Genomic DNA, 1,101,490 nt, shown 5'->3' with positions numbered 1-1,101,490 from the left:
ACATCTTATACAAAAATTAACACAAATGGACTGGAGAAAAAAATGTAAAACCTGAAGTTGTAAGGCCTCTAGAGAAAAACCAGGGAAGCCCCAGGAGAAAATTTTTGTTGCCTTGGGTTAGGCAAAGAATTTTGCAAATAATTCTTAGATATGACACAAAATCATAATTTATAAAAGAAAAAAAATGGATAAATTGGGCTTCAATAAAATGAAGAACTTCTGGTCTTCAAAAGACATTGTTAAGGGCTTCCCTGGTGGCGCAGTGGTTGAGAGTCCGCCTGCCGATGCAGGGGACACGGATTCATGCCCCGGTTTGGGAGGATCCCACATGCCGCGGAACGGCTGGGCCCGTGAGCCATGGTCGCTGAGCCTGCATGTCCGGAGCCTGTGCTCTGCAACGAGAGAGTCCACAGTGGTGAGAGGCCCGCGTACCGCAAAAAAAAAAAAAAAAAAAAAAAAAAAAGACATTGTTAAAAGACTGAAAAGACAAGTCACATACTGGGAGAAAATTTTTTGCAAATCACATCTCTGATAGAGAAGTTGTATCCAGTATATATAAAGAAATCTGAAAATTCAATAATAGGAAAGCAAGCAACCCAATTTAAAAATAGACAAAATATTTGGACAGGTACTTGACCAAAGAAGATATGTGGATAGTAAATAAGTATATTAAAAGACTCAACATCACTAGTTGTGAAATAAATGCAAGCTAATACTACAATGAGATATCACTATTTTCCTCTTATATGTCTAAAATTAAAAAGATTGGACTTATCTGGTGGCACAGTGGTTAAGAATCCGCCTGCCAATGCAGGGGACACGGTTTCGAGCCCTGGTCTGGGAATATCCCACATGCCACAGAGCAACTAAGCCCATGTGCCACAACTACTGAGCCTGTGCTCTAGAGCCCTTCAACCACAACTACTGATCCCGCGTGCCACAACTACTGAAGCCCGCACTCCTAGAGCCCATGCTCCACCACAAGAGAAGCCACCGCAATGAGAAGCCTGCGCACCACAACAAAGAGTAGGCCCCGATCACCACAACTAGAGAAAGCCCACATGCAGCAACGAAGACCCAACACAGCCAAAAATAAATAAATACATTTATAAAATTAAAAAGGTTAACTGTGGCCCACAGCCATGAAAAGATGCTCAAAATCATTAATCATTAGAGAAATGCATTCAAAACCACAATGATACCACCTCACATTCATTAGGATAGCTACTATTAAAAAGAAAATCAGAAAGTAAGTGTTGGTGACAATGTGGAGAAATTGAAACCCTTGTGCCCTGTTGGTGGGAAAGTAAAATGGTGCAGCTGCTGTGGGAAGCAGTATGGTGGTTCCTCAAAAAAATCAAAATAGGATTATCATATGATCCAGCAATCTTGTTTATGGGTATATATCCAAAAGAATTGAAGATAGGATCTCAAAGAGATAGTTGCACATCCATGTTCATAGCAGTATTATTCACAATGGCCAAAATGTGGAAGCAACCCAAGTGTCCATCAATGAATGAACAGATAAACAAAATATAGTTTATACATACAATGGACTGTTATTCAGCCTTAAAATGGAAGGAAATTCTGTCACATGCTGCAATATGGATGAACTTTGAGGGCATTATGCTAAGTGAATAAGTCAATCACAAGAAGACAAACACTGTATGATTCTACTTATATGATGTACCCAGAGTAGTCAAAATCATAGAGCTAGAAAGTAGAATGGTATGGAACTTTCCTGGTGGTCCAGTGGTTAAGACTCCACACTCCCAATGTAGGGGTGCAGGTTTGATCCCTGGTCAGGGAACTAAGATCCCACATGCCTCGCAGCATGGCCAAAAAAAAAAAAAAAAGAAAGTAGAGGGACTTCCCTGGTGGTGCAGTGGTTAAGAATCTGCCTGACAATGCAGGAGATATGGGTTTGAGCCCTGGTCTGGGAGGATCCCACATGCTGCAGAGCAACTAAGCCCGTGTGCCACAGCTACTAAGCCTGTGCTCTGGAGCCCACGAGCCACAACTACTGAGCCCGTACGCCTAGAGCCCATGCTCCTCAACAAGCGAAATCACGGCAATGAGAAGCCCAGACACTGCAATGAAGACCCAACGTAGCCAAAAAACAAAAAAAAATGGTTAAGATGATGTTTTCTGTTATATATACTTTGCCATAATTTTCAAAAGGAAACAGTGTCCCACTCACTTTATATTTCTTCTGTACAGCAACCCCTTGAGGTGTAGGTATAATTATTATCTCCATTTTACAGGTGAGGACACCTAGGTGCATAATTAGAACATATTTTTGAAAGAATCCCATTGTACCTTAAACTATGATTCTTTGTAAAAGAGCTGGCAAATCACCAGCAGGTGATCCCACTAAGACATCTAGACAGTGTGGCCCACTTTTGTTCCCTCTGGCTATTTCCTAAGTTCCTGTCCATCCAAGAGCCTTCAGCATTCTCAGAACTTTGCAAAGAATTCTCTTCCGCCTAAACGTAAGTCCTGCAATTCCATTATTCCTAAAAGATAAAGTAATACATATACACACAAATAACATGTTTACATAACTCTTATGCTGAATATTTTAAAAATACTTTTAGAAAGTGGTATAGAAAAGCTGCTGGGTTTTAAAAACCTGTTTTGTGAAGTTTTGCTCCCCTCTGCTGGAAAGTTTGTGTATATGCTCCTGAGGGTCTGGTTTTTGGCAAAAAAAGAATCATACAAAGTCAACTTTGGTATTCATTAGCCAAGTGCTAGATTCTGTTCTCCGAACCTAGAGTTTCAAGGAGATGTCTCAGATATTCTGCAACTGTCTGATTCAAAATTTTCTAAACACATTTAAGCTATTTTTACAATAAAAACAATACTGTGTTTTTAAATATTACATGGCTAGTTCCCTGTTGGCCTAGTGGTTAGGGTTTTGGGCTTTCACTGCTATGGCGCGGCTTCACTCCCTGGTCAGGGAACTGAGATCCCACAAGCTGTGCGGTGTGGCCAAAAAAATAAAAATAAAATAAATATTACATGGCTAATTTTGACACACCAGATATAGCCTGAATCTAGTTTGGGGATGGAAAGAGAATGTCTTCTTACACTAGTCTGTCTACTTATTATCTGCTCTTATACTTTTCTGCTCCATCACTCCATTTCAAACCCTGTGGTCTGTTAAACCATTCCACTAGGAATAATACTTATAATGTTTATAGGGGGTGTTTCTGTTAGCTTGAAAATTGTGAACTATTTTAAGGTCTTCCGCATCTGAATTATGAATTGAAAGTGTTTTCGTCCTTTACATGGCTTATTTCAAAACACCTGGCAACATCCTTTCATGGTTTACCATTTAGTCTTTTCAGAGAATTCGAAATTACACATTTTTAAAAAAGAATTGTGGTGGTGGGGAGAACAGCAGTAGCTTTCTTTATTAACTATTATTAATTTCTTCCATCTCTTTACTTCTTCCCTTTAAAATTGTCTCACAAAGTAACAGAACCTTGGTTTGTATCTAGGCTGACAATGACCAGGCATGCTGAAGTCCTAAGCCATCTCTTACCTAGATTTTTGTAACAGACTCCTAACTGATCTTCTTGCCTCCATGTTACGTCTTTAAAACTCACCTTCTATAATGAGAACCAGAATGATTTGTCTAAAACGTGCATCTAGGACAGGAATAAAGACGCAGTCGAGAGAATGGACTTGAGGACTTGGGGAAGGGGAAGGGGAAGCTGGGACAAAGTGAGAGAGTGGCATGGACATATATACACTACCAAATGTAAAATAGATAGCTAGTGGGAAGCAGCCGCATAGCACAGGGAAATCAGCTCGGTGCTTTGTGACCACCTAGAGGGGTGGGATAGAGAGGGTGGGAGGGAGACGCAAGAGGGAGGAGATATGGGGATATATGTATAGGTATAGCTGATTCACTTTGTTATAAAGCAGAAACTAACAAACCATTGTAAAGCAATTATACTCCAATAAAGATGTTAAAAAAATAAAGATATATTAATATGAAAATAAAATAAAATGTGCTTCTGACTAGGTCAGCCTCTACCTAGTCTCTTTTTTTAATACTTTTTTAAAATAAATTTATTTATTTATATTTTTGGCTGTGTTGGGTCTTCATTGCTACATGCAGATTTCTCTAGTTGCGGAGAGTGGGGGCTACACATCACTGCAGTGCACAGGCTTCTCGTTCCGGTGCTTCTCTTGTTGCAGAGCACGGGCTCTAGGCGCACAGGCTTCAGTAGTTGTGGGACACAGGCTCTCGAGTGCCGGCTCAGTAGTTGTGGCGCACAGACTTAGTTGCTTCACTGCATGTGGGACCTTCCTGGACCAGGCCTTGAACCCGTGTCCCCCACGTTGGCAGGCAGATTCTTCACCACTGCGCCACCAGGGAAGCCCTCTACCTAGTCTTTAAATTCTTATCTCTTGCCTCAGGATTAGGTCCAAGTCCTTTAACATAGCACAGGAGGGATCCTGTGTTTCAGCTCAGCCTACCTCTCGGCTTCCTGCCTCACCACAACAGGAACCAACTCTGCTTCCCTGCTACATAAACCTTTTTGCTTCTCCCTTTGGTGTCTTTGTTCCCTTTTTCCCTCACTGTCCTCTCTTCCCAGATTCCTATCATGCCCCCTGCCACTCAGCTTCCTCCCGTCTCTGGCTTTTGCTGACTCAGTGAATCTCTGCTAGACAGTGTCAAGGTTGTCTCCTTTGTTTGTCTTCGCCAGTGGGAACTTCGTCTAACGTTTAATCCCCTTCATCAGATACAGTTCCTCAAAAACACAAGTTGTTCAATAATTAATTGCTAGGTAATTGAATGAGTTTAGTAAATGAATACCAGTAACATCAGTGTGGTAACCTTCAAGTTATCAGTGTCCCAGGGTAAGGGTATGAGACATTTTCCTGTCTTGCAAGTTTCCTAGCTTATTGTAGACATGCTGTGTGTGGTTGGAAGTTGACTGAGGCATTGAGACAGACTTGTACATTATTATGTATTTTTTTAACCATAAAACTTGAAATTTGACTCCCCTTCAGGTAGGAAATAGGGACATGGAAATTTGCTTGAACAATACCTGCAGTTTAAATATTTGGGATACATTCTCTTGTATGCATTTCTGTAAGAATCTAAATTCTATCTAATATGCTTTTCATAGAAATAGTATCTTCATACTTATTTGTATGAAATATTTGAAAGAAATATTTGGAAAACTTTGGCAGTATTAAATGTCTTACATTGCTTGTTATATTTATAGGAAACAAACTCAGCCAAGGACCATAGGACCTATGATAGCAGATTGATTAGAAGTGAAGAGTTTATTAGCATTTAAAGAAAGAAGCAGCACATAATGGTGAGTGTAACTAATCAACATCTCTGTTATGAATGTGGATAAACATCTACTAAAGGAATTATTTTAATACTATTTTATTAAAGAAATATATAAGAATAGTTTTTATATATTTTTGAGTTTTTGCAAAGCAAAATGAAACTGACGTTTTTTGCTATTTTTATTTTATTTCATTTTTTAAATTTTATTAGAGTATAATTAATTTACAATGCTGTCTTACTTTCAGGTATACAGCAAAGTGATTCAGTTTTACATCCACATAATATTCATTCTTTTTTAGATTCTTTTCTCATATAGGTTATCACAGAATATTGAGTAGAGTTCCCTGTGCTATATAATAGGTCCTTGTTGGTTACCTATCTTATATATAGTAGTATGTGTATGTTCATTCCAAGCTCCTAATTTGTCCCTCCCCCCCACCCCGCCCAGTTTCACCTTTGGTAACCATAAGTTTGTTTTTGATATCTGTAAGTCTGTTTCTGTTTTATAAAGTAAGTTCATTTGTTTCATTTTTAAAAATTAGATTCCACATATGAATGATATCATATTATATTTGTCTTTCTCTGTCTGACTTACTTAACTTAGTATGATAATCTCTAGGTCCATCCATGTTGCTGCAAATGGCATTACTTCATTCTTTTTATGGCTGAGTAATATTCCATTGAATATATGTACTACATCTTCTTTATTCATTCCTCTGTCAATGGACATTTAGGTTGCTTTCATGTCTTGGCTATTGTAAATAGTGCTGCAATGAACATTGGGGTGCATGTATCTTTTCAAATTATGGTTTTCACTGGATATATGCCCAGGAGTGGGATTGCTATGGTATCATATGGTACCATATGATCATACAGTAGCTCTATTTTTAGTTTTTTAAGGAATTCCCATACTGTTCTCCATACTGGTTGTACTAATTGACATTCCCACCAACAGTGTAGGAGGGTTCCCTTTTCTCCACACCCTCTCCAGCATTTATTGTTTATAGACTTTTTGATGATGGCCATTCTGAGTGGTGTGAGGTGATACCTCATTGTAGTTTTGATTTGCATTTCTCTGATAATTAGTGATGTTGAGCATCTTTTCCTGTGCTTTTTGACCATCTGTATGTCTTCTTTGGAGAATGTCTGTTTAGATCTTCTGCCCATTTTTTGATTGGGTTTTTTTTATTTGAATTTTTTAACATTACTGTACTCTGTCCCCAGAGAGGCACATTTAGATTCTCAAGAGAATAGACTAATCACCAAATGGCACAAACCACAAGTAGAATTCCTCTGTTTGGGTAACTGAACACCACATTTTCTTCAATTAGATAAATATCTGGTGTTATGTTTCTATAATTTATGTAAATTGAAACCATAGACATACCAATTACCCCATTTAAACTTGGCTGGTTCCCCAAAGAGTTCTTAGAAGAAAACTTATAATAATTATTGCCCATCCTTTCAGAACCACTGGAGGGTACTAAAACTCTAGGTCGCATTTTTTGTAAAGACCTATTTTTGCAAATTTCTTCTAACCAGGGATTTTTTTTTTTTTAATAGAGAAATAGTTGGGAAAAACATGTTTTTTGGTGTGTTTGGAAGTATGGGGAAGGACATTTGAAGTAAGGTGTTTAGAAGCAAACAATAGTGTTGTATTTTAAATAGTTGAAGTGGATTTTTTTGAAAGAATTTGGAATATTTTATATTGATAGTTCATAATTCACTAGGCCTTCTGTTTAATATTCTTTTTTAAAAAGGGGTTAATATTAACTAAATTAAAAAATCTTTAAAATATAAAAATCAAGAAAAGACACAGCAAGCACTCTTGTTACTTATATATTCACATACTGTAAAGGCTGGGTATAGACATATATAGGGTGTTGGTGTCAGTTGCTGCCTTAATTAACTAGGATACATCTCAGCTATAATATTTAAATTATGCTGCTGCAGTATAGGTAGAATCCAGTGTTTTTTCTTTTTATTTGAAGAAAAAAACATAAAAAATTGTTTATTCAGTTCTCTCTACATGTTCAACACAAATTTAAGCAGTGGTTGTAGGTTAAATAACTTTGTGCGTCACATACCCAAGTTACTAGTGGAACACTAGGTCAATTTCCTTTTTTAAAGAAGTTCTATTGTTATAATTCACATACCACATAATTATTGAAGTGTACAATTCAGTGATCTTTAGTATTATCAGAGTTATGCAACCATCACCACAGTTCATTTTAGAACATTTTCATCACTCTAAGAAAACTCTTCAGCTTTCACCTGTAAATCTACCCATTCCTCCAGTTCTAAGCAACCACTAATACACTTTGTCTCAATAGATTTTCTTATTCCAGACATTTCATATAAATAAAATTATACTGTAGGTGGCGTTTTGTGACTGGCTTCTTTCACTTAGCATAGTTTTCAAGGTTCATCCATTTTATAGCAGGTATCAGCACTTTATTCCTTTTTGTGGCTGAATAATATTCCATTGTATGGACAATACATTTTTTTCATCCATTCATCAGTCAATGCACACTTGCTAATAATGTTCTTATTTTTTAATGAATTTTTTCTTTTTTTAAATTAATTAATTAATTTATTTTTGACTGCGTTGGGTCTTCATTGCTGTGCGAGGGCTTTCTCTAGTTGCCACGAGCGGGGGCTACTCATCATCGTTGTGGTGCACGGGCTTCTCATCGCGGTGGCTTCTCTTGTTGTGGAGCATGGGCTCTAGGCACGTGGGCTTCAGTAGTTGCAGCATGCAGGCTCAGTAGTTGTGGCTCGCGGGCTCTAGAGCGCAGGCTTAGTAGTTGTGGCGCACAGGCTTAGTTGCTCCGTGGCATGTGGGATCTCCCAGGACCAGGTCTCGAACCTGTGTCTCCTGCATTGGCAGGCGGATTCTTAACCACTGAGCCACCAGGGAAGCCCTTAATGTTCTTTTAAAATCAGTATTTACTATGTAGTTGTTAAGGATTCCTGCACCCAATCCCAACATGTGCATGTGTGCATGCAGGCTTCCTCATACCAACAAGCAATTCTCGGACACCAGCTGGGTGTTCAAGAACTCAACTCAATTCTGACACTCTCTATTCAGAGATAGAATCAGATTCCACACGTAAAAGGCTCAGTCCCACAAGATCACCCTCCACTTCTGATGCCAGTAGCAAGCCCGGGTTGTTACCTGTGCTTCTGACCAACTGCCTACGAATCATAAGTTCCCATGACTCTCTCTTTGGGTTTAATTGCCAGAACAGCTCACAGAACTTGGGAAAACCTGTTTACTCACAAGATTACTAATTTATTATAAAAGTCTATTAAAAGATAAAAATCTACAGCCAGATGAAGAGATATGTAGGGCGACATCTTGAACGAAGAAGTTTCTGTCCTCCTGGAAATTGGGAGCTGGCAAGGTAGCATGCAGAAGCAATCTGGGTCCCCCATGTAGAAGCTCTCCAACAAAGGGTCGAAAAGCTGTCTTTGGAGGCTTTTATGGAGGCTTCATGACATAGCCATGATTGACTACATCATCGGCCAACGGAGATTGATTCAACCTCAAGCTCCCCTTCCTGCCTTGAAATCAGGGTGTAGGACTGGAATCAGGAAAACCAACCATTCACATGGGCTGGCAACCAGTCCATACCCTGGGGTAGGATCCAAAGCCACGTTTATTAACATAAACCCAATTGTGATGGAAAGGAATTATTACCAATATCAAGATACCCATTCTGTCTGCAGCATTTTCAAGAACTGAGGACAAGAGACCAAACAGTGTATTATAAGAAAAGATGCTCCCATTGCTCTTATCAACCAAAAAATTCCAAGGTTTTAGGGAGCTGTGAACCAGGAACTGTGGATGAAGCCAAATATATCTGAGAAATATATTTTGGTCATCTGAATGCCAAATGTATACATTTCTTATAAATCATAGAATCACAGTAGCAAAAGGTCACATCAACTATATCCTTTATTGCTGGGATTTTTTTTTTTTTTAGGGAATTTTAGTTTTTATTGCTGGGCTTTTATGAATTGGGGAGAAAATGTCCAAAGTTAAAGTAAGTCTGAGTACCTTTCTTGTATTCTGAAGCACCGGATAATAAAGCCATAACCTGAATCATGTGAAGTCAAAGGGAGGCAGGCTCTCAGTTCAGCTGTTGTTCAGCCAAGGAGACTGGATGACCGATTTAATTCTGTCTGTCCAGAAATCATCTACAGATTGGTAGGTGCCAAAGGAAATAGTAAAAATGAAGAAACCTGTGTTTGTAAGGGAGTTGGTGGGAAGTTTCCTATTCACTCAGAAGAATAGAGGGGCAAAACAAGGGAGAAGAAATGACACACAGGGGAGTGTTTGAAATGTATAGTGCTGTAACTTTGTAATTTTTCTTTATTTCTCTTGAGAGCCTTGATTTACAAACTAGAGATCCCAGAGGCCTGCAAGCAAGTAGAATTTCGTATAGTTGCCTGAAATTGGAGTTAGAAGATGCAAATCTGAGTCCTGATGAATCACTTATTGGTGGTATTTCTTTGAGTAAGACAGTTAAGCCACCATTTCTTCCTCTGCCAAAAGTGGCAATGTTTCTCTGGCAACTGCTGTGAAGATCACAGCAGGGTCAGGATGGATCTGTTTGTTTTCAGCTGTATCACCAGAAGCCCAAACTGGGGCCTGGTAGCAGATAGGGTCCCAAGAAATATTTGTTGAGAGAATGAATGGTAAATTATCTGTATTATTATTCCTTTTCCTCCAACTTATTCACAGTCTTCCAAATTGAGTAGTGAGATGTATTACCTTCTGAATTCCTACATGAATTCCTACAACTTTCTTTTTCCCTCTTTTATTATAAAAGCATAAAATCAAAAACGCGTTTTTTTTTTGTTTTGTTTTTGTGGGTTTTTTTTTTTTTTTTTGGCTGCACCGTACGGCATGCGGAATCTTAGTTCCCTGAACAGGGATCGAACCCACAACCCCTGCAGTGGAAGCACAGAGATTTAACCAATGGACCACCAGGGAAGTCCCAAAAACACTTAATTTGAAAATTTTTTTCACACATTTCACCGCTGTTTGCACTTTTGCAGTACATCACTTCCTCTTGAGCATTTTGTTTCTTTGTGTAACTCACGTCCTTGGCACCACTCTTCTTACTTAGAAAACTTCACCAACCACCGTGTGAAGTTAGTATAATGTCGGGACCCGGCTCTGAATGTACCAAGAGGTCTGTGCAAAGCCAAGGCTGACAGTACTGAGCAAAGCTAGTACTGGAAGGTACAAAATGGGAAAGCAAAGCTTCCCGAGAGGTGATTCCCCTCAAGATTTCCCCAAGCAATTCCCTGGTTGTAAAATGATGCTCTTTGGGGTATTTTTGCTATGCAACATATTATGTTGTAATGTAGGATTTAAACTTAGACCACAGTATAGAGTAAAATGGAAACCCTCTACAGAACCCCCTTTAACCACGCCGGCTATCCCCATATATCGACCCGCACATTGGGCTAAAGGAAATGTTACTGGATCAGCTGTATGGAGGGAGGCTACATTGGAGGAACATTTAGATGATGTATGGCCTCCTTGGGGAGTTACTGATGGGTATGGAAACATTTGGTTTTGGTATAGGGAAGATTTTTTGTAGATTGGGTATATAAGAAATTATATTGGGTTATGTGGGAAATAGCTAGAATTAAAATGATCATGGGATATGTAAATTTTAAAGATGCAGATAAAGCTATGCAAAGAAATAGATATAAAGCTTAATTGATTTATTGCAGATATTTTAAGAATAGGTTAGGTCTTGCAGTACGGTGTTTTCCAAGACGGCCAATAATAGGAAGAGATACGATCTGGAAGTGGAACGGCAGGCCTGTGAAGGTAGAGCATGGAGTACCCGGCGGGACTTGGACTGCTTGGTACTGACCTATAAAGAAAATAGCTTACGTGAGCCAAAACATCACCGAGGTGTGAAAAACCAAAGAGATTGTGCCTGATTTTGTCGAAGTACAAAGAGACCACAGGAGCTGTGATCAGGATATGCTCCACCGCAGGAGACTGTGTGAGGAAAACATTAATGAGATTATTGTGTGAACCGCTTACGTAAGCGGGTGTTTTTTGTTAAAGTGGTTAATGTGTTATTGTTTGTGTAAGATTTTTGGCTCAAGAATAAAAGGTTGCGAAAGGTTAAAAGATGATATGAAAAATAAGAATAGGGAACTGTAGAACTATAAATGTTGCAGCTTTTTGCTAATAAAATGTCAGATCCTTGCATCCAAGAAGAGGTGTCTTGAGTTCTGTCCTCGCCGACGCCGTCCTCCCCTCTGGCAATCCTGTACCGCTGAGGCTGGTCCTCGGCAGTATAAACCTGAGTTTTTCTTCAGGTGGAAATGGCGGTGGTATAAATGATCTTATAACCGGGTCTGTACTGGTTAGCCAGCTGACATAACACAAGAATCGCTCCCAATTGTTAAATCCTTTTTATTTCAATAAGCGTTGGATTTGGCAAATGATGTTCATCCGTCTTCTCAAACGCAGTGAAAGGCATTTTGAATTTGCATAAATCATTTAAAAGGCATTTGGCAGACACACCCTAACTTACATTTTGGGGTGTGATTTCCATATAATAAAGTTTGCTTAAAGCGAGATATACCAGTAAACACTTAACGGGGTAAACGCAAATCATGTTATGTGAGATAGCGATTTTCTTGCCAGAAACTATCAGATAGCCACTCTGTCCTCAGCAGTCAAAACATATTTAGTAAACACCTACTGTGTTCCAGGCACTGTGCCAGGCCCAGGGTTATTGTGGTAAGCAAACCCAGACATTGCCCCTCAGCCCATGGAGTGGAGCATAGGTTCTAGTGGGAGAGATAGATATAATTAAATAATCCCACAAATGAGGGAGTAATGACAAATTGAGAGAAGTGAGAGGTAAATAGTCTGAGTGGAAAGAAGAAGGTTCTATGAAAGCACCACACAGGGAAAGCCAACCTCGAATGGGAGGGGGATGATGGAGGAAGCTTACAGAAGGGAGTGAAACTTAAGCCAGAGGAAGTACAGGAGCTAACGGGGAAGGGGTTGTCCAGGGAAGAAGAGCAAGCACACCATGCTGGGGAAACAATATGTGTCAAGGTTGATCATGTGGCCAGGGGAGCTCGGCAAGTGTGCTAGACACAGGAAATGCCAAGGAGGAGCTTAGGGAAGAGAGGTGGAGATGGAAAGTAGAAAAGGGTCAGGATCAGCAGGACTCTATAAGCTATGTGAAGAATTCTTATCTTTAGCCCTTGAACAATGAGAACATGCAGAAGAGTTTTTGTTGTTGTTTAATTGAAGAGTAACATCATACAGTAAAACGCACAACTTTCAAGTGTAGAGTTCAATAAATATTTATGTATGTATATACCATCTTTGTATATACATATAACTATCACCTAGATCAAGATATAGAACATTTTCATCATTTCATAAAGTTGTTTCATGTCCCCTTTGACTCAAAGGGGACCCTCTCATACCCCCTTCCTCCCCCTGACAGACACATAAGGGAACCACTATTCTGACTTTTATTACCACTTTTGTCTGCTCTTGAACTTCATATAAATGGAATCATACAGTATGTACTCTTGTGCCTGACTTATTTCACTTAACATCATCCCTGTGAGACTCATTCATGGTATTACATGTAACAGAAATCTTAGAAGCGTTTGACTCAGAAATGACTAAAGTGGTGATCATTTTGAAACATATAGAAATAGTGAATCACTCTGCTGTGCACCTGGAACTAACATAGTGTCGTAGGTCTTTTACACTTCAATTTTTAAAAATTAAAGAAAGAAATGAAACCAAAACTTAAACCTTAGTAACAGCTCTTGACTCCTGGGTTTAGTTGAGATTTGTGGTTACCTGAGTCAGCTGTGTAGTTGAAGGGCTACTCACATGCTGGTTCATCCCTAACCTTATTATTATTTTCAACTGAAGATTACTTGTGTGCCTTCTCTTCCTTGCATGGAAGTCTTTCCTTCCAGACATCAACCATGATGAACTTCAACCCAGTTTGTTGTCAGGGTCTTATACTTCCTTGAGACACGCCCAAGAAATATCTGCTCAGTGAGTAATAGAACAAGTTCTTTGGGGGAAAGAAGATGACTCATGGAAGTAGAATTATTGTTTTAGCTCAAGCATAATGGAAGGAATGGCAGTTTCATATATTTTTAATGCATCTGAATAGGCCGTGGAGTTGTAGTCTTATAGTACTGTCCTTATTCACAAAATGAACGGGTTGAACTGGTTAATCTCCTTAAGGTTCTATGCATTGGATTAGTGGTGGTTTTGTTGATTGGCCTTTATTATCTTTCCCTGCTGCTGATCAGTGGAAAGGTTAAAAAACAAAAAAAAAGCCTCCTAGCTATGTGGTTGAAGTAGGTACCTGTGAGCATCAAATAACGTGGTTTACCTGAAAAAAAAAAAAACACATGAAATTGCTTTGCAAATGTTCAAGGCTGTTGTTACTGTTGAATCTTTTTAGTGACTTTGTTCACTTCGAAGGTACTGTTATGCTTTTGTTTCTATGTGCGAATCCTGTAACTCTAACTATATACATACCTAATTGATTTGACCAGCATGTGGGAGTCTATAATTCCTCTCTGTTGAAACATAGGGATCCTTCTAAAATCTCTGTATTGGATTTCTGGATGATTATTAAGATACTACTGTTTCACTCTTGTGTGAACTACTGAGTAATCACAACGACAGCTTCTCAGTATGCTTTTCTATATATTTTTTCCTTTCTCTTTATTTTATTTTTTAATTAAAAAATTTTATTGAAATATAGTTGATTTACAATGTTGTATTACTTTCAGGTGTACAGCAAAGTGATTCAGATATATATGTATATATATATTCTTTTTTTAGATTCTTTTCCATGATAGGTTATTACAAAATATTGAGTATAGTTCCCTATGCTATATAGTAGGTCCTTGTTTGTTGTCGATTTTATATGTAGTAGTGTGACTATTTAATCCCAAACTCCTAATTTATCCCTCCCCGCTCCTTTCTTTTTAAAATGTTTTTGTTTTTGTTTTTTTAGTAAGTGATGCATTCATATGCTTTAAAGTATAAAAAGATATGGACTGAGAAGTCTCTCCCACCTCTGCCCTCCAGCCCTGGCTCCCTTTCCACAGGCAACCACTGTAGCTAGTCATTTATGTAGCCTTCCACAAAAGTTTTCTGCAAATAGGTGTATATACATAACTGTGTTTGCCCTTTTTGGGGTACAAATGCTAAACACTCTATCCATCTTGTTCTGTACCTTGGCTGTTTTGTTTTAGCACTTAATGAGCTTCTTCATCAGAAAAATGGGGAAAATATGAGTACCTACCTCACAGAGTTATTTTTTTTAAAGATTTATTTATTTTATTATTATTATTTTTTGGCTGTGTTGGGTCTTTGTTGCTGCACATGGGCTTTTCTCTTGCTGTGGCAGGCGGGGGTACTCTTCTTGTGATGCACGGGCTTCTCATTGTGGTGGCTTCTCTTGTTGCGGAGCACAGGCTCTAGGCACCCAGGCTTCAGTAGTTGTGGCATGCAGGCTCAGTAGTTGTGGCGCACAGGCTTAGTTGCTCTGAGGTATGTGGGATCTTCCCAGACCAGGGCTCGAACCCGTGTCCCCTGCATTGGCAGGCTGATTCTTAACCACTGCACCACCAGGGAAGCCCCCTCACAGAGTTTATTGTGCAAATTAAATAAATTTAACATGTGCAAAGCACTTAGAAAAGCCAGGTGTTTTGTAGCCTCTGTATTAGTTTTCTATTGCTGCATAATGAATTACCACAAACTTAGTAGCTTCAAACAATATCCTTGTATCATCTCACAGTTTCTGTAGGTCAGAGTATGGACATGGCTTAGCTGGTTTCTCTGCCTGGGTCTCACACAGCTGAAATCATGATGTCAGCTGGACTGCATTCTTACCTGGAGACTCACTAGGAAAGAATTTGCTTCCAAGATCTCTCAAGGTGTTGGCACCTGTAGAATTTATGGCAGGCTGCTTCTTCAAAGCCAGCAATGGGAGAGACTCCCTGCTGCTTGGAATCTCTGTCCTCTGGTAATACCTAGGTCCTCTATTTTAAAAAAAATTCAGACATAATTCATATATCATGAAATCAATCCTTATATACTTTAAAGTGTATAACTCGGGCTTCCCTGGTGGCGCAGTGATTGAGAGTCCGCCTGTCGATGCAGGGGACATGGGTTCGTGCCCCGGTCCGGGAAGATCCCACATGCTGCGGAGCGGCTGGGCCCGTGAGCCATGGCCGCTGAGCCTGCGCATCCGAAGCCTGTGCTCTGCAAAGTTTATAACTCAGTGGTTTTTAGTACATTCACAAAATTGTGCAACTATCTTCATACCTAATTCCAGAACATTCTCATCACCCCCAAGAGAGATCCTATACTCATTAGCAATCAGTCTATCCTCATTCCCCCCCTCTCTCCAGGTCCTGGTAACCATCAATCTTCTCTCTGTTTCTATGGATTTGACTATTCTAAACTTTCATGTGAATGGAATCACACAGTATGTGGATTTTTGTGTCTGGCTTCTTTCACTTAGCATGTTTTCAAGATGCATCCATGTTTTGGCATGTATCAGTATCTATTTTATGGGTATACCCTATTGATAGACATTTAGTTTCCAATTATTTACTATTACAAACAACACTTGATATCCCATTACAAATAACAATGGATATCCTTGAATAAACCTTTCACATGTGAATGAGCATATCTCTACTACAAATTTCTAGAAGTAAAATTGCTAGCTCAAAGGTTTACGCTTCAGTAATACTGGCAGTTATTGCTGAGTTATACTATTTATATCCTGTCTTTTATAGTACTGTTTGAGGAAGGGAGGTGAAATGGCATAGTGGAAAATGCACTGAGTTCTGGACTTTGTTTTGCTACTAACGAGAGGTTAGCCTAGGGTGGTTATTAAGAGCATGGGCTTTGAAGGCAGACTGCCTGGGTTAGAATCTTGGTTCTGCCACTTAAAACTGAAATGACCATAAGAAAGTTAAATAAACCCTCTGTCTCAGTTTCCTTATCTGTAAAATTTGGATAGCATTAATACTTTTTGTGGGGATTAATGATTCAACACATGTAACACTCCTAATACCAGTGCCTGGCACACAGAAAGTGCTCAATGAATGTTAAGTCTTCTTACTAGCCTGCTATGTGATCTTGGTCCACTGTCTTTTCCTATTTTTAAAATGAAGAGTTGAACTGGATTATTTTTGTGTTTCCAATTTAAAAAGGCAATTGTGGTCCCTGCATATTTAATTATACACTATCTCATTGTTCTCTAGTTTTCCTTGTGTTGTTGTTTTGTCCATTACTTAGGGTAGGGGACAATGTAGGTTTTATTTTATAATTTTAAAAATTATTATTATTTTTGGCTGCATTGGGTCTTAGTTGCGGCACGCAGGATCTTTCGTTGTGGTGCACGGGCTCTTTGTTGTGGTGCATGGGCTTCTCTCTAGTTGTGGTCTGTAGGTTTTCTCTTCTCTAGTTATGGCGAGCAGGCTCCAGGGTGTGTAGGCTCTGTAGTTTGTGGTACGTAGGCTCTACTTGAGGTGCGCAAGCGCAGTAGGTATGGCGTGCAGGCTTAGTTGCCTCCCGGCATGTGGGATCTTAGTTCCCTGACCAGGGATTGAACCCAAGTCCCCTGCATTGCAGGGCGGATTCTTTATACCACTGGACCACCAGGGAAGTCCCCAAGGTAGCTTTTATATCTTTAACCTTTAGTAGCTCTTGCTTCAGAACCTTGTGTATCAGTGGTAGCTCCTCCCCTTGAACCCCCATCCCCATATACTGGATATCTATATGCATACATGTATATAAACACATATGTGGATACCCTCTGTATCTCACTGTGTGTGTTAGTGTTCCTGAGATAGCAAGTTTATGCCCCCTCTATCCCTTTCCTGTAGCTGATTCTTAACTTTTAGGTCTCCGCTTAGCCGTCACCATAGATTCTAGTTTTAGACATATTTTCTGATGAACTGTAAACGTGAAAGAGGTACCCATGTCCCTTTGCTTCAGAATTATATCCTCAGCACACAGCACCCAATAAACAACTGAAAAATATTTCTAATATTGAATAGTAGTAATGTTATCCAGCTGAACCTAAATTTTTTAATCTACAATAATTGAATATATAGTTAAAATTATATATTAGAGCTTCCCAATCCTCTTACACCTTATAAGGAATAATACTGAATTCATTTAAAATTAAAAAAAATAAATGACTTGGAATGAAGAAAAATTTTATCCTCACTGAATTTAAGATTCTATTTCTGTGGAAGACAAATGGTTCTCTCTGGGCTTAGTTTTAGGTACTCTTTACCACCAACTGGTGTGTTTGCCTTATACATATCCTAGGACTTCTACCTTCCGAGTTTAAGCTGGCTTTTGCTGACCAAATGAGGAAAGCCTTAGCTGAGTAGTGGCACCAGTATGCAGTTGTTCCTACTTATCTTTAATCTGATAAAAATGAGTTTTTAGAAATGCCTTTAATGAACCAACAACAGAGTTACCCTTTGGAGACCCCAACACCTGAGTTTCTGATAGCCTCTACTATCAAGTAAAGCTTCTTCCTCCAAATTTCGAGGGTAATTTTTAACTTAAAATAATGTAGCATTTTGCCTCAACATGGCCCTCGTGTTTTCATCAGTATTTTAAAATGTGTTTTTATATTAACTATTTACTAAAAGGAATAATTGTTTTATACTTTCCTATGACTTACTGAGCCGATTCAAATAGGTTGGGCAAGTCATGATTAGCTTTTCCTATTAGCTGTTAAACAGGTATGATATTTATCACAGGACATTGGAATCCAATTTTGCTATTGCCCTTGGGAATGCTCTTTAAGTAGCAGCCACGTGGCAAAGCCTAGGGTTTTATTATAATTATAGGTTTGGTCAGTCAACTCCTGGAGTTTGAAAATTGAGGTCTGGGTCCCAATCCTTATCCTACTGCTTAGAGATGGAGCAAAATGTCAATCCTCATTTCTCCATACATAAAATGCATAAAGGTACAGAGCTGCTGTGAAGATTAGGTCTTAAGAGAAGCAGTCAAGGGCAAGTATTTTATTTGGAGTTAAACAGACCTGGCTTCAAATTCTCATTTTGTTAATTTGTTCTATATCTTGCAATACTTATTTTTTATTTAACTATAGTTTACAGATTCTTTTCTATAATAGGTTATTACAAGATATTGAACACAATTCCATGTGCTATACAGTAAATCCTTGTTTTACAGTGGTGTGTTTCTATTAATCCCATACTCCTAATTGCAACACTTATTTTATTTTTTCTATTATCCCTGCTTTATTTATTTTTACATCTTTATTGGAGTATAATTGCTTTACAATGGTGTGTTAGTTTCTGCTTTATAACAAAGTGAATCAGTTATACATATACATATGTTCCCATATCTCTTCCCTCTTATGTCTCCCTCCCTCTCACCCTCCCTATGCAACACTTATTTTAAATTGTGCATAATAGTATCTCCCTAACATCTGTTGTTGTGAGGATTAAATGTACATAGTATACGTAAATCGCTTTGTCCAGTGCCTAGCGTACAGAAAGGACCTAAGAAATATTACATTTTCTCTATTCACCATAACACAAATAAATAGTAGTTTCAACCTAATCGGTGTAAGCTGTTTTAAAGGCCTTCTACTTGACTGTCAAGTTGTTTTAAGGGAAAGCGATCACTTGCTGTATATTTTTTAACGTGGCTGCAGACGTTTCTATTTTTTTTTAATATACACGCACTTGAGGAAAACTGAAACACCAAAGGGAAATCTAAAAGCCAGCAGCCCCTCTCTCCTCAAGCTCCCCAGAACCAAATCCTGTTAACATTAGGCTATGAAGTCAAATCAAAGGACCAAGGTATCGACTGTTTGCTGGAGGCGTGCCACTGGTTCTAACCCCTCTAGATAAAAGAGGGGGGCGGGTGGGAGTAATGTGTTGTAAAGGTGCAAGATCCGGTGGGAACTGCAGGTCGGTGAAGTGGGCCCCCGAGGCTTTCATGCTCTTATCTCTTATCGCCACTCCAGGGCTTTATATGCACGTAAATATTTCACAAAGCCGAGATCGTCCCACAACCACTGCCTCTGTACTGTCCTGGCCGATGTGAATCGTGCGCGGAGAAGCCGGGTAATCTTGCCCGTAAAGAGACGACGCCTGCGTTCTCGGGACCTGGCGCAGCGCGCCTCCCTCGCCTGCAACACTGGCCGAGCGTGGTCCGGGAACTCGCAGCTCGTCCTGAGGCCCATCCACCCCGCAGCCGGCCGCGGCGTCGAGGTACTCTCCAGCCGTTGCGGGCGCCCCTTTTGGCGGGCTCCGGCGCCCCGAGGCTCCACCCCCCGGCGCTGTCTGTCCGCACCCGCGGAGGCGGGCGCCGCGCCCCCATTGGTGGAGCGCTCCGAGATGGCCCCGCCCCATCCCGGCCCCGACGCCAGCACGTTGAGTGGTGGGGGCCGGCAGAAGAACTGCCCGAGCGAGGAGCGGCTCTTGGGGTTGGGCCGCACGGTTGTAGCGCCCGCTTTGGGGCCCCCGAGAGGCTGCTGGGCCGGGATAGCGGCCAGCGGCCACGGGGGGGAAGGGGGTGGGTGGGCTGAGAGCAGCTTGGCGGCGAAGCTGGCCCGCCACCCCTTCCCCCCACCTCCGTCGACCTTGTAGGCAGAAGCTTCCCGGCGCTCCTCACGCCGGCGCGATGGCTACTGCTGCGGAGGCGGAGGCCTCTCCGCCGACGGACGCGAACTGGGAAAGTGGCGGCGGCGGCGGAGACGACGAGCTGAAGCAGGCGCTTCCGGAGCTTGAGTCCTCCCCACAAAATGGCGGCGGCCTCAGCGTCGCGGAGCCCGGCGGCGGCGCCGGGCCTGAGGAGACCGCGGCTGCCGAGGCCGCCCCGAGCCTCTGCCACGAGCAGCCTCAGGACTCCTGTGAGGCGGGCGCGGCCGCTCTGCCCAAAGGCCCCGAAGAGCCCGAAAGACCCGTTAGGAGGAGTTTTCAGATCCCCAGGAAGAGCAGAGAAAAGAAAGGTGGTGCTTCCCCTTTTTCCCAACCCCTCTTTCTCTCTCCCCTCCATCTTTTCATTAGAACCTCTCTGTCTCCTTCCCACACCCATCCGAGACACGTAAACACGCATGCAGCGCCAGCCGCCTCTCCCCGCACTGCCACGGCCGCCCAGCTGCTGCGCTTGGTGCGAGAGGAAAGCGGTGGAACCACGCTCCCTGCTCCCCCTCTCCCCGTGGAAGTTGGAAGTAGCTCAGGTTTGAAGCTTGTCCGTAAGGCTGCAGCTCCCAGAGAGGAAAGATGGTGCTCGGCGCCCCTCCCTCCCAGCCCCTGAAGGCAGAGAAGCTGATGTGTCCTCCTAAGGATGCTTCTGAGAAGTCTCACTGTGGAAATAACCCGTGGCCGTGGATTCTGGGGCTTTCTCCAAGGCCATTGCGTTGAGAGGACCACAAGTGCTTCTCCCTGTGGAAATTCTTCAGCTCTATGCGTCTACTTGAAATTTGCTCGATGTCAGCGTCTTCCCTTGTTTAGACATCTCCGTTAGATGTGATTCATGCACACTGCTGTTTGCCATCACACTTCATTTCCATGTAGATTTTTTTTTCTTGTTTTTGAAGCGCTAGATAGGGCTGTCTCTAAATCCAACGTTAGTATGTTTTTTTCTTGTATTTGAGAAGCTTGGGAAGGTAGGTTCTTGGTGCAGTAATTTCCCTGTGGAAAAAAATAGAGGTCAGCTTATGCCCAAGAGTCACCAACTTGATCTTGCAGATGAGAGAACTTCAGAAAAATATTTAAAAGTCCAGTCTGGTTTTTGGAACCAGTATGGGAACAGTTAAATGAAGTACGTTACCTTTTTAAAACTTAATGCCGTATTGTGACACCTTTCTAATGGAGGAAGTTATCGTTTTCAATTCTTAGAAAACAATTTTTGACTCTCCAGCGATTTGGGATACTCTGTCTGGATTTAGTCAATTTAAAGCCTCTTTTTGTTTTAGTGCGTGGTTCCGTTTTTTCAGATTTACTTTGGAAAGTAATAGGAATTTTCTTATTTGCGGAAAACGTTATTTATTTGTAACTTGAATCTTGGTAAAGAGACTCTTGAATGAAGCATGTGCTTCCTCTTGCCATGTGCATAACCAGCTACATTTGCACACCTGAAATTGTTAGCCTTCTGTCAGTAAGATACAAATAAAGTCAAATTGTTAATTTCTATTTGGATGATAAAGCCAGGGAAATCCTTGGTGTGAGAAACCATGTTGAGAAAGATGAAGTTATCTTTTGTCCACTAGCATGCAGAATGTTTCTAGAAGTATCTTTTAAGTGAGTTAATGTAATACATTTTAGGGTTCAAGAGAATTCTTGTATAGGTCAAGGTTATCAATCCTTTTGGTTTAGTTAAGATGTAGAGTCTATATGAGGAAAATTAGATTTCATCCTGAGTTATCAATTGGTAGAGAATACGTTGGAAGTAGATTCAGATGGGCTCTGGTTATAGGATCGAAGTAGGAGGTTGAATTTTTTTCTTTTTAAAAAATTTTTTAGCTTGATACAATTTTGAAGTCCGTTTTTTTAGGGTTTTAAGCAAAACAAAGCATGATGTACCTCCTTTTAATTTTTGATAGGACCAGGAAATTGGCATAAAACCCATTTGGGTTGAAATGTGGGAGGGCACTAGGAAATGTTGAAAGGCACTGTTTGCATGTGTGTTTTTTTTTTAATTAGATAAATCCAGAGGTTGCTGTAAAATAGACCTCATTTGAACACATTAAAAGTAGATAATAATTGAGGAATTAGGAAATATAAAACCTAGTTGTCTTTGTTTTCTCCCCTGAGTCTGATGCTTCTTTGGGGGAAATTTGTTACCTTTCTCCTCTTAGGGAGGTTTTGGTAAGGAAAATATAACACAGTGGACTTTTTTCATGTTTCGTGAAAGTGAGTAATTTTTAACTTGTCTAAATATTTGCACACTTAGCAGCAGCTGTTCAAATAGTGCAATAGCGATCTAAATAGCACTTTTAAAACTTAAATAAGCAGCTTTTTACCATCATGGACTTCATCCTGTCCAACCTGAAAGGAGTTAATACTTGGTGATAGAATTTAATAGAAAAATATAACTTTTCATTAAAAAAATGCTTTATCAGAAACAGTTCGGCAGGTACTGCTAGTTTCACACTTGATCCCAAGATAATGTCCTCTTGGAAGACTTGAAAGGTATCACTTTATGTATAGGATTTGGCTAGGTATTAGTGGTGTGGTCATCTGAGTCTTTTATCATGAATATTAGATCATTTTCAGTAGATACCTCTGCTTGAACTTTTCAGTATCAAAGGTTCTGTTGCATTCGTATTTTAATATGGCAGACCTTTGCTTGTGACTGCTTTACCAGTGAAATTTAAGATTAGGACTCATGTTTTTGGTAGCTTAAAGGTAAATCTTTGTGAGTATAACTTGACTCAGTTCTTTTATTGGTCTTCACAGTAGCATAACATCCAAAATACTGCCATTCTAATTAAGTAATGATATTGACAAACATTTTATAGTGCTTAATAAGTTACAGGCATTGTTCTCAGAAGTTTATATGTACTAACTAAATCTCAGTAATCCTATGTGGTAGGTACTATTCCCATTTTACAGATGAGGAGACTGAACTACTGAGGTAAATAACTTGCCCAAGGTTACACAGCTAGTAAATGGTGGAGTTGGAATTTGAACCTAGGTGTAGAGTACTTCTTATTTCTTTTTTATTGTAGAAAAGTTTTAGTTCACTTAAAAAAAATTTTTTTTAACAACTATTAAATTTAGTGATGTTTAGTATGTCTTCATCCCTGGGGAATTTTGAGATTCCAAAATTATGTTCATTAGAAAATTAACACATTTAATAAGTACTCACAGATTAAGTCATCTGTTGACTAGAAGAGTAAGATTTTACTCTTTGTGATCTGTGTGCTATTCTGTTTACTTCTTGGCTGGGCTACTTTCTGTACTGTAAGGAGTCACTGTTATATTTAACCGAATTGTGGAATTGCACTTCGTCAGTAGATGTTTCACTATTGCCTTCTTCTACTCTAAAATCTGATAGTGTAAGTCATCAAAAGTAAATTAAAATCAGTAATTGTATTTGATATAATTTTTCCCTCCAAAGGTCTTGGGAAATGAAGTAGTAATGATGCACTTTCTGGAAAATGTTTATTGGTTAATGCTTTATGTAGGGCACAAGATTAATTGCTCTCGTGCATCTGCGTCTCATGCAGGTGCATCACAAACTAAATGCTCTTACGCACCTGCATCCATACTGGTCTAGTTCAGGAAAATTAAAGGCCAATTCTCCTCCCAAATCCCCATCTTTTCCCACAAAATTTGGAGTTGTCTTTTTGAAGACTTTAGGGTTGAGTCTCTTTCTTAAGGAAATTTACATGATGTTTTAGTAGTTGTATATGAATGGCTTGGTTCTAAGCACCACAGTTTTCCCTACATAGAAGTAAATCTGAGCAGGAATGTACAGGCAGAATCCAGTCATCCACATAAAACGTTTGATAGGCGCATATAAATTCTAAGTAATGGAGGTAAAACTTTCTTTGATGTATTCCCAGTCCAAAAAAAGTCAAGTTTCATATTATCTCTCTAGATCTCTGCTAGAATGTTTATTACTGATTCTGCACTATGTTCAATCATGAGTAGAGATGAATCACCCATTCCTACAGTATTATGTCTGTAGTAATTTTATTAGACTGAAGAAAAATGATTTTTAAAATGTCTAAATTATCATGAGGAACAAATGGATATTCATTGTATTTTAGTCATTAATATCCATAGACATCAGAGAGATGGATTCAGAGAGTATTGCAGACCAATGAGATCCGCAGCCTACTCTTTGCCATTTCCTTTTCTTCCATGAATTACTTTAAATTGGAATGTATATTTTGGAATTTGCCTTGGTATATTTTTATAACGCTGGTCCATCTTTTTTTAATTTTAGCTTGTTTTTACACTTATGATTTTTTTTTTACATATACACATAAACAATACAAACACAAAGAGTGGCATTGACACTAAATGAGTTGGTAAAAGTAGTTGAGGAAAAATGTTCCTTTGACTAAGAAACAAAGCTACTATTTGGTGACCTTAATTTTATGTCTATTCCAGCTGCTTAAGTTTAACATTTAATTCTTAGTATGTTTTGTATGCTACCAGTAATATAAAATACTCAATTCTAGTTGTGGTTCTGTGATATAGACAGTCTCCTCATTTGAATTATAAATCTCCAAGTGCCTTTGTAAGTCTTTTCTTGAATCCCATAAAAACACATCTATAAAAGGGACTCCCCTGATGGTCTAATGGTTAAGACTTCGTGCTTCCACTGCAGGGGCACAGGTTTGATCCCTGGTTGGGGAACTAAGATCCTGCATGCCATGTAGTGTGGACAAAAGAGAAAAAAAAATGATGAAAACACATCTATCATCAGTTTTGTCAATAGAAGAGCCTTGTGAATTATCAGAAATCAACTCAGTAACTATCTTTCTGACATGAATTTGATGGAAGCACTGTAAATAAGCAAAATTACATGTTTCTTAATGTCTGGAAGAATTATTACGACTGCTGTTAACCTTTATAAACCAAAAAAGGGTGTTAGCTATGGCTTTTGGCCCTGTTAAATGCAATAAATGAGAAAGAAATACTAAGAAATGAGATTCAAAAGAAGACATAAGAGGGTAGAAAGAGCATTCTAGACATCAAATTCTTTTTCTTTTATTGCTAATTTCCATATAGCTAATATAATTTCTTGGTCTAAAATGAGGAAACAATTCTGTTTTTCCAGCTCTTGGAATGATTTGTTTCATCACTTATATTCAGCACTTACATATACATGTTTTACTTATAGTTCAGGAAACAAGATTTGCAGCTAGGGAGCCTTATTTTGAATTCACACCTGCCCTATTCACGTATCAGCCTTGGGCCAAGTTAACTGTTAGCTCAGTTTCATTTGTGAAATGGGCATAATGAACTTCATAGGGTGGTTTCGATGATTAAATGAGATAATGCATATAAAGCTCTTAGTACAGTATCTGAAAAGGAATAATGAGCCACTAATTGTTAGACTCAAAAATTGTCAGAATCCGGAGAACAGTATATTGGATTCTGACTTCCTATGTGAAATGGATGATAAATATATAAAATGTTCTGATCCCCTACGGGTAGTTACAGGTTTATTTATTATTATTGCCTCAGTGATGACCCATAATACTGTGATGTATATATGTTTTCTTTAAAAGAAGTGACAGAATGTGTTGATCAGGTATGTCCTTTAGAGGATTATTAAGGACAAAATAGACCACCAGGGAATGTACATTCAGAACATAAACTGGTTATATTTCTAAACTACTATTACCAGCACATTGACTTGAAATCTTTAAAAATAGCTACAGCATAATTTTATTCTTACAGAAATTGATAATTGGGAAGAAAAACTAGAAATTATAACTTTGGCCTAACTAGTAAAGCCAACTGAGATATTTGAAATATAAAATACCTACTAGGACACAGGTATTGTTAGACCTAAAATCTTGCACCTTTTTCTGTATTTTTATTCACAAGAATTTTTTTCACACTGGCAGTCTAGTTGAGTATTACTTGAGGTGACTAGGACATTGCTTTGGAATGAAACAAATGTTAAGTACTTTTTTGAGAATAATTTGAAAGTTAATGTCTATATAAATTTATATGATTTAACTTGAATCTTTCACTTTTGGTTAGATTGACAGTGGAAATAGTGTTGGAATAGCTTAGCTAAGGAAAATGATTTCATTTTGTAGATTGTAAAATTTCATAGAAATTTAAAGCTACTTCTTTTGATACTTCTTTTTGTCACATCTTTAGATACCTGAAGTCACTTGTTAGTTTAGAAACATAAAAATCAATCATGCATAAAACCCAACTTTAAGAATCATGCTTGGCTCATTTTGGATGGGAAAGCCTATGAAAACTTCCACGTGCTGTTTTCCCTCACAAGTTTTTCCAGTTTAGTTGGGGACAGACACAAAGATAAAACGTTTTCTCCTACTGTATTCTATAAAACAGATTTGAATTGAGAGAATGGATGTCTCCGTTTTTTGAGCTTTCGTTTTGTTTTATATATCACTGAATGGTTGAATTTGTGAGACCTAATTTAAAATGACAACAATCATATTTTGGTAGTTTAGAATATATTTGTATTCAATATAAAAAAGTCTTGACAAAGTTTATTCTCATCTTCACTCACTCAGTCATTCAGCTTGGGGCCAGTGCCCCAAGAAAAGGTAGAGTAATGAACAAGGCAGATATAGTTCCTCCTCTCATGGAGCTTACAATCAATAGATTATTGAGTATATCCATCTGCTATAAATTTTATTATAGCACACTCTGTGTTTAGTAGTTCTTTAGTTCTTTTTGAGTGTTTTTTTTCCCTGCTTACTCCTACTGTCTTTATTGCATTATTATAAGTATGTTGATTTTATCCCGCTGCCACCTTTTTTAGTGTGCAATTCCAAAGTAGTGGGAATCATTTGTTCTATACACATTCTCATTGAAAGCTACATTTTTACAGGCACTTTTGTAATATATACATGGTTTGGTGGATGAATGGATATGTCATTTGACGTTATAGGGAATACAGTAAAAACAGCTGCTCTTTAGTACCTTTGAGAGTATGTACAAGTAGAACACCGCTTTCAGTAGTGGCCTAAAAGTATTTTGAATGACATTTATTGACTCTATATATAGTATCTTGAAAGAAATTAAGGTAATAGCATATAACATAAGTTCTATGAATACTATCTACAGTGAAAAATAAGTGGTTCCTTTTGGTTTGGGGAAAGTATATATATAGACTTGATGTTTTAAATTTATAACTTATTTCATGCGTAAAGTGGAAATTTGAGGTTATTAGGCTACTGTTTGAAGAACAAATTGTATATTTCACTTAAGTATTTTAAAAATTAAAGGGAGTATGCAGTAGTTGGTGGAGTGGGGAATAAAAACTTTTACTGTTTTTCTTTGCACCAGATGCTGTGCTTAGAGCCTTTTCCATGTGTTGTCTTATGTGCCATATGGCATATAGTGGTTATTAGGATAGCTGGAGTTCTCCTTTTTACTGAAGAAAGTACCGAGCTTGTTTTGTTAAGTCATTGATTTACCCAAGGTCTCCCACAAAGCCAGTAAATGCTAGACCTGATATTTGTGTCCTGTTTTGTCTCCAAAGTTCCACATCTTTCCATTTCACCAAGTTTTCATAGTAAATATCCTCCTACTTTATATTGGTAATACAAGAAGCTAATGGATGCAGCATATTTTATTCTAACTTTAGTATTAAAAACCAGATAGAATCATTTTATTGTATAGACAGCTAAGTGTCTTAAATGTTTTTATCCTTTTACTTATGGCATAAGCATTTCATTTGCTGAAATAAATGGTCCTAGACATACTACCTAAATGTAACATAAAATAGGAGTTGAGGCAAGTTGAGTTTATGCACAGGTTCTTATGAGCGTCTTTAAGCAGTTTAGGTTGCCTAGTGTAGCATCCCCTAAGTTTTGCAAAATTGTAACTTCCTTTTCTGCATGTGTAATGCCAGATGCTCGCTGCTGAAGAGTTTTTTCTTTAATGAATTAATAAGTATCTCTTTTGCATATCACAAAATAAGATAGCCTTGATGCTTTTTTTAACTTTATTTAAAAGTTATATTAACAAAGCCACAAAAATATAAAAAACTACATTTAAGATGGAATCTTAAAATTAATACTGTTTTTTATTTTAGCACTTTTTCAGCCATTAACTCCAGGCTCTCGGGAATTTGAAGATGTTTTAAATATTCTCCACTCATCTTACCTTGAACCAACTTCAGTAACAAATTTTAACTACAGACGTGCTTGCTTGATACATAATGAGCTTTTGGAAAAGGAGGTATGTTTTTTTTTTAATTTATTTATTTTTATTTATTTTTGGCTGTGTTGGGTCTTCATTGCTGCGTGCGGGCTTTCTCTAGTTTCGGCGAGCGGGGGCTACTCTTCATTGCTGTATGCGGGCTTCTCATTGCAGTAGCTTCTCGTTGCAGAGCATGGGCTCTAGGTGTGCGGGCTTCAGTAGTTACAGCATGTGGGCTCAGTAGTTATGCCTCGCGGGCTTCAGTAGTTGTGGCATGCGGGCTCAGTAGTTGTAGCTCACGGGCTCTAGAGCACGGGCTCGCTAGTTGTGACGCACGAACTTAGTTGCTCCGTGGCATGTGGGATCTTCCCGGACCAGGGCTCGAACCTGTGTCCCCTGCATTGGCAGGCGGATTCTTAACCACTGCGCCACCAGGGAAGTCCAGGAGGTATGTTTTAAATTGTGCTTTTTGTAAGATTCTTCAGAACCAGTTAATAGCCTGGAACTTGTTTTACTTTCTTCCTTTTCTTTAAAAATGCTAAAGTTCTTAGGAAAACCAAATTATGGAGGGAAAAAACAAGTTTTAAATGGCATGTTGTTTTCCCTAAACACTGTTGATATTGCACTACATTTATCTGTTCTGTTAAATTAACGTGTGATTGTGTAAGATAACTTCTTTTACTAACAATGAATCTTAAGCATAGGGATAGCTTATTGTATAATGGCTTAATTGTAAATTCATTACAAGGCTTTTTGCTCTTTCAAGCGTGTTAGTTAAATGGAATCTCTAAGAGCATATTATGTCTCAATTGGAAGGTTAATGAAATACAATACTTTTTTTTTTTTTTAGGATATGCTTAATTTTTTCCCCAGTTATTGCCTGGTAATTGAGTTATCTTAATATCATTAGTAGAAATTCTTAGTGAAAAAGTGAGAACAAAGGGGAATAGTTGAGCCTGTTAGGTAGTGAATTTAAGTTTCATATACAAATTAGAATCTTTTTTTGAGTTTTGATTTAGGAAAAGCCATAATAATCCTGAGGTAATACAAATGAGATGTTTAGAAATATTTGATGTGTATATTGCTTTCTGATGTACATGAAATACTATTAATTTTGTACTTTTATAGGTTGGTTAATCTAGTGCTATGAGAATTTAACTTTGAAAGGATCCCTAAAGTGGATGAATGTTAATGGTTCCCAGAGGAAATTAAAACCTTGGTAGTTTGATGTGGTTTCATGATATGATAGGGATTATTTGTTAATTTTATATGAAAATTTAAAGATTCATTAATTATATTATTGAAGATCGGTAATAGCCTGAACATGGCATGTAAATCTGTTAGGTATGGGCTCCATATCTATTTGCTTGTATCTAAAAGTGAAAGCCAGCAGTTTAGGGTGACTTACAGTTCAGATGTACTTAGATCAAGTCACTCTTTTATTCTGGAAATGGGTATGGAGCATGGCTTATGTACTTGGCACTGAGAATATAATTATAAAGAAATGAAACATTTTTCCTTGTCCTAATTGAGTTTATAGTCTAGAAGTTGGTCATTAAACAGAGATTTATTAAACCACCTATATGCAGTGCACCATGTCAGGTAAAATGAGAGATCCAAAGATAATCAAAAAATGAACTTAAAAATCTATGGGAGGGCTTCCCTGGTGGCGCAGTGGTGGAGAGTCCGCCTGCCGATGCAGGGGACACGGGTTCGTGCCCCGGTCCGCGAAGGTCCCACATGCCGTGGAGCGGCTGCGCCCGTGGGCCATGGCCGCTGAGCCTGCGCGTCCGGAGCCTGTGCTCCGCAACGGGAGAGGCCATGGCAGTGAGAGGCCCGCATACTGGAAAAAAAAAAAAAAAAAAATCTATGGGAGAGTTGGAGTGTGGTAAGATTTTTTTTTTTTTTGTACGCGGGCCTCTCACTGTTCTGGCCTCTCCCATTGCGGAGCACAGGCTCCGGACGCACAGGCTCAGCGGCCATGGCTCACGGGCCCAGCCGCTCCGTAGCATGTGGGATCTTCCCGGACCGGGACACGAACCCGTGTCCCCTGAATCGGCAGGCGGACCCTCAACCACTGCGCCACCAGGGAAGCCCGTGGTAAGATTTTAATAGAAATTTAGTTAAGATTGTTTAGCACTAGATGCTTATTTGACTATATTGTAAGGATAAAGATCCAATTATAATGGGAAAAAATGAAGTGTAGAAATTACAGGGAGAGAAAAGATAATTTCCACTTTCGTGGATATGGATTTTTTTTTGCCATGCCTCGCGGCTTGTGGGATCTTAGTTCCCTGAGCAGGGATCAAATCCGGGCCCTCAGCAGTGGAAGCGGAGAGTCCTAACCACTGGACCACCAGGGAATTGCTGATTTGGAATTTCTTAGAAATAAGCTTCCTGAAACTCTTAGCTTGAAAAACATAATCACATACTAAGGAGTCGTTATAGATTTAATTTCATTTAGTTTACAGAAAAGCGAAGAGAACTGAAGTTTGATGGTCGTTTAGATAAAGAACTTTCAGAATCCTATGCATTTCTGATGGTTGATCGGTATCAGGTAAGTGAACCCATTTTATAAAAAACAATTTGAAAGTGCTTCCATTGTAAGTTACCTAAATTTGCAATTAATCAATACTTGATTTTTTTTAACATCTTTATTGGAGTATAATTGCTTTACAATGGTGTGTTAGTTTCTGCTTTATAACAAAGTGAATGAGTTATACTATACACTTGATTTTTATAAACTAACAATTTTTTGTAGAAATGGAAAAAATGGCTTAGTGCAAGGTATTTCATTGTTTGTAATTTGCTTTTCAAATATGTTCATTTTTTCTTTGATCAAACCTAATTTTCCCCCCTGGAATGTGCTTGATACTAAATAATTTTTCCTTTATTAAAGTAGATTATCTTCTATATTACTGATTATATGTGCTGGGAACTATTTTTACTCCTTTGATCAAAGATGTTTAGGTGGAGTTAATTTCTCTTTAAATAGTTTGCCAGGACTAATTCTTTCTAAAAGGAGATGTTTATATATATGAATGGCATGAATTCTAAGTATATGTCAGACCTGGCATAAACAAAAATAGATTACAGCTATGGTTACATTGGAAGTGTATGCCAGTTTCACATTGATATTTAGTCATAAACTAGCATGTATATGTATAATTTCTGTAACATAAAAAAATATAATTTAGAAGCTTGGATTTTACTTAAAACAAGTTTACAAACTGTCTTTTCACATTTTTAATGTATTGACTGTAAGATGAAATGTTTTGTTTATTTAGGTTCAGAGCATATGTGAAAAAGGATTACAGGTGGGCCAGTCCAAAATAACAATTCTTGGCAGTCCTTCCATGGGTAATCTTTTTTCTTTTTTCATTTACCTACTACTAAGTTGCCCTTTAAAAATATATTATCTAATTTCGCTGTTGTCCTTATAATTAAATTCATGTATGCTTTGTCATGTTCCCAGAAAAAGAGACTAGTTTCAGGTTCTGCAATGAAAACCAGTTTTATCCTTTGTTTCTGATTTTGCATACTTCCAATTAAACAAGGGTTATCTTTTTTTTTAATGTCTTAGTCTAGTTCTAGTGATTTTGAAAATTTTGATTTTTCATGTTTTTTCTAGTTTTATTTTTTGCTTTGGTTAAATATCAGCTATCATTACATTTTTTTTAAAGGTGTCATACCTTTTATCTCTTATTATGTTAAATATTTGGACTTTTTATATTTGTGTCCATATTAAAACAAAACTTTAATTTTTCCCTCTTTGCTAGGTGTCTATCTTTCTAGGTATGCTGATTTATTACAAGCTAATCCTTTGGAAGCTGGGGCAGTGGGCGATGTTGTTATTTTTAAAATAATGAAGGTAATTTCAACTTTTACATTTCATATATCAAAGACAGCATTTGACTTGGATTTTAGTCGACCCTGTCTTTAGGGGTTTGATTGAATTAAAAACCAGTGCTTGCTTGTGTTTGGCATATAAAGATACTTTTGAGAGTGGTTTGCCGTCTTTAATCTGAGCTTTCTGAGCTTTAGAGTTTGCTTTCCTTTCCAAAGAAAAGAATGAAGAGAGGGAAATATGTTGAGAATGTTATTTAAGCTAGTGAAGTGTTGTGAAGAAAATTTTTATTTCCTTGTATTAAATTCAAACAAGCTTTTTTTTTTTTTGGTTAACTTTTTCTTACTGCTTCGATATTAGTAAAAAGTGTTGGGTATTACTTTATTACCAGGTATTAAAGGAAAAAGCTGTTGTTATAGGTAATCTATATTCAAAGAGTTATTCTATAATATTAATGTTATACAGTCAGTAATTAGGTTTTGGTGGACTTAAAAGGTTTTCTGTATTTTAGGGTAAAATAAAGAGTATATATGACCCGATGGGTGTAAAAAGTTTGGAATCTATATTAAATAAAAGTGCTTTGGACCCAACACCAAAGCATGAATGTCATGTGTCGAAGAATGCCAATAGAATTACATCACTTTTGGCTTATAGAGCTTATGAGCTTACTCAGGTAAGTACCTGGATCCATTTTAGTGTTATGACCTCATATCAGTTTGTCACTAAGTCCTTTAAAATGTCTCCTTTTCAGTTCTCCTTGCCACCACACTAGACTCTGGTTTCCACTTACCACTGCTAGACTCCAGTGACTCTCACTGCTGTTTGTTCAGTGTTTCCAAGATAGCTCAGAAACGTAACAGTGGCCCCCCCTTAGACTTACAGTGATATTCAGACTCCTTAGCCTAGCTAGCTCTCCCTGCCTGTAGACTGTGACCTCCAGCCTGTTTTTTGTATAATTCCTGCCCTCAACGATCTCATTTCCTCTTGAAGCCTTGGTTTCTCCTGGCCTAGAAAGATCCTGTCTAATAAAATATTGCTCATTCTTTAAGGTAAAGTTAAAGCCCCTTGAATTACCTTAATTCATATCACTTTGTATTATTGATTTGGTAGATATTTTCTATTTTTATTAGTATTTTTCTAAAATGCAAACTTAGAATTCATTCTTTAAGTTTTATTCAGATGTAATTGATTTATAGTAAACTACACATATTTAAAAGTGTAGTATTTGATGAATATCAGTTGTTGTGTTTTTATATGTTGTTTGACTATAATGTTACTCTTTTTAACAAATGTATAAAAAATGTGAATGGATCTGAATGGATTGTATGTGAAAAGTGGTGGTGCTAACCTCCCTGGAAATGTTCTTTCTTTTTCTTTTCTTTGATTTTTACTTTATTTACATAAAATAAAGTTTATTCTTGCTCTTTTCTTTTTGAAGAATCTCAGTGGGCAAGACCTGTTGTTGGGGGCTTTTAGCAAAAATTATATTCACCAAAGTCATCTGGGCTGACTCATTTGATTACCTTCTGGACAGTAGTATTAGTAGATATGAAATATAACTATAAAGTAGTTACTGGTTTTTCTAGCAGAACTTGTAAATTGGCTTGATGTTTCCAGAAAAATTCCAGGCATTTTTAGAGCAACAGCAACATTATTGGAAGTTTCCCAAGAGAATGGACTTTGAAGGACAGTGCTTTGTTTATAAACTAGGGCATTCTTTTTAATGAAAATCCCTAGACTGCAGGTCAGAAAACCCTAATCTAATGAATGTTGTGAATAGGTGAAGGGGAGAGGCAGATGGATAGGGTAATAGGAAGAGGTTCAGCTGCCTTTGTCATCTATGTTTGTAATCTCCGCCACCTCCCCTTTGTTGCTTTGTCTGCAGTTGGAGTCAAAAAAGTGTTTTTCTTTTGAAATAATGAGCAAAATGCTAGGTTTGCTTGAGATTGTGTTCTTAGTATTTTACTGTTGTATCAAATTGGTTTTTCTGGGCTGCCCTGGGAGCTTAGGCTCCATTTGTTTCATTTTCATGAGGAAATTTGTTGCACATTCCCACTGGTCAGTTCTTCAGAAGTAAACTTCTGGAATACCTATTAGCATCCTGGCATCTGGTATATATATAGACGCAGAATATTTTATATCATACAATGAATATAAAGTACAAATTATTTTAATTAAATTGACAAGCAGTGCTTAAAGATATTTTTCATTAAAGGTACTTAAGTGGTATTGTGTTTCTCAAAAACCAGGCAGGTAATTGTAAGATTTCACTGTCTACTTCTTGCCTTCTTAAGGAAGTTAATTTTGCATTTTCTTATTTTTAGTATTATTTTTATGAGTATGGCTTTGATGAGCTAAGGCGAAGACCGAGACACGTGTGTCCATATGCAGTTGTGTCTTTTACTTATAAAGATGATATACAAACTCCGAAGTTCGTACCTTCATCAAGGTAAGACTCATGAATTTTAGACGTCATCCAGAATGGTCTTATATCACGTATCCTGCACTTCTGAGTTAGGAGGAACGCTTTGTATTTCTTCCCATTTTTTTTTCCTTCTCTTGAAATTAATTAGATTTATGAATGTTCATGATGACTTTTAAGAAGTCAGTTAGAAGGACAGATACTTAACTGTGTGGAAATAAAAACTAAAATTTACTTAAACCTCACTGGTTAACCTTTTTTTCCCTGATATTGAAGGTTTGTGTAGCTGCATAAATGCAGCTGTTTTTTTGGGGTTTTTCTTTTTGGCCATGTCACGTGGCATGCAGGATCTTAGTTCCCTGATGAGGGATCAAACCCGTGCCCCCTGCAGTGGAAGCTTGGGAGTCCTAACCACTGGACCACCAGGGAATGCCCAAATGCAGTTTTGTTTGCTTGTTTGATTTTGTTTTTTTGTTTTTTGCTGTGCTGTGAAGCACGTGGGATCATAGCTCCTAGACCAGGGATCGAACCTGGGCCCTCAGCAGTGAAACCACAGAGTCCTAACTGCTGGACTGCCAGCGAATTCCCCCAAATGCAGTTTTTAAAAGTGAAATTTTGTGTATTAGCTCTCCTGGAAATGGGGAGCTTCTACAAATCCTCAGCCCCATCTCAAACCAGTTAAATCAAGTAGTTATGAAGGAGCCTAGGCTGTGGTAGTTTTTACACACTTCCAGGTGATTCTAATGGTCAGTCAGAGTTAATTATGAGTTAATTGATGATTTCTTACAAGCTCTACGATAAGGTGACCAGGTACAAATCAGTTTCTTTTTTCCCCCCCATGGGGGTGATTCCAGAAAATGTTTTGGCAAAATTGAATGAGTAAATTTACAGAGATGTAGGTGAAACAGTTAAATATCTACTTATTTTTACTTTGAGTTCCCAGATTTGAAGTCATGCGTGATATCTATTAATTTAGAAATACTGCAGTTTTAAAAAGCCACATTTCATGAAACAAACATTTTTGAGGTCAGCCTTTTTTTTTCTTTTTTTTTTGTGTCCCCTTGCATTTTTTGGTGTGTCCCCTGCATTGGCAGGTGGACTCTCAACCACTGCGCCACCAGGGAAGCCCTTTAAGGTCAACCTTTTAATCAGTTTTCAGATCAGATTGTCTTCATTTAAGTTGTTTGAGATGCAGCACTTTTTTTTGGTCAGTGAATAGCCCTGGAAACCATCCACAGCCACAAGTACTGATCTGCATAATATCCTGACAGTTGTGTTTTTCTTTCATTCTTTTTTTTTTCGGTGGCTCTATATTTGTGATCTCCATGATACATTTACTATAGTGCCTTTCAACAGTGATTTTTAAAAGACACCCAGCACTTAATTATAAGGTTATACCCCTAGGAATAATGATTGTCTGTTAATTTTCTTTGCCTCTTTGATTTGATCTGTTGACCCTCCATATCATTTAAAATGAACATCCTTGTTGTACCTTGAATGCTGCCATGAATGCTCCTGCCTCTGCATTTGCTATTCCTCCTCATTCCTCAGTTAGCTGCATAGTTTACACTGTCAGTGAGACCTTCCATGATTTTTTTTTGAAACCTATGTACCCTTAGTTTCTTTCTTCCTTTTTTTCCATAGCACTTAAAACGATCATCATCTGGTAAACTATATACTTACTTTTTGATTGTTGTCTGTCTTCCTTATGAGACTGTAAGCTTTATGAAGGCAGGGATTTTGTTCATCCCTGTAATTCTGTTACCCAGAACTGTGCCTAGTAAATAATAGAACCTTAGTAAATATTTAAGTATGATTGAGGCTATTTCCTCACATCTCATCACCAAAATAAAGTAGTTGACCGAGACTTTAAAGGACTATATTCTCTCCTGATGGATATTTTTGGGAAAAACAGCTCCCTTAAATTTGGGAAAATATGGTAATTTGAGCCAAGTAAGTGATTCTGATTTCTCTGAGTAGACTTGGATTTATTAAATGTTGTAACAAGTAATTTGTTCTTCATACTGGGAGGGAAGGATTTAATTCTCTTGTACAGTATCCCATTAAAAAATAGCATTTCTATCAATGCCCTGAATGTTAACTTTCATGTTGTTAGAAATCAGTAATATTTCTTTTTTCTTTTTAAAAATTTATTTGTAGATCTAACAGCTTTAATGCAGATAGAAACTCAGGTAAGATTCTTACGTTTCTTTCTTTTAGTTTTATAAATCGAAAGAATAAGTATGTAGAGTAAAAAAATTAATAAGTACTTTGTTTTATTTTTATAATGAATGAGAATCTGCAAAGTATGAAAAAGCTCGAGGCCATGTTATGATGTAGCATCAACATTTGGTCATCCAAACATAAGGTCTCCTTTGAGAATCTGCTGGTACTGTGAATAGACCAAAGAATTTTAGCACTTTGTTGATAAAGGTAAAAAATAGAACAAGTTTCACAACTCAGCCTTTTAAAAGTATTAACTTCATCAGAGGTGTAGAATTTAGAAGAGAGAGAAGATTGAAAGCAATATTGACACTTTCTATCTTCAGATTTCTCTGTGATGAGAAGAGCGCAAGTGGAAGCTGTAAGACATTGTGAGGGATTCATGTAGTTAACTGGATTTAGTATAGTCTCCTTTGGGGGTCATAGGAGGGCAGTACTGTATTGTCTTTGCTCCTCAGCTTTCTGATATGAGGACATTTAGGCAAATAAATTTGTTATTCTTTTCATCTGGAATAATTTTATAGGGGAAAAGATACCTGAAACAAAAATCCTAGTATTTGAATTCCCTGTAAATAGAAATGTCAAGGTTTCTTTTGGTGGTTCTACTTAAACTGTGTTTCTGGATGTTTTTCCCCTTAGTTCTAGTAAATATTTGCTTCTGGGCTGCCAAGAGGCTGAGTTGTGTCATTATTCTTTTTATTTAGATAAATTTAACTACACGTTGTGGAAAGGACAGCTTTTAAATAAAGGAAAGCTTTTGTGTTATATTTCTCTGAGGTCAGCCACTCGTGCTTTTTTGCCTATCAAGCTGTAAGTATGTTATATTACAAGAAAATAGCAGTTAGTAGTTGCTAATTATTCAGTTCTTACTTACACTTAAAATTCCTTTTTCTTACTTACATTTAAATTTTACTTTGATCCATAAGAACTTACATATAAACAGTGGTTTGTTTTAAAAAAGATTGATTTGATAACTTTGGAAACTTAGTTGGCAGAATGAGCCCTATGCTTTTCTGTCTTGATTTGCAGATGGGCTAAATAGTTATACACATTTATGGCATAAGATTTTTTTTTAGTGATTTTAAATATTAAAAGTATTTTTCAAAGTTTTGTCCTAATTAGATATATTTTTCATTTAGCAATTTGAACATGATAGACTTAAAATTTATCAGTTCTTTGTTGGAAACAGCTTGATGTGGTGAGTTAAGTTAAAATTTATATGCTGTTTTCAGTCCTGTGCAACATATGTTGGAATAGAAAGGTTTAAAATGATCTTTTGCTACCACCACAGTAAACATTATGGGTCCCCATAAATGGTTGAAGATTAATTTAACTGTTCATATTTGAATTGCATTTAATAAAATGGCAACTTTTTATCTTTTGTGGTTAGTAAAATTGGTATAAATAAGGGTTAGTTTCTGGCTTAAAGATGGAAGGTTGGTAATATTGCTGGACAGTCTAGCTACCTGTACATATATCTGAACTGCCCAAATCAAATATCAAGTATGATATTCATAAATATGCTCTTCTGTATTCCATCAGGATACTTGTGTGTGTGTGGGGGTTTGTGTGTGCGTGCGTGTGTGTGTGTGTGAGAGAGAGAGAGAGAGAGAAGGAGCGAGAGAGAAAGAACGTTGCTAGAGTTAAAAATACAGGTAAGGCAAATATGCCTTTTCAATTTTCTTTCAGTCCTGAGAAGTTAGATGTTGAAACAGTTATGAGTATTGATCATCTGAAACAGAAAATCCCTCCAGCGCTGTTTTATAAGGAAACTTACTTAGGTCCATATGAAGGTAAAGCAATTTAATTTTACTAAAATATATAAGAAGCAGACTTGATTTGAATATTTACTATGTATTTTTTCCTATGTCAGTTTTGAAGAATGGAATGTATTGCAGCCTCTATGAAGTTGTAGAAAAGACAAGAATTGGAAGTAACATGGAAAATTTGCTGCAAAAACTAGAGAAAGAAAAACTTGTGAGTGAAAGGTTTTAAAATGTTCCTCATTCTCCCTTAGAAATATGCATATTAATAAGAGATTATGATAATATTTCGGTTTATTTCATTTCTGCCTCTGAAAATACCGTAAGGTCTCTGTTTTTGTTGCTGCCATTTGGTTAATGTAATTTGGTGGCTTTTGGTACTTTTCTTTTTAGCCACGACACTAGATCCTCTATAGACCAGTCTTTCCCATGAAGTATCTTTATTATATTTTGTGACTGTGATATTCAACAAATATTTATTAATTATCACTTTTTTATGCAGGGTATATAGTTTGGTAAAGAATGAGGCAAGAGGGCTTCCCTGGTGGCGCAGTGGTTGAGAGTCCGCCTGCCAATGTGGGGGACACGAGTTCGTGCCCCGGACCGGGAAGATCCCGCATGCCGCGGAGCGGCTGTGCCTGTGAGCCATGGCCGCCGGGCCTGCGCGTCCGGAGCCTGTGCTCCACAACGGAAGAGGTCACGGCAGTGAGAGGCCCGCATACCACAAAAAAAAAAAAAAAAAAAAAAGAATGAGGCAAGAGACTCTGTTTTCCTGGATTATGTGATAAATGGAGTTACTCAGATGTGCTTTGTTCCAGTAGAGACAGTGATATATTTGAAGATTCAAAAAGAACAAGGCACTTGGTGAGGTTGAAAGGATAAAAACACTAGAGTAGTTGGGGGAAAGTGGTAGAACATGAGGCTAGAAACGTGTGTAGGGGGCTGTATTCTGCAGTGTCGTTCAGGCAGTGCTCGAATGTTTGGACATTTGGACTTGATCCTATAGCAATGGGTTTTAAAGAGTGGGATGAGGTTTTAATCGTGTATGCAATGTGATCAAATCTGTGTTTTAAAAATGTATCTTGGTTACTCTGTAGAGAGTGAATTGAAGCGGGGAGATGATGTAGGAAACTATTACATTTAGAGGGTAATGATAGGTTGGATGAGAAAAGAAAAAGGAGAATGATTTAAGAGATATTTACTAGGTAGTATCTAATTTAGTAGGTATTGAGTATATCGAGTTTGGGTAGAGGGATTACTAGGTCAGGCAGCAGATTGTGATGGATTCAGGAATGAATGGAAAATGAATACGTGATGCTAATATGTATAATTTAGCTGAAGGAGAGGAGGTGATTGCAGAGGAGAGTGGCTATTCCAAGGTTTCTGTTAACATGAGGTAGGTGAGCTCATGTTTAAATGTTGATGGGACATTCCAGTAGAGAGGGAGAGAAGTTTTTTTGCACAAGTATGCCATTTAATACAAGTTTTTTTTTGGCGGTACGTGGGCCTCTCATTGTTGTGGCCTCTCCCGGACGCGCAGGCTCAGCGGCCATGGCTCACGGGCCCAGCCACTCCGCGGCATGTGGGATCTTCCCGGACCAGGGCAGGAACCCATATCCCCTGCATTGGCAGGTGGACTCTCAACCACTGCACCACCAGGGAAGCCCACAAGTTTTCATCTGTTGACTTCTTTTTACTCCTCATTTTGTTGAGCCTCGGTTTCCAGGTAGTCACACGGAGAGTTGTATCAGTGATTTTCAGAACCTGCAACTTCATAGATGGCTACGTAGAATTTTGTTGTATGCGTATATATTTGCTTAACCAATCCGTCGTTTATATTTAGATGGAGGGTCAAATTATATACAAAACTCATAGGCAGAGTTTGTACACTTGTGAATTGATGGACACCTAGCAATAACTTTTTGGGACCAGCTAGAAATCTTTAGGTAGGCATCTTAGAACACACACACATGCACATTCACCTACATGTGAACATACTTTTATATTTATATTTGCGTTTCTTGTTTTCCTCCCAAAATTTGTCTATGATACAAGTACTCCTCATGACCAAAATCTATTCAGTTCCTGAGTTCATAAAGTGAAAGTTTAGGTAGTAGGTTTGGATATGGTGGGATATTGAGTTATCCAAATCTGTTCAGTTCTTGAATTTCAGAGAATGAGTATTGTGGGTCTGGACAGTGAGGAGTTTATCAGAAAAGTACAGTATCTGTTGAGTGCCTAATAGTGAGAATCAGTATAGGAAGGATACTGGCATTTTGTTTTTCACCTGAGCAAGTGTTATATTAGGTTTGTGGAGGACTGGGTCTTCCCAGAATCAAGAAGTAAAGTAAGATCCTAGATCTTAGAGGGCACAGGCATTCCATAAGGTTACACTACATGAATCTAACGAACTGACGTACTTTGTGTGGCTGCCCCCTTTCCTGCAGACCCCGCTGGGAATTATTCTAACTACAGCTACTTTCTTCATAGTTGTCATCATAATGGGAGGTGCATTGGGGACTGTTGGGTTCTTAATAATTTTATCCTGAATACACACAGGAGATGTTCTGGATCAGAGAGAGACTTAGTCAGTACCTCACAGTAAGTAATGAATGTGTTGGCTCTCTTTTGCCCTATTTCCGACCCTTAGGTCAATGCATCAAGACTCAGGTCAGTTATCCTATGCAAGTAGTTGGACACTCAGTAGGCAAGGGGTGAGGAAAATGATTTTTCTTTGCTCATGAAGGGAAGGAGACATCTATCTCCCTGCCCTTCTGGAAGAAGATATCCTTGAAAATGTAATGAATATTAACTCCAACCCTTTGATGAATAAATGGAATCTCTTCAGGAGCCAGTTAGCCCTCTTGGACCTAAAGACATCTCCAAGTTCCTGCGACCCATTTATTCTTCCTTGAAATGTAATACCTAGGGAGATAGATCTCCAGTCTTCTGGAATTGTGGGAGTTAACCTAGGAACCTAATCTGTACTGTAACCTTTTGTGTACTCACTTGGCACTTTCAGGGAGATAAGAGAAATTTAACTATCCTTTTAGATCAGAGCAATTAACTAGGTAATTGGCTATAGATATAATTCTTAAGGTATGTGAAGAGTGAAATATTTCTGGGGGAAATGTAAACAGACATTTCCTATCTTTATATCATATATATTTCTGCATGTCAGAAGGCTAGGGCTTTTTGCAGGAACACAGAATTCAGGGAAGTGGTATTTTCCCACACGGGTATTTATAAAATAAGTAAAATACTGAACTCTCTTTCGGTTGGTTGTTAGTCAAATTAACTTTTTTTTAAAATTTTTATTGGAGTATAGTTGATTTACAATGTTGTGTTAGTTTCAGGTATATAACAAAGTGAAGTCAAATGAATTCTTAAAGCTAACTTTAGTATAAGAAAAAGTATAAGAGAAATGTCCCTAAATTTGAATATTGTCTCTGCTGTGAACATTTTGAGTCTCTCCTGATGTACATATACAAGATAATTTTCTCTCAAGTATAGATCTAGTATATTAGATTTATTATCTGTAAGTAGAATTACTGAATCATAATGTATTACTGGCTTTACAAAATAATGCATTTTATTTCAAGTGGTTGTACCAATTTATACCCCCAGTACCAGCAAGTTCCCATTAATTCACATACTCATAATTACTTGGTATAGTCAGACTTTGGCAAAATCTTGCCAATCTGGTGGGTATAAAATAGTATCTTATTGTGATTTTAGCTTGTCTGTCCTGAAATATGATGAGTTGATCATCCTTTCGTAAGCTTATATCTTTTAATGTTCAGCTGCCTACCTATTTTTCCTTTTGAGTGGCTTGTGGTTTTTTTTTTGCTTTGAAGTATGGTTGATATACAATATTGTGTTACTCTCAGGTGTACAGCATAATGATTCAGTATTTTTGCAAATTATATTCCATTATAGAGTGGCTTGTGTTTTCTTACTAATTTGAGGATCTTCATGTATATTTTGGGAACTAACACTCAGCTGTGTGCTACAATTGTTTTTCCATAATTTACACTTGCCTTTCTACTGTATTCACAGTGTTTTTTAAAGAATACATGTTCATAACTCTAATGTAATTGAATTTGTCTGCCTGAATGTTAAGTACTGTTTGTGACTTAAACTTAAGAAATCTTTCCTTGCCCTTAGGTCTTATAGATACTGCCCTATATTTTCTTTTGAATATGTTATGGTTTTGCCTTTGGCACTTAAGTTTTTAAAAAATATATGTATGTGTATTGTTTTGTTTTTTATTTTTGTTTGATATAATATAGGAATCCAACTTCATTTTTTCCCCAATATGAATAATAAGTTGTTCCTGACCCATTTACTGAATAGTCCATCCTTTCTACACTAAGTCTTGATACCAGGTACGGCAAATTGCCCCACTTTTTTCATCCTTTTTGGAGTGTTCTGCTATTTGAGATTTAGCTTCCCCCCACCACCCCAATTTTAAGAATCAGCTTGATTTTTTCAAAAAAATTTTAGGATCAGCTTGTTAGCTCCTTACTCCCCTCCCCCACAAAAAAACCCTATTGGAATTTTAAAATTGGAATTGTATTAAATCTGTAGATCAAATTCGATACTGTCTTATCCATGACAAGATTATCTCTTTACTCCTTTAGGGTATTCTTTTAACAGAGTTTTATAATTTTCTGGATACAAGTCTTGCTCATTTTTTGTTAGTTTTATCCCCAGACATCTTATTTATTTATTTATTTTTTGTTGTAAACAGTATTTTCCATTTCAGTGCATTTTCTGTTTGTTGTGTATATAGAAATGTAATTGATATTTACATATTGATTTTATGTCAGATCAGTATATGAAATTTGAATAATTTGTTCAGTTTTGTATGTTATTTGGGATTACTATATAGATCTCATTATCTGGGAGCAACATTGTTTTGTTTTTTCCTCTCTAATCTAGGATCTTTAGTATGATGTTGAATAAAAGTGGTGATTGTAGGCGTTCTTGTCTTTTTTTATATATATAAATTTATTTATTTATATATTTTTGGCTGCGTTGGGTCTTCGTTGCTGCACGCGGGCTTTCTCTAGTTGCGGCGAGCGGGGGCTACTCTTTGTTGTGGTGCGCAGGCTTCTCACTGCAGTGGCTTCTCTTGATGAAGAGCATGGGCTCTAGGAACGCAGGCTCTAGAGCGTAGGCTCAGTAGTTGTGGCGCATGGGCTTAGTTGCTCCGTGGCATGTGGGATCTTCCCGGACCAGGGCTTGAACCCATGTCCCCTGCATTGGCAGGTGGATTCTTAACCACTGCGCCACCAGGGAGGTCCCATTCTTGTCTTCTTGATCTTCAAAAGAACATTTATAACATTAACCATTAGTAGGAAGTTTGTACTAGGTAAGAAGTTTGCTTTAGGTTTTTCATAATTAATCTTTATCATTTTAAATTTTTTCCTTCTTTATTTTTTAACCATGAATGGGTTTTGAATTTTATTGAATTCTTTTTTTTTTTTTTTTGTATTTATTGAGATGGTTACATGGTGTATTAGTCAGGTATCATCAGAGGAACAGAACCAGTTGGATATGCAGTTGATACTTTAACAGCATTGGTTTGTGCAAGTCCATTTGTATGCAAATTTTTTTCTGTAAATATGTACTACAGTACTACATGATCCGTGGTTGGTTTGATCTGCAGATGCAGAACCACAGATATGGTGGGCTGACTGTAAAGTTATAGATTTTCAGCTGCGTGGGGGTTCCTAATGCCCACATTGTTCAGGGGTCAGCTGTATACATATAGAAAGAAATCTATTATAAAGAATTGCCTTGCACAGTTATGGAGGCTGAAAAGTCCCAAGATTTGCAGTTGGCAAGCTGGGGACCCAGGAGACCTGATGGCATAGCTCCAGTCTGAATCCAGGTGTCTCAGGACCAGGAGACCTGATGTCTCCTGATGAAGTCTGGCAGGCTTGAGGCCAGGAAGAGCTGATATTTCACTTAGAGTTCAAATGCAGGAGAAAAACCAGTGACCCAGCTCAAAGGCAGGCAGGCAGGCAAGAAGAATTTCCCTTTACTCCAGGGAGGGTCAGCCTTTTGTTCTAATCAGACCTTCAACTGATAAGACTCACCCACATTGGAGAAGGCAGCCTGCTTTACTCTGTCTATCCACATGTATATATATTTAACTCATCCAAAAATACCTGCAGAAACATCCAGAATGAAGTTTGGCCAAATATCTGGACACCCTGTGTCCCAGTCAAGTTGACACATAAAATTTATCATCATGCATAGTATTTATCCTGTAAACTTAATAAGATGAATTATATTTATCTTTTTTCAGTATTAAACTGTTCCTGTGCTTCTGGCTTTAGAATACCTTCCCCCATTTTTTAAAAATACTTGGTTGGTTGTGTGAATGTTTTGTTTAGGAATTTTGTATCTGTGATGATGAGTGAGATCGACCTACAATTTTTCTTTCTCATATTGTCCTTATCTAGTTTTTATGGCAAGGTTATACTAGCTTCCCAGAATTGTAAGTGGTGTTTCCTCATTTTACAAAAGATGGATGTATATATGATGAAAGGAATCTATTCTTCGTATGTCGGGTAGCACTTAGCTGCAAAACTGTCTTTAAAATGTTTATGGGTTTATGATTCAAATTTTTTAATAGAAAACTGAGGTTTTCTATTTCTTCTCAGGTCAGTCTGGATATATTATGGGGTTTTTTGTTTCTTTAGGAAATTTTCCATTCTATGTTTTTAAATTTATTGAGCTAGAATTACTTTTATAGTTTTTTTAATAGCTGCTGTGAGTATTTTTGCAAGTAGTATTTTCGTTAGGCTGTCTCTTACTAGTACTTTTCACCAGAGGTTTCTTGATTTTATTCATCTTAAGAACCAAATTTTGGTTTTGATCCTTTGTACCTTTGTTTTCCTGTTTTATTAATTTCAGCTGTCAGTTTTAGTCTACTTGGGGGGCGGTGTTATTTAGCTGTTTCTGACTTACTATGTTAGAAAAATGGGCAGTGAACTTGAGTTCTAAGTACTACTTTAGCTGCATTCTACATGGGTTTTTTTTGTTTGTTTGTTTGTTTGTTTTGCGGTACTCGGGCCTCTCACTGTTGTGGCCTCTCCCGTTGCGGAGCACAGGCTCCAGCCGCGCAGGCTCAGCGGCCATGGCTCATGGGCCCAGCCACTCCGTGACATGTGGGATCTTCCCGGACCGGGGCACAAACCCATGTCCCCTGCATCGGCAGGCGGACTCTCAACCACTGCGCCACCAGGGAAGCCCTACATATTTTAATATGTGGTATTTTCATTATCATCCAGTTCTAAGTAATTTTTAGTTTCCATTATGATTTCCACTTTGTCATATGATGTACAGGTATATTTTCAAATTTCCAAATGTATGAGAACACTTTTTTCTTCTTCTAATTTAATTCCATTGAAATCAGAACAGGTAATTATTTGAAATTTATTGGGATTAAAAAAAACAAAACTCTGTGGTCAGTTTTTGTACATGCCCCCTCTATATTTGAGAAAAATGTGTTTTTTTTAAATGTTAAATCCTGGGGACATAATTCTGGGTTGACAGCTATTATCTCTTAGCACTTTGTATTTACTGTGATATCTTCTGGCTTCTATTTTTGTTGAGAGGTCCACTCTTAGTCTGATGATGTTTTCTTTGTAGATCATCTTTTTTTCTGGTTGTTTTTTCAGTTTTTTCTTTTTCTTTGGCGTTTTGCAGTTACATTAAATATATCTAGGTGTAGATTTCTTATTTATCTAGCTTGGTATATATTGTCTTCATATTTGTAGATTTATAGCTTTTTTTCTGGAGTATTGTTAGTCATTATCTCTGTGATTATGCTTCACTCTTTTTTGACTGCCTTTCTAGGACTCTGAAGCATCATGCTGTTCTCAGTGTCTGTTAACCTCTCTTGTGTTTTCTGTCTTATTCCTTTGTACTGCATTCTGAGTAATTTCATCATAGCTATCTTCTAGATTACAAATTCTGTCTTTAGTTGTGTCTAATTTGCTGTTGATTTTCGATTTCACAGAAAATATTTTTAATTTCTGAAAGCTATATTTGGTTCTTTTTGAGGTCTGCCTGACTTTTTTTTTAAAAAACAGATTCTTGTTAATTCTTTCAGAAAGACTTACTGAGTACCTGTTGTGTACCAGTGACTGTTCTAGGAGGTAGAGATTATATTCTGATGTTCCTTGCTATTTTTTAAAATTGCATCACCATTTTAGCCGTTTTAAAGTGTACAATTCTGTGGTTTTTACTAGATTTACAATGTTGTGCAACCATTACCACTTATCTTATTCCAGAATATTTTCATCACTCCAGAAGGAAACCTCATACCCACTAAGCATTCACTTCACATTCCTTCGTCCCCTCAGTCCCTGGCAACCACTAATCTCTTCTCTCTTATGGATTGGTCTATAGTGGACATTTTATATAAGTGGAATCATGCACTATGTAGCCTTTAGTGCCTTCTTTCACTTAGCATAATACTTTTAAGGTTCATCCTTGTTGTAGCATGTATCAGTACTTCATTTCATTTCACTGTATGGATAATGTCACATTTTATTTGCCATTCATCAGTTGGTTCCACTCTTTGACTATTAAGAATATTTCTACTGTGAATATTTGTATGACAGTTTCTGTGTGAACATGTTTTCAGTTCTGCCATATTATTTCTTTGAACATTTCATACCTGTTTTATATATTGCATCTTTTGATTCCAATCTGCAGCCCTTGGGTATTTGAATCTATTGTTTTTGCTGAATCTCTTAGGGTAGCTTATTTTCTCTGAAACTTGGTAATTTAAGATTGTGAGCTTAATATTTTACATTTTTAAAAATACTTTTTGTTTTCATACCATATTACCTGTAATGTTATCTGCAAAGCCAAAATAGTAGAATCAAGTAATATAAATCCACAGACTGGGCTAGTGTTGTTTTCTGAGGGAGAAGGAAACAGTAAGGGGTAATAAATAGAGGCATCAGTACAGAGTTCACAGGTGTTTCCTATTGCACAGGATTGAAAGTGTTTCTTTGGCTTAAAGCCACAGATATTACTGCTAGGGCTTCTGTCTGCCTGAGTGTTGTTTCTGGGTATAGATTCCCTGTGTTCCATGAGTCTCTGGGGACACTGAGTCCCCTTAGCGCACTAGGGTCTTTAGGCCACTAAGCCAGTCAGGTTAAAGAATCTGGTATTTGGAGTGGGTGAGAAGTTAAAATAATCTAATTGTTTTTTTTCTGAGCAACCACAAAACATGAAGCTCTTACTCATGTCTCCCAACTTTCTGTTCTGACAAATCAACAAGAGTTGGGCAAAATGTTAGAAGAGATATGATATATAAAACATTTTGGATGAAAGGGTTTGAGTCTGAAACAAAAATTTTGCAGATACATTGTCCACCTTACTTTTGGGTGTTCAAACAATGTTTTTATTAAGTGTAAATTGGTAGCGTAGTCACTTTAGTCCTTTACATTATTGGTTCTTACACAGACTTTGTTTACTGGAATTGTTTAAAAGGAATTTAGGTAGCACAAGTTTTCTTTCAGAATCCAGATATCCTTTTGTGTTTAGCTGCCATACTCAGCTCTTCCTTTACTTACCCTTTCTTTAATCCAAAAAATATTGTGAACTATTGCAGTAGTCTGTGAACTGAGTTCTTTGCATTACATTGTTCTCTTTCCTCCTGCAGTGCTATCAAGTTTCTTTGGGTTTTTTTTTTTAGGGAAACACTTCAGCTCAAAAGGGTATACTCTCGAGGGCATTTCTGGCTAACCTGGCATTCTTGTCTTTTTACAATCTAGCCCATGATCTTTCTTTCTAGACTTGTCTTACATGTTTCTCCTAGTCTCTCCTCACCCTTGGCCAGTCGTAAGTACTCTGATGCCTGCAAACTGTCCATTATGTTATAACTCTGCCCTTTGTTCATGACGTTGCCTCTATTGAAATGTCTTTCCCACAACTTTAGGCTCTTGGCAATGTAGCCATCCTTCAAAATCCACCTCCCATATTCTCTCAATGTGTTTTCCAACCATAGACTAACTGTATTTTTTCCTTTCTGTTGCTTTGTAAATCTTTTAAAGACCTTTCCTGTCTTATCTAATTATTAATATTTCTTGTGTTACTTTCTCCACCCAATTATAACCTTCTTTTGATCAAAGGATCTTGTGCTGCTTGTCTTTCAAGTTATCTCTGGTAAGGCAAATTGCCTTACGTGTGAAAGATGTTCATTAAATATGTGAAGAATTAGATTACAGCAACACATTTCATTTGAGATTAGCCTGAACTCTTGAAAGGTAGCATTTGTGTCATACTTGTTTTGTATCTCCAACATCCAGCACACCACCTTGGCAATTAAAAACATGTCTTTTGAATTGCTGAGGAAAATATTTGAAGTTTTTGTTTGGTTCTTGTATTTTAGCTTCAAGGAAAAATCAACAAGTTGATTTAATAGGAGAATTCTTTCAGTAATATTTTCTCATTAAAATTATGAAAACTAAGGCTTTCTTAATTGATTGGAATCCTGTTAATGAGCAGAGGGTTGGTGGAAAGAGTTTTTTAGCTAATTCAGTAGCAGTACTTTTCCTAAAAAGATGATCAGAAACTTTTTGCTTTCCTTATAATTAGTAGAAACTGCTATGTTTCTGCCTTATGGTGAATAATAATGCAAATTCAACTTCTTCCCTCTTCCAAAAATGTAGGTTCTTGTTAAACCTTTGGGAGACCGAGGATACCTTTTTCTTCTCTCTCCTTGTCAAATGGTTTCTCCATATGGTAGGTGATCTTCTCTTTAATTTTTATAATTCTCCTTTAACTTTTTAAAAGTTAAAATATATTGCTAATGAATTTCACTTTTGTTTTTTTAGAACATCATACTGCTAAGTCTCGAGTCTTACATGCTTTGTTTCTATTTCAAGAACCTAGAGGCATAGTTACTTGTAAGTTCTTTGAATATCTAAATCCATTTACATATAGATACCGACATTTTATTGAAAATTTCCAGATAACTCACTAAGCATTTTGTCTTTCTTACGTCATGTTTTGGGAGATAATGGGGGTATTAAGAGGTGTTAGCAATATAAAACACAAATTATATGACTTGTTTTTTTAACTATGAAAAATTATCTGGTTTTTGTCAGTGTTTTCACTAAGTAAATGTTGATTGTAATTGTTACAGTATTATAGCTTAGTTTTTCAGGGTTTCTATTATATGTTTTTTTTTTTGAGCTTAGTTCATTTTTGTATTCACATTTTAGTGACTAAGTGCATCATGTGCTAGGTTAAATATTAGGCCATTCACAATAAGAATTTTCATACTGTTTTAGAGAACACCATTTCTATTCACCATTTCTAAGAATGAACTTTAATGCTGTCTTAAGGTAAAGTTCTCACTGTTAGGTTAAAAATGAAATTCTCAGGAATTCCCTGGTGGTCCAGTGGTTAGGATTCCATGCTTTCAGTTTCGAGGGCTCGGGTTCAGTCCCTGGTCGGGGGAACTAAGATCCCTCAAGCGGCGTGGCACGGCCAAAAAAAAATGAGATTCTCAGTGGTAGGCATTCAGTGCCTACATATCTGCTTACGGGGATAGAGAGATAGAGATAAAGTTGTTACAACAGGAAGGAGTGACATTACTGTCATTTGCTGGACGGTCTTGCTAGGAGCCTGAGGTCTTTATTTCTCCTTACATTTTCCTTGCCACCAGTTGATGCCTAGGGACATGAAGAAGATCTTCAACGGGCAGGTGTTTTTCCCTTTAAAAATATGTTCTGCAGTTTTCATGTTTTAATTTCTTATTGGCCCATTTTAGGCTCCTGGGCTTAGAAGCATGCTATTCATATATCCCTATATAACATATATGTATTAGGGTACATACTGGTTTGGTCCACCATTAATGTATGGATGTTGTTACATTGCTTTGACAATATGTAGATCTGTACTTGACTAATTTCTTGATTGCTAACATGGTTTGCTTTTTTGTTTGTTTACAGCACAGAAAGGTTCAACCAGTGCAGCACCACAGGAGAGACGTGAGAGCATACCAGATGTATTAAAAATAACTCAATTTTTACAGTTTGCTTTGATTCAGTGTCGAAAGGAATTCAAAAATATAAATACTATAAATTTTCATTCTGTTGTTGAAAAGTATGTAAGTGAATTTTTTAAGCGAGGTTTTGGTTCAGGTAAACGAGAGTTTATCATGTTTCCATATGATTCACGATTAGATGATAAAAAATTTTTATATTCAGCTCCAAGAAATAAATCCCATATTGATAATTGTTTGCATACCTATATTTTTCGGCCTGAAATGTATCAGTTACCTATTTATAAATTAAAAGAGCTATTTGAAGAAAATAGAAAACTTCAACAGTTTAGTCCACTTTCAGATTATGAAGGCCAAGAAGAAGAAATGAATGGTACAAAAATGAAATTCGGAAAACGAAATAACTCAAGGGGTGAAACTATTACACCTGGAAAGCAGAAGTCATCTCACTCTTTGGATTATGATAAGGATAGAGTCAAAGAATTGATTAATTTAATTCAGTGTAGGAAAAAAAATGTGGGTGGGGACTCAGACAAAGAAGATATGAGAAGCAAAACTGTCTTGAAGAGGAAGCTTGAGGATCTACCTGAAAATATGAGAAAGCTCGCCAAAACCAGTAATTTATCTGAAAATTGCCATCTGTATGAAGGTAAAATATCAGAATTGTTTTTATATAGTATAAAAGTAACAACCAAAAACATAGTAAAATAGTTCTGTCCTTTCTCCTCATACAAGGGTTTGCTAATTATAGCCTGAGAGCCAATCTAGGCAGTCCCCTGTTTTTATAAAGGAACTTTTGCTGCCAATCTCAGCTTCTGTATTCGTTTTTCAAGGCTTTGTTAAAGACTGGCCACGTCCAGCCTGGGTAGCCATGTTTCCCACTCTCCTTGGTTAAGGCACTTTTCTCAGAACATGTCATGGTCAGCCCTTTACTTCTTTCTTTTTTCCTGAAGCATCTTTCATTTCTCTCAAGGCTCATATCTTTGCAGTTCATAACCCTCCTTAGCTTTCTGGCTGTTCTCCTCCTTGATGGTTTTCATCTCCTTTAGCTTATGCTGGATTTCTGCTCTGTGCTGAACCTGACGGTGCTTACTGATCCATACTGTCTAATACTGTTGACCTGTGTCCTGAGAGTTAAGTGCTTACTATGTGCTAGCTGCTTTACATGTATGGACTCATTTAGTTCTTGATTGGTAGACATTATTATCCTTATTTTACAGATGAGGAAGCCATCTCAGAGAAGTTAAATAATTTTACCTAAAGTTATGAGTTCACTGATCCATGTTTGAACTCACTTCTGACTAACTCCAAACATTGTTCCTAAAGTCAGCTATATTTCCTAGCACTGAACACATAATAGGCAAGGTACTTAAATTTTGGCACCATTTTAGCTGATAATTGGCAAATTTGTATGTGTGAAAAAATATTTGTGGGTGGAAATCGGGCTTTATCAGTAATTAAAATGGTGGGAAAGCTATGCTGGTTATAATAGACCAAAGGAGAAATGGGGCAGGGGAAAAGGGGTAGATAGGTTAAAGTAGAACTAGTGATAGTCAGAGTTGCATATCTAGGTGTTCCTCACTTGTGTTTGTTTCTTATCATTTTGCACACTTTATTTCTGATCCTGAAAGTAGAGATTTAAAGGTTAGATTCTAACTTTTAAAACATTCTGATCTTGATTTGGTGGTGAGCCCACTCATTAAGAGGTAGCCTTCTGTCTCCCCTACTGCGTTTAACATCAACTTTTTAAAGTATGAATTATATACAATGTACTCATTTTAAGTGCACAGTCTAATGAGTTTTTTTATAGCTGTGTTACCACTACTCCAATATATAGGACATTTTTCATTACCCCCAAATGTTGCCTTGTTCTTCTTTGTAGTTTATCTCATTCCACTCCACCGCTGATCTGCTTTCTGTCTCTATAGATTATTTTGCCTTCTCTATAATTTCATATAATTAGAATCATACAGTATGTACCCTGTTGTTTCTAACTTTTTTTTTGCCTGTGGTACATATACACTACCTAAATCGGAATCCTGATATCTACCCTGGCTCTACCCTCCTTCAGCATTAAAGCACATGCCTTTCTGAATGTCTCCTCCCTTTGCAAGTTTTTAAATATACTGGTGGTGCAGATAACCCAGATTTATACCTGCTTGGAGCCATGTCTAACATGTTTTCTCTCATAGTCCTTTTTGTTCTTAGTGCAAGATTGGTGTAGATTTCTTTGGGGTGATTTTGTATCTCTAATATCTCAGCTTTGTTATGAATTAAGTAATCTAGTCATTTAAGATAAAGCTTAGATTATGAAAAGGTTAGCCAGTATTTTATGTACAGAATGGGAGAGATCAAAATCAGATAAAAGCATGGGTTTTTGTTGTTTTTATATTTTTAGAAGATTTAAGAGTAATCTGCATACCCTTCTCTAACATTTTGCAAAATAGTTGTGTAGGTATTTTTCTGTTGTCAAGTACCTCACTGATTTTAGGATTTTGGTGATAGAGTTTAAGGTAACTACAGTACAGTTATTTATATATATTATCCATATTACCAACATAATATTTGAGCTCATTTTTAATAGAATTTTCAAATTATGATGAAAATAAACCTTCATTTAATGGGAATTTTGACCTGTGTGCAAAATTTTAGAACCAGTCATATTTGGAAAGTAAGGGACGGATATACCTGTAAACTCTAGGCAGGTGGTTTGATTGAGTTCCTGCCTATAAATGTTATATGATAATTAATTTTTATGCTTGCCTTCCAGACTTTAAGAGATGTCTCTTTCTCTTTTCCCTTCAGAGTCTCCACAGCCTGTTGGCTCACTTGGGCATGATGCTGACTTGAGACGGCAGCAGCAGGATACCTCTAACTCTAGCATTGCTGACATCCATAGGTTGTTTAATTGGCTATCAGAAACACTAGCAAATGCACGTCATTCTGATGCATCCCTGACAGACACAGTCAACAAGGCCTTAGGATTGAGCTCTGATGGTGCCTATGAAGAGATGAGGCAAAAGCATGAATATGAGTTGAACTCTACCCTGGATAAGAAAGAATATGAGCAGCCTACTGGTGTAAAAATGGAAAGTGCACATTTTAAGGATACTCAGAGCCCACTGCTAGAAGTTGATACATCATCTTTAAAGTATCCTCTTGCTGTTTCTACCAGTGAAGTAGGCACTGACCATAAACTACATTTGAAAGAAGTAAGCCTATATCTATTGGTTATCTTTGTTTGCTTTTGTGAATGTGTGTATGAAAGGGAGGATGTGGGGGGAATTCCCTGGTGGCCCAGTGGTTAGGACTCTGCGCTTCCATTGCAGGGGGCCACGGGTTTGATCCCTGGTCAGGGAACTAAGATCGCACATGCTGCATGGCACAGCCAAAAAATTTTTTTAAGAATTAAAAAAAAAAGGGTGAATGTGCTTGTTTTTCCTTTTCACAAAGAAATGATACACATTTCAGTAATGCTGTCTGTGCAGGATAGTATTTCTAAGTTATTCCTTGTTACACAGAGATAAACGCAGAAGTGTTTTCCTTCCTGCTCATAAGCTTTATGTGTAGTCTGAAATTTACCATTGTGTTAAAGTGAAGGCTGGACCATCTATTTGTCAGGAATGGCTTACTGAGTTAATTCTCTATCATTTCATAATAAAATTGAGTCCTCAAAACACTGGCTTTCTGCTGGCAGTACCAGAACCCATAGGTGAGGCAGATGAGGTGACCAAAGTCAGTGTACCAGTTAGAAACAAGGTTAAATACTTTGTATTTCTCATGCAATGGAAAATGAGTGGCCTTTAGGATTACCTCTGAGGTAACCCTCAGCCATGCTTGACAGGGCATCCAGTTTATGATAGGTGCTTAGAGTACTGATATCTAGCTGAGAAGTAGCCTAATCTCCCCAGCTCCCCCCTTCCCAAGAAGTGGTTGCATCACTTGGGGAGCTGTACCAGGATGGCACCATGTTCCTAAAAACTTGTTCCTAATTTACCTTCTTCCATTTTTCTCTTCCCTGTCTTTGAGTAAAAGTCATATGCATCATGGGACTTCTGTGGCTGTCCAGTGGTTAAGACTCTGCTTCCACTGCAGGGGGCACGGGTTCGATCCCTGATCAGGGAACTAAGATCCTGTATGCTACGTGGCTCAGCCAAAAGAAAAAAAATTTTTTTAAAGTCATATGCATGTCCCCAGGCTTCCTACATGTAGTTTGGGGATATTTATTTTATGGGGAGGATGAAGACAGGGATCTCAGTTGGAGGCATGTGTAAGGTAGGCACTAAGAAACTAACCTATATTGTTACCATTTCCTGACATATTTAAAACTCTAAATTGTGTTGATGGGGGCATGGACCAAACCCAGCCCACTGCCTATTTTTGTAACTAAAATTTGATTGGAACACAGTCATGCCCATTCATTTAGGTATTGCTTATGGCTGCTTTTGCATTTCAATGGCAGAGCTGAGTATCTGGCCTGCAAAGCCTAAAATATTGGGTGCTTTACTGAAAAAGTTTACCAACCTCTGCTGTAAATCAAACAATTACGTTTTGAGAGAAAAAATTATGTTCTAGTTTGAGATTAGAGCATTATAACTTCACCATGTTGATTTTACTTGCTTGTAATGTTCAGGTTGAAGTTTGTAAATTTGCTGTGAAAAAATAGTTGTTTTTTCTTGACATTAAAATTAATTAAAAAGAAAGGTATTGAATCTGTACTCTAATTTTTAGGATCCAAATTTAATTAGCATGAGTAATTTTGAAGATTGCAGTTTGTGTCCCACTGTTCCCATTGAACATGGATTCCGTAGACAATCTAAGTCAAATAATGTTGAAGAGACTGAAATACATTGGAAACTGATTCCAATTACAGGTAAGAACAAGTATACTGGGACTTAGGTTTGCTTGGTTTTACTTAGGGACCAGTTTCCTGAAGGGTTTTGTCTTTTCTAGATTCCACTCTTGGGTCTTGCTTGGCTCTGACATCTTCGGTATCTTATTTTTGAGCAATGTGATATTCATCATTGAGTGTTGCTGTTCTTGGTCAGTATCTGCAAAAGAGCCTATTAAAAACAGAGGGATTTAAAATATCCTTACTCTCCCGATGGAGTTGAACATGCAACTTGCAAATGAAAATTGTTATCAGAAATTGGGTTTCTAATAAGGTGAGGTAGCTGCAGAGATGAAATGAGGGTCTTTGGGCAGCCAATTATATGCTGTCTTCTCAAATTATTAAACTTCACAAGCTGTCGTCTAAGAAGTGGTCATGTTAAGGTTCATCTGTTTGAAAGAAATTTGAGTTCTTAATATTGGAGAATTTGAGAGAAATTGGATCATTGTAGAGAATGGCCTGAAATGATTAAATGTAAATATCCCTAGAAAACTTATTGAACCATGAGGCAAGAATATAGTTTAGCAGATGTTGAAAGATCATTTTGCAGTATTCTAATTTCTCTGTACAAACACATACACACACATATGCAGATACTGTTAATATTCCAAGTTCTTATTCATCTTCGTTAGCTAAGCATTTGGGGAAATATTTCCAGGGCACATCTTTTCCATTCCTAGATCTTTATTTAACCTTTAAAAAGGAAAACAAACAGTTTTTGCTAGAAAGTCGACTGAAATATACTTTCTAGCTTGTGACCTAGAAGCTACTGAGACCTCCAAGGACTCTGCAAAGAATTTCTAAAACTTGATGAGTTTCCATGGGCTTCAGCACCATTCTCTACTTAGTACCTTATCAGAGAGGGCAAGAGGCCTAGAAGTGATCGTAGAGCGGCAGCTGGTACTCCTGACCTGGAGAAGTTGGCTTGAGTTGGAAAAACAGAATAGGGGAGTAGTCTGTACAAGGTGATTATCCTAACCTTCCTCATTTAGACACCTTCATAGCTGGTTTCAGAGCCATTTGAAGGCACAACATCTAGGTGTTGATATTCCATCATCGCCTGAATGGAAAGGGAAGCAACTTCCCATTTCTTAATGACCCTTCAGGATTATTTTAGGCAGAAGAGGGAATACTTGAATTTGTTAGCATTTGGGGTTATCTGAAAGGTGCTTTAAAAGGTTGTCACCAGTACCTGAAGAGAGTCTACGAATCTAATGGATGCTTTCCCTCAGGAGGGAATGCAAGAAGCCCAGAAGACCAGCTGGGGAAACATGGTGAGAAACAAACACCAGGTGAGAAGGCTCTCTTTGCTTTTCCTCCCAATGTGCCCTTCTTCAGAATTGCTACTTGCAGTTCTGGTCCTCTATCTGGAGGGCATCAGTTTAAGTCTGTTAATTACAGAAAATTTGGACAATATCATATTTGTATTTAAATCATTAATTGATTTATATCAAATATTCTTATACAAAGAATGTATTCAAGGGAGTCACTGAATATTCATAGAGATTAAGTTTTTTTGACCTACAGTAGATTCTGTCTGATATGATGACTTGGGAAGACCAGAATATTTTTCTTAATCCATTTCTACAGGACATCTTACAAGAAGCAGTCTTCGAGTTTCTCTTAAATTTAAAAAATACGAGGAGGTGAGGCCATGTATCATTTAGGTACATTATTCCTAATCTTGAATTTTTTTGACTCAATTCTTCTTTTGCTAATTGTAAAGCTAATTTCTGCAGATAGTCTTAAGAGATTAGGAAACTTTCGGATTCCAGAAACATTTATAGATATTACTGATTAGCTAGTTGTAGTAGGTGCCTAGAAGACAGTCTCTTTTGTCTAAACTCAAGTCAATTCAGCATCCCTGCAGATGGCCATAGGCAGATTCTTCTTGGTTGGAGTTTGGTCTGCGTCTTTTTTGTTTCCATTTCATTTTGTCTTACTCCTTCAGAAATCTTGTGGTGGTGTTTTTTTTTAATTCGGAAGAAAAGCTAAATGACTAATTTTAGTAGATCTTTATGGTTATTCCTCTCTTTTGGGAATTAAGAAAAACTTTGAGTTAATAGTTTTCTTCAAGATGATCTTTCTCTCCTCCTAGGAAAAGACGATTGAAAAAAACAAAGCAGGAAGAACAGATATATTGATATGACATACAGGAAAGTGCATAAATCTTCAGTAGACAGCTTGATGAATTCTTACATATGTAAACACTTAGGTGACCACCACCCAAATCAAGATGTAGAACATTTTCAGTACCCCAGCAGGTCGTCTTCTGCATCCTCCCAGTCAGTATTCTTCCTGCCCCAAACCGTAACCACTAATCTGACTTCTTTTGCTATACATTAGTTTTTACCTACTCTTGAATTTAAGATAGATGGAACCTACTACATATGTCCTCTTTTGGTTTTGGCTCTTTCACACAACAATATGTCTAAGATTCATGTAAGTTTTGCTTCTATCAGTGATTCTTTCTCATTGGGAGAATCAGGTATCTTGTTTATGCTTCATAATGCTCCATCAGCATCTGCAGTCTTTATTTGGCATACCATCTTCATATTTTGTGGTTAAAAGTATAAAAATCCAAGTGATGCTACTTTTCGAGAACTCGCCACTCCCCTTGCATTTAAAAGTCAAAGTACCACAATGCCTGAATGATAGTAGAAAACATGTATTATTATAGATATTGATATATGTTTCTTTTAAATCATTTATTGAAGACATTTTAAAAATAATAAAGTTGTCTATCTTAATAATAAAAATTATATGGGGGAAATCTGTACAAAGTAAAATTAGATGGTGATCATTTGCATTTTCAAAAGGGATTTGGTTTAGAGTTTTTTAATATGGAAAATTTCCCATGTTGATTTAAGTTATATTTCAGCTTAAAAACATTTCCTTTATCTGTAGCCCTTCAGGAATAAGCTTACTGGGAGACTTCCCTGGTGGTCCAGTGGTTAAGACTCCACACTTCCACTGCAGGGGGCACGGGTTCGATCCCTGGTTGGGGAACTAAGATCCCGCATGCCTCATGGTGCAGTTACTTAAAAAAAAATTTTTTTTAGAAAAAAAAATTTAGGAATAACTTTATTGGTCTCAACTATAGCTGAGATATTTGGGAGAATGTATTCAAGTATTTTTAATAACAAACCACTCAGAAGTTTTAAAATTACACGTGGTCCTTCCCAACTCATTTGTTTTACAAGATGCAAGTAAGACATTTTATCTGAATAAATCAGATATTTGACATGGTACATAATTCAAGAAATACAAAACTACTTCAAAAAATAAGTCTTCCACCCCTAGGCCAGACACTTAGTTTCACCCCATTGATCAACCTCTGTTACAGATTTTATTTTTTTCGTGGTGGTGTTTTTTTTTTGGCCACGCTGCACAACTTGCAGGATCTTAGTTCCCCGACCAGGGATTGAACTTGAGCTCCAGCAGTAAGAGCGCCAAGTCCCAACCACTGGACCGCCAGGGAGTTCCCTGTTACAGATTTCTTATGTACTCATGCTGACATTTCACATGTGCACTAAACCCCATGTTGCAGATTTACGAAGGGCATTCAGTATTCCTGAATTATTTTATGGAAGTTGAATTTTCTGGTTTATCAATTTTATACAGTTGTAATTCTTACCCTGGTACATTGGATATTTTGCTCCCCTTCTCTTCTTTGACCTACAGACCTACTGTATGGTCTTACCATGCTGACAGGTGCCTTTGCAGTACTTAATGGGTGCAGTGGTTCATGGTAACCGCTGGGGTTGGTAGCAAAATGTTATAACCTAAATGCTGCTTAGGCTGTTTAAACCTTTGGAAAAGTGTGAGTGTAGGGAAAATCAAAACTGAATTTTTTGTAGAGAGGGGTTACACTGCTATACCTGGGTGCAGACTTGAATAGGGAGTTCACTATACCTTAAAAGTACTATAGTTTTGAAAACTATACCTATGTGTGGACTTTCTGATCTAGAGGTAACATTTTATATACTACAACAGCAATTTGTTAGGGAATGTTGGCTAAGATTTAAGAAAAATTAGTACTTTTTTAAAGGATAAAATTGTATAATATGAACTTGTAGGGAAAAATAATGAAAAGTTTGTTTTTTTGTGAAATAAAGTATTACTATAAATTGCTGTTAAATGTATTTTCCCCATGTTTTTTAAAAAGGGATTTAGGGTTCCTGTTTTGAAATGTAGTTTCAAGAACATATGTGTTTGAATTTAGGATTTGTGAGTGGAAAAAAGTACGTTCTTACGGATTGAGCTAGTTGTCAAGGATCACGGGTTATCGTACTTTCATTAGCATCAGCTAGCTTGATGATGTCTTCATCTCATATGGGGTAAATAGCTATTATGATTTCTCTTGGAATGATTTCCAAACAAAATAAAAATACTGAACAAAAGTGCTATCAAAAGTATTACTGTTAATGCAGCTATGAAATTGTGTTCTCTTCCTATATGACTGAGACTTTCTTTTCCTGATAAATTGAAGTCCCTAACATTGTAGCAAATCCACTAAGCAACCCCATATGTAAGAGCAAATCTGAAAACAGATAAAATTAATTATCCTAGATCCTGAATGCAACTCTTAACTTGATGACTTATTCCCACAGCATTTCAGCTTGGCATTCTTTCAGTTGCCTTACACTCAAAATTTTCCTATTAAGGGGGTATTACCTTAGTGGACACTACTTGGCAAAGAATATAGGGGTTGAGCAAGCTGTTGAAACTGACTATTCTGCTTAAAGCATGTCTGTTAAAGTCAGATCTGCAGAAAGGTAGGGAAGCAGAAATAAACAAGTGACTTAATTTGTATTGATGTTAAATTGGCCCTTGTTTGAATACTTCAAAAGGAATCAAAGAAAGTAACATTCAGACTTGCCACTCTAGCTACTGAAATACAAAGACCAGCCATAAATAAGTAGGGCACATAGGAAATAGGTTCACACCATTACCTGAGGTTTTTATTCTACCTTCCAATGCATAGTTTGTTCTAAATATATACTTGACCTGGCATTTTTTTTCTTTGTTAGTTTGTATTTTCAGATGTTATTATTTTGGATTGCTTTTGTAATAATAAACTCTTCCCATATAGGTATGAAATCACCAGAAGAACAACTGGTGTGTCTGCCACCACAGGAGGCCTTTCCTAACGACCCCCGGGTAATAAGTAGACAGAGAAGTTCTGATTATCAGTTTCCATCCTCTCCATTTACAGACACACTAAAGGGCACCACTGAGGATGACGTGTTGACAGGTCAGGTGGTGACAGTGGAGGAGCAGTGTGTGCCAGCAGCAGAACCGCCTGCAATGAGTGAAACCACAGAAAGGACAGTGTTAGGAGAGTACAGTCTCTTTTCTAGGAAGATAGAAGAGATTCTGAAGCAGAAGAATGTTTCATATGTCAGCAGAATTTCCACACCTACCTTTTCAACACAAGAGAAGATGAAACGGCTTTCTGAGTTCATATATTCTAAGACTTCCAAAGCTGCTGTACAGGAGTTTGTAGATGGCTTGCATGAGAAACTAAATACTGTTATCAAAGCATCAGCCAAGGGTGGGAATTTGCCAGCAGTCAGTCCTAATGATTCTGGTACTAAGATAGCATTGAGCCCTCTGGGAAGGCATGTCATACCAGTTTCCTCAAGCGACTTCAACAATAAACACCTCCTTGAGCCACTTGGTAGTGATCCTCTGAAAGACACCAACTCTAATGAGCAGCCTTCCTCTTCGGCTTCGGGTTTAACTGAAGCAGAAGTGAACCAGCCACACCATGCCACAGAGCCAGTGGTGACTTCTGATCATACTGCCCGGGAACCAGTAGAAAAAGAAACAAAATCGCCCAGTGATGTAAACATTTCTGCCCAACCAGCTCTTTCAAACTTTATAAGCCAGTTAGAACCTGAAGTATTTAACAGTTTGGTTAAAATCATGAAAGATGTCCAGAAAAATACTGTGAAATTTTATATTCATGAAGAAGAGGAGAGTGTGCTCTGTAAAGAAATAAAGGTAACTAAATGAGAAGGTAATTGTAATGCTGTCTAAACTTCTCTTGTTGGGTCTGAGCTCTATAAAATGGATTTTTGTTTTTAGGTGTTGACCATATTATTTTCATAATTTGATGCAGAGTGGAATAAAAGACTAGTAAGTTTCAACTGAATTTCAACTGGTGATCTAAATGTCTTAGAATTTTTAATCTTGTTTTGCATAGTGTCATTTTAAAGACCAGTTGTATACATATTGCAGATACCTTTAAATTGTTGATCTAAAGATTTTCAATGTTTCTTACTGGGTTTTTAACAAAGGGGAGGGAAAGATGCAGAGAAATGAAGTTGTCAGTGTTTACCTCAGGGGGTTTTATCAATCAGGTAGAAAAATAAAACTGTCCAGGATGACCTAATGATGATATCTTTTGGCATTTCTTGATGCCCTGGTCATGCCAGGTTTCCCAATAGCCCTTATTATCAAAAAACATGGTGATCCTGAAACACTTCCCCAGTCATGAAAGATTCCTCCTTGCAAGGTATGTGTTTTGCACTGAAGCTATGGAGTAGACTGGCGTTTCAGGCATTTGGTTTAAAAAAATACACACATAGAGAGAGGTATGTAAAATCTGTAACAATAGATATGTAATTTATAACACATGGGACAATTAGTGGTTTAATGTTGCCAATTAGTATTCACTAAACTGTATAGCATTTTAATTCCTTAAGGGAATGCCTTGGTTTTTTTTGTTTTGTTTTGTGGGGTTTTTTTTGCGGTATGCAGGCTTCTCACTGTTGTGGCCTCTCCCGTTGCGGAGCACAGGCTCCGGACGTGCAGGGCCAGCGGCCATGGCTCACGGGCCTAGCCGCTCCGCGGCATGTGGGATCTTCCCGGACCGGGGCAGAAACCCGCGTCCCCTGCATCGGCAGGCGGACTCTCTCAACCACTGCGCCACCAGGGAAGCCCGGGAATGCCCTAGTTTTTAAAATAAATGCCTGCTCCTATTTATGGAATTTACTTACCATGATAAGTTTCTGCTTTTTTAGTTAGAGGAAGCAGAGGGGACTATAAATAAGTGGCGTATAGCCAGAGTGGCCCAGAAACTCCATGCTTTGACATGTCCTCAGCCTTTTGTCAGTTTGAGGATCTCTTTGACGTCAGCATGTTTCATGTGATGTGTTGATGAGAATGTGAAGAGCATGGAAATGGGGGCAACAGAGTGCTCAGTGTGCTGCCTTTACCAATTCCCTGTAGTTTCTTGGGAAGATGAAACCAGACTTACCAGGAATTTTTTGGTTGCATTTTTGCCCTGTATGATTGAACATTGAGCTTCTCAACATTCTTCCACCCCCAGCAACATGTTTCCAGCTCTTTGGGGCATAGCTACATGGTGGTGTAGGGCTAGATGAGAGAGTGGGTTGGGCACAGTTCCCAGTGTGCTCACCATTACTCCATCTCCTCCCATTGCATTTTAGAAATTGATTGTAACACACTTGTGGGAAATGTGTTTACTTACGAATGGTGCTTTTAATCCATTCTGGCTTAGAATAAATCATATTTCTGCTATTTATTTTATGTAGAAGAAGAAAAGGATGCTGTGTGTTTTATAAATATGATAGGAAATCAGATCAGCACTTTTAATTCTTTTATTCAATATCCATTGGAAATTTTCTAGCAGAAATGTTACAGTATAGTACAGGACTTTATGAATAAAATTTTAAACTTCCTAAATATTTCTGGAGTCAAATTGATTTGTTACTTTATGAGTTAAAGTGTCTTATTTAACACAAACTTGCATTTAAAATTTCTTAATGTAAAAAGACCAAAAATTACAAGCAGGCCTATCAGACAATAATTTACTTTTTCATAACCTGATTGTAAACTGCTCTGAGATTTGCCCAGAGGCTTTAGAAGTTAGAGCAAAATCAAACACTGTAGAAGATGCTTCTTTAGGGCTACATAGAAGTATCCTCTTTGGGTGTGACACTTGTAGACAGCTCTTGAAAGACTGATTGTGAGGCAACCTTGGTTTAGATTTATGGTTATCTAACCAGCGTGCCAACCTTGAGAAAATTAATCTGCTCCTGTATCTGTGAAATGAGGAATGTGACCTTCAGAATCCTGCAGTTTGCTTCAGAGTTCAGGATTCCCCCAGCAAGCAAAGAGAATTCTGCTGGGACTGGCTCTCTTGTGTCCTTTGAAAGGTAGTACCGTGTCAGCAGCATGGAAGGATGTGTTAGATGGGAGAGTGTTTTGTTTGAAGATGTAAACTTGACAGGCATGGCTAATTAATATGTAAGTAACGTTGTACATACTGAAGCTCTGTATGAATGATCCTGGGGCTGTTGTGAGTTAAAGGAACTACAGTAGTCATAAAAGTGCTTTTTAACTCTGAAGGAGTATACCGGTAACACTGCTGCAGAGAATCAAGGGCCTGCTTCAAAAGGAAAGGAAAATGGGAGAGAGAGAGTGGTTAATGACTGAGCTCTGGATTGCCCAGAATAAGTAATAAGAGTTAAGAACCTGGGCTAATCCATTGCTTTTCTGGTTCTGTTACCCCAAGCTAGCATTTACTTGGCTTTGACTGCATAGTGTCGTAACATTGTGATTGTGACCAGTTAAGGTCTGAGCTTCAGAGTCTTCTCTAAGAGTGGACTTGATCTCTGAGGTCCCTAGTGTAAGGGCATCATTATTAGTGGTCTAGTAGTAGTTAAACTTAACTACTTTATCTTGCATTTCTCGTGTTAAATGGATGTTTGCAAAAAAGCTTTTAAATGTTGATTTAGTTTTTTTTCTTTAACAGGAATATCTTATCAAATTAGGCAATACAGAGTGTCATCCAGAACAGTTTTTGGAAAGAAGATCAAAATTAGATAAACTATTGATTATTATTCAAAATGAAGACATTGCAGGTTTCATTCACAAGGTAGACTATTAAGCTGAATTCTTTGCTTATTTTGGTTGTAAAGACTCCCTACTATCTTTGAGACTAAAGCTGTTTGTTTTTAAAATATCCTCATAAGCTTTAAAGGAGATAAAACTTTGAGGTTGGGAGGTTTAGGACTTGAGACCTAAACTACCCTCTGTGAATCAGCTCATGAGATTCATATTTATACCTCTACAAAATTTTAAATTGTGGCATATCACAGATCTTACCTATCGCTTAAATGGTCAAGACTAAGAATACTGACTCCTTGAATGCCATTGGGTCTGCTGACTCTCTTTATATTGTTATCACCTTTATTTGTATGTCCTAGGTAAAACCTGTCTGTACCCCCTCTTTGCTGAAGCAGTCCCCCTTTCCCTTGGGTTTGGAGGTACCCCGTCTAGTCTTAGGAGACTGTCTCAAGTCCTACTGCTCTTTGAAGTCTTTCCTGACTGTTTCAGTCCGTAGGCTGCTGCCTCATTTGAATTCGGACTGTACTCACAGGGCCAGGCAAGTTAGCATTTGTCATTCTGTGTTTCCAGGTCTCTTGTTAAGTGCCTCTTCCTTAGAGAGTTCTGTTCAAGGTAGATGCCCAGTACATAAATGTTGGTTTGTATATTTAGAAATAATGTTGGAAATATTGTTTTTGTGCTTGACTTTGCAGAGACAACACACTAATATAGGTGAGCCATAGTACATCTAATGTAGGTTACTTCACACTTGAGTCTGTCTGTCCTTATTTCTATTTTTATTTTGGTATTTAAATAGGTACCTGGCTTGGTGACTTTAAAGAAGCTTCCTTGTGTTAGTTTTGCTGGTGTTGATAGTTTGGATGATGTTAAAAATCATACATACAATGAGTTATTTGTATCTGGAGGTTTTATCGTTTCTGATGAATCCATTCTAAATCCAGAAGTAATCACAATTGGTAAGATTTATTTATTCTTTTAAGCATGTAACATGTCTTTTCTAGGTTTTTCTCATTAGTGACTCACTCATACTTTAATGCATTGTCCATTCTGCCAGTTGCAGATAACTAGTACATTTCCATCATTTTTTGAGCTTTTATTATCTCAGATTTCTTTCCCATTCTTTTACTCTTTACGAATAATTTCCTCTTAAGTCTGGTATAAAGCAGGGCTCTCTGTACCTACTTCCCTTGGATTACTTTTGGTTTGTTATTGTTATCAACATGTTGTTTTTTTGTGTGTAGATGTTATGTTCTTAGATCTCAAAGAGGATGTATAGATCTGTCTCCCTTAGAGGAGAAAAAAGAGAAAGAAAATACTACCTAGGAAAGTAGGTGTTCTACATGATATCAACAAACACTTCTTCCTTAATTCAGTTGTGGAGTGGGTGACTTGTTTATTGAATTTAAAATGAACTTCATTATCTCTAACAGAGAACCTTAAAAATTTTTTGACATTCCTCGAAGAACTTAGTACTCCAGAAGGAAAATGGCAATGGAAAGTCCACTGTAAATTTCAGAAAAAACTAAAGGAACTGGGCAGGTAAGGTTTGAAAAATAACTATATATTGGTTGTTGATTTTAACATTGTGTTCACAGAATTTTGCTATTTTTTATGTTTGTAAATTATAGATGCTGCTCAGTTTTCACAGATGTCTTTTGCCAGCCGTAAGGGAATGTAGATGCTGAATTATTCTAGCCTGTTTGAAAATGATACTGTTTATGTAGAGGTTTGTTGAAGTTCTAGTTATGTACAGAGATAAAATTGGCTTAAACTTTACCACTTGGGTTTAGAATAATAATCAAAACGGGATAATCAGCATTCTTTATTTTTTTATGGAACTGTACATGCCAAGTAGATCAGGCCCTCTCCTAATTGTTAATCTAATAATATTACACATATGAGACAAGGATTAATCTTGACATGATAAAGGGATCTATGATTAGGACATTCATTTATGTAATAAGTGATTTCTAACATGCCCAGAAGTCACTTCTCAAAACGTGATTCTTGGAGCACTAGTCCCTTGAGAGGCTCTGCAAATGACTGTTGTAATCAGATGAGTTTGGGATACTATATCCTACTACTAGAGTCCATATAATGTACTTATTTACACATTTGAAGATCTGAGAAACTTTGTAGTTAAGGATCCTGTTTTACATTTTGTCAGTCAGCATTTCTGAAACCTAGACCACAAAACATTTTTTTCTTCTAATACCTATTGATATTCCATTGGACACACTTAGGGAAATTCAGGCTTTAGTAATTTTAAATTATTTAACTTTTTATTTCATTTTTTAAAAACTTGTTTTATCTTCAAATCATGTGAAGTAAGCATTGGGGAAGTCTTATTTTTATATAACAGATAGCAATACTGAGGCCCGGAGGTATAACTTGTACAAATTAGTACCATCATCTTCCTGACAATAGCCCGTAATTTCTACCACATGTTGCCTTTACCACATGTTGCCTTGCATCTGGAAGTATAGAAATAGCTCAGAGCCATGTTATTTTTTGAAGGAAAGATTTATATTTTTTTGTCCTTTTACACCCTTCATTATAGTTCTAAATTAGTGAAGCTGAAGAGAAGTGTAATTTATTTAGTAAGTAATAAGTTGAGATTTTTGTCTGAACTGAATAGCTGGCCCTCAGGCTTTGTACCGAGAGAAAGCCTGGAGTTACCCGTGTATTGCACAATTCCTGCTTTCCCTCTACTAAGAAGCACCTGTACATCAGGCAGTGAGCTAAGCAGTGCAGTTGTCGTTAGTTGCCTCAATTGAGAAATTATGGCTTTAATTTCAAGTGAAAACGTCCATACTAAATTTTAGAAATGCAGATACAGATACTGAACTACTTAATTTCACAGATTGAATGCTAAAGCTCTGAGTCTCTTGACCCTTCTGAATGTCTATCAGAAGAAACATCTGGTTGAAATTTTGTCATACCACAACTGTGATTCACAAACTCGAAATGCTCCAGAATTGGATTGCCTTATCAGACTTCAGGCTCAAAACATACAGCAACGACACATAGTCTTTTTAACAGGTAACGAGAGTGCTCTTAAGCTTTCTACTGTGAATACAGGAATGTGTATGAAAGGATTTTGTGGGGCTGTGTTGGGTGTTTCTGAAAATGTGGAGGAAAGAATTTTGGAGGGCTGGACGCAGGCATTATCATTTTATATTTGCAAGTGTTTTATACTCAACTTTTTTTTTTTTTCAATTTAGAAAAGAGTATCAAGATGCTTTCCAGTTATACCGATAATGGAATAGTGGTTGCGACTGCTGAAGACTTTATGCAAAACTTTAAAAATCTTGTGGGCTATCACAACTCAATCACAGAAGAAAACCTTCCTTTGCTTGGTGCTAATGAGAATCTTGAGTCGCAGTCAGGTAACTTTTCAGTAGTTTTCATTTTCTTTAAGGCAGACAGAAAAAGAATGGTTTTGCTTTGATTTCATACAATGAAATGCTAATTTTGAAACTGCTCACCTCAGTGTAAACTCAGCTTCAGGGGAAGTGTTTCAAGGCATTTATCATTCTTTTACTTAGCATACACAAAATCTGCTCATTTATTATACTATAGTCAGTATAAGCTGTTTGAGTTAATGTAGACTGCATACTATAGAGTAGGCATTTTCTTTTTGAGGGTATGTAAGCTTTATTGGCTTCTGTTGTGAATTAAAGCAGTTTAATTACAAGGTAGTAGAGATATCCATAGCTTTAGTCTTTTGTGAGATGGCCTTTGCTTTGGTTCCAGGTTTTATGTAAAATGAAAGATGTACTTTTGTTTTTGAGGAAAAGCAGAGATGTTCGAACATTTGATACAGCTAACCAGTTTAGTAGTAATCCAGTGAAGCTAGATGTCAGAATTTTTATTTTATATTTGTCTTGTCGAATACTGAATTACCGTATAACTTTAGATGCTGTTTTGACATTAACCCCTTTGGAGCTGGGAGTTGGGATTTCCCAACATTAAACGTGAACACATTTCGCAGAAGCTTTTAGCATCGGATTATCTGGACATTCACACCTAGTGTGAGTGTTGTGACTAAGTGAACTTGTGGCAGAAGACCAAGCTTTAAGGGATTGTGGACTTGCAGACCCTGACGCATTATATTGTGTGAGTAGTGTATAATTTTAAAACTTAAACAAATTGTGTATTTCAATAGAGGAGGACTTTTTGTTTTTTAAATGTAGCTCTTTTAGAAAACGATGAAAAGGACGAAGAGGATATGTCTCTGGATTCAGGGGATGAAATCTCAAAAATAGAAGTATGCAGCAATTTTCATTCAGAAATGTTGGAGAAAGAGACCAAAGGATCACGTGGAACAGATCAAAAAAAGAATATTCAAATTGAGTTGCAATCGTCTCTTGACTTGCAAAAAAGTTTATTAGAAGAGAAGACTTATGAAATTGATTCTGAAGAGAGAGCTTCTATTGATATAGTATGCTCTGAAGGAGACAGTAATTCAGCTGAACAGGATTCATATAGCAACTTTCAGGTTTATCACAGTCAATTAAATATGTCCCATCAGTTTAGTCATTTTAATGTTCTCACTCATCAGACATTTTTGGGGACACCATATGCCCTTTCATCAAGTCAGTCTGAAGAAAGTGAAAATTACTTTTTATCTGCTTATACTCAAAACTTGGATAGAGAGAAATCTCCATTAAGTTGGTGGAAAAGTGATACTTCCAGGCCGTTTTCAAAAGAGAAATAATTACAGTAACTAACTTTTTTTTTTTTTTAAGTAGGTTGTTATGGACTTTTTCTGTTTCTTAAAAGTGAATTCACAATTTATATTTCATTCTCTAAACAAAAGGTTTCTTTTCCTTTCGCAAATGTTTTTTTTCCTCTTATTTAAATCATGATGGCCTGTAACAGTTGAAGCATCTGAAAATTGAAATAAATATATATTTTTAACATATTGTACTTGAATTATCTCATATTGGCACTTTTAAGTTTTACACTTATGTCATCTGTACTTTGGCTTCAAATTGAAGCCTGTTTTATATGTAAAACTAGATAGTTGCAAAAGGATAGTGAACAATGGCTTTACATTTTTTTTCCCCTCCTCTAATGTCAATGATCCCAGCTACTTTTGCTGAAATGATATATCAACTGATGCATTTGCTACTTTTGCTGAAATATCAACTAATGCATTTATTTTAAGCTTTTTGTATAGTGCTTTTACACAGGTATAAGCCAGTGATGTTAATAGTTACACGATTTTGGCTCAATACCTCAAGATTTATTGAACAAAGCCATTTCATTTAGATGATAAAACTATGTACCATATGGGACTTAGGACTTAACACCAGGCAGCATTATTTTTTATTTTTAGACAACCATGTAAAATCACTTGCTAAAATTTTGGTCAACCTTTGAGAATATTTGATAATTACAATTTTCAGTGCTTGTGTGGTCCTTAAACAAAAACCTATCTTATCTTTTGAAATATGAAACTGAATTTGGTTATTAAAGGCATTAAACAATTTGAAATAAACTTTGCTGTAGATTTTAAAATTGTTAGAAAAATGTAAGTATATTTTTCAGGTGGTAAGCACTTAAGTGCTATATACTAAAGCTAACTTTTTAAATTCACAGATAAAAGTACATGGTGAAGATAAATTTTAAATCCACATGTATTGCTAATAACTGCCTCTCCATTACTAATACAAACTTGTAAATGTTTTTGAAAACTGTAGTTTCTACAATAAAAGAAGTCATTAAAAAAAGGACTTAAAAAAATTTCCATGTAAGCCTAAACTGAATCTGGGCTATTTTAGTAAAAGTAAGTATGTCAGACCTTCCTTTGGCACCTCCAAAGAACTTTGAGTTCTACTCTTTAAAATCTTTTTATAGAGCAAAATATCTAAGTGATATTTTAATAAGCTACATGTAAAAAGTGTGGAAGAACACTGTAAACTCCAGACTGTGTTAAGGTAAGTAGATCAATACCTCAATACCCACATTGTGATGAGCAGAAAAAAAATTTTTTTTTTTACTACTTTTTTACAAGTGTCTTGTTTTATTGTTTTTTTAAAAAATATATATACACACATACTTTACTACATAATGTACAAGTTTTAAATAAGCATTTTAAAAAGAAATCTAGGCTATTTGATAAATACAGTTAAGCAACAACCAATCTCACATTTCATAATTTGGAAGACAAATCAAATGTAAAGGATTTGATTTTCTACATTTAAAACGAAGAACTAAAATTCTCTTCTTGATTTGCAGCTAAAGGCATGAGATTAGTTTCCAACTCTCTTTGCTTCTGGAGAAGGCCCTGAAATCGTATTGATATGTTAGTACGGTGTGCAGCAGACGGGCAAATTATTCCTATTTTACCTTTCTCTCTTGTTAATACAGAACTATATTTACTTTGAAAACACGTATTACGCTCAGTTACTTTGTCATGTTCAACTCAAGAATTTTCAATTTTTACACCAGACTTTCTCACTTGGATACTGTGCAGCTATCACACATTTGTAAGATTATATTTTTAGCCATACAACCAATAGAAATGACCTTTCTTAAAACCATGTCTCCTAACTGTGGGGCTGAACACCACCTCTTTCCTTTTCCCTAAATGCTCTTAAAATGGTCATAAGTCTCCCTTTAACCATCCAGTGTTTATCTTGACTGCATTAACCTTAGTGGCTAGTACAAGGCCCTGCTGAAGTAAGATATGGTCACTAAGGTGTATACATCACATTCCTTTCTCTTAAGCTACAACTTCTGTCTCTACTAAGCTAGAATATACCTTGTCACTTTAAAAAGAGGTTTAAGTAAAATCTTCACTGTGTGAATTACCAAGCTTGAGTTACAAAATTCAATCCACATGTAACCAAAGCTACAGCATTTAAAAAACTAAGGGACACTTTATAATCCTGGGTTAGTGGGGGTGATTTTCTAGTTCTATAGATCAACAATTTGAAATGCAGGAGGCACTCGTAAATGACTGGACATGGAAAAGGGTAATCCTAAAACTACAGTTTATTTTCCCCAAATACACAAAGTATACTGTGAATCAAAGCTAATCGCAAAACCAGTTTTGCAAGTCTTTTTTTTTTTTTTAAGCACAGGGACAGGTGTTTTTTTTGTTTTTTTTTTTGTTTTTTAAGGCCAGCTGGTAGAGAACAGTTATAGCCTTAAATATTGGATGTGTTACCTGATTTTATTTTTATCTGAGCAGATAATGAGTCAAAACTGGTCTGGGAGAAAAAGTAGTCTGGTAAGATTATACCTGTAATTTCACATTATATTACTCTTCGGGACTTGTGTCAAGTTCTATTCCAAACACGGCCAACACGTTCATTTAAAAAAATGTGAACTGCATTACTAAGAATTAAAGCATAACTGTATTTATTTTCTGCCTTTGGTTTTAGGGCCTTATTGATCATGCTTTGCCATTTCAAATGTATGCCTTTTTTCATTAAATAAAGTTGTCTTAATATTCAAAATGTCTCATGATTTCATGCTGGAAAGAAACAGTCTGAGAGATGGCAATGTGAAAGAAATAGAAAGAAAGTTGTGTTTTTTTAAAAAGAATCAGCACCTGTACATTAAACTGACATGTGGTGAAGTCACATAAGTCATGTAACCAACGATGTTTAGTAAAACTGGTAAAACACAGCCCTCCACCAGAAAATGGTCACATCCAAACTTTGGAAGAGCTCATACCTGTCTCAGTTCTGACAGTCCCTTAAGGATTGCTTGCTGTCGATCCCTGTTTTTCACCAAGTTAGGATTAAGAAGTGGGTCCCTGAGATGGTCAAAAAGCTGTTCTTGGTCACAGTCTGAAGCCAGATAAAAATGACAAAAATTCAAATACATTTATAATATGAAATAGCCCTATGCTATAACATTCTATGGATTCATTAATAAATTTATATCCTAGGAAAGCACCAAGTAGAATTTAAGTAATAAATATTCAATAAAAATTTTAATAATTGACTCCAAAAGAGAAATTTTTTTCTACCTCTCTTGGGGCAATTTGGATTTTTAATTGGGGGGGGGGGGGTACACTTATATTTACTTACCATGTAGATTTTGGTACTGAGGATCCTGGGTTAAAGGCCTAGACAATGGTGCATCTGGATCAAGGTAATAGATCTCATTGGTTCGGACATAGGGAATAAAATGAAATGGTTCAGAAAACCCAGGTGATAATTCTGTTTGACTGTCTCCTGAGATCAGATCCTCTCTTTCATAAGTACTGTTTTTTAGTGTCTGAGTTTGCTGCGTTCTGTTTTTCACTGCCAGAACTGGTGGTGATTGAGACCTGTATTTTTCCAAAAAGCACAATAAGGGACTTCTTAAAAAGCATGAATGAGAAACTATATTTTATTTTAGATTAAGCATATTCTATTCTTCAATCACATTTCAATTTACTCTAAATGTACCTATAACACTTTAGGAACACTATATGTAAGAGGCTTGAGTTCTATGATACCATTTCCTAAAACAGGGCAACAAAATGGGATTAATTTGGGGTTTACTAGTACTTGCTGAGGATTATATATATGCTAGAACAGGGAGAAATTTACTAGCTTCTGAGGATCAACACTACCTGAGTTAATTTAAACCTAATGTTTCTCCTTAGATAATTCACTATAAAATAATATACTTACCGCCTAAAACTAAACTTGCTATTAGAGCCATATTCAGAGACAGCTTAAACCAGCTGGTTTGTGCACAAAAGTAGAGAATAAAAATTCTAACAATTTAAAATCTCCCACTGGTTAATTTCTCATTATCCCTACCAGTCATTTATTCCCTACCCCCTCAATCCAAGCAGAACGTCTATTCCACTGCCGGCATATCTGGAAAATCAAAACTGTTAAAGTCTGAAGATAACAAAATATCACCCACATTCCTGCTTAGGATGCCTAGGTCCAGTCCAATTTGGACCTTCAAATTCTAGGTAAAATGCCAGACACCCTTTCCCTTAAACCTCTATTCACCTGAAGTCACAAACTTTCCTGTTACTGTCTTCACAGACATGCATACATGCTTGATCTCACCTATATTTTGAGCAAGTATTTTATATCACACAGAAAGCACTAAGTAGCTATGGAATCCATAACATACCTTTCCTTGTTGAAAGAATTAATTATCTGAGGTTCTTCTTCCTAAATGATAGACCGGAGAGACAGGAGTTAACAGTGTTTCCATACGTCCCCACAAATGTTTTTAGTGGTTGTTGAAATAATCTGAGGATAATATTTGAGTAACACATACTGGATAATAGGATAGGAGAGGCTTGGTACTTCTCCAGAGTCAGAGAAACCAATCCAGTAATTCCTGACCTTGTAAATTATCCTGTCTATATGGACTATAAACAAGAGTTTTGAATGGGTATCTGAATAAAGAATAGCATTAATCTATACAGGGTTTAAGTGTAAACTTTTTCTGTAAAGGACATAGTAAACACTTGGCTTTGTGAGCCATGTGGTCTCTGTTGCAACTACTCTAAACTCTTCTTGCAGCATGAAGCCAGCCACAGACAATAGGTTAAAAAAAAAATGAGCATGGCTGTATTGCTAAAAACTTTATTTGCAAAAGCAGGCAGCACGATGGATTTGCCCATTGGCCATAGTTTGTTGACCCCTGCTGTAAACTACAGCAAATTTCTAGAACTCTTATTCACACCCAGAATAGCCCTGTCAAAACATGCATGTTTGGAACTGTATTCTCATTCTAAAAACTTCGATACATGCTTTAAAATATTTTTCTAGACATAAGAGCTTTACCTTTTTGACTAGCTGCCACCTGAAACTTGGTTCAGTTTCTTGAGATGAATGAAGAACATCTGGTGAAGTGACTCTATTTTGAGAGAGGTGTCCAGGATTATTTCTTTCTACCAAATGAAGCAGTTCCATCTGCCTTCTTACTCTTTTTTCTTCTCTCAGCTTTTGAAGCTGTTTAGGGTACTTTTCTGATGCTGGAATATACCGTCTCAGTGGTTTATTTATATTCCAATCAGGCCTTTTAGGACACTTCTTCATATGTTTTGTTTGTTTCTCTGTTCTTGTGAACTGATTACACTGGTCATTATAACTGTTTTCTTTTTCTAAGTTGGCTCCGTTATCATGACTTACTAGTTCTTGCTTGTTCTTCCTAGTGTTAAACTGTTCATTAAATTCTGCAGGAATCTCAGGAGATGAACAGTTTATAATTTCCCTCTCTATTACCGATCCACAGCATGATTCTATATTGGTAAATATTCCAGCATTTAAGTCATCTAAAAGAAAGTTTCAGATGATTAATTTTTTAAAAATTGTGGTAAAACATACATAATGCAAAATTTACCATTTTAACCATTTTTTCAAAGGCATTAAAACTGCCCTCTAAAACTCTGGTTTGAAAATTGAAAAAAAAAATTCTATACCCACTAAACTCCCCATCCCCCGCTTCCTGCCAGCTCATAGCAACCACCATACTAATTTGTCTCTATGACTGTCTCTTTTTGTGACTTCTGTTAGCATAATGTCCTCAAAGTTCATCCAAGTTGTAGCATGTGTCAGAATATCCTCCTTTTTAAGGCTGAATACACACACACCATAAAACATTCCATTGTATGTATATACCACACTTTTGTTTATCCATTCATCTGCCAAGGGACACTTGGGTTGCCTCCACCTTTGGGCTATTCTTCAAGACCTTACTTTTTTCAGTTCTTCTGACTACACCCAGAAGTGGAATCGCCAGACCATATAGTAATTATAAATTTTCTGAGGAAATGCCATTCTGTTTCCTTTAGCAGCTGCACCATTTTACATTCCCACCAACAATGCACAAGGGTTCCAATTTCCCTAAATCTTCCATTAAAGCAGTTTTAAGTGTACAATTCAGTGGCGCCAAGCACACTCATGATGCCACACAATTCCAGACCCCATCATCACCTCAAGCAGAAACCCTGCACCCACTAAGCAGTAACTCCCCATTCCACCCTCCTTCCCAACCCTCAGCAACTTCCACTCTACTTTCCACTTCTGAATTTGTCCACCCAACCCTAAATTCCTTACACCAGTGGAACTATACAATATTTTTGTCTCCCTGCACAACTGCCCCCCGCCCCTCACGTGCAGCTTATTTCACTCAGCGTAATGCCTTCACGGATTATTCAAGCTACAGCACATATCAGAACTTCAGATGATTTGCTATTTTTTTATTTTATTTTTGGCTGCACTGGGTCTTCATTGCTGCACATGGGCTTTCTCTAGTGGCGAGCGGGAGCTACTCTTCATTGCGGTATGTCGGCTTCTTACCGTGGTGCACGGGGGAGCACGGGGTCTAGGTGCGCCGGCTTCAGTAGTTGTGGCACACGGGCTCAGCAGTCGTGTCTCGTGGGCTCCAGAGCACAGGCTCAGTAGTTGCAGCACACAGGCCCAGCTGCTCTGCGGCATGTGGGTGGGATCTTCCCGGAGGAGGGCTCGAACCCGTGTACCCCGCACTAGCAGGGCGGATTCTTAACCACTGTGCCAACAGGGAAGTCCTCATCTAACTTTTTAAATGTCTGTATCTCATATACCATCATGCTATGCCTCCAGGCCATCCCTGAATCACATATAACCTTTTACTTTCTTCCATTTTGAAAACAGGAAAAGTTCACCATTCAAACATCTAAAATCTCCTTAAAATTTACATAATGTTCATGATTATATATGTGTTCAGCTATCACAACAATTGAGCAACAAAATTACTTTGTTGCTCAAAAGACTTTTTTTCACATATGATTAAAATTTTAAATTCACAATTAGCTAAAAAAAAGTCCAATTATTGCTGTGTGTTATTGCAGACTAGAGCTGGCCAGGACTAATCCTAGTAAGGCTGCCCAGCCTACATCATTTTCATACTGGATATCCTTTTTTGCCACTCTAGACCCACTTTACACCTTTCTCTCCCCGGCTCTCTGACCTAGCAGGCTGACTGGTAAGAACCTTATCAATGGGTTCCTGGGTCCTCTGGTTTCTGTTTCTGTCAGGAGTGTTCATATGCAGATTATAGGAAGGGAAAAGAGTGAATTCAGGATACTTATCCCACTGGCTCATTCCCTGTGAGCTGACCTCAGGCTGACTCTATCCCTTTACCAAAGGTTCCCCTCAAAGTTACCTCTATACAACGCTTGTCTTCTAGGTTCTGGTAACAAGTCAGTTGCTACTAGCACCAGAGTCAAAGCACTACTGCTGTTTTCCCTCACATCCACTCCTTTGAAAATAGTCTCTTTTTAAATAATCCATCTTTAATTATTCTACTTTGGGACCCTGACTGATTAAATTGCCTTAGAATCACCCAGTGATAATATACATAATTTCATGGTCTTAAAGACCTAGTTTGACTTTTTTTTTTTAGTTTGACTTCCTCTTAAGTGATGTGTAGGATTTATATAATTTTGTTGTTTATCTGGACATAGAGAAGGGAGAAACCACATTCTTCAAGCTTACGAGGAAACTATTAAAAAAATTTTGTTTTTTTTAATAAACTAAACAGGTTGCTTTACCCAATTCCCTTTTCAAATTCCCTTCTACCTTCTGTCATATTATGTAATCTGGTGTTGTACTGAAGATCTAAAATTAACTGGCAGAAAGAGTGGTATGTTAGAGGATGGATTTCCATTAAGACATTCTGGGCTTGGGGCTCAGCAGTAGCCAACTCCAGAGTAGCTTTTTGATATTTCTAGAGGAACATTAATATTATCTCCTAACTTATGGCCAGCCAAATTGGTTTTTGTCTCTTGTTAAGTTACCAAGGGATCCCCAAGACCACAAATAACTGACAGGAGGGTCCATTGGTAATTAGTTTAAAAACTGAAGGTCTGGTTCAAGGTGGTGACCTAGGAAGATCCTGAACTCGCCTCCTACAGACACACTTGAACCTATAGTTACATATGGAACAATTTCCTCTGAAAAAAACCTAAACAACTGGCTGGGCGACTCCTACACATTGCCCAAGTCTGGCACACCATCAAAGCAGGTGGGAGAGGCTGAGACACAGTCAAGCCATAAACCCCACCCCTGTGCTGCAACCCACAATTGGGAGGGAACTCAAAACCCAGCGCTTTTCCCCAAGGAGATAAGGGTTTGAATCCCACATTGGGTACCCCCACTTTTAAGATCTGCACAGAACAGATAATCCCCCAAAACACACAGCACTGAAAACCAATGCGGCTCATGTCCACAAGACCCACAAAGCTATAGCAAAAGGGAGAAACAGCTCTTAAAGGGCTCACTTACCTCAGGGCCCAGTGCAGAGGCAGCTGATTACACCCAAATGTGAAAGAGGCTCATTTAAAAATATGCTGAAGCGTTGGCCCAAGAGGTAGGAATGTAACTTAACACATCTAGGGGCTTGCTGGAATACTCTTGGGATGGGGGTGGGGATGAGGATGGTGGGCACCACCTGTTTTTTTTTTAAAAGAACCACTAGGCCTTTTACTCCCACCTTGCCGTCCCTGCCCCGGCTGTTACACTGCCCCCCGCCCAACTTCAACATGTACAGCAAACCCTCAGCAAACATCATTCTCAATGGTAAAAAACTGAAGGCGCTTCCTCTAAGATCAGGAATAAGACAAAGATGTCAACTCTAGCCACTTTATTCAACATAGTTTTGGAAGTCCGAGCCACAGCAATCGGTAAGAAAAATAAATAAAAGGAATACAAATTGGAAAAGAAGAAGTAAAACTGTCACTGTTCACAGATGACATGATACTATACATAGAAAATACTAAAGATGCCACCGGTAGACTACTAGAGCTAATCAATGAATCTGGTAAAGCTGAAGGATACAAAATTAATACACAGAAATCTCTTGCATTCCTATACACTAATAATGAAAGAGCAGAAAGAGAAATTAAGGAAAGAATCCCATTTACCATTGCAACAAAAAGAATAAAACACCTAGGAATAAACCTACCTAGGGAGACAAAAGACCTGTATGCAGAAAACCATAAGACACTGTTGAAAGAAACTGAAGATGATACCAACAAATGGAGAGATATACCATGTTCTTGGATTGGAAGAATCAATATTGTGAAAATGATTATACTACCCAAAGCAATCTATAGATTCAGTGCAATCCCTATCAAATTACCAATGGCATTTTTCACAGAATTAGAACAAAAAATTTAACAATTTGTATGGAAACATAAAAGACCCCACACAGCCAAAGCAATCTGCAAAAAGAAAAATGGAGCTAGAAGAATCAGGCTTCCCAACTTCAGACTATACTACAAAGCTACAGTAATCAAGACAGTATGGTACTGGGACAAAAACAGAAATATAGCTCAATGGTACAGGATAGAAAGCCCAGAGATAAACCCACACACCTATGGTCACCTAATCTATGACAAAGGAGGCAAGGATATACAATGGAGAAAAGACAGTCTCCTTAATAAGTGGTGCTGGGAAAACTGGACAGCTACATGTAAAAGAATGAAATTAGAACATTCTCTAACACCATACACAAAAATGAACTCAAAATGGATTAAAGACCTAAATGTAAGACTGGACACTATAAAATTCTTAGTGGAAAACATAGGCAGAACACTTTTTTTTTTTTTTGTGATACGCAGGCCTCTCACTGTTGTGGCCTCTCCCGTTGCGGGGCACAGGCTCCGGATGCGCAGGCTTCCCGGCCATGGCTCATGGGCCTAGCTGCTCCGCGGCACATGGGATCCTCCCAGTCTGGGGCACGAACCCGTGTCCCCTGCCTCAGCAGGCGGACTCTCAACCACTGCGCCACAAGGGAAGCCCCAGAACACTCTTTGACATAAATCACAGCAAGATCTTTTTTGACCCACCTCCTAGAGTAATGAAAATAAAAACAAAAATAAACAAATGGGACCTAATTAAACTTAAAAGCTTTTGCACAGCAAAGGAAACTATAAACAAAACGAAAAGACAACCCTCAGAATGGGAGAAAATATTTGCAAACGAAGCAACTGACAAAAGATTAATGTCCAAAATATACAAACAGCTCATGCAGCTCAATATCAAAAAAACAAACAACCCAATCCAAAAATGGGCGGAAGACCTAAATTGGCATTTTTCTCCAAAGACATACAGATGGCCAAAAGGCATATGAGAAGATGCTCAACATCACTAATCATTAGAGAAATGCAAATCAAAACTACGAAGAGGTGTCACCTCACACCAGTCAGAATGGCCACCATCAAAAAATCTACAAATAATAAATGCTGGAGAGGGTGTGGAGAAAAGGGAACCAACCTTTTTACACTGTTGGTGGGAATGTAAATTGATACAGCCACTGTGGAGAACAGTATGGAGGTTCCTTAAAAAACTAAAAATAGAATTACCATATGACCCAGCAATCCCACTACTGGGCATATACCCTGAGAAAACTGTAATTCAAAAAGACACATGGGACTTCCCTGGTGGCACAGTGGTTAAGAACCCTCCTGCCAATGCAGGGGACACGGGTTCAAGCCCTGGTCTGGGAAGATCCCACATGCTGTGAAGCAACTAAGCCCGTGTGCCACAACTACTGAGCCTGTGCTCTAGAGCCCGCGAGCCACAACTACTGAAGCCCGCATGCCTAGAGCCCATGCTCTGCAACAAGAAAAGCCACCGCAATGAGAAGCCCGTACACCACAATGAAGAGTAGCTCCCACTCGCTGCAACTAGAGAAAGCCCACGCACAGCAACAAAGACCCAACACAGCCAAAAATAAATAAATAAATGTTTAAAAACAAAATAAAGAGACACATGTACCCCAATGTTCACTGCAGCACTATTTAAAATAGCCAGGTCATGGAAACAACCTAAATGTCCACTGACAGATGAATCAATAAAGAAGATGTGGTACATATATACAATGGAATATTACTCAGCCATAAAAAGGAACAAAACTGGGTCATTTGTAGAGATGTGGATGGACCTAGAGTCTGTCATACAGAATGTGAAGTCAGAAAAACAAATATCGTATATTAATGCATATATGTGGAATCTAGAAAAATAGTACCGATGAACCTATTTCCAGAGAATGAACAGAGACATAGATGTAGAGAATGGATGTGTGGACACAGGTGGGATGAATTGGGAGATTAGGTTTGACATAAATACAGTACCATGTGTAAAACACATAGCTAGTTGGAACCTGCAGTATAGCACAGGGAGCCTTAGCTTGGTGCTCTGTGATGACCTAAATGGGCCAGATGCGGGGGCAGGGGAGGGAGGTCCAAGAGGAGGGGATATATGTATACATATAGCTGATTCACTTTGCTGTACAACAAAGTGTACAATATTCACTTCGTTGTATATTGTAAAGCAATTATACTCCAATAAAATAAATAAATAAAGTGACAGCTCATAAATTGGCTTTTATACAGTTTTGCACTATTCCAAGGATTACAAAAGCTTGAACTCAAGACAGGCTCTTCTCACTGAAATGAAGCAGTGGGATGAACTCACCTTGCAGTGCTAGTTTAAAAATTTAAGTCAAGTTGCTCCAAAGTTTTAAAGTCAGCAGGTGAAAAATACCTTAGATAAGTCTGAAATAAGGAATACCTTACATTGTACTGTAAGTGTTTATTATGTAAGAATAAATAAAAATGAGGTGGGAGAAGTACAGGTAGATGCATGCTAAGAACTACTGCCATTTTGAATACTAGCCAAAACTATTTTCCTTACAGATGTTTCTGTAAGAATTTTCTCTAAGCACTCTGTAATTTTAAGAAGTACTTTAATAAATGTTCTGTTTATACTCAAAAAAATATAAATAAAATTTTAAAAATTAAAAAACACTAAGCCTTTTATTCCCACCTTGCTGCCCCTGCCCCGCTGTTACACTCCCCACCCCCAGCTTCAAACGGGCAGCTGGGGGGGGGGGGGGGGAGGTACCATCTTCACAGCCACCCTCTGCCTTGCTATAGCTGGTACACGCCATCTTCACCCGCTCCCTTTACCCCATTTCAGAGTGCCAGTATCTCCTGAAGGGGAACTTTTACACGCATCTGGAGCCCTGGTTTTTACAGCTGTTGCCCCCTGATGGCCTGGCTCTGGAGGCAGGGGTTGGGGGGGCAGAGGTGGGTCACATTCCTGGGTCCCATGAAACTGTAACAATCAGAGAAACAGTTCTTGGCAGATTATCACCCCCAGGACACTGCATGGACAGCAGGCTGAAACAAACCCCAGTCTTTCTGAGAAAGATTCCTATTTGCTTCTCCAAAAGGTTTGGCCTTAAGGGTAGGCTTCTAGTTTGGTACACATCTAGGGGCCTACGGACAAGCTCTCAGGGAATGGAGACCATTAGATGCAATCTTCACATTATTTCTCCGCCTTAATCCAGCTTTCCGGTATTTCCCAAAAAGCTTATACCCTTGCAATGTGCCCCAATTTTTGCAGCTGCCACCAGCAGACACTTCTACATCACCTGGTTCTAGTGGCCAAGCACTCATGCTTGCAGGTCCCACAGGACTGTAACCAACGGAGAAAGAGTTCTTAAACAGCTACTACTGCCAGGGCACAGCAAGAGAAAACAGATGCAGGAGTTCAGTCTCTCTGTGAAAGAAGCCTATTAGCGTATCATAGCTACAGCCTGAGGGGCAGGCTCCTAATTAAACACGTATCTAAGGGCTGACTGTAACCCTTTCCAGACACCTTAGAGGTCAAGCACCATCTTCATACTCTCAGCTATGCTCTAGTCATCCATTATCTCTTGGAGGGGAGCTGTTACCTGCCTATGGTGCCACAGGTTTTACCTCTTGTGCCCTGGTTTCTGCAGCTGCTGCCTGGGGGATGTCTCTTGATTGCCTGGCTCTGGTGACCAAAGGGGCTTGTGTTCCAGAGTCTCAAGGGACTATAACAATTGAAAATTATTGGCATGTTACCACCCCCAGGGCACTACACAAACAGGAAACTGAAACACATACACCCTATCTTTTCATGAAAAAGGTCTATCTGCTTATCCTGGAGCTTTGGCCTGAGGGGCAGGCTTCAGGTTTGGCATACAACTAGAGGCTTACTGAGGTGCTCTTAGGGATGTAGGCTGTTGGACGCCATCTTTGCACTTATCCTCTGCTTCACTACAGCTTGCTGATGTCTCCCAGAAAAGAGCTTATACACAAGAGCTTATGCAATTGTCTGGAGCCCCAGTTTTTGCTACTGCCATCCAGGAGACATCCAGAATGCCTAACTCTGATGGCCAGTGGAGCTTATGCCTGCAGTCCCAGAGGACTCTATATATTTGTATACTTTAAAAGACTACCTGGGGCTTCCCTGGTGGCGCAGTGGTTGAGAGTCTGCCTGCTGATGCAGGGGACACGGGTTCGTGCCCCGGTCTGGGAAGATCCCACATGCCACGGAGCAGTTGGGCCCATGAGGCATGGCCGCTGAACCTGTGCATCCGGAGCCTGTGCTCCACAATGGGAGAGGCCACAACAACGAGAGACCCGCGTGCCACAAAAAACCAAACCAAACCAAAACAAACCAAGACTGCCTGCGAGTCTGGCTTCCAGTCAGCCTGAATCTAGGTGCTTAGATATGGGACACTGACAAATCCTGGCACCTCCTCAACCACTGGGAGCTACTAAAAATAGAATATCCTGCACGGACAATCACAAAGGCTTGAGATACAACCAAAAGCTAGGGTAAGATTGAATGATAACGTTCATTTCCTACACAAGGCCACTCCTTCAAGACTGGAAGAGGTGGCTGTTCATTTAATGCAAAGAAACCAACAAAGAGAGTCAAGAAAAATGAAGAAACAAAGGAAGAACATGTTCCAAATGAAAGAATAAAGAACCTTAATGAAAAAGTGATAAGTAATCTACCTGATAAAGAGTTCAAAGTAAGTAATGATCCTAAAGGTTCTCACCAAATTCAAGAAACCAATGGATAAACACAGTGAGAACTTCAGAAGAGATAAAATATAAATAGTACCAAATAGAAGCCACAGAGCTGAAGAATACAATAACTAAACTGAAAAATAGAGGGGTCCAACATCAGACTAATAGAAGCAGAAGAAAAGTTCATGAACCTGATGACAGGGCAGAATTCATCTAATCAGAGTGGCAAAGAGAAAAAGAATTATAAAAGTGAAGACAGCTTAAGGGATTTATGAGACAACATCACGTGAACTAAAATTTGCATTACAGGGGGCCCAGAAGGAGACAGAAAAGGGACAGAAAACTTATCTGAAGAAATAATGGCTTAAGACTTCCCTCACCTTGGGGAAGAAAGCTCTGTGGAAACCCAGAGAACACTAAACAAGATGAACCCAATGGACCCACACACCAAGGCACAGTATAATGAAAATGTCAAAAAAGTTAAAGACAAGGAGAGACACTTAAGAGCTGCAAGAGAAAAACAACTTGGGCTTCCCTGGTGGCGCAGCAGTTGAAAATCTGCCTGCAGATGCAGGGGACATAGGTTCGTGCCCTCGTCCGGGAAAATCCGACATGCTGCAGAGCGGCTGGGCCCGGCCGCTGAGCTTGTGCGTCCGGAGCCTGTGCTCCACAACGGGAGAGGCCACAACAGTGAGAGGCCTGCGTACCGCAAAAAAAAAAAAAAAAAAAGAGAAAAACAACTTGTTATGTACAAAGGAACCCTCATAAGACTATGAGATTTTTCAGCAGAAACTCTGCAAGCCAGAGGCAGTGGCATAAAATATTCGAAGTGTTTAAAGAAAAAAACTTCCATTAAGAATATTCTATCCGGGCTTCCCTGGTGGCGCAGTGGTTGAGAGTCCGCCTGACGATGCAGGGGACACAGGTTCGTGCCCCGGTCCGGGAGGATCCCACATGCCGCAGAGTGGCTAGGCCTGTGAGCCATGGCTGCTGAGCCTGTGCATCCCGAGCCTGTGCTCCACAACGGGAGAGGCCACAGCAGTGAGAGGCCCACGTATGGCAAAAAAAAAAAAAAAAAAAGAATACTCTATCCAGCAAAGTTATCATTCAGAATCGAAGGAGAGCGAAAGAGTGTTTTCCCAGATAAGCAAAAGTTAAAGGAGTTCATCACCACTAAACTGGTTTTATAAATGAACTTCTTTAAGCTGAAAAGGGTGCTATAATTAGTAACAGAAAAACATATACAAGTATAAATCTCACTGTAAAGGTTAATATTAAAGGCAGTGGATTATTCACTCATAAATCTCATAAATCACTCATAAAGCTAGTATGAAGGTTCAAAGACAAAAGCAGTAAGAATAAATAGTTAAGGGACACACAAAGATATAAAATGTGACATCAAAAACATAAAACACGAAGGGGAAGAGTAAAAATGTAGAGCTTTAGGTGGCATTCAAACTTAAGTTGTTATAAAGTTGGTAAGCCTCATGATAACCACAATGCATAAACCTATAGTAGATACACAAAAGATAAAGAGAAAGGTATCTAAGCATACTTCTAAAGAAAGTCATCAAAACACCAAGGAAGAGAAGAAGGGACAAAGAGGAACTACGAAACAACCACAAAACAATTAACAAAAGTACAATATATACATTCCTATCCTTAATTACTTTAAATGTGAATGGACTCAATTCTCCAATCAAAAGAGAAAGAATGGCTAAATGGATTAAAAAAAAAACCCCACACTTATCTTATATGCTGCCTACAAGAAACTCACATCAGATACAAGGACACACCACACACTGAAAATGAAGAGAAGGGAAAAAATATTCCATACAATTGAAAACCAAAATAAAGTGGGAATAGCTATATTTATATCAGACAAAATAGACTTTAAAACAAAGTCTGTAACAAGAGACAAAGGAGGGCATTTAAAGAGGTCAATCCACCAGAAAATATAATATTTGTAAGTATTTATGGACCCAACATGGGAGCACCGAAATACATAAAGCAAATATTAACAGACCTAAAGGGAGAAATAGATGGCAATACAGTAATAGTAGGAGACTTTAATACCCCACTCACATCAATGGATAGATCATCCGGAAAGAAAATAAATAAGCAAATAGCCTTTTATGATACATTAAATCAGAAGGACTTCACAGGTATATACAGAACGTTCTATCCAAAAGCAACAAAATCAATATACCACATTAACAAAGTGAAGGATAAAGATCATATAATCATCTCAACAGATGCAGAAAAAGCATTTGCCAAAATTCAACAATGGTTTATGATAAAAAACTCTCAACAAAGTGGGTAGAGAGGGAAAGTATTTCAACCTAATAAAGGCCATATATGTCAAACCCACAGCTAAAATCATGCTTGATGATGAAAAGCTTTAAACTTTTTCAAAGACCAGGAAGAAGACAAGGATGCCCACTCTCACTGGTTTTACTCAACATAGTAGTGGAAGTCCTAGCAAGAGCAATTAGGGAGGAAAATGAAAGAAAAGGCATCCAGGGCTTCCCTGGTGGTGCAGTGGTTGAGAATCTGCCTGCTAATGCAGGGGACACAGTTCGAGCCCTGGTCTGGGAGGATCCCACATGCCGCGGAGCAACTAGGCCCGTGAGCCACAACTACTGAGCCTGCGCATCTGGAGCCTGTGCTCCGCAACAAGAGAGGCCACGAGAGTGAGAGGCACGCGCACCGCGATGAAGAGTGGCCCCCACTTGCCACAACTAGAGAAAGCCCTTGCACAGAAACGAAGACCCAACACAGCAAAAATAAATTAATTAATAAAAACTCCTACCCCCAACATCTTAAAAAAAAAAGAAAAGGCATCCAAATTTGTAAGGGAAAAGTAAAACTGTCACTATTTGCAGGTGACATATCGTATACAGAAAACTCTAAAGCCTCCACCAAAAAAAACCCTATTAGAAATAACAAATGAATTCAGTAAACTTGCAGGATACAAAATCAACATACAAAAATCTCCTGCATTTCTATACACTAATAATGAACTGTCAGAATGAGAAATTAAGAACACAATCCCATTTCCAACTGCAACAGTCCCAATTACAAGTACATAAAAAAGAATAAAATATCTAGGAATAAATTTAACCATGGAGGTGAAAGACCTGTACACTGAAAACTATAAGATACTAATGAAAGAAACTGAAGACGACTCAAATAAATAGAAACATATTCCAAGCTCATGGACTGGAAGAATTAATATTGTTAAAATGACCATGCTACCCAAAGCAATCTACAGATTCCACATAATCCCTATCAAAATTCCAAAGATATTTTTCACAGAAACAGAACAAACAATCATAAAATTTGTATGGCACCACAAAAGACCCTGAATAGCTAAAGCAACCCTGAGAAAGAAGAACAAAGCTGGAGGCATCATGCTTCCTGATTTCAGAGTGTAATACAAAGCTGTAGTAATCAAGAGTATGGTACTGGCATGAAGACATACACATAGATCAGTGAAACAGAATAGAGAGCCCAGACATAAACCCATGCATATATGGTCAATGATTTTACAACAAAAGATCCAAAGAGAAACAACATTTTCTTCAATAAATGGCACTGGAAAAAATGGACAGCCACATGCACAGGAATGAAACTTGACCACTATTTTACATCATACACAAAAATGAATTAAAAACAGATTGAAGACTTAAATGTAAGACCTGAAATAATAAAACTTCTAGAGGAAAACTTAGGCAGTAAGTTCTCTGACACCGGTCTTGGCAGTGATTTTTTGGATTTGACACAAAAAGCAAAGGTAGCGTGAGCAAAACTAAACAACTGAGACTCCATCAAACTAAAAAGGTCCTGTACAGCAAAGGAAACCATCAACAAGATGAAAAGGCTGAATGGGAGAAAATATATACAAATCATGTATCATGTATTAAGAAGTCATACTATGCAACAGCAAAAAAAAAATCCAATTAAAAAATGTGCAGAATATCTGAATAGACATTTTTCCAAAGGCAACATCTAGATAGCCAACACGGATATGTGAAAAGATGCTCAATATCCCTGATCATCAGGAAAATGCAAATAAAAATCACAATGAAATACCACCTCACACCTGTCAGAATGGCGATTATCAAAAAGACAAGAAATAAGAGCTGGTGAAGAAGTGGAGAAGAGGGAACCTTTGTGCACTGTTGGTGCGAATGTAAACTGGTGCAATCACTACGGAAAATAGTATTGGAAGTTCCTTAAAAATTAAAAATAGAACCATGTGATCCAGCAATCCCACTTCTGGGTACTTAGCTGAAGGAAATAAAAACACTAACTCAAAGAAATATATGCATTACTTTGTTCACTGCAGCATTATTTACAATAGCCAACAAATGGAAGCAACCTAAGTGTTTACTGATAAATGAATGAAGAAAATGTACTGTGTGTACACACACACACACACACACACACACACACACACACACACACGTATATACACACAATGGAATATTAGCCATGAAAAAGAATGAAATTTTGCCATTTCCAACAAAATGAATTGACCTGGGACATTATGCTAAGTAAAATAAGTCAAAAAGACAGACAAGTATCATATGATCCTCAGGTATATGTGGAATCTGGGTGGAAAAAAAAAAAAACCTCATAGATACAGAGAACAGACTGGTGCTGCCAGAGAGGGTGGTTGGGACGTGAGCAAAATGTACAACCTTCCAGTTGTAAAATAAGTAAGTCTGGGGATGTAATGTACAGAATGTTGGCTATAGTAATAATATTGTACTGTATATTTGAAAGTTACTAAGAGAGTAAATCTTCAAAGTTCTCATCACAAGAAAAAAAACTGTAACTCTGTATGGTAACGAATGTTAACTAGACTTCTTATTGTGATTATTTTACAATATATACAGATATCAAACATTATGTTGTACACCTGAAACTAATATTATGTGTCAATTATATCTCAATTTTACAAAAAAAATGAAAAGATTTATTGGAAGTTATGTAAAAAAAGAAAAAATATTTCCTAGACGCATGGATGGAGGGCTGAAAGGATTCACAGTAAGCATGGAGACCTATGATAATGATACCCAACATGGATATTACCTAATTAGTTATGTAAAAATTTAAAACAAGCACATGAAAAGATGCTCAACGTCAGCAATCATAATGAGAGAGCACTTTACAACCATGAGAATAGTAAGTATGGGCAAGGATGTAAAGAAATTGGAATCTTCATACATTTCTGATGAGAATGTAAAATGGTACAGCTGCTGTGGAACACAATTTAGTAGTTCCTCAATATTCTAAACATACAGTTACTATACGACTCAGCAATGCTACTCTTCTCCCCCAAGACACTGAAAATTTATGTCTACACAAAAATTTGCACATGAATGTTCACAGCAGCATATTTCCAACAGCCAAAAAGTGGAACCCAAATGTCCTCAACTGATGAAGGAATAAACAAAATGTGGTGGTATATCCATAAAATGGAATATTATTCAGTGATAAAAAGGAATGAAGTACTTACTATTACATGCAACAATATGGATGAAACTTAAAACATACTAAGTGAAAGAATCTAGACAGAGAAGACCACATATGATATGATTCCAATTATATGAAATGTCCAGAACAAACAAATCTAGAGAGACAGAAAGTAAACTGGTGGTTGCCCAAGAATAGAGGGGAGAGAGGAAATGGAGAATGATTGTCGATGGGTACAGGGTTTCTTTTTGGAGTGATAAAAATGTTCTAAAGTTAATTACGGTGATAGCTGCACAACTATGAATATAAAAACTGAATTGTGCTCTTTTAAAAAACACTGAATTGTACCCTTTAAAAGGGTAAATTTTATACTATGTAAATTATATCTTAATAAAGCTGCTATAGAGAAATTAAAAACCAAGAAATACCTTTATTTCCTAACTCGTACTGAAAACCTCAAATTCCTTTACATTTTAAATTAATTTAACTTACTTCTAATTGTGACTTAAATTTTAAGTAAATTTTAAGCCAAATCACAATTTATACCAGTACCCGTTTGCACACCAGTGTCCTTCCTCGGAGAGGCTGTAGAGCTGATATATGCATTCATTTTACCACTGATTTTATCCAAGCCATGTCCTGAATTTGCAATGTTGTCAGTAGATGCATTATATTCCACTTGTATTGTATCAACTGGCAAGAGAAATAAGTTATGTGATAAAATGACATAGCAGCAACTAAATACACACAAGACTCTTAGTTTAATCAAGCAGTGCAAACACTGCAATAAAAATTTAGAAGGGCTAGCCTAAAGTTTCTTACAAAAAGCTATCAGCATTCTTATCCCTTACTGAATTTTGGGAGATCACTTAATGGATACCTCTGTAAAAATGGGTACAAAAGTATACATTTTACCTATTGTGAGGAAAATGTAAGAAAATGTATGTGAAAAGATACTGAAAATTATAACATTATTTAGTTCTACTCTTAAGGCAATTTCCCAAGTAAGCATTATAACTTTACATTAGTTCAAAGTCTGAAATTCCTCAAAAAATATTTAGTTAACAGGTGTTTAAAGGTATTAAAAATAGGCAATTATTTAAAATTTTCAAGAAATATTATAAATAAAATTCTAGTCCAGTGCTTACTGCCAAGATTTTTAATCAATCTAGAAGTGTCATGTCCCTTTTGAGCCAATTCTCGGATTCTCTGTTCTTGTTTCAGTCTCTGTGCCAACTCCTGCGCTCTCTGCATCGTCTGGAACAGTTCAATTGTCTTAAGGGTCATGATTTCCTATCAATATTGAAGTGCGCAAAGTTAATTAAATACAATTATCAAACGTACAGACTTGAATATTTTCTCTCAGTAGATATTTTCTAAGCTCCTACTATGTGCCAGGCACTATTCATGATACTGGGAGTAGAGAAGCCAAGAGAACAAAGTTCCCTCCCTTTTACAGATTACATTTTAGTATCTTTTTCTACAGCTGTATTATTAGACCACAAATACAAACACTCTTTTACCCATGCTATAAAGTTTTCAAAACTTCTAAAACCAACAGTCAATTCCACCTGAATTTTATTAAGATAAAAAAATAGATAATAAGAGGTAAGACTCAAGACTTACAGCCATTTTTTGCAATTCAAGCAAATCACACTTTGATTTTTTTCACATATGTAGTTATTTCATAGGTGTAGTTGGCTCAGCCTATTCAACATAATGAAATCAGAACCTAAATCATTTGTACCTTCATCAGCTAACTCTGAAGTAAAGGTTTCAAGTGGGAAACGGCAAGAAAAGGCAGTCTCTCAGCGCCACCTCCCAGCTCCAGGGGGAGTGCTGTATAGTCTGCTCTGTAGACCTCAGGAACCTTTGGCAATCAAATATCATTGTATAACTTGCTCTTTGTCAGGCCCACTCAAACATGGCACTTGACATCACCATACCTATGCAGACTGTACCACTTAATATAGGGGTTCTCCTAGCCAACCAGATATCTACTCTTTTTAATAGACCCTTACTTAGCACAGAGGAATCCTCTAACACAGCAACAAACTCTATCATCAATCCCAGCCAATGACTCTGCAAGTAAATGCTCCTGTTCACAAGTGGATACAGACAGAAAGGCCAATCATTTCTCTTAACCTATTTAGAAATTTATTAGTATAATCATTGCTTAGAAAACATTTAAAAATCAAGCAAATGGATAACTTTTGTTTTATTTTGTAATAACTCATCCTGACCTTCTTAGCAGAAAGAAACCCAAGGAGTACAGCATTTGTGAATCAATCATTTGAAACAATAAAACCTCCAGCTTCCCTCCTACTTTCAAAACCTTCTTTATGCAAAGCTTTAATGTTTCTGCATAGTTTCACAACTTCAAAACACATGCAAATGTTCTGGTTATTTTTTCTTTAAAAACACACCCAGGGACTTCCCTGGTGGCGCAGTGGTTAAGAATCTGCCTGCCAATGCAGGGGACACAGGTGCTATCCCTGGTCCGGGAAGATCCCACATGCCGTGGAGCAACTAAGCCTGTGCGCCACAACTACTGAGCCTGCGCTCTAGAGCCCGTGTGCCATAACTACTGAGCCTGCATGCTGCAACTACTGAAGCCCGCGCGCCTAGAGCCCATGCTCCGCAACAAGAGAAGTCACAGCAATGAGAAGCCCACGCGCCGCAACAAAGAGTAGCCCCCCGCTCACCACAACTAGACAAAGCCCACGCACAGCAACAAAGACCCAACGCAGCCAAAAACAAGTTTAAAAAAAACCCCAAAAACAACACACCCATTTTTACTCTAAAATGTTAGTTAGGATATAAATACCTACTTCCTTTTGTTTTTGCTTAAGTATATCTTCTTCATACTGTTTCTGCATCTCTTCTTGTTCCCGTGCTAAACGACGCTCCTCCTCTTGTTCCTCCTTCTTTCTTTGCTCTTCTTCAAGCTGCTTCTTCTTGCGCTTCTCTTCTACCTGAGCAGTGATGGCTTTCTAGTCATAAACAGTAACGTAAATTATTGTCATAGATTTTTAAAAAATCCATAAAGCATCTGGTGTTTCAAAAATGTTTATCAATATATAGAGAGTAATACATATATGAGTTAAATTAAAATGTCAGGTTTCCAATGTATTTTTCCCATCTCCCATCAAGTTTTACATGCTTTTTCTTTAATCCCAAGAGGGCTCATAGAAGAACTAAGAGAAAAACAACTGAAGAAACAATCTCAGTGCTTAGCATACATAGTGCCTGGTAAAAATAGCAGATGCTCTATAAATGTCTGTTCACTTAACCGACTGCAAGTAACCATATTAACTAAGCCAAATTCTTCATATAGTAGAGATTTGCCGAATTACTGGATATTTAAGTCCCTTTAGTATTAGACTAAAATTAGGACAAAATTTTAATCTTAGTTTCCTTTCTTATATTATCCATTAGATTTCTTAATCATAATTCTACTTCAATCCCTTGCATCTATTTCCCTTTCAAAGAACTAATTCTCATCCTGAACAGAATTCAGGAGAATTGGAGAAAAAAATATCCAATACCAACTTAAGATTTAGTGTCATTTCAGATACACAACCTAAACATTAAAGACCTTCTTCCTTGGAAGGCAGGTGGCTGTACTACATGATACTGTCTGGTTCTCAACATAAGTATAATTCTAATATAATGCCAGTTGGTGTAGGGATTAGATTCATCACAGGATTGTGCAGGGCCTGTTCTGTAAGTTTATACTGGAATTTTAATTTCCATTTACTTAGGTATCTAGCCCATGACTACTAATGATTAAGGCAAAGAACAACATTTGACAATGCAATACCTGATGTTCTAACTGTTTTTGTCGTCTCCTGTCTCGTTCCTCAATTTGAGCTGGGTCCAAAAGAGCAGTCATAGAACGGAGAAAGCTGGCAAGACAGATCCATTAGCTATTTAAAACCTCCAAAAGGTGGGTTTAACAAGGTGCTAAGTCATTTTTGTTTGAAATGTATCTACTAGTCATTTCTACTGTAAAGAAAAACACCAAACCTGAAACCAATTAAGATACAAATACAACAACAATCCTAAAAAGGCACACAGACCTCCTTAAACACCAACAGGTGCTGAAGGAGGCACTTACTTCCTTTTCTTACTGCTTTCCACAGCCACGTCTCTAACAGGTCTTGCTACGTGCTCCTCCTCTGAAGGTTCAACCTGGCTTCCCGTTGTAGGTGTATACAGACTGCTGATATCAGCCAGGTCCTGAGCGTCCGGAGAGACACAGAAGTACTCTGGTTGTGTTTGTGTTGACCGAGAGGACAGCTGAGACTGAGAACCAGGACAGCTCTTGAATGAATCAAAATGTATTGCCCATCTGTCATGCTCCTCACCCTAATCACGACAAATAAGAACTGCTAAGAACTCTTCCAACTCTTATGTTTAAAATCTCAAATGACAAACATTTCTAAAAGTCACCACACAACAGAACAAGCATCATAAAGATTAACAAAACTGTATCCTGTATTGATCCCATATACATTTAGACAATTAAGCTTGGAGAATATGAAAAATTCAAAGAACCAGGAAATTTCTAAAACGTTAGTTACAAGAAGCTATGCAAAATCACACTGAATTCATTCAACGAAAGGTTCACAAGAGCAAATATGGAATAATTTGAATACTCTTGTCAAACAGTTTCAGGACACTTTTAAGTTTATGATTAGAGACTCTGAAATTATTTTTCCCCCTTTATACCGATAAAACTTCATAAATTACCTTTGAAGATATAATTTTTTCCTCTACTTTTTTTTGCCGGTCATCCTCTATTTGCTTGTTCAACTCTTCAATCCATTTTCTCTGCTGTTCTTGTTTCACAGCACTGAAAGGGCGCTCCGTCAGTACTGCTTCCTAAACAAGTCATCAATACCATCAAAAGTTTACCTCTTTTTGTAACCACTTTATATTTACAAATCTTTCCAAATAATTTATATAGATTTAACGTGGAAAGGTATTTAACTCTAAGAGAAGCAATAATTTTAAACAAAAAAATTCGAGGGACTTCCCTTGTGGCACAGTGGTTAAGAATCCGCCTGCCAATGCAGGGGACCCAAGTTCAAGCCCTGGTCCAGGAAGATCCCACATGCCCCGGAGCAACTAAGCCCGTGTGCCACAACTACTGAGCCTGCACTCTACAGCTTGTGAGCCGCAACTACTGAGCCCCCGCGTGCCACAACTATTAAAGCCTGCGTGCCTAGAGCCCATGCTCCGGAACAAAGACAAGCCAACATAATAAGAAGCCCATGCACCACAACAAAGAGTAGCGCCCCCCCCCCCCCGCCCCCGCTCACCACAACTAGAGAAAGCTCACACGCAACAAAGGCCAAATGCAGTCAAAAATAAATAAATAAATAAATGTATAAATAATAATACTTAAAAAAATTCAAGTATACAAGAATTAAGTAGATATATTCTAATTTTCAGAATCATATATTTGTAACACATACTAGCAGAAGGATATAAGATAACTAAGTAAACGTAAAGAAAGGAAATTTTCTAATGAAAAATAGAAAATTTTCTCCAAACCAATTATAAGATTTTCAAATTTCTATCCTAATATAGTCTCATTTACTTTGAAAGGAATCACTGATAAACTGAAATAGATAAATACTGTTTAACACTTGGCTTCAGAATACAAAAACATTGCTTTGGGACCAAGAGCCAGGAGGATATAATACAGCCAGAGGCTTTCTCTTACTGAATCATAATGCCTCTTTTGGATACCTTTTGTTCCCATTTCTGCTGCTACAGCCCTAGCATGATCTATGACATTTCACTAAGAAAAATATATTGTGTCCAGATTAAGTCCTTGAATTCTAAGAAAAATAAAAACAGTAGCATAAAAATTTATTGTTCCTTTAACTTATGAGAGTTTAGTACGCTTTAACAAAAAGGAAAGCATATATTCTACTCAAACTGTCCTAAAATGCAAGAGCTAAGCAACAAAACATTTTGTTACATGACATAACTACAGGACATAATTTTTAAAAGTTTGACAGAATAATATAATGGCAAAGCTCATTAGTTTTCAACCAATTGCTTTGATCAAAGGAAATACTTACACAAAAAGGAAAAATCTTAGTATCGCAGGTGCTCTCACACATTTTAAAACAGATAAAAACCAACCCTATTTATTTAAGCCTAAAAGAACTACTTCAAAAGGAGCATTTTCTTCAGGTAAGTGATTTAACAGTTCTTCTAATTTTAGAAATGTTATTTTAGAGGTCTAACTGGAAAAAAAAAAAAAAGGACCCTTTGAACTCCTTATAAGAAATTCACAGGGAATTCCCTGGCAGTCCAGTGGTTAGGACTCCGCAATTTCACTGCCAATGGAGCGGGTTCAATCCCTGGTCGGGGAACTAAGATCCCAGAAGCCACATGGCATGGCCAGAAAAAAAAACAAATTCACAATATGGCATTGAATCAACATAGAATTCTGTAATCTGTTTCTTAAGTCTGATGTAACCAGATCTGGTTTCAAATTTTGGTGGGGTTTCCAATTATTCAAGGATAAGACACAAAATACCCTTGAAAATTCCTAAAATCCTCATCAAATGCTTTATATACATGTCTTATATTTACAACCCTGTGGAAAATTTAATAATCAGTTCTTCCAATTCAGTCTTCAACTTCTTACTCAAGGATGACTTACATCCTTGTTTTACTTGCTTGCCACCTGAATAAGTCATTTCACTTCTCCAACCGACTAGAAAACTCTTTAAATTATTACTTTCTTTTTTACAAGTCTTCCCCCACGTGCATTCAGTTACAGGAATGAAAGTATAAGGATCTGGGGGGTGGGAGAGGTGGTAGGTAAATGAAAACTCCCTTTTGACTACTGAGCTCATTTTAGTTGAAACCTGAGTAAGGCAAATGTGTGTAAAATGCAAGACTCACTGTGTAACAAATGTGTTCTGATGATGATCTAGCACCTCCCTTCTGTTAATGCTTCAACATGGCTAAGAACCCTCTTTCTCTAGGTTCACTCACTTTTTCACTTTCTCTCTTTCACATTATTGACCTCAGATGCCCCTTCCCCTACATAAAAGCTCCTTTTCTAAACACCTATTTTGAGCCTATTCTCAAGTGACAGCCTTGAGTGAAAACTCATTTTCACAGGTACTCAATACACACTTCCCCACAAACAGTTCCTAATGTTACAGGTTCCTAATGTAAATCTTTAGCTACCTTCAAGTTCTTCTATGTTAGAAACTGCTAGTCTTACTCCTAATATAAATGCTGTATGAATGGCAGCTGCTATATCAGAACTGAAAGTAGAGGCTTTTCAAATGGTCACCTAGACATGCTTAGTTCTGTTTCATTTAATTCTCCCCTTAAAGCAGTCTAAAAATGCATGTCTGTGAAAGGAGAACACTCAGTGGTGACTTTGCCATGGTCCACAATAGTCCTGCTTGCCAGTGCATGATTCCCAAGCCCAGACACCAAGCCTCCCTACTTTAGACAGTCTGTCCACCTACTCATCTTGTCCACTCAGTACGCATAAAAGGCATGCTTCTGGGTGGTGGGTGGTTTCAGGACACTGGGCTAGAAAAAAACAGATCTTCCAAGAGGAAGAGCAGCACAACCAAGAGCTACAATCATTTTGGAGGGTGGGCTGGAGTACTCTGAACTTGAAAGTAACTGTAAAATCTCTGGAACCAGGACTACACAGTTGTGCACGTGGCTAAAATCCTGGTTTTCATGTGCTTATTGGCCATATCTGTTCAGTCTTTTCCTTATTTTCCAATTTTACTAACACAATCGTCCCTTGGTATCTGTGGGGTACTGGGTTGCAGGACCTCCTGAATATACCAAAACTGGCAGATACTCAAGTCCCTTATATAAAATAGTGTAGTATTTGCATGTAACCTATGCACATCCTCATGTGTATTTAAAATCAACTCTAGGTTACTTACAATACCTAACAGAATGTGTATGCTATGTAACTAGTTGCCAGTGCATAGCAAATTGAAGTTTGGCTTTTTGAAACTTTCTGGAATATTTTTTCCCTGATATTTTCCTTTTTCTTTTTTTTTTTTAACTGACTAATTACTTTATTATACATTTTCATAAAGAACTTTATGTATGTTATCTTTTTTAGCCCTCACAATAATAACAATAATAATACGAATTGGCTGACAACACTCTCTCTGTTACAAGCACTGCTGGGCATTTTATATACATTAATTTCCATGATAAAATTATGGGGTAGGCATCATTTTTAAAGAAATGAGAACTAAGGCACAGAGGTGTTAAGTATCTTATTAAGACTCATGGCATCTGGAAGTTTTTTCCAAACATTTTCAGTCCGAGATTGGTTGAATCTATGGATCTGGCACCCACAGATACAGAGGGCCGCTTGCATCCAACTATTCTGATCTTATTTCCTTCCTTCTACTTCCTTTGGGTTTAACTGTTGCAATTCTTTCTCTAACTTCTTGAAATGAATACTTAGATCATTTATGTTTTGCTTTCAGTCTTTCTCTTCCAAGAAATGCATTTAAGCCTATAAACATCCAAGCACAGGAAGCTCATATGTTCTCATATATATTTTCATCATCATTCGGTTCAACACACTTTCTAATTCTGAGTTTTCTTTCACTTAAAAGACTACTGCTTAAATATCAAACATTTGGAAATTTTGTTATTTGTTACTGATATCTAGCTTAATTCCACTGTGATCAGATAACATATTCTGTGTAATCTAAACCTATGAAATTTGTTGAGACTTTATGGCCTAGCAAATTACTAATTCTCACTTTTTCGGTTTTTTTTTTTTTTTTTTTTTTTTTTGCAGTACGCGGGCCTCTCACTGTTGTGGCCTCTCCCGTTGCGGAGCACAGGCTCCAGATGCGCAGGCTCAGTGGCCATGGCTCAGCGGCCCAGCCGCTCCGCGGCATGTGGGATCTTCCCGGACCGGGGCACGAACCCATGTCCCCTACATCGGCAGGTGGACTCTCAACCACTGCGCCACCAGGGAAGCCCTTAATTCTCACTTTTAATTTCTAAAATATTTTGCCCATAGATTTTTTGGGTTTTCTATATAAATGACAAACTGCTACAGTTTTATTTTTTCCTTTCCAGTTCTTAAGACTTTTAATTTGTCTTGCTATACTGGCTAGGACTACCAATAACATAGTAATAATAATATGGGCATTTTATTTAATTTTTAATTTTAAAGGGACTACTACTAAAATTTCTCATTTAGTATGATGTTCGCTATAGGGTGGTTGTTTTTTTTTTTTAAATACTCAATTGGAAATTCCTTCTAGTTTAATTGCCTGAAATACTGTCCTTAACAAACTGGCTTTGAGTTTTATCAAATGCTTTTCCTGCATCTATTAAAATGTTTTGTTTTATTGTGTTAAAATGGTACACTATACTTGCAGATTTTTAAAAATTCCCTTAACCCATTATGAACCGTAGTCATGATATATTACCTTTTTACACATTATCAAATTTTACTTGTTAATATACTTTTTTAGAATTTTTGTGTGTATATTCATGAATGAAATAAACCTAATTTTCCTTTTTTGTTATTTTTCTGGCTTTAATACCAAGTTTATACTGGGCTTGCAGAATGAATTGGGGGCCATTTCATATTTCTACTGCCTGGAAAGCTGAATAAATTTGGGATTTATTTCTTTAAAGTTTGGTAGAAACTGTCAGTAAAACCATGTGGGCATTTTGTTCTCCTTGTGGGAAAGTTTTTTTTACCCAGATCTACAATTACTTTAATGGTTACATAATTATTCAAGCTTTTTACTTATTTTTATGTCAGTTCCTGTAAGTTATAACTTTTCCAGTAATTTACCCACTTCATCTAAGTTTTCATAATTATTGGCATAATATATTAACTTACTAATGATTCACTCTCTACCTGCAATGCCATTTTCACTCATTATATATTTCACCAACTGGTGCCCTTATTTTCTTTCCTTTTTTTTTAATTTTTAAATTTAAGTAAAACTGACCTGCAACACTATGCTAGTTCCAGGTGCACAACATAGTGATTCAATATTTCTATACATTACAAAATGATCACAAGTCTAGTTACCATCTGTCACCATACAAAGTTATTACAGTATTATTGACTATATTCCCCATGCTGTACATTTATTTCCATGACTCATATTTTTTAACTACAAGCTCATACCTCTTAATTTCTGTCACCTGTTTCACTTATGCCCCCACCCCCCTCCCCTCTAGCAAAACCACTTGTTTATTCTCTGTATCTATGAGTCTGTTTGCTTCATTATGTTCTGTTCATTTGTTTTGTTTCCTAGATTCTACATATAAGTGAAATCATATAGTACTCTTCGTCTTTCTCTTACTTCACTTAGCATAAGTGAAGTAAGCAGATAGACTTCTAGGTCTGTCCATGTTTTTATAAACAGCAAGGTTTCATTTGTTTTTATGGCTGAGTAACATGCCATTATATACATACACCACATCTTTATCCATTCATCTATCGATAGACCCTAGGTTGCTTCTTTATGTCCCCTATTGTAAACTGCAATGAACATGGGATGCATGTACCTTTTCAATTTAGTGGTTTTTTTCCTTTGGAAGAATATCCAGAGTAGAACTGCTGGATTGTATGGTAGTTTTGTTTTTAATTTTTGGAGGAAACTCCATCCTGTTTTCCATAATGGCTATACTAATTTACATTCCCACCAACAGCTGGTGGGAAAATTCCTTATTTTCATGATCTGTTTCTTCTAATTTAGGTTTATTTTGTTCTTTTCCTAACTTAAGAGAGATTTATCTAGGTTTAGTGTTATGGGTAATTGGCGTACACAACTTACTCTCAGTGTTCTCCTCCACCTGTTTAGTTGTTAGTAAGTTCTGCTTCTTATTCTAAAAGGGGATTCACAGGTATATGAAGTACTTAGTACACTTCCTGGATCCTAACAGGCCCTCAAACAAATCAATTTCCTTATTTTATTTAATTATTAAATCTTTCTGATAAGGCAAAGAGACCCACTCAGTTGTTTGCTTTTTTTCCTTTTCTTTTTTTGGCCCCGCCATGCAGCATGTGGGATCTTAGTTCCCTGACCAAGGATCAAACCTGTGCAGTGGAAGCACGGAGTCCTAATAACCACTGGACCGCCAGGGGATCCCCCCCACCAGTTTTGAATAAGGAAGAGGATTTCCTTCCATAAAGTTTAATTTTGGAGGACTGAGATAGGATTCCTCTGATTCCAAGAATGCCAGTATAGAGAGGCAAAGGGAAACTTTAGCTAGGACTGATTCATTTTAGTCAAGCTATTGTATTTCTTTCTTCTGAAATTAGGCCATCAGTGGACTGGTACTAGTTTATAACTTAGTCACAACCCATTTCTGTTGTGGAAAGGGCTTCATAATTCACAAACACTCTTCTCAGAATTCTAAAGTAACTTGACAACAAATGGAATATAAAGGTTCTAGGCATTCAATTTTTATTCTACTGGGTTGTGACCAACTATTAAAAAAAATCCTGTCCTGTAAGTGCTATAAATCTAGAGAAATTCTTGTTGAACTCTGAACCATGCTATAATGAGCTCTTTTTGGTACATAACATGGATAGAAATGTTTTATGGATTATCCTTTATACCTGTGAAAAATAAAGGAAACCTCATTTAAAATGGAGTCAGAAAGCCCTGAAGGTGGAGCTCTCACCCATATATGACTCACCACAGCTTACAGACCCCACCAAGATTTCCTTCTCACTAGCAACAAGCTTCCCACCACCTGCAGCTACCACAGCCCTCCCCAATTTCCTCCTTTCCTCTACAAAATCAAGTTCCTCTCCTCTGTTCTCCAAACTTGCCTAAGGTTTGTCACAGTTTGCTTGTCCTGAATTACAACTGTCTACTATTCCCAAATAAACTCATGTTGCTGGTAAAATAACTTGCTCTTTTGTTTTTTAAGGTCAACATATCCTTCTGTGTGTCAGAAATAATACATAATATTTTTAAAAGTCAGAAAGTTGAAATGCCAAACAATGGAAAAGATAAAATATACGTAATATAGTGATGATTATTATATATGAATATCTTGGGCATTAATGCAGACTGGTGTTTGTGTATCTACTCATTAAGAAAATATAATACCAAAAGGATCCACATCAAACTCATATGCTGCACAATAACCACCACCTTCAAGAGTCTATACACACACACACACACACACACACAACTGTTAGAATAAAACAAACTCAGCGAAGTTGCAGGATACAAAACCAGGAGAAAAAAATCAGTTGCATCTCTATACACTAACAATGAACAATCTGGGAAAATAAAATAAAGAAAACTATTCCATGTACAATAGCACCAAATACTAAGAATAAAATACTTAGGAATAAGTAGGCCAAAGACATGTACACTGAAAACTACAAAACATTGCTGATAGAAATTAAAGACACAAATATCAATAAATGGAAAGACCCTACCTTCATGAATAGGAAGACTTCGTATTGTCAGGATTACCTAAAGCAAGCTACAGATTCAAAGCAAACCCTCTGAAAATCTTGATGTTTTTTGCAGAAATGGAAAAATGCATCCTAAAATTCATATGGAATCTCAAGGAACCCTGAATAGGTGAAATAATATTGAAAAAGAAAATTGGAGGACTTAACCACTTTCTGATTTCAAACCTTACTACAGAGAGGGGGAAGATGGTGGAAGAGTAAGACGCGGAGATCACCTTCCTCCCCACAGATACATCAGAAATACATCTACACATAGAACAACTCCTACAGAACACCCACTGAACGCTGGCAAAAGACCTCAGACCTCCCAAAAGGCAAGAAACTCCCCACGTACCTGGGTAGGGCAAAAGAAAAAAGAATAAACAGAGACAAAAGAATAGGGATGGGACCTGCACCAGTGGGAGGGAGCTGTGAAGGAGGAAAGGTTTCCACACACTAGGAAGCCCCTTCGCAGGGAGACTGCGGGTGGTGGAGGGGGGAAGCTTCGGAGCCGCGGAGGAGAGCACAGCAACAGGGGTGTGGAGGGCAAAGCGGAGAGATTCCCGCACAGAGGATTGGTGCCGACCGGCACTCACCAGCCCGAGAGGCTTGTCTGCTCACCCGCCGGGGCAGATTGGGGCTGGGAGGTGAGGCTCGGGCTTCGGTCGGATCCCAGGGAGAGGACTGGGGTTGGCAGCGTGAACACAGCCTGAAGGGGTTAGTGCACCACGGCTAGCCGGGAGGGAGCCCGGGGAAAAGTCTAGACCCGCCAAAGAGGCAAGAGACGACTTCTTCCCTCTTTGTTTCCTGGTGCTTGAGGAGAGGGGATTAAGAGCCCTACTTAAAGGAGCTCCAGAGACGGGCGCGAGCCACGGCTAACAGCACGAACCCCAGAGACGGGCATGAGACGCTAAGGCTGCTGCTGCCGCCACCAAGAAGCCTGTGTGCAAGCACAGGTCACTCTCCACACCTCCCCTCCCGGAAGCCTGTGCAGCCCGCCACGGCCAGGGTCCCGGGATCCAGGGACAACTTCCGCGGGAGAACGCACGGCGCGCCTCAGGCTGGTGCAACGTCCCACCGACCTCTGCCCCCGGTATGGTAATCAAAACAGTGAAACAGTGGCATAAAGACAGACATACAGAACAAATGAACTGAATGGAGAGCCCAGAAATAAACCCTTTCATATACAGTCAAATGATTTTCGACAAGAGTGCCAAGATGATTTGATAGGGAAAGAAGAGTCTGGCGCCGGGAAAACTGGATATCCACATGCAAAAGAATGAAGCTGGACCGTTACCTTACACCTATATAAAAATTAACTCAAAATGGATCAAAGATCTAAACTATAAAACTCCTTTAGAAGAAAACATAGGGGGAAGCTCCACAACGTTAGATTTGGCAATGATTTCTTAGATATGACACCAACAGCACAGGCAACAAAAACAAAGAATAGGTAAAATGGACTTCATCAAAATTAAAAACTTTTGTACAAGAAAGGACACTATGAAGTGAGTGAAAAGTCAACTCATGAAGGAAATACCTGTAAATTATATACCTGATAAGGAGTTAATAACCAGAATATGTAAAGAACTCCTACTACTCAACAAAAAAGAAAATCCAATTCAAAAATGGACAAAGGTGCTTGCTTCGGCAGCACATATACTAAAATTGGAACAATACAGAGAAGATGAGCTTGGTCCCTACATAGGATGACACGCAAATTCGTGAAGCATTCCATATTTTTATCCCAGGAATGCAAGGATTCTTCAATACACGTAAATCAGTCCATGTGATGCACCATATTAACAAACTGAAGGAGAAAAACCATATAATCACCTCAATAGAGGCAGAAAAAGCTTTCGACAAAATTCAACACCCGTTTATGATAAAAACCCTCCAGAAAGTAGGCATACAGGGAACTTACCTTAACATAATAAAGGCCATATATGACAAACCCACAGCCAACATCATCCTCAATGGTGAAAAACTGAAACCATTTCCTCTAAGATCAGGAATAAGACAAGGTTGTCCACTTGCACCACTGTTATTCAAATAGTTTTGGAAGTTTTAACCACAGCAATCAGAGAAGAAAAAGAAATTAAAGGAATCCAAATCGGAAAAGAGGAAGTAAAGTTGTCACTGTTTGCCAATGACATGATACTATACATAGAGAATCCTAAAGATGCTACCAGAAAACTACTAGAGCTAATCAATGAATTTGGTACAGTTTCAGGATACAAAATTAATGCACAGAAATCTCTTGCATTCCTATACACTAATGGTGAAAATCTGAAAGAGAAATTAAGGAAACACCCCCATTTACCATTGCAACAAAAAGAATAAAATACCGAGGAATAAACCTACCTAAGGAGACAAAAGATCTATATGCAGAAAACTGTAAGACACTGATTAAAGAAATTAAAGATGATACAAACAGATGGAGAGATATACCATGTTCTTGGATTGGAAGAATCAACATTGTGAAAATGACTGTACTACTCAAAGCAATCTACAGATTCCATGCAATCCCTACCAAACTACCACTGACATTTTTCACAGAATTAGAACAAAAAATTTCTCAATTTGTATGGAAACACAAAAGAACCCAAATAGTCAAAGCAATCTTGATAAAGAAAAACGGAGCTGGAGGAATCAGGCGCCCTGACTTCAGACTATACTACAAAGCTACAGTAATCAAAACAGTATTGTACTGGCACAAAAACAGAAATACAGATAAATGGAACAACAGGATAGAAAGTCCAGAGATAAATCCACACACATATGGTCACCTTATTTTTGATAAAGGAAGCAAGAATATACAATGGATAAAAGACAGTCTCCTTAATGAGTGGTGCTGGGAAAACTGGACAGGTACATGTAAAAGTATGAAATTAGAACACTCCCTAACATCATACACAAAAATAAACTCAAAATGGATTAAAGACCTAAATGTAAGGCCAGAGACTATCAAACTCTTAGAGGAAAACATAGGCAGAACACTCTATGACATAAATCACAGCAAGATCCTTTTTGACCCACCACCTAGAGAAATGGAAATAAAAAGAAAAATAGACAAATGGGACCTAATGAAACTTAAAAAGCTTTTGCACAGCAAAGGAAAACATAAACAAGACGAAAAGACAACCCTCAAAATGGGAGAAAGTATTTGCAAATGAAGCAACTGACAAAGTATTAATCTCCAAAATTCACAAGCAGCTCATGCAGCTCAATATCAAAAAAACAAACAACCCAATCCAAAAATGGACAGAAGACCTAAATAGACATTTCTCCAAAGGAGATATACAGATTGACAACAAACACATGAAAGGATGCTCAGCATCCCAAATCATTAGAGAAATGCAAATCAAAACTACAATGAGGTATCACCTCACACCAGTCAGAATGGCCATCATCAAAAAACCTACACACAATAAATGCTGCAGAGGGTGTGGAGAAAAGGGAACCCTCTTGCACTGCTGGTGGGAATGTAAATTGATACAGCCACTGTGGAGAACAGTATGGAGGTTCCTTAAAAAACTACAAATAGGGCTTCCCTGGTGGCGCAGTGGTTGAGAGTCCGCCTGCCGATGCAGGGGACGTGGGTTCGTGCCCCGGTCCGGGAAGATCCCACATGCCGCGGAGCGGCTGGGTCCGTGAGTCATGGCCGCTGAGCCTGCACGTCCGGAGCCTGTGGTCCGCAACAGGAGAGGCCACAACAGTGAGAGGCCCACGTACCGCAAAAAAAAAACAAAAACAAAAAAAACTACAAATAGAACTACCATATGACCCAGCAATCCCACTACTGGGCATATACCCTGAGAAAACCATAATTCAAAAAGAGTCATGTACCACAATGTTCACTGCAGCTCTATTTACAATAGCCAGGACATGGAAGCAACCTAAATATCCATCAACAGATGAATGGATAAAGAAGATGTGGCACATACATACAATGAAATATTACTCAGCCATAAAAAGAAATGAAATTGAGTTATTTGTAGTGAGGTGGATGGACCTGGAGTCTGTCATACAGAGTGAAAAAGTCAGAAAGAGAAAAATAAATACCGTATAACTAACATATATATGTGGAATCTTAAAAAAAAAAAAAAGATTCTGAAGAACCTAGGGGCAGAACAGGAATAAAGACACAGATGTAGAGAATGGACTTGAGGACACAGGGAGGGGGAAGGGTAAGCTGGGACGAAGTGAGAGAGTGGCATGGACTTATATATACTACCAAATGTAAAATAGATAGCTAGCAGGAATCAGTTGCATAGCACAGGGAGATCAGCTCAGTGTTTTGGGACCACCTAGAGGGGTGGAATAGGGAGGGTGGGAGGGAGACGCAAGAGGGAGGAGATATGAGGGTGTATGTATATGTACAGTTGATTCACTTTGTTATAAAGCAGAAACTAACACACCACTGTAAAGCAATTATACTCCAATAAAGATGTTAAAAAAAAAATGCACAAAGGACTTATAGACATCTCTCCAAAGAAGATATACAGATGGCCAATAAGCACATGAAAAAATGCTCAACATCAAGAATCATTAGGGAAGTGTAAATCAGAACTACGAGACGCCACTCCACATCCATTAGGATGGCTATCAACCAAAAGAAAAAAAGAAAAAAACAAGTGTTAGTGAAGATGTAATCAGAACCCTTGTGCACTGCTGATGGGAATGCACAATGGTGCAGGAGCTGTGGAAACGGTATAACAATTAAAAATAAAATTATCAAATTAAAACTGGTAAAAATTTAACATAAAAAGATAAAACATAAAATTACCATATGATCCAGCAATTTCACTTATAGGTATATACCCAGAAGACTTGCAAATACAGACTTGGAGAGATTATCTGTACATCAAGGTTCATAACAGCATTATTCCCAATAGCCAAAAGGTGGTAACAACTCAAATGTCCATCAACATTTGGATGAATGGATAAACAAAATGTAGTATCATACATAAAATGGAATATTTTCACCCTTAAAAAGGAATGGAATTCTGATACATGTTTACAACATGGATGAACCCTCTAAACATTAAGTGAAATCTGTCAGACACAAAAGGACAAATATTGTGTTAGTCCACCTAAACATACTGAGAATAATCAAATTCATAGAGACAGAAAGTAGAATGGTGGTTGCCAGGGGCTAAGGGGAGGGAGAAATGGGGAGTTACTATTTAATGGGTATAGTTTCAGTTTGGAATGATTAAAAAATTCTGGAGATGGATAGTGGTGATGGTTGCAACACAGTGTGAATGCACTTAATGCCGCTTAACTGTACACTTAAAAATGATTAAAATGGTAAATTTTATGTTATGTATATTTTACCACCACAAAAGGGTAAATTTGATGTTATGTATATTTTACCACCAAATTTTTACCACCGAAAATTAAGAGGAATTTTTTGTTGGCTAACTGCACAACTATGGTCTGGTGGTAGCAGTAAGAAGCTAGCAGAAAGATAACCTCACTTTCTATCCCATGTTAGTATGCTAGAATATACTCCCTTCACTTAAGAGGCTTCCCAGGAAGGGGTAGTCATTAGGGAAAGCCAAGGTTTCATGGAGGTGACGTATTCTCACAAAGGCTGAGGCTATAAGTAAATTTCTTAGAAACACAAAAAGAAATGTTAAGCTGCACAGTGTAAAAAAACATTTGGGCTGAACAATACAGGAAAGAGAATACAGGACCATTCAACTGGGGGAGGAGGAGTAAGACTGAGAATCAAGAAGAGGAGAGAGGAAAGGAAGATGGTGAGAGGATTGACTCTTAGCAGCCTCAGGGTTCAGAATGGACCTGTGCTTTGTAAATTATAACTAGAGCAAACTTTCATTAAACACTTGTTATATGTCAGCCACTGTCTTATGCACTTAATATGCATTACCTCATGTTTTTTTAATTTTTATTTTTTGCGGTACGCAGGCCTCTCACTGTTGTGGCCTCTCCCGTTGCGGACCACAGGCTCCGGACGCGCAGGCTCGGCGGCCATGGCTCACAGGCCTAGCCGTTCCGCGGCATGTGGGATCTTCCCGGACCGGGGCACGAACCCGTGTCCCCTGCATCGGCAGGTGGACTCTCAACCACTGCGCCACCAGGGAAGCCCCGCATTATCTCATGTTTTAACAAAATTGGCCTTGATGATTCTGCTTGCAACTAAATTTCTCCTCCTCTGAATTACATTAAGAGGTTAACTTAATATTCAAATAATATAAATGGTTGTGGCTATGGCTGGGATTTATGAAACCAACTGCTTTCAGGTATTTAAAGGGGGATTTTTTTGTTGCAGTTCATGTCCCCCCAGTAGCACCTCTCCATTATCTTACAGCATTCACACATAAATACATAAAAACTACATTTAAACAGTAAAAATATGCATAGGTAATCATACTCTAATCCTTGGTTGTCCAACCCTGGATTTAGTATATGATTTCCTTTCTAGTCTTTCTCCCATCCCCAACCCCTATCTCTGACTCTAAAATATAAATAACTTTACTGGTTTTCTAGATTATAAAAAAAAAATGACACATGCTATCATTCAAAAAAAAAAGCAAAAAAACTAAAAGTCACCTTAAATGGTTAATTCTTTATCTCATTAACAATCATAGTATGGATTACTCCCAGATAATAAATGACCTAAAAAGCCATGCAAAATAAGCAATAATAAATGACATGCTAACACTTCAACTGACATTTCGGTAACAGAAATACCTAATATTTTTAGCATTAAAGTTTTTTTAATCCTCATGTTGAAAAGTAAATAAGCTTACAACTGATTCTCAATGACGTCATGAGTAGTTTTATTTGCAGTTTTTAGTAGTATGTGCATGCATCAATTTCTAAACTTTAAAAACTTAGAATTATCATCCAGAACTATAGAGTTTTCCAAAATAACTTCTAGAAAGACTAATTTATTGCCTTTTAACATTTGGTCAAAGTGCTTTTGGGAACACAGAAAAACGTAATTCATATTTCATTCCTTTTGTTAACGTAAAATTATCAACAGACTATAAACTGATGTAAGCTAGTCAGTCCTATATGGAGCAGAACAAGCTGCCATGCAAACAATCTAACTGGCGGGGTTCTATAAGAACTCTACCAGTACTGAAAATGTCTACCACCAGAATCATACCTTTAGGTTACTGCCTTATTTTCAGAATACATTTGTTAAAATGTAAATGTTCATTAGGAAGGAAAAAAAGAAATAGTTAATAACTTTTTTAAAATTTAAGGAGCAGGGCTTCCCCGGTGGCACAGTGGTTAAGAATCTGCCTGTCCAGTATTTACAATAGCCAGGACATGGAAGCAACCTAAGTGTCCATCGACAGATGAATGGATAAAGAAGATGTGACACATACATACAATGGAATATTACTCAGCCATAAAAAGAAATGAAATTGAGTTATTTGTAGTGAGGTGGATGGACCTAGAGTCTGTCATACAGAGTGAAGCAAGTCAGAAAGAGAAAAATAAATACCGTATGCTAACACATGTATATGGAATCTAAAAAACAAAAAAAAAAGAAAAAATCGTTCTGAAGAACCTAGGGGCAGGACAGGAATAAAGATGCAGATGTAGAGGATGGACTTGAGGACATGGGGAAGGGGAAGGGGATGCTGGGACGAAGTGAGAAAGTAGCATTGACATATATACACTACCAAATGTAAAATAGATAGGTAGTGGGAAGCAGCCGCATAGCACAGGGAGATCAGCTCGGTGCTTTGTGACCACCTAGAGGGATGGGATAGGGAGGGTAGGAGGGAGACGCAAGAGGGAGGGGATATGGGGATATGTGTATACATATAGCTGACTCACTCTGTTATACAGCAGAAACTAACACAATAATGTAAAGCAATTGTACTCCAATAAAGATGTTAAAAAAAAAAAAAAGGAATCCGCCTGCCAATGCAGGGGACACGGGTTTGAACCTGGGGACACGGGTTTGAACCCTGGTCCAGGAAGATCCCACATGCCGCAGAGCAACTAAGCCCGTGCACCACAACTACTGAGCCTGTGCTCCAGAGCCCGCAAGCCACAACTACTGAGCCCATGCACCACAACTACTGAAGCCCACGTGCCTAGAGCCCGTGCTCTGCAACGTGAGAAGCCACCACAACGAGAAGCCCAAGCACCGCAACGAAGAGTAGCCCCCGCTCACTGCAACTAGAGAAAGCCCGCGCACAGCAATGAAGACCCATCGCAGCCAAAATTAAAATAAATAAATTAAAAAAAAATTTAAGGAGCATACTGCACTCAATAAAAATTAACTGGTGATTTAAAAGAGTATTTATATTCACTTCTTCAAGGAAAATAAGTTATATAGTCATCATGTACTAAAGAGCTTATATATTCAAAGTAATGACATTTAGAACTTACCTCTAAAATCTGACTAGCTCTAGGCAGTGAATGCCTGTCAGCCTGGATCACCATTACCTGACTGGGAGACTGTGACAGAATGCTAGAATAGCTAGCAGAAGTCTAACAACAAAACGATAAACAAGGGTACTTTTTTGTCTAGTATTAAATACATGCAAAATTTAAAGGTCCCCAAAGCACTACCCGAGGGACACATGGTATATACTTATGTTTGATAAGCAATCACTTATGTTTGATTTGATAACCTTGTAGTGAATACCACATGGTCAGTGGTAGAGTTTTGTGGTCATCTATAACATCGTGGAGCTCTTTTATAGGAGCCTAAAGGAGGTGCCAGGGGCCTTTACACTCACCTACTAACATAGTAAGACTATTTACAGAATGCAAACAGAGTAGCTGAGGTCATAATTTAATTCAAAATAACGTTGTTTTAAAATACCATATGAAAAGTGAGTTTTAAAAAAATGAATAAGCTTCAAAAATAAGCTTTATGAGGGACTTCCCTGGTGGCACAGTGGTTAAGAATTTGCCTGCCAATGCAGGAGACACGGGTTCAAGCCTTGGTCGGGAAAGGTCCCACATGCCGTGCAGCAACTAAGCCCGTGCACCACAACTACGAAGCCTGCGCTCTAGAGCCTGTGAGCCACAACTACTGAAGCTCGTGCACCTAGAACCCATGCTCCACAACAAGAGAAGCCATTGCAATGAGATGTCCGTGCACCGCAACGAAGAGTAGGCCCCGCTCACCACAACTAGAGAAAAGCCCGCGTGCAGCAACAAAGACCCAACGCAACCATAAATAAATAAATTAAAAAAAAAAAAAGCTGTATGATATAAACAAGGCTTAGCATTAAAAAAGTGCAGTTAAGGTATTTTATATTCCATAAGTGCCTGATTTTGACACTTTTACCTTAGCCTGATCGAGAATTTGAAGTTTTTCCCATACTATTTTATCACTTTCAGATTTTTTCCATGGATTATTCCATTTTTCAGACGCGTCTTTTTCTTTCTTCTTTAAAGCAACCTGTTCATCTGTAAATAATGTCCTTTTTAAAAAAATATACAAAAACTGTAAAAAAAAAAAATGACGTAAACAAATCATGACCTTCTTAAAGAGTGCGGATTCCAACACAGATCAAAACTGTTTTTTAAGAAGGAGATTAACTCACAAGACAGAGAAGAATTTTAAGGATATGGAATAAAAGAAAATGTTTAATCAGAACCAAATTTAAGTATGGCATAAATGGATGTAAAAATGTTTGTTTTACTACAATTATAAATAAGGAGCAATTTTTTCAGAACATATTTTATATTATGCTAATTACTGTGAGGTTCTACTCTACAGTAATGTTCATTTAATTATTACTAAAAGGCTTAAAAGCTAGAACTCTGGAGTCAGAGAACCCTGGGGTCAAATTCAGGTTCAACCACTTCCCGGCTGTGTGACTGAAGGCAGAATGATGTTCATCCCTCTAAACCCCATTTTTTATTCTGTGAAATCAGAGCAATGATGATGTCTATTTTCAGTATAGGGCCTCACACAAAGTAAATATTTAATAAATGTCAGCCATTATTATTTGTAACTGCTGAAAAGGTACAAAAAATCATGTGTCCAAATTTGTACTGAACAAACATTTAAAGCTGCAATTATGATATAAAACACATCAGATCTCCAAACCTTCTGATACTGCTACCATACATTTAATTTCTTTATTATTCTATTACTTTGACTTCCAACATCAATTCATTCCCTATTTCTTCGCTTATCTTTTTCTAGATCACCTGTCCTGAAGGGTTGTGACTAACTGGTAGGACTTTCCAGTTCAGTGGACAGTGAATCCCATCTTCATGCTTTTAGTACAACTATTCCCAAGTACAACTATTACCTCATGTATTTTCCAAACTCTGATACCTGGACCCTAAGTCTAGTCCAAGAAGTAACAGGAGTTTCTTAGTTATTATCTTACTTACCTTAAGACCCTACTTAACAGAAATTATAACTTTTTCTGTTATGATGTCTACAGACTGAAGAAAAGAAATAAGCTTATTTTTGTATGGGATATACTGATTGATATCATATTGATGATTCTTGATTAGAATGTTTTAATTTTTAAAATGAATTATTTTTAAATAAAACCATCTTTAACCCATAGAATTTCTGTAATGGAAAAATATTAAAATGGATTCTCAGGAAATGAGAAATGTTTAGGAATCTTTGAGCTCCAGAAGGGTACTGATGATACTAATGTTCATCTGTGGCTTTTGGTGCACACCACAGAGCAGAAAACAAAAAGGTATAACATAAGGGAATGTGAAATCACAAAGTTTCTTATGCCACTTGCAGAAAACTACTCTAGATGGTGAATGTTATAAAACAAGGTTTTTGATAATATCATACTGCAAGATGTACTTCATCCTCAATATACATTCCTTAAGCCAACAAAACTATAATAAAATGTGCAATAATTACCTACCAAGCTCTTTCCTCCACTGGGCTTTTTTTGCTTCCAACAAACCTCTATCACGTTCTCTTTCTCCCAGAGTACTGAATATGTCAGCTGGTTTCCATATATTCTCTCTAAGACAAGACACAAAAAATAACAGAAACCTTATCATATGTTTCTATACAACTTACTCCATAAATATTAAGTAATAAACTTTTAAATAGCTCTAGTCTTCAGAGTAAATATTTCACATACAAGTCAAGGAAAAGTAAAACCATATTCCCAAGATGACCCCACAACAATAGATGTGAGTTACATACGTGGCAATTTTCTGCTCATACTGATTAGATGTCACCTGATTTTCATTTAAAACAGACTTTTTTTCATCCTGAACAGATGAAATGGCCTCAGTTTTCTGCGGAAGTCCCACGATGTTCTCATCCTTTGGCTGATCAGGAATATTGTTTAAATTTAGACTATACTGACCTAGAAGGTAAAATACATGTTTTAAAATTAATACTAAAATTACATCTATTATAATACCTTATCTTGATACAGTTACGCAGTTTTAAAAAACACGGCTTTACACATCATCTAATTAATCACCTCTCACAGCAGTCCTTGCAGTGCGTATTACGATTCCCTTTTTGTCAAAAGAGGAAACTGAGCCTCAGAAGTTAAATGGCCCAGAGGTATGGCCACAGCCATGCAAACTTTTGTTTCAAATAAGAAAACAAGCAACAACCAAAAAAACCTCCATTTACTCTTGCCAACAACACTTTTACAAATAATATAAATGATAATACAAATCACAACTTAAAGGAGAATAAATGCAAACAGCTTTATAAAAAACTCATTACCTTGCCCTTATTTTTCTCATTTAGCTGGGAAAGCAATCAGTGATGATCTTTTCCATGGACCACTGTCTCTATATCCCAGCTGTATCTATTCCAAATGTTTTACACAGGGCTCATATGCTTGGCTCAAAAATCCCTCAATGTGATAGTTCTCCCAATGGAGAGAAAGCATATCTAATATGCGGGTCATTATATGATTAGGCAAATTCTGCTTTTAACTTTGTTGATATCATCTCTCATTACGCCTAGTAAGTTTTTATTTTTTGTTCTTTGAACTAGAATTCTAGCCTTAAAGATAAAAGTTAGCTCCCTGACTTCACAAAGAATAATCTATACCAAGAGAAGGCAAATGACTCCATTTTGAGCCCCTTGGGAGTGCTAAGGAGCTACCTAGTTCCCAGACCAGTTGTGGGGCCTCTTCCTGGTGACTGTTAATTTTATTTTTATTTATTTCACGGTTGCTTAACAAAATTTTAATAATATTTCTATTCATAGTCACAATTCCTTAGCTCAAAGCTAAAACTAGAAGGCTTTTAAAACCATAATACAATACCCTGACTACTAAAATAGAAGGCATATAATACGCCACTACTTCCAAGTCAGTGTTTTACGCTGGTTAAAAAGATAGTGCTGCCAATTCTTAGCAAGGATTGAAAGTCAGGAAGAGCAAAAGCCGGGGCCAGGAAAATAATCCTTTTCAGCAACTCATGTCAAATCTTCATAGCAAAATTCCCTCATTTTTCATTAGAAATACAATAGCAATTTTTTTAGAACATTTTACATAATTAGTTTTCATGTAAGTAAAGCCTCCTACCTTCCAAAATTAGTACAATAGCTTTCTGAACTAAAATCTAGAATCCACAGAAACTAGGTTTCTTAAGGCCATGGTACATGAGAATAATATTCTGAGCATTAACCTTAAAACATGGCATATTTTAACTACAAAAGTAATTCTGCCTATGAGAATGTTTTCTAAACGAATATTTATTTTAAAACATTGTTACATTAAACTAGAATTTAAGAGGCACAGTTATGTAAAATCCAATAAAACTCAAATTCTAAAACTTATATATTGATAAACTTAATATTAAAACTTCAGAAAAATCTTACTTGTTTCCTCCTTCTTTCCATTCTCAGTCAGGGAAACTGATTTATTTCCTTGGTTTACAGTCATCAAAATCTGTTGTAGTTGGCCTTGTGTTAGACACACCAAACTGCTCTTCACATTTTCAGCTGTGATGTGCTTTTTGCAAGGCTTCTGTTTAGCTACTACAAATGCATTTATACTGTTTCTAGTCTTCTGTATATTAGGGGTTGCAGGTGAAATTTCTTTCTGGATATGAAGATGGTCTTTATCTGCATACTGCTTGCATAAATCCTTAGTGGGTGAAAAAGTCATACTATTTTTTTCACTTTTTGCCAATGAAGTTTCTGAACCAATTCTCTTCTTTTGCGAAAGTTTTTCACTCCTGACACAAGTATTTTGTGATTTCAGAATGTATCCAGTTTGTTTATTTCTTAAAGGACATTTTGCAATCTTGGTCTTATTTCCCATCTGCTAAAACACCAGAAATTTATTCTTTACAAGAGCCCACGAAAAATCAACAATTATCTTTATATAGTCAGTGATAAGTCAGGCTTCGAAACTTTTTTTTCTCATTTTGCTAGTTAGATAATACATCCATAAGAAACTAACACTCAACCTTCGCAAATCTCCACTTGAAAGCTTCATTAACAACTGGAAATTATTATTTTATTTCAGGATAACGAAGATTACATAACAACTTTCATTCTAGGTGTTTACAGTGCATTCTGCTTCAGCTTTGAATCTCATGTCATGATTCTAACACCCACACTATCTTTCTTTACAGGCATTTATACACCGGTAGGTTACTAGCCCTTATTCCTTGAATAACTTAGCTTGTGGGTCACCATCCCTCACTCTAACCTAACTCCTGTCTTAATTATTGGTGCTTTCATGTTCTTTCAATACCCTGGCCTCATTTCCTTGACCTCTGTTCCTATACTCTTGTCTTCCATGCTACCTCAGTTACTCATTGCCACAGTGATATCTTATACTGACCTTGTAACTACCCATAACTGTAATAATCTCAATTTCAATAAGAACCTCCAGTCATAGGCCTTAGCAGTAGTCACATGGCTCATTCACTCACCATGTTCAAATCTTGGCTCAACATCACTGGCTCAGTGAGGTCTTCTCTGAACACCCTATTAAAAATTGCAGGCTTCCTGCTCTAACTTCACTCCCACCTCCCTAGCACTCCCCACTTTCCCAAGGCTACCATGCCCCTGAAATGACCATGCCCCTTCCCTTTCTCTCATGTTTCTCTATAGCACTTTTGTCCTGTAATATTCTATATTTATTTTGATTATTTTCTGCCCATTCCACCTTTTTAAAAATTTATTATTTTTGGCTGCATCGGGTCTTCATTGCTGTGCACGAGCTCTCTCTAGTTGTGGCAAGCGGGGATACTCTTCTTTGAGGTGCATGGGCTTCTCATTGCAGTGGCTTCTCTCGTTGCGGAGCGTGGGCTTCTCATTGCAGTGGCTTCTCTCGTTGCGGAGCATGGGCTCTAGGCGTGCGGGCTTCAGTAGTTGTGGCTCGTGGGCTCTAGAGCACAGGCTCAGTAGTTGTGACACACGGGCTTAGTTGCTCCGCAGCATGTGGGCTCTTCCAAGACCAGGGATGGATCCCGTGTCCCCTGCACTGGCAGGCAGATTCTTAATCACTGCGCTACCAGGGAAGTTCCCACCTTTTTCTAACGTAAACACTACAGGGAAGAGATTTTTTTTTAATTTATTTATTTTATTTATTTTTAGCTGCATTGGGTCTTCATTGCTGCCCGCGGCTTTGTCTAGTTGCAGCAAGCGGGGGCTACTCTTTGTTGCAGTGCGCGGACTTCTCATTGCCGTGGCTTCTCTTGTTGTGGAGCACGGGCTCTAGGCGCGCGGGCTTCAGTAATCGTGGCACACAGGCTTAGTTGCTCCGCGGCATGTGGGATCTCCCCGGACCAGGGCCCGAACCCATGTCCCCTGCATTAGCAGGCAGATTCTTAACCACTGTGCCACCAGGGAAGCCCAGGGCAGAGATTTTTGTTTGCTTTGTCTACTGCTGTGTCCCCAGTATCTGAACAGTCAGTGGAACAGGGTAGGTTTCAGTAAATTTTTGTTGAATTACTATCTTCAACCATACCATTTTAAAGACTGGATTCTTTATCTCTCTCCCACAAATTAGCTCCCCTCTCCAAAATATCTCATTTCTGTAGCACTGTTGTTCTAGTCTTTCAGACCAGCAACCATAGAGTCATCTTTGACTCTTTATCCTCCTTCACGGTCTTCTTTAGCTTACCAGCAAGTACTGGTCATTTCTTCCTTTCCTTCCAAATATCTTTTTCTCCCCTTTTACATGACAATACACCTAAATTCAGGTTTTCATTACCACACTACTGATTACAGCTTATCTCAAATCTATCCAACTGTACATTTCTGCAAACCCATCTAACATAAAATAATTCAACAGTCATTCAATAAATACTAAGTGTTGCTTTTTAGGTGAGCAACACTATGGGAAAGACGTTGGAGGTATAAAATGAGTAAGACAAGATTCTTGTTATCAAGGAGTGGGGTAGATGCCACATGGCTTTCATCTGGCTTATCATATCCCAATGTCCTTGTCTTTCAAAAATGACATAATACACAACCACACTTTGACCAATGAATCAACCCCATTTTACCTTTCTTTTCAAAATGTACCTGTATTATCAGTAGTAAAAATCTCTTTCTCACCCTCTTCACCTCACCTATACCCTTTTATTCCAGGCTTTAGACTTTTGATAATACCAATACCACAATCTAAAATGCGCTTTTACCCTCCTATCTCTGTGGCTATGTTTCTATAACTAACTCTAAATGAGAGGTGGCAAATTTAAATACGTAGTGTAAATTAGCCTGGGTGGGAACTAGGATAATTGAAGAGCACTTTTCTGTCTAAAGGAGGCAGCCACCCCTCAGAAGCAGCCTACATTGCCAAAGAGGAATCTGAGTCTACTTGCTAGATCATCCAGTATTTCAAGAGAACCAAGAATGCCATATTTTACCTTAAAAGTTCCATTTTTTTAGACACTCACAATTCATTCTAGTTTTTGAAAACCACTGTGTGGATTAGGCAAATTATCAGCAGACTACACGTAGGTTACAGAGCTAAGCTCCACCCCAGTCTCCAACGACTACAGCTATTACTAATCCTACCCTTCTTTGACTCATACTGACATTTTTGGGATCATTAACAGCTGAGTATTTCAGTTCTCTAATCAGTTTCTCACTCAAACTGCTAAGAAGTGTAGTGTATTCCCTAAACGTATCTTAAAAGTCTCTCAATTTTGTCCCCTTCTTTCCATTCTGCTAGCCACCATGCTTCAGGGTCTCATAAGACTCTCCCTGGACTAATATAATTGTCCCTTAAGTAGTGTCCGTGTTATGATAATCTGTCCTTCACAGAACTGCCTGAAGCCCGTTCCTACAACACAAATCATATCTAGTCTACTTTTCAAAAATTCTTTAATGCTCCCTACATGCAAATCAAATAAGTTCAAACCCTCTGTGTATACATTTAAACTCCTTGTGATTGTAACCACCCTCCCTAAGTTTTATGTTCTACACTCCCCGCTGATATACACACTATCCCCCAAATGCAAATTGTTTTGTACCTTGGTATTTTTGCCCACTATTTTCTCTGAGTTTAGAATATACCACCCTACTTCTTTCACTATGAAAATCTCCTTCACCTTTTAAGTTCTAATTAAAGTGTCACCTCATTTATGAAGCATTCCCTGTCTCCCTTAACCACAAAGACCTGCTTTCCACAGTTTTCTTCTTTTTATAACCCTAGTATGGCACACGTTTTATTGTACTTGTATTATATAGTTATTTACCTGACTGACACCCCTGCTTCTAGGAAACATGGACTAGGTTTTACTCCATTTTTCTCTCAGTCACAGAACAAATAAAGCCAAGAATGGAGCTGTACACACATATGGAGTTTTACAGCTGCAGTAAATCCTTGTTAAACAGAAACCTATTAATTGGAGCTCCAATTTAACTAGAACTATTTTGCCACATTCCACTTAAATCAGAAGTAACATACAGAAAAAGTCATCTAAAAATTATGTAATAAAAAAGGGGGGTAGCAATGTCTGGCATGAGATCAATATACATGCAGCTCAATCCTGAATACATTTGTAGCTTAATGCCAGAGAAGAGCAATGAGTGGAGGCAGCAAAAAAATCCATGAACTACCAAATAAATATTCAATTATGTTCAGCTTAATTAATAGGAAAAAGCAATCTCTAGCCCAAATCATCTCCCAAGTGTTTACTGGATTAGATGAATTTTAATACATCAAATAGGTCTTCACATCATAAACATTTTTAGGTAGCATGCTGCTCTCTTACCTAGTTTTGATTGTACCAGTACTTTTCCTAATATTAAAAAAATATATAAAGACAGCGTCCAACGCATTTAACGCTGGCCAACTTCACAATTTATATGGGGCCAGGATCCCAACGCCAGAAAGAATCAGAGAAGATTAACATTTTAAAATATAAAATGTGCTACCTAGCACTAATATTGTATACATCTTTTAGTGTGTTACTATTGACTCTCACACATAGAAATACCTGCGAAAATTTTAAGATGTTTTATATTTCAACTAATTGTGAGATAATTTTGAGGTCAGAATGTATAAATTACCCATGACACTGAATCATTAATATTTCTCTCATTTATCTTTCTATAAAAGCTTAAGAAATTAGACTGGTAACCATCTTTACTTCATATTTACTACCACAGATTAAAGAAAAGTACAGGAGAGATTTTGAAAGAATTAAAGTACTCTGACCACAGTTTGTTAAACTTCATGATGATGAGATAGAGTTCAGTGTTTAAAGAGCACACTATGTACACGACAGTAATTCAACCTGTGAGGAAGAGGAAAAACAAAAATGTAGGTAGTATAGTCACTTAGCTTACCCCAGTAGAAGAAAAGCACTATGATGAGTGAATTCATGAATAACTTACAGAAAAGAGAATTCAACATGTATCTACAGAACTGTGAGATTTTGGAAACTAAAAAACTGATTAAAACAAAAAAAGGAAGACAGCACTACTGTTTTTGGTTTTTGTCTTCTGTGAAGAGCAAAGAAAGAAATAAGCATCTCAGGAACCTCTGTAAATAAGGGAAGAGAAGCTCCTTGAAATAAAGTCAATATAAAAAGGAGATTTAGGTTGCATCAGTATTTTTTTCCAGCTTTACTGAGATTTAATTGACCATTAAAAATCATATATATTTAAAGTGTAAAATTTGATGATTTGATATATGTATACATTGTGAAATAATCACCACAATCAAGCTAATTAACATACCCATCACTTCACATAGTTACCATGCATCAGTATTTTGGAGTCCCAAAAGCAAGAGAAATAAACTCAAATAATCTGCTTTAAGACAATAAATAATTTAAGATCAATATCAGCAGAGACTTATTAGTTACTCTGGAAAGAAGAATCCTAGAATAAAAAAATCCCTAAACTGCTAAAAGAATTTTGTAATGATTCTACAAAAAGTCCAAGACTAGTAACTTTGTTTATTACAGGCATAAAAGGGGATCTCCAGATGTTCTAAGTTGGTTAAAAAGATAATGAAATATCTTCACAAATGTAGTGACCATAGCACATCCATTAAGGACACAACAGAAGAGGGAACGTGTGCGACAGAATTGAGGTCAGGTGAAGATAAAAAAAAACTATGTGTAATAGTTGATTTCTATCTAGGAGCATGAAAAGGAGCACTGTATTTGTTAATGTGACTCAAATAAGAACAGTTAGTTGCAATATTTTAATAGCGCAGGGTTAGGAAAAAACTATACAATCTATATTCTGTGATTAAGGGAACACACAGGGTATGTATATACTGTGTATGTGTGTGTGTGTGCATATAATAATTTTTATAGGTAGCTTGTGGAATTACTCTGATCAGCATTACCCATTTATCAAGTAATTGATATCTTGGGTTCTCAAGCAACTTTTCCACCTTGATTAAACCAGGAAGAAACAGCAAAGCCATCAGGGGTTCAGAGTTGAAGAGAAAAGGGCCGCATCACCCAAAGCAGTCTCTAGTCAAGATACGGAAAGACAGACTTTAAGATACTGCAAAATAAAATGGGCTACAGTAAGTTATAGAGGGGGACAGTAGAAATTTCTGCTGCTTAATGGAAAAAGAAATGGGAAACAAGAAAAGTAGTGGTATCAAAATTTTGAAGCAGTAATGTATTTTGTAGAAAAAGGCTCTGTGGGCTCCTGATAAAGAAAAATAATTTAAAAGGAAAACTATTATTTAACTCAAGTGTAACCTCTTAGAGGAGGAAGCTAAATGCATGTAAGATTTTGTCAATCAAATACATCTTTTTGGTGTGGGAAAATGCCATTTGAGTATGAAAAAAAAAATTTTGCTTTAAAGTTTGACTATTTTTAAAGATGTCACGAGTTGCACTGTCCAGTACAGTAGCCATTAAATTAAAAATCAAACAAGTGAATTAAAAATTCACTTCCTTAGTCACACTGGCCACATTCAAGTGCTTAATAACTACACATGGCTAGTGGCTGACTATCATATTGGACAGCACTGATTTTAGAACATTTCCATCACTGCAGAAAGTGTTACTGGACAGAACTGATCTAGAGAAGTGAGTTCTAGGAGGCTTTTTAAACTGAAAAATTATGAATCTATTTCTGTAAAAGGACCAGCCTGAAAGCAAGGATATAATAACTTTTCATCATCATTCCAAACCCTGTGTAACAGTTTGACAGGAATTATTTTCAAACCACTGTAAAGTAAACTGCATTTTACATTTGAAAAGAAGTCAGGTCAAAGTCATTTGGCTTACCTTTACAGAAATTTTTGATTTATGTTCTACAAGAGAAAAAAAAAATTACTAAACTATCAACCAAGAACATACTAAGGCAGTCACAAAAGAAAATTTTAATTAACATTATTTTAAGAAGATATTAAGTAAAAATATTAACCCTCAAAGCATTAACTTTAGGTCCTGCCTGAGTGTTCTTTTACAGTGTGGTTCAAGTATTTATATTTCATTTTTGTTTATTTTCCAAGGTAAAATTATAAACAGATCAGAGAAAAAGAAAATAATGTGAATGAAAAGAGTACCAAAGCATACTCTGCGCTTTAAAACTAAAAATGACTTTAAAACTATGGTCTTATTATAAATTTTCTCAAACAATACATTCTTTACATGCACAGAACATAACTGCATAAGTTTTACCTAGATTATTCATTAGGCAATAAGCATATGTGCTGTATACAAATATAATAAAGAAACATTACAAATGAAATATACTGGAACATTAAATTCCATGAATAAATACTGACAGTGGTAAGCAATGATGTAATGTGACTTTACTTGGCTAAAAATAAATTTGAGGAAGTTAGGGAAACCAGCTTTTTTTCAAAGTGTCATTTAAATATTCCCCTACAAGCAAAAAATCTGTTAAACAGCTACACATTTTTCGTAGGAATTTAAAAGTTAGTATTTTCGATTTCTAGTAATATAGCATACCATATGGAGACAGTATTAGCTTGGTTTTTCCATCCAATAATTCAGTTTCAAGCTTTAAACCATCTCTGCAAAATAAAAGAAAGTTGTCTGTCATTTTTAAGAAGCAGCAACATTTTAAATAGACAGAAATGCTCAGTTGAACCTTGAAAGTAAATTTGTTCTCCTGAATTTATAAAGGAATCTTGTAAATATTAAAACGTTTTTAAAAAAAATTTCTATAGATGTTTATTTTTCTTTTAAAAATTGATGTATAGTTGAAACCATTCTTTTAATTTAAAACACTTTTCAATTCAACATAAAATCAAAAACTTCATGGAGAAAATTACTGAAACTTTCCAACAATTTCTCATCTTTAATCTGAAACTTCATTTGGTTACTGACAAGGAATAAATTAATCTGGTTATCGTAACATCATTTAGTTCTTCTAACTCTAGACTGGAAAAAATAATGCTGTTACAAAACTCCTCACCTATGTTAATGGAGCAAAACACATCTAGCTACCATTTATTAGCTTCATAATGGTCTCATGACTAACACATTCTATGGCCTGTTAGAGCAGTATTTGAAAATGAAGCTGTAAGACTGCCACCAGGGTTATTAACTGCTTGAGCATGGAGTTCTACTCTATTCTGAATATTTCAACTAATACACATTCACACTTAGTGACACTTTTGTAACTATCACAGCAATACACCTATAATAAACTTTGCCCGCTATACTTTATCTGTGCCTGTCAAACGCCAAGAGCACAAAGTAACAGTAGATACTACCAACGAAACTTGTACGTCTGTTAACGTCCCAATAAAAATTCCACTGAAAACAAAACCAGCAGTACACACAGTTATTTTATTGTTTTAGTGAGAGAGAGAGAATAGACGTACGTCAATACATATCAACAGGGACAAAAATGACGTCCAAGCGACAAAATTAAATCTCGCGGGCCAATAAAAGGGAACACGAAATTTGCGGTGATGCTAAGGTTGGGGAAATCAAACAATTTCAACTTACTCAAACGATTTCAACTTACTAAGATAAAAATACCATAAAGAATGGGTTTTAAGGGTTTCCCGGTAGCACGGTTACAAACAGTTCATGTTTATGTCGGTGAAACTTAAGCAAAAGAAAGACCTTGAATGAAACCGTCTATTCAGCACTACCGCGTTGCAAACACCTTCAGGGGCAGACTGTCTTGTTTCTTATCCCTAGATTCTAGAACACAGAAACCATTTGCTAAACGAGGTGCACACGTGTAAGTTTGAAGACTTTTCATCTTCTTGAAATATCAAACATCCCAGTGGTGATAAACCACGCAACAGTCCTTTTTATTTACTCAACCACTACTTAATGAGGGCCTATGAGGTGCCAGGCACCGGTGATACACGACTCCTCGAGAAGCCTCGGCTCCCAGCACGTACGTAGGCCGCTAAGCTCCTCTGGGCGCTCCCACACTCTGCAAAGAACCCCCACACAGGGTCGCAAAGCACCAGGGCCTGAGCCAGGATTTCTCCCCAGGAAGCCGCTACGCTTTATCTCTCCACCTGCCCTCACCTTTTATCTCCTCTCACGCCTCTCCTCCCTCTCCCTCCTGAAGTAAATGAGGAGGCGGAAAGGAGGCACGGACAGTTTCGTGAGTTATTAACTGGAAAACGGAAGTCTGCGGAGGCTGTAAAGGCCGACCCAGCCCCTCGCCCCCTCAACCTCAGGAAGCCGGGCACTGCTGCTTGGGGCGCCGCAGGCCTGGAAGGCTCCCCGCGAAGGGCTCCAAGAGCCAACCCAGCCTCACCCGCTCTCCACGGACTACCACCTTTCTCTCCACAGCTTACCCTAAGTTCATGGCGCAACCGGCCGCGCTCTCCACGAGCCGCTCAAGCCCCTTGTATACGTCGGTCGCCGCCGCCGTTCAACAAGCGCCACGCCGATTGGACACAGTGTTGCCGGCGAGCTGGGAGAGCGGGCCAATCAGGGTTGAGCGTGCTGGCGCTTGCGCTCAGCGGGGCGGGGCTGTCGGGGAGACCCTGTTGATTCGCCCCACCTGGTCCTGACTCTGGAGTGCTGGGGGTTCTTCGTTCCTCGCAATTGTAGCCCTTAGAGTTCACAGGGGGTTCTCAGAGAAGTGCCTCAGCTCAAGTGGAGGTGGCTGGTTAAGCAATTTGCCTGAGGTCTGTATCAAGCTACGTAACCCCAGAGCCCATGTTCCAATTTAGCGATACATGAATCTAACTCCTATCCATCCTTCAAATCTCAATTTAAACGTCACTTCCTCCATGAAGCTCCTGTGGAATCCACTAGTGGGTAAATTAGGAACCCATTTTCTGGACTTCCCAGTCCCTGCCCTTTCAATCAGGGTACTAATACATTTCAGATCCTGTGTCAGAGTGAGCTTCAGAGGGGCAGAGTTGGTTTTTGACACCTATATACCCACAGCACCTGGAACTGAACAATACAGACAGTAAATATTTGTTAAACGAATAAACAGCAGAAGTTTTTAATGCCAACAAAAATCTTATTAAATTTGGCAATGATGTTTCATGATGAGGATGCCCGTAGATATAATGCAGTTACTAAAAGTTTACAAATTTTCATCTATTTACTCTTAAATGAATTTTACAAACTATAGCTGTAATAAATGAGGCACACTGAATTCTTACGGTACATTCAGTGAAAACTCAAAGTTATCTTTTTATTTATGTACCTGGCCTGTGGAAGATATATTTAAATAAACATTTGTTAATTTATTTAACTGAATAAATGAACAGGTACCAATGTATATTTGATCCTGTGTTGTTTCTTGTTTTCGTTTAAAGGAAAAGTCATCTGTGCATGTAAAAAAAAAAGGCTCAAAGGATTTAAACCAACATGTTAGCAGGAGTATTTCTGGGAGTAGTGTGACTTTTAAAATTTTATTTTGTTTCTAGCTTTTATTATTATGAAAATGTTTAAATAAACAAAAATAAGAATAGTTCAATGAATGCCTATATACCCTCTACCTAGATTTGACAATGGTTAATGTTTTGCTACATTTGCTTTCTCTCTCTCTCCACATAGGTGGGCAGGCACACCCATACATCCACATCCATACACTCATACCCACGGCCATGAACACACCCACCTTTTTTTGCATCACTATTTGCAAGTAAGTTACAGACATTACAACACTTTGCCTTTAAACATTAAAGCATGTATCTCCTAAGACATTCTCCTATATAACCATAACACTATTATTACACTTAAGAAAATTAGCAATTTTATGATAATATCGAGTGTTCCATTCCTATTTAATTTTCCCCACTTGTTCTAGGAATATATTCTATATAGATGAAGGGGATTAAGAAGTACAAACCGGGGCTTCCCTGGTGGCGTGGTGGTTGAGAGTCCGCCTGCCGATGCAGGGGACACGGGTTTGTGCCCTGGTTCGGGAAGATCCCACATGCCGCGGAGCAGCTGGGCCCGTGAGCCAAGGCCGCTGAGCCTGCGCGTCCGGAGCCTGTGCTCCGCAACGGGAGAGGCCACAGCAGTGAGAGGCCCGCGTACCGCAAAAAAAAAAAAAAAAAAAAAAAAAAAGAGAAAAAAGAAGTACAAACCTCCAGTTACAAAATAAATAAGCCACAGGGATATAGTATACAGCATAAGGAATATGGTCCATAATATTGTAATAACTTTTTATGGGAACAGATGGTTACTGGACTTATCATGTTCATTTCATAATGTATGCAAATATAAAATCACTATGTAGTACACCTGAAGGTTACAGAATGTTGTATACCAACTATATTTCAATAAAAAGTGAATACTTTTAAGATGTTATTATGTGGTCGACCGTGCATCACATCAGGTTGTCCTACAGTTACTGTGGTCAGGTTTGAAGACTTGGTGGTGGCAGTCCTATCTCTCTATTGTAAGCATCTATTTTCCCCTTTGCAGTCAGTAAGTAATCTGAGGGCTGATGGTTTAGCACTGTGCAAATATTCTGTTCCCCAACAACATTTCACCTAATAATGAGGAACGATTTTTATTTTGTGTTTTCTGTATTTTTCAATAAGTCATCTTTTGCATGGTTTTACATCCTTTACATACCACTCTTCTCTGCCTACTTGTTTACCAGGTGCAAGAAATTGGTGCAAAACTATTCCACTTCCCAAGCGTATTGTGAGATAGGAATCAAAGGTCAAGTTTCCAGCTGTAGCATTGTAAGCTACAAGTTGTAAGCGCGGCCTGTCGCGCCCTTAACACTCCATGCTTCTTTATGGTCTGCCTGAGGTCCATTCCCCTGGAAAAGAGAGTTTAGTTAAATGCTTTGAATTTATTGTTTAAAGGTATGTGAAGGTTGGAGGTACTACAAGCATATCCTTCATTTATATGCAGTGTAGTTTCCTCAGATCTTATTACCCTGTGGGTGCAAAGAGTGTCACCTTGACAATAATCTTGCTCCAAGCTGCACCTGTGGGATCTTGGCCCATGCTAAGTAAGCACTTCTGGAACCCACTCCGAGTGCACTGGAGCTCTTGAGGTATCCAGGCTGCAAGTCATCTGTAAGGAAAGAGAAATGCATGCCTTTTGTGTTCTCTTCTGTTCCAGTGCATAGCATAGTTTTCCAGAGCTTTGGATCGAGGCTGCCTGGGGTGAGATCCCAGCTTTATTGCTTTCTAGCTGTGTGATCATGGGACGTTATTAACTTAACCTGCTTCAGTTTCTTCTCTGATACAAGGAGGATGAATACTAGTATTCCACCTCATAGGGTTGTTGTGAGAATTAAATGAGTTTAATCACATGCAAAGTACTTAGAATAGTGCTGGCACATAAATGCCATGTAAGTATTAGCAATGATCAATATTGTTACAGGAGAAGTGCTATTTGAGTCCAATAATTTACAGAGTTTTAGATCACTTGATTTTTTTTCCTTTTTAAAAAATTAAGGTAAAAATTGCAGACAGCGTCCTTTCACAGATGAGGAAACTGACTCACAGAGATGTAACTTACCCACGATCTTAACTACTGTTCTGTGCTTCTTTCTTTTATAGAACTGTTCTCCTTGAATTCTACTTAAACAATTAACAAATGTTTCCCTACAGATGACAGTAGGTTTTGAAATTTTTTACTGAAGAAAGAAGAGAGCTTGTAAGTCCTTTCGTTGTCTATGACTCCCCTGAATTTACTTTAGATTGAGGCAATTTTGAGTAACTAGGTGCTGCAGGGACTCTCCTAAGATCATAAAATTTATACATCTTGCTCATCCTAAAGTAAACAAACATGGTTATGATTATTACTAAGTAGAAAAGCATAAGAAAAAAATCTCTATATGTGCTTTATTTTTCTTAGCCAGCTCAATCCCAAATGTGTAAATCATTTCCATTTCTCTAAATACGGTACATCATTTCTGTATGAGTAAACAATTTTTGTCATGGGAAACTGCTACTTTTATCAAGTACCTGATAAAGTATCTTTAAGTTAAAAAGGTGTTTCATTTTCATTTTGCTTCTAAGACTTTGTATCAGTCTGGGTCCAATCAGGAGAGAGATGCCAGCCACACAGTAATTTCAAGAGTGAAAGTTGAAAACATAATGAGATACCATTTCACATCCACTAGGGCAGCTAAAATGGAAAGCTGACAATACCAAATGTTGGGGAAAATGTGACACTACTGGAACCTTCATCTTCTTACATTGGGAGTGTAAAATGGTCCAATCTCATTGGAAAACAGTGTGATAATTTTTAATAGAAACTTTTAAACATCTGCCTATGATTCAGCAATTCCACTTGGAAGGTTGCATCCTGAACCTTTAGTTTGCTGATCTCTGAAGCTTTGCCTGCAACTGTTCAAAGACTTTTTCAGGAGTACATAACTGGGAAGGCCTTCCTGCATCCTCCATTTATGGGTTTAATTTTTCCGCCTTACAGACCACCACTGTGAAGCAGTGTTGGCTATCCATTTGTAAGTGCTGCTCTACAGAGCAAGTTAATTAGCAGGCTTCTCTGGCTCTAGGGGCAGATGATACAAACCATAGGACCAATACATTAGACAAAAGCAAAATTAAGTAAATTGTTCAGGTGTGATGGGATGAAGGTCTCAATTGGGCAATTCTGAGAAATGTCTTAAGAAATACCAAAAGAGCAGAGGAAGAAGAAAAAGAAAACCACTACAGGAGTAAGTCAATTAAAACTCTCTGACCTCTTCATGTAAAAGATTAGACAAGCTGTCTAAGGTTTCTTTCAGTTTGTAAATGGTTGATTCTATATTATCCTCAAACTCTCTCCATGCCTGCTCCTCCACCAGAGTTAGAGCCCCTCCCATCTCTCCCCAAGGGTATTCCAACAGCCTCCTAAGCAGTCTCTATTCTCTAGACAGAATGATTTCTAAAATGTGAGTCTGCTTAAGTCACTATGCTGCTTAAAATCTCTCACTAATTTAAAAACTCTGTTGCCCCAATATAAAGTCCAAAGGACTTAACTGTGTTCACCAGCTCCATTTTGACCTTTTAAATTTCACCCCTCACCTTGGCCCCTCAAACTTTAAGCCTCCTTCCACTGATCTTCTTTCATTTCTTCAGTGTAGCCACATTCACTCCTATCTCCCACCTTTACGTAGTCATTCATATCACAGATTTTATTGAGTACCTACTGTGTCCCAAGAATTGTTTTAGCACAAAGGATAAAGCAGTAACCCAAACAGACAGAATCCCTGCCCTCCAGAGCTGTTTCTTCTTGCTGGAATGCTCTTCCTCACGGCACCCCTTCATTAAGTAACTTGTCCTGCAGGTCCTCCACATGCATGCAAACGTAAAAGCACAAACACCCACATGACTCGGGAAGATGTGGCCTGCTGCAAGTGTCTAAGGTCCTCTTTAGCAATAGCCTCCAAAGAGATGGCTTTCTCCTCCCTGTAACCCAGATTCTACTGGCTCCTCTTTGATCGTGTCTTCTGTTTTCCTTCTAGTTGGCCTGATATTCATCTAAACCAGTTTATTCTTACATAAAAGTATTGAAGGAGGTGGAGAAAGGGTTGCAGACAGTGTGATGTCTCAGGCTCTGTGTCTTTCCTCCTGGGATTGCCTCCATTTGGGTCCATTAGAAGAGAAGGACACTTAAGAGATAAAACCAAAAGAAAGAGTCTTCAGTTATAGCCCATGACAGCCATCAGGTGCTGGGGAGAATCATAGAGGAGTGTTTTTTTCATTCAAAGTGTGGTGTTTTGCAGCATCTCATTACTGACTCCTCCAGTTTTATTTTCTAGCCCCCGTGGCCCCTGCTCTTCTCTTAGACTCTTGGCTCACCTCTCTCTCACCTCATTCACAGTCTCACCTCTATAAAGGTGGCTCCGAAATCGCCAGTCTCTACTTCTCTCCTTACCTACAAAATCCCCAGTTGCAGGCTGCCAGTTCTTTTCTGGCTGTGTGGAACCGCTTCAAATACAGTAGAGGCCATGTCAGATGTCCCATCCTTTCCCCAACATGACTCTTGTCATCTGAGTTTCCCTTTTTTAAAAAAATATTTATTTATTTTATTTTTGGCTGTGTTGGATCTTAGTTTAGGCATGCAGGCTCTTCATTGCAGCACACCGGTTCTCTCAAGTTGTGGCTTGGGTGCTTAGTAGTTGCAGCGCATGGGCTTAGTTGCCCCACAGCATGTGGGATTTTAGTACCCCGACCAGGGATCGAATTCACGACCCCTGCTTTGGAAGGCACATTCTTAACCACTGGACCACCAGAGAAGTACCTGAGTTTCCCTTCTCTCATTAAGGGCACAGTGGCATTCCCAGCCCCTGGTAGTTGGTGTGCCAGTGGTAGGACGTGTCCTCTTTCCCCAGTCTCCTAATGCTCTAGCTGTGACAGTCTATTTATTCTTCCCCAAATATACTTTTTATTCTCTCTCATTCCTGTGTTTTTTCTTTTGTACTCCCCCTACCTAGATTGCCTTTCTCCCCACATGAACTTGTGATGGGAAAGCAGAAGCTCATAACTGATGTAATATCTTAGATATACCGAAAAAGCGAAGCTCCGTGAATGGTATAAGACTTAGTGACAACCAAGAAGTTAGCTAGGCAGCACAAAGTCTTAAATTTGAGGAAAATACTCTTGGGAACAAGGGTATCAGAATAGAGTGCTCTCCGCTAACTTCCCAGGATGAAGTGCTGCTAGCACAGAGACTTCTTCACTGGTAAACCTTGATAAAGGTTTACAAAAGTAAAAAATGAACATACTTACCTTTTAACTTTGCCTGTTGAAACTTTTCCCAGTGCTAAACATGATATTGGAGAGTGATTTCTTTGGAGTGGGCATGGGAGTGGTGGAGAACGGGACCAGGAAGACAAAAAGGGAACGTCAATAGCATTGGTAATATTCAATTTTAAATATAGCTGGTGGGGACACAGGTTTTGTTTTATTATTCTCCATTTTTTTATGTCATATTGAAAATACACATACACGTAAAGTTCTTCCCCACGCTGCCAGTACAATTTGAAATATATAACTGCAAGCATGTATTTTCCCTTGCATTCATTTCCATAAAGCAAAGTGATGTAAGCTTTTCATATGTATATTTTGCATTACTCAAGTCCAATTTATGTGGGTGATTTTTCATCTAATCCTTTTTTTTTTACATCTTTATTGGAGTATAATTGCTTTATAATGTTGTGTTAGTTTCTGCTTTATAACAAAGTGAGTCAGCTATACATATACATATATCCCCATATCCCTGCCCTCTTGAGCTTCCCTCCCACACTCCCTATCCCACCCCTCTAGGTGGTCACAAAGCACTGAGCTGATCTCCTTGTGCTATGCTGCTGTTTCCCACTAGCCAACTATTTTACATTCAGTAGTGTATATATGTGGATGCTACTCTCACTTTACCCCAGCTTCCCCCTCCCCCCACCCCATGTCCTCAAGTCCATTCTATATGTCTACGTCTTTATTCCTGCCCTGCCACTTGGTTCATCAGTACCATTTTTTAAAATTTAGATTCCATATATATGTGTTAGCATGCAGTATTTGTTTTTCTGTTTCTGACTTATTCACTCTGTATGACAGACTCTAGGTCCATCCACCTCACTACAAATAACTCAATTTCGGTTTTTTTCTGGCTGCGTAATATTCCATTGTATATATGTGCCACATCCATGTCCTGGCTACTGTAAATAGTGCTGCAATGAACATTGTAGTACACGCCTCTTTTTGAATTATGGTTTTCTCAGGGTATATGCCCAGTAGTGGGATTGCTGGGTCATATGGTAGTTCTATTTTTAGCTTTTTAAGGAACCTCCATACTGTTCTCCACAGTGGCTGTATCAATTTACATTCAACAGTGCAGGAGGGTTCCCTTTTCTCCACACCCTCTCCAGCATTTATTGTCTGTAGACTTTTTGATGATGGCCATTCTGACTGGTGTGAGATGATATCTCATTGTAGTTTTGATTTGCATTTCTCTAATGATTAGTGATGTTGAGCATCCTTTCATGTGTTTGTTGGCAATCTGTAAATCTTTGGAGAAATGTCTATTCAGGTCTTCTGCCCATTTTTGGACTGGGTTCTTTGTTTTTATGATATTGAGCTACATGAGCTGCTTGTGAATTTTGGAGATTAATCCTTTGTCAGTTGCTTTGTTTGCAAATATTTTCTCCCATTCTGAGGGTTGTCTTTTCATCTTGTTTATGTTTTCCTTTGCTGTGTAAAAGCTTTTAAGTTTCATTAGGTCCCATTTCTTTATTTTTGTTTTTACTTCCATTACTTTAGGAGTTGGGTCAAAAAGGATCTTGCTGTTTTCACCTAATCTTGACACAGCAGATGGCAGTGTAGGTCCAGTTTCCTATACCATAATAACATGGACATGTTCATAGATGAAACTTATTTTAGCTAGAAAATTTGGTTTTAAATGGTTAATACAGAAAATGTAAAATTATAGAAACTTATGACTCTCTTCCTGGGGATTTAGAGACATATTTTCTAATTATATTAAACTCATTAAAAATACTTCATTAATAAAGTAAAAGCTAATTCTTAAGCAGAAATAGGAATCATTGCCTCCAAAGAATACTAAGCAACACTCATTCTCACAAGGATTTGAATGATTGTCTGAGCTAGTACTTCAAGTTTGACTTTGGCAAGTAAACCCCTTCATAAAACTATTTATGAATCCTCATGTTTTGTTACCATGGTATAGGATTACATTTTTGGCAAGAGTTTAAAAAATATCAAACCCAAAGAGATTTAAATTAAATCAATTTTTATTTAATAACTGCAGATATGAGATAATTGCAAGTACATTTCTTTGCATTCCCCCCCTCCCCCACATCCCCCAGTTTTCCAGATTCTTTTGAATCTGCTGCTTCCCTTCCCTTAGCAAGAACTATAAGGGCAGGAGAGCAAGCTGGAGGAGAGTCCAAACTCTAATTAAACAGAACCAGATTCAAATTCCTGCTTTGCTGCTGATTGCCTGTGTGATATAGTGGAAGTTCATTGGCATCTCTGAGACTCAGTTTCTTTCCCTGTAAAATGGAGGTAATAATAGAATTTAGCATTTAGGGTTACTGTGATAATATGTTCACAGTATTAGCACAGATGTCTGTTCTTGAGGATTGCCAGGCTCTACTCTCTACGTTACCCTCTTGTATATATTCTCTCTCTTTCTCCCCTTCTACAGGATGTGTAGAAACCCCCATCACGGACATCTTTCCTTCCCAGCCTTTGGAGTGATGTGTCTCCAATATGCTGCCCATCATTAGGCCCTGATTCTTTTCTTTCCTTCTTCTCATTCTCTCTTCCATTCGGAAACTCCACTTCTCTCTCATCTTGCTCACCAGAGTTCTTCTTCATTTACTTCTAATTTCCAAAGAATGTAGTGACAGAACTTGTTTGCTCCTTCCCTGCTGGGGACACAGCCATCTTCTCTTCAAGTCCTCCCACCTTTCCCCAGGAAAGGCTAAGGAGAACTGAGAATTCCTTGCTTCAGCTAGAAGATTCACCAGATGGGCTTTTCTCCCAATACTAGAAATATTTGATAAGGCGCCATGTTAGAAAGACACTTGAAAGTGTTAAACCATTGTTTTCATGTTGTAGGAGAGATTTCTGTGATAATTTAACTTTGTTAAATTATTTTGATATTCAAAAATTTGATATTTTTGAGAACTTCATGGATTTTTCTAGAACACAGAATATATCAGAGCAAGAATTACCTAACTTTATTTCTATAGAGAATCACTGAATATGAACAAAAATTTTAATCATGACATTCTTCTTGAACACAGAACAAAACAACCAATTAATTGTTTTACCAGTCATATGTTGAAATAAGCTCCAATTTATTTAATATTTACTATATATTAGGCATAGTAATAAGTACCTTAATAGCATTATCTCAGTTTATTCTTTTTTTATTTTTTATTTTTTGCGATACGTGGGCCTCTCACTGTCGTGGCCTCTCCCGTTGCGGAGCACAGGCTCCGGACGCGCAGGCACAGCGGCCATGGCTCACGGGGCCAGCTGCTCTGCGGCATGTGGGATCTTCGCGGACCAGGGCACAAACCCGTGTCCCCTGCATCGGCAGGCGGACTCTCAACCACTGCGCCATCAGGGAAGCCCTATCTCAGTTTATTCTTAAAAAAGCTAAAAACTCAGCTGTAGATAGTAGTATTATCTCCGTATTACAGATGATAAAACTGAGGCTTAGAGATTACATAACTTGAGTGGGATCAGACAGTAAGTAAGGATAAAGCCACATAAGTCTAATTCTGGATTCTAAACTCAACGTTACTTTTTTTTTTTCTTTGCAGTACTCGGGCCTCTCACTGTTGTGGTCTCTCCCGTTGCGGAGCACAGGCTGCAGGCGCGCAGGCTCAGCGGCCATGGCTCACTGGCCCAGCCGCTCCGCGGCATGTAGGATCTTCCTGGACCGGGGCACGAACCCGTGTCCCCTGCATCGGCAGGCGGACTCTCAACCACTGCGCCACCAGGGAAGCCCCTACTATTCATTTTTTAAAATTATTGACATATAACATTATATTAGTTTTGGGTGCACAACATAATGATTCTGTATATGTATTTATTGCAAAATGATCGCCACAAGGTCTCATTAACATCTATCACCACACATAGAATTCTTTTTCTTGTGATGAGAACTTTTAAGATCTACTCTCTTAGCAACTTTCAAATATACAGTACAGTATAATTAACTATAGTCACCATGCTGTATGTTATATTTCCAGGACGTATTTATTTTATCACTGGAAGTTTGTACTTTTTGACCACCGTCACCCATTTTGCTCACTATCACTATTTTATGGTAATTAGTCAGTACAAGGCAAATATTCCTGGTGGTATTGGCCAGTTAAATTCTGAATAAAATCCACAGCTTCATTTTTTTAAAACTAGTTTTGGGGGACTTCCCTGGCAGTCCAGTGGTTAAGACTCCGTGCTCCCACTGCAGAGGGCACAGGTTCGATCCCTGGTCGGAGAACTAAGATCCTGCATACCTGCACGGTGCAGCCAAAAAACAAAAAGTGACTAGTTTTCAGTTGCTAAGGAACTTATCCATACGTGAATTTATTAGGCACCTATCATCTGAAATACATCCTTAATTTCTCTTCTTCCGTTCCCACTCCCAAGAAATCGATCTACAAACCCTGCTGACTCTATCTCAAGTGGTCTGGTTCTCTTCCTCTTCTCCTCCCTCAGCCTATACTAATATCATCTGTTCCCTGTATAACAGCCTTCTAACTGGGCTCTCTTCTGATCTATAAATATGCTATACTCTTATATGTTTATTGCTGCCTCTTTCACCTCCATGTAAACTCCACAAGAGGAGCAGGACTGTGTCTTGGTCAAAGCTGTATCCCCAGGACATAAAACATGCCCGGCACATGGTGAAGAGCTCAGTAAATATTTATTGGTTGGAATTTAACACTGGGCATGCAAAGATGAAGAAAAGCACAGTCTGTACCCTCGTGGAGTGTACTATATATTAGTGGAAACAGACACGTAAATAGTACATAATGCAGTGTGATAAATGTTATAAAAGGGGCATACACAAGATTTAGTTCATAGTGGTCCAAAAAGGCAGGGGAGCAATTCTACTTGGAGGGGATGGGAAGATCTGGGGAAAGTTTACAGATGCTTAAAAAGATCTTCTAGGTTAAAGAAGAGTTCACTGGGTGGAACAGAAGAAAGAATATTCTAGGAAGAAGAAACAGTGTGTGCAAAGACAGGGAGGTAGGTATTGGTAAGTGCTGGTTAGTGGGTTGGAGAGGATAATTAGAAATAACTTGATATGGTTGGAGCCAATGTACAATGAGCAATGTACAGTGGTACAACGTACAATGGTACAATTTGTACAAAGCCAAATGTGCAATGGTCCATATGCATGAATAGTAGGGGATGAAGGTAGAGGGATGGGAAGGGGCCTCATTGTGAAGACATGAAATATGCCATTCTAAGCTGTTCAAATTTTATTCTATAAATAATAGGGGTGCTGCAAAAGAGCTTGAAGCAGGGGAATAACAAGAGATTAATACTTTAGGAAAAAACTAAACTCTGGTGATGTGAGAAAATGGATTGCAAAAGTCTGAGATAACGTGATCCATTAAGATTCAGTTACAAGACTTCTTCTGGTCAATATGGAATAACAGGCCTGGATTTATTCTCCTACCTGAACAATAACAACAAACTTCAGAAGGAGATCCCAGAACAGAGATCTGAAGAATGAATGAAGAGTATGGCCAACAGTGTAAACAGCATGTGCAAATGGTCTGTGACTGCAGGGAGCCTGTGTTATACCCTAGTAGCCGTTCATTCTGAAAATAGGACTTTTCTCTCAGCACTTGGCAAGTTTGACATAAGCACAGGTTTATAGATGACTCCACTTGTTCCTATTTGTGACCTTGGTACACTTAAATTAATGAAAAAAAATTTTTAATGTAGGTTAATGAAGTCGCCTACTTTTGTGAGGACACAAATGATTACAATTTTTTATATTTCAGTGATACATATCTAGAGGTTGAATAAAAATTATTCAGCAAATTATGATTTTATATATTTCAGGGATACATATGTAGAGGTTGAATAAAAATTAAGTCAAATTTTATCAAGCTGTAGCTTTCTATGGTATGATAATAAGGATCATGTTATACAACTCACAATAAAAAACATAATTTAAAGCAAGTTTAAGAATTTTATTTTAGGACTTCCCTGGTGGTGCAGTGCTTAAGAGTCTGCCTCCCAATGCAGGGGACACGGGTTCGAGCCCTGGTCCAGGAAGATCCCACATGCCACGGAGCAACTAAGCCCGTGCGCCACAATTCCTGAGCCTGCGCTCTAGAGCCCACGAGCCACAACTACTGAGCCCACATGCAACTACTGAAGCCCGTGGGCCAGAGCCCATGCTCCGCAACAGGAGAAGCCCCTGCTCGCCGCAACCAGAGAAAGCCTGCACGCAGCAACAAAGACCAAATGCAGCCAAAAATAAATAAATAAATTTATTTTAAAAAAAAAAGAATTTTATTTTAAAGGGACTATTCTCTGTGGAGAATTATTATGTGAAATTTGCATAAACTGCAAGAGCCAAGATAGATGCTTTCATATCTGTGCATGTAGTCATTCATTAAATATGACACCTTAAAACATGTCTACTAAATAGAATTAAATGTTTACCACAGACATAATTATTTTCCTTGTGCTTTAAAAATTCTAGCAATACTATATTACTAACTGTAAGATAAAACAGTCGTGAAAACACAGATCAAATTCTGTAATTGTTCTTTAGAGGCATTTGTTGTGCAAAAAAACCTATTTCACATAAAAGTTGGTACACGTATTTTTAATATTAGAACAAAGTTTTAATATCACATTGGACCTTAGTTATTTACTTATTTATTTATTTATTTTTGGCATGCGGGATCTTAGTTCCCTGACCAGGGATCGAACCCATGCCCCCTGCCTTAGAAGCGTGGAGTCTTAACCACTGGACTGCCAAGGAAGTCCTTGGGCCTTATTTATTTTATTTTATTTTTTTTTGCGGTATGTGGGCCTCTCACTGTTGTGGCCTCTCCCGTTGCGGAGCACAGGCTCCGGACGCGCAGGCTCAGCGGCCATGGCTTACAGGCCTAGCTGCTCCGTGGCATGTGGGATCTTCCCAGACCTGGGCACGAACCCGTGTCCCCTGCATCGTCAGGCGGACTCTCAACCACTGAGCCACCAGGGAAGCCCTCCTTGGGCCTTATTTTTAAATTCATAGAATTTGGGGGAAACCTTTAAAAAATCATTTATCACCACCTTTCAGTTTTAGAACACTACCTTTACTCCAAAAATTTAGCCCTAAAATTTATGTGTTTTTCTTTTGAAACAACTATAACCTGAAACGAAGAGTAATTGTATGTAAATGACTAGACTGTAAAATGTTTGCTGCTGATTAGGCAAGCCAATCAATCTCAAAAATCCAGTTTCAAAAATAAATGACATCCAATCCACACTCTCTTCCCCGCCCCCAGGCAACCACTGATCTACTTTTTGTCTCTATGGAGAAATTTTTGACCTAGTTAGATTCAACTGAACCAGAGAAAAATGTGGGAGAAATTGCAAATACTGTGGTTTAACATGTAGTCCATGGCACATAGTAGGTGCTCAATAAATGGGGTCCTTGGTATATACCATGTATAAATGTCTGATAGATGTACATATTGAAATTACTTTTAAATATTTCTTTCCTTCTTATACCAGTGTGCAAAGTACTATATCCTCAAGAGTTACAAAGGGGAGAAATATAGCCCGAGTCTATCCTTCTAGATGCTGTGTTCAAATCTTCTCAAATAACGTTTCCATTGTCAATGAGAGCTCTCTGTATCTGTTACCTCATCTACTGTTCCTTTCTGGAGGTATAAATACCACCAGCTAATAAAGAAGGAAAGCCTTGTGGTTATCTCTCTTCAAGTTTGCATGAGCCCATTTGATTTAATATTATTGCAATAGCAAACAAAAGTAGTTTCATTTCATTATACAAAAGCCTTTACTTCTCTTTTCTTCATAAATTTGTTTTTTTTCCCCTGAGTATAAGAATTTGATGCACTTCTTTTGAGACTGATTAGATTGCCAATTCAAGAGTAAACCTTTTATCATCATTTACACATAATTACTTTTTTTCAGGTTAGCAAGTTCTCAAAAAGGAAACAAATGTAAATTTTAGAATTTGTTATCTAATTTGGTAAAGTACTAATTCTTAGAAGATGAGCTAATATGGAAGTTTCACAATTAACACGTGTTCAGGAATTCAGTCTCTGCATCTTTTATAAGTTTAGCTACATATTACAAAATGACAAGAGTATGAACTTGAGGACCCTACCATTATTCACTCTTTTCTTTTCAGAAATATCATCTGAAATGAATTAACTATGGAAATAGGAGAACCATAAATTGAACCTGAAATGTTCTCTATTTATAGACTTAAAAGCAGTGGTGAGGTATAAGAATTTATCCAGGACACAAATCTACTATTTCATTTTAAAGCAATTAAAATAATTTAAAGGGGAATGATAATTTAACAATGAAAAATCTTCAGGGGAACCAAGCACTTTTAAAAAAATTATTTTATTTTATTAATTTATTATTTTAATTTTTTACTGCATTGGCTCTTTGTTGCTGCATGTGGGCTTTCTCTAGTTGCAGTGAGCGGGGCCTACTCTTCGTTGCTGTGCACGGCCTTCTCATTGCAGTGGCTTCTCTTGTTGCAGAGCATGGGCTCTAGGTGCATGGGCTCAGTAGTTGTGCCTCGCGGGCTCTAGAGCACAGGCTCAGTAGTTGTGGCGCGTGGGCTTATTTGTTCCATGACATGTGGGATCTTCCTGGACCAAGGATCAAACCCATGTCCCCTGCACTGGCAGGCAGATTCTTAACCACTGTAACACCAGGGATGTCCCAGAACCTAGCACATTTTATGCTCAAACCCAAAGGAATTTCTTTAGCTTCTCTTTCTGTGGATGGAAGGAAGGAAGCATGCATGAGAGGAGAGAGTGAACAAGGGAGGAGCCTGATGACAACATTTGAGCCCTAGGAACCATCCATGTTTAAGCCATCTTGACTTCTATATTCTCAGATATTGAGCCAATAGATTCCCCTTGCACTTCAGCTACTTGGTTGGATTTCTTTTGCATGCAACCCAAACTCTCCTGATATATGTATCTCCTATTTTTCTTTTTTAAAAGAAGTTTATTATTGCAAAATTTTCAAGCACACAAAAGAACATATGTAAGGGATAAAATAAATGAACACCAGGGTATTCACATAAGAAATAGAGCTTCATAAAGACCATTGGAGTCTCCCATGTGCTCCTTTCCGGGTTCATCCCTCTCCCAGCACCCAAGAAGACCAACTATTTTGATTTTAGTTATTTATTTTATTTTTTTGCTTTTCATTATAGCTTTACCCATATGTATGTACCTATTATTGGGTGAATTGTGTTCCCCCCAAATCCATATGTTGAAGTCCTAACCTCTAGTACTTCAGAATATGACTATATTTGGAGATAGTCCTTAAAGAAATAAAGTTAAAGCAAAGTCATTAGGGTGGGCCTTAGTCCAGTATGACTGGTATCCCTGTAAGAAGAGGAAATTTGGACATAACCATGTACAGAGGAAAGACCATGTGGAGACATAAGAAGAAGACAGCCATCTACAAGTCAAGGAGAGAGGCCTCAGAAGACATCAGTCTTACTCACACATTGATCTTAGACTTCTAGCCTCGCGAATTGTGAGACAATTAATGTCTATCGTTTAATCCACCCAGTCTGTGGTACTTTGTTATGGCAGCCTGAGCAAACTAATATAGTGTTCTTAACAGTGTATTTGTTAGTTTGTTCTTCAACTTTGTGTAAATGGATTCATATTTTAAGTAGTCTTCTGTGACTTGCTTTCTTCACTCAGTGTCATGTTTCTAAGGTTCATCCATGTTGATATGTGAACAGTAGTTCACTTTTTTATCGTTGTATAGAACTAAATTATTTGAATATGCCACATTAAAAAATTCATTTACCTATTAATGGACAATAGGTTGCTTACATGACTTTTTGTGTTGGTAGTTTTTATTTTTTCTCTCATAAACAATGCTGCTATAAATAATTTTATACCTATTTCTGGTCATGCGGACTCAACTTTACCAGACAGGGAAAAACTTTTAAAAATTGTTTCCAATTATACGTCTACTAGCATTTGCCCAGGCATTCCTGTTGTTCCAAATCCTTACCAACATTTGGTATTTCAGATGTGTTAACTTTTGCCAATCTGGAAGATATATAATGGTGTCTCATTAGTTTTAATTCACATTTTCCTGATTACCCGTGAGGATTTTCATTTTTAATATATTTATTAATTATTTGTATATCCTCTTTTGTGAAAAGTCATTTATATTGTGTTCCTTTCTATACTAGATTGTGTATTCTCTTATTTGCTTGGTTTTATTTGGGGATGTCTTTTTCTTAGACATTTTTATATATGTTCTGAATACTAATTCTTTGTGGCTTACATGCATTGCACGTATCTGCTCTCAGTTTGTGACCTATCTTTTCACTTTCTTTATGGTGTTTTTTAATAGAAATTCTCAATCTGAATGTACTAAAATAAGTAAATATTGTTCTTTAGTATTTGTATACATTGTGTCTTAATTTAAGAAAAATGTCCCTACCCAAGAAAGTTCCCAAGTTGTATTTTTTTTTAATTTAAAGACTTTTAAAGAGCAGTTTTAGGTTTACAGCAAAATTGAAAGGAAGGAATAGAGATTTCCCAGATATACTCTCTCCCCACACATGCATAGCCTCCCTCACTATTATTAACCTCCACTGAAATGGTACATTTGTTACAATTGATGAACCTACATTGACACACCATAATAATCACCCAAAGCCCATAGTTTACATCAGGGTTCACTCTTGGTGTTATACATTTTATGGGTTTAGTCAAATGTAACATGTAACCATTATTATAATATCATACAGAGTATTTTCACTGCCCTAAAAATCCTCTCTACTCCACCTATTCATTTCTCCTTGCCCTGCAAGTTGTGTTTTTCACATTCAAGTCTTTAATCCACCTGTAATTGATTTTGTGTGTGTGTGTGTGTAGTGTGAGTTTGAGATCCTTCGACTGCTTTACAATGCCACTTTACTCACATACCAAGGTTCTGTATGTTTGGGGGCCTTTTTTTTTTTTTTTTTACCATCAGTATATTTGCTTATCCTGTGCTAAAACCTCATTGTCTTAATGACTAAGGCTTTAAGTCTTGATTTCCAGTATGACAAGGCTTTCCAATTTGATTTTCATCTTGGAAGGTCTTTCCTCTTTTGTATATACTTAATATTAGCTTGTCAAGTTTCTTGATTAGAATTGCACTGAGTCTATAGGTCAGTTTAGAAAGAACTGAAATCTTTATGATACAGAGGCATCCTATCCATGAACAGGGCATATACCTTCATTTGAGTTATTTCTAAATGCCTTTCAAAAAGTTTTGCAATTTTTAAAATAGAAGTCTTGGACATTTTTTCTCAGATTTATTTTAATAAATAATCTATCTTTATAGTTGCCTTTGCTTCTGTAAATAGTATCTTTTTAAAAACAATGGTGAATGTTTCTTACTCATATCTGTTTATTAATCTTATAAGTTGTATCTTGTAACTTTAATAATTTTAGTAATTTGTAGATCCCTTCAGCTTTTCTATGTAAACAATTATATAGTTTTCCTTCTTTTTTTAATTTTTATTTTATATTGGAATATAGTTGATTAACAATGTTACGTTAGTTTCAGGTATACAGCAAAGTGATTCGGTTATATATTTAATATATTCATGTAGCTATTCTTTTTCAAATTCTTTTCCCATTTAGGTTATTATAGAATATTGAGCAGAGTTCCCTGTGCTATATAGCAGGTCCTTGTTGGTTATCTATTTTATATATAACAGTGTGTACATGTCAATCCCAAACTCCTAATCTACCCCTCCCCCCACTTCCCCCCTTATATCATTTTCAAAGAAACACAGTTTGTTTTTTCCCTATTCAATCTCAATAACTTGTTTCATTTTCATCTCTTACTCTTCTGGTTAGGAGCTCTGGTATAATGCTAAATAAGAGTGGTGATTGTGGGTAGACTTGTCTTGTTGTTGTTTGTAACAAGAATGTTTAAGATTTTGCCATTATGAAGGGTATTTTGTAATTATCCTTTTGCAGATTAAGGAAGCTCACTTTCATTCTGAGGTTGATGAGAATTTTTGCTGTGTGTGTTACATTTTATCAAACACATTTTCTGAACTTATTGAGTTGATTATATGATTTTTTTCTCCTTTAATCTATAAATGTCATTAAGTACACCAACACATTTTTCTAATGTTAGACCAATCTTATATTCTTGGATAAACCCAACTTGGTCATGATGATAGTGTATAATTTAGTTTATTTTGATAAAAAATAACAGTATTTTGTTCAGGATTCTTGTTTTAGTATACATGAGTGTAGTCGGTCTGGGACTTCCTGTTCTTATATATTCCTTATTTTACTTTGATACCAAGGTTATATTAAGCTTATACAAGATGTGGGACTCATTCTTCATTTTTTTATTCTCTGAAAGAGTTTGTGTAAGATTGGAATTATTTAACTTTAATTAAATAATTATTAATTATTTATTAGTTAATTATTTAACTTTAATATATGTATCTTTATCTTACCTATAACCTTCAAAGTTAGGTGTGGAAACAAAGACACGTGGGGACTGACATTTGCAAAGTGGAATAATAAATCAGGATTGAAATAATTAGTGTTAACAACTCAGCCTTACTACAGTACTCACAACACGTAATCAACAGGAGAGAAAAGAGAAAGTAATTATGAATTGCGAGAATCTTCTCTAAGCCTAATGCTTCCTTGGTGAGCATTTATGTAGACAGGAAAGACAAAAATGAAAAGCTTTAAAGTTCATTGAACGAAAGTGAATCCTAATTTACAGAAGACAAATTGAAGCTGATTGGCACCTTTCTCCAGATATACATTTAGTTCTTCTCTTCTGCCATCAGATAGTAGAGATTGATGAGTCCTGTCTTTACTTAGAATGTTGTGTTGCCATAGACACTGGCCCAATTCTCAAATCCTCTTCATTTCACATATTTCCTTCACAAAAAGAGTGCTGATTGAGTTCAAACAAATTTATTCCCCCAAAAAAGCATACATAGAAAGGAAACAAAATTAGAATCTGACTGAGTTTCTTCCCTTCCTAAAACCACAGATCCAGATTCTTTTCTTAGTTAATGGAAAGAGCAGCTTGCTTAATGGCATATACATATACATTTTGCTACTCTTTCTAAATTCGTTCAGTAATTCTTGAAATAAAACTAAGCTGTAAAAGTAAAGGCCACATAAAAATTAATTGAGAGGTTTTCTGTCACAATTTTCTTATGTAATTGCATCACTCTTCATTTGTTGAACTGGATGGCATTAGTAATTGTTTCACCTTGTATTAATGTTGCATTTCATAGATTAGAACTACTATTGTTATATATTATTTCTATGTCTTCCCAATACTATCTAGTGATATAGACCAGATAGGTATCATTCCTATTTTACAAGCGGTGAATCACGCTCTGAATAGTCATGTATTTCCCAATAGGATTAAGCCTGTAGGTCACCTAATTTTCACCTAGTTAAATCTACAAGGCACCATGTACTTAAAAAGGGCATTAAAATTACTGAGAACCTGATTAAGATTACTCCATTGATAACTAGGCCTTACTAGAAAAAGGAAAATATTAGACCTTTGGAAAGCAAAAGAATCTTTATGCTATTTAATTTTTTTTTTCCTCTTGGTTACAGGAGCAAGATGGGAATAACATCATGAAACTGCCTATCTTTGCCAGTGGTGAGGTTGAGTCTACTTTAATGTTGCACTATTATTTGAAACTTTTATAATCTGTTGTATAGTATAGTTTTGATTCTGCCTGTTACAGGCTGAATTGTGTTCCTCCCAAATTCATATGTTGAAGCCCTAACCTCTAATACCTCTGAATATGACTATATTTGGAGAAAGAGCCTTTAGTGAGGTGAACAAGTTAAAATGAGGCTGTTAGGGTAGGTCCTAAGACAGTGTGACTGATGTCCTTATAAGAAGAGGAAATTTGGACACACAGAAACATTAGGGATGTGCGTGTACAGAGAAAAGACCATACGAGGGCACAGCAAGAAGGCACCATCTGCAAGCCAGAGAGAGAGGCCTCAGGGGAAACCAAATGCTGACACCTTGAGTTTGGACTTCCAGCCTCCAGAACTGTGAGAAAATTAATTTCTGTTGTTTAGGTCACCCAGCTTGTGGTATTCTCTTATGGCAGCCCTAGCAAACTATTACATTGGCCTAAAAACCTTGGCTCTGAGGAGGAGGAAGGATCAGTCATCAATGAGAAGCATCCTTAGGCTCCTTCAGTTACTCAAGTCACAAACTGGGACTTTCAAAAGGAGTCTCCCCATAAACTAAAAAACAAAGATTGGCATTTAACTATAAATACTCCAAGGATCATTTTACGAATAGCATCCTCTATTTTGGAAAAATGGCTCCAAATAACTGCTCATTACCAAACACTTGACTGAACCACATTGTGCAAAAGCATGGCAAGGATTCAGCAGCATTTCAAGTTAACAATGAGTTATAAATAGCTCTATATTCTTTTTCTGGGTGTTTCTCCTGAAGGAGTTATTTAATTTGGAATTAATTTTTGTATTCAAATAAATGTTTAATAAAGTATTTTTTTGAAATAGCACATTCACAGGAAAAATATATTTTAGGTGCTATCTATTTTAAAAAATAATTTATTGAGGTGAAGTTCACGTAATATAAAATTAACCAGATTAAGTGAACAATTCAGTGGCATTAATTACACTCACAGTGTTGTGCAACCAGCATCTCTATCTACTTACAAGCCACTTCTATCATTCCATAGTAAAACTCTTTAACCATTAAGGAATTTCTCCCCAGAGCCATCTTTCCCCAGTCCCTGACAACAACCAGTCTGTGTTCTGTCTCTATGGATTTATCTATACTGGATATTTCATATAAAAGGAATCATACAGTATTTGTCTTTTTGTGTCTGGCTTCTTTCACTTAGCATAACGTTTTCAACGTTCATCCATGTTGCAGCCTGTGCCAGTACTTCATTCCTTTTTATGGCTGAATAATATTCCATTGTATATACCAAATTTGGTTTATCCATCCATTTGTTGATAGGCATTTGGACTGTTTTCACCATTTGGCTATTGTAAATAGTGCTGCTAAAAACGTGTACAGGGCTTCCCTGGTGGTACAGTGGTTGGGAGTCCACCTGCCAATGCAGGGGACACGGGTTTGAGCCCTGGTCCGGGAAGATCCTACATGCCGCGGAGCGACCAAGCCTGTGCACCACAACTACTGAGCCTGCGCTCTGGAGCCCGTGAGCCACAACTACTGAGCCTGCAAGCCACAACTACTGAGCCCATGTGCCACAACTACTGAAGCCCGTGCGCCTAGAGCCCATGCTCCGCAACAAGAGAGGCACCTCAGTGAGAGACCTGAGCACCTCAACAAAGAGTAGCCCCGCTCGCCACAACTGGAGAGGGCCTGTGCACAGCAATGAAGACACAACACAGCCAAAAATAAATAAATGAATAACAAGAAACAAACAAAAAACATGTGTACATGTACTTGCTTGAATGGCTCTTTTCAATTCTTACCTAGGAGTGAAATTGCTCGGTCAAATGGCATTCTATGTTTAACTTTTTGAGGAACCACTAAACTGTTTTACACAAATCATTTTACGAATAGCATCCTCTATTTTGGAAAAATGGCTCCAAATAACTGCTCATTACCAAACACTTGACTGCACCATTTTACATTTCCACCAGCAATGCATGAATGTTCCAATTTCTCCATATCCTCCACAACCAAACCTTGTTACTTTCTATTTAAAAAAAATTATAGCCAACCAAATGCAAATTATGGTTTAGATTTGCATTTCTCTAATGACTACTGATATTGAGTATCTTTTCATATGCTTATTGGTCATTTGTATGCCTTCTTTGGAGAAATGTCTGTTCAAATCCTTTGCCCATTTTAAAATTGGGTTGCTTGTCTATTTGTTTTTGAGCTTGCAAGAGTTCTTTATATATTCTTGATATGAAACCTTTATTAGACATATGATTTTCAAATATTTTATCCTATTCTATAGGTTGTCTTCTCACTTTTTAAATATGTAATGTCCTTTGATGCACAGGTGGGATAGCTGACTTGGGGTGCAGTTTTCCAATTTTGGTTTTTATGGAAGTCATAAGACAGGATGGTAGTGGTATCCATATCAGAGGTGTGGGAAATATTTTTGGATGTTGCCACTTATATACATCTTTGGGCTTTCATAAAAACTTAAAGAAGCAAAATGAAAGGAGTGATTTTGGCCCACTTTTTAAATAAAGATTTATACCAACTCGCCTTTTCCTAAGCTGACTAAGGGCTCTAGTCGCCTTTTGGTAAGCTCTAAGAGCTGCCTCTTAGAGGCATTTAGAGATGGCATTTGGTATTCATTCCTCCAACAGATACTTATCAAGCACTACAGGCTGTTAGGGTCTCAGTTGTGGACAAGAGAGGCTTGGTGCCTGCTCTGGAGAAACTGACAGTCTTGTGGGAGGACAGCCAATTAAACAATCATGTTATTGACTATAAAGTGTAATAAGAACCTCAACAGTGGAATCACGTGCCACAAACCCTCTACTCCACTAGAGAAGCAGAAGGCATTTTGCTTACCGTTGAGTTCAAACCCCCTACTTTACAGGTGTGGAAACTGAGTGCAGAGAAGGGAAGTGACTCACCTTTTGTTAGTAACTAAACCAGGTTTAAAACTCTTATTTTTTCTTATTTCTCAATTAAGCATTTAAAAAAATTCTGCTATGCTATCTTTTTTAGTTGGAAAACCTGACCTTTGCTTTTAATTTCTTTTTTTACTCACATTTTGATTGTTCAAAAACCAGGGAATAGTATTGGCAATTGTATAGGCTATTTACCATGTGCGCTGGTCTTCCCACAGTGCTCTCAAGGCAGCCGGCCCTCACTGGTTTGATCTGTGGGTAGGACTCGCCTCATCTGAGCCAGTTCCTGGGATGAAGTCTGGAATGGTTGAATGATGCACAAATGCTTCCAGCAGGCACTGGGTGACTTCAACCTCACTCCTTTCTTCTCAGACCAATCTTAAACTTGACGCCCTCAGATTCACTTATAAACTCAGCCTCTCTCTAAACCACAACTGCATTTAAAGCCTGGCAAATCTTTATTGCTTAACTGTTGGTTATGTGATAACATAAAGAAAACCATACTTTAGTTTTCATCATGCACTGGGTCTAGACCACATAGCAACTGATAGTCCCTTGGATTTTTATTTCATGTGACATGAGCAGGGCAAGCAGAGACATGACTGGTTTTACATGTTAAAAAATATGGACAGCCACCAGCAAATCAGGGCTTGAGTGATCTCAAAAGATCTTCCTCGGAGGTCATCAAACAAACTGATCATCTTCCTTTCACATCTCTTATTATTCCTTTTCCTCCGTCTCAGATTTCTTCTTTCTTCTCCTAGTAGCTCCAAGCACTCCAGGGTTGGTTCTGAGGGCTCTCACATTCATGTGTGGAATTCAGGTGTGCCCCTTGGAGGCTTGAGGACACCCAAGCCACTGCTCAGAATGCTGTTTGCTCCAGAAGTTGCTGCTCCTTTCAGAGCCAGAGGCCTGGCATCATCTTCTAATGAAAGCTGTGCAGTTGAAAAGATACAACCAAATGGCCACATGCACTTGCTCTTTATGACACTCTTACTCATGCTTCTGCCACCAAACCAAAATTTGGTATATCTATCTGCAGTTGGAAGAGATATGGTTTGAGCTGAGCTCCTGGCCCTATTGGCTTTTGTTGTTGTTGCAGCTGCTGCTCCTGCAGACCCCAACCTAGGCCTCAAAGGCTCCTAAAGGGAGGTCGTGCTTTCCCTCTGATTTACTTTTAGGGAGGAGTGCTCTTTGCTGGATTGTTGGGTCCCGGGGTTATAGCTTTCTAGATCCTCTCGTACTGCTAATCCACCACAAGGAAAGATGAATGCATGGGGCAGGTTCTGGTTTTGGCTGAATTTTGGACCTATATTGAAGACTCCCTTCTACCTAATTCCTGGTGCAGAGGTCAGCACACATGTCTCTTCCCATCTGCATTATATTTCCTCCTTAGGACCTCATTGTCCCATATTCTCATCCCTGAGCTGGGCCAGGCCATAAAAAGTGGACTGAACTTGCATCCTGGAGGGAAGGATGATCAGATTTGGTTTAAAATTGTCCTGTCTTTGTTGTACCACTGAACCAGCAAGTACTCAGTGCAAAGAACACACATGTAGGACCCAGTGAGTGGACATAGCTTCCCAATGCCGCCTTCATCTCAGAGATTCCCCCTTAAAAGTGAAGATCTAAGCATTTTGCATGGAGTGAGAAGTCTGCATTGGGAAGAACCCTAATCTTTGAGTTCACTATCTTTTATCACTTGGCTCAGAGTGGGGCCATTTCAGCTCTGATATGTCCACCCTTACCATGTAAGGAAATTCCTCTATATCAGTTACATATGTACCTGATCTATTTCTTATTGTGCCATTGGACCCACAGTAGGTCTAACCATGCCCTGTTTTAACCCTAGGCTACCAGGTAAGTTTCAACAACTCTGAACTCAAAGGAGTAGGGGGCTTAGTTCCGGCCTGAGCAGGATTTTCTAGTTGCAAGCAACAAAGCAAGCAATTCTGGCTAATCTAAGCAAAATATAAAACAAAAACAAACTAAGATTTAATGGAAAGATAGATAGTTTGAAAGACAGATATCTAGACAGGTCCTGGAAACTTGGGATCAGAAACAAGTGAATGTGAGGGGGTGCTATTGGAATGATTACACTTCAACTTTTTTCTGTCCTTGTGTTTTTCAGTTCATGATTCAGATTCTAAATAGATCATCTAATTGGTCATGTTTGAGTCACAACTGTCTGGGCTAGGTGGGGCTGTAATTGACACTCTACTGAGACTGCTTTCAATGGGTTCTGCAAATTCAAAGGAAAGTCAGGATGCTATTACCTAACAGAGCAAGAATGCTCACCAGGCAAGACACCAGATATCCACATGGTCCCTTTCTTCCCAGGTGGCTATGAGTGCAAAGGGATGAGCAGGCCTGGAAGTTAGGTACAATTCCCTCCTCAGCAGCTTTTGCTCTAAGAATCAGTGTGTTGGGAGAGGGGTAGCCAGAATCCATCTGCCTTTAGGGCTGGAGCCCAGGGTTTGGTCAAAATATGCTGTCCCATCATGTTCTTCTAGATTAGACTACATTTTGTAAACTCAGTCCTTTATCTACTGTAGGTCTGAAATGTAAAACTAATATGTTGAAATTTATTTTCAGGGTAATAGCACCCTTCAGAGCTGCAGGTAAGTTTGTTTTTTTCCACCAGATTGAAGCACTAGAGTATGTCAGAAAGAAAACTTCCTAGGCTCAGGAATGTCCAGAGAAATGGTTATGCACACGATGTATTAGAGATAGCACTGGAGCAATGCAATTTTAAATCAGATACAAAGGTAAAATGGACATGGTAAATACGGAAACTAGAATCTATTCATTATAATTCCCTAGTCTCAAGATCAGTTTTCTGCTTATTCACTGATTCATTCCCTAATTAGTCATCAAGTGTCTACTCTGTGCTGGGTGCTGGAGATGGGGACAATCCCTGCCCTCGTGGAGTTTGCACTCTAATGGGGACCACATTCTAGTGCTATGTTTATTTAGAAGAAAACTTAAGTTTGAGGATTCAAATATTTCACATATCCAAGGCATGGAACTATGCCAGAATTCACTGGAGAGTCCAAAAGGAGAATTCACATTTCACATTAGGGAATTAACATATAGTATTTATTTCTCTAACTTCATCCTACATTTAACATATTTGCCCATTTCTCCTAATTTCATTTCTCTCTCTTTAAAATAAAATGGAGAAATTAGAGAAGCATTCTCCAAACATTTGGATATGGGTCTGTTGCCCTCAATTTGTGATGCATAATTCTTTCAAGGAATGACTTTGTGCCCTCCATGAAACAAAGCAGATTTTCCCAGTATTTGACAGACCATATCTGTGTTTAGGGTTGTGTTTTGTTTTTTCTGGAGATATATTAAATTGGCTGTTATGCTCCATGGGGTTCAAAAAGAAGCATCAGGAAGCTTTTGGAGCTATTTGGAGCAACATCTATAACAAGCAAGGCTAGAGATTTGTAAGCCTCCTTCTCCCTTGGTCCCTTACTGAACTGCCCACAGGTGGGGCTGCTGCCCGGGGAGCACAACTCTGGGAGGACAGAGATTCCCTCTAACACCAGCGGGCAGAGTTGACGCTCGGTAAATATTTGTTACATGAATGAGTAAACACAAAAAAAGATTCTTAGAGAAAGAGAAGAGAAATTTTAATCCCTCTAGACTTCTAATCAGATTATTTTTACAGCTCCTTTGATTGGTTGATTCAAAATTGCATTTGATATACCAGAGACCTAAGGCCCAGTAAAAGAAGACAAGTAGCACCAGGTGCTTCTATGATTATATTTAAAGTCAAAATCAATGCTTATTTGGCCAGTGCTCTGACTTAATTACAAATTCTTCTTTATTATGAGTTATATTTTGACTTAGGTAAGACAGTTTGAATTCCAGATGTGTATACTTGGAAGTTACTATTTGGGGATAATTTTTTGGTATTTCAAACATTTTATTAAGTAACAAAAGTTTCTGCATGTAATAAACTTAAGGAAGCTTTTCTTATATTGGTGATGGCAAATGAATTTCATCTCACTTGCCAATTTTAATTGACTGGTTTGCCTGGAGTGGCAGATGGAGAGGATTCTGAGGCCAACCCCGAATCCTGTAGAGAAACTACCACACGTAATAGATTATCAATGTCTTCCTTGGCTGATAGAGGCAGGGAATAGCACATATACTACGTAATTATCCTCCTTGTTCTGTAAACTATAATGCAAGATAAGAAGTACTTCTTCTGTGACTAGAGACTGAACGCAGCCAACGTCTGCAAGCCAGGGGAGTGATTAGTAAATACATCAGCATAGTTCCATCCTGAAGGAGCATCATTTGTTACCTTAATGGCAAACGGCCTGAAATGAAATTACTGAGGGAGTCTGGTTCCTTAATAGAAAGATGAAGACCTAAATGAACACAAAGTTGTGAAGTCTGAGGAGTCTGATGAACATGGAAAAAAGGTTAATAAACCTGGTGAGTGCAAAAACAGCCCAGGAATTTGTGCCAAATAACCATGGTTCAGCGGCTATTCATCAATTGTGTGACTTTGGGCACCACAGCCTCTCTCCCTGGGACTATGTCCTCATCTCTAAGCTAAGGATAATAACACTGCTCTGTGTTTGATAAAAACACGTATATATAAAAAGGCCCTAAAAAAAAAAAAAGGCCCTGACACAGAGAACAACTCAAACAATAGCCATTTTTGCCTCAGAGCGTAAATTGATGGATTTCTTTGAAAATTATTCTTTAGAGTGTTAACATGTTTATGCATGCTTGGGGGCAAGTTTCTACTCTCAAAGATCAATGAGTGCTTCAGCTATTGATTGCTTTGTGAATATTTAAATAAAACAACACAACTCCCTGCAACACCTGCAGGCATACACTTTATCTGGCAACCCTATGTAAAAGGGGAATCTGGAGTTAAGGTAAATTACCAGTGAATCTGAATCTACTCATTTTTACCCTCTAGACTTGATACAAGCTGCCCATTGATGCTCGCACTGCCCAGTTCATATGAACTCTAGTACCTCTTTAACTGCTGCAGCAGTAAAGTACACAGATCAGAAGAAATTATTCAGAACAGATGAATAGCTCAGAAAATAGCCAAACTCTGGGTTCAGGGAAAGATGGTGTTTTCGGCACTCTTTCACACGACTCTTGAAATTTTGGCTGCTCTTAGAAACTGATCTCTTTAAGTGGAAGCTGCTTTTTAAATTCAATTTAGGCTTAGACTTATTTCCAGAGGAATCTTAACAAGGAGAACTATGCAAACATTGTTTATTGAATGGAACTGTTTTCCAGCTCCCTTTAGAATTTTAAAGATGAAAATTCGGGTAGGAAATGATCATTATCAAAATGGTATGTCTACAAAGAGATTTTATCTGTATTTACCTGCCTGTGGGAAAGCAGTCTAAATATCTTCCTGTGACTCCACAGGGAGAGAAAGTTGGGCAGCAGATGAAACTTTTATCATTTGCCCATCGTTTTAAAATATTAAAAAAATTCCAGCTGGGCCCCAAAGGTAAAAGCAGCTTTGAAAAAGCATTTGGATATAGGAAGATCTAAAAAACAGAACAGGACAGAACAAGACAGAGTTATTTAGACAACCTGAAAACATTTATTATGGAGACAGTAGAAAGAAAACACACACACACACACACACACACACACACACACACACGGTGCTGATTGCTGAGAAATGGTGTACATGTACACCTGAGTAAAGAAACTTACTTAGAAATATGAGATTTAAAAATTTCCAGAACGATTTAATAGCATTTGCAGTCTTGGGAGGCATAGAATTCAGAGGTTACCAAGTTGAACTAACAGACAAGTGGGTTCAAGCCCTGGCACCCTCCCAGCTCTGTGACCTTGGAGAGGGTACTTCACTCTGTGTTTCAGGTTCAGCGTCTATAAATTCACAGTAACACTGCTACCACTTTACAGCTGCTGTGAGAATTGAGACACCATTCGCAAAGTGCTCACTATGAAGCTTGATACTAAAAAGAGTGGTCAGTAATGTTAGCTTTGGTCATTTTTGAAATTCTGAGGCTGGTGCAATTGACAGGAGGCTCAGAACTGTCCCTGAGCAGAAGAATCAACACTTCCCAGGGGGTTCCTGCATTGGAGGTGGGGTGCGCGGGCGGGTTGTTGTCCTTCTGATTGAAAAGTTTCTTTTTCACAGGTAGCTTCAAGGTACTTGTTTAGGAATATGGGTTTAATTTTATTCTTCTTAAACTGTATAAGTTACATATACCCTTGTATGTATATTTTATAACTTTGCAAAAGTAACTCTTTTCATGTACTAAATTTTACTACATTAATTGCTTTAATAGTGCTACATAGTCTCAAACACCCACAGTTCATATTTACTTTTTATAAATGAAATTAATGACCAAGTTAAATAATATTTCATATGGTCTGCTTGGATAGTGTGGCCTGTTTAAAAATCTTCTTGAGATTCAGCAAGGGAATACTGTTTGCCTCTTGTTTTTGTCTCTTCTGTCCTCCTGTTTTCAAATTTAACTAGATAAATTTTTAAATGTCCATATCAGAGTCTAAACTAAAAGACAAACATCAGATTGGGAGAAAACATTTCCTCTACTTATGCTTGCAAGGCATTATGTAATCAAGAGGCATCAAAGAACTCTGGAAGAATGAATTAATATCCTGGCTATATGGTGATGGTAACACAACTTTATAAATTTGCTAAAAATCATTGAAGTATATATACACTTAGTGGGTGAATTTTATGGTATGTAAAAATATATCTCAATAAAACTGTAAAAATAAAGTCCTTGATATACTTGAAACTACAAAACAATTGGGGAAAAAAAGTCAACAGCAAAACGTGAAAGAGATGTAAGCAGGAGGTTCACAGGAAAGTAAATATGGATGGTTAATAAGGGTAAAAATAAGCTCGATATTACCAGCCTAACTGCACTGCCAGGAGCACCAAGAGCACTTTTAACCTATCATTTGGTAAATTTTAAAATTTTAATTCAAATTATATAAATTATTTGAGTAGGTAATACATTTAAAGAGTTCAAAGATAAAAATGAAAAAAGGTGTAGAAATGCCCAGGGAAAGTTCCCTTTCCATCTATTTCTCCTCGATCTCTAGTTTCACTTTTTCCCTAACACGACCAATGTTATCAGTATCTCGTGTAATTTTTCAGAGATTGTTAATGTACATACAGGAAAATATGTACATTTACCACTGCCACCTTATGCACAATGATCAGGCCCCGTATAAACTGCTCTTTACCCTACTTTGTTCCTTCAAGAGCTTTCCCTATGAGTACCTAGAGAGCTCCCTCATTATTTTTTTTACAGTGTGTAGAATTTCGTTATGCAGATATACCACAGTCTATTTAAATGTTTCCCTGCTGGCGGAAAGATTTTTTTCTGTATTTTTTCATGAACACTGCTCTGGACATTCATCACTTCACTTATGTGTGAGTACATCTGAGGAGTAGATCCATAGATGTAGTTTTGATAAATACAGCAAAACTTTTAAAGGTTGATTTCATCAGTGACCGTTCAGGGAAATGGATAGCTCACACTCTGCTTTTGGGGTGTAACCTTGCTGTATATCAAAATTAGAAATATGCATACACTTTAACCCAGAAGTTCTATTTCTAGGAATCTCCCCTACAGAAATTCTTACAAAGGAACACAAAATTATAGGTTCCAGCGTTCTTTAAAATGACAAAACACTGGAATCAACTTAAATATACAGCAATCTTAGTAAACAAATTATGGTACATCCATACTGTGGAATATTATGGAGAGGTTAAAAAAGGAGAGAGATAGATCTTTATGAATTGACATGGAAAGGCAGCCCTCTTAGATGTGTTAGTAAGAAAAGCATGTTACATGAGTGGTGCAGTTCCACATAAGACAGATGGAAAGGATAGATCTATGGATCTCTATCTAGATACCACAAATCCCTCTTCCTCAACCCCTTCCTCCCTCCCTCTCTTCCTTTCTACAAATGCATAGATAAAGATCTGGGTATATACACATTAACATTTAGTGTAGTTAACAAGGAGAAAGGGATTTCTAATTCTTATTATATTTCTTGTATCGTTGGACAGTTTTCACACATATTCACATATAAATTCTGTAATTGAAAAATGACATTTTTCAATAAATATCAATAAAAATTCTAATGAAAGCTATCACAACCACTCCAAGACCTTCTTTTTCTTTCTTCCCCCACCCTGTTTTTCGTTAATCATAAAAAATTTCAAGTATACATAAGGCACAGAAAATAATATAACAGATATTCCTTTACCCACCATCCCAATTTAACAGATGTTAACATTTTGCCAAATTTGCTTCAGATTTTGCTTTAAAAAAAGAATGAAAATGTTACTGCTATAGTTAAAGCTCTGTGCCCTACCCTCATGGTGGCAATTTTCTTGAAGTTGTACATCATTTACAATCTTTTATCATAAAATAAGGTGCCCTTAGATGATGTAAAAGAAAAAAGTTTTAAGCTTAGTTTTCCCACATTTTGTAAAAGATTGCCTTTAAGAGCGATTACAAATTGCATCTTCTTCTTTTGGACTACTTGGAGGGGTTTCCGTCTCCTGTTCATCCCCTGCCACCTCCGACCTTGGTCTTAATCCTATCTCCTTGAACGAGCATCTTCCCCCGGCTCTTTGCTTCCATCCTCTTCCCTCTGTTCCATCTGGACAACTACTGCCAGACTACCTTGCTAAACCAAGTTTTCTCAACTACAGCACTACTGACATTTGGGGTGGGTAATTCTTTGTTGTGGGGGGCTGTCCTTTGCATTGTATGATGTTTAACAGCATCCCTGTCCTCTACCTACTAGATGCCAGTACCACCTTTCCCAGTTGTGATAACAAAAAAATGTATCTAGACATTGCCACATGTACCCTGGAGGGCAAAGTCATCCTGGTTGAGAACCACTGTCCTAACTATGACCTTTGATATCACGTCCATGCCCAAATAGTCTCCCATTTGCCTATCACGACATCTTCACATTCTCCCTTCACCTCCCCCCGCCCCCAGCTGATTTCAAGGCCAGTCACAATCTGCCCTCACTTTCACTCATTTCTCACTTCTTCCCATCAGTCAGGTAGACCTACCTTCTTGTTCCCCTGCCCTCTTGTGTTAAGGTAATTTTCACCTCTGGACTTTTGTGCATGCTTTCCCACATCTTAATATGTCTTATCTGTTACTTTCTGCCTGTTCAACTCTTGTTTGCCCTTCAAGGTCAGACTCAAGTCCCATTCCTTCCTATAATGTTTCTTGATGACTTTAGCCTGTAGCTGTATCTTTCTTTGGAGGCATTGACGTCTGGTGGTTCAGTGGATGGGCTTCAGAATCAGGTGAATGTGGGGACAGCCCTGACCCTCCCACAAACAAGCTGTGCAAGCCACCTTGCTTTGCTGCGGACAGAAAAGCAGAAAAATAGATCTTGGATCCTTGATAATGCCTTCTAACCCCCAAATAAATCCTCCTGGGGTCAACCGCCTCCAGATTTGTTTAATGAGGTTATACAGTTTCTTTATTTTCAAGCCAGTTGAAGTTTGGTTTTCTCTTACTTGCAGCCAAAAGCATTCTAATTGGTACAATTGAAACCCAGAACAAAACACATTAAAGCAAAATAGGTTCTATAAACCCCTGAATACCTTCAGACCTGTACCTAAAAGCATAAACTCCCACATCTAATAAACCACTCCAGCATAAAATAGCTTTCTTTTGACTAAAGCCCAAGGTCTTAGTGAAGGACTCACTTTTTCAGAAAATTGACACCCGTAGAACACACATGCCTCCCCTTTCATGTTTCCGTGTCACTGAATACAATGAGTACCAGTGGCCAAGGACCGTTTTGCATAGTAACTTCAGGGATTATTTAGTTGGAACAGCAGTCACATCCCAGCCAGTCACCTTTGAGTACCTATGGAATGCATAACCCAGGATCCTATTCTGGTAAGAAGCTGGGGGACTATGAAGCATAAGGAATTAAATCCTGCCTGCAAAGTGGTTATGCTCAAGGAACGGTAAGACAGATGGGTGGAGAATCCCAAGATAAATAAAGACCATGTATGGCTAAGTAGAAGGGGTAAAAGGGTGAATCCAGTGTTTGCTTTCATTGGAGGAGAGGAGAAAAGAACCAGAAAGTCAAGACTGTTTTCTGGTCCCACATTTTTTTTTTTTTTTTTTTGCGGTACGCAGGCCTCTCACTGTTGTGGCCTCTCCCGTTGCGGAGCACAGGCTCCAGACGCGCAGGCCCAGCGGCCATGGCTCACGGGCCCAGCCGCTCCGCGGTATGTGGGATCTTCCCGGACCGGGACACGAACCCGTGTCCCCTACATCGGCAGGCGGACTCTCAACCACTGCGCCACCAGGGAAGCCCTGGTCCCACATATTTGTAAGTCATTTGCTATTACTCTTTTATTTCATTCAGGTTCCTTTGCTAATTTCATCTCCATGGAGAAGCCCTTTTTAAGTACCCATCTAAAGTAAGGTGCCCCACCTGTCATTCCCCCAAGTCTCTCTTCCATGTGCTCTCACTGCTTTGTTTTTCTTCACAGCGCTTAGAGCTACACTGACTTGCATCTTTCTAGGGGAGATTGTTTCTTAATCTCTCTCTTCCTCTCAACATCACTGTGCAAATCAACCAGTTATGTGGATTCTAGGAAACTTTGGAAGTTAACTGAAAAGTTTTCACGCTCCTACCGGGAACAGATCTTAAAGAATCACTTACACACAGGCATGGAGACATATATACTAGGGTGTTCATTACAGTATTGTTTGCAATAGAGGAAAAATAGAAAACAATGGAAATGTCCATCAATAAGGGAGCCATTACATAATTTATGATACAGCCACACTCTGTAATTCTGCATAGCAGTTAATGAGTAATTAATAGTAATAATAGTAATAGCAGCTGAGAGTTTTTGAATGCTTACATATATTTTATCATTTATTTCCCCTAAAACTCCTCTGTGGTATGAACTTTTATTATCCCTACTTTACAGATGAGTGAACTGAGGTGCACAAAGTTTAAGTGATTTGGCGAAGGTCAATTAGGCAGTGACAGAGTTAGGATACATGACCAATCTGTCCCTAGCACACACACTTTCAACCACTCCTCCATACTGTCTTCCAGGAATGTGAGAAGATATGTGTGCTTAGATTTAAAAAAATCCTAGAAATTCTATTAGCTGAAAATAAAAGCAAATGGGTCTAGAATGAATCTGTTCAAAACACAAAAGATGTTGGTGGGTAAGTATATATGTGTGTGTTGTGTATTATCAGTGCTTACCTCTGAGGAGGAGAGAGTGGGGAGGGTAATGGGAACTAGCAAATTTATTCTCTATATTCTTAAGATGCTTGGGTCTTTCATTATTACTGGAGTAATTAAAAAACAGTTGTGTGGAGAAGGAGACAAGACGGCAGAGTAGAAGGATGTGAGCTCACCTCTTCTTACAGAAACACCAAAATCACAACTAACTGCTGAACAACCATTGACAAAAAAATGCTGGAACCTACCAAAAAAGATACCCTACACCCAAAGACAAAGAATAAGCCACAAAGAGACAATAGGAGGGGTGCAATCGCAATAAAATCAAATCCCATATACGCCGGGTGGGCCACCCACAAGTTGGAAAATAATTATACGACAGAAATTTTCCCACAGGAGTGTAAGTTCTGAGTCCCACATCAGGCTCCCCAGCCTGGGGGTCTGGCAATGGAAGGAGGAGGCCCCAGAGAATCTGGCTTTGAAGGCCAGCGGGGTTTGATCACAGGAATTCTACAGGACTGGGGGAAACAGAAACTCTACTCTTGGAGGGTGCACACAAGATCTTGTGCACACCAGCACCCAGGGAAAAAAAGCGACGACCTCATAAGAGACTGGGCCAAACTTACCCGCTAGTACTGGAGGGTGTCCTGCGAAGGCAGGGGACGGTTGTGGCTCACGGTGGGGACAAGGACACTGGTGGTGGTAGTTCTGGGGAGTACTCGTTGGCATGAATCCAGACCAGATGGCTTCACTGAAGAATTCTATCAAACATGTAGAGAAGAGTTAACACCTATCCTTCTGAAACTCTTCCAAGAATTTCAGAGGAAAGAATACTCCCAAGCTCATTCTATGAGGCCACCATCACCCTGATACCAAAACCAGACAAAGATACCACTCAAAAAGAAAATTACAGGCCAATATTACTGATGAACATAGATGCAAAAACTAGCAAACTGAATCCAACAATGCATTAAAAGGGTCATACACCATGATTAAGTGGGATTTATCCCAGGGATGCAATGATTTTTTGATATCTGCAAATCAATCAATGTGATACACCACATCAACAAATTAAAGAATAAATAAAACCATATGTTCATCTCAATAGATGCAGAAAAAGCTTTTGACAAAATTCAACACCCATTTATGGTAAAAACTCTCCAGAAAGTGGTACAGAGGGAATATACCTCAACATAATAAAGGCCATATATGACAAACCTACAGATAACATCATACTCAATGGTGAAAAGCTGAAAGCATTTCCTCTAAGATCAGGGTCAAGACAAGGATGTCCACTCTCGCCACTTTTACTCAACATAGTTTTGGAAGTCCGAGCCACAGCAATCAGAAAAGAAATAAAGGAAATCCAAATTCGAAAAGAAGAAATAAAAGTGTCACTGTTTGCAGATGACATGACACTATACATAGAAAATCCTGAAGATGCTACCAGAAAACTACTTGAGCTCATCAATGAATTTGGTAAAGCTGCAGGATACAAATTAAATACATAGAAATCTCTTGCATTTCTATATGCTAATAATGAAAAATCAGAAAGAGAATTTAAAGAAACAATTCCATTTACCATCTTAGGAATAGATCTACCTAAGGAGGCAAAAGACATGTACTTCAAAAACTATAAGATGCTGATGAAAGAAATTGAGGATGACACAAACAGATGGAAAGATATACCATGTTCTTGGAATGGAAGCATCAATATTGTCAAAATGACTATACTACCAAAAGCAATCTATAGATTCAATGCAATCCATATCAAATTACCAATGACATTTTTCTCAGAACTTGAACAAATAAATCTTAAAATTTGTATGGAAACACAAAAACCCTGAATAGTCAAAGCAATCTTCATAAAGAAAAATGGAGCTGGAGGAATCAGGCTCCCCGACTTCATGCTATACTACAAACCTACAGTCATCAAAACAGTATAGTACCGGCACAAAAACAGAAATATAGATGAATAGAACAGGATAGAAATAAACCCATGAAACCCACAGAAATAAACCCATGCACCTATGGTCAATTAATCTACGACAAGGTAGGCAAGACTATACAATGGAGAAAAGAGTCTCTTCAATAAATGGTGCTGGGAAAACTGGACAACTACATGTAAAAAAATGAAATTAGAACATTCTTTAACACTGTACACAAAAATAAACTCAAAATGGATTAAAGACCTAAATGTAAGACCAAATACTATAAAACTCTTAGAGGAAACCATAGGCAGGACACTCTTTAACATAAATCTCAGCAATATCTTTTTGGATACATCTCCTAGAGTAATGGAAATAAAAACAAAAATATACAAATGGGACCTAATTAAACTCATAAACTTTTGCACATCAAAGGAAATCATAAACAAAATGAAAAGACAACCCACAGGATGGGAGAAAATATTTGCAAACAATGTGACCTAAAAGGAATTAATCTCCAAAATTTACAAACAGCTCATGCAGCTCAATATCAAAAAAACAAACAACTCAATCAAAATATGGGCAGAAAACCTAAACAGACATTTATCCAAAGAAGACATACAGATGGCCAATAGTCATGTGAAATGATGGTCAACATCGCTAACTATTAGAGAAATGCAAATCAAAACTACAATGAGATATCACCTCACACCAGTCAGAAAGGCCATCATCAAAAAGTCTACAAACAATAAATGCAGAAGAGGGTTTAGAGAAAAGGGAACCCTCCTACACAGTTGGTGGGAATGTAAATTGGTATAGCCACTATGGAGAACAGTATGGAGGTTCCGTAAGAAACTAAAAATAGAGCTACCATATGATCTAGCAATCCCACTCCTGGGCATATATCTAAAGAAAAAAATGGTTTGAAAGGATACATGCACCCCAATGTTCATTGCAGCGTTGTTTACAATAGCCAAGACATGGAAGCAACCTAAATGTCCATTGACAGATGAAAGGATAAAGAAGATGTGGTACATATACACCATGGGAATATTACCCAGCCATTAAAAAGAATGAAATAATGCCACTTGCAGCAACATGGATGGACCTGGAGATTATCATACTAAGTGAAGTCAGACAGAGAAAGACAAATATCATATGATAGTGCTTATGTGCAGAATCTAAAAAAAAATGATGCAAATGAACTTATTTACAAAACAGAAACAGACTCACAGACTTAGAGAACGAACTTATGGTTACCAGGGGGAAAGGTGGTGCAGGGGGAGGGATAGACTGGGAGTTTGGGATTGACATATACACACTGCTATATTTAAAATAGAGAACCAACAAGGACCTATTGTATAGCACAGGGAACTCTGCTAATACCCTGTAATAACCTAAATGGGAAAAGAATTAGAAAAAGGATAAATACATGTATATGTATAACTGAATCACTTTACTGAACACCTGAAACTAACACAACATTGTTAATCAACTGTACTCCAATTAAAAAAAAAAAAAATCATGCAACAACCAAAGCTACCACGAGAGGGCTCAGTAAGCTGCTTACCAAGATTTCCCTCTAGAGATGTTACCCAGAGAGCTGTCCAGGTGCTGAAACGTGTAAGATGGTTAAGCTCACAAGAGTGACACTGGGGGATCTAGATAGACTCTTGGAGCTTCCACTGCCAAGCTCTGTGGCTAAGAATTGGTTGGAGTATGGGAATACGTTAAATTCTTTCATCCTCTGTGTCATTCCAGCATCGATCAGCTCTAGCGCGTCAAGGAAGGGTAGGCAAATGATAGTATTTCAATATGCTCCTTGTCAAAGAAAAGAGATGATTCTGCCATCAGGAATTCTAGTGAGAGTGGCAGTCCACAAACTCAGGGTAGAAGCTTCAGCTAGCAATAGAGAACAGGAATTCCTGCCTAGTTCTCAAATAATTGGGAGAGAATATGGCCTAGGAAAATAAGGTTTTTTTAAAAAAGATTTTATTGCCTTGAATTAACTTAAAGAACCCAAACTTTAAACTCTCTTGTTATATAGTTTATAAACAATGGCTAGGTCCTTCATTTTACTGTTTTATAAGAGATTGTAAATGAAAATGTGGAAATAAGAACTTTGTAAAAAATGAAAACTGTCTACAGTGCTCAAAGTTGGTAAAGGATTGAGGAAATAAGTATGGAAACAGTATACACTGTTCCTGAGAGTTTAAACTGCTGCAATTATTTAGAGAAGGATTTCTTTGTCTAAGGGAGATTAAATCTGTAGCAATTCTGTGTCTTCTGGGTGAGATCATTTTCCTTTTCTCATATGTGGCTTCAGAACAAAATAATGATAATGATAATAGTTCTCTTTTAATGGAGAACTTACTATGTGTGAAACAATTTTGTCTCATTTTATCCTCACTACAGTCTCAGGTTAATTCTATTTAGGAGATAGAATTTATTCCCTTCTTACAGATGTGAAAACTGAGGATTGATTTATCCAAGGTTACAAAACTGGTAGCCAGCAGGAACAGCTTAATTATCATTTATTTAAGAAATTTAGATTCATTGAGTGCCCAGAGTCTACATCTTCCTTTTAGGCATTTTAGAATAAAAGAGGTTTGTATAACATGATTTTTCTCCTGTTAGTTAATGCTGTGCTTTGGGAGATAAAACACGTATTGATGAAGTAATGTGTGAACAAGGGAGCATTAAATAGAATAGACTTAAATCTATAATGACTGAGAACTGGGCAATGTAAGCTACAACAGAGGCAGGCTAGGTAGAAGCCTAAAAAGATCTAGAGGAAGTGTTGTCATCGGCTCAGGCAGCCATAACAAAATACTAAAGATTGAGTAGTTTAAACAACAGAAATTTAATTTTCTCACAGTTCTGGAGGCTGGAAGTCCAAGGTCATGGTGTTGGCAGGATAGGATTCTCCTAAGCTCACTCTCATTGGCTTGTAGACAGCTGCCTTCTCCCTGTGTTTTTACATGCCCTTTCCTTTGTGCCCTGCACTCCTGGTGTCTCTTCCTCTTCTTACAAGGACACCGGTCGTATTGGATTAGGGCCCCATCCTTATGACCTCACTTAACCTTAAATAGCTCTGTAAAGGCCCAGTCTCCAAATACAGTCACACTGGAGGTTAGAGCTTCAATATATGAATTTGGGGGTAGGGGACATAATTCAGTTCATAACCAGGTTAGTGTGAGCTGGTGCAGTCAGTAAAGGCTTCACAGCAGAAGAGGGCTATGAAAGATAAATAAGGTATGGACAAAGAGAGGAAATAATGAGGAAGGCATTTAAGGAATGGGTGCTGGAACAAGTAAAGGGCTAGTGAGAGAGACAGAGACAGAGACACAGGGAGAGAAAGAAACATGGACTAGAAGAGAGGAAGAAACTTTCCATAGTGAAATAGTAGTAGCTTCCTTTTGGGGTGAATGTTAATCCCCTTCCCGCCTACATTGAGTGGACTCAAGACCTTTGTGGGAGGCAAGAGAGAAGAGAACAATCAAGGCAACAGGTTGGTTCAATAGTTGATAACACAGGAAAGGAAGCTCTGTTGCTTCACAGTCATATGAAGGGATATTCATGCAGAGATGTTAATGCCAAGGATACATGAGATGTGCCCCAAACTTCTTTTTGGGCACATCTTTTCCCTCTTTTATTACTAACCCAAAATATTTTCCATACACCCTCTGCTTGGATTGCTCCCAAACTCCATATCAGTACCTCCCCTCTCCTGCAGACTCAAGATCATAAAAAATATATAGACTATTTTTTCATCATGCCTCTTCCTTGGCTGGGCTGAGTTCTCATACTTATTTACTTTTACTGATTTAATGTATTCTATTTCTGCCAACAAGCATAAAAAGCAAAATGGTTCTAAATACCCATGTCCACACAGTTACAACTTTTGGCATATAGAACCTCTTTCAAGTCTGAGTTCTCATCAATATCATCTGATTGAAGAATTTTAATTTGCATCAATATGATATATTTTGCTTCCTGATTATAGTCCCTATCAGTGTGATTCAAGGGGGACAAAGGAAGTGATCTAGAATCAGAGTTTAAGGCTTTGGAGAAGCAGAGGTACAGGGAAGTGACCTACTCAGCAAGTAATGCTTATTGAGACCCCACTATGTGCAGGGAACAGCAGTAGGGACTGGAGATTGGAAGAACAGTAACAGCACATTATTCGTCAAGAAATTTGCTATCAATAGGGAGGAAACAGATGAGTACAGAGTAATTCCAATATGACATGTTAACTGCTGTGTAAAAGAGGCAGCATGGAGAGGGAAGTGGGAATATAGGATTGAGACCCCTCATACTTGACATGTCTCTGCCATTTCCTAGCTTTGGGACCTTGGACAAATTACAGGAGATCAAGTTTATCCCATTTCCTATGGGATCATACCTATTATGCAGGATTATCTTATAATATTAGATACTTCAGTGCCTCATGCATCGTAGGTGCTCAGTAAGTTGCAACTACTTTTATGATCATTACAATGATAGCATTTGTGGTGTATAAAGTGTTACAGAGACTCAGTGCGGGTAGCAGCAAATTCTGACTGAGATCAGGGGAAGCTTGATAGGGGAGATGGTGCTAGAGTCGTACCTGCATCTGCAAACCATCTGTCAGGAATGTCAAGGAGGAAGCTCTGCACTAGGAAAGCGTTTGATGAGGTGACCTCAAAAAGCCTGTCCAAGTATAAGATTCTGTGCATATTAGGTCAGAGAATTCTCCAGCTGGCAGAGACCTTTCGGGAAGAGTGCTTGATATACGCTCTTGACAATGTGGAATGAACTGATGAAGCTAAATTGATCCTAAATGTGCATAAATGAATAATTCCTTTTCCCCCTTTTATGCAGACAGTATAATACATAAGAATCTAATACTTTCTAGGACTTCTATAAATCAGAAAGTCAAGGGTTTGTTTTCTTGGATTAGGATATTTATATCTTCTTTAGAGGGACATTCATTTTCAGTTGGATCTGATTTCAAACTTCTTGAAACTTTGGAACACAAGACAAATGATAGGTGCTTAGCAACCTAATATGAGCTTAGCACCCTAACATGGGCTTAGCAAATACTTAATAACCTATACCAATACACTGATCTCTTCTCCCAAAGGTTTCTTACTTTAGTAAATATAAAGAGTAAAAATGTAATACTATGTCTTCTGGATGTCAAACATCAGATTTTTTTTTCCAGTAAAAAACCCAGGTGTTTCTGGGCATGTTGAGTCTCCCCAGGATAAGCCGTCCAACTGTGCAGGGAGTTGTTCAGTGATGCCCAGGCAATCTGGACTCATGGGAACAGATACGGCCCTCACACAATCTCTTCCATTCCCTACTTGACTCTGATTGCTACAGAGGCAGGCCTTGTGGAATGTTTTCCTTTGGCCTTGAATTTCTCGAGGTAATGTGCATTAAAGTGAAAAGTTGCTATCTGAAGTTCAAGGGCAAAAGAGACCATAAGGTACTGACAAAATTGGAGTTCTGCAACCCAAGAAGGCTGCTGTGTTGTGCTGACATATCAGGCCACAGCAACAGAGTGAGCCAATTCTTGAGGCGAAAGCCACAGGGAAGGAATTAAAGCAACTCCAAACCTCTTATTCAGCACATGCTGTTATTCATGCAGAAGCAGGGATACCAGTAAGACTAATGCTGACTCAGCATTAGCCTACAATTCGTATTATGAATGGAGAAATCCTTGAAAGGGCTAACTCTCAAGGGATGAAACACCCGTAATACTTTGGCTGAACACACCCAGATGTGACTTTTGCTGTGCGCAGTGGAAAGGTGATTTGCCCAATCAAAGGCACAGCTGGAATTGAGAGAAATACTTCCACTTGTAAATTGTCCACAAGCTGTGGAGCCCTTGAGAGCACTGGCATGGAGCTAATTGCCATCTAGCTGTACCCTTGGGCAAAGGGCTTACTTTCTCTATGCCCTCCTCAGCTTCCTTATCTGTAAAATGGGGAATAATTTGGAGAATGGGGAATGCTTGCTTCATAGGTGGCCTGGAAGATTAAATGCCATAATGTATGTGATGTGGTTGCCCCAGTGCCCTAACACTTCATGAGCACTCAATAAATGTTAATAGTAATCAAGACAGTACCTCATGGTGCCTTGTTTCCATTTGGAACAGCAAGCCTTACCAGTTGCTTTGAAGCAACGAGACATTAACCCTCATATTTAAATTTCTAGACTTATGCCCATAAAGATTACTGGAAAAAAAAGTAAATATATAGAGAAAATTAGAAAACTTATTTCAGAAACAGAAGAAGAAATTCTCATCAGTATTCTGAAAAAAAGTGATCAATATTACTCCGGGATCTTAAAATCAGAATCTAACTCTAATGATTCTATTGATGATAATTGTGGACACATTGAAACACTATGTATTTCAGTATACTAAGGGTTTTGCCTGAAATATTTCATATAACTTTCAAAATAACCATGTGAAATATGATATTATCCCTATTTCACAGATTAAGAAACTGAGACTTTCAGAGGTTAAGTAAATGTCCAAAGCCCTGACAGCTGGCATACTAGTTACCTGTTGCTGTATAACAAATTATTCCAAAACTTAGGGTCTTAAAACAACAAACATTTCCAGGACTGAGACCAGGGTGAGGTAATTAAGGTATAGGTCTTTAGTGCAAGAGTTAAGGGGGTGCCAAAAAATTCAGCAACAAAGATAAGTAACATTTTTAAAAATCAAAGTTAATGCAAAAACATCCATGATGAACAAAATACCAAGATTTTTTTTTTTCTTTTTTGTGGTACGCGGGCCTCTCACTGCTGTGACCTCTCCTGTTGCGGAGCACAGGCTCAGTGGCCACAGCTCACGGGCCTAGCCGCTCTGTGGCATGTGGGATCTTCCTGGACTGGGACACAAACCCGCTTCCCCTGCATCGGCAGGCGGACTCTCAACCACTGCGCCACCAGGGAAGCCCAAAATACCAAGATTTTAAATAAAGACAAGATTAGTATTACTGACTTTTCCTTTTGCCTCAGGCTTTAGTATGTCTCATCACGGCACTGTTAGTAATCCTGTCTTGCTTTCAGTTTCCCCATCTCTCAAATAACCACATATTTTCCATATTTTCTCCTCATCTCTAATGTGTCTGCTTATATCCATCCCCAAAGCTACTATGTTTAGTTTACATTAACTTCTTCTTTCTCTTGTTTTACTGAAATAGTTCTCCCAGATGTCCTTCCCACTTACGGTCTGTCTTCCCCAGGAAGCAGACTCTGAGATGGAGGTTTGCATGCAGGAAGTTTATTGGGGTGTGCATGACATCAATACAGAGGGCAAGTGAGGCAAGCAGTATTGGGCAGATGGAGAGAATGAACTGTGATGCAGTCACAACAAAGGCCTCAGCTGATCCCACAGGAAATCTTGGAGTTGTCCCAAACTGCTATGGTAAGGGGCCAGGCCTTTATACCAAAATCTGTCCCCCTCCCACATACATGTTTAGACTTGTCACTGGGTGCAAGGTGCACACCCCCCACCCCGGGAGGGTCGTGACCTTAGGCCAGGCAGCTCTCTTCAGCCAAAGTAAATTCCCAGAGAGAGATCAGTTGAGTGCTGTCAGTCATCACTGCCAGCAGAAGCCAGGGAATTGAGTGCCTCAGTCTTGAGGAGGCGAAAGTATCTGGACAGTTTATCACAGCATCCACCACTCCTCCAATCCATCCCCTCCTGTGGAGCTCTCCCTTCAGCTCTTGGAAAAGCTGAGAGCTGCCCACCCTGAGCCAGGACTCTACCATTCTCAACCGGGAATGCTCTCCCTACTCTGCTCTTTCCCTTCCCAACTTCTACTCAGTTTTCGGCCTAAATGACCTTTCTCCCAGAGCTCTTGTGTGCTCCTCAATTGCTTCTACTGCTTCATATCAAATCGCTGCTAAACTTAGTTGCTTAAAACAACACGTGTTTACCATTTCTCATGATTCTGTGGAGTGGCCGAATGGTTCTTCTGCTGGTCTAGCCTGAGCTCACTCATGTGGTGGTAGTCAGCTGGCAGGTTGACTTGGGGCTGGGCTTAGCTGGGACAGCGGGTCTCTCTCTCCACAGGGTCTTCCATCCCAGCTTCCTTAGAGTATGGCTTCCAAGAGGGTGGGAATGAAAGCTATTGATGCCTACGCTCTGTAACCTCCATAACACCACTTCTGCCACATTCTGTTGGTCAAAGTGGGTTACAAGGGCAGTCCAGATTCAAAAGGTAGGAAAATCCCCTCTGTTGGGAAGAGCTACAATGACTCTGTGGCCATATTTAATCTATCAGACCAACATAAACTAAGTACCCATGTGAATCTCTCCTCATCCATGCTCTGCTTTTCCTTTGTAGTTCTTTTTTCCACAATTTGCAATCATGTTTATTTGTTTTAGTTTTTCTCTACTATACTCTGAGCTCTGAGAGGATGGATATCATGTCAGTGTTTCTTCACTTATCCCAACTGCCTCGTCCAGTGCCTCACAAATAGTTGGTGCTCAATAAATACTGGTTGAATAAATAAAGGCAAGTTCCATCTCAGATCTAACATGCTCTGCATTTTGACAGCCTGGAAGTTAGTAAAAAATGAACAGTAGAGATGAGTCTAATTCTACATATCTCAAAGCGGTGGTTCTCAGAGTATAGTCCCTGGATCAGTAGCATCAGCATCAGCTAGAAACTCATAGAAATGCAAATTCTTGGGCCCCACCCCAGACCTATTGGATCAGAAATTCCAGGGGCAGCCTGAGAAATCTGTCTCATCAAGCTCTCCAGGTGATTCTGACAAACCTGAAAATTTGAGAACCACTGTCCCAAAGTATGTTCTTTAGAACATGAGTTTCATGGGATTTAAATGAGTGTTAAAAGGCAAAAGGATTCCATGGACCAATAACTGGGAAACACTGAGTTAAATACAGACAGATTTCTATACTGCAAAATTTCATTTGCTAACGAGCACCAGGATTCTCTGAGAGAGATTCATGGCATCCAGCTCCTCTTCCAGGAGCGTCTCATGGGACTAATGTTCCACGGAACTCATTTTGACTCTTGGGAGGAAATGCTGCTCTAAATTAGAAGCAATGCATAAATTAGTGAAAACAAAACCCAAAAAACAACCCCCTCCCCGCAAAAAACAAATTACAATTGAGAATCATCTATTGAAAAGGAATTTTATAGCTGATCCAGTCCCAAATAACTTTTAGGTCTAAGTCGCTATGTTGTGTGACATTGTGTCAATTAGTTCATTGGCAGAACCTTATCTCAGTGTTATTTTCAAAGTTGTGTTACTTCTAAACACACCTTTTTTTTTTTAATGATCACAGCTTTAATATTCAGAATTAGCTCCAATCAGGGCATCTAAAGCCTTTTTTTTTTTTTTAAACATCATAAGCCTTTCCTTCTCTAATGCCTGCCTTAGAGACTCTGCCAAACACAGGTGATGGTGGCTGATTCCCTTGCTGTAGCAAACTCTGAATAAACAGCTTCTGCTTGTTTTCATTTGGGTGGTCTTCACCGATTTCCACACAGTGAGAAACAGTGTTCCTGCTTGATAGGCACTTGAGAAGGAGATTTCAGTGTGACTGTTTTATAAGCCGAACTACACATTCAACTACTGCTGTTTTCAGTGGCTGATTCTTCTCAGTAACTTGAGCCTATGCAATAATTAGTTCTGTTTTCCAACTTGAGCCTATGTGGTAATTTGTCCTGTTTTCCAACATATACTGTACTCATAATCCAACTTTATAAATATCTGTACCAGGGCAACTCAAGTTCTCTGATGTGTTATTTAACACATGATTTTTTGTTTTTGTTTTTTTGCGGTATGCGGGCCCCTCACTGTTGTGGCCTCTCCCATTGCGGAGCACAGGCTCCAGACGCGCAGGCTCAGTGGCCATGGCTCACGGGCCCAGCCGCTCCGTGGCATGTGGGACCCTCCCGGATTGGGGCACGAACCCGTGTCCCCCGCATTGGCAGGCAGACTCTCAACCACTGTGCCACCAGGGAAGCCCTCACGTGATTTATTTTATTAGGTTATCTCTCATAATACTTGCTTGTATTTTTATTTCTATTCTTTCATGTAGATTCCAACTTACCATCAATGTTAATATGCTATCAATTGAACTATAATCACATAAGGATTGACTTCTTATTTTTAGTTTGCTCCAAGTTCACAGGAAAACTAAGGAATTTACTATTTACTAAAACTAAGGGTTTACTATTATTATAACCAATTTACAGATAAGAAGACCAAGGCTCACATAGGGTAAGAACTTCCCTGAGGTCATGAAGATAATAAGTATAAAAATGAGATCTCAAACCTGTACAAGACATATGTCCACAGAGAAGTTAACATTTACAAACATCGATGTACCTGGACGTAGGCTTGCAGAGCTTTTCTGTCTTGTTTCTTGAAGGATATCAGCAAGTCCTGGGGATTCAGGACATTTCCAACAGCACTGAGCCTTAACAGGGAGCCAGCCAGCTGGAGCTACTGCTGTTTCTTCCCACGTAGTGAGGGTGCTCAGACACTTGGGATGCTCCTGGCACTGCCCACCGTTGTTTCTCACTTAAACAAGAAAGGCCATCCCCACTGCAACTTTGTATTCCAGTTGATGGATGCTCCAACATCATTTTCTTAAATGAAGAAAACCTGGTGTCTCCTGCATGGTCCTCTCTGGGTGCATCTGCATTGCTGGTCTCGCAATAAGAAAGGAGCTAATAAGTCATGTCTTTCTACATTGCTGTTGGTGCTATCATGGCTTTCTGTTTTCCAAGCAGAAGCAGCCTGATATCACCGTACAATGACTCCTGAACCCTCCCCACCAAAGTCACAAATCTAAGCTTCTGGGAAAAACTACCAACAAAACACCCATCAATGAGAAATGGTTATTTGCAAAGAAGAAAACAAAAAGTTACAATCTGAAATTCAGAATATTTTGCTTATTACAGTTACTTCTCTCCTACTTATTATTAGCAATATCATTATATTACTGTGATGTGATAGCAGCTGTCTTTCACTGAGTACCCACTACCTAGCAAGAGCTGTGCTAAATGCTTTATATATTATATCATTGAATTCTCACAGCATTATGAGGTGTTTAATATTATCTCTATTTTACTGATGAGGAAACCAAGGCTTAGAAAGGTTCTCCTGCTTCAACGTCAGCCAGACTGCTTAACCCCTCCACTGTGCTATATATAGCAATGGGAAATGTAGAAATAATTTAAATGTTCCTTAAAAACATTTGCCTGATTTTTCTTTTTGGCATGCAGAATCTTAAAATAATGTACTCTTAAGGTTTAGACCACTGAATTACTTTTAAGAAGCGCCTTTCCTTTCCCCAATCCATTAGTTACAGGTGGCAGCATGGTGTTTTGGGGAGCAATAATGGCTTTGATGTGAAGAATGCCCAGATGTGGGGAGAGTTACTGTGTGGGATATGGTCCCTCATCTTGCAAATGGGGACTACTACATCCCACCTCCCAGGATGGTGATGAGTGCTAAATGAGGACATGTATGTATGTAAAGCTTTTGGCCCAGCGCCTGGTGCACAGCAAGTGGTCAATGAGCAGTGAGTCCTCCAAGTGCAGCCCAAGAGTCCTCCCGTGTTTAATCCTCCCCTTCCCTGACTCTATAGCTTTCTCATGCCTCTTTATTTACTTAAGGCTCATATTCCACCTGCTTTCAAAGAGTGTTCAAGAAGGAGCTCTAAGTTAATCTCTGTATAAGCATGGTTGGCTATGAATTTACTGGAGAGGTCAGAGGTCATAATTCTACTCCTATCCATGTAAAACTAGGCAAACCCTGTGCCTCAGTTTCCTTATATGTCAATGGGGATAAAAGCAGCACTCTGTTTCTCAAAGGGCTGTAAGGAGGATGATAAGTGAAATAAATGGAAAGCTAAAATGTATTACCAGCTATCATTAATGTCAACTTGTAGTGGCTTGTAAATGCCACAAGGGACATGTTCTACAATAGGGGACAGCCTCAGACTATAATGAAACCCAGCAATAGAATAAAGCCTTATTTGTTTGTCTTTGGGTCTTCCTCTGTGAACGGCCAATGTGAAAGGGTCAGCCATCCCGTTTTCTGCTTCCTCTAATGAACTCCTTGTGGTGCAGTTCCTTACCTAATGTCAAAAGGCAAGTCTTGAAGCCAGAGACAAGCCAGAAATGTCATTGTCCTCTCTGGTTTACTTCTGACATCTAAGTGCTTCGGCCCCTTGAGGTGAAGGTGCTGTGAATAGGGCTACTTTTCATTATGTACCTTCTCAGAACAATGTATTGAGACTTAAATACATTGAGTATCATGAGATACTCAAAAATATATCACACTTATTGTTGATAACCTGGGAAAAGTTTCCACTGTCCAGAAGCTGAGGTTCGAATGTCACTTTTTGTTTTAGAAGCTGGTCTCATGAAGAGATGTGTCCTTTAGCCTTTGTTCCCACCTGAGACTACTTCTGCTCCCCACCTCCGGCCTTTAAGTGTTTTGTAGCATTTGCTTTGACAGACCACCAGTTGCCTCTTCTCAGACAAAGTAGATTGAATGGCCAGAACTGCTTGGGCACCGCTGTTGACAATTAAAATTGGGACACCCAACCACAGCCCACTCCCAGGAAGTTGGTACAAATTTATGTCCTGCAGCTGTGTGGGCAGCACCTTCTGAGAGGCAGTTGCTTATTTGAAGGCTAGGATGAGCATGGAGCTGTAGAGAATGTGTCAGACGGTGGGAGTCTTCGTTGTCTAGCAGTTGGTTAGGAGCTTGGGCTTGGGAGGCAGACGACACAGTTAGAGCCTGACCTTACTAGCTGTGGGAGGTTGGGTGAGTCCCTTGACCTCTCTGAGCTTCCCTTTTCTCTTATAGTGGAATGGTAGCTGTTTCAGAGGGTTGCTCTGAAGGTTAAATGAAACTAAGCCTATAAAGCTGTTCGACTAGTGCCTGATAGGCAGTAAGCACTCAATGGATATCAGTTATTGTTATTGTTACAAGCATGTAACGTGCTTGGCACAAGTGTGTATATATTTTTAAAAAAATTTATTTATTTTAGGCTGTCTTGGGTGTTCATTGCTGTGTGCGGGGGCTTCTCATTGCGGTAGCTTCTCTTGCTACAGAGCATGGGCTTCAGTAGTTGTAGCTCGAGGGCTCTAGAGCGCAGGCTCAGTAGCTGTGGCTCACGGGCTTAGTTGCTCCACGGCATGTGGTATCTTCCCGGACCAGGGCTTGAACCCGTGTCCCCTGCATTGGCAGGCGGATTCTTAACCACTGTGCCACCAGGGAAGCCCCACAAGTGTGTATATTAAGGGTGGTTGCTGTTACCATTGTTATTGTTAGTGTTGTCCTTTGTCATCTGGACCTTGAATAAGTTTCTCAGCCCCCCAGGTCTCTCAGAAATGTACCCAGTGGAAGTGACTCCATCACTTCTGGTTAGAGGCTCCCTCTCACAGAACTCAGACAGGACTTCCTGAGGCAGTGGGTGGACATCATCACCAATATCTGAAACAGACTCCAAGCCGTCCTCATCTAGCTCAGTCTTTGACCAAGACTTGTATAATCCTCTTCCTCTCTGTCTCAGTAACCCCCCATCAAATGCCTCCAAATTCTCAGGCAAATCCTGAAGTTCCTTAGGTAAGATTCATTCTTCCTCCCTCTGAAGCATGTAATTGACTTGCCACTAGAGCTCAGTCATGTATAGTAGGTGTCCCTCTCCCAGTCTTGGTCAGTGTTTAGTTCAAAACTGTACCAAGGGTTCTCAATCCTGGCTATACATTAGATTTATCTGGTGGGGGGCTTCTTGAACATGTAGGTGCCCCACTGTCGATGATTAAATCGATGTGTGGGGATCATCCTGGGTATCTGTGTAGCTAACACTTCTGAGTATTTATTTACTTTATGCCAGGCTGTGCATAAGAGCAGCTCATGGAATCCTCATCACAACCATGTGAGGTGTTATCCTCATTCTACTGAGTGGTTAAGTAAGTTGGCCAGGGTTACCTGACTTAGCTAAAGGTGGAACCTGGGTGGAATTTGGGGGTCTCTTGGTCTCCAAAGCCATGGTTTCCTAATTACTAAGCTACTTTCCCCCAAAATCTGTTTCAGGAATGATTCAATATCTGAGCTTCCCTAATATTCTCACACATTTGTTGGAAAGAGCCTCTAGGCCCAGATATTAGTGGATGCCTGATTTCAACTGTAAGGTTAGAGGAGGAAGCAGTGTTGAGGCGATACCCACCATTTTCACACCTTCGCCCACGCTTCATCTGCAGTCATTGCGAGGTGAGGCAAATGTTAGTCATGTTCCTGGAGACCCAGGATGTATTGGGTATTTATTCTAATTAGAAGCAATAAAAGAATTACTCCTTATGGTGTGTATTTCCTTGCCCAAAGAAGAAGGGTTTTGGGCTTTGGCAAAACAGAGAAAACATTTGATTCTTTTCCATCCTTTGTCTTATATTAAAGATGAGGCAGATCTAGAGTTTAGTCCATAATTAAGTTTACTTTATTTAAGCATTTTGATTTTTAATGGCTTTGAGAATTAACAAAGGTGGTTATAAAAATAATTACAGTGGAGTAAGCCTCCAGAATCTTATAAACCCACTACCATCTATGTTGATGTGGCAAAATAGTTATATTAAACACATATACCTGCACACACATGCATACACTCACATATACACTTACACATGCTTGCTCACAATTCACACACAGAATGAAGAAAACTAGAAGTTTACTGTATTTTAAAATAGAGCAGTAAGCCTCATTTAGGTTGCAGAATCAGTAAATATTAATTTATTCACACATCTACTTATTCTGGTTTTGATGGGTAGAATTAGAGTTAGACATGCTTTGGTCTTAATATAGGTAGAAATGACCTAACCCTTTGAACCATTTGATAATGGAATGGACAGCCCTGTGGTATAAGCGAGTCCTCTCTCACAGAAAGGATCCAGGCAGAGGCTAGCTGGCTCTGGGAAGGAGAAGCTGTCTCAGATTTCTTTTCTATTCTATCTTGTGCTAAAACCTAACGTAGCAGGTGCTTTGAGAAGGTGGACAGCAGCATCAGTGACCTGCTAGCACTTTGGCTTGTGTCTAGAACCCTCACTTTCAAGTGTGTCTGTGCAGGGAGGTAAGCTATGGATTCTGAACCCCTCTTATCTAAGTCTCTTTCAGTCCCTTTTTGGACCTAGCCAGTTACACATGCAATTAGTGCTGATTGTTATAATTATCACTTTCTTTCCTGAAACTGATAACCAACTAATTTCATAGACTATGGATGATATGACATCAAATGCTGTAGTTTTGTGGGGGTTTTTTGTTACATGGAATAAAGGCATTCTTCTGATCTTCATAAGGAAATCTTCTTAGAAAATTATCTACTCTTTGAGTTTCCAGTCTGAGTTGAAATTCATAGAATAAAAGATTTTTTTTCTCATACTTTCAACAGGTATCTATTATATCATGACAGTGGTCCTGACATTGGGGTCAACACACTAGAAGTGGTCTTATTCCTGATAGAATGGAAACATACTGTTGAGTGGACAGCACCGACACCATGAATCAATCATCAGTTATTCCATTATAGTCATGATGAGAGCCATAAAAAAGACCTGCAGGGGGCAGTGAGATTTGATAGCAAGGGCACCTAACAGAGGGCTCAGGGAGACCTTCTGGAAGAAGAAGTGCTATTTGAGTTGAGGCTGAAAGCGGAATAGAAGTTAATTAAGTGGAGTGGTGGGAAAGGAGGGTGTTAAGCAGTAGAAATGGCAAGGAGGAGCCCATTTCTTGGAATGTATTAAATTGGATCCCAAATCAGGTTGCAGTATTTCCCACTGTGGATTTTCTGTGAATATTAGTCTGAATTCCTGAGACTTCAAATCCATTAAGGGAAAGGCTTTTGAATTCTATTTCACAAACTATTTGCTTTAAGGCTCTAGAAAATTATCCTTTTTGTACCTGTTTGTACTTTGCAGAACATAACCCAGGGAAAGCCTGAGTGCTATGGGCGCTGTAGTCAAATGTAGGACTCATCTTCCTTCTTCAGCCTGAAACACCTGCTAGAAAAAACCCCAGACGTGCTGCGTATGTTCACATGTCATGAGAAGGGCACGTGCCACTCTAAACAACATCTGACATGCATCATGTCTCAATAAACTTCGTTTTTGACTTAGGTCACAGAGAGAATGAATTCTGATCTTTACTCACAGTATAAATTTGCTTTTAAAAAGAAATCCAACATTTAAAAAGTCATGCATCTTTTTCTTATTTTTAGGATTGTTTTGATTCCAACTGTATCCTGGCTAGCACCCAGCTTTCTATGTGTGTTCTGAAACTTTAAAAAGAACAGTTTTTTAAAGTTACACTGGCAGTTGAGAAACTTGGAAAGTGGAAACAGCATACAGCCCAGACAACTGAATTTACTGTATCTCATGAAGAAAATGATGTTAGTTTCTATTTATTGAGCATTTACTATGGGCCCAGCACAGTCCTAGGAACTTTCCATACAATTTCTTATTTAATATTCTCAAATTACTTGTGAGGCAAGTACAGTTAATCAACCCACCCTTTTTTTTTCTCTTGAGGAAACAGGCTGAATGGGGTTAGATAAATTGCTCAAGACCACACAGGGTCATAAAGGGAGGGACTGGCTTGACTCTATCATTGTGGGACCACAAAGCCCAAGTCTAATTCTTTATTACAATTGTTCCATGTCTTGGAAACTGCACGATGGAAACGTTGGGTATCAGATTTTTAGACATTCAAACTGAATAGTAATTGTACTTATGGTTCCAGGCCTCAACAACTAATGCAAACATAACCTCCTCTCAACTTCCCTTAAAATGTTCCTCTAACAGAGGTTTAAAGACCCTTTAAATGAATGGTGAGTTCAAGTTTACTACTAGATGTAGTGGAGAAACCAGGATGCATGAGGCATAGTCTTTAGTCATCTAGCAGAGGTGATATTATTATTATTATTTATTAATCTAATTTAATTTAATTAATTTATTTTTTGGCTTTGTCAGGTCTTAGTTGTGGCACTCGGGATCTTTCATTGTGGTGCATAGGCTTCTCTCTAGTTGTGGCACACAGGCTCCAAAGTGTGCAGGCTCAGTTAGTTGCCCTGCGGCATGTGGGATCTTAGTTCCCTAACCAGGGATCGAACCTGTGTCCCCTGCATTGAAAGGCATATTCTTAACCACTGGGTCACCAGAGAAGTCCCTGGCAGAGGTGATATTAAATGCCATAAAGTATTCTTGCTACCGCAGGTCGGATGAGTACTGCATGGGTGGTTGGGGAATAAGTTCTACTTAAACTTTATTAGTGCTGGTCTCTTATTTATATAACAATCATCATCACTTGTGATGTGGCTGCAGCTCTTCCATCTGAATATAATTTTCTGTGTTTATCACTTTTAAGAACTTCTTATGTTCCTGGCTCTAGAAAAGGGTCATAAACATTCATCCATACAATGGACTATTATTCAGCTATTGAAAGGGAAGAGGGAGATGTGCACTGACACGGAAACTGTCCATGATGTACACAATGTTAGCTGAACAAAATCAAATGGCAGGAGAGTATGTATATTAGGACTCACTTGGTTACAAGTGGTAGACAACCACGGAGAAGCTTTTCCATGGCAGTGGAGCCATGGATGTTGCTAACTCTGTTATTACGTCCTTATAGTTCCTTGACTAGAGAAGAACAGAGCTCCAGTTGAAAAAAACCCCAGGAAAGGATTCTGATTGGTCTGACTGTGGCCACATGTCTAGCCCTTGGAACAACCACTGTGGCCAAGGATGGAAGATGATGGGACAATTTCTGAAGCCAGAAGAACGAGGTCTAAAGCTAGAAGGAGGAGATAAAGGATACTGAAAGTCAAAAACCATAATTGGGCCCAATTTTTGTTAAAATATGCATTCAAAAAATCCAAGGGAATATACACCAGGTTGTTAAAAGTGGTTGGCTGTTTTTAGAGCAGATTTTAACCTCTTCTGGAATGTTTGAATTTTATTTTATAACCCGTTCCTCTTACTTTTGTAAGTTAAAATTAAATGTTGTTTTCATTAGAAGGTTAAGTAAAAGAAGGTCCTAAACTAGTAAGCTCTTGTTTATTCAGCTGATAATGTATCTCATTAATCAAACCCAGGAGCATCATTCTAAAGCTGTTGTCAATTTGGTATATATTTTTATCATTTAAAATAACTTGTTTTCTTTCATTATTCTCCTCCAAGCAAATTAGTTCCCTTTCATTTCATTGTGTAGTAAAGGCTTTTGTTTAGAAAAGAACTCTTTCTCAGAGCTGATCCAAAGCCTGTTTCAAGAAATGGATGAATTTTTGGCAACGTAAGTTATGAACCTTTGTACAGTCTATAAGAGTTGCTTGGTGGTAGAACATTCAGTAGTCTGAGCCACTTTTGTAGGTGGTAGGGTATATACTTAACGCTTGGAAGGAAAGCCAACACCCTCTCCTGTTTTCTGGGTCCTGGCCCTGTTCTACCTTTATCTAGCATTGGCCTCTGTCCTGAGGCAGGATGATTAATGGGCCCATCACTTTTATCTTTGCAGTACAACTGCGATTCCACTCTTCAAATTTACATTAACAATTCTCCTATTACTAAAAAATGGCTCATATTTATGGAGTACTCAGTGTGTTTATTCAGACATTTATCTCAGTGACTTTTCAAATATGTAGCCTAAAGCAGGTATTTTATAGACCTTCAAGATCCTTGGTTAAGTTGGGTAAACAAGACTGTTTTTGCTGCAAGATACATTTCCAGTGGCTTGTTACCCTTTATCTCACAAGAATCCACCTCTTGGGCAAATGTTTTTCTCCTCCTCAGAGAGACTCTGGACTGTAAAGATGAATGCAGGCATTTTCAGCAGCACTGGAACACCAGGAAGTTGGGTGCTAGTTAGAAGCTCTAGTATAAGAAATTCTTGTTTGGAACCCTAGGGTATAAAATTCCTATAATTGAAGCTCCAGACCCTTTTTTCCTCTTTGTTTTCTTTGTTCCTCAGAAGTTCCAATAAAACTTTACTTACAGAAACAATCAGCCAGCCCATGGGCTGTAGTTTGCTGATTTCCATTTCAAAAATATTATATATTATATTGATTACTGAGATTTTGGTGTCTCCTTAAAGTTTACACCCAAGGCTAGAGTCTCACCTGCCTCACCCTAGTCCTGCCCATTTAGCATGGAGTTTCACAGATTCATTTAAAACTCCTGACAATGTTACAACTATTAAATGCTGAATTTTTGCCACTAAGGAGGAAAACAGAAAAAAGGTTGGTTTTGTTATGTTATGGATATTTCAAATACCTTTCATGTTGCAACACCCTCCACCCAATTTTGTTATTTTTCTCTCACTTAATGGATCCCATCATTAGCTTGCTTAAAATTTTTGTTGCATCCTTTCAGCATCTGCATGGATGGAAGTGCAGACAGGATTCAAGGCAAGAACTGTTCATGGGTTCTAGAATAGCTTAACTCTCCAGAATGCCTTTAGCTTTTTAGAAGGAAAAACACAGTGGTATTTGAAAGTAACTGCTCTAGTAGCAAAAAGCACAAGTCTAAGGAACCACGGTTTGGGTAAGGCCAAAAGAATATATAAGCCTGTAGCATTCTGAAATATTTAAAACCTGCATCTGTAGTTATTCCTCTCCTTAGGGGCTTCTAAGGGGCCTTTTTCACCTTGAAATTGTTCTTGAAAAATGGGCACGGTTAAAAGTCCTTTTAATTTTACAGCTTTTGGCATAATTTAAAATGTGCTAATGAACTACCTTTAAATAGCCAAGTCAGGGAACACTGCAGGAAGAGGAGGCCTAAGGGATGGGCAGTAGCTCATGGAAAATACCATATAGAAACAGACACAGCCCAGGCTTAGGCCTTAGCATGGCCATCTGCCACATCTTCTCAGAAGCAGAGTGAGGAATCCCCAAAGACTGTAATAATGTCTACTTATGAGGTTTCCCCAAGGTTTGTTTTCTTTGGGGAATCTGGTTACTGGGCCAGATTCGGTCACTGGGCCAGATTTGGCCACTGGATTCTAATGGACTGGAGTGAAGTGCTTTGTCTAAGCACTAGGAAGGTGGTTTTCCAATTCAGGGAGAATTTGTGTCTGCAAAGAAAAGAAACTCGCTCAGGCTACCTGAGACAGGAAAAAGAAAGGTATGTATCTATTGGAAGGACATGGGGGCCTCTCATGGAAACCAAGGACAGCAAAGGTGGCCAGACTTCATGACTAGCCAGAATCATAGAAATGGAAAGTTACTGGAAACCAAGGAACTAAATAAATGGATGTAATTTGGACATTTAATCAACATTTTTTACAAGCCCCTGAAAGACTTACATGCCTTGACATTACAGATATACAGAAAACTGTAAATGGGGAATTAATAGTTGTTTAGTTATAAATACCTACACAATGTAGCTTTATGGCTTTTCATATTTACAAACATTTCATTTCATTTGAAAACAATTGTAGGTTAGATTTTCTTCTCATCTCAATAATTCTTGAGTATGCTTGATGATTACAGACAAAGCATAGCCACAAGTGGATAAAACGAATTAGTCAAATAAATTTAAAAGCAAAGTTAAAGAAACTTTCAAAAATTTCTACAGGAAAAAGGATACATATTTTGATGGTGATGGGTTTTGATATGTTTGCTATGATGCTTAGGGCTACTGGGAACTTAAAACATTTTTGGCAAAGAGAATAGGCTCATATTGGCCTAGCTGAGCCAATAGGTTGACTTCCTAAGGGTCAGGTGATTGGGACTTTTTTTTCTTTTGTGGCAGCCCAATGATGTTTCTCTTCAACTAAAATCTACCTTGTTAAGGGATATGTACAAATTACCTCCTGCCTAAGAAGGACAGATAATTGTTGAGTTGTTTAGGGATTTTGTTTCTCATCTAACTAGATTCTTCATGTGGTGAACGACTATTCTGGGTTACATATACAGAGTTTTCCTTTTGCTTCAGATTCTGATATGGCCCTGCGTAGAGATGACAAAACTGGCTGATGGGGTGGCTATGAAATCAGCACAAGGAGAAATCAGAGCTGCTCCTAGGTTTGGACCTGAGTAGCTGGTTAAATGGTGGTGCCATTAATCTGATGGGCAACCTTGGGAGAGATGCGCCTTGGTACATTAAAATGCAGAGTCTTGATTAGGACAAATCAAGTTTGGGATGTTAGTTAGATACCCACACTGGGGATATCAAGCAAACAGCTAGCTATCTAAGTCTTTTAGGCCTTTAGGAATCTCGGTTTCTGTCTATATGGCTCCCTATTCTCCTCTCCGCAGACCAGCTTCCTTGGCAAAGGTCTTAGAGCTCACTTCTCCATGATCTTTGGCTTCATTGTTTTGGGTGCCATGGTTCTGATTTGGGCCACCATTGTCTACCAGCTCACCATTCAGTACCAGCTGGCTGACTCATTCTCATGGCACAGTTTCAAATACTGTGGAGATATGCTATGATAGCCCACCCAGAGGCAAGTGTCCACCAAAGATCTGATCTCTGGTGGGGCTCACAGAGTATGCAGCCTGCTGCTCTGGACTGAGCACAGGATAGAGCAGGAAAGCTGGATGTGGCAAGCAAATTTTATGACATTCCCTTGGGAAGTATTTTCTGAACCCCAAGGTAAAAAGTTGGCTGTCCTTCCTTCATGCTCCTACAGTTCCCAGAGCTTTGTCCCTTCTAAGTGGTATTGTAATGGCCTGTTTTCGTGTCTCCCTTACTACACTGTGCAATCCTTGAGGGCAGAGGCTCTGAACCTGCAGGAATTAGTACACCGTGGATACTCAGTAAGTATTTGTTGAGGGAATGAATGCATGAATATGTGAGAAAAAAATACCTGCACAAAGTGTGCTCTCTGACTTGCTGGAAGGGATCACCATGATGAAGAAATATGTAAAAAAACAACAAAGCAAAGCAAAGCAAAACAAAACAAAAACCAACAAAAAACTTGGAGCCACTTAACAGGTTTTGTAAAACATAACACATCTTATAATTTTCTATCCCTAGCCCTCAAGGGCTACTTGTAAGCATTTTGAACACTGTATGCGTTTATATACATATTTAAACATAAAGTTAGAGAATGTTGGCTCTAGAAGGAATCTTAAGATCCTTTAGTTCAGCTTTTTAATTTTTCAGATAAGAAAACTAAGTCTCAAGAGGGTAAAGATGACTTATTTAAGATCCCTAAAGCTTCTAGTCCTTGTTCTACTATATAAAGTTGCTTTCTATCTAATACAATTATTCTTTACTTTTTCAAGGACCCAATGTGAAAGAATTCTGTTGAGAACCATAGATCTTCTCTCTGGAGGAAAAACGTACATAGGCATATAAGTAAGAAATTGTCCCCATGGAGTCCAAGGATTCCTATTTAGAACCCAAGGATCAAAGGAAAAGAGATAGGGTGCCCAAGAATAGTGAGCCTTAGGTATAAATTTAAATACATTTTTAGCTGGCTATGTTACCTGACTTTTCTGAAAGATAGAAACACCTTACAGAGTTTTTGTGAGAGTAGTTGAGAAAATGTAAGTGCTGCTCTTAGAAGGTACTCAACAAAACGTTGGTAACATTTCAAAAGACATGGCATTATAGGACTTCTCAAAGGACTCTCGACAAGGCTTTTTATATATATATAACAAGACTTTTCAGTTGAGGGAAAGGTACATGGGAAACTAAACACAACAGGTGTAGTTTGCTTTTGCCCACAGAGCATCCAGGTCAACAGAATGAGTGCTGATTTCCTTGTGACTGAGAGAAAGAAGAGGATGAGGGCAAAGAGGCCTCAGGGTCTACAGGTCTGTGAAAAACCTTAAATACCAGAGGTGTAAAAGGAAGGTGTAAGAAATAGGGCATTTGGGCTGGAAAAGGAAGGCATCCTCCTCTTTCAGGGGCAACTTCCTTCATTTAATATTTGAATTCCAACCAGGAGAGGAAAAAAGGAGTCATCCCTGGTCTTGGATGATTCCATTTACCTCTGCTTACCCAGACATCCCATGGCTGGATTTGCTTCATTTGTCTAAGCTCCCTATAAGACTCATGAGGACAGGAAGGAAATCACTGCTCTAGTCCTGCAAACTTTCTACTCAAGTGAAAGAGACCAAATCTGGAGATTCCCTTGACGTTTGGAGTCCCTAATAGACAATGGTAGCAGCTGGGGCTCCAGACTTGCTGGGTGGGAGCTTTTTCCAATGCAAAACCTGTCCAACTCCTCATGCACTTTATCTTGAGGTGTATTTGTGTGTGTGTGAATGAACTGACACCATCTTTCTACCTTAAATAGGACGATGCACAAACTTTGCTGGGCACAGATGAGGCACTCAATGAATGATGGCAACTATGATGATGATGATGGTATTATTTTCTTGCTCCCTTCTTCATTTCCATTCTCTTTTTCCTTCGGAGGAACAAGAAAGTAAAAAGTCTTTTGAAATCCCTTCACCCTCCTAAAGAAGATAAAACTAATGGGAGGGTGCCAGGGTAAGGGAACCTCGACCTCCGCTCTAAAGCTTAACTTGAAAGATAGTTGCACCCCCTCCACCAAGTGTCATCCCTGTCCCTGTCGCTGAAGCCACCTAACTAATCCCCGGAGTGCCTGGCAGCTTTTGGGGGAGGGTAGCCGGGAAGGGGCGTCGGGGACAGGGGATGGAGACGAGATGCTCCGAGACAGCGGCCTCCTGGGAGGAGGCGTTACGAAGACCCCCGCGCCTGAACCCCGCCCCGGCCGGGCGCTCTCTGCTGCCCCCCGCGGAGGTGGCCGCGCCCCCGCCCCGGCCCCCCCCCCACCCCCCCCAGCAGCTCCTCGGGAATGCTGGGAATGTGAGTCAGGGCAGCGGCGAGCGAGCGAGCGCGCCGAGCGGCCGGGCGGGGGGCCCGGCGGAGCGCAGTTCTGGCAGCGCCCGAGAGAGCGCGAGTCTCGAGACTGCGGCGGGTGCCGCCCCCTCGGCCGTCGGCCCCGCCCGGCCCGGCGCCTGGCCTCGGCCCTCGGAACGGCGCCTTTCCTCCTTCCCTCCCCCCGCTCCCCTCCCTGCTCCTCCTCCTCCTCCCGCTCCTGCTCTCTCGGGCTTCGGCTCCGGTGCCGGCTCCGGCTCCTCCCGGCCGCCCGGGGCCAAGGCGACAAGAGGTTGTAAGAATCCATGTGGGACGGCCCCGGGGCGAGCATCGGAAAGGTGAGACGTCGACGCCGGGGCCGCTGGGCGCCCGACTCCCTCGGGGCGCCCGTGCCCGGGCATCCCTCGTGCCGGGTCCCCCTCACTCGTGGGGAGCTGCAATGCGTTATCGGGGGGAGCCGAGGGGTGAACCACCCGCCTCCACCAGGGCTTGCTGGGGCGGGGGAAAGGATGGGGCGGCCTAAGGGCGGATTTGTCTCGATGTAGAAACCCCCGGATTGGAACAAGTGCACGGCTTCCTCCGGCGCGCGGGGGCCGCTCGCTCGCCCTGGCGGCCCGGGCCACCTCCCGCAGTCCCTCTCCTGCAGCCACCCTCATTGCTATTGCCTTTCTTCTTTCCATCTCCCCCTCTTTCGCCTGGCTTTCCCCCTCTTGCCTTGAAGGGTGGGGTGTTGGCAGGGGCAAGGGTCTCAGGGAATTCCCAAGCAGAACAAAGTAGAGAAAGGTGGAGCCTCAGACTAGGGGGTGGGGTACCTAGCTGCTTCGGTGGGCTCCGAGGGCAGCGGTTTAAAACAAACAAACAAACAAACAAAACCGTGTCAGAGAACATGAAGCGGATTTATTGGGGAGGGGTAGAGGGTGGTGGTATATGCAAACGAATACGTTGTGAAATTAAACTGAACGACATTCCTACCCTCGTCTTTCCCATCTCCGAATTATACAAGAAAAGCGATACTTATACGATTGTACCTATTCATTTTATTTATTTTTTTTATTACTGTCGGAGCCTTTGAAAGATCATCTTAGGACAGTGAAGATTAAGGGCTGCTTTGGTGCGGGATAATAAAACAGCGCTCGTAAACTACGATCGGCCCTGCCTTATTTATTTTGTACTTAAGGGTCTCTGTTCTCCTTGCGCGAGAGGGAGGGTCCGCTCTGTTACGAGAGGATCGATTTTAGGCGGCTACCTGCCTTTGCTGGATGAAAGGCAGTTTACTCCCGGAGCGGTGAATTGTCAGCTCCTTCTGTGATTGACAGCCACACCTACCACTTAGGTGGGCAGAATGGGGACCGCTGGAATCTCAGGAGCCAATCAATGCTCGAGAGAGGAGGGCAGTTCCCACTGTCAGGGTTAGTTTCCTGGTTGGCTTTTTAAATCAGTGGTTTTACTTAACCATTGGTTTATACAAGGTATGAGGCTCCAGCTGTGAGAGGCAGACAAGCGAGAAGAAAACTCTTCGAAAATGGGCTTAGAAGCAAGTATGCTTGACTTGTATTTGTCACCCCCAACCCTTTTTTTTAGTTGTAGTAGTTGGGGATGCTCAGGCCGTTGGCTTAAAAATGAAAATGAAATGAATCTGTGTAAAGAATGAAATGGGAGAAGGTGTTGGGGGTTAGAATTGTCCACCTATTTCTCTAGAATTGCAGGCTCCTTTATAAGAGATACCATTTACTCTTGAGGTATCTGGAAAAGGGTGTGGTGCTTTGTCTCCTATGGTCACTCTTGTCCTTGTAAAGTCACATTGTTTCTCAGTATACAGTACTTGGCTCTTGGCTCTATTGGGTGGATTTTTAAGATATTTTTGAAGCAGGCAAGCATGCTTTATTTGGATTACCACGAATAGATTCTTTTAGTTTTTGACAGAATAACCCAACTTCTGAAGTGAAGGCTGCCTTCTTCACTTCCAGTTTGGATGCCAGTTTGGAGGTGGCAGTGGGGTCAAGCCAGATCCTTTCTGAAGGGTAGAAGAGTTTGCGTTTAAGGTGAATTTGCTTTTAAGGTGAGCCATCTTGTCGGTCTGCTTCTGTGCTTTAATGAAAGCCTTGTACAGTTTGGGGGTGGTGGTGTGTGGATTGTGATGGAAGCATGGCTTTCACCAGGAAGATCTTCAAGGGTGGATGGATTGTGGGCGGAAGGAGCAGATCCTTCTCAATTCTCTATTAGTGAAAGGCTAATTTTTCAATACTCTTGTCACTGAATTCAGTGGAAAAATTACTGGTTGAACCAGAGAGCTGTCACCTTATAGAAGTTGTACCTGGATGTGAATATAAAGCTGTACATTCAGCATTTCATGAACAGATTGTGAGCCAGCGTTTACTGATTAGGATGGTCTTCATGTAGGAGACAGGTTTGTCAAGGTAGTATTATTACTATTATCATTATTATTGTTATTGCATATGCTAGCACTTTGGGGAGTACTTTACATGTATTTTCTTTTTTAAACCCTGCAAAGCCCCTATGAGGTAGGTAGGACTATTATTATCCTCAAATTATAGATGAGGAAACTAAAAGGAATTAAGTATCTTGCCACAGTTTAGTGTGAGAGTGAGAACTTGAGCCCAGGTTTCTCTGACCCAGAGCCCATGACCTTGGACATGGCCTTGAATTCAAATTTTGGTTGTGCAGTCTGCATGTGTCCAGTCTGCAGTGTGGGCTCTTCCGGCTTACATAGGGTCTATTCTGTTAAGAGTTCACTGCCATATTGATGGTCTTTGCACTGTCCTATTTGCCTTGCCACTTTGAAAGCTGTTGCCTCCACCAACAGGCAATTTAAGTAATTTTGTGTATTATATATTTCCAGTATGTCAGTTTTGGCCCAAAGGAAATTTGGTTTCAAACTTAACGGTGACTTAAAAAAAGGTAAAACAGAATAGAATGCACACTCTTCCATTTTTCTTGATATCTTAAATTTCCACTTGGAGTTCTGAATAGGTCTTAGTTGAATACATGCTGTTTTCATCCAATTGGCTTGTTTTCTTGTTTTTTTTTTTTCTCTTTTTTTTCTCTTGTTTTGTTTTTGCTAAAGGATAGGAATTTTATTTTCTCTTCCACTTACAAAGAGATTCTTTTTCATTAGTGATTAAATATAATTATATTTAAAATGATTCTATTAAAACAGTATTGCTCTCTTGCTCTATTATGCTACAAAACCCACAGACTTAAGCCTATCAGTGTCTTCTTCCCATTGATGAAACTCAGTGGTCATGGTTGGCCAAAACAGGTATCCTGAAAAGTGAGTTTAGATGAATGGTGTTGGAGTCCAGAAATTCACCTCAACAGATAGTCTTTGATTTTGGTGGCATTGACTTTGTACAATCAACATTTTTGTTTGTTTTACTGGGACTTGCTTTAACCCCTTTTATCAGCTCAGAAGTTAACATTTTGGCTGTCACGTGGGAGACCTACCTGCCAGCCAGCAGTTCAGTTTTAGCAATGTTTATGTTATTCCTTGATACTTTATTGTGATTTTCCTTATTTTAGGAAGATAGTAGAACAAAAGGGAAATAGAAAAGCATTGATATTCATGGTAATGTAGGTCTCATAAATTTAAAACAGTTGATCAAAAGATAGAAATCATTAGGTGTACCAAAGGCAGAGATGCTTTAACTGGTTCTTCTTACCAGAAGAAAAAGAACAAAATGAATGATTATGTAATAAATGTGAAATTATATCAAATGGTAAAAAATACATTAGTCAACGTTTGCTGCATAACAAAACTCCCAGACTTACAGCAACAGGTATTTATTTATTCTTGGGACTTCCCTGGTGGTCCAGTGGTTAAGAATCCACCTTCCAATGCAGGGGACGCGGGTTCGATCCCTGGTCGGGGAACTAAGATCCCATATGCCATGGGGCAACTAACTACTGAGCCCTCATATTCTGGAACCTGTGCACCACAAGTAGAGAAAAGCGCACCACAACTAGAGAAAACCGCGCCACAACTAGAGAAAAGCCCACGTGCCACAACAAAGAGCCCACATGCTGCAATGAAGATCCCGTGTGCTGCAGCTAAGACCCGAGGCAGCCAGATAAATAAATAAATAAATATTTTTAAAAAAGAAAAGAGGGATCTTCTTAAAAAACAAACAAACAAAAAAACAGGTATTTATTCTCACCCTCATGAGTCTGTCAGTTGACTGTTATTTGGCTCATCTAGGTTGGGCTCCTCGTGGTGGCTCTGCTATAAGCTGTAAGTTGGATTCTGGTCTGCTCCACCTGTGTTTGGGGCCCAGGCTGAAGGGATAGCAGCTCCTTGGAGCATGCTCTTATCGCGGCAGATCACTGTATTCAAGAGCCTTGCCAAGTTGCACAAGCTAGTGTCATTTCCACTAACAGTGTTTTTGGATATACCAAGTCACATGGGGAAACCCAACATCCATGGGTAAAAGTAGACTCTGCCCATAGTTGGGGAGGGAATATTTGATGAACTATAATCTGAACTCCTACAATGTGTAAAAAGTATGGTGTTTTTAGAGAATTTTGTAATTTTTTCTTTTCATTCTTGGGGAATGCAGTCTTCCTCCCCTCACTCCTATCCCTGGCTTTATGACATATAAACCTAGTGTTTTACTTGTGCATTTCAGGAATATACCATGTTTGATTCTAGAGGACTGACTGTAAAAGCAGGTATGAATATATACATGAGTGTATATGTGAATTACTTAAATGATCAAGGCACTATTTATTAGAACCTACTGTGTTTGAGGGACTGTGCTCAATGGAGTGAGGAGCTCAAGAATTTTTGTCTGACGTGAGTCCTGTTACCATAGAACTTATTAGGAGTAGGTGTCAGGAAAGAATTCTTGGATGAAATGGCATTTTCCTGGACCTTGAAGCAGTGACAGTTTTAGAGGTACAGATAGAGCAGTAGATATAGTAGAAGTGTAAGGAGCACATCTGGTTATAATGAGTTATTCCATTTGGCTAGAGGGTAAGACACGTGAATAATAATTATAATAATAGCAATAATTATAGCTTAACTTTTATCGAGCAGTTAACTACGTGCTATGTACTCTGCTTAGCACTTTACGTAAAGTATATAATTTAATATTGGGGTAGACATTGCTGATTGCCTATCCAATATTCATTCTCTCCTTTCTAACTAAAAGAACTCCAATTTTGTTTGGGATGGGGATATGCGCATCTCACGCTCCCAAACTCCCTTACGTGAATGGCCACAAAATTCAGGTCTTAATGATGCAAGTGGATGTTGTTGGATGGGGGCCTTCCTTAAAGCTTAGTGAGGAGGACACACTTGGCTGGTATACCCCAGCAGCATTTGACCGCTTTTTGCTTCTTGCTGCTGGGAAAATGGGCACAATGCCTTGAGGCGCAGCCTCGAACTACAACAACAAAGATAAGACCATGTATTAAAAAACAACAAGGCTGGAACCTGGAAGGCTCTTGGTCTTGATTGACATTGTTGAGCCATAGTAACAGCTTAGACTGCCTTCCCCTGTACTTCTTGTTGCTTAAAACAAATAACCTCCTTACTTGTAAGCCACTATTTGTTACTTGTAATCAAACATAATCCTTGCTGATACATACCTTCTCAAGAACCTTTCAAAGTAGATGGCATCATACCTATTTTAAAGGGGAGAACATCAAAAATCAGATTAAGGCATTTGCACAAGATCTAGGATTCATCACTATGTCATTTTGACTTTCAGGGCCATCATCCTGCCTTTGGCTGGGCAAATATTGCCACAGAAGAGATAGTGTTGGAAAAGTAGCTTGGGGTAAAATTGAGGAGGCAACTGGATTCCAGGCTGAAAAGTCTGAGTTTTAGTCCTGGGCTAACGAGTACAGTTGGCCCTCAGTATACACGGGTTCTGCGTCTGGAGGGTTGACTGTAAGGGACTTGAGCATCCTTGGATTTTGCTATCCATGGTCGTTCTGGGAGCCAATCCCGTGCAGATACTGAGGGACAACTGTGTAAGATGATTTGGAAAAGACAGAGACTGGAGGTTGGAAGATCATTGAGGCTTAAATACGTGACACCAGTGCTTTAGTGTGAATGAAAGTGGAGGAGAAGCTGGGCACAAAGGTGAGCTGGGAACGTGAGAAGAGAATGGAACTGAGTGAACACAAATCATAGTTGGCTGCTTACCTGTAATCTTCTGAGAACAAAAATGAAGGTCTCTTGAAGGTTAGTATTAACTTCTACTAATGGCTTCACATTTACCAGGAAGTAGGGAATGAGTAATGTAGAGAATTGTTAATGGGATGTGAATCATTATTTAGTGCAATAGGTGGGGACTTCTACTTCTTGTCTGTATCATTTACTGAACCCTTGATGACCTTGTATGACATGATTTTGGTCTGGGTCTGGCTCCATTGTGCCAAAGGTAGCAGAGATGAAGGGTATGGCCAGAGAGTGGTGAACGTTAAAACAAATTCTGTCAGTGGACTTATTTCCACATCTGCTAATCATTCTGGAGCTTTCTTAGGGGTGGGGCAGGGTCAATTTAACTTCCTGGGCCTCTTTTTTTCCTCCTGTCTCTCTACTTTTTTAATCTGTAAAATAAAGGATTTGGTTTACATTAGCGGTTTTCAAATGTTTTTCAGCTGCAGAAACTTTTGTTTCCTGAAAAAAAACTTGTCTGGACCCCGAGTATATTTACAGAAAAAAGCAGAGCTGCTCTGAAAATTCGGGGTCCAGGTTTGTGTAGTCTGGTATGTCTTTATGTTGAGGCCACTGATCTGAAATGATCCCTACACATTCTCCCAGGTCCAGGATTATGTGAATCTTAGAGCTGTCCAGATGTTTTACTGGAGCATCCTCTTTAACAAATCCCTTTGTTATTCCACAGCTTGCTGTGTTTTAGTATCATCCAGGGTAGAGGCTGTTAATGTTCGCCATAGCTACTTTTTCTCCAGGTGTATGTTGTGTTACCTCTATGCTAGAACATTTAATTTCCAGTGTGAGACCATCCAGTATTCTTTTCTGCTGTGATGATCATGCAAGCACCTGTTGAGATGGAGCCTCCATCTGCCAGGGTCCCTGAGTCACTAAATGAGCAAAGCTTCCAGTCAACTGTCATTGGACATACAATGTGACTGAGAAATACCTTTGTTGTTTTAAGCCATTGAGATTTTGTGATTGTTTATGCAGCACTTTTTAAAAAGCTTATCTTTACTGATAGATCATCTTTTAGCACATCTGCTAAACTTTAACTTACTTTTTAAGTGTCTTCTGGATCAACCTGAGGTCTGGCCACCTTGTCCTTACTTTGTGCTTAGGAAAGTAGGAGGTAGCATCTACATTAGCTGTCCATGTAGGTCTCTGTACTCATAGATTCTATGAATTGGAATACTTATGCTTAATTACATTTGCTGTCATGTTAAAAAAAATTCGAAAGATATATTATGTAGTGCACCTTACTTTAAAAAAAAGCCTTTAATTTAATGTCCTGTTGCTTTTTAAGGTAGTAGAACCTCAGTGGTTTGGGGAAGAATAATTATTATCAGTTACCATAATAATGGCTACTATAGCTTGAGGACTCATTCATTGATTTGTGTAACATTTATTGAGCATCTACTATGTGATAGGTACTGGTGGTATGGGGTGAACCATAGACAGTTCCTCACTTGGAGCTTACACTCTAATTGGGGGTTGTGGATAAGTTTGCTCTGTTCTATGAAGGACACCAGTTATGAGCATTTACTATGTGCTAGGTGCTTTATACCCCTCATTTCATAATACCCATAAAGGTAGGTATATTATCCCATTTTATAGATGAGGAAACTGAGGCTCAAAGAATTTGATAAACTCTATGAAGGCAAGAGCTTTTGCCTTTTGCTGTATCCCCCAGTGCTTAGAAAAATCTTTGACACATAGTAGCTGCTGAATAAATATTTGTTGATTGAATAAATCAGCAGAGGAACTTGCTTAAAATTAATGCCGTGGTAGAACCGGAACTTGGTTGGGTGAACCCACATCTGCTTGACTCTCAGGCTGTTAAATTATCAGTGGGTATTGTAGGAGCAGTGTGTTTACACACAGTTACAACAGAAGCAACAACTGAGCCCCACCAGTGTCAATGCCAAAGGCACCAGCAAGAGCCAGATTGTCTCTTTTATGGCTAGGGCCGAGTTCTCTGCATGATTTGCTACTCACTCTGTCTCACCTGGGGAAACTCGAGGCCACTACCTCACTGACTTAATTGCTGATGTAATTGGTCACCCCTCTCTTGGGCCAGTTCAACTTCTGCTCTATCCGGATTTCCTTAGCACTTGGCTGGCCCTGTTTCCCAGGTCTGTGCCTCAAGTTCTGCATTTAGCATTTTGTGCATTTCTTCTCCACTTTCATTTTCCAGATTTGTTGCTTTGAAGTTCCAGGAAATCTCTAGTTGCTGGCACCTAGTGGGCACTCAACAAAATTAAAAAAAAAAAAAGGGAGAGAGAGAGAAGGAAAGGAAGGCAGCCAGCACTTTCAGGAAAGAGCTAAGTGATTACTTTTTCCTCGGAGTCAATAGTGAGATTGCAGCCCCAGCAGATGAGGAGTATGGGTTGGGTTGGAGGGCATCCCTGGGGTACACCTATAGATGGAAGGCCAGTGGCAATGTTCATAGATGCCTTATACAAGCAGCTTTACTTTGCTGTGGTTTGTTCTTCAAATTCTACATTTCGCTCACTTAATTCTCTTGTATGCGTGCAGTATGTGCACGCACGTGTATGTGTATGCATGGGGGGAGTCTAATTCTTTCTTCCTGCCTTACAGCTTTCCACCCCTAAAGGTAGTTGTCATTCTGTGATTTCAGAATGTGAATGAATTACAGGCAGCAAAGTGCATTCTCTGTAAGTGTATTAAGAGCAAACTATTAATTCAAGGCAATTTCTTAGTGGCTCAGAAGACAAGAGCTTGAATGGGAATTGAGCAATGTGTTCTTTAAGAATATGCTCAGATCCTTATGCAAACTGTGAGAGGCTTTCCCCTAAAACAGTATGGCTAATTATAGCAAGAAAGGGCAGGGTTTTATGTAAGGAATTATGCTGAGTTGTGCACTGTAGTTACTAGTTCTTTTGTAGCAGATTTCTCTAAAACAAGATGGGTGTGGTCAGGGTGGGAAGTTCATCTTCTGTGGGCCCAAGGTGATTGAAGGTAGGCGCCCAAGGTGATTTGGGGTCTGGGAGCTGCTCTGAGGGTGGAGAACAACACTCTGAAGGTGGAAGGTTGAGTGGCTCTGTAAGATGTGAGGTTGGTCTGATCCATGGTTATTTTCTTAGTGACACCGGTAGGCACCAAACTCCTACCGAGATGACTTTCTTATTCCTGGTTTAAGGCAGATTAGCCATGCTGCGTTCCTGCCAGCTGGCTGCAAGCTAACTGCCATACCTGGAGGAGCAAGACTGTGGTTCAAAGGTCAGGATCCTAGTGGAGCAGCGTTGTTGATCCTTTTCCACATTTGGCTCTCAGGAGAGGGCTTCAGATGTGTTTTCTTTCTGTATGGTGATGTGTGCTTTTTGTTCCTTCTGGGTAAGAGTCTCCCTGCTTCCTTCCCCCCACCCGCTTTGGTTCTCTATCCATCTTGTTTCTGAAACCTCTCCATGGGGGGAAGCAGGAGGTTACATAGTGAATTGGATGATAGCTTGGTATTCTTAGGAGCTCGTTGAAAATAGGTCCTGTTTGATGCTGGGTGGATATAAAGGCACTGGAGTTTCAGTGACTGCTGTTCATCAGGCTTGCAAGCACAGAGCAGTTAGTAGGGGTACAATAGGGAAATTCCTTACCTTTTTTGTTAAGTCTGAGAAAGTACTATCTTTTCATACAGAGCCTTCAAATACATTGAGGGGACATCCTTAAAATCAGCAACATGAATAGATGCTTAGAATAACTTCCGAGCAGATTTTTTTTTTTTTGGTGGTACGCGGGCCTCTCACTGCCGTGGCCGCTCCCATTGCGGAGCACAGGCTCCGGATGCGCAGGCTCAGCGGCCATGGCTCACAGGCCCAGCCGCTCCGCGGCATGTGGGATCTTCCCGGACCGGGGCACGAGCCCGTGTCCCCTGCATCGGCAGGCGGACTCTCAACCACTGCGCCACCGGGGAATTCCCCCCCCCCCCCCCCAGCAGATTCTTTTGGATATAGAGATGTGAGCACTGACCTGCAAGTCAAGAGACCTAAATTCCATTTCTGGCTTTACCACTAGCTTTCTACTTATTTCTCCATTTCTTAATATATATCAAAACCATCTGGCTCTTTTCCAGGTCTAAAATGATTTTTTTTTTTACAACAGGTTTTTCATGCAAAGGATCAGCTAAGTAACTGTCTTTTTTTTTTTTTTTTTTTTGGTACGTGGGCCTCTCACTGTTGTGGCCTCTCCCATTGCAGAGCACAGGCTCCGGACGCGCAGGCTCAGCGGCCATGGCTCACGGGCCCAGCCGCTCCATGGCATGTGGGATCTTCCCGGACCGGGGCACGAACCCGTGTCCCCTGCATTGGCAGGCGGACTCTCAACCACTGCACCACCAGGGAAGCCCGTAACTGTCATTTTATAAGCTATTTTACCCTGGAAAACAAGAGTGCCCGGTGTGCTTTCATGATGGACTTTATTAACAAAGAGTTAACCCATTATATTATATTTTCACTATATATATGTGTGCTTGCTTCATGGCAGCTCTCTGCTGGCACTGAGGATGCAGTTGTAAACAGGTGATTTTGGGGGGCTCAGGGATTGTAGCCTCTAGGGGGGCACCAAACAAGTAAGCAGGCTACTGTAATGGAAGCTCTTATGGCAGAACACCCAGGCTGTCCTCCTCTAGGAGGACGGGGGAGATTCATGGATGAAGGATGGAGACAGGCTTCTAGAAGAAGGTAACACCTAAGGGGAGGTAGAACACTAAGAGGACCTGGCTGGGGTAAGCTTGGTTTTTTGTTTTGTTTTTTTAAACGTCCTTCCCCTATCACATTTTTTTTGAGTCTTTATTGAATTTGTTACAATACTGCTTCTTTTCTATGTTTTGGGTTTTTGGCTGCGAGGCATGTGGGATCTTAGCTCTCCGACCAGGGATCGAACCCACAGCCCCTGCATTGGAAAGCGAACTCAACCACTGGACCACGAGGGAAGTCCTTGGGCTTGGTTTTGATGGTACAAATAACAGGGGGAACAGTCCAGGTCCAAAGATGAGCAAGAGAATGGAAGGTTGGGGGTTTGGGGAGATGAAAGTAGACCTGAGGAGATGGAGTTTAGCTTGGCTGGGGGTGGAGGTTTGTGAGAGAGGCCAGGGAGAGTAACAGGCACGAAGACCCTGTGATCCACGAAGGAGATGAAGGTCAAGCTTAACCATCAAAGGGTTTCAGTAGGGGACTGACACAACCAGAGATGCTGAATTCTCTTTATTCTTCTTTCATTCCACTTTCGTGGCAATAACTACCTGCTTTTGGTGTTTGTGGGAGTATGGAGTTTGAAATTGGGGTAAGGGAGTAGCAGGATGACCTGGAAAACAATAGAAAGATTATGAATATGGTCTTGGGAATCCTAGCAGTGCCCATTCTGATTTCATTGACCAAACACACTTTATGCAGCCTTAATAACTTTAAAAGACCATTTTCCAGGTGAAGATGCTCCTGATAAAAGATCTGTCGTGGGACTCCACGCTGTTTGTTGGTTTTGAGCATCTCTCTGAATGTCGTCTGGGACCAGGTCCTTTTCAGTGAGTTTTGAGCAAAGCACAGAGTATGGATCTTGTTTTAAAATGTTTGCAAATGTTTGCAGTTAATGGGTGCAATTAAACTGACTTTGTTAGACCAATAGAAAGCAAGAGTTAAAGTAATTCATAGTGTACAATTTCTGAGAGTGGTGTGAGAATGCTCATGAATGAAAATCATTTAATTATTCTGTGAAGCGTACAAGATTGAGAGTTACGTGCTGAAACTGCCTTCAGTGCCCCATGTATACCAGCTGCCTATGGCTTTACTTTTGTATGATTTTTGTACTCTAGGTGATAACACTGATAAACTGCCTTTCATACCTTAATCTTGACTTCTGTGCTTCAGCTTGTGAACCAACATTTTGAGCTACTATATTATGGCCTTACCTGATAACAAGTAGTTTTATTTCAGCAACATCACCATATTTGTAGAGCAGAGTTTGTGGAATCATTTGAGTAGTTCTTTAATCTTCTCATTATTTTATAAAAAGTAAGTGGAAAATGAAAAAAATATAGGCAGTAATAAAGGAGAAATATGAGCCTCATAAACATAATGTAATTGAGGCAAAGATGGAAACCATTTAAACATGCCCAATATAGATGGTGTTTACTCAGTCAGATGCTTTGGACTTAAGGTGGCCAACTCTATATAGTTGTGAGGGATAAGAATGAAGTTAAACGCTATGGACATATGAAATTTTAGAAAAAAGCTTTGTGGATTATGATAAAGATCAAGATGTAATTTGGATTTTGTCACTTATTTGTTTTGGGGTACAGAGCTTCCCTTTTTAACATATAAGTGTAGTAAACTTTTGTTTGTTCAGCTTTAAAAAAACGTATATTAAGAAAGGCATTTTCTGCAAAAGTAGTGGATAGAAATTGAACTTCTCACCAGTCTTATTTAGGAGAGTCTGCCATCGTCAGTAGCATATTCCTTTGATGGGCTAAGTGGCATAGGTGGTCATTGTGCTTAACAAAGTTCTCTGTGTATTTTGGTGAACCAGTAAAGAGAAACCAAAGAAAATAAAATGGTACTTAGCAAAGGATGCACCTCAATGGATTTTCATGATTCCATGGTTTCATTTGGTAGAAAAAGACTAAATGCATCTGAGTCCTCATCATATGCCTTAGTGATGCTGTGATGGTACATTTGGAGCCAAAGAGAAAGAAGGGTAAGAATTAAGATTTGTGTACAATTAACCCCACAGCCCTCTAATTCCCCTGGTCAGGAGGGTATGATGGTGATCTGTCTGCCTTGGAGGATCTAACTGTTATTTGGGAGCTTGTTTAACTTTCTTTGTGGGCTCTGCCCACTTCTAAGCAGAGGATTGAGTTGGATGCAAACTTTCGGTTCCTTTTCATGCCTCTTGTGGTTAAATGGTGAATGTTAAATCATGGGAGATGTTGATGTAAAAGAAAAGAATATGTATATTTTAAAATATATGTATAAATGAATCACTTTACTGTACACCTGAAACTAACACAACTTTGTAAATCAACTATATTTCAATAAAAATAACATGGGAGGTGTTAATCAGGTAGGAGACGGGAAAGAATAGCTCTTGGGTTTCTAACCTCTTCCTGAAACTGAGACACAGTTTATCAAAAGGGCAAATAACTATTGGACCAGAAGTTCAAGAAACTCATATTAAGTACCTACTATATGTCAGACACTGTGCTAAGCACATGCAAGAATGATCTCATTTAATCTTGACAGTAACCCCATGATCCAAATATTATTTCTCATGATGAGGAAATTAACATTTAGAGAAGTTAAGAAACTTGCCTGGGTGTCTTAGTTTAGCTTCTCCCAGAATTAGAACCTGAGACAAGTATTCTAGTACAAGGAATTGTTTGGGACATACAGGGAACGCCAGTAGGTGAACAAGGATATGAGACGGGGGGAGAAGGCAGCCAGTACATAGGACATTATTCAGTAAGTTACTTCAGTGGCGACTGGAGTTTAATCGCACAAGGAAACTCTGGAGATAGTGTAACACACCTGCCTCTGGATGGTCTCATGTGAGGGGTGAGGAAGCAGGGGTATGTAACCACCAGCTCCTGTCAGTTGTTTTTTGTTTTCTTTTTGAAAATTTATTTTTATTTTTTATTGTGGTAAAATATATATAACATTTATCATTTAAACCATTTTTAAGTGTACAGTTCTGTGGTATTAAGTTCATTCACAATATTGTGCAATCATAATCACTCTCCATCTCCAGAATTTTTGCATCATCTCAAACTGAAGCTCTGTGCCCATTAAACAATGACTCCCATTCCCTCCTGCCCCCAGCCCTTGACAACCGCTATTCTACTTTCCGTCTCTATGAATTTGATTATTCTAGGTACATTATATGAGTGGAATCATACAATATTTGTCCTTTTGTGTCTGGCATACATCTCTTAACATAATGGTTTCAAGATTCATCCATGATGTGGCATGCATCAGAGTTTCCTTCCTTTTTACGGATGAATGATATTCCATTGTATTTATATACCACATTTTGTTTATCCGTTCATCCACTGATGGACATTTGGTTTGTTTCTACATTTTTGCTATTGTGAATAATGCATCTGTGAACACTGGTGTATCCATATTTCTGTCAGTTGTTTCTGAGAATGGTTAATTCCCTGGCAGTTCCATCCCCCACCCTGCAAAAGCAGAGTAGTTTTCCAAGGTTCAAAAGAAATCCTCAGCAGAGATGCTGATGTTGGCAGTGTGAAGTCCTTTGGGGCACTCGAAAATGTTCAAGTCAGAGGGACATCAGTAGGGCGCTTAAGAGCATTTCCTCACATGGTCTTTACCCAAGTAAATAGAGAAGCTAGGATTTGAACCTTGGACTCTTGCCTCAAAGCCCATGCTTTTAACTGCCCTACACTGAGTACTACAGTATGGAGATTTGAAGATGAATGAGCCGTGGTTATTGCCTTCAAGGACCTATCAGGGTTGAATCATCTGTTTTGCAAAAGGCTCCAGGGAAGACAGTGGCATCACATGGAGCAATCTGGAACTCACAGGGCCACTGTAAGATGGAATCACACGTAGCAGACGTACGGGTTCCCTTTCTCCTGACACCCTGTGGTGAGGCATGCTTGGGCCGGGCACAAGTGGACTCTTCATGGGGCTGTGCTCCAGGATAGGCACTCACACACGTGCTGACCACTGGAGTCATGCGTTCCAGCCCACGCCCATTGATGCTTCGTGGCGTTCACTTGAGCTGTTTGTGCAACTATTGATATGTCACCTCAACAGGGGTTATCCTTCTATGAGCTTTTCTGACGATTGTCTTTATCTTGATGCCCAAGCATCAGAAGCAGCTATTTGTTAGGAAAGAAATTAGGGCCCAGGAATTATAAAGAGAATACATTTGGAGGCAGTTAAAATGGTTGGTTTTGTGTATCTGTGTTTGAAAAGACATCATTTACAAGTGGTTTGCATTTATCTAGAAACCTAACACGAGATATTTTGTCCCTGAAAGGATGACATTACCTAGACTGGTGTGGCAAAAGAAGAAAAAAATGAGAGGTCAGTCAGTGAGAAAATGCTGCCCTATATTTTAACCTAAATGTTAAATATTTTGTTTTAGTACTACATTTGTGGGAGCTGGGTGTGTTAGTCAGATATTGCTAGGGTGTGCTGAGATAACAACTCCAAAGCTCAGTGGCCGCCTTCTCTCTCATGGGTTGTGCATGGTTCTATTCCACCTTGTCTTTATTCTGGCACTCAGGCTGAAGGAGTCGTCCCTTCCTTGGATGAGCCATTCTCATGGTAGAGAAGAAAACAACTATGGTTTACTCACAAGATGGCTCTTATAGCTTCTGTTTGGATATGGCGTGTGTTGCTTCAACTCACATTGCATTCTGCAAAACAAGTCACATGGCCAAGCCTTATGACAGTGGGGCAGGAAGGATTCTCCTCTCATGGGAGGGAGAGACTATAGGGATGAGCTGACTACAGAGGGACAGTGAATATTTTGAACAAATGAGGCAATTTACTGCACTGGCTAAAATTGTGCTCTCATGTGCAAATTGCTTAGCAACCTTTTTAACCATCTAATCTTTTTAGATTCATCGCAACATGTTTAATGTTGTTTTTCTCCTTTTACTCATAAGGAAGACACATATTGTATGTAAGGGACTAGTTCTCTTCCTGGGATCCATGTAAAACCACCCATGTAGCTAGTATTATTTTTCCTAATAATTCAGTCGTTACTGTCTTTCAAGAACTAATCATAGAGTTTGAAGGAAACATTGAGACTCAAAATTTGAATGCCTTTTATAGTCATGTGAAATTAATAGGGAACAAAGGACTAATTATTAACATGATGATCATCCTTTAAGAAAAGAATACAATATGTCTGTAGTTAATATTGATGATGAGGGTTGTTGTACTGAGTGTTTATCACGCCTCAGGCACTGTGTTGAGCACTTACACTTTCTTTGATTTAGTCATGACTCGCCTTATTTTCGTGAAGTAGCTGTTGTTACTCCTGAGGCCATTGTTAACTTACTGAGGTACTTACTAAGGCTCAGAGAGGTTTGTTAGCTAGCTCAAGGTTAAACAGATAAAAAAATGTGAGTTTCAGGACTCAAACCTAGTACATTTAATCCCTTAACCAAGGTTTCTCCAAGTTAGATGAGATCCCTTTAAAAGAAGATAATTTCTCATAGAACCCCAGGTATGCTTAAATTATTGTTATTGTAATGATACTTTTAACTGTATAAACATAAAGCTGGTGAGGTTTTTTTTTCTAAGCTCCTACACCTTTATAAAACTTAAATCAATTTAGAAATTAAGTACACGTCATATTACTAATTCAAATTAACAACGTTAATTTAACCAGATTAACTAAATTGCTGCTTGTAACTGGAATATGATGCCAACTCTTCTGGGCCGGTTCTTTGGCAGTCAGCTGGTCTACCCTGCTGTGTGCTGGGTGATGACTCAATTCTCCCACCGTATTCACAATATTCAACTTGTGCGAAACTTGGCTTCGTGCTGAGGAGCTTGACGTCCCTTACCTTTCACTGGGTGAGAACACATCATTTAGATTCCCAGGTCCATCTTTTTTCGTTTCTCTTTGGCGCATAGTGATTCCTTAGGGTACAGCTTGTTGCTCAAACTCAACGGGCATGGCTGCCGTGATGATCAAAGATATCCGTGCACTATTTGTTTTCAGATTACTGAAATAAAAACAACCTTAATTTCTCACGAGGCTTGTAAATTCTTTAATATATGCGACTGTGGATCTGCCCCCCTCCTCCTTAGTTTTTGCTCAGGTTAAAAAACTGGATTTTCTCTCTCTGGTACTACTCTTGTCTTTCTTTTATAGGACTCTCTCCATCTGAGACCACACCCTATTACTACCAGAAAGGGTCTCATCTATTTCCAATGTTCACAATACCTGGTAGCCATGCACAATAACTGGAGTTGCTTGTGTAAACCTGAATAAAGGGGCTATTGTGCTTTGAAATGGAGGAACTTGAGTCCCTGGAAGGTCAGAAACAATACTACAGATGTGTTCTCGAAATATTTGTTAAATAGATTGAAACCATGTGCCGTAATTTCCCTTTTAATATATTTTGCTGGATAAGCCTACACTTATCCATGCACTAAGAGATTTAATTCAGTCACTTGATGACTTAATGTAGTTATTGACTCTTATTCACTATAATTTCAGTTGTTATAGTGGTTACTGAATACTATTCAGCGCCCTGAACCTGGCCTTTGCTAAAGTGTCATGTGACTCCTCCATGATGATCAGTCATATTTTTCAGAGACCCCAGAGTTAGGATATAACATTTATTCTTTATCTTCTTTCCAGAATACATAGATGAATGCTTGTCTCATTTGCACATTTAAGCCATTTCCCTTCCCTTATTATTGATTGTGTGTGTGTATGTGTGTTTGGAATAGCTTACAATCTTTTTTTTAAAATAAATTTATGTATCATTTATTTTTGGCTGCGTTCGGTTTTCGTTGCTGCATGTGGGCTTTCTCTAGTTGCAGTGAGCAGGGCCTACTCTTGGTTGCGGTGCGCGGGCTTCTCATTGGGGTGGCTTCTCTTGTTGTGGAGCACGGGCTCTAGGTGCACGGGCTTCAGTAGTTGTGGCTCGCAGGCTCTAGAGCGCAGGCTCAGTAGTTTTGGCGCACGGGCTTAGTTGCTCCGTGGCATGTGGGATCTTCCCGGACCAGGGCTCGAACCTGTGTCCCCTGCGTTGGCAGGCGGATTCTTAACCACTGTGCCACCAGGGAAGCCCCAGCTTACAATCTTTACTAAAATTTTTCCTTGTGTCTATGATTATGTGTATATTCTTTTCTAGTAAAGGGCTATTTAAACATAATCTGTACGTGTTGATTTTAAATGTAGAAAAATTTTGTGTGATTGGAGTTTTAGGGGCAAAGGGGTAGAGATTTTATTCTTCTACCTTTCTATCATTTTCTCTGAAACATCTGTTAGTTGACAGATTGAGGATTTTTTTAGTGTAAGACCCAATAATTCCTGAATTATTTTTGTAAGTACACTATAGCTAGAGCTTTGCCAATTGACATTTTACCTTTGCAGATTAAAGGAAATGCACAGATGTTTCAAAAACGAATCAGAAACCTTATTTATCTGTTCATTGCAACTAGCTTAATTTGTTACATTTATGAAACTTTATGAGGCAGTGAATAATGTTGTTATAATCAGCATATTATATTAACCATAATTTTTTAAAAAAAATTTGATTTAGCATCTCAAATTAGTTTTTTACTTTTACTGGTTGTTGTTTGGCATTTTGTTGTATTTTAAACGTGTGGATTTAGCTGTGTAGTAGCTAGTGGTCTGTTCCTTTAACAAAAATTTTTAGGTGCTTCAGATTTTAAATTTAATCCCTTAGAATAAACTGATAGTGTTTGAGATTAAAACAGAAGGTGTCAATGGAAAGTACAATTAACTAATACTTGGTGTACAGAGTCCTTACTTTGCAGTATAAGATATAGTCAGCCTCTTCACTTAAGCACCTTACCATAAAATATAGCCAAGGCAGCTGAACATGTAATCATGCTAAATCTGCACATGCAAAACAGTAATTATAAAATGAGCTTGGGGGGACTAAAGGAGAGAGTAGTGATATGTGGATGAGTATGTTTAAGTTGCAGAGAGCTTCTTGGAGACTATGGAAAAGCATTTTTGAAAATCTCTGCTACCTGAAGCTGGACTTTTTTCCCCCTGATTCATATCATTGTGGTATTTAAAGAGGAAAAGGCTTATTATTAGGACTTCAGTACCTACATATGTATGATATTGTAGCCTGCAGACAATGAGAAAATGTCTATTTTTCTTTCCAGTTTTAAAAAATGGTTGATGTCTTGAGCATTTTTGAACAGAGGGCTGAGTTTGACTCAGGAGTCTGACAAAGCAAGCTTAGTGGACTGAGAGAATTCTAAGACAACTTTCAGGTTTAAAACCACTGTGCCCTGTTCTGGTAGCCTTGGGCGTATTAAAGTCAGCTTTTACTGAGCATTAGCTGTGTGCCGGGCATTGTACTAATTACTTTTCTTCTATTGTCTTATTTAATCTTTTCCAAATCACTATGGAAAGTACCACAATTATACTCATTTTACAAATGAGAAAAGTGAGGATTGGAGAAGTGAAGTAATTTGCTTAAGGCTACACATTAAGAAATTAAAGATATGACTCCAACCAGGTCTGATATTGAGGTCCCCTCTTTCCTTTTATAAAACACTATGTATCACCTCTCTGGCTACAATTACAAAATTATTGCATTAAATGCCATGGAAGTAATTTCAATCATATGATGAAAATGTCATAATATTACATATATTCTTTCAAATATTCAAAAACTGTTTTATGTGTCTCCTGTGTACCCTTAGCTCTGGGCAGGAAGAGCACCTGCACAGGGCCTGAGGCTTTAGAGGGCCCACTCTGGCCCTCATCTGCCTGCACCTTCCCCATGGGGGAGGGGGAGTCTGCGGGACCAACAGGCCTGGGATCTCCCTGCTTAAGTGACCCTGAGTGGTCTTCCAAGGTCTGCTTGGGCTTCTTTGCCAGGTCTGTCCTCCTGAGGACAAACCATGCTACCACTGTGCACACCGTTAGGCCTAGAGTTGCTGAGGGGTACCTATTTGTGAAAGTATAGACCAGGTGTCAGGAAACTACTGCCTTTGGGCTAAGTCTGCCTAACACCTGTTTTTATAAATAAAGTTTTATCGGAACACACCCACACTCATTTGGTTATAAATTGTCTATGGCTGCTTTTGTGCTGAAGTGTTACAGATACCAAATAGCCCACAAAGCCTAAAATATTTACTATCTGGTCTTTTTTAGAAAAAGTTTGCCGGCCCCTGGTGTAGACAGAGCTAGCTTAGTGTGCAGGGTGCAGAATTCACATATGTGAGGCCCCTGGGGTGTGGTTGAGCCAGGAGCGGGGAGAGAAGGATGTTGGCTGGGGGAAGGCCTGCCTCTTGCCACCATGTTTTGGCCAGAGCTCTGAAGAGCCCAGGAATTCTAAGTTCAAAATTCACACCTCACTTTCTACATCTTTATATTTGTCAAGGTAGGAAGATAAAATGCATTTTATTTACCAGTTTGTTACCTCGATTTATAACTGTAAAATATATAGACATGTGGTACTTGGGCGTCTATTTGTACTCTAGACCTGGGCCCCATATATGTTAGAACAAAAGTTAAGTCCTGGGGTACAGTGTAAGGGTTTAAAGTAGGAAGGAAGAGAGACCCCAACAAATAATCACACAAATTAATATGGAATTATAATGTGTGGAAGTGCTTTTGGGTCATATATGGATGACTCAGAAACCTTGCTTCAAGTTTCACTTGTCCAAATTAAACCAAAAAAGCTGGAACCCACCTGCCAACTTAGCTGGAAGTGCTAGGTCTTTCCACTAGGGCTCCTCCCGTCTTTCTCCACTTCTCCCCGTCTCCCTTCCTGACCCCTACCCCAGGATTTCCCTGTCCTAAAGTGAGGGGGATATGGGTATAGATCCCACACCCAAGCCCAGAGATGTTCTGTCCAACAGTTAAACCACATGATTTCATCTTTGTGCCACAAGGTGTTTCTGTTGAGGCTGGTCTTCCTCAGATGAAAGATGCTGTGGGTACCTCTGTGGTCCCCAGTATATGGTCCCACAAGGGAAGGCCAATCCAGTCTCCAAGTGGCCAAGCTCAGCCACTGGTGTGCCATGCCTGGTGCAGCAGATACTGTATCAGCACTCATGGCCTGTATTGGAACATGAGGACTTTTTCTTGGTCTCCATGTAGCACAGACTGGAAGTGCCAGGGGAGCAGCCCTCTGCCAATGATGAACGGGCCCCTTGCCTTTACAGAGGTGCACCTATGAGGCAGGTTCTACACCGCCTCCCAGAACTCCTTCAGCAGCACTGAGCCCAGTTGTCCACAGCAGAAATTTCCTTGAAAATGCACCCTATATTCACTTCCTTCACTTCCTTGCCTTAGTACCAAACTCTCCCTTCAGTACTTCCTGGGATTACCTTCCTGGGATTACCTTCTAAATACCACAGCAGAAATTTCCTTGAAAATGCACCCTATATTCACTTCCTTCACTTCCTTGCCTTAGTACCAAACTCTCCCTTCAGTACTTCCTGGGATTACCTTCTAAATGAACCACCTGCACCCCAATCCTTGTCGCATTGTCTTCTGCGGGGAACCCTACTAGGATACGTGGACCTCCTCATGAGTTACAGCCCCACCCCATGCACAGCGTTGTGCCCCACTGCACAGGCTCCACTTGGCATGGCAGGGCCTCTAGGAGCTTCCTGCCTCACCTGCATGCTTTGTCCATACAAGCTTCTCCACAGCTCCTGGGTCACTTGTCTTGAGTCCCAGTCACCAACCTGGACTCCCTCTTATCTTGAAGTAATTATTTCTGGAAACTCTAGTCTTGTTTGCAACCCTATTCATCTCCTCCCACAGATCTCATTTACTCTGAATCCTGGACATCATGACTGGGGTGTCAACGACTTTCTTCCCTGAAGGCTCCAGAATCTTTTGTGCGTATCCATTCCTCTTCTTCATGGTTTCCTTTTTTTTTTTTTCAAACTAAGAATCTGAGGAGGGGCAGCCTTGATTGGGTTACAAAAGGCTTTCTTACACCTTACCTAGTGGATCCAGGCTACTTGGTCACCCTATTTAGCCTAAACAAGAGAGACACTTAGACAACCCTTGCAGGGCGATAAAGTCAGGTTCTCTTTTTTTAAAAAAAAAAAATTATTTATTTATTTGGCTGCTCCAGGTCTTAGTTGTGGCACGTGGGATCTTCGTTGCCTCATGCAGGATCTTTAGTTGTGGCATGCGCAGCTTCTCTTATAAAACAAAAAATACCGTGTCTTTCATATTATAAGAAAAAGCATTATGCTTTGAGACAGCATAGCTGAAAGACTTGATTTGGATGGGATAGACCTTGTGAAGGATACGCTGTCAGATGCTGTGATCTAAAAGATGAAGAGGAATTAGCCTTGCAAAGAGAACAGTACATAGGAAGGCTCTGAGACAGGAAGAGACTTGATGTGCTTGAGCAACAGAAAGAAGACCCAGGCAGTCAGTGAAGAAAGCAGCAGGAGAGGATGCTGGAACAAGAGCCTCTGTGGCCTCAGACCACGGGAAGGATTTTGGTCTTTGTCCAAAGAGCACTGGGAAACTTTGAAGGGTTTTAAGTGGGTAAGGGGAGACATTCTGTGATCAGAGTTGTTCCTTAAAATATTTAGTTTGGCTGGTGTGTGAGAAATAGAATGGAGGAGGATTAGAAAGTGGGGATACCTTAGGAGGATATGGGATAGCTTAGGCAAGTCTTGCTGGTGCAGTAGGGTGGTGATAGTAGAAGTGGAAACAAGGAACAAACAGATCGAGAGAGATTTTGGAGGTAGAATTGATAGGATTTGGTGACGGACTTGAAGTAGGTGGTAAAGGAGAGCAAATTTTTATTTAAGATCTTTTATATGAGTAGAAGTAGTAAAATTTAAATGCCTTTAGGGACAAACATGAAAAGAGGGTATCAGACTGTTAAAGATAAGAGGGAATGGAGGGGGCTGTGGCCATTGTGGAGGATGCATGCCCTTTCTCTAAGGGGCAGCTGCTGGTTGGTTCTGACCAGTCGTTGCCATGTAGGGAAGTGGGCTTGACATTGTCAGATTTTCAGATGTTTCAGGAGAAGCCAGAGTCTGGATTTTTATGTGAAATGGCTGTCTCTATGTTGGCAACTAGATCAAAATTCTAAAGAACACTGTGCTAGCCATGATACCACACATCTGTAGGCAGCATCTGGCTCCTGGCCATTTCTTGCTTAAGATCTATTCTACACCATGTCTTCCTCTAGAAAGGCTTTAGAATTAACTGTAATCTGTGACACAAAATATTTTAAAAGTTAGGGATGCCAATAGGGAAAAAAAAAGATATGTTAAGTTGGGCTAAATCTTGGGAGATAGCGATGATCTCAGCTCACACAGTCTGTCAGCAGGGCTCAGGTGATGGGCTGAGGTTGAGATCTGTGGAAATAAACGTAACCTACTTTAGAGCAGAGAGCAGGAAGTGCTTTTTTCTTAAAATAGACCATTCCAGACCATGATAGTCTGAGATACTTGAGGTAGACAGGAATCAAGTCTCTTTCCACCTTTTTTTCCCCCTGAGCTACAGTTCGAGTCCCTTTTTTTTTTTTTTTTTTTTTTAATTCGGTACGCAGGCCTCTCACTGTTGTGGCCTCTCCTGTTGCGGAGCACAGGCTCCGGATGCGCAGACCCAGCAGCCATGGCTCACGGGCCCAGCCGCTCCGCGGCATGTGGGATCCTCCCGGACCGGGGCACGAACCCGTGTCCCTTGCATCGACAGGTGGACTCTCAACCACTGCTCCACCAGGGAAGCCCTCGAGTCCCTTTTAAGAGACCTTTTAAGAGAGTGAGTGAATGAGTGTTTATTTTACTTATGAATCCATATGTAATTAGAGAAAGTATTCATATAGGTTCATAAAACCTATAAGATTTTAAATTTTATTTTGCGTTTGAACCTTAAATGGAACCTACCCTTGGACTTCGAATTTTATTTACAAGGTGGTTTAAAGATGTGTAGTTAATTTCTTTGGTGTTATATTCAGCCAAATTTTCTGTTTCTGTGCACAGCTTAACCTAATTAATAACTTATCTTTCTTAAGACTGTACCTCACAAATATATAAACCCTTTTTAAGGGTTTATAAGAAAGCTCAATGATTGAGCCTATCTTGGCTTCATAATAATAATTAAAACAATAAGATCTTAACTGCTACCTCATTTCCTATAATGTATTTGTAGGTGGGTGGAGAAGCATAGAAATGGTTTTCTTGAAGTCAGTAATGGGAAATAAGCGTCATTGCATTATTGATTGGTGAATAAAGTTGATCTTCTTGTTCTTTCTCAGAGATTCATTTTATAGAACTAGGAAATAAAACCAAATCAGGATGGATGAGAATTAGGAGACAACAACTAAAGAAAGCCTGAGTGTCAAAACAAGTACCCAAAAATATATCAGGGGGCTTCCCTGGTGGTGCAGTGGTTGAGAGTCCGCCTGCCGATGCAGGGAACGCGGGTTCGTGCCCCGGTCCGGGAGGATCCCGCATGCCGCGGAGCGGCTGGGCCCGTGAGCCATGGCCGCTGAGCCTGGGCGTCCGGAGCCTGTGCTCCGCAACGGGAGAGGCCACAACAGTGAGAGGCCCGCGTACCGCAAAATAAATAAATAAATAAATAAATAAATACATATATATACATATATATATATATATATATATATATCTCTCTCTCAGGAGACTTAAACACATCTGGGGGGGTGCATTTGGGAGTGACTCAGTAGAACAGGAAGGAATCAGAAGACTTAGGAGGACTTGTTAACCATGGGAACTCGCCTTTGCTTTACCTTGTCAACTGAGCCTTTTCATTTGTGAAATCGACATCACTCTATGTGCTTCAGCTTTAGGGGTGAAATTGTTCCAGGAAACCATCCCTGCTCTTTGTAAATTTGGTGGGAGAGACTAATTCCAAAATAAAGGGTTGGGCCTAGGTTGCTAATTAAAATTTACTGTTAAGAAGCAGATGTATGGGGGTAAAGAAATTATTGTTACTGTTTTGATGTTCTCTGGAGTTCCTATTTGGTTTGATGTTATGTGGAATTATGCATAATACCTCTTGTCTGTTGTGACCTTGGAGTAAGAAACGTCAACCTGTTTCCTCACTTCTTAGATTAACAGCCTGCTGATGATTGACTTGTGTTCCTTTTGACATTCTAGCTTCTTTGTTGGGTGTTTGAAAAAATAAATACTGAATTATATTTATTTCTTGTCTTAGAGGGTCAAAACTCCAAACAGTCATTAGTTTGATCTTCTGTATTTCTTGAAAGACTCATTTCTGAGTCTTCTGGGTCAGTTTCACATCTCTGCCCTTAAAGCAGATTGTAGTTCCCATAACCATCTTCCCCTCAAACTGTGTTAGATCTGAGATGAAGAAAACTCTGAGAAAGTCTATTCTCGTGGGTAAACTTCCCATAGACAGAAGCTGTGTCTATCTTAATCACTGCTTTATCCCCAACTTTCAAGACTGGGAATTAAGCTGATGCTTAAAATATAATTATTACATGAATAAAGTTGAGTGTTCAGTGAAAAGTTTTCGGGTATTCCAAAGGGAAAAGGGGTTCTCTTGTCAAATAAATTTGGGAAAAGCTATCTTATATACTGAATTTTGGAACAGTCACAGTACACCTTAGTGTCCTAAAGTCTCTGAGATATCTAGGTGTAAAATCAAAATCCCGTTAAGCCTTGTTTATTTGAACATTTACGAACTGTTGAGGAAGCGGTGGCCTAAAGCAGAGCTGGTGTAGCACACTATTGGTATTTAATAAATACTTCTTAAGGTGTGTTTACTGAATATGCTGTGATCCTGAGTTGGTTAATTCAGAGATTTTTAGTAGCTTCAAGAGAAGATGGTGGATTCTTGGCTATGTTGAGAGAAAAGACTAGAGGCTGTGGAGGAAAAACAGCCAAGGGTGAGGGTGTGAGTGTCAATATTTCTGAGGGGAATTTTGATAGTGGGTATCAAGAGCCTTTAAATTTCAAAATTTTACTTCTAGAACTTAATCCTAGGGAATTAATAAGAGATGTATACAAAGCTTTATCAGTCAGAATATTAACTATGTTAATTTTATTTTAAAAAGAAATTGCGTAAGTGTCACGTAATAGGTGATTGGTTGAGGAAATGATTAGATAGCCATTCAATGAAACATTAAGTGACTGTTTCAGTTCTTTTGCTATGTAAAAACAACAACCAAAATCCTCCAAACTCAGGAGGCTTTAAACTACAATTTATTATTTTCCATCACTACGTGGGTTGATTGGGTGGTCCTTCATGTTACACATAATGTTGACTGTCACTCATGCAGCTGATTTCAGATGGCAGCTGGGCTGGGCTGGGCTGAGGTCCAAGATGGCTTGTCTTACCAGTCTGGCATCTTAGTGCTGGCTGTTGGCTAGGATACTTCGGTTCTCCTTCTCATGGTCTCTCTATCTCCATGTAGTATCTCATTTTCCAGGGCCTTTCTGTGTGGTTTCTCTTTCCAGTAGGATGGCTTGAACCTTACATCTCTGATTTTTAAGAGAGCAGAAACAGAAGCTGCTAGGCCTCTTCAAGGATAGGCCCAGAGCTGGAACAGTGTCACTTCTGTAGCATCTGTTGGTCAAAGCTGTCATGAAGCCAGCCCAGATTCAAGAAGAAGGGAAATATCATCCATTTCTTAATGGAAGGAGAGACAAATCTGTACAGGAAGGGGAGGAATTTTGGTGGCCATCTTTGGAGACTTATGATGGCCATTAAAAATCATGTTCTATCAAAATATCTTATGGCATTAATGTTAAGTGGAAAAAGATGTTAAGAATAAAACATTGAGGAAAAAGATAGTACAAGACTTTATATGGAATATAATAAGGATTTTGTCTAAAATTATACATACACACGTAGTTAAAAGGAATTGGAAGCAACGACATCAACTTGTTAACAGAGGTTGTCTATGAGTGACAAAATTGAGAGTGTTTTCATTTTCTTCTGTACACATATATGAATTTAAAAATCTTCTGTATCATCTATTAGTTGTTTTAATCACTTATTGGGCCATTGAGAAAGTCTTGACAAATTTCAAAGATTAGAAGATATATGTATTAAGTTCTATGATCCCAGTGCCATAACATTAGGACTACAAAGTTTTAGCCAAAAACTGCTGTCTACTTTGACATTTAAATATATCCTGAATATTCCCTGGGGTAGAAAAAATTTCAAAAGAAAAACTGTTTAAAGAAGAGTTCTATACATAAAACATATGCAGCCAGTGTGTGTAATCTTACATGCATTCATCAGAAAATACGATTGATGATAAATGAACATTTAGTGCAAAACGGCAAATGTAACTAAACACAAAGGAAATAGAAATTATTAAGGATAAAGAGATATTGATGAAATGGAAGACAAACTGTAGTAAAATGTATCGTAAAACAGAAAAAAATGTATCTTTAAAACACTAAAAAATAGACAAGAATTTGTCATATTGTCATCAAGAGAAACAGAAAAATACAAACAACATTAGGAATGAGATGGAGACATAACTTGAAGAGATTTTAAAAATTTGAAGGAAAAGTTATACAGAGCAATACCAGGAAGACTGAAAAATCTCGATGGAACAGACTGTTTCTCAAGAAACATTTTAATGATCATTGACACCAAATAGGCAGCAAATCTGAATAGATCAGTAAACATAGTAAAAAGCGAAAAGATAATCAACAACTAAGCCCATTTAATTTTATGGGTATGTTCTACCAAACATTTCAGGAATAGAGTCTTTATTACGCTAAGTGTTCCAGAACATATGAAAAATGGAAAGCTTCTCAATCCATTCTATGACACTAAACTACCGATACTAAACCTAGAAAAGGAGAATGCAAATATTTAAAGAAACATTATTTCAAGCTAGTTAATATATCTGTGCATGTTATGTCATGTGTGTGTTGTGTGTGTGTGTATTTCCAGAAGGAGCAAATCCACTTTTGTTTGTTGGTTGTTGCAATTCTCCAAAGCCTTGGCCAGCTGGGCTGGTAATATCACTGCAGATTAAATCTGTGTGGGTGTAAATTTTACTGAATTCGGATTGGGACTTCAAACCTGGCTAGGGACCTCAGAAATGTTTGCCTCTAGACACAAGAGAAGAGAGAGGAGGACAAGTTAGATTTTATCACTTCTTGGAAGATACATCTGTAAGTAGTGGCTTAGCTAGGACCTAGATTCTAAACATAGCAAAAATAACAATTAATTTAACTATTGGAATTATAGAAGAAAAAAATTATTTTCTTAAGTTGATAGTGATGAACAGGTACATTAAGAGAAAAGAAAGGTCTCAGAAAATAGCCTAACTTTACACCTCAAGGAACTAGAAAAAGAACAAAGTAATCCCCAAGTTAGTAGGAGGAAGAAAATAACAAAGATCAGAGTAGAAACAAATAAAGACTAAAAAGACAATGGAAAAGATCTTTATTATAGAAAATTTAGAACATGCAAATAAACAAAAGGAAGAAAATGAAAACCATTTTCAACCCCATCACTGTTAACATTTTGATATGTGTTGTTCCAGTCTTCTCTGCAAGCTAGTGTGTATGTATATGTGCTTTACAATGTGAATTGACCATAAAAATGTTTTTGAGTCTACTTTTTCCCCCCACTACTAGTATATCATGAGCATCTTTCCATCTCATGATTAATATTCGTTACATATTACATATGTAATATGTATTATGTAACGTTAAATATTCCTGTAATGGTCACATTATTCCACTTTCTGTCTGTCTGCCTCATCATTTTTGTAACTGAATTCCTACTGTTGGAACCATTGACTCACTTTTTTTAGAGAACAGATTATTCATGCAAAAATTTTAGATACAAAATGATTTTTGTATATTTTCAAGGAAAACAAAATTAAGCTTTGAGAAACATATACGTTTGAAACTAAGTTCCTTAGTTAAGAACAGGTGTATAATTCTTTGGAGAGACGTTTTAGGAGAAAGCTGTATGCAAAATATTTCTTCATACTATATAGAGGACTCTCTAGGGCATAAATGACAGATACCCTCATTCGAATTGAACGTAGCAAAAAAGAAAATTTATGGGTGAATGTATCAGTTTTCTGTTGCCTCAGTAATGCTGCAAAACAACCAACCACAAAACATCAGTGACATACTCAGAAGTATGTATTTAGTCTATGAGTGTATGGGGCTCACTGGATGTCAGCTGGACTTACTCATGCATCTGTGGTCGGCTGCTTGTTTGCTAGGCAGCTCTGCTGATCTTGGCTGGGCTTACTCAAATGTCTTGGGGTTGGCTGGCTATTGGCTAGGATACCTTGACTCTTATTTTATGTTTCTCATCTTTTAGCAGGCTAGACTAGGCATGTTCTAATTGCCATGGCAGAGGAAAATGAGCAAGAGGGTAAACACACAAGTGCTATTTCAGGCCTCTGCTTGCTTCCCATTTGCTATCACATTATTGGCCAAAGCAAGTCACATGACTGAACCCAGAGTCAGATTGGGAGGGCACAGCCGAGGACCCAGATACAGGAAGGGGTAAAGAATTGAGACCATTAATGTAGTCAGTCTACCTGGCATATGTACCTAAAATGGCCTAGGGATAGATGTAGCGTCAGTGACTGCTGGATCCAGGGTTTCAAGTGATGTCACCCAGTTTGATTTCACACTATTCAAAGTTTGGCTCTGCTTTCCTTTGCGTTAGCTTCTTTATCAGAGAAGCACTTTCCACATGGTAGTACTCAGAAGCTCTATCTTGAAAGCAAGTAATTCTAGCTAAAAAAGAGCTTATCTTTCCCAATTATTCCAGCTAAAGTCATGATAGGGAGTGATTTTGGACCAATGTGGGTCACATGCCTATCCCTAAACCAGCTATCATGTCTGGTGGATGGAATATGATGATTGGCCAGGACTGGGTCATGTTCTCACCGCTGGCACCCTCCAGGATAGAATGGAGGGAGTCAGCCTCACCTAAACCTGATGAACTGTGGGTAGAGAGTTGGGAACAATTTCTCTAAGAGAAATAGGGAGTATTACCAGAAAGGTGGGGCGGGATGGGAGAGCTGAGGGAGAATGAATGATAGGCAGGTAAAAAAAAGATGTATAATGCTATTAATGCACTTATTGATACTACCAACAAAAACTATTTATTGACTATTCTGTGCTAGGCACCAAACTGGGTGTTTTAAAAGCATCATCTTACCTATTTCTCACAATACTGAGTAAGGTGATTTTACCCACATTTTATTGATTAGAGAAGGGAAGCATGTGACAGTTAAATAATTTGCCTAAGGTCACTCAGCTTGTCAGTGTTAGAATGGATATTTGAACCTCGGTTGGCCCCTGTCCAAAATCTGTGGTCTTAGTGTTTAAAAGCTGAAGCAAAAGAAAGAACACTAAACATACCCTAAGAGGAAGACCAGGAGGCCGTGATGCACCCCATTAAGGCCATTTGGATCCTAACACTGAAGGGATAAGCACAATCCTGTAGCCCTAGCTACGTAATCTGCACCAAAGTACTTGAGTAACTATGACAGGGAGCTTTTCTCTAGGTGTTGTGGGACCAGGAACTCTGACATGGGGGACTGTTTCCCTGTGCCATTTCTGTACAGTTGTAGAGTGGTTAATATGAATATTTATGTCAACCAAACTGGAAAAAATTCTCAAAGCACTAGCCTGAAAGATGTGTATGAAAGGGGAAAGAGACAGGACTGCCATGTTCCTTGGTGATAGCATTTAGAATCTGGCTATATGTATAGGAGACTTGTTGGTTGAGCCACCTTTTTCTTCTAGCTCCAAGATGGCCAATAGGTTCCGACTCACGTGTCAATACCAGTTGATTGGTAAACCATCTAGAGTGTTGTGTTGAGAAGAGTTCTGGATTTTGTGGGAAAGAGAACTGTGATGGATTAGTATTGTCTGTAATGGTTACAGGAAAGGGAGGTAACAGCCTGCTTGACTATTATTTGACATCCTAAGAAGCAACAACTTCTCAGAGTCACTGTCAAGCCACTTGTGTATGGGGGTCATGTCCCTAGGATGGAGTATTTTATAGCTAGGGTCTCTATGATAACGAATCCTATGGTGAATTTTTCTGGAGGCCCCAACTGTCACTTAGCACAGACTGAAATGCAGAGCTTCATTTTCTTAAGGAAAAATGAGCTTCTTTTTTGCTCTGAGAACTTTTCACCTTGCTTGGGAGCAGGGTTGGGGGGAGTTTACAAAATGTTTACGTGTAGTAAGTAAAAGTTTGGGGTCACTATTATTTTTAAATAAGCATAGGTGTGACTCTATCATCATCAATCTATCATCTGTATACATATTTTAAAAATATAATGCAATTAACAGAGTTCTAAAGAAATTTGTTTTTGATTATCTTTTTTTCTCATTTTTCAGATCTCTGATTGGATGCATTTTCTGGTACAGACTATGAAAAGAATGCAGTGAAAATTCTGGCCAACAGTGGAAATATTGGCTTAATCTCCAACTTAGTATAGCATTCCTTCTCTTCTGTAGCACCTCATAATAGAAGAAAAATGTATGGAAGTGCAAGAACAATCACCAATCTGGAAGGTAGCCCTTCCAGATCTCCTCGTTTGCCAAGGTCTCCTCGTTTGGGCCACCGAAGAACAAGTAGTGGGGGAGGTGGAGGAACAGGCAAGACTCTGTCCATGGAGAATATCCAGTCCCTTAATGCAGCCTATGCTACGTCTGGACCCATGTATCTGAGTGATCATGAGGGGGTGGCTTCAACAACTTACCCAAAGGGCACCATGACTCTGGGAAGGGCCACAAATCGAGCTGTATATGGAGGCCGAGTCACAGCTATGGGGAGTAGTCCCAATATTGCCTCTGCTGGACTTTCCCACACAGATGTCCTTTCATACACGGATCAACATGGCGGTCTGACCAGCTCATCCCATCATCACCACCACCAGGTCCCCTCCATGTTGAGGCAGGTAAGGGATAGCACAATGTTGGACCTTCAAGCCCAGCTCAAGGAACTTCAGAGAGAGAATGACCTCCTCCGGAAAGAGTTAGACATCAAGGACAGCAAGTTGGGGTCTTCCATGAACAGTATTAAGACTTTCTGGAGTCCTGAGCTCAAGAAGGAGAGAGTCTTGAGGAAAGAAGAGGCAGCCCGGATGTCTGTCCTCAAGGAGCAGATGAGGGTTTCCCATGAAGAAAATCAGGTAGGTTATGACTCATCTCAGTGTTTTTCAGCCTTGGCTTCTCACGGAGTAGTTGATGGTTTGCAGATGGTACCACGGCCTGTGCAGAAGAAAGTTTGGCATCATCAAGATAGCTATGGCTTAGTATGTGTTTGACTCGGAGACTAGCAGAGGGCATAGGAAATATAAGGTTACAGCTTGTGATCTCCTTGTTTTCCAATAACCTTTTCACATTGTTGCAGAAGAGGGGGGATCACTCCTCATTGGCTAACTTTATACTTGGTTATTTTTGTTTTCTTTTTCAGTAGTCACAAGAGCAGCTCAGATGTACTTCCTTCTGAATAGAAGAGGAAAACGTTGATTTTTGCAAGAGTAGACACTTTTTTTTTTTGCGGTACGGGGGCCTCTCACTGCTGTGGCCTCTCCCGTTGCGGAGCACAGGCTCCGAACGCGCAGGCTCAGCAGCCATGGCTCACGGGCCCAGCCACTCTGCGGCATGTGGGATCCCCCCGGACCGGGGCACGAACCCACATCCCCTGCATCAGCAGGCGGACTCTCAACCACTGCGCCACCAGGGAAGCCCAAGAGTAGACACTTTAACAGCAACATTTAGAGGGCCACCTTTGACTGGTGAATTGATTTTTTTTTTAATGCACCAGCAACATTTCCTTCTAGAATGAGGGAAGTTGGTTCACTAAATAGCAAACTGAACAATATTAAATGGGATTGGATAGGATGGGTTTGATGTCATGTTAGAGAAACAATAAATTTTAACCTGGTCTTTCTACCTTTATTCATTCAATATTAATTAAGCACCTACTATGTGCTTACTCTTTTTTGATCCATCTTCCATGTCATAGCAAGATTAGTTTTCCCATTGTCTACCTGCAGTTATGCCATTCCCCTGCTTTAAAGCTCTCAATAATTACTCATTGCCTCCAGAATGAAGTATACCTCTGGCTGAGCCTACAGTACCTTCTACTGGAATGCCTGAGCCAGCCTTTCCAGTCTTATCTCATACCACCTCCTTCCACATCTTCTTGGTAATTCTTGCACATACTCAAAGTTTCCCACCTCCTTTCCCTTCTGTTCCTTTCCATTCGTGGCCTTCTCAGCATCCCCTCTCCCTGCCTCTTTTTGTTCAGTCCCAGCTAGTCTTCATTTTCAAATCCTACCTATACTGTGAGGCTCATTTATATGCTGCTGTTCATAGGGGCTTTGGAGTAAGACATGCCTGGGTTTATATCCCAGCTTCACCTCTTATTAGCAGTGAGATAAATGCTAAGAGATGGGAAGTAGAGGCTGTTGTGCCATTTGGCTGGAAAAAATTCCCAGATGTCATTTAACTTTCTGTAGAAGCTGGAGGTAATTTTAACTTGGCTGAACTAGTCATTCTCTGATAGTTGGTCCTGATGCTGTCCTAAGGAAGCTCTCTGCCTTTCTTGAGGTCATCTGCTGGCTTCTATCTGTTTCCCTGGCTGCCACCCCTTTCGAGTCCAAGCGTTTGTAGAAGCATTTCTGATCTGTATGAGAATCTGCTCTTTGTTTTCCTTCTATGTGCGGAAAGCAATCACCTTATCCCTTTGATTATCTGAGAATCTGCTCTTCGTTTTCCTTCTATGTGCAGAAAGCAATCACCTTATCCCTTTGATTATCTGACAGAGCCTTTGCTGGTTTTCAGATGTGGAAATATGATTTTTGGTTGGAACAGAAAGCTTTGTTCTTCATTCCTAAGTCAAATCAATGCCCTTCACTATCATTTCTGCTTTTTTCTGACTTTGCTGGTTTATGAAGTCCATTTCCCCAGTTCTGTACTGGTTTTCTTCCTTTTTGAGTTGTTTTGGAAAATGGTTAAAGCAGTTTAGGAATGATGCAAGTAATGACAATAAGTTTGGAAGCCATTTTTAAAACTGTCAGCTGCAAAATTACTTGTTTCTTATGGTTTTATCATTAAAAAAATTTTTGAGCACAGATCCCTACTTATACATGTATATTTATTTATAAATTACACAATGTGCTACTGTGCCAATATATTATGTTTCTTCTTTGACATTCACAAAGAATTAATATGGAAAAGAAACAATAAAATAAATAATTTATTGAGGTACATTTTAACGACACACAAAACCTTTTTGCTTTGACTAAAAACATTTTAAGCCCCTTGTCTATTTTGTAAGACATAGTTCAGTTTAAAGCAGGTAACATCCACAATTCCACTTAACTGTCCCATATTACCTTAGCCAGAAGCAAGTGAATATTTGAGGGAACCTCTTCCTTGTTCTGGAACCTACTATGATCACAGGCTACCTTGGTTACTGTGGGTGACATATGACTATGCAACATATGACCCAGTGAAAGCCCTAGTCTTAATCTGTATATTAAATATAAGTAAACTATAATTATTTTCTTTTTTAGGTTAAAAATATAAAAGGAGGAAGAGGCATGGAGATTTTGAAAAGTCAATTTACTTGCAATATGAAGTAGTATTACAAAGTAAAGAATATAAAAATTGACAAAAAGCAAGGTATTTAAAAAAACTGAAGTGCCCCCCCCCTCCCCCCCGCCACAGAAGTATATCAGGATCCCTTTCAGGGGTATATGAATACCTGTTGGTCAGAATAGGGTCGATCCTGATGCAGTAATCAACAGACCTCAAATCTCAGTGGCTTAACCCATCAGAGACTTATTTCTTATTCACCTGAAGTTATGAAGCAGGTCAAATGACTCGCCAGGGCAGCTCTCCTCCAGGCAGTGACTCAGGATCCAGGCTTTCCTCATCTTGGCACATGGCTTCAAGTGTTGCTACAGCAGAGGAAAAGAGTGCCTGTGGTGGCACATTGGCTTCTCAGATCCTTGGACTGGAAGTGACACAAATGTAAGGGGGTATGAGGTGTAGTCCTCTCTTCTTTCCAGGAAGGAGAGGAGAGTCAGATATGAAGGAGCACTAAAAATTTCTACCAGTGGAGTTTTTATATTTGTCAGAAAGTGGAGCGAGATGAAATAAAGTTTGGGGAAGAATCCAGAGTTCTGCCGTTGCTGCTGTTTCTATTATTACTGCTACTGCAATCAGTAGACATCAGTTGGGGGCTTACTATGTACTAGGCATTGTGCTTAGAGCTTTGTGTACATCATCTTATTTAGTGTTTGCATCAATCATCTGAGGTAGGTGCTAGATTTTTTCTCATTTTACACATTAAAAATAAATGTAGAGAGAATAAGCAGCTTGCCCAAGTTCACACAGCTGGTAAGTGACAGAGCTGGGCTTTAAGGCTTTGGTCTATTTTATGCCAACATGTAAGATCTTAACTTTAGGCTTACTACCTCCTTATAGGATCACTGAGCTATGAATAGAATCTTAGTATGATAGGAAGATCACACTTCATATGTTAGGTGAAAAACATGACTAGTTTTGATAGAATGATTAAGAATGTAATTTAGTTTAATTATGATTTTTGTTCTTAATTAGGAATTTATTTCTTCTTAAACTTTTCTGTATGGAAGAAAAGAATGTAAAAGAGAGAAACAACACTTGATTGTGGTTTCTTAACAACCACAACAACAAATGTAGTTCTACCAGGGGGTATTTGGATAATTAGAATTTCACTAACTAAATTCAGGTGATCTAAAATGATTTGAATTGTGCTATGTGAATAGAAATGGGAAGCAGGTCCATTATAGTGTGGAGGTGAGGATATTTGAATGCTCTTGTATATGAAATTCATAGTTCTGTGAATTTAATGATCACAGGCACAGACCTTTCACCCTTATGTGCAGTGTTACAGAGGTCTCCCAGTCATCAATTCCTTTGCGGTATATTTTGAAGTCCTTTTGGTTCTGTCAGAGGAAGCTGAACCCAACTCCAGATCTAAGGGAGGATGTTGAACACCCGCCCTGTGTTAAAGGAAGTACAGACCTTGGAGCCAATGGGTAGGTGGCTATGACCAAATTTCTTATGTGTGAAGGGTAGATGCCCAGGTTCCTGGATGGATATTCCACCCCAGACCCCCTTCCCATTTTACACTTCCTGGGTTCTCTTCAAGGCCCTACTTCTCAGCCACAAAGATCTGCATGTATAGAAATACATTTGGGATACTAAGTTGCAGTACTGATGTGTGGAATTTTTGGTTTGTTTGTAGAAACCAGAGTGCATGGATGCGGAGTTATCTGTATTCCAGCACTTGAACTTTTTGCTTCACGATGTATTTTCTTGTTGGAGGAAGAGTGCGGTGGAGTCTCGTGCTGTCAACGTCACACCTGTAGACTGATTTGGGGAGAGATGAGGAGAAAAGATTTAGAATAGATGTTAGGCTGCCACTTGAGGTAGTCCTCTTTTTATTTTTAATGGCCTGTGGGGTTAGAGTGGATGTTGGGGGCAAGAGAATGCAACTGTGTGTGGGGAAGTTAAGTGACCCGTTTTTCTCTAAAAGATGATATGGTGGTCTTTTCTTTACAACCCCATTCTATTTACCCATACAATGGAGATCAGAGAGAGAAAACATGGTAGAAAATACATTTTCAGAAAGTTCATAAGGACTTATATCTTGCAGTTTTGTGCATATAGGTTATAACTTTTTATATCCCTGGATTTTTAATGCAATTATTAACTTTGTATTTTTTAAATTATTATTATTTATTTATTTATATTTGGCTGTGTTGGGTCTGCATTGCTGAGTGCAGGCTTTCTCTAGTTGTGGCGAGCGGGGGCTACTCTTCGTTGTGGTGCACGGGCTTCTCATTGCGGTGGCTTCTCATTGCGGAGCACAGGCTCTAGGCGCGCGGGCTTCAGTAGTTGTGGTACGTGGGCTCAGTAGTTGTGGCTCGCTGGCTCTAGAGCACAGGCTCAGTAGTTGTGGTGCACGGGCTTCGTTGTTCTGTGGCATGTGGGATCTTCCTGGACCAGGGCTCAAACCCGTGTCCCCTGCATTGGCAGGCGGATTCTTAACCACTGCGCCATGAGGGAAGTCCCAAACTTTGTATTTTTATTGGATTATTTTTTCCAAATTAGGCGTACATAAAGCAGTTTTTAGACATTTTCCTAATTCATGCATGGCTAGTCAAGGATCTTCATGAATATAAATAGCATCATACTCTGGAAGATTGTACTAGATCTAATATTTACCCATCTCGTGTGTGCAGAAGTGGGACAAGGTCACTGGGAAACGTAACCTAAGAAGTGTAAGTAAACCTGTCTGGGGAATGTTATGGCTTTTAAGCAATGGTTATGTGATAATTTCTATTTCTGGCTTAACACAATAGAAAATAATCTACTCTAAATCAATATTAATAAGGATTTTTGATGAGTTTTAGAGCTAGTTTCATATATGATTTATTGATTCTCATTTTGAGCCTGTAACTTGAAAAGGTCGAGGTGGATCACATTTCCGTGTTTCCTTCATTATTATTTTTTCTTTTATTTACATAACTGCAGGGCCATTTCAACAGAGGTCATTCAACTCTGTTCTAAAATATTCATTTCACTGTGAGTGTCCAGATATGAAGAGTTGTACCAGTTGGATGTGGGTGACAGAATTAATTCTATCTCCTGCTGAAAAGGTGGTGAGGCAGCTGCATTGTGAAGGGGTGTCCATTGACAGTTAAATGCAGCTGCAGTAACCTTGAGTACTGAGTGTTTATGAGATCAAGGGCTTATCCCTGGAGAGTCGGGTTCCATCAGGTTTGTGGGTGGTACTTAAATATATTCACTACTCAGATCTGTCTTATCCCTATATCTTCTTTTGGGCACCATTCCTTCTACTACTCTGAGATCCATGGATCCCTCAAAGCCAGGTTTCCAAAGCGTGTCCAGGGAAATGACACTTTCCAAAGGGGATCTTCTGGTCAAATAAACTTAAGACACTACATACTAGATACTCCTCTCCTAGAAATTCAAACACTATATTTTGGGTTGAATTCTGTCCCCCCTAAAAAAAGATATGTTGGGGTCTTAACCCTCAGTACTTCAGAATGTGACTTTATTTGGAAATAAGGTCTTTACAGAGGTAATCAAGTTAAAATGAGGTCCTTAGGGTGGGCCTAATCCAATATGACTGGTGTCCTTATTAAAAGGAGAAATTTGGACACAGGCATAGACATGCACAGAGAGAAGACCAGTGGAAGAGACAGGGTGAAGATGGCCATCTATAAGCCAAAGAGATACGCCTGGAACGGATCCTTCCCTCACAGTCCTGAGAAGGAAGAACCCTGCTGACACCTTGATCTCGAACTTCTGGCCTCCAGAACTGCGAGACAATAAATTTCTATTGTTTAAACCACCCAGTTTGTGGTACTTTGTTTTGGCAGTCCTAGCAGACTAATATAACATATCAGCATGTGAAATGCTCTAACTCTTGCAGTTAAACGTATTTATTAAACTTGCTTAACCCAGCAATTTCCCAAACTTACTTGACCATGAAACTTTATCTTAAACTGAGCATTTATGTATTAGGCAGCTGTTGCTGCAGTAATGCTGTCTAACAAGCCATACCAAAACCTGCTAGCTTAAGAAGATAAGCATTTACCTCTCCCTTACATATTTACAGGTTGGCTGCAACTTAGTTGGGCAGGTCTGGACTCTGAGCACCAGGCTCTAGGCTGAAAGTGGGATTCAGGTACGTTCCACGTGTTTCCACATTCTCTTTGGAACAGCAGCTATTCAGGGCTTTATCTTCTGATGGTGGATCACAGACACCAAGTGATCCAACCAAACCACATAGATGCATTTAACGCCTCTGCTTGCATCATGTCCACTAACATCCTGTTGACTAAAGCATGTTATGTGGCCAAGTCCAAAGTCAGTGGGGTCAGGGAAATCTACTCCCTACAAAGCAGAAAGGGAGTGAAGTGAATATATACATATATATATATATATATATATATATATATATATATATATATACACATACACATACAAATCCTATCTGTCACAAACTATAAATATTCCTAGAACTAAGGGTATAAAGGCCATACTTTGGGAAAGACTTCTTTAAGAGCAGCTCTGGAATTGTGACATTAAGTTTGAGACTTCTGAAGTGGATGAACCCTTTCAGTGTGGTCAAAGTTTCCTTCAGTGGCTGGGCCTTCTAATATCCTAGTGATGCCTGATTAGTGGCTCACCTTCAGGCTCCTCCTCCCCTTCCTGAGGTGACTGACCAATGAAACTCAAGTGGAAATCTGGGAGATTCTAGGCAAACTTTTATTTTCCTGATAAAGGAATAAATGTCACCAGCAGTGCTCCTTCCTCCTTCTTTCTGTCTTTAGTGTCAATATGTTGCCTGTTAGTAACCATGGAAGGAAGCACAAGAAAAGCATAGAGACATATGTCTTACCATCTCTGAGCAGTTGCACCAGCCCCAGCAATGGCCTGCCGCCAGACTTCTAGTCATGTGAGAAAATAAACCCCTAGTTGTTTAAGTCACTGCTGGTTGGGTATCCTATTACTTGCAGCTTAGTACCTTCCTAACTGATAAAACATAGAAAATCATGAACTGTTAATTATTATTCTAATTATCACCAGTCATCATAACCATAAAAATAGGTGCATTTCAGTGAGGTGAAATGAGACCTTAAAGGACCTTACACATGAGAATGAAGAAACCTACTTAGTAATGGTATTGGGAAATACTCTTAAGTAGTGACACGAATGCTACTGCTAGCCTGTATAAGTGAAAATGGAAATTTATTAGTTCCTGCAATGAAATTGCAGAAAGGCTCAGGTATGGAGCTTGGGGTTGACTGGATCCAGGGCCTCAAACTATAGCAGGACTTTGTCTCTCCCCATTGCTTCATTTCTGGTTCTCAATATCTGCCTGTACGTCTGAGCCTCATTTTCTCCTTCATGTGGTAGGTCATAATTGAAGCTGTAAGAGATCCCTGTATCTTCATTTATCATTTAGAAAATTTATGGAAGGACTTTGGTCCTGCCTTGGTTATATTCTTTCTCCAGGACTTAGTGAGTGTGTGTGGTGGCAGGGGACAGGTATGTGAGAAGGGGTTACCATGATTGGTGACCTATTAGAACTGCAGGCATTGGGAGAGGAGCAATTCTCTAAAGAAACTGACATGAAGGGTGAAGGGATGCTCTAGGACAAAAGCAGGTGTCCACTGCGCTGACTTGAGCTGTCCTTAGTCACCCTCTTTCTCCAAATGTCCTAAGAGCTTGTAAGTCATATCAAGAGATCTGAGAAATTAAGAAGTCAATCATATGTCATATCTGTAAGTTTTTTCACTTTAACTCTGATTTGAAGAGCGAGTACCTTTGTGTGTTTTGCCCAATGTTACATAGGCACATGGATTTAGAACTAGGGAATATGAACTAGTTTGGTACCACAACATAACTTGGAATGCTGAATCTTAGAAGAAAAAAAAAATTTCATCTTCTTCGTCTTGAAATAGTCTTCCTCAGCTCTTCAGAGAATAGTAGCTTTTGTCCACCTTTCCAGAAAGGTGGAAAAACTTTGGTCCAGACTTAGGCAATGACCTACTTAGACTGAAACCACAATTTTAAATGCCTTTTGTCGGTAGGTGAAAACTTCCTTTGGTTCTGAAGATAGATGAGATGGCACGGATCCAACAGTTGATTTCTTTGTTTGCCAGAATGTAGGAGAATGATTTGAAGTGAGCGATACATCTTTGTCACAGATGTCAGCTGATTTTTGCCTCAGTAATCTCTTGCAGTCAGCCCTAGGATCAGCCATGTGCACTGCATTTGTAGCCTTACAGATTTTTATTCCTAGGTTTTCTTATGAAAGACTTGGCTAATGGGAAGAAAATAAACATTCTTGCATGCCAGACCTTGGGAGAACCAAATGACTTCCATCTTCCATTTTCTCTCTGGATCACTTTATTTTGGCTATGGGATAGCAACAGCACACAATCAACCAAAGAAAACATTTTGGAATATTTCAATGAATAGATTATTTTAGTCTCACTTGTGCTGAGGGCACTTATTGAAACCAAACTCTGGGAGGGGAAGGCAGAGGGAATTGGTCACCCCCAAAGTATTCACTGCCTAATAAAATTCCCTATAGACAACATCCTCAGAGGAATTTAAGAAGCAAGTCTATATTGACAGGAGAAGAAGTAACAGAGTGATTTTATCGGCCAAAGCAGATGGGGTGGGTTCTGAACCTGGCCTCTTCTGGCCAGAGTGCAATTTCAGTTTCTATAATTAGTTGCAGGTGGAGCTCCTGTGTTGTTATTTTGGAGTCCACTGACATCTGTGTGCAAATTCCCACCATCCCCAGTTGGCATTTGGACTCAATAAGTGGTTTGGCTTTGCAGGAGTAGAGAAAATTGTAAATCTATTTCACACACACATAGATAAAGCTGCTCTAAAGGTCAGGTTCTGAAAGCTGTGGAAAGCATTCTCAAAAGTTTGGGAAGTAGGTTTCAGGCAGAATGTGGGCATGCAGCCAAGAGCTAGAGCAGCCTGACAAACAGAATTCTGGCACGTGCAATTTCTTCTCTATTTTTCTGTGAAGCCAGCATTTGATTGTATCTTGGAAGTGACATGCAGCCATTTTGTTTTTTCAGTAGGAATATTCTGGAGAGAAGTAATGACTTAAGCAGCTACTTCCTGTCTTATAAACCCATGGCTGGGCTTGTACTGTCTGACTCTGCAATATACATTGATCAAATTAACTTAGTGTTTCTCAACTGGGGGCAATTTTGCCCCCCAGGGCACATTTGACCACGTCTGGGGACATTTGGTTGTTGCAACTGGGTGGGGTAAGCTGCTGGAATCTAGTGGGTAGGCGCCAGGCATGCTGCTAAACGTCCTACAATGCATGTGTAGACTCCTCCCACCCCCGCCATATTATCTGTCCAACAGTGTCAATAGATGCAAGGTTGAGAAACCCTGAGTTAATTGGATGGTTACTATATCTTCATCTTTCTTGATTCTTTGCCTATACTCAATTTATTCACTTTGTGAAGTGATGATCAGAATTTATATATTTATGTAAAAATAATGATTTAAAAGGCAAAACGACTCATCATTGTGTGGGAAAGAATTGTGAAAGATGTCTTTAAAAAAATCTTGACCTGGACTAGTAACCATGACTTTTCAAATACCTTGAATCCTTTTAGATGTAGACATTTGGTAAATAGAGATCAGTCTTATAAGGAGATGGACAACCTGTAAAGAAAATGAAACTTATTTTTTAAACTGACCTTTTATGGTGCTTTTTGTTTCTGTCTCACATTGATCTTGAAAGGGAGGTTGGATAAGCATTTTTTTTTTTTTTTTTTTGTGGTCTGCGGGCCTCCCACTGCTGTGGCTTCTCCCGTTGCAGAGCACAGGCTCCAGACGCACAGGCTCAGCGGCCATGGCTCACAGGCCCAGCCGCTCCGTGGCATGCGGGATCCTCCCAGACTGGGGTACGAACCCGTGTCCCCTGCATCGGCAGGCGGACTCTCAACCACTGCGCTACCAGGGAAGCCCTGGATAAGCATTTCTGAGCTCCTGCTATGTACCAGGAACTTACTAGTTGCTTTCCACGTGCATGAGCTCAACAGCCCTGCAAGACATGTGGCATCGCCATTTTACAGATGAGAAACAAGGCACAGAGAGATTAAGTGGTCTGCCTGAGGTCTCACCATTAAAGAGAGCTGGGATTTGAATCTCAGGTATGCCTAGCTCCAAAATTGTGTTCCCACTGTCTTGAAAGGGAAAACAACAGATTTGCTTAAAACCCAGGGAATTTGGTGCTGAAGTGGAAGACCTAATGTAGAGTGTAAGTAGTAGTGTGCTCCCTGACAGTATCTTAAGGATGTTGTCAAGGAGGTATACAGAAAGGATGGAAAGCAAGAATGAGGAAGGGAGCGTGTTGCTGGGAGCAACAGAGGATAGAGAGCAAGCAGGAAGGAGCAAATACATTCTTGTCAAGTGAATGAACAGGGGAGAATGCCAAAGGAACACTCCTATCTTGGAAAGCCATCCAGAAGGCTGAGAGGAAGCAACTCCAGGACTGGCTGGAAAATTAAAACCACAGGTGGCAGAGAGAGATTATCTCTTAGGATGCTCATTAAAGGCCCAGCAGATCCTTTAAGGTGGTTATGATTTTGACAAATTTGCTGGGTCCACAAGAGCAGAGCTTCAGGGATGGAGAAGCTCTTTTTTATGGATTATTGGACCCCAATGAGGATGGTCTCATTAACCCAGTTAGAATTTTCCTGATCTTGTCTCCATCTTCAAGAACTTCAGGGTATATAGATGGCCTCCTGACCCAGGAGTCCCTCAACTGGCATCTCTCAGCTTCCTCTTCAAGTAATTTCTGACCTCACTGGGATGCTCACACCTATTCAGGAATTATCTTTTGTATCGTTCCAAATCTTGTCTCTGAAAGTCAGATCTTCCCCTCTTGGGTCCCAGCATTCCTGATTTCTGCCTTTCTTTGTAACTTTGCCCTATGAAACCTCTTCTTTGTCTTCTTTGAGAATCCAGCTCATTTATTTACTGATTCATTCCATCACTTCTTGGTTAAGGGAGAATGTAGTTGCAAGTAGCAGAAACACATTCAAGCATGCTGAAGGAAAAAACTGGGGGATTTACTAGGAACACATAAGAGTTCCTCCCAGACACTAAGGGTAAGTAGGATAGCCAGGTGTCTTGGGGGGCTGGAATTGAGTTAGTTGGAAAATGATCAGGAATAGGGACAAAGTCTCTCACTCTCTCATTTCTCTCTCAGTATCTGTTTTTATATGTTGCTTGTGAAAAAGTGGCCACTAAAGGAAAGCATACATGTCTTCTCCATTCAAGTGCTCAATAGATACTGCATGGTTTCTCTATTTCAATTTTGAATTCAGAGAAACAATAATCGGATTGGCCCAACTTGAATAAGAGTCTGCTCTAGATCCAGTCAGCTGTGGCCAAAGGAGTCATGAGCTCTGTGGCCCCCTTCCCATGCCCCACCCCCAGAAGAACTATGGAGAGTCTCTTTGAGAAAGGGCATGTTGGGTAGATTCTCTATCAAGGGAGCCTGTGGGTAAGGTGGTAAGGAGGAATGGGCAGCTATTTCTGGGAAATATGTTTGTGCAACATATAATTGGGAGATGGCCTTATTTCAGTTATTAGGAAGACCAAGACCAATCAAAGAAAGTTAACTACTGTTACCTCTGTCTATAACTAGCTATTTCAGTAAGCCCTCTGGAATCTCTTGACCATCACACCCATCTTGTCGATCCCTGGCTGTGATTTTGCCCACTGCAGAAATTCCAGAAGTCGTATTGACTGATACCAGGTTCATGCTATCTTATCTTAGTGGAACCCATATGGCTCCTTTACATAATGTCAGATTGCATCCTGTATGGAACTTTAAAAAATTCTCCACTGTTTGTAAACTTCCTTAGTCTCATTGACACTTGGGTCTCCAAACTGGTTGAAATTTTGGTGATAGTATCTGTAGACTTTTAGAACTAGGCATGTTATAATCTGACGTCTTCTATTCTAAGGTGTAACAGTTAGCTTGAGTTCTAAAAAATAGTGGCTCCTGAGCACATATTATCTAAAAAGGTTGAAAAAAAATTAAGATTCACTGATTTGTCCCTTGGAGGAGCTTTCTGAAATACCCATGTAAAATAATATAAAAGTTCCCAATGAATCCTGAAACCAGTAGAAATAAGTAAATATATGCGATGGAAAGTTGGATAATGCACATGATGACCAAATTTAGAAACTGCTCAAATTTAGAAATGCAGCAAATAATAAATAAAATTTGCCTTCTGAAATTTTTAAAACTTCTGTCTGTGATTTTAAACTTTGGGGACAAGGTACTTGCTGCGAAGCTTTCATTAAACTTTGTAGTTTTCCCTAGGAAAATGTGCAAAATCTGAATTGTGCACAACATTTCTCCTCCCTACCCCTGCTCTGAACCCCAAGGGCATTTAGGTAAAACTCTGTCTAGATATTACCATTTGATATTAAGTACATGTATTAGGAGTAAGTAGTTCCTAGTAGTTAATGAAATGAATGAGCTCTTGGTGGTATGAGACATGTCTTTGGCTCACTGCTATTCAATTTGTGCTGAGAAGTGGGGACACGTACCAGGATTTTGGTGATGGTTAGAGAGTGTATTTGGTAAGGTGGAAGCTTGTAGATAGACTGTACCACATTCACTAAATGTATTCAGGTAAAATATACTAGAGGTGGTAGATTTTCTTCCACCCTCAGGAATGTTACCTTGAAAGAGTTTGCATAGTGTTGGGTGTCATAGTAAAGTATACGTTTAAATATTTCATTGAGGACTTTTAGGTCATTATGTTTGTCTTGGGGTGCCAAAATTCCCAGTTCACCTGAGAGAATTCTATTTCATTTCTTTGTAATTGCAAATAAATCTAAAACTGCAAATTAACTTATGCCATAGGCATTTGTGATAGAGCAAGAAACAAAAGATTTTGATGAGTTAGAAAGTAAAGGTTAATTGGGTAACTACTGTGTTCCCAGTTACATGCTCAGGGCTGAAGAAGACTCTAAAGTAGTGTGAGACACACTTTCGGTCCCTTTACCATCTCATGAAAATTATTTGAGAGCCATTTTTTTTTCTATGTAGAATGCGAATAAGGAACATAGCAGTGATATACCTTCTTTCGGACTCTACCTTGGAGCTTGAACATGAAGTTTTAGCTAGGGAAGGAAATTTCTTGCTCATGTTTTTTAACCTTTCTCAGAAGAGTCCTTGATGTGAGCATTTTCTCTCTTCTCTAGAAGCCTAGCCAGAGTCCAGGAGAATGGGCATAGCATCCTCCCAACACTCAGCCAATGTAGGGCCTCTGGAAGGGGTTGGGGAGGGGGAGTTGTGGGGAAGATCTGGGCTCCTGCCTTTCTCAGGCAGGAGGGTGAGGTCTATGAATCACTTTCCCATTTAGCACACCCACCCGACTGCAGTATGTTCCCTTGATAAGAATAAAAATTATCAGTGTAGCTCATAAAGCACTTCCTACGTGTATTCTAAATGGAATAATGATATTTCAAACTCTGTGCCAAAGGGTTCACATATGGAGTCTCATTTAATCCCCATGAGGACCCTGTGAAGTAGGTCCTATTAGTATTATCCCCATTTTATATGCAAGCAAGGCAAGGCTCAGAGGGGAGGTTACTTGTCCAAGGTTACAGTTAGCAAATGGCAGAGCTGAGGTTGAGCCCAGACAGACTAACTCCAAAGTTGGTTGCCAAAATCAGGGTCGGCTGAAATATCCAGTGGCCAGCCCTGTGTACACAAGGTAATCTTAGGGCCGGCATGGAGTCTGAATTCAACAACTTGGAAGCCCATGTTGAAAAAGTCATTGCCTTTCCAAATCCCATCCAGTCTTTCTGATTAGCTTCTATGAGAAAGTCTCAACTTGGTGCCAGTCTTGAATGCCTTCTTAACACCTATTAGGTGTTTCCTAACCTTGTTGTAGGATGTGTAGCGGCATTCATACATGATGCTTATATTGTAATTCTGGCAGCCACACTTTTACCCTCTGCATCTGGTATGTTGCCCGTTCAGAGTTTCTGTGAGCTGACTGGTAATGTGGCATTAGTGGGGCCTGCCTTCTTGGTTCTTGTTGGGTTGTCTTTGACAGCTGGTGGTTGAGAGCACCAGCTTTGGAGACTAAGTTCCTGGGTTCCATTTCCAGCTGTGGGACTTTGGGCAATTTCGTTTATCTGGCTGAACCTGTTTCCTCACCTGTAATGTAGGTATAATAATAGTACCTGCTTTAGGTGTAAATTTACTGCTATAAGGGTAAATTTAATAGGATTTAAGTTTAATTGGATTAAATGAGGGGGTTAATGTAAAAATTTTTAGCACCATGCTAGCACGAGTAAACATTCAAATAATAGATTATGATGATAACCATGAGGGAAACCAATTTGGGGACAAAGGCAACACATAAGGGAGTTAGAGAGCTGAGGGAATGGCAGAGAAATGGAACCAGAGCCATACCTGAAGACTGTCCCACCTCTGGATTTCCTGCAATTTGTATAAGCCAATTTGAGTTGAGGTTTACTAATTGCCCAGAGCATCTTGATTGGTAGACAGGGCCCTCTGTTTAGAAGCTTTGTGGTTACAAAAATGAGTAGGTCCTAGCTCCTGCCATGAGAATGTAGTCTAGCAGGGAAAATGCTGTACTCATAAAAACCTATAAAAAAAAAGACCCACTAAAAAAAGGGAAGAAAGTTGTACCTGCCACTAAAATATACAACTAAAATGCTTTAGAAACCCAGTGAAGGAAGGGATGAGGGAAGACTTCATATAGGGAAAGTGGCATTGGAGTCAGTCCTTGAGAATGGACTAATATTCAAAATGGTGGAAGGTGGAAGCAGGGGTGGGTGGTGGGGAGTCCAGACTTTCAATGGAGAGAATGGACAAGAGAAACTAGATGATTAGAGATTTATTTCATAAATCATTGGGATGAAGGTAGGGCAAAAGTACTTTTCCAATTATGGCACTTATGTTTAAAGAGGAGAAAGAGAAATTGGAGATCACCTTAAAACTTTTTTCTGATTCAAGAGAAGTAAGTATGGTACTTAATATTACATGGAGGCACTGTATTTTGCTTCCATGATTTTTCCTGTATGTTCCTGGCTCTGTGAACTCCTCTGCCATGGTACAGCAGAAGGATGAGTTTAAGACCTCCTCTGTCAATATGCCGATGGTCAAAGCGGAAGGGTGCTTACAGACCCGGCAGAAGCTCTGCGTCTTTTGAGTTGAGAACAGCCCAGTTTTCCTTGGCTCAGTTCTTTGACATGCCTTTTCTGTTACTAATATGTGTGTGTGTGAGAGAGAGACAGACAGAGGCACAGAGACAAAGAGACGGAGAGAGAGCTAGAGAGAGAGACAGAGAGAGAGGAAAGGAGTGAGGGAGGGAGATAGATGGAGGGGGAAATGCCATCTCTAAAACGTCATCACTGGATGCGTAGGTATTGTTATATGCCAAGGAGATGCCATATTACAGTCTTGGGAATGTTTTTTCCTTATTGTCCTGTTATTCTTTCTCCTTTATAGATTCAGTGGAATTAGAATACCCTGCTCTTGAAAGCAGTTCAGATGAGCTTCTTAGGGATGGGTAGGAGAGTTTTCTTGCCTGAGATATTGACCCCCTTAGCTGAATCTAAGGCAGTTCCTGTTGTTTTACAGATGGCTTCTCTGGAGAATTTTGGGCCATAGTCAGACTTTTCTATTGCTAAAAAAGGGAGACTCATATTACATTTTTCTGGTAGGCTGCATTGAAATATTTTCTGCAGCATAAGGCGGAAACTATAAATTTTTGTATCACTATAGGGAGCAATAGAGAAAAAAGATGAGGATGATTTCCCAATAAATGCTGTTGTCTAAACTCTCAGGAAGGGCAAACTCTCAAGTTGTCCAAAGAAGATCACATGGCTTCCAGGTCTAGATAGCTCCACACATTAACCCAACCAAGCTAGACTCCCGAGGACTCAGAGGAGGTGTTTGATTGATTGATTTTTTAAAAACTTTGGCCTGTTTTATTAATCTCTGTCTACTGAATCCATCTGCTGCATAATCTATGTCCAGCTAAAACTCTTATGATGACACTTTAATAGTTTGTACCAAAGGAATGGTCTCTCATATCAAGTTCTCTAACCCTAATCTCTCCACTGGTCTTTAGATGTGTCTACCTACTTTCCACTGGAGATATCACTGCTGTCCCCCAAGGGGATCAAACAAAATGATGACTGAATGGCTGAAATGGATCAAGTCAACAAATATGGAATTTCCACCATTTTCTGGACTAGGTGCTGAGGGTATAGTAATAGTAAAAAATTCCTGCCTCTATGGAGGTTCCATTCTAGTGGAGGAAACAAAAGGAGTCAAAGGTTTGGGGCTTGATCCACTTGGGAAGACTGAGGGCAAAACAGGATCAGGATGCTGTGAGATCATGTTTTTTGATCATGTTTTGTTGCAAGGTCTCACTCATCCAGGTGGTGATGCTGAACAGGGATGTGGGTTTAGTGGAACTGGCTTTTTTTTTTTTTAACATCACGGCGGTGGTGAGAATGGATGTTAAACTGCAGTGGGTTGCAAGTGGTAATATAGATTTTTATACTTTTCCTGCAAGGAGCTTGGCTTTGAAGAGATAACTGGAGGGGATGCAGAGTCTGGGGAGTCTTCCCCCAACAATGTGTGACACACTTGGCCATATTTTTAACTTTTAGGGAATGGGCCACTAGAAAGAGGCGTTATTGGTTGAACAAGGTCTGAAAGAGGAGGGAGAACATGAGATGTCTTGGGCCGGTGGTGTTTCTCTTCCTCAAACCCAGGGAGAAGGTGGTAAGGAAAGGTCCAGATAAAGAGATATTAGTAGGTGTGGAGTAAAAGCGGTAACTTTTATCCTAAGGAGATTGCTTTGTTTAACAAAAAGAGAAAGCTCCAGACTACGGAGCTTTAGACTTAACTTAGACTTGACTTTGATGCCAGACAGGATGTGATGTTGGCCTGGTCGCCTCCTCTCCTTGGACCTTCATTTCCCCTGAGGCAGGGGTCCGCAACCCCCGGGCCGCGGACGGTATGGGTCCGAGGCCTGTTAGGGCCGCACAGCAGGAGGTGAGAGGCGGGCAAGGGAGCCAAGCTTCATCTGCCGCCCCCCATCGCTCTCATTACCGCCTGAACCTTCTGCACCCCCCCTCCGCCCTCGCCCCCGCCTGTGGAAAAATTGTCTTCCACGAAACTGGTCCCTGGTGCCAAAAAGGTTGGGGACCGCTGCCCTGAGGTATCACTGTACTGAGACAAAAATGTTTCGTTGAAACATGCCATAACTCTAAGGCTACTCAAAAATTTTCAGGGAAATTAAGAGTTCCCTGGTGTCCAAAGAAAAAAAAGTGCTGTTTTACGACTCATAAGTGAGATTTGATGAGGGAATGGGGCTAGGATGAGGCAGGTGTGATTGAAGCAGACAAAGGTGGATGTTCTGGCGGTCCAGCTTGATGTGCTGGTGGTTTTATGCAGGTGCTGCCGATGGGGCGATTTGCTTGCTGTGGGACGACCCAGCAAGCCCATTACTCTGCTTGGTGGAGGCAGGAGCCACCAGCACTTCCCAGGAGAAATTTTACAAGTAAAGGCTAATTTTACTTGTGCTGTTGATGGCATTTCTCAGCTATACTAATTACTATCCTGATAGAAACGCTGCAGAAATATACCCCATGCTCCCAAGAGTGCAGAGTGGTTCTTAAATAATCCAAGAAGAGGTTTTACCTGTGGATTACAAAGCTACAGTGCTTCCTTAGTCATGGCTTTCTCAGTGGAAGATGCTCTGGTTTAAATAAAATTTTGTTTGCCTTTTTGTTTTAAGACTATGCAATCTATTCCCTATTCAATATCAATTGCAGATAAAAGTATTTTAGGACAGAAATGGTAGTTGTGGACTGAAGGTTGTGTCTCAGTTTTTTAAAGGTATTTTGTAAATTTAGGAACTATGTTTTGCTTTTTCACTTGCTTTTTAAATAAATATCTGGCTGTCCATCCATCCATCTGCTTAGTAAAATGATATCCCTGAATGTGGCAGTTGTTTAGTAAATAGCTGTTGAATAAAATACAGTTATACACACACACACACACACAGAGCTAAGGCCTCTTGGGTTTCATGAGGCTAGGAGGGCTGGGTATAATTCTCACTCTGCCACAAGTTGGCTGTGTGACCTTGGGAATTAGTTGTCAACGTCAATAAACTGGGAGACTTTATGAAGAACCTGGATTTCTGAATTTTCTCGGACACCGAGCAGATCCAGTATCTCTGAACCCAGGGAGCTGCCTCACTTGGATTGTTGCTTGTCTTAGGTGGGACGTGTCTCTCCGCGTTGCTCTAGTCTACCCCTTGGTTGACAGATGTACATTCTTAGTTTGAAGATGAAATGAAGAACGTTTTCACATTCAGGATGTTAGTCAAATATGAGCATCTTTTGGCCTCAGCATCTTAGATGAAAATCCTGACTCTAGCAGTGGGAGTGGGTGGTGGCGTCATCTTAATCATTTTCTTGGGTTCAAGGAGTTTGAGAGCTACCTGCACAGGATTGGAAATGGGAAAAGATCTGCTTTTGGATATTTGGGGAAAGAGAAATAGGTAAGGTATATCAGGCATTGATTAATTCTTGAAAGTCAAAGACAATGCCACTATTGGGCACATACCCTGAGAAAACCATAATTCAAAAAGAGTCATGTACCACAATGTTCATTGCAGCACTATTTACAATAGCCAGGACATGGAAGCAACCTAAATGTCCATCAACAGATGAATGGATAAAGAAGATGAGGCACAAATATACAATAGAATATTACTCAGCTGTAAAAAGAAACGAAATTGAGTTATTTGTAGTGAGGTGAATGGACCTAGAGTCTGTCATACAGAGCAAAGAAAGTTAGAAAGAGAGGAACAAATACCATATGCTAACACATATATATGGAATCTAAAAAAGAATGGTACTGATGAAACTAGTGCCAGAGGAGGAATAAATATGCAGACATAGAGAATGGACTTGAGGACACGGGGTGGGGAGAGGGGGAAGCTGGGGCGAAGTGAGAGAAGTATCGACATCTATATGCTACCAAATGTAAAATAGATAGCTAGTGGAAGCAGCTGCATAGCACAGGGAGATCAGCTCGGTGCTTTGCGATGACCTAGAGGCATGGGATACTGAGGGTGGGAGGGAGGCTCAAGCGGGAGGGGATATGGGGATATGGGGATATATGTAGGCATATGGCTGATTCACTTCTTTGTACAACAGAAACTAACACAGCATTGTGAAGCAGTTATACTCCAATAAAGATGTATTAAAAAAAAAAGAGTGATGGTGGCACCCCAGTGTTCATTGCAGCACTATTTACAATAGCCAGGGCATGGAAGCAACCTAATGTCCATCAACAGAGGAATGGATAAAGAAGATGTGGTACATATATACAATGGACTATTACTCAGCCATAAAAAGTAATGAAGTTGGGTCGTTTGTAGAGACAGGGAGGGACCTAGAGACTGTCATACGGAGTGAAGTAAGTCAGAAAGAGAAAAACAAATATCGTATATTAACGCATATATGTAGAATCTGCAAAAATTGGTATAGATGATCTTATTTACAAAGCAGAAATAGAGACACAGACGTAGAGAACAAACAAACGTATGGATACCAAGGGGGAAAGGAGTGGGGGTGGGATGAATTGGGAGATTGGGATTGACATATATACACTATCGATACTATGTATAAAATAGATAACTAATGAGAACTTATTATATAGCACAAGGAACTATACTCAGTGCTCTGTGGTGACCTAAGTGGGAAAGAAATCCAAAAAAGAGGGGATATATGTATACATATAGCTGATTCACTTTGCTGTACAGTAAACTAACACAATATTGTAAAGCAACTATACTCCAATTAAAAAAAAAAAGAGTGATGGTAGAAGTCTGGTGTCTGGCCTGGAGTAAAATGGATCATGTTTCCCAAATGAATGGAGTAAAAGGGAAGAGAGAACTATTAAAAATTCACAGTAGATTAAGGTGTTGCCCCCTTATGCTAAGAAGGCAGATGCTGAGGTTCTTTTAAGGAATTTGCTTTGCAGGAGAGGAGCTGCCTTCGTTTGCTTTTCTGATGACTTGGATTTCTACAGCTGCTCATGGTTCTTGAACTTCCTGGAAAAAGTACAGGCAGATAGAATTCTGATGAAATCAGCATCCCAGTGCTACATTTCCTAAGGACACTGTTAATTTCAATAATATTTAGCTTAATTCCAGCAGCTGGCTTGGATTTTATATTGGGATGTATATGCCAAGGCTTGTGGTGTGTATGCATGTGTGTGTGTGTGTGTGTGTGTGTGTGTGTGTGTGTGTGTGTGTATGTATGTAGATCCAGTGCTATAATTAGAGTAGGCGAACCATTACAACAGATTGATGTATTTGGTTTGGGGAGATATGACTTTAATTTCCCCAAGTGTTTCATTTTCTTTGTACTTTTCAAGTGTTAATTATCATTCAGATGACTAATAGGAAGTTCAATACATCAGAGGACACTTTATAATGAACATTATTCTTTGAAAAAACATAACTTATTATATACATTTTCCATCAGGAAGTAATATGATTTTTTAAAAAATTTATTTATTTATTATTTATTTTTGGTTGCATTGGGTCTTTGTTGCTGTGCGCGGGCTTTCTCTAGTTGCAGTGAATGGGGGCTACTCTTCGTTGCGGTGCGTGGTCTTCTCATTGTGGTGGCTTGTCTTGTTGTGGAGCGTGGGCTTCAGTAGTTGTGGCACGCGGGATCAGTAGTTGTGGCTTGTGGGCTCTAGAGCGCAGGCTCAGTAGTTGCGGCGCGCGGGCTTAGTTGCTCCGTGACATGTGGGATCTTCCCGGACCAGGGCTCGAACCCGTGTCCCCTGCATTGGCAAGCGGGTTCTTAACCACTGTGCCACCAGGGAAGCCCAGGAAGTAATATGATTTTGTTAGGAGTTTGGGTAGGGTTTTGGTGTCTGAATGCTACTGCTCTTTCTGCCTGTCTCCAGAGTCTGATCAAGGAGTCTGATCACCTAAAGACTAGCAGTCAAAAGGGAAACAGAGTATGACTTTATTAATCACTGAGGATAGGCTCAATATCTCCATGCAGGGATTTTTTGATTAGGTGAATGAGCTTGCTGTTCCCTCCCCACCAGACCCAAGACGGCCACACCTGCTTCAGGCTGACCCCAGGTAGCCACCACGCTCAGGGGGACATCAAGGTTAGCAAGAAGAGGAGGCTCTGGTGTGTTTACCACATGAATACCCAGAAGTGAAGGGGTAAAGGAGGGTGGACAGGGCCCTGTCCTGCACGGCAGGGAAAGGCACCACCTGCCTTCCTGGTCCCATGGCTGGAGAGCTGTGTGAATGGCAGATGCCTGAGAAAACAATGTTTCCAGGAGTGATCAGGAATGGGAGAGCAGGAAGCAGATGGGAGGCTTGGGGCCAGCTTGCCCTACTGGGGCTGCACAAGTGGAGAGAGGATGTGAGGCAGGGCTGTGTTCTTTTTGCTCTACAGTGACTCTGTCCGCTAGCACAACACGTTCCAGTTGATGTCCTGGTCACTGGCCAACCATATTAGGCACTCCTTTTGCGGGGTTGGGACAGTAGACTGTCAGAGAGATGCAAATGAAGGGTGGTGGATGTGACCTCTTGATGTCCAACTCCCCTCATAAGAAATTGGGTAATAAGATTTGTCACAAATTTCCACACATAATGATAAACCCTGCTAATGTGTCTACCACTATTTTTCTAGGCACTGCCATATTCCTGATTTTATAATTTGCCCTTTATCAATAACTCAATAGATATTGGAATAAAATAATAGTAATAGCTAACATTTATTGAGAGCTACTACATACCAGGCATATATATTGACTCATTTGTTCTCCAAAATAACACTGTGAAGTAGTTGTCACTTCTGTTACCATTTTACAGATGGGAAAACGGAGGTGCACAGCTAGCAAATGGTGGAACAAGGACACTGATGTAGGTGGTCATGTTCTAAAGTGCACGTATGATTCTGTCTCTCAATGAAGTGGGTAAGAGATACTGAAGAAGACGCTGACCCAGGAATTGGGAGACCAGAGTGTAGCCTAGAGCCTTTCTTGGCTTTGTCATGAACCCATTGTGTGATTGATAGCATGCTAATGAATTGTTTGCTCTGAACCTCAGTTTCCTTTCCTCCTGTAAAGTGAGGATCTGATTTCTGTTCAAGGTTTTTGGGTCCATAACTCACTGTATTAGCTTTCTGGGGACACCATAATAAATTACCACTAACTTGGTGGTTTAAAACAGCAGACATTTATTCTCTCACAGTTGTGGAAGCCAGAGATCTGAAATCAAGGTGGCTGCAGAGTTGGTTCATTCTGGAGGCTCTGAGGGAGAATACATTCCATTCCTTTCTCAGAGTTTCTGGTGACTGCCAGCAACCCTTGGCATTCCTTGACTTGTAGAGACATCAATCCAATCTCTGCCTCTGTCTTCATGTCACCTTCTCTGTGTGTCTCTGTCTCAAATCTCCCTCTGCCTTTCTCTTATGAGGATACTTGTCATTGGACTTAGGTCTCCCCTAAATCGAGGATGATCTTATCTTGAAATCTTTAATTAATTATATCTGCAAAGACTCTTTTTTCCAAATAAGGTCACATTCACAGGTTAAGGGGGTTAGGACTTAGACCTATCTTATTTGAGGGCACTGCTCAACCAGCTACACTCACCCTCCAGCCTTTTTTTTTTCTGCTGCAACATGACAATGACCACAGATATTGGAAAAGAAAGGATTAAAGCTAGGTAGTGGCTAAAGCTTCCTGGGCAGTTTGGTGCAGTGGGCAAGAACATAGAATCTAGAGTCCAGAGCCCTGGTTTCAATCATTGGCTCTGCTACCATCATCCCTGTGACCTGGAAAAAGTCATTGAATGCCTCTGGGCCTCAATTTTCTACTCTGTAAAATGGAGCTAATAATAGTAACATTGCAGGATTATTAAATGAATGACTATATGTAAAGTGCTTAGAACAATGCTATGTTCCTTAGAACAATAAAATTCCTAATAGTGTCAGCTGCTATTATTGCTGTTGTTACTTCCACTTAGAAGTTAAGTGCATGCCTATGATTTTGATAGAGAAATGAATTTTGCGAGGGATGCATTTGAAATATGGCAAGGAACAGCCCACAAGTATGCTATTTTTCCACCAAATTTTAAATTAGGATGTCCAAATGTGTCTGAAATGTGAGGCTGATACTTTCCAGTGGGCTGAAACAATTTTTGGCTTAATCTTTTTAGACATCAAGTAAGCTGAAAACAGGGTGAGGCTGTGCTCACGTTGGAAGAGGCGGGCAAGCAGATGGAAGGTGGCTGAGGGAGCATTTTGATGTGCTCATGGAGGAGGCATTAATATTTCAACATCTTTCGTGTTATTTACAGATAATTTTTATGAGAGATTTTCGGAGATGCTCAGTTTTTTCCCTTTCCTCTGAGTGGCACACAGTTGTTACAAATCAATCTGTTAATAAAAGCTTAAGAATTTAGCTGTTTGGGGACTGATGGCAGTTCAAGTTTTGTAACTAACATGTTTCATTTTCAGCATGCTGATTTCTTTCTGTGATAATTCATCACCTTTCAGAATTCCCCGAATAGCCTAAATTCAGCAGGAGTGATTACTGGCCTAGGTCTTGCATTAGAAATAGACCAGCTAATTTATCTGTATTAATATTATATTTCTACTCTATCTCAGGCAAAGAGGAGATAGAGGTGAATAGGAGAGTCCATAAACTCTTTGAAGGTGGCTTCATAGTGGAGGACAGGCCTTTAAATAAACCATCAGCACATGGTATATGATTATTGCTCTAACTGAGATGCTTGAAATGATTAAGTACAGGCCTCTGGAATTAGATACACCAGCATTTAAAACTTGCCTCTAAAAACAAAACCAGCTACTTCATCTCTGAGTTTCCATTTTCACATCTGTAAACTGGAGTTATTTTACTATTTTCCCCATAGTGAGGTTTAAATGAGATAATATAAACAGAGCATTTATTTAGCATGATGCCTGGCATACAGTAAGTGTTCAGTAAATGTTAGTCATTATTACTATAGAAATGAAGTTCCATGAGAAGAGTTGTTAAATTTTGTTAATTTATTCATATGGCTTGATGTTTATATATCACGTTGTGTGGTATATTTAATGAGTGTATGCTTTATTACCTGTCTTTAAATCTTTCACCAAAGTTCATTTACTAAATTTATATTCTATATCACATGGACCTAAATTAAAATCAGTTTGCTCTACATATATGCTGAAATTTGACATTTTGGATACAGCTTTGCATAATTTTTTAAAAAGCCATCACTCTGTAGTTACCTGCATGGATACACTGAAAAGTATATTCGTTACACCATATAAGGAACAGAGCCTCACTCAGGACAACTCCGGTAATGAGGCCCTGTTTTAAGAAAATGAGAATCGGTTAATCATATTGGTTAACAGCACAGACCTTCGGGGTCCTAGGTATGCCCATTACAGCTTTATGATTTGGGGTACATAACTTCTTGGAGATTTCTTCTTTAACTGTAAAAATGGAGATAGTGTTTCTTGCAACACTTGCTAGCAAAGACTATGTGAGATAACATGGAAAGCCCTTAATGCAGAGCACAGGTAAGGGTTTAATAAAAGCATTCAAATGGTATTAAGATGGCTGAAATCTTCCAGAAATGTGATAATAAGAACCGAGGTATAGCTGGGGCACGGTGACACTGGGGGCTGGGGAGTAGGAGCTTTCAATCTTTACTCAAGAGTTCTGTTATTAACATAGCCACAATTACTTCTCTCCCTATCCACTTTTCTCCCTATATCCAACTGGTTTATTCTTTTCATATTCCCGGTTAAATTCCTCAGAGAATCTGACTGGCTCATCTAATCATATCCTCCCTTTTGCGAGCAGACTTCTTGTACAAGGCGCTGTCATAGGTTGCTGGACTGGAAACCAAGAAATGCTCTGGGTCACGTGCCAACCTCTGGACCAATGAGGTTAAGGGGGTGGGGCCTCGCTTCAGAGCCCGGCCGCTTGCAGCTCTTGCTCTCTTCAGAAGCGTCGTCCCGGAACCGAGAGGAGAGTGTGTGAACCCACTAGTAAGCATTTTCGTAACTGACTTGGTGAAAACATGGATGGAAAAGTTCCTGAATCTGGAGGTGTGAGTTGGGCCCTGCCGGGCTCGCCTGCTTTGTCTCCTACCTCTTCCCCGCCTTCCCTCAGCACCTGCCACACCGTCCTTTCTTGTTTGTGCTTTGGGGTCTTTGCACGCACTGCCTCAGCCTGTATTGCGCCCCCTCACTCGCCCCTAGGCCTGCTGGTGGAATAGTTGGCTTCCAGTCCTTTCAGTTTCAGCCAAATGTCACCTCCTCAGAGACTTCCCTCCTGACGCTGACTGAGGGAGCCTGCCAGCCCCTACCTCACCACCCCATTTGGTTCCTTCCGTGCACTTATCACAATTTCTGTGTTTGCTTATTCCTCTATGTTCTGTCTAATAATAGGTAAATATCTACTTCTCACGTAGTTGTAGAATCTCCACAGTAGAGCAGGGACTGTGCAGTACATTTGTTTTGAACGAATGAGCATGAGCTAAGGTGTCTACTGTGCAAATTGAGTAACTGTCGCTCCCCTGGCATTGTGACCCTTATAAAGCATGTGTGTGCGTGTGTGTGTGTGTGTGTTTGGGAAACGGGTGAGTTCCCAGGGAACCTCTGTAGTCCCTCATTGTGCCTATTTCCCTTTCTTAACCCAGATTGCTTGGCTTCAGATTCTGTTTCGTCCATTAAAGACCTTCAACTGTGAAGTCCTTGGGCAAGCAACTTAGCCTCTCTGTGCTTCAGTTTCTCATCCATAAAATAGGGATAATAGTCGCACTTGCCTCATAGGATTGTGTGGGATTAAATTAGTGAAACCCTATAAAATGCTGAGAGCAGAGCCTAACGTAGAGCAAGGTATCTCAACACGTTAGCATTTATTATTATGAAGCTCGGGAGCAACAGGGGTTATGGTGGTGAGCCAGGGACTGCCCTCTGACTGAGGGGATCCATGGCCTACCGAGGCTAGTGAGTGGGGTGATGCACTTTTTCTTTACGTGCACAAAATTACGTCATTATAAAATATGTGACACCCTGAAGGATGTTCAGGGTGCGATGAACAGTATAAATGCAGGAACCTCATTTGATTTTGCACTGGGGCCTGGTCAGGAAGTCTTCCCTGTGAGCTACAGTGTGAAGACAGAGAATAGGTCTTACAAGGCCAAGGGTGAGGGGGTAGCTGGTGGTTGAGGAGTAGTGTATGCAAAGGTTACAAGGGGAAGGGCAGCATGATGGGAGTGCAGGGAGTTTGGGAGATGATTAGTGATGAGTGGGATGTGTGAGATGGTGGTACCATTCTCATTTTATAGAGACGAAAATTGAGTCTCAAGGGGTATCTACCCACAGTCATATTCCAGGGTGGTGCCTGGGCCCTGTCACAGGGATTGTGCTTCAATTGGGATACAGCCTGGGCATTGAGATTTTAAAAACTTGCTCATGTGGAGCCAGGGAAGGAACTACGGCACTCAGCTTGTTAGAAATGCAGACTCTTAAACACATACCCAGACCTAATGAATCAGAGCCGGCATTTAAACAAGATCCCTAGGTGATGTGTAGCACAATGAAGTGTGAGAAGCTCTGGTTTGTGCATAGACTCAATCACTTTTGGACAAAAGAATAGATATCTGAGGCCTGTTCCCAGATATGTTGATTCAGAAGGTCCAGTGTGGGCCCCAGAAATCAGCATTCTTAAGAAAGACACTGTATAGTTCAGAAGCAAAATCTGAGACCAGATTGGAGAACATGCTCTCAAGAATGTCAGAATGGGAGTTAGGATATGAGAAGGATGTGGACTTGGATTTAAACCTGAAAATAGTAAATGTGTATTAAGAGTCTTAAAAATATTCTTATCCTTTGACCAGTAATTCCTCTTTTTTTTTTTGCGGTACGCAGGCCTCTCAGTGTTGTGGCCTCTCCCGTTGCGGAGCACAGGCTCCGGACGCGCAGGCCCAGCGGCCCTGGCTCACGGGCCCAGCCGCTCCGTGGCATGTGGGACCTTCCCGGACCGGGGCACGATCCCGTGTACCCTGCATCGGCAGGCGGACTCTCAATCACTGCGCCACCAGGGAAGCCCCAGTAATTCCTCTTCTAAGAGTTAAAAATTTTTTTTTTGTGGTACGCGGGCCTCTCACTGTTGTGGCCGCTCCCGGGAAGCCCTAAAAACATTTTTTTTAATTTAAGTATAGTTGATTTACAATGTTATGTTAATTTCTGCTGTACAGCAAAGCGACTCACTTATCCACATATATACATTGTTTTTTATATTCTTTTCGATTATGGGTTATTCTTGGATATTGAATATAGTTCCCTGTGCTATACAGTAGGACCTTGTTTCCTCTTCTAAGAATTATTTGCACACAAAGTAAAAAGATGTTCATCATAATTGTTTTATTTTAAGAAATAAAGTATAGGGATTAATCTAAATATCCACTAGTGGAGGATATGCATATTATCATATTGTTAAATACCATCCAGATATTTAAAAACAAGACTATTTAATGATATGGGAATCGCTGTATCTTATGCTATATATCATGAATAAACAGTCATTGATACTTCCCCTTCAGTCAACTCTGATAATAGGCTTAGATATTGTGTCAATATTGACTTTGCTGAGGGCCATTGCCCTTAGTCTGGGTCCATCCATTTCTTTTCTCATCATCATCAAACATGTCCACCCCTGGTGCTCTGGTCTTTTCTGCCTGGTTTCCCACCATGCATCTTTTCATTTGGCCAAAGTGGATCCATTTGTATTCAATATTACCCTCCCTTGCTCTGCTCCTTTGCTTGGTTGGCCAGGACTAGTCTCCAAATCCTCTCCCCACCCACATGTTGAAATCCTATCCATCTTTCAAACCAGTACAAATACTATTCCCTCTGAGAAGTTTTTTTCCTCCCTTTCTAATGATCCCAGCCAGAAATTGGGTTTGAATATTTTATAGCTTGTTGATTACTTATATAGCATGTTCTGTATATTGCTTTCTAACATAATTATTTATGTTCAAGTCTTCTCTTTTCCACTGGATTATTAACCCCTCAAGGAGGAGATCTTATCTTGCATTTCTTTGAATCACCCAGGTTGCCTCCCTTGTAAGAGTCATTCGATATATCTTTTTCTAGTGCATATGTTCAATTAATATGCATGGTGGTGGCAGCACAAATAGGGACTTTCTCAGGATGAGGCAGAAAAGAAAAAACAAAATGAGAAAGGGATAAGAGGGACTGTAAAAAAAAATTAAAATCTCCAGAATTAATTTAGTGGAAGTATAAAAATAATTTCAACTCATTTGCAAAATTAGAGGCCATCTTATGGGTGTCGTCGTATGTCTAATATTTTTCTTCACCACATCCATTCATTTATGTGAAATATGTAAGAAAAAGGAGGAGAATGTTATAAGGCTTGAATCACTGAGTCATTGGATGTAATTAATGGGATATTCTGTGAGTAGACCACCTTTGCATTGGGGAATTGGTCTCATCACAGATACAGGTTAAGTGTTGGCACAGATCACTTAAAATACTTTTGTTTGTTTCAATGTAGATGAATGTATGTATTTCAGTGAAAATGCAGTCATTTTGGTAGACCTAATTTGGGGGCTGGATATAAATGAAAGGGTATCATGCTTTTGCCATGAAGTATTGGTAGTAAGAGAGGATGTCTTCAATCTTTAAGACAATATAAATCTAACCTTGTAATTACTTTCTGCTAGAAAAATTATATTGGTTTCTGAAACAACACATTTTGGAGTTAGGAAGTAATTTCAAGTATCAGTACAGTTAGGCGGATTCATAGCTGGGTCAGAACCATACCCAAGAGTCTGAGTATGGCTCATATAGGCAGGAGGAAGAAGACACTGTGGGACTTTTGGTCACTATTCTGGATTTCCTCCTGTTTAACATTTTCAAGTGTTTGGAAGAAGACATAGGCATATGCATCAAGTTTTCAGACAAAGTAGGAGGAAAGAATTAGGATTCATTAAGAGCTTGGTAGGTGAAACCAAAAGGCAGAAGCCAACAAGGTTAAATTTAATATAGATAATTGTACATTTCAGAACATTGGTTCAAACAATCACCCATAAAAGTCTACGGTACATGTGACCTTACTGCAGTTCCATGAAGAAGGCCCAAGGAACCTGTTGACCACAAGTATATTACGTGCCTCTGGTGTAATCTGGCTGATGGGAAATTACTAAATGACAAAACTAATGCACATTGAGGCTACATTAAAAGTAAGCTGGTGTCTAGTTCAACGAAGGTGATGGTCTCCATTTCAGACCTCTCTTGAAGCATGGCTTCCCCTTCTGTCTGTCCTTTGTAGACTGGAAGATGATAGAGGGAAGTGAAGAATTGGATCAGTGGAGATTTGGAAACTCGATCATAAGATGAAAAGCTGAGGACATTTAGTCTGGAGAAGTATGGACTTGTGGAATGAGTGCACATTTGATAACCGACCTTAGATGTTTGAGTCTCCTCCCAGTGCAATGCTTCTCAAACTTCAGAGTGCCCATAAATTACCTGGGATCTTGTTAAAATGAAGATCCTGATTTAGTAGGTCCAGGGTGGGGCCCGAGATTCTGTATTTCTGACAAGGCGTTAGGCAACGCCAGTGCTGCTGGTCCATGGACCACACTTTGAATGACAAGGTTCCAGAGCAGCTATGTCCAAGGGGACAGTCTGTGATGATGAGAATGTTCTATATCTGTGTCGCCCAATGTGGTAGCCACCTGCTGTATGTGGCTATTGAGCACTTGAAATGTGGCTAGTGTGACTGAGGAACTGAATTTTTAATTTTATTTAACTTCGTGTAATTTAAATTTAACTGTGACTAGTGGCTACTGTATTGAACAGTACAGTTCTAGAGGGTATAACTAAAACTAATGATTAGAACTTAAAGGTATTTAGACTTCATTTTACTAATCTGAGTTTTGGAACAACTATAACTGTTCAGCATTGAGAAACCTGCCTGGAAAATTATTATTCAATTTGACCATCTGTAAAAAATATTGAAGAAGGATCACTTCCATTGGTTGGGGAGGTGGGGACTAATATCCAAGAGGCAGTAGCATGTAATTGGAATAGAGGGTTAATCCACTAAGCACAGTGGTTCTCAGCTAGGGGCAGGTTTGCTCTCCAGAGGACATGTGGCAATCCCTGGAGACATTTTTGGCTTTCACAATTGAAGGAAGTGCTACTGGTATTTACTGGGTAGGGGCCAGAGATGCTGCTAAATATCCTACAAGGCTCAGGGCAGTCCCGCACAGCAAAGAAGTATCCAGCCCCAAATGTGAATAGTGCCGAGGTGGAGGAACCTTGCCTTACCGTATACAGAGCTTCTGTAAATCAATAGTAAGAGTAACAATGGAGTAGAAAAATTAGTGAAAAACACAGACAGGCAATTCCCAGGGCAGGAAAAAGGAAAGACATTTAACCTTACTACTAATAAATATGTGCAGGTTAAAATAGTGAGATTATTTTCAGCTCTCATATTGCCAAAGTTTAAAAAGAAAGCTGATGCACAGTGGTGGGCAGGCTGGTGAAATGAACCCTAATCATTGTTACTGGGGTTCTAAATTGCCCCAGCCCTCCGGGGGGCAGTTTGTTGTTATAATTCATATTTTAAATGTGCATACCCTTTGCCCACCAGCTATTCTACTTCTAAGAATTTATCCTGGAGAAATAATGGGACAGATACACCTAAGTGTGTATATCTGGACATTCATTATAATATTTTTATTATGGCAAAGATTAGAAAGAACCTTAATATCCACCTTATAGGATTGGCTAAATAAATTATGGTACATTTCTTCATGGAATATTCTGCACTTTGCATAATAAGGTGGGCATTGATGAGTGGAAGGATGTTGATAATAAATAAATATTGATCAGGTTACAGAAATACTAATTTATGTTGAAAAAGATTTGTACATATGACCATATGTTTACATCTGGGGGAATGGGTGAATACTGGGACTAGTTGTTAAAGGATTTAAATTCGACTCAACTACTCCTTTGACTCTTCTCATTTTACAAATCTGTTAATTCAGTCTCAGTTTCTTCATTTGTAAAGTTGGGGTAACTCCTGAGCAATCTACTCACAAAATGCCTAGACTGAACTATGCTTTGTTTGCTGAAAGGTACTATGTGTTTTAATACTTCCAGGTTGGCACTGGCCTAATTTAAAATTATTGGGCTTTAGTGATAGGTTTAAATAGAGCTAGAAGAGTTCACAGGCTGTCTCCCCAGGCATTGTTTAGATTGTTCAACTTTAGGACTTGCCTGCTTCCCTCTTACCAGGTAATCGCTAGAGGGAGAAAACAAACTGAAAGAGGATGTAAGAGAAGGGCAGCTTCCCCCCCCACCCCGCGATTATGGCTAATAAGGCTGATAAAAATTATTTCACAGTATGGCTGTTGAGGTTTCTCACTAGCAACTTAAAAAAAATGTTTGGAGCGTAGATTTCTTAGCTTCTATTAAAATCAGACTAAAGTATCCTCTTTTGATATTTGATTGATGTTCCAATTATATATCAGACTAAAAACTGGATCACAGAATAATGAAGATAGTAAGAACAGGTATTAGCAAAATCATTCATTAGGGCTCTATTTACAGTTTGTTAGTAGAAAACAGTAATTGTTTTTTTGGAGAGAGGTCTTGATATTGCTGGCTTGTAGGAAAATTAAATGTGTTTGAAATAATCTTAGTATGTAGTATTTTTCCTCATTTAAATTCATGACAAGTAAGTCGAACCCTTCCTTCTGAAAAATATTGAAGACACAGGGTTTTATCTGAATTAATACACTATTCACAGTGGGATGTGAAATAGTGGGGTTGTTTGAATTTTTTTTCTGTTGGAATATTATCGTATTTCAGATATTTACAACTATACTACTCAGGTTTTATTTTAATTTGTTGGAATATACTGATTTTTTGGCATGTACTAGAAATTTTTAAAAAATTATGGAGAATTTCAAACATGCAGAAATATAAACAGAAAATAGTGTAGTGATTTCCTGTGTACCCATCACCTTCCCCCAGTCCACCAACCTGTGGCCACTCCTGCCCCATCCATGTATATACGTAGGCTGTCTCTGAAAGAAGAGAGAAGACACAGGTAACAGTCATTGCAAGGTGAGAATCCAGGATAAGAGGAAGACATTTTAATCTTTTTTTTATTCTTTGAATTTTAAAGCCAAAACCATTAAAAAAAAACTTAAAAAATAAAAACTGTTTTTTTTTAAAGTTCTGATATGCTTGCTGAAGGTCTCCAGAACGGTGTGTACAGGCATTGTCCTTTGTGTTGTGGAGGACCTAGAGATACAATGAATTGAGTCCTTTGTCTTTCAGGAGCTTGTGTCCAACAAGAGGGTAAAGACATGAGAATTGATTGATTGCCATCCAGTGGTTTGAAGTAGAAACTGGTTAAGTTTGAGAGTAGAGAAACGAGGAGCTGTGGGAGATTTAAAAAAAAAGGGGGGTGTGACTTTTTACAATGGAAGGTAGGAAGTTGCCATTTTCCCTAGTTACTGGAGACAGTTGCAATTTCTGCCTCCCTCAAGCTCTCTCTCTCCCTTCCGTCTGCTCCTTCACCCCCCCCAATTCTCCAGTGTGCCAAGCAAAGGAAAGGGAAATTAAAATTTTTTTTCCTTCCTCTGCTTGAAAAGTGATGCAATTCAAATTTGAATTGTAAAAAATTCAAACTTGAAAGAAATAGTTAACACAGAAAATGGAAATCCTATCACTCTAAGATAACTCTCATTAAATTTATAGTATCTTGGGGCTTCCCTGGTGGCGCAGTGGTTGAGAGTCTGCCTGCCGATTCAGGGGACATGGGTTCGTGCCCCGGTCCGGGAAGATCCCACATGCCATGGAGCGGCTGGGTCCGTGAGCCATGGCCGCTGAGCCTGCACGTCCGGAGCAGAGTGAGAGGCCCGCATACAGCAAAAAAAAAAAAAAAAAAAATTTAGAGTATCTTCCTTCATATTTTTCCTATGTGTGTATTAAAATTATAAATGCATATTATATTCTAACTTTTTCTAACAATACATCTTGGACACCTTTCCATGTTAGTACATGTCAAAACATCTCATTCTTTTTAACAACTGTCAAATATGCTATTGAATGGACAGATTATTTGGCCAGTCCCTTACCATTGGACATCTGGTTTGTTTCTAGTTTTTCAGTATTACAGATAATTTTCCAATTGAGCAAGTGTTTCTGAATGAACTACTAGGAGAGAATGTCTAGGTAAAATGATATGAATATGTAAAATTTTAATAGCCGTTGCCAAATTGCCCTCCAAATGGTTGTGCAAACTTCTACTCCCACCAACAGTGAGTATGAATTCCTCTTTTACCACAAAGTTTTCAATCCTCAGCTTTTTATCAGAATTATAAGCAAAAATTTAATCTTATTTTAATTTGCATTTCTTTAATTCCTTGTAGATGTCATAGTTTAGCACCCATTTGGAGTCCCTTTTTGGTGAACTGTCCATTTATGTGAAAGAAGAGATTCTAATTCTTTCTTGAACATCTCATTCAAAATACAGCAGTCTCCAATTGGATAATTTCTTAAGCCACAAAAAATTTCAGTTCCCCTTTTAACGATTTAAGAGTGAATCCAAAGACAACGTAAAAAACTTTAGGTTTGAAATAAAGTTCTTTGGTTTTATAGCTTAGAGTTTGAAATTTTTTAATAACAACTTTAATGAGATGTAATTCACATACCATATAATTCACCCATTTAAAGTATACATTCAGTGATTTTTAGTATATTCAAATAGTTGAGCAAACATTACCATAATAAATTTTAATTCATCACCCAAAGAAGAAACTCTGGCTGATGGCTCACTAAACTTCGTGCTGTGATGCTTTTGCGGTCTTCACTGAGGATTACAGTAGTGTAGATGATGGTTTGCTGATTCTGGCTTCAGTCAACAGGTTCCTGTTTGATTTGGGGAAATAATTAAAGGAGAGAGATTCTTAGAGAACTTTCTAGTTATTTGATTCAGTTCATTCATTCATTTATTCCATAAATTTATTAAGTTCTCACTGTGTGCTAGAAACTGTCTTAACTATTTGGGAAACAGGGGTGAAAAAGAAAGACTTAATCCTTGTTGTGTTTTTTTTTAATAGTTTATTTATTTAAACATCTTTATTGGAGTATAATTGCTTTATAATGGTTTGTTAGTTTCTGCTGTATAACAAAGTGAATCAGCTGTACATATACATATATCCCCATATCTCTTCCCTCTTGAGTCTCCCTCCCTCCCACCCTCCCTATCCCACCCCTCTAGGTGGTCACAAAGCACCGAGTTGATCTCCCTGTGCTATGCGGCTGCTTCCCACTAGCTATCAGTTTTACATTTGGTAGCGTATATATGTCCATGCCACTCTCTCACTTTGTCCCAGCTTACCCTTCCCCCACCCCGCATCCCAAGTCCATTCTCTAGTAGGTCTTTGTCTTTATTCCCATCCTGCCCCTGGGTTTTTCATTACCATTTTTTTTTTGTTTTTGTTTTTAGATTCCATATATATGTGTTAGAATACGGTATTTGTTTTTCTCTTTCTGACTGTCTCTAGGTCCATCCACCTCACTACAAATAACTCAATTTCGTTTTTTTTATGGCTGAGTAATATTCCATTGTACATGTGCCACATCTTTATCCATTCATCTGTCGATGGACACTTAGGTTGCTTCCATGTCCTGGCTATTGTAAATAGAGCTGCAGTGCACATTGTGGTACATGACTCTTTGAATTATGGTTTTCTCAGGGTATATGCCCAGTAGTGGGATTGCTGGGTCGTATGGTAGTTCTATTTTTAGTTTTTTAAGGAACCTCATACTGTTCTCCATAGTGGCTGTACCAATTCACATTCCCACCAGCAGTGCAAGAGTGTTCCCTTTTCTCCACACCCTCTCCAGCATTTATTGTCTGTAGACTTTTTGATGATGGCAGTTCTGACTGGTGTGAGATGATATCTCATTGTAGTTTTGATTTGCATTTCTCTAATGTTTAGTGATGTTGAGCATGTTGCATGTGTTTGTTGGCAATCTGTATATCTTCTTTGGAGAAATGTCTATGTAGATCTTCTGCTTATTTTTGGATTGGGTTGTTTGTTTTTTTGATATTGAGCTGCATGTGCTGCTTGTGAATTTTGGGGATTAATACTTTGTCAGTTGCTTCATTTGCAAATATTTTCTCCCATTCTGAGGGTTGTCTTTTCATCTTGTTTATGGTTTCCTTTGCTCTGCAAAAGCTTTTTAAGTTTCATTAGGTCCCATTTGTTTATTTTTCTTTTTATTTCCATTTCTCTAGGAGGTGGGTCAAAAAGGATCTTGCAGTGATTTATGTCATAAAGTGTTCTGCCTATGTTTTCCTCTAAGAGTTTGATAGTGTCTGGCCTTACATTTAGGTCTTTAATCCATTTTGAGTTTATATTTGTGTATGGTGTTAGGGAGTGTTCTGATTTCATTCTTTTACATGTAGCTGTCCAGTTTTCCCAGCACCACTTATTGAAGAGGCTGTGTTTTCTCCATTGTATATTCTTGCCTCCTTTATCAAAAATAAGGTGACCATAGGTGCATGGGTTTATCTCTGGGCTTTCTGTCCTGTTCCTTTGATCTATATTTCTGTTTTTGTGCCAGTACCATACTGTCTTGATTACTGTAGCTTTGTAGTATAGTCTGAAGTCAGGGAACCAGATTCCTCCAGCTGTTCGGGGTCATTTGTGTTTCCATACAAATTGTGAACTTTTTTGTTCTAGTTCTGTGAAATTAATTCACTCTGTGAATTAAGTCCATCTTGTTTAATGTATCATTTAAAGGTTGTGTTTCCTTATTTATTTTCATTTTGGATGATCTGTCCATTAGTGAAAATGGTGTGTTAAAGTCCCCTACTATGATTGTGTTACTGTCGATTTTCCCTTTTATGGCTCTTGCATTTGCCTTACGTATTGAGGTTCTCCTATGTTGGGTGCATAAATATTTACAATTGTGTCTTCTTCTTGGATTGATCCCTTGATCATTATGTAGCTTCTTTGTCTCTTGTAATAGTCTTTTTTTTTTTTTGTGGTTCACAGGCCTCTCACTGTTGTGGCCTCTCTCGTTGCGGAGCACAGACTCTGGATGCGCAGGCCCAGCGGCCATGGCACACGGGCCCAACCGGTCCGCGGCATGTGGGATCTTCCTGGACCGGGACACGAACCCGTGTCCCCTGCATCAGCAGGCCGACTCTCAACCACTGCGCCACCAGGGAAGCCCTCTTGTAATAGTCTTTATTTTAAAGTCTATTTTGTCTGATGTGGGAATTGCTACTCCAGCTTTCTTTTGATTTCCATTTGCATGCAATATCTTTTTTCATCCCCTCACTTTCAGTCTGTATGTGTCCCTAGGTTTGAAGTGGGTCTCTTGTACACAGCATATAAGGGTCTTGTTTTTGTATCCATTCAGCAAGCCTGTGTCTTTTGGTTGGTGCATTTAATCCACTCACGTTTAAGGTAATTATCGATATGTATGTTCCTATTACCATTTTCTTAATTGTTTTGGGTTTGTTATTGTAGGTCTTTTCCTTCTCTTGTGTTTCCTGCCTAGAGGAGTTCCTTTAGCATTTGTTGTAAAGCTGGTTTGGTGGTGCTGAATTCTCTTAGCTTTTGCTTCTCTGTAAAGGTTTTAATTTCTCTGTCGAATCTGAATGAGATCCTTGCTGGGTAGATTAATCTTGGTTGTAGGTTTATCCCTTTCATCACTTTTAACATGTCCTTCCACTCCTTTCTGGCTGGCAGAGTTTTTGCTGAAGGATCGGCTGTTAACCTTATGGGGATTCCCCCATATGTTATTTGTTGTTTTTCCCTTGGTGCTTTTAATATTTTTTCTTTGTATTTAATTTTTCATAGTTTGATTAATATGTGTCTTGGTGTGTTTCTTCTTGGATTTATCCTGTATGGGACTCTCTGTGCTTTCTGGACTTGATTAACTATTTCCTTTCCCATATTAGGGACGTTTTCAACTATAATCTCTTCAAATATTTTCTCAGTCCCTTTCGTTTTCTCTTCTTCATCTGGGACCCCTATAATTCGAATGTTGGTGCATTTAATGTTGTCCCAGAAGTCTCTGAGACTGTCCTCAATTCTTTTCATTCTTTTTTCTTTATTTTGCTCTGCAGTAGTTATTTCCACTATTTTATCTTCCAGGTCACTTACTTGTTTTTCTGCCTCAGTTATTCTGCTATTGAGTCCTTCTACAGAATTTTTAATTTCATTTATTGTGGTGTTCATCATTGTTTGTTTGCTCTTTAGTTCTTCTAGGTCCTTGTTAAACGTTTCTTGTATTTTCTCCATTCTATTTCCAAGATTTTGGATCATCTTTACTATCATTATTCTGGATTCTTTTTCAGGTAGACTGCCTATTTCCTCTTCATTTGTTAGGTCTGGTGGTTTTTACCTTGCTCCTTCATCTGCGTGTGTTTCTCTGTCTTCTCATTTTGCTTAACTTACTGTGTTTTGGGTCTCCTTTTTGAAGGCTGCAGGTTTGTAGTTCCTGTTGTTTTTGATGTCTGCTCCCAGTGGCTAAGGTTGGTTCAGTGGGTTGTGTAGGCTTCCTGGTAGAGGGGACTGGTGCCTGTGTTCTGGTGGATGAGGCTGGATCTTTTCTTTCTGGTGGGCAGGTCCGCGTCTGGTGATGTGTTTTGGGGTGTCTGTGACCTTATTATGATTTTAGGCAGCCTCTCTGCTAATGGGTGGGGTTGTGTTCCTGTCTTGCTAGTTGTTTGGCATAGGGTGTTCAGCACTGTAGCTTGCTGGTCATTGAATGGAGCTGGGAGGTCTCCGTTGGACCAATGTCCTGAACTTGGCTCTCCCACCTCAGAGGCACAGGCCTGACACCCAGCCAGAGCACGAAGACCCTGTCATCCACACGGCTCAGAATAAAAGGGAGAAAAACAGAAAGAAAAAAATAAAATAAAATGAAGTTATTAAAATAAAAAATAATTATTCAAAATAAAAAATTTTAAAAAGTATTAAAAAAAAGAAAGAAAGAGAGCAACCAAACCAAAAAACAAATCTCCCCGTGATAACAAGTGCTAAGAACTATCCTAAAAACAAAAAACGGACAGAACCCTACGACAAATGGTAAAAACAAAGCTATACAGACAAAATCACACACGGAAGCATACACATACACACTCACAAAAAGAGAAAAAGGAAAAATATATATATATTGTTGCTCCCAAAGCCCACCACCTCAATTTGGGATGATTTGTTGTCCTTTCAGGTATTCCACAGATGCAGGATACACCCAGTTGATCATGGAGATTTAATTTGCTGCTCCTGAGGCTTCTGGGAGAAATTTCCCTTTCTCTTCTTTGTTCACACAGCTCCCGGGGTTCAGCTTTGGGTTTGGCCCTGCCTCTGCCTGTAGGTCGCCTGAGGGCGTCTGTTCTTCGCTCACGCAGGGGTTAAAGGAGCAGCTGATTCGGCGGCTCTGGCTCACTCAGGCCGGGGGGAAGGAGGGGTACGGATGCGGGGCGAGCCTGCTGTGGCAGAGGCCGGCGTGACATTGCACATGCCTGAGGCGCGCCGTGCGTTCTCCTGGGGAAGTTGTCTCTGGATCACGGGACCCTGGCAGTGGCGGGCTGCACAGGCTCCCAGGAGGGTAGGTGTGGATAGTGACCTATGCTTGCACACAGGCTTGTTGGTGGCTGCAGCAGCATCCTTAGCATCCCATGCCCGTCTCTGGGGTCCGTGCTGATAGCCACGGCTCGCGCCCGTCTCTGGAGCTTGTTTAGGCGGTGCTCTTAATCCCCTCTGCTTGCGCACCAGGAAACAAAGAGGCAAGAGAAAGTCTCTTGCTTCTTAGGCAGTTCCTGACCTTTTCCCGGACTCCCTCCTGGCTAGCTGTGGTGCACTGGCCCCCTGCAGGCTGTGTTCACGCAGCCAACCCCAGTCCTCTCCCTGGGATCTGACCGAAGCCTGAGCCTCAGCTCCCAGCCCTGCCCGCCCCGGTGGGTGAGCAGACAAGCCTCTCGGACTGGTGAGTGCTGGTCTGCACCGATCCTCTGTGCGGGAATCTCTCAGCTTTGCCCTCCGCACCACTGTGGCTGCACTCTCCTCCGTGGCTCCGAAGCTCCCCCCCTCTGCTGCCTGCAGTCTCCGCCCGCGAACGGGCTTCCTAGCATGTGGAAACCTTTCCTCCTTCACGGCTCCCTCCCACTGGTGCAGGTCCTGTCCCTATTTTTTTGTCTCTGTTTATTCTTTTTTCTTTTGCCCTGCCCAGGTACGTGGGGAGTTTCTTGCCTTTTGGGAGGTCTGAGGTCTTCTGCCTGCGTTCAGTAGGTGTTCTGTAGGAGTTGTTCCACATGTAGATGTATTTCTGATGTATTTGTGGGGAGGAAGGTGATTTCCGCGTCTTACTCTTCCACCATCTTGAAGCTCCTCTCAATCCTTGGCTTTAAGAACTAGTAGTGTAGTGTGATAGTTCCTAAATAGACAGTTGCACAAATAGTGAATTACAGTTGTGCTAAATGGCATGGAAAGAGCACATAACTGGGGGCCATAACTGGAAGCCTCACTTGTTTAGGATACAGAGAATGCTTCCCTGAGGGAATGACATTTTAGCTATAATATGAAGGGTGACTGGGGAATGGTAGAAGTGCTGGACATTCCAGGCAAAGGGAATGACAGCTGTGAAGACCCATGGGAGGAAATGGTGACTGGGAGGAACTGGAAGGGAATTTTGGACAAGAAAGAGCTGAAGGGAGGGCAGTGAGATTGTGGTCTTTATTGGAAGCCATTTTCTATGGAACTTTATATAAAAGTCTTGTGTCTTGAGACTTTCCTGGCCATCCAGTGGTTAAGACTTTCCAATGCGGGGGATGTGGGTTTGATCCCTGGTCGGGGAGCTAAGATCCCACATGCCTTCCGGCCAAAAAACCAAAACATGAAACAGAAGGAATAATGTAACAAATTCAATGAAGACTTTAAAAATGGTCCACATCAAAAAAAAAATCTTAAAAGATAAAAAGTCTTGTGTCCAAATGACACTTTAAAATACACATTCAAGGACTTTCCCCCTCCATTTTACCCCCATAGAAAGCTAGTTAACTCTTCCCTATTTGCCCTGAAAGAGGATTTTATGCTATGGTGAATTCTAGTATAATGGTCAAGGAAAGAGGGCAGACAGAAGTTGAGTACCAGTATCTTTGGGCAAAATGCATCTCAGTAAGAGAGTCCATGTGAATCATTTTCATCTCTCTAGAGCAGCAGCAATTTTTGAGTCACTGTGCACATGCCTACCACTTCCTTTTTAAATTGTCCTATAATAAGCCCCAACAAGATAGAGGATGCTTTTGTTGGTAGCCAGTATCGTGGTGAAATAATCATTCCATGAAGTTAACTTGGTTCAGGATTGAGAACCAAAGATATAGGTGAGATAGTTCCACATCCAGGAGCCAGGAAACATTGTAAAGGAAATAAAACCGTTGTGGTGGCAATAAATGTTATCGGGCATTCCTATTTACACGCATACACACCTTTGCTTGGATGTATCCACTTGCATCTTGATAATTTTGGTATTTGAAACATTTCTTTAAAATAGTTTGTCTCTTTGAAGTCATCTTCACCTTTATCTAGCAGAGGAGAGCATCTTTGCTGTAATTTTCACTCCAGGATTCTAATATGTTTACTTGAATACTTTGCACAGCATGTCATCTGCTAAACCGTACTTTGTACATGGTAGGTGCACGGTAAGTGTTTTAACTTAAAATTGAATAGCGGGCTTCCCTGGTGGCGCAGTGGTTGAGAGTCCGCCTGCCAATGCAGGGGACACGGGTTCGTGTCCCGGTCCGGGAAGATCCCACATGCTGCGGAGCGGCTGGGCCCGTGAGCCATGGTTGCTGAGCCTGCGCGTCCGGAGCCTGTGCTGCCAACAGGAGAGGCCACAGCAGTGAGAGGCCTGCGTACCGCAAAAAAAAAAATTGAACAGCATCCATGGAATGGAATAATTAATCTTCCATCAGATATGATTTGGAATATTATGATGCCCAGGGGACAGAGAAGGTTATTTTTAGCATTTTTCCTAAAGCCCAGAGGCCTACTTTAATTCAGCAAATAAAAAAAGTATCTGTTTACAGGCACATTCTTCTCTCCCCTAGAGAGATGTTCTCCACAATCTCCACACGTTCCTGTGCCTGGTTGACTTATCAATACACTCTCCCTATATGAAAACTTAATTTTTACCTCTATAATTATAGCTCATTTTCTTTTATCTGCTTTTAAGTGATGACAGAGAATACAGGGTCATTATTCAGCTGTCACAATCTACCTGCTTAAGTTGATAAGACTCACCTGAAGCAGAAGACGTGGCATGGTATTTACAATCAAGGCTGCAGCCTTTCCCTGCCCTCCACTTCCTCTTGCTTTAATCTTTTTCTTTCTCAGTCTTGTTATTCCTAAAGCAGGACTGATGGTAATACTTCTAGTTGATGTGAGGGTCTTCTTTTAGTCAATGATTGATAAACTGTAAAGTTCTAGACAGAAGTTAATCACTGACATTATTTTGTTTTTATCCCCTCACTGGTGAAGGAGGTGTGGTCAATGGTGCCCACTGAAATTTGTGACCAAGCAACTTGGATGGAGTGACACTGGTGGCTTATTCCAGGGGATGGAGGGGAACTCAGCTTTCTGCTCCTTATGGTAATCTTTCAATGGAGAATAATTTGCAGTGTTGGTATTTGGGAGCCTAATTTAGCATTTATTTTTGGAATGTCTCCTAGGCGTGAGATTGAAAGGTGTTCAAGGTATGTTGAGGTCTCAGTGCTTCACTTAGGTTCTCATTTTAATCCCCACAACACCCTTTGAGATGAGGGCAAGAGCCATTATTCCCATGCGATTGATGGAGTCAGTCTGATATAGTATGAGTCACATTTAGAAATTGAAGCAGGTGCTCTGAGTTCAGTGCTTTTTCTCCACAGCACTTTGCCTACAGCTGTATTAGACTGTCAGAGTCCAAGCTTAAATGGGTGGTCTCCTCTCCTCCCCGGGAGGGGTCCTTATATCAATAAGTAGTACTTCCTGCTAATCCTGCATGTGAGGTAGGCCCAAAGCATTAGAGTGCATCCCATGGCATGATAATTCCACTTCATCAGGCCAGGTCAGTGAACTCTTGATTATGTTGCATGTGAACTAGCTGAATCTTAAAAACAAAACAACTTAAGAATCTTCTCGCTACTACTGAAAACATTTCTCAATTCTTTCTTCTTACTTCCAACTAGTATGTACATAGGTTGCCCCACTGACAAATATACTGCCACTCTCCATTTTGTTTGCAATGGCAGAAATCACTAATCAATCATGAAACTTTCCCACTAAACCTAGTTTTGGCTTTAGAACCCTTCTAAATCCAATGTACCAGGCAACCAAGTCACTACCATATGCTGTCCTTTGTTGCTTTTCACTGTTAATGTAGCTTATAACATTCCCATTACTTATTCACTTAGGTGGGGTGGGGGCAGAGGAAAATGACTTAGAGTTAATTAATTTGAAAAGCAAGCTATGAGAAGAAAGTCATGAAATTCTATTTTTGGAGTAGGACTAAGAACATTATTAGAAAACCAATGTTGAGTGGTTGTAATTTTTTCTTGAAACTCAGTGGGAGGATTTCCAAGAAGTTGAGTGATAACATCTTTTGTGGAGAGTAAAATATACTTGATGGAAAAACTGATGGAAAAGCTAATTAAGAGATAGTTACTAATCAGGGCATTTTATCCTATTGAGAGAGGTTTTGAGAAAGGGATTCTTTTTTTCATTGTAAGATCACATTATTCCATTCCCGAGTTCGACATGATCATTTATTTTATTGACTGTCACTGGTTTAGAACTGGAAAAGGAATTATTAACTGAGATGATTTTCCATTGTTAAAATTTCAGCTCTATTTTAGGCTTCCTTTCAGAGTCAGCTGTAGATTTAGCTACCAAAATTTAGCCACTTTTGTGAAGTTGGATTTATAGAGCTGTTGTTAGTTGTTAACTTCCTGTTCTTCGCCTCCATCTGGATGGGTCTAGCTGTCCTAGGTCGAAGCATGGCAGATTCCTGCAGTTTTCTTGAATGCTCTGAACCTTTCTTTACCTGGAGAATGACATCTATGGGTTCTCAGCTTGGACCTCCTGTTTCTGGGATTTCCTTCTAAGCAGCAGAATCAAAGTAGACGGAATGAGGTAATAGGACCAGACAATGATTTATTACCTCCACTGATTCCAATCAAGTTGGCTGCAGAAGCAATAGGCCAGATCCCTTGGGAGCACAGGCTCAACCTAATGTGTGGTCTTCCTTCCTAGGACATCATTCTTACTGTGGCACAGCACGTGAGGTGGCACTAATAAGACCATGTGTGAACCTCACCTGTCATTATAGGTGGGATAGTTTTATTTCATTTGGAGATGGCTTTTCTCATTTTCATGCTGTGAACTGGGGTACTGCCATTGGGTAGCTGAATATTATGCATGCAGCTCTGGGGCTCATGAGCCCTGCTTGGTAGTTTCTTTTGTGCCCCTTACTCTTGTAGTTAAAAGATTACAGATCATTCCATGGTGAGACCTGTTTTTTCTCTGCCTTTTGCTCTCTTTCTCTGTGAAATATGAGTCTGGTCTCAAGGTCTGGCTGACTGGCACAGTTTCTCCTGCATTTGTTAACTGAACTTGATGTATTTCCCTCCTCCCATGTGATAGATTCCCCCTGTGATCAATATTTTCCACCTAACAGCTATTGCTTAGCTGGCTTATATTTTTTGCTTTTTCCCATTTAGAATGTGGTGAGACTAGAAGGGAGGTATTCTTTGTTCATCCTTACAAGGAGAATTCTATAAAATGTTTATTATAATTTTTTGTACTCTGTGTCTTAATACTATGTGTTCTACTGCCCCACAATTTTCACAAATCCTCTTCCTATCTGTAATTTCTCTTTAGGTTCTGAAAATGTAATTAGTGCTGATTTTAAAGGTTGACAAATTTATTCTCCCCTGTGTTTTTTATTCAATTCATAATTTTTTTTGGGGGGTGCCACCTATAAGCGAGGTAGTGAGTGAGGTGCTGTTGGGGTTCAAAAATGAATGTGGGCTTAAGCTTCCTGTGAATGGACAGGATAGATGAGATATATACCTGATTGCCATACAAAGTAGAAAATGGTATGAACTGAAAGTATAGTGTGAGTAGAGTACTGTGAGCATGTAGAGTAAGAAATGGAATTATGGAAGGCCTCCTAGAGGAGGTGGCATTTGAAATAGCCTGGGAAGTCTAGACTTTAAACTCCATGAGGGCAGGGTCTGTGGATTCTCTTGGATACCATTGTATGCTCCGTGCTGAGCATAGTCCTTAGCCCTTAATAGGTGCTCCATAAATATTTATTGTGAAAATGATGATTTGGAATTTGGACATGTAACTATGACATTAAAAAAGTCTTACTCAAAAGCAAGGCATGATCATGGACAGAAACAGAATGGCAGATGAAAACAGGAATCATCTGTAAGAATCATGTCTGTCTACAAACGTACAAGAAGATATTCACCTGTTAATTCCAGCTTTTGCTGCACAACAAATTATTATTGTCACAGGCTGAGAGCCTTTGCTGAAAATGAGAGTCCGAGACAGGAACATGGAACTTGCTTTATCCCCTTATCCAGTCATGCCTCTTTAGCACTGATGGCTGGGTCATATACTTCTTGCGAGGACACTCTTGGAAAAGAAAGGTGACAGAAGGGCAGTGATATTCTTCTTTGAAATAGAATTTGGTTAGCCTCTCCTCTGTTCAGGTGGTGAGAAGAGCCCAACTAGAGAGGTTATAAAATCTCCTCATCATATTAAAAGGCTTGGATGCATTAGCAGAGACGATGGTGTTGTCATGGTGAAAGAATATTACCTGCACCTGCCTGACCTAATCCCAGGTTTCACAGACACAAAATGGCAGAGACTGAATAGTCAAATAAACAAGGGGGGAACAGCAGGGAGGTAATCTTTAGTATGGTCCATTGCCCATTTTATTGGCATGTTCATTTTAGAGGATTTAAAAAATCACTTTGCATTGCGCAGGTTAAAGAGAAATCAAGAACACCCATGATATGATGAGAATGCTTAAGGCTTAGGCAAAATTAGACAAAGGCCAAACTGTTGACTTTTGTAACAGAGATCTTGTATGTTTTTATGGGACTCTATAATAATAATAACACATTGCTAAATACTTTCACAGTAACTGTAAATGATTTCAATTCACAGCATTTTTGCATTTTCAAAGTTGACATTCCTTAATGTCTGTATTTATAATGTAGCTAAAATTTTAAAATACTTTAGCTATTAAATTCTTAGATTGGTGAATTTTCTGTAGATGCTGTTTCACTATAGCACATTTTTGGTACCTTTTTAATCGTATATATTCTCACATCCTGATGGCCTCAGTTCTGGTTGCGTTATCTTCTGGCTTGACTGTCTCAATTGGTAAGTTCCAGATATAGGTCATTGTCTGATCTAACTCTAGCCCCTGATGTGACTAGCATAATGGTTGGCCCATCATAGTTCTTCAAAAACTATGGGATTATATTAAAGCAAAGCATGTCATTTCTTTTGTTGTTGGGACATTTATTTACAAAATTGAGTCAGGAAAGTTGTGGTAGATACTATTTTCTACCCAACAGCTGTTACTCACCTTCTTTCTTGATAACAGAGTCTAATTTTGTTTGGATCAGCAATATAGCCAGGCCCAGACGATGAACCATGATTTAATAAAAACCGATCAAGACAATCCTACTTCCTTTGATCGATTTTTGATTTTCCAGGGTCCCTCATATATACATGTGGTCATGTAACCCATGGACTACTCAGACATAGAGGAACTTGGCTGGAGAGGGGCTTTGGGAAAGCCGGTGACTCCTTTTCCCCTTCCTCTTGCTTTGAATGTGAATTTGATGCCTGGAGCTGAAGTGGTTGTTTTGCTATCGTGATGCAAGTATGAAAATAAGAATAAAGAAAGACTGAAAGAATATGGGTCTTAGATGGCATCATTAAGTGGCACAGGCTTCTTATTTTGTGAAGAAAAACAAAGCCCTATTGGTTGTGACCATTGCAGTTGGGTTTCTGTTGCTCTTAAACGGAAGTAGAAATGCTACAGTGAGGGGAGAATATGGCAGATCTTCTCTTCGTCTAAGGGATATCTGTGACAGGGGAACACTTGAAAAACCACCTGAATCCCTCTTACAGGTTGTTCCAGGCAACTCCTTGCTATCAACAAAAGGCTTCAGGCTCAGTTGTGATCATCTTTATATGCTATTCATGTTCGATGAGAGAGCTTCTGTTGTATCTATTATTTTGCCTAGCCAAATCTTAAGTTACGTATAATGCCATATTTGGTGTTTGCTTTATAATTAGCATCTTATTTTATGCACTTCTCCAAGTTTCTATGTGGTCTAGCAATTCATTGTCTTTGGTAACAGTAGCTGTTTCCCAATGACCATGGTGCCTTGTTCATTGGCAGAGCCAATTGTTAATGCTGTCTCTCCAGCACAGAAAGCCAGTAGAGTCGTGGGGTCTTGACCAACAGGTCCTCAGTTCCACTTATTATCAGCATCACCTTGGGGGAACTTAAAAAAACAACAACAAAAAAGCCCAGATAACAAAAACCAACTGTAGAGATTCGGATTTAGCGTGTCTGGGTGGAGCCTATACTTTTAAATGCTTTCAAGAAGATTTAGATGAGTGTCAGGATTGGGAAGTTGTGGGGATAATTCCATGATCCAGTTCTTTCTATCAGAATTAACTACGAGAAAAGTGTAATCAGAGCCAATCTCTGTAACCATCGTATCATGAACAAGAGTCAGAGAAATCTGGGATGCTGAGGTGCTTCACTCTGACTTAACTATTGTTAATATTTAATTTAATCTAGAGTATTTTGACGTTGACATCTTGTTTTTTGCTGTTACTGAGTATTGAGTCTCTCTTGACTTTCCACCTTTAGTCACTTCCCTACCAAGTGATCTGGGGTTTCAGGGTGTAGATACAAACCTTTGTTTCAGTGTTTTCATAATCATTTCCACTGGATCTCTAATTTTTATAGAGCTGTGTTCGCTCTAGAGAGGGAGTTTGAAGTCTTCTCTTTATTCATAATAACAGCACTTTCCATTCTCTCTTTGCTTTGTCCCAAACTGAGATGACTTTGAGGCCATATATCTATCATTAATTTAAGATAGTTTCCCTTCTGGAAAGATCCAAGTTTACACTGGATACCCCAGGAACCAAGTTATATCTCATACTCTATCTAATCTGCAGCTCAGGCCATTTAGCTGTAAATAAAGTTCTTATTCCTTTTACAGTGGTCTCATTCTTTTTTTTTAAAATAAATTTATTTATTTTTAATTTTTATTTTTGGTTGCGTTGGGTCTTGTGCGGGCTTCTCATTGCAGTGGCTTCTCTTGTTGCAGCGCACGGACTCTAGGCGCACCGGCTTCAGTAGTTGTGGCACACAGGCTTGGTATTTGTGACACGCGAGCTCTAGAGTGCAGGGTCAGTAGTTGTGGCACTCGGGCTCAGTAGTTGTGGCTCGTGGGCTCCAGAGCGCAGGCTCAGTAGTTGTGGCTTATGGGCTCAATTGCTCCACGGCATGTGGGAGCCTCCCGGACCAGGGCTCGAACCCGTGTCACCTGCATTGGCAGGCAGATTCCTAACCACTGTGCCACCAGGGAAGCCCCAGTGGTCTCATTCTTGGTAGGTAGTTCCCTAGTCTTGGTGCCTTTAGAGAGTCTTCTTGAAGGGACCCAAATGAATATAATAAAGTGAAAAGAGCAAAGCATTTTAAAAGAACATGTATGTGTATGGATTTTCCTAGTACCCAATGCTTTAAAAAAATGCAGTGGGATTCTTGTGAAAGTAGTGAGTTTCCCATCGATAGAGGAGGTGTCCCAATGTAGATGAAATAACCATGTGGAGATTTTTATGTAAAGATTTCAATATTACAGAAAAGATTTGGCATGTGACCTGTAAAGCCTTTATAAACTACTCACTATGTTGATTTTTTTTCCCCACTGGTTGCTCAAATATGGTGCATTTAGATACACGTGATGGTTGGGGAAATTATTCTTTGACAATGCTGGGTGGACTTAGGGTGTTGTGTAGAAGGATTTTGGCTGTGTTTTGCAGTCACAGATAACTGTATGGTTGATAAGGACCTTAGATACTCTCTATCCAGGATGGCTTCACGTTTCAACTAGCATGCCAACTTTGCCTGTTAGGGGCTGCCTAAACTTCCTTTTTGAGAAGGAGTCTGATAATATAACTGAACTTATGGGAAAGAGTGCTATGATTGGTTAGTGATGTCTGTCTTGGGCTTTGTTTGCAGGGATGTGGCACGTGTGGTACATATCTACCATCCTACTGGTGGTATCTATTCATTTTACATTTGGGGGAATTAAAGTTGGAGAGGTCAGGAGACTTGCCCAAAGATATAAGTGATAGTCCAGAAATAAACCCTCACATATAGTCAAATAATTTTCTGCAAGGGTGCTAAGACCATTTGATGGGGGAAAGGACAGTCTTTGCAACAAATGGCACTGCAAAAACTGCATATCCACATGCAAAAAATGAAATTGGATCCTTACCTTACCCTATATAAAAAAATTAACTCAAAATGGATCAAAGACTTAAGAGCTAAAACTAAAAAACACTTAAAAAATAGGGGAAAATCTTGATGATGTTGGACTTGGCAGTGGTTTCTTGGACAGGACACCAAAAGCATAGGCAACAAAGGGAAAAATAGATAAACTGGATTACATCAAAATTCAAAACTTTTGTGCATTATAGGATGCTGTCAACAGAGTGAAAAGGCAACCACAGAATGGGGAGAAACTATTTGCAAATTGTATATTTGATAAGGGGTAATATCTAGAACATATAAAGAAGTCCTACAAATCAACAACAAAAAACTCAAGCAAGCTGATTAAAAAATGGGCAAACAACTTGAATAGACATTTATCTAAAGAAGATACACAGGTGGCCAATAAGCATATGAAAAGATGCTAAACATCAGTATTCATTAGGGAAATACAAATCAAAATCACAATGAGCTGTCACCTCAGACCCATTTGGATAGCCATTATTAAAAAAAAAAAACATAGAAAATAATGTGTTCATAAGTATATGGAGAAATTGGAACCCTTGTGCATTGCTGGAAGGAATGTAAAATGATACAGCTGCTATGGAAAACAGAATGATGGTTCCTCAAAAAATGAAAAATAGAATTACTATTTTTGAAAGAATCGAAAGCAGAGACTCAAATGTTTGTACACTTATGTTCATGGCAGCTTAGTATAATAGCCAAAATGTGCAAGCAATCCACATGTCCATTGATGGATGAATGGATAAACAAAATGTGGTGTATACATATAGTGGAATATTATTCAGCCTTAAAAAGGAAGGAGATTCTGACACATGCTATATATAACGTGTATGAACCTTGAAGGCATGCTAAGTGAAATAAGCCAGTCACTAAACGACTAATACTGTATGATTCCACTTATATGAGATCTCTAGAGTAGTCAAAATCATGGAAACGGAGAGTAGAATGGTGGTTGCCATGGGCTGCGGGGGAGGGAGGAATGGGGAATTATTGTTTAATGAGTAGGGAGTTTCAGTTGGGGAAGATGAAAAAAAGTTCTGGAGATGGATGGTGGTGATGGTTACACAATAATGTGAATGTACTTAGTGTCTTTGAACTGTACACTTAAAATGGTAAATTTTATGTTATATATATTTAATAATAATAAAAAGAAACTAGGGACATGACAGAAATGAGATGAACTTTCTAGTCCTCAGATGTGATTTGTTGCTTTTCTTGCTCTCATACTTCCATTTATTCAGCATATTTTGTTGAATATCCACTATGTGCCAGGAACTGTTCTAGATGTTGGGAATATAGAAGTAAACAAAAACAGACAAAACTCTTGCCTTCTTGGAGCTTACGTGTAAGTGGAGCAGACAATAAACAGCAACAACAAAGTAGAATATATGGGATGTGGAGATGGGGGATTAGTGGTATGAGAAGAATAAAACAGAGGTAGAGTGAAAGATGCCAGATTGTGGAGGGCTTTGTTGTCCATTTTAGGGACTTGAATTTTGCTCTATCCTCCACTAGAGGATTTCTTGAATAGAAGAGTGATGGGATGTTTTAACAGAATTCCTCTGGCTGCTGTGTTGAGAACAAACCATAGGAGGGCAATGGAAGAAGCAGGAAGACTGGAGGCAAATACTCTAGTCTGGGTGAGAGAGGTTGGTAGCAGTGATATGGTGGGAAGTGGTCAGATTCTGGATGTATTTGATGATAAAATTGAGTGGATTTACCAATAGGTTAAATATGGGATGGGACAGAAAGAAGAACTGAGAGTGATTCTAAGGTTTGGGGCCTGGGCAATTGGTAGGATGGAGTTTCCATTTACTGAGGAGAAAGTTTTAGGGGAACAGGCTTGGAAGGTAAAACCAGGGATTTGGTTTTGACTATCTGAAATTTGGGATGTCTATTAGACATCCAAGTGGAAATGATTAGTCAGTGGGCTCTGTAAGTTTAGAATTCAGGGGAGACATATCCAGACAAAATATATAAATTTAGGACTGATCAGCAGAAGTATGGATCAGATCGTCAAGAGGGTGGGTATAATATAAAGTACGTAGTATAAATAGAGAAGAGAGGATGGCCAAGGACTGAGCCCAGTGACAGTCCAACAGTAAGAGGTCAAGTTGATGAAGTAGAATGAAGCAAGAGAATATTGTATCCTTGAGGTCAAGTGAAGAAAAGTATTCGCAGGCAGGGCATTATCAGTTGTTTCAAATGCTTCAGGTAGATCAGGTACTATGAGAACTGAGAATTGACCGACCATTGGTCTTATCAAGGTCACTGATGACCTCAGTATGGTTAAGAACTCTTTTGGAGAAATGGTGGTAGGGGGAGAGCTTGATTCTAATTGGAGGCCATAACCTTAGACAACTTTTTTTTTTTTTTTTTTGTGGTACGCCGGCCTCTCACAGCTGTGGCCTCTCCCGCTGCGGAGCACAGGCTCCGGATGCGCAGGCTCAGTGGCCATGACCCACGGGCCCAGCCGCTCCGCGGCATGCGGGATCCTCCCGGACTGGGGCACGAGCCCGCGTCCCCTGCATCGGCAGGCGGACTCCCAACCACTGCGCCACCAGGGAAGCCGCTAGACAACTTTTTAAAGAAGTTCTGCTGAAAGGGAGAATGTAGATAAATGGGACAGCAGGTGGAGGAGTCAGTAGGGATCAAGAGAGGGTGTTTCTGAGATAAAAGACATGACAGTATATTTGCTGATGGATATGACTTGGTACAGACGGCACCACTGGAGTGACGTCCTCAAGTAGGAGAGAGGGCATGGGATCTGGTACACAAAAGGAGGGGCTGCCATAGATAGGTATGTGGACATGATATCCAGCGTTATAGGAGAGACGGTAGAGACAGTTGCAAGTTCATGGGTTATTGAGGTGGCAGCAGGTCAAAGTTCTCTTCTGCATCTTCTATTTTCTGGGTGAGATGGGTAGGAAGGCCATCAGCTAAAAGTGAGGATGGGGGAAGGAGTTGGTGGAACTTTGAAGAAGGAGAAGTTATGAAGTATTTGCTAAGGAGGGTAGGAAGATGAATAGATGAAATCAGGAAAGGACTTATTACTCTAAAGAGGTTGAGGGTATAGGGGTTCTTTGCTTTTGAAGACCCTGGATTACAGAATGCACAGTGAAGTAATTTTGAGTGTTTGATGGGGGAAAGAGATGTATTCAGATGAGGGGATATAGAGCTGTGGGAGATTAGAGTCCCACATAAGCCATCAGAAGAGGTCACTTTGGCAGTTTTTTCTTTTTTTCCCTTCCTTTTCTTTTCCTTAAAATTCTCTTCCCTTCTCATTTTTTCCTCTGCTCCCCTGTCCTCCTTTTCTCTCCCCTTCACCATCTTCTCCTCTCCCCTACTAAACTTTGAGGCACTAAGAAGAATCGGCTATTGAATCTATTTTCTGCAACTGGCCAACACATTTACAAAGATTAGTATGAATACAGATCTTCTTTCCTTCATTGGGATAGGATGAAGGCTTTAAACAGTTCATACAGTTCTTTAAAAATATTGACGATAAGTTGGTTAGACGAAATTTCCATTTTTTTTTTTTTAAAGAAAATCCCCTGTGAGCAACATTGGAATAATGGCCTGTTTTAAGCGTGAGAGTCGTGGGATTTTCCTTGACATAGTCAAACCAAATCACGCAAAACTTTCAGTGCTTGAAAAGTGCTTCCTTTTTAATTGGTTGTGTTTAGTTAAACGTTTCTCTTGATTTTCTCTCTTTTTAGCCTTGGGGACTGATGGTTAAGAAACAGAAAGAAATTGACACACATGGAAGTGTTTTTCTTTTCTTCTGCTGTTGTCCCAGTTTCTAGGTGGTTTCAGAGGGATTGTAGGTATAAATTGGCCTAGTTTGATAGTCAATTATCATTTAAAATAAGTTTTGAATTGTTTAACAGTCAGATTATAAGTAATTTTCACATACCAAAATAGGACAAAATAATTAGCTTCTGTTTCCCATGTGTTTAATATTTCAAGAACAAATTTACAACTCGGAGCAATTTGAACTTTAGCTCCATTTGTGAAGTTTACATTTTTAGTCACATCTCACTTTATATCAAAGGTGATATGCTGATAGTTTAATTTCCATATAAAAACATTTGTGGCTTTTAATTGCAGTTGGTTAGATGTTTGTATTAAGAACATGAGGACACATTCTCCATAAGCATGTATTCATGCCTTTAAATATTTATTTGTTCATTCATACTATACCTATTTCCTGAAAGGTGATTAACTATGAAAACATGGGTGCAAATAGAGTTAAAAGAGCACAAGACAAAAGGGGACAGCTGCAAGCTGTCATTTTATTTATATTCCTCTTTGGAATCAGATGAGGGAGTGGGAAAACATGCAAATCCCTGAATGGATCAGAGATGGAAGGGGAAATTGTATTGCCCAGCAGTAAAAATATGCTTTAGAATCAGACAAACCTGGATTCCAGTCCTAGCTCTTTCGTTTATTAGTGGTGGGACCTCTCTGGTAGGCTGCCCAACTAGACCCTCAGTTTTCTCATCTGTAAAATGAGGGCAATAATGTTGCTTCCTGTAGTGCCACTGTGAAGAATAAATGAGATAATGAATGTGTAGCACTTAGTACAGGGGTTCACCAACCTGAGGGGGACAGTTTTGCCTCCTAGGGGGACATTTGGCAATGTCTTAAGACATTTTTGATTGACACACCTGGTAGGGGTGGAGGACTGTTATTCATCTCTAGTGAGTAGAGGCCAGGGATGCTGCTAAACATCCTGTGATGTGCAGGACAGGCCCCCACAGCCACTATTTGGCCCCAATGTCAATAGTGCTGGAGTTGAGAAACCCTGAGTTTAACACAATGCCTGGCTTGGGGAAAAGTCTCCAAAAATGTTAGTTCTTATCATCATCATCATCATCATCATCATTTGTTGACACAAAAATTTTCAGTTGGTTGCCAGTTTTTTTCCCCTGAACATGTTTCTTGCTCTCATCCCTTCCTTACCTGGGTAGGTGAATTTCCCTTTGTACCTCAAGCCTGGATTTCTGTCCCAGCCTTTTCAAATTCTTCCCCAAGTGTCTTCTGATATGCACACTCAAATCAGACTAAGATTTCTTAATCATTTATCTCCCGTCCTTCTTTGCTCCTTATTGTTGAGTAAGTGTGGTGGGTAAGAGTGTATGTTCTGGAGTCAGCTTCCTTGGGTTGAAATCCAAGCACCACCAGGGCTAGAAGCGTGCCTTAGGCAGAATAATTTTCTGTGTCTCAGTTTTCTCGTCTGTAAAACAGGGATTATGTTGTACCTTCTCATAGGGTTGTTGTGAGCATTAAATGAGATGAGCTATGTAAAGCTCTTGGCTCAGTACCTGACACAAAGAAGGTACTTGGTATATATTATTTCATGAGCGAATAGAAAGTGCACCAGGTTATTTTTCTTTTTCATCTCTATGTGGTTGGACTTTTGTTTAAATTCATGAGAGATGGGCTATCTTGGTGAGTAATAAACAACACAAAAACGTCTCTACTGAGTAATGAGATAGGAGAAGTGCACAAACCCTGCACTGTCCAATACAGATGCTGCTTTGAAATGTGGACTGTCTGAATTGGGATGTGCTTTAAGTGTGACATGCTGAGTACAAAACAAGAAAAGGATTGTGAAGTATGTCAGCAGTTTTTAATACTGGTTACATGCTGAAATTATATTATTTTTGATATACTGGGTTAAATGAGATATATTATTGAAATTAATTTCACCTGTTTGTTTTTACATTTTTAAATTGTGGCTACTGGAAAATGTAAAATTAATATGTAGCTTATGTTATATTTCCATTGGACTGTGCAGGACTAACCTATGAGACAAAACTTCGTTTTTTTTAAACTGAAGCATAGTTGATTTACAGTATTATGCTAGTTTCAGTGTGTACAGTATAATGGTTCAGTATTTTTGCAGATTATACTATATTATAGGTTATTACAAAATAATGGCTATAATTCCCTGTGCTATACAGTATATCCTTGTTGCTTATCTTTTTCATACATAGTAGTTTATATCTGTTAATCCAAGACTTCTTTAATGGAGGTGTGTCTGCCAGAATCAGAGTGCCCTGTTGCTGTGGAGATGTCCCATAACTGTTACTGGCACACTGCGGGTATAGTCATGACTAGGAAAGAATGGGAGCCTGTCTCTGAGCTTGCTTCAACTGGCTTATTTGGTAAAGTTCTAAACTGGGGACACATGGATGATTTTGAGCTCTCTTTGAAATTTGGAATTATGTGAAAGAAATATTTTCTATCTGTATAAATCTCGAGTATATGTGGAGAGTAATTTCAGGTGGCTGCCTTTGTTTCCAAGATAGAAAGTACTGAGTTGCTGTTCTCTGCTGCTTTTGTGATTTAGTCCCATGATTTAGAATAAAAATGTGTAGTTTACACACACACACACACACAAAATCGCTTTCTACTTAATTGATTGCATTTGAGGGTAATCTTGTTTTGTAGGTCGGATGCTCCAGTGCATGTTAAGACTGGTTGGAGCCAAGGTACTGTGCAATCCAAAGGTTCTCATGTGGTTATTTTTAATACATTGTGTTCTCCCATTTGATACCTTCTTGAGGCCTAAGGTGTGAAGTGATTAATTCTATTTAAAGATGAAAATCAATGGTAACTGTATGCATAACATTGCTATGCAAGTGTTGATCTCTTAATTTATATTTGAAGGCTGCTACATGGTGCTTAAGAATTCAGTTGTCAGGTTGAAAAATTGACAAGTGAGATGATAATCTATTACAAATAAGTCTTTGAATTTGGAAAGTTAGGTCAGCAATCTCAAGATTATAAAATTATAAAAATAAACTGCATAGGTCCAAAAGATTTGTTTTATGGTGGTCTCTGGTGTTTCTGCATTAAAGACATTTTGGAAAATGCAGACAAGTTCATCAAAGAAAATGAATAAAGATTATACTCTTCCATTTAGTGGTCATCATTGTTTATGTTTTGATGCATTCCTTTCTGGTCTTTTTCTATGCATATGTCCTATCATAGACGTGGGATCATGTTTTACTCATTTGGCAAAAATATATTGAATTCTTCCCAGGCAGCAGGCACTGTACTAGACACTGAGGATGCAGTCATGCCTGAGTCTGACCTTTGAGACTGACCTTGATTTGCCTGGCATATACAGTAAACAATTCATTTACAGTTTAGCGTATTAAGGGATTTAATGGGAGAAATACAGGGTGCTGTGGGAGCATTGAAGTACCCTTGACAAAGTAAATCTAGGGGAAACCAGTTGATCTGTTGCTTCCTAAATGATATTTTAGAAACAGCCTCCTGTTTATTGTGACTTCTTTATTTACTGCATTTTTCTGCCATTCTGGTTCTACTAGAATCCCTCTACTCTGCCCCACTCTTGACACCGAGCCCATTGGCAAAAGAAGGACTTTCTTCTTTCACATCATTTCTTTTCTGAGAGCAAATGAGATTCTCTACTGAATAGTTGAAATCAGCTCAGCTTCACCCATTGGGAGGGATGGTTTCCATTTGTTTTATCAGTGTTACCATATCAGAGCTTCTGGACCTTGGTAGTGAAAACCCTATAAACTGTATGTTTTTTGTGGGGAACAAGAGAAGTTTGAAAGAAAGAGTGAGGTGGGTATTTTCTGGGCAACCTGGTTTGGTATCTGTATTAGTTTTCCTTTGCTATATAACAAGTTTCCCCAAAACTTAGTGGCTTTAAACAATGATAATTATTTTCTCACATTTTCTGTGGGTCAGAAATTTGGGAGCAGCTTAGATAAGTCCTCTGGCTCAGAGTCTCTAACAGGTTACAATCAATGTGCCAGCTGGGACTGCAATCTCATCTGAAGGTTTGACTGGGAAGGATCTGCTTCCAAGCTCACCCATGAGGTTGTTGGCAGGATTCAGCTCCTTGCAGGCCGTTGGACTGAGGGGCCTCAGTTCCTTATGGGCTGTTGTAGGAGGCTGTCCTCAGTTCCTTGCCACTTGGGCCTCTCCATTGGGCAGCTCACACATGGCAACTGGCTTTCCTCAGAGTGAATATGTAAGGGAGAGGAAGAAAGAGAAAGGGTGCAAAAAGGCAGCAGTTGCAGTCTTTAATAACCTAATCTCAGATATGACATCCCGTCTCTTTTGGTATATTCTGTTCAATAGAAGCAAGTTGATAGGTGCAGCCCATATTCAAGGGGAGGGAATTACACAGGGCATGCGTACTAGGAGGTAGGAATCATTGGGAACCATTTTAAGAAGCTACTTAACCTAGCTTCCTTAATGGTTCTCTCCAAACTGATATTCCCACTGGATTCAGTGTTTCCTCATTTTATGTTTCTCTATCATTATTGTCATTAGTGGACTGCCTTTCATCAATAGCCTGTAAACCCAGAGGATGGAGACTTGGAGACTTTGTCTGGCTATGTCCTTAAGGCTTAGGTTTGTGGCACAAAATTATGTTCAGTACACATGTGTTGCCAAGTTCTTCCTCCTGCTGGGTCTCCTGGACCTACCCTGTTTGCCTGTCTCCAACCTTAGTCCTGATTCTTACCTCTCTTCCCACTCCTTCAGATCCAATGTTTTGGGAGTCCCTTTGGCCCCAGAGCTCACTTCCCCTTGCCTCCATTCTTCCTTTCTTGCCCCTTTCCCACACCTAGCCCTGCCTTCAGGGTCGTGGTGTACTCTTTCAAGGAAGAGTGTTTGGAATCTCTTTCCCAGAGGGAAAGGTTTTGGTAGGAGATTACTACTTATATCTCCTTTGTCTTATGGGCAGATATGACCTGGTAACCTTGGGAGCATCCTGGTTCTCCTCCCTTAATGCAAGTACTGAGGAAGAACACACAGGAATGGCTGGTTTCATCCATTCTGAAAAAGGTAAAATATGAAGGTGACCTTGGACACTAAGTAAACGCACAGTTATATTTTGGGAGAATCCAGTTCTTCATCCTCAGTGATAACTATTGTTAGATTGAAACTGACAGTTCACCATTAAATAAAAGAGAAAACAGACTAGTCATTTTCAAAAGAAGTGTAGAAATAGGAACTTTTTAATTGTATTGGTGGTTGTGACCTTTGCTCTGTTGATGGCTCCTATTTGTTACTCTTCATATTAAGCTTCCTGGTTGACTGTTTTTTTTTTCTCCTGCCTCCTGCCTCCTGCCTCACAGAAACATTTTTAGGCGGGCATTCAGTAGTGGTGTACTGATAGCAGGGATCCTGGAGTTAGATTGCTTAGGTCTTGCCAGTTTCATGACCTTGGGAAAGTTACTTAACCTTTCTCTGAGTTTTCTCATCTATAAAATGGAGATAATGATGGAACCTACCTTTAAGCGTAAGGAGAGGAATTAATGAAACAACCCACTCAAAGCCCTTTACACATGGCCTGGCATACCTTAAGTTTTAGCTGTGTTTATTGTTTGAAAACAAATACTGGATGACCTCTGCACAGAGGTGTAAAGTTGACTGAGGATGTGATCATTTAGAAAACCTGAAACCGGGCAATTCTGCTTTAGACCAGGAGTCAGGAAACTAGGACCCAAGGGCCAAGTCAGTCCCACCGCCTATTTTCACATAGCCCATGAGCAAGAATAGATTTTTCATTTTTAAATGGTTGGAAAAGATCCAAAGAATAATATTTCAGAGCGTATGAAATCTGCCTGAAATACAAATGTCTGTAAAGTTTATAAAATAAAAACAAATGAAATTTAACAAAATTTAATTAAAAATAAGGTTTATACAGTAGACACATTCATTTAAGCATTGTCTCTGGCTGCTTCATGCTACAGTGGCATGGCAGAGTTGAGTAGTTGCAATAGACCATCTGGTTGACAAAGAGTAAATATTTAGTATCTGGCCCTTTACAGAAAAACTTTGCTGACCCTTGCTTTAGACCAATATGTTACTGTCTGCATGAAGTACAGAGTTGGAAGGGTGGGGACAATGAGATGGGGAAGGTGAAAAGCTCTGCAGTTAATATCCTGTTGAGTCTTAAATATGCTTTCATGATATGGTGATGTCCCCAATTATTCATATCCTATACTCAAATTTAGGAAGTAACAAATCCTAAGGTTGAATAGACTAAATGACTTTAAAATTTCTTCCTCTTTTTAGTTGATAGAAATTGACTCTGTATTAACATAGCAAGTTATTGAATCTACTTCTTCTGAAATAACATACAATTATTAGTATGATATATAGTTTTTTTGTTGTTGTTAGTATTTCAGTGTGACTTCCGTGTAATTTTATGGGATCATTATGATTAAAATATATTAAATTTCCTTTAATATTAGGCTGAAAAATGCTGATGAAATGCTGCCCTGGTGCATAAAATAGACTTACAATATATGAAATTACTTTAGTGGTTATCTGAAATAATTTGGAAGGCAGTTGCTGATGCAAAGTCAACTTTAAAACTACAGTAAATTGAAACACTAAAAGGAATTTATATTACATATTTGTCAAAGTGTAACACAAGTATCTAATTAGAATTGACATAGTATTAATAGCTGACTTCATATAAATTAAATTTAATTTTCAGTTGCTGAGTAATGATGAATTTTCTCTCCCTTGTCACACTTGTTTTTCTTTATATTAAGCTGTGATGCCTGAGTTGCTAATATGTGGTTAGTCAAATATGGGTTATAGGTAGCCTTGTAAATTAGAGGTTGGTAGCTCAGGGTATGAAGTTTAACAGATTATAGCTGAGTTCTAGCTCCTGTTCTGCTATGTGACCTTGCTCAAATGTTGTTAGCTTCAGCTTCCTCATCTATACAATGGATTCATTAATAGAACCTGTACCGTCAACCTGATGTGATGATTAAATGAGAAAACACATATTAAGTATTTGATAATAGTGCCTGGAATATAGTGAAAGCTTTTTGAGTGATAGATGTATTGTTAGGCTATAATTAACCTTAGTAATATTATTTAATGTTGCTCATGTTAATCAGTATAATTTGGATGTCCTGCCATCAGTGGGAATGTGGGAATATTATGGGTCTCACCTGTTTGGAGTCATACTGCAGCTTGTAGCTTGTATAGTCCTCAGAATTTGAAAGCATGGAACACCTCTTAACCAGAGAAGTCTTCGACTCATTTCCTTGGTAACTGTCTTACCCATCAAAAGCATCACATTTATGCTCCTCTCATTTTGGGCATCTTGCCAAACCTCCATAGGTCCATTCAAATTCCTTCCCAGGGCAAAGGCTCGCGTACAGCATGGGAGATCCAAGGACTGGGTGGCATGGAAACTCCTTAGTACCTTCCCAGTTTTCTGAACCCATGGCAAACACAGAAAATGGTAATGTTCCTGTGTCACTCTAGAGTGAGCAGCTGAAGTTGCCCATGGCTGGAGATGCCTGGCTGGGATGGTGGTGTGGGAATAAATGACTTATTGCCACACTGGTAACCCATTTGTGGCTGTGCCATAGCACATGGTTAGGAAGCTCCATCTCTGAGCAGAGTCTGGGTGCAGTGGTAGGATGTCAGGCAAGTTTGCCTACCTGGGAAGGGGATATTGGATAGGTGGTAGCAATTACACCTGAGCCTTTGGCCGGTGGGGTGGAGAGGTGAGACCGTGCTACCTCACTGAAGAGTGACACTCTTTATATGGCTACTGAGATTTCTGAAGTATTCCACATGGCCCTGCTATATGTGTGTGTGTGTGTGTGTGTGTGTGTGTGTGTGTGTGTGTGTGTGTGTGTGTGCGCGCGCGTGCGCGCATGCGCGCGTGTGGCTATGTGTAGTGTAGAAATAAATGAAGGTCACCCAAATGAGAACAGAGGCTGTTTATTCAGAGCCTGCTATAACAAGGAAGGCAGCCACCATCGCTTGCATTTGACAGAAACTCTTGGAGGCAGTTGGTAGAGTGGGAAAGCTCTCTAGTGATAAAAGGGGAGCCTTCAGGTATATAAGGTTTGATTGTAGGTAGTTGGCATGGACAAGCAGGCTAACTAGAAGCAAGGCATCTTATGTGATTGCTTTGGGGCAAAATATTTGGCTTCCTCTCATTGGTCCTGAGTTAGAAGCACGACCGAAATACAGGGAAGCTAGCAGTCATTGACCAAATCCTGACTGTTGAAGGCTGGTTGCAGCAGATTTTTGGGTCAGAGTTCTGTTGTCATGACCATGTTCATTTGTATATTCAGTCCCACAGTCCTCTCTTTTCACCATTCTTTTTCTTTTGAGTGGTTGACCATTTCAGGACAGATTAGAGATCCAAAACTTCACTTGTCAGAGATTATCCAGTTCCCTCCACAGTCAACTGTAGTGTTGCAATATCTTCTTGACCTTTTTGTTGTTGTATCATCATGGCAGTTATTTGACCATTTGACAAAAATGAGAATAATTAATAGTGCCTGTAAGGTGTTCCAGACCCAGGTACACCAACTGCTCAACCCTGACCAAAAGAACGAATGCCATAGGCCATGAGGATCATCCTTGGAGAGCCAAGTAACTGTTTCCTGAGGGAAACAGTTAGCCTATCCTACCTTTTTTTTTTTCAGTGATCCAAGTCCAGCAGGCAGCATTAGCAATTGCACAGACACCACGTGATTAGCCAACAAGAAATGTAGAGCAATGCAGTTGTCCATAACTATTTGAGCCAATGAGTTGAGACTAATCCATATTCATCTAGGGCAGAAGTGCTAGTATTAATAACTTCTGCCAGAGTTAGTCATTAATTTCTTGCAGATATTTATGTTTGTAAGATTCCCATAATTGGAAACATTGCTCTGATTGTTTGCGTAAACAGTGAGTCAGTCATTTCCCCTGGTAGAGTGCCTGAATAATCAAGGGTGGCCTCATTTTGGAGTTCATGTCCAGCCTTGGTGAATTATAGAAGTGGAGTCTCTGTGCATGAACAGGTCTTGGACTATTATTCCTGAAGTACGTGAGGTATTAGTTTGAGGCAAATAGCATCAGGCATCTTGGCTGCAAAAGGAGTAGTATTCAGGGCTTCCCTGGTGGCGCAGTGGTTGGGAGTCCGCCTGCCGATGCAGGGGACACGGGTTCGTGCCCTGGTCCGGGAGGATCCTGCATGCTGCGGAGCGGCTGGGCCCGTGAGCCATGGCCACTGAGCCTGCGCATCCAGAGCCTGTGCTCCGCAATGGGAGAGGCCACAGCAGTGAGAGGCCCGCGTACCGCCAAAAAAAAAAAGTAGTATTCAGTAGGTGCGCATGGATATATAGGACAATAGGAATTGTTTATAACATGAGATCTGAGCCAAAGCATCACATTAACTGGGTTACATATTTGAATTTCTAAGAGTCTCCTTCAGGTGACATTTGGACCATTACTCTAGGAAATGTGTTAACTTCAAATGTGAAATTACCTAGGCTCTGATGAACAGATTGTAATAATTAGTTCTTTATTCTGGGAGAGAGGGTCATTAGCAAAGTCACAGATTGATTTAAGGTCATTTGGCCACATAGATTTAAGTGGAAATGCCATCGACTGTAATTCCCTATGGTCTTATTTGATGAGAATTGCCTAAAGGGTTATATCATGGGTATCCAGTGTTGGATGGGGCATCTAGCAATCATTAAGATTGAGGTTAAAAAAAAAAAAAAAAAAAAAAGATTGGCTACTGTTCGGGTTAATCTAAGAGTGAATGTTTTCTGACCTAACAATTATTATGAAGAGGAAAGAAAAGAGAAAAGGTGCTGTTGTGGGTGGAAACGATCAGGAATCTATAGAAAATGGGAAGAATGATTAGAAGGAGGCAGATGAAAAACAAAGCAGGAATTGCCTTGAGTGGAAACTGTCCTCTATCTGAGGTCATCAGCTTGTTCCAAAAGTCTTGGGTCAGCTGTCTATTCTGAAAATTGGCTACTTTTAGAGGATATCTGACAATTTTCAATTTGAGGTCCCTATGTTGGAGTAGTTCTTTGGAATTCTGCTTCTCTAGCTGTGAAGCATGAACCCAGGCATTGACTCCTTGGAGTTTCACTGCTGGATTTGTTGTTAACAGTACCTGATAATGTCCCTTCCAACAAGGTTAAAGGGCAGTTTTTCTCTCATGTTTCTTTCAATTGACAAATTTCCTCAAGATCATGAATAGGCTGTTTAGGAAGATGTTGTAAGAAGGGGGCCTTAACCTGTGGGTGATAGGGCTGGGTACACTGCAATATTTGCCATTTCTATGTGCAGCAAGACAGAATCTAGTGTTTGGAATGAAATCCCTAAACATACAGATTCATAGGAGAATAACTAATGTAAACCCAAGGGAGTGGACCACATGCCCATAAGGGCGAGTGGGAGTACCTTTGGCCAAGGTGAAAGCCACTGTTATATCAGCACCTTCTTTAACTCCTCAATATTGTTGGAAATTATTTTTCATTCTATTCTAAAACTCTCCTATAGTTTCTTTTCATTTTTTCTCAGCATGATTGAATTATGGTCCCATCTACTTTTATCGGAAATGTTTTGGTTATGGCTTTTAGAAGATTTTGCCTTACTTTTCAGGCCTTTTTTTTTTTGTTTTTACTCTCAGGTTTATTGTGGAAAGAGAGATCCTGTAGGTCCTTTTCTGGGACAGTCCAATTAGCCTTTGCAATTCAGGATTTAGATTCTAGAAAACATGTGTACAATTGATAAAAGTCTAGTAACCCAAGTCATATGCACTCAAAAGAATTCTGAATTCTTCTATCAATGGTTGCTGGTCTTATCTGGATTTAGGAAAACCCTTAATTATAGTTATTCATTTAGCTCAGGTCAAGGTTTAAATTCTATAGTTGCTTGAAAACCAGAATCATGGGCAGGATGGATCTTCAGACACAACTGGCATTTGGAGTCTTAGGAGAGTCATTGAGAAAAGGTGGAGGACCTGGACTGAGAAAAGGGGAAGAGAAGTTCACAAAGATGTGGAAGGAGAGAGATCAGAAGGATAGGGGGATGAGGGGGTACTAGACATAGGGGAAGGCACCTGGAGGACAAGGAGGAGGAGTGTTTACTAGGGAGATGAGTCTAGTTTGCGGTTGCTTGAGATGGTTAAATTGTTCATTAACTTTGGCCAAAGAATCTTTTAGTGAAGCAGTTTTTTTTTTCGGTATGCGGGCCTCTCACTGCTGTGGCCTCTCCCGTTGCGGAGCACAGGCTCCGGACGCGCAGGCTCAGTGGCCATAGCTCATGGGCCCAGCCGCTCCGTGGCATGTGGGATCTTCCTGGACCGGGGCACAAACCCATGTCCCCTGCATCGGCAGGCGGACCCTCAACCACTGCGCCACCAGGGAAGCCCTAGTGAAGCAGTTTCTGAATCAGAATTTTGTTTGGCGCCTTCTACCTGTCAATAAAAAATGGTGCTTATTGAGCCTGAGAAGTCTTATTCCTCCCTTTTTTCCCCTAAGGCACCTCTCAAAAAACAATTTTATTTAAGTCAGATATTCTCTAGATTGTCCATTGAAGGTGTCTTTAGTGAAATTAGGTGAGACAGGTACAAGAATTAGGATTATATGAGAGTAAACATATAAGAGTCAGGAGTTTTTCCTGGAGGAGGAGATGACTTAGACTTAGATGACCCCATGAGAGCTGGCCACAGTTGATTGAAAGTGATGCTTGTCCACTTAGCATCTTGGACCCTCAACCTGATGGTTGGCTACTGTCAAAAGCACACCTGAGAATAGATTGGTGGTTGGCAGAGTGGGGAGTTGGTTGAGATGGTGAAGGGGGTCAAAAGGTACAAACTTCCAGCTATAAAATAAGTAAGTCCTGGGATGTAATGTATAGCATGGTGATTATAGTTAATTATACTGTATTACATATTAAGAGTAGATCTTAAAAGTCCTCATCATAAGAAAAAATAATTTGTAACTCTGTGTGGTGATAGATGTTAACTAGACTTTTGTGGTGGCCATTTTGCAATATATACGCATACTGAATTATTATGTTGTACATCTGAAACTAACATAATGTTATATGTCAGTTATATCTCAATTAAAAACAAACCCCAACCTGCAAAAACAAAAACAAAAAAATCCAAACCAGCAACAAAAACACACAGACCTGACAATCTCTGCCCGCCTGGCAGGAAGACCAGGGAGAATGCTCTTTCTGGAGTAAAACCAAACTCTCAGGAGAAAAATTAGAGATGGAAGGAGTACTTTATCTGGTTTTATTGGTGACTCACAGAAAAGCTTGTCCAAATGGACACTGGTCCGATGAGAACCACAAAATCACCAGTCTGTGAGACTGACTCAAACAGCAGGCTTATCAGGGCCTGTTTTATGATGGGTGCGTAAATTGCCTGTGTTCTATACACTGTGATTCTTTTTATGACAAACACTTTTTAGATAGTACAATACGAAACAGAAAGACAAAAGAGAGCAAAAAGGGTTGAAAAGGAATGATCTGATTCCTCCAAACCAATAAGAACTGATGCCAAAGCCTAGGTGCTACCAAAGAGAATAAACAGCCAAGGAACTCAATGCAGAGAGAGTGGTGTTCAGACCCAGGGCTGACTTATCATGTTGATACAGACTTGACAAGCGGAGAGTAGCAAGGCACAAGGGACCTTCTGTGTTCCGTACCTGGGAGTCAGCAAACATTTTCTGTAAAGGGTCAGATATTTTAGGCTTTGCAGGCCGAATGGTTCATGCAACTACATGAAAGCAGGCATAGATAATATGGAAATTTATAGGAATGGCTGTGTTCCAATACAACCGTATTTATGGACACTGGAATCTGAATTTTTAAATAATTTTTGTGTGTCATGAAATGTCATTTTTCTTGATTTTTTTCTAAACATTAAAAAATGTAGTTTATGAGCCATACAAAAATGAGTGATGTGTCATATTTGTCCCTCGAGCCATAAGTTGCCAATCCCTGCTCTAGAAGGGGATGGTTAATAAATACTCACACACATGAGTGTAACAGCAACAGCAGCAATAAAAAAAGATTGCAGGGCTTCCCTGGTGGTGCAGTGGTTGGGGGTCCGCCTGCCAATGTGGGGGGTGCGGGTTCGTGCCCCAGTCTGGGAGGGTCCCGCGTGCCGCGGAGCGGCTGGGCCCGTGGGCCGTGACGGCTGGGCCTGTGCGTCCGGAGCCTGTGCTCCACAACGGGAGAGGCCACGGCGGTGAGAGGCCCGCGTACGGCAAAAAAAAAAAAAAAAAAAGATTGCATCTGATAGTGAGCTAAACGCTTAAGTCAGAGTACTGGATGTCAGACGTTGTTTCATGTACTTCATGTAAGTTAGCTCATTTATTCTCTTGGTAACATTATGAAGTAGGTACCATTATTATTTCCATTGCTCAGATGAGGAAATAGAGGTTCTGAGAGGGGTTTAGTGAGTGGTGAAATCCTGGCAGTCTTCCTCCAGAGTCCCTGGCTGCATTATTATTTATTTATTTATTTTTTTGCGGTATGTGGGCCTCTCACTGTTGTGGCCTCTCCTGTTGCGGAGCACAGGCTCCGGACGCGCAGGCTCAGTGGCCATGGCTCATGGGCCCAGCCGCTCCGCGGCATGTGGGATCTTCCCAGACCGGGGCACGAACCTGTGTCCCCTGCATTGGCAGGCAGACTCTCAACTACTGCGCCACCAGGGAAGCCCCCTGGCTGCATTATTAAGCTCTTTTGGCCACCAAGACACAGCATTATAAACAAACACATGGAAGTGACCAGGGGCTCACTCAGTGAAGAAGAATGTAGGCAGCACTAGATGCCTGGGGTCCTCTCTGACACTCCACAACTATGTGCCTTGACCCCCAAGAAGATCACGGCTTATATCTTATTTTTATCTGGTTTAAACTTTTAGCGTTAAAATGACAATTATTCTTCCTCTTCTGGATGCAAAGGCAATACAACACAAGCTCATTATGAAAATTTGGGAAAATGTAGAGAAGCTCAGAAAATAGAACCTTCTGCATCTTGCCATCCAGAGTTAATCCCTGTTAGTAATTAGGAGTATATCCTCCCCTGTGTTTCTCACACACTGGTATTTTATGTACATTTTTAAATAGCTTTATTGAGATATAGTTTACATACAGTACCATTCACGCATATAAAGTGTACAACTCAATGGTGTTTGGTATATTACATTATTAATTTTTCAAAATCATGGTAAATATATATCACATAAAATTTGCCATTTTAACCACTTTTTTTTTTTTTTTTTTTTTTTTTTTTTTCAGTACTTGGGCCTCTCACTGTTGTGGCCTCTTCCGTTGCGGAGCACAGGCTCTGGACGCGCAGGCTCAGCGGCCATGGCTCACGGGCCCAGCCGCTCCGAGGCATGTGGGATCCTCCCAGACCGGGGCACGAACCAGTGTCCCCTGCATCGGCAGGCGGACTCTCAACCACTGCGCCACCAGGGAGCCCCCTTAACCACTTTTAAGTGTATAATTCAATGGCATTAATTATAGGTACAATGTTGGGCAACCACTACCACTATTTCCCAAATTTTTTTTTTTTTTTTTAATTTATTTTACTTATTTATTTATTTTTGGCTGTGTTGGGTCTTCGTCGCTGTGCATGGGCTTTCTCTAGTTGCGGTGAGTGGGGGCTACTCTTCGTTGCAGTGCACAGGTTTCTCATTGTGATGGCTTCTGTTGTTGCAGAGCACGGGCTTTAGGCTCGCGGGCTTAGTAGTTGTGACTTGCAGGCTCTGGAGTGCAGGCTCAATAGTTGTGGCACACGGGCTTAGTTGCTCCGCGGCATGTGGGATCTTCCTGGACCAGGGCTCGAACCCGTGTCTCATGCATTGGCAGGCAGATTCTTAGCTGCTGAGCCACCAGGGAAGCCCTCCCAAACTTTTCTATTACCCTAAACAGAAACTCTGTAACCATGAAGCAGTAAATATGCACTCCCTTTCCCTCCAAGCCTTCAGTAGCCTCCAATCTACTTTGTCTCTATGCATTTTCATGTTTTAGGTATTTCATGTAAGTGGAATCATACAATATTTGTTGTTTTGTGTTTTGCTTATTCACTTACAATGTTTCCAGGTTTCATCCATGCTGTAGCATGTGTCTGATGTTCATATTGCTTTGGAGCCTACTTTTTAGTTTAACAGTACATTGTGAAAATGTTCCTGGTTGGGCAGCGGCTAGACATTGGAGGTGGGCTGATTTTTGTAAACCACACTGAGGAGTTTGGGTTTACTTCTGTAGGCAAAGAAGGAATAGCAAACGTTCTCTCTTTCTTTGTTTTTTTAAGTAGGAGAATGACATGATGACGTTTCTGTTTCAGAAAATGCACCCTGACACAGGTAGGGAAGAGGCCTGAGACAAGGCGATTTTGGAAGCCCCGGTCCTCAAACTTGAGTAAACATTAGAGTTGCCCACAGTGTTTATAAAAATGCATATTCCTGGGCCCCGCCTCAGAAGTCCTCCCTCAGTGGGTCTTGGATGAAGCCAAGACATCTGCATTTTAAACCTGTGTCCCAGTTGATTCCTATGCCGATGGTTACTGGACTTTGAGAAATACTGGACTGAAGGTTGGAAGACTAATTTGTAGTATTGCCTAATTTTATTTTTTAAATTGCGTTGAGAGAGAAAATGCTTTTCTATTTAAAGTGAAGCAAAAGTCGTGTGGTTGCACCTGTTTTCAATACAAAGAAAACTGACACTCTGGGACTTACTTTGACAGGAAGAAACACATGATGTTGCAGTGTCATTGCCTAATGACTTCTGCCTCACACTGTATAAATTCTCTTTTTCACTAATTCAGTTGTGTGCACCTTGCTTGTACCAACTTGAGTTTCAAACTGCTTTGGATAAGAAGCCTGCTTTACCTTCCTCTCTTACGTCCCACAGTGTTTGGTGCCAGTCGGCAGTCATGAGTACTTGATTAATTGATTTCAAAACAAGGGCTTAACTTCTTCTTTTTTTTATTATAAGGGATCACTCTTTGATGCTCCCATTGACTCTTTATTTATTTATTTATGGCTGCATTGGGTCTTCGTTGCTGCACACGGGCTTTCTCTAGTTGCGGTGAGCGGGGGGGCTACTCTTCGTTGCGGTGCATGAGCTTAGTTGTTCCGTGGCATGTGGGATCTTCCCAGACCAGGGCTTGAACCCAGGTCCCCTGCATTGGCAGGCGGATTCTCAACCACTGCGCCACCAGGGACATCCCCAGGGCTTAACTTCTAAGGTTGAAGTATCGTGTGTTTATTTTTCATACTGTGGATGGTTTGTTCCATTTGAAATTCAGCAAATCTATTTTTGTTTCAAAATTATGGCTATTTTTTTCATCAGGAGTTTATTCCTACACTTTTAATCTACTTCTCATTATAGTCCTTTCTATTATGCTCTATTGTTACTCTACTCTTTAATGTATCGCCATCCACAGATTCAATTCTTTATTTCCCTCTGTGTCATAAAAATATCATGAAGAAATGATGTTTATTATACTGCCATATAGAATGACCACTCTGTTTCTGTATGTGGCTATCCTAAAAACAAATTGCAACCATCCTGTTTACCTCTTCCAAAGGAGACCAGACTATGAAAGGACTACATCCTCTGTTAGGTGTGTCTGCCAATTTCTGGACAGATTTTCAAGATACCAAGGAAGCTCAGGCTTGAAAACCCCAAGAAGGGCTGCACTGTAAATAGGGAGGAGCCTCCTCCCAGCTCTTGGACAGAGCTTCCAGAGCAGGGTTCCTCTACTCCAGTGGGACAGATGTTCTCCTGGGAGGAGGATGGCATCTGTCAGGAAGAGCCAACTGTCAAGCTCCTTGCAGATACGAAGTGCTAACTGTCCCTTCTGAATAGACTTGCATGTTATTGTTCCTGCCTTTTCATAGGAGAAAAAATAATTCGAGGCACACTGGAGATACTCACAAAACAGGAGAAGCTCTGGGAGTAGAACCACTCATCACCAAAATCACTAATTCAGAGTGTTGCAGAACGAGGGTGTGGCTGATTTATCTCTGGTCTCGAGGGGTTTGAGCCCACCCTCAGGGGAGGATGGCTGCTTTATCTGAGGACTTGGGTTCTGGACCCTGGGAAGAGCATCGTCTTGCAATGGAAGTTGTGATAAGCCCTGGTTTCTTTGTCTCTCTTTCTCTCCCCTGTGCCCTCCTTCCATCTCTCTCTCTCTCTCTCCCCTCCCAATGTGCTATAAGAGGCTGGGGTATTTTTCTTGTTTGGGTCTTTATCTTCCTAATCTATAAACCAAGAAGTTGAACAGGATGGTATCCAAGGAACCTGGAAGTTCTAACACTTAAAATCCCCGGTAGCTTGGTCCATGGATCTTTCTTCATGTGTTTACCCTGGTTTTGGTTGACCAATGTCCTTCTTTCTGTTTGACAGGAGATATGGTATTTAGTCTTTATTTTGTCGTATTTGAACTCTCTTAAATCTCCAGACAGAGGATTGGTTGGGCTTTAAAGTTCTGTCTGCATCAATAGAAATATATCACTTTCCTTTCTGTGGAAGTGGTGTGTGTAATTGAAACAGATTTTTTTTGGAGAACCCTTAATTCCCTAGTGTGAGTCATGACTTGCAGCCAGCATCATGGGAGCAATATTGAGAATAACAAGGAAGTTGTGCTGTCATTTCAGGTCTTAGTGTTTCCTGGGTTGTACTCTGCATCCATACCCCCCATCTATATATGGTTTATGATGCATTTCTCAGGGGAAAATGAAGAAAGCCACCCCTGTGGGCATGACCTCTGTCCCTTTAGCAATAGTTGCCATCTCTACTGCTCAGGTTGGCTTGCTGGACCATTGTCTGCTCTAACTGATGGTGCTGGTTCATTTTTTGATGTCTCCAGTGGTACAGTGGCTTCACCTCCAAACCAGACTCATTGCGTTTTGTTGTTGTTGCTTTCAATTTCTTATTCCTTTTAGTTAAGCACCTCTTGAAACATAGAAGATTGAGTCCTACTTTTTACATTTTGGGTTCTGTTGATCTCTGTTGGAGACCTTGTGCTAATCTCCATCACTTTCACTTTTGAAACTTTCTCTCCCTTTTTCTTACTGGTCTAAATGAAATACGCTATGGGCTTGTTCTGTTTTCAATTCTGTTTCCTAAATATCAAGGATCCTGTACTGTTGTTATTTCTCTTGTGGGCTGTTTTTCCCTGGATGGAACTCCTTTGAGCAGGCATCATCTCTTCTTCCATGTGTTTCATTTCAGCCTTTGATCTCCTCACCTCTCACGCCATCTCTAACCCATGAATGAGCCTTTCCTTCACCCCATTGTCCTCTGTCTTCACCTTCTATACTCTGTCCTGGGGCAACAGCTGCTTTGCTGGTCTCTTTCTGCCTGTAATTTGGCTGCAGAATGCACTCTACACTCTATAGCATGGCTGACAAACTTTTCTCTATCAGCCCCTCATTTCCTCTCTAGCCTGTTTCCCTTTCCTTCACAGCTCACTCAGATACCTCCCATCTTACTGCCTCTAACATGCAAGGATCTTTCCTATCTCTGTGCTTCTGTTTGCATGATTACCCCAAGCCTGGATGCCCATTTCCCTCTTTTCTAACTGGCAAACTCTTACTCATCCTTCAATACCTAACTCTTACATTGCCTCTTCATTCCTGGATTGAGTCCCTTTCTCCTTGGATCTCCTATGACACATTGTTTTTAGCCCTGGAGACCATGCCTTACTCTGTATCATCATTGCTTGCCTCTGTCCTTCCCATTAGACTATATGCTCCTTGAGGGCAAGAGCCAAGCTTAGTTTCTTTATATAGGACCCCATGCCTGCCACAGAGCTTGGAGAAGTGGCAGGGACTATTTGGAAGAGTTTTATTGCTAGAGAGGGTAGGGTTCAAATCCTGACTCACCACTTATGCACTAGATGGCCTTGGGCAAGTCACTTCATCTGTAAAAGCCTTGATTTCCTGATCTGTGAAATGGGAATAAGAATATATACTTTGCACGTTGGTTGTAAAGATTAGAGACAACAACACAGCAGTTGATAGAGTATCTGGTGCAGGGCAGATCATAGTGTCAATTGTGTGAATAATCAAGTGGTGCTGCTCTTTGATTACTTTCTCTGATATGCTTATTTTCCTAGGTTTTTGTTTTTCATTTTAATTTTTTTCCTGATCTCATTTCTGAGCTGTATATTCTTGGCTTGGGTAAGTGTGTTCATTTGTGGGAGGTTGAGGAGAAGTGGAGAAGGGAAAAGGAAATTAAAAAACTGCCTCCATTTGGACAGCGAAGATCCAATTTTAACTTGACAGTTGTTCTGTGATAGACTCCCCAGTCTGGTTAGGTTCACAAGGCATGATGATAATGTGGTGGAGTTTTTGGCAAATATGCCAGAATTGGCACACATGCACATCTTTGCAGATGCATGCAAACGTGCACACATGTTGAAATAAATTTCTGCCAAGTGAGTTAACCCTTTGTCAAGGTGTCACCTAGACCATCCACCCTTCCCAGTAGTTTTATTGCTCAGCGTTCTCTTTCAGCTCTTCTTTCAGAGCTGCATGTTCTTCAGAATTTCCTCAGTGATCATAAGCCAACATTAATAAAACTAATAATCATAACCTACAGGTATTGAGTCCTTATAAGGAGTCAGGCAGTATGTTAATGCTTTATATTTAATATGGATTTAATATGTATTTACATGGATTATCTCATTTCACCCTCATAACAAGCTCAGGGGGCAGACACCATCATTCCATATTATAGATGAGGATAACAGAGCTTGAAGAGGCTAGGGATTTGCCCACTACCACAGTTACTAAGTGTCATGAGTTGAGATGTGAACCAAGTCTTTAGTTCCCATGGCCTAAGCCACCAGCCTGTCTGGGCATCTACTGCACATTTAAGGGTGTGGAAACCAAGCTATGTCTGGCCGTAACTAGCACTAGGTGTTCGTTGTATTATGTTACCCACACTGACTATGTAAGCTAGATTGAAATATGCTTTTAATCTATCAAGTATTTCATACTCTTGACTGTGGACCTGAAAAAAAAATCTGGGAAGACCACCACTTCAGATAATTCCAGTTTAAATTTGTCACAGTGACTCTTTTACCTTATGCTAATTTGGAAGTTTAAAAGAATGTATATTAAAAGTAAAACAACAGCCACTATGACAGTTAATCTGTTTTATGTGTTTTCTTTTTTAAATTAATTTATTTTATTTTTGGCTGCGTTGGGTCTGTGTTGCTGTGCGTGGGCTTTCTCTAGTTGCGTTGAGCGGGCGCTACTCTTCGTTGCGGTGCGCGGGCTTCTCATTGCAGTGGTTTCTCTCTTGTTGTGGAGCACAGGCTCTAGGTGCGTGGGCTTCAGTAGTTGTGGCACACGGGCTCAGTAGTGGTAGCTCGCGGGTTCTAAAGCACAGGCTCAGTAGTTGTGGCGCACGGGCTTAGTTGCTCCGTGGCATGTGGGATCTTCCCGGAACAAGGATTGAACCCGTGTCCCCTACATTGGTAGGCAGATTCTTAACCACTGCGCTACCAGGGAAGTCCCTGTTTCATGTGTTTTAAAAATAAAATCCTCACATAAGAGAAAAAGAGAAAAGGGTAGGTCTGGTGTTTGGGCCAGTTGCGTTAGAAATATTGTTTCATTTATCAAGAACCTGTGCCATAGCCATTTTTGTTCGTATGTTCTAGATGAGGAACTTGAGGATTAGTGAGGTTCAAGGTCACTCCGACAGCAAACTACATTTCTGGCTCTGAAACTCATGTTTGCTCCACTGGATGACATATTCTTTTGTAATCAGGATCCATTTTCCCCTTTTCTCTCCTCAGCCAGCGTCCGGGCTTGTCTTTATCCATTATTTGCAGAATTAGGGCAGAAGAAGTCTTATGGAGGAGGAAACTTTATATGGATGGCATGGTTTAATATGGCAGGTTGGTGCCTCAGAGTAGAATCAGGCACACTTGGAGTAGGGGCTATAAATGAAATGGGCTCTGGGAAGTGATTTCCTTGGTGCTTGCAATATTTATTTATAATTAAAAAAAAATGACATTGTGGGACATGATGTATTTGATCCCTTAGATCATTCATTCCACTGAATGTAATGGCTTATTCAAGTTTAACAATGGAATATGAAATCGGGTCTTCTGAAATGACCTTTGATCTTTAGTTATCTGGAATGTTTTCTGTCTCTTCAAAGTGGTAAGGAGTGGCATTCCATGTGAGACCTGCCTCGGGAAGCCAGGGGCTGTAGTGGCCCTATATTTCCTGTGGACATACATGGGTAGCAGAGTAGCCAGGAGACCAGGACTCGGTTCTGGGTGGTCACACTGAAAAGGTGTGGGTTCCAGCTTCAACCTGGGTATATATAGGCTGTGGAGGTGGAAAATGCAGCTCTAGGGTCCCACTAACTGGGTTCAAATCCCAGCCCACACACCTAACCAGCAGGGCAACCTTGTGAAGTTCTTTTGCTTATTGAAGCACCTTTGCTCAAATAGGAATAGTGATGGCTCCTGCGTGGAGTGAGGGCTTTTGTGAGGTCTTTGGGAAATAGGGACAGAGTCTGGCTCCTACCAAGTACCTGGCACAGGTTGCTGTTACTGTGTGTAAGTCTTGAGCTGTGTGCGCTGGAGCGGGGGAACATTGCCAAGGTGTTTGTAGCCCATTGACTTTACATAGTGGAAGTTTCATACAGGCCCCCAGACCACCTGTTTTCATGCTGCTGGTGAGTTAAGAATGTGTTTTTCATTTTTAAATGTATAGCCTATGACTGCTTTCACACTACAATGGCAGACAGAGTTGAGAGGTTACAACAGAGAATATGTGGCCTGCAAAGCTAAAATATTCAGCATCTGGCCATTTACAGAAAAACTGTGCCCTGATTTAGTGCCCAAGACAGACAAGGCTTATACTGTTTACTAGCTGTGTGATCTGGGGTAAGTTGCTTTTCCTCTGTTAGCCTCAGTTTTCTCATCAGTGAAGTGGGAGAAGTGATATATATCTGGCATAGGAAAGTTAAATGAGGTCAAATATATATAAAGAGTTGAGCATGGTGCCCGGAACATCGTAAGAGCTCCACAAACAGCTACCCTGATGTCCCCTATTCAGAGAATAATGTGAGATCATGTTCGCTGGAGTTGGTGAGGTTGGCTTCTTAGAGGAGGTAGAGCTTGATTTAGGCCACTAAATCAAGTGGAGAAAGTATAGAATCTGAGTGAGCAGACATCAGAAAAGGAAGGAAAAGTCAGAATAAAGGCCCCATGTGTGAGTAAATGCTCAGCTAATTGTAGGTGGAATGAATGAAGGGGTGTAGACATATGCCAACTAGATGCCTACTCAGACTCCAAACCAGATCCTAGCCAAGGGCTCAGTCCACTCATATGAGTTCACCAACCCCTGTAGAACCAGGCTAATGCTCAGATGAACTTAAACCCCAGGCCACTTTACCCCAGGCCTTGGTATGTACTTGTATTGCTGTTTGCTGATACTGTTTGGCATGTACTCAGGCATGTGCCTAGGAAAATTATATTTGAGAAATTAGATCTGTTGTTTCAAAGAATAACCTTCAAAAAATTCCAAATGTGATGATTAGTGATTTTGGAGTCCCCCACTGCTTTGAATCTCTCCTGCCCCCATTAAAAATAATCTGTGGTTGATTGTACAAAGTGGCCATTGTCTTTCACAATCAGCTTGGATTTGATTCTTTAAGAGGTGGGAAACAGCAGGAACTAATGGCCTTGGTTTTCCAGCCCTGCTGACTGTGCTGGGTTTCTGATTCACTGGGCTTCTGTGTATGGCCTCACTGATTGGGTGTAATCAAGATGCTCCCGAGGAATTTCAGAGACCCACGTGGTCCTGTCCAGTCTGATTCATCAGCTCCCCTGTGGTAAGTACAGTGCTAGAGCAGACGGGGAACAATTTTGGAGTCTTCTCAGCAGTGTGGGCGTGGTTCCAAAGGTTTTAAGTTATTTTGGGATTCAATGGACTTGTTTTCTATTTATTTGAGAGCAAAAGAGGAGCCAGACTGTACCCTGAGATTGGCTCACAAAGGCATGGAAATACACAACATGGCCATTTCCTACTTGGTAGAAAATTTGTTGGGATGGTCCTTTGACTCATTGTCTGGAGTACAGGTTTAGATTTCTTTATCTTGAAAAATAGAATAATGGTTCCTTCTCCTTCTTAGAATTATAATGTATTTTCTGCTTAGTATACACACAACTCCTACATTTGTTAACAAAAAAGAGGACTCTTCGTCATTCAGCAAATACATCTGACATGCTTTAAAACAATCTTGTTGTCTTCCTTCACAATGATTTGTGATTAAAAAATAAAAAGAATCATTTTTGGAAGGTAGTTCATTTGCATGTCCTTGCCTTTCAAACATTTAAGGGGTGAATGGTTGCTTGAGGAAATAAACACCTTCCAGTCCTTGGCATTTGATGATGCTTCTGGGTCTGTTTGTCTCCATCTTGCATATTGTTTCATTTATCTGATTTTTCTAAATCAGGGAATTGTTTGCTAATTCAAATATACAGGTGCCAGAGGCTGCTCTGGGTAAGGCTCTATTAATTCCAGAAGTAAATTAGACTTTAGTAAATTCAAAGGAGAAGCTCTTAGTTTGGAGGAAATGTGTTAATCATTGAATAAATTACTCTTGTAGAAATAAAGCCTACTCCATCTTTGAAATAAACTTCAATTCCTATCTCTTCGACACTCGTCCTGTTTGGAATTTAGGTGTAGGTTGGGAAAGGAGCTCAGATATTTGGGGCTCTGATTGCATGTAGGTTTATCTTGGAGAGTTAGGACATACACATAAAACAGCGAGTGAACTTTATGTTGATATACATTAGGGTTTCTCAAACTTGACATCATTAACACTCTGAGCTGGATAATTTCTTGTAGGGACTGCCCAGCGCATTATAAGAAGTTCAGCAGCGTCCCTGGCCTTCATACACTAGGTTCCAACAGCACCCCCTCCCTAGTCATGACCATCAGAAGTGTCTCTAGACATTGCCAAATGTCCCCAGGATGGCAGAATCACTGCTCGTTGAGAACCGCTGATACAGGTTATAATCCCAGTAACAAAAGAATGTGACAGAGGCCGCTGGTGCCCAGCTGAGGAGTTGTGTGGGGAAGGCTGTGAGGCTCTGCAGTTGGTTGCTAATCCTCATTACCTGTAGGGGGAATAAACATTTGCACATGTAGGTACTGTGTTTCACAGATATTTATGTATTCTATCATGGGAAAAAACTATAAATATATTTATTGAACTCAAAGTGGCTTTTGGTTATTTTTTATTTTCTCACTCAGAGGATCCTAAAAATGCAAGTGGTTATGTTTAAGTGGCTGGTCTGGCTTTGAGTGTGGGCTCTGCAGTCAGAATGCCCAGTACCCACCACTTAATTAGCTGTATGACTTTGGGTAAATGCCTTGTCCTTTCTGTGTCTCCATTTTCCCATCTGTAAAATACGAATAATATTTGCACTTCACTTGGTATCATTTTGAGGATTGAATGAGATATTGCATATATGGTTTCCAGTATAGTGAGTGATATATAGCAAGCATTTAATAAATGGTAGCTATTATTATTTCTTTTGAGGGGTATGCAGTTTTTTGACCCTCAGATTTTGGAAACTGTTAGTTTAGATTTTAAATGCTATCAGACCAGAATGGGGTGGGGAAGGAGCAGAGGGGAGAGTCTCCTTGGAAACATTTCATGGAAGAGATTGAATTGAGAGGGATGGATGGGTCATGAATCTATAGTTGAATACCACTCAGTAACTAGTTGCTTAGGCCATGGGGCTGTAGGAGATAAGAAAGAAGGTCCAGGTGTTTCCAACTTTTGGAGATCAGATGAAAATGACTGTGGTGGATAGACTCTAAGGTGGCCTCCATGACCCTTACCTCCTGGATTCAGGCTTAGTGTGATCCTCTGCCCTTGAATGAGGCAGGGAGGGGAAGACCTGTGACTTTATTCTAACCAATAAAACACAGCAAAGGTGATGGTATGTATGTGAATATGTTACATAAGGCTGTAATGCCTGTGTTTCAAGGAGATACTCATTCTTGCTAGATTTAAAGAAGAAAGCTGCCATGTTGTTAGCTGCCTATGGAAAGGGCTTTGTGGCAAGGAGCCTAGGGTGGACACCAATCAACAATGAACTGAATGCTCCAAACAATCATATAAGCTAAGAAATGGAGTCTCTCCCAGCTGAGCTTCAGAGGAGAACCCAGCCCTGGCTGACAGATTGATTGCAGCCTTGCAGAGGAACCAGCTTAGATATACCTGGACCCCTGACCCACAGAAACTGTGAGATAAATACGTGTTTCTTGAAGCTACTAAATTTGTGCTAATATTATTATGTAGCAATAGATAACTCAGTGAGTAGGCTATAGAGGCACAGATGACAAGGAGCTCTCACCAGACACAGACAGTTTAAACTCAATACGTCCAAGTCTGAACTTGTCACCTTCCCCCAGTTTTATCCTGTGTCCCTTTTTTAGGGAATGTTTCCAGCATCCCAGCCCCACCACAACCAAATCACACACTTTGAGGTCATCCTTGACTCTTCATAACCCCTGTCCAAATTAGTCCCCAGTTCTTATTGATTCTTTCCCCCCAAGCGTCTCCTGACTCAGTTCCCTCCTTTTCATTCTCCCCATCTCAACCTTAGTTTAGGTTTCCATATTTCCAGCCTGAACAACTGTAGTAGTCTCATGACTTACCTCCTCTCCTCCAATCTAAACCTCTTTCCATTCTGTTATCTGTATTTTCTCCACATTATTATTTTTTAATGCCAATCTGGACATGTGATTCCCCTAATATTGAACATTGAATGACTTTCAATTTTCTTCAGGATAAAATATAAAGATCTCACCATGGTATGCAAAGTCGTATCCCTGATAACCTCTCCAGCTCTCCTTCTACTTCTTTCCTTGGTTATCCCTCCTCCCTTCAAGAATCACATGCCACTTCTGAGCAACCTTCCTCAGCCCTTGCTCCCCGAGGCTGAGTTCCTAGAATCCCTGAGATGCACCCCATTATGGGTAGAATTAATTGACTTGTTACTTGCCTGAAAATTTCCAGCAGATTATGAGCTTTTTAAGGGTAGGGACTATGTCTGGCTCCCCACAGGATCTTCAGCTACTATTGATGAGTCAGGCTCATAGTCAGGATGTGGTAATTATTTGTTGCATGCATGCATGTATCCATGAATGAATGAATGAATGAATGAATGTATATGCCAAAGCTATGTCTGTGCACTAGTTCTCCAGGCACTTTGCCACCTGTTCTAACAAACCTCCCCAGAATAGTTCTCCTGCCTTTCTGAGTGTGAGCCTCCTTCCCTCTTCACATCTGTCACGTTAAGTGTGATTCTGCAGAATTTGGAAGAGAACACGTGATGAGCTGCGTAGTTTTCTGGGTTGTTAGTTTTATTTTCTTTTTGTCTCTCTCTGTCTCTGAATCTCTCTTTCTCTCTTTCTTTCCCTTCTTTCAAGTGACGATGCCCTGCATCAATTGTCATAGGTAAACTTTTCAGGAATTTGGTCTATAAATGAAATTTTGTTGCAAAGAGAGCTGTTTCCTTTGCTGATCTTACTGCAAGTTATGTTATCTCAAATATTAAAGGAAAGAAAAAGAAATAGTACAAAATGTCTGTTATTTTACATCCCCTCGTAGTTCTGCTTTATTTTCCTTCCCAGTATTCCATCAGTTGTTTTGACAAGGGCAGTCATTTGGCCTGTCAAGATAACCCTTGGTTTTATCTTTCACTGGGAAAGTTTTCTTTCTTCTCTTTTAGACCAAATGCTTTAAAGAATAGTGGTTTCTTCAACTGTTCAATGAGAATAAAAACACCTACATTATAGAATTGTACTATGGAAAGACTCATGTACTCATTCATTAGATACAGAGAGTACAGACCTGGGCCAGATGCTATGCTAGAGAGACATGTTCCCTCATAGAGCAGTGGTAGATGCAGAGTGCAGAGAGTCAGGGGCATGGTGGGTACCTTGCATACTAAATGGTATCCTTTTTCTTTTCTCTCTTCCCCTCTCCTTCTTCTCCTCCCCAAGAGAGCCTTTGGAACTAGGCAGACCTGGAATTCGAATCTGGGTATGCCCTTTCCTCGCCAAGTAACCTTGGGCTTAAACTCTCCGAGCCTATAGCTTCATCTATAAAATGGACATAATACCCAGCTCACAGGGTTGTTGAAAGGGTTGAATAAGATAAAGCAGGTGAAGTACTAGACATTGAGCCTACATGCCGAAGTCCACAATAAACATCAGATGCTTCTCTAACAGCCGTGAGAATCATGTTATTTTGCCCCTCTGAGCTGTTTCATGTTCGTTCTTTTCCTATTGATCTGAGCATATTGTCTGCTTCTGTCTTCTCCTCTCTTACTTGGCTCCAGTCTCTTCCAGCCTTTTAACCAATTACACTGTCTTTTTAAGGCCCACTTTTTGAGATGGACTCATGCGCTCCTCTTCAATTCTTTAACACATCTCCCCTTCTCTTCAACATTTGGTATCTCCACCATGTGCTCTGGCATTTCACAATATATATGGCCTTTTGAGGTCCCCAAGTGCCTTTGATTTGTCTCTATACTGAAATTTCCTGAGTCTGATCTGTAAACTTTGAAAATCAAACAGGCTAATTAGAATTTTGTGTCAAGAAAGAGTGAATGGACTGAAGATACAGTAGTTCTCCAAGGAGTCTTTAGGGCATGGCCTTTGTGCCAACCACGTGAACTCTGTAGAGTCCTCTTATGGCTCCTTTCTGGCTTTTGGAGAGTAAGGTTGTGGGTTTTAGATGGGCTAGTTCTTATTGCAGTTGACAATACGTACTTGTGGAGGTGGAGCAAAATAAGTTGGCCATGGGAAATTGTAATGTTTTCCTTCTGTAGGAATGACACACAGGGACATGTTGGAATAAGGAATAAGAAATTAACCCCTTCTGCCCCGCATCCCCACTCTGGCATTACTGACATCGCTTTGTCCCCCAGCAGATGGACTTCACATTGCTCTGTGCTGTTAGACATTCCAGGCAGCGGACATAATACTGCTTTGGAGTTTGCTCTGAGACTGGTAAAGTGTGGCTGGGAAATGTAGCTAAGCTTTTAAAATGGCATGCTTTTTTAGTTCACATATGACAATTATAGAGCCAGTGTGTCTTTTTCTTGCAGACTGGGTAATTGTACATGGGGGGTTTGGGAGGTAAGTGGGTGTGTGCCCTTATGTGTACCCAAGTGGACGACTTACTCAAATGATGCCTTCTCCATTTCAGAGCCTTAGGTGTTGGTGGGATGAGCAGAGGGTAATTTACCACTGGATCAAGCTCTAATTTCATTGTCACCATTTTGGCATATGTATACCGGGCCTACTCTGTTTGTGTCATTTAGAACTCTAGAACAAACTGTTCTGTAAATATTACTTAAAAAATAATGTAGCACTACCACCTTCTAAAATAAACTTTAAAAGCGTTGCTTTAGAGGCTATTTTCTTCTGTTAATTTTTTTCAAAGTTTAATCCCAGATTTTCTGAGGTGAGGGTTTAAATCAGGTAGTATCTTCTGTTACTCAACTCTTTCTTGCTTTCTTTCATTTTGGTGGTAACTTTGAAAAGTGGCAGGGAAAGGAATCCTATTTTTGGTTTGCTGTTGTAATTCAGAGCTCTGTAGGTTACTATTAAAAATAGTTTTAATCATCAAATCTTTGACAAAAAATGGAATATGTCTAATGCATTTGATGCTAGCATTGTGCAGTGCTAGCAAACAGGGCATGCAGGCAGGATTAGGCAAGTTTCAGTTAACCTGCACAGAATGAAAAAGAGCCATGTTTAAAAACTCGGAGATTTCACATAAAAAAATCTTGATTTTTTGACCTCCCTTGAAAAATTGAGGCTCTGATATGTAGACAGGCACACACTTTGCAGCCGCCACTGGCACCACAACTTCCAATTTGCATATTTGCATAACTGTACTTAGATGGTGATGACATTGGAGTCCCAGAGTTCTTATGCGTGGCCACCTTCTCACCTATGTCCCACCTTCCCATGGTGGGCATTTCAGTTTGTAACCTCTGGCATGAGGAAAGGAGCCCAAGTGCCTCAGCTCTGTCACCTTCTGAGACTCATCCTTTTTGGCAGACTGGTTCTTGGGATTTTGTGTTGGAGAATAAGGAGGAAAGGAGTTGGGGAGGAAGACAAAAGAGACTAGATTGAAAAGCTAAGGGTGGAAGGAATTTCAGGGGGAGAGGAGACTCTTGAGGAGTCAGGCATGGGAGCAGCTGTAGTATTTGAGAGCAGCAGATTGGATTTTAGTAAAGTTCAGAATTATGTGTCTGCTTCATAGTGCTCGAGAAAAAAAAATTGAGGATTAGAGTTCTTTTGAAATTGCCTGACTGTGTATCAGTTAGGGTTGAGTCAGGAGACAGAAATTACATTAAATATTTTAACAGAGAATTTAATATAAAAAAAATCAACCAGATATTAAAGAACTGAAAAGGCAACAAGAGAACACTATGGGATCACAGAAGTAGCAACCACAGGCGGCATTTGCCACTCCTAGGATTGAGATTATTGAAGTTCAGAAGCTTGGCGGAGGGGCCCTGTGGGGCTGAACTCCCATCTCCAAGATAATGTCTGGTGCTGAGGCCTCTGAGCTTGGAGGAGGGAAGCTGAGGGCCTGGTACCCAGACCTCTGAGAGATGGTACTACCTGGTTGGTGTTATGGAGTCTCTGAGCTCAGGTGAGGGGCAGGGGGCTAGGACCTGGACCTGAGGAGGAGGCAGGCTGGAACTGTGCTTCCAGAAAGACTGCTAACTGGATTCAGCCAGCAGCTGCCACAGGAAGGAAGTGCAGCTGCTGGAGTGAAGAAGCAGGGCTAGGCCATCCACAGGAGCAGGAAGCCAATAGGTTACAGACAGAAAGGAACAAGCCACACCTCCCTCTTCCAGCCATCCAGTGCCCTCTGTGGTCAGAGCCTAACAGGCAGCAGCTAACAAGGTGTTCACAGAGCCCCAGCCCTAGCATCATAGAGATGGTATGGAAGGATGTGTTTGGAGCTGAGAGGTAGTAGCTTAATAACAGGCTCAGTGTCTCTTTAACCAGTATAGAACTTTGAGACTGAACTGTGGAGGGCTTCACAAGCACTACACAAAAATCCATGGTTCTAATTTTATAAATATAATTTAGGTGGGTTTGTAATCTGGAGTTCTTGTGATCACCAGATTTCCATCTTGTGCAATACTAGTTTCCAAATTACTGATTTCTTTTTCTTTTCTTTTCTTTTTTTCTTTTCTGGCTGTACTGAGTGGCATGCGGGATCCTAGTTGCCCAATCAGGGATCCAACTCCTGCCCCCTGAAGTGGAAGTGCAGAGTGCTAACCACTGGCACGCAAGGGAATTCCCTAATTACTGATTTCTTTATAATATACCCCAAAGTAGTATCGTTTTTAATTAAGTTTGTCCTTTAGTGAAGGGGTTAGCAAACTATAGCTTGTGAGCCAAATACGGTTAGCTGGCTGTTTTTATAAGTCAAATTTTATTGGAATACAGCCATGCCCATTTGTTTAGCAGAAAAAGTTTGCAGACTCCTTCTGTAGTGTAAATTTCAGTCTTTCTTTAGTTCTGATTTAAAACAGAGGACTATGACACATAAGTTTAGAAAAGTAACTCTCACACTGTAAAAACCAAACACACAGGTTGGATCTTTATGTGAAAAAAAAAAAATGAAGGCATTGTCCAAGTGTGAGTGAGTGCCGCCAAAATTTACCTTGGCTTTCTGAGAGAATGGACACATATGGGCAATTTTTTGGACTTGCTGGTAAAATTAAGATAATGCCATCTTTCTTGAACAGATAATTGCTGCTTGAACAGAGCCTGTCCAAATAAGACATTCCACTAGAGGCATCTTCAGAAAGAATGTTGAGTTTGGAGTCAGACACCTGGAGGCCTGGTGCCACCACATTCATGCTGCTCTGTGACTGTGGGCAAAGCAGTTAACCTTGGCCATTCATTTTTACATAGATGCCCAGAGGACTAGAATTTTCACATTTATCCTTGTAGCTCCTTGGTCTGTGTCTCCCACCCTGATACTGTTCCTGAGCTCTAGCCTGCACATATAATGGCCTTTAGAGGGCATGCCAAAGTTGTCCTACTTCATGTCAGGTGCTTCAGACCTAACATGTCTTTGATGGACATTCCTGATGACCACAGATATCTAGTTCTCCTCTGCTTCTGGGCTATTTTGGGCTACATCTAGGAGGATTGCAACTCCTCTGCCCTCTTGAATTTAGGCACAGTCATATGTCTATTTCTGGCCAATAGATTGTGAGTGGAAGTGATGTGTCCCACTTCTGGGCCAAAGTATTTTAATTGCCAGGGCATGGTATGAATCTTTAGCACTCCTTTGTCCTGCTTTTGAATTGAGCAGTGTTTCAGATGAGCCCCAGAGGGAGGTCTGTTGAAGTACAATAGACATGTAGCATGAATGAGAATTTCGTCTTTGTTGTTTAAATCACTGAGATTTGGGGATTGTCAGTTACTAAAGTTTATTTTAATCTAGGCTGATCAATACAGTGTTCAACCAAAAGTTACTCTCTTCCTCTTCATGTCTGCTGCCTCTCCTTAGGTCATACATAGGATGGCACAGCTATAAATTTACCTGCCAGAAACCCAGAAATCATCTTTTTATTTTCTATCTTCCCTTGCTGTCAATATCCAGTCAATTATCAGGTCCTTTAGCTTCTATTTCCTTAATACCATTTGTATTATACCTCTCTATTGATGCCCACCACTGTTGTCTTATTTCAGGGTGTATAACCTCTCACCTGGACTATTATTTTCTAACTACTTATTCTTTTTATAATCTTATTCCAGTCTACCCCATTTCATATAGGAAACTTAAATTGGATCATGTCCCTTCGATTCTCAAAAATTTTCATGCGTTCTTTGCTGGCCCTAAGAGAAAGCAAACTCCTCAGCACGGTGGGCACGCTTCTCCATAGTCTTCCCGGTCTCCCAGCGCATCCTCCGTGTTTGCTGTCCTTACTGAACTCGCTTTAATGTCCTGTGCCTAGAAAGACCTTTCTTTTTGTCTGCCTGTCCGTCTCTCTTTTAAGTCTAAGTTTTAGCTTAAGAGTTACCTCCTCTATAAGCCCTTTCTGAATTTCCCAGATGCACTTAGATATTCCTTTCCTAATATTCTCTTTGTTGTTTGTACACACTTGCTTACATAAACTAACATATTAAGTACAATTGCTTGCATGTCTGGTTCTCTTTACTAGATGGTCATCTTCTTGAGGGCAACTTCTGAATTTTTGTTTCCTCTTTGGCCCAAGTAATTAGCAGAATATCTAGCACTTGGATCATTGTAATTGTTGATGAATGATTTACTGTTACTGTAAAATAAGGAATAATTATTTTTATAAAATAAATATAGGGCAAAAATAATTTAAGTTTAATAACAAACATTACTAAGACTACCGTCATTCTTTCTGAGGGGAGGATGGCATGCACTTTTTGAATCAAAGACCTTATTTTTCAACATAGGCTTAGGTGACTAAAATACATTTTAATCAATATCAATATCAAATATCAGTGAAGAATTATTGTCATAGTCTTATGAAAGGATGAGGAACGTTAATATTGGCCGATATCAGTTTTTAAAATATTCTAGTTAGGGGACTTCCGTGGCGATTAAGACTTTGCATTCCCAATGCAGGGGGCCTGGGTTTGATCCCTGCTCCGGGAACTAGATCCCACATGCATGCTGCAGCTAAGAGTTCACATGTCACAACTAAGGAGCTGGTGAGCTGCAACTAAGGAGCCTGCCTGCCACAACTAAGGAGCCCAGGTGCTGCAACTAAGACCTGATGCAACCAAATAAATAAATATTTAAAAAAAATGTTCTAGTTAGCAAGTAGAAGTTTAAAAAATACTGACACAGCCATGGAGATCACATTTTAGTCTCTGAAAATCTTCTTAGCAAATTCAGAAAGGGTAGCTCTTTTTTTTTTTTTTTTTTTTTTTTTTTAAGTACGCGGGCCTCTCACCACCGCAGAGCACAGGCTCTGGACGCACAGGCTCAGCGGCCATGGCCCACAGGCCCAGCCACCCCGCGGCATATGGGATCCTCCCCGACCGGGGCACGAACCCGCATCCCCTGCATCGGCAGGCGGACTCCCAACCACTGCGCCACCAGGGAAGCCCCTGGGTAGCTCTTTTAATATGCATATATCTTCTTTATTCAAAGTGTTACACTGAATTCTATTCCATAGAGATTTTTAGTAACATAAGAAGCCAAAATGAAATGGACAAAATGTTTCAGAAACCTCAAAAATATTCATATCCTATGGCCCAGTGATTCTTCCTCTGGGGTGACGTCCCTTTGGGATGGTTTTGGCCTCCCTCTATGGGGTGAGGGGTAGATCTCCAAATAATGAGAGCCAGACTTTGAAAGCTGTATGAGGTCACTTTCTTTCTCCCCTTGGCCTGGCACAGGCAACAGGCAGAGTGGGAAGTGATTCATGGCTCCCAGCTTCCCAGAGGCCACTCAGAGCCTCCATACTCCATGACTTATGCTTACCAATTACACACCTGTGTTTGCTCTACTATCTCATAGTATTCCAAAGTGTGGGCGTGCGTGTGGGGAATAGGTTATCTAAGACAGTGGAAGTCTTAGTACTGCTCTGATGCCCTTTTACCACTCTGACACAAAAGTTCACTGCGGAACCTTCCAGCTGAGCCCTCTGCTACTTTCTGCAGTTTTCTTTATTGTTCTCTTTCTCTCCCCAAGCCTGTAGTCTTCCTTTTTGTATAAATGCCACATTGTTTTTGAACTAGACAACCCTCCCTCACCTCCGCAGTCCCCCAATGCCATTTTCTCTTTTACCACACAAATGATTGTTTCCACAAATGAGTTGTTTCCATTTTCCTGCCTTAGTTGAACCAGAGCACGTGTATTTTACTTTCATAACCCCTACAACTTTTTCTGGGCAATGTTTGGCTAGATGCTTGCCCTTCTAGCTAAACTGTAAGCTCGACAAGAGCTGGACTGCGCCTCTCTTTCTCAGTGTGTGTCTCCAGGGGGTGGAATAAATAGATGTTCAATAAAAGCTGCTGAGTGAATAATTGAACAAAACCCATTAAAGGCAAACCTCTATTCAGACTTCATTGTTTTCAGAGAAGGTAAGCTGGATCCTTGCTGTGCGGCTTCGTGCTGTTAGTGGCCTTGAGAAGAGCACTTTGGGTGGTATGTGGCTTTTCATTGACACATCCCTTGAGGACTTTGTTGACACATTCAGTGAAGGTTTGTTGTACATCTCTTCACGTCTGTAACAGTCACCGTGCTTAGAACTGGGAATTCATGTCCCTGTCCTTGAAACACCTAACAGATGAGTAGAAGGTAAAGCATGATAACCTTTGGCACATAGTAGGCACTCAGTCATTGTTGAGTGAATGACCCACTGTCACGAGGGCACCGTGGAACTGATGTTCCATTAGTGAAAATGCTCCAATCCCAATTTCTTATTTGCTTGGGGTTGATGATGGGAGGGGTTGGCTTGATAACAGGAAAAAAGTGACTGAGGGAATAACTTAAATCCATTTTCATAGTAAATGCATTGTATATTGGTGTCAGGGCCCATCTTTTGTTGAAGAATGGTATTTTTGTCCTTGCCGCTTCTTGGTGTGCAGGGAGTGAGGTGGAGGAGTGGAGCTGGGAGAAGCTCCTGGGTTTTCATTCTGAGCGATGCTGCAGGCATTTATTGGAAGCAGACATTAGGGCATTTGGTTCCAGTAATTGTGAGCTTTGTGCTCAGCAGGCCATAGGAAGGTGTGTTGCTGTCAGGTTTCCTCGGTGTGCTAATCAGAGAGGGTGGAGAAGGAGAGAAGAAGGGAGAAGGAGGGAACGGCTGTTGGCCTGAGCAGTGGAAGCCCGATTGTGTTCAGAGGCTCAAGTGGCCAGCTTAACCTAAGTTATTAAACATTCTGCAAGACGCTGGGTCCTTTCCTTATGTTTGTTTTGTGTTTTCTTTTTGCCACTTTATCCAGGAGATATGAGCAATGAAATGGCGTTTATTTTACAAATGTAAAAGGTTATTTCGTTTTACATGATATTTGAAGTATCCACCTGCTCTCTCTGCCTGTTTGCTCTGATAAGTCCTAGGAACACCGGCTCAGCTGAGTTAGGAGCCAGGGATCACGTATTGTATTCTTTGGGGAAAAAAGAATGTTAAATGTCAACAGATAGGATTATTGAAATAAGTAATCCTTTCTTTGTTGTTACTGAATTCTTCACTGTGGCATCTGAATGCAAACAACAGAATCTGCAAAGCTAATGAGGACAAGACTTTGTGAAGGAAGAAAATTTATTATTATTATTATTAACATCTTTATTGGAGTACAATTGCTTTACAATGGTGTGTTAGCTTCTGCTGTATAACAAAGTGACTCAGCTATACATATGCATATATCCCCATATCTCTTCCCTCTTGTGTCTCCCTCCCACCCTCCCTATCCCACCCCTCTAGGTGGACACAAAGCTCTGAGCTGATCCCCCTGTGCTATGCGGCTGCTTCTCATTAGCTATCTGTTTTACATTTGGTAGTGTATATATGTCCATGCCACTCTCTCACTTGGTCCCAGCTTACCCTTCCCCCTCCCCGTGTCCTCAAGTCCATTCTCTTATGTCTGCATATTTATTCTTGTCCTGCCCGTAGGTTCTTCAGAATCAGAAAATTTATTATTAAAAAAACCCCACTATACAATAAGGAACAATAATTTAATTTAGACAACTCTGTCTTATGACCTAAGGTTTGCTGTTTATTTAGTGAACGTTTCTGGTGCACTTTCTGGAAGCTGGACACTTTTGGTCCTCTATGAGCTTAGTCTTTTGTGGGAGAAAGTCAAGTTATCTAAAAATTAAAATTCTATCATTTGATAATTATCTATTAAGTGATTATCATGTTGCAGGCATTTGGGACCCAATAACTAGCAGGACAAAATCCCTGCCCTCAAGGACAAAATCCCTGCCCTCATTTACAGCCTAGTGGGGAAATGTTGGCCATGGAACTTCTAACCCACACAGTCTGATGTGTGTGTGGTGGGGGGAGTGGGGCTTGGAAGGCAGTATAAAGGAGGTGGTTCCTTAAGGACAAATCAGAATGAGCCTGCTGGAGGGAGAAAGAGCACATGGTATATAAGGGGGAGAAAGCTTGGTGTGGCCTGGTAGTGCTTCTAAAGGAAGGGGTGTGCTCAGCCCAGGGCCTGCATTGGGGCAGAGAGGAGATCAGGCAAAGACAGGCTGAGGGGCGCAAACTTCGTCGAAGTAAATGCCCCCTTGCTTAGAGAATTTATTTTTCCTTGGTGAGCTAAAAGAGAATCCTCATATGAGAGATCACTTCGTCATCCCATGGAAAATCATTTCTCAGATTCTTAATGATTTTTCTCTATTCCAGTGTATTCAGTTTTGTATTTTATTTTATTCCTCTTCCTTCGGTTGGATTGTTCTAATAAAGGTGGGATCTAGAATACACGGGTAACGGCCCCCCCTTGGCAGTACCTGATACACACGTCACAGAAGCCTTGTATCGCTTCCCCTCCCCTTCTAGGGTGTGAGTCCTCTGAGAGCAGGGACCAGGGCCACTTAACCTGTGTCCATCGTGGTGCTTGGCACAGCCCAGTGGTAAACGTGTGTTGAATGCTACAGAAGGGCACGCTCAAGGATTTGTCATGGGCCCTTTGGAAGTTTGCAGTTATGAAATACATTTTTAAAAGGAGACTGACACATGCCCAGCACAGTAGTTGGCACGTGGAAAATGTCTAATGAATGGTAGTTTTCTACCTATTTTAACCAAAGCTGCATTACTCCATCATGCTATTCCCCTGTTAAAGTCTTACAGTCCTTGCATTGCTTGGTGAATTAAGAGAAGTGATACATGCTTTGTTATTATAGTATTTTATTGTATGAATATGTTCTCCATTCGGTGATGCCAGTAAGTAGTATTGTCAGTTTAAAAATCAGGGTAAGAAAGGGCTTGTTGCAGCATTTTAAAAATAGTCTGGGACATTTGAGGTAAAATGTCAGCCAGATTGCCGCGCACGTATACTACTCGGAAGAGAGTTGTGTTCTGAGATGCTAGAGTTCTGTATTCCTCATGTGGAGAAAGAGGCATAGCGGCAGGGTCAGCGCTGCAGGTTTGCAGAATGCAGTGTCAAATGAGCAGGCACTAAGATCCTTGTTAATGCGATCACACCCTTGCTTCCTGTTGCCACGCTGCCTCTCCAGCCAGCCTTTGGGAGTGTCTGGCTTGGTGGACAGAGCCAGCTACAGACAGCACCTTCACAAACCTTCTAGAATACCTTGTCCCTGAGCTCTCAAACCACATGCATGTGGTCTAGGGGTGTGAGATGCCTTGCTTAGGAAACATAAATAAGTGAACATGAAGTTTACCTTATATTTTTAGGAATCACAAATATATAGAAACCAAGGGATTGCAATCAAGAGTGTTTCCTTGGTGGAGCAATGTTCTGGAGGCTGAACAAATGACTCAGGATTGCTAACAGGATTGGAGAAGCTTCTCAGGCATGCCCAGTGGGATGCTGCCTGATGAAAAGTAGCTTGGTAGTCTTAGAATGGGATGTATCTACCTTGTTCTTTTAACTTTTTTTTTGGTAAAAGGTTGATGAGCTCATGGCACAAACCCTTCACAGATGGTCACTCTTATCTGTGGTGGGTGTTCTGTTCCTAACAGGTAGCTTCCTCTTTTCATGCTAACAGGAAGCTGGCTCTTTGAGGATAATCTAAAGCTCTGTACAACCTCTGCTTTTTCAAAATGGAAGGCTCAGCTCCCAGGGTCTCAGGCTCAGTGCAGTGTTTTTAATTGGCAGAAATATCCTCTAACCCAACAGTGATGCATTGTGTCTGTTCCCAGAATGACTTTTAGTATAGGTTCCAAGAGCTCTATGCTGGTCTGGACCAGTTCACCTTAGAACAGCCTTTATAAGATGGAGGAGGGTGGAGAGGGGTAGGAAAGAGAAAGTCTTCAAGAATAGATCTCATTCTTTAAAAATAACCATGACCTGTTACATTAAGTATTAATTGCAACTGTTTCAATTTTTAAATAACATTCAGTTCTTTAAAGATTTACATCTGCTCATCTAAGCTCAATCAAATAAAATTTAAAACAAAGGAAAGAATGATCAACTTCTGGGTGTCATTCAGTATGTTAAATTAGTTTCAGGATTTTTCCCCCCAAGAAGTGGGACATTTATTTTTAGGACTTACATACTTTTTCTTTTTTCTGTTGAAAATTCTGCACAGAAGTAGAACAGGTCTGTCTACTTTTAAAGTTTTCTTGTAGGTGGCAATAGGTTTTAACTTTTGTATCATATAGGGAGAAGAGGAAGCTAATATCTATTAATCTGGCTCGTTGAGGATAAGCTATAAAGGAAGCTGTCTGTTGAGTATTTGGAACGTCTGCTTTACAATTAAAAAAAATTCCCCTGGTTGTTTTCTGGGCATGAGTTTGGTGCCACCTTGTGGGCAATTGTCAGACTATTATTTGTGCCATTAAAAGAAAACTTGCCACAAGGCAATTAATAGTGCTCAAAAAATACGCTCTGTAAGTTAGTTAGATTAAAAAAAACCCAGATTTCAGTGATTCTTTCACTAGATTCCTGCAGCTTCATCTTAGAGACAATACTGCTACCTAATTTCAGGAAACATTTGATTTTTCCTCAGGGATTTTGATACCCTGCTGAGGTACCAGTGTCTTATCACCTGTAGAAAACATTGTCGGCGTATCTGTGTTCTTTTTTTAAGCCTTGTGTTTTCACCATATTTTAACATGGTTTTCTTTATTTCATTTAGAGCTAAATATTAGGTATCTAATAAAATATATCTTCGTAGTGGTAGTATTTAATGCTGACCTTATTAGAGAAAAAAACAAATACAAACAGATTACCTCAAATATAATATCAGACATGTACAGGTATGAGAAATTCTTGTTAATTTACTTTAAATAAAATTTGGATGCCTTGTTTATATAGATTTGCCACATCATAGAATTTATATACTTTTAATTAACAAGAGAACAAATAAACTATGCTGTGCGATGCTGTTTTGCATAAGGATGCTGCTTTTACTACAGTCCTTTGGCAGGTTCAGCAATGCTGGGGATGTGATTTTTGACCTACTTTATCACATTTCTCACAACAGCCCTCTGAGGTATCTAGAACTGATCTCCTAATCCTTATTTTGTCTGTGGAGAAGATGGGGTGGAAGGCATGGGTGGCTCACCCTGGGTCACAAGGCCTGATAGTGGTGGGGCAGGATTAGAACCCAGCTCTCAGGACAGCTGATCTGTTGCTCTTGTCATTAGCTGATGCTGTTCTTATTATTTACATCATAAGAAATGAACATGTCTGTGCTGATGGGAGTTTTAGAGAATCAGGGTGTTGGGCAGGAGCAGGAGGAAGTGGGGCTGGGGGGGACGGAGGGAGAGAGAGAGGGAGTGCGAGAGAGAGATTCCTGCTGCATAGACTTAGAAAACATATCCTCGTTCTTTCTAAAAGGGAAAGTGGACCCCATGTTGGGGTTTAAACGTTAAATCCCATGTTTAATCATTGTTCCCATGATTAAAGCTTTTCAAGGCTCTCTCTGCCTACATGACAAAGTCCAGACTCCTTTCTTTAAGTGGCTCTCAGCTCCTTTATGACCAGGCTCCCTGAGTTCTCCTGCCAACCACACGTCTCTCCAGCAACACCAGAGCGCTCTTAATTGCCCCGGTGGTACCAGTTCCTTTTCTTACCTTCCTCCCTTTGTTTGAACTGCCCCTCACCCCTGTTGCCTTGACCACCCTTTCTCCTCTGTTTTTCCTAATGAATCCAAATTATTCAGTAGGGCTCAGCTCACAGGTAGCCTTCCCTCTCCTTCTCTAGTCTGGTCAATTCCCTCTCCTTCTCCAGTCTGGTTAAGGTGTTCTACCTCCGTGCACTCCTGTAATGCTGTGCAACTATCTGTTGGAATGTCTGTTTTCCTAATTAAATGGTCACATCCTTAAGAGAAGGTCCTGCATATTATTTTCTTTCTGTTATTAGAATTGAGCACAAGATCTGACGTATATTGTCTCACCATAGGTGGGAAGGACAGAATCGAGGCTAAGTTGCAGAAATCGGGGCACCAGAGGTAGAACTGGGGACTCAAGCCTTGCAAAGCCTCTTTCTGCCTTCGCTGGCCTCTGCTCCTCTTGTCCTAAGGCACTGTTCTCAGGCCCTTGCCTTGTCTCTCTCCAACTCTCAGCTCTCCTTCCCTCTTCTGTCAGCCATGTTTTGTCCTCCATGTAGACACGGGTTCCTCCACAAGGCTGGGGAAAGTGGCCTCCAGAAGACTCATCCCCTTTTTTTTTGGTTTGTTTAAGTATTTATTTACTTACTTATGGCTGCGTCAGGTCTTAGTTGCAGCACGCGGGATCTTTTCGTTGGGGTGTGCGGGCTTCTCTCTAGTTGCGTTGCGTGAGCTCTAGAGCACGTGGGCTCTGTAGTTGTGGCACTCAGGCTTAGCTGCCCCACAGCATGTGGGATCTTAGTTCCCCGACCGGGGATCGAACCTGAGTCCCCTGCATTGGAAGGCGGATTCTTAACCACTGAACCACCAGAGAAGTCCCTCCAGACTCATCCTTGTAGCTTGGCAGCCTCAGGGAGAAAAGTGCTTCTCGTCCCCAGTATCCCTGTGGGATTTGGGGGAAGGACTTTGGTCCTTCCTAGGTCATCCCTGGAATGATCACTGTGTCCTGGCACTTTGTGCATGTTGAATGAATGGTCCATGTGGCATTTCTCTTTGTGTCCCTCATTTCTTGCCTGTGCTAATTATAAGCTTCTTCATTCACTTTTCTTCATTTTTTATCATATCTCAAAAATGATATGATACAAGACAGGGGCTGACTTCACGAGTATCCCTTAACCAGAATGCAAGGTTAGGCAGTTCTGTCTAGACAGTCATAGGTGGTGAGCCCACCTCCTCATCTCTCCTGCATCCTCCCTTCCTGTCAGCCTCCACTAGGATTTTTTTTTTTTTTTTTCTGTACGCGGGCCTCTCACTGTTGTGGCCTCTCCTGTTGCGGAGCACAGGCTCCGGACGCGCAGGCCCAGTGGCCATGGCTCACGGGCCCAGCCGCTCCGCGGCATGTGGGATCTTCCCGGGGCACAAACCCGTGTCCCCTGCATCTGCAGGTGGACTCTCAACCACTGCGCCACCAGGGAAGCCCCCCCACTAGGATTTTGGCTCAAGGAGACGGGGGTTTGGAAAGGCAGAGCTAACTACACAGACCACATTCCTCAATCTTCTGACACTCCTGAAAAGAGGGCCTGGATTAGATGGAGCAGGCAGAATATTTAGTTTTTCAATTATTGTGAAATATCACAAATACACAGACACAAAGTGTACAAAACCTAAATATATAGCTTAATGAATCAGTATCACATACATATAACCATCATCCCGGTCCAGAAACAAAACCTCAGAAGCCTCCGTGTTCTCCTTCTCAGTCACAACCCCTGACTTCCCCCCAAAGCCAGCCATTACCCTGACTTCATGGTAATCTCTTTTATTTATTCTTATACCCCCCAAGTATGCATCTTTCAACACTAGAGCTAATTTGATTGTTTTTGAAGTTTATACTAATGGAATCATCTAGTCTTACTCTCTTGTGTCTGGCTTCTTTCATTCAGCATTGGGTTTGAGAAATTCATCCCTTTTGTTGAGTATAGCCCTGTTTTTCATTTTTTGGCACCATGTGGTATTTTATCATATAAAGGTACCATCATTTCATCATTTATTTTTCCATTCTATTGTTGATGGACATTTGGGTTGTTTCCAGTTTTGGGCTATTATGAATGATACTCCTGTGAACTTTATTGTTCTTGTCTCTTGGTGCACGTGGGATGTGCTTCAGTTGGGTGTACACTTAGGAGTAGAAGTAGTGGAGTGTGGGGTAGGTATATCTTCACCATTAGTCTATGTGCCAGTTTTTCAAAACAGGTGACCAATTTACCAGCAGTGTTTTCTTTCTCTACCTCTTCTAATCCCCAATTTGGGTGGCATTGCAGGAACCACACAGAGATAATAATCATAACTGCCATCTATTAAGTGCTTACTCCATATGAGAAGTGCTTTATAAATAGTATATCAAGTCATCTTCACAACAATCCTTAGGGACAAGTGAAATTGCTTTCTCCATTTTGCGGATGAGGGTCCTGAGGATCAAAGAGAGATTAAGTGATTTACTTAGGGTCACATAACTGGTCTGTGGTAGAGCTAGGACCCAAACCTGGGTATGAGCTCCTTGACTCCATAACCTGAGCTCTTTTTTTTTTTTTTTTTAAATGGGTGAGGTTATTATTATTATTATTTTTACATCTTTAGTGGAGTATAATTGCTTTACAATGGTGTGTTAGTTTCTGCTTTATAACAAAGTGAATCAGTTGTACATATACATATGTGCCCATATCTCTTCCCTCTTGCGTCTCCCTCCCTCCCACCCTCCCTATCCCACCCCTCTAGGTGGTCACAAAGCACGGAGCTGACCTCCCTGTGCTATGCGGCTGCTTCCCACTAGCTATCTGTTTTACGCATAACCTGAGCTCTTACCTCTACATTGAAAGGCTGGGGTTTACCTGGTAGCCAGAGTGTGGGAACTGTGGTTTGGCACAGTGCACCCGTGCCTTCCTGCCTACAAATGTGGGTCATGCCTGTTGGCAGTCATTTCTTTAAAGAAAGAGCTTATTTTTCCAGGAAGAAAACACATGGAAGAAAATGCAGGTATCTGGGAGCTTGAAGCACTTCTTAGTCCTCTTTGGCTTATGTACTATTAAGGCCAGGCTCTGCTGGTCCTAGTGCTGAGACTTTGCCTCAAGTATCTGTCTATTCATATTTGTTTTTCTCAAATGTCACAAGGCTATGCCTTGACCATACCTCTCATACCCCTATTCAAATTCTGAGGTTATAAAATAATCATGTGTTTTTCTAGTAGGAGTTAGAATAATAAAGATTCATGTGTCAGTATCTGGCTTTTCTATGAAGTTTCTTTTTTCTCATTAGTGACAAAATTGAAATCTTAAACACGTAGAATAATAATGTCATATAAACATTTTCCAAGGCCTCAACACTATCCCCACTGATCTTTTCTTCTTTTTCAGCCACATACCACAGAAACTTTCTTACTGGCTGGCTGGTACATCTTCATTCATCACCACACCCTCATCAGTTGTCCTGATAACTGTCAGTGGGATCTTTTAAAAAGACCTAGTCTGCTTCTGTTTCTTCTCATCAATACCCTGTGTGATTTGGACCCAGCCTCATGCTACTCTCCCCTTTTCTTTGTATTCCAACCACAATACTGTCTAAACGCCTTTCCATGTGCCAGACACTATTCTAATAATTCCATTGTGTAGAAATTATTATTCCTATTTTAAATAGGAAGCACAGAGAGGTTAAGTAACTTACTCAGGGTCACCCAGTTAATAAATGTCAGGTGGAGGTAGGATTCAAACAGGTCCACTGGCGCTAGAGTCCGTGCTCTTACCCATAGCACGGTGCTGTCTCTCTTTCCTAGTCTTCTCTAAGTACCTTTTATACACCCTACTCCCCTCCTCAGGGATTTTGCACTTGGTGTTCTTTTGTCTGAGATTCTCTCCCCTCACTCTTTGTCATCTAACTAGCATCTCTTCCCCTTCAGAGCCCAGCTTCAATGAAGTCGCTTGAATTGCTTAATCTTACTATTTTAAAAATACTCAGTGCGTTTTAATTACTTTGAAACTGTAAGCTCCATGAGGGCTGAGGCCCACTCACCCTGTTTATCCCCTTGGTGCACAGCTGCAAACCTTGTGTGTTCATTCAGCAAATGAATGAATGAAAGGATGGCTCACAGCAGAGTATAGAGGCAAGATTGTTTTTCTATCCTCAGATGTAGTTTTCAAGTAAGCCCTAACTTAAGTGAACTTAGATTCTAATTATTGTTTAGATGGATTCTTTGGTCTGGTGCCTCATGTGATCTGGATTTTTAATATGTGTTTTTAGTTCTCAGTCTCCTTCGGGCACTGCCTTCTGATTTACAAGGCTCCATTAGCTTCAGGTGTCTTGCTCATGGTTTTGTATTTCATCTTATGGTTTATGGGTCATTAATAACACTTAGGCGAAATGTTCCAATGTATATATAATGCACACTGGAGCTGCTGCCTATCAGAATATCCCCTCACTTTTTTTTTTTTTTTAATTACAGCTTTCTCAGTTGACCCAAGACCATCCCCTAGTCATGTATCTGTGAAAATCATGATCTGTTTTAGGTGAAATCATGGAACAATTGTGACTGACATGTATGTGTCTCGTATGGGCCCTTCATGTGCTAACTTGAGAGAAGGTGGGACCTTGAGATGAAATGAGTTTTCAGTTTGTTCTTTAATGGTGAGCATGTTAAATAGTCTTCTTACTAATTGAGTAGAGAATCTACCTTTTAGAAGTCCCATTTTAACCTCATGTGCTAGTATTAATGCCACCCTTCAATAAATATATATATTTTTATATTCTAATCCTATAAGCTTTCCTCACATTCAAATTTTTTACAAGAGATTTTTATTGCCAACTTTATCATCAGTATCAATCAGCTTGGCAACTTCTCAAGTGTTTTCAGCTATTCTAATAAGTAAGTTTATCAGGCATGGTCTTTCCCTAGTCTCTCAGAAACAAAGCAGTGCTTTTTTTCTATGCGATATTTCTTAAGGATTCTAACTTAGTATTTCATGTTTATAGTTATTAGAGACATCAAGAAGTCAGGACAGTTTTGGTTGCACATACAGATACCTAAACCAAGTTAGCCTAAGAAAAACGGGAATTTATTGTCTCACCATTTCTAGGAAGGACAGAATTGAGGCTAAATTATAGGAATGGGGTCATCAGGGCTGGAACTGGGGTTTCAAGGCTTCAAGAACTCTCTTTCTCTCTGCTGTCATGGTCTCTGCTCCTCTTGACCTGGACATCATTCTGCAGTCCTTGCCTTGTCTCTGTTCATCTCGCAACCCTCCTTCCCCCTTCTTGTCAGCCTCCTTTTGTCCTCCTGCTGCTATGGCTTTATAATATGGCTTTTCATATGGAGAAGGTGGCCCCCCCAATGCTCTAGGCACCTTCTTGCACCTTGGCCTCTGTGGTGTGTTGGGGGGGAGTGCTTCCGTCCCTCAATATCCCCATGTTGATTTTAGGGAAGGACTTTGCCCCTGCTTGGTCCATATCCCCACTTCTTGAACTGTCCCTGTGTCTGGTCAGGAGGCTGTGAATGACAGACAGCCTCACCTGAGTGGTGAGGAGGGAGCATGAGTTAGCCAAAGCAAAGGGGGACTGTTGCTAGAAGAGGGATAAGAACATTTGAGGGAATAATGAAACCATGGCTTCCATAGTCCACTGGATGGTTGCTCTTGAGATTAAATAAGCATTTACTGAGTGATTCCTCTGTGTCAGGCACTGTGTGATACCCTAGGGATTCAAAGACTAGTGATGAGATTACAAAGCAAGTTAACTGATTCTAAATTACAATGGGAGGGAGTGGGCTAAATGTAAGGAAAAGCCTCCTGGGAGTGACTGGAGTTATACTTTGGAATGTGTTTCATCTTATTCTTTAGAATTTTCTGTTTTGTTGTGCTTTCATGATTTGTCACTTCTCTGGGATGACTTGACTGTTATAGATAGCACAAACCAATATCCTGGAAGGTGAACACAGATTTTAAAATTCATTCATTGAAAAAATTATGTTTTCTTCTTCTGATGAAAAAAATATATGTTCATTTGGAAAATATAAAGTATAAAGAAGAAAAAAAATAATTCTAGCAGCCAAAGATGGCATTTTCATTTGTTAGTTAGCATTTTGGTATTTCCTTATGGTCTTTGATATGCATATGTGTAAAGACAAAATAACTTATCTAATTTTTATTCTTTAGAAAAATTGGTTTAAGAGTGTTACAGTTTTGAGTCTTGCTTTTTTATTTAATGTTTTATTGTGAGCATTTACCCATGCCATAAAACATATGTGAGAGATGGGGTTTTTATTATTCTCTACTTCATAATCCAACAAATGGCTGAACCACAACTTATTTAACCATTGCTCCAGTATCCCACATTGAAGTTGTTTGCTAAATTTTGTCAACATGAGAAACTCAAAGAATGTTCTGCAACCTAAATCCTTGTCTGGTTTTCAGATGATTTCCTTGGGTCGCATTCCTAGTAATGGACTCAGGAGATCAAAGAGAAGGCACACATTTAAGTCTCTGGATCCAGATGGCCACTCTGCCCTTTGAGAGGGTGTTTCAGTTTACATTCTTACCAGCTGTAGATGAGAGAGAGCATAAGAATTTAATGGACCATCTCTGACAATTAGGTCATGGGTCCAGTCAACTGATTTTATCCTATCTGTGAGGGACGACTATGTGTGAACCAAGTGTGGCCATGTGTTGGATACTGGAAAAGGCTCTGGCAGCATGAACTGAAAACTTTACCTTTTCAGTGAGAAATGAACACATGACTTCCTCCAAAGGATTCACCTCTTGTTTCAAAAATGCCATACCTTTACTCTTGAGGCCAAGTAAATGGAAAATGCAGTGTCCACGTTGGGAATTAAAAAAATTTTTTCCTCTTCTTTCTTTTTCTTCTTTCTCTCTTTCTCTGACTCACCCTGTCTCTCAAAATAAAAGCGCCTCTCTGATTATCCTCTTGGATATGATTCCTAGGAGTGCAATTATGGGATCAAAGGGTGTCTTAGTTCAGGCTACTGTAACAGAATACCATAGACTCGGTGACTTATAAACAACAGAAATTTATTTCTCACAGTTCTGGAGGCTGGAAGTCTGACATCAGAGTGCCAGTTTGGACAAGTTCTAGTGAGTGCCCTCTTCCAGGTTGTAGATGGCCATTTTCTTGTTTCTTGCCTCACACGGCAGAGAGAGAGAGAGAGAGAGAGAGAGAGAGAGAGAGCAAGAGAGCTCTCTGAGGTCTCGTTTATAAGAGTACTAATCCCATTCATGAGTGCTCCACCCTCCTCATGACCTAATCGTTTTATTTTATTTTATTTTTTGCGGTACGCGGGCCTCTCACTGTTGTGGCCTCTCCCGTTGCAGAGCACAGGCTCTGGACGCGCAGGCTCAGCGGCCATGGCTCACGGGCCTAGCCGCTCCGCGGCATGTGGGATCTTCCCGGACCGGGGCACGAACCCATGTCCCCTGCATTGGCAGGTGGACTCTCAACCACTGCGCCACCAGGGAAGCCCCATGACCTAATCATTTTGAAGGTTAGATTTCAACATATGAATTTTGGGGAGACACAAACATTTAGTCCATAACAAAGGGATATAAGCTTCCATTGTTGTTACCAAACAAAGTAGGAAAATCTGGTGAGAAGAGCCCAGAGGCAAAAGATATAGTCCTCAATAAACTGGAAATATTAAGCACCTAAACAGATTCTTTCACTCAGCAAATACTTACTGAGCACCTACTCTGTGGCTGGTGTGTGTTACCACGTGAAGCTAATTGGCTCAGGAAGGGCTTTGACACTGAGACACTGAGTATTGAGTCGCACTCACGTGTTTGATAGAATGACTCCTGATGTGAATTTCTGGATGAGGTGGAAGGAATGCTGGTCTTGGAGTTGGACAGATCTGGGTAGAAATCCTGGCTCTGCTGGGTGCTGTTGGACATGTTACTTTACCTCTCTAAGGCTTAGTTTCCTCATTGGAAAATCTAGTCAACTCACAGGGCTGTTAGGAGTAAACACAATGATTTAAGTCACTAGTGCCCTGTTGGCACCAGCAGGTGTTCAATAACTAGTAGCTGCCATTATTTTTGTCATGGTTATTATCCTTATGGTGATGATTCAGGGATAAGATGAGTTTGTATGCTTTGACAATAGTTTACAATGCCTCCCTCAGCACCTTTCCTCTCAGAGCAAAAGCAACTCTGTGCATGTGTATATGTGTGCATGTGTGTGTGTGTAATATAGGAAGTCTCTCCCCTGGAGTCAGTCCCCAGAGCCTGTTTCAGAAGGGTTCTTGTAAGCGGCTATTAGATTCCCATCTTCCCCGCTCTGCTTTCTGAACCCTGCAAGCTCAGAATGGAGGCAGTGGGAGTGGTCTCACCAGTAAACCTTCAGCAAGATTTGGTCTTACATAATCTGGGTTTGGGGGTAGAGTGAGTACCCTTTTTCGGCTGTGAGTGGGGTGCTTGGCCCTGAAGATCTAGATGTGAGGTTTCATCATCTTTACTCTCTTAGCTTTTGGGGTGCAGAAGGCAAATGTTGGTGATGGGAGAGTGAGAAACTGATGCGCCTCAAAGCCACATGCCCACAAATCATTGTGCGGGCTGGGCTGGGCTGGGCGCAGCTACTGAAGTGTGATTGATTCCACGTGGGCCTACCAGCCTTCACTTCCCATGTTTAGGTGCTTGGTGCTCTTGTACTTTCCCCCCATCACATCAAATACTGATTTAAAATAGTGCTTGAACATCTTAGTATGTACAAGTGTGTATGATGAGGCCACCTAAAGTGGCTGTTCTCTTGCTCTCTGTACCTCCCCTGCTCGACCAGTGCCTATTTCACCTACACCCTATTCACATGACTGACCTTCCTACATACTTACCCCGTCCCCAGCTGGTGATTGTTCTAACCGTTAACTCAAAATACCTGCACCTTGATAGCTTACCAAAGAGGTGCATGAGGGGTGTGCTCCTCTGCTGGTTTCCCTGGCAACCAATGAGCCAACCTGACGTCACTTCCCCCTATAACTAGTAACCTCCCCTTTCCCCGGGAGTGAAGGCTGCTGCCATGTTCTGCCCTGCCGCGCAGGGTGGGTTGTCGCTTCAGGACCTTGCTTCACACGGTAAGCTCCCCCTATCCATTAAACCACTGATGTCTCTGTCACCTGACTCCAGGCTCTTTCTTCGGTCTTGAAGCTGGGCACGTATAGGCCTTGTAGGCCTGTGGGGTGCAGGTCGACAAAGCTTCAGTCTTCTGCATGGTAGAAACTTGGTTCCAGAAGCTCCTGAGAACTGTTATTTTGGTGGAGTATCATTCCTGTGTTCACAGAACAATTATTCTGACACTTGTTAAAATGGTAAGGAAGACTATTCAAGATTACTGCAATAGGGGTATTGCACTAGAGGAGAGAGATGGGGCTTAACTTGGAATACAGCAAAGACAGCTGGAGATTATAGCCAATGAGCAGAGTGAGGGGGTGAGTGGGGGGAAAATTACTAAGGGGAGACATCAAGGGTAGGGGAATTCTTGCTAAAGGCAGGCCATGGACTTAGACGTCAAAGGAGGAGGATGAGGACCATCACCAGATACCTAGGGTGGGGGATTCTCTTTAAACTGACTTAACAGGTTCTTGCTAAGACTGGGTTTTGCAGGCCTGGCAAGGACAGAACAGAGGCCAAGTGGAGGTCTAGTTGATGAGAGTGCTCAGAGGAGCCTAATTAAAGTTTGATGAAGGAGGGAGTCTTTGCCACCTGCCGTGATTAGAATGAAACACACGTGGTTACGGGCTCACCTTTTAATTACCCCTGCTTGATGTGTGACCTTGGGCCTTTATGATCCTGAGACTTTTACTGTAAAATGGGCCAAGCAGTAAAATATCTCTCTCATAAGGAATGCAGTGAGCATCAAATGAGATAACGCATGGGAAGAACTTGTCACGGTGTCTTTCCTAAAGTAAAGGCTCGATAAATTGTATTAATATCATAAGTTGGGGACTCTAAGTTTTTGGGGTTTTTTTTTGTGGTACGCGGGCCTCTCAGTGTTGTGGCCTCTACCGTTGCAGAGCACAGGCTCCGGACGCGCAGGCTCAGCGGCCATGGCTCATGGACCTAGCCACTCCGCGGCATGTGGGATCTTCCCGGACCGAGACACGAACCTGTGTCCCCTGCATTTGCAGGCGGACTCTCAACCACTGCGCCACCAGCGAAGCCCTGTAATTAAGTTTTGATCCAGTAATAGGAAAATACGTGGTTTAGTGTAAACTGCTCTGGACTGAAAGGATTTAAATAGCTGGATTTAAAGTCTGGCCACACCAATGTTTAGCATCCTCCCAGAGCTTAAGTTTTTTATCTGCAAAATGGGACAATATCCTTTTCCTCGACTGTCCTGCAGGATGGCAATAAATGAGAAAATATATGTGAAAGTACTTGGACAACTAGTAATTTGTCTAAAGTTGTTCTTGAATAGTCCTATGATTAGGTGTCTGTTTGGTTGTGAGCCTGTGCCCCTGGGCTGTGACCTTCACTAGGGTTTCTCAGTTTCATTTTGTTTTTCCCTCTTAGGAGAGACAGGAAGGCTAGAGAAAGTTGGAGTTGGGTATTTCCCTTCCCTCAGTTAGGTTCTGGTAAAATATTGATAGTTTACTTTGAGGGCAGACCTTGTTAAGTAGAACAGAATGCTCTGGGAATACATAATGACTGCTTTCCCCACCCTCCTTGCAGGAAGAACCAAAGGACTTTTCTCCTGGCTTTATTGTGAAAACCTGATAGGGCTCCTTGGGGTAAAACTCACAAAAGTATGGGGGTTGGCCAAGACTGGGCCCCCACTGGAGTTTTTATAACATTGTTTATTCAAAAATTAATAAGAGTAATATTTTTCTTACTTTGTTCCTATCAGCTTATAGATTGGAGATAGGAAGATGGTTAGCAACCATTTAAGGAGTTTATTTAGAATAATGATAATGGCTGGCAGCCAACGTATAACTGTCTTGTGGTTACAACCAGATGCTTCTAACACAAGTGTGTGGTTGAAAGGAAAAGGGAGTGGATGAAAAGAATATGCTACCTGTCTTTGGCTCTTTTGGAGGAAACCAGGTAGTAAAGTGGATATTTTACAAAACAGAAAACTGTGAGTTGTATCCACTTCAGGTTATGGTGGATCTTCAAAATCTACCGAAAGCTAGAAAGTCATAGAAGTCATTGGCTTACTTTAAATACCAGACAGTTGTTTAATCAGTCATTGCTTTGGAAGGTCCTTTAAACTATTTTTAAAAAGTCCTATCGTGCTGAATGATTTTCATTGTTGGACATTTTGTACAACTGGATTTGTTTCTGATTTATGTTCTAAATGAAGTTAGGGTAAAAGTAAAAAATAAATCCTTAGCCTTCTCTCAAAATAGAATTTACTTTAGTCTGCTCATAACAAAATCTTTTAAATATCAGAAGTCTACTTCCCATCTTATAATTTGTAAAAAATATTTTGCTTTTGATTATTTTCAGGATCCATAAATGTCTTTATTGGAAAATAAAAGAAGGTGAGCAAGGGGGAGCTAGGGGAAGGCACATTGGGAAGATACAGGGAAATATCTGAGCTTTGATGTCAGTGGATTTGTCTGTTGCCTTGCTCTTCCACCATTTTTATTTGAATTACTTTTAGGATGCACGTGGCTGGAGCTGCGTCCTTCAAGAAGCTAACTCTCAGAGGAGACGTTCCTGTACTTTTCCAAACACCAAATCTGGGCTTCTTTCTCTCTTTTCTCACAAAGTCTACTGTACTTTTTCAAATTCAGTGTCAGATGGTGATGAAGAGTTCAGCTTCTGAGATCAGACTCATTGGGTTCCAGTCTGGCTCTTCCTCTTCAGTGTGTGACCTTGGGTGTGTATAACCCTGTGTGATTACTTGACTTCTCTCTACCCCAGTTTCCTTGTCTGTAAAACATGACTAATAATACTACCTCCCTCTTAGAGCAGCTGGGAGGATTAAATGAGTGAATCCTTGTATGGAGCTATTGTAAGGGGTTGGTAAATGTTACTTGATGCTATTATTATTTACCCTCCTGCTTTGCCTCTTTTTTCTTATTCTGTTCCTTTCTTCTTTGCCTTTGCAAAGGCTATTCTAAAAATTCCCATTTGTACCTCTCTTTCTCTAATATGGTTGTGGTATATCCTACTCATTTCATTATGCACACAAACACACATATACATACGCACGTGCACATATACATATGTTTCTTTACTGTGTACCTATAGTGTATACAGTGCTCTGGTAGATACTGAGGATGAGATTCCTGATTTTGTGGAGTTTGCATCTAGTGACAAAAATACAGAAAATGAATCAGTTATAGAAGTGAAAGAAAGACCAAGGTGCTGTGGGGTTGTGCAGCCAGGGCACAACCCCAGCCTGTGAGGTCATGGAAGCCTCTGTGAGGAGGGAACAGTCAAGCTGAGACTGGAAGCACGAGGACCTTCTCCTTGGAGCCCTTTCTGGTCACATTTATTTTTTACACTCCTGATTGAGGTTACCGTAGCACTTTATTTCTGCCTCACGTATAACATGTACAAATTCCTATCTTATCACATAAATATGTGGGTCAATCTTGCTCGCACTGAGTTACCTTGAAGAGGATGTTACTCATCTTCGTATGGTCATAGCTTCCTGTATAACACTGTTGATATTGGCCATCAGTTAGTGTTTTCTGAACTAAACCACATTGTGCTTTGAGGAGGGTAGACCTACAAAGGAATTCTCCTTTCTCATGTTTGGCTTATTGGGGCCTGAGGGGTTCCTCCTTGCCTTGTTATAACTCAGTTTCATCATACGCAAACTGGAAGGAATGAATTAGGCTCCTTCTGGTTAGTGTTTCTTTGATTCTCTTGAGGGAATTTGGTGTCGCTTTAGACGGCAGCATGAGTGTGTATTTAGAGTAGTGAAATGTAAATAGGGGTCCATTATCTTTCAGTGGTTTTCTAAGGGGGTATTTTGACTGGGGCTGAGTTGAATTGGTCAGCAGGCAGAGTTAGGCAGCAGCATTCCCTTTGTATGCTTCCAGGCCGCCCAGGTGTCATGGAACATTTGTGGGGAAAGAACTTGCGCTCTTAACGTAAGTGGAATCTAGATCTATGCAGCCCTAGTTTGGTGGACTGAGGTTCACCAAAAGAAAGCCAGATCGCAGAAGCAGATCATGGGACCCTTGAGAAAAGAACTCATGAGTGAGGAGAGTTCTCAGAGAACAAAGGAGTCGAGGAGAAGTGGAGCAGGTGCCTCACCCTGGCCTGACACAGCCTCTGTGCTGCTGCTTCCTGAGAACGAGAAGGCTGTGGCATAAAGAAAGAGAGATGAGTCACTAGGGGCCCACAAGCTTTGCTGAGGGAACCTACTGAACAGCCTGGCTATGCACAGCCACAGGAGCTCTCCTTCTGGCCAGAAATAGACAAGAACAGCAGAAGTTGGTGACCTTGAAGGTCAGGAGTGGTGGAGGGAGAAAAATCTGAAATCTGGAACTCTCCTAGCTCTCTCTTACATGTCCAGGATTAGTCAGCAATTCAGCGTGGTTCCAGAGAGGGTCCTATTGGATAAGAATGCCATTTCTCATCCTATAGTTTAGCCTGGCCAGTTTATTACACTATGGTTGATTGGGTAAGTTGAGATTGTTCAAGCTACCTCAAGAGAAAGAAACCAGAGGTTCACTGGAGCTGAAACTGAAGCACTACTGGTATATAAGTTGGCTCTTCCTTTGGTCATTTCTTTGGCTTTCCTGCCCTATTCTTCCCTCTTTACTATCTACCTTCCACAGCCTTCTCCATGTTTATTTTGCTTCCTCAGAACTTGGGCTTCTCTGCGACTTTGGTTTGTCAAAGCCCCATATCCTCCTGAGGAATTCTTTGCAACTTTGCTTCCTCTGTTGACTGCCTCAGGCTCTCAGTTTCCAATTCCATTTTTTTGAGAGACATACGATGGCCCAGTCAGGCCATGGGTGAGAGGCCTATTCCTTGGTCCATTTAGCCACTGGACTGGGGGGAGGCAGGAGCAGGGCCAACTGACATGGAGCTTGGCTGTGGATGGACAGAGTTGCTTGGAGTAGGTTGTGACCAGAGCAAGTCATGATGGACATCTCTAGCTCATAATCCAGTCATTCATTCATTCTGTTTCTTACCTGGGAACGTAGCATTGGGGTTAAGAACTTGGGTCCCAAAGTCAGACTTAAATCTCAGCTGTGACTTTCCTCATCTGTAAAAAGGGGATGGTAATCACACTCACTTCATAAAGTTGTTTTGAAGATGTGAGAAAATGCATATAAAGAGCTTAGCATAAGGCTCAATGCAGAGTAAGCACTTTTTAAGTTATTGTTTTTACATATAGTCCATAAATGAGCAAGACAAGTATAGCATCTGTCTTTATAGAGCTTGTAATCTAATTTTCATGAGCCACGCACAGCACTATTGACAATGCATTTATAATGTTTGGAGGACATCATACAGTTAATAAATTAATTTATGGAACAAATATTTATCGACCATCTACTAGGTGTGTGGCACTGTTTCTGGCACTGAGTGTACAGTTTTTAACAAATAGTCAAATCCCTACCCTCACGGAGCTCATGTCTAGTTAGAAGATAGACACACTGATTAAAGATAGATAGATGGTGGTAATGTCTAGTGATGCTATGTGGTATGAGGGAAAAGAATAGGGTAAGGGAATAGAGAATGCCAGGGCGAATGTGAGGGGCCTAATTTACATGGAGTAGTTCATGATGACCTCCCTGAGGAAATGATGCTTGAGTGGGGAACTAAATAAAGCGAGGGGGGGACTCATTCAGCCATCTGGTGGAAGAGCATTCCAGTCAGGGAAGGGCGAGAGCAACAGCTTTGAGGCAGGAGTGTGCCTGGCATGCTCGAGGAACAGCAAGGAGGCTGGGGTAGCTGTAGCCTATTCAGTGAAGGTGAGAGTGGTGGGAAATGAGGTCTCAGAGGTAGCCCGGGGCCCGGGGTGATTTTTAATTTTTAACTTTCCAACAGGCTCTTGTGTCTAAGGCTCATCTGGGCTTTTCAGATTGGCATGAACTCCTGGCTTGTCATTTTCCTCTGTGACCAAGGGCAGCAGACAGATGCTCATTTTGAAGCAGGCTGACTTGGAGATGCACAAAGGCTCATTAGAGTTTTGAACTATCTTGTGGACTATTGGCTCCTGAGACTGCAGCTGGTATTTCTCCCCACCAGGGTAGGGTGAGTCATGGTGGGGGGGAGGGTCTTGATAAATGTAAAGCCAGCTTCCTCTCTCATCACTACCACAGAGCTGCTTCCTTAGTCATCCTTTAATCTCTGTGTTCTGACCTCTTTCTCAAGGATTAAAATAGCCCAGCATGCTGCATCCAGTGTAGTTATTGTTGAGGGACAGGAAGTGTGCTAAGTGACTCACCACAAGTAAGAGGTGAACTGTTCAGCTGTGTCTGGGGCTGGCTGCTGCTGAGGATAGGAGGCCCACAGACTACCCTGACATAGGTGTAAGAGCAGGGCTATCTTCAATGTTCCATGGTAACAAGAGGAAGAAGCGGGTATTTCCATTAGCAGACTCTTGGGAGTGTTTTACGGTAGATGTGACATTTGAGCTGTGATATTTACCGATTCTCTGATTCAGAACGTGTTTCCAGAATGGTTTTAATTTCCTGCAAGAAGGCTATGACTCTTGCTGTAGTTGGGGCTGGCTGCCCTTAGGTATTGGTTATGCCAGTGGGAGGCAGGGATGGGCTATTTACTGGACATTTATTGCTCATTTTTCTGTATATACAACATTGTTTTAGGCGTCTTTTATATCAGTTATCTATTGCACTGTAATAAAGCAGCCCTAAACTTGGGGACTTAAAATAATATTTTTATTTGCTTATAGTTCTGAGGATCATTAATTTTGGCCTGACTTGGCTGGACTCAGCTCGGTGGTTCTTCTGCTGATCTCTTTTAGGGTCATTCTTGAGGCTGCAGTCATCTGGTGATTTGACAGGAATGTTTGGTTTAAGATGGACTCTGTCACATGTTTGGTGGTTGGTGCTGCCTTTTGGTTGGGTCTTTTTTTAAAAAATTTAATTAATTTATTTTTGGCTGCGTTGGGTCTTTGTTGCTGCATGTGGGCTTTCTCTAGTTGCAGCAAGCAGGGTCTACTCTTTGTTGAGGGCTTCTCATTGTGGTGGCTTCTCTTGTTGTGGAGCACGGGCTCTAGGCACACGGGCTTCATAGTTGTGGCTCACGGACTCGAGAGTGCAGGTTCTGTAGTTGTGGCGCATGAGCTTAGTTGCTCCGCGGCATGTGGGATCTTCCTGGGCCAGGGCTTGAACCCACGTCCTCTGCATTGTCAGGTGGATTCTTAACCACTGTGCCACCAGAGAAGCCCCTGCTTGGGTCTTTCTTCTCATGGTCTCGTAGTCTTAAAGAGGGTATCTTGGGCTTAATATCAAGAGGGCAAAAGTCTGAGCTCCAAGTATGGTTTCCTCTATCCTTTTGGGTGGTTCTTTCCCTGGCCCCAGGCAGTTTATTCACACACATTTGATGGTTAATAGCTGAATACTTAAGGGGGACCCTCTGCAGCTCTCTGCCCTGTGAACTTTAGTTGCCTTGATCTTTCCAGACTCCTCCCAAACTAGGGAGACTATAGGTCTTTGCCTGGGACTCTCCTCCTTGTGCTGCAGCCTGGACATTGTCTTCAGGCAATAGGCTGGGGCAGTTATAGTGCTCACCTCTTTTGATTCCCATCTCTCAGGGATTACTATTTTTTTTAACATATTTTTTAAAATAAATTTATTATTTATTTTTGGCCTCATTGGGTCTTCATTGCTGGGCGTGGGCTTTCTTCAGTTGCAGCAAGCAGAGGCTACTCTTTGTTTTGGTGCGTGGGCTTCTCATTGCGGTGGCTTCTCTTGCGGAGCACAGGCTCTAGGAGCGTGGGCTTCAGTAGTTGTGGCACGCGGGCTCAGTAGTTGTGGCTTGCGGGCCCTAGCACGCAGGCTCAGTTGTGGCATGTGGGCTTAGTTGCTCCACGGCATGTGGGATCTTCCCAGACCAGGGATCGAACCTGTGTCCCCTGCATTGGCAGACGGATTCTTAACCACTGTGCTACCAGGGAAGTCAGGGATTACTATTCTTGAAACCATTGTTTTATATGTTGTCTAGTTTATTAGTTGTTTCAGGCGAGAAGATTATTCTGTCTCTATAACTCCTTCTTGGCTGGAAGCCGAAGTCTCAAGAGGATGAAAGTGAAGTGGTGAGTTGTCTTGAGGCCTTGGCTTGGAACTCACAGACATCACCTCTGAATTCTGTTAATCAAAAGACACCCAGGAGGTGGAGAAATAGATTGGACTTCTTGATGGGAGTGGTAGCAAAGTTACATTACAAAAGGACATGAGGATAGGGATGGGAAGAGTGAAGTCCTGTTTGCAAACACTACCCAACTGTGTGTGGGCAGGTAGGATTAATAAGATGACAGCTATCATTTGCCAGGCTGATGCTACGAACCAGGCCCTGTTTGAAGCACTTTATGCACAGCTTATCCTAATAACATTGTGAAGTGTTGTGAACTTTGTAACATGGTTCATATGTGGAACTAGTGTAACATTGTAAAGCTCATCCTACAGGTGAGGAAACTGCCATTCCCCCAGGTTAAGTGATTTGCCTGAGGTTTTGTGGCTTCCATGCCTGTGTGATTTCATGCCTGTGTTCTGAATCCATCCTTTTACTTTCAACTTTCCTGTGTTTTTAAGTTTTAGGCATATTGCTTATAAACAGATATAGCAGCATTAAAAAATGCCAAAAGATGATTTCTGTCCTTTTAGGTGGTAAGTTTATTCCATTTACCTTTATTGTAATTACTGATGTATTTGGATTTGTTTCCACTGTTTTATTTTGTGCTTCCTATTTGCTCTCCCTTTTCTAGGTCGATTTTGTCTTTTTTTTGATTGTTTGCATTTCCTTTCTTCTCCTTTCCTACAGATTTGGAAGTTATATTCTGTATTCTTTTAACTATTACATTTTAATTTTAACATGTGCACTTGAATTCAAGTCTAAAGTTAACCTGTTTATCTTAGTTTTCTCAAAAAAATCCATGAAGAATTTGGAACATTTTAACACTAACCATTTGCCTCCAGTCTTATATGTTTTTCTTTATATATCTCCCTGGGGATATGATAGTGTTGTATTGAATACTTTCCAGTCCCCTTTGAAATTAGGCATGGCCATGTGACTTGCTTTGGCCAGTGAAGTATGAGAAACAAAGCTTCAAGAGCTAGTGTGTAGTTCACCATATGACCTGTAGCAGTTGTTGAAGCAAGTTTTGAGATGAGGTCCTTGGGGGGCTACAATGGGCAGAGTCCTCCTGCTAACCTCTGAAGGATATTTAGCATCAGTGAGAAATAAACATTTGCTGTTTTAAGCGATAGAGATTTTGGGTTTGTTACCACAGCATAAGTTGATCACCTGATTGATAAACTCCTGATTCCGTCCAAATTAGTTGTCATCATTATTATTGTTTTATATAATCAGTGCTTAGAATTACAACATTTACCATATTTATTTGATCACCTGTCCTTCATTCGTATCAATACTTCCTTCTAGATTTTTCTTTTTTCTTGAAGTACATATTCTAGAAGTTCCTTAATGTTCTTTGTGGTGTGCTGGTAAATGTTTAACAACTGGTTCCCTGAGGACAAAAGAGCCTGGTTTTTAGTGTTTGCTGTTTTCCATTGTGTAAATACTCCCACCATGGCTGATTTCAAGTAACCAACATATTGTCAACTGACTCTCAAGAGTCCAGAAAATTTGGCTCTTATGAGCTAGTATAACACACTGCTATTTCAGGTGGTTTATGTTAGTGGTAAACTGTTTTTGTCTCAAGATACCTTTATTTTCTCTTCATTCTTGAATGGCAGATTTACTGGGAGTAAAATTCTAAGGTTGAAAGTGTTCTCTTAGCAGTTTCAATCTTTTGTTATCGAAATAAAATTGTTACTTTCTTGAGGTCTATGGTCATCTTGCATTATTCCTTTGCAGTTAATCTATTCCTTCTCTCTGGTTGCTTTTAAAACCTTCTCTTTATGCTTGATGTTTTGTAGTTTTGCTTTGCTATACTTGGATGTGAGTTTAATTTTACTTGTTTGCATATATTTTGCTTCCCTCAATCTTTAATGAATTTTAGAACATTTTTAGTCATTCTTTCTTTGAATATCATTTGATCTTTGAGATTCTGCATGATCTGGGTTGAAAGACTGTACTTCCAGAGCACTTACTTTTGCAGGTATCACCTTGGGATCATTTTTATATTTATTTCTCCACTTTAGGCACTGGAAAGTGAACCCCATATTCACATGAAGGTAGACCCTTGGAGAAACTAGTTTTATCTTGTCCCAAGTCCAGAATTCAGGCTGTCATGTACCATTTCACAGATCCAGTTTTCTGGAGGGGGTCTCAGCTTTAACTTGCCCAGAGCCTGTTCTGGCACTCTTGTAAGGCTGTTAACCCAAGCTCACTCTCTCTGCCCCTGCCTTGAGCCCTTGACAGACAAACCCTCAGCTCCTTTCACTAATCTGATTTTTAATTTTCCTTTTTGTTTTTGGCTCCCAAGGATTTCTCTTACTTTCATGCATGGTCATCTATGCGTGCAACGAGGTATTTTTGTTTGATTTTGTATTTTCTCTAGCTTTTCCTGGTGTTTATAGTTACCTGTCCTGTAACTTGGATTATTCCAATACCTTCCTCACTGGTTTCTTTGCCTCTAACCTTCCTTTCAGGCTATCTTCCACCCCTATGTCTCCCCCAAACTTTAGTAATGTGTCCCTTTTAAAGTAAAAATAAAAAAACGTTCTTGTAGACCCTTAAGAATGTTTATGACAACCATGGGGACAATCTTATTTTCTGAAGGTATCTTCCAAATATCTTTACTCATATGTCGCATTGGTGAGGAAGTATGACTGACTACTTGTCTATCCTGCATGAAATTAATACCCTCTTACCATTTTCATGTTTTATTTATCGGTTAGGGTTAGGGTTATCAGCACTATTTCCTGATATGCTATACTTCTATTTGTTTACTGATTGTCTCCCCTTTTTAGATTCTAAGTTCCATGAGGTCAGGTACTTGTCTCTTTTGCTCATTGTTACATCTCCGATGCCTAGTATTGTGCTGGGCACATAGTTGATGTTCAGTAGATATATTTTGAATGAATGAATGAAACATAAATTGTTAGCACAGACAAAAGTGGTGTCTTAATTTTAGATAATTTTATTTTTATTATCATTAAAATTAAAGAAATTTCAAATTTTTATGAAACTCATGGACCTCTGAGAATGCATTCATAAGCGTGGTTTGTAACGTGCAGTATTAAACAGTATTTACATCACTTTCTGAAGTTCACATCCTTTTCATGACATTTGAGTCCTTTATCGATGAGCACGGCCACCTTTGTAGCTACCTCCTGCTACTCTTGATGGTGTATTCTTTTCCTACCCAACCTGCCATGGTTTTTCCACACTTACAGACTTTAGTCATGTCCTTTACTCTGCCTGGAATACCTCCCCTTTTTGCCTCTGGAAAATTCTCCTTTGTTCTTAGTCCCCACTCAAAGTTCACATCTTCTGTGGAGTTTCTTGTGCTCAAACCAGATGGATGCCTCCTTCCACTGTGCTGCCTCAGCACTTTGTATATGCTCCCTTATGCTCACATCCCTTTCTGTCCTGATTATTGGTCTACACATTTGTCACTTCCTCTTGACTAAGAGCTTCTCAAGGCCAAGGACAACGTCTCCTGCTTTATCTGACCTTGAATCCTCAGTGCCTTAGCATAGTGCTTATCACACTTAATCAATGCTCAGTAAAAGTGAGTTGAGTGAATGTTGCCTGGGAGTGGTTGTGGCAGAAATTAATGACCACCGACTCTCTGACTGGACTCAAATGAAGGAAGGCAGATAGCGGATTTGATGGGAGATTGTGTTAGCATCCTTAAAAAAGCTTCTTTCAAAAAAAAGACTTCTTTCTGAGGAAGTAAATAAATGTTATCTTGCCTAGAGTTTATTGAATGAATTGCTAAATAACCTTTAAAGGTACTTTCTAGCAAAATGGTGTTTTTCACTATTCATAATAATTGTAACATGAAGAGAGGTTGTTTATTAAATTCATAAACTGTACTAAGCTACATATGTAGCCATATATAGATATAAGTATATATATACATTTACATATATACATAAATATAAAATTATTCACAACTACAAGTGTATCATCCTCATTTTACAGTGGAAGAACGTGAGGGCAAATTATTTGCCAGAGATTAAACAGTATAGACATGAACAGTGGTAAATCCAGTTCTCGCTTGAGTCCAGGACTCGGGCACTTAACTGAAATCCACACTAGATTTCAGTAACTCCTCTAATAACAGAATTTTCCTTGCCCCTTTAAAAGGTGACTTAAAAGCTTATTTAAAGGAATAAGTGAGGAGTCTCTTTGCAGACACTGTAAACTCATCCTATGTTTATTTTTTCCTCCTTTCTAAAACCATAAAGCCTGCAATTCTTTCCACTCTTATTTCCCTTTAGATTTTTAAACTAAAGAAACAAAACCTTTAAAGATACAGCAAAAAGTTCCACTCATTTCATAGGGCCCCATCTTCATTGGTTTTGTACAGCAACCTTTTTCTACTCCACAGCTAAGGACTCAAATGATGGTGAAAGGGACAATCATGCATTTTAAATAATGTGCAGATGCATAGATTCAAGAGAGCCATTGGCCTCCCTGTAATTTGCTGAGGGCTCTGGTATGTTGAAATTTATGTAACCCAGAACTAATAGTTTATCTTATTAGGAAAAACGGCAGTAGGACTTGGAGTTACTAAGGTTTTACATTCGGACTTGCTTCAATTTAAATTCTTCTTGCATTCAATAATGCTTTTGTTCAGGGCACCAGCAGTGTCTGCACTGTTAGACACACTTTCTTTATATCCCTGTTAGACTTGATAGGTTAGCTCTGTTCCAGACTCAAATTTGAAAGCCATTTTCCTCCCTTCCCAACTTTAACAGTCTCAAATGAATTATAAAACAAAATAAATACCCAGGGATGAAAAAAGTACTTTGCAAGTCCTTGTTTAAAAATAATTTTTACTATCCTTTTGGAGAAACTTCTATTCACTTTCACTGGTTTAAAGATTTGAGAAGGGCTTTTAAAGCATATGAAATGTATCCATATGCTCATGAATGTGCTTACATGGGTTTCTGAGTTTTTGCTAAGGAAAGCTTTTGTTATTAATAATATGTATAAAATTATCCAGATAAAATAAAAATAACCTCAAATTGATATTATTCAGGACTGGTATTGAGGGATCTTATTTCTCAGCCATATTACGTATTCTTCCAGTGATGGTATCTGTAAAAGAACCCTTCCTTCCTTTCTGGTTTTTGCTTTGGCTTTCTCAATGATAACATGGATCTCCTGTGACTTATTATATTTTCCGGGTTCCTAAGTGGCCCCTTCATTCTTGACATTTATCTCACATTTTTGGAGGGGGAAATTCCTCTAAACACTTTTTAAAGTCCTGAAGCTCTCAGGTGGAAGAATGCTAAATCTTTTCAAATTCTCTAAAGGTATTGTTTAAGAAGTCCTTTCAGAGAGAAGAGTTACTTCATCTTGGTTGGAATTAATGATCTGTTCCAACTCCTGAAGTCCTGGAGCCACTGGGGTATGGAGTGTGGTTACGGCAGCTGCACCATCGGTGGTATGTGGTGGAAGGGATGTGTCTGGGCCAAACATGTTTGACTCCAGTGTGGAAATCTGGCTCGTGGCAGCTGTTGGACATGCCCTGACACTAATTATGTGGTAATGGGATCCTTCTGCAGTTTGGTGACCAAAAAAGACTGGTGCATGGGGCTATATGGGACAGACCAGGACAAAACAATGTGCTGTGAGTTTGGTCTCTGGGCTTTACAGCTAGCAGTGCTGCCATCTCTGCTGTGACTTTGGGTGAGGAGTGGTTCCTCTCTTTGGGCCTCAGTTTATCCTCCTATAAAATGAAGCAAAAATAATTATTCTTCTGATCCCTTTCATCACTAATCTTCAGTGATTCTGTTGTTAAATATTTGCTGTCTTTTTTTTTTTTTTTTTTTTTTTGCGGTACGCGGACCTCTCACTGTTGTGGCCTCTCCCGTTGCGGAGCACAGGCTCCGGACGCGCAGGCTCAGCGGCCATGGCTCACGGGCCCAGCCGCTCCGCGGCATGTGGGATCTTCCCAGACCGGGGCACGAACCTGTGTCCCCTGCATCGGCAGGCGGACTCTCAACCACTGAGCCACCAGGGAAGCCCCTTTCAAAGTATTTTATTTCATATTGAAATGTTAGCATCTGAAGTGGCCAAGCCAAAAAATTTCCTCTGGGTTAAAGGTTTTATTTGTGTATGACACAGCCAAACATAATTTCACCCCCCCCCCACTCTACTATTGTTTCTTTCCATTACATTTTGGGTTTGTATATTCCTAACAACGGCTTTTAAAAATGATGGCTTCCTGTGGATTGGAGTGGGACTTGCTAAGTATCAAACATGCATTATCTGTTTAACTTTATCATGGTTTTGTGAGATGTTTGTATTATTAGGAGCTTTTTTTTTTTTTTTTTGCGGTACGCGGACCTCTCACTGTTGTGGCCTCTCCCGTTGAGGAGCACAGGCTCCGGGCGCGCAGGCTCAGCGGCCGTGGCTCACGGGCCCAGCCACTCCGTGGCATGTGGGATCTTCCCGGATCGGGGCACAAACCCTTGTCCCCTGCATCGGCAGGTGGACTCTCAACCACTGCGCCACCAGGGAAGCTCCGGGAAGCCCCTTATTATTAGGGGTTTTTAAAAGAGATAGAAAGTGAAAGCTAGAGAACAGAAGTAACCTGTTAGGGTCCCACAGCCCACCCAAGGCTGTGGGACCCTGTAGCTAGTGAGTGATCCAATTGACCCCACAGCTAGTGAGTGCCCAAGCTGGAGATTGACCCCAAACTGTTTGACATCAAAGACAGGGTTATTAATTGGGAGTATTATTCTCAATCAAATATTTAGGACTTTCACTGTCAAATTAATTATTCCTTTATTTCCTCCCAGAAGTCTATAATTCTCTTTAAGTTTTCCATTCTCTTAACTCATGTCTGTTGTTGGGTGTCAGAAGCTTGAATTAGCATGGTTATGTTTGTACCATGGAGATCACCCAAGTCTTGTATATATTGCTGTTTAGGAATTCCTTGCCCTGAATAAACATAACCACAGCACTATTATGTTATTCATATTTTGCTTCTTTAATTATAACAGCAATTGTAGTATTGATAGATTCTTCTTGGGGTCTCTGCCCACCTTTAAACAAATATCCTTCTCTTTTGAGTAGCTCCTGATAAGCAGTGTCACCTGCCACAACTGATTGATTCATGGTGGCCACCTGGCCCATGCCAGGACCATTTTGTCTTCTGTCCTGGGTATTTACAATTTGGAGCAAAGAATTGTTGAAACCAAGTCACAACTTCTTGCAGAGATTACTGTTGTGTCCTGCTTGTTTCTTTTCCTGGGTTTTGTTTTCACAATTGCTGTTTTGATTCAGGGAGATACCCTGATATCTTTCTCATACATTCTCTTCTTTGGCTTAAGGTAGGCCAGATCAGTTTCTGTTGCTTGGAACTCAAAGAATATTAACTAATTTAGCAGTGATGAGCACATGGCAGGTGTCTTAGTTTCATCCATGCTGCTAAAAAAAAAAAAATGCCATAGACCAGGTGGCTTATAAACAGCAAACATTTATTTCTTGTGGTTCTGGAATCTGGGAAGTCCAAGATCAAGGTGCTGGCAGATTTGGTGTCTAGTGAGGGCCTACTTCCTAGTTTGTGGGCAGCTGTTTTCTCACTGTGCCCTCACAGGGTAGAAGGAGCGGGTGAGCTCTCCCAGACCTCTTTTTATAAGGACAGCATTCCCATTCATGAGGTCTCTACCCTGAAGACCTGATCACCTCCTAAAGGCCCCACCTCCCCAAGTACAGTCACATTGGGGATTAGGTTTCAACATAAGAATTTTGGGGGGACCTAAACATTCAATCTATAGTAGTAGGCATTCAAAAATTATTCTTAGAAAAAATATTTGCAGAAGACATCCATAATGCTCCCACCTGCTGTCATTTTTAACAGTTTTATTAAGATATAACTCATGTATCATAAAAATTCACCCTTGAAAAGTGTACAATCTGGTGATTTTTACTGTATTCACTTAAAACATTTTCATCACCTCCCCCCAAAATCCCATACCCTTTAGTAGTCTGTCTGTATTCCCCTCTCCCCCAGCAATGATCATTTTGATATATTTTCTTCTAGTTTTTTTCTTGTCTCTTCATTTTGCATACTATGGTATGTTGGCCATATTTTTATTTATGGGCTATGGTATATTCATTCTCTCTGTTATAATATAAAATGTATATATGGGGCTTCCCTGGTGGCGCAGCAGTTGAGAGTCTGCCTGCCGATGCAGGGGACACGGGTTCGTGCCCTGGTCCGGGAGGATTCCACATGCCGCGGAGCGGCTGGGCCCGTGAGCCATGGCTGCTGAGCCTGCGCGTCCGGAGCCTGTGCTCCGCAACGGGAGAGGCCACAACAGTGAGAGGCCCGCGTACCACAAAAAAAAAAAAAAAAAGTATGTATATAAAATATTAAAGATCATAGGCATTGTGTGGATACAGTAGTAATCTTACCTTTACACCAGAGAAAGAAATGAAGATGTAGGCCTTTTAATAAAATGGAAAAACTTAGGGAGTTTAAGTGATTAGGCTACTTAGGACCCAGTATATTCGCATTTTCCCTATATACTGTTCAAGTTATAGTTTGTAAAATAAGGTTCATCTCAGACTCCTCATGGTTTTCACAGTCACTTAAAATTCCACCGAGAGCACAGTAGCATGGATATGCTACTTAAAAGTAAAAATGAATAAAATAGTTGAATGTAAAGCCTCGTACTTGGCATTTTAGATGAGTCTTTAAAGATTCCTTCAGATTGACTTTAAATAACAATAACAAAAATAATGGTATAGAATTAAAATTCAGATATTATATATCATTAAAAAGCATATATAATAATGTATAATCATATACTATATAATATATGTAACATATATTTTATATAATAAAATAGATATTATGTATATAATAATAATAATTATATTTATATTTAACCTGGCAGGCTTTTTTTTTTTTTAACGTATAATACATATATTTATTGTACCTATGAGGTGAGTTCTCTTTGGGAAATACAAAGCTATTTGAGACATGGGTTGTTCATTTTTTTGTTTTCCCACAAATACTGTGACCCTTTGAGCAGGAAGGTCTATATTTTACTAACATCTAGAGCAAGCAGCTAACACGGTGTCTAAGATGTCAATAAATATGAAATAGATAAATGAACACATTTTTAAGGACTTGGAAAGGAAACTTAGTATATTGCCTGTCAGAGAGCACATAGTTCAATTAAGGTTGAATGAATGAATGAATGAATGACCCTCTTTGTCTATTTTATCTAGTATTGTCTTGTATTAAGGGGCACTACTCATAGTTTACTCAGTTTTTATTAATCACACAAACTGACTTTCTAGTGTGCTCCTTAGGACTGTACTACAGTACTATTTTCATGATGTTTTCCTTCCCCACCTTTCAATTACCAAAAATTTCTTAAAGCAATAATAGAGCTGAAACTTCTTGAAGTCCAGAGAAGTACTTCTCAAACCTTTATGTGCCTACAGATTACCTGGTAGTCTTGTTAAAATGCAGATTCTGATTCTGCAGGTCTGAGTGAGACCTAAGATTCCACCTTTCTTTTTTTAGCAGTCATGTTGCTTTATTTTTTTATCTTTTATTTATGTTTTTATACAGCAGGTTCTTATTAGTCATCCATTTTATACACATCAGTGTATACATGTCAATCCCAATCTCTCAATTCATCACACCACCACCCCCCAGAGATTCCACCTTTCTTACAAGATCCCAGGCGATGCTGATGTTGCTGGTCCAAGGGTCACATTTTGAGTAGCATGGAGGTCAGTTATCCCCCCTTCCCAGGGGTGGAGTGAATCGAGAAGCAGAGAGAAGCAGGAGAGTACTTAGGAAGAGTCTCTCCTCATGAAAAACTGAATAACAAGGATTAGAGTTTGAGCAAATCATGTGGTCAGAGTAGGGAAAAACTAGTAGTTCAATGCTTGCCACCCAGCTATTTGCAATGATATTAATTTAGGTCCTCTTACTTTTTTTTAGAAATACTTAGGTGGTAAGCAGTTTTGTTGAGTGAACATGTTGAGGTGAAGAGGAGGTGACAGGGAAGGAAATTGCAGTAAAGATTTTAAAATGTCATTTACACTGAAGATTTGCTAAGCAATTAAAATGAAAGAACTATCCACTAACTGCATGTGGCTGTGACTATTAATAATTGGAAAAGTTCCAATTTTAACCATCATTTTTATGATTGCATGTGTGGGGTTGCTTCTCTAAACACATTTAAAAAAGATCAATATTTCTTAAATTTGTATCTTTTTTTTTTTTTTAGCTGTAACAGGTTGAGCAGTGTCAACATCAGGGGATGCCACTGTCTTTTAGCTGCTTATATATTACTAGATAATAGTAGGGAAAGAACCCTGACCTTCAAAACAAATCGTTGGTATTCCCTAGAGCCGCTTAAAGAGTTATTTATAGACAAGTTATTAGGAAATCAGTTCCATCCATCTCTGAGTTGGTCTTAAAACAACTGTTTCCTGTTTTCCCTTATTTAAAAAATGCCAAAGTACTTAGCATTTTGTTTCCCACTGTTATATGTATTTGATGGTCAAAAATTTATGTTTGTTTCTTTTCAATGAGAGGAGGAAGGAGACACATTTTAATTCTGGACCTCTAGCCGCCACCACTGTCTCAACAGCAATGATAGCAGTGAACATTTATTGAGCACTCATTATGCGCCAGGCCCTGTGCTTCATGCTTAATGGGAACTTGTTCACTTTGATGAGCGTCTCATGTTGTCTTTGTGCGCATCCTGTAAGTTAGTTATGAGGATTATTTCCTGTTTATGGATGAATAATTTGATGCTCACAGTACTTAAATAATTTGTCCAAGGTGACATAGGCTGTCATAGGTAGCTATAGGATTCAAAACCCTGCTCATCACCACTGCTCTTGGAAGCCCAGACAAGTTTGGTGATTTTATCCAGATCATGTAATAGGTTAGTAGCAAAGCTGGAATTAGAACTTAAGTCCTTAACTCTCAGCTCAGTACAGTATTCCAGTACTGTGCCACCTTATAGTATTGGTCTGTAATGAAAACCAGAACTCCTTCTTGCTTACAAGAGCAACTGCCAAGAGGGCTTTCGCATGTATACTTAGTATTATGAATTTTGGCAAAATGTCACATGTTATCAACCAAAGTGGATTCTGCAGTTATCATGGATAGCGCATCTGTGTGAGGATCCCAGGATACTGGTGCTTTGGTGCTTTAAAAAAATCACCTATCAATATTCTCTATTAGCTATGTGCCTATTCTACCCTAAAGGAGAAAGCCTAGACCATGTGTTCACATAATAATTTTTAATACCTTTCTCAGCAGAGCAACTCTTGAACAGTCCACTGGGGCCACATGTTTTTAGCCAATGCCTGCTGTGTGTCTTTTCACACACATGACACAGCCCATGGAAGGTTTGAAGCCACGAGGAATGCTGCACATCCTGCAAGCAGGATTATGGAAAAAGGAATCAGAGAACCTGCCCTTAATATTTGATTTGAGACAAGCTGGAAAATGATAAATAGGAAAATAAAGTCATAGGAGAAGTAGAGCAGGCCAAGTTGTCTGAAAAGAGATTCTCTTTTCTTTGAAAGAGTATGTTAAGCCCTTGCTTGAGAAGGAGTATGGATTTATTTTTAAAAAGTTCAAGACTTTTGGATATAAGCCAATTCATATTTTTATCAAGCTCAGAGACGGTTTTCATAGCAATGAAACCCTAAACTGCTTTGTAGTAGAAAACTTTATCATTTTTTGTTTTTTCCCCATAGTGTGGAAAAGAGCTTAAGGTCACAAATTTTTTCAAATCTGCCAGGAACCCATATTTTCTATTTTTGGGGATAAGACACAGTAGATTCTAAACATCTGGCTAGTCCCTACTTAAATAATTGTGTGTTCCATGCACATCATACATATATAATTATATTTTCATTCTATTTACCTTTTTTGTGTTTTAGACATTCTGATATCTGGATTAGATTCTGACTCCAGTAGCTATTAGAAGTCAGTCTCCTAAATGTTGGCTAAAGCAAAGTATATCTCCCCCCCTTTTCCATATAAACTCAAGTATGGCTTAGTTTCTTATATTTTCATTGTTCTCCTTTTTTCAAAATTAAGTGACTATGGAAGCCTATAAGAGTTGTGTAAAATGAAGTTCTATAGTATTTTCAGAGCAAGAGAGACTTTAGAATTGGCTGGAGGAAATGTCTATTTTAGACCCTGGACCATGTTCGCTAACGATGTGATTGCAGTAGAATCCCTTAAGCCAGTTCAATTTATTCTCTTGTGAAGTGGACATAGTTCTGGCAGCTTTGGAGCAGTATTGTCAGATGAGTGGGCTGGTGGACGTGAGGAATTTTGAGTTTTGGAGGAGAGAACGGGACAGAGTAATCTGAGGCCAAGGATACTCTTCCTACTCTCCCCTCCCTCCGCAACTCCCCCCACCCCCAGGCTAACAACACCAAAGCAAAGAATGGAAGCCGTTCTCCATCACATTGTTTCCCTGTGCTGACCTTTGGGTGAACAGTTTCCTTTCTGGTCTTCATCTTCCTATCCATATTTTACTCGCTATTTATTGGGTACCTATTATGTGCTAGAGTAGGGGGTATGATACAAATCTGGCCCAGAATCTGCCCTTGAGGTGCTCACTTTCTCTCTTTCTTGGAGGTTTCCCTTGCTTTTTTGTGAGCACAGCAATGCTTTGAAAGATAAATTTGCCTTTATCCGACTATTGAGTACTAGGAGGTCCTATCAGAAAATTAGCCTGCCATAACACCAGAAACAGAAGTCCTTATGACCTCCTTTATTGTCTGAGACTTGGAATCAACTGGATGGACTCATCTCTTTAGCTCCCATTCTGTTTAACTGTGTTTAACAGTCAGGGCAATGATTGTAAACTTTTTTCCTTCCGTGGACTGGAGATGGGGTTAAGCCTTTTCCAGGACAAAGTTCAAAGTATGTAATTAATTTGGGGGGGGAGATGAAAAAGAACTGGGTTAAAGGCCAGGTATCAGGATAAATAAGATGCATTCTGTTTTCACTCCTAACAGAGTGACTGCAGAGGGGAGCCTGGATGCCTGTTGTCACAGCTGCTTTTGCTTTCTTCTGTCGTGTCCTCAGTGGTCAGCTGTGGATAAGGGAGTTTGCCTTTTCAGCTTTGATTGAGGACAACTGGAGAATGATCCCACAATCAGGGTGGGGAGTAGAAAGCTTTCTGAATATTCATCCAACCATAGACTCACTTTTGTGCTTGAAGGGAATTAGCTGTTTTGCCACCTGTTTCACCTGTGCCGTAAGTGCCAAGTGGATAGAATTTTGATTGGGACCCAGGCATGAGGTTGGATCACCTGGTGATGTCCCCTTCCGATGCAGGTGGACATTGGAAGGGCTTCTCTCTCCTAATATGCAGTGGAATGGAAGCAACAGAAGGAGTGGTTGAGGCTTTGGGAAGTTGAGACCACAGTGATGACTGGGAGATTCCAAAGAGATGGCTCCTGGACACATCCTTGCAAATTGTGGGTTTGTAGGTACCTGATGTAGGTAACAAACTGAAATGAATTCTCTTGATTATTGATCCAATGAAGTTTAAGTGGCTGCCTTAAAAGAAATGTGCTTTCGTGGTTGAGAAGTGGGAGACGATTCAATTCCAAGGAATTGAATAATCAAGGAAGCGGGGAGATTGAAACCTGTGCATCTTTTAAAAATTTTTTAAAAAATCGTTTGACTCTTAGAGAAAGTGCTTTGGCTTTGCCAGAGTTTTCACTTGTACTGTTGTATCTTGATCTTTTAGAGAGAATTTTTTTAAATTGAGCTTGTCTTCTAATAGCTACTCAGTAGCTACTACTAATTGCAGGGACTCAGAAAGGAGGTCTCAGTAAATTATCCTTGGAGTGTCCCATGCTATTTAACTATTTGATGGGACCAGTAATGCAGAGGGGAAATGATTTAGGTTGTCTCTTATCCTAATGAGAAATAGGAAATGATCTAGGTTCTCTCTCATCCATATGAGACACCACTGCTATTTCCTAAGTTGTCAAAGTGGAGAGCCACCCCTTTTGGTCTACTCTTAGGGTTACTAGAATACATACCAGGATGGAGTCCAAGATCCCAGAAAGATTCTGGCTTTAGCAGTGTGCTTGTGTGCTCTTGGACCTGTCATTTAACCTGTGTGGATCTGATTTTTCTCATTTGTAAAATGAAGTTAACAAGCTAATCTTTAAGGCCTCTGTGAGCTCTAAGAATTTTGATTCCATGCCATCAGCATGTCAGGTGGGTCTCATCTTTCAGAATGTGGGTTTTTGTGATGTTGTCACAGCATACTCTAGCCTATCCTGATTGATATAATTGATTATTGTCTACCTGGTACTTTCTAGAGCTTTATATGTATTAACTCACTTAATCCTTAAAATAACCTTATGCAGTAGGAATTACTACTCTCACTTTTACAAATAAGGAAACAGACACAGAGAATATTATTTTCAGTTGGTTATTTATTGAAAGTACTGTTATACTTTAAAATTGAAATTGTCTATGTTAAGTATTCAACTAGAGATGAGTATGTGGTAAATAATTTTTGAAACTTGATTGAGTTAACTCTCTTAAAAGTAAGGTAATGGGGCTTCCCTGGTGGCGCAGTGGTTGAGAGTCCGCCTGCCGATGCAGGGGACATGGGTTCGTGCCCCAGTTAGGGAAGATCCCACATGCCGCGGAGCGGGCTCGCTGAGCCTATGCTCTGCAATGGGAGAGGCCACAACAGTGAGAGGCCCACGTACTGCAAAAAAAAAAAAAAAAAAAAAAAAAAAAAAAAAAGGCAATGAAGAGGGGAGAGGGGGCGGGGCGGGGCGGGGCGGGGGAGGGGAGAGAGCAAGAGAGAGAGAGAAAAAGAGTGTTTTAAAATCTCTCCCCATTCTCTGAAGCAGAAGGATGATCCGTGTTCTATAAGGCACATTAATTATGCTCAAGAATCCCTTCTTAGGAACAAGGAGATTCCTGCTTAATTTAAATATCTTTTTTTTTTTTTTTTTTTTTTTTTTTTTTTGCGGTATGCAGGCCTCTCACTGTTGTGGCCTCTCCTATTGCGGAGCACAGGCTCCGGACGCGCAGGCTCAGTGGCCATGGCTCACGGGCCCAGCCGCTCTGCGGCATGCGGGATCTTCCCGGACCGGGGCACGAACCCGTGTCCCCTGCATCGGCAGGCGGACTCTCAACCACTGCGCCACCAGGGAAGCCCCTAAATATCTTAAAAGAGAATGAAAACTAAATGATATACGGATTTGAGAAATTTTTGAACACTAAATTTTAGGTTGATTATCAGATTGTGTTTGGTCATGCTGAAGTCATTCAGTGACTAATAAAATGATTATCTGGAAAGTAAATTTTCTTAATGTACAAACTGGAAGTATCCATCGTGACAACCTCTGAGGAATAGGTTGGTTAGGATGGCTAATTTTTAATTTTGAGAATTGCTATAACTGTCAAAATTGCCTGCCTGTCTGCTCTCACCACTCCTGCCCACTTCCCTATTCTTTTTTTCAGCCATCCTGAAGTATTTACACCAATTCAGAGGTCAGGTTGTGTAGTGGTTCATGCAGGGGTATTGGGGTCAGACTTTCTGGATGAACACCTGGCTGTGCCACTTACCTAGCTGGGTAACAGTACAGGTTGCTTAACCACTTTGTGTGTTCATGTTCTTATTTGTTAAATGGAGTTCATAACAGTGGCTGTCTCACTGGTGGTTCTGAAGATTAAAAATGCTTAGAACTGGGCCTGGAGTGTGGAAGCACTCTACAGATTTTTGCTATTACTGTTCATTAATAGATCTAGTCTGTCTTTGCCTCTAGGCTTTTGTACTTTCTCTACTCTTTCCATCTTTCTTCACGAAGTTGACTCATTTATTCTTCAAGACATAGCTCAGTGGTAGCTGTTGGTTTGTGGGGGGTATTTTCTTACACGTCTCTAGCCTGGGTTACACCTTCTCTGCATTTCTAGCCACCTGGCTATGACTTATGTCGTGTTGCTACTATTGGTTTACTTGTCCACATGGATTGGGAGCATGGACCACTTCTTTTCCTTTCTTTTTTAAAAAAAATTCATCAGTATGAGGAAGACACTGGGTAAATGCACATTGAATGGATAAATAGACTGATTTTTTTCCTTCCATTCCTCTCTTTTTCTTTTTCTCTCTCCTTCTTTTCCATTCTTTTTTTAAAAAAATTTATCTTAGGCTGTGTTGGGTCTTCATTGCTGTGCTCCATGGCATGTGGGATCTTTCCCAACCAGGGCTCAAACCCATGTCCCTGGCATTGGCAGGCGGTTTCTTAACCACTGTGCCACCAGGGAAGCCCTCCTTCTCATTCTTTTTTTCTACTTCTCTTCCGTCCTTTCTACCGAACTTACTCCTTCCCTTCACTCTCAAACCGGGCAGTTGATGCGTTATCTTAGTTATTCCTCACAGGCACTGTATGAGGTAGGCATTATGATTAGTCCCATTTTGCGGGTTAGGAAACAAAGGATCAGAGCAATAGGCAACTTGCCCATCCAAGGGGGCAGCCGCCTTAACAGACTTATCTTCCAATGTTGCTGTCTTTGCTCAAAGCACTACGGCAATTTTTTGGGGGGAGGGGAGGGAATTCCCTTCTGGCTAGTAGTTTATTAACTACATAAAAAAATCCAATCTTATTTTTGGTCACTCTCAGAAAAGATGATTTGTAGTCTGATCATCCTGATTCATCGTGTTTGTCTCCAGATAAACTTGGATTGTCTCAGAAATCCAAGCCACTCTAAAAGGACAAAGATTTGCCGTTGTCAGGAATGTTTAAATGACTTGAAGACAGTTGCACCGTCCCAAGAGGCTTGGCAGCAGCCACATCAATGGGCTGAAGACGGTTGATACTCCTGTGAACTTTGGTGTGGTTTAGGGATGGGGGTGGTGGAGGAAGGTCACATTACCTCACAATCCCACCTCATGGATTTTTTTGACAGCTTTATTGAGATATAATTTATGTACCATGCAATTCACCCATCTAACATGTAAAATTCATTGGTTTTTGGTATATTCACAAACTTGTGCAAGCAACATGACTAATTCCAGAACATTTTCATCATCCCCCAAATGAGGGATGGAAGGATGACTACCATACCCTTTAGCAGTCATCCTGCATTCCCCCCACCCCCCCAGCAATCACCAATTTATTTTCTGTCAGTGGATTTGCTTATTCTGGATATTTCCTGTGTAATCATATAACATGCGGTCTTTTGTAACTGGCTTCTTTCACATGGCATAGTGTTTTTGTTTTTTTTTTGTTTTTTGCGGTATGTGGGCCTCTCACTGTTGTGGCCTCTCCCGTTGCAGAGCACAGGCTCGGGACGCGCAGGCTCGGCGGCCATGGCTCACGAGCCCAGCCGCTCCGCGGCATGTGGGATCCTCCCAGACCGGGGTACGAACCCGTGTCCTCTGCTTCGGCAGGCGGACTCTCAACCACTGCGCCACCAGGGAAGCCCAGCAGTGTTTTTAAGATTCAACCATGTTGCTGTGTGTATCAGTACTTCATTGCTTTGTATGGCTAAATGATACTCCATTGTATGCATATACCACATTTTATTTACTCATTCATCGGTTGACTGACATATGTTTTGTTTCCACTTTTTGACTATTATTAATAATGATGCTCTGAGTATTTGTGTATGAATCCACTGCTGAATGGGTAAATACAATGTGGTAGGTCCCTATAATGGAATAATATTCATCTATAAAATGAGTGAAATACTGATCCATGCTACAACATGGATTAACCTTGAAAACATGCTAAGTGAAAGAAACCACTTACTGCATGATTCCGTTGGTGTGAAATGTCCAGAACAGGCAAATCCATAGACACAGAAAGTAAACTAATGGTTGCTAGGGCCTGAGGGTAGGGAGGGAGATGGGGGGTGACTTGTAGAGGGTACAGGGTTTCTTTTGGGGGTGATGAAAATGTTTTAAAATTTATTGTGTTTATGATTGTAGAACTTTGTAACTATACTAAAAAGCACTGAATTTTAATTTCACTTTTACTTTATAGTAATTTTGACAGGGGTGAGTTATATTTTAAAAAATTTATAATCACCATCATTAAATACATACCAGTTTCTTACTCTGCATTCAGTACCCTGGGAGACGCTGTGGCACACAAATGAGAGTAGTTGTTCCTTGTGCTCTAGGAATTTCTCATTGGATGATCCCAAGTGGAAAGTTGAAGTGGATACCAACAAAGAGTTTAATTAATGCATCACTAGGTGCTAGTTTCTGGGTACAGCCCACACTCAGAAAAATCTCAACCCTCTGGGTGTCAGCTGTGGGAATTCAGAAGGATTTCCCAGTGTGGACTCCTCCAGTATTTATGTAACTTAGACATAGTATTATCCATGCCTTACAATACTGTGAGTTCCCTTCAGGCAGGACCTAGGCCTTACGTCCATCTTGATTCCCGTACTTAGCGTTGTGTCTGGTCTGCATGGGGAGAATGTGTTTGGTGAATGGATGAGTAACTGTGTTTTGGAAGCCCCTTGGTTTCTTCCTAGGACAGAAATGCCTTCAGCTTATGGCTGCCTGCTCTGATCAGCCTGGGGGTTGCCCCTGTTGGGAAAGTGTTGCTGAATTCACCTGTCTTCGTGCAAGGGTTTCTTTTCTCACAAGTGGTAACTATTTTGTTTCTCTGGCACTTTCACTCTGGTTTTGGCTAAAATGGTGACCTGGAATGACATGGGGGTACTTCTGGAGTGTTGTGCTTTCCTCCCTGGTAATATAACCAAGATATTGGGTTCTTGGGTCAGTGAGATTTAGGAAGACAAAAGGTGGAATAAACCTCATTTTGTTTCTTTTTTAAAATCACATTTATCAAGCATCAGTGCTATAAATTCTGTGTAGCTTATGGGTCTTTGCTGCAGTAAGAAACTGTTTTTCTTTTTTCTTTTTTTTCTCTGTGAAGGTACTTTGTGTTGATTAAGTTCTTTCTGTTAAATATCCTTTGCTTGCACTGGACTTTTCTTTGTGTTGATTTTTGCTTCGTTTTTCTTTCATTTCCCATGCTGTTCAGCTACTGGATGCCAGAAGAACCAAGGTTTGTCCACTCTTTGCAGCTCGTTTGTTTTGCTCTGCACAGCCTCACCCCCTTGTGTGTTTGAGTGTCTCTGTCTCTGTCTGCATTTGTTCCCTTTTGCTTGCTGATGCAGTAATCCTGTTTACTAAACCTGTTCACAGCTTTATTTGTAAAAATAAAGTCCTCGTTTGTGTCTACTTGTAGTGGATGCTATTATTTTTATTTTTAAATGGACATGCACTTAATCACAGAAAATAATGGATAGTAGAATAAAGAACACCTTAGAAAACAGGGAATACTGAGTCTGGAGCATTGTGGGTGTGAAGAAGGTGTGTTTGTGAAAGCTTCCCTTCTAACCCTTTCCACTCCTAAATTAAAACCCTGTAGATGTATAATTTACCTTGTGACTGACACTAATATACTGTTTCTATGTATGTGTACATTTCTCTTAAGACATTCAGAAAGCATCATTGAATTAATTCCCCCTCTCCATGTGCTGTCCCATGCTTCTGAAGTCACCCTGGAGGACTTCATGGCTGGCCCTCTGGACTTCATGATTAACATTCCATCTTCATAGTGTGGTAGCAGCAAATAGCGTTTGGCATGTCCATTGACTTTTTCCCCCTTCTTTCTCCTCTCCTGCTCCGTCTTTCTCATCACAGCACCTGCAGTTGACAATCCAGGCCCTTCAGGATGAGCTGCGAACCCAGAGAGACCTCAACCACCTCCTGCAGCAAGAGAGTGGCAACCGAGGAGCAGAGCACTTTACCATCGAACTGACGGAGGAGAACTTCCGGCGCCTCCAAGCTGAGCATGACAGACAGGCTAAGGAACTGTTCCTATTGAGGAAGACCTTGGAGGAAATGGAGCTGAGAATCGAAACACAGAAACAGACCCTCAATGCCCGAGATGAGTCGATTAAAAAGCTTCTTGAGATGTTGCAAAGTAAAGGTTTGCCGTCCAAAAGTCTTGAGGATGACAATGAACGGACACGTAGGATGGCAGAGGCTGAGTCTCAAGTCAGCCACTTGGAAGTGATTTTAGACCAGAAAGAGAAGGAAAACATACATCTTAGAGAGGTAAGGACATTCACTTTATTTTCCCAAAGCCGTATTTTACAAGTTAAAATACGTTAAATATGTTATCAGGTTATTACCACAGGTTGAAAGTTATCTATAGACTTAACCAAATTGCTGTTGTCATCTGTTTTATAACCTTCATGTCTGCTTATCACCTTTAAACTGGAATTTCGCATTAGTCTTTTTTTCCTATGCCCACCACACGTATGTTCCATTATGATTCAACACGTATTCAGGACCCAAGTGTGTGCAGCACATGTCAACTCTAAGGTGGTTTACAATTGCTTTCCTACAGATGGCCATTGTTTCAGGGCCTTTTAAATGCACTACTGGTTAAATTTTAGATGTTTATTAAGTATCCTCTTTTTAAAGGAGCAAAATGAATAGGTGATTAGCAAAACAATGAGCATAAATACTTTTATAGCTGAATTGGGGGTGGGGTTTTCAGAAAGTAAAGCCTAAGGATATTTCTGGAAAGAATGGAAAAATGTGCCGACCAATTTTGAACGTTTAGATAATCTTCGCCTGCATTTACATTCATGGACAGAGGGACATGAATGTTCCAAGGACAGAGCGTTCCAAGTTTTCTGAGAGTGTGTTTTGCACTTAGTTAAATCATTTGAAGTTTCTCAGAGGCAGCCTCTCTGGCTTGCCACCACCATTGAATGTTGGGAGGCTCAGATATCTGAGAATACGTAGTTGGACAGATCTTAGAAAGAATGTGGGTGACAGCCAAGGTTTGAAATTTTTATAGCAGTTCCTTGCTACTATGGTGGATGTGGATCTCAATAGTACCATGTAGGCAAAATGCTGTGGCAGACACAGATCTCACAGAAAACAGGAAGCAATAAAATGGCATTAAGTATATTTGCAAAATATTCTGCAGCCATAAATAAGAATTCGAAAAGACATTTGCTTTTAGACCAAACTAGATTGCTTGGCATTATGTACCTTTTTGGATGGGCAGCACTTCCAGTGAGTCATTTGTTTGGTTGTTCAGAAAACATGGCTTTCGTGTTGGGATTTGGTAATGCAGGTGCTCCCAGGAGTTTTCTCTGATATAGACTGTATTTGCTTATAACATTTGAGTAGACTTTTGTGTCTTCAGATTTAATATGCTCCATGCTTATTCTCTTTGGTTTTGTTTTCATGAGACCTTAGCTACATGTTTGGGAAGTCAAATGGCTTGATTTCACATTGAGATGCTTAAAGATAAGCTTTGTTGGGTCTGGTCTTCCTATCTGTATTCCAAGACTATGAATGTGGTGGGAAGACTTCTAAGATCCCTACCTCTTGGAATTCATATCCTTATGTAATCTTCTCCTCTTGAGTTTAGGCTGAACCTAGTGATTTGCTCCTAAACAACAGAATGACAGAGGTAATGGAATGCCGATGTCACTTCCATGATTAGGTTTACTTCCATCTTGTTAGTACACCCTGTTGCCTTCTCGCCTTGCATGCTTTGATGAAGCAAGCTACCATGTTGCAGAGGCCCGTGTGGTAAGGAACTGTGGGTAACCTCCAGCTGACACCCAGTGAGGAGCTGGGACCCTCATCTGAACAGCCACAAAGAACTGAAAACTGCCAACAATCACTTAGTAAGCTTGGAAGTGGATCTTTCCCCAGTCGAATCTTTCGATGAGACTTCAGTTCCTGGGCTGACAACTTGGTTGGTGCAGCTTTCTGAGAGACAGTGAAGCAGAGGACCCAGCTGAGCTGTGCCCAGTTTCCTGCTCCACAGGAACTGTGAGATATGAAATGTGTGTTGTTTTAAGCTGCTGAATTTTGGGATAATTTGTTACACAGCAATAGATAGCTAATACAGTGGAGCAGAAACTAATCTCTTTCTGTCTTACTCCATAGACTTTCCATTCAGTTGACAGAAGAGAAGCAGTGATTACTGGCATGTTATCATTGCATGTAGAGTGTCTGTGGATTTTGAAATTTTGATTGTGTTATCTGAAAACTGTGGTTGGTAGATTGCTATAGTTTAAAAAAGCTGCTGCTTTATTTTGGGTTCCAAGGGATCATGTTGGATGTATAGCAAGGCTGTGATACCAGAGAAACCTCTATCTGCAGCATTGACCTTCACTCCATTTTGGGATCTTGGGGTCAGGTAGTCAGTCTGAATAGATTCTGCTCACTGGTAGCACTTAAATAGATGGTGCCTTGATTCTGTTTTAGTATATCTCCGTTTAAATGAATGTAAACACAATTTGGTTTGTGTTTTATGAGATTAGTTGGTCCTCACGATGGTCTGGCATGAATATGTCATGTTTAGAGCCTTAAACATTAGTCTAAGAGCGCATAGAGAGTCGTACAGAAAACGCAGCGCAACGCATGCAACTAGTTTCCTTGAGCACCCGACCAAAGTCGGTGGGTGGCCCTTATCTTATCTCATCAAGAAGGGAGAGTGTGAAAAAGTTGTCTATAAAAAAAAAAATCTCATTTTAAACTTGAACTCAACAAACAAGATTTGGAGGCCTGAAAGGACCCTTCCCAAGAGAAATAGTGTACTGGCTTATGAGAGCCATTTGTTATATTTCCAGGAATTTTGGTAGCTTGAAATTGGTCATGGTGGGAGTATTTACAACGTGGAAATCAGCAAGTGCTACTCTCAGGGTCTTTTGCCCGCTTCGCCCCATCCCTGAAAGTCCATTTTCCAACACACCTCTAAATAAGTGCCATGAAATGTTTATCCACGGTACACTAGGAAGAGGCAAGTTGAAAACAGTGCAAGAATTATGATTCTGAATCCATTAACCAGTCATAGTTCATCAGATATTTTCATAACAGCATCTGGATAGATGTTTATCTGTTGGGCACTATGAAGAGTGCTTTACGTTGATTCACATTTAATTCTCACAACCACCTCATTTGTTCATTCATTCATCCATTCATCCATCCACCCATCCATTCTGTGAATACTTATTGAGGATCTGGTCTTGAGTAATGATAACTGATAAAATTTGACTTCACGGTGCTTATATTTTATTGGGGTGAAACAGATAGCAGTTTAATAGTTAAACAGAGAAGTATCATGAGAAAAAGAAGAGGATGAAGTACAAGTGAGCTGGGTGGGGTCAACTTCATATTGGATAGTCAGGGAGGGCTTTTTGAAGGGGGTGACATTGTGAATTTGAATGACAAGAAGGAACCAGCCATGTAAGACTCTCAGAAAATTCCTGTTAGATGGAAAGGCCCATGCCTAGGAGGTAGGTGCTATTATTTTGCCCATTTTGCCTGGGGAAACTGAGGGACGAGTGACATCAAAAATCTTGCCCAGTGTCCCACAGCTAATCTGGTATTTGAATTAAGCTGCCTCCAGTCTCCACTCTTAAACCATATCTTACATATATTCCTGTTCTAGAAGAATCTTTCTCAAAGTGTGCTCCACAGAACATGCTGTTTTGTGGGATATTGTTATGTGTTATGAGAGAAAAAGGGCTGCAGGGCTAAATGAACTTGGGAAAATGTTGAATTCCATAGAGCTTATCGAAGGGCTCTCAGACTCTCTCATATGCAAGTGTGCATTAGTTATTTCCAAGAAGGGGCCTGGGGAAGGCAGAGCCTCGCAAACTTACTTGATGTGCTTTTCTCTTGTTGCACTGATGTTCTTTGTAAAAACACTTTGGGAAAATGCTATGCTAGAAAAGAAAAATTGTGCTTTTAATTTGTGACCTACAAAATATGTAATAATATACAAATAGTTGTTTCCCATGGCCAATTAACTGGGTAATTTCCTCGATTAGTTATTCTAGAAAGTAAAGTTTATTGTAAGCTGTTTCCATATTCTCTACCGGGTTTTAGACTGTTTGTTCTTCTGTCAGGGTATTTTTTTTTTTAGTGGAAAAATGTGGCTGACTGCTTTTGGTATTAAACCAGTAAGAATAACCCAGCTTGAATAAAGAAGTTGCCTGACCTCTGTTAATTTAAATGAATCTAAAGCAGGATGTAAAATGTACTTGAGGTTTTAAGTTCAGAGTGTTCCTGATTCCTTTTTCATTTTGCACGATTTAGCCCAGTTGGAGCTGAATGGTGTAATGCTGGGGAATGGAGTGTTAGTGGTTTTATGATTAATTCTCAGGCAGAGGTGTTGGACCTCATATAAACCCCATCTCCTGGAATACTGGCTTTGTTTAGCCCATTGTTTCAGGAGATTGAGAATTGGCAGGAGTTGCACATGGGGAGGGTTGGGTTGCTTTAGTGTCTTGTTGTCTTTTGGTGGTCTGGAAAAGACTGAGGGTGAAACCTCTTCTTTGCCTGGCAGGAAAAAACAACAAAAAGATTATGATCTCAACTTATTTGGAAGACCAGAACTACTGGCCAAGAACTACAACCGACAGGCTGATGTGAGCTGAAGTGTTGGCTAAAATGCAGGCATTGCTCACTAGTGTAGTCTGATGCTTCTTGATACAGGTTGATTTGATAAGACATTGTTTGATGTGGTAATAGTTTACCTTGTTCTCCAGCTTTTTCCGCAGAGGACATACTGTTCCATATAAAGGTTTTAGTAATCAAGTACCCGAGGTACTACTGATCTCGTTAAAGAAAAAGAGGGTTTACATACCAGGATCCTCCTATATTCACTCTCCTTAATGTTTTCTCGGCTGATGCTCAGAAGAGAGTCAGGAGTCTTTGGATTCATTGTCCTGTAAGATGTTTGAGGGGAAAGGATATATGTTCTGCTGCCATGCTTGTTGATCTTCTATGCTAATACCCTTGGGCAGCTTGCTATTCTTTGAAAGGAAGGGCAGAAAATCACTTAAGTCATTGGGAGCCGCAATTGCTACTAACCCTGGACAAGTAAAGCCCCCAGGATACTGGGCCTAGGCTTCCCTCCATGCTGTTGGGGGCAGGGAGGAGGAGGGCAAGGCAACATGAATTCTTGGTCTCCTCGTTTACTTAGCCAAGTAAACTTGGACAACTTATCCAAGTTGTCCCTAGACCAGCAGGAGATCCACCAAGGCAAAGTCTATGACCTAGAAGTTCTTGAGCTCATAAGCCTTTTACTGACAGCTCAGACTTCACCTGTATAATCAATCTTCACCCTAGTCCACCCTCTGTCAGTACCAAATGGCCTTGTTCTCTTTAACACACACTTGTCTCCAATTTGGTTGGCTGAGCCATGATTTTGCTGCTGCAGTCATTTCTAAATCTGACTGTACAGATAATACATTCTATTTCTACCAAGAAAGCTTATCACAGAAAATATTCCCAAACACAAGTGACCATATAAACATAACATTTTATATCCTTTTTTTTGCAAGAGTTTTTCCTATATATAATAGAACCTAACAACTGCTCCCTATTTTAATAAAGTAAGTTTTAACATAATCAGTACCTTCCATCAATATTCCCAGACTTCAAATATCGCCTGCAAGATGCTCAATAAATATTTGAAAGAGTGAAAAAATAGTTTAAAAGTACCTTGAGAGTTGCTCCGTGGTTTATTTTGTCAATATTGGACAAGTTTATAATGATTGTACAGAGCCATATTCTGTTGTTTTCTCTCATTGCTCTGTGTTTGGAGTGGAGCAGTAGCTTTGAGGGTAAGCTTAACTGGAAGTTTTGTTTTTTCAAAATGTGTTGTACATCACTGGGCACATGTTGAGCATCCATGTACAAGGGTGCTGTGGGAGCATCCATGGCAAGCTTGTGGTCTTGTTCAGGGATTCAGTTGGGCAATAAGACAAACAGCTCACACTTATGGAGGCTTATTCTCTTTTTTTTTTTTTTTTTTTTCCGTACGCGGGCCTCTCACTGTTGTGGCCTCTCCCGTTGCGGAGCACAGGTTCCAGACGCACAGGCTTAGCGGCCATGGCTCACAGGCCCAGCCGCTCCGCGGCATGTGGGATCTTCCCGGACCGGGGCACGAACCCGTGTCCCCTGCATCGGCAGGCAGACTCTCAACCACTGCGCCACCAGGGAAGCCCTGAGGCTTATTCTGTGTCAGGTGCTGTACTAAGTGAAAACTGTTGTCATCATCCCCATTACACAGATAATAGGGCACAAAGAGGTAAATAATTGTACCTCGTCACAGATCAAGCACTGGAGCCAAGATCAGAACCTGGGAAGTCTAGCTCCAGAGTTTACACTTGTCACCACTACACACTACTGCTTGTTGCGGTGGTGCACTGAGAGGCCCTCGAATGGCACTTACATGCTGCGCAGCTTAGAGGTAGGAGAGCTGACAACTGGCTTCCTCCGTGATAAAGCTGGTCTTGAAAGGCAGGAAGAATTTCAACACGCAGATATGGTTGTAGAAGAGATAGTTGAGCCACATGTTAGAGGTGGGAACTGTGGTGGGTTTGGGGCATAGTGAGTTTGGAGCAGCTGAAACTCCACCTGTCAGGAGGGAAAGGAAATAAATCTCAACAGGTGGTTTGAGGTCAGGTCACTGAGGACTCTGAGCACGTGATACAGGAAGTTGGTCTTTACTTGGTACTCTGGGCAGCCTTTGAAGGAATTTTCCTGGGAGAATGGCATGATCAGGAAAGATTGTCAGGTGCTAATTGATAGTAGATTGGATAGGAGGAGAATAAAGGCATGGCGATAAGTTGGAAGGATACTGTTGTTGTTCAGGTGAACAAGAATCTGAATCTGGGTGGTGGCCAAGAAATTGAAGGGCAAGGTCATCCCCACCTGCAGGCAGGACTTTGACAGCTCAGGAGCTGAGTGCTAGGAGCTTTGAGGGGCAGCCAATCACTGTGGGCCCTGGTAGAGGCAGGTGGTGGGGCAAGGGGCAGGAGAGAACTGTCGGGAGGAGGAGCTGGGGTTGAGGAAAGACTGTGGATGTGTTGAGTTTGATGAAATCCTGGTGGAGCTGTCCAGCCAAGGGTGAGAATATGGCTGAGGAAATGACTGAGAAGTTCTGCCCAGATGCACAAGGCATTTCTGGCTATTGGTCACTTTTTATTGTAGTTGTTTTCACACACACTTCATTATTTGTGACCACCAAGCTCCCAGTTTATATGATTGTTCTAAAGGCTGCCTTGTCACTCTTACTATTATTTAGGAGGAGACCCTAGGAACTGCATACTTTTTCATGCTTCTTTTCTGAATAAGCACTTAATTTTGAATATGGTATCTTGAGATTACACGGACTTTTCATTGACTGATGCCTACTTGATACAGATTTCCTTTGCTCTCACTGAGTTTCATTTTCTCCAAGCATTTAATGCAGGATAGATCCCAATGAAGAATCTCTGCGGAAAAGCACTTTTTCTGGACCCTGCTAACAACACATCCAAAAACAGGATTTCATAACTTTCACCCTCACATTTCTGATGACATAGGGAATGTATTCATTTCTGTTTAGCAGCATTTGCCTCATCTTTAAATTTTAATACGTTCTTTAAAGTTTAAACACTGCATGCTAATTTGAAATGGTCAAGGTTTTACCCCATATTGATTTTAATGAGTATAATTGGTTGCTTTTTACAGTAACAAAGACTGATGGAGCCCCAGGGAGCCATTAGGCTCAAGGCATATTGCAACCTGTTGAGAAGAGAAAGTGGCAGGGTAAAGGGTGTTTGGGGAAGTGCCAGGGAGTGGGGAGAAGTCAGGAGGTTATGCTGGGAGAGACTCTAACAGGACTCTGTCCTCCTGCTGTACCTTGGGTGTGACTGCTTTTTGAAAGCTACTCTTTTGGCAGCTGACCTAATTTATCATTGTCATCAGTTGGTGAAACAGTGCACCACAAACAAAAGCTCAGTGGTGAGAAAGTACTCCAAGCACTGGTACTGCAGATACTTGAGTGTGTTTCACAAGCTGCAGCAGTGGGAAGTTGCTCACCTGTAACAGAGTCCTGCGTGTCTTGGATGGGGATATTAGCTAATACCGTACATGTGGAGAAAGCTTTGTACTTTATAGAACACATTGCATTTTAATGACTTCCTGTGATACTCCTGGTAACCCTGTGAGGAAACTGAGGCTCAGAGAGATTAAGAAGTGATGACAGGTAACATTTACCGGTACTCATGAGCTAATCACTTTTCGGGGAGTGCCGTGTAATCCTCCCAACAATACTCTAGGGTAGGAGGTGGTTTCCTGCCTCTCAGATGAGGAGGCTGAGGCCCAGAGAGTCTGGTCCCGGTTCTCAGAGCAAGTAGTGATGGATCTAAAATTCAAAATTGGGCCTGCTGGTTCCATGCATCTGTCCCTAACCACTTCTTGAAACGGCCAGGGATTTCAACCCGAAATCTCTGAACAGACAAAAGACGAGAATTCTGGTCTACTGACTTCTTGCTCAGGGATATTTTGTCTGTAAGTGCAAAAAGAGGAAAAAATGCAAAAGGCTTTTTTTTTTTTTTTTTTTTCCTTGCCACGTCTTATCCGGGCCTGCTGAATTGGGGTTGGTAAGTCCATGAGGTCACCAAGCAGTGGAAGGTTAAACAGTGCTACATAGAAGGCAGTACCAGGGCTAGGCCTCCTCAGACCATGTGTGGCTCATTAAAATGAAGGTACTTGCTTAAAATACGAAGCATGGTACTGCATATATAGGCGTTCCATGAATTCCTAGGGAATAGGTGAATTTTTATAGCAGAGAATAAGGAAAAATTGGAGGTGCTTAAAGTCGGACCTTCTCCATTTCATCTGTTCAGTTAGCCTTCTTTTTCAACTTTACTTCATCATTACCTCATTGCCTAAAAGAAATACTTTGCCTTCTCAAAACGACTTTACTTTTTATCTAGTTTTTGTTGGGTATTGTGGGTTTCTTTCTTTGTCAATTGTGAGATATTAAAATTGTATTTATAACCTCCTAATATGTGCCCCATTTCGTTGCTCTTCTAATGGGCCAAAATTTGGTAAAGCAAAATCTACTTTCCTAGCCACCTGGCTTGGTTGAAAGGGATAGCTTTATCTGTGTTTCCAGTTTGGCATATAGGTTGAAGGATGCCTTAAATGTTTTGGGCAGAGTGTTAAATAAGGCAATGAGAATGGTTGCTGGTTGATTCCTTTGAGTGGCTTATAGTTACAGCAGTTGTAAAGAATGAAATAAACCCTCCTTACTAAAGGAAAAATATAATTATATGAGTAGTTTGTAGAAAAAGGAAAAAGAAAGATAAGTGAGACACTAGAGTGAAAATTCTAAAGAGTCACTCACTGCTCACTTAGATTAAGAGTTGGCAAACTGTAGCCTGTGGGACAAATGTGGCCCACCACCTGTTTTTTTTTTTTTAATGGCCTGGGAGCCAAGAGTGGTTTTTACCTTTTTAAATGGTTACATTTGAAATGGTTATGTAAGTACCTATGTAATGTCCTCTATTTTGCCTGTGGCCCTCAAAGCCTGAACCATTAACTACTTGACCCTTTAAGAAAGTGTGGAGATTCCTAATTTTGATGATAGGTAAATAGATTTTGAATCAAGAGATTTGGTAAAAAAAACATACGGGCAATTAAGTTATGTGCAGAGTATAAAAATCCTACTACTTTTATGTGTAACTTTTGAGTTTTTTTAAAATGGGGAGACAATTTTTTTCATCATTTCTGCACATTTTTCTTTTTTTATTAGATCAGTGATTTTAATCTCCAGAATTACAGCATGTAGGGTATTGCCAGTTATCACAAAAGTCTGCAGCTCTTTCAGGAGTGGTGGGTGTTAGGAAGGTAACCTGTGTGGATTAAAAAGGGAGTCTGGGGATTCCCTGGTGGCACAGTGGTTGAGAGTCCGCCTGCCGATGCAGGGGACATGGGTTCGTGCCCCGGTCCGGGAAGATCCCACATGCTGCAGAGCGGCAGGGCCCGTGAGCCATGGCTGCTGAGCCTGTGCGTCCGGAGCCTGTGCTCCGCAACGGGAGAGGCCACAACAGTGAGAGGCCCGCGTACAGCAAAAAAAAAAAAAAAGGGACTCTGTGAAGTATTCAGTAACCTAGAAAGTACCAGAGAAATGGAGGTTGCCATTAAAACTCTGATAGATTTAGGAATTCTGACCTAATTAAAGCACAGGGTTCCAACTCGTCCTTCTCTTATGTTTTTAAAAATAGTGTTTATTGATACTTTTTAGGCTTATGCAGTTAGTGCTTTAAAAATCTGTGGCTGCTTTGAAGGAACTAGCATGAAAAAGAAAGTGTCCGTGTGTATACAGTTGTGTTAAAAAATATTTACTTATTGTAATTGTTGGCGTGCCATAGAATTGCTAGGTTTTCCTATGGGAAGTACTCTTATTTAGGTAAAGCTAGGACCTGGTCAGGATGACAGCTGAGCAATCCCCTTACCACTGGCTGTCCTTCCTTCAGCCCCAAAGGCAGTCAGATCTCTTTTGGTGACATGTGGTTGTATGAGTTGGGTTGCCAGTTGTTAGAGCATTTTTAGTGTTGGGGGAAGACCCTGCCTATTGATGTAATTTTGCTTTGTCGGTATGGGCCAGGGTTTCTCAATCTTGGCACTATTGACATGGGGGCAGGATAAATTCTTTGTTGTGGGGACTGTCCTGTGCATTGTAGGATGTTCAACAGTATTCTGGGCCCCTACCCACTAGAGGCAAGTAGTACCTTTGCCCTTCCCTCAGTTGTGACAATTAAAAACATCCCCAGACATTGCAAAATATCCTCCGGGGACCAAAATCACCCAGGTTGTGAACTCTGGTGTAGAGTGATTGACAAATCCTTCTGGTGGTTGGCCTGTGGACATGGCAAATATAGTAATTCCCAGCCCCATGTGCTTGAAACTCTGTTTTACTAAGGAAAGGCAACCCAGATCAAGACACTTCTTGACCCAAAGACTGACCACAGGGGATACAACTAGGAAACAGATGTGCTGAGGGGAGGTGGGGGTTTAAGCCTGAAAAAAAACCAAAAGTGCGGGGTGTGTGTGTGTGTGTGTGTGTGTGTGTGTGTGTGTGTGTGTGTGTGTGTGTGTGTGTGAAAGAGAGAGAGAGAGAGAGTCTGTCTCCGACTTCCCCCCGCTCCTTTCCTCTCAGAAAAGGTAGCAAAGAAATCTAAGGGAGGGGTTTTGATCTGAGATACCACATGGGAAGGTTGGGACTTTGTGAGAATAAGAGACATTTATTCTCAGGAGGTAATACTAATGGATCCGAGAAGACACGTGACCTGACTTTTTGACTACTGGACTCTCACTATTAATTGGCAGTTTTATTTTTATTTGTTTGTTTATTTAACATCTTTATTGGAGTATAATTGCTTTACAATGGTGTCTTAGTTTCTGCTCTATAACAAAGTGAATCAGCTATACATATACATATATCCCCATATCCGCTCCCTCTTGCGTCTCCCTCCCACCCTCCCTATCCCACCCCTCTAGGTGGGCACAAAGCACCAAGCTGATCTCCCTGTGCTATGCAGCTGCTTCCCACTAGCTAGCTATTTTACATTTGGTAGTGTATATGTGTCAATGCTAGCAGTTTTATTTTACAATAAATGTTGTCGTCCTTGCTTTCCCCTAAATGGCCTTTGAGTCTCCCTTTCTGTTTTTTAAATAAACATTTCTCCGCATGAACCACTATCCCCCCTCCCCCAACCCCAGCTCCACCAAACTTCAGAACAATTTTGGAGTGTGGTGATTTTATCATGTGGAAATGTAGTACAGATGTTCAGAATTACCTTTTCTTTCTCTTTAAAACATCATGACCACACATGCTTTGCTCTAAGTACTATTTAGCATTTTTATTATTACTATTAAAAAAATCTTGCCTCAGGCAGAGTCCCAGTAAATCTCAAGTAAAGGCAAATATTAAAATAGAAGTAAGTATTTATGCACATCACACTAAAAATCTGAACTCAAATTTGGCTTTTTATGCAACTGAAACTTTTATTTTTTGACCCACTTAACCAAGTCCTCTAGTTTTACCCCTTTTCCTGACTCTAAAACTTTGAGTTCAGACTATAGGATTTTGTTGACCATCCTTCCCCCTTCTACCAGTTGTCTCTAGACTTGAGTTTTTCTCTTTATCCTGCATATATTTTTGAACTCAGCCTGATCACCTAATGAAATTTGTTGGGAGGACTTGGACTGCCAGCATGAATTAATTAGCGCATGTTTTTAAAGCTTATTAATGGAGGGAAGTTTTCTTCTCACAGACAGTCCCTCAGATGCATACAGCACTTAAACAGCCGAGTTTCTGCTGGGGCCAGTAGTCATATACAGAGGAAATGCTGATCAACACCCAACACATCCCCCACTCAGAAACCTATTGATGGAGATTAGCTGCTGTTCCAACCTTAACTTCTTGTGGGTTCATTGATGCCACTTTCTTTTTATATTTTTTGGCCAGACTTAAATGTACTTCTCCAAATAGTTGTTAAAAAGGAAACATTTGTGTTTAATCACTTGAACCCGGAATTGAGAGCTCTCTCCTCACTATGTATACTTTTTAGTTGCTGGAAATTAATCCTGGTTTAGACAAATGATCTTCTTTAAGGCAGTGCTTTTTCCATGCACATCCAAATAGAAATGCATTGCAAAGTGATTTCCTTTTAAAGGACAGTGGAGATATTTGTTGTTTTGTCAGGGTCCATACAGCAAGGAAGAGGCAAAACCTGATTGTGCCTTAGATAGTAGAAATAATACCCACTTAGTGTGAGTATTCCACCCTACCTTCATGATACCCAACGGTGTTCCTGCCAACAGGTTTTTTTTGCAGTACTTTCATGATGCATGTCAAGGTTTAGACGATTTTAAAGACTCACGTTTTAGTTGCTTTAGAAGACAGAATGTTGCATAATTGTCCTTGCCAATTCCTCACTGGAAACACCGTAAAAACCTGCCAGGTCCTAACCTCAGTAGGTATCCTCAGGATGCTTTTTGAGCAACTGTTACAGATAGAGTGATCATGGGAGTTTAGTGGAGACTTGAGGATGCTTGTGCCGAGTGGGGACTGTGACATGGGATGACACAGGATTCTCCAGAGGACATGAAACCTTTTTGGAAAATATGTTCTCTATTACCTCTTTTCTAGGCTGTGGTTATCTTTACATGCTGGCTCCTTGCTTTGTTGCCTTACAGACACAAATGTGTTACTTCTTGCACAGAGAACTCAAGGAGAATGGTCCAAAATGACCACATTTCCTGAAATCACAGCAGCCTTCCAAGGAATCTGTGTGGCACTGACTGTCTGAGGGTTATCACGGGGAAAGAGAAAGGTTCAAGGAATCTCATCTTGGGAGGTCCTGGCAGGGTGTTAATGGCATTAATCATCATGGCTCCTCACCAACAGTTCCTCACCACCACTGTTAAATGGAAGGCTGTCTGGGTGCCAGCCCAGAGCTCAGTGCTATACTAAGCTACTCCTCAGTGCAACCCTATGAGGTGTGGGTGCTGGGCAGCTAAGTAACTTGCCTAAGACCTCACTGGGGACTTGACCTCAGAAATGAGAATCCTTGTATCATCTACTCTGTAGAAAGTCAAGGTAACTTCCAGTCATTTCTTCCCATTCAGTTCCTCTCCTTCTCTCTGATTGGTTTTCTTTGAAACTTGCCATTTCCATTTAGGTTTCTCATCTGGTTTCTATTATGACTTCATTTAAAATCTTATCCTGTCTCTTCATATGTTGATTTCTTTCTCTTTTATTTTAAGCTCACTCCTTTTCTTGCCTTTCTGTTTCGCTCTGCCATTGTTTTATGGGGTTAATTGTGTTGTTTTCTCCCAAGTAGCAGTGCTGGGCTTTTGCAAGAGACCTAAGAATGCTAGTGAAACTTACAGGAGACTTCTGGCAGGCCGAATTTTAATTTAATCAGCAGTTTTCTCTGCCTTCTACAAAACCTTTTCATCCACCTCTGAGTTTATTCTTTGGTTTCCAATGAAATGCCTATGCAAAACACTTTTCCACAGGGCTTGGCTCAACAAATGCCATTTATGTTTCCTTGAGGAAAGGTGAGGAGGGGATAAGTAAGAGTTACCTTCACATCAGTTGGTTTCCTTGTAAAGCAAGTCTATGCTCCCTTTACAAAACATAGATTTGTTTCTTAAGAATCAGACCTTGCCTGGTGGCATTTTATAGGTCACTTGTTTGGGCACAGGTGTTTGTACTGAGCTGGGCAGACTCAAGAGTGACCTTTGCTTCACCATCCTGGTTTCACTTTGTAATCGCTTCAGAATGTTACAGAGTGGATTATATTGTATGGTAAATAGCTGCTTTGAATACCTTGAATAAATTAACTTGAATGTAATACATGTGATACATGAATTACATGTAATGACGGGCACATACTAGGTGCTCAATAAATGTTAGCTTACCATTCTTTTTATTTTTTCTTTTTATTGAAGTTTTGTTGATTTACAGTGTTGTGCCAGTCTCTGCTGTATAGCAAAGTGACTCAATTATACACATATATACATTCTTTTTAAATATTATTTTCATTATCATTTATCATAGGATATTTAGGATAGTTCCCTGTGCTATACATTAGGACCTTGTTGTTTATCCATTCTAAATGTAATAGTTCGCATCTACCAACCCCAAATTCCTAGTCCATCCCTCTCCCTCCCCCCCACCCCTTGGCAACCACAAATCTGTTCTCTGTGTCTATGAGTCTGTTTCTGTTTTGTAGATAGGTTTGTTTGTGCCCTATTTTAGATTCTACATGTAAGTGATATATGGTATTTGTCTTTCTCTTTCTGACTTGTTTCACTTAGTGTGATAATCTCTAGTTGCATCCATGTTGCTGCGAATGGCATTATTTCATTCTTTTTTACGGCTGAGTAGTATTCCATTGTATATATGTACCACATCTTTATCCATTCCTCTATCAGTGGACATTTAGGTCATTTCCATGTTTTGGCTATTGTGAACAGTGCTGCTATGAACACAGGGGTGCATGTGTCTTTTTTTTTTTTTTTTTTACGGTACGCGGGCCTCTCACTGTTGTGGCCTCTCCCGTTGCGGAGCACAGGCTCTGGACGCACAGGCTCAGCGGCCATGGCTCACGGGCCCAGCCGCTCCGCAGCATGTGGGATCCCCCCGGATCGGGGCACGAACCCGTGTCCCCTGCATCGGCAGGTGGACTCTCAACCACTGCGCCACCAGGGAAGCCCGCATGTGTCTTTTTGAATTATGGTTTTGTCCGGGTATATTCCCAGGAGTGGGATTGCTGGATCATATCATAATTCTACTTTCGGTTTTCTGAGGAACCTCCATACTGTTTTCCATAGTGGCTGTACCAACTTACATTACCCCCAACAGTGTAGGAGGGTTCCCTTTTCTCTACACCCTCTCCAGCATTTGTTATTTGTAGACTTTTTGATGATGGCCATTCTGACTGGTGTGAGGTGATACCTCATTGTAGTTTTGGTTTATATTTCTCTAATAATTAGTGATCTTGAGTATCTTTTCATGTGACTACTGGCCATCTGCATGTCATTTCTTTGAGTTTTGCAGCTTCTAGAGGCCAGCTGCAGTCCTTGGCTTGAGGCCCCTTCCTCCATCTTCAAGCATTTTCCCTCCATCTTCAGATCTCTCTTTCTATGACTTCTGCTTCTGTTGTCATGTTTCCTTCCCTGTAACTCTGATCCCCCTCTTACAAGGACCATTGTGATTACATTGGACCCACCCGGATAATCTAGGATGACTTTTTCATCTCAAGATTCTTAATCCTATCTGCAAAGTCCCTCTTGCCATGCAAGGTAAAATATGCACAGGTTTTGGAGATTAAGGCTTTGCCTTCTTTGAGGGGGGACAGTATTCAGCCTACCATACCCCCTGTATCCAATGTATCACTAAGTCCTGTTTACTGTCTCTATAGACTCTTGGATCTGCCCATGTTTTTTCATTTTCATCGCTCTTACCTTTGGCCTGGTGTTCTTAACTAGTTTCCCAGCGCTGTACCTCATAATTCTTCACACTTGTTAGGGTCATCTTTGAAAAATGCTTATCTGTCCTTTCAGAACGCTCGGTTGCTGGGAGGACAAAGTACAAACTCCTGAGCCAGGCTCACAAAGCCTTGCTTTTCCAGTCTTAAGTCCTATTCCTTCTTTCTCCTCAACCTCCCAATCACCTCAGACTCTGGCTTTGCTCCACAACCAGCCTCTGGGCTCTGTCCCTATGTTCGTGTGTCTCTCCTACTGTCTGCGGACACTGGGGACACCCTTACTCCTCCATCTTCACTTGACCAATTTTTATTTATCCTACATTATTCAGCCTACGTATTACCTTCTCTAGAAGTCCTCAATTTCACTCCCTTACACTCTAGACTGAATTAGGGTCCCTGCCTGTGCAGGTATTTCTCAGAGAAATTATTAAATATCAATTTACTGTGAATATCCAAGGGAAGAACCCTCTCAACTTCACTGGTGCATCCACGGGACCTAGTACTGTACTTGGTAGATGATAAGAACCCTATAAATATTTGTGGATTGACTTTGGAGTGAGGCTGCATTGGAGTTCTTTTGTGGAGGACTAACTTTTTAGTTTGAACTACTTCTGGACTTACAAAAAGTTTGCAAAAATAGTGCAGAGTTTTCATAAGTCCCTCACCCAGCCTACCCCAATGTTAATATCTTACCTAACTTGAATATAAGTATTAGAACCATGAAATTAATGTTTCTGCCTGGTCTGGCACAATACTATTAACCAATCTAAGTACCCTATTTAAACTTCACATTTTTCTACCAATGGCCTTTTATGGATCCCACGTTGCATATAGCTGTTATTTCTCCTCGGTCTCCTCCAGTGTGTAATAGTTCCTTAGTTTTTCTTTGTCTTTCATGATCTTGGTACCCTTGAAGAATATTGACCAGTTATTTTGCTGAGTTTCCCTCAGTTCAGGTTCTTCTGATGTCTTCTTATGATTGGACTGAGGTTTTATATGTGCCTGGCAATAACACTACAGAAATGGTGCCATGTCCTTCTCAGTGCATTGGATCTTGGTGCTCATGATGTTGCTGTGCCTTATTACTGCTGATTATACCAGTCTGAGCTCTGCTTTGGGATCCTGGCATATTAAGTGGTCTGTGGTCATTGTCATCAACATGGCTGACATTTATTAATCACCTGTTGTATGTGTCAGGCACTGCTCTGAGCACTTTAGTTGGAGGAACTCACTTAATCCTCACAAGAACCTAATGGAATAGAGCCTATTAATCTCCCCTTGTTACAGATGAAGAAATGGAGTCATAGGGAAGTGGATTACCCTGTCCAGCGCCTTATAGGGAGTCACAGTCAGGATGGACTCAAGGCCCATGCTCTTAACCCTCAGATGACACTGTCTCCTTTGTGTGTGTGAGAGAACCAGGGGGTGCTGTTAGTGCAGCATTCGGGGTCACAAAGGCTTCTTATGGGGCAGTTATAACCCACACTCTTTCTACAACTGGCCCCCATACTGGTCCCCTTAGTCCTGCACCCGCCAATTAGGAGCTAGCTTTGAAAGTCCAGGAGGCTGTTTGTGGAGTGGAATTGAAGTGATGACAGTGGGAGCAGACCGGAAATAGAAGGGAATGCCTTGAAACAGGAACCACATTGTATGGTAGCTAAGAATGTGAAGATGAAGAGGGTGGAGATATCAGAGAACGCTGGAGTTTTCAGCTTGGGTGACAGGGTCACTGATAATGTTTATGACCGTCATGAGGGAGGCAGGGTTTTGGGAGGGGAAGATTAGTTTGACCTTTGAAAATACATGTTTGCCTCTCAAGGCAGAAGACTGGGCTGTTCATGTGGATTTGGGATCATTTGTAAGAGGAAGGGAAGAGCCCTTGTAAAGGGAGGAGGGCCCAAAGGCATATCTGGGGCATATCTGTGTTCAGGACCTAGAAGGAGGAAGGGAAGCAGTGAAAACAAAAACTGAGAAAGGATTATTTAGAAAGGAGGGAGAACCCAGAAAGCTGAGTGTTCAAGGATAGAGAGTTCATTGATCCATTCATTCATTGATTCAGTCAGTCATTTTATTGAGTCTTCTACTCTAAACTATGTTTTGAGGGGGACACTGAGATGACAAAGACCCTGTTATGGTAGCTGTGTTAGTGTGGGACCTTCAGGCTAGGTCCCTAGGGATGAGGAAAAGTTCATTGATAAGGTAGGAAAGACAGAAGGATTTGTATAGCCTGGGGGCTTGATATGTTAGCACACGTGTCCTATGTTAGATGCCCACTCCCCCCAAAACTGTATGAATTTAACTGAACCTTAACTTACCCCTAAATTGTATTCAAATGTACAATCTTCCTAAAGTATATGCTATAAGCAAACAAATGACACTTGAAGATTCTCTTAACACCACAATAAGGCATGGTTACTTCAGTTAAAAAAAAAAATTAAAATTGAACTAGTTTTTTGGTATTATGAACAGTGAAGATTCAGATGAATGACTGGTTTCTTTACTGACTTGGGAATTGGGTGGATGCTGGGTGCAAAGCACTGCAGTATCCCAGCACATTATTGATGGTAAATAGCAATAGCTAAGGCTGAATAATAAAAGATGGTTTCATGTGATCCTTGTCAACAGGGTAAATGTTTGTGCTGCCAGAACAGGAAATTATAAAATTTGCATCTAAAAATAATCCTATCCTTTGCCTTTTCAATTGTGACCTCCAGTGCAAAGAAATAAGGATCTCACAGAAACTCTGAGCAGTGTGTGAAACCCTTCTTTGTAATCAACTGATTTGATTTTCTTCAGTATAATGGCAGAATATTTGTGAGGAAATTAAACTTCATCATACTCTAGACATTGCTTGCACTTCTGTCGGGCTTTCAGGAGAATTTTTGAAATACTAGAGCTACCTTTGACCCCAGTGCAAGTTTGCAAGCAGCTTTGGAAGAAGTTTAAATGAACTTGGGGCTTCTAAAGCAAGATTTCTCAACTGTATCACTGTGACATTCTGAGCTAGATAATGTATTGTTGGGAGTGAAGGGCTGTCCTGTGTGTTGTAGGATGTTTAGCAACATTCCTGACCTCCACCTGCAAGATCCAGTAGTACCACCACCCCTAGTTATGACAGTCAAGTGTCTCTAGACATTGCCAGATGTCCCTCAGAGGGGCGGGGCCCAAAATTGTCCGCAGATGAGAACCACTGGTCAAACCTCACTACTCAAAATGTGGTTCAACAACCATCAGATCATGGGCATCTTCTGGGAGCTTGTTAGAAATGCAGCATCTCAGGCTCCCCTCAGGCCTCTGGAGTCAGAACCTTCATTAACAAGATGTGCAGGGGAAGGTTTGAGCACATGAAGGTTTGAGAAGTGCTGACCTAAAGCTCTGCCCAGGTTAGTGTGGTGTAGCAGAAAGGCAAGAGCTTTGGAGCCAGCTATGGCTTATCATTAATAGCTGTGTAACCTCAGGCAAGTTGTTCAACCTCCCTGTGACTCAGATTCTTCCTCTGTAAAATGGGACTAAGAAAACCTCTGTGCTCTGAGAATAAAATGGGGGAATCCAGGTGAGGCAGCAAAAGAGGCAGCTGGCCCTTATTAGGATCTTAATTGGGCTGGTTTCCTTCCCTCTCTTTATAAAGCTGTTTTACTTGGCCTTGCTGCTGCTGCATTCACCGTTACTTGTAGTGATGATTTAAGAGGGGGAAGAAAAGCAGTATGTCTAAGTGCTCCACAAGTAGAGCAGGCCATAAAAAGTCTTGTTTACAGATTTTTATTTTTGAATAATTATCTACTTTCTTTAAGCTGTGGCTTTTGTGATCTGGTCTTCTCATTGCTTGGGAAACTGGGATCCCATTTCTGGAAAACCCATTATTTTGGGCGTTGTGAACTATTAATGGTCTCATTTAGAGGCCAGAATCTAAAGGTGGGAAAGTTGAAGCTGATGGCAGCTAAATGTAAAACTGTTTAAGAGAAGAAGAAGCTCACATGGTAAATTTGATTCCTGTGCTATAGCAAGTGGATTTTGAAAAGGGGCAGTTGTTTTTATTACCATTAGTAAAGTCTTTGGTTATGCAAGATAAGAACGCACATTTTTGCCTTGGGAATAAACCGATTGCTCTGAGACTCCTAATTTTCCCCTTTTCCTCTTTCTCCCACCATGACATTGCCTTGGTATAAAAGCATATATTTTAAAATTTCTTATCCTTATGTATATAATAGCTGTTTTCATGGCTTTGAGCCAGTAGTCTAATCTGACATAGATGATTCTTTTTTTTGCAAAATGCATTAAAAATAACATACAATACAGGTACATACATGCACGTGTGCAAATCACACACCCAAACAAACAATATAAGAATCTGACTTGTCAGGACAATTTTTAGGCAAATCACAAGTAACTAGTTTATTACAGCTGTGATGCTATGAAGATGAAGGGACATTGACCAGAACCAATGTACAGTTGTGTAGATTGGGCACTGCACAACTCTGAATGTGCTGTGTGTATCATGGACATCATAGATTTGCGTAAATATTATGACAGTTTGTCAGAAGATGGTAACACAGTCCCTTGTTCCAACAAAATCATTATATTGCAACAGTTTTCCAGCACATGGAAGTAAAATGTCCTGAGGAAGGTGCTTTCTTTTCTAATTTTCACAAAGGAGCCATATGGGCTAGTGGCAACCTTGCAATCTCACTTTTGTTTGGAAGCTCCTACTATGGTATGAAAAGCAATACATATTATCATCCCAGAAGTCATACTGTGGCTGAGAGCCACAGGAAAAGTATAATTTAATTTTCCCATTTCATGAATATGAAAAATGAATCCTCCATAAAAGTGGTCCTTGAATACTACTTTCATCTTGAAGCTATTGCTAATGTCTGTGTGTATGTTGCCATCCTTTTCAAGTGAAGGAGAAATAATTAAAGAAGTAGAAGAAGTTTGCCCACGTAAGTCCAGCAGTGAAAAGTCAGGTTATACTGAAGAATTGCATCAGCTCAGATGAGTTGAAGATCAGCTGACACCCTGAAGGAAGGTGGGTGACAGGTGGTTAAGCTGGAGAGATGGGGGTGGCGATAGTCTTCTTATACGTGAGACTATACCTAGTGTATATTCTTCCTTAAGGCTTTGCCTCTTGGGCTAGAGGGCTATTCATGCAACTTAGTATTGGTCACGTGAGCATTTTTGGTTTAGTTAGTGTCATACTTTGAGTTGACACATTTTACACATGTTCCTGTAGTTATCCCACTTTTACTTCCATTTCTTTCTAGAGATAGTCTGCAGTTTTACATGGAATTGCATTGGAACAGCCACTGAGGAGGGGAAAAGGTCTCTTTCAACTCAGCCTTTTTAGGTGCAGCAGTGTTGGTGGTGCAGATGACAGGGACTCCTCTAGGTGGGCAGAGCAGGAAAGAGAGAATGCAATTACTGACAGGGAACCAGGTGGAGGAAAATCGTTTTTGTTCAAGTGGTAAACTTCTGGAGTTATTTTTCTTGGGTCTGGATGTGCCCAAATTGGTCATTTTGACTGAAATGGAAAGAGGGATCTCACGTGTATTTTGGGGGGGGTGATGTCATGTTAATGGTTGTGACTGAATTCTCAACTGTGAGCATAAATTGTGAGGTACAGGGGAAACAATTTGTTCTTAATAATAGTTAAGGTCATGAAATTTGCAAATAATGTGTTAAAACTAAAATATTAAGATATAATAATGATAGAAATAATAGATGCAATGTTAGATAGCGTATATAATAGAAAGCTTAGTTTGGGTCCATAATCTCACTTAATTCTCACATAATTCCCTGAGGAAAGTTCTGTTATTATCTTTCTTATAGTTGTAGAAACTGAGGCTTAGAGAGGTTAACACTGCCATGAAGTGGAGAGAGTGGGATTTGAACCCAAGCCTGACCAACAGACTCCCACTCACAGTTATGCTTCCCTGAGCTAATAAGATAAGGGGTTGTGCATAACCACATCTCTGGACCCTGCCTTGGGGGGGGGGGTGTGAATATCACAGTTCCTGTGTAGAATGACCGACTATCCCAGTTTCCTGGGAGTAAGGGGAGCCGCAGGACATGGGACTTTCAGTTTAAAAACTGGAATAGTGCTGGGCAAATCGGAAAGAGCTGGTCACCCAATTCCTGCATGCATTGGTAAGGACGAGGTAAGGATAAGATGGAAACCACTGGAGTGCTTCATCCTCCCTGGAATTGTTATGTGTATTCTGGATGGTTTGGATGAGGGTGTGGTTTTCCATTAAACTTTTTCAGGATATAAAGAAAATGTGTGAAGATGCAGGGCTGGCCTTGTAGGCAGCTCATTAGCCAGGATCCTTGGGGTCTTTCTAGAAGCAGGTGAAGAAGTTGTAAATAAATACATAAATAAATAGCCTGCCTTGATGGTGGGGAAACACATTTACTGTACTTCAGATTTGGCCACGATGGTCACATTGCAGCCAGATGTCTAAGTCCTGTTTTCCACTAAACTGAGGGGTCTTAGTAATTTGGTGCTAGGGATTGGGGCTGGGGGTTCATACCCTCACACAACCCTGCCCTGAATTTGGGCTGTTTTTCTTCCATTACAGGAGTTTAGAAACTAGAATTTAACGTTTAACTACCATTCACATTGTTGTCCTGGAGAGAATAAAAGTAATTATGCTTATTCTAAAATGTAAATTTGCTACTTGGAAGTGTCTACTCCCTTGAGGAAGTTACTCAGGTTTGATCATCTCATACTGGAAGATCTGCTTGTTGGCCTGGCAGTTGTACAGGAGAATTTATTTGGTTCCTTTTTTGTAAAAATAAGAATGATTTGTCTTTTTTTTTAAAGGTATTCTTGTGCCTTCATTGGAAACTTGGAAATTTGTTTTTTAGCAATTGATAGCTTGCCTATGTGGTCACACAATTTTTCGTCTATTCCCCCCCTGCCCCCCCATTAAACAGTTTGGGTGTGGGGAGGAGATACCCATGTCTCTTCAGGACATCTGCTGTTTGTTGTTGTAGCTGACTTTGGAATGTTGTCCTTGGAACAGCTTCTGATGTGGAGTATCCTTTGCAGTGCTCCATTAACTGATGGTATGGGAGAAAGGAGGTTTTCTTATAAGACTGTTCCCCAAGTGACCAGAGCCTCGCCCTTTACATGTCAACACTTCAAAAAATGATTAACCACTTTGAGGGAAACCTTTATAAATTACAGCTATTTGAATACTTCCTGGCTTTCTTACACACAGTGTGTCTTGGACATATTGAAGCCTTTTTTTTCCATAGCTCCAAGTCAAGATGAGCATTATCTATTATTACTCTTTCCTGTGAAGGGGTGGCTCCCTTTGGATGGTCTTGGGAATAGAGGGTTATCTGCCTCTTTCCTAAGTGGTCTCAGATGATGTCCTTTAATATCCACTGTTGATGTTTTTTTTTTTTTTTCCTTGTACTTCCTATGCTGCTAGAAATCACCTATTCTTGTTGATGGTGTCTCTAGCACTTCTTTGACGTGTTAATTCTGTTTAGATTGGGAATTAGATTGCCAAGCTTTTTAGAATTGTGTAGAGTAACTAGGGTTTGAACAGACTCACCAGGAGTAAATTGAGTGTAACAGAATTTTATTCAAGCTATTTGGATATTACATGTTTATAATGTTAGCCAAAGTACTTGTATTTATGAAATTTCCTTTGTTTTCTTTTTAATTATGGATAAGGAATTTTTTTTAATCTAATGCTTTAACCTCCTATTTACATGTTTATGCTCAACCAAACTGGGTGTAACTAGAAAAAAGGAATGACATCACATTTCGTAACCAAATTTGGAGAAGCCCCAAAGCAGGTTAAAATTCCTATTTCTTAGTACCTTGTGGAAGTCAGCTGAGCATAGTGTTGAAAGGTCTGGGAGAAGGCAGGTGAAAATTAGAACTTTTAAAGCCATATGTTTCCCTCAGCCTGTTTTGTTAGACTGTGACAGTAAATTTTACCGAACTGCCAGCCTGTTTCGGTCTTTTAATATTTGTTTGAAATTTAAAAGTGATTAGACTTGCTTTGGATTAAGTGAGAACGTTAAGCCACTTATACCAGTTAGACTTCGTATAATATAAAAAATTAAAAGCTGTTTTAGTTTGTGCATTACAAACGAAAAATTCTGTATTATTCTGGCCTAGCAAAAACTTCTCAAGTTTTTACTTTCTATGAGTGTGTAGCGGCCTAGAACAAATATGTGTATGTATTAGCAATCTCTTGTATTTGTGAGTCAACTAGAAAATCAAAAGCTGACTGAATTAATAGACTAAAAATAGAAATCACTTTGAACTTGTTACTAGCTTGTAAATTACATAAGCCTGAGAGTAGAAGGTTAAAGGCTCTTCTACCTGAAAGGGCATAAAGTGAATGGAAATGGGCTAGTATTGTTGTATGTCTCTTGTTGCTACTCTGAATCTTCTGATTCTGAAAATGCCTTCTCTAGTCAGTCTCCATGTAGGTTGTAAGAGGATAATTCTGTTTTAGGGGAATTAGTTTGTGGCTGTGAAGACATCTAAGGTTATAACTTCTATAGCGCAAGTGTGAGACGAAGAAGTGACAATCTTAGGAATGTTAACTTGTTACAGGGGATTAGTTAAGACTGTGCCCCCATGAAGGAGGTCCTTCTTACCTGAAGATACTCATATTGGGAGCAAAATTCATATAAATAATGAGAATAAAGTTAGTAAGTTTAGATTGGATGTTCATCTTTCAAATGGAATTAATGGTATGGAATGAGTTTTCAAATCTTACATTTAACAAAATATAAGTGACAAATATAACTGTGCTAATTTTTAGAATAGAAAGAACAAGGAATAAAACACAAATATCAGTTTTCATTTAGACAAGATATTTCTGAGAAAATGGACAGCTACCGTGATGCAATGTCTGTCACTCAGTGTTTGACCTTCACCCTACCATTTTTTAAAAAGAGTCATTTTGCCAAATATATTAAAGAACTTCTCGACATTTCCCAGAAACCTCTTATCTCTTGTTATTCAGGTAATTCTCTTTTGGAGTTTCTGTCTTGCTAATCATCCCAGCTCCACTGATCATATCTTGTTGATGGCTGTGTCTAAAGATCCAGTGGTTCCTTACCACCTCATCGCCACTGAGTGCAAAATGTGTGCCAGATGTGGTTCTGGGTGCGGGGATGATGTGGCCCCTCCCTTTCCAGTCATACAGTAAGGGCAGCAGGAGGAGATACACACTGGAAGAGAAGTAATGCCACATATGGTCTTCAAAAGGTGCAAAGAATGAATGATTTCCATAAATGTTGGGAACCCCTATGGGAAGTGGCATTTGAAAGTGGGCAGATTTCAGGAGATAAAATAGGATGGGATAGCAAGACAGGGCACAGTCAAGCACAATCTCAAGGGTAGGAACACACAGGGCTGGTCTAGAGGACAGTGAGTTGTGCAGTTTGGCTAGGGAATAGGAGAGGCAGGGAGGATCAGGGGAAGTACAGGATGAAAGATAGGTAAGATCTACCGTTCTTGCAAAGCGTTATACAAGAGAATGAAGTTAGTAGGTGGAAGAGTCTGTTTTGACTGCCTACCAGGCACCGTAGATGAAGCTGTTCATAGGATAGACAGTGCTGATCCTTATGGGGAAAAACCAGATTGTATATAGTTAAATCATTTCAATTATTAAATATACCTGGGAGTGTTTAACAGTTACTTAACCTAGTCAAGGGGGCAAAGAAGTCTTCTCTGGATCAGTGATATATAAGCTGAGTCTTGAAAGATGAAAAAGAATTCAAGGAGAGTGTTGGGGAGGGGAAGGTACAGATGCACTGGAGGCAAAAGGATTGGCTTTATAATGGCTGGAGGCAGCAGAGAGCTAGGTCCATAGTAGGAACCAAGGAAAGTCTGGAGCTGTGCTGTCCAATATGGCAGCCATAGTCACATGTGACTTTAAGCACTTGAAATGTGGCTAGTGCAACCAAGGGACTGAATTAATTGGCCACTCCTGGTGGCTACAGTATTGGACAGCACAGGTTTAGAATACCTGTAACAGAGTGAAAAAGAGGGAGAGAGGTTTTCATCAGGCTGAAGAGGCCTGGAGAGAGATTTTGTGAGATATGGTAGACAATGGTGAGCAGTCAAGACTTTATTCAAGAGCTCTAGGAAACCACTAAAGGGTTTTATGAAAGAGGGGGACATAATCAAATTGGCATTCTGTAATTGGCCTGGGAACAGGATGCTACTGCTGGAGTTGAGCAAGGAATTGATAGTAATAACACTGTCCCTAAGGAAGGTTGCTATGGAGTGGGTGGGTTGGATTGGGCAGGGGATGGAGGGATGTGAAGACATCAGAGGGGGAAGAGGTAGAGCATAGTTAATAATGCAGGGTCTGGAGCCTGATTGCCAGAGACAAATTATGGTCTGCTATCTTCAGTTTGCCTGGAAGAAGGATGCTTCAACTGTGTGAGTAGTGCTTGGGTCCAGAGCGGGCCTGGTTCACAGAGCTACAGGGCACACGACAGAGGGGCTGCCTAAGCTTTCAGACTCTCTGAGAGTCACTGTGGGTTGCCATTCTGGGGATATGGCATGGGGGCGATGTCCTCCTGTTTTTTAATTGGTGCTGAAATTAAGGGCCCTTTGTGACATCTCATTCAATCTTCTTTTACCTTATTTAGTAAGCTTTTCACTAACCTTTTATGAAAAGTCTGTTATTCTCATCTGTTTCCTGTAAGGAAGTGTTGGGCCGTGGCAGAGAACCCCAGGACTTAGGGGGGAGGAGTGGTTTCCTGAGGGTTCCCCGCAACATTCTCATAGAGCTTACTTTCCCTGGTTGCGGACCAAACGGACTGACTGAGCAAATTCACTTTCTCTCTGGAGAAGACTGAGAGGGATGGCTAGGCAGATGCAGTGAGAATCTAAGCAGGCAGTGTATGTGGAAGTTAAGACTCTGGTTGCAAGAAATCATAGCTAGCACAATTAGAAAAGGAGTCTTTACTGAAAGGGCAGCATGTGGAATTCAAGTGCTGGATATTGCTGGCCCTTAGGAAAGGCTGGAGGTAGAAACCTGAGGGTTGCCAGTGTGTTCCAGCTCCTCTGAGCACTGGCTTCACCTGTGGTGTGTCTTGGTCCTTGTGGTCAAATCAGCCAACCCAAAGCTCTTGAATTTGTTTTATAGATCCAATTGGAACCTGGGATGGGGCCCAGCTTGGGTTAGTTTTCATCTTTGTTCCAGTCAGGTCTGACTTGCAGGGAACGACCACACAGAACAAATACAGGTTTTGGGCCCCCCTTTGCCTACCCTCTTAGGATTATGGAGTTCTGCTTGGTTGTTGTCATAATGGTGTTCATTATGGTGTCATGGGATAAATAGAAAATTATAGATATAATATCCTAAGCAGTGTCTGGGATATTATATTAAAAATTACTCCAAAACCCAAGTTTTTTCCCCATGTTGCATCCTTGGCCACCTGGTATAATGCTTGTTATAAGGAAACTCTTTTGACTCTGCCCTGTTTTTCATAATATCAGCTATTTCCACAGGAGAGAGGAAGGGCAGAAACTAATTTTACGTGATCCTTATGAGATACCGTTTTTTGGGAGGAGGGGGATTAATCTGTGCAGTTGCATTCTCTGAGAATGTCTGATCATCTTCATTGCTAGCTGCAGTGATTACCGTGACATGATGTCTCTAACTAAAAAAAAAATCCTTGATGGGAATTTGGCCGCCTAGGTGGACCTCTGTAATTACTGACTTGCTGGAAATTGCTTTTAAATCTCTGGTGGCCCATTTTCCCTTTTTTGTAGTCAAAGATCCTAAACTTCTTTCTGTGCTACAATCAGATTTTAAAAGGAAGATATGACTAGAGTTGATGAAGGGGTAAAGTTCATACTCACAAGGCAATGGCTGAAAAGTAAAATGTGCCAAATCCTTGATTTTTGTTCTGATTTTTAAGGCATCAATATATTGATTTGACCTTGAACCTGATGTCATGGAAAATGACCTCTGAGGTAACTTTTTCAAGTATTTCCATTTTTATAATGTAAATGAAAATCTAAATGTGAGTTGCAAGAGTTACTCAGGGTGTGAAGTGGAGCCTTGTGATTGGAGCGGCAAGGATGAGGCTATTCAGTGCAGTTTAAGTCACCTAAACTGCAGGTGGTTATTAAGCGTGCAATGCCTGATAAAGATTTGAAGCCATGATGCGTTAAGGTGTATACCAAAAGAATCTCAAGGTTTTGCCGATTTATGTGGGCAGGAACTTGGGGCGTATGCTTGCAAATGAATTTTCAGGGTGTTAGATAAGGGAGGGTGGATTTTATAGTTAGAACAAGCACAATTTATACGTATGGATGCAGTGACCAGAAGGTCACCTAGAAGGGAAAATCCAGAAGGGGTTGGGAATGGGTAGCACTTGTTTCATTTCAGAAGTTTTATCAATCTGTAATCTCATTTAATCCTCAAAGTGTCCCTATGAGATGAATATTATTCCTATTTTACAGATATGGAAACTGGTTAATTAAGCACTTCTCAAGGTCATGCAACCAGTAAGTACTTAAGCATATTGGCCCAGTGTTTTCAAAGGAGATGTAGTTGAAGTTGGAAAGCAAGTGGGCGCCTGGGAAGAGAGCCCTTGAACCCTGCTCCATTCCACGTGAGGGAAGAGAGAATTAGATGTGGTCTCCTTAGATCCAGAAAACTTCGAGGGCAATTCAGGAGCCATATAGAGCAGTGGGGGAACTGAACTTGCTTCCCAGGGAAGCCTGGGGAAGACTAGGTGATGCACATTTCACTCACCGCTTGAATGAAATGGCAGTGGCTGAGGACAGCCATGTAGGACCCAAGCTCCAGTGTGGTATGGGAAAAGCAGCCAAGAGGACCGAGCCCTCAAGGGAAGCTGTGGCAGATGCTGAGAGGGAAGACTGGAGAGACCTTGGCAGTGAGTGAGGAGGAGGACTCAGAGTGTGGGCCTTGTTGGAGTTCATGGTGGGGGCAACAGTCATCAGTAGTTGATGCCAGAGGTCAGGTGGCACCTGCTACTCTGACACTATCTGTAGATGGCAAGTATGCCCCAGAGGCTGCTTTCCCAGTGTCAGGAAGTTAGGGGTAGATGAGAAGATGGGGAAAGAAGAGAATCTCAAAGACTGATGTTAAACTAGTGGTTACCAAATTCGTTCTTTTTTTTAACATCTTTATTGGAGTATAATTGCTTTACAATGTTGTGTTAGTTGCTGCTGTATAACAGAGTTAATCAGCTATATGTATACATATATCCCCATATCTCCTCCCTCTTGCGTCTCCCTCCCACCCCTCTAGGTGGACACAAAGCACCGAGCTGATTTCCCTGTGCTATGCGGCTGCTTCCCACTAGCTATAGATTTTACATTAGATAGTGTGTATATGTCCATGCCACTCTCTCATTTCATCCCAGCTTACCCTTGCCCCTCCCCATGTCCTCAAGTCTATTCTCTACGTCTGTGTCTTTATTCCTGTCCTGCTCCTATGTTCTTCAGAACCATTTTTTTTTTTTAAGATTCCATATATATGTGTTAGCATACAGGATTTGTTTTTCTCTTTCTGACTTCCTTCACTCTGTATGAGAGTCTCTAGGTCCAGCCACCTCACTACAAAAAACTCAGTTTCGTCTCTTTTCATGGCTGAGTAATATTCCGTTGTATATATGTGCCACATTTTTATCCATTCATCTGTTGATGGACACTTAGGTTGCTTCCATGTCCTGGCTATTGTAAATAGAGCTGCAATGAACATTGTGGTACATGACTTTTTAATTTTTTTTTCCTGTACGTGGGCCTCTCTCACTGTTGTGGCCTCTCCTGTTGTGGAGCACAGGCTCCAGATGCGCAGGCTCAGCGGCCATGGCTCACGGGCCCAGCCGCTCTGCGGCATGTGGGATCTTTCCAGACCGGACACAAACCTATGTCCCCTGCATCAGCAAGTGGACTCGCAACCACTGTGCCACCAGGGAAGCCTGGTACATGACTTTTTGAATTATGGTTTTCTCAGGGTATATATGCCCAGTAGTGGGATTGCTGGGTCATATGGTAGTTCTATTTTTAGTTTTTTAAGGAACCTCCGTACTGTTCTCCATAGTGACTGTATCAATTTACATTCCCAGCAACAGTGCAAGAGGGTTCCCTTTTCTCCACACCCTCTCCAGCATTTATTGTTTGTAGATTTTTTGATGATGGCCATTCTGACTGCTGTGAGGTGATACCTCATTGTAGTTTTGATTTGCATTTCTCTAATGATTAGTGATGTTGAGCATCCTTTCATGTTTTGTGGGCAATGTGTATATCTTCTTTGGAGAAATGTCTCTTTAGGTCTTCTGCCCATGTTTGGATTGGGTTGTTTGTTTTTTGATATTGAGCTGCATGAGCTGCTTGTATATTTTGGAGATTAATCCTTTGTCAGTTGCTTTGTTTGCAAATATTTTCTCCCATTCTGAGGGTTGTCGTCTCATCTTGTTTATGATTTCCTTTGCTGTGCAAAAGCTTTTAAGCTTCATTAGGTCCCATTTGTGTATTTTTGTTTTTATTTCCATTCCTCTAGGAGGTGGGTCAAAAAGGATCTTGCTGTAATTTATGTCATAGAGTGTTCTGCCTATGTTTTGCTCTGAGTTTTATAGTGTCTGGCCTTACATTTAGGTCTTTAATCCATTTTGAGTTTATTTTTGTGTATGGTGTTAGGAAGTGTTCTGATTTCATTCTTTTACATGTAGCTGTCCAGTTTTCCCAGCACCACTTATTGAAGAGGATGTCTTTTCTCCTTTGTATATTCTTGCCTCCTTTATCAAAGATAAGGTGACCATAGGTGCGTGGGTTTATCTCTGGGCTTTCTATCCTGTTCCTTTGATCTATATTTCTGTCTTTGTGCCAGTACCATACTGTCTTGATTATTGTAGCTTTGTAGTATAGTCTGAAGTCAGGGAGTGTGATTCCTCCAGCTCCATTTTTCTTTCTCAAGACTGCTTTGGCTATTTGGGGTCTTTTGTGTTTCCATACAAATTGTGAAATTTTTTGTTCTAGTTCTGTGAAAAATGCCATTGGTAGTTTGATAGGGACTGCATTGAATCTGTAGATTACTTTGGGTAGTATAGTCATTTTCACAGTGTTGATTCCTCCAGTCCAAGAACATGGTATATCTCTCCTTCTGTTTGTATCATCTTTGATTTCTTTCATCAGTGTCTTATAGTTTTCTGCATACAGGTCTTTTGTGTCCTTAGGTAGGTTTATTCCTAGGTATCTTATTCTTTTTGTTGCAGTGGTAAATGGGATTGCTACCTTAATTTCTCCTTCAGAGTTTTCATCATTAGTGTATAGGAATGCAAGAGATTTCTGTGCATTAATTTTGTATCCTGCTCCTCTACCAGATTCATTGATTAGCTCTAGTAGTTTTCTGGTAGCATCTTTAGGATTCTCTATGTATAGTATCATGCCATCTGCAAACAGTGACAGCTTTACTTCTTGCTTTCTGATTTGGATTCCTTTAATTTCTTTTTCTTCTCTGATTGCTGTGGCTAAAACTTCCAAAACTATGTTGAATAATAGTGGTAAGAGTGGGCAACCTTGTCTTGTTCCTGATCTTAGTGGAAATGGTTTCAGTTTTTCACTATTGAGAATGATGTTGGCTTTGGGTTTGTCATATATGGCCTTTATTATATTGAGGTAAGTTCTTTCTATGCCTACTTTCTGGAGGGTTTTTATCATAAATCGGTGTTGAATTTTGTCGAAAGCTTTTTCTGCATCTATTGAGATGATATGGTTTTTCTCCTTCAATTTGATATGATTTCAATTTTCTTAAATTTACCAAGGCTTGATTTGTGACCCATGATATGATCTGTCCTGAGAATGTTCCATGAGCACTTGAGAAGAAAGTGTATTCTGCTGTTTTTGGATGGAATGTCCTATAAACATCAACTAAGTCCATCTTGTTTAATGTATCATTTAAAGCTTGTGTTTCCCTGGTTATTTTCATTTTGGATGATCTGTCCATTGGTGAAAGTGGGGTGTTAAAGTCCCGTACTATGATTGTGTTACTGTCGATTTCCCCTTTTATGGCTGTTAACATTTGCCTTATGTATTGAGGTACTCCTATGTTGGGTGCATAAATATTTAGAATTGTTATATCTTCTTCTTGGATTGATCCCTTGATCATTATGTAGTGTCCTTCTTTGTCTCTTGTAATAGTCGTTATTTTAAAGTCTATTTTGTCTGATATGAGAATTGCTAGTCTAGTGTTCTTTTGATTTCCATTTGCATGGAATATCTTTTTCCATTCCACCACTTTCAGTCTGTATGTGTCCCTAGGCCTGAAGTGGGTCTCTTGTAGACAGCATATATACAGGTCTTGGTTTTGTATCCATTCAGCCAGTCTATGTCTTTTGGTTGGAGCATTTAATCCATTTACATTCAAGGTTATTATCAATATGTATGTTCCTATTACCATTTTCTTAATTGTTTTGAGTTTGTTATTGTAGGTCTTTTCCTTCTCTTGTGTTTCCTGCCTAGAGAAGTTCCTTTAGCATTTGTTGTAAAGCTGGTTTGGTGGTGCTGAATTCTCTTAGCTTTTTCTTATCTGTAAAGGTTTAAATTTCTCCATCAAATCTGAATGAGATCCTTGCTGGGTGGAGTATTCTTGGTTGTAGGTTTTTCCCTTTCATCACTTTAAATATGTCCTGCCACTCCCTTCTGGCTTGCAAACTTTCTGCTAAAAGATCAACTGTTAACCTTATGGGGATTCCCTTGTATGTTATTTGTTGTTTTTCCCTTGCTGCTTTTAATATTTTTTGTTTGTATTTAATTTTTGATAGTTTGATTAATATGTGTCTTGGTGTGTTTCTCCTTGGATTTATCCTGTATGGGACTCTCTGTGCTTCATGGACTTGATTGACTATTTCCTTTCCCATATTAGGGAAGTTTTCAGCTTTAATTTCTTCAAATATTTTCTCAGTCCCTTTTTTTTCTCTTCTTGTCTGGGAGCCCTATAATTCGAATGTTGGTGGGTTTAATGTTGTCCCAGAGGTCTCTGAGACTGTCCTCAATTCTTTTCATTCTTTTTTCTTTATTGTGCTCTGCAGTAGTTATTTCCACTATTTTATCTTCCAGGTCACTTATCTGTTCTTCTGCCTCAGTTATTCTGCTATTGATTCCTTCTAGAGAATTTTTCATTTCATTTCTTGTGTTGTTCATCATTGTTTGTTTGCTCTTTAGTTCTTCTAGGTCCTTGTTAAACGTTTCTTGTATTTTCTCCATTCTATTTCCAAGATTTTGGTTCATCTTTACTATCATTACTCTGAATTCTTTTTCAGGTAGACTGCCTGTTTCCTCTTCATTTGTTTGGTCTGCTGGGTTTTTACCTTGCTCCTGCATCTGCTGTGTATTTCTCTGTCTTCTCATTTTGTGTGACTTACTGTGTCTGGGGTCTCCTTTCTGCAGGCTGCAGGTTCGTAGTCTCCATTGTTTTTGGTGTCTGCCTGCAGTGGCTAAGTTTGGTTCAGTGGGTTGCGGAGAAGACTGGTGCCTGTGTTCTGGTGGATGAGGCTGGATCTTGTCTTTCTGGTGGGTGGGACTGCATCTGGTGGTGTGTTTTGGGGTGTCTGTGACCTTACTGTGTTTTTAGGCAGCCTCTCTGCTAACGGGTGGGGGTGTGTTCCTGTCTTGCTGGTTGTTTGGTATAGGGTGTCCAGCAGTGTAGCTTACTGGTTATTGAGTGGAGCTGGGTCTTAGTGTTGAGACGGAGGTCTCTGGGAGATCTTTCACCTTTTGATATTATATGGGTCCAGGAGGTCTCTGGTGGACCAATGTCCTGAACTCAGGTATCCCACCTCAGAGGCTCAGGCCTGACACCCGGCCGGAGCACCAAGACCCTGTCAGCCACACGGCTCAGAAGAAAAGGGAGAAAAAAAGAAAGAAAGAAAAAATATATATATATATATATTATTAAAAAAATTAAAAAGTAATAAAAAAGAAAGAAGAGAGTAACGAAAACAAAAATCAAATCCACCAATGATAAGTGCTAAAAACTGTACAAAAAAAAAAGGACAGACAGAACCCTAGGACAAATTGTAAAAGCAAAGCTATACAGACAAAATCACACAAAGAAGCATACACATACACACTCACAAAAAGAGAAAAAGGAAAAAAAATTATATTTAAAAAAAAAAGGAAGAGAGCAACCCAATTAATAAACAAATCTACCTATTATAATAAGCTTTAAATACTAAGCTAAGATAAACCTAAAACCAGAAACAAATTAGATGCAGAAAGCAAACCCCAAATCTACAGTTGCTTCCAAAGTCCACTGCCTCAATTTTGAGATGATTTGTTGTCTGTTCAGGTATTGCACGGATACAGGGTACATCAGGTTGATTGTGGAGATTTAATCTGCTGCTCCTGAGGCTGCTGGGAGAAATTTCCCTTTCTCTTCTTTGTTCGCACAGCTCCTGGCGTTCAGCTTTTATTTTGGCCCTGCCTATGCATGTAGGTCACCTGAGGGCATCTTTTGGGAAATCTGAGGTCTTCTTCCAGTGTTCGGTAGGTGTTCTGTAGGAGTTGTTCCACATGTAGATGTGGAACATGTAGATGTGTTTTTGATGTATTTGTGGGGAGGAAGGTGATCTCCACGTCTTAGTCTTCTGCCATCTTTAAGGTCTTTTTCTACCAAGTTACTTCTAATTGCCAAGGTTAAGTCACCTGTACCTTTATTCTCCACTAGGGGGTTGGAATTAGGAATTTATAGGCCACATTGAAATTCGGTTAGATATAACATTCTTTTGTACATCAAATATAAGGTTATATTTTGCACATTGTCTCAATAATTGCTATGATAATTTTTAAGCAGTATCAACTGAGTTAATTATGCTTCTATTTTTTCACATTAGTGACTGAACTTTCTGAATATTTAACAGGTGTTGGAAACCATGTTCCCTATGCATATTATCTCACTAAATTTGGGAGGTATGTACAAGTATTTACGGTTGTGAGGCATATACCATTATTATCCCACATTTTACAATTGAGGAAACTGAGGCTCAGAGAAATTAGTTTAGTTGGCCAAGGTCACACAGCTGATAAATGAGTGAGGCTGGAGTTATTGATTCAACATGCATTTTGGATTCTCAGAGCCTGGCATGGGACCTGATAGAAAACAAGAGAGCAATAAATACTTGAATGAATGAATGATTTCTCAGTTGTGTGGCAGCATCAGGTGACCAGTGGTATGTTGGGAATCCTTTTCTAAGCAAGGTGAGGGAAGAAAAATTAATCAGAGCTGGATCCTCCTCTTGATGAATCAGCTATCCCTAATACGCTGTGCATTCTAACTCATAGTCAAGCCTTTGGAAATACTTGTGAGTCCTGTCAGAAAATATACAGAAAGCAAAATAGTTTTAGAAGTGAAAGAAAATGTTTTGTGGTTTAGGGTCTCCTGAGGAAAGTTAACTCTTGGGCTGAGTGTAGTATGAGGGGAAATATGTGAGGGGCCAAGAAAGTATTTCAGGTCAGTTATGGCTCTTAGGGTCTCTTTACAACATCGCATTATGTTGCTGTAAGCCATGAGCAGAATAAAAGTGGGTAGCCTTCCAGGACAGATGTGAAGAAGTTACAGGCAGGTCTCTGGTGCAAAGGAGTGCCAGTTTCAAACTTAGGCACCAGCCCTCTCCCAACCAGTCCAATCTAACTGACAATACTTTGATCTGGTTTCCACTCTGCGCTTGGGTCTCTCTGTTAATCTGATTAAAACACCAATCCTATGTGTAGGTGTTAAATCTCCTGTGAGCACCTTGAGGTTGGGGTCTTAATTAAGAGCTTTTTTTAATCTACTGGAAGCACAAGTCCTTTTGGAAACTTATGGTTTTCGAGTTTGGGGAATATTTAGAAGTTGCATCACACATATGGGAGAGGATTCTTTATGTTAAATTCTGAGTGTGTGTGCAAACAGGTGAGTATTTCCGGAGCTTCCCAGTTGCTGTGCATGTTCGACCTGGACTACACTGAGAGTGGTCTGCACCTACAGTTATCTCTCAAGCTTCCTGTTCATAACTGAGGGATAAGAAGTCTCACATTTTGTGTAAATTGGGACAACCATATTGGGAAAAAGCTTGTCAGTATAAATGAGGCTTAGGCTTTAAATTCTGTAATTCTACTTCTGGAGTCTATCCTTTGAGATAATTCTTAGTACAGAAAATGTTTTGTGGCCGAAGATGTCGAAAGGAATTTCTCCCTTTTTTAAAATAAGAGAAAACATAATTTTTAAATATAAAAAATTTTTTTAAATTAAAAAAAATATATATTTATTTTTGATTTTGGCTGCATTAGGTCTTTGCTGCTGCATGCAGGCTTCCTCTAGTTGCAGCAAACGGGGCTACTCTTTGTTGCGGTGCATGGGCTCCTCATTGCGGTGGCTTCTCTTGTGGCGGAGCATGGACTCTAGGCACGTGGGCTTCAGTGGTTGTGGTACGCAGGCTCAGTAGCTGTGGCACATGAGCTTAGTTGCTTCGCGGCATGTGGGATCTTCCCAGACCAGGGCTCGACCCTGTGTCCCCTGCGTTGGCAGGCAGATTCTTAATCACTGCACCACCAGGGAAGCCCTGTAATTTTTTTAAATAAGAGAAAACTGTTTCAAATAAGATAAAATGTAAACATTTCCAAATATGAAACTAACAGGGATGGAATATTATATAGCCATCAAAATGATTTTAAAAGTACCAAACCAGATACTTTATTACTTGTTTTTTATTCTTTAATTTTCACTCAAGTTATTACTAATCCATTTTTCAATCTGGAGAGAAGAGAGTAGGCTGTGGAGCCAGAGTCTGTGAACATGAATTCCTTCTTACAGTAACCAGCTGTTAAGTTACAGCAGTGAGAAACACTGAATCAAGTGTCAGGAGACTTGGCTGTGGCCGAGGCTGTCCATAGAAGATGTGGATCTGCGGCCCCTTAGCCAGCAATACCCGAACAAAGTACTCTCATAGGAGCTGTATGGCTGGTGCTTCATAGGTTCCTTGGAATACAAAGAAACACAATACCCACAATGGTTTAAATTAATTAATTTATTTTTGGCTTCATTGGGTCTTCATTGCTGCATGCAGGCTTTCTCTAGTTGCGGCGAGCGGGGGCTACTCTTTGTTGCAGTGCATGGGCTTCTCGTTGCGGTGGCTTCTCTTGTTGCGGAGCACGGGCTCTAGGCACGCGGGCTTCAGTAGTTGTGGCACGTGGGCTCAGTAGTTGTGGCTCACGGGCTCTAGAGCGCAGGCTCAGTAGTTGTGGCACACGGGCTTAGTTGCTCCATGGCATGTCGGATCTTCCCGGGCCAGGGCTCGAACCCATGTCCCCTGCATTGGCAGGTGGATTCTTAACCACTGCACCACCAGGGAAGTCCTGACAGGGGAGTATTAAGTTTCAAAACCAGTATTTAATCTAAGTGCAATAGAATGTCCTTCTAGCCTGATAGGCACTTTAAATGAAGCCTCCAGACCTTCCACAATAGAATTTTAATGACAGAGAAGAGGGGCAAGTGGGAGTGTCCTATAGTCTACCACCCTCAGCTCAGTTCCACTCACCCCTCAGGTTACAAAGACAGACCCACTCTGGGGCTTGACAGGCTATATAGGCCGTACTAGGTACCAGGTCATTTGCTTAAATTGCTGGAGGCCTCACGTGTAACATGTGGAGGCAGGAGTTGGATTAGATCAGCATTTCCTAAACGTTATTTTGTGACACTCCAGTGCTCTGTGAGGAGTTCAAAGGCATCCACAAGTAAAGAGTTTCCTTGATCAAATACATGTGAGAAATGCCACATCCCCCTTTAGAGTTTCCCAGTGTGTGAGCATATTCTAGGCTGTGCGATATTCTGTAGTAAAAACGTATTTTCCAGTGTTTCACCCAGCATGTCTTAAATATATTTGATGACAGAATCCTGTTAGCAAGGAACATATTTTGGAAAACACTGAACTAAGTTTTTTCTGAGTTCCAACATTCTGGGGTTTTAAACATGCCATCCAAATGTTGCATAGCAACATTACAGCCACCTGATTTTCCCACTAGATGGCAGCCTTGAATGAGATTTACTTTTTATTTTTGACTGGTTTCGTTTTGGACATTGCTTTTACCATGCTCTGGGAGAGGGCAGATCAGTTATTGATTTTAAGGCCATTCTTGTAACATTTTGCAAGCTATTTAAAATAAAGCAGTTGTGTCAACTTTGAGGATACGTATCAGCCTAGATTGAAATAGTATATGAATTTTCTCACGAGAGCTAACTTAGAAAAAAAACCCCACAATACTCTTTGAACAATACCAGTGTGTCTTATCTTTTCACGTTTTAAATCAGACTTTAGCCAGACAAAATTTAATTGGACGTTTGGGTTGCTCTATTGATCTACTTGAAACACTGAACTGTGAGGCTGTCAGGGTGTCAGGAGGCAGTTGAGAACGTTCTTTAGTTCTATGATGGGTAAGAAGTGTCTTCAGCCACTACATATATGTGAGTTTGTTAGGGGTCACTGAAATATTATTGTGTTTAGATGGCGGTGCACCTTCAGAAGTTCTCCCTTTCCAGGCAAACTATGTTAAGTGGTCTGTTAAAGAAAGTCTCCTTCATGATCTAGTAAATTTGTGATTGGCTCTGTATTAAAAATAATTTGCTATTAGACATTAAGATTTTGCTGGTCTGTGGGTTCGTCAGTTAGTCCGTCTTTCACTGGGTCTCACTGTTGTAAGCTTAAGCATTTCAGCAACCCCCCGCCACCCTCCCCTGCAACCCCCTGCCTGGAGTTCATGGAATTTCACACGTTGGTTTAAGTGTGCCCAGGAGTTTTGGCAAATGAAGTCAGCTTTACTTAAGAATAGTCATGCTTCGAGTTTGTTCAACTGAAGGATGTTTACCTATTAGAAATGTGGACCTTTTTAATGATGGAAAGGGAGCTTTTAAAAATATAATGAGGAGGCTTCCTGAACAGCTCTCTCAATTACCTGAAATCTTTGTATATTTGCAGGGGGTAGTGAGAAGCCACACTCTGAGTGGAGTCTCATCTTGCTCTTTCAGTGCTATCTTTAGAAGGTGAAATATTGGTAAGGCCTCCTAGGTATTATTCTAGTAAAAGATTCTTTCTGAACCCCAGTAGCACCCAAGGACATTAAAATTCTCATACTTCCTTTAGGTAAGTTGTCTGAATTGTGATTTTCTTAGCATGACTATCAGGTCTTTTGCTTCATATTTTGCATTTTTTTCTTAGCTTTTTCCATCGTAATGTTCAGCACGGCATGGGCCCTAGGTTTTAGTTGATCTTCAGACCTTAGATTTTTAGCATAGTTTGTGTGTTGTGCTCTTATTTGGTTAGACTATTTGAGAAATTTGATGCGGATTTTGTGAGTGTGGTTTATAACTGAAGTATCAGATAAAGCAGATAATAATAATCATTGTTAATATGTATTGAGTGTTTATTGTTCTAGGCACTGTGCCAAGCATTTTACACATATCATCTCATTTGATTTTCACAGCAACCTGAATGGGATAGGTGCTATTTCTATGGCATTTTCAGAGAATACATTGAGGGTTAGAAAGGTGAAGTGACTTAGTTAATGTCATACAGTCTGTAAGTGGCCCAGCAAAGACTGAAGATTTGGTCTCTCGTGGCTTACATTTTGCCACCACATGAATGATATGAAATATTCACATCCTAAGTGTTTCGTGGAATGTGTGTATGAATCTTTGTAAGGTTGAGGCAGGCTGTGCTAAGTTGCCACAAGGTAGGAAGAAATTTCCTGATAATGAGAACTTAACTGTCAATTTTTTTCTCAGCTTTAGACACCAAGATTTCTTGGCCTGATGGCTTCATATTCAAATATGTTGGCCATGTTTCTCAAAACACTGAGTTACTATACTTTGCATTAACAGTGCTTGGCTTTGTCTTTTATGCAGAAGGCCCCTCCAGGCCTCTGTAATGTGCTAAAAAGGATCTTGTCTAAAACTCATGAAAATAAATAACATAAAACTGTTCTGAATAAATTTGACTTAAGTGAACAGAACCCTCTTCTGTGTATGCATATTGCATACATACAGTTGTGTGCGCCTGTGAACACATGTTCTGTCATAGTGCCTAGGACCAGTATCCTCCATAGTGAAGGACATCTCAGAATTTCCATTATAAATTATTTTAGAGGGTTATAACTAATACTGTAAAAAAATTCAGCCCCACCTGGAACTTACTTTATTGTGTTTGCAGGATTAGTTATTGCAAGGAAGAATGTAGATGCGAATAGATTTTTGTCTTAGCAGTTGGGGGTGGTGCAAATGTTTGTGTAATTGTTGGAAAGTATGGGAGTGCTGTTGGAATTAGATCAGGGACCTCAAAGATTCAAGTGGCAAAAAGTAATAGATCTGTTGGATACTGGATACCTAAGGGGCAAACACAGAGTTTGATATTTAACTTGCATGTTAATTATAAACAAGAAGTCCATACAGCATATCATTGAATTCTGTGAATCTTTCTCTCTTGTTTTTTTTAAAGAAATTTTAAGAATTAAAACATTATCAGACAGGCACATAGATTTATTTTTACCATCAAGACCAATTGAGACCAAGATTCAATTCAAAAGTCACCTCTTCTGGAAGGCCTGCAATAATTACTAAAATATACTGAGCACTTGCAGGGAGTGTGCTAAGCTCTTTACATGAGTTTTATTATTTATTCCTCGGAACATCTTCATTTTACAGATGAAGAAGCCAAAGATCAGAGAGAGGAAATAAGCTGCTCAAGGTCGTGAAGTAGGAGTTGGTAGAAGAGCTGATTGACTCTGGGGTGCAAGAGCCTACAGCATGCCTGGGTGTGCCCAGTGTTTTCTGAGTCCCCCTTTGCACTGACATTCCTTTAACTCAGTTTTTCTCGCCCCTGGGGCTCATGAGAACAATCTAAGAAGCTTAAAAATGCATGCAAGTTTCACCCCCAGATCTGATTAATTAAATTAGAATCACTAGAAAGGAGGCCCAGGTGATTCTACTGTGCAGAGAAGGCTGGCTGAGAACTCCTCTCCCCTCTGCCCTTTATTCCTGGTCAGTTCTTTTTTTTAAATAAATAAATTTATTTATTTATTTATTTTTGGCTGCGTTGGGTCTTTGTTGCTGTGCGTGGGCTTTCTCTAGTTGTTGTGAGCGGGAGGCTACTCTTCGTTGCAGTGCATGGGCTTCTCATTCCGGTGGCTTCTCTTGTTGCGGAGGAGGGGCTCTAGGCATGTGGGCTTCAGTAGTTGTGGCTTGCAGGCTCTAGAGCACAGGCTCAGTAGTTGTGGTGCACGGGCTTAGTTGCCCCATGGCATGTGGGATCTTCCCGGACCAGGGCTTGAACCCATGTCTCCTGCATTGGCAGGTGGATTCTTAACCACTGCGCCACCATGGAAGCCCCTGCGGTCAGTTTTAATAGTTGTGAGGTCAGTTATTTCTCAAGTAAAAGTTTAATTAATTAAGTTAAAATTTGCATCAGTTTGTATGGGCTGGGCAAAAGTTTGCCTTTGCAGAGGATTTGCTAAGCAAATTAATAGATTAACTGGAGCATAAAGGAAACATTTATCCTATTAAAGAGCACAAACAGCTTTCAAGAATAATAGAAAACTTTATTCATTATAAACAAATTGATAGGTGAATTTCAGGTCATTTTAATGTCTATTAATAAAATTCTCAAGTACTGTTAGTCCACAACATTTTATTAACTTGATTGATTACTTGCTTTCAAAAAAATTGTTTCCAAGAAAAATATTCTATAATTCTCATTTTGTGATGTAGTCAACTTGGGTTCTCCTTACTTTTAGGTGAAATAGTTATTATTGTCTGATGTGCTGTAAGTCTTCTTAACACCATTTTGTAGCTGGGTGCTTTGCCTTATCCATGAGATTTAAGATTTCTTAAAAGCAAGGATCTCATCTCTTTTTAAAGTACTCATGCCTGTTTTTGGTGTTCTGCACCTTGCAGGGGCCGTATGAATGTGTGCTTTTGATTAAGGCAGTGCTTGCTTGGGCAAAACAAAACTTCGGTTGAGGAAAAGGTAGAGCTCATATTCATCCTGTAGGCATCAGGTGGTCATACTCATAGGGGTTGTTTATGACCTGTGTCCCTGGGATTGGTGCATGCCTGGGTCCTACCAGTTGTTCAGTAGTTGAATTTTAGTCCTGGGAAGATGCAAGAGCTTCTGCTGTGCAGATATATCCTTAAATGTGTGCTGGATCTCCTGGATGGCTCTGGGTCACAAAGTAGGGAAGATAGAGATTGTACCTGGTCTGTTGCTGTCAATTTTGTCCATTTACAGAAAGGCAAAGTGGCATAGTAGTTAGGAGGTAAGGGTCTGACATCAGTGAACTCAGGTTCAATAAATGATTCTACCACTTAGTAGAAATGTGGCCTTAGAGAGGACATGTACTTTCTCTGATTATTTCCTCATCTTTAAAATGGGATATTATGAGGGTTAAGTGAGTTAATTTATAAACATGATTGAAATAGTGACTGGCCAGTTGTAAGCCTCAATATATGTTACCTTTTACTATTAATATAAAATGGAACTATTAAGTTTAGAGCAGTGATGATTAACAGGGAATCATTCCACCTCCCAGGGGACATGTGGCAATGACTGGAGACAGTTTTGTTTATCACAGTGTGGTGTGTTACTGTCGTTTAGTGGGTAGAGGACAGGGATGCTGCTAAACGTCCTGTGGTACACAGGACAGCCCTCCATAACAAAGAATTATTTGGCTTCAATTGTCAATGGTGTCAAGGTTGAGAAACACACACACGTGAATACAGAGATGGCAGATTATGTGGAGTATTAATGTAAGGTCATTTGGAAATAACCTCTAGTCCATAGCCAGCAGTATGTTGGCTGCTGTACTAACATATATACTGGGTCCCTTCTGTTTATCTCAAAATGATCAAGTTCAAACATTTGAAAATGAGTAGTGGTACTTTTCTTATGAGTAGAGTTAAATTCACATTTTGCTCTGTACTTTGCTATAAATACAATTGGTTTTAAAGATTAGTGTTAGGAGTGATCGCCAGTACCCTAAAATGTGAGCAGAACTTGTATTAAAATGTATTAAATATGTATATATATTTAATTCATTATATAAATATTAAAAATATTATAAATATTCTTGAGAATAGACTCCAACCTCTTCGGCCTGGCCTCCCAGGCACGTCACAATTAGGTCCCCAATCTACCTGTTGAGCCTTGTCTCCCACTGTATTCCTCACCTACACTGTGCCCTCTTTACACTAGAGTGATGATAATATGAAGTCAACTTTAGAGACAGTTTTTGTGCCTCTAAAGAGAACTTGTCTTGCTCCTAGATATATCACCTGGCACAGAATAGGCACTCAGTAAACATTTGGAGAATGCATAATATCTCTCCTTGTAGAGCATGTACAGATGTACTAGACACTGTGTCTTCCTATCTTTGTGCCTTTATTCCTTCCTCACTCTGGAAGGTTTTCTTATTGAACTTCATCTTCTCTGTTAAAATCTACCTGAAAGACTTTCACTTATTTCTTCGCTTATTTTTTCTTTAACCTCCAGTCCTATGAATTCCTCCCTCTTCAGGGGCCTGAAGGACTGCATTTTTCTTCCATTTGCCTTTTGTTAGATCTAGTCATGACGATATCCTTGTATACAGCTCAAGGTAAGGAGCCATGACTGCACATCTTTCTTTCTGCCACAGGGCCTTTAACTCATCAAATAACTCAGTGGGTCATCCCTTTGTTATCAACTTGAGGTTCTGTTTGCTATCATGCTGTTTACAATGCGCTTACTTGGAAATGAGTCTAGGGGAGAGTAAGTCAAAGAAGGTAGTTAGCCCCTTGAGGGTAGGTGCTGTGTCTAATTCTATTCGGTAGCTCCTTATCTAGAGTAGCACAGAGAGCATGACTAACAGATGTCTGGGAAATGATTGATGCCTTGTATTACTGTTAGGTGGTTAATGCTTCTTTATTATATATTGTTTGTGGTGTGGAAGACAGTCGATGATCGTCTAAGTGCCTGTTTAATCAACTTAATCAGGGATATAAATAGAGTTTCTCTCTGTATCAATCATACAGCTAGTGTGGGGCTGTTTTATATACTGAATCTTAACTTGTATAAGGAGGGATGAAAAGCAGGGCAAAGGGCTTCTCTAGAAATGGAAATTAGTCTTCAGAAGACCTTTCAGCTCGATTTAGAGGCACGCTACTCTTAAATTTCTAAAATCTACTACTGATAAGCATACGTTAGCTGCTTTTTAATTGGTGCCAGAGGCTACTGGGAGAATAAGACCAGTTCAAAATATGGCCCCTGCCCTCTAGGGCCTTATGCTCTAGCACAGGGCTCAGCAAACTTTTTTCTTCTTTAAAGGATCAGATGATAAATATTTTAGGCTTTGTGGGCAAAGCCTTCAGTTTCTTGCAGTTATTCAGTTCTGCAGTTTCTTGCAGTTATTCAATTCTGCCATTGTAGGGTGTTCTCAGCAGCCTTAGATAATATGTAAACAAATGAGCATGACTGTTAAAATAAAACTTTGTTTACAAAACTGGCAGCCTGGTTTAGCCTGTGTGCCACAGTTTGTGGACCCCTGCTCTAGAGTGTGGGTGAGGGTGTATATAAATGGATATGTGTATGCATATAAAACTAGTGTGCTTTTTACTGCCAACATTGTAGGAACTCTGAGGTAGGAGAGAAGGCTGAGCCAGAGTCGTAGGGGAGAGGCTTGATGAAGGGGGACTTTTTGTCTATGTGAACACGTATAGGAATTTTCTTCATTCCACTTTCCTATCAAAGTTGTTTGTAAAGTCGTTTGTGTTTTCATATATTTTACAAATATTTGCGAAGTGATCATTATAGACAAATTTATTATAGTTTTTACAAGTTTAATGATTTGTTGTATTTTCTGTGTTTTAATGACTTGTTTTTACACTTAGTATCTCTGAAATTGGGATGCAGCTCCCAGTTGATGGTGTTACAAAATATTCTTCTTTGCAGATATAAATTAAGATGTGTCAGATAATTGATGATGGCTTAGAATCTAGAACAGGGTCACTTCCTTTAGATATTTTAGTTTTTACTTTAACATTTACTCAGGTACCTACTAGACACAAAGGTTCTGAGAACATTTTAAATAAAGATTGGAAATGCCTATTTTTTTTTTTAAACTGATACCTTAAATCCTGACAGAGATTGGTTACTTTACATGTCTCAGATAATGTTCTGTTAAATAAACTCTCATGTCAAGCATGGCTTTTTCTGTGCTCTTTAATGATTTTGGCTTGTTTCACAGATTTCCTTCATAAAGGTAAAATATGGATCAAAATTTCAGAAATACCTTTCTGTGGCCCAGTAAGGAACCTGGTCACAGAACTGTGCCTATTACCTATAACTTTCCCTTTGTTAGAAGCACAGAATTTGAGAACAGGTGTTGGAATATGTGTGTTTTTCCCTAATTTATCTCATTTTTTATTTCATTGCTCTCAGATTTTCTAAAACTATGAAGTTCTTTATGCAGGACTGGCCTAATTAGGAGAGCTTGGGAAGGTTTGTAAAAGGTTTAATGTTCCCCCTCTTTCCTGTCTGTATAAATCAATTAAAATGGACTGTGAAGGAACTCACACTCAAATACTGTATAGCTCTAGATTTCATTGCTATGTACTTGTTTTCTACATTCAAGGAGGAGGTTCTGCTTAACTGTATTTATGATTTACAGTAGCCACAGATACATTTCAACCAGTTCCATGATATATGGGAATAAGACATAATATAGAAACATTATTTATGCCTCTGATCAGAAGGGGAAAACTGTTTCTCATACAGTGCTTATGGGCTAAGCAGTGGGCATAGTAAGCACATCTGTCTTTGTAATTAGTATAAACAAATCAGAAGAATTAAAATTCAGATTAGTATTTCACAGCTGACATCTCTAAATATTTTTTAGTCATTGCTCCTAAGTAAAAATAGTAAACACTCCTCAGTGTTTGTAGTCTTTGGTTCCTTTTGACATGGCTTTCATTTATTTGTTCTCTCAAAACTTATTATTTGAATGCTGAGTCTTGAAATAACCTGTCCATGTTTTTTTCCTCTTGTGTGTTTTAGAAAAGGTCTTCGGTGCAGGAAGGTGGTTAAATGTTAATTGGCAATTGATCATTAGAAAGAGAGAGAGTAACTGTGATTCTTATACCACATGCAGAATTTTACAGTGTGGTAATTGTGGTACTTTTGTGTGTGTGTAACCCAAAGCATTTCAAACCGTAGTTTTACTTAATGACATTCTTTTTATAGGGCATGAGAGATAGGAAAGGGCAAGCCAGAAGCTGCAATTCATTCAACGATTTCTTCTTGGAATAACTCTGGAAAAATAAATCTTATTTATTTCTGACACCTTGAATTGCAATTTTTACCTGGCTTTACCTTAAAGTACTTAAGTGAAAAATATAATGACTTTTTAGAGCAGGTCTAAACTGTAGAGCAGTTTAATTGAATTCTCTTATTTTTAGTCAAGGAGCCAGAGGCAGGCTGCCCTACCTAACATTAGTGGACCCAGGGAAAATGGTAATGGAGCCCCACAGACCCAAATAGCTAAATATGCTAAAGGTCTAATTAAGCTATGCCTGCCTTTTCTCCTGGGAGCTTCAGCCCAGTGCCTGGAGACTGCAGGAGCCTCAGTCTTTCCGGGGCCAGCTCTGTGGCCTGTGAGCCTGTGTGGCAGCATGGATCTGCTGCAGCAGGACAGGGTAGGAGGTGGGTTGGCCTGTTCTCTACCTCCAGGCCCCACTTGTCTGATTCTCCATTTCCAGGGGGTTCTGAGTACCTCTGAGACCACATCCTTTGAACAAGGGGAAGGGAGAGAACAGAGTTATCTGGGGGATTCAGTATATCTGGACATCCATTTTGTTCTTGGTTCCCAGTGGCAGAGGCTGTGGTTCACCCTGCCATGGGCTTTCAGCTCAGCATCCTCTGGTCTGCAGGCCAAATTCAGCTAACAAGTCCCTCTTGTTGGTTCAGGCAGTCACCAAATAAAAAAATATACAAAACTTTCTTATGAGACTTAAAAGAAAAAAATTACGTTTTGAGAGTTGTCCTGTGTGGGGTCCTCTATAGTGTGTGGCCCAGGAGAAGGACCCCTCTGGCCTAGATCTAAGAGAAGGCAAGGGTTGGGATAACATTACACAGCTAACTAGTGGTGCAAGCGTGATGATATGTTCTTCAGAAACTATACATTTGTGCCATCTACTTTAGAATTTACAAACGTGCTTGCTTCTGATAGAGTGAAAAAAAAGGAAAAAATGCAAAGGCAGAAGTGATTTAAATGATGTATTATTCACATTATCATTATCCCCTGCTAAGTTTTCTTTGTGCTAAGGAACCCTTGAAACTCACGTGTACATCCTGACTTCAAAAGAAAGAAAAGTGATCAAAATACTCTCCTATGTGAAATTTTCCATTTTTTAGGGAATTCAGGTGTGTGAATCACTTCTGTCCTGTCATAGAAAAAAGAAAGAAACGTGACTTTATAGTTCAGCTGAGGAGGCCAGGGTTGGTGTTTTCTGAGGAAGATTGCTTATCATAGAGCAAAGCTATATTCTTAAATCGATTTCTACGTAGATGTTATAGGAACAGTTTGCAGATGTGGACAGCATTCCCAAGAAAAGATTTTTACAGTGACTGACAACCTCAAAACCTTCCCAGAAAAAGGAAAATGTGTCCTTTCCCAGTTTCGCATATGCTTTCTCCCTGATCAAAAGACTGATTTATCCATGGTGGCACCTGAAAAATAAAGTTTTTAACAAGGTTGCTTCACAGTAAAGATGAAAGTACAAGCAAGTATTAGACAGGCCAACTGGAAGGGTTTGAGTATGGAGGATTTTTATTTCTTCTTGCAATAAACACATGTGGAGTCCAGGAAGGGTGATGCCGTCATCTGGTGGTGTGATGGAGATTCCCACTGACGCTGGAAAAATACCAGGTTAATGAAGTATAAAATGTAGCTTTAGGTACAGGCAGGTATTTTGTGGGTTTGGGAGTCTGCTGATGGGAATAAAATCTTAAATCTTGCTGGTCTCAAGGATCTGGGAGTGGGCAGAATGGCTTAGGCCGGGAAGTAGCAAGTTGGGTTTGTTTTTGCCTCAAAAACTGCATTTGGATGTCCTGTGAGAGGTCAGTGGAAGAACTGTATGAGAGATGGTTCTCCTGTAGGCTTTATATGTTGACTTGCCTTGATGTTTTTACCAACATGTGTGTTGGTTGTTCATTTAGCACCTGTAACATGTGTCTGTTTTTGCATTGATTGGAGGGATTAAGCATGTTTACATGTCTGTTGTATTCCTGGGCTTTTAGGGCAGTAGTTAGTCATCTATAATTTTTCTCTCTATTCTTAAACAGAACTAATTAAGCTTTGGAGAGGTTGTCGCTTAGTAGAGGTTGGCTGCGTGGTACCAGAAAATAAGGTCTCCTTTCATGGAAAGATCAGACCTGTTTCCCTATTCTTACCACCAAGGGTCCAAAAATGCCTCAAGTAATAAATAGACCCTAGGACTTGAGAAGCTGTTAGCAAAAACCTAGCTTTTAGTAGCATGGGATCTGAAACAACTCACAAAGCACATCATTTTCCCGGAAGATGCAGGTTCTAAAAAAAATTGAGGATGCCTTCCTCCACAGCAAAGTCACTGTCCTTTAGAAAGGAAAAATATTACAGTGGAATCCACGCAAGAAGAACATTTGCTGTTCCCAGGGAAACGGTCTGCTCAGCAGATGGCCTTCACATTTAGGGCCTTGATAGTTTCAGAATTGGAAATTATCATCCTGAAATGGAGAGGAAGAAAAGTTGATTTTCTGGGTATGTGCCCTTCAAATGGAGATCATTTCTCAAGGGATACTTGAAAAAAAAGTATGGCACTATTATCTGAAGCTCTGAATTTATATGTAACCCTTTACTGTTTGGATATGTGCTAACCAAGGATTTTTTTTTTTTTAGGAAGGAGACATTTAGTGAGCTAAGATCATCAGGAAAGATTTCCATAAAGATAAATTCCCACCTTATATTCCCTTATGCATTGTTCTTTCTGCCTAGATCACTTTCTCTCCAAGTATCTTTAATCAACTAATGTTGGCACGTGAGTTGGCAACGTCATTTGTCTTTCAGATCCCAGCTTTGTGATCACTTCCACAGGGGAGTCTTCCTTGAATTCCCAGATTCACTTTGGTTCTCATTTTCAAACGATTTCATATCGTCTTATAGTAGGACTTGCAGACTGGTATGCCTATAGGAGCCAAGTATGTGATGTAAAGAATGAAATGGACTGTTGATAGCAGAACCTCCTGTGATTATGGAAGTGTTCTATATCTGCCTGGTTTATGATGGTATCTACTAGCAGCATGTGGCTATTGAGCCCTTAATGTGACTAGTGTAACTATGGACCTAAACGGTTAGTTACTATTTAACTTTTAATTAATTAAAACTTAAAATTAGATAATCACATGGCTAGTAACACAGGTCTGTAGAAAAAATAGCAGCATAAATGTGATGACAGATGGTGATAGAACTTGGGCTTAGTGTCGGGGAGACGTAAGGGAGTGCTGAGGACTGTGGAAAACCAGAAACCATGTGCCATATCAAAAAAGGACAGCTGTTGCTCAGTTCTAGCCAGTTTTTCAGAGTAACAGAAAATGCTTATTTCACTGTGAAATTTCCTTATTATTATCATTTTTTAAGTTAGCAGCTATCTGAAATTCTTGGTCAGATTTTGCCCACATGTAGCCATTTTGTGATTTCTGTGATTTTTCCATAGCAAGTGTCACTATTACAATCGTTAGTATAATTATTAGTTTAATTTGTCTCTCCAATAGAATGTAAGCTCCATGTGGACAGAAGCCATGCCTGTCTTGTTCACTATTACAACTTCATACTCAGTTTGCTACTGAGTAGGCACTTAGTAATATTTGTTGAATGATTAGTGTATGCATAAGGTGAAAATAAATTAAAAGCAGGGGAAAAGCCAAATGTAAGTGATAAGAGTCAGGGAATTTGGCTCTTGAATGAAATCCAGCTTGCTTTTCTTCATGGATAAGCGAATGCCTGGATGGGAGGAACTCTTCTGGATATAACTCGGTATATGGTGGGTTTAAGGAAAGAGACCAGATCTTAGAAGAATGCAGTGTGTGGCCTTGAGTATGCTTGGTTCCCTGAGAAGGGGGAGAGGTGGTATAGACCAAAGGAATCTGGACAGGAGAGGCTCTTTGTGAAAGCAGTTGTTCCCCCTGTAAACCCTAAAGGAGATCAGGAAGAATCAATTGTTTCAAGACAATAGAGGAAAATGCTGTTCCTACTGCTTGTCATGGTGTCTATATCCTAGCTGAAACCATTTTGTCTTAATACTCTAAACTGTCTGAATATCCTGTAAATTCCAAGGTTTATGGTCCATAAATTGTTAAGAACTGTGTATCAAGACCTTTGATGTTAGTAAGAGTCTATCTCATGGAATTACATTTTTGGAGTGTTGGTATAAAACTTACGAAGTTTAACTGAATTAAATTCTGTGCCCTCCAGTTACCCAGTTGAGTTTATGAAAAAGCCCATTTCACATTTGGCTATTAACACAGTTGCTTTGAATTGAGCAAATCATCTGAGATGTTCATGAGAAATTATTCCAAGAAAAGAACGAATTGTGATTATTTTCATGCTGCTCTTCTTCGCCTTGTCTATAGATGAGTTTTCATAGTGATTCTCTAAGATATAGAACTGTAATAGATTCTCATTTCTGTTATTGTTGTTAGTATTCTTATAGGGAAATAAGTACATTTAAAACCAATTGTAGGCAGAATGGCCCCCCCAAATATGTGGACATCCTAATCCCTGAAACCTGTGACTATGTTGCTTTACATGGCAAAAGGATCTTGCAGATGTGATTAAATTAGGGATCTTGAGATGGGGTGATTATCCTGGACTATCCAGGTGAGCCTAAGATAATCACAAAGATCCTTATAAGTGAAAGAGAGAGGCAAGAGAGAGTCAGAGAAGGAGATGTGATGATAGAGGAAGATATTAGAGTAATGTCATTACTGGCTTTGGAGATGGAATGTGCCTAGGAGCCAAGGAATGCATGGACGCCTCTAAAAGCTTGAAAAGACAAAGGCAGGGATTCTCCCCTAGAGCGTTCAGAAGGAATATGGTCCTGCTGACACCTTGATTGTGACTCGTGAGATCCATTTTGGACTTCTTGTCTCTAGAACTATAAGATAAAAGATTTGTGCTATTTTAAGCCATTAAGTTTTTAATAATTTGTAAGAGCAGCAATAGGAAATTACATCACCAATGAATGACATGAAGTCTGTTTACAAATTATGTTCCACATCAAAAATTATGATGTGATCTGATAAGTGAATTCATTTATTCAGTAATATTAATTGAGCACCTACTATGAGGAGGACATTATTCTAGCCACTGGGGATTCAGTGGTGAGCAAACCCCATCATAGTTCCTACCCTCAGGCACTGTGGAGACAGATATTAAAAAACTACACACACAAGTATTCAGTTGCACATGTGGTGTTATAAGGGGAAGGGAAAATGCATAGTTTGAAAAGGTGGTCAGGGAGGGCTTTCCTGAGGAAGTGATTTTTGGGTTGAGCTCCACATGCTGACTGGGAATTAACAGGGAAAGGGAGACGATGGGGGAGCATTCCTGGTAGCAGGAACAGCATGTATGAGAGCCCAAGGCAGAAGTCTCCAGCATCCTTGAGGAACTGAAGAATTCTGGGGATGATAGAAGGAAAGGTGCAGGAATGAGCCTAGCAGTATAGGCCTTGGATGCCAACACAGTGGGATCAAAGGAAAGGTTTTAAGCTGGGAAGGAATCAAGGACTGTAGTAGTGTAGCAAGTATCATTTTGCCTGTGATGTGGAAAAAGGATTGAAGTTAGGTGAGAATAAATGAGAAGTAGAGTGACTATACATCATCCAAACTGGGACATTTCTGAGAGTGAGAGGAGGTGCTTTACTACTTGGACAATATTAACTCAGACTGTCCCAAGCCCACTGGACACTAGGAAACTGTTGTAGTCCCGAAGTGAACAAGAGCAGGAGTAGCCTGGACCACATGGTAGCTGTGAAGATGGCTCCTTGAGAACCACATTAGAATGTACTTTCTTTTTCCCTTGGCCCTTTTATGTTCATTTCTTGCTAGAATAAAATTTGTAGATAAATAATTTCAAACAGGCCCAGTTGCTTTGTATGTTGGACTCTGTAAACAGGCTTCATGTTTTCCACCACACCTGCCTCCTTTGTCCTGCTGTCATGGAATCCCTGGATCTTACCTCTGAAGACATACCATGTGCAAGCAGACTACACAGGTGGAAACAAAGGCACATACCATGGAACCTGACACCCAGGTTTGCCTGCACTTGAACTGCAGTTTCTTCAACCTCTAAGTTTTCATTGCCATTCCTACTGATATTAGAGAATATTAAGCAGTTTGCTGGTTTCTGGCAGTGATTTTCAATAGGGGGTGCTGTATTGAATCCTTTGTAAAGCAGCACATAGAGCCTCAACTGGGGACAATTCCCCCAATCCTGCCTGATTATGAGAAAAGAGTAAGGATATTTGCAATCAAAGATTTGATTTCTGTTTGTTACCTTTTCTATCACTTTGTGTGAATCTCAAGAAAGTTTTCATACTTGACATCTGCTATTACTATTACTATATTTATGCCTAAATTCTGCATTCTGACAGGGATGCTCTGTTTCCTGTATGGGGTGAGACTTTATTCATTTACTGCTTGTTAAATGTGTGGCAAAGGCCACACTCTTTCTTATGGGTTGCCTTTGGGGGGTCTCCCTCCCGCTTTAATAGCCTCACCCTTTGCTATACTCCCAAGGGCATCTTCCACTTTTTGGCACATTTTACAGCCTTCCCCCGGTAATCCCTGAGCTGTCTCTCTTTCTAGAACTTGGTGTTTTCCATGTTCTCACCTGGGATGCCCTTCCATTCTTACAAGTCCAGGACTGATTTCCCCCGTGTAATGGTCTGTTTTACCTCTGTGTTCAGTATGGTATAAATATATGTTTTTTTCTGTTGTAACACTCATCAGCTCATGACATGGACATCCTTGAGTCTGGGGATAAGTGTGTGGGGGGGGTGTATTTCATTCCAACAGTGCCTTGTCCAGAATATGCTTTTCACTAAGTATTTTCTTCATTAAATTATTAATGTAAATCTTGTGGAGTAGATGGCATAATTCTGAATTTTTATTTGTATTTAATAATGTAGAGCAATTTTAACTGAACTCTCTTTTTCTTACTAGTCCTCAATCATGGTATAGTTTTTAAAAGAAGTAGTAAGAGTTATTAAAATGTTTTTTCCTGCACTTTGGCTGGGCTGTCTTAGGTTTTGCTGTAGTCAATTTCTAGTATATTTCATATGGGCTTTGGTTATGTCAAAGTTTGACAGTGTTGCTATGAAGTAATTGTTGAATTCATTTTTGAGTGTCTTTACTTCATATCCTCTGGGCTTTTCTTAAGCTTTCCTTTTAGGGAAGGCTTTCAGAAGTGTGTGGTTTGGTGTCCATGAATTCCTGGAAGTTCTGGATGGTTGGAAAGTGATTCACACAGTAAATATCTAGGACTGGATTTGCAAATCATATGGTAAAATCTTTCAGGCACCGTTGGCCATCAGTCATTGCCCTGCTGGAAGTAAATAAAAGAGATTAGTGTCCACACAAATCTTCTCAGATATGGCTTTGACATAACGGACATTCTTTAGAGCGGTGGTTATCAGAGAGTGGTCTTCAGACAAGCAGCATTGGCATCAGTTAAGAACTTGTTAGGAATTCAGAGTTTCTGGGACCACCCCAGACCTTCCAGACCTACTGAATCAAACTCTGAGGTTGGACCTAGCAATCCACAGTTTAACAAGTTCTCCAGGTGATTCTGATTCACACTGAAGCTTGATAACCACTGCTTAAGAAGATAGGGAAAAAAATATTAGAAATTGTCCCACCTCATGCTTATACTTGATATGTAAGATCTGGAATAAACCTTGGTTTTCTCTTTAGCTCCTTTTCTGAACTTCCTCTGAAAAAGTCATCATCCTGAGATTTCATTCGTTCATTTAGAATTTGGGAATTGCAAACCTCAATGCTATATCTGAAAGATTTATGCTTCATTAGGAAGGCAGCTGGTAGATACAGGCATTTAAAAAATTGTTATAGGGGCTTCCCTGGTGGCACAGTGGTTGAGAGTCCGCCTGCCGATGCAGGGGACACGGGTTCATGTCCCGGTCCGGGAAGATCCCATATGCCACGGAGTGGCTGGGCCTGTGAGCCATGGCCGCTGAGCCTGCGCGTCCAGAGCCTGTGCTGCACAATGGGAGAGGCCACAACAGTGAGAGGCCCGCGTACCGCAAAAAAAAAAAAAAAAAAAAAAAAAAGTTAAAAATGGTTGCTTGTGACACTATTTCTCTCACACCTCCTTCCCTAATTGAAAGAGATTTGCTTATAGGACGATTTATCTTTGTTCTGTCTTGGACAGCATTGCACCAAAACTGCAGCTGGCCAAAAATCTTGGATATGGCGCTGTGCTTAGGGCTTCAGTATGTTAGAAGAAGAACCCTGTTATGCTGAGAAGCAAGCAGAGGCTCAGGGAGGGCAGCCACTCATTCAAGGTCCTGTAGCTAATAAGTGGCTAAGCTGGGGCATACCCATGCCCCCTTCCGGAGTCTCTGATCTTAACTACCCCACACACCGCCTCACCAGTGTCACCGGGCCTTGGGACAGCACCAAGTAATTGCTGCCCTCTGGGCCTCTCTCCTACCACAGGATCCATGCTCTTGAAGCCCTTAAAACCATACCTCCTCTTTTCTCCAAAGTAAAATCCGGTAATTTTACAGTCCACGAAAAATAGTGCCTTCCAGGAAAACCTTTGAAAAACTAAAGATAGCAAAGGGAGCTGGAGATATTACTTAGACTTATGGTTCTCTCTCAGGACTTTGGAGTGAAAAAAATGAGATACAGTAAAATAAGTAAATATATGTACAATTGTTTATATGTATACCACCAAACCTTTGAAGATCGCTATAGAGTTGCCAGCTTTTAATTTTTCCAATTTAGGAAATTGAAAAAAAAAAAGACAGCTATCATCGACTACCTTCGTCATTTAAAAATTTTATTTTATTTTTATTTATTTTAGTTTTGGCTGCGTTGGGTCTTCGTTGCTGTGCGCGGGCTCCCTCTAGTTGCAGCGAGCAGGGGCTACTCTTCGTTGCGGTGCGCGGGCTTCTCATTGTGGTGTCTTCTCTTGTTGGGAAGCACGGGCTCTAGGTGCGCAGACTTCAGTAATTGTGGCACGTGGGCTCAGTAGTTGTGGCTTGCAGGGTCTAGAGCGCAGGCTCAGTAGTTGTGGCATACAGGCTTAGTTGCTCTGCAGCATGTGGGATCTACCCAGACCAGGGCTCCAACCCGTGTCCCCTGCATTGGCAGGCGGATTCTTAACCACTGCGCCACCAGGGAAGCCCTAGCTTCGTGATTTTTCATGTCAGACTTTTTCTCTTTTCTCAACACTCAGCCCCTGGGTGAGCTCATCCAGTTTATGGCTTTAGATACCATCAGTTTATTGATGATTCTCAAATTTATATCTTTGACCTCAGTATCACCTTTGAATTCTAGAATCATCTGTTCAATCGCTACTCCACCTCTCTGCTTATATGTCTCATAGGCATTGCAAATGCAGTGAGTCCAACTTAGATTCTTAATTCCCCCCATTCCCTTGGTCTTCTTTCAGTGTTTCCCATCTGATGTTCAGGACAGAAATCTTTTCATTATCTTTTGGCCTGTCTCTCACATCTCATATCCAATTCATGAGCAAATTTTGTTGGTTCTCCTTTCAGTATATATTTAGAACTCAACCCCTTTTTACCACGTCAGCTGCCACAATCCTAGCCTAAGCCACCAAAGTCATCTCTCACCTGAATCATTCAATAATCTCCTAATTGCTTTCCATGCTTATTGCCTCTTAACGAACTCTTCTCAACACAGCTCAAGAATGATCCTTTTAAAAGTGTGGCTATGTCCGTCCTTTGCTCAAAACTCTCCCATGGCTCCCATCTCATTCAGAATAAAAGCCAAGACTCCTTCACCAGTAATAAATCATGTGGCTATCATATCATCACCTGATAGGATATGATGACAAGGGCAGTTCATCTCTGTGGTATTCTTCCCCAAACCCATAACCCTAGACTAAACACAAGGGAAACATCAGAGAAACCCATATTGAGGGATAATCTACAAAATACCTGATCAGTGTTCTTTACACTGCAAGGACATGACAAACAAGGAAGGACTGAGAAACTGTCACAGAGCAGAAAGGACTAAGGAGACATGTTTAAATGTAGTGTGGTGTCCTGGATTGGATCCTGGTACAGAAAAAGACATTAGTGGGAGAAGTGATGAAATATGAATAAAATCTGGGGTTTAATTAATTCTATTGTACTAATGCTATTTTCTGTTTTGACAAGTGTACCACAGTTGTGTGAGATGTTTGACATTTGGGGAAACTGGCTGAGAGATCTGCTCTGTGAACTATCATTATTCTACAAATCTAAAATTATTCCAAAATTAAAATTTTCTAAAAAAAAAAAAATCCTTACAGTGTCCAGCCATGTCCTATGTAATCTGGTTCTGATAAATACCCTAACCTCATTTTCTATAACTTACCCTCTTAAGCCATACTAAACTCTCTCGGATATACCAAGTTTGTTTTTGCTTCTGGGCCTTTGTACTAACTGTGTCTTTTGCCTGGAATGCTTTTTCTTCAGTGCATGACTAGCTCCTTCACCTGTTTTAGATACTTCCTCAAGTGCCACAGTATGAGAAAGGGCTTCCCTGACCTTTTCCCTCCCCCTGTTCTACTCTCTATTACCTTTTTGTGCTTTATTTTTCTTTGTAGACTTCTGTGTGTATGCTGTGTGTGTGTGTGTTTGTGTGTGTGTTTGTCTTCCTCCACTAGAATGAAGGAGGAAAATGTTTTATTTACGCTGTATCCCCAGAATAATGCCTGGCATATAGAAAGGACTTACAATTGTTGAATGAATGGCTAAATTTCATAAAAATTTACAGTGAGCATCCAATCTCAGAAGGAGCAATAGTCCTTTAAATGGAATGCATTTAGCTTTATGAAAAATTCATGAAACTTAATTTTTTAGTTTGTTTTGCTATGGACTGTTGAAAACTTGACGGCTGATAGTGGCCTACCAGTTGAAATTTTAGAGCCATTGGGCTAGGTCATTTTCCCTTCAAATGAAAGTGGTATTTTAATTATTCTAAACGCATGCTATTCAATACAGTAGACACTATCCACATGGGACTGTTTATATTTAAATTAATTAAAGTTAAGTAAAATTAATTCAGTTTCTCCATTGGACTAGCCATATTTCTAGTGCTCAGAGCCACATGTGGCTAGTAACTACCAAAGTGGACAGCACAGGTATAGAACATTTCCATCGTTAACAAATGTTGTATTGGCAGCACAGTTTTAGACAGATAAGTCTTTGTTTCAATACCTTCAGATAATAAAAATCAAATGATAATAGCAGGAACCATAACTTACTGGCATTTACTATGTGGTATGCACCGTGCTGTCTGCTTTCTAAATGCTGTCTCAATCCCCAGACTGCTGGGAGAGGTAGTGTTTTTATTTTATAGATGAGGGAATTGAAGGTCAAGGAGAGTAAGTTTCCCAAGACCTCACACCTGGTAAGCCAGGTTTCAAACCCAAGACTGCTACCAAAGGAAGGCTTGTTAACACTGCATTTCAGAGAAGTAGCACTTACAACCATGGTGTGTCTTTGGATAAGTATCTCTCATTGACAGGCAGCAAGGTTGTCAGGATGTATTTGTTCCTTTCCCATCTTGGCAATTTCATCGATAAACTCCAACTGTATTCTGCAGGGTAAATTTTATCCTAAATGCCTCCTCATCGTTCTCATCTTGTTCCACGTGCTTTCAAGTTCCCCAGTGTGAATGTTGGTTGCAAGCACTGCTGATGGGTAGGGGTTCTCTTTGTGATGTGATGAAGGATGGCAGAGCCATATCATGGCCCTGGCCATTTCACTTTTCTCTTTGAGTTGCTGGTTGAGTTTGTTACCTCTGCTTGTGCCCCAACGGGATTGTGCACGTGGATGAAGTCCCAGGCATCAACTGAGCCGACAATTGTACATAGCTCCTCTGGAATGGAGGCCATTGGAGCATAGGAGGATGTTTTCTGAACGATAAAAAGAGAAATTCTAGATCGTTAAAAGAAAGCCCTCTGAGAGGAACCCTGCTTGCTTTGGGAGACTGTAGCAAAACTAGTCTTTTAAATCTCATGTATCTAGTTCAGAAGGGATTTTTGTTTCTTATTTTGGATTGTTTTGGCTTACAATTAAGAAATATGTCTAGATCTTATATTCTATAAAGAATTTTTTCTAATGTAAATTGTATAGTGCTTATATTGTATGGCCAAAGGCTATTTTTAGCGGCAACTGAAGAGAGAATTTATTTAGAATGCTTTTCCTTTCTTATTTAAGCATTCAATGAGGGAGATGGTCTGATGCATAGTAACTAGGCCATGTGTCTTATTAAAGTCACTGTTGACAATTTGAATAATATTGTTCTTGAAGAGAATGGCTAATGGTGGTGATTGACTGTTAAAATTCAGCCTGTCAGACCTGACCTATTTTTCTATGACTCAAAAGAAGACAGAAATATGTTAATGCAAATAAATGTGTCATAACTGTAACCTCTGCATAATTGCCTCAAGTTCAACCACTTTACTTTATAATGCATTATGTACAATTACGTCATGGACTCTCGTGGAGTTTTGACTGGAATGTTCAAATACAGGGCAGCCAATCAGATGCTATAGCATGTGCACAGTTGGTTGAAGGAATGCCACAGAGGTGGTGGCTTTTGAGCTTGGTCTTGGGTAATGGGTTGGGTTTTTTTTTTGTTGAATTTATTTATTGTCAAAATTTATTTTTGGCTGCGTTGGGTCTTCGTTGCTGCACGCAGGCTTTCTCTAGTTGTATCAATGGGCTTCTTATTGCAGTCGCTTCTCTTGCTTTGGAGCACGGGGTCTAGGCGTGCAGGCTTCAGTAGTTGTGGCGTGTGGGCTCAGTAGCTGTGGCTTGCGGGCTGTAGAGTGCAGGCTCAGTAGTTGCAGTGCACAGGCTTAGTTGCTCCGCGGCATGTGGGATCTTCCTGGACCAGGGCTCGAACCCGTCTCCCCTGCATTGGCAGGCGGATTCTTAACCACTGCGCCACCAGGGAAGCCCAATGGGTTGGTTTTTGATGGGAAGAGATGAACTGGTGGGACATTCCTAAGAGCAGAGTGTGCACACAGATGAAGGGTTTGGGAAATCTGTTTATATATTAAGGAAAAAAATACTCAGTTCAGTGATTGAAGTGTGAGAGACAGGCCTTGAAAGATAGATTTGGGGTCAGGGCAGGAAGGGCTTTGAATGCTCAGTAAAATAATTTTTTCTTCATATGGAAGGAGTCATTCAAAGTATTGAAGCACTATGCTTTAGAGAGCTAAATTAGAATTTAGAGTAGAAGCTGCAAATAGGTATATAGTACAGTGTTAAAGACATGAACCCTGGAATCACACTTTCCTGCTTTGAATTCTAAGTAAGTTAAATATGCTTAAGCTTCGGTTTCTACAGCTTTAAAATGAGAGTAGTAGTAGTTCCTACTTCTTAGGGTTATTGTGAGGATTAAGAGAAGTTAAGCACAGCACATGTCATAGTGCTTTCCTTAGCACCGGACACATGTTGTTGTTATCTTAATTTTGTTATTATCACTTGGGTGAAATATGCCTAAGAATTATTACAGTAATCTATGTAAGAGGTGGCACATATCCTGGAGATGCTGCGAGAAGTGGCAAAGAGCATTTGAATGCCGTTAGTAGTATTTTACTTCTATGACACAATCTTTAGTTTACCTTTTTTTCCTACTTTAACAGTAAAATGCTTAAAAAACACAAATATTAACTATAGTTAGTTCTATAAAGAAGGTAATATTTTCTGACATACATAATTTTGGCATACATAATTTATAAAGTTCTTTCTTTTTCCTGCCTAATGACTTTGAATTCAAGGATCCCCAGGGAGTATCCTACTACTCTATAATAATTTGGATAATTTTAAAAGCACTTTACTATAATGCTATATGGATGCTGACTTGCCTTATTCAACCACTACTGGGTTTGAAATTGTCTTTATCATCCTTTCAACTCCTATTTTAAAGCGATGGAGCTTATTCTCATTTTCTGTTTATCATTGGAGATGTCTAGTCAATGTCCTGTGTTCTGCTTAAGTTATTAATAAGCATTATAACTAGGGACCTTCTGGAAAAATTGGCAAGGACTGTCACATCTTCCTTGATTGTTTTAGTCTGTTGTTATTGTTTTTGGTTTTTCTTAGATGATTCTCTGAGCAAAGACTAAAATCTTCAGACTTTGTACTTAAGTATTGTACTCAAGTACCCTTAGTTCTTACAGTTTGCTTTGTACTTTAAATACCTAGAGGGGAACCTGGAGACCCCAATTCTATTCAGCTTGATACTCAACAGACACTGTGACTTGGGAGGCTATTGTCATTTCTCTGAAACCACCTTTTTTACTTGTAAAATTTGAAGCTTCGCTGAACATGCCTTCCAAGTGTCTAAAGAATGGTAGAAGCGCCTTTTGTGTGTACAACACTGTGCTTGGGGCTGGACAGAGGACAGACCTTGCCTCATGGAATCTACAGTGCAGTGGGAGAACTGGTGAGAAATAAACACAAGAACATCTCTACCAGTTGTCCCACTAAAAAATATCTATTTATTAGTATGTTAGGCTCTAGAAAGGCAGGGACTTTTTTGGGTCTGTTTTGTTCACTACTGTATTTTCAATAAACAGAAACAATGCCTGGAACATGGTAGGCACTTGATAAATATATTCTAAATAAATATGTTACATATATATATATATATATATATATATATTTTTTAGCGGTACACGGGCCTCCCACTGTTGTGGCCTCTCCCGTTGCGGAGCACAGGCTCCGGACGTGCAGGCCCAGAGGCCATGGCTCATGGGCCCAGCCGCTCTGCGGCATGTGGGATCCTCCCGGACCGGGGCACGAGCCCGCGTCCCCTGCATCGGCAGGTGGACTCTCAACCACTGCGCCACCAGGGAAGCCCTGTTACATATATTTTTAAGTATTAAAATAAAATACATGCAGTCTTGAAAATGGCATTCTGTAAAATCATGCAGTAAAAGTATTAGGACTTAGGGGAAAAATAGGATTGGTACAGACTGTTCAATATCTATGTACATTTGTAACCAAAGCACTGGCAAAAGCAATAATTGGCATCCCTCCTCCGCACCCCACCAGGAAAACATACACAGCCCAAGCAGGCATCTAGGTCCAGCTGGAGGCTGTTTCAGATTTTTTTGGCGAGGCTTCTGTTAAGGAGGGCATAGGAGGAAGTTCAACTTGCTACAACCGGAGAGCCAGTTACGGCTGCGGTGTGACTCTGGGGAGGGAGGAGAACATGCAGGAGGTGTTTTTGTTTTTGTTTTTGTTTAATTTTTAAAAATAGAGCTGAAAAGGCTTTAGTCAAGCTGACACTTACTTCCTTTATTTCCTGTAGGAGGTTGTAAATCTACTCCTGTATTCTTACTCCCCATTGCCTCAGAAAAATTGCTTGTGAACCAACACAGCTTCCACATTATACTGAATTCATTCACCTGTTCACCAGTCACATCTGAGCTGATTGATTTCGTGAAAATACATCTTGTATCGGAACACACCATGTATGTACATAAAATTAAGAATGGGGTGAATGCTGTGGTTGAGAAGAAAGGAGTAGTTATGATGAGCTACTTGGAATCTAAGCAGGGCAAGTGAGGAAATGACCAGGGAGGGCTGATGATGATGCAGTGGGATCCATGCATTGGAGAGCAGGATGAGGTGGAAGTAGTCAAGCAAGAAAGATGGAGGATGGAAGGTGAAGTTAAAGGGTAGGATATTAGCATAAATAGGGGTTAGTTTTTGGTGTTGACAAGGTTTTGAGAGTAATTGTGAGCATGTTGCAACAAGGCAAACTGAAAGATAATCGGAGGTGAGGAAGTCAAAAACAAACGGCCAGGGAGTTTGGATGAGTCCTCCACAAGTACGTGGAGGTTACCAAAAAGATGTTAGGAGTTGAGATGGATAAGAGAGCCTATGAGCCTAGGAATTCTAGATGGGATTGTTTGTATGCTCTTCCTCCCTGACCACCAGCTGGGAAAGTAGCTTGGGAGTGGGCTGGAGACCCTTCTCACATACCCATAGTGCTTCCAGCTATCTTCTCATCTCTGCAGACTTTCGCCTTTTCACATCTCTTTCCTGTCTTTTTAAAAAATAACCATTTTCCATGTACTTTAAATTTTATGCAACTACAAAATGTTAGCAAATATGTTGAGCCTCTATTATGTTCTATACATGGTGCTAGGTGCTGGGGAGATGATGGTAAACAAAACAGGATTCCTGACCCAGGGAAATTGCAGAGAATTAATTTAAAACAAGACAAAACCGAAAAAGTCTTCTTTGCACATTGGCTGGAGGTATTTTCTCTAACTTGACAGTTGCTCATAGGAAAAATCATAAGTAAAATGCAGGTCACAGAATTTTTTTATAAGTAGATAATATGTATCTTGGAGCAGAAGAATAGCATCTCAGTTGCAATAGTAGTTTAATAAATAGAAAAATGATAGATTGCATGAGGCATAGTTCTCGTTTTTCATAAGTGCTAGTGCTTGGGGCGGCAGAATGCTGGATCTGAGGAGCTGAAGTTCTGGCCAGAGCCCTGTGAGTTGGGGGTGAGTGGCTGTTGATGGGCTGGAAGCATCAGTAAGATGACATCCCATTTTCCTTCAGAACCTAGACTTTGTTTCCTTTCATGTTAGTGTCAGTGCCATCCAGCCAGTGACCAGCAAGAGCACACTTGTTGAGCATTTTGGATCTATTACTTGTTGCAGTGAGAGAGAACGTGCATTATGGGAAAATGCGGAGTCTCAGTAATAGGGTGTTAGAAGAAACCTATTATAGGATTTGGGCTTGGGTTAAGTGATTCAGGGAAGAAGGTTTTGCTCTAGATTGGAGGCTGTGAGAAAGTGGGCACAATTCTATGACTGAGTAGCTCAATAAATCTTATATATAGGAAGGGCAGACTAGATGGAAGATAAAATCATCATTGGTAAGTAAGCAGCAGTCGCTCGTTATAACCAAGGGGGTGTTTGGTATGTTGGTGGCACAGTGTCCTTATTACCGTCTGTGCTTAGACAAAATTGTGACGTGGTTTTGTTTTGTCTCACTTTATCATGGTCTCAGAGTAACCTTGTCTGAAGTCGGTGTTCTGTGAGGTGGTTTGTGTCCAACAGGAGATTAACACGGCCTCACTGTGAGTGCCAGGCCAGCTTCTGGAAAAAAAAAGATAACACTTTTTTTTCCCCGTCCTAAGTATGCTGACAGTTTCAGGACCTCCTCTTGGAGCAGTTAACAAATGGGAAAAAAAGAGGGGGCATGCAGAAAGAGGGGACCAAATCTTAAGAGGGAGGTTTTACTGAAGAACCTAGGTAGGGGATGGAAGGCTGAAGTGAGGGTGGAAGAATGGAAAAAGAGCTGGTGTTCACGAGAAAGGGGTTGCCTGCGGGGAGATTAACAGGATAAATGAGGGACAGATTGGGAAAAGTGAAAGGAAAGCGTGCAGATTCCCTCCCACCAGAGGCCAAGAAATGAGGTGATAATAGGAAATATATGCCAAGTGAGAGAGTTAATTCTCTGGCAGGGGTGGGGGGCTGTCAGCCATTGTGTTGGTGGCCATGTAAAGCCCTTAGCAGGTGCCTGGCTCATAGTGGGTGTACAAAGTCTCTCTTATTTTTATTAGTATCTCTGAGTCTCCCATGGGGTAAAAGGTAGAAGAGAATGATGTATGAAGGGCTTCCAAATTGTTGGGATGTAGAATACATGTGTATTTGTAGAGTAAGAAAGGGTTTGTAAACCTTGGGTATACTTGCATATTAAAACCAGTGTGTGTCAATGAGCTATCACCTCACACCTGTCACAATGGCTATCATCAAAAAGACCACAAATAACAAATGTTGGTGAGGATGTGCAGAAAAGGGAACCCTTGTACACTATTGGTAGGATTGTAAATCGGTACAACCACTGTAGAAAACAGTATGGCGATTCCTCAAAAAACTAAAAATAGGGGACTTCCCTGGCAGTCTAGTGGTTAAGACTTTGCCTTCCAATGCAGGTGGTGTGGGTTCGGTCCCTGGTCAGGGAGCTAAGATCCCACATGCCTCGCGGCCAAAAAACCAAAACATAAAACAAAAGCAATATTGTAACAAATTCAATAAAGATTAAAAATGGTCCACATCAAAAAAAAAAAAAACCTTAAAAAAAAAACTGAAAATAGAACTACCATATGATCCAGCAATTCCAATCCTGGGTATATATCTAAAGAAAAGGAAAACACTAATGAGAAAAGATACATGCACTCCAATGTTTATGTGTGTGTGTATAGACACACACACACACACACACACACACACACAATGGAATACTACTTAGCCATAAAAAAGAATGAAATTTTGCCATTTTCAACAACATGGATGGGCTTGAAGGGTATAATGCTTAGTGAAATAAGTCAAACAGAGAAAGACAAATACTGTATATTACCACTTATATGTGGAATCTAAAAAATAAAACAAACTAGTGAATATAACAAACAGATTTACAGATACAGAGAACAAACTAGTGCTTAGCAGTGGGGAGAAGGAAGTGGGGAGGGGCAAGACAAGGGTAGGGGGTTAAGAGGTACAAACTACGATATATAAAATAAATAAGCTACAAGGATATATTGTACAGCACAGGGAAAATAGCCAATGTTTTATAACTTTAAATGGAGTATAACCTTTAAAAATTATGAATCACTATGTTGTACACCTGAAACTTATATAATATTGTATATAAACTATGCCTCAATTAAAAAAAAACCTCTGTGCGTGTGTGTTTACTTTTTAAGAAAGCCTACTTAGTTCAGGCTTTACATAGTGTCTCTGTCTTGCAACTACAACAATAATTTCAAAGTAGCTCAAAGTTCTATAGTTAAATTTCTCAAACACCACGAAGAAGGATAAATAGCTGTGGCAGTACTTCCTTGTAATAATAAACAAGGACACTCCTTTCCTGCTCTGTTTCTGTTACCATCCCTGTTCCTATAACTATGAAAAACTCCTTGCCCCTCACCCAAGGTGTAGCTCTAAGAATTTCTGATTCTTTAAAAAAAAAAATCTATTTTGTTTCCTCCTTATTCTACATTTGGACTTTTTTTGATCATAAATAGTGCTACCTTAGACACCCTTTTACATAAACACTAAGTTTCTTGTGTAAATATATTCATTGGGTAAATTCCTAGCAGTAGGATTGGTGGGCCAGTCAATTAAGATTTTGCCACATTACCTTATAAATGAATTGTGCTCATTTAGACACCAATAGGATTTGAGAGGGCTTTTTTTTCCATACTGTGGTCAGCCTTGGCTGTGCTAAACCTGAGCATTTTTGCTGATCTGAATCTAAAAATATTATTATTTAGTAAATCGAATTGACATATAGGGAACATACAAAACTTTAAATCTATATATCACTTTTCATTCTTCTTCTTTGTTGCTATATGTATCTTTCGTATTGATGTAAAGTTATCTAAAAATATAATGCAGAAACATGTGGGTGAATTAACATGTATTTTGGCAGGCTTCAACTTTCAAAGATGATGTTTTGTAGAATGTTTTTAAAACTGTATTTGGTGGATAGGGAGCATTGCAAATAAATTTTAACATAGAAATGGTCTCTCGAGGAGTGAGGACCCTTTGATAACAAATTTACCCTCTGGTTGACCACCAGGGCTGGGACATGATTAGTTACTACAGAGAGATGCCAAAGAGAGCTTCAGTAGCTAAAGTGCAGGTGCCAAGAAGCAGTGGATTGAAAAAAAGGGTAGATTTACATAAATTGCAGGGCTAAAGTATCAGCAGAAATAGTGTGGTTACCCTGCCAAGTCAACTGTTGGTTGTCATTTTTCAGCTGTTTTTCTTTGGTAGCCCTTGAGTTTGTTGTTCTCTATTAATTTGTCCCCTCTCTATTTGACAAACATGGTCACCATTTTCTAGCAAATGTTGCCTTCAGTTTGTGTGCCATCTTGGTTTTGGGGAGAATGTTTTTCCATCTAAGAGGCATAATTCAATCGGTGTGATGTGAAATGGGGACAGTGGTTAACAGGGGTCCCACCACAACGCTGACAAGCCTTGCCCTCCCAGCAAAGGAATCTCCTCAAATGGGATCATTCATACTGACCTACTTGGATTCTCTATTTCTGGTTTCCAGAATGTTCATTTTAGGCACAAAGATTCCTTTGAAAAATGAAATGTGAAGAGGTGAGGACAGTTCAGATGCCACAGAGCTCCATTTGTCGACATAGACAGCTGCCTTGCATCTGGGAGGGAATGAGTTAAATTCCGAGCTTGGTCTGTGGAGGGGGGCAGTGTGTGTCTTCATTGCTGGCATGGCAAAAGGCACCTAGCTGGGATGTGGCTTTTCACTGGGAAGATGAGGGAGAGGAGAAGTATGATGGCTTCAAGTAGAAGCCAACTTGTTCTGGGAACTGGTTGTTCCCAAGACGGAGGAAAGCTTTGTGTGTAACCTGAAGCTTGGTCAGGCTTGAATGAGTCTGTCTATAGGTCTCCTTTTTTCCCATTTGACATGTCACAAGCATGGGGCTTTTGTATGGTTATTTAGGCCGTAGAAACAATATGACTGTGATGTATTTTACCTTGAGCGATAGCAGCTATTTGTTCATTTGTTCATTCATTCATCTGTTCATCTATTTAACATTTGTTGAGCAGTTTATTATTAGAGAATTTGTTGCTGAAGAAGATCAGGTTGGTGCCTGACCTCTGACCCTCCATTCTAGGGGGAGCCCAAAACTGGGTAAGTAGTTAAAAGTGTGGTGATGGTTCAGAAAGGGGAAGGACAGAGCATGTGTGGGGAGGGTTATGCCAGGGCACTTAAGCTTATTTTAAATGGTCTGGTAAGGGCTTCGCAAGTAAGCGATGTTGCAGCTGAGAATTGAGGGAGGAATTGCAGTTGGCCAGTGGAGTCAGGTGGAAGGAGCAGGTGGTGGTGGTGGTGTGGTGTTTGTGCCTCTGCTGTTCCATGCAGAGTGACATCATCCGCAAAAAGTCAGGGAAAGAGAGAAATTATTTGTATAGGAAACTAAGAGGAAAGTAGTATGGTTAGAGCTAAGAGAACTGAAGACCCTGCGTTCAGACTATGCGTTGTAGACATTTCTCACAAATATGAAAACAGAGGCTGTAATCTATGACCATAAACTGCTATGTCCTTCCAATAACCTACGATACCTTTTGTATTATCTGCCATTCTCAGCACAGAGTATTTTCATTTGGGCTCACCACTTGGGCTCATGCTAATAATTTTGAGCATTTCAAGTCCCATGATGGGTTGTTAGTAACATTGTCTTTGACTACTAAAAACATTTTAATATGCTCTGGACAGTGAATGACAGTAAAATGGTATCTCTCCTTGCATCAGTGAGTGAATTATCTAAACTTCTTTCATGATTCTTCATAACTTCTTGTGTCCTCGATTTTTACTTTTTACTCGGAAGATACCAGGGCATCTCATTGTACTGTTGTGTAGATTGTTTCAGGAATTTTGAAATGCTTCTTAGGTTTTGTGCAAACATGATGGGATATTTCCATGGATGTCAGTAGCATACCTTGGAATTGAGTGTGGCTTTGGGCAAGGCTGTAACCTGTATGTATGGTCTTTGGTTTTCTCTTCTGTAGGAGGTTGCAAAGCTGCTGAACCAGAACTCCATGTAAAGCGCTTAATCTTCTCCAGGGTGTGCTGCATAGTAGGTGCTCAAAAAACAAGAGTTACTGTTGTTTTTTCGATGAGCTGATAACTTTTGTTGGGCTCTGAAATGACATCCCTTGACTTCTTTAACCAAAGCAGGCAGAATAACATTGTTTAAATTCACTCTCTAGTTTTGCAGAAGTGGGTGGCTTCTGTGCTATTGGCACTTAACTTGCTAATGCTTAGTCAGTACCTAATGTTAGCTTGACACAAAGCAGAGAAAAAAAGAGAATCTTAGTAACAGATGCCAAATTGCCAAATTAAATTATGGACTTTTGAAGTTCCTTACCTCAGTGGGTATCTGACAGATATTTGTTCAGAGCATATGCATAAAGTGGACATTCATTTTTTTCTCTCAGTTTCATAACATTGTTTCCATATTTGGTGGAGGGATTTCTCCACCATAGGAGTCTTGATAAGAAGCAGAATTTAACTCCCCCAGAGAAGTGGAAAATACCAAATGCTTACTTTTCAAGTTTCCATGCACCTATCCCTCAAGCAAGTGACCTTGACTCAGCCAGTCACATGCATTTGTTCTGGAATTTGAACAGGAAGTAGTGACACTTTTGTGGCAATGGTAAAATCTGAAGCACCCAGGGTCTACGGGCAATTGCAGTGGAGCCAGTGGAACATGCAGCTATCAGTGTGTGGTGATGGTTGGGACAGCCAAGTCAGATGCAATGGTGGTGCTTTGGGTTGTGATCCTAGCTGCAAGGCATCTCAGCCTGGTTCTCCATCCCTCCCAGTGATCCTGTGAGCTGCCCCATAACCTTTCAATATTTCTACTTCAGTCATCAATTTATGGCTTGTCATGCAAAACCCAGTTGACCTACGTTGCATTTGCCCTTGCAACCTGTTTTTCATAGAGCATTTCATGGGATTACTCTGTTAGAAAATATGTTAAATGCCGAGTAGCATGATGTAGCAAAACTTAGGGATAGTGCTGAAATGTGAAAATGACCATGCTTGGAAAGTCCCTATGTGTGTCTGCAGCTAATCTTGTCTGCAGAAAGTTTTGTAATTACAGTTTAAGGTATTGCAGGGGATAAATAGGTAGGCAGTTACTAGCACCTCCAAATCAAGACTAGACTTTGTTTTGTTCTTTGTGTCATCCAGAGGAGTCTACTTTTGTTTGTTGTGTTACTCTGATTATAATAATTATAAACAACCATAATACACAACCAATTCTTTTTTTTTTTGTTTGTTTGCGGTACGCGGGCCTCTCACTGTTGTGGCCTCTCCCGTTGTGGGGCACAGGCTCCGGACGCGCAGGCTCAGTGGCCATGGCTCACCGGCCCAGCCGCTCCACGGCATGTGGGATCTTCCCAGACCAGGGCACGAACCCGTGTCCCCTGCATCGGCAGGCGGACTCTCAACCACTGCGCCACCAGGGAAGCCCTTCCACAACCACCTCTTTTATGCTCTTTCCATGTGCCAGGCACTTGCCATAAATAATTTCCATTTAAATCCTCATAACAGCCATGTGTGGACAATGTTATCTTTATTTTCACTTGCCAAAATGGAGGTTCAACAAGATGAAATAAACTGCCCAAGATTATTAGCCATAAAACTGTGATTTTAACCTTGTGCTCACGCTCTGTGCGCTAATTGAAACTAAACTATTAAAGTGTCTCTCAAATCAGGGAGCAGGAATTCTCTTACCACCTTGTTTTCAAGGCATCACAGTCTTTCTGTCTGGTTCTCTAGACCCAGCACTGTTTTTCACTGTTGTTTGCCTCAGTTGAGCTTTCTTGGCCTTCAGGTTTCAGCCTAAAGTCACTTCTGTAAAGAGGCAGTTTCTGACCTTTCAGTCATGTTCGCATATTTTTCTGTCAGAGCACTCTTTGTGGTCTGGAATGGTATGTTGTGTGGCTATTTGGTTTATATTTGTATCCCCCTTAGGGCTGTAAGCTTTGGGAACTCCAGGGTCCATGTCTGTTTTGTTCACCACTGTATACTTAGCCCCTGCACAGTGCCTAGCCCATAAACAGTCCCCAAATATCACTTAATAAATGAATGGGTCCATCACTTGCTAGAGGTTAGGTCAGCATTTCTCAAACTTTTTTGTTTTTTTTTATTGCACACCTAGGAAGAAAAATTAAATTAATTCTCCCTAATGAGAGAAATTAAATACTAGGGAATAAAATTTTCAGGGGGTAGGGTTGGCCTTTGGATGGCCACCAACCATTGTAATATCTAAGTTTTTCTCATCACCTAAGAACCAATTTTTGTCCGTTGGTGGAAATATCATCCCTGTTAAGAATGCACGGGCCAAGATTTTTGTTTCTCGGTTTCAACTTCTACAAAATGGAGCTAGGAACATCTAATTTGTAGGGTTGCTATGAAGATTAAAGAATCAGTATGTATCAGTTCTTGTTGTATTGTAGATGTTCAAATATGGGTATAAGGTGTCCTCCATTAAATGTTAATTGAATATTAAGAATGACTTCAGTTGGTCAAGTAATTTTCATGTTGATGTTATGGTTTTTATAACATGCAAATCTGAAAGATGAGACATAAACAAAATAGCATTTACTGAAAAGGCACAGAGGTTTATCCAAGATTTCTTCATTTAATGGTGATTTCTGGCCTTGACAGTTTACTTAGCTTAATTCAATTTTGAGTCTTCAGTTGTGGAATTTCCTAAAGAATGCCTGATAGTGTAACTTAAGCACAAAGTAGAAGCCCACACCTACAGTGTGGATGCATTATTCATTTTAGAGCATAAAACATAATATTTAGTACAAAGCACACCTATATGGATTCCCTCAAGAATATGCTGTCAGGCCAGTAATTAAATTATGTAGAAACAGCTTAGCTCTATTATATATGCATTCTCTGGGCTTAAAAACAGATTTTGAGTCGTAAATATGAAAGCCATTTGGGGCATGTTTCCTTCTTTTCAATTAGATAGGCTCAACAAATTATTTTCCTGTAGATAATAACTTTTATTAAAGGAAACATCAGAAATGCACATCTCCATGGCAACTGACTAGAATCCCTTGCCAACTTCTCTTCTTAAGTGTCTGATTTATCAGCCCCCAGGTAGCTCACTTTTGCACAAAAGAAAACTATTGTCAGTTAATTAGGAGAAAGAAATTAGATCAGGAACTTTACTTGCAGTTTAGTTTACTAGAGTATGTGTTTACATATGTACCATTGATGATATTAGGAAAATATCTGTTGATCGTAAAAGTGCCCTTAAAGTTTGTGCTTGGGATTTGTTTGTGTTTAAAGTATATGCTTTTATACTGTACTATGTTGTCAAGGATGAAGTAAGAAGGGAAATAGGCTGCCCCTCAATTCCACAGAGCAGCACTCTTTTGTCTGAATGAACTTAATGCCATGACTTCATGGAAATTTCAACTGTATTTTTCATGGTTAACTCATTTGAGAATTCTCTGAAGCTTGGAACTGGTGCTTGTTTATAGGTTAATAATGAGGAGGATGATACTAGGGTTTATTGAAACTGCTCACTCACTATGGTAAGAGTGAGCAGCCAAGTTGGGCTGGCCCCCAGGTAGACCCTTGTTTCGAGTCTACTTTTTTTTTTTTTTTTTTTTTGCGGTACGCGGGCCGCTCATTGCTGTGGCCTCTCCCGTTGCGGAGCACAGGCTCCGGATGCGCAGGCTCAGCGGCCATGGCTCACGGGCCCAGCCGCTCCGTGGCATGTGGGATCTTCCCGGACTGGGGCACGAACCCGTGTCCCCTGCATCGGCAGGCGGACTTTCAACCGCTGCGCCACCAGGGAAGCCCTCGTGTCTACTTTTGAGAGGACTTTGGGGCTAACTTCACCAGGCAAGACTGTGGTCATCCTTGTGAGTCCCTTTGAAAGAGGAACAACATAGTTCATCTGTCTACTTTTAAATGAATATTTACTGAGCACTGGTTATGTGCTGCATGCTCTGCTAGAAATTAGAATGGTGAATGGACAAAAATGTTCTACATCCTCATGGAACTTATAGTTTGTCTAAAGGCACCTCATAGGAAATTTCCATGATGAGGAGTGAAATCAAGGAGAAGTGCACTGATACTAGGAGACCACAATTTAGTCTGGGAGGCCAAGCAAGGCATCTTGGAGACCTGATTAGAAACTGGAAGCAGATAGAGAGGGGAGAAGTGCATAGGAGGGAAGCAGAGCAGGGGAGAAGATTCAAGACAGGGAAGATTCTCGAATGATGTTCTCCAGAAGCTGAAATCAGCTGAGCTCTGAAGCTAGTGAGAGAGGGAGGGGAGTGGTGTGAAGGAGGAGTGGTGAGGTGTGAAGGATGGTGGCAAAAAGCTTCGAATGCGTGGACTTGATCCGTTGGGTAGTGGGGAGCCTTTGCAGGGGAGAGGAGTCTTCAAGTTTGACACTCTAGCTGCTCTGTGGGAACTGGGTGAAGGGCTCTGTGGACTCTGGGGCCATGCTCCATCACCATGCACCCCATTTTCTGAGCCTGAGTTCCTAAAGGGGCCAGTGGCTGTGGCTGTCCACAAGTTCCTAGCCTGCCTATTCTAGCCCCTGGTTCCTCTGGCAATGTCAGTTGAAGTTGTTTTAACTTCAGTTTCTGCAGAGGGGCCCCAATGTTCTTTTCAGTGTCCCAGTGCTTTGCTTTATCTAATGGATGTGCCCCTTAACTATAGAGCCGTCCCCCACCCCATATCACTAGCTGAGCTATACTTTCTTACACCCTGTATTTTCTTTCCTGCTGGAGAGCTTAGAAGCTACCATTTGCCTGTTTCTAATGAGGCACCAGTGTGTTCTTTGCCAACGAGGCAACTTCCAAAAAGTTACCAGCTCCTGACCGTAGCCTAAGGACAAAGAAAGATTTTAAGTGTGAAGAACAGCACAAATTTCCACCTTCCTCAGCTGCTGATCTTTCTTGTTAGCTACTCGACCATTGGGGATTTATAATATCTTACTTAGCACCGTTTGCCATTACATCTGCAAAATGATAACATATAGTAAAGCACTGCTTTAAAACTAGAATTTAAGAAAGTATAGGTAAAACAAGCAGGTGTATTGAATTTCTGACCTGTTGACGCAAGCAGAACTTGCTAGAATTAACTTGTGGCCAACAATTTTATTTTTAAAATATTTGTTCAGAATCTCTTTATGAATTTTGGAATTACCATCTTTATGAATTTTGCAATACTAAGGACAAACGTAGTATTCCTGGCAACAATTAGTGATATATTTGTGGTGATCCCTCTGGTATCTTTATGATTTGATAGGCTGAATCATGGAAATTCTACCCTGCCCAAGCAGATGTAGAAGCAGATGTCCCAGAAGTAATTGATTGGAAAATCTGCTTGAAGATGCTTCAGTTTATTCCCACATTGTCTGGATCTGATAAACCGTTATGCATTTTGGGGATCAAATTACCACAATTGACTTTGCACTGTTGCCAGCTAGTTTGCATGCTGCAAAAGTGGAAGCAGTTTACACTTAGTAAAAATGCCATCTATGAACAGTAAAACATTATTATGTGTGCCAGCCTTTCACTTCTTGATCTCCATTTAATCTAGAGGAGGCTCACAGTCATTGAGGAACTGAGTTTTCTAGAAACCCCAAGTGTACAACTCTCTAAGTATATCCTCCAAACTCTAATGCCTAACCACCTGTTCTTCTTCCTCCCTTTAAATAAATATTGTGCCAGGGAATCTTCTTGGTCCTGAAGATATCATGGCATGGACAAGATAGATATGTCCTTAATCTCATGGTGTCTACACTGGGATGTGTCCTTTTGTTTGCTGTTTACCAAGTAACTGAACACCATAAAAACCTTTTTTTTTTCTTTTTTTTTCCTGTACGCGGGCCTCTCACTGTTGTGGCCTCTCCCGTTGCGGAGCATACGCTCCGGACGCGCAGGCTCAGCGGCCATGGCTGACGGGCCCAGCCGCTCCACGGCATGTGGGATCCTCCTGGACCGGGGCACGAACCCATGTCCTCTGCATTGGCAGGCGGACTCTCAACCACTGCGCCACCAGGGAAGCCCCGTAAAAATCATTTTTAAAAGCTTTTTTTTCCTGAGAAAATTTACCTTCTCCCAACCCTGTGTTCTACTAGAGAATGGACTTGAGGATATGGGGAGGGGGAAGGGTAAGCTGTGACAAAGTGAGAGAGTGGCATGGACATATATACACTACCAAACGTAAAATAGCTAGCTAGTGGGAAGCAGCCGCATAGTATAGGGAGATTAGCTCGGTGCTTTGTGACCACCTAGAGGGGTGGGATAGGGAGGGTGGGAGGGAGGGAGATGCAAGAGGTAAGAGATATGGGCACATATGTATATGTATAACTGATTCAGTTTGTTATAAACCAGAAACTAACACACCATTGTAAAGCAATTATACTCCAATAAAGATGTAAAAAAAAGGTAATTGTGATCTTTAAGATACTTTAAGCCTATGAGATGGAATATTCTAATGCCATTACATATAATATATATTTTTTTGCGGTACGCAGGCCTCTCACTGTTGTGGCCTCTCCCGTTGTGGAGCACAGGCTCCGGACGCGCAGGCTTAGCGGCCATGGCTCACTGGCCCAGCCGCTCCTTGGCATGTGGGATCTTCCCAGACCGGGGCACGAACCCGTGTCTCCTGCATCGGCAGGCGGACTCTCCACCACTGCGCCACCAGGGAAGCCCACATATAATATTTTTGAAAAATAGTTAGTGGGAAATACCTGAGGACATAATGTTAAATGAAAAAGACAGAATATAAGCTTAATATATCATATGATCCCATTTGTATTTTATAAATAACTACAGAGATATAAACATTTGTAAATAGTTGGAAAAATTAAAAAACCCGTAGATAAGAGGCTGGGTGGAAATCCAGAATATTGTTAATAGTTATGTGTGGGTAGGGGCGTAGTGGTTACTTTTTTCTTAAACTATTCTATAGTTTTCCTATTTTCAAAAATAATATGTATTAATTTTATAATCAGGGGAAAATGTTATTGAAAATAATCCCAGTCTTGAATCCCTATGAAAGACATTTTATTGCTATAGAGATGTCTGCACCAAACATCTTGAGCGTTTTTTTATAGCAGAGAGAACTGCAGCTGATGATAATTCTCCTATCTCCTGTTTCTCATATTCTAAATGCTTTACCTCTCTCCTTGAAGTCACCCTTCATTTTGCTTATCTCCATCTAGTTCTTCTGGTTATTTAACTGAATTATTATTGGTATATAGGAGAAATTATTATAATTCGGGTATAGGCTAACGTATCTAGCTATGTTGCATCTATTTAAATCCCAGCCTAGGCAAGGACTTAGACACGTTAAAAGTGGTGAAATTAAGTAAAGATATGAATGATGTGAAAATCCATTTTGGGTGCCTTTGGAGGTGTAGGTTACTATTGATACACTGTTCATGAAAGGGAGGAAGAAGACAGCTAGAGGATTCTGGAATGCCACTCAGTGAAAAGCTGGGACCTTAAGAGGAGTTCCGAATCTGGGTGTGTGTGTGTTTGTGTTACAAGGTCTGCCTATATGTATGTGCTATGGGTATTTTTTTTGTACTCAGAAAATTATATCATATATTTTGGGGATGAAATTATATATACAATAGTGTATATAGTACTTTTTTTTCCAAATGAATGTAGTTGCTGTTATAATGGATATGAAATGAATTTACTCATTAGCGTCATCAGTGTATCCTAAAAGTGCAGTTAGTATCTTGAGGTCCTTCATAATAATGCTAATGATGATACCACACCTAACATTTCTTGGGTGCTTAGTATGTGTCAGATTCTATGCTAAGCTCTTCATTCTACACTAACTTATGAAATGCTGTTTTATTATTGGAAAGGTGTCTTTATCCTTGGAAAAATTGGGAACTACTGGTTGAGAATGTCTGGTGTAAATTCTAAGACCCAAAAGCTTTGGAAGCAGTGTAGTTTAATGGGTTAGAAGCTGAATCCTGGTGTCAGCAAGACCTGGGTTCAAACCCTGGCTCTGCCCTTCTCTGGTTGTGCGGCTTTGAGAAAGTTATTTAGCATTCCTCGATCCTTCTCCCCATTTGTAGAACAGAAATTACTGTTACAAGATTAAATAATACAGGCAGAATCCTTAATGGTGCCTGACAAGTAGAGAGTGCTCAAAAATGATACCTATTTCATAATGAGCTTATAGTCACAGGTTAACTTGAAAAAAGACCAGTGAATGGCAGTTGCTATATGAAGCCACATATGTGATCTTTTTGTAGACTTGAGTCTCAGGCCCAGAAAAAAGGAGATAAAATTTATCCAATATTTAAAAGTTTTAAACCTTGACCAAGATAAAATTTGACAAGAAAGCAGATAAAGTTTAAGGGACAACTAAACAGAATTAGGCAAACAACTTGAGGTACCACCATCTATATTACCAGCTATTGATTCTCCATACCCATTGGATTTGCTGCCCAGTGCTCTCCTTTGGGAACACAAATGGATTTGTTTTCTTAAGTGAGTGTTCCCTCTGCCTTAGTCTTGTTCTTGGCATCTTTTGCATCTGGCCTTGTGACCTGATGGTAGTTTTGGTGGCATTGCCCACAGCTGGCAAGACTGTTGTTATTTTAATGCCTTTAAATAGTCTGTCTGAACCACAGCCCTTGGATACCAAAAATCAACATTGTAAAAGATAATGGGCCCTAATGATGTGGGTTGTTAGGTGGTTAGCTGAGTTACAGAGGGTCTTGTTACTGGTCCAGAGTTTGGACAGACATTAATCAGATGCTGGAGTAACTGGGATCCTGCTCAGAATGCAATGTTCTCCAGTGACTCACTTTGTGGAAAGATACTGCCTTTTTCTAAGAGAGCACCCTGGACTTGGGGAAACAATTTGGAGATGGGCTTAATGAGGAAAATTTCCATAGTAATCATAGGTATTGTCATACACAATTATGGAACACAGGCTCTTGCTTGCTCTAATCAAGTATTTCGTTGTCTGTGGATTGAAAAATAAAATCTGAGAGCGTATTCCCTGCTAATTTCTTCAATGAAGAAGGTGTTGATATCTGGATGACAGATAGTAAGGATTGGGTCTATTTGTTTTATTTTGTTCTAAGACATGGGTATTCTATACAAGACAAGCAGTTATGTTAAGACAAGCTGTTTTTTTTTATGAAGTGTTAAAAGAGTTTATGTGAAAATACTTTTGAAGAAACCATTCAAAGACAACCTGAATCCAACTTTGTGGCTTCATAATGAGATACACACACACATACACACCATTCTTCAAAAAAAAGTTTTCTTGCTGAGTATAAGTGACTCTGTTGGGGGCAGTGTTATGTCATATTGATGTCACTGGAAGATTCTTCAGTGCTTTCTAAATATGCATCTAATTAAATGTATATGTCACATTAAAAACTTCAGGGGAATTAACTACAAATGTTTGTGTGTCTCTTAATGAAAATGAGACCTTAAATAGAGTTAGCAGAGCAAAAGTAAAATTAAATCATGCATCCAGTCCACAAATATGTTATGAATGCCTGCTCTGTGGCAGGCCCTGTGTTGGGAGATGGAGTACCCTGGTGTGAGCAAGGCAAGCAACTCCTGCCCTCATGGAACTTAGAGTAGTCTAGTCTGACTACTACACTCAAGGCTGTCTTGTGAATTTCCCCAAGACAATAAAAAAATACCTCCCATTAGGTCCTCTACATAAGGCTGCTCTTTGGGTTAGTCTATGAGCTTGTTATGAGATGGCATTTACTTAGCACTTATCAAGCTCATTATAAATAATTATTATAATTCCTGTTCCCAAGCTTTCAGTTTGTCCCTTGTGTTTTCTTTTTTTAATACACTTTTTTTGGGGGGAGAATAGTCACAAAGTAATTGGAATGAATTAGGGGATGCTGAATCCATGACCTGTCATAAACACAATATGGATAGGAGAATGTGCCTTTTCATCATATCTGGAAGATTTTCAGTTGGTATTTTATTTATTAAGTCATTTAAGAAAAGACTTTATGCAGATTTTTAAAGAAGTTGCTGTAAAATTATATATAATTAGAGAGTTTACCATAATTTGATAATTGGGCTTTTCTCAAGTAAGAAATAATCCTTCCTTTTGTCCTAATTAGGTTGAGTAGCATTTACCTGTACCCCTTTTAAGCCAGCGGTCAAGAAATGGAAAAGTGATCAGAAAAATCTGGCCTTCTTCATCTTCCACAAATAGCTCTTAGAGTTACTTTAAGGTCAGAGGCTCTCAGGGCACTGTCCTTCTCTCGGGAACTTAATAATAGTTTAATCAAGTCAAGGAGGAGATGCTGGGTGATCTCATTCTTGATAGACTCTGATAAGCTGGTAATGGGCAGAAATGTTTTCCCAACGAGGTTTAGGTTTCAGCTGCACAAAGAAACTGTCTTTCAGGAAATGTGAGCCCAGGTGCAATACAAACTTGTCTTTTGCCCAAGGGCTGTCTTAGCTGGAAGGCCCAAGAATCTTTGGACCTAAGGCACGTGTGACTTCAGTGTCAGTGGTTATGGAGTGCGTTTTATTTTTCCAAAGCAATTAGTAGCATAGCCTTGGCTGCCTTTTAAGAGCTTGAGTTTAGTGATGCTCAGAATTCTCTGCTGTGGTTGCCAACCGTCGTCCTTTATTCTATATTGCAGTACAATTGTATATGAGTTCCTCAATCAGGACATTTTGGGAGGCTTTCTAGAGACACAAACTCATTATAATCAGATTTTGTCATTTTAATTTACTGTTACAGCTATTTATAAGAGTGTATAATGTCTTTTGGATAACTAAGAGAAACCAATTTTCATCCTCAAGGTAAGACATTTTTATATCCCCCTAAAACCCACTGCAGTTCATGGATAAGGTATCTTGAGGCTTTCAAAATGGAAAATGGAGTTTTCACCTGAGGACCATCTTGGTTACAAGTGGTTATTAGGGAAAGTGATTGCAGACTTCGGGTATTGCCAACAGGCTAAATCCTCCTGTTCCACTCAGATGTCCTGCGGTATTCTGCCTAATGGTGGAATACAAAGATGGCCAAACCAGTGTTCTGATGGCTGTTTTGATCCAGGCATTGGAAGAAGTTATGTTTTTGCAATCTGACTCTGAGTTAATGGCAACATTTGCTTCTTGTGTAGCCAAGCATGTTAATAAAGCACCGTTTCTGAAAGTGGTCCAGAGAACCGGCTTCTAGAAACAGAGGAATTCTCTAGAAACATATTAAGACTTAACGCTCCTAGTGTTGTAAAGAAGTTGTTCCATGAGAACGAATTTATTGTGCGTAAGAGCATATTCTTAACTCTTTATTCTTTGCTGATAGCAAAATGTATGCACCTCGTGGTTAGATATTGTCTTACTGTTTTTTTTTTTTAAGAAGTCACTTAACAATCTGGGTTTCTACTTAGGGTATAGCCTGTTGTACCCACTGAAGCAAATGGCTTTGATCAATCCCCCCCTGGTGGCTGGGCTGTGTATGGATAGATAGAGGATTATGGAGTGTTGGGAAGGGATACTTAGGTGGGCTTGTGTTTTAAGAGATGCTTAGAATTGCTTTATGTTCTCTTTTACTAATTCTATGCCTAGTTCCTTACAAAGGAAAAGAAAATTAAGGAAAAAGAGCTTGGTTCATGCTGATTTCTCATACTCCTGGAATAAAGTTTTGGTTTACATATAGTTCTCTTAAGAAGAGAAGACTGACCCCCAAATGACTCCATCCCATGTTTTTTAAGTAAAAAAAAAAAAAAAAAAAAGTATGAGCATTTTCATATAGTTCAAATAATAAATAATGATAAACTTCCAAATAATAAACTTCCATGGGAGAAGTCTCTACATGGAACAGAAGGGACACAGAGGAAGTGGTAATTCTATTTGTGTGCTGGCCTTGGTGCTGAGTGATGTACACGATATATTGTTCATCCCTTACAACAACCTTGAGAGATAGATACCCAGTCCACTCAGTTGCTCAAGCTGGAAATTTAGGAATTATCCTTGATTGTTCCTCTCACCCACTACATCCTATTTATAATCAAGTACTGATGATTATACCTCCACTTATATTTCACAGCCATTTGACTCCTCTCCATGTCCCCATCTAACCCCCTGGACTAGGCCACTATCATTGTTCACTTCTTTTCTGGTATCCCTGAGTCCACAGTTCCTCCTTCATCCTTTTTCTACATGGCAGCAAGAATGATACTCTTAAAAGTACATGTCATATCATGTTATTCTCCTGCTTAAAAACCTTCAATAGCTCTCTATGACTTTTACTGTGAAGTCTAAATTCCTTCCCATGATCTAATCCTTATTAATGATGCCCCTTGCTTTCCAAGCTCCAGAACACTGATTTGTCAGTTTTTCAAACATCCAATATCTTTCCTTTGCCTTTGTCTAAAACCCAGTTCCGTTTGCTTCCTTTCCCCCTATCGGGTTCTTTCTCATCCTTGAAGTCTCTGTTTAAATACCACCTGTTGAGGTCTCTGTTTAAATACCACCTTCTTTGACCTTGTAATCCAAGTAGGTCCTTCCCCTTCTGTGATATTCTCTCGTCACCCTGTTTCCTTCATAGCATTCCCTATTTAATGTTTAAAATTTCCTTCCTTATTTTTAGCTTTCTTGCCCACTAGACCACAGGTAGATACTATGTCTGACTTGTGTATCATGATTTCTTCAGTCCCTGGCACTGTGCCTGTCATATAGTACATAAACACCTGTCGATAAACACATGTTGAGTGAACACCTGTTGAATGAATAAAGAAACTGTGTCAGAGTCCAAGTTCACTTGGGTTTTACGCTATTGCCTGTTCTCTCTAGTGAGCACCTAAGGTCATTGCCATTTTCTCTGCCACCCCCCACCTTCTGTTGTACAGAGGGCTGATGTTGCTGGGGGTTGCGGTTTGGCCCGTGGAGTCTTTATAGCCTAGATCCAGTTCCACAGTTACCCCCTGACTTTAACCATCATTCATTTGCTGGTAGTTCCTAAATCTGGGTCTTCACAACATTCTTACCTCACCTGTAGCCTACATTTCCAATGCCACCTGGGCACCTTTTGACTGAGCCCCAGGTGTCTCAAACATAACTTGTACAAAACTTGAATTCATCAAATTCTCTAGTTCTCTTTCTGTGTTCCTCATCTCAAGCCAATGGCACACTTTCATCTGCTCAGTTGTCCAAGTTAGAAACCTGTGCATCTTCCTTGGGAGATTTTTCTTATTTCCAAGTCAGTCAGTAAAACCTACCACTTTGAACCTCTGTGTATCCTTTGACTCAGGGCCCTTCTTCCTCTACCTACCATCTCTGCCTTAACTCAGGTCACTGTCTTCTCTGACCTATCACTACAGCAGCTTCCTTGTGGGTCTCCCTGCATCAGGTCAGGTCAGCTCCAGTATATCCTAAGATATCTACTGGAAATGCACGTTTGATCAAGTCACACTCTTCTTGAGCCCTTACATAGCCTCCCCATGGAGGTTGAGAGGAAGTTTCAAATCCCTTAGCACATTAGAAGGCCAGGGAAGTACATTGTACTAACTTATGCACAAGTTGTGGGGAATATATAGGGCAAGGATATGAAGAGCAAGACCTGATGTATCACTTGTACACTTTTTGATAAAGTAATGCCTGTGCTTACTCTGGTCTCCGTGCTTGCTATTGTGTATTCAGAGAGTACAAATCTCTTTTCATGGCCCCTTCTTCTTTATGTTTTCTCTGATCTCTTTCTAGTGGTCATTTTTCATCTGTATGTACACACACACACACACACACACACACACACACACGTGTGTTTATTTCTGTTAGTTTCTACAACGTATAATTGTAAGTATGTTTTCCTCAGGCAGCCTGGGCTCTAGAAATTGATGAGTGTTTCTAGGTGCATGTTTCAGGTTCCTAATACCTGAAGTCAGAACCCAAGCATGTCTTTGTTGTAAAGTCTTGTGAACCCAAATGCCAAGAATTTTCTGAAAAATTTGAAAGTATCTAGTTTGTCCTTTTGTTCACTGTTGCTGTCACCACCATTGTCAATAACAATTAATACTTACTGAGCAAATGGTGAATTGTGAAATACTAGTGGATTTTGAAAATCAACTAATTGGGTCATGACAAACATGTTTTAAATAAAAAATATTAGAATAGAGCAGAGTGGAATAGAATCAGAGTTTCTCATGTTTAGTAAGTAGAGGAATTGTTTCATGAAACTTTCTGTTAAATCCATGTTGTTATAAACTGCTGTTGCCACCAGCATTGCATTCCCCATTTCTTCATGGGTACACAGCTGGACTGCATTTCCCAGATGCCCTTACATGTTTGGCCATGTGACTAAGTTTTGGCCAATGGAACAAGAGCAAAAGTGAATATACCACTTCCAGGCATGGCCTCTAGAAACCTTGACTCAACTTATCACTCAAGTTGCTTCCTGTAGTAGGAAGCCTATACTAAAGTGTATTTCAGAAAATTGCAATCAAAAAGTTTAGAAGCTTTCGTATTATTGCATTTAATTCTAATAACCATGTGAAGCAAGTACTATTACCATTCCTATTTTACAGATACTGAAGCTGAGACACAGAGAGGTTAAGTTACTTGGTCAAGGTCATGGAGCTGGAGATTAGTGGAGCCAGGATCTGAATCCAGGCCATTAGTCTACAGAGCTGGGATTTCCATCATGACCTTGTGCCCTCTCTCCTGACGATGCTTGTCTCAGGCACAGGCACAGCCAACGCCAAGAGCTTTTCTCACATAGGTGACTGGAGCTCAGTTTCCAGTTATCCTTTTTCATTGTTTTGAATCTGTTTTTATAAACATGATCTCCACAGACATTGTGAAAATACCATTGTGAAATATGACTCTGAAGGCTTCAAAGTGTCGTGTTGGGGATTAGCAGTGTTATTCCCAGGGATTCTAATGTGAGTCTGGCTGCCAAAAATCCCTTCCACTGTTTTGGAAAGGACAAAGGGTGGGGGGTATAGTCCCATTTATAGGGGAGGAAGGGTAATTTCTAACATATGGCTCATGATTTACTATCTTGAAGAAACTTTTATCTGTGGCTTGGTAGCTAGGCGTCGTCAAGCCAAAGATGATGAAAGTGTTTATGAGGAATGGACTCACTAGTTCAATTATTATTTCAAGGGAATGGCCAACAGGAAAATTATACCAGTACAGTTTTTAGAAGCGAAACTCCAATTGTGTCTTTGTGGACAGCTTGATTGTTTTAGAGCAGTTTATTCAACTTCCATTATATCTTCTCAATAACTGATATCAAGAAGTTTTAGTCTTAAGGAAGGAGGGAAGTCATCTGTCTTGTCACTCAGCAGTGAATTTAGATGGGAACTGCCTGACTGGATGTGGTTGTCTAGACTCCTTTGAGGATGGGCTGTATTTTTAATATACTTCACCTTTTTCTGCTGTTTCCCACAATGTATAGTACTGTCCTGTTTTAATTAAAGAGAACACACCGCCCCCCCCAACATATCACATTTATACACATTCATGGAGAACAGGTCTGGAAAGCAAGTTTATGGCAGACTGTTGATGGCATTCATCTCTGGGATACTGGGATTACAGGCAAATTTCACTTTTTCCCCAAGCATTATGTGAACCCCGCCCTCACCCCCCCAACCAAACCCTCCCAAAACCACTCCGCACTTTTGGCGGTGGCTCTTATGATCAGCATTTCTTTTTTAAATGTACGCCCCCTCCACCCAAAGCTGCTTACCAGCTGTAGTGGGACATGCGGACATCAGAGTTAAGTGTCAGTTCAAGGCCTGTCTCCTTTGCTCCAAGCTGGGTACTTCAGGTGAGTGCCTCAGTTTCCAGATCTGCATTTTACAATGGGAATAATGCGGGTTACCCTGTGAGGATTAGAAATGCAGTAATGCCTGTCAGCAGTTGGCAGGGGTCCTGCCCAAGTAGGGGTTCAGTAAACAGCAGCTGTTGTTATTTTTTTCTGGACACGTCTTTGTGGCTTGCTCATCCCTCACATTGCCCCTCTCCTCTCCGTGCTCATGGCCCCCCTTCTCTGCCAGCCCCCATTTCCTCAGTTATCGAAATAGTTCCCGATGATCCAGCTTCCTTGAACTCCCCAAGTTAAGGAAGTCAACTAGACTTAGCAAACAGTGGTGGGTATCAGCAGTGGGCAGGCACTGTGGAGTTATGTTGGGGATTGGGGGGCCACCTTCTCCACTTTCCCAGGCCCCCCCGGAAGACATATACTTACACATGCAGAAAGAATATTGCAGAGAGCTAGGTAATAATGGCTAAGAGCACAGGCAAGGAATTGAATCTGAACAGTATTATTGTAGGCCACTCAGTTCCTCGGTTTCCTTGCCTGTGAAATGGAAAAAATTCTGAAGATGGAAGGATACAGAACATGTACAGTTTAGCACAGTACCTAGTACATGGAAACTACTCTAAAATATTAGCTATTGTTATCTGCGTTCTAATGGAAATAAAAGCAAAGTGCAGGACAAGAAGGAAGAATTAATACGCGCGTGTGTGTGTGTGTGTGTGTGTAGCCTCCTGCAGTACATGGGATTTGAACTCTGCCTTTGAGAGACTGCAATGAATGAAGGGTGTATGATAGAAAGGACAACCTGGGGACTATGTTGGGAGGAGTGTGGATGGATGAATGTGACCGTAATGGCAGGATATTGGGGCGGTTATGGTGGGGCATGAAATCAGAGGGTGATGTGTAGCTTCTTTCTGGGAAATGGCTTCTGCCTTAGGTTTGAGACCATGTTGTCAATTTACTTCATCTACCCATCCATCTGTCTCTCCCTTATCTGAGCACTTAGCCTGGTCATTTTATCTCTCTGGGCCTTAGACCCCTCATCTGTAAAGTGAGGATAATCACAGGACTTCGGGGAGTTGTGGTTGAGGGCTGTGTGAGAGAGGTGCTTGGTAATGGATGTTAGGTGCTCTTGTTTGGGCCATGTGCTAGAGGGTGTGCTGTGTGGTAGGGGTTAGGTAACTACTCAGTGTGCCCTCAGACAGTTTGCTGTGTAGCTCTTAGACTGGGCCCTGTTTTCTTTCCTCTGGACCTCCTGAGGAGTACAGCTTGCTTGTTGGTTTCACGTTGCTGCCAGCTTGCTCAACAAGCCCTCTGCAACGGCCTCCCATTTACCAGCTCTGCCTGTGAATGAACTCCACATGTGACCCATCATTGCCTTTCTGCCTAGGCTGCTTCTCACCTGTTACACTTTTCCAAAGGGACCATCTGCCATCTTGGGGGCATCCTATTCTTGTGACCATTTCTGTCCCCTCCCAGGGTGCATGCCCCTTTTCCAGCTTCCTGCCTTTCCTGCCCTTCCTGCATTGGCTTGTCCTAATGCCCTCCGAACTCCAGATGGTCATGAGGAGTGGGTCGCACCATTAAATAAATGTTAAATAGCGAACATTTATTGAACTACGTTCCAGGTACCCTTCTAGGCACCACTGCATACTGGCTTTATACCTGTTAGCTTATTTCATCCTTGTAACAAATGGGACAGGTGCAGTTCTTGTTCCCATTTATAGATGAGGCCATGAGGCACAGAGAGGTCTCCATCCTATCTGAGGTTTTACAGCTGGTTGGTGGTAAAGCCTGAAGTGTTTGCAAATCAGATGTCCAAAAATCAGTTATTTATATGTTTTACAGGAGGAAGAGACTACTCTTCTTAGAGATATGAAAAAAATTCTAAAATCTCAAAATTTTTTTTTCAGGTACAGTCATTAGGAATCTCTGGCAGTATTAATAATTTTGTTACTCAGCCTCATACTTGAAAGGGAGTTGCCTGGCTAAAGTGTCAGATTCACGCTAGAGATGAGCCATTTTGAGATGTGCACGAGTGCCACCTGCCTCAGTTCTTTGATTTGTGCTTGTTGTCACTTACGTCAGTCCTTTTGTTTCAGTTTTCCACTAGTTTTAATACAATAACAAGGGCAAATGCAATAAAACATTCTAGAGTTGCACAGAATCTGCTGCAGAGAAAGACTAGATGGTGAGGATTTGGAGCAGATTTAAGGTTGACTTGCAAGCAGCACCAACAGGTTTTGTTCACCATCTGAAACCCTAAAATTCTGATGGAGTGCATGCATGGTGGTTTAAAAGGCTCCATCTGTGATGCCTGAAAGCCGAATGTTTGCAAGTCCCACAGGGGAAGCCAAGGAACCCCTGTGTCTAGGGCACTTCTCTTGGGGGTGGGGGGAATTGGCCCTGGGCTCATTCATGTGAGCCTACCTTGTCCCACATGGGACAGTGTCACACCATTTCTGATTCAGGAGCATCTTTGCTTGATGCAAAACAGCTCACAGTGGCTGAAATGGCTGACTGATTTTTGGCTGCTTTAGAAGATGGGTAAGGCTGGATGGACTCTGCCATTGTCAGATTGCTTGCGTGTGGAATGGCCAGTTCTTGGCACCATGTTTTAGGAATGAGATTAGAAGCTGGAGCTTTTCCGGGGAAGGGTCATCAGGGTGGTTCTTATTTGGGCTCTTACGTTCTACCAAGAATGGCCAAAGGACCTGGAGATATTTCAGGTAGAGAAGAAAATTCCATAAGAGATAGATGTGGCCTGGCTTCCCTTACTTGGGGTGCCTTCTTATGAAAAGGAGCTAGATTTGTTCTGTGGAAGTTGCATGTCAAGAGTTGGCTGAGCTTTTAAAGAATGATAGCTGTGGGTCAGAATCTCAGCTTTGCTTCTCAGTGGTCTGATCTTGGGTTGCTCCATTATCCTCTCTGAGGCTTGGGTTTCCTCATGACAAGTGAGGATAAGATTTGTGCTTATCTCCCAAGTTTGGGTTGAGGGTGAGATGAGGTATTTTATGTCATGTACTTAGCACAGTGCTTGGGAAATGTCAAGAGCTCGATGAATGGCCAGCATGGGTGTTATTAAATTCTGTGTAATGAAGAACCACACCAGATGGAGGAGAGTCAGAGGGAGCAGATTTTGAGTTAACATATGTAAAGAAAACTTTCCAACTGTCAGAGTTGCTTCGTGGAGTTGTGACTGCCCAGATGTAAAAATTTCAAACTTCAGCTCAGTGACCCACATCAGGGATAGGAAGAGATTCACACTGTGAGTGAGAAGCTGCACCAGCTAGTTCCTATGGTGCTTTCCGATTCTATGAGCCCTCAGTATCTTACACTATAAGGTTTTACTACAGATGGGTGTTTGAAATGAAAATGTTGCAAAAGAAATACTGTGTCCTTTTCTTGTAAAAATGTCACCACCACTACCACAGTGTGTTCCCTTCGTGGTCCAAAGTATGGCGTGTGTTTCCAGCCAGGGAAGTCTTCTGCGGAGGAGCCGCCCTCTCCTCCTGTGACATGCAGCCATCTGGACCGTGGGGGTGTGCAGGGAACACGCTGTTGATTCATATGCCATCCCCTGCTGGCATCTCTAAAATGGGCCCTCTGGTTAGAGCTGTGAAGCAAGCCAGGCCCTCCCTCCCCCACGCCTTCTTCAAGTACTTGAGAAAGAAAGGGACATGACAAAAAGTGTATAAAGATCCAAGAATGTGGAATGATGGTTGGGTGGTCCCTGAGGGTAACTGGACAGAAAGCCAGTGACTTTCTTCAATCCAGTTTTAGAATCTGTGACCAGAAGTATGATACCCAGAATTATGGCTCTCAAATGACATTTTAAGGTGGCCTGGAGTTCCCAGAAGGTGCTTTAGGGATCCCTGCAATGGAGTGGGTGGGCTCCAGGCCTTTCCTCTCCTCCCACCCCATCAGTCACAATAGATCCACTTTCTTCCACTTCTTTGTTCTCTTCTTGAACCACTCTCCCAACAGGTGTTTGCATGGCTAGCTCCTGCTCATCCTCCAGGTCTTAGCTTGAATGTTTCCCACTGTGGGAGTTCTTCCCTGATCACTAGATTAAAGTTAAGGGGTGGCTAGTGGGAAGCAGCCGCATAGCACAGGGAGATCAGCTCCGTGCTTTGTGACCACCTAGAGGGGTGGGATAGGGAGGGTGGGAGGGAGACGCAAGAGGGAGGATATTTGGGAATATATGTATATGTATAGCTGATTCACTTTGTTATAAAGCAGAAACTAACACACCATTGTAAAGCAATTATACTCCAATAAAGATGTTTTTAAAAAAAAGAAATTTAAGGGAGATGATAACAGGGAAAAATAAAGTACCTTAACTGATACTACAGTTCAGAGCTAAAGAATTAGAAATTTGACCACATGTTCAGCATGGCTCTGGATCGTAAATTTCCCTCCCCCATTATCTCCATCTCAGCATCCATTTATTGCTGTTGTTGGTACAGCACTTACCTTCTGTATATATTTGCGGTTTTTAGTTTGTTTCTTTTCATATTTCTTCTGTCTCTCTTACCAGACAGTAAGCCTCATGATGGCAGGGACAAATCTGTTTTACTTCCTCCCTGTCTCTAGGATCTGTCACACTGTCTGAAACATACTAGATGCTCAATTTTATCATCTGTGTGTGATGTAGAATTTTGTTTGGGAACAAAAAAAACTTGTACTGTTAAAATGAAAGTTTTAAAGCCAGTTATCTAGAATAGAAGAAATGGAATCCAGCCCTACTCACTCTGTGCTGGTTCACACCAAAGCTGGAGTTCTGTGCACGACCTCTGAATCATGAACTATAGCAGATGCTAATTCTGCCTGGCTCAGACCCCCTGGCCTCCCATTTACTGGGCAGGTGTGCCCATCTTCCAGTAGCTGTGGGTGCTGCTGCCAAGACTCATACCTGTGATCTTTCCTAGAGGTGTGCCTTCATGTGGTTAGAGTTGCCATACTTCCTCCTGTCCAGAAGTGTCCAGGTAGCCCCCATGCAGTGACTAGAGCAGAGTTACAGAAGCTCAGCTTCCTGGAGTCAAGTGGGGTAAATTCTGGGGCAGAGGGGACTCCCCAGAGCTCCTGCGGGCTTAGGCTTAATTTTCTTTCTTTTTTAAAAAAATAAGATATAGCACAATATGATATTCGGTATCAGGTGTACTACATAGTAAGTTGACATTTGCATACACTATGAAATGATCACCACAATAAATCTGGTAAGCATCCGTCCTCATACAAAGCTATTACAGTATTATTGATCATATTCCTTTTGCTGTGTGCTCTGTCCCTGTGACTTACTTTATAGCTGGAGGTCTATGCTTTTTAATTCCCTTCACCTGTTTCACTTCTCCTACCCACCTCCCCTCTGGCAACCATATTCTCTGTACCTATGTCTCTTTTCGTTTGCTTTGTTTTTTGGATTGCACATATAAGTGAGATCGTACGAGATCATCTCTGTATGACTTATTTCACTTAGCACAATACCTTCCAGGTCCATCCATGTTGTTGCAGATGGCAAGATGTCACTTTTTTTGGCTAACATTTCATTGTATATTTATACCACATCTTCTTTATCCATTCATCTATTGATGGACGCAGGTTGCTTTCATATCCTGACTATTGTAAATAAAGTTGCGGTGAACATTGGGAGGTATATATCTTTTTGAATTAGTGTTTTTGCTTTTTGTGTGTGTGTGGGGGTAAATATCCAAAAGTAAAATTGCTGGATCATATGGCAGTTCTATTTTTAATTTTTTGAGGGACCTCCATATCGTTTTCCACAGTGGATGCATCAGTTTACAATTCCACCAACAGTGCACAAGGGTTTCCTTTTCTCCACATTCTCACCAATGCTTGTTATTTGTTTTCTTTTTGTTGATAGCCATTTTGACAGGAGTGAGGTGATACCTCCTTGTGATTTTGATTTGTATTTCTCTGATGGTTAGTGATGTTGAGTATCTTTTCATGTGTCTGTTGGCCATCTGCCTGTCTTCTTTGGAAAAACGTCTATTCAGGTCCTCTGCCCAGTTTTAAATCAGATTGTTTTTTGATGTTGGATTGTACGAGTTCTTTGTATATTTTGGATATTAATCCCTTATCAGATATATCATGTGCAAATATCTTCTCCCATTCAGTAGGCAGCCTTTATGTTTTCTTTTTTTTTTTAATAGTTATTTGTTTATGTATTATTTATTTTGGCTGTGCTGGGTCTTAGTTGGGGCACATGGGATCTTCACTGCAGCATGTGGGCTTTTTTTTTTTTAATTAGAGTATAATTGTTTTACAATACTGTGTTAGTTTCTGCTAACAGAACAGAGCGAATCAGCTCTATGTGTACATATATCCCCTCCCTCTGGAGCCTCCCACCCATCCCACCTCTCTAGGTCATCACAGAGCACCGAGCTGAGCTCCCTGTGCTATACAGCAGCTTCCCACTAGCTACTATGATAGTGTATATATGTCAGTACTACTTTCTCAGTTCATCCCACCCTCTCCTTCCCACTCTGTGTCCACAACTCCATTCTCTACATCTGTGCCTCTTCTCCTGCACTGCAAATAGGTTCATCAGTATAATTTTTCTAGATTCCATATATATGCGTTAATATACGATATTTGTTTTTCCTTTTTCTGGCTTACTTCACTCTGACAGATTCTAGGTCCATCCACCTCACTACAAATGACACAATTTCATTCCATTTTTATGGCTGAGTAATATTCTATTGTATATATGTATCACATCTTCTTTATCCATTCCTCTGTTAATGGACATATAGGTTGTTTCCATGTCCTAGTTGTTGTAAATAGGACTTCAATGAACATTGGGGTGTGTGTGTCTTTTTTTTTTCACATGTTTATTGAAGTATAATTGCTTTACAATGTTGTGTTAGTTTCTGCTGTACAACAAAGTAAATTAGCTATACGTATATATATCCCCATATCCCCTCCCTCTTGAGCCTCCCTCCCACCCTCCCTATCTCACCCCTCTAGGTGGTCACGAAGCACCGAGCTGATCTCCCTGTGCTATGCAGTTGCTCCCACTAGTTCTCTATTTTACATTTGGTAGTGTATATATGTCAGTGCTACTCTCTCACTTCTCCCAGCTTCCTCTTCTGCCCCTGTGTCCTCAAGTCCATTCTCTATGCCTGTGTCTTTATTGCTGCCCTGCCACTAGGTTGATCAGTACCATTATTTTAGATCCCATATATATGTGTTAGCATACAGTATTTGTTTTTCTCCTTCTGACTTACTTCACTCTGTATGACAGACTCTAGTTCCATCCATCTCACTACAAATAACTCAATTTCATTCCTCTTCATGGCTGAGTAATATTCCATTGTATACATGTGCCACATCTTCTTTATCCATCCATCTGTCGATGGATATTTAGGTTGCTGCCATGTCCTGGCTATTGTAAATAGTGCTGCAGTGAACATTGTGGTACATGTATCTTTTTGAATTATGTTTTTCTCAGGGTATAATGCCCAGTAGTGGGATTGCTGGGTCATAACATAGTTCTGTTTTTAGTTTTTTAAGGAACCTCCATACTATTCTCCACAATGGCTGAATCAATTTACATTCCCACCAACAGTGCAAGAGGGTTCCATTTTTTCCACACTGTCTCCAGCACTTACTGTTTGTAGATTTTTTGATGATGGCCATTCTGACTGGTATGAGGTGATGCCTCATGGTAATTTTGATTTGCATTTCTCTAACAATTAGTGATGTTGAACATCTTTTCATGTGTTTGTTGGCCATCTCTAGGTCTTCTTTGGAGAAGTGTCTATTTAGGTCTTCTGCCTTTTAAAAAATTTTTTTTTATTTACTTATTTTCAGTTTTGGCTGCATTGGGTCTTCGTTGCTGCGTGCAGGCTTTCTCTAGTTGAGTCGAGTGGGGGCTACTCTTCACTGTGGTGGCTTCTCTTGTTGTGGAGCATGGGCTCTAGGCATGTGAGCTTCAGTAGTTGTGGCATGCGAGGTCAATAGTTGTGGCTCACGGGCTCTAGAGCTCAGGCTCAGTAGTGTGACACACAGGCTTAGTTACTCCGTGGCATGTGGGATCGTCCCGGACCAGGGATCAAACCCATGTCCCCTGCATTGGCAGGCAGATTCTTAACCACTGTGCCACCAGGGAGTTCCATTCTGCCCATTTTTTGATTGGGTTGTTTGTTTTTTTTGTTATTGACTGCATGAACTTCTTGTATATTTTGGAGATTAATCCTTTCTCTGTTGCTTCGTTTGCAAATATTTTCTCCCATTCTGAGGGTTGTCTTTTTGTCTTGTTTATGGTTTCCTTTGCGTGCAAAAGCTTTTAAGTTTCATTAGGTCCCATTTATTTATTTTTGTTTTTATTTTCATTACCCTACGAGGTGGGTCAAAAAGGATCTTGCTGAGATTTATGTCAAAGAGTGTTCTTCCTATGTTTTCTTCTAAGAGTTTTATAGTGTCTGGCCTTACATTGAGATCTTTAATCCATTTTGAGTTTATTTTTGAGTTTTGTTTTGGTATTAGGAAGTGTTCTAATTTCATTATTTTACATGTAGCTATCCAGTTTTCCCAGCACCATTCATTGAAGAGGCTGTGTTTTCTCCATTGTATATTCTTGCCTCTTTTGTCAAAGATAAGGTGACTGTATGTGCGTGGTTTTATCTCTGGGCTTTCTGTCCTGTTCCATTGATCTGTATTTCTGCTTTTGTGCCAGTACCATATTGTCTTGATTACTGTAGCTTTGTAGTATAGTCTGAAGTCAGGGAGCCAGATTCCTCCAGCTCCATTTTTCTTTCTCAAGATGGCTTTGGTTATTTGGGGTCTTCTGTGTTTCCATACAATTTGTAAATTTTTTGTTCTAGTTCTGTGAAAAATGCCATTGGTAATTTGATAGGATTGCATTGAACCTGTAGATTACTTTGGGTAGTATAGTCATTTTCACAATATTGATTCTTCCAATCCAAGAACCTGGTATATCTCTCCATCTGTTTGTGTCATCTTTTATTTCTTTCATCAGTGTCTTACAGTTTTCTGAATAGAGGTCTTTTGCCTCCTTAGGTAGGTTATTACTAGGTATTTTATTCTTTTGGTTGCAGTGATAACTGGGATTCTTAATTTCTCTTTCTGATCTTTCGTTGTTAGTGTATGTGAATGTGAGAGATTTCTGTGCATTAATTATGTATCCTGCTACTTCACCAAATTCATTGATTAGCTCTAGTAGTTTTCTGGTTCATCTTTAGGATTTTCTATGTATAGTATCATGTCATATGCAAACAGTGACAGTTTTACTTCTTTTCCAATTTGTATTCCTTTTATTTCTTTTTTTTCTCTGATTGCCATGGCTAGGACTTCCAAAACTATGTTGAATAATAGTGATGAGAGTGGGACCCTTGTTTTCTTCTGATATTACAGGAAATGGTTTCAGTTTTCCACCATTGAGAATGATGTTTGCTGTGGGTTTGTCATATTTGGCCTTTATTGTGTTGAAGTAGGTTCCCTCTATGCCTACTTTCTGGAGAGTTTTTTTTATCATAGATGGGTGTGAATTTTGTCAAAAGCTTTTCCAGCTACTGAGATTATCATATGGTTTTTATCCTTCAGTTTGTTCATATGGTGTATCACATTGATTTATTTGCATGTAATGAAGAATCTTTGCATCCCTGGGATAAATCCCACTTGGTCATGGTGTATGATCCTTTTAATGTGTTGTTGGATTCTGTTTGCTAGTATTTTGTTGAGGACTTTTGCATCTATGTTCATCAGTGACATTGGTGTGCACTGTTTTCTTTTTTTCTTGATATTTTTGGTTTTGGTATCAGGGTGATGGTGGCCTCGTAGAATGAGTTTGGGAGTGTTCTTCCCTCTGCAATTTTTTGGAAGAGTTTGACAAGGATAGGTGTTAGCTCTTCTTTAAATGTTTGATAGAATTCGCCTGTGAATCCATCTGGTCCTGGGCTTTTGTTTGTTGGAAGATTTTTAATCACAGTTTCAATTTCAGTGCTTGTGATTGGTCTCTTCATATTTTCTATTTCTTCCTGGTTCAGTCTTGGAAGGTTGTACTTTTCTAAGAATTTGTCCATTTCTTCCAGGTTGTCCATCTTATTGGCATATAGTTGCTTATAGTAGTCTCTTATGATCCTTTGTATTTCTGCGGTGTCAGTTGTAACTTCTCCTTTTTCATTTCTAATTTTATTAATTTGAGTCTTCTCCCTTTTTTTCTTGATGAGTCTGGCTAATGGTTTATCAATTTTGTTTATCTTCTCAAAGAACCACCTTTTAGTTTTATTGATCTTTGCTATTGTTTTCTTCATTTGTTTTTCATTAGTTTCTGCTCTGGTCTGTATGATTCCTTTTCTTCTACTAACTTTGGGGTTTTTTTGTTGTTGTTGCTCTTCTTTCTCTTATTGCTTTAGGTGTAAGGTTAGGTTGTTTGAGAATTTTTTTGTTTCTTGAGGTAAGATTGTATTGCTATAAATTTCCCTCTTAGAACTGCTTTTGCTGCATCACATAGGTTTTGGGTCATAGTGTTTTTGTTGTCATTTGTTTCTGTATTTTTTTGATTTCCTCTTTGATTTTTTCAGTGATCTCTTGGTTATCTTGTAGCATATGGTTTAGCCTCCATGTGTTTGTGTTTTCTACAGGTTTTTTTCCCCTGTAATTGACATCTAATCTCATAGCATTGTGGTCAGAAAAGATGCTTGATACGATTTCAGTTTTCTTAAATTTACTGAGGCTTTATTTGTGGCCCAAAATATGATCTGTCCTGGAGAATGTTCCATGTGCACTTGAGAAGAAAGTGTATTCTGCTGTTTTCGGATGGAATGTCCTAAAGATACCAGTTAAGTCCATCTGGTCTAATGTGTCATTTAAGGCTTGTGTTTCCTTATTAATTTTTTGTCTGATCTATCCATTGGTGTAAGTGGGGTGTTAAAGTCCCCCACTATAATTGTGTTACTGTTGATTTCCCCTTTTATGGCTGTTAGTATTTGCCTTATGTATTCAGGTGCTCCTATGCTGGGTGAATAAATATTTACAATTGTTATGTCTTCCTCTTGGACTGATGCCTTAATCATTATGTAGTGTCCTTCCTTGTGTCTTGTAACATTCTTTAAAGTCTATTTTGTCTGATATGGGAATTGCTAGTCCAGTGTTGTTTTGATTTCCATTTGCATGGAATATCTTTTTCCATCCCACCACTTTCAGTCTGTATGTGTCCCTAGGCCTGAGGTGGGTCTCTTGTAGACAGGATATATACAGGTCTTGTTTTTGTATCCATTCAGCCAGTCTGTGTCTTTTGGTTGGAGCATTTAATCCATTTACGTTTATGGTAATTACTGATATGTATGTTCTTATTACCATATTCTGAATTGTTTGGGGTTTGTTTCTGTATGTCTTTTCCTTCTCTTGTGTTTCCTGCCTAGAGAAGTTCCTTTAGCATTTGTTGTAAAGCTGGTTTGGTGGTGCTGAATTCTCTTAATTTTTGCTTGATTGAAAAGCTTTTGATTTCTCCATCAAATCTGAATGAGATCCTTGCTGGGTAGAATAATCTTGGTTGTAGTTTTTTCCCTTTCAGCACTTTTAATATATCCTGCACTCCCTTCTGGCTTGCAGAGTTTCTGCTGAAAGATCAGCTGTTGACCTTATGAGAATTCCCTTGTATGTTATTTCTTGTTTTTCCCTTGCTGCTTTTAATATTTTTTCTTTGTGTTTAGTTTTTGTTAGTTTGATTAATATGTGTCTTGGTGTGTTTCTCCTTGGGTTTATCCTGTATGGGACTCTCTGTGCTTCCTGGACTTGATTGACTATTTCCTTTCCCTTGTTAAGGATGTTTTTGATTATAATCTCTTCACATATTTTCTCAGTCCCTTTCTTTTTCTCTTCTTCTTCTGGGACCCCTATAATTCGAATGTTGCTGCACTTAATGTTGTCCCAGAAGTCTCTGAGACTGTCCTCATTTCTTTTCATCCTTTTTTCTTTATTGTGCTCCTCGGCAGTTATTTCCACCATTCTATCTTCCAATTCACTCATCCGTTCTTCTGCCTTAGTTATTCTGCTGTTGATACCTTCTAGTGTATTTTTCATTTCATTTATTGTGTTGTTCATCACTGATTGTTTGTTCTTTAGTTCTTCTAGGTCCTTGTTAAACATTTCTTGCATCTTCTCCATCCGTGCCTCCATTCTATTTCTGAGATTCTGGATCATCTTTACTATCATTACTCTGAATTCTTTTTCAGGTAGATTGCCTATTTCCTCTTCATTTATTTGGTTTTGGGGTTTTTTACCTTGTTCCTTCATCTGCAAGATATTTGTGTCTTCTTATTTTTTCTAACTTACTGTGTTTGAGGTCTCTTTTCCCCAGGCTGCAGGGTCGTAGTTCCTCTGGCTTCTGGTCTCTGCCCCCAGTGAGTGAAGTTGGTCCAGTGACTTGTGTAGGCTTCCAGGTGGGAGGGACTGGTTCCTGCATTTTGGAGGGTGGAGCTGAGTCTTTTCCCTCTGATGGGCAGGACCATGTCAGGTGGTGTGTTTTGGGTTTTCTGTGAGCTTAGTATGACTTTAGGCAGCCTGTCTGCTGATGGGTGGGTTTGTGTTCCTGTCTTGCTTGTTGTTTGGCATGAGGTGTCTAGTGGTGGGGGCTGCAGGCAGTTGGGTGGAACTGGGTCTTGGATTTGGATGGAGGCCTCTGTGAGAGCTCTCACTGTTAATATTCTCTGGGGCCAGGAATTCTCTGGTGGTCCAGCATCCTGGACTCAGTGCTCCCACCCCAGAGGCTCAGGCCCAACTTCTGGTCGGAAAGCCACAACCCTGCAAGCTACTTGTCATGGCAATAAAGGGGATTAAAGAAGAAGAAAAAAAAAGACAAACAAAACCCCAGACAAATGGTAAAAGTAAAATCAAAGATTGAAGAACAGAAACAAAGAAACATACCCAAAAGAAACAAAAACAACCAAAGAAAACAAAAAAGAAGAGAACACCACACAGACAAAAGAACACCAAAATGAAATCAAACAATTAAAAACAAAACTAACAAAAACAGAGAACAAAAAACAAAACCAAAGCAGAGTGCCAGCTGAAGAATAAAGCAACGAAAACAAGAAACAGACAAAAGTGATTAAAAGGAAAAAAAAAAGGAAAAGGGAAAAAAACCACAGGACAACAGAAGAGCAAAGTAAAAATAGAAATACAAAAGATTAAAAATATATTAAAAAAAGAAAAAACAGAACAGAAAAGCAAAGTAAAAATAGAAATATATAAAAAGATAAAAAATATGTTTAAAAAAATCCCCAAGGACTACGTAAAAATAAAAATTAAAAAAAACCCCAAAAAACAGAACTAGCAACAGAACAAATCAAAACATAATAGTAGTAATAATGTTTTCCTGGGGTCTCAGCTGTCAGTGTCCTTGCCCCCGCTGTGAGCCACAGCCCACCTCTGCCTCCCCACGAGGCCCTCCAGTGCCTAGGCTGGTCTCTGGATCTGCTGTGGGCCTGTGGAGACAGCTTAGATTCTGATCTGGCCCTATTCCCACATGTGCTTGTCCCCAAAGTCCACGGCTGCTAGAGTTAGACTGTTTTCATTTGTGGGAACACTCGTCCGCTCAGATATTCTGTACACGCAGGGTCTCCCTAGCTGATGACGGGGATTTAACCTGCAGGTTGTACAACTGATGGAAAGATTTTCGCTCCTCTTCCTTAGTCACCCCACCCCTGGGGCTTGTCTGTGGTTTTATCCCCACCTCTGCATGTGGGCCACCCACAGGAGTTTGTTACCAAGGCTTCCCTGGAGCACTTGGGTCTGCCCTGGTGAGGACAGGGTGTGGAGGTGGTATGGCTCCTTGCATCAGGGGAGCCCTGGCAGTGCCAGGTGTGCAAGGAAGCCAGCGGCCATGGGCTGAAGAGATATGACCCTAGTGGGAGCCTTTTCTAGTGCCTGGTGGAAGTTGCTGAAGGCCAGCCCTGGCTAGGCTTTTTCTAGTGCCTGGTGGTAGGCATTCGAGGGCCAGCCCTGGCCGAGTTTCTTTTAGTGCCCAGCGGCAGACGCGTGAAGGTCAGCCCTGGTAGGACTTTTTTTATTGCCCGGCTGCAGGTGCCGCTTTATGGAGAGACAGAGGCTACAGTGGTGGCTCCGTGTGACTCAGCAGTAGTGCCCTGCTTCCATCGCAGTCTGGTTTTCCTTCATAGGCATTCCCTGTTGTGGATTTCCTCCCTCCCGTCCCCTCAGGCCATCTCCCCACAGCCAGCAGCAGTCGTCGCCCCAGGTTTGCTCTCTAATCACCACGCACCAGCTCCCAGCCCCTGTGTGCACTGGTGGACACACGTCCCTGCCTGGGGCACGCAGGACTGTGGTGGCTCGTCTGCCACAGATTGGTTGCTTCAACCTCCTCTGACAGCCTCAAATGTTTCCCTTCTGTCCCAACCTATTTTGCTGTCGGTGAGGGGGCTTCCCCGGATGTGGAACTCTCTCCCCTGCTTCATTTCTCTCCTCCACCCCCCATGGTGCAGGTCCTGTCCCACTTCCTCCCCTCTTCCTTCTCCCTTCTTTCTTTTGTCCTACCCAGTTATGTGGGGATCTTTATAGTCCTTTCTGGTGTCCAGGGTCTTCTGCTAGTGTTCTGCCGGTGTTCTGTGAGAACTGTTGCATCTTTAGATGTATTCCTGATGCATCCGTCCTCCTACTCGTCTGCTATCTTGGAACCCCCTGCATGCCGGCTTTTTAGTTGTGGCATGTGGGCTTCTTAGTTGAGGCATGCAGACTCTTAGTTGCAGCATGCATGTGAACTCTTAGTTCCCCAAACAGGGATCGAACCTGGTCCCCCTGCATTGGGAGCCTAGAGTTTTACCCACTGGGCCACCAGGGAGGTCCCGTTTATGTTCTCTTGGTAGTGTCCTTTTCTGTGCAGAAGCATTTAGTTTAATGTAGTCCTATTTGCTTATTTTTGTTTTTGTTTTCCTTGTCTGAGGAGACAAAGCAAAAAAAAAAAATACTGCTAAGATAGATGTCAAATAGTGTACTGCTTATATTTTCCTCTTGGAGTTTTATGATATCAGGTCTTATATTTAAGCCTTCAATCCGTTTTGAGTTTATTTTTTGTATATGGTGTGAGAAAGTAGTCCAGTTTGATTAGTTTGTATGTAGCTGTCCAGTTTTCCCCACATCATTCACAAGGCTGTCTTTTCCCCATTGTATACTTTTGCTTCCTTTGTCATAAATTAATTGACCATATAACCATAGGTTTATTTCTGCACTCTCTATTGTGTTCCATTGATTTACATGTCTGTTCTGGTATCAGTATGATACTGTTTTGATTACTGTAGCTTTGTAGATGTAGGTTGCAATTAGGGAGCATGATACTTCTAACTTTGTTCTTCTTTCTCAAGATTGCTTTGGCTCTTCAGGGTCTTTTGTGTTTCCATATAAATTTTAGGATTATTTGTTCTAGTTCTTTGAAAAATGCATTGGAATTTTGATAGGGATTGCGCTGAATCTGTAGATTGCTTGAATAGTATGGTCATTTTGACAATATTCAGTACAGTCCGTGAGTGTAGCATATCTTTCCATCTGCTTGAGTCATAATCAATTTCTCTCATCCCTGTCTTACAGTCTTCTAAGGACAAATCTTTTACCTCCTTTTCTAGGTTTATTCCTAGGTATTTTATTCTTTTTGATGAAATTGTAAGCGAGATTGTTTCATTACTTTTTCTTTCTGAGAGTTTGTTAATGAATACAAATGCAACAGATTTCTATATATTTTGTATCCTGCAATTTTACTGAATTCATTTATTCTCATAGTTTTTTGGATTTAAGATTTTCTGTATATATTATCATGTCATCTGTAAATGGTGACAGTTTTACTTCTTTCTTTGTAATTTGGGTTCCTTTTATTTCTTTTTCTGGTTCCTGTGGCTCAGATTTTCAGTATTATGTGTCTTGCTTAACTAAGACTCCTGATACTGTGTTGAATAAAAGTGGCAAGAGTGGGCATCCTTGTCTTGTTCCTCAATTAAAGGGAATGCTTTCAGCTTTTCTCTGTTGAGTATGATGTTGGCTGTGGGTTTGTCATATATAGACTTTCTTACATTGAGATATGTTCCCTCTATACCCACTTTGTTGAGAGTTGTTACCATAAATAGATGTTGAATTTTGTCATGTTTTTTCTGCATCTATTGAGATGATCATATGATTGTTAGTCTTCAGTTTGTTAATGTGGTGTACCACATTGATTAATTTGAGGATATTAAACCATTGTTGCATCCCTGGGATAAATCCCTCTTGATTATGGTGTATGATCCTTTTAATGCACTGCTGAATTCTGTTTGCTAATATTTCATTGAGGATTTTTGCATCTATGTCCATCAGTGATATTGGCCTATAATTTTCTTTCTTTGTGAAAATCTTTGTCTGTCTTTGGTGTCACAGTGATGCTGGCCTTGTAGAATGAGTTCAGAAGCATTCCTTCCTCTTAATCTTTTGGAATAGTCTGACTAGGATAGGTGTCAGCTCACCTTTAAATGCTTGGTAGAACTCACCTGTGAAGCTGTCTTGTCCCGACTTTTGTTTCTTGGGATTTTGTTTTAGAAGTAACTGATTTCAGTTTCATTACTGGTAATCTGTTCATATTTTTTTATTTCTTCCTGATGCCATCTTTGGAGATTGTATGTTTCTAGGAATTTATCCACTTCTTCTAGGTTATCCATTTTATCGGCATATGACTGTTCATAGTAGTCTCTTAATCCTTTGGATTTCTGTGGTGTCGGTTGTAACTTGTCTTTCATTCCTCGCTCCCTCCCTCCCTTCCCTACTTCCTTTCTTTTTTTTTTTTTTTAACAAACTTTTAACATAGTTAAGAAAGGCACCTCATTGAAAATAATACATCACAGTGCTGTTGAGTCATCCCAGTCACAGGATTTGAAGATGGAAAGGACAGTCTTTGGATAATGTTGCTTAGGACACTTGCTTATTTATTAAAAAGGGTTCTTTCACACGACATGGGTGGAGGAAGGCAAGAGTGTAGGAATGTGGCATATGCTGGGTGGCTGCCAAGAGCTTACCCACGAGAGCAGGTGGGCTGGTAAATCAGTGATAAGTTGGGAGGGGAGTGAGACCAGCTGCCCCACCTGCCCCATGACTCCAGTAAACCTGATGTGCTGAGCCACTGCTCCCATGTACACACTCCATATCTCTTTCAAATGGAGAGATGACTTTTTGCTCTCATGGTATGGGGAGCCAGGGTTAGTAGTTAACTCCTGCCCTGTTCCAAGCTACAGGACAGACAGGACAACAGTGTGATTTCCTGCATTCCTGGGCTGGCATGAGGTTCCCATAAAAGCTGAGGTCTTAGGGCACTGGCTTTAAAAAATACTGTCACCAGTCTGGAGTAAATGCCAACGTGATTCCTTAGAAATAATACTGCCTCTCCCTGTTTGTATTTATACCCTCCAGTCAGTGTTTTAAAAAATTAATTTTTCCCTTTGCTTATACTTTTTGAGACTTCTACTCCATGTAAAAGAAATCGCTTCACCACAGCACTGCTGCTCTTCCCATTCTCCTCTTGATCCCTCACCACTCCTCCGTCTCCATCCTTACCCTGACCACCCCTGCCCTCTGCCCAGTATTGAAGAGCAGGGATCATGCCGTGGAGTGATGAGCAGTGGTGCAGCCTTGGCCTTCTGTTACTAGGATGTAGCTTTGGAGAAGGCTGCTGGGATGCTTGCAGACATGACATCGGAGGTCTGGGATGAATCAGTGGTAGAGTGGATCCCCCGTTTACTGTAGTAAACCAGTGGGGTTGTCTGAGTGTGGTAGGCCTCCAGGCAGATTTTTAAGGCCTTCTCATCATCTGATCGGTGGACCAAGGGTTCCCCTGTGATGTCATCTTTCATGGGCTCCCTTGGGAAGTTGAACTCCTTGTGGTAGGAATGGCCACTCTGGGGGTGAATCTGTCGTCCTGTGATTCTCCAGATCAGCAGAGAGTCTGGAATGCTGAATTCAGTCACAGAATCAAGCTTCTGTTTCCTCTTTTCCATGAGGTCATCAAGCATTTCTGCCTGCCCCACAGTTCAAGGGAAGCCGTCTAGAAGAAAACCATTTTTTGCATGGAGGGGTCTCCAAATTTTTCTCAGTGCACTCCACGACCATTCCATCTCTCACCAGTTTCCTGGCATCTATCGTTGCCTTCAGCTTTTTTCCCAGCTCTGAGCCAGAAGCCACTGTGGCCTTCAGAACGTCTCCAGTAGCCAAATGGCAGACACAGAAGCTTTCAGCGAATTTGGGTGCTGGGTACCCTTGCTGGCTCTGGGCGGCCCCAGCAGCACAGACCAGATGCCTTTAGGACACTCTTGGGCCCATTTGGCTGCGGGCACGTTGGGAGCCATGGCTGCCGAAGCCTCTCACTCTCTTTCATTTCCGATTTTATTTATTTGGGCCTCTTTCATTTTTTTCTTGATGAGTCTGGCTAAAGGTTTATCAATTTTTATCAATTTTATGTTTTCTAAGAACTAATTCTTAGTTTTATTGATTTTTTTCTATGTTTTTCTTAGTCTCTATTTCATTTGCTTCTGCTCTGACCTTTATTATTTCCTTCCTTCTACTAACTTTGGGTGTTGTGTGTTCTTTTCCTAGTTCCTTTAGGCATAAGGTTAGATTGTTGATATGAAACTTTTCTTGTTTCCTGAGGTAGGTCTGTATTGTTTTAAATTTCCCTCTTAGATTTGCTTTTGCAACCCATTCATTTTGGATCATTGTGTTTTCATTTCCTCTTTGCTTCAGGACGCACTGGTTGTTCAGTAGCATAGTGTTTTGTGTTTGTGTTTTTTGCAGTTTTTTCCTTGTAGTTTATTTCTAATCTTATACCATTGTGGTCAGGAAACATGCTTGATATGATTTCAGTCTTTTTAAATTCATTGAGGTTTGTTTTGTGGCTTAGCCTGTGATCTATCCTGGAGAATGTTCCATGTGCACTTGAAAAGAATGTTTTTCTGCTGTTTTTGGATGAAATGTTCTTTATGTGTCTGTTAATTCCATCTGATGTATCATTTAAGATCAGGGTTTTCTCATTGATTGTCTGGATGATCTGTCCATTGAGGTAAGTAGGGTGCTAAAGTTCCCTACTCTATTGTATTACCATCAATTTCTCTTTTTATCTCTGTCAGTATTTGCTTTATGTATTTAGGTGCTCCTATGTTCAGTGCATATATATTTACAATTGGTGTTTCTTCTTGTTGGATTGATCCTTTTATCATTATGTAATGCCCTTCTTTGTCTCTTGTTACAATACTTGCTTTAAAGTCTGTTTTGTCTGATATAAGTATAGCTACCCCAGCTTTCCTTTTGTTTACATTTGCATGGAATACTTTTCCATCCTCTCACTTTCAGTCTCTGTGTGTATTTAGCTCTGAAGTGAATCTCTTGTAGGCAGCATATAGATGGGTCTTGTTTTTATCCATTCATCCACTCTGTCTTTTGATTGGCAAATTTAGTCCATTTACAATTTAAAGGAATTCTTGATAGGTACGTACTTATTGCCATTTTGTTGATTGTTTTCTAGTTGTTTTTGTGTTCTTTTTAGTTTTCTTACACTTATTTTGCTCTCTTCCCTTGTGATTTGATCACTATCGTAAGTGTTTGGATTCCTTTCTCTTTTTGTGTGTGTTTCTATTATAGTTTTTTGGTTTGTGGTCACCATGAGGTTCATATAAAACAGTTTATATGGGGTTATTTTAAGTTGATGATCTCTTTAGTTTGAATGCATTCCAACAACCCTGTGTTCCTCCCAACCACATTTAATGTTTCTGACATCATATTTTATATCTTTTTATTTTGTGTATCACTTAACTACTTATTGTGGATATAAATGTTTTTTGCTACTTTTGTCTTTTTGCTTTCCTACTAGCTTTATAAGTGGTTGATCTACTACCTTTACTGTATGTTTGCTTTTACCAGTGAGATTTTTTCTTTCATAATTTTTATATTTCTAATTGTAGCCTTTTCTTTTCCACTTAAAGAAGTCCACTTAACGTTTCTTGTAAAGTTGGTTTAGTGGTGCTAAACTCTTAGGTTTTGCTTATCTGTAAAACCTTTTATCTCTTATACAAATCTGAATGATAACCTTGCCAAGTAGTGTGTTCTTGGTTGTAGGGGTTTTCCTTTCATCACTTTGGATATATTGTGCCACTCCCTTCTGATCCGTAAAGCTTCTGTTGAAACATCAGGTGATAGCCTTATGGGAGTTCCCTTGTACATAACTAATTGCTTTTCTCTTGCTGCTTTTAAGATTCTCACTTTAATTTTTGCCATTTTAAATATGATGTGTCTTGATGTGGCCCTCTTTGGGCTCATCTTGTTTGGGACTGTCTCTGCTTCCTGGACTTGGATGTGTTTCCTTTCCCAGGTTGGGGACGTTTTCAGCTATTATTTCTTAAATAATTTCTCTGCCCCTTCCTCTTAACTCTTCTCCTTCTGGGACCCCTATAAGGCTAATGTTAGTATGCTTGGTATTTTCTCAAACTATCATTTCTTTGATTCTTTCTTCTGTTCAGCTTGGGTGATTTCCACTACTTTGTCTTGCAGATTGCTGATCCATTCCTCTGTATCATTTAATCTACTGTTGATTTCATCTAGTATATTTTATTTTATTTTATTTGTATTTATCTTATTTTTGGCTGCATTGGGTCTTCGTTGCTGTGCATGGGCTTTTCTCTGGTTGAGGCGGGCGGGGGCTACTCTTCGTTGCGGTGCGCAGGCTTTTCGTTGCGGTGGCTTCACTTGTTGTGGAGCACGGGCTTTAGGCACACAGGCTTCAGTAGTTGTGGCACGTGGGCTCAGTAGTTGTGGCTCGCGGGCTCTAGAGAGCAGGCTCAGTAGTTGTGGCTCATGGGCTTAGTTGCTCTGCGGCATGTGGGATCTTCCCGGACCAGGGCTTGAATCCGTGTCCCCTGTATTGGCAGGCGGATTATTAACCACTGCGCCACCAGGGAAGCCCTTGTCTAGTATATTTTAAATTTTCATTTATTGTGTTTGTCAGCTCTGTTTGGTTCTTCTTTATATCTTTAAACTCTATTGACATTCTCACTGTGTTCATCCGTTATTCTTCCCCTTTTTAAGAATTACCTTGAACTCTTTATTGGATAGATTGCATATCTCCACTTTTTCAGTTTATTTTTTCTGGCTTTGTCTTGATCCTTTATTTGGAACATATTTCATTGTCTCCTCAATTTGCCTAATTCTCTGTGTTTATTTCTATGTCTGAGGTAGGTTTGTTACGTTTCTCAATCTTGGAGAAATGTAGCAGAAATGTGGAAGACATCCTATGAGGTCCAGTACCTTTCTGTTTTGGCAGAGCCAACTTACTCATCATGCTGGTAGACGGGGTGGGCCCCTGGCTCGGTTGGCTACAAGGCCTTGCCTCGTGGTGGCTGTGGGTCCGCCAGTGGGCAGGGTAGGTTTTCTGTGCCATTGGTTGCATGGCCTTTGGAACCTGGTGTTGGTGCCAGACTTCTGGTGGGTGGAGCGGGCCCCCACGTGGTTGGGTGTGAAACCTGGGGGGCCTGGTGCTGCTGCTGGCCCGCTAGTGGGTGAGGCCAGGTCCTGGTGTGTCTAGGTGCACAGTCTGTGGGTCATAGAGCTGGTGCCAGCTTACTGGTGGCTGGGTAAGACCCCAATGCTAATAGGCTAGAGGGAGGATTCCAGACTCCTGCTTCTGTGCTGGGACTTGAAGTGTGTGAGATTTTGCTCATGCCCTCTGAGAGCTGAGTCTGTTTTCCATAACCCTCCATCTCTCCCAAACATAAGCCCCACTGGTTTACGAAGACAGACATTCTGCAGGTTTGTCTTCCCAGTGTAGGAGCCCAGTGTGGGGTTTGGACACCTTGTTCCTTCGGGAGGTCTTCTAGCATTGTGATCTTTTTCCCATTTGTGGGTTGCCTCCCTGGGATTGTGGGTCCTGACTAACCGTGTCTCTGCCCCTCCTACTTTCATTGTGCTTCCCTCTTTATATATATATATATATATATATATATTTAGTTGTGGAACATCTTTTCTTCTAGTCTTCAGGTGGTTCTCATAGACACTTGCTCTGTAAGTAGTTGTAATTTTGGTGTGTTCATGGGAAGAGGTGAGTTCAGGGTTTTCCTCCTCTACCATCTTGGCCGGGATCAGGCTAGACTTCCTATACAACAAAATCCTTGCTCAACTTTCTTCTCTACTTCATATGGGTTTCCTCCCTCTCTTATGGGTTCCCCTCTGAACTCTCGCTTAAGAAATCACTTACATAAAAGTCCCTGTCTCAGACTATACCTCTTAGGAATCTGACCTAAGATATAGAAATGGACTAAGGTAAATGAGCTGGCTACTGCTGAGATCACCTGACACTGTGTCATATAAGAAACAGTGCGTAGAATAGGACTCTTTAGTAAGAAAGACTTTGGACTGAGAAGCTGTCATCATGGGATAAGAACCTGTCACCATGGAAGAGGAACCTGATTTGTTCTTTTCTCCTTGAAAGAGTAGAACAAACGTCTGTATATAGAAGCTTCAGAGCCATGTATGCCACCTCAGTGTGGAAAGAACTGTCTAATAGGGGATTCCAAAGGTTAGTAAAAGATTAACCACGCTATATTAGTTTCTATTGCTGCCATAAAAAATTAGCACACATTTAGCACAACTTTTTTATTAGCTCATAGATCAGCAGTTCTGGTACATCATGGCTCAATTGGATTTTTTGCTTTGACTCTCATGAGACCAAAACCAAAGTGTGCTCCTTTCTAGAGGTTCTTGAGATCAATGTGCTTCCAAGCTTGTTTAGGTTGTTGGTCAAATCTAGTTCCTTGTGTTTGTAGAACCAAGGTCCCCATTTCCTTGTTGGCCATTAACTGGGGACCATCCTCATTCCTTGGAGGCCCCTTCTGGTCCTTTCACATGGCCCCTATATCTCAGAACCAACAGTGGCACATTGAAACTTTCTCATGCTTAGCAGTCTCTCTGGCTTCCCCATCTGCTACTTCTGTCTTCTGCCTCAGTCAGAATAAGTTCTGAGCTTTGAAAGGGCTCATGTGATTAGATTGGGCCCACCCAGATATCTTAATATAGATATTAAGATTCCTATCTTAATATCTATAACCTTAATTACATCTGGAAAGCCCCTTTTGCCATGTAATATAATGTATTCACAGGTTTTGGAAATGAGTGGACATCTTTGTTAGTGGGTGTTATTCTGCTGACTGTAGTTTGCCCTCTGCCCCTTACAGATTCACGTCCCTCCCAAATAAAAAATACATTTGCTCCATCCCAAAGTCTCAAAGGTCTCATCCCATTACAACATCAACTCAGAGTCCCCAAATCTCATCAGTTCAAAATTCCCATCATCTAAATCGTCTAAAATTATGTACGGATGAGGCTCTTGGTATAACCTATTATGTACAACTCCTGAGGCACAATTCCTCTCCATCAGGGGACGTATGAAACTAAAACAATTTATCTGCTTCCAATAGACAATGATAGGTTAGGCATAGGATAAGTTACAGACGTTCCAGGTTAAACAAGGGAGAAATGGAAGGTAAAAGGGAGCTACTAGGTCCAAGGCAGTTTCAAAATCCAGCAGGGCAAACTTCACTAGGTTTCAAGGCCTGGAAACAATCCTCTGTGGTTCTTGGTTCCACGCTAAAAACCTATCGCATCCGTTGTGCTCAGATGCTCTCCCATTCAAGTACTAACCAGGCCCAAAGCTTGCTTAACTTCCAAGATCAGATGAGATCAGGTACACGGGTAGAGGTGAATGACCAGGATGCTGCTGAGAGCACCCAACATTGTGCCATATAAGACATAGTGGATAGAATAATGACCGCTTAGTAAGAAAGACTTTGGACAAAGAAGCTCTCATCATGGGAGAGGTGGATCCTGTTTTCCTCATGTTCCCAAATGAGTAGAACAAAGGCCATTGTATATAAGGTTCAAGGAGAAGTATTTCAGCTCAGAAAGAGTCCTCTGGTAGATTTCTGTTGGAGTCCAAAAATGGTTAAAGACTAACCACCCACCTGTACTTTTCCATGAAGCTTTCCATAGTCCTTCCCTCATCAGGCCTGGATGCTTACCTCTCATTCTCTCCCATTAGCATATTGTTCAAAACTGGTGAGGGCCTAACAGGGGACTGAAAAACAAACCAGAAGTCAGGTTCAGTTAGCTGTTAAAACCCTAGACATTTGCAGAGCGTGAAGGAAACACAAATAGCAATCTAAACCTGGTGTTATGTTAGTAATTAAGGGTGTGCGTTTAAGAGTCAGATACCTTGGTCACACTCTCAAGTTTACTAGTTCTGTGATCTTGGGCATATTATTTAACTCTCTGAGTTTGAGTGTTTGCAGCTTTGTCATGGGGGTGGTAACTCCTACCTATAGGGGTGTTATGCAGATTCACCCAGGAGCTAGATGGGAGGCATGGAGCTTGGCATATGGTAAGCATTCTGTAAATGGTGGCTGCTATCATTGTGGTCTGGTAATCTAGTTATGTATTCCCTCTTCCACTAGATAGTCAAGTTCCTTGAGACCTGACATGTTTCATAGTCACTGTGCTACATCTATCTTATTTTAAATTATTCTTTATTTTTTTGAATAATTTTTAAAGTTTTATTTTATTGAGGTGTAGTTGATTTACAATATCATATAAGTTGCGTGTATGCGACATAGTGATTCACAATTTTTAAAGGTCATACTCCATTTATAGTTATTATAAAAATCGGCTATACTCCCTGTGCTGCACAGTATATCCTTGTAGCTTATTTATTTTATTCTTTGTAGTTTGTACTCCTTAACACCCTACCCCTTATCTTGCCCCTCCCTGTTACATTTATCTTTGATATCTCTGTATTGTTTATTACGTGTTAGGTCCTTAGTAATTATTGAATTAAATAACTAAACTTTATTATTTAGTTTATTTGGGACAAACTTTATCCCAAAAAACTTTGGACATCACTAACACCACTGGCCAGATATTTGAAAGCTGGCATCTCATTCTATTACTTTCTATTGTTCCCAGGATCATAGTGTCCAAAGGAACAAGATAAATCTGTCAAACCATCTTTAATGCAGATTTAGCAAAAAGTCAGTTATATATCAAAACAAATTAAGGGAATTGTGTATGTGCAGAGATTCAGATGGTATGGTCTTATGTTCCCAAATATCCATTTTTTGTGAAGACTAAAAAAATAATTTAACAGTAAGTTTACTTCGCTGTACAGTAGAAACTAACACAACATTGTAAAATAACTCTACCCCAATTAAAAAAAACAGTAAGCTTATATCATTTTTACATATTTCCATTGAAACTGCTTTCCCATCTCTCTGGAATTTGAAGTCTTCTGTATAAGACCAAGATCTTCATGAGGACCTAAATGGCCTTACACAGCCTGTCCTTTTCCTAGCCCTGACCTCTTGGGCCTCATCTCCCAGCACCCTCTTCATCACTCTCTCCACTCCAACAGCACTGTGCAACTCACCATCTCCCGAAACCTCTAGGCATGATATCACTTCCACCGAGAATGCTTGCACCGGAGTGTAAGGCAGGTATATTCTGTGTTTTACCTGGCACATAGTGGTCCTTCAGTATTCCTTGAATTATTCAGGCAGACCCAGTGGCGACGATAGCCAGTATCAGATCACAGAACAAGTGGCAGGGAAGGCATTCTGCCAGGCTTCATTCTGTAATATACTTTCAGGAATACTAATAACCATTCAGGGGCAACAAGAAAAATAAGGATGAGTTTCAGTGATTGAGAGTGTGCTGAGTGCCAGCCCAGCTAAGCACTACACGTGCTTACCTCAACTCAACTTCACCATCCTGAGGATCAGAAAACATTCAGGCACTTGCCTAAGGTCACACACCTAGTAGACGGCGTGGACAGGATCCGTTTAACTGTAGTGGATGAATTTTAAAACTTTTAAGAGCTTTCCAAATAGTGAGGTTTCATTTTTAACTTTTGTTATTGTTTTATTATGTGGGCAAAGGATGTGTCCTATATCACTTCTGCCTTTTGGAATCCATTTGAGATTTTTCTTGGTGGTCTGGTATGTGATCAATCTGTTTAAATATTCCATGGAATCTTGAAATGGAAATCTATAGGATCCAAAATAGAATTGTCTATTAATTCAGTCTTACTAATTATATCACTTAAATCTTCTAGTACTTGATCTTTCAAACATTGAGAATGATGTTAATATTTGAAAGTAACTGTTTTTTATCCACTTCTCTGTGCCTAACCATGTTTGCCATTTGTTTTAATATCTAATATGGATATCAGTACCAGACAACTGTTATTGAGAGTAAGTTTCTGTATGTTTTCAAGTACTCAAGAAAAGATTGAGAAATGGAAGACTGAATCAAAGGAAAATTATGGAGGTGGCTACAATGAAAGAAGCCAGTGGAGATAAAGGTGTCACCTTTAAATATCAAATCAATGCCAAGTGGTGAAACATGGGCAGTAAGCGTGGTGGTTAGAAGCAGAGATCCTGGAGCCAGACTTCCTGGCATAAATCCCAGCAGTGCAGTTCAGTAGACTGGGCAAGTTATTAACTTCTCCATGCTTCCATTTCTTGGTGTGAAAAAATGGTGATAATAATAGTACCTACCTAAGGAGGTTATTGTGATGATTAAACAAGTTACTATTTATAAAGTGCTTAGAAGAGTGCTTAGCACATAGCAGTGTATAAGTATCTATTAGCTATTATCATCCTTCACATCAGACTCCTTTTGGTCCAAAGGTATTCTAGAACCACCAGGCTTATAATATCAATTGTACTGTTTCATTCAATGTGTCTATATTAATTGAGCACTTACTCTTGGCAGGCACTATGTTAGTTACTGGGAGTATAATGGACATACAGGGACCCTATGCTCATGGAATTTACCACTCAGTGGTAAATACAGACACGAAGCTATTAATTGCAGCCATATCCAATGATAGGAAGAAAAGGTACACAGTGCTATGAAAGTCTAAATGAGGGTGGAGGAGGATGTAGACTAGTCTGGAGGGTCAGGTAATGGCTCTTCTGTGACATATTTGTAATCTACGGCTTTAAAATAAATTACCCCAAACACTTAGTGTCTTAATACAGCAAATGCTTATTATCTCATAGATTCTGTGGGTCTGGAATATAGGAGTCACTTAGCTCAGTGGTTCTGGCCCAGAGTACCCCAAGAGGTTGCAGTCAAGCTGTTGGGTAGGGCCACAGGCATCTGAAGGCTTCACCGAGGCTGGACAGTCCACTTCTACAATGGCTTATTCACATGACTGTTGGCAGGAGGCCTCAGTTTCATGTCATATGGGCCTCTCTTTAGAGCTTGAATGTCTTCATGATGTGGCAGCTGGCTTCTCCCAGAACAAGTGGTCCAAGAATGTGAGCAAGAAGGATGCCATAATGTCTTTTATGACCAAGCCTCAGAAGTCACACATGTTACTTCTACTGTATTCTCTTTGTTAGAACTGAGTTATTAAGTCCAGTCCACAGCCAAGGGGAAGATATTTAGGCTTCACCTTATAAAGGGAATATACAAAATTTGTGGACATATTTTAAATTACCACACAAGGAGATGGCTAGACTGATTATTGAAGATATTCTAGACCAGGGGTTGACAAACTTTATGTACAAGGCCAGGTAGTAGATATTTCTTGCTTTGTGAGTCCACATTGTCTCTGTTATAACTATTCAACTCTGCCATGAAATGAACTGAAAGCAACCATAGACAATATGTAAGTGAATGGATATAGTAGTGTTTCAATAAAACTTTATTTACCAGAACTGATGGTGGGCTATAGTTTGCTGACCCCTACAGATACAAGAGATGAAAAGGGTAGAGGATTATTTCAAGCAGAAAAACAGAATGTTTCATAAAGAACAGAATTATTGGGCACTTAAGAGTAAAGGTACCAAAAAAAGATTTTTTTTCATGTACTAGGAGGTTTACTACAAAATTGTTTGTAATAGAAAAAAAGAATAGAGAACATTTATTTCCGCACATAAGTTCTAAAAACATAAATATTGTTGAGGTAAAAACCAAAATGCAAAAGCTTTGTGCAATATGGACAGCTGTCATTTATGTAAATGAGAAAACAATGTACTCTGTTGTTAGATTTTACTATTTATGAGGACATACATATGTAATAAAAGCACAGAACATGCATGAGAAAGACACCAACTTTATTTATTTATTTATTTTTTTAAACATCTTTATTGGGGTATAATTGCTTTACAATGGTGTGTTAGTTTCTGCTTTATAACAAAGTGAATCAGTCATACATAAACATATGTTCCCATATGTCTTCCCTCTTGCGTCTCCCTCCCTCCCACCCTCCCTATCCCACCCCTCCAGGCTGTCACAAAGCACCAAGCTGATCTCCCTGTGCTATGCGGCTGCTTCCCACTGGCTATCTACCTTACTACGTTTGTTAGTGTATATATGTCCATGACTCTCTCTCGCCCTGTCACAGCTCACCCTTACCCCTCCCCATAACCTCAAGTCCATTCTCTAGGAGGTCTGCGTCTTTATTCCTGTCTTACCCCTAGGTTCTTCATGACATTTTTTTTTTCTTAAATTCCATATATATGTGTTAGCATACGGTATTTGTCTTTTTCTTTCTGACTTACTTCACTCTGTATGACAGACTCTAGGTCTATCCACCTCATTACAAATAGCTCAATTTCGTTTCTTTTTATGGCTGAGTAATATTCCATTGTATATATGTGCCACATCTTCTTTATCCATTCATCCGATGATGGGCACTTAGGTTGTTTCCATCTCTGGGCTATTGTAAATAGAGCTGCAATGAACATTTTGGTATATGACTCTTTTTGGACACCAACTTTAGATGATGGTTTCTCTCTAGCAGAATGGAAGTGGTGAAGGTTGTGGAACTTAAACAGTTTCTGTTATATATTTATGGTTTAAAAATTTTTTTTTAATTGTGATGAATACACACAACATAAAATTTACTACCTTAACCATTCTTAAGTGTACAGTTCAGTAGTGTTAAGTATATTCACACTGTTATGCAACCAATCTTGAGAACTTTTTCATTTTGCAAAATCGAAACTCTGTACCCATTAAACAACTCTCCATTTCCCCCTGCTCTCAGCCCCTGGCAGTAATCATTCTACTTTCTGTTTCTGTGGTTTTGAGTAGTCTAGATGCCTCCTGTCAACCATACAATATTTGTCTTTTTGTGACTGCTTTATTTCACTAAGCATCATGTCCTTGAGTTTTATCCATGTTGTAGCAGGTGTTAGAATTTCCTTCCTTTAAAGCTGAGTAATACCTTGTATGTATACACCACATTTGATTATTCATCCATCTGTTGATGGACACTTCAGTTGCTTCCACCTTTTGGCTTTTCTGATAATGCTGCTATGAACATGGGTGTACAAATCTAAAACAGAGTTTTGATGAAAGAAATGGTCAGTAAATCATTGTGCAATATAGCAGCCTGAGCAAATATAGTAGCCTGAAGGTCTTTTTTCCTTCCATTCTCCCACAGCACATTCCAGTCAGACTTTCACTCACACTATCCACCTACTGGATAGTCAAGGTTATTAATGCCCTGCTTGTTGCTAAGTCCTGTGGTCTTTCCTCTGGCCTCATCCTATTAACTGCTCAGCAGCAATTGATAAGGTGGTCATTCCTGCATCCTGGGCTTATTTGCTTCATTTGATTTCCAGGATGCTACTCTCCTGGTTCTTTTCCTACCTGTATTTCTTCTCAGTCTCCTTTGCTGCTTCCTCCTCACTTCTCAGACCCCTTAATGTTGAATTGCCCCTGGGCTCAGTTCTCTGATTTCTCCTCTCCTCTCTATGCTTAGTCCCTAGTTGGTTTTATCTAGGCTCATTGCTTTAAATGCTATCTATTCACCGATTTCAAATTTGTAATTGTAGCTTTTACTTCTCCCCTCACATCCAACTCATCTATTAAACCGCCTACTCAGCATCTCCACTTGAATGTCTAATAGCATCACGAACTTAACACAGGCAAAACCAAACTCTTGATTCCCATAACTCCCACTTCTCCCCACTCTTGCCTATGTTGGTATTCCACCTCCATTCTTCGTATTGCTCAGGCTAAAAGCCTTGAAGGCATCCTTTACTTGTCTCTTTCTCTAATCCCAGGCCATCTATCAAGAAGTCAAGTGAGCCTCACCTTCAAAGCACATCCAAACTGAGTTCCTTCCCATTGCCTCCACTGTGGTCCAAGGTTCTGTCATCCCTTGTCGGGGTTATTCTAGTTTCTTCTTACTAGGCCCTATGGTTCTTCTCTTACCTCCCTCCTCAATCCAAAACCATACTTCAGTCCAATAGCTGAAGTAATCCTTTATGAATGTGCATCATATCCATATCATGGTTTGTCTTTCCTCAGAACCTTCCAGTGGATCCCCATTTTTCTCAGAGTAAAACCAGTACCCCTACAGTGGACTCCAAATGTATACCTATCTTCCCATCATCCCCCACCCCTGGACTTCTCCGACCAACTACTTTCCCCATCCCTTATGCAGCTCTAGCCATGTACGTAAATATTTACTATTCCCTCTGCCTGAAATATCTGCACAACTGGTTCCTTCATTTCCTTTAGATCTTTGTTCAGATGTCACCTTTTCCTGAAGCTTTCCCTAATCACCCTATTCAAAATGGCTATCAATCCGTCACCTCCCAAATGTCCCACTCCACCTTCATGACTTATTTTCCTTTACAGCACTTATGACAGACTGGTTTAGTCACCTTTTTAAATTGTTGTGCCTCTCTCCAATTGGAATTTGAAATGAAAAAACACATGAGAACTGAGATGTTTGTCTATTTGGTTTACTGCTGTATCTCCTATATCCCTTGCATCAAATTATTTTTTGAATATATGAAACTCTGCTGTATCTTAAGACTGACCTGAGTTGTTGCTGAGATTATAGTGTTTCTTTCCTGTTGGTTTCTCCAATTGGTTTTGTTCCTTAAAAGAGGCAATTAAAAAATATGGCTTCAGAATCTTTGGCACTCTTCCTTGAAATCTGAGCAGGCTTGTGACTGCTTTAATCAACATAACATTGCAGAAGTGATGCTATGGGACTTCTGAGGTTACGTAATAAAAGGCCATGCAGTTTCTGGCTTATTTGCTGGAACACTTGGTCTTGGAATCTTTACACCTCAATGTAGGAGGTGGGAGTACCCTGAGGCTGCCATGCTGTGAGGAAGCCCAAGTCACATGGAGAGGCCATATATAGTTGATCAGATTGAGAATTCCAGCTAAACCTAGACTTCAAGTTATTTTTCAGCCAAGGCCCTAGACATATGGGTGGAGAAGCCATCTTGGAAGTGGATCCACCAGCCCCAGCTGTTCCAGCCCTCTGACACCATGCTTTAGAAACAAGCCTTCCTTACTCTATCCCTTATGAATTCCTGACCCAGAATTCATGAGCATAATAAAATGGTGGTGGTTGGACACCACTAAAATTTGGGGTGATTTGTTACATAGCAGTAGAGTACCAGAACGGTAAGGTGGAAAGGCCACATAAAAATAGTAAATTACCTTTAGAGAGAAAGTTAAGTTTTGATTTTTTTTTTTTTTTTTTTTTGGTCTACTGGAGAAAGTATATGGTATGTGCAAACATTATTCTGTCAAGCTCATCTTGTATGCTAGTGTCCATCCAGATTAACTCACTAGACTTCAGATTCTCATTAACTGCCAAGTAATGTCATCCTGATGAACCACTTGAGATTTCATGCTCAAAATTCTGGGGTCTTGGTATATTTCCATGCTGAACAGCTGGAGGAGCTGGCAGTGTTAGACCAGCTCAGGCCAACCTAGTCATTAGATTATAGAAAAACAACCTCGGTATCAGTGTTGCAATGAGATATCCAATCTTCTTCTTTTATTTTTATTCTGTTTTTGAAGTGGAGAATGAGTGTGATTAGAAATATCAGCCAGAGATCAGCTTTTCAGAATCAGCTGCTATTAAAAATCTGGGTGTTCTCAGAGCTGGAAGGGCCATTAGAAACTCACTCATAAAACTGCTTATTTTACTGATCAGAGAGGGGAAGGGGCATGACCAAGGTCTCAGGCTGGGTCTGGACAGGGTCCTGGCTCCCCACTCCCCATGCGGTTCTCTTTCATCTCAATAAGTGGTTTTTAGCCTGTAGTCTGTTTCCAAGATGAACTTCTTGGGTGTTGGAACAGGCCTTCTGAACCAGCGGTAATGGTATAAAATTTGTTTGTGCGTGCTTTTGTGTCCATTTCTGGAGATAATCCACAGCTTCTGTCTGATTCTTACAGAGATCAGTGACCCAGAAAAGCATAGAACCACTTCACTTGATGGTTTAATACTGTCATTTAAAAACTTCTAGAGTAAGTTAAATCTTGTCCTCTCGCATCCCTCCACCACATGCTGCTGGGGAAATTCTTTAGTTATTTAAGATCAGTGCCTAACGGGTGCATCTTTCAGATGGTTAAGGATAGTTGGAGCAACCAACAACCAGCAACCAGCAACCAACAACCAGCAACCAACTCATCTTACTCTCAGTTTAGAAAAATTTGGCAAGCACTCACACGTTAACATCACTTTTGTAATTCAAAAGCAACAAACAATACAGGACTAGGTAGGTATTATTTTTCCTTCCAGCCATTGCAGTAGTTAAAGCAGAGAGCCCTGGGATCTCTATAGATAAAGCCTGAAAGCACAGAGACTAACTTAATAGAAATTTATTTTTCCTATGCTCCACCATCCAGTGTGGGTGTTCAGCAGACTTTTCACATGGCATTTCAGGAACCCAGGTTCCTTTTATCTTGGGGTTCTGCCATCTTCTTGGGTCTTGGAGTCCTTTACTTCTAGTCAGCAGACAGGAAAAGAGGGAGAATTGAGGACAGGGTAGGAGGTTTTTATGGACTTGAGTTCTTCATTTTTACCCATATTCCACTGGCCAGAAATAGGTCACATGGTCTCACCTGGATACAAGGGTGGTGGTGGTGGTACTTCCTAGCAATAGCTCTACACTGATGAAGAGGCACACAAATCTTTGTTGGGCAACTGGTCCTCTCTACCGCAGTCAGGGTGAGCATTTTAATGATCCTGAATCTCAGAGATGGATGAAGTGTCTGAGATGGGACTTTCAGACAATCCCTAAAGTCTGCAGGTGGCTTATAATCTTCACTTACCTGACACCTTAAGAATTAAGGTGATCCTCAGAAACTGTGAAGCCAGAATTGATTGAAATATAATGTAGTTAGGGTAGGAATATTGCACTTCTTGGGTAATGGGAGATTTTATTTTTTTAAGGAGTGACAGAGAGGGTGAGGGCCCAATCTGGATTTTGAGCTGGTTTATATTATAATAGAACTCGTATAATTATAGCAAAGAGAACTCTGTTTTCATTTTTGCAAAACTATTGCTACAAGTTTAGCTTTGTCATTGCATGTTTGCCCTTAAAAATCTTTTCATGCGTGGCAGAAATTATAACGGCACATGTCTTTACCCTATGGTTTTATTTTTGTTGTGTTGCTTAGTTGCTTCATGATTATTTTTGTTTTATACAATCTTAACCTCTCTCCTCAAATTATCATATGATTTTTATTCTGGAACTTGACTGGCTATGGTATGAAATTATCATGAATTTCATTCTCAGCTTTTTTCATTAAGATGTTTTTGATGCCACATGGTATCAGAATTGGTGACCTATGAAATGTGTTACTCCTACCACTTACTGTGGAACAACTCTAACAAGTGACTTACTTTCTGTTTTGTCATCTATAAGATTTTATTGGTCTAGTGAACTCCAACAATCTTGGAAGTTATGTTGAGGGCTAAGTAGCTCTGTTTTTTAGCCTGAAGTCCTTATGTGAGGTGCCCAGTGGTGTGCTGGAACTGGAGTCAGTAATACTTGACCTCATCCCTTCCAGAAATACGTTAGGGGCAAAAATGTCCTAACTGATGTTGAGGCCATTTTGAACAATGAGGAAGCACTAATTCTAGTTCTGCTCAGATTGAAGTCTGAGAAGTAGTTTTGTGTGCCAGTGATGACTTTGAGAAGAAAATATGCTACAGTGCAGAGCTGTAGCAGTAATTCCCCAGTACTGATCTCTAGACTTACACACCTTGGCCCTTGACCAAGTCTTCTTGGACTGCTGGAAAATAAGAACAATGTAATAGGACATGGGTGAAAGGTTGCCTGTTTTCTTATCCTGGAATCCAGGGAAGGACTATCTTTTTGTGTGCAATTCTGTTACTCTGACAATTTTTACATAAATATGTTCTATCTTAATGAAATGGTGATGATAGTAGATGGTAGTGGTGGACGTAGGGTTAATTTTAATGTCTTTACTTAGATAAAGCCAGAAATTATGTTGGTCCTCTTCTTTAACACCCAAGGTTTTTCTTTTCTGTTTTTTGAAATGTTGGCGGTCCAATGGAATGTAAAGACCTAAAACTACTCCATGTCGACTTTAAATGACTTTTCAGGAAGCAAATAAATCTTATGGAATTATCCATAGGTGACTTATAAGTCAAATAAGTCTTAATGGAATTGCTCCATAGGTGCAATTACTCACTTAGGTGAGTAACTGTAGGTGAGTAATTGTATCAGCAGTGTGGACATGCATGAGCACTTTTGTTTACCCCTGTCATGGCCTACTTTCATAAAAGTGTTGATAATTATCATTAAGGAAATCAAAGCATGAACTGAACAAACTTTATCTCTTCTCTTCTGCCAGATCAATCTTTCAAAGTTTTGACAGACTTTTTTAATTTCTTTTTGAGAAGAGGCATGTAAAAAGTAAGACTTGAAGCTTAAAATTGTAATGTTTTTTTGCTTTTTACCTAAAGAAGTTACTGGGTCTACATCTGGATTTAACCATTTTTTCTCCCCTCTAACACTGTTGATATTAATGCCAGTTTTAATTTCTTGGCATCATGAGTGCATAAGCGTATCACATACAGATGTGATTTGAACAAGGACTGAAACTGTAAATTAGGAAGCAAGAGATTCATAGGGTTTCATCAGACCAATTCACTCCAAAAAGTGACACAGTTGTACTGAAAATGTTTTAAATTGCTCATTTCAAACCTACTTCAGTAGCAGAATGCCACCCGTGCAGCAGATTTGCAACTACGTTAGTCATTTTCTTTCCTCCGTTTCCTTGCTGTGTTTGTATTGGGAGCACGGAGTAATGTAATTTACTAAACTATGATTTGATGGCTGGGCAACAGCCCCAGTGTTGAACAGTATTTGGACTATGATTACTTGCTGGCTTTGTCACAGTTGACATTAATTATTGATGGAAGTTTCAGAAATAGCGCATGTGCCAGGAGCTTTTCACCGCAACAACGCAGGCTCCAGGCAGGAGGGATGCTAAAGAGGGTGGGGGAAGAGGCACCTGTGGCTTGTTTATGTCTGTACACAGCGAGCCTGGACTTGGTGGGCTGAGTGGTACCTGTGTAAAGGTCATGGTATAACGGAAGGATGAACCGTCAGGCTTATTTCTATCGTGTTCCTCCCCAGGAATTACACCGAAGAAGCCAACTTCAGCCAGAGCCAGCCAAGACGAAGGCTCTCCAGACTGTCATTGAAATGAAGGTAGGAGCTGTTCACATTTCTCAAAAACAGCTGTTCCCCTGGAGTTTGTTTTAAACTTGATGGTGCCTAACACAAACATGTGAAATGAACCTTGTGTTTTTCTCTAGACACCCTGGTGGGTGCTTTTCTTCTTGATTTTTTTTTTTTTTTTTGGCCTTCTCTGGTGCATTTAATTTATTGGCCCTTTAATTAGGATGCCTTTTCTGGGCAAAAGAATAAAGGGCTCAAGTATCCCTTGTCTGAAAGGAGCTGGGTTGATTTCCAGAGCATAGCCAATGCTTTCAACCCTAAGAGAGGTTTTGTATGTGCTTTAAAAGTAAATTTCTAAAGCTAGAGTAATTCTTTTTTTCCTCCCATGCACATTACAATGAAAAGATACCTTGAGAAACTAAGATTTGCAAAGAGAAGTTGTTGTACATGCAATGGAGGCATTAAATGATTAAAATTACGCTATCAGCAAAATTTACTTTTCAAAGAATACTTTCTTATGACTCCAGTATTTTCTCCTAACCAAGTCTGGAATTAACAATAATTTATTAAATACTCACAAGGTATTCTGTTTAGCAGTGGATGCATAGAGATATTTAAAAGAAGCAAAGATCCTCTTGCATGGATTTAGGACATTTAAAGAATAATGAAGTAAATAATGATGAGCAAGCTGTAAAGAAACAGATCTAAATGAAAGCGAGTTGCTTTGTCAGTTGATAGAAATTTGAAGTCTTTTTACTTCTAGTTTTTGACCGAAGGAAGCAAATAGTATTTATCTTAAGAATAAATAATTCTTGATTTACGTTGTTCCCTGAAGAAAAAAAATTTATAATGATGATGTTTGCAATCTGGTTATTTCATGCATAAGTTTAACATTTGAGAGTTTGCTGGTCACCATCATCCTACAAAAGACCTCTGAAACTTGTTGATAGGGTAATGATTTTTCTGTCTTGTAGCACATGATTTTGAATTATCTGCCCCCAAATTCCCAAGTCCTGGGGAAAAAGAAACTAATACGAGCTACTGAGTTCCTGGTGTGTACAATTCTGACTTCATATTATTTTTTCTAGTCAATGACAGTGTCTTCATCCAAGTGGATTTTTGTGGAAATAATGTAGAACATTTGCTTTAAAACTTTATGTCCCCTAACTGAGGTTACATGATTCAAGGCACTTATACTGCATTTGTAGCAAATTGGTTTGAAAAATATTATCAAAGGGATCAAATGATAGTAAGATTTAAAAAAAGCTAATATTGGCTCATCAATTCATTTTGAATTTGTGTAATTTTTACTTAGCACTATTTTGAAAATAAACTTACCATTCTATACTTGCGGGGGAGTGTAGAATCTCATAACTGAGATTTCATCCTCACTTCACATTGGAACCAAACTTGAAACTTGGCTAAGGCTTAAAAGAAAAAAAGACAAGACAAAAGATTTTATTTTATTTTTTTTTGCAAAGAGTCATTTAGTCCTCCTTCTACCCACCTCCATACCTCCCTCCCCAGTTCCAGCACAATTAGTAATAGAAGACGATGTATATAAAACTATTTCCTAATTATCTTTAAAAAAAAAAAAAAAAGTAAAGATTGAGTTTCAAAAACCTTTTGGAGAAACCAGGAATGACATCTATCCCAGAGCAGTGGGCATTTTCCTGATAAAGTTCTCTGTACAATTAGTAATTTTTTGTGACTTTTATAAGTAGAAACTCTGGTTATAGCTTACTCTTTTTTAGCATCATATGTTTTATTAGAAAACAAAAAATAGTAAATAAAGCACTCATTTAGGCTACCTACATGAGAAGGCATAAAATATAATTTTTAGGGCACATTCACATCCATATGTTATCAGTAAATTGAGTCCAGAGGGTTTTTTTTTAAATGGATGCCAGTGATCCTGATTTGTAGAAGAACACATTTATTTTTAGGACATTGATAGTCAATATACTTATATACTTGTCAGGGAACTGAGCCTGGAGTTTTTCTATTGTCTTTTGGTTGTGTGTTAATTTACAAAGCACTGCCTTCTGTTTTGTCAGTGGAGAAGTCTGTGTCCCATTAGCATCTATACTTAACATGCATAAATTGAGTTATGGAGGCAGCTGGTAGAGGGTCATCTCCTCAGCCATGTGTGTAGGTTGTGACAGAGCCTGTGATCTCTTCTGATTTTGTATATTATATCTGTTTGAAATTGGAGAGAATATTGGAAAGCCATATTTTACAAGACTTAGGGTTGACTACCAAATAGAACTGACCCTTAAACCTGATGGGTGGGACTTGAGACATTGGTTGTATTTTAATTTAAACACCTTGGGTAAACATCAATATCATCTAGTGCCTTGGCAAAATCTGAAGTTAAAAGGAGCTTTCCTAGAGTAATTTGGACCTTTAGTTTCAGGGAGATGACACGAGTTAAGGTTTAGAACTTACCCCTACTTTTCCCTTGCTTCTTAGAGAAACTGAGGGTGAAATTGTGACTCCTCATCTTCTCCAAAAATATGCTTTGCATCAACTCAAGAAAGGTGTTTGTTGTGAACATCTGTGAAATCTTGTCCAAATGAAAGCACTTTTAGAACCACAGTCTGGTAGTTCTAGTAGATCTCTATGTACCCCTCTGGGCTTTTAGAGTTGTGAAAATATGTCTGTCAGGGAGGGCCATCTGCACACACCAAAGTGGGGGCAATTCACTTGCAGCCATCACAGCTGCTGCCAGCCCGTTGAACCAGGGGGGGTAAAGTCACCTGAATGAAAATAAAAGGAAGCAAAGCGAATGAAGTTATTTGTGATTTGTCTTACTGCAGGAAGCTCCAAGTTTTAATTTTGATCTTGGTTTGGTCTGGCAGGTGTGTTCCAGGTTTGCACTTAGAACATTGCATGTGTTTTTCAGAAAAGTTAGTTTTCTCGTAAATGTTGCAGTACTCCTCCGTTTCTTGCTTTTGTGTCTAAAGATTCTTAGCTTCTCTTTTCTGCTCTTATGGAGAACTGTCAATAAAAAGGTAGTTAAAAGGGCTTCTTTCCTCTTTTTTCTTTAATGTTAATTCCTTTGAAAGGATGTGTTTTTAACCTACTTTTATTATAAATTTGACATGACATAAACAAAAGTTTTACTTTCTTGGGTTCATTCATAAAGCTCTATCCAGTTTTTAAAAAAAATTTTATTTATTTTTGGCTGCATTGGGTCTTCGTTGCTGTGTGCGGGCTTTCTCTAGTTGTGGCGAGCGGGGGCTGCTCTTCGTTGCGGTGTAAGGGCTTCTCATTGCAGTGGCTTCTCTTGTTGCAGAGCACAGGCTCTATGCACACAGGCTTCAGTAGTTGTGGCTCACAGGCTCTAGAGAGCAGGCTCAGTAGTTGTGGCGCACGGGCTTAGTTGCTTCGCGACATGTGGGATCTTCTGGACCGGGGAATGAACCCATGTCCCCTGCATTGGCAGGCGGATTCTTAAACACTGCACCACCAGGGAAGTCCCCCCCAACTTTTTCTTTTTTTTTTTTAACAAAAATGGATTAGAGTAGTGACAGTACTTGTCAGATAATCTCAAATTTTTTTTTCTTTGTTAGTTAAAACTTCTAAGTGAATGAAAATCTAATTCAAAATGGCTAAAGCCTAAAAGGAGTGTATCCTTTCCACTTAACTGGAAAAACCAGTATTGCTTCAGGCATAGCTTGATCCTGGGGCTCAAAAGATGTTAACAGATTCCATTTTCTCTCATTCCATCTCTTATTTTAGCTTTCTTCACATGAGCTCTGTTTTCAGACAGCCCCTTTCTGCCTGTGTGAGCAAGATGGCTGCAGCATCTCCAATAATCACAGAAGGAAGGGACAGGGAGAAAGTTGTGTTTTTAAAAAATGCAAAAAAATGAACCAACCCTAGAATAATAATAATAATTACTGAGAATGGAGCATAAAAATTCACTCCAAATTTAACAGCTCAGCCTGTAAGAAAAAGCATGGAATTCCTAATTCTCATTTGCTTTAATAAATTAAATGACATTCATTAAGAAAAACAAACTTTATGCTAGCACTGAATTCAGCAGAATTTATCAAATGGGACATACATGAGTGACATAAGCGTTTTAGTAAGAGTCACAGAAAATGTACTTGATCTGGTGAACTTGTTAACTAAAGTGGATTAAGAAGTTAGGGGTATAATGTGACTATGTGACAATATTTCTGTGGTAACTGAAGTGAGAATTGTAGTTATTTAGGTTTCTCGTCACATGACCAGCCGCTGCACTTGCGTGTCATGAGTGGTGGTTCTTGTGTAACATTTACGCCAATGAGCTTTTCTATGGAAACTGAGTAGTAAGCAATTCAAGATTGAGCTTGACGAAATTGCTGCCTTGTAGATGTGCTACTGATGAAAGAATATGACTTTGCATTCAGGTGCTAACTCTATGGTGAGGTTGATCTTTTGCTTTTAAAACTAAAAACCAAGCCTTATCTTTGTGTTCAGGCAGATGTCTGCTGTTCTTCTGCATGACCTGTAGTTGAGTTGATTTTCTCTTAAGAGATAACTTGGTGTTTGATCAAATTCAGTCAATTCAGTTTCACCAGGCATGGAAGGGATACACTGGAACATGGAGAAGGCAAGAACTACTTGGTAACTTTTCCCAACATCTCATAGCTAGGAAGGGAGAGATTTCAAATTCCAACCTTGGCCATTGAAAGTATCCCATTTCCTAGTGTGAATTTAATTTGAGTCTTGGGATCTGGTCAGGAATACCATGAAGTGGCTTAAATGTTTTCTTTGGCTCTAGGGCCTACCCCGGTTTATTTCATCCATATTTTGAACTGTTACTTATCTGAGTCTAAACACTGCACTCAGCATTGTTTCTTCTCCCAAGATGATGTGTTTGTAGCAAATTGGTGTCAAGCCTCGTTTTTTCTAATCAAACCAGTTTGATGGCTTTTTAGGCCTTAAAAATAGGCCATAGCTCCTTTTGTGGCTACTAAACAGAAAAACAGCAATAACAACAAAATTACCACCTGCATCACCAGTGACAGCTATAGCCCGAACACCACTCCACACATGTGGAGTCAGGTGCAAGGCATCTGACGTATGACCCATGAGTAGGTAAAATTAGCCCCATTTCACAGATGAGAAAGCCATGGTTTAGAGAAGATGAGCAACCTGCCCAAGGTCGTACAGCTGGTAGGTTGGCAGCTGAGATTTGAACATGGGTTTCTTCTCTGAAGTTCTTAGACTCTCTACTCTTCCAGTCTGCTTTTACTGAAGAGGACCCATCAGTTCAACTAGTTTTTCTTTCCACACTTTGGAAATTAGGCACTGAGTTTTGCATCATAGAACAGGTTGAGGCAGCTCATGAGAGCTGGAAAGTTCTATTTGATATATTTGGAAAGGGGCAATATTGTACATTGCGCTGTAAGGCAAGATTCATCCTTTTTACATGTATATGTTATCAGTCCTGCACATGGGGCTCCAAATATGTACCCTACAGCCAACATATGCCCTGTTTTTTTTCCTTGAGTTTTAAGTCTTGCCCTGAAGCCTTTATAGTAGTGTGGAGCATAACTCATTTAAACTTGCAAAGCCCTGTGTTTTTGATGTGCCCTATCCACTTATGATACCAGAAATTATCCTTTAGCTTTTTTTTTTCTTGAGAAATTTCTTCATTTTCTCATCTTTCAACTTAAATGGGACACGGTTTTGTGTTTTTTTTAAACTATTTTCCTTAAATAAGGGGAAAAATGTGGGTTTTAAGTGATAGCCAGAAAAAGCAAAATGTCAAGTAAAATGTTAGCTCTGGATGATATATGGTTGTCATTTAGAAGCAAGAAAGATTAAAAAAGTGAGACTTTTTTTTTGCCCAAACTCTTCTTATATGTGTTTGAATCTAAATGTCTGAGTTGCTAATTCCTGCTATAAACAGGTTTATTTTGTGTGACTATAACTCCTGAAGTTGAATTACAAATACCAGTGCTTACCAAGCAGCTATATTGTATAAAGCACCATGGTGGGCCTTTCAGAAAAAGTGAGCGCTCAGTCTTTAAGGGGCTAGTGGAAGGGAGTATATAAGCCTGGATCTAAATAGTGACCTAAGAACAGCAAAATGGGCTGCAGAGACTCAGAGGATATCAAATAAGAGAGGGACAGGGAATGCTTCTTGGAGGAGATAGCATTTGGGGGGGAGGGCCTTGAAAAAAATGGCATGATTTTGATAGTGGGTAGAAGGATTATTTATAAACAGTGGGAACCATATCAGCAAAGGCAAGGAGGTTGGAAATTATGAGACATGTCTGGGGAAGAGCAAGTCATTCAGTTTGGTTGAGAGAAGACTTTTTAAATTTAGAAAGCAATGGAAGATCAAATGAAACCATAAGAATGTGGGAGAAAAGAAATAATAGAGATAAAAACTGAAATTAATGAAATAGAAACCAAACATATACCAAACATAACAGGGGAATATAAAAGCTAAACACTGATTCCTTGAAGAGATTAACAGATCTCCTGGTCAGAATCGTTGAGAAAAATAGAGACAGACAAACAATACCAGGATTGAAAGGGGGCATCACTATCAGTCTTACTGACTTTAAAAATATCAGGGGATTTTATTAACAAGATTGTGATAATAAAGTTGAAATTTTAGATTAATTCTTTTAAAAATACAACTTATCAAAACTGGATGAGAAGAAACAGAATATCTAGAATATCTGAGTAGTCCTGTATATTAAAGAAAATGTTTCTATGATTTGAAACCTTACCACCAAAAAAAATATCTAAAAAACAAACCAAACAAAAAATCCCGTAGTCCCAGATGGCTTCTTCAATGAATTTTACTAGACATTTGAAGAAAAAACGGTATTAGTCATACAGAAACTATACCAGAGAATAGAAAAAGAGGAAACACTTCCCATTTTATTTTATGAATCCAGTATAACCTTGATATCAATACCCAACAAAGCCATTACAAGAAAGGAAAATTACAAACAATCTATCATAAAGATCAGTGCAAAATATTCTAGTGAACTGAATGCAGTGACAGTGACCAAGTTGTGCTTATTCCAGGAAGGCAGGGTTGGACTAATATTTGGATATCAATGTTATTTACCACATTAACAGGATAAAGGAGAAAAATTAATTTCAGTGAATGCGGAGAAAACATTTGATAAATGCAACATTCATTTATGCTAAAAAACCCAAAAAACGCTTTTATCAGACTTAGATTAGGAGAGAATTTTAATCTGATAAGAGGTAGATACAAGAAAGCTATAGCAAGTATCATATTTAATGGTAAAATATATAAAGCTTTCCTTATAATATAAGGAACAAGACAAGAATGCCTATTACTATCATTTCTACTCAACAATATTCTGGATATCCTAGGTATAAGAATTATAAAGGAAGAAATAAAGCCCTTTTATTCACAGGCACCATAATTTTGTGTGTAAAAAATCTCAATGAATCCATATATAAACTACTAGATTAATAAATGAACTTAAACAGCTGGTCAGTATACAAAAATGAATCATCTGCATACCAGTGACAAACAATTATGAAATGAAATTTAGAAAACAATATAATTTAGGATGGTATTAAAAAACCCACACTATCTAGGAGCAAATCTAACAATGGTAAGCAAGACCTAATTTAAATAGAAGGTACAAAACATAATTACATATGGAATAACCAAAAACTTGAAACAAATAAAATAGCTGTCAACAGTGGAGTGGATAAATAAATAGTGAAATATTCATACAATGAAATGCTATATGGCAATGTGAAGGACCAAGCTATTGCTTCATGTAACAACATAATTGAATAACTCCAAAATGGTGTGGAAGGAAGCCAGACACAAAAGAATACATACAATATGATTCTGTTTATATGTGTTCCAAAAATAGTAATCAATGGTGTTAGATGTCTGGATAGTGGTTAATCTGGAGGAGGAGGGAGGGTGGGGAGGTTGGGAGGGGGAGTGAACGAAGCTTCTGGAGTAGAAGTAATATTCTATTTTATGTTATGGTTTGTATGTAATCAGCCATGTTCACTTTATTATAATTCATCACACTGAAAACCTGTGATTTGGCTACTTTCCTATGTATAGTATACTTTAATTACAAAGTTCATTGAAAAATAAAGGAAGAAAAACTCAAAAATAAAAAGACAAATAATGCTATTAAAAATTGGGCAAAGGATTTGAATGGGCATTTCTTCAATGGAAACATGCAAATGGCCAATAAGGACATGAAAAGATGTCCAGTGTGATTTGTCAAAAGGGAAATGCAAATCTAAACCACAATTAGATAAAACTTAGCCCCCACTAGGATGGCTAAGATAAAAAGACAGACAATAACAAGTGCTGGGAAGATGTGGAAAAACTGGACCCTTATGTATTGATGGTAGGAATCTAAAATGGTTCAGTCCATTTTTGAAAACTATTTGGCAGTTCTTCAAAATGTTAAATGTAGAGTTACCATATACACCCAAACAACTCGAAAACGTGTACACACAAAAACCTATACACAGATGTTCATATTATAATTGTTAATAATAGTCAAAAACCTAAAGCAACCCAAATGTTCACTATCTTGTATGAATAAACAAAATATGGTATATCCATATAGTGGAATATTATTCAGCACTGAAAAGACATGAAGGACTGATACATGCTATAACATTGATGAGCCTTGAAAACATGCTAAATGAGAGAAGCCAGTTGCAGAAGTCATCTTATATGATTCCATTTATATGAAATGTCCAGTATAGGCTTATCCATAGAGATAGAAAGTAGATTACTGGTTGCAGGGAGCTAAGGGGAGAGGAGAAAAAGGAGTGACTGCTAATAGGTACAACAATTTGGGGTGATGAAACTATTCTGGAATTAGATCGTGGTGATGGTTGCATAAATCACTGAATTGTACACTTTAAAAAAGTGAATTTTATGTTATAAATATTGTATATCAATAAAGCCATTATTAAAAAATGAAGATATTATAAAAGAAAGGGTCAATAACTTTGGTTACTCAAAGATTAAAAAATAAAATGAATTATAGAATAACCAACTAGGAGATGCATTTCTAAGGTGTATAGTAGTTAGAGTCTTAATAATATATAAAGAGGTTATATTTATCAGTGTGGAATAAAAGCTTGGGGAAAAAAATGTACCAAAATGTTGACACTAATTCTAGAAGGGGAGATTAGAAAGGATTTTTTTCTTCTTTCTCCCCCCTATATTTTTATGTTTTCAGTAGTGTGCATTCATTATATAGGGATGATCAGGAATTATAATTTAGGAAAAACATCAATAAGTTTGTTGAAAGAAAAACCATCTATCAAAAGTCTTAAAGATACACAGTTTCTTCTATTCTGGTTTCTTTTGCTGAACTGAAAAGGCTCCAAAGTGGAGAAGCTTATGTTATTTATGGAAATTGAGAATCTGGTCCTGCCACTTAGTGCTTCTCTGAAGTCCAGCTTTCTCTTCTGTAAGATGGGACCATGATACCAGGCTGCGCAGAGTTGCGGTGGGAATTAAAATGTCTTAAGGTGTGGGAAAATCCTGGCATACAATAGATGCTCAAGGAATTCTCTGCTCCTCCATCCCTTCCTTTGCAGTCTGAAAATTGAATTTTACCTGTTTAAAAAAGAAAAATAGAGGTGGTACCTTTGAGCAAGGACCACCAGAGAGAAAGAATTTAACAAGCTTACTTCAGAGTCTTAGTTCTGAATTTAGCACAGTTTGCATGTGGAAAGACTTTAAAAGTGTCTTTGAAATGAGAAACCAGTGGAGAAAAAAATAGCAACTCCCAGTAGGCCTGTGGTATAATAAATGACCCAGGGACTTTGCTGGGTCCTTGGCAAGTCACTTGTCCCCTCTGGCTCTCACTATTCTCATCTGGCAAATGAAGGGATTGAACAAAGTGTCCTGCTTTAAAAATTCTACTGAGTCTGGAGGTTTGGTGACCGGCAATTTGGGCTCTCAAAGGGCCTGCCTGGGGAGTCTGAATTGACATGGCATTCTTGCAAAGTTTAAAGCTTTGTTTTGTTTGCTCCATCTTGGCCAGCTCTGCTCAGGCCAGCAGCCCCTGCCCTCTCCCTTGCTGGTGCTCAGGTTCCCAGCTTATTGTTTATTTAGGCATTGCAGTTTCCTTATTGACGTGCGCACCCCTCTCCAGCGGAGTTGAGAAGTCAACCACAGGCCTCAAGTGAACTCCCCCTTCAACTTTCAGTAATGACAGTGTACCGGCCGTCACATGCCTCATCCCTAAGGCATGGTCCACTTTCCACATCCCTCAGGCCTTGTTGGTGACTTGGGGTGGCCTGAATTCCTCTGCCGCCTGTTGCTTTTTCCATGAGACAAGCTTGTTGAACATAGAAGGATTTGCAGTATGTTTTGGAGATCCTGAGAATGAGGCCCCAAACCAGGGCTGTTGGGGGCTTTGGGGGAGTGTTAAAAGGAATTGGAAGAGTGAGTTCAGGTTGCTAGAAGGCCAGTAAGGAGAACTTCTTCACCTGATCTTTTCCCAAAGAGTGTTGGAAGAGAATAGAAGTGTCAGGTGTCCGTCTTTTTATTACTCCCTGAAATGCATTCACAATTTTGCAAAGTGGTATTTCACTGAATTTCTGGGAATTCAAGCATTCTTTGTATTCAAATGTTTGTGAAAGATAACATGGATCCAGCCTTGGGAGGGCAGGCTGCATACACCGAGGGGCTACCCTGTCATCTGGAAGCAGTTTCTGAAATTTCTTCCTCCTTTTCCTCTCTTCCCAACATCTTCACTGTTTCCTTTTGACTTTGCTCTGTGATCTTTAAAGGCTAAAAGTACTGTGTGGAGGAAAGGACCAAAAGAGCCCAGCTTCTAGGTGGCTGACTGTCTCTCAGGCCAGTCTGTCCTGAGATTGTCCTGGGAACAGCAAGGTCACAGTGTGTGGCCTCCTCACTCCTATTCAAGAGAAGGCTATGTGGAGGGAATCATTCCAGTTTGTGAAAGGTGTTTAAAAAATGATTAGAGAAGATAATTACGGTGATACAAACAAGCACTTCATGAAGTGTTATCATGAAGCAGGCAGTCTTCATTTGGAGAACTGCAAAATGGGGTGGAAGGTAGGAAGGTTTTACAGGATAAGGAAAAGAGAACAAGGAAGAGAAAAATAGAAAGCATCTGATTGGCTGGGGCGGCATAGTCAACCTTGTTTGAGGTGAAAAGGAATAAGGGAATAAGTTCCGAGCCCAGAGTTGGTTTAGTGTTTGGGGGTTGGCTGACTGGATATACTGTGTTTCTGGTCTAGTAGAACATTTACAGGCACATGGAAGTTAAAAGTTTTGGTTTGTTGATAAGGCACCCTCTTGAGTCCAGAAAGTTATTTCAACAAAAGAGAAAATCTTAGGCAAGTTATTTCCCTTTTCTGGATATCCTGACCTATAAAGTAGGTAAAATAAATACTTAATTCATAGGGTTATGGGCAAGATTAAATGAGATTTTCTAGCACAGTGCTTGCCTTAGTAATCAATACACATGTTGTTATTGTTCTATACAACAACATGCTGATGTTGTTATTAATCCGTTTTTAGTACCAGAATGGAGAAACATTGTTTGCTTCTGTCCTATGCTATTCCTGTCTGTATATTCAGATAATGCATACATATTTATATTGTAGCATAAATGGGGAAGAAAATGTAGGCATAAAAAAAATCTTTTGATGTGTTTTTCCCCAGCCCAAGGAACTTGCAAATAGATACAGAGCTTTGTGTCACCCTGTCCTTAAAGGGAATGTCTTTAGAGGCCAAGTCATTGTTAGTTAAAACACACACACACACACACGCACACACACACACACACACACACACAACCACAAAAAAGTAGTTTCTGATGCACCTAGTCCACAGGTTGGTACCGGAGAGGCTCTGTATTAGGCTGTCTCGCAGGCACATGGATGTGATTTTGGGTTAGCTAGTGCTCCCTTCCATGCATTGGAAACGTAGGAAACTCTCGCTATTAATTGCAGCAGCTTTCTAGGTAGGGCTGATACTCAACTGAGAGGCATAGGTATAGCTATACTGATTGTTAAAATATTGAAATAGTTCTATGGTTACCCCAAACCCTCAGAGTACCCGTCCCACTCTAGCTCTTACCCTGGGACCCCCCAAATCCAGCAACTAAAGAGTTAACCCCTGTCCACACAGGGACTTGCCAGACCTGGTTTCTGTGCTCCAGGTGGCATCTGTTCATGATTTCCATCAATTTTTACTCATCTTTCTTTTGGTGATTCCTCCACTGTTTTTACTATACTTGATTCTCAACTATATCTGAGAATTCTTTCACCATCATTTCTAGTGTTGCAACTTCCATTTTAGCTTTGGTTTTTATTATTAACTTCCCGAAGCCATCTTATTGCCTTCTTTTTTTTTTTTTTTTTTTTTTTTTTTTTGCGGTACGCGGACCTCTCACTGTTGTGGCCTCTCCCGTTGCGGAACACAGGCTCCGGACGCGCAGGCTCAGTGGCCACGGCTCACGGGCCCAGCCGCTCCACGGCATGTGGGATCTTCCCGGACCGGGGCATGAACCCGTGTCCCCTGCGTCGGCAGGCGGACTCTCAACCACTGCGCCACCAGGGAAGCCCCTTATTGCCTTCTTTTTACCAGTTTATAAATGATTGCCAGTCAGATTCAAGTGCAGACTCCTTGCTTGATTCTGAAGACTGCTTATCATTCAGCCCCATCTTCCTTTTATTTCCTACTTCACTGCAACTAAAAGTGATCTATACTTTTTAATCAGTCTTGTCTTACTCTTCCTTGATACATGGTCCATACTTGTTCTGTTATTCCTTCAACTTATATTAATTAAATATTATGTGCTGGACATCACATTGAGTGCTCTTGACTTTGCAAGTATTATTACTTCTGGCTGGAAAACATTTAATTTTCTTGATAATCTTGTTCTTATCTATCTCCATATCCCATATTAGAGTCCTGTGCTTTCTGGAGATTTCTTGACTCTTCTATGGTGGTATTGCCCATTTCTGACTTGCCTGTGTTCTTATAAAATATTATATCTAACTATATTTTTTATTATCTTTCACACTGTTTCTTGTGTATTGTACTCTTCTGGTTACAAGTGAATGAAACCCTGCTACTGTATTTTGATGTTATGGAGAGTAGATGATTCAGATAGACCTAGCTGTTCAAATGATATTATAAGGCCCCATCATTTAGGCAGATTCTTTTTTTTTGTGCGGTACGTGGGCCTCTCACTGTTGTGGCCTCTCCCGCTGCAGAGCACAGGCTCTGGACGCGCAGGCTCAGCGGCCATGGCTCACGGGCCTAGCCACTCTGCGGCATGTGGGATCCTCCTGGACCGGGGCACAAACCCGTGTCCCCTGCATCGGCAGGCGGACTCCCAACCACTGTGCCACCAGGGAAGCCCAGGCAGATTCTTAATACATGGTATCACAGAAGGCCACAACCAGCCACAGGCCCATATTTTTCTTATCATTCATAATCTCACAAAAGGAGAGGTCCTTGATTTTGTGTCAGTCCCCTCAAAGAACTCTGATTGGCCTTGATGGCTTAATGAATTCACCCCTGGATCAGTCAGCGTCCAGAGGATCCATGGTGCTTGCCACTGTGGGTCAGACTAGAAAACCCCACTAAAACCACAGGGAGTTGGGGAGATGTAGTTCCTAAAAGAAAAAGAAGTTGAGCAAATAGACAAAAAAGAAACAGCTACTGCCACAGCTGGAAACAGGAAGGAAGGATAGAGCATGTAGTGTGTGTTAGGTATTATACTGGAAGGTGTGCATGTTGTCACTCATTTAAGTCTCATAACAACCTTAGGTTATAGGATTAGCAAGGTTAGGAACGCAGGAAGATAAACAGGGTGGAATAAAAATAGAAGCTACTGTCTTTTACATGTGTACCTCACCGAACTGGGGGATGGATAGGGACTTCTATACTATTGTTGGCTTATAATGGCAACCCTTTATTCTCTTGAGGGAGTTCCATGATAGGTACTTTTCATGCATTACAGATCACTTGTAATTTTCATAACATGCTCTTGAGCACAGTCTTATTTCTGGAAAGCTCAGTATCTTGCCCAAAGACATAAAAAACTGATTTGCATCCAGGTTTGTGACTTTCTAAGGGTCAGTTGGATTGTTTTATCTTTAGCTCTTTTTGTTAGACATGAGTCTGTTAACAACAACAACAAATTAATACATGGAGACCAAAACCTCATAAGTCACATAGTGTCCAGCAAGAACCACTAGAGTCATATCTTCTCCCTGTGTGTCATTAGTAATGTGTACAGAGATAGGACAGCAGGATGCATGCCTGGGGCATGGACTTCATGAAGAATGAGTCAGAAGTAGGCCAATGAGACCATGAAAAGAAACATCAAAACACCCTAATTGGGCTTCCCTGGTGGCACAGTGGTTAAGAATCTGCCTGCCAATACAGGGGACGCGGGTTCGAGACCTGGTTCGGGAAGATCCCACATGTCGTGGAGCAACAAAGCCCGTGCTCCACAACTACTGAGCCTGCGCTCTAGAGCCCGTGAGCCACAGCTATTGAAGCCTGGGCGCCTAGAGCCCGTGCTCCGCAACAAGAGAAACCACCGTAGTGAGAAGCCCATGCACTGCAACGAAGAGTAGCCCCTGTTCTCTGTAACTAGAGAAAGCCTGCGTGCAGCAACGAAGACCCAACGCAGCCAAAAATAAATAAATAAATAAATTTAAAATAAAAAACACCCTAATTGCTTTTAATTTGAACTAGCCCAGCCTGATTCTGTGTGTGTACATTTTGCTCTAAAGAATTAGATACCATCTGAATAAACAGACAAACACAAAAACAGCAACACAAGAAAACAGCGTGTCCCATGTCATCTTCTAATCTAGGTCATCATCTTTTTATAGTTTGATAAGGGCCAAGAAGAAGAGTTTTTGATTTTTTGTTTTTCCTCCTAATGTGCCTTAGGCCCAAGTTGACTTTTTTGTGGAGCGCTTAACTTGGGCTCACATAACTGCGGTGAATTCCACACAGTAAATCCTTCCAAAGGCAGGGCATTACTCAGATAGCTGGACCAAAGACTGCTCAGTTATGTTTGCAACTACAATTAGATGATTTTTAAAAGTTAAGCCTTCAAGAGCCTCTGTGGTACCCAGTTATAGTAGTCTAGAATTTTATTCTAAATAAAGTGTAATATAATTATGTAGGATGTTTCCTGAACATTAGATCACGTCTTTTCTTTAAACCAGTTGGCCCTAAGTTTGTTGATTAATGTCCGTAGACCGATATGTGATCACAGCGAGTTCCATGCTCTGTAAAAAATGCTTGTATTTTCTTTCTTGGCCTGATATTAAAATGAAACCAGTAATTCTTCCTGTATTTGAAAGGAAAGCACATTGTGACACTCAGCAATAACATAATTGTTACTTTTTGTGACTAAATGATATTGCTTTTTTTGATATTCCACCCACTCACCATTTCAGCGTCCACAGTTCCTAGAGAGGAATTGAAAACTGTTTCTTGCTGTTTAAGGGGAACATAATGTTTGGCAAACACAAAGAGGGTAATAAAGGCATCTTTACTGGCAAAGTTTCTCCAGAGAGTTTACTCCTAGGGTTGCTGTACACTTATGCCAAGTTGGATAGCTCTTGAGAGTAGCTTCATGTTTCTCTAAATGTACTTGGCCAGTAAAGTTGTCCTAGTCTCTTTTGCACTGATCAGTCTTGTCTCTTGTATATGTTGGACACCTAAAGCCATTTAGAACACCCAGATCACCTGAGGACCTTATGAAAGTGGAGATTCAGATTCAGTAGTTGGCTGAGTTGTGGCCTGAGATACTGCATTTCTAAAAAGCTCTCAGGTGATGTCAGTGCTGCTGTCTGTGGACCACACTTTGCATAACAAGGATCTAGACTGTGCTCCATGGTAGAGGGGTATGCCCATGAATCTTGTTCATACCTACCTGGTATCTCACACCTGGCAAGGTGACCGGTACCCAATAGATGCTCAGTATATATTTGTTGAATGAATGAGAGAACTTCCTGTATCTAAATTTATTATCAACTATAGCAGACATGTCCTAGAAAAATCCAGAGATTATTAAAAAAAAAAAAAAGATAAAAGCAAGGATAAAGTAAACTTATTTTAGTCTTTCCACCTGACATTCATCCTCATTGCTGTAATCCCTGCACTCGTTGGCTTGCTAATATTCATGGCTGATTCCAGAATCAGCAAGCTGGGCCCATTGGGTAGATGGTTGCTAGGGGTTCGATTCCAGTGATTGATTGATTCCCCATCAGATACCTTTTTGCATCTTTTGGATGATGGATATAAAATAGTCTTGGGTATTAATCTTTAAGTAGGAGTTATAATCTGGATGTATAAAATGAAGTATTATTACAAGTATTATTTTATGAATATATGGAAAGGAGTAACTTAAAGTGATGTTCAATTCAGATATTTTTTCTTACTAATGGGGAATGAAGCAAACACACTTAAGTTGTTTATTTCCCCACCCCCGAAATTTTTTTCCCCACATTCTTGCAATCTTTAACCAAAATATGTTAATATTATTAAAGCAAAGCAATTTCATGCTTTTCCGATCTCAAGACTATTTGAAAAATGTCACCTGAGACATGGAGTGCTGAATCAGGGAGCATGGGAGTCTATGTCTGTTCTTTCATTGCTCTGGGCTCAGAGCAGGCTCTCAGTAAATGACTTGAGTGACAGAAGTTGACAAGGTGATCTGGATATTTAAGCCCTCAATTATTTTAAATTGGGGGTAATCATGGCAAGTTTTCTCTTGAAGAATCCAAATCATTGTTTTGACTCTTCACTTTAGTATATAACCCCGAGCTTAACATCATTAAAGTTCTGTTTTTTTCCCCAAGAATTGACTTCTAGAGGAATAATACTGGAAAAAATAAAGGTAAATAGAATACTTTGCTGTAGGACTTCCCAGAGTGATTAATGCTAATATGCATTGGGAATCCCCAGTAATCATTTCTCAAACTTACTTGACCCTGCAAGCCCCTTTTCACAGAGCATTTGGGTTCTGTGCACTTCGGGAAAAGCTGTTTTATGTTGTATTTCACTTACCCCATCTCTAAGGAAGGCCTACAGTTATCTGCTTTGAGAGCTTGCTTCTTTGTGAAACACAATCTAGATGAGTATTTGAAGATCTCACTACACAACTTATTTTAGAATATCAGTTATAAATAACATTTAAAGATATTCCTATGAAGATTCTTTGGCGATTGGGAATAAAATGTTGCTCTGCCTTCTAAAACTCCACTTTTCAGGATGTTACAGCATATGTCTTAAGTATTTTTTTCTCTCTATTCTGGACCAGTGCTTGAGTTACTGAGCATGTGCATTTAGTATCTATTTTGAAAGGCAACATCCATGTACAACATTGAACCATATCAGGACTTGTGAGATAGTTTCCTTCTGTAGTCCTCCTTAAATATGTTTTTAGTCACTTATCTTAGTTTTAGAGGTTTTAAAAAAAGAAAAATAAAATTTATTCTCCCTGAATTCCTCAAACTGAAGCAGTAGAGAAGGTGTGACCATGGCAGTCATTTTCTTTGCCTTTATTTTTCATGCTTATATTTCCTCATGTCTTTCTCTGTTTTTTTTTTTTTTGTGTGTGTGGGGGGCGGTACACGTGCCTCTCACTGTTGTGGCCTCTCCCGTTGTGGAGCACAGGCTCCGGACGCGCAGGCTCAGCGGCCATGGCTCACGGGCCCAGCCGCTCTGCGGCATGTGGGATCTTCCTGGACCGGGGCACGAACCCGTGTCCCCTGCATCGGCAGGCGGACTCTCAACCACTGCGCTACCAGGGAAGGGAAGCCCCCTCATGTCTTTCTCTGGTTCAGCATTTTGAATATCTTCTTGGGCAGAATCAATAGATCATCTAATATGTCTGTGTATTTTGCATCTCTTCTCCTCCCTAGATCTTACTGATATTCTCCCATCTCCTTTTCTCTATGCTTATGATTTTAGGTATGGGTTCTTGAAATTGACTTCTTATTGTAAGAACGGAAATATAAATAAGGGCAGAAGAAACAGATCCTTATTAAAGTGATTTCCACAATATACATTTTTCTTTCTTTCATCTTCTTTTTTTCTTTCTTTTTTTTTTTTGGTATTTTGGGACATCTGTGGCTAAAGTAAAATAAGTTTGGGAGGAAATACAAAGGCTGGTTAATTTAAGAAAATTAGTAAAAGTTAAAATATTATTTTTAAAATGTGTTCCACCATTTGGTGAGATTTTTAACTCGGATATATATAGGTCAATAGGATTTTCTATGTTTCTAACTCCATTCTGATCTTTCTTTAGCAGTATGTAATTTTTAGAAGTCCAGTGAAAAGCTCCTTTTTAACCCATTTAGAAGTTGGCAGCTGTGGTCATTGCTAACTTAAAGCCTTAGAAATTGACTGAGAGGAAAGCTGAGGGTTTCTTTTCCCCTTGCCTGCATGATTAAGACCTGAAATTTTAACAAACGCTATCAAGAATTTAAGTTGTAAAATATGGGACTACAAAGCGTATTGCAGTACACAACATATTTATACATGTATATATACATACGTATATACATGTAAATATAGTTACTTTAGACTTGAATCTGAAATCTCAGAAGATTTTGGCCGCTGGATCACTGTGGGCAACTGCCTGCACAAGACCACCGTGCTGGCGGACACCGCCTGCCTCTTCACCCCGCTGGCGCCGCCCCTGGATTACTCCCACTATATCTCGCTGCCCGCGGGTGTGCTGAGCCTGGCCTCCTGCACCCTCTACGGCATCTCCTGGCAGATCGACCCCTGCTGCAAGCACCTGGTGGAGTACGACGCCTACAGACTGTCCCGGCTGCCCCTGCACACACTCACCTCCTCCACCCTGGTGGTGCTGGTCCTGAAGGACGACTTGCACAGGAAGAGACTGCACAACACGATAGCACTGGCGGCTCTGGTGTACTACGTCAAGAAGATTTACGAGCTCTGCACTGTATGATCGGGGCGGAGTAGGGGGAGCAGGCAGCCCGGCCCGCGAGGTGGCATAGCACCTGTGCTGCTCTGTGAGGCAGCGGAGCCCGGGTAGGCATCTGGCTTCACGTTTGTTATTTTAAAGAAATAACAGATCACAAGTGTACCAGGGTTTTTTTTTTTTTTAGCTCATCACACTAAGATGTGGATTTCCGTAACCCACGGGGGCCTGAGGCTGTGGAAGTCTGACCAGGCAGCAGGATGTGATGGAAGCAATGCTACAGTGGGGATGTGAATGCGCCGGGGGTGGTGGTGGTGGTGGTGGTATCATTAAGTATGTTGTTTACCTGTACCAGCCAGAGCCAAGCAGAAGCTATTGACCATTAAAATTATGAGAATTTCAAAAAAAAAAAAAAAAAAAAAAGGAAAGGAATGTTGGCCCTTTCACACTTAATTTACAGTTAACTCTTGTAAAGATTGCACTTAGATATTTGTAAATGCTGAAAGATTGTATCTCAATAAAGAGGGGAAATCTATATTATGTTGATTAGTTTTAATAGCGATCTATCTTTTAATATGTTTTAAAGAAATCATGTAGTCTTAAGGCCTTCATGGGGGTAAATAAAATTGTTACTAGTGGGTAGATTGGAGTGATGTGACTGGGGTGGGCATCATAATTATCTATGTGGCTTTTCAGGTTTTCTATAATGAGCATGTCAATTTTATAGTAAGAAAAAATCTTGATTTAAAATGACTCATTTATTTATGAAGGCTCTTATGAACTTCTGGAAGTTTTTTTTTTTTTTTTTTTCATAGCCTTCTCATTATTGCTGCTCTTTTTATCTGCAGTTATCACAGCTTAGAACTCAAATGAGTCACTAAGGAAGACTCCCTACATTCGTCAGCTTGGCCTGCTATAACAAAATACCACAGACTGGGTGGTTTAAAAAACAGAAATTTATTTTCTCACAGTTCTGTAGGCTGGAAGTCTGAGATCAGGGTGGCAATATGGTTGGATTCCTGTGAGAGCTCTATTCCTGGCTTGCAGATGGCTACCTTCTTGCTGTGTTCTCACATGGCAGAGAGAGAAAACAAGCTCTCTGGTATCTCTTCTTATGAGGGTGCTAATCCCATCATGAGAGCTCCATTTTCATGACCCCATCTAATCCTGATTACCTCCCAAAGGCCTCATCTCCAAATATAGTCACACTAGGGGTTAGTGCTTCAACATATAAATTCTGGAGGCACGTAGACATTCAGTCCATAACATTCTCCTCGCTCAAATTGGCAGTATACAAGATTTCCAGATATGCATCTAAAATAGGAAAAGACTGGCAGGCGATACATAAAAACATGATAGTTATCACTGGATGGTAGAAATAGAGGGGATTTTCTCCATTTACTGTGAATTTAAAGTATATTATTATACTTTTATAACTGAAAAAAATACAATAAATATTTTTAAAGTAAAATGAAATACTACAGAATGTAACATTCCATAATAGTCTTGCAAATTTCAGAATTGTTTTCTTTCATCTTCTTGGGGGTCTTCCTGAGAATTAATAAAAGTGTCTTCAGCACTTAGAGCCCCCAGATATGGGCACACAGTGGAGCTCAATAAGCAGCTGTTGCTGCTCCTCACTTTTTCTCTTTTAACAGTGATGGCGATGTGAGTGATAGTAATAATGATTATCATGTTGCCACAGGAAACATGCCACTGGGCATATAATATAGGAAAATAAAATAGAAAATAGCCACAAAATCAGGACAGACATATTTGTTGAAAAGTTTTTTCTATGAGTTGTTATGAATAGAATGCCCCATTCATTGTCTTTACTTCTGGAACTCCTTAGTCTTTTAGATTCTAAAAAATGGTAAAAAAAAAAAAAAAATGCATTGGTGGCTCATTTTTTATTAAATTTCAATTACAAATATAATATAAGCTCCTTGAATCTGCACAATAAAATGTCAGGTAGATGGTGACAGTCAGAAAACTTGAAGTCAGACTTTCAGTGTGTTTCATTCCAAGGACGGATAAGAGTCTCATACCTGAGGTTTGAGGAAATGTTTTTTTCCTCTATAAGAGTTCTCTCTTCTCTACTTTCTAATGCATCATTTCTTATTATGCTCTATCTTGTGTGTGGAGTCTGTCATTTCCTTTTAAAAAAAAATTCTCTATGGTTTTTCCTCAATTAATCCCACATTTCAGTGCAATATTTCTAGTTTTTTAACTCTGTAAATCAATGGGTTAGAAATGCCCTTCAAGGTAGTAATGCTTTTTGTCACGCAGTCAGCTGACTGCTTGCCAAATAAATCATGGTGTGATATATTATTTCCAGTTGCTATAAATTTTCAATATTTAGTGTATCAGTCATACTAAGTCGTGATTCAGTTATTTAATTTCACTTATGTCTGTATTTTAGATGAGAATCCTTTTCCCCATTAGTAGATTTTAATTTCCTTCTCTTTCACAGTCAAATTCCAAGCATGCCTTATAAAACCAGCCACAGAATACACACATGAACAAACCGTTTTTGTATTTGCAAGTAGACTCAAAAATATACACTGGTAAACTATATCTGAAATTACAAATTCGTCTATTTAAATGACGTTTTTGTTTTCTAATACTTTAGATCACTTTTATCACTATTGCTTTGGTAATTTGATTCCCAGATATGAGACAAACATATCTAGGTAACTCTCTGTATTGTATTGACATATGCTGTTTACTGGGAGCTTAAAAAATCTCACAAGTGATCTTCAGAAGTGAAAAAAAGAAATTATTCTGAATTCAAGGCTATGTCTACACCCTGATTAATGTTTTACTACTGAAACTGCTTTCTGAAACTGTTTTGATAATATTAAAAAAACAATTTTCTTTCTTTTTTTTCTTTTTTTTTTTTTTTTTTTTTACCAACAGGACACAAAAATCGCTTCATTGGAGCGAAACATAAGGGATCTTGAGGATGAGATCCAGATGTTAAAAGCCAATGGTGTGCTGAACACTGAGGACCGCGAAGAAGAGATAAAACAAATAGAGGTTTACAAAAGTCACTCCAAGTTCATGAAAACCAAGGTATGGTCCACAATTATAAACTTTTATATTCTTAGTGTGACTGGAAAGTTATGGTTTAAATACATGCTTTCCCCAGATACCCACATAATCTGCTTTATATGATGTATGAAATATATAGACAATAAAGAAGAATGAAGAAGATTTTTAGTTCAGAAGAATAGATTCCAGAAAGAAACCAGGGAAAGCTTTTGGTAGAATTTCTACTTACTGAGTGGTTCAGGATTTCCTAATGAGTTCTTTGGTGTCCCTCTTTCATGGAAATTAACATTTATTTTTAATAGTCCTGTCTCTTCCAAATTTTTTGAGTTTTCATAAGTTTGCTATTTTTAAAAATTTCAATCATTGCCCAATTTTTGGCCCATCCCTGGAAGGTGATTGTCTTAAAAGGTGTTGGTCTTGGCTTAAAAGGTGTTGATCTTGGAAGCCAATTTAACTGATTTCAAAGGTATGAAGGTTTTAATGTAGTATTTAAGAGAGAACTGATTTTGAGTCCCAATGCTGAAATTATTCAATGTCTGTAATCCTCAGTTTCTTCATCCATGAAATATGGATAAGAAAAAGAAAATACCTTCATCGTTGGGTTGCTTTGACAATTCCAGGAGATCATGCATTTAAAGCACTTAGTCCCTTGAGTGATATCTAAAACGCATTCAATAAACGTCAGCCATTGTTGTTGAGAGTGTTGTTATTACTGTTATCTGTTGGTGTGGAATATTTATGAAATATTGTTAGAGTAGTATGTTCCATTATTTTATATCAGTATTGCCAGTTTTAAAGAATTTGGTTTGTATTTTTCAAAATGAAACCTTGGGTTGCAAATGGACCAATCATCTGAAAATCTATTATTTTTATATATGCATAATTATTAAATTTATGAACAGCCTAATAGGTCTTTTGAGACTTTGAAATGCTTTTATTTATTCCTCTATTTAAGCTATTTTCTTTGTGAAGATAATAATCACACCAGTTAAAAATTTTTTTTTTTCCTACCACTTGCTCTTAAATACCCCTGTTCTTATTGTAGGTTTTACTACTGTTTGTTGCTTTATAAAACACTACAGAGTTAAGAGTGATGCAGACTTCTGTGAGAAAGCAGTGGGAGTTGAGAGGAAAAATGCTTAGATGATGGTTATGATTTTTATCAGTTGTGAAATACATGCATAGTCATTGCAGAGAATTTTCAAAATTAGAGAGAGGAAATAATATCTAGCATCTGCTTCACTGTGTGTGTTTGTGTGTGTGTGTGTGTGTGTGTGTGTGTGTGTGTGTTTCTCTAGGAAATAAACAAAAACTATGCTTACTTCTGCCAGCTTCCATCTGTTAGTTGAAGTTGAGATTGTGACTAAAAATTTGTATCAAGGAGCAGAGATAAGAAGAATGTCCAGTGTAGTTGAATATAACCCCTTCCTTTCAGGGATGGCCACAAAATGCAGAACGGGTTTCCCTGCTCAGTCCTCCCTTCTGGTTTCTTTATTGCAGTCCTTCCTCACAGAGAGTTGAGCTGATGTGCAGCAAGCACAGTAGTAGGGTGGCCTGCAGACAATGACCAGATCACTCTAGGAATGAAGACCAGATGCACAGATATGAGTGAACTCATGGAGTTTGGGGGAAATTATTGTTTTGGCTGCAACTTTTCCTCCCCATCCTGTCCTGTTATTCAGCAGTGGGAGATAGTTCAAGCCACTTCTACAACTGAAAAGGCAATGAAATTTGTTAACTCTGCCCCTCACCATAGATTGTGTCCAGGTGAATAAAACATATATATGGTCTTCAGCAAGCAAGTCATGACCTTTATTAACCCATAGTCTTCTGAGACATCATCAATCCTTGAGCTAGTTTTAATGTTTAATGGTTAGTTACTTTCAAGGGTTCCCAAAGTGGTTAGGTCAGAAGGATGTTTGAGGAGAGAAATGGAGTTAGGTGAAAAGAGTGCAGGCTGAGGACTGAAGCAGACTCTGGCAAATCTCTAGCCTGCCCTTTAGCTCCATGGCCTTGAGGAGTGACTTAAGTCACTCAGCCACATTTTCCTCTTCTGTAAAGTGGGGACAACAATGTAAATCTTAGAGGGTGACTCAAAGTGTTAAATGAAATAATGTAGTTAAAGCACCTGGTTCAAAAAAGTAGCTAATACCAATATCCATTATTATTGAAGACATATAACCAAATATAATAATAATTATAATAATAATAGTAATATAAATGTTATATTTAACTTGAGTAACAGGGAAAAAATGGATTTCTAAGAAATATAAATAAAAATGATTTCTTATAATATCATGCAGATATCTCTTATAGACTGATAAGAACATTACCTAAAAAGTACTAGTAAGAGTTAGTTTTTAATATTTTCTCCATTGAAAGAATATTTTTATTGGATTGAACTGTAACATTTATTGCTTATACCTCGTATCATTACTTCAGTTGCTTTTTTTTCTTACCTTTCCTACTTTTGAGAGGGTAGTGTGATTCCTTATTTAAGCCTGGGTGTGGTTGAACAGGTCTATTAAGACATAGTTATTGCTAAGCATTTAGTCCTGAGTGCTTGTGTTTTGTGCTTTGTGAGATCCCTTAGGCTGTGTGAACTGATTCTAGTTGGGTGAATAATTTATCATGGAACTTGTTAAATTTTAGAGGCATAGACTGATATCCTCTAAAATGGGATTGCTCTCATAGTTCATGGTCCATTGTACCCTATTTGGATAACTTTTCTACAAAGCTTATATGAATATGTTGCTTATCAACATCATCACACATATCCGAGGAGTTAATTTTTTTTTTTTTTTTTCTTTTAACATCTTTATTGGAGTATAATTGCTTTACAATGGTATGTTAGTTTCAGCTTCACAACAAAATGAATCAGTTATATATATACATATATTCCCATATCTCTTCCCGCTTGCGTCTCCCTCCCTCCCACCCTCCCTATCCCACCCCTCCAGGCGGTCACAAAGCACCGAGCTGATCTCCCTGTGCTATGCGGCTGCTTCCCACTACCTATCTACCTTACGTTTGGTAGTGTATATATGTCCATGCCTCTTTATCGCTTTGTCACCGTTTACACTTCCCCCTCCCCATAGCCTCAAGTCCATTCTCTAGTAAGTCTGTGTCTTTATTCCTGTTTCACCCCTAGGTTTTTCATGACATTTTTTTTTTTTTAAATTCCATATATATGTGTTAGCATACGGTATTTGTCTCTCTCTTTCTGACTTACTTCACTCTGTATGACAGACTCTAGGTCTATCCACCTCATTACAAATAGCTCAATTTCGTCTCTTTTTATGGCTGAGTAATATTCCATTGTATATATGTGCCACATCTTCTTTATCCATTCATCCGATGATGGACACTTAGGTTGTTTCCATCTCTGGGCTATTGTAAATAGAGCTGCAATGAACATTTTGGTACATGACTCTTTTTGAATTATGGTTTTCTCAGGGTATATGCCCAGTAGTGGGATTGCTGGGTCATATGGTAGTTCTATTTGTAGCTTTTTAAGGAACCTCCATACTGTTCTCCACAGTGGCTGTATCAATTTACATTCCCACCAACAGTGTAAGAGGATTCCCTTTTCTCCACACCCTCTCCAGCATTTATTGTTTCTAGATTTTTTGATGATAGCCATTCTGACTGGTGTGAGATGATATCTCATTGTAGTTTTGATTTGCATTTCTCTCATGATTAGTGATGTTGAGCATTCTTTCATGTGTTTGTTGGCAGTCTGTATATCTTCTTTGGAGAAATGTCTATTTAGGTCTTCTGCCCATTTTTGGATTGGGTTGTTTGTTTTTTTGTTATTAAGCTGCATGAGCTGCTTATAAATTTTGGAGATCAATCCTTTGTCAGTTGCTTCATTTGCAAATATTTTCTCCCATTCTGAGGGTTGTCTTTTGGTCTTCTTTATGGTTTCCTTTGCTGCGCAAAAGCTTTTAAGTTTCATTAGGTCCCATTTGTTTACTCTTGTTTTTATTTCCATTACTCTAGGAGGTGGGTCAGAAAGAATCTTGCTGTGATTTATGTCATAGAGTGTTCTGCCTATGTTTTCCTCTAAGAGTTTGATAGTTTCTGGCCGAGGAGTTAATTTTTACAATAGTTGGTTACACACATTGACAAGAAAACTGTTTAGTGTCACCAGTGGAGTCTCTTGAATTCTTTTGTTTGTTCAGAGTTATATGGATAAAGCTTTCAATATTGGATTTTGAGCTCTGTGGTCCCCAAAGGGGCACTAAAAGTGGTGCACGTTTGAAGTATTTCCCATTTCCCAATACTGACCACTTAGTTGGGAAGGTAAGAAATGTACTCAAAATACTACCCTGAAGATTTGACGGGAGGAGAGTCCATTTCTGGCTGGAGTAATGCAAGTTGTGTAAGTTTAGTGTTAGCGGTTTTTTTTTGTCTAAATAATCAGATTGGTAAGACTACATTGACAGGTCTGGTGAAGAATGCAAACTCAAATCAATGAGCAAACCTAGAAGGATAAGTGAAAATACAATTCCACCCCCAACTCCACACAGATAAGGAAGTAGGAAGAACTCAAGTCTATGTGAAATGATAGGCTTTTCCAAAAGAGTAAAGAAATACTAGATTTAAATTGCAAAAATCTAGAGGCTCTGAAACATACATGGGAAATGGAAATGTAGTTGTTAAACTTATTGGGTTTACTGTGATAGAAGCAGTGATAGAAATGGAAATCATAAGGTGACTTTGGATCCTGTCTGGCTAGGAAATGCTAGGTTTGAGGCAGGGACAGTTGACTTTAGAAACTTGTTTTAATAGTTCATAAAGACTCGAAGGGTCATGGTAGAGGAACATTTCAGAAATTCTTATGAAATGCTGCACAAGAGGGGCAGTGGAACTCTTTGGAAACCAAACCTGAATTTGCAGCTAAATATTGTTACTTCTTCTTGCTGCTTGTAGTGAATACGTAGAAAGCTTTTGAGTGCCCCAGAGAACTTTTCTTTCACCAGGTCCTTTGGAGAGGCACCTTCAGGCTGATCACTGTTTATAAAGGTGCCAGGCTTAGAGGTGCTCTTTAATCTGAGCATTTCTTTAATAGAGGTCTAAATGTTTTCTATCATGATTACTTGGAAGCTTATTATTTTTTTAAATTGAAAAAATATTTAAAAATTCAGCCTAATCATAAAAAACAGCTCCTATAATATCTATGTTCTTGGTTTTTTTTTTTTTTTTTTTTTTTTTTTTGCGGTACGCGGACCTCTCACTGTTGTGGCCTCTCCTGCCGCGGAGCACAGGCTCCGGACACGCAGGCTCAGCGGCCATGGCTCACGGGCCCAGCCACTCCGCAGCATGTGGGATCTTCCCGGACCGGGGCACGAACCCGTGTCTCCTGCATTGGCAGGCGGACTCTCAACCACTGCGCCACCAGGGAAGCCCGTTGGCTTATATTTTTGAGGTTTTAGCTGAAAATTATTTTTATGACCCATTGGTAATAAAATTGACTCAGCATTTGACTCCTCTTCATTAACAGGGCATGATCTCAATCAATCTCAATCTCAATAGGCAACTATTTGCTCCAAATAGATAATAAAGGCAGCTAATAGTAATTCTTATGTACAGACTCATTTTCAGAAACAGAATAAGTTGAAATAGATAATTTTAAATGTTTCAATGAAAATTTGACATGGAAACAATGTTGTATGAAAAGGGAGTGCTGCTTGCATTAATTATTAAAATGAATGAAGAATGTAGCTGGAGGGAAAGAAAGTATTTTAAGTAGCCATGTGAAATGGCATGCACATCCAGTTTGATGTTGAGCAGATGGCTGGGACTGGTAGGTCCTCTTGAAAGCTTTGTGATTAAATTAAGTAGCGGTGAAGACCTAAATTGCTTTTATAAATATGACATCATAGAATAAACATGACATAACATTTTTGGAAAAGTGGAAGGTGAATTGCAAAAAATGTAAAAGCAGAGTTCGGAATCTCAGCTTGTGCAAAGGCAGGGATACCAGACATAGTCAGCCAGGATTGAAATCCATGCGTCTTGCAAGCCCTTTGGCACATGCCCGTTGTCCCTGAGAACTGAGGTGCTGGGAGACCTTCCTAGCTGTGCAACTCTCCCCTGTTCGAAACTCCAGTTTCTACCCCCTACTCCCAAGGCGTATAGGAATCAGACTGTGAGGGCAAAATCTAAGAGGTAGTGGAAAGCATGAGTTACCTTCAGGAGCACTGTTAAGCCTTTAAGAATGGAATGTATGATATAAATAATTGTTTTTCTAGTAGGGAAAGAGTGATGGCATCCCCTGTTCTATACAAGGCTTTGTTCCTAGTTTCACACATTTTTCATCTACTGATCCCAGTACTTCTACATTTGCCACTCCCTCTGTTTTCAGAGTTTGCCAAAGATGCCACTCTGATGTCTTAGATCTCCCCCTTTATTCTGAATTTGTAACACATTTTCTTATTAACCTCTGATGGATTACAAACCTAACAACCCAAACTGCATGATAATAAGCATATCACTTTCTAGACTTGAGGGCCATATCTGCAGTGAAAAAGAAGCTGTCTTCTTTGGCAAAGTAGTTTTTTCAGGGTGTTAGTTGTGTCACAGGCATAAGTGGTGGAGGAATTTTCAGACGGGATGAAGTGTGCCTGATGTCCACATGGACTTCATATAAACCATGTGATGTAATTCCGATAGGCTTTTCTTCTTGCCATCACGGAGACAGACCTTCCCCAGCCTCAGTTCTCATGTGTGTTAGATTGCGTCACTTTCCATTTTTATTGAGTTTATGGTTATAAAAGAAGCCAAAGGCATATTTTTATGGAAGAATATGATTTTTTACCCTGTAACTATGTTCCCCTTAGAAAAGCCTTTTTCTGTTATTGTCTGCATAAAATATGTATTTAAAATTTACCTCATGGCAGTGATAGTCTGAAAGCTATTTAAAGCAGCTGCCTATTCAATATTTATAGACTGAGATAATTTTATCATCAATCTATTTTTATTGAATAAAGTAGGTGTATATAGACCCTGCCATGTCTTCCTTCCTATTAAATACCGTTCCATTGATGTTAATTTCATTCAAATTCCTCTCTCAGTACCCTACTCCCACATGAAGTTTCTACTCTGATAATTTTTAGAAGTTAGCACAAAATAGGTTTGTTTGTTTGTTTGTTTTTACTATAAACATCATCTTTGTTAAGGCATGTAGAGTTGAAAGTTTTTTTAGCTTTATTTTCAGATAAATCAGTTTCATATGTGGAATCAACTCTATACTGTGCTGTCACCTACAAGTGCATGTGATCTGGGGCTGTACCCCCTGAGAAGAGTGTCGATCATGCTGATCCAACAGATTTAACTTTATAATTTTGTGTAATCCTAATCCTGGTTTTCCCTCATTTTATTTATATTCTGTTCTTGTGTGAGAGAGATAAAATCTGAGAGGGGTGGGGAGAGGACTTACTTTGTTCTAGCTAAAAATCATAGATCCATCATTTGTTAAATTATAAAGAAATAATGTATTTCATGGATTGCACAGACCTGAGCAGTGCCACTACCTGGTCCCACATACCCAAAGCATGTTGATAAATCTATCACAGTTCTTTTGCAGTGAGCTTTTTAGCATACTCAGAATCCTTCTCAAGAATGACTTCTGGCCAGCCACTACCAAACCTTCAGATTTGGCAAGCAACATGAAACCTATTTGTCCCCCGATCTAGTCTGATGTCTCCCTGCATATGGGATTCCATATCGACCTTTCTAGTAAATGCTGCACCCTGAAAACTTCTGAAGATGGGGGGGTCTCAGTTCTTTTTAAGCATGCCACTCTGTTCATGCTCAGTAGTTATCGTCAGTAGCTTGCTTCTTATTTAGCTAGTTTTAGTTGTTGAAAACAAAAATGCTGGATCAAGCAGAGTTTAAAAACATACAATTTAAAATGTACTTATGAACTTTCAACTTAGAAGGAATCTGAAGGGCCAAAATTAAGCCAAGGCAGGAGGCTGGAGTGATAAGCAGAGCACTGATTCTGTCTTCTTGTGGGCATTTGCTAGACAGGTGAACTTGAACTTTAGTTTTCACAGTCACAGGGACACTACAGGAAAGTGACAGAAGCCTGAGTCTGCTCAAGATGAGGAGTCAAATAGGAATCCCACTACCACATAAAGCTGGGATCCCAGATACCTACACTCTTAGTGCAGGGATGAAGTAAAAATAAACTCCCCACTCTATTCTCCTCCCCCCTAGACTAAGGAGTTCCAGGGAAAATCACTTATTTATCTATTTTAAAACTTTGAGCCAAGAGAAAGGTGAAAAAACTAGCTTTGAGAATCCATAACCACAGCTGGCTCTTACGCAGATGTGCAGTGTGAGGTGATCCAAAAACTTTAAGTATCGAATTTAGTTTAAAGGGGCCTTTGCTTGGTTGTGCAGGTATTGGCAGAGACAAATGCTCTCAAGGACCACATGTTCACCTTAGACCTCAGTGGTTTCCTCCAGATAAAGTTCCAAAACATATGAGTAAAAAATATTTAAAAATTACAAAACCTGCAAGAAAGCAAGGCACCATAAGTGAAAGCCAGTAGAAAGAATAAACAGCAGAACCAGAAAGCAAGGACTTCAGAAATTGAAATTTTAAGGCAAACGCTATGAAATAAATATGTTTAATATGTTTAAAATATAAAAGGAGTTGAAAATATGAATAAAGGGCAAGACCAAGCAAATTTAAAAAGAACCAAATAAAATGTCTAGAAATGGGAAAATATAAAAATGGAAATTTAAAAGTTTGATAAATAGGTTTACCTGCAGAGTGGTCATAGCAGAAGAGAAATTTAATAACCTAGAAAACAGGGCAGAAGAAATTAAAGATGAAAAGATGGAATACATGAAAGATAAGATACATAGAAGATAGAATAAGAAGCTGTAGCGCAAGTCTAATCTGAATTCTCCAGAGAAAGAGAGATGGAGTGTAGGGACAGTCACTATTCAGAAGCCATATTTGAAGAGGTGAAAGCTGAGAATTTTCCAAAACTGATGACAAGTATCAGTCCACAAATTCAGGAATCTCAAAATACCCCAAATAGGATATAAATAAAATGAAATCTATTTGCATAAAAATAAAGCCATAAAATCTTAGAGGCAAAGAAAAAGTCTTAAAAAGCAAAACATTTGTCCAAAGGAGGTATATGAATGGCTAATAAGTGTATGAAAAGATGTTTGATAGCATCTTAATCATTAGAGAAATCAAAACCATAATGAGATACCACTTCATACTCACTGGAATGGTAATAAGTAAAAAGACAGATAATAACAAGTGTTGGTGAGAGTATGAAGAAATTAGAACCCTGGGGTTGCTAGTGGGGATACAAAATGGTATAGTCACTTTGCAAATCAGTTTAGAAATTCTTCAAAAAGCTAAACATATAGTTAACATGTGGCCTAGCAATTCCACACCTATGTTTATACCCAAGAGAAATAAAAACATATGTCTCCACAGACTTGCACATGAATGTTCTTACCAGCATTATTCATAATAGCCAAAACGTGGAAACAACCTAAGTGTCCACCATGACATGAATGGTTAGAAACAATATGACATCTTCATACAGTGAAATATATTCAGCCATAAAAAACAATGAAGTACTGATACTTGGTACAACATGGATGAATCTTTTTTTTTTTTTAATTTTTTTTTTGATTTGGACCATTTTTAGAGTCTTCATTTTTATTTATTTATTTATTTGGCGGTACGTGGGCCTCTCACTGCTGTGGCCTCTCCTGTTGCGGAGCACAGGCTCCGGACACGCAGGCCCAGCAGCCATGGCTCACGGGCCCAGCCGCTCCGCGGCATGCAGGATCTTCCTGGACCGGGGCACGAACCCGCGTCCCCTGCATTGGCAGGCGGACTGTCAACCACTGCGCCACCAGGGAAGCCCAACATGGATGAATCTTAAAACGTGCTATGTGAAAAAAGCCAGTCACAAAGTACATATATTGTGAGAGTCCATTTATATGAAATTCCCAGAAAGAGCCAATCCATAGAGACAAAGTAGATTATTGGTTGCCTGGGACTTGGGCGTAGGGGGTGAGGAAAGGAGAGTGACTTCTAATAGTTACAAAGTTTCATATTGAGATGATGAAAAGGTTCTAAAATTTGCTTATGATGATGGCTGCACAATTTTGTAAATATACTAAAAACAATCACCTGTATGCTTTAAGCAGGTGAATTGTATGGCATATAAATTATATTTCAATAAAGCTGTTAAAAAAGGCAACTAGGGCTTCCCTGGTGGCACAGTGGTTGAGAGTCCACCTGCCGATGCAGGGGACACGGGTTCATGCCCTGGTCCGGGAAGATCCCACATGCCGTGGAGCAGCTGGGCCCGTGAGCCATGGCCGTTGAGCCTATGTGTCCAGAGCCTGTGCTCCGCAACGGGAGAGGCCACAACAGTGAGAGGCCCGCGTACCGCAAAAAAAAAAAAAAAAAAAAAAAAAAAAATCCCCATTACCTTTAAAGGAATGAATTTGGAGTGAGAGCTTGACTTCTTAATAGCTTCTATTAGGCAGAAGGTGGAATAATATGCTCAATGTGCTGAGAGAACATATCTCTTAACCTAGAAAATTACTTTTAATAGTCAGCAACAATATTCATAAAAAAAAGAATAAAGTTGAGATATTTTTAGACCAAAATTGAGTTTGCCACCAAAGGAAATTTTAAATGATGCATTTCAGGCACAAGGAGATTCCTAAAGGAATATCTGAGGTGAAAGAATGAATAACGAACAAAGGTAGTGACAAATGTGGGGGTAAATCTAAACAAACATGGACTGTAAAAAAAAAAATGATGAGTGAAATACAAAAGCTAAAATATATGATGACAATGTGAATGTCAAGACGATGGTGACTGGACTTAAAGTGTCTCAAGGTCCTTATATTATTCAGAAAGAAGATAAGCATAGATTGACTTTAGACTTAGATAAATGTAAGCCTGCTGTGATTTCTAGGGTAATACCCTAACAGTTAGAAATAAATAAAACAAACACATTAAGTAAGTATAAAAGTATAACTTTTAAAAGAGTAGAGGCAAAAAAATAGAATGAGAAAAAAAGTCATTCAAAACAAGGCAAGAAAGAAAAGAGAAGAAATAGAAATGGTAGCATATATAGAAAGCACAAAGAGGGTTGAAATAAATTCACATGTATCCACAATGATAATGAATGCCCCACTTATTTTATAAGATAGGATAGAAGAATCTGGGTATATGCTATTTACAAGAAACTTCTCCAATATAAGGTTAAAGATACACCGAAAATGAAAAAAACACACTGACCAAATACCAATCGTAAGAAAGCCGTTGTAGACTTTGAGGCAAAGAAACCATTTGAGAGCTGAAAAATTGGCAGAGCTACAAGGAGGAATTGATTATTTCACCATTATAGTGGGTGGTTTTAACCCACTCTCAAGTAATCAACAGATGAATCACATTAGAAGATCAAAATGCAGAAGACTTAAACTACCCAATTAAAAGTGTTATCAAATGTCATGCACATAATGTAGAATATTGCACCCAACAATTGTTGGATCCATATTCTTTTCAAGCATATAGTAAACAGAGTACATTTATGATAACTGACCACATACTGTGCATTAAGCAAGATACACCAAATTTCAAATGATTAGTATAGAACAGGCCATGTTCTCTGTTCACAGAGCAAGTAAGAAATAAAAACCACAGAGATAACTAGGAACCATCTATATATTTGGAGATTAAGAAACATCTAAATTATTCATGGGTCAAGAAATAAATCATAATGGAGATTGGAAAATATTTAAGACTGAACAATAATGTCAATACTACATATCAAACTAGGGAGAGTGAGCTAAAATGATACAGGAAAATTTATGGTCTGAAGGCTTATACATGGAAAGAAAAAAGTATGAAAATTAGTGAGATTAGATTCCAACTTAAAGTTAGGAAGAGAAAATAGAATAAATCCAAGGAAAGTAGTAAGAAGAAAATAATTTAAAAAGGAGAGCAACAATTAATGAGATAGAAGATAAAAATGTTGGATGATCAACAGAACCAAAATTGGCTCTTTGAAGAGATTATTTAATGGGACATGCTTCTGCTGAGATTCATCAAGAAAAAGTAAAAATGAAGACTGTTAGGAACGAAAAAAAAGATAATCATAGATGCCATATGGTAGTTCTATTTGTAGTTTTTTAAGGAACCTCTATACTGTTCTCCATAGTGCCATAGATATCAAAAGATAAATGGGTTTTATGAAAACTTCCTGCCAATAAAGGTGAAAATTTAGCTGAAATGAAAAAATTTTAAATGAAAAACAGTTTCTCAAAATTGATTCTTATAATTAGAAATATGAATATTCCTATAATCATTAAAGATGGTTGAAGTAAGTAATGGTCTTTGGAGAAAGAAAACACCAGCTCTGGATAGTTTTTCTGGTGATTTCTAGTGAACATTAATGGGAAAAAATTAGCAATTTTACATAAACCATTTCAGAACACATTAAAAGAAGGAACACTCCCTACTTTATTTGGAAGGCTAAATTGATACTAAAACCTGACAAGGAAAGCTACAAGGTAGGAAAATTACAAATCAATCTTACCCATAAACATAGAAAAGATTCTGATAAAATATTAGCAAGGTGAATCTAGTAACATATAAAAAATATACTGCATCATGATGAAGTGAAATTATTCCTAGTAATGCAAAGGGAGAGTAATATTTTTAAAATCCATTAATATAATTATAACATATTAAAGGTGAAAAATGTGATAAATCATGAGATGCAGAAAAAATGTTTGATAATATTAAACATTCCTTAATGATTAAAAAAAACAACTCTTGGCAAAGTTGTAATAAAAGGGAACTTTCTAAAACTTAAGAGTACCTATAAAAAGCTAAAGCAAACATCGAACTTAATGATGAAACATTGAAATTCTTCCCTTTAAGACCAAGAACAAGACAGAGGAGCCACAATTTCCACCAGGCCTCTCTGTCTTTCTGAATGGCTTGACCATGGGCTGGTATGGGCTTCCTCACAGCCTGGTGGTCGCAGGTTGGTTGGACTTCTGTCTTGGTGGTTGGCTTCCAGTGGGAGGAAGCTGAAGTTGCCAGTCCTCCTACAGGCTAGGGCTAGAACAGGCATATGATACATGCTGCATTTAGCTGGTTGAAGCAAGTCACAGTCCAGCCCAGCGTTCAAGAGGGTGGTGAATAGACTCCTCCTCTAGTTGTGAGGAGCGGCATGTGTGTACAAGTAGGAGGAAATTGGTGGCATTCATTTTTGGAGATCATCGACCACAACTCCTACGAGACTGGCAAAAATGTGAAAGGCCAGTGACATATGATATTGTCAAAGGCATGGAGTGATTGATACATTTACACACTGCTTGTGACCATGAAAATTAGTATAACTGCTTTAGAAAACACTTTGGTGTTATCTGGTGAAGTTGAAGATGTGCGTACTATGTGGTCCAGCAATTTAACTCCTAGGTTATTTTTACTATGTGTACCAGATGATATGTATAAGAATGTTTAGAATAGCACTTTTTGTAATAGCAGAAAGCCCTGGAAGCAAACCCAAATGTATATCAACAGCAGAATAGACAAATTTTAATGAAGTCTTACAATGGAATACTGTACTTCATTGAAAATGAACAAATCACACATACAATAACTTGATATAATCTCCAGGACGTAAGGTTGAGTAGAAAAAAGCAAAGTGCTAAAAAAAAATACACAGTGCAAATAAAGTTAAAAACCATGTAAAACTAAATAGTGTATTATTTGCAGATGTAATAAATATATGGTGAGCCTGAAAGACAAGCAAGAAAAGGACAAACACAAAATTTAGGGTGGTAGCTATTTCCAAAGTGGGAGAGAAGGAGATAGAAATGGGTTGGGATATGGGTAATTCTAATGATCCTTTTGGTGAATTGAATGATGGATGTTCCTTGTATTATTTTTCTATGTTATATGTATTTTATGTTTGTGTCTTTTTAGTGTTTAATGTAAGAAAAAAAACCCCTCAATGCTTACTTTTTTTGGGGTGAGGATTCTTTTCTGTCAGATGATGCCCTTGAATGATCCTTTCCATTGTGGAGTAGCAGAGAAGGTCCAGGTTCTGTCTTGGGTAATTACCTTTGTCAGCTCCCTGTTGACACTTCTGAGGACCATGGTCAGTAGACTTTGTGGTTTCTTGGGTGAGTTGTAGGTTTGGCCAGGAAGCCTTCATTCCACTGTAAAGCTTGGTTCTCAGTGGTGTGGAAGGTAGAAGGCAGGCTGCTGACCTTACCTTTCCTATTTTCTACTCTGAGTCACCTTTAAAGAGCCTCCCCAGACCCCTAAGACTGAGTGACTCTCAAGCCATATTTTTAAGCAAACTCATGGTCTGCCTTGTTGGATGAATGATCACTGGTTCTTGGAAATTAAGAGAATTCAGTAGTACTCAAATGTAAAGAGTAGGAGCTGCGGCTCTAATTTTTTGTAATTTCATTTTTCACAGATTGATCAGCTGAAGCAGGAGCTTTCAAAGAAGGAGTCAGAACTTCTTGCCTTACAAACAAAGCTTGAAACTCTTAGCAATCAGAATTCAGATTGCAAGCAACACATTGAAGTGCTTAAAGAGTCGCTTACTGCCAAAGAACAGAGGGCTGCCATCCTTCAGACCGAGGTAAGGCGCTGTTTCAGGACTCCGGGCAGCAGACATTGAGTTGATAGAAAATATCCTATCTGAACAGCTTTCTTTTCAAGATCCCTTATCCAAATCCTTGGGGCCAGATACATCTTGGATATCAGATATATTGGGGATTTGGGAAAGGTCAGATCCATTGCAAGTATCATAGATTGTATAACACTCCCAATGGGGTTGCAGCAACATCGCATAAGCAAACATGGATATTTCTGCAGAAAAAAATTTTCTTACACTACAGTAGAGTAAATAAAGACTATATAAGGAGCCTTCTGTTGGTTCGTGTTAGGTTGTGCCACCAAAGGAGTTTGCTTCACACTTGGATTTTTTTTTTTCATTTTTCAGAGTTTTTTCGCAGTTGGGAACCATAGATAAATGATTGGATCTGAAACGGTTTCATTTTATCAAAAATCATAAAAGTGTCAGGGTGTCATCTACCTTACTTTACTGTGTATCTGTGTAGGTCCCCCTCCTGGCACCCTTGGGTTTCTCACATCCTAAGCAGTATCCTCAATTTTCAAGGTTCTTTTACCCATTGAAGAAAACTGATATTGTGTTAGTTTCTTAAATGAAATGTGGTTTGTTATTTCTTATTCATACTAAGAAAAAAAACGCAAATACATGTTGCTATCCTATTTTCTTGCTTCTCATTGGATTATATCTCATTGCTAAGAAATGCAAAACACAAGCTAGTTATTATGTAAATGAAACAGTTGCCAGAAAATAAATTATTAAATGGGGCCAATAGCAAAGAATGCAGGGAATCTCCCTGATTTTTGTGCTGAGGCAGTGTGTTACGTGGATTACTTTAGGAGAAGGCAGTCTCATTGAGTTGCATGTTCTCTCTTGTGTTCTTGGAGCCATGTCTTTGCATGTATACATTTTTGGGTCTGTGGGTAGGTTTGGATTTTCTGTAGGAGTTAATGGGGCCATTGCCAGTTAGTAGGTCTGTGCCCTCCGTCAAGGTGCAGGACAATGTCCAGAGGAGAAAGGAAACAAGTTCCAGGTTGGATAGGTCTTGGCATGGACCTGATAGGTCTATGCACTTGATTGGCCAATAGGCAGTTAATTGATTGCTTTGAATCAAAACTGTCATTTTGGCTTCAATGATGTAGATATTTTACATTTAAGAAATATCAGTTTCAGTTGTGTATAGTTCCATTGTGAATGTAGAAGCATGGATATTTTATTTTTTAAGACATAACTGCAAACTATGCCATAAATTGGAGGTTGGCTTGTATTTCCTTTGAGGAGGCAGCAGTGAATAGTATCTAGAACTGTGCTAATACTGTCGCCACTAGGCACATGTGGCTATTCAAATTTAGATTAATTAAAATTCGGTTAAATTTAAAATGGAGCTTCTTAGCCACACTAGCCACATTTCATGTATTTAGTAGTCACATGTGGCTAGAGACTAGTGTATGGGACAGCACAACTATAGACCATTTCTACCATGTTGGACTTGTCTAGAATACGGGTGGAAAGCTATGGCTTGTTGGGACAAATCCTGCCCTCTGCCTGCTTTGGTAAATAAAGTTTTATTAAAATTTTAATATTTAAACTTATTTAACTTTAAACTTATTTAACGTTAAACTTATTTAACGTTAAATAAGTTAACTTTAAAGTTAAACTTATTTAACTTGATGGTTACACCCTTTCATCTATGTGTTGTCTTTGGCTGCTTTTGTGCTACCAAAGCAGGATTTAGTAGCAACAGAGACTGTAAGGCTGAAAAGCTGAAACTATTTACTCTCTGGCCCTTTACAGAAAAAGTTTGCCACCCATGGCATTGTAATTTCCTGGGAAGAGGCTTGAGTGGGAATTGGAATGCCTGGCTTGTCCTTTCTCTAACAGGCTTACTCTGAACAGGGCCAAATTTGCTGACCTCCATTCTAGAGCCCAAGTTTTTCTTCAAAGTGGTCATTCACACTGCAACAGATTGTACTCACAGCTGTCTTAAGTTGGCAATAATACCAGCATTACTAATAAAGTTACTGTAATTGTGTTGCTGTGTATTGGGTAGAAGGAAATTTGAGAAGCAAGGCAGTCTGCTGAGGTATCGCCCAAACAGGTAGTCAGGCTTCTTGATAGTTTCTCTTCAGAAGGAGAGAATGAGAAAAGTCAGCTTGGAAAAGTACTACCTCTCCCTTGTACTGATGAGTGTTGTATTCTGTGGCCTCTTTCCCTTTTCTTATTCTTTCCCCTGTTTTTTACCTCTCTCGAATTAATGTAGTCCAAATTAGACCTATACATATTTCATGAAAAGGACAGAGGTGACATTATGTGGATAGCTTCCATCCCACGTTCAATAATTAAAATGACCCAATAAAGAGACAGCACTTTGAAGTAGAAAAAATTACTCTCCATGTGCAGAGAAGGTGAGATGATTCTCTGCTTTTCTGCTTTGAAGTTGGGATTGTGAGATTAATGATTTTATCAGCTGGAAATATCCAAGGAATTTTCTTTTCCTTTTTTTTCTTCTTTTAAAATCTTTGTAAATGGAAGTGAAGAGAGTTATCTAATGATATCCATCTCACAGAGGAAGCAATTTAAGTTGAAATTAGCTCTAATTGTTGGATCATAGGCAAGGGATTTTTGGCAGCAGGGTAAAATACACTGAAGTGATTTTCCTGCTTCTTGGAAAAACAGGGAAATAAGAGTCTCCCTACCTAATGTGGGTTAGTGGGTGAGTATTCAGTAGGTAAGATATGTTATGTTTCATCGTACCCTACAATGAAAGAACTGAATTTGCGTTCATGTGAAAGATACTGTTTTCATCCTTAGAAGAGGTTTCATGTGATAGCTCCTTCCAATTAGACCCCTGAGTCATTGCTGAACGCTCTTGCTAAAACAGAAGAGGACTCTCTCTAGAATGGAAAGAGCCCTACTGGTTTCTCTGGAAAATCTGTGCCATCAGCTATCTTTGGCAACTCTTTTAGAATATGTTAAAAGTGACAGATGTCACTGACTCAACGGTTAGTCTCTGCAAGGAAGGCTTTTGCCACCACAGAATTTGCGTTTGGGAGGTAGTAGGTTGAAGGCTGGGATGAGAGGGGAGGCAAGTTGTCTGGGTTTGTGGCTATGTGGCTTGGCTCCTGGGTAGGTTTGCTTTAACTTGTACAGATGCCCAGATGCTCTTTGACATGTGTGCAATAAATCAATGGAATAATAATTACACACACGCACACACACACAGACACCACATAGCTCTTAACATAACATTTTACTTTTTAAAATAGCTTCAAAGGACCGTAAGGCCAAGTATCTTATTTTGCTACTTCCCTTGATGTTTCCCACGTACCAATTTACCCTTATCCACCAACACATTAATTTCATGTGAGTAGAGATAATAATAAATAGACTTCAGCACCTTGACTTTTATGGATTTCAATGAATTACCAGCATATCCAGAAATCAGAAAGAAGAAAGGCCTAGCTATTATTTTATCATCTGAAGTAAAATGTGATATGAAAAACACAGCATTTAGAAGTGGGAGATGTGTGGACATGCCTTAGCCTCACCGTTTAATCACTATGACGTGAACAAGACTTAATATTTCTGAACCTCCATGTCTTGATCTGTAAAGCAGCAGTCATTGTACCAGCCTGATGCATCTGTATGAAATGTGCTTTGATTCTACTAAAGGGTTTTAGCTATAAATTGTGTTCATTATTATCATTGTTGTGATTGTTATTACTATTGTATATCAGAATGTTTGGGGAATACTCTACCTCACTTCTTACGGGTCTACCTTTGTGGGTCTCCTTTGAATTTTTGGTGTCTGCTTTTACTGAGCTCAGACTTTTATATTTCAACTGAGTCACTTTTTTATGCCCTAGAATGATGCAGAGAAATGAAGATACTATGAAAGTGCCATCTATTTTGTTCTAGCTCCAACTTAAAAGATTTCTTTCTGTTTTCTTGCGAGTACACTTTGCCCCAGCCCAGCGTGATTTCTGAACCGCCAGGCATGACATCTCTTTTGCATCTTTTTTTGTGTTCTGGAAGATATGTTATGTGACAGTGGTATATGATGCTGCTTTTATAATCATTTCTGTTCCAAATAGGTTAGGGAAACATTCTACTTGTAAGAAAAAACACTTGACAACATGTTAGTTAAAGAATGTAGGGGTTTTGTGTTCATGAAGGCGAGAGGCAACACATGCAGGTTAAGTTAGTGGCAGCTCCATAGTAAGGGTCCAGAACATTTTTCGTTTTGCTTTTTAAATGTAATCAATATAAGAAAATCTCATGTGATCTGTTGGCTCAGTTCCCAGAAAATTCACCTTGGCACATACATACTTATATTCATGTGCAATAACGTATATACTCTCAGGTAGTTTACAGACACCCTGAAGCATTTCCAAGAGTTTCACATTAAAGATCCTTGCCCTATAGATTTCATGCATTTTTCATTCAACATATATTTTTTAAATGACTACTATGTGCCAGATATGGTTCCTGCCTTCATCCAGTCAACATTATATTGGGTATGTGGATGTATGATAGAGAACTGATCACAGTACCATAAACACTCAGTGAGTTCCTTATCACTGGTTAGTAATAATTCCACACAAGGTCTTAATTGGACTTCATCTTTCTTGGGTTGTTTAAAGGCAGATAAGTAAAGGAAAGAAAGAAGATAGAACTAAATGTTTAGCTCTTTTGAGGACTAGAGTATGCAAGCTGTATGAAACGTCTATTTAGGGACTTCCCTGGTGGTGCAATAGTTAAGAATCTGCCTGCCAATGCAGGGGACATGGTTTTGAGCCCTGGTCCGGGAAGATCCCACATGCCGTGGAGCAACTAAGCCCGGGCGCCACAACTACTGAGCCTGAGCTCTAGAGCCCATGAGCCACAACTACTGAGCCTGTGTGCCACAACTACTGAGGCCCATGCACCTAGAGCCCGTGCTCCGCAACGAGAGAAGCCACCACAATGAGAAGCCCGTGCACCGCAACGAAGAGTAGCCCCCGCTCGCCACAACTAGAGAAAGCCTGCGCACAGCAGCAAAGACCCAACACAGCCGAAAATAAATTAATGTTAAAAAAAAAAGGTCTATTTATACCTCTTATAATTTAAGGCTAATATTGCTAAGGTGGTTACTCTGATAATGTTAAGATTTTATGTTTTGATTAAAATTGATCCTCAAAAAAAAAAAAGAAAAAAGAAAACTGATCCTCTTTTGAGCCTACATTCAAGCAACCTGGCTTTCCTTGAGAAAGGGAATGGTATTTATAGGCTTACAGATTATTTCAGGAGTTACTGCATCTAGTTAGAAATGCTTCAGTCAGCTATACTTTAGGTAGACCCTTCCCTCAACTTGTCTAAACAAGCAAGGTATCATTTGATAATATTTTATTGAGCATCTATGATGTGCAAGGTGCTGGACAAGGTGGGACCCATAATCTCAGAAGCTGTTGGTTTTGGACTTATTAATTTAATTTTATTGCCCAAATGTCTACTGAGCACAAGACATGGCAGCTATATTGATTTCCAGGAAGTGTGGCTAAGTGTTTTCTATGCAATACATTATTTTAAACTTTGCTTACAACTTGTGAATTTGGTATTGTTGACCGTTTTTTTTTTAAGACAAGGAAATAGAGGTTCAGAGTGGATGTGTATCTTGCTCAAGGTCACAGAACAGTGAGTAACAGGGCTTGGGTTCTCAAGTTCTAAACTCTTAACTAGAAATCTAGCACTTTCCATAAGAGTCCCAGTGGCTGAGGGCTTTCTTTGTGTCAAGAAGCTGACACACATTATCTCATTTAATCTTCACGGCAAAGGTTATGGCAGGTTTTATAGTTCTTTCTTAACAGGGAGGTTCACTAGGGATTCAAGAATGCTTACTAGGTACAACCCTCTACTGGCTATGAAGAGGGATAAGAATGAATAACTCTGAGATGTAAATTCTTACAGTAACATTGTGGCTATAACAGTGGCACTGTGGCCATAGTAATGAAGGATGTCACCTAAACTTTAGGGAGGGTACCATTTTTCATGAAGACTAGAATTCTAGTATATTAAGAAGAATTTATTGCATAATATTTAGTTTTTATTTCTTTAAAGATGTTTGTGATATGTATATATATACATATTCAAACATGCATGCACCCTTTGTAGAAAAAAAGTAAAAGAATGGACAGCAGTATCTTACTGTGTTTTCTTTTTATGTTAGACTCAGGTGATCTTTAAATGGCCTATGATACACATGCTGTACATTTGTAATGTAAAAATTAAATGCATTTTTAACAGAAATGATGGCGATCACTTCTTCAGGGAGGTTGTGCAAGGTACTGGTGGAGGAGGCGGTGTTTTCTGAGCCTGTGGCAGCATTTTTTGTTCCTCTGAGTCATGGATGATTCAGTGTGATAACACAACTAGAAAGCAAAGTTGGGCTGTCAGTTTTCAAGATGAATCATAAATCCAAGCTTTTGACGATGAAAATGTTGTTGTCACATGGAGAAAAAGAACAAGTTTTATGAGTCCTTCCTTGTTTCTTGGTTTGTTTCTCATTGAGATGGGCCCTCTACCCCACTTCATGGTGAGGCCGGGATTCTTGGATATAAAAAGTCACCCTGACAAGGAGTCGGGAACGCTTTGTGACCTCCAGGGACTGCGGGACTAGATGCATGCACATAAGGCTTTGCAAACTATTCAGATACTTAAGGAACTACTCTTTCTTCTGAACTCACACATGTTGAGCAAAGGAGGTTTTTAAATGACTGGAAATAATATTTGCCACAATACATAAGGTGGGATTTACAAGGAGTTTTCCTTTACTTTAAAACAATAATTTCAGTTTTCCTTTTTACCTCTTGCTTCGGTTGACTGGCAAGCAGTAAAGTCCTTTTTAATCACTTTATTCCAGCCTTCAAAGGATAATATTTAAAGTGTCCTTTTTTTTTTAAAATTTATTTTTGGCTGCATTGGGTTTTCGTTCCTGCGTGCGGGCTTTCTCTAGTTGCTGTGAGCGGGGGCTGCTCTTCATTATGGTGCATGGGCTTCTCACTGTGGTGGCTTCTCTTGTTGTGGAGCATGGGCTCTAGGTGCACGGGCTTCAGTAGTTGTGGCACACAGGCTCAGTAGTTGTGGCTTGTGGGCTCTAGAGCACAGGCTCAGTAGTTGTAGCGCACGGGCTTAGTTGCTCTGCGGCACGTGGGATCCTCCCGGACCAGGGTTCGAACCCGTGTCCCCTGCATTGGCAAGTGGATTCTCAACCACGGCGCCACCAGGGAAGCCCCCAAACCAACTTTTAAGACTGTCAAAACACCCCAGTGCCAAATCAGGGTGCATTGTATCACTTAAGACTTGCAAGGAATGTCTTTAAAATTAATAAATTAAGGGGGTTGGTGAAAAAATATACAAAACAAAATCCCGGTGTCACTTGTAGTTTTCCATTCTAATCCCATCACTGGCTTCACATTTTAAAATGTTTTTATTTAACCAGGAAAGGCATCATTGGAAATTTTTATTGATAACACTCTTAACTGCAAGAAAAAGACATAAACCTGCAAAGCTGTAACTATCATGGTGGCCACAATTGGGAGGTCTGCAAAACAGTTTATTACCAGTAGAAAAAAAGGTCTTGAGAAACACAGTTGTTATAGGGGTCACCACCTCTGCTACGTGCATTTTATTTTTATCCCTTTTCATTTTGAGGGTATGTACGATGGCAGTGCCAGACTGCACCCTTTCCCCTCTCCTAATGTCTGTGGGCTTTGTTTTGATTCTCTCTTTATTAATGATGTGAAAACTTTGGGGTCACATAAAAATGAGCCAGGGTCAGGCTTTGTGGGCCCCAGAATGCTGAAAATGTCCTGGTATCTAGCTAGTGAAGACATTGTTTAAAGGGGCCAGGCTTTACTTCCTGAGATTTTTTAGCTGTTTTGCAGATTTTAGATAATCGGGTGAACTTTGCAAGGCAGCTTCATACTCTTGCTTTCCTAAGGTAAAACATGAAAGACATGTGGTGGAGGAATTAAAATGTGTTATGGCTGTTGGCTGCAATGGTTTTTTTTTTTGGCCTATTAAGGATGGTACAGGTAGCTGTAGACATTATTTTATTCCATAGGGCCAGAGTCTAGTGCTTTTGTTGTTATTATTGTTGTTCAGGCTTTCATAAAATGCCATTTTTTTTTAAAAGGGCTTCAAATGCTTGGCTTATTTATGTATGTATGTATGTATGTATGGCTGTGTTGGGTCTTCATTTCTGTGCGAGGGCTTTCTCTAGTTGTGGCAAGCGGGGGCCACCCTTCATCGTGATGCGCGGGCCTCTCAACTATCGCGGCCTCTCTTGTGGCGGAGCACAGGCTCCAGACGTGCAGACTCGGTAGTTGTGGCTCAGGGGCCTAGTTGCTCCACGGCATGCGGGATCTTCCCAGACCAGGGCTCGAACCCGTGTCCCCTGCATTAGCAAGCAGACTGTCAACCACTGCGCCACCAGGGAAGCCCCAGAAAATGCCATATTTCACACCTTGTTAGTATAAAATTGCTTTTGACTTCATAAACACAGGTGTTCAGTTTGAATCTTAATGAACTGTGAAATAGGTAGATGTCTAAAAGGAAATTCTATAAATTGTGAACATGGCTCTGTCAGCACACTAAATGGATTAGGAAAATTCATTGTCTGCCGTGTAACTGAACACCAGTGTGATGCATGGACAGGAATTAGTCCTGAAAAGCCAATAAAATGGAGGAAAAAAGTAGTGCCTAGGAGATGTTGATTGTCTGGGTTCCCCCCACCACAAATGAATGCTGGTGCAGAAGGACTCGGAAATCAGGATGGCTATTCCGAGGACAGCCAAGAAGGAATACATATGAACAGACAACACAGAATTTATAGAGTAAAACCACAAACACCTTATTTTCCATTGTACTAAAATAATGATATTTTACAGTACTCATTTTATATGTAATTCTGCTTTCAATTTTATATTGTTTCTGCAGCTCAAATCTCATTATAAGTGTTCCAACAAAAATCGCTTTTTAATCAAAAACTTTCCAATCCCTTAGCCCATTGTCAACTTATTTTGAGGAACTTATTTTTCTAGTGAAACAAAAGAATTTGGCCCTTCTTTGTGAGCTCGTTGGGATATTATTTGACCTGTGTAGCTAAACGTGTAATTAAGATAACTGATTCATTTTAATTTCTACATTAAATCCCTTCATAATCTGTTTGCATTGTTTTGGGGTGTAGAGATATGGAGTCAGAGCCCTTCATATTCTTTGAAAGAAAAGAAGTAGATCATTAGTGCTTTTGTTTGGTTTTACTTCTGTTTGCAAAAGACATTGGCTATACTATATTAAGCTGCAACTGAAAGTGACAACATCCAATTAGCTAGTCATCCATGAGAGAGTGCATGTCCATGGTATGTGTTACTTACCATGGTTTGCAGGAAAAAAAGAATATATTTCGGTCATGTCTGTGGGAAGCTGGCTTGCCACTTTAGAAAAGGAGATGACAGAATTTAGGAGGAGGGAAATTCAACAAAACTCTCACTGACCTCCAAGCTCACAGTCTTTCTTTTTTTTTTTTGTATGAATTTTATGGAAAACAGAATTTATTAAGTACTTCCATTCACTTTTTTTCTTTTGGGGAGCACCATTTGGAAATAACCAGTGTACGTTGTGATTATGTTCTCCCTGACACTGGACCACATTTGTAATACTTGCTTCCATTCCTCTGGAAAAAGTCTAACATTTACTGTGGTTGGGTTTCTTTATGTGTATATTTACATATCAAACCAAAATGTAAAGAGTGAAGTTAAATTGCAGGGCTTCTGCAAGAATCTTTTACCCATTTTCATATGAACTTTATTCTGTTTAAATTAAATACAGATATTTATTCCACACAGACATGTACTTCCCTCTTCTTATTTAAAAAAAAAAGGGAGAGAGAATACAACTTGAGGTAATAAGTTGTGATGATGAGGATCATTTTAACCCTATAGCAGTTTGTTTTTGTGGCCAGCATTTCTTTCTTGAAGTGTGTGAAATTTATTTTCTTGCATTTATTTTTTATTTTATCTTTAAAATTTCAACGTGAGTGATTTATTAAGCCCTTGTTATTGTAACAGAATGATGTTTGGCCTCTAAAATACTACTTGGCAGTTGTTAATTTGAAATTGGACAGATGGTAAGTTCTGTCATTAAGATCTGGTCAAATGTGAAGGAACAAAGAAGATCCAGCTTCTCATTTACTGAGTGTGACTACTTAGCGTAGTGCCTGCGAAGCTGGTTGTCAGAGGGTTGGTTCTCTCTATAGTGATGACCACCTTTGACAGCTCTTCTGAGAGCAGTTGAGGACAAAGGGAAATGCACGTCTAGGAGAACTGCTTGGGACTGCCAGGTATCTAGACCTTAGGATTTGTCAACTCTTTCAACCTCCCTCCCATCCAAAGTTAAAAAGTACATTTGCAGAAAGATGTACGTGAGTTTTAAAGATTTAATTTGGAAAAATTGAATCATATTTGCTCTTTGCTCTGTGTGTGTGTGTGTGTGTGTGTGTGTGTGTGTGTGTGTGTGTGAGAGAGAGAGAGAGAGAGAGAAGAGACAGCACTAAGGTATGGAAGCTAGGTATACAGCATCATTTTGGTAACCTTTGTTGGATCTCCAGTAGATTAAATAAACCTACTAAATAAAGTACTTACTGTGTGTTAGGCGTAGTGCTAGGTGCCAGGAATACAGAAATAAATAAGAGATAAATGTTGCCAATATTACACTCATAATATGATTATTGAAAAATGTTTAAGAATTGTTTGTAGTTCTTTTTCTCCCTGAGTATCCACTAGGATTGACTCATGGAAAATTCAATCTAGTGGACTGTTGGTTACTTATCAGAGCAACCCCATAGAAACTTTGGGTATATAACAGGGCCTCTGAGTAAGCTCATGAAAGCAACTAACCAGAAAGAGAACTTGTTTCAGTGCTTGGAGCCGTTTTCATTTACAGATCTTTAAATTTTCAAGTGTCACTTTCTTGGTTAAAGTCTCTAATACAGGTTGTATAGGACACAAAAATAGAATCTTATTCCTCAGGGACATTGTGGCCTAGCTGGGGTTTTCACTACTGTGCCGCATGCACTTGAGTATTTATTTTAACCCTTTGTTAACCTAATATTTATATAGAAGGAAAACTTCATCACAGTATAAATTTCTTGAAGGAAAGGATCTTTTGGCTTATTCACTGGAGTATATGAGCTCTGAGAGCAGTGCCTAGCACAATATAGGAATTCCAAAAATATTTGTTGAATCTATTGTTGATCTTTGGTATCATTGGAGATATAGTGGGAGAATTAGATGAGATATTGTATCATGGTAGCAATGGAAATATCCATTCTTAGGTGATGCTTTAATGTTAGTATTATGAGAAAACATGGATTAACCCTTCTGTAACTTAGTTATGGGGAAAACTTTCCTAACTATGTATCAAGATCTGGTAGCAATAATATATAGGATTGATAAGTTTGATGATATCAAATAAAGAATTTTTACAGGGCAAAAATTATCATAGATAGAGTAAAAGGCAGATAATTTGGGCAATATACTTGCTAGTTATGCTGCAGAAAGAGGGTTTATAAAATTTTTTTCTTTTTTGTAAAGTTTTTAAAAACAACCCTAAGCACCAACAACCTATAGAACCAAAGGGCCAACAACCCTGTAGAATAATGGGCTTGATATATAGATAATACATAGGAAAATAAATGCGAATGGTGCTTGATTTATGATGCTCAACCTGATACATGATCAGAGAAATGCATATTAAAACTACATTGAAAAATCATTTTTTTATTTATTAGATTGGCTGAACTTCAAAGATTTGAAATGTATGCTATTTATTGGTGGGGAAAAATTAGCCCTATAGTAACATTGCTGTTAGGAATGCAAAGTGGTATATCCCCTTTCAGAGGGGAATTTGGCAACATCTAGCAAATTATACAAGTTTGCCTCTGACTCAGCAATCCCAATTCTAGGAATGGATTCCAAAGAAATACAAAATATCCAAGATTTTTCATTACAACACCATCTGTAATAGTAAAAGACTAGAAACAACCAACACATCTGCCAGGATGGGACTTACTGAATAAATCACTGTGATCTACAGATGGATTACTATGTAGCTGTGTAAAAGATGAAGCATGTATATACTGATACGGAGTGACCTCTAGGATATCTGGTTAAGTGAAAAATAAAAAGAGGGTGGTGAAAAGTGTTTAGGGTATGCTAGTGTTTACCTAAGAGATTGAGGGAATGCAAATATATATGTATGAATGTACATATTTGTTTATATTTTAAAGAAAATGATGGACAAACCATAATATTAAAAAACAAGTGTTTTTTTTTTTTGGTAATAGAATGAGTGAACATGGAGAGAACCTAGACTTCTTTGAATATAGTTTGTTTTATAGATTTGACTTTGGAACCATGTAAGTATTTTACGTAATTATGAAGCAAAATTAAATCCAAAAAGGCAATCTCTAAAAAGTTAAAGTGAAACAAATGAACCTCTCTGTGTATCTGAGTGGTGTTATAACCACACTGAGAGGATCTATTCCAAGTGACTATAAAATATGTATTTTGAGTGTACATCATAGTGGGATATAGTCAGGAGAAAAAAACCTGCATAGAATCTTAAACTCTTTTCAGTGATTATATTATTGGTTGTAGTTATGGATATTATTTATTCTAAGACAGGTGTGTGTTGAAGAATGTGGTAAAATAAAAGAGTGTTTCTGTTGGTGTCAGTAAGAGCTTGGATTTTCAAAACTTGGGAGAAAGAAGATACAAATGCAAGATTGATGAAGTTAAGTAAAAATACTGTAGTCTTATGTATATTTTAAAAAATGTATATCAATATATATCTGTAACTATATCAATATCTATCAATATCTATTATATCCTAGCTGTGTCGCTGGAAAGTCCTAGAAACAAGAGCCAGTCTCTGGTAGTGATAGCTATTCCTAGTGTCAAATTTGCTGTTTTCTCACTAAAGGCCTTTGTAGAAATGTGTCTGGAGGCAGGAAATGATGACATCTTGTCATTCCAGAAAGTAGGGAAGCTATCAAAGATTGATAGGACATGTCAAAAGGGCTCAAGAGCAAATTAAAAAAAAATGTGCCCACTGAACAAAGAATTTGAGCATTAATAGCCCAGAAAATATGCTTCATTCAATCCATGAGTTCAGAATGAGAACTATTTAAAAAAACCGTTTTTTTTTTGGTAGATTCTAGGGAGCATTTGAAACTAGTAAATAAAGGGAAAGAAATGAGCATTCTTCGTAACTCTTTTGTATAAATTGTACCTCGGGGTAGCGAAGAGTCGATGCAGAGAAGATTCTCTTTGTAGAAGTATTCCAGCTAATAAATGACTCTCACCATTTTGCAACCTCTAATGATTTAATGGATCTGGGGATTGAGCTTTAATGGATGCCGTATCAAATATTACACGTTTCCTGATAGAGGTATGCTCTGTTGCCAATGAAGTAGGCTTGCCAGAAAAATCAAACCTGAGTCTTACTGGAAATACAGAGGACAGAGAGGAAGTTGGCAAACAACCCCAAGGAGTGCAGTGAGGAAGCTCCCCACCATGGGAATACTCTTGCAGGATAGATGACTCCATGGTTTTTTTGTTTGTTTGTTTGTTTTTTGTTTTTTAACACAACAACAATAGTTTTCAAGGACGAGGAGAGAGAAAGGCAGAGAGGGAAACCATGGATTAAAAAACTTGAGACCTATGAACCAATTACAATGTATGAACCTTATTTGGATCCTGATTCAAATAAGCAAAATGGTAAAATTGTGAGCCAGCTAGGGGAATTTGAAGGTTGAACTGATGATAGTAAGGAATCATTGGTAAATTCTTCTTGGGTGTGATGATAGAATTTTTTAAAATATAGACTCCTTATCTTTTCAAGTTACATACTAAAATATTTACAGATGAAATGGTATAATACCTGGGATTTGATTTAAAATAATCAGGGGCCTGGGGAGGGAAAGATAAAACAAGTGTAGCCATTAGTGGATACTTGTTGAAGTGGGAAATGAGTACATGGAGATTCATTATATTATTTTCTGTACTTTTGTATGTTTGATATTTACGTAAGAAAACATTGAAAACAAAATAAAAATAAACGTCAGTGACTTGCATAGGCGCTTTGAATTTCATTCCCAGTGACATGAAGATGCCACAAGATGTCTCCCATCTACCTATCTTGGGACTTTATGTTCTCATTTATACAGATGCTGTTGCAGCTAAATTATTCTAAATTCGTTGGTGACCTTGAAGATGATTTCAGACCTTTTATCGAATCAACCAAAGTATACTCTTCAGAGGGAAAAAGTCTTGTTTTAACCTTTTGTAGTTTTTCTAAGTCTTTGTTTTTATGAGAGTGTAATTTGGATGTAAAAGACCTAGAAGAAAGCATTGGGAAATCTGATAGGGAAGCCGAATCAGTTGGGCTTTTTATGTTGAAGCTTTTCGAAATCTTTTTTCAATCTAGCCAGTCCCTATAAGACTTTGCAGCTGGCTGTCAGGGACCTGCTGATGACTCACTTCATTTAGGCAGGGTCAGTCCTTGATAACTTCCTTGGAAATGGCTTGGGCTGCCAGGCACAGACCACGGCCACATGATTTTTGCTTGACATCATTTCTTTTACCCACAATGATGGGTATCAGTCATCAGAGGATCTAATTTCTATTTTACTCTCAGTCTAGAAGTTTAGAAGACTTTATTTTGCCTGCTTGGATTCTTCAGTTAATCTTACAATCAGGCTGTTTTCCGATTAGTAAAACAGAAGTCTGACTCAAGGAATCCTAGATATTTATCTTACATATTTAAGAAAGAGAGAGTATATAAAAGATGAAATACAGGTAGTAAAACCTTGTTAATTTTATTCTTTCTCCATGCTGATTTTTTTGGAATCTTCTTGGATACTACAAAAGGAGAAGCACTTTCAATATTGACTTGCTAGAGTGTGCCAGTGTGTTTTGTAAATTGACTTTATCTAAATCCCAGTCTAGAAGAAGTAAGCCAGTTTTCTCTAGTCCTTTTCTAGAAAGTGAATTTTAAAGTAATACCACATGTTGGATGAAATACAATAGAGTTAAGATCATTATCAAGATATCTTAATGTACTTAAAAACATTATTGACAGACACAGAATTGATTCAAAAATGTGCATACAGGAGTTTAGTATGGGGATTGTTATTTCAGTAATAACCTTTATTTGGTGAAAGCTGGAGAACAAAAAGTTACAATTGTAATAATATTTCCTATATTAATTACCTACGTGCAAAATTTCAGTGAATAACGTGTATAGTTTTTGCAACAGTTCTTTTTTCCTATTATATGTTCGATTAGATTATTGAAATGTGATCTTATGTCTGTTGAGTCTAATAATAAAATGGTTCTGGTTTCAAAAAAATCTTAATGTACCGTAGAGTGGATTTGCAAACATAAAAAAGAAAGGATGATCATTAATTTGTGAAGATTTGAGAGAAAATTAGGACATGGGCGATTTGAAAATATTTCTTTTGTCCAGTTATAGGACTTGTATAGGTAAGTTCCTGGCAAGCTCATTTTCAATTCTTTCTTTCCTTTTGAACATATTTCTCATCTTCATTTTTCCACATATCTTTAAGTACTGGCAGACATCTATTTGTGCTCATAATCCCTGGGTGATGTGGCCTCGATCACTTTTTCTCTTGTCTCTCAGCACAGTAATTAACATTGAGTTTCCAGAATTGTTCTCTAATTTGTAAGTTTGTTGAGGATGGAGCTATCTTGTCTTATATATTTTTTTCCTTTTGCAATGTCTAGTTTTGCTCAACTCTCTCTCTTTAGCCACTATGGGTTTATCTCAAAGAATCTTACAAAGTTTTAGGAATGTTTCAGACCCCAAGATTTTGCATTGACTGACCACTGTGGGAAAGTGAATTCAGCTTTGCATTTATTTTCATTTTTATAATACTTTGCTATAATGTCAGTCTTTTAGAGAGAAATTATTACACAACGCCTTATCCTGGGCATTGTACTATCTGCAAGCTGAAATTTGTAATTCAAATTAGGAAGATTTGGGCTTCCCTGGTGGTGCAGTGGTTGAGAGTCACTTTCCAATGCAGGGGACGCGGGTTCGTGCCCCGGTCCGGGAAGATCCCACATGCCGCGGAGCGACTGCGCCCGTGAGCCATGGCCACTGAGCCTGTGCATCCGGAGCCTGTGCTCTGCAACGGGAGAGGCCACAGCAGTGAGAGGCCCGCGTACCACAAAAAAAAAAAAAAAAATAGGAAGATTTCTGAAGAACATGGTTCTTGTATTTATTGGCAGGCTAGTGCTTTATGCTGATGATTAACAAAGTTAGAGTGATTTTCCCTTAGGTGCTTACAATTGTAAAAAATCAGTGGAATGAAGTTACTTATGGCATCAATGCAATTTGACACATTTTGCCAACAGGAAGTCTTTTTTTTCTTTTAGCATCTTTATTGGAGTATAATTGCTTTACAATGGTGTGTTAGGTTCTGTTGTATAACAAAGTGCATCAGCTATACGTATACATATATCCCCATATCTCTTCCCTCTTGCGTCTCCCTCCCTCCCACCCTCCCTATCCCACCCCTCTAGGTGGACACAAAGCACTGAGCTGACCTTCCTGTGCTATGCGGCTGCTTCCCACTAGCTATTTTACATTTGGTAGTGTATATATGTCCATGCCACTCTCTCCCTTCGTCCCAGCTACCTTCTCCCTCCCCATGTCCTCAAGTCCATTCTCTGCGTATGTGTCGTTATTCCTGTCCTGCCCCTAGGTTCTTCAGAACCTTCTTTTTTTTTTTTTAAGATTCCATATATATGTGTTAGCATAAGGTATTTGTTTTTCTCTTTCTGACTTACTTCACTCTGTATGACAAACTCTAGGTCCATCCACCTCACTACAAATAACTCAATTTATTTTTTTTATGGCTGAGTAATATTCCATTGTATATATGCACCACATCTTCTTTATCCATTCATCTGTCGATGGACACCTAGGTTGCTTCCATGTCCTGGCTATTGTAAATAGAGCTGCAGTGAACATTGTGGTACATGACTCATTTTGAATTATGGTTTTCTTGGAGTATATGCCCAGTAGTGGTATTGCTGGGTCGTATGGTAGTCGTATTTTGTGTTTTTTAAGGAACCTCCATACTGTTCTCCATAGTGGCTGTATCAATTTACATTCCCACCAACAGTGCAAGAGGGTTCCCTTTTCTCCACACCCTCTCCGGCATTTATTGTCTGTACATTTTTTGATGATGGCCATTCTGACTGGAGTGAGGTGATACCTCATTGTAGTTTTGATTTGCATTTCTCTAATGATTAGTGATTGCCAACAGCAAGTCTTATATACCACTAATTGAAACAATAGTAGCATACCATCTTTATTGAACATTTACCAGGTATGAAGCCCATCTGTGATGCCAAATAATCCTCATATCAATCCTATGAAGTTGATGCTACCTGATTCTGATGGACTTTCTTATTTTATAGAACTTTTATATGGGCAAAGTAACCATAGTTAGAATGGCTTTTAGTAATTATCTGTAATACATATTGACTGAGAAACTTCAGAGTAAGTTAGATGACTTTAGGATCTCCCCATGTGTAGATGCAGAACCAAAAACAGCATAATGGAACACATTCAATGATAAAGGCAGAAACAAAGAACTGTGAAACCCTGGGAATTAATGTGCTTTTGGGGAGGGAGTCCAGATAGGCATTAAAGAGGAGGAGACTTTCAGATGGACCCTGAGTATGAAAAGTGTTTGCTATGATGGAAAAGGTGGGGCGAAAAAGGGTATTTGAATCATAAGATATAATATAGATGGTGAAAGTGTGGCCTGTAGAAGGCACAGTGAGTAAGTAACTGTGGCCGGAGTGCCATTTGGTGTGTGTGTGTGTGTATGTGTGTGAGAGAGAGAGACATGGGTGGGTGGGATGGGTAGCTGGGACTGTATGGCGTAGTGATTGAGTTCATCAGTTTGGGGATCAGAGGCAAGCCTGGTTAGAGTCCTAGGTTTGTGTCTTCCTAGCTCTGTGTCAGCTGAATTTGCTCATTCATTCATTTATTTATTCAACAAATACTCATTGATGTCTTCAATGAACCTGGCATTACCCTAAGTACTAGGGATGGAGCAGTGAAAAAAAACAGGCAAAAATTCCTGCTCTCAGGGAGCTTTTCTAGTGTGTGTTTTTTTTTTCAGGAGAAAGTGTGGAGAAATCAAATATGAAAAGGACCATCTAATGGCCAGTACAGTAGATCAGATAATGATTCCAGGTGGAGGGAGGAGTGAGTGCCCAGGCCTCAGGCAGGAATGAGCTTTTATGTACACAGAGCCAGTGAGGCCTGAGGAGAGTGGGAGAAGGTGAACTTGGAAAGATGGGCAGAGGCCAGGCCAAGGAGGGTCTTGTGGACCACAGTAAGGAAATAATAAGATTGTGTTCACAGTGCAGTGGGAAGGCACTAGAAGGATTTAAGCTAGGCAGCAGGTGATCTGATTTGCATTCCTGATAGACCACTGTGGCTGCTCTGTGGTGAATGGCCTGTATTGTGCCAGAGAGGAGGCTGAGAGGTCACTGCAGACATGCTAGTGAGGAGTGATGGTGGGCTAGAGAGCATGTGGAGATAGAGAGAAGAGGATGGTTTTCCCATCCATTTTGGAGGGATAGTTGTCAGGTTATGTGGAGGAATTGGATATGGAGCGAGAGTGTGAGGAAGGAGAGGAATCAAGGACAAATTCTGAGGTTTTAGGACTAAGTTGGATGGGCAAGTCATGTAACTCTTTGAATTCCAGAGAGCTATTCCAAGGATTAAATGGGATAGGAAAAGCATATGGAATGGTAGATGAGTTCATTAAATATGCTTTGTGTTCTCTTGGGGTGTTTGGACTCAAGGTATAAAGAAACAAAGCCCATAGAGTGACAGAGAAGTTGAGAGAGGGCTAAAGAAAAGGTACTTAGCAGAAGCCATGTGGCAGCCGAACCCAAGAAGAAGCAGAAGTCATGATGTGGAGAGAAAGGAGGGTGGTGGTAACAGTAGCAGAAGCAGTGGCAAAAGAGAGATCGAATTATAAATCCAATGGGCGTTCTGGTGTCGCTTCTGAGCCACCTGGTCTCCTGGGATATCAGAAAGGGAATTTCTGTTCTCTCCCAGACCTGGCTGTACTGTTGCCCACAGTTTTCTGGTCCTTCTTTTGCTCCCGCCTCCCCACCACGAGCCCTCTCTACCTGGAAAAATCCAAAGTTGTCCACTCATTTAACCTGAAGGAGCCAAAATAAGATGAGTGAATTTCTTTCATGTTGGAGGGCCCATCTTTCTTATAAATGGATTTTTATTTATTTTTAAATTATGACGTAATGCAAAAATGTATTTGTATTGTGATTTTGAAAAGTAGAATAAAAAAATTTAACATGTAGAATAAATTCCTCTTCAGTTCTGAACACAGTGAAGTTGTGTCCTCTCCTCTGGGGTAACCACCCTTATTTTGGGGGTGTACCCTTCCATATATTTTCTAAGTAGTTACATACTTATCAAATATATACATATATTGATATTGTGGGGATTTTCCAAACATAAATGAGATTATATGGGATATTAAAAACAATAACTTTACCAAAAAAATAAAGTAAAAACAGTAACTTCCCTTTTTCACTTACTGTTTCTTAGAGGTCCTTCTATGTCAGTACACACACACCTGCCTCACTGTCAACAGTTGCCCATTACTCCACTTACCATGCTTTAGTCACTCTTTCTCCTATAGATGAACAGTTAAGTTGTTTCCAAAATTTGTTTCCAAAATTTCTGTTTATTGTTGTTTCAATAAATAAATAAATTTCAAATTATTGGTTCCAATAATTCTGCTACTACAGAATTATTTTTGAGAGCTGGCCTGTGCTACCATGCAACCTTTCACCCATTTGGGCAAAACCAAAGTGATCTTGGTGAAGTTCTTTGTCATTTGGTGGCTGTGCAGTACATCTCAGCCCTAGGGTTGGGCTGAGCTGCAGGCGGAGTCCATGGAGCTTGTGTGGATTGCAAGTCAGGCACATGTGGCAGCAATTTTCCTCTGTTGCTGCAGGGAGGAATTAGAACTGCTGGGCAGGGTAAGCCTCAAACATTGCAGTATCCTCAAGAAAAACTTGAAGTAAACTACCCTATTTATATTAACACCTAGTAAAAGAAAATATTAACTTTGCTAAAATAAACTTCTAAAGAGACAGGTTTAATGAGAATTTCTGAATTAAATTTAAGGGTTTTAATTAAACATGCAAAGGATAAACAGTATCTTCAAAGTTCAGCCTTTTAAGAAGTAATAACTGTTTCTTCAGAAGGAAAAATATTTAACTGCACTGAATGCCTGGATGTTTGATCTTTGAAAGTTGGAGCCTTTGTGTTTTTGAAAATTCATATAAAAACCTAAGTCATAGGGCACTCACAATTTGTGTGCGTTCTATAGATAGGTTCGTGGAAACTCTGGATATCTTTGAAGTAATCCACCTTTGTTTTAGAGAAAGACATTGTACTTGCTGAAAACCAGTGAGTGTTCTAACTGGTGTCATCATACTATATATATCTTGTGAATACTCTCAAAAGTAAAGACAGTAATACAATGCAAATGGTTAACCTGTCTGTGCCTGTTTCAGGGAGAATGGAGGGCTGGGAAAGAGTAATGTGTGTGTTCTAGGGACTTTACAGACCTTGTCTTAGTAAATTGTTATAGAAATCCTGCAAAATGAGGTGCTGTCCTCATTTTTCAGGTGAGAAAACTGTGGCCCAGAGAAGTAAAGTAAATGTCCCAGAGACATACAGCTAAAAAGTGGTAGTGTAGGATTTCAACCCAGCGTTGGCCTGACTTCCCTGCTCTTTCAGCTGTGTGATTCTGGGTTTATTTTTGCTTTCCATTTTGGATTTGTCAGTACTTTTACTACCAGGAACTGAAACAAGCTTCCTTCGTGATACTTATGAAGTATCATGATTGTTAAATTCCCTGGCCAGCCTTGACTCTAAAATAGACCTAAAGGTCCTGAAGGTCTTAGGTTAACTCCTAAGGTTACCAGAGGGCCTGGCAAGCAAAACGGTGGACACCTGTTTACAGAGTAGTTTGCTTTTACAGGGTAGTTTGCTCTTAAATGCCAGATGTGGAGGGGTTGGATGAAATAGTTGCTAAGATTTTTGCACACGGATAACTCTCCTCAGGTATTCAGAACTGCTTGCATCATACGATACTAAATCAGATAATTCTAATGGGAATTGCTGTGGATATTCCCTCCATCACTGCCATGCACTCCAGGAACTGCTTTCTCTCCCTGTTCCCATCCTTTATTTGGACAGTTATAAAATTACAACCAAGGTGAAAACCTCCCACCTCTTCAATATTTCTATTTTGGCTTCTAATTTCAAGATTATAATTTCTTTCCTTTTTCCTTCTCTGCCTTCCTCAGTCTCTTAATTCCTTCCTTCTTTCTTTTCAATATCCTTTCCAAAGGAAAGGAAACAATCACTCTCTCCTACTTTCTACTCAGCTTGTAGACCTCTTTCCTTCCACTGAGTCCATATAACCCGGGGGTTCCCATATCAACGTGATGGGATCCAGACAGGTGTTGTAACTCAGGGAAGCCAGCTGAGTGGAGACTGTTGTAACTAGAGAGCAGAGGCCCAATCTGAAGCTGATTCTTGCCCTCAGGAACTAGGAATCCAGTGTTGCCAGATCTTCTGACTTGAAGAGAAGCAGGAAATCCAGACTTTTTGGTGGAATCTCTGTTTTTTTAGTGCTGGCAACCAATTTGAAAATTATTTTGCAATAGTGTGCAGTCAAGCAGAAGACATGTGTTAGACATCACTTGGAATTTCTTAGTAAACCAAAGAAAAATTTCGAGCTTTCTTACTTTGAGGGTTATCACACAACTTCTTCCATACTTCCCTACGTTTTGACTGAGGTGATCTTATCTTTGGTAGGTTTATTTCCCACAAGTGTCATCCCCAGATCACTAGGAGGCAGTGGAGTGTTCTGTTTAAGATCCAGACTTGAGTATCAGCTGCATCTAGGTTGAATTATAGCTCTGTTGCATAATAATTTTGTTACCTTGGATGGGTGATTGCAGCTCTGTGAGTCACCAGGAAAAGGTGACTACCAATGATCTGTCTTAATTGCTTTACAGTACAACAAATCCTTATTGAGTGCCAACTATGCACCTACCAGACACTGAATTAGGTATTGAGGATGCCACAGTGAACAAAATCAGACATGGCTCTGGCATTCCTGGAGCTCACTGTCCAGTGCAAGAGAAAGATATTAATCAAATAGTCTCAGTAATACAATTATAATGAGAAAAGGAGGTTAAGTGCTCTGCCCAGTGAAAGGTGATTCTAGGCTGGGCTTCCTGGAGGAAGAGATGCTTCATCTGAGATCTGGAAGGTGAGTTGGAGTAAACCAGGTAAGAAAGGGATGGATTAGTGTTTCTGTCCAAAAGGCCAATGTGTACTTCCTTTCCAAGTTATTGAAATCACACTGCTATTATTTAACCAGATTGAATAATGATCTGAGCCCAAGTCAGTTTTACATGGTCCCGTTTTAACAAATATTTTCAAGGAGAGACACAAAAGTACTGTTAATTCTCTGCAGCTCTCTAACAAAATTCCCTTTGTCAAGTGTAGCAGTAGTTAGATAGTATAGTCTAGGTCATGCTGCAGTAACAACCTCAAAATTGCAATGGCTTAAGGCACAGATCGACAAATTATGACCTATAGGCCAGATCTTGTATATGCCTGCTTTGGTAAATCAATTTTTATTGGAATACAGCCATGCACATTCATTTACATATTGTCTATGGCTGCTTTCCCACTACAATGGAAGAATTGATTAGTAGTGAAAGGGGCTACACAGCCTGCAAAGCCAAAAATATTTACTACCTGGCTCTTTACCAAAGAAAAAATATTACCAATCCCTGTTTAACGGTATTGGTGGGAGCCTCTTTAATGGGAAACTGGAAATTATACTGCCTACACATGGGGCTATGTAAAGGAACACATTTGTTCATGGAAAGGACCTAGCTTGGTGCTTGGCAATGTCATATACTGCTTCTGCTATTTGTTATTTTTCTTAATACTATCTTTTTGGTTTTCTGCTCTTAGAAACCCCTGCTCTAATTGCTAAGCCTTGTGTATGTTATATCAGTATTATTACTGCCACTACTAACAGTAACGCTTTACATTTAGTGCTCATCTATGGTGTTTAAGGTATTGTGCTGGGGACTTTGTGTGTCATCATCTTGAACTCTTACAGTGGTCCTGTGAAGGAGAAGTATCCCCATTTTATAGACCCTGTTCTTATTAGTAACAAATACTATCATTGACTGAGCATTTACTCTGCCCAAACATGGTGCTCACATAAGTACTAGGTCCTTATAAAACCATCCCATTTTACAGATGAGGAAGCTGATACCTAGAGCAGTGAGTAACTTGCTCTGCTCTGAAGTGGTAGAGCTGAGATTCTAACTGCAGCCCTCTAACACCAAAACCTTGAACGTACTTTCTGTTACTGTACCATCCCACGTGCCATGAGTAATCAGGGTAGAGTGGTTAAAATGACAGCTTCAGTCACCTCTTGGCCAGGCTGGCCCATTCCTTGTCCCGGGGACAGCTTCTCTGTTGCATTTCCTCTGCTCAGAGTAGTTTTGCCTTTTCTTTCCCAATGTGTACAGTCTGCTCATCTCCAAACCCCTTTGTCTTAGAGAGGCTTGTTCTCATTGCTTTTGTGACCTCTCCTTCCTCTGACCTAGGTTGAGCTTTTGGATTGCTCATTAGATGCTAAAGTGACAAAACCGAGTAGACTAGGATGAGCCCCTTGCAGAGTAGGCACTCATTTAGTGTGTTTTTCCGGTAGATTTAGTGAGTTACACCTATCATTTCTCTTCCTTCTCCTTTTTTGGTTTTGAATAGCTTACTGAGCACTTTATATGTGGCAGTCTTCATGCTACACACATCATGCCATTTTCATAGCACCCCTGTGAGGGGGTCCTCTTATTAACCTGATCTACAGGTGCAGAAACTGAGGCTGGCCCAAGGTCTCATGACTAGGCAGGGAATATCCAATAAGGACGAAGATGTCCATTGGACGGACCAGTTGTCTTGTCTGAGCAGCTACTTGTATGGAATGGAGGCCAAGTGGTTCCCTTCTAAGGATTATTTCAAGTTCATATTGACAAGGAGAATCCAGGCAATGGCTCACTACCAAATAAGTGACAAAGCACAATGGATGAATTTATGATTTTCAAACATAACTAGAATTATTTATTCAGTTTCTCAGGTATTAAGCACTCACTATCCACTGTGAGTGAGCACTGAGCTGAGCATAGTGAGAGCATCTGCAAATGCCTGAGGCAGTCTTCCCCTTCTAGGCAGTATGTAGCCCTGGAGGAGGCGGCATCAGCTATTAAGAGCTCAGGCTTTGTGTCTGGGGACTCAAGTTCCAGTCCAGGCTCTGTCACTTGACTAATATTGGGATCTTGGGCAATTTGCCTAACTTTTCAGAACTTTAGTTTTCCTAACTGTAAAACAGGATGATGGGAATACCTGCCTTAAAGGGTTAGCATAAGCATCCACAGATAAGATGCAGGTAAAACATTTAGCACAGTGCCTGTCACATACAGACCACTCAATAATGTCTTAACTATGAATAGATGTAATCTATAGTAGAGAGAAACATGGTCCCCAGGAAAGTACAAACAGGCAAACATGAAAGAGGTATTGGAGAGGAGAAGAATAATTCCTTCAGGCTAGGGGGTGTTGGGAAGGCTCCACTATGGAGGCAAACTGGAACTTGAGGGATAATAGAATGCTGATGGGCAAAATGACCAGGAGAGGGAATGGCGTCCCAGGCTGAGGAAACAGTGTGAGCGAAAACATGGAGACAAGAGAGTCGCGTATGTTCAGGGAATTCTTCATGGGGTTGGGTGGCTGGAAAGGGGAGGGCAAATGGAAAGATGTGGAGAGTCTGACTTTATGAATATTGAAAAAAGTATTTCTGGAACACATGACTGCGAGTATGTGGTGGTATCCCAATGAATGTGCAACTGTTCCTTCTGTGGATGCCTGCCATTCCTGGAGGCTGCAAAGTGATCCCCTTCTCCTGCAGGAAGATATAAAGGCTTGCTATTCTGCTCTCAAGACATTAGTGCCTTGACTCCACATTACTGGCAGGACAAGTTGTCCCTCCCAGGTTCAATACTAGAGATACATCTGCTCTTACAACTTGTAATTCCATGGCAGAAAACAGGTCCTTGATCATAAATGTTCTCCTTGATCATAAAGCCGGGCTCCTGGGCCACACTTACTTAGGTGAAGGTAAAATAGAGTGAAGCATGGCTTCCTTATTATTTTAAAATGTAGATTTTATTTTATTCAGGTCTGGTGAGGCCAACAGATCAGAAGACTGCCGTTGAAAAGATAGTTTGTGCTCACAGTTCCCAAGAGGAGAGGATATGCCACACCATGGCGGGGCCACGCAAGGAAGCATTAGAGCTGGTCAGGAAGTAGAGGGAGGGAGGGGAAAACATGGGCAAGAGCCTTTATTGTGGTTTCCACGGGAAGGAATGGTTGAGGCAGGGTAAGCATGTTTAGGATTGGCTAGTTTGAATAATTTCAGCAGGCTCTGGAGCGTATGGGCTGTCCCTAGTTTTCTGGTACCTGGACTTTGGGTGATAGCGACCCTGAGGGTGAGATTCTGACGTAGGCCATGGTGGGGGTGTGGGCTCTGGATTGATTGGTTTGCATATGAAAGGCATACCTATAGGTGAGCACTTGACTATCTCTAGGAATTGGCCAGCCCTGAGAGGGGAAGTCTCTTCGGGGTCAGCAAGGCCACACATGTCAAAGCATCATAATACAGAAAATAAAAAGGCATGATTAATATAGTTATGTCCTTGATTATGCAAGGAAATTGTGTCCTTCAGGAATTTGCAGAAATTCTGATATTTCTAATACATACACGCATACATACAGACACACATACACACACATACATCACACCACTGCAAAGCATGTAGAGCTTCAGTAGGTGGGTGTTACATCACAGAGGCCTGCTACACGAAGGCATCTTTTTACCTGCTTGCTCAGCACCAGGAATGAGGCTTTCTTATGGCTAGAGGAGACTGGCGGACTGAAACACCATGAAATCACCCAATTCATCTTTTCAACATTACTCACGTGACTGCTTTCATAGAAGCTTTGCAGAGTAATGTTCTCAACTTCATTCCTTCATTTATAATCACCTTTTCCTAAATGCACCCCTTCTTCCTATATTCAAGAAGTTAAGAGAGAAAACTCGTATTCACACAAGACACTAGTACAGCAGCTGATGTCTCCTATGAACTGGAGCTTGTATGGTGGGCCCTGTCAAGTCGTTTAATTCTCAAAAAGGATATTAACACCCTCATCTAGAAGATGGAGAGACATATTTTTGGAGTTGCTGCGTAACTTGTTCAGGGTTTTATACACGAGAGCCAGAGAAGCTTTTCCTGATTTTTCATATTGCCTCTTTGGGGACCACTTCCCTAAAAGAAAAAATGGTTTTGGTCGGTTTTTCCTGCCCAGGTAGCTAATATCTCTGATGATGGGCCTTTATCAGATACTGCTTAGGTTTATTTGTTAGGTCATGTTTGCAGGAATCTTAGAATTTTGCCGTCAGAGGAGTGGCATGTTGACCTTCTAGTGGAAATGGGAAATTTAGTGTCTCTCCTCCCCTTCCTGCCCCAGATCTTAAACGTATTATCCTTATCATGGTAGAGTACTTTGTAACCATCCCTCCTGGTTTTCTTTATAATGTATGTAGTTAGCTAAATGCATGAACTCTGCTTTCCAGTTTATCGCTGAGCTTACATATTTCAAATTGTGATTTTAAAACTCCAGGATCATCTTTTAGTAATAACAAGCATCCAGAACTAAATTGTTTAACGTGATAGTCTCCTTAGAGACTGAAGAGGAATTGATAGCTTCTCTAACAGCAATTGTGTGTGTGTGTGTGTGTGTGTGTGGGTGCATGCATGTGTGTGAGTGTGTGTGCGTGTGTGTGTGTGTGATTCTCTCATTCAAGGCTTTTTACTCTTTGCTAATATGCTATTGCCCAGGATTACTTAATTAAACATGACTTAAAAGTTTGCATTATACTTTAAAGTAGTGACAGAAATTGCTTAACATGATCTTGGTTATATGCTGCCTTTGGAATGGCAAGAAAGCAGAGTCAAGAAAATACATTCACTCTGTTAAATCTTTATTTATTTTCTAAGGAGTGAGAGAACATTTTTATCCAAGTGGTGAGAACCTCCTGGAGTTGATTGACTTAAATTAGCTTGATTGCTTTTTATCAATTGCAGCTGCACTGTTTAGCATAAAAATGCAAAACATCTAAAAAGCATTTGCCTTGCAGCATACTAGAAAGATGTTTTTAGTTAGTTTTAAGATGTTTCAAATTTTTATTCTGCACAGATTCTCTGAGAATGTATCCAGAACATATCTAGTTACAGAGAATTAGTACAGATATTGTAAACTTTGAGAAAATGAATTAAAGAAAATATGCTGTTTTATGAATTACATATTTAGAATTTGGGCTTTTTAGCTTTTAAATGTCTCTCGTAAGTTAAACAGTTCAGCAATATTTGTTGCAGTGGCCAAGCCAAGCAAACCGCTGCTAAACATTAAAAAACAGTCATTGGAACTTTTCACGTAATGAGCCATTTGGCCTTTCTTGTGGAGCTGTGACATGGTTCAGTGGAAACTGGCTGTTGTAAAGTTAGGTAAAACCAGCTTTGTCTTGAAATCCTATGAATGAATTTCAAAGCATCATCTTTGTTTTCTCCCTAGCTTAGATAGTTTAATGATGGGCATGGCTGACTTAACTGAATGTCTTCTTGTGTGGGTGCTCCTGGGAGTGGTCCACTCTGGAAGGCACTATGGTTCTCTTTCTGAATCAACTGCTGTTTTTCTGATTCCCCCCTTGGCAGAGTTTTGCTCTTTGGTGCTTATGGACACTATCAACATCAAAATCAGAAGAAGGCGCACTCTCAGAGGTGCGAGGTGAGAGGGAGGGAGAGGGAGAGAGAGAAAGGAGAGCAAACTGGTTGCTTGTCTTCTTATTTTTGTCAAAAGTCACCTACTAGTCTTGGTTGATAGAAAGTGGATCTCTTGCAGACCCTAGGACGGAAGACAGGACTCGAGTTCATAGAACAGAGCTTCCTGGACACACCGGGGGCACGTTCCTTCAGCATGGGCTCTGGGTGGCAATTCATGGATGTAAGACAAATTTGCCCTTTAAATCTGTTTTTTGAATGGAGTACCAACATTTCTTTGCTGGACATTATAGAAGTCCTGTGTGTGAGAATGGCACATACCTAGCGTTACTTGGCTGATCTTTCTTCTTTTAAAGGGTGTGAAGAGTCATGCTCTTGGGTCTGTAATGCTTGGGCCATGTTCCCTCAGTTAGAGAGAAAATTGGAGTCCTTGAGACATTGTCAGGCTGTGGGCTTCCCCCTGCCTTTGTGAAAGCAACTGCTTGGTAGTGATCAGTTCAACAATCAAAAGAGGCACAGGAATTCCATATGAACAGGTGGGGCCCCTAATAAGAGCAGGTGTATGTCCTGGACTCCAGAGGTAAACTTGGCAGATATGGGATTAACCAGTTCAAAGGCTTTTTCCACAGCTTTTCGTTCTGGGTAAGTCTCTGTTATCCATTTAGATTTGTAGAATCAAATAAGCCACATCATTCTGGGGAAATTTTTGAAAAATTCTTACCTGTTTCAATACTGCCTACGGGGTACTTTACAAAAATCCTTCTTCCCCCCACTTTTAATGTGTCATTAATATGCTCTAATGATATTATTGGTGTTTAAATCATTCACAATTTTAACATTATGGTAGAATTTTAAAAATTGTTTCCATATTCCCTTCTCATCTGTTATGCTGTGTTCACATTATTTATCATCTAATTGCTTTTATAATATACCTAAAATTTAGGGTTTTGAGCTTTTAAATTTAACAGAATGTTATTAAAAGTGTGCCTATGTGATTATAAGCCTCCTGATTTTTATTGTTAATCTCACTGAGTGCTCTGATTTCCCCGGCCACACTTCTACTTTTCGTCACTGCAGTTGTTTATAAAAATTTTCACTGGTTATAGGTACTATTTCAGTGTGGATGTCTTTGAATATTTGGCTTGCTGGATCAAAAGAATGTAACAGTTTTTATGGCATTTTATGTGCACTTCTGAATTGCTTTTTGTAAATAAACCAAGTATGATGCCTCAGCAAAAGGCTGATAAAATATTCCCCACAATCTTGCCAGTACTGGATCTTTTAATGTTAAAATGTTCAGCATAGCATTATTACACTCTGTTATGACTTTAATTATTAGGCAGGGTTAAAAGAGTTTACTGGGTTTATTTTCTCCATGAGTCTCACGTGGTGGATTCTTACTTAGTATAATTATACATTAGAGATATTAACTCTCTTAGTTGATGCAAATATTTACTCCATTTTATTGCTTGCCTTTTAAATTTTGGTTTTGTGAGTTTTCATCAAGTTTTTGGCTAATGTAGTTGAATCTGTCAAGCATTTTTGTCATCACTTTTTTGGTTCTCCAAAGATCAATTTATTTAAATGGTTTTTCTTCATTGTTCAGTCTTGATTCAGTCTTCATCTTATTTCCCATATAAAACTGGTGTTCTTTTGGGAAGCTGTTTTCCTCTCAGCCTGATTGTTTGTGCTATATCTTGCATCAAGCTCTCCTGTTTTGTGTTCTAGATAGGGAGACTGCTACCCTAAATCCAAAATTGATTTTTCAGAATGATATTTGATATGCTTATCTGATTCTTTCCCCCCATTTTATTGCTAGCACTATTTTCTCTTTTATTTCTAAAAAGAATCATCTATGAGGTGCACTCAATCTGCAAATTAACTGGGGACAAATTGATTAAATTAAATAGTTAAGTGAATAATATATTTTGTCAGGTATTTCTCTAATTTTAGTGTCTTTTATGACCCTTATTAAGTTTATCATATGTACTTTATCTTTTGTAATGTTATGAAATATATATATATTTATATGAAGTAAATATATGTATATTTGTATTCAGACCACTTACTCTTTTATTGTAAGAATTACGAAAAATTATTGGTCATTTCAATTTTCGTACTATAATGTTAAGGCAAATAGTAATGTTTTTATCCCTTTAGTGTCACTATTTATTTTTTGAAAAACTTTTTGTTGGTTCTTATGCAATAGGCAAACTTCAAAACAGTATTAAATCTTTGTTTCTACTGTCTGTAGGAATGCCTAAAGAGTTTCTCCAGTGATGGCACTGTGTTTCTTTGCTATGGTGATACTTTTCCTAATGTTGAGAGAGCTTCTATTTCCCTTTAAAAATGTTATGGGAATGAAAGCTGTGATTTATTAAATGATGTTTTAATATCAATTAAAATTCTCATCGGTTTTTCTTACTTTGCTTATTGATATGGTGTTTCTATTAACAAAAGTTCTTACGCTGAAGGATCCCAGGTGAAGGCCTATTTGTTGTGGTGTGATTTTTAAAGTATTTTAAGTACTATATGCTAGTTTCATTTAGGACTTTTGTATCTACATTAATAAGGAATATTTTATACATACACAGAGCTAAATAGGTTTTAAGATCAGAATCATATTTTTCTTGGTAGTGTAAATTAACATTTTTTCCCTATGTTCTTGAGTAGTTTATCTAATATGGAAATTATTTGTTCCTTGAAAGTTTGAAAAAATTCACCAGTTGCTGTCTTAGAAGGAATAACTATCAATTTTGGTATTTCTCTTCGGGTGGGATCACATCTCAAGTTTCTCTCTTACTTTGTTAGAATGAGAAGTTTGGACAATTACTTCTTTAGTAAGGAGTTAATTTTTCCCAGTTGATTATATTTTATTTAGGTTAAATTTTTTTTGGTATTGTTAAAAAAATCAGAAAGGTGGCTTTGGTGATGGGGAGAAGTTTCCCAATACTTTAGCCCTGGTGGCTGCCTGCATATTTTTAGGGTGAAAGCACCGTATCAGTGGTGGACAGGATCCTTGAGATCCCTTCATTTTTCAGATGGCGAAGCTGAAGGATAGATAGGTTATGTGGCTTGGCCAGAACAAATCAGCAGGTGTGCATCCTGGGAGAAGTACCTAAAGTGCATCCTGGAACTAGTACCTAAAGCCCCTTAGTCTTTATCTAGGCATTTTTCTATTATACCCTATTGTCTTTCGTGAACTGAGAGGGTACAGAGTTGGATTTAGGGCTACCAAAATGTGGGGAGAGTGAATCTGGAATCCCATGTCCTTGAGAGTTGAACCTCTGAGTCTGAGATTACTGTATCAAGCTTGAGGATTTACAGTTCATTTAAAAGAAGGGTTGGGAAGTTTAATGGACTGCATAAGTAACTGGAACCCATTTCAAATTAGTTTAAGCAAAAAGGGGGATCTAGTGATTTGTACAATTGAGGATTTCAGGATTGCATTGACTTCAGGCATAGCTGGATCCAGGGATTCAAACATTCCCATTGCACTTCTTTCATTTTTTCCCTGCAGCTTCTTGGCCTTTGTTCCTTTTTTGGTTGTATTCTGTAAGAAGTTAGGGCTGTCAGCCAACCCAGAATCATATCCTCCCATCTTTGCAACCTCAACAGACTAAAACAGGTTTCCCTGTTAGGTTCATTGGATGGTTCTGAGAAGGACTGTAATTGGCTGGGCTTAATCAGTCACCTGACTATCTCTGATCTAATCATGATGGTGATTAGGTCACAGTCAATGAAATACTTCCAGCAGCCAAAGTAATTGAAAAGTAATCTTTTCCTATATATCATAAAGAATATTACAAGCTTTCCGTTTATAAACAATAGCAGCACTCCTCGCATTTTGAAAGAATACCCAGGGCGACTGATACTCTATCCTTGTTACCCTCTGACCTCAGTGACTTCTCTCTCTCCCTCTCTCTGCCCTTTCAGCCCTTTTTTAAAAAAAAAAAAAAAAAAAAAAAAATGGACCTAATCTCTGGGGATGTTTTTATGTTCCCTCCATTTTGCATTGTCTCTGGAGTCCAGGAGAGCCCCAGAGACAACCCAGAGTAAAAGGCTGCTCCCCCTTCAATGCTGGGACAAGGGGAGAGGAAGTGAAACATTTTGTCCAAGTGAAAAATTAATAATTTTGGTTCCTTCTTCCCAGTTGTAGACCTCCACAAAAGAGAGATCTAATATATAATTGGATTATTCTGGTTACAGGTAAACACCTATCTTTTCTCCTCTTTCCATAGGGGCCAGTGTAATTTTCCTGTGCATCTGGAGGTACTGCCATGCTGAGCTTGGTTGTGTTCACTTTTTTTTTTTTTTTTTTTTGCGGCACGCGGGCCTCTCACTGCCGTGGCTTCTCCCGCCACGGAGCACAGGCCCCAGACGCGCAGGCTCAGTGGCCATGGCCCACAGGCCCAGCCGCTCCACGGCACGTGGGATCCTCCCAGACCCGGGCACGAACCCGCGTCCCCTGCATTGGCAGGCGGACCCAACCACTGCGCCACCAGGGAAGCCCGGTTATGTTCATTTTGATTCCTCCTAAGGAACCTTCCATCTAGAGAACAGGCCCTTCTCAAGGGTCCTACCCACCCCTCGTGCTGAAGGGACCCTACTTTCTTAAGAAGCTGGTGCCCATAGAGATTATAGTAAAATTAATATACAGTTTGGAATTGTATAAAGGAATTTTGAAAAGTTCTCTTAGTGAACTGAAATCATGTCTTTTAAGTTTCTTTCTGTACCAGAAACATCCAGTCCTGAATTGTATGTTCTTTCTAAAATCACATGCCAGCTTTAGATCATTTCCCCAATTCTCTTTGACTTTGAGGTTGTATTTTAAGAACAAGGACTGCTTGTGTCTGATTGACCCTGATATTCCTTTATATCATGAGTCCAGCAGTTCAGCAGTCATGTTAAAATGCCTGCTTAGCTTGGGTCTCAACTGCTCTTTTGCTAGTACATCTGTCAATCAGAAGGATGTGAGGACATCTTCTTGGATCTTCCTAGAACTGGTCCACTGTTCCTCATTGCCACTAAGAGCTGTCTGGATTGTTGCAGTTGCCTCCTAAGTGGTCTTCCTTCTGCTCCCAGCGCCTCCCCAGAGTGAGCCTGTTAACATGTTAGTCCAGTCCTATCTCTCCTCTGCTCAAAACCCTCCTCATTTCACCCAAAGTCCTCACAGTGACATCAGGCTTACGGGATCTCTCTTCACTCCTGCCCTCACCCCGTTACTTCATGACTTTGTCTCCTAGCCCATGTCCCCTTGCTCACTCCACTCCAACCACACTGGCCTTCTGGCTGTTATTCCAACATGCCAGACATGTGCCCACTCTTGGTTTTTTGGTACTGGTTCCCTCTACCTGGAGCACGTGTCCTCTGACTCATCACATTGCTAACTCTCTTCACCTCATTTACCTTCTAAGTGAGGTCTACACTAGCCACCCTGTTTAAAATTGCAGCCCCCTCCAACTGCAGGATTCCCTTTGCCCTCCTCTATATAATTTTCTAGCATTCTATAATTTTAATTATTTTCTGTGTTTAACATTTATTGTCTTTCTCCTGTCCTCTTCCCTCCTCTTGTTAAACTGAAAGCTTTTTGTTCGCTAATACTCCTAAGATCTAGAAAACAGTAGAACACAGTAGTACTCTATGAATATTTTAAAATAAGTGGATGGAACTCTGTAGGGATGTTTTAAGATATGCTGCGGCTGGATTCTTAAGCTTTGGTTCAAAATCCCAGGCAGGTCCTAAAATATAACTCAGAAAAACCCCCAAATCTAGGATCTCATATGACCCAGTCCTGTCACATTCAAAGACACATAGCTAATAACTACAGTAATTAAAAAGTAATTCTATTCTGTTGAGCTCCCTAAAATATCACCAGCTAAGTTTATTACAACTTATTTCAGTGAGGGAGAATGCCACCTTGACAAAGCCTTTGCAGTTTCTCAGAAGGGGAAATTAGAAGTAGAATATTTATAGGGCTTTGAGGTCTAGGTTTACAGTAGTTTAAGATGGGTCTTTCAGGCAGTACTAATTGGAATTGGCTAAAGTTTGTGATATAATAATTTAGGGTTGATGGACACAACAAAGTGAGGGTCTTGAAGAGAGTCTTGATAAATAACTGTGGTGGACAAGAGGATGGTTTGACTAGGTGAATAGATTTTTTTCTTAACATCTTTATTGGGGTAAAATTGCTTTACACTGGTGTGTTAGTTTCTGCTTTATAACAAAGTGAATCAGCTATACATATATCCCCATATCTCCTCCCTTTTGCGTCTCCTTCCCACCCTCCCTATCCCACTCCTCTAGGTGGTCACAAAGCACCGAGCTGATCTCCCTGTGCTATGCGGCTGCTTCCCACTAACTATCTATTTTACATTTGGTAGTGTATTTATGTCCATGCCACTCTCTCACTTTGTCCCAGCTTACCCTTCGGTGAATAGATTTTTATCCGTAATAAACTGATCAATGGGAATTTCCTGAAGCTAAAAGTGAATTTATTTATTGGTTTCCAGCCTTGTCTTTTCTGGGAAGATTTCCTGGAACAAACAACTAAGATGTTGACATGGTGGTCTACAGTCATATTGAAGTTATAGTGACAAAGGTGGTCTCAATTCTCAATTCTTGTGTCTCATTAAAGGAAATGCACTTCATTCATTCATCAGTTTGTTTATTGATTCATCTGAAAAATACATATTGATTTCCTGTTTCTAGACTTTAAAAAATTATTTAAAAAATTTTATGCAATTTTTAAAGGTTACTTTCCTTTAAAATAACTATGTAGTTATTACAAAATATTGGCTATATTCCCCATGTTGTACAATACATCCTTGACCCTATCTTACCCCCGTAGTTTGTATCTCCCACTGCCCCACCCTATATTGTCCCTCCTCTCCCCCACTGGTAACTACTAGTTTGTTCTCTATATCTGTGAGTCTGCTTCATTTTTGTTGTGTTCATTACTTTGTTGTATTTTTTAAATTCCACATATACGTGATATCATACAGTGAGTCGACACCAGGCTAGTGCAGCAGAGCTTCCCATCAACCATTCTTTCCTTTTATCTCAGGTTCCTTCTTTAACACTCAGCTATTCTTCATCTTCTCCCCTCTTTTAAATCCCTGCAAACTCCTTTTGTTACCAAGGTCATACAGCATTTTGTTTTCGTGTTTTTAAATTTTTATTTATTTATTTATTTATTTATTTATTTATGGCTGTGTTGGGTCTTGGTTGCTGGGCACAGGCTTTCCCTAGTTGTGGCGAGCGGGGGCTACTCTTTGTTGCGGTGTGTGGGTTTCTCATTGCGGTGGCTTCTCTTGTTGAGCAGCATGGGCTCTAGGTGCGCGGGCTTCAGTAGTTGTGGCATGTGGGCTCAGTAGTTGTGGCTCGCGGGCTCTAGAGCGCAGGCTCAGTAGTTATGGCACACGGGCTTAGTTGCTCTGTGGCATGTAGGATCTTCCCGGACCAGGGCTCGAACCTGTGGCCCCTGCCTTCGCAGGCAGATTCTTAACCACTGTGCCACCAGGGAAGTCCCATACAGCATTTTGGAATCTCTCCCTCTCTCTCCTCCTGTCCCTTTAAAAACTATATATAGATAAATAGATATAGATTGACTTTCAGTTTTTCTTAGCTTATTCCAGAGGTTCTCAACCTTGGAACTATTGACATTTTGAGCTGGATAATTCCTTGTGGTGGAGGGACTTCCCTGGATGCTATCTACTAGATGTTAGTCACACCTGTTTATATCCCAATTGTGACAATCAAAAATGTCTCCAGACATTGTCAAATGTTCCAAGGGAGGCAGGATTGCCCTCTCTAGGTTAGAACTGCTAGCTTAGTCCCTTGCTTGGATTTTGTACAACGAAGGGGAGACTGAGAGCTGACCCAGCAAGTGAAAATTCATCCCTCCTAGAAAGAGGACGGAAGGTTGTGTCTATGCACACAGTAATACTTTGGCCCTAGCACATCCTTGCTGAGTTCTCCTTCTCAAGAGCGTGTCTGATCATGTCACTTCCCATTGCCATCACGATAGAAGCCAGAATCCACAACATGGTTCAGTTCATCTTTCTCATCTCTCACTGCCCCCTGCCCCATCACTGGTAGTTTGATAGGGTTTGCATTGAATCTGTAGATTGTTTTGGGTAGTATAATCATTTTCACAATATTGATTCTTCCAATCCAAGGACATGGTATATCTCTCCATCTGTTTGTGTCATCTTTTATCTCTTTCATCAGTATCTTACAGTTTTCTGAGTACAGGTCTTTTGCCTCCTTAGGTAGGTTTATTCCTAGGTATTTTATTCTCTTTGATTGGATGGCAAATGGAGTGTTTCCTTGATTTCTCTTTGTGACCTTTCATTGTTAGAAAGAGATTTCTGTGTAGGTTCCCCACCAGTAGCTCTATCTCCTGCTTAAAGATTTGAGGTATTTTATATCTGAAACGATTGTCTCCCTTTCACTGACCCCTGTCCCTTCAGTCTCAGCTTCAGTGTCTCCTCCTTTATTTAGGCAACTCTCCCTAATTCATCCTAGACTAAAGTAGGTGCTCTAAGTCTAAGTTAGTAACACTCTCTACCTTCTCTATCATAACAGGTAGCCAGACTTTATTGGGATTGGTTATTTAACTGTCTTTCTTACTAGTTTATCATTCCAGTGAAAAAGATCGGACTATCTCATACACCGTTGTTTGTTTCCTCAGAGCTCAAAGTAGAGCCTGGAACTTAGTCAATGTTGACAAAAAAGTTGTTAAATAAATTTTTGAAAATAGTGCTAATATACCAATTTGGTGACTAATACATATGTTTTTGACAATTTTTCAGTTAGCGTCCAAAAGATAAAACCAACTGCTTATCAGAATTGATGGGTTAATTGGAAGAAATTTAACTTAATTTCTGCCCTTCTCCCCAACCTTTTAGAAGTTCAGAATATCAACTTAGGACACAAAATTGCATATTATTCTTTGTCTTATTATAAATTCAGAGTAAATCTTTTCTTAGGAAATCATAACATTGTTAACAAGCTGCCTCTGCTGTTCTTTTAAATGAAGTGATCTTAACTTACTCCTCATTCTTTAACTCCATAATGTTTAGCAGAAGTTTCACAAGCTGGAAACCCACAAGGTGAATCCTATCCACAGATTTAGTTTAATGGACTCATCCAGTGTTCTTTTTTTTTTCTTAAAGAAATTTTAAAAAGGTGCTAGAAATAAAAATATCAGGACGTGTCACATAATAATGTAGATTTGTAGTTCCTCTTAAATAAGGGGAAGCTCTGCAGCACTGGCATGCTTCCGTCTTGGCAACCTTGCCCAGGGGCTGAGAGGGTCGCTGCCCCTTGGGATGAGATGTGTTTTCCCCAGTTCACCCAGTCCCCACCCAGCCAGAGTCACTCTTTAGTGTCATTGGCTTGACCTCCTTGGCATTTAATTTGCGACTCCAGTCTGCTTTGTAAGTGAAATTAAGGGAGGGAAAGGTTAGCCAGTGAACAGTTGAATAAAATATGAGTGTAAGAACATCCAGGTGACAAGGATCTGGTAACGATTGTTATTGAAAGTGCCTGCCCTGTTTCACTGGATTTGAAGTTTAATTCCGAAAGGAAGCCCAAGCAAACTCCATTTTTATGCTCCCAAAACCAGCACAGGTTGCAGAGGATGAGGGGAAGCTGGGATGCTTCTTGGCCAAGACATGTATAGCCTACTTTCCCCAGCTCAGAAGGTCTCAGCACAGACATCTTGACTCTCTCCCCTTAGGCTTAGAGCAACCCAATTTCCTCTTGCTGAGTGGAGTATTTCCAACTTAGTACATTTTCTTCTCTAATGAATGACTTCCTCATTATTGGGACACTGAAAGTATAAGGGCTTCTCCGGACCCTGATGTGGGAGGCAGAAAAGCTGAGTTGTTGAATCCTGTTTGTCACCTAAGTCCTCCAGGTCCCTAGTGTCCAGGCTATTCTGATGCGCAGATAAGGCTCAGTTCTGACTTATAGTGGATGTGGGGTCATGCGCTAAGTCCTTCACTTTCCTAAGGCTCACTTTTTTTCTCTGAAAACAGGAGTGATACTCTCTGCTTCATCATCATACCCTTAGGCTGGCATGTAGTAGTTAAGGCATTCAATAATTAGCAGTAGTTTTGTTATTATTACAATGTTGTTGTTTTAAAGAGGGACTGAAATGAGCCCCTCAAAAATCATATGGGAATAGTGAAGGCATATATATGAATAATGTGAACTCTTTGAAGGAAAACCGTTGCTCTCTTTTGTTAAATTACAATATTGTTATTGTCCAATGTGTAAATGCTCTTATCTTCATTGGTGACATAAAGCAGCTCTTGTGGTGTTTGCTTTCCTGAGATATGAAAAGGATTATGGAGGTGCAGTCTGGAGGCCTACATGGCCACAGCTCAACGAGTGCAGGTTCTGTCCACTCATCTCCAATCACAGCAGAGAATGGTTGCTTTTCAGAGCAGGCATCATCCTGTCCAATGAAATGGATATCTTTATTTTCATAGTCTTTACAGAGATTAGAAAGAGCAGAGTTTCACTCATCTTTGCCTGGAAAATAACTTTGCATTCAGAACTGTACCAAGAAGAGAAAAACAGAGGAGGATTTTTTTCCTCCATAATTTGATTTACCCCAAAATTCCTGTGTTGAGGACAATTATCAGAGGTAAGAGAATGAATTTTAAGGCTCCCTTCCTTGTAATTCCATCTTCCTTATAATTTTCGTAGCATGTGCAGTCATGAAATAACCAAGAGATTATTTTTACAGCTTTTAACTTTACCATGATTCAAGCATAAATATATTGCAATTTAATAATGTTAATGAAAGTAACTTGTGATGATGGGGAATATATAGAAAGGAATGGAATGAAAGCACACTTTAGCCCTGATCTTCTGAGGGAAGGTATTTCCGAAAATGTCTTTTTTCAAGTTCACGGGGATTCTTAACAAAATTTGTCAAGACAAAATTTGGCATTTGAAAAATGTAAATTTTATAGGCTATTTTACTCCTTTGTATAAACAATACTTAGAATTGCTAGCAATCAAAATGAAGAAATTTCCTTCCAGTGGGACTACTCTAACCCACTTTTAGTATGTGACCATTTTGTTAAGTGTAGATTTAAATCATGTTGCATTATGTGTGGCCATGTAAGCTTCTAAGGGAATCTTCTAAATGTTATATTTCTAAGACCTGCCACTGTGCCCTGGACTTGGGTGCTTAGTCCATACTGCTAGTGCAGTATTTTCCACAGTGTGTTCCCTGGGATATTAATAGGATGTTATAAAAATGAGTGTTGGAGTTAAATAAGCGTGGGAAATGCTGATTAACCGAAGTTAAAGTGGACTTCACAGAGCATTTTGCAAATTCTAGAAAGAGGATTTCCCAAATTAATTTTACCTTGGAACATTTCCCCCACTTTACTCCCAGTCCTTTTTCCCCCAACAAGAGTACTTGTAGAACTGGTTTTCTCTGGAAATACTTTTGGAAATGCTAGGATTACACATAGTAATAAACTACCACAAAATTGGTGGCTTAAAACAACAAAAATTTATTGTCTGACAGTTCTGGAGGCCAGTTATCCAAAATCAAGGTTTTAGCAAGGCTGCACTCCTTCCGGAGGCTCTAGGGAAGAGTCCTCCCTTGTCTTTTCCATTCCAGCTTCTAGAGCTCCAGGCATTCCTTGACTTGGTCTGCATAACTCCAATCTCTGCCTCTACCTTCACATGGCCTTTTCCTTCTTCAGAGTCTGTGTCTCTGATCTGTATGTCTTTTATAAGGACCTTTATCATTGGATTTAAGGTCCACCCAGATAATCCAGGATGATGTCATCTCAAGATCCATAATTACATGTGGAAAGACCCTTTTTTCAAATAAGGTCACATTCACAGGTTCTAGAACATGGACGTATCTTTTTGGGAGCCACCAGTCAACCTACTGTAGATACTATGAAGGTTTTTCAAGATTGGAGGATACTTAAGAAAAGCCTAATTCAAGGACAGGGAACCAGCTGTGCACATGAGGGTGAAGGTTCCGGGTTGGGTGTTCTAGATGCAGAGATCCAAAATTGGCATACAGTTGTTGTGCCTAGCAGACATCACCTCTTTATCTTGCCAATCTTCTCACCAATTCTGGATGTAGCCTCAGGATCCTTCTTAACAAAGGGCTCTATAAAGCTACTTCCCGATCAGCTGGAGTGGGCCTGTGAGGCAGGAGAATCCCTGAGGTGATAAACAGAGCAGGTACTCTAGAGGCATGAACAGACAGTCTCATTGAAAGAGTTCCATAAGAGGCTAAGGAATTCAAACTTAATGGACATGGGGCACAAACATATTATTTTGTCCAGCAAAACATGTATTCCTCTTAGGGAGTGCTTCGGGGGTAGGGTGGAGGTGTTTGTGCATGTTTCTGGTCCTTTATGTGCTTTGCCGCAGGATCCAAAGTGCCTGGTGAGAAGAAACTTAGGAGGGAAGAATTGCCCTCCTGTATGCTCCACTTCTAAATCTATAGAAGAAATTGGGACTATTCTGGTTAATGGTGACAGCTTCTAAAAGACTCAAATTCTGCTTTCTACATGGATATATATGAATCTGGCAGTATGTTTGTCCTGACAACATCCTTGCTCATCTTGTCTTTTGTATAAATTAGGTTGTATTTGAAATGCAGTGAAGTGGCAAGCTCACTTGGTGCATTTGGTTTCCCCATCATCAGAAGGTTGTAGTTTCTAGACATATTTTCCCCCTTCTGGCTCAGACAGTACTTCCTTTTAGATTACTGCTCTCATTTCTGGGCATTTCTTGTGTTTCAGCTAGATAGGATGCTGTCAGCACATTTCTCTCCTCTCTGTGTAACTGGTAATTGTGAAAGGTAGGGCTATGATTTTTAGTTATTTTCTATCCAAGACACTTCTGTTTGCAAGACTAAAAGTGATGCAAAGTGCTATCTTTCCCCCCTCCTTGTGTTGCAATGAAAATACTGTTTAAATGGGTAAATGCCCAGTGACCAGGTTTGCTTATAGGATATCAGGCTGCTCAGAAATAATAGTCCCTTAGTATGTGGGTGGTTTGATGCATTCCAGTGTTGTAGAATATGAACTAACAAGATAGAATCATAAAATCACAGAATGTCAGAGTTGGAACTGGAACAGTAAGTTCAATTTCCTCATTTTACAGATGTTGAAAACGGTGGGAACTCCCAGTCACCAATTGTTACTCTTTGAGCAGCTCACTTGTGATTTCTGTCATAAAATTGTAGAACTCTAAACAAAGAAACCACTGCTGGAAGAAGAATACAGTAGAATATTATTGACCCATTGCACACATGGTAAATTCACACACATACACACAAAAATTTTCCATACCAAAATGTTCCCTGCCATAATAGTGCTTTGATCACGGTAGATTGTTTTCAGGAGCAATGATGGTGAACCCGGAAAGAGATGGTTGTTTGTTTCCCTTTAGGGAAAAGAAATGACCAAAGAATGTATGTAGCATGGTTTTAATTTTTAAAACATCATGGCGGGTTTTGCTTCTGGTTTAATTGGTTTTTATAGCAATCGTCTTCACTCCTGGAACTCAGTTTATTTCCAGCTCCATGTTCCTTAGTAACAAAATGCTTCCAAGTTGGAAGAGTCTATAACAAGTCCCAACAGAGAAACAATTGCTTACTCTGGCCAAGGTGAATTTGCACAGGGTTTGGTGGTACCACCCATTTCACAATCATTTATGCTCTACCTAAAAGTCAATGATGTGAAGCCTCAACTTGGCTTAAAAGTGAATGTGTTCCTAAATTCAGCACACACCCTAGTGGGGTGTGTTACAGTGGAACTTCAGTAGTCAACCTTCCTTTCCTTCAGCTATCTGTGTGAGTAAAAGACCTGTCTGAATATCTTAGGATAGAAGAAGTGTTTTCACTATTTTGAAAAGCAAACCTATGAAAACTATTTCTGTAGTAAATATTTGGCTCATGTTGAAACATCATAAGAATATGTAGATGGAATGGTGTATACCTATAGGTGGCATTTTGCAGGATTTTCTCACTGATGACATTTTGTTCAGTGCATTTTAGACATGGATGGAGACTAGAGCTATTGTATCCTGCCATGTGTTATATATTACATATATTATGTATTTATGTGATATGAGACAGCAAACATATGATTTAATTGTATATATATAATAGTTATATAAATGTAAATATATTTATATAAATATATATTATATTATCATATAGAATTTAACATACGATATATAAAGATAGACATAATATATACATATACATTATATATGATAAATATATAAATCACAGTACTACCATGTTAGCCTGGAGATCCCTCAGAGCATCTATGTTTTCACCTATAAACAATACCTACCAATACCAGTATATCAGACAGGATAAAATACATCTCATAATTTAAGCAGTTTTACATTTCTTTGCTTCATGCCATATTCCTCTTCACTCCTGTGGTTGTCATTTATACTACTCAAATATTTCCAGCTTTCCTCCTTTTGAGCTTGATCCAGAGTAGGCCCTTTGGAGTCTGGTAGACATGTGCTCCAGTCTTGTCTTTGCCACCTGTAATCTGTGTGGCTCTGGGCCTTGAAAATGGAGAGCATTAACTCCCTGTCTCAAAGTGCACATGGGCACATGAAACTGCCCCGTGGGTGTTAGCTAATGTTACCATCATTGTTGTCAGTACAATTAGCTTTCAATGGTAGCTGCTAGAATATAACATATAGTACTCTAATGACTAAATTTGCCAATCATATATAGATGATGGAATATATTATTTATCATGGTAATCGTAATTTATGTTACTATTCAGTATTAAGCAGTAGCCACTGTTCATTGTTTGTTTCTACTTTATTTCTTAGTACATTTTAATAAAGCACCTTGCAAGTCATGTTTCGATTAATCCTTGGGGCATTGGTACTACTATTATCCTCATTTTATGGGTGGGGAAACTAAAGTTTTGAGAGATTGTATCTTTTTCTAGGTCATGGTGAGTAAGTGGAAGGTTAAGATTTGAACTTGAGGAGTCTAGCTCAAGAGCCCCTACTTGTAGCTATTACTCTTTCCTGCCTTCCAACAATGTATTTTGCCTTAGTTAGCTTACAGGTGGAATTTACTAATGTGTTAAATTAATCCTTGTTTTTATCACTTATATGACTGAGCATATAGTAGGCATTTAATAAACTCTTATTTATTTGCTTATGCATCTTTCCAGAAAAATTCTATGCACACAACAAGCAAATTCTCCTTCTCTTATTCCCCATTGGAAACATATTATGCATACAGAGACACACATAGCATTTTACTTTTGGCCTCCACAAAAGTTTCCTGCAATTTACCTTTTGTCTTTTTTCATGAAAATATTTTCATTTGTATTTAATCTTATTTGTCTATCTTTTCCTTTATGGTATCTAAGCTTTTTCTCTTGCTTAGAAGGACTTCCATGCTTCAAAAGTAAAAAGAAGGGCCCCAATATTTTCTTCTAGGACTTTTCATCAGGAATTTGTTTTTGTCATGAGGAATTAGGTAAGGATTTACCTTTATTATTATTTTTCTGAATGGGTAGTCAGAGTTTAGCCATTATTAATTGAATAATCTATTGTTTTTTACTAATCTAGTGCCACTATTATCATATACTAAATTTCTCTAAGTATGTGAATCTATTTCGGATTTCCTCTGTCTTTTTCTTCCTGTATCAATACCAAACTGTTTTAACTTCAAAGCTTTAAAATATGTTTTAGTGTCTGGATTACTCACCTCCTGACATCATGAAAGTTTCGAGTAGGTGATGACCTTAGAGGTCATTGAGCAAAGTTTTGTTGGTTTATAGAGGAGGTAGATGAGTCCCTAAGAAGCAAGTGACTTTCTTGAAGGTCTCACCCTCAGGTTTTGGCAGAGCCAGAAATGAACTTGGGATGTAGGCTGGAGTGGATCTTGAACTAGAAGATAAGGCTTTAACACAGTCTACCACATTAGCCCTGAACGCCCTCTGAGCTTCAGTGTTTTAACTTGTGAACAGTACCTACCTCCTAGGTGGCCCTGAGGAATGTATGAGGCACCCTGGTTCATCACCTAACAAACTGCTAGCCCCAGAGGATGTCTCACATGTATCTCTTGACTCTGAGCCAAGGCCTTCTGAATCTAATCCAGTGGTGTGTCCCCATTTCACCAGACTCAAACATTTCATATCTGTGCCATGCCTTAAAAATGTGATTGTGAAAAGATACTCGAGAACAATCTTTCATAAAATTTTCTGAAGGGTATTGTTGTGTTCTTAGAAAAATACGGGTTCTGTGGTTGGATAGGTTTGGGAAAAGTAAGTAAGGTCTCGGCTGTGGGACTTCAGAACCTTTAGTATGATAATGTCTACCATAAATCGGGAGAGCTAGCTGTGTTTCCCAAGTTGACTTGATCATAGAACGAACCTCCACTCCCCCAATTAATTTTTGCACAACACCCAGGAGGCTTTCAAAGAACAAATACTGTTTACTTTAGAGCAGTATGTCTCACTCTTGGGAAGAAATTCCTTTTAAAGGAAAAAAAGAACATTATAGACACCCAGTATTGTTTTATGTAATAATTATTACTAACGTTACTTAATTAGGTACAAAGATAAGACTAGGTATGCTTATAGCTCTTACAGAGCTATGAAACCAAATCAAAATTACACACTAAATGAAAATACAATGTCAAGGCCTATAAACTTTAAATGAATTATATTAACTTTATATGGAGAAGAATTGTGTTTGCTGGATGTAAATTTATACCTGATATGAATATGGTGCCAACCGCTGTGGCTCAGATGCTCGCTCAGAAGTCTGCATGGTGGTGTGCTGTGTATTAATCTAGTTTCCTCACTGATTGCTGTTTCTGTAGTACTGATAAGCCCCTTGTTTGCATGTTCACCATTATATCCTGTGGCCAAGATTTGGAGGAGGGAACATATCAGAGAAATAAGATATATTTCTTCTATGCTTTCTCCATTTCATTCCCAAAGAATCTTAAGTGCAAATGCAAAGGCAGGTATTGAGATCGTTTAACAGTCCTTGATTATAAGGAGTTATTTATATAATCCAGAATAAGTTCGCTTTAACTTTGAGATAATCATTAAAAAGAAAATATAACATAAAATATGTCTTATAGCAAACTCGTGGATCCTTGAACATAGGTCCCCATCCTCCAGGAGTATGGGCCCTGATTTGAGAGACATGACTTTAAAATACAGGTTTAATTCTCCTTTAAATAAAAGGACTGTGGTTTCTAATTTGTTAGTCAATTACAAACATGTCACACATACCTGGATGGAGGTTACTTATTTGGATTTATTGAAAATAACTGACCTTGAGATACAAAATGATTACTTAATCTTGGTACCAAATTATCAGTGATTTAAGTTCTTTGGGTTCAGTGATAGTTTAGAAAGTTGATGGCATATCTAAGTAGGACCAATATTTAAAATTTTTCGTGTTTAAATTTAATGTGCTTACTTGAAGGGAAAGTGCAATATGAATGATACATGGTGTTTTCTTAAACTTGTTTTTTTGGTAATAGTAAATGTTTTGAAGACGGGCTTTTCAAATGTTAGGAGGTACTAAGATTGATAGCTTTGCAAATTGGTTTTAAGTATTTTGAATTTATAACTATCATCATGTTGCAAAATAACATTGACTTTGGAATGGCTTACTTCCTTTTGTAGTAATTCAAAAATATTATGACAGCTATAGTTTTATAGTGAGCATAAAAACCAGTGAGGTAAGTTCAATGAGGTAAGGTTAGTGTTGGAAGTTTTATTAACAAAAACTTTAAGTATTAACACATGAGTTACAATTCCCATGTGTTTTCAGAAATTTGCTGGAACTGAACTGAACATTAAATTTTGAACTTTGGACTAGTCACTTAAAACCACCTAATTTTAGTGTAAGAAGTAGCCAAAAACTTAAGTATGAAAACAGGCTTTATGAAGTTGGCTGGATTATTAACCCACATATGATATGAATCCTTCCATGTAGGTGATACAAAGCATTCTTAACCCAGTATTATTTTCTTCAAGTAGGTGGCATGTGGGAGTTGGGTATAATTTTTTGACGGGTAGGTAAGACAAAATGCATCTTTACAACCTGAAAATTTTAACTGTGTTAACAAGTTGGTGATTGTAACTTAACTTTTATAAGCATAGCATGTGTTTATGCAATACTGAATATACCTGAATTTTATTTTTCGAATTGAAATTGTATGAAAGAACAGACTTATAATTTAAGAGAAAAGTATATTGTAAATTATGAAGCAATGTATAATACAGCCATTATTGTTACTCTTTGTGCTATTTAAATATCTTAAAATATAGTATAGATTTTTTTTCCTTGGTCAAATGTTTAAGTTTTGGGTTGCTAGATGAAAGCCAGCACACGGAATTGGGATTATCTAGTCTTTTTTTTACCCCGGTCATTATCACTCCATTGATCAACAGGAGGGTAAATACATGATTGACATTAACTGGTCGTCTTGAAGAGCTTAAGGGTGTAATTGATAAGATCATATCTCTTACTGCGAGGGGTAGGGAGACCTTTTAACTAAGACTGAAAACCAGGGACCCTTTTAGGAAAGGGATTTCTCTCAGTTTTCAGTTGTGTAGATGTCCTCTCCTCACAAGTTTTTGTTGACTTGATCTCACTGGGAGTAAATGCATCTATGTGGAAGTAAATCTGTAAATATGCAGAAGATGTCCTCATTAGTCTTCTGGAGGAATGTTGATATAATTACAGGACTGCTCGCCCACAAGTAGGTTAGACTCTAGTCCAGCTTCTCTTGTCTCAGGAGCTTCCAATTCTTATAGCCATTTACCTTTTTAATGTTTCCTAGCATCTCAAGCTACATGTACCTAATCCTGAACTCTTGATTTCTGACCTCAAGTCTGATTCTCCCTAGTCTTTCCCATAACAGACAATAATTCCACTGTCTATTCCAGCCAGTAACCCAGGAGTAACCTTTGATTCCTTCCTTCCTTCCCCCCTGCCCATAATTACAAACCCGCAGCTCTCCCAGCTGCCTCCTGATTGTTTCTCAAAATATATCTCAAACACAGCCACGTTCTCCTTCTCCACCACCTCCATCCTAGTTGTGGCAGCCAGTGTCTCTCCTCCAGATGACTGCCTGTCCCTGGCCTCCATACCTGCTCCCCCACCCCCGCAATGTCTGTTCATACAGTAGCATCAAATTGTCCCATCCTTGACCAACAAAAAGACTATTGTTTTTTCACAATTCCTTGCTTTCTGGTTCAACAAGGTATTCTATACTTACTGTGTACAGTTTCTTGCCACAGACCTAAAATCAATCATTTCTACAGTGAAACTGATTTGTTTTAGTTAGAAATGGTTTTAAGAGACAGTATTTGGGGTGGGCGATCATTGATACTGAGATGGTCACTTTTTTCTAAGCTTTTTTTAATGGACAAAGCTAGAACATAATATTTTTAAAAAGAATACATACCATGTGTTCATCCTTACTAGTATTACAAGGCTCTTTTTTAACGACTTAAATTTATTAAAATCCAAAGTTATCTTGACAGCAGAGGAGCATGTATAAAGCACAACTTATTTAAAGATCAGTAAAGACCATTTAGGGAATTCCCTGGCGGTCCAGTGGTTAGGACTCCAAGCTTTCACTGCCGGGGGCACGAATTCAGTTCTTGGTCGGGGAACAAAGATCCCACAAGCCATGTGGCACAGCCAAAATGAAACAAAGCAAAAACAAATCAATAAAGACCATTTAGTGTTCTAAGATGGGATAGTAAAGAGTAGCCATCAGTTAAATAAACCATTTTAATGAATATCAAAGTGTCAGTCCAAGTCTAATTTATAATAGCTGATAGACATTTGCTAAATCATGAATTTTATTATTTTGTATGTACCCAAACACACAATATACATTTTCACCAATAAACACAGATAGCCACAAATTAGCCTTTTTTCATCCAGTTTTTTTTTTTTACAAGGCTTTTACATATGTTCTTATATTTGTATTACTTTCCTCTTACCCTAAAAATCATGTTTACTGATAATATTTACGTAATACTTATTTGCTCTACCTCACCTCCAACTTCACAAATATATGGTTCAATAAGTCATGACCTGACAGTCTTGTTAAAAGGCTGTATCTCTAAACTAGGACAGTGCCTGGCACAAAATCAAGTCTTCGTATTTGTTGAATGAATGAATAAATACTTCTAGTTACTGGAGATAGAAAGAGCACCTACAGAGAAGAGAAATTTGAAATCAAAATAGGTGCAGAAGTCGAAGAGTAGAAAGACATAACCTAAGTGTAGGGTAAGAGATAGACACACCCTCATCTATAAGTTAATTTTTAATGGTGCAGTTCCTGAAGGTCATTTTTTTCTGAAAGGCAACTTTTGCTATAATTAGAGGTTAATTATATGTGGGGAGATCAAAATCTAAGGGTTGAAACTTTGGGGCTTATTGGAATCATGCATGGTCCAATATGGTAGCCATGAGCCATATGGGGCTATTGAGCACCTGAAATGTGGCTAGTTCTAATTGAGGTATGCTAAAAGTGTAAAATAAATGCTGAATTTTGAAGACAATACAAAAAATGTAAAATATATTATTAATTTTTTAATATTGATTACATGTTAAAGAGTAATATTTTTGATATAGTGTTATCAAAATTAGGGTTTTGATATAGGGTTAAGTTAAATATATCATTAAAATTAATTTTACCTGTTTCTTTTTACTTTTTAGACTTGGCTACTAAAATTGAAAAATTTCATATGTGGCTTGCATCATATTTTCATTGGACACACTGTCTTCAGTCTTGTTTCTGGAAGGGTGGAAGTGTCTGTGCAACATTTCTAGCCAATCCACACATCTCGAACACTGCCCATTTCACCAAGGAAAAATCACTCCTCACATCAATTATGTTAATTGACCAAATTTCAGGTACTCATCAAATATAAAGAATATTGAGGCACTTTTGGTAGTTGACTCTGGCATCTCAGCTTTTAACTGAAATCTTTCATAGGCTAATTAACTACCCCTGGAGAATTTTTTTGCATTTGGGAAATATACCCATCTACCCACCCACCCAGGCACCCCCTCCACATAGACACACATACCATACTGTGTATGCTGAAATATTTTAAAGTAAATGACAGACAATGTAACACTCTGGTACATGTTAGAGCTCAAAAACTTACTTGCTCGTTCTTCACTTTTCCTGAGGGTTGTTGATTAGCAACCTTTATTGCATTCCTACAGTGTATAAATCACTGGGTTAGAGGCTGTGGAAAGCAGAATAATAAAATATAATAATAATAGCAAAAATGTATTGAGTGCTTCTAGGTGCCAGGCACTGTGCTAAGTGCAATATATGTGTTATTTAATTTAATCTTTAACATAACTTGGTGAAAGAGGTACTCGTATTATCCACATTCTGCTCGTAACACCTTAGTGTTGTTCCTGACATTTGGAAGGCCCGTGGGTAAGTCCATGGCCATTGCCATGAGTTGCTTGAACACATATATTTGCAACGCAGAGACTTTGCAAAACAGAGTTGTCTACTTGAGCCACTTGTTGATATTGATACAAACTGAAGTTCAAACCAATGTGCTTAAGGAGACTCTTCCTCTTCCGTCTCTCTTTCTTTTCTCCCCAAGGTCTTGATCTTTAACCTCTGTGTTCACTCCCTAGGGTTCTGCTACTTCTTCCTTTGGGCTCTGGCCTTGGCCCTCTGACATTTCCCCCCTTCTTTGGAATTGGAGTGAAAGGTTAGGGGAAAGTAGATTTTGAGGTCTTAACACACATGGAAGGAGTAGATTTCGTTTAGGTTTATGGTAGTCTCTAAGACAGACCTTTCTAGCTTTAAGGCGCACACTTTTTAGTAAAACCAGGGGAAATTATTGTAATTATTGATGAGTGGTTTAACACATCATACTGTTATGTCCAACCCGTGTTAGGGATTGGGGGGCAGGAGGTTAGGGGGATCCTGCTTCTCTTGAGGATCCAGATTTATGGAGGTTCTGCCATCATCTAGCTCCACCATCTGGAAAATGTAGCCTTTAAGATCTCTGAGGAAGGGGAGGAGGGTGGGGATGGCATAGACAGGAAATGATGTATGTCGCTTCTGCTTACATTTCATGAATAAAACACATGGCCTCATCTTCCCACAAGGGGGCTGGGAAGGGAAATTGTTCCTGTGTTCAGGAAGGAAAGGAGAATTGGATGTGAGTGAGAAGTAGTGGTTACTACCACAGCAACTTTTAGATTTTAGGTTATTTTTAGTGTTTGTGTCTTTGGAAGCTATGTACTTTATGCATACTTCCAACTTTGAAACTGTCTCCTCATTTGAATGATTGCAAGTTGAATCAAATTCAAATATACACTTAACCCAAGTCTACTATTTGGAAAAACAAACAAACGACACTTTGAATGTGAAATAAAACTATATTGGGAGCTTTTGTGTATGTTCCAGTTTCATTTTCTTTTAAAGTTTTTCTTTGTGATAGCATGTTTATTCAATGCCTGAAGTGTTGTCGAGTAAGTAGTATTCAATCTGTGAAAATTTTCAAGTGGCCCCTTTTTCTCTCTCAAGTGTTTTTTTTTTCCTCAAGTGTTGCTGTAGTCATTTTAAGATTCAAGTGAACCATTTGATTTTTAAAAATTATTCATGGCACATCAAGTAGCACTTTGTGTTTTGTCACAATATTGTACCCGTTTCTGAAGGCCTATGTGACCTTATGGGAGGAAGGTCAGGAAGCTTATATATAGAACTTCTAGAAACATACCTCACCATTGGAACTGGTTATAATTCCTGGGTGATGACAATGAAGATTAATAATGTTTAACTCTGATTTTGGCAGTTTTTGCCCATTTCATTGCCATGGTCCTTTTCTTTCAAGTTATTACCTGGAACAGAAGTGATAACAAATGCTTCATGTTTCATACTGCCAGGTAAAAGGTTAAATTTTCATATGTTATATGCTTTTAAATATGCACACACATGCACCCGCATATACACACAAATACACAACTGGATCAGAAGGTAATGAGTAATTCTTCTAAAATGAAAAGATTGTCTTAGTTTTAACATTAGGTGACTAGTTCCCATGTGGTTAAGTCATATGTAAAAATTGGAAATTCAACCTATGGGTCTTTGTGCACTGACTGTATCATACAGTTCTAATTTCTTTTTTTTTTCTGGGAAATGATGGTGCTCTTTGCTTTGCCAAGTTTTGTTATTGAGTCGACTGCCAAAGTTTGAGAGAGAGTCAAGGGCCCTTAAAATTATTTGGTGTTGAGTGACGAGGCAGAGAAAGGTATTTCATATTCCCAAACATTTTAACTTTTATGTCTCTACCTGATGTTGGAATATAATCTAAACTTCAGGGCTTTTCTGATTCTTTTAAAAATGATGTACACTGTCGAGTGAGGTTCGAGTATTAGCGAGGGGAACTTTAATCCTACTCATTGTTACTCAGTTTGGAACTACATATTCTAATTTTTAATAGACTATGTTCTTTCTGGCCTGATCTTCCTTGTAGTTAAACTTCTGTGCATCAGAAGGTCCGTGTGCCTGCTTGTGGTTTTGCACCATCTGGAAGTTAAAATTTGACTTTAGAAATGATGTCATGCTTGCTTACTACAAACTGGGCTAATGTTGGTTGAGAATTGGATGCAGTTCAGGTCAAAGTTTTGTCTGAAAAAAAAGACCCTTAAGCTTCATTTCTTGATTCTAGGAGACTGTGCAAAGCTGTAAAGATAGAATGAAGGTGACTGAAGGGCACAATTCAAATTCCTTTGAAGCTAAGTACATGCTGTCAGGCACATGGAAAATAAACTCCTAAAAAGAAGACCTTAGCTGGCACAGACTCCCTCCTGCCATGTAGAGTTTGGGTGTTGTGAGTAGTGTGTTGATCACGACCATCTTTGCTCTCCATTTTATTCCTGGAGAAATAGTCTTACGGCTAAGGTTGCTGTTTATCTCTTCTGGGCTCAGTAAGATGGGGCAGGGCACTGATAGATCACACATAGCCAGAGGGCACTGCAAATGTTAAGCTTATTATTCATCAGTAGAGAGTCTCTTTTTCTAAACTCTCTCTAGCACTACTCACTACCTCCCATATTGTAATCTATTTAAATCATGGTTTTGGATATTGGGTGTTTCCTTCGATCCAGATACAGACCATTCATCTTTGATAGGTAGAATGTGGGGCTAATGGGACCACAGTTTTTTCTCAGATATACACTGAATCCTGGTCAGCCTGTGTGCAAATCTCTACAATCGAATATGTAACCCCTTCTAACCACTGCTGTGATCTACAGTGTTCAGCATGTTCCACCAATTTCCAGGGAACCCACTAAATGCCATCCTTTATGTATAAACTAAAAATCATATTTTTTTCACCAGATAAGAGGAAAGCTCAAAGAGAAGTATTGATGTTACTCCAGGTTGGTAGACGAAGATAACTTTAAACAAAGATAAGCCACTTGAGAATCTGGGATGTTTAAGCTTTAGTGCAATTGGCGTGAATTTTCACTTAGAAAAGGAGAGATCCCCAGGACATGAGTATCCCCTTCACCCACCCGCCTCGGCCTCTATGGCCATTATGTAAGAAGACACACAGCTATCAGATGTATGAAGAATCTGCAGTTCACACCCTCGGCAAGCACAGAATGTCCATCCTCTCTCATAATGCAGTCTGGGTCATTCGGCCAACTGGGCTTCAAGTACGCGTCATCGCTTTTTCCCTTGCTGGGACCTCCCAGCTTCATCCTCCTCTCTGGGACAGAAACTAGAAAACCTCCTCACCAACCTCCCCATCACCTTTGACCTTTAAAAACACAACTTTGGCACCCCTTTCTTGGAAAGGGGTAGGAAAAGGAGATTCTACTCTGGTAACTTTATCTCTAATATCATCATCCTTCCCTGATGTATTCTGCCTATGACTGATTTCTGTCTTTAAAATCATAAAATGTCAGGCACTTAGAGACAGTCTGTTCTTACCACTTTGTTTTATGAATGAAGAAACTGAGTCTGGAAGCCTGCGTGTGGGGAAGTGAGAGTTATTTGTCCTGATCCTCACAGGTAGAAGATGGAAGCAGAACCTGGCCTAAAACCTAAGTGTCCTCTTTCCGTTGTTCCCAGTTGCCTTTGACTTTGAGTCCTCATAGTATTTACGTATCTATTTATTTTGGCGTATTACAGTATTCTTGCATCCTTTGTAAACAACTTTTGTTTTTTTCCCCTTTCATCCAAATTTTACCTGCTGGTAGTGTAATGAGCAAAATGTTCAACAAGAATTGGTATCAGATGCAGCAGCCCCCAGCTCACCGCTGGCCCATTCTTTTTCCTCAAGACCACCTGTTTAAACTCTTCATGCCTGGTTATTTTGATATCTCTGAATAACATGCTTGCATCATTACTTCCTGAATGTTGATGTAGCTTCTATCTGTCCAATTCTTGGTACAGAAGGTGAGGATTAAAGTCTTCTATCACCCCCACGCCCCACATCACCCACGTAAACTTTTTTTGCACATGGTCTTTGGAATGTTAACATTGAAAAAATAAAGGTTATGTTTCATCATTTTATTACTGACACTTGAAAAGCAGAAATTGTAATAATCTAAGTTTTGAGCTAAGGTAGAAATAGGAATTTTTTTGTATGCTCTGTCTTTTTTTTTTTTTTTTACTTGGAAAGCAGTCTTTCATAAAGCTGGAGCATGAGTGTCATTTCCACAACATTTTCTTCTGGCAGCATTTACTTCCTCTTGGCAACACGTCTTTTTCTAATTTAGGAGTGTTTCTCAACGTGTCAGTCTTGTTCTCCCAGATATCCGTGGCATGGCTCATTGTACTCTCTGAGGAGAACATGAGCATCCCTGGAGGGTGCTGCATGAGACGTGTTGTACCCTCCCTGGGCTCTCAAAGACACACAGAATTAGTGTGCTTTTTTTTCCCCAACCTTTGGTTTTACAACGTGAGACATACTACTATTTCATAATGTCTTATTTCATATAAACCTTATATTTTAAAAAATGTATCACTGTTCGGGTACACATGCAACAGAACTTTAAGGTAGATGTAGGCTTTGAAACACCTGGAGGTGCCCATGAGCAGTGTTTGATCACACTGCTCAGAAGGTATACTGCTACCCCATGCTCCTCGCAGGGCAGGACTGATGGTTACTGATGGCCTCTCTGTAAAACTACAACACTTTTTCTTTTTCCTGATTTCAGGTAGATGCACTGAGATTACGACTAGAAGAGAAAGAATCTTTTCTCAATAAAAAAACAAAACAGCTGCAGGACCTCACAGAAGAGAAGGGGACACTGGCTGGAGAGATTCGAGACATGAAGGATATGTTAGAAGTGAAGGAAAGGAAAATCAATGTTCTTCAGAAAAAGGTGAGTAGCTGACATAAGCCCTTCAGATTGAGAATTGATAACATCCATGTTTTGTCATTTGAGAGAAACTTTTGAGCACGTGGAAAAGAAGAAATTATTGTTGAAGAATTGTAGATTAGGGAGTATAAACTTTAAATTTACTGGTATTTAACTTACTGGTGGTTGTACTGTGTCATTTTTAGCATGACCTGTTGAATTTTCTATTTGATTACCTAGAAACTAAATAGTGATTTTTTTTTCATTTACCATCTTAAACATAGAGATAATTGTACAAATTTAGATATAAAACTAAAATTTATAGTTAATTTTTCCTTTTTCCTTACTGAGAATTGAGCAGTGTGTTTTGTGGGTCTTAAAGGTATTTTAGTTGCATTTTGTATTTACATAAACTTTAGTAGCTCTTATCCTGTCAAACCCATACAGATTTTAGTGCGGGAATGGTAATGTTTACACCCATTACTTAATTGGAATCAGTGAGAGAATGTATAATAAGTTCTAATACAGTGACTTAACCCAGAAGATGCTTGACCTGGTTAGGGCTCTTTTTTCTTTCCTTCTTTCAGCAGTTAATTTTCTCCATTGTAGGGGAATGAGATTTGGGGACAGCACCCAGATTTTTTTTTTAAGAATTCTTATTTGCTACTGTGTACAATTTTGGTGGGACCATAGGGTCCCTTGCCTTCCGTAAGGAAAAGTGTAGGCAAAAAGAGAAACCAACACCTGCTCTTTTAATAAAAAGAAGCTGTTGGGAAACACAGGGGTCTCAGATTAACAAGCAGGCAGCATGGAAGCTGGGCAGGAACCAGTGGGGGGAAGCACGAGCTGGCTGGCCAGGACACTGCCATAGACAGGCATGTTGCCGGGCACCAATGCTGCAGCTGCAGGCAAATGGAATCTAACCGGCCCTCCTCTTGGTGTCATTTGCCACCATCACCTCTCACCTTGTTTATATTGACAGCATCCTACCTGTTTTTGCTGCTTCAACTCTTACCTTTACTACAGGCTGTTCTTAACACAAGCTGGAGTAATTCTTTTAAAACATAATATAATTCTTATCACACTCTGACCAAACCTCTCCAGTCACAACCAGGTACCTAATTTGTGGGGCCCAGTGCAAAATGAAAATGTGGGACCCCTTGCTCAGACTTTATTGAGAATTTCAGGATGGTAAAGGAAAGCATTAACCCAAGCATGGGGCTCTTCTGAGTATGGGGCCCTGTGACCCTACACAAGTTGCACGCCCATGAAGCCGTGTCCCCATCCTCAGCGGCTTCCATCCTCACAGGATATTGGTGGTCTGATAGATCATATTATTAATTCATTTCTGTTAAGATTTTACAGACAAGGCCCTGGTCACCGTTGCAGCTCCAGCTAATTGATACAGGTGATTAGAAGAGGGCTGGGAAGAGACGACTGAGGACCCTTTGAATCAAAGGACTGTCTAGGGCAGGTGGGACTAAGTGGCAATTCGTGGAGCATATACTAAGGATTCAGAAGAAGACTTTTCATTTAGAATCCCCACCAGCAAATGATACCAAAAGCTGGCATCTATTGAACTTAACTTATGTTGAACACTGTATGCTAGGTACTCTGCTACGGTTATTACGTTCACTATTTACTTACTTTTGACCATATAACCCTGTGAGGCAAGCACAGTTATTAACCCCAGCGATGCTGAGGCTTATGGTAGACTTACCCAAGGTCAAACAACCTAGATACAAGTTTATGTCTTTGGGAGTATAGAATAAAATGATTATTGCAAATTAAGAGAATAGACCTCCTTTTTCTTTGGCCCTCAAGTTTATGATGACACCAAGTGCGAGAGCAAATCAAGTAAGAACATCACAATTGCACAACCAGGAGTTGAGACTAAGCTCTCTCGTTCTTTTTTTTTTTTTAATTGAAGTATAGTTGATTTATAGTGTTGTGCCAATCTCTGCTGTACAGCAAAGTGACTCAGTTATACACATAGAGACATTCTTTTTTCTAAATATTCTTTTCCATTATGGTTTATCGCAGGAGATTGTGCTATACAGTAGGACCTTTTTGTTTATCCAGTCTAAGCTCCTTCATTCTTGAGGAATAAATGGCAACAATTTTCTCAGTAAAGATTTTGGGAAGGCACTTTCTTTTTATCTTTTTTCTTTTTTAAAAAAAATATTTATTTATTTATTTGGTTGCACCAGGTCTTAGTTGCAGCAGGCAGGCTCCTTAGTTGTGGCTTCAGGGCTCCTTAATTGCGACACATGGGCTCCTTAGTTGTGGCATGCAAACTCTTAGTTGTGGTATGCATGTGGGATCTAGTTCCCTGACCAGGGATTAAACCCAGGCCCCCTCCATTGGGAGCACAGAGTCTTATCCACTGTGCCACCAGGCAAGTCCCTGGGAAGTCCTTTCAATGCAGAAGTGACAGTTGGCCACTTTTGCTGATGTGAGTATTTTGCAAAATTTTAAACTTTCCGTCACAGCCAGATTCAAAGGTTTGGGAATCAGTTTGGGAATTCTAGAACAAAGTCAGTTGTGTATTATGGCTCCTTTGGGCAACAGGATCACGATCTCACTTATTTAAGCCATGCTGATAATGGATTTGGGAATATTTCATGTATATTTGGAGAGGTTGTTTAGCTTCAAGTTTTTTTTTTTTTTTTTTCCCACTGAGTATTTACCAATACATTTGGTGGAGGATATAAAACCACTGGCAACATAGTGATGGGGCAGGAGTGCTATTATACCTGCAGTGTGAAAGAGAAATAATTCCTAAAGAAGTGATGCACACAATTCAGAAACTACTACTTCAGAATGTGGAAATAATACAGAAGCTGACAGGCTAATGAAACACTGTCTTTGGGACTGGGGACTCCTTAGAGTTTTGACCACATTCAGCATAATTGGCTGATTTAGGGCAGGCCTGGACTGGGACAGCATAAGCTTTGGACAAGGGTGTGTTGGCATGGAAGAACAATAAACTCGTGTCAATGTCCGAGGTGCAGTATTACTTAATATTTCTTTCCTGTAGACTCTTTGGCAACCAGCACCGTGTTTTGATGCCAATAGAACTGGGTATGCTCCTTCCATAGCCATGTTGAACCTGGCCAAGCTAGGCTTGCACCTCATATCTGTCAGCTTTGCCTTCAGAGCCTTGGGTCTCAGAAGTCTTGTGTACTCCATAAGCCATGTGCACAGGTCACATGTCTGGGCAGCAGGCACGGGCATAACGCTCTAAGCATTTTGTTACTTGAGGAAGGAAGTGAAATTGAATAAACAGAGAACCCCAGGTGGCATAATATCTCTGATCAAACTTGTGTAGCAAAACAGAAGTCATCGAGAATGGATTTGGTCCTACCACCATGTTTCTGGCTCTACTCCATAGTTCCAAGAAATGGAATTCTTTTAGTAGGTGTCAAAAAGGTGCATGTATGAAGATTGTTTAGTGGATCATCCCTGTGTGGCTATGATACTGAAGTCAGAGAAGCATCCCAGTTTTCATGCTACAGCCATAGCATTCTGTTCCCATACCTGAATTCAAGCTTCCACTGATGAGGTGCTACCTGACTATTGAGTTTTTGTAGTAAATGTCATAAACCCTTGATGACATTGTACATTTGGAAAGTGTATAATGCCTAGGATTTTAGAACATGGTAGCATTATTTGAACCAGATCAAATTCAGACTGTTATGTAGCTCATAGATTCTTGCAGCATAAACTTACTACCCAAGAAAATTTTTTTAAAGCCATTAAATTGGAGAAAAATTCTATCTCCATTTTCATTCTAGGTCTCAGTCCCACAAGCAATGTGAATTTATAGAGCAGAAGTATTTTATTTATTAGGGGTAGAAAAACAGATGGTGATTTCTCTGTACGCCAAGTTCACTAGCTGTCTACTGAGCTTCATAGATTGCCCCGTGGGTTGGAAAGGGCAGGGAGAAGGGAGTGTAGTTGGCTCCTGGGAATGGTATATATGGACCTGCCCCTTTAGCAGTTTTATTCTACCCATTTGGAAGTATGATGGTGAAAATTCTGAATGACAATAGAGGAAAGAATGCTACAGGAATGTGGTTATTAGCTTACTGGATTGCTTTGTGAAGTTTATATTAAAAAGTTAAATTTGAGAAGATGGCTAGGGAACATAGAGATTTCCACATGAGTGTAAAATTGACGTAAGGTATGGAGGACTTTCTGACTCAATTGAGCTCTTTCTCAGTGTTAAATATCCAGTTGGACTTTTCTATTTATTATTGGCAAACCTCCTAATTTTTTAAACATGTGAAAAATCATATTCATTTTGCATTTACTAGTGTTTCCTACGTGTCAGTCAGTCACTACTGTAGGCCCTGGAGGTTTAAAGAGAAATAAGACATTCTCCAGTCCTCAAGAAGCTGACAGTCTGGTTGGGAAGGTAGACTTGTATAAAGTGGCATGTTACCAGAAACAAACCACTTGATGGATGCAAAGAGCAGAAGCTAATTCTGGCTACCTTAAGCAAAAGGAAATTTACTGCAGGAATATCCAGAGCTCCAGTATCTGGCTGGTAGAACCAGATTAGGGATGATCAAGAACCAGGACAGCTCTAGGAGACCAAGAGAAAGCAGACAGTGGCCTGACCTTGTAACCCGGAGTGTCTGGTCAAGTGTCTTCCCTGCTGTTGGCTGCCCTCACCCCTCCCCCGCGCCGCCGCCCCACACCCTTACCTCGTGCTGTTGGTCAAGATTCAGAGTCCTGGGACAGAGCTCCAAAGTTCACACAAATGCCTCTCATTAGTAGGATCTAACCAGACCCTACCTAAAAGGAATCTGGGAAATGTGGTTCCAAGCCTTACGTCTGAGCTTTCCACTCAGTTCTTGTGTCATTTAGGGAAGTCTTTGCTGACGCTGCAGGCTGGGAGAGGTTTTACACTCGTAGATAACCATTTCTTGGCTCACTTTGAAGTTATGCACCCCGTTAATGAATGTTGGCTTCCCTCCAGGGCTAAGCTCCTTGAGCACCCCAGACGTCATCATCAAGATACCCCCAGCTCCTTGCAAAATTCTTGGCAGGTGATGGTCCTCAGTCAGTATGCATTTGATGAATGAATTATGTCAGTAAATTCTGAATGAATGAGAACTTGGGAGAAGAGAAATCACTTTGAGATCCACTCCTGGCCCAGGAATATCGTTTGCTGTGAGAAGAGTCATTTGCCCCAGTGAAACGTCAGACCCACTTGTTGTTCCCAGAACAGTGTGTTCTGTGTAGGCTGCAAGATGGAACCATCCCATGAGTAATAAAGCACAGATAAGGAAATGATTATTGCTCCACCTGCATCTAACACCTCCAGCCTCTGTTCCATTACCCTGGGAAGATAAAAATGGATGAAGCCTTGAGTAAGGGAGCTTAGCCACTCTTCTTTAATTTTCCCTTTTAATAAAAAGAAAATGTGGCATTTTTAGAAAATACTGTTTTGTTCCCCAAAGAGACTGCTTCTTCCTCCAGTTCTCACTTCTAACTTACTGGATCGTTAGAGTCATGGCATTTTATGAGAGTGATACAATGAAATTGCTGATTATCCGTGGTAATTTCCAATTATGACCATGCAAATGATAATTTTTATAACAAAAGGGTAATCTACTATTGATTGAATCCTTACTATGTACCAGACACTGTGCTAAGGGCTTTGCATTCTTAGGTTGAGTCCTTATAACAAACCTAACGGCATGTACATATGATCAAAATCGCTATTTTTAAAATGGGAGACTGTGGTTTAGAGAGTGACTTGCCCAGAGTCACATGGCAGGGAGGTGAAAGAGCTATTCTTAACCACCACACTATTCTGGTGTTTTTCTGTTTATGGTCCTGCTTCCCTCATGAGACAAGTGGGATCATTAGCTTTTAGGGATTAGCTGAACTATAGTTTGAGCAATTTACCTGAGGTCGATACACAAGGATGCCTGGTTTTAATACCAAACTGGCAGAGATGCAGCTACTAAATAATGTGAAGAAAAATAGGAAAACAGTTAAATTAAAAAGTATGACATCAGATCTGGATTTTTAAAAGTTTATGTTAGTCTGTATTTAGAAAAAAGAAAGATTGTGGTGACCTTCAGTTTATGTTTATATTTTCCTCCATGAGATTCTTCCCGTACCATTCTAAGCCATTGGATTATTTTGCAGCTTCCTTTTCAAAGGATTGCACCATTTTTGCTCTCTTAGTTTCATTTTGTTTTGGTTGTTGGCTTTAAGGACTGAGACCTCAAAAGGTGATTTGAGACGTCTGAGCATCTTTCCTGGACTAGTCGCAGATGAACTCAGGATTCGTTAGACTCCTCCCTTAGTCCGAGAGGAAGTGGTCTGGGAAGCCATTCCACTTTGCAGGGAGCTGTTCACCTAAGGTTAGACCTCCGTGTAGTCAAGCTCACTCTACATCTGAAGCCAAGAACTGGGCTGGCACTCAGGGGATGGGGCCACAACCGAGGTGGCTGTGAGTCTAAGGCAGTGGTTCTCAACTGGGGTACACTTACAAGTCCCAGCCTCCCAAGGAACAGTTGGCAATGTCTGGAGGTAGTTTTGGTTGCCACAGCTGGAGGATTACTGCAAGCGTCTGGTGGGTAGAGTACAGGGGTGCTGCTAAACATCCTGCAATGCACAAGAGACAGCCCCTTGGCCTCTGCCAAAGCAAATTACTATCTAGACCTAACCCTGGTCTTTTGGGGTCCTTTTCTTCCTGTGTATGGACCACCCTTCTCATCTTGGATCTCTCTGCGTCCTGCCTTGAGATAGTATTCCTTGAAGTGATTTTTACGTAGTATAGCAGACATTTCTCTGTAGCATTTTTAGCTACACCTTTTTTCTGGCATGATTATAGGCAGTTTACAGAGGTAAACATCTTGGGTGGGTGGGTGTGTGGGTGTGTGTATGATTGAACTGTTAATATTACTTTCTCTTTTATAATTTCCACATATATTAATTAATCTATAAAGAGTATGTATATAGCACTCTTGAAGTATTAAAATTTTTAGAATTATTTAAACTGATCTGACCATACTGATCAAATCAACTAATTTGGAGAGGGGTGGTGGTCAAACTTCAGTATAGGGAATATATGGTAGAAATAAAACATCTGATTTAGAATAGAGATGAGTCACCTATCAGTTATGACCCAGTTTAAATTTCTTTAGCTAAATGCCAGCATTTCAGTCATCTGGAAAATACCTTTAAGACTATTTTTTTTTTTCTGACAAAAAATGAACTTTATTTTAGCAGCCATTTGGGCTGAAAATATGATTTCTATATTCACATTTAATGCATTTTTCATATATTTTGTCTAGTCATTTGGGATAAGGTAACATCGTTTGTTCATGTTGACTGATCGTAGGTTAACCTACGTTGCTTAAATATTTGCAACTAAAAATAGTATTGTCTAGGTTAGCGTTTGTGGTTTGCCTGTTTTCTTTTGAAACTGCCTTCTTCAGTAGAAAATACAGGAAAAAGGTAACTTATTATAGTATAATAAATTCTCTGTATGTATTCTATGTTTGTAGGGTAGCAGTATGTCATTGGGTCTAAGCAAAAGCATCTTTACTCTGGCATCATTTAATACATAGTGTCTTTATTATGGCATGTGGTTGGTGTCAAGGGTCCTAGGGCAAATTAAAGTCCACAGGACAAACAATCAAGCATGCATGGATGCTACTCTTATCTGGAATTATTTGCCCAATGTTAGCAATGGCCTAGGGAAGAAACAGCTTGATTTTAACCAGTTGATCCTGTTGATCATTTTGCCCCAATGAAGTGATATTTCGAAGGTCACTTTGTGTCTCTTGAGTAGAGATTGTGGCTTCCTTGGTAAACCTTAGCTTCTTTGATAAGCAATGAATTCACCAGCCTCCTCCATTGTGTAATTGCTTTTTTCCTAAGGGATTTGAGGTTGCCTTTTCTCTTAGAGATGACATTGATGAAATGACATTTAATTATCAAAAGAAGCAAAGCTAAAAAATTTACCTTCTGATGGAGCAATTAAAGGGATTTAGGAAGGCTGCTCAGTTATTCATGCATTCAGTCAGCATCTATAGGCACTGTACTCAATTAGCTGCATCTTTCTACCCCCTCTATTGAACCCAATTGAATATTATTTGACTTTAAAAGACATGTTAAAATGGGTATGCTGATAAAGCATGGGCAGTCCGGAAGACAAAGATATGAGAGAACATAAATCTGGAAGAGACTTGATGAACCCTCCTAGTCCAACCTTTTTATTTTTCCACTCAGGACACAGAGGTTCCAGAGATGAAGTGGCTTGTTTAGGGTCAAAGAACTAATTAGTGACAGAACCTGCGCTCTGATTACACTTTTCCTTTTTCTTCTCTCCATTCCCCTGTGATAGCTGAGGCCTGGGACATCACTGCCCTATTCTGGCCAGTTTGCCTTCCCTTCCTTCCTACCATTCAGTCATCCAGCAATACATATTCAGCATCTGTAATGGTCTGGATGCTCTTCAGGCACTCGGGGATACAGAGGCTATTGGAGAAGGTATAGTTTCTGTCCTTTGAGAGCTCACACTCATGGAAAAGGCCACTGAGCAGGCAATTGCAGGGCAAAGTATGATATGTGCTATGCCAGCCAGGTACATGGTTCATGTAGGAGGGCCACCTCACCTATTGTGGGGAATAGGATGGTCAAGGAGGACTTCTGGAAAAGTTGATGTCTAAACTGGGATCTGAGGGAGTAGGAAGTGTTGTCCAGTCAAAGTGGCAAGAATAGTATTTGCAAAGGTTTGGCTGGAAGAGGCAGCACGGTGCATTTGGTGGAATTAGAAGTAATTCAATATAGATGGACCACACTCCCCTACCTCATTTAGGAAACAAATTTCAGAGAAGTTTTTCTATTCTTTATGTCTTCTAGAAATCAAATATATTTTATAATTAGCTTTGAGAGTCATTTTGACTTCCATATTATGAATGTTCTCTTCCAATCCCTTATGACTTGCTAGTGGCAATAGTGATTATCTGTGTTATTTCAAAATGCAGTTCAGAGCCAGATGGTACTGAGAACTGCTTCTTATTCAATGAGAGAGCTGATCCTGAGCCAGGGGAGGCAAATTCTCTTTTAAATAAATATTTGCTTCTGGGTTAAGACCTTATATTCTGTACTCAATTTCAGCATGATGGATTTTTTAAAAGTTTGTTTGTAATTACCTGCAAAACCCCTGAAGATTTAAAATAAAAATGCCCAGAGTGCCCTGACTGTGGCCGCTACCCTAATGGGTACAGGCATCTTGACACATCTGTCAATCTCAGCTGCCAGCTGTTGTTGTTTTGTGGTATGGAATTAGAGGTGTTTGAGCTTTTACAGATTTCAGTCCGGAGCTGGTTCCATTTTTCCTCCCACATACTCCCCAAGCCATTTAATTTAAATCAACCTTAGGTATGTGGAAGAAAAATTTTCTGTCTGTCTTTTTTACTTATCCTTTGTTTGACAATGGATTCTACCTTGCTGTGAAGAGTTTACACATATCTATATTAGCATTTATCATGTTATATTGTACAGAGAAGTCCATAATTCAAAACTTTTATAATATGTGTCTTAAGTTTCCCGTAGGGCTAAATGTAAATTAGAAGTGATGCATTCTTGGGGCACATAACTCCATAGTTATCGTGGGAAAGGGGCACCTTAATATTGTTCTGATATTGCAGTCTTGTTGCCATTTTTTCCCCTTTTTCCTTACTTGATTACACCTTTTTTTTTTTTTGTGGTACGCGGGCCTCTCACTGTTGTGGCCTCTCCCATTGCAGAGCACAGGCTCCGGACGTGCAGGCTCAGAGGCCATGGCTCACGGGCCCAGCTGCTCCGCGGCATGTGGGATCTTCCCGGACCGGGGCACGAACCCGTGTTCCCTGCATCGGCAGGCAGACTCTCAACCACTGCGCCACCAGGGAAGCCCTATACTATACCTTTTGCAAACTAAAAGATATAACTGCTTTAAACACACTGTTTTCCCAGAAGTTGAATTCTAAACTAATGGCACAGGGTATATGGCAGTTTGGGGTCTTCAGCATAGCATTATATCACACTTACATACTTTTACAATTGCTGGTTTCTGAGAACCAGCAGTAGCACCAACATGGGGACTTCCCTGGTGGCGCAGTGGTTAAGAATCCACTTGCCAATGCAGGGGACACGGGTTTGAGCCCTGGTCTGGGAATATCCCACATGCCGTGGATCAGCTAAGCCTGTGCGCCACAACTACTGAGCCTGCTCTCTAGAGCCCTCAAGCCACAGCTACTAAGCCTGCGTGCCACAACTACTGAGCCCACATGCAACAACTACTGAAGCCTGTGTGCGTAGAGCTCGTGCTCTGCAACAAGAGAAGCCACTGCGATGAGAAGCCCACGCACCGCAACGAAGAGTAGCCCCTGCTCGCTGCAGCTAGAGAAGGTCCACACACAGCAATGAAGACCCAAGGCAGCCAAAAATAAATTAATTAATTAATTTAAAGAAAATCTGATCAATTTATCTAAAAAAAGAAAAAAATAACACCAACATGTACTCGGCCCTTGGATAATATAATTAGTTTATAAAAGTAATTTATAATTTTAACAAAAGTGCTATGGTAGGTAGAATTCTAAGATGGCCCCCAAGGTTTCCCACCTCTCTGGTATATATTCCTTGAATAATGCCCAGGACTGTGAATATGATAGATTTAACATAGATTATGTTATATGGCACAGATGACTTTAAGAAAGAGAGATTATCTGGGTAAGCTTGACTTAATCATATGAGCCCTTTAAACATGGATTCTAAGGTCAGAGTCAGGGAAGTCACTGATTCAAAATAGGAGAGGGATTCACTGCATGAGAAGTTCTCCACTGTTGATTTGAAGATGGAGGGGGCCACATGGCATGGAATGCGACAACCCCTGGAGCTGAAAGTGACTCCCAGTGACAACAGCCAGGAAGCAAGTACCTCAGTCCTAAGACCACAGGAAACTGAATTTTGCCAATAACAAGAGTAAGATTGGAAGTGTTTTTCTTCCCTCTAGAGCCTCCAGACAAATATTCATTCTGGCCAATACCCTGATTTCATCCTCAGAATACCCTGAATAGAGACCCCAGCCACACTGTGCTGGAAATCTGACCTACAGAATTGTGAGCTGATAGATGGATGTCATTTTAAGCCACTGGATTAGTGGTATTTTGTTGCACAGCAATAGAAAACTGATACAAGTGCATATTAATATAACTGTTCAGTGGTAATAAACCTGTCACAGAAATCCAGAGGCAAGTGGAGACTAGTGGAGTTCACAGGATACTTACAAGGGGTGTTGGCTCACTAAAGTGGTATTGCTTGTAACTGTAATGAAAGCAGTTTCCTGTGCCTTTGACTGCTCAGTTTAGAAACCATGGAAGTTGGATGAATTTTTATAATTTGAGGGGGATTTGCATGATTTCAAAATGTATGCTTAGGAATGAACCTTTATTACACTTCTCAGGTTGTATTACTTCAGGTTGCATAACTGAGATTTCTTAAAGTATGATATTATGTGTTTGTTTCCCCATTAAATCCTGAGCTCAGCTGAGGAAGCCACTGGGTCTTACTCATCTTCTTATCCCTAGCATCAAGCACAGCGCTTGGCACCTTGTAGGTGCTTAATAAGTGTTAGTTGGAAAGTTGAAATGTAATGGCACGAATAAACAGATCTCTCCAAAGTTCTGGTGAGATTCAGGATGAGTAAACAAATGGAATGGTTGTGTTCCAATAAAACTTTATTTACAAAACAGGCAGTGGATCAGATTTGGTCCATGGGCTATAGTTTGCTGAGCTCTGGGGTAGATCACAAGTTATTATAGCCTAAAGGCAATTCTAACATATAACAACCTTCATGGCAAGTTTGAGATTTTTAAAACATATACTCCAAATATTTGATAGAGCTGAACAAGGTGTACTTCTTTGGGGGGCTGTATTTACTATTTGCCTCAGACATTCCTGTTGGTGCAATGGAAAGTAAGTCACTCGCTTCCAAGGATGAGTTCTTCCCAAGTTTCTGTTGCATTCTGCAGCCTTTTTGTGAGTAAAGTCTGAATGAAGCAAAGCTAAGCAAATAGGATGCTCGAATGAACAGCACTAATTGACTTGGGGTGGGAATATTTCTTTAGTAGTGAAATATGAAGTTAAATTCTTTAGGTTGCATGTGGCACTTTGACTTATAAAAGGCTATAAAGGGTAGCACATACGTACACTGAGGCTTTCTCCAAATTATGAATGTTTGTGAACTTGTGAACAGCTGGAGGCATAGACAAGGGTGGCCAGATGGGAAGGTAGGAGTAGAGGCAAATATTCTTTGCTGCCGTTCTGTGTTACCAACACTTATCATTAGAGCTCGCAGGGGAGGGTCTTTGAAAAGAAATAGAGGCAGGTATAATGTGTCAGGTAGCTGGGGGAAAGACAAATATGGGGGTAGTAGACCAAAGCTGCTTCATCTCCTGATTCTTCACCTAGGAATTCATTCTAAGAAAAAATTAAGGAAGTAGGCATAGATTTAGTCACAGCCTTGTTCATAGCATGGTTCTTTAATTTAAAAAAATTTTTTACCTGAAGAGTGAAAATATTATAAAGTGGAGGACTGAATAAATAAATGATGGTATATTTCTACATAGAAATTCAGCCAACAGAAATGACATGGAAAGATATTCACATTATTTTGCTAAGTGAAATAAACTGTCTACCATATGTATGTACAGAAAATGAGAATGCCTGTTTTCTCACACCCTCACCGATATATGACTCTATTTTTGTTTTAAAAAATTTTTTATACACATATACATATATGTACACATCAGCAAAATTAGTTTGTTAAGAGCATGGACTGTGTCAAGCCTGGCTTTGAATCTCACCTTAAGGACATTTTAACCTTAGGCAAGTTACTTACAATTTCTCTGCCTCATTTTCCCCGTCTTTAGAATGAGGATGAGCTGACTTTCCATCTCAGTTCTTCTCAACGTAGTAGTAGGTGTTCAAAGGAGTATTGTTGAATGCACAAGGTGCCCATTACTGCTGGTGCACAGGTAATTATTATTTTATATTAAAAATCAGAATTTAAATGTTGGACCCATCAACTCTTTCAGAGAGCTTGGAAAGAAAACGGAATTACTTTGTAAGGATTACTTAAAATTGATTTTTCAATTTACATACAGTAAAATTCACTCTTTGTGTTACAGTTCTTTGGGCTTTGACAAAAGCATAGAGCTGTGTAACTACCTTCACAGTCATGATACAGGACACCTGTGTCACCTCAAAACCTCCCTTGTGCTGCCCTCTCTGTAGTCATCCCTTCTTCTCAGCCCCCAATCCCTGGCAGCCACCAGTTTGCTCCCCATGCTGATAGTTTTGCCTTTTCCAGAATGTCATAGAAATAAAAGTATACAGCATATAGCCTTTTGCATCTGGCTTCTTTCACGTGGCATAACACATTTGAAATTCATCCATGCTATAGCCTTTATCAATAGTTCATTCTAAAGATAATACTTCTAAAGATAATGCCTCTTATTTATGAAACATCTGTATCATAGCCACACAGGTGTTTTTTTTGTCCCTGAGGTTGCCCTGAAGCCAGAGTTGTGACAGTATAGAATGATAGCACTGAAGAAGACTTGAGAAGCAGCCTGGTCTGATTCAGCCTGTTGAGGAGGTGAGGGTTCTGAGAGCCAGAAATCAGATACATAACCTCAGGTGAGCTCAAGTCAGACTTAAGACCAGAATTCAGAGCTTTGATGCTAAACTAGCAAAATTATATGGAGGTCAGATAGGGGAAACCATTTTAGTGATGAACTAGTGGAAAGGTCCCTGAAGGGCAGTGAGATGGTGGGGGTGGGGAGGGGGTGTGCATGCGTGCGTGCATCTGCTGTGATGTATTGCGTTGAAATGATGACCTTAAATTGCTTTTAGAAAGAGAACAAACCAGCACTTTTTTGTGTTTAGGTTGAGAAGAAAGGACCTTCTATCATTATTATTTTTTTAAATGAAGTATAGTTGATGAATAGTATTATTTAAGGTATAGGTGTACAGTATTGTGATTCACAGTTTTTAAATGTTATACTCCATTTATAGCTATTATTAAAAATTGGCTATATTCCCTGTGTTGTACAATATATCTTTTTAGTTTATTTTATACATAATAGTTTGTAACTTTTAATCTCCTACCTTCGGATTGCCCCTCCCCCTTCCCTCTTCCCACTGGTAACCACTAGTTTTGTGCTTTATATCTGTGAATCTGTTTCTTTTTTGTTATATTTACTAGCTTGTCTTATTTTTTAGATTCCACATATAAAGGATATCATACAGCATTTGTCTTTTTCTGACTTACTTCACTTAGCACAATACCCTCCAAGTCCACCCATGCTGTTGCAAATGGCAAAGGGTGAGTTTGTGTAATCTACCTCAACTTTCTATCATTCATAGTAAGCACTGGCTTGGAGAATGGCCAGCAGATATCACAGTTGTTGCTTTCACCCCAGGGGTGTGTAATATATATGGTAATTGGCAGGTTAGCAGACATTTGGTCTGTCCAAAATGTCCAGTAGACATTTAGTGCATGCCAAAAGGTCCTTGATATTTGGTCCTGTCCAAAACCATTTGGCATGGACCCAATATGCTCATGGACATTTTGGGTAGGACCAAATTTTAAGGACATTTTGACATGGTCCAAATGTCTTTATGGATATTTTGGATAGGACCAAATATCAAGGACATTTTGGCATGGACCAAATGTCTTTATGGATATTTTCGACAGGACCGAATACGACCAAATACCAAGGATGTTTTGGCGTGGACCAAACGTCTTATGGACATTTTGGACAGGACCAGATGTCCTGCAAGTATTGGCTAAGTCTTTTAAACATGTAAGCTTGGTTTGATGAGCACCAGATCCCCACAGAAAGCTCACACCAGATCCTGAAGTGTGCAGAGGTGTGTAGTTCACTTTGAAGCCTAAATTAGAATGAGTCCTTTTATTGTCTATTGTTTATCCTGTTTATGTTTTATTTCTAAAGGCATAGTACTACTTTATCTAAAAATAACTAGATAACATATAAGTACCATATTATATCTCTGTCCTTAAGAAATAAAAATAGATTTTTATTAAAAATTGAATTAGATTTTTAAAAATGGTATCTCTTGAGGGGAGGAACCAAGATGGTGGAGTAGAAGGACGTGCTCTCACTCTCTCTTGTGAGAACACCAGAATCACAACTAGCTGTTGGACAGTCATTGACAGGAAGACACTGGAACTCACCAAAAAATATGCCCCACATCCAAAGACAAAGGAGAAGCCACACTGAGACGGTAGGAGGGGCTCAATCACAGTAAAATCAAATCCCATAACTCCTGGGTGGGTGACTCACAGACTGGAGAACACTTATACCACAGAAGGCCACCCACTGGAGTGAAGGTTTTGAGCCCCACGTCAGGCTTCCCAACCTGGGTGTCCGGCAACGGGAGGAAGAATTCCTAGAGAATCAGACTTTGAAGGCTAGTGAGATTTGATTGCAGGACTTCGACAGGACTGGGGGAAACAGAGACTCCACTCTGTACTAGTGTGCTCATCGGGACCCAGGGGAAGGAGCAGTGATCCCAGGGGAAGCTGAACCAGACCTACCTGCTAGTGTTGGAGGGTCTCCTGCAGAGGCAGAGGGTGGCTGTGGCTCACCATGGGGACAAGGACACTGGCAGCAGAAGTTCTGGGAAGCACTCCTTGGCGTGAGCCCTCCCAGAATCTGTCATTAGCCCTACCAAAGAGCCCATCTAGGCTCCAGTGGTGGGTCACCTCAGGCCGAACAACAAACAGGGAGGAAACCCAGCCCCACCCATCAACAGTCAAGCAGATTAAAGTTTTACTGAGCTCTGCCCACCAGAGCAACAGTCAGTTCTAGCCACCACCAGTCCCTCCCATCAGGAAACTTACACAAGCCTCTGAGATAGCCTCATCCACCGGAGGACAGACAGCAGAAGCAAGGAGAACTACAATCCTGCAGCCTGTGGAACAAAAATCACATTCACAGAAAGACAGACAAGATGAAAAGGCAGAGGGTTATGTACCAAATGAAGGAACAAGATAAAACCCCAGAAAAACAACTAAATGAAGTGGAGATAGGCAACCTTCCAGAAAAAGAATTCAGAATAATGATAGTGAAGATGATCCAGGACCTTGGAAAAGGAATGGAGGCAAAGATTAAGAAGATGCAAGAAATGTTTAACAAAGACCTAGGAGAATTAAAGAACAAACAAACAGAGATGAACAATACAAGAACTGAAATGAAAACTATACTAGAAGGAATCAGTAGCAGAATAACTGAGGCAGAAGAACAGATAAGTGACCTGGAAGGCAGAACGGTGGAATTCACTGCTGTGGAACAGAATAAAGAAAAAAGAATGAAAAGAAATGAAGACAGCCTAAGAGACCTCTGGGACAACATTAACCGCAACAACATTCTCATTATAGAGGTCCCAGAAGGAGAAGAGACAGAGAAAGGACCCGAGAAAATACTTGAAGAGAATATAGTTGAAAACTTCCCTAACATGGGAAAGGAAATAGCCACTCAAGTCCAGAAAGTGCAGCGAGTCCCATGCAGGATAAACCCAAGGAGAAACACACCGAGACACATAATAATCAAATTGGCAAAAATTAAAGAAAAATTATTGAAAGCATCAAGGGAAGAACAACAAATAACATACAAGGGAACTCCCACAAGGTTATCAGCTGATTTCTGAGCAGAAACTCTACAAGCCAGAAGGGAGTGGCATGATATACTTAAAGTGATGAAAGGGAAGAACCTACAACCAAGATTACTGTACCCCGCAAGGATCTCATTCAGATTCGATGGAGAAATCAAAAGCTTTACAGACAAGCAAAAACTAAGAGAATTCAGCACCACCAAACCAGCTCTACAACAAATGCTAAAGGAACTTCTCTAAGTGGGAAACACAAGAGAAGAAAACGATCTACAAAAACAAACCCAAAAGAATTAAGAAAATGGTCATAGGAACATACATATCAATAATTACCTTAAAGGTGAATGGATTAAATGCTCCAACCAAAAGATATAGACTGGCTGAATGGATACAAAAACAAGACCCATATATATGCTGTCTACAAGAGACCCACTTCAGACCTAGGGACACATACAGACTGAAAGTGAGGGGATGGAAAAAGATATTCCATGCAAATGGAAATCAAAAGAAAGTTGGAGTAGCAATACTCATATCAGATAAAGTAGAGTTTAAAGTAAAGAATGTTACAAGAGACAAGGAAGGACACTACATAATGATCAAGGGATCAATCCAAGAAGAAGATATAACAATTATAAATATATATGCACCCAACATAGCACCTCAATACATAAGGCAACTGCTAACAGCTATAAAAGAGGAAATCGAAAGTAACACAATAATAGTGGGGGACTTTAACACCTCACACCAATGGACAGTTCATCCAAACAGAAAATAAATAAGGAAACAGAAGCTTTAAATGACACGATAGACCAGATACATTTAATTGATATTTATAGCACATTCAATCCAAAAACAGCAGATTACACTTTCTTCTCAAGTGTGCACAGAACATTCTCCAGGATGGATCACATCTTGGGTCACAAATCAAGCCTCAGTAAATTTAAGAAAAGTTAAATCATATCAAGTATCTTTTCCGACCACAACACTATGAGATTAGAAATGAATTACAGGGAAAAAAACGTAGGAAGCACAAACACATGGAGACTAAACAATACGTTACTAAATAACCAAGAGATCACTGAAGAAATCAAAGAGGAAATCAAAAAATACTTAGAGACAAATGACAGTGAAAACACGACGATCCAAAACCTCTGGGATGCAGCAAAAGCCATTCTAAGAGGGAAGTTTATAGCTATACAAGCCTACCTCAAGAGACAAGAAAAATCTCAAACAATCTAACCTTACACCTAAAGGAACTAGAGAAAGAAGAACAAACAAAACCCAAAGTTAGCAGAAGGAAAGAAATCATAAAGATCAGAGCAGGAATAAATGAAACAGAAACAAAACAATAACAAAGATCAATAAAACTAAAAGCTGGTTCTTTGAGAAGATAAACAAAATTGATAAACCATTAGCCAGCCTCATCAAGAAAAAGAGGGAGAGGACTCAAATCAATAAAATTAGAAATGAAACAGGAGAAGTTACAACAGACACCGCAGAAATACAAAGCATCCTAAGAGACTACTACAAGCAATTCTATGCCAATAAATTGGACAACCTGGAAGAAATGGACAAATTCTTAGAAAGGTATAACCTTCCAAGACTGAACCAGGAAGAAATAGAAAATATGAACAGACCAATCACAAGGAATGAAATTGAAACTGGGATTAAAAATCTTCCAACAAACAGAAGTCCAGGACCAGATTGCTCCACAGGTGAATTCTATCAAACATTTAGAGTAGAGCTAACACCCATCCTTCTCAAACTCTTCCAAAAAATTGCAGAGGAAGGAACACTCCCAAACTCATTCTATGAGGCCACCATCACCCTGGTACCAAAACCAGACAAAGGTACTACAAAAAATGAAAATTTCAGACCAATATCACTCATGAATATAGATGCAAAAATCCTCAACAAAATACTAGCAAACAGAATCCAACAACACATTAAAAGGATCATACACCATGATCAAGTGGGATTTATCACAGGGATGCAAGGATTCTTCAGTATACGTAAATCAATCAGTGTGATACACCATATTAACAAATTGAAGAATAAAAGCCATATGATCATTTCAGTAGATGCAGAAAAAGCTTTTGACAAAATTCACCACCCAATTATGATAAAAACTCTCCAGAAAGTGGGCAGAGAGGGAGCCTACCTCAACATAATAAAGGCCATATAGGACAAACCCTCAGCAAAAATCATTCTCAATGGTGAAAAACTGAAAGCATTTCCTCCAAGATCAGGAAAAAGACAAGGATGTCCACTCTCACCACTATTATTCAATATAGTTTTGGAAGTCCTAGCCATGGCAATCAGAGAAGAAAAAGAAATAAAAGGAATACAAATTGGAAAAGAAGAAGTAAAGCTGTCATTTTTTGCAGATGACATGATACTATACATAGAGAATCCTTAAAATGCCACCAGAAAACTACTAGAGCTAATCAATGAATTTGGTAAAGTCGCAGGGTACAAAATTAATGCACAGAAATCTCTTGCATTCCTATACACTAATGATGAGGAATCTGAAAGAGAAATTAAGGAAACACGCCCATTTACTATTGCAATAAAAAGAATAAAATACCTAGGTATAAACCTACCTAGGGAGACAAAAGACCTGTATGCAGAAAACTATAAGACACTGATGAAAGAAATTAAAGATGATACCAACAGTTGGAGAGATATACCATGTTCTTGGATTGGAAGAATCAATATTGTGAAAATGACTATACTACCCAAAACAATCTACAGATTCAATGCAATCCCTATCAAATTACCAATGGCATTTTTTACAGAACTAGAACAAAAAATCTTAAAATTTGTATGGAGACACAAAAAACCCCAAATAGCCAAAGCAGTCTGGAGGGAAAAAAACGGAGCTGGAGGAATCAGACTCCCTGACTTCAGACTATACTACAAAGCTACAGTAATCAAGACAATATGGTCCTGGCACAAGAACAGAAACATAGATGAATAGAACAAGATAGAAAGCCCAGAGATAAACCCACACACCTGTGGTCAACTAATCTATGACAAAGGAGGCAAGGATATACGATGGAGAAAAGACAGTCTCTTCAATAAGTGGTGCTGGGAAAACTGGATAGCTACATGTAAAAGAATGAAATTAGAACACTCCCTAACACCATACACAAAAATAAACTCAAAATGCGTTTGAGACCTAAATGTAAGACTGTACACTATCAAACTCTTAGAGGAAAACATAGGAAGAACACTCTTTGACATAAATCACAGCAAGGTCTTTTTTGATCCACCTCCTAGAGTAATGGAAACAAAAATAAACAAATGGGACCTAATGAAACTTAAAACCTTTGCACTGCAGAGGAAACCATAAAGAAGACGAAAAGACAACCCTCAGAATTGGAGAAAATATTTGCAAACAAATCAATGGACAAAGATTAATATCCAAAATATATAAACAGATCTTGCAGCTCAGTATTAAAGAAACAAACAACCCAATCAAAAAATGGGCAGAAGACCTAAATAGACATTTCTCCAAAGAAGACATACAGATGGCCAAGAAGCACATGAAAAGCTGCTCAACATCACTAATTATTAGAGAAATGCAAATCAAAACTACAATGAGGTATCACCTCACACCAGTTAGAATGGGCATCATCAGAAAATCTACGAACAACAAATGCTGGAGAGGGTGTGGAGAAAAGGTATTCTTCTTTCACTGTTGGTGGGAATGTAAATTGATACAGCCACTATGGAGAACAGTATGGAGGTTCTTTAAAAAAACTAAAAATAGAATTACTGTATGATCCAGCAATCCCACAACTGGGCATATACCCAGAGAAAACCATAATTCATAAAGACACATGTACCCCAGTGTCCACTGCAGCACTATTTACAATAGCCAAGTCATGGAAGCAACCTCAATGCCCATTGACAGACGAATGGATAAAGAAGATATGGTACATATATACAATGGAATATTACTCAGCCATAAAAAGGAACAAAATTGAGTCATTTTTAGAGACGTGGATGGATCTAGAGACTGTCATACAGAGTGAAGTAAGTCAGAAAGAGAAAAAGAAATATCGTATACTAAAGCATGTATGTGGAACCTAGAAAAATGGTACAGATGAACCAGTTTACAGGGCAGAAGTTGAGACACAGATGTAGAGAACAAATGTATGGATACCAAGGGGGGAAAGCGGTGGGGGGGTTGGGTATGGTGGTGTGCTGAATTGGGCGATTGGGATTGACATGTATACACTGATGTGTATAAAACTGATGACTAATAAGAACATGCTGTATAAAAAAATAAAATTAAATATTAAAAAAATAATGTTACCTCTTGCATCTATATCAAATATTTATCCATTTTTATTACATAATGCAATGAACAAAATAAATATTTAATCTTAAGGAAAATTCAGTTATGGGTTATAATATAAAAGTCTTCTATAAATAACATTAAGCATTTATTTGCTAATTTAAGTTGGTCACAGTAATGCAAGTTTTTACCCATATGCTTATCAGCTCATTTTCCTCTACCTTATTTTAAACCTTCTTTTTGATATTTTTATAGCAGATGGTTAAATGTCATAGATACAGAACTTAGTTAGGCATCCAAGGTGATTTATATTTTGTTCTTACAATAACTTCAACTGAAATCTTTGGTAAACATGGCAATTGTCATAAGGAAATATACATTGTTTGTCATGTTCAAATCTGAACTCTTGGAAGCAGTTTTTAAAGGGACTGTAATTGTGTCTTTAGTTTGGTATTTTAGTTTTGTTTAAAGTTCAAACATTTGTTGTACATTTCTGTGTGGTTTATATATTTTTTAACATCAGTGCCCCACAAGACCTTCACTTAGAATTTTAAGCTAAATGCTTTTTTCTTTGAATAATTTATCCTGTAAAGTCCCTTCTCTCCTTCTGTAGCGTCTCTACCAACAAGGATATGGAAGGTTGCAGAGAGTGTGCTAAGTGTTATGGTAGTTGACAAACTAGTTCGGTTAGATAAGTCTCCCAATTGGAGTGTCAGCACAGATTAGTCTAGTCCATGGAGAGAAGAAAAACGTAGAAAATATTGTCCAAAATGCTTACAAAAGCAATGAGCTGTGACAGAGAAAGGGCCTGATATACCATCCTTGTGTTGAATTGAAGGAAAAATTAAAAACATCGATTTCAGCTGTTGAAATTGCCTTACAGTACATAGGAGGTGCTAATTTGTTCAGACATCTTTTGGCAACCTTGCATGTAGAATCTGCTCAGTCCTGTTGTTATTTATGTGCAATAATGCCTGCAGCCAGAGAACTATCTTTCTGGACTTGGCTCTTTCTAACTGAGAATAAAGGCTTGAGGAATATGGGAGATGTCAGTAGCAACAAGCAACTTGAATTCCTCAAGATAAAGACCATGGCTGGGAAGAACTGAGCAGGCAAGAGAAGGTTACTGACTCCACATTAATAATAAATTTACGAGAGTACAGAACAAATCATGCCAGGCCATCTTTATCGTTTTCTAGGTGGACGTGCAAGATTAAAGAAAGGAATTCAATAGCTTTAATATCTGGAATTGAGTAAATCATCTAATTCAGTGTCTCCACAAATCTTTGGGGGCTGTGGGGGTGATGGCAGGGGATGGGGAGAACCTCAATGAGAATTGGCTCAGAGCACTGTCATGTGGATTCAATTTGGCTGTTGTAATAAATTACAATGGAACAATGTCCACTGGGACGATGTTGGGATCAATAGAAGGTCAGGCTGTAGCATCTCCAGCAGTGGTCTGGAAGAATGGATAACACACTTTATTAAGCTTGGCAGGCCAGGAGGTTTTGGTACTGTTGTGGTCCACCACTGTCATTAGCCTTTATGAAGTACCTGTTGGGTATGGGGCATTCTGGGGGCTGCTAGTAGAGAGATAGAATGTGTACAATTGTCCAGATGGTCAACCTGTTTTAAAATGATGATAACAGGTACAATTTATTGAATACTTACAAGGCTGCCATGCATAGTGTTGAGCCTTTTTTCATGGATTATTTCTTTTAATCCTAGTGGCAATACCTGAGGGGGTTTTCTCTCTTAGTTTTGTGGATGGGGAAAGTGAGTTATAGAGAATTACTGTAGGTAATGAAGATGGTATGTATAGTAATAGGTTACGAAATGAGGTAGTCTGATTTTTACTCTTAACCACTCTTTATGCATATAGTATCACGACGTGCTCATGGGGAAGAAGTATGTTTCTTTGTTAGTTCATTCATTCGTTTGTTTATTCATTCAGCAAACATCCTAAATATACTTAAGATGTTCTTGGTAGCAGAGGAGACAGGACCCATTCAAAGACAATTTTCAAAAATTGGTAATATCATGACTCTGATATAGATATAAAGTGAATATGTGTTCAAGATTTTACTTAACTCATTAATCGATGAAAGAACCAGGCAGATACTAGAACTGGATAGAGAATCTCGAGGTCAGAAATATTTATAGATCAGGAATATTGAAATGAATATACAAATGGATGCAAAACTGGTTTTCCCCAAGTAGAGAGAGAAGTCAATGTAACCTCTACTGGGCAGGTCAGAATTTGTATGGTTATAGGCGAAAATTATTTTCTTTGCTATGAGTTGTCTACAATTTACCAAGTTGCAAAATAGCTCAAAGACAATGAAAGACTAGAAATCAGATAACCTGAAAGAGTATGATCTAAACAATAGTTTTTATTGAAGCACAGTTTTTACCTACAAGACTAAAGAGAGAATTGTGATGCAGCACAGTAGGGTATGATTTGGGATAAAAGACTTAAATACAGAGAATAAGTCCAGCTCTCCTAAGTTGTTCAGAAATGACTTCTGGGCAAATATGGGAATTAAAATGAGAATCTCTAAGCTGGAAGGCATCTCATTTTTCAGATGGGGAATTTGAGGCCTAGAGAGCTAAAGGAAATTGTCCAAAGTCACTAACCTCCTTAGCCCAAGAAGTTTTGTAACTTTCTGCCTTTCCATGATCCCTTTACTGGCGTGTGGCCAGAGAAGAGTAGGAAGGCCCCAGGCCAAAGTGTCTGCCGTGGTGAAGTAAAGACCAAGTGCATTACTTAGGATTCTCCAGAGAAACAGATCCAGTTGAATGGGTAAAAACATACATACATACACACACACACACACACACACACACACACACACACACACACACACACACCTCTTTCTATTTATAAATTTAGAGAAAGATTTATTTTAAGGAATTACCTCATGTGATTGTGGAGGCTTATGAGTCCAAAATCCGGTGAAGGAGATGGCAGGCTGGAGACTCAGGATAAAGTTGCAGTTTGAGTCTAAGGCAGTATTCTGTTGAACCAGAAAGAACTGATTTAAAAGATGAAGTTCAAAGGCAGTCTGCTGGAGAATTCTCTCTTACTTGGGGGAGATCAGTCATTTGTTCAATTCAGGCCTTCAGTTGATTGCATGATGTCCAACCCACTTTATGGAGGGCAATCTGCTTTACCCAAAGACCACTGATTTAAATGTAAATCTCATCCAAAAACACCCTCACAGCAACATTCTGAATAATGTTTGACCAACTATCTGGGCATTGTGGCTCAACCAAATTGACATATAAAATTTACCATCACATCAGGTCAAAGGACAGAGGGTCTTTGCCAGTCCAGGGAGGTAATTAGGGGTGATGGCAGAGTTGGTGGGGGAGATACTGGATACTAGGTACCTGGAGTATGGTAGGGTCAGCATTAGCAAAGTCATAAATCTGAAGGTAAAATTTTTTCAGCTTCACAACTTTTGCAAGAGCCAGTCCTTGAAGTAAGCCCATAGGTCACAGCTATTACGGACACCGGTCACGAGTCTGTATACCTTCCTTGCCAGGGTATGTGTCTCTTTAAATGTGAAGGAGAGATGTAGGTTCAGGATGGGTTTCCAGATAGTCACTACTTCAGAGTATGTTTGGATATTGGGAATTATAACTGAAGGATTATAAAGTCTAGGATATTTTAATACAGAAATTTGTAATCTGAATTGATGATTTGTTTTACAAGAGCTTGTCTGAAAATTATATTGATTACATCTCTATGAGTATACCCGCTAACTAGAAATCAGTTATTTAGAGAAAAATTTAGTGTGAACATAATGCAAAGAAAAGTAATAAATTTTTAATTTTATTCACTTCTGTAGCTTTATCAGACCTCCTAGGGGCAAGATCAAGAAGATATTTATGATTGTTATCATCATTGTGATTATTATTTTATTTCATAATAGCAGCTAATATTTACTGAGTTCCTCTGTGCTGGGTGTTAGATACTTTACATGTTATAAGGGTAACTTCCTCACCACCTCCAAGTCTTTCCTCTGCTGTCACCTTCTCAAACCCTCCCTGAACACCTTATGCAAGTAGTGCATCCTGCTTGCCCCCCACTCCAGCAGTCTTTATCCTCCTTATCTTGCTCTGTTTGTTCTTTTTTTCCCCATAATATTTCACCTTTCAATACACTCTATCATTTACTTACTAATTATGTTGCTTTGCTGGATCTGAGTTCCACAGTGGCAGGGATTTTTGTGTGTTTTGTGTACTCATGTAGCCCAAGTGCACAGATCAGCCTTTGCCAGGTAATAGGAGCTGAATTAATATTTGTGGATTATACTGAATGAGTATGTCATTTAATTTTCATGACACCCTCATGACAGGTACGTACTGATCTTATTCCAAATTAACAGAAGAAGGCAAGGTTCTGGGAAGTTACTTTGGTGCTGTATTTTAGGCATATCATAAAGAGGCTGAAGAATCACGTAGGTAAGTCAGAAGCTTACCCAGTCAGCTGAGGTCTTGCCATAGGCTTTGCAGTTGAGAAGAATTCAGCATTTCTGAAGTAAGGCCAAGATGTGCTGAGGCACTGTGGGTCCTGATGCTGACAAATTAAAAGAAAAAAAAAAACAACCAAAAAGTGTTAAGGTGAGAGTTATTGTCTAATAGGTACAGAGTTTTAGTTTTTGCAAGATGAAAAGAGTTCTGTGGACGGATAGTGGTGATGTTCACACAATAAAGCAAATGTGCTTAATGCCATTGAAATGTACACTTAATAATGGTTAAGATGGTAAATTTTATGTTGTGTGTGTTTTACCAGAATTGAACTTAAAATATAAGAAATTAGAAATTTTTTTAAAGTTAAGATTTAATAGCCATTGTTTACGAGATGTGTTTGTGTTGGAGGAAGGAGGAACAGATGAGAAATAAAAAACATTTCATTGGAACAATGGGAAGCAGAAAACACCTGGGATTAAATTTTGGCTTCTGTTATTTTGACTCTGTGGCTTAGACCAGTTCTTTAGCTGCTCTCAGCCTCAGTTTCCCTAATCTTTGTGATAAACGTGATCATAGTACCCACCTCATAGAGAAGTTTTAAGGATTCAAGAGAGAATGCGTGAAAAGGGCCTGGCAGAGTGCCTGGCTCCTAATGAATCCTTTTTTAAGGAGCATTTCTAACCAAATGATCAGGGTAAACACCTTTATTCTTGCCAAACTCTTAGTATATTGATTAATTCTTTTTATAAGACAGTGAGTGCAGGATTGAGAGCTCTGTGAGACCAACACCAGAGAGTGCTTTCCACATGGTCCTTTCTGTTTTCTAATTGGATGATAGTAAGTAATGACCAATTATTACCAACAGTGATTTCTCAGCTCTTGAAGGTTGATGCCCTTTTGTGTGAGTTTCTTATAAGTCTGGGCAGTGCTAGGAGACCCGGTCAGTGTTGTTCATTTGTATCTTTCTCTTATATCTGAGATGGTTGACAGGCCACTGAGTTGTAACTCTTCCTTTCTTATTTGGGGCATTGAGAAGTAGGTTTCTCCTGTTTTTCAGGAGAAACATCACCAAGTTGTAGCAAGCATGCAAAAATCCTTATGACTTTGAGAAAACTATAGACACCCAATGACGTTTCATGTCTTCCTTCCCTCCCCTTATGGGAATCAATGTAAGTTATATCTTAGGAATGGAACAGACTAACCTTGTGTCATCTAAGGACAGGCTTTTAAAAATATTTGTCTCCAGGTGAAGGAAAGATTGTCACATGGCAAGTAGTTAAGATGTTGCCTGGCAAGGCAGGGTGATCTGAGGGTTTTCTGGACATTGCTCATTAAGCATTAGTTGTTACTGAACAGAGATGAATTTACTGGGAACCTAGTTATGCTCAAGTTTGTGTCCCCTCCCTTTTGCAGGTGTCTTCCAAAGCCCTGGGAGTGTATTCTCATGTTATGTTTTTTTAATTTGCAAAACTAAGATATTCCTGTATTTCTTAAATGAGCTTTCCCCACTCCCACTCAATTCAGGCCCCACAAAATCTCGATCCACCCCTGTTGTTATTGTTGTTGAAATGTGGGCAGATAGTAGCAGCCACAAGAGGACAACCCTCAAAACAGAGGGACAAGTGCAGGTAGAAAATGCTCAGAACAGGGTGGGCCAAGAGGTAGAGACAGAATGAATTCAACAAAAATAAGAAGAGTCTCTGCAGCTGGGCTGTGCTAGTGATGGGGCTAATGGGCCTCCAGATAGTGGCAGATTTGGAAGCCAGAATCTGTTACCTCGGCAGTCTGTCCGTCTCGCCTATTATACAGGATGTTCTAGTAGAAAAGTACTGCTTGAGCTCTTTGGGGCAGACTTGATGACTAATGTCTTTTAATGTCTTCAAATTTTCTCTGAATAATAGAAGCTAAGGCTGCATATCAGAATCAGACATAAATATATTTGGCCACGGATTACAATAAAATTTACTGGTGCTAAAGATAATCAAACCATTTCACTTGCCATGAATTTTATTGTCTCAAAAAAGTGATATCTCTCCTTGGAAGGGAGGAGAATAACTTGCTTCATTTGCTGTTCTGCTGGGAGAGAAAATCTCTGAAACTTGACAGCAACTGATGCCTGTCTTTTCTCCTTATGTCTGCCCTTCCCATCAGGGAACACTGCCATCTCATCTAGAATGCATAAGCTCAGGTTGTTCGCTTGGCCTATCCCGGCTTTGTAGCAGGGAGGCCGTATCACATTCCCTTTGCTGGCTGCTGCAGAGAGACAAACTGTTAAGCAGATGTTTATTAAAGGGACCCAGGTTGCCATGTTTGGCCTTTCAGTTTAAGTGTAGTGGGGCTTTGATAGTTTATACACAGAGGGTACGTGTCTCGCCCGAGGTAACGAGTGCTGCAACCCAACACTAGCATTGTCTTTGGTAGCCCCTGTGTTGGAATATTGAATTACATTGCACTGCCATGAGTGCTGTGAACCTCTGAAGACCAACATTTGGCCCATGTCAGATCGTAATTGCTTTTTAATAGAAAAGTGCCTATATTGCGCATGAGGGCAGTTTTGAATGAATGCATAAAAATGGAAGCACTTGAAAACAGGCATTTGCTTATGTTACTGTATTGATTTTTCCATCTTGCTTGGTTGGGTATTGGCAAAACCACTTGATTTTAACCATTATTCTAAAATATCTGGCCCACGTTATTATTGATAGACAGTGTCTTGAGCCAGTGATCTAGCTGGGTGGACTTAGTCAAGTTATTTTACTCCTTTGAGCCTCAATTTTCTCATTGTTAAAATAAGAACACGTTTTCCCCCATAGGATTGTGTTGAGAGACAAATGAGATGATGGATGTTCAAAATACCCAACAGAGTACATGGGGCATAATAAACACTTAATACACAATAGCCCATTTTTATATATACTGAGGATCATATTATATATACAGATGGCACTTATTCAGTCATTTACTCAATATTATTGTTCACCCACCATGTTCCATGTCTAGAATTCATTTGTATGTTATCTCAAAATAAAATTGGCTCTAGTGGTTTGAACTGGAGTTTCTCTAGAATTTTTATTTTGAAACCCTTGAACCCCTTTTTCCCTGTTCAGCAATGTTTGCTTTCCTATTTCAGTTCAAAGCAGGTTCATCACTTCGGGCCATGCTTGGGCATAGTCCTACTATTTCTCTTTAAGTGCCATCTGAAGCACTATCCCCTAAAGAAATAGCTCTATAGCCCCAGGTCGGGGCACAGGTACCGTATAAAACTTTATTTAAAGGATGACTTTATATTATTCTCACCTGTTTTCCCAAAATAATATGACTGACTTCTACAAGACAGATGGATATAATGACTGCCATACAATTGATAGCTGTTGCAAAGTTTAACTTAGTAAGAACCTGAAGGTAGCGTTCACAGATGGTTTAAAGGCACACTTTTGAGTAAATGATCTCAGGCTATGGGAAGAAGGTACCATGAACTACAGTTGGCTTGCCTGTCTCTTCGTATCTCCTACTGCAACACTGAGGAGGTTACCAGTTTTATTTCCTGGAATTAAATGGGGAGAAAATGTAAACTGCTTCTAGATCTTTGAAGTTTCAGTTTTAAGGGGGTTAGACTTGTTAATGTTTTACCCAAAGAGTCAACTACTTCTTAATGTTGTCACATTATATTGGGATAGGACTTTACAATTTTCATAGGGTACATGTTGTCCCATTCAATCCCCTCCACAATCCTGTTGGGTCATCAGGACAGCTATTTTTATAGATGAGGAAGCCGAGGTCTAGAAGTAGTTAAATGGCTTGATTGAGATTATAAGATAGAAAAGCAATGGGAATCAAGTTTTCTGACTCCCAGTAAACAACAACAGTAATCATAATGGCAAGAATATTTGAAAGATCGGCAAGTGATCTTTTGTGTCAGCTCCTATGCTAAGTTCCTGATGTGTGTAAGTCAGATACCAGATGAGGTCAGCCTGTCCTTTGAGATGAGTAAATACAGCTTTCTTGTCCTGTCCCACATCCAGTAAGAAACCCACCCCTTCCCCAGAGTCCCCACCGTTCCTCAGAGTCTCCCGTTCTCAGGATGCCCTTCAGTTGTGAATTTCTACCCTTGTACTGTTGAGCTCACCTATATCTCCTTCCTTGGGGTCTGGTTGTTCTGTTTACCTGGTCATGGAATACAACCACCCTTCCTTAATTTCCACTCTTACCACTCACATAAGGCATGTGGGGGCTGAGCAGCCTTTCCTGAAACTTAGAGGTGGGAGAGCAGGTCACAATCGGGTAGACTTGAGTAAACAGAGCCTCAGGCTTCCCTGATTCTTCAGAAATCTAGTGCTGCCTCATCATGTGGAGTTTCTCATTGATCACCTTTGTCTGCTCACTTCAGCAGCTTGCCAAGAGGCAGATGTTCAGCCCTGTCTCTTGCCCACTTCTCTCCCTGGCCCACCTAACTACGTTTCTTCTCATCTTGGCCATAGCCCACCTGAGTATAGTGGAGTTCAGGTCTCTGTGCGCCTCTGTTTCCCTGTAGACTCCACCTTTAGCTCCTCATCTTTTCTACATAAAAAGGACTGTGTAATATTTCATATTTCCCAAAGGAAAGGCAATTTTATCCCCCATATGAAATTCAGGTGCCAGCTCTAAAAAAATCCCATTTCCTCCCAGCTTTCTACAGTTGTGTTAACTCCTGTAGCCACCATATTTATCCTATGGGATAGATATTCTTATTATCTCATTTTACAGTTGATGCACCCAAGGCTCAAAGGGATTAGCTAACCTGCCTAAGGTCACACAGAGATCTAATCTCCTCATGGCCACTGCACTGGGGGTTATCAAGTATTTTCTTAAAGGACTAGATGGTCTCTATTGCAACTACACAACTCTGCCATTTGAAACAAAGCACTAAAGCAGGTATAGACACAAATGGACATGGCTGGGTTTCAATAAGTTTTGTCTACAAAAAAAAGGTGGTGGGCTTCCCTGGTGGCGCAGTGGTTGAAAGTCCGCCTGCTGATGCAGGGGACACGGGTTCGTGCCCCGGTCCGGGAAGATCCCACATGCCGCGGAGCGGCTGGGCCCGTGAGCCATGGCCGCTGAGCCTGCGTGTCCGGAGCCTGTGCTCCGCGACAGTAGAGGCCACAACAGTGAGAGGCCCGCATACCACACAAAAAAAAAAAAACAACAGGTGGTGGTCTGGAAACTGGCCTCTGGGCCAGAGTTGCCTCCCCTGCACTTTACTGCCTTTTTCCATAATACCAGCTCGCTGTTTAACGTCTCTAAAGCCTAAAGTGGATTGAGAACAGAATCCAGAACAGAATCCACATGGGTCACATCATTTCAAGTTCCTTTTCATTTTCTTCCTGAAAGCAATCTGTAGCTTTGCACAGAGCAAACAAGTCTGTGATAATTGTTAAACTACCCATAGGATATCCATGATGGTGCTGCCTCTGACCTTGGTTGGAGACATGCTGGGATTTTAAAGTCTGCGTAAAGGACACATTGCTGTAATTGTGTGGCTTATTTATACTTCTGTTTAAGCAAAATGGACAGTGCGTGAACTGCCCACATTTCTCAAAGTCTTTTTCTCTCCAAGGCCATAAGGGACCTAAGAGAGCATAGTTTATGCTCAATTTATTGTATCTAAAGAACATCAGGAGTTGCTGTTTCCTGCATCTTGGGACACTGAAAAACAAATGTTATCAGATTAAATTTGTGGGTTTTTTAAAAGTGGCCGCCCAGTGTACCATGGTGATGGAATCAACACCCTATTTTTTTCTGAGTCAACTTTCCCATGAAAACATTTCCCATATTTATGCAATGGTCTCATCTCTGATCACCAGTTCTGAAGATTAATGTTGAAAACAAAGGTGTATTTTCTCTCTTACAAGGATGATTTAAAGAAACACTGAAAACTGCTTTTCAGTTTTTCTCTTTTTGGCAATTCAGTAACTTGCTAGTGGCCAAGGGTTAGACTTTTTCTCTCTCTCTTTCTTTCTCTTTTTCTTTAGAAATATCTGTGAAGACAGTCTATCATTATTGGGCAAGTTTCAGTTCAGAATTAAGTTTTACAGCTGGCTTATCATATAAGTCCCTGAAAATAGGGGTTTATAATGGAAATGTTGAAACCACCTTAATCTATTGGTAAATGTTTTCATTCTAGCACTTATCTGAGTTCCAAGAGGGCCATGGAAAATTATTTCTGTGCCTCTTATTGAATCTAAAAATTAGGAGTTGCATTCATTCTGGAACAAGCAGAGCAAGGTTCCCATTAAATCTACAGCCTAGGGAAGCAGCTCATTCTGAACGGTAAATAGGTCCTGCATGTGTCTTATCTTGAGTATTTCAGCTGCATGCATCAGGGAAATGAGTGGGGAAGGAGCTTTCCTCTCTGTAAAAGTCTTACAAGTGTTTCTCACCTGCTTTCCCTAACTCTTAATTTGGAAGAGTCAGGAAGATGTTCCAGAGCATCTTCAGCAGATCTAGTATTTCTAATGAGCAGCTTATTGAAATTCACTTAACACATATGTATTGAGGGCCTACTATGTGCTAGGGGCTGGGAATATAGCAGGAGATGAGAGAGAGAGAGATGGATTCCCTGCCCCATGGAGCTTCAGTGGAAAATGGTAGTCAGTAAACAAAAGTCAAGCTACAATTATGAATATGGAGTTAATGACCTGATGTAGTTGCAGACGGTTTCATTAAGAACTGCAGGTGCTGATAGCGTAAGAGAGCAGGAGTTGGGGTGGGGGGGGAGGGAGGGCACTCATCTGTCAGGGGCAGGAAGGTCTCAGGGAGACCAGGGGAAGAGGGAAAGAAGATAAGGTATTTGCCAAGCCAGAGAGGGTGGAACTGGGGGAGCTTAGCAATTTGAGGATACAGTATGACTTTAGTAAAGAGGAAGGGTAAGCTGTGACAAAGCGAGAGAGGCATGGACATGTATACACTACCAAACGTAAGGTAGATAGCTAGTGGGAAGCAGCTGCATAGCACAGGAGATCAGCTGGGTGCTTTGTGACCACCTGGAGGGGTGGGATAGGGAGGGTGGGAGGGAGGGAGACGCAAGAGGGAAGAGATATGGGCACATATGTATATGTATAACTGATTCCCTTTGTTATAAAGCAGAAACTAACACACCATTGTAAAGCAATTATACTCCAATAAAGATGTAAAAAAAAAAATGAGGAAGGGTTGAGAGCAGGCTGGGAGTTAGGCAGGGCAAGTTTGCGTGGGTGTGTGTGCGTGTGTGAGGGGTATCTTGTAGGCAGGCATGTATTTCACCCTTGACCCCAACACTTTCCCACCCCTTTCTGCAAGTGAAGCGGAGACAAGGGAGTCTCAACAATCCACCAGCCGGCTTCTACCTTAGTCCCCTGCAGATCCCACACCCAACTATGGGGTGTTTCAGAGTGAGGAAGTTGTACAGAAACAGCTCCTGGAGGCCATGGGCTCTGCCTCTCCCTTGAGTCTTAGTGGTACAACCTTTAGACCTATAAGCGCTTTTTAGGGGTCCAGTGACTTAAAATATATGATATATAATTTTTATACAGTAAAGTATACCCTCTTTGGTGTATAACTATGCATTTAAAAAAAATGCATACAGCAGCACTTTGGAGACAGTAAAAAGACAGTGGTTGCCAAGGGTTCTGAATGGAGAGAGGGATGAATATGTGGAGCACAGAGAATTTTATTTTTCTTTTTTTTTAACATCTTTATTGGAGTATAATTGCTTTACAATGGTGTGTTGGTTTCTGCTTTATAACAAAGGGAATCAGTTATACATATACATATGTGCCCATATCTCTTCCCTCTTGCGTCTCCCTCCCTCCCACCCTCCCTATCCCACCCCTCTAGGTGGTCACAAAGCACTGAGCTGACCTCCCTGTGCTATGCGGCTGCTTCCCACTAGCTATCTATTTTACATTTGGTAGTGTACATACGTCCATGACACTCTCACTTTGTTCCAGCTTACCCTTCCCCCTCCCCGTGTCCTCAAGTCCATTCTCTATGTCTGAGTCTTTATTCCTGTCCTGCCCTTAGGTTCTTCAGAATCTTATTTGTTTTTTAGACTCCATATATATGTGTTAGCATACGGTATTTGTCTTTCTCTTTCTGACTTACTTCACTCTTTATGACAGACTCTGGGTCCATCTACCTCACTACAAATAACTAAATTTCGTTTCTTTTCATGGCTGAGTAATATTCCAGTGTATATATGTGCCACATCTTCTTTATCCATTCATCTGTTGATGGACACTTAGGTTGCTTCCATGTCCTGGCTATTGTAAATAGAGCTGCAGTGAACATCTTGGTACATGACTCTTTTTGAATTACGGTTTTCTCAGGGTATATGCCCAGTAGTGGGATTGCTGGGTCGTATGGTAGTTCTATTTGTAGTTTTTTAAGGAACCTCCATACTGTTCTCCACAGTGGCTGTATCTATTTGCATTCCCACCAGCAGTGCAAGAGGGTTCCCTTTTCTCCACACCCTCTCCAGCATTTATTGTTTCTAGATTTTTTGATGGTGGCCATTCTGACGGGAGCACAGAGAATTTTTAGGACAGTGAAAATACTCTGTATGATACTATAATGGTAGATACTTGTCATTATATATTTGTCCAAACCCATAGAATATATAACACCAAGAGTGAACCATAATATAAAGTATGGACTTTGGGTGATTATGATGTATCATTGTAGGTTCATCAGTTGTAACAGATGTACCACTGTGATGCGTGATATTGATAATGAGGGAAGCTCTGCATGTGTGGGGGCAGAGAGTATATGGGAAATCTCTCCGTCTTCCTCTCAATTTTGTGTGAACCTAAAATTGCTTTAAAAAACAGTGTTAAAATTTTTTTTAATTCTTTAAAAAATGCATATAGTCATGTGACCATCACTACAATCAAGATATGTAACAGTTTTATCATCCTGCACAATTCTTTTGTGCCCCTTTGCAGTTAGCCTCAGCTGCTGTCAACCACTGATCTGTTGTTCTGTCCTTCTATGTTTGCCTTTTGCAGGATATCATGTAAGTGGACCCATACATATGTAGTCTTTTTGGGCCTGGCTTCTTCCACTTGGATAATGCATTTGAAGTTCATCCATGCTTTGGTGGGTATCAGTCTGTGGAATATCAGTAGCGTTCCATTGCATGGATGAACTGCAGTTGTTTGTCCATTGACCTGTTGAAGTTGTCCAGTCACTGTCACGTCGGATACCCCTTCACAGTATCTTGCCTGCATGGCTGTGGGAGCTTCTTGCCCATCCTGCTTGCGCTCAGCCCCTCCCATACATTGACCCACAGCAGCCAGCATTATCTTTATCAAACACAAGTCGAGTCATGCTGTCCCCGTGCTCCCAACTTTAAATACTCCCATCGCCCTTGGGATAAAGGTCCCTAGAATTCTCACAGCGCCCTATAAAATATGGGCCTCCTCTGTCCCACCACCCTTCTTTTCACTCTTTTCTACTGCCATTTGGAACTACGTTCAGGTCCCAGAACAAATCATTGCTCTCTCTTTCCTCTGCTCCTTGCAAGGTTTCCTCCCTCAGTCTGGAACATGCTCCTCTCGTCTCGTCTCATTTCCCAGCTTGCTAATTTTTACTGGTCCCTTGAGTATCAGCTTAGTTGTTACTTTCTACAGGACATCTTCGTCGACCCCACAGAATGAGGCAGGTACTCCCTCTTGGTGCCACAGTGGCTCTGTACTTTACTTGTAACAACACACTGTATTGTAATTCCCTGTTTATTTCGGGGTCTTCTCCCCTTAGATGTGAACCGTGAAGATAGGAGCTGTTTGTTCGCTACTGTGTTCCAACACCTCATGGGTGTCCAGCGCTCACCTAGTATTCGTTGCATAAATGAGGATAGCTGGGGAAACGTTATCATTCCAGTTAGGGAAATAACCCTGAAGCTTGGAATGTCCACATGAGTTGCTTTATGTTGCTCAGCTCATTGGGAGAATTCCAGCTTCTCACAGGCCTGCATATGGTGTCATATGTGATATGACTCCTGAGTGTTGGAAGCCTCTCCAGATTTCTGTGTCACAGAATGTCTTGTTGCTGCAGATACGTTTCTTCCCCTTTCAGCCTTGATTGAAACCTTGTAGTGCCCCTAGAAATAGAATCCCAGGTTCTCTGAAGTTCAAGAACACGTTCCAGCATCCCACCCAGTGTGTGCGAGACTGAATACCGCTTGACCAGCTTGACCTCAGAGGATTGCCCGGTCTAATACTGAGTTCCCCTTGGCACTGTCTGGATTTGGGGGGGAGGTTCTGTTTGGGTCTCGAGGCATCAGGTTTTGCTTCTCTTCTCTCTCTCTGGTATCTTCTCTGATAGGCTGTTGGTGAATTGACCCCCAGGCTAGGAGTCCCACAGTAGTTTACGTATCTCTATAAATCATCTAACTAGATAGCCCTCATGTAGTAGACACTCATAACAAAAGAATAGATGACTGCCTCAGTTTTTGCAGAGATTTCAGTCACATCTCTTTGGAGAGTAAAAGCTTTGTTACCAGGTGATATGATGCTTTCTGTTGGCCAGTGTTTGTGAAGGCTTCTTGCTGTTCCTGAACTCCCCTGTCTCCTTTTCACCTCAGAGCCTGCACTGCTGTTCTCCCCAGCTGGTTCTTCACAGCATTTATGTCTCTGCTGAGATGTTTTCTTCTCTAAGAAGTCTTCCTAAGTGCCCTGTCTGACATAACTCTGTTCCAACTCCCATCATTCTCTATTCCCTGGTCTGATTTATTTATTTTTTCCCCATAGGACTTCATACTTATCACTATCTGAAGTTACTATGTTTTATGAGCATTTGTTGACATGTTTATTAATTTCGTCCCCTAATGTGCATAAGCTCCATGGGGCCAGGGAGCTTGTCTGGCTTCTTCACCAGGTCTGCAAAGGTACCTGGCCAACAAATAGTAGCTCAATACTGAATAAATTTTTAAAAATATATAAAATCAGACATATCGATAAATAAGATGCATTGATTTCTTATTAATGAACAGTTTACTGCACATTGTCCTATCACTTTTTACCTTTACCTTTACCGAGACTGTATCTGGGGGGTGGGGTGGGGGCAAAGGAAAGTGCTAATAGTATGTAGTCAGGCCAGTCTGGAATAAATGTTTAGAGAAGAACTGTTCTTAAGCATGCTGTGTCCGATTCACATTAAATATTAAAAATTAAAGTGGTGGCTAGGTGACTATGGTTAAAGAAAAAAAAGAAAGAAAAGCAGTGTTTAGAATCTGACAGACTTGAGTTCAAGTATTACTTTTCCATCTAGTAGGTATGTAATGGTTTCCTTGTCTGTAGAATAGGGATTATTGTCACCAAATCATAGGGTCATCCTGAGGATTCAATCAACAAACATAGCACCTGGTGTGGGAGGCCTCCCTCTGCACATATGGTTTCCTTCCTGTTCCCTTCCTTCTTGAATTAGAAAAAAGACTGAGGTAGAGTTAGGCCAAACACTGAAGGAAATTAAGGCTTAATATTTAGACCAAGATAAGTATCGTGAGCAGATTTAACTTGCTTATCTGAATATAATTCTAGTTTTTTGGTGGTTCTTATTTACTTGTTTTAAAGAAAATCACCAAGGTAGCACATTTTTGGGGACTAAATAGAGCTGTACCTCATGTCTATGCACTGCTGGGTCATTGTGTTGCCTCTGTTGGAGTTCCACTGCATTTAGGCCTCTATGGTATAGAAGCTGCTGCTCTTTTTGTGGGTACAGTTCTACATCTGCAACTGATTGAGTTTGCAGATGGGCCTGTACAGAAATAATTAGCCACTTGCCCCTTATTTTGAGGTGCAAGTGGCCCCTCTTGCCAGCAATTACTGAATCATGGAAAAGAGGAAGCCTTAGGGGAGAGAGCCTGTGGAAATTTAAGTATGAGGGCAAATTTCTTTTATTTTATTTTTTTTAAGTTACAGCTATCTTTTTCTTTTAAAACAGCACTTGTAAGTATGTAAAAGCCACCTTAGAACGGACCTGTCATTAACTCAATGTACCTTTCCCAGAGTGAAATGCTTCAAATAGTTCCCATTTCCCTCCCCCTTAATTTTATTCTAAGGGATTATTTAAATATACCGTGTGCTTTGATTGCTACATTTGGTTTCGCAGTTGGTTCACACTACACATTAACTAATCATTGGTAAAATATCTGGCTCCTGAGCTCTGGTCCATTTTCCTTTGGAACGATCCCTGCTGCTTTGTGGCATCCCCTTACATTTTACTATACTTTTGTGGAGAATTTTGCAGTGATCTGTAGTGTTGCACCTTTGAATACATCTGGATTTGAATCACTAAACCTTACTGTTTTCTCTGATTAAGGACAGCACCCCGTGGTATTAGGGCACCAGAAGAGTTTGTTAATAAAGGTTAGAAGTTGTTGATGGCCATCTAGAAACATCAATCCATGAGGTTCAGAACTTACGTGGGGAAGATGCCTTGGACAATAAAAGAACAAAATGCATTCTAGATCTTAATAGGAAACAAAAGTGTATAAACAAAAGCAGACTGCTTCTTTAAATATCCAATTTCAGAACAAGACTAGCCTCCTAGGAAAGTTTAAAGAACCCTGAATCTAATTGGGAAAAGAAGCGGTTTACATTTTCTTTAGTGTCAGACTAGCAGACGAGATTGAATTTTTGACACTTTGCAGAAGACAGACCGCTTTCCATTAGCTGAATAAATCTGGAGCCTGAGTCATTATTTTATTCTGTAAATTCTGCATCTGCTGTAATCAGACCTCTCAAGCACAGATGGTTCCTGCTGGAAGGAATGATGTTAAACTTTGAAGGGAAGAAAATGAAAGGGCTGCTTACCCATTTCAGCTCGTCTATCCAACCCCAGGGTTTAAATCACAGGCCTGCAGGTTTGCTGTTCATAATCTTTTTGTGCTTCTTTTCTCCCAATACATTTAAGATTCCGTGAAATTCTTTTACCAGGAACTTGAGAGGCAGAGAATATACAGAATCTGTTTCACTTACGCTGAAACTCTGTCTGCTAGAATTTGCCAGGTCCTGTTGTTTTTATGAGTGCTTGTTGTATCTTCATCTCCTTAGTTATGCCTTTGGCCTCCGGTGGGTACTAAGTGAAGATAGGTTGTGGATAAGGTTTGCCATGTAACTGGTGATTTCACGTGTTCAGAGTCTTTTAGGGAGACTGGATCTTCACAGGACCTTGCTTTCTCATAGAAGATGCTCCTATCAAATGCAAAAACCACTTAGGTATATCGATTCATGATAAGGAAGGTACAAGGGAAAAGGAACCTTCACCCCCGGCCTCTACCTGGATCCATATTCTGGAAATGCTTTTTGAATTCTCAGACCTCTGAAAAATAACTTCACTTATGAGGGACTAAGGGAGAATATTGTCCATTTTTCTTGAAGGAGATGATGACTGAGGGAGAAATGGGTAGTTACTATTCATTTTGGACTCAGTTTGATATAAAAAGATTTCCCTTTCGGTGTTTCTAAAACTTTGGTCCATCAACCGTTAGATCAAAATCACCTGTGGCACTTTTTTAAATATGCCGATTACCAAATCTCTCCATGGACCCAATGAGTCAGCACCTCCGGTCCTGGGACCCAAGAATCTGCATTAGCAGGATTCTTGTATGTGGTCAATTTGGAAGCCACACTTGTTTTGGATTTTTTTTTTCTTGTCTTTTTGCGGTACGCGGGCCTCTCACTGTTGTGGTCTCTCCCGTTGCGGAGCACAGGCTCCGGACGCGCAGGGTCAGCGGCCATGGCTCACGGGCCCAGCCGCTCCACGGCGTGTGGGATCTTCCCGGACCGGGGCACGAACCCGTGTCCCCTGCATCGGCAGGCGGACTCTCAACCACTGCGCCACCAGGGAAGCCCCATGGATAATTTTTATATTTTAATAATTGATTATAGTTTTTGCAGATGTGTGACTCATCACAACACAGTGAGTGATAGGAATAGATTATTCCGTTGGGACCCCTGACAGTATTTAGTTGTTTAAATCATTTGGATGCTAGTGTCTCAGAGGTTGCTGAATTACATGCTTATGGGCTTTTTGTCCACCCACTCCTTTGTTCCAATGAAGAACAAAATTCATTATGTCATAAAAAATTCTCAGGAAGGGTTTTGGCCTTAACCTCATGAAAACTCTTCATTTCCAGAGATTGTTTCATGCTTAGTTTCCAAAATATTTGAGATAAATGTTAAAGATGCTCAGAATTACTGTATAACATTTGTGAGGCTCAGACGCAACACCGTGGCTTTAGTAAGAATGACATGTAAGATTATGTGTCCCTGAAGAAATTCATCTGAAGTGAAGGGAAGCTGGGGCACAGGTAGGATCTCTCTTTGAGGTCCTGCCAGAGCCATTTATGACTGGGCTCTAGAAGGTTTAGGCTGGGGCAAGTCTCGCCAAGTATAGATAAAACACACTGTTTAAAGAGTCAAATGGAAAAACCAAAGGAAAAAAAACCCCACTAAGATACAGAGTGATCTTTTTACAGGTCAGCTCATGTATCTATTTGAGGAACTGTTACTTTTTATACTTCCTGTTGTTTCTAAGATGAAAATAAAGAGTGAATTTGCAAATCTTGTCTTTAATACTTGTATATAACAGAACTCTCTTTTACAGATAGCCTGGTGATGGTGAAATATACTTTAATTTCTATCTCATAAAACTTTTATTCCAAGTGACAAAGAATTTTGATATACTGTTGGGTTATTTTACATATTATATTGATAGTGAAATTCATACATAGTGAGCTTCAGTAATAATGTGCATTTTTCTAACCCACCACAAATACATTCTATAGCCACCAGACGTATTTCTTTGGTGGTTTCTGTTTCCAGCACATGTTACTATGTTTTTGAAATGGAACATTTGCTGTAGGGGACAGAACATTTAACATGAAGGATACTAACCAGTAACAAAATAAATTGTCTGCAAATAATGATGTAGGGTGCTTTGACATAATGTTTCTATTTTTCAGTCTGGTAGTTCATCTCCCTGTCCTTCCTTTGGGTTTGTATTTGATTTGGGGAGAAAGAGCCAGGATTTGTTTATTTAGGAGGTAGATTCAAGAGTCCAAAAATGAACCATGTCCTAATCCTCCCCACAGTGGCTCTTAACAACATGGTGGGGGAAAGTTTTGAAATGCTATCTCTTCTTAGGAGGAAATTTTCTGCAATGTGAGTATTTTATCCTATTAAGTATTTCTTAAATTAAAGAACATAGATAGACTACTTTAAGTTGGAAAATAGTTTCTTGGGTACTAGAGTGTTGTCATTTCGCCCCCAAATGCATACATATTTTAATCGCAAGTTCATTTTCTTCTATTATTTCATTTTTGAACTCAAAAGATATAAATTTTATTCTTATCCCCTCCATGGGTTTCAAATGTTTAGCTCATAAAATTATATAACCTCTTAGAAAAGCAAAAGACCCTAAGCCAAATTTAGAGTTCAAAACAAGGACTATAAATAAAATGATTTTTTAAAAATAAAAAGCCTCTTAAAACCCCAAGAAGACAGTCAGAATTGTGAAAAGACATCAACTTGAAGTAATTTAAATGACACAGTTTTATGGCTGTCTTAGAATGACCTTGAGAAAATATTTCCCGAAATGAATTCTCTCTTAAATAATTCTTTTAGACAGGGTCTTGAAGAACAAACTCTCTTGAAGTGAATTGTTTTCTTTGATGCTGCTATTTTCCTGCAAATTCCAGAGGACAGAATCTTTGGTTTTAACTTAAGATAATGAAAGTAATTTTCCTTTGAGAACCAGGTTTTCGGCTGAATTGTAAAGCCTGTCTGCAGGTGAGATTTAATTTAATCCTTTGAGTACTTAAGAAGCATTCCTGAGACAGTGGCCAAAAAAGTGACAAGATTAGCACTTTGTTTATTGACAGTGTGTGGAGGAGAAAAGACTTTTATCCTGAAGAGTTTAATGATTTTTTTGAGTGATCTTAATGGCAATTTTTAATTACTAAAATATTCATTATTTAAATAGTCAAAGATTAGATGGTGCACTTAAAAGTTAAAGCTAGTTGCAGTTAAATAGCAGCCTAGGAATTAAATAGCAACAAAACAAGCATGAAAGGCAGGTAGTATCCTGTTAACTAAATTTCAAGTTTAGAATAGAGAGTGAAAAATGAATGTGTAAATATTAAAAGAAAATACATAAATGAAAATCTGTACAAGATCAGTTACAGTGATATCTTTCTCAGAATCATATATAAGATTATGAGATTTTAAAGATTTTACAAGATTTTTCTATTTGTCCCATTATTTCTTTTTTAATCCCTCTTTCCCATGTGAGTTTTGTGTGTTCCAATAAGCAAATTATTTTTTGTGATGTCAGATACTATTAGAATAAAGAAGTCCATAAAAAGTAAAGGTATATGCATCGTTGAAACTTGATACAAAAGCTATATAATGTGTAAAGCTATGACTTTCAGGTAAAATCAGTGTTATATAAATTTTAAAACTATTTCCTGTTCAGTGTGTGTGCAAATGTACTTTTGCTGCATGTAGTGATTCCCCTGTATACATTTTTCTTTTTCTTTTCTTCTGGGGAGGACAAAATATGAAAAAAAATGCAATATTTTACATTCTAACTTTGATGGGTTTTCAGTTTTTTATGCGGAAAACAAAAGTAGAATCTTTTATCATGACGTTCAGCAGAAATCAGTTTGCAGGACGTTAGGAAACTTTTCTGTTTAGGAGGCTCCAGACCTCTTAACCACCCTGCCATCCTCCCAATAAGTTTAGCCATGGTTAGCAAACCATGAAAGTATAGTTTACAACAATTATTTATTAATATTTTTACATCATGAGAATTTCTAGGAGCTCTTTTGGACCTTGCCTGTCATTTTCTCATTGGACAGTTTCGGGATGTTCCATCTTAGAACAATTTAGGGATGTTTTAAATTTGCTGCCTATTCATTTTATGTCTAAAGGAAAATTATACAAAATTCCATACTATTTGGGAACATGCTGTCTTGGTTAGGGTTTGGATCACATTTTAAAATTAGTTTTAAAAGAAAGGAAATCATATAAATGCTCTGGAATTCAGATAAGCACCAAGCAAGGGAAGCAGGCACTTTTATTTTAGAGAGCTTATCCATTGGGGTCAGACTGCTGATGATAAAAGAACACTCTAGACCTTTAGATACTGATTATGTGCTTTGCAGAGCTGTGTTCTCTTCTGCTTTCTCCCTGTCCATTTGAATTTGGGTGTTGGTAGAACTTGCTGAGTGCAGTGTCTCAAGTATTCCACAGGGTGTCATGATGTGGTTATTTGTTCTCAGGAACACTGTTGTGGGAGGTAATTTGAGCCAAGGCTCATCTAGAATTTAAAAGGACTGGTTTATTTTGGTTACAGTCAAGGAATATTTACCGAGGGCCTACTATGTGCCAGCCCCATGATAGGAAACGTAGATCTTAGTGGTATCATGCAAGTCCTTTTCTTCACTTTGTGTTAAGCATTTTCGCTGAGGGAATATTTACCAACGCAGTGAATTTGTTTGAGTTTCTTTGAACTTATTTACCATGTAACTTCATGCCACTTGGGAGTGAAACTCAAATGGAGTCTGATTTGGAAACTACTCAACCCTCCAGTTAGACTCTTGTTCCTTTCCATCCTTTCCATCTATCATCTGGTGGGAATTGGTCCCTAGGTATGCTGATAGAGGAAGGGGGCTGAGAGTCTCTGCTCTGAAATGCTCCTGAATAACCGTGGGGAATCTGAGGCAGGGCAGGAGTCTCTAGAGTCAGACAGTCTGAGTGTGAACCCTCCTTTCACCACTAGTTGTTTGGATTACCTTAAACAAGTTACTTTGCTTCTTTTCATTTTAAATCAGTGATGGGATTTTGAAGAGCAAGTTAAACAATCCATTTCTCAAAAAACATTTAGTGGCTTCCAGTTCTGGGATAAGATGGCATAAACTCACTTGTTCCTGCTCCTTCTCTCTAAATACAAGTTAATTTAGATTGTCTGGAAATAATTCAACAGACCATCATAAAAGGACCCTGAAAGGGGGAAAAGAAGAAGGAGGACTGGCTGTGGGCCTCGGGAATTGAAGGATGCCTCATTGAGTTCCCTGGGTTATCTTGTTCTTCCTTATACATCCCTGACTGGAGCTGGAGAGCCCTGCAATTCTGAACTGCCAACAGAAATAGATGAAAAGAAGGAAGGGAAGAAGGAAGAGAGAGGCAGGCAGAGTGAGAGATACAGAGAGACAGAGGAATGAGGGTGGGAGGAAGAGAAGAAGGGAATGCCTGCTTTCCCTTTGGGAAAGGGGAAGCCCAGCTGGGACTTAGCAGTGGCCCAGTCTGCCCACAGCAGCATTGCTAGCAGAGCTCCAATGAGCTGATCCATCCTCCGTCTCACACCTGCCAGCAGTGGTGGGCTCAAGTTGCCCACAGCAGCTTTATCAGTAGAGCTAGGGCAGCCTAACCATCCCCAGACCCAAAACCCCTAGCAACAAGCTACTCTGCCCCTAGCAGTGATGTCAGCAAGTCAAGGAAGCCAACCAGATCCCACATACTAAACTGAAATAGGGTGACTGCCTGCTAAAATCGAAGATATAAATAGGAAAACAAAACAAAACAAACCTTTTAAGGTATATTCAAAATGTCCAGGATACAATTGAAAATCTCTCATCATACCAAGAACCAGAAAAAAAAATCACAGTTTGAGTGAGGAAAGAACTAATGCCAACACCAAGATGAATCAAATATTGGAATTATCTGATAAAAATTTTAAAACAATTATCATAAAACTGATTGAACAAGTACTGAATCCTTCCAGTGAAGTTTTCTACTTCTTGAAAACCTCACTGGAAGGATTCAGTAGTAGAGTGGAGACAACAGATGATAGAATCAAGTAAAATTGAGGACAGATCAATAGAACTTAGTCTGAATAACAGAGACACTGTAGACTGGAAAATAAATTAACACAGCTCAGGGACCTGTGCAATAACAAATATCTAACATATTGCTGGAGTACTAGAAAAAGAGGAGAAAGAATATGGAGCTGAAAAAGTATTCAAAGTAGCAATAGCTGAAATTTCCCAAATTTGGCAGAAGGTATAAGCCTACAGATTCAAAAAGATGAGTGAACCCAAAATAGGATAAACCCAAACCCAAAGAAATCTATACCAAGACACATCATAATTAAACCTCTAAAAACTAAAGATAAAAAAAATCTTAAAGCAATCAGAGAGAAACCACTCAATATTTATAGGGAAATAAATACCAAATAAAACGATGGTAGATTTCTCGTCTGAAACTATGGAATCCAGAGAGATTTGACACATTTTTCAAGTGCAGAAAGAAAAATCTTTCAGCCACAGGTTCTCTATCTGGTGAAACTATCCTTCAGGAGTGAATAGGGAACTAAAGACATTTTCTGATAATGGGAAACCAAGAGTATTTGTCACTAGCACATATATCCTTTTTTTTTTAATTGAAGTAAGTTGATTTATAATGTGTTAATTACTGCTGTACAGCAAAGTGATTCAATTATACATATATATACATTCTTTTCTAACATATTCTTTTCCATTATGGTTCATCATAGGATATTGAATATAGTTCTCTGTGCTGTACAGTAGGACCTTGTTGTTTATCCATTCTGTATACAAAAGCTTACATCTACTAACCCCAACCTCTCACTCCATTTCTTCTCCAACCCCCTCCCCCTTGGCAACCACCAGTCTTTTCTCTATGTCCATGGTTCTCTTTCTGTTTCATAGATAGGTTCATTTGTGTCATATTTTAGATTCCACATATAAGTGGTATCATATGTATTTGTCTTTCTCTTTCTGACTTACTTAGTATGATAATCTCTAGTTGCATCCATGTTGCTGCAAATGGCAATATTTGGTTCTCTTTTATGGCTGAGTAGTATTCCACTGTATATATATACTATATCTTCTTTATCCATTCATCTGTCAATGGACATTTAGGCTATTGTGAATAGTGCTGCTGTGAACATAGGGGTACATATATCTTTCTGAATTATAGTTTTGTCTGGATATAGTCCCAGGAGTGGAATTGCTGGATCATAGAGTAATTCCATTTTTAGTTTTCTGAGGAACCTCTATACTGTTTCCCACAGTGGCTGCACCAACTTACATTCCCACCAACAGACTAGCACATGTATCCTTAAAGAAAGACTAAAGAAAGCTCTCTAAAAAGAAAGGAAATGATAACAGAAGGACTAGCACTTCAGAAAAGAAGGAAGAACAGTGGAATGGAAGGAAATAGAACTGGATGTAATAGACTGTCTTTCTCTTTTAAGTTTTTAGAATCATATTTGACGGTTGAAGCAAAAATCATAACAGTATCTGTTGTGCTCAATGTATATAAAGGAAATAATGAGATAACTATATATTAAAAATGGGTAAGGTAAAAGGACCTTAAAGGAAGTACAATTTCAATACTCCATTTGAAATGGTAAAACATTTATATCAGTAGGTTGTGATGTGTTGCATATGTAAATTGCACCACATATGGCAATTTCTAAGAAAATATGCAAAACTCTATACTCAAAAATTGTATAAATAATTGAAGATGAAATCCTAAAAATACTTCAGGTAGCTCTCAGGAAAGCCAGGAAAGAGAAACAGAGGAATGAGGAACCAAGGAAATAAACAGAAAACAAATGATAAAATAGCAGAAGCAAGCCCTAACGTATCAATAATTACTTTATATAAATGGTCAAAATATACCAGTTAAAATACAGAGATTGCCAGAGTGGATTCAACAACAGCAATAACAGCAACAAAAATGTGACACAACTATATACTGTCTATAAGAAATTCACTTCAAACACAATGTCATAGGTAAGTTGGAAGTAAAAGAATTGAAAAAGATATCATGTTAAGACAAATTTTTTAGAAGGAGGAATGGCTATACAAATATCAGAAAAAGTAGATTTAACAGCAAAGAAAATCACCAGGGACAATAGGTGACATATAATAATAAAAGACGTAATCCACCAAGAAGACAGCAAATCTAAATGTGTATGCACAGCTAAAAGAGCTTCAAAATATATGAACTAAAACCAGATAGAAGTGAAAGGAGAAGTAGACAAATTCACAATAATAGTTGGGGACTTCAGCACCCCACTATCAACAATTGATAGAACTAAATACAGGAATTAGCAAAGATATAGAAGAACTGAACAGCTATCAACTAACAAGAGCTATTTGACATATATAGTACACTCCACCCAACAACTGCAGATTATACATTACTTTCAAGTATGCATGTAACATTCACCAAGATAGACCATATGCAGAGTGGTAAAACAAACCTCAACATAGTTAAAAGAATTTAATTCATAGAGTATGCTCTATGACAATACTGGAATCAAACTAGAATTCAGTAATAGAGAAGAGAATCTACAAATAATTTATGGTTCACAGATGCTAAATAGATAATAATCCATGCTTCAAAAGTGAAGTCTCAAAGAAAAAATATACATATAACTGAATGGAAATGAAACTACAACATATCAGAATTTGTGGAATGCAGCTAAAGCAGTGCTGAGAGGGAAATTTATAGCGTTAAATACTTACATCAGAAAAGAGGAAGGGTAGCAAATGAATATTCAAAGTTCCTACCTCAGTAAACCAGTAAAAGAAGAACAAAATAAACCCAAAACAAGTATAAGTAAGGAAATAATAAATACAGAGCAGAAATAAATAAAATTGAAAACACAGAAAGAATAGAGAAAATCAATAAAATTAAAAGCTGCTTCTTTGGAAAAAAATCAATAAAATTGATAAAAAGATAAAACAGAGAAGGTACCAATCAACAATATCAGAAATGAAACAAGACACCATTATAGATTCTGTAGTCATTAAAAAGTTGAGAGAGGAATATTACAACTTCATACTCATAAATTTGATAGCTTAGAGGAAATGGTCCAATTCATCAAAAACTGCAAACTATCAGACTCAACCAAGATGAAATGGATAACATGAATAATCTTATAACAATTAAATAAGTTGAATTTGTAATTTAAAAGCTCTTGAAAAAGAAACTTCCAGGCCCAGATAGTTTCACTGGAGATTTTTACCAAATAGTTAAAGAATTAACACTAATATTACTTAATCTCTTGCTGAAAAAGGGATGTGGGAATATTTTCCAACTAACTTATAAGGCCAGTATTACCTTGACACCCAAAAACAGAAAAATAATATTAAAAAAAAAAAAAAGCAAAAGCAAAGAAAAACCCTCCAGGACAAAACTACAGACCACTGTCTCTCATGTGTGTTGTCCTGTATCCTGAGACTTAACTGAACACACAGATATTAACTACATTTGTATAAGCTAACAATGAATATGTGGAAGCTAAAATTAGAAACATAATACCATTTATAATAACTCCAAAGAAACTGAAATACTTAGATATGAACTTACCAAAACATGTACAGGTTCTGCATGCTGAAATTAACAAAATGTTAATGAAAAAAATCAAAGAAGACCTAAACAAAGGAGATATGCACTGTATTCATGGTTTGAAACACTCAACATAGTAAAGGTGTCAATTCTCCCAAAACTGAGCTGTAGGTTTAATGAAATTTCTATCAAATTTCCATCAAGGGTTTTTATTGAAGTAGACAAGCTTATTATAAAAAATGTTCGGAAAGACACAAGCCCTAGATTAACTAAAGCATTCTTTGAAAAAAAGAATAAGGTAGGAAATACCACTTTACTGGCATTAACTCTTAAAATGTAAGTACAGTAATCAAGAGAGTGTTGTATTATTGGAGAGACAGAGACATAAATCAGTGGAACAGAACAGAGAACCCAGAAATACACCCACACAAATATGCTTAACTGATATTTTGCAAAGATGCAAAAACATTTCAGTGAAGGAAGGATAGCCTTTTTTTAAACAAATGTTGCTGGATCAATTGAACATCCATAGACAATAAAAATGAACATTAACCTAAATCTCACACCTTATGCAAAATTAACTCAAAGTAGATCGTGGACTTAAATGTAAAACATAAAACTATAAATTTGTGAGAAAAACTATAGGATAAAATCTTCAGAATGTAGGGCTAGGTAACAAGTTCATGGAATTGATATTAAAGGCATGAATGATAGAAAGAAAGGGTAATAAATTGGCCTTTCTGTTCTGTGAAAGCAAGTATAAGTGGTGCAGCCACTCTGGAAAACAGTTTGGCAGTTTCTTGTACAGCTAAATTACAACTCTCATAAGACCCAGCAGTTGTACTCGGGCAGCATTTATCCCAGTGAAAAGAAAACTTACGTTCATGGAAAAAACTAGTGCATGAATGTTTATAGTTGCCTATTTGTAGTAGCTAAAAACTGGAAAAAAATCCAACATCCTTAGATAGGTGAATGGTTAACCAAGCTGATGTATCCATACCATGGAATACTAGTTAGCAATAAAAAGAATAGATTATTGGTAAACATTGCAACTTGGCTGGATCTCCAAAGAATCATACTGCATGAAAAAAAGCCAATGCCAAAAGACCATACTTCCAGGGATAATTTCTATAGCATATGGTCACCTTATCTTTGATAAAGGAGGCAAGAATATACAATGGAGAAAAGACAGCCTCTTCAGTAAGTGGTGCTGGGAAAACTGGACAGCTACATGTAAAAGAATGAAATTAGAACACTCCCTAACACCATACACAAAAATAAACTTCAAATGGATTAAAGACTTAAATGTAAGGCCAGACACTATAAAACTCTTAGAGGAAAACATAGGCAGAACATTATATGACATAAATCACAGCAAGATCCTTTTTGACCCACCTCCTAGAGAAATGGAAATAAAAACAAAAATAAACAAATAGGACCTAATGAAACTTAGAAGCTTTTACACAGCAAAGGAAACAATAAACAAGACGAAAAGACAGCCCTCAGAATGGGAGAAAATATTTGCAAATGAAGCAACTGACAAAGGATTAATCTACAAAATTTACAAGCAGCTCATGGAGCTCAATATCCAAAAAAAACCCAATCCAAAAATGGACAGAAGACCTAAGTAGACATTTCTCCAAAGAAGATATACAGATTGCCAATAAACACATGAAGGGATGCTCAACATCACTAATCATTAGAGAAATGGAAATCAAAACAATGAGGTATCACCTCACATGGGTCAGAATGGCCATCATCCAAAAATCTACAAACAATAAATGCTGGAGAGGGTGTGGAGAAAAGGGAACCCTCTTGCACTGCTGGTGGGAATGCAAATAGATACAGCCACTGTGGAGAACAGTATGGAGGTTCCTTAAAAAACTACAAATAGAACTACCATACGACCCAGCAATCCCACTACTGGGCATATACCCTGAGAAAACCGTAATTCAAAAAGAGTCATGTACCACAATATTCATTGCAGCTCTATTTACAATAGCCAGGACGTGGAAGCAACCTAAGTGTCCTTCGACAGATGAATGGATAAAGAAGATGTGGCACATATATACAATGGAATATTACTCAGCCATGAAAAGAAACGAAATTGAGTTATTTGTAGTGAGGTGGATGGACCTAGAGATTGTCATACAGAGTGAAGTAAGTCAGAAAGAGAAAAACAAATACTGTATGCTAGCACATATATATGGAATCTAAAAAACAAATAAGATTCTGAAGAACTTAAGGTCAGGACAGGAATAAAGACTCAGACATAGAGAATGGACTTGAGGACACGGGGAGGGGGAAGGGTAAGCTGGAACAAAGTGAGAGAGTGGTATGGACATATATACACTACCAAAGGTAAAATAGATAGGTAGTGGGAAGCAGCCGCATAGCACAGGGAGATCAGCTTGGTGCTTTGTGACCACCTAGAGGGGTGGGATAGGGCGGGTGGGTGGGAGATGCGAGAGGGAGGAGATATGGGGATATATGTATATGTATAGATGATTCACTTTGTTATAAAGCAGAAACTAACACACCATTGTAAAGAAGTTATACTCCAATAAAGATGTTAAAAAAAAAAAAAGAAAAAAATTCATATGGAATCTCAAAGGACCCTGAATAGCCAAAACAGTCTTGAAAATGAAGAATGAAGCTGGAAGAAATCACACTTTCTGATTTCAAAACTTACTGCAAAGTTATTATATGCAAAACAGTATAGTACTGGCATAAACACAAACCATGAATGGAGAATCCAGAAGTAAACCCTCACATATGGGGTCATGATTTTTGACAGGGGTGCCAGGACCATTCAGTGGGGAAAGGAATCTTTTCAACAAATGGTACTGGGAAAAAACTGGATATCCATATGCAAAAGAATGAAGTTGGACTTTTACCTGATGCCATATACAAAAATTAACTCAAAATGGATCAAAGACCTACATGTAAGACCTAAAACTCTTAGAAGGAAATATGGATCAAAAGCATCACAACATTGGTTTGGCAGTGATGTCTTGATTATAACACCAAAGGCACAGGCAATGAAAGAAAAAATAAACAAATTGGATTTCATGAAAAAATTTAAAAATTGCGCATCCAAAGACAATATCAGTGGAGTGAAAAGGCAACCCATAGAATGGGAGAAAATACTTGTAAATTATATATCTGATAAGGAAATAATATGCAGAATAAAGAGAGAAATTCTGAAACTCAACAACAAAAATCAAACAACTTGATTTAAAAATTGGCAAAGGACTTGGAGAGACATTTTAAAGAAATACAGATGGCCAGTAAGCACATTAAAAGATCATACAACATCATTAATTACTGGGGAAATACAAATCAAAACTACAATTAGATACTATCTCACACCTGTTAGGATGGCGACTATCAAAAACAAACAAACCAGAAAATAGTAAATGGTGGACAGGATGTGGGAAAATTGAAACCCTTATATACTGTAGGTGGGAATGTAAAGTGGTACAGCCACTGTGGAAAACAGTATGGTGGTTCCTCAAAAAATTAAAAGTAGAACAACCATATGATCCAGCAACTCTGCTTCTGGGCATATAACCAAAAGAATTGAAAACAGGGTCTCAAAGAGGTATTTGTACACTCATGTTCATAGCAGCATTTTTCACAATAGCTAAAATGTGTAATCAACCTATGTATCCATCAGCAGATGAATGGATAAGCAAACTGTGGTATATACATACAGTGGAATGTTATTCAGTATTAAAAAAGGAAGGAAATCCTGATGTATGCTCTGGATGAACCTTGAGGACATTATTCTAAGTGAAATAAGCCAATTACACAAAAACCACTGTATGATTCTACTTATATCAGGTACTCAGAGTACTCAGAATTGTAGATGCAGAAAGTAGAATGGTGGTGGTTGCCAGAGGCTGGGGGTAGGGGGAATGGAAAGTTATCATTTAATGGGTAGTTTCAGTTTTATAAGATGGAATTTTAGAGGTGGTTGACGGTGTTGGTTGTACGACATTATGAAGGTATTAAATACTACCCTGCTACTGAAGTATACACTTAAAAATTGGGTTAGATGGCAAATTCTTTGCTTTATGTGTTTTACCACAATAAAAAAAAGAAAAGGTATTTCTGAAGCATTATGTGAGATTTGCAGGCCTGTAAATTCATGCTTCCCAAGCTGTTTCTTTTTTAAAATATCTAATTTGTCATGGAACAATATGTGGTCCTACTGTGTATGATCATTGTGCAGTTTTGGCCACATGTGACTCATGTGTTCAGAAACATCTCAATTTGTCTATACACTGCTCACGGTGACAAATCCATCAGTCTTGTTCTTGAATATTGGTGTGATACATAGGCACTCTGGATTTTCGTAGTTATCTTATAGACTGGCAACAAAAAGTTGCATGGACCACATTTGGACAAGTGTCTAAGTCAAATCTTAGCTTTGTAGGCGTTAGGAACTTGAGAGAGAGAGACAGTTGAGAGAAATTGTTTCAGGATGGTCCAGTTTCCAGGTTCGGGAGCTAACAACCCATGCTCTCCCTAGGTGTGTAGATATGGGTTCTTTTTCTTTCTTTCTTTCTTTTTTTTTTTTGGCTACCCATATTTTGAACTCTCTTCTGATCTTATGAAGGACCTTTCCTGATGGAAGGTGAAAATGTCAACACTTGGTTTCTCAGCCTCCTTTGCAGCTGGGCTGTGTACCCGACCCTGGCTCTGCTCATTAGATGTAGCTGCCCCAGAGTTGCTGGAATGTTGAGAATGTGACGCGTTCTCTGCTGCAGAGTCTGTAAGGTGGAGGCCATGGTGCTGCACAGCTACAGGGCTAGCGGTGGTGTTCAGTGGTCCATGGCAGCTGGGTTTGTGCTGTAAATCTCAGTTTCTGGTATTCTGCAGCTGGGGCAACAGTGTCTGCACTAGACCAGTCGCATCAAAACTATGGGCATTGTTTTGGGTTATCTTCCCCAACCCTGGTTCTCCAGTATTGCTGGTGGTTTGTGAATCCTCCTCCTTTTCTGCTTAAACCAGACTGCGTTGTTTTTGTTGATTCAGCTGAAAGGTTTGACTGATACCCTAGATTTGGATAACAGAAACTACAGAGATATATGATATGGAGAAAAGAAAAATTTTTTTTAAGTAACTAAATTTCAGAACTCTATAAAGAAAACAGACAAAAAGATACCTTTGGGTAATATTTGAAAGCGTAAAGATGCTTCAGCATGTTTTAGGTGCTCTGGCTAAATATGGAGCTTCTCCATGCTTTTTCTTCTTTGTAGGATCTAAGAACTGAAGGGACTCAGCTATCACATGCTCTGGTCTCTTCCTTTCATACAAGACACTCTCTTTAGGGTTCCTTCCATTGTTCTTTCATTCATTTAATAAGTGAATATGTGATATTGCCAACACAGTTGGTTGCTATGGCCAGAAATACAACAGTGAGTATGACAGAATTCTTGTCTTAATGGAACTCACAGCCACATTGTAAAGAGACAAGTAAAGAGGTGATTTTAAAAGTGTGTGAAAAGTAGGAGACTTAGCCTGGGCCAGAGTGGGTGTTGTGGACAGAGAAGGTTTCCTGGAGGAAGTGAGGAATATGTTGATATCTAAATATTTGAGTAGGACTAGGGTAAAAAATTGGGATGAGAAGAATCTCCCAAGCAGAAGAAATGAATAGGCAAAGATGGAGAGGCTATGAGAAAGCCTGGTCCTGGGAGATAGCAGGAGTGGTTTGGCAAGGCTGGGGTGAGGCTGGGGATAGTGGAGGACCAGTTGAGCCTTCCTGTGAAGGGCCTCATGTATGATGTCAGGGAGTTTGGGCTCTATCTGGAGGCAGTGGGGGAGCAGTTGAAGAGTTCTAAGAAAGGAAGTCATTCAGTCAGATCTGCATTATAGGCAGGATACTTGTGCTGCAGTTTTGGAGACCAGATGGGAGGGGAGCAAACGTGGAGTAAACGAGGCTGCTGCTGTTCAGTCAGTGACAGCTCTCGCACTGAGGGCTGCATTTGTGTGAAAACTCACTAAACAGCTCCCTCTGGGCATTGCCCCTTCTCAGGCGTGGCAGGCCTGGAGCTTCAGAAGTCAGTCTGAAGCCATTAGGATTAGGGCAGCCTGGTGACCTCCAGGGCCTGAGCTTTCCCTGTCCCCTCTCCAGTGGTCTGCTCTGAGAGGTGCAGGTACCACTTCAGCAAAACTGGCTCCTTCTGAGTCTCCTTAGCTGTGATGAAAAGGCAGCTTAGTTCAAAGGCAAGGACAGCCCTGTGCTCAGGTCCATCTCTAGCCCTCTTCTGCTCAGGCCCATCTCTTATTTTATCAAGTCACAGTGACCAGTGAGTTGACTATGTTGCTTAAGTGGATTCAGTCTTTTGCAGCATGTGGAATTTCTCACAAAATCCTCATTTTCCATCCCCAATCCTAAACCCAGGTTTTCAATTTGCTTATTTTTCATTGCCTGCTATTTCAACCTAATACAACCTCACCCTTTGAAGAAGTTTCTACTTTTTTTCTTGTAAATGTTGTTAATAATTTACAAACATTAGAAAGCTGTAAAATAATTTTTTAAAAGATACAGAATTTTACATTTGCCCCAGTCTCCTAAATTTAAAATTTTAAGAATTGAGTCCTCCTTGGAGTAAGAAAGGAATATTTCCTCTTACAATGAGTCCTTTTAAAAAGCACAAACTTACTGTTCAAAACACATTTAAAGAACCATTCTTATATTTTGTAGTCGGTCTTAAATATCTTTTATTCTGTCTGTTATGTTCAAGGAGAACAAGCTGGCAGATGCAGTAAAGTATAAAGAAGAAAAGTAAAATCATCATTCATACCACTGCCAAATAATACTTTAGTGAGTTCCATATATATATTTTGTTGTTGTTGTTCTGTGCTAGAATTTTCTCTTTTTACAAAGAAATATCATATGATTTTACATTCTACTCTTTTTCCTTCTCATTCTCCGATTTCTACTTAGTTATCAATTGTATGCAAACATGATTTTAAATACTTGCATAATGGTTTAAATTTTTATATACAAATATAAACTAAAAATTACCCATAATTGTACCAACCAGATAATCTTGGTTGAATTAAAAATGAATAAAACCCACATGGTTAGAAAATTCAAGCAGAGAACTACAGAAATGTTCAAAAAGGAGAAACAGAAGGCCTCTTCCACAGTTTTGTACCCTAGACCCTTTCCCCCAAAGTTAAACACTATTAAAATTTCTTGTGAATTTTTTCTCCGGAAAAAAATTTTATATTAATAGCTGTGTATATGTATCTATTTATAGGCTTATTTTTTATTTACATAAGAGGCTATATATTCCCCACCCTGGTCTGTACCTTGTCTTTATTAAGAATCATTCTTGGTGATCTTTGTGCAACGTTTTTAAAGTGGTGTATCCCTACCTCTATAAATGTCTCCAGTTCCAGCTCTGTTTTTCAATCTTGTCTGTGGTATAATTGGCTCTTCTGAGTTCTTAGATGTGAGATAATAGCTATGTCACTCCTGTGTCTCACCAGCCCACAGTTCTCCAGCTCTTATCGCCTACCTGAGTATTCCTTGGACCACTGACCCTCAACATCCTTAATCTCCCCAGTAACTGAGGAGGCCCCAGGGAGTCTCACAGCAGTCTTCTTTAGCCTCTAGTTGCAGCGCCCAAAGTCCCTTGAAATCAGTGATGCCACTACACCAGGGCTGATGCCCTGAGAGAAAGTCCCCTTTCTTCTGTCCAGGGCCCTGTCTCCCAGGGTGAACACGGGGAACTTAATCAGTTTGCTTGGAGCCACCATGGATTTGCACATGTGTGTACACAAATGTGGGTGTGAGTGTACTCAAAATAATAACACACACTCTCTCAAGAGTCAGTCCTCTCAGCTGCTGGCTTCTTCTGTATAATGACTACATTCTGACATGTAACCATCCATATTTTTGCTCACTCATATATTTGCTTATTGTATTGTGTAACCCCATGAACACTTGTCTGGAATGGAGGGAGCCTTTGTTCTGAGTGCAGATGATTATACCTTTTGAGTTCCTGTGTTTTGCATGGAGGGACACTGAATTCTTACAGTGGTAGCTGAATAGGAATACAATGCATTTTGATGAAGGAGAAGGTTAATTATTTCCCCAAACCAGGATGTCTGTCTCAAGGCAGAAGACATGTCTTATTAAAAAATACATTGGCAAAAAAAGGAAGGAGAAGAAGGAAGGGGGAGGAGAAAGGGAAAAATAAAAGAAAGAAGGAAGGCGCAAAGGAAGGTGGGAAGAATGGAAGGAGGAAATGTCCATCTCCATTAGGCCACATCGATTTAAATCATTGGAAAAATTAGCCACGTCCTCTGTCCTCAGATTGAGGGTCAGCATCTTTGCGTTCAGAGCTATTTTGATGCTGCTACTGCTGCCACCTCCACTGTCAACCCTCCTCCTTCTCATTATTGCTTCTACTCTTGTCATTATTTGTATTGCCATTCCAGATTCATGCTACGTGAATCGAGTCATCTCCAAATTTGTTTGAGTCACACATTGTGAAACATGCATTTGGAATGATTTCCTGAGAAAGCCTGGGTGCAGAATACAAATATTTTGAATGGACTTATCTTAGAGTTGTACTGCTTTTTTTCTTTGTCAATTTAAAACCCTTAATATGAATAAATTGTTTGTACAGTGGGACTTTTTTTTAATCCTTAGATAAGAAATACATGGTTTGAAAGCAGAGAATAAAAACATGAATGATAATGTACGCAATGCCCAAGAGAAGGTCCTTGCTGTTGCTCCTGGGCAGGCGTTATAATCGGCTATTTGGTGTGTTTATTTCAGGCTGCAGATAGTGGATAAAAGTGGCTGGTTGGTTGCCAACACATGACTTATTTGCCAGATGGAGTGTTTAGTACTTGTTACATTTGATTTATATCACAGGTTCTTCCCATTAACAGTCTACTGGTGATAACCTACTTGGCTTTTCATGTGGTTACTTGAAACAGCCACTTGACAATATTTGGCATATCACAAAGTTTAATACTGAATAAAGGAGTGAGTGAATGACTACATAGGTTCTGCCTTATACTGATATGGTGCTCAGTGCAGAATGAGCACCCAGTACGTGTCTGTTCACTGAATAAAGTAATCCTGAATATGTGTTTCTCTGATTCACTGCACCAAGATTAGGTTTATGGACTTGAGACTTAAAGGGCTGGTGAAAGAGGTAGAAATAGATAGAAATAATAGTGCTTACATGTCTGAAGGGCTTGCATTTGCATGGAGGGAGATATTCTGCTCGTCTGTATTGCCATTTAAACACGAAGTTGAATTACATGGAAGAAAGAAGGTCTCTTCAAAATGGCCTTGATTCTGAGTCAAAGTGTAACTTCATAATACTGACAATTTCCATAATCTTGGGTCCTTTTTAATTTTTCTTTTTAGATAGGTCCACTTCAGGGACCTTGGCACTGAATATGTAATAAAATGTGCATTAAATATGGTGATCTTTACTTTCAGATTGAAAACTTGCAAGAACAACTTAAGGATAAAGACAAGCAACTGACCAATCTGAAAGACAGAGTCAAGTCCTTGCAGACTGATTCCAGTAATACGGATACTGCACTGGCGACGCTTGAGGAGGCTTTGTCAGAGAAGGTAAGCTTGGACTAAAAATTAGCGGGGGTATCAGGATTTAGGGAAACATGGTTGGGAGGAAACGATCCAAATGCATTTCAGTGAGCTTGTTTTTCTCCATGCATCCGCACTAAGCCTAGTCCCAGCTGGGCCTCCCACTCCCGTGCTCGCCCTTCGCAGTAGACTTGGCACGCTGAAGCCAAGGGTGTCTTTTTGAAATGCATACCTGTTCACATCACCCTTGGCCCTGATTAAAAACCTTCACTACCTTGTCATTGTTTTTAGGATGATAAAGACTGAAATCTTTAACCTCACCCATAGGGTCCGACCCTTCATCTGCTTTGGCTCTTACCTGACCAGCCACTTCTCTGCCTGCCTCACTTCCCTCCCCTCCCCTCCCCTCTTCTTCCCTCCCCCCTCTCCCTCCCTCCCTCCCTCCCTTCCTCCCATCTTTCCTTCCTTCCTCCTTTTCCAGCCTCATCCCCCATTTCTCTTCCCTCATTCTTTGTGCTCTAGGCATACTGGCCTTCTAGATTTCTTTTTTAATTTATTTATTTTTATTTTTGGCTGTATTGGGTCTTCGTTGCTGCACGCGGGCTTTCTCTAGTTGCGGCGAGCTGGGGCTACTCTTTGCTGCCGTGCTCAGGCTTCTCATTGCAGTGGCTTTTCTTGTTGCAGAGCATGGGCCCTAGGTGTGCGGGCTTCAGTAGTTGGGGCATGTGGGCTCAGTAGTTGTGGCTTGCAGGCTCTAGAGCGCAGGCTCAGTAGCTGTGGCGCACGGGCTTAGTTGCTCTGCAGCATGTGGGATCTTCCAGGACTAGGGCTTGAACCCATGCCCCTTGCATTGGCAGGCGGATTCTCAACCACTGTGTCACCAGGGAAGCCGCGGCCTTCTAGGTTTTTAAGTGCACCATTGTTCCCTCCTGCCTCAGACACTTTGCACATGCTATTACTGAGCCTAGAATGTTCTTTACTCTCTGCAGACTTTATTTCTCTTCTTCAGAGAGCTCAGCTTCCTGAGAAGCTGTATTGCACAGTAGTCAAGAATGTGGACATGGGAGTCAGACTGCTTGGGTTCAAATCCTAGGTCTGACACTACTTTGGGCAAGTTACTTAACCCCTCGCTTTCTCAGTTTTATCATTTGTAAAAGAGGATAATAATAGTACCTACTTTAGTGGAATATGTTGAGGAGAAGATGCATTAATATATGGAAAGTGTTGAGAATAACAGGCATAATAAGTTGTAGCTCTTATTATTATTATCAGTCATTTTCTCAGGGAAGCCTCCTAGGTAAAATCCTCTCTTATGTTCTCATGAACACCGTGAATTTCCCAGAGCTCTTGTCACAATCTTAATTGTTCATTTATCTGTTTTAATGTGATTAATTGGTCTTCTCTGCTGGACTCCAAGCCTGAGCAACATACCCGTATATGTGTGTTATTTGTGTGTGTTAGCTTACCTTCCCCCAGTGCCTAGCACAGTACCTGCATGGGGGAGTGCTCAGTGGGTGTTGATTGAGTGAGTCGCCACCATATGACAGGCACTGCTGTGGGGACTGGGGGTCCAGTAGAGAAGAGAATGGGTGAAAATCCTAGCTCTTGTGGAGGTTAGATTCTAATGGGACTGAGGAGACACAGGCAATAATTAAGTAAGTAAAACACATGGGACTTCAGAGGGTAATAATTTCCATAGAAGAAAGCAAGAAGAGGGTACAGGGAGTGCTGGGGTGAAATGGCCAGGTAGAGGGTCTTACTGAGAAGGGAAAGTGAGGGATGAGCCATGAGCACTTCTGGAGGGAGAATGTATTGGAGGGGAGAGCAAGTGCAGAGTGGGAGGGGGAGGGGGGAAGAGTATCCCTTGAAGCCCCTGTGAGAAAGGATGAAAAATTTTGACTTTCACTCCAAAGGGGGTAGGAAGCCATTTGGAGGGTTTTGTTCTGACTGGCATTTAAAAGGATTACTTTGATTAAAAGAATGAACAAAATCTATTAGGCAAATAGGTCATCCTGATGTTTACCGATTTCTAAAATGATTTCTAGCCCGTTTCATTCTAGTTAAGTTAGTTCATTCATTCTCTGGGCACTTCTGTAGGACTCATACTGTGCAGAGTGTGTGTAGTGTGCTCAGTCTTAGCTCTGCCACTAACTGGGTGACCTTGACAAATAACTCTCTCTCCCAGGGCCTCAAATTTCCCATTTGTAGGATGGGAGAATTAGATTAAATAGCCCACTGGTTCCACAAGTCAGTGAATCTTAAAGAAGGCTTCTCTGACCTCTACTTCAGAATCACCAGGAGGAGTCTGTTGAAAATATAATTATTAGGCCCCATGTATATCTACTGAAACAGAACCTTGAGTAGTGCCTCGAAGTCTGCACTTTGGCAAGCTCCCTAGGTCATTGTGATACATACGCTAGTCTAAGAACCACTTGTCTATGCTAAAAATAGAGAAGGTAAAAAAAGGAGCCATAATTCTATGCCTAGATAGTCTTAATGTTCCTATTAAAATTACAAGATTATAACTTTAACATTAAATTATAAATACGAGACAAGATTTTATGTGGAAACATAAGAATAAATAAGATGGTTTTTCAGGAAAAATATTCTTTTTACTATTTTCAAGAATTTAGTATCAAATGTTTGGGTTTTTTTTGGCTGTGCTGGGTCTTCGTTGTTGCGCACGGGCTTTCTCTAGTTGTGGCGAGCAGGGGCTACTCTTTGTTGCAGTGTGCGGGCTTCTCCCTGCGGTGGCTTCTCTTGTTGCAGAGCATGGGTTCTAGGCATGTGGGCTTCAGTAGTTGTGGCATGTGGGCTCAGTAGTTGTGGCGTGCGGGCTCGGTAGTTGTGACTTGTGGGCTCTAGAGCACAGGCTCGATAGTTGTGGAGCACGGGCTTAGTTGCTCCACAGCATGTGGGATCTTCTTGAACCAGGGCTCAAACCTGTGTCCCCTGCATTGGCAGGTGGATTCTTATCCACTGCCCCATCAGGGAAGTCCCTCAAAAGTTTCTTGTAGTAATTTTGTTTGTAAAATTTGAATAAAGGAATGTTGTTTCAAAAACTATTAATAATCATGTATCCCTTTTGCAGTTTTTGAGTGATATGATGTCAGTCCACTTGTACCCTTGATTTCTTTCTCCAAATGTACAGAAATAAACTTATACCATATACTTTTCCATATCATGTATTCTTTTTTTTTTTTTTTGCGGTATGCAGGCCTCTCACTGCTGTGGCCTCTCCCGCTGCGGAGCACAGACTCCGGACGCGCAGGCCCAGCGGCCATGACTCACGGGCCCAGCCGCTCCGCGGCATGTGGGATCTTCCCGGACCGGGGCACAAACCCGCGTCCCCTGCATCGGCAGGCGGACTCTCAACCACTGCGCCACCAGGGAAGCGCCATATCACATATTCTTGGCAGCATTTTATCCTTTTCCCCCCTGCTAAGAATTGATTTATTCTAGTTTAAATCCCAAAACAGTTCTCATACCTGAAACTACTCCCTTTACTTAAGTACTTCTTTTGAGACTCAGGAGATGTTCAGGAAGGAAAGCTGAGGTCTGTGGGAGTCTGGCCCCATCAAACTGTCCCCACTACTTGATAACTGCATCACGTGGGGCAAGCCTCTTCTCCTCTCAGGGCATCTCAGTAACATCTTCAAAATGTGCATTTAAACTAGCTGACCTCTAAATTCCATTATCTTTTGGAATTACCTTGACAATAATTATTCAGTTTGCTGATCCACAATCTCAGGCATGTGAAATCTGTGCTGGACCATAGATTGGCAGTTGAGAACTTGGATGCCATGAAGGGCCATGCAGGGAGCAGAAATGAGGGAAGTGGGTTTGGTGTTAAGCAGTAGGGACTGCTGGTGATGGAGCAGTCTTTGACTTACCTCAAAATATTCAAGTTCAGATTTTATAATATGATGCTCAAGCCAAACAAAATAGCTCTTTGGACCAGCTGTGGCCCATGAGCTGTTAGTTTCTAAACCCTGTTTGCATCTGATTTTTAGCCTTTCACCTGATGAAGAATAAAAGCAAACAGAGAATTTTCAAAAGGTGCCAAAAATCAGAGCATTAGTGTATTTGAAAAACACAGACAAAAACGTTGGATAGGAACTGGCAAAGTTTTCTATCATGGGACAAACAATAGTAGATTAATTTTAAGTATTTATTCCAGTGGGTATCAGACTTCTGTATGTATCTAAAAATAATCTTATTATCTAGAGAGTGTCTTAAAATACAGTTTCCTGGATCCCATTTCCTAGTGATTCTGATTCAGTGCTCTGCTGTGGGCTCTGCTCTGGGGAATCTTTGATTTTTAACAAGCATGCCCAGTGATTCTGATGCAAGTGTTTGGAAGACCACACTTTGAGGAACAGTAAATCCATGCTCTTTCATTTTAAACATGGGAAGTGGGCTCAGTGAGGTAAAATGACATGCCCAGAAATGAAAATCTGGGACATGTGCAGCACTGTTCCTCATCTCTGGGCCCTGGGCGGACATCATTAATCACCCGTGGCACCAGTTAACTTCTCACCCCAGCACTCTGGGAAGCCACTTCTGCTCTCTCTAAGTTAGCCCTTAGCTGGGACTTTATTGCCTCCCCAAGGCCACTCAGCTCATGGGTGATGGAATGGGACTAAAATTTAAATGTTCTGTTCTTTGTGTGTTTGACAATGCAATCTCTTTTAATAGCCTTCCCCTCACCAGTTCCATTTTTATCCACATGTAAGTGGACAGATCCTCTGCAACAAGACATGGGACAAAAAAGAAAATGATTAATTAAAAATTGTGGAAAAAAAATCGTGTACTTATGAGAGCATTTAATTATTTGCTGTCCTTTGGCTGATGAATAGAACCCATTAGGCACTATTCACCATTTCATTTGGATTATTACATCCCAGGGAGTGTGTTATTCCTTTTAATGTCCGGGAACTTATTCAAATATCCAGAGTGTGTAAAAATAAATAAATAAATAATGCTGCTTGGTGAGTTAAGACTGAGTATGACTTAGCTCTAGGAATCACACACAGAAGCTCAAGGAACCCGCAGTATTTATAAAGCTGGTCTCGCCAAGCCTTGCTGTGGCCACGTAGCAGATAAGCAGTTGAGAAAGCCAGATAGCAGAGCTGGAGGCCACCACAGTGCAGTTCCCACCCAGTGATAAAGCACAAATAGATTAGACCTGTGCAGAGCCAGATGGGTGCACAAGGAACACTTGCCAATGCAAATAAGACTAAAACAAGAACACATTGTTGGAATTTCTGCAAGTTGGTTGTTAATCAAGTAGATCATGCCATATTAGGACCTTTTAACACATGTTTTTGACATCTGGCCCTGCGCGGCTGACAGTTAAATTAGTTTTGTGATTGACGGAGAAATATTTTGTAGTATTGAATCATCAATAACACTTAAAAACATTATACTGCTTGCTGATTTTCTTTGTCATCGATGCCCAGTCAATAGTACAAGTGCTTAGAGCAAATCAACCTCATTTCCAAGTGACTCTGACACCTTCTGGATGTTAACATGCATACTTAATTTCCCTTCCTTTGAAGACAGGATGATCCCTAATTTGAATTTTGTTCCTTCCATCAGCCTTTTTAATTGCCTGTTGTATGCCAGACAGTTTGCCCAGCCCTGGGTTAAGAGATTCATAAGATTTGACTGTTGCCTTTTGGAAAGCTAGGCTGAGAGAGTGGACATGCAATAAAACCAAGCAAAGGGTGCCTAGTGAGAATAAATGCATGTTTATGTTCTGGCCAGAGTGATTCCTGGGAAGGTGTCTAAATAGTGATGTGACATGGTCAGTTTGGGGCTTTAAAAATATCACTCCAACAGCCACGGGGTGGAAATGGTGGGATGGAGATGGCCTGCTCACGGGGTGACCAGTTGTGAGGCTTTTGCAATAAGTGCAGGCAAAAGGCGGTGTGGGTTCAGTTGCTGAAATTGTTAAAAGTCCTTGAGAGACTTACCGTGCACTGAGGCCATTTCCTTCTTCTGTCAATCACATAATCATCTACTCTACAATGGCACAAACAGAGTAAAATAGGACAGTAACTGAAATCAAGAAGAAACAAAATAGGGAATGTAATAGACTCATTTGTTCTATTTCTACCCCCACTGTTATAGTAATAATATACTTCATTTTAAAGTGTTTTTGAGTAATTACAAAACAACAATGGTACTTTTTTTGCCCTTGAAAGCATTAGACATAAATTATTGTCATTGGGGTAGAACAGTTGCTCCCCTGGGGGAACTTAAATCACAGGCTAAGTGTTCAAACTAACTTCCCTCTACATTAAACACCGTTTTACAGTTGTCTTATATATCAGGCATCGTCTTGTACTATATACTTGTAAGAATATAAAAGGCAATATTCTTAAGAATCGTTGCACCAACATTTTTTAACATGACCATCCAAAAGGAAATTCAAATATGTGTTAGGTAATTTGAAACAAGTTTCAGAAATCTAACTTAAATTTTAGCCAAGCAGAATTTTCCTTAAAAAAAGAAGGTTCTGGGACTTCCCTGGTGGCTCAGTGGTTAAGAATCCACCTGCCAGTGCAGGGGACGTGGGTTCGAGCCCCTCGGGGAAGATTCCACATGCCGCAGAGCAACTAAGCCCGTGCGCCACAACTACTGAAGCCCCCGTGCCTAGAGCCCGTGCTCCACAACAAGAGAAGCCACTGCAATGAGAAGCCTGAGCATCACAACGAGGAGGGGCCCCTGCTCGTCGCAATTGGAGAGGGCCCACGCGCAGCGACGAGGACCCAACGCAACCAAAAATAAATAAATTAAAAAAAAATTCCTTAGGAAGAAAACAAAAGGTTCTTATTTTGATATCAGTAAGATTTCACTCTTTTGGAAAACATGTCTACTAGAGTAATGTTTTTATTTCAATATAAAAGTCAAGGGCAGACAGACCCTCAGATCTCCTTGAATGGCTCCAGGTGTATGTTTGTGGCAGTGTATTCTTTTGGGCGTGGCTAAGACTCAGACAGCCCTGGATGGCAGGGTGGGCCTTCTGTTTATGAGCTGGATCACCTTGGACGAGTCAGTTGGCCTCTCTGAGACTGGGTTTCCTCTGCACTACTCTGTTACCAGTGGTACTGGTTCAGATCTCACAGATGTGATAAGGACTAGATGAGAAGGGTGTGTCACAGTGCCTAGCATGTAGCAGCTTCTCAGTAAAAGAAGCTGCTGTTTGAACTTTGCTCAAATTCTAGCAATGTTTTTGAGTCTCTACTGATTGCCAAGAAACCACTGAAAAAATGTGGAAGTAAATAAACAGCTCCAGACACATTGAAAAATCACTTGTATAAGGAGCTTATTCTTTCTTTTGTCGCAAGTTTTCACTGTGAGTCCAGCTCTAAGTCCCGGAGGGGTCTAGGTCCTGCTCCACTTTGATCCCCTTTCTAGCGAGAAGAGTCTTCGGAAATCAAGGAAAGTTATTTGACATCAAATGGGAAAGCCAAGCAGAGAGGGTTGATCCAAGAGGTTAGTTCTACCTCTTGCCCTTACCCATGCAAGACTTTAGGTCTTGGTGCCTGAACCTCCCTCTTCTGGAATTGCTCTTGGAATTTTCCTGGTACCACCATGAACTTGAACATTGAGATCCCTTGCAACCCTATGATATTAACTTTGATTAACAAGCTGAAAGCTTTATTGACTGTCTTTTCCAAATACTGTTACGCACAGCTTCTCTTCACAAACCCAGTTTAGAATATCTTGTGTTTGTTGATTCCTCTAGAACATTTCTTATGTGTATTTCTTCTTATTTCCTTTTGTAACATGCCTTGGCATGCACACCGATTGGTTCTCAACTCTTTTTTTGGGCAATTGCCTTACAGGAAAGAATAATTGAGCGTTTGAAAGAACAACGGGAGAGAGATGATCGGGAAAGACTTGAAGAGATAGAATCATTCCGAAAAGAGAATAAAGACCTGAAAGAGAAGGTCAACGCTTTACAAGCTGAACTGACTGAAAAAGAGGTGAGTCTGGGAAAACAACCACACTGATAGTACTCATAAACCCATATCCATGTAGCCTTGAGAGACTAGAGACTTAGTTTGAGGGACAGTGTGAAGGCTTGGGGGACCTAGTTACCTTTGCTTTGTAAAGTTATCTGAATTCAAAGAACAGCATTTACTGTAATTCCCTACATCTGGTGATGCTCTGTGCATATCTTCTGTACTCTACTGACCACATACCATTTAGCTCCTTGAAAGTTTTCTTGATGTCTTACCATATTCATACGGCTTGGAGGATTCTGTATTTTTTTTCAATGTCTCATGATCCCTTGTTTGAGATAACAGTAACAACAACAGCGTTGATGATAATAACAATAGCTCCACTTTACTGAGGGCCTGTTATGTACTAATCCTTGTGTTGGGTGCTGTACATTCATCTGTGCTTCTCAAATGGATCATTCAATACCACCAGCTTAGGTTATATGGTACCATGCTGGACACATATGTATAGGTTGTGGCTGCTCTTCTGGGACATCATTTTTACATTATGGTAAATAATTTGAAAGAGTATTTTAATGCTTGCGCAAACATGGATACAGAAAACAAATCTCACCTGCATTTGTTAATGTAAAACAATATGCTTTAAAGAAATTTTTTGTTTGGTGGTTATGGAGAGTATCCCTATTCTGAGGGATGGCTATAACCCCTTTAGTTTACTTAGGGATACTTCGGTGGAGAAGTTTGAGAAGCAGCAATGCCCATTCTTTTATTCAGTCTCCAAAGCTCTGAGATATGTGCCATTGTCCACACTTGGTCCCCTCACACTTATTTTTGTCTGTGGAAAATGTCTGTCTCCTTTATGATATGTCAATCCTTTTGCTCTGTTGGGTTGTATCACAGCATAGTTGTATATGTCCCAGCTCCGAAGTATCACCTCAGCCCTTGGATTTTGATAATTCTATACAAATTAAAGTACTGTCTAAATCAGGAGTCCAAGAAGGGAACGATTGATGAATAATAGGAATTTTGAGGAAACTTAGAAGCAAAATTTGTATTCTCTAAAACTTAAGCTCACTAGTTTTTAGAGAAGAGATTATTTCTTTGATATGAAAATAAAGAATGTAAATCCTGGGGGATCTGTAATTACTGTAGTTCGTATGTAACAGAAGGCACAGAAGCTTCTATCTCGTTTGCACATTCTTCACAGATTGCAAGTGTTACTCATGGGTTTGCACCTTAAAAAAATATATATATATAGATAGATAGATAGATATGCTTCTAATGGAAAAGAGATCTTGAGGACATGGTGGAGCATAAGCTTTAAATGAAAATAATTTTGTAAACAATGCTTACATTGTATGAACTTCAGATAGGCATTTCTGCAAACATTTATTGTTCCTGTGTAATAATGTGCCTGCCACTGGGCTAGATGTGTCAGTCAAGGTTCCACCAGAAAAACAGAACTGTACGAAGGAATTTAACCATATTAAGAAATTTATTACCAGAAATTGGCTTACATAGTTATGGAGGCTGGCTAAGCAAGTCCAAAATTCACAGGGAAGGCCATCAGGAAGGGCGGGCTGGAAACTCTCAGGCAGGAGCTGATGCTGCAGTCCACAGGAGGAATTTCTTCTTCCTGAGGGAAACCTTAGTCTGCTCCTAAGACCTTTCAACTGATAGGATCAGGCCCACCCAGATTATGAAGAATAATATCCTTTACTTAAAGTCAACTGATTGCAGATGTTAGTCACATCTACAAAATACCTCCACAGCAACACTTAAGGTTAGTGTTTGATTGAATAACTGGAGACTATGGCCTAGCCAAGTTGACACATAAAGCTATCACCCCTGGCAATTTTAAATTTATAAAGGAAAACAATGTATAATTGTTGTTAGCATGGAGCTTATAATTTAGTTGGAGTGGTAATAATCTTCAGCATGACAGAGTGCCTGAATTATAAGTTTCTTTATTATTTCTGTGGTAGTTACATGATAAAGACCATTGAAATTGGAGTCGGAGACCTGGGTTCAGACCTATGTCTCCCATTAATAGCTTGAGAACCTTGGAGAAGACAGGGCCTCATGTGAGCCTTAGTTTCCTTACCTGAAAAATGAGAATGGCTAACCTGTCCCTCAGAGGGTTGTTAGGACCTGGGTGGTTTGCTGGGTGATTGTGGCAGTATCTTCATCAATAAGGTTGTTCCAGTGCCCATGAAGCAGTAAAGTATTAGACCACATCATTTACTGAGAAACTGCTGTGTGCTTAGTGTTTTCCTAGGCACTGCAAAGGGATATAAAGGAAATGTACCCTGTCTGATTTTGGGTGGAACCTGAGCAATTTAGTCACGTAGATAGATGTTGCTAACCATTTTGTGTTTGCTGGTGGACATTGCTCTCCTAGCTAGCAACGTTGTGTTCTGTGGTATATGCTAGTATTTATTTCTTTACCTTTTGGGATTCGTACTATACAGGGAAGCTCTTGGTTTCTGGGCGTGATTAATGAATGGAACAACTTGGGTAACCCCATGTCAGAGTTGGGGAGATTCATTATATTGCTGAATCTGAATTTACAAAGCACTAGGCCATAAAGTCTACTCTGAATTTTTAAGTAATTTTATCTTTGATTCTGTAGAAGATGTTTGAGAAACCATTGGCCATTTTTCATTAAAGAAATGGAATTTGATAAAAACAACAGGATTCTTCTTTTATACTTGATCTGCCCTTTTCGGGGAGAAAAGAATTAAAGTTTGTATTTTCTTTCATATTTTTCTTAGAGTCTGTGCCACCTGACAGCAATAAACATAAATGGAAGGTTCAGGGTGTCTGTTTTGCCATGACATGTAAAGACCACCTTGGGACTTAGTTCATTAGCATAACTTTGAGACATGAAACATGCATTTACTGACTGCACCATTTGGTCACATTTGATTTTTACTGCAATTAGATCCTGCTTGGTTCTGTAAACTGGCCAACTTTAATTTCCTGGCCAGGGCCGACTATTGTTACCTTAGTAAGACTATATTTACCCTCTCTATCTAATGCACACTTTATTACTATGTATAGAATCAATGTATTCAAATTGAAGACATTACTAGTAGAAATTATAATGTTCTACTTACTAGTGTTCTTTTCCTTTCAGTCTAGTTTAATTGACCTCAAGGAACATGCATCTTCATTAGCCTCAGCGGGGCTGAAAAGGGACTCCAAATTAAAATCTCTAGAAATAGCCATTGAACAAAAGAAAGAAGAATGTAACAAATTGGAAGCACAGTTAAAAAAGGTAAGTGAAGTCTAAGAAAAAACATGCTTATTTTCTGAATTTATAAAATAGGAAAGGAAGAGACATTTTTCAAAAAATAAAAACCCCTTATCTTTTGTCATCTGGTGATAAAAGGATTAATTAAGCAATCTTTATTCCTAAGAAGTCTGCATCAAGTCTGTCTGTGAACCTGAAAAGTTATCTTAGGTTTCCTGTCTGGGGAAACACAAAACAAAACAAAACAAAACAAAACAAAACCTTGACAAATAGATGAAAATTGTAGTAGAAGTGAAAAATATTTTAAAACCAAAAACCAGCCATTACTCTCTGGGCAAATCTCAACTATCAAAAAAAGATAAATGGAAGTGTTTGCATAAACCAAAGAATCCAGGGGTCCCATTATACATTAATAAACTTTTACTACTTTCAGAAGTAGGTCAGTTTTTTTAATTGGAACTTTGCAAAACTTTACCCGACAATGTTAAATTTCTAGAAGTTCACCAAAATAGTCGAGTCCTTGGAAGATGTACGGATTGACTATTTATACTTGACCAGAAATGGCCTGAATGTCTAAGCAAGTTTATACGTAGAAGGCTTCAGAAAAGAAAGCAGGATCTTTGCATTGCAGCATTAACATGTTTTCTCTGAACTGGACATTTTTGTGGAGTACATTTCCAGTCATGCATTGTTCCTTTGACTTTTTCCCTGTGTTGTTTGGTACGTCTGCATTCATTGTTCACGTAAAACTCATAACATTATGAGTTTAAGCATTTTGTTTCCCTTTGACAACTTATAAACTTATTCAAAAGAGATGATAAGAATCTAAACAATCAAACGAAGCATATAATAAAATTCAACTGTATAATTCATAGCATATTGGAATGGGGATTTATTTGCTAGAGTTATGAAAATATATGATATGGATGATAGGGATGTGAAAGCATCATATCTGTGGAGAAATTCTGGATATTTTTAAATTTAATAGACTATTTTGTACGTATGATGCAATATATAACTGAAATGTGATTATACTTTGTTCACTTTACCACAGAATTTTAGGGAATTGTTATGAGATTTCACACTAATAAAGTCTCCTTACTAATACAGAAAAAGATAAATATACAGGTCAAATCTTTTTACAAAAAAACAGCCAGAAAATCTCTATATTACAAAGTCTATTTCCTAATCCCCTCAACATCTCACTTTTTTCAAGCAACATCTAGTTAAACAGAAATCTTGAGCAATAAATAGAAGAATTTAAACTGCCTCTTTGAGGGTGTTTACGTGGAGATTGACTTGGCTATTTATGCATTGGGTGTATGATACATATACTTGACACATATATGAGTGTTTTCTGCAATATGTTATACGTGTATATGCATATCAAGAAATGAACCTAAGAAAGGTACTTTTTATTTAATGAACAGTTTTGTGATCATAAGGCAGACTCTCAGATAACTCTGTGAGAGAACTTCTTTGGCTTCCTGTGGTGGTCTTTGAGTTATCTTACCTCACTTGCAATGTGCTAAGTCCTGAAGGAGGGCCCCAAATAGACCTGGGCATGAAAGATGCCCTTCATCAACTCTGAGGAGCCATTATGGAGTTGAGGGCATCCCATATATTATTTCTGCAGATACATACTTGACACCCTCCCTTTTAGTGTAAGTCATCTATGGAATTTGAAATCCTCTAAAAATTAAAAGAAAGAGGTTCATGTATTGATGCTTGTAGTTTCCATGTATATGAATTAACTAGTTTAATAAATGAATGTCTGTGCTATTGAATTTAGTTTCTTTCAACATAGTTATGGTTAACCCCCAAAAGTCAATTAGAACATGTGGTTTCCTTAGACTCTCAGATAGACACCATGTTCTGAAATTCATAGATCAAATCCTATAAATATTTTAGCATTATTCCTGATGACATTTTAACATTCTGCTACATCACCAGGATTAAAGGAACAAATATGGTTGTCTTGCTGTAAAGGACCTATTTAATTTATGAAAAGATAATTTATTTCTAAGTATATAAATAATCTTTGCTTATACTGTCTCCTAAATGCATAGTACAGTGAGATTAAATAAGGTAATTATAATTTAAATATTTTTATACCTAACCTGCAGATGTTATTTTGTTATTTTTGGCCCTCTACATCAACTAAATTCGAAAGTTCAAAATACTTTTTCTAGTACTCTTTAATTTCTGCTAATAAATAGTTCTGTAAAAACCTCAAGTACCCGTCACCTTAAAAAGAATTGAGATCTGCATGAAATATTTGAAAATATAAGCCAACAGTATGTGAATATACATAAAACACATCATTTACTCATGGAAAAATAAGCAGCTATAAAAGCTTAAGGAGTGTCTGGGCCTCCCTTTAAATAAAAGGGTATGTGACTTGTGAATAAAATATAAAGGGTTACTAAATGAAAGCTGAAAACATAATAGTTTTATTATATCATAAATAAACCATGAGTTCCCCATGGAATTTTGCTTAAGATTTGTGAGCGTCCAGGTATTTTTATCATAAAATCCATACAGCATTGTAGATGTGTTTAGCTGAACAGAAATCTTGTTTGCTAGTGACAATGGAATCCAAACGGCGATTTAAATTTGCTTTTGTCTTATAAACAATGCTTGAAATTGGTGAGTTTTTAACAGAAAAGTTTGTGGAGAACATTCATACACATAGTTGCTTTGAACCCTTTACTATACTATGTCAGTTTAAGACAGTTCCAAATACTTTGTGTCAACAATGGTTACTATAGGCAGAAAAGGAGCTATTCCTTACACGTTCCATCCCACCTCTTAAAAACAAACAATCCAAGATTCACTTGTAAGGAAATCTTTACTGATATTAGTGAGGCTGATAAAATGATATTAAATAAATAATTCTTAAGTACTAGCTATGAGTGTGCTTTATAACTTAGTGCATTCATTAATCTTAATTACACATCTAGGGGTTGAGAAGAGCCTAGTGACATGTGGATCATTTTGTCTTTCAAAAGAGTATTCAGTGTTCAATATGTAGAAGTAAATTTACTTTAAATGACTAGAAGTCATTTGAGAAGCAACAGCAATTCAAAATGTTTTGATTTGTCTTATTTGGTAATTTTCCAATTAATATCATTTTGAGGAGGGTGTTTTTTAAAACCGCAGTAAAACTGTCATTTACTTTATCAAAGTTGAAGAAAAAAATTCATGTTCTTCAAAGACATGTCTTGGCTTAAAGCAAATGAAAAGATCCTACAATATTTCACCTTCTACACCTTGACATTGAGCCCCAAATTAATGATGCAAGTATTTAATAAATATAACTTGAGGATGCTATTTAAAATATTTAGTACATTTAAATCTGCAAACATTTAAATCTTCTACACAAAATAGAAGAGCATTACAGATTCTAAAGGACTTGGAACATAGTAGGATAGACACAAAAAATGGTATTTTTTGTTGTTATGAACTACCAGTGGAAACTGATAGTAGACAATGGATAATACTGTATTTTGGTTCCCTTTAATCTTCCTACTGACTTAAATTTTTTCTTTTCCCATTTGCTGTTAATCCTGTAATGTCTTGCTTACTGATATTTTGCTATTGCTAACCTGCTGTTTGCTGATCTATATTTTTCTAAAGTTAGACTGAATAGAAAATTCAGGCTGGTGTTAATATAAAAGAAGAGCTATAAATTCAATGATAAGATTTAATTAATCTTTTATTATTACCATCTTTGAAGTTCAGGTAACAAATTGCAGGCTTGGCCAAAAGCACTTCCTCTGATTCATTGCTGGAGGCCAGCACTTCATGTATCATCAAAAGTGGACAGCTTTCTTTATTTCATGGGTTATTTAACTTGAGAAAGGGAAAGTAACACAAACCTTCAATTTCTTATTCCAGCTATTCTTTTTTAGGAGCCAAAGTCAACATTTCTGTTTCCCTAGAGCCTCTCACTTTCACTGTGGAATGTTTAGAAACTGAAATTTCTTCCTTTTAACCATGAGTTTGTCTGTGCAAATGCACTAGATTTGTTGAGCTAATGCTGTGTTTCTGGATCTTTCCTTCTTTCCCTGTCTGTGCTTCAATGCCTCCCCACCTTTGCAATGTAGCAAGCTGAGCAGTTGTTCAATCAGATGTACAACCCAGTAAGTCATTTCTGAAAGTTCCCGCTGTAACATATCAAAGCATGAGGATCCATTGATCACGTCACAGTGTGCCATATTGGGGGTGTTTCGAAAATATACGTCTCTTCCCATTTCCGTTCTGTCAAAAGAAATGACCTGTGCAGAGGCCACTGCCATTTCTTTTGAAAGTGAAATTAAAAAATTAAGAACTCAGGGAACTATTGCCAGCTGTGATATTACCTCTGTCTTAACTTCAACCCTAAGGCGATAGAGAAACAGAGGTCAGCTGCAGATCTAGGCTCATAGAATTCTTTCCCCGATCCTTCAAACATAGAGTTATCTATGCCAAAAGGGATAGCATTTGTAAAATAGCAAACAACTCAATGTATGTTATATTCAAGGGATAGAAGTTAAAATAGGTTTTTATTTTAAAGTAGGGCTATGCTCTTTGAGACTAGTAAATGCCTAACATTACTGTGGGTTTTGTAAGAGTTAAAAACATATCATTTGAGAACAAACTAAAATATAGTCTCCTAAAAACAGATAGTAACAATTCTCATTATAGCTTAATGGTACAAAAAAACAGGTAACTAGTAAAACTATGTGTAAAACAGCCCAGATGCCACCACTAATTTTTTTATCCTCATGACAAGTGTGTGTTTATATGAAGCAGTTTGTTTCTTTAACTTATTAAAGAAGAAGGGCTTTTTTGTTTTTCCAATTCAGGTGACTTAATGGGAGAAATAATACATAAGGTGACTGGGATTTGTTATGTGGCAGGTGTGATCTGTGCTATCATGCATTCTAATTATCTTTTATTTATAAATTCCCATCATGGGAAAAAGGAATAGCAGGGATAAAGGAAACAATTCAGCCAACAACTTTTTGTTAAGCTGCTGCTCCAGGATACATACAGCCTCATACACAAGATGCTTGGGTGTATTTCATTAGATTCAGTCTCCACCCTCCATTCTTAAAAACAAATTTTACTTTTGCAAACAGAATTCCTCAAGCCTCGTTGGAGCATCTTTATTAACCTCTTTCCCCATGTGTGATTTTTAGCAGAGCAACAAAAATAATCCAAATTTCCTTTCCCTTAACATTTGAATGGTTAATAAGCAGACTTAGGACAGTGGAGATGTGAAGAAAGGCAAATTAAGACTGGGATATCTTCAAGCTTGAAAATTGACCCTGAGAAAAATAAGTGTTTTCTGTAGGTCATTTTAAAGAGGTGTAAAGTAATCCCACTGAAATTGTCTCACACTTACTACTTAAGGACAGGAAAAAAACCTAAGTATGTCATATTTTAGGTGTGCAAGGCAAATGGGGAGGGCTTTGTTTCTGCAGCAGCTATGATTTAACAGGACCACAATAGGAGTTCACCATCCCTGTTAGGATAGGTAGGGCCAAAGAAATAGTTCTGTTAACTTTTAGACCATTTCCAGAAATATTGATAACATGGCAGGTATTGGATTTTGCCTTCATTTTAACCCAGTGATGGGTCTCTAGGATGCAAAAGCAAACTTTTCAGTCCTTTAGGTGACTAATTCAAAAGTCATTGACTGATTTTTCTCCCTGAGTTAATTAAGCTAACCCATTGTTTTGGCATCCTGGGAACATAGCCAATTATTAATATAGCCAATTAATATAGCTCATTATTATTTTTTTAAAATTTATTTTATTGAAGTATAGTTGATTTACAATGTTGTGTTAATTTCTGCTGTACACTGAAGTGATTCAGTTATACATGTATATATTCTTTGCCATTTTCTTTTCCTTTATGGTTTATTACAAGATATTGAATATAGTTCCCTCTGCTATACAGTAGGACCTTGTTGTTTATCCATTCTATGTATAATAGTTTGCATCTGCTAACTCCCAACTCCCAATCCATCCCTCCCCACCCCTCTGCCCCTTGGCAAGCACAAGTCTATTCTCTATGTCTGTGAGTCTGTTTCTGTTTCGTAAATAAGTTCACTTGTGTCATATTTTAGATTCCCCATATAAGTGTTATCACATGGTGTTTGTATTTCTCTTTCTGACTTACTTTACTTAGTATGGTAACCTCTAGTTGCATCCGTGTTGCTGCAAATGGCATTATTTCATTCTTTTTTATGGCTTGGTAGTGTTCCATTGTATATATGTACCACATTTTCTTTATCCATTCATCTCTTGATGGACATTTAGGGTGTTTCCATGTGTTGGCTATTGTGAATAGTGGTGCTGTGAACATAGGGGTGCATGTATATTTTTGAATTATAGTTTTGCCCAGATATTTGCCCAAGAGTGGGATTGCTGGATCATATGGCAACTCTCTTTTTAGTTTTCTGAGGAAATTCCATACTGTCTTCCATAGTGTATAGCTCATTATTTTAACTTCCCTGTCTGCAGATATTCTCAGGGTTCAATTCTTTTTTATTTATTTATTTTTGAATTTTTTAAAAAAATATTTATTTACTTTTGGCTGTGTTGGGTCTTTATTGCTGCTCCTGGGCTTTCTCTAGTTGCGGTGAGTGGGGGCTACTTTTCGTTGAGGTGAGCAGGCTTCTCACTGTGGTGGCTTCTCTTGTTGCAGAGCACAGGCTCTAGACATGCGGGCTTCAGTAGTTGTGGCACGCAGGTTCATAGTTGTGGCTCATGGGCTCTAGAGCACAGGCTCCGTAGTTGTGGCGTGCGGGCTTAGTTGTTCCACGGCATGTGGAATCTTCCCAGACCAGGCTCGTACCCATGTCCCCTGCATTGGCAGGTGGATTCTTAACCACTGTGCCACCAGGGAAGCCCTCAATTCTTTTTTAGACTGATAGAGAAGTAGCATGATGAATTTTCTATACTTTAGAATGTTTTAAAAAATGACTATGTTTTTCTGGTTATAGAAATAAGGTATGGTCTCAGCAGAAAATTTGCCAAAGTATAGATGGATATAGGAGAAAATAAAAGTAACAAGACACCTTAGTGAACAGAGATGATAACTAGGAACATCTAGGTTGTTCCACACCCAGATATCTTTTGATTGATTGTTAGTGTTCTTTCATCTCCTGTTTCCTTTTCTACCCTGTTCCTTCTTTCTTTCCTTTCTCCCCCTTCCCTCCCTTTTCCATCCTTCTCTCCTTCCCTCTATTCTTTCTTCTTTTTTCTTATCTAATATCTATTTCTTTTCACGAAATTGTGTCAGTGTTTGTTGAGTTTTATATCCTATTTTTATGACATATCATCAGAATTTTCTCATATAATTAACTGTTCTTCTAAAACACCTTTTTAATGGTTGTATGATATTCCACCCTATGTTCTCATTTCCCAAACGTTAATCATTTCTTACCCCCTTTTTTTTTGCCAGTATAAATAATACACTGAAGAACAGCTTTCCATATTAATTTTCCCACATTTCTATTTTTTTAATAGAATAAAATCCTGGGCCAGTAACTTTTAAAAGCTCCCGGTAGTTCCCGCTATGTTGCATTTTAGAGAAGTTCTACTAAGGCATGGTTCTTCCAGCACTGAATAAAGGCATTCTTTCTGTCACATCCAGACCAACACCAAGGACTTTCATTTTACATAACTTTGACAAATGCACAGATGGAATATTTTTTTTTCATTTTAACTTTCCTTTCATTAATTAGTAGTGTGGTTGAGGTTTTTAATTCATTTATTAGCTGTTTGTATTTTTCTTCTGTAAATTGTTTCTTTAAGTCATTTAAGCACTTGTTTTTGAGTTTTCTGTTTTGTTCATTGGATTATTCTGTATGGGTTATTCTGTGCTTTATATGGAAACTTCGTCAGATTTGTGGCAAAATTTTATTTAATTTTTTTCTTTAGAGAACTGTTTTTACATTCCTGACCTGTGCTTCCCTTTAGGATTTCCTCATTGCCTTTATGCTTAAAAGTCATCCTCTGATTTCAAGCATAGACACTCACCTATATTAAATTTTTTAAATGTTACTTTTTATATCAGTTTATTCACCTTATCTATCTTTAGATTACTTTGATTCATGTTGAGTGGTGGGGTTCTAACTATATTTTTCTAAATGATCAACTAGTTATCCCAACACCATTTATCAAGTAATTCTTTCTGTTTTGGCATCCACTGATCTTGCTACTGTTTTATACTAAATTCTTATATGGATGAATATTTTAATTTCCGAGCTTCTGTTTAGTTTCATCAATTTCCATTGCTTGTTGAGTCAGAATTTTATTTATTGTGGCTTTATAATATTTTTAAACATCGAGTGCAACAAATTCTACCCCACTTCTCTCTGCTTTTTATTAGGTCTCAGTTTGTTTTAATGTTCTTAGCCTTTAATTTTCTATCATTCCAAGTAAACTTTAGGATCACCTTGTCAATTAAAAAGCACAGTTGTTTATTTTAATTTGAATTATATTCAACCTATAAAATAATTTTAGAATTATTGCTATCTTTCCAATATTTTTTTTCCCATTTCGTGAACTTGATACAACTTTTATCTATTTCAGTTATTATTGCTATCTTTCCAATATTTTTTTTCCCATTTCGTGAACTTGATACAACTTTTATCTATTTCAGTTATTATTGCTATCTTTCCAATATTTTTTTTCCCATTTCGTGAACTTGATACAACTTTTATCTATTTCAGTTATCTTTTACAGTAAAGTTTTGACATTTTTCTATTATAAGCCTGTGATGTTTCTTTTTAAGGATAGCCCCGAGCATTTCTATGTATATAATTTTTAGTTACTGTTGTGAATGCTATATTTGTCCTTTTATTTTCTAACCAGTTATTGGTACCTAGGAAATTTATTTTATTCTTGTTTATTTATTTTGAATATGGCCACCCTACAAAATTTGGTGAATTATAACTTGTTTTTGTTAAATAAGATAATTTTACAGTCAGCCCTATGTACATCTGTCTAAACTAAGTCAGAATAAATAAAAATTAAGCTTTGAAGTCCTCCTGGGAGTATTTTTACTAGAGTAGAAATAAACCTTCTACTTTGAAAAACCTTTTACATTAGTCACTCTGTTTTACTAAGTGATACTCTAATGCCATGTCTTAGGAGTCTAAAATGTTGTCTGTGTATCCTTATTACTTCTTATAGTAATAACCCTTCTTCAGCTTAACTACCAATCTCTACTCCTGAAGGAGTTTTGTCTTGTCATTATAAACACTGTGCAGGTTATCTTCAGGCGAGTTCTTTTCTTCCTTTAGTTCTTACTTCTAGACAAGTAATATCATTTTTTCATCAGTCTCCAATACCTTCTTTGCTGTAGCCCTAACGGTTATTGTGCCCAGAGATCGTATCCAGAAGCCTCTTATAAATTTTTAATAAATCTTTAGACTTTCTGGGTCCTAAATTTAGTGCTTCATTTAATACCATCATTGCTGCAGGGCAAATGTTTGATTTGGAGGTACTGGGGGCAACTTTGCTACTGGCTAAGACATACTTGAGACCCCTCTGTTGTTCCCACACACGAGTCCCCCCTGCCTGGTCACTATCTTTTGAAATCCCATCTCTTCTACAAATTCACCTTTTGTGGGACTCACATTTTATGTAAGGTTTTACAAGAAAAAGACCAAGCATTTTTCCAGTCCAAAGGGAAAAAAAATTTTGTTCATGTTCAGTGAACTCTTCCTGATTTATATGTCATTATAAGAGTGCAATCCCAGGGACATGATAGGCTGAATTATAAATACTTTCACAGTCCTTATCTAGGTACAGTGGTTTCTTTTTACGATTTTTTTTTAGCCAGTGTCTGAAAATTATTTGATTCACTCATAGACTAACTAGCTCCCTTGACACAATGGAAAATTACAACTATTTAAGAGGTAGTTGTAGCATACGTGTAGCGTACATGTAGCATGTACAAACACACATATACACACACAAAAAATACCTCACACTGAATCTAGGCTTTCAGTACTTAAAGAATTCAAGTTATATTTGAAATAACACTTAAGATTGGAAGTCACATGTTTTGTATCAGACCATCCAGATAATTATTCAGTTCTCTACATTGCTAATTTTAGGAAATTCCATAGTTAAAAGGTATTACATTAATAATTATATTTTTGTAGGAAGGGTCTTAAGAAGTGTTAAGCATACAGTTGGTTCCTTTTATTTTGTATATGTGGAACTTAAACAAATGTTCAAAATAATTTTTCTTATGTTTATTATACATATCCTATCTGTCTCATCTATGACAAGAAATTTCTTTTTGGAATGGTTGTTATAATATGCAAATTGTGAATATTCTGGATGTAGTTAGCTGGAATTGTGAAAGAATAATTTCCTTTAGCATTAATTAATGTAAGACTGAAAGGTACATCGTTTTTAGTTTCCAGACACATTTTTTAGACTCACCTATTATATTTGGTATTAATTAATTGGATTTAAAATAAAATTTAAATTTTATAACATGTTAGAGTTCTAAAATCACCCTAAAAGCTCTATTTTAAAAAGTAATATTTTGTTTATAACTCAGAATTATGTGAAGATTGGAACTTACTGTAGCAGATTGAAATAATGTTTAGAGTAGTTTATATACCCTGTTCTGCTGTTAAGATATGAAAGGACCGTTAAAGTGTTGTTAACAGACACTAAACCCCCAAAGTGCTGCAATGGAGAATCGTATTTTTACAGTGCATAAATTTAATAAATTATTGCTAAAACCATAAGCAGCATGAAAGAAAAGTCCTCAGATTCATTAGTTAGCGTTCTGCTTGCACTTTATGGTCATGACTAATCATTTGTTTATTTTGAGAGAAATGATTTTTTATTAAAATTGTTAAGGCCCATTTCAAAGAGAGAATGTTATTTAACATTATAATTGAATATTCCCTGCCTAGTTTCACATCAGGTTTCTGGACCAAAGTTAATACTTTCCTTTCTAGGCACTTGGAATGATGAACTAACATTTTATTAAAAATAATCAATGGCTAACTTTCACACAAGGAGTGTAAATAAACTTGTGATTTGTCATATTGATACTATCAATCCTGGTATGGTTTTAATCACGTTTGCTCTTAACTTTGATTTAGATATAGTATTAATCTGTAATTTTGCCTTATTTCCTGAAATAGTTCTAAATTGTTTCATTAAAATAACCACTAGGTATTGTTGTGTACTCCTTGTCCTAAGTCATGACCAGATTTCTCTTCTGTGCTTGATTCAGGCTTTCAGAACCAGTTCACATCAAAATGGCAAGCTTGCCCACATCTGTGAGGCTCCAAACTTTGTTTTGATTGTTCCCATTTGCAGGGAAATTTCCTTACATATGGAAATGCAAGAAACATAATTGGGGGACCCTCAAAATTTACTGATCTAATATGTAATACAGACATTTTTGAAATGTTCTTTTCTCAATTTTCTGTGTTTCTATAAGATGCTTGAAATTTGCTCTAAAAGTTACCAGAAATATTTTGAAGCAGAACCAGATACCTGGATTTGTTTTTAAACTGACCTGTTTAATCAGAAAAATTAAATCTCTACATTAGGAAAAACAATGCTCATCGGTATTCCTTTGGTTTTAATGACTGGTGTACGTCTTTGAAAGTGACAGTGTGTTTCACTAGATTTATGATACATAAGTTCTGAAATAATTAAAAGAAAATCCACACCAATCTGCATTTTTCAAGAGCTAGATTCCTGACTAGTGAATGAAGTTGATGTGTCTTAGATGAATGGAATGGGCAATTGCTTCCTGACCTTTTGGGGGTACTAATTTAAAATCAACAGATTCATAAGGGGAAGTACTTATTGTATATTTTCAGTCTAAACCTTGACTAGGTCACAATGCCATGGTAGGAATTTGTCAGGTAATGATTTATTCCAATGTATTTTTATGTTTTTGCAGTGCCTAAAGTACATTAGGCCCAAATCTGTTGTCTACTTTTGATCCCTATCAGGAACTCCCAGTCCAGATGAAAGAACCCATGTTTTAATTTGAAAAGGCAAGAGTATTGCCTAAATGCAAAGAAAGTGCTTCCTTCTCTCTATTTTTAGAGGAGGCTCTGGCCTTACAATTTTGAAGGAAGCATTGGCTTTGTAAGCTCAATTTCCTCCTGTTTTTCTTTGGTATAGTATCTCCCCCATGTCTATAGATCACAGTATAACACACTCACGCTACACTAGTTAACAGTTTCAGCCGATCCTCCGAAAAGTTGTGATTCATGCTGAGTAGAGCTGGTTAAATTCTGGGGAAGACTTTTGCTTCCACTGCTTAGGTTGGATCAGGGACTCACCAGGCTACAGTCATGTGAAACTCTCTCTTCCCTTGGGTCTTCACATGGACCCTAGTGATTATCCAAACGCAGCTGTTACTCTTCCATCTCTATATGACTCTTGCAGCTTTCTATTGACTTGAAAATTTTTCAAATGATATGTATCTACACCTTTATTTAATAACCTTTCCAAGAATTCTGACACCAATATTGAAGATGATTTGACATAAACTCTTTTGCCCAGAAATCAGTAGACATTGATATAGAGATAAATAGATATATTTAACTCAAAGGTGTTCTTCAGGTTGTCTATTCCTTTTAAAAGGAAGAATCATTAGCACCTACAAATTATCTAACAGACACCAGGCCAGCTGTAAACTTGGCTATGGTCTTTATTTTAATAACATGATCTAACCGTAGCATCACACACAGTGGTCAACATGGTCTAGATTCAGGATTGTTTTTTCCTAGGCTTTCTGTACCTCTAAACATCCCATGAGTCCTTTAACCGTACTCACTTGGTAGGTTTAAAAGATTGCCAACCCATTGAATTTCACCCTGTGCTGAAAACTTGCCTTGGTTCATCTTCTTCTCTTCAAGTAGCTAAAATAAGGAATGTGTTTACATACCTATCACCAGCAGACTGCTTTCTCTGAAAACCTAGCAGGGAGGCTTTTCTAAGGTGTATGTAGTATCTTGTCAATGAAAATTAAATAAACATATCAATTTAGCTGTATGACAAGCCCCACTTATGGGATGCATATTATAAAATAATAATCACAATAAAAACACAAATGAATAATACCTTCCCCATGTTTGTCATTTTATCGTTTTCACTGTCCTTAGAGAGGCTTATTCATTTGCCCATAGTCGTAAGACACAAGGCCGTATTTAGAATCTAGATCTTACGATTAGTAATCCTGTACCCATTTATTAAAAATCGTGATAATAATAATCTTAAGAATAAAAACAACCAAAATAAACCACAGCAGCTAACTGCTAGCTCTTTGTGAATCTTCAAATCTGAGTCAAAAAAGGAATTTTCACTCATCAGAAATAAGCTACAAAACATTTATTCATTTATTTTGAGTCTTTCAAGCTGGTCATTACTTAGTTCTTTAATTCTTTTTCTTAAACATCTCAGTGTCACTGGTTGGTTAGTTTGAGAAAACTGCCATGGACAGGTTTTTAGCTGCCATAAAATAATGGTAATATAGTATGAAAGTAGAAGAGAATTAACATGAAATTTTTGTTTTCTTTCTCATAGTAATCGAAAAGCTGTATATTTTAAATGCTTTTCTGTTATAAGAGAAATGAGTTGATTATTATTATCACAGATAGAGGTAGTTATATGGAGTATTTTGTTTTAAAATAGAATACCTGCTCTACATCTTTTGATGGGAGATTAACAAATTAATATTCATTACTTCAATTTAAAATAAAATTATTAGATGAATAAACTCCTAAAGGAATATTAGCTCAAGATTCACTTTCAGATTATTTTAATTATACTGAAAAAGCTCACTAATTCTATTCTATTCTATTATAATGAAACTCAGTGTACGCACTAAATAAATAAAAATAAATATTTTCTGAGAAATGTGGATGACAGGCTGCCTGATACTGTGTTGAATTGATATATTTTTTCCAAGTTCTTTTGCGTAGTTGAGTTTATTTCTTGAATAAGGAAATCTTAGATTAAAGACTGTGAAAGCAAATTATTCCCCATCTATCCTCATGCTTAAATAATATGTTACATGCAAAAATTCCTAAAAATAATTAGTTTGTCATAAATAAGAAATTTATTTTTATTTATACTAATTTTTGGATTTTTTCTACTAAATTATTGCAAAGACTGTCAACCTTCTAACAGTAGTATTAGTGTTAATTTTTCTAACCATGCATGATTCATCTGACCCCACAGTAGTTGCAGCTTGCTTGCCTTGTTTTTTCCCTGAAATTTTTTTTAAAAAGTGTATAAAAACACAACGGACATCTGCTCTAGTAGAAGACAGCAGGATAATTTAAGTCCTAATAAATTGTTAACATTTTATTAGTTCACACATGGATTTTGGAGATATATACATATATGACCTCTCTGAACTTTCTATGTTGAATGTGCACTGTTGTTAAACTACTTGTTTTTTCCCTGCCTGCTCTTTGAAGAAGTCAATTAGGAATAATGGGAAACAAGGGGTAGGCAAAACATTGCAGTGCAGTGTTATTTCCATCTGTCTGGGAATATTTCAGCCAAAAGTTTATTTTGGGAAAAAAAAAAGCCATAACGCACTGTCACACACAAAAAACCACAAATACTTTGGCTGCAAATTATTCTGCAGTGTTGTTGCTGTGTTGTTGCCTGTGTCTGTTCTCCTGTGTAAAGCTGCCCCCCACCCCCCATGCATGTGTTTGAAGATTCTCGTCTGTGTGCTTGCTCATGAATTAGCTCATCCTCCTCCCGGTTCAGGTTTATTTAATCAAAAGAACAAGAATTTATGGGTATGACTGTTAGCTGGAAAGCCCTTCTGCTTTTTCAAGGCTTTGTTTCATTCTACATCTTCTGCTGAAATTTCTCAGTGGGATGAAGTGTTCAATGATCAGTCAGCCAGTCTCTTATATGTTACCTAGCTTTATATATACCCTTGATGGTTCCTGGAGAAATAATTTAACATTGTTTTTTCTCAGTTTCTCTGTATTGGAAAAGGAAGCTGTTGGTATGAGTCATTTACTTAACTGTGAGGAGTTGAATTGTCTTAGTTCTGTTTGCCAAAACACCAGAAATAAACACATCACTGTCTCTACCTCCACCAAGCCCCCATTTCTTGTGGGGAAAAAGAAGCAAAAAGCAGCATCATTTAATGAAATAAAATATTAACAATAAAAGAAACTAGCCTTAAAAATCAAGGTAGTTCTAAGGTAGCTGAAATTTGTGATTTTCCTATTTTGCCTTTTAACTGACAGTATACCCATAATTCTTGATAGTTGTAATTTTTTCTCCAAAGTTAATTTCTGGGCCATTGGTGACTGCACTATCTATTGTTGTTCTAAATTGTTTTCTTAACTACATTCTTTAAAAATATAATGTTGAAGGCTCATAATATTGAAGATGACTCCAGGATGAACCCAGAATTTGCAGACCGAATAAAACAGCTTGATAAAGAGGCATCTTATTACCGTGATGAGTGTGGCAAGGCCCAAGCAGAAGTCGACCGGTTGCTGGAGATCCTCAAGGAGGTGGAGAATGAAAAGAACGACAAGGACAAGAAAATTGCAGAACTTGAAAGGTAAACTTTGCATTCATGTTGTGAATTCTCAACAGTGAATGAACATTGATTGCTTAGTTGCCCATCTCAGGTTGCAGTAAATTTGGAATGCACATTCATATTTCACGGAGGAAACAAGTTATGCATGAGGAATATGGCCTGTAGGGATGATGTTGTGTTTCTGTGGGATACTCGGAAGTCAGTTGGCTTATCTTTTGAGGGCTTATGTACTTCTTCAGTGTTTGAGAAAATAATGGGCAACTTTCTTGAGTGATATCCATGATCTAGCATTTGTGCCAGCAAAGTGTGTAAGAGACTGAAGCTTTGACTACCTGAAAAAAAAAACCACTTAAAAAGTCTTTGTATTAGTTTGATAGTAATCTGATTTTTGTTCAGTGTGACCCATTTTAGAAATTATGTCAAGTTTTTTTTTTTTTTCTGATAGGCAAATTAAAATCCTTAAGGGCTTCATTTTAATTTTAAAGTGCGGAAATATTCTGCCAGCCTACTGTTTCTTAAAAATACTGTTAATTTTAGATGTATCTACATGGTTATTTTGGAATGATATTTTAGGACCAAAATTTTTCTTAAAAAGATAGTGTGAAATCACAGTGAAGTTATCATATTTTTCTTTTTTCTTTTTCTTTTTTTTTTTTGCGGTACGCGGGCCTCTCAGTGTTGTGGCCTCTCCCGTTGTGGAGCACAGGCTCCGGATGCGCAGGCTCAGCGGCCATGGCTCACGGGCCTAGCCGCTCCGCGGCATGTGGGATCTTCCCGGACCGGGGCACGAACCCACGTCCGCTGCATCGGCAGGCGGACTCTCAACCACTGCGCCACCAGGGAAGCCCCATATTTTTCTTATTGCTGAGAAAATTGAGACCCTGAAGGGTTGAACGACCTTCTGAAGATTGGTCCTGTGGTCAGAAAGAGACAAAACTGTAGTGTAGGTTTCTTGACCCCTAGTCCACTTTGCTGAGAAGAAGGGAGCCATAGCGAGGATGCCCTAGATAATATTACTAATAGTAATTATGATTCAAAATAGATTATATATATTTCATGCTCACAGTATAACAGGTACTCTGCTAAGCACTTGACCTGCAAGTACTGTATACCATTTTAATTCTACCCACAACACAGAAAGTCTCATTATCATCATTTTATAAGTGAGAAAACTATGACTTATACAGATTAATTAACTTCCTCAAGATTGCAGAGTTTATAAGAATCAAAGTCAGGATTTGAGCCCAGGTCTGACAGATGAGTGACTGAGAGCAATCCCATCCAACACTGGGCCAGAAAGAAGAAGCTAGTCCAGTAGCACTCAACAGTCTCGTAGCTGGCAGAGAGGCTTCGCTGCTGGGCCACGGGAGATCTGCCTCATCTTTATTAGCTTTCATGAGAGAAAGCTCATTTAGAAGGCATTTTTCTGCACTAAACCAGCCCTTCAGAACAGTAATTGAAAGTCAGGATCAGCTACGATAAATATTTGCATAAAATAGCATAATTGTCTAGTTGGACAAACAGGTCTTAGCTGAACGCTATTGCCATTAAATCATCAAGAATATTCACGTTTTTATTTCCGCAATATGGAATGCATTAAAACAACAGTGATTTTTACAGGCATTTATCTTTATGTACTTTCTGCACATTTTCTTTATCTCTGCCTTTGCCTCCCCTTAAAGCTGATGCCTCCCAGGCACTGTAATTCATAAAACGTGTGGTGGGACTTGACTCTGTCCCAGTTCTCTGCTGGCCTGTGTCTTGCGTCCAGCAGCAGAGCATAGTCTGGGAAATGTCTGAGCCCCAGTCCCAGCCCAGACCCAGAAAGGGGTGGGAGTGGAGATCAAGAGGGGAAGTTTCTTGGGAACAGGAGAGCTCAGCCTTGGCCTGTCTTTCTGAAGCATTATCTGCTGGGCTACATGTGTATTCTGACCAAAGCATCTTCCTCAAGTTGTCAGGCAACCCTTTTCAAATTGGGCAGTATCTCCATTTGCTGGCTTAAACTACAAAATTCATACCTCATAATGTTGGGAACTAAAGATTTCTTAGCAATGTGACATATAGCTCCATTTTGGAATCATGGAGGAGTGTTTGCAATTAAGTTTGTGATTTTGAAAACCAAAAAATTGAACTCGTAATAAATTTGTGGTCTCTGGTCTGTAATGTGACCTACCAGAGTCAGAAGACCTTTTTTTAAAAGCAGCTAGTGTTCTGAGATATTCCAGAACTTCCGTCACGTGTGAGAAAAGGTATGGGGTTAGGGATAACTCAAACGACACTGACACGTGCCTACTTCTCTCTCAGAGGGCAGTTTGTGTTTGCTTTCTATTCCGTTAATATTCCCATTTTTTATTTTCTCCACAATATATACATTCTAAATAGCACATGCCTGGCACTTACATGGATGCATTTACCTCTTAAATTCTTCGTGAATGATGTTTTTCATCAGCCATTAAAGATTCTGCTTTTCAAAGTGCATGTTGCTCCAGTGTGGTCCCTATGTGCAGTTCTGCCTGTAAACCCGTGCACTTGATGCTGATGGCTTAGCAGGGAGCTTCTGCCTTGGACTGCAGGCTGCTCTGGGGGAATTTGACACAATGTGGTCAGGAGACCTTCAGCAAGCCCCTGAGAGCTGGTCCAAATCAGGCTGAAGTCATTATGAGATCACCAATGCTAGATATCTTGTATGTGCACGATCAAGTAGCTAGAGGCAACATTAGAGGCAATGAAATATGTAGTCTTTCTATGTCAGTGCTCATCAAGGTCTCTGAGTTTTATTTAGAGTTTCAGGCTTAATCCTTTAGTGCCTTAGGGGAAGGAGAGAGGTTAACAGAGTCTGTCAAACAAGGCTTGCTGCCACTGGATTTCTGGCATCTCACCCATGGGAAGGAATCAGTCAGATGACCTTTCATGTAAATTATCTTAAATATATTAGGGGCTTTGTCACCGTTTGTCTGGAGGTCAGGGAATGCCCAAATTGAGCCCTCAATCAGATCCCTCCCCACTGTGAAGAAGAGAGTGGGTCCCTCAGGGGGGCTTACTCCTAAAACATAAAATCAGAATAGAAAACAGGGTAGCAGTGTGCCCTGGGATAATCCGGGCAGTGCTGGAGCTCAAGGCTGAGAGGCAGCCCTGACCCTATGTGGTGGGGAGCGAGGTGTCAAACTCCATCAGGTGGATGCTGTGACAGTTCACGTCTTTGGCTTTGAATGAAATACTTTGGATAAAAAAGCAAGTGTAGGGCTTCCCTGGTGGCGCAGTGGTTAAGAGTCTGCCTGCCGATGCAGGGGACATGGGTTCGTGCCCCGGTCCGGGAGGATCCCACATGCTGCGGAGCAGCTGGGCCCGTGAGCCATGGCCGCTGAGCCTGCACGTCCGGAGCCTGTGCTCCGCAATGGGAGAGGCCACAACACTGAGAGGCCCGCGTACCGCAAAAAAAAAAAAAAAAAAAGCAAGTGTATGTGTCAGAATCTCTCCAGTTCTACCAAAGTACCTACAGACAAGACTGAATGAATCGAAATGAAGTGTTCTCTACAGCACTAAACTGGGGTCTGAAGGAGGTGTGTTCACCATTTGGGCTCATGTCTAATACTGGAGATTGCAAGCAGAACCAGAGGAAATGAGGAGCGCCTGAAGAACCTTTGTGAGATGTGTCCAAAGAGACCTGGGCACACAGTTGGCACTCACCGTGTGGCTGACAGAGTCTTGGTGCTCTAGCTGGGTGTCAGGCCTGAGCCTCTAAGGTAGGAGAGCTGAGTTCAGGACGTTGGTCCACCAGAGACCTCCCGGTGCCAGGTAATATCAAACGGCAAAAGCTCCTCAGAGATCTCCATCTCAACGCTAACACCCAGCTCCACTCAATGACCAGCAAGCTACAGTGCTCGACACCCTATGCCAAACAACTAGCAAGACAGGAACACAACCCCACCCATTAGCGGAGAGGCTGCCTAAAATAATAATAAGTTCACAGACACCCCAAAACACACCACTGGATGCGGCCCTGCCCACCAGAAAGACAAGATCCAGCCTCACCCACCAGAGCACAGGCACCAGTCCCCTCCACCAGGAAGCCTATGCAACCCACTGAACCAACCTTACCCACTGGGGCCAGACACCAAAAACAATGGGAAATATGAACCTGCAGCCTGTAGAAAGGAGACCCCAAACACAGTAAGTTAAGCAAAATGAGAAGACAGAGAAATACACAGCAGATGCAGGAGCAAGGTAAAAACCCACCAGACCAAACAAATGAAGAGGAAATAGGCAGTCTACCTGAAAAAGAATTCAGAGTAATGATAGTAAAGATGATCCAAAATCTTGGAAATAGAATGGAGAAAATACAAGAAATGTTTAACAAGGACCTAGAAGAACTAAAGAGCAAACAAACAATGATGAACAACACAATAAATGAAATGAAAAATGCTCTAGAAGGAATCAGTAGCAGAATAACTGAGGCAAAAGAACGGATAAGTGACCTGGAAGATAAAATAGTGGAAATAACTACTGCAGAGCACAATAAAGAAAAAAGAATGAAAAGAATTGAGGACAGCCTCAAAGACTTCTGGGACAACATTAAATGCACCAGCATTCGAATTATAGGGGTCCCAGATGAAGAAGAGAAAAAGAGAGGGACTGAGAAAATACTTGAAGAGATTATAGTTGAAAACTTCCCTAATATGGGAAAGGAAATAGTCAATCAAGTTCAGGAAGTGCATAGAGTCCCAAATAGGATAAATCCAAGGAAAAACACACCAAGACACACATTAATCAAACTAACAAAAATTAAATACAAAAAAAAATATTAAAAGCAGCAAGGGAAAAGCAACAAATAACATACAAGGGAATCCCCATAAGGTTAACAGCTGATCTTTCAGCAGAAACTCTGCAAGCCAGAAGGGAGTGGCAGGACATATTTAAAGTGATGAAAGAGAAAAACCTACAACCAAGATACTCTACCCAGCAAGGATCTCATTCAGATTCGATGGAGAAATTAAAACCTTTACAGACAAACAAAAGCCAAGAGAATACAGCACCACCAAACCAGCTTTAGAAGAAATCCTAAAGGCACTTCTCTAGGCAGGAAACACAAGAGAAGGAAAAGATCTACAATAACAAACCCAAAACAATTAAGAAAATGGTAATAGGAACTCTCACATGTCGATAACTACCTTAAATGTAAATGGATTAAATGCTCCAACCAAAAGACATAGACTGGCTGAATGGATACAAAAACAAGACCCGTATATATGCTGTCTACAAGAGACCCACTTCAGACGTAGGGACACATAGAGATGGAAAGTGAGGGGATGGAAAAAGATATTCCATGCAAATGGAAATCAAAAGAAAGCTGGAGTAGCAAATCTCATATCAGAAATAATAGACTTTAAAGACTATTACAAGAGACAAAGAAGGACACTACATAATGATCAAGGGATCAATCCCAGAAGAAGATATAACAAGTGTAAATATTTATGCATCCAACATAGGAGCACCTCAAAACTTAATGCAAATGCTAACAGCCATAAAAGGGGAAATCGACAGTAACACAATCATAGTAGGTTACTTTAACACCCCACTTTCACCAATGGACAGATCATCCAAAATGAAAATAAATAAGGAAACACAAGCTTTAAATGATAACGTTAAACAAGATGGACTTAATTGATATTTATAGGACGTTCCATCCAAAACCAACAGAATACACTTTCTTCTCAAGGGCTCATGGAACATTCTCCAGGATAGATCATATCTTGGTTCACAAATCAAGCCTTGGTAAGTTTAAGAAAATTGAAATCGTATCAGGTATCTTTTCCGACCACAACGCTCTGAGACTAGATATCAATTACAGGAAAAAAACTATAAAATATACCAACACATGGAGGCTAAACAGTATTCTACTAAATAACCAAGAGATCACTGAAGAAATCAAAGAGGGAATCAAAAAATACCTAGAAACAAATGACAATGAAAACATGATGGCCCCAAACCTATGGGATACAGCAGAAGCAGTGCTAATAGGGAAGTTTATAGCAATACAATCCTACCTCAAGAAACATCTCACATAAACAACCTAACCTAACACCCAAAGCAGTTAGAGAAAGAAGAACAAAAAACCCCCAAAGTTAGCAGAAGGAAAGAAATCATAAAGATCAGATCAGAAATAAATGAAAAAGAAATGAAGGCAACAATAGCAAAGATAAAAAACTAAAAGCTGGTTCTTTGAGAAGATAAACAAAATTAATAAAGTATTAGCTAGACTCATCAAGAAAAAAAGGGAGAAGACTCACATCAATAGAATTAGAAATGAAAAAGGAGAAGTAACAACTGACACTGCAGAAATACAAAGGGTCAGGAGAGATTACTACAAGCAACTATATGCCAATAAAATGGACAACCTGGAAGAAATGGACAAATTCTTAGAAAAGCACAATCTTCCGAGACTGAACCAGGAATAAATAGAAAATATCAACAGACAAGTCACAAGCACTGAAATTGGGACTGTGATTAAAAATCTTCCAACAAACAAAAGCCCAGGACCAGATGGCTTCACAGGCGAATTCTATCAAACATTTAGAGAAGAGCTAACACCTATCCTTCTCAAACTCTTCCAAAATATAGCAGAGGGAGGAACCCTCCCAAACTGATTCTACGAGGCCACCATCACCCTGATACCAAAACCAGACAAAGATGTCACAAAGAAAGAAAACTACAGGCCAATATCACTGATGAACATAGATGCAAAAATCCTCAACAAAATACTAGCAAACAGAATCCAACAGCACATTAAAAGGATCATACACCATGATCAAGTGGGGTTTATCCCAGGAATGCAAGGATTCTTCAATATACGTAAATCAATCAGCATGATACACCATATTAACAAACTGAAGGAGGAAAAACCATATGATCATCTCAATAGATGCAGAAAAATCTTTCGACAAAATTCAACACCCATTTATGATAAAAACTCTCCAGAAAGTAGGCGTAGAAGGAACTTACCTCAACATAATGAAGGCCATATATGACAAACCCAAAGCCAACATCGTTCTCCATGGTGAAAAACTGAAACCATTTCCTCTAAGATCAGGAACAAGACAAGGTTGCCCACTCTCACCACTATTATTCAACATAGTTTTGGAAGTTTTAGCCACAGCAATCAGAAGAAAAAGAAATAAAAGGAATCCCAATCGGAAAAGAAGAAGCAAAGCTGTCACTGTTTGCAGATGATATGCTACTATACATAGAGAATACTAAAGATGCTACCAGAAAACTACTAGAGCTAATCAATGAATTTGGTAAAGTAGCAGGATATAAAATTAATGCACAGAAATCTCTTGCATTCCTATACACTAATGATGAAAAATCTGAAAGAAATTAAGGAAACACTCCAATTTACCATTGCAACAAAAGGAATAAAATACCTAGGTTAAATACCTAGGTTAAAAAGCCTACCTAAGGAGGCGAAAGACCTGTATGCAGAAAACTATAAGACACTGATGAAAGAAATTAAAGATGATACAAACAGATGGAGAGATATACCATGTTCTTGGATGGGAAGAATCAACATTGTGAAAATGACTATACTACCCAAAGCAATCTACAGATTCAATGCATTCCCTATCAAACTACCAGTGGCATTTTCCACAGAAATAGAACAAAAAATTTCACAAGGTGTATGGAAACACAAAAGACCCTGAATACCCAAAGCAATCTTGAGAAAGAAAAATGTAGCTGGAGGAATCAGGCTCCCCGACTTCAGACTGTACTACAAAGTAATCAAGACAGTGTGGTACTGGCACAAAAACAGGAATATAGATCAATGGGAAAGGATAGGAAGCCCAGAGATAAACCCATGCACCTATGGTCACTTTATTTTTGATAAAGGAGGCTAGAATATACAATGGAGAAAAGACAGCCTCTTCAATACGTGGTGCTGGGAAAACTGGACAGCTACATGTAAAAGAATGAAATGAGAACACTCCCTAACACCATGCACAAAAATAAACTCAAAATGGATTAAAGACCTAAATGTAAGAACAGACACTATAAAACTCTTAGAGCGAAACATAGGCAGAACACTCTATGATATAAATCACAGCAAAATCCTTTTTGACCCACCTCCTAGAAAAATGGAAGTAAAAACAAAAATAAACAAATGGGACCTAATGAAACTTAAAAGCTTTTGCAAAACAAAGGAAACTACAAACAAGACGAAAAAGCAACCCTCAGAATGGTGAAAATATTTGCAAACGAATCAGTAGACAAAGGATTAATCTCCAAAATATATAAACAGCTCATGCAGCTCAATGTTAAAAAACAAACAAACAACCCAATCCAAAAATGGGCAGAAGACCTAAATAGACATTTCTTCACAGAAGATATACAGATTGCCAACAAACACATGAAAAGATGCTCAACATCAGTAATTATTAGAGAAATGCAAATCAAAACTACAATGAGGTATCACCTCACACCGGTCAGAATGGCCGTCATCAAAAAATCTAGAAACAATAAATGCTGGAGAGGGTGTGGAGAAAAGGGAACCCTCTTGCACTGTTGGTAGGAATGTAAATTGATACAGCCACAATGGAGAACAGTATGGAGGTTCCTTAAAAAACTAAAAATAGAACTACCATATGATGCCACAGTCCCACTACTGGGCATATATCCTGAGAAAACCATAATTCAAAAAGAGTCATTTACCAAAATATTCATTGCAGCTCTATTTACAGTAGCCAGGACATGGAAGCAACGAAAGTGTCCATCAACAGACGAATGGATAAAGAAGATATGGCACATATATACAGTGGAATATTAGCCATAAAAAGGTACAAAACTGAGTTATTTGTAGTGAGGTGGATGGACCTAGAGACTGTCATACAGAGTGAAGTAAGTCAGAAGGAGAAAAACAAATACTGTATGCTAGCACATATATATGGAATCTAAAACAATCAAAAAACAAAAAAATGGTTCTGAAGAACGTAGGGGCTGGACAGGAATAAAAACGCAGAAGTAGAAAATGGGCTCGATGACATGGGGAGTGGGAAAGGGAAACTGGGACGAACTGAGAGAGTGGCATGGACATATATACACTACCAAATGTAAAATAGATAGCAAGTGGGAAGCAGCCACATAGCACAGGGAGATCAGCTCGGTGCTTTGTGACCACCTAGAGCGGTGGGATAAGGAGGGTGGGAGGGAGACGCAAGAGAGAGGAGATATGGGATTTATGTATACATACAGGTGATTCACTTTGTTATACAGCAGAAACTAACACACCACTATAAAGCAATTATACTCCAATAAAGATGTTAAAAAAAAAAAGAAAGGAAAACAAGGTAGCATTTAAATATCTGGATCGGGACTAATGCTGCCAGACAATTGGACAATGAGAAATCATTTTAGATGCCTAAAAGCACCTTATCTAAGGTTGAGAAATAGACTATTATTTTTCCCTCTGAATTTGCTCAATAACGTGCTGACATAATTTCTTTGCTGCTTTTCAGAACTCTTTTCAGAAAATGTAAACTTAAGCTTTCGTTTTTAAAAAATTATGATATGATCTAGAAATCTGATGGTACATGGAGGAAACTTGATACCAGTTCTGTTTGTTTTGATATAAACTCTTGTTGCTAAGTAATTCCCATTTATGTTTCTAAATGTATTTGAAGGAATTTCTTTAAAACAAGTGATAGATGGTTTTATACCATCCCTAGCAGCTTTTTGGGGAAGTTCATGGATATCATAGATGCCTTTGAGTTGGCAAGAGAAACTAGGGACCCTCGGAAAAGGCAACTAAACCTTAAATGTTTGCTTGCTGTTTCAGTTTAGGATTCCCTAAAGTTTGACCATGGACCTCAGTTTGGCTTACCTCTGCTCCAGACAGATTTCAAACAGCAGCAGCATTACTAGAGTCCCCACAAAGGCCATGGCCTGACTTAACTCTTATTTTTGATCAGTTGTGCATTCGTTATCACGAAATACTCTGCAGGGGAGTTTCAGACACGAGGGATTATTGGATCAGTGCTTTCACCAAGTGTTTAATCTTGAATTTTCTACTTGATTTGTATCATTATAGTCAATGCTGTTTTCATCTGAAATGTTTTTGTTTAAGCTTTCTTCTGAGGATTTGTTGTGCTTTTTCTTTCTTTGTGAAATGCTTAAAACTACTTCTTAATAGTATGGGATGGTGGGGTCCCACTGAGCAGATGGCTGATACAGTATGTGTTAATCCACCTGTTTTTTTGCAAAGGGCATTTTATAGGTTAACAAAATGAATGTCCACTATGATTTCTGTGGTAGCCTGAAGAGGACATGACTTTTAATTTTTGCTTCACATTAGAGACTTTATTCTTTTGACAAATTAGAAAGACATGCTACATATTTTTCTACAAATTAGTTATCAAGTGTTTGGATATTTTCAATGATGAAGTTTGATCCTCATTTTCACAACCAAAAAAAATTACTCTCAGCTTTGGAAGTTAATCTGTCTTTTCTTGGGAGGCTGATAGGCAGATGGCCCCTCACCTGAAGCTGTCCTCATAGTCTTTGATCATTGCTAGGTACAGTGCTCTGTGAGCATGTACAATGGAAATCTTTGAACAGAAAGCTAAATTGCTCAGATCCTTTTGGTTTTTAGGGATGAAGAAAAAGTATCTCATAGGATATAATCTTCCAACTTACTGGTTCTAATAAAATCTTTCTGACATAAGTGCTTACCACCAGTTCTAATACCTTAGTAATTTTCATTTCAGTTTATTAAATAATAAAATTTTACATGCACACAGATAGGAGCTTTCTCTATAAATATTCCTCCAGAAAAGAGCAAATTGTGCCATTGTGTTGCTGGAACACACCTCTGTTTCACATCAGTGCTTGTAATTATGTGCATGAGAGCAGATACTGGTTTCTTATATGTAATAATTAATATAACAGAGTGTATGCCCAGGCTTTTGGGGGGTAATATCAGATAGAAGTTGCTTTATTGTCCTTCATTTGGTTATAAAACCTGCTAATATAACATCTGTTGGCTGTATGTTTAAAACTAATGCATTTACTTCCTTTTATTCTCTTTTGCTATCCCTTTTCCTTTCTGCTTATCCTCCAAATTGCTGCTTTCACCCTTGCTCCAATCAGCTTGACTCTCAGGTCAGTACTTTCAGTTTTTCTTCTAACCGCCCTTCCCTCCTAAGCTCAATTTATTGCTTGCACTTGTGTAACAAATACATTTCTGAAATGGTTTTCCTCTGGCCACCACATTTTTTTTTCCGTCTCATCCCATGCCTAGGGAAGGTTTATTTTATGAGAAGCCTGTATAGGTGGGAAAAGGAACAGAAGAAGATGAAAATAAAGCATTGTTGGATTATTTGATACATTCTCTTCCTGGATTATAAAATCAGTAAGAGAAATCATTGTGAAAACTCCTGAGTGCATTTCTCCTGAGCAGCTCAGAAAATTAGCTGCATGATGATAAAACATGGGGCAGTGGAAAAAACAAAATTGCAGGATGCTAAATTTAACCTAGGAGAACAAAAGATTTGCTCGTGACACAGCAACTTAAAAGCTAAATTTAATAGTGCAAATCGTTTAGACTTTTCGCTTAATAAATCACTGTGTTTTGAAAGATTTATAATACTTTTTTTTAAAGTCACTTTTGAAAATTATCAGTGTGTTAGTAACATATTGTACACACATGTTATTTCCTGTCATTGTTTTGGTTTTAACCTTTTTAACTTCATTTTTATTAGCCATAAGACATACTTTAATTACCTAGAGCATAGCATATGGAACAGAATGTAAAACTAGATTCATCGTTGACTGTGTGCACCCCAGTATTAAGAAGCGAAATGGACATTTTGTTTGAAAATGCATCCCAGGTTTGATTCCTCTAAGGCAGGGGGCCCAAGTCAATAATTGGTTCTCCTTTAAGTCAAGCTAGACTTCTCTTTCCAATAACATCATAATAATATCTAGTGATTTCTTTATAATTCAATCAGTGAGTTTACTACAAGATGCTCATTGTGTGATCTGGGCTTACCCAGACTTCAAAAAAGATTCAAATTAAATTGGTAGCCAATATAGTTGCTCTTTTCAGAGGCAAGCTATATTATTTTCTTCTTTTTATTCAGGGTCTGCACCTCTTTATTCTGTCCACTGCTATCATCTAAGCCAGCAGTGAATAATTTTAAAACAAGGCCTCCTGCCCACACATCAATTTTGCCCCCTCCAACCACCCACTGCCTGCTCCCAACCCGGTGGTGGGGCTCATAGTCCTTCAAATTGAAACCACTTCTCTGCTGTTCCCACATACCACACTGGGTGTCCCACAGGAACTGCCTTGAACTTCCTCACACTGAAGGAAGCCCATTCTCAATCGTTCCCAAAACAGAGATCTAAACAGAGATTAAAATTACGGCCCTACAGAACTGCTCTCACCAAAAACCTAATGACTGTTAATTCACTTTCTGGTGCCCTTATGTGCAGGAACAGACATCATAATGAGGGTGGGGAGGACGGCTTTGGCCACATGGCATCCAAACCCTTCCTCCAAGTTTTGGATTCGCTCATTTAAGAAGCTCTAAGCTTTTCTCCTTGCCTGTCTTTTTTTGTTTTCTTTCTCCTTTTGCCTTCCCTTTGCTACCCCTAATCTGTACCTGTTGATATTTAAGCCCTTGAGACCAGGGACCCCGTTCATTCTCACACCTCAGGCTCCCAGCCTTTAGATGCCGTCCACAGTTTTTCTACTGTGTCTTTTATGTGCCAGGAACTGTGTTGTTCAGTATTTGGTTTTTTCCTATTGTGTAGTGAATGAATGTGAACTTAGACTGTCAGAAGATGGGCTGTAGGGTTAGGGTTTGGAGAGTTTGTGGGTAAAAAGGGGTTCTCTGGACAAGGGTGTGCTGATTGCGTTTGATAAAATGTTCAGGCCAAGTCTAATTGGGAGAACTATAGTGGTCAAAAGAAGATTCAGACCATTTCAATATCATTTAACCTCTTGCCTCAGGTGAACACGGTGGAGAAAATGTACAATCATTGCAAACTGTCTCTAGTTATATTTTCAGTGTAGGAAGAATTGGGCAGCCCTGCTCTTCTAGAAACAACTCTCTGGAGTCCTAGAAGCTTTCTGAGCTTTGACAAGTTTTCAGAGTTAACTATGCTTTTTCTCCAGCCACTTGCAGGTTTACCAGCTAAAATAAAATGAAATGTAACAATTGAATTGAATACACGATCTTTGGCCATCGTGCTTTCTTTACATAGCTCACAACTGAGTTACATATATTTGTGTATGCATACATACATATATAATATGTGTATACTTTTATCATATATATTTTTTTAAATGTCTGATCATTCTTACCGTAAAAGTCTGTAGTCTGCCATGCACCTCTTTATCTCCCAATCTGAAATTGGAAAATTTCACTAACTCTTGGGTCTTTTCTATGTGCTGTGGACTCCATGAGAAATTCTCTCCTCCAACTACTTTTTAAAGTGACCTCATTTCTTTTTCAAACTCTATGTAGACTCTCCTGCTTTAAATTCAGGTAGACAGATGTTAAGTATTGGGTTTGGTAAAATGCAAATGTCATATGCTAAACCTGTTTAGGGTCTCACTCCAGAAAACTCCACTTTTGTCTCTACACACAAACCAGTGGGAAGCTGGAGAGGTAGAGCAAGATCCCTGCATTGCACTCGGGGAGGGTTTATGTGAAATTTGCTCATTTCTAGGAACTATTTGTGAGGTTAGTATGTGACTTATGAGAGATGAGGTTATCTAGATAAATGTATGCAGCAGTTGACCAAAAAAGGAATAGTATCCTTTGGGATTCAGTCCAAAATCCTGCCAGAGAATCAACCAAGTAAAACCAGAAGGCGCAGGCCTCTCTTGGGCTCTCCCAGCCTCCGATTCGCTTTGCATTCTGGGTTTCTTGTTTGTGCCTCCGATTCGCTTTGGATTCTGCGTTTCTTGTTTGTGCTTCAGTATACCCTCTTGGAGAGGAAGTAGCTGTCTTTGGAGTGGGTGTTTTGGGATCCCCCCTGCACATGTCTGGTGAGGGGCTGTTGGTGAGGGGCTGTGTGCATCTCCCTGGCAAGGAGGCTCGAGCTGATGGTTTGCGCCTGGCAGCAGGCATGAGCTCATTGTTACAGAGTCACTTCAAACACTTCTACCAAAATCAACTCTTTGTGATGTTTCCCCAAAGCTGAACACTGCACTCTCAGTCCCTCATTCTTCTAGCAAAAGATGAAGTCACTGCTCCCAGACCTCAGAGGCCTGTTGCCCAAAGAAATAATGAAAAACACCTTGCCCAGAGCATCCTGCAGTGTTTTGCTCTTTGCTAGGGTCAGTTCTTGGCTCCATTCCCTCCACAAAGACAGAGTAAGCACCTCCTGTGTGCTAGGCTGGGCACTACGTGCTGGCCTGGCATTTCCAAAAAATAGCTGGTGAAAAACTGACCAAAGTGTTTAAGAAATGCTATGTATTACATTCTTCATTTTTATATTCCTGATGCACATTGATCCTAGTAATAATCGGAATAAGAGAAGTAGCAGCGGCAGTGGTAACATTGAACATTAACTAAATGGCAGCACTGATTTAATCTTTTTTTTTTTTTTTGTAGTATTTACTTCTCATAACAGCTGTATGAGGTCAGGACTGTCATTTCTTCCATATTAGGGAAGAGGAAACTGGAGTTCATAAAAGTTACATATTTTGCTCCAGTTAATATAGCTAGTAAGTGAAGGTATTGGGGTTTCTCCCCCAAAAGCCAGTCTTTTCTGATTTACTTTAAAAAAACTTTTTTGCTACTTCTGCTCCAGTTGCATAATAAAAACTCTGAGAGGCCTATAGGAGGGAAACTTAGTGTGAAACTTAGTGTGCCATTGTGTTTAATCTATGATTTCCCACATATAATATTTGTAGATTATATTCCATGAAGCATCTTGGGGGACTGCTGTCTGCTGTGCAGCCAGCCTCTTCCTTCACCCTGAGATTCGTGTCCTCCTTCCCCCTCCACCCCACCTCCTTTACCCTGAGCTGGTTCCTTGTGCACAAGTCCTGCTCTGGTAGGGCCACCTCAGCTATCTTCTCTTCCCTGAGTGCCTTAGACAGAAGCACTTTCTCCCTGTCTTGATCTCCTCAGAGCTTTATCTAACCCTTTTCCTTGGCTTGTGTCATATCCTACCTTGAATTAGGGCAGTTAATCAATGCACTGTGTCTCCCGGTAGACAGCAGCCTCCTCTAGCGCTGCATGGGTCTCTAGCTGCATGCGGTGTTGTGTCACACACTGGAGGTGGCAGTCATACTCCTGAAGGTTGTTGAATGCATGACTGTTGAAGAAAGGAACTTCTGTTAGCTTCGTCTCCTCCCTTCTACCTTTTACTTGGTCCCCACAGAGATTTGCTATTTGCTGGTGGGCTCTTTCTGGAGGTTGAGTTGACTGCCCTGGATATCATATCTAGCTTCAGACAGGAAGCTCTAAGAAAAGATATGATTGGTTTTCTATCAAGCTGGATGCTTGAAAGTTCAAGAAAAATTAAGACAAATAAAAGGAAAAGGGAAAAGATCTCTTTCTGAACTTACCTCATTTTCTCCTTCTCTTCCTCCTTCCTTTGTTCCCTCTTCCCTCCCTCCATCTTCCTTTCATCTTCCCTCTCCCTCCCTCTCACCCTTCCCTTCCCCTCCTTTCTTGACTATTCATTAAACTCCTTCTCCATGCAAGGGTCTGTGCTGGGTGTTGAGGATATAGAATGACCCCTGCCCTCACTGAATTCAAAGACCAGTACTTCCTATAAGGAAGGATTTGGCCACTTATGAAAAATAGTTGGTGCCATTTATACTAATAACTGGAAAAACTGGGTTTCAGGTGTTTTTAAAAATTCGTTTTCCTGTTGCCTTTGAAGGGGTTATCCACAGGTCAGAAAATCATTTCCCTCTTTAAAACTGCCTTATACTAATGCTGACATTTCTGGTGAAGTGTCAGAAAATTTTATGCCCAAGCAGAACTGGTAGAAAGCCAGAAATCAATAGATCTTGCTTTGGGTGCAAATATTTTATTGGGGATGGAAAAAAGTTGTTTTCTCTGATTTACAGCTCCTGCAAATATAAAGTGGGTTCTGTATTTAGAAGTGGTTTTGAACCTTTGAGATGTAGCCAGGGGTTGGTTCTTGCACCTTTCCAACCTGGCCTTGGTGGGACTTGCCATGGCTAATGTTTTGCTGAGCCAGTTCCAATTTGTAGAACTAAGGCTTTAAGCTCTGTATTATTTTTACTTTTTAGCTTCTGCTTAAGTTGCTGCTCTGGCGCTCTATCCGTACCTTCCAGAATAGTGAAAAAGATCGAAGGAATACAATTTGCATTGTAGTTGAAATATTTTTGTAGTGCAGTGTGTTTCTGAGGTTCCTTGAAATGAGTAAAACCATTCTCAACTTGCAAATCTGTTAAAACAATGACAACAATAAAACAACAGGAAAATCGAGAGAGAGTGCCAGGTAAGCCTATTAAGTCCAGGCCTCTGAATAAGAGATGTCATATCGGTAGAGGTAACGATTCATTTGTATCTTTTTCAAAATCTTTCCTTTTCTCTTTTCCTCCCCTGCTCCTGGCTTTTGGTTGGTGCTACCATGTGGATGAATATCAGCAACTAGTAAATCTCTCAAGATATGTTAGCCTTTTCTGTAAATGTTGAGAAGGGGAAGGAATTTAAAAAAAAAGTTTCTCAGTATTATTATAAATCACTTTCTAGAAAAATAATACCTTGTTTCCTTTATATGGCTTTTCTTATGAAATGTGAATTCTGTCACTTCATTACCGACAATACCAGCTTGAGTTGTAGGGAAACCTATCCAGCTAGTGACTGGGACTTTCTTCCATATTGGGTAAAGGTGCTTGGACTTTTCACACTGCGTAATGTCACATTTTTGTGAAGCCTACGTTTTGGGAGTACCTGTTTAAAAATGAGTGGGTGCTGTGTGTGTTTCTCTGAAGAAACTACTTTGTTGTTGGTATGTCTCATAAAGGCTTTGGAAATTTTCTTTTTAGGGAATTCTGATGATTTCAGTATTTGCCACTCTTTTATTTTACTGTAAGTTTAATGAATACTAAATACATGAAAATTATTTATAATAGTAAACTAAATAAATATGAAAACTAGAGTAGAATAGTAAGGCAGAAATTGGCTGATTTTGCTTTGGGTGCAACTATTTAGTAGAGATGGAAAAAAAATTGTTTTTCCTAAATCACAGCTCCTGCAAACATAAAGTGGGTTGTATAGAACCATTTTTGTAGAAAAACTTTAATTCTAGAAACTATAGAGTGGGTCGGGAAATGGAAACAGATTTCCCCTTGAAGAACCTCTTTTTGCTCCTTTTTCATTCCAAGGAGAGTGAGACTTATATATTAACTCCAGCTTGCCCATTGATCTTTTCTTCCAGTTTTTTTTTTCTAATTGGTAACATTGTTAATATAAGTATTAACATTATTGGTATATACAGCTGAGTGTACAATAACTTAAGATTTACAGTAACTTTTTCAAGGAAAGCTGAAAGTGTGTGATTCTCACGGTGTGTTGAAGGACTGTACTGTTTCTTGTAAGAGCCCACACATAACTGTGATGATATAATGGTGAATATAAGCAACTCTTGAGACATTTTAATGTGGGGCGGGGGCAGAACTTCCTACAGAGAGCTGCTTTGCCAAATTTTACTTCACGTCCTAGGAAAATCTCTTTAGAAAGTTTTGAGAATGTCATCACCACCTTTCTCAGATGGGAACGTGAAGTAAGGGAATATTCTCTCCCTGGTCTTTGGTATTGGTTAACTGGAATATTCCCATGGCTGAGCAGATCTCAGTGTGATGTGTGAGTTGAAGTGTAAGAGAGTGGTTTTAAATTTAACTTCAGAACCCTCTGCTATTTAATCATATGTCAGTTTGATGGTTCCAAGGACAGCATGATATGTTGCTCACAGATAATTACCGTGGAGAGAATGAGTTGGTTATAATAACGAATAGCTGGAGAATCTTCTGATAACCTGCGATGAGTGGGCCTTGGTGAGAAACACTCACTGGGCAATTGGCACATAGGTGTCCTATCACTTTGGTGAGTGTGGGTGCTCTTCTGCTACCTAAACATGCAACATGCAAGGGCTTTTTAGGGATTCCTGAACAGATAAAAAAGCACTATTCTTGGATTTTGTGTGTGTCATCTATCCAAGACCTGTTATTACTTTTGTTAGCATTTCACTTATAATCCAGGTTTTTCAAACTGCTATTTGTTGTCAGAATATTACATGTAGAAAATTAAATAAACTCCATCCTAAGAAACAACATCAGCATTTCTGTGGCATGCCGGACACAAGTCCACATGTCTTTAAGCCTATCCCTGTGTCTGTAAAATGGAGACAATCATCTTATAGCTCATCTCTCATGAGCTTATGGTCAAGATACAGGTTGAATCTGGAGCACAATCTGGCACATAGTAGATGTTCATTAAGTGGTGATGGTTGTGGTTTTCATGCTTACGGTTGTGTTGAAGGTTTTCCTGGTGAGAGTAGCAGGGGATTCGTGCAAGAGAGAAGTGGGAGATGATCCTGTCAAGGCTTCCTTTGCTTTCCTGGTCATAGGTAACTCAGTTGCCGGAATAAAGACTGTAGACTTCTTTTTTCCCCTAAGCCACTGAGGGATTTTGAGGGAAAGGTTGAAAACAATATCATCCTTCTGAATGCTGAATGCTTTATTCCTGAGAGATATGAACACGTGAACTAGAAAATTCATGTCATGCTTATTGAAAAGTAATTTATCTCTCTATATACATACATACAAATTAATTTATTTAATACGTTTGTCTTATATAAGGATGTATTTTAGGTTTTTCTGGAACTAGGGAACTAGGTAGCCAGGATTCGGCCACAACCTTTTTGTATCCATATATAAAAGTACCTGATATGGAGTTTAGAGGACAGGTCAAGTACCCAAGTGTGTTCCTTCATTCATTTATTTTCTTTATTCATTGATTTATTCACTTTCATCAAATATTAATTGTATATCTGCTCTGTTCCAGGTACTGTGGTGTAACTAAAACTATTCGCAGAAGTAGCATCTAGAGAGATGGAAGCAAATTGATAGGATTTGTAGTGTGATATTTATGCATGTGTCATAATGTAATACACACTGTTCTGCACCTCAATTTTCTTTATTTTAAACAAAATATCTTTACGGACCTTCCCATATTCATACATAAAAGTTTTCTATTCTTTTTTTACCTCTATGTACTGTTCCATTGTACCTCCTAAAGGACTTATAGATTGTTTCAAATCTTTTCCTCTCATACAGACTGCTATAATTAATAAGTGAATAGACTTAATTTTATACATGTATGTATATATATGAATATACCTGTAGGATAAATTTCTAGATGTGGAATTACTAGGACAATACATTTCTAGTTTTGCTAGATTTTGCTAGTTGCCTTCTACAGAGACTAAACCATTACAGTCCTAGCAGCAGTAAGAGTGCCTTTGCTCACATTAACTCTGTCAGTGCAGTGTGGTTTGCAAGCTTTTTGATCTTTGTCAATATGGAAGGTGAACCATGGCATTTAAGTGCCATGTGAAGTTGTGCATCTTTAAGTATGTTTATAATTTGTCGTATTCTTTTGTTGGTCTTTTTCTTACTTATTTGTAGAAGCACTTTCTATATTACAAAAATGACCCATTTGTCTTTGATTTGAGCTTTAATTGCTCCCCCCTGCTAGTTTGTCTTTTTTTTTGCTAATAGTGGTTTTTGTTACACAGAAATGTTAAAAATAATTCTATGTAGTCAAATGTATTCAGTCTTTTCTTCAATGTCTTCTGAAATTTGTGTCATAGTTGAAAACCTCTTCCACACAAAAGAGTATAAGAACAATTGTCCTGTGATTTCTTTTGGTATTTTTATGGTTTGATTTTCTATATTTAGTCTTTAGACCATCTGGAATTTATCTTACTCCAAGGTATGAAGTATGGATATAACTTAATTTTTTTCTAGGTCAAGTGAAGTTTAAATATCACTTCCTCCATTTGCCTTTAACTGGAGCTAGCCCAGCCCAGGTTAGGTTTGTCTCTTACAAATTCATGTAACTTCCCACTAGAACATGAAGCACAGCCTTAATTCTTGTTCAACGTTTGTCTTTTAGGCTAGGGTGGAACTTCCATCTGGAAAGGACCTGTCTTTAATTCATCCAGTGTCTGTAAAATAGTAGACACTTAATAAATATTTATGAAATGAATTAATAACACGAGTCGTAAAGATCTGAAGTTATGCGGAGGTAGAAATTATGACTAACCAGAAGCTATGGAAAAGACGTGCAGAGTGGAATGTGAGCCATGGAGGCTCACATAGAGGGGAACCGAGTCAACAGGGTGGTGGAAGATTAGCCAGCCCTTGCTATACAGGACAACAAAACAACCCTGTGTCAAGAGTCACCTTGGACCTCAGGTGGCTTTCCCTTATCCTGCTTTGTGAGACCCAGCCGGGATATCATTTTTTTTTTTTTTTCATAGGAAGCCTAACTTCTCAGCGTTCCCTGGGTTCAGTGAGGCTTACCTACATGATTGAGACTCCTGCCTAACAGTTGCAGGATGTAGGAACAGGTGTGGAAAATATGTCAGGAGCTAAGAACAGAAAGGTTTTGTCCAGGCTGTGTTTTAGATGCTTTAGGATAGCTAGGTAGGCCTGTCCAGTAGGCAGAGTGGAATGAAAAATCTGGAACTGGATAGTTGAGGCATTACCCATGGAAGAGTGTGGCAAATTCTATACGAATGTCATGGGCATTCACAAGAGGGAGGGATCGGGGAAATTTCTATGAACATGATGGTATTTGTACTGGAACAGAAAAATGGAAAAGATTTTATCAGATGTAGAACTAGGTGGGGAGCATGATCAAAGATAGCAGAGGTGGGAGGGTACAAGCCATGCTCAGAAGAGAGAATGGGGTTCTATAGCTTAGGCCCTGGAGTAGGGGGAAGAGTGAACAATAAGGGTTTGCTTGGACAGGGAAAACCTTGAGTACTTAGCTAAAGATTTTGAATTTTTTGAGCCTGGGAAGAGCATAGTCAGGAGTATCTTAAAGAATGATTAATTCTGTAACATCTCTGTTCTGGAAGGGTCAGCAGTAGACCAAGCTAGAAGGAACAACAACACTGAAATAAGGTGGTGGCACTAGAGGTTAGGAGGAGGCAACAGGATAATTAATAAAACAAGGAAACAGACAAAACACAAAAATCAGCAGCCTGAATAGTTTAACAAGAGCCAGCAGGACAGGAAAAACCAGCAGATAAAACCTAGCTACTATGATAGCAGGAAGAAAATAAAGGTGCGGTGGCAGATATTTTGCTCAGGCAGTCTGTAGTTGTAACTGTTGCTGTTACAGCAACAGAAATAAGAAAAGACGTAATTGGCTACCTATTTGGTGCTAGGCACGGTGCTGTACATTCTTCAAGGTTTATCTCACATTTTCTTTATACCAACTCCAAGACAGTAGGTGCCATTTGTGAAATTATTGGTCTCATTTGTGAAATGAAGACAGTAAGTCTCAGAAAAGTTAAGTAACTTGCCTGCTGTCACACAGCTATTGGTGGAGCCAGGATTTAAACTCAGCTGTTGTGATTCCAGAACCCAGAAATCACTGGACACAATCACTGTGTCCTGTTCTGCAGCGAGACTTTTTGTGCTAGGATAAATTGGTTTGGCCCAAGAACTCCTGATACCATAGGGACCTCTCTTTAATGTGCTTCTTTTGGGATGGAAAGCTATTTCTATAATACAAAGGATTCCAAACACGATGAAAACGTCTTACAATGGAAGTTGAGAAGCTGTTTGTGTTGGCAGTTCTAGCAGCCTTTTCTGAGCTGCTGGTCTGAGTCTTCACCCTCTCTTGAGCAGGAATGTGGAATTCCTTTTTGAAGTGAGTTTGAGGGGGGCTGGTGACTTCGCCTCCACAGAGGCAACAGCAGCTTTGTATGTTGGAGACAGTCATCAGCTCTGGACAGGTTTCAAGAAATGTGGACAGCAGAGATGGGGAAGACCTCAGGCCATCCATCCTCCTGCCTGCTTAAGACAGTTCCTGGTGGGGAATTCTGGGGAAGCAGCCAAGAGAAAAGATGTATTTCCAAGAGGGGTTTTCTGCTGCTTCCAGGAATCATTCTTGGGAGGGTTTTTCATGGCCCCACACAGTATAATCAGAGAATCCCAGCAGCATAAAAGCTGAAAAGAAATGAAGGCCTTTTCTGTGATATATGATGATGTTCCTTTTGGAAAACAGAACAACTCCCTGATAGAGAGATGGTCTTCTCTGCAGCACAATATCTGCATCTCCCTTGATCTTGTCTCAGACAAGTGGGAAGGTTGGCAGCACTTAACAGAAGCTGAGAATTCAAACTCATGTACTAGTGCCCTTGTCCAGGCAGTAAACATACTGTGGAATCATTTCTTCCTCATCATAATGTTAGGTCAGGGTAGATATCATGCCATCAAAATGCAAGGTCTTCTTCCTACAGAGCTCAGATTTTTTTTTTTTTTAACTTTTAAGCCTTAAACTTTTAAGCTTTAATGACTTCATCTGATAGGATCTGTGTTGGCTTCTCAGTTCTTACAGCTGCTGGGGTGAGGGGAATTTCTTCTCTGCTTGTTGTTTGTCAGTTTATTTGGTTTACCTTCTCATCTCTCATAGCCTTTTTACTTTTGTCCAGTGCTCTAAAATTAAGAAGTTTGGGATAGAGTGAATAACATAGCTTTCTTCAACTTCTCTAAATTTTAAGTGTTATTGGCAGATTGTTATCATACGATCAACTAAGTTTTAAAAGCACACTAGACCTTTAAAAGACCCTATATTTTTAATAAAATTTGGGAGAAAGATAATTCTAACTGCCCTTCTTTGAAAACTTTGCTGCCATTCATTCAGTACTTTCCGTGGGGCCAGGTTCTGTACAAAACACTGATGTGAAATATTTATTTTAATCTCCACAACGATGCTGTAAGAAGGATAGTAATAATTTACAATAGGCAAATGAGTAAACTGTGGCCTAGTGAGTTTATGGGTAACCTTCTCAAGGTCACTCTGGATTTGAACCCAGAGTTCTTGTTCCTCAAGAACAAAGGACATGTGGATACAAGCACACATGGATACTCCCTTGCGTGACATAATAAAAACAATTAAAATGTTTTCATTGTGAAGGCAATGGGGAACAGGATTGTGTTTTAGAAGGATGCTTACCTTGTGTTTCCAATATAACCACAATTGGACCCATCACCCTTTCCTTCACCCATCCTCCCACTACTCCATCTACTTAGCATTTACTCTTGGAACTGGTACAACGTTCGGCTGTGTTAAGATAGAAACCTTGCCTCATGCCTCATCGTGCCTCATCCCTCATTGTGTCTAATCCATCCCATTTCATTTCTCTCATTTCCTGTCTTCCTTCTTGGGGCTGTTATCCTCGTGGGTCACTTGGACTATACAGTAGCCTCCACAGTCACAGTCTGCCCCCACCCTCTACTCCAGAGAAAATCAGTGAGGCAGCACCCCCTGCCTAACAGCCCTTGCTGCCTCCTCACACACTGGGCAAAATAGCAAACTCTATGCCTGGCTTATGAAGTCCTCCACACTCTAGCCCTGGGTTGCTTTCAAGTCTTATCTTAAAGCCCAACATACACACACAGTCCCTCTACCTCCTCATTTTCCACCTGCTTGCATTACTGAATTTTTTCTTATTCCCTACACTTGCTAGACCTTTCCCATCCCTCTACATTTGCGCATACTCTTCCCATTGCTTAAATGCCCCCCGTTTCTTCCTCATTTTGTGCAAAACTCCTACTCATCTTTGAAGTCCCAATTCACATGTCACCCTCTGATTTCTCTTAAAAATCAGTAGTTCCACCTTGTGTTCTGACAGCACTTATTTAATGTTGCAAAAGCAGTTTGTTATTTTCCAGCTACATGTTTCTCCCTTCTACTAGACTTTGAACTGTCTAATGATAAAGAATTTCCTTTTCATCTTTGTGTCTTCTTTTCCTGGCACATAGTTATTGCTCCATAAATATTTGTTGGATGAATAGATGGATAAATGGTTGGAAGGATGGGTGGGAGGACAGATAGATAGATTGGCAGCAGAGAAGCCAGATAGGAGCTATTTCAGTGTTTGGATAAAGAAATCAAAGGCATGAGCTAAGATGGCAGCAGTGAGAATAGAGAGGAGGTAACTGCTTTGATAGACATTTTAAATTAAATGAAAATGGCTGATTGTGGTGATCCATTGCATGTGAAGTGTTAGGAAGACGGAGGACTTACTCCTCCTTTACTCCCAATCTTGGATGACTTTGATGGAGAAGAAACTGCAAAAGAAGTAGGCTGATTTTGGACTCTGGAGATGGGACAGTGAGAATTTAGTTTTGAATATATTGAGATTCTGTGTGGGATATCCTGGCAGCGTTGTTCAGTGAACATTTGAAAATTTGAGAAACTGACAGATTCTTGCTCTTCCAGAGGGTGGGATTGCAGGTTGTTGCCTGGCATCCCCTCTTTCAGCTCCACCATCTCACTCCAGTCTTTTTATCCACACCCCAGTTTATATGTTTCTTACATGGAAAGATGTCCAAGATCTATTGTAAAATATATAACATTGTCTGTTGTATTTTCAAAGGGGGATATGTGTCTATTTGTGCATTATGCATAACAAATTTCTGGGAAGATTGGCAAAACCCCCCTAATAGTGGGAGTGGTCATTGGGGCAGGTGGAGAGGGAATATAACTTTTCTTTTTATAAATTCTTTTGTACTATTTAATTTTTTAATTACTAGCATGTATAATTTTTAAATTAAAATATAATTCATATACCATAAAATTTACTCTTTTTTTTTTTGTTTTTTTGGTACGCGGGCCTCTCACTGCTGTGGCCTCTCCGGCGGCGGAGCACAGGCCCTGGACGCACAGGCCCAGCGGCCATGGCCCACGGGCCCAGCTGCTCCGCGGCATGCGGGACCCTCCCAGACCGGGGCACGAACCCGCGTCCCCCGCACTGGCAGGCGGACCCCCAACCACTGCGCCACCGGGGAAGCCCAAAATTTACTCTTTTAAAGTGTATAAATTCAGTGGTTGTTTGTGTATTCACAAGGTTGCTCAATGATCACTCTTATCTTATTCCAGAATTAAATTTTTGTCACCCCAGGAAGAAACCCATATTCATTAGCAGTCACACTCATTTCCCCAGGTATTTCCTCCCTTCCCTCAGCCCCTAATCTACTTTCTCTCTCTATGGATTTGCATATTTGAAACATTTCATATAAATGGGATCATATAATATGTGGTCTTTTGTGACTGGCTACTTGCACTTAGCATAATGTGTTTGGAGTTCATTCATGTTGTAATATGTTTCAGTACTTCATTCCTTTTTATTGCTAAATGATATTCCATTGTAGGTATACCACATTTTGTTTATTCATCAGCTGATCAACTTTTGGGCTGTTTGTAGTTTTTAGCTGTTATGAGTAATGCTGCTATGAACATTCATGTGCAAGTTGTTTGAATATATGTTTTCATTTCTTTTGAGTATATACCTAGGAGTGGAATTGCTGTGTCATAGAGTAACTCTGTGCTTAACTTCTTGAGGAACTGCCAAGTTATTTTTCACAGTGGCTGTGCTATTTTTACATTCCCACCAGCAACATATAATTGTTCTAATTTCTTCACATTCTCACCAACACTTGTTATTGTCTGCCTTTTTGATCATAGCCATCCTAGTATTATGAAGTGGTATCTCATTATGGTTTTGATTTGCATTTCCCTAATGACTAGAGATATTGAATATCTTTTCATGTACTTATTGGCCATTTGTGTATCTTCTTTGGAGACATGTCTATTAAGATCCTGCACATTTTTAATTGTATTCATCTTTCTATTGTTGAGTTGTAAGAGTTATTTACATATTCTGGATACTAGACCCTTATTAGATATATGATTTCTTATATTCTTTTGTGTACTGGTAATTTTACATTTATATTTGCTGTGTTCTATTTAAAAAATTGTCCAATACATAATAGTTGACAATTTTCAAGTAATTAATTGATATTTTAAATAATAAAATGACAATCTAAATAATAAAGTAATAGCTTTAAAAATTAGGCTCTCAGGGAAAGTAAGTGAATTTGTACTATTGTAATTAAATATGTTGCTTACAAATAAATTACCAGTTGACAGTTTTACGTTGGCACTGCTTTTTCAAGGGTTCTATGAGGTAGGATTAGGAATGCTTTACCAAATATTAAGAACTTATTCAAAGTGTAATCTAGACCCCAGATATTCATACTCCTACAAACACACATGTGACCACTCATACCAAATAAATGCTTACTCTCTTCTGCTGAAGTCTTAGTAGCTACATTTGAAATGGACTTTATCTTGAATATTCACTTAGCTTTTGTCTATTGATATGACTAAACTTCAAAATTTGAGCTCCTTCCAACGAAATAATTTGCCCATTTTAAATGCTCAGGGTATGGCCTCATTTTATAGTGCCATAAAATGAAATTTAAAAAGCCTCTCCAGAGAGCTGTGATTACCATTTCTTCTTTAGTTGTTAGCCAAGCTAATAAATATTCTTAGCAGTTCTGTCATCACATGTCATATAAAACTAGACCTAATGATCGAATCTAAGAGAGGACCCCAAGCACCACAGCCCTCTGTGCAGCTTGAGAGGAAGAAATGACCCACCTGATCCATTAGACACTTGGATTTCCAGAAGCAAGGCTTAACACACCCTCCACCCACTCCAAGAAGGTGTATGAAGGGGCCCTTGAAAACGTTTGGCTTGCTGAGGATCGGCTGGGTGGCTGGCTGCTCAGAGAAGTGAAGTTATAACTGCATGGCCCTGGGTTGCTGTATGTCCCCAGTTCTTACTGAGGAAACACTTGGCTGTGTTTGGAGATAGTCACATGAGCCTCTCTTCCACCATATATATGTATTTATTTTTCCAATTCCTGACCAGTGGCTTTCCAATCTTCCTGCTTTTCTGGCTCCCCAGCATCCCTCCTTGGGTCCTCCAGTACATGGCCTCTCTTTTCAAAGGTCTCCATTAAAGCCTGGGACCTTTCTAAAATTCTTGACAGCCAGTAATTCATAAAGGAAAAATGAATTAACTCCATTTTAGCATAGCTGTAGGGCAAGAGGGTTGTTCGGAAGTGACTGCTGCAGGCTGTTAAGACAGCTACTTAGCTTTCAGGGCTGGCAAGAGAAGGATGAAAGGTAATGAGTTAACCTGCTAAGAATTTGGCCATTTTAATCATTAGAGTCTGGGTATACTTTGTCTCCATTTATACTGAGGGGGGAAATAGTTATCTTGATAAGCAGGGATTTATCTCACCCCACCTCTCAGTGGCTGCCTGGATTCAGAGTAGAATGGACTCCTTTATGTAGCAAGGGGAATGGGCATGCTTTGTATGAGTAAGAAAAAGGAAAAAAAGCCATTGGTATTTTTTCAAAGTTCTTATCAGCAAAGAGCATTACCGAGAAATCCAATAGGGTAGTGATGACATTCAATTTTATTTGTACCAGGAATGCACAGATGGCTGGAGTTAGCAGTGATTCATTTTTAGCACATATCTCTCATTAATGTTAGTGGGAATTACAGCAGACCTATCAAAGGGGCAAAATAGAGGAGCGTCTGTTGTATCAAATAAATGTACATCATTTTTGTGCAAAGGTCACATACTTTGAATAATTCCTTTCTGTAATTGTAACTTCCCGTAGTTAGTTTATTCTTCTTGCTGAATTTGTATGTTGTCATTGGTATTTTTAATGACCTGAAGAAAAGCATTTCAGCAAACTGCCCAGGTCTGAGACTTATAATTAGTCATTGCAGCTTGTGGGATCTTTTGTAAATAGCTCAGTCGAGATGTGTTTTTACATAAAAGTTCCCCTTGATTAATTGCCCAGGAAATGCTTCCAGTTCGTAGAGATTTGTGAATCTGTATCATAAAATATTCCATTCCCAACAGTTCAGTCAGTGAGAAACTTGTGATTTTTTTTTTTTAACCAGCGTGTGTTCAGGTGTTGCCAGGACTTTAATCAATTTCTGCCAAACAACAATATACAAATTAAGTGCCAACAGCCAGGAATTATTTCACTTCCACATTCAGGAGGGAAACAAATAGCCTGGCTTTCTAGAAGATCCAAATTAAAATGTAGTATTAAAAAGAAAAGAAAGATCAAATGGAAAGAAAATCAATTAATTAAAAATGCAAACAACATAGGACTTGAATTCACTATGGTATAAAAATTTAGTAAGAATTTAACATATTATTTTCTAATAGGATGTTGCTTTCCTCATGGAGTGAACTTTGGATATGTTGAATTTATGAGGGCTTTCAGTTTCTTCCACTAGGAAAGAGGTAGATCTTTTTTGCTTCTGATCTCTTTGGATAAAGAAGAATTCTGATTTTATAAGGGGCAACAAGAAAGAATTTAGGATTTATACCAGCGAATGGACTCAGTAATAAGAATCACTGCATGGCGTGTAAAATCCAAGCTTGAGACCACTTAGCAGAGCAAAACACCTACTTTTTGCAAGTGAATTTATTTTTTTTAATGCTTTATCTTGAATCTTAAGTATTTTTACATTCATCTAATTAATATTGAAGGTGTTTTTCTCATAAAAGTAAAAAAAATTAATAGGATATTACCTACTTGTGTAGAAAGATCAGTTTATACAGTGTAACTTTAGTTATCCTTTCTAAATTACACTATAGCTATATTAAATAGAGTCATTCGTCACTATCCTGTAGGAATTTTATAAAACTATAAAACTTCAGTTATTCCCCAAACCTTAGCCATTCACTGGGTAAATGGTTTCCTTGGATGCTATATGAGGAATGTTAGAGCAGGCTTCCTCTAGTCTGTTCATCTGTCTTCACAGTCTTAGATGGTTTTTAGTCTCTTGTAGTGTCTTTTTATACAGCAGATAGAGCCTTTGCCTAAAGGAGAGATGCCTTCACAGGCACTTCGCAGGAGTGTGTGTGTGAAATAAATAAATATGTATGTATATTGGTGTGTATGTTTATGTGAAATAAATATAAGTAGTATGTGTATGTGAACTAAATACGTGTGTACATATATATGTAGGTATATATGTGTGTGTATATATGTACGTGTGTATCTTCTGATGTGGGAAACACATATTTGCTGAGTTTTTTGTGGTGAGAAGAGAAGATGCTTGGAACTGCTGATGGGGAGTGGTGGTGACATGGCTTTGGGAAAACAGTCTTACAGCTGGGTAGTGGTGTTTTTGTTTGTTTTTAGTAGAAGGATTATCCTTGTTAGCTGTGATACGAAATTAGCAAGTGAGGTAAATGCAAGAATAGCAATGATAGGTTAGGAAAATAACATGAGTTTTGGAGTATAACAGATTGGGATGGAACTTAGCTCTGCCTCCTTCTAAATGGAAGAGTCCTCTAAGCACGTTGGTTACCTGCTCATCTTCATATTTCTGGTCTATGATAGGGATAACAGTACCTACATCGCAAAGTGGTCTTGAGGATTAAACATGCACATTGTCTAGTCCAGAGAGATGCTGATGAAATGCTACCTTCTGTAGCATGCATGCTTATGACCCTGAGTGTTTGTGGCTGCTCCGTGGGTTTTTTTAGATGGGAGAACATTCCTAAAAGTTGGGCCACCCTGCCTCTGGGAGCTCCAGAAGCATTGCCATCCAGATGGAAACTAGAAAGGAGATGAAAAACTGGATGCTCAGGATTTTCCTGCATCCCTCCTGGTAAAGATCCTATCACAGCTCTAGTATGGAAGATGCATCCCTTGAGGAAGTAGACTGGGTCAGAAGAAGGGAAGCCTGAGAAGGAAGGCTGATGATCCTGTGGTCAGGAATCTGCAGATAGGTTCTGGAGGAGGTCTGAGAGGTCATTCTCTTTCAGAATCTTCCTGAAATGACAGAAGTCTAGGCTGGATCTTGGTATTCTCTGATTGTTTTGGTTTGAGTAATTGTTATCAAGTAGAAGACCTTTTCACAGGGGCAATTGAGAAAACAGGAGTGCATTGATTCACAAAGAAGGACAGATGGAATAAAAGCTGCCCAAGTGTATTCTATGACTGTGAAGTGGCTGGGAGTTGTTCTAACTTATATAGCAGAGCTAAGTCCTGCTCCATAAACACAGGGGGTCAAGAAATGCCACATCTTTATATCTTTATTACTTTTAAAGCAATTTAGATCAGACCCCAGACTTGAGGCACATGACCAATGGGGCAGAGGCAGACGTGTGGCCCTAAAGCGTTCAGTAGTCCCGTCACACTGCCTCCTGAGGTCTGAACTTTTAACTGTGAAGCTGAGATAACCCAGGACTTCAGATAGGCGCCATCTTCTTGGTGCTTTGTGAGTCCTGGGGCATGGGGTTGTGGCGGATGGGGGCCTTCTTTCCAATAGCTTTGTCCAGCACACAGTATCCTTTAACAGGTGTCACTGAGTAAAGGTGTCTGTCCCCTACAGTAAGTCAGCCTGGATGTATGGAGAACCTAAGCCACTCTTGCTGTTATTATTCTTTTCCTTATCATTAAAATTACTATAAGGTGGCATTTATAGATCCCTTACTATGTGCCAGGCATTCTCCATGCCTTATCTCTATCTTAGTTCTCCTTTGAGCAAGTATTGTTTTACTGTTCATATACTATTCTGCAGATAAGGAAAGTGATACAAGAAAAATAATTCACAGGTCCCAGGTCCTTCAGTGAAGAAATGGTTGATCTGAGATTTGAACCCATGCAATCGGGTGCCAAGGCATGGCTCTTAAGCTCACTCTGTCCCACTGTCCCTTTGGCTTTGTTGCTAGCTGAAGCTACTAGAGCTGACCCAGGGCCCTCCAGATTCCACCTGGATGGCCTTTTGGTGCTGCTTTTGAAAAGCAAAGGAGAGACATTGTTCTGCTTTCAAGCAGAATCCCCAGGTTGGTCAGGGCTGCAATTTCTTAAGGTGAAAGTGAAGGTCAACCATCTGCACGTCCCTGGGAATATGAAGATGCTAAACTACAGCAGAGGGTGTCTTACCTTAGTACTGAAGAAGGACACGTTTCAAGAAGCTGTAATTGATGAAACCTGGGGACCAGCTTAGTGGCAACCACACATACCTGCTTTTACCTCATAGCTCATCTGGCAGTTCCCATTGATGCTGAGGATCTTAGACATGAGTGAGTGTGTGCGAGTCACTTAACTGCTCTGAGCAATAATCTCATCAGCCACACAGGGAAGACAGGGACATGGTTCTTGTTCCTCTTGTTCTTAAACGCTGTATCTATCATTTTTAGCTGTGGCTTTAGTGGTACCCAGGAACCTTTATTGTTTTTAGTTATGTGTTTAAAAATGAGGATGCTTTTAGGTAGTACAGATGAATATATATTTTATTAGCTATGCCTCTTTGTACTAGAACGTCATAACTTGCAGATCAAACATGTGGTTACACTAATTCTTGCTTAGAAAGAATCTAAGGCTAAAAGGTATGTAAGGTAAGAATATTTAAAGAGAAATATTAAGTAAGTAACGCAGGTAATGCATGGTATAGCAAAAATCATTGAGATGATACACTAATGACTAAAGTTTGGGAAACCCTGATTAACACTATTATTCCTCAGACTTTGTACCTCAGAGCAATAATTCAGTGGGAAGATCCTGGGGGGAAAAAGCTTTGGATCAAATAAGTCTAATAAACATCCTACCATATCCCTTTCTGGAGATTCACAGTGTACTTTATAATAGTAAAGGCTCTGAAAAGTCCTGCAGCGTAAGAAACTAGTTCACATTTATTTTTGTGCTCTCAAGACTTATTTAATCCTAACCCTTCTTTTCTTGTTTTCTGTTTTTGTTCTGGTAACAATTATTAACATCCTGCAGGGTTAGTGCTGACATAACACTGTTTGTAAATCACTGAGTTAAGAAAAACATCATCAAGTGAAACTGAAATAGGTGGCATTACAGCGTTGGATTTTGGAAGTGGTTAATTGTGTTGAGGCAATTGTGTGGGGAAGTGGTTCGTTCTGTCTTCTCATACAACTGGGGGAAAGTGGCTTACGCCCTCTTTGTTGATAATTCTGCCACTTGGTTATCCTTCACTGATTTTCACTTCATCCACCACCCACCACTGATTCTGTTTTACTCATTAGAGTAAAGACATTAGACTAAGAGTTACAAGAGGTTTGAGTTACAAGAAGAAGAGTGGAAAGAACAGGCGTTTATTTTTGCAGTGTGTTGTCATGGGGATAAATACTTGGGAAAGTATAAAGATGCATAAATTTCCATAACCCCTCATTGGCCATAAGTTAGGCCTTCCAGATGCCTTAGGTTACATTGGTGAAAATGGTTTGGAAGAAGTTTGGGAAATGGAAAAATGAAGTCTGTTGCTTACATACTGAAGTAAATAGTCCCCAAGAAATGTTTGAAATTGGCAGTAAAAAACTGGGAAATCTTTTGAAAGATTAGCACAAACAAAATAAAATAAAGTTTTAAAACGTTTTAAAAAATAATTAGCATATAATTTGGACATTGGTTAATGTCCAGATCTGTGCTGTCCAACATGGTAGCCACAAGCCTCATGTGACTATTTAAATTAACTAAGATTAGATAATCTTGAAAAGTCAGTTCTATAGTTGCGCAGTTCTACTAGCTGCGTTTTAGATATTCAGTAGCCACACGTGGCAAGTGGCTACTATATTGGACAGCATAGAAGTAGAACAGTTCCATAATTGTGAAAAATTCTATTGGATAGGACATATGGTAGACAGAATTCTAATATGGTCCCCGTGATCTCTGCCCCCTGGTTTTCACACTCTTGAATAATCCCCTCCGCTTGAGTGTGGGCAGGACCTGTGACCTACATCTAGCTAATAGGATATGGTAAACTGATGGATGCCACTCCCTAGGCTAGGGTATGTTATATGGCAGAAGTGATGGGGTAGCACTCCCATGATAAGACTCTCCCTTAGCAGATTGGAGAGACAGATTCTCCTGCTGGCCTCCAAGAATCAAACAGCCATGTGAACTGCCTGTGGTGAGGGCCATATGGCAAGGAACTACGAGCAGCCTCTAGGACCTGAGGACAGCCTACAGCCGAAGCCAGTAAAGAGTTAGGAATCTCATTCATACAGCTGCAAAGAAAGGAATTTTTCCAACAACCTGAATGAGCCTGGAAACACATTCTTCTCCATTTAAGCCTACAGATGAGAAATGCAGTCTGGCTAACATCTTGATTTTAGCCTGGCAAGACCAGGAGCAGAGGGACCAGCCAAGCTGTGCCTGGACTTCTGACTTACAGAAGCTGTAAGATAATAAATGTGTTGTTTTAGGCTGCTAAATCTGTGGTACTTTGTTAGGCATCAACTGATTTGGTGTTAGTCTATCTTTGGGAAGGTCTGATAAGCCATGCCTCAGATGGTCCAGATCCTAAAGAGAGTATAACTTACTTATTGAAGCTAGTGCTTTGCTCCCTCTTAGAAAAAAAAGATCGTAGCTCTCAAAAAAAAAGGAATATCTTGGTCTGGCCAGAATGCCCCATGTACTTTTGTGGCAAAGATTTCCTAATAACGTAGAGTAATATTTTATGATTTTTATATAGCATAATAGATAAGACCATAAGCTTAGGCATCATAGAAATGATAGTTCAAGTTACAGATCCCCTGCTTATTAACTGTATTATGTTGGGCCAATTACTTAACCTCGCTAAGCCTCATTTTCTTCATCTATAAAAGACGGATAAAAGTACTTTTGATATAAGGACGTTGTTTTGTTTAACTGAGATTATATTTTTACAGTTCTTAGCACAGTGCCTGACATATGACATCGAGAAACAGAGGGTGCTTTTGTTGTTTAGCAATATTTTAACATGGCTTTCTGACAGGAAATAATATAAATCCTGACACATTATTTCTGTACTCTAGTTTGGAAAATCAGCATGTAAGATTTTTATCTTCTTATGCCTTTGCTTTATTTTATATCTGGGCTGCTACAGCCCTATTCCGGGTTGAATGCAATAAAAACAGATCTTGCATACATGAAGTGCCCCTGTGCTCACAGGTTGCTTTCGCTGTATATTGTCTGGGCAAATCACCTCCAACCTCTGGCCAGACTGTGGAATGTTGGTTTCCTCCAACATTAGCCCCCTGGTGTTCAATTTTCACAGTTTCCATATGTTTTTTATAGTACCCCAAACTGTAAATACAGCTGGTACCCCACCAAACTGGCCGTAATGTGCCTGTGTCTAACGGCGGAATCAGAGACTTTTATAAGAATACAGTACTCCATGGAATTGTGGCAGTTATACAAATGTTTTGTTTTTAAAATGTTCAGATTGCATATTTTTAATTTGAAAAGAAGTGAATGATATGCAAGGAGAAAATTTGAGGGGGGAACAGGGCAGGAGTTTTAATCTTAGGTCTGGGCTCTGTCTTGGGTTTGCCCCCGTGGTCCCAGAATTTCTGTCCTAAGATCTGTTACTATCGTGCAACTGTCCTTGCCTCGTTGTTTTTCTCTTACTTTCCATTTTTGTTGAGCTTCTACTTTCATCTTCACTTACTTTATCATCTCCAAACTCTTAGTCTCCGATTAAATGTTTATACAGGAAGAAGAATCAAGCTCATTATGAGGCGGTGAAGTCCCAGGATATGAAATGCACTAAACATTTCTACTTGTGGAGGTAGACTCATCCATAAAACCTAATAATTTGTTCAAAAAGTGGTCACATTGAGGTTAACAGGTCCAGAGACCGGAAATTAGTAGGGAAATTGCATGGCGTCCTTGTTGGTTTTGTGTTCTGCTTCATAGCTGGGTCTTCATTTCAGTAAATGTTGCTGCCACCATGAAGTTTGAAGCTGTTAAACTCCCACCTTGCACTCCAAGTCTCCCCTGGCGGAAAGCTAATATTCTTGGGTAATGATCTCATATGTATCTCTCCCTCTACAAGTCAACCAAGTTGCTGCCCAGGGCATGCTGTGAAGTTTGGTGTGGTGTGCCTTAAAGTAGATGGACTGCAGAACAGGGATTGTATCCTGAGAATGTCTGTTGCTACTCACTAGAGCTTTCTGGGGCTGCTTGGGAGAAGAGGTGGTGGGACAGTGGTGTGAAGGAACTCTGCAACACCCTCCACAGTCGGTTGGCACAGCACAGTAATTAAAGGGCTGTGGGTGGCCTCTGGAGCCAGAATGACTAAGAATTCTGCCTCTGCTGCTCAGTTACTCTGTAACTTTCACCTGTAAGAAGAATAATCAAAGGACCCACTTAATAGGGTTGTGAGGATTAAGTGAGCTAATATATGTAAGGTGCTTAGAACACATCATGTGACGTGAGCATTTGCTGCTGTGATTATTTGCTCCTGTGCTGGGTTCAGCAAATTCTGGCTCATGGACCAAATCCAGCCCTGCCATCTGTTCTTATAAATAAAGTTTTATTCGAGTACAGCAACACGCATTTGTGTACATGTTAATCTGTGGCCACTTTCATGCTACAATGACAAAATTGAGGCAAAGTTGAGTATTGTTTACAAAGGTTATATAGTCCGCAAAGCCTAAAATATTTACTGGATAGCCTTTTACAGAAAAAGTTTGCTGATCCTTGTTTTCACTTTTATTTTTTTTTTATTTTTTAATAGATCTTTATTGGAGTATAATTGCTTCACAATACTGTGTTAGTTTCTGTGGCACAGCAAAGCGAATCAGCCATATGCATACACGTGTCCCCATATCCCCTCCCTCTTGAGTTTCCCTCCAATCCTCCCTATGCCACCCCTCTAGGTTATGGCTAAGCACCGAGCCAATCTCCCTGTGCTATGCGGCTGCTTCCCACCAGCCAACTATTTTACATTCGGTAGTGTATGTGTGTCGATGCTACACTCACTTCACCCCATCTTCCCCCTCCCACCCCATGTCCTCAAGTCCATTTTCTATCTCTAGCTCTTTACTCCTGCCCGGCAACTAGGTTCATCAGTACCATTTAAAAAATTGTTTTAGATTCCATATATATGCGTTAGCATATGGTATTCCTTTTTTCTCTTTCTCACTTACTGCACTCTGTGTGACACTCTAGGTCCATCCACCTCACTACAAATAACTCAGTTTAGTTTCTTTTTATGGCTGAGTGATATTCCATTGTATATATGTGCCACATCTTCTTTACCCATTCATCTGTCGTTGGATGTTTAGGTTGGTTCCATGTCCTGGCTACTGTAAACAGTGCTGCAATGAACATTGTGGTACATGTCTCTTTTTGAATTATGACTTCTCAGGGTCTATGCCAAGTAGTGGGATTGCTGGGTCATATGGTAGTTCTATTTGTAGTTTTTTAAGGAATGTCCATACTGTTCTCCATAGTGGCTGTATCAATTTACATTCCCACCAACAGTGCAGGAGGGTTCCCTTTTCACCACACCCTCTCCAGTATTTATTGTTTCTAGATTTTTTGATAATGGCCATTCTGACTGGTGTGAGGTGATACCTCATTGTAGTTTTGATTTGCATTTCTCTAATGATTAGTGATGTTGAGCATCTTTTCATATGTTTGTTGGCAATGTGTATATCTTCTTTGGAGAAATGTCTATTTAGGTCTTCTGCCCATTTTTGGATTGGGTTCTTTGTTTTTTTGATCTGCATGAGCTGCTTGTATATTTTGGAGGTTAACCCTTTGTCAGTTGCTTCATTTGCAAATATTTTCTCCCATTCTGAGCGTTGTCTTTTCATCTTGTTTATGGTTTCCTTTGCTGTTCAAAAGATTTTAAGTTTCATTAGGTCCCATTTGTTTATTTTTGTTTTTATTTCCATTGCTCTAGGAGGTGGGTCAAAAAGAATCTTGCTGTGATTTATGTCATAGAGTGTTCTGCGTATGCTTTCCTCTAAGAGTTTGATAGTGTCTGGCCTTACATCTAGGTCTGTAATCCATTTGGAGTTTATTTATGTGTATAGTGTTAGGTAGTGTTCTAATTTCATTCTTTTACATGTAACTGTCTAGTTTTCCCAGCACCACTTATTGAGGAGGCTGTCTTTTCTCCATTGTATGTTCTTGCTTCCTTTGTTGTAAATTAGGTGCCCATAGGTGCGTGGGTTTATCTCTGGGCATTCTATCCTGTACCATTGATTTATATTTCTGTTTTTGTGCCAGTACCATATTGTCTTGATTACTGTAGCTTTGTGGTATAGTTTGAAGTTGAGGAGCCTGATTCCTCCAACTCTGTTTTTCTTTCTCAGGATTGCTTTGGCTATTCGGGGTCTTTTTTGTTTCCATATGAATTGTACAATTTTTTGTTCTAATTCTGTGAAGAATGCCATTGGTAGTTAGATAGGGATTGCATTGAATGTGTAGATTGCTTTGGGTAGTATAGTCATTTTCACAGTGTTGATACTTCTAATCCAAGAACATGGTATATTTCTCCTTCTGTTTATGTCATCTTCGATTTCTTTCATCAGTGTTTTATAGCTTTCTGAGTACAAGTCTTTCATCTCCTTAGGCAGGTTTATTCCTAGGTATTTTATTCTTTCTGTTGCAATGGTAAATGGGAATATTTCATTAATTTCTCTTTCTGATTTTTCGTTGTTGGTGTATAGGAATTCCTGAGATTTCTGTGCATTAATTTTGTATCTTGCAACCTTACCAAATTCACTGATTAGTTCTAGTAGCTTTCTGGTGACATCTTTAGGATTTTCTTTGTATAGTATCATGTCATCAACAGTGACAGTTTTACTTCTTATTTTCCAATTTGTATTCCTTTTATTTCTTTTTCTTCTCTGATTGCTGTGGCTAGGACTTCCAAAACTATGCTGCATAAGAGTGGCAAGAGTGGACATCCTTGTTTTGTTCCTGATCTTAGTGGAAATGCTTTCAGTTTTTCACCATTGAGTATGATGCTTGCTGTGGGTTTGTCATATATGGCCTTTATTATGTTGAGGTGGGTTCCCACTATGACCATTTTCTGGAGAGTTTTTATCATAATTGGGTGTTGAATTTTGTCAGAAGACTTTTCTGCATCTATTGAGATGATCATATGGTTTTTATTCCTTAATTTGTTAAAGTGGTGTATTACATTGATTGATTTGCATATATTGAAGAATCCTTGCATCCCTGGGATAAATCCCACTTGATCATGGTGTTTGATCCTTTTATCTGTTGGATCCTGTTTGCTAGTATTTTGTTGAGGATTTTTGCATCTATGTTCATCAGTGATATTGGTCTATAATTTTCTTTTTCTGGTTTTGGTATCAGGGTGATGGTGGCTTCGTACAATGCATTTGGGAGTGTTTCTCTCTCTGCTATTTTTTGGAGGAGTTTGAGAGGGATCAGTGTTAACTCTTCTCTATATGTTTCTTTTTTTTTTTTTTTTTTTTGCGGTACGTGGGCCTCTCACTGTTTGTGGCCTCTCCCGTTGCGGAGCACAGGCTCCAGACGCGCAGGCTCAGCAGCCATGGCTCACGGGCCCAGCCGCTCCATGGCACGTGGGATCCTCCCAGACTGGGGCACGAACCCATGTCCCCTGCATCGGCAGGCGGACTCTCAACCACTGCACCACCAGGGAAGCCCTTCTCTATATGTTTGATAGAATTCGCCTGTGAAGCCATCTGGTCCTGGACTTTTGTTTGTTGGAAGAGTTTTAATCACATTTTCAATTTCATTACTTTTGATAGACCTATTTATATTTTCTAATTATTCCTGGTTCAGTCTTGGAAAATTGTACGTTTCTAAGAATTTGTCCATTTCTTTGTGGTTGTCCATTTTATTGGCATAGAGTTGTTTGTAGTAGTCTCTTATAATCCTTTGTATTTCTGCAGTGTCAGTTGTGATTTCTCCTTTTTCATTACTAATTTTATTGATTTGCATCCTCTCCCTGCTAAGTATTTATCAATTTTGTTGATCTTTTCAAAGAACCAGCTTTTAGTTTTATTGATCTTGGCTATTTTTTTCCTCATTTCTGTTTCATTTATTTCTCCTCTGATCTTTATGATTTCTTTCCTTCTAAGGACTTTGGGTTTTCTTTCTCTAGTTGTTTTAAGTGTAGGGTGAGATTGTTTATTTTAGATTTTTCTTGTTTCTTGAGGTGAGACTGAATTGCTATAAACTTCCCTCTTAGAACTGCTTTTGCTGCATCCCATAGGTTTTGGGTAATCATATTTTCATTGTCATTTATTTCTAAGTTTTTTTTTGTTTTTTTTTTTTTTTTGGCGGTACGCGGGCCTCTCACTGCTGTGGCCTCTCCCGTAGCGGAGCACAGGCTCCGGACGCACAGGCTCAGCGGCCATGGCTCACAGGCCCAGCCGCTCCGCGGCATGTGGGATCTTCCCGGACCAGGGCACGAACCCATGTCCCCTGCATCGGCAGGCGGATTCTCAACCACTGCACCACCAGGGAAGCCCTAAGTATTTTTTTATATTTCTTCTTTGGTTTCTTCAGTGGTCTCTTGGTTATTTAGTAGCGCACTGTTTAGCCTCCCTGTATTTGTGTTTTTTACAGTTTTTTCCTATAATTGAATTCCATTCTCATAGTGTTGTGGTTAGAAAAGATGCTTGGAGGCTTCCCTGGTGGTCCAGTGGTTAAGAATCTGCCTGCCAATGCAGGGAACATGGTTTCAAGCCCTGGTCTGGGAAGATCCCACATGCCGTGGAGCAAATATGCCCATGTGCCACAATTACTGAGCTTGCGCTATAGAGCTCGCGAGCCACAACTACTGAGCCTATGTGCCACAGGTACTGAAGCCTGCGTGGATAGAGCCCATGCTCCGCAACAAGAGAAGTCACCTCGATGAGAAGCCTGTGCACTGCAATGAAGAGTAGTTCCCTCTCACTGCAACCAGAGAAAGCACACATGCAGCAATGGAGACCCAAAGCAGCCAGAAATAAAATAAAAAATTAAAATAAAATTAATTTAATAAGGAAAAAAAAACATTCTTGATACGATTTCAATTTTCTTAAATTTTCCAAGGCTTGAATTGTGACCCAAGATGTGATCTATCCTGGAGAATGTTCCAATGTGCACTTGAGAGTGAGAGTGTTCCAATGTGCACTTGAGAAGAAAGTGTCTTCTGCCACTTTGGGGTGGAATGTTCTATAAATATCAATTAAATCTCTCTGGTCTATTGTGTCATTTAAAGCTGGACCGGGCACGAACCTGTGTCCCCTGCATCGGCAGGCAGACTCTCAACCACTGCGCCACCAGGGAAGCCCCTATTACTATTATCTTAATTATTTTGGGTTTGTTTTTGTGCGTCTTTTTCTTCTCTTGTATTTCCCACCTAGAGAATTTTCTTTAGCATTTGTTATAAAGCTGGTTTGATGGTGCTGAATTCTCTTAGCTTTTGCCTGTCTGAAAAGCTTTTGACTCCTCCGTCAAATCTGCAAGAGATTCTTGCTGGGTAGAGTAATCTTGGTTGTACGTTTTTCTCTTTCATCACTTTAAGTATATCTTGCCACTCCCTTCTGGCCTGCAGAGTTTCCGCTGAAAAATCAGCTGATAACTTTATGGGGATTCCTTTATGTGTATTTTTTGTTTTTCCCTTGCTGCTTTTAATATTTTTTCTTTGAATTAATTTTTGTGGTTTGATTAATGTGTGTCTTGGTGTGTTTCCCCTTGGGTTTATCCTGTGTGGGACTCTCTGTGCTTCCTGGACTTGGGAGACTATTTCCTTTCCCATGTTAGGAAAGTTTTCGACTATAATCTCTTCAAATATTTTCTCAGACCCTTTCTTTTTTCTCTTCTTCTTCTGGACCCGTATAATTCAAATGTTGGTGCATTTAGTGTTGCCCCAGAGGTCTTTGAGATTGTCTTCAATTCTTTTCATTCTTTTTTCTTTATTCTGCTCCCTGGCAGTTGTTTCCACCATTCTGTCTTCCAGCTCACTTATTTGTTCTTCTGCCTCAGTTATTCTCTTATTGATTCCTTCTGATGTATTTTTCATTTCAATTATTGTGTTGTTCATCTCTGTTTGTTTGTTCTTTAGTTCTTCTAGATCTTTGATAATCATTTCTTGTATTTTCTCAATCCGTGTCTCCATTCTGTTTCTGAGATTCTGGATCATCTTTACTATCATTACTCTGAATTCTTTTTCAGGTAGACTGCCTATTTCCTCTTCATTTATTTGGTCTTGTAGGTTTTTACCTTGCTCCTTCATCTGTGACATATTTTTTTGCTGTCTTATATATTTTTTTTAATGCATGGTATTGTGTTCTTGTCTTACTGGTTGTTTGGCCTGAGGCTTCCAACACTGGAGTTTGTAGGCTGTTGGGTAGAGCTGGGTCTTGGTGCTGATATGAGGAACTCCGTGAGACCTCACTCCGGTGATTATTCCCTGGGGTCTGAGGTTCTCTGTTAGTCCAGTGGTTCTGACTTGGAACTCCCACCACAGGAGCTTCGGCCCGACCCCCGGCTCATGAACCAAGATCCCACAAGCCGCGTGGGGTGGCAAAGAAAAAAAAAAGAGAGAAAGAGAGAAAAGAACAAAGTAAAAAATAAAATTAGACTAGGAAACTAACAGATATCTTAGAAAGAATATAAAAATAAAAATACAGATGAATCAAAAACTGGAAGGTACATCAGTACCACAATAGTGAAAAAGAGGAGGAGGGAAAAGGAAAAAGAAAGGGGGGTGAAGGCCTTGGCTGTGAAGGGTGGGGCCTAAGCAAGGGTGAGGTTTGGGTGGTGGGTGGGGCCTATGCTTAGTACCCACAGGGCTGGAAGAGGCCCTGGGGTCTGTGGGGGTGGGGCTTAGGCTCAAGGAACAGAAGGGACCCAGGCATGCCCCCCACCCCTGGTGTTAGAGGGTAGGGGACCTCACCTGGGAGCCCAGCAGGGGCTCCTGGGCTTCCTGGGCTAGAGTGAGTAGGGCAAACGCCCTCCTCTCCTGCTCCTCTGGGCTGGGAGGTCCCCTCCCACCTGCTTCTCCTGGTCGCCAGGGCCTCCTTCCTATGCCCCCAGGGACCCACACAGTCAGGAGGGGTCTTTGGAGGGCTAGGGACCAGCCTGGGAGCTCAGCAGTCTCCCCGGGCCTGAGTGGGCGGGGCAAACACCCTCTGCTCCTCTACAGCTCCTCCTGGATGGCTCCTCCCGGGTGGCTCCTCCCACCTGCCTATCCTGATCTCCCAGGCCTCAGAGGCGCCAATCCTGTCTGGCCTCCACTTCTCCCCCCTCAGTACCCATATGTCCTACCGGTTCACTTTGGGTTTCCTCCCATCTCCTTGGGCATCAGAGTCCCCCACCAGCAGCCGGCAGGCGCCCTAGGTGTGGGGAGACGCTAACTCTGTGTCTTCCCACACTGCCGTGATCCTTGTTTTTAGACTTTAGAAAGCTTTTCTCAGCAGCATAAATGAGAACAAGCCATCAGCCTGCTGTGAACTGTGTAGATTTTTGAAAACTGTCTATTGAATATAAATTAAATTAGGAAAGAGAAACACAGCTCATTTCTTTTGGACTCAACCTTTTAGATTTTCAATTTACTTTGAAGAATGACTTTATAGGAATGACAACTCTAGGTTTGTTATTGTGTTTTTACTGGGTAATAATGCCTGTTATATTTGTCAGTCCAGTTTCATTTTCTTTCTTTCTACTTTGACTGGGTACCATTTCATTGACAATAAACTGATATTCATTTTATGAGATTGAATTCTTCACTGTAGAAGAATTCTAGTTCTCAGGCCTACATGACCAGGCTGTGCCCTCTGGGTCACCAGACCCATTTGGGAGAATTTACTTGGTAAAATAGTAAAATTTACTTGGTAAATAGTAAATTGGAGCCAAGCTTCTTAGGTAATCATGTGATCCTTACAGCTGTGTATGGTCTACTTGACAAAAGAGTGCCTTATTATTAAATGCCCATGGACTGAACATTGAGTTCTGAGACAGATGAAGAATAGGCCTTGCCTTTTCCGTTTGAATTTCCTGTGGATACTAGTCCTACCAGGTGCATCTAGAAGAGGGCAAGGGGGCATCAGAGAGGGCTGGCTCTCTCTGCACTCTATCCCTGGGGTCTTCTCTAACAGGCCCCCATCATCTACTCTCTTTAGCTTCGGCTGTCAGTCATTGGGTTCCGTTCATACTTAGGGTAGTGCTCCATTGATATTTGGGCGGAGGAGATTCTTCAGGGCTAGGGTAAGGGAGAACAGTTGAAAGGAGTCAGCCCTTTGAAACCTCCCCCGAAGTGAAATATCTATTAGAAAACAAACCCTTCTCTTGCTGATTGTGACCATCTTCTGCTGTGTCATCTGTTCTCTAGGTTTTCCTGGCTCATGTGGGGAAATCAGCAATGAGGGGAGTAGATATACACTTTAGAAGAGGGTTATTTGGGTCAGGGGGATCAGGCTGACATTTATAAGTTACCCACTGTGTGCGAGGGACTGTTTTAAGAGCATTAGGCTTATGAAATCTTTTAATACCCCCACCCCACAGTGAGATAACTTGCCCAGGGTCACACGCTTAGTAAGGGATGCCTCTGTGATGAGAATGCAGCCAATCTGGCAGCAAAGTCCTTGGTCTGGGGCATCTTACTGTCTTGTTTCTTGACCTGATTTGTCTCAAATGATTCTCATCAGGCTGAATGAGGAATAGCCTTATTGAATCATCTCCTCCAAGGAGAGTTTTGCTGATGGGACCCAATACTCTACGGTGAAAAGCTAGGACTCTCTTTGTCTCTGGGAAGATCCACCTCTCAAGTTTTCAAATCTGAATGCTCCCTGCCCTTTAACACCTTCTTTCTTTAGCTATATTATCAGGTTCTGGGTATATCCAACTGTCCTGGTAAACGATAAATGATGTCACTTTAAAGTGTGTTGGCATCATGTGCTTTAACTGAAGGGGGCCTTGTCTCTGGATCCTTGTGCAGCCCCAAACACCACAGAGGAGGTGGGAACAGAAACGAGGGAGATGGGAGGGTACTTACCTCCAGGGAATGAAGGGAGAAAGGACTATAGGTAGGGAGGGGAGGGGGAATCTACTGAGGAGGGAAGTCAAGAAGGAAAGCATGGGGAGGTAGTGGGCATCCTGCTGAAGGGTTTTGTCAAGGACCTAGGCAGTCGTCAAAGCTAGTGGCCAAACTGGTAGGCTGCTCTTGAGGGGATGCTGCAAAATACAATGTCCAAGAGACTAAGTCCTAAGACCTTGACCCTACTTGTTGCTCTTTTGGCGGGGGCTGGAGAGCTAGATTCAAGTAGCCAAGTTGGCCAGATACTTTCTCTTTCAGGAAGGAATATCATGCTGATGATATTCAGCACATTTGTGCATGCTGTAAAAATAGCTTTAGAATATTTATGATAGCTTTCTAAAATGTATAGCTATGCTGAAGTACTGAATGGTATTTACAAGCTTTAAAAAAAAATGGGATCATCTCAGTGGTTAAAAGTAAAAGCTTTTATTATGGGAAATTCTGCATGCAGTACTCATTGTCAGCTTCCATTGTGTGTGTGTGGCCCGTCTACTTGTGCAGTCACTTCAGGATCCCAGCTCACTTATCCATGCTTGTCATGACCTTCCTGCAACACTTTCATTAGGATAACCTTCCAAGAATGTAACTTATCTTATTATTAAGGAAATCACAAGTGGAAACTAAATGTATGACAAAAAGGGTTTAGTAATGCATTCCAAAATCCATTGCCTGAGGTATTTGGAATACCTGCTATTCTGGTGTGGGGAGCAAGACACTAAGTATGTGTTCACAATATTGCACAAGACATGATTACATTCATATTGTAAACTAAGTGTGAGAGGGAGGGAACATACTGTAGTCTGCTCTAAGCATTTTACCTGTACTAATTTATCAACTCTTCACAATAGCTCTATGAGTTACACACAATTATTTCCATTTTATATGTGAGGTACAGAGAGGTTAAGAAATTTGCCTGTGGTCACACAGCTATAAAGTAGTGGACTTCTGATGGAAACCCAGGCAGTCTGGCTCCAGAGTTTATGCTACTAGCCCCTGCACTGCAGCTGCTCCTGGAAGATTCATATAACTCAGAAGTTATCTTCCACAGTGGTTGTACCATTTTACACTGTGAGTTAAACCTACATCTAGTTATTTATCCAAGAGAAATGAAAACATGTCCACAGGGGAAAAGAAAAACTGGTAGAAGAATGTTCATTGCAAGCTTATTCTTAGCAGTAAAAATTGGAAACAGCCCAAATATCCACTTAACAAGTGAATAGCTAATCAAACTGTGCTATATTCATAGCAATGGGATACTGTTCAGCAGTAAGGTAGAGCTTACATACAACAATATGAGTGATACCAAAACCTTACCTTGAGTCAAAGAAGTCAGATACAAAAGAGCATGTACTGCATGATTCTTTGAAGTTCAAGAATAGACAAAACAAATACATGTAGGTAAAAGTTAGAACAGAGATTACTTTAGGGCAGGCGGAAGGGACATGAGGCTGGGTGATGACTAGGCTCTATATTTTGATTAGTCAAAAATCATTGGCTTATGCACTTAGTATCTGTGCCTTTCTTTGTCTGTATTTATACATCGCTTAAACACATATGAATACATACAGTAAACTGTGAAAGCTCCCCCTTCTCCAATCCAATTGCCTTTCTCAGCGATAACCATTGTTTACAGACTGGTGTGGAGTTTCCGGGAGTATATATACTTGACATTTCTATTTGTGTGCACATACACATCCCAGCGGGCTTTTATATTTTAACATAAAAAAGGTCAGACTATATGTATTATTCTGCTGTATTATTCTGCCTGCTTTCTTTTTTGTTTAACAGTACGTCTTGAAGGTTTTTCCATGTCCATACTTCAGTTTTGCCTTCATGTCCTTAGCTAGCTTAGGATTCTGTAGTATGAATGTACTTGATTTCTTCAGCCAGTGTCCTTCTGATGGATGACTAGGCATTTTTCAAATTTTTACTTTTACGGTGCTACTATGAAAATTGTTGTACACATATATTTGTGCACATGTGCAAGCATTTTTGTAGGCTACTTTCCTAGAAGTGGGTTTGCTTAGGCAAAAGGTATGTACGCTGTGGTGGATACTTACAAATTGGTTTCCAAAAATGCTTTTGTCCATGACATTCCTGACCACATGTGAGAGAGCTGGATTCCTGCATTCTCTCCAACAATGGATGTTATCAATCTTTAAAGATTTTGAGAGCAGATGGGTAAAAAAATGACATCTTGTTTCTGCCGAGATTTTAAAAGGGAAGTTTTGATCTTCTAGTTTATATGCAAATGTACACATGCCCATAGAGAAACATATGCATCTCCTGTCCTATGCTCCAGGCTATGTAATTCTAGAGAACAGTTCTCTTTCCTTTGGGAAGAAAGAAAAAGAGAGGTACTAAGCCCTCAAACACAGTATGATAAGTGGGAGAAAGTATGGTATTAAAGGCAGGAGAACTAAAAATCATAAAGGTTTAAATAAATGAAAGAGATCTCAAACTTGGTGAAAGTAATATGTATTCTGAGTTTCATAGAAGGTGTAGGATTTTTTAAAGTATTTGATATGGTTTCTAAGTTCAAACAATATTATAGTATCTATTAGATATTAACATAGAGAGATGACAGTGACATAGGTGCAAGCATTCATTCATTCAAATATTTTTGAGGGCCTGATGCTCTCTCAACAGCAAGTTAGAGAATACTTTCTAATTTTAATTTGATGGATTATTTTAGTGAAAATAGCAAAATTCTGCTTATTTATTCCTTTTTTAAAATTTATTTTATTTGAGGTGTAATTTACAATGTTATGTTAATTTCTGCCATATATCAAAGTTACTCAGCTATACATATATATACATTTTTTTTGGTATTCTTTCCCATTAGACTTTATTACAGGATACTGAATATTGTTCCCTGTGCTGTACAGAAGGGCCTTGTTGTTTATCCATTCTCTATATAATAGTTTGCATCTGCTAATCCCAAACTCCAAATCCATTCCTCTCCACCCTCCCTCCCCCTTGGCAACCACAAGTCTGTTCTCTATGTTTATGAGTCTGTTTCTGTTTCATAGATAAGTTCATTTGTGTCATATTTTAGATTCCACTTCTAAGTGATATCATATGGTATTTGTCTTTCTCTTTCTGACTTCACTTAGTATGATAATCTCTAGGTCCATCCATGTTGCCACAAATGGCATAATTTCATTCTTGTTTATGGCTGAGTACTATTCCATTACACACACACACACACACACACACACACACACACACCCCCACACCCACACCCACACCCACACACACACCAACCACATCTTCTTTATCCATTCATCTGTCAATGGACATTTTGGTAGCTTCCATATCTTGGCTATTGTAAACAGTGCTGTAGTGAACATTGGGGTGCATGTATGTTTTGGAATTGTGGTTTTCTCCAGACATATGCCCAGGAGTGGGATTGTAGGATCATATGGCAACTCTATTTTTATTTTTTTGAGGAACCTCCGTATTGTTGTCCATAGTGGCTGCATCAATTTGCATTCCCACCATCAGTGTAGCAGGGTTCCCTTTTCTCCACACCCTCTCCAGTATTTGTTACTTTTTTTTTTTTTTTTTTTTTTTTTTTTTGCGGTACGCGGGCCTCTCACTGTTGTGGCCTCTCCCGTTGCAGAGCACAGGCTCCGGACGCGCAGGCTCAGCGGCCATGGCTCATGGGCCCAGCCGCTCCATGGCATGTGGAATCCTCTCGGACCAGGTCACGAACCCGTGTCCCCTGCATCGGCAGGCGGACTCTCAACCACTGCGCCACCAGGGAAGCCCCTGTAGACTTTTTAATGATGACCATTCTGACTGGTGTGCAATGGTACCTCATTGTAGTTTTGATTTGCATTTCTCTAATAATTAGTGATGTTGAGCATCTTCTCACGTGCCTGTTAGCCATCTGTATGTCTTCTTTGGAGAAACATCAGGCATTCATTCTTAATATGGTAGCCATTGTTGATCTTGATACCTGTTGGAATTTTTTAATTTAGTCCAAATTTGTTAATGATGGCTGAATTTTGAAAAGTGACATGACTTGCTTTATGAAACTGGTCAATTTAAGGCAAACATTGAAAACTGACCCTATCGCTGTGCTCTCCAACTAACCTCTATCCACCCCCCGATCCCGTAACTGCTTTTTAAAAGAAAAACTGTGTCTTGGATATATTTTTAATGGTGTTTCCTTTCAGAAATAGTTCACTCCAAAAAAACCTTCTTTTCCCAAACATGGAGTAGGTCAGTCTCTGGCATAGCCTTAGAATGCCTGAGTTGCCTAGTGGGTGGGAGTTTGGGAAGTGGGTGTCAATGACACCTTCCCCTGAGGCAGTATTGCCAGAGGGCTTTGCAGTCTGTACCCCCAGGAGCTCTGCCTTCTTAAATTAGAGACAATTGAGATCTGTACTGAGTTTAGCACCATTTATGCAGTGTGAATTTACTCTTGCAGGTGGTAAGAGGACTGTTAAGTCACTTACAGATTTTATTCTTTGAAATGTCAAGTTTATTAGTAGCAAAACTCCCTATGGTCATTCTTCTAGTGAGCTTCTGTGGGTGCATTTACTCTTCTCCAGGGTGATGTCCACGTGTACAGAGACAAGATGGTCATTTTTATCACCTTACTCTGCACTGATCTAACTGGCCCAAATCCTAAGCAGTGCCGTTCAAAACCCAGCTTTTCTTTTCTAATCACGGGTGTCCTAAGAAAGACAGTATTTGAAGGGATGGTGGGAGAATGCTGATGGTCAGCCTCCATCACAGAGTCTGAACTTCAGCTTCTCGCTTTTCTTAGCTACTCATTCTTAATTCAGGAAAGCTTTCAGGGATGCATGGATTTTGAATTTGTTTTTTTGTTTTTGAATTGAAAAAACATGCAGTATCCCAGGAGGTAAGGTCTAATATGTTCAAACTGCTCCAAGAACTATGTGGGAGTTTTTTAACAGTGCAAATGATGTTTGTAATAATAATCAATTTTATTCATCACTGGTACTTGCAGGGGAAATATTTAGCAATTAGCTCCGTATAAGTGTGTATTTCAAAGTAATAAAAATATTTCTTTATAAAGATGTTCTCTAATTAAACCACCTCACTAATATTACTGACCTCTCCATCACATTCTGTTACTGAGCACTGATCTTATTTCCTAAGCAACTAGAAAATGTGCTTGCCCTGGGTTAGCATGAGCTTTGGAACTACTATATTCTTTTTCGATGAGGAAGCAAAAGGTCATTCTTAACATCTTTATAGTAACGAAAAGACAATCTCCTAAAAGTAGATTAGCGAGTAGACTTAGTTCATAGTTTCATATGTATGCATTACTGTATCCTGTAAAAATGAGAATCATCAGACAGTGATTATCCAATCCAAATAACGACTAAGAAGATGGTTATTCTATCTCACCTTTTACCCCCTTAATAAGTGCCACCAGGAATATTAAAATCACTGCTTCAGTTGGTTCTGTAAATATTTATAAGGAGCCAAAGTGTTCTGAATATTTTTATTAGCAGGATTTCTAATAGATTTTTTGGCTTAATCAACAATTCTCTTGAACTTCATTTTCTTGGAGTGGGAGGGAGTAGGGGAGTATATAATTTTATGAGGACTAGAAATAAGGGTTTCTCGTTGAGCGTGACTTCCACCTGGTTATTAATGGTTTCCTCTGGACATGTTTGCTGCTTATCATCTAGTTTTCGTCTCATTCATAACTTTGCAAGAGCAGTGATTCTCAGTACGCTTCTTTTGGGAGTCAGGGCTCAGTAACAGTCGCTGACTCAGCAATGCTGGGGAGAGGGGACAGAGGGATTAGCAAGGACCCCAAGTGATTCTGCTCTGTGGCTCTCCTTTTCTGGAATCACTGCTTCTGAGCTCTCTGTACTGCCCTCCTGCCTGCTCATGTGTTGGATTAGATTTATAGCAGCTGCTGTCGACATGGTTGCCTAAATCTGTGGAATGTTTTGCTAAACACTACTGGTGAAATAGTCCACATTAAGTCTGTAACTCCCTCCAACACACACACGTTTTTTTAACCTGTCCTCTGTCTTTAGTCTTTTACTCACTTGATCACTTTATGATTTTGCACTTTGACATTCTATAGATTCATTAAGATCTTTTATTCCAAGCACTCGGGCTTTATTTAACATGGTGATTAGCCAAAGTGTTATTCTGTTTGAGCTAAGTGATGACAGTGTATTTGATTGGAGCCTTGTAATTATTATTTTAAAATCAAAGTAATAGATTATGATCTCAAAATAGGAATGTGATCCAAAAGAATAATAGTAATTAGAAAAGCAACCACTTAGAAGAAAGTAAATGCCCCATCACAGACCACAGGGGCCTCTGTGCGCTGAGTCCCACCTACCTTTGCAGTCCCCTTTCCTACCGCACTTCTCCCCCAACCCCGCCCCTTCCTGCCCACGCTCCCACCCCACCCCACCCCCGCCTTGCCTGGACTAGCCTCACGTCAACCTTCCAGTTTGTAGAAGTAACTGTGTTCTTTCCTGCCTTGGGAATTGCACCTGCTGTTCTCTCTACCTGAGGAACTCCTCCACTAGTGTCTCCTTGGCTGGATCCTTCGAGTCTCACCCATAGTCTCGTCTCCTTAGGGAGGTTTCCCTGGCCACAGTGACTGCAGTCATTCCCACACCCCACTGCCTGTCCACACATAATGCACATCATCATCTCTCACAGCATCCTATTTATTTCCTTCAACATTAGGAATCCTAAGTTGTGTCTCCTTGGTACTTGTCTGTCTCCCCCACTGGACTCCAAGCTCCATGAGGAAGATGAAGACTTTACCTTTCTCATTCACCACTGCAGCCTCACTGCCATTCTGGCACCTGGCATTGAGTGAGTGCTCAAGACGTGCTTGTGGTTGAATGAATGGAACATTCTCAGGTCCTAAATTTTTCTGAACCCATAGCAAAATATTCTATACTTAGTATTTCTATTATGATAACTCATTATCTTCCACTGGTTGAATTTAACCAAACTGTGCTGACTTTTCTCAGGCATATGAAGGATCAGAATAAGAAGGTGGCCAACCTCAAGCACAATCAACAGTTGGAAAAAAAGAAGAATGCCCAGTTACTGGAAGAAGTCCGCAGGCGAGAGGATAGCATGGCTGACAACTCTCAGCATTTGCAGGTGAGCCCAGCCTTCTCCTCTTAACCCTTAAATAATTGGAGATTGACTCCCTCCAACATATACTCCTTGCTGTGGGAAAATATGCATGGAAATGGTGGACTTGCCTTTGCTCTGAGTCCAGCACTAACAGTGTACTCCCAGGGAGCCCAATAGGTCTTTCCGAGTTCAAAGCATCATTTTCAAAATAGTGCCCAAGAAAGGCTGGCTACAGTGGAGACTACTAATGCTACACACAGTCTCTTGGTTCCTGTACCTCACCTTAAAAGGCAAGGGCTGCAGTTATAGATTTGGCAAGAAGCTTCAAACAGACATGTCTTCCTTTTAGAATTATATTGAACTCGTTTTGGTGTCAGAAGGGAAATGTATGAGTATTATCACAGAAAGTGTTTGGAAGAGGATGCATTAAACTGACTTCAGACAGTTTACAGAACTGGTTTTGTTTTGTTCAAAACTCCAAGGCTGTGATCATTATTCTGTCTTTTCTGTGGAATATAGTTATCTCTGAATGGATGGCCTATCTCGGAAACCAACCGGCTGATGGAAAACACCAATTTTTCCTCATTAACCATCCCTGTTTTTGGCAAAAGAGCTCTCCCCATGTGTTCAATAAAACATTCAAGCTAAAACAGGGCATTTGCTTTGAAGTCCCTTTATGTATTCCAGTGTGCCTTTAAACAGAGCAGTTCAAGTTCGAGTTGGCCAGAGTTCATGTTAAATTCTGCTTATTAATTAGTGTCTTTCTCTAGTTATATATTAGGTTTCCTCCTTGGAGATAGAAGAAGTTAGATAATTTCAATATGTACTCATAATTCATTTTTTTAATTGACCAAAAGAGAAATAAATAATTATTCCAGAGTAGGAAATCCAAGGAAATGTCTTGCACAGAACATGGCCCAAGGTGCTTACTTAGTCAGTATTAGTTTCTATTTTCTCTGTGTCCTGGAGGTGCCTTAATGGTGTCAGTGAAGCCCCTTTACATCGATGCCTGATTTGGATAGCATGATAGTAGCATCAGGTCCTTTTTTCACTCCTGAGATCATCTTAAGATGGACTGGTAGTTTATTTGAATCCATGGCTTCCTCAATGTTTTTGACACCCAGGGTTTTGGTTGTTAATTCTCCCATGAATCTTATGAGATGTTATATTAGAGCCTACAAACTGAGATAATAATAACTAAAATTTGCAGAATTTTGTTGCCTTGTCAGACATGTATTCTTATTTATTCCTCACCAATAATGCTGGCAATTTTATATAAGGTAATACCAGAGTCTCAGAAAAGTTATGAAGTGGCATCCTAGTAAGGGGTGGACATAGATCTGCCTTCAGGTCTTCCTGCCTTCAAGAAACTAATGTAGAGGAACAATAACAGTAGCGGGTACCATTTATTGAATTTTCAGTGTGCTGTGTACTGTGCTATGTACTTTATAGCACCTATTAAATTCTTATGTCAACTGGGTTAGTTGGGAGTCTTATTTCCAAGTGACAGGAACACAACAACTTGAACTAAGCAAAAAAAAAAAAAAAAAAAAGTTGGGGGGAATCTGTTGGCTTAATAAACTGAAAAGGCCAGGAGAGGAATTCAGGTCTGACTACATGCAGATATTCAAGCAATGGCATCAGGAATCTGTCTTCATTCTACTCACAGGCATGCTTTGCTCTTTGTTGCCTTGAGTCTCAGGAAGGCTGTCCACAGTGATGCCAACTATGGCCACCAGCAGCCAGCCTACATTCTGTAAGTGCAGCCACCACAGGGGGAGGAGAAAGGATCTTTCTGAGTAATTCTAGCAAAAATTCAAAGGCCGATAGAATAAATAAATTGGCCAGGCCAGGATCAAGTTATATGATTACCTGGAACCTGGGGGGAAAGGGTTAACCTCACCCAAATCTGCTGAGCTGAGATTGAGGACAGGTGATCTCCCACAAGAAAGAGAGGAGTTCTGTTCAGAACAGGTGCTAGGCAGATAAAATCACAGAGATCCACTATAACCATAATAAGGGGTATATTCACTACCATTTGATATATGAGAAGAGGAAGGCCGTTAGAGGGTAAGTAACTTGCCCAAAATTATTTAGCTAGTAAGTGGCAAAGTCAGGACCGAAATCCAGATCTGACTGTCTTCAAATAGTGAGAGTTCTGGAGAATTAAGAGAGGAAGGTAAGAAAACTGTGGAGTGGCAGAGAGACTTCATGCGATAGATGGGATTGGAGGTGAATAAGTTTGACATGGAAGGAACAGAGCAGTAGAGAAGGCTCACCGGCCAGGAGAACTATCAGAGAAAGTACAGAGGCTGCAGAGAGCAAGGTACAGTCAGAGCACAAAACATAATAGACCAACTGGCCATGGTGGCAGTGAAGTTAAGTGTTGTTGTTACCTTTCTTAGCTGACTCTGGAGCTAGAGTGCCTGGGATTCAAGCTTTAAAATTTACTAGCTGAGTGTCCTTGAGCAGGTTACTTAACTTGCCTAAGCCTCCATTTCCTCATCTGTAAAATGAGAATAATAATTGAATCTACTCCAGAGTTATTGGGAGGATTAAAGAGTCAATGCATATAAAGAATTTAGAACTGTACTTGGCATAAGCTATGGTCAAAATAAGTGTTAATGATGAACTGTTATTATAGTAACAAGGAAAAGATAAAAGAAACATTTTTTAGAATATTTATTACATGCGTGGGTATTTATATAGTTCTACTCTGATATGCACTGAGCATCAAAGTTTTTGTTTTTTCTATACATAGTAATTTTTTCTTTTCTAAGGACACATCTAGTTATGGAAATTAATGTCTTGTTTTGGCCCATGAACTTTTGTATAGCAGTATTTTCATAAGGGGCCTTGATAACTACCTCATAGGCATATTCATAAAAGATAGCATGGTCTGGAATTGCTTAGTTGCATTCCTGACCACCCCAAATAAAGGATAGCATTTGAAATGCAATAAAAAGTAATCACGATTAATTTTGATGAAAATGTCTCTGGTTAAGGTTAATCGAGAGTGAAACTCCCACTTTCCTGGATTGTTAAGCAGATGTACTCAGATGCAGTAATTACTGTCTTCTGAAGACAGAACTTTCCTTTCTGGGGGCACGTGATTTTTCAGTATTGCTGTTGTTTTAAGTACTTCCTGTTTATAAGTTAGCCTATTAATCCCTTTAAGTATCAGTCAACTGGGATCTGGTTTGGTTGGTTGGTTGGTTGACTGGTTGGTAGATGTGGGATTGAAACTTACTAAATGTGATTGATTCTACACCAGCATTTTGTAATGGTTGGACACCCTGACTTCATGATTTCAACCAACCAAATAGGTATTACATCCAGAAAAATCTCAGGTAAAGTACTGCCTGCAATAATAATAGCTGTTCACTTAGGCTCCAAAGAGAGATCAAAGAGATTCATCCAGTTGGTATGAAAATTGGAGACAAATTTGAATGTAGATAGAGTGACCATGTTATTTATTGTCCAAACCAGGATGTAGGCAAAAACTGGGCCATTTCATTCAAACTTAGAAATATAGTAATGCTAAGAAACGTTTCACAAACTCACCCATCTTTAGTTCCTAAGTTTATAGTTTTATGTCAGGAATTGCAAACTCAAATGCCTTCAGGGTCCAAGCTGTTCATATAAGTAAGAAACAGGTTTGCATGTAAGAAAATTTATGACGTCTGGTTCTTTCAGCTTGTATTTTTTTTTTTTTTTTTTTTTTTGGTAGAGATGTATCAGCAATTGCCATAATAATGCTGTGTAGCAAATTACCCCCAAACTCATTGACTTTAAAGCGTTAGTAGTTATTCTCACAGATTTTTAGGTGGACAGAGTAGCTCAGTTGCTCCAGGGTGGCCTAGTGTGGGCACGTCTGCTTCTCACTCAGGTCTGTGGGTGGCCAGGGCAGCTCTGTTCCACATGTGTTTAGTCCGAGACTCAGGCTGTAGGGGCATCAGCAACCCAAGGGAAACTCTTCTGATGACAGTAGCAGAGGCACAAGATGGTAAGCAAAAACATGCTAGGCCTCATAAGGCCTAGTCTTTAACATTATGATTTTTCACCCCACTTCAAGACACATGTATAAGCTAATAGTCAAGGATTGGGGAAGTGTACTCTGTCCATGAAGAGAACATTGTAAAGAAGTAGATACAAGGAAGGGTGAAGAATTGAGACCAGTCACTCAATCTGTTAAAAGAGATAAGATTTGGAGAAACATTCCTCTATTATAGGAAAAACAATAACATAAATATAATGAAAAATTACAGCTGCAGTGGCCTTAGTTTATGAATGTAATTGAGAGTGAAGGAGACTGAGGGAACTCAAGAGCCCATGCCTCATCGAAAGGAGTTGGAACCACTAAGCTTTGGCTGGATGTTGCCACAAAGGTGGGCGTAGGGTCGAGGGACCTTCTGTCTGTCATAAAATGTGAATTTTTATGTGAAATCCATGGAGTTGAGAAAATTGGTTCAATTTTTTAAAGCACTCTATGGGTCCAGTGAAGCACGTGCTGGTGAATTGACCATTGGTTTGCAGCCTCTGTTGCACAACCTCATGCTCTGATCCCACTGGTTTCACGTGGTATAAATAAAGAGACTAAGAGTGCACCCTAGCTAGATCAGCTTGACCCATCAAAGACAGACGGCAGTTCAGCGTGTTTGTGTGAGGTTTTTTTTTGTCAGAAAATACCTTGAGTAGCTTGAGTTATTGTTCCCCAGAGGAATACCCACAATCTATAGGAATAGAGAGTGTTCTTAATTTAAGTTCTAAAAAAATTTTTTTTGAGAATTGGCAAAGAGAGCAGGAAGGGAAAGATAAAGACCCATGGAGCTGAACTGTCCAGTGTTCCAATAGTGGCCCTTATTATTTTTAGCTCAGGACCTTGAGTAAGGCAGAGAATCTCTCTGACCCTCACTTTTTTCATCTGTAAGTGGGGATTACACTCTCTTCGTCCATGGGTGGGTTAAATAAGATGAGGTTTATGAAAGAGCCTAGCATAGTACCTGATGTGTGTGGCATTCAGTTATTAGAGCTTTCTCCCAGAGAGACTGATAATGAGCTTTTAAACATAGAAGACAGTGACCATTGGGAGTATCACCCAACAAATACTTTGCAATTATTTTACACTGATGAGTAATACAGATATAGAGCACACACCAGTAAATGAAAGTTTCCGATAAAGCATTAAAAAACCATTTTGGGCAATAGGAGGAAAAATTAAAACATTTTTCAAGTTTGTGTTGAATTGTGTGTGAAAGTAAGATGTGAAAGATCATGATTTTCTTGTATAATTCTTTAGAACTGTTTCCCAGGACACAGATTATAGAGCATAATATTTATGACTGGCCTTGGGGCTTTGGGCTTCTGTGTGTCCCACTAGAGCCCACATGAACATTTTTCAACAAGGTGTTTTGCTGAAGATTCACCCTAAATCGTCATTACCAGAATGGGGTGCATTCCCCACCCGCCGACCTCTAGCTATTTCTTGCTGAGTAAATATGCCAATTTGAAGTCCCAGTGGACATCTTCGTAGATTTTGGCTGCATTTTTCCCTGTGCAGCTTTTATCGAGTTAATGAACTAACATTCTAAGAAATACATGCGCCAATATTTTATGCTTCTTTTCTGTTGTATGTCTGCAGAATTCTCTTCAATTTATTGCTTGAAAACTAAAGTCTGTTCTTGTATGCTTCCGTTTCCAAATTATAGGTTCCCAGGGAACTGTAAAGTTTCTTCTCTGCCAGTGGTTAAACGCAAGTGTGATCAGTTTAAAAAGCAAATGAATGTTCCCATTTGTTCTTGTCCTTTTAGTAAAGTTCTAAAAAATAAAAAAAAAACCTAGAAAGACAATTTTATTTTTCAATTTGTGTAGCTCTGTGCATCCATATCTTTTTTCCAATGGGACTTCCTTTACTTTGCTCCTCCAATTAGAGTTGGAATCGGCTAACAGAGGGAGTGTAACAAACAACATAAACCTCAAAAATGCGTAGATTTCAGCAAAACATATAGTTCTTTATGAAGTTCCCAAGCTTTGCTAAGCTTTTTCTTCACAGAGGGACACGTATGTTTTAAGCAGCAGTTTTTAAGCCTCATATCTATACGTTCATCTCTCTAAGTCACTGAGTTAAGTTCAATTCCCTAAGCTTAAAATTGTTACTGTAACTGTGATCTATGTTCATGTGTTATGGTACACTTCTAACTACTGCCATTGGAAGAAACCTGACCAGCAGAGTTAAGAGATTCATCATTGTCAAAATATGATTATTTAGTTCCTAGTTTTCCATGGCTGTTCTGTTGGCATGGTGTAGAGTGATTTAGGAAGGCTCCATTTCAGCCGTCTTGTTCAACATATGGAAAGATGAGAAAAGTCATCCTAACATAGGTTTAAAAGAAAAATCCACATTTGTTCGAATTTTCATTAGAACTTAATATGATTTTTTTTAATACTCTGAGGTGTTTTATTTCTTTTGTCTTGTGATTTTCTACCTTGATGGGTAGAGATTGGGAAGTTCCATTAAATTACGGATAAATTCCATCGTGTTGTTGACATGTGGACTGAGCTTCATCCAACATTTCCAAATCTGTTCATGGTTTCAGACGATGAGAAATACTCAAGTATTTGCAGGTCTGTGGAGGACACAGAACATTGGCGAGGGGGACTGCCGGTTAGTACAGAAGTGCTTTCTTTTCTTGGGGATTTATTTTGACATTTGTTTTTCTTTCACACTATAATCCCCCACGAGCCAAAAAATGACTTTTGTTGTAGCAGGTCCCTGTAGGCATTCTCAGAAAATCTTATTTGACAATCAGTTTCTAGTAGCCTTGAGTTGAAGTCAGTTACTCTTTGTAGTAACTCATAGACTGTCAGGGGTGACAAGGCATCCTGTGCAATGTATTTGGGAGCTAACCATTTGTTACAAATGCTCCAAGAAGCCAAGTGAAATCATGTAAATAAAACTGTTGTATGTGGAGTTTTTCTTCTTTCCTCCCAATAAAGTATTACTTGTTTTTCCAGACGTGCAGTAACTTGCATATTTCTTCTGAGAAATGTCTTCTGCTTTTTCCTGAGGATTTGTGACCTAATCCTCCACTTCATATAGCCCCTCTGTACAAACACAATATATTTCTGTGGAAAAGAGAGGTTTACCCTTAATCAAGTGTTGCCTAATCTACCTACTAAATTACCCCCTGGAGACAGAGTGGAGTTCATTATTCTTTGCTGCAGGGTTTTCATGTTTCGCTCCATTTGTGCCTCTTCGGCAGTTCTCAGCAAAGTGGATGTTTGTCAAAGACAGAAGATCCTGCAGAATGAAATGTAACATATTTGTCAGATGAAATCACTGTTAAAATGGGAGTAGCGTCTTGAATGGTCTGGAATAACAAAGCTTGAGGGGATGGGGGCTGGAAAAAGAAATCTTGCTAGAATGATCTGATAATCTTATTCATTTAGGTGGAGGTTCCTTAGGAGGATGAGACTTTTTAAAATATTATCCCATTTTTGTGCCTTTGGTCCCAGAAATACAAATTGATAAGGGGAAGGCAACCTGCATCCTAGTATGATCTCCAGTGAGAATTAGACGCAGACATAGATGTGCCAAAGGAAGGGTGTGCTTCAGCTCTAGGGAGAGGGGGGCTTGCTTTGTAGAGTCTGCTTTTCCTCTGTTTAACTTTGACCTCTGGGTTTATTTTGAGGTGAGGTTTGGGCTGTAAACTGGAGACGTCATTTTTATATGTTTATTAAAATCACTGCTGGTGATCAAGTTAGCCAATAATAAGAATAAGGCAGCTCAGCTAGAGCCCTGTGTGCTTCTCAAAGTGCTTTCATGGGGTGATATTCCTTTCCCAGGTGAAAGTTTGTGAACCAGAAATCATGCTTTAAAAGCCACTGAGAAGTAAGATTTTTAAGGTGTGTACTTGGGAGTATGTTTTTCTTCTATTCTGCTTGAATCCATACCATGTGCAGTATAATTTTCAAAGTAGACACAATGAAGGCATTACTGAAGAACCTACACTTTGAAGGCAAGGGGACTGGAAGAAGAAAAAAGTTCTGATAGCACACCTTACTATTTTTTCAAAGGTAGAATTTACATAATAACTCGCACACGTGGGATTCTGGGATTTGGTAATCCCTAGGGGCAATCGTGTTCAGCATGCATCAAAAAAGCCAGTCCAGGGCTTCCCTGGTGGCGCAGTGGTTGAGAGTCCGCCTGCCGATGCAGGGGACACGGGTTTGTGCCCCGGTCCGGGAGGGTCCCACATGCCGCGGAGCGGCTGGGCCCATGAGCCATGGCCGCTGAGCCTGCGCTTCCGGAGCCTGTGCTCCGTGACGGGAGAGGCCCCAATAGTGAGAGGCCCGTGTACCCCAAAAAAAAAAAAAAAAAAAAGCCAGTCCAGTTAAACCAGCTCTTCCTGGCCAGGGTAATTATGGCAGGCTTACCCTGAGATATGGCTACCAGGGGTTAGTTATGGGAGCACCTACAGATCACAGTGCATGTCACCCTGACATCAATAACCTCTTTCTGATAGATGTTGGTATTTCAGACCATCGCTGGCCGACGTGGAGACCTGGGCATGGTTAATTTAAAAAAATGTTAACTTTGACTTACAGCTTGTCCAAAGCATTGCTAAGCTATATATTCAAACACTCCAGATTATGGAAATGACAATCAATGACATGGGCAATGATTTAGATGGAAATCTTGCAGAAAGAAAATACAACTCTAAAATCTTGTTCCTATTCACTTAATAGTCTCTCCTGTAATACGTGTTTGGGAAGTTGGTGATCTGGATTTATGACATTTTTAATTTCTTCTCTGGTATTACGCTCTCCCTCACTTCTTATTTATGTTGCCTGAAAAAACCCTGCAAGGTTAAGCCATCATAAGTTTTTCTTACTAGAAAGGACCATAGACTTTGTTTAATACAAGCCCCTTGTTTTGCTGATGAGGAAAGTAGGGCCCAGCAAAGGCAAACGACCTGCCCAAGATCCCAGAAGGAGTTATTGGCCAAAGGAAGACCAGATCCCAGGCCTTCTGCATTCTTGTCCAATGCTGTTTGTGCAGACCTCTGGTTCCATAAGATACATCTGCCTTTAGTAGGATTTGAACCATTAACCCAAAGGTCCAAAGATCAGGCCTGTGCTCCCTCAGTGCTGGATTTTAGATTGACTGTCTAAGACAACATAAAATTACCCCTCACAATAAGCTAAGCTTTATGCATATTTTATAAACAAGATATTCTGTCTTCTCCTGTTCTCTCTTATGTTTTTAAAATAGAGTAAATAAAGAAGTGGCAAATTGGCAGTGAAGAAAATTGCTATGAGAACTGTCTATGAAGCTTAGGATACTTTAGATGATAAATAAAAATTGGTTTAAGTTTTTCTATCTTTGCCACTTTTTCTCATTCACAGAGTCTGGTCACCCATAAAGAGACTCAGGAAGTCTCTTACCATGGAAGACAAGTGTGGATTGCTTAGAGAATTCAACAGTAACAACGATAGCTGCTACTTTTTACTGAGCAGTGAACTAGGCCAAGGATAATGTCTTTGGTTGAGTTCCTTGGGAAATTTAGAATCTGAGATTAATGTGCAGGGGGTTGGTTGGGAGTGCTCTCAGGAAGGGAGGGAAGCAGGATTGGGCACGGGAAGAAACTGAACTGTAATGTAGTTGCAGCAAAGGCCTCAGCAGTTCCTATCAGTTCCTCTGGAGTTGGGGTAGCCGTTTGGATGGAGTTGAGCCCAGTTGAGATGAGAGGGCTGGGCCTTTGTAACCCCTCATCAACAATCAATGGATGCACACAACCCCTGGGGAGGGCAAGGCGGCTCTCAGGGAGGGCATGTCCCTGGCAGCTGGGGAGCGAGTGCCTCAGTCCTGAAGAGGAATCTGGGCAGCGCACCACTGCATCTACAGCAAGTATCCAGTATGTATGTTGCACTCTCCCCTTTGACACCCGCAACAGACAAACACATCTGATCTCAGGATTCTTGCCCACCCAGCTTTCATAATTTTCTCAATACAAGCAGCTGTTAAAAACCAAGCCTAGTTGGCCAAATTGCTCTGTATACACATTGACTTGTTTGAACTTCCCAACAAACAAATCAGATTGCTACCATCTTTGAAGCCATTTTTACAGGTGAGAAGATTGAGACTTGGTGATGTTAAACAAGAGAAAGAGCTGGCATTTCTCCTCAGGTCTCAACTACAGTAACTATAGCAACAGTGAAAATAATGGTCAGGCTACTCCAAAAACAGGTAGAAAAGTTAGATGACATAACCTTGGGTAAGGAGGCTTCACATGGATTTTATAGAGTACTGGTTAAACGTCTTTTAATTAATGGGATAGACTTAAATGCTTCTTAAAAGCATCTAAAGCTCTGCCTTCATGTTGCCTCAGTTCAGCAAGCAGTCCCACTGATGTTTTTTGAGGACTTTGGTGGGCCAGGTGCTGTGCTACCTGCTGGGCATTTAACAATCAGTATGATAACATTCTTTTACCCTTGAATATCTCAAGATCTTTTCTTCTGACTGAAGGTGTTTTTCCCAGGCATCTTATTTGCAGCAGCTTCTGTAAGTAAAGTAGAGTGTGTTCCTGGGCTGTTGCTTGTTCTGGGATGGAAGGTTTGAAAGAGGTAACAATGAGAATGTTTCTGTAGCTGCAGACTTGGTGGGCCACAGCAGAAGCTCCAGAAGGCCTTATGTAGCACAGCTCTGCAGTGGGGCTTCTAGTGTCTGAGTGAGCGAGAGAAGAAAGTACCAAGGGAGTTGAGGATCCGGATTCTATTCTAGGCTCGGTCTATAATTAGCTGTGTGACTTTGAGCAAGGGATTTTTGTTCTCTCCGAGTCTGCTTTTTTGTCTACAAAACAAGAGGCTTATATTGGGATAAGGGCCCTTTCAACTCTGAAATCCTGGGGTCCTGGGACTAACTGAAGGATGCATACATGTGATGAATTAAAAGTGCCATCTGAGAGGGTAGTTCATGGCCCCACTGTCAATGCTGCTGCCCACACAGAGCGTTCGTGTCAGTGGTAGGGATGTCTTCGAGTTGGGAATCCAGGAAAATGGGGGAAATTCGTCTCCTTCAGTACCAGCCCTGTAGTATAATACGTGGTTTTAAATATAATTTTTTCGAAGAACTCATTCTGTTTTCCATCTGAATTGCAAGGACTGCCATTTTTTGAAGACTTTTGTAGGGTGCACTAAAATATTGTTTTCTTTCTTTAGAGTAGTGGGTTATAATAATACACCCACCAATTGTTACTTTTTTGGTATAAGATAAAGATTAGCACTGTGACAGTCTGGACACAAGATAAACAATGCAGGAACTCCTCAGAATTGACCTACTTGGGTTACAGACTTATTTCTCAAGGGCAGGAGCTATGTGGCTTTTAAATGTAATTATTTGTGAAGTAGACTATAATTTTAATAAGCCACTATGTCAATAGAGGCTATTTCCCCCCCTCAACTGTGTGGGTCATACTGAGCTGTGGGAAAATAGAAAGAGAATAATTTGACAAGAACCTGGTTGATATTATCTAGGTTTACATTTCCCAAACACATTTATGAAAGTGAAGTTCTATGAGATACTATTAGAAAAAAGTGTTCAGTTTGTCAAATGCCTTTGGAAAATAATAGGTACTATCTCCTTCACTTGCAGAGTCACGGTGCATATTAGCATATTAAAGACAGTGAGAAGTGCTGTGATCAAGAAAACTGTTTAATGTTCTTTAAAATTTCTCCAAACCATTTGACAAAAGAAATCCCCCCACCCCCGCCCCTGAACATCTATTAACATTGCAAAGAATTAGTATTTTATGAAACCTGGGCAAATGCTGATATAGGCAGTTTACAATGCTGATAGCTGAATTTTGCAGTCAGCTCTTTGATTGCAGGTTGAGGTTGAACAAACTCTATAATGATGCTTTATTAAGCATTCTATTATGTTGCTGAATAAAAATTCACCTGGGCATCTTAAAATGGCTTTACACCTGCTACTTGATTAAAAAATAGTTCTGTTAGAAAGATTGGCCAAGAAAGTTCTACTTCTGATATAGTTTTAAAATATTGCACCTCATTAAAAACGTTGATGTGAAGCAAACTTGAAAAATGTTTATGACAGGCATAGTAGTATTTCCTTCTCTCACTCTGTGACTCTGGGATCTGCCCTGACTTCTGATTATAAGCTAGCTCACATTATGCTATGCCCCAAATCCAAATTTGATAAAGAATATTTTGGAGGAAGAGATGGAAATTATTCCAGCCTTAAAATATAAAATTGAATTTTTAAGGTATCCATTGTTAATTCTCACTTGGATGCAGTTTTGCCCTCTTCCTACTCAAGCAGTTCATTGGCGGTGTGCAATATAGTGCTTTAGGTTCCTGTCATGCTGTCAAAATCAATTATACGGGTTGAAAATGAAGCACAGAGCGTCCCTGTGTCATTAGTTGCGGGCTTGTTTCTGTTTTGGTTGTACATTTTTGGCTGTGAAAGGATCCTTATGAGAAACTAGAAAATGCAAATTTAAAAATGTTAACGGTTAAACAATATAACATTGAATGTATGTCTCCTGGATGCCTGGGTCTGATCGTAAATGGGCCTCTAATCTCTGAATGAACTGCACCTCTCTTAACCTGGCTTAATGAGGGCTTTACCCTTTTACTCATCTTACAAAATTATTTACCCCCGTACCCTAAATGGGGAATTAAGGCCGTACGAGACTGTGGCTTCGTTCACCTGATTTAAGTTTCACCTCACAGGAATCACCACCATCCAATGTTTGATACCAGGGTTGTAGTTAAAATTGCATCTTTAGGGACTGTGATGTCTGGGTGATATATTACAAGAGGAGGGAGAACCCTCTTTTCAGTTTTAACAGATTCTATAATGTTTTTAATTCTTAAAGCTTTTTAACCATATAAAAATAAGGTCATTTCTCTATATTTTAAATGCTGATGAAATGAAAGTTTCATTCATTCCACAGCCATTTGTGTCAGGCTCTGTACTAACCTTTTGGGTTTCTGAGACTAAGTTCTTGCTTCTTCGTCACCCTAGGTAATGGACAGATATAACCATGACGACATAATCATAATGTAAGATGTACTAGGAGATGGCGGAATACAACCCAAAGAGATTTTTTTTGTAGTTTAGACTAGGCAACAGTACAAGTACAGCAGATGAACATTCTAAGCAAAAGCAGCCTGAATTTGTTCACCTAAGGCAGCTCCTGCAGCTTTGTTGGGGTTTCCTGCAAATGTCCCCAGGATGCGGGCTGGGCCCCCTCCCTATTTCTGATGAGTACTTCCAACATTTATGAATCTGAAAATATTATCATATATACCCAAATATAAGCCACCCTGATTACAAAGCCACCTACTCTTTCTCAAAGAGATGTTTCAGAAAAAAATTTTTCAAGTTTGAATATATAAACTTATAGGGGTATGGATAAAATCGTCAAGATGTCTACTTATGATGTTTATTTTGTTAATTTAGTTACATCCAAAATCATTTATTACTTTTTGCCACTCTTGTATTTAATAGCATACTCACTCACTCTCCACAAGCATCCTCTGAGAGTCAGTGACATCCCTGGAGGGACTTTTCCATCAGCAGGTACAGTCTCCCCAGTCTAGTTGCCTTCACCTCTGAGTGGTTTGACCCTTTTATCTCTTTATCATGCAGATTGCTTTTTTTAAGATGTGTTGTTACCACACTGGTTAAGGTCATGGACTTCTGGGTTGACTCCCGGTGTTGCCATTTGCTAGCTGTGTGATATATGGCAGGTTAAGTTTCTGGATCTCAGGTGATGACAGTACCCACCTCCTAGTACTGTGGTCATTTAGAAAACAGCACACAGCACAGAGTAGGTGTTTGCTGGTGCCGCGATGACGCTGATGAGGATGATGTCATATTGTTGTTCAACACTTAACGCTTTTGAGGGCTCCCTGGAGACCTTACCAGAGTCTGCAGTGCCCTGTGCCATTGACCCTGGCTTTCTCTGGGAACCCCTCTCCTCCCACTGGCTCCTTCTCTGACTACTCTAGCACACCAATCTCAAGCCTGCCCCGCCCTTAGGTCTTAGAACCTGCGGTTCCCTTGACTAGAACATTCTTTCTTCAGATATGTGTGTGACTTACTTCTTTACTACTTGCAGGTCTCTGCTCAAATGTTATCTCCCCAGAGAGCCTTTCTCTGAATGCTCTTTCTAATTCATTGTTCTCGTCATTCTTTATGTCCCAACCTTACTTTATGTTTCTTCCTCATGCATATCACAGCCTAAATATAATAATGTACAGTTATTTGTGCACTTGTTTCCTAGCTGTCTTTCCTGTGACCACATGGGACTTGGTCCATCTCCCTCACTAGGATATAGGATTCTCTTATGTTTCCAGAACCATGTTGACCCATGGTAGGCATTCAAGAAGCATTTTTGACTAACTGAATAAGTGAATTATTGTAAGTAAGCAGAATGGATGAAAAGATCCCGTGGCATTTCTGTGGCTTGTGAGTGGCTGCCTGGCACAGAGTAGAGAAGGACTGGGGAGTTGCGTCCAGGAGGAAAGAGAAGAGTGCTAATGCTGGTCAGCAGCGGGTGCTGGGGGCTTGGGGGAGAGCAGGGGGTGGGTGTTCTGAATGAAATGCAGTGGCGACCTCTTTGGAAGTGAGGACCTGTGTCTTATTCAACTGGGTCGTTTCAGTGCCATTAAGTAGTAAGATCATCATAATGTATTAATTATTAATAAACGTGGGATGGATGAACGGCTGAATAATCAGATAGGCTAACCATAGATAGAGGGTGCACCATTTAGATTTTGTCCTGAAGTTTGTTGGAATAGGATTTTCCTGCAAGAAGCATTCTTTTTGGCATTTGAACATGTGCATCTTTAGAGATCAGTCCTGGTTATTCTTCCTTTCTCATATAAGCTGCAGGGGGCATCATCTTCATTGGAAGCTGCTTGGAGTGGCTGTCAGTGCAGGGAAAGCAGCTTCATGAGGGGGGCAGTGGTAACATAATTCCCACCCTGCTCTCAGAGCGACTGCCTGTGTGGCAGGCACCCTATATGCACACGTTTGGGGAACAGAGTCTGCAGACTGGAAACATCTGGAGAAAGGTGGAAAAATGAGTGGCAGATCCTTACAGCAGGTTTTTCTTCGTATTTTAGTTCTCCAACAAAGCCATACTTTTGTGAGTGTTTAGGTTTTTGACCCATTAACCGTTGTATGAGCAAAGCATTTTCTCATGAGCAAAGAGTTTGTTCTTTGTTTAAGTGACCGATGGGTAGAGTCACTGAGTCATTTACAACCGTGCAGTGGGCACCTGCTGTGTGCTGGGCACTGTGCAGGAAGCGCCGAGCCTGGGTAAGCACGGTAACTACATCACTACCACCATCTTAAACAGTCTAGTTTTTGACACTCTCATTTTCAAATGAATGTTTCCCTGCTCAGTCATCACCCAGTGGAACTTGTGTACATTTCTCAGCATGGCGGCTGTTACTCAAAAGCTTTCTGGAATTCCTCTGGCCACCTTAGGAGCCACACAAGAGACCGGTACTCTTTTGTAATCACAACTCATTCTTTTCTAAAACCAGAGTTTCGTCTTTTGATCCGTAGCCTTATTCCCCAGATTTGGTTCTAAAGGACTTTGTAAAGTTATGCTGCTGGTATGATACTTTGTCACAAAAATGTGCCAGACTCTGGGGATGGTTCCAAAGGCAGGTTTCCCAAAATGTCTTGGAGAAAAAAGCCTGCCTCTCTGGAATAACTAACAGCCTCCAAGGCAACTACTTGGAATAAGGATGATGTGCCTAGAAATGGGAACATTAGGGCATATTTTGTAACCTCGTCGTATTTCTTTCAGGCCACATTATTCTGTTTTGAAATCATGCAAGCTGCTTTTTAGGCATCATATAAGTAATACACTGATTGGGTTTCCAACTTTTCAAATGACCGCTTCTGTACTATGAAAGGTTCAAAGTCATTTACAACCACACAGAAGCTTTGTTGCCAGAATTATGTTGACACCGAGGACGACATTGACTCCTTGGAGGCTTCAGTTATCCAGAAAATTCCCTGATTTCTTCCCAATTTTCTTTCTTTATCTAGATCTGGGTTTTGTTCCTTTCCCACGGGGAGGCTGCATATCATTGGTTGTCACTTTTCGTTCTTTAATCTAGGGATGCATAGGCCTGGAATCCATTCCCTCTTCTGACACTCTACAGCTGTGTGATGTTGAGGTTGTTTAATCTTGCTCTGCCTCAGTGTTACCATCTTTAAAATGGGGATAAGAAGACTAGCTACCTCACAGGTTTGTGTGAACCCATGACATCTCAACGTAAAGACATTACCACAATTGTTTGTGCTTGGGATGTGCTCAGGAATGGCAGACACAATTACTTTTGCCGTCATCATCATTATTGTAGTTAGCATTGAGCAAATATTGTGTCATTTTCTGATACGATTGGTGGAAGCCATTTGTTAATTTTAGGTTTTTTGTTAAACTCTCAATTCCTTGGGTTATACTGTTTTAAAGATTTGTATGTTCTGGTAGTTTAGCATTGATTAGGAGAAAAATCTAAGATTTATGTTTTTGTATACTTTTTCCCAGCATCGTAAATTTTAAAAACTCTTCTTAATGTTTGGCAGTGAGCCATACCCTCATTGTTCTAGCACACGTGCACATATGGTATATATGCATGTATAAAGATATAGACACACGTATGTATATCCATTCCCAGACTGTCTTATTTTCTTGCCTTGAAACATCATAGCCTCCTTAATTTTGCTTGCTGGCGTTAGATGACTATATTTTCCACCTCTAAATTAAAACCCCAAAGACTCTGACACGGAGGCACCAAAGTGGTAGCCTTTAAAAAGCCACTGACTTCACACAGACAGATACTTGAGACAGAAAGCCCTTTCTTTCTTGTGCTCACTTGGTGTTTGGCTTCGCTTGGTCCAGTGAAGTGAACCCTGGGTAGGCTGAGCTAAATATGGCCTTGCGTACCCACGCACAGGAGGCAGGGAAGGGGTTCCCGTAAATTGAGAGGCTGGACACCATCTCCAGGCTGGAGGCCACAGGAGCCAGGAGACTGAGGAGGAAATGGCACGGCTCCTGTGGCCAGGAGGTTTGCCTGCAGTGGGTTTGGGCCACAGAGCGCCCTCCAAAAAGACTTTGACGGCTACTTGGTTCATTTGATTGATGCTATAGAGCGTGGGAGGTAGGCAGGACCCCTGAAGAGTATTCATAATGCCCTGCACATACAGGCTGCAGAGGCAGCCACAAACCAAGCTAAACATACATTTTAGCTATAAAATAAATTTTAGCAACACTCTGTATACTCCCCCATTGGACTAAGTGCGTGTAGCTATGATTATTCTTTCTTCTCACATCTGAAGGATTTTGTTTGCCATCTTTATTGTTGCTTAAAGTTTGCAGTTAACACTTGACCTAACGCAACCCATGTACAGCTGAGAAATTAAGACCCTTTTCCTTGGCTTTATCTTTGCATGGAGGGCAGGTTTTCTCCTTTCCAAGCCTGAAGGTTGGTGCTTGTAATCAGGCACCGTTATTTTCTTTTTATTTCATAGTAATTAACAAGAGCATTTTTTGCTGGCCAGCCCCATGTATTAATTGCTTGCTTTTTCATGGCTTCTTGTCGAAAGGAATGCATATCTCAAGACAGATTGTCTCATTCTAGCTGAGGATTCATTGAAAAGAATTCCAGGACGGCTCGGTCGTCAGGATGGTCTGTTACTTTCAGAAGATTTTACCATAATTGTGAGCAAGAAATGAGGAATTGGATAGTTGTTTTTCTGAGTGCTAAATGGGTTGGGAGTATGTTTTAAGGGGTACTAGCAGGGGGAAGAAGGCTAATTGTGGAATGAGGAGTGTATCACTTTTAAGCTAAAACCTGAAGGAGGAGCAGGTGTGCAGAGTTGGGGGAAGAGCATTGGAAGTAGAGGAAACCATTTGCAAAGGTCTCCAGGGGTGAGAATGGGCTTGACTTGTTAGAGGAATAACAATACACACACTGTAGAATTATTAAGATAAATAATATCTATCTTTTAGAGTTGTTGTAAAGATTAAATTTGATGAAGTACATTAAATACTTAGTCTCAGGCACATAATAACAATAGGTGTCATAAAAGTAGCATCTTTATTGCCTTCATCTGCTTTAAAGTCCTTCTCTGTACATAGTAATTATTAAAAATGCTCTAACAGACATAAAAGGAAAGGGGTATTATATTTTTAGTGACTACTCAGGGCTTTTTTTCTTTAAGTTGTCCATCATTCAAAGTTTTCTTGGGTCTAGCTTTCCTTTGACATACTCTCTGTCTTTAAACTGATCTGTTCTGATTCATGAATGGGGACACAAGCAAGTGGAAGTTTGATGTGAAATATTTATTGCAGTGATGAGAATTTGCTGAAACATGGGAAGAGATTTGTACTTTTTTTTTGTTTATAGAAATCTAGTTGGTCATCATTCCTTAGCTAAGTTGTACAGTCAAAGAGGATGTGAGCTTTAAAAAAAAAAAGAAAAAAATATTGTTAAGTATAATGCAAATACATAAAACAGCAAAAAACACATGTACAGCTAGTGAATTTATAAGGGAAACACCTTTGAATTTACCACTTGTGAAAGAACCTCAGACATTCTAATTATTCCAGAAGTCTTCCAAGATCACGCTCAAACCAACTTATTCCCTTCTTCCCCAAATAACCACTCTCTTGACCTCTGTGGTAATCACTGCCTTACTTTCCTTCATACGTTTTCTTAGCCAGTTGTGTCTACCTACATATTATATACTAGCTTTGTCCACTATTTTGTTTGTCTCTTTGAAAGCAAGCTCTAAAAACTTCTACATTGGAGGACCTGGAATGAAATAAAAGTGGCCATGTAGGGAAGACCAAAAGTCAACAGGAAAAAAATAAATATGCAAAACTTGAACTCAACCAGGGTTAATAGCAAGAGGAAGACTCGGAGAAATTGAGGAGGGCGGGAAGGCACCTGGGATGGGCATGGCTGGCTCAGAGCCCCTTCCCAGGAGAATCCCTTCTGCAAAGTGAGGAAGACTCGCCTTGGAGGCTTGGAGACTGCACAGCAGGAGGCAGCCCCCAGCAGGGAGTTTTAGGGTGAGATGTCTGTCTATACTAGGCTGGTGCTAGTCCTTTGAAAGAGCCACAGCCTGAGGATCTTTCAGGACCTGAGGCTCAGGGGAGGGAGATCACCAATCGGTGCATAGAAGTAATGAGAGAAAGTTAAGAGTGAGAGTCTTCCTCTGTTGGCTGAGGAGGAAGGACACTGGATAAGGAAATGGGGAGGAAACCAGAGGCTTGACTCTTCACTACAGGAACAAAGGGATGGTGGAACTCCCTGGGGTGGGTCATTCCCTATGGATCTTTAAGAAGAGAAGGGAATTGAATTGAGACAAGGCTTAGTTCTGAGAAGTTACTTTGAGATGTCTTACCTTTTTAACTTCTCTAGTATGTGCCATTTTAAAAAACCAAGTTCATCCTCTCTATAACTTTTAACATAAAATTTGAAACAAACTTAAATGGGATTTTTGTTTCCTTTTAGAAGAACCAGGAAGCTCAGGGAAACAGTTTAGGAACATGGCCCTTCAGGGCCTGGTGAGAGAGAAACCAGCTGGGAAAGCCTCTGACGAGGCAAGTTCCCAAATGATCTGACAACAAAGAAAGGATGGGTAGGCATCCAACTTGGAACTGAGTTGTCCTCCATTCCCAGAGGGCATATCAAAGGATCTGGATCTTACTCTGATACTGCTAGTAACTAATTACAGAAAATAAATAAATTAATTAATTAAAGGGGGTTGGGAAGTTCCCTGAAAATATTTATTGAACTTCTTCGTGCTAGGTACTGCATTAAGCATTGGGTATGCAGAAATCAACAAGATCACAAGATCCCCATCCTCATAGAACTGCCTTCCAGGCATGAAGATCGACATTAAGCCGGAAATTAATGATAGGCTTGTTGAGTGCTGTGGAGGAGAGGTTTAGTGCTACGTGAGAGGGCTAACCATGGGCACCTAGCTGGAGGATCTGGCTGGAAAGGCCCCTGGTGATCTTGTTCAGCCTTTTCATTTTCAGTTGTAGAGATGGAAGGTGAGGGAGTAAAGGGGGATGCTTTATTCAGAGCTGTGTGCTTAGCTAGTGATAGAGCCAGGATTCAAACCTGAACCTCACTTGTGTTCAACTGTTCCATAGTCAACGGAACACAGGTATGCTTCACTGTGAAACTGGAAGATCAGGAGTCTCTATTTCTGAGAGTAACTTATTTCAGTCCCTATCAAATTACATAAAATCCTTGTGCGACCTCTAGCTTGTAGACCTTTTGCTCTTATAATTTTTGTAAAATGTTCCATTAGGACAGCAGTTGGAATGTAGAAGCCAGAATCCTGGTGCTGGGTTTGAATTTAGACACAGCCTATAGTCCTTGAATTACCCTCAGGGAACAGATTTTGCTAAGCCTCTGGACCTTTCCCTGCTCATTTTCATTTCTTCTACCCTACATGCCTTTTTGAATTTAGTTACTCAAGACTTGTGGTACTTGAAGTGTCCAGCAATTCCATGTCATGTCAATAATTTGACATCTGCTTAATGATGTGTATACTATTTAAGACAGCTTGAAAATATTTTAAAAGTTATAAGAATAACAGTAATTTATAAACCTAAACAGTAAATGGGTGCCCACACACTCAAATCTTTTTTCTAGGCAGGTAATTTGAAGTATACACTTACTAAAATTTCTTCCAATTGTTTAAAAATGCTCTGTCTAATGAAATACTACAGGACAGAAAGTGTTCATCTGAGGCATGGTGTGGTTGTAAAACACCCAGACACACATGTGATATACACTTTACAACTTTGTGTATTTTGCAGGCAAAACATTGAAACATGGTAGAAATACTACCATGTATAGTGAAACTGGCTTTAAGAGTAGCATTGCATAGCCGTTCATCTCTGCTGGCCTTTTATTTATACGTGTGTAATTATAATTTCCAGTACTTGTTACCAGGATATTTCCAAACTTGGTTTTGTCTTTACATCTTTCCTTCTTGGGAACTTTTTCCAGATTGCCTATTTTCTGGGAGAATGATTCTCTCTGTAGTTGGAAACATCATGTTAGGGTGTGGTGTGGTCTGGCCTTACAGGGATACAGCCTGGCCAGAAATCTGAGAGTCACCCTTAGCCCCTTCCTATCCCTCATGTCCCCCTGCCCTCAATGTAATTGCTCACCAGGTCGCTCTTATTTTAGCCTCTAGATGTTTCTTAAATCTACACCCTCCTCTCCATCCCCTCTATCCCCCACCTTTGTTCTGATCTTCTTTTGCTTGCCCTACCCAACAGCTTCCTGACTGGCTCCTCTGCCTCCAGCCTGATTGTTTTGACACTCTCTGCATTTCCTCATCACCGCCATACCTAATACCTTCAACATCTCTGCCGTCATACAGAATAAATTGTGCTCTTTATTGGGACATTTAAGGCCTTCCATCGGCTTGCCCTGGCCTAACCCTCAGCCTCACTTTGCACTGGAACCTGCCTCCAGCTTTAGGGCCTGCTAATAACATTGAACAGATCCACTCCCTACACACATTTACTCTGCTGTTTCTCTCCCCTGGGCCTTTGTTACTGTGTTTCTTCATGTTTAGAATGCCCCAGCTCCCACTTGCCTTCCCCAAGTAACTCCTGCTTATTCTCACATCCATAGCTTATGTGTCAACTTCAACAAGAAGCTATATGTAGTTCTTGCAGACTGGCGTAGGTCTGACCTTTGTGCTTCTATAATTCCACTCTCAAATCACAGTTTTTCTCCCTATCTCCTCCTCTGCATTCCTGTCTCTCCCACCAAGTACCTTTATCTCTTTCAGTCCCACCTTGTTTTGAAGGCAGATCATCAAAACTTTGTAGGATGAAGGATTATTTTTCCCTTTATTAGATGTTATCTTTTATTAGTCTGAATGCAGATTACCTGGAATGTGTACCCTTGCTTATCCATGTATGGAGCTAGCATTTGGATTCCCACTCTAAATACAGGAAACAGACCTTAAGTGACTTTCCAGGGTCAGTGAGTTACAGCATGCCCAGGACTGAACTACCCTGACTCTGACCTGCTCTATACTTACCCTGTTTATCTAATTGTTTTGTGGCAAACTTTGTTGGAAGTGGCAGTGGATTAAATAACCTTATCTTAGCTTTGAACCTGCTTCGCACCACTCTTTAGAGTGATCTAAGTATATCACTTGCAGTACTACCATTAGCAAGGTAGTGCAACCCATAACCAAACTGGCCCCTGGTCATGTCAAGTTCACACGCAGAATCCAAGAGCATACCCAGAAAGGCTTCACTTTGGATGGATTTGAATACCATGTTACACTGCATCCAGCTTTTGCAGATAGGTAGAGATTGGAGAATGGCTCTTCTACGCTACTCATCCACCCTTCAGCCGCTCGCTGGTAGAGGGCCTTAGTTCTTAACTTTTAATTCTTAACTCTACATGTACTGCTGCCCCCCTGCCCCTGCTAGATTTCAGCCCTCTTAGATCCTCTCCTTTTGGCCCTCTCACCTCTAGCTTGATGTTCTGCCTTCTGTGCCACTTGTCCTTCATTAAGCTCTATGGGAGAGGCGGGTGGGGGGTGCTCAGATGGGGATAGAAATGGATTTAAATTCTGAAGGTAGATAACAAGAAAGGTGAAAGCAGCCTCAGTGAGATCTGGACTGAAGATGGAACATCTAGAACACTGGTTGGCAAACTGTGGCCCATAGGCCAAGTTCCACCTGCTACCTGTTTCTGTAAATAGTTTTACTGGAACACAGCCATGCCTATTCATTTATGTATAGTCTATAGTTGCTTTCATAAGGCAGAGTTGAGTAGTTGCAACAGAGACCACACGATCAACAAAATCTAGAATATGTACTATCTGACCCTTTATAGAAAAGGTTTGCTAACTCCTGTTCTAGAAAACAATGAGGTCTTTCATAATGACTATACTAGCATATCTCCTTTCTATTATTGTGCTAGAAGAATCTCTGTCTCTTTGGTCATTTGAGTTGTATTACCTGAGGTGCTTTTCTTGTACCCTGGCCCTGTGTGTGTCAGAATCCAGGGCAGTTAAAAGGCATGGACAGAGATTGGGGCAAACCTGTTCCCTTACATCTGTAACCTGGTGTGCTCAGCTCAATCCATTGTAACCGGTTTGTAATGGGTAAGATTTTAATTTGGGTAAAAATAGAAAACTATGGCAAATAGACTTCATTTTGACCACAGCTCTGATTAATTGGTGGCTGCCTGAACCCAATGTTGGGAAGGATTATGAAGTCCCAGGGGCCTCAGCAAAAAGCAGTGCTGTGATTGATTAGTGATGTCTGTCAGGTCCTGGGCATAAGTGAAAAGTGATCCATTTGTCTTAAGCTAGAGCCTCCTTCTTAAAGTGTAGAAAGTTTAAAGGCATGAATGACATTGGTTCAGTCCAGCACAACCGAGACTCCAATCTGATGGTCGCTAAAGGAGAGTCTCTACAACTCAGAATCATCATATTTATAGCCTAGCGAGGAGCTGCAAAATGGCAGATTGGCAGATTATTGATTTATTAAAAAAAATAGTTGACTGAAAATCATTCTGTGTTTATACCCTCTGAGTCAACTTTTTTATTGTGGTAAAAGGTAGATAGTATAAAGATTACAATTATAACTATTTTTAAGTGTACAGTTTTGTGACATTAAATACATTCACATTGATGTGCAACCATCACTGTCATTCATCTCTAGAAGTTTTTCTTATTCTTAACGGAAACTCTGCCCATTGAACAATAACTCCTCATCCCCCTGTACCCCAGCCCCTGGCAACAACCATTCTACTTTCTGACTCCATCATTTTGACTGTTTTAAGTACATCATATGTGTGGAATCATACAATATTTGTCTTTTTGTGTCTGGCTTGTTTCACTTAGCATATGTCTTCAGTTGTAGTATGTGTCAGAATTTCCTTCCTTTTTAAGGATGAATAATATTCCATTGCACGTATGTACCACATTTTGTTTATCCCGTTAGTGGTCAGTGGGCATTTGAGTTGTGTCTACCTTTTGGCTACTGTGGATAATGCTGCCATGAACACTGCTTGAATCTGTGTTTTCAATTCTTTTGGACATCTACACAGAAGTGAAATTTCTGAATTGTATTATAATTTTACAATCAATTTTTAAAGGAAATGACATACTTTTTCACAGTGGCTGCACCATTGTACATCCCCACCAGCAATGCACAAGGGCTCCAATTTCTGTACATTCTCGCCACCCTGTTTTTTTTTTTAAGATTTACTATTTATTTTATTTATTTTTGGCTGTGTCGGGTCTTAGTTGCGGCCCGTGGGATTTTTATTGAGGTATGCGGGATCTTTCCTTGCAGTGCGCAGGCTTCTATCTAGTTGTGGTGTGCGGGTTTTCTCTCCCTAGTTGTGGCGCGTGGGCTCCAGGTCGCGTGGGCTCTGTAGTTTGCAGCACGCGGCCTCTCTAGTTGAGGCACGCGAGCTCGGTAGTTGTGGCGTGCGGGCTTAGTTGCCCCGTGGCATGTGGGATCTTAGTTCCCTAACCAGGGATCAAACCATGTCCCCTGCATTGTAAGGCAGATTCTTTACCACTGGACCACCAGGGAAGTCTCCTCACCACCACTTTTGACAATAGTCATCCCAATCAGTGGGAAGTGGCATCTCATTGTGGTGTTGATTTGCATTTCCCTGATGGGTAGTGATGTTGAGCATCTTTTCATGTGCTTATTGTATATCTTCTTTGGAGAAATGTCTGTTCAAATTGGGTCAACTTTTTAGTTAGTTCACACTGCTGGTTTCTTTAAAGAGCAGGAGACAAAGTCAGTTTCAGCTGGGAATTTCCCTGTGCCGGGTCTGAAAGGTCTCAAAGACAATCCTGTAGGGAGCTCCCCATGATTGTAATTATAACCCAGGGAAATCTGAGTGGGGGGAAAAGGCTAAGTAAAATGGGGGTGTTTTGAAGCCAGTGTAGAAATGAAGACAGAGAAAGAAGGGGGTGGGGCGGTGGGGGGATGTGGAGAAGAGCTGGCTGAGTTTTTCAACTTGTAACTTCTCTCCTTCCCAAGAGTGAGAGAAAGGGGAGGGGAGACAGAGAAAGATCCAAAGTGTGTTGCTTCCTCTCAACTTCTGTTTATAATAGGTCCCTTTCAAGGCTCCAGAGCCTCAAAACCCACAAGTGACATTTTTAGGACAATTTTCTTTTGCAGAGTGGAGGCCTTTGATTATCTCACCATAATTACTATGTTTATAGTATTTTTCTCCCTTATGGCTGTATTTTAGAGAAGCAAAGTTTGAGTTGGTTTTGTTAGAAACATCACTCTGGGAGCATTGAATTTACTTTGCCTCCAGTAATAGAAATAATTTAAATTAAAATGTTAATGTAGTTTAAAGTCACTGATTTGAACTATATGGATCAGAAACATTCTGGGACAGTTGACAGAAAATTCTAGTCAAATTTGAAGACTAACTGCCTGCAGGAGGTATGTTTGGGGAGTCTTCTGAATAAATGTTCTTTTTATGAGCTAATGTGCAGGGTGAGACAGTACCTCTGGACTGATCCTATACAATTGTTAGAGTTTAGCAAGGAGACAGAGATTTGTGTCTGATCTTATTTAACAAAGCTTATCTTAAATGAGGGAAAATATTAAGTATATTTATAGTAGAGATTATCTGAAAGAAGTGATTAACCAATAGTTAAGATGTTTTTTTAGATGTCCCACCAAAAACATTTTGATGTTCCCTGTTGCCCATAATTTCTAGCAAACATGTTTTTCCAGTTGTTTCCAGTTATAAGAAATAGTCTTCTCCATATATGGACTGCATACATATTTAATCTATTACTAAACAAAATCTAGTATAAAAGTGGTATGCTAGTTCTTTTTCATTTTTGTGGCTAAAGGTAAAGCAAAACTATTTACATTTTTCAACTTTGGCTTTATTGACCTTAAATGCCTTTGCATTGTGTTCATTTTGTTTTAGCATCTCTCTCTTTTTTGTTTAAATCTTGTTCAGTTCTGACCATTCAGTTTGTGGTGACAGAGAATTTTGGCCTGCCATGTTGGGAATTCCCAATTGAGAAGCAATCCCCAAACTTTGCCTAAAGAACTCCGTAGGACTAATATATATGGAAATATGGCTTTTAGGGAAATAAATATGGTTTTCAGAGAGAGAATCAGGAGGCATTTCTCAGAGCTAAATTGGACCCCACCCCCAACTTCTCCAAACACCGTGTTAAGGATGATAACATTTATAAGAGTTCGAAGGGTCATAACTATTTTGGATGCAATTTTATTTACAAGAGTCAGCAAGATTTCAAATTCATGTTGGTGGGCAATCAAGGTTCACATTGATTCGGTTGAACCCTGTAATCCCATCAGTTGAAGCAAATATGAACCATATAGTTAATAATTTATTGCCAGTCACACAAACATATTCACAGTTGGTTTTAACTTTAGTGTACAAGCTCTGAATTATGGGAGTGGTTTTAGGGTGTGCCTGGAGGTTTCTGCATTCCCAGCAGAGCTTAGTGGTTAAAGTTCAGCCTCTGCCATCAGAGAGGCTGCTAAGTTTGAAGGCTGGCTTCATCACTTCCCACCTGTGTGACCTTGGGCAAGTCAGTCACCTCTGTACCTCTGCTCCTCATTGGTCAGCTGGGAGTAATAGCAATCCCTGCCTCATAGAACTGTTAGAAAGATTAAATGACTTAGTATACTTGGAATCTTGGAACTAATATACTTGAAAGTTAGAAAAGAGGCTGAGTGCTTAGTAAATGTCAATGCTCTTATGGTCATTATTATCATTATTATTAACCTCTTCCTGTCCAGTTATACAGAAGCACCTGCTCTTTTATTTTGATGTAATTTTACATATAAATGTTACTTTGAAATTATATTAGATGTAGATAGAGAGGCACTTAAAGGTTAAAGAAGAATCCATGTTGGTGTTTGCCATCATCAAAATAGCACTGCCCTAACTATATGTGGATTAAATCCTGTGTAATATTATGTGTGAAATGTGGTGGCTATTACCTGCAGGGAGAGATTGTGTCCTTCCTAGTGACAGCAAATACTCTTCTCATTTAGTGTGTGTGTGTGTGTGTGTGTGTGTATGTGTCCAACTATGTCTCCTCATTTAAACAATTGCTAATTATTGATTAAATAGTTATTGCTTCATTTCCTTTTAAAAACAATTATGAAATATTTCAAACATACTAGAAAATACAGAGAATATTGTAATTAAACCTATTTACCCAACATCCACACTGAATAAATTTTACTTAACAAACAATTAAATACATAAATAAATAAAATTTGCCATATTTACGTGACATTTTTAAAAGATAGGCTATCATACCCCATCTTGATTCCATTTACCTCCATTTTCCCCAGAGGGACTCCTATCCTGAAAGTAATGGGTCTTTTTCCAGGCTTTTTTTTTTCTAAGATTTTTTTTTTTTTGATGTGGACCATTTTTAGTGTCTTTATTGAATTTGTTACAATATTGCTTCCGTTTTATGTTTTGGGTTTTTTTTGGCTTGAGGCATGTGGAATCTTAGCTCCCTGACCAGGGATCGAACCTGCACCCCCTGTGTTGAAACTGAAGTCTTAACCACTGGACCGCCAGGGAAGTCCCACCAGGCTTGTGTTTATACTTTTTTGACATATGTATGTATCCCTAACCAATATAGACTGTTTTTTATAATTTTACTGGATACTTGTGAATTAGTAAATGACACATACTATTATTTTGTGCATTCATAAAGTGCAACATAAATGGTTTCATACTTTCCTTTTTACTTCTTAGGCCAATTACTCATTGACCTCCTACCTAGTCCTTGAAAATACCAGTGGTCCTTCCACTTCAGGGCCTTTGCACTTGCAGTTCCCTTTGCCTAGAATGCCATTACCTGATGGCGCATGGTTAGTCCCCTACTCCTCTCGAGTCTTTATTTAAATGACCCTGCCTAAGGAGCCTCCTAGGTTACCTCATCTAAAATTGCAAATCCCTTCAATGCTGCATCTCCTTTCCCTTCTTCATTATTCTTTAGTACTTTTCACTATCTGGGTTATTAAACATTTAACTTATTTTCTATTTTATTGTCTGTCTCCCTCCACTAGAATGCAAGTTCATTGAAGACAGGATTTTTTGTTTTTCTTTTTTTGGTCTGTTTTCAGAACTGTTTTATCCCTGACACCTACATAGTGTTCAGTAAATATCTGATGATTGAATAAATGTGTATCACTGGGCAATTCAGTTTCTTTTCTGAATAGTACATTTTTGAAGTTTATCCAAGTTGATACCTATAGCTCTGTTTTCACTGTTGTATAGCGTTCCGTTAGATATCTAAATCATACGTTAAATATCCATCTTTCGTAATGGTTGACATATTAGTTTTCTTCCATAATTTTCCTTTTATAAACACTGCTACGGTGGGCATTCTTGAACATTTTTTCTTTTGGCAAAAGTGTAAGAAGTTATCTTTAATATATACTCAGAGGTGAAATTCCCGTTTGTATCAGTTATCTATTGCTGTATCATAAAACATCCCACATTGGCTTAAAATAATGATTTACACAATTCTGTGGGTAGACACGGTGGTTATTCTGCTAGTTTTTCTCATTTGGGTGCAATCAGATGAAGGCTGGAATGGCTGAATAGTGCAACTGGCCTCATTTACATGTCTGGCTATTAGGACTATCTGTAGGCTAGGCCACCTCAGATATCTACCATGTGGCTTCTTCTCCTCCAGTAGGGTAGATCACCTTCCTTGTATCGTAGCATTCTTGAGCATCACTCCAGGGAGAAGCTGCAAGGCCTTTTAAAGCCTAGGATCTGGAATGCACACAGCATCTCTTCCATCACATTCTACTGGTCAAAGCAAGTCACAAGGCCAGCCCAGATTCAAGGGATAAGAGAAATTGCAAAATATTGTGGCCAGGTTATTCTAATCTATCTCATTGGATCATAAATTTCACATATCTTCAATTTTACTAGATGTTGCCAGATTTCTTTCTAAATTAGTTTTATCACTCTATTCTCCAGTTGTTACCAACTACTTGTTAAGAGGAAATATCTTTGGCTCAACAGTGTGTGTGACAAAATAGATGTTCACAGACCCCTCCCAAATCTGTCTCTTCTTTAGGTAGTAAACCTTGCTTTGTCTCTGCTATACGTTCAACAAAACCTGATTTCTCTTTCTCCTGGGTACCCAGATAGATTACACTTTCCAGATTCTCTTGTAGTTCAGGGTGGCCATATGACTAAATTTTGGTCAATGAAAGTGATCTTTGCCATTTTCAGACTTGACATATTGCCGAAGTGTAATTTACTCTACCCTCTGTCCCTGTCTGCTGGCCAGATACAGAAGATCCACTGGAACTCTGAGGCCCAGACTAAAGGATGACCCAGACAGAATGACAGAAAGAACCCAAACGACCGCTCGTAGTGAACATCCCCCCCCCAATCCAGCTGTTGATTGGGATTTAATTGAGCTAGAAATAAGCTTACAATAAGCCACTGAGATTTCAGAGTTTATCTATTAGACTAGAACAGCTGACGTCTCCTTAAGCAATGTAACCCTGGATGAGCAGAGAGTGTCTTTGTTTGTAGACTTTAGGTCTAGATGAGAATTAATCATCCAGCTTAATCTCCAAAGATATAATTGGTATCTACCAATTACATATAGCTTGATTGCTATATAATTCACATACCATCCAATTCACCTATTTAAAGTGTATCATTCAGTGATTTTTAGTATATTTACAGAGTTGTATGACATCACTGCAGTCAATTTTAGAACACTGTCATCACTCCGAAAGGAAACCCTGCACGCATTGAGCAGTTACTCCCCATTTCTGCCCTCCAGTCCCCAGCTCTCGTTAACCACTAATCTGCTTTCTGTCTCTATGGGTTTGCCTATTTTGGACATTTCATATAAATGGAATCATACAATATGTGGCCGTTTGTGTCTGGCTTCTACCTAGGATAATGTTTTCAAGGCTCATCCATGTTATAGCACATGTCAGTACTTTATTTTTAAGAATAAATAATATTCCATTGTATGGGTATTCGGTTATACCACGTTTTATTTGCCCATTTATTAGTTGATGACATTTGGGTGGTTTCTACTTTTTAGATATTATGCATAATGTTGCTATAAACATTCATTGTATACTTTTTTCCACATGCCATTTTTTATCTTTCAAAAATTCTGAGAGAAGTATATAAAGGCATATTATCAATTTAATAGTAGAAAGTTTATTTGAAAAGCAAACTCTTTTAAAACACTGACATGGTGGAAGAAAAAATTCAACAGGGTATCTTCATGATGGATTTTGAGAACTAGTAAATTAATATAATCCCCTTTATTTTGCACACCATGAACTTGATCTTAATGGAATAGATCTTGTTTTTATAATGATGGAGTACTTAGAATGTAATACAAATCATACCTTATGGCTTTGCACTATAATTTAGTGCAAAATCCTAGTACTTTGGATTAATTAAACTTTTTACTTATGTATTTAGCATACATTTTTTGAGTGCCTACTCTGCCCTAGGTGTTGTTCAAGGAATTAGGGATGTGACTGTGAATAAAGAAAATGAGGCCCTGCCCTTATTAACAAGGAATACATTTTAAAAATTGAGCAAGCAATTGGAGATTGTTACATGTACTGTGAAGGAAATCACCAGGCCATGTCATATACAGTATGGTTTGGAGAGGCAGGAGGGCTGCTTTTGAAGCTGAATGGTGACCAGGAGCAAAGCACTGGAATGAGTGGGCATCAGGTGCAGGAACAGCAAATGTAAGGTTGATGAGGTGGGAACAAGCTCAGTGTGTTTGAGAAACAGAGAAAATACCAGTGGCCGTGGACGTTACAGAGCGAGGGTGAGCAGGAGGTGTAGTTTGTGTAACTTTGATGCTGCTGTACTATCTCACACATGATTATTAATTTAAGAAGTATTTTTACGTCTTTGCTTACACAGATTCTAGAATCTGTTTGATTTGACGTCAGCTGAAATCTTAGAGACAATTTTGGCCCAGTGTTCTGGATTCCTAGTGGTGTGAAAATCACCTGTTACAAGCAGCAGTCTAAAAATCTGTCAGCGAGGCAATAATACTCCACGTTTGGAAACCCTAGAGTAAATCTTTGCAAAATCCTGGATTTTCGTGTAAAATTAGCCCAAAGTCAACTGGGAGGCCAAGCATTTTGGGGGAATAAATTGGGTGCTTTGTGAAGTACACTCATTCTTCTAGGCCACTGGAACAGAAATTCTCACCGTGCTGTTGCCACAGTGAATTGAATGGGTTTGCAGTGGTTGGAGGATTTAGCACTTCTTTCAGAATCACCTGGCTTGACCTCAAGGTGAAGTTCATGCTCTGGGTCAGTGGCTGTGGGTTGGGATGACCTTATACAAATACTAGGGATGTGTATGTCCTATTTAGGAGACGTGAACTACTAGAAAGTATTTTAATGATACTTTATTTTTGTCCTGCAATCTAAAAATGTCATAGTTTTAAAAATAGTCAATTTTTCTTTCATTTTTATTGAGATATGTGACATACAGCACTATACAAGTTTAAGGTGTACAGCACAATGATTTGACTTACAGACATCAAGAAATTATTACCACAATACATTTAGTGAACATCCATCGTCTCATACAGATATAAAAGAAATGAAAAAGAAATGTTTTTTCCTTGTGACAAGACCTCTTAGGATTTACTCTCTTAACAACTTTCCTGTATAATGTACAGCAGTGTTAATTGTGTGTATAATGTTGTACATTATATCCCCAATACTTGGAGGTTTGTACCTTTTGACCACATTGGTCACCATACAAAAATATTGCATTATTGTTGACTACATTCCCCAAACTGTACATTTCATCCCCATGACTCCTTTATTTTGTAACTGAAAGTCTGTATCTCTTAATTTCCCTCATCTATTTCATTCATCTCCCTCCCCTTTGGCACCTACCTGTTTGTTCTCCATCTATGACCCTGTTTCTGTTTTGCTGTGTTTGTTCATATGAATGCTGTTCATTCAAATGAACAAAAATAGTGAAATAACTTTTGAAATAATCTACAACTTCTAACTTTTTAGGAACTTACTTATCTAACATTCTCACTCTCTGCAATACAGCAGTGAATAAAGAAGTGGATACCAAGCCTCTGACAGGCCAAATAAATTAAAAATCAGCTCTCCCCAATAACTTCATTAGAGCCTGTTGTCTTCCTGCATACACATATGTTTAATGAGGGTGGTTAGCTTGCTTCCAGCCCCTCAGCCAACAGAAAACAGGAAGGATGTTATTTGTAAGTAGGTGTGTTGACATCAATAATACATGGGATCTTACTGTACATCCCTCATATCTCAAATATTATGTGTCTCTCATTAATCCAAACCAATTCAACTTTACTCTTCTCCCAATGAAAATTACAGTTGTCAAATGGCAGAATTTTATCAAAAGACCCAAGAATATTGGAAACAGAGCAATTTGTTTCCTGAAGCAAAGGCATATTATACATTAATGTAAGTGGTTCTTGCTTTTTGTGTTAGATTTTATATCCTACATACCTCTACAACAGCCTCTGGTGTACTGCACTGAGAATTTTTCTTTTTAAACAAACTTAAGTGATCCTTTCTGTCTATTCTATGGGTATGTCCTCTATAAGCCGACAACAGCATCACACTCTTTGTTGGTAGAGCAAATCGTTGTGCAGTTATATGAGCTTCTAAATTTCATACTGCAGGTATGGTTAGCACTTAGAAGGACGCAGGCATGTATCTGGTTCCTCTCCTTTCATCTTCCAATGGTGGGTATCTAGTTTTGTGGGATAAACTTCAAGAGAGTCCTCAAAATCAACCTGACAAGTAGCTGCTTCCTTTCTGAGTCTCGATTCACATGTTTGTACACTGCAGTAAATGGACAAATCATTTCTCCTGGTCTGAGGTAAAACTTAGCAGCAAGTCACTTGCATCAGGGGAATTCATGAGCTCCTCAGACCTTCCTTATGTCTAAGTCATAAGACATAGTGATGACTAGGACCATTAAAAGGACTGGATACTCAACCTTGCTGATCACTGCATTCTCTACCAGTAGATGACCATGAGTGGGAAGGTAGCATGATGGGCATGAGCAAGGGGAGTGAGCTGGGTGAGTTTAGTGGACAGTGGCATCAAGTTAGAGAGTCCTGTGTCGACATCTTCTTTCTAGGCAAGACCTGTCCCATAGATCAGAATTCTCTGTTGGAAAAAGTCGTCTTCCAATTATCACTTTTCTTTTCCTTTTATTTTTCCATGAACTATTTTTTTTCCTTTTACACAAGCAATTTTTAAGCAAAGTGTAAGTTATAGAAAACATCAGCAGAAAATACAGAGAAACAAACTAACAAAAAAGAAGATAAAATATGCTCCTCCTTCTGGATTTGTATAGTCTTTCAGTAGGCAACTTTGTTGGTGTGTATTCTGAACCTTAAAAATATGCGTGGCCTTTGACCCAGCAAGTGCCCTTCCAGGAACTTACCTTAAGTAATAACTGAATCATGAGTGGAGGATAATGTTCAGAGATCATTTCTGTACAGTTATTTATACAATTTGAAAACTTGGAAACAACTCAAGGCCCGTTGGGAGGGGAGTGTTATAGATTACACTGTGACCACTAAAGAATGAACTAGATTAATACTTAATGATAGGGAAAACATTAATGGTATTTTGTTAAGTTAAAAGGAAGGCTGCAAAGCAGTATGTGTAGCATGATTGACTTTTGTTAAAATGATGAGCATAGATGGAAAGAAGTTTGGAAAGCTATAAAAATGGGCATCAGCAGTTCTGTGGGTCCTGGAGTTGTGTTTTTATTTTTATTTTGTTTTTCTTTCTCTCCCTAATACTTTCCTGTATTTTCAGAATTAAAAATATGTAAGCATGTATTATTTTTATAATTGAGATCAAAGTATCAATAAAGCTATTTTGGGTTTGGATCATGAGAAATAGAAAAAAAATCCATGATTCACAACGAAGGAAAACCACTTTTAATTCCCTGGTGCATTTCTTTCTAAACAGCCTTCTCTCCTGTGTGTGTAAATACATACATATGTGCATATAATTTTGTTTTAGGAAACCAGAATGTCCCTTTATTAATTGAGAATGACAGATAACAACCATCAAGCAGGCTGGTTCTCATGCAAAAATAAATATACACTCACACATGCATACATATTAGCACCATTAATATGTACTTATTAACAGGTAATTAAAATATTATAATTATTATTTAATAGGTAATTATTAATACTTACTAGTGTAGTAATAAAGATAAGACATTTGATCATTCTTCAGCTTAAATGTTTTTCATTTTTTTCTTGCTTAATTCCTAAATTACTTTCAGTCACCAAATGAATAAAGTTATTTCATGTCATCAAATGATTAATACTGTATTTCCTATTTTAAAAAACATTTATTTTTATATCTGTTGGTTGCCTTCATGGTCATCATTATCTTTCTTATTAGCATGGCAATTATGAAATAACCTTGCAGGCCTGAAATATAGGTCCCTGGGATATCTACTCTGAGATTGCTTATCTCTCTCCTCCCCAGTGGACACTATAACTTTTCACTACATACCACACAGTACGCCAACCCTGGTCTAGTTTAAGCCAGTTTACACGAGTTCTTCAAAAAAGATATCTGATCGGTCCCTAACACCACCAGTGAAGGACCTTATATAATCTTCCAGAAGATTCCAACATGCGGGGGTCCATTTGGACTCTGTTGCTTTCTTTGGATATCTGTGTATCCCTTTAAATCCTGTGTCCTTGCTGGTAGAAGGGCCATTCTTTCTTCTGTCTGTGATCTATAAAGAGCACCCACAATTACATTGCTCCTTTGACCTTTCAAGTTTGAGGGGAACAAGGGAGACCATTCAGCTAGAATTACCTGAAAATTTGCTCACATCTACATGAATGTAGCATTATGACATGGTATTTTCTACTTTCAGTCCCTAGTGGTGTTTTATTTTGCGGAGGCGTTAGCAAAGAAATTCACCTCATTGAAGAAAAGGAACTTTAGTGTCTTAAATTTTTCCCTCCACATATGGGAACCCGAAATCTCATTCATACTCTGTGAAATTGAAGAAATTGGATATTTGGGAATGGAAATTGGTGGTCCTCCAAGCAATATGGGATCTAAAAGTGTTAAATCCTTTCATAAATAAACCTTGATTCAGACTGGAATGTCTTGGCTTGATCTTAAAGGTGATATTATAGGAGACATATAGCTGTTGACTGGCCTTAAAGATAATTATCAGCACATTCCAGTCTTAGTCTGCCGTCAGCAGGGCCTGCCTTGCGATGAAGTCAGCACTCTTTCCCTTGCAAGAATATTACATTTAATCGGGCCTCCAACCCCAGAATGTTTATGAACCGCATTCAGCTCATGAACTGTGAACGCAAAAGAAATCTTTTAATAGTGGCAAATGTTCTCTATCAAGCCTTCTCGATTTCCATGCTACATGTCTTGGCAATTTGGGTTTATTTCTAATAGGACCCCGTCCTGCTATCTTCGTGTTGTGAGATCAATATTTGTGATTTGCTTTTCTTTTCTTTTTTTTAAAGTCTTTATTGAGTATAGTTGCTTTACAGTGTTGTGTTAGTTTCTACTGTACAGCAAAGTGAATCAGCTCTACATATACCTATATCCCCTCTTTTTTGGATTTCCTTCCCATTTAGGTCACCACAGTGCATTAAGTAGAGTTCCCTGTGCTGTACAGTAGGTTCTCATTAGTTGTCTACTATACATAGTATCAGTAGTGTATATGTGTCAATCCCAGTCTCCCAGTTCCTCCCACCCCTGCCCCTTTCCCCCTCGGTATCCATACATTTTTTTTTCTCTACGTCTGTGTCTCTATTTCTGCTTTGCAAATAAGATCATCTATACAATTTTTCTAGATTCCACATATATGCTTTAATATACGATATTTGTTTTTCTCTTTCTGACTTACTTCACTCTGTATGACAGACTCTAGGTCCATCCACGTCTCTACAAATGACCCAATTTTGTTCCTTTTTAGGGCTGAGTAATATTCCATCGTATATATGTGTCACATCTTCTTTATCCATTCATCTGTCGATGGACACTTAGGTTGCTTCCATGTCAGCTATTGTAAATAGTGCTGCAGTGAACACTGGAGTGCATGTGTCTTTTTTGAATTATGGTTTTCTCAGGGTATATGCCCAGTAGTGGGATTGCTGGGTCATATGGTAGTTCTATTTTTAGTTTTTTAAGGAACCTCTATACTGTTTTCCATGGTGAATGTATCAATTTACATTCCCACCAACAGTGCACGAAGGTTCCCTTTTCTCCACACCCTCTCCAGCATTTATTGTTTATAGATTTTTTGATGATGGCCATTCTGACTGGTATGAGGTGATACTTCATTTTACTTTTTTTTTTTTTTTTTTTGTGGTTCGTGGGCCTCTCACTGTTGTGGCCTCTCCCGTTGCGGAGCACAGGCTCCGGACCCGGCGCAGGCTCAGCAGCCATGGCTCACGGGCGCAGCCGCTCCGCGGCATGTGGGATCTTCCCGGACCGGGGCACGAATCCGCATCCCCTGCATCGGCAGGCGGACTCTCAACCACTGTGCCACCAGGGAAGCCCTCATTTTACTTTTGATTTGTATTTCTCTAATAATTAGTGATGTTGAGCATCTTTGCATGTGTTTGTTGGCCATCTGTATGTCTTCTTTGGAGAAATGTCTATTTAGATCTTCTGCCCATTTTTGGATTGGGTTGTTTGTTTTTTGATATTGAGCTGCATGAGCTGTTTGTATATTTTGGAGATTAATCCTTTGTCCGTTGCTTTGTTTGCAAATATTTTCTCCCATTCTGAGGGTTGTCTTTTCATCTTGTTTATGGGTTCCTTTGCTGTGTAAAAGCTTTTAAGTTTCATTAGGTCCCATTTGTTTATTTTTATTTTCATTAGGAGGTGGGTCAAAAAAGATCTTGCTGCAATTTATGTCAAAGAGTGTTCTGCCTATGTTTTCCTCTAAGAGTTTTATAGTGACTGGCCTTACATTTAGGTGTGATTCGCTTTTCCAAATTTGCAAATTTAGCTCTCTTTAGACCCATTCAGTTGTGTATTAGCTTCACCTACATCACCAGGGTATGTGCATGTGAGTTTTTGGATGAAGTTGTGAAATGAAGTCTGCTTACGTGGGTAACTTCCTTGGGACAGAGAGAGTGAGAGAAGGAGGGAGGGATGAAAGGAGGAAGGGAAGGAATTCAGAGGAAGATCCTTGCTGGACCGTGAATACCATGAGTGCAGGGACTGAATCCCTCATACGTGGCATAGTGCCAGACATAATTTTGTTGAATTAATGAATGAATTTATAGAGAACTTGAAAAGCGCTATATGTTCTACCTTCAATCCTCCCAGCAGATGCTAGGAAGCAAAGTACTCTAGAGGTCATCACAAACTCTGGAGCCTGACAGCCTGGGTTCAAATCCCAGCTCTGCCACTTATTAGCTATGCTACTGAGGGCAAATTACTTAACCTCCAGGTGCCTCAATTTTTCCCATCTATAAAATGGGAATATAACTCAAAGGAGTACAGTAAGAAATAAATGGGGTTGTAAACAATTATTCACACTTATGCAGCTTAGATCAATGCTTAGTACAGGGTAAATGCCATATAATTGTTAATTAGTATTAATACTTACTAGTTCATTAGTTATTGGGTATTAATGTTAGAGCTTAGGGAAGCCCTTAGAATATTTGGTTTGTCTCTCATTTCCAATGGAGATAGAAATGAATATTTGTGTGTCCACATATAGTCACATACATTAACATTTTTAAAAATAGTTTTATATTTATCTTATAGATTAGCCATTGAGTCAACCTAAAAATAGAGTATTTAAAGAGAAAACAATCAGAATATATAGTGTATAAGTATATAAGAGAGAGAAAATTTTCCATAATCAGATGATCAAAATTTCTCAAACATACGTTGTTCTTCATATAAATATTTTTCCATGTACATAATTGTAATTGGCCAAATGAACCCACTAATATTTGGGTGCAAGAACTTTTTTTCTAAGTCAAATTAAATGTTAGCTCACAACTCCCCTCCCAATTAGCCACGGTTGGCAGAAGATCAAATCTCAGACATTGTGGGGGCCCCTCTCCCTCAGGATTCTTATAAGAATCCCGAGGTCTATTTACCAGGGTCCTTGAGGCAAAGCCTCTGGTCTTTGGTCCAGGTGGCTGCCCCTGCGATGCTCAGGACCCACGCCAAGTGTAGTTGTTAACATGCTCCTTCCCGTGGCTTCTGAACCCTTTCGCTTAGTGTTTGGTCCTGGGTTTATAGTCGCCCCACTCTGGGGAGCTGCTTGGGGTGGGATGCAGGCCCCTGCCATCTGTGAAATGTACCACCCCTTTAGCTGCTTGAGGTAGAATCCAAATCTCCTAATCCGGCAACTCCCCACTCATCCACATTCACTCTGACAATTTGACTTCTTGCACCAAGCATCCCAATTTTTCACAACAAAGTCCTTTAACCTCTTTACCATGTCAAGAGGAATAAAACTCCCTAGGACTCAAACCCTGGGCCACCCTCTGGAGCAAGGGAGGGAACCCTAGTCCTTAGCCTTTCTTGATGTACTTATAGCCAAGGAACATTCCCAGTTGGGTTATCCTGCCGCATAATTTTGGCACAATTGTTAAAGGAACACAGAACCAAAATACAGATTTTAAAGACACTGGAAGGGAGACAGTTGATGGAGTGGCTGGGATTGAGGGTTCTGCATCAGACTGACTGCTGGGTCTAGCTGCTCCTCCTGTGATTTCCAGCTATTTGAGCTTGTGCCTGTTTAATCATTCTATGCCTGATCTGTAACATGGAAATAAAAGGAAGACGTGCCTCATTTAATGAGATAATTCTGTTCAGTAAATAGACTGGGGTCTGGCCCAAAACATGTATTCAGTGAAGTTGATTGTGTTATTGTTTGAGCTGCTGCTTCATCCAGGGATCAGGTCTATGCTTGAGGCCTCTGGTTTCCTCTGCATGGCTCAGGTCACCTTGTCTTCTATAGCTAGTAAAGGTGGTCCCTGGAACAGACCTTGACTCCTTTTCCTCCTAGTGGTGAGCTGCAGTGACATCCGCCACAGCCTAGAGCACAGAAGCTGCCTGCAGTGTTCCTAGGAAGGGAAATTGCAGTGGTGCTCCTGAACGGTGCAGAAAGGGCTGGAAGAGGGCTTAGAGCTCATCTTCTTCAGGCACTCACTTGAAAAAAGGGAAAACTGAGCCCCAGAGAGGGGAAGAGAGTGACCTGGTAGGCTAGCTGTTCTGGCATTTCGAAGTCCTTCCTTCTCCATGTCAGCATTCCCAGACCTACCCTGTCAGCCCGGCCCATGCCTCTCCCCGAAAGCCTTCTCCAGCCGCTCATCGTTTCCTGACCATTCTGTCCCTCATCCTCTCCCTTTCAATCCCTTGGAGCAGTGTTCTGCTTTCCAAACACTCCCTGGCCTTTGCTGCCTCCCCTGCCTTCCCCGTCACGTTTCCTTGCTAGAATGTTCTCCCCAGCCATCCCTGCTTGACAAAATTCTACCTATCCTTTAAAATAAGAGGTCAAAACTGGTAGCCAGTAATCCATATGTGGGCTCCAAATGTAATTTGTGAATTCAGGTAGGTGGTTTCTTTTTAATTGAGGCATCATTTGAAAATATCAGATATAACGAGAAAACTTCAGACGGTTTTCCTCTGTGATAAGAGGATCTTGTTTCACGGAACGTGCATTTTTGCCTGGTAGCATTAGCGGTTGCTAAGGAGCATTTTCCCTGCCTGGCCAGCATTACTCCTTGATGATAACTACTCCGCTCTTCCAGCACGTGGGTTTGTGACCTGGTTTTAAGACGTTGTTTAAATGCTATCACTTCTGAGAAGCTTCCCCTCTTCTTGCTTTTCCGAATGTGTCATTTCCTGCTTGTTTATGCCTCTTGTGAGCACTCCAGGGAATGAGACTCTACTTTCTGGCCATCCGGCTGAACGGTCTGCTTCTGCCTCTTCTTATGGCAGAGATGGAATTCTGTCCTGCTTATTGTTGATTTTAGTAAATAATACTTATCGTCTATCAGGTGCTTACTAAGGACAGGGCACGGGGCTGAGTGTTTTACTGACATTTTAAACTCTAGGCCTCACTATGACCCTATGTAAAGTGTATTATTATCTCCAGTCTACAAATACGGAAGCCCAGAGAGCGTAACTGGCTTACTCAAGGTCACATAGCTGGTAAGTGACAGAGAAGGGATTTGAGCAGTCACCTACCTAACCTCAGCACTTGTGTTTCCTCCTGTTTTATACTGATGGATCTCTTTCATCACATTGAAAGCTATATCAGAGACACAGAACTCTCATCCATTCTCCCCAGTTAAACATTTAAGCAATAATGATAATACAGGTCATGACAGTGTCTTGATCACTCACAACATGCTTGATGCTGTGCTGGTCATTTACCCTGCAACCTCATGTAATCCCCATAACCACAGGGCGTATAATCTCATGTCCAGTTGAAAAGTCAGAGGTCACGTCAGAGGCCAAAGACATACAACAGCAAGTGGCCAGAATTTGAACCTGGATCTTTCTCGACTGTCAGTCCTGTACTTTTCTTCTCCACCCACCACCAGTTCTCTCATGTTTCTGAACCACTTGTATCATAAAGCTATTAGCTCATTAATAAATCCAGCAAGCAAAGTTCCCTTGTTTGTTTCTTCCCAGCCATACAGGTGACATAACAGCCACTTCAGCTGCTGGTTCTTCTGCAGACACTTTCTGGTGGGAGGGGGCAGGAGGGATGCTATATGTGTACATGCACGCACACACCACGTGCAACTCCAAACCGTGAGCAACAAGCTTGATGATTTGTCTCTTTATTTTTCATGTTTGGAAACTGGAGCTGCTTTTGTTAGATTAGAAGGGTTTCATCTGGGTAGAAAATGTTCTTTACATGCTCACCTTCGCCTTTGAAGAGGTCAGCCATGTTGCCAAACATTGTAAATTAAATCTGAGCGGGAATGACTGTAAACCCAGACTGAGCCACAAATTGCAACGGGAATTTGTATGATTAGCTGTCATGCTTTTCTTCTCTCTGCATCAAGGCAGAAGATGCTAGGGGGCCAGCTGTCTCTGTCCACACCTCAGTGGTCATGAGTGCCGAGGAGTTCACGTGGCCATCTTGTTCAGAGCTGTGTATCCCAACACGTTCTCCGTCTTCGCCGTAGAGTGGAGTTAGTTACGAGTTTTCAGAATCATCCAGTTGAGAACATGTTCGTGATGGTTTCTACAGCGTTGAAAGTTCCTGCTTTTTTTGGTCAGGTCTGCTAGAATTGTAAAAGGAAGCCTTCTGGACATTAACTTTTTGGCCAAAAGGGGTAGAATGAGATTGGCAAGGGAAGAAACAATTTTGATGTAATAAAAATGGGATCGTTTAGAGCGGAGACTTTCTTACTGTTTGGCATTCAGATGAAATTTAGTTTGGAAGTCACATCAGCAAATACTGTATTTCTTCAGAACCTCGGCTGTGTTTTCGATCTGAGGGCATCTTTATATTGCTTAGCTTGTGCAGCAAGTGGTAAAACCATAGATGGCTTCAACTTTGTTTTTTTTTTAAACCTACAGGTACTCTAGCCGTTAAAATATGTTTTTAGTATCTATTTTGGAACCTTACAGAAATGGTTTGGGACAAGGGCAAACGTTTTGTGCCACTTACTCCACACAGTTCCTTGCTTTTTGGTGCTTACTTGCACTGGCACTTAATTTGTTATCATGTATTAGAACATTTCCCTGTCGCCTCAGACACTGTCTCGTAGGCCAGGCTTTTAGAACCTGAACTTTTTAAACACAAAACAGGATTATGGATTAATCTCAGGCAGGGAAGTCCCTGGGGGCAACGTAACCTGACAAGTGAGACTCTGCTCTCGGCAAGCCCCTTGCGGGGTCGCCCTCTGTTCCTGCCGTTGACCCGGTGGACGAAAGAGTGGATGTGTGTGTGAGTCTAGGCATGACTTCTCTAAAGATCAACATTTGTACACACTGGAGTCACCTTTTATACATAGTGCTACTGACATTAACCAGAGAAGTAGGCCTGACAGCCCCGGCCTCAGAGCCAGCACAAGAGTGGCCTGGCTGTGTGTGCATGGTTTATCTGAAGGGATTCAGCACAACATTACACAGCCTAATTGTTTTTTGTCCAAAAGGAACTATTGCCCAGATAGAGGCGCCTCTAAGGTTACTGAGTGTGACCCATCAAAATGGGCTTTCATTTCCATGTATGTGTACTTGCTAGTTATTTAATTTAATTTATTTTTATTATATGATTACATAATATAACATTAATTAACATCTATTATTAACATTTTATTTATTTTACTGTAATTATTATTTACTATTATTTAATTTTATTTATTTTTATACAGCAGGTTCTTATTAATTATCTATTTTATACAGTGTATTGCTAGTTATTTTAAATACCCAGTTATTTTAAATGTTTCTCCTCTTGAAGTCCAGATAGCATGATTTTCTTATAGCTAGTTATAACAGTATTAATTCTTGAAGAAAAGAGAGGAGAAATAAGGGAAAATATTTGTAAACAAAGTAATTTAAATATTTGAGAAGTCATGAAAGAGAATACCAGCTGAAGCAGTCAGATCCTTGAGTGAATATTTGGCGTTCAAGCAAGGAATCCAATGTTTTCACTTATGTTTTTCTTGAGACTATTAAATACCAGGGTTATGTTTGTTTCAGGCTTGTGTTTAATCACTTTACATGGGACTAGACTATAATCTGTTGGTAATGAAAATGGCTGAATTTTTTTGATCTGAAAAGAACCCCTAGGGAAAAACATCACTTACTTTAAAAGTAGAGATCAAAGGCATCAATTTGTAGAAAATGTCCTTTGGGAAAAACATATAGACATCTGCTTCTAAAGCCTGATACAAGTATTTGGTGAAGTCTGACATTTAATATGTGAGTATAAGTTGTACCATCCAACAGAGAACTTTTCAACACAACTGTGGAGTTTTGAAGAACCGAGTGTCACATATTAAGATTTGATCAGTTTTTGTCTCTGCTCAGACCAACGGTGAATGCTGCCATGCATCAGGGTAATCGGGAAAAACAAAATTTACCGTTTTTAAGCATGAAAGTTATGCTTGGCAGGGCATGTACTTGATTGTTTTTGTAGTAGTGGACAGCATTTGACCCTTGCCATCCACCCACTCTCTGCCCGGCTCCCTTAGGGACCAATACACGGCCCTTAGCAGCAGTTCAGGGACAGTCTGTGGTGCAGAGCCAGGTGAGAAGCAGAGTAACTGGTCCAGGGAGCTCAGTGTCACAACCCTACTGTCATTAGTTCAGCCAGACGGCCAAAAAGTAGAGTCTCATTCCCTGGAGTGCTAAGGAGGATGTTAAGCAGCTCCCTGATGACTGCTCAGATCAGAAGAGAGGCAGAATTTAGCAGATCTGTTGTTGTGATGGGGTGGAGACTTACTCCATTTGGAGAAGGAAAGAAAGCAGATAAACTCTCTATTCAACGTGAAAGTGCAGTGAGGTTTGGTCTGTCTGCCTTGCTTATTGGGTGCCTCATACTCATTGCCGGTCACTTTGTACATGGGGAGAACTGACTGGGTGGACGTCTTTGTTCTGAGTCTTCTTTTTATGAAGCGATTTTCCCAGATTTAACCAATCGAGAATTGCTTTTTACATGTAGCAGCAATCACTCTGAGAGGAGAGAGCCAAATTGCTGTGGGGGATGCTGTGCCCCAGAGATGCATTTGGGAGGATTTCCTTCTCCTGAAGCCACAGGGTCAACATAAAGCCCCTATAAAATGTTTCAAATAAAGGAGAAATTGAAGCGGAAGATTTCATTCTGGCACTTCATATCTGGTTTTTGCTTTCCTCCCACGGAGAAGCTCACCAAGCTAGCGACCTGGAGGATGTATTTAGTTTGAGGGTAATGAAGCTTTATTATGATTTTTTTTACTTACCTGGATTATAATTATAAAGAAACCGCTACCTGCCGGTGGCCTTTATGGATAAGCCTATGATGCACTAGTAGCTAAGCTATTGTTGAACATGGCACTTAAAAATGTTTTATTGTGGGACTTCCCTGGTGGCACAGTGGTTAAGAATCCACCTGCCAATGCAGGGGACACGGGTTCAAGCTTTGGTCCGGGAACATCCCACATGCTGTGGAGCAGCTATGCCCGTGCACCACAGCTACTGAGCCTGCGCTCTAGAGCCCGCGAGCCACAACCACTGAGCCCGCGAGCCACAACTACTGCAACCTGCATGCCTAGAGCCCGTGCTCCGCAACAAGGAGAAGGCACCACAGTGAGAAGCCCACACACTGCAACGAAGAGTAGCTCCCGCTCGCCGCAACTAGAGAAAGCTCGCGCGCAGCAACAAAGACCCAACACAGCCAAAAATAAATAAATAAATTTTAAAAAGTTTTATTGTGTGTATATGTGATTGTTTTATAAAAAGGGGACTACGATCATGACATTTTTCTCATTTGACTCTTGAGGAAGTCGATTTTGTATCCTAATTCAATAGGTGTCAAGCCATTGTTCTGAATGCTGATGGTTTTACCTGGGTATGTAGTTGTCCTTGGGGATGGAAGTCATTTACAGCACGAATATTCTCTGTTGAAATCCTCCTAAGCTGTAACATTTTGGGGAGGATTCTTCCTGAAGAGCATGGGAGTGGGCTCATTGACCTTATGTGAGCATCTCCCTTCTTCTCCCCCAGCATTTGCCCTGGCTGTCCTTCTCCTGTGGAGGTAAATGCCTAACACACGTGGCATGTTCTTTATTTTTGAAGAACTTAAACCTTTTATTTTTAGATAATTGTAGCTTCATTTGCAGTTTTAAGAAATAATAGAGATCTTGTGTACCCTTCACCAGTTTCCCCCAGTGGTAACATCTTGCAAAACTGTAGGACAGTATCACAATCAGGGTATTGACAATGATATAGTCAAGGTATGGAACAGTCCCAGCACCCCAAGGATCCTTCATGTTGCCCTTTATAACTGTACTAAACTACTCCCCTATATCCATCTCCTACCCCTGGCAACCAATAATCTGTTCTCCATTTCTGTAATTTCATCATTTTAAGAACATTATATAAATGAAATCATATAGGATGTGACCTTTAGGGACTGGCTTATTTCAGTTAGCATTGTTCACTGGTGATTCCTCCAAGTTGTTGGGTTTATCAATACTTTGTTCCTTTTCATTGCAGAGTAGTGCTCCATGGTGTGGATGCCCTTCAGTTTGTTTAACCATTCACCAGTTGAAGGACATCCAAGTTGTTTCTAGTTTTGGGCTATTGTGAATAAAGCTGTTATTAACAATCATGCACAGGTTTTTGTGTGAACCTAAGTTTTTCATTTCTTTGAGATAAATGATAGAAAGAATACAATTACTGGGTCATATGGTAGTTGCATGCAGATTTAAGAAACTGCCGAGTTGTTTTCCAGAATGGTCGCGCCGTTTTATATTCCTATCAGCAATGTATGAGGGATCCAGTTTTTCTGTATCCTCACCAGCATTTGGTATTGTCATTAGTTTTTATTTTAGCCATTCAGATAGGTGTATAGTGATGTTTCACTGTGGTTTTAATTTGTTGTTCTCCAGTGGCTAAAGATATGGAACATTTTTCCATGTGCTTATTTGCTGTCTGTATGTCCTCTTCAGCAAAATGTCTGCTCATGCTTTATGTCTGTTTTCTAATTGTCTTGGAAGTTTTACTGTGGAATTTTGGGAGTTCCAGTTATTTGTCAGATATGTGTTTTGCAAATATTTTCTCCCAGTCTATAGCTTGGCTTATTATCCACTTAACAAGGTCTTTCACAGAGCAAATATTTTTCAATTTTTATGAGGTCCAGTGTACTCATCTTTACCTTTATGGTTTGTGATTTTTGGTGTCAGTTCTAAGAACTCATCGCTTAGCCTTAGATTCAGAAGATTTTTTCCAGTTTTTTTTCTAAAAGGTTTATAGTTTTATGTTTTACATTTGAGTTCATGATCCAGTTTGTTTTTGTACAAGGTATAAAGTTTAGGTCAATGTTCTTTCCTTTTTTTCGTCTATGGATGTCCAGTTGCTCAGCACCATTTGTTGAAAAGGCTATCTTTGCTCCATTGAATTTATTGCTCTTTTGTCAAACATCACTTGAACATTTATCTCTGAGATATAATATTATCACAGTAAATCTATTTCTGTGTTCTCAGTTCTGTTCTACTGATCTATGTGGCTATCCTTCTGCCAATATCACGTTGTCTTGGTTACTCTAACTATGCAGTGGGCCTTAATATTGGGTAGAGTGACTCCTTCCATTTTATTCTTCTTTGTCAGGATTGTTTTAGTTATTATAAGGCCTGTGCCCGTCCATATAAATTTTAGAATAAGCTTGTCTATATCTATAAAACACTTGATGAGATTTAGATGGAAATTACATTAAACCTATAGATCAATCTGGGAAATATTGACATCTTTACTATGTTTAGTCTTTTCATCCATGAACACTTCCTATCTCTCCATTTATTTAAATCTTCTTTGATTTCTTTTATCAGAATGTTGTAAATTTCCATGTACAGATTCCATCCATGTTTTAAGTTTATACTTAAATGTTTCATTTTTTTGGAGTGATTGTAAATGGTATTTAGTTTTTCATTTTGGTTTCCACATGTTCATTGTTAGCTTCTAGAAATGCAGTTGACCTTCGTGTGTTGATATTGTATCCTGCAACCTTGCTGAACACATTTATTACTTCTAGGTGTTTTTTGTAGATTTCTCAGGATTTTCTACATAAACAGTTATTTCATCTGCAAACAGGGGCAGTTTTATTACTTCCTTTGACATTTTTGCACCTTTTATTTTCTTGCCTTATTGCAGCATCTAGAACTTCACATATTATGCTGAATAAGAGGGGTGAAAGCAGGTATCCTTTCCTTGCTTCTGATCTTAGAGAGAAAGCAGTCTTTCACAACTGCTGGCTATAGATTTTTCAGTAAATGCTCTTTTATCAAGTTAATGAAATTTCACTATATTTGGCATATACATTTTGAGATGCAATGTTATATCTTTTAAAATAAAGCATAGGGCACACAGGTGTTGTATGTTAGATGTTGTGTTCAGGCCTGGGCGTACTGAGGAGAATGAGCCATGGTCTTTCCTTGCTGTTGAGGGTCTCGTGGCCCAGAGTTTCCTCCCAGATCCTCTCAGTATATGTAGTTCCCTCTAACAATTGTCCCCTTATATTTGTACTCGACAGTCAGATTCAAATCCTGGTAAAGAGTAAGCCATCTGCAATTCTTGGGTCAATCCCTTACCCTTTTTGAGTTTGAGTTATCCATCAGTTAAGTGGTATGCTCCTTTGGGAGTAAGTGAGGATCAAATGGGATTTAGGAAACCACATTATTTAAATCAGACGTAATGATTACCTCTCTAGAGCATGGCTTCTTTTCTTTTCTCCCTCCCTGCATCCCACCCACAATCATCTGTTGACAATCTACTGTGTGTTTGCGAAGATGCCCCGGTGGACCCATTCAAGGATGCATTTGACATACAGGGAGGCCACTACCTATTGCTCAAGGTAGATGGAACTGCGGCGCAAGGATTCTGAGGGGATCAGGAAAGGGCTTGGAGGCAGGCCTCATTTGGCCTGATTGAAATTTGCCATCATCAACAGGTACCTCCTGCAGAGCTAAGCCAGCAGGAGAATTCCGAGTAAAAGAAGCCTCCTTTCTTTTTCATTTTTCCTCCTTGGAATTGCCTCAGCTTATCCTTACACCACAAGAAAGAAGGTCTGTTTGAAAGCATTGCCCTGATCTGTTGAATGGGAATGAATAAACCTTGCTAATAGAAGTGGTCAAGTGGCATGGACAAATGGTTCTGATTTTGCAGGGCCTGCCAACTTATTTTGGGTGCTGCAGAATCAAAACAATAATAACAATAATAAAATTAGAAAATGCTAAACACGCACAAAACAAGCAAGCAAGCCACCATACTGGACTTGAAAATGCATAGGAACTTTATTAGGGAACAAGTTGAAATGAATGAAGCAACATTCAAGCACATTGCGGGGCCGGGTGGAGGTGGCAGGAATGGCTGTTGACAGCTGTGGAGTCACTAACACTCAGGCACTCCCTGGTGAACCCGGATTATAATCAGCATAAATCTAAGTGACTGTCGGGGCAAAGAAACCATGCTACAAAGTGTGGCCTGTCTTAAGGTTATTTTGGCTGACAGTAGTTGCCACCATAGCTGCCACCAGAGGGCCCCACCCTGCTCTGGATTTCTGCTTTATTACTATCCTTCGGAGGCCATGGTCTACCAGCAACTAATTTTTCCGTGGGAGCAGAAGTACTTTCTCTGCAGACCTTCCTTTGTTGCAACTGTAAAAAAAACTTTTTTGAATTTTATTGAAGTATAGTTGATTTACAATGTTATGCTAATTTCTGCTGTACTGCAAAGTGACTCAGTTATACATATATATATATTCTTTTTCATATTCTTTTCCATTATGGTTTATCACAGGATATTGAATATAGTTCCCTGTGCTGTACAGTAGGACCTTGTTGTTTATCCATCCTATATATAATAGTTTGCATCTGCTAATCCCAAACTCCCAATACTTCCCTCTCCCACCTCCCCTCCCCCTTAGCAACCACAAGTTTGTTTTCTATGTCTGTGAGTCTGTTTCTGTTTCAGAGCTATGGTTGCAATTTTTAAAACTTACTCTCTTTTTACATTAGTGATTCATATTTGCATCAACAAGTACAAAGAAGAATATAATACATTACCTGAAACCTCTAAGCTTAGAAACAAACCTGTTATGCATATTTTGATGCCTTTCCTTCTAGTCTTTTTTTCTATGAATCTTCATTTAGAAACCTACATATAGTTGGGATTGTATTGTATTTATCATTTACTAACCTGCTTTTCTCAGTTAGGATTTCATGAACATCTTTCTTTTCCATTAAATCTTTCTATTTAGTATTTAATGTCTGACCAACATCTCAACAATTGGATGCCTGCAATTTACTATCCACTTTCTTTGCAACACTTACACACACATACCCCCCCCCCACACACACACACCGTAATTTATTTAACTAATTTCTTTGAAAGGTGAGGGTACATATGTATATGTTTGTATATGTTTGTACTTGTGTTTATGTTTGTGTGTATATCTATACATATAATATGTATATACACACATGCATAATTTTTCTGAGTTTTATAAACAACACTGATGAATATGTTTATTATATCCTTGGAATAAATTTCTCTGGACACATCCCTTATTATATCCTTAGAATAAATTCCTAAAGTGAAATCACTGGGTCAAATGCTAATTCATAAGATACACTGAATGTAAAGGAATTTAAAAAGTTTTTCATATGTTCAAAAAAGAAACACTTTCCACAAAAATTGAAATAATTTCTAAACATCACCGTTGGACAATAAAAGTTGTAAAATTTTGATGCTCTGGCTCTTTCCAATACAGTAGCCACTAGACATATGGATATTGAAATTTTAATTTTAATTAATTAAGATTATATAACATTAAAAATTCAGTTCCTCAGTGGTGCCGGTCATATTTCCAGTGCTCTGTAGCCACATGTAGCAGTGGCATGTATATTGGAAAGTACATGTTAGGACCTTGTCATCATTGCAGGAAGTTTTATGGGACCATGCTGCTCTGATATCTTCATGAGTTCCTTTATAATTGTGTTTGGAATTTAGCATATTTTGTGGGTGATTAATTTGGTTTGTTATAAATAGATTTCTGAGTAAAAAATTTCGCCGTTCCATTGAAGGTGAAAAGTGTTGTCTTTCTGAAAATGTAAGAAAATGGAAATTCAGCACTTTCTCTTGCTTACTCATCCTCTCATAGGCTGAAAAGTAAGAACTAGTGTTCAAACTAACATCACTGTTGATGATTACAGATTACTGTGCACTTTCTGTGTGCCAAGCATGTAACTATTGTAAGTCAGGTATTCTTCATAAGGACTCTGGGAGGTGCAGCTGTTATCCACATTTTACAGAGAAAGAAACTGACGTACATAGAGCTCAAGTACCTTTTTCACGGTCAGCATGTGGCTGGATCTTGTTTGGGACCTAAGCCCTCTGGCTTCAGAGTCCACACAGTTAGCCACTCTCTGTACTGCTTCTCAAGAATGTGAGACTCTGTTAGGGAAAAAACCCAGCTCTTTGCTGTGCTGCAGAACTGTGCACACGTAAAGTAAAAATGCCTCCCAGTTGCTCAGTAAGTATCTACACCAGACATACACAGAAGTGTTTATTCACAGCCTGTTTCTCAGGGAGGTTCCACTGAGCCAAATCCGATCTGGAATGAAGAGTGCTCAAGGGCCTTCTGGAGAAACTGTTACTCATCTGTACTCCAGCACGGAATCTGTTCAGTCAGAATGTATGTATTTTACACATTTCTTCTCCATCCATCCTTTATTGTGATGTGAAATTTTGTCAGTAAGCCTTGGGGGAGTAGGGGGAAAAGGGAGAGTTTAAATTGGAGTCAGAATCGAAGAGCTCAAGCCCAAACACCCTCACTTGATGTGGGTATTTGTTTGCAGCTGAAGGATCAGAGGTGACACTTTTAAGCAAAGCTCCCAGAAGTTTAACTTCGGTGAGGAGAAAACAAATCCCAAACACAATCTTAAGGGTAGCCAGGTCCAGGCAGAAAGCAATCTGGGGATTTTCAGTTTCAACCTTTTCCAAAAGGTGTCACTCTAAGGCAGCAGTGGGGAGGTGGGAGGGAGGTGGAGATAGAAATGTCAGATAAGAGTAATTGGAAAAATAAGATTAGTAGTCCTTGTTTTAACAGATCCTTCGGCCCACAGCATCACTGTCTAAGAAGTTGTTGCTGTTGAGGAGGGAGGGTTTCAGCGTTTATCTTTACCTTCTGATGTTAGTGTGACCTCCTCTGTGCCCAGAGCAGAGCTGGGCCAAGTCCGAGCTATTCCCACAGGACCAATTCACATTCCAGTTTTGCTGTAACCTGGGATACGGGGATTTCCTTGGCTCTGTGTTCTGGTGCAGACTGAAAACTACCATCCTCTTGCACTCAGGATGTAGCGAAGACAGAAAAGTAGGATGGATGGTTAAGGGGAAAGGCAGAAGAGCCTGTGTATTTTTTAACATATGGTTTTAAAAGCTGTTTTAAAATTCCACATCATTAACACAAAATAGATACTAACTCAATACTGACATATAATTTAAGAAACAAACTGTTTTATCAAAATATTTGAAGATCAGCTCTTGCCAAGTGAGCCTCTTGAAAAGCACTGGATGTTGCCACGTGTCAGGAAGAAACACACAGAACAGGGAGTGGGGCTCTTGGCAGATAACTGAGAGAGAAGCTGGTTTTCAGATATTTAGTTAAACAACACAAATGTATGTGTAAGTTTAAGTCGACACATGTTAATGATTTAAGGTCTTAAACAGGTTTTTTATTTTATTGTGTTAAAGCTCCACTATTCACTTTAAAAGTTTTGACAGTTTCTCCAGAGCTGGGTGTAAGCATTAGACTCTTTAGAAATTCGTTTGATAGCTTCATTTTTCTTAAAGTGTACAGAGTTAAGAATTATTCAAATACATTGGAATAGTCCTTGTACCTTAACCATTTTATAAGAGAATTTTTATAATCTGCCACATAGGATGACTAATAAAATCAGAAATGACACACAATTACTTAGGGGTTTTTGTTTAGTTTAATTGGTGAGACCAAGTAGTCATCTAGCTTGAAGAAACCTTTAATTACTATGTTCTAGATATGTAACACCAAACCAATATATATTTTAAAATGTAATCTTAGGGCTTCCCTGGTGGCACAGTGGTTGAGAGTCCGCCTGCCGATGCCGCGGACACCGGTTCGTGCTCCGGTCGGGGAGGATCCCGCATGTCGCGGAGAGGCTGGGCCCGTGAGCCGTGGCCGCTGGGCCTGCGCGTCCGGAGCCTGTGCTCCGCAACGGGAGAGGCCACAACAGTGAGAGGCCCACGTACCGCAAAAAAAAAAAAAAATGTAATCTTAGTTTTCTAGATATAGGATCAGAATTCCAGTCTTACCATATTTGGGGACCTTTTAGGAAATTCTTTTAAGTGGAACATGTTAAGTATTATAGAAGATTTCTGAGGTTGCTGTGAATCTCTTTTCATCAAGGATGGCCTTTTAGGAATAAGACAGCCTTTCTAAAACTTTTTTACCCCCAGGAAATATTATTGTCGGGTGAATTATCAATAGATATGCTTCCAAAATAAGCAAGTGCTGTTTTGAATAGAGACACGTGGGTTGCTTTCCTGCTGGACTTCTCAGAAGTGTTTATTGGCTCTTAATCATTGTGATGCTTCAAGTAGCAATTCCCTAATGAACAGAACCACATGGCCCCCAGCCTGGGCCCCACAGCACATGTTGTCTCCCTCCTCTTCAGCAGGCCGCTCCCACTTACCTGCCTTAGGGAGGTGGGCCGTGAGGCCTCGGGCAAGACTGGCTTTGGTTTAACTCTTGCTCATCACTCAGTCCTTTCCTTTAACGGGTTTTTTTTTTTTATATCACTAAACGTTGTTTGATTCAAGCTTGCCTGCCAAACCAGACAGCTTCTGAGGATGAGCCTGTTGCTTGCGTCTAGCAGAATGCCCGGCACGTAGGAGACGCCCAGTGAGACGAAGTGGTGGAATGATGAAAGGACTGCCCGTCTCCCAGGTCCCGGGCAAAAAGCGAGGAGAATGCAGAGCAGGATTAAAAGCTGCTTGCTTCGACCCCAGCTCAAGGCCTGAGACATTTTTATTGTGCCGCCTAGAAACTCACGGGTTCCTGGGTGCTCTTGGTGGCTGATGGGGTGGCACTGAGCATAGGGGTTCCATCCATTCAGGGGCTGAGTAACTGAGCCCTCTTGTCCCCATAGCAAAGAGAAGGTGCTTGAGGCAAACAGAGAGCAAGAACTTGAAGGGCATTTGGTGAGGATGGCAAGGGGACCACTGATGGATGGGGTAGGAAAGTATCAAGTTCAGACTTACAGTTCATCCATCATTGCACTAAGTGGCTCAAAGGAAGGTGTTTCAGAATCACATCTTTGCATTCCCCTTCCTCTCATTCCTCAGGTATTTATTGAGTGTGGACACTGGTTCTGTGTCGGGGCTGAAGGCCTTCCACAAAGAGAGCGGAGATGTGGTCCTTGCCCTCTGGGGATTACAATCCAGTTGTAGCAACTAAGCACACACATGAAATAGTTGTGCAGAAATGTGAAGTGGTGTTTAATTAGGTGGAAGAAAGTCCGGTGCAGACGGTAAGAACTGAAGGCACTTGGGTTGGGTGAAAATCCTGTGGCCGGGAACCCATACTAGGGACAGTGGTAACTGTCACACACTGGACACTTCCAGGGTTTCTAGCAGAGAGGGTTGGATGCTTTATGGGTGTTATCTCCCTTTATACTCATGCCAATCCTGTGTGGTAACTTCTGTCTTCTCCCTATTTTATAGAGGAGGACCTTCAGGCTAAGAGAAAGGTCAGCAAATGTCCAGGGTTCCCAGATAAGTTTGCACTTTGGCATCACTTTGGGATCATCTGCATCTTTAATTAAATACTGATGCCTGACTCCTACCCTCAAACACTTTAATTTAGTTGGTAGGAGTGTTACCATGGCATCAGGATTTTAAAAATCTTTCTAAAGGATTCAAAGGTGAAACAGAGTTTAGGAAGCATTGGGTTAATATTGTCCTAAGGTCACAGAGATCCTGTTGGTGGAGCCAAAACTTGATCCAGGTCTGCCTGTTTTCAGAGCTCCAGATTTAATCACTGTACCTGTGAAGGAGGCCAGGGCCCTGTGGCAGAGCCTTAAAGGAGAGGCGATTTCAGTAATTGGAGGGGTTGGTATAGGGCAGTCCAGGGGTGTGTGTACGTGTGTGTGTGGTTGACGGTAGGTGACACCAAGCACAAAATCTTGAATTCAGTAATAAGCAAACATAAAATGGGTTGAATACTTCCTGGCACTTTATTAACAAGATCTGACACTTCTGTGGCACCAAGTACTTGGCATTGTTCTTAGGGCATCACACACGTTAACCCATTGAATCTTCACAAAACCCCTTTGAGCTACGTTCCCACATCACAAGGAAGAAACCTGGGCTCAGAAAACTTTTATAACTGACTCAGAAGGACACAGATAGTTAGTGGTAGGCTAGCTCCTAAGTTCTGTTTGTAACCACTATGCTGTGCTTATCTCTTACGTTAAGAATGTACTAAGTGTTTTCATATTTGCCAGTCCCTGCACTAAGAGCTTTACTTTGATTGCTTCATTTAATACTTGCAGTAATGCTTATGAGACATACCATTGTTATAGATGAGGAAACTCAGACACTTTCTCAAGGCTCTATAATTAAAAAGCGGTAAAGCAGGTATTATTAGTACAGTCTGCTTTCGTAATCCATGATTTTAACCATTCTCAGTATTTCAAAATACTTAAAATTTTAAAAATTCAAATTAAATCTTAAGTGGAATGCTATCTATAAAACAAAGTAGAACAACTCCCTTTGAGTGTGAGATAGTGGATGGAGGTCTCTGCTTATTCACACTCCTCCTCCCCCTCCACTGATCTGTCTATCAGCTCCCAGATGCCTTTTTGGAACCCCTGGTGCACTAGGGTACACAGTCTGAAGACAACTACTTTGGGTGTCTCAGGAGCCCCTTGAGATACTGGAATCAGACCAGTTGATATTTTTGACAAAATATTGATGGTTTAGGCATATTTTCCTGACAGTAGGGAGATGAATTGTAACAGTAAATCCTGTTAGACATCTTTGAATCCCAAATCCACAGGGCCCAGTTCAAAGTCACATTGAGACACACAGTCAAAACAGCTGAAAAAAATCAAAAGGGAAGTCTAACCTTCAATCTGTATCTTTGGAAAACATTGAAGGGACCCCAGGAATAACTCTAGCAACTTTTTTCCCCTTCCCTTTTTCTCTTCCTTCTCAATTATCTTATTCTGCCCTTAAAGCAAAACAAAACCTCTGTGTCCCCAATCTCCAGGCTCGTTATTCCTCTTTCTCTTCTCACTTGTATCTCCTTCCTTTTTATTATATAAATCACTGTAGCCTGCCCTTAAAAGTATTATACTTTTGCACTCAGTTTTACAGGTTCACTCTGCTACCCATTTCCTAAAATCCAGGCACAGAACTGGCTGAGAGATAACTGTGGTAGGGGAGAAGCTGATGAGGCAAAGCCATGTCCTTATTTAGGGTAGGGGTAGAGACAAAGGCTAGGAATACACACAAACACACCCACTTATTTTCAATCCTATCAGAAATGTGGGAAGGGAAGGGATCCAAGCTTGAAGCATCAAAACTCATGGTAGAAAGGGATGATGGGTCCAAGAAGTATTCCTAAAACAGAGCTACAAGACTTGAGGATGAATAGGAAATAAAAGAGGGAAGAGACAAATGTGGTTCTGAGATCTTAAACGTGAGTGACTGAGAAAAGGTCAGGGCTACCAATGTGTTCGGGAGTGGCAGGTTGGGAGGGCTGGGAGGGCTGGTAGGGATTTGGTTTTAGTTATGTGTGCATGGATCATTGTGAGTTTAAAGTGATATTATGACATCCAAACAGAAGTAATCAATGGTTGGTTCAGTATATGTGAACGATGTTAAGTGAATAAAAGGAGACAAAGGGTGGAAAAGTATCAGAGTTGAGAGCTGTGGAGACAAATCTCAATCCTCCTTCTGAGGAGCCACATGGATGAGGAAAATGTCTCTGGGACAGAGTCATAAGGGGAAAGGTCTAGTTATGGACCGCAGGAAGGTGAAGAATTGGCAAAAGAAACGGGAGATAGATTACTAATTTAGGAGAGCTTCGGAGAGCCCAAGGGAAGGGTTGGCTTTTAGGAAAATGGGGAATGGATACAGCCCCACTCACCCATTAAACCATGTTTCAGAGAGACTATTTAATGAGAAGGAGAACTTTCTAATGATACATTTATTTAAAACTATTTAGAAAATTATATATAGCATCTCAATTATACATACACACAAATAGAGAAAGAGAGAGATGGGGAAATTAAAACAAACTGTTTAGAGTGTTTATCTCCATGTGGTGGGATTTTGGGTGATCTTAGCTAAAAAGAATGTCATTTAACCTAAATAAAAAGAAACATTTAAAAATTTCATATCTGTATCTTTTAGATTCTGTACGAGTGTACCTTATTATAAGAAAACGTGTTATTTTATTGATATCAGTTAGAATAAATGATGTATAGGTTACATCATCTCACTTACTATACATAAACATCTAATAGAATAAGCAACATAATTTCCTGTTTCCAGATAAAGAAACTGAAGCTGAAAGAGATGAAGGAACTTGTGTCAGTCATACAGTGAGTGATGGAGACATGATTCAAATCTGGTAGTTTTTAAGGCATAAGTTTCATATACATAGCCAGCTAAAATGTTCCTTCAAATGAGGGGAAGAAGTTGGGGAACTGTTTAGCTGTGCAGACTACACATTAAGAAAACACATATGGCAAGAAGGAAGGTACCAGTGGCCTGCAAAGGTAGAGTTTCCATGGGATAGCAAGAATAAGAAGCACTGCCTCTTGATGAGAGGGGACTGGTGGGGGTGGGGGGGAGATGGAGGCAGGTGTTATAGAGCACTTGAAGAAGTGTGACAGTTCATCAGTCAAGACAGCCCAAGTCAAGCTGGGGGTAATGGCCCCTTATCTCTTGGTGTAGTGCAACAACGGTGCATACCTTGCTTATGTGATGTGGGTTGGCCTTGGGCTTCATTGTGGTCCCTCAGGGACTCAGGCTGAAGGAGACATCATCTGAAACATGCTTCTATGCTCATCATGGCAGGGAAAACGGAAGGTTGGGGTTGACTGCTACTACCTGGAAATGACAATGATTTTCTTGGCCAAACCCTCACCCAACTTAAAGGGAGAGGGAAGTGTTGTCCTACCATGTGCCTGGAAAGGGGGGAACTAGAATATTGTGGACCACCCTGATGGCCACCATGATGGGGGAAACATTTCTTGCTTTCTAATGCTCCTGTTTTGGTAGTAAAGGAAACAGTTTGCAGAACTCTAGAACATCTAACACAGGAGGTACCATGGGCATCATCTGGGAAACTGAGACGCCAAGAATCAAGTGCTTATTTGCACAAAGTTACAGGTAGAAACAGTGGCTGTGCAAAGACTAGAACAGTGTATCTGAGGCCAGTGCCCCAGGTGGTCCAGTGTGCAGTCCTCAGTGGTCAGGTGAATTAGGAGTGAAAGGCTTGGCCTGGGAAGCTATTTTGAGATTCTGCTTCCAAGGTGTTGAAAATAGCAGTCGCACCTCAAACTAAGAATTATTGACATTGGAAGCCGAAAGCATCTCCATCAGTCAAAGAAAGTCTGCATTACATCTCTCAGGTGTCCAGGTTTTCTCTATGTGATTATTGCTGAAATGACCAGGGAAGCCTGCAAGTCATTACTCTAAGGTGTAATTGTTAAAGTTGGGTTAATATAAAACTAGTTAGTGCCTGCCCTAAGGAATCAGGTGGCAGGTGAACTAAGAACTTGGAAACCCAGCTGAGTAGCATACTGTGTCTGTAGATTGCAAGCAGGTCAGTTCAATTAATGAGAAAGAGATTCAGCAGGTGAGAATCCTCAACACTCTCCCTCTTCTCTGAGATAAATAGTACATTTGGGATAAAGAACAATTTGTGAAAGGAAACGGGGTCGTGAGGACAAAGGCCATCCCATATGGAAGGTCAGGCAGACTTTGTCTGAGTTGGCACACTTGGAATGACCATAATACTAATATATATTTTTTAAACACTGCTATTGAGTATATCAACAGTAGGGGAAAAAAGAAGACAAAATAAAAGAAGAAGAAAAAACACCTCTGCTTCAGCCTCATCAAGTATTGCTTCTAGTTATATTTATGATATTCTATGAACTTATATGAGAAACTAAAAAGTTTAATTGCTTTTTAATTTTTAAATTTTGTATATTTCTGAAGTTAAAGAATAATGCTATTTATCCTACAATTAAACATGTGTAATTCTGTGACTTTCATAGGTTATCGTTTATGTTCCTTGCTTTTTAAACTGGTTTTGGTTTTGGCTTTTATTTACATTACATGGCCATCAAGTTTCCTCCTTCTATCAGGGCAAAATGGAGGGTTTCCTGAATCTTAAAATCCTGTAATTTACCTTGGATGTGAACTATAATGCTTATTCTGAATACATTCCATGTAAAACTGCAGAAATTGTGTAGAAAGTCTTTATGAATTGGAACTTAACATATCATTGACAAGTTTTGAAGGGCGTTCTGTTGACTTTGGTGATAGATGATCCCATTCTGCCAAGTTCAGCTGGAAGGGGTGACCCAAACATCAACCCTGGAACCTAGAAACTTCCTGAAACCATGGTTTTAAATCAGCAGGGTGGATGTAGCATGCATCTGTGCGAGAGATGGCATTTCACCAGCTTGCTCCACGGAAGTCTCTGGAACAAAACCATAAACATCAGCCCTCATTGTTGTGTGTTGGCTTTTAAAAGCCTCCAGTGGTTTGGGGAGGATAAGGCCTTGCCTTGGGGGCTCCCTGGTCCAATTTTTTGGGACCTGGCTGAAAACCCTGGATATTTGATAGTCTGGCTTATTTCTATGGTGTATTAGCACCCTATAAAAGTTACATGTCATTTATTTCAAGTTTAGAACCCTCTCAAACTTCAGGGGCAAACCAAACTTGAACCTTTTGTGGCTGGAATTCTGTTTACCTTTGGCCAAACCTTGCTTCCTGAATGTGAAACAGGGAGGTGAGGTGAGAGGGAGGCCCCTGAGGCCCTTTGGACACCAAATCGCTTTTGCCAAACAAGGCTTTGATAGGTTAAAACATGAATGAATTTGAAATACTTCCTGTCGGAATACTCTGGGGCCTACACACAGAAGTATATTGTGCCGGGCAAAATGCGTTTTGAGTGTTGCCTTCAGCCAACTGAAGCGAGGCAGTATCTGAGATTTTTGCCAAACAGGTTGAAGTTGGGTCAAGCCACTCTCCCTCCACTTCTAATAAATATATTAAATAGTTTCTATAAAAGTTAGTGGATAATCCAATTGAATGAGGACCTTGAGAAATTTGGACACTTCTTGTGTTTGAAATATTTATTTTTAACTAGTGACAAAGAAAGAGTGGATGCCAAGATACCATGCCCAGTTCAAGGATGGCTTTGATTCCTCTGTGTCTATTGTCAGAACATAGGCTAGCACGAAGTGCCTTGTGCTTGAATGGAGGAGAAATAACACACAGCGTTCCATGTGCTTTACAGATAGAGGAACTGATGAATGCACTGGAGAAGACCAGACAGGAACTGGACGCCACCAAGGCTCGCCTTGCCTCCACGCAGCAGTCTCTGGCTGAAAAAGAAGCACACTTGGCCAACCTCCGGATAGAGAGGAGAAAACAGCTGGAGGAGATCCTGGAGATGAAGTGAGTACCCATTGTTGCTTTCCTACTCTCTCTTGTCTGACTTCTCTGTAGGGATGAGAAAGGGAAGGCTAGAGAAGAGGAAGAAAGCTTGGAGAAATAATAATTTAGCTAACACTTGACTAGTTATTTCCATGACTACGCTTCTTATTTTTTTGAATTATAGCTTCCACGTCCCAGTTTGCACATGTCTCACATCTGTTATTAAAAAAAAAAAAAAATCCAACATGAGGTTTTGTGCCTCTGTGTTTTGTGGACGGCACTAATAGATCTGCCGAAAAGGTCTGAGTTGGCCAAGGGACAGAGGCCTTGTTAAGCACAATGGTAATTTAAGTCCTGCTCAGAGCTAAGTGGAAACTTTTCTGAGGAGGTATTTCCTAATTGTGACTATAACTTTGCTAATTATATTCTTCTCACTTGTGTACAATGCCTGGCTTGTGTTGGTGTTCATAGAGTCTCAAGGTTGGCACCTCTTTGTTTAGAAAGCAGGACTCTGATTTGCTGGGCCGATAAAAACAGGCTTGGAAATCCCCCTGCCCCCCTGTCTCCTTGGGTAGGTAAGGGCTGAGGGGAGACTGGAATAAATGTCTTTGATTTAATCAATAAGGTACAGCTGGTTGTCGGGCAGTGGTCATTCCTGTAGGCCTGTGACACACCTGTCTTCACCTAGCTTTTATTTCGTTCTTACAATGAAACAATATCACCATGGAAAAACATAGTAAAGGTAATTACTCAAAGATTTTAGAGGTAATCAATTGCTGTGGATCTGTTTCTGAAAAAATAGGCAAGAAGCAGCATCTCCCTCTGTAAGTTTTAAAATGAAATAATCACTAAAATATAATTTAAATCCAACCTCCTTCCACAGTAAGGGGAAATGTACAGAATTATGGCATCTTAAGCCTGTAACATAGACTTTGAAATTGGTGGCTAGGTATGGAAGAATAACCTTATCCTGACCCTGCAAGTCTTACACATGGTTAACATTAAACCCAGGAAGCTTAGATCATGGAAAATATGGAATGAAATATTTTGAAGGATTTAATAACGAGGACAAAACTTTTATTCCTCGTCAACTACCTCAGTTTCTCCAAGACCAAAGAATAAGTAGTTTTATTTCCACTTATAAACTCTCATTTTTCCTAATAAAAGATGATATAATAAAAACAGATATTATTATCCTCAGTTTAGAGGTGAGGGAACTGAGACTCAGCGAGATTTCAAGTAACTTGCTTAAGGACATCTGGCCAGGATTAAAACCAAAATCTAATCAGGCTCCCTTTCTACTACCTCATTTTCTCATGGAGCTTATGTCACCTCCACCGAGTCCAGAACTTTTGTCTGTTTGAGTCACTTCAGTAATTATGCTGCCTAGAACAGTGCTCAGTAATTGTTTGTTGAAGCAGTGAATAGATTGAATGCTGGAGATTGGATTTTATGTACTTAGGAAGAAAAGTATTTCAAGCATTTGTGACATTATCGATGTGATCAATAATTTATTAATAATACCAGTACATTGATTCCATCAGCCTTTATTCTTTCTCTTTCACTTATCCGGCTTCTGCCTCCTTGTGTGTTATGTGTCAAGTTCAGCCTCGTTTCTCTCGTTGTTCTGCAGCTGTTCCCAAGTTAACTCTACAGCTCCTGGAGTGATTTATTATGCCATTATAAGGAAACTTTCATTATTTCCTGTTTATAAAAAGAGCATATACTTTCAGTGTTTTGAGAGAACAAGTAATGGTGAAGCATGCTGGTTTGGGAGTCATCAGAGCTGGGTTGAAATCCTGTTGCTTCCACTTGGTGGCTGTGTCACTTGGGGGAAAATGACCTTAACAACGCTGACCCTCCAGTTTCCAACTATGATGACTTTCGTGGGGTGGTTGTGAGGAAAGGCACTCAGAGCAGGGCTTGGCACACAGAAAATGATATATGTGTGTGAATGGCGCTATCAGCCAATGAAAATATGTCATTTGTTTAATATACTTTGTGAAGAGTATCATTTATCTAAAATTTGGGTTTATTTTTCTAAAACATATAAACTTTTTCCGTATGTTTTCCTACTTAATTTCATGATTTCAGATAGCACCTCACTAAGACCTCTTTTGGTGAATTGCCACATTATTGCCCAAGTGCTTATTAATCTGCTGCCACTGCAAAATAAATACAAAATTCCTATTAATTCCTTTGGTAAAAGTAACAAAGCCCTGCTTCATTAAGCCCAATATGGACCTCATTCACTATTTAACTGGCCTAGAAGCCCCACTTACCAGTGGGCTTCTTCCCAGGAGTATGGGGACACAGGTGCAGGGCAGTTACATTGACTGAGAACCCCAATTAGCTTTATCAGCCTCTTCAGCTGTTCAAGTCAACCAAATGGTTTGGTCAATCTTGATTTTTAAGCTGAGTTGACATATTGGTTACTTGGCATTAACCAAATCAGTGTAAGTTAGTGGGAGCAGTCAGCTGGATGTATCACTGTATCTGCTGTCACTCTGTGCCAGGCGCTGTTGGTTTTCATTCAACTGACAGGCATTGTGCAAGCAGCTTTAGGCAAGTCTACCCAGTTTCCCAACCCTGGTAGCAAGGGAGAGGCTCTGTGGTGTTAGAGGAAAGAGGGATGGGGCCTTGAGTCAAGAGAAAGAAGACGTGGTCTTATAACTGAACCATAACGTTAAAGGAGATCACTCTCTGGTTGCCTCAGTTTTTTCTTTGGTAACATGGAGGTAATAATACTTGCCCTGCCTACTCTATAGAATTGTTATAGGGACAGGATTTTTTTTTTTTAATACTGAACTGAAATTATGTAAACCAGCATATGTAAAAGTGCTTTGAAACATAAAAGGGGATTTTGAAATAAGAGGTGGTGTCTGTTAAATTCGTTGCAAAATTAAATGGCACGGAGTTTTAGGATTGGAAAGCAGCTGGGTCCAACCTTCCAGCCTACGTAAGCCAGACTCCTGTCCACATAATGACTAATAAGGAAATCACCAGGCCCTGGTGAAGACCACTTCCTTTGGAAGTCACGGGCTCATAAGGTGGTGGTTCATGTTCCACGGCTCATGCAGGTAGCTCATTTGTCCTTAGATGGAACTGAAGTGGCTTTCCATGGAATCGTCCTACTTGTCTTGGTTTTTGTTTCAGAGCTACATAGATTTCACCTGAGCCCCATCCACAGGACAGCCAGCCTTTTAGATATTTGTTTGGGTAAAAGTGTGCATTTTAGAAAAAAAAAAAAAGAAAGAAACAGAGAAGCAAAACTTAAAAACAAAACCACCTCGATCCTACCATGCAGAGGTGGATACTGGTAGCATTTTGGTATATACCTTTACAAATGCTCTCTATTTTTTAACAAAATTAGATTGTACTTCCATATTTTATAAATCCTGCATTTGAGGAATGAAAGGATGAATTAGTTCAAAAATTTGTAAATATTTCTTGAGCACCGACTATGTGGTAGGTACTGTTCTAGGTGGAAAAACAAAAATGTCTGCCCTTATCCAGCTTGCATTTTAGTAAAATGAGTGAAGGAAATGAATGAACAAATAAATAAGTAAATAAATGAATAGGTAGATGAATAAAGTAGCTTCTTGTGGAACCAGAGGAGTTTGGAATCCCACTTAGAAATCTGCTTCCATAGGTAAGGACCGTCATGGTTATTTGGGGTAAAAAGGGACATGCCCTGTCACTCCCTATAGTCTGAGAAGCCTTTTAGGAACTGAGCCCAAAGGGAGCCTTTGACTCTGTCTTGCGTAGCATTCTTCCCCCCAGTATGCCCTTTTCCAGTTTGATCTTCATTGCTTTGTATTCTAACTGCCAGTCATTATTCCCACACCGGAAGGAACTAACAGTTCCCAACCATACATTTTCATACGAGAACATAATATTCTCCTTCCCTTGTGTATAAGATTATGCTTTTACTTAAAAAAAATCTAAAACCTCTTACTAAAACATTTCATAATGGTTCATCTTTGTTACACTTGCTTCTACTTAAAGGGTTTTATCAAAATAATATTAAGAACATCATTCTATATGTTTGGTTTTATTAATGCCGGTTAATGAGCTTACATTCCAGTAACCAAAGCTCAATTATTTAATTTGTGGCAGGTGAATTTGATATCTGTAGCTAAAAGGAATTGAAGGCCATGAGATACTGTACTTAAAATCTGTCTGTGTGCATTTGCTCAGACGATTTAAACTAGCATAGTAATTTAACAGGCAGACAGGCAGGCTAACTGATATGTTCCATTTAGTATTAAACACTGAATTAATAAGGGTTTTGAGAGCTGGTTAAAAGTTACGTAATTTGAAGTGCATGTTTTAGACTTTTTGAGGTGATTTCTCATACTTATGTAAAGATTTTAAGGGGACCTCTGTACTTTATCTCATCTGATGGCATTGTGATATCCATCTTAATTCACTGGGTATTGTTGCATTTTAGACATCTTCTCTAGATAGCCTCAGAAGCCTTTGTATACACTGGGCTATTTTAGGAAGTTTACAGTGAGGTAAGACCCCGGCTTATTCCAAGGCATTATCCTGTTGGCCTCTTTGATCTAGGATCTCTTTTGAGAGAGCCACTCATTAGGTAAGTACCCTTCAAAGGAGAAGCATGGTGCAGAAAATGATAAAATCAATTTATTCTTTACTTCATGCCAACATGAGAAAAGACAAATCACATTTCTTTACGAAGGAATCCTAAGTGCCTGGTAATTTGGACAGGATAAATGGAGCCTGGGAGAGGAGTTTTGAGGGCAACTGTTACTTAAAATTGATAAACTCAGTTGCAAGAGATGTTATGGAGATTGAATGAAATTATGCATTTATGAGAAAGTGATTTATAAGCTGTAGAAGTCATATATGTATAACGTGTGACATATTAATATGTTAGGTAAACTGACTATAATTAGCATACACTGATCCCATCTTCAAATTCCAATTGACCTCATGCTTTCAACAGTTTTTTATAGGGAGGCGGCTACAGTGCGATTCCTTCTCTAATCAATGAATGGTTTGTTTAGAAAAACCTTGGCATGCACAATTTAGACTATATATTAAATACTATGTTAATGTGTCCTAGAATGTCCCAGTCTGTCTGTCCTTATTTACCTCCTGCTAAATTCTAAAAGTAAATTGAGTCAGCGAAAACACTAGTGAAGCTTGTCTCAGCTTTCTAAGTTACCTGCAGTGATTGAGGACGGGTGGCAGAGAGAAGAACTGCTTATTAAACAGCAGTTGTGGTCTGAGCGGCAGGCAGTCACGTGATGGACAGTAGCTGACCACTCAAAATTTCTGTTTCTCTCTTGTAACGCTGAAGTTGGTGGCTTAGGGCCTTTAGTGGAAGAGAAAAGCCTTGCTGTACATAAAGTGGGTAAGCAAAACTTAACTACAAAGAAAATAACTTTAGAATAGTGGAATGGTCTAACTAGCTTCAATGCGAGGAACAGAAAACCCCACATTCCAGAAGCTCATACAAGTGGCTGCATAGTCACCAGGGACCCACACTCCTTCTGCCTTGAAGCTTTGCTATTCTCTGTACATGAGAGGTGTCCATCTCATGATACAAAGTTTTTGCCTTAGCTCCAACCATTCCATCCACATTCCAGCAAGCAGACAGGAGAAAGGAGAAGGGAGAATCTCCTTGCCCTTTAAGTTGCACATACCATCCACGAACATCTGAGTCATTTAACAGTTTACTCGATAAATAGCTGTTGAGCATTCATTGCTTGCAAGGACTGTTCTACACCTTAGGCACCGATCTAAGCCAGTGTTCTAAGTGAACAGAAATTGTTTGTCACATGGTCACACTTAGGTGCAAGAAGGCAGGAAATGCAGACTGTAGCTGGGTGGCTCTATGTCCAGCTAACACTTAGGGAACCCAAGGAAGGAAAGGGGTGGTGGGGTATTGGGGGCAACTAGCAGTCTTTGCTGAAATAAACAGAGTATGGAAAGAAAGTGACAACTGGTATGTTATCTCACTGAGCATTTAAAAATAACTTTGCGACTATACTTTTAGAGATAGTATTCCTAACAGATATATACTTGTATGCATGCATGTCCAGTATATATCTGAGTTCATTTCCGGGTACTAGTGTTGGTAAACTATGGGAGAGTCATGTGGTGAGTGAACAGGTTTGGAAATAGCTGAAAAATCTCATCATGGTTGGGATAGCTGATGGGCGAGGAGTGTTAGTCTAGAGAAGACCAAGAGGCAGATTCTCCCTTCAGCTATTAAAGGGGTGACATGAGAGAAAAGAAATGGACTTGATTTAGGCTGCCTCAGATGATTGTGCTAGAGCACAATCGTCCTTTAAGGGGAGGAAGGCCTTCCTTCGGTGCTTTGTACCAGTCAGAATTCTGTAGCCTTTTGAGGTTGTTCCTGAGGTATGTCAGCAAATCCTGGGTGGAGGGGGATATCACCTGCTCTGGGGGCTATAGAGAGAATTCCCATCCCCAGGAAGGGGACAGAGCGATGATTTCCACAATTCCTTTCAATGTGGAATTCTACCAGTAAATCTGCTAAATAAGTGATCTGAAATGTGAATAATATTTAGGAGACGCTGGAATCTTCTTTGTTTCTTCTCTTAAGGAACTCTATTTGAATGTAGGAACTTTTGCCAAAAGCCAAAAATGACTGCTTGGTTTAAGACACTGTCCTCTCTGATAGGACCACAGCCGAATTTTCCTGTACTTTTGTACATTGCATTTATTTTTCATAAAACTCTTCAGATGTGAAATATATGAGCCAAGCAAAGATGTGTCTCACAAACTATTACAGAGAAAGAATCAGTGGTTAAATTTCATGTCAGGTAGAATCAAGAACCCTTGACTCTCCCTGCCCTAAGGATTGTACTATCTTTGATTAAAGTGTCTTCAGAGAATTAAACTAGCCCAGGCATAGGTACTATTTACTGCATGCAGACTTTGGCCAATGGGATTAATATTACCGGTGAACAACTCTTAGGTGCTTATTACATGTCAGGCAGGGGCTGAGTATGTCACCTCCTGTGAGATGGGGAGTATTATTACCTCCACTGTGTAGATGCAGAAACTGAGGCTCAGACGCCTGGAACTCAAAGTCTTTTTGACACTACATTCTATGATTTTAACCACTGACAGATTGCATCACACTGTCTCCTAGTGAAAAACTCAGGATGTTGTTGTAAGAATTTTAAGTCTTGTAATGGTGGGACCAGTTTTGGTTAAATAGAAGGCAGTTGGCAAACAGGTGCTTCTTCCAACTCACATTGGGGAAGCAGGACAGCAGGCTGGGGTGATGATGGGGGGGAAGGGGCAGGAAGAGAGCTAGTTGGAGGAGACCTTTGAACTCAGCTTCCTTATCTTAAAACAAAGCAAGGGGAGACACTGTCTTCTGGCCAAAAACATGCACTGCATATATGTTTAATAGTGAAAACTGTCAGTCAAATGGGTCCCTTGGCCTGGTGGTTTTTAATGGAAATACAAACATTTTCTGAGCTAGAGTGTATAATCTTTCAGCTTAAATAATCATAATCAGCAGTTAAATAATCTAAATGCTTATGAATTGTAGAGTCTAAATTATTCCAAGCACCATACCTCATGTTATCTCCATCTTCACAGCAGCAGCTCCATGGGGGCTGGGGAAGATCAACCATTAAAACCGGGAAAGAGAAACGTACAGGCCTTCCAACCTCCTGAAGTACGGCAAGTCAAAGGGGGCAGTTGTGGTCCTTCTTTCAATCCAAGAGCAGGTTCCTTTGGATCTCTCTGGTCCTCAGTTTGTCCGACTCTAAATTATAACTTATAAATTAAGGGTATGAAATTGGCCAGTCCTCCAGCCAGCCCTATAAATTGATGCCCCTTTTACTTTCTACCTTTGTCCCTCCTTTCCATTTGTTCTTTTTTTCATCACAGCCCACTAGGTAGTTAGGTCTTTTTGTAGGAACCACTTCTTGCAATGGTCATTTAGAGAAAAAAAGGATAGAAGAAAAATGAGGACCGCACGTGGGAGAATGTATTCCAGAGCAGGGGCATCAATGGGAAATAGACTGTGGCCCAGATGCCGGCTGTCTGCCGGAACTGCAAAGGGCAGGACTCAGGGAAAATCCCAACTTGTAGGGCTTCTCTGCCTCCCTGTAGTATCTTCTTTGTGAAGGTAAAATATACTGTAGCTGTTAATCAGGGGAAGCCTCAACCCTGAGGATGTAGGGGGGAAACATCAAGATCTGCAGCCTCAGTGACAGAGGGCATCATAACAAAAGGCTCCAAGTCACTGAAGACTTACAGGACAAGGCACAGCATGGAGGTGGGGAGGGCTTTGGATGTTCTTGGTCCCTGGAAAGTACTTAATAAAAGTTAGATAAAGGAATGAATGAATGCTGATGAAAATTTGACTCTTGCTAGCTGCCTCTTCCTCCTTTCGCCGATCTTATCCACCCCTGCCTTCTCTTCCACCCAATCTCCTCTTTCTTCTTTTTTCTCTCTTCCTCCTTTCCTTTCCTTTCCTTTTCCTTATGTTCTCTCTCCTCTTCTTCCTTTTTCCTCTCCCTTTCCTACCCCTGTCCTGGTGCCCTATAAAGTGAGAGGGGTCAAAATATTTTCTTTATTTTCTCAACATAGTGGTTGTCTTGCTAGATTCTCATTTTGACTGTTGGGCAGGAGGCAGACCGAGCCCCTGGGAAGAAGAGAGTGTGTGTGTGTGTGTGTGTGTGTGTGTGTGTGTGTGTGTGAGAGAGAGAGAGAGAGAGAGAGAGAGAGAGATAGGCACAGAGAGATAGGCAGAGAGAGATAGGTGGCGGGGTGGGGGGGGCAGGGAGAGACACACACATGCATGTTTGGGGGCGGAGATAGGGCCAGCTCTGGCAATCTTGCGTAGAGAATGAGATGTAGAGGGGAGGGCACTCAGTTCTTCAGGAGCAAAGCAATTGAGAACTATAGGCTGAAGCCAAGCCGCCGGTCAAGAACTGCCAAGCTCTTTTGTTTTCCAGTGACAGAATTTGGGAACCAGGGGATGGTGAAAATTGAAATGCAGTGTTTGACTTGATCTTTGGGTTAAGCCAATATCCCTGGGATCTTAATTTGAACCTGCAGGAGGCTTTGGCCAACTTCTTTGAGAATGTGTTGTTACTCACACCCAACCCTTCGCTTAGTTGAAGAGATTTGCAGAGTACACTGCGGCTAGTGCCAGCACACAGTTACGATAAAAGTTAAATTGTCTTTCTGTTCTGTTTTGAAAATGGTGTCAGTGTGTTCACTTTATGAGCCCTGAGCTTGGTGCTTCTTTCTCTTCCTGGCTCTATCTCCGGATGTTTTCTTGTAAAACTTTCCCTTCAGTGCATTTCTAAAGTTTTATTCTAAGGCAATATGGGATTGGGTATGCAAAGTGGTTATTCTCTGCTCTCCCTTCCATTCTTTGGGAGGGGAGACTGTGCCCTGGGAAGCTGCTCCCTGTATAGTGCATTGCTGGGGTTCCTCTGCTGGCTGACTTCTGCTTGGGTCCAGGGCCTATGGGAGGCACTGCAGGAGATGGGAGGGTGGGAAGAGAAAAAGGCTAGAGAATTTCCTCCCTGTTCCCTGCTTGCACTGGGGCCACATCTCTGGCAGTAGGGACTTCTCTCATGACTGTAGCTCCTCTTAGCAGTGCCCCATCCATGGTTCCCAGTGGCAGTGGGATTAACTCATTTTTCCTTTGCCCCTTCAGCCCGAGCTGCAGTAATAGCCACCCCTTGTTGCCAGTTTCTGGGTGCCTCAACGCGTTTGTTTTATGAACCCTGCCCACCTCTCCTCTGTAGTCCTTTCATTGAACTCTCCTCGTTGGACTCATCTGTGGTGAATTCTGTTTCCGGCCAAACCCAGACCAGTACAGTGGGGAAGGCCATGGTGCTGTGGTCACGTGTGTGAGATTTGTTACGATGATTTGAGAAAGCATTGTTAAAAAATGTTTACATTTCCCATAGTAAGTAATTTTGGAAAAAGAAGCAGATTGCTTGATGCTACAGTCAAAACACTAAAACAAAACTGTCATTCTGTGATTTTTTTTAAAAAACAGTTGCTTTTCAAATGACCTTTGAACATGAATGACTGCTGCTGCCCTGACCCCAGAGAGATGTGAAGCTGACATTCTCAGAGTCAGCCTCAGTGTTAGGACTAATGAAAATAGCCCCCTGCTCCCGCCATATACAAGGAAAAAATATTCCTCCCTTATTCTTTAGGCTTAGGGAAGTTGGTTTGACTGAACAAGGAAGAATTTCTTGAGATGGGAGGAAAGAGAGCATTCTAGAGGTCCTGGGCTAGAGCGCAAGTCAGCTGCCTCCAGGCCATGGGTAACATCCTTAGATCCAAGCTCAGGGCATTTGGGGTTCCCATAAAGCTGAAGACATTGCATCTTTGGTCAGCAACTGCTCTAATGCAGCACTTCAGCCTGAGGTGCAAGCTCAGCACGCCTACTCATTGATCCAGTCGCCTGTTCAGTCACTGACTCATTCATAAAACAAATCATCCAGGAAGTCAGTTATTTATTGAGAGAATGAATGAACAATCTGATGTCCAATTATAGGATTAGAAATCTGAATGTAGAATTACAGCTGGGATAAGTGTGCAAAAAAGGAAATGTCTCTGGGGCCATGAGAGCGTCCTGAAGGTAGTAGAAGGGCTCCCTGAAGATAAGCCATGATGTGTTGGATGAGAGTTCATTAAATGAAGAGCCAGGGATGGTGAGTGGAGTCAGATTGGGGAGTACATTCTAGAGGAGGCCCTGTGGCAGAAGGGAGAAACATGCCCTCCATTAACTCACAGGAGGCCTGTGTGGCTGAAGCACAGAGACAAAGGGGGAAAGCAGGATTGACTGAGGTTAGAGGGATGGCAGAGGCCAGACTACCCAGGACCTTAGGGGCCATGGTCAGATAGTTGGTACTTATCCTAAGAACAGGAACCCATTGGGGTGAAGTCACATGATCAGATTATGATTTGGAAATAATAAAAAGCAATTACAGTCTACTTTCCATGTGCCAGAAACTTTTGAAGAGCTTTGAAAATATAAACAATATCTTCACAACATCCTCTAAGATAAGTACTGTTGTCATCCTCGTTTTACTTTTGAGGAAACAGAGGCACAAAGAGGTTAAATAACTAGCCCAAGGTCACATAGCAGAAGTGGGATTTGAACCTCTCAGCATTGTCAAGTAGTCTGGCCACATGTTGACCACCACACCATACAGATGCTTTTGTGTGGAGGGTAGGTTTGGATGTGGGCATACTACTTAGGAAGCTGCTGCAGTCTCTCGGGTAGGGAGAGCTTGTCCTAGGATGGTGGCAGTGGAGATGGAGAGAAGTGGAAGATTTCAAGAGACCCATAGGGAGCTGAATTTACAGGACTGGGTTTAGATTGGCTATAGGAGTGGTAGAGATAGGCGCCCCTCTCTTTCCCTTCTTCCTGCCAGCTCTGTGTTCTTCTCCCCTGAACACTTTCACGCCTCCATGCAGGGGGGCTGTGAGGGAATAGTTGTGGCAAGTATTGCTCTAGTCCAGGGGTTCTCAACAGCAACGCTACTGACACTGGGCTGGTAAATTCTTTTTTGCAGGAGCTGTCCTATGTTTAGTAGCATCCCTGGCCTTTACCTACTAGGTGCCAGGAACAGTCCCCGTCCTCCACTTGTGACAATTAAAAATGTCTCCAGATATTTCCAGAAGTCCTCTTTGAAGGCAAAATCACCCTTGGTTGAGAAGTGCTGGTCTACTCCTAGCCTGCATACATTTACAGTTTCTCACCTTGGACCAGCAGCCTACCTCCTTCCTGGGATACTATGAGCCTTGAGCCAACGTTAGTGGCACTAGTAAAGTTTTAAACTGGCCCATGCCCTGCACATAGGCCTTCTGCCCTCTGGAGGCAGGCAGCCCTAGACCAGGTAGATTCATACATCTTAGAAAGAAGCCTTCCTACTACTTAACAGTGTCATCCATCTTTAGTCTTTAGTAGGTAGCCTAGATAATTGTCTATAATTCAAGGACATTTTCTTTGGGGACGTAGACTCACTCTTCAGTTCTATGCAACTGATTTCAATGTGAACTTTCTGTAATCTACTCTCATGTTTGGGCATTGCCTGTAATCTTATGTTTCTGGAACAACGGTTTCCTAAATAGCTCCAAAACTCTCCTGTGGATACTTTCTTTCTTTGTTTTTTTTTTTTAAATCTTTATTGGAGTATAATTGCTTCACAATACTGTGTTAGTTTCTGTGGCACAGCAAAGCGAATCAGCCATATGCATACACGTGTCCCCATATCCCCTCCCTCTTGAGCTTCCCTCCAGTCCTCCCTATCCCACCCCTCTAGGTCATCGCAAAGCACCGAGCTGATCTCCCTGTGCTATGTTGATGCTTCCCACCAGCCAACTATTTTACATTCGGTAGTGTATATATGTCGATGCTACTCTAATTTCACCCCAGCTTCCCCCTCCCACCCCATGTCATCAAGTCCATTTTCTATGTCTGCCTCTTTATTCCTGCCGTGCAACTAGGTTCATCAGTAACATTGTTTCTTACTTTATTTATTTTTATTTTATTTTATTTTTGGCTGCGTTGGGGCTTTGTTGCTGTGCGTGGGCTTTCTCTAGTTGTGGAGAGAGGGGGCTACTCTTCATTGCGGTGCGCGGGCTTCTCATTGCGGAGGCTTCTCTTTGTTTCGGAGCACGGGCTCCAGGTATGCGGGCTTCAGTGGCACGTGGGCTTAGTAGTTGTGCACTGTAGAGTGCAGGCTCAGTAGATGTGGCACACGGGCTTAGTTGCTCCATGGCATGTGGGATCTTCCTGGACCAGGGCTCGAACCCGTGTCCCCTGCATTGGCAGGCGGATTTTTTTAACCACTGCGCCACCAGGGAAGCCTAGTACCATTTAAAAAATTTTTTTAGCTTATATATGTATGCACTAGCATACAGTATTTGTTTTTGTGTTTCTGACTTCACTCTGTATGACAGACTCTTGGTCCATCCACCTCACTACAAATAACTCAATTTAGTTTCTTTTTATGGCTGAGTAATATTACGTCGTATATATGTGCCACATCTTCTTTATCCATTCATCTGTTGATGGACATTTAGGTTGCTTCCATGTCCTGGCTATTGTAAACAGTGCTGCAGTGAACATTGTGGTACATGTCTCTTTTTGAATCATGGTTTTCTCAGGGTATATGCCCAGTATTAGGATTGCTGGGTCATATGGTAGTTCTATTTTTAAGGAACCTCCATACTGTTTTCCATAGTGAGTGTATCAATTTACATTCCCACCAGTAGTGCAGGAGGGTTCCATTTTCTCCACACCCTCTCCAGGATTTATTGCTTGTAGATTTTTGGATGATGGCCATTCTGACCGGTGTGAGGTGATACCTCATTGTAGTTTTGATTTGCATTTCTCTAAAGATTAGTGATGTAGAGCATCCTTTCATGTGTTTGTTGGCAATCTGTTTATCTTCTTTGGAGAAATGTCTATTTAGGTCTTCTGCCCATTTTTGGATTGGGTTGTTTGTTTTTTTGATCTGCTTGTATATTTTGGAGATTAATCCTTTGTCAATTGCTTCGTTTGCAAATATTTTCTCCCATTCTGAGGGTTGTCTTTTCGTCTTGTTTATGGTTTCCTTTGCTGTGCAAAAGCTTTTAAGTTTCATTAGGTCCCGTTTGTTTATTTTTGTTTTTATTTCCATTTCTCTAGGAGGTGGTTCAAAAAGGATCTTGCTGTGATTTATGTCATAGAGTGTTCTGCCTATGTTTTCCTCTAAGAGTTTGACAGTGTCTGGCCTTACATCTAGGTCTGTAATCCATTTGTAGTTTTTTTGTGTGTATGGTGTTAGGTAGTGTTCTAATTTCATTCTTTTACATGTAGCTGTCCAGTTTTCCCAGCACCACTTACTGGAGAGGCTGTTTTTTCTCCATTGTATGTTCTTGCCTCCTTTGTTGTAAATTAGGTGCCCATAGGTGCATGGGTTTATCTCTGGGCATTCTATCCTGTACCATTAATCTGTATTTCTGTTTTTGTGCCAGTACCACATTGTCTTGATTACTGTAGCTTTGTGGTGTAGCTTGAAGTCAAGGAGCCTGATTTCTCCAACTCCATTTTTCTTTCTGAAGATTGCTTTGATTATTCAGGGTCTTTTGTGTTTCCATATGAATTGTAAGATTTTTTGTTCTAATTCTGTGAAGAATGCCACTGGTAGTTTGATAGGGATTGCATTGAATTTGTGGATTGCTTTGGGCAGTATAGTCATTTTCACAATATTGATTCTTCCAATCCAAGAACATGGTATATTTCTCCATTTGTTTATGTCATCTTTGATTTCTTTCATCAGTGTTTTATAGTTTTCTGAGTACAAGTCTTTTGCCTCCTTAGGCAGATTTATTCCTAGGTATTTTATTCTTTTTATTGCAATGGTAAATAGGAGTGTTTCCTTAATTTCTCTTTCTGATTTTTCGTTGTTGGTGTGTAGGAATGCCTGAGATTTCTGTGCATTAATTATCTATCTTGCAACCTTACCAAATTCATTGATTACTTCTAGTAGTTTTCTGGTGGCATCTTTAGGATTTTCTATGTATAGTATCATGTCATCGGCAAACAGTGACAGTTTTACTTCTTATTTTCCAATTTGTATTCCTTTTATTTCTTTTCCTTCTCTGATTGCTGTGGCTAGGACTTCCAAAACTATGTTGAATAAGAGTGGCGAGAGTGGACATCCTTGTCTTGTTCCTGATCTTAGTGGAAATGCTTTCAGTTTTTCACCATTGTGTATGATGCTTGCTGTGGGTTTGTCATATATGGCCTTTATTATGTTGAGGTGGGTTCCCCATGCCCGTTTTCTAAAGAGTGTTTATCATAAATGGGTGTTGAATTTTGTCTAAAGCTTTTTCTGTATCGAGGTGATCATATGGTTTTTATTCCTTAATTTGTTAATGTGGTGTATCACATTGACTGATTTGCATATATTGAAGAATCCTTGCATCCCCGGGATAAATTCCACTTGATCATGGTGTATGATCCTTTTAATCTGCTGTTGGATTCTCTTTGCTAGTATTTTGTGCAGGATTTTTGCATCTATGCTCATCGGTAATATTGGCCTATAATTTACTTTTTTTTGTAGTATCTTTTTCTAGTTTTTGTATCAGGGTGATGGTGGCTTTGTAGAATGAATTTGGGACTGTTTCTCCCTCTGCAGTTGTTTGGAAGAGTTTGAGAAGGATCAGTGTTACCTCTTCTCTAAATATTTGATAGAATTCGCCTGTGAAGCCATCTGGTCCTGGAGTTTTGTTTGTTGGAAGTTTTTAAATTACAGTTTCAATTTCATTGCTCGTGATAGGTCTGTTTATATTTTCTAATTCTTCCTGGTTCAGTCTTGGAAAATTGTACCTTTCCAAGAATTTGTCCATTTCTTTGTGGTTCTCCATTTTATTGGCATAGAGTTGTTTGTAGTAGTCTCTTATAATCCTTTGTATTTCTGTGGTGTCAGTTGTGATTTCTCCTTTTTCATTTCTAATTTTATTGATTTGTGTCTTCTCCCTTTTTTTCTTGATGAGTCTGGCTAAGGGTTTATCTTCTCAAAGAATCAGCTTTTAGTTTTATTGATCTTTGGTATTGTTTTCTTCATTTCTATTTCATTTTTTTCTGCTCTGATCTTTATCATTTCTTTCCTCTTCCTGACTTTGGGTTTTCTTTGCTCTTCTGTCTCTAGTTGTTTTAAGTGTCAGGTTAGATTGTTTATTTGAGATTTTTCTTGTTTCTTGAGGTGAGATTGCATTGCTATAAACTTCCCTCTTAGAACTGCTTTTGCTGCATCCCATGGGTATTGGGTCATCGTGTTTCCATTGTCATTTGTTTCTATGTAATTTTTAATTTCCTCTTTGATTTCTTCAGTGATCTCTTGGTTATTTAGTATCGCACTGTTTAACATCCATGTATTTATGTTTTTTACAGTTTTTTTCTTGTAATTGATGTCCAGTCTCATTGCGTTGTGGTCAGAAAAGATGCTTGATGTGATTTCAATTTCCTTAAATTTTCTGACGTTTGATTTGTGACCCAAGATGTGATCTATCCTGGAGAATGTTCCGTGAGCCCTTGAGAAGAAAGTGTATTCTGTTGTTTTTGGATGGAATGTCCTATAAGTATCAATTAAGTCCATCGTGTTTAACGTATCATTTAAAGCTTGTGTTTCCTTATTTATTTTCATTTTGGATGATCTGTCCATTGGTGAAAGTGGGGTGTTAAAGTCCCTTACTCTTATTGTGTTACTGTTGATTTCTCCTTTCATGGTTGTTAGCATTTGCCTTATGTATTGAGGTGCTCCTATGTTGGGTGCATAAACATTTATAGTTGTTATGTCTTCTTCTTGGATTGATCCTTTGATCATTTTGTAGTGTTGCTCCTTATCTCTTGTAACAGTCTTTATTTTAAAGTCTATTTTATATGATACGAGAATTGCTACTCCAGCTTTCTTTTCATTTCTATCTGCATGGAATGTCTTTTTCTATCCCTTCACTTTCAGTCTATATGTGTCCCTAGGTCTGAAGTGGGTCTCTTGTAGACAACATATATATGGGTCTTGTTTTTGTATCCATTCAGCCAGTCTGTGTCTTTTGGTTGGGGCATTTAATCCATTTACATTCAAGGTTATTATCAATATGTATGTTCCCATTACCATTTTCTTAATTGTTTTGTTATTGTTTTTGTGTTTCTTTTTCTTCTCTTGTGTTTCCCAGTTAGAGAAGTTCCTTTAGGATTTGTTGCAAAGCTGGTTTGGTGGTGCTGAATTCTCTTAGCTTTTGTTTGTCTGAAAAGCTTTTGACTTCTCTGTTGAATCTGAATGAGATCCTTGGTGGGTAAAGTAATTTTGGTTGTAAGTTTTTCTCTTTCATCAGTTTAAGTATATCGTGCCACTTCCTTCTGGCCTGCAGAGCTTCTGCTGGAAAATCAGCTGATGACCTTATGGGGATTCCTTTTTAAGTTATTTTTTGTTTTTCCCTTGCTGCTTTTAATATTTTTTCTTTGAATTTAATTTTTGTTAGTTTGATTAATATGTGTCTTGGTGTGTTTTCCCTTGGGTTTATCCTGTATGGGACTCTCTGTGCTTCCTGGACTTGGGAGACTATTTCCTTCCCCATGTTAGGGAAGTTTTCATCTATAATCTCTTCACATATTTTCTCAGACCCTTTCTTTTTCTCTTCTTCTTCTGGGACCCATATAATTCGAATCTTCGTGCATTTAATGTTGTCCCACAGGTCTCTGAGATAGTCTTCAATTCTTTTCATTCTGTTTTCTTTATTCTGCTCCTCGGCAGTTGTTTCCACCATTTTGCCTTCCAGCTCACTTATTTGTTCTTCTGCCTCAGTTATTCTGTTATTGATTCCTTCTAGTGTATTTTTCATTTCAGTTATTGTGTTGTTCATCTCTGTTTGTTTGTCCTTTAGTTCTTCTAGATCTTTGTTAATCATTTCTTGTATTTTCTCAATCCGTGCCTCCATTCTATTTCTGAGATTCTGGATCATCTTTACTATCATTACTCTGAATTCTTTTTCAGGTAGTTTGCCTATTTCCTCTTCATTTATTTGTTCTTGTAGATTTTTACCTTGTTCCTTCATCTGTGACATATTTTTTCGTCACCTCTTATTTTTTTTTTTTAATGAGTGGGATTGTGTGCTTGTCTTACTGGTTGTTTGGCCTGAGGCTTCTAACACTGGGGTTTGTAGGCTATTGGGTAGAGCTGGGTCTTGGTGCTGAGATGAGGAATTTGTGAGACCTCATTCTGATGAATATTCCATGGGGTCTGAGGTTCTCTGTTAATCTAGTGGTTTGGACTTGGAGCTCCCCCTGAAGGAGCTTTTGCCTGACTCAGGACTCGTGAACCAAGATCCTGCAAGCTGCCTGGGATGGCAAAAAAAAAAAAAGAGAAAAATAACAAAGTAAAAAATAAAATTAGACTAGGAAACTAACAGATATGTTAGAAAGAATGTAAAAATAAAAATATAGATGAATCAACAACTGGAAGATACATGAGTACCATAACAGTGAAAAAGAGGAGGAGGGAAAAGAAAAAAAAAAAGGGGGCGGGGGGAAGGCCTTGGCTGTGGAGGGGGGTGCCTAAGCAAGGGCAAGCTTTGGATGGTGGGCAGCGCCAATGCTCAGGACCCTCAGGGCTGGAAAAGGCACTGGGGGCTGTAGGGGGTGGGGCTTAGGCTCAAGGAACAGAAGGGGCCCAGGTGTGCCCCCCACCCCTGGTCTCAGAGGGCAGGGGATGTTACCTGTGAGTCCAGCAGGCTTCCGGGACTCGAGTGGGTGGGGAAAATGTCCTCCTCTCCTTTCCTGTTCCTCCTGTCTGGGAGGGCCTCTCCTGATCTCCCCGGCCTCCCTCCTGTGCCCCCAAGGCCCTACGTGGCTTGGAGGGACCTTTGGAGGACAGGGGACTGGCCTGGGAGCTCAGCAGGCTCCGCGGACCGAGTGAGCACGGCAGTCACCCTCTGCTTCTCTCCTGCTCTTCCCAGAGAGTCCTTCCTGCCTGCCTCTCCTGATCTTCCCTGCCTCAGGGGCGCCGATCCTGTCTGGCCTCCACTTCTCCTCCCCCATCAGTCCCCTTACATCCTACTGGTTCACTTTGGGGTTCCGTCTCCTTGGGTATCAGAGTCCCCCACCAGCAGCCGGCAGGCGCCTTAGTTGTGTGGAACTGCTAACTCTGCATCTTCCCACATGGCCACCTTGACTCCCAACTCCCCTGTGGATACTTTCATTTCTTAGGAGGTGTTTCATACTCTCGTTTCTTTTCAGACCGAATAAGTCTTTCACCTTTAACTAAAGATTTCCATGGAGAAGGCCTTTCAATGAAGAATATATTGAAGTTAGATAAGCTTCTCATTTAGAATGATGAATTTATCAAATGCCTATATTTAGAGAAGAGAATTTTTTTTAACATCTTTATTGGGGTATAATTGCTTTACAATGCTGTGTTAGTTTAGAGAAGAGAATTTTAAAGAATTTTGGTTAATTGAAAATTCCCTACTAAAGAATATTTTTTAAAAAGTACCTTGAGAAGCCTGCCTTTTAATGTAGGACCCATGCAGGTATCTGGGGAGAAACACCAAAATGAGATCTAAGTCTAATATTGATGAGCGCTGGTTTTGTCTTTCTTTAAAGCAGGGGGTGCTTCCATAGAACAGAGAGGCATGCTCCTGTGAGAATCATCTCTTTTCTAATTGATGGCTCAATGGGCTTGGGTAAATTACTGCTAAACCTTTTTTTCAAAATGTCTGTTACATACAAAAGTAAAATGAAACTCCACATACCCTTCACCCAACTTCAGCAATTATTCAACTCATTGCCAGTACTGTTTCCTTCCTATCCCACATTTCCCCACTTCTATCCCTGGGTTATTTTGAAGAAAATCCCAGACATTATATCATTTCATTCATAAATATTTCAATATAAACATTCTTTTTTCAGATAAACATTTGTGACACCAAATTACAAACACTTCAAGGTGGAGAACACTTCTAACAAAGGCTTTCCTCCATAAGGTTGAAACCCACTGGGACCCAAATGTGAGAGGCTTAGGTTCTAATTTTTTTTTAAAATGTTGTTATAAAGCAGCAAAATGGACCATTTAATGGTATTACATAGGGAAATCAGAAAGATTTACAACACTTGACACATTCTTCAGTTGATTTTCGGCTCTATTCACCCTGGCTTATGCCTAAGTCTCAGTGTTCCCAGGACTGATGTGATTACATCATGGGTAGAGTTTTTGTTATCTTTTGGTGATTTTGGACATTTGTACACATGACTGGAAGGGTAGGCCTTTCTTGATCTTGTCTCTTTTCAACTTCTTGACTGCATGGTAACTCTTCAGGTTTTTTGAAGAAAGAAAACAAACAACAGCTTCCAAAGTGTGACCATGAACTGATGATTGGTCGCATCTTCTATGCCTAAGGTTTCTTGGGTATTGATTAATGGTAGCTTTTCTGCAGGGAATGTAACTGAGGTTAAGCTTTCTTTGTAATAAGATTAAACTCCTGAGTCTCTGCTGAGGACTGAACATAACCATTTTGCTTCTTGCACTATTTTTGTTAATGATGACATCCGCTTGCCTCCAGAAGCTCCATTTCACTGGGAAAATTTTTTTTCTGCAGTTGCTCTAGAGCATTTGGTCATTAATTAATTCAATCATAATTCACTGAGCAATAACTAGGGTCCGCCCACTGCCCTAGATGCTGACCTAGTCACGGCTCAGACATAGTCCCCATTTTCCCAGACCTTAACTCTAGTTTTGATGTCTTCATTATCTGAATGTCTTTTGTACAACCAACCTTGGTGATTTGAGGGAACAATAGAATGATTTCCATATCCAAATATCATCTTTGCCCTTCTCTCCCTTGACTAGGTTACCATGGGATATCTTCTGGTTGAACCATATTTTTGTCTTGGGCTTGGTATTCAAATCTGGTTACTCTACAGGGGAATGATTCAAGAAGGCATAACATGTGGGCCAGGGACTTGGGCAGCAGTCTCACCCTGGCTGCAGTAGGAGGTGGAGAGAGGTGTCCCAGAAGGATAGGGAAATGTGAAGGCTAGGGTCTCACACCACAACAGACTTTATATCCATCACATTTTCGTTGACAGTTAGCCTTGAGCCAAGCAAGACTTCATCGTGACAATTAGTGTCATCATGGGAACTTAGTGTTTCATATTACCAGCCTGTCCTCTCATCTGGTGATGTTCCCTAAACTCCTCAACAGCATCTCTGTGAAGGGGTCCTTTAACCTCTACCTGGCACCAGGATTGACGAGGAATACATTAGCACAAGGGTCAAGGACCTGGGCTTTGAGGGGAAAGATAACTTGGATTTAAATCTCTGCCTTGCCACTTACTCTACTGGCACTGTGACATTGACAAGTGTATAAATGACGTTACCTTGCCTGTGGAGTTTCTCTGATGATTAAATGAGTTCATACATATAAAACACTTAGGATAGATCTGATACTTAGTAACTCTTAATAAATCTACTCCTCAGTGTTCTCTCTTCAGAGAACTCTCCCTTAAATGTTTGCCTTTTGTTGTACTGTAATAACTTTCTTCATCATTTCACCCTCTTGCTTTTTTTATTCTTTTACATTTTGCTTTTTGAGGCTGCTTAAGCACTTAGTCCTTCTTTATGATTCTTGAGTATTTAAGGCCGTTCTCCTGTCTTGTCCTGTCCCCAGTATCCTCCATGCTGTAGAATCTTCTTATCTCCAAAGTACCCAGTTCTTATTTCTCTTCTTGTAACAGGTTTACGGGACCCTCAGTATTCTAACCCATCTCCATTCGAAATTCTGTGGATTATTTTTTTGTGTATTCCACAGTTAGTCACTGGGCACTTTCTATGGACAGGGCACTGAGCCTGACCCTGGTGACGTGGTCCCTACCTAATGAAGCTCATGCACTAATGAGGAAGATGGAGTAAGTACTCTGATAAGGAAGGTTCTGGGGCGTATTGGGATATCTAATCCAGATTGGAAGGAAGTATGAAGGTTTAGGGAAGCTTCCAGGAGGAATAAATGGCTGATGTGAGACGTAATGGGTGAGAGAAGTGAGCCAGGTAATGAAGGGGGATAGGAGGAGTGTTTCATATGGGACTTACAATCAAATACAATACTTAAATGGCCAACTAAAATAATGCAGTGATTAAATAGATTGGGTCCTGCTAAAAGCCCAAAACAGCTCTGGAAGCTTCTGCTGAAAAATGGCCACTTACATGGGGAAGGGGATCAAAAATGTCACCCCCAGAAGTATGCAATAATAGCTAACCTTCTACCACATCATCCTTGACTCCTAACCCTTAAAACAAACATTTTCCCCTCCAAGCAGGTTAGAGCCCCCTTTTCCCTCCATTCTCACATTCTTCTTGACATGTGGCCATTGAAAGTTGGCTACTAACTCAAGTCATTTTTCCCAAGCTGCCATTAGAGATGCTATCTCCACAGTGTATAGTAACATTGTTTACATTCAGATTGGTCAACTGTAATTGAATATGAAATTTTCAGCATTACCTTTCCTTCATGATGTTGTTGGAAATAATTTATATGTTTATAATAAGAAAGGATTTTTTAAAAAAATAAGGTACACAATGAAAGGGGTTCCCAGAACTTGTCTGGAATTTTTCAGGGAGATATTGAGCATGGAAAATATTTAAAACTCCAGCTTGGAGTTTGCTGTTTAATGCACCTAAAAGTGTATACATGAAACTCTGTGGCAGCAAACTTGAACCACTTTCCATCACATAACCAAATGTTTTATTATTTTAATATTTGAAATAATACCAAAAATTTACCAAAAGAATATAAAACCTTAGGAAGAAAAGAGTTGATTCCTGCCAAGGCGGACCTCAGCCAGATTGAGCCTCTACCCCTTGACATCTCGAAAACATGCTTTCTTCTTTAAGCTTTATTAACTGAGGAAATAATGATGATCAAAATGGGATGGTGTTTTTATTAAGCAGCAGCCAGTGGAAGGCCAGGAGGGCCTCAGCCTCTGATGTCAAAGTCCACAGGGCAAGTGCTCTCCAAAATCAGCTGGGAGAGAAGGAGAGCTGGCTTCTTCTGTTGCCAGGGATTGCTTTTGTTTTCTGTCTTTGTAAACTGACTGAATTATGCACTTGTCTCCTGAACTGTCTTAGCGTCGTTTCCTTGGGCCTCAGTGGCACCCAGAGCAGAACTGATCAACTACAGGCTCCAGGGTTCTTAAATCCAACCAACAAACCATTTCCAGGAATGCAGCAAATGTTCCTGCATCTTAGACACAGGTTATATTATCCCCAGCTTGCCGCACCTGCAGGGGCAAAGCCTGCCTGTTGGAGATGCAGGGCTTCATTGTGCACGTGTATTTGTGTACAGACCACACACGCATTACTCACGCTTTCTGATAAAACCCAGAGGAGGTATAGAGGCTACTTCATTTATAGATTAAGGAACCACTAAGTTCATCTTTAATATGTTGAAATGTACACAGGGTCAGTAAGGCAGGAGAGAAGACGAGGATGTATGTTATCATCATGGAAGGGTCAACTGAATATAGAAAATTATCTGTAATAAATCAGAAATTCTGTGATTGCTACGTATTTTAAACAGTATAATGGATTGGATGATGTAGATTCATTGTGTTATTATTCAAGATAAGACTAGTAAATTATATTTGTGTAAAGCTTTGTAATTATAAAAATGCTTTCTTCTTGTATAACATTTTCAAGTGACTAATAGCAGTGAAGTTACATCTCTTTTCATATCTGAAAAATCAAGTATAAGTACTACTTATTTTGAAAGAGACTTCTCTTTTTAAAAACAGAAATTAAATGTGCATATTATAAGAATACTGACTAGCAGCAAGAAGAAAGCCTTTACCCAAGAAAAAGAGTTGACATTCTGATTTTTTTTTCTAGTCTCTTTTTCCTTGCATACATTTTGCATAGTCATGATTGTACTGTTACTATTTTCTCTCAATCTTTTTCATTTACATGGAGTAATGCTTCTCATTCTCCAGTTAGTATAAATTTTTTTGCAAAATTGAAAATGGTAGGAATAGTGCATATACAGTCACTGTGGGAGAAGGGAATCCTTATAGTTTGGTTAGGAACTATGGACAGGGTTTAACTATTCAAATTAAATTATAAAACACTTACTGAGTACCTACCTACCACATGCCAGGCTCAATTCTTGGCACTGTGTTTGGGCAGTGGGATGGTGGTGGCTGGTAAAGGGCTATGAAAATGACTAAGACCTATAGCAGATGCTTTCAGTGAGCTTACACTTCAGTTAAGAGGAGAATTAAGAAAGGAAATTAATAGGTAAATAAGGGAGAACAGTAGTTAGGAAAGAACTTAGAAAAGAAGGGAGGAGAGGAATTGATCAGGGAGGCAGGGACAAAAGAAGAAAAGAGGAAGGAAGGAAGGAAAAGGAAGGAAGGGAAGAAGGGAGAAACCAAGGGAAGGAGGGAGGGATGGAAGGAAGGAGGGAGGGAAGAAGAAGAAATGACACCAAAACCCAAGAAACCATAAACACCTACTGAATTTCAATATTCAGATTATAGAAATCATTTAAGGCAATGAAAAATATCACAGGACAGTATAAAACCAAAATTTCAAAAAATTTATCAAGATTGACAGTATCTTGATGATAAATAGCCTTTTTAACTTCTCTAGTTTCTTCCTGTGTAAAATTCTCAGGACATCTTGAATACCAGGTTTCTCTCTGAAATACTCATGATAAAGCATACTTGAGTATTGTTGCAACTGAAGAAGAAACTATTGCTAAATGTGTATATGAGATATACAAAAAAAATGTGTGGACTATCTATTTCTGAAAACTCGAAGCTATGTAAAGGGCTCTCTCATGCTGTATATAAGAATTAACTCAATATGGATCACAGACCTAAATGTAAGCATTAGAACTGTTAACACTCCTACAATAAAATATAGGTATAAATCTTTGTGACCTTGGGGTAGACAGAGCCTTTTTAGATATGACACCAAAAGCATAGACAACTAAAGAAAAAAATAAATTGGACTTCATCAAAATTAAATACTTTTGTGCTTCAAATGACACTATCAAGAAAAGACAATCCACAAAATGGGAGAAAATATTTGCAAACGTATCTGGTAAAGAACTTGCATCCAGAATATATAAAGAACTCTTACAACCCAACAATAAAAATTCAAGTAACTCAATTTTAAAAAGGCAAAGGATTTGAATAGACATTTCTCCAAAGAAGATATACAAATGGCCTATAAGTACATGAAAAGATGCTCACTATCTTTAGTCTTTAGGGAAATATAAATAAATATAAATCAAAACCACAGTGAGACACCACACCCACTAGGATGGCTGTAAGAAAAAAGACAGACAATAACAAGTGTTGATAATGATGTGGAGAAACTGGAACCCTCATACATTGACGATGGGCTTGTAAAGTGGTGTGGCCACTTTGGAAACACAGTTTGGTAGTTCTCTGGAATGTTAAACACAGAGTTCTCATGTGAAACAGCAATTCCACTCCTAGGTACGTACCGAAAGGAAATGAAAACATATATCCACACAAAAACTTGTACATGAATGTTTCAGCTGGATTATGAATAATAGCCAAAAGGTAGAAACAACACAAATGGATGAATTGATGATAAATGGATACACAAAGTGAGGTATATTCATATAGGAACTGTTATTTGACAATAAAAAGAAATGAATTACTGATAGATTCTTCAACATGTAAGAACCTTGAAAACATCATGCTAAGTAAAAAGAGCCAGTCGCAAAAGACCACATATTGTATGATCCATTTTATATGCAAGCAGGCAAATGTACAGAGACTGAAAATAGATGAGTGGTTGCCTAGGGCTGGGGGGAAGAAGTGTAGGATGACTGCTAATGGTATGGAGTTCTGTTGGGGTAATGCAAATTTTCTAAAATTTGATTGTGGTGATGGGTTCACAACTGAATATACTAAAACTCATTTACTTGTACACTTTAAATGGGTGAATTGTGTGATATGTGAATTATATCTCAATAAAGCTATTAAAAGGGGGGCTCTGCACAGTGTTGTAAAATCTACCTGACTCAGTGCTAGGAGCTGAAAGCAGGGAGAGAGGATTGCATAACTAGTACATTGTATTATAACGTAGACATGTACAAAGGACTTTTTCAGTGGTTCCAGAGAGGTGAGAGAGCAATTCATTTAGCCTGTGAGGTGGGGAGAACTCTGAGGAGTGATATTTAAACTAAGTTTAAAGATTGATAGAAGATCAATGGGTAAAGGAGTGAAAGTATCTTAGGGACATGGGTAAAAAGAACTAAGTAAGGACTTATTAAATGGGAGATATGGTGATGATGGTGGTGGTGATGATGATGACCCCAGTGATGATAGTCTTGGTTGTGGTGATGGTAATGTTGAAGGTAATGATGGTGCTGATGATGGAGATAACAATGACGATGATGGTGGTAATGGCGGTTGTGGAGATGATTTTGTTTTTTAACGTCTTTATTGGAGTGTAATTGCTTTATAATGGTGCGTTAGTTTCTGCTTTATAACAAAGTGAATCAGCTATACATATACATATATCCCTATATCTCCTCCCTCTTGCGTCTCCCTCCTACCCTCCCTATTGCACCCCTCTAGGTGGTCACAGAGCACCAAGCTGATCTCCTTGTGCTATGTGGCTGTTTCCCACTAGCTATCTATTTTACATTTGGTAGTATATATAAGTCCATGCCACTCTCTCACTTCGTCCCAGCTTACCCTTCCCTCTCCCTGTGTCCTCAGGTCCATTCTCTACATCTGCATCTTTATTCCTGTCCTGCCCCGAGATTCTTCAGAACCTTCTTATTTTTTTTTTTTTTGAGATTCCATATATATGTGTTAGCATATGGTGTTTTATTTTGTTTTGTTTTGTTTTGAAACCAAGCAATAATTTATTTGAACACTGATAATAATTATATTACAATTGTGGCTAAAACATTTTAAGAAGAACATTGTTTTTATGGAGTAGGCACTTTTTAATTTGACTCCTTTATTTATTTATTTGAATTTTATTTATTTTTTTATACAGCACATTCTTATTAGTTATCCATTTTATACATATTAGTGTATATATATGAATCCCAATCTCCCAGTTCATCATAGCACCACCACCACTACATCCCGCTGCTTTCCCCCCTTGGTGTCATACGTTTGTACTCTACATCTGTGTCTCAGTTTCTGCCCTGCAAACTGGTTCATCTGTACCATTTTTCTAGGTTCCACATATATGCGTTAATATACGATATTTGTTTTTCTCTTTCTGACTTACTGCACTCTGTATGACAGTCTCTAGATCCATCCACGTCTCTCCAAAGACCCAATTTCATTCCGTTCTATGGCTGAGTAACATTCCATTATATATATGTACCACATCTTCTTTATCCATTCGTCGGTCGATGGTCATTTAGGTTGCTTCCATGACCTGGCTATTGTAAATAGTTCTGCAATGAATGTTGGGGTGCATGTGTCTTTTTGAATTATAGTTTTCTCTGGGTATATGTCCAGTAGTGGGATTGTTGGGTCATATGGTAATTCTATTTTTAGTTTTTTAAGGAAACTCCATACTGTTTTCCATAGTGGCTGTATCAGTTTACATTCCCACCAACAGTTCAAGAGGGTTCCCTTTTCTCCACACCCTCTCCAGCATTTGTTGTTTGTAGATTTTCTGATGCCCATTCTAACTGGGGTGAGGTGATACCTCATTGTAGTTTTGACTTGCATTTCTCTAGTAATTAGTGATGTTGAGCAGCTTTTCATGTGCTTCTTGGCCATCTGTATGTCTTCTTTGGAGAAATGTCTATTTAGGTCTTCTGCCCATTTTTGGATTGGGTTGTTTGTTCTTTTAATATTGAGCTGCATGAGCTTTTTATATATTTTAGAGATTAATCCTTTGTCTGTTGATTCATTTGCAAATAGTTTCTCCCATTCTGAGGGTTGTCTTTTCGTCTTGTTTGTAGTTTGCTTTGCAAAAGTTTTTAAGTTTCATTAGGTCCCGTTTGTTTATTTTTGTTTTTATTTCCATTACTCTAGGAGGTGGATCAAAAAAGATCTTGCTCTGATTTATGTCAAAGAGTGTTCTTCCTATGTTTTCCTCTAAGAGTTTTATAGTGTCCGGTCTCTCATTTAGGTCTCAAACCAATTTTGAGTTTTTTTGTTGTTTTCTTTTTTGTGGTATGCGGGCCTCTCACTGCTGTGGCCTCTCCCGCTGTGGAGCACAGGCTCCAGACACACAGGCTCAGTGGCCATGGCTCATGGGCCTAGCTGCTCCGCGGCATGTGGGATCCTCCTGGACCGGGGCATGAACCCACGTACCCTGCACTGGCAGGCTGATTCTCAACCACTGCACCACCAGGGAAGCCCCCTGAGTTTATTTTTGTGTATGGTGTTAGGGAGTGTTCTAATTTCATTCTTTTACTTGTAGCTGTCCAGTTTTCCCAGCACAACTTATTGAAGAGGCTGTCTTTTCTCCATTGTATATCCTTGCCTCCTTTGTTATAGATTAGTTGACCATAGGTGCATGCGTTTATCTCTCGGCTTTCTATTCTGTTCCATTGATCTGTATTTCTGTTTTTGTACCAGTGTCATATTGTCTTGATTACTGTAGCTTTTTAGTATAGTCCAAAGCCAGGGAGTCTGATTCCTCCAGCTCCGTTTTTTGCCCTCAAGACTGCTTTGGCTATTCGGGGTCTTTTGTGTCTCCATGCAAATTTTAAGATGTTTTGTTCTAGTTCTGTAAAAAATGCCATTGGTAATTTGATAGGGTTTGCATTGAATCTGTAGATTGCTTTGGGTAATATAGTCATTTTCACAATATTGATTCTTCCAATCCAAGAACATGGTATATCTCTCCATCTGTTTGTATCATCTTTAATTTCTTTCATCAGAGTCTTACAGTTTTCTGCATACAGGTCTTTTGTCTCCTTAAGTAGATTTATTCCTAGGTATTTTATTCTTTTTGTTGCAATGGTAAATGGGAGTGTTTCCTTAATTTCTGTTACAGATTTTTCATCATTAGTGTATAGGAATGCAAGAGATTTCTGTGCATTAATTATGTATCCTGCAACTTTACCAAATTCATTGATTAGCTCTAGTAGTTTTCTGGTGGCACCCTTGGGATTCTCTGTGTATAGTATCATGTCATCTGCAATCAGTGACAGCTTTACTTCTTCTTTTCCAGTATGCATTCCTTTTATTTCTTTTTCTTCTCTGATTGCTGTGGCTAAAACTTCCAAACTATGTTGAATAATAGTGGTGAGAGTGGACATCCTTGTCTTGTTCCCGATCTTAGAGGAAATGCTTTCAGTTTTTCACCATTGAAAATGATGTTGGCTGTGGGTTTGTCGTATATGGCCTTTATTATGTTGAGGTAAGATCACTCTATGCCTACTTTCTGGAGAGTTTTTATCATAAATGTGTGTTGAATATTGTCAAATCTTTTTCTGTATCTAGTGAGATGATCACATGGTTCTTCTTCTTCAGTTTGTTAATATGGTGTGTCACGTTGATTGGTTTGCATATATTGAAGAATCCTTGCATTCCTGGGATAAACCCCACTTGATCATGGTGTGTGAGCCTTTTAATGTGCTGTTGGATTCTGTTTGCTAGTATTTTGTTGAGGATTTTTGCATCTATGTTCATCAGTGATATTGGCTTGTAGTTTTCTTTTTTTGTGACATCTTTGTCTGGTTTTGGTATCAGGGTGATGACAAGTTTGAGAGTGTTCCTCCCTATGCTGTACTTTGGAAGAGCTTGAGAAGGATAGGTGTTAGCTCTTCTCTAAATGTTTGATAGAATTTGCCTGTGAATCCATCTGGTCCTGGGCTTTTGTTTGTTGGAAGAGTTTTAATGAAAATCTCAATATTAGTGCTTGTGATTGGTCTGTTTATATTTTCTCTTTCCTCCTGGTTCATTCTTGGAAAGTTGTGCTTTTCTAAGAATTTGTCCATTTCTTCCAGGTTGTCTATTTTATTGGCATAGAGTTGCTTTTAGTAATCTCTCATGATCCTTTGTATTTCTGCAGTGTCAGTTGTTACTTCTTTTTTATTTCTAATTCTATTGATTGGAGTCTTCTCCCTTTTTTTCTTGATGAGTCTGGCTAGTGGTTTATCAATTTTGTTTATCTTCTCAAAGAACCAGCTTTTCGTTTTATTGATCTTTGCTATTGTTTCCTTCATTTCATTTTCATTTATTTCTTATCTGATCTTTATGATTTCCTTCCTTCTTCTAACTTTGGGGTTTTTTTGTTCTTCTTTCTCTAATTGCTTTAGGTGTAAGGTTAGGTTGTTTATTTGAGGTGTTTCTTGTTTCTTGAGGTAGGATTGTATTGCTATAAACTTCCCTCTTAGAACTGCTTTTGCTACATCCCATAGATTTTGGGTCATCGTGTTTATCACTGGGTCATTTGTTTCTAGGTATTTTTTGATTTCCTCTTTGATTTCTTCAGTGGTCTCTTGGTTATTTAGTAGTGTATTGTTTAGACTCCATGTGCCTGTATTTTTTACAGATTTTTTCCTGTAATTGATATCTAGTCTCAGAGTGTTGTGGTCGGAAAAGATACTTGGTACGATTTCAGTTTTCTTAAATTTACCAAGGCTTGATTTGTGACCCACGATATGATCTATCCTGGAGTATGTTCCATGAGCCCTTGAGAAGAAAGTGTATTCTGTTGTTTTTGGAGGGAATGTCTTATAAATATCAATTAAGGCCATTTTGCTGAATTTATCATTTAAAGCTGTGTTTCCTTATTTATTTTCATTTTGGATGATCTGTCCATTGGTGAAAGTGGGGTGTTAAAGTCCCCTACTATGATTGTGTTCCTGTCAATTTTCCCTTTTATGGCTGTTAGTGTATGATCCTTTTAATGTGTTTTTGGGTTCTGTTTGCTGGTATTTTGTTGAGGATTTTTACATCTATATTCATCGGTGATATAGGTCTGTAATTTTCTTTTTTTTTTCATGTCTTTGTCTGGTTTTGGTATCAGGGTGATGGTAGCCTCATAGAATGAGTTTGGGAGTGTTCCTTCCTCTGCACTTTTTTGGAAGAGTTTGAGAAGGATGGGTGTTAGCTCTTCTGTAAATGTTTTATAGAATTCACCTGTGAATGTGCTTCCTGGACTTGATTAACTATTTCCTTTCCCATTTTAGGGAAGTTTTCAACTATAATCTCTTCAAATAGTTTCTCAGACCCTTTCTTTTTTTTCTTCTTTTTCTGGGACCCCTATAATTCAAATGTTCATGTGTTTAAGGTTGTCCCAGAGGTCTCTAAGACTGTCCTCAATTCTTTTCATTCTTTTTTCTTTATTCTACTCTGCAGTAGTTATTTCCACTATTTTATCTTACAGGTCACTTATCCGTTCTTCTGCCTTAGTTATTCTGCTATTGATTCCTTGTAGAGAATTTTTAATTTCATTTATTGTGTTGTTCATCATTGTTTGCTCTTTAGTTCTTCTAGGTCCTTGTTAAATGTTTTTTGTATTTTCTCCATTCTATTTCCAAGATTTTGGATCATCTGTACTATCATTACTCTGAATTCTTTTTCAGGTAGACTGCCTATTTCCTCTTCATTTGTTAGGTCTGGTGGGTTTTTGCCTTGCTCCTTCATTTGCTGTGTATTTCTCTGTCTTCTCATTTTGCTTAACTTACTGTGTTTGGGGTCTCCTTTTCCCAGGCTGCAGGTTTGTAGTTCCCGTTGTTTTTGGTGTCTGCCCCTAGTGGCTAAGATTGGTTCAGTGGGTTGTGTAGGCTTCCTGGTGGAGGGGACTGGTGCCTGTGTTCTGGTGGATGAGGCTGGATCTTGTCTTTCTGGTGGTCAGGACCGCATCAGGTGGTGTGTTTTGGGGTGTCTGTGACCTTATTATGATTTTAGGCAGTGTCTCTGCTAATGGGTGGGGTTGTGTTCCTGTCTTTCTGGTTGCTTGGCATGGTGTGTCTAGCACTGTAGTTTGCTGATCGTTGAGTGGAGCTGGGTTTTAGCGTTGAGATGGAGATCTCTGGGAGAGCTTTCACCGTTTGATATTACGTGGGGCCGGGAGATCTCTGGTGGACCAAAGTCCTGAACTCGGCTCTCCCACCTCAGAGGCACAGGCCAGACACCCGGCCGGAGCACCTGTCAGCCACAGGGCTGCACAAAGGACCTTGTTTTGGCAGGAGGCAAAAAATGTTCTCTCTTCCCACAAGTAGTCTAAATGGTAGAATAGGATAAATTTGAAGTGACTGTTTCCTTCAGTGTTGCCCCACAAATATTGAGTTATGTCTCACAACAGCTATCATTGGTGGGATGTTCTGGTCTTAGCCATGATCCCAGAGGAACTGCAGGAGGGCAGCAAAATAGAGAAAGCCGGCCTGTGCTTCAGGGTACCTATTTACTGGCAGATACAGCTGAGCGGCAGAAGGCCTTGGTCCTTAGGTCTCCTCCAGGCGCTGACCTTTTTGTGAACGAAAAGTCTGATATCCTCTGGAATCCAGATCTGATTCCAGGAAACGAATGTTTTGCATTTGAAACCCACGCTTCTGCCCTATGGTCGCCCACGGAAAAGGGCGTGACACCCACCAGGGCGACCAGCCTGACTCAGAGCCTGGCCTGGGGTAGGCATTCGGGTGCTCAGACCCGGGGCCACCCTCCTCCCACCTTCTCCCGGAGCTTGGATTGGTTATGTGGGGGTTCACGCAGGGTCCCCGCCTGCTTTGGGACCAGGGCATGTCGCTGGGGCGCTTGCCCTTGTTGCCCTCCCTGCTTGGACCCAAGACTGTGGTTTTGCAAAGACTGAATGTGAGGAACTTCTGAGGCATCTAAGTGATGTGCATCTAGGCATCTGCAGCCATAGACCTTGAGCCACATGTGGTAGGTAGGCAGGAACACCTGTCATTGGCAAGTGCCTTGCTTTTTGGTCAAATATCTTTCAGCCAGACTTGGAGAAGCTGTTTATTAGTCTATAAAAGAGAATCCAAACACTTTAGCATTAATGAATTACTGTACCTGGACTTGAAATATAGTAGTTCATACTTTTGTAATCAGGAGCTACTCATGACAATGATTTTCCTACTGTGGAGGCCTACTGTGGGCGTAAACTCTGGATCTCACCATGACCCCTTTCATGAAAACTTTGGGTTAAAAGTATTAGGTTGAACTACATGAAATTGCCATTTTTTAGGTAAAAAATGGTTAAATATCAGCAATTTCACCTGGATTAGGCTATAATATGCCTTGTGCTGATTTATACCCCACCTGTTTTGACTAAATGTGTGGAACGGGTAGAAGGAGTCAACAACTGATACATGTTATTCTGCTAATGGTATAGCCACTGTGCCATTGATTGTGTGTGTGTGTGTGTGTGTGTGTGTGTGTGTGTGTGTACAGAAGAGGTATATAAATCAGTGCTATTCAGTACATTAGCCATGAGCCTTCTGTGGCTAATGAGCATTTGAAATGTGGCTGGTCCAAATTGAGGTGTGCTATGAATGTAAATGCACTCCTCACTTCAAAAACTTAATATGAGAAAAAGAATATAAATTATTTCAGTAATAATTTTTATATTGATTATACATCAAATAATAATATTTTGAGTATATCTGGTTAAATAAAATATTAATATTAATTTCAGTTGTTTCTTTTTACATTTTTTTTGATGTGGCTACTAGAAAATTTGGCTTGTATTAATACTTCTGTTTGACAGTGCTGCTACAGACAGAAAGGATTTTTCAAGTCCTTTTCAGTGCACTTCTTTGGCAGATTCAGGAGGAAGACCATTCAAAGTGGCTTTTAGAAATTGCCCTTGGATTATTCTGAGCCCAAATCTGCTTCAGTTTCCTCAAAAAAGGAGGGAAAACCAATCTGGCCTCTAACATCTACATTTCGAAAATGGCATTATAGACATGCATCCCCTCTCTAATATACAAAATAAATTCTAGCAGCTCATAGTTTTTCCATGTACTTATAGTATTTTCTTTGCTTTTACTTTTTGTTCTCTGTGTTCTTCCTGTCATCACTTTATCAAAATATTGAGGCCCTGGCATCGAGCAAGTAGAGATATTCAAGATACATAAATGCCTCACTTATTCAGTACTGAGTTTATCTGAATCACTTGGGGATTGGCTAAGTGTATAAGCATTCGGATTTCTCTAAAATTGAGACCATGCCATGCAGTGCGGGATTAGTGGGGAGAAAAGTGTGTCAGTCTCCTGGCGCTGACAATTTGAACTGTCAGGGTCAGGGCCCTGTGGTCTCCTTTTGCTCGCCTAATCCTGACTAAGAAGGTAATTTAAGTAGAATCCTGGGGTGCTAAATTAAGGAGGCTCTAATGGGAAAATGGGAAGTGGAGGGTTTAAAGGACACCCATTAATGTGCTCACTTCAAGATGTACTCTCATCAGTGCTTCTTAGGAAGGCACATGCTCGCCAGTAATGCCTTTTCTTTTTGGAACACAACCAAGGGCAAGGATGGAGATTTTTAAACATAATATTTTGAAACCCAAGGGAAGCCAAAATATTGCAGACAGTGATAAAACCACAATTTAGTAATTGTGTTGTGTGATCCTGCAGCATGTGGTGGGGCTGCTAGAAGGGGAAGTGTGATGAGTTTGGGCAGCAGACATTCTACATCTCAAGTTGCCATCTAATCCTTCCTTAAATAAGTCCAGGCAGGTCTGCAGGGTGTCCAGAAATCCTCTTTTTTCTGTAGTCACATCTTCTAGGCCAAAGAGAAATCAGGGTAAGTATCAGCTAGGGATATCCTTGCTTGCCCTAACAGAAAACCCCCAAATTAAATAATGTGTTTTCTCACATAACAGTAAGTCTGGAGGTAAGCAGTCCAGAAAGTGTACGGTATTTTACTATTGCTATTCTGTCTTGTCCTCTGTCATGTCTTACAACATGTCTTACAACATGTCTTCATGTTGTAAAATTGCTGCTGCAGCTCAGTCATCACATCTGTGTTCTACCAGAAGGAAGGTTATGTGCTACACAGCTTTACCTGTGGGAAGGTATATCCCCTTCCAAGGGGATCGCCCTATATTATTGGCCTGAAGTGGGTTGCGTGACTTCTTGCAGATGCCAGGGACTGTGAGTTGGTGAAGCAGCTAGAATGTGGAGCCCATAGAGCTCGCCACTCTGACAAAGGAAGATGTAGTCTACATAAATAGCTCCTAGTTCAGTTCTTGGCATACAGTATATAATCAAAAAAAAGAATATTTTTAAAAATTTATTTATTTATTTTTGGCTGTGTTGGGTCTTAGTTTCTGTGCGAGGGCTTTCTCTTCATCTCAGTGCTCGGGCCTCTCACTGTTGCGGCGCGGCCTCTCTTGTTGCGGAGCACAGGCTCCAGAGGCACAGGCTCGGTAGTTGTGGCTCACGGACCTAGTTGCTCCGCGGTTATGTGGGATCTTCCCAGACCAGGGCTCGAACCCGTGTCCCCTGCATTGGCAGGCAGATTCTCAACCACTGCGCCACCAGGGAAGCCCCCCCAAAAAAGAATCTTAAAATAACCTTACCTTTGTGGTAAAAAGACCAGATCCAGCAACACTACAACTATATATGCTAAAGTAGTGGTTACTTTGATTAGTGTCTAACACTAACTGAGCATGCCCTTAGGCCTGTTTGACCTATAGAGAGAACACAGGGCTCAGTGCTTTACATCTTTCTTAGTCCTTATAACAACCTGATGAAGGAAATATTCTCCCAGATTACAGAGAAGGAAGCTGAAGCTCCAGAAAGCTAAGCAAACTTGCCTAAGGTACACAGCTAATGTGAAGGAGAGCTAGGATGCTAACCCTTGCTTTCAGCCTGTGCCTTTATAACCTCTAAGCTCTCCTATAAGTAGAAGGCTCTTGGTAGGTAGTTGGTTTGCCTAGTAACTTGCTAACCCAGTTCAAAGCCCAGAACCAAAGACCTAGGAGTGAATAGCAAAAAGGACTGAAAAAAAAATGGAAGAAAAAGTTAGGATAACTTTGGAGTAGTTGAAATAGGTCCCCATATTATGAGCTGTTAAAGGCCTAAATGATGCCAAATTCCGGACTCTCTCAATCTTGGAATATTTTCCATCAGTTCTCCGTTGGGGGGCATTTGCCATGTCCATATGGTAATGGTTTGTTTGGGGTTGTCCAAGGGCATTCTCAGGAACAGTTAGGCCATTTTGTGCTGGGCGCTGTTCCGGAGGAGTTAGAAGGAGCTGTGTGCCTGTCGTGGGGTGCAACCAGCCCCGCACGGTGGCCCCTGGCTGCCATGAGAGCCAGTAGCGTGGAAGGAGAGGTAGACTGGAATCGCCTCCAAGGAACGGAGGTTCCCCTAGAATGATGGATCTGCCTTTGATGTCTAGCAGCTTCCAAATAGCACAGAAATGGTACAGATACATGCCAAAAGGGGAAAAACAACTTTTGATCTAGTTAGAACTAATTAAACTTTCAATGTGCATGAAAGAAACTTGAGTGCTGGCCAGTTGTCTGCTGTGGATGGATTTTGTCAAAGAGCATAGTTGCAAATAATGAAACTAAAGCAAATCCCTGCCTGGTATCCTGCTTGCGGGGAGTTAAGTTTTTGGTCTTTGCTTCTCAAATGTTGAGGATTTCCCCCTCGCAGGCTGAAATTACCTGCAGTCTCTTTTTTTCCTTTATACAGTGATACTGAGAGGGATGTTTTTCTTTAATGTTTTCTCAGAAGGCTCTCTCTTCCACCCTTCCTTGTTGTCATATCTTGTTTAGTCTAATGTATGTTTTTTGTTAGTGTGTGGACTAAAAAAGGTAACCTAATTAACAGTAGAAGGCAAGAAGCCCTGCAGGATTTTGGCAACAGAGAAAAATGTGGGCTCTGGTATTTGATCAACAGCTCCGACGTAAGGCTCACAACTCTTGCCTCGTTAGCAGGGGACTTTTTCGCTCTTCCTAAGCAGGCTGCAACAGAATATAAAGTGTGTATTTGACAGGACAACAGTCACATCGAAGAGTGGCTTTTGGAAATTTCGGTTGCCTTTATTCAGAGTGACTGGCTTGGTAAATGTTTAGAGGGCCCTAATTATGCTTTGGGATGATGAAAACATTGTGGATTTATGCTGTTTCACTAAGGAGAAAGGCCTATTCCACATACCAAGAAAGGGAAAAAAAAAAAAAAAAACTAAAAGGGAGGAAAGAAAAGAACAAGGGGAGGCGGGTTGGGTGGGGGGCAGTGCACACCGCCCGAGCTTGGAGAGGCGGCCTCTTCGTAGAGCATATGAATCCACTTACATGTAAATTGCTTGTCGCTATGAATTAAGAGAAGGCTATGAAAGAACTGCTTTGCCGTGTTTACTATAGGATTTTTGACAGACTCTTTCCTCTTTCAAGTAAATTTGGCTTAAGTCCATAGTCAGTCCAGTTTTAAGTAAACTCCTCTTTTGTTACATTAACAAGGTTATAACATCACTGGGGCAGATTTCCAGCTGCAGGAACCGAGGCCTAAGTATGGGGCTGAGGGTATAATTAAAACCTTCGGGTGGGAGAGTTAAACTCTCAAGTAAAATTGGATAAAAGGCTAATTGTCCATAGCAACATAATACATGCTTTAAATATCTGTGAAATGAAGATGAAGAGTCGGAGACTTGGAAAAAATCCTTTTCTACTCTGAATCAAGACCTGAGTTTTTAGTTTAGGATAACGGGCCTTCATTTCTGCAAACACGGTCCCTCCCACCCCCCGAATTTTGAAAGTTCCGTGCCGTCCCCTGTGGCTCATGTGGCTCGTCTTCTCTCTGTGCTGAAGATCTACCTGCCATCTTTTGAGGAACTTCTCTTATAAAATGGGGAGTGTTTATAGCTAATAAGTGGGACCCATGAGCGGGGGGCCGTGATTTTCTGGTTCCGTAGGTCCAGACAAAGGTGTCGAGTACTTTGTCCACATTTGCCATGGCTTCCTTTAAAGGAGGGGTGGTGATGGGGGTGTGGGTGGGTTGGAGTTGGAGGGGAGTCTGGGAGAAAGGCGCACATACCTTTGGTGACCTTCTCAAGGATGACATCCAGCCAAGCAAGATGATACATTACCACAACACTAAAAAAACAAAACGGATTGTAATGGCAGCTTGTCCTGAGTGAATGCATCGGGAAGGCCCATTTGTTATTCATTAGGAGCAGCCTGGCTGGGCTGGCGTGGTAGGGAGCCTGGAGACTTAAGGTCATTCTACACCCCTGCCCCAGTGGCACGGACAACAGCGAAGACAGCTTTAGCAGCCCCTACAGTTCTAGACTTTGCTGATCTGCTGTTTGAAGCTCTGCAGGAATGAAGGTGCTCTAAAACAGTTTAGAGTTACTCCAGGAGGGTGAGAGAGGGGGGTGGGTGGAAGGGAAGAAGAAGAGGGGAAAAAAATAAAAAGAAATGAGTTTGTGGGCAAAGTGACTTCATGGGGCTAAGCAAAGTGAGCCCAGAGGTGAGAAGTCCTGCAGCTTCCCTCCAGCAGCCCAGGAAGTGTACACCCAAAGAGCTGCAAGTCTCTCCATCTGAAGTAGGGACAATCAGAAGAGAGGGTGTGTGAGGATCCCGAGGCTGTTGGAGAGTGGTCAGTGTTTGAGGGCTTGCTGGGAGAGGTGCATGACCACGCCCAGCTAATAGAGCTGCTGGATGCAGCATGGCGAGGCACTGAGGGTGCACTGGGCTGCCGGAAGGGCGGGACAGTTCTTTGTGAGATGCAGGGCTGCAGCTGGAAGGGGACTGGAGCTGGGCAGAGGGAATGAAAGGGAGGTAGAAGGCTGGCAATTTGGGACCTCAGCAAGTGGATTGATTGAGAATGTAGGTCCTGCATGCCAGGAAAGCAGGATCTAGTCCCTGGGCTCTGAAGCACAGAGTAGTACTGAATCTGGCCTAAACTCTGCCTGCCCTGTCAGCTCGATGATGTGACTGGCTTAAGGGACAACACCCAGGAATTGCGTTTTTGTTATTTTCAGCCTAGTTGTCTTGCAGAGTATTTTTGTCTTGCCGCATAATACAGAGACTTGCATTTTGAATCAAAAAGTTCTTTCTCACTTTGTGAATTAGAGTGCTTTAAGGTAGGACACACCTACTACTGGAGCTGGGATACTTCCCATCAGAGCAGAGATACCTATCTTCAGTTTCATCGTGGGCATTGATGTGCTTTTATGATATGCATTGGAGCCTCCTTTCAATATTTTTTGTGAATGAACTTTAATTATTTTTTTTATTGGAGTATAGTTGATGTACAACGTTGTGTTAGTTTCTGCTGTACAGCAAAATGAGTCAGAGTTACTTAGATCACACATTTGCTTCATGGCAGCTTACTATCAGTAGTGTTTTAAGTATGTTTAAGTGTTGAATAAGAGCTTATAGAGTGTATAAATCCATTTCTCTTGCCAGCATTGTAAATTTAAATTTCTTCTTACATGTACTAAAGACATGTAATACATAAGCCGGGTTATAGCACAGAATAAGTATGACATTATGAGAAAATAATGCTGAGAATGCTATGTTTAATAGGAGCCAACTCTTATTAGTTCAAACTAAAAACATTTTAGCCATCTTTACATTTCTTTGTCTTTAAGTAGTGTATGTTTCATTTTTAAAATAGAGGTTTTGTTATCGTGTGTATATACATACATACATATATTACAAGTTAGTTTAAGTGAAAAATAGTACTGCTCTTTCTATGAATTATTAAGGTTTAATGCCAAGATACAGAAAAATAGTTCTCTTAAATTTTTTAAGTTATTTATGTTTGAGGAGCAGAAATTGGGATTTTCTTAGACCTGGGTTTGATTGGATGACTGTCCATTTTGTAGAGCACACGGTTGTAGGGAGGTTCCTGGCCATTACACTCTCTCTGAGTCAATAAATATTGAGAAATCAAATGTTTCATGATGAGGGAAGGACTTTTCCTACCAAAAGGCTAATCTTACCAGACATCTCTTTCTCCTCATTCCCTCCCCAACCACTTTATCTCTCTCAACACAGAACTTGAGTGTCCCGTATAACACAAATATTACCATTGTCATCATTAACTCTTTACCGAGGAGGAGAGAAACAAAACAGTGATATAAGTACTCTCCATACTCACCTTTTCTTTTGTAAATTATTCTCAATTTTTCTTGTTTTGTTCTGTTTTCTGTATTAATGACCAAACAAAGAGGAGTAGCAGTTTTCTGTTTGGGCAATGAAAAAGTTGTGGAAATAGATGGTGGTGATGGTTACACAATATTGTAAATAGAAATGACTAAAATGACAAATTTTGTATTATATATATTTTGCCGCAATAAAAAGTGTTGAGCAAGAGAGAGAGAATGAGAAAGGAATAGTAGGGAACGAAGCCCCAGGAATCTGTTTGGTCTTTAACCTCATTATATTCAGGTTTCTGTTTCAATGTCAACTTATCTGAGAAGGCTTTTCTGATCACATTAGCTAAAATAGCTCCTTTCTTGTTACTCTCTGTCTTCTTACTCTGCTCTAATCTTACTTTTTAAAGTATTTTAAAAAATTAAATAAAATTCACAGAATATGAAATTCGTCTTTTTAACTAATTAAAGTGTAACTAATTCAGTGATTTTTGGGGTATATTTAAAATGTTGTGCAATCATCACCACTATCTAATTCCAGACCATTTTCACCACCCCCCAAAACCCCATACTCACTAAGCAGTTACCCTCTATTAACTCTTTTCCCCTGCCCCTGGCAGCCGCTAATCTGCTTTCTATCTCTATGGATTTGCCTTTTCTGGGTATTCCAAAAATGAAATCAGTATGTGGCCTTTTGTGTTTGGCTTCGTTCATGTAGCATAGCACTTTTAAGTCTCATCCATGTTGTAATATGTATCACTACTTCATTTCTTTTTATTGGCAAATAATATTCCATTGAGTAGACATACCACATTTTATCCATTAACCAGTTAATGGACATTTGAGTCATTTCTACTTTTTGTTATGAATAATACCGCTATGAATATTTGTGTCAAGTTTTTATGTGGATATATGTTTTCATTTCTCTATGGTATAGATATTTTTCTTCATAACAGCACCACTGTGTACATATGTGTAGTGTATGTGTGTGTGTATTCATTGTCCGTAGGTGCATAGTCCCCATTTTAGAAGGTAAGTTCTGGGAGAGCCTAGACTTTACCTCAGTCTCCATTGCTTAGAACAGTGCCCGTTGAATGAATTAGCTAATGAAGAATGAATGGAGTTCTGTATTAGATGAGCCACAAAGTTCTTCCTGTGCTGCAGAGTGTGTCCTTTCGTCTTTCTCTCTTTTACACCATTCTTTGGGTTGAATATGGCCAGGAGGAACACTCAAATAAGAGAGCTGTTACTCAGTGTCACAGGAGTGTTGGTAGTCTCAACCAAGACTGTTGCCAGGCTGATGTCTACAGACACAAAACTGAGATGTCTTAACCAACCACGGGCCCAAGGTATTTTTGATGCCGATTACTGCTATCAGGAGAATCAGTTCTTCACGCGACAGGCATCCTCTTGTATTTACAATAAAGGCAGAGATAAAGTTCTTTTTACTAAGTGCCAAGAAAAGCATGATCTTCATCTTTCTCAGAGGTGTGATGTCCATCTCTCCTTTGACAGACATGCCAGAGAGGAAAGAACGGGATGTTGCAGCCTGGGGGTGAGGGCCAAGTATATTTGTATTCACCAGTTGCATTTAAGAGGCCAGAGACATATTTTTACATAAAGCCAAAGTAAAAACTTTAATTCCTGCAGAATTTTTGTATACTTCAACAAGAAAAGTATCAGCCCCAGGAGAAGGGAAATAAGGCATTCTACATTTGCCTTCCCATCTTCAGTGAATTCTGGCAGGTATTATTTTATTTTAGCTTTTAGGAATTCTACTAGCTCCACCTGTGTTTTAATGAACTGTATGGTTCCTTTTAAAATACTCTTCATGGATTCTATAGGACTTTGATTCGGTTTGATTAGTTTTTCTTTCTAGTTAATCTGCCTTTAAACATTTGGAAGAAATGGTTCAATTTTTAAAAACTTCCACAGGATGTGATATGTACAGTTTAAATGATAAATCTTTCTCCCCTAAAGAAATGTCAGGGCACAAAAGCAGACATAGTTATCACACTGTTTATTATTTGACTTGGCCGACGTCCTAGATTTGGGTTCTAATTTTAATATATTAGAATATACTTTTCTTGGAGGTTTGCATATAAATAATATATGTTTGGTGAGTAAGTGAGCAGCAGGGTAAATTGAAACTGCATTTGACTGAATTATTTTCTCCATGTTTATTAGTTTTTTCTTTTATCAGTGAACAAAGAATTTCTCACCTAGTGTGTTATAGGTGAGTACATTTCCATCAAGATGCTCTTGTGATAGGGTGGCTCAGGACAAGAGATTTTAAGTTTATTGAGTTGGTTGACATCTCCAAAATGCCTTTCAGTCATGGTAGACAAATCATCTGTTGTTGCAGTCTAGGTAGAAATGGGGCAGTTACTTTCCTCTTGGATATTCCCTTGGCTGAATTCTTCTTTCTTTTAATGGAAATAAAAATTGGTAACAGAATCTTAAAGGAATTCAGGGTTCTGGGCTGCCATAGATAACATAGCTTAGTATGCTTTGGGCACTTGAAGAAAATTGTAAGACATCAAACAATGAAGAGAAGGCCCCCACTGTCAGCTGAGCTTTGGGGCGGGACCATCCGTTGAAACAAGGGTGGTTGAGTTTTCCCGCCACCCCGCCAGCCTCCCCCTGCAGTTTACAGTACGCCAGCCCATAGGAATGTGAATCCCACTTTGGAGCCCATTGTGAATGTGTTTCTGAGTTGTTTAACGTGTTTCTCACAAACAGGACATGACATGTATGGTTTAAATGGAAATAATGGCCTTGCTGCTCGGTGCCAGACCGTCTTTTGTCAAGAGCATCCTGGCAATTGGAACGGCTCTGCGCTGACGTGGCCCACAGGCCGGGTCCTTAGGGGATCTGGACTTGCTGAGTTTCACACAGAGAAGGCTCTTAAATCAGGGGGCCTCCCTGAGGGCCTGCATCCCTGGTGTATGTGTGCGCTGTTCTGCAGCAGGCACTAGAGCCGGGCTTGCTTCTGATGCTTCTGGCCATGAATTAAGAGAGAGATTTTCTTAGTCTTTGGATTCCTTAACTATGGAGTTTATTTTCAAAACAAAACAAAATGAATAAAATAAAGCAATTGCCAAAAAAACCCAGTTTTTGTTTTGTTTTGTTTTTGTTTTTTTGTATGGGAGTTTTAAAGCATATCTAGGTACTTTAACTTTAAGCCTTCTGATAACATAAAAAAAATTAATTATTTTAAAAACTTGTAGTAAAAGATACATGGTGTAAAATTTACGATTTTAAACATTTTTAAGTGTACAGATCAGTGGCATTAAATACATTCATATTGCTGTGCCGCCGGCACCACCATCCATCTGCAGAACCTTTTCACCTTCCCAAGCTGAGGCTCTGTACCCATTAAACAATAACTTACCATGGCCTCCTCCTTGCAGCTCCTGGCAACCACCGTGCTACTTTCTGTCTCTATGAACTTGACTACTCTAGGTTCTTCATATGAGTGGAATCATACAGTATTTGCCTTGTCGTGATGGGCTTATTTCACTCAGTATAATGTCTTCAAGGGTGATGATGTTTGATATAAGCAGATTAGAGTATATTGATTCAGTTTTATCGCCTGAGTTCTTTCTATGTGTATCTTTCAATGTACGGCCAATTAATTTGTCAAGTTTTGTGTCCTATGAATGGCATTGGGGCATGCTGTTGCCATAGATCAGTCGTTCTCAACCAGGGGCTACTGGGCCCTCAGGAATACTTAGCAATAACTGGAGATGTTAATTTTGGTCGTCACAGATGAGGAGTAGGGAGGGGTGGGATGGTACTGGTGTCTAGAGGCCAGAGGCCAGGGGTGCTACTAAACATCCTACAATGGCCAGGATGGCCCCCACAACAAAGAATTATCCAGCCCAAATGTCAATAATGCCGAGTTTGAGAAATCATGTCAAGGGTTAATGAACTTGCAAGTCATTTATGGAAAAACATCTAGAGAAAAACACTGGGCATATTTTTATTGAGTAGTTTTGAAATAAATTTCTGTGCTGCCATCAATATATTACTAATTCATTAAAGCATTAAATATTGGAGGTTAAATACAACCAAATGCAGACAGAGTTCCTGGAGCAACTTAAGTCATAAAAAATTGGAGGATTCAAAAGCATCCATATACTTGTCCTTTCATTAATTTTGCTATGGGTTCTTTTCGGAATTTTTACATTTCTGTGCAGATCACCTGATAACGAGATTGGGTGGCTGCAGCTGAGCAGAGATTGTGACTCATGGAGTTGGAGCTAGGAGACCTTGTTCTGGCCTCTGTGCTGTGATGGAGTGGCTGGATGACATTCAGCAGTTCTCAATATATTTTTCTCACCTGTAAAATGAGAGAGTTGTATTAAAATAAAAAGCTATGTCTTTGACAGGAGTAAGATAGAAAATTTTTAAAAAGTGACTGTTCCTTATGGTTGAATTACTGTAAAGTACATTCTGCTACATCAATGGAGACTAAACATTGCCTTAGTAATAAATGAGTAGGTTAAGCCTGAAGCTGATTGCCAGTAAATGTACTATGTTCTTTGCAAGGGACCTGAGACCCTGGGCTCTTTCTGCTGTTATATCCTCTCTTTATTAGGACAGACTCCCATGGCCAACATTGATGTGACACCTATGTGATCCAATGGACTCATTTTTTAAAAAATACTGTTTTAGATGAATGGATAAAGAAGATGTGGCACATATATACAATGGAATATTACTCAGCCGTAAAAAGAAATGAAATTGAGTTATTTGTAGTGAAGTGGATGGACCTAGAGTCTGTTATACAGAGTGAAGTAAGTCAGAAAGAGAAAAACAAATACCATATGCTAGCACATATATATGGAATCTAAAAAGAAAAAAAATGGTTCTGGTGAACCTAGGGGCAGGACAGGGATAAAGACGCAGATGTAGAGGATGGACTTGAGGACACGGGGAGGGGGAAGGATAAGCTGGGACAAAGTGAGAGAGTGGCATGGACATATATACACTACCAAATGTAAGGTAGATAGCTAGTGGGAAGCAGCTGCAGAGCACAGGGAGATCAGCTCCGTGCTTTGTGAGCACCTAGGGGGGTGGGATAGGGAGGGTGGGAGGGAGACACCAGAGGGAGCAGATATGGGGATATATGTATACATATAGATGATTCACTTTGTTATACAGCAGAAACTAACATAACATTGTAAAGCAATTACACTCCAATAAAGGTGTTAAAAAAAATGCTGTTTTGTTATGGTCCACTTCAATGAGAGCAGAAGGTTTGTCTAGAATGTTTAAAAGTTAGGTGGATAGGAACAGCAAAAGATAATAAAAACTAGTTTTTTAAACCTCTGCACAAGCGAGGTGAGGAACAAGTATCTAAAGCAAAGCTCTGGAGTCCAATTATTAACATGCCTTGCACAGTGACAGCATGAACCAAACTAAATAACACTCTGGTGATCCCCAACTTTGTGAGTTGTACATATAACCCAGGAAAATTTTATTTCCTTGGAGTGTGTTGTGTGTCTTTTTCCAGTGCTCTCCTTATAGTTGTGTGTGTGTATTTAAATAAAGACAACTAAAAAAGAATTGACTGTGAAGAGCTGTAGCAAATGCCATTATCTGCAGTGAAGTTTATGTGAGGAGCAGCTTGATTGTAGGGAACACTGAAAATGAAGTCAGGTTCTAAGGAAGCCACATACGAGGCTGCTCTGGTCTAGTACTACCTACTGTCCTGTCACCATGTGAATTCCCATCCCACCAGCAGCCCCCATCATTGGCTTTGGAAAAAATCATTATCTAGTATTTTTTCTTAGCAACTGGAGCAAAGTTTCTTTCTAAGGGCAGAGCTTTCCCAACAGCCCGTGCAGTCTCTGAATTTCAAACAAAGTCTGATGGTATCTGGATTTTGAGCCTGGGCTTTGGTCTGGATCTCCATGCTGTTTGATGTGATCCAGTTTTGTTTTGTTTTTTTTTTTTTTTCTTTTGTGGTACGCGGGCCTCTCACTGTTGTGGCCTCTCCCGCTGCGGAGCACAGGCTCCGGACGCGCAGGCTTAGCGGCCACGGCCCACAGGCTCAGCCGCTCTGCGGCATGTGGGATCTTCCCGGACCGGGGCACGAACCCGTGTCCCCTGCATTGGCAGGCAGATTTTCAACCACTGCGCCACCAGGGAAGCCCGATGTGATCCAGTTTTGCTCTGTCAGACTTGGAAGGTAGTTACAAGTCCTAGTGGGAGACAGACTAGAAGACAGGACAGGGGCTCACCTTCCAGCAGGAGACAGAAGAAGCTACGCCTCATCTTTCTGTTCTTTCCATTTTTATTATTTATTTAGTTACTTATTTATTTTCTGTAAAATAGAAGATCCTAGAACCAGGATAGCAAAGGGGTTTTATCCTGAGTGTCACCTTCAACTGATTACTAATAAGTGTTTGGAACACTTGAGGCTAGCTTCAGACTTAATAGGAAAGAATTCTGTGATCAATTAATGATGTTTGCCATGGTTGAGCATAAGTTGCAATGGCATGTATACATTATGTATTCTCCAACATTGTCTAGCTTGGGGCTCTTAGATTAACAGTGTGACTCTCTAGGAGCGTCCTTGCTGTTAATCAGCACAGTTTGATTCTTTCAAATGCTTCTGAGGCAGTTGACCCCAGTATGAAGAACGTGAACTCTTGAGTCAGATTACCTGGGTTGGAATACTAGCTCTGTCTTTTCCCACCGTGGGCTACTGTGAAAATTAACAGGTCTTTCTATGTCTATCTTTCTCATCAATAAAAAAGGGGGAGTGGTTACATCTTTTAGTTATTGTGAGGATAAAATGAATTAATACACATTGTTTAGAATAGTGCCTGGCACACAGCAAACTTTCCACCAATGTTGGTATATGGGTTGAATAGTGGCCCCCAAAAGATATATCCACCTAGAACCTCAGAATGTGACTTTATTTGGAATAAGAATCTTTGCAGATATAATTAAGGTAAAGATTTCAAGGTGAGACCACTCTGGATTAGGGTGCGCTCCAAATCTGTTGGCTGGTGTCCTTGTTAGAGATAGAAACAGAACAGAGACACAGAAAAGAAGGAAGGGCATGTGAAAGTGGAGGCAGAGATTGGAATGATGTATCTGTAAGGCAAGGAACTCAGGGACCACGGGCCATCACCAGAAACCGGGAGAGATAAGTGGAACAGATTTTCTCTCAGGGTCTTCATATGAATCAACTTTGCTGACACTTTGATTTCAGACTTCTGACCTTCTGAACTGTGAGAGAATAAATTTCTGTTGTTTTAAGCCACCACAGTGGTAATTTGTTTTGGCAGCCCTAGGAAACAAATGTAATTGACTACCGGTATTATTACTGTTGTTATCTTCAAGGTGAGGATCAAGACCTTGGTTATTTCATAATTTGGGCAGTCCTGGAATTTGTTGACATTGATGAAGTCAACCAGAATCTCAGGTTGCCCAGAGACCTGCTTCCTCTGATGATGGTGAGTGACTTGGTCAGTGGACTCCTTTTCCCTCTCAGTCATTGGCTCTCAGAAGGACTTAGTTTAAAATAATCGGAATGTACAAAATGAAGAAGAGAGGCATGGACCATCATTGAGATAGAAGTAGAATGATTGACAGTAGCCTGGACGAGACATCTTCCTGGTATGGATAGCAGATATTACATCAGAACTTGAGAGAAGGCAGGGAGTTTAATTCTAGGCACGGTGAGCCATGGGACAAAAACAAAACAAAGTGCAAAAAGGATATATTCTTAGTGGGACAGGACTGGGTCTGAGAGACCACAGACCCAGGGGGTGGGTGATATTTGAGCTAGCCTAAAGCAACCTAAAATTTTGATAACCTGATAATACATTGATTACTTTCTCAGTTAGGAAATTGGATTTTAGGAGTCATCACTTTCTGCATGTTCAGACCAGTCCACCTCCATATGCATTTGTGTAGGAACCCTGCTCAGGAGAGGGAAGGCATGAACTTGGAGGCAGACAGCAGTCCAAGTCTGCCATCTCAAATCTGCCATTACTCCCTGGTCTCTGGCAAGTTACTTAACCTCTTGTCCTCAGTCTTGACCACACAAAATGGGAGTGACTATGCCCACCACACAGACCATGTTGTGAAAACAGCTTAATATGGACTCATCTAGCACAGAGCCTGGCAGATAACGGGTGCTCGTAGCATACTTTTTTAATGGTAATGGCCCAAGTGCCTGTGCTAGGAACTTCAGGAGGTAAGGGGATAAAAAATAAACAAAAATTGACTCCACTCACAAAAACAATGTAATAGAAGCTCCACATTGTAGTGGAGAAGACCAGGGCACACTTAGAATAATGAAATATTGATGAAGAAAAGAAATCATTTTTGGTTTTGCTTTGCTGGGGGATAAGCAAGGGTGTCATAGAGGGGGCGTCATTCAATTCGATCTGAAACTTGAAAATTAGGCAGAGTTTCCATAACCAGGAAAGGGCAGGTGCATTTGCTTCTTACTGGGCCAATGGCACAGAAATATAAATATACTCGGTGAGTGTAGAGAATAAGTCATCCCAGGGGCAAGCAACTACTTGGGGTTCAGAATGGAGAGGGGTTGAGTTTAGGGGAGATGAGGCTGGAAGTGTGAATTTGGGCTAGCAGATCTGAATGCCACAAATTTGGGGCCAGAGGAAAATGTGAAAGCACAATAGGAGGATGGCTCTGTGGTATGAAGGGTGAATAGGAGCAGAAGTCAGTTAGCAACGCCGGTGCAATTTAGGAGCCTACATCGATGATTCAAGGGAGGGGTGAATAACCTAGTGGAGAAGAAGAATTGGGAAAGAGGGGAAGGAGAGAGACACACAGAGAAAATGTGAGTTCATAAAACGCTTATTAAATGTTTAGTGAAAGGGAAATTAATAGGGTATGGAAAAAGATTGGCTTTGGGGGAAAAGGCAGAAAAGGTAGGAGAAGACAAGATGGCTTGAAGTGTTTAACCTGTAGGATCTTGCGAAGTATGGTGTGATAAATACGAGCTCCAAGTGTGCTTGAAATGTTTTCAGTTACTTAGTTTTGTTATTTTGGGTTATGCATTTGCTTTTTTTAAGTGAAAATATCCTTTTTAATGGTAAATATAAAGGATTTTCATTGTACTAACATTAAATAATTCAGAAATGTGTAATAATTCAAGAATCACCCAAGTTACCACCATGCAGGTAGTCAACATTTAATAATCTACTCTTCCTTTCTCCTTCCCCCGCCTTCCTTTCTTCCTTCTTTTTTCATCTATCCATCCTCTTCCTCCTCCTTCTCTCTCTCTCACTCTCTGTTTTTTACACGCACTCACTCTGTATATGTACATGCTCTTTCATATGAAAGTGGTAACACACTACTTGTTACTACATAGTCTGCATGGTTCCCTAACAACATCTCATTAATCTTAGTGCTTGTGAGTGAGTACAGATTTACCTCACTGTAAATCTACTTTATCAGTGGTATTGTGATTTATTTAACTACTCCCTGTAAATGAATGTTGAGCTTGTCTCAGGTCTTGCTAGTAGAGATCACACATTTTTGAGCCCTTGCATATAACTGTCCTTATATGAGGTAGTCCATTTCTAAACACTTTTGCCAACAGTGGCTTTAGACATTTTTTATGTCTTTTCAATTTGGAAGCCCCTTCTTCCTTCCCAATATAAAGGAGGGGGAGATACCTCATTTTGTTTATTTATTTTAAAGTTTATAGTAGAAAAAAGCCTTTGTAGACTTACTGCCCATTTATCCTTCTTCCTTTGTGAGTTGCCTCTTCCTTCACTTTGCCCTTTTTGTTTGATGTGGCAGTTGATAAATCTGTTTGTACAGTAAAGATATATACCCTTTGTTGAAACATTGAAAACATTTTCCCCGTGTGTGTGTGTTTGTGTGTGTGTGTGTGTGTGTGTGTGTGTGTGTATGTTTGCCATTTAGACATTCATGATTTCACCTTTACCAATTACTTCTTCATGGTTTCTTGTTTTCAGGTTATGCCTAAAAAGAGCTTCTATTACATCTACCAAAAGCAGGTAGATATAGGACTTGGTGGATTTGGCACTTGCTGAGTCGCTGTGCCATTTACCTCACAGCCTACACAAGCTTTCTCCTGAGTTTCCTTGTGGCAGGGCAGGCTAGGATGTCATTATGAGCTTTGACTGTCTTGGAGATGGAAGATTGCCTTCTCTCTGAAATCCCTTCTCCTGACAAAACACGTCATGCAAACATAACCTGAAATCACATCAATGCTGAGAGAAAGAGAAAGAGAGGAACTTAAATCGTTACAAGAAGTCATTTCCAATGCAGAGGCTGCCCTTCTCCCTGACAGTTTCCCTCAGTCCCTTCTATCCACAATGCTGGTTTGTATTAGTTGACATTTCTATTCCCAATTTATTTGTGTTTGACACCCAGGAGGCAGCCTGAACTTCATCAGCTTCTTGCTCTATTAGCACCACCTTTAGTGCAGGTGGCTGCTGTATTGAAAAATTAAATCGGGCTCTTATAAACTGAGTTACCTTTATCCCTGTACACACAGCGAACTTCTTGAATCCAGTGTGCTGGGCATTATAAACCCAGTAGATTCTGGTTTTCAATGGATAATCTAGATTACAAAAATTATGATGTGATCTTCTTTTGATCTCCATTGAAAAAAATGGATTTTAAGTAAGTCAAATGGTGAGGTGTAAAAGTGAAAATTTCTACTTGTAAGTAAAACAATTGGTGTTGAAGTCTTATATTGTTGGCATTTGGCCCAAAGGTTGTTAGCAGATTTTCCTAAAAGGCAGTGCTTCCTGCTTTTCCATTTTGGCCTATTCTGTATAGTGTTTCTTTTTGTCCTTTGGTGTAACTTATCCATTTTTATAGAAATGGCCATAGTATTTTTTAGTATCAATGTTTTAGATGGATGGTGGCAACAATCTTTTCACACTTTGCTTTGCTTTTGGTATTAGAACAAATCTAATAGTTTGGATTCATGTATTTCTTTAAAGTTTTCTTTAAAAATTATATATAGCATGCATGCATGAAAGTGCACAGAGCACAGGATTTCACCTTGGTAAATTTTTACAAAGTGAACACACCCACGTAACCAGCACCCAGATCAAAAAATCAGGGCATCTTGTGTACTCTAGAGGTCTTCTATACCTCTCCCAGTCATGATTTCTCCCAAAGGTAACTCTTCTGATTTCTAATGCTGTAGATTAATTTTACCTGGCTTTGAATTGCAGGTTAATAGATCGTCAAATATGCATTATTTTCTTCCTGGATTCGTTTACAGAGCATTTTACTCATGAGATTCACCCATATGGTTGTGTGCACTTGTAGTCAATTCATTTTCATTCCCATTGAGTATTCCCTTGCTCAAGAATACCACGTTTGTTTTTATCCACTTTATGCTTCTTGGTCACTTGGGCTGTTTTCATTTGGGGACTATTATGAATAGCACTGCTGTGACATTCTACTAATTGTGTTTTGGTGAACATTTGCACACATTTCTGCTGCTTATATACTCAGGAGTAGAAATGCTGATAGGAGGTATATGCAAAATGCATATTTTCAGTCTTTCCAAAGTGGTGGTAGAGAGTATGTATGGCATTTTGCATGAAAGTAGACTATGCTGCTATACATTTTGATATTTCTGAGGGAATATATTAGTATTTAATATTTGAAAGGAACTGAAAAATGTTCATTTACTTTGGCATGGTTTCCATTATTTGCTTTTATCTGGGAACTCACAAGTTATTCTATAGGTAATATGGTCTGAAGTAAATTGGGTGTAAATGCACAATCTTTGCCCCATACCAATTTACCAAGCCCAGAGGAAAACATTTGTTACCCTATATTTTTACAATACTTCATTGTGATATGATGAGGCTCCCGGCTTTAAGAAAAGGAAATTGGGAGGAGAGAACTAATACGATCCAGTGTGATTTTAAGATAACAACTAGAGTCTTTGCAGAAGAAGGAGCCAACAGGTCTGACATGAAGCATTTGGGCCACACATTTTTGCAGTGGGATTAAAGAAATGGAAGAACTTACGCTTTTCAGCATCAGAAAGTCCTCTCCTCAAACATTCCACACTTAAAGTGTAATATTCCAAGCGTTCACGAAGAAGCTGCAAGGGAAAATTTAGGTGGCTCGACAACTTGACCCCATTTTCTAGATGTTAAGTCTATGAATATAAATCACACTTTTGATCTCTTCTTGATTTATACTGTCTGGTGGTTGGAGGAGGTGGTTCCAGAAGAGTTAGTTGCAATGAAATAAAACCCTTCTTTCCATCAATACAATTTAATATCCTTAACCTAATTATCAATCTCATATAATCTGATATATTAGTTAGGATTCAGATTAGGCTTCTATAACAAAGATATCCCCCAATCCAGTGGCTTACATAAGATGAAAGTTTATTTCTTCCTTATGTCAAAGTCTGTGTAGATCTCCTAGGACTATCTTGGTAGTTTGACAGTGAAAGAGACCCAGACTCCACCTTATTATTCTGCCGTCCTCAGCACATGACAGTTTTCACCTCATGGCTCGGGATGGCGGCTCCAGCTCCCTGTGTCCAATCTGTGCTCTAACTACCATAAGAGGAACAAGAGACCGGGGAAGAACATATTCCTTTCCTTTAAGGGCACAGTCTGGATGCTGTGTACATCTCTACTGCACTCATCCCCCGGGTCAAAACTTAGTCACATGGCCACCTCCAGTTGTGGGCAACTGAAAAATGTAGTCCTTAGCCGAGGGCTACAGGCCAGCTAAAATTCCATAACTCTAGAAGGAGAGAATGGATATTGGAGAACAACCAGCTGTCCTTTATCGGTTTGGAGCCTTTATAAATATGTCAGATATCTTTATTCATGGCCTCTGATCTCTCATTTATATTCTCTCGCTCCTTGTCTTTCTTGTTTTCCTTCTTGTGTAGAACTCATCTCTAAAAGTGCCTCAATGTACTTTTGATCGCTTGGAATTTCCCTATTAACCAGGAAATAGGAAGACAGCAAGCAAATCCAGTGATCCTACCTGTTTTACTCAGTCTGCCTGTTAATTTCTCTGAGGTAGATGTGATGGTTCTAGAATCCTGAGTCTAAATACCCTTCATAAAGTTGAGCTAAAAATGTGTCCATCGTGATTGCTAGCAATCTATAACCAGAGCACTTGTAAGTATGTGTTAGACAGGGAAATAATAGTTATCAGTCTCCAGTGAATTATAAAGGAAAATAATTAGTTAACCTTGAGATAGCAGGGGTGCTGGACAGCTGAATAGCAGAGCCCCTCCACTCTTCAAGAGGGCCTGGAGCTTGGAATGCATTGTCTTCAGAGACAAGAAAAGCTGAGCATTCATTGTGTGTCCCTGGAATAGGACACCGACATTCCTTTGTAAACTTGTCTTAGCTCATCTGCAGCCATTCAACACCTCTGAGCCACTTGTGGTTGTCTTAGAGGGTGTAATTTTCTGTCAGGCAGATTTTGAGCATCTCTTTCAGAGAGTCAGAAGTCATCCAGGAGTTAGCCAACCTGAGTTTGACTTCTACTTTCACCACTACTCATTTGTTGCATGGCTTTAGGTGAGTTTCTTAATCTCCTTGTGAGCTTCAATTTCCTCACTTTTAACAAAGAAATTTTGCTACTAACCGTAAGTTAATTCACTTTTAATTCATGCAACAGTTATGGTTACGTGAACGCCGAGGGAGCATGGACGTGGGTCCCATCTGTGTTGCAGAGCCCAGAAAGTACACATTTATTTAGCATAGGTTTGGTCAGTTTAGGGTGACTGTTATGTCTCTGGCAAGATGTTTCCAACAAGGGATGCAATATAATGAAGAGCTTGGGCTCTGAAGCAAGACAGGTACAGGATGAATCCCCAGCTTTGTGTGGCCTTCTCTGAGTCTCAGTTTTTTCATGGTATTGTCACTAAGATCATTGATTCCGGAACAAATCTCAGCTCTACCCCTTTCTAATTATGTGATTTTAGGCAAATTATATAACCTTTCTGTATTTCAGATCCCCTTTGATAGTCCTTGCCTTAGGTTTTTCAACAGGTGATATAACACATGAAAAAGCATTTAGTGTAGCACCTTGAACACAGTAAATGCTCAGTAAAAGGCAGCTGCTAAATTGTTTTGGTTGTTGCCAGTGGGTTTTTTAATTTAAGAATTTATTAGTTGGAACGTAACAGTTTTATTTGGGTATGATTGACATACAATAAACTGCAGCTATTTAATGTGTAAAACTTGATAAATTTTGACATATGGATGCACATGTGAAACAGTCGAGATAATGGACATGTCCATTATGTATCCAAATTTCCTCATGCCTCTTTGTAGTCCATCCCTCTTTCCTCTCCACAGTCTCTCCACCCCACTCCCCAGGCAAGCACTGATCTGCTTTATGTTGCTGTAGATTAGTTTGCAATTTCTAGAATTTTATGTAAATAGTATCATACAGTATGCATTCTTTTTGAGTTGCTTTTTTCATTTATCTATGTTACATGAATCAATAAGTCATTCCTTTTTATTGCTGACTAGTATGCCAGTAATCTTTATAATATCCATTTTATAATATTTATCCATAATAATAATATAATTTTTATATAATAAAAATAATATTTTTATTTTAAATAATAATAAATATTATTTACTATTAAATAATATTATTATATCTTTATAATATCCATAATATTTATCCATTTACCTATTGCAGAAAATTTGGGTTGTTTCCAGTTTGGGGCTATCATAAATAAAGTTACTGTGTTTATTCCTGTACAAGTCTTTGTATGCAGAAATATTTCCTCTCATCTTAGGTAAATACCTAGTGGAATGTGTATGGTAGGATGTTTTTGACTTTTGAAGGAATTGTTGACTGTTTTTTTGTTTGTTTGTTTGTTTTTGTGGTACGTGGGCCTCTCACTGTTGTGGCCTCTCCCGTTGCGGAGCACAGGCTCCGGACGCGCAGGCACAGCGGCCATGGCTCACGGGCCCAGCCGTTCCACGGCATGTGGGATCTTCCCGGACCGGGGCACGAACCCGTGTCCTCTGCATCGGCAGGCAGACTCTCAACCATTGTGCCACCAGGGAAGCCCTGTTGACTGTTTTTAAAAGTGGTTTTATCTTTACTTTCCCACCATCAGTATATGAAAATTCTAAAAATAAATTTTGCATCTATGTTCTTGAGGGATATTGGCTTATAGTTTTTTGGAATTTTTGTCTGCTTTAAATTGTAGAGTAATTCTGTCCTCAAAGAATGAGCTGGGAAGTATTTACTAATATTCAGTTTTCTTGAAGAGTTTATGTACTCTTGGTGTTTATTGTGGAAAGATGTTTACCTACACATTCAGTTCTTTTATATAAGGTCTATTTTAAATGAATAAGCTTCGGTTATTTGTGTCTTTCAAGAAATTTGTCCATTTTTATCTATGTTGTCAACATTTCTGGCGTGTTCATTATATTGTCCTACCTTTTTGATATCAGTGCAGCCTGCAGTGATATCACTTCTACCACTGTTAATATTGATAATTTGGTTTTTTTCTCTATGTATTCTTTTCCTGATCAGTCTGGAGAGAGGTTTATCAATTTTACAGATCTTCTCAAAGGATTAACTTTTCTCTATTGTGTTTCTGTTTGTATTTATTGATATTCACTCTGATCTTTGTTATTTCTTTTCTTCTGATTACTTTGGATTTAATTCGCTCTTTTTGTAGTTTCTTAAGGTGGAAGCTGAAGTCATAGGTTTGAGACCTTTCTTTTTTTTTAATGTAGGCATTTTACTGCTATGAATTTCCCTCTAATGACTACTTCAGCTGAATACCAAATTTGATTTTTTGTATTTTAATTTTTATTCAGTTCAAAATGCTTTCTAATTTTCCTTTAGATTTCTTTTACCCCTGGTTAATTTAATATTGCCTTATTTTGTTTCTATATATTTGCTGATTTTTAAAGATATCTTTATACTATTGAGGTCTAATTTAATCCCATTATAATCAGAGAACATAATTTGTCCTAATTTAATCCTTTAGATTTATTGAGACTTGTTTTATGGCCCCAAAATATGTTCTATCTTAGTAAATGTTTCATGTGCACTTGAAAGTAATATGTATTCTGTTAATATTGGGTGGAGTATTCTAAAAATGTCTATTAAGTTGGTTATTAGTGTTGTTCAAGTCTTCTGTGTCCTCATTAATTTTCTGTCTACTCGTTGTATATTGAGAGAAGGGTGTTGAAATCTCCAACTCTAACTGTGACTTTGTCCATTTCTTCTGATATATCCATCACTTTCTCCTTCATTTATTTTGAAGCTCTGTTAATAGGAGCATAAACATTTAGGATTGTTATGTTCTCTTTGTTAAATAACCCGTTTATTATTATGGAATGACCCTCTCCATCCCTGCTAATATTCTTTGTTTTGGTACTAACATAGCCAGTCCAATTTTCTTTTGATTAGTATTGGCATAAATATGTCTTTTTCCAACTTTTTTGTATCTTTATACTTATAGTGGATTACTTATAGGCAGCATATATTTGGGTCTCTTTTTATCCAATATGAAATTGCTGCCTTTTAATTAGGGTATTTAGACCAAATATATTTTGTGTGATTCTTTATTATGGTCAGGTTTAAATGTATTATCTTGCTTTTTGTTTTCTGTTTGTCCCATATTTTCTTTAATCTCTTTTTGCTGCCTTGATTAATTGAGGAATTTTAACGGATTCACTTCTTTCTTCTTTGTCAGTGTATTCACTGTAGCTCTTTTGTTATTTTGGTGGTTGCTTTAGAATTTATAATATATTAATATATCTTTAACTTATCACAATCCACCTTCAAATGCTATTATTCCATTTCATGTATAGTATATGAACTTTACAACATTATATTTCCATTTTTCCTCCTGGTTTTGTGCTTTTGCTGTAATACATTTTACTTCTATTTTTGTTATAAACTCCACAATACATTTTTTTATCATGCTTGTTTCAAATGGTAGAATATCTTTTAGAGAGATTTAAATAATAAGAAAAAAGTTTTTATATTTACTCTTGTAGTTATTATTTCTGGTGTTCTTTATCCCTTTTTGTAGATTGAGATATCCATCTGATATAATATTCCTTGTCCTTGAAGATTTTTACATTTTTACGTAGAGCAAGTCTGCTGCTGCTGAATTCTTTAAGCTTTTGTTTATCTAGAGGATTCTTTATTTCACCTTTGTTTTTGAAGATATTTTTATGCGTATAGAATTCTAGGTTGACTGACTTTTTTTTCATTAATTCTTTAAAGATGTGGCTCCACTGTCTTCCAACTTGCATTGTTTCTCATAAGAAATCTGCTATCATGCTTATTTTGTTTCTCTGTTTGTAATATGTCTTTGTTTTCTTCTGGCTGTTTTTAATATTCCTTTTTTCATTGATTTTAAGTAGTTTGATTATTATGTGCCTTGCTTTAGTTTTCTTCATGTTCCTGTGCTCGGTGTTCATTGCACTTCTTAGATTTGTGGGTTTATACTTCTTGTTGTTTTAAGCTACCTTTGTGACTGGCAGCATATATTTAATAGATCACATAGTTTATTTCTTTTTGAGTGAGCTTTGTTGGTTTGTTTCTTTCAAGAAATTGGTCCATTTTAATCAATACTGTCAGATTTATGGTCATAAAATCATAGGTAATATTCCCTTATCAATGTTTTAAAGGTCCTAATGATGGTCTCTTTTCTTTCCTGATATAGATAATTTCTGCCTTTTCTTTTTCTCTTGGTCAGTATGCCTAGAGGTTTATCTACTTCAGTGATCTTTTAAGGAACAAACTTTTTGTTTCATTGATTTCTTTTTGTATTTTTTTCTGGTTTCAATTTCATTGATTTGAAATTTTTTCACCTTGTTTTCTAATAATGCAAGTTTTCTCTAATCACTGCATCATCTCCTTCTTATATATTTTTATTTGTTCTATTCTTATTTTCATTTGATTAAAAATATTTTCTAATTTCCTTTGTGACTTCCTTTTTAACCCACGGGTTATATAGAAATGTGTTAATTAATTTCCAAATAGTTGGTGATTTTCCCAGGTATCTTTCTGTTATAGATACCTACTTTTATGCTCAGAAGAAATCATTTTTATTATGTCTGTTCTTTTAAATTTCTTAAGATTTATTCTGTGGGATAGAATGTGTTCTATTTTGGTGAATGTTTCATTTGCACTTGAAGAGAATGTGTATTCTGTTGTTGAGTGGAGTGTTCTATAAATGTCAGTTAGGCCCAGTTGGTTAATAGTGTTGTACAGCTCTTCTATACCATTACTGATTTTCTCTCTTCTTATTCTATTGATTACTGTAAGAGGAGTGCTGAAGTCCTTGTAAAATAATCTGTTCTCTTTTCAATTCTATCAGTTTTTACTTTGTGTACATTGAAGCTCTATTATTAACTATATCAATTTTGAATACTGTTATAACCCCTTATTATTATGTAACCTTCTCTTATTACCAGGAAACTTTTTTTTTCCTGGTAGTATTCTTTATCTGGAAATTGACTTTATCAATATTAATATAGCCACTTCAGTTTTCTTTTCTTTAGTTTTTACATGTTATATCCTTTCCCTTCTTATTATTTTTAATATATGTATATATTTATATTTAAAGTGAGTTTCTTAGCACATAGTAGCATCTTGCTTTTTCAATCCAATATAACAGTTCCTGTCTTTTAATTGATATGTTTAGACTATTCACTATAATCATTGGTATGATTTGATTTAGGTTTACCATTTTATTATGTGTTTCCTGTTTGCCTTCTCTAATTTTTATTTATCTGTTTCTTCTTTAGACCTTTTAGATTATTTGAATGTGTTTAATATTCCATTTGACTTTATCTGTTGGCTTTTAGACTATATATCTTTAATTTTTAAATGAAGCTCTAGAGATTTCAATATGTATATATATATACCTAAACTTTTACAGTGTACTTAGAATTAATTTTTTACCACATCAAGTAAAATGAAGAAACCTCACAACCGTCTCATTCTCTTCACCTTTTACTTATATGTTATATTTGCCATACATGTTGCATACATACATTGACAGCCCTGCCAGACAACATTATAATTTTTACATTTAAAAGAACGTTTAATTCATACATAACTTAAAGGTCCAAAGAGGAAAAAATATAGTCTATTATATTTTCCATTGCTGTTGAACTTCCTTCTTTTCTGAATTTCTGGTTTTTCTTTTGGTTTCATTTCTCTTCGTTCTGAACAACACTTTTTGGTCACAGCAGGTCTGCTGTTGATAAATTCTCTGAATGTGTGTTTGTCAGAGAATTCTCTCTTCATTCCTGAAGGGTCCTTTTGCTGGCTATAGAATTCTGGATTGACAGATTCTTTTTTTCCCTGTCAGGACTTTTAAGAACCTGTTCTGCTGTCTTCTGGCTTCCATGATTTCTGATGAAAGATATACAGTCATTCCATTTATTTTTCCCATATGTGTAACATGTCATTTTTCTGTAGACTTTTTTTTCAATCTTTGGCTTTTAGCAGTTTGATTTTGATGTAGCTGTGGTTGGTTTTCTTTGGGTTTATCCTGTTTAAAGTTTATTTTGTTTCTTGAAATTGGAAATTTATGTATTCTACCAAATCTCAGATGTTTCAGCCATATTTTTCAAAATTTTTTTTTAGCACTAGATTCTTTTCCCTCTCTTTCTGGGATTCCAGTGGCATAAATGTTAGATATTTTGATATTGTTTCACAGGTCCCTGATGCTCTGCTTATATTTTGTTAAATATTTTCCCCTCTTTTTTCGGATCAGATGTTTTCTATTGATTTCTATTCAAGTTTCATATCTCTTTCCATGGTCATTTCCATTCTGCCATTGAGACATCGGGTGATTTTTAATTTCAGATATTTTATTTTTATTGTTTCTATCTCTGCTGAGAATTTCTATTTTTCCATTCATTTAAAGTGTATTAATCTTTATCTCATGCAGCATAGTTATAAGGATTGCTTTAATGTTTTTTTCTCTGATAATCTGGGTCATGTTGGTGTTGGCATCTACTGACTCTCTTTTTCTTTGCAAATTGGCCACATATTCCAGGTTTTTGTTTGGCAAGTATCCTGAACATTTTGAGTATCATGTAGGTTAGACTCTGGGTCCTGCTAAAATCCCCTGGAGAATATTGAGTTTTTTGGCTTAGCAGACAGTCAGTGTAGTTATATTCATTGCAAGTTCTGTTTCATATTCCGTAGTGGTGGTTCCAATGTCGGTTCAGTCTTCAAAGCCTTTAGGTCTATCCCACACATGCACAGCTTAAGGATGAGCCCAGTAGTTTGGCAGGTTCATAACAGAAATATGGGATTTTCTTCTTCAGCTCTTTACTGTCCAGGATTTCCTCCACAATCTCCAGCTTGCAGGGCCCACCTTCCCAGACTTCTGATTAGAAAGTCGGGATTTCTCTTGGAGGTTTAACTGCCCACTACCTCAGCTGTTGCAGCACAGCTCTGCAACTAGGATCTCCCTTGGGGCAAAAGTGGAAGAGAAAAAAAGAGGGGAAAATTGGGGATTTCCCTTATACTCTTTGGATCACAGAGGCCTCTTTCCCCAATTCTGTAGCCAGAAAGATGAGATTTCTCTCGGAGTTCTAGTTGTGTGGGCTCCTACAGACACATCACTTTCAGGGTCCTCAGGAAGTTGCTTTTATACAGGATTTAGCTGTAATCAATGAGAGAGAGGGGCTGTAGTGGACTACTCCCTTTTGGCCAGCAATGGAAGTCTCAGGGCATTATTTAAAGGGTTAAATATTGCCTGCCATTATGTAATTTTCCCCCATGGTCTTTAAAAGTTAAGTTCAGAATTTATTCTTTTATGCCTCTTAGTGCTTAAGTGATTTTTCTAAACAGTCACAGTTAGTAGCACAACTGTGATCTAAGCTGAGTGTTTAAAATGGCTGACAACTTTCCAGCTGGTTTTAATCGGTGTGTGCACAGCAGTGGATATCCTGAACATGGGCAATGTTGTATGGCTTCCACCATTGCCTCTGAATGGAACAGGTTTGTAAATGTCACAAATAACATTCTTTCATGAGAACTCTGCATTTATCATGGATTCTGGAACTTTCTGCTGGTGAGGGTTCTTATTCTTGGTCCATGAGTCATACAGTTCCCATTGATTCCTGACATTTCTTACAGGCTTAACCAGGCTTTGTTAGTATGGGAGATGAGGAGATGTAGAATTCATAGGGACCTGTGTACTATGAGAGAGGTAGTATCATGTTTTCCGAGAGGGTGTCTGCTCATTATATGAGAATGGACATATTAATGTATTTACCCACATGTGCAATGGCATTTATGAATAATCAGATACAGCATTTGTAGAAGCAAGGTAGGGTTAATTATGACCATGTGACTATTTATAATTTCTTTTTTTTTTTTTTGCCCCCTGAGGGAATGAATAAATGTACTGGAATAAGGCCAGGCATGCTCCTTACCCAAGAGGGAGTTGTTGCAGAGGAATCCAGAACAATTAGACCGTGTTACTTCCTTTTGTTAAGGCAGTCATCTGGGGTCATAGCTAATGTAAAGGAGGGCATTGTCAGTAACAAGTAAAGTGAGGCTGTTAAAATGAAACAGGCTGTGCTTTGCTCTGTGACCTCTTACTACAACCAGCTCTTCCATGATAGCCATTGGCGCCAAGGAAAATCGGGCAGAAGAGTTGGAACCCTTCCCAGTCCAGAATATGCATTACCAGCCCATCTATTTGAAAGCTATTTTAAATCTTTTTAGAACTATCTAAGTCGTTAGAGATAAAATAAGAGAATACATACACATAAGTTTAATAAAGCCTTTCTACAGAATGAACATAGGAGAGAGAGAAAACCAAAATGGAAATCAGTAATCTTGGACTTGTTAACTTGACACGGTTTAAGACACTCTCTCGGCCTCAGTTTTAGCCTTTTGTATACTGGGGCTAATAAATGAAAATTATTAAACAATGATAATTGTCAGGCATTGTGCTATGTGAATTACATGGATTAGCTTACTTATCCTCACAACAACTGTAATATACGCGCTATTAAATTCCCTTTTTCCAGGTGAAGGAATTAAGGCTTAGAGAAGTTATCTGATTTGCTGAAGTCAAATATTTAGATTTCAAAGTAACGTATTCTGACTGTAGACTCTGGTAAACTTTTTTTTTTTAATATTTATTTATTTATTTATTTGGTTGTGTCGGGTCTTAGTTGCAGCTGGTGGGCTCCTTAGTTGCAGCTCGCCGGCTTCTTAGTTTCAGCATGTGGGCTCCTTAGTTGTGGCAGGCAGTCTCCTTAGTTGTGGCTCACTGGCTCCTTAGTTGCAGTTCACCGGCTCCTGAGTTGTGGCATGCAAATTCTTAGTTGCGGCATGCATGTGGGATCTAGCTCCCAGACCAGGGATCGAACCCAGGCCCCCTGCATTGGGGGTGCAGAGTCTTAACCACTATGCCACCAGGGAAGTCCCTAGACTCTGATAAACTCTTGAAAATTATTAACTACCCAGTAGTAGAGGTCAACTGGAGCCCTGATTCTGATTGTCTTGTAGTGATTTCCTGGAGCACTGTGTTCATAGTCATTTTGAGGCCCATACTGGCTAAGTGCATTAGAATAGTCCCTGAGTGATTATTGGTGCCTACCATGGCACAGGAGGGCAAAACGAAGGCACACATGCTCAGTGTGTGCCATCCATATTAGGTGGTTACTGAGGGCCCTTCCAACAAAAACACCAAACAGCAGCAAATACAGCAGCTTTTCAGTTTCCATTATTTTACATTAACATTAGGAATTTGTAATATCACCACAGACACAATATTAGTTTTCCAGAGGAGCGCTCCTCTCTTTAAAATATCTTTCAAGAGATGTCCTAAATTATCATAGGACTGAAAGAACCATTGTATATACATAATGTTCCTAATATAAAGAAATTCAGAAGTAACTATGTTAGTCAAAAAACCCCCAGCATGATATGACCTTAAATAATAATTATGAGGGATTTTTGAGGTGGGTGTTTGTGTTCTGAAGAACAGTGTTATTTTGTTTGTTTTTTGGTTTTTTTGTTTTTTTTTGCGGTACGCGGGGCTCTCAGTGTTGTGGCCTCTCCCGTTGCGGAGCACAGGCTCCGGATGCGCAGGCTCAGCGGCCATGGCTCACGGGCACAGCCGCTCCGCAGCATGTGGGATCTTCCCAGACCGGGGCACGAACTCGTGTCCCCTGCATCGGCAGGCGGACTCTCAACCACGGAGCCACCAGGGAAGCCCAGAACAGTGTTATTTTAAATTGTTAAATAGATACACACACAAACACTTTGTGGCAAGTTAAGTCAGGGAAAATTTATAGATTATGTCCTACTCTTGGAGGTTTAGAGGTTCAGAATATAATCATTAGATAAAGAAATCTGATAAATTTTTCCTTGTATTTCCTAGTAACTTTGACCATGGAACCATTTTATTTGTTAATAACTATTAAAATCCTAAGGAACCATCGTCACCCTTTGAGAAATCCCAACCCCAGACTCACATATATAAAATGGAGTAGGAGTATTTTTCAGGGTGACTCGTTTCTTCTCTGACTCAGCATGAACCTGAAATTGTGACATTAAGAACTAAGCAACCCTGCTCATAGCCTGAAATGAGTACATAAGGAAGAACTCTCTGGGTAAAATTCTTTGTCAGCCATAAATGAAATTTCAATGAAAGTTACTAAGAAAAATCATCATAATAAACAAATGGTAGTTTTAGCTGAGACCTCAATCCAGTGGTAAGTCATCAAAAGATAGTGATGATTAAAGGGAAGAATTATTTGTTTTACCTAGAACACAGAGGAAATAGAAATGAACGTGTTTGATAATTCCATGGAGAAAATCTAAAAACTTATCTCAATCACATGTAGTCAAGAGCAGCTTTGCTATACCCACTCAATGGTCATTTTAAAATTAGAAAGAAACCCACTGGGTAAGCCAATGCTTCTTAAATTTTAGTTTGCATTGGAGTGACATATAGGCTTATTAAAAATGCAGGGCTCCACACTACAGTGAGATTTTGATTAGCAGGTGTGGGTTGAGGCCCAAAACTCCATACTTTTACAACGTTTTGAGAGACACTGATGTAAACCATGTGATAATACTAGAAATGATAAAGTATTTTGAGAGGCCTCAGAATCCTCAACATAAATAATCATTCCACCCAGGCTGATTTTTGGCAAAATGTCAAAAAATGCATTGCCCTTCATCTTACTTCGAGCCAACTAACGCTTTAACACATAGACCCCCAAAACGTATAAGTGCTCAAATATACGGGAGTTTGTTTCTTGCTCATACAGGAGTTTATTTTTTCCTCACGTAAACAGTCCATGGAGAGTACAAGTTAACAGGGTCTAAGTTCCCACATAATTGTCTGGGACCCAGGATCATGGAGATGGCCATCTTCAGTTTATGGCCTGTAACATCATTTGGATGTTAACAGCTAGCTGGTGGATGGGGAGAGAACCTAGAGAATCATGCAGAGTGTTATGGTCTGAATTGTGTCCCCCCTACCAAAAATTCATATGTTGAAGTCCCTCAGAATGTGGCTGTATTTGGAGGTAGGGCCTTTAAAAAAAAGTGAGGCCCTTAGGGTGGAACCTGATCCAATGTGACTGGTACCTTTATCAGAAGAGGAAATTTGGACACAGACATTAGAGATGCATGTGCACAGAGAAGAGACCATGAGAAAACACAGCAAGAATGTGTCAAGGAGAGAGGCCTTAGAAGAAATCAAACCTGCTGGCATCTTGATCTTGAATTTCTAGCCTTCAGAACCGTGAGAAAATCATTTTCTGTTGTTTAAGTGACCCAGTCTGTGTTATGGCAGGCCTAGCAAATACAAATGGGGGTTTAAGGGTTGTCCTGGAAATGGTGCACATTATTTTCACTCACACTTCACTAACTAGAAGTCAGTCACATGGCTCCCTAAGTGCAGTAGGGTCTGGAAAATGAAACCTATCTGCATGCCAGGAAGAAGATAAAATAAGTTTAGTAAATAGTGTCTGCAGCCACTTCTGCTTCATCTTTTGAATTTGGGCTACTCAACTGTGGGTCTAGAGAAAGCTTCCTTAGTCCAGTAGACCAGCTCATCAGCTCCCTTCTCCACTTCTATCAAAGCTCTTCTTTTGGAGGGAGGTGAGCGGATGTGCACCAGCAAAGGCAAAGGAAAGAAGTACCTGCAGAATGAGGGACAGCCCTGAGCCTAGCATGCCTGTAGCATTCAATACATGGCTGTTGGAAGTGAGGAAAGGCAGAAAGAAGAAAGCAAGACAAATAGATCTGAGAAGGCCAAGAGTAGTAACCATTTACATTGACCAAAACTCAAAATGGAAGAATTGTTTCCATAGCAAGTCTGTTAGCTTCAAGAACGTGAAAGAAGGGAAGCTTTTCTAATTTCTAATTGAAGGCTGACATACATACAGAAATAACACGAATCTTAAGTGTACAGCTTGAGGAATTTTACACAAACTTAACTTTACCCATGAAACTCACAACCAGATCATGAAATAGAAAAAACTAGGGCTGCAGCAGCAGCGTCTTACACCCTTCCAATCACTCCACTCCTAAGGGTAACCCCTATCCAGACTTTTAACACCATGGATTAGTTTTGCCTATTGAATTTTATATAAATGGGATCACACAGTATGTACTACTTTGTGTCTGTTTCTTTGGCTCAACATTATGTTTATGAGATTTATCCGTGTTATACATATCCAGTTCATTTGTTTATTCATTTTTATTGTGTAGTAGTTTATTGCATCACTATCTCATAGTTCATTTATCCATTCTTTTCTTGATGGGCATTTAAGGCTGTTTCCGGTTTGAAGCAATTATAAATAGTGCTGCTCTTTGTAATATATCTCTTTTGTGCGCATGTGTGTATGCTAGTCTTGGGAATAGAACTGCTTGGTCATAGATGTGTGTGTTTTCAGCTTTAGCAGATATTGCAAAACAATTTTTCAGAGTGATTGTACCAAAAGAGTTTATTTTTTATTCCATGTACTACTCTTCCCTTTCTGTCCCACTCTCAGAATATCCTTCCTGCCACTTGCCTGTGGACTTACTGCTGATCCTTGGGACCTGGATTGTTAGACTTGCCTGTGGGAGGCCTCGTTTAGACCTGCCATGTGCTCCCCCCTTGTCAACATTTGCCTGTTACTTGTCTCTTTCACTTGGATCTTTTTTAACTTTAAATAAAATCAATTCCAGAGTACTTATGAAGCAGTCTAGTAGTTAGTACACTGCAGTTGACAGAAACTCATTGCAAAGTAGCATGAGCCAGAAAGGGAATTAGTTGGTCCTCGTAACTGAGAGAAGCTGGTGAGATGAAGTGCTCAGTCATCAGGGCCATGTGCCTCCTGCTGCCCCTCAGCCATCTTCTCTTGATAGAGAGGCTTTCTTCTCTCCTATTAGAGATGAGTTTTCTCCATGAGGTGGGTAATAACATCCCCCAATCCCCTTTGCCTCTTACTGGTTACCACTTGGGCTCAGACACACCTCTGAAGCAATTATTCATTGTAGGGGTGGGGAGGAGAGACATGTATTATGAATGACACAGGCTGGGAGGAGTAGGACCCATGCATGAGATATTCATGAGGACAACAGGGCGCGATAAGAAGGCCCCTTGCCGAAGTATGAATGGTACTGGGCCAACAAAACCAGAGCTGTCTACTATGAAGGCCGCCTGGGCTTCCTCTGGGAGGATATTGGTATTTTCAAAGAGCATCACGTGTGGTCCAGTTTGAATGATGGGCATTTAAGGCCCTGGGTCAGGTGAACTCTTTGGGGTCACTTCAAATCACTCAGATGGGTGACTGCCCATGACCAGCTTTCTCATGAGGCCAGCTGGATTACAATGGGCATAAAATGTCTCATTAAAATGGACCCAGTTTTGGTCTGCTAACTCAGCACAAAGGGGCCAAGTGACTACTTCACATCTTTTAAAATGGAAATGAAAGGAACTGCTCAGTACCTGACCTCATCAGTTTAGCCAAGATGGTACTGGCAAAGCCATGTCTGGTGGTGAATGAAGAAGGGAAGGGAGGAGCTTGCCATGGAGGTTTCTGGGCAGCATGGTGGCTATTAACAATTCCTGCAAGTCAAGAACAGTCCGGCTGTTGATAAGAGCCAGTGATGAGAATGAGAAAAACAACTACACAGGCTCCATGAGAGGAGCACTCAGCCCCTACTTTCACCGCCATGTAATTCATAATAAGGCAGAATAATTTAAAGGGATGTAACAGGTCTTGGCCCTAATGGAGTGACTTGAAGATTATGTTGTAACAGCATAAATTTCAGGAACAGGCCCCACGTGTTAGCTGACTTTAAATTCTTTGTGGAATAAGTGAGGATATTAAAAGGAAATTATTTTGGACGACTATCACCATGCCAAGTTCAAAATCTCCTGAGTGACTGCACTATGCCAAGTTCAAATCTCAGGGTATTTCAGAAAGGACAGGTAAAATGTACTCTCGCATGGCTGTAGAGTAAGCCAATAGCATAAATGCCCAGCTATTTGATGAAACCAGTAAAGCAAAGTGGACTTTTACAGTGGAAATGTCCTCTCAGAAAAAGAAAATATGTTTGAAGTTTTAAGTGAGGTCGTAAGAAACATCCAAGGAAAGATCATTTTCAAACACCTCCATGTGCACACTGGCAGCAAAGTGTGAAAACACCTAAGTGCACACATTCTCTCTGTGTCCTGCCACTGGCCAGCTGTGTGATCTTGGCCAAATGCTGGACTTCTCTAAGGCCCAGCCTATGGTATCTACTTCAAAGGATGATTTTGAGATGTTCTCCATCATCAGATAGTCTCCTTAAAAAGCTTTGCACAGTGCAGGGCATATGGAAGCTCTCCATACGTATTAGGTGTTATTAGGTTCATAGGTTCATAGGTTTGTCATGAGATTCGCATAATGGTCCCTGAGAAAAAGTTAGCATGCACACCAGGTCAGCTCTGGCTATCATGACCCTCAGCCTCATCGAGAAACAACGGTTAGGTTTCTTTTAGTCCTGGAGCTCTCTCAAGTTCTCTTCATCCTTTAGGAAACATTATTGCTAAGCTTCTGTTTCATTCTGAGACACTTATCCCAACCATAGGTTAATTATTCTGATAAAACGTGTTGCAGTAGAAAGGACAGCATACAGTTGGGTGGTCATTAAGGGAACAGGTCTGTGCAATTTGGCTCATCAGCACTTGGCCCTGTCACATCTAGAGACTCTTCAAGCTCGTTGCCATGCATTGGATGGACTGACCAGAACTCAAGCACTCAGAATTAGCCCCTTTGTAGACCACAAAGGGCTTGCACAGGGAGCCTGGGTCCATTTTGGTTTTTAGATTTCAGTGTGAGAACTAACTTTGGCAGTCCCATAGAAACCTGCTCTTGCTGTTAAAGTAAGAAATAAGCATCTGGGGGTACGACAGGGTCTCTCTTCAGCACTCCTCAGTATAATCCCATGGATTGGTTGATGAGACTTCTCCCCCTCCCTTATAAGGAATTCGTTTTTGGAAGAGAAACTAATTTCCAAGGATTCCTTTTCCCCCTTTTCTAAACTCTCTCTAGCTCTTGTCCTCCTTCTATCTCTCACTCCCTCTCACCTCTCTCCTTTGCTTGCTTTCTATTTCCTTCCTTTTTTCTTGCTCTCTCCTCTCTTTTCCTCCCCACATTAAACAAGCAATGAGGGAAAGTTATAAAACATTTATCTGATGTTATAAATATTACAAAACATTTATCCCTTACGTAGGTGTCTAGCAGAGTGGTTAGACCACAGTACTCACTAAATGTTCCTTGAGTTGTTGAATGGATGAATAAACGGATGACCAAACGAGTCAGCGAATGAATGGTCTTGTGTCCTGCTGAGCAAATCCTTGACTACCTGATTCTGCCTTCTCATTGGAAAATTTTCTCATCTTTAGTGGCAGACTAGCTAGTGCCCTGGCGCTAGCCTGCCTAGCTTTGAGATCTGGTTCCACTACTTACTAGCCTTGTCACCTCGGGCATGTTACTTCATCTCCCTGTGCCTCAATCTATCTTCTTTAAAATGGGTATAATAATTCTTTAAAGTGGCTCTTAAGAGCATAAATTGAGTACACACACACACGCACACATACACACACACACACACTCTTAGGATAACATCCAACACAGTAAGCACTCAGTAAGTGTAAATAAAATTTTAGTATTGTAACTTTATGTGAGCTCACATGAGATGATTTATGTGAAGACACTTTAACTGTAAAGTTTATTGTAAAGTTAATAGCTACTTACTCTTCTCACTGAGTTGCGTTTCTTGTCCTACAAAAGGTTAATTCTATAGTTCTGGTCCAGTTCTCTCTTGGAGCTAGTTTTTCTTGAATTGCTCAACGTCATCAGCCAAGAGCTTTTGCTCCCTTATGCCTCAGAGCACCCACGTGTGGTCCTTGTTCTTTGATGCTGTTTCGTAGCTCCACTCTCTTTTGTGGATGTGAAGAATCAGAGAATCCCTAGCCCCACCCTCCATGTGGGGTTCTACTTCTAAACCTCGGAAGCACACCTGACACTTATTCCTGAATGTTCAGCATTCCATTTCATGGAGCCCGATGCCCAGATAGCGGTCTACAACGGAGCATTCTGCTCGACCCTGTCAGGAACTGTTACCACCTTGTGGGCACAATTATCCACTTGCCCCCTCAAAGTGATGTGGAAATTTCTAATTACACCTGCAGGAGCCTAATTGGGAACTCATTCCATTGCATGCAGCAGAAATGCACCTGCAAATAATTAACTGCAGACGCCCAAATTGTGCCCACAAGAAAGGAAAGGAAGCCCAAGCTGAGACTCCAGCCCCTCTGAAAAGGCTCATGTTTCCCAGGTTTGCAGTTGGGCCCTTTGAACATCCAAAGGGGCAGAGAAGGAGGTTTCTATGCACAGCCACAGAGTCTGTGCAGCGTTCCAAAGTGGCACGTGTCTTTGCAGTCCTAATATCATCATTATCCAATAGATGCTATCCCACAAAGTGGGAAAACAAAAACGGGCTCCAGAGCCTTTCCTTTCTCTTCTCTCTGTGTGTGGTAGAGAATTTCCACTCACCACATGTCCCTCTATTATATCTATATGGTATCTGCCAAAATAAATATTGTAGTCCCTTTATTTTTAGTTGGTACTGCACAGGTCCTTCTCAGATTAAACAGTCAGAGGTCAGGAAAGTTGAGATGAACCATAGATTTAAAACCATTGTACTGTGTGGAGTTATTTATATAGAGGTTTTCGTATAGAGACTTGATTAAAAGCCGAGGATATTTGCTCAGCAGAGAGGGGAAAAACCATCATTATCTGATTTTACAAGGAATTCAGTGGCTGCTAATCAAACCCGGGTCTGCATCTGGTTAAGACATACTTGGCACTGGCTTGTCACAAGTAGAGGTTTTGCCATGTCAAGGGGATCTTTCACTCAAAGCAGCGACCCATATTGGACTGAACAAACACATGAGTTTTTAATCGAGAACAATAGTTTAACAAACCACTTCCCAGGACCATCGAAAGAAAAGTATGTGCCCATGGCAGTTCTGGCACCAAAAGATATTTACTTGAGTGCATTTACTTCTAACCATAGCCCCAAATGCCCAGCAGAGGAGGACCATTAAAAGCTAATGCAGAAAACTGCATTTCCATGGGGTGACCCACGTTATCTGGCACCAGTGCCAGCCTTGAAGTATACGCTGGTTTTTGCAAAAACTGTTCCCTTCCTATGTGCCCCAATGGAAATAGGGACACTGTGGACTTGCAGAGATAAGTTATGTGTATTAAATGCTTTCTATTAGGAAATATAAACCTATTGTTCCTTTTCTAAGTCCGTTAGTAGTTTCTTTGCTGAATTTTTGTCAGAAAAGCTACGTAGGGAGTTTTGAGGCATTTTAATAAGAAGAAGCATTTCTAATAGTTTTGAACATCAGGTGCTGTGCTAAGTGCTTTGTCACACTTAACATACGCAGCAGCCCTTTGAGGTTGATGGTCTTGATATTGCCAAGTTGGAGATGAGAGGAACAAGGCCTGCCTGGTTAGGACACCTGCTAAGTAGCCTGGCTATCAAGTAGCCAGCCAGAGTTTAAACCTGGATCCATCTGAGCCAAAGATCAGTCTCTGTGTTCCTGTCCTTTTCTTTGGAAGAAGAAAGATTACTGTATTGATGTAATGTGTGTTTTATAGAAACTTTATCAGTGTAGTAACATTCGACAAATTGTTCAATGTTTGATGCAGGAAGAAACTTTTATATTGATAGCATTCATCTAGATATAAAAGGTGGTAGAACTGTTTTATAATTATGATTTTTTAGGATTTATTTGCTCTTTCAAGGTCCTGCTCTATGCTGGTAAGACAAAAGGCACTTCCCCATGCTCTCCCTCAGCGCAGGGCCACGTTGATTTGGCTGTGAGGCTCCAGCTCTGAGTGTGTGGAGCTTGGCACTCAGAGTATGTTTCATGAATGTCAGTGTAATGAATTGAAACATTCAGGGTATAAGTCTCCTTCCAGGGCAGCTCTGGAAAGCCTTGGCAGTTTTGCCCAAAGGAAAGAGGAATTCCACTCAACAGTCCCATCATGCAGATCTTAAATCTTAACTTGTGATCCCCCAGAAGTGTGGTGCCCCGTGAAAGAGGCGGTGCCAAGCAATCAGATGGCTGACTCAAAAGATGAACAAAGAGAGGCCAAGTCTGGGGCTTTATCCAGTGGGAGAACTGGAAGGCAGTTCTTGAGACCTAACTATAGTTGCTATGTCCTCATCAGCTGGAGGTTTGCCACTAATAACAAACTGGAAAAGAATAGGATGATAACGATGATGATGAGACTAACATTTATTGAGGGCTTGTTATGTTCCAGGCATAGTGCAGAGCTCTTTATGTGAATGACTTCATTTGATCCTTACAACAGCCTCATGAGCAGATACTATACACTGGGCCACTTGACAGATGGGGAAACTGAGACTCAGAACTTAATTGCTTTGCTTCACAAGCCACTTGGCTAGTAATTGATGGAATCAAATAGGTGGACTCCAGAGTTCTTTTGACTTCAGAGCCCAAGGACTTAACCACTACACAATAGTGCCTCAACCAGGGTTTGGGAATGGCTGATGTTTTTCTAAATACATGAGAGTAGATTCAAGGTTATTCTTATAACACAGCAGGTCTCCCTTATTTGCAGACTGAAGTGCTTTCTTGAATGGAAGGGGTGTGGTTGGACTTGATAAGCTGAGGACTGCCCATTCCGTGGGTGGGCTCCAGAAGTGTCCATTTGTGATGCTGTGTCACAAGTCAGGGCTGGAAGGAGGCAGACAGATGCTTACACTTCCTTCCAGAAAAGCTGAGCTCTTTGGTGCCTGGCAACGTGCATGTCTGGGTGTGAAACACTAAAAGCTGAAAAATGTTTGAAGGAGAGACCAGAGTAGCAAGTCATGCCTGGGTTCAAATCTTCGTTAGGCATGTGACCTAACCTCTTGAAGCCTCACTTTTCTCATCTGTGAAGCAGAGATAATATTAATAGCAGAAGATGGTTATGAGTAGTACATAAATGATGTCCAGGCCCTGGAAAATAGAAAACAACACACATGTTGTGGGCACGGGTGGAAACCCCTCATATCCTACCAATCTTATCCTTGAGAAGTGGGACTTGAAACATTTGGTGTAAGTGACTTTAGCCCCAGTATAAATATTCTGAGGAATCCTGCCACATTTGAGAGGCAGGTGTCTCATCGAGTATTTCCTCTGCACTGCCACACACACTAGCCACCAGAAAATGTTTTCAAGTCCCTTTCATGGTTTGTAAAAGAAATTTCTACCTGGCCAGCTCTGCTTGCCCATGACAATCTACAGGCATTTCCCCAAAGCCTATTCTGCTTGCTTGGGGAACAATATGTTCTGTAGAATAATCCAATTTATTCTTGCTGTAGAAAGCTCCTTGTTTTGCAATCACAGCCTTTCATCTGACGAAAGGTGGAATTTGAATTGTCTTGAAACAATGGGAATTACGTGGGAGTGAGATTGCATCTGACAGAGGTGCACTTATGCTTCTGCTAAGAAACCAGTTCCTGCATGGATCTCCCACATCCTCAGAATGTCCTCAAGCACTAGGTTTCACTCTTGTTCTTTGGATTTATTACCATCATTACTAGCACATAAAAATAATGCTTTGTAGGACTTCCCTGGTGGCGTAGTGGTTAAGAATCTGCCTGCCAATGCGGGGGACATGGGTTCGAGCCCTGTCCGGGAAGATCCCACATGCTATGGAGCAACTAAGCCCATGTGCCACAACTACTGGGCCTGTGCTCTAGAGGCCGCGGCCACAACTACTGAGTCCACAAGCCATAACTACTGAAGCCCGTGCACCTAGAGCCCATGCTCTGCAACAAGAGAAGCCACCATGATGAGAAGCCCGCGTACCACAATGAAGAGTAGACCCCACTTGCCGCGACTAGAGGAAGCCCACGCACAGCAACGAAGACCCAACGCAGCCAAAAATTTTTAAAAATTAAAAAAAAAGAATAATGCTTTGTATTAATAATGTGGCTTTCATTTGAGAACCCAAAGTGGTTAAAGATGTGCACAACGGTGTGGGGAAAGGCCACTCAGAACATGGTTTTGATAGGGCTCACGTGCGTATTCACAAAGCATGTCGCTGGTAAATGCTCAGGGTAGACAAGCCTTGCCAGCATAGTGGGGAATAGGGAGAGAGACGAGGTTGTAGGGAGATGTAGTAGGGAGACTAGAAAAGCCTCTCCCATTGGTACAATCCTAAAATTCCTCCATTTGAGGTTTACTGTTGAGAAGGTTAAATAGTGCCCATTCTCTTAGTGTAAGTCATCTTTTAGGTGCATAGCAACCCAAGGGGTCATATTTTAGTCTTTAATACTTTCCGAGGAATCCATGTATCAGATTGCTTTTTTCTCCCAGAGGAGAGACTGCGAGGAAGAAGGAAATAGAGAAAGGCCAGACGTGCTGGAGAGTTAATGCCCCTGGGAGCAGGTGAGAGCAGAGGAACAGTGCCCTGGCTTCCTACCCTCAGAGAGGAAAACCAAGGCTGTTTCTGTAGGTTTCCCAGAGGTTCCCAGTGGTATGAGCCCTAACTCCCCACTGTGATGACCTACTCAGTAATGCATTTTGTATTGGCTTTCTCCCCTTTGTGGGCTCACTTCCTCACTCCCTTACCAGTTTTTGGTGATCACCTCCCCTGTTAAAAACTTTGAGTCGAACTCTGCCTCAGGGTCTGTTGCTTCTGGAGAAAGCCCCTGTATCAGTTTTCTATTGTTCCCATAACAAATCACTGCAAATGTAGCATCATAAAAACATCACACCTTTATTATCTCACAGTTTCTATTGGTTAGAATTCTGGTACAGCATAGCTGTACTCTCCTGCTCAGGGTCTCACCAGGTTGAAATCCAGGTATCAGTTGAGGCTGCTGTTCTTATCTAGGGCTCAGGCTCCTCCTCCAAGCTCATTGGGTTTTAGCAGAATTAACTTCCTTCTTATGCTTTTCACATGGCCCCCTCCACCTTCACGCCAGCAATGGCAGGTCGAGTTCTGATGTTTTGAATCTCTCTGATTTCCCCCTCTGCCACATCTCTCTGACTTCCTCTTCTGACTTCCTTTTTTGCTTTTAAGAGCCCAGATGCCAAAATTGGATCCACTGTGATAATCCAGTATAATCTGCCTATTTTATGGTCAGCTCATCAGTAACCTTAATTACATCTGCAAAGTCCTTTTGCCACGTAATGTGACATATTCATGGTATAACACAAGGGAACAAAGGTTATGGGAGCCAAAGTTCTGCTTACCACACCCCACTAATACAGCAGTTGTCTAAGTAAATATCTAAGTGGACATCTCCACCATATTCAAACCCTGATTGGGCTGGAACCACTTGTTAGATCATTTGTTTGTTCATGTATTACTTCAAACATTACTTCAACAAATAGTTGTTTAACAAACATTACTGGTGACCACTCTGTGTTGGACCCAGTTTCAGTATTTGAAGAATCTGCCTGATAGGAGCTAGTAATCTAGTGGCAAAGGAAGACTAAACAGGGGATTAGAAGAGATATCTTCCCAATGATATGGGATGGGCAGCTTCTATGGAAAGGGTCAGGAGTGCTGAGGAGTTAAGGGAGGCATCTGGATAGAGTAGCACCTCCAAACATAGACCTAAAGGATGAGAAGGATTTAACCAAATGGGCAAAGGGCAGAGCAGACTTCTTGGCAAACATCATGCCTATTTTAAATGACTTACTGTCATTGCATGGCGTCCACTGAGTTTCAGCATATACTGTATGTTTGTGTGTTTGAAGGAAAGGAGAGGGCCAGGAAAAATGCTCTCATGTGGGACCTGGAGAAAGGTGAGTAAAACCATACATTCATCCAGCTTTCATGTAGGCTTGTAAATAAGTAGCCCACATTTACCAGCCTACATATATCTTACAACTTGTCATACGCTATGTAACTACTTTATAGAGAGATTGACCACATCAGCCAATTTTTCTCTTAGTTATTTCATGTCCCACCTATGGATTTCAAAGGGCTTCTTTACATAACCCTGGCCACTGTAGGTTTAAACTGAAAAGGAAGGGTACAGGATCTGATTCATGCTTCAGAATGCAAAAATAAAGAAAAATGCAGCATAGTATAGTAAAAAAAATCTCTTCAGAGTTGACAACAGGAAATCTTTGATCCTAGATCTCCAACAATTTTGCTTGAACTGTCATGGTTTTCTTACCTGCAAGATGAACATACTATTATTAACTTTGTGTGCCTTGTAGGCTTGTCAAGAAAATGAAAAGGAAAAATGAACATGAAGTGATCTTGAAGATTTGATTATGCATGTCTAACAACCAATGGGCATTTTTCTAACTTACATCTTCCTGAATTTTAGGACACTTGAATAATCAGGTTCCTAGAAAGGACATTTGATTGGGATGCCAAAGATATACTTTTATTTTTGTTTTTCATTCTTTTTCATCTGCAGTTTTCTCATGCTGCTGCATTTTCAAAGATGTCCGTAAATGCTTTCATCTTCCTCTACGAATTTCATATCTTATCCCATCCCTGGAATCTTTTCTTCTTGGCCTTGTAGATCCTGTTCCCGCCTCTCACAGGCTTTGAAGTGGGTTTTGTAGCATTCACAGTAGCCAAGAGGGTTAGATGAGAAGAAATGGAAAAGCGTGTGTTGCCCAAGGCTAGGAGAACGGTTGACTAAACGAGCAAATGTGGCTTTGATGGAGGAGCTCGCATTTAATAGGAGAAATAATTTTGAAGGAATGATAAAAATTTAGCGTTTATAGTAAGGCCAGCTCTTTGAAGGTGTTGTAGCAAGCTTTTATTTTCTCTTAATGTAACTATTTACACATGCTGAACATTTCTGTGTTCCATAAGTTTTAATTTCTCATTTCTTAGGGAAAATGGTCAGTGCAGAGCACAAGGCTAATCCACATGTGGTTAGTGGCTACTATATCAGATAGTACAGCTATAGAGCATTTCCATATCACAGAGTTTTACTGAACAGTTTTATTGAACAATACCCATCCTAATGCAGGAATTGTAAGCTTCTGAAGCCTTAAAATATTTATATTCTTTGGTATGACAATTCTCTTAGGAATTTAGCCTATGGAAACAGCTGGACAGATATCTAGGTACATGGATGTCCGCATCTATTAAGGAATCATTTATGATAGTGAGAGAGGGAAAGGAGACATTCCATTTGTCCAACAGTGGGAGCTGATTAAGTAAATAATGGTGTGTTTGTACACATACATATGTTTATACATACTCAGTGGATACAATATAAGTGTTAAAAGGGATAATACAGATAGGCATTTATTTTCATTAAAAAATACTCTACACATATCACTGAGTGAAAAAAGTCAGGTTAATATATATAATATGCATTCATTTTAGGATGTGTATGTCTGTGTGTTGTGTATATAGAAGATATTGGGAAGACAAAAACAGTGCATGAGACAAGGGCAGAAATATTTGGAGTGGTATTTACCACTGTCTGAAAATTGTTTATTTTTAGTTGATGAGATCATAGATTATTGTTTTTATTTTTCCTTTTCTATATCTCCTGAGTTTTCTTCTAGCATATCAATTGTGTGTAACAAAAAAAAAAAGAAAGAAAAAGAACCAAAATGTTTGGACATGACAAAAATGTCAGAATATGAATACATACATGAACAGAAGACCATCAAGATAGGTTTTTAAAAGTACAGTAGTTGCCTGATGATTTGCAGACATGCCTGTGTCTGTGAGGAGAATGATTTCTCTCCATAAATTCTTGTCATTGTGGGTTATTCAATGTGAAATGCATCTTTGGTCTTTCTGTGGAAACCTTCCTAGTCCCTTTGGCACTAGGCTCAAGAACTAGCATAACTGTTCTCTTCTACCTGAGATGTCCTTGATTGTACCATATTTGGTGTATCTGAACATGTGTAGAAAATGTTTGTATGTGCATTTCCTCTGCAGTTTGGGGGATCGAAAATGTGGCCATCTGTTGTTACAGCTACTGCCTTACCACAAAACCTCCGTGATTTGGGGCATGGATGCCAACCAACATGTAGGACTTTTATACTTTTGTTGTGTGGAGAGACAAACAGTCATGGGGTCAGCTCCCAGATATTGGATTGCGATCCCAGAACTCACAGATAACTATATCTTTTAAAATACCAGGCTGTCAAATTTAACTTTTATATATATTTGCTCTAAGTACTGTAAAGTATACGGTTTAAGTGAAAATCAACAGCATGGCACCCATGTTCCAAACATTTTCATGCCCTAGTTCTGTCTTTTCAAAGAAGTGACAGCTTATTGAATTTGGGGGCTTTCCCAAGGAGTCCTCCTGACTCCTTGTGTGTCGGTGCCATTCTGAGGAAGACAGGGAATAACTGCTTCCAAGACTCACAGCTCCATGAAGAGTGGCAGCCTGGCCCAGGGGCCTTGGTACAGAGAGCTGTGTTGGAATATTTCTTTCTCTACATTTAGGGTGTGGCATAAGATCCTTTGGAAAATAGAGAAGAACCTATGCGAAGATACAGGGAAATTACAAATAAAAAGGTGAATTTTCCTCATGAAGATGCTTTAGCATCTCAATTCAGACATAACTAGCAGTTAGTACCTCCTTCCCACATCTTATTTCCAAAAGCCAGAGAATTCAGTAGAAAAAAAAAAAAAAAGAGGCTGCATTGAGGGACACAACTGTCATTATTTGACAGGAACACATGTAAATATCTTACTTAAACCATTTTTTCTCTAGAAAACTGAATGATGATAAGAAATCAGTCAAAATTCAGGAGTTTTTATTAACTCCAAGTTTCATAAGAGTTTGTGATTTGGTCATAAAAATTTATTTAAAACTGAGGTACCCACATTTACCTCTGGACCTTTTCAATATAGAAAACAAAAGGGTAAATGGACAGTAGAATTGTATTTTCCTCCCAATTTCAAACAAACAAATAGCAAATTTCATAGTTTTCCCACCCCAAACCATACAGGTATGTTATTTCTAACTTAGTTTTGTGACCTTGAAAGGTTAACCTCTGCGGGCCTCAGTTTTTTCACATGTGAAATGGGAAAATCAGATTAAACTGGATACTTTGTAAATTCCTTCCAGCTCAGACATCTTGGCAGTGCTGCCCCATAGTTAGCTATGGTTAATTTCTAATGAAGGTCAGGTTGCCTAAAATATAGTTGCAGATATAAATGGATTATGAATGTAAAATGGATTATGACAATTTTTTTTCAAACACTTTTGGAAAGAGATCTTCCTAGGACACTTTCACCTTCAAACTTCCCCAACAAAAACAGCTGTAGAGGAAGCCAAAAATAATGCATACCACCAATGAGCTTGGTTCAGAGGCTTACAAGAATTCACCCTTCATCTTACATAAAATTCCTGAAGCCGTCTTCCAGCCAGCGTGGCCTGCCATTGGAAGCACCCGGGGTTCATTTGCTATTTCACTGCCTCCTTTGTGTGCTCTCCACTATGATTAAAGAGACCAGCTGTTTACTTAGAGTTTTCCAGGAGGACACCAACAGGCATTCAGCAGCCTGAATTAGATAATTTGTTAGTTTTTCTGTAAACCTTCCATTTTTAAATGATGGTGATGTCTCCAGTATGCTTCCCTCAGCTGGATGGGGACTGAGTGCTGAGAATTTAACTCTGAACCCCTTATTGCTAAAGCATGTGTTCCCTCCAGCCTGAAGTCAGCCTTACTTCCAAATGCCTGAGGTACAGGGGTCATTTCACCAGAAGACCCTAATATATGTGCATATTTATTGGGTTCCCAGGACAGTCTAAATAAACCCAAAGAGTCCTGAGAAACCCATTTGTTAGTTAAGGCAAGTCTAAGCTGTAGGGCTCAAAGATTATATATGTTTATCTTTCTCTCTCATAACAGTTCCAAGGTGAGGGGGTCTAGGTTGATAAGGCAGTTCTCTTCAATGCCATCTGTCATGAATCCAACATCCCTTAGCACAGGGGCCAGCAAGCTGTGGCCTGCATGCCAAATTCGGCCTTCTGCTTGTTTTTATAAATAAAGTTTGATTGAACTCGGCCATGGTCATTTGTTATATATGGTAGCCACTTCTGTGCTACAACAGAAGAGTTGAGTAATTGTGACAGAGATCATATGACCCACAAAGCTGAACATATTTACTGACTGAACCTTTACAGAAAAATTTTGCCTACCCAGCCCTAGCATGGCTGTAATTGGGCTGGGCTACATCCATATTTAGCAATGAGAAAGGAACAAAAGGGCTTCCCTGGTGGCGCAGTGGTTGAGAGTCCGCTTGCCGATGTAGGGGACACGGGTTCGTGCCCCGGTCCGGGAAGATCCCACATGCCGCGGAGTGGCTGGGCCCGTGAGCCATGGCCGCTGAGCCTGAGCGTCTGGAGCCTGCGCTCCGCAACGGGAGAGGCCACAGCAGTGAGAGGCCCACATACCGCAAATAAAAAAAAAAAGAAAGGAACAAAAATGTTATTCAGGAATCATGTCCTTTGACCTAAAGCCCACACCCGGAAATCAACATATCACTTCTTCTCACATCTTACTGACAAGAACTTGGTCCATGGCCATATCTAACTGTAAGGTCTCATAGAATGTCTCGCCAGGGAGCCAAGTACCTGAGAAGGAGAAAACACAGTCTGGTAAACATTGAACAGTCTCCACCATATTAAAATGACCCCTACTGAAAAATAGAATCCATCGTATACACAGTGTGCCTCTTTAGGACATTCAGAATAATTCCCATCATGGAATGCTTACACTGTGCTAGGTACTGTAATAAGGGTTTCACATTTGTTATCGCACTTTATCTGCCCCTCTTTGCTTGAGTAACCCTTCACCAGCCTCCGTATGTCCAATTAAATGCTATTTTTACCAAGAAGTCTTCTTTGATCCCTCTTGTCTAGGCTATTTGTTCCTTCCTAGGACTTCTTTCACCTTTAACACATCTCTCCAGTAGCATCTCTGCCTCTTTATTATTATTGCTCACTTCTATGTCTGATTTCCATGATAAGTTCCATGAGGATGGGGGTTACATTCATTTTACCCACTCTAGTATCCTGGGACCTAGTATAGTGCCTGGCACATAGGACAGGTGTCCCCAACCCCCAGGTTCGCAGATCGGCACTGGTTCGTGGCCTGGTAGGAACCGGGCCTCATAGCAGGAGGTGAGCGGTGGGAGAGTGAGCGAAGCTTCATCTGCTGCCCCCCATCGCTCCCATTACCGCCTGAACCATCCTCCCCCACCCCACCCCCAGTCCGTGGAAATATTGTCTTCCATGAAACTGGTCCCTGGTACCAAAAAGGTTGGGGAGCAATGACATAGGAGACCCTTTAGTCATATCTGCTGAATGAGGAGTGGCCATTGTGAGGCAGGCACTACTGACATTTCCCATTTAACAAATGAACATATCCTCACTGAAGCTCAATGAAGATATGTTTTCCTCTTGGCTACTAAGTAGCCATTTGGGGTACTTAGGGGCAGAGCTGGGACTCCAACCCAGGCCTGTTTGCCTTCAAAGCTCCTGTTCGTTGCTCTAAGCCAGGTTTCCTCAGCCTTGCCACTATTGGCATTTTGGCCTGAATAATTCCCTGTTGGGGGGTTCGGGGGGGCTGCAGTGTGCATTGTAGGATGCTTAGTAGCATTCCTGGCCTCTACTCACTAGACGTCAGTAGCACCCCCTAGTTGTGACAGATGTCTCTAGACACTGTCAAATGTCCCCTTTGGGGCAGTCACCCCTTATTTATGCCAGATGAGAACAACAGGGCTAAATTCTGCTGCCTCAATTTTGCTTTGAACTCCAGGAATCCATAATTACCCTGCTTCAGCTTGGTGGTGACTTTGGGGTTTTGTTTTCCTTGCGGTAGTGACCCTCTTCTTTAGCCCAAGTCACATACTGCCTCCTCTGCTCCCTGAAATCTTCCTTGACGCAGCCTTCACATAGCCAGACTTTCTTTCCTTTGTACTCCTGCTGTATGTTGTTTTTATCATTTTCATGATGCTTCATTTTAAACCGAGGTGTTTCACTGCCTTTTTCCTTGTCGTAGACTGTGAGTTACTTAAGAACTGGGATGCATCTTCCCCAGTCACCACCTGCAGGTGACACAGAGTGGCCCTGAGTCAGAGTTTGTTGAGTCGAGTTGCATCCACGTGAACCAGACAGAGGCTGACGATTAGGAGGGAAGTAGCAAGGAGGAATTGTGGGCAGTCTCCTGCACCTGCAGTGTAATCCCATCAGGGCTGTTTGTTTTAGGGTTTCCTAAATCTGAGGATATAGCTGCTGTCTCTTTGATAAACTTCTTTCTTCTTCTTCTTTTGTTTTTTGTTTTTGTTTTTGTTTTTTTGGTACGCGGGCCTCTCACTGTTGTGGCCTCTCCCATTGCGGAGCGCAGGCTCAGCGGCCATGGCTCACGGGCCCAGCCGCTCCGCGGCATGTGGGATCTTCCCGGACCGGGGCACGAACCCGTGTCCCCTGCATTGGCAGGCGGACTCTCAACCACTGCACCACCAGGGAAGCCCTTGTTTTTTATTTTATTGTGAAGAAGCAGTATTTTCAGGACACCCGTGGTCAAAGGGTACCATTATTCCTGTGAAATGCACTGCCAAGTGATATCCTTATAATACGGCCCCAGCCCTCTGTGTCCTGGTGGGACTGTTCAATCATTCACATAACCCTGAGCCCAGAGTTGGGGTGTTCATGTGGCGATTGGGTACACATGACAGAGGATTCATTTCCAAACTGTGTGACCTCAGGCAAGTTACTGAATCTCACGAGTGTCCATTCAATCATTCAACCAATATTTATTGGACATCTACCATGTGCCGTGCACTATTAGGGATATAGCAGTAGATGAAACAGACCAAAGTCAGAATCCCTTACCTAATAGAGAGTCTAATGGGGGTGAGCGTGACACAGATAATAAACAAACACATAAAGCAGATAGTTGATGACATGGTAATAAAAATTAACCAGAAGATATTAAAAATATATACCTGGTACCTATTGTGAAGATTAAAGGAGCTCATGTATGTCACATGAGTATTGACATGTAGATGCTTAATTAAACTTTGTAGTCTCTCTCTTCTTTCCTCGATTATTTCACTTGTGAAGTGAGAGTAAAAGTATTGCTCCTGTGTGAAGGTGGGGGAGCTAAATGTAGGTAATCCCGATACTAATTCATACTGTGTTTCCTGTGGCTTATAACATTCGTAAAGCTCTATCATCCCCTTTATCTCCAGTAAGTAATCATATTTCAAGTGGGAGACTTCTTGAAGGAAGCAGAAGAAACATGCTTTCAGACTCCTGGTCCGAAGACAAAGTGGATTGCCTGCCCTCAAAAAAAACAAAAGCAGAAACAAAATAACCTACCCTGCCTGAAGCAGTGGAAAGAGTGGTGGTGGCTGTTTCATTTTGCCAGTTGTTACTGTTGGTTTTCAAGATCCACTCCCACTGCGGAAGGGGACTGGATTCTGTTAGTCATCAGAGGGCAGAGTGGCAGAGAGGCTAAGCACGCTGGTTTTGAAGTCGGCCCTGTCTCCTGGTAGGAGTCGTGTCTCTGTCACTTCTTCACAGTGAGTCATGGGGCAAGGAGCTAACCTCTCTGAGCCTCAGTTTTCTTATGGGACACTGAGAGAATTGAAGGAGGTAAGGAAAATAAAACAGGTATTTGTGTTCACCTGGAAAACCCAGCAGATTTCCTAATTATTCTCTCTGTCTCTGGGATTAGGTGGTCATTCATTGGCCAGAGTGTTCTTTCTCAAGGTAAAATGACAGCGTCGTACCCCATTGTTTTGATAGTAGAGTCTGTTCTCCTAAGCAGAGTACCAGCAGGGCCTAAAGGAACATGGCATGCTTAATGGGTACAATACCCATTAAACCAAAGCTTACCCTGCAAGGGTAAGCTGGATACAAAGTGAATGACTGGTCAATCGTGGCTGCTTTGCTAGACATTGTAAGGCCGTGACAGAGTAGATTATTATTGTTGTTGAAAATTACTTGTAATTGTTTTCAATCTTTTAATCCCTTTGAGAGTGCTACCAAGCTTTCTAATATTTGAAAATATGCTACACATGAAAATATTTGAGAACCACTATAGGATACAAGATTTAAACACAGAGAAAATTATTTGAGCTTGTACTTCTTCTAGTCAATTGATAGTGACTGCCAGAGTGCTGTGATGAGATCTGTACCAAGGCTGGTCTGAGAACTGAAGAAGTTCTAGGATCATTTAGTGATGTCTGCAACTGTGGCAGAAATGGAGAATGGGGACTCAAGTACAGGTTTGCTTTCCCTAGACTTACCTGTGTGTTTTAAAAGTTCCTAGAAAGAAAGAAACTAAATCATTACTGTGTCTACTGCAATCAGCTCCATCATGGAGTTGGCCCAACATCTGTTCTCAAAATGAACCAATATTCCATGACTATGTTTATAGTTTGACACACCACTACAGTTCACAGTTGTTAACTTTATAGATAAATATTTATAAATTGAGCTCTGTGCAATTTCACTGTGAATTAAAAAATATTGGCAGTTTAAGTGATATAAATCAACAGGGGACCAAATATTTTTGATCTTTGCTTGAAAAATAAAAGCAATGCCCTTGCAAAAAACATTACCAGAATCTCATAGTAAATATTCATCTGTTGAAAATACTTTTGATTTGAAGATTTTCATTGGAAACTGGGGTTTCCCTTATTAATTATAATGTTTTGAAAGTCTAGCATAAAGTTTTCTTAGCATTCTTCAGTAGCATTCTTCCCAGTAAACTCTTGTAATGTACATATATTTTCATCTTATTTATGTGTAAGTGGGGGATAGGAAGGTTGTGGGGAAAAAATCACTTTATTTTCTCAATGTGATTAAAATTTTTTACAATAACAATTACTTAATTGTACCAAAATTACAATAGAAAGGCAATAAATTCAGCTTAGAATAGTAGGCAGTTAATTATCAACACTCGAGGCCTAGAGAGAAGAATATATTAGAAATTGCAGACTATTGTGCAGTCGGTTGCTGATCTTTCTTTGAAGCCAGACATGACCTTATCAGATTTGTTTAGTATGAGAAATATTTTTCTCTGGCTTCAGAACAATGGATTTCAGAGGTCAAGAATACCTACATTCCACATGAGCAAACTTTTCATCCTTTGAAATCATAATGATGAATAGTCAACAGCCAGCCACACTGTACATCCAGGAGGAGAAACCAGAACACTGAAGCTGGTATGGGCTCTTACAGGCTGTGAAGCAGGAGGCGTTTGTGAACATAAATTGTCGGTGGCTTTGTGAGACTTTGTAAGTAACAATGGGGTGATTTAATCTTCTTTGTAAAAGGTGTCTGACTTTTTGTTAATCCTTCAGAAAAAAATCACCCTGGACTCATTGATTTTCTCAGCTAATAACTTGGTTATTCCAAGTAGAGTATTTGAAAAGTTCTGAAGGTTTTTGTGTGTGTGTGTTTATACAGTGGGTAGTTCAACATATGATAGAAGTCTTTAATTCTTAATAAACTTTTTATAGGTCACCCGTGAAAACCTAATATCTCAGCCTATTTGAAATAAGGCATTCTCTACCTTTTAGAAATCACTCAGCCATGATGCATTTTCTATGTCATGTGTCAGTTGATCAAAACTAAGATGGTTTTGTTAAACTATATTTTCTTGGTAAGCATACAATAGACATATGCTTATAAAAAATGGTAGTTTTTCCTTCTTCTATTTCCCTGCCTGGTGGGGAGGGGGGGGTCTCCCTCATCCCAACTCTGTTCTCCTTCTCCCTGACACTTGAGATCACTATTCTAAATAATATCTTCAATTATTTATGACCTATTCATAGATAATGAATGAGCAAGCATAGTACCCTGGCACATAGTAAACATTTAATAAGTGTTTGTTGAAAAAAGGAATATTTAAGTGTGGTATAAGCAGTTAATATTATTTGGGATATTAAATTTGTATCTATAAATTTATAAATGAGTAAATTTAACTTTCTGTAAATTTTTGATATACATACTGTGATATCCAATACAGAATCTATTCATACGATCAGCTTGGGCTCTAAATATATTGTTTGTATGTTCATTTCCTCCTGATGTTTTTTTCCCACTTTTATGTTCTCTAGGGTCATGGTTCTCAGAGTGTGGCCCCTGGGCCAGCAGGATCAGCATCACCCAGGATTTGTTAGGAATGCAAATTCTTGGGCTTCATCCCAGGCTTACTGAATCAGAAGCTCTGGGAGTGGGGTGCAGTGATCTGTGTGGTAACAAGCTCTCCAAGTAGGGATGGCTTCATAGCCATGTGATTTGTGCAGTCACACAGGACTGGGGTTTTAAAAGAGCCTTGTGCTTGGTTTGATGGTTCTGCTGTCATCATCTTGGAATTCTTAGCAACAGGCCTACATTTTCATTTTGCTCTGAACCCTGCCATAATATACCCTGTCCTGATGCCAGGTGATACCCGTGTAAACTCAGAGTTTGAAAACATTCATCTCTGAGAAATATTCAGGTTCCCTCTGAGTATCTGATCAGTTGCTCATTTTATTATAAATTACAGCCTATCCAAATTTTTCTAAGCAAGTTGGTCCTCAGACAAGTTACTACTAAGTTGTGTTAACATTTCTCTTAACTTAGTAATCTGGGCTTTAGCAAACTTTTGGACATCTCCTGGCTTTCTATAGCAACTGCCCTATAGTGGCCAGAAGTAGAGAGTTCCTGACTTTTCATATCCATCTTGGACCTTCTTTTTCCTGGTTACCCAGAAAGTGTTCTTATAGCAACCTTTTCTGAGCCCATCTGGTACTGCCAAACGGTTAATCAGTTTTGTTTCCATAACAAATTATCCAGGTGTCTGGGTTTATGGGTGTTTAAAAAAAATCTCTCCACGTAGGGGTTGTTCACAGACATTGTGTTATATAACATGGAATCACAGTGAGTAGGTCAATCAGGGCCTCAATAGAAACAGATATTTCAAATTAAGATAATTCAAGAAGCATTTATTTACAAAGGAATTAATTCCAAAGGTATGGTATAGGGGAACAATTAGGGCTTGTGCAGGAGCCCCGGGCTATAGCGGCAGAAATGTCACCATTTCTAGGCCCAAAGAGACAAGGGAAGGAGAGGTTCCCAGAACCTGGAAAAAGAGAGTCACATGGGGCTGCTTTGAGAGGGATAGTAACCTTCTGTCAAGGGACACAGCTAGTCCGAAGTGAACTCACAGGGAGGGAACCAGAGGAATAAACGGGCTGACTTCACTCTCCTCCCTGCAATCCAGTTAGCTTAATTCTACTGGAAGCCCAAGGGCAGAGAGCACACTGATGTGACCTGAGTACATAAGTCTGTGGGGAAGGAAGCAAGGAGAGAATGGAGATGTATCCAGAGGGACAAATGGAAAATATCTGGCATAGTTAATTCCACTCACCTCCTGGCATCTACTCTCAACCTTCTTTCATGTGAAAAGTTAGCATCCCCAACACAGAATGAAGTCACCTCAGCTCCTGTGTCATTGTGAGCCAATGTCAGTTATGTCATATTCCTATCCAAAACTTGAGCTACCACCAGTCTTGTAAGGTAGCAGAGGGTAAAAGGGAGAAAAGAAATGATTTAGTGAAACAAATATAACTGCTATAGTCCCCATCTCTATAGCTGGCCAAGAAGCCTTGTTGGTAACCATGGTTTCCTTCTTCCATCACCTCTTGTACAATCCCCTTACCTTCTGCTGGCACTTCAGCTGGATAGGGTTCATGACTTCATAGGGTGATCTGTACCTTCTTTCCTGCAACATCTAAGTCCTTGATGGCCTGGACTTACTGGGTTACACTTTCATTTAAGGGTATCCCCGTGAATACTTGGGTTCTATATATCTCCTTCCTTTCACCCATTGCATAACAGAAATGGTGACACTCTTTCACTGGTTCAGTGGGATGAGAAGCTCAAAACGGCCGTGGGACAATTTAAGCTTCTAATTGATCACACCATGATAATGTTCTTTGGTGGAAGCAACCTTCTTCTAGTGAGTTATTAGGTGGTTAAGTGCGAGAGAGCACTCCCACCTCCTCTTCTCAGTTTCCTGATCCATGTATCCTTACTGTAGGGGAGATGGCACCATATATTGACCTGTGATTTAAGACATATACTGCATTCCTTTAGGACAGCAACCCAGCCTTTTTGGGTGTCGTCCCCCTGCTTTGGTACTAAATCAGCATTTCTAGGTTATGGGCCCATTAATGGTCAAGTGTGTCTCATGGTTGGAGGTGATGTTGTGCAGGCTATCATGTGATAGATAAGGCATTGTGTATGTCTAAGAATTGTGGTCCTGGAAGAAGTGCTGAAGAAGAGATGTTAAATCCATAAAGGGAAGATTGTATCCTGTTTAAGTCAAAGCACTGACCTCTTCAAAGTCAGAGAAGTCTAATGTCATCAGTATTTCCCTAGGTAGCTTGTTAGTCTACCCAGGGCTCAGTATTGTCCTTTGTTGTGGGCAGATTTGGTACTTGGCTTGGTTGTAGTTGGATAAGACTTGGTGAGAAGACTGTGTGACTGAATTGTGCATGGCCTCCATCCCTGACTGTGTGGCCAGTGAATTCCCTCTTCTAAGCAACATAAGGATCATAAAACATGTTAACTCTGTTTATCACCTCCTACTTACATGTTCTTTTCCAGTAATTTAATTATGCTTTTTTTGATTAACATTAGACATTGTTTTAAAAAATTATATCATATTTTTATATTATATTAAGATTAGACATTATTTTTAAAAAACAGGCAATTATAAACAAACCTTTTTTATAAACAAAAAAATTTTTATTTTTATATAAAAATATATACAAAAATATTTTTTAAAATAATGTTCTTTGTTCATTTCTTCTTACATCTCAAACTTTCCTTCCTAGCTTATAATTCTTTTTAACATCTTTATTGGAGTATAATTGTTTTACAATGGTGTGTTAGTTTCTGCTTTATAACAAAGTGAATCAGCTATATATATACATATATCATCATATTCCCTCCCTCTTACGTCTCTCTCCCACCCTACCTATCCCACCCCTCTAGGTGCTCACAAAGCACCAAGCTGATCTCCCTGTGCTATGCGGCTGCTTCCCACTAGTTATCTGTTTTACATTTGGTAGTGTATATATGTCCATGCCACTCTCTCACTTGGTCCCAGCTTACCCTTCACCCTCCCCGTGTCCTCAAGTCCATTCTCTACATCTGCATCTTTATTCCTGTCCCGCCCCTAGGTTCACCAGAACCTTTTTCTTTTTTTTTTTTTTTAGATTCCATATATATGTGTTAGCATATATTAGCAAACGGTATTTGTTTTTCTCTTTCTGACTTACTTCAGTCTGTATGACAGTCTCTAGGTCCATCCACCTCACTACAAATAACTCAATTTCGTTTCATTTTATGGCTGAGTAATATTCCATTGTATATATGTGCCACATCTTCTTTATCCATTCATCTGTCTATGGGCACTTAGGTTGCTTCCATGTCCTGTCTATTGTAAATAATGCTGCAATGAACATTGTGGTACATGACTCTTTTTGAGTTATGGTTCTCAGGGTATATGCCCAGTAGTGAGATTGCTGGGTCATATGGTAGCTCTATTTTTAGTTTTTTAAGGAACCTCCATACTGTTCTCCATTGTGGCTGTATCAATTTACATTCCTACCAACAGTGCAAGAGGGTTCCCTTTTCTCCACACCCTCTCCAGCATTTATTGTTTCTAGATTTTTTGATGATGGCCATTCTGACCGGTGTGAGGTGATACCTCATTGTAGTTTTGATTTGCATTTCTCTAATAATTACTGATGTTGAGCATCCTTTCATGTGTTTGTTGGCAATCTGTATATCTTCTGTGAAGAAATGTCTATTTAGGTCTTCTGCCCATTTTCGGATTGGGTTGTTTGTTTTTTTAATATTGAGCTACGTGAGCTGTTTATATATTTTGGAGATTAATCCTTTGTCCATTGATTCATTTGCAAATATTTTCTCCCATTCTGAGGGTTGCCTTTTCATCTTGTTTGTAGTTTCCTTTGCTTTGCAAAAGCTTTTAAGTTTCATTAGGTCCCATTTGTTTATTTTTGTTTTTATTTCCATTTCTCTAGTAGGTGGGTCAAAAAGGATTTTGCTGTGATTTATGTCATAGAGTGTTCTGCCTATGCTTTGCTCTAAGAGTTTTATAGTGTCTGTTCTTACATTTGGGTCTTTAATCCATTTTGAGTTTATTTTTGTGCATGGTGTTAGGGAGTGTTCTCATTTCATTCTTTTACATGTAGCTGTCCAGTTTTCCCAGCACCATGTACTGAAGAGGCTGTCTTTTCTCCATTCTATATTCTTGCCTCCTTTATCAAAAATAAGGTGACCATAGGTGCATGGGTTTATCTCTGGGCTTCCTATCCTTTCCCATTGATCTATATTTCTGTTTTTGTGCAAGTACCACACTGTCTGGATTACTGTGTAGTATAGTCTGAAGTCTGGGAGTCTAATTCCTCCAATTCTGTTTTTCTTTCTCAAGATTGCTTTGGGTATTCGGGGTCTTTTGTGTTTCTATACACCTTGTGAAATTTTTTTGTTCTAGTTCTGTGGAAAGTGCCACTGGTAGTTTGATAGGGATTGCATTGAATCTGTAGATTGCTTTGGGTAGTATAGTCATTTTCACAATATTGATTCTTCCAATCCAAGAACGTGGTATATCTCTCTATCTGTTTGTATCATCTTTAATTTCTTACATCAGTGTCTTATAGTTTTCTGCATACAGGTCTTTTGCCTCCTTAGGCAGGTTTATTCCTAGGTATTTTATTCTTTTTGTTGCAGTGGTAAATGGGAGTGTTTCCTTAATTTCTCTTTCAGATTTTTCATCATTAGTGTATAGGAATGCCAGAGATTTCTGTGCATTAATTTTGTGTCCTGCTACTTTACCAAATTCATTGATTAGCTCTAGTAGTTTTCTGGTAGCATCTTTAGGATTCTCTATGTATAGTATCATGTCATCTGCAAACAGTGACAGCTTTACTTCTTTTCCGATTTGGATTCCTTTTATTTCTTTTTCTTCTCTGATTGCTGTGGCTAAAACTTCCAGAACTATGTTGAATAAGAGTGGTGAGAGTGGACAACCTTGTCTTGTTCCTGATCTTAGAGGAAATAGTTTCAGTTTTTCACCTTTGAGAATGATGTTAGCTGTGGGTTTGTCATATATGGCCTTTATTATGTTGAGGGAAGTTCACTCTGTGCCTACTTTCTGGAGAGTTTTTATCATAAATGGATGTTGAATTTTGTCAAAAGCTTTTTCTGCATCTATTGAGATGATCATATGGTTTTTTCTCCTTCAGTGTGTTAATATGGTGTATCACACTGATTGTTTAGCATATACTGAAGAATCCTTGCATCCCTGGGATAAACCCCACTTGATCATGGTGTTTGATCCTTTTAATGTGCTGTTGGATTCTGTATGCTAGTATTTTTTTGACGATTTTTGCATCTATGTTCATCAGTGATATTGGCATGTAGTTTTCTTTGTGACATCTTTGTCTGGTTTGGTTATCAGGGTGATAGTGGCCTCATAGAATGAGTTTGGGAGTGTTCCTCCTTCTGCTATATTTTGGAAGAGTTTGAGAAGGATAGGTGTTAGCTCTTCTCTAAATGTTTATTAGAATTCCCCTGTGAAGCCACCTGGTCCTGGGCTATTGTTTGTTGGAAGAGTTTTAATCACAGTCTCAATTTCAATGCTTGTGATTGGTCTGTTTATGTTTTCTATTTCTTCCTGGTTCAGTCTTGGAAGATTGTGCTTTTCTAAGAATTTGTCCATTTCTTCCAGATTGTGCATTTTATTGGCATAGAGTTGCTTGTAGTAATCGCTTACGATCCTTTGTATTTCTGCAGTGTCAATTATTACTTCTCCTTTTTCATTTCTAATTCTAATGATTTGAGTCTTCTCCCTCTTTTTCTTGATGAGTCTGACTAATGGTTTATCAGTTTTGTTTATCTTCTCCAAGAACCATCTCTTAGTTTTATTGATCTTTGCTATTGTTTCCTTCATTTCTTTTTCATTTATTTCTGATCTGATCTTTATGATTTCTTTCCTTCTTCTAACTTTGGGGTTTTTTTTTGTTTTGTTTTTCTTTCTCTAATTGCTTTAGGTGTAAGTTTAGGTTGTTTATTTGAGATGTTTCCTTTTTCTTAAGGTAAGATTGTATTGCTATAAACTTCCCTCTTAGAACTGCTTTTTCTGCATCCCATAGGTTTTGGGTCATCGTGTTTTCATTTTCATTTCTTTCTAGGTATTTTTTGATTTCCTATTTGATTTCTTCAGTGATCTCTTGGTTATTTAGTAGTGTATTGTTTAGCCTCCATGTGTTTGTATTTTTTACGTATTTTTTCCTGTAATTGATATCTAGTTTCATAGCGTTATGGTTGGAAAATATACTTGATATAATTTCAGTTTTCTTAAATTTACCAAGGCTTGATTTGTGACCCAAGATATGATCTATCCTGGAGAATGTTCTATGAGCACTTGAGAAGAAAGTGTATTCTGTTGTTTTTGGATGGAATGTCCTATAAGTATCAGTTAAGTCCATCTTGTTTAATGTATCATTTAAAGCTTGTGTTTCCTTATTTATTTTCATTTTGGGTGATCTGTCCATTTTTGAAAGTGAGTTGTGAAAGTCCCCTACTATGGTTGTATTACTGTCAATTTCCCCTTTTATGGCTGTTAGCATTTGCCTTATATATTGAGGTACTCCTATGTTGGGTTCATAAATATTTATAATTGTTATGTCTTCTTCTTCGATTGATCCCTTGATCATTATGTAGTGTCCTTCTTTTTTTTTTTCCCCCCACAGGGAAAAACACATTCATTTTATTTTGCAATGTTTGCAGTATACTCACTTCGCATGTCTTTCCCCTCAGGGTTAGCTGGAGCCTCATAAAGTTTGGTAACTCTGAGTCAGCTCCAAAGACAGTATATTCCCCATCCACATCACACACCCCACATCTTACTTCTGGAAGGATGAAGTGGTCCTAATATTTATACAGTTGAAAACAAAACCCAAGTCAGCATTCTGACAACATAACTCTTTACTGATCCATATGACATTTGCCATTTTACCCTTTCCCCTCACTGTGTCTTTAAGAAAATAAACTTTCCCAAAAATCCAATGACTATTTTCCAGCGCACCCTGATGTCTGCTGCCATAGGCCCATGTCCCTCTGCTTCGTAACACTCAGCACAGTGAAGACTTGTAATTAGTGATTTACTGAATTACTCTGCCTTTCCCAGCTGAGTTAGAGCTCCACAAGCAAGGGCCGATTCCTCTTTTACTACCTGTATCCTCAGCACCAGGAATATAATGGTTGCCCAGTAAATTACATTGAGTTAAAGAAAACAAAAGCTAACCTTTAAAAAATACCTATCATATGATAGCAGTTGGGGTGATGGTTACCTTTGGGGAAGACAGGTGGGTAGTGACTGGCAGGGGGCATGAAGGAGACTCAGGGTTGCAGTCACATTCTATTTCTTCACCTGTTTACCTGGGCATGTTCACCACTTGGTCATTTATTGAGCTAAACTTATGATCAGTGTACTACCTGCACTGAAAGAGAACCTAGAGACCCTCTGATGCAGTGATTCTCTAGCCACACATCACTGGGGCATTCATTACAAGTGCAAACCCCCTGGTCTCCCACACCAGATCCTGACTCACTAAGTCTTAGAGTAGGGCCCAGGGATTTGGATCTTTTAACAAGTCCTTCAAGTGATTCTGAAGAAGGTGGTCTACAGAGAACACTGAGCCTCTTATCTTCTAGATGAATGAAATGGAGACCAGGGAGGGAGGAGACCTGCCCAGAGTGTTCTTCTGGTTAATGAGTATGCCAGGACTAGAATGAAGTTCGCCTTCGACCACTCCAGTGTTATTTCCATGATTCCATGCTAGAATAGCTTAGGACCCAGAATGAATCTGCCCTAAACCTCAGTGCCTTATTCCACTGAGCCCTTTGCCTTTTTACCCACACATTAGGTTAATTGCGGAGGCCCAGAAACATACCTGTACATTCATTAGGTATGCAGAACCAGGTACTTAAACTTAGAGTTTAAATCATAGCTCCAATATTTACAAACTGTGTGACCCTGAGATAGTTATTTGTAAAATATAGCAGGGAGCATGTCAAATAATGTGGTCCCAGTAAATAGTATCTATAATTAATGCCATCTTAAAACATGGTGCTAAAGATACATTCTTCATTCGACTAGAGGGATATTCTCAAAGTGCAGTCCCCTACAATAGGATCACCAGGAAGTGCTTATTTAAAACAGATTTCTAGTGAATCAGAATCTCTGGGGTAAAACCCAGAAGTCTGCATTAATAAGCAAGCACCCCAAGTTCTTCCTCTACATATAAACTTTTGAGAAACACTGGACTAGGGCCATGGACGGAGTGCCTCTTGTCAATGAAAACACGTGTATCAACGAAAACCAGGTAGTGCTGAACACTAACAATTTTCTGCTAACAAGAGGGAAGTGAGTGCCACCTACTGCCTTATTTTTATTTATTTATTTATTTATTATCATTATTTGATTTATTTTCAGGTGTGTTGGGTCTTCATTGCTGTGCATGGGCTTTCTCTAGTTGCAGTGAGCAGGGGCTACTCTCCGTTACAGTGTGCGGGCTTCTCATTCCAGTGGCTTCTCTTGTAGCAGAGCACAGGGTCCAGGCTCACGGGCTTCTGTAGTTGTAGCACACAGGCTCAGTAGTTGTGGCTCATGGAATCCGGAGCACAGGCTTTGTAGTAGTGGCGCATGGGCTTAGTTGCTTCATGGCCTGTGGGATCTTCCTGGACCAGGGCTCAAACCCATGTCGCCTGCATCATCAGGCGGATTTTTAACCACTGCACCACCAGGGAAGTCCTGTGCATTAATTTTGTATCCTGCAACCTTACCAAAGCCATTGATTAGTTCTCGTAGTTTTCTGGTGGCATCTTTAGGATTTTCTATGTATAGTATCATGCCACTGGCAAACGGTTACAGTTTTACTACTTCTTTACCAATTTGTATTCGTTTTATTTCTTTTTCTTCTCTGATTGCTGTGGCTAGAACTACTAATACCATGTTGAATAATAGTGGCAAGAGTGGACATCCTTGTCTTGTTCCTGATCTTAGAGGAAATGCTTTCAGTTTTTCACCATTGAGAATGATATTTGCTGTGCGTTTGTTGTATATAGTTTTTATTATGTTGAGGTAGGTTCCCTCTATGCACACTTTCTGGAGACTTTTATCATAAATGGGTGTTGAATTGTGTCAAAAGCTTCTTCTGTATCTATTGAGACGATCATAGGGTTTTTATTCTTTAATTTGTTCATATGGTGTATCACACTGATTGTTTTGCATTTACTGAAGAATCCCTGGGATAAATCCCACTTGATCATGGTGTATGATCCTTTTAATGTGTTGTTGGGTTCTGTTTGCTAGTATTTTGTTGAGGATTTTTGCATCTATGTTCATCAGTGATATTGGTCTGTAATTTTCTTTTTTGTGATATCTTTGTCTGGTTTGGGTATCAGGGTGATGGTGGCCTTGTAGAACAAGTTTGGGAGTGTTCTTCCCTCTGTAATTTTTTGGAAGAGTTTGAGAAGGATAGGTGTTAACCCTTCTCTAAATGTTTGATAGAGTTCGCCTGTGAAGCCATCTGGTCCTGGACTTTTGTTTGTTGGAAGATTTTTAATTGCAGTTTCAATTTCATTACCTGTGATTGGTCGGTTTATATTTTCTAATTCTTCCTGGTTCAATCTTGGAAGGTTGTAGTTTTCCAAAAATTTGTCCATTTCTTCCAGGTTGTTCATTTTATTGGCATAGAGTTGTAGTAGTCTCTTAGGATGCTTTGTATTTCTGCAGTGTCTGTTGTAACTTCTTCTTTTTCATTTCTAATTCTATTGATTTGCATCCTCTCCCTTTTTTTCTTGATGAATCTGGCTAAAGGTTTGTCGATTTTGTTTATCTTCTCAGTGAACCAGCTTTTAGTTTTATTGATCTTTGGTATTGCTTTCTTTGTTTCTGTTTCATTTATTTCTGCTCTGATCTTTGTGATCTCTTTCCTTCTACTAACTTTAGGTTTTCTTTGTTCTTCTTTTTCTAGTTGCTTTAGGTGTAAGGTTACATGGTTTATTTGAGATTTTTTCTTGTTTCTTGAGGTGAGCTTGAATTGCTATGAACTTCCCTCTTAGAACTGCTTTTGCTGCATCCCATAGGTTTCGGATTGTTGTGTTTTTGTTGTCATTTGTCTCTAGGTATTTTTTTGATTTCCTCTTTGGTTTCTTCAGTGATCACTTGGTTATTTAGCAGCACACTGTTGAGCCTCCATGTATTTGTGTTTTTTACTGTTTTTGTCTTGTAACTCATTTCTAATCTCATGGTGTTGTGGTTGGAAAAGATGCTTGATATGATTTCAGTTTTCTTAAATTTTCCAAGGCTTGATTTGTGATCCAAGATGTGGTCTATTCTGGAGAACGTTCCATGTGCACTTGAGAAGAAAGTGTATTTTTCCGCTTTCAGGTGGAATGTCCTAAACATATCAATTATTTTAGAGTGCAAGGCTGAGACTGGTTCAATTCCTCTCTCCGTAATTGAATTCACTCTGAAAAATGAATCAATCCTAAACTAGACAGCCAAGCAATAGTAAACATTATTGGTAAGAGACATAAAAATAGTCATTATTTAAGCAAAATAAAACATTCTAAGTTAAATGATTTTTGGAGTTTTAGATTAATATATCTAATAAACTCCTGTAGTTTCAAGTTACTACTAAAACAGTAAAGGAAAATATAATCTGTCGTCCACTGACCTATGCCAACAGTGAAAGGAAAAACTGAACTACAGAATACCCTAAAATACTACACTGAAACAATGTGCAGGGATGCTCTCCTCTACCACCCCCTCCCCCAGTTCCAGGAGAGAAATCAAGTGAAATAATAAGGACAAGCTTTTTTGTCCTATAACTTTCTACTCAAGTCCAGTATCAAAACTACCACTTGCAGGGCACAAGCTAGAAAGCTAACATTGCCTTCAAACAGCACTCAAAAAAGCCTTCTGAATTATATAGTGTGTCACTACATTTAAAGCTGACTTCTCCTTCCTAGTTGCCAATGCAAAAAATATACCCAGAGGCTCAAGAGAGATGGGCAGAGCTTTATAAATATTCATGTAAAACTAGCAGTTGTACTTCATATTTCAGTAATTCAATGACAAATCATAGAAAGCGTCTGTCTTTAATTTTTGTTGGTTTTAGGAAATAAATGGTAAAATATATACACTGTGGAGTCTTAATACTCCCATCATAGAGTGTGAATGATGGTCCAGTTGCAAAGCTCCTGGATATACTCTTTGGCATGGGCGACTGCTGTCTTTGGTGCCTCAGGTGGAGGTGGAGGGCCTTCCACCAACTTCACAAAATTATGGCAAAAAACCTTCTCCATAATTCCAAAGCAACCTCTGCCGTGGTGCTGGATGCATTTCAGGTACTGGCCTAGCCCTGAGGTGGACTCAGCTATATATAAATTGGATCTGAATTCCACACTGTGTGTGGTCTCTCACTGACATATCTTGTACTTCTAAGAGAACCTCTTTAATTATCTGGGCCCCTTTTTTGTCACTGAATTCCAGCTGAGCCAGAGCCTGGTCAGCGGACATTCCTTGTATCAGTTTTGCCAAATACCACATCTTGTCTTTGCTGTACTTTGTCTTCGAGAATGGTAGACTTCCCCAAGGCCAGCTTCCCCCTCAGATTCTACATCCATAATGCACCCAGATGATCCATTATTACTGCCGCCATCCTTCTCCCTCTCTCTTCGGAAGCCTCCGAGTGTAGTGTCTTTCTTTGTCTCTTGTAATAGTCTTTATTTTAAAGTCTATTTTGTCTGATGTGAGAATTGCTACTCCAGATTTCTTTTCATTTCCATTGCATGGAATATGTTTTTCCATCCCCTCACTTTCAGTCTGTATGCATCCCTAGGTCTGAAGTGTGTCTCTTGTAGAGAGCATATATACAGGTCTTGTTTTTGTATCCATTCATCCAGTCTTTGTCTTTTGGTTGCAGTATTTAATCCATTTACATTTAAGGTAGTTATCGATATGTATGTTCCTATTACCATTTTCTTAATTTTTTTAATAAAGAAATTAGATATTTTAATTTTTTTAATTTATTTAGTTTTTTGGCCACGCCACACAGCTTGCAGGATCTTAGTCCCCTGATCACGTATCTAACCTGTGCCCCCTGAAGTGGAAGCATGAAGCCCTAACCACTGTACCACCAGAGAATTCCCTAGATATTTCTTTTAACATCTTTATTGGAGTATAACTGCTTTACAATGGTGTGTTAGTTTCTGCTTTATAACAAAGTGAATCAGTTATACATATACATATGTGCCCATATCTCTTCCCTTTTGCATCTCCCTCCCTCCCACCCTCCCTATCTCACCACTCTAGGTGGTCACAAACCACCGAGCTGATCTCCCTGTGCTATGCAGCTGCTTCCCACTAGCTATCTGTTTTATGTTTGGTAGTGTTATATGTCCATGCCACTCTCTCACTTTGTCACAGCTTACCCTTCCCCCTCCCCACATCCTCAAGTCCATTCTCTAGTAGGTCTGCGTCTTTATTCCTGTCTTACCCCTAGGTTCTTCATGACCTTTTTTTTTTCTTAGATTCCATATATACGTGTTAACATACAGTATTTGTTTTTCTCTTTCTGACTTACTTCACTCTGTATGACAGACCCTGGGTCCATCCACCTCGCTACACATAACTCAGTTTCATTTCTTTTTATGGCTGAGTAATATTCCATTGTATATATGTGCCACAACTTCTTTATCCTTTCATCTGTTGGTGGACACTTAGTTTGTTTCCATGTCTTGGCTGTTGTAAATAGAGCTGCAATGAACATTTTGGTACATGACTCTTTTTCAATTATGGTTTTCTCAGGGTATATGCCCAGTAGTGGGATTGCTGGGCCGTATGGTAATTCTATTTTTAGTTTTTTAAGGAACCTCCATACTGTTCTCCATAGTGGCTGTATCAATTTGCATTCCCACCAACAGTGCAAGAGTGTTTCCTTTTCTCCACACCCTCTCCAGCATTTACTGTTTCTAGATTTTTTGATGTTGGCCATTCTGACCAATGTGAAGTGATATCTCATTGTAGTTTCCGTTGTTTTTGGTGTCTGCCCCCAGTGGGTAAGGTTAGTTCAGTGGGTTGTGTAGGCTTCCTGGTGGAGGGGACTGGTGCCTGTGTTCTGATGGATGAGGCTGGATCTTGTCTTTCTGGTGGGTAGGACTGCATCCAATGGTGTGTTTTGGGGTGTCTGTGACCTTATTATGATTTTAGGCAGCCTCTCTGGTAATGGGTGGGGTTGTGTTCCTGTCTTGCTAGTCGTTTGGCATAGGATGTCCAGCACTGTAGTTTGCTGGTTGGTGAGTGGAACTGGATCTTAGCGTTGAGATGGAGATCTCTGAGAGAGCTTTCGCCATTTGATATTACATGGAGCCAGGAGGTCTCTGATGGACCAGTGTCCTGAACTTGGCACTCCCACGTCAGAGACACAGGTCTGACACCCAGTCAGAGCACCAAGTCCCTGTCAGGCACACAGCTCAGAAAAAAAGGGATGAAAAAGAAAGAAAGAAACATAAAATAAAATAAAGTTATTAAAATAAAAAATTATTTAAAATAAAAAAATGAAAGTAATTAGAAAAAGAAAGAAGAGAGCAACCAAACCAAAAAACAAATCCACCAATGATAGCAAGTGCTAAAAACTATACTAAGAAGAAAAAAAAAAATGGACAGACAGAACCCTGAGACAAGTGGTAAAAACAAAGCTATACAGACAAAACCCACAAAGAAGCATACACATACACACACAAAAAGAGAAAAAGGAAAAATATATATATATATCTATATATAAAAAGGAAAAAAATGGAAAAGAACCACCAAATCAATAAACAAATCCCCCAGTGATAATAAACTCTAAATACTGAACTGAGATAAACATAAAACCAGAAACAAACTAGATGCAGAAAGCTAGACCCCAGTCTACAGTTGCTCCCAATATCCACCGCCTCAATTTTGGGATGATTCATTGTCTATTCAGGTATTCCAGAGATGCAGCGTACATGAAGTTGATTGTGGAGATTTAATCCTCTGCTCCTGAGGGTGCTGGGAGAGATTTCCCTTTCTCTTCTTTGTACGCACAGCTCCCGGGGTTCAGCTTTGGATTTGGCCCTGCCTCTGCGTGTAGGTCGCCGGAGGGAGTCTGTTCTTCGCTCAGATAGGACGGGGTTGAAGTAGCAGCTGATTAGGGGACTCTGGCTCACTCAGGCCGGGGTGAGGGAGGGGTACGGAATGCGGGGTAAGCCTGCGGCGGCAGAGGCCAGCATGATGTTACAACAGGCTGAGGCACACCGTCTGTTCTCGCGGGGAAGTTGTCCCTGGATCATGGGACCCTGGCAGTGGCGGGCTGCAAAGGCTTCTGGGTGGGTTGGGGTGGATAGTGACCTGTGCTTGCACACAGGTTTCTTGGTGGCTGCAGCAGCAGCCTTGGCGTTTCATGCCCATCTCTGGTGTCCACGCTGATAGCCGCGGCTTGCGCCCATCTCTGGAGCTCGTTTAGGCGGTGCTCTGAATCCCCTCCCCTTACGCACTCCGAAACAATGGTCTCTTGCCTCTTAGGCAGTTGCAGACTTTTTCCTGGACTCCCTCCCGGCTAACTGTGGTGCACTGGCCCCCTTCAGGCTGTGTTCACGCAGCCAACCCCAGTCCTCTCCCTGGGATCTGACCTCCGAAGCTGGAGCCTCAGCTCCCAGCCCCCACTGTCCCCGGTGGATGAGCAGACAAGCCTCTCAGGCTGGTGAGTGCTGGTCGGCACCAATCCTCTGTGCAGGAATCTCTCCACTTTGCCCTCTGCACCCCTGTTGCTGCGCTCTTCTCCATGGCTCTGAAGCTTCCCCACCACCGCCCCCCATCTCCACCAGTGAAGGGGCTTCCTAGTGTGTGGAAACTTTTCCTCCTTCACAGCTCCCTCCCAGAGGTGCAGGTCCCATCCCTATTCTTCTGTCTCTCTTTTTCCTTTTTTCTTTTGCCCTACCCAGGTATGTGTGTAGTTTCTTGCCTTTTGGGAATTCTGAGGTCTTCTGCCAGCGTTCAGTAGGTGTTCTGTAGGAGTTGTTCCACATGTAGATGGATTTCTGATGTATTTGTGGGGAGGAAGGCGATCTCCATATCTTACTCCTCCACCATCTTGAAGGTCCCCCCCTTGGCTTATAATTCTTTATACTTTTAGAAGTTCTTTTGGTGTAGATCTGTTGGTGATAAACTCTTCAATTTTTGTTTCTCTGAAAATGTTTTTATTTCACCCTCATTCTTGAATCAACTGGTTTCAGGTAGAAAGTTGTTTTCTCTCAACCATATATTGTTTCACTAACTTCAAGGTTCTGCTGTTGCTGTGGAAACATGTGCTATCTGGCTAATTATAAGTGACTAGCTTTCCTCTGTGATTGTTTTTACTCTTGCTACAATGTACGGATGTAAATTTTATTTTATTTATTCTGCTTCCTATATGTATGAATTCATATCTTTCACTCATTCTGTATAGTTCTCAGCTGTTCTCTCTTCACATACCACCTACCATTTGTGTCTCTCTTTATGGGACTCTAATTACATGTGTGTCTGTCCTCCATATTGCTTAACATCCCAGACTCACTTTCCCTCTTCTAGTCTCTCTGAGCTGTATTCTGGGTTATTTCTCTATTTATTCCTTCCAGTTCACCCATTCTCTCTTCAGTACTCTCTAATCTGTGACTAAACCCATTCATTGAGTTTTTTTGTTTTTGTTGTTGTTTCTCAGCATATCATTGAGTGATTTTTAAATTTAATTTAATTTATTTTTTATACAGTAGGTTCTTATTAGTTATCTATTTTATACATATTAGTGTATATATGTCAATCCCAATCTCCCAATTCATCCCACCCCTCCCATACCCTGCTTTCCCCTCTTGGTGGCCATACGTTTATTCTCTACATCTGTGTCTGTATTTCTGCCTTGCAAACTAGTTCATCATTGAGTTTTTTAGATTAACAATTATATTTTTTTGTCCTCCAAAGTCCAGAGTTTAGTTTGGATTTTCCAAATCTTCCTAGTCTCTTTTTGCATGCTTTTTTATTTAATTCTTTTATTTATTTAAGCATTTTATAAACAGCTATTTTATAGTCTATAGTTAATAATTACAATATCTGAAGCCATTATGTATGTATATCTAAATTCACACTTATTCTCAGGTAATTCTGCTGTCTTTCCCTCGTTGATGATTAGTTTCCTTTTATGCTTGGTAATCTTTGTGGATTTATAAATGGCAAATATTGGTGGGAGCCATAAGTGACTAAAATAGAGATTCTTTTCTCCAGAGAAAATTTGTTTTGGCCTCTTCTGGGAGCAAGGGCTGCTACTAATCTAGGACCACTTAGTTCTTTTAATAATCCTGGTTTAATCAGGGCTTTCAGGTTAAGCCCCTCCAACTTGCCACTGGATTAGTCTCTCAGTTGTACAAGTGACCTTGCTGTTTGCTCTCAGAGCAACCCCTGCTATTTATGTGGGCTTTCAGCACACTATTCTGGTTTCAGCTCAGTTTTGGAGTTTTGTTTGTTTATTTTAGTCCTTTAGAGGTTTTCCTTACTTCCCATGAGCCCAACAATGCAATAAAAATTATGTTTTGAAAGGGCCCTTCATAGCATCATAGTCAGCCATGATGCTGGAAGCAGAAGTTTCTTATTTCATATGCCCAATGTGCACACACTATTAATAGAAATAATTTCTAAAAAAACTTTAAATATTTTGTCTGTCAATCTTAATTTTACAATATTGCTGCATTGTAGGTTTTCCAGGATTTTCAGTTTAACCCATCTCCCTAAGATTTTCAAGTGAAATCCCATTACTGATTACCAAGGATATGCAAGATGGTTTACCATTTTTTCTTTTTTTTTTTTTTTACTTAAAATTTACATTTATTCACATCTTGATATTCAGAGGAGACTTTATTTGAGTTGCTGTATTTTATGTGGAATCCAAGAAAAAGTAGGTTTGGGCCTGAATTACAGAGAAAATTACCTCCCCCTCCCCCCACTTTTTTGTAGCAATTAAGTGCTGCTTCTGAAGATCATATTACTTAAAAAAAAATAGGCTTTTCTTTTTAGAGCAGTTTTAGGTTTACAGCGAAATTGAGTGAAAAGTACAGAAAATTTCCGTATACTCCCTGCCCTCACACATGCATAGCTTCCTCCGTTATCAATACCTCCCACCAGAGTTGTACATTTGCTACAGCTGATGAACTTACATTGACACATCATGATCACCCAGAGTCCATAGTTTACCTTAGGGTCCATTCTTGGTATTGTACACACTTTGGGCTTAGACAAATTTATAATGACATATATCCACCATTAGAGTATCATACTGAGTAGTTGCCCTGTCCTAAAATTCTCTGTGCTCAGCCTATTCATTCCTAGCTCTCCCTAACCCTTGGCAACCACTGATCTTTTCACTGTCTTCATAGTTTTTCCTTTTCTAGAATGTCATATAGTGGAATCATACAGTCTGGGCTTACTTTGTTGTTGTTGTTATATTTAAACATTTATTGAGGATTACTCTGTCTCAGAGTTGGCAACCTTTTTCTTAAAGGACCAGATAGTAAATATTTTAGACTTTCAGGTCTGTTGCAGCTACTCAGTTCTGCTGTTGTAGTGTGAAAGCAGCCATAGAAATACATAAACAAATGAATGTGGCTGTGTTCCATTGGAACTTTGATTACAGAAATAGGCAGTGGGCCCATGAGCTGTAGTTTACTGACACCTGATCTATTCTAAACTCTGGATCATGGGGGGTTTTTTTTGTTTTTTTGTTTTTGTTTTTTTTTGCATATTGAATCTTCACTGATATTCACCAACTTTGTTTCGAAGGTTCTGCCTTCTTACAAGTCCACCAAAGACACAGTGGTCTACTTTCTTTCTCAGAAAAGCCAGGCTTTGCGTGCTTAGGGCTTTTACACATGCAGTTCCCCTTCCTGGAATGCCCTTCCACATGCCCTGTGTCTGCTTCCTCCATTATAGCTTCAGATCATAACCTTAATGCCTCCTGCTCAAGATGATTTCCTTGATTTCCCTCTGTAAAGCCATTTCCCTCCACTTCTCATTGATACTTGCCAAAGAATTCTGTCATTTTGTTTTAGAGCACTGACAGAAATTTGTAACTATGTATTTCCTATGAGGGCAGGATCCATGTATATTCTGACTGTGTATCTAGAGCCCAGCACAGTTCCTGGCAAATAGTAGGTATTCTGGGTAATTGTTTGCCAAATGAATGAAGCAATCCTGTGAGGCAGGTACTGTTACTAGTATCTACCTTTTACAGATGAAGAGACTTAGGTTCCACCAAAGTAAGTAACTTACCCAAAGTCGTGTAGCTAGTAAGTGTCAGACCCCAGATTCAATCTGAGGTGGGTCTGTCTGATTCCAGGCCCTGTGCTGATCTCCAGTCCCTCTGTGGCCTCTTGGTTTCTTGTTATGTGCAGAGTTGAAGAACAAAGTTGCCCAGATACTCTTGGAGACCTGTCAAGGGAGTAAGAGGTGGGGGGTGGAGAGGTGGGCTTACAGAAGCCTGGTGTTAGTATCAAATGAACTGACTCAAGTTAAATAGGAAAAGGATCAGTTACTTAATTGCAAACAATCTCACTGTTAAGGTACAGCTTTATGATTCAGGGGTCAAAACAGTTTTATGCCAGCAGGATCCCAGTGTTCTTGTGGTGGTGAAAGGGAAAGTAAGTAGGAAGGTTCCATTCTCAGTGGAGATCCAGGGCAAAGCAAAGTGCCCCAGCTTATCCAGGAGGTCTGGCAACCATTAAAGAGAAATGACTTCCTAAATTCTAACTGACAGGAGGACTGAATGCATTGTACCATCCAGGAGGCAGAGCCCCCATGCTCAGGGAAATGAATATGGTTTAAAAACTCGTGGGATCTTTCCGGTCTGTCCCAAGCTTGGGAATTCAATGTGGAACACTTTTTTAAAACAACAATTTGAAAGAAAGTTAATGTACTTTTCTTGGGATTTTGTAAAGCTGTATTTTGCTTATTAGTCAGTGGAAAAACCTATATGACTAAAATATGTTTAAATGTAAGCTGGCTAATAGAACAGGCTCAGGGCAGGAAAATAGACCATTTGAAACAAATCAACCATTAATTTCCTATGTATTGCTTAAGAAAAAAGAAAACATTGAAGCAAAGTGAAAATGACATGATGGTCCATTTCAAACATTTGGTATACGTAACATAAATGAATTCTGTGCAGTGATTCTGTGAGTTCAGCCAAACCATGAGAGCCAGCTTTAAGGACTTCATTGATAACCGTGAGTTTAACGCAGTTTTGCAGAATTATGTGTTAATTCTCTGAAAGGCATCAACTGTAAATAAGAATATATTACTTTGTCAAAGAAATAATCCATAAACAGAATAAAACTTGTCTGGGTGTGACACTGACTAGCACTTAACTTATGTAGAAGTGGTTGTTCCCAGAGAGAAATACAAGATACTTATGCTCACACACATGTGTGCGAAAACTATCTGTACTAAAAAAAAGCATATTTTTACATCTTCCTGGATCTTTTACTTTTATGCAGTAAACATAATTCATCATTTTCCAAATAGGAACTGAAGTTACAATAAAGCCCATGTCTTCAAGTGTGTGCGCACACACACACACACACACACACACACACACCATGATTAATAAAAAATAAAAATTGAAAATGAAAGCCTTGAAAACCTGGAGGAAGTAACTCTGCTAACCACAAAGTCCATTCTGATTACTATGATTGGTCATCAAGTTTGGCCCTGAACTCCCTGGCAGGCAGGGCAAAAAGGGAAATGGGATAAATTGTACCATTTTTGTTATTAGAAAGGAGGAAATGGACCAGCTCCTGGAGATAGAGATTTTCCTGGCACCAGATATTAAAAACAGTTTCTTGTGTGTGATTTTCTATAGGAATATTGAACCACATAATGGATAATGCCCTCAACAGCCCTTTCCAGCAAATGCAGATGTGGTTTTCATAGAGCTGTCTCTTGCAACAACCCCCAGTAAAAGCTGGTACCATAACATGAGAGTACTGTTTTTTATTTCCATATTGTAAAAGGTACATGGTTTTGCTTTCAGTACATATTTCAAAGGTATAGAGAGACATTCTAATTTGTTTGCCTATGTTGCAGAGATCTGGAATTATTCCTATACCTAGGCATTTCCCCATGGATTTTTGCTTGGGCATATCACGTATTAAAAGATTTCCAGTCACCACCATCTTCTAAATGTTTTGAAAGTTCTGAGCTAGCACTCAAGTTCTTCTGTTAGTCTGCCTTTCTCTTTATTCATTAATGATGTAGTAAGGTTTTCAATAATTTGGCTAAGTGCAGACAGAGGCCCTAAATTATATGGTTATTCACAGGAAGAATAGTGTTAGCCCTTTCATCACATTCAGTGTAAATTATTTCTGCTTTATCTAGACTTTTCTACTTGTTTTTCATTTTAATGTTTTATTAACAATATTATTTTGTTATCATTATATTTATATAATCAATATGTCAAACTAACATGACTTGTATAACAATCAAAACACCGTTTTTTGGTCTCCTACTACCCCTTTACACATTTAAACAGTGAAGGAAACCTTCTTCACGGCAGGCCCAGTATCTTTTCTGCTCACTCTTAGGCAAAAACAGTCCTATAGACACTCTAAGACACAGATATTCTGTAATTGGACTATTCACCTGGGTTTTTGATTAGCAAACAATCAACTGAAATGTACTCAAATGAAGATGTTAAAGATTGGTTAAATCCATTAGCTTAGAAAGGCTAATCGGGTAGTTCTCACCTTTTTGTGTTCACAGCATTCTTTTAAATTCTATTATTATGTGGACATATCCATTTACTGCCCAAGGCTCAGACTTGTAGCACTACCAAGCATGGTTTGCCCATGTCCCAGTAAGACATGAACTTTTGCTGGTGATGACTTGACACTTGCCTTTCCTCTCTTATTTCTTAATTGCCAAAAATGACAATGCACTCTACATTGTATCCCACAACCCATTCAGCTCTCTAGCCTCTGGAAGACTTGGTGGTCCTTAGCAGTACAGAGCCTCATTTGTGGCCAGTGGAGAGCTGCCAAGGACTTGGTTTTGCCTTGTCAGCTTTGGGGGAAATCATATACACTCAATTTGTTAGTTCATCCTATATTTTGGGAAATGATAAATGTGAGAAATTGTCTAAGATTCCAATTTGCATGAAGATGTTGCATTTTATTCAGGTTTCCATTATTGTTGTTATTGGGCATTGTATATTCACGGGTACACTTCCTTGCTGCATCCAGTGGACAACAAATGGAAATCAAAGGAAGTTTCTTCAGCACATGTTTATTGGATGCCTACTGTGAACTGAGCACAGGGGCAGGTGATGAAGTGTGGGGAAAGAGGTTGGTCAGCTCTCTTCATTTTAGGAGCACAATAGCCTAAAGAAGATGTAAACATTTTTCCACAATAAAACTATCTATTAAAAAGATAGTGGATAGCTTAGTACACAGCAACTTTTCAATGTCTAGCTTCAAGAACTAAACAACACCCTCTCCACCCTCTGCCTTCTTGCCTGCTCCCCTTATTAGAAGAGATGGGATTTTCTTTTTTGATTGTCCAGAGTTTTGCTGAGTTAGCAAAGGCAGTGCAATTTGCCCAGTCTTAACCTCAAAGACTGCAAGGGGAGTCAGTGAAATATTGCCCAAGCCCAGCCTTGGGTTAGCCATGAATTATGCATTGTGTATTTAGACTATTCTACTGTTATAGTCTGTTTATCTGTTGACTTCCACCAAGATTTAGGGTTTTGTTGTACTTAATAACTTGCTTTATTTTGTTTGACATGTATTTTATGTCCTCCATGTGCATGGATACATAAGATACACAGTCGTGGGTGAGGGTCTGAAGAGAAAGCCCAGCCCTGGAAGCATAACTTTGAGAACTCTGTGGGAATAATTTTCACATACTTTTTACCCTTACGGAGTGCTAATCAATATGATGAAGAATCCGGGTTTTCCCTGTGAACTACTCCTTGCTTTGCCTCTCTCCAGAAAACAAAACAGTTATTTTTTGGTCCTTAAATTTAAAAGATTCAAAAAATGTTCAGTTTATTCCATATTGACGTTCGGTATTGACCACAACTAAGAATTTCACTGTTTTAGGCCGTATTCTAATTGTTGATTCTTACTCTTTTATTAAGTCCTATATTCAAAATTGTGGTCTGGTTGGGTAATATAGGGTTTGGCATGTCTCACAAAATAAAAACAGCAGTGTGAAGGCACAGATGACACTTGATTTTAGCTTAATCTGGAAAAAAAATCTCAGACATTTCTCCATTTGTGTTTAGGAATTTTGAAGCTGTTAAAGGAGAAAAACAAAGTAAGAACCATACTGAGAGGGTTTGTATTTGATATGGTGCATTACAAGTCTGAGAGAGAGGAATATAGGCATATCTTTTTATGTCTATTTATATTTAGCAATTATTCCTAGACTTTTCAAAGCCTATTTTACTTCCTTGATCATATTTCCTTAATAAATATGATCTTTATTAAAACAGAGATTTCAACGTCTAAAACACTCTCCAAATGGAATTAAGTGTTTACCCAGCCCACAGTTTCATCAACTTCCTCTTCCCACCACAAGTGTTTATGGTATCTAGGATAAAATCTCTTTTCCCCTACTTAGTCACAAAGAATTACATAAATGCCTAAAATAAGGACAATTTACATATGTGTAACTCTCCCCAGTTTTAAGAAGCTCTCTTCGAGTCTCCTAAAGACTCCTGTTGGACAGAAGAGGAGCAGAGTCAGTAGTCGTACCCCTTCCCCCACCATGCCCCCATGCCCAAGGTCACACTCATCAGAAGTGGAGGATTTCATTTTTTTAATTGAACCCAGGTCTTTTGACTCCAGAGTCTGTGCTCTTTGCTAGGCTCGATCTTTCCTTTAAATAGAAAACCAACAATGAAATAGGTGTTCATTGAGTGTTGTATCCCATTTAGTCAAAAAACATTTATCTACTCTGTGCCAGGAATGTGGCAGGCACTGCGGATGCCCACTGACAAACGAGAGACTTCAGTCCTTAGCTTTGCTGAGCTCACAGTCTGGCTGGGAGATGGGCCAGTGTCTCAGGTTGGGTTTCCCCAGAAACAGGCCTTCAGGCAAGGATTTAGGAACAAGTAACTTATCCGGAGGAGGAGAAAGTTGAGATAGTCACTCTCCATCTTTATTCCACCCTTAGCTGAGGGACGCTTCCAGAAGCACGAGCTTTTGGTATACTGGCCTATATGTGCAGGGCAGGCTGAGAAGAAGCCTTCAGGTGGTATTGCAGGTTTCCACAGTAGGACTCTGTTGGCAAATTCTGTGGTTGTGAATGCTGAGGGGATGAGAGTGAGGCACTGACCAGAACGTCTGCCACAGGGAACCGGACAGCAATTTGTGATTAGTGTGCTGTGGGAGGCTGCAGGGGCACCGTAAGGCCATCAAGGAAACCTTTCCAGAGAAGCCAGCAGTTCCCTGAGACCTGTAAGATAAGCAGAATTAGGCCGGCAAACGCTGGGGTGGAAAGTGTTCTAGGTGAAGGGAGCTATAAGAAGTTCCATGTGGCTAGAGAATGGTGAGAGATGGGCAGGGCAAGGTAAACAGAGGTTGATCCCAAGAGCCCTGAAAGCCACAATAGAGAATTTGGATTTTATCCAGTGGGCAATAGAGAATCATGGAAGGCTTTTCAATGGAGGCATGTCATGATTAAGTTTGCATTGGGGGGAGATCCTTCAGGCTTCATTTCAGAGAACGGAGGGAAGAAGTCACAGTAGGAGACTAGGAACCCAGTTCAGAGTATTCTGTGGTAAAATCCAAGCTTGTGAGGCTAAGTCATTGCCTTAAATCTGGGCAATAGAAGAGCCTTTCTTCAGGCTGATGAGTCCCAACAGTGTCAACGCTGGCTGCCAAATCAAATCGTATTGATGCCAGAAGGTCTCCTGGCCTTGTCAAGGGGTACAGATGATGGCTCTGGAACTTCTCTTGCCTTTTTGCATCACCAGTAACCTCATGACCCTCTATGTTTGATCATTTGCTTAAATAGGAAAGGAAAGGTTTTATTTCCTTTTTCAAAAATGTGGCTAAATTTTTTTTAACTCTATCCAGTTTATTATCCCGAGATTACAACCCTGTGCCTTTCTTTTCCAGCGTTCCTTGTGAGTTCTTCTCAGACTAATTGTTTGAAAAAATGATAGCAATTTTACCTGACATAACCCTGCGCAATGCCTTTTTCTTTCTTCTCGCACATAAGTTATTTTCTTTCATTTATACTGAATGTTTTTTCTTTAAACTAAGTTGTATATTAGGCTTATCATCAGTGTCTCTATAATTTCTCTATGCATTAGTGTTGTTAGAAACTCCTAAGGGGCCTCAAGTCTAACCTGTATAAATCTTACGGAATAGTAGTAAGTACAAAATGTACTGCTCAAGTAAGTTTGGTGCTGTTGACACTTTGTTTTCAGCTTCTCTGACCATAAGGCTCCTGTGGATTTAGAAAGAACATAGCATCCATGGCCCCAAGATGCAGTTAACAAAGACTCTCTTAGGCAGTTCAGGCGGGTTCTTCTGTTTTTCTACTTCTGTTTGCAGGACAATCATGGTGGGTCATAAGTTACAGGACAAAAGTGGGGACGTCTAGTATAAACCACAAATATTACACCTAAGGCTAGTGTTATATTCTAGAGCAATGACAATGAACTATTGTAACCTCCACGACAAAGATAAATCTTACCAACCTGTTGAGTGAAAGAAGCCAGGCACAAAGGAGAAAAGAACATATGATCCCATAAAGTCCAAATAAGCACAACAAATCTATAGTGTTAGAACTCATGACCGTGATTACCCCTGTTAGGAAGTGACTGAGGGAGTGCACAAGAAGGCTTTTGAGTGCTGGTTATGTTCTGTTTCTTGGGATGGGCACTGGATACACACGTATGATCACTTTGTGAAATGCATGGAGTTGTACATTTATGATATGTGAAGTTTTCTGTATGCATGTTATTCTGTAATAAATTAATTTATTTAAAAACAAAACAAAAATGAAAATGGAAACTTCAGGCCTCAGAACTGAACAGAGCTAACTTTCATGGCCGTTTACTCCAGCCTATATATGTTTGATTCTGGGAAACCAAGGCCCAGGGAAGAGGAAGGGTATGTTTAAGGCCTTTGGCCAACTACTCAGCTGTGGAATTGATATGGTGCCCAAAGGGACTTAGCCATTGCTCCTGTCTCTATATCATCCTAACTACTTGATGGGCTTGGTATTTCTAGATGAGAATTGAGGAAGGAGACTGAATTCTTAAGGGAAATAACCTCTAAGATAAAAATTCACAGGACAAAAGGATCAAAATACCTTTGTGTTGCTTTTTGTTTGCTTTGAATTGTCTCCTGTCCTCCCACTGTAGCTAATGATCATGCTGGGGAGAAACAGAGGAGATTTCATGGGCCCTTTCCTAGCACATGGCCTGGACTCAAGATACTTTTTGAGGAGTGTCTCCTGCTGCCCAGTGTTTACGGAACTGTGAGATTGTCAGTGGAGATTCTGGACCATCTTTTAAGGCAGACATGGCTCTTCATCCCAGCTGGAACTGACCTAACCCCTGCCACATTCTCCTTGACTTTCAGTTAAGAGACGGGAGGTAGTAAGACTTCACCTAAACAGTATTTGAAGAAAATGGATTTAACTGGGTCTTAGTTAAGAAACCTCTCTTCTCCCTTCTTCCAGGAAGTTTAATATAGAAGGTTCTGGAAGTGCTGGCTTATTTTGTGTGGTTCACATAATGAAAGGATTGCAAGAATGAATGTGCTCTTGGCGTCGTAGTCAATAATACTGGGGGCTGGGTCAACATCAAAAATCTCCCAGGGTTGGAGAGGTCTCTTTCAGACATAGCTTTCTTATCATAGGTACTAAAAGGTCCTAGGAATCAGAAAGCCTCTGTGTTTCAGAAACTACCATGAGACTTCTTTGGGCTTGAGCTGTGCTCTCGTCTTGAATATTTGATGTTGAGACTCTTTTGAGCCTGTAGGGGTAGTATTGTCAATGTGGACTGGTAAATCTCCAGTGAGTTCTTAGGATTAATAGATATCTGTTTGGGGTCTTTGTAGATTTACTGGCGAGAGGAATGTTTCTTATCTCTCTTGTTCCTATTTCTCATTTAAAATAAAATGAAATATTAGTGAGTAAAAGATCTTATATGAGGTAAAATGCGTAAAAAGTTAATAGTGAAATATTCATGTAAGAAATAATTAAGATGCCAAGTCAGGCCCTGTATCTGAATGGGGATGGCTGAGCTTGGCTAACAACAATAAAAATAGAAGTTATCTTTTAGCAATCAAGCACTGGGCTTTATCTAACGTATGTCTCATAACAACCCTACTGGGTATTAATAGACATGTACTATTCTTATCTCTACTTTACAGATGAAGAAATTGATGCTCAAGGACACTGAGTACCTTGCCTCAGGTCAAGATTGTAATTAAGGGAGGTAGTATTAAAACCAAGTTGTCTCTGACCCCACAGGTCATGTTGCATTCATACGTATCTAGGACAAGGACTCAAAGCATTATATTTTCTTCTGGGAGTGACCTTTCTAAGAGCTGAGTAGATCTTTCCTTTTGGATACAGGCCACGGGCATTTTTCATTATTCACCATCTTGAGGGAGATGCTGCCGTTGTTGTCCTTGGGTAGGACTCATTCAACTCACCCTCCAATCCAGCCACAGCCCAAACCTGGAGCAACATTCCCTCAGACTCTAGCTTAGCGACAGACATTCAGAATGGTAGGCAGGTATTGGTCAAGACTTTGGAGTGTATAAATTTTGGTTCAGATGACTTTTATCGTTCTAAGCCTCAGTTTATTCATCCATAAAATGGGAATAATAATAGTACTTATCCAATGTAACAGACTTACTGGGAAGGCTTAATTAAACATTTATGTAAAATACCTGGCACAGTGCCTGGCTCATAGTTAAGTATGACAAAATTATAAATATGGTTATTTATAATCAGCAGCAGCAGCAGGAGAGCCTTATGCACACACCTACACTCACAGTCACACACGTGGAATTAATCGTGAGGCCAGACCCTAGCATGAAGAACCAGAGACTGGACTCTCTTGCCCCTCAGGAATGAACTCAATGGGCATGGACCTTGGCACCAAGAAGGCATTTGAATAATTTTCTTGACATTGGGTTCAGTGTGTAGAGGGCTCTGTAATTCCTTCCAAAATTCATGGTTAAGCAAGGCTCTGGCTTTCTCTAAAGAACCCCCCTACCTTCCACCATACCACCATTCACACACGTTCCACAGAAGGACAAGACTCGGCTCATTTTTTATCAGATTTGCAAAAGAAAATTATTCCACTGTCTGTGGCATATTGCAAGCTAAATGTGACATAGTATGGAGAGTTTAACTCAAATGATGAAGGAATTAAAAGAAATTCCCACATCTAAAACAGATGTACAGGCAGGATCCATACGTGGTAGTCAATTCATGATTTAAGAAAATAAGTGAAAGGATAAATGCACATTTCAAGATCTAAGTCTTTGTTCAATATTTTAAACACATGGTTGATTTCAAAGTCCCTTTAACCACTAAGTTGGAAAGCAAACCACTCAGAAGTAGCTGGCACCTTGGAGGAAAGGATTAGAATTCCTTGTGTCCTTGATATGTTAAAGAAGTGATCAGAAACAATCAGTCTGAATTCAGTTCAATGGGACAGGAGAAAAACAAACTCTGTGAGCAGAAGGTGGTAGAGATCTGGCTTTGCATAGACCCAGTCAAGACAGCCCACCCCAAGTAGAGGCATTGCTGAAAGTCAGGGGCACTTCCAGGCAGCATTAATGAGAAGCTGTGGACTGTACAGGTTTCAGGAGGCATCTCTCACTACCTCTTCATTGGCACAAGGCAGAGCACCCTTCAGTGCTGTGAGATTCACAGAGTAGGAGAGAGTTGAGGTTGAGGAACACAGGGCATTAGGGGGTTGGGAAGAGCGGAAAGACAATCGATGTAAAGACCGTGAGAAGCAGCTATTGCCCATGGAAACAGGTTGAAGATATAGGCTCAAAATTATAGCACAGGGATTGAGGTTAGCTAAAAGAAGAAACTGAGAAAATGTGGGGGAAGAAACCTTGAAACTATAAGTTTAAAAACATCTTTTTTTAATAATAAAATTTGAAGTGAGGTTTGGTTAGATGGCAAAGGATGGTGCTGGTTAATTTTCTGAAGACCCTTTCTGTCATCTAAACACTGAGAGGCTAAACAGGAATATTAAGAAAGTCTTCTGATCCGGATTTATTTTAAGGTTCTCCCTGTGTACCCTGAACGATCTCACTTCCCGGTGGTTCTTTTAGTCATTCTGTTTGGGTCAGATGTTCTTTTCTTCAATTCCTGTGTAGCGATCCTACCATTCTTTCAAGGCCTAGCTTAAATGACACCTTTTGCGAGAAGTCTTTCCTGCAACTGGAAGTAACCTTTACTGTTTCCGAACCCCCATAGTGTTGTACTGCGGTTCCCTCCCCTGTGATGCTTTCTGTCATAAAAATCTTTGCTTATTCCTTTAAATGTCCTTGTTATCCAGAATTATCCGCATATATTAAGTGTTAAGTAATATATGATGAAAGCCTAAATGAACAGCTTTTTGTTTTGTTGGCACTTGTGGAAACTAGCTTTGGTAGCAACTTCTGGCCACATGCAAAGGACTAACTCCTGACAGATACCAGGAGGCTAAGGGATGTTTCCCAGTTGGCTTCCTGTGGACGGTGATTGACGCACGATTTGAAAAATCAAGGAAGACTTCACCTGTGTGATTGTGATTTGTGCAGACTTACTTTATTTGTGTAGAACCCACAGAACCTAGAAGAATGTGGGAGGGAAAGGGAATAGTAGATGTTAAAACTTAAAGGGTGAAGAAAGCTTACCAAGGTGTCATGTTCGAAGAGGGACTCCAAACAATGAACAGACCAGGGAAGGCTTTTTTACCTACAGACATAATTTATGAGTTCCTATGAAGTATTTCAAAGTCTCACCGAGCTCTGTTGTTGATATGACTGGTTTGGGTCCTATGACCTCATCAAGGCAGCATTTTTTTTACACAGTTCCATAAGTTGGTGACCAATATGAAGAACCTTGACAAGCTCTATAGAAACTCTTGAAACTCTTTCTTTTTCTGAAAAGATGGAAAATGATGAACTTCCGTGGCAGATCTCAAACCACAGTTCCCTCTCAACTTCATTCTGTTCCTCTGTGGAGTTAAAGGGAAAATCACAAAGTTGGGGGAGACAAATCAGAGCTCTCTGAACAGAAACAGAAAACACACATGAGCCAAGAAACACAGGATTTTACATAACCTATGAAAAAATTACTCCTCAAAGAGTGGTCTATTTCAGCCTATTCAAAATGAATTTTATCTACTATAACAAGTATTTTCCCCCTCTAGAACAAAAGCATCCTAGTTTAAGATAATATCTTAATCACATGTAATTAATTTTAAAAAGTTTTTTGAGGGCTTCCCTGGTGGCGCAGTGGTTGAGAGTCCGCCTGCTGATGCAGGGGACACGGGTTCATGCCCCGGTCCGGGAAGATCCCACATGCTGTGGAGCAGCTGGGCCCGTGAGCCATGGCCGCTGAGCCTGTGCGTCCAGAGCCTGTGCTCCGCAACTGGAGAGGCCACAGCAGTGAGAGACCCACGTACCACAAAAAAAAAAAAAGTTCTTTGAATTTAAAGACATGAAATGTGGTAACCTATAGTGGTTGGGGTGAAAGATACAGAGATGTCATGGAAGCCAATATCATTTTGGATATTCGACAGCTAACCCTAGTTTCTTAGTTAGTGTCCAGTCTTTTTAATGGCCACCTGTGGCTTTCAGTGTGGGGATCCCACCTTGAGAATGTGTGTTTGGTGATCTTCACGTTATCACCTGTAGGGGCAAAGCAATGATGTTTTTTTACCCAAGGCAGATGACTATTTTTCCTGTGTTCTCAAGGATGGGCATTCTCCAACCTCAGTAATCCTAAGTGATAGGCACACTGAGAGATGCTATCAGTCTATCTCGGAAGTTAACTTACAGATAAGCATCATATTTTTAAATGGCATCAGCAGGGCTTCCCTGATGGCGCAGTGGTTAAGAATCCACCTGCCAATGCAGGGGACATGGGTTCAAGCCCTTGTCCTGGAAGATCCCACATGCCGTGGAGAAACTAAGCCCGTGTGCCACAACTACTAAGCCTGTGCTCTAGAGCCCACATGCCACAACTACTGAGCCCACATGCCACAACTACTGAAGCCCGTGTGTGTAGAGCCTGTGCTCTGCAACAAGAGAAGCCACCGCAATGAGAAGCCCGTGCACCGCAACAAAGAGTATCCCTCGCTCGCCGCAGCTAGAGAAAGCCCACACGAAGCAACGAAGACCCAATGCAGCCAAAAATAAATAAATTTATTAAAAATAAATAAATAAATGGCATCAGCAGAGAAGTTTTTCTTTAGGACTGTCATTCTAGGGGAAAGAACAAAATATTTCAAAAAGTAAATCCCACATTTCTCATTACTTGAGAATTACTTGAGATTGAATCAGTTTAGCACTAATTGTGATAAGTAGACTGTTGGTATGAGAAAATCAATATCTGTTTATAAAATAGTTTTAAAAGTAACAGTCAATGCTAAGGTAAATATTTATTGGTAGTATAAATATTTGCTCCTTTTTATCCATGGGGAAACTGAGGCCCAGACTGGTGACTTAACCAAGGAGTGGCCAAGCTGACACTTGAGCCCATGCAATTGGCCTGCCAAGCCCAAACTCCTTGCTACTGAGCATACTTCCTCATGTGAAGTGCAGATATTTGTAAAACTGTATGTGAACCCTTCATTTCATGCTTTGGTGAGCATTCACTGCATCACTGTGGGTGCTACTGGGTGAGAATTATTTGATGGTGTGAGTGAAAAGTGTGCCGCTCTGTGTGGGACACCTCAGGGTCCAACTGTAGGATGGGGCCACATTGTGTGGCCTCTGCTGTGGCTGGCTACACCAGCCGTTTCTGGCTTTGGAGTCCAAGGTGTGAATTATGACTCTGCCATTTGCTATCTGCTGAACCTCACTTTACTTTTTTGTAAAATGGGGATAGTAACAGTCCCACCTCATAGGGGTGGAATGCCAATTAAATGAGAAAACTTGAAGAAAGCAGTCTGTTGTTCAATAAATGATAGTATTTGTTGTGGTTGATATTGTCATAATGACATGAATATGTGATATTTTACCTGTCTCGGCAGCAAACATACTATCAAATTAACATACACAGCGTTATTCTATTCATCATGTTGATTGAGTACCCTCTGTATACAAAACAGCATAAGAATATCTGCAGAAAGACTAGAAGCCTAGTCTTTCTAGGCTTGAAGAGAGCTTGTGGACTAGCTGGGAGGACAGAATTCAACGATGAAATGGAGCCTTGCTTACATTTTGCCATCAAACACTCCCGGTGCACAGTAAATGCTTAATAAATAGTAGCTTCAGTGATTGGATTGTAAGCTCAGGAGGTGAGAAGTATGCTTTATAGATTCCTTCAGTATTTCCAATGGCAATAACAGGCAGAGTACCAAGTATACAGTACTGTTTGTTTATCACATATTCATTTGATACCTCTTACTTATAGTGACAAAAAATAATAATGGGGGTGATGAATGTTATTTAAAATGTCAGTGGATCTTTCCAAGTAGACAGGTAACTTGATCTGATTTGTATCTTGAAAAGATGGTTCAGGCTGCCATATGGAGAGTGGAGAGGAACTTGGAGAGAGTGGGAGCAAAAGAGCCTCGATGCCATCAGGAAGCCTTTCCTGATGCACCCTACTCACGACAATAATGTAGTACTTCTCATTCCCCATTCCATTTCCCCTGATGGTTTTTTGTTTGCTCTTTTTTCTTTTTTGCTCCCATGTTCCCAGAACCTAGAATAGTTCTTGGAACATAGGAGGGACTCAGTAATTGTTGAATAAATGGATAAAAGTGGTACAGTCCGTAAGGAGCTTATTGGGGTTGTGACATGTGACATGGTAGTAGTCTTCCCAACGGAAATGGAGAGAAAAGCACTGATTTGGGATGAGTAAATGGAGTGAACCTGGTGGGTAAGAGAGAGAAGTCAAGGATAATCTGGTCTGTTGGTCTGATTAAATGGCCAGATGGTGGTGCCTGTTTCTGAAATGCAAAAGGAAGGAGAGGGAAGAGGGAAGGGTGTGGGGAGCTGGGGATAAGTAGAAAAAATAATGGGACTGAGCACCCAGGAAAGGCACCCAAGAAAATGCTGGAATTACCCCTTAGGTAAGTCACCTGTGGTCTTTTATAGGAGCAAGAGTGTCTGCCTGACACAGGCAGACCTTCCTCAGTGGGCTCTCTCTCCTGGAGAGGTGGGAATGAAAGGAATTCCAGTTGAGGTGTGAGAAAGCCTTAAAATAAAAGAATATATCAGAGTACACAGTGGGAACCAATATGGGATGCCCGTCCGTGATAGTCCAGGGATATCTGTACGGGAGCCTGAGAGGTCAGGAGCAGTGAGATGTCTTCCCAGGTCCCTTCTTTTGACAGCTCGACCATTCCCGTTTTACGGGGAAGCACCGAGGAATGAAGGAAGGTACCTATAAGCTGCTTATCCAATATGGTCCTTCATCCTTTGTATGCCTCTTCCTTTTTTTTTTTTAAATATAAGAGCCATTTCTGTCCTTAGACTTTCTGAGGAAAGAAAAGGGACCAAGCAACCAAGGCTTGACAAAAACATTTTCTGAAAATTAAATGAATGCATTGTATGAACTTGAAAATTCACAGGTAACAAATGGCTCTTCCCCCAGGCCTTCATTAGGATCATTTGGAGAAGTCAGGGAATGTTTTCTGAGTACCTACCTACCCTGGGGAGCAGTGCTGGTGGGACGGGCTGTGGCGTCAGGGATGTTAGGGTCTTTTTCTTCCCAGTGCTTCTCCTTCCAAGAGTTCAAGTGTCACTTTCTGTCTCACATGAAGGGCTCTGTAAGAGGTCTCAAGGGCAGGTCTGAACTTGAAACAAGGTGATGAATATGGGTATCCTCTGCAAAATGTCACAGCCCTGGACATCCCTTCCTGGGCTTTGCTGTGGCTACCTCAACATTATTTTGAATATTAACAGAGTACTCAGCTCAGCAAAGGCAAACTTCCTTGCTCAAGGTCTTACACGAAGTCTTTGGCAGGAGCCCAGAACAACAGCCATGACTGAGTGTCCAAATATATTTGGGTGACATACTGCAAGCTGAGGCTCTGGAATTCACTGATGGTTTCCTTCAAAGCCTTTTGTTGCCATTCCCCACTTAGGAAGTTTTAGTAAATAGTGATGTGGAAAGATTTTGATTTTCATGAACTCTTCTTGGCGTATCATTTACTGACACATAACACAGAACTAAAGAACAAGATAAGATGCTCCCAACTCAGTGTGGGGAGATATTTGCCGTAAAACCTGTGACCAGGAACATGGAAGACTTGGCTGGATTTGAATCTAGGATTTACCAAGTACTAGATTTGTGACCTGGGGCAAAAGGTACGTGTGTAAAATGGATATAATTTTGGCATGTCCTAGCTAAAAGTAAATTGTTGTGAGTAGGAAATGAAATAATGTATGGAAAACACTCATCTCCATACAATAACTGGCACATGTTACACATTCAGTAAATAGTAGCTGTTATGATTGAGATATTCTTTTATATCATGTTATTTGTATTCACTTATTGTATGGCTTTAATTCTAAGTTACACATTTTTTCCATTTTGATATTTTTCAGATTGGAACTTGTAATTGATTTTTTAGGTTTATTTATTCTGTTTTATATACCTATTGGCTATTATGAATAGAAAGTTTTCCCATTGTCTCTTTGAACTGGCAGTACAAGTTATAGGAGAGCTTAGTGAATTTTTTTAACCTGTTGCTTTCCTGAATTATTAGTTCGAGTAGTTTTTTAGCTGATTCTTACGCTTTCTGAGTAGATAATCATATGACCTGTAAATAATGATGATTTGACTTCTCTTTTACGATAGCTATGTTTTAATATCCTCTCCTTGTCATATTGCTTACTTAGAATCTCTGGAACAATACTAAATACTAGTGACTAGAGTGGGTGCCCTTGTCTTGTATCTGGTTTTCATGGGAATGCTGCCAGTAGTTAACCATTATTATGTTCACTATTCAAATGAGATCATCCTTATTAAAGAGATGCACTCTTATTTTTAGTTTCTTGTGATTTTATATCAGGAATTTTTCAATTTTTACCAAACGCCTCTTAAGCATTTTTCTAAATCAATGGATCTCAGAGGTATACATAAGAATTCCTAAAGAGCATTTAAAAAAAAAAGAAAAAGACCAGGACTTGATCCAGCTATGCTGCAGGATAATTGGCCATGTTAAAAATCGGGCCCATGATGCTGATGTGTACCACTGATTAAGAAGCATTGACTTGGACGATCACATATATTGAATATATTTGTCTCTCTTGACTTATGATGTGATAAGTTATAGAACTCCTAATATTAAACTGTCCTACTTTCCCTGAATAAATCTTACTTGGCTATGATTATATTATTCTTTTAATATGTTACTGGGTTTTCTTTGCAAGTGTTATGACTTACGGTTTTTATATCATAATCATAAGTGGAATTAGCCTATAATTTCTTCTTTTATGTATCTAAGCCATGGCAGCTTTGAAGATTAAATTGTGAAGCAGTCTATATTTCCAAAACTCTTTAAGCAGACAAAAAAAAATTGATCTGTTCTTGAAAGTACTCTCTCTGTCAAGGGACCCAAACCCAGGGCCATTTTTGGAGATAATTATTTTGCAACATATTCCATTTATTTCATGATTTGGGGGGTATTATCTTTCTTTTCCCAGTGAATTTTATTATTTTTATTTTCCCAAAGTATTATCCATTTCATCTACATAGAGATCTATTGTCCTCATTATGATCTTTTCTTTGTCTATTATATTATCTTGCCTTTTGGTCATCTTGTAATTATTTGTTTGAATTCTCCTGCTGTCCTTTTTGGTTTTTTTTTGATTAGACAGCCCCAGAAAGAGGGGTTTTGTTGTTTTACTTTTTGTTTTCCTAATATTTTTGTGTGTGAACATCCTTTCATTGATTGGTCGTTTACGTGTGTCTCTCGTGATTTGCCTATTCATATCATTTGTCCATATTTCTGCTGGGCTAGTGGATCTTTTTCTTATTAATGTGTCAAAGAATGTGCAGATTCTTTATCCGAAATGTGCTTACCTAATTGTCATTTATCTTATACCTTTGCTTATGTGAGGTCTTTTGCTATTTTTTGTTTTGGCTTGTTGTGGTGGTTGGTTGTTTTTTGCCCCATAGAACTTCTATAATTACAGTAAGTCCCCTACATACGGACGAGTTCTGTTCTGAGAGCCTGTTCGTAAGTCCAATTTGTTCATAAGTCCAGGAAAGTTAGCCTAGGTACCCAACTAACACAATCGGCTGGCTATATAGTACTGTAGTATAATAGATTTATAATACTTTTCACACAAATAATACATAGAAAACAAACAGGGGACTTCCCTGGTGGTCCAGTGGTTAAGACTCCACACTCCCAATGCAGGGGTCCGGGTTCAGTCCCTGGTGGGGGAACTAAGATCCCACATACTGCAACTAAGCCTGTGCGCTGCAACTACCGAGCCCATGCACTCTAGAGCCCATGTGCCGCAATGAAGACCCAGTGCAGCCAAAATAAATAAATAAATGTTTAAAAAAATACAAAAAACGAAGAAAACATTTTTAATCTTGCAGTACAGTACCTTCAAAAGTACAGTAGTACAGTACAACAGCTGGCATACAGGGGCTGGCATCGAGTAAACAGGCAAGAAGAGTTACTGACTGGAGGAGGGAGAGGAGGTGGGAGATGGTCGAGCTGAAGGATTGTCAGCAATGGGAGATGGAAGGCAAGCTGCAATTTCACTCATGCCTGACGTGGATGGCAGAGGATCTGGTTCCTTGCTGGATTTTTTTCTATCTACCCTCTTGAGAAGACGATCCAGTGATGTCTGGGTAGTAGTTCTTTTTTTCTCATAGATGACACGAGTAGCACTGGATTGCATTCTGAACGGCTGCTGCAACCTTCATGTACCGTTGTACATTGAGGTCCTTTGCCTCCAAAACTAACAGTGCCTCCACACATAAAGAAAATCCCCTTGCCATTTCCTGCATCGTGAATCTCTTTGGTTCTTCAGTTATTTGTTCTTCCTCTTATCTCTGTTCGTCCTTTCTCTGGGCCTCCAATCCCATCAGGTGTTCATTAGTAACCTCCGCGTGTTGCACAGCAAGGAGTTTGATGAAGTTGTGCTCTTGCAGATCTAGCTCCAGCTTCTCTCTGAGGGTCACTGTGTTGATGGAGACCTCTTTGTATTCCTCATCCACCTTCTCAAATCCATGAAAATCATGGACAAACTGCAGGCAAAGTTTCTTCCAAATTCATTCATGGTGATGGTCATAACCTCACGCCAAACAAAGTCAGTGTTTTTTATAGCCTCGTAGGTGTTATAGTCCTTCCAAAATTGTTGCAAGGTTGTTCCTGATTTGTCACTTGCCTTTACTCTCTGATAAAAAGTGTGACGTAAATAATATTTCTTGAAAGTCGGTATAACTCCCTGGTCCATAGGTTGGATGAGCGATGTAGTATTTGGTGGCGGATGCACTATTTTGAAGTTGAGATGAAAGTCATCCATGAACGGGGGGTGGCCCAGAGCACTGTCGAGCAGCAGAAAAACGTTGAATGGGATGTCCTTCTCCAAGCAATGTTTCTCTACCTCTGGGATAAAGTGGTGGAAAAACCAGTCCTGGAAAATGGCCTGTGTAACCCAGGCTTTGGGATTACTTTTCCACACAACAGGAAGAGAGCCTTTAGCTATGTTTTTAAGGGCTCTTGGGTTCTCTGAATGATAAACTAAGAGAGGCTTCAGTTTCATTTCGCCAGAAACATTGCCACCAAACAGCAGAGTTAGCCTATCCTTTGTTGCTTTATTAGCCTATAGCCTGGCATCAACTTTTCCTCTTTACTGATGTAACTTCGGTCTGGCATCCTCTTCCAGTACAGTCCTGTCTCACCCACATTAAAAAGCCGCTCGGATAAATACGCACCTTCATCAATAATTTCTTGAAGCATTTCAGAATATTCCCAGGCAGCTACCGTATCTGTACTCACTGCCTCGCCACTTACTTTTATGTTGCCTCGAACGGATGAAACCAGCCATGGCTGGCATTAAGAGATGCACCCTCTGATTCTTGGCTGTGTTTCTTCTCTGGGTCTTCCTAAAGGCTCTTAGCTTTCTCTTGAATCAGCATTAAGCTGAGCGGGACTCCACGCTGATGCTGATCCTGCATCCACACACTGAGAATTTTCTGCATCTCCTCCATCACTTTTCCACGCTTCTTCGATATTATTGTTGACATCATCAGCACAGCAGACTTCACGTGTTCATGATCTTGTCCTTGTTCTTTACTACCATCTTTTTGCCTCGCTCCACTCTCTCAATTATTTTCACTTTTGTTTCCATTGTTACTGCTTGGTGCTTCTTAGCAGTACCAGCTACATGACTGCTGCTTTTACACTTGCTTTCAGACATCCTGGGTTTGAAATAAAGATAGTGTACTACGGTACGCTCTACAGTACTGTACAGTAAAGTACACAAAAGCACAACCACTTGTAGAGGATGCACACATGTGACAATGTACGCCAGACATGAACTAACTTACATGATTGGACACGCGAACGCACGTTTGCATCTTTGAAAGCTCGCAACTTGAAGGTTCGTATGTAGGGGACTTACTGTATATGAATCTCAGTCTTCTTTTACAATGTCTGTATTTCATGTCTTTTGAAAAGTCCTCCCAATGCTAAGATTTTGAAAATAAAAAATTGAAAAATGAAATAACTGGGCATTATGACTAGCAAGGGACGTGAAAACACCGTCCTGCCCATAAATACTCCCCCTCAGCCTCCCCTTCATCCTTCTTTGTTCCCTCCTCCTTACCATACCACTTTGAATGGGGAGGAAAAGTGCCAAAAATAGAGCCTTAGAAACAGCCATGCTTACCCAAACCATATTTCTAGAGGACCTGGTTTTCGCCACAATTATCACTATCAGTAGCCCTCCTTGGATTTAAGGAACACCCGCACATATATTCATGTACATATATTCATGCCCACAGGTATTCTTTTAGTTATGCATCAGTATATGCATATACATACACACACACGGGTTCTAGTGTAACAAATCTCTGTTTTGAAAAATTAAAAATATTTTCCCCCCAGGGGTATTTGGATTTATTCCATTGAAGAAGGATCATGTTGACCATCAGTGAGCGTTAATAAACTTACTTAATCAGATGTGAAACATCATCAAGGAAATATCCTATGCCATGAAAGTTTTGTTTCTTTTAAGAAACATGAAGCAACACCACAAACATGATTTTTAAAATAATTGCCTCATATAGGAAATAGACAATTATGTCACATTTCACCATAATAAACAGTACAGTAAATGGGCACAGTATTCTAAAATTCACATGTGGAAGAGAACCACACAAGTATAAAAAGTAAAATTTATATACAGGATTAAGGGTAAAAGTGTATGTTACAGCATGTTTGCCTGATAGTGTATAATTGCTGAGCATTATTTGTCAGTTAGAGAGATCAGCTAAAGCCCGGTGTATAAAAATTCATGCCAGTAGGAAATTTACTATAAATCAAAGTCTAGATTACTCCATAACATTACGTCTTCGAGTTGTAAATTAACTTGCGCAAATTTGGCTTTCTGGGTAATGAGCAACATTTCCAGTGGAGCTGGAGGTCGTCCATAAATAAGTTCAGATTACAACAAAGCCTCACGTCTCCTTCTGCTGTCCTGGTAGCGTATCTTCGTGTCTGCTTTTGTTGCCAGACTTCCTTCCAGAGGTGGCCTGGAGGGTGTCCTTGGGTGTGGGCTAAGGACCATCTTTAGCCCTGTCTGTAGCTAAAATGTAGGTAAATTTCATTTTTACTGTAACAGAGCCGCAACTGTTTCCTGCTCTAGGTGGGTACAGTCCTGCCTTCCAGCAGGGTGTTGCCCCAGAACCTGGTGATGTGTGGGTCTTCAGATGCCACCTGAAGCCCCACGCCCCTGGCACTGGCCCATCAGCACCAAGCGTGAAGCACAGGGTGCCAAGTGCTTCTGCCTGGCAGAGTCATTTGTTCTTGGGGAGAAATGACATGTGACTTTTTGAGATGCTGTATATTGCTGTTTTGTTTCTTTTTTAAATGTGTTTTCAAATATCCTTGAGGGGAGAGGGGGACAAGGAGGGAGACACTTGGGCCTTGTAAGCGAGAGTCACAGAAAAGATGGGGCTGAGGAGTTACAGTTATCCACAGTGTTTCTTCAAAATCCACCAGCCAAATGGAATCACGTTAAACAGAACAACTACCATTAATACTAATACTGATGGTAATTCTAACCATAATGCAAATGCCTAATATTTGTATGTATTTGCTATGTGTCAGGTTCTGTGCTATTATTCTTTATGTGCTTTCTCTTTTCTTCTCCCAGCAACTCTGTGGGATAGTACCAGTTATAAGGAACCCAAGGATTAGAGAAGTCTAGGTCAAACCTCCGCAGTTACCAGCTTCAGCTTATAATCTCTAGAAAGCTCTGGAGCCAGTATTCAAAGCCATGTCTGGCTAGCCCACAACTTGTCCCTTAACTGGCTCTTCGTGTCCTTCTAGGATGTACATCAGAGACTCATGCCGTTTCTTTGTGTAGCGATTTTCCCCTCTGCTCCTAGTTTCCTCTGGTTTCATGCCGTTTCTTTGTGTAGCGATTTTCCCCTCTGCTCCTAGTTTCCTCTGGTTTCGAGAGTCCCCAGTTGATGTTACTCATAAATCTCTGGACCATCTCCTCTGTAGTCCCACCATATGCACTCAGTGGCTTCTCTACTCCATCACTGTCTCACTTACGTCTGTTCCACCCTTAGTCACATTTTGTGTCTGAAGAATTAAATCAGCAGTATGTTCTTATTCCTTAGTCTTCTCCATGAGAACCTCTCTTTCAATTTCCATGCTTATCCTCTCTCTATGGGGCACAGACAGGCCTGCTTCTGACTTTTACAGGGCCCAGGACAAGAGGGCAAACTGAGGCTCAGTTTGGCTGATGTGTTCTTCTTTGTAATTCTAGTTCGCTTGGTCAGTTACTAAACTTTCAACAACAACAGTAATAGCAACAACTTTCTTAAGAGCCAGAAAAGAAAAAGAAATTCCATGTGGGTGTTTTGATATGCAGGCCCTCAGAGCAGTGGCCTAGGCCAGGGAACCCTCTAGCCTGGTCTCAGGATGGAAGGAGGCTTAGTCCTAGCTCAGTGAGGCTGCGCTGGGGGACCACCACCAGACTGCCTTTCTCATCCCTTTTCTTCTCTGGCACACAGGCTCATTGTCCTTCTTTCCTTTAAAATTGAAAGGAAAATGGATTATGCAAATTATACTGACACACAGACTTCCCCTGAACAAACCTCACACAGAACAAATCATATTCTCTGGAAACTGGCAGAGACTGGCAGAGAAGAGCAGGTTTGAGCTCGTAACTTGTCTGCTACTGTGACTATCAGAAGGTGGGGAAGGGAAAGTATTTTTCTGATCCGATTTTTCTGGTCAAGCTTGGGGAGGGCATTCTTATTACCTTTACTCTCTGTCTCATCCTCTCGCACTTATTCGTTATCTTCTCTCTCTCTCTCTCACTCTTTCTCTCTCTCGCACACACACACCTTTATTCATCAGGGAGAAGGAGGAAGGAAGGAAACAGAGGGGAAGGGACAAAATAGTAAATTAAAGACAAAGAAGTTTTTTTCCCCTGAAGTTTGGTAGATTGGAAGCTGAGTAACGAGGTGAAAGGCAGGATGACACATGTGGGGACTTCTGAGGCATGCCAGGCTCCTGTGTTAGCTGCATAAAGGCCCCCATAAGGATGCTGACTCTTCTCAAATGTCCACTGAATTAAAATTTTTCTCTTGTTAGACCAGGGAGTTAGAATTAGTGTTGGTGTAAGCAGTGACCTATAACAATTTAAAATTTAATGAGGCAAGAACCAAATTGGGCTTGTGTTTTAATGTCTCTAAAACTTGTAAAACACACCATTCTCTTAACCATGTTAAAATAAATATTAGTAATTAGTTAATATTAATGGATATTTTAATGAAGGTCTTTCTTTTTAAATGGAAAATAAAGCAAATTGACTGGAAAAGAGTATCATGTTCCCCCTGGCTGGGCCAGACCATGCTGTTTACCTGGTGGCAGCGACCCAGCCTCAAGGCTCAAGGCAGAGGGTGTAGGTGGATGAGCACCTCCAAAGGCCTGGCCTTGTAAAACCAAACCTGCAGAGTGAGGACCAGTGTCACCACGTGTGAACCGAGTCTGCGGGAAACCACTGGAGCAGGACCGGGAGAGCCCAGCCTGCCAACAGGAGAGCCGAGGTGGGGCCGGGTGTACCGCAGCACCATAAAACTGACAAAAGACCATGGAGTCTGGGAGTCCCTGAGCGCTTTGTCATCCTGCTCCAGGCCACAGCTCAGGGAATTTCACTTTCCCAGTGTCTAAATGAGTGCTCGGCTCTGAACTTGGGCTGTGGAATTCATATTAACTTGCTAGAAGAACCAGTGTTGACATAAGGCCTCCCTGCATGAGATCCTGCGGGTGCTTTTCCCAGCCAGCTAGGTGGTTCTTGGACTACTGGGAGCATTGCGGTTATGTCCCATTGTCTTCCCTTTCCCTATAGTAAGGACCATGTTTCACCCAGCCCTGTTTGAGACTGAAAGTATCATATTAAAACTGTGTGTTAAATGAGGGTGTGCCATGTCTCAAAGGCTGTGGGGTTAATTGCTGCTTTGAACTTAAGCAGGGCAGCCAGAAGGATGTTTTTTTTAAAAAGATTATGATTATGGGACTTCTGGTTAGAGTCCTTTGGGCATCAGGCAGGAGTAGCAGCCCAAATTTGAGGAAGAGGAGAATAAAATGACAAGAATCTCAAATTGGATAAATATATATACAAAGGCAGCCTCCTTTCCCTCTGTAATCTCTGTTCCTTTCAGTATATTCTGGGTGTTTAGTGAACCGAAAAATACACTTAAAGCTTTTCCCACTGCACTTTCAGGATACTTTAACCAAAATTGCCTTTCTCAGGAACACCTGTCAGCAGTTTGATTTTTTTTTTTTTTTTTTTCATTTTTAACTGAAACTGAAGCACCAAGCCACCATCTTTGTTCATTGAATGACTATTGACTGGGACATACTTTGTGCCGAGCACTGTTATAGGTGCTGGAAATGCAGTGAACACAACCAACATCCCCACTCTTATGGAGCTGATGTTCTAGAGGGAGAAAAACAATCAACAAGATAAGTAAGATAAGTATTAGGTTGACCCATATGACATCGTCAGTTTCACAGGTCAAAAAATTTAAAAGTTGGCAATTTTGTTAAGTTTCAGCTTAGCATATGATGTTTTGATGGTGATAAGCACTAAGGAGAAAAAACTTAAAAAAGGGATATATGGAATGTTGCAGTTAGGGACTTTCAGTTAAGGAAAGCCCTCACAGAGAAGGTGAGGTTGGAACAAAGGTTGAAGAGAGTAAGGGAGCCAGCCAAATGCATATCTGGGAGGAAGAGCATTCCAGGCAGAAGGAACAACAAATGCAAAGGCCCTAAGGTGGGACCAGCAAAGAGGCCTGTGTAGTGAGAATAGAGTAAGTGGGTAAAGGAGAGTAGAAATTACGTTAGAAAAGTAATTAGGAGCCGGGTCATGTAGGGCTGGTGCCATTAGGATGCCTTTGTCTTGACTGAGTAAAATGGGGAGCCGTGTGGGAAGTTTCTGAGCAGAGGAATGAGTTGCTCCGATGTAGCATTTCAGCATGATGCCTGTGTTGAGCGAAGGCCGCAGGGGTAAGGGCAGAAGCAGGGGGACCAGCTGGGAGGCCATCACAGAAATCCAGGCAGTGTACGATGGTGAGCCAGACTAGGTGGTGGCAGCAGGGTGGTTCCGCTGGTCCACTTCTGGATCTGTTTTGAAGGTAGAGCCAACTGGAAATGCTGAAGGATCAGATGTGGGACAGGAGAGAGTCGGGGGGTGGGGGGCGTGTTTTGGGTCAGAGCAACGGGAAAAGCTGCCCTGAGCTGAAATGAGGGTGACTCTAGCAGGAGCTGCTTGTGGGTTAAGGGGCTTCCTCCTTCTTGGCAGATTTTATCATTCCAGTAGGCTGGGCTCAGTTGTGATGAGTGAAAATGCAGAGGGGAGGGAAAGGAAGGGAAATCACCTTAAATAGTCTTTTCAGTAATAAAAATAAATGGCAGCTCCAAGAATATTGACTGTTGGTAGCACACCAGGAGCACCATGCTGAACTTTGGGGCGTGGACTTTCTTATCTAATATGCACAACCACCCCTCTGGTGGGTGGAGAAGCCCACAGATGTGAGGCTTTGAAGAGCAGAGCCTTTCTGAGGTGCTCTTGGGTTGCTGATGTCTTATTTCACCCTCCAAAGTGCGTGGCTATTAGTGAGGCTCACCACTGGATAAGAGCAAAAGACCAACGCAGTTGGGACTTCTGATGAAACAGTAACTACCAACACGCTTGGTGCTCCACTCAAAGGTGAATTCCCACAGCAGGTGGAGAACCTGCCTCGTCAGGCATGTTATGGAGCAAGGTGGGAATTGCAGAAGGTACGGTCCCATCAGATGTGCAGGGTTAACAGCGTCATCTCAGCTCAGTGGGACTGAGAGTTGTTGCTGCCCCCACGGGGTCCCAGGAGAGGGCGGCGGTTAACTGGAAGCCCAACTCGATTAGGTGGCCCGGGCTCTGTGCCTACACAGTTAGCCAGCCTAGGAGAGCCTGGGCCTCAACATGCAGGTGGCAGTGAAGATGGAGGCCTGGGGAGAAAGAAAGGTCTTGTATTCAGGGACATCAGCAGACAGGCCCAGAGCGCGGCTCTGTGGCAGGAGCTGATAATTAAATCATCCCAACTAATCTATTGCTTTAATTTACTCCTGATTACTCCTGAGGGAAGCCATTCCTGTAGCCTTCCCATATAATACAAAAGCTCGGGATAAGGATGCCACAGCAAGTGAAATTACTGAGGAAAACAAAGGCATATTTAGATTGTATGAAAGGTTGTTAAGTGAAAAGGAAGCACACACATACCAGACTTTAGAAAGAACCGTAATGTCATGTCCTAGTTGGTTGTGAGTGTTTTTTCTGTCATTCTTTCCACTTATTTTCATCTTCTAATTTTTCTATTAGGAACAAGTAATAAGGGAGGATTAGAGCATGGAGTTTGGAGGCTGACAGATCTGGGTTCAAGTCCTAGCCTCACTTTTTACTGATTGTCTAACTCTGAGCAGCTGTTAGCTTTTCCAAGCTTCATTTTCCCCATCTGTACAATAGAGTTGACATGAACAGTCAGTGAGACAATAATGCAGGGAAAGTACCTAGCAGGGTGGGTGTTGCTCGTGTCATTCTTCATTTTATCTTTAAGACAAATAATCAAGACAATTTATAATCTGAGTAATCCATTTTGGGCTGGGTATAACAAAAACAACAGTTTGCCAGTTGTGATAAATGTGACAAACAGTTGAAGAGACACTAAGGAATAGTGAGGACTGGAAAGCATCTTCCACATTGGAGGGGGCAGGTCCTACTCAGTTCTAAGTGATTTCTGCCATGCAGGAACACAGCCTTGGTATTACTAATTCTTCCAGTTGTTAAAGAAAGCACCACATTGGGAGTTTTACATAATAGCAACTAATTAAAAAGAAAAAACTTTTAAAATTCCATGCACATCAAATAAAATGTTCCTATGAGTCGGGTATGGCCTGAAGGCTGCCTGTTTACAAGCTACAGTAGTCAGCTTTGCAGTATAACAAGTGACCCCCACACCTCAGAGGTTGCACGGCAGTCATCAGTCACTGGGGGCTGTGCTCTACTGTCACCTTCACTTGAGGATCCAGGATGAAGTAGCAGCCCCTGTCTCGGACATACCATTCTCGTGACAGAGAGAAAAGAGTTGGAGGGAGCACAAGATGGCTCTTAGAGTTTCTTCTTGGAGCTGGCATGTGTCAATTACCTAGCCTCTTATTGGCCAAAAGAGATCATAAGGCCAAGCTGGGTAGTGGGCAGGGGGAGCATACTCTTCCTACAGAAGGCCGGGCACATCACCTGGCAGCGGGAGGGGATATTGACTGCTCTTACAGCGAAGTAGGAAGCAAATAATTGGGAGTGGTAAAATAATCTACTGCAAAAACCTTCTGCCTGATCCTCTGCCTTCCATTCACTCCCCTGTCCAGAGTTTTGTTCAGCTGTTCCCAGTTATCTTCTAAAATCCAGATCAGAATGTGTACAGATTTCCTTACAACCAAGTATGACGCTGTGGCTTGGGGGGTGAATACCCAATCCCTTAACATGATACTTAGGCCTTCCATAATTTGGCCCCTATATATTAGGTTGAACTGAATGAAATTGCTGATACTCAGCTGTTTTTTTAATCTGAAAAATGACAATTTCATAATCTTCAAACAAACATTTGTAATGTTTTATCCTCTGGGAGCTGAAGGCTGGATTCTCCAGCACTGTCTAACAATATCCTGTAATTTCCACCTGCAGACCTTTGTTCCTGCCGTTCCCTCTGCCTGTATGGCCTTCTCCACCTCCCACCCACCCCCAGGCAAAGACTCTGCGGTCTCACCCCTAAAATGTGTTCAGGCACAGGATCAGCAGGAAGGGGTATAAACTATTAGAGGATAGCCTGGCGTGCCTCAGAGCTCCTAGCCCAGGCTGGATTGGCTATTAGCCCCCAGCCCACCCCTGAATACATGTTGAATGACTTCACCTCATCAACAGTGATGGTGAGCTCTTAGGTACAGAAGGGCAGACTTCTTAAATGGCAGGAGGACAGGTCTTATGTATATAGAGAGCAGACGTTAATTTAGTATAATATTTACTGTGTGCCTGGCCCTGGGCAGGGCTCCAAGGAGGATAACAGTGAACAAGGCAGACAGGCTCACTGTGGCCCTAGAGCTCAGCCTGGTGCATCACGGATGTTAGAGTTTCAGAGCCAAAGGGACTTTACAGCCCATATAGTCCAACACCCCCATTTTATAGACCAGGAAACCATGGTCCTCCTTTTACCCCAGCTCTACAATCCAGCCTCACAATAGGCACAGGAGTGATCTCAATGCACAAGTTAGATCATGTCTGTTTGCTGCACTACATCTTCAGATGCATATCTCTGTATTTATTATAATTAAATAAAACTAAAACATAAAAATACAGTAAAATTCCAACCCCATACTAGGATATGCAGCCTGTTCCCGTCCACTGCCTACCTCCCCAAATCCATCTGGTGTCATCCGCCTCTCGCCTCACAGATTTTACACTTACTGTTCCTCCTGCCGAGTATGCTTTTCCCTCTAATCTGCCCATGTGTGACCCCATCTCCCCTTCTGGAGCGCAGTTCAAATGTCTCCTTCACAGAGGCTAGCCTAGTTACAGTCTACCTTCTCTCCTCTAACTCTATCTCTTTTCTTTATCTGAAGTTATATTTATTTGTTTACTTGTTTATTGTTCTTCTCTTTTACAGTCTTTGAATTTCAGGAAGGTAGAATCTAGTCCTTTGTGTTCACCACTGTATCCCCAGCACCAAGCACAGTGCCTATTACAGAGTTGGTGATCATCAACTAGTTGTTGAATGAATGAATGAATGTGTGAAGAGGCTGGCAGCCTTCTTCACATCCTGCTACATCTGGTACATAGTAGGTACTCAAATATTCGTTGAAGGAGTATTGAGGGTGTTCGTAGCTTGAGTGTCATACAAGATATTGCATTTTCATGTCTATAGCAGACATCACTGATCACTCAAAGCAATAGTTTCTTGTTCAGCCTCAAAACCCTTTTCAACCTTAATACTCCTGGAGGGCATCACCCATAGATCAGAGCAAGTCTATTTGCCATCCCTGCTTTAGGCTGAGTCTTCATGTATCTGAGCATGTCTGATTAGGCAGGTTCCTTAGAGGTCTAATGCATGAAGGACTCCTGCATTAGAGTCCTGGGAATTCAAGCATCGTAAGGAAATCTGGGCTGAGAGAGGAGGAGTGACTCTGAGTGGAGCTGGACATCTGTCAAACAGGAAGTTTTCTGTTTTACTTCCCTCGCACTTGTACCTGAAGGCAACAAGGCTGCAGTTAGGACAGTCAGTGAAAATTGAATAGGCTGCCTTGCTGAAGCCTCTGGGGTCTTTGACAGCCCCTGGAACCAGCCACTTTGGAGCAGGCAGATACGTTAGCAATGGAAGAAGGTGCCAGTGACTTGGAATCTGGCACCCCTGGCAAGAAACCAAAGCCCTCTGAGCAATTTACATTTTGTAAGTACTGTGTGCTAATTGATTATGCCACTGGAGCTTCAAAGTTTACATTTTATCTGTATGACTTAATTAACGCTTCCCCACTTGTCATTGCCCCCCTTCCACCCATTAAGTCATAATAACTCCATGAACGCAGCAGGACCCTTGCCTACTTTTGCTCACCATTTTATCCCCGATTCCCAGTACAGGGCCTGGCACACAGTAGGTGCTCAATAAATACGCACTGTCTGAATGAATGAGGGAACAAATGAAGCCTTTCTAAACCTCAAGATGATATGACCTGGGGTACGTAGGTGACAGGAAGGACGCGATAGGAGGAGGAGGCTACAATGTGGGGGATCAGGCGGGTGGCCCACCCTCACGACTCCTGTTCCAGGAAGTGGAGGTGGGAAGGCAAAAAGGAATATAGTGTGCTTTTTGGCAGCTCTCTCTCCCCAGATGTTGGGCTTTCTGAGAAGATGAGTTCTGGGTGATAGTCCCGGAGTTCTGTACATAACCAGTGCCCAGTGTGCCCACGGTCTCTAAGAGGGTCATCAACCGTTCCCAGCCTGTGCCAGACATAGAGGTGGGTCCAGAGGGTGAGCACTGCCTTCCAAGATACTCTCCCTTGTGGGTTCTCAGCCTGTCCCCCAAGCTCGGCCCATGCCCCTTCCTTCTCATTGTTTCTGGGATGAGCCCAGTCTGCTTCCCTCCATATCCACTTGAAATGCCAACCCTGCTTGGCGTCTTTAGGTCATTTCCAAGGCTGAACAGGGAGAGCTCCCGTACTGTTACTTGATTCTGTTAAAATCAGCCCCCCAAACACTCCTTTGTCCATTCCTCTTGTATTTTGTTTGGGTCTTTGTTCCCTTTCCTTGTGGAGAGAGCCAGGAGGCATGTTCGAACCTTCCAGTGGAACAGATGCCCCTTCTCCAAATCTATAGTTTCCTGTTACCAGCCCTGGGAGACAGCAATAATCTTGATTATCTGCTGGGATTTAGTGCTGCTGTGTATGGTCTGGACTTTGAAATCAGCCTCTCCTCCCGGCAGGCCTTGGAAGTAGATTCTCACAGTTCCCTTGGTGTTCCGGGATGCGGGACCTGGGCACACCCTGTGTGGGCTTTGAGTGGCTTAACAGATTCCTCCCCAAGTTTGGAGTCTGGCCTGAAGCCAGCTCGTTCAAAATCCACATCCAACTCTACTGCCATCTCACACTCATTCTATTAAAAACTGTTTTTCTCTGAGATTAATGAAAAGTAAAACAGAGGCGATGGGGTCACTTCATAATTCAGCAAAATGAACTAAAACCAAACTCACCTAAGCAGGCAAGGAATAGCAGCTCTACAGATGCGATGCGGGCAAGATTTACCCAGGCTTTCCAGCTAGTTGGCCATCCCCTTTTAAAGCAGGCTTTGCAGTGTTTTGCATTAATATACTGTCTGCATGATGTCATAGCTCCAGTGACAGCTACTCCCTAAACCTCGGGGAAAAAAATCTCAAGTAACAACCCACTCCCTGATGCTCATTCCCTCTGTTGAGGATGTCTCTGCCAGTTTAGACTGTCTAAAAATGTTCATTTTGAGGCATTAGGGCAGAAAGCCATAACAATAGTTGCAAGTGCTACGTCATGGAGTGGAATACAATGGCTCTCTTAGACCCTAGGAAAGATTGATTGCTGCATTTATCTCTAGATTAAATATGAATTTGGGGACCCTTTAGGATCAGCCTTTGCAGAACCATTACACCAGTTTGAACAAGTACCAATGGCTAGAGATGGATGAGCAACTTAATCTGCCAAGAAAAGTAGATTTCAGATTGTTCTTGTGTCTTGGGAGAAAAAAAAGTCTCCTTTATTCAAGCAGGTAATTCTGGTAATTGCATGTGTTTTGCATAATTTGATTTATGAAGATACTACAGTCACGTATGTGACCTGGTTTGAATTCTCTACCTTAGGAATTTCAGCTTCATTCAGTCAAAAAAAAAAAAAGGAAAGAGATCATGTAGACTTGTGAGGAGACTTGATTATGACTTACTTTTATGACCATTGGAAGAACGAGTAGTATGTTGACAACTTCTAAGAAGCTATATTGAGTTGGATTAAAACCGGTCTCCTAGAAATTATTCTGATAGGTAATTCTTGAAATTGACAGTTTGGCACAGAGTTGAAGGGCTCTAGAATTTGGCAGCCGTATTCTAACCTTACGTGTTGCCAAAAAGAAGAAAAGCCCCACCAAAAATGGGCCTGGCTGGCTTGTGTTCTGTTGGCCGTAGTCACATTCAGCTACACACAGTGGAAAAATGCTTCCCTCATTTAAGGGAAAGGGGAAAGGAGAAAGGAGGTCCCCATCTTTATTCTTAGACCTCTAGATTTTACTGGGTGTTAGTTGGTCTGTAAATGAATCCTTGGGAGATATGTGAATAAATATAAGTGAGGATTTATTCAGTGATTGCCAAAATGTCTTAGGAATGCCTAGGAAACTATCGGAAAATCTCAGTTTAGAATCTGTTAATTCAGACTTTAGGATCATATGATCTAAGCAGAACTTTGCTTTTGTCCCGTCTAGGAAAGGAATGTTTGACAAACAAAATGACAGCATGATCAGAGCTGTAAGGCGTCTTATTCATTCATGTAGTCCTTTAGCCAGCAGTTACTGTGGGTTTAACATCTGCCAGGCTCTGGATGAAGTACTGCAGACTGATGAACACAGGCCCTATGTATACAGTCCAGGTGAAAAGAAGCCATTAAAAAGTAAACACAATGCAAATGTCACAGCAGATGCAACAGAAGTCAGTCCTCTTACAGGCAGTAGTGGAGATAAGAAGAAGGAGTGGTCTGTGTTCACCTGAGAAGGAAAAGAAATTGCTGGAAATGGGGCCCTAATTACAAATGCGCTTAATAATCTGTCATGACTGTTGCAGAGACATAATTTCAGTTAAAACTGTCTGTCTTCAGAGAGGTAAACACTTTCTGGAGAACATTGCAGGGCTCCAAAGTAAGAACTGCAAATTTTTTTTCTGAACTAAAGATGGTAAGGGAAACAGTGAATGAAAGTAATATTGAGAATGTTAGTATTTGGGAACTTGTTTTGGGGACCTTAAAAGATTAAAAGGGATAGGTCTGCATGTTTGAATTAGTGAATGCACTAAAATAATGCTCATAGAACTGTATCATGAAAATCCAACATTTTTTTTAAAAAAGAGAGAGGCTTAAAATATCTATAATATTATTCTTTATTTTATTAGGTGTTCTTATATAGGAAAAGGCTCTTATTTTTTAGAAACATATACCAACGTATTTAGGGGTGAAATGTCATGTCCAACTCACTTTAAAATATTTCAGAAATAAAAGATGAGAAAATATGGCGCATCTATTAAGTCTTGGTGATGGGCTTGTGGGTGTTTATTATACTATTCTCCTCTCCATTTCTGGTTGTTTGGAAAATGTCCATAGTTTAAAGTTGGGAAGTCTATACCTATACTACTTGCTGAATACTTGTATGTGCCAGCCAGTTATGCTTGGTACTGGATAGCCATCGTTTTAAAATTTCACAATAACCCTGCAAGGACAATAAAATTATCCTCCCTTCAAGATGGCAGAACTGAAGCCCAGGGTCACCCAGCTGGTAAGAGGTGGAGTCCATCCCTGAATCTGAGTGTGTTTAATGCCGGACACAGCCCACACGTCTTCATCATGAGTGCAATGTCCTGCCTAGAGCAGAATTCTCTCCACAGGCTCTGTCAAGATAGCCATTCTTCCCCTTCTTGGAGAATTCAGTGGATGGAGAGCATTCCATCAATGCTTAAGTTGAGCCACATTCCACCTCTGTAAAATTAATACCTACCTACTAATTAGTTTAAACCCTTTACGGTCTCATCAGCGTTCCTGGGAGAGAGTTAATTCTACTAAGTCCCCACTCTCTAGCCACATTGAACTTCTTATTGTTCCTTCTACCTGCCATGTTGTCTCTACGCTTTTGACATTTGCCAATGATTTCCCACCTGCCTGCAGACTGCCTCCCACCTCTTCTGGCCAAATCCTGGTGATTCCTGAAGTCCTTGATAATGCCATTTCCTCAACCGTCCCTTTCCTGATGCCCTATTTAATTATGTATTTACCTCTATCTTCCCAGCTAGACTGTAACCTACATGTGGCCAGGTTCTGGCTGACCTACTTAGTACGTGTTCAGTACAGAATTGTTACATCGAACTGAACTGAACTCTAGTTCTGCCATCTCAAGCTACATGAAAGAATTCACGTCCCTTGGAACCTATATGGATAAATGGGATCTCTCCCCCACCAGTATCACTTAAATACTCAACCACTCTTCACTGTTTCTCTTTCGTAGCCTTTTCTTTGAATAAATATCCCAGTTTGATTGTATTTTTCTGCCTCATTTATCATTTAGGTGAACTACCTGAGTGCATGTCATCTGTCATCAAGACCTTTTCAGGTCCCTTAGTCAGTTTCTTCTACCAACCTTGGTCAAAAATTGCTTGACTCACCTAGCTTACAATATTGATTACCTTTAGTACTACTGTTCAAAAAAAAATGGATTCTCATGACCTGGGTGGGAGATCTTTGATGGCGAGGACAGGGTCTCATTCGTGTATCTGTTATAGTTGATCCGATGTTGGAACATGTATGTCTGTCAAATGTTGGTTTTCAATGACTGTGTTCTCAGGTACATTGTAACGTAAGAAACATTTCCTGGGCAAAGTAGCAGACGGGAGGACCTGGAAATTGAACCCAGGCAGTGGCAAAGGTTTTATACTGTTTATACAAATGAGAAAAAAAAAAGTTCCATTCTCAATGTTTAGAATAGTCCATCCTTTTATTAAATCTGGTTATTTTACTCAGTGTAGGCTTAATTTTGAGCTGTGGTGTGGGCCAGGAAACTATTTCCCATGGACCAACTCCTACCATTATCTGTCATCTGCTTTTGTAAGTAAAACTTTATTAGAACACAGCCACATGACACTATTTATGTATTGTCATGGCTGCTTTCACACCACAATGGCAGAGTCAAGAAGTTGCAACAGAGAACCCATGGCCTGTAAATAGGGTTCCCAGATAAAATACAAGAAGCCTAAGTTAAATTCACAACTCTGATAAACAGTGAATAAATTTTTAGTATAAGCAGTTCCCGAAGTATTGCCTGGGACATACTTATACTAAAAATAAAAGTATTCACTGTTTATCTAAAATTCAAATTTAACTGGACTCTCGTATTTTTATTTGCTGAATCTGGCAACTCTACCTGTAAAGCCTAAAATATTTACTATCTGGCCCTTTACAGATAAAGTTTGCTGACACCTGAGCTATGTTAAGAATAACGATGATGATGACGATAGGAGTAGCAGGATTAAGAACAACACCAATAATAATAGCAGCAACACCTCTCTTATTTGCATAATCAGCGTTAGTGTGTTATCTCGGTTGATCCTCAAAGCATCTACCTTAAAGTTGGTAGACACCTGTCTCCTCACTTGGCATGTTCTGATCCACCCGGACCTACCTACTTGTTTGGGAGGAGGGTTTGTGGCTTATCAGTGTTCTTTCCCACAGGTTTATATCACACCCTTTAGTCTCTCCTATTCCAGAAACAAATCAAGGCACCCTGTGAACCACTACCGTTTGCTGTATCTCATTCCTTGGTTAACTGACTCCATATGCTTATTATACGTGTCAAATAATTGTAGCGTTATTTCTGGATTATTTTATCGGAGGGTTGTTTTTATACGGCACATTTTCAGGCACTGAATCACCTCCATGCAGAACAGCAGAGGCACCCTGTGGGAAGCCGGATTTGATATGAACAAGCATTGAATAGGGATGTCCTCAGGGCAGTCTTCCCAACTTTATCTACAGTTGTGATCCAGTCCTCTGGTGGTGAAGCCATGTAGTAACTGTGCATCATTGTTCACTCATTTTTCTCCCCAACATATTTGTGAAAATATTTTAATAATAATGTATTGGATAACAACTAGATTTGGTAACTAAGTTTTGCTACTCATTCTATTTCAAGTGTTTCTGAGCTAAGTAAAAGAGTAAAAGTTAAAAAGAAAGTAAAAAAAAAAAGTAAATATTTATGCTCCTATATGCGGCAAATATCAAAGAGCTGATCCATGTATCTTTTATTAAAAACACCACTGGGTTGGGGTCTCCAGCGTGCCCCTAATCAATTTTTTACAACCTAACTGAGATATTTGCTTACATTACAGACAGTAGACTATTACCTTTAAGGAAGAAGGTGATTGGGAGATAAAACAGCTTCAGAATGTGTTTCTGAAGAATCCAGTCTGCTCCTTGGCTTTGGGCAGTGGGAAGCACATTAATTTACCTCTGATATCACAGACTCTCTGATGTCAACGTGTTAGTCTGTCAGTGCTGTGAATTTTCCTTTTTCAGCTATTGGAAAAGGACGAGAGACTGAAACCTACAGTCTCTTTTCATGTGATAACCTTGACACTGGACTACTGTTTGGTAGGGGGTCTATGTCAGGGAGGGATGCTGACACTGTAGGAAAAAAGGTTAAACCCAATAACAAAGTTTGTATTATGAAAAGTCACAGCGTTGGAATTTACTAACTTTTAAAGAAACTTCAACCAAAATGCTAAAACTTCAGAAGTACAAAGATGAACTCGTTAAAGTACAATTTCATTACTTTTTCCTTTGTGTAAAAATATTCTTCATGTGAGTTTAAGTGCACTGCTCTTCAAAATCAACTGTAAAACTTAAAAGTGTCAGTCACTCAGATAATTGGAAACATAAATTTAAGGAATGTGCAGCTGTAAAATTAACTACTGGATTCATTTAGAAGACTAGATTTACTAAAGGTAAAATCTTCTGTTTTTCAAAACTCCATGATTATGTTGCAAGGGAAGAAAAAACAATCTTCATCATGTATTTAGTGAATTTTAATGTTACATTTTTTTGTTGTTTAGTCTTTCGTCCTTGAGTATTGAGAATAGAAACTACCATGTTTATCATACTTATTTTGACCTTAACCTTCTTTTTTTAATGAAAGAGACTTAAAATGTCCCAGCTGGTCAGACTCCCAGTGAGGGGGAGGAGTCAATGGTGAAACCTTCTTCCTTTGCTAATGTTGAGAAGATGGAGTAAGACCTGAGTGGTTTAAGTGAACTGTGGAAGTAGTCATCTCCTTGTATGCATGAAATATTTTGAAAGCTGTTTCTGAAGGTTATAATATGATTGTAATTTGCAAAATCACAAGGAGACATAGCACAACAATACAGCAACTCAGGGATGATTTATTTCCTTTAGGATACTGCTCACAATTTGCTTTAATTTACGCTCTGTAAATTGGATTGGTACAAAAGGAGGAATTCCACAGATAGGTAAACTGGGGGAGACTGAAATGTCATAAAGCAGAGCTCCTTTTGAGGTTTGGCTTAATTATTAGGGAGTAAAATTTTATTCCAAATTGAAATTCCACTGCAAAGAACTAAAAATTTCAAGAATTAGAGCGTATAATCTAAAAAGAAAAAAGAGAAACCACCTTATCTGGTGGAATTTGGTGGTTAGCCCTTACCTTGGCAAGCCAAGTGTTTTGAATTTCCAAAATGGACTGTCTTTTAATATGCTTAAGCCTTATTTGTTGTTGGAGACCTTACTGAAGAATATATTTGATCCATTCACCTGCATTGACATAAACCCACTGTAACCTTCTTGGAAAATAGTATATAGTTTGAACTTTTTGCAAGGGAGTTGGTTTGGCTTTTAACATACAATAAGAAGAGTGGAAAGATCCAATATCCACAATTTCTTACATTAAATAGCTGAATTTCTTTTGGCTACAGACATGACCCACCTTGTCTGAATGCCAGCCCTCAATGTGCAGGCTAGCAATACCCTAGGAGACAAAGAAATCTAATGCAGAAAGCTGTATAATGGGGGTAAGGATCTTCAAGTCCAAAGATTCCTAAAGTGCATGTAGGGGCCCTGGAGGGCTCTGAAGGACAGCAGGAAGCCCTCCTCCTCATTAGTCGGCCTCTCAACTTTCATGATTACCAGCCAGAGAAGTGGTTGTGAGAATGACAGATTTCTAGGAAAAGCAGAAAATGAGAAGATGCAGGGAGGGGTTTCTGTGATCTTCCTGGGTGTGAGTGGAGGTCCTGTGGTGTACATAGTTTGGAGTTGAGGAAACCAATTCACATGATTTGGCTTAATTAACTTCAGAGCGCTAGACTATCTCAGATGTATACTCCAGACCCTTAATCTTGGAGAAGTGGATAATTTAGTGTGATACTGTTCCTTTGCATGATGAAACTTAAACTATGGAACTCTGTCTCTTCTTCATGAACTTAGAACACTCCATGTTTGTTTTGGGGAGAATAGCAGATTACTAGAGTCACCTAACACAGTACGGGGAATTTCTGGGAAATATTGGATAGACAGAAAATTAGAAAAGTGTTAATATTTCAGCCACTCTTGTAGTGATCAAATGTAATTCTCTCCTGATGAGAAAATGGTCTCTACTGTTATTTGAATACAGAAAATAAGAACTCAGAGACATAAATGTGTGTATGTATATATGATATTTATCTTGATTTGATATAATTGTCTTTTACAAAAGAGAAGTATTACCTGAACCTAAAATAAAATTGACTTTTAAAGATATCATACTTACTGAGAACACTTAGTTGATATTAACTAAGAATTGATTACATTTCTTGAATTGTAAGTAAAGTACTTACATTTCTTAAATTGTAAGCTATTTGATAAACACCTTGTGTTTACATAAGCAGTAGTAGCCTAAACTTAGAATGTACAAAATGAACAATATTTATAGAATTATGATTTCTCTTCCTACTACTACATTCATTTACTGAATGATTACCATGTGCCAGGCACTGTGTTAACTCCTTTATATACAATATCCATTGACCCCTCATATCAGTCTTGTGAGATAATTATTAGACTCATTTTATAGATGCAGAAAGTAAGGTACTTTATTGTTAGGTTGAAAGTGGTATTGTCGTTTGGAGACTAGAAACTTCATATAGATCCCCCTAATATAATTTTATTATACTGATTTTATATGCATAGTTATAATTTGCATGAATTTGGATGTAACATTGGTCAAATCATATTGCCAGTATGAACTGCCTTTCCACAAAGCCTGAGACAGAGAGGTCAGGGTGGAAGGCAGTTCCCCTGCTACCTCTCAGATTTCTTTAAGAATTCAAATTTGCTTTATGCTCAGTAGTATGAGTGCTCTTTTGTAGACCATAAGTTTTCCAGAACAATTTACATATTATAGAACTGTTAATTAAAGTTGGGGAAAGTGTCACAAGTTAAGGAGAAGCCATCCTCGGTTGGAAACGGTAGGAATTCACCATGCTATAACACTAATATCATTTGACATTTTTTTCTGATTGCCAAAATTCACTTTAGTTTTAAGGGAAATAGTTTTTAGTGCCGTGTGCAGCACTTTCACCAAGAACATATTGAATTTGGTACATCCACATATTAACAAAGTAGGTTTTAAGCTAAAATTTGACAAGGTAAAAGCATATTTTAACATGAATTTGGGCATGCTTTTTCTTGTTTTTTATATCTTATTATTTTAAAAAATCAGAGTTAAGAGTAGGTACATTTGCCTTGAGGGAGGGAACTCAGATGGTTTTCTTTGCCTTGGTAGGGGGAGGGTGAAGTGTGGTGATAGGTCAGAAAGATTCAGAGGCAAAAGGACTGACTACCCTTTCTTTCTAAAACGGGTCATCTTCCAGGCATTTTCACGGCTTGGAAACAAACAGTTGCTGGTGCCACTTTGTTTTCAAGCAGATTTGATTTTTCGTGGCTCGGGCCAGTGTTTGGAAATAATTCATCAGGAGAAGTTGTCAGGATGAACAATAGACACATTAAAGTCAAACAGCCTTTGACATGTCATAGCTCTGGTGCTTTGAGACTTTTAATTTTGAAATTTAGGAAGATAAGCTAACTGGAAAAACAGTGATCCACAGCCTCAAAAATACTTACTGTCAAGTCCAATTTCCCATTTCTTGTGTCCCATTGGGCACCTATGGGAAGCTCCATTGCACCTTTTAAACTGACACTAGCCTTGAATATTTTGATGTCAAACGGCATAAACAAAATTCACCAGTATTACAGTCGCCTAACATCACGTTAGCATCAAAAACCTCCTGGTGCCCTCAGTTTTAATAACCACCAGTGCTACTATTATGTAGGTGGAAAAACACTTGAAGATGATAAAAGTATATTTAAAAGTATGAGGGTAATGAAAATTATGTCAAGGTGGCTTTTTAGCTTAGTGATTGTGTTTCAATTTGTAAACGTTATAACTGTTTAAAAAAATTTTTTTTTCTCTAGCAAGCTGCAAACTTTTAAAGACATTAAGCCTGCCAAATTATAGCCACTTATTTCTGCCTGACGTATTTTTCAGCTTAGAACCACAGAGGGACTGCCAAGACTGTTCCTTTTCATTACCTGTTCTGTGTCTGGCCCAGAGTTTAGATTTTCGAAAATGGAAAAAAGCTGTTTGCAAAATCACAAGGCTCTTGAGCTCTTAGTTTCTTCTTAGTATCAACGTTTATTTATTTAGGTTTGGGCTGGGTTTCAAAAGATTGAAATTGGAAACAGAGAAGGTGACTCTGAACACCATTTATCTGTATATAAGCGAACGTTCGATGTACGTTTAATTTAAAAAATTGCTGTTTCCTACAAGAGGGAGCTATTTTTCACATTGTTACAACATTTTTAGAGGTCACTAGGTGGTCATGTCACCAGCAGGGAGTTTTTGTTTGGCAGGCGGCATTGGCAGTGAGTTACAGATGCCTCCAGTGATTCAGTGTTCAAAGGGGCCTGCTTTGCAAGTAACAAATACTTACAACCTGAGAACTGAAGTATAAAAAGTAGTGACAGGGGAAAATGCTTGGAAATGTAAAACAGCATCTTTAGTGGCCAAATTGGGGTGTTCAGGGAGTTGAAGATTACACGTCTACTTTATACTCGGGTTTAGCGTTTACAGAAGCAATAATGTCTTAACTACCGCAGTTGGCCATCACCTTGCTTCTAGTTAGCAAAACTCTTCATCTGTGACTCGGTGGTAACCGTGATTTGGAATAATGTTCAGATTCCTGACAATAATCTTTATTAACCTCATCTCCTGCGTTCGCCATCCTGGTGGTTACTCAACCTGAGCCTCTCGGTCATTCCTCATTGTGAATGCTGGTAATTTAAGTAAGATTAAGTGGGCGGCTAAAAGCACCAATTACTGGGGCTTCTTCTAGGCTTCCATATTTACAGACAAACCGGTATTTCAAATTTGGGATAAGCGAATTATAAGCTGTCTTTATGTGGAAATAAATAAATGAAGTGCAGATGGATCTTCGAGGAAATGGTTGAGGAAAAAAAAAGATTAATAGCCAATCACTAGAACTCTGAGCATTTTATTCGTAATTAGCTTTTTAAACGCTTTAAAATGGAGATAGATTTTTGTCTTCTTATCAGGACAATTGCTGTATCTCCTTCATCCTCCCTGTTTTAAACTAAAAAATAAAGAATGCAGCTATCACTTAAGAATGTAATGCAGTTATTGTGCTATATTATTACAATAAATTGATTCAATTTGAGCCAAGAATTGTCACCGCTCACGTTGTGTTGTTTAGTATAGAAAAGCCTGAGAATTTCAGACTTCTTTAACAGGACAAAGGAAGACATTTAGCACCTGTTTCTATTTGCAATTCAAAGAGAAGCTACAAGTAAATTGATGGGGCTTCGTTGATTTGACCATAGCAGTCCATTGATATTTTCCCTGTTAAAATTTTGTGGTGTTTTTTATTTTTTATTCTTTACCCAAGAATGGGCAACTGTCACAGCTTCACAGTTGTTTTTTTCTTCGAGTGAATTAACTTTGTATTCTTAACACTTTGCTACTTCTTTAATCCTTTGCAGAAAGCTTCTTGGCTCTGAAGATCCACTGAAATACTGAGTTTGGATATTCAAAAGAGTCCTGCTAAGTGATTGAAAAAAAGGAAGCCAGAGTCTAGAGTGGAAATGTTGTCTTGGCTACACTCAGTTTTATAATGTGGTTCTTCTTGCACTTATCAGAAAATTCCTTTCCACTCTCCAATTTACATTTGCTTAAGCGAGTGGAAGTGGAATTGTGATACCGTGATAAACCCTAGGAACGTATTAAATCTCTAGATACAAATACAGAAAACTGAGAATATTGTTAATCAACATTCCTCTTTTTTCTTTTTTTAAATAGTTTTTTCGGCTCTAACAGCTGGGAATATTCATATTACTCCCTTGGCAGTTGGTGATTTGAACATATTTATCTTGTAGCTGATATTAATAGTAAACTAACAAGCTAACCTAATAATTATAGCAATAATAACTACAGCTTGTGTTCATAAGAATAATAACTGCTTGCATCCAAGTAAATGTGCTAAATGGTTTACATATTCTATCTCATATAATACCCCATGAGAGTAGTATTATTCTCATCTTATAGATGAAGAAACTGAGATTCACCCAGTTAATTAACTTCCACAAAATCACACAGATGGTAGTGGTGCAGAACTAGGATTTGAATCCAGATCTGTGGGATCCCATTCATTCACTCAACAAATATTCATTGACTCTTCAGTGGATTTAAATAATTGATAATTTTTAAAGACTGTTTACAGACAGCATTGTCTTTCCTGTCAATGGATTGTGGTCACTTCTCTAAATAAATCATTAGAGAAGGAAAGCTGTCTTGTGTTTCCTTCAGATAGTCATTTTCCCTTCATGGACTTAGGTTTATCCCAGCTGAAACTCCCATCAGCCATTTGGACTGATGACTTTACACCAGCTTAACGGTTTGGCTTAATTGATAGAAGCAGTGCCTAGCTCATAGTGAGTGCGTATAACAGATACTGCTTGAAATGAATCATCTACATTATTGCTGTTCGTGCCTTAGGGGCCACAGTTATGTGAGTAGGGATATTGCTCACCAGTTTTGTGAGATTTTGCAGCTTATCAGATGCTTTCCTGTGGATTATCTCATTTGAACCTCCCAGTGACATTGGGAGTAGGTAACATCATTTTCATTTTACAGGCCCCACAGCTAAGATGCATAATGTTAAGTGACTTGTCCAACACGCACAACTAAAATCAGGTGACTCTTTCTATTAGGCCCCTGCTTCCTGTTTTCCATGCCTACCTCCCAGTAGTACTAGTGGTGGAGGTAGGTTGAAGGTTCAGACTTCTCTCCCCTTTCTTCCTGGGATTGTGGCGTCAGGGCCTCTTCAGGAACATCCATGTGATATGCACCGCCCACTGAGTCCTGGAGTGCTGTTTTCGCTCGCTTCGGGAGTTCTAGCACTGTACACTGTGAACCTCTCTCTCCTCTGTGGATTTGTAGCAGCTTTTGGATTTGTCTTCGATGCACTGGGCATCCTGGGTAATGAAAGGAATGAACAACCAAGCACTAGCTGGGAGCTGTTCTGGGCTGGTCTCGCTGACCGCAGCATTGTGACTGACAGATGACCCTCTTATTGAGATTCAGCCAGGTCCTCACAAGATTCAGAGTAATTGGGTTGTCTAGTTTCTCTGTGTCAAGAATATCACAACTCAGAACAATAGTTACACATTGTCTCTTTTATTTTGAGGGCTTGTCGAATGAGAGACTGCCTGGGTTCAGATCTCCACTTTGCCATTTATTAGCCATGTGAACTCAGGCAAGCTGATTCACCCCTCTCTGGCTCCATTTCCTTATCTGTCAAACGGGGGAAAGATAGCAAGCACCTACCTCTTTAAATTGTTGTGCAGGTTGAATGAGTTCATACACATAAAGAAGTTAGAATAGTATAGTGTATAGTGTAGTGTCACAGGAGTATAGTGCTTTAGAATAATGTATTCAGCACAGGAAAAGTGCTGATGAGTGTTAGCAAATATTAGAAAATATTCCCAGTTATGGGATCTGTGGCATGTCCTCTTGGGTGTATAGCAATCTTGGCAAGATGGTTTCATAATCTTGAAATAGGGCAACGGTGTGCTGCTAAACAATGTCAGTGAGGAAAAAAAAGCCCCGATTGGTAATATTTGCCAATTTCCACGGTGTAAATACTCCTACCATGGCAAAGGTAAAGACGGACCGTGGAGTTGGAAAGAGATGCACATCATTGACTCTCGCTAGCCAGTAACAGACAGCTCTAGCCACCCCACTGAAATAGACCCTTCAGGCTGTAAGATCATTAGAGTAATTGCCAATTAGTGATTGCTCCCAAATCATAGCTATCCCTGTTTGTTTATGCGACCCAATTATTTAGGGGGGGTTCCCATTGATAGGGATCCCAGGTGGTAGTTTACTGATCTGAGTTGGGCTAATCTATTTCCTTTCCAGAAAGGTCGGACATCACTCTTTTTCTATTAAGCCTAAAGGTTGTAGCAGAGTTATTACATAAACTTCCTAAGAAAGATTTGGGATTTCTTGCTGTGAGGGTCCTGGAGTGCCTTTCTCACTGACCTTCCTAAAACTCCCTTGTTAGCTGTTTTTTTTTTTCCTTTGTCCCATCCAAGCATCCCTCTAACATGTCCTCTCCTTGCTTGGTTAGCCAGAATCAGTTTCTGCTGCTTATAATCCAAAGAAACCTAACTAAAATACAGTTTCAGTCGCGTCACTCATCCTTTGTTAGAATTCTTTCTCTGGGAGTTGCTCAAGATGGTCCAGTGTTGTCTGTACCAGTACCTTCTGAGATGAGAATGAGGCAGTCTGTGCTACTGCTGGGCATCTGTTACTTAGCCAGAGCTCTTCCTTTTATTGAATTGCTATCAGCCTCACCTACCTGTGGCTTCATCCTTAGGTCCTAGTTCGAATATTAGGAGCCCCGTGGAACAAGCCTTGTCTGTAGTCACGTCGGGAAATAGTTGAAGGAATAACTACCATGTTCCTAAGTCGCCCGAGACATTGATTATTCCCACATTCATAGTTTCTATACATATACATATTGCATTAGAAATCCAACAAAATGGGCAACGGGAGGGGAAGCAGGTTCGCACTGGATCCTCTGGCCACCTTTAGATGTGGTTTTCCTAAAGACTGATGTTGACCAACTCAATTTCTCTTTCCTTCTGTGATCACTGAGGGCCCCCAGAAGGACCTGGACTTTATGCCTGACAAGGCTTATTTGTGAAATAAAAGATTATTCTCCACGTATCCTATGGATACGATATCTGAAACAGACTCTCCTGTTGTCAAAGGGATAGTTACTTAGTAATCACAATTTGAGTTCAACATGGCATTTATAAGTTTGTAAGGCAGACTGCTTGGAAGCCTCAGCAATATTTAGGGAAATGTCAAGCACTTTTCAAAGTGAAAGACAAGCGCCCATCTACGTAGAACAATGCGGGGACAAAGGGAATGCCCCAGATATTCCTCATAGATACCCTCATTAGAATAATGTTCGTCAATCAAATGAATGCTTTCTAGACTTTGGATGTCATGGACCAATAATAGGAAAAAATATTTTTGAAAACAACATAAAGCTATTAAATAAGAGTCTTCAGATGTTAACTACTATCATCATCATTGCATAAAAGGGTGTTTTAACAGCAGAAAGTAGGAAGGACATTACCTAATTTCAGAATAAAAGGCTGCTGTTACTTACAAAGCGGTTGGCAATCTTACTCCCACAATGTTTGTCTGTGTCTTCACGTGTGTGTATGTGAATGAGTGCGCAGGGACTTGTATGTGTATGTGTGAGTGCGTGCATGTATGAAAACTTCAGTACGAGCCAGTACCAGTCTTTGGGTTGGCACTTAGGAATTACTTAGTTTGGCCACACTTTTCCTTGGTGGTACCCTAACATTCCTGGAAGTTGTGCAGCTGGAAATAAGCATAAATAAGCAAGGGAGAAATAATTTTAAATGGCCGAATCCTCTTAGTGTTTCCTCAAAGGCTTATGACCATCTGGAAGCCTCTCTTTCCCTCCAGAGCCCTTCCAGTCCAGCCTTCCATCATACTCAGCTGTCACCCCTGCCCTCTCTGAAGGCTACCCCCCATCATCCCGGACCAAAGGGACATTCCTTACTTCCTACAATCAAGCATTTTAGCAAAATAACCAAGTCACACAGACTTGGATTCAAATTCCAGTTCCACCATTTAAAAGCAATGTGGGAGCTTCCCTGGTGGTACAGTGGTTAAGAATCCGCCTGCCAGTGCAGGGGACATGGGTTCGAGCCCTGGTCCGGGAAGATCCCACACGCCGCCGAGCAGCTAAGCCCGTGCGCCACAACTACGGAAGCCCGCATGCCTAGAGCCCGTGCTCCGCAGCAAGAGAAGCCACCGCAGTGAGAAGCCCGCGCACCACAATGAAGAGTAGCCCCTGCTCGCTTCAACTAGAGAAAGCCTGCGCGCAGCAATGAAGACCCAACACAGCCAAAAATATATAAATAAATAAAATAAATTTATTAAAAAAAAAAGTAATGTGACTTTGGGCAACCTACTTAAAACTTACTCAGTTTACTCAACTTTACAATACGAATAATAATAACATTTTCCTTGGAGGATAATTTGAGAGGATGAAATGAAATAATGTGCTTTACTTATGCCTTGTGTATCATACAGCAAACACAGTGATAACTATTAATAATCATTTATCCTTCATCCTAACAATGGAGTCATTCATAATCAACTATTATTTATCTTTTGTGATTTAAGTTTTCATATGCATTTGCTTTCTTTACTGGAAGCGTTTGCAAGCCTCATCCCTTGCTGATCCCTCTTAGCACTTAGCATAGTTTTTTTGTCTGTAGTAAATTCTTTTCAGATATAGATGGAGATTAAGACACTGGCTGACAACATTAGACAGCTCTCTTATGCTACTACCCAGGAGTGTGTTGCCATTCTCAAAGGTGCTTTTTGTTATTGGGCCTCTCATCAATGAGCCTTTGGAAACCCCATTAAGAGTTCTGCAGCCCCATTCTTCTTTGAACTTCTGCCTTAGGTCCTGTGACTTGAAGTTCAAATCTAAAAGAAGGTACTCCATTGCTGCTCAGCGGGGCTGGACAGCCTCAAGGCTGTCCTGGGAGATAGATGATCTGATCTCAAAGCAATCAGTCAACAGGTCAGTATCTCAGGGAGTGGTAATTAGTCTCAGGTTGGGGTCTGGTCACCAGGATGTTTCTCACTAAGTGGTTTTCCAGGTCTGAAAGGGACTGAGGTCTGTCACCTTTCTAGGCTTCTAATCTCCCTCCTCCCCCTCTGATTTGTGTAGCAGTCTCTCTCCTGTGGACTGGATTAATTGCCTCTAGTGGTTAGTCTTGGGTATATGTGAGATTAAGAGTTGGATATTGTGTACGAGCAGGTCATGCAGCTCAATATCAAAAAAACAAACAGCCCAATCCAAAAATGGGCAGAAGACCTAAATAGACATTTCTGCAAAGAAGGTATACAGACTGCCAACAAACACATGAAAGGATGCTCAGCATCACTAATCATTAGAGCAATGCAAATCAAAACTACAATGAGGTATCACCTCACACCAGTCAGAATGGCTGTCATCAAAAAATCTACAAACAGTAAATGCTGGAGAGGGTGTGGAGAAAAGGGAACCCTCCTACGCTGTTGGTGGAAATGTAAATTGATACAGCCACTATGGAGAACAGTAAGGAGGTTCCTTAAAAAACTAAAAGCAGAACTACCATACGATGCAGCAATCCCACTACTGGGCATATACCCTGAGAAAACCATAATTCAAAAAGAGTCACATACCACAATGTTCATTGCAGCTCTATTTACAATAGCCAGGACATGGAAGCAACCTAAGTGTCCATCGACAGATGAATGGATAAAGAAGATGTGGCACACAGATATACAATGGAATATTACTGAGCCATAAAAAGAAACGAAATTGAGTTATTTGTAGTGAGGTGGATGGACCTAGAGTTTGTCATACAGAGTGAAGTAAGTCAGAAACAGAAAAACAAATACTGTATGCTAACACGTAGTATATATGGAATCTAAAAAAAAAAAAAAAAAGAGGTTCTGAGGAACCTAGGGGCAGGACAGGAGTAAAGACGCAGACCTACTAGAGCATGGACTTGAGGACACAGGGAAGGGGAAGAGTAAGCTGGGGCGAAGTGAAAGAGTGGCATGGACATATACACACTACCAAATGTAAAACAGATAGCTAGTGGGAAGCAGCTGCATTGCACGGGGAGATCAGCTTTGTGCTTTGTGACCACCTAGAGGGGTGGGATAGGGAGGGTGGGAGGGAGACGCAAGGGGGAGGGGATATGGGGATATACGTATAGCTGATTCACTTTGTTATACAGCAGAAACTAACACACATTGTAAAGCAATTATATTCCAATAAAGATGTTTTAAAATAAATAAAAAGTTCCTTAACAGCAAAAAAAAAAAAAAAAGAGTTGGATATTGTGGAGAGGGAAATGCCTCAACCTTTGAAACCTTTGAGAGTAGAAAGTGGTAAAGAATGAAAATGGGCACCTATTATAAACGAGCAAACAAAGAAACCAGTAGAGCTGCCTTTATTATGGAAGAAAACTATTAGGTTGAACTACATGAAATTGCTGACATTTGACTGCTTCTGACCTACAAAAACGCTTCATATCATTCAGTCTAATAGCTGTAAATATAAGATTTTGTGTTTCTGTTTATTTGTTTGTTTTTGAGCTTCTGGGTTGTAGCTGGATTGCACTGGATACTGAGAATGAAGAGGACCGGATGGGAGGGAGCTTTTGAATCAGTTATCCCAGTATTTGATACACGTGGGTGGAGATGCCACGTGGATTCTTATTCCCAGCGTTCAAATTGGTAAATAGGATTCATGGATATCTTCTTTGCATGGTACTGCTGACGAGCTGGTGTTTGTTCCTAAAGGAAGTCGAAGGGTATTTCCTTGTGTTTTGTGGCATCATTGCAGGGTCAGCTCATCTCATGACTATGTGGATAGAGAGTCTCTGGGATCTGCTGTGTGGCAAGCTCTAAGGAAGCAGGGGTTGTGCCTGTTTTGTTTGTCCTTTCATCTCTGGTTCCTGGTGTGCAGTGGGCACTCATGTTGAAGGGACTGAAGAACTGGGCTCTGATCATCTGGTTGGTTTATTCTTCCTTGTGTGACCAGTAAACAGCCACCCCAGAGGAACACGTTCATTTCAGTTGCTTCTGGTTGGACTTCATAATTTCACATCAGAAATGTTCCTGCCTCTAGTGATCACTCCTCCCAGAGTGGAAATTTCGCTTCCATGAGCCACAGGGCCACCCATACTGTAAATCTGAGACCGCTTTCTATACCATTGTGTCTTGGGCTGGTTCCCCCTACGATTCTTTCCAGATGTGGAGTGCTTTCAGGTAGTTTACCAGACTCTTTCATTCCTCATCCGCTGTCTGGTTTCGTGTTCCCTCACCCTCTGAGAAGGAGCCCTCGTAGTGTCCCACATATTGTATTCATGAATACAGAAATTTCAGGAAACTAACAGATATAAATTCTCATTATTTTTGGACTCATTAGCTGATTTTTGCCGCTCTTTGTTCTGCATATCTTTTAAATCAGTTGCTTAGCAATGCAGTAGTTTAGGTGTGTGTGTGTTTATAGTTCTATACTTCTTTAATTTGGGCTCTGAAATGAATTTATCGTCTTTGGATACGTTTTTGCATCTCTTTTTAGTCTATAGGTTATGGTACATTGGTGAGGCCTTACCAAGAAAACGGCCCTGTGTATTTGCTTTCTCTCCCATTGCCACATTCAACAAGTGGTCAGTGAGTGTCCTTTAGACAGGTTCAGTCTGTTTTCATGGAGGCATTTTAGCAATTTCTTGCCAGCATAGAACTGTGATGAATTTGGTCTCACTTCTTCCCCTCACTATGTTGAAGTGTGTATTTTTAATCTCTGTCCTTTGGACTTTTAAGTTATTTCCAGAAAGACACATCCTCCTAATTTTTAGGTGCAAAGCCCCGTTGGATTTACAATCTATTTTATTCTATATGTTCTCTTAGCAAATCTATGGCAAGAACAGAAATGCTGAGACTTTCATTTGTGGGCAACTATGTGTCAATTAATTTACCTCTTTAAAAAAAAAAAAAAAAGGTACCTAAAACGTACCTATCACCTCTTAATTGACTTCTCAGCAGGCCGAATCCCATATGGGATGATTATTTGATAATTTGATAAGTGATAATTTGATTCTAGGCTTTCATCAAGGAATGAAAAATGTGAGTGGAAAGAGGATTAGAATGTGAAATGTCCTAGCTCCCTCTGCATTGCAGAGCTCTCCTATGGCTAAAGTTCATTTTTTAAAAAATAAGCACCCTTTGTGATATCTCTTTAGAATATAGATTATAAAGATGTAACTACTTTGGAAAAAAAGTGGAAAAGGATAGAATTTATTGCAATGGCCACGAGATGGCAGACCTAAAATCCAGACTTCTCAAAGAGATTTACGTGCCAAATCTCATCTTTGAGGATGCCTTAAAAGTCATCAGCTTTCCGAAGGGAAACTTCTATTGGTTATCCTGAATTGTTGTTCAGTTCCGTGGCAGGCACAGCAAGGGAGAACAGATTCAAGTTGATGGGAATCTGTTTAGCCCTCCTTTTTATCACGTATCACCTTCCTGCCCCTCCTAGAAGCCTGCTTTTTACCTGGCCGCTACGGTCATCCACAGCACACGTAAACATATCACTCCATGTTTCCTTCTCCCAACACAGGAGCACAGCTGCCTTTTTCCTTCCCATGAATAGGAGGTCTCTCAAAGAAGCTGCTTCCAACAAACTCGATTTTTTTGTATTTCTCTCTACAAAGATCTGCTCCACAGAACCTTAATTCGATTTTCTTCATATGTTGCATTAACGAAATTCTGGAATGTGCTTCCTTCTGCTTATATCCCTCTTAGAGCAATGACATGACAATCTGCTTTGTTTTTCATTATAGTATAGCCTATGGGGATATTCTATTCCATGTAAACATAAACAAAGGGAGGTTTGACTTAACACAAAAATTTCAAATTAAGAAGGGAAGTATGTAGTTCAAGATACAGGAGGGCGATTTGCTGCTCTGTGCAAAGACTCACTAACGATTCTCAGTAGCCTTAAATATAGAGGGAAAATTAAAATATACTATCTTTTGGGATAGTTACATAATACACACATGCATACACACATATACATCTTACCAATAAGAAAAAATTAATTGATCAGTCGCCTTGGGGGCCAAGCCTTGAAGTCAACCAAAAAGTTAATGTGATGAGGCAAGTCTCTTGACAGTAACTGATCATCCGTGGACAACAGGTTTAGTTTAGGTAGATGCTGGCAAAGCTCCGGCCCGCAGTGAAGTCCAGATGTATTTAGTTTTCTTATTATCAATCATCAATAACCTTTCCAGGGAGTCTAGTTGGGTGTATTTTATATAGAAAGCTACCTTGGCAGAGTTAAATGCTCAACACAGAAGCCTTCTCATCACTGAATGGGAATAACAAGAATGAACGAGCATCATAGAACATTACACTGACACAGGGTATTCTCTTGGGTCAGGGAGCCCTTTCATTTCACTTGCCCTCACTGCCTTCCAATTTTACCAGTTTTTTAAAGTTTTGGTCTTTTCTTTAATGAAAGAATTTTTTGTTGTTGTTTTGAAGTTGTTTGACTTTGGTTAGATTTTGCACTTGACCTTGCCCTTTCAAAGGTCACTTTTCAGAACACTCTTCCATTTCTCACACTGCATGAATCACATCCTGCCCACCTTTGTGTGGCGTTTCCTATCAGTTCAGACGGGATGATATTGAACAGTCAGACCGGGCTGCTCTTGGATGCAACTCTTCTATGACGGACATATTCTTCTCCACATTCAAGCTCTATTTTCTCCTTTAAGTTTGTTTGCAAAACAAACATCACCTCATGAAAGTCAAATGGGCAACTTAACAGAAACCAATTTCAGAGGCTTCTCTGAGAGTCTATCTTGAAAATAAGAGACCCATTGGCATATTTAGTTATGTTTTCTACAAAGAGGACCCCAGTAGAAATTAATGCAAAACTTTTGAGTCTTTGCATTTGGTGGTGTCCATATTATGTAATAACAAGTAATTGCTAACATTTGTGTGGTCCTGTCCGACACTGGACAGCATCTCTACTTGCATCATCACTTTTAATTCTTACAACAGTCTGAGAGAGTTACTGTTATCCTTCTTAGTTCATTATGAGGAAATTGAAGTTTCAGATGCATAAAGTAACTTGTGCAGGGGCACAGAAACAAAAGATATTGCTGAGATTCAAACCGAGTTATATTCAATTCCAAAACTAAGGCACTAAGTATCTTCTCCTCTAAAGGACTTCAGTGATATTTTATTTGTATGGGTAAGTTTTAAAAACTCAAAATAGACTAAGGTAATCAAAAGAAGTATTTTCTCATTTTTTCCCTCCCTCCCTCCCTGTCTCTCTGTCTGTCTGGATCAGGCACACAGTAGTCAATAATACTTCATACATGTCCTTGCCAGGACCTGGACAGAGGTCCCCCCCATCCCTTATTGCCTTTTTATCAATCTCCAAAGGGCTGGGAATGGAGAAAGCGATTTAGGATGAGGGCAGTACCTCTTCCTGGCACTCAGCCTCCTTTGACCTCAGGCCTTTTCCACACGGGAAAATCAGCTGGCCTCAGACTCACCAATACCCCTTTGTAGCAGGATGCTGAGAGGTGCCGACATCTTTGTATCCTGAAGCACATGATGCTGGCTCTTTAGAGCTGCCTGGACTGGTTGCACTTGGAGGAGCTCAAGGATGAGCCAGCTGCCTCCCTGGGTCGTGCCCTGAGAGAGTAGTGGGGTAGAAGCCGGTGCACGGAGCAAAGAACTTCCACAAGACTCGTGGTCCCTTAAGTCGTGTGCTATTAAGTTTCAAAGACAAAATTCCCTGTAACTGGAGTAAACGATTTCTTGAGGTCAGTTTTAGGTGGGCGACAGAGAGCAAACCACATTGAGTCTGGGCTGCCAAAGCCTGGCCTTTACAAATCTGGTCTGTTCTTTGTCCTTGCTGAAACTCACATTGTTCAAATATATCTCACCCTGTGGGCCCACCTCATGCAAGCTGCTTCACTTTCTGCGTGGGCCTTCTGTATACACAGTACATCATTCTACTGGTGGGTAGTGTTGATATTAATTGATATCAAAAGCCTTTTCTTTCTCAAGATGCCGTTTGAAAATACAGCTTTTAAAATTTAGGCAAATGAGCATCTATCTCCAGGGTTGATCATAGCGAACCTCACCCACCCTCATGCCAGGGGTAAGAGAGAGGCTGTTTTGAACAGGGTCTTTCGTCACCGTCTGTCTTAAGTCACCTCCTACTGAACTTACGGTTGAAGATTCAGGGTCAAGAGGGAAAGAAAACAGTAATTAACTGGGAAAAGTTGATTGAGCGGAATTTTTTCCCCCACATTATGATTAGAACATGACTGTGGGCTGAGCACCATACATAATGTAGGTTTTCCCTTGAAATTATCCAAACATTTCTTAATGGAATGCCTTTTTTAAGCATCTGCTTTTGTAATCGAATGTGTTCCTAAAGATGGGTCAGCTAACTAAAGCAAGAGCCCACAGGAAAAACTGTGTTAATGCTTCTCTCCCAATCTAATTTATGACAGTTCCTAATTGGCCCGCCTCATTTACAACTCCTAAAATTAATTTTAGACCCTCTCGCAGGGCCCAAGTCATCATTAATAGAACGACAGCAACGGGGAGTGAAATAGAAATGTTTATAAAGCTCCCTTTTAAATAGACTGTGATAAGTGACGTAGAGATGTATTACCATCGGAGGATTCTGGAACTCTCTTTGTGAAGGCTAGCCACAGGCAACTCTCGAAAGAAGGCATTTATCTTGGCAGGAGATGCCCTTCAGTCCTGTTTTGTTTTATTCCCTTGAGGATTTTTTTTCAGGGTGGCTAAGACCATTTTTTTGGTGTTTTATTAGCTGTATCTTGACTACCTCCTACAAACTGAATGACAGCTTAGGGTTATTAAATGTGTTCTTGCACATATTTTTATCCATTGTTAACCCTGACTAAATGCATGCAGGGGCACAGAATCCCCCCCTTTTTTCCTCCATTGTTGCCCATATTTGTTAAAGAAATTATTCCCCTTGACGTTTGTTTAGGCTGCACTTTGATAAAATGCTGTCTATGGTCCACTTTCTTAACTTGGCATTCAGCAGACTCTTATAGATTTATTTCTCTTTGCATTATCTTATCTTCCTTTCTAGCGTATTTGGGCTTCCTTTTCATATTTTAAGTTACGTTTTGCGGCATAGACAGATTACCTTAGTAATTGTATACTGCAGCATTGCAGTGTTCTAAAGATAATTCTGCAAGCTTTTGGCATATACTTAACCCCAGTAACTATCTAAAGATGAGTATATATGTTCCTTTTTATGTTGTCTGTGAATAAGCAAAACGGACAGATTAAGTGCTGAAAGTGACTTCAGGCTTATAGAAACTTTCTTCAGTTTGATGGGACAGTGACAATTTCTGAAGCAATGTAAATCTGGCCTTGAATCTAAAAGGTGGCTTACTTGATGAAGAAATTAATGAGGATTTTTCTTTGTGTTTCCAATTTATAGCCAAGTGTATATGCTCTTTATACTTGAGCCTTTTTAAAAAAAGATGTAGATGTAAAGGAGGCTTTACAGAGCTGCAAATACTTCAGTTTTCTCAGTTTTGAAAGGCTGAGTCAAAAAAAAAAACAACCCAGAAACATTTAATTTAAGCTTCCTAGTTTATTTCAATGTCTGCTATTTTCTAAAAACTGTGAAGTATTTGTTATTAAGTGCTTTAAGATATATCAGCTCATTGGCTTATGGAAATTGTAAAAGTTTAGAAGCTAATGTAGGGCTAGCAGATGAACTTATTCTTAGAAAAACCTTAGGCTTAGTATCCCTCACCCTCAAAAAAAAACCTCCTGACTTTCAAAGTAAGGTTAATGAAAATCCATAACCATGCAGAATTAGCTCATAATGATTTAAACTATTTGTTTAAAAGTATCAGATTAATAAAAAGTTATTTTAAACTCATTTTGTAAAGATTTTCCTTAAAAAAAACCCACAACATAATGGCTCTGTCAGCCCAGAATTAAGAATTCGCTTTACCTGGCATCCCTGTACAAATAGGTAATGGCTAGATATAACCTTAACATACTAAGAACATCTCTCCAGATATCCTAAAGTGTGAAATGTTCATATTTCTCTAGTTTTATATACTTTAAAAAAATCTTCTGCCAATTACTCTTTGATTTAAGTAGACTGGAATTACTGGAATGTAGATTTCAATCAAGGTATTTTAGAAGAAATTATCATCAGTTTAAGACCAGTATTTAAATGAGGGTTTCCAAATATGTGTAATCCTGTTACACTAATTTTATTCAGAGTTCTATCATTATATAATACCAGTACTTATAAAACAGATTCGTTAGCCAAAAGCAAACAAACCAAAAAACAAGCAATCAATAAGGAAAAGGTTACAAAGAACAAAATTGTTATTTTGTATGGATATGAGTGTTGATGAGTGGTTTTAAACACACTTTTATAAAAATGATTTTAAATATATTTGAGGTTCAGTAATTAAGAATAATTAGATTTGGGGCTATATTTAGTGACAATATCTATAGAGAATTAGGAATTAATGATTTTCTTTGATCAAGAGAAAACTGGGAATTTTAAATTAATTTATTGGGGCTTTTGATGGTATTATAAGAGGAGCAATGCATGTTAAATAGATGAAGAGCCCAAGTTATAGAATTGTAGGAGAAAAGGAGTTTAGAAGGGTCATTCTTTAGGTCGATGATGGCTTTTAACAGCTACTAAAGCTATCTCATTCTGAATTTTGACCTGGCAGAGGAAAATGGGTTTAAAAAGGTCACGAAACATAGGAACATAAAAGTGGACATAGGGAGCCTGGTTAGGAGATTATTGTAATTGTCCAAGTGGGAGATGATGTGGATCGTACCAGACGTGTATGTGTGTGAAAATGTGTGTGTGCACCTACCTGTGTCTAAAGAATGAGAAGGACAGAGAGAACATACATACCTTGATGGGAAAATGAGGACATTTCAGGTATGCCAAGGATTTGAAGCATGTATACCTGCAGTTTATTTGGTGACTGAAAAGCTTCATTTACAATTTTTTAATGTTTACTCTTATGATACTTTGTGGGAGGGAAGGATAACACAGCAAGGTATAAGGAGAAAAAGAGTAAAAACTAGCCTATCCATTCCACCACCATTAGATAATGACTTTTAACATTTTAGTGTATTTCCCTCTCATTTTATTTTTCTATGCATATGGTTTTATGTTTGGGGAATATTATTGTGTGTACATTTGCAAGTCAAAAACTGTGAAGGGTCTGAGATTTTCCCTATTGGCATTGCTAACAGGCTAGCCTGCCTCAGTTTCATGGACGCAGGCAGAAGACCAGAGGCTTTGGGGTCAGAGGCAACGGCTTTATTGCTCAAGGTGCAGAGAATAGCATCAGCATGTTTATGTCCATACCCCTTTCCCCAAGTCTCATGGAGGCAAGGCAGGTGGGCCAGGTGAATAGCTGTATGTGCAATGGGTTTCATTAAAGGAGAGCAACCCTGAGCTTAGGGAACTTGAATCTTTTATAATGGGCAGTAACATGTCTGCCTTTTGCTCTGGAGGGAGACACTATCGTACATGGCAGTAAGCATGTTTACCCTTAGATCCTAAGGGAGACACTACATCTATCTCCCAAGGCTATTCACTCTACAAACACCCTTGGAAAACTGTGAGAATAGAAGATAATACCTTTGCTCATAAAATGTGCAGAAATATGAGACTCATGGAGTCTCTCAACAAACATAAATCTTTTCATATGTCATTGCTTTTTTTTCAATCAGCATTTTAAATGGCTGCATATAGCTGTAAAGAGGGAATCATTGGGATATAGCAAAATGTACTATCAACTTCCAGTTTTCCAAATAATGGTCTTTTCGGTTGTTTCCATTTTAAAAACTTGGAAATTTCTATTTGGGGCAGAGTGGCAAAAAATAATGCAATGACTTTGGGTGTGTTGTAGCTAAGTTGGAGTAGATGGCATTTGGGTTCCCCCCGATTTGAAGTCCATGCAGCCTCTTCACCTTGGCCTTATGTATATGCAGTGGCCAGGAATGGCCAACATGTCTGTTGTCTCAAGATGTTCTCCAGAGGAAGACAGGCTCTGTGAAGCTGAATATTAATGCTGTTATTTGTAGTCCAGCCTGCACTGGTTTTCTTCTGGAAAGTGGAGATATTTCCTGACATTTCTGCTGCTCACATCTGACCGATCCTCAGACAGAAGCTCCTACTGCCTGGCATGAGCAGGACCCAGAAAAGTCCATACAAATCCCTATAGTGGAAAGGGAAAAAAATCTGAGATCCAAATAATGACCATCTTGTCCAGACATCTGGAGAGGGCCTGGTCTGGTGGTGGGGATTAAAGAAAGGCAAAACAGCATCATGACCAGGTTTTAGTCCTAGGACTTGTGTGCAAGAAAGTACCCAATATGGAGGCTTTCCTGGGTCTCTAGGGTCTTCTAAATTATCTAGAATATTGCTGAAGTGACACAAATGGTTGAGACAAGTCCTCCTCAGAGGAAAGGAGGACTAAATGAAACATAGCAGGAGAGCCATTTCTTAGTCAATAATGGTCTCAGAAAATTCCAGGTTAAAATTTGTGACAGATGTTGACAGAAAATTGCACTGTAAAATGGGAGCAAGAAACTGTAATACTTTTCTGAGCGAGCAATGATCAGTGATTAAACAGCAGTCAAAGCATTGTAATTTTTTTAAGTGAGAGCAAGAGTTATCCAGTGGTGTCTTCCACAGTTTTTAGAAAGTATAAAGGGAACTTACTTATTTCTTGAAGAAACATTTTTTTAACATCTTTATTGGAGTATAATTGCTTTACAATGGTGTGTTAGTTTCTGCTTTATAACAAAGTGAATCAGTTATACACATACATATATCCCCATATCTCCTCTCTCCCACCCTCCCTTTCCCACCCCTCTAGGCGATCACAAAGCGCCGAGCTGATCTCCCTGTGCTACGCGGCTGCTTCCCACTAGCTATCTATTTTACGTTTGGTAGTGTATATATGTCCATGCCACCCTCTCACCTCGTCACAGCTTACCCTTCCCCCTCCCCGTGTCCTCAAGTCCATTCTCTAGTAGGTCTGCATCTTTATTCCCATCTTGCCCCTAGGTCCGAAGAAACATTTTTGACATCTGCTTTATGCTTAATGCTCTTCTAGAAGCTGGAGAATTGGTGGTGCACAAGACAGATGCGGTTCCAATTCATGGAGTGTCAAGTCTAGAAAACAAAGAAACAAAAGTATCTTAAGATCCTTTCAAATAGTAAAGCGTTCCATGAAAAAACAGTGTAACGTGACAGGCCAGTGGCTTGGGTACAAGGTAGAAGCTGGGAAGACACTGCTAGGGATACTGGCTAGAGAGGGCTTTTCTGAGCTGAGACATGCCATTTGTGGCAAAGGCATTCCAGTCGGAGGGAATGGCAGAGCAAAGCTTATGAGGTGAGAACAAGTGTAACATTCTCAGGGACTAGAAAAGAGATCAGGAACGAAATGTGCTAGAGGCTAGTGATTGAGGAGGGAGGAAAGGAACAAGATGACCTCAGGGAGATGCTCAGAGCCAGTTGGTGTAACGAGTTGCAGGCGTCAGTAAAAGGTCTGAATTTGAAGTTTAATGGGTGATGGAATGGACTTGTCATGCAACCGAATGGTGGAATCTGGATTTATATTGTTTTTAAAGACTACTTTGGTCTCTGTACCAGGGCGGCCAGTGGTTACCAGAGCTACACCAGTGGTTACTGGTGGTTGGGAGAAGTTTATAGGAAGGGAATGAAGGATGACTTCTAATTAGGCGGCCTGGGCTACTTAGTGGATGGTGCAGTAATTACTGAGATAAGGAAGACTGAGAAATGAGAGTGGTTTTTGGTAGAATGGCGTGGGAGAGTTACTAATTTTGTTGAAAATTTAAAGGAGACCCTAGTAAATATCTCTGCATGCCTTTCTTCCAAAGAAAACCTTGCATGATAAAAATAATACTTGATATTGAAGTTGCTGCCCAATTTTGCTGAGTCGTCTTGGGGTACCTAGAACCTTACCTGGCAGATGGCTGGCTGGCTAGCTGGATGGAAGGATTGACAGATGGATGAATGGTTGAATGACTGGATGGATAAATGGGTAGATGTCTTAGAAGGGAATGGGCAGATTGACTCCCTCCATTTCTCATATGCAGCTGTGTCTGTGAAACCATCAAAAGATGCGTGCTTCAGAGGACACAGTGTGTTGGTCTCAGGGATTCTGACCCGAACTACTTTGTACATTCTGAGAGTCAAGGAGGTAGTTTTTCTTAAACACTATCCATAGGTCCTCCCCATGAGACAACACTTCATGGCTCATCTCAACTCTAAATGCTGATTTTTTTTTCACTTTATAAAAATCATCACAATCATCTTTATTTTACCAGACAGGAAGCACTGCTTGCGGCAATCAGTGAAAAAGATGCAAACATTGCCCTGCTGGAACTGTCTGCCTCCAAAAAGAAAAAGACACAGGAAGAAGTGATGGCCCTCAAGCGGGAAAAAGATCGACTTGTGCATCAGTTAAAGCAGCAGGTGGGGCCTTTTGCACGAATGGTGTGTTTTGCTGGGTTTGGGGTTTGGGGTGCTTTCTCTGGGTTTAGCTACTCTTCATTTTGCCATCCGTCCTGCAGGCTCACGCAGCTAAAACCAGGTAGGAGCGAAATGGCCCAAGTTGTCGCTGGAACAATATTTTATTGCTTTTCTGTGTTTTTGTGCATGTGCCTGGGCTTGTGTGGTTTGCAACCAGTGCTGTTTTCCTTTCTTTTGTATTAGCATCATCTCCCCAGAAATAGCTCTCAGCTCTCTTCCTTCCAGTGGACTTTCTATGACTTCTGACTAAATCCTAAAAAGTACTAATTAAATTCTGGGCACCTTCTTTCCCATTGGACTTGTTACCTTCTGTCTTGCTCACTTTCTGGGCCCAATAGTAACTCCCGTCATCCAGTTCTTTCGATTTCTTTCTCACCATTCTTCCAACTTTGATTCTTCACCTATTTCCCAGGACTTTCTGGCCAAGGACCCTTTCCCACCCGCTATGCTTGGAGACCTCCTCAGCCATTATTTAGTCAAATATTTTTCTATTACCTGTTTACCCCGTTAACCTGTTTTTCCCTCCTCTCTAGGCCACTATACTTCTTCTGAGGGAAAAGGAAGAAGAGATAAAATCCTAACTTGTGCAGAAAGTTCTTTGCTTTCTGGAGGGTTTTCTAGTAGTGACTTAAATGGAAATATATCTACCTGGAGCATATTGCAAAGTCATCCCCGAAATCTTCAGGCATTATTTCTCCTCCATATCTAACTTGAGGGCTTTTGGAATCAATAGTTAAAGATATTCAGTTGGATTCTAGCTTCATTATGAAACCCACTCAGCAGATAATGGCTCAATGGTCTGTGGTCTCACAAGGTGGCTGCCACGTCTTAGCTAGGGCCGCCTGTGAATGCCACATGGCACCATGTGGAGTGCGTCCATATTGATTTCAGCCCCCAGGACTGGCTCTCTGCCTGCTGGGGAGATCTGGGCTGAGCATAGTGTGCAAGGTAAATGGAAAGGAAGCCCGAAAGGAAAAGCTCTCTCCCCTCACAACTGGGACAACTTTTTCCCTCCTCAGGAAGGAAAAGCCATCCTTTGGCCCTGAACCAGAGTCTTATTCTCATGGGGCTGCCTTGCTGTGTGAGAGAGAGAGAGAGAAAAAAAGAGAGAGAGCACGAGAGCAAGCACTGCCACGCCTGGGTGCCCTCTCCTGCAGAGGGAAGGTCCCAGTCACTGCCAGACATCGGGGTCATTCCGCAGAGCAGCATGCCTTGCTAGTGCTGGCCCCAGGGGTCGGGGGCCGCTTACATCTGACCTCTTTGTTTGGGGCTGTGCATCTTCTACACCGGTTTCTCCACCCACTGGGCCACAGAAAGTCAAGTCGGGGCTCCTTCTTTGCTTTCTCTTAATTCCTTCCCTGTGCGCCCTGTGCCCTCCCCTCTTGCACCTAACCATTGTAGCTTTCTCCCACAGGTTTATAGACCTAGGAAACAGCCCCCGAGCTCGAATATACCATGCACTTGTGATGCTGGCTACAGCCCAGATATTACGGCCAAGTACCACGGGTCCAGCTACGATGCATACATGATCCAAAGGTCTCAGGTCAGTCAGCTGCTAAGGAGATACTCTCCCCCACCACTGGGGATGGGGGTGCATAAGACCTACATCACATCTTGACCTTCACCTCTTTTGATGATTTCCAGTATTCAGTGGCCATAAAGTCTGGAACCATCGATGGTAGCACTATATCTTGATTTATAATGCAATTTGATTATTTTGTATTTGCCAGTGGTTCTAGTTTTGATGGCCACCCTACAGGGACAGCTCTTCTGAAACAGCCTGGCACTGCTGTGAAGACAAGATGCCAGAGGCCTTACTGTCAGGCACATTGGATTAAATTTTTCTTTTTGTCTCTGAGATACTTTCCTCCCCAAATCTCCCTCTACCCTTCCCAGTAAGGAATTTTTTTTTTTTTAAGGCTGCTTTTTTTCTTTCTCAGCATCATGAAAATGCACTCCTGGATTCCAGGAAGGATTGAGTGTAGCCCTTCAATTTGCTCCTGGGAAGCTGTACAAAGCCTTCATTATTCACGACAGGCTTGGTTTTGGGTATCATGGGGCACATTTAGGAAACCCCAGCCATGCACAGTTAGTCTCCTGCCTGGGCTAAAGCAGGGTCTGAAGGGCTGTTGTGGAAAAAGAGGCAGCAAAGGAGGAGGATGGGCTTCTTTCCATGACTTAGGTTTGAAATTCTTCCCCACACCCTACTGGCCACAGAGCAAGAAAGAATGTGAATTTATGTATCCTTGTTGTAAATGATACTGAAGATAATGAGTAATTTGCTTATAAAAGCACGCCCTTTTTTACTGAGGGTTAACTTTGTCCCAGAATGTGAATCCAGTGTCCCTGAGGGATTTTGTCCCACAGTCCTCACAGCAGCCCTGTGGTGTGAGTGTCAAGATTACCTCCTCTTTTAGGGGCCATAGCTGAGACTCAGAGTGTGGAATAACCAGCCCAACACACACAGCTTGTAAGTGATAGAGCTCAGGTGTGTATAGTCCACCTGCGTCCACACATACCCCACCATGTTCAGAAAGTAATTCAGAGTTGCAAGCGGATGGGTATTCCAGAAATTGTGAGGGCCCCTTATCTTTGTATACCTGAAGTAGATGCCAAAAACCCATTTAAGAATGTTCTCCAGCCACTCACAAAGAGTAGGTTCTGCCTAGAGCTCTTGAGCTTAGGATGTTTGATCACATCAGCAACTACTAATACTTCTGAGCTCTCAGCATGTGCCAGGTATGGGTCAAAGGGCTTTACATACATTAACTCATCGACTCCCACCAAAGCAGAAGGGCTGATGCTCTCACAGAGAAGGAACCAGAGGTCCAGAGAGGTTGGGTGCCCTGCTCAGGCTTCATAGCTGCACACACCATGATACTTAAACAGACTTTCTTGCCACACAGCCTTAAATGGGTTTCGTAGATGCCATCTGGAGTAGCACTGCTTAGGTTGAATTTTGTTTCTGGCACTTGTTCGCTGAGTGATCACGAGCAAAATACTGAACCTCCCTGAGCCTCAGTTTCCTCATCTGTAAATTGGGCTAATAACTTAATTCAAAGGGTTGTTTGTGAGGTGTAATGTATACTAAGTGATTTGCACATGCCTGGCACACCAATGTGCTATATATGTGTAAGCTGCTATTACTACTACTACTGCTGCTACTAACTGACTTTATCACCACCAGCCCTCAGAGATAGTTTGATTTTAATTTCAATTTCATCTTTGCTGTCTTTCACATGCCTTGGAGTCGCAGCTCGTTGAGAATATACTGTTGAACTGTGGGAGAAAGAGCAGACAGTTGTTGGTACTAAAGCCTTCCCGGTCCCCCCACCCCTAAAGCCCAAGCCCTTGGGGAGTGGGGAGCAGACATGTTAGGAGTTCTAGACCCTAGTTTCCAGCCTGCACTGGACAGGCCCCCAACATTTATTAAGTTTGTTTGGTTTGTGTATGCAGCCCACATGGACGTCCATCAGAGAGGACATCCCCAGAAGGGTGAGTCCCAGACCTCAGTGATCATCACCTGCATGTCTGATTTGGGAGAGCAGAGCTCTTTTAGGCACCCAGGCTAATGGGAGGGGAAGGTCATAGGTCTGGGTGTTCACCTGCACAATGTTCTGCAAAGATTTTGAGGCAGATGGGCTCATGAGAGGTGTTACCCTCTTCAGGCTGCCTTTTTATTTTTTCTGTGGTACGCAGGCCTCTCACTGTTGTGGCCTCTCCCATTGCGGAGCACAGGCTCCGGACGCGCAGGCTTAGCGGCCATGGCTCACGGGCCCAGCTGCTCCGCGGCATGTGGGATCTTCCCGGACCGGGACACGAACCCGCGTCCCCTGCATTGGCAGGCGGACTCTCAACCACTGCGCCACCAGGGAAGCCCCAGGCTGCCTTTTGAGCTCATCTCATGCAGGTCTCTCTGCCCACATCATTCCCAGTGACTGAACTCGAGTAGCTCATTCAACAATCCCCATAGCCATTGCACTTTGCCAAGCACGTAACGGGCACTTGATAAATATTTATCGTGTGAATGATTACGTGACTTCCATAAGCCAGGTCTATACCGAGTGTTTTATATATACATAGGTTTACAAACGTGATCTCATTTTGTCCTCATAATCACCCAACTACCCAACATGTTGCATACCTACCATGTGCCAGGCTCTCTGACGGGTGCTGGGGATTCAGCCACAACAGATATTTTACACACAGTATCCACAGTCCCTTCCTCATGGACCTTACTTGTTAAATTAGAGGGGGTAGAGAGAAAGGTAATAAACCATAAACATAATAAGTAAGTCATGTGGTAGAAAAAAGAAAAGTATAGACCAGCATAACAACAACAGGCATGCCAGGGTAGGACTGAGGGGCTGATGACACCGTAAAATAGGGTAGACAGGATGGGCCTCACTGGGAAGAAGCCGTGAGCAAAATTTGAAGGAGGTGAGAGAGTGAGCTCTGTGGGTATTTAGGGGAAGGGTGTTCTGGCAGAGGGAACAGCCCGTGCAAAACCCTAAGGCAAGAGAGTGCCGGTGTGTTTGGGAATAGCAGGGAGGGCAGTGAGGCTGGAGTGAACAAAAAGGTGAACCATCACAGCAGTCATGGGCTAGGGTAGGCTGTGCAGGATCTGCTAAGAGTGGTATATTCTGGAGCAGAAATTATCCAAAGTTAGGAAGCAGAATACACCAACCATGCAGTGTCAGGACAGGGAGAACTCCCTCCAGTACCACTCAGAGTGCCCTGTTTAAGGTTGCTCTAATTGAGCCCACTCTCCAAATCCCCTGGCTCCAGCCTTGAAGGAGTCCCAGTGCTTAGCTTGCATTTTTTTAAAAAGCATTGGTGGGTGGGAGGGAGATGCAAGAGGGAGGAGATATGGGGATATATGTATAGCTGATTCACTTTGTTATACAGCAGCAAGTAACACACCATTGTAAAGCAATTATACTCCAATAGAGATGTTAAAAAATAAATAAATAAAAATTAAAAAAAAATAAAAAGCACTGGCACTCCATCGGAGCCACAGAGAACTAATGCCAGAACTTGCTTGTTATGGCTACTGAGATTTTCAAATAGAATAGGAACAGGGCCCTTTGACAAAATGCCCTCCCTGACTTTCTGGCAGTCTCAGTAACATATCATTGGAGTCCAAATCCTGCCGTTTCCTTGCTATGAGGAGGTAGGCAGGTGGACAGTAGTGACCACCTCCATGCCATTGGCCTGCTCCGAGTGGTGGCTATGCCTTGGAGAACTGCAGCCAGAGTCCAGGCCAGGCCAGACGTTCTCAAACCCCAGTGGGCAGAAGCATGATCTTTTCTAAAGATGTATCATGAAATGCTCATCACTCTCTGGCTCTCGCTGCTGAAAAATCTTCCCTGGCTTCCCTTGCTGGTGGGATAAAGACAAATTCAAGCCAGCGTGCTCTCTGCCTTGTACATGCAATTCCCTTTGCCTGAAACACATTTCCCTCTTTTCCTCACCTGGTTAACACCTACTGGTTCAATTCAATCTCAGTCCAATATCACTATTTCAGGGAGGCCTCTGGGACTTTCTCAACTGGTTCAAATCCCCAATTTGGCACTCTTGTAGCACATGTACATCATTTAATTGCACTGGAACAGATGCAATTTTGCATTTGTTTTGGTGATTACTTGAATAGAAACTATCTGTCCTGCTAGTAAATGAACTCCATGAGGACTGAGAATGTGGCCTCCTGACTTTTTTTCTGCTGACCATTTGTCTCCAGGCCTAACACAATTGCTAGCACATGGTAGGCATTCAGCAAATATTAGTTGACTGTATACATAAATGAGTGAGTGAATTGCCAGGGCAGCTTGTTAAAAGAAGAGACTTCTTTGATCAGTCATTACATTAGACAAGACTTAGCCTCGTAATTCTTCTGAGCCTAATATTCCGGGAAGCCACCACCAACTTACCCGAGTTGGTAGAAGACATGGAGACCTGCTTGCTGAATCATGACCACAGAATTGGCGCCATGTTCTTTCTTGCCACGTTGCGAGACACTTTGCAGAGATGCCTTTTACCATATACTAGAATTATTTGCAGTGGTGTCCATTTTGAACCTTCCCTTCCAGTCTCTTTGCCGTATTCTAGTTCAGATCCCTTCCAATTTTGGAGGTTCTTCTTGAGTTAAATGCCACTGAGTTTCCAGATGTGGCAGAGATTACTTGCAGTTATAAAGGGAGTCCCGCCGTTTCTTTCCTGAAAACGTCTGAGCGTCTTATAAATTAATTTGCCTAGAAATACCTAAACTCCCATTAAACACCTATCAAGAGAGCCAGAGAAGATGATGTGAAATCAGTTCAGAAATTCCAACTATGCTTAACACCAAAAGAATCTTTATGACTCTCTTCAGGTGTTGACATCTGAGTTGATTCTAGGCTGAGCGCTGTATAAAGGTAGGAGAGCAGTACAAATTAACTTTCTGTTACTTGTTGCTTACAAGAAGATAAAGGATTAATCATAGTTTGGTAGTAGACATATAAGTCTATCCAATTTTTGTGTTCTTCCCGATTCCATTTCTTCACAAGCACACACCCCTGACACTTTTATTCTACCTCTTCTTAAAAAAGAATCTTCCTTCTAGATTTTTGCAATATTGGGAGAGGGACTCAATTGGGAATTAGTTAAGGGTTTTTTGGTTTTGTTTTGTTTTTTAAATTTTCTTGTTCTTTCTCTAGGGATGGTAGTTCTAAAAAATATTATTAAAATTTACCATCTTTCCTTCTTCTGTGTCTTGGATCCAATCCCCCCAACTCTTTTCCTCCACCCTTGAAGAAAGGACTGACATCAAAATAATTAATTCTGAAATCATTGGATTTTCCTGCTGCTAAAGGGTTTTGAAGGAAGCTTAAAACTAAATCTTACCCCCTAAGCCTTATTCCCAAATGCTCCCTTGTGTGCTGAAGTAGTGAAATGTACATCCTTGATGAAAATGCCTGTTTAAAATGAGGGCCAGACACTATTGTTTAGTTGAAATTAGAACCAGCTTATTTCTCAGAACCAGTTAGAATACTTTTGTGATCAGAGATAAATTGTGCTTGGTTTTCTTTTCCCCTTCCTACCAGTTCTGGCATTGCTTTTGGTTACCCACTGGTCAGTTGGGAACAGAAAGGCGTTAAGACTAGTCCACTGATTCTCTTGTGTTTTCCCCCAGAGCTTGCAGAGAAGTCCTATGTCCAGGTTAACATTCTGGAGGCTATGCCAGGTCTGCACAGTATAACTGATTTGGGTATGTCTCCCCCTCCCCTATCGTGTCCAGACCATCATAGGATTGTGTCTAAGAATTAGCCAAACAGGTATGGCCAAGAGTGGGAGAAGGCAGACTCTGCCCTGGGAAGTATTCAGGAGAGCTGGTTGTAAGGATGAGATTCTAGCCAAAATTGGATCTCAGCAGAGGTAGAACCATCCTGTCAAGGAAAGCAGGAATCACCTGAGTGGGATGGTTGACCAGGCATTTCTTTCCCCCTGTACTTGGGGCCACACCTGGTTGTGCTCCCCATTTACACTTCCATTACATGGTATGCAGATGACTTTTAATTACCCTTTATGGTTTAGGAGGTGAGCACAATTGAACAGCAGTGAAGGAACTTCATGCAATAGGGTTCCCATAGCCTCATGTTGTGGTTGGATGAGTGCCAGAAAAGCTTGATTTGATCCCAGCATTGTAATGCATCACAGACTCGCCCCAGATCAAATTGCTGGAATGCAAATGCATTGGTTTTCACTGTAGACTCACTTTGGGTTAAGCTGTTCATGACCCACTGGTAGAATCTAGCCACATCTCTATTTATCATTGACTTCAGTGCCAGGGGTCTTTACAGTATGTTCTAGAGAACCCCTTTCTAAAAAAGAAATACTTAGATCACTCCTCGGCAGGCCAAGGGCAGGGCATCCTCACAGAGGTAAAACCTGAACTCCTTGGTGTTACTGAGGACAGTATACTCTTAGTGTCCAAGTGATTGGCCAGGATACTACTCTGCTCTCTTAGCCTGGAGACATTTCTTACTCTAGGCAACTGGTGCCTCAATCCCAATACTCAGGGAATCCATTTGGTTTGCCAGTTACAACACAAACTAGCGCTCAAAGATTGTGGAGGCAAAGTGTTTTCTCTGTGAATCCATGTTTCTCAAATCCCTGTTAGAAATCCACCTTCCCAAAGCATCAGGCGGACTCTGATGGACCACTTTTCTGAGTCTCCCATTTGAAGGAAGCCATGTTTTAAAAACCAGTTAATAAATTAATTAATTAAACCATTTTAGTTCCCTTCCCTAAACATTCACGGAGCACCTTTGGTGGTGCTGTGTGGGGCACTCTTGGGCTATAGAAGATGTTGATACTGATTTTATCCTTGAGCCTTGGGTTGTTTTTTTTTAATCATCTCTACCACCTATAAGGCAGATATTAGCTCATGAAACAGATGACAGAGCAAACTGCTACTTTTTGGTGCAGAAATGTTACCGATGTGCAAAGGTCTTTGCTTGCTAGAGGGGGCAGGGAATACTTCCTGCCGAAATAGGCATTCCTGTGGATGTTATAATTGACAATCCGTAGCCTATCTTTTGTGACAAATGACCATCCAACCATGATACTTTCTTAAGTTTTCAAGGATCCTAGTGTAAGTATTGCTACTCTTAGAAAAACTCGCTCTTTGCTTTTGGAGTATACCTTTTGAAGTAGAAAAACTTGAAAAGACCAACTTTACCACTTCATTCCCCCACTTTTAGAAATACATAAAGGGGGAGACAGGTCTGACTTGTAAGTTTTAGAGTGATTTGCCAGCCTTGTTTCAGTCATTTGAAGCACCCCCTGCAGTATCTAGCCGTTGGCACAGGACATCAGAATAACAGGCTTAGCTGAAGGTGACCAAACAGAGAAGAGTATACAAATGCCAAGAAGATCTCTCACGTGCTGTCTTTCTCTTTTTTTTTAATTCAAATTTCACATCTGCGCTCTATTTTTAAACAGTTATTCTTTAAGTGATAGCGCATGTTCTACCAAGCCTCTTATTGGATTAGACATGTTTGAAATCCCCTCAGCTTTAACCTGTTCATTACTGCCTCCAAGAACATTCAGATAGTGTATATGGGGGAGAGTTTCCAAGATGTCAGCCTCCAGGGAGCCATTGTATTTTGGGGAGGGAGGGATCCAGCGGTTATGCTGTGTAGATTTTGGGGGGACCTTAGACTGACATTGCTTTAAGAGAAATCAAGTGTGGGTGTAATGTGTGCAGCATTCTTGCTATTCATCATAGTTTTTCTACTCACATTTTAGAGTAGGAAGAGCTAACAGTTTTTGACCTCTTACGTATACCCGGCACTGGGCTAGAAATTTTAAATATATTATCTCATTTAATTCTCATAACAGCTCTGAAAACCAGTTGTTATTAATCTCATTTTGGAGATGAGGAAACAATGGTCCAGGAATTAGGCAAAGATGCCACGGCTAGTGAGGGGTCTCATTCCAAAACTCTTTCATGGTCTTCCCAACAGATGTCCCCAACTTGGTGCTATACCTCTTGGGTCATAGCCCCCCTGACCTGGGGTTAAAAAGGAGCATAAAAAGCAGGCTTTATTTTGTGACCCTGAGCACCACTCCCAGCCTCTCCAGCAGCCCCAGCCAGCTCCTGCCGTGACCCCGGGGTCACATGTGCAGGCTGGGGAGGGCGATTTATCTCTTCCTGCATCACCAGGCGTCACCCACTGCCAAGGGGAGAAAGGGCTACGGGCTTGATCAAGTGTGTTGCATTTTCTGCTTTCCCGCATGAAATGTTGACATTTGCCTCTTGGAGCCTTTGTGTTTCATTCTCAGGATATCTGCTTGAAAGCCTTTTTTCCTTTAGTTTTCCAGTTTCTTCTTCATCATTTAACATACAAAAACAGGTTCCTCCTGGTCTCTTTCTCTCTCTCCCTCCTTTCCTTCCTCTCATCATATAATTAAAAGTCCTTTCAGGTTGTCTTCACCTTATCATTTCAATTGAATTGAAAAAAGATCCGACTTCCTGCCCTTGTGTCTTCCTGATGCTGAATTTCAAAATGAAAGAAAAGTCCTTCCCCTGCCCCTTTTTTGCTTCATACTACCCCTTGAATAATTGTGTTTAAATCATGCCGATTTTGTCATTGATCTGCATTGTTGTACGGACTGAGTTTACCCTTTCCTGGCTTCAGAATTTCTTCTTTTTTGGCTTTTTCAAGTAATTAACAGGAAAAGGATTTTTCACCCTCCTCTCTCCTGATTACAGAAACACAATGATCAAACTCAGAATTTAACATTTCTCTTTACTCTTACTCAACTCCATATTCCTTTTGGGAAGTGCCACTTTCTTTTGTTATCCTCTACCACATGCAGAGGCACAAGTTCCAGAATCCCCCATGTTTACTGTTTTTTTTCAATGTAGCACTATATTAAAAAGTAATAAGGACTATATACACTATTGATACTATGTACAAAATAGATAACTAAGGAGAACCTACTGTATAGCACAAGGAACTCTACTCAATGCTCTGTGGTGACCTAAATGGGAAGGAAATCCAAAAAAGAGGTGATATATGTATGTGTATAGCTGATTCACTTTGCTGTACAGTAGAAACTAACACAACACTGTAAAGCAGCTATACTCTAATAAAAATTTTCTTAAAAAGTAATAAGGACTTAATTTTGTAGCCATCCTCATTATGTAAATGATACTTTTCACAGTTGAAAGCATATAAATAAATGTTTTATTGTAAAAATAATGTATTCTCATTATAGAAACTTAGAAAATGTGAATAAAAACTAAAATCACCCATAATCCTGCCACTCGGAAATAAGTATAAGTGTAAGTATAAGATATAATAAGTATAAGATTTATACTTGCCTACATTCCATTGTCTACATACATATTTGAACAAAGACATGACATACTACATAATAAAGCTTTTTTAGCTTTATAAATGTTTGATATTGTGTGCATTTTCCGATGTCCTTAAAAGTCTTCAAACACATATATCTTGGTTCTGTGATTTCCATCACTGCCATAATTAATTTTGTCATTCTCCTATTGTTGGGATTTCAATCGTTTCTAGTTTTTCACTTTTATAATCTCACTTGGTGAACATTTCGATACATAAATCTTTTTTTCTGTTATTTTCCTTAAGATTAATGCCCCAAAGTTGAAATATTGGAGTTACGGGTATTTTAAGGATTTTAGAGAATTAAGCAATAGCTCTCTTCTACAAAGTAGTTGACATTTTAAAATTTTTACATAAATGTCAACTGTTTGTGTTAAGTTTGTTTCTAATAACATGCCAGTCTCATAGATTTGGGAAAGAATGTCGCTCTTCTAGGACAAATGGTAGGTAAACTTAGAGAGCAAGAGGCAGAGGCAGATTTTCATGACTTCTAAGGGGAGTAGTCATGGGACAAAATGGGCAGTTCATTCAGCAAATCTTTATTGAGCATCTGCTATATGCCAGATACTGTTCTGGACCTTGGGGGTACCATAGGGAACAAAACACAAAAATCCCTGCCCCGAGAGAACTTGTATTCTAGTGGAGGACACAAATAAGAAACAAAATAAAGACATCAAATATATGGCATGTTAATTGACAATAAAGGCTATGAAGAAAAATGAAGATGATGTTCTGTGAGGTGTCTGGGGGTGATTTTGAATAGGGCATTCCCAGGATGCCTCCTTGAGAAAGGGACAGGTGAGCAAAGACTTGCAGGGAGGTGGGAGTAGGCCATGTGGAGTACTGTGCGGGGAGGGAGTGGTCCGTGGGGACAGACTGCAGCCAGGAGAGTTGGAATCTGTTCTTCTGAGGTCAGATCCCAAGTGCAGTTGCTGAGTTGACAAGGTGGGGGAGCCAGAACCCCACAGCACCAGTGTTTAGATGAGATAAATTTTTTAAAAAATCAGCACACAACCAAAACCCCATTCTCTTATCTTTGCCCTGATATGGCCATTTGGAAATGCCCATTGGGCACAGCCAGGAAATCTTTACTCAGATGATCTTTGCGCAGTGGAATTGTGCAAGGAGTTTACAAGTTCAGATTGGACAGAGAGGCGGTCCATTTCAGAAAACAGTGACAACTGACTGAACAACAGTGGTGACTCAGAAGGTCTCAGTCCAGGCTGGTTCTTATGCCCCAGAAACCTCCGATTAACCAATCATCTCCAGGCTGGTTTATTTCCTCTCTCTCATGGCTCAGCGCTCCTAGAATTACAAACACAGCTCAGAAGCCAACCAGAAACCCTACTGCTTTGGGCTACCGTGGGTGTGCCAAAGCCCCTTTGGGTGCTAGGGTAGGAAGCAGGTGTGTGGGTCACAAGGTCAGGCAGAGTTTCTGTTGTCAGTCTTCTCGGGTTTGGGGGCCAGATACTCTCTAAGATGTCTGACTCAGCAGCCATCCAGAAAGTATGATGTTAAATCTTTGATCTGTAAACAAAACAAGGGAGCCCATCTCACCAGGTGGGCTGCCAAGAAAGCCCTGGCAGGTAATAGAAGGTGCAGGATCTGGGAATGAACCTGGGGATCAGAGTTTTAGCCCAGCTCTGACCCCCAACACACTGAGAACCTTGGGCAGCTCGTTTTGCTTCTCTCTCACAGGCTCAGCTTCCCCATCTGTAAGGTGAAGGGATTAAACTAACAGACCTCTTAGCTCTTCACAGTTCTGATAGTCAGAAACTATTCCAGCACATTCATATATATAGTACGCTGAGTACTTGCTCTATACCAAGGACTTTGAGGATGCACAGGAAAGTGACAGTATTTGCTTTGATGGAGCCTGCAGCTGAGTAGGGGAGCTATATTATTCAGTAAGATATTAACACAGCTATTATTTCTTGAAGAAATGATATTCTAGGCACAGCATTGTACTTTTGTTGTTTTATTGCAATCCTCACAAAAACTCAATGAGGTAATACCATCATTGTCTCCAGTTTGCAAATGGAGAAACCAAGTCACAGAGTTAGTGAGCGAATCTACCTTAGGGGTAACAGAGTCAACCCCTTTGTTTTCCATTGCAACACAGTTGCCATCTTTCCCACCAGGGAATGTTTGAGAATTCTAGATTTCAAAGATGACAGAGAAGAAGGGAGGCTCTGAATTTTGCTCTTTTGGCTTGTGTTATCCCGACTCATCTTCACTTAGTAGTTGTATGATGGTGAGCAGGTCAACTTACCTTCCTGTGAAATGGGTATGTTGTTTGCTGTCTAACTCACAGAGAAGCATTATCATGAAGCATCTTCTCTGGGGAAAGGTCTTTAAAAACGCTGAGGGCTGCACAAATGTGCAGGATGTTGATCTCAGTTCTGAGGTGCAAAGACAGGGCTATGTTTTTTTTCCCCCACAGGGTAGCATTGAGGAATGATGGTCCCAAACAGTCTCTCGTGACAATCCATTGACACAGACCCACTCCACATGACTTGTTCCCTTGACCAAAGAAGAAAGAAATTGAGTGACAATGTTCATAAATAGGCCTCTGTCTTCTGCTTTTCTGGGAGCCAGACCGTGATTTATCCTTAAAGAAAAACAAATAGTGCAGAAGGTGCAGACATTGCCTTGAAAGAACCCAGTTCAGTGTGGGTTCAGACATCTTCCTTCCAGGAAAAGAGTATCCAGATCTCCCAGCCCCGGTCTTGCTTGTCCAGGCTCCTGGGAGGTCTGCTGGGGGTCTTCTCAGGGTCTTCTGAGAATTCTTGAGATGAGGTCGGGCTTCCAGGGAGAGCCTCTGTGTTCCTGAGCTTTCTAGTGATGCAATCCTTGGTGAGGCAGGGAAACAAAAGGCTGATATTTTGGAGGGGGAAGAGCCATCTCTGGGGGATTATTTTTTATGAACCAAAGACACTTAAGTGTTGCCGATTTATCTTAATAGCAGATACTATGAGCAAATGTCCCAGTTGCCTCTTTGTACTTCTGGCAAGTATGGATGAGAAATGGAATGGAGCAGACCCAGTCAGAGCTGGCTAGCCCAAAGTGTAGAAGTCTTAATCTTCCTCCCTCCAGATATGTAACTTAGAAACGTTTCCAAAGTTTTCCAAGTTGCAGGTGGACACCCAGCTTTGGCAAGACGCAAAGCAGGTTCCATCACTAGGTTTTCCGCTTCCAAAAAAATTATCTTGGGCTTGAGGGGAGAGACACCTGAATCTTCCCTAGGTAGTTAGCTCAGTTACCACGTTCTGGTTCTAAAGGTACTATTTCTGTATAAAGAAACCTTCTTTAATCACGCGAAAAGCCCTCCTGCTTGTTGTACACATGATTGGGATTTCTCAGAGGACACTGCAGGACTAGGCTGCATATCCTCCTCTGTCAGGGCTGGAACAAGACCACGCTGAACCCAGCGCCTTAGAAGGTGGAGTATAAATTTTGTTAAGGCCGTGTTGAATGTTGTAACATTTACTAATCCTTATTAGATATGGATAAATTCTCATGGCTTAATTTGGCATGTTGAGCCAGTTGTTCAGATTGTCTTTGGAGACTGGAAAGGAAATGCAACTTTAGTGTAATTTTTCTCTTGTTTCTTTAGAAGGGGACATAATTTTTTATTGTTAGCTGGTGGAAACTTTGGTGAATTGTGGCCAACTGTGGCTTACCCCCACAGGAAGAAAGCATCAGACTTTAGCTGAGAACATATCCTTTGAAACAAACCAGAATATTTGATTTTTGAAATATCTTCCCACTTTAAAAACATGCTGTCCAACAAATATTAATGTTCTGACCCAGACCAAGAGAACTGAGGAAGTAGAAAGCTATAATTTCTCTCTGAGGAAAATTTTAGAGTGATGTGTGATGCTTTAGTTTAGTAATAACTCCACTGAGCATGGAAATAATCTATGAGGATACAGGTACGGCCACAAGAATTCACAGAGCATCCTTTCACTCTTGGTTCTTACTTTCTCCAAAGTGGAAGGAGCTAGGTGTTGGCTAGATGTCAGGCATTTCATATTTCTTTACTAGGTCACCCACATATACATGACCTTGGACACCTACTGTCACTTTACTTCCATTTCTGGAATTTGGTAAAAAAATACACTTGATAAAAGTTCTCCCTTTTTTTCTGCCAAACAGTTAATTTTTTTTAATTGGAGTATAATTGCTTTACAATGCTGTGTTAGTTTCTGTTGTACAACGAAGTGAATCAGCTATATGTATACATATATCCCCTCCCTCTTGGACCTCCTTCCCACCCACCCCCCATCCCACCCATCTAGGTCATCACAGAGCACCAAGCTGAGCTTCCTGTGCTATACAGCAGGTTCCCACTAGCTATCTGTTTTACACATGGTAGTGTATATATGTCAATCCTAATCTCCCAATTAATTCCACACTTCCCTTCCCCCACTGTGCCCACCCATCTGTTCTCTACATCTGCGTCTCTATTCCTGCCCTGCAAATAGGTTCCACATATATGTGTTAGTATACAATATTTGTTTTTCTGTTTCTGATTTACTTCACTCTGTTTGACAGACTCTAGGTCCATCTGCATCTCTACAAATGACCCGATTTTGTTCCCTTTTATGGCTGAGTAATATTCCATTGTATATATGTACCACATCTTCTTTATCTGTTCATCTGTCGATGGACATTTAGGTTGCCTCCATGACCTGGCTATTGTAAATAGTGCTGCAATGAATATTGCGGTGCCTGTGTCTTTTTGAATCATGGTTTTCTCAGGGTATATGCCCAGTAGTGGGATTGCTGGGTCGTACTGAAAATCGTTGAATATTTTAAATCGCTTGGATTGAAATCTATTGTCCTGTTCTTTATTCTTTTTTTTAGCGTCTCACATAGTTTGGTGGTCAGTCAAACATGCTCAGTAATCACCTTTAGGGGACTCAAATCTTGTCAATTCTGATGAGTTTGATCAAGTTTGGCGGTTATTGAATCAGTTGGCATTATAGCTGCAAAATTATTTAAGTGAGATTCTTGCTCTGTTTGTAATTACAGTTTTGTTCTAACAGATCTGTTTTGCAGATTTTTATGAGCAGGAATTCTCTTGGGCAAATCCACCATGATTCTCAGTGTGGTTAGGGCAGGCGATTTTCCACCCCTGGGGTGGTTTTTCAGAAGAGTGGTCATGTAAAAAAGACCATTTCTGTCCTCTTAGCAGCACCCAGTTTTCAGCTTCTGCTGAGAGCAGGATCCAAAATTATCCTATCTCCTTATGAAATTCTGTTGAAAAATGTTAGTCCCTGTACACTGTGCACAAAAGCCAAATTACTTTCGGAATGTTCTGTGGAACTCTGGGAATTCAGATAGGGATCAAGGAAACAGCACAACATCTTTTCCCCTCCTTTGCTCCATCTGTTGATTGATTTGTAGGCAATTACTCTCCTTACCTTGAACCCTCTGAAGTAAAGTCTTGGGTCTAAATTCTATTGCTTTTTGTTGATTCCTTTATTTGTTTGTTTTTTAAGTATTATATTTTGTTCCCAAAGTCAGAGAATGCAGAGAAAAGTTCTGGGAAAGCAGAGGGCTCATTCTCCATTTAAAGCAGTATTCTCCTAAAAATTTGCCAGGAAGTTAAGGTGTTTCTCATATCCTTTACACTGCTGAAACGTAAATCAAAGAAAGAGCTTCTGGAACAAACCAAACAAAAACCACACACTTATTCAGGGACAGAGTCAGAATATGCTCATGCTGGATTTTATACTCAACAACGCCAGGATCTTTATGGCATGTAAGCTTCCCAAAACTTCACAGAGGCATCCCTAAAGAAGTGAGAAAACTTGAGAAAGAGGAAGAAAGGATTCTTTCCTGATTATTCTTCAGTAGTAGCATACCAAGAACAAATAGTGAAAAATACTGGACCTTTTCTAAGTTATTCCCAGCTTGGAACTTCCACAAGTCTTAATGCTGTGCCCCATAGTCTCATAGATAAAGAAGGAAGGTCACAAATTAGAGTGGAAAATAAAAGGAATTTCTGGTTCTCTGTAATGTTTCTGGCTGTCTCAGGCATAATTCTCAAAAAGAATTTATGTGTGTCTTAAAGTTTAAAATAGTTAACATTAACTGCAGCAGCAGTTCCTAAACCTGGCTCTCTTTTGACATGGACATTTGAGATTCTTCCCCACCTTCACCAAATACCAACTGGAGGGCCAACCCAATGACCTACACCCTCAGAATTTCAGAGGAAGGACACTAAAAGCTGATGGATCCCACTGACAGACCAGCATTTGGGAGGCATTGAGGTACTAAAGGAGACCAGCAACCCTTACGCCCCTGAAGGTGGGAATCCTTGGGTCACCAAATGCTCACTCTCTCTTTATAGATATCCTTGCAAATTCAGCTACTGTAAACGTAAAGTGAATGGCAGGGTTTGGGCTGGCCTTTGGCTGCAATTGTAACCAGAAGAGGTGGAACTGGGGGCTGATACAGGACCATGTAACAGGAGTGAGGGTGGGAGTGGAAATAAGCCTGTCAGCACAGGGCACACAATGATAATGGGTAAGAGAGACAGTTGATCAACAGAGTTTACTCAGCACAAAGAGAATCTGAGCCTTGTTCCAGACATTCTAGGGCTATAAAAAGGAATCAGAAGCCACAGACTGAACTCAGGTACCTAGAGCACCTCTCTTGATATCTAGCAGCCTAGGCTGACAATGCCATTTGCACAGAATCAGAGAGGTTGAGTAACTTGCTGGTAGTTAAACAGCTATTAAGTGACTTAACTTTGACCATTTAATCCAGGCCTTCTGACTCTACTTCTACTTTTCTTTATTCTCCAGGATACTTCCAGTTGTGGAAATTGTCTTAACAGGGTACATTTGAGCCTGGCTGTGACCTGGTTTTGTAGGGAGGAGTCGCTCCTGACAAGGGAAGCACCAGGGTAGAGATGAATGGGTGTGGACGTGGGATTAGAAATAGAGCATCCTTGTGGAGAGTTTCTGTGGAGGAAGCTGGGAAGAGGTCACTTGTTCAGGAGGAAAGAGGGAGGTTGGCCTTGCCCGGCAGCTGAACTGTTTCTATCTGATAAACAAGATGATAGGGAACTACTCTGTATTCTTCAGGGAGAGTAAGATATGAAAACTGTCAACGTGAAGCAAGTTTGAAACCAGCATTTTTGATGAATGATAAAGTGGCTTCTGAGATTCAATTGCTGGGTCATTTCTGCCTATGAGAACTTGCCCTACATTTGATGAAGCTTGGGCACCTCCCAGGTCATGGTCTTGTTTTCTGCATGCTTAAGAGTAGTTGGCCAGTAATGATTTGAGTCTTTCATTAATGCATCCTCACCCCCACCATATTAAGGATAAAATAATAGCTTCCTTCAGTTAAACAGCCCATGAGACATGGACATTTTCGGTCTTTTCTCGGAAGCACAGATGTCAAATAGTGTCCTATAATGTTTCAGGACCTGAGAGGAGATCCTTGGGCCTTTAACCTTAAAATTCCAGAACTAAGGACCTTATTTTGCTACCGGTTTCCATCTCAAGTTTGTTCCTAAATGATCATTATGGTGCATGATTCTTTTCATGGTTTATTTCCCAAAATAAGGGGGAAAGAGAGAGAAAGGGGCGGGGTGGGGGCGGAGCTAGAGAGAGTGCCTACCATTTGATTTTGGGTGCTGTTTTTTGTTGTTGTTGATGGAGTGGGACCTGGTCTGAAATGTCCTCAGGCACGTGCTATTTCTGAGCCGTAATTATGCTTTTTAACCCACTCCTTTATGTCTGGGTCCTTAATAGCCAGCTCCTATGTAATTATCAAGTTCAGTGTGTGGGAATGAGACAAATATTTTTTGCATGAGTTTAGCCTATACATTACTGCAATGCCGTGTTATTACAAGATATTTCCTAAACTCAGAGATCTACTGTTAACTCTCTCAACTTGAAAAGACCCAGCAAAGAGATACTCCCAATCTTTGGCCCATGATGCAAAACTCAGATGGACACTGACTTGATCCAGATGAGGGCCCTAGGGCTCTTGGGGGAGGATTTGAATTTGGCACTAGTGCATTGGTCCTGAGCCTGACCTTGGGAACCCTTCCTTTTCCATCCAACGGTATTGTGTAGCTACAGCCAGGACATTCATTCCAACTGTGAAGGACATGCATTCTTTAGTATTTGACAGGGGCCAGGTTTGTTCATTGTCTCTCCTGGAGGAAGTTTACTGTGCTAGTTTGCTAGACTAGAGAGAGATTGGTTAAGAGTAATCAGAATTTTAAAGGACCAGGCTGAAAGGAGGGGAGCTGTGGCCTGTTCTGTTTTTTGAAGTTCACCAAAATAGAAGACAGCAGAAGTCTAAGTTCTCCAAGGTCAGTCTCAGGAATCTCTTCCCCTAAACTAAAATTATTTTGATACCATTCCCCCCTAATCTGAGAAACAACTTATATATCAGCAATTTTGTATATGGAGCACAGAAAAGTTTTTGTTCTTTCATTTATTATTTCCTGTCATTTATTAAACATTCAAATAATATAGAAAGAAAGAAAGGAGGAAGTCAACTCCCTGAAATTCAAGCACCTAACAGTAACGGTCAGTATTTTGTGCTCATCTTTCTGGACTTTTCTCACATATGCAAGTATGTGTGTGTGTGTCCATATACACACATACCTATATGGACATGTTGTTTTCCCACCTGCTTCACCGTCCATTCAACTATATTTTGTGATACTCTTTCCTTCTGATGAATATAAATATACATCACTCTTGAATGGCTTCTGAAGATTCTACTATATGAGTAATGAATATTCAGGAATTTTGTTTACTTCTCATTAATTGCTCCTGTGATCCACATCCAGTGAATATCCTTGTATCCTTTTCATTCCTGTGTATCCGTCCAACTTGCTTTTCAGGAGACTTTTAGACCCCAGCCTGTGCCTATTTGGAATTTTCATAGATAGTGCCAAGTTGCCCTTGAAAAAGTTTATACCAATTTACGATCCTGCCAACAGTGTATGAAAGTGCCTAAAGAAGAGGGAAATTAACTTTCCCTTTTCTTAAGCTTTTCTAAATTGTACCCACCTCCTGAGCATTACCACTAAGTGCTGAAAAGAAAAATGTGTTTACGAAGTACTGTAGGTTTGATATTGATCCACACCCAGATTCCAGAACAAGTTATTCAGTCAGTGGTTTATGAAACTTGGAATAAAATTGATAATCTCTAATCTTTATTTGTTCACTAAGATTAGGTATTGCCAAACTCACACTGTTTTTTGGAAGGTTAATACAAAGGCAGGATTTCAGCTAAGCATTCAACACCAACTTGTGTGTGTGTGTGTCTGTGTGTGTGTACTTCTTACCAGATGATTAAACAACTCAACCCTAGGCAGGTTGGTTAGGGAATCCTGTCATGTCAGCAGGGAGGTTGCCAGAGGTGCCCAACTGTCATCATCGTATACAGCCTTTGATAATACACTTTTTGAAAGCGTGATGCCTCAAAGCTGGGAAGGTTAGCTAAAACAGTGGAAGACAAGATTAGAATTGACAAATATCTTAGCAAGTTTAGTTAAGATAAATGTAAAGCAAATATTCAGTAATGAAAACAATGAAGTTTATATTTAGAATTAAAATTCAGGGGTGTGTGTGTGTGTGTGTGTGTGTGTGTGTGTGTGTGTGTGAATGGAAGGGAAACTGCCACCAGGATATGAGTTTAATCAATTGCAGATTTGAATATTAGTCATCATTGTACAGCAGATGCTAAGAAATCAATGAAATGTAAGAATGTATTGATTGTTTTAAAATAGTGTTTAGCACAGGTAAGGACACATGTGAAGACTTGGATTCAGACTCTGTTCAGGGAATTATTCTCTAAGAGGAGCCCTGTCACACTGTAATAACCCCATGTATGTTAGGGTACAGAGAGGGGACTAAAAGAAGTGGAGGATGACTGGTTGAGAGGGCAAAGAATGGTTAGGCTATATAAGCTAGAGATCAAGGGCATAGCTGTATTTAAATGTCTAAAGACCTGGGTCCCCTCCAAAAGGCAGAATTAGAAAACTGCAACCAAAAAGCTCAAAATATGTACGGAGGAGGAGGAACATCCCATTTAAGCCATTTAATAAATTGTGTCATTAGGTACGGAGTTTCCCATCTCTAATGGTAACGCATCCACCAGGGCTGCTATGCAGGGAATTCCTGTTTGAGGAAAGAGGGTTATATTAATTCTTTCCAGCAACACATGCATGATGAATGGCATTAACATACCCAACACTCTCCCACGGATGGCCTAGACTTTGAAGAAACCCAAAGTCTTTCGCAGAGGAGTAAAGGACCATATTGGCTGCTAACGCTAGGACTCCTGCTAACGGTCCACCAGTAACCACCAGCTGCTAGAGCTGTGGCACAAAGGGAAGGGGACTGACTCTTTTTGCATTCCAAAACACCAACTAGCTAATATTTCCCCCTTTTCTCTCCTGCTTAAGTGAACATGTCAGATGGTAATGTGTTTGAATGATTGGGTTCCAAGGTGCCCTCAAGTCACCTCTGTCTGTGCATACTTCCTTCTCCTCCCATAGCCTGTTCTTATACACTTTCTTCCCTTTTGTAGTTAGGCTCTTCCCTTCCTGAAAGCAGCTCCCACAGATTTTCCTTATGTATACAATTATTCTCACAACCAATAAGAAAATGTCCCCAACAAACCCCCCAAAAAGAGGACAAAAGGACGTGAAAAGGAGGCTCCTCTGATAGTGAAATAGAAATGGCCAATAAATTAATGAGAAGATGCTCAGCCTCAAATTATAATTAGGGAAATACGAATGAGATACAGTTCTTCATGGATTAGACTTTTGAAGATTAAAGGGTTTGAAGAGATTCTGTGTTGGCACAGTGTAGGCAAAGAGGTGCAGACTGGAAGTTGACCAACATTTTTGAAGGGAAATTTGGTAAGATCTTTCAAAGTTTAAAATGGGATCTCTACTGAATCTCTCTTTTCCTAGTACATTATAGAAACAACTGTTACACGTTTCAGCATCCATCCTTGTTGAGAACAAGCGCATGAGGACAGGAAAAGCTGTCCTTTTGGAAGAGTATTCTTTGAGGCATTGTTGGAATAATGAAAAACTGGAAATGACCCAAACGTTCATCGCTCATTCAACTAATATTTACTGGTGCTGACTATGTGCCCGGCAGCGTTTTAGGTGCTTGGGATAAATCTTTGAACAAAATAAACAAAGATTTCTGCCCGCTGTTTTAGTGCATTGATAGAGGACCGCATAGAATGGAATCATACATAACCATTAAAAATGAGGTATTTCTACATGATCTTGACATGGAGAGATGGCCAAGACATCTTGGACATTTTATTTTTAAAGGCTTTGCATATTTCCTTGCTTGCATTATGCACAAAAATGTTCTGGAAAGACTGGCAAAAATCCTTAGAAGTGGGAGTGGATATTGGGGTAGGAGAAGGGGGAGTTTTAAAAAATAAACTGTTTTATACTATTTAATTGTTCATATCTAGCATGTTTGATTCCTATAATAGAAAAGTATAGATGTTATAGAAAAAGAAGAAATTAGAAAGCTAAATCAGTAGTTCTGCTGGAAAACTAAGGCTCATATTTCAAAGAAGATGGAAAATTCCTTAACCTATCTGTAGGCATTGAGACCAAAGTGATTAGGTGTTTGATGCTGTTCAGACTGCAAGAATGGAAATTAATACCATAGTACTTTGGAATGCAAAATGAAAGACATGAGATGGGCCTGTGGTATTCCTGGTCATGGGCACGGTGGACTTGTCTACACGTGCAAATCAAATGGGAAGGCAGCCAGGGGCAGGGGAAGGGCCTGGGGTCCGCAGTCAAGTGTTCTGGGGCTTTCTCCTGGGTTTGTGATTGTCTAATGTTCAACCTCCTGGAGCCTCATTCTCCCCTTCTGTAAAATAGTGAACTTGGAGTCACTGATTTAAGGTGTGGTCTTGCCTAACTTTACATGAATCTGGATTGTTCTGGCAAGTCCTCATTTGTAGGAGAGAGATTTGAAACAGCGGCTGAAATCTCAACTTTCCAGTTACCCACGTCCACCTAGCGCTTTGAAGAAACTTTAGTTACGTAGTACTTTAATATCTGTTTTTGTTTAGATTCAAGTTTAAATACTTTTGGATTTTTTTGTAGTTATGCTATTTCAACTCCAGGGTCATGGAAGACCAGGCTTTTTGGAGTCAACCTTAAACAGATAACTAAGAGAAATTGATTTTCAAAATTTATTCTTTTTTTTAATAGATTTTTATTGGGGTATAATTGCTTCACAATACTGTGTTAGTTTCTGCTGTATAACAAAGTGAATCAGCTATATGTATACATATATCCCCATATCCCCTCCCTCTTGAGCCTCCCTCCCACCCTCCCTATCTCACCCCTCTAGGTGGTCGCAAAGCACCGAGGTGATCTCCCTGTGCTATGCGGCTGCTTGCCACTAGCTATCTATTTTATATTCAGTAGTGTATATATGTCGATATATACTTCGCCCCAGCTTCCTCCGCCCCTCCCCCCGTGTCCTCAAGTCCATTCTCTACATCTACATGTTTACTCCTGCCCTGCCACTAGGTTCAGCAGTACCATTTTTTTTTTTTTTTAGATTCCATATATACGCGTTAGCATACGGTATTTGTTTTTCTCTTTCTGACTTACTTCACTCTGTATGACAGACTCTAACCTAAATGTCCATCGACAGATGAATGGATAGAGATGTGGCACATATACACAATGGAATATTAGCCATAAAAAGAAACGAAATTGAGTTGTTTGTAGTGAGGTGGATGCACCTAGAGTCTGTCAAAATATATTTTGATGAATTAATTTGATGTGTTGGGAGACACACACACACACACACACACACACACACACACACACACACACACACACACACACCAAAAGACAACATGAGTCAACACCCTAGGCATTTCCAGATGAAATTAGAACGTAATATCATCCTTTCTGGAAACTGGCTTGCTTTCAGATCCAAAAACCCAGAATTTCCACTTTGTCTCTTCTTTAGGGGTAAGATTTCATAGGAGAAGAGGTGATGGTTTTAAATGAGTTTTCATTCTTGTGTGCTGGGGGAATATCAGCCTGGAGAAGCATGTGAGGGGACCTGCGAATGACATGCCTGTGTTGTTTGTGTGTCTCTGGGAGGGTCTATGGAGACCTATCCAGAGTGGAACATGTGACTCAGACTCTCCTTCCATGTAGAACTAAATTGGTCCTAGTTAGGGCAAATTCAGAGTATCCCATATAAAGCTAGTAAGGGTACTGAAATCCAGACGGAGGGAGGACAGCACAGCAAGCAACCCAACGAGAAGATAAACGCCGGAGGGAATGTTTCATAGATTTGGTATTTGGGACACTCCACTGCCATTTCTCTCTTCCCATTTGTTTTTCAACTGATTGGAAAAGTACTAATGAGCCTGTTTACATTTTCTCCAGTTGTTTTACCCAAGTGTGAGACCAGCTGGGGAGAGGGGTTTGTTCCCTGTCCAAAGCCCTAGCTGTCTCTCCCTCTGTCTTCCTCTCACCCTCCGGCTGCCAGACCCCCTCTGCCCTGCCAAACCCCTCCTGGCCATCTCACCACCCCTCTCCCTGGGGTTCTCTCTGTGTTCAGCACTGGCCAGCAGCCCCACCACATGTTTTGCATTGCTCACACCCTCCCTTCTCTACCCGATTTGTTGTCATTTGTTTTGTTTTGTAGGGGATGAGGTACAGAGGAGGTCTTGGGTTTGTGCCCTTCCACTCAGCTTCAGAACTGGAGCCGGCCAGGGCTGCATTTGCTCCCATTTCTGTGCTGAGCTCAAAAGCCCCTGTAGGAGAAACGTCCTTCTGTACTCTCACAGCTCTTCAGGATGCATTTGCTCTCTCTGGGCTGCTCTGAATCTCTAGTGTCTGCTCTCTGTAACCCAACTCATTGTCAGTTGCTTCGCTCTTTCCTTCTGATGAGGGTGTCTCAAGCTTCTGTCATTTAGAAAACTGCCTTCCCAAGGTTTTCCATGTCCTATGACATAATTTCTGTGAATTCTCTGTTGGATGTGGTTGTTATAATTTATTCAAATATATTTTATAGCAAATGCATAACTATGAAAAAACCCCACTTACTCCCAGTGAATCATCTTGCATATCTCCAGGTATGTGGACACTTCTTAGCCCTTCCTGTGTAAGGCTCTCCGTCCCTTCCTGAAGCACTGCTGGGTTGCTCGACCTTCATGTTGCCCTCAGAGTAGTCATTCGAGCTATCAGTTTCCAGTCTGTTGGCCAGTTCTGTTAGGCCATACCCTAAGATAGTTTCTAACATTCATTAGTTGAGGAGATGATTTGGTGATGCCAGTTCTGCCTAGGCCAGTGATAATAAATATTTGTTGGATATATGAATTAAATGAATACCTTTACTTCCCTTGTCAGCACAGTTTTATCTTTTTATTTTTTTTTCAATGTCAAACATATTTAATCAACTACAAGTGCAGTATTACATATAAAATTTCACTGGGTCTTGATTCAGAAGTATTGGGTTCTGGTCAGTTCAGCTCTCCGGGATTTTTTGTTGGTTTTTTTTTTTTTAACATCTTTATTGGAGTATAATTGCTTTACAGTGTTGTGTTAGTTTCTGCTGTGTAACAAAGTGAATCAGCTATATGCATATGTATATCCCCATATCCCCTCCCTCTTGCGTCTCCCTCCCACCCTCCTTATCCCACCCCTCTAGGTGGTCACAAAGCACGGAGATGATCGCCCTGTGCTATGCGGCTGCTTCCCACTAGCTATCTACTTTACATTTGGTAGTATATATAAGTCCATGCCACTCTCCCACTTCGTCCCAGCTTACCCTTTCCCCCCCCGTGTCCTCAAGTCCATTCTCTATGTCTGTGTCTTTATTCCTGTCCTGCCCCTAGGTTCATCAGAACCATTCTTTTTAGATTCCATATATATGTGTTAGCATATGGTATTTGTTTTTCTTTTTCTGACTTACTTCATTCTGTATGACAGACTCTAGGTCCACCCACCTCACTACAAATAACTCAATTTCATTTCTTTTTATGGCTCAGTAATATTCCATTGTATATCTGTGTGCCACATCTTCTTTATCCATTCATCCGATGATGGACACTTAGGTTGCTTCCATGGCCTGGCTATTGTAAATAGAGCTGCAATGAACATTGTGGTACATGACTCTTTTTGAATTATGGTTTCCTCAGGGTATGTGCCCAGTAGTAGGATTGCTGGGTCATATGGTAGTTCTGTTTTTAGTTTTTTAAGGAACCTCCTTACTGTTCTTCATAGTGGCTGTACCAATTTACATTCCCACCAACAGTGCAAGAGGGTTCCCTTTTCTCCACACCCTCTCCAGCATTTATTGTTTGTAGATTTTTTGATGATGGCCATTCTGACTGGTGTGAGGTGATACCTCATTGTAGTTTTGATTTGCATTTCTCTAATGATTAGTGATGTTGAGCATCCTTTCATGTGTTTGTTGGCAATCTGTATATCTTGTTTGGAGAAATGTCTCTTTCTCTCTTCTGCCCATTTTTGGATTGGGCTGTTTGTGTTTTTGATATTGAGCTGCATGAGCTGCTTGTAAATTTTGGAGATTAATCCTTTGTCAGTTGCTTCATTTGCAAATATTTTCTCCCATTCTGAGGGTTATCTTTTCATCTTGTTTATGGTTTCCTTTCAGCACAGCTTTAGAGTCTGAATTCTAATGTCTGCACACAGCCTTCTCGTTTTTCTTTCCTCCTTTCTTTTCTTTTTTCTTCCTCTCTTCCTTCCTTCTTCCCTCCCTCCCTCCCTTCCTTTCTTCCTTTTTTCCAGGCCTCCCTTTTTTCTTTCTTATTTTTTTCTTTTTAGTTGAAAATTTGGGATTTGATTTTGAAGATCACTTTCTAAAGAAACTCATAACAGACCATGCACAGAATATGTCCTTAGTTAGTAGGAGAGTCTGGGGTTTTTTCAGAGACCCTCTATTGACTCTCTGAGTTGAAACAGTTTAGACTCAACATAAAATATGCCTTGTTTACCCAGGCTCTTCATGCTCTGCATACTGTTACAGTCCTTGAAGAGCTTGTCAGTGACAAGTAAGATAAATGAATGAAGAGGACTTTACAAGTGTTTAAAAGCTAAGTATAGCATGTGCTGTCCACTACTTAATTAAACAGACCTGCACTAAACTAAGTAACGTTGTGGTGGAAACTTCTAGGCCCTTCCCTTTCTGCAAGACCCCCACCACCTCCAACAGTGCTCAAGATGTTAGAAATTTCTTGGTTGTCTGCAGTTGCTAATGTGTTAGCCTAGGTTTGAAACCATCGTATTGGTTAAAGCATTAAAAATTAGTGTGGATTGTGGATAATGACTTTTGAATTTATATTAGGGCTTGGTCAGCAATATGGACTCCCTTGGGGCTCGATCAAGATTTTATAATGTGTCTGAGTTTCATCCTTTTCACAGAGAACTTTAAAAAAAAAAAAAATGAGCTGCTTCTCTCATCAGCTCTGATTGGGGTCAATGTCCAGAGAGTCAGAGCCCATTTCCAACTCAATCTTAATTTTTATAATAAAGGGGTCAGTCTTTATGAAACTGAGCAGTAGGGTAGTGTGGTTACTTAGGAAGCTCTGGCATCATAATCCCAAATCTATCATTTGTATGATCTTGGGTAAGTTTCTTAGTCTTTCTCAGTTTCTTTCTTTCTTTCTAAATACTACCACTGCTATTATTTATTTTACTTTGACTTTCCCTTTTTACCCATGCATTACAAAGGCATTTTTCTCAAACTTATCCCACAGTCTCAGCTCACAATATTGTAGCAAAGAAGGCAAATAGAGCTGTCATACTGGTAAGCCTCAGTTTCTTTATCTGTAAAGTGGGGATAATAGCAGCCTCTAGTAGGGCTGATAGTAAGGTCATATGCATTTGAGTTGCTCTTGGTTCTTATGGGCTTCTGCCCCTGTGATAGCAGCTATTAAAGATTTTGAATATACCCCTCCCCGGCAACCTACATCAGAGCATTGGTGTGACTGACTAGAAGAGATGACAACAGCAAAGTGCTGTGCTTGGCACACAGCAAGGCCTAGGAAAGCCTAGTTATTACCACTGATATTCACGGGAGGCTCTGTCTCACAGTGCCAGCCTTCCTTCTGCTACTATTAAGGATACTAATCTCTACATCATTAGAAAAGTACATAGAACTCTTTCTCTGTAAATAATTCTGCCCCCATGGGCTGCATTGGGTGATAGCAGAAAAGAGTTGTTGATATTCTCAGCTGTAATTGCTGCCCATAACCCTTTGGGGAATTCCTCAGGTTCCTAAGGTGACAGCAGGAAGTACTTTATCAGAATAATCTCCCTCCCTTGCTTTTAGAAGGGAAAAGAAAAGAAAAGGAAAGCTACCAAAAAAGTACAGTAAGGAAGAAGAACAGATCAACATCTATTCATGTGGAGTTTGGTTCATGCTAAAACATTCTTTCCTCTCTTGCCCATTTTATAGATACAGGAACTGAGGCTCATGGAAAAGTGATTCAGTTTGAGTCACAGAGTGAATGTTTGGCAGCAACAGTGTTAGTGCTAGGCCTCTGTTACTTGCCTAAGAAAGTTGAGAGATCTAACTCCCTAGGTAATGAGAAATCTCAGAACTGTCCATGAAAAGGGCCTGGTAGTCACAGAAATGTTAGTCCTGTGCAGATCTTAGACTGTTGCTGAGATTCCCATAAAAACAGACCCAGAGACAGGGATTTGGTGCAGGTAGTTTATTTGGGAGGTGATCCCAAGAAGCATGGTGAGAAGTGATACAGGGACATGAAAGGCAGATAAACATGTATTAATGGGTAGTTTCCCAATGTATTCAACCAGGGCTGCACCCTGCTGGGGACCTACTGAGAGATTCCGGAACACACCATAGTATGGTCCCACTAAGGGACTGGGGGTGCTGGTTATTTATCCATCACGTCCCTCCCTCATAGATTGAGGGTTTTTCTAAGGGCATGAACTGCCCAACTCTTCTGTCTGCCCTGTTCCCTGGCGAAACTTGCCCCTGTGATCAGAGAAAGACCTCATGCAGAGAGAGGTGCAGGGGCTTGAGGTGGGAAGATAACAGCACATCCAGGACTGCCCATTCAATCTACAGGTGACCTCCAGGGTGGAACAAGAGGGTATGGGAGGGGCACTGACTTCCCTATAACAATTAAAAATAAAATAAAATAAGAGTACTTAATGAGTAGGTACAAAAAGAGCAGCCACACCGTCCATGGTGGCTACTAATTTTCTGTCTATAAATAAGGACTAAGGGAAAACGGCTTCAGCACAGTTGCGGGGGAGAGTCTCGTCAATGTCCTGTTTGGCTGCAGATGGACGGGAGGAAGGACTGATGAGCTGAATGGGTCGGAAGAGGTCAGAGCAGTTTTCAAGGCAGGACTGATGCTGCAGCAGTAGATTGTGTAGATATTTGTAAATACAGAGGTGTCCAGAGCCTGGCCCGTTTTCCCAGAGATGCCATAGTTTGACATGTGTGAGCATATGGCTCTGGCTTTTCCTAACTTCTTTCCAAAATGCCCCAAGCTGGTAAATTCTGAGAAATAAGATAGGAATTATCATCTCAAATATTTTTCCTGCTCTCCCCACATCCAATAAAGGAATGAGGAAAGCCCCACCCCAAAACACACACACACACACACACACACACACACACACACACACACACACACACACACACACACACACACACACACACACACACACACACACACACACACACACACACACACACGATGTTTTGGGTTCCAGTTCCCCTCATTGACCTGTTTTTCCTCTCATGGCGATTAGAGAGTGAGTTTACCATGGAATCTCCCCAGTCCACTCTTCCTTCTAGCCATGTCCACACCAACTTTCAAATCTTGGCTCAAGGGTCATCTGACCTATGGAGCCTTATTGACGTCACAGCCCTTAGCTAGAGGGGATTTCCCCTGCCTCCAGACAGGCATGTAAACCAAGCCTTTCTCCTTGTTTTTCTTCTCATATTGCATTATAGTCCATCCTCTAATTCCTCATATATTTATCTTTGCTTTGTTGCATGCATCTGGCCTGTGACCTTACCCTTCATACACTACCGTAGGACTCTGGAGTCAGAAACCTGGGTTTAAGTCCTGTTCTTCTGCTCACTAGCTGAGTGATCATGGGCTTGGTTTCCTCAATTGTAAAAGACAGCTCATAAGAATAGCTTTCTCAGGATTCAATGAATGCATTCTGCTCAGACCCTTAGCCTGGCACATAATTGTTTTAGTCTTTATGGTTGCGGAGTTTGGTGAGTGTTGAATGAATTTCTGTGCAATGTCCACAGTAGAAGGCAGACGCCCTTCAGTGATTCTTACTTACTCCCATAAGGTTCCCTAATGCAGCATATTCCCCTAATAGTTTCTTCACCCTCCTGCTTCATTTTGTCCTGCAAGAGTGACCCAAGCATTGGAACCCAGACCCCACTCAGTTATGATTCATTGCCGTGTGGGCCTGGTGGATGTTCAGGAAATCCCTTTCCTTTTCACTGTTCAGTTGTTGTCTGGTTTTTTCATCTTTAACTCAGAGACAAGAACTGTTGACCTTGCTCTAACTTCACAGAAACATGACCAGTAGAAGAGTTCTGGACTCTTTCGGATTTCCCTGGCAGGAAAGAGGGAGAAAGAAAACCTGAGAGAAGAAAGTGTAATTGCTATTGTATGGTATTATCTCCATATCCCATAGCAACAAATCTTATTATATATTTTTTCTTATTTAAACCATAGTCATGAAGGTTTTATTGTTAACTTGATCCAGATGACTGATCAAAGCATAGTTCATTATTGCCACCTTGCTAAAATATTTTAAAGGCAGTTTTAATGTTACACTTTTATGGCTACATATTGCTGTTAAGCTATTGAGTCTGTTTCTAGTCAATCAAGGATTTTCATTTTTGTTTCAAGAGCTCCTTGGATAAACTCTTCAGAAATGTCAAGAGAGATGGAGCATATGACACCGTTTCACAGATGGTGTTCATCAGGGATTTCAGTTAATGGATACAGTTTCAGTTTTCCATGGTTGACTTTGGGTGCTAATGGAAGTATTCTATAAAGATTCCTGTTCTTCCAAACGCTAGATGATAGGAAGGAAATGAACCCCATAACACTCCCACACTCTTTATTCTGAATGATGTAAGTACCCAAAGACAGGGAGTACTTCAGTAGGTCCACTTTATTCAAGAACAGAATATTTCTCAAACAAGAACAATTTGACTTTTGTAACAGCTCCGAAACTATACATTTAGCCTGCTCCCTCACTCCCGAGAACAACCACCACCAAAACCAAATGCACAACAGGGAAGGTTAAACTATCACATGAAGAGTTACATACTCACCTGGCTCGTCATAGATGCTAATTGTGTATTTTTTCCTTTCATCTGTTCCAAAGTGGCCTGTTCATTCCTTCGTACGTTTACACATTTATTCCACACACATTTACTTGCTACTTATATACCAGACTCTGTGCTAGGTGGTGAGTCCAAGGGTAATTCACACCTAGTGCTTCCCTCAAGAGAATTTCAACCTAGTGACAGAGAAAGCCCAGAAAACACGTGACTACTTACCATTCATTGCCATAAGTGCTATGATGGAAGCGGGTGGGGGTGGGTACAGCATTCTGGGAGAGGCAGTAGAGGGGCACTTAATCCCTTCTGAGGTGGACTTACGGAAAGTGGTTCTGGAGGTGATGGTGTTGAAGCTATGACCAGAAGAACTAATGAGTATAACCCAGGTAAAGGGGGAGAGAATAAAAGGCATGACAGGACCAGAGATCAGCCTGTCCCAGGGCAGGGAGGGGAGGATAGGCAGCCGAGAGGTGAACAGCAGTTACCTCACAAGAGCTTCATAAGCTACGGAGGAGATGGGGCTCTTTCCTGAGGGCAGTGGGGAGCCTCTGAGGAATCTAAAGCCAGGTCGTAACAGAGGTCTGATGTCACTCTTGACTACAGATTGTGTTCAATGCGAGGCAAGAGTGTAGCAGGAGAACCGTTAGGAACCTATTGCCCCAGAGCAATAAGGTGGGGCCTGGAAGAAAGAGGAAGTAGAAAATGAAATCTGATGAGATTTGTCTCAGCAGTCATGACATAATACAGTAAAACCAATATAACACGGTTAGCCAGGGCGAACGTGTCAGGTCAGCAGTTTGGTAAACCCTAAAAAGGAAATAAAAATGGGCTTCAGTGAATTACTAAATGAGGCCATGAGTTGCCAAGTGCAGAGCTGTGGAAAGCTATCTAGTTCCAACTCTATATTAGCTTTCCCGGGATTTCAGTTATGACTGCCCCGAGGATTTGCTGTCTAAGGCTTTGTGGTGGGCACCTTGTATATCTCTGATGGCCACAGGGATGTGAACCATCACCTGGTAAACGTGTCTGGAAATATTTGAACGAATAGTATCCTTGTTCCAATCCTTCTTTAAATTTTCTGCAGTTTTTCTTCCATCCACCTTTTGGGAATGTTATTCATGGCTTTCTATCCTTCTAGACCATTCTTGGTGTGTTAGGAAACCAATATAATTGTGTGGAGATGAGGATAGGTAGTGTAGATTGAAAAAATTTTTTAAGAGATCCATTTCCAATTTCACAATGAAATGGGCAGGATTTGGTCAAACTTTTCTACGGAAGGGAAAACTAGCCACCAGCCTGTAAGAAATCGGTCATAGTTTAGGGGACGTGCTACAAGCAAGATAAATAAAAACGGTCTAAAATATCAGGCTAAACTCTCATTTTTCATCTCCATTTCACACTCTTCTCTTCCAGCCCAGACTAATCAAAAGAAGCCTCTTCCGCTCACAATTGCTCTGTGTACATTTCCCTCAGATCTGGTATTCACATGAACAACGTGGTTTATTTATATTTCAGCACCAAATTGGAAAGATGACATCATTCATTTACAGTCTTTATCCCATGACATGCCTATTCTCCAACACCTCATTTCAGCAGACACATTTAGGACTGCATATAGCATCTTGTTTAGCTTGTACATTCTTTTATGGGATACAGTTCAAAGGTAGGGAACTTTAAGCTTGTCGCTGGTAAGAAAATAATCTCATAAAATCACAGGAGCTTCCCCAAAGGATAAGGGCATTATGATGTTTACAATAGCAGAGTTATTATTTGTTCATTTAGGCTTCATCATTCATTCTTGGGCGAGTCCCTTCCTTCTTGACCATAGCAGATCTTACAGCTCCCTTCAGACTTTTAGAATTCTATTAGAAGAAACAATTCCAGATTTATTAGTTCATGAGTTCAAAAGTATAGGCTCCTGACACTACTGGAATTTTAGGTGTAAACGCTGAATTTCACAATCTCGTGTATGAGAGATTCCCGGATAGGGGAATCTCAGCACTTGGTCGGCAACAGCTCCACTGACCTGCTGTTTCTCATAAGATGTAACTTGTCCATTGGGTCTTCTGACACTTTAAGTGGACAAGTGAAGGATGGAAATGCTGTCAGCTGCCAACGGTTGCCTGAGATATTTTAATTCGATTTTTAGGTGGCTCTTTCCCTCTACTTTTATTGTTTTTATCCACATACACGCATGTTTTTACGTCCGCTCTGGGGCCTTTCGAATACCGTACACATTTTTAAAAAATGGAGTGAGTAAATCATGAGACATCCTCTGTCACATAGAATTGCGACGTGAGGTGTTTCCAAAACATTTATGAGAAAGCTATTTCTACCTGTTCGGCTGTTGCCTTTTTTGCTAGCAACACGGCTAAGAGAAAAGCCTAGTGATTGAGAATTGGAAGGCCCGGAAAATCTCCGTGTTCTATGTCAAGAAAGAGCCTCTGGGGGCTGAAATCTGTGCCTTGATTTCCTAGCTATAAATGAAAATGGTAATAATTCCTCCCAGGAAAGTTTTGAGGTTAAATTAAGATCATACATGAAAAATACTATAAGAGTAGACTGCTAGGTCCAGAATTATTATCAGAGTATTATTTATATTACATAGTAACATTCCAGCTGGCTGGGGGCTCTGCCAGCCTCTGACTTCCAGCTCTCTTAAAGTGCTGATGGCTTGGTGTCATGAGCCACCAGTGGTATTGTTATGGCAACTCATGAGATGTTCTCAACTCTTAGTGACCTTCCCTGGCTAAGGACAGTCATGCAGCTCGCCTCTAGAATGGCAGCGTCCCTCAGAATTATGGCCCCTTCTTTCTTTCAGTCACTGGTTGCAACAGCATGCATAATGTTATCTACATCTGCTTGGCCCCGTGTTAGATTCTGGAGAGAGGCAGATGAAAGAAACAGCCTCAAGTTTACTGACAAATGGACAGATAAATCGGTGGTTAGAGAGGGGTGGTAAGTAGGAGGCACACGTCACCTGCTCTCAAGGGTGGGGTCAGGAAAAGGCCAGAGACAGAAGTTAGAAGCAAGGGAAGGTGGCTGGGGGAGGTGTCACAGGCAAAGGAAACCACATGTATTAAGAAGGAGAAGTGTCTTCCAGTAAACAACAGCAACAGTAATAGTAATAACAGCATGACTTTTATTTCAAGCCCATTACGTGCCAGAGCCTGGACTGACTTGAAGTCCATCGCATCATTTTCTCCTTAGAACAACCGCAGGGAAGGGGGTACTATTACTCCCATTTTGAAGTTGAGGAAATTGGGGCACAGAAATAGTTAACTCTCAGGAGACCACAGAACCGGCAAAGCGGTGGAGCGACACTTGAGCCCAGACGGCCTTATCTCCAAACCCACACTTGTAGTCCTACATTTCCTGGCTTTCCGAGCTGGATATTTTTATCTGCCTTTTTCCATGGTCTTTAGGCAGTTTTCTAGATTCTGTGACCCTGTTAGGTCGATTGATCCGTGGGTCTCTTTCTTGCCCTACATAATAAAACAATACAATTCTATGGCCCTTGGGGTTTAACTCTGGCACCTAGTTGTCTCATGTGACAAACATAACAGGGAGTAAAGCTCTTCTCCATCAACTTCGCTTTTCTTTTGCTTAATTTCTTCAAAGCACAATATCAGTTAAAATGTCCATCGAGTGCCCTTTCCCTGGAAGTCATCATGGTAACAAACCATCCCCACCAGTATTTTTGCATTCGGCAGCTTTTAAGTGGATTTCTCGGCCTTGTCTTGCAAGGCCACTGTTTGTCTGTAGTTCTGTGTCTCCATCCAGGCCTTTTCCATCTTTTCATCCAGGGCTTCCCTCTCTTGCTTGCTCTAGAGTGTGGGATGTGACCATTGACGATATGGGATTGCAGGCTTACTCCGGACCTCTGTGATCGCTTGATAACATAAAACAAAGCACTTTAGTATGTGTCCATTTATTGCCTTTTAAATCTCGTGGGGGAAGTACACTTATGGCTCTGAATGGAGATCCAGCAACATAGTGGCTTCAAGGATGTGACAAAACCTCTTTCGCCAAAGCTCATGGCATGGTGCATTCTTTGTTAAGTTTCAGTGTAACTAAAAATGAGAACTGTTCCTAAAAAAGGAACAAAGGGAGCCCTATAGGTGCTGTAGTTATGCCCTGAGTCTCTTTGGCTGGTCTTCTAGCTCCTGACGGAATCTTCCCTGGTTTTTGTTCTGTGCAGACCCAGAACAGAATGAAGCTGATGGCGGACAGCTATGATGAGGACCACCACCACTACCACCACCACCACCATCACCACCACCACCGATCTCCTGGGAGGTCGCAACATTCCAATCACAGGCCCTCTCCTGACCAGGTCAGTTTCATTGCCGCTTACCTCCAAGGCCCCTTTTACCCTTTGGATATTCTAAGATAAAATAAATAATCCTCAAGAAATAATAAACAGCATAAAGTGATACGTTCTTTGAACTGAAACTAATAGCTTTGGTATTTATTTCCATCACTCAAGGAATCTAAATGTTTTCCTTTCTCCTTCCTCTTTAAGGTTTTGTCTGTTCTTGTTTATGTTATGCATTTTCTTTCCTCCTCTCCTTTCTTCTTTCATAGATATGTAGTCTGTTGCTGGCTCAGTATCTAATGGTGGCTTACTTTGGAATGTCTCTTTCAGAGTTTTAAGAGAAAGCACTTTGTTTCCATGAGCTTGGCAATTAGAGAAGCCTTGAGTTTGGTGAGAACAGTCCTAGAAAATTCCTTAGTGATGCAAATTAAAAGTGGGGTAAAATAACATGAAAAGAAATCAGTTTTGCTTCATTTTAGCCAGTGAAGTCAAGGGGTCCCGTTTATTTGATTTGGACCCTATCTTCTCCCTTAACTAAGTAAAGAAGTGAAGAGATGGATTGACAAAAACACAGCCCTTCTGTGGTTTTCAACGCTATGCACATTCACCCACCACATGCAAAAACTATTTATGTTTAGCATTAACACTCTTGAAGGTAAATTTTGTGGAAATTATGAAATTAAATGCAAACTAGCAGGATAATATAATCAATATTGACAGTAATTCCTCCTTTATTGTGCTATGACCTTTTTTTAAAGTAGTTTAACGTATACAATAAATTTTAAGAGGGATGGGGTCATAGGTAATGGAATGGAATCATCTGGGTAAATGTGAATGCCTTTGTTCTATATTTCTAAATATGTGAGGGAAGGGTTTATTTGAATTACCTGTGTGAGGAGGGGTTTACCTGTTTGTTGGAGGAAGGGGTGCTTATTGTACTCCTAAAATTTTTTTTCAGGTGGCTCTGTTTCCTTTTTACCTCATGTCACTCCATCCCATAGGAGAAGTTAAGATTCCAAGTCTCCAAGGTGTTTTCCCAGTAGTACAACTCCAGGGGGCATCATTTATATAGTACACAACATAAAATATACCCCCTGGAGCTGTGCAGTGAGGTAGCTCCAATCGGAGGGCTCCCCGCCCCCAGCTTGGCCCTATCCTTGTACTGGGAAACATTTGCCCTCAGAGACCTCAACCCTGGAGAAGATGTCCACATAGGACATCTTAGTTTCTGAAGCCAAGTGCAGAAAGGCACTGGTTTATGTCATTAGCTCTCAAAAATGATTCTCAGTTTGGAGATCAGCAAAATGGAGAGAGAGATTAATTTTATGTCATTATCTCATATGTCTGTGGTTTGGGTCTGATTTGGTTTTATTTATTCAGTTCTCATCCCTCACAACCACCACCACCTCCCCACACTCACCTGCCCCAGTATACCTGGCATCCTGCTAACTAATTCATTCTCACTCTTGATCCCTGCCCTTTGCTCCTTGACCTTCTGCCATGAGGTGTAAGTGTAAGGCTTTATTGGTGCTAGAAGGCCATCCTGGAATTTCCCCCAGAGAAACAGGAACACAGAGCACTATAGGGACGGAAAGAAGGTTTGGAGGCAAATTGGGGAAGTGGTTTGCACAAGAACCTGCTGAGATAACCGTCTTGTTTCATCACGGAGACACATACACTAATGCGTCTTGCTAGAAACACGGCACCAGTTCAAATTTACCTTCCTTGTGAGTGATATTTTTTACAAAAGTTAGTCTCCGGATACCTTTCCAGAGATCTTTAATTATTAGACTAGAGTACTTGCCTGTTTGGTTGACCCTCTTAAGTTTGTCTACAGACACTAGAGGTTGTCATGGGGCAGAAGTAATTGCTCAGGGGTGGTGCCCTCCACAGAAGAATTAGCATTCCTTGAGGAATGTCTGACTAACATACGTGGTCAGGACCTCTGGTACACATTTCTCGTTGGCACTGTTAGGAAGGTGGTGATGACGCTCCACTTTCACATCCTCCATGTCAGTAACTACTCTAAGCAAACCATGAACATAGAGGCAGAGAGCCTCATCCTCTTCTACAGATGAAAAATCCAGGCCCTGAGAGGAGGGGGTCCTCAACCGACTAGAGTCCTGCTGCTGGGTCTTTGCTTATTCAGCCGATACTTGGAGCACATGTTCCACGCCGGCCACTTTGCTGGGCTTGGGGAAGAGGATGATGGATAATACCCCTGTATTCGAGGGGTTTGCTGTCTGGTTTAGAGCAAAAGTCTGATGTCTCATTCAGTTCTGTTCAGGATCTTGTCAATCAGAACCAGACAGATAACAGGTAGTTTTAACTTAATTAGGGGGCCCATGACTTAGGAACTGCAGTGGGGTTCACTGTGAAAGTGAAATACCCTTAATCAGAAGGATAGCTTTGTGGTTTTAAACTGGAGTCAGCTAGGCTGTAAAGTTCCCTTGGTGCACTTTTTCAATCAGAGAAGGAGGCTTAAGTTAGGAGCCCTGGTAGGAATAGGTTGACTCCAGTGATGGAGATGGCAAGATCCCCTGGGCTGGTTGCCCTTTCTGACTAGGTATTCCAGGTCTTGGACAGTGATGCCTTCCCCTGTATGGGATTTTGAGATTCATATTCACCAACTCATCTATCAATATGTGCATTGTTATAAATCTAAGTAAGTCCCAGACTGTAACAGTTATTGAATGGCTGGGAAGTCTTTCCCCGTTGATTGTAAAAGCTGCACGTAATTGTGTAAGTATATATATTAGTATGTATGGAGTGGAACTACTTCTTTGGAGAAAGTGACAGCTTCATATCAGTATGTGACAACATTAGAGTCTGAATAATGGATTGATTTGGATGAGATTTAAATTAAACACTCTTGATGTTAATTGAACTGACTTAAAGGGGAAAGGTCTCTTCCAGGGATTCCTGATTCCCTTCCCATGAATCTTCCAGCCCTGACCTTCCTGTGGCCATGAGGCTGACCATCTGTATCTTCTAGAAGAGGGGCTACAAAATGTTGACATTGCCTTTTGAGCTTTATTAAAAGGTCAGATACATGTGAAAATGAAGAAATATAAAAAATCAGCCACTTTTCTACTTTTCCAGAGAAACTAATTTTTCCTTAGGAAATTCAACTTAAGTATTGCCAGGTACTTGCAGAGTTAGATTCTTTTTCCATTTCTTCCCTATCCCTCTCTCCTTTACTATGATTTTGCTTTCTCGGGAGAAACTGAATCCAAGGGTTATAAGTCTAGACTGGGATTTCCCAAAGTAACGTTTGGAACATTAGTCCCATGAGGAAAGTCTTGAAATAAGGATTTGGTGGGCAAAGAATTTTGGGAAAGTGCTGTGTATTATAACACGATCTTGGAGAGTCTTGGTACAATTAGCAGATCAAAGGATCTATAAAGCCATATAAGAAAGAAAGCTCTCCAATTTTATGTAACCCAGCATTTCCCAGATTTATTTGATCATGGAATCTTTTTTCTTCTTCTTCTTTTCTAGTAACATCTGTGCTCTGAGAAATACTGTTCTCAGAGTATCAGGTGAAGAAAGAGACTACCCAGTTTAAAACAGGGCTGATCCAGTTTCCATCAGTGTTTTTCACCAGAAGGTGAAGTTTCAAGGCAAATTTTCCTTATGCTTTGCATAGCAGAAAATGAGAGTGTTCGTTTCTTAGGATAACTTTTCTTCAGACTCTAACATCTGAGAATGAGTTATCCCACCAAAAAAATCAATAGATTGGAATTAAGGGAACCATTACAAGAATGAGGACCCAGGAAAATAAGGATAATCATAAATACATGGCTCTTCAGAGATTGAAAGTGAGTGTCATAAGGGGAAGAGAATATGGAGAACATGTAAGAGAAGTCAGTGGGGTGTGGCAGTCCAACAGCCTAGACCCCCTACCCAAGAAAGGAACAGTTAATATTTGGTGGCCTGTGACCCCCAGGACAGCCATAGTCGTTGAATATGTTCAAGCCGAACATTCAGAGAAACACCAGTAATGCCTTAGGAAATCCTTCAAACCAAGAAGCGGGCACAGAGGCAGACAACAAATATTTCCCATGACACGAGCTACTGGTGAGCTTTGAGAAATAATTAAGACCGAAGAATAAATAGTACATGCTGGAGACTCATTCGTGATTTTATTTTATTGAAGTTACCGAGTCTGACTGATTTAGAAAAGCTCAGTGGAAACGCAACTTCTCCTAAATGCCCTCTGTACCTGTCATTGTCACTTTCTGTCATTTTCTTTAAGTAGCGTCTTTCTTTGTCTTACCATGATGCCAAGATTTTTTACTTATTTTTCTAGGCATCGTATGCTTTTCATAGTCATATTTCATTAATCTCCTTCCAGGGGCTCCCAGGTATGGACTAATAACCCCATGGATAAGAAAAGTGTGGCGTCAGGGTGAACACCACACTTCAGCCAACTCAAAATGCCAGGCTTGTTCAGACTGCCCTTTGGCTTCCAGGACTCACACTTCTGTCCTTCGGTCTTGAGTTGGATGTTGGGTCTTTAAGGACCTGGATCTTACTGCTTTTTTGTGTGCAGAATGCACCTCCGTTTGGTAAAGCATCTGCCATTCTGATTCTAATTTGTGGGGGCCTAACTGGCAAAAACGTAAACGTTCTTTTTGGACTGGAAACCCCAGAACATATGGCCACTTTCCAAGCCTAGAACTTGCCTCTCCTCTCTCTCCCTCCTTCTTTGAATGGAAATTCTCACTCACAGGGGTTGGAAAGATCAAGGCATTTTGACCACCTTGAAGACTTTCAGATCCCAATTGAAATTTAAATTTCACATTTTACTTATAGAAATCTTACTTCTAAAGGAGGGCTGCGGAGTCCAGGAGCATGGAGGCATAAGACTTATTAAATTGATTAGGGAAATTTGGGGCCGTATCTTATGTCATATTCATACTCTTGGTTACGTATTGCAAAGCACAGGCACACTTGTCTGGCCCACAGTAGGCACTTGATAAATGTCTGTTGAATGACTTGTTCTTGTAGTACCTTCGGGAAATAGGGCAGATGGGAGTATCCCCATTGTACAGATAAAGACGCTGGAGCTTAGAGAGGCTGTTCATTTTTCAGAGTCACACACCTGAAAATCAACAGGCCCAAGAGAAGGGCCTGAGTCTCTGAGTGCTGTACCCTGGGGGCAAACCTCCTTGGATGTCAGCCTGGATATATTTATGCAACCACATGTATTAAATATGGTTGCATGGCTACAATGTTGACTTCCTCTAGAATGCAAATGTGTGTTTTCCCTTTCCTGTCCAACTGTAGCAGATTTTCTCTTATTTTGCTTTATTTTCCAAATTTGAATTAAAATGTCATCCCATCAGTTCTCCTCCCATTTGCCCCAGCCTTCATCGACATTATTTCCATTCTTCTGTGTGTGACCATTCATTTCTTTCTCCCCCATTTCCCCTTGCCCTTTTACTCTTCTCTCTTCCTGCTGTCACTGTGCCAGTGAAAATGTGGCCTCTTACAACTCTCCCACGTCCCTAGAGTCACAAGAGTGAGATCCTCAAGGAGTAGAGAGCCTGGCACAGAGAAGGAGGGGAATTGCTCCGGGTTACAGTGGGCCCTTGGCAGTGTTACCAGGCCCCACATTCTGTTGCTTACTCATTCATGAGCCTCTGTACACACAAGGCCTGGGACAAGTCAGGCCCCCAGAGCAGAGCAGAGGATGCTTCCCTTGGCCCAGGGCTGCCATCACATCAGCCAGGGCTATTGGAGAACTTTCAGATAGTGACCTTTTGTGGCAGAAGCTGGGTTCTCTACTTTGCATCCTCAGCTTTAGGGTGTCTCCTGTGCTAATCTATTCCTAGAAATTGGATTGCCCTAATCCTAAATGTTACCCACTCCACTCGGCAATTTCCGGAATCTGCCTGCACATGTAAATGGTGATGTTTGGTCCATTCTCTGTTGCTCCTGTTTACTGTGTGGTCCCAGCATGTGTTCGCTCTCAGCTGAAACATGAGTTTGTACCACTAGACACATGTCAGAGCACTGAATGTCCACTTTCATTTTCTGCTGAAAATTCCTGTAGAATTCTGCTTGAGACACATGTTATTTTCCCATAAGCCATCAAATAACTTGTTCACCAGAGAACCCAGACCTAGATTTGGCTTTCTTTTCAAACTAGTGGTCATGAGAGAGATATACAGGTCGTATTTTAAGATATAATGAAATGATCCCAGTGATTCTTGCCATGCTGACTGCACCTATGCTCTCTTCAAAGAGGCTGCAACGCTCGCTACGTTGGTTTTGAGATTTCTGGTCTCAGAACACGTCCCCTCTACCCTCTTCTTTCAGGCAAAAAAGCCATAAGGTAGAGTTAGTTCTGAAAATAAAGCCAAGCTTCCTGCTCTCTGTCCTTCCCACCCCTGTCCATGCTGCATACTCCCGAGCTCCCAGATTGAATTAGCCAGTGTCCTGCAGAGCATTCGCATAGGAGGGGAACTGCCAGCCGTCGGGTCCTCATGGAGGTGTGGCTGGAGGCAGGTGACATTTCCAAGCCTCGTGTTTCTTGGCCCCAGATCTGTCTTGTCACCGCACCCACCCCCCTGCTTTTCTCTTCTTCCTCTTCCTCTTCCTCTCAGGGCCTTGAACTTTATGTTTGGTTAACAGGAGTTGCTGGAGTCTCACTGTCCCCCCAGAGAAGGAATAGTCCCAGCATTTCCTCCCTGGGCCCTGTTACTTCTCAGAAAGCCGACTCAAGGCCCTGGGATTCCCCACTTGCCCTCTTTGTGAAATGCTGGTTGGGATTCTGTGATTGATGCCCCGCTTTCCTTGCACTTTCACCAACAGATTAGCCCAAGTGCAGCCCTTTGAATTCTAACAAACAGACGAGGGGTTTAACTTGCTCCATTGCCCCCCAGAAGATGGATTCTGTATATGGAGTTGTTATTCCTAGCTTTTGCTTAGGGAAGGAAAAAAAAAAAAGAATTTATTTTATGTTTTGAGGTTAAATGAATGTGGGATAAATGTATACATAGTGTCCTGTGTGTATATATGTATGTATAGCTATATGTCAGACGAACTGAGGACTTTTCCACATATGGAAGAATTTCTCAAGATCATGTTTAACTAGAAATTTCTCTCCCTAACTTCCCCTGAGTGCGTGTTTGAATATACATTGTATATACATATATGTATGTGTATGTAAATACATTTTCATGTTTCCTACATAGAAGAAAAATTAACTACCACATATCAGAACTTACTATAGTTTCAGAACGAACAAAAAAATTTTTGTTCCCCATGACAGTAACCTAATAAGAAAAGTTACATGTCTTAGGGTTTTAATATCAGTTTCCCATCCAAGCTAGTACGTCTGAAGCTTGACTGAACAAGAGACGATAGAGGTTTTTTGCATTGCAAATCTAATTTCATGGACCACCTCTTGGAAGAAGCCTTTGGGTTTTGGCTTCAAGTAGGGATGAAGCCTTCAAATTCAAAAACCCATGAAGAAACCTCTTGTTGGGCTGATGTTTATTGGATGGGATAAGGGTTCAGAGATTTCAACTGTTCCCACTCTTGGGCCAGTCCTCTGAGAATTGGAGTCAGAGATATCCTGGAATGCAGTTTGAATTAAATCTTGTGAGCCACTTGCCTCTTTTCTTTTTGTAAACGATAAATTAATTTTCAAAAATCAAAATATAATTGACCTTTACCATTGTATTCATTTTAGTTATACAACATAATGATTCGATATTCGGTTATATTATGAAATGATTACCAGAATAAGTTTAGTTAACATCCTTCAGCACACATAATTGCGAATTTTTTTTTCTTGTGCTCACTTGCCCCTTGTCTGATGCTCCTTTTATCACAAGTAGATTGGAAGATGCTGTATTTAAAACTCAACAGATTTTTCTTTAAGTGCATGAAGTAGAAAGATAGCTCAGATGTCGTTTTTTTCTTTCTCCCTCAAAGACTAACAAAAATCCCCAAAGCTACTAAAACACGAACCAGAGGAATATGTGATTTCTCACCATTGGGAAATAAAGGTGGCAGTTTATTTGTTTGCTTGTTTTTAAGAGCAGAAGCTCTGGAATGACCCTGTCATGGCTGTCTGTGAGGCCACAGGTAAAGAAGGAAATGAGGACAAGTGTCCGAACTGTTGAGGGGGGTATTTAACTGCTCCTTCCTCTACTAGCAGTTACGTGCTCACCCAACCATTACAGCCACAGGAGAGGAAGGGCGGCGGGGCTGATGCAGCCCTCAGGCAGCTGGCTTTGCAGATGAGCAGGTTATTGCCAAAGCTCTTTAATCTGGGTGTGATGTTAATTCCTTACATGTAAGCACATGAGGGCACGATTTGATAAACCCTGCCAGGTAGGGTCTTCGTGTCTGGGAAAAAGGCAGAGCTGCTTAATGCATCAGGATCCTCCTCTTAGAAAAGGATTTTTCCTCAAAGGCGATTTGAGCCTATTGAAGATTCCAGTCTTACTCTGTTTCGGGTAGAGTTGTTTTTCTCCCCTTTCCCTGATTCCTCTTAGTTTTAAACCTTGTTTGCAGTATTAGGGTTTCATTAAGAGATTTGTTGCAGCGTCTTTGGAGTCAGCAGGGGTTTTCAGACACAGTCTGCCCTCCCCAGCTTGTAGACGTAACTCATCTTGGCAACATGGAAGCATTGATTCCTTTTCAACTTGCTGCTTTAATCCAGTCGCATTAGTCTAAGAGGCAGCTCTTCAGCTCCCCCTTTGAAAGGGGGTGGCCAACCTTGAAAGGTCTGGAAGCAGGGAACTCCATTTTCTATTGCTAAACACCGATGCTTCTCCTTTTTTCTTGAACTGATGTAATAAGGATCGTGTTGGTCTTCCATACCCCAGGCACTTGCAGCACTCAGGAGATAAGGAACCACAGAAAAGAGAATTGGAAACATTCTTTAAACATGTACTGCACACACACAGATTCTGAAAACTACCTTATTTATGGAACAGTAGCATTTTAAAAATTGTTGCAGCATCTATATATTAATGAACTGAATAAACCCTAGCTTTGAACAGCCCAGAGATGTTAAAATAACTACGGATAGTTTAATACACTATCACATCCTTTTTACATACAGCCTTTTGCCTTTGGTCTTAGGGCAGTATCAAATAATGTGTTATAATAGTGACAAACTATCAAATGCTACCAACAGGGATGGTGTGCCCAGTTATATTTGTATACGTCTGTAATGTCTACAAGGTGGTTTAATTTACATTCTCCAGTTTAATTCACACAGCAACCCTATGAAGTGTCAGGGTCTTCTGATCCCATCTTCTTTTTGAGGCAACTGAGGAAGTGAAAAGTCAAGAGGCTAGGCGGGTTGGTTGCCCACCAGCCAGGAAACAGCAGAACCAGAATCTTGTTAAAAAACACACTTTTCACTGTTTCACAAAGCCAAGCGTTAATGACTGATGGATGAGGGAGTGAAAATAAAGCCTGTCTCCACCCCACCCCTTTTTTACGGCTATCTGGCAGTGGGTCAGCTTTTAGCAGATGTTGACTTTGGGCTCCGAAAAACTATTGTTGGCCAAAGTACAGCCTTCCAGCATTTCCATCTTCAGCTGGGAGAGCGGGCACCACGCGCTAGAGATTGGTTTGTTAGAATTACTTGTGCTTGAAGGAAATAGAAAACTAGTTTCTTCAAGTCACCCTATAATGATAGTCCAAAAAATTGAGAAAGATGCCACATTAGAAGTGAAGGAGAATGCCCCACAAGCTTCTCTAATATTCTCCACGGCTTGGCAAAGAAGGCTTAGGTGGCTGCCTGCCTCAGGGGGTCCCTGTGAGGTGGACTTGCCGAAAACCCACCAGGCTGCACCGGCTCGCAGCCTCTGCCTCTCCCTTGAGAAACAAGCCCATGTGTCTTTTAAAATATCTTTTTAAAAGATATCTTTTCAAAGATATCATTTTTAAAATGTCTTTTAAAATGGGATATCGCCCATCACGTTGCCCCTTAGCCAGTGCCGTTCAGCTCTCTCCAACTCAGGTTAGAAGAATAGATCAGGGTACCGCTAGTACAATGAGAAGGGGACGGAACCATTCTGGGGAGAAACAAGTAAACGCGACCTTGGCAGCCCTAAGGAACTCTGCAATCCAGGCGGCCTCCTCTCTCGGTGGAGTGGAGTCATTCAGAAAAGCAAGGACCTATCCTTACATACTTACTCATTTGAAAAGACATGTTAAATTCCCACATATGCTGTGAGGCAGTGTGAAGGGAGTGGAGGTGCTGCCTTTCCCTCAGGGACCTTGAAATTTGCTGGGGTGCTGCTATGCCCTATCAGGGACAGCTGCTGTGTGCATGTGAGGTTCTCTTTCTTCCAAGAGCCAGAGAGACCCCACCTAAGTTGTACCGTCCAGCTCCAGCCAGGACCTTCAACAGCTTGCAAAAGGGCAGTGCAGAGTCCTAAGGACTTCAGAGCTGAGCTAAGCAGAACCATCAGATGTTTTCTGGGGCCAAAATGAGGCTTCTTTCTGTGGCTTCAAAGTTCACATGTCAGGACAGTGTACCTTTGTGGTCAGACAGGCTGAAATTTGATCCCGGCTCCACAGCTCCTGGCCAGGTGTCCTTTAGCAAGCTACCTCATCTTTCTCCCTGAGCCTGCCTTTCCTTGTCTGCACAAAGAGCCTCCCCATAACTGTGTCTTGGTGAGACTTAGTGAAGAAACGTGGAAAGCCATCACACTCTCTCTAACCTGGAGCTGGTGCTAATACCCACTGGCTGATTTCTAGCCCAGGTCAGAAATAAATTAACATTTATATTTATACAGAGCACAGAGCAGCTATCTGAATCTAGATAGGACTTTTCTATCCTTTGGGAGAACTTGTCTGCAAATGGGTCACACAGGCTGTAACACATACAAATCATGTAAGAGTTTCCAGCCATTCCTGACCTTATCACCTGAACAGAGACATCCATTTATGGGCTGAACATTCTAGGAGGCAGGAGAGGTGGAAGACACAAATGGGAGGTTTCCAGAGGGAAGCTCTGGACTTGACCCTGGGAGAAAACACATTAGTGCCCTGACAAGGCTCGAGGCTTGAGGCTCAATACCCTTGTTGCCAGGTTCACGCCCACTGCTTTCCTCTACACATGCTTTCTTTTGCCAATTCTGGCCAAGCCTGCAGTTTGGAAATGCCAAGAGGAGCTGCTTTGCTCGAACCCGGGCACAGAGCACATCATAAATCCTGCTCTATGGTCCTGCCTTTGTGGCTCGCGTGGCCGAAGTTTGCAGAGTCCTGGGGCTTGAAGTTTGCAGAAAGCGTCAGAGAAGCCATGAACTGTAGTAGGAGTAGGGGTGGGTCTGGTGACTGTCCACGCCACACCCTGTAAGTAACCAGGACAGTCTCCCTGCGTTTCCCACAAGGAGGCCAGGTTGCACTTCCTGCAGAGATAGCTGGCTGAATTCTTTACAGAGGCAGTAGGCAGATTTGAAAGTGATGCTTCCATGATTTCATTCTCATTTCCATCTAGGACAAGTGTGACAGTAAGGTCCCCATTAGGAACCTAGTCCTTCAATTTCAGGAAAAAAGCCAGCTATCAACTCAAAGAAAATTGCAGATGTTTAAAAAAAAAAAATCCTGTGATGGGCCAGGGCTTGCCTGCTGGCTATACCTAATACTTCAAAATAAAGACCAATTAAAGGTTTACACTGGGCCGTTTATCATGTCATATTATGGAGCTCCTTCCCAGACCTTCTTTGCTGGGGCTAATAAATGTCCCCCACGATGGCAGGTCTCCTGTCTTGTCAGTGATGACTCAGTCACTTTGCCCTTAGATCTTGTCGTCAACATAGCCCCGTGAGCAGCCCATCCGGTGAGGGATTTTGTTTTATCTCAGTATTTAGAGAACCCTATTAGAGCACAGCATCTGGGACTGCAGGATTTCCACCATGGCTTCATATCATCTCTGGAGCCATAGATACATCCTGAGTTTGTTTGATAGTTAAGCCTCTCCCCTCATCAATACCTGCTGTGTTTTGTGGTCACTATGCTCTGGGCTTCAGCCCACCTTGGATGTTGTATCCCCAGATGCTGTGGACAAAAGCAGGCGGATGACGGATGGACTAGAGAGGCTTTCTTCCCAGCCAGATATTTTGGCAACTCCTGGCATAGCAATCACTCCCAGAGAACACACAAGGGAGCAAACACCAGGCAACATCCAGAAACTGGACTGCAAAGTCGATTTGAAAACAGAAAAACAAGGGAAGGAAACAGACTCTCCCAGCCCCGATAGATACATTTTAAAACTCCAAGAATTTCTAAATAACTTGGTATGAACTTAGGGATCAAGTGACATTTATCTGTTTCTTATTTTTTGGTCCCCAGATTTACATTTCTGTGCAGTAAGGTTCCCGAGCAAATTAACATTTGCATACAAAGATGCAGGCAGTGCAGGAGTCAAACAGCTGCGAACGTTTGGAAATGCTTGGAGCTCCGTCTCTGATTAGCTCCTGCATTTTTGTTTTTATTCCCCAAGCGGACACTCACTCTGACCCAGATCACTTGGTGATTAGGGTCAATTCATGTTTAAGCTTTGAAGATTAGAGAGACCAGAAATGGCCACCACTTCCCTTTCTATTTTCTTTTAAAAACTTTAAACTTTAGAAACTAAAACCTTGAAAGAAATGCATAATATTCTGAGTTCACTGAAGGAATTTATCCACATTTCTGCCATGTTAAATGTTAGCAAAGTTTATATTGGACTGTCATATTTCTTTATTTTATTCACCAGCATATAAGATGTCGATCTCAACATCTGGCTTTTAATAACCCTCGACATCTGGGAGCTCCTTTTTATTCCTATGGTGGACGAGGCACAGTAGTGATATTGGCAGTGTATATTTTCGAGCTACAACTCCTGTCTGCTTCAATCATAATTAATTACTACTTTTTAATATATTTAATTTGCTAAAAGTGATTTGCATTAGACCACATTTCACTGTTAAGAAAATAGTGGTAGATTTTGGTGGCAATGGCTTTCTTTCCTGGTTCTTTCTTCTTTTTTAAAATTTAAAACATCTATGAATGGATTTGAAACAAACTGAATCTATAAATGCTGTTGGGTTTTAAATACAAAACTGCTCTGCAAGGAGAGTGATTTTACAGCCATTTAGAAGCAGTCAGCAGGGGCTGTGGGCTGCATTTTAGGGAAGACCTTCTATTTTGTTCCGTGACTCTGAGCCTGGAGTTTTCCTGTAGCCGTGACTTTGGGGGTCAGGAACCTTATAATGAAGGCTTATAATTTCTCCATCCAGAGAAATATACTTACACACATACCTACAACATTCTGCATTGAGTTACAAGGGGTTGCTAGACCCTTTGAAATCCATTTGTGGATGCCTGAGGGTCCCATGCTGTAGACTTTCCTTCTTAATTAGCATAAAAAAGGACATCAACTTTGCTTTTCTCCAGGAACTGAGAGGAAGTTTAATGAATGTAAAAATCCATATTTCTCAAGTTATGTAGGGAAAAGGGAAGTTTATTGCCGGGAGCAATTACTAGACTGTGTCGTGATAAATAAACACAGGTAAATTTCACATGAGAAGACCCAGCTAAGATGATCAATTGTACCTTATTTTTTGCCAGAATATTACTATCCAAACTGTCAGTACAAATTCATACTGAGTTGTTCAATTCAGGCTCTGTGCAAATCACTTGATTGACTCAAATCAGTGGGGCATTGTTAATTCCTTGTGGGCCACAGACCCTTCTGGCAGTCTGGTGAACTCTTTTTATCAGAATAATATTTTTAAATGCACAAAATAAAATTTACAGAAATATAAAGGGAAGACATTATCTGAAAACTCATTTCAAAGACCACAGATTTAAATTCTTGAGTAGATGAAAATTACCTTGACCTGTCGGCAATATTAGGTTGAACTGTATGAAATTGCTGTTTTCTAGATCAAAAATGGTCAAATATAGACATTTTCATACTATTCAACCTAATATTACAACAACTTAAGCAATAAGGATACGTATGACGTGAAAATGTTCCGAGTTATTGTTTTTCCTGTTCCAGGTTTTCAAAACAAAAAGCAAATCATGGGAAAACCTGGTTTCATCAGGGACTTGTTAAAAGACACAGCTCCCAAATTATGTGTGAGACCAGGATATGAACCACTCAGTTTTCTACACTTTGTTTCTATCCTTGCAGTAAACGATGAGAATTCTTGTTCAAAACAGGACCTCGTGTTGGTCGATATACTTCTGTCTTCAAAGATTCAATTTCCCTACCTATCGGCTTCTTCACTAAGCGAGGAGAATGGCCTGAACCATTCTGGAAACGTTTTCAACAAGAATTCAGACCAAATAAGTTTCCATTTATCCACAGTTGGACACAATTTTAAGTTAAACAAAACTTCCTTTCTACAAGCATTTCACTGAATTGAAAGTTTACTCTCTTTGCTTTGAAACTTATTTGATTGCAATTGTATAATCATTCCATGCAAATGTATAATCATTCCATGGCGGGCACATCCTCTTTTATGCTGAGAGCAAAATAGAACCTGACAAATCAAGAAGATCACAGCATGTTTGAGCCTTTGTGAAATAACCAATGTGAATTATCGCATGCTACAGGAGTTTGTTCCACCCAAGTCGATGGAGGTTTTTTTTTTTTTTTTTTTAATTCTTCTTCAGCCTTTATTGATACTTGAAGCTTAAGAGAAATTAAGGGTATTTGGTTACTATAATTACTTCTCTGCTTACTTAAAAGGTTTAATCTACTCCTTAGGCATATGCAATTCAGATTGCATGCTTTCCAAAAAAATAATCATCTGCTAATGTAGACTAATTTTAATCTTCTAATCCAATCTTGACACAGACTCAGAGCTAGGTGGGTGGAATGTTTTTGTGTAGGGGTTGCCATAGATACAAAACTCAGTTATGTATTTGACAAGTCAGTGATGTGGCACTTAAGTTACTGTGGATTTTTTTTCCCTTGCTCTTTAAGATTAAAAAACAAAGTGAAGATCAGTGTGCCTTTGTAGTGCATCACAGTGTAACTAACCTTCTCTTCTTTCATTCCGGTGTTCCCCTCCTCTCCGTGCACCTCCTTACCCTGGGCCGGCCGCAGGATGACGAGGAGGGCATATGGGCATAGCCGGGCCTGTAAACCAAAGTTCCAGTTTTGTTTTGAGGGGTGAGAAACCATCTTTTATATCATTTTTCTTTTAAAAATTGCATTCTAGTGTGGTATGGTATGTGTGCTCAATTGTGTTTGCTGATGTTCGTGAGTGTGCCCTATGTTTGCTTCTGTGTTTTGTGACCACCCCCAAGAGCTCCCTCCTTCCTGCGCCCCCTCCCTGCAACCACATTATTGTGCTGCCTTGTTGGGGCTGGGTTGAGCACGAGTCGAATGTTTCTATGTTATGTAAAATGTAAACTATGCCCTCGTTCGGATTTATCCACACTTTTTAAGGCATGATTGTGGACTCAGAAATTGTCACGATTCTGCAGTCGTGGTTTTCAGCCAACTGCTTGCTTTTACCAGATATGCCAGTGTGGTGTGACTCTCACGTCCTTCTGGTTGTATCACATGTTTCTCAAGGAATAAGGGAAATAAAACTGTTTATCTTCATGGAGCTGAAACTGTCATCTCTAAGAAGCCCATTTAATGGATTGTACTCTCTTCTATGGCAGTTCTGAAGAAAACACAAGGATCAAGGCATAGTAATGGTGAATGGGTAACTGTAGCTCTTTAAGCGAATTAGAATAGAAATATTAATATTGGCAGGTCTCATGAGTGGTATTATATCTGTTGTTTTTTGACAATTGAGCTTCTGTGGAGTTTTGCGTTACGTTTCATGCATTGAACTTTTCAGAGAGTTTTGCTCTTTTAAAGGCTGATTTTTAGCTATTAAGAACCCATTCTTTATGTCTGGGCTATCTGCATTATAATTGAATAGTGGTATGTGTAATTGCTATGTGTTATAAAATGGAACTCTGAACTCTAGGGACTTTTGCTGCTGGGAATCACATCTCTTCAGGATACTGCAGGCTGTATAACACCAAGTCGCAACACTATGGAGTTGAATATACGTACGGCAATGTAGAATGTGCTGTTGAAGTTGGTGACATTGTCTATGCCATTGTGTTCAGAACAAGAAATGTGGTAGATTGTGTGCCACGGTCAAAAAGTACTCAACGTGCCGTTCTTTTTCTGGGACAAACGTGAAATGTCCCAGGTCTGTGATTAGAGAGGCAGTTCTTTGGGATAACTCAACAGGTGTGCCCTTCTCCAAGTCTTGCCTTCATATTCCTTAACAGTGGTGCTTCACACGAATTTTAAAACAGTAACTGGTGTGTTCTGCCTGTGGGTGACAGTTTCATTGATGTGTTTCACTGCTCAGTTGAACCTGTTGTAGGTCCCACCAGTGAGTCAGACTGCTTTCTCTGGTCCTTCAGGGAACACACAGGAGTTTGATTTTCCTTTACAACATCTTCCCACATAGTAAAAAAGTAACACTTCCCGGACCCATTTGCCGCCAGTAGAACCTGCTTCCTGGTCACATCAGACCATCGCCTCTCTTCTCCCTTTCCTGGATAAAGTGGAAAACAACACTGGAATTAACTCTTCCAGGAGCAAAGTGGTTCCAAAGGGAAGCTTATCAATGTGGGGAGGTAGGGAAACCAGAGCAATTCCTAAGATTCTGTTTGAGAGACTCCCTATCTAGGAAAAACTTTAAGAGAAACATTGCATTTACTCATACAGAAAAGCTAATAAATTGACCTAAAACAACTTTAAGTGAGAAGTAAAGATTTTATAACGTTAAAGAGTGACCACGTGAAACCTGCCCACAACGTGCGTGGAATAGGTAGGCAAAGGAAGGTTCTACGAGTTTGGGGGTTGCCTAGAGAAGTGTAAGTCCTTCTTGGGGCTCTTTTGTGGAGCTGCTTCTGCTATCAGAAGTGTTAGGACCCTGGGCTGCATCTGTGTCTCCTCCTGAATAATAAAAAATTTTATTGCTCTTTCACAAGATTCTTGACACCCGCCCTGCCATCCCCTCAGATAGGAACCTTGTCGTCTTCAGGGGGGAACTGGTGCCAAGGACCATAGGCAGCCTTGCTTTGCTCAAGGCAAATGGAGACAATGGTGTTAAATCCCCATCCTCCTTATTCTTTCATGAAATTTCCCCAAGCGCCATGTACCCCAGAAAACAAATGTCTTCTGAAAATTAGTCAATATATAATCCTGCTTTATATGCTGTAATAAATTTTATAGGCTTCTGAGGAAAACTACTTATCTTTCTTTATGACTCCTTTAAACAAGTTTGCTCAGATATCCTCAGGCTTTTAAAACCATATCTTAAGGATTTAAATAATGAGATACTGGGGGAGCCTTCTATTGCTGAACAGCCGTTGCATGTTTTGAGTCGCATTACAATCTTCGGGGCCCAAGGAGACATTACATTTATAACTAAAGATGGATAATAGTGGCACATTAAAAATTAACTGTTTTGAATATTTTGATTTATGGCCCTTATAAAAGAAACATTACAAGAAGTTATTTTACTAGGCATCAGTAATATGCTTATAATAGCAACAGAAGGCCCTGACTTGAATCTGGTGTTTTGGTGCTGAAATGAATCATAATTTAGGAAAAGTTGCTCCAAAAATTACAACAAATTGGAATTAGCATAACAACCCTGGAAGCTCCTCCCTTTTTTGGCACTTCCAGATACTACCCCAGGCATGATTTATTCGTCTCACTGTGATCATTCAAGGGTGGTGTTTTCTGAGAGCAAAGTGGACTGGGAGAAGTTTGCTTTTCTAAAGAGTTTTGACAGCCCCTAGAGCTAGTCGTTCCCCCCATAAACCTCACACCCCAGCCCAGCATTATCAGCATGTGACCTGTGCAGTCCACAGAACCCTGAGCTTGGTTTAATGCTCTACTGTCACTGTCTGAAAACCGTGAATAGTTTTTGAACGAGGCACGCCGCAGCTCATTTTGCACTGTGCCCCACAAATTATGTAGTCTGTGCTGCTTAGGTCCACCATATATTCCTATACTCTGCCTCCAACTCCTCTCCAGTCCCCCTCCCTGTTGGCTCATCCCCACTCCTATTTTCTTATGGCTGGAATTTACCTTTGGCCTACCTTATTTTTCAGGTTTTCTTGCAGAGACCCCACAGGATCACATTTCCAGTAATTTGTTGCCCTCATGGGCATCAGTGAAGTGTGTATTCAACCACTGTCCCCTTGCCCACCCCACCCCCCAGTCTGATTGTGAAAATGTGCTCTTGGAGCCCTTCTGCATTTTCTGTCTTGCTTTGAAAATACAGGAAAAGCAGCTGCTTCATTCTCTGTTACCTTCCTTCGGGAAAATCCACTTGATGTGGCAATCATTTGTGTCAGCAAATAACTGCATGTCCACTGAACGAAGGTGCTTTCCTTGGAGCCCCAAGAGGCACTTTGGTTTGTGAATATTCGGCGAGGTGGGATAGTGAGGGACCTTGCGAGATCTAGTGCCACATCTGCCTTGACATTTGAACGCTTGAGTTTTTATTGTGAACTCTCGTAACTGAGCAGACATAGAACACAAGATCATTTTTGTTTCTTAAACCACTAGAAAGGAATAAGTCTTTCTACATTGAAAACATATGCACATGTTTAGGACCTGATTCGTAAAAATACAGATGTGGGCATTAACAAGTTTTGGCACAGGGCCATGACGCTAGTAGATGCATGCCGTCAAAATGAAGAATTGTGGTTCTGTGCCACCAGCACGTGGACAGTAAGTGCGTGTATGAATCACAGAGCACGTAGACTTGAGGAAGGGGTTTTTCCACACACAGAAACAGTGCTCAAAGGCCTGTGGAACTCCCTGGCATGCCTCCTCTCAGGAAGAATGAGGAAGGAGATATTTTATTGTGGCTGGGAAGTTTCTACGTTTCGCGCCTTCTCTTAGCAGAGGCGGTCTGGGCACAAGGCCCGTGCTCAGCCTCCGCAACTGAAGTCTTGATTTCTCTGCAGAGTGGAGGCTTTCTTTTACATCAGCTGTACCAGATACCAACTAGTGTTTTTGATTCAACCCACATCTCCTATGACTGAGGATCTGATACATCTCCTCCTTGTGCCATTGGCTCCTAAGAATTATCCTTCATTCATTCATTTATCCATTCATTCAGTCGTTTTTCACTTACTCATCTGTTCTTTCATTAAAAAGTTAAATTCTTGGTTAGGTGCTGAGAAAATAGTGATGCGTAAGATAGACATGGTTGCTAACCCTGTTGGTCTTACAGTCTGGTTTAGGGAAACAGACGATAAGAATATAAATATATGAATGGAAACCTTATACATTTTGATCATTGCTTTGATGGAAAGTGGGAAGATACTGAGATTAACAAGAGGAACCTACTTTAACGAAGGGCTGAAGGTGGGAAAGAGCTTTATGGGCTGAAGGAGCTTAAAACCGTAACTCTGGGTAGCAAATAAGACAGTAAGATGAAGATGAAGAAGTGGGAAGGGGCCAGATCATGTAGGGCCTTTTAGGCCAAGGTAGGGAGTTTGGGTTTTAGCCTAAGAAAAGTGAAAAAAAATGAAAAGAAAATTAGAGGATCTTAAGCAGGGGCATGACATGATTCGATTTATGTTGTAGAACAACCCAGGCTGCTGTGTGGAGGTTGAATTGTCTTGGCAGGAAGAGCGGAAGTAGGGGCTCTTCCATCATTTGTGGAAGAATTAATGGTGCTGACCCAGGGGAGCAGTGTGGGAGATGCAGACAAGTGGATAAGTTGGAGATGAGACTAGGAAGTGAAGTCAGCAGGACTTTGATAAAGAGTTAAGAGAGAGGATTAAATCAAGAACCTCCAGATTTCTACCTTGGGTGTCAATGCTGAGACACGCCATTATTGGAGGCTGAAGGCTGAGTAGGAGTCCTGTTCTGTTCTGTGTTCCCCAGGTGTCCAGTCAGACTGGCCAAGGAAAGGCAGACTTTTGATCCCCTGTTTTCCATTTGCTTGTATATCATCAGGGGAATCTTTGGCCTCTCATTTCGGTGACGTGTAGGCTGTCAAGTTTAAAGCGTAGCTGGAGTCCAACTTCCAGAGTGTGTGTCTCCTCTGACTCTCAAAGAAAAGGAGAGAATTGAATATCGATGACTGCAAAGACTGCGAAGAGAAATCAGCAGTCATAGAATAGGGAGACATGTGGGCACAGCGGTCTCCAGAAAAACCGAGCGCCCAAAGTCGTAGAAGGATGGAAAGGACTTAGAGATGAGTTGTAGAAGGATGAAAAGGAGGAAGATGCCATTGGTTCTTGCAGTTTTTCCTAAGATCCTCAGTCATCAAGAATTCTGTCAGTTAAGGCAAACCTTGTGAGATTTGGGCTCCTATCTTAAAATTCCGACTATGTTACTTCCTGCAGAAGAAGCTTTCGGTAACCAGTTTTCAGGAGTTAGGGTGAGAAGTAACTAGAAGTAGCTGCTAGATGTTTCAGAACCACCATTGACAAGGACTCTGTCTACTTCCAATTGCACAGTTAATTCCTGGGCGGAATGAAATGTTTTTGCTTTATTTCTTCCCCCTTTACCTTCTTTTTGTGGCTTCTCTGCTCCTCTGGAAGATATCTGTATTTTTATATCTTCTATTCAGGCTTGTAAAGCTGTTCTTCAGAGCCACAGCTTGAATGTCCTACCCCAACTTCTTTCAATCAATAACTCATTCAAAAGATATTTCTTTATCTCAGTACTGGAGTTGAGGCGGTGAAGAAAGGACAGTTCCTACCCTGGAGGAATTTAGAGTAGTACACAGATTCTTAAGCTGGTGTTCAGGAACCCCCAAGGGCCTGCAAACCCCCGGACATGGTTAACAGACTTTGATGTGGGTATGTGTGCATCCCCCAAGGAGAGAGGGTATCTGTGATCCTCAACAGATACTCATAGGGGCCAGTGACTCAGAAAAGATGAAGAACCGCTAATCTATGGGAAACTGGGTGACAGTGTGGCAGCGTGGCTCATAGTGTGGTCTCTGGATTCAAACCAGTCTGGGTTTGGACTGGGCTGAATCCAGAGACTATTTGGCTGGGTGGCCTTGGGCAAGTGTTGTTCCCTCTCCGCTCTTCCATTTCCCCATTTGGAGAAGGTTATACACACCTTCCAGGGCTGTGGTGAGGATTAGATGAGATGGGGTGAATGAGATGTCTAGCCATGTCTGGTGCATGGTGAGGCCAGTCCTCGTGAGAATATCACTGTTATTATTGCAGCTGTGCTCAGAAGAGTGGACTCTATGTGCCAGCTGAAGAAAGCAGTTGATACTCTGGGATGGGTGACTTTGGGGGGTAAGAGAAAAGACAAAAGAAAGGAAAATCAAAAGGCGAAATCTGTTTTTATGACCAAAGCTGTACGAGCCAGCTACACATTTTCTAGCAGGTCTTAAAGCATCATTACCCCAAAAACACACCCTGTTTGGTTACTTTTGATTATAATGACACGTAGGTCTAGCAAAGGAAGGTTTGATTGCTGGAGACTCTGGATTAGTCCATGTCTAGCAGATCGTGTCTTTCAGCTCAAAGAAAAATCAAGTGAATAATATGAAAAGCCAACAAATATTTGATGAACAGTTGTGAGCTGATGAATTGAAAGAGAGAAAAGGGTGATGATGTCGCAGTCCACCATTTTCTGCTCTCAAGTATGATGGACTTGGTTGGGGGCAGGGGGAGAAGCTTTTAAGCAGAATCGAGTGCAGCAAGTAAGTTCTTATGGGTTCTTCTGTAGCTTGTAAGGGTTACCTGGCAAAGCAGTGTATGTTGGCTTGGATATGACCACACTCTAAGGACCTGAAATCTGGCTGAGAAATCATAAACAAACAGTGGTGATAAATGACTGTGGGCCAGAGGTGGGAGGCGTCTAGCAGAGTGTTGCTGCATTACATTACATCCTTCCTGTGCCAGGGCTGGCTCACAGGGAGCTCTTCAGCCTCTCCCACCCCTTTGTCATTTGCTGTAGAGTGTGGTGCTGGTCTGGTCTTGTTTAGCCTTTTTATTAATGATCTGTAAAGGAGAGAAAAGAGCATGTGGAGGGAGGTCGCAGATGACACTAATTTGGGATGTGTTGGAAACACTAGGGAGGTCAGAGAAATCACACAAATGGCCCAAAGAAGGTTAGGATCATGAAGGCAAAGTAACAAATCTTGGAGAAGTTCAGATACTCACATCTGGTGAAAATTAATCTGAGACACAGATATCAATGGGTAGGAGGGGTATGGAAACTGAACACTAAAAGAAAAATAATAAGCTGAGTGGACACTGGAAAATCCAGCCATGGGTGAGAACGTGGAGAGAGGAGCCGATGGCATTTAGCACTGTCTGCGCATTAGCGGGTGCCAGAGGGACGTACGTCACCATTTGTGACAATCCTGCCCGTAAATTGTCTTACGCTTGGGACATCAAAATGTTACACACCCTCTCTTCCAGAAGATCACCCATAGGTCTCATTCCTAGACTTATAGACCGAGAGTAGACACCGCTTTGGGCAGCCGTCCAGTTGGTGGGCAGTGTTAATAAGCGGGGCCAGAATTTTCTTGGTGATTCAGGGAGAGGAACCCCAGTCCCATCTCCTTCCAGTCATCTCCACATCCTCAACAAAATGGAAAACCAGACAACATCCAAAACAAGAGTATATACTTATGGTCACCACTGGGTGTTTCAACCAGAATGATTGAAATATTCCTTTCTGCCACTGAGTCATCAATTGACTAGAAGCCATTGACCACGCCCAGATGGGTCTTAACTCCATCCTCAGGCCTTCCCCATATATGCCTTCCCCAGAGGAACATGATCTCTGAAGGAAGCGTGCTGGCCCACTAGGCTATCAGATGCTCTCATGAAACAGATACTACGGATCCATTTTGCCTGGGTGGCCGCAAGGTCCCTTCCCCACGAACATGTCTGTCAGAGACATTGGGATGGTAATGCATTCCCTCTAGCTTTGTTTTCCAGAAACTATAATGCAAATGCTAAGAATAACATCATAGAGTAACGGAAACTTCTCTCCTGCCAGGCCCTTGTCTAAACTGCCCCGATCTCTCCCATGCAGATCCTGCCCTCACAAACGCTAGGCCACACTTGCCTTCCCTCTCACAGACCTGTTCCCATGGTAACAAAATCACTGAGATGCTGAATCTGCATAAGGAGGAGGCCTGCTGTTTCTTTCAGCTTCAGGGAGCTTTTCACAGGCTGAGGATCAGCCTGGCTCATTTGCTACCCCACTGTGTGTCCTAATAAGTCTGGCCCCTCCTGTTATGTCTGTGTCAGCGGTCACAGGTCCTTAGTGCCTCAGTCACTGTGTATATGTGCGGAGTGGTGGAAACAGAGCTCCCAGAGGGATGTAGAAGAGTTTGTTGTCATCTTTTAGAGAAAAGACCATTGCTCCATGAAACCTGTTAAACTCAGAATAAAAAGACAAATATCCACATGTGGCTGAAGGCCCCTCTGGCACACATCGCACCTTCATCCTTCAGAGGAAAACGCAGGATGAGGCTCTGAAGCAAACACTACAAAGGTCACTTTCTCTGGAAAACCCTGAGCTCCTTACGGCCACTGCTTTATTTTCGCCATTTACTACTTTTATGTTCGTTGCAGAAAACAGAAAGTTTAATGAGGAATCAGGAAAAACGTTCTTAAAGTCCTCATTCAGAGAAGGTGCCATTTTAAAGCGCATTTTCCCTATCAGATACGGTCGTGTAAATATATAACTGGCAGAGGCAAATCCGACTTTGCATAGTCTTTGATGCTAAGTGGTTGGTAGCACCCAGGCTCTGGAGTCACACAGACCCAGTTCAAATACTGGTTCCACCACTCTTAAGTGTTGCTTTAAGCCTTTAAAGTAGCAAAGGCTATATGGTGGTTGTTATTTACTCAGTGCCACGGGATTGATTTTCCACATTGACAAATTGAAATCGGTTTATCATTTTGATTTCTGCCCTTCATCAGGCAGTGGGAAGAGCCTCTGCAGGCTAGGGTGGGCCTACTGCAGCCCTCTGGGGAGCAGGGGCATAGTTATACTGCCCAGTGCATTGGTTCCTGGCAGCGGAATGAGGCTTCGTTGTTCTGCGCTCAGGTGTCAGCCCAGGTAGCCCGGATGCCTGTGGCTGCCCTGAGTCAGCACGTGGTGGAATTAGCAGCCTTGCTTATTCCCCAACATCCATTCTTCTTTCAACACACCTTGATCTCTGATGTAACTGCATTATTTGAGAGGAGTTTCTGTACAAATCCCTCTACGGAAAACAAAAACAAAAACCCCTCCATGATTCAAAAGGGAGTCTCTCCATTGTCGCTTGCGTGGCATTGGGTTGTGATTAGGTTCTGCTTGTAGGGCTTTTTGCTGCTCTTATTTGTTACTTTTATGGTTTTGTTTATTTTTTATACTTGTATCTCCTGGCACCATGGCACTAGCTTGGGAGCACGAGGAAACCACGTCAGGGGAAATCTTCTGCGCTCCTCTTTCCGAAGGCAGGTGACCCTGGGAAATGAAAGAACACCTGTTTTCTTCTGAGAGAGGGACGGCTTGCCCCGCTGACAGCATGTCCACCAGCCGATCAGAAACTCGATTCAGCCTCAGAGGTCGTTCAGTACAATTGTCAGCAGAATGTGGGGATGAGAGAGGGAGAATGAGGAAGTGTTCGGAACCCAAGAGTAATCTTTGTCTGTCCTTGTACAACAGGCTTGGGACTCGGTGAAATCTGATATGTCAGATAAGGCGGTTACTGCATGTGAGAGTGCAAGCTGAGACACGCCAGATGAATTTTCTCGTTGTTATTTTTTTTTTAAGTTATGAATATGCACTAACATGTTTTCAAGGCCAGACTGTGAAGCTGTTTGCACACTTTGCGGGAAGCACCTGGTTTGAGGCCTGGGACTCCCACCCACGAAGGCCTTCGGGAGCTTTATGTAACTGGGTGTCTGCCTTTGGCGTGCCTCTCGCCTTGGGCATGGGATGGAACAGGGAAGGACGGGTGTCTCCATCTCCCCCTGGGATGATCACTGCTTTCCCAAAATCACGCTGGGGGCAGGGGAGGCTGAAGGGAGGCCTTCAGCCTGACTGCACCATGCATAGCCCACTCATCACCACAGACACCTTCAAAGTTCTGAGGGCTGACATTGCCACTTCTCCCACTTCTGTCTCACTCACACAGCTCCCTCACCAGTTTAGAGAAAATAGACCACGTCTGTCTCTGATTTTCTTCTGATCCCCCATGAGCTCTACGAGGGTAGCAGGCGGGTGGCACCGTGCCTGTTTTACAAAGTCAGAAAGTTGCCTCTCGGTCAGCTGCTCCTTTCCCTGTGGTAATAAGTCCCTAAGGATGTTTATCCGAGCACTGATGGTACTCGATATTAAGAAATACTATTTTTTTTTTTTTTTTTTTTTGGCGGTACACGGGCCTCTCACTGTTGTGGCCTCTCCCGTTGCGGAGCACAGGCTCCGGACGCGCAGGCTCAGCGGCCATGGCTCACGGGCCCAGCTGCTCCGCGGCATGTGGGATCTTCCCAGACTGGGGTACGAACCCGTGTCCTCTGCTTCGGCAGGCGGACTCTCAACCACTGCGCCACCAGGGAAGCCCACTATTTTTAAATTATAATAAAAGCATTCTATGTTCAAACAAGTTTGAGTAAAACTGGATTAAACAGAATCAAATAGGTTTCTTCACTGCAGGCATTCTCAGAGCCTTTGATGGGCTAGTGTCCTCAGGCCAGTTGTCACATGCTGAAAGAAAGAGAGGTTTGGCTGGGTCTACCATGCTTATTGCTCATGGACCTTTTTCTTCCCAGACCCTCATCGAGAATTATATAGACTCTATCTGGGGAAAATGTATTTTGGGAATATATTTGGGGAAAGGTTTGCTGCAACTTGCTGTCTCTCTGGGCTTCAGGATGGGCTATTTGCCCTAGCAGGTGGAGCTACCACCATTGTTTGAGATCGTTAGCTAGGAGCTGGCAGAATCCTGTGCCGAAAAGAACGAATGAATGGGCCTGAGAAGGAGAAGGCACGTAGCCCAGCCCCACCATTAAGCTTTTGTTTTCCTTACTATGGTTGAAGAGCTATGTTTTATCCAGTATTTACCTGAAACTTGAGGGATATATATGCCCAGTGTTGAATAAGACCTATAAAGGAGAATTTGGGGCCTTTAGCCAAGTTGCCCTCATGATGGGAATGATGCAGGGCTATGATGTCAGCAGAGGTGAGAACCAGCAGTTCCTCTCCTGTGCTGTTTACCACACACTGGCCACTTTCCTCAGTCAAGGCTCATCAGACTTTTTCTGTCATGGCCGGATGGTAAATGTTACGGACTTCGTGGGCCAAAAGGCAAAATGAAGAATATGATATAAGTATTTATATAACAAGAAAGAAAGCAAATTTTCACAAGTTTTTCATTAATGAAATTCAAAATATAATGAGTGTAAATTTTGTTAATACATGTCTACTAATGAGAAGAATTGGATTCTTTGGAGAGAAATTACATTTCACTTAATTGGTGTTCAACATTAGTGTTCTCTGTCATCAGAATCTTTTGCAGATGTTCATTTGTAAACAGTTCTCTGTAATGGTATTTTATGTACTTCGTCTTTGAAAATGTCTCTGCACACAGATGGATGATACACATGTCACTCAAAAGGCTGTCACGTTCTCACTGCCTCACTGCCATTTGCAGTGGGCTGAGTAGCAGTGCAAAGCCATGAGAGTGCCACAGAGCATCTCAGTGGCAGCTACTCAATTGCCATTGCATGCAAAAACAGTAAAAGACAGCAAGGAAGTGAATGGGCATGGTCATATTCCAGTAGAAACCATATTTATGGACAAGAAAATTTGAATTTCATATAATTTTCATATATCAGAGAACATCCTTCTTTTGATATTTTCCCAACTGTTTAAACACCATTTTTAGCTTGTAGGCCATGCAAAACCAGTGGCAAGCTGCAAGTGACTTGGTGGGCCATACTTTTCCACCCGCGCCCCCCATCCTCATTGCTTTCACATTGGTCATGCTGTTCAGTCCTCACCTCCCCCTGTGTGGTAGGTACTACTGTTATCCTGTTTTCCAGGTGAGGAAACTTTGGCACAGAGCAGGGAAGTTCCTTGCCCAAAGTCACACAGATCAGGAATGTCAGAGCTGGGATTTGAACCCAGGTGTGTCTCACTCCAGAGCTGCTCACCAGGACTCCTGATTCCTGCATTGACCCACATTACATCCCCAAGGTGACCCTTTCAGATCTCTGCTTTAGCCTTCATACTCCCCACCCAGCCCCCCTCTCATGGGAAATGAAGATGGGCCTGTTTTTCTGAGAATCATGATGACAGCCAACAAAGACTTCATCATTTTCCTCTTCTCCACCTCAGGACTTTCCTCTGTAGATCACATCTTCCTTCTCCTCATACCTTATTTCACCTCATCTTCCTCCTCTTGTTCTTTCCTTTTTCATGAATAAAATGTCCAGCCTGCTTGTAGGAGGAGTCCATGGGATGCGAGTGAGAGCTCTGTTTCCAAGGTTTGCCCCTTAATAGCTGTGTAACCTTGGGCACATTATTTAATTGCTCTGAGCCTCAGTGTCCTCATCTAGAAAATGGGAAAAATGATGTCTTATTTTCCTCCCTGACTGAGTTCTTATGAAGATCAAGTGAGATAAGGCTGTGAAATGCTAGCCCAGTACCAGTGCATAGTAAGCGCTCCATAAATACTAGCCCAGCCCTTGTTGTCTTTATTTTCTTCTTTATTTTCTTTATTTACTACTACCTCCTCTGATACCTTCTTCATCGGTCACCCCTTAGAGTTTGCAGCATCAGTATTTCTGTAATTATCTACTATGTGTTATAAAGACCTAGAAGTTTACTTAGTGGATATCTCCTGAATCAGGTTGGGAACTGAGCACCAGTCTGACCATTGAAACTATTTGGCATCAACACCCGTGACCAAAGGAAAACGTGGACCCAGTCTCCCTAGGGGTCTTCATGCTTGAGGCCCCTGCCTGGAATAAGTTGGATATAACTTTCTTAGGGTCAAGCAAATGATCTAGGCAACAAAAACATATGCCTGCAGATTCAAAAGCCCTCAATACACAATTCCAATAAACTAGCACAGTTAATAGCCAGTTGGAATTAGATGCGAAGAAGCTTGAAACTTTTCAGTCATTACAAGAAATATCACCATAATGTGAAGTCGGGGGAAACTCAGAGGCCAGAAGGCAAGTGAAATTACAAAGAAAATGCTAAAGCTGCCTTTTTTCCTAGACGTGTGTACTCTCTTATCTTGACTGATCCAGAATAGATAAAGGGAATATTGGATACAACTTGTTGAAAAAGGCAATACTGCATCTTCTTTACCTGCAGAAAAGCAAGTACATGCTTGCAGACTCCGGTGTATTCTTAGAGAGGCTCTTAAGGAATTGTGCAAGCAGGGTATGTTCCAGGAGATTATGAGTCCTTTGTGTTTCATGATTCATGGTTGCCAGCAGCTGGCATCTTTCTGAAATCCCATGAAAAGTGGGCAGAGCTCCTTGTGCAAACTTTTGAGCAGAGGGTTAAGGAGACTTTGTACCTGACTCTTAATCTCGTTGGGAAATTTTAGGGTGAAAAATGTAATTACATCTGAAATGCCAACAACCAAGTCAAAGGAATGCCTTCTCTTTGGAAGGTCCTTTGTTGATGAGATTAAAAACTAAGCTCTTGTGCTCCTGCCTACAAATTATTCAGATTATTTGAAAAGAAATGAAAGAAGATACTGGGAAAAAAATGCCACAGGCCATATTATGTAGGACTTAACCTGTTAATGCTCACCTGTTTAGCAATTAGTTCAACAAATATTTACCGAGTACCTACTACATGCAGTTCAACAGAAACTACACAGATAAGGTGCCTGATCTCCTTGAATCCTTTTACCCAAGTAAGGTATATTCTTAATTGTCTGTCAGTATAAGATTATAAGAAGAATTCAAGGACTCTGCCATTTATCACAGGGCGGCTTCGCATTGTATGATCAATATTGCCATCGACTCTGCATATACATGGGTTAGCATGGGCAGTTCAGTTGGCTGGCACAGAGGACTGTTCGATGTGGCCTGAATACCAGGGCTGGAAGCAGAGAGGAATAACCCATAGTAACTAAAGGAAGGATAGGAAAGTGAAACAACATCATTGAAATGTGGGGTTGTAGTCAGTTAACTGACACCAGCAGAGTCTCATAAGCCTCCTAGCCATGAATCCAAGTCATGATGAAGAGCAGAATTTGTTCAGAGATGGAAAGCAGCCATCACCAAGCATTTAGTTTTTCTACATGAAACGCCACTTCGCCTTCCACCCTAACATGTAGCTCGTAGGTTGTCCCATTTTACACAGAAGAGGTTAAATCACACTGCTAAGGTCAACAGCTAGGAGGTGGAGAGACCAGGCTGGAACCCCATTCTGTCATTCACTACCCCATCCCATGTTCTCCCTTCAGTAGTGTGTGGCCACCACCAGCCACTATATAGCAAGGGGTTCTTCAGACCCAGTTCCTTAAACCACATACTGAAGTCTGTCCCCACGTGGGTTGAAAGCAGGTTGAGTTCCAAGAATTTATAAGTCAGTATTACCTGTCTCTCTGTCTGTCTATCTGTCTATCTTTCACATGTATATCCATATAATTTATTATAACTTGTATATATTCTGTGTATTATTATATAATACATATTGTATGTTAAACAGCGTGTTAGGTGCCCAGGCTAACCCACAAAGCCTGTGTCCTGTTGATAAAATCCCTATGCTTGTGGAGAGAGTTGGAACCTACAAGAAGATAACACCCATGATATAATAGGAAAAACAATAATATTGAATAAAAACTTAATAAGGTATTGGTTAATCTTGGGTCCCGATACTTCAGGAGAAGCGGTTTTGTTTAGAAAGAACAAGAGAAGGCAGTGCCCATCTCTTGAGGTTGTTTCGAGGATTAAATCCATTAAACCACGTAGTGTCTGGGCATGTTGTAAAAGGGATGTAAATGTTAGGTGCATAGGTGAATGGAGACCTTGAAAAGATTCCAAAGGGAATGTCTGAATACTTCTAAAGATTTTAGAGCAGGATGGCCTCAATTATTTCTCCTGCCTGATTTTACTTTGAAACATGGTTTCCAACTAAATTGCAACTTAGGGTTTGTGCAATGGCAAGTGCCCAGGCATCCATAAATCTGAGACTACCCACCTCAGCTAAAATCGTAGAGTAGCACAGCCGAGCGGCTGCTGGAGCCCCACAGTCAGGTGCCTAACTTCCAGCTTTGCAAGTAGTAAGGGTGACTATCTTGAGCATTTACACTGTGCCAGGTACTTTACTTAGTCCCTTGCTACGTACTACCTCATTGCATCCCTCAAACAAACCCATGAGGTGGGTACTATTATTAGTCTCCTTTTGAAGGTAAGAGCACGGGACCCTAGACAGTTTAAGAAAATTGCCCCAGGTTGCAGAACTGGTGAGCAATGGAGCTGGAGACTATATGTGGGCATTTTGCCTCTGGAGGATACACGTTATGTCAGGATTTCTCAGCCTCAACAGCATTGACATTTGGGGCTGAATTCTTTGTCGTGCAACTGTGCATTGTAGAATGTTTAGCATTTAGCTTCTAGATGTTAGTAGCATTCCAGCACCCCGTTTGTAAGAACCAAAAATGACTCCAGAATTGCAGATGTCCCCTAGGGGCAAAATTGCCCTTGGTTGAGAGCCGCTGCCCTACATTCAGATGCGCTCTAAACGCGTGGCTGATGAAAATTCCTGGAACTGACTTAGGGCGTTATCAGAGTTTGACCCACAGACTGAAGTAACTTCACAGACTTTATAGCCATGAAGCCATCGTCTGCAGTACTCGGAGGAAGCAGAGCTTTCTTACAGAGCAAGGGAAGGGAAATGAATTTTTTGAAAATGTCCTTGTGAGCATTGGGATTGGAAAGAGAGAATGGCATTCAGGATGTGCACAGTGGGTAGAAATACAGAAAGATGATGCCTGCATGGTGACATGAGAGAGGGGCAGTGCTGATCTGGAAATGGACACACACCCGCCACTGAGACATACCACACACTCAGCAAATCTGAGCTCTCTGGGCTCCTGCTAGAGTTCACAGACTTGGTTCAAACCTCAGCTCTACCACTGATGAGCCATGTGACCTCGGACTAGTCATTGAGCCTCATTGCCTCTGCTTCCTCTTCTATCAAATATAGACAATGCTCATTTCCACCTCAGTGCGGTGTTAAGAGTTCCTAAAAGCACCTGGCATACTTAGGGAAAGGGCTTAATGATGCTAGTTTGTTGTCATGGCCACTCTACCTGAAGTTGTGATATTTACTGGTTATGAGAACAGGATCTGGACTCACACTGCCTGAGTGTCAACCCAGCTTGGCCATGTGCTGGCTGTGTCACCTTCACTGAGTAGCTCAGTTTCCGTGAGCCTCAGCTTCATCCTTTCTAACTGCCCTACATCCCGGATTTGATGTGAGGAAGCTGTGAGATGATGCACGTGAAGCCCTCTGCCCAGTGCCAGCATCAGCATTAGCGCCAAGGTGGTACTTCCCACCTCAGGATTTATGTTAGTTATTTACGTTGATATAACAAAGTGCCCAAACTGGGTGGCTTAAACAACAGAAACTGATTGTCCCGCAGTTATGGAGGCTAGAAGTCAAGGTGTCGGCAGGGTTAGTCCCTTTTGAGGGCTGTGACACAGCCCTGTTCCATGCCTTTTCTGCAGTTTCTATTGGTTTGCTGGAAAGCTGCGACATTCCTTGCCTTGTAGATACATCAGGCTGATCTCTGTCTTCATCTTCACGTGGCTTTCTCCTGGAGTGGGTGTATCTGTGTCTAAATTTCTTTTTTTTATTAGGATGCCAATCATGTTGAATTAAGGTTGCAGTGCAACCACATCTTAACTAATTATATCTGCAACGACCCTATTTTTAAATAAGGTCAAATTCTGAGGTACTGGGTGTTAGAACTTCAACATATGAATTTGGGGGGAGGGGGGACAATTCAACCCATAACTGGATTCTATGAATCTTTTTAAGGTTTCTTCCAGTCCCATGAGGGATAATTGAGGTCTGAATAGTTTGGGGCAACCAAATAAATGAACCTCTATCAGCAGGGAAAGAACATTGTTTTAGGAGTCAGGAAATGTGCCACTTGAGGGAAGTGTCTTGACTTGTTTGACTCTTAAAATGTGTTTACTTGGTTGTGCCTTCTCTGTCATAAGAGGCTAATAATGGTCACCTATACCTTCACTTCCCCCAAAATTATTCTATGGACTGAAGAAGAGTGTGTCTCTAAAGACACCTTGAAACTCTCGAGGCTCTATCTGGGTGCATTATTACTATTCTCACTATGTATAAGGAATAAAGGGAAATGTTGACTCCCATGTGGGAATTCAGCATCTCTTAACAGGGTCTTGCTTCTCCATCCCAGCTCGCCTCTCCCCATCAAAAACCCAGACCTGCTGCTGAAGTTTTCAAAAGCTCCCTGTGTTGTGAGATTTGAGCAAACTTGATCTTCCAGGTTTGACTTAAATATTGTTTCCATTTTGAAGCCTGTCATGTGGGTGTACCACAAAGAGCGTTGGTTTTCCCCCCACCCCCCAAGCCCTGGGCCACGGTATGTAGGCAGTAACAGAATACCAGGAAGAAAGAGAGAGCCTGAAATGGATCCTCAGGCTCTGGGCCTGTGCAGAGACAAAGCAGGATGTAAGTAAAACCATTACTTCTCCCTCCTGATCAAAGGCGAGATGGTAACCCCACCCCTCCTCCCCACCACCCAGCAAGCAATTAACAGAGCCTGGCGTCTCCTCCGAAGTGATGGGGATTCAGCCTGCAGGACCAGCTCTGGCTGATCAGTGATTGAAAGTGAGCGGTATGCCCAGGTTGGAAAATGCTGCATTTACAAACAGAATACACTCTGAAACCCTCCAATGAGGGAGACATACAAACCAACCTTGTTAATGGATTACTCTTTTCATCTGGGTTTGGTACAGATATGAGATCAGAATTTGCCAACAAGACCTAAGAGTAAAAGATTTAATTCGCAGGAACAAAGTAGAACAATGCCTCTTGGATCTTATAACCACCCAGAATTTTATTAAATGTGGATTCTGATTTCGCAGGTCTGGATGGAGCCTGAGAGTTTGCATTTCCAACAGGCTCCCAGGTGGGGTTGCCAGATTTAGAGGAGAAGAAAAGCTGGATGCCCAGTTAAATTTGAATTTCCTATATTTTATCCGCCAACCTTACTCTCAGGCGATGTTGCTGCTGCTGGTGTGTGGACCACACTTTGAGTAGCAAGGATGTACATCATCAAAACATAAAACTTTGATGAAAACACGAGGCTGAGTTAGTGGAAGAGCATCTGGTACAATTTAGAAACAAGCCTGTGGCTCACAGGATAGTCACACTAGAAAATGTTGCTCGGTTATTGCCAGAAACAAACCAGCAGCGGCAAAGAGTGTGCATGCATCTCTAGAAATGGGGTCCCCTGCATTCCCCCGCTTAGAATCTAGGGGCCACTGTGGTACTCATGTTTGCTTTATGTATTTATTCACTTAGTCACTTATTTAATGTTGGTGAAGCCAAAGTAAAGTTACTGCTGTAACAGAATAAAACGAGTAAGAGTAAAAAAGCCTTTTTAAGAACGAAAAATTATGCAGTGTTTTATGCTGAGGGCTTTCGGGTGGCATTTTGCCACATTCTGCATCCCTTCCCAACCTCCCCTTTGAAATGAAAGGGCTGCCTTGACTCTTGCAACTCAGCCCCTGACAGGTGATCTGTGGAGGAGGTGGGGGCCAGGCTTAGGTTTGCTCTGACATTTGACATGCAAACCCAAGGCTCTGTTCCTTTGAAGCTGAGAGAACTGATTCCAGCTCCTTTGAGGCTCCTGGGCCCACCGGAGCAGCCACTTACAGATTGCTGGAGGTTGGCCCTGAAAGGGAGCTTAACAGTCACTTATTCCAGCCCCTGAATTCCACATATGGAGGGACAGAACTTCGGAGCCCCTTTCCCCTTTGCTGGCCAGTCTGGCATGCAGCCTGTAAGACCTTTATCCCGGGCTGCTACATACGGTTAGAATCTGGTTTTTAGGCTCTGTTTTTTAGGGGTTTCTTTTTTGTTTTGTTCTATTTTAAAGTACTACACTCAGGATTGCCGACATTCCAAATCTTCCTTGCCTATATTTCGTAATGGAATCATTTCCCTCCTGTCCATTCATTCTTGGGATTGGGTCGAATCTTGTATATCTGTATACAGTACCATGACTTTAGTATGCTTGATTTAATTAATCAGAGGCAGCCACTTTACTTTCCCAAATTGAATCGTTTTGTTTTAGTCTTCAAGTATTTATTGAGCACCTGCTTTGTGCTGGGTCTATGGAAGGTTACAGTCATCTGAAACTAGAGAACAAATAGCCCTTTCTCGTCCAGCCTGCTTTATGCTTGGCTCTACTGCAGCAATTCATAAGTGTGGGATCTGGGGCTGAAATATTCAGAGATTATTTATTTTAGCACTTTGACAGGCTTTAATTTCTGAAAAAGCTTTAAAATAAGATCATTTTCCAAGTCCCATTTGTAGAAGTAATGCATGCCCCCTACTCCTCAGTAGTATGTCCAGCCTGGTATATTTCACCCAATTTTGATTTTAGTCTGATTTATTTTAGTCTATGATTGATTCATTACTCAGTCAATTCTCATTGTAAAAGATTTAAGCTATATTGAAGGAAACAGCTTGAACCCCAGATGCCCCTCTTCCTCTGCTCCCCAGCTTCACACTTCTCTTCAGAAGCAGCACGTGCCGGTTATTCACAGATGTTCCCTTCATGTGCACTCACGAAATCTAGATGCACTTACACATTTCACTGATAACACCAATTGAGTCCCATTATACAGATTCTTCTGTGATTTGCATTTTTCACTTACCAATTTGCCTTGGTAAGCCTTCCGTTTTTGTACATGTGAATCTGCCTTATTCTTTTCCAATAGCTATAGTAATATTCCATGGAATTCCCCTGCCAAGTTTTATTTAGCCACTCAGAGTTGATGGCTATTTAGATTGTTTGCCATTTGTTGTTATGACAAACAAGATTGCAGTAAACAATTTCGTGTATCCGTCTTCGAAGATACAGGCAAGTATTTCTATAGAATGGAGACCCAGCATTTTAAGTTTCTATGTCACATGAATCCGATAAGCTGATGAGAACAGGGTTGGGTGCCAACTGGCAAATACATTTCAACCTGAATCTCAAGTTTCTCAGCCCACACTTTTCAATTTGGATTAACCCAGGATTGCCTAAGAGTCTTCCATGCTTGGACACTGCTGGCTGACATTTTGAAAGTTGGAGTTGAGCTTCATAGATAAAAACCTTAGATCTACATCTTAAAATTCCTTAAAATAGTATGGACTTTATTGAGCAGGAAGTGGAAAAGCAGATGAATAAAGGGAGTTTCCTTGATAAGTGGATGCAAAATTCTGTATTGAAAAGAGCATTAGTCTCTCAGGAAAGGAGGTGAGCCATTCTTTTAGAAAATGACTTTTTCATGTTTTTCTTCCCAGCTAAGCCAACTCTACAAAATAGCCCAAACTAAATACCTAATGAGTGTGCTGTGTTGACGTGGATTTTGTTGTTATTTTAAAGTAAAAATAACAGGGTGTAGTAGGTAGAATTCCAAAGGCGTCTCCCCAAGACTCCTGTCCCGGGTTATTTAAACACTTATCCAGGTACTGGGTGAAGGGACTTTGCAGATGGAATTAAGCTTATTAATCAGCTGATCTTGAAATAGGGAGGGTATCCTGGATTATCCAGGTGGACCCAATATGATGACATAGGCCCTTAAAAGTGGAAGAGGAAAGCAGAAGAGTCAGAGAGATGCAGTGGAATACGAAAGAGGAATGAGAGGGGAGGCAGAAGGAGAGGTCAGAGAGATTATAAGTATGATGAGAGGCTTTGAAGTTGGAGAAAGGGAGCCATGAGCCAGAGAACGCAGAAGGCCTCTTAAAGCTGTGAATGACTCCTAGCTGACAGCTACCAAGGAAAGTCCTATGGCCACATGGAACTGAATACTGCCAATGACTTGAATGACTCAGATCCCCAGAAAAGACAGCAGCCCTGCCAATACCTTGATTCTGGTCTTGGGAGACCCAGAGCAGAGAGATAATAAATAAATTATTTTAATATGCGAAATATGTTGTAATTTGTCATGACAGCAATAGAAAACTAATACAGAGGTTGAACCAACATCTGTGTTGGACACAGCAAAAATGGATACCTATAGCAGGCTGCTGTGTTTCTTACTTCCTTGCATATGAAGCAGGGTAGAGTCCAATGTTATAATATGACAAAGGGTAGGTCACATTTTCTAAATGCTAACCACGCGATAGATGCTTTGCTAGGTGCTTTCTGTGAGTTCCTTACCTTATTCTTTCCAATAGCCCTGCAAGAATTGGTGCTTTTATTATCCTCTCCATTTTATAAACGAGAGAACTCAGCCTCACAGAGGTTAGGTACATGGGCAGGGATGACATGGCTTATAAATAGCAGGGCTGGGACTCAAAACCATACCTATGGGACATCACAGCCTAGCCTGTATTTCACATGAACACTATATTTCACAATTAAATATGAGGCTAATATGTTTCCATATGCAAAACCACTGATATTTAAACTCTAACTAAACATTCACATTTAAGAATGCCTTTTGTCACATAAAGCCTACTGACCTTGTTTTAATACCCTTGGAATACTACACCATCAGATGCTGAGCAAGGAGGGAAAAAAAATCAAAGCTGGTTGGTCAAGGAAACAGGAGACCCCTGTTCCCCCCACTCCAGGCCCTTCAAGTCAAAGCACAGTGCACACTCTTATATTTCTCTTCAAATCCTTGGAGGTCCCACTTGCTCTAGATTGTGTCAAAGATTGTACACTCTTCCCCACGCCAGGCACTCAATTCTAGAGGTGAAAGCTGTGATGCAGACATTTTTATACCTTGAACATAAACATCAGGAACCAAAAGGAGTATCGAGTGGAGCAAATGTGATGCGTAACTGACATTTTTTCTAGGGCGGGCCGATGTGCTGATTTGATCTCAGTTGTCTGTACAAAAAGTGTGACTTCACATTCAGCCAACGGGAAGTCAGAGCATGCAGCAGACCCCTCCTTGCCTTTATTCATTCACATATTCAAACATTTAACAAATAGGAACCAAGCTTCTGTCACGTGCCAGAGTTTGCATTGGAAGCTGAGGATACGGTGATGAATAAGACAGGCTCCGTGTTCATGGATCTTCCAGCCTAGAGAAGGAAGAATGGATCAGCGGGCAGTTGCAGGCTGGTCTAGTCAAGCTGTGATGGAGCAGGTACTGGATGCCGCGAGAACATGGGGAAGAGATGCCAAACTCAGCTTCAGAAACCAAAAATTGGGGTCCCTAAACTGGGACCTACAGGAAAAATACAGGCAAATACGGGGTGGAGGAGAATGTTCCAGACCAAAGGAATGTCATAATGGAGGTCTGATCTGGAAACATACTAAGTCCATAAATATATCTGGAGTATGGAAGGCAAAGAGGCAGACTAGCAAAGGATGAGGCTGAAGGTGTCAGTGAGGACTGAGGGCGGAACGACTTTCTACTGCTTTAGGGAGTTTGAACTTTGTTTCAATGGTTTCCAGGTTCCCTTGTAATAAAGAGCTGAGCAGAGACATGATCAGATGTGGGTGCTTTAGAACAGCGGTCCCCAACCTTTTTTGGCACCAGGGAGCGGTTTCACGGAAGACAGCTTTTCCACGAGCCAGGGGCGGGAGGGGGGAGCGGGGAGGGGATGGCTCAGGCGGTGACGCGAGTGCTGGGGAGCGGCGGGCGAAGCTTCACTTGTCCCCCGCCGCTCACCTACTGCTGTGCCACCCCGGTGCCTAACAGGCCTGGGGGTTGGGGACCCCTGCTTTAGAAGGATCCCTCCGGTGGAACTATCAAGAATGGGTGTTGGAGAGTGAGTGGATGCAAGGAGACCGTTGGGAGGCTAGAGAAGTGTGGTCTGTGTAGAGGAAGGCTGGGATTAGGGATGGAGAGAGGCAGCTGGATTCCAGACCTATCTGGGAAGGAGAGTCAATGGAATTTGGTTGTGACGTGGAGGGAGAAAAGGGAGTCTAGGATGACAGCCAGGCCTGACTTGGCTAAATCTTATTCCAAATACTCTTCTAGGCTGACAGGCCCGAGTTGTGGTCCACAGAGGTGAGATGGGGTTATAATCTGCAATTTGTAGAAGGCCTGAGGAGTAGGGAATCAGCCGGGAAGCATGTCTTCCTTCTGCTGCATGGGGCAGCCACGAGCGCCTCTGTGGATGGGCGTCTTGGGGCTTTCAGAGCAGGTGACTCCTCTGGGTTGCTTTGAATACGCTGACAAGAACAAAAGCTTTCAAGAAAACGACGTCCCAGCTCCTTAGTGAAGCAGGAAATGATGAGCAGTTTCACATGTTCGCTGTCTTTTCTTTGCTCTTGCTTTCTGCAGAGAAGGCCTTTGCCGTTGAAGGTGGTGGGTGCAGGTTGCCCTGTGGGTTTGGGGAAGGGTCGGTGCACCTATAACCTGCCCACTCCATGTGTCTTGAGGTGCTGTAATGTCTGGACAGGTGTCCTGACTCTTGGCTTTGACAGGTCCTGTCAGGGCTGCCAGTCAGTTGGGACTGGACCCTGGGAAGAGCCTGCAGGCCTGAGACTTGGTAACATTTGCCTGGTTAAACACCTGTGGCTGCTGTGACCCCATCGCTAAGCCCTGTCACAGGCTGACAGGTCAGGGCTCCTGAGATCCACTTACTGATGATGGTCCTTCCGTCTTCTTATTACTCTAACTCTGCATCAGGAGAGGGAGATTTTTCGCGAGCAAGTGTGTGAAATATGTTCAGTGCCTAGCAGTGGTGTACAGCTGCTATCTGCTGCTATCTGCTGCTTTGATCTGCCCATAATCGGTCTCGTTCTCTTCTGAAACCAGCAGCCAGATTTTCTTTGGGAAATCCCTTTGTTTCCACAATTCTGGGGCAGCTACTCTTTGCCCAGCACTGTGTCAGGTATGGGCACTTGGCTCAAGCCAGCCAATCAGAATCCTCGACCCCCAGACCTGATCACTCAGAGGGAGCTGTCCTTTGGGCCACAGTGATTGGCTCAGGGGTGGGCACAGGACCCAGCTAGTCTCATTCTGAGTTTAGGACTGTTTGGATAAAGAAATGCTTGTTCTATAGAATTGCAAGCTGGGATGATGGCATTTGGGGTACTGGGGGCCACAGCCTGCCTGAGAAGGTAGTAAAAAGGAAGAAAGCAGACATGAGTGATGGAGAGAGAGGGGTGGGGGGGGTGGGGCAGAGACAGATCCCTAGGGACATTGTCTGAGCCCTTGAATTCAGCTGTGCCCAAAGCCAGCCTAGTCCTGCATGATCTAGTTACAAGAGCTAATAAATGTCTTTTTCAGTAAGCCAGTTTGAGTCCTGATGTGTCTCTTACTGAGTCTTGGTTCAAGTCAATTTAGCAAGTATTTGTTGAGATCTATGGTGGGAGCTGTACCTCAGAGCTGTAGGGAACACACGAGACGTGGTGTAGTCACAGCCATAATTATTATAATTATTATTGTTCTATTAATTGGACATTTGTCCTGTTACCAGACACTCCTTTTCACTTGACACACATTACTTATTTGATCCTTTGAGTAAATCTTTGAATTAGAAATAATTACTTGAATTTTACAGAGGAGGAAACCTGGATCCAGAGAGGCTAAGAAATATATCCAATATAATATCATAATAACAAGAGTAAAAAAAAAAATAGCTAGTCAGTGAAGGGGTAGGATGTGAGTTGTGATCTACGGTGACTTCAAAGTCTGTGTTCTCACCACCTGGCTTTCTTGCCTCCTACCCTTGTGTACTCATACTCTGGCCAGGGAGACATAAAGGAAATACCCTGTGTGCTGCAGGACAGGTGAGATTATTCCCTCCCACCCCAAGAACTTGGAAATAAAGAAAGTAGATTGCATACCCATGAAAGCAACATAGAATGGATCAGAGCAGAGATTTGCCAACTTGCCCTAAAGAGCCAAAGTGGCTCCTGGCCAACCAGGCTGGATCTAGCTGCCTAAATGTATTGACAGCAAAGAAGGAATGAGTGTGTCAGGAGAGGGGTCACCCAACCACGGAAGCAAAGAGCAAAGAGGGGTTGGAGAGGAGAATCTTGGGGACGCCTATCCTGGCACTCTCCAGCGGTTGGGAGCCGTACCCATGGGGCTTCCCGAGGGCTGGTCTATCCTTATGGAGGGATGAGTGAGGAGGCTGTGGCCATAGAATCCAGCAGTCACTCTTCCCATGAAAGCTACTGTCTTCATTGTGGATTAGCACACGGGGCCTCTTAGCATGATGCCCTTAAATGCCTGCTTCAGCCAACAGCCCTAGTACTGGAAACACCATGCTCCTTTCATCATGATCCCTCCTATTCTCCTTTTAAATCATTTTGAAAACACTGCTTCCCTGAAGGGTGTATCTATAGGGAAAGGACTGCACTTGCCATACATAGACAATGCAGGTTCTGCAGTGATGGCTTAATATCATCGTAAATGAACGAATTGGCTTTCGAAGTCTAATTTGGCTTCCCCATGAGTCTGCCTATGAGAGACTGGGTTGGTCAGAAGCTGGCAAGCATCGGGGGCCATACATCTATTAGAGTTCTCCGTGTAAAGTAATCACCAGGCATCCTGGTGCCGGCAACTCTGGAAACTTCCCTTTTAGAGGTGGATTTCTTCCTTGCACTGACAGAGTGGGTTTTACGACTTCCCAGACTTGAGGCCAGGCCTGTATGATGGAATAGTAACTATTTATTACATCCTGGACAGGGGGTGCTGAGCAGACAGAAAGAACGGCATACATGTTGGAATTAAGTGAACTTGAACTTGCATCCCAGCTTCAGTGTTACTGGGTATGTGGACACGTTTTCCAACTCCCTAAGGCTCAGTTTCCTCCTGTAAAGCATGAGAATAATGACAGGATCTACCTCATAGAATGGCTATGAAGACTAAAATGAAAAAAGAAAGAAAAAGATGCAAAGGTTTAGCAGGCATCTGACATGGTTGCACTCATTAGCTGTTAGCTTCTATCTGGTTACCTACATCATTGCCTCCTCTGGCAGGATACTCCCCTCTGCTCACATACTTTTCTAGGTATGGTCCAGGCTTGAGTGAGCAATACAATGACAGTACAGGCCCTCAGGAAGGCACGGAGACTCAGAGAAAGAAGGCACCTAGCCTTACAGGTAGGCTGGCTAACCCAGCTGTGTACAGGAACCAGACTGGAAATGTCAATAAGGGAACTAGACCGGTTGAGAAATGGGTTGGAATGGATGGTCAGGCCTGGCTTACAGAGGCATCACATGTCAGCTCCAGCCTCACATGCCATGAGGGAACACAGGCCCAGTATGATCATATCTGTGCATTTTTAAAAGAAAAACCAAGAATCTAGATTTCTTTGTGAACTATCCCATTGTTTACTTTACAGCAACTAATTTGAATTCCCTTGGAAGACTGCAAGCCAAACAATCATCCCATTTGACAGAAACTGGCCTTGGGGCTTTAATTTATGATCTCTACCTTAAAGGCTGGGCAGGATTGGGGTAACGGAGTGTGAATTGGGGTTCCCCCAGGAGCAGATTCTACAACAGAGATACAGTACAAGTAGTTTATTTGGGATGGGATCCCAGGAAACATCAGTAGGGCAGTGGGGAAGTAGGACAGGGATGGGAAAGCAACCAATAGAGGAGCTGTTAGCAAGTCATCGCGGGGGTTGACTGGTGACTGCAGCTTAATCCTGTAGGGACCTCTGGGAGCCAATGTAGGATACATGCCTCAGAGTGACCCACCTAAGGCGTGAGGCAGCCGGGGTAAACGTACACTCCCTCCCATCAGTCATTGGCTGAGGGCTGCTCCCCGGAGGCGTCAGTATCTTCACGCCCTTCCCCTGCCATAAGCTTGTGCCGGGTGGGCCTTGGGGGCCAGAGAAGCGGGCAGGCAAAGGCAGGCCAGGATCAGCAGTGGGACGTAGATGGGACACTAACAGTGTCCATGGGAAATTGGCAGAAGGAAGCAGTCAGCATTAGTCACCACGTTAGCAAGCGTTCAAGAGACCCTTCCAAACATTCCGTCTAGTCCAGCAGCTAGGGGTGGATGACGAAGTCCTTCACACGGGCTTCATTTGCCCCATCAGATGAGGCTTCCAGCACATGCCTCTGGTCTCCTGCTTGTGCCAAAGCAGGAGTTGAGGTTGGAAAGAGATGTGAGCTCCTAACAGGAGTGCCCGCTCGCCGCGCTTGCCTCTTGAGGCTCTGTCTGTCAATTACAGAAAGATCTGCGAGATTCCGTTCTCCTCTATTATCTTCCACAGGGGTCTCCAGTGGCAACTCTGCAACCGTTTTCTGCAGAGTGGTTCAAATTGTTTTATATCTCCTTAGCTGCCAAGTACAATGTCATAAGCAATAAATAAATAAATTGTTGGCCTATATGGAAAGCATATTTTGTCCAGATGCGTCCTTGAAACTTCAGCCCTGAAACATGAAAGTCAGATTGGAAACCACATTCTCAAAGCTCGGGGGAAGTAGGCTCACACGGAAAAGCCATTTGATTGGCAGGTGCTGCCACCCAGCACCCGAGGTGTGTCCTGCAGATAGGCCAGGCAGCGCGCCTTCTGAAAAACTGAGCGTGCGAGTTTTTCACGCCAGTTTTCGAGCTTAGCATGGGTAGGCCAGCTGCACAGGCCAGGGGCGAAGGAGGACTGGAACCTGGAGGGTTGCTTGTCTGGAGGAGCCGAGACCTGTGTCTTCCTTTTGATCTCCTCTTGACCAGCTGGGTTGAAGCAAGCCTTCCTCATCAAGAGGGCTATGTTCAGCACCCTTGTCCAGAGGGCAGACAGTTCTCAGCTACGTTGTCTTTGCTGCATGCAGAGGATGAGGGTGGGGGGAGACCTGGATGGTGGAGAATCACACAGAAAGATGTTCGGTGTGTTTTAGCCGCTTTAGCCACCCCTGAGACCCTGCGATGGAGTGAGCATTCCAAGACAGAGCTGGGGCTGGGTGAATACATGACCCAGGAGAGCAGACGTGGCCTTGGTGGCAGGAATTACCACGTGGAGTTCACCAGTGGTGACATGGGCTGCCTGTGTCAGCTGGCAGGGAACGCTTTTAAATGTCATCTTTATTGCTATTTAAATTTAAATGACATGCTCATAAAAGGTTAGACAGACTAGAGATGCATGAAGAGAAAAGTGAAAGTTCCTCTTCGACATCCCCAGTTCCATCCCCGCTGTGTTCTCCCAGAGATTCTTCTAGACTGGTGCACACACACACACACACACACACACACACCCCACACACATGTTATAAGAAATGAGCTTGTATTATGTAAATTAGTCTATAAGTCCCTCTTTTGCACGTCATATACTTTGATCATCTTTCCATATCATATAATCTTTGCCATTGCTTCGTGGCGCTCTTTTGACAGATTATAATAATTTGTTACAGTTTTCAGAACGAATTCTCAGATTGCTTCCCAAATTGCCAACCTGTGGTGAACAACCAAAAATGTTAGCAGCTGATGCTATTTTCATTATTGCCAGTAGGAGTAATCTTTTATCTTACCTGTGGAATTTGATAGAATTAAAGTGAACAATGGAGAAATTCATGAGAAAAATGACCCTAGAAATAGCGATTTGGGACATGTATATACACATGTGAAATATATGTGTGTGGGGGAGTGTATAAAGTATAATAAAATTCAATAGAGATGATTGACTCTCAGTAAAACTAAAGATGTTACTTCTGTACCTGAGTTACTGTTCTTGAATGAATTCCTTCACCCACCCGCCAAGAATTAATTTTATGCTTATATGTATTCTTTGACTGGTAGCCCAGCTCAGTAGCAAAGTGTGAGGCTACTGCTTGATACTATAGATTACTAAAAACATACGCTGTGGGTTCAGATACCAATTTTGATGCTCTCCAGTATACAGTCTTAGTCAGTGTGTTCAACTCTCTCTGTGCCTCTGTCTCCTCATTTCTCAAAGCACAGTGAGGATATGTTCTTCCTAGGGTGGTTGGGAGGACTAAAGGAGAGAAGCCCTTACCCTGCCTGCCCAGCAAATAGGGATTATTAGTAGTAGAAAGAGAGTGTGGTCATTAGCAGACAACTGTCAGGTATGTATGCCTGATGAGATATATGCAGTACACACACTATAAATATCCGACTTGATAGGTGCTCATTGTTTTCTCCCAGCTGGGTAGTTGAGAAAGAATCATGGAAAATAAAATGAGTAAAAAATAATTTTTAAAGTCAACAGTCAACTAACACTACTTCAAAATGCCTTGGAGGTTGTCGCAAACCATCAGCTGTTCTAGACCAGAAACAGAACCTGATTTCCAGTTGTTGATGATAAATAAACACAGTACACTGCCCTTTGCGATGAGTGGCTATTTTTTTAACCCATGCAGATGTGTGCTATTTACATTGAAGCTGTCATACAAATTAGCAAAGGCCCACAGAGTCTGAAAGAAGGCAGGCTTCATACCCTGAAATGTTCACAGGAATGGAAACTGGCTTATCCCGCTCCTCCTAGCTATGGTGCCACAGTCCTGGTAGGAATGACTGGGGAGAACTGAAGAGCTTTTCCAGGCCAGTAGAAATGTTTGCTGACCAAGCAGGCTTAGAAGCTCATGTGCAAGGCTGGGTAAAATGAAATGCAATAGCGTTTGGAGCTGCTGTGATTTTGACTTTTTGGCAATCTGGGAAAAGTTCTGACCCTTCAACAGATATGAAAATCCTCTCATTTGGTACAGGCTTGTGCATGGCAGATTAACTCTGAATTAAAACACCAATTAGAGTGCAATGGATGATCTCCTGTTTCTCTGAGGAGAGGATTTTCTGGGCAAAATACTTGTTTGGCTACACTCAGACATACCCCTGTGTCAAACTGTACGTATGGGCTGTTAGAGGGAGAGCGCAGAGGACTGAACCACAAAATCAAAACAAGGAAGGGCTAGGAGGGTATTTCAAATTCTGGTTTTTCAACCCTTTCCATATAAAGGGTTGATAATGAAGGCTCAGGACAGTGAAGAGTCCAGCTCAATATCCTCAGTGAGGCCTGAGACTAGAACCCAGGATACAAGGCATCCATTAAATGCTCTTTCACTAGACTGTGTGGCTTCTAGATGATCTTTCTCTTAGGGGATGCACAGAGACATGAAGATATAAGCAGTTTAAATATAAGCTTTAAAACTCCAATGGCTGATCTTTTCTGGAGAGGAAGCAAATCTCTGATTGTATACATATAGAAACATTTGGGTTCTCGAAGAGTGATTCATTAGTTCTCTAAGTACTATGGAGGACCTGCAGAGGGCCAGCCTCCGGCAAAGACCTAGGACTTACAGTATGGCACGTACAGGTCCCTTTCCTCAGTGCAAATGTGTGCCCTTGATGCAGTGAGGACAGAATCACATTCAGTGTCCCCTGAGAGGCAAGCAGAAAGGGCTCTGAGGACACAAAGAGGGTGGCTTTTCAGTTCTGCTTAGATGATTCAAGGACAGCTTTACTTGACCTGGGTCTTCAAGGGGTAACTTCTTGGCAGAAAATTCATTCATTCGTTTAATTGAAATTTAATGAGCACCTACTTTTTGCCAGTGTTTGTGCCAGGTAAACAAGCAGTAAATACAGAACAGTAAACAATACTCTGTTCTTAGGGATCTTGACCTTCTCTTGGGGAGAGTCAGAAATTAAGCAGGTAAATGAAAGACTAAGTAAGATGATTTTGGGTAGCTATAAGTACAAAGAGGGAGACGAGGTGACGTGGTGGAAAAGCCCAAGGGTGAGGATCTGCCTCAGATAAAATCATCTGAAAGGCTGATGTGGTGCTGTGACACCTGGACGGAGGAGAAGCCAGCACAAAGAAGGCCAGGGCGGTGGTGACCAAGAGAGATGGGGAAGGTGGTGCGAGGTGAAGTTGGAGCGGTGGGCACTAGCCGGTTTTCACAGTACCCAGGCTAGAAGACGTAGACTGAACGTTCTTCCAGGAGAGCTAGGGAGCGTTGGGAGGGTTTGGAGCAGGGGAATGCAGTGCTATATGAGTGAGGAGGCAGAGAAGCATAAAAATCACCAGGCGGGAGATGGGCTTGCAGCGGCAGATTCCGGCCTCCCACAATGCCAGGTAGTCAAGCAGAATCCTACCAAGCCTTTCTTTAGGATCGCAAACAGGCAGAACTATAATCAACGCAGTCCCTGTGCTCCACAGTGAGGAAACTGAGGTGTGGAGAGTCAACACGTGTGACCAAGTTGGGCAGGGGAAGGGCTGGGCCCAGACCCAGAATTTGGGATGCTGCTTCCTGTGCTTCGTCCCCGCCTGCTTCCTCTGCCTCCTTACCCACCTGCCTGTCTTCCAGGGACTGAGATTTAAAATCCATTCCCCATCAGACATTTCAGAAACGTCTTTTATGGTTTGTTTTTAGTGTTGTGTGACAAGGCAGTCACCTTGAATGACTTCTGCTTGACAGAAGTGTCGGCACTGTCACCACCTACTCCACGGAGTAGTGGCACGTGCCAAGGGAACCCTGGCTCCGTGGGGAAATGAGGAGGAAGGCCAAGAGCTGTTCACCAGAGCTAGAATGCAGGGTCAGCTCTGTCCTGACTGACCGTGTGGCCTAGAGAAAGTCCCTTCTTCACTGTGGACCTGCACTTTTTTTATGTGTCAAATGAGAGGATTGGGACATAGGCATTATGAGAAAAACTACTTTGAGTAATTTTGAACTAAAGTAAACAGATTGTGGCAGGACTTCTCAGAGCCTTTACTATACTAACGAGCACTGTCAAACTCCAAGAGGGAAGTGCAGTCCGATGCACGTCACAGGTGTATTTATGTGCTTGGCCCTGGATGGCTTTGGAAGAGGACACCTCATAGAACTCGTGCTCCTCGGGACACTCTCAGGGAACTGGTCTGTGAGATGAGACAAGGGAGATGAAAAGGAGCCTGCATTCATGTCCTCGCCCGGCCTCGTCCCACAGTGGCACAGAGCGACCGGTTGTCCTGTGTCTCGGTGGTGTGCGCCCTCTCCCCTACAGCACTTCCACCCTCTCTCCGCTGCCCCCCTCCAGAGACCCACAGAGGCTGTCTTCTGAAGGAGCATGACTGCAGAAACAGCTTCTCTCCCCCAGGGCCCACTGGGAGCCTGTCCTGTGCTCCAGTCTCTGAGAAGGCTACTTCCCCTGCCTGATGACCACAGTGGCCACATCTCTGACCCTGAATGGTAGGATAGTGATATCCTCCTTTGGTAGGCAAACTCTAGGTCCACTGGTCTCTCTTTCTCCCTGGAGTTTTCTCTGGAATGTTCCCTAGGGGCCTTTTCAGTTTTTACATTTTCTCTTACTGCTTGTATATCAGCCTTTTCTGCTCATTGGCAACCACGCGAGGTGCCTCAGGAGGTACCAGCCTGTGTGCACGATGCGTCTCTAACAACGCCCACATGACTGTTATCCTCATCCTAACATCTGCTATTTTTTTGAGCACTTACAATGCTCCAGACAGTGTGTAAAGAGCTTTATCTGCACTGACTCATGGTCTCCTGTCAGCAGCCTTATGAGGTATGGGCACTGTTTTTATTCTACTCAACGGTGAGGACACTGAAGCTTGGTCAGGTCACTCCTCAGAAGTCTCACAGCCAGTGCATGTGGGGGCTGGAGTCCCACCCAAGGCCGCCCCCCAGGTCTGCATTGGATTGTTGTATTGCATTGCTCTATTAATGTTTGGATGAGTAGACGGTGAATGAATGAATGAGTGAATGGATGAACATGTGAGGGAAGGTTACCACCCACCATCTCACCCGCAGCTTTAGGAAACCTGCCTGGCCATGGGGGAAAGCAACCACGCCCTTTTTGAGCCACCACTCTCTGAAGGTCACATTCTCTCTCTCTGTCTTGTCATCCCCTCCCACCAGGTTACAAGTGGGCACCACCTTATTGTCCCAGCAGCAGCCCACAGCGATTCCACCCACCGGTGGGCACACACCCCCCCAGGGCGAGGCAGCCTCAGCTGGATCTCAGCCGGGGTTTCAGCCTATGGCGGTTTACGGTGCCACTGCTGAGTTTCTCAGCAAGAGAAGGGCAGCTGTTCTGGGACTGAAACATGAAGAAAGATGGGCTGAGATCAGATAAGCATCCCTTCCCAAGCAGACGTACCTCCCAATTTGCAGGCCTTTGTCATATTACTAGCAGTTAAGGAACGTTGAAATGGAGCTCTAGCCTTGATCTGAATTATAATCTCCGAAGCTATATTTAAGTCTACCTAAAGATATTTCAATTTGCTCTCTCTCTTCCCCGCCCCCCCTCCTTGGCTCAGAGCATACTTGTATCCCTGCAGAACACAGAAAAGCTGGGACGTATTTCTTAATGTTTTACATTACAGTTGTAAGTCCTTCTTATCCTTTGATAATCATATTTTAACTTTTAGTCAACGTGCTTGGGGGTGTGCCTGTGTCTGTGTTGTATATAAGTTCACATTTATACGAACGGCATTAGCTCCCTTTATCTTTTTTTTTCCCCCAAAGGCATGCTTGTAAGACTACATTCAGCAGCGGATTAATCCCCAAATGACTTAGTTCAGCTTTCGCAGCGGCTGACAAACAGCCTGTCTCCTGGACGGGTGTAGACTGTGCGGTGGTTACGATTAACAAGTCTTCGGGGGGCTGTAGCACAGGGAATGAGAACTGGGCCGGGAGGTCACCAAACAGTAGTGAACACTGCCAACGAAAAGGGCCCACGGAGGACCTTTGGTGGAGGAGGACAGGCTGTAGAGGTAGGGGTTGGGTTTTTGTCCTTCAGCAATTGTCCAGTAGCGAGCTGAGGAAGCAGATGAGCTGCGTGGCCTGTGTGTGTGTGTGTGTTGGTGTGTGTGAATGTGTGGGTGTATGTATGTGTATTGGATGGGAGAGAGGGCATATCTTTTAAGACGGTAGGTTTGGGTATTCGATTTTTGTTTGAAATATCATTCATCACTTATTACCTCTGTGACCTTAGGCAAGTTGCTTAGAATCGGCATCTCTGTGCCTCAGTTTCTCTCTGTGCAAATAGGGATTCATTCATTATTCAACAAATATTTGTGGAATACTCTATTCCAGGCCCTGTTCTAGGCACCAGGGTTGCAGCAATACACAGAAAGACAAAAATCCCTGCCCTTATGGAACTTTCATTTTACTGGTTAAAAAAAAACTTTCAGGGAAGGTTATTTATTATAAGGACCAAAATAGATTGTGCATATAAAATGGCTAGCACAGTGTCTGGCATGTAAAAAGATTTTGGTAAAAAGGAGCAAATATTAATATTATTGTTTTTTAGGTTCCATTTACAAAGTAACACCCCACCCTAAAAAAAAGTCATGAATCTAAATTCCGCTATTTTATTTTATAAGCTTTTTTTTCTTTGGGAAGTAACCCATGCGTACTTTGGGAAAAGATGCTCTGTATATGTTTTGCTAGCTCAGTCAAAACAGTCCATCTATGCACCAGACATCTTGAAGGATAAAGATGCTTCTTGAATGGACTTGAGCAAAGGAAGATCAGCTCTCAGGTGACAGCTCAGACATGACAAACTGGAACAATGCAGAAAGGAATGCGTGAAGGGGTTGGATTAAGAATCGCAGGGCAGTTACTTTCTGCAAACTGATATGCAAGCAAGAAAGAAACACAGGCACACCTTGTTATCCAGAAACACAATAAACAAAAATTCACTATTACCGAATCGCAGAACAGGCAAACCCCTACGTAAAAATGAGTTGCTATTAAAAAAGGGGGGGTTGCAAAATTGTTTTGGAATGTGGGCCTCATTTTCACTAGTCTAGAGTTCATGGACTGATCCTCAAGGGCTTACTTAATATGCACTTATCTGAAATGTATTCTTTCCCCCTCACCAGCCGCTATGTGCAACATGGCTTTTATGGGAAGACGCACTGAAAGGCTCTCTTGTCCCTGTACCAACCTGGCACTAGTTTGTACTAACTATACAGGAGTCCCCTTATCCGAAAATTCACTCTCTGAGGCCAGTGGTTTAAAGGTTGCAGGAAAGCCAACATTGTCATAACATGAAAACATTCATGAATTAATTGACCACTTATCAAATTAGCCTCACTTAGACATCTTCCCCATTTCATGTTGGGCCTCCCACTATGTTAAGAGTCAGCTCCTTTGTGTATCTGTCTTTATTGGATTATCCAGCATCCAGAAATACAGTGAAAATAGATCATACATTACTTGCAAGATGAAGCAACAAATTTTTCAAAAGATGCAAGCGTTTATCGAGTTGATGAAAACGATGTTAGAAACCAAGTTTGTATTACATGCACATTCATTAACGAATGAAGACAACTTGTATCAGTGAAAAAGAGAAAAGTTAGTAAGCATGATGACACATCGGGCTTCAAAGTGAGTGACTGGATGTTAGATGCTGTGACATATCCTTGGGGAAATGGCAGAAGTCTCAAACATTTTTGCAAATGTCACCCTCTTAATGACTGGGCTAATGGAAGTAAAGGATGTCAAATCATACACTCATACAGCCACGTTAGGCAAAAAATGGGTCAAATAAGTCAACACATTTTATTCTTTGCTCTTTACAGCAGCGGTCCCCAACCTTTTTGGCACCAGGGACCGGTTGCGTGGAAGACAGTTTTTCCATGGACCGGGGGTGGGGTGGTTTGGGGATGATTCAAGCACGTTACATTTACTGTGCACTTTATGTCTATTATTATTACAGTGTAATATATAATGAAATAATTACACAACTCACCATAATGCAGAATCAGTGGGAGCCCTGAGCTTGTTTTCCTGCAACTAGATGGTCCCATCTGGGGGTGATGGGAGGCGATGACACCGACGTGTGTTGCTTATGTCCAGTCTTCTCCATGATCTCGTTTTGGTCGCTGTCACTGCAGAAAACCCTGCTTCATAAAGATAGGTTGTTGTAAATGGAAGCAGGCTTTTTGGTGCTTTTGTGGCAATCTCTTGACTTTAATCCAGAACGTATGGTGATTTGAAGTTGTCTCAAACATACTTTTAAGGCCACCGTCATTTGCGATCTCAAGCAGTTGATCCTCTTCTAGCACGGACAAAGTCGATTCACCTGGCTTATTCACAAATGGGTCATGGACCCATTCCTTCCCAGCCCGGGCGTCTTTTGTGGTTGGGAAGTAATGCTCAAACTCTTTTGAAAGCTGAGATAGGTGATCACGCACCAGCTGGGAGAAAGAAGGCCCTGGCTCAGTCGCTTCCAAAATCTCTGCTAATGTTTGAAACATGTCAAAAATCCCAGTATTCACTTATTACCCCTGTAATTCCAGTTTGGCTTTGAATGCAGCCACTTTATCTGCCCACTTGAACACAGTTGTCATCCTCCCCTGAAGTGACAGATTGAGTTCATTGAGCAGGTTGAATATGTCACACAAGTAAGTTTTGCGACCCATTCTGTGTCACTGAAATGTGCTGCCAGTGGTGCCTGTTTTTCTAAAGGAAATCTCTGGAGTGGCTTTTGTAACTCAAAAACTCTGGCCAGTGATCTACCTTGAGAAAGCCGTCTCACTTCTGTGTGTAAGAGAAGACGTGTGTGCTCTGCATCCATCTCCTCACAGAGCTGCACGAACAGACGTGAGTTAAGGGCATGTACTTTAATGTGGTTGATAACTTTAATCACATCCTGCAAAATGTTGTTAAGTTCAGGTGACATTTTTTGGCTAGCCAACATTTCTCTATGGATGACACAGTGCATAGACTCACATTTCAGAAGTGACATCTCTGACCTGAGTAGTGAAACCAGAAAGCTGTCCAGTCATGGCAGCCTCTCCATCCGTGCATTTACTGACACAAAATGACTAATTCAATTTCCCTGATATGTAATCATACAAAGACTTGAATAGTTCTGCAGCTGTGGTGTTGGTTGGCAACAAAAGTGCACAGAGGATATCCTCATGCACATAGCATATCCTCATGCACATCCTCCTGAAGAATATATTGCACAAAACCAAGCATTGTTGCCTTGCTGTCAACATCATACTCATCAACCTGGATTGCATACCACAGTGACTCATTAATCCTCTCGTAACAATTGTGCCTCAGTATCCTCTGCTGTTTCATCAGCTTCTCTAGTTATGGTGCTAGCTGAAAGAGGAACACGTGCCACCTTTGGAACTGCGGCCTCTCCTAGAAGTTCACGACAGATGTCCTTAGCAGCAGGCAGGATCAACTCTTCACCAATAGTAAAGGGCTTCTTAGCTTTAGCAATGAGGTTAGCCACTAAGAATGATGCTCTCAGTGCCGACACATTTGATGAAGTGGTGGCCTTCAATAATTGCTTCTGTTCTTCGTGTTCACGCTTTTTTCTTTTGAAAAACTCCAAAGGCTTGTCTCTTAATGCAGGGTGCTTGGTCTCCTTGTGGCGAAGCAGTTTTGAAGGTTTCATGGCTTCATTGGGTAGCTGGTCGCCACATAGTATACAAAGCGGGCTTGGAGAACGTGAATCATCTGTTGCAATTAACCCGTAATTTAAGTAGGACTCTTAGTATTTTCTTTTAAATGCAGCTTTCTTTTTGTTGGCAGTCTTAGAGTCTTCTGCTGTTTCATGATTGGGTCTTTCCTCCTTTTCAAAGAAGCTCTCCAGCGACATTTATTTTTTACTCATTTTGGCTAGGGTTAGCCTGTGGGCTTACCAAAACTGTGACTGAGACAAGTGTGCAGTGCAAACAAGAGGAACAGAAGGAAGTGGAAAATAAAATAATGGGCAGGCCATGCACAGACTAAAATAAGTGTCGGATTCTGACTTAAAGCCTGCCACCAGATGCAGCTTTACAATTGAAGTACATCAACTCACTTGCCACTCTAAAGCCTGCCACCAGATGCAATTTAATTGTCAGTTGCCACTCACTGATAGGGTTTTGATATGAGTCTGCAAGCAATTGATTTATTATGGTCTCTGTGCAGTCAGACCTCTCTGCTAATGATAATCTGTATTTGCTGCCACTCCCCAGTGCTAGCATCACTGCCTCAGCTCCACCTCAGATCATCAGGCATTAGAGTCTCATAAGGAGCGTGTAACCTAGATCCCTCGCATGCGCAGTTCACAGCATGGTTCACGCTCCTATGAGAATCTAATGGCGCCACTGATCTGACAGGTGGTGGAGCTCACACAGTAATGTGAGCAATGGGGAGCGGCTGTAAATACAGATGAAGCAGAAGCCAGAAGAACTACAGTCCTGCAGCCTGTGGAACAAAAACCACATTCACAGAAAGATAGACAAGATGAAAAGACAGAGGGCTATGTACCAGATGAAGGAATGAGATAAAACCCAAGAAAAACAACTAAATGAAGTGGAGATAGGCAATCTTCCAGAAAAAGCATTCAGAATAATGATAGTTAAGGTGATCCAGGACCTTGGAAAAAGAATGGAGGCAAAGATCGAGAAGATGCAAGAAATGTTTAACAAAGATCTAGAAGAATTAAAGAACAAACAAACAGAGATGAACAATACACTAACTGAAATGAAGACTACACTAGAAGGAATCAGTAGCAGAATAACTGAGGCAGAAGAACGGATAAGTGACCTGGAAGACAGAATGGTGGAATTCACTGCTGTGGAACAGAATAAAGAAAAAAGAATGAAAAGAAATGAAGACAGACTAAGAGACCTCTGGGACAACATTAAACGCAACAACATTTGCATGATAGGGGTCCCAGAAGGAGAAGAGAGAGAGAAGGCCCCGAGAAAATATTTGAAGAGATTATAGTCAAAAACTTCCCTAACATGGGAAAGGAAATAGCCACCCAAGTCCAGGAAGCGCAGCAAGTCCCATACAGGATAAACCCAAGGAGAAACACACCGAGACACATAGTAATCAAATTGGCAAAATTAAAGACAAAGAAAAATTATTGAAAGCATCAAGGGAAAAACAACAAATAACATGCAAGGGAACTCCGATAAGGTTAACAGCTGATTTCTCAGCAGAAACTCTACAGGCCAGAAGGGAGTGGCATGATATACTTAAAGTGATGAAAGGGAAAACCTACAACCAAGATTACTCTACCCCGCAAGGATCTCGTTCAGATTCGACTGAGAAATCAAAAGCTTTACAGACAAGCAAAAGCTAAGAGAATTCAGCACCACCAAACCAGCTCTACAACAAATGCTAAAGGAACTTCTCTAAGTGGGAAACACAAGAGAAGAAAAGGACTTACAAAAACAAACCCAAACCAATTAAGAAAATGGTAATGGGAACATACATAACGATAATTACCTTAAACGTGAATGGATTAAATGCTCCTACCAAAAGACACAGGCTTGCTGAATGGATACAAAAACAAGACCCATATGTATGCTGTCTACAAGAGACCCACTTCAGACCTAGGGACACATACAGACTGAAAGTGAGGGGACAGAAAAAAATATTCCATGCAAATGGAAATCAAAAGAAAACTGGAGTAGCAGTACTCATATCAGATAAAATAGACTTTAAAATAAAGTTACAAGGGACAAGGAAGGACACTACATAATGATCCATCCAAGAAGAAGATGTAACAATTATAAATATATATGCACCCAACATAGGAGCACCTCAATACATAAGACAACTGCTAACAGCTCTAAAAGAGGAAATCGACAGTAACACAATAATAGTGGGGGACTTTAACACCTCACATACACCAATGGACAGATCATCCAAACAGAAAATTAATAAGGAAACACAAGCTTTAAATGACACAATAGACCAGATAGATTTAATTGATATTTATAGGACATTCCATCCAAAACAGCAGATTACACTTTCTTCTCAAGTGCGCACGGAACATTCTCCAGGATGGATCACATCTTGGGTCACAAATCAAGCCTCAGTAAATTTAAGAAAATTGAAATCATATGAAGCATCTTTTCTGACCACAATGCTATGAGATTAGAAATGAATTACAGGGGAAAAAACATAAAAAACACATGGAGGCTAAACAGTACGTTACTAAATAATCAAGAAATCACTGAAGAAATCAAAGAGGAAATCAGAAAATACTTAGAGACAAATGACAATGAAAACACGAGGATCCAAAACCTATGGGCTGCAGCAAAAGCAGTTCTAAGAGGGAAGTTTATAGCTATGCAAACCTACCTCAAGAAACAAGAAAAATCTCAAACAATCTAACCTTACACCTAAAGGAACTAAAGAAAGAAGAACAAACCAAACCCAAAGTTAGCAGAAGGAAAGAAATCATAAAGATCAGAGCAGAAATAAATGAAATAGAAACAAAGAAAACAATAGCAAAGATCAATAAAACTAAAAGCTGGTTCTTTGAGAAGATAAACAAAATTGATAAGCCATTAGCCAGACTCATCAAGAAAAAGAGGGAGAGGACTCAAATCAATAAAATTAGAAATGAAAAAGGAGAGGTTACAACAGACATGGCAGAAATACAAAGCATCCTAATAGACTACTACAAGCAACTCTATGCCAATAAAATGGGCAACCTGGAAGAAATGGACAAATTCTTAGAAAAGTATAACCTTCCAAGACCGAACCAGGAAGAAATAGAAAATATGAACAGACCAATCACAAGGAATGAAATTGAAACTGGGATTAAAAATCTTCCAACAAATCAAAGTCCAGGACCAGATGGCTTCACAGGTGAATTCTATCAAACATTTAGAGAAGAGCTAACACCCGTCCTTCTCAAACTCTTCCAAATTATAGCAGAGGAAGGAACACTCCCAAACTCATTCTACGAGGCCACCATCACCCTGATACCAAAACCAGACAAAGATACTACAAAAAAAGAAAATTACAGACCAGTATCACTGATGAACATAGATGCAAAAATCCTCAACAAAATACTAACATACAGAATCCAACAACACACTGAAAGGATCATACACCATGATCAAGTGGGATTTATCCCAGGGATGCAAGGATTCTTCAATGTACGCAAATCAATCAATGTGGTACACCATATTAGCAAACTGAAGAATAAAAACCATATGATCATCTCAATAGATGCAGAAAAAGCTTTTGACAAAATTCAACACCTATTTATGATAAAAACTCTCCAGAAAGTGGGCATAGAGGGAACCTACCTCAACATAATAAAGGCCATATATGACAAACCCACAGCAAACATCATTCTCAATGGTGAAAAACTGAAAGCATTTCCTCTAAGATCAGGAACAAGACAAGGATGTCCACTCTCACCACTGTTATTCAACACAGTTTTGGAAGTCCTAGCCACGGCAATCAGAGAAGAAAAAGAAATAAAAGGAATCCAAATCAGAAAAGAAGAAGTAAAACAGTCACTGTTTGCAGATGACATGATAGTGTACATAAAGAATCCTAAAGATGGCACCAGAAAACTGCTAGAGCTAAACGATGAATTTGGTAAAGTTGCAGGATACAAAATTAATGCACAGAAATCTCTTGCATTCCTATGCACTAATGATGAAAAATCTGAAAGAGGAGTTAAGGAAGCCCTCCCATTTACCACTGCAACAAAAATAATAAGATACCTAGGAATAAACCTACCTAGGGAGACAAAAGACCTGTATGCAGAAAACTATAAGACACTGATGAAAGAAATTACAGATGATACAAGCAGATGGAGAGATATACCATGTTCTTGGATTGGAAGAATCAACATTGTGAAAATGACTATACTACCCAAAGCAATCTACAGATTCAATGCAATCCCTATTAAATTACCAATGGCATTTTTTACAGAACTAGAACAAAAAAATCTTAAAATTTGTATGGAGACACAAAAGACCCCGAATAGCCAAAGCAGTGTTGAGGGAAAAAACGGAGCTGGAAGAATCAGACTCGCTCATTTCAGACTATACTACAAAGCTACAGTAATCGAGACAATATGGTACTGGCACAGAAACAGAAATATTGATCAATGGAACACGATAGAAAGCCCAGAGATAAACCCACGCACCTATGGTCAACTAGTCTATGACAAAGGAGGCAAAGATATGCAGTGGAGAAAGGACAGTCTCTTCAATAAGTGGTGCTGGGAAAGCTGGACAGCTACATGTAAAAGAATGAAATTAGAACACTCCCTAACACCATACACAAAAATAAATTCAAAATGGATTAGAGACCTAAATGTAAGACCGGACACTATAAAACTCTTAGAGGAAAACATAGGAAGAACACTCTATAACATAAATCACAGCCAGATCTTTTTTGATCCACCTCCTAGAGTACTGGAAATAAAAACAAAAATAAACAAATGGGATCTAATGAAACTTAAAAGCTTTTGTACAGCAAAGGAAACCATAAACAAGACGAGAAGACAACCCTCAGAATGGGAGAAAATATTTGCAAACGAATCAACAGACAAAGGATTAATCTCCAAAATATATAAACAGCTCATGCAGCTCAATATTAAAAAAAACAAAGAAACCAATCCAAAATTGGGCAGAAGACCTAAATAGACGTTTCTCCAAAGAAGACAGTTGGCCAAGAAGCACATGAGAAGCTGTTCAGCATCACTAATTATTAGAGAAATGCAAATCAGAACTACAGTGAGGTATCACCTCACACCGGTTAGAATGGGCATCATCAGAAAATCTACAAACAAGAAATGCTGGAGAGGGTGTGGAGAAAAGGGAACCCTGTGGCACTGTTGGTGGGAATGTAAATTGATACAGCCACTATGGAGAACAGTATGGAGCTTCCTTAAAAAAGTACAAATAGAACTACCATACGACACAGCAATCCCACAACTGGGCATATATGCAGAGAAAACCCTAATTCAAAAAGACACATGCACCCTAATGTTCATTGCAACACTGTTTACAATGGCCAGGTCATGGAAGCAACCTAAATGCCCATCGACATACGAATGGATAAAGAAGTTGTGGTACACATATACAATGGAATATTACTCAGCCATAAAAAGGAATGGAATTGAGTCATTTGTAGATATGTGGATGGATCTAGAGACTGTCATACAGAGTGAAGGAAGTCAGAAAGAGAAAAACAAATATCGTATATTAACGCATATATGTGGAACCTAGAAAAATGACAGATGAAGCAGTTTGCAGGGCAGAAATTGAGACACAAATGTAGAGAACAAATGTATGGACACCAAGGGGGGAGAGCAGCGGGGGGGTGTGGGGATGGTGGTGTGCTGAATTGGGAGACTGGGATTGACATGTATACACTGATGTGTATATAATGGATGACTAATAAGAACCTGCTGTATAAAAAAATAAATTAAATTTAAAAAAAAAGTTATATTAAAAAAAAATACAGATGAAGCCTCGCTTGCTCACCCACTGCTCACCTCCTGCTCTGCAGCCCAGTTCCTAACAGGCCACGGACTGGTACCTGCTTTACAGGAAGTAGTGAGTTGTTGAAATTGTAACCTAAATTTTATTAAGAATAAGATATGTGTATTAATTTCCACAATTTTTAGTCTCATTTTTGATGTCCCAACTCTCTTCTCCAATATGTACTCTGAAATTTTGATCCCTGTCAAAGGGGTGTTCTCATCCAGGTCCCAGTTTAACTCCAATAAGGAGAACCTGGTGTGTTTCCATTGGAGAGGTTCTTACTCTAGATGACTACTGTTTATGTGCTCTGAATTAGGGGCAGTGGGCAACATGGGAACAAAGTATCCATCAGTCTGTATCTCTCTGTTTACACTGATGATGCTTAATCTTTCCAAGGTCTTGGACCGTTTGGATGGAGAACATGATAATTGAGGAGGCTCCTTCTAGAAAATCCCCATGCACAAAATAAATTTGAAGGGGTTCACCTACACTGTTGATGTCTATCCATGGACAGAGATACTTGATCATAGATAGAAGTAACTTTGATCTACACCCCTGTCTTCCCATCATATATTATCTGTTTATCACACATACACACACACACACACACACACACACACACACACACACGTACCTACTAAGTGCCAAAGCACTTTATGTATGTTTATTTATTTTTGTTATTGCTGACAGTGAGCCTATGGGATGTGGGATATTGCCCTAGTTTCAACATATGGAAAAACCTTGAAAAATGTTAGGTAACTCACTTAAGGTCATAGTAAGTGTCTGGTATTGCATTTCAAACACCACTAAGTTTTTCTAAGGCCTAAACTGTCACTTTTTCTGTAGCATTCAGTCAACTCTGTGTGTTTACATATTACACTGACTTTTTTTCTTAATAAGTAACTTTTAAAAGTCTTTCCTTATTACGTAAGAAATGCATGCTTGTTGTAGAACAGTTACACATTGTAACTCTTCACTTTTGAAGTACTCCTCATTCTCCTTTTTTCATTTTAAATTGAAGAAACAGGAGGTATTATTACTATTCTCATTTTGCAGATAGTAAAATGGAGGTACTGGGGCTTGATTCTGCAGAATGAATGGCTAATGGGGTTTGGATGGAAGTGATGGGCAACACTTCTATTCTTCACCATAAAATATTCTTCATGACCCTCTTATGCTCTCAGAACACATTTAAGACTACATGAATCAAACTGAGAAACTTAATGGGATAGCAAGATGGGTGGAAAAGATGACCAGATGGTGAATATGCAGTTTACAAAGGCACCAAGATAGCTAAAGTCAAAATTTCTGCTCTTCTTTTAACACCTTGTTCATGACAGAGTAAGTGGTGGAAGGAAAAGGGGGACAGGATTGGGAGGGAAGGCTTCTGTGCTGCAAGGTATAGTGACATATCCAGGCTATCGGAATTCAAAAGAAATATGTAGTAGTTAGGACTCTTGTATCAGTTCAAACTATTTTTTTAATAAAAGGAAGAGGGATATATTGGCTCTTATATCTTAAAAATCAAGATGTCATGCCTTCAGGTATGGCTGGATCCAGGGGCTAAAAATATATATATATTATTCGGACTCTGTCTCTCACCACCTCTTGGCTTTGCTTTCCCCTAAAGAAATCTCGTTCCTTAGCAGAGTTCCACCAAGAGATTTACCATAAGATAGAAAAACAGCTGCTGACATCCCCAGATGGTTATATAACTGTATAGATACCCGAGAAATATGAAAGTCTCACTCTCCCAATAGTTCCAGCAAAAATCTCTATATGGAATCTCACCACAGCAACTCTTATCACATTCCCATCCCTGAACCAATCACTGTGTAGCTAAGAAATAGGATATTTTGATTAGTTAGGCCTGTGTCACGTTCCCTCCCCAGGGTCTGACAGTGGGGGAACTGTTATGCCCCAAAGGAAAAATCAAGGTCCTGCTACAAAATGAAACTATACTTAACGACGTGCAGGCAAAAAGAGCATCTGATGCAAGGGATTTGTTGAAAATCTGCAGGGGACTGTCACAGAGTTGAAGGGCTGGGAGCGTAGCCGAGCTGTACAGGACTGGATCTGGAGAGTGGAATATCAAGATGTCTGTCTTCTATTTTCTCATCTGTTCTTTTGTTCCCCTCTCATCCAACTTACTCTACCTTCATTATACTCTTGCCATGGCCTGCATGTCCCCACAACCTTTTCCTGGACTGACTCAGTCTCTTGAAATCCCTCTTTCTCAATCTCTAGGGGAGGAAACTCGTTGGTCAATCTCAGAACCAGGCCACAAGCTACAGGTCACTGGCTAGAGTTACAGATGTCTTTGCCTGAAGCACGAGTCCTCTCTCGGTACAGTCAACTCTAGCAAGTTAGGACAGATCAAGCTGTTTGTGGGGTTTCTCCTTCCAGGCCTGTAGATAAGGTAGGATCTCTAGAAAAATATGACAGAGAAAGCATTAGTATGTGTCGAGAACAGAAAGAAATTTGGGCAGAACCAGGCTGCAAGGCTATTCCTGGAATGGGAGGCTTGCTGAAAGACCTGGAATGTCATTCCTTGACAAAGATGGATGAACAAAGAATGGGGTGTCAAAGAGGCAGGAAGGCCCTGTTAGCCACCAAAGAGGCAGACAAAGAATCAAAGCCAAGGCTTGGCTGCCCCAGCACAGCCAACAGACTTCTTCTCCCGGGGAGGTAAGATGCATCCGCAGGACCTGTGAATCGTGGCATTCTTTAATATCAGGCAGTGCAGGATTTCCTAGGCAGTGCTCCTAAAGTCATTTCCTCCCAGTTTGACATGGTTCTCCTCGGGGCTCCAGCCCTCCGTGGGTCTGCCTACTCGACACAGTGATGCAGCACCTCTTCTCTCACAGCCTGGGTCCAAGTGTGAAAACATCTGCTTCCTGCCCTTGATAAACTCAAAAGCAGCCCGGGGGGTTAAGTAAGTAATTTTTTTAGAAACAAAGATTAAACACACGCATACCCCACAGGAACAAAAGTACCATAAATTCATGCAAGTGGGTCGGCTTGGGTTTGGTTGGGTTAAAAGCAGGGGAGAGTTTTCTGGAATATATGACGAAATGAGCCTGGGTGTAACACACAGATAACCTTTCTTAGCTGATGCAGACTTACGTTGACGGAGCTTTCAGGCCAAGCAGAATATTAGGTCTCTCCCAGTCATCCATCCATTTGTTCATCCATCTAACAAATGTGAGTGTGTCCATTATGGACCAGATACTGTGTTCCAGTGTCTTCTTCCTCTTTGGCCCCAGCTTGTGCTTTCTCTCTCTCCTGTGGGCACTCCAGCTTCCCTGATCTCCTGGGTATGGATTGACTGTCTGTCCTGCCCTAAAAAAACCCTCCCCTGAAGCTCTGCAGCTGGGTCCCCAGGATTCATTCCCATATCCTTGAGACAGTTCTCTTCGCTGTCCATTAGGTCTGGGGGCATTCTGATACTCCTTCTGAAGATGCAGGTAGTGTTCCTGTCCTAGCACTTGGACTCAGTCTCCCCAGAGGTGGGTGACATGTTTCCTTGATGTCTGAGCATCAAATTCTGGGCACAGTCTAAGCCCTCTTTTGATCCAACCTACATGTTCCTGTTTTTCTCTTGAGACCTACGTACAGCTCTAGGCTCATTTACAGAGTCAGCTCACTGACCCTGAATCCAATGAGCCATTCACCTGACCTCGAAGGCATTTCTCCAGGGTGTTCTCAACCCTCAAGTATGGTCAAGGGAGATGTAATAGGTAGTGTTTACCAGGGACCATGCATCATATTGTCTTTGAAACCAACCTCTGTGCTGCCGAGTCTCTAGCAAGATAAGAGGTGGACCATCTTGTGAAGGCTGCAGCTGCACTCTTAATACTATTCTAATATAGTTTGGTGAGTAAAAATGAAGAAAAAAATTTAACGGTTTTCTGATTTCCTTTTTGTTTTTAAAAACAAAGTGGTAGTGATTAGCCAGCCCTAGCCACCTTTAAGGAAGTCAATTTAAAACCTGGTAGCCAGCCAAAAACATAAAATATTTGAATGCTGTGTATTTATTAATATATCTATTTGGGGGATGGGCAAGGACTTTGGTTCCTGTTCTTATGGTGCCCTTTGGCGAAAGGACGGCAAACTCTAATGAGAATCTTTGGGGAATCTCTCTGAAGTAGTAAGTCACTCATGGCCAACCTTTTAATTGAAGGTAATAACAATTCCAATAATATTATTAAGAACCACTATTAGGGCGGTAAGGACTAAATTCACTGACATCATGTCAAAGCTATGCTCAGCGATGACTGCCGAGCCCCTGGGGGAATAACTTTCATAATCCATTGAAAAGTTATGAGCGCCTTGTGTTTGCATCAAGAAAGAAATCAGCATTAACCATTTGGGAAGCCATGTAAAAATGGAGAAAAAGCTACTTGTACTTTTAACAACTTAATTAATGGCTGCAAATGGAGTTAGTTCTCACAAAAACCCCATGGAGGAGGTTGGGATGTGTGTTGACAATGGAAAATTATCCTGATTTTATAGGTGAGGGCAATTTCCAGACACTAGGAACAAACATGGTCAGCAAGAAAGAGAAAAGATGACTTTTTGTCGTGGAAGGAACAGGGCCCTGGGCCAGCGGGCTCACTGCCTGGGTTGGGACAAGGGCGATCATTGTGTGGTAGGAACTGAATGGAATAAGAGGAATCTGGGTTAAGAGACCAACAGAATTGGGTTCAGTTATTGCTTCTGCCATTCGTTAGCTTTCTGACCTTGAGCTACAGGGTTAACCTTTCAGAACCTTAGTTTTATCATCAATAAAACAGGAAAAAACAGTAACTAACTTGTGGAGCTGGAGGCATCGTTGAGCTGATGTGTGTCACGTTCTCAGCCCAGGGCTTCCCCGGTGGCGCAGTGGTTGAGAGTCCGCCTGCCGATGCAGGGGACACGGGTTCGTGCACCCGGTCCGGGAGGATCCCACATGCCACGGAGCGGCTGGGCCCGTGAGCCATGGCCACTGAGCCTGCGCGTCCGGAGCCTGTGCTCCGCAACGGGAGAGGCCACAGCAGTGAGAGGCCCGCGTACCGCAAAAAAAAAAAAAAATTCTCAGCCCAGTGCCTGGCCCATAAATAGTACTACTATCTAATATCCTCATTATTATTCTTTCTTAACTCATTCTACAGATATGTAATAAACACCTACAGTGTGCCAGGGACTATGTTGGGTATACAAACCAATCTCTTTTGAGTTTATAGTCTAGCAGGGAAGATGGCAAAAAACAAGTGAACATGTCAGTAAGGAAAATGCTTGCAAATTGTACTAAATTTGAAAGCCTGACTCCAGTGAATACTCAGTGGGTTAGAGCTGCCATGTGTGCCCAGGGGCAGAGAATGGATTTTCATAACTTGGGCTTTCGAATTGGTCAGACCTGGGTCACTGCAGCTTTGGTGCCAGTCCTTGCTCTCAGGCTGTGTTTTTGGACAAGTCCTCCAGGCTTTCCGAGCTCAGCTTCTCCCTCTGTACAGAGGGCTTTGGCGGTGAGGTATGGGGGGTGGGCTCTCGGCAGTGCCTGGAACACGATAGGCGCTCAGCACATAGAAATGCTACCTCAACAAAGCCGCAACCCATTCTTTTAGCAGCTCTGGCCCATGCCTTTCCATCTTCAGCAACATTTCCATCTTCTTGAGATTAAAAGGAGTGTGATAGGGAATAGCATTTCCATTTCTTGGCCTGGCTGTGGACAGGAAGGTTTCCATTTCCATCTCTGAGGATTTGGGGCAAGAGAGGGTTGTCAGTGGTTTGAGTAGAAAAAGAAGGGATGTGTTCCCAGAGGACCTTTGCCCTGCCAGAACCTCACCACAGGACTGGTCGCAGGGAGCAACTGGATACAGGCTGGTTTGTTGGCTGGGTGAGTCCCCAGGAGAGGAACTGGGAGCTAGGAGGACCCCGGCATAACTGTGAGACCATGATGGGTCCTGAAAATGGTGGGGGAGAGTGTGACAGGGCGCAGGGAATGGCTGGAGTAGAGCTGGGAGGGTCTGACCTCAAATCACCTCCAAGTTTCCCTGTGAATGCTTTGTTCTGACACTGGGCTTCTCAGTCATGACTGAGCACTTATTTTGAAAGTCAGTCTGGTTTATCATTAGAACATGGGTCTCCCAACTATGGCCTGCAGGCTAAATCCAGTCCCCTGCCTGTCTTTGCAAATAAAGTTTTATTGGAGCACAGCCCACACCCATTCCTTTATTGTCTGTGGCTGGTTTCTGCTACAAAGCAGAGCTGAAGTTGTAACAGGGGCCGTGTGGCCTACAAAGCCTAAAACATGTATTCTCTGGCCCCTTGCGGGAAAAGTTTGCCAACTAACCCCTGATTTAAAACATTACTGTTTTGGTGGGAATAGATTCATTCACTGACCCATTCATTAATTCATGGAACAAATAATCACCCATCATCAAGGTGCTCTATACACTACACTAGGCCCACAGAGTATCTCAGGCACTGTGCTCAATCCTTGTAACAACTGTGTGAGTCGATGATGTTATCATTCCATTTTGCAGACGGTGAAATGGAGGCTGAGGGAGGCTGAGTAACTTTCCCAAGGTCATTAAGCCAGAAAGCCACAGACAGGGCTGGAACCAGGCCTGTTAGTCTCCAAATCCTGTGCTGTCAACTTCACTCTCTGACAACCTGGCTCACGTTTGTCCTTAATCTCCCCCTGTTAGTGTGGATTACTGTGAGAAGGGAAGAAAGATAGAAAGGTTGAGAATTTATTTTTTTAACTCTCTGATGGAAACTCTTGCTATTTAAAGTGATAGGTGCGTGAAATCGCTAACTCATTTGGCAAAGCTTGTGTTCGAGATGCTTCTTCATTGTGCGTCATCCTGAACTCACACACAGATCGCTTTGGATGGTATCAAAAAATCATCTGAAAATGTTTTCCTTCATAATGATATGATTTCACCACTAATGTTGATAAACATTAAAATGACATAAAGCATTTCCTGTTCCAACCTGAGAGAGATCTTGGAGGATTTGTCTAAATATTAGCATACTTTTAAAATAATCAGTGGGTGATTATCTGGTAAGAGGTCAAAAAAGAGGATGTTTAGAAGAAAGAAATAATAAAGCGAGGCAGATTTTCCCCTTCAGAACTCTCCAAACTGCTGTGGGAGAGGGAAGAGCTACCATCCTGCTTTCACAGGTTAAAAATGAACCACTGGGCTTCCCTGGTGGCGCAGTGGTTGAGAGTCTGCCTGCTAATGCAGGGGACACGGGTTCGAGCCCTGGTCTGGGAGGATCCCACATGCCGCGGAGCAACTAGGCCCGTGAGCCACAACTACTGAGCCTGCGCGTCTGGAGCCTGTGCTCCGCAACGGGAGAGCCCGCGATAGTGAGGGGCCCGCGCACCGCGATGAAGGGTGGTCCCCGCTTGCCACAACTAGAGATAGCCCTCGCACAGAAACGAAGACCCAACACAGCAAAAATAAAAAATAAAAAATGAACCACTATTAGTGAGTAAAAGTGAGATTTCATTATCCTTCTGATGCTCATCCTTGACATGGCTTTTGCCAACGTCTCCACCCGAGAAATGCAAACCAGAGTTTCTAACTAGAAATAGGAGGACAGCTGAATGGACCATGCCTCCTTCTAATGACAATTTATGAAGATGGTTTAATCTTACAGTCCAAGTAGAGGTTCTACTGACAAGTTCTCATATGAACTGATTAGGCTTCCCCTGTATACATTTTTATCAGATTGATTCATTCCTCTGGCAGAAAGCTGGCTTTTACATTTTTTTAGAAGAGATTCCAAATGGCTTGTCAAGATTACATCTCGCATGTGAATCTCAGCCAGGATTATGTTACAGCCGAGACTGACAATATTTAATAGGTAGAATCAGACAGGATGGTAGAAATGGAGCAAGCTGGTCCCAATAAATAGTAGGAGCGTGGATGTATGGGGTACATACATCCCAAGTAGCTTCAAGGCAGTCTGTGGATTGGATATCCTGGGAGGATGCATGAATGCATAAAATGTAATATTCAAAGGAGATAAATTACTTCAACTTCTGTCTATTACTTCTGGCATGAGCAGATTCTTATAAACGGCATTCATGTCTGGGGCATTCCATGACCTGAATTCCTAACCACCCCTTCAGATCCCCTGTAAAAACCACAGACTTGAGAAGAGAAGGGAACCAGACCTTTTTGTACTAAGCTGGCCTAATGCAGAGGTCTCTGCAGCATTTGATAAGTGTCACAAACTCACCACATCTGAAGGGGCCCCTTTGGAGTGACAGGTCCCCTGCTCTTGGAACACAAATGGAGCCACTAGCGGGCCATGTGGGAGGTAGGCAGAGCAAGAGGCCTTTCCCATCTGAGATCCTTTATTCCCAGGCATGGTATGTTTTATGATGCGGCCTATAGCCAGAAAGGAAAGGGGCCTGGAGAGATGTGTATCTGAATCATCTTTGTATTGATTAAGAAGAATCAAGGACAAAATCCTTTAAGGTTTAAATTTGCTTTTGCATGAAGGGTCAAAGGAGAAATGAATTTATTCTTCCTGGACTCAGGAGAATGTAAGTAAACTCCATAAGGGCAGACACTTCACTCCCTCTCTCTTTTTTTTAGGTTGTTTGCACCTACTTTCATGTCTGTGAAAATTAGTTCTGGCTGAGGTAAAGCTTGACCTAATGAGATAGCTGGCATAAAAATCACTAATGATTTGCTCTGATAAGCGAGAATGGAGAAAAGTGATACCTGTTTTCTTTTAAAATCCTTAATCATAAAAATTCACATTTGAAACTTCCTTATCCTTTGTTCTCAAAGGATAATGTTCTCAAAATCACTTTTTTACCAAGCTGTACATCTCCGTTTATTTCTGCAGATTTTCTATGTGTGTGCTGCCCTGGGCCAGTTATCCAGGATGACGGCTAGTCAGTCATCAGGAAGTAGATGCAGACACAAGTGGTAAATTTGTGAGGGGGTGGGTTGGACTGGTGATTAGTCGACCTGGATCATTCAGTTGCCAGGAAATGGGGAAGCAGAACCATGTCTAAGAGTTGTTTATCGGCAATGGCACCATGGTCAGTGTCCCCTAAGATTGTCAGGAGTCACTATGGTGTCAGGTCAAAGGGAGTCAGGGATAGTGTTCTTGCAAACTGGGCAGCAGTCAGAGTGTGGGTGGAAGGTCAGCTCAGAGGGGTTCTCTCCAGCCCGGAAGAAGAGCGGCACTTCTCAAAGGTTTATGCCATCTTCTGATCACTTTTTGTATTTTTATTTAAATCTTAAATTTTTCATAGGTAATTACATGTGCAAAATAGAATACTCAAAAGGTATAAATGGGTTTATAATGAAAGGTCAGTTCCTCTCCAAGCCTTTACTTCCCTTCCCCAGAAGAAATTACTGTGCCAGCAGTTTGTGTATCCTTCTTCCAGAGACAGCCTGTGTATGCATGAGGACAGATGAGTGTGTATAAAGACGATTTTAAGATATACAAATTGTATCAACCTGGTTTGCTCTTTCTTTTTCATTTAACAACATATCTTGGAGTTCATTCCTTATCAGTGAATAGAGAAGTTATTTATTTTATTTAATGGCTCCTGCTGTCTTTTCATTCTGTTCGTTGCGACTGTTGGCTTAACTTTGTTTCATCTAACTTAACGGATCTTTGCCTTAAACTTAAATATGCATTAAGCATCTGAAAAAATATCCGGCATGGAGCAGGCTCTTCCACTTCTATTTGTGAGACATTGAGGAAGTTGGTTGCTCTAAGCCTCAGTTTTCTCATCTATATAATGGGGATACTATCCACCTGGCTGACGTGGCCAATATGACTGGCTGTCTATCAAGTGTGTGCTCTCTCTTTCAAAGTACAGAATTATTTCTAGGAAGAGAATGCGTTTTCCAGCTTCTTTTCTATCTAATGTTACCACAGAACTAAGTTTTGCCGGTGGAAAATGAGAAGTAGTAATGTGTGTCCATTCAAGGCCAAGGTAATTAACACCATAGCTATACACTAAAGCGTATCATTGGAGTAAAGATTAAACTCAATGAGGTAATGTAAGGAAAGCATTAAGACATAGTAGTGCTAAGTAGCATCAACTATTATTAATATTGTAATCTGTATATGACTCCCCATATGAATAACCTCTAGTTTTTCCTTTACCAACTTTAGTAAGGACTCAGTACTTGGTCATGTGCTCCAAAGTCAAGTGTACTTCACAGAAGCATTAAGGAGCAATGCAGATTTTTTTTCCTCAATTTTTCAGGTTTTATTAGAATATTCTACTTCACATTAGCTGTCACTTCAGAGCAGAAATAAATATGGCAAGACAGGGATATGGAACCTTCCCAGTTTGGAAAACTAATAATTTCACTAATTGACCTTGTAATCCCCCCCTTAAATATCTCATGCAGATGTTTTGGTTGGACATGTTCTATTACAGAAGAGTAGATGACATATTAAGCATATGACGTTCACTTGATTTCCCATAAAAATGAAAGTGATACCTTTTCTGAGGTAGGTGAAAAAAGTAAAATCCTGATTTAAGAATTTCTAAAGAGAAGATACAGTTTTTAATTGAAGAAATAAAGGAGTAAATTTACATTGCATACCTTACAGCAAACCGCTTAATGATAATCTCTATTAGATTTTTTTTCTCCAAGAGTGATTCTTTGGCTACTAGCCAATAGGTATACCAACGAATAGACTTTCTTTCTTGATGTTTTCCCCATAAATCTCTAAATTATGTTCTATTGTCCTAAAAAATTCAGATTCTACTCAAAACTTAAATGACCTTAAAGAACTACTCAGGTTGACTGGACGCATCCTTCTTAAAAGGCAATTTATCAACAATCCATTGTTATTCAACTTGCCTTTTGGCAGCCTCAGTCATATTAAAATATTCACCCAACAAAAGTGAGTCTTTACCTAGAAGGAGATTTTTCTGCTAAGAAAAATGAGACCCACCCTTCCCCCTCCCAATTTCATTAGAATTATAAAGGGCTTTCCCATTTGACCCTGAGTTGCGCACTAGGAAATATTCTTCTCTCAGGGACTGTCTAGTCCCAGAGAAGGCTCTCAAGGGAAGCCTTTAGTTACCCCATTACAGGCAGCATCTGTCAGTCCACCCGCCATCTATGCCACAACTGTCCTTTTGAGATTCACTATGGCCTTTACTTCTGACCCTGTCTTGGCCACCCCTCACCCGCTTCTACCGAATATATCGTTTATGGACTCTGTCCCTGCATATGCTGAATTTGGTCCCAACAACATGCTCCTCCTGCCTTAGGAAATTCCACCTTCGTATTATTGCTTATGTTCACCTCTAGGCTTCTGCTTTAGAATTCAACTTTAGAGCCTACCCATTTCACTGAACCTCTAGAATACTTAATTTCAATCCCTGTACCCTGAACACCACTGGCCCTCTTTATGTGTAGCTGATGAGTCTCGGTTCTTCCACCTAACTAATGGCCAATGTATCTGGGTCTACCAGTAGGCTATAGAACACAAAAGGCAAGTGGAAAGATACATGTGATATCTGTGACTAACCAGGGTGCAAATTGGAAGAGAATTCCTTGGAAGTGTTTTATAAGAATCAAAACTTGTTCAGTAACTGTCTTTCCCCAACAAACTGTAAATTCTATAGGAAATGAACCGTGTATAAATTATCCCCTCAAGTATCCTCAGAATCTACCACAGTACCCCGAGTATATTAGGGCCTCAATAATGTTTGCTCAATAAATAAGTTATATAGATAACCTAGAAGTAAAAGATTAAATGGTCAAATATATATTTTACAAAACAAAATCCATATTCCATATTTAAGAAAATATATCTAAGAAGTATCCGAAATTACTATGTAAATTTAGGTAAGATATTCCTTAGGCCTCACCTTCCTTATCTTTAAAATGAAATAATGGTAGAGTGAAAGAGGTTAGATAGAAAAGGTGCTATCTGAATGTTAGAGATTATTGTTTTTACTCATCTTGGCAATTTGAGGTTGATAATCTAGTTGTTACAGTCTGAGGGTATTAATCACCTGGAAGGCTATGTATTAGAATAAAAGTAATGTGTCTCAGCGACAACTTTATAAGAGCTCATCTCCTGGCTTGTTGCCCCCAACTTGCTGGGCACAAGAGGCAAGTCACTTATTAACTTCATTTACCTTTTAAATGAAAATAATGCATATCTGCTTCCCAGTTAGGTTGTATATATTAATTCACGTGCTTATGATTTACTGTGTATGAGTTCATCTGTTTCGTCTGTTTCCAGTTTTTCACTGCTATGGCCCCAGATTCTAGACCAGTGCCTGGCACATAGAAGGTACTCAATAAATATTTCTTGAATGAATGAAAGGCCATTGAGTGTTTATGAATGTATCTGCTCTGTCAACACATGTTAAATTAAACACCTTTTATATGCTAAGCACTGAAGTAAGAAGCAGTCCCTAAGGAACTCATAGCCCAAGTAGGGGGAGACATATATGCTTGCCAGGGGTTCCTGCATTTCCAGAAACTTTGTGGGCAAGGGACACAGTTATTTTATAAAATGCCCAAATGTGCCGTCTGACCACTGGATTGATAGATAATATAGTATAGTTGACTGTTTTTCAGATATACATAGATTTGGTGTGGTTGATAAAATACAAAATGATTTAAAAAGGTTGATGTATCCCTGATACATTTTTGTCGTTGTGGAATTTCTCATCCATAGATAATAAAATTATGATCATGAGAGGGTCATGGAGCTTTGTGCCATGCAGAGGACAGGCAGAATGGAGTAGTGGAAAGAGTGACCTGGCTCTGTGCCCACTCCCAGCAAGACTAACTGGTTAACCATGGGCATAGGCCTGGCAGAGAAATAAAGAAAGAAAGGAAACTCTGCACTTCAGTTTTAAAATGTGGACAGCAACACCTAACTCATGTGGTTATTACAGGGTTATCTGAGATAACATATATGAAATTTCTGGCTCATACTGCTAAAGATTAAAACCTATTTTTTTATGATGATTATAAATATGATGATGAAGAATTAGAGATACAGGGCAGAGTTCAGAAGATGACACATGAGGCAGCGGCTGAATCCTCCCCGGCAAGCAATGCCACCAGAGTTGTCTGGACATTTGTGCTTTGCCTGGCATCAAATTGAGGTCCCAGACCAACCCAGTCGTGCCATGGATGGAGAAACCACATCGTCAGCCGGATGGTGCTGTAGGAGCTGGGGGTGGTGAGCATCTAGTCACCAGCGTCCTGGTGCTGTTTGCTTCCGTGAACCATGTCACTCCTCTAACAAGTGGGTTCAGAGCCATAGCTATGCCTTGCCAGGCTGACGTGACCATTTTGATGATCACATGGTTTTTTAAGTGTTAGGTATTAGTCTCGTGAAAAGTAGTCTTTTGAACCATGTGGGAATAGTGGTGAAAAGACCATTTATGTTTTCAGGGGACAGGAAGTGAGCCTCCTTTCACTGTTGGCAGGCAGCATAGCACAGTGACCAAGTGCACAGACTCAGAGGCCAGGCTGCCTGCATGGGACTCCTGCCTTGGTCACTTTCTAGCTATGTGACTTTGGAAAGTCACTTAACCTCTTTGCTGTTTGTTTTCCTTGTTTGTAAAATGGAAGATAATGGTACCTGACACATTGGGTTGTTATGAGGATTGAATGTGTTAGTACTTCTAGAATGCTAAGATAATGCCTGGTGAATAGAAAGTACAAATGGGTAAATAAATGGATGGATGGATGGAAGGATGGATAAAATAGAGAAGCTTTTAGTTACGTTGGAAAGAATTCCCATAGGAATTGCTTGTATTTCTGGAGCATTTTACTTTACCAAATTCTAATCTTCCCACCAGCCTAATAAGGGAGGTTGTATTATTTTGCCCTCTTACTGGGCAAGAATTGGAGAGGACAAGGTACTGACTTGCCACGGACATATGGTGAGTAGGTGGCACAGCAGGATTCCAGTGTAGGTCTTTCTGATTCCAGAGTCCTGAGATCTTACCTCCTGAACTGACACAGGATCCCCTCGCAAAGTCATGTGAGGGAGTAATGACTCCACAGTCGCTATTGCCTAGTGTCCTTAAGGCTCAGCAGTGCAGATCATGCTGGAGACACTTCTGTTTGTTCATTCGCTTATTCGCTCGTTCAATACATAGTTTGAAGTGCCTTCTCTGCACCAGGTACTCTTCCAGTTGTACTGACATCCAGGGGTATTTCTAGCTCTTTTCAGTCTTCCCCTGAGTTATGTTATCCGGTGCTTTCATGCATCTCTTTTCATGCATCAGGCACAGTACAAGTCATCAGTTACTTGTCTCAGAACCCACGAAAGCCCACAACAGAGCAGAGTTACTTATATTTGCACTTTCCAATGCCTTGCAGATAGTAGGCAATAAGGATTCTCTCGACTGAATGCATAGATGGACCACTGGACAACTAGTGGATACTCGGGAAAAAATAATGACAGGATGATATAATGGGAAAACCACATACTAGGAATTTGGACGCTTGCCTTTTTTGTCCTGGTTTTGCCACTAACCTGGTGACCTCTCATAAGGCATTGAACCTCTTAGAAACTTAGCTAGCTAACCAACTTCTTTTCTTCTCTGCTTTAAATTTTATAATCTAAGATAGTTTAGGTGAGTTACATCTTCTGAGTAGTCTTAAAGTTTTAGGTTAGGACTGAAATCTCCTCAGGCTGCTAAAGGTCCTATAGGGTAAGGTGAAGGTGGGGGCTCATTAGCCCATGGTCAAGCCGGGTGTCTTTGGGCCACCCCTCGAGCTTTCACCAAAACCAAACAAGAGAATGGAGCCATGGGAATTTGGGCCAATAATCCTTGCCTCCTTTCCTTCATCTCACCCCGTCTCCCAGAGCTTGACAGCCTTCCAGCAGTGGATCAAGAGTGAGCAGGACCAGATTCCAGAAAAAAAAAACGGCTTGAGCCTCACAGTTATTCATGCCCTGGGCCTCCTTGATTCTCTTCTCCAACCAATTAGTTCTCTGGTCCAACTTGACCAGGATGGGAAGCCATTGTTCTATGGATCCACCTGTAGTTCTCACCATTTGCCAACTCTGCAAGTTAGTATACAGATGGGCCTACAGGGCACATTTGCTCTCTGGCTAAAATGTTGAGCCTTCCTCTGCTAGTGCGCATAGAGAGAGCCAGCCGTTTGGCAATCCCTGCAGCTCATCCACCCCATGCGAGTTCACCTAGAGAGTAAGTCAGCACAGTATCAGGAGCGAGCGAGAGTAGGTGCAGGCTCCAGGGTCAGGCACCCTTGGTTGCAATCCCAATTCCTGCATTTACTAGCTGTGAGATCTTGGGCAAAGTACTTAATATCTCAGAGCCTCAGCTTCTGCGTGTGTACCACAGAGGATGATAAGAACGCTGACTGTTCAAAGTTGTTGCGAAAGTTGAATGAGATAATCTATGAGAAACACCACACACAGCTGACACACAGTAGACACACAGTAAACGGAAGCACTTTTTGTTGTTGTTGTTCTTTGTGGGGTTTTCTCAGGAGCCAGTAGTGTGGATTCTATAGTGATAAAAATCCCCACGTGTTTGTCCAGCGCCCGTCGGGTGATGGTTAGTGGCCAGCCAAACGCAGTCCATTTGGTCACAGTATTCTGGAAGCAGCATTCCAACCACTCTTCCTACCTCCTAAACTTTCTCAGACCTTTTCACTGCTGGGAATTTCTGACTCAAAATTAGGAAGAAATCAAATGAGAGTTTAGTTGAGCATGCACTGTAAAGATGGTCCATTTAGTTGGCAGAGCTAGAGTTTTGGAGAGGGCGTTTGAAAGACTAGCTTATAACTTTGGGTGTGCCAACCCAGAGGCGTGAGGCAATAATTTTCCTTTCCTCCTGGAAGGTCCACAGCCTCCTCCTAGGGCAATCTCTTGGGTTTCACTGAATTGGCTGTTACGTTTGGAAACCAACTTGTGCATCTGAGCATTTGGGGGAAAGCTATTGACTAACCCTTGCTCTCTTTCAGCCTGCTTCCCTTTTTCCAATATTTAGGAGCCCTGGCCAAAACAAAGAGCCCATTGTGTCCCTGGTACAAGCACCAGAACTAAATTCAACATTCATTGAGTCTTAATTAATTGTATTAAGGTTGGGCAATTCCCATTGCTTGGGAAAAAACCCAAATACTTAATTTACTTGCGAAGTGGTATATGTCCCTTAGTATTGGACTAAACCACCATGAGACAATCACTCACTTAACAGAAACTGGGGCCTCGGCCCAGGAACTAATTAGCCCCTCTTTCTCTATATATAGCTATCTTCACCACCCGGACCATCTGGAAGTTGTTACCTTCCAAATTCTTTCCATCTATTTTTTTTTTTTTTCAAACCAATCATTACTGCCATGATTCTTTCTTTCTTTCTTTCTTTTTCTTTCTTTCTTTCTTTCTTTCTTTCTTTCTTTCTTTCTTTCTTTCTTTCTTTCTTTCTTTCTTCTTTCTTTCTTCTTTCTCTCTTTCTTTCTTTCTTTCTTTTTCTTTCTTTCTTTCTTTCTTTCTTCTTTCTCTCTCTTTCTTTCTTCCTTCCTTCCTTCCTCTCTCTCTCTCTTTCTTTCTTTCTTTCTTATTTTTATGTTACATGACTCCCCACTCTTAGTTTCTCCCGTGTTATCTAGATCACAGCCCAGCTGCCCTGGATATTTACACTCTGTCTGATTTTCAAGTGCACACTTATTTTATGTACTTTTCCCAGTGGCAGAGGGGAAAAAATCTTTGTGTGAAATCCAGAGGCTGAAGCAGGATGATTGCCAAGGGGTTTGGGCCTCCCCGAGTTGACTGTGTGCCCACCAGGGAGGCCCTGGAGCTCGGTGAAGCCCCCACAGTAGGGTCTTTGATGGTCAGAGACACATGGGGAGTTCTTGGAAGAACTTGGTTTCTTGCCCAACTCATTGAGCAAAAAGCACCAATGTAATCTGCCCTTTCTTTGAGGAAAACTCACCCAGATCAGGGTCTACTATGCTTTGAGGGTCAGTAAGGAAGTATAAAACCTGTCTTAGCTGACACTGTGCTTTAGGAGAGAGACCTCAAGTATTTCATGAACCTATAATCCAAAGTCCTTACTGTCACTCAAAAGAGCCCCTCCGGTCTGGCCCCTGTATCCCTCGCCCACCTTCTCTCCTACCACCATACCATGGTTCACTGCAGCCCTGGAACCCTGGCTTTCTTCTGCCCCTCCAACATGCCAAGCTCATTCCTACCTCAGAACCTCTGAGCCTGCTGTCTCCTGGGCCTGGAACCCATTCCCCTCCATCTTTGCAAGACTTCTTGTCGTGTAGTTCTCAGCCTGTTACTGCTGAGGTGGCCCTCCCTAACCACACCATCCAAAGTGCCTCCCCTGTCCTCCAGGCCCTGCCCGTCACATTCACCTGTTTTGTACTCACGATAGCACTTGTCACCATGTTATGTTGTTTATTTGAGAACATGTCTGTCTGTCTTCAGTAGAACATCCATCCACGAGAAGTACCTTTATCTGTATGATTTACCATTGTGAGCCCTGCCCCTGGCACAGTGCCTGGCACTGTAATTAGTTGTTTAATGAGACAGATTATCAGGGAACAGCTAATACGCGTGTCTGTAACTTTCTGGGTATAACTACATAACGTAAGTGGTTAGGATTCTCTGGCCATTTAGAGTACAATTCAAAAGTAGCAAGAGACAAGGATATTATAAGACACCTTGAAGTACTGCAGTAAAATCGCCAGGAAAATTTGAAATCATAGGCTAACTTCACCTGCAGTGCTTTCCAAGTCACCATAAGTTTCCTTGTGTTTTAGGTTCATTCCCTTTATTTCTGGTGTTTTCGAGTCCCTTTGGGGTAAGCCATCAAAGCAGAAAAAGCCTGAGCCTCCAGAATTCGTTGCTCAGTGGCTTCTGATTGTCTCTGGGAGCTGCGGCCTCCCCGTCACCCTGCTGGGCATCCCTTCTGATATTGAGTTTCACAGTGTATATTGTACGGTGGCACAAAGTACAGCAAGACCTGGAGGACCGTGGAATGGAAGTGTAATGAATTCTTATTTTATGGAGGGTGGCTCTCACCTTCAAGCCTGGAGACTGACTCCCTCTAGTCAGAAGGAGATTTCTTCTCATTTCTTTACAGTGGTTCATCTGTTTCTTTTTCCTGTTGCTTCCATCCTTACTTAGTCCCAAATGGCAGAAATCCCTGGGTAGCTAAGCTCCTGGTTCTCAAGTCTATTTATATTAAAAATTCCCCATATAAAAAAGGCCCATGGTGTCCAGATTTCAGCAAGGCTAGCAGGACCCTCTCTACCAAGTATCATGTGTCAGAGCCTTCAGTCCCAAGGAGGAATCCAGTTACATGGGTGTTCAAGTCCACAGCCTGCTCTTCAAGCATTTTGATTTTCCTTTCAGTGTCACATTGGATTCAACTAATTCATTTTTCAGAGGAGAGAAAATATTCTTAACAGCCAGGTTTCTGGCTTGGCTTTCATCTGGGAAGCCTTCAGCTTTTCATCTTTTCTCTTCAGTAACCTTTTTCACAGACTTTTTCTACTAAGCCTTTGGGACTTGAATCCAAGGAAGCAGGAATTCAGGTCTCAATAGAGTGCTGCGTAGGTCTGTGTCCCGGCTGATGACTAGTCTTCATAAAAACAGAGTAAACGTAAAGAAGTAAAATGAAGGAAACTCTTTTTAGGTCAAAGGCATATGTAAAATAGAGAGCATCAACGGTAACAAGAAATGATCCAGGAAAAGCTAAATCTTTGAAAAGGTTTTATATCTACCTGTGTTGTCCAATGTGATAACCACTAGCCAAATGTGACTATTTAAATTTAAATAAATTAAATAAAAATTTTAATTCAGTTCCTCAGTCATATTTCAAGGGCTCAGTAACCACACTGAGCTAGTGGCTACTGCTGCAGTGTTGGACAGTGCAGGTCTATCCACATTGTACAAGCACATAGTGGAAGATTTCCGTGGTGGCAGAAAGTTCTGTTGGACAACTCTTCTATAGTCTAACCTTTGTCCAGGCCAGACAGGAGAGAGAAAGTAGAGAAGCTACAACATGCTTCATTAGGAAGTAAGATAGAGACATAACTACAGATACAATAGGGACTTGTTTTTATTACGCAAGGTGTTATGACTAACTTTGTGCCAATATATTTTTAAAACCAGATACAATGAACAGTTTCCTGAAAAAAATAAACATTTCCAAAACTGACCCAAAATAAAATAGAAAGCAAGCCTAAATGTATCAGTAACCATTGAAAGAACTGAATCAGTAGCTAAAATATGACCTCAGCCCCTTCCTCCCCATCAAAAAATGGTACCAAGTCAAGATGATTTCACAGTCAAGTTTTACTGAAACTCCAAAGAACAGCTAATCTCTTCAGTTAAAAGTGGTAGTGGCCAAAATGTCCCGGACTGAGGATTTTAGTCCTTCCTCTGTCCCTTGTGGCCTTGTGGAGGTAAGATACGTTCCCTCTTGGTATCTATATCATGAAACAGTTAAACTGAAAGGTTTTCAAAGTCCTAGGCAGCTCCATGGTCCCTTGGTTCCGTGACTTTAAGTTACTTGTCCTCCCGCTAATCTTGTCTATACACTTACGGCTTCCAAATATTAAAGTGACAACACTGGATCACCCACATGACTGATCTGATTTGTTGTGCTAAAGATGATTTTTTAAAATGGACCCAGAGAAAAGGGAAATTTCTAGAGAAACAGTTGACTCAACAGTATTATGAAGCTGAAGCCAAATGTTTCTGTGTTTCTGTCTCATTCAGGGAGGATTTTTCCACTGATCAGAATTTACTCATAGCCTGAATAACAGCACTGTGTAGTGGGGTTAGAGGTGGTTCTTTTCTTGATTTTACATTGATAGCAGTAGCTAATATTTATAGCATAATTCTCACATGCCAGGCATAATCTAAATGCTTTATATGTGTTAATCCATTTGACCTGTATGATGTCCAAAGAGGTAGGTAGACATTGGCTCCATTTTAAAGGCTAGGAGCTGGTACTCAGAGATGTTGCTTGGCCAAGGATACATGGCTCTTACGTGTTGAACAGAACTTCAGGTCTGAGAGACCCTACAACCTGTGTTCTTATGCACAGATGCCAAGTTTAAGGTGCTTGTGGAGCTTCTGTGGTAGCTAAAGGTATTCTTATTTAGGATTTATGTCTTTGGTGAGCAGTAGCAATTCTTCTGTGCCGTGCATCTGTTAGGGGTTACTTTTCCAATGCCATCTTTAATGAAGAACCTTGAGAAGCCATTTATTTCCTTCTGTAATGAAAGCAATCACTGGCTTGGGCTATATTCAGTATGGAAGCAGGGCTGGCTAGTAAAAGCTCATTCATTGTGTATATTAGCCAGTTGCATGTATAAAGGCTAGAAAAAGTGATCATTGCTCACCCATGGTCTAGGATGGTCTGTGAACTGGAGCATCCGTTCCTTAGCAAATATGCATTAGCAGACGTGGGGGAGCTACTCCATCATTTCTCTCCTGCTGGTTTCTTGAAGGGTTGGAAGTCCTAACGTTGGTGACCACCAGAGGTGATTATCAGCACTAATCAGCAGCAGGTCATTTTGCCTTTTCTCCTTTGATTTTTGTGGCTTTTCTCAAAACTTTGTTTCCAAGTACCTTGCAGCTTAACAGTGACGCAAAGGCTCACACACTCAGAGCCATCAAGGACAGTTCTGCAAGGGTCAAAAAGGAATGCTGTTGAAGAGCTTCCCCGTGTTGCCCACTTCCTTAGCTTTTCATTCCAGACTTACTAGGTCAGCATGACCTGACTCTGTAATTTGCATTGTGCAAGATGGACTCTGGGAAACAGGTAGATGAGAAACATTTTCAGGAACTAAAACAAAAGTACATTCAGTTTAGATTCTTTGGAACACACCTACCTGAGATAATAAGGCACCTCTTTAAAAGTTTTCTGAACCTACCACGAACCTCCTGTAGAAATGCAGAAATGCTTTTCAGTCCCCTTAAGTTAACAGAGGGGCTTAAAGGGATAATGTGCCCTGGATTTAGCTTCAGTTTAAGTCTTTGTGTTGCTGACAGGGTTTAAAATGGGCAGGTAATCACTGGTACAGTGTGTCATCTTTTTTCCTCCCTCTTCTTATGAAATAAAGTACAAAGTTCTTACCTCTTTATCTTTAGCTATTTCTTTTAAATGAAGCAGAGTTATCACCATTTTCCTTTGGTCTGATATTTTTGGAAAGAGTTGGTTTCCATGGTGAGATAGAAGTATATTAGGTATGTAATAAAGGGGATACAACAAATGAGTGTCTATTCATACTGACATCTCTATTTGTCTTCAGGACATTAAATGGCTCGTGTTAAATGTTAATGAGGTCTCCTGAGGAGGGAACTAGGGAGCGGTTAGGACTGTGTCTCTCTCAGTGACTTAGGGACCAAATATAGAGACTCTATTTTCTTGCCCTCATTTTTTCTTTCTTCTTTATCATAACAACACCAAACAAATGGTTAACCTTTTTTGACCACTTTGCTGTGAGCCAGGTGTTGCGCTAAGTCCTTTTCATCGGTATAAAGTAGGCACTCTTGCTTCCATTTTGTTAAGGAAGAAACTGAGCTTACACTGAGTCAGAGCCCTGGATCCAAGGCTGCTGAGTGGCAGAGCTGGGCCTGAAACCCAAAATATGGGACTCTAGATTCTGTGCATTTCAACCTCATGTCTAGATGTCTAGTCACTGACCAAGGCGAGCCAGTTCTACCCACAGAGCAACTTTCCCATCCACCACTTCCTTTCTGTCCTCTCAGTACAAGTCCGTCGTGGGCCACATCACCTCACCCCTGTGGCGGCATCTTGGTGGTTTCCCTGACTCAGAACTTTCTCAGCCCATCCAACCTGCGTGTCTCAGCCAGGCTCACCTTCCTGAAATGCCACTTGCTCTGCGTCCCTCCCCTGATGACAGATTGCCAGTTCCTCCTGTTTCCAACCACATTAGGTTCAATTACCTCTGCCTTATCCTCATATTCCTCCCAAATGGGTCCCCCAGGCAGTTTTTCTACATTTTCCACCACTCCAAGATAATGACATACTTTTTCCTCTTCTAAAAATATATAGTGTTCATTCTTCTTTCCATGTCTTTGTATTATTTGCCATTATATGAAATGCCCTATTTTCTGTCTAAATCCTACCTATTGGATCCAGCCTAGATACGTTCCTTTAGGAAGCCTCCTCTTAAATTTTGGAAGTGGCATTATCTCCTCCTCTCCTGAACTCCTGAGCCTCTTAAGAATTCTAACTCACTTTTCCCCTGAATTCCCTTTTCCTGATCACCGTGGTTTCCCCTATGGTGATCTTGTCTCCAGCTAGACAACAAGACCCTTATGACAAAGCAATGGTCTATTTCTGCTGTTCTCTCTGTGCTTAACAGAAGACTAGAAAATAATAATTATAGCTAACATTTATTGAGCACTTAATAAGTGCCAGGCACTGTTTACATGTATTCATTCTTATAATCTTCGCAATAATCCTCTGAGATGAAGACTACTATCAGCTACATTTCCAGATGAAGAAACTGAAGAAGTGAAAGGTTAGGTGACTTACTTGCTCCAGTGGTGAAACTGAAATGCAAACCAGGCAGTGGAGGCGGTACCCCACCCTGCACTGTCCTAGGGGTCAAATATGTGTAAATGTGTAAATACACATTTGGGCATAGAGACCAGTGAAAGAAAGTGAATTCTTTATGTGGGATTTCCATGCAGCTGATGAAGCTCTTGGTTCCCAGACTTCCTCTAGAAATGGGTTCGTAGCTCCTGCCTGTCACCCAGCAGCTGTAGAATTGTGTATTCAATCGGAATAGTCTGTTTTAGAAAAGCTTTGAGTTTCATCAGCACGGTCCCAGTCCCAGTTGGAACCAACTTGACCTTTGCATGGCAGATGTAACTCAAGCCCCACTCCTCCCTTCTCCAGTAATATGAGCCTCTTGTATTTGGTCTTAGGTGCTTTAATCCTTTTTGGAACAAGGTAGGCTATAAACAAAGTCAAGTATTTTAAAATTTTAATAGGAGGCAAAAACTTCCATAAGACTCTTGAAAGTGAACTACAGTTTGATCATTTTGAGAAACTTGTGACTGCCTGGATCATCACTGTCACTTTCTGAGCCTGGATCTCTGTAGTACCTTTAAGCAGTTAATTTGAGGGAAATTGCCAGTAGCTTGCATTTTCCCGTACTGCACACTTTCAAATGCCATTGCTGTAACCTGTTTTCCACACGAGTGCCCTCCTTTCACCTAGTAGTTGTTGTGTTGGTTTTTTTGTTTTGTTTTGTGGCCAAACTCAAGCAAATTATCATCAGAATTGCAAGAAAAAATCAAATGATAAAAGGCCTTTAAATTCTAAAACCCAGGGTGTGTCACTGTGTACATCAAAATCACACTGCACACCGAGGTCACACCTCCTCCGCCATATTTCTGACTCATCCCCAGGACAGTGCCTCGTATGGGGTCAGCGTTTGGTATATGTTTACCAAGTAGAATTTTGGATGTTTTACCTGGCTTCTACAAATACTGTTGGTTTGCTAATCAAGAGCAAAGTGTTCTCTACCAAGGGAGGTGTGACCGAAGTTTCAGACAGTTCTGTTTGGCATGTGTGGCTGGAGGATTTTACAATGCCAGCTGTTGATTGAGGCATGGAGCAAAATAGATTTGGGAGAGAAAAAGAAAATAGTTCTTTCAGCTCCATCCCGTTGGTTTTGTGAAAAGGGTGCCATTATACCAGGTCTCCTTTGAACAAGAAAAGTAATAGCTTATGTTACATGAATACAAAGCCCTCCAGGATCTTGTCCTGGCTTTCCTTTGCAACCTCAGCTCTCACCACTGCCTGTCAGGTGTGCGATGCTCCAGGACAGCGACCTCCTCTGCATTCCCCACGGGTCCTCCGCCTTCCCCATGAGCCTTGCTCGTGCCCTCCCTGCTGGTAGTGCTGTTCTCCCCCAGTTGGCCCAGCTGTCTCCTTGCATTTCCTGAGCCTCAGACTAGGAATTCTTTTTTTCCAAGGAGCCTTCCCTAAAGAACTCCCTCCCCTCCAAAAGTGGAAATGCCACTTCTCAGGGCTTCCAGAATTTGCTGTGCAGGACCCTCTTGTTGCCTATTAACACTTTGTATTATCATTATTAATGTGCCTCTGTCTCCAGCCAACCTAGGAGTTTCTGGATCTCTGTATTCCCTACCCCCCAGCACAGTGCCTGGAATATAGGGGGTGCTTAGGGTTCTTGTTGAAAGGAAAAACAGCAGGAGGGAGACAGTGGTAGATAAGTGATACTTCACAAGGGAAAAGGAGAAGCTGTAACCTGTCTGCATGAAATCCTCGAATATATTCCATTCTTTCTTTATTGTCACCCTATTCTACTTTTCCTGACAGAGCAGTTTGCCCCATGTGATAAGTAAAACCCACTTGTCCACAGGTACACGTTACACATTTGAGAAAGCCTGGCATTTCCCAGCTGGCTGTTGAGCCAACCCACCACTTGGGAGTTTTATCAGAGTGTCTCAGGTGTTACCTCCCTCTCAGGTCTTTGGAGGAAAAAAAGGTGATTAAAGAAACCAATTCTAGGGGAAATTATAGAGTCAAACAGTGGTTTTAATGGGTAAGGAAGGGGCCTGAACTTCCAGAGACAGAGTGGAAATGGGTGCAGGTAATCATAATGCGGGGAAAATGCTTCGAGAGCCTCCTGACCGTTTTCGCGTGCAGTCATCTTTCATATCCTCTGTAAGGTAAAATCACCCTCAGGGTCATAAACCACCGCCAGGGTATTGGACAAGCCCCATAGGTAGTTGTTCTGAGCCAGTAAAAGCATCTTAATTGACCTAAATGACAACAGTTATGTTATAAATATCTAGAATTTATGACCTGAGAAGGCATAATCACATCTTCCATCAGTTAAGTTTGCATAGGAGAAGCTTGGGGATTTAAGATAGGGCTGCAAGTTAGGGGAAATCTGATTAGCCTTAACTTTATGGCAAACACAGAGCTAAGTGACTCGGAGTGCTTTCAAGTTCCTGATCCCTGGGAGTCGAAGGCAGTGGTGTTTTAGAGTCAGAGTCGGTAAAAGCCACCCCGTCCCCTCTGTGCAGCTGTCATTTTATTGACCTTGTAAAGTCTCACGTTCACCATGACAAATCCAAGACCATATACCTGTGAAGAGGAGATGTTTTAGATTATGGGGTGCACAGGAAGCAGACGGTGGGGTTAGAGGGTGAAAGCTAAAGGCTGGTGTATGTGTTTATGCTGCGCTGTCTTTGGAATGTGCAGAGTCACTGTGAAAAGCAAGTAAATGTTGCTCCGAAGAGCGCATCAGAGTCTGATGAGATGCCTCAGCCTTTCGGCATTTCAGTAGGTGAAATTCAAGGCAGAATTTAAAAATGCGTTTATGCGTCTGAAAACACCACCGATCTTTCAAGTCAGTTGAAAAGTTAAACTTGGGTTTTTAAAACATGATATATGTCCTAAAAGGGTTTTTTTGTTTTTGTTTTGTTTGTTTTTGTTTGTATTGAGGGGAATCACTAATATCAAGCAGCACTGCTACATCTAAAGCAAAATCCCTAAAAGAGCCAACCCGTGAAAGGATGTGCATTTTAAAAGAGACACATTATAGAGTTAAATTTGATATCATTGATCAACCAGGTGATTGCCCCGGGACTCAGTGATCAGTGGCGGGGAGTCATCTTCACGGTAAAAAGCAAACGGCCAACTTAATCCCAATTTGCAGAGCTTCAAGGTGAACGGTCATTTTGCAGGGCAATGAAGAGCTCGGGTCATCTATTTGATGCCAGAGTCTGTGAAGTCAGTGAACTTTCTTTAATGAATTTGAGAACATTCCTTCAAAGAAACCTCCAATTGAAACCCGTTGAGAGGCTAGTGTCTTTAACTCGAGAGATGAAGTTTATCCTAGATTAGGCTGACATTTCAGTTTACTGTTTTATAATCTAGGGACAGAGTTCTGAATTCTGAGAGTAGCGCGACAGTGCTTTGGCAGACGTACCCATCATTGATGTGGGAACCCTTTTAGTTTCCCATAGCCCCATCCACTGGTAAGGAGATTTCCCAACCAAAGGATCTTTTGCACGTGAAATTCTTATACACGTGTCCATGTTCTAACAGTTTCTGAGGGTCAAATGGGTACTGAGGCATGCTCTCAATTTGTTACTTCTCAGTGGGTATGAAACAAAACTTCCATTTTGATTTTATTTTTATCATACTTTCCACTCTTCCTTACCCTTAAATCTTGCATATCCCAAATCCAGGATTCCATGCCTTACAATGTGAAAGAAATAGGAAATCTGGGACTGATTATGAAATTATGAAGCAGGGAGATGAAGAAAATGTACAGGGATAAGTGTACAAACGAATAAGCCCTGATAAACACAAAGCCTGGTGCGAAGGACACATCACTGTGGGTTTGAACTTCTGTTTTCATGTTTCAGCGTAATGCATTCTAGCATTTGCTTTGTGTAGTGCTTGGGGAGCTTTTGGTGTTAACAGAATTCTTTTCTAAAGAAATTCCTTTAGATTCCTTCAGAATTTGTCCAGTTTCCAGGTTCCAATAGGAAAAACATGGTTAAGATTTTAATAGAAAAATAGTGTTTCAGATTTTTCATTTGGCAAGCACCCTACTCTAGGGCTGCTCTTGTTTTATTAAGTGGAACAGGTCAGCTTAATAGAGGAGCTCTCAGCGTTTTACCCTGATTTAAGGGTAGAGGGGAGCATGGGCCACCTAGGAAATACACCCCCCTGGGATTTTGAGCCCACTTGTAGTTTCACTGTTCATTCTCATCTCATTGGAAAATACACTGGAATAACAACTATATGTGATGATAAGTCAAGACCAAATCCTTTAACGTTCTTCACTTGTGTCTCCTTGAGAAAGGAAAACTGTATCTTTCCATAAAGTTCTTTCAGATAGGGTTCTCTTCCTGGTGATCAGGAGAGTAGTGGTGGTGGCAGAATGTTTTATTTTTTTAGCTTTAGTGCTTTAACTGATTTTAAAGGCAATGCATTTTCATTATATAAAAATTTCAAATAATTCAAAAGTCTTTGCAAAAGAATTCCACCGTCCAGAAATACTAACATTTTGATGAACTGTGTGTCTTCCTAGTTCTTTTTCTTTTTCTTTTTTTTTTTTTTTTTTTTTTTTTTTGCGGTACGCGGGCCTCTCACTGTTGTGGCCTCTCCCGTTGCGGAGCCCAGGCTCCGGACGCGCAGGCTCAGCGGCCATGGCTCACGGGCCCAGCCGCTCCGCGGCATGTGGGATCTTCCCGGACTGGGGCACGAACCCGTGTCCCCTGCATTGGCAGGCGGACTCTCAACCACTGCACCACCAGGGAAGCCCCCTAGTTCTTTTTCTATGTCAAGCCTCTGGGGAAAAAAAAAGAATGAAATCATACTGTACATGTTTTTATAACTTGCTTTTTGAACTTAATGTTGTAGGTTGGACACCTTTTCACACTAACAGATGTATACCTATATACATATATATATATATATACACACACACACACAGCATCCTTTTTCTAGCTGCAGAGTATAGAATTTTTGCATTATTTAACCAGTCCTTAATGATGAGAATGTAGTTCTTTTTAAATATTTCCTATTGGAATGCTATAGCTCCTTGTGCTTCACCTTTATGCACTTGTCCAATAATTTCTTTAGAATGAATTCCTAAAAGGAAAGTTGCACGTTCGTATTGATAAATATCGTGAAGTGACCTCCCAGAGAGGTTATGCCCATTCACCTTTCTTTTATGTCTTGAATGGCACTACCTCCCTGTATTGCCTCCAAGTCTTTTGGTTTTGTTTTACTTTGCTTTTCCAATTTAATTCCAATTTGTACAGAGTTCTCAGAATTCTTCTTCTGGGTGGTAGGGTACAAATGCACAAAAACAACTAAAATGCTAAACTCCAAAGTCAGTTCAGGGAGGGAGAGATAAAAAATGTCCTTGCAGAACTGACCAGTATGTTGATGAGCACACTCCATTCCTCCACCACCAGGGCCCATGTGGCTTCTCTCCTGTCATTACAGTCCCCTGAGTTGAATTTTAGAGGTTTCTGGATGAGTTGCCTTTCCCGTTTCTTTGTGAGAACAGTTTTCTTTATTGTAGGTAAAGATTTGTAGGCCTTAGTCAAAAACAGGGAAATGGCTGATGCTAGAAACAGGCAAGCGGCCCCACTTTCCTCGCCCTCGACCTCACAAGCACGTGAAACAAAGTTCAGTTAACGGGCTGATTTTTGCTGGGCATACGTTTTGAATCTGTGGCTTCTCGGCCATTGAGGGGTCTGAGGTTCGGGGCCCTTTTATCCTTTTATTGGTGAATTCACTGAAGTGTAGGCAGACAGAAAATGTTCAAGTGGCAGGCAGATAAACTTGTTAAATCCCTGGGAGTCTTTCCTTCCTTACTCAGGGAGTTTATCATCTTGGCGGAGTTAAAAGGCAATTAGGCCTGCAGGTCTTTGCTGGCTTGTTTATTGGCGTTTTACACATGGGTGTTGAAGAGACAGGGCCGCTTTAAACATTCCTATCCTGCTGGCCGGAGGGGAATGAGACCTCAGCTCAACTCTGAGTCTCCTTGAGAGAGAGCCTTGCCAAAAAGCTGGAGGAAAATCGTTTAAATATAGTACCTGTGCCCCAGGATGCTCATTGTTGGTGGAAAATTGCAGTCGGCTAGCTCCATGCTGTGTTACATTTCCTGGGAAATGGTTTTATGGAAGGGCGTTTGATGAAAAAGTTCATTCCTTTTGTAATTGTTAGCTGCCCCCATGGTGTTAGTTAAGGTAGAGACACACTGGAAATATTTCTTGCTCCAAATTTCTCGGGCCAGCTCATTCATGAGAAGGGAAGGCTGCCAGTTTGAAGTTGGGTGGGGGACAGGTTCCCACTAAGGCCCCTGGTCCTTCTGGTTCTCTGAGTCTCCCCAGGCAGGCTAATCCTGTGCAAAATTGTGAAGGAGGTAGGTCTTGGGTTTCTGCAACAATTTCTCCCTTTTCTCACACCCTCCCCTCCATCTGCCCGAAGCCTTTCACAGTCGTGTGTTAGTGAAGCAATAGACTCCTCATTCCCACCGTCAGGAAATTTGTATTTTTTTGAGAGTGAGCTGGGCACCCATCTCAATGGAACTGATGAGAATTTCCAGGGCTCAGTATACCACAGTGCTTAAAAACACAGGTTCAGGAGTCAGGCACCCCGAGTTCAACTTATGGCTCGATGACTAATTTTGTGGCTCAAATCCCCTTTAATCTCAGGGTTTTTTTTTTTCATCCGTAAAAGAAAAACAAAGAGAATCTCTACCATGATAGTTTGTTGAAAGAGTAAATAAAATAACATATGAAAAGTGCTTAGTATAGTGCCTGTCACATAAGAGTGTAATTAAAATATGCTTTGTTTATTTAACACACATATACGTGTGTAATAGGTATATAGATATGTGTATTCTGTACACACAGACACACTAAGTTAAATGACAATTATATTTTTGGACAAAACCTGTAATACCTTGGCTATTTTTATTTTACCAATCTAGGGTGCTACTGAAATATAAAAACCTATCTGGATAAAATGAGAAAATCCTTGCTCACATCCAGAATACCTGGAATGTGAAGACTCCAGTTTCCACAACTGACTATTGTGCACAGCAGTCGTTGGAACTCCTTTCCTAAACGGCTGCTCCGTATCCAAATCTTGGTTATTTAAGAGTGAGGCACCCTGCCTTAATTTTCTCAGCTAAAGAAAACACAATAGATAACTGTAGGTTTTATTCCCAATCTGACCTTCCATGTTCTGAAACTAATTTGCCATAGTGTCTTGCCAGCGTCTGTGCAAGGACTTCCTCTTGCTCAGTAATGTGGTTCTGATTAAGGACATCCTATAAGGCCCAGGAGGATCGCCTGGGAAGGAAACTGGTCTGAGGTGCAAGTGAATTTCCATCCTCCAGTCAGATATATGATATTGAAGACCAGAAGGTAGATGGAGTTTATCGTTAGGAAGACTCAGAAAAAGAATTAAAGCAAATGGCTGACAAATTGGTTGGCTTTTACGCAAAAATGACAGGCAAGCTGGGCTCTTACCGAAAGAGGATATGCAGAGCCCTCAGGCCAAATGGCTCAGCAGTCAGCAGGCTTTTTGAAGTCTCTACTTGGATGCCACTGCTTTTAACAAGACCTCTGCTGAACTGCCTCCTCATAAACATGTGAAATCTTAAATTTTACCTAAAATATCTGAGATGTGAAAACTTAATTTTCCCCTAAAATATCTGAGTTTCAACACCTATAATAATTCATTCCTCTCTTTAGTGCATGTGATGTTAGGGTGAAATGCCTGTGTTATGTACAAACATAGTATGTTTTTTTCCTGTCTACACTTTTATGAATTGGGTCATAAATGCTAACGCTTGCTCTATTCCACGATGATGCTAGACCTTTCCCTAGAGCCCATTAGGCAGCAGCTCACCCCTGTGATAGCCAGGGGGTGACTGAGGAGCTCTGGAGGATCCCAGTTTGCTCTCCCTGGATTCACAGAGGTTCTGCACCCATGGAGGGAAGGACGAAAAGTGGTATGCAGTGAGCAATGGAGTTTGGAGAGCTCGGAGTTTCTTTACCAAATATCTAAGAATCTACTAATAGTTGTAACTCAAATGTGATTTTCTTGTTAATCTCTGTCAAACCATGAAATCCGATACGTTAGCCATGACTAAGCCGTGAAATTTGTCAACTTCGTCTGTGATTTACACAAGCTCTATTTAAAGAAGAAAAGTCTTAACACAAAGTGTGGAACATTACTTCCCAGCATGTTTTCCTCAGCTTGCCTCTAGTATCTTGTGACAACAAGTAAGAAGAGAGTGTATCTTTTGTGCTGTTTCAAGGACCAAGGATGGATAAGATAAAGCCCCAAACTAAATCATTTATTTTACTTTGAGATGATAAATATGAACATGGTAGATCTGCTTAGTAGATGTCAATAAGTGTTAAATAAGGTTCAAAAATAGTTTTATGGTTCATATCATTGGGCATGATAATAAACTTCCTTAAAGTGATAGATTCTTTGTTTTCAAGAGAAGATAAATGAGTAAAACCTGTATTTTTTTTTTTTTTTTTGAGTCACAAATTGCATAGTTAATCTCTTCAGTATAGTAGAGTGGCTATGGGTGTAGGCTCTGGAACTTGAAATCTCTTTTTGTCATTGGCTAGCTGGGTGACTTTGTATAAATCACTTAATTTTTTTTCCCTCAGTTTTCTCTTCTGAAAAATAAGACTGATAATACTGAGAAGTACTTTAGGAGGCTTGAAGGCATAAAAGAGATACTATCTCTAGTGCACAGAGCTGGGCACACATGTCCTTTATCCATGTGGGCTTCTGTTATACTTAGTATAACATTACCTAATGATATAATAGATCATGGGGTATCCTTGTTACCCAAAGGAAATTTGATTAAGTTCATGTACTTGGGAAAAGTATTTATTTTACCAAAGGAAAACTGGGCAGTGTTTGGATGTTCCATATGAAGAAAGGGAGAGCAGCACAAAGGAGGAAGAACGTGTTGCAGAACTAAAGAGTGGTGAGGGCCAGGGTGTCTTTCTCTCCTCTCCCTGCCAAATGCCTTTTTTCCCAGAATGCCTAGATCCTCCCCACTGTCTCCTGACCTCTGCTCTATAGAGTCAGAATCAGATAACCAGGTGACTCAGAACCTTGATGACTTTGGTGACTTATAGTCCAGTGGTTTTGAAAGTTGTTGTTGTTTTTTTTAAACACTAAATCTTGTGCAGTGCTCCAGGGTCTAAAATGACCCTTCTCAGATACCTTTCAGCTAGATCCCTGGGACATAAGCTGTGGAAACAGTGTTGGGCCAATCTGTTCATTTTACGGACAGTGACCCTCGAGTCCGTGGAGTTCAGGCGAGTTGCTCCAGTTCTCACCACTGCTGGCTGAGAGCAGCCTGGCCATGTCTTCCTGCCTTACCCAGTTCCTGTGCCATTACTCTGGCTTCCCTTCCTGCAGCAACAGGAGGAAGAGAAAAGCAAGGAGCGTAAGATTTCAGGATAGCTTTCGTCAACTTGCCTAGGCTCTTCCCGCATCCTTGGACCCTTGAGAGGTCCACGATCATTGTTATAGAATCTGTGAACCTCCCTTCCCCCTAGAAATTCTATGCAAAATATTGTATGTATCCATAAATTTTTCTGTGAAGAAGGTCTATAGCTTTTATCAGATTCTCTCAAAGGGGTTTATGACCTCAGAAGGGTTAAGAACAATTTCCTTATAATTTGTGCCTGTAAAAGTCACAATTCTAGTTGTGATTGTGAGTTGCAAGGTTAACAATTACGTCCAATTTCTTAACCTTTCAAAGCAAATGTGGCATATAAGCCTTTGAGTGCCAGGCTTGCTTGTAAAACAGCAGTTGGGTCCCGAGCTCGTCTGGTTGTTTGTGCAGCTTTAGTTTTCAGCATGAATCCTAGATGCAACTAGTTTCTAACCATCTTTGAACCTAGATGGTTCAAATTTGCTAATGTAATGTATGTCTTTTTTCAATGCTTCAAAAAAGTACACTTATTTCTAGACCTGAACTTTGATTCACTTGCTTAGTTCTGCTTTGACCCTGGATTAAGGTTGTCAAATTTCACAAATAAAAATACAGTATACCTAGTTATATTTGAATTTAAGGTAAACAATAAATAATTTTTTAGCAGAGCTTTTGAGAAGGGGAGGAAAAATGGGTCAGCTCTGCCGATATGCAAAGAGCCTTCTTTCAACCCTAGAACTTGTGTTGCAAAAATTAAAGGAAGTTTATTATAAACGAGCACAGGATCTTTTTGAAGGTGGTGGAAATGTTCTAACACTGGTTTATGGTGATGTCTGCACCACAAATAAAGTTATTCAAGATCCTTGAACTTTACACTGAAGAGGAATGAACTTGACAGCATGTAAATTACAGCTCAGAAAACTGTTGAAAAAAATTGCAGAATAGCTTTATAAAAACTGTTGTTTAATTTTGTATTCAGAGTTTCATACTAATTTGAGAAGATGATGAAAACCACAAATCCACTCCTCAGAATAAAGCATGAAAGTGCTTGCGCCGAATTTCGCATACGGTTTCTAGATCTGCTGAAGCTCATCTCTAGAAGCCAACTCCTGCCTTAACCCGAATTCCACACACTGTTAACATCCTTTTCTGGAACTTGGCAGTAAGGCTTCTCGGTGGCAAACGCAAGGACTTGCTGCTCTTACAAGTTCTGTTCAGTAATGACTGTGAGGGTGACCTGTGACACCTCCCACCCCAGTGAAGCTGTCTCTCCCCTACTTCATGCTGAGAAGGACACGGGGAGGGCAGTACTCGTCTTAGGGTGTGTGTAGAGCCCTGGATTTTGTGCTTTTAACAGCGGCACATGTCTGCTCAAGCAGACCCACGTTCTCACCGTGACTCACTTCTTCGGTGCAAACAAAATTTTCATGTGCCAGTGTGTGGACTCACTCAGGAGGCACTTCCATCGAAACACAGAAAACTCATCGTATGATTTTAACACCAGCTGGAACTGGGAAGTGGGCTACTCTTCTCTTTTATCTCTGTTGATGTAGCCAGGTATTCTGAGGAACATAGGCAGGCCAGGGTGAATGATTTCAGTGGAAAGGGGGTGGGGTGGGGGGATGCTCATCCACAGGAAGACTGTGCCCTGAGATTCATTCTTTATGTATCAAGAGTAAAAGACCCGCTCCTCCGGATTTAATTACTAAATTTTACAAAGGACAGTTCTTTTTTTTTTGATTATATAATTATTATTTTAATGGAGAACTCACAACCAAATCTAAACTTATTAACATATAGATATGATTTATAAAATAAAAGGATATAGAGGAAACTATTTTGCCCATTCCCCAGCATATTCCTTTTTTTTTTAAACATCTTTATTGAGTATAATTGCTTTACAATAACAAAGTGAATCAGCTATATGTATACATGTATCCCCATATCTCTTCCCTCTTGCGTCTCCCTCCCTCCCACCCTACATATCCCACCCCTCTAGGTGGTCACAAAGCATCGAGCTGATCTCCCTCTGCTATGCGGCTCCTTCCCACTAGCTATCAGTTTTACATTTGGTAGTGTATATATGTCCGTGCCACTCTCTCACTTTGTCCCAGCTTACCCTTCCCCCTCCCCGCATCCCAAGTCCATTCTCTAGTAGGTCCTTGTGTTTATTCCCATCCTGCCCCTGGGTTCTTCATGACCCTTTTTTTTTTAGATTCCATATATATGTGTTAGCATATGGTATTTGTTTTCCTCTTTCTGACTTCACTCTGTATGACAGTCTCTAGGTCCATACACCTCACTACAAATAACTCAATTTCGTTTCTTTTTATGGTTCAGTAATATTCCATTGTACGTGTGCCACATCTTCTTTATCCATTATCTGTGGATGGACACTTAGGTTGCTTCCATGTCCAGGCTATTGTAAATAGAGCTGCAATGAACATTGTGGTACATGACTCTTTTTGAATTATGGTTTTCTCAGGGTATATGCCCAGTAGTGGGATTGCTGGGTTGTATGGTAGTTCTATTTTTAGTTTTTTAAGGAACCTCCATACTGTTCTCCATAGTGGCTGTATCAATTTACATTCCCACCAACAGTGCAAGAGGGTTCCCTTTTCTCCTCCACACCCTCTCCAGCATTTATTGTCTGTAGACTTTTTGATGATGGCTGTTCTGACTGGTGTGAGATGATATCTCCATGTAGTTTTGATTTCCATTTCTCTAATGATTAGTCATGTTGAGCATCCTGTCATGTGTTTGTTGGCAATCTGTATATCTTCTTTGGAGAAATGTCTATTTAAGTCTTCTGCCCATTTTTGGATTGGGTTGTTTGTTTTTTTGATATTGAGCTGCATAAAGCTGCTTCTGAATTTTGGAGATTAATCCTTTGTCAGTTGCTTCATTTGCAAATATTTTCTCCCATTCTGAGGGTTGTCTTTTCATCTTGTTTATGGTTTCCTTTGCTGTGCAAAAGCTTTTTAAGTTTCATTAGGTCCCACTTGTTTATTTTTCTTTTTATTTCCATTTCTCTAGGAGGTGGGTCAAAAAGGATCTTGCTGTGATTTATGTCATAGAGTATTCTGCCTATGTTTTCCTCTAAGAGTTTAATAGTGTCTGGCCTTACATTTAGGTCTTTAATCCATTTTGAATTTATTTTTATGTATGGTGTTAGGGAGTGTTCTAATTTCATTCTTTTACATGTAGCTGTCCAGTTTTCCCAGCACCACTTATTGAAGAGGCTGTCTTTTCTCCATTGTATATTCTTGCCTCCTTTATCAAAGATAAGGTGACCATATGTGAGTGGGTTTATCTCCGGGCTTTCTATCCTGTTCCTTTGATCTATATTTCTGTTTTTGTGCCAGTACTATACTGTCTTGATGACTGTAGCTTTGTAGTATAGTCTGAAGTCAGGGAGCCTGATTCCTCCAGCTCCGTTTTTCTTTCTCAAGATTGCTTTGGCTATTCAGGGTCTTTCGTGTTTCCGTACAAATTGTGAAATTTTTTGTTCTAGTTCTGTGAAAAATGCCATTGGTAATTTGATATGGATTGGATTGAATCTGTAGATTGCTTTGGGTAGTAGAGTCATTTTCACAATGTTGATTCTTCCAATCCAAGAACATGGTATATCTCTCCATCTGCTTGTATCATCTGTAATTTCTTTCATCAGTGTCTTATAGTTTTCCGCATACAGGTCTTTTGTCTCCCTAGGTAGGTTTATTCCTAGGTATCTTATTATTTTTGTTGCAGTGGTAAATGGGAGGGCTTCCTTAACTCCTCTTTCAGATTTTTCATCATTAGTGCATAGGAATGCAAGAGATTTCTGTGCAGTAATTTTGTATCCTGCTACTTTACCAAATTCATTGATTAGCTCTAGTAGCTTTCTGGTAGCATCTTTAGGATTCTCTGTGTATAGTATCATGTCATCTGCAAACAGTGACACTTTTACTTCTTCTTTTCTGATTTGGATTCCTTTTGTTTCTTTTTCTTCTCTGATTGCTGTGGCTACAACTTCCAAAACTGTTGAATAATAGTGGTGAGAGTGGGCAACCTTGTCTTGTTCCTGATCTTAGTGGAAATGCTTTCAGTTTTTCACCACTGAGAATGATGTTGGCTGTGGGTTTGTTGTATATGGCCTTTATTATGTTGAGGTAAGTTTCCTCTATGCCTACTTTCTGGAGGGTTTTTATCATAAATGGGTGTTGAATTTTGTCGAAAGCTTTTTCTGCATCTATTGAGTTGATCATACGGTTTTTCTCCTTCAGTCTATTAATATGGTTTATCACATTGATTGATTTGCATATATTGAAGAACCCTTGCATTCCTGGGATAAACCCCACTTGATCATAGTGTTTGATCCTTTTAATGTGCTGTTGGATTCTGTATGCTAGTATTTTGTTGAGGATTTTTGCATCTATGTTCACCAGAGATATTGACCTGTAGTTTTCTTTCTTTGTGACATCTTTGTTTGGTTTTGGTATCAGGGTGATGGTGGCCTCGTAGAATGAGTTTGGAAGTGTTCCTCCCTCTGCTGTATTTTGGAAGAGTTTGAAAAGGATAGGTGTTAGCTCTTCTCTAAATGTTTGATAGAGTTTGCCTGTGAATCCATCTGGTCCTGGGCTTTTGTTTGTTGGAAGATTTCTAATCACAGTTTCAATTTCAGTGCTTGTGACTGATCTGTTTATATTTTCTATTTCTTCCTGGTTCAGTCTCAGAAGGCTGTGCCTTTCTAAGAATTTGTCCATTTCTTCCAGGTTGTCCGTTTTATTGGCATATAGTTGCTTGTAGTAATCTCTCATGATCCTTTGTATTTCTGCAGTGTCAGCTGTTACTTCTCCTTTTTCCGTTCTAATTCTGTTGATTTGAGTCAAAAGACAGTTCTTTATACAGCTCATAAAAGTCCCTGTGGACCTCTGCTAGACCCTCCAGACAACTACTTCTATTTTTCTATAATTGTTTATTCTAAATGTTACCTCTACCAAACAAAAAACCGTAAGCCTAAAAGGACAATGGGAGGAGGGCCAGGGCCCTTCAGAGATGCCTTTTTTTTTTTTACTCTTTCTCCATTTGAGACACTGTCACACCCTAGCAGTCAGATCTCACTGCTTGCAGGAGAGAAGTTAGGGGCAATAAGATGGGACAGCTGGATCGTGGTGACAGCTAGAGGGGAAGGCTGCCTGGGAACTGAGGAAGCAGTGGGGCCTCAGCTCTGATCATCTGAACTCCCCTAATACACCTCTCCATGCTCTGAGGCATTAGGACTTCTAGTGAGAGAAACTGCTAGAATCCGAACATTTTCATCCAGTTACACCCCAACAAAAGCCAGGCTTTACATGCAAACCAACCTGGTTCTTTTGACAGACTTGATCAGAAGTCAGTACTTTGGGGCTTCCCTGGTGGTGCAGTGGTTGAGAATCCACCTGCCAGTGCAGGGGACACGAGTTCAAGCCCTGGTCCAGGAAGATCCCACATGACACAGAGCACCTAAGCCCGTGCACCACAACTACTGAGCCTGTGCTCTAGAGTCCGTGAGCCACACCTCTGAGCCTGTGAGCCACAACTACTGAAGCGTGCCTAGAGCCCGTGCTCTGCAGCAAGAGAAGCCACCTCAATTAGAAACCCGCACACCGCAATGAAGAGTAGCCCCCACTCACCACAACTAGAGAAATCCCACGCAAAGCAACGAAGACCCAACACAGCCAAAAATAAATAAATTAATTAATTAATTAATTAATTAATGAAAAAGCAGTCAGTGCTGTGAGGTGTGCAGAAGTTTGTGCGTTAAAGCCTCACTGAAATCCCACTACTGTGGAATTCCTAGGCTGGTCTCAGCTACCTGCTAGTGTGAAGATACACAGTCAGCCCTCCATATCCGTGGGTTCCACATCTGCAGATTCAACGAACTGCAGATCAAAAATATTTGAAAAAAAAGTCCAGAAAGTTCCAAAAGCAAACCTTGAATTTGCCATGCTCCAGCAACTATTTACAGAGCATTTAATCAATATGTTCTGTACAACTATTTACATAGCATTTACTTTGTATTAGGGGTAGAGATGATTTAAAGTATACTGGAAGATGTGCATAGGTTATATGCAAATACTCTGCCACTTTATATAAGGGACTTGGGCATCCATGGATTCTGATATCCACTAGATGTCCTGAAACCAATTCCCCAGAATACTGAGGGAATGTGACTAATTAACTCATTGAGAGGGCAAACCAATTCAACCTCTTTCTTCAAGGCTTCACAATGCATATTGCTTATATAATGAATTCTGTCTTCTCATTCAAGCAAGCCTGAAGGAAGGACCTCTGCCAACCCACTCTTATTTTGCTGACATGTGGAAGAGAGTAAATGCCTTTCTTTAAAAAATATTCTATTAATCCATCAGTCTTGCCTGTTTCAAGTGTCTTTGCCCACATTTGTCCAAATAAGTGAGGCTACCATTTTTGGCTTTTTCTCTACAGGGTGAGTTTCATTTCTGTTTGAAACCAGACTCTTCCACCTTTTGGGCTGAACCTGAATTCAAGAAACCCAGCAACAATCTTTAGGTTTCATTTTCTTTCCTGTGGAAATGAGAAGCCACGTGCCCACTTTGGAACTCACTGTATAGTCGCTCGTTCTTCACTTGTAATTTTCTCCTCCACATCCTTTTCCTCTCTCTGATCTTTAGGTAAAATTATTTCTGTTTGATATGCCTTTTCCCCACTTTGGTCCTTAGTGGGTCAGTTAGTCTTATGTGACTTCCTGGCCCTGAGAGAAGGCAGTATTGAGATCCTGGGTCTTTTTGTTTAGCCAGTTCTAAGGAGCATGGTGGTTCCTTCCCTCCTCCCACTTTAAGGAGAAAACATCATAATACTCAAAGATGCTGCAAGGAAAATCCAATAAATACCTCAGATGTTCTATTAAAGCAGTGGTTCTCAACCAGAGCTGATATTAGCCCCGACCCCTGGACCTTTGGCAGTGTCCCCTAGAGACATTTCTGGATGTCCAGTGTGGAACAGGGATGCGGCTGACATCTAGTAGGTAGAGGCCAGAGGACTCTGCTACACATCTTTTAGTGCATAGGCAGTTCCAACAACAAAGAATCATCTGGCCCCAAACTTGAAGAGTGCCAAGGTTGAAAATCCTGTGATAGAAGAATTCTTGCTCTTTTTTCTTTTCCCTCAAGGCCTGGGATAAGAGAAAAAAGAAAGGAAATGCTCCATTTTGATGAGTGTGTATGTCCTCAGTTCTTACATCCCACGCAGGTCCAGGAATTGGAGAGCACAAGGATACCACTGAGCAGGGCAGAGTGCAAGGTCAAGGCAGGTCTTCTTGGCTCCAACAGCTGTCTCAACTCCAAGGAGAGACAACTTTGACCAGAGCAGAGGACCACAAAGTTATAAGGATGTTTAGTATGTGATAAAAATCATTTTGCAGGTTAAAGTGCTTCCTTCTGCCCGTAAAATGGTATGTTTTTAAATAACTCAAAAATAGGAGGCACTTCACTGTGCTGTAAGCAGGAGACAGGGCTGCTGCTCAGAGCCACAGTCAGTTACTTCCATCCTTGTCATCAAGCCTGTCCAAGCGGTAGGTGGTAGCACTCTTCATATGTTCCCCAGTGTACTGGTGACTCACTCCATGTTCTAAATGCCCCTACTGTCAACACAAAGGGATTCAAGGAGTTTCCTGGAGCCAGTGTATCTCTCTGTATCTCTTGGCTCCATTATCCCTCACTCCTTTGGTGGCAGCAAGATAGCTGCTCAACTGCTGGATGGTAGCTCCTCTCACATGAAAGCCCAAGAGTAAGGCTCTTTCCCAAGATTCTCAGTGTGTCTCACTGGCTTTGGTTGGGTCATGTGCTCACTCCTGAGCAAATGCTGTGGCTAGGAGAATGCTAGGAGCTGATTGGCTGAGGCCTAGGTTACTGCATACCCTGGAGCTGGAGTGGAGCCCCGTGTCATGCACGTGAGCTGCAAGTGGGGTGGATGTGTTTCCTCAAAGGGAAATTGGGGTAAGATAATGAAAATAGGAGGAATGGATGCCCAGGAGAATAAAGACGTGTGCGCGCGCGCATGTGCACACACATGCGCGCGCGCGCACACACACACACACACACACACACACACTACTTGCTATTAACAGGCTTTGGATTCTGTGGTGGGAGTTATGCAGCTAGCCCGTTACCTTGCTGCATAGCTTGAGATAATGTCAAACTCTCCCAGCCTCCCTTTTCTCCTCTGAAACATGGAAGTAACAACACTATTAGGGTGGTTATAAAAAATCAAGCAAGTATTTTGGGATATTGGAAGTGTTGTGCAAACAAGTGGCGGCGGTAGTGTTAGATGCATTTAGTTAGTGAATTTAGTTCAGCTTCTAGAGTCTAGAAGAATCTAGACCAGCTACAATCCACACAGCTGGTCCATGCAGGCCTTGGAAGCCAGTGTCTAAATTTATCCAATTGTCATTGTTGCAGGTCAGTTTGAAATCTTCTGAGGTCAATGATTGAGGTAATTGATCCACTTGCTGTGGATCTTGAAAAAGTCTCTGTTAAATGACATAATTGGTTTTAATTATATAATTACGGCACTTAAAGTGTGGGGGTGAAAGGTTACTATTATATTTAGAAGTGAGATCCCCAAATGAAGCAAGGGCGTGTAAGCCAGTGTTTCTTCGAATTTCTCTTTTTATTTTTTCAGAGGGAAGTCAGAGTAGGCTGGCCTTGGCCCTGGCCATTTTGGATGATTATCTTGAATGAGGTAGCGCTGGGGCTGCTCATGGCATCATAGGAACCTTTGTAAAGAGACGGGAAAGGGCTTCCGTAAAGCCCTCATTGTGATCTGAAGTTAATGAGCAGTGGGAACTCAACTGTCAGCAATTGAATCTGATTGGGCAGGGTAATTATATGATTGCCTCGGGTGTTTGCACACGCACAGGGATATTTTTATTGGACAAAACCTAATTGCTTACTTACTTAGTGGAGCGAAAACCTAAACAAATTTGTGTTGTCATAGGTTAAAAAGACATCCTTTCTTTGTCTCTAAAATAGCTGCCTGCTCGTTTCGTTCTGTCTTCAATCAAGGATTTTGTTTGCAGGCCTTGAATTATATGACAATACGAAAATGTAAAGGAAAGCTACTTCGGACTGTGCATTTTGGTAAAAACGTGCTTATTGCCGTGTCTTAAACCATCCCCTACAATGGTCTCTTTCATAATGCACAGGCAGCTAGAACCTTGGGCAACACTCAAGCTACTGGGACTTTCACAAGTTTTTTTTGTTGTTGTTTGTTTTGTTTTCCTGCGTGGGGGCCCCTGCAAGATTGGCTTCTTAAACTCTCTGGTTTTCCTCAGCTGCGTAAGGCAAGTGGGAGGTATCATGTCTGTGGTAGCCTTTTAGACATCAGAAACACCAAGGATAAGAGCAACAAAGCGAAGAGCCCCCTCTGTGATTTTCTGGGGACTTGGAGGAAAGGGAAGGGCAAAGCGAGAGAGCCAAAGGGAAGAAGCCTTGGGGCTCCCACTTTGGGGACGCCAAGTTGCAGTTGGGCCTCGTGTCGTTTCAGCTGTCCTGAGCGAGCTTGATATCTCAGTTTACCTGTAATGCTGGTGTGCGGAAAACAGATGGCTGCAATTGGGTCTATTCTGTAGCAGTTCAAGTCCACGTTATTGTTTCACTTTCTTTCCTATCTTCTTATAGAACAAACTATTTTCTATGTTCTTTCCTTTCCTGGGATCCCACTTGGAAGAGTGTGAAACACAACTGGATTGTGGGGATTGGAGGAGCACCTTGTGATGAAAGCTGCCGACTCCAGATCTGGTGCCTTTGTTGCGTATAGGATTATGGCCTGGACAATGGCTGAGAACAAGGGACCTTCAGCCCCTCAGACCAACCATGATTTCTCATCTCAGATTCGGACACATGCCGACATATCCCAGTCTTGTCTGGCTAACTCCATGGGTCCTCTAGGCTCAGCGTTAAATGTCACTTCTGGGAATCCTTCCTTGACCACCCACCTCCAGGCTGGGTTGACTGCCTTTGCTTTGTGCTCCACTGCACCCTCTAGGTTCCTTTACACACTGTCCTTTAATTGCTTGTCTCACTGTCCAGAATAGCCCATAAACTCCGTGAGGGCAGGGCTTGTGTTTATATTTGTCACTACTGTCTCCCCAGAGCCTGGCACAGTGCTTGATGAGTGTTCGGAATGACTGAATGGGGAAAGGAATGGTTGCTGGGTGTCCTAGGGAATCATGGTGTGTGCTGCCTGGGCTTCCCTACCCTTGCTGTTAATACCACTTTCTTGTTGCTTATAATTTTCATTGCCCCAGATGATCCAGCTCTGTCGGAGGCACGGAGGCACAGTCAAATCTCATGCTGTACATTGATCACCTGTCCAACCTTTGCCTAGAGTGGGAGCCCCCAGTTCCTTCAAGAGATCCAACTTTACGTGTCTGTAAAGAAGAAGAGGAGGAGGGAGACAGCGGGGAGGATCCGGTGGCAGTTTAACACCAGAGCAGGTCCCATGTTTACTTTTACCCTTTCGGAGGTGGGTAACTGCAAATGCCATGGGGAGTTGGGTTTTAGGGACTCTGAATATTGACCTTGGATTTGGGGGCTCATATGTACTTTATGTTTTGCTAGAGTGTAGGGGATGCTATTTTTGTGGTTAAATCGTAGCCAGACTGTTCCATGAATTCCCACCAGCGTAGAACAAAGATCCAGGTTCATCATCCACATGAAGTAAATTGTCCATCGGCTTCCAGTTGTTTGTGTCTTGCTATGTGGATAGAGAGTACGGTTAATTCATTGGTTCCTATTTCATGACTATTTATCATTTGCTTTTCAAGGCCTATGATTTTCAGCAGACTTTCTTGTTTTGAAACTCTGGCTTTTGATGTTTTGAATTCCTCCCTCCTTGGTCAACCTCTTAGACCATGAGTTCCCGAATAACTACTGAATAGATGAGATTTCATTTAGGACCACCCATCTGTGGTGGTCTAGTCCCAAACAGTCCTGGGGTATGTCTAACCAGCTTTTTCCCTAAGCAGAATGTGAATTTGTGACCCTGTAGACCTTAGGCAAAAGGGCTTCCTGTTGAACCCCTCAAGCCCCCAGCCATCCCTAAGTTTGTACTGCCTGTTGTTGGTTGGGCTATGATAACAGTTTCTGGATGGATGGATGTGTACACGTGGAAACTGCAGACTCACGTGTGGAGAGGCAAGGTAAACCCTCAGAGACCCTGGGTGCTTCCTGCGTAGCGGTCTGTGCCAACTATCCTAGGTCTGAAGTATATTGTCCCTCTGTTGGTTCTTTTTTTTTTTTTTTAATTTCTATTGGAATATAGTTGATTTACAGTGTTGTGTTAGTTTCAGGTGTACAGCAAAGTGAATCAGTTATACATATACACATATCCACTCTTTTTTAGATTCTTTTCCCATATAAGTCATTACAGAGTACTGAGTAGAGTTCCCTGTGCTGTACAGTAGGTCTTTATTAGTTATCTATTTTATATACAATAGTGTGTATATGTCAATCCCAATCTCCCAATTTATCCTTCCCCCTCACCTTACCCCCCTGGTAACCATAGTTTGTTTTCTACGTCTGTGACTCTATATCTGTTTTGTTAATAAGTTCATTTGTACCGTTCTTTTTGTTTCCACATATAAGCGATATCGTATGATATTTGTCTTTCTCTGTGACTTACTTTACTCAGTATGACAGTGTCTAGGTCCATCCATGTTGCTGAAAATGGCATTATTTTGTTCTTTTTGTGGCTGAATAATATTTCATTGTATATATGTATCATATCTGCTTTATCCATTCCTGTGTTGATGGGCATTTCGGTTGCTTGCATGTCTTGGCTATTGTAAATAGTGCTGCAATGAACATCGGGGTGCCTCTATCTTTTCACATTATGGTTTCCTCTGGGTATATGCCCAGGAGTGGGATTGCTGGATCACATGGTATTTCCTTTTTTTTTTTTTTTTAAATAAATAAATTAATTTTTTTATTTATGGCTACGTTGGGTCTTCGTTGCTGCACGCAGGCTTTCTGTTGTTGTGGCGAGGGGGGACTAGTCTTCGTTGCAGTGCGCGTGCTTCTCGTTGCAGTGGCTTCTCTTGTTGCAGAGCACGGACTCTAGGCACACGGGCTCAGTAGTTGTGGCTTGTGGGCTCTAGAGCACAGGCTCAGTAGTTGTGGTGCACGGGCTTAGTTGCTCTGCAGCATGTGGGATCTTCCTGGACCAGGGCTCGAACCTGTGTCCCCTGCATTGGCAGGCGGATTCTTAACCACTGTGCCACCAGGGAAGTCCCTGGATCATATGGTGTTTCTGTATTTAGTTTTTTATGGAACCTCCATACTGTTCTCCATAATGGTTATACCAATTTACATTCCCCCGAACAGTGTAGGAGGGTTCCCATTTGTCCTCATCCTCTCCAGCATTTATTGTTTGTAGACTTTATGATCATGGCCATTCTAACTGGTGTGAGGTGGTACCTCACTGTAGTTTTGATTTGCATTTCTCTAATAATTAGCGACGTTGAGCATCTTTTCATGTGACTATTAGCCATCTGTATGTCTTCTTTGGAGAAATGTCTATTTAGATCTTCCACCCATTTTTTGATAGGGTTGTTTGATTTTTTGACATTGAGCTGCATGAGCTGTTTGTATATTTTGGAAATTAATCCCTTGCAGGTCTCATTGTTTGCGAATATTTGCTGCCTCTGTTGGTTCTGAGTCTCTACTACTTTGCATTCTTCAGCTGCATATCTTCTTTGGCATAATAAGCACGTAAATTAGAAACTTTGGGGGTTCCTTCAAGAAAGAGAGTTTAAACGACCTCATCTCATAGTATGTGTGTTCACCAGTGCTGTGTGCTTTGAACCAAACAGGGATGGGCCACGGTGAGCTGTATTTCTGCATCCAAGGAAAGTTTAGTTTAATTTTCAGTTTTGGAACAGCACCAACAGACGCCTCACCACCTCATATCCTTTCTGGATTGAGGCAGGTAATTACTGCCTACACAAATAAATCACATACTTTTGCAAAAAAAAAAAAAATTCTTTGAATGACATTTGATTTATAATTAAACCTGGCGATGCAGTCCCTGAAGTGTCTCATCTTGTCTAATCACAATGATCTATTTCCTTTCAGAGTACTTCTGCATGGAGGGGTTAGTCCTCTTGTTATCATCACATAATATGGGGACGGGAATAATTTAAGAAAAAGAAAAATTAGAATAAATGATTGCCGTTTTAGGTCAAAGTCACACCACTGATGGTTCCTATTTGTGTTTTTTAAAAAACATTTTTACGTCCCTTCATTGACTGATTTATTCTGCAAACAGATTTAAACACTGGCTTTCTGAGTGCCCTGTCTGTACCAGCAACCGCCTTCCCAGCATCACCTGGGAGCTTGTTAGAAATCCAGAGTCTCAGGCCCCACCCAGACCTACTGAATTAGAAACTCTGTAGGTGGGGTCCAGGACACTGGGTTTGAATGAACTTCCTGAAGATTCTGCTGCACACAAAAGTTTGAGAACTATTGGTTTAAAACTCCTGTGAATGCATGAGGTGAGGGCATTAATAGGAGTTTACCTCTAACCCTGTCATCCAGGAGCTTGAAATCCAATCATGGGCACAAAGCATAAATTCATCAGACAGTTAGGCAGCATGATGTTTATAAAATGTAAATTACATCATACACTCACTTCCTAAGTCCCTCCAGGCAGTTCCCTTTGTACTCGAAATAAATGTAAAGGCTTGCTGAGACCTACAAGGCCTGGCATGCTCCCTCCCCTGCCTACCTGCCTGGCTCATCTGATGCTGTCCCCCACCACCACCCCTAACCTGTGCTCTGCCACGCCACACTGGCCTTCTTTCCGGTCCTCAGACATGCCCCCTGAGTGTGGTGTCAGCAGGGATACCGAGGAAGGGGAAGGAAGAGCGAAAATTGCTAAGGTTAAAAAGTAGAATTGGTCACTAAAGCATTTTTTAATTCGGTATAATATTTCTAAACCAATATCCCCAAGGGGAAACACATATTTTAAATATGATTTGTTGAGAAAAAAAAAAAAAAAACCCAAAACTTAAATGTGAGGCAAAGGGTTTCTTAAAGATTTTAGAACAGGGGCAATGGTTTTTTGTTTTTGTTTTTGTTTTTGTCTTGACTTTGTTTTCACTCTCCACAGCTCTTTCACAGTAACGGACTGTCTCATTTTATAAGTGTAGCATCTCTGGTTTGGGGCGTTATTTGCTTTTTGGGGAGACTCTCATTTGAGATCTTCAGTAGGGGAGGGAAAGGTGGGTTGGAGGAACCATCAAGGAGAGTGGGTGGTGGAGGTGTGCTCGGTCCTGGTAACCTTTCAGCTTCACCTTGCCTTGTAAAGTTTAAAGTTCTCCCAGGTAACGGAGGCAGGTCTCCTACTGTGTGACAAAGCTCCCTGACTGGCCAGGAAGCCCGTCCTATTGGAAGATGAAGCTAGTCAGCCTCATGTGCCTGGAGATGCACAGTGAATGCCCTGCCCCTGCCCTCAGGAAGCCCACAGCCCAGAGGCCCGGAGACTTCAGCAAGTATCTACATGAAAAAAGGTGCATTTTCGCACCTTGAAAGGCGTTCTGAAGGATGAGAGAGCAGAGCACAGAGAAGCAGGCTCCCAGTTCTCTTTGGACAGGCGATTGAAGCTGAGAATTGCAGTTGTTATTTTGGTTGTGTGTCGAGGTTGGTGGCACGGTGGGGGGGGTGAGGAAGAGTGTCCCTGGGGAGCTGGTACCACCTCCCATGCTAGCTGGGACTCTGCCTATAGAGGCTGCCGCAGCAGAGAACCTTCTGAGCAACCACACGGGTGAAAACACCCAAAGACTCACTGCAGAGTGAACCCAGGGGAGGGTCTCTTCCCCCAGGAGACACTGAGTTTTCCCAGTGTCCACTAACAGCACCAGTACCACTGTGCCCAAGTGTGAGGCCAGCACCTTGGCATTTATTTCTCTTCCTTTTGTTGCTTCCTCTGACTCTTTCACTGCCTCTCTCTGAGATCATTCCTTTGGGGATCAGCCTCTGCTGGTCTCCTCCTTGAGAGCAAAGCTGCCTGTAGGGAACATTTACCATACCTTCGAAGATTCTTACGTGACTTTTAGGGAGGCATTTTAAGCATCTTCAGAGAATCTTACTGGATGTGGCCAGAAGCTCCTAGGAGTAAGGAACTGTCTTCACCCACTGCCTTCTTTGACCCAGAGTCATTACTACTGGTTCCATCTTTCCAAGCCAGGACACACTTGGAGGGCCGCATCTCTGTCTGGTTTTGTTTGATGCCTGGCGAGCTAATTTTGCACAGATCTGGCACTCAAATAGTTGACAAATGAAAGAAGAGATTGTGCAAATCCAAATGCCCTTGCAATGCTGAGGCCCGATTTCAGGAGGGTGGAGTAAAATTGATATCTAATTCATTTATTTCTCCATCCACCCATCCAGAAGCAGTTATTGAGGACTTCCTGTTTAATTGTGCAGCTGAAACACAGTGTCTGGCATGTGGTATGTTTATAATCGATGCTGGTTATTATAGAGGAAATGCAGAACTAACTCTGGCTTCTGAATCCCTTTGTGCTCTTATCCCACTGAGTTTTACGGAAGCCCCAGCTGTTCATCCTTCTCCTGTCATTTAGGAGTGACGGTCCAGGGTCCCAAGCTCTGAGAGCGTCTGCTTCTCTTCAGAGTGGCAGAATTTGGCCATAGGAGGGAACTCACGGCATGAGCTCTGACGTTTTAGAGTGCCGAAGGACAGCTCACTGGCTGTCTGCACAAAGCCTGAGTGAACACAAAATGACAGGGAGTGGTTAAACTTCAGGGAGGTCTGAGTGGCTTTTTAAAAACTTAATGAATTAAGAAAGAGAGTCACTTGGAGCAGTGAGGTTTCATTTCAAACCACTACTGAATTCCCAGTAGCTTTTTGTCATCAGGTGTTTTTCTGAATCAAAAGATAAGAGAAATAAAATTACTTAGGTGAAGGGGTATGCAAACTTTTTTTGATCTTTAAAAGGAGTCCCTATGGAAATTGTGCTGGTCCTGTCTTCTGCCATGATAAACATGAAGTTTGGTTATGCCCTTCTTCAAGCAGCTCCCAATGCAAGGGAAAATGCTTAGTGCCTGATGGCTGTCACCAGTGGCTGCAGTGTTGGGACAGATCTGGCAAGCAGATGTTTATGGTGAAACTTTCCATTCCAGAATAGTTCCTTCTGAGGCAGGAGGTGGGTTAGGTCAGAGAAGAATGTGCCAGACAATATGCCCCTTTGTTAATCAGTGCTGTCATCTTGGCTGCCCCTCTAGCAGCCTCATCTTCCTGAAATCTTCGGTAAAAAGGCCATTCAGCAAATACATGTAGCATTGGCCAGGATTTTTCTAGCTCAGCTCTAACAACAGGGAATGGATTTAATCAGATTCAAGGAGACCTTAAGGCCCATTCTATAACTGTTTTACCTCTCCGGAAGAGCTCCAGAAGACAGATTACCAAACACCAGCTTCTTGAGCAAAGCTTGCAAACAACTAATGCCAAAGTAATCAAGTTGACCATGCAAGGGTCTGAAATCTTAGTGACATTTGTCAAGTTCACTGGGACACATACTATATTCAGTGCTTTGATGGATTAATCTAATTAGGCTTCATAGCAGTCTATGAAGTAAGCACTAATATTATGACCATTTCATAGATAGGGAAACTGAGGCTTAGGCCTACTAGTTGACTTGTCCAAAGTCACGTAGTGATTCCTCCTACTTTAACCACTGGGCTTACAACATGGCCACATTGCTGATTTTAAGTCAACAAGCTATTATTTTAAGTTTTATCCCTTCCTCATTTCCTTACTTGGAAAATGCAGTCCTTGTACAGATAGACATGCAGTTACTACAAGAAGTGATCATTTGAGTCAATTTTAATAGACTCGGCAAAGGCTGGTATCTGTATAACAGTAACAGGAACACTGAGTTTGCTGAAAAAGATATTTCCAAGTTGTCTTCTCTGTCCTCATTTGCAGCCTCCACCCGTGATAGGATGTGCTTCAGAGGTTGCTTGGAGGGGACCAGTGTGACGCTCATGGTGAGGAATCAGGCACTTTCATTAACAAGATGTGGCTTGAAGCAGGTCATGTGGCTCCTCGAGGTTTCAGACTTCTGGTACACAGGGTGATCATAGTTTATTCAACAGCCATTTATTTGGTATCTATTACATATGCAGATATGATGACAAGCTCGCTCTCTCTTACTGAGACTGTCACACAAATAACCTGATGTAATGGGATCTATTCTAGGGGACAGCTCTGTACCTCTGTGAGGGGCTAGAGCACTGCAGACTGCCAAGTCAGGCTGACATCAGCAAATGTTCATTGAGTGCCTACTATGGCCAGGTTCCATTCTAAGAGCAAGAGATTAAAAATGCATTCCATTATATTTAGGGTTGGAGGCCACGGGGAGAGACAATAAACCAGTAAATAAACAAATAAGGTGACTTCAGAAACCAGTTAAATGCATGAAGAAGATACAGTAGAGCAATATAACAGTGACTGAGCTTGGAAGGACCTACTCTACCTAAGGTGATCAGAGAAGGCTGCTTTGAGGAGGAGACACTAAGAAAAGGCTTGGAAAATGAGAAGAACTCTCTAGGCAAAGAATCGGGTGGAATAGCCTTGATGTATACGGTTCTACAATTTCATTATTCTTTCAACAGAGAAGTTCAGATGTCAAGCACGTGATATCACTTCTTGGGATTTGTTGAGTTTTTTTAAAGGTCAAGCCCATGTTCAATTTTTTGTAAACATTCCATGTGTACTTGAAGAGCATGTGTATTTTTCCTTCAAGTGCCTCTTCTTTGTTTTTTAGATGCAGCTTATAAATTATGTAACTGAAATCTTCTATATCTCTATTAATGTTTTAGCTGTTTAACTTCTCAGTTGCTTAGAGATAAGCATTCACATATTCATGGTTGTGCGTTTGCTCATTTCTCAGTAATTCTATCAATTTTTGTTTTATATATTTCCAGCCTATGATCTTAACTGTATTACATTTCATTATCTAATGTTACAGCTCCTAGTGGGTTATTCTTGTTATTAATTAATCTCTCCCTTTATCCTACTAACGCTTTTACCTATGAATTTTATTTTGTCTGATAATATTGCTATCACAACATCCTTTTGGTTAATGTGGTGTTTGCTTTTTCCATCCTTTCATTTTCAGCCTTTGTGTGTTTCTGGTCCATTTTATAAGCAACATAAAGCTGGAGTTTTTGTTTGTTTTTTTGTTTTTAATTGGGTGTCTCTGTCTTTTGATGGGGGAATTTAAGCTAATTATATTTATTGTAACTAATCTATTCGGACTTAACTTTGCCTTCTTATTTTGCATGTTCCATGGGCATTTTTTTCTTCCTTTTCTCTTCTTTACTGCTTTGTTTGAATTGACTATGCTTCCTTTATTTCTTTTTATTTTCTCCTCTACTGATTTGGAAGTTACATATTCTATTTCTCTTCTCATAGTGGTTCGGATAGTATCTAAAGCATAATTTGGCAGACACTCAGAGGCCTTTAATGCATTGCCTTCAGTTGGTTTAACAGCTTTGTCTAGGATCCTGGCTCCTGAGTGGTTGGGTCTTTAATGGGGTGAGGTATAAATATAAGTGCAGATCATGGTCACTGTGATGGTTATATCTTGGAGTGCAGGCTTCCAACTTGCCTTTGCGAAGACTGTGCTCTGTTCCGGTAATTGACAGATTGTAAAATGCTCTTGGGTTGTGGGTAACATAGCAGCTTCTAAGCAAGGAGTCACTTGGTTTCTTCTGTTGCCCTTCTGCTTGTCTACATTTGAGCTCTTGTAAGTGATGATAAATGTTAAATAGCTCCTGTAAAACTGTTGAATTGTCAGTTTTTAAACTGCATAAAACACTGACATTTTCATTAGATCCTGGCCCTGAGGAATGTCCGGCTTTCATCATAACGGATTTGTTTACTGCTGCAGAGAGTCTTAATGTGCTGCCTATGGGAGAGATCTTACTGTCACCTGCTCTTAAATGGGAAAGACTTTGTTCAGCCAAAGATCTTTGCAAAAGGATTTGCAAGAGGGCTTTTTCACCTCCCCCTCTCTTCCCTGCCGCCACCTCCCAAAAGGGTAAGGGATGATGATAAAGTCTTTGAAGAACCTTAGTATTGGACAGGAAAATTTTTAATGTAAAATAATCCTGCAAAGTCCATTAGGAGACAAAATGTTGGAATGATGCTATTAAACCGCTATTTAGTTTCAATGTATCCTGTTAAAGATAAGCAAGTCATATCTATGTCTTTTTGACCTCAATCCTTTGGTCTACATTTAAACAGATATCTTGATTTTGGATTAATAAACTCTTTTGTGTATATTAGTAGAGAAAACATTTTAAACTGGTGGGTCCTTCTAAGCAAATAAGAAAAGAGAGGTCTTTTATCTTCTGATCATTGCAGTAGATTTTTAGCAGAAGATGCCAAACTCTTCATGAACAAATGTAGAGTCATCCCAGTTTAACAAGCTGGGAAATACGTGTGCTGAAAGACAGGCTTGTCTTAATGTGACCAAGACTGGGAATGTTAACTTTTCTGGAATCAACATGTTTGCAATTTATGGCGAGATTTCTTGCTTATTTTTTGAAAGAACTTCCTCTTCCGTATTAGCTTGTTGAATATGTCATTGGCAGGTTCGTCTACTTTCACATTTCAAGAGAGGCAGCCTGCCATAGGGAAGCAAAATCTCTCAGGCAGATCAGCCCTTGAATTCTGATTCTAGGACATACTAACTATGTAATCATAAGTGAGTTAATGAACTTTTCTGAGTTTGGTTTTATCATCTGTAACATTGAAATAATAAACTGACTTTTTAGAGCTGATATAAACGTTAAGTGAGATAATACACATGAAGTGCTCAGCACAAAACATGGTACATACTAAGTACATACTCGGAGATTGTTCAATGAAATTTGATGATTATGATGATAATGAAAGTGGTTGTGGTAGAGAGAATGGTAATAAATGTGCTGATGGTGGTAGTGGTGGTGCTGGTGGTGAGAATACTGATGTTGGTGGTAATAACGGTGATGAAGATGATGATATTGGTGGTGGTGATAACCGTATGTTAGGAGTTCTTTCAAGTCTGAGAAAGGATATTATATAATCAAAGAACTGGAGAAAAGGCCGAATTTTCTACTACTACCTGACCTAGAGTCCTCCACTTTTCATTTGGGCACTTTGAGTAACTAGGAGGGCCTTTCTTAATAAAATTCTATTGTAGACCACAAACCACAAAAGCCTAGTTCATTCCTGCAACTGTGTCTTCAGGCCTGGATTTGTCTTAGAAAGAGCTAGCAGTGTTACTCTGAGTCATCTGATTTTGTCAACATCTGTCTCCTTCCTAAAACTTGCTCATTTCTCGGCTTCTGTGACTTTGGACATTTTGGAGTTCTTCTTCTGTCTCCTTGAACACGTCTCCATCATCTTTTTGCCACCTTTTCTTTCTGTGGTCATTTGGATACATGAGTGTGGAACTCAGGGATGACAATGCAGGAGAGAAAAAGAGCCATCAGCAAGGCTGGGACAGAATCTGAGTGTAGTGTCACAGAAGCAGAGAAGGGGGACAATTCCAGGTAGAGGAGGAAGGACAGTGTTTCCTATTACAGGATACACGATGAGGATAAGGAAGCCTGGGCAAGACCATGACTTTTGGCACTGAAGATTCAATGTTGGCATCTGACACAAAATCACTGAGATGGTGAAAAAAGAAGAGTTGAGCAATGTCTAGATGAGGAGGTGGAGGCCGCAGACATTGAAGAGAGAGAGAGAGGAGGTTGTAGTGTGGAAAGATTTTTTTTTTAGATAGGAGAGAATCAGGCCTATTTGTAGACCAAGAGGAGGGAGCCAGAGGAAGCTGAGTAGGAAGATACAAAAGCAGGAAGATTTCAGATATTTGGTCCCGGAGTAAATGGGAGAGGTAGCAGGATGAGTTCATTAGCTTGTAGAAGCACCTGCCACATCCCCAGTGAGCAGACAGGGAATATCACCAGGTGAGGAAAAGTATAATCTGTGAGGCTCATGTTGAATGACCTTGACTGTCTCTTAAAAGCAGGTGAGATCTCTGATGAGCATGAGAGATGTTTGGAGGCATAAGGAGAAATTTGGACAAAAACCATTGTCTGAAATGGGAGAGGACGTTAGCCAGTGATCAAAAGACTTGCCAAGGAGCATTGTGACGGGCAGGAGGTGTGTGTTTCTGGATCTTCCCATACTATCCTCACCCTGGTTTCTGTCCCTGGGATATTCTGTGCACCCTAAGCAACCATGTGGAATCCCATGGATGGCCCTCCCACGCCCCCCACCATGGGGCCCTTCCTTTCCATCTCCCCGTGCCCAGCCCTGTTCTTAGATGGCTATTACACGGAAATGAACCAGTGGACTGATTTGCGCCAAGGTGAGGAAGGTTGCAAAGGTGTGGTGCCTCATACCACCCAAGCGTTAGTGTGACAGGTAGTCAGATAGAGGAGCCCAGCATCAGGAGTCAAGGGCATGGAGTGTGGCCCCAGGTCTAGATGGTTAACCCGTTATCGTGTCCTCCTGGAGCACAAGGTATCATGTCTTTCTAACTTGCCATTGCAATACCAGCATGTTATCAATTAGGGGCTTGATAGCCCCTAGCATACAGTAGGGGCTCATAGAATTTATTTGACTAGGTTAATGCAAGAATATGAGAGGTCTTCAAACACCTCATCCTTTGCAGATATGAGAGATTGTTATTCTGATGTGCATTTTAACAAGCACTGTTATCAGTCCAAAGAATGACTCTCTAATAGTAGAATGTCAGCTACCACTGGTGGGCAGGTGAAAGGAAATACTTTCGGCAGAGCTGGGTGGGGGCTGTCCAGAATTGCTCAGATTTAACTACCTGGATGTCTACATCTGTTGGTTTGGCTTATTGATAATTTAGCTCCTATCTCTTCGGTGATCTGATCCAAGGTGGTTTAGTCATTTTTCATTCTCGCTATTAATGTGTATGTATATACACTTTGTCATTATAGACAGGAAGCTGGGGTCCCAAGAAGGCAGAGAGAGATGAAAATGGGTTTCAGATAAAGAAGCAGAGTCCCCTTCTCACTCACGCTTTCTATCCTCTCCCCACACCCCCTCCTAAAATAGATCTTTCTCTACCTTTCCCTATGACTCCACCAGCATGGAGAAAAGGATTGTCAGGCAAATCCCAAAAGAATAAAAGAAAAATATCTCTTCAGAAGGAGAGGGCAGAGGGGAGAGATAGGAGCATCAATAAAGGCTGAAAAGATTGGCCTAGAGAGTGTGGAATCCGAGAGTGTTTATTTTCAAAACAAAAGCTTACCAATCAGGTGCTTTTTAACAGATGACAAAAATGGATTGAGCAAAGCTTGTGCCTGGGCTTAGGGACATGCCCACAGTGGCCCAAGCTACTGAGTCAGCACGAGTGGCTTTTGTTCTCCTGGCTCTGATGGCAGCCTTTGAGTAAGCAGAACTCATCAGTGAGCTACCATAAGCTCCAGGAAGCCTGCGTCTGGCCTGGCCGCCCTTCCCGTTTTGCTGGGTCACTTAGAATCCCAACTTCCTGCCTTGCCCACACGTTGGAACAGCCCAAGGAAGCCTCACCAGCTATTCCTTGGCGGACAGCCTGGCGTGATTGGAGAGCTGTCCCTCACAAAGCCCGCTTTTGGCTGGCACCTTTTTGGGCACTGCTCTTTTTCACAAATGCTTCTTCCAAGAAAGCCTTGAGACAGGGAAGTCATGTTTTCTTTAGCTGTGTGTTAGGGCATTAGACAGACATAACTGGATTTAAAATCTGCCTCGGTCCTTTGTACACTGTGTGACCTTATGCAACCAGGTTATTTTTTCTGACCCGCAGTTTCCTCGTTAGTAAATGGGATACATCCAACCTGCCTCGGAGGCCATGGTAAGGATGAGGATAACGGAGATCAGGTGCTTGACAGAGGGTCTGGCAAAGAGAAGGAGGGCAGTGAACCTGGCAGGAGAGACCCCCCCAGCACCCACTCAAACCTGTGCTTGTTTATCCTCGTTGTGGATGTTTGGTTTGGGCTTCAGTCAGCTGCTTCTTCCATCAGAACCACACATGCTTATGTTTTGAGTTCTCATCCTCTTTGTAAATAGTTCCCGGCCTGCATGAGTAACATCATGTTCCAGGCCCAGTGTCTGCATCTGGAAAACAAAGGGTGCAAATGCGATATTGATTCATGTGAACCAACTTTGAGGTTCGGGTCTGAGGACTCTCCACTAGACTTTCTGCACCAGAGACCTCCCCTCCCTGTCACAGTGCCGGGTCCCACCGGGGTAGAACTGTGAGGTCGTACATGGCATAATGCAGTCCTAAGTAAGAGAAGAGACGGATACGAAAATGAAAAACTACTCAGTATTTCCTAACCGCTCAATAATACAGAGCATGTGCTTTTAAGTTCTTGTGCGAACAAAAATTTGCTAAAGTCACAAGTGAAAATCACCCACAATTCTTAAATAGAGATATAAAGTGGGAAGTCAGTGTTTTGCACCCCTCCTTTTGGCAGTTGGATCACACGCCCAGATGCTACCTCAGTTGACAGTTTGGTGTTTGTCCTTCGCAGTTTTTCCCTGAGTTTATAACACATATCTCTATTTGCATGTATGCATACATACATATGTAATTTTTATGGAATCGTGGCCTGCAATTTGCATTTTGGGGCCATTGTGGTTCACTTGATACCATATCAGTTTCATTCCTTCAGACCTGTATATATAGACTTACCTCCTAAGTTTAACGCAGCATACTGTTCCAGACCATAGGAAAAAAAACATACTTATTCAGTTATACCCTTTTGACGGGCAACAGGTTGTTTCCAGTTGTTTTTTTGTTTTGGTTTGGTTTTTTTGGTGGTATCAAGAAGACTGCAGCAAACACATCTTTACGTTTTGCTCTGTATTCTGGTGCTTTTATTTCTGTGGAATCAACTCCTAGAAGTATAACTTCTGAGTCAGAGGATGCTCTCTTTCAATTTTAATAAAGTCTTCCAAACTGGTTTCCACAATGTTTGAAAGCACCTTATACACCCACCAGTAGGATGAGAGGGGGCCCGTTTCCCCATAATCTTAATAGCTTTGGACAACATCAGTCAATTTTTTTTTTCCCAGTCTGGTGAGTGGAAAATTGTTTTAATTTTCACTCACTGTTTTAATTTTTATTTCTCTTATATGTAACTTATTTTCATTTGTTCAGTAGCCATTTTTTTGTCCTAAGAATTTCCCATTATTATCTGTGGCCCATTTTTTGAGTGAAATTATTGTCTTTAAAAAAAAATTGTCCTAATTTTATAATTAGTAACAAACAAACCCCAATAAAGTGATTTTTTTTAAAGGTACGGTGAAAACGCAGGACCTCCCAAAGCTGTTGGGAGGACAAGGATTTCACGGACTGGAGATGCGTGAGCAAAGGTAGTAATCCTTCAGCAAGTCGTGCAGTTCACGGCATTTTCTTTCGTGTGTATTATTGCCCCTATGTGCTCCTCAGTGCAGTCCTGGGAGGTAGGCTGAGCTCTGGATGACCTCCTGGTTGTCAGACCTTCAACTTGCCCGTGACTGATGAGGCTTGCCTCTTGGGCTTGACCTGAGGATTCTGAATCCTCTGCTTGCCTGTCTCCTGCTGGGACTGTTGCCTGAAAACCTTTCATTGCCCTCCCCACATCACCCTTCCCAAACCCCTCAACCATGAGTTCTGTACGCTTTTGGAGTCCTGGGAACTCATTTACAACTTCCTTCAAGGATGCAGTGCCAGCTGAAAGACTCCTCATAGATCTCCTAGGTGATGGTAATTTTTATTCTTACTGTTGAAGTATTAGTTTATTAGTATTAGTTTATTGAGCACTTACCATTTGCAAGGCCAGTGCTTATGGTTGTGCAGGTTGTCCACTGCACAACTCCAGGGGCACCATTCATCGCACAGTAATTGTAGATTTGCAGGATTATTTCTGCCAGATGGCCATCAAGTGTCTTGAAGAAGGGGGTGTTTTTTCTAATTCAGACAGAACCACCACAACTGAGAGAAGCAGAGTTAACCATGTGCCAGGCACTGCTCTGTGTGCTCTAAACACTTCATTTTTTTTATCATTCCAGTAGCCTTCTGAGGTTGGTGATATCACTTCCCTCTCTAAAGCTGAGGAAACTGAGTCTCAGAGAGGTTAAGTTGCTTGCTCAAGTCACACAGCTAGTAAGTGAATTCAGACCCAGGTCCAGCTGACCACAGAGTCTGTGCTTAACTCTTGCCCTGCTCTGCCTCTGTATTGGGATCTGGTTATCCTCAGAGGCTTCCACAATACCCCAAGCCATGGCTGTGGCACAAGCACTGGGTTCAGTCGGCCTGTCCACCACTCTGGAAGGGCTAGGTGGCCAGCGGGCCGTACTGAAACAATGAACTTGAAGCAACCCAAGGGACCCTCATGACCCAACAGAACCTTTCTGTGAACAAAACCAAAGCGTTAGAGCACAGTTCCTGCCCACAGCGATCTCATCGGGAGAGCAGCATCTCTGGATCTCACTTGGGAAGGAGGAACCACTTTTTCGAGGTACACTCTTCCCAAGTCAGGATTTCCTGGTCTCTGTCCCAGAATCAGTTTCTTTTGACCACACTCAGAGTGTGGGTAACATTAATGCAGAGGTGCTAAGAGTGAGAGCCAACATTTCGCCTCTTCTGACTCTGGTGCTGATGGATGGGGACCAGGTGAAAGGGTTTTTCTGGAATTGAGTCATCAGGCCGAGGGGATTTCCCTCTCGCTCTCTGCTTTCACTTCTGAGGTTCATGTGTCTTTTTAACATTTCGTCCACCTACTGGGGCCTAATTTGAAAGTTGTCTTTAAGATCCATTTGTTCTGATTCAGTTGCTGAGACTTTATGATGTTGTTCCCTTTCTTGGAAAAATGCTCCAAATGGTTTGCGTGACTGATGCGTTCCACGGCGCCCTGATTGATGGTGGGGAGGCCGTGGCTGGAGGACTGTTCCTGGAAGGAGGGGCTGGGGTCTGTGAACACCATTACAGCTAGGCTTGGGAAGCAGAGATGCTTGCCCTTGATGCCACCCAGCTTGGAGCCTTCTGTGGTCCCTTGGGGAAAACTGTTAAGGAAGCAACCTTGACATTTGCACCAGCCTCAAATTGGGAGTAAGGAGTCAGGAGACTGGGTTCAGCCTAGAGTTGCATAGCAATTTTTTAGTCACTTGGCTAACTTTATTGTCTCTGTGGTTTAAAATCATGGGTCTGGTCAATGAAAAGGGATGTTTTTGCAGTTTTGAAGGCAGTGGTACTTAACTTTTTAAGAGCTCTGGAGCCAGACACAGCTGGTTGCTATGACCAACACACTACTCACTGTTAGCTTGACCATGTGTAAGTGGCTTGTCCAGGCCTCTGATTCCTGTCTGTGAAATGGGATTGATAAAACCTGTTTTACAAGGTCGTTGTTAGGATTACATGGGATAATATGTTTGAAAAGCATAGCACAAGGCCCGGCACGTAGAAACCACTGAATAATATTATTGCCAGCCTAGCAGACAAGGAAAATAATACTTTACAGCAAAAGTGGATTGCCCTGACTCTGCTGGTACGGATTTTATAACCACTTTGGAGTGCAACTCAGCAACATCTAGTCAAGTTTAAGTTAGACAGTCACTAACAATTCGACATAGCAATTCGACCTCTAGGTATATACCCTAGGGAAATGCTTGACTCTATGTACATGAGGACAGGTGTAATTAGCATCACTGAAGCTTTGTAATAGCAAAAAATTGGACGCAATACAAATATTTATCAACAGAAGTTCTGGTATATTTATGCAAAAGGATACATCACAGCATTAAAATGCACTTGAGCCAACTACATTAAAATGGGTAAATTGCAAAAACATATTAAATGAAAGAAGCAAGTTTAATAGTGATAAATGCAGTATGAAAATATTTGTTTAAAAATTTTTAACTTGCAGATTTATACTACATTTATTAATGAATACATAGAGCACAACAGTATTAAAAGCATAACAAACGTGCATAGAAATAATACTCACCAACTTCAGTTTAGTGTTTACTTTGGAATTAGGGAAGGGAGGGGAAGAAAATCAAGAATGGGGGATTTAAATTATATCTGTATTTTTTGTTCCTAGAAAAAAAGATTTGAAGGGAGTATGGCAAAATGTTAAGGTTTATTTATTCCACCGGATATAAATAAAAGTGGGTATATAAGTGCTTAAAACATGATTTTCAATTTTATTCTGCATGTTTGAACTATTTCACAATAGAATTTTTTTTTTTTTTTTTTTTTTTTTTGCGGTACGCGGGCCTCTCACTGTCGTGACCTCTCCCGTTGCGGAGCATACGCTCCGGACGCGCAGGCTCAGTGGCCATGGCTCACGGGCGCAGCCGGTCCGTGGCATGTGGGATCTTCCCGGACCGGGGCACGAACCCGTGTCCCCTGCATCGGCAGGGAGACTCTCAACCACTGCGCCACCAGGGAAGCCCCACAATAGATTTTTTAATAAATAAAATTAAGTTTCCCACAGAAAAAGGAATAAAAGGATAAAAATACTCCTTTCAAAGAGTTTGTATCTCTTTTTCCCATAGTGCAAGCCGGGGGGGGTTAAGGAATTTCGTGTTATGTCACAAAATGTGGAAAAGGTTAGAGCAGTAAGAGATTTAAAAAGAGTTTGAAAATTTGGCTAAAAAATATGCACTCTTTTTTTAAGGACAATTAGAGACTACAGTTGTTTTAAATGCAGTTTTCTTTAAATTAATTATGGCTAAATGGGTCACCAGCTAGGTCACCAACTCAGACTGTGTTTCTATGTTTGTAAATGCAGAGTGGGGAAATCTCCCAGTAAGATGTTTTTAGTAATAGTTGTGTTTTTTGCTGCGATGGTCAAATGCAGTAATATAAAGTTACACTTTCATCATAAAATCTTTTCCCCAAGTAGCATGGGATCTATGAATAGCATATCTCTAAGCATCATGACCAGAATCCACCTTTGTGCTGGGCAAGGAGGGTTTGGAATTAACCTTGGAAATGCAAAAAAAGACCCACAGCCCAAGGGCCGCTCCACATGTCTTCCCAGGGCTTCTTTGGGCAGTTAAGTGCCAGGGTCCTTCTCTTGCATCTGAAGAGCGCTTGTGGACATCTGCTTTACCCTCCTACAAGCAGGTTATTCTCTTTCGGAATATGGTCCCATCCACCCAACCCACTCTCTTTTGGGAAATATCAACTTCTCACTTGGTTTCATCCTGGTCCTTCCCCTACCCCCCCATAATTACTGTTCCTCCTCCGGCCTGGGGTCCATTTGGGTGTGCCAGTGCTCTGGACAACAGGCCTGCAGCCAGGGCCTCTATGTGACCCAGGACACAGCTCAGGGCTCCCAGACTCCCTTCCTGGAAGACCTGCTCTCAAACACTGCCCTTTGCAAAGCTCCCTCTAGCCTCCCTCCCACATCTACAGGCTGAGAGGAAAAAGGTTTTCTTTTCTTGTTTTCAGGCTGGTTTTTGATTTTCGTTCTGCGGTTCTGCTCTGCCTCGCATAGTTTATCGGCATCAAAGCTGAAACCAGCTGTGTTTGTTTGTGGGTCTTTCATTTCCATGAAACCTGCAGACTTTTCTAGGTCACTCTGTGTTCTTAATAATCAAGAAGGTGATTCACGTGGCCACAAAGGAAGGACTGGGGTCAACAAACCTCAAACCCACAGACATCCCTCAGTAGCCATACCGTTGGCCTATATGACTGGGAGTAACAATTAAACATCCTTATACAGTTTGGAGTTTTATTCTCTTCCAGGGATAAGTCCCCCAGAGAGCTCTCTCTGACAAGCAAATTCAAGTAGAACTCTTGCTTATCATTTCTCAGCAGCACCCTGTGACAAAGATCACATTTTTAACAACCTAGAACCATAGCAGTTGCAGAAAGAGGAAGGGGGTATGTAGGGAATTTTCTTCATATCCTAATAACTCTGAGTTGCATTATTGTGGGCTCGGCAGCTACCTGAGGTCGTGACTGTCGAGTTGGTTATTGGAGGAACATCCGGCTGAATGGAGCCCCAGGTCAGTGATGGTCAGCCTAGCCATTTAGCGGGCCATTGATGCCCAAGGACAGTTAACAGTGTAAAAACCCTGAGCCCTGACACAGGAGAAATGAGAAACTGGAAGGAGGCACCTTTTAGAAATTTAGTCCTAAGGCTGTTAACCCACCCTGCTGAGAGCTGCCCAGTTGACAGCACAGTCAGCTATGGAGACCATTCTGGGTGCTATTTATTTCAGAACAAGCTGGGGAATCTGGACTTAATAGATGGTACCACTTGAGTTTTACGGTAAACAGAGGAACTCGAAGAACTGAATCTCAGGGACCACAGTGGCGGCAGAAGCCAGCTCGAAAGAACCCGGTTTCTGCCTGAGCTCCTCCCCACCAAATGGACAGACATACATCAGGCTCCTGAAACAGCAAAGACAAGACCGTATTTGGATTTGTAACTCCCCGGGCATTTGCAGGCAAGTCTGGTTCTTGTTGTCCATTGACTCCGTGATAAAATCAGGGCCTCTGCTCGGCTTGAGACAAGCCATTCGTTTGGACACCTCCCTCTTTGGACAGGAATGCCCGAGTGCTACATGTGTGATTCCAATTTGCTGGTGGGGTTCCCCTGTCAATCTTCCCAACTCAGTGAGGAATTGCTGCTGTCTGTCTTATGTTATCCTTCCCACACACATCCTTCTATCCCCACCCCATCTGGGGGGGTCTTGTGTAAAAAGATGGCCTTAGCAGGAAGATGTGGACCGTGGCTGCTTCCACTCACCAGAGCAGGATGGCGCGGCAGTAAAGAGGAAAGTTGTAAATAGCCCACAGGACATATCAAGTGAGAGAGTTTTTAGCCTCTACAAAGTCCACCCCATGCCTCAGGGTCTCCGCATTATAATAAAGTGAGTGAGAAGGTAAGAAAGCATGTGGTTTTAAAACCTCGTCTAACTGAGGGGAATGGCCTTTCCTCTGAGTCTCAGCAAGATAGGGGCAGAGTCAGGAATTGAGCCCCGAACACCTGGCATGAATAGTGAACGGTAACAGCAGCCATCTTTAGTGCACATTGAGATAAAGCAGGCATGACTCTGAGGGCTTCATGCCTGTTGATTCATTGAGTCCTCATCAAAGTTCCAGGAAGTGGGTGCTATTCTTTTTTTTTTTTTTTTTTTTTTTTGCGGTACGCGGGCCTCTCACTGTTGTGGCCTCTCCCGTTGCGGAGCACAGGCTCCGGACGCGCAGGCCCAGCGGCCATGGCTCACGGGCCCAGCCGCTCCGCGGCATGTGGTATCTTCCCAGACCGGGGCACGAACCCGTGTCCCCTGCATCGGCAGGCGGACTCTCAACCACTGCGCCACCAGGGAAGCCCTTGGGTGCTATTCTTGATCCCATTTTGCAGATGGGGAAGCTGAGTCTGCAAGAGATGAAGCACCTTACCCCAGGTGGTGTACAACTAGGAAGTGGCAGGCCCCGTCTCGAAACCCAGGTCATCTGGCTCCAGAGTGAGCTCTTAACCAGTAGGCTACACTGTAGGGTCTCTGAGGGTACACTGTTATTACTGCTAATAATAATAATAATAGCTGTCTGCTGAGCGCTTTCCCTGTGCCAAGCACTATTAAAGAAGCACTTTGCCTGCCTTATCACCTTTGTTCCTTTCAGTCAGACTCGGATGTTGCTTATTACTCTTTTATACATAAGAAAACTAAGACTTGGGAGGTTGAGTGACTTACTCAGAGTCATGTAACTAATATGTGGAGGGGTCAAGATTCCAGCCCAGGAAACCTTGAGAATTTGGACTGTTAGGATGGGGAGCAAGGCGGTCGGGGTGTAGTTGGACTTGCTGGCAAGGACTCCTCCTAGGCCCCTGCTGCGCTTTGAAGGCCACAATGGCAGGAGCGACTCAGTGAACCCTTGGATTCCTTAGAAGATCTGGGACTTTTCCGTCATATACTTGGCTGGTTCCATCACCTGTGCTGAGCAGGTCCCCCAGCTTCCACTAGCCCCTACTGTCTGGTGCCACCGTTGCTCTGAGCATAGTTGCTGACATAGAATTGTACTCAGTAAATTATTAGGGAAGCTAATAATCGCCCAGTGCACCCTTGCTTTCTTTCCTGAATGAATGGGTGAATGGAATGAGTGCTTTTGCATTGGAAAGTAGCCAATAGCTAACAGATGCCTGACTTCACATGTGATTTTTCTAGATTCTTACTCGCTAATGCAAAGAGACTACAGGCCATCTTTTGGGGGGTAAGAATCTGACAGTTTGCTTTGGACTCTGGGTAGTGTTGAGGAAACAACCCAAGTCCTCTCTCCTTGATTTAGCTGTAGGAATAGCTGTCTTATTATTCTGGTCTACGTAGCATATCAGTAACTATGAAGATAATATAATTTCAATACTAGCACAATAATTAGTACTTACCAAGTTCAGTCTCTGTGCTAAGCAGTCGATATTTTTGCAGTAAACCTCTTTTAGCCTCATTTCGTCAGATGAGAAAACTGAAGCCCACATAGTTTAAGTAACCCTCATGTTGCCACACAGTTGGCAAATGTTGAGTCATCATTCAAACTCAGAGCTTTGCCTTTGAAGTCCCATACTCTTAACCACCACGAGTTGATCACGTGCAGGGAAACTGAGGCTCAGAGACACTAGATGGCTCACCAAGGTCCCTCAGCTGGTTTATAATAAAGTCTAAATTTGAACTCGGGCTACCTATGTCATCCTGTCTGTTTTGACAAAGGCTCTCAAGGTCAGGCTCAACATTTACTCCTTCATGCAAGGGAAGGCTCAGCAGGAAGCCCTGAAGAAGTCTGTGAAGTGTGAAGTGGTACAGAGGCAGAAGGTAGTTTGGGCTTGCTTAAAAGCTCATTCAAAGTGGGAGTCAATCCACTGTGCAAAATCCAGTCCTTGAGGTAGAGCAAAAAATTTTTAAAAAGAAGATTCTCCCACAAAAGTTTGATAGCCAGCTTCTGGGCGTAACTACTCAATCCATGAGAATCAGAAGTTGTAGGTTGTAATAGCCCATTTCATGGCTCCTGGCCACCGGTTGGGGAGTAGAACAGGTTGTTGTCCCAAACAACTTACCTCTCTGCTAAGAGTAATTGATCAGTACACCCATCTGTCCATCCATCTGGAAGTACCTATTGGGTACCTACTAGATCCGGGGCCCTGTGGCAAGGGAGAGAGCCCCAGTTCCTGCCCTCCCAGGGCTTACATCCTAGCGGGGAAAGCGTCTATGAAGCTGGAACTCACAATAAACTCTGATGGGATGAGATAGGAAACACGCAGGATGCTATAGGTGTTCATAGCCTAGTCTACCCACCAGGAATCGCCTCCCATAGGAGATGTCGTTTTACTGAGACCTGAATGACATGTGAGCGTTAGCTGTGTGAAAAACAGGGAAGAGTGTTCTAAACAGAGGGAACAGCATGTGTGGAGTCCAGGAAGTAAATGAGAGCCTGTGTACAATTGGAGGACTGGACAGTGCTCAGACCAATCAGATTATGGGAAGTCAATGGTTCTTTGTCTTGGAGGAGGTCATGAAAATTTCTGAGAGGCTCTGGACCCTTTTCCAGGAAAAAGCACACAGTGCCTATGAGATGTTGTATATCATTTTAGGAGGTTCACAGGTACCTTCTGAAGCCCACCCATGAAGTGGGGCTGAAAGGACCACTGGTCAGGAACCCTGTTGTGTTCACTCTCACCTTGACTCCCACTTAGAAACAGTGCTGGCCACGCTTTCCTGCCCATGTAGACTTCTCCTTACACATCTAAAGTCCCTACCTCTGGGTAAGTTCCCTGGGTTTATCAGCCATCAGTGTAATTACTGTCTGAAAGAAGTTACAGTCTATAAACTCACCTTGATGAATGACCCTGGACATTTCACCTTTTCTCCCCATGGCTGGACTAAATAATATTACTGCATGCCTATTTTTAGACATGCTGTTTTCTTTCTCACTTACTTTCCTCTTTAAAGGAAGTGGCAGTAGGAGCACCAGGGCTTAAGTATTTGAAAAGGAAAAGATTGACAGTACCTCTGTTTCCCTTCTGAATTGCTCATCCTAAAATTGACTCCTTGGAGGGCTGATGGAAATCACTGAGCACTGCCTTAGAGGAACACATTCTTAAAATCGGTGTGACACGGGTGTCAATACAGTGTGTCCCCTTTATCCCACTCCCATCCCTCTCCTCCACCACTGGCCTCCTGGAGGCTCCTCAAACAAGCTAGGCACTTACTGCTACAGGGTCTTTGCACTGCCTGTTCTCTCTGCCTATAATTCACTTCCCCCAGATAACCACAGGACTTACTCACCACATTCAAACTCTTGTTGAAATGTCACCTACTCAGTGAGGGCTCATCTAACCACCATATTTAAAAATAAACCCCACCCCCGTCCGTGGTGTATCTGGCACTTATCATTATCTAAATACTATTTATTTTTAGTATTTAGTATTCCATTATTGAATTTGTTTATAAGCGTCATGCAGGCAAGCATGTAAGCTCACTGTTCTTAGAACAGTCCACGGCTCATACTAGGGGTATTCAATGTATATTTAACGAATTAATGGACAAATAACACGCCTGTGTGGGTTTGAGGAAGACAGGCATCTCAGGGGTCAGAATGTGTATGTAGTCAATCTACAGGTTTACATTCCAAAACTCCAGCATCATTCAGGCCCAGAGGAATGAGAACATCGCACTTGCCATGCTCTTGGGTTCCACTCTAGCCAGCACCCTTAAGAAAGCAATGAGCGCCTTTGATTTGGAGAAATGATTTCAAGGCTCTCGTGGGAGTAGGTAACAATCTGAGGACGCCTGATCCAGACAGTGATTTCCAAAGGAAGTGAATTCGGCCTCTCTCGGTTTCCATCCTCAGATTCCCCTGACGTTGAAAAGCCGTGGCTCTTTCGATGGCTGAAATAGGTTTCTTGCCCTCAGGTTTTCAGCCAAGGGATAGCCTTTAGCCTTTAACCTCTACCCCCTCCCAAAATGGAACCCTGTAAAGTTCATGCTTCCCAAGAGAAAAGATGTCCTTGATGTTGCTCTCAAGCGGCATTTACATTCACTTTTGACAACTGTGGCCAAAACTGTGCTTGCTTTTTGGTCTTTTTTGCCTCATCTCAAATGTGCAGTCATCCCCAAACTATTATTTCATTTTTTGAGTTCTCCTCCTGTGTCCCTGAGGCTGCGCGCTCTATTGTCTGAAACTCTTACCACTGCTGTGGAGATATTAAATTAAGCATTGCAGCTTAGCATGGAATGTGTAGATACTTGAAGCAGGATTCAAAAGACATTCTGATTTCCTAGAAATGTAACAGTACATTGCCTTGGAGCAGAGAGCGATGCAGGAAGGAGCCGCCTTTTCCAGCCCCGAGTCTGCTGCTCTTCAGCGCAAAGGAGGTTAAATCACCAGCCGAACGCAGAGCATGTGAAAGGCTGAGGATGTGTTCTGTTTAGGAGGCCCTGTAAACGGACTTGTTTTGCTGGGTGGAGGAATGAATCATTTCAGCCGTGCACGCCAGCTGCAGCCCGTGGAAGTAAACCGAGGGCTTTCCCACAGCATGCACTGTATATTTCATTGTTAGAGCTTTGCATTTTGACAGGTAGTTCTTATCCTTCTGGAAAGAGGGGTCTGAAGCCAGCAGCTGGAGGAAGACCTGGCAGGGCCTGCTGTCTAAATTGAGAGCAAGCATGTGCAGCAAAACCTCGTTATAACATGACCTGTTATTACGTGGATTTTGATATCTCAGGGGGCAAATACGTCTCCCAGCACAGAACAGCTCCATACGGTAGACGCCTGTTGTAACTTGTCTAACCCAGATCACAACCTTGTCCCAGAATCCAGTGTTACAAAGGGTTTTGCGCCACTTTTAAAAAATTGACACACACACCAAACACAGATCGTGAATTATGTATACTATGTGAATGGTTAAAGCTGTGTATGGTGCGTGGCAAGTGCTCACTGAGGTCCTTCCTCTCGTGGAAGTTACATGAAGAATGTGCTAGATTGACTGCAAAAATGTCCCCAGTTTTTCAGGATCCATTTATCCACATGCTCTGCAATGTAGTGCTGCAGATTCTCCCATAAAAAGGTAGAATTCTGGCTCACCTCCTCTTGAATCTGGTCTAGTCTTGAGACTTCCTTTGGCTAGCAAAATGTGGCAGAAATGACAGCGTGCCAGTTTGAAGCCTAAACCTTTAGATGCCTTGTGAACTCCTGCTCTCTTTTTCTTGTCTCTGTCTCTGTCTCTGTCTCTGACTCTGTCTCTCTCTCTGACTCTGTCTCTCTCTCTCTCACACACACAGACACACACACACACATACACACACAGAACTCTGCTAATCATACTAAAACAAGCCCACATTAGCCTTCTGGTAGATAAGAGGCCATGTACAGGAGACCCTAGTTGCTCCAACAAGGACCATCCTAGACCAGATCACAGCCAGTCAACTCCCAAAGACGTGAGAGTACCTAGCTGAGATCAGCAGAGCCACCTGACTAATCCCTGTAGACACATGAGTGAGCCCAGCCGAGACCAGATGAATCATCCAGTTGACCTATAGACTCATGAACCACAATCAATCATTGCTATTTTAAGCCACTGAGTTTCAGGGTGGTTTGTTATACAGCAATAGCTAACTAATACGGGAAGACTGGCTATATGTAAGTGAACAAATACATAAGGGAGAGTAAGCAGATCAGATAGGGACAACTGCCATGAAGGAAATAAGACAGGGTCACATGATGGAGAGGGAGCTGCACAGTCTACTTTATATAAGAAGCTAAGTGAAGGCCTTTCTGAGGAGGGGACAGGTGGGCCAAGATCTGAATGATTAGAGGATGCTGACTGTGGGTAGGGTTGAGGCAAGAGTTTTCCTGGAGCAAAGAAAAGCTCGTGTGAAGGTCCCAAGACAGGGTTGGGGGAATGACGAAGTAGAAAGGGAATAGTGGGAACAGAGGTCTGCGAGAGAGACAGGAGCCAGACTGTGGTACAAGTGCTGGGAGAAGCCATGGAGGACATTGACACGGGGGAGTGACACTGTATATTTTTCACCGTCTGGCTCTTGTGTGGTGGCCTCAAGAAAGCAGTTGACAGACCGCGGCAGAGGTCAGATGAGTGTCGCTGGTGACTCAGACGAGGCTGGCCCTGAGAGAGCAGGCCCGCACTGCGCCTGCCATAGCACGCGCCCCATTCTTCCTTGTTCAGAGCCTGCTGTTCACCCAGCAGTGCTGCCACCAGGGGACGGTGGGCTCCCTGAGCAGGGCGCCTGTCTCCTTTGTCTCCCCACCTCCGGGGCCACGCACACAGTAGGGCCTTAGGAAAGGCTTGCCTTAGGAAAGTTCTTCTCTGAATTTATGATCTCTGACTGGTGCGGTGAAGTCCTATCCAATCTCTTCCCTTTCCTTTCACTCCAGTGGCCTGGGAGGGGTGCTCTTCCTCTTTCACAGGACTGTGGAGGCCCCATGAACCGCTCCAGGACGTGGTCTTTGTTATTACAAAGCATCTCTTAATGGCCTGTGGCCACCGCCCAGTGGGTTCCTCTCCAAAGTCTGGAGTGCGTGCCTGGGCTCTGTTTGGGGTTCAGCCTGACTCATCAGGTGACCATGGGGAAGTCTTTAGGCTTTTTGGCGCCTCTTTCTCCTGCTATAAAATTCCTCTGGTTCACGCTTCCCACCAACCCACGTTGAAGGCCCTAGACCGCTAGGATCCAGCGTTTATGGAGCACCCGGAGTGATGGAGGCGGCCACTGGGAGCAGATGCTGAATCTGGGACCCTGCCCTGATGAGCTAACGTTCCCCAAGTGCCTTGGGAATCACAAATAAATGAACTTTATGAGGATATCGCGTTATTATTTTTACCCTGTCTCTCGCTGCCCTTTTATTAGTAGAATTATTTGGGGCTGGCCTTCTCCTTTCGACTGGCATAAATTTTCTTTGACTCAGCTTGGCTTTTTTTTTTTTTTTTTCCTTTTTTCCCTAGGAAGGGTGGGTGGAATTTAGAATTAAAAAGTAGCAATGCAGCAGGAATGCAGGCTTGTCTTAAATTTCACAGCAGTTCATGAACTTCAGGAAATCTGAACACACAGCATGCAATTAAGAGGAGGAGGAGGGTTTTTTTTAAATCAGTTGTGAAAGAGAAGGTGGTCGGGTGGAGAGGGACTGCTCGCAGGCCTCCGAGTCCTGGAAAGTGGCTCTGGGGACAGGGCAGACAATAGCCTGTCGGTAAGCCAGCAGCCTCGGCTTGTCTTTTGATCTTTTATCACCTGACCTGTCTAGGAACCAAGTGTGGCAGGTCTCGCCCCTGAAGAGAGAGACCAGAGCCCAGTTCAGGAAAGGCCATGGGGCCCTGAGGGTGTGACATCATCTCGCACAAGAAGATTCTCCCCTGAGTCTCTGGTGATGCTGCGTGACTAACGTTTGCCACCACTTTGGAGCCTCAGTTTTCCCATATGGTGCGGTGGGTCAGAAGCTGAGGGCCGAGAACTAAGAGGATGCTGTCAGCCAAGGCTATAAGGAGACCCAGAGGGCTCTTAGCCAGTGGAAAGGCCCGCAGGGCTGTAGACTTACTTGGAGGCTGGTTCTCTACTTGTTTTGGCTCAGAGCTGGAGAGGGCATGCCCGGCACCTGCTTCCGCTCTGGAGCCTGGGAGGAGCCCCAGGGTAATGACACGGAAAATGCCTAAGGGCTGGTGCCTGGAGCCTAGCAGACCTGGATTCCAGAGCTGCTCCCCTGCTGCCCTTGGGCATGTCCCTTCACCTTCTGAGCCTCAGTTTACTCATCTATAAAATTATATATATATATATATATATATATATATATATATATGTATGTATATATATATATTCTTTGAAGGGTATGACGTATACTAATTTTTGAGGAATAAGTGAGTGAATTCCCTCAAATCTAAAATGCCCCTTCCTCTTATTAACAGCTCTTTGGTGATGAGGAGAGAAACACTACATCAAGTGCACTCATGTGGGACATTAGATACGCTAACACACCAGCAGGAGCTCCTGGTGCGCGATAGGAACTTCATAGGTGTTTTTATTTTGGAGCAGGATGTGTAGAAATGGGCCTGTAGATTCCCACAGACCTGGGTTGGAATTCCAGCTTGATTGTTAAGTCGCTGTGTGACCTGAAGCAGATCACGTCGCAGGCTTTCTGAATCTCCGCTTGTTCTTCTGTCCAACGGGCATAGTGAAAGTACCTATGTGATCGTTTATGGAAAGGGTTCGGTGCAGTCAGGTATGTCTCATGCACAGCCCAGGGCTTGGCACACAGTTCCAGCAGCGTCTGGCCGCTCTTGCTATTCTGGGTTTCCTCCAAAGGCACGCTCTTTTCAGTCAGAAGGCCTTAGGCTGGTGGAATTTAGTCTGGTGACGTCCTGATGGCGCCCATGCTCTTTCTCCTTGCCTTGCACTGAGCCCCTAGTCGGACTGCAGAAGCTCTTGAGCTGAAGCAGCCTGGGAGGCTCATGGCTGGCTGGTGGGGGAGGGCGCTGGGGCCAGGAATCAGGCCTGGCATCCTGTTGGGCGAGTTCAGAATAATGATAGTTGACTTCTGTGCCCATCCTCCCCAAAGAATTCTTAGAACAGCCCTGCAGGGTGGTTTTGTTTCCATTATCCCCCTTTTGCAGATAACTGAGAGGTGACATAATTTTCAAGAGGTCACGTGGGCTAGTCAGCATGAGACAGCGCAGATTTGCACCCAGGCAGCCTGACTACAGAACCACAACGTATCCACTGTACTCTGTCGGTCAGAAGAACCCTGGGTTGGCCAGACCAGGAGAGGGATAGGGAAATAGACCTTCTGTGAGCCAGTAGTTCAGAAGAGGGACCCCAAAGCCACCCCTCCTTTGGTGTGTGGTTCTCTGTCATGGACAAGTGGGTGCTCATGTAGCAGTGGTGACCAGCTAACGCCTTAGCACTTACTGGCCACAGGGACAGAGGGGACCCGTTCTGACCTGCGGGGACGGGTGATAGCTGATCTAGGCTCTCATTCTCTGGAGAGAAGTTATGGATATCCAAACCCTTTGGCTATACAGCTGTGCAGTTTTGGGTGAGTCACTTCACCTCTATGAACCACAGTTTCCTCGTTGATCAAACAAGATTAACAGAACCCACTCTTCAGAGCTCTGTTTATAAGGGATTAAAAATATTACATGGAAAGTCTTGGGCATTTTTTAAGAACTCAACACAAAGTGGCTGCTAATAATAACAAGAACACCAAGAACAACAATAATAATAACAGTTGTCGTTGTTGTTGTTATTACTACTACTACCAACCCTAGCAGGATAGTATTTAATTTCTGCACAAAATGCAGGGATAAGTGAGTGTATTCCCTCACCTCTAAAATGCCCGTCCCATTTATTTACAGTTCTTGGGTGATAAGAAACATCACGTCAAGTGCACTCATCAAATGTGAACTCTATTCTAATTTCTAAAAAGCTTAAAGGTAGGAAAATAATGCATTTTAGGACTATGGAAATTCATGGTTCCTCCTCACTCCAAAGAAGTTTGTAGACAGAATCGTTTCTACACAGGCTTCTTGCCTGTGGCAGGCTTCATGGATGCCTGAACTGAGTGCGTGCAGGGTGAAGACGAGGCAGGGACGCCTCGGCTCAGGAAGGTCCAGGCAGTTGACTCGGGCAAGCAGAGGACTGAGGGACGGACAGACCTTGGCTGTGCAAATAGAGGAAGAAGTAATGACAACTGTGAGGGACTACCTGAGAGTAGCCCAATGGGTCGTCCAGCTAACCCAGTCTTCCCTTTTATAGCCTGTCTCCAACTAGCTGTGACATTGCCTCTTGGTGCTGAATTTCTGCTCACTACCAGATGGCCGCTGTGGTCCCCGCCATCCTGACTGCCCTCACATCTGTTGCTCTTCACATCATCATTCCAGATGTAGGAGGCATGCAGAGAATAGAGTAAATCATAAAGTTCAACGATCATATTAATGGCTGACATTTATTGAGTTCTTGCTGTCGGCCAGCTTCATGCAAAATGCATCATCTCAGGCAGTTCTCACGTAACTCTGTGGAACAATGACTACTGTCAGTGCCCATTTTACAGATGAGAGAATTGAGGCACAGAGAAAGCTAAATATTTCCTAGGAAGTAGTAGAGATAAGGTTCAGCAACATTAAGGCCTATCCCTTTCCCATTCCTCTATGTGTCATGTCCTGTAATTCCATAAGATTCCAGAAATATGTGCCTTGACAAAGGAATACTGGTGAGGAAAGAAGTGGTACAGGTGGAGAATACTTGGAAAGAACTTGGGGTTTGGGGGTCAAACCTGCTTGGGGACTATTTTGTTTCCTTTCCTGTATCTCAGAGAAGTTAAGCAACTTGTTCGAGGTCACAGCCTATGAAGGGGCTTCAGACACCCTGCAGTTTTCTCAGCAACAAAGGAAAATCTGTGATGCTTGGAATGTCATTTGTTGAGTGAAAATAATAGAGCACAAAAAGCCCCTGAGTGGCAGCATCTGGGGCAACTGCTTCAAAGTAAAGAGGGAAACTGAGGCCCTGAGAGGCCACCCAGATAAGGCTTTTGAATGCTTAGAATTTGGCTGTTTGAAAGCTACATATTGAGAGTTTAAACCTGCCACCCCCCGACTTTGTGACCTTGGGCAAGTCCCTTTACCCAATCTCCACGTTTCTATCTGAAAATGGAGCTGGCGATACCCCTTGGCAGGGTTATTGTAAGGCTTGGCTATCACACAAACAAAGTGCTCAGAATGGTGCTGGCATGGAGGAACTGCTCAATAAATATTACCTGTCATGTTGTAGAAGATTCCAAATATCCCCAAGGGGTCAAAAAACATGTCACTGGTGTTATTTAAGTATGGAATTCCTTCAGTCCTTTCTTTCTGATGCCCACGCAGGTGTGTATGGGAAATGATTGGGGATGGGCATGAGGAAAGCTAATTTCCAGGAATGGTGTCCTCCTCAGCAATTGCATTCTCACTTTCAGATCCCTGCACCTCTTGCAGTGATGAGTGTTTCTCTAGCTGGAGAACCGGTGGCCTAGGAGCACATAAGTGGGTAACAAAGCCTGCCTGGCCCCCCACCTACATGCTGGGCTGTTCCTGAAGTGCTGCCAGGACAGAACCGTAAAAGGCGAGGTTCCCTGGCTGTTGTCTTTGTTCTCCTTGCTAGCTGGAATGTCTCACAATGACAGGCGGCCAGGAAAAGCCCTTTCAGTGTCCCAACGCCATCTCCCCTCAGCAACACCATCAGCCTTGCCTTCTTGGGCCACGCAAATCCTGCCAGGGGAGGAAAAACAGCACTCCCTGGGTGGAGAGGGACCACCTGAATTTTGGCCAAGGTGGGTGGCCTGGTGTTGACAGTATCTTGTAAGGAAGGAAGAAGCCCGAAGAAACAATAGGCAGGGAATCTGGGGGGACTTTTAAGTTTGGAGGAAGGGCTGGAAGAGCTATCCACTTAGTTATTGAGCACCTACGCTATGCCAGGCACCATGCCACTGTTTCAAAATGTAGGTTTTGTTATTATTCAGGGATGGTGAGGCCAACAGATAAGGAGATGATTGCCATTGAAAAGTTAGTTTGTTAACCCACAGTTCCCAAGGGTAGGAGGCATGCCATGCAGGACCACATGGGGAAGCACCAGAGTCAGTTGGGAGGCAGGAGGTGCAAGGGGAAGAAGTGGGCAAGAGCCTTTATTGTGGTTTCCACAGGAAAGGCAGGGCAAACAGGCTCAGGATTGGTTGCTTTGAGTAATTTCACTGGTCTCTGTCACGTACAGGCTGTCCTGAGTTGTCTGGTACCTGGCCCTGGGGTGATTAGGGCAGGGCAGTATTAGCCTAGAGCAAGTATATGAACCCTGTGAGTGCCCAGGAAAGGAGGTGGTTGGGGGAATCGGCTTCTGCTGGGCGCTTTGCTTATGAAAGGTACACTGAGAGGCAAGTCGTTTCCTGTCTCTAGCAATCAGCTGATCCTGGGATGGGCAGTCTTTCTAGGGTCAGTAAGGCCCTAGATGTCCAAATATCAGAATAAAAACAAAAAATGTTTAATGCATCTAGGCTCTGGGGCGTACGTGGTACACAAAACAGACCTGAGCCCTGTCCCCATGGAGTTTTCCACCCAGCAGGGATGAAGACATCAGATCACCGGTCATTCTAAAATGTACTGACAGATGAAATAGAGAAAGAACAGACTTCTGTGGGATTTTTCATAAGTAAATATCCCTGATGACCTGAAAGAACCCTCTGCACAGAGAATGGGTATGGAGAAAGGAACATCACTTCTCTTTACTGATATTGGTCAAAATTGGCCAGCCTGATTAAGAACTGGCACGTGTCAAAAGCGAGAAGAAAACAAAGAGACTTGTGCAGGGGAAAGGCAGGAAGTGAGGGAAGGGCAGAGAAGAAAAGGGAAGCTCCAAGGTTTAGAGGTTCCTTGAACTTCCTTATCACGTACCAGTCTTTATGGCTTATCTGAAGATAGACCATCTGTTCTATCACTATCGGCAGTGTGTTAGAGAATATTGTCAGAACTCTTTGAACTCCTGGGAAAGATGTCCTGCAGAATAGCCACGTCTTCCAATCCGTGTGTCATCTGCTTGCTGCAACTCCTGCTGGCCTTCCATCTACACTCACCTTCCAATCCCAGACCATTTGGAACCAACCTGGAAATCATTATCTCATCAAGTTACATTGTCACATCAGCAAGTGGGAAACTATGACCCTAGAGATAAGACCTGAGATTTGCTTCTCCTCTGGCTGAGGTTCATATGCAAACCACACGGTTATTATGCTCCTTTCCAATGTCCAGTACAGCATTCTTCTCCTTTCTGTGATGGAGATGGGACCAGTAGCACCAGGACAGGAACCATTTTGGAGCATGAAATTGAAAGGGGGGGGTTGATTCAAGGCACCATTAATTCTTGGGAGGAGAGGAGAGTCAATGAATATAAGAAATGAAGCCATCTTGAAAGGCATCATCTGAAAGTAGAAATTTAGTGGCTGTGTTTCCTTCTATCCTCAGACTTTGGGCACCGCAAAACGAGAATCAAGCCCAATTAATTACTTGCCATGTCATTAAAAAAGATGAATAGTGAAATGTTTTTAAATTCTTGACTTAATTGAAATCAGTGTTTATATGACTTGCCAAAGTTTTAAAAATGTGTGTGACGGGCTGAAAATGTTAGCATAATAAGAGTTTCAGGCACATCAGATGCAAAAACATTGAAAACCATTCGTCTAATTTAATTGTCAAGTTGTGCCAAAAACGCTAACATGATATCTTTGAAGAGTAATTGGTACAAAGAATATCCTCAAAGAGAAATATTTCTACACGTCTGGCTCTTATCTTGCCCTCGTTAAAATTTTTTCCTCCCCATTGGCAGAGTGAGTGCATGCTCCTTCCTTGCCCTTTCCACACTGGGACCCAACTTGTTCTGCAGATTTTTCAGCCACTGAACTTTACTGCGTTATTGGAATGAGTGCAGATTCTTTCTTCAGATTCAGCCCAAGATAATCATGGAGGGATTTTTGATCCTTTGTTGCCGCCAAATGTGGTCTTTTCATCTATTTGTTTAATCAGATAGGTTGGAAAGTTGCTGCCTCCTCAGCTCCTTGGAGACAAGGGTACCTGCTCACTGAAGTGTGATGAATTCTGGGGTTTCAGTGGCATTTCCTTGAAGTGGGTCCAGAGGCAACTTTTAGCCCCTCTCCCTCAATCATATTACCCAGAAGTTCCTGGAATGATCCCAATGAGAGATGAATGAAAGGTGAGGAAAATGGAGAACCCATTCCATTTTCATCACTCTGAAATGAAGAGGATAAAAAGAAGCAGTGGTCCCTGGCTGATGGGGTGATGAGAGCCACCCACAGCATCCCTGCGACACTAGCTTTCTATTTGGCTTACCTGGGCCACAGGTGACACGACAGCTTACCGTAATCTTCTGCATCACCTTCCTGCACAGTGATTGTATTCGCCATGGCCTGGAACAACAGATCCACCTCCAGCCACATTCCAAAGCTCCCTTCCTCTGCTCCATGTCTATTTTCACCATATCGCTTGGCATCTTCCAACATGATAGCATTTTATCTGTTTCAATGTCTGTCACCCCGGTAAGAATTTAATCTCCTGGAGGGCAAGGAGCTTCATCTTGTTCACTCTGTACCTGACACGTAGTAGATACTCAGTAAAAATTTGTTGAAATGATGAATGGAGATTTAAGGACTCACAAAACGATTGACATAGTAACACCTCTATTAAAAGGAATAGTGAGGGAAATGGGTATAATTCTGCCAGGCTAATAGTCTGGTTAGACATCACAGATTCCCTGCGTTTACAAGGATAATCTAAATAGATTTTCTGGGTTTTTCTTGAAGGCACAGGATGCCAAAGGGCTGGATCTTCCCTTGATCACTTTAAGATCTTGGTGTCAGGGATGTGGAAATCAGCACCAGTGCTATGTTCTGGCTAGTGGGCAGGATGCCGTGTGCCCGTGCTACTGGACAAAGCTTATAACTTGTGAGTTTTACCAGCCTTGCCCTTCAGCCAGCCGGCTGAAAAGGTTCTGGCTTTTCCAGCTGAGAAAAGGTTACCCCCACCAACCTCACCCCTGCGGGGGCCGTCCCTGCAGAACCAGGTCCTTGGCTTCTTTGATGCAGAATCTGCGGAATGATATGTGTGTATGTCCAGGGGAAGAGTTAGAGCTGGAGAGGGGCATGCCTTGAAGAAAGAAGGAGAATTGTGTTGGAGGAGCTTTGGGGGATGAGGGGACAGAGGGTGGGAGCAACTGGAGAGGCTGCAGGGAATGCTGCGGGGACACAAATGAAGAGAATTTTACTGCGTTCTGCTAGACTGGGGTAGTTATTTGGGCCCTTGACCAACATCACTCTGGGTACAAGGGGGGATTTCACCTCCCTTCCTCCTGAAGTCAGATGAGCTGGTGTCTCGCTCTGACTAATGAACTGTGAACAGAGGCAATGTGTGGCACTTCTGTGCAGAAGCTTTTAGAGCCATGTGTAGTTCACCTTGCTCTCTCCTCCTTACCTCTCTGACTGTGGAGCTTGTGCTGGGGTGGATTCCAAGTAACTATGACAAGCAGAACCCCCGATAACCCATTGTAGACACAGAGCGTGAACAAGGAATAAACTGCTGTGTAAAAACCACTGAGATTTCAGTTTGTTACTGCAGCACAACTTGGCACATCCTGACTTATATGTGAGCAAAGCCCTTCCTAGTGGTAAGGTCAATGTAATTTTAAAAAAACTTGAATTTTTAAAGACTGTCTTTTTATTCACTCGTTCATTCATTTAACAAATGTTTATTGAGCACCTACTCTGTGCCAGGTGCTGGATGAAGCACTGGAGATACAGCAATGAACAAAACAGAAATCCCTGCCTTCAGTTCAGGGAGATAGGTGATTTAAGAAAGATAAATAGGTGAAATACTTGCTGATGGTTCTGCTTCCTCTTGTCAAGAAGAAGAAGAGATTCAGAAAAGAAGAGGTGATGAGAGGTGTGGGACAGCTGCAGTTTTTAAATCGGGATGCCTGGGAAGGCCTTGGTGAGAATGTCGTATGTCATATTTGAGACCTGAAGGAGGTGAGAGAGTGAGCCTTGCTTATATCTGGGGGAAGAACATTCCTGGTGGTGGAAAGGGTACCTGCAAAGCCCCTGAGATGGGAATGTGTCTCATGTGTTCGTGACATTCAACATGAGTATGGCGAGCATTGGGAGAGCAGCAGGGGATAAGTTGAGAGGAAACAAGGCCAGACCATGTAGGGCCTCAGAAGCCACAGAAGGACTTTGACTTTTACTGTTCGTGAAAAGGAAAGTTATTGGAAGGTTTTGGGCAGGTCATGATCTGACTTCATTTTCATGGGAATTCTCTGGCTGACTTGAGAATAGACAGAATGTGGACAAGGGCAGGAAGGCTGTTAAAACAACCCAGGAAAGAGATGTTGAGGGATCTGAACCAAGGTGGTAACAGTGGAGGGGAAGGGAGGTGAAGGTAACAGTGGCTTTTTGGTGGGTTTTGAAGGGAGAAATGACAGCATTTGCTGAAAGATTGGATGTGGAGTGTGAAAGACAGAAGTCAAAGATGTCTCCAAATTTTTGGCCTGAGCAGCTGGAGGAGCAGAGTTGCCACCACCTGGAATAGAGAAGACAACAGAACAGAATGAGTTGGTAATGATCAGGAGCTCGGTTCGGGACATGTTAGTTTTGAGATACCTACTAACCACAGGTTGCTGGGTGATTCTCCTCTTGTTACTTTGCCACTCTGAGCTTAGACCTCATGGGTCCCAGCTTTATAAGCATTGCCAAGTTGAACCAGGACAATGCTTTAACTAGTGCTGACCCAAACTGTGGGCCTCTTGTGCCCACATGTGATTCATCACAATTCAGGGAGCAGCCTACGGGAGATACGAAGAGAACATGAGATTTCTCTCTCAATAAGAGCTCACTGTTATGAAGTGTACTTGGCTTGTGGGGCCCATACACTTGTAATGAGCTGAATATAGATTCGACTGAGCTATAAAATAAAATTATAATTATTTTAATATATAGCATCTCCCTGCCAAGGCAGCTAAAGAGAAGGCTATGAGCAATAAAAGAAAGAAATGAGAAAGAAATGAAAATCCACTGAAAACAGCCACCTTCTAAAAGGAAACAGATTAGAAAGGTCCAGAGAGGGAAACCATCACCAGGAGTGAAACTCACCGGATAGTGCTAGAACAGCTGTGAGGGAAAAGGCCGGAAGGAAATTCTCCCAGCTGCTGTATGTTGTTCCACTAATCACCAGAGTGACCTCATCCATTCCCCTGGCTTCATCTTCCATCCATGGGTGGTGACTCTAAAGCCTGAAGCAGGGCTCCAGACCCCTGTTTCTATCCCCACTGGGAAATCATCTTCTCAGTGTCTTCTCACTGTCTTTCCAGATCTGGTCCTCCTCCTGAAAAGCCTTGAAATCATTGTCTCCTCTTCCTTCTCTTTCACCTCCTCCACCCAATATGTTCACCCCACCACTGTCCATTTCTTATCATCTTACCATTTACCACCCAGTCCATCTCCCAGCTGGACCACAGCAGCCTCCTAGCTGGTCATCCTGCTTTCACCCTAGTGTCTATACATTCATAAGGATCAGGTTTTAAACTGAAAATCAGATTAAGCTCTTCCTGAAAACCTTCCAGTGAGATCTCATTTCATTTGGATAAAATCCAAAAGATTTACCAGGGCTTCTAAATTCCATATGATGAGGGACTTACTTGCCCGCCTCTCCAACTGTACTTTATGCCACTCTTCCCTTTGCTTCATTGACCTTCTGTCTGTTCCTCTAACATCAAGGCCTTCCTGGCCTCAGGGTCTTTGCACAGGCCCATCCCACTGCCTGGAGTGCTCTGTCCCAGATCTGCCCATGGTACTTCAAGCAATCTTCCCCTGACCACCCTGACCCGTATTATCACTTTGTCAGATAACTCCAGCTAGTTGTTTTCATGGCATTTATAACCATAGGAAAGGATCTTGGTTTTATATTTATATATTGCCTGCCTTCTCCACTCATATGCAAGTGATATGGGAAGAAGGACTTCTGGTGTTTCCCTCTGGATTTCTCACACCTAGAATGTGGTCTAATATATATGTGTGTGTGTGTATATATACACACACACAATATATATGATCAGCATAGTAAGAGCAAGCTTTAATTGAGTAATTATTTTGCACCAGGCATAATACATGCATGGTATTTGTCTACTTTGTTCCCTGCACAGTGAATAGTACCTGGTGCATAGTAGGTGCTCAAAAAAATTTTTTTCATGATGTATGAATGAATTAATTCTTCATGTAACCAATTTTGCAGTTGAGAGGTTACATATTTGCCCGAAGTCCCACATTTGGTAAGTGGTGAAGCCAGGAGTTGAACCCACGTAGTCAGAATAGAGCAGATGCTCTTGACACACAGTAGGAAGTTCAGTGAAGGAATAACATAAATAGAATGAACGTCAAGTATACTTAAATCCAGAGCCAGAAAACTCAGTAGCCAGGACATTTTCCCCTAGGTTTAGGGACCTCCACCTCCACCCAGATGCAACTATTTCATTTGAGGCATAAGGAAGAAGAAATGTGGAATTTGAGAGAAGTGTATTTTTGGATTTGAAACTTGACAGCAAAAGTCTTTTGACTAGCCCTGATTTCAGTTGCTATTGAATGTGCCTGTGAAGACAGAGTATTTACATTCAGCTCAGTGAAGCCCACAGTTTAGAGCCTGAAATCAAATGATTACTCTGAAAATATTTTATTTTAAAAGTCTTTGAGTGACAAATGATTTAGCAAGTTTTCAACACTGTGCTTCATGTGGTTTCGGTTGCCAGAGGGTGACTTACGGCCAAGCCTGGGTGCTCTAACCCAAGTGAGCTTACGTGGGCCTAGGCAGTCACTTCTTTTTTATGACGTTTAATAATTTCAGCACTTTTTCTTTTCTGAGTGGTTTATTGTTGTCCTGATGGCAGCATCTCAGCAGGCTGGGAAGGAATACCAGCCCGATAAAATAGAGGAGAGCAGATTCCCTGACCCCATGCAGAGCAAGAGGTGCATGCAATGGCAGAAGGGTTAATCTGTACACTGTCTGTGGCCCAGACTCTTTCCCTCTCTTCCAGGAAGACTTGAGGCCTGTTGGTCACTAGGTCCTCAACTTGGAGGGAGGTTAAAGGTTTTTTTTAAATATAGCTATCTGCTTAGTATTATGAAATACCCACTTTATTCAATATTCACTTTAATGTTTTTTCTGGATGTTTTACATGTATCATTTACTCATTCCTTAAACAATTATTTTAGTTAGAATTAGGTTTGGCTTATAATGGCAGAAATTCTAAAGCAATCATGAAATTTATTATTTTTTTTCTCATATAAAATAAGTCTTGTGGGAGGCAGTTCATGTGCAGGTAAGGGGTGTCATGATGTCATCAGGGACCCCGGTCCCTTTAACTTGCTGCTCTTCCATCTTAGCAAACTGAGGCCTGCAGCCCACTACCTGTTGCTGTAAATATAGTTTTATTGGAACACAGCCATGCTCATTCATTTACATATTGTCTAGGCCTGCTTTTGCACTACGACAGAGTTGAGTAGCTGCCACAGAGAACGTATTGCCCACAAAGCCAAAAGTACTTACTATCTGACCCTGAAAGGAATACATTTGCTGATCCCTGTCCTAGGATAGGACGTGGTTTCTGCCTTCTGATTCAAAATGGCTGCTCAAGCTCCAGCCATCAGGGCTGTATTCTAAGCAACAGGAATACGGCCTCCTTCTCCCTCTATGGACATGTCCTAGAAATTGCATAGGACCAGTCTGCTTGCGTTTCACCAGTCAGAATTTAAACAAATGGTCACACACAGCTGCAGGAGAGGCTGGAAAATATGGTCATTATTCTAGTAGCCATGTGTCTATCCAAAAGTCAGAGATCCTATAACTAAGAAGAACGGTGAACAAAAAGTAGGGTGGGCAACTAGCAGTGTTCCTGTCCCAAGAATCCTACAACATGAATATTGTTATCCCACACTGCAGTTGGGGAAGCTGAATCTCAAGCACTCAAGCGACTTAGAAGCTACACTGCAGTTTCACAAATGATTAAAATGTGAAAAAGAACAAGGCCACTTAGAATTAGGGGATTAGAAGACATCGAGGGACCATCTCTCTTTAATAATTTTCCAGTCTTTCTTTAATGATTTGCCACTGTACTAAAACACTACAACTGAACTTCCGAGTCCCCTATACATTCCCCCAAGCTCTCCTTCTTCCCCTGTACTTTGCTCACCTTCTTCCAGAGCAGAATGGTGCTTTCCTGATTCCAAATAGTCACAAATCTCCTTACCTTCAAAACGCCAAGAAGAAAGCCACCTCTTGGCTTGAGAGAGAGATCCTTTAGGATGAGACCTGTGTCATCTTCATCTTAGGATCACCCAGCACCTCGCACAGGCCTTGGAACAGAACAGATGCTTAGCCAGCCATTACCAAACTGAGCACGATTCGATTGTGAGTTTCTTTGAAGTAAGCACCGTGTCATCCTTCTTCTTTGTCCAACTTCTTTTACGGTCTTGATCATGCTGCAAATATTGTGGGTAACTGTATCAGTCAAAATTAGTTCAGTTCCAGATGGCAGAAACCCAGCTCAAACTAGCTGAAGCTGAAGAGAATATTTATTGGCTAGCGTTACTGAGAAGTCCAGGCAGGGGTGGTTCTGTTTGCAGGCACAGCTGGACCTCAGATCTTTCTACCTCTGTCTCTTTCTCTCTCTCTGTCTCTATCTCCATCTCTATCTCTCCCACCCTTGTTGCATCTATCTTACTTCTCTCAGCATGTTGACCTCATTCCCTTTTTCTACAAAAGGCTAAGGAAAAGGTAGCAATTTCTCCACAGCCCATGGTCTTTTCTGCTGAGGATCCTCGAAGAAAAGGATTGGTCTCCCTCCCTGCCCCCTCTTCAGTATTCACTTATCAGATTATATGGAAGGCTCAGATGGAACACTCACCACCCTTGAACCAGTCACAATGACTAGGGTTTGAATAATCTGATTATTAATAATCAGACAATCTGACTGCTCAGGTCCCAGTCAGGAGCCCTTTTGGGACTGAAGGAGTGAGTCAGCGCCTCCAGTTCATGTTGAGGTGGAGAGGGTCTGCATGCCGGATATGCAAGGGCAATCTATTGGACTCTTTTTGCTCCTTTCACAGACATGGTCCTTGAAGTAAAAAATGTCGACTGTAAGGATGCGTACTCATCGGTCCATTAGCAAAATTCTCTCCGAGGAGCAGAATTCAGACGGCCATTCAGCAAGCAGGAGTCCACCCCACTTATTGTTAAGAAGTGGTTATTATTTCTTTTTAAACACGGATGAAGGTTTAGAAGCTCAGCCTTCCAAACAAACCTCACCACCATCTTCTTCACATGTGTGTGTTCTCTCTGGTATCCAGGGCTGACATTCAGGCCTTTTCCTTGTACATCAGTTACTGTTTATTTGGGATTCATATGTTTCTTTGACCTTCCGTCCAAGGTTGATGGATGGGTTTTTAAGCATCTTTAAATGAATTACAGTATATGCCAAACTTATATTTTTGTAACATTTCTGCCAAACTGGACTACAGTGGATGGCTTATTTCCACATTCCTTTGGAATGTGCATGTTCATAAAATTTTACGCCTGTCGGTTGGTAATTTGCCAACATTCATTTGCTATCACATCACGATCATTTTTTTAAACACAACAAAGAAATTTAAATGCAGGTAGTAGCATGGACAGAAATGTCTTCCAATAGCATGTCATTTTGGATGTCTTGGCTGGAGAAAGATGAGCTCTATAAAAGAAGGTACAGCTGGAAAGAAATGGGGAAAGAAAGGATGTGAGGGCAACTGGGCTGGGTGAGCTTGGTGTTCTTTGGTGTTGCACAAACTCTCAGGCCACCAACCTTGGCGGTTGCTTTCTCTGCAAAACACTTGGACTTTTCTCATATGACATCCCCAGATTCAATTAAGCTGTAAGTACTTACTCTGTTAGTTGAGATGCTTGGTTTCAAGTGACAAATACCCAACTCAAAATGGCTTAATTGAAAAAGAAGGGGGAGAGCAGGATTTTTCAGCTTAAGTAACTAGAAGGTCCAAGGGTCTATTGACTTCACATGTAGCTGGGTCCAGAACCTCATATGATGCCATCAAGATAGTGTCTCTCTCCATCTCTTGGCTCTCCTCTCCTCTGGGTTGGATTCATTCTTAGGCTGGCTTTCACATTGAGGAGGCAAGATGGCTGCTATGAGCTCCAGGCTGGCGTCCTACAGCCCCATGAAGAGATGGTCACTTTTCTAACAGTTCTAGTAAAAGTTCAGGGCAGACGCTCATTGGACGGGTTTGGGACCCGTGCCTATCCATTGCTGAAAAATACGTCATGGCCAAGAGGATGCTGCATTGTGACTGACCATGTATGGTCATATCCTACTTAGACTGAGAGTACAGGAGGGGTGGTTTCCCAAAGGAAATTTGGGCAGAAGCGAGTGGATACTGTGCAGGAAAAAAAAAAGAGTGGCCCACATGCTACCTTTCTGAAAACTACAGTGGGTGAAATACGTGCACGACTGCCATACCCGCTCCCCCTCAAAATTAAGAACGGAGAATTTAGGGATGAGGATTCTAGAAGGACCCTTACAAATCACAAAGACTGGTGATATTCAGGGATGTTTTTAGCTTTCATTTTCGAATTAAATATTTCACTGAATGCTAGTAAATTCCTTTGACTGAAATGAAGCTGGAGGACCCAGAGTACAGTTTGCTGAGTTTTCCCTCTTGCCTGCTTCTAACCCAACTAAACATACACAGTCTCTGAGGATCTTCCACGAACTCCCAAGAACTATATATGAAAACCTGTGAGCTTGTACAAACCCATAGTGGACATATGGAAAAATTAAAAACCAGGAATGTCAAGAAATTTTCCCAAGGTCACAAAGCTTGTCACTATCCAAGGTGACAGAGCTTGTTCTGCATCCCAGAATGTATGATTTCTAGCCTAAGTTTTTCTCTTCTCTCTTTTTTTTTTTAAGTGAAGAAGCAATAGCTTGGTGGGAACATTCCAACATCATCTAAACCTTCTGCCTGAACTGAAGAAATCGTATTTGCCTTTAGCCATTGATCCATTGATAAGCCAGTCTTTCAAGTTTGCATCCCAAGCCACGGTGGGGGGAAAGTCTGGAGTGCCCTCCCTCACTTGGTGCCCTGAGTCTTGCTGGGAGACAAGGTTCAGCGTACTCAGAAAAGGAATGTGAGGGGCTTAATAGGCCAACAGCCTGCCAAGACAATGACCTAAATACTCTGCCCCAACAGTGGCTTTCTGACCATTTGGTTCCTCCTTGATCATATTTCTAACCTGAGTTTCTAAGACTTTTGACCAAATGATAGATTTTCCTCATTCTTCTCTGAAATTATTCTAACAGTTATCTCTCATTGCATAACAAATTACCCCAAAACTTAGTGTCTTAAACAACCGTTTTCTTAAATCTCACAATTTCGGGGGTCAGGAATTCTATTAGGGCTTCACTGGGCGGTTCAGCTCCATGTGGTGTGGACTGAGGTCCCTCAGTGATATTCAGTTGGTGGCTGGACTGGGCTGGAGAATCCCAGAAGGCTTCAGTCACATGCCTGGTGCCCTGGTGGGCATGGCTGCAGGCTGGGCTCAGCCGGGGCCCTCTTTTCCATGTACTCTTAGAGCCTTCCCTGTGGACTCTTCATCTGGGTAGCCTGATTCCTTACATGGCAGTTTAGGTTTCCAGGAGACCAATGCAGAAGCTGCTAGTTCCGTTCTTTTTTTTTTTTTTTTAACTTTTATTGAAGTGTAGTTGACTTACAATGTTGTGTTAATTTCTTCTGTATAGCAAAGTGACTCAGTTATATATATATAGATGTAACTTTTCTATACTCTTTTCCACTGTGATTTGTCACGGAATATTAGATATAGTTCCCTGTGCTGTACAGTATGACCTTGTTGTTTATCCATCCTATATATAATAGTTTGCCTCTGCTAATCCCAAACTCCCATACCTTCCCTCCCCTACCACCCCTCCCCCTTGGCAACCACAAGTCTCTATATCTTTGAGTCTGTTTTTGTTTCTTAGACATGTTGATTTATATCACATTTTAGATTCCACGTATACATGATATCATATGGTATTTGGCTTTCTCTTTCTGACTTACTTCGCTTAGTATGATAATCTAGGTCCATCCATGTTGCTGCAAATGGCATGATTTCCTTCTTTTTATGGCTGAGTAGTATTCCATTGTGTATATGTATTCAATACCACATCTTCTTTATCCAGTCATCTGTTGATGGATGTTTAGGGTGTTTCCATGTCTAGGCTATTGTGAATAGTGCTGCTATGAACATAGGGGTGCGTGTATCTTTTCGAATTATAGTTTTGTCTAGGTATATGCCCAGGAGTGGGATTGCTGGATCATATGGCCACTCTATTTTTAGTTTTTTGAGGAAACTCCATACTGTTTTCCATAGTGGCTGCACCACTTTACATTCCCACCAACCATGTAGGCGGGTTCCCTCTTCTCCACACCCTCTCCAGCATTTATTATTTGTAGACTTTTAATGATGGCCATTCTGACGAATGTGAGGTGGTACCTCATTGTAGTTTTGATCTGCATTTCTCTAATAATTAGTGATGTCGCAGAAGCTACTAGTTCTTATAGAATCTGGGACATAGCATCACTTCCACCATACTCCATGGGGCAAAGCAGTCACAGGCCAGAGCAGATTCAGTGGGTGGAACAATGGACTCCGCTTTTTATGGCCATCTTTAATCCACACAGTAATATATTATATCTAATCCCCTTAGAACAAATGCAGTTACAGTCTACAGAAATTTCTGCATAGCCAAAGGCTCTCCCAACTGCAGCTTTGGATTGACTTAGTCAAAGCAGTGTCCTGTTTCCAGTGCAGGAGCTCCCAGGAGGGTACAATAATGTGCATTCCTGCATCAGAGGACCCCTAGAGCACAGCCACTCAGACTTCCCTGGCATATGCTTCTCTTGGGGTATCTCATGAAAATGCAGATAAGGACTGACATTCTGCACATCTGATGATCTCCCAGGTGAGGCTAGATGCTGATGTGCTGGTTCAAGGGCCACACTTGGAGAGCAAAGCCCTAGAGCGATGGTGTTTAGCTCTATTTAGCAGCTGAGCCTACTTTACCAAAGGAATCTCAAGTTGAGGCTCAGTGCGTACAAAAGATAAAAGCAGAGGTGCTCTGGGTAAAGGGCATGGCACAAGGGGACCTGGGATCTGGCTAATTGCCACGCTTCGAAGAGTCCCAAAGGAACCTCTGAGAAGGGCTCAGGGATCCCAGAACCCAAAATGAAAAATGCAAACTTAGAATGAAGCTAGAGAGGGAGCCAGTCCAGAAGTAGCAGCCACGCTAGAGAAAGAGATCGTCAGCCCAGTAACAGTAATGAATCCAATATGTCTACAGAGCTTGGTTTTGCCAAGCCTTTAACCTACATTATCTTTCTGGTCTTCCAGCAGCCTTTCAAGGGCAAGATGATCATTCTCACTTCACTGACATATGAAGCTGTAGGAGGATGGGGCACTGGCTCAGGGTCAAACAGCTAAGTGTGGACCTGGAGGAGTCTAGCTCTTGTATCTACCCTGCCCGGCACAGGCAGAGAGTGGGCAAGTCTCCATTCTGAGCAGACAGGCGGGACGTCAGATACAACCAACTGGCCCCAGTCCCAGCCAGTGTTAGAAAAAGTCTGGGTGAAGAAGGCAGATACTAGTTAACATCGGAATGACTGGGAGGCCGAGGGCGTGGTCTTCTGGTCCCCGAGCAGATGGGCTAGGGGTTTGAAGCCCAGCCTCTGCCCTTGTTGGCTGTGTCATCTGGGGTCCATCTAGCTTCACTCTAACGTGGGATCAAGCAGTACCCACTTCATAGGGTTGCTGTGATGATACCTACAAAGCCCACAGCACAGAGCCCGGCTTGTTGGACGTGCTCAGTAAGTAGGAGCTGTGGCACCCTTTGCATCATCTGATTCCAGGTGGACTGTTCTAAGTGAGAGTATCCAGTATCCCTCTGCCTGCAGGTATGCCAGCCGAGCCTGGGTTACCCTGGGCGGGGACAACAGTTGAAAGGACTCAAGCGTCAGGGTCTCTAAGTTCCCTCCAACCTAGTAGTTCTCCACTTCTGGCGATTTTGCTCCCCAGGGGATATTTGGCAGTATCTGCAGACATTTTTGATTGTCATGACTTAGGGGGAAGTGCTACCAGCATCTTAGGCAGAGGCCAGGGATGCTGTTAAAACAGTGCACAGAACAGCCCTCACCACAGTGACCGGGCCCCAAATGTCAATAGTACCGAGGCTGAGAAACCTGCTTCAGTCTGACAATGTTTTGAGCAGGAACTCTCTCTCTGGCAGGCCTTATACTAAGACGGGGTTAACAAACTATGTCCCATGAGCCAAACACTGCTTTTGTAAGTAAGGTTTTATTGGAACACAGCCACGCCCACTCATTTACATATGAGTTTGTTACCACCGTGCTGCCTGGGCCGGGAAGAAGAGCTGTGCTGTTGACAAGCTAAGGAGGGCTGGCCTGGGCATCACTCCTGGTGCCGCAGGATTCAAGAGAGGCACCTCGCCTCTGGGCTAAAGCTCCCTCCCAGCACAGGCAAGATGAAGCTCTTGGTCCCCACCTTGCTCTGGAGGGCGAGCATGAATGACATCACGTCTGAGCAGCCTCCGTGGGCCCTTGTGAGATAGGACAGCCATCCGTACCCCACGGGGTGGTACATTGTTCCCCTAGAAACCGATGATTTGGCGTGAAATATGGCCTTGCCCGGGACAGAGCTGATACAGGCCAAGCCAAGTGGTCAAACCCTTGCTTGAAGGGAAGGATTAGAAAGAAATTAATCTCTCTTGTTCTCTCTTTGTTCTCCATCTCCAATGGAGAGAAGCCAAAGACAAGGAGGACATTGATGGATACACGGGAGGCGTTGTCCTCTGAGGCCCCTCTGTGTGGAGTTTTGCAGGGATCTAGATTCACCCCTGAAAACCTAGCCCACCTCAGTGCTCGGGCCCCATCCACTAGGGCCTCCTTTCCAGCCTCATTTCACCAGCCGGGTCTCTCAGGGACACACGTGTTGTCTGATGCAGCTAATCGGATTTCTAGCATTGATTTCTAACAATTTAGTTGCTAAACAGGTAGATATGGGACCTAAAACAAGGTAACGAAATAGGAACCCCGGAGAGGTGGGAGTTCAGGTTGGTAAGGTTTGAGAGGCTATGGCTTCAGTCGCAGGGAAGGTGTGTGTGGGTTTTGGGTATATGCATGCTCTTATTGTCTCTCTAGCACTTTCTTCTGTGTAAGAAGCCATTGTGAGGGGAGAGTTGTGCTTCAGAACTGTACTCCACGGATGCTGCATGAATCAGAACCTCAGAGTTCGAGAATCATGTCTTTGGAAGGAAGGAGGAAAGATGCAGAAAAATTTTCAGAAGGCTGAATAATGCAGGAAGGAAAACATCATCTCTGTGGTTCAGACCTACAGAGAGATGCATGAAGTGAGCCTGGCTGGGCTGGCTCAGGCACTTGGGACAAGGGAAAGCAGAATAAGAAGCCCTGCTCCGGGGAAACCAGTGCCCAGACGGAGCTGCACGTCAGAGTCCGTCCAAAGGTGCAGCCCTAGCATCGGGCTCTCTTGCCTGCATTTCTGTCAGTGCTCACTTGGCATCTGCTTCTCCAGACTCTTGCTGTAAGGACTAAATCGATGAGTTTTGCAGGGGGAAATGTTGATGCCCCCACTGCAAACCATGCTCACTTTTGGTCATTCCCATCTGAGCCACGCTTTCTGGAGGACCACAGAACAGGATGGATCAAATTATGGCATGGAAACCACTATTTACCCATGGATCTATAACATATTCCATACTTTGGAGATCCAGTGTGGATCTCAGAGGAGAGTTTGGCCCATTATATGGTATGAGGCACATAGAGAAATGTACCCTAAACATGTAAACTCTCAGATGCATTACAGAGCAAAGCATAATATTATTTAAAATCTGGGCCAAAGGCCACAAACACAGAAATCTCTCAGCAACTGTTAGGGGTGCTAGAGGAGGAATTATAGTCATTTGATGCACATTGGACAGACTTCTGCTGAATTCAGAGTGTTGCATCTGGTTGGCTGGCTACATTTACTCCGAGCCTTGTATCTATTTTTTAGGAGGAAATGAATGGCTAAAGGGGAATTTGGTGGCTGGAGCATCTTCCGGAACCTGTTTTCTTCATCTTTTTAAACAACAGATGTTTGCAACTTCAGGATCTTGCTCTTGAGTTACTTGGAGGGACATGTTGAGATCAGGGATTCTACAAATGATAAGAATATTTGGGATCTCTCTTTTATTCCCCCTGGATTCTTTCATTCATAACTGCATTCCTGAGGTATTTAGTAAGCACGTACTATACGCCAAGCAATGCACCAAGTGGTAGGGATATGACAGTGAGCAAAAGCAGACATTACCCCTGCATCATGGGGCTGTCACTCAGTTGGCAAAGACAGATGTCAATCAAAGGATCACACGAAAACATTAAGTTACATCTGTGAAGAGGCAAAGAGTGGCGCTCTGGAGTCACGTGATGACGGCTCCTGTCTACCACGTGTCTTTATGTGCTAACGCTATTGCTGTTACGGAGCTTCTCCATTATTATGCCTGTATTACAGATGAGGAAACAGAAACACAGAAAGGTCACACACCTAGTAAGCATTAGAGCTGGAATTCAGACCCAGGCATTCGGACACAAGAATCCTGGCCCTTAACTCATACACCAGGAGGAGTTGAGTTCTGGAGGTCCAGGAGGGCTTTTGTGATGAAGTGGCAATTGAGTCGTGATCTGCAGGGTAAGTTGGAGTTGATTAGGTAAAGAGATGGAGTTCCAGGCAGAGAGAACAGCATGTGCAAAGGCCCTGTGGCTGGAGGTGGCATCAGAATGCAGAAAGCCAAGAGACGAGTGGAGTGAGAAGAGGTTAGTATGGCCAACCCATGCAGGGCCTTGACTAGTGTGCCCCTCCCGGTCTTTTTCCAAGTGGATTTCCTGCCCACATTGCATGGCTTTTTGTTAGAAGCAGCCTTTGGAGAGTGCCAAGTGAACTGTTTAACTTTCAGAGAGAGCAGAGCTCACGTGGCAACTACTCTACACATAAAGGATTCCCTCCAGAGGTGGCCAGGATAGCAAAAGCTAGAGTCCTTTGCAGGCTGAGATCTGTTGTAGAAACCTTTGCCTTCAGCAGCCCAAGGTGGCGGAATTTCAGCCGGAATGGTTGCATGATGGAGACAAAGACACTAGAGGTGGGCTGAGAGGGAGGGCGAGCCCTGGCCACGTCCACACAGAATTCTCGTCTGCTCCCCGTTTTCCCTGGTACTGGCCTGTCAGTGGGGACAGTGGTATCTGCCGCTCCAGAACGTGTGTCCCTCACCTTTGCTCACACTGTCCCCTCCACCAGGGGTGCTATCTGCCACTTCCCGTTCCAAATTCTGCTCATGAAATTCTACCTCTCTTCAAAGTGGCGCTGAAATGCCGGCTCCGTGAATACTGCTCCTGGCCCTTAGCCAGAGGAAGGCTCTCATTCCTCGTGTGTCAGCAGAATTTCTTACCCCTTTCTTGCAGCCTTTGTCACATTTTTCCTTATATTTCTGTCACTTAAGCTCATATCTCATCTCTCCTAAAAGACTGTGAACTCTAGGCCTGTGTGTGTGTTTGGGTCCTGGTGTTCCATAGTGTACCTCGCACCGTGCCAGGCGCATAACAGGCTTTCGGTAAATATTTGTTAGGTGTTGTTAATAGACTTTGCCTCTTGTCCATCACATATCTAGCTCTTCTCTTTTTCAACTCTTTCAGTTGTGAATGAAAGAAAAACCAGTTCAAAATCGCATAATCAAATAAGAGAATGTATTGGCCTGTGACATTAGAAGATTGAGATCCCACCCTCGGGCATGGTGGGAACCAGGGGCTCAAATGATGTGGTCGGGATCATTTCCCTTCACCCTGTGCCTGTGCTTTCCTGTGCATCGGTTACCCCCTCAAGCTCCACCTGGTAGCAAGATGGCCACCAGGTTCGGGTCTGTTGGCAAAGAGAAGTCACCTTTCTTCCAATAGTCGAGTAAAACTCTCAGTTCACCCCATTAGGTCTGATTGAGTGGTTGTAGGCCAGGGAGTGTACCATACTATGGTTGGTCAAGCTGTGTCCCAGGCTGTACGGCTATAGCTGGGGGTGGAACATGTGGACAGAACTGCAGGAGGTGAGAATTGGGGCTACCTTCCTGGAGGTAAGGTAACTGGATGTCAAAAGGCAAAACCCTATGCCCCCTCTACTCTCCTAGAGGGCAGTAATGCGACCCTATTGGGTAGGTGGGAGGGTGGACCTCCCTGCTTTTGAGAGGCCAATGCTGACATTGTTAGAGTGGGAATATGCAGAGAGTGAGAGAAAGGATGCTTCAGCCCCTGATTTTAGGTCCTAAGCCTTCTCCCCAAAGACTTGCAAAGGAAATCCCCCAATTTTTAAGGCTGGATGAAGGGTGAGGAAATGCAGCTAAGCGAGCCCTTGAGGCTTCTTCTTTGCTCTTTCTCAGGCAAAATGAAATGTTTGTCTCCGAGGGAGGACTTGCATCCTCTGATTTAGAAGGCAGAGATGCCCCCTGTCCTAGGAATTTCCACAGCCGGGGTGGACATCAGCGTGCTGATGAATTCTGGGTGCTGTGAATTCTGGAAAGGCATTCAAGGTTCCACAGGCCCTGGGGCACAGTCACGTTGGAATTGTTGAAAGGGCTGCTCCCCACCTGCTGACACCTTTCTGACCTGCTTCCTCAGTGAGTGGGGGCAATTTCAGCAACTCTAGGGGTCTTTACTGATGAGGGTTCAGAAGGGCTGCCAGGAGATACCCCAGAGCTGGGGACGAGTATCTGACTAATGCCGCTTCTCCGCATGGCCCATCGGCTTCCTGAGGGCAGGGACCATGCCAGCTTTGCTCGCTGCCAATGGCTAGGGCTTGATCTCAATTAACATAATGATCTTTGAAGAACCTGAGACCCACAAAGTTTAACAATTTTGTCTTGGATCACCCAGGGGATAACAAGTTGACCCCAGTTATCTGATTTTAGAACTTGTGCTTGTAACCATTTTGCTGGGCAGCCTGATCCATTTCTGAGGTGTCTGTCATCCTCCCCCCAAACGTTAGCACCTCTGGTACCCATTTCTCTTTCTGGAAAGCACTCTGGCTTTTGCTCTGGCCTAACTCCTCACGTAGGTCTTGCCCAGGACTCAGCTTTGCTCGCAGGCAGGTTGCCCTTCTTAATTTAAAGCTCAGATGTGCTCAAGCTGGGGCTGACAGGGTTTCTCCACCAGTCGAGACAATGAAAACGCATTTCTGGCATGGTTTGAATTAAACGAGAATTTCCCGTTTTTCATAAACATTTACAGTAGTTGTGGATGCAGAGTTGAAAGGTTTAGGGTTTTGGTGTTTAATTAGAAACAAATGCCCTTTATGGTCCTGTTAGCAAGGATGGCAGGTCTCAGATTATTACTATTATTTGTGCCTGCATTTTAATTTTTTTCCACGGCATCCAGGGCCGATTTCTTCAAGGCAGCTAGGTGTGGTGATGGGAAATGGTATCCGCAGAATCACTGGTGAAGTCTCTGTCTGAGCCAGGGCTCTGGGCCGGCTTCAGGCCCCACCTCACAGGCAGTCCAAGGCTCCCTTCCTTACTTTCCAGGGGTGGGTGAACTGAAGACTTAGCGGGCAGAGCAGCTACAGCCTCTCTTGGAGCTTGGGCGGAAAGAGATTTGCCGGCCTTGAGAACCCAGGCGCTCCAAGGTGAGGTTGGCTGTGCCCCTGGGCTCAGCCCTCACTCTCGATTTAAAACAGGGGCAACCTGCCGCATGGGGCACAGGCATGGAAACCCAGCTTCCTGGGAAGCAACAGTGAAAATTCACAACCGTGCAATTTGCAAGTGGCTTTGTTTTGTCACTAATGGAGAGTCCAAGGCTGTCCCTGCAGAAGCAGGAGAAGAAAGCCAATCACAGCATCCTGAGACCCTTCAGACCCCAGGAGAGGATGTCATCCATTTAATATCTCCTGAAAACAGGCCCGTGTCTCCTGTCACAGTCCCTAAGAGGCCAACTACAGCCTGGCTATTAATCCCTCGGGGCCCTCTCCGCACCTCTGTCTTGAAAACATTAACAAAAGGACGGAAAATGCCTAAAAGTTCCTTCTACCTGTTAAGGATATCATGAGCTCCCATAAAGCATTGTCTTTGAATATTTGGTGACACAGAGCCATCTAAGTTATTCGGTCGTAGAAGTTTACAGCCAGAAGGGCCTTGAAAGTATTTCAACCTATCAGTCCCATTTGTACACGTGAAACAACTGAGGCCCAGGGAAGGGGAGGAGCTCACCCATTTAATCACAGTGAGGAGCTGGGCAGCCAGCACAGTCTGCGTCCTCTGTGTCCTGAAACTGCATTTTCTCGCAGTATACAAAGAATCAGGCATAGTTTGTATTATTTCCTCTCAGGTGCATTGAGACACCTTATAGAAGACATTCAGTCTTCCCTTTACAAGCCTAGGCAGGATTACATTGTTTCCCCGACAAAACCTTTATAAAAGCACTACTCCATGATTCATTTTAGAAACTCTAAAAATTCTAATAACGTTTAAAGAAGAAACTGAAAGTCACCCAGTATTCCAACCTCTTTCAGCCAATTCCATTATCATTAGTATGTCTTGATCTCCAACCCTCTTTTTGTAACTTGGAAAATTAGACTTTAAATGATGCAGAGGTGTGGCTGTAAGTTTTGAGTCTCAGTGCTGTCATTTCCTAGCTGTGACCTGGGGCCTGTTACTTAACCCCACAAAGCCTCCGTGTCCTCATGGGGCTGTTGTAAGGATAAAACAAAATTAC

General features: G+C 40.4%; 4 protein-coding genes, 1 non-coding gene and 2 pseudogenes across 20 annotated transcripts; 4 read left to right on the top strand and 3 right to left on the bottom strand.

The window, feature by feature from the left end:
- The first annotated feature begins 20,051 nt into the window (after nt 1-20,051).
- TASOR (transcription activation suppressor) lies at nt 20,052-69,263 on the top strand. Of its 7 annotated transcripts, none has more exons than XM_019947513.3 (24): nt 20,052-20,388; nt 28,152-28,297; nt 30,723-30,815; nt 31,546-31,618; nt 32,038-32,129; nt 32,617-32,778; nt 34,430-34,554; nt 36,688-36,719; nt 37,455-37,560; nt 38,440-38,543; nt 38,624-38,727; nt 49,220-49,292; nt 49,385-49,456; nt 50,507-51,208; nt 53,365-53,771; nt 55,291-55,432; nt 56,683-56,742; nt 60,669-61,459; nt 64,239-64,361; nt 65,130-65,289; nt 65,764-65,872; nt 67,197-67,375; nt 67,558-67,722; nt 68,530-69,263. In XM_019947513.3, the coding sequence occupies exons 1-24, from the start codon at nt 20,061-20,063 to the stop codon at nt 69,051-69,053; spliced, it is 4,872 nt and encodes a 1,623-aa protein (XP_019803072.2). In that variant the 5' UTR covers nt 20,052-20,060; the 3' UTR covers nt 69,054-69,263. The 7 variants fall into 7 exon arrangements, with proteins under 7 accessions (XP_019803072.2, XP_019803070.2, XP_019803076.1 ...); XM_019947511.3 differs by having other exon boundaries at nt 60,546-61,459; XM_019947517.3 differs by having other exon boundaries at nt 68,253-68,677.
- On the bottom strand, nt 68,259-123,370 carry CCDC66 (coiled-coil domain containing 66). Of its 10 annotated transcripts, XM_033865159.2 has the most exons (19): nt 123,282-123,370; nt 121,459-121,523; nt 120,769-120,794; nt 113,918-114,365; nt 112,271-112,436; nt 111,981-112,084; nt 110,417-110,538; nt 109,507-109,608; nt 93,390-93,521; nt 92,755-93,005; nt 92,458-92,542; nt 91,466-91,627; nt 89,783-89,927; nt 89,187-89,327; nt 74,098-74,588; nt 73,436-73,476; nt 72,385-72,626; nt 72,026-72,141; nt 68,259-70,628 (listed from the first exon to the last, which is right to left on the bottom strand). In XM_033865159.2, exons 1-19 carry the CDS (start codon nt 123,290-123,292, stop codon nt 70,542-70,544), a joined length of 2,937 nt encoding a protein of 978 aa, XP_033721050.1. In that variant the 5' UTR covers nt 123,293-123,370; the 3' UTR covers nt 68,259-70,541. The 10 variants fall into 10 exon arrangements, with proteins under 10 accessions (XP_033721050.1, XP_073667349.1, XP_073667352.1 ...); XM_073811248.1 differs by lacking the exon at nt 109,507-109,608 and having other exon boundaries at nt 110,417-110,552; nt 111,977-112,084; XM_073811251.1 differs by lacking the exon at nt 109,507-109,608 and having other exon boundaries at nt 68,259-69,226; nt 110,417-110,552; nt 111,977-112,084.
- Nucleotides 102,760-102,865, top strand: LOC117314057 (U6 spliceosomal RNA). Its single transcript, XR_004528740.1, has one exon. It is a non-coding gene; the product is annotated as a U6 spliceosomal RNA (small nuclear RNA).
- Nucleotides 123,371-183,495: 60,125 nt separating the features above from the next.
- Nucleotides 183,496-1,049,512, top strand: ERC2 (ELKS/RAB6-interacting/CAST family member 2). Its single transcript, XM_073811247.1, has 18 exons — nt 183,496-183,655; nt 204,985-205,061; nt 214,536-215,332; nt 345,135-345,551; nt 464,481-464,555; nt 486,410-486,565; nt 501,055-501,222; nt 555,585-555,752; nt 613,117-613,254; nt 621,084-621,224; nt 624,343-624,483; nt 639,866-640,059; nt 690,987-691,122; nt 750,529-750,689; nt 912,838-912,985; nt 948,538-948,672; nt 963,743-963,808; nt 1,049,279-1,049,512. Exons 3-17 carry the CDS (start codon nt 214,676-214,678, stop codon nt 963,767-963,769), a joined length of 2,862 nt encoding a protein of 953 aa, XP_073667348.1. The 5' UTR covers nt 183,496-183,655; nt 204,985-205,061; nt 214,536-214,675; the 3' UTR covers nt 963,770-963,808; nt 1,049,279-1,049,512.
- Nucleotides 446,649-447,347, bottom strand: LOC101316203 (adenylate kinase 2, mitochondrial pseudogene; annotated as a pseudogene).
- LOC117313724 (transmembrane protein 11, mitochondrial-like) lies at nt 469,640-483,517 on the top strand. The gene is made up of 2 exons (XM_033863637.1): nt 469,640-469,694; nt 483,144-483,517. Exons 1-2 carry the CDS (start codon nt 469,640-469,642, stop codon nt 483,515-483,517), a joined length of 429 nt encoding a protein of 142 aa, XP_033719528.1.
- On the bottom strand, nt 847,069-847,565 carry LOC109552186 (large ribosomal subunit protein uL22m pseudogene; annotated as a pseudogene).
- Nucleotides 1,049,513-1,101,490: the final 51,978 nt, after the last annotated feature.

Source organism: Tursiops truncatus, chromosome 10, assembly GCF_011762595.2.
Source record: "Tursiops truncatus isolate mTurTru1 chromosome 10, mTurTru1.mat.Y, whole genome shotgun sequence".
NCBI classification, from domain to species: Eukaryota; Metazoa; Chordata; class Mammalia; order Artiodactyla; family Delphinidae; genus Tursiops; species Tursiops truncatus.
This window is presented reverse-complemented; position numbering and strand designations above follow the sequence as displayed.

Excerpts from the sequence above, each read along its gene's own strand:
- TASOR (XM_019947511.3), top strand. The coding sequence starts at position 20,061 with ATGGCTACTGCTGCGGAGGCGGAGGCCTCTCCGCCGACGGACGCGAAC. Across the intron at positions 30,816-31,545 it reads TGATGGTTGATCGGTATCAG|GTTCAGAGCATATGTGAAAA; the intron begins GTAAGTGAACCC and ends TTGTTTATTTAG. Across the intron at positions 55,433-56,682 it reads GAAACTGATTCCAATTACAG|GAGGGAATGCAAGAAGCCCA; the intron begins GTAAGAACAAGT and ends GCTTTCCCTCAG.
- CCDC66 (XM_033865159.2), bottom strand. Across the intron at positions 93,522-109,506 it reads GAGCTAGTCAGATTTTAGAG|GAAGCAGTACTGACGGAGCG; the intron begins GTAAGTTCTAAA and ends TGACTTGTTTAG. Across the intron at positions 89,928-91,465 it reads TTAAGCAAAAACAAAAGGAA|GAAATCATGACCCTTAAGAC; the intron begins GTAGGTATTTAT and ends CAATATTGATAG.
- ERC2 (XM_073811247.1), top strand. The coding sequence starts at position 214,676 with ATGTATGGAAGTGCAAGAACAATCACCAATCTGGAAGGTAGCCCTTCC. Across the intron at positions 345,552-464,480 it reads AAAACATACATCTTAGAGAG|GAATTACACCGAAGAAGCCA; the intron begins GTAAGGACATTC and ends GTTCCTCCCCAG. Across the intron at positions 486,566-501,054 it reads CCAAGTTCATGAAAACCAAG|ATTGATCAGCTGAAGCAGGA; the intron begins GTATGGTCCACA and ends CATTTTTCACAG.
- LOC117313724 (XM_033863637.1), top strand. The coding sequence starts at position 469,640 with ATGAGAAAGCCATGGTTTAGAGAAGATGAGCAACCTGCCCAAGGTCGT. Across the intron at positions 469,695-483,143 it reads TGCCCAAGGTCGTACAGCTG|AAGATTTTGGCCGCTGGATC; the intron begins GTAGGTTGGCAG and ends CTGAAATCTCAG.